General features: G+C 40.0%; 2 protein-coding genes and 2 non-coding genes across 8 annotated transcripts in view; 3 read left to right on the forward strand and 1 right to left on the reverse strand.

The window, feature by feature from the left end:
• EDIL3 (EGF like repeats and discoidin domains 3) overlaps positions 1–23,856 on the reverse strand; it is a 557,778-nt gene extending 533,922 nt beyond the window's left edge. For 3 of the 5 annotated variants that reach the window (XM_075180505.1, XM_075180499.1, XM_075180492.1), the window contains exon 1: positions 23,039–23,856. In XM_075180505.1, coding sequence (XP_075036606.1) covers positions 23,039–23,105 — 67 coding nt within the window. In that variant the 5' untranslated portion in view covers positions 23,106–23,856. The remainder of the gene's footprint in view (positions 1–23,038) is intronic. The other 2 variants (XM_075180510.1, XM_075180484.1) reach the window with 1 other exon arrangement.
• Positions 23,857–925,821: 901,965 nt separating this feature from the next.
• On the forward strand, positions 925,822–928,047 carry COX7C (cytochrome c oxidase subunit 7C). The gene is made up of 3 exons (XM_075180523.1): positions 925,822–925,973; positions 926,503–926,644; positions 927,970–928,047. The coding sequence occupies exons 1-2, from the start codon at positions 925,899–925,901 to the stop codon at positions 926,617–926,619; spliced, it is 192 nt and encodes a 63-aa protein (XP_075036624.1). The 5' UTR covers positions 925,822–925,898; the 3' UTR covers positions 926,620–926,644; positions 927,970–928,047.
• LOC142137233 (small nucleolar RNA Z39) lies at positions 926,285–926,348 on the forward strand. Its single transcript, XR_012687877.1, has one exon. It is a non-coding gene; the product is annotated as a small nucleolar RNA Z39 (small nucleolar RNA).
• Positions 927,799–927,860, forward strand: LOC142137234 (small nucleolar RNA Z39). Its single transcript, XR_012687878.1, has one exon. It is a non-coding gene; the product is annotated as a small nucleolar RNA Z39 (small nucleolar RNA).
• Positions 928,048–1,153,433: the final 225,386 nt, after the last annotated feature.

Here is a 1,153,433-nt window from a genome sequence, read left to right on the forward strand (position 1 = left end):
CTTTAAGCTATTTGTTGTTAACTATCTACTACAGCATGTGAAATATTCAATTATTCAGCAATTTTCTCTTTATTCAGAGAATGAAAAATTCCTTTAATTGTTACACTTTTTTGGGGGTAGGAGAAGATCAGTGGATAATAATATATTCATCTATCGATCTATTGAAAAATGTACCTCTTAATGTAAAATCTAAGGATTTTATAAGTCACGGAGGCTCCCTGTAACCGTATATAGTTTCATACAGATCACAGAATTGAGGGGATTGGTGATATCATGTGACTATTCCTTATAATGAAGAAGTTTCAAATTATAAAAACAAGGTGATAGTCGTAATTTACTTTTCTGTAAGTTATACATTTCCCCTTGGAACTCTTTCAAAAGGAGTCATGAGACACAAGTGACATCAAATATAAAAATAAAAAATATAAAGATATAGTTTACAGGAGAGACACTACTCTCCAAATATAAGTTATGACATGACTTTTCACCATGTATAGGATATATTTTATCGGAGTTCCTACATATTCAGAATAGTATTGAGAAAGTTTCAGCTTGCTATGTACTAGATGTCTACCATGAGACATTGAAGAATTTTTACATGTTATCTTTAAGTAGTTGACTTTTCACATTTCTGACCTAAATTTAGAAGTAGCTATATATGTTTTGGTAAATAGAAATGAAAGAAATTAAAGATTAGGGTATATTTTCTTTTCAAAAAATGATCTATAAAAATTATATAGATTTAGAATAACAACTCTCTAATGGTCACTTAGGTGTAACACCCCTCCAATCAGACTAGGGGTGGGGGGAATTGTTGCAGAATGTGCTCTGTATTTTTTTACTTCGGAGACCCTCTTGTATTAACACAGACCATTCAGTGACAGCGCAACAAAATATATAAGTAAAAACCTCCATGGTTTGTTTATTAAAGGGGGTAAAACCATTCCGACACCTGTCATGCCTCCCAAAAAAACAGAAAATCGACTTAAAAATAGTTAGACTTACCTTGAAGAGGACGCTGGAGATCCCTAAAGATAGCAGCATAATGACAGGAAGGCTTTCCGATTGAAGAACTGATCACCTCTGCTGCCTGACGTCATTCAGGCGTCTGTCAGGCAAAATTTAAAGCGGCAATGTTCGGTTAACTGTTTATCCACTTAACCTTAGGGGACCCCACATTGCCACTTTAAATTTTGCTTGACACACGTCGCAATGACGTCAGGCAAAAGAGGCGGTCAGTGCTTCAATCGGAAAGCATTCCTGTCATTATGCTGCTGTCTTCGTGGATCTCCAGCGTTGTCTTCAAGGTAAGTCTAATTATTTTCAAGTCGATTTTCTATTCTTTCAGGGTTTTTTTGGAGGCATGGCAGGTGTCGGAATTACCAGCATAGTTTTATCGTACCGCACACTTAAAAACAACAGTGTCAATAACTCTGAAGGTGAAAAACTGCCTATCACCTAAAGTCCTGCTATTCTGTTAGACACAGCTGGTCACACAAATCAAGCCTGGTTGTCTGTCAGTAATCAATTATTTAATAAAGTAGAAGTGTATTAACTGGAATATAATTGAATTTAAAGGGAATTGAGTTGACTAAAGTAGAATTAAGGAAATTGGAATATAGCTGTTGATACATGGCACCACAGAGCATGATAAAATAGAGTCAAGCTTCTTACAACCCTACCGCACTGACCTACTCCTAAGTAACAAGTAGAACATCTCACAAAGGTAGCGGATAGGGCTGAAGGACTCAACCATGAAATACTGAAATATAAGTCTCCTCTTAGCACACAATATTATGAAGGTATATGCGTGTAGTTCACACCACACCCTCTATCATACTAGAGCACTTTTAAACACTAGCTATATAGTGCAAACAATATAGTAGCAGATACATATCAGGTATTGTTAATGCACTAGATTGGTAACTTGGGTCACATGAACATGGTAAAGGCAGATTAATGTCACTGTGCTTTAGGCAATCCTCCTAAAACATTACTGTACTGAAATAATGTGGTCTTGTATAAAGATGAAATGTAGTGAAGCAAACTATGCAGTCTCCAACAATATGGATTAGTACATATATCAGTGTATATATATATATATATATATATATATATATATATATATATATATATATATGTATAATTTTTATTTTTCTCCAGGTGTCAAATGTGATTTATGCCAGCAGGCTTCTCTGATTCTTTTGCCCTCTGGAGTGACCTTTCCCCCTCGCCTACCAACAGTAGAGGATGCTGGGAGATGTATGTTGTATTGCAGATACGGCGGCTCCATTTTGTTGAAGCCCAGAGGTAGCGGGGGCAAAATATAAAGACAATATGAAAACAATACTTGCCTATTTTTGGGATCTTCTGGAGGTGAGATCCAAGGGACATGTGTGTGGTGTGTGACAAAGAAATTTGTGTCATCACAGCCACATCCCCCCAATGCGCAATGATGCACTTTGCATCAAATTTAATCTTCAAGTTCCCTCGCACTGTCAAGGACAGTGTTGCTGGCTTAAAGGGAGGTGTCGATATCAACTAACCAGATCATAACTTTAACATTTCTAGTACAGTTCAGAAAATGAAAGCAAACATCTGATTTATTATTATGGGCAACATCGCCTTTTCTAAACAGTTACCTGTCAAACAGTTTTCATAAATCATCCTTCTGTGTTTGGTCTGTTATTCTAATCTGAGAAAATATATTAACTATAAACAAATGTTAATTTTCAAGTCGCAATTAACATTTTGTAACATATACCAAGAATTGTTCAACATTTATAGTTTACACATTAAGATATTAATTAATAGTTGGCATCTGTAGAACATGATTAAACAACAAGATATATTTTCCTCCAGTGTTTTCTGTTCTTTTGTGAATGATAACTCTGAATCATAACCATACTTTAGCATTTTCCAGGGAGAGAGCAGAAAGTCCAGTAGATGTGTATCAAAACAATTTATTTATAACATATATTTTCTAACTAGAAACTAACAATACAAAACTAGAGATCAGATCTTGTCTTATACCCATTTGGAGGAGAAACACATTTGTAGATGCGCTCAGAGTAATATAATACACCAAATAACTCCCCCAAGTCCCCCCCAACCCCATAATAATAAATTTGACATGCACAGTGCACTGTGCAAACTAGCATGCCCAATTCTCCAAATCCTCAACTAGCCCTGGTTCTGGACAGGCTGTAATGGTTTCCAAAATATAAAAAGGAGCTTGTCAGTATGGGGTCCCTCTGCCATAGTGAAAATTGGTCTATTTTTATGACAAATTTCACTTTTCACAGTATAAAAAGCTCAAAAGAACTTTATGAGGTGAAGTTAGTTGTACACTGATTATTTCAAAGCCCCCATTTTTAAAAAAAAAAATCAGTTTCTACAACAATTCTGAATTTGTAAACATCAAACAACATTTGACTTTTGCCTGTAGTACTCCATTTCTCTGCATTGTTGTGGCCCCTGAGAAAATCAGGCAGAGAGCCTAGTTCCTGGGTAAGCCCAACAGAGTATCTGCTTTTACCACATCATTGTGCAATTTCTAGCCCCCGCCTTTTAATGCCCACTGCCAATAGTTACTGTGCTTGAACTTTGAAAGGACATTTTTGGATGCAGCCTGCCTGTAATTGGATCCTCTGCTCTACCCCAGAGGTGCTGAAACCCAGTCCTCAAGAGCTACCAACAGGTCATGTTTTCAGGATTTCTGTCAGTAGAAACAGGTGAGATAATTACTGACTCAGCCAAATAGATGAACTCACCTGTGCATGATTAAAGAAATCCTGAAAACATGAACTGTTGAAAGCGCTTGCGGACTGGGTTTGGGCATCTCTGCTCTATCCTTTTTCATCAGGGACCCTAACAATGCAGAGAAGAGGATCCCAAAGATATGACCACCAGTTAATGCAATGCAAATTATTTTACATAAGTCAAGGCAAAACGAATAATTATCAAGTCGAAGTAGGCAGCATTGTATACACCTTTGCACAGTTCAACTGATGATGTAAAACAAGGACCCAACATGTTTGTGGATGTAACAGATTTGCAAAAGAATCCAGACTTGGGTAGATTTCAGTTGATCTCTAGCAGTAACTGTCAAACTCTTGCATTGAGATATAAATAGATGATGATGATGATGATGATTATGATTGAGCTGGTTTACACTGAGCCTGAGCCAGGGTTTGATGTGTGATCACATTTTAAATATAATACTATGTGTATTGAGAAACAGATCATTCTCTTAAATTATCTTTAAAGAAATAAACTCAAATGAGATCATTTCACAGACTTTAAAATATTTTCCACCTTAGCTCGACCCTCTGCAGATATGTAAGATTTACAACCAAAACTCTGCTACAGCAATAGACATTTACTAAAGATCAATTAGAAAAATGTTGGGTCTGTGTGTGCTTTGATCACAGCAAGCAAAAAGGAAACCTGTCAGGTCCAGTGTTCTGTGCCCTAAGGCTTTTGCCAAATACCAGGGCTACACGTCCTGAAGACAAGAATCTCATATATATATATATATATATATATATATATATATATATATATATATATATATATATATATATATATATAGTATACAGACAGGAAAAACTAAAAACATGTATCCAGGAAGCTGAAAGGCATATTTCACACTAGATAATTTAAAAACTTTAAAAAGGTTAGATTTTCATCAGCAGCTATTTTATATGTCATTTGATTTCTTTTCAGGTAATTTAATTTTGATAAACATGTGGCAAATTCTGAACAAACATTTCCATTCCCAAGAAAAGCTGCAACCATGTCCAAGTCCATGTAAAAGTAGCACAAATAAAACTTATGCAGAGCATGCCTAAAATACCAAATATACAATATCAGAACCACATGTACAGAAAGATAACAACATAACCAAAGCAAAGGCTAATCCAACATTATTCTAGCAGTATCCTCCTATAAAACACTTATTGGGATGGTCATCATTATCCAAAATGTTTTCTGTACCCAGCTGTCGTACTAGTCTACTTTTAGTTGGGACCCACTGGTAGATGCCGGATATGGTGCGTGGTGGGAGGGTGGGAGGGGGCGGGGCATGGTCAATCGCGTAATTTTGGCAGCCATCCTGCCCACCTCAAGAGGAAGCGGCTAGGATGCGGGAGAATTGTCTGCTCTCCTGGGAGTCCAAAAGACCTACTCGAAATTCAGGTGTCAAGTATGAGCTATGTTATTTCACATCCCCTCGCTTAATATTATGTAATATATTTAACGTTTTGCCAGTATATATATATATATATATATATATATATATAATGTTTAAAATATACGCATGCTATTAGTTTATGATTTACATGATACAATAAGTATTCACCTTTTTACATGCACATTCTCAGTATTTATATTTTTACAGCTAGACATTTACTTTTCCACCAGACCACACGCCATGCTATGTATAGGGCAATAGGAATTTATACATGTGCAGCATTGCATGCAACACACTACATATTCCACAGTGATCTCATTATGAAGCATTATTTCAAATTATCATATTAAAGGGTGTTTATTCTGCAATTTCTTTTTACTAACTTCTATCAACAGGATAGGAGACGATAACTAGGACAAAGAAAGACAAGTGGCGAAGCAATGCATTACTTGGTTTACATTATCATTTCCAATAGAACATGCTATATAAGATAACATTTTAACCAATCAAGATATCTAAAATACATTTTACATATATTAAATGTTCTTATTTATTTTAGCCAAAAGGCTTACCCTATCTGCCTGTCACTGAATTTGTTACAAAATGCATAGTTCTTAGGACGAGCTCTTCATCTAAATTAATACTACTAGTTAGTTCGCAGGAGTTTGTTCAACAGAAAAAAATCACTTGAACGTATAGATTCCTTATTTACATGATAATTCATATTAACCATTTTTATTAGCAAACAGCTTAACACAAACACAATGGTTTACAATCTACATGCTGACAGTTCTACCTCTACACAATAAATCTGTTCATTACATTAACAAATAAATTAGATAATTAATTATTGGAAATCTTCACTGTTTCCCATTAAACTGACTGAAGTGGGTTAAACTATAAATTTTACTTTAATTTCCTCTCTGAATATATAGTTGCTCTTGTTGCAATGTTTTTATAATGTCATCAAGGCTCCAAATTCAAGTTTAGCTTTAAAATGCTTCTTACTAAGGCTATTTAATTTATGAACATTATATTTTCTTGTGCATGACATGGTAACATTTAGCATTTACTGTTCAATTACTTTATAAGTAAATTAAATCAGAAAACTAGAAAGCATGTATATTGCACCATAAACAAAACAACATTTAAATACTAAACACAGACCAATATTATTTAAAAAAATATTCTACATAAATAAATCAAGTAAATAAATACATGAATAATTGGCAAGTACTATATATATATATATATATATATATATATATATATATATATATATATATATATATATAGTTCAGCCACAACATTAAAACCACTTGATTAATATTGTGTAGGTCTGCCACATGCCGCCAAACTGCTGTGACACATTGAGGCATGGACTCCACAAGACCTGAGTTTGTCCTGTTGTATCTGAAATCAAGACGTTAGCATCAGATATTTTAAGTCCTGTAAGTTGCGAGGTGGAGCCTTCATGGCTCTGACTTGTTGTTCAGCACATCCCACAGATGCTCGATCTGATTGAGATCTAGGGGATTTGAAGTCCAAGTCAACACCTTGAACTCTTTGTCGTGTTCCTCAAACCATTCCTGAACAATTTTTGCAGTGTGCCAGGGCGCTTTATCCTGCTGGAAAAGGCCAGAGCATCAGACTCCCTCCACCGACTTGCCATCTTCTCATAGCACATCCTGGTGCCATCTATTCCCCAGGTAAAAGAGGCACACGTACCCAGTCATCCACAAGATGTAAAGAAAACGTGAGTTATCAGACCAGGCCACCTTCTGCCATTACTCCATGGTCCAATTCTGTGTCACAGGCTCACCGGTTGTCCTTCCTTGAGCCATTTTTGGTAGGTACATACCGGGAACACCACATAAAACCTTTCGTTTTGGAGATGCTCTGACCCAGTTGTCTAGCCATCACAATTTGTCCCTTATCAAAGTCACTCAGATCCTTATGCTTACACATTTCTCCTGCATTCAACACAGCAACTTCAAGATCTGACTGTTCACTTGCTGCCTAATATATCTCAATCCTTGACAGGTGCCAGTGTAATGTGATAATCAATTTTATTCACTTCACTTGTCAGTGGTTTTAATGTTGTGGTTGACTGGTATATATATATATATATATATATATATATATATATATATATATATATATATATATATATATATATATATATTTATATGTACACAGTGGTCGAAGTGACAGTAAGAAAAATGTAATGGGAATGTAAGTGAAAGGAATGTTATAATTTTACATTTAAGGTAACATGAGAAGTGGCTGTATGACCGTATTCACCCCCACTTCGGCCACTGTATATCTATCTATCTATCTATACACACATATGTGTGGATACTTTACATATGTGTATTCAGTTTAGAGATGGGCGGGTCCGGTTCTCCGAGAACCGAACCCACCCGAACTTTGGGTATCCGAGTACCGAGCTGAGCAGCTCGGTACTCTCCCGCCCATTCCGAATCCAAATCGAGGCCGAACGTCATTGTGACGTCGTCGGATCTCGGGGCTCGGTTCTCGCGATACTTCAACTTTATAAATACACGCCTCCACAGCAATCCATCGCCATTTGACAGAGGGAGAGAGCAGGGTGTAGTCATAGGCTAATTAGAGCAGGCACAGAGAATACAATATTGTTCTTGCAATTGCTCTAACCAAAATCGCTAGTGCAGAGAGGAGGATAGAGGTTTATTATTTTTTCTTCATATTTGGCACTCCCCAGCGCTTTTGGGGTGTCCCCCATAATTGTGCATAAATATTTCTGGCTGTCAAAAGTCATATCTGTCAGCAGTATCTACTAAATAATTTTTAGCACTCCCCAGTGGTTTGCGCTCAGAATGGATTCAAAGCAGTCCACATATGATCTGAATGAGCAACCAGGTTCTGTCACCAGTCCTGATGTTAGTGTTCCTAGTACGTCATCTGGCCAAGGCGATGTCAAACAACAGAGTGTTTTCAAATTAGTGCAAAAAACAAAAACCCAAAAAAAATTTACTGTATTGAAGCGAAAAAGAAGTGTAACTGAGCAAAAGTTAAGTGACGATAAAAAAAAAATTGCAAGCATGCCATTCTACACATGCAGTGGCAAAGAGAGAATGAGGCCTTCACCTTTGGCTATTAGTGGCAGATCCCAAAAAGTTACCCAGCCTACAATTGGTGCACAACTACTGTTACGCGTCAAAGCCGAGCTGCAAGATAACAGTGAGGCATTACAGGAGAATATTTGCTCTGATTCACAAATGACAACAATCCCTGTGGAGAGTCCATCCAACAGTGGGATGTCTAATCGTGAGCATTCTGCTGATGTGTGCCTTAATAGCCCGAGTGTAGCCGGTGATACCCAAATTGAGGATGCCACTTTGGAATTAGAAGAGGATGAGGGGGAGATTTGTGTAGGCGACGAGGGCGCTAATGATGATGTTGATGATTATGATGCAGACAAATACCAAATTGCCTTTCTCAATTTCTATTTATGTTCTAGATTATATAACGGCTGAATAGTTTTCTATTTTACTCCTAGTGGAGAGAGGATCTGATGCAGACAGATACCAAACTGCCTTTGTCCATTTCAATTTATATTGTACAGTATATAACGGCTGAATTTATTAGTATTTTATACAAGTGGAGGGGGGCCTAGAGAGACAGAAACCAAACTGGCTTTCTCCATGTCAATTAATATTGTACAGTCTATAACGGCTGGATTTTTTTGTATTTTATACAAGTGGAGGGGGGCCTTGAGAGACAGAAACCAAACTGGCTTTTTCCATTTCTTTACATATTTAACTATAAGTGTAGGGTGTAATATACATTCAAAGACGATGGCTGCATTGCCAATATGCATAGATGGAGAGGAAGACAATCTGTTTTGTGTGTAGAATAGGCCTACCAACGAAGAATTAAACTGGTTTTTTGGATGATTTATTACCTCAACAATTAGATTACTTGTCTCTAAAACAGTTGGAGCACTAAATTGGGTTAATTTAGGCCCAAAAACATGGATTTTCCCAAAAAATAGCAAAACAAAACCAAACAAAACCAAAACTAAAACCAAAACACGCAATGGCAGTTTTGCAAAACCAAAACACGACGGTAATCCAGATCCAAAACCGAATCCAAAACCAAAACACGGGGGTCAGTGACCATCTTTAATTCAGTTACAATATGCATTGCCTGCAAGTGTCCCATTTAACTTACCTGTACTGAATGAATGAATGAATGAATAAATTGCCATTACAGGTGCTTTTTAAAACCTCAATTAATTAATTCAGCACAGGTAGCTGCAATATTACATTAATGTGGTATTTTGAGAGCAAGCCCTTTGTACGATAGTGATATACACAGACCCTGCAAGGGACTATGTATATCACTGTGACATATTACTATGACCTACCTAGCAGAAGTGTTTATGTATGAGACTGTCAGTGTATTTTTTATAAACCACTAGACATGGCTATATAGCAAAGCTGTATTATTGAGGTTTATGAAGTTGCTTCTTATTTTTATATATAGTATGCTCATGCTCTGGCACCATTGCTCTTAAATTTGTCTTCAGGGACCACAGATAGTGAAAGATTTAGTGATTAGCGAATTTACTTCAAATATACCCATCTGGGACCAATTACAGGGCTGATATAGATAACTGGTTTGTGAGCCAATGTACTTCTAGAAGACCAATTCATTTGTGGATTTACAATGAGTCTGATTAGATTGTGCTCTCTTAGGGAGACTCAAACTAACTATGCACCAGGTTTTTATGTTAACGTGTATGTTCTCAATTAATCATTTATGTCCAGTCAGCAAAGACAATTTTAAAGAGGAAGAGGTAGGGATGACAACCAAGCAATTATTTGCAAACGTATTCACTATAACACTGACCTTAATGTTTAACAGTTAATAAGATGACAACTGATATGGGTCATGTTATTTTACAAATGTAGAAATGATTGTCAAATTATTCTTATAACAATCTCAATGCATTCTATTTCTTTCCTTTATAATTGTCAAATATAAATATTAAGTGGTAAATATTTTGAAGGATTTTCCTAGCATTTGTTAAAGTGTTACTAAGTCATCCGGTAAAATCAAGAATTGTTTAGATAAACATTCTCATTTTTCTCTCCCATAATCATTTTCTCCCCTCTCAAAGTTTTCCTGTGTATTTAAGGTCACATTTTACACATTCAGTACATGTTGCGCCTCTGCCTGAACTGTTTTCCATTTAACTGGTGACGAACACAACAAAATGTAGACCAAATAGGGAAAGAAACAAAAAATTATTGATTTTATGAGCTGCACATTAACACAAGTATTTATGCAATGAAGAATGATTAAAGGACCATAGAAGCCCACTACACTATTTTTTGCTGTCTATTTGTTTGTCTCTGATAGAGGTTAGATTTCTTCCATGTAATCATGTACCTCTCTGCTATGTTCAACACTGTTTATCGCCCTTTCTCCTGAATACCTTAAACTTCATTGGCCGTCCTGACACAGTTCTTTCTTGGTTTACTTTCTACATATCAAACTGCTCCTTTATTGTCTCTACCTCTGGCTCATTCTCCCTTCCATTCCATCTCTCCACAAGGCTATATTCTCAGCCTCTACATTTCTGACCGTACACATTTTCTCTTGAAAAAGTAATTCACCCATTTAGTCTCCAGTACCAAATGTACACAGACGAAACCCAAATCTACCTATACTTCCCTAACTTCTCCCCTTCTGTACTATATTGTGTAACCAACTGTCTGATACATCCACATGAATGCTTCAAAGCTACCCAAAGCTCAACATGTCTAATACAGAATTTACAGTATTCCATCCTCCCATGGTTACCACTTCCCCTCAAATCTTCCTGACAATAACGCCATCATTTTATCTGTCTGCTAAGCCTGCAGCCCTGGTGTCACCCTTCACTCTGTCCTCTGTTTTAGTCTTCCAGTCTCTTTCCCAGTCCTATCACCTCCTGAAATATTGCCAAAATATGCAATTTTTTTACCCAAGATGCTAACAAAACTCTTATCCCCTCTCTTACCATCTTCCATCGTGACTATTGTAACCTCCTCCTATCTAGCACTCCCCTCATCCATCGATCCCCGCTTCAATACATCTTCAAAGCCACAGCAAGGTCGATCTTTTTCTCACACCGCTCCACATCCACTGCACCACTTTGCAAATCCCTACACTCCCTCCCAGTGGCCTCCAGAATCCAAATTAAATCACTCACCCTTACCAGCAAATCCCTCAACAACACCACCCCTTCATACATCTCAAATCTCATATCAAAATACTCTCCCTCTCGCCTTCTAAGGTTTCTCTCTGACCTGCACCCAGTAACTGGTAAACACCTTTTACTACTGGCTACAAGACTTCTCCCATGCCGTAACCTACTTATGGAAGACAGGTTTGTCCAAGAGAAAAACTCACTCTGTAGAAATAGCAGATGGATCCCAGCAGCCAAATATAACAAGAAGCAACATAAAAATCATAATGGAGTTTATTCAGGTAATTGTATAAATCTATATGACATAACATAATTAATTGTATACCTTTGATGACAAAACCAGCATTCCCAGATCTGACAGGCCTATGTTTCTGCTGCAGCTTGAGATATAGGCTGACAGGATAGTAGAAAAAGAGCAGACGGACTAGCGCAGAAATTCAGAGATTCATAAACAGGAAGTGATGTCAAAACTCCTCGCCACCATGTTTCACACAGTAGGACTTCACGTCACTGTATATATGCCCATACTCAGATTAAAATATTATTTAGAAACATTAAATCTAAGTTTAACTAAAAGGACAGTTTAATAAAGGGATTTAATAGGTATGGATCAGATTTGAGATAAAATAGCAGTGGTGGCTATGTATCTTATGTCGCAACCGATATGATTATAAAGTTTTTTTCTCGCTAGGTGCAAGTGTAAAGGTGACAGGTTCACTTAAGGAAAACAATCATATGTGTATTCACTTTTTTTTATTCAATATTGTATTGTTTCAAAATTAAAACTGTATACACAGGGTAAATGATGCACATTATTCTTGTACCATTTTTCCTCATAAATATCAAATCACTTCTGTCTTCACTAACTCACCTCCATGAAGTGCAGTTTGTTCTAAATAGGGATATAATGTGTCACACTCTGAACACAAAAATCACTCTGATTTACTTACTTGAATATAAATTTTTTAAATACTCAGAAGCATTTTATGATCATGCGTTTATTTCTTACATGCTTCAACAAACAGGGACAAATAGCTTATACTACAGATGAAAAGACTGCATCAATTTTAAAAAGGAATTCCCCTGACCTTGGACAAGTCAGGAAGTAAATCATAGCCATATGTATAGTTTATGTGTGACAAAAAAGAAGGCTAATTTGCTTGGTGTGTACAACAGCCTTTCACTTCTCTTCCCCCAACAGGGTTTGGTTCAGTTGTTGAATATTCCCTTGATTTTGCTCAGGTGCCTGTCACAGTGGAATCTTTTAAACAGAAGCATCCATGACCTCTCACCTGTTCTCATTTGTAGAATACACTTTTTAAATAAATTAAATAGCTGAGAAATGCAGATAAATGTGAGAAAACAGTCTTCTATTATGACTGATATAAATTGCCTGTTACTGTAAACTAGAGTATATCAGTCATCTCCCAAAGTATCCTAGGCAAGATGGGGGGGGTGGGGGGTGGAGTAGGTAGAAGAGGGAGGTGCAGTGGGGCACAGACTGAGCAGCGAGCAAACACAGTGGAGATTAATAAATAAGAAAAAGACCACTTTGGTGATGAAGATGGTGGCATGTGTGGAGGGGAGGAAGTTTCTGCTGCCCAATGGGAGGAGATAGGCTGAGTAAGGACTATCCTTTCAAGTTTGGAGTAGGTGCACTCATGTATTTTTAAGCATACTTTGCCCAATGTAAACAAAACAAACACGCAAACCTTTAAACACGCCCAAGTGACACATAGTAAATGCAACCATGATGTATTCTCACTAGCATGAATAATTGAAGCCATAAATGATTCTAAACAGTCTATCAATTTAGCAGAATTGTTATTAAATGAAAGGGGTGGGTCTAAAGTTGTAGGAAGTTGGACTTTCGATATGACATTTATACTGCTCAGTGCACCTCATCAGATTTTTCTGCCTCTTTGAACACTTAGGCGTACTTTGTAGTCTCCCAACATTGAAGGGTAGGGGTACATCTTAATGTGTCCAGGACAAATCATCTAGACGCATGTGAGCTAAGTCAATACATTTTATGCTGTGTATAAAGTGTGCTTCATAAATGAACTCCCCATTGGGTGTCTAAAGCATTATCTTAAAATGATGGATGCACCATGGATTACCATTTTGCATCTGCAGTATCATATTGTAAGTAAAGGCGAGGAGTGCAGGTTGCTATATTTATTTTGAGTGCTTGTTATGGCCAACGGGCAATAATTAATAATAATAATACAGCAACTTTATGTCATTAGGTCTGATGATGAAGCACCTACTCATACATGTCTATCATTAACCTCCACATGTTTGTACAGGAGAAGATGAAGATGAACATTGAAGGTTTTTTCATTTCCAAAGAAATGTATCAGTAACAAAAAAAAACTAACTAATTGTTAGTTGAAGTAATTGTATTATGGACTGTGAAAACTTTCTCCTGACTCATTGACTTTCTATGGTGATGCATCACAGATATAGCAAGGGCTAACTCTGCAAGGAAAATATATTGGTTATATGCAGTAAAATATTATAACATAGGCATTTTAGGTTGCTTCCTAAGGCCTATGGCACTGAGGTGGAGAGGTGCCCATGGCCATCCCAACAAAGTTTTAATGAAAGTCGATCACTGTAATATTATGGCCAATCAGGAGACTCGACAGCTCCTTTCACACCATGCTCTCATGCAATAGAACCACAGGAAATTGTTTAGGGGTATGTGCGTTAGTGAAGGAGGAAGAAATGGTGTCACATGGGACACAGGTAGAAGGAAAAGGTGGCTGGGTAATGGCTGTCAGGACACTGCAGGTGGAGATGGCAGCCGGGACACAAGAGAAAGCAGCAACAGACGTTGCTATTCATAGCCTGCTTCCTTTATTTAAATTACAAATTTAAAACCAAGGGTATTGTGTATTGTTTAAAAATCATTTTTCATCTTCCTAAGCCTCCTGAGCAAGAGAATTACTAATTGATGTATGTGAAAAAATAAAAAAGTTTAAAACTGTAAAAATTATTTGCCAATAGTTTCTACTGGAATAACGTTGTTGTGTGTGTAATTGAAAACTGCAGTAAGAATGGTATGTCTAATTCACACTGTAGGGTACTATATATATTAGAGATCATAGTAATCGTTTTGCTCAGGACGATTAAAACTGATTTTTAAATAATATACCATGCCCTTGGTTTTAAATTTGTCATATAAATAAAGTTTTTAAGGAAGCAGGCTATAAATAGCAACATATCCTTGATAAAGTCCACATAGGAAGAAACGCATAAGAGGTATATCCTCATTCAGATTCAATGTGGCACTGTAGGATAATGTGACTCTCACGTTCCAAGTGCGGTCCATTTGCCTAAACTCTAAATATCACCCACAACGAATATTTTTTATTAAATGTATCAACTATATGCCCTGCAAGCCAGTGTGCTCCTTTATATTTTAATTGCTTCTATATATTGGGCTATTGCATTTATTATGTGCTAGGCACTATTAAGGTCACTACGTACAATTTGTACTGAACTCTGTAGAGGATATAGTCTATTCTGAACAGGGTTTATAAAATTGGTCAATGGGCTTGTGTTGGGACGCCAAGCGTCAGACAACACAAGAGGATTGCTACATCTTGTGGATTATGCCTCGAAAAACCATGCTGAGCTGTTAATGCTGTCTCTGGATGTTAAGAAAGCATTTGGTAGATTGCACTGGGACTATATGAATTAGGTTTTACTCAAATTTGGCTTTCAGGGGGCCATCCTACAGGCGATCATGGCCCTATACCCGGGTCCATCTGCCAAGGTCTTTAGTAACGGGTTTCTTTCTGATTCATTTCCAATTACCAATGGGACAAAACAGGGATGCCCTCTCTCACCCTTTATTTATGTTATGGCAATTGAGCCCCTGGCTGAACACTTGCATAGATCAAATTTGTGTAAGGGCTTTAGTCTCGGGGGGATTTGTCGCCTGTGCCCAAGTTAGATACTGTTTCTAATCATTGTTTACAAGCCATTTTCTTCCACTAATAGAAACGCTCATAAAGGACCTCTGAGTAAGGGATATTCAATGTATATTCTGGACATAGTTATTATAGAGTTGCCATGGTGAAGTTGAACGTACTGAATGAGCTGCTCAACCTATTCCAAACTTTGACGGCAAGAGTTACCTCCACTGCACTTAAAAAATATCAAAACGCCTTTCACGCTTTATTTGGTCAGTCAGAAGGCCCAGAATTTGACAGAGGATCCTCCAGGTACTCCAAACAGGAGGACTCAGGCTCCACTGCGTGCAAAAATATTACCAGGCAACCTATTGTGTGCAGTCATACAGGTGCACCTCCGACCCAGTTGTCCTATTATCTCCTAGTGCTTAATCCTAAATACCCTGAAACACACTTAGAAACTCAAAGGTCAGATCCTCATAGCGTCTAGGGGGTTTTCAATGTACTAAATAAATGATAACTAGAATCTTATTGGTTGCTATAGGTAACATCTCTACTTTTCCAAACCCGCAGTTTAGTAAATATACCCCTAGGTGTTTGATTGAAAACTGACTCCTCTGTAATTCCTGCTCTTTTCAATAAAGTAGGGCAAATATACAAATTTGAGGATCTCACATGTATAACTCATGATCATCCCAATCAATTCACCAGCATTTGGAGTCCTTGAACTTCACACTGTGAACATAGCTCTGGCTCCTGTTCATAAAATATTTTACTCCTCTAGCTGAATGACCTAAACGTAGAAATTATATACAGTCCATTCCCATCCCTCCAACTTTTCTTCCCCATCCTAATATCCCTATAAGCTCCCGGGATGGACATATAATTTTTTTAGGAATGAGCGTTTTCGCATAGCCACTCCCCTCCTTCACTCTGATTGGCTGGCCACGGTGGACCCAACCCCTTTCTTTCTGATGATCGGACCTCTCAGCATCAATTTTAAGGTATTAAGATTGCTGCTAGGGGGGGCAATTGCCCAAATCGCCCCCCTCTGGATCCACAGTGTATGCTCCCTAACCCGTTCCCTCTGAATTCACTAGCAAAAATGTGCTGTTATCCACTTATTTCACTCTATATGCAATGTCGTATTTGGCTTTGATGTAAGACATTGTTGTTATGTTGAGAACTGTAATCTCACCCCATTTCCCTCCCTTTTTCTTTTCCTGTAGCCTCACCCCAGGCAATTATTCAAAAATTCAATAAAAATATTTTATTAAAAAACAATCAAAATCCTGTTTTAAATGCCAGAGGTTATGAGGCCTAATTGATCACATCAGCAAAGATAACAATTATAGAGCATATCAGTTTCCATGTGACAGAAACTCAAAGCTTACACAGCCTAAGAGAAATAAATGGTGAGTTCCGAAGGCTAAAATACACTGACACACACAGGGGCATATTCAATTGTTGGCGGAAACGTCAAAAATCTCGCACGTAAATACCGTTATTACGGTAGTTTTCTCGCTGGATTTCAGCTCGCAGCTCCCTGAGCCGCAAGCTGAAATCCAGCTATTACCGTAATAACGGTAATAGTTTTAACGCCGCGGGGATTCGGAACAATTGAATATGCCCCACAGTGTCTACATGACATTAGTTTAATGTTGGAAGAAACTTGGATGGATGGACAGCTGGAATGTGTTCAAATACAATGTAATTTTCAAATGTAAACTCAAAATGTCAAATAATAAATAATATTTTTTATTCCTGTGCTGTTGGTTATTATTGCATGATATTGTCTAACAAAATACACCGCAAAGTTTTTTGATTTTTCATGTGGCTGACTAGTCTTTTACAGTAAATCTTGAGAGCCGACATTGGGAAAAAATAATGACATTACCAGCTACTTCCTCCAGCAACATTTTTATATCTTACATCATTTTGATTCAGCACAGGAATTGCATGTGAACTATTCAATGTACTATTCAAAACATATTTTTTCAACTGGTTTTTCATTACTCACAATACCACACAGATTAATACTATAATAAACAAGGCTTCTTACCTAGCAAGTAATAGACTTAAGAAGCAACAGATTCTCTAACAAATTAGGTTTTTATTAACTCAGGTGAAACTAAACCAAGGACAACTACAGAACTGTTTTTGGCAAGGAGTAAAACTTTTTTGGTCAATGAAAAATTTTACTCCAAGCAGCTTGATATATCTGTGATTCACGTGATTACTGTTGCAAATGTTATTAAAACGTTTAACGTCACTGGACGTGGCTGCAAGAGGAAAGCAAACTCCAGATTAGACAGAACGATGGTGACAATGGTAGAAAAAAGAGCTAAGGAAAACTTTTAAAGAGATACAAACAGAACTTCAAGGTCAAGGTATATCAGAGTCTGATCGCACCATCTGACACTTTTTGAGCGACAGTAGGCTCTATGGAAGAAGACCCAAGAGGACTCAATTATTTGACTAATAACATAACAAAAGCCAGAATGGAATTTGCTAAAATGCATGTTGACAATCCACAATGCTTCTGGGAGTCCTTTGGACAGAGGAGTCAAAACTGGAGCTTTTTGGCAATGAACCTCAGCTCTATGTCCACAGATTAAAAAATTAAGCTTTCAAAGAAAAGAACACCATACTTACTGCGAAACATGGAGAAGGCTCAGTTATGTTTTGCTGCATATAGCAGAGGATGCCTTGAATCTGTGCAGAGCACAGTTAAAGCTCAAAACTATCAAGGATTCTGGCACAAAACATACTCTCCAGTGTCAGAAAGCTCTGTCGTAGGTCATGGATCCTCTAACAGGACAGTGACCCAAAACATACAGCTAAAGGCACCCAAGAATGCATAATAACAAAATATTGGACTATTCTGAAGTGGTTTTCTATGAGCCCTGATCTGATTCCTATTGAACATCTATGGAAAAATCTGAAACATGCAATTTGGAGAAGACACCCATCAAACTTGAGACAGCTGGAGCAGTTTGCTCTGGAAGAGTGGTCCTGAAGTCTCCTTAAGAGCTACATAAATTGCTGGATTGCAGAGACTGCCACTAAAAGTTGTGGAACAAAGTTTAGGGTCCCATCATTTTTGTCAATGCCATTTTCATTTGTTTTATTACTTAAAATAATCTGATGAATCAAACTTCAAATGCAATGTCTGATTTCTGTTGAATATGGAATAAGCAATGATGGGAGCCAATTACTTTTGTCAGTTGCAAGTCATTTCAGAGAAAAATATTGGATCTTCTTTATTCGTGGATGGGTACCAACATTTGTCAATTTGTCAACATCTGTATATACACCTTTAAAGACATTAAAGGGCAAGATGCCACACTGTGAAATGTGTGTGCTAAAGACAGAGACAAAAAAGACAATAGGTTTTCCACTTAAGTAAACTTATTGACTTCTTTATGTCCCTGTCAACTTTTACTATAAACATTGCTGTCTTTTTTTTATAATTTCAGCCGTGTGTTTATACAGACAGTGTTGTTCATGTCCACTGACCTGCAATATGACAAAAAGCTGCAGCACACAGAGCATAAGAGAGCAGTGTCCTAGGGAAAAGGAAAATGAAAAATTCTGCCTTATGGTATAAGCACATGGCTGGAGAGAACCATAAAGGTAAAGCAATGTATGTAGTAAAAGGTAAACAAGGGAACATACTATATAATAAAGTAATGGATTGCTATATGTAAGCTTACTTACAAAGTATCCAGAGCTTGTGACAAATTTCCAGCAGATGTTAGATAGAAAGAGACATAAGGAAATAAAAGTACACATGGGATAAACACAGGTCTATATATAGGTCTTAATATATAACAAGAAATTAAAAAAAGTATTAGTGGGTGCCCTATATATTCTATAAGATAATTGTAGAATACCGATTTAGTAACTGTATGCATAAGTGGGAAATAATTTGAAAGAAGTAGTAAAGCAGAGAGATGTGTGTCAGCGCTTCTTATAGACATGTGTATCATCATCATCAGCTATTTATATAGCGCCACTAATTCCGCAGCGCTGTACAGAGAACTCACCCGCATCAGTCCCTGCCCCATTGGAGCTTACAGTCTGAATTCCTAAACATATGTATGATGGCTGCCAAGGTATGGGAAAGAAGTGGGGGGTGGGGGTCTCCAGCCCGTCCAAATGTGGCAATGTTAAAACAATTCCCAAGGCGCCTGTAGTTTAAGCTAACAGAAGTGGCTGCATAAACTGTAAATGTTAAATATCTGTTTTAAATTGAAAATTGCAGAACATCTGGCTACTTAAGGATATATAATATTTGGAAGTAATTAAATATAAGACTACAGTGGGCAGCATGCGCACTAAAAGAAAAAATCCATTCGTTTTCACTCATTGGGAAAACAGAAAATCATCTTGACTTGTCCCTTAATGTAAATGTTAGAGCGCACTAAACTTGGAAGCCTCTGTAATTTGGCAAATAACACATTTTAAGGAAGGATGACATTCAATTTTACAGCTCATTGGCCTGGCTATTGGCATACCGATGTAGTTAAAAATCAGATAATAATTTGGAAGTTTGTAGTCATCAACTTTCAGTTAAGAAAATTGGACAATTGTTAAAACGAGGTCATTCTCGTGACTGTAAAGTCATTTACTTTCCAAATCGGATTTTATTAAACAAGTTTTCATAACGAACTGCATTAGAGTGATTGATAATCTTCACAGAGAAAAAAGAATGTTAATGCTTTTGCAAATGTTACATTAGAGATCATCCCATTACTTTAAGATTATCAATCCACTACATAAAAAAGATGAAAAAGTAGTTTTTTTTTTAAATGAATATTTAATTGGCGAGTGGGTTTCACAGCAAGTGAGAAATATGAGATATCTTTGTATCAATAGTTCATTTTAGACAGAAAAGGGAATTGAAGCTATCCAGGGAAGTCAATCTGTAAAACAAATGAATTTGTCTAGACCGTAATGGGGTACATTTTGCTTAAAAGATTAAGACATGAGCGTTAGCCACTCTGACAGATTGTATAACATCACGTGCTTCCTTCAACTATATGAAATGTCATTGGATTTTTACATCAGTCCATACTGATGAATTATTTAACAGCTACTACAATATTCAGTTTGATTACTGATCTATTGGTTTCATTTTAAAAGTAAAAATGATTCATGGGAAAGGCCTATACTAGAGAGATTACTCCAATACCTCTAGAAGAAATACATAAAGAGGAAAGTCTGCCTTTTTCTTTTTCAGTACTGTCTCCTGTGATTCCTACAACTATGCCGCACCAAGCAGCAAAAGTTGACTAAGAAAGAAATAACATAAAAAGGTCAAAGAGTAATAAAAACAAACTGCAGATTCAATTTGCATGAAAAACAACATTTGTATGTTAATGAACCTTTTTTTGTCTGTTCCAATCTATGAAGTCGCCTTTATATTTTTACTGTGTAGCATCATTAAAATAACATCTGTCTGAATATGCTGTGATCGAACTAACATCTGCCAGAATGTAATATAAAAGGAACATATATTTACGAATAAAATAAATAAATAAGTAGTAACACCATAGTTTTCCTTCCCCCAAAGGACAGTTGATAGGATGGACTGCATCATTCTGTTCAAATTATAAAAATAATTTATTCTTTTTTCATCTTTTATATACAAATGTTATTAAATGGATCCCTTCTTATCACTATTCAATGGCTCAATGAGTTTTAATATAGCCAGTATTTCTCTTATTACTAAGAATTTAAGTCCACTGGGCTGTCTGATGTGTATACGTGTTCACTCCCATAACCAGTTAAGAGAGAGTACAGCAAAGCTGCAAATATTTTATTGAAAAAATATAGTTGAGCTGATTTAAACAGATCCAGGATAGCCTAATCAGATTTTTTTTTTTTTTACGACCTGACAATGAGTAGATATGCAGTTACTGCGAAAGACCTCTCTATCCCATAGGGTCTGCCCTCATCAACCAACTAAAGGACTCGAGGGAATTGTAGAGGGGGTAGAGAGTGAATAACAGGAAGTACAGTCGGTGGGGGTTGGTGGGGAAATTAACTTCCTTTCATTTCAGGACCTAAGTGCAGGACTAATCGATACTAACAAACACACCGGAAAATATGTATCTAAAGAGAGAAATCATTTGTTCAGCCCAAGTGGTTAATTAAGCTATTCCGGATACCTTTTGACTCTTTGTTCTAATCTATAATATAATGACAGCATTGTTGGCTTTACTGATTGCATACTTGTTTCCTAGATAAATCTATAAGCTGCACTGTAGCCAAATAAATAAAATGCATCTAACATCTCTATATAATCCCTCTCAGTTAATGGTGTTTTTCCTGCAGATTGATAAAGATGTTCTAGATCTGAACAGTTCATAGAAACAGAGGTTGACATGGTAAAAATTTGATGCAGTCTGTGTACTGAGGGAGCAGGGATTTATTTTATAGATGCGGTCACTCCCATTGTGATATTTATATTAATTTGGGAGATCAGATCAGTGCCTGTTCACACAATTTAAAGCCCCAAAGGCTTCATTATCTGTTAGGCAGAGAAACAAACTACACAGTCTGGTAGGCACTAATCTCATCCATTCCTTTCATCCTTAGACTAACTCCTACAAGCCATGACGAATTGTCTGTATTTAACAAGACCTTTCCCCTCTAATAAGCGAAGTTAGGGAGCTATATTCCATTCGCAGAACAGATGCCAAGCACAGGATAGATGGATTTTTAGCAGAGGTGCAGAGCTCAGGAGCAGGCTGGGGCACAAAACCCATCAGCATGCTGGAGTCCAGAGCATAGGAGCAGGTAGGGGTGCACAGCCCAGGAGAAGTCAGGGGGTAATAGCCTAGTAAGGGTTAAGGCTAGAACCCAGGGCCAATTAAAGATTAGTTACAGACTGAGCAGAGCTCAGGTGCATACAACAGTACAGAAATAAGGCTCAGGCTGGGGAATAAAAACACAGGAGCATGCAAGGGTGCAGTGAACAGACACAGGCAAGGACACAAAGTGTAGAGTGGACTCTTTTACTTTACTATTAAGCTTATTTAGGAAAGTACCTGTCATTTGCCATTAATTTACTTTTTTGCTACTTGAATGCACCAATTGAACAGCCTATACAAAATGAAACTTAACTTATGTCCTTAGTTAATAGGATGCTGTAAATTAAACTTTTAAAGACATGAGTATTTATTTTAAAACACTCTCCTATTTGTTATAAGAATATTGACACAAATTAAAAGTAACCGGATGATTTAAGACTATTCCATAGTCTATCCAGCCTAATTTCTAAGCATGGCTGCATCTTACATCACTGCAAGAAAAACTAGGAGAGAGATAAGGACTGCCCTGCGGTTATTTAAATCTTCCTAACCGCTGATAGGGATTACAATTAAGCTCTCTATCTGTCATCTCGTTAAGACCATTTGCTAAACAGAACAGGTCTGCAGATGGCACGACAAATAATCCACTTCGGGATCATGGTTTTTCCAAATTCAAACTAGATCACGTCATTTCTCTTATATCCTCAATTCCCTATATTAACCCTCCATTCCCGGAGGAACACTTTACTCCTGAGCATATTCTTAGCAGTCACATATGTTGCCACAGAGGATGCGTCTCTAAGTGATGAAGTTAGTTAATGTAATTGGGAAAAGTGCTCAGCACAACGGCATCACTTACCTTTAACTAGGAGAGGGACCCAAAAGCTGACACTTAGCAGAAGGAATGTGACCTCCTTCTGGATCATGTTTATGGGTCAGTAAAACAGGTACAAATTGATCCCTTTAACAAAGCCAAAGTCCTGTCCTATGAGGATGTGCTGCTGCTTCAGTATTATTCCTTATCTCCAAATTCAGTGTATGAGCAGAGAAGTGGTAACAGTCAATGGTCGTCAGTGCGCAAAGATGGCACAGAGTACCAGGTGTGCGATTTATATCCGGGCTGAGTCCACCTCACGATTCCCCCTAGTCAGTGACTGAGAACAATGAGACAGCAGCAGTCAGAACGATGCCAATCTGAGAGTGCTCTGTATACAAACACAAGCAGCGTGCGTCTCAGCTACACAGCCCTCTTCCTTCCCCCGGTCCTCTGACTGTTCAGACAAGTAGCTCCTTCTGCTGGAAGAAAGAATGAAAAGACAAGAAGAGATTGCAAAAAAGAGAGAATGGGAAGAAGGGAATGTGGTTGCACCGCCCAGACACCTGCTCCTCCTGCTGACTTAGTTCATCCTTTTCACTTGGGCTTTGCTACAGTGCTCTTGCCTTAAAGGCACTGTAACATCAATATTTTATACATATGTATATATATATATTTTAATTTTCCTTAGCAAATGAGAGTGCATGTGCTAAGTATATTTTTTGCTCAGCCTTGTAAGGGATCAGAAGAAATAAGCACAGTTAAGAGGGGAATTAACCAAGCTCTCAGCTCTGTGCTGCGGAGGAACAAAGCATGTGATGAATGTTCCCAGTGACAGTGAGCTCGGGCAGGGAGGATGCTGAATTGCCGAGAAGCAGGAAAGATCGCTACAATATAATGATTTAAATGCACAGTAGAGAACAACCCCAATGCAATACATATCATTAAGTAAGTGTAGTTGAACTGGGATTAGATAAAAGCCGGAACTGCTGGAATGCCGGAATGAGTCACCTTACTACAGCGCCCTCTGCTGCTTGGTGTCTTGACTGAAGCTTGCTGTGTTTTCTCACCCTGTATAGTGCATTCTGTTCTGCTACACAGTTAGTTTACCTGTAATATGTGGAACAACATATTATGTTGCATATATATTATACTGTGTGTATGTGTGTCTGTATATATATATATATATGTAAACACACATACACATTATATATTTCTGTATATTATAGTTATATATTCTAGTTATCCATTCTACCTGCCTGAATGTATGTTAGAATGGAGCACTGAGTGCATTATCCATCCATTCCAGCTGCCGGTGTGGAGCGCCGAGGACCTTAACCATCCATTCCGGCTGCCGGAATGGAGCTCCACAGACCTTAGCCATCCATTTCGGTTGCCGGAATAGAGCTCTGAGGACCTTAACCATCCATTCTGACTCGCGAAATGGGGCTCTGAACACCTTAGCCTTTCATTCCGGCTGCCAGAAATGGGCTCTCAGTATCTTAGACAATTATTCCAAGTGCCGGAATGGGGTTCTGAGTAGATTATTCATAAATTCTGAGAGTCAGAATGGGACTCAGAGTACCCTAATTATCTATTCCGGGTGCCAGAATGGGGCTCAGAGTACCTTAGCCATCCATTCCAGCTACCAGAATGGATGTCTTAATATCTTAGCCTTTCATTCCGGGTGCCAGAATAAATGTCTCAATTTCTTCGCCATCCATTCTGGGTGCCGGAATGGACGTCTGAGTGCCTTAACCATCCATTCCAGGTGCCGGAATGGATGCCTGACTACCCTAACCATCCATTCCAGGTGCCGGAATGGGACTCTGAGTAGCTTAACAATCCATTCTGGGTGCCGGAATGGGGCTCAGAGTACCTTAGCCATCCATTCCAGCTACCAGAATGGATGTCTTAATATCTTAGCCTTTCATTTCGGGTGCCAGAATAGATGTCTCAATTTCTTAGCCATCCATTCCAGGTGCCGGAATGGATGCCTGATTACCCTAACCATCCATTCCAGCTGGCGGAATGTGGCTCTGAGTAGCTTAACAATCCATTCTGGGTGCCGGAATGGAAGTCTCAGTACTTTAGCCGTCCATTCCGGGTGCCGGAATAAGGTTTTGTTTATATTAATCATCCATTTAGGGTGCTGGAATGGATGCTTAATGTACTCAGAGCCCCATTCTGGCCGCCGAAAAGAATGCTTAATGTACTCAAACCTCTATTTCGGCAGCCAGAATGAATGGTTAATGCCCTTGGAGCTACATTCCAGCAGCCGGAAGGGATGGGTAATGTACTTGCAGACCCATTCTGACACCCGGAAAGGATGCCTAAGGTTCTCAGAACTACATTCCAGCAGCCGGAATGGATGGGTACGGTCAGGCTCGGACTGGCCTGCAGGGCAGCAGGACTATCCACCGGTAGGCCCCTCCAAATTATAGCCACGCCCCCTCCGTTGTTAGGGAGGAGCTAAGAAAACAGCTGACTCCCGACTTGCGTACAATTCATCTTTTGGACATACGCGAGAACAGGAAGGGACAGATGCGTTCCACAGTGGAATGCAGGCACCTTCCTCTCCAACAGTAACAAGCACGGACCACGAGAAACATCCTCTGATTTCAGCACACTGGGTACCCGGCCACCATCTCTATATACATCGAAACTGCAAGTAAACAAAGTTAAATTTGAAAGCATCGCAGCAATAACCATGTGATATATGTGGACAGTGATTTGAATATTTATATTGCACTAGCAGAGACTTAAAGAAATACCAATTCCCATCTACTGGACTTGTATGCTATGAACATTATTTTATTGAGATATCAGTGACTGTGTTATATCTGGATCAATGTAGCATTTATACCCACTGCCATTTGCCTCCCAGCAGCTAGACTAGTCCAGGTCTATATACCTAGGTTTGTCTTATTTTTTATGTATGTTCAATTGATGCCATACCATATGTATGTATATAGAAATCAATGCCTCATAATATAAATACTGTGGTTTAATTGGAATATTTTATTTGTCTATATTAATGTATTTTTATGTATTTTAACCAGGATTCAATAAATTGTGATAAAACTAACATTAAATGTTATCCCACTAATTGAACCGAGCCTCTTGCTCACAGCCTAATACAAGATATAGAAAAATATGAATTGTATTCAAGATAAAAGAATACAAATTTTATTATTAGCATTACACTTGGAATAATACATAAGTCAATGAGCGCTTAACTTTCAGTATATTATAAGTTCGTAGAGAGGGATAACCTGTGTTAATGCTGCTCTTGCAACAGTAGGGGTAGAGCGCAACTCCTCCCCCCCCTCCCCGTTTTTGCCAAACACTCCCGTTAAACACACTACCACACAGGTGCAGAGAGTCGCGTCTGGGCTCTCTGAACCTGCGCGGTAGTGTGTTTTTCACTTTGAGCAGGGCAGATGAGAGTAGGAGTTCCGGATATCCAACCGCCCAGAGGAGCATGAGCAGGTTAGTAACTAAGTGCGCAGTCAGCCTGTCATTTTAAAAGAGAAAGATGAGCACACTACATTCTTTATATACTACACTATGGTGCTAGCTCTCCTTCGTGGGCTGACCACTCTCCCTTTAGTGTCTGGTCTCGCCTCTATGATGGCTGGCCACACCCCCTCTGGTGGGCCCCTAGCGTTGCAGTCCCCCGGTGGGCCTTTCATGCCCCAGTCCGACACTGGGTACGGTACTGGCATATCCATTCCAGCGCCCGGAATGATGGGTAAGATCCTCACAGACCAATTCCAGCACTTGGAATGGGTAGTTAAGGTCCTCAGAGCTCCATTCCAGCAGCCGGAATGGTTGGGTAATGTACTTGCAGACCGACTCCAGCACCCGGAATGATGAGTGAGGTACTCGCAGACCCATTCTGTCAGCCAGAATGGATGGCTAAGGTACTGACAGACCATTCCGGCACCCGGAATGAATGCCTAACTTCCTCAGAGCTCCATTTCAGCAGCTGGAATGGATGACTAATGTACTCAGAACCCCATTCCAGCAACTGGAATAAATGCTTAATGTACTCAGACCTTCATTCCGACACCTGAAATGGATGGCGAAGGTACTGGCAGATCCATTCTGGCAGCAGGAACTGATGGCTACTGTGTTCAGAACCCCATTACGGCAGCCGGAATGGATGGTTAAGGTCCTCAGAGCTCCATTCTAGCACCCGGAATGGGTGGGTAAGGTACTCGCAGACCCATTAGGGCACCCAGAATGATGAGTGAGGTACTCGCAGACCCATTCTGTCAGCCAGAATGGATGGCTAAGGTACTGACAGACCATTCCGGCACCCGGAATGAATGCCTAAGTTCCTCAGAGCTCCATTTCAGCAGCTGGAATGGATGACTAATGTACTCAGAACCCCATTCCAGCAACTGGAATAAATGCTTAATGTACTCAGACCTTCATTCCGACACCTGAAATGGATGGCGAAGGTACTGGCAGATCTATTCTTGCAGCTGGAACTGATGGCTAACGTGTTCAGAACCCCATTACGGCAGCCGGAATGGATGGTTAAGGCCCTCGGGCTCTATTCTAGGCAGCTGGAATGGATGGGTAATGCACTCATCGCTCCATTCTGACATACATTCAGGCAGGTAGAACGGATAACTAGAATATGTAGCTATGATATACAGAAATATATCTAAATATATTATGTGTTACAGAGAGCATATCTGTGTAGCAGAACAGAATGCACTATATAGGGAGAGAGAGCACAACAAGCTTCGCTCAAAACACCAAGCAGCAGAGGGCGCTGCAGGGAGCCAAATCACACCGGCGTTCCGTTTTTCAACCACACCCCTTGCATGCAAATCCAGTAAAATGGGTTAAAATGCAGTAGAGAAATATATATTTTGCTGCTAAACATAATAATAATAATAATAATAATAATAATAATAATAATAAATAATTAATTAATTATTATTATTTTGTTTTATTATTATTACAAGATGGAAGACACTATTCACATATATGCTAATGAAATCTAAGGTTAGTGTACAAAACCAGGTCATGGCAGAACTTCTAATACAATTGGAGAGCCACAGGTGGCCTGCCCCTTGGTTAGAGTGTCTTCATTTATCTCAAGGGCCCATTGAAAGCAATAGATGACTTTGGTTAGTGCACTGAAATAACGGACACCTGTGAATTGTCACAGTCCCTGTTGAATACTGCTGGACAATTCTAGCACAATTGTTCTTTTTACCCTATTTCTGCTAACATTGCATGAAAGTTTAAATGCTTTTTTATGCACTGAACCAAATCCCTCTTTTAATGCATATTGGATGTTTAATCCGTCCAGTGCCAGGAGCACCAGTAGCAGAATCCTCTACAACCCCTTGTGCCCATATGAAACTGAAGGGATTAGGTTGTCTAATTTTAATTTGATTTTTGTTAGTTTTGTCTTACTGCATTTCAGCTGTATCTCCTAGTATAAAGATTTAATTTATTTACATCATTGTTTAAATTGGAGGTGACAAAGTAATTGTAAGAACATTAAGGAAAAAAAAATCTGACCTCTACAATTTGAAATTTACACAACAATTAGCATATGGATATTTTTGCAAAATTGGATGAAATTTCAGGATATATTGCTAGGGTTTAATATATAGAAATGCTAGTAAATGTAATATGTGCACAATAACTTTTATAATCTTATTTCATGGAACATATATTGCAGATTGGAGAGAAGCTGGCATGATATTGAGTTCCATTAGTAATATTTTTTTAGTATGATTACAGTTCTAACTATAGCTTCCATGAAAATCCCCAGCAATACACAGTAATATGAGATTCCTGATAAAATATGCCTGGCTAATAATAAATATATAGATAATTTAATCTACGGATGAATTCATGTATTCCTGAACTGACCATGTTATTTGTTTATCTTTTCACTTGATAGGAAAAAAAGGAGCCTAGGCATGTACTTTAACACTAAATGTACCTAATGATAGTTTCCTGATCTGATTGATTGGGACCTTCTGTGCTAAAGTAGTTACATGTGGATAATGTCAGATCAGAACAGGGATTTGTTGACATTTTCATGTCAACTCAGCCATGCTACATTACAAACATTAGCATTGCTGATCACAGTCAACAAGTGGATTTAAGCAAATGGCTACTGCCGTGTACATCAATCATCAGTATGGAGTAGTGCTGTTCAGATCTGTCACCAAAATAGGATTCTTTTGTGTATACTAGCCACCAGTTTGTGGCTTTGTTTTGTATCCTATGCATTACATTGTGACTCTGTTGTGTTCACTTGTTACAGTCCTATGTCTTGAATCCTATTGTATAAACTAGCCACAAGAAAGGGCTCTGATTTGTATACTAGGAACCATTTTATGTGTACTGTGTACCAGAATTGAGCTCTGCTGTGTACAAGGAACCAGAATCTGGCTCTGATATTTATATTAATCGGTGTACTTATCTACCAGAATGAAGCTTTGCTTCCTATTCTAGTCAGTGGGTGGGGTACTTTTTAGCTGGTAATAGCGACAATGACTAGAGCGACAAAAGAATGTTGATTACAATAATGGTGATATGGAGCAAATGTAGACTTCCGATAAAAAAAGACAGACCACATGTCTGACACCCCTGCTATACAGTACATTCCGAATGCATAAAATGCCAGCAGTTGGAATTAGCGTCGCTTAAAAAGGCAACAGTGAGATTTCCTGTTTTAAAAAGGCAATGACAGGACCCACTGCCTCTATAATCTAGAACTCTTTATCCTAATTGTAATTGTAACTCTTACCCTAATCCTAAACCCCATAGATTTGATTTTAGAGGCTGCGGGTCCTGGCATTGCTGCTTTAAAACCGGAAATCTCACTGTCGCCTTTTGAAATGACGTCAATTCCAACTAGAGATGGGCGGGTCCGGTTCTCCGAGAACCGAACCCACCCGAACTTTGGGTATCCGAGTACCGAGCTGAGCAGCTCGGTTCTCGCGATACTTCAACTTTATAAATACACGCCTCCACAGCAATCCATCGCCATTTGACAGAGGGAGAGAGCAGGGTGTAGTCATAGGCTAATTAGAGCAGGGACAGAGAATACAATATTGTTCTTGCAATTGCTCTAACCAAAATCGCTAGTGCAGAGAGGAGGATAGAGGTTTATTATTTTTTCTTCATATTTGGCACTCCCCAGCGCTTTTGGGGTGTCCCCCATAATTGTGCATAAATATTTCTGGCTGTCAAAAGTCATATCTGTCAGCAGTATCTACTAAATAATTTTTAGCACTCCTCAGTGCTTTTGGGGTGTCCTCCCTAATTGTGCATTAATATTTCTGGCTGTCAAAAGTCATATCTGTCAGCAGTATCTACTAAATAATTTTTAGCACTCCTCAGTGCTTTTGGGGTGTCCTCCCTAATTGTGCATTAATATTTCTGGCTGTCAAAAGTCATATCTGTCAGCAGTATCTACCAAATAATTTTTAGCACTCCTCAGTGATTTTGGGGTGTCCTCCCTAATTGTGCATTAATATTTCTGGCTGTCAAAAGTCATTTCTGTCAGCAGTATCTACTAAATAATTTTTAGCACACCTCAGTGCTTTTGGGGTGTCCTCCCTAATTGTGCATTAATATTTCTGGCTGTCAAAAGTCATATCTGTCAGCAGTATCTACTAAATAATTTTTAGCACTCCTCAGTGCTTTTGGGGTGTCCTCCCTAATTGTGCATTAATATTTCTGGCTGTCAAAAGTCATATCTGTCAGCAGTATCTACTAAATAATTTTTAGCACTCCTCAGTGCTTTTGGGGTGTCCTCCCTAATTTTGCATTAATATTTCTGGCTGTCAAAAGTCATATCTGTCAGCAGTATCTACTAAATAATTTTTAGCACTCCTCAGTGCTTTTGGGGTGTCCTCCCTAATTGTGCATTAATATTTCTGGCTGTCAAAAGTCATATCTGTCAGCAGTATCTACTAAATAATTTTTAGCACTCCTCAGTGCTTTTGGGGTGTCCTCCCTAATTGTGCATTAATATTTCTGGCTGTCAAAAGTCATATCTGTCAGCAGTATCTACTAAATAATTTTTAGCACTCCTCAGTGCTTTTGGGGTGTCCTCCCTAATTTTGCATTAATATTTCTGGCTGTCAAAAGTCATATCTGTCAGCAGTATCTACTAAATAATTTTTAGCACTCCTCAGTGCTTTTGGGGTGTCCTCCCTAATTGTGCATTAATATTTCTGGCTGTCAAAAGTCATATCTGTCAGCAGTATCTACTAAATAATTTTTAGCACTCCTCAGTGCTTTTGGGGTGTCCTCCCTAATTGTGCATTAATATTTCTGGCTGTCAAAAGTCATATCTGTCAGCAGTATCTACTAAATAATTTTTAGCACTCCTCAGTGCTTTTGGGGTGTCCTCCCTAATTGTGCATTAATATTTCTGGCTGTCAAAAGTCATATCTGTCAGCAGTATCTACTAAATAATTTTTAGCACTCCTCAGTGCTTTTGGGGTGTCCTCCCTAATTGTGCATTAATATTTCTGGCTGTGAAAAGTCATAACTGTCAGCAGTATCTACTAAATAATTTGTAGCACTCCCCAGTGGTTTGCGCTCAGAATGGATTCAAAGCAGTCCACATATGATCTGAATGAGCAACCAGGTTCTGTCACCAGTCCTGATGTTAGTGTTCCCAGTACGTCATCTGGCCAAGGCGATGTCAAACAACAGAGTGTTTTCAAATTAGTGCAAAAAACAAAAAACAAAATTTTTTTACTGTATTGAAGCGAAAAAGACATGTAACTGAGCAAAAGTTAAGTGACGATAAAAAAAAAATTGCAAGCATGCCATTCTACACACGCAGTGGCAAAGAGAGAATGAGGCCTTCACCTTTGGCTATTAGTGGCAGATCCCAAAAAGTTACCCAGCCTACAATTGGTGCACAACTACTGTTACGCGTCAAAGCCGAGCTGCAAGATAACAGTGAGGCATTACAGGAGAATATTTGCTCTGATTCACAAATGACAACAATCCCTGTGGAGAGTCCATCCAACAGTGGGATGTCTAATCGTGAGCATTCTGCTGATGTGTGCCTTAATAGCCCGAGTGTAGCCGGTGATACCCAAATTGAGGATGCCACTTTGGAATTAGAAGAGGATGAGGGGGAGATTTGTGTAGGCGACGAGGGCGCTAATGAGGATGTTGATGAGGATGAGGTTGTTTGTGTAAGTCCTGCACCAGTGGCAGCAGTTCTGGCACGTGACAAGAAAAAGGCCATTGTCATGCCTGGGCATAAAACAAAAAAATCCACTTCTTATGTGTGGAATTATTTCTACCCAAATCCAGACAACAATTGTATAGCCATTTGTAGTGTATGTGAAGCCACAGTCAGTCGAGGGAGGGACCTTAACCATCTTGGAACCTCGTCTATGTTACGCCATTTAACGAGAGTTCATGGCAAAGTGTTGGGAAAAGCTGAAAGTTCTTCCCAAAAGAATACAAGCACTCCCTCATCAGCTAAGACCCTCCGCTCACCGACATACCGACGGCTACAAAATACACCCACCACACCATCCTCATCAATATCCTCAGTAGCGCTCGGAGTTAGCCCGGCATCCCACTTAAGGCTGGATGACTCCGGCACTATTATTGATTCCTCTGAAGAAAGCGTTAGTCCTGCTGCTGCTGTTGCTGCTGCTGGGGGTGAATCGTCATCCCAGAGGCAGGTTAATAAAATGAGCAGTCCTACATTTTAGCAATTAACTGTGAAACAATCATTTGCGAGGGGAAGCAAATATGACAGCAGTCACCCAGTCGCCAAGCGAATCACAGACGCCATGGCTGCAATGTTAGTGTTAGATCTGCGTCCAATCTCCACAATAAACGCAGCTGGTTTTTCACAGTTAATTGAGGTTTTGTGTCCGCGTTACAGAATTCCATCGCGACACCATTTCTCCCGTAAAGCTATTCCACAACTATACCAAAAAGTGTGTAAAAATGTAGAGATTGCGCTGAAAAATGCCATTCTGCCCACTGTTCACTTAACCACAGATATGTGGACAAGTGGAAGTGGCCAAACCAAAGACTATATGACTGTGACAGCCCACTGGGTTGGTCATTCACCTTCACCAGCAGGAACAGCAGCAGCATGTACACCACTACGTAACATTTGTCACAGGCAGGCCACTCTTTGTATCACCGGCTTCACTAACAGGCATACGGCTGACAATTTGTTACGCAAACTGAGAGATGTGATTGATGCATGGCTTATACCACTCGGACTCTCCCCAGGGTATGTCATTTCAGATAACGCCAACAATATAGTGCGAGCATTACAGCTGGGTGATTTCCAACATATTCCCTGTTTTGCTCACACCATCAACTTGGTGGTGCAGAGCTTCCTACGAAATAACCGTGAGGTGCAGGAGATGCTTTCGGTGGCCCGTAAAATTTCAGGCCATTTCAGGCATTCAGCCACAGCATGTAGGAGATTACAGCAGCTCCAAGAGCAGTTTAACTTGCCCTGCCACCAACTTAAGCAAGAGGTGGTAACTCGGTGGAATTCCACCCTGTACATGCTTCAGAGGATGGAGGAACAGCGCAAAGCCATCCAAACATATTGCACAAGTCATGACATTGGGAAAGGAGGGGGGATGTATTTCACTCTTGCACAGTGGGGAATCCTTTCAGTGCTGTGCAAGGTGCTGAAACCATTTGAAGTTGTGACATGTGAGGTCAGTGCAGACTCTGCTAGTTTGAGCCAAGTCATTCCTTTAATTAGACTATTGGAAAAGCAGCTTGAGAAAATGAAGGAGGAGCTGAAAGCAAGCAATTCAGCAAAGTATGTTGGCCTTGTCGATCAAGTACTTAATTCGCTTCACAATGATCCTCGAGTTATTAAGATCTTGAACTCGGATCAGTACGTTTTGGCCACTGTGCTTGATCCAAGGTTTAAAACCTACATTGAGTCCTTACTTGTAAATGAGCGAGATGTGAACTTTTGCAAGGAGCTATTGCTCAGCAAGTTGGCCGCTGAACTGGGCCTCGGCTTGACGACGTGTCCTCCTTCACTTTCTCAAGCTGTTGCTCGTAAAAAATTAAATTTCCAAAAAAGAAGCAGGGAAGACACAGGGGGCAGACCAGAACAATTTAACATCTGGGCTGGTTTGAAGGATTTTTCAAAAAATGTGTCACTTTGCCCATAACTCCATCCAATATGAGTATAAATATGCAAAGGATGGTGGAGGATTACTTTCAAGAGGTAGTTGATATGGAAATGTCAGACAGTCCCTTTCTTTACTGGGAAGAAAAACATCTTCCACGAGGAAGGCCTTCACCATCCAAGACATCCAAGCACTGACTGTTCTCTAATGGCGGATTCAAGCGGTGATGAATTGATAGTCTGTGATGATGACGTACACACTGATGAGGGTGAGGATTAAGCTGAAGATGATGCCGATAACATCTTTTTAAAACTTTCTATGTAAGTGTAGGGTGCAATCTACCCCCAAAGAGGAAAGGGACTTGTGGCATTTCCATATCACATACCATCTTGAAAGGCTGCTGTTAGGGCAATTTATCCTTAAGGGTAGGGTGTCATAGACAGAGTGACCCTAAACTGGCTTTGTCCATTTTTCATAATATTGTACAGTCTATAATGGCTGAATTTTTGGGTATTTTATACAAGTGGAGGGGGGCCTAGAGAGACAGAAACCAAACTGGCTTTTTCCATGTCAATTAATATTGTACAGTCTATAATGGCTGAATTTTTTGGTATTTTATACAAGTGGAGGGGGGCCTAGAGAGACAGAGTGACCCCAAACTGTCTTTCTCCATGTTAATTAATATTGTACAGTCTATAATGGCTGAATTTTTTAGTATTTTATACAAGTGGAGGGGGGCCTAGAGAGACAGAAACCAAACTGGCTTTCTCCATGTCAATTAATATTGTACAGTCTATAATGGCTGAATTTTTTGGTATTTTATACAAGTGGAGGGGGGCCTTGAGAGACAGAAACCAAACTGGCTTTTTCCATTTCTTTACATATTTAACTATAAGTGTAGGGTGTAATATACATTCAAAGACGATGGCTGCATTGCCAATATGCATAGATGGAGAGGAAGACAATCTGTTTTGTGTGTAGAATAGGCCTACCAACGAAGAATTAAACTGTTTTTTTGGATGTTTAATTACCTCAACAATTAGATTACTTGTCTCTAAAACAGTTGGAGCACTAAATTGGGTTAATTTAGGCCCAAAAACATGGATTTTCCAAAAAAATAGCAAAACAAAACCAAACAAAACCAAAACCAAAACCAAAACACGCAATGGCGGTTTTGCAAAACCAAAACCAAAACCAAAACACGACGGTAATCCAGATCCAAAACCGAATCCAAAACCAAAACACGGGGGTCAGTGACCATCTCTAATTCCAACTGCCACAATTTTATGCAGTCGGAATGAATAGCAGGGTGTCAGACATTGGTGTGTCTTTTTTATGGAAAGTTTACATTTCATCCATATCGCCATTATTGTAATCGGCATTCTTTTGTCACTGTAGTCATTGTCGGAATTGCAGTAATCGTAATTATGACTACCAACACTAGTGAATGGCTTTTGTTTTGTACACTAGTCACTCAATCGTGCTCATTTGCCCATACTAGCCAGGTTTTTTTAATGCTAAGCAAATCGCAATATTATCAGGATTATTTAAAAAAATTATTTTTTATGTAACCCTTACAGTCAATCCAGGGGGCTATACATTTAGACAGAGCTCCTACACATATCATCATTATCATCTATTTATTTATATAGCGCCACTAATTCCACAGCGCCGTACAGAGAACTCACTCACATCAGTCCCTGCCCTATTGGAGCTTGTAATCTAAATCCCCTAACATACACACACAGACCGAGAGACTAAGGGCAATTTAATAGCAGCTAATTAACTTACCAGTATGTTTTTGGAGTGTGGGAGGAAACCGGAGCCAATTTTTTCTGTTTTTTATTTATTTATTTATTTTCTGCCGGTGGAAGGGCAGGGGAGGCGGAGCTCCAGCTCGGTCATTGGTGGGGGGGAGATGGATAGTTTAAAAAAAAACCATAAAAAACAAACATACTCGCAGCGCACATGATCACAGCGCTGATGTTCCTCCTCTCTGCTCTGTTCACACTAAATATGGGGGCGTGACATCATCAATTCACGCCCAACATTCAGTGCGGAGAGGCGCAGAGAGGGCCGAACAAGAAGAAGGCAGACAGAAGAGAAGAGATGAAAGTAGCTAGTAGAAGGTAAGTAAAGGAGCGGAGAGACAAGGGGAGGGAAGCAGTAAGGGACAGGGTGATAAAGAAGGGGTGAGAGAAAGACACAGAGTGATAAGGGGTGGGAGAGAGGCACAGAGTGATAAAGAAGGGGTAGGAGAGAGGCACAGAGTGATAAAGAAGGGGTGAGAGTGATAAAGAGTAATAAAGAAAGGGGTGTGAGAGAGGCACAGAGTGATAAAGAAGGGGTGAGAGAGAGGTACAGTGTGATAAAGAAGAAAGGGGGGAGAGGCACAGTGTGATAAAGATGAAGGGGGGGAGAGGCACATTGTAATGAAGAAGGAGGGGAGAGAGAGGCACAGTGTAATGAAGAAGGAGGGGAGAGAGAGGCACAGTGTAATGAAGAAGGAGGGGAGAGAGTTGCACAGTGTAATGAAGAAGGGGGGAGAGAATGGTACAGTGTGATGAAGAAGGGTGGGGAGAGAGGCATAGTGTGATGAAGAAGGGGGGAACAGTGTGATGAAGAAGGGGGGAAAAGCAGCATGGAGGGCGCAGTGTGATCATAAGGGGGCACAGCGTGGTTGTGATGAAGGGGCACAGTAATATGTGTGATGGCACAGGGGGCTTGTTGCAATGTAGTGTGTGTGAGGTAGGTGGTGGCTAATTAATGGGTGCTATTTTGTTTGTGGGGTGATGGGGGGGCCATTTAATAGTGGGGACTACCATTTAATAGTGGGGACTACTAATTTAAGATGGGGTGGTTTGGGGACTATAGACTGTGGGGGTAAGTTTGGGGAGAATAAGGTCTCTTTCTTAAAGGTGAGTATGAATTATTTAATGGCAGTGATGGTTGTGGGAAATAGGTATTGCTGGGTTGTTTGCAGGGAGGAAAATAGGTTTATTTATTAAATGGGAATGCTATTATTTTAATGGGGCTGGAGGAAGACCTAATTAATACTCGGGGCTATTGATTTAACAATGGGGCTGGTTGTAATTTTCTAAATGTAAGCAAAAATTATCCTGTGCGCTCATTGACTAAATAATTAAAATACTAATATGTATTGTATGGTGTACCAGATGTATGGTAGTGGGTAACAGATATCTCTATACAATCATGCACTGCATGATTGTATAGAGATATCTGTATTCACTATATTGGTAATAGTGTATCTATCCCAGCCATGGGATTTCAGCCAAACACTACTATATATGTCTTAATTGCATTTGAACTGCATTTGTTTAGCATTGTATATTCAAGATACCCGTTTTTATTCTGTTTTAGTTGGAATGTATAGAAAATTAAAATGTGATATTTATCTTACCAGCTTGTCCAATAGTGGAACCAATTTGTGGTTCGTTATTCTAAGTATATGTTTTTATAAGTTTTAGAACTATTTTATTGACCTGCTTTATCCTGACTTTGGACTTTTCAGCGCAGTATAGGTACATGTATTCATATGTTCTAGAATTGTTTATTCAATTGTCTTTTATCTTATCTCAGCTAATAAATGTATAGGGATTAATAAATGAGACCTTTTATGCCATAGAGTATTGTCCAATCAGTAGAGGTTACCCACTACCATACATCTGGTACACCATACAATACATATTAGTATTTTAATTATTTAGTCAGTGAGTGCACAGGATCATTTTTGCTCGCTATTGTATTACTAGGGAGGGATCCCTGGTCCTGTTTGCAGCTCCTGCAACCATCAGGAGGTAATATTCACCCCTTTTTACCAATTTTCTAAATGTACCCATTTTTTTTTCCAAATAGGGCCCCCAACATTCCAGGATCCAGAAAAGCCACAACTAAAGAAAGCAGCAGTCACAGATGGTGAAAGTGAGAAGAACAGGTAGGGCAGTCTGCAAATGTTATGATTCTAGTGGGACAATCCCAATTTTTGGTGACAGTTCTGCCCAATCTAAGGGGCAGGTCAAGACTGTGATCTCTTTATGTACACACTGTATTCTTTCTATACTACACTATGTTGATAGATGTCCTGAAAGTCAGGAGTGCTGGAACATATGTCATGCTCCGGCAAGCGGGCACTGCACCCTTGTGTCAATAGTGTACACAAAAACGCAGGGATTTTTTTGTGTAGGAGGGTGGCCTAGCACTTTTCACCAGCTAGCCACACCCCAATAATGCATAGCCATGCCCCAAATAGTATGGCCACACCCACATTAACTTATGCACCGACTCAGGCCCCAAAAATACATGCTCATCTATAAGGGGGGCCCCATGTAGGGGCCCCCCTTATAGTTGAGCATGTATTTTTTTTACATGCTTAACTATAAGAGGGGCCCCATGAAGAGCACCTGGAGAAAACCCACGTAAACACAGAGAGAACATACAAAGTCCACACAGATAAGGCCATGGTCGGGAATCGAACTCAGGACCCCAGTGCTATAAGGAAGAAGTGCTAACCACTAAGCCACCGTTCTGCCCAATCAAAAGAGGCTGAGTTGTCACTGGTGATTAATGAAATCCCACACATTTCTAGAATTGTTTTTATAATATAGTAACATATGAGCCCAAAGATTGTACAGTTGCAAGCAGGTCATTCTTACCTCTCTGTCTATATTGTTTATATTACCCAGTACTGTTTACTTACCGCATTCGTTCCCAATTATATAGCAATACCGAATTCGCTATATATATATATATATATATATATATATATGTGTGTGTGCGTGTGTAGTGACAAATCGAGTGGTGTGCCACTGTCACTCACCGGAGTGTGAGTGCCTCCACTCTGTTATGTGGTTCTCCATCTTTCCCGCTCACACCTGTGTGGAACCGCGGCCGTCCGCCATCCTGTCGCACTGGGCATGCGCAGGTTCCTTTAACAACTACACCTGAACACTAATGTGATTGATGGATCAATCACCCCTCCCTACTTAAGGCACCTGCAGCCTTAGGTAGGGGCCTGATCTTGAAGTCTCACTCCCAGTGAACTTCTATAGGTGTGTACAGTTCTCAAACTACTTCCAGCTCTACTCCTGTGTGCAGTTTCTAAACTGCTTCCAGCTCTACTCCTGTGTGCAGTTTCCAAACTGCTTCCAGCTCTACTCCTGTGTGCAGTTTCCAAACTGCTTCCAGCTCTACTCCTGTGTGCAGTTTCCAAACTGCTTCCAGCTCTACTCCTGTGTGCAGTTTCCAAACTGCTTCCAGCTCTACTCCTGTGTGCATTCTCCAAACTGCTTCCAGCTCTACTCCTGTGTGCAGTTTCCAAACTGCTTCCAGCTCTACTCGTGTGTACAGTTTCCAAACTGCTTCCAGCTCTACTCGTGCTTCAGCTTCCACGCTGCTCCCTGCTCAACTCAGCGGCGGTTCCCATACCGTTACAACGCTTCACTTCTCAGCTGATTCCGGATCTATACAACTGGGTATGCTCTACTGACTATTGACTATTGCCTATTGCTCGCATACCAGTTGTATCCATTGTTGTTTGCTGCACAGGGTACAAGTACCCATATAGACTGTGTTACTGCATTGCTTCATTTAGTACAAGCTTTCACTCAAGCTACGATATCTCCTCTCGCTACTACTTAGCGTTATTGTGCATATCTGCTGTGATCAGCTTCTCCTCCCTGCAAGGCATCTACTCCATACAGACTATTCATTGTGCCTTCCATCTCTGCCTCACAAGACATTGCTCTACTCGCTTGTTCCATACAGCCACAGTTTGCCTTTCAACTTCACTCTCCTGCACCTGGACAAGTCCTCATTCCTTCTCACAGCAGTGGTACAACTTGCTGCACGCAGACCACTGACTTCCCTGCTACCTACCCGCACCTGGACAAGTCCTCCTATCACAGCGGTGGTACAACTTGCTATACGCAGACCACTGACTCTCCTATTACCTACCTACACCTGGACCAGACTCCTCACCATAGCGGTAGTACAACTTGCTGAACGCAGACAACCGACTACCGTGCTTCCTACCTGCACCAGTACTATTCTTTCCATCACTGCAGTGGTACAATTTGCTGTACGCAGACCACTGACTCCTCCTCTACCTACCATCACCTATCCACGTCCACTCCTCGTGTCTACATTATCTACAGCCTCCAGTTTACTGCTCCAAGTCGCTGACTTTCCTCTAACCATAGCTGCAAGTCGCTGACTTCCTCAGACTATCTCTACTCTCCTGCTGTTGTGTCACTCCCATTCACCTGCCTGCTTTGAGGTGCATGCCATAACCCCGCCTCTCTAGCAGAGTTCCATCTGGTGAAACTCGGGTAAGCAACTCCTAGTGCTCGTGACAGCCACAGTCCTCTTAAAAGAGAGGAGTTAGGTATTTAATTGATAGTCTGCAGGTAAAGGCTACAGACAGGATTACCAAGGTTACACACATGTATAGCTGCGCACCTAGGTTAAAAGTATACAGGTGTAAGACATGTTGTGTGACAAAGTAAAAGTATAAAGTGTATATAGACTTGCATAGTGGGGGTGCTTTGCGTATGTTTTTCTTTTACAGCTGACTGGGTGTGTCTGCAATGAGATGGATCAAACAGAGCACCTGAAGAGACCTACTTCTCTAGAGACCAGGTGGGAATGTCACCTGTCAATCAAGCAAGTAGCGCATGCACAATGAGCTACGCTACTTACGTAAGCTCTATTTACAGTATTAGGTGATTCCTCCACTAGTGTGCGACAATTACATAATACAGTAGTTAGAGCTTACGTTCATTGCGTACCAGACCTCCTACTAGGTAGGAGGTGTTAGCGTCGGCTCCAGAGTTTTTTTATTTTTCTTCAAGCAAGATTCAAGTGTCGTGGGAATTACAAATATGGGGCCCTCCTGGCCGAAGCAAAGAAGACTTCTAGCAACAAGGGGCCCCTCCTGGGCGAAGCCAAGAAGAGATTGGACAAGCATACACTTTTGAAAAATATAATTAATAAGGGACTGGGGCAAGCACGAACCTTTTGGACTAGAAAGAAGACATCTTTGGTGAGTATTTGGGGTTTTTTTCTGTTTATTAAATACAGGTGGTGTAAATGAGGGTGGTTAGTATGTTTATTGTGGGTTTTTTATTTTTAATAAATGTATGTGGTGGTTACTAGGGTGATGTGGTTTATTTAACATTTTTTTTTGTGGAACTACAGATCCCAGCAAGCCAGGGATGTCAGGGCATGTTGGCACTTGTGGTTCTCCAAGTGCCAACATGCCCTGACTGCCGTTGGTATGCTGGTGCTTGTAGTTATGCAAGCAGCAGCATGGCCACAAGGTTTTTGGCAACCTGGCTGGCTGGGACTTGTAGTTCCACAAAACAAAATGACGTCCGTTTACTATTTTTTACTCTTTTGCGCCATTATTACCCTACTACCCACAGCCCAGGGGTAGTAGGAAGAGCCATAGTGCTATCAGCACTGGGCTGGTTCTTTCTAGGGGGGGCCGCTCGTTTTTTTCGGCGGACCCCACTCCCTAGGGAATCCAGCCCAGCGCTGAATAGTCTAGGGTTGGTTAGTCATTATGGCAGGGGGACCTGCTGTGTGTCCCACTGCTATAGTGCCGCCAACCCTGGTTGGTTTGCCTAGTGCTGGTAAAGTGAAAATCGGGGGGACCCCACGCAAAATTTTTCCCTGATTTTCAAGGGGCCAGCAGTAGTCAGGCAGCACTAGGGTTAAGCATGAATAGCGGGGGGACCCCACGCTTTTTTTTTTTCACTTTTATTTATTCTTTAACATTTTGACAGCTGCCGGAGCTCCGACAGCTGTATGACAGGCAGTGGTAACAGCAGTGCTTTTTTTGTAAAAAAAAAAGGTGCCGGAACTCACGTCTTATTAATCTTTTATGAAAAAAAATAAAAAATGAGATATATATATATATATATATATATATATATATATATATTCTGTAGCCTTCTTTCTGCTCCCCTTCTATTCTGTAGCCTTCTTTCTGCTCCCCTTCTATTCTGTAGCCTTCTTTCTGCTCCCCCTCTATTCTGTAGCCTTCTTTCTGCTCCCCCTCTATTCTGTAGCCTTCTTTCTGCTCCCCCTCTATTCTTTAGCCCTCTTTCTGCTCCCCCTCTATTCTGTAGCCTTCTTTCTGCTCCCCCTCTATTCTGTAGCCTTCTTTCTGCTCGCCCTTTGTTTTTCTATAGCCCTCTTCTACTTTCGCCCCTTCCCGCTTTCTGTAGTCAGTATTACTTACCTTCTCTGCATACTTCTTTTCACTCTTCTTAGTTCGATCGCTGCTCCTCCCGCTGCCCTGCTTACGGCTGACGGAAGCAGGACACACACACACACACACACACACACACACACAGATGCGATGCTGCACTGTAGCAGCACCGCAGAGGAAAAAAAAAAGTTAAAAAAAAAGGTGCCGGAACTCCGTTCCCAGCGTTCAATGGGAAAAAAAGCACTGGGTAACAGTGATGTGTTTACAACTCACTGATACAACACAGGATAGTTTGCCAAACATAGGAGAGTTAGCTAATCTCGGGAGTGTTTACATCGCACCGAATCGCCAGAGATGACCAGCGATTTTGAACATCAGTGTCAAAATCGCAACTTGATACATTTCAGGTTTTTTTTACTAAACTCGCGGGTAAACACCCGCGATTTGCCGTGATTTAAACACGCTGGCACACTCGCACTTTGATACATTTACCCCCAGGTGTCATCCTGACAGAAAGTATGCTGTGATTGTGATATAGATAATAAAAACACCATTGATGTAGCAAGAATTTGTTTGTGTGTGCATCACCAGAAGGGTGCCCATGCCACTATATATATATATATATATATATATATATATATATATATATATATTCATCAAACCTGATATTTTTAAAGGGATACACAGGCTATTATTCTTCATTTCTTTTTCCATATCCTTGAATATTATTTACTACACTATATGTGTATTCTCTGCATATGTTTATATGCTTTGGAGGCTCCAGAGACATATCTAGTGGAGGTTTAAGTTGATTTCATTCATTTAGTTTTACACGCTGTAACAGATAAGCTCATCCAATTATACCTTTTGGAATGCAGCTATTTTAGCTTCTCAACTTGGTTACATTTTATTCTGATATACTACACTATGTGTGGCGCCTTTGTCTTTTGTGGTCTTTTCTAGATACTGCACTCACAAACAGGTGCTTAACAAAATGGATGCCTTACAGTTTGTACTTATATTTTGGTATTTTTTCTGCTCACTAATATCAAGCTCCACTGGCCTAAATTTCTTCCTTTGCAGTACAATCCTTATTAGTCATTTTCATTTTAAGTGCTCTTCTTTCTTCTTCAACTGTGAGCTCTATAAAACAATATGCTCATCACTTTTGCTTCAGCCTGGTAATGTATGCTTTCTGACTGTAGCAAGATTTCTGCTTAAACAACATGACATTCTAAATTTTGAAATGTCACCATATCAAGACATTATAGATGGGGCCAAGGAACAAGTGTACTAATATCAGGTTCATATGGGTTCATTTAGTTGAATTAAATAAACAATACAAAGATCTATTGGCCGAAAGAATTGCCAATGATTTAGCATGAAACAGTTTCTGGGAGGGGAGGGCTGGCAAATTTTTGCCCAGGAGTCAAGATTTGACTCAGGGGGAAAAAATGCAGGTGGCCCAGTGACCCAACCCAAGTTAGCCCACTGTGGGACCGGCCCGGGGGACAGATGCCCTGTTGCCCCCCAGCCCAGCCTGCCCCTGCAAGTAGTTCATATCTAACTATTAAAACGTTTAGGTTTTTTTCTCATGATGGGGTGAATGAACTGTCTCTGCTAAACTACCATAAGTATTTACATATGAGTTTTGCACAGTTTAATAGACAAATATTATTTTATTTTAATGTTTATTAGATGGACCAACAAGGTAAATACCATTAATTTAGATGTTTGAATTTAATAAAAATGAATTCCTTTAATTTTTTGCTGCCGCCAAAACATACTGAGAGAGACAGTTACCTTACTGTACACACACACCAGTGTTCCCATATCCATGCCTTGGTGCATGTAATTGTTATTGGATACTGAGTTGGGCACAGAAAATACTTGATGTCCATGAGAGCAATAGGCGAAAGATACACATACACCAAAACCAAATATGCTCCATTCTAGTATAGCCAAATTACAAGTTGGCAGCATATATCTAGACTGACTGCAATTAAATTGTCCACAAACCTAGGTATAGCCATTATTAATAGGCCAGTCTGAATAGCCTAGTTTTCCTGTGGGAAATTTGGAAGTAAATCACACATCATAAAAAAAGTAATGGAAGCTGCTAGTGGGAACAAGCCTCTAATTTCAGCAGACCCATAGTTGCCATTGTTCGGAAAAGTATCTTCCTAGAGAGTTATATAATACGTTGTCGCTCAGTTATGATTTACAGGTAGATATTGTTAGAACAAAGCGAACAATGCTGTTTTAAGAGCGCCTCCATTATAGGCAAGAAAAAGGGATGTGTGAGCAATATTTTTTATATTGTAAATTATAGCTGCCCACTAGGTGGCAGCTATCATGCTAGTGTCCCTCAAAATGTCCTTCATTTTTGAGACTCTGGCTTTTTTAGATTTATTTGATGTGCAGTAATTGTTTTAATTACTATTTGTGTTTTATTACTTTTCATTCCTTTACCCAATGTCTGTTATTCATATATATACACTCATACACTAAACTTAGTCTACAGAACATAATAAAGTGTCCAGATTTTGTTCCACATGTGTCTGTCCTGCTACTTTCTTTTTTATTACCTGTCTGTACGGTTTATCCTTTCATAACCTCAGAAAGCTCCCGTTGTGCTACAAATTGAGTTGTGTCTGGTCTCACTATATCAGGCATGTTATTATTAAGCAATTTTTGTCTTACTTGAGTAGAGAGCGAAGCAATGACAGGACCAGATTGCTATAAGAGGAATGCCTAAAAACTTTTATACCACCATTCCATTACATAGCAGGGGTTCTGGTATCAGCCTAGCCAAGCTGTGTCACCTGATGTGTGTTTCCTAAGGCATTGTGTTAATAGCAGAATGTCATTTACGCTGAACAATTACTGGATCATCCTTGTAGGAACTGTAGTCAAAACGCAGAAACAGAATCACAGCACTATTAAAAATAGATCACAGTTAACCTGTCTGTATTTCACAGATTATTAATCTTGGATTAATGAAACATTTCCCTTACAGTTAAAACATTCATCAATACAGAAAATATCCTAAGAAGTAAATGCATTTTCTATTGACAATAAATAGAAACAAAATATAATAAAATTTAAACTTTTATAGGAAAAATCCATGATTATTATTTTAATAGTTATAGATGGATGAAATATAGTCTATCTGAAGGATTACAATTGTATATTGTACTTGCCAAGAGGAAAGTCAGTTACATGATAGTGGAAAGCTAAATAGGGGGTCAATTATGGGCTGGTGCAGTGCACACATATACATTTCTACTTCTGCTTTTGATTATAATTGTGTCCTATATATTGAAAGAGTGAGTAAAGACACTGTTGCAAAATATGCAGTATATGAAATAACGCATACTTGCCCACTTTGGAGATCTCCCGTCCGGAAGGGGAGATCTCCATGCAGATTTCTGGCGGTGTAGTCATGTTAATGGCATCTTTAGACCCCGCCCCTCTGCTAAACCATACCTATTTTGTCCAATTACAGCAGGGCCAGGATGCTGCAATTAGTCACACCCCCACCTACTTCACCAACGAACAGAGCAGGATTCGGGAGGTGGCCTTGCTATTCCGGGAGTCTGGGAGCACTCGCAAAAATTTGGGAGTCCCCTAGCTATCCTCTATTGGACCTTCTCTTGACTCTCAGATCCGCCTGCCCGCCCCTTAGCTGTCTATAGACTACTGTCCATCTCAGACACTATGAAGAAGTGGGACATGGTTATTGGGTTACATACAGATTTTGCACTTCCATACCGCAATCTCTCCCTTCAAGTAGTATGCAAACTCATTCCAGAATTAAATCTCACCCCTGGAAAGAAACGGGGATTGCCTTTCTATCAGATTTGTTTGCCCAGAGCCTCTTTCTTCCCTTCTCTCTGCTCCAAGATTGTTATAGCTTACCCTCATCAGAGACATATAAGTACCTGCAAGTTAGGCACTCTGTGATGACTGTCTCTAAGACCCCTTACTCTCTCTCCTCGCGCCCCCATGCCTGTATTAGATAGACTGACAAAGGGTGCCAATATAGACGGAATAACTTTCTGGTATCAATACCTTCTCTCCTTGATCCCTTGCACTAAAGCCCCAGCCCAACTTCGGTGGGAAGCAGATGTGAGCATAAGCTTCACCCCGCTACAATGGGAGAAAATCCTTGTAACTTCCCATCGCATGTCATAATGCATCAATCACACAGAGATGCAGGTCAAACTCCTCAATAAGCTATACCTTACCCCAGACCGGCTACACAAGATCTGGCCAAACCAAGCAAAACTCTGCTGTCTCCACAGTGCTCAGGTAGCTGATGTCTTTCACGTCTTCTGGACATTTCCCGGGGCTTCAGCTACTCTGGGGTGAGGTATTTGCCCTGATCTACACTGTTTTAAAAACCACTGTTGCTCCAGACCCCGCCTTAGCTCTTCTTCATGTATAACCGACTTCCATTCCTAAACAAGACTGATATCTTTTGGGGCACATATTGATAGCTGCTAGAGCAACAATAGTCCAAAAATGGAAGTCCCTGCCTCCCCTACTATTACCTGAATCATTTCCAAGATTCAGTTCAGCTTTCAGATGAAAACAATAGACATGCCCTATTCCACATCTCATCAGCTCCCATTATGAGATGGTTTAAGTGGCATGAAATTGTCACAGATGGCCCTAAGGCACCCCGGACTCCCCACCATTCCCCTCTCCAGTGGCTCTCATAGAATTCCCCCAGTCCAACGAACAGACTACACCCTCCGGCACCCCTGCCATGCTGGGAGTATTTTCAGACTGTCAAAATTAAGATTAATGTGTTTTGATGTATACTTGAACACTTCTGTATGTATATTGCTCATTTTATGAGCCTTGCTTCAACTGAGTGACTCCCCCCCACTGCCTGGGTGTCCCCCATGTGTTCCTCCTTGTGTGATTTCCCCTCTTTTCTTTTTTCTATACCCCATATATTTTTGAAAAGTTTCAATAAAAATATTGATGATCAAAAAAAAATAATTCAGGAGTCTCCCAGACATTCCGGGAGAGTAGACAACTATGAAATAACAGAAGGGTCTAGATTTTAAGAAATATGTCCGCCATACACTCTTTCAACCCTCTGCAGCAGGTTGTTATGTTAAGTGGATGATCTTCTCTAAATGAGCAGACTTGCACTGAACAAATGCGATGTATGTATCGGGTGTAGAAATCAAGTTAATCTATACTGTAATCAAGTTCAGTGACGCCTCTTTCCAGTCAGCTCCATATTTGCTCATTTAAAGATCAGGGTCAGACATCTGCCATTTATTTATTCTGCTGCTCTTGATGCAATATATGCATTATGTTGCTCCAGGTCTCTAGTGGGCTTGGAGTTCAAATTCATTATATATTTATCGCTTTTTGGGTGGGTGGCTTATTGCTCAAAAATGGTAAAACATCACCTGTTAGATAGGGGTGAGCGGGTTTGTATTATGAAATCCGAACACCCCCGAACAGTGACAATCCGAGCCCGATCCGAGCACTGTTCGGGGATTCCCGCCTAATGCAAGACTCAGAACGAGGCAAATCATCATCATCCCGCCATCGGATCTCGCGAGATCCGGATTCATATTAGTCCCCGCTTGCCGCCGCCATCTTCATTAGGGCATTGGAGAGGGAAGAGGGAGGGTGTGTTTGTGGTGTCCTCTGTCCTGCTCATTCCAGTGGTGCTGTCCTGTGCTCTGTCCTGCTCAGTCCAGTGGTGGTGTCCTGTGCTCTGTCCTGCTCAGTCTAGTGGTGCTGTCCTGCTCAGTCCAGTGGTGCTGTCCTGTGCTCTGTCCAGCTCAGTCCAGTGGTGGTGTCCTGTGCTCTGTCCTGCTCAGTCCAGTGGTGCTGTCCTGCTCAGTCCAGTGGTGCTGTAATGTGCTCTGTCCTGCTCAGTCCAGTGGTGGTGTCCTGTGCTCTGTCCTGCTCAGTCCAGTGGTGCTGTCCTGTGCTCTGCCCTGCTCAGTCCAGTGGTGGTGCTGTATAAGTCCACTGATCCTGCCGTATGAGTCCAGTGGTACTGCCATATAACTCCACTGATCCTGCCGTATAAGTCCAGTGGTACTGTTGTATAACTCCACTGATTCTGCCGTATAAGTCCAGTGGTACTGCCGTATAACTCCACTGATCCTGCCGTATAAGTCCAGTGCTACTGCCGTATAACTCCACTGATCCTGCCGTATAAGTCCAGTGGTACTGCCGTATAACTCCACTGATCCTGCCGTATAAGTCCAATGGTACTACCGTATAACTCCACTGATCCTGCCGTATAAGTCCAGTGGTACTGTCGTATAACTCCACTGATCCTGCCGTATAAGTCCAGTGGTACTGCTGTATAACTCCACTGATCCTGCCGTATAAGTCCAGTGGTACTGCTGTATAACTCCAGTCCAGTGGTACTCTCCTGTGCCGCATATAATTTTTAAAGGCTTTGCCGAGTGTGTGTGGTTTAGGGGTACGCTCTCTTGTGCTGCATAAAATGGAGGACAAAAATTTGGAGGATAAAGTAGGGAAAGATCAAGAATCACTTCCTCCGAATGCTGAAGCTGCTGCCACTAGTCATGACATAGACGATGAAATGCCATCAACGTCATCTGCCAAGGACGATGCCCAATGTCATAGTAGAGGGCATGTAAAATCCAAAAAGCCAAAGTTCACTAAAATGATCCAAAAAAAGAAATTAAAATCATCTGAGGAGAAACGTAAACTTGCCAATATGCCATTTACGACACGGAGTGGCAAGGAACGGCTTAGGCCCTGGCCCGTGTTCATGACTAGTGGTTCAGCTTCACCCAAGGATCTAAGCCCTCCTCCCCACCCCCTCTAGAAAATTTAAGAGAGTTAAGCTGTCATCAAAAACACAGCAAACAACTCTGCCTTCTAAAGACATGGCATCACAAATCCCCAAGGAGAGTTCAAGTGTGTTGGTGGTTGCGATGCCTGACCGTCCCATCACTGTACGGGAAGAGGTGGCTCCTTCCACCATTTGCAGCACGCCCTCTGCATATGCTGGAAGGATCACCCACAGTGCAGTTCCAGATTTTGATAATGAAGGTGTCAATGTTGTACACCAGGAGGAGGATATTGATGTAGCTGGCGCTGAGGAGGAAGTTGACGAGGAGGATGCTGATGTGGTTTTCTTAAATGAGGCACCAGGAGGAGAAACAGTTGTTGTCCATGGGATGAAAAAGCCCATCGTCATGCCTGGGCAGAAGACCAATAAATCCACCTCTTGGGTCTGGAATTATTTCTATCCTAATCTGGACAACAAATGTATTGCCATATGTAGCTTATGTAAAGCTGCAATAAGCAGGGGTAAGGATCTTGGCCACCTAGGGACATCCTCCCTTATACGTCACCTGAAGACCCTTCATAATTCTGTGTTTAGTTCAGGAACTGTGGCTAGGACCGTCAGCAGTCCAGGGACACCTAAATCCCTTGCTGCCATTGTATCCACACCAGCAACACCCTCCTCGTCAATTTTCTCCTCGATCTGGATCGGAGATAGTCCTGCAGGCCATGTCACCGGCATGACTGAGTCCTCTTCAATCCGGGATTCTTCCGGAGGATCCTGCAGCGGTACTCCTACTACTGCCGCTGCTGCTGTTGCTGCTGGGAGTCGTTCATCTTCCCAGAGGGGAAGTCGTAAGACCGCTACGTCTTTCACTAAGCAATTGACCGTACAACAGTCGTTTGCCATGAGCACGAAGTACGACAGCAGTCATCCTATGGCAAAGCGGATAACTGCGGCCTTGACAGCTATGTTGGTGTTAGACGTGCGTCCGGTGTCCGCCATCAGTGGAGTGGGATTTAGATGGTTGATGGAGGTATTGTGTCCCCGGTACCAAATCCCATCTAGATTCCACTTCACTAGGCAGGCGATACCCGGGATGTACAGAGAAGTACGAAAAAGTGTCCTCAGTGCTCTGAAAAATTTGGTTGTACCCACTGTCCACTTAACCACAGACATGTGGACAAGTGGTTCATGGCAAACTAAGGATATGACTGTGACAGCCCACTGGGTAGATGCATCGCCTTCCTCAGCAACAGCAGCAGTATCAGTAGCAGCATCTCCGAAACGCCTGCTCGTTCCAAGGCAGGGAACGTTGTGTATCGCCGATTTCAGTAAGAGGCACAATGCCGACAACCTCTTAGAGAAACTGAGGGAAATCATCTCACAGTGGCTTACCCCACTTAGACTCTCCTGGGGATTTGTGGTGTCGGACAACGCCAGTAACATTGTGCGGGCATTACATATGGGCAATTTCCAGCACATGCCATGTTTTGCCCACACAATAAATTTGGTGGTGCAGCATTATCTTAAAAGTGACAGGGGTTTGCAGAATATGCTTGCGGTGGCCCGCAAAATTGCCGGACACTTTCGCCATTCTGCCACTGCCTACCGAAGACTGGAGCACCATCAAAAACGCCTGAACCTGCCCTGCCATCACCTCAAACAAGAGTTTGTGACACGCTGGAACTCCACCCTCTATATGCTGCAGAGGATGGAGGAGCAGCAAAAGGCCATTCAAGCATGAAGAGGATAGAAAGAAATTGTGTATTGGAAGGCACTCAGCGATCTTCTTGTTAAAGATAAAAGGCTTGTACTTTATTGATATACTTTAAAATATTAATATATACCTCCTAATTGAATAGCGAAATATTTAAGTGACTAAAGTGAATTAAAATAGCAAAATAAATTGCTTTAAATTTTAGCTGTCATCTCGCAGAACTCGCGTGGGATGCAAAAACCGGACTATGATACATTTACCCCTTAGAGTTTATTGTTTTGTTGACTAATCCTAAATGTTCCTATTGTGTCTCTTAGTGTGTTAAGTGGAACTTAGCGAATACTAATACATAAATTATGAGTAGAGAGTGAAGTTCCTGTGGTTCAGTCTAAAGGATGATTCAAATTCCTTGATAAGTTTGTTTTTCAGAGAATCTATTGGTGAGCTTTTTTTCCTGTTTCAAACAGAAAAGGTCAAATAAGGTGACATTTAGAGAGCAAATAAAATGTTGTCTATAATGTAAATGTGTGCAATTGTTAATTTTGACCTTTTTTTAGTTCAAAAACTCATTTAAACCCCTACATGAAAGGGATTCATTCTGCACATATATCTCAAAAGTGCTAAGGATGAGTTACACCTGTCCTCAGGGCCTGATTAAGGGTTCTGGTCGCCCTAGGCTAATACGGCCGCAGCGCCCCCCCCCCCCCCTCCACCGAATATATAGGTGTATAGGAACACTCCTGAATATGAATGTTCAGGTGTATTCTCCAGCATTCAAATTTAGACAGATTGTGCCATTGTCTCTTACCTGTTCTTGCTCTTCTCTCTTGCAACTTTGTTATCCTCTCGCTAGCTTCTGGAAAGTTGGCGTCCTGTTTTGAAAATGCAAAAATGTATTATAATGCAAACCCTGAATGATTAGGCCCTTTAGTTAAAACAAAACACTCCATTATGGCCAGCTAAAAGTACCCCATTGGACAGGCATATATAAGCAATATCTGAATATTTGCTGTCAATCAAATACAAACCTCTACCAGCCCCATCTCACTAATATTTAGTATTCTAGTGATTGCTGAGACCACCCATGTGACCACCACACAATCATGAGATTCTGCCTCCCAAAGCTGCTCTATTTTTTAAATACCCCCTGCAGCCATTTTCCTTAACCACAACCCCCCCAACAGCCATTTTCCTTAACCCCTGCTGCAGCCATTTTCTTTACCTCCCACCCTGCATCCATCCCCCTTGCAGCTATTTTCCTTACCTCCACTCTGTAGCTTTCCCCCCCGTCACATCAAAACTCCCCCAGTCACATATATCAGCCCCCCTCCTCTGCCCTCCTTCATACATATCAACCTCCCTCCCTTCCTATAAATTTTCATGGCAGCCCCCCCTCCCACCCTATAGATTTGTATGACAGTCCCCCTCTCCCTCCCTATACATATGCATGACAGTCCCCCCTCTCCCTCCCTATCAGGGCGGCACCTGCCTAGGGCCTAGCGGCTCTCGGAGGGCCCAGCTGGGGGGGGACAGGATCAATTTAAAAAAAAATGAAAAAAAAAATAAAATTCGGCCCCTCCCCCGACTCGTGGCACCCCCCCCCCCCCCGCGACTCGTGCGGGGGGGGGGGGGTGCCGCGAGTCGGGGGAGGGGGGGGGTCGGGTGCAGCGAGTCAGGGGAGGGGGGGTCGGGTGCCGCGAATCGGGAGAGGGGGGGTCGGGTGCCGCGAGTCGGGTCCTGGCAGCCTCTTCTCCTCTCAGTGTCTCAGTGATAGAGAGAGAGGAGGAGAGGTGCCGATCACGTGACTCTTTCTTTTTTTTTTTTTACATCTGGACTGACCGAGGAGGAGCAGCGCGCAATAGAAAGGTAAGTAAAACAAGGAACAGAAGTGGTGATGGTGAAGGGGCACAGAAGTGGTGATGGTGAAGGGGCACAGAAGTGGTGATGGTGATGGGCACAGAGGTGGTGAAGGACACAGAGATGGTGATTGGCACAGAAGTGGTGATGGTGATTGGCACAGAAGTGGTGATGGTGAAGGGCACAGAGGTGGTGATGGTTATGGGCACAGAGGTGGTGATGGTGAAGGGCACAGAGATGGTGATTGGCACAGAAGTGGTGATGGTGATTGGCACAGAAGTGGTGATGGGCACAGAGGTGGTGATGGTGAAGGGCACAGAGGTGGTGATGGTGATTGGCACAGAGGTGGTGATGGTGAAGGGGCACAGAATTGGTGATGGTGATTGGCACAGAGGTGGTGAAGGGCACAGAGGTGGTGATGGTGAAGGGCACAGAGGTGGTGATGGTGAAGGGCACAGAGGTGGTGATGGTGAAGGGGCACATAATTGGTGATGGTGATTGGCACAGAGGTGGTGATGGTGATTGGCACAGAGGTGGTGATGGTGAAGGGCACAGAGGTGGTGATGGAGAAGGGCACAGAGGTGGTGATGGTGAAGAGGCACAGAGGTGGTGATGGGCACAGAGGTGGTGATGGTGAAGAGGCACAGAGGTGGTGATGGTGATTGGCACAGAAGTGGTGATGGTGAAGGGCACAGAGGTGGTAATGGGCACAGAGGTGGTGATGGTGATTGGCACAGAGGTGGTGATGGTGAAGGGCACAGAGGTGGTGATGGTGAAGGGCACAGAGGTGGTGATGGTGATTGGCACAGAAGTGGTGATGGTGAAAGGCACAGAGGTGGTAATGGGCACAGAGGTGGTGATGGTGATTGGCACAGAGGTGGTGATGGTGAAGGGCACAGAGGTGGTGATGGTGAAGGGCACAGAGGTGGTGATGGTGAAGAGGCACAGAGGTGGTGATGGGCACAGAGGTGGTGATGGTGAAGAGGCACAGAGGTGCTGATGGGGATTGGCACAGAAGTGGTGATGGTGAAGGGCACAGAGGTGGTAATGGGCACAGAGGTGGTGATGGTGATTGGCACAGTGGTGGTGATGGTGATTGGCACAGAGGTGGTGATGGTGATGGGCACAGAGGTGATGGTGAAAGGGCACATGTGATATTGTGAAGGGGCAAAAGTGACAATGAAGGGGCACAGTGTGATGATAGAGGGACAAAAGTGACAAGAGCACATACTTGGATTTATGCGTATTATTTTTGCAAACACCTTAAGTAAGTATTTCTGCCCTGACTTCAATATTTATTATGTTGTTTTGACCCAACTACTTAAAAAAATGGGACTGCTTGGTAATTATTTAGGGGTGCCTTTTTCTGCAGCAGGGTGGCCTTGCTCTTTTCACATGTTAGGTACGCCCCCAAAGATGCAAGCCACGCCCTCACCTTCTTTGGCGGCGTGCTGCCGCTGCGCGGCGGCACATGCTTTCATATCTACTTAACTATAAGGGTATATGGTAGGCATGCGGCGGCACATGCTTTCACTTCTGCGTAACTATAGGGGTATATGGTAGGCTGCAAAAATATAGTGCTATGGATTGTTTCAGGGAGGGGGCCCAAAAACAGTATACTGCCTAGGGCCCTATGAGGTCTAAATCCGGCTCTGCTCCCTATAGATATGCATGGTAGTCCCCCCCTCCCTATAGATATGCAGGGTAGTTCCCCCCCTCTCTATAGATATGCAGTGTAGTTCCCCCCCTCCCTATAGATATGCAGGGTAGTCCCCCCCTCCCTATAGATATGCAGGGTAGTTCCCCCCCCCCTTGCTATAGATATGCAGGGCAGTTCCCCCTCCCTATAGATATGCAGGGCAGTTCTCCCCCTCCCTATAGATATGCAGGGCAGTTCCCCCCTCCTTATAGATATTCAGGGCTGTTCCCCCCCTCCCTATAGATATGCAGGGCAGTTCCCCCCACTCCCTATAGATATGCAGGGCAGTTCCCCCCTTCACTTACCTGTAGTTATGCCAGCGATATTGTAGTGGGTGTGTGATGATGTCACTGAAGGGTGGAGCTAAGCACAACTGAAAAAAAATTGTATTGCAAAGGATGTTGGAGGGTGCTAAAAGTGCCCTATCTCACCAAGCCTGACACCTACACATCCAGGGGCTTCTTGTTTGAAAGAGGGGAGTTTCCCTTGTCAAACAATGTGCACCATTAGAAATTTTCTGGGGATCAATGTGATTCCCTTGGCTTTAATAACCTTAGGGACACCCTCATTTGACAGAGTGAAGTCCTCTTGTTTAAATGATGTGGCTGTTAGTAGTTATTTTTTGGTGATACAATAAACCCCTAAACTACAGAAAACAATAAGGATCCTGAGATGGGGAGGGGTTTTGCAATGCCCATATCTGCCACTATTCTGGTTTCAAAAAACTATGGGGATTTGAAAGAGAATTTTAGCCTCTTTCAAATAATGCACCTATTTGTAGTTATTGTCAGACAATAGAACACTACACTACACTACACTTTAGAAAGTGTTAAGTACTGAGATGGGGGGTTCTAATGCCTAGATCTTCTACATCCTGGCTTCAGTATACACAGGTGTACACTCAATTGATGCAGTAGACTGTTTTTTTTTTTAAAATGCGCTACCCATATTATTCCTACACATTTTATGCATTTCATTCAAGACTGTGCAAACTAGCAAAAAATCAAACAACCCATGATCATTTTCAAGTGCAGATTTTTTATGAAAACCTATGTGTACAGTCTGATGGTGCTGGTTTGGAAAGGTAGATTGATGTCAAACTAAAAGCATTTCCTGGTTGTGTGAACTAAAACCCACATTTTTGGCCATTTGGGGCAGATTTTTTCTTGCCATGACAGGATGCATAAGCAGACTAATGGTATGGTGGCAAATGCAAATGCTGCCCAAAAGATCTCTTTCAGCAACTCTTTTATTGATTGTTTATTTCCAGCCTACAAATTAAAAAAATAAAAATGGGTGCATCAAACAATGCTCTTTGTCTTATGCAAGCAACATTCTAGTCAACAATGGAAACATTGACACTGTATATATTTTGCCTTGTGTTTAAATGAAGCCCTATCATGGTTGTTAGATGATAAAGTAGTGTTAAGGGATGTGGTAGTTGGCACCAGGGCCGCCGAGAGGGGGGGGGGGGGAGCGGGTACTAATTACCTGGGCCCCTCACTCTGCTTTTTTTTAAATGTGTTCTCTTTTTTTTCCGGGGAGGGGGGGGGGGAGCCGCGCACAGAAGAAGACAGAAGACAGAAGAAAAGAAAATTAAGATGAAAGAAAGCAGTACAGAGGTAAGTGAAAGAGGAGAAACGCACAGAGGCACAGGGGGTTAAAGAAAGGAAGGAGAAACGCAGAGATGCAAAGGGGGTTAAAGAAAGGAGGGACAAAAACAGCATGGCACAGGGGGTTAAAGAAAAGAGGGACAAAAGCAGCATGGCACTGGGGGTTAAAGAAAAGAGGGACAAATGCAGCATGGCACAGGGGAATAAAGAAAAGAGGGACAAAGGCAGCATGGCATAGGGGGATAAAGAAAAGAGGGACAAAAGCAGCATGGTACAGGGGGTTAAAGAAAAGAAGGACAAAAGCAGCATGGCACAGGGGGATAAAGAAAAGAGGGACAAAGGCAGCATGGCACAGGGGGTTGATGAAAGGAGGGGGCAAAGGCAGCATGGCACAGGGGGATGAAGAAAGGGGCAAAGGCAGCATGGAGGGCGCAGTGTGATCATAAGGGAGCATAGCGTGGTGATGATAAAGGGGCACAGTAATGTGTGTGTGATGGCACGGAGCTTGTGGTAATGTAGTGTGTGTGTGAGGTAGATGGTGGCTAATTAATGGTTGCTATTTTGTTTGCGGGGTAATGGGAATACTATTTTAATGTTGGGGCTGGAGGAAGGCCTAATTATTAATCATGTATGCTATTGATTTAACGGTGGGGCTGGCTGTAATTTTCTAAATGTAGCCATTTTTTTTTCCAAATAGGTCCTCCAACATTCCAGGATCCGGACAAGGCGCAACTAAAGAAACCAGCAGACACATGTGGTAAAAGTGAGAAGAACAGATAGGACAGAGCAGCATAGTGTGTGAAATGTTGTGATTCTAGTAGGGACAATGCCAATGTTTGGTGTGTGTTTGGTGAGCCCAGTGGGCGCAGGCCAAGACTGAACTCTTTCTGGACACACTACATTCTTCCTATACTACACAAGGGTGCTATATGTCCTGAAAGTCAGGAGTGCTTGGACAAATGTCACGCTCCAGTGAATTCAGGACCTAGTGATTTTGATGTGCTAGCCACGCCCACGCCACGCCACAATCGTGTGACCACACCCCTGAAAAATTTTGCGACGCCTAACTGCGGCGGAATTTTTTTTTGCTTACTCAACTATAAGGGGGGCCCCATGAATTTGTTGTACCGAGGCCCTGTACCGAGGCCCTGAAGCAGTCGGTATTTTCCTTATGTGCAAAATAATAAACTAATTTGCATCCCTTGCATTGTGAAATGGTTTGTCCAGGAGCAAACTTACTCCTTTGTTTTACTTTGCTCTCCATAATGACTCAGACCCTAAAGGTATATGATAAGTTGAACCAAATTGCATTCTTGGCCTATAATACACTTTTTTTTATACCTGAACATGAGCACAAACCACTCATTTTAGAATTAGTGCTCTGTGTGAATGCCCAGAAGTAAAAAAGTGTATTTAACTACAAGTATGTTATTTGTGTTCAACTCAACATAACCCCCTAAGTATGACTATTACTATTTTTTAATACATTATTTGGGAACAGATTCTTTAAGACATTGACTATATACAATACTGTGCAAAAGTTATAGGCAGATGTGGAAAAAATTCTGCAAATTAAGAATGCTTCAAAAATAGAAGTGTTAATAGTTTATTTTTATCAATTAACAAAATGCAAAGTGAATGAACAGAAGAAAAATCTAAATCAAATCAATATTTGTTGTTACCACCTTTCGCCTTCAAAACAGTATTAATTATTCTAGGTACACTTGCACAAAGTCAGGGATTTCAGGATTATAATCAGGTGTATGAGTAACCAATAATACCAAACGAGTGATAATGATCATCATTTTCATATGTAGGTTGAAACACCATCATTAGCTGAAACCGAAACAGCTTTGTAGGAAGCTTAAAACTGGGTGAGAAACAGACAAACTGTGCTGCAAAGTTGAGGTTGTAGAAGACAGAAACAAGACAGAAGGTATTTATACTGCATCAGCAAGGTCTCTCCCAGGCAAAGATTTCAAAGCAGACTGGGGTTACAAGATGTTCTGTTCAGGGCCGGATTAACCATAGGGCTAACTGGGCTACAGCCCAGGGGCCTCGGGCATCCAGGGGGCCCTTGAAAGTGCTCGGCAGCAGTATTGATCGGGCAGGGGCGCCCCCGGCGCGATCAATGTTGCTTAGCACTTTCATGGCAGTCCTTCCCTGGCGCGCTGTAGTCTCCTTACTGAGGAGATCTCGTGAGTCTCACTCTCACGAGATCTCCTCAGTAAAGAGCGTACATCGTGTCGGGGAAGGAATGCAATGCCAGGAGAAGAAGGTAAGTGCATTGGGGGCGGCTTGGATCACGGGGGGGCCTCACGGGGGAATGGAGGCCTCCTTAGCCCAGGGGCCTCCATTCCCTTAATCCGGCCCTGGTTCTGTTCAAGCTCTTTTGAAGAATCACAAAGAAACTGGCAATGTTGATGACTGTAGACAGAGTGGTCAGCCAAGGAAACTTAGTGCACCAGATGAAAGACACATCATGCTTACTTCCCTTCCAAATCGGAAGACATCCTACAGTTCCATCAGCTTAGAACTGGAAAGAAACAGCGGTACCCAGGTACACCTATCTACTGTTAGTTGGAGTCTGGCCAGAAGTGGTCTTTATGGAAGAATTGCATCCAAAAGCCATACCTTTGACGTGGAAACAAGGTCAAGCAATTGAATAATGCACGAAAACATAGGAACTGGGATGCAGAAAATGGCAGTAGGTGCTCTGGACTGATGAGTCAAAATTTGAAATAATTTGCTGTATCAGAATGCAGTTTGGTTGCTGAAGGGCTGGAGAGTAGTACAATAATTAATGTCTTTAGGCAGCAGTGAAGCATAGTGGAGGTTCCATGCAAGTTTGGGGCTGCATTTCAGAAAATGGAGTTGGGGGTTGGGTCAGGGGTTGGGTCAGAATTAATGGTGTCCTCAATGCTGATAAATACAGGCAGGTACTTATCCATTATGCAATACCATCAGGGAGGCATCTGATTTGGCTCCAAGTTTATTCTGCAGCAGGACAACGACCCCAAACATACAGCCAATGTCGTTAAGAACTATCTTTAGAGAAGAACAAGGAGTTCTGAAAGTGATGATATGGCCCCCCAGAGCGCTGATCTCAACATCATCGAATCTGTCTGGGATTACATGAAGAGAAGGATTTGAGCAAGCTTAAAGCCACAGAAGATCTGTGTTTAGTACTCCAAGGTGATTGGAACAACCTCCCCGTAAAATTCCTTCAAAACTGTGTGCAAGTGTACCTAGAAGAATTGATGCTGTTGTGAAGACAAAGTGATGGTCACACCAAATATTGTTTTGATATAGATCTCTCTTCTGTTCATTCACTTTGCATTTTGTTAATTGATAAAAAATAAACTATTAACAGGTCTATTTTTGAAAGCATTCTTACTGTGCAGCATTTTTTCCACACCTGTTTAAAACTTTTGCACAGTATTGTATGTATATGTATATATATATATATATATATATATTTATTATGTTTACAATACACCTCAATCCAACTACTGAATGATGCATATGATGCAAATGTACATAAATTTTGAAAATTATATATGGGCAAAGGCACAGCAGTGTGATGATTTATTAGACAACATGCTTTCTGCCCACAGAGTATGGCTAGTTTATTCTCCTTGAGAATAACACAATCTGACAAAAAGACTTGAGAGTTGTCAGAATAATTATTCTATGTTGATAACATGTAAGTACAGTCATTGCATGAGTGACCCAATGTGTGGTGTCTCCATCTCATTTTTAAGTACTTCAAGCTTGAACTGAACTCTGCTAATTACGTACTTTGTATTGGATGACAGCAAAATACAATAACTTTTGTTTTTTTATAGCTCTATGAAGTGGAGATCAATACCACAGGCTGATACTACTTTCAAATGATTTTACCTGCGTAGTACTAAATAACAAAAAGATAGAACAAGTAATCTAAAATGTATAGGAAAAAGAAATCTCTGTTTTATATTGCATTGTTTTTTAAAGTGCTTTGAAAGTCTGTTTACATAGACATCATCAACTCTTAACAATAAAAGCCAGAGAAAATGTCATGATTTGCACTCTTACTAGAAGCAACGTTGTAAACAACAACCCAGAATATACTTGAAGATCGGTAAAATTTGACCATCACATAAAATATAAAATAAAAGTTGGGATAGCTTTGGCTTTCTAACACATATACAGTGATGTTTCTATGATAAAAGGTGCCGGTACTCACCTAAAATCACTTGATGATGTGCAAAGAACGCTGTTGCCTTCTTTCCCACTGAGCCTGTGCTAGTGTGATGGGATCTATAGCTGTTTGATGCAGGCATAGATCATACACCAGAAGACCTTAGTGGCTGCTGAGAGAGGAGTGTTGGGGTATATGCCTTGTCGCACCCCCCCCCACCTTTTCTAGCTCTGCTCAAATTAAATAAAATTATACAATAAAAGATGCAATACCATCATAAAACACTGTACATATCAATTTAGTAATAGGTATAGCCATTCATCTTTATAAAATACATGTATGAGGTATAACCATTATGAATTACATTGCTAAATTGTAATTCATTAAAACATTCAATGAAATACATTGTATCACACACATGTAGCAATATCATTCATAATGGTTATACCCCACGTGGGCTGTAACCACTACTAACCAATACAGATTAGCTTTCTCATGCTCTGACCAATCAAGGTGAAGACACTCTTTATTAATTAGGCCACCTGGCCTCTCAGTAGCATTATTACAGAGCATGTTTTCATTGTGCATAGTATTTTTTATTTTTTCCTTCACAAATATTAAGCTAGAAGAAAGAATAGAAACCCCACTGAATTTACGTGGGCAATAGTGTTAAACTAGGGTGTATGTGGGAATTTTTTATTTTTCATTTATATTTTTTTTCATGATGGAAGTGTGTTTATTTTACAGTATTTATTTATAGCTGCACTACAGGTCACAGTGGGTCCTGGATGCCAGGGCATGCTGGGGCATGTAGTTCTAACATGGGTATTCTGGCACTTGTAATTCTATAAGTGCAAGCATGCCCAAACAGTTCAGGGTTTGCTGAGACCAGTAGTGTATGCATGCATTTTTTTTATGCATTTTTTTATGGGTCTGAATTCCTTAGTGAATTCAGGTCTGTGCTGAACATGCTAGGGTTAAGTGACAATATCACAGGGGAGTCCCAAACTGTAGGTTTCTGTGTTATAATGTCATGAGCCCAGCCCATCATAGCCTACTGCTAGTAACAGCTTTTAGCCGATATCAGTCCAGGCTATGAGCGGTTGTGCTGGGAACACTTTTTTTCAAATTAATGCTGATGACTGGCGTCTCAATGACATGATGATACTCTCAATAGCATATCATCATGTTTTAAGCATTCACACGTAATTGCATGTCAGTGTTGGGGGGAGGGGTGGGGGGACTGATCATCACAAACTATAGGTAGTACCTCGTAGAGGTGTGTAAGTCAGGATTCTGATGAGGAGTTCAACTCAGTGGATGGAGTACTGATGGCGTGATCGGGCGATAATAGAGAGATGCATCACTGCAGAGGGGGGGTGATGAAATTAGGAGTGCAGCTATAATGCAGATGGTAGTTAATCTTCTCCATGCGAGCAATACACCTGATATAGGACTTCGCTCTGTTTACAAGTTTGGCTATCAGACATCTGGCAGCAGCAAGAATATGAGAAGCACATTTTTCTTATTGTTTATCAGCAACTTGAAGTGGATAACAAAAGGGCACAGAAGGAGCTAGGAGAGGAGTGTTCTGACTCTGTCCCAGAAGGAGGATAATTTTAGGCCTGTATAAATTAAGGATGAGCGGGCTTGGATTCCGCTAATCCGAGCCCACCCGAACAGTGCGGATCCGACGGGATCCGAGCACTGTTCGGGAACTTCCGGGCGCCAAACAAAGCCAAACCGAGGCTATGACATCCAAGTCTCGCGTCGGATCTCGCAAGACTCGGATGTCATAAATACTCACCTTGCGGCCGCCATCTTCATTTCGCCTAACATCAGGGAAGAGGGAGGGTGTGTAGGGTAGTGGTGCTCCTGCGTGATCAGTGCTCTGTCCTTGCTGAGTCCAGTGGTGCTTTATGCCTGTGTCCAGTGCTCTGTCCTTGCTGAGTCCAGTGGTGCTTTGGCCAGTGTCTGTCCTGCTGAGTCCAGTGGTGCTTTGGCCAGTGTCTGTCCTGCTGAGTCCAGTGGTGCTTTAGTCCTGTGCTTAGTTGTGCTAAGTCCATAAAAAATTTATAATTATTAAAATCTCTTCAAAATTACAAAAAAACAATTTATTTTAAAAATTATACAAAATTAATAAAAAATAAAATATTTAAGCAGTTCTAAAAAATAGGTACTGCAATCTATATTACATTTAATACGTTAAATTTTTAAGCAGTGCAAGAGAATAGGTACTGCAATCTATATTACATTTACTACGTTCATTCTTAAAGCAGTTCCAGAGAATAGGTGCTGCAATCTATATTACATTTAATACATTCAATTTTTAAGCAGTGCAAGAGAATAGGTACTGCAATCTATATTACATTTACTACGTTCATTCTTTAAGCAGTTCCAGAGAATAGGTACTGCAATCTATATTACATTTAATACGTTGAATTTTTAAGCAGTGCAAGAGAATAGGTACTGCAATCTATATTACATTTACTACGTTCATTCTTTAAGCAGTTCCAGAGAATAGGTACTGCAATCTATATTACATTTACTAAGTTCAATTTTTAAGCAGTGCAAGAGAATAGGTACTGCAATCTATATTACAAGAGAAAGTGAGGAAGGAGCTGGTAAACCATTGCGATTCCACGAAGCATGTAGCTCTTGTGGATGAAGCCCTTTGTACGCTTTGCCAGGATCTGAGGGTGGTCACTCTTTTAAAGTCAGAGGAATACATTCTGGCCACCATGCTCGATCCTCGGTTTAAAGCGTATGTTGTGTCTCTGTTTCCGGCGGACACAAGTCTACAGAGGTGCAAAGACCTGCTGGTCAGGAAATTGTCCTCTGAAGAGGACTGTGACATGCCAACAGCTCCACCTTCATTTTCTTCCACACCTAAGGCTGCGAGGAAAAAGCTCAGTTTTCCTAAAAGACCCACTAGCAGGGATGCAGACAACATCTGGTCCGGACTGAAGGACCTGCCAACCATTGCAGACATGTCTACTGTCGCTGCATTGGATGCTGTCACAATAGAAAAAATGTTGGAGGATTATTTTTCTGACACCATCCAAATAGACATATCAGACAGTCCATATTGTTACTGGCAGGAAAAAAAAGGCAGTTTGGAAGTCCCTGTACAAACTGGCTCTATTTTCCTGAGTTGTCCCCCCTCCAGTGTGTACTCGGAAAGAGTTTTTAGTGCAGCGGGGAACCTGGTCAGTGAGCGGCGAAGGAGGTTGCTTCCGCAGAACATTGAAAAAATGATGTTCATAAAAATGAATTATCAATTTCTCAATCAAATACAGCACTGCCCTCCAGATCCTACAGAGGGACCTGTGGTTGTGGAGTCCAGCGGGGACGAATTGATAATGTGTGAGGATGAGGAAGTACGCACTGAAGGGGGAGAGGAATTAGAGGATGAGGACGACATCTTGCCTCTGTAGAGCCTGTTTAGTTTGTACAGGAAGAGATGAATAGCTTTTTTGGTGTGGGGGCCCAAACAAACCAATCATTTCAGCCACAGTAGTTTGGTAGGCCCTGTCGCTGAAATGATTGGTTTGTTAAAGTGCACATGTCCTATTTCAACAACATAAGGGTGGGTGGGAGGGCCCAAGGACAATTCCATCTTGCAAATCTTTTTTTGGCATTATGTGACCGTCCAACAGTTGTTTGCCATGAGCACAAAGTACGACAGTAGTCATCCTATGGCAAAGCGGATAACTGCGGCCTTAACAGCTATGTTGGTGTTAGACGTGCGTCCGGTGTCCGCCATCAGTGGAGTGGGATTTAGACGGTTGATGGCTTACCCCACTTAGACTCTCCTAGGGATTTGTGGTGTCAGACAACGCCAGTAACATTGTGCGAGCATTACATATGGGCAATTATCTTTGTGGCTCCATTATCCCAATTAAAAGGATTTTTACCTGTTGGTGTAATGATGTTATAAACACTACACTTGAAAGCTTGAGCCTTTAAATGAAAAAGTCACTCTTCATTGGAAGATTTGCAACAGGGACAGTTTTTTTGTTCCCAAAGTCAACAAATAACACTTCGACGCTGTCTGTCTTTGACATACTTGATGGGATCTCAATGATGAATGCTCTGTACCATGGTCGTCGAAAACAAGAGGTAGTGATGCGCTTGAACTACACCCTCAGTCTATATGCTGCAGAGGATGTAGGAGCAGCTATATGTGCAGTGGAATTTAGACCAGTTGGAGGAGGTATTGTGGCCCCGGTACCAAATTGGGTACCGGGGCCACTCCACTACGCAGTCCAAAAAGCTACCTCGGTGCAACGTTTTGGACTAAAAACAATATTGTGAGGTGTGAGGTGTTCAGAATAGACTGGAAATTAGTGGAAATGATTGTTATTGAATGTTATTGAGGTTAATAATAGCGTAGTAGTGGATAAAAAACAAAAAACTGGATTTTAGTGCTTTTTATGCTTTTTTAAATATAAATCAGAACCCAAAACCCGAAATCAGAACCAAAACCTTTCGTCAGGTGTTTTGGCAAAACAAATCAGAACCCAAAACCTCAAGCTAATCAGAACCCAAAACCCAAAACCCAAAACACTAAAAGTGCCCGGTGCACACCCTTAGTATAAATAAACCTGCTTGTCCACATCCAATTCAGCAGGCCCAGGTAGTAGAAGGATTCATTTTGGTGAGTTTGTCAGGAGTGAGATACCATCTATAGTAAACTTTATATGCATTCTCTTTAATTAATGTAGATATTGAACTGGCAGCTTCATTTTCTCTAATGACTTCCCAATATTCCTCCCCAGGTTCCTCTCCCACTCTCTCCCGTGTCTGCTTCCAGGAGTCAATATAGAATCAAGGGCAATATTATACATAGATGAGATCATTCCTTTTTGGAAAGGAGAGACATAACTTTTCAAACGAGGAAATAGGCAGGAGTGTTGCTGTTCATCTGGAGATACCCTACAAAGTATCTAAGCTGTAAATACTGAAAATTGGGTTGCAATCTGGGAATTTGGTTGTAGATCATCAAAGGAGAGTAAAGCCCTTTGGTGCAAAAGATGATCAAAGAAAGGTGTGCCCGAGTTAATCCAAGTTTCGAGAAAAGATTATGGGGAAGAGGGTGTGATGTTTGCAAGCCTCCCAGATCTTAGCTGAGAAATTTAAAGTTAAAGAAAACTGTTCAACAGCAAGCATTGATTGTTATAATAGACTCAATGTCTACTCACAATAAGGAGGATGGAGGGGCAAAGGATATTGCAATCTGGCTCAGATGGACAGCTCAGGAATAAATCTTTAGACCTGGAAAGCCTCTACCCTCACACTTAGTAGGTTTCTTTAGGAGGACTAATATAATCCTGGGAGTCTTACTATTGCACAGAAAATTTGCTAAGCATTTTTGAATGGATGCAAGCTAGGAAGGTGGAACCCTGAAGGGTAGGGTCTGAAAGTAGCAAAGTAGTTTGTGGGGGATAGTCATCTTTAGGGCGATGATCGTGCCTAGCCACAAAATGATTAGGGAATGCCAGGGAAATATTTCTGATTTGATTTTAGTGAAGAGAGATGGATAATTCTAATAGTATAAGGACTTGTTGTTACGACTCTGCCTATACTTTATATGTGGCTGCCGTACCTCAATTCAGGTGCTGCTGTTTTGCCCCTGAACTTTACACCTTGCCCGTAAGAGTTAATCTCCTTACCTAATTAGTATCAGCACCTGTTTCACGGCTTCATATACCCAGGGCCGCCAAGAGGAATTTGGGGCCCCGGTAAATTACGTTTTTGAGCTCCCCCTTCATAGATTAGAAGGAGGCATGGTCAACTTGGGGTGTGGCTACGTCACTTTAAACATATTGAGGGAGATTCAATTATAAAAAATATGTGCGGTGTCTCTGGAATGGTCACGGAGACACCTCATGTGTATTTTTGTTAGTGAAATAGCCGCTGATTTTTGCTTGCGCACCGTAGAGGTGCGAGCAAAAATGAGCGGATATTTTTACTGTACTACCAGTAAAAATGTGCAGCCGCAATGTTCTTGAATCTCCTCCATTATGTATTAAGACAGTGTTGCTCGCACCTACCTGTTATTGCAGCTTTCACAGCCTGATTGGAAAATGTACATGAAATATGGAAAATTATTAGTCAACACAGTACACAACACAGATCACGCAGCATAAAATTATCTAACAAGCAAAATATGTGTGATATATATCTGTATGTTTGTAAATGGCCAGATAATGAAACACAAGTGTTACTGTATAAGAGAAATGGCTGCCTCTAAGGTCTCTGCAACCCCATACAAAGATAAATACACAATAAAAAATAAGAGGCGCTCAAAAACACTTCAACATAAACTTAATAATGTTGAGATAAAATGACATAACATTTTTAACTGCAAACTAATTTATTCATAAAGTAACATCCGGGAGATTCAATTGCTGATGATGTGGCAAGTGGACATTGCACTGTGCTAAGTGGTTAGCACTTCTGCCTTACAGCACTGGGGTCATGAGTTCGATTCTGTGAGAAGATTGTATGTTCTCCCTGTGTTTGCGTGGGTTTCCTCCGGGTGCTCCGGTTTCCTCCCACACTCCAAAAACATACTGATAGGTTAATTGGCTGCTAACAAATTGGCACTAATCTGTCTGTCTGTCTGTGTTTTAGGGAATTTAGACTGTAAGGCCCAATGGGGCAGGGACTGATGTGAGACTGCGGAATCGGTGGCGCTAAATAAATAAATGGAGATGATGATGATGAATTACAGCAGGAATCTCCACCTTTAATAAAAAAAATTATATGTATATATATATATATATATATATATATATATGTTTTTTTAACAGTTTGTGAGAGCCTCTTAATTTTTAGCCCCTCCAGACACATCATAACCCCCCGACACAGCATAAGTCAAACCCCCCTGACGCAGCATAACTCCCTCCCCCAGACACTGCATAGTTCACCCCCAGACACAGCATGAGTCCCTCCCAGACAAAGCAAAATTCCCCTCTAGACAAAGCTTAAGTCCGCCACAGAAATAGCATGAGTGCCTCCAGACATAGCATAATTCCCCCGCAGACACAGCATGAGTCCCTCCCAGACAAAACATAAATCCCCCCAGACACAGCATAATCCCCCCAGACATAGCAAGTGTCCACCCCAGACATAGCAAGAGTCCCCTCCAGACACAGCATAATCCCACCCCAGACACAGCATAACTCACCCCAGACACGGCATAATCCCCCGCAGACAGAGCATAATCCCCCCCCAGAGATAGCATGAGTCTCCCCCAGACAAAGCATAATTCCGCTCCAAACATAGCAATAGTCTCTCCACAGACATAGCAAGAGTCCCCCAGACACAGCATAATTCCCCCACAGATATAGAATTAGTGCCCCCCCAGACACAGCATAATTCCCCCCCAGACATAGTATAAATCCTCCTCAGACAAAGCATAATTCCCCCAGACATAGCATGAGTGACCGCCCAGACAATGCGTACTCCCCCCCTCGACACAGCATAATCCTCCACCCCCAGACATAGTATACTCCCCCCCAAGACAAAGCATACTTCTCCCCCCCAGACATAGCATAAGTCCCCTCCAGACAAAGTATACTTACCTAAACTGTGTTGCTTCAGAGATGGAGCTTCTCCTACTCCCTGCTATGCCGGCTGCTGGGACAGTGTGTGATGATGTCAGATACTGGGTACTGGGAGCTGCTGACATCTATCAGCTCGCTTCCTCCCCCATACACCCCCCTGAAAAAAAATTGCGGGAGAGTGCGTGAGCGCAAGTGTCACCCACTGTGGACTTTTTTTTTTACAATCATTTTTCAAAATAATTATTACCTGACTGCGGGGCCTGGGCCCCTCAGGCATGCCAGGCCCGGTAAATTGTACCCGTCCCACCCCCCTCTTGGTGGCCCTGCATATACCCGCCTCCATCTGTGTTCTGTGCAGTTCATCGTTTGCACCTGGTTGTTGCTTGTCTCCTGCTTATAACCTGTTCCAGCTTTACTGCTGTTTGATCTCTCACTGTGACCCTCTGTCTGATTACCAGACTCTGCTTGTTTGCCTATTGCCCTGACTTCTGCCTGATCACCGGATTACACTTGTTCGCTTATGACCATGACCTCTGCTTGGCTGCTGGATTCTGCTTGTACTCTTGTTGCCCTGACCTCTGCCTGGTCACTGGACTCAGCTAGTCCGTTTGTTTCTCTGGGTTGCCTCATAGCTGGAAACCTGAACCTGGCCTACTAAATCTGGTGTCTTGTGCCTCCTGGCAATTGGGTAATTTAATCTACTTGTGCCTGCATTTGAACTGTATTTGTCATTTGAATCATTACTTGGAACCTGTTGCTTCCGTGGACTATTCTTGCCATTCATCAAGCCTTGTCATATTTGTGTATAGGAGTGTACCTGTTAATTCTGCTACTGAAATCAGCATTTTCCATAAACTGAATCTTGTTTTTTCTACATCTGTTGCCTCGTCCTGATTTCACTAGGAATCATAACACTTGTAGGGTTAGTAGTATAAATTCTAAGGTACTTTATATTCCTTTTTGACATCTGAAATTAAATTGAGAGGTAATTCTTTGACCCTCATGATTAGGTAGGTTGAGCAACATTGCTTCCAATTTTGTAACATTGATCTTGTTGCCTGAGAGACTACCATAGTGATACAAATTTCAAGTTGACGAGATAGGTTGTTGGCTGTTGGAGAGTTAAGAGTACATGTTCCGTGAATAGAGATAATTTGCTATTGTGAACCGCTGCCCTCATACCCCTTATGTCTGGAAAGTCTTTATAACGAGGTCAAAAATTAAGGAGGAAAGGGACTTAATCGAAAGTATTTCCTATATAAAATATTCTGTGAGTCTAAAGGCAGGATGATACTATAGTTTTCCTAGAATTGATTATTGCGAATCAAGTCAATGGCTTTCCTCATGTGTTCCCTTGCCTGTCAGCCTGGGACATATCCTACCTAGTCATAATGGACCAGGGACAGAAGCACAGTATTTAGTCTATTTGCGAAAAAAAAATTTAATTATTGAAAAGGGAGATTGGGTGATAACTAGTGCAGCTACAGATATCTTTGTCCTCTTTATGAATTACAGTAATCCTAGCCTTCATGGTTTCCCTATACCAAGATTTCCGATTGCAGATTAAGTTGAAGAGAGTGTGAAAATGGGGGATCAAAACATCATCAAATGTTTTATAGAACGAAGCCATAAAACCAACAGGCCTCAGGGCCTTTCCCAATTTCTGGATCATCACAACCTGCTCAATTTCCTCTAACGTTATCATAGCCCCGATCTGATCAGTTGCTGAATAGGATAATTTGGGGAGTGTAGTGCTAGCAAGAAATTTATCTATCAGCTGGATCTACCTTTGCTTGGCTGAATCACAAGAGATCGAATCCATTGGGGGTCGTTCTCCAGAGCACCACTCAATTCTCTGATAGCCAAAAGGATCCAACCTACCGCTTTGGCACTGAGTTTAGTAGCCTTTTTCCATAATAACGTTGAATTAACTACTTCAACCTATTGTTCTCTGGATGTGATAGGAAAAAGTTAAGTTCTCCTTTAATAGAGCTGATCTCTTATCTCACTCTCCGATCAGACACAATATCAAGCTGGGCAGTGGTATGTAGACAAGCGGCAAGAACAGCATTAAAGTCTCCTTCTATAGTTAGTTCCCCTTGTCTGACCTGAGCCAACAAGGACCCTATTCCTTGCTTGCGTCAAAATTTGGAGCATAATTGTTTACAAGGTACAGGGAAGATTATTTAAATTGCCTACCAGGATCAAAAGTGTACCCTACTTTTTCTTGTACTAAGAGGTCAAAGGTGAGGTGGCAGTCAAAATTAAATCGCTACCCCACATTTTTTGTTTGAGATCACATGCATGATAGGTCAAAAGGAATTTTTTAGATCTAAGTACAGGCTGAAGATGTTAATTAAAAAAATAGTTCTTGAAGGAAGACCAGGTCACCCTTCATAGATTGAAGAGAGGTGTATAATTTAATACATTTTTAGAGAAAGTAGAGTTTCATCACATTATGTAAAATGGTATGTGAAGTCATAAGGGGGATCCACAGTACAAGACTGGTTTAGAACTTGAAGATCATATAGACTGAGAAAATTGAAGTTATGTGACTCTAAAGAGTAAAGATGGAGAGGCGGATGGGCAAAGGAAGCAGGAAAAGTAAACATTGGTCACTTGCCTATAGTGCCGAATGGAGACGGGAGGTGATGTACAAAGAATCAGGGGGACCAGCAGAGAGCCCAGGGCTCTGTGGGGATGCATGACTGGCAGCATCTGAACAAATAAAAAATGTAAACTGTGAAGGGAAGACATGGGGAAAGGAAAACATCATAGAAGGCTTCACCATGACCTTAGAAGCACATTAGACATAAGGCAAGGGGGAAAAGCAGGTTAGAGAAAAGTAACTCACAAGGAGTTGGGGAGGGAGGATCAAGGAAAAAGGGAGAGATAGTCATTAAAATAACAATATGTAAGTGTAGAAACAGAGAATCTAGTACCATTTGTATAAAAATGATACATAATAAAATTGAAATGCATATCAAAACACATAATAATACCACTAGATGCAATTAAGCCCTGGTGCATTGGTAGACTCCATGTCAACTTTTTAGATCCTATCGTCTTATCCAGAGACATCAGGTCTCATAAATAGGTAAAAAGTGCTAGCTGCAAGCAGGGCCGGATTTACCACTAGGCAACCTAAGCAATTGCCTAGGGCCCAGCGGTCCCCAGAGGGCCTTCCCAGAGCCGAAGGTGAGACCACCCTTTAAAAATGGGCCTCTACTTATGGGCAGGGCCGGATTAACCCGAGGTCTAACTGGGCTATAGCCCAGGGGCCTCGGGCATCCAGGGGGCCCTTCAAACTCCTCAGCAGCATTATTGATCGGTCGGGGGCGGGGGCGCCCCCGGCCCGATCGATGCTGCTGAGTACTGTCAGTGCAGTCCTCCGTCCCGGCGCGCTGTAGTCTGCTTACTGAGGAGATCTCGCGAGAGTTCATGAACTCTCGCGAGATCTCCTCAGTAAGGAGCTTACAGCGCGCCGGGATGGAGGACTGCACTGACAGGTAAGTGCTTGGGGGGGTCCTCGCGGGGGGTGGGGGGCGGCGGACAGCTCACATTGGGGGCCTCGCGGGGAATGGAGGGCCCCTTAGCCCAGGGGCCTCCATTCCCTTAATCCGGCCCTGCTTATGGGCCAGTGCTATATGCTTGCCCCCCCCCCCCCGGGCTAAAGTCTGCCAACCAGCCCCTGAATAGGGGTATATGTTATGATAAATAACTGTAGTGCTATGCATTTTTTCAGGGAGGGGGCCCCAAACCAGTATCTTGCCTAGGGCCCCATGAGGTCTAAATCCGGCTCTGGCTGCAAGGGAAAAGAAGGCAGAAAAACAGGCCAATAAATAATCAACGCCCAAAACAGAGAACAGGTGTGTGTGTGAGACAGCCCCTTCGTATTTCCTAGCACCACAAAAAATCAATCCATGACTCTAAAGGTGTTTCAATTTTAAAGTATTTTTGTTCATTTTAGGTTTTTTAAAGATTTTAGATTTATCTGTTTAGGTTTTATTTAAAGTATACTTTTTATCACTTGATGACCCAGCCTGGTTTACCTTGTTCTACTTCCCAGCTAACAAAACATCCATCTGACTTTCTTCCATGTCCTTGTGGAGTTCACAGAACTTTGTTTAAAAAGACTTAATGACAACTGAATAACGGAACACTTCTGAAGGGAAAGAAGGAACATGAACAGTTTTTATTCTTATGATTTCAATTTTGGATGTGACCAGAGTTTAAAAAGAAACTGATTAAATAAAATAATAAAGTGGCCAGCTGTGAGGATTGGTTGCTATACTGTCATGGTTATGAATAAAAAGCTGTAAGCTTTTAGCCACAACTTACTTGACCCACAGTCAATGTTTTTCCTTAGTAGGTTACAGAACATTTTTATGGCTGGTGTTCATTCAAGCTGCGCAAAATTCTATTCACCCTTAGTATATTTTTACGTTGCAGTTTAAAATAAATGCATCTTATGGGACTCAGCAAAATATTTTTCTATTTTGATGTATAGCTGTCTGACAAGGAGCTAACTCTCAATGCCCCCTTAAAGGTGGTATTGGTGACTGAAAGTGTGTAATACCTGGGAAAATGCAGCACTAGATGAATAGATTAGCAGGTAGGGTTCAGTCCAACATAAGGATGGATGAGTTTTCTCACCATTATAACCAGCCCAGGAATTAACATAAACTTTTCTAGGGCATGTCTTTGAAATTGGAAGCTGCCATTAGTCGTTATCTTGCTGTCTTGCCTGAAACAGTCTGGCTCAAGTCTGTTTTCTTACAGCAGTTTGTCAGCAACTGTTCATTATCTCTAGCGATCTATAGAATGGTTTCTAAATCTCACATGTAAGTATAACACATATAATTGCAGACGTGGCAAGTAAAGTAAATTTAAATACTTTCCATCTTGTATTAGTAACATAAATAATATATCCATTTATATTGCTTAAGTGCTTGTGCCAAAGGATTGGACCTTTGTCATACATTTTCAATAATGTATGTAGAGATAATACTTGTTCATATAGTAGATTTTTTACAAGGCATGTTTTTGTTTATGAATATGATGTTTTTCTTATGAAACAATCATAGATTAAGTTTGTTTCCTTTCTTGCGTAGTGATTTTTCCAGGGTGCCTAGAAATACTGACAATGGATACAAACAAAAATTATTATAGAGATCACCTGTCATCTAGATACATTTAGGAAGTGCAAAATGTTTGAGGTGCAGTGCAAAATCAACTTTGCCTCACTGTTTGCCTTGATTAATTTCACTAGATTTCCACCAAAGTGTGTAAGCTTACAGACCAAGCATGCTGTATTTTCAAAGTAACAGACGTTTGCACAAGCTGATGGGAGGAGATGGGTTGAGTGAGAGCATTGTTTGCTGAGTACAGAGAAAGCACACGAGAAAGGAGCAATATATTACATTACAAGCTTTCATTTTGCAGCGCAAGATTATTAAAAGCAATTTTGATGTGATCAGGGCCGGTGCTAGGGTTCTCAGCGCCCTAGGCAAAATTTAAAAATACCGCCCCCCCCCCCCTCCCCAAGACACGCCAAATACCCACTTCCCAGACCCTCACACACTTCACTTTCGGTAAAAAAAAATTAAAAAATAAGCCTTACCTCCTACAGCGGTCTGGCTGCCGTGATGTTTCATAGAGAACGTTGTCCAGACTCCACTGCTGTCCAGGGGCAATCACAGGATTTCTAGAGTGGAAGTATCCAAGTATTAGATATGGGAACAAAAACTTGTGAGAATGACCCATCACACTCTGCTCCCCCTGCAGCATACTGCCCCCCCACTGCTTGACCATGTCCTCTGTCCCCCCCCCTGCAGCACCATGTCCTCTGTCTCCCCCCCTGCAACTTCATGTCCTCTTTCCCCCCCTGCAGCACCATGTCCTCTGCCCCCCCCCTGCAGCACCATGTCCTCTATCCCCCCCCTGCAGCACCATGTCCTCTGTCCCCCCCTGCAGCACCATGTCCTCTGTCCCCCCCCTGCAGCACCATGTCCTCTGTCTCCCCCCCTGCAACTTCATGTCCTCTTTCCCCCCCTGCAGCACCATGTCCTCTGTCCCCCCCCCCTGCAGCACCATGTCCTCTGCTCCCCCCCTGCAGCACCATGTCCTCTGTCCCCCCCTGCAGCAAAATGTCCTCTGTCCCCCCCTGCAGCACCATGTCCTCTGCCCCCCCCCTGCAGCACCATGTCCTCTGTCCCCCCCCCTGCAGCACCATGTCCTCTGTCCCCCCCTGCAGCACCATGTCCTCTGCCCCCCCCTGCAGCACCATGTCCTCTGTCCCCCCCCCTGCAGCACCATGTCCTCTGTCTGTCCCCCCCCTGCAGCACCATGTCCTCTGACCCCCCCCTGCAGCACCATGTTCTCTGTCCCCCCCCCTGCACCACCATGTCCTCTGTCCGTCCCCCCCCCGCAGCACCATGTCCTCTATACCCCCCTGCAGCACCATGTCCTCTGCCCCCCCCCCCTGCAGCACCATGATTTTATTGGCACGTCATGCTCTATATTTGACTTGCAGCAAGTCAATAATAGAGCATGAGGTGCCAATAAAATAATTATTTTATCCACCATAGTTTTTAAATTAAATATAGACCATAATGTGTGACATAATAATAAAAAAAATCCCACCCCCAACATTTTTTGGGCCTCCACACTTCCCCTTTGGGTACCCCATTTTTTATAAAATGAAATTAATAATACAAAAAAAAATAACAGATAAAGATACTTACTGTTTTGGATGCTGAAGGCTGTTCAGATGCAGGGAGGCTCTTCTGTAATGGCTGCCCACCGCTCCTCAGCTTCTTTACACCAGAGGAGAGGGTGGAGCAGCCGTGGCATGCTGGGAAGGGAGGGGGGCGCTGGGTAGCAAACTTTATTCACACTGTCTGTCACTGACAGACAGTGTGATATACATACTGCACAGGCGCCGCGGAAGAGTGACCCAGTGTCACCTGATCACTGATGTCAGTGATCAGGTGTGTGACAGACAGCGGGAGCGACGTGCCGGGCAGCCTGGGCGGACATTGAAGAAACAGCGGCGGCACCCAGCTGCCGCTGCACCACCTCTCCCACTTCTCACCGCTGACTAGATTTTCAAATCTAGTCAGCGGCAGCGGCGCCCTGCAGGTCCCGGCGCCCTAGGCAACTGCCTAAGGTTGCCTAATGGGAGCGCCGGGCCTGGATGTGATGGCTATACTTTTGCACAGGAGAGTTGTCCGCTACTCCAGACATATATCTAGTTTGTGTCTCCTAAGCGTAGAGAGTAGACAGGCACCTTGATGTGGGCTAGGTGGACTATCTAGGCTCATCTGTGCAAAACTAAGGCATTTTGTGGTATGCATCCTTGGTAAGTGACCTCCAGTCAAACATTTTATGCTGTAACTAATAGTATTAAGAATGCAGCTTAACAATTCAAAGGAACCTATGGCATCATTGAGGCACCAATTTCTAAACTGTTATTTAGACAATACACAGTTTCATATTTTCACAAAATAAAGTTTTGCTTCAACTACCCAAGTATTGATGTTTTTTTTTTGCAAAACATATTGCACTCAGAAACCAATAACAGCTACAAAACAATTTTAGTATCTTGCTTTCTGCTGTTACCCCTCAACTTACACTGCAATGTCTAATTCTTGATTGCACAAGACACAAAGTGCCTGATTCATCAAGACATGTATCTGCTGAATTTGTGCATATCGTGCGCAAAATCACGCTGTGCATGCCGAGAGTCAGCAGCTAAACACAGCAACATTCAATGAACATCTTCTTATGCGAAGCACACTTACTACAACGATTTCTAGGAGGGAACAGGAAAGGACCATTCGCCTGTACAGTAAGTGCATGCCAAACTCGAGCGCACACAATAATGTCAGATTCTGGCTTTGGCCATATTAAGGTTGCTTGTTTTTCTGCCGTATCTCTTGCTCCAGCTACAGGGTTAGCCTAACACGGTTGTGTTTACAATCTAGAGCAACTGTAAAAATTTATTTTATATTCAGTAGACATTAAGATCAGCCTAATAAATATATTTCATGTAAGCCCCTCCCTCCCTTTACCTGTTTTGACATTAATGTTTATATTATTAATAGGTAACATGAATTCAAAAGGTTCTTTTGCGCATGTATATTCCACATAGACCAGTGTTGGCTAACCTGTGACACTCCAGGTGTTGTGAAACTACAAGTCCCAGCATGCTTTGCCAATATATAGCAGCTTATTGCTGGAAGGGTATGCTGGGACTTGTAGTTTCACAACACCTGGGGGTAAATGTATCAAACTGAGAGTTTTCCGGCGGGTTTGAAAAGTGGAGATGTTGCCTATAGCAACCAATCAAGTTCTAGCTATCATTTTGTAGAATGTACTAAATAAATGATACCTAGAATCTGATTGGTTTTTCGAACCTGCCGGAAAACTCTCAGCTTGATACATTTACTCCCTGGAGTGTCACAGGTTAGCCAACACTGACATAGACATTGGATGTATCCTGTAGTGTCTTGTGTAGTAGAGCAGAGCAGTCCTACACTTGAATTCATCAGCAAAAATATCTTAAGATCCATTCCTTGTTGAATTTGGGAGTATGCAGTGCCAATTTACGTGCATTTTAAATGCACGTTGCACTCAGTATGCTGTGCCTTGATAAATCAGGACCAAAGACTGTCAATGACCCTCATGTATACAAGCAGCAGCAAATTAAAAGTTTTGTGGTTTCCTCAATAAAGCTGAGGCATGTCGAGATTTGGAAAGTCTCCTCTTGACATTTTGAGACCTTTGTAATCAGTCAGTGAATCTAGCCCCCGGTCCTGGAAGAGCACTAGAAGTCCACAGCTGTGTCAGGATGGCTACAGGAATAGATCTGTCATTCTCTTTCCACATTGTTGCTGACAGAAGGAAAAATGTCATCTCTAGTTAGCAAATACAGTACAATGTTATACACAAGAGCTGACCACAAAGATATTACTGGTGCAACTGTAATCAGTTCTCAGCTTTCAAAAGAAAACAAAATATAATGCAAGTGCTTGTAAACTCAAAATTACAATACTTATAGCCTAACACAAATTCAAGGTTATTGTTTTATATGTTATTTTAATTTTATCATTTAAACTTGAAACAAAATAGTCTGAACAGTTATAATAATCATTTTTGATGTTTAAAGAGATGTCTTAAATGTAATTTCAAAATGTATTTCAATGTTCTAGTGACCCATATAATGTCATATTGCCAGTTTGGTACAACAGTGAGCATTGTGCCTACATTTGCACTTATAGATAGTCTATGTGCACAAAGATGGCAACATTAAAGGTCCCATCACCTTATCTTAAAATAATAGGCCTCACTATTAAATTAAATAGCCTCAACACCACTGCATAAATAAATTAATAGCACCCAGCATTAAATAATGAGCTCCAACCCACAGTCCACCATTAAATTAATAGTCTATCTTTCACCCAAACTACAATAAAGACACCCCTTACCCTGGCATTAATTTCATTTACATTTAATAGATATACCTATTTTCCAAAACCACCACTGTCATTAAATAATTCATATTCACATTTAATAAATAGACCTCAATCTCCCAAACTCAGAACCACATTCAATTAAATTGCCCCACCATCACCCCACACCCACATTTTATCACCATAAAACTCCATGCCCTCAGCCACACATATGATCACGCTAAGCCCCCCTGCCCTCAGCCACGCATATAATAGCCATAAGCCCCCCCTGCCCTCAGCCACGCATATAATTTCAATATAGGCCCCTCTGCCCTCAGCCATGCATATAATTACAATATAAGCCCCCCTGACCTCAGTCACACACAAAATTACTATATAAGCCCCCCTCCTTCAGCCACACACATAATCACTATATAAGCCCCCCCCTGCCCTAATATTTAGCTTTTTCCAGCTGCGATTGAGGCACTGCACTGTACACAATGGGACGACAGCTGTCACGTGGTGCACGTCCTATGTAACATAGGGGAAGGGACGGATGATCCGCAGCCCCTACAAGTTAGGTGACTGGTCCCTGGGAAGGGGCCAGCCACAAACTACTACCCTGTCCCCCGAAAGAGGGAGGGCAAGGTACGTGCCCTCTGTGATCCCCCCAATCCTGCTCTGTGTTGGGCTGGCCGGATGAAGAGGATTGTCAGGTAGTTAAAAAAAATTAAATAAATAAACACAAAAAGAAATTTGTCATGGAAAAAAAAATCCATTAGGCTGCCTATGGCCAGCCTCTTTAGGCCACCGTCCTACCGGAAATATTCCCAGTAAGGCCTATGACCAAAGTATCACATGTATACAGTCTTGGGGGTAAATGTATCATGCTGCAAGTTTTCGGCAGGTTTGAAACGGGGAGAAGTTGCATTAGGAACCAATCAGATTCTAGCTGTCATTTTGTAGAATGTACTAAATAAATGAGAACTAGAATCTCCACTTTTTCAAACCTGCCAGAAGCTCGCAGTTTGATACATTTAGCCCTTAGTGTTAGTCATCTCTGCTCCAAATGAAAATATATATTAAAAAGAAGAAAAATATATATAGGGCAATGTTTTAAGCAATTCAATCCTTTAACAAAACAGGTGAATATGTGCTAAACGTGTCCTTTCATCCACACAAAACTACCTCCATTGTAACACAAATTTTGCTAATTGTTCCTTCTGAAACTGCTTCCTCTTATGAGTCAGTTTTTCTCATATGTAGCAAAAAGAAGCATAAGCAAAATCTATTGTAATAGCGCTTTTTGAAAAATTAATTTTCAAAACATCTATAATACGTGCTAAAAAACCACTCACAATTATTACATACAGGCAAATACAATAATAAGCCTCATAATATCAATTAAAAAAACCTCCTACTGTAACTCATATGAAGCATGTACTCTTCTCAATCATTGCAGTATCAAAGATGGAACCTGGAATTAAATAAGTAGTAGATAAATGGACAACAGGTCTGGACAGAGCTCCAGCCCCCCCCCCCCCCCCACTATGCCACCAATGTGTTTTAATTTTGAATAAATTTAGCTCAAGGCATGTGGGCATTATTGCTTTTTTCTTTTTTCCCTTTCTTGGTTTGTGGTGAGGAATTTCCATGATATCGAAATGCATTTTTTGTGCCTAATTTAGAGCATAGTGCAAAAACAAATTAATGGTTTTGGAAGCCTGATACTTAGAGGAGCAGAAGAAGTTATGACTTTTTATTATTACCATTTATTTATATTGCGCCACTAATGAAAATTACTTTACAATGTTTTTCATACAGAAATCATTTTTATTCATCTATAAATATGTGGGTACGGCACCATTCATCATATGATACCCTTATTGATGGGGATACTGTATTACTTGACATATCCTTATCAATAATGACACTACAAATATTATTTTATCCTCATATCAAAAATGTAATGGGACGCCATTACAGATACTACATTTTATTGATTTACTGTATTATTTTGAGTGTGGAAACATTCATTAGTATCAGCAGGGCAGCACCTTGTTTTTGTTGCTGTATAACTCTAGTAGAGTTTATCTAGTCTTCTGAGTCTTAACAGATCTTTGGTGTACCAGACACACCCCTGCAATGTCTTGCTGAAGTCAGAGATTTAAACAGTGCATTACTCAGTCAAAGCCTAATGACATGGGATTTGAGCTGGACCTAAAGGAACACGTGCGGCCAGCTCAGCAATACTCATTACAGAATAGCTGTATAACAACTGGAACTAGTTCTGAACAAATGATATAAGACAAACATTACAATTTAAATAAAGGTGAACGCTTAATAATTTATAGGCTTTATTAACTGTAATTGAATGGAACAGGTGTAATAAAAGTAACTGTAGATTATATTCATGGTATAAGAGAATATATATTTATTGTAACTTGAGAATAATTCACAAAAGTTTCACAGAGTAAAATATTTAATATTTCCAAAAATCCTAACGACTAATATAGTAAATTAAGTAAATCACCAGATATTAATTGTTAAAGACTTTATCTGCTCATTTATTGTATTTGCTCTTAAGTGAATTCTATATGACCTTCACAGACATTTACCCTTCCCAGTTTCTCTCCCTTGCACTATTTAATAAAAGTCATTCCCTCAAGTGTGTCCCATTTCTTTAGGCCGTTGTCTTGGTTGGGGTCTTACTGCATCAGGGTTGGTGAAACTTCCTCTTTGGAGATAGCATTAAAGTGATATCTGCTGACAACAACCCAACTAAAGCACCACATCATTTTCAATACCTTGCTTTGAAGTGGATGGGTATAGAACACCCTGTAGCCAATCACTTCATCTGAATACTGACAGGCACTTATATTATTTGGTGAAATGATCTTCTAGGGGTCTGGAACATGTCCATTTATGTGACTGTATAGGTGAGGACATGACTACATGTGACAAGGACAGTATCTAGATGTGAGGAGGGGAATGGAGGCCTACTGGAATCCACAGACTGAGTTTAATAGTGTAAGAAGCAGGGTACCCTGGCAGAATGGAGTAGTGATGTAAGGCTCCTATCAAATGGATGTGGGAAGATTGTGGTGTCAAACACACCTCTTTATGTAAACAAGTTCACAGATCCAACTTACTTCTAGGCTGTCTTATATTTTACCCTTAATTTGAAATTTGGATTTATGCTTTACTTTAGTATTTGAGAATTCACTAATGAGAGACTAGGAGATTACCTAACTCAACTGAATTGCCTATTGCAAAGATCATCTCTTAATGCAAGCTTTTGTCTGTTTCAATTCTAAGAATTGTAAGAATGCTAAGAGCAGCGTAGCTTTGTGCATTAACTTGAAAAGATAATACTGTACACAGGTTACCTATATATATATATAATATTTCTATGAATTTCTTTAGTGCAGAGTTACATATTTCTTATTGAGCTCATTACCAGGAAAGTATTATCTCTTTTAGCATGTGTCAAGCATGTTAATGTTAAAGAGGCTTTTTGTTAAATTTAATTTGGCTGTGCTACTTATACTTTATTCCTTCATAATTACATAGATAGCCATGTATTAAGAAAGACAGACCTCCAACAAGTTTGATCATTATTATATGAACTAGTTGTTTTAGCACAAGCATGTGAACAAAAGTACAACAAACTAACACAGCCCGATGAGAACAGTTCAGTAGGCAGAAAGAGACAATGGAAAACTGACAGCCACATTTGTGTCCTAGGTGCAGCACATACAGGAGAAAATGATGACAGTGTGACTGCTGACACTTATAATTGTGACAATCACATTCCCGTCATTAAGGGGGCAATGCGAGGACCCGCCGGCTGTCTAATGTACAATGTTAACTAAAAAAGATTTTTAAAAAAATGTGGTGGTCCCCCCTTTAAACACAAGTTTTTTTTAAACTTAGTAAGCCTTGTACATTAAACAGCCGGCGGGTCTTCGCATTGCCCCCTTACTGCCGGCAATATGACTGTCTCCATTTTAAGTGTCTGTAATCATACCGCCGGCATTTTCTCCTGTCAACGTTTCTCCCAGGGCTGTCGAAAATGTTGGCTATCAATTTTTAGGTAAGTCTATATTTCCTAAATGTCGATATTCTAGCAATCAGCATTTTTGTGTCGATTTAACTCTTGTCGCAATTCTCACCATTGCAATTTGGACTACCACTGTACCTAACAGAGGTGTAAAAAGTTCCTCCAAAAAACTATGACAATATAATCTATTTTATTAAAATTGTAGTGAATGTTGCCTTCTGAGTCTTTTAAGTTTATGGCTTGATTATGTGTATAAAGGCCTTTTAAAAAGTTGGCTAGTAATCTCCAAAATTCATTTGCTACATTAAAAAATAGCTTTTTGCATGGAATTATAAGATTTTTCTTTTACATTTATTAATGTATTTAATTTAAGATTTTGTCTCTAAGTATTTGTTTTTATTTCCTTGAGAGGAATCATTTAAACATTCAACATAAACTTGCGATGATGTTGCCTCTTATTAAAGCCTTAAAACAATCCCACAATCCTACCAGATTATTTCTGTTTTCCTTAAAATACTTCCATTTGCAATATATAAAGGCTGGAAAATCCTGGAAGATCAGATAATCTCTCTGGGAATCTCCATATCTGAGCACCAGGTTTCATATTCCAACCAGAAAATTCCAATATCACTGAAACGATTTGTCCTATATTTAGGATATAGCTTTACTTCAATTTTTTTCTGATGCGTAGATACAATCAGTTCTTGAGAAATATTGAAAGGAGTGAAGAAAAAACCAAAAGTACTCTACATGTATGGGGTGTAATAGTAAGGTGTATAATAAGCCAAATATCTAATACATTTAAAGACAGTACAGTGGTTTTCAAATGTAAATCAATAGAACAACCATGCATTATTTTAGTTTATTGCCTATCTAGCCTATTGCATCATTTCAATCTCCCCTTGTGTAGTATTTTCTTGCTGGATAGTAAAAAGATTGGTCATGTTGTAAAAAGTAATTCATTCTTATCAAAATATCTGTAAACACTGCAATTTTAGCATTAGCCTTCGTATTAATCTGTACAGCTGCGCCCCCTTTTGTCTTTATTGGCAAATAATAAAATGTTTAACCTAACCAGGATTTACTTTTATTTATTCTCATTCTCATTAAGATGTGTTTTCTCTAAGAGAACAACATCTGTTTCCAGATATAGATGTTTTTGATCCTTGTCCTCTTACCAGAGAAACTGAGTTCAATAATATTCTAAGAAACTAAAATTAATGACACGTTTGACCTGTTATATAGGTTTCTCACGGAAGCACATGCATAGTTCTCAATGGAAGAAATAAAAGAATACATTGGTTCTGCCATTTGAGATAAATGAAAGGGGGTATATTTACTAAACTGCGGGTTTGAAACAGTGGCACTGTTGCCTATAGCAACCAATCAGATTCTAGCTATCATTTATTTAGTACATTCAGCAAAATGAAAGCTTGAATCTGATTGGTTGCTATAGACAACATCTCCACTTTTTTAACATATTTCAACATCTCCATTTTTGCATCATCAGAGAGGTGAAGACAGCTAAAATAGCAGCTTGTATCCCCTACAATAATGTACAAATACCCTATGTCAGTGGTGGGCAAACTCAGTCCTCAAGGGCTACCACCAGTTCATGTTTTTAGGATTTCTTTAATCATGCACAGCTGAGTTAATCTATTTGGCTGGGTCAGTAATTATCCCAGCTGTTTCTACAGACAGAAATCCTAAAAACATGAACTGTTGGTAGCCCTTGAGGACTGAGTTTGCCCACCACTGCCCTATGTGGTCCACTGTTTTTGTAACTATAACCTAACTCGGGGATCGGTGAAGAGGGAACCCATATGAGACAGTTCTCTTGCATTCAGTTCTCCTCCCTCCTCCCACAGTCTTAATACCCACTCAATGATTCCCCAGTTTGTTGTTTTAATCTCCTGCCCATATTAATGAGCTTGTTAGGTTTTCACTCCGTCAAAACCTCTTCTATGTTTTCAAGTAATTCCCCACTATGTGCCGACACTCTTGTTCCCTGGGTGTCCCTTGTTAACGGCTGGTAAGCCAGGTTTCTCACATATATTGGGCTGCTTGTACCAGAGAACACCAAGGGAATCTGACCATCATATTCCTAACAGTGAGAGCGGGTAAGTAAGTTGTTTACACACATCACTAAACCATCCTGCATTATTTGTTCCTCTACTCTATACTGCTCGGCAGCAGTTGTGCAAGACTGGGTTCTTACTGGTCTCATCTGTCCCGACACATCCTCCTCAAACTAAACATTCAAATCACTATCATCTAGTTGGTTACAATGCTGCCCCACAATTAATGTTTTTTACTTGTACAGAAGTCAGTTTACTTTGTTTACCCCTCTGGTTCTGCTATTAATATGTTATACTACACTATACATATATATATATATATATATATATATATATATATATATATATATATATATACGCTTTGTTTCAGTAACCACAAGTGCATGTGATATCAAAATCTACAAACTTAGCTAAACTTACATTTTCTCGCTATTTATTATGAGGCTATTTACTATTATTGTTGTCCTATCACAATTCCAGTGCAATATAAACTTCACCATTGAGCACCCCTTATTATATACATTGTTTAATGTACGCCATACCACCTGATGATGGACTATAGGCATGGCATGTAATATTTATATGTTTTATTATCTGACATTGTAGCAGTGTAAGAAAATATTCATGTATTTTGCATTCTCAAAAGTGATCTAAGATTCTCTTGTCAAGATTGATGACACCTTGTTATCTGTGCATTCAATTGAATTAATACAGCAACACTATAAGGGCTTGAAGGGCATTAGTTTGTCCTTAACCTGATAGAATATTGTGTTATTAGACCAATTAGATTCCCAGAAAGAGACAGTTTATGTAGAGACAGTGCTCAACTTATTTTAAATAAAATGTTGCAGTTTATTGAGCAAATTTACAAAACTACTGGTTACATTTTTTGGGAAGTCATGTTTGATTCAAAGGCTGACTGGGCTGGTCCAATGATCTTCCCCTCTGCCAGTGTTATGAATCTGATGCAAAGTCCCCCTGCTCCTGCAGGCCCACCAAGCTATTAGACTCATGTGGTGATGTGCTGAGGAAACGTGATTGAACATTCTGCACTCTGTTCTTTTCTCTCCACTGTGAAACAACTACAGTAGGGCTAGATCCCTCCTTTAAAACACAGTTAGATTTTTCATGCTCCCGGGTGAAGCCCCTAGGGTGGGCTAGATATATCCTCTCTCAGGTATTTGGTAGCTGACATAAGGGGCTTTTACAGGGCTGTACCTTCTCATACCAGTACACCCCATGACCCCCTGCTGATTGGACTCCAAGGTGTCTAACAGGCCTGAGAGAATGGGGACATAAGGAGGTTAATTAAGAGACAAGGCTAGGATAATTAAGTGACACTCCCAGTATTAACCCTTTACAAGCTTTTTTATCCAGGACTAGCTTCCAGTTGATCATGTCTTCTTGTAGAGAAAGGAGGGGAAGGAATACATTTATAGCCCCCCTCACCTGAATCCTTGAACTGGACCCAAACTGATCCTTAACCATAACCCACCTTGCCACCTCTAAGAAAAACATTTTAACAATCCTATGACATTACCATATTTAATTACAAAGTACACCACATATAGGAACACATGAGAAACACGGGGGAAATTCACCACCAAGTAATAGAACAATGCACATGCACTCTGGGGAAATGGGTAACATTAAAAGGACTATAAATTATATGTTGTTATAGTCCACATTTTGTGAGAAACGAGATGCTGGTTTAAGTGGTACCCTAGTTTTGTCACATACCTCCCCAACATTTTATCCCTTGTTCATCAGTGGCTCAGCCCAAGCAAACCTTTCTCCCTTCCAAGTCCAAAAATATCTGGTTTAAGCCACTGAATTAGCCTACTGGGGTTTTACTTGGGTCTGGTGTTAGGGTGGGGTGTAGTAGGGCTTTATACTGGCATGTGGCAGAAAATGAGGCAACAAGGAAACTCGGCCACTCCTGTTCACATATCTGTGGTCTGTGGTAGCAGAGTTTTTGTCTGCCATCCTTTGGGTGACTTCTCTACCACCAAATGCCCAACTACAAATTGATCATTGGCAGGTATATTTAGCCTCCTGCAGTCTGGTGGGGCTTCTTCATATACCCTTTGATACACCCCTTGACTGAGTTGCTGGATGTAATTTGGGCTCATTGACCTGTCCTCTATTCCAGTGGACCATGTTCTCCTCCCCCACATACCCAAATAAAAACTGTCCAGAAGCAGGGAAACTTTGGGGCGTCTCATCTGGTTCTCTCTCCCCAAGATCCAATTCCACCCTCAAATGCTCAACCTACGTCTGTCAAGTGCAGGAAAATGTTGGGGTTCCTTGCCCAGCTCTACCCTGGGACCTCCATTCCCCCTTCCCTCACACGACCAAGTGAAAACTGGCCACCCTCCCAAACCACTTGAGAGTGACCTTGCATGTAAGTCAGAGAGCAGCTTCCCTCCCTGCTACAACATTCTTTGCTACCCTCTCCTTTGGTGCATTGAGGTAGAATGAATCCTCATAGGACCCAGATGGGTCCCCCTGGCAGCAAACCAGAGTAAATGGTCTAGTGTAGACCTCTGAGACAGAGTCCTGGGTCCCTAGATTTGGAGCTGGAATATGGTGCTCCAAAGGTTGTGGGACTGGTGATTCTTGATGTGTCAGTGCTATCTCAAGGTTACACTAGGCCACATCTCCTCATCTGCCAATTCTACATAGGGGAAGGAAATAGCTTCCCACAGCTCCATGATATTGGCCCCTGCCATCATCACTCTTTTTTCAGCCACCCTTCCCTGCTGACTTAGAAACTCTGTACTAAGTGCTTGAATCTCTTGGACACATTGTAAAATCTTAGAGGCTGTCCTATCCAGTGCCTTCTTCCACTCAGGTACTTCCACAAGGTGCAGGGTGCTGGCCCCTTCCTGATATTTCACAAACACATCAAACAGAAGTGCTGACTTTTCCCAAATGTATCTGCTTGTCAACTCATTTGAAACTGCTGACCTACTTCCAGAATATGTAGAGGTAGAGGTGCTCCCAGTAGAAATAGATAAATTCATATTTGGGCACCCCCATTTATGCTGGTCATACAACTATTAACATTAAACCATTTCTTCTTCTCAGGCCCAACTTTGCAGCAGCGCTAGGACCAGCTAATGTATTACACTGTGGCTCTGGGGACCACCACTTGCTGTAAGGTTCCTGGCCCACAGCTCTTGCTGTGGGCTGGGTGCATGGACCTAATGCCCACACTGACCTGTAAGCTGACGGTAGTCCTAGCCTGCTATTGGCATCACGCTCCCTCAGTGGTGCTATTACCCACTCTCATCACTGTGGGGCTGAGACCAACTACAATATTTTCACCTTTCAGGCTTCTGAGCCCTATACAAGGTCTGCTGTGGGGTTTGGACCAGCTACGCTTCCGGCGGCAACCTCACTTTGGGCCCACATTTCCTCAATACTCAGATATAGACATGCAGGATGTACCAACCCTCATCAACCCTACACTTAAGTAGACTTTATCCCTACCTAATGCTCACAGCAGTTTTTGTAACTCTTTCTCCTTTAGTGCCTTAAGGACAGGTTACAGTGAGTGTGTTAACTGGTCTCCTGGTACTAACTGCTTTGCAGATCCCTGGAATGTATCATAATGTAGTTCCCCAGAGAGGACCTGGGACTGAGTGATCCTAATGCTGCCACCAAATGGGAAGATACAGTGTTTATTTGGCCCAACTATAACCACTACCCAATAACTTCTATGGGTTCACCAGTCAGTCAGGTAAAGCAGTTATTAAGTATAACCATAACTTTAATATTTTACAACACACCAGAGTAAAATACACTTAAAACAAAGGCCAGGCAGGTTTAACACATAATTTGTCCCTTGCCCCTCTCTAGCTCAAAGAACTGCATTCACCTTTCCTCCTGATTCCTTGGGTCCCAGCTGCATGGCCCAATGATCTTCCCCTCTACCAGTGTGGTAGGCCCACCAAGCTATCAGACTAACTGGGTGATGCACTGAGAAAACATGAGCAAGCATTAGTCCAGCAGAAGTCAAAAACTCCAAAATGTGGACCCTTTAAGATAGCAACCTATGCACTCAGTTCTTTTCTCTCCGCTCTGAACCAACTTCAGTAGGGTTGGGTCTCTCCTTTTAAACCCAGTTAGGTTTCCCATGATCCTGGGATTAACCCGGCGGTTCCCAAACTGTACGCCGCGGCTCCCTGGGGTGCCGCGGCGCTGTCACAGGGGTGCCGCGATCGCCTAGAAAAAAAAAAAAAATAGAAAAAAAAAAAAACAACTTACCCATCATCCAGTGCTGGATCCTCCTCCTCACTGACTGCCGGGGGCGTGACCTCATCATGTCCGGCAGTCTCAGTGAGCAGCAGCAGAGAAGACGTCAGGGAAGAAGGTAAGTGAAGGGGGGCACTGAGAGACACGCTGAAGGGGACAGAGACACGCTGAAGGGGACAGATAGACGCTGAAGGGGGCAGATAGACGCTGAAGGGGGCAGATAGACGCTGAAGGGGACAGAGAGACGCTGAAGGGGACAGAGAGACACTGAAGGGGGACAGAGAGACACTGAAGGGGACAGAGAGACGCTGAAGGGGACAGAGAGACACTGAAGGGGACAGAGAGACGCTGAAGGGGACAGAGAGAGGCTGAAGGGGGACAGAGAGACGCTGAAGGGAGACACAGAGAGGCTGAAGGGGGACAGAGAGATGCTGAATTGGACAGAGAGACACTGAAGGGGGACAGAGAGAGGCTGAAGGGGGACAGAGAGAGACGCTGAAGGGGGACACAGAGAGGCTGAAGGGGACAGAGAGACACTGAAGGGGACAGAGAGACACTGAAGGGGGACACAGAGGCTGAAGGGGGCACAGAGTGACAGGCTGAAGAAGGGGGATAAAAAAACACTGAAGGAGGGGGACAGAGCGAGACTCTGAAGGAGGGGGACAGAGAGAGACACTGAAGGAGGAGGGCAGAGAGACACTGAAGGAGGCGGGCATAGAGACGCTGAAGGAGGGGGACAGAGAGACACTGAAGGAGGAGGGCAGAGAGAGACACTGAAGGAGGGGGACAGAGACGCTGAAGGAGGGGGATAGAGAGAGACACTAAAGGAGGGGGACAGAGAGAGACACTGAAGGAGGAGGGCAGAGAGACACTGAAGGAGGAGGGCAGAGAGACGCTGAAGGAGGGGGACAGAGAGACACTGAAGGAGGAGGGCAGAGAGAGACGCTGAAGGAGGGAGACAGAGACGCTGAAGGAGGGGGACAGAGAGACGCTGAAGGAGGAGGGCAGAGAGACACTAAAGGAGGGGGATAGAGAGAGACGCTGAAGGAGGGGGACCGAGAGAGACGCTGAAGGGGGGTCAGAGCGAGATGGCGAAGAGGGGGACACAGGGTGTGAGATGGCGAAGAGGGGGACACAGAGTGATAGGATAAAGGAGCACAATGTGATGGTGAAGGGGTCTAAATACATCTTACGTCATTTTGACCCAACTACTTAAAAACCGGGACTGCCCGGTAATTATTTTTGCTTAGGGGTGCCTTGGAAAAATTATGCTGACCCTAAGGGTGCCTCGAGCTGAGAAAGTTTGGGAACCACTGGATTAGCCAATGTTGGCTTAGATATATCACCCCTCAGGGAATTTGTGGCTGTCTAAAGGGCTCTTACAGAATTGTACCTTCTTATACCTATACACCTTGGCCCCTTGTTTATTTGACTCCAAAGTGTTTAACAATCAACAACCTGAGACAACGGGGACATATTCAGGGTAATTAAGGGGCAAGGCTAGGATAATTAAATAACACTCCCAATAATAACACCACTCTCAATGCTTATTTAATCAGATTTAAGACTCCTGATTTACCGAAATTATCAGAATAGGCGGCAATTGGTTCACATAACTATGTTACATTAATTGTGACCTAAAAGGAAGTATATAGTGGACTTTATGGAGTGAGCAAACTTCAGATCACATGGGTTTCCTGCATTTCATTTAAAATTATGAGGAAACTACATATGGGGCATGTAGCTTATATGAGTTTGGAGAAGAGCTTGACAAAGGGTTTGCTGCTTGACTCAAAGTGATGGGCTACTGTGACCGGATGGGTGTACTTCACCACCCAGCCTGTTAGGGGAAGAAGGATGAAGGGATGTTCTTCCAGTACAGTTTATCTAGGTCTCTTTCTCCCTATCAGTAACCGACTATTACAGACCACTCCTACTGGTGTCACCTTTCACCAGACACTCACAGTCTTGTGAATACCAACTGTGCAATAGCTGTAGAAGAATTTGGCTGCTACCACTAGGCACCTTCAATGGTGCTTAAAACTGCTTACTTCTGGGTAGCTGGTATAGCTCCTGCCGCACTCTTTGTTGTGGACTGACTGGTACCTCCTGACCGCGTACTACGGTTCAGGACTGCTGGGTAGCGGGCAGAACGTTGATATAGAGATGCCGGGTTCAACACAGAATAGCTGTGAAACAGATTAGAGTGTAAGCACCTATCTGTTGTCAAAGGATACAGCAGGTAATAGGTGTCAGGCAGAATATTCAAGCAGTGATGTTTATTTGCTCAAGGGGTCCTTACAAGGACCATTACACACTATTTGGAGGTACTAGTTATCATCCAGAAGTACAGAGGGTATAATACTGTTGAAATACAAAATAAAACTCATTATTTACTGTTGCTGATACACATGTTGGCAAGGGGTAACCCAGCTCCCTTTCTAGCTGGCACTACAAAGTCAGATATATTATATCAGATATTTAGTATAAGGATGGGATGTATTCTCTACACTTGGTTTCAACAAAATTCTCATCAATCTGTGATTTCCTAACTTACTTGCTGGTTGCATTATTCATGTAGTTTGTCTATCTTTTTAACAAGACATGATAAACAGGTAACAACCCCCTGTTGTATATTCAGGTTTAAAAAGTGGTGGTCACTCACAGATGAAAAATGCTTAATTAGCATGGGATTTCCTTTCTTCAGACAGTTACAGAAACAAATTTCCTCTAACATGTCATCAGTACATTTCCAATGCAAAACTCTGTACAATTGCAATGATAAACATTGGTGCACTGTGCCATAAGTGAAGTAAAGTTATATAATAATTTATTTCTAAGTGATCCAGACTCAGCCGTATTACTCCCATTCAATTTTAACCAAGTTTATTAGCTTTTGCAATAATTAAAGGTAAAACCCAGCATGCTGCATTGGAAAATATATATTTACCAACCCCACATGAATCCTTTTGCCTTTAGTTAAACTGCATTTTTCATTCGCACTGGCAATATCGAAGAAAATTTGTGATTTTACAACACCACAGGTTGATACATTTACCCTTATTTTACCAATTATACTAATATATGTGATAATGAACACAATATTTAGAAAAGTATTAACAGTACAAATACACTGTTGGCAACATTTTAAAAGAATTGCCATGGTTACAATGTGAATTTTTTACATTTAAAATACTCCACATGAATAAGTATTAACTTATAAAGCCAAGTGAATAAAATATGAATACAATCAAATCTAATATGCAGAATACCAGGAATATTACTTTGCAGTTATTCAATATTGAAAACAGGGATAACAACTAAGCAAAGAGCTCAAACATGGAGGAGTAGCCTTTAAGAAAATAATTATCCCACACATCAAGAAAAGTTAAGTGGAGCCTCATTAATGTATAATCTGTGTGCTCTGATATCAGAATATGTATATTATATATATACAGTATAATCCACTGACTGATAATAATAGTGATCATAATAATATGACTGCTACTATCTACTTCAGTTGTTATGGGTACCTCCAGCTGCCCAGATAACTTACACTCTATATGGGGTATTGATGAACAGACAGTACAGTGCATAAAGCCATTTATTTCTTATTTTGACTTTGAGAACTACATTTATGTCTGTTTTGTTGCTGTTTTACAGATATGTGTGGAAACAGGTCTTTTTGTGCAGGATACTAACCAGGTTAGAGTGTTCTCTAAATATATTGATATAGTCTCCTTTATGCACTCAGCTCTGCAATCAATAAAACAAGATTTCATTATCTGTGATAGATATTAAATTTTGCTACTAGGTGGGAGAAAAGGGTAATAGGAAGTGGTCACAAATTTATATGCATCAAACTGCATTTTCACCACCAAATAAGAATATCCCACTGAGAGATGACATTATCCATCATTTATCCCCTAATTTCAATTAGACACAACTTGCTCAGTCTAGCCACATAACATAAAGTAAGTGCACAGTTCAGTACACATAAAGCAATGTATTTCAAATCAGAAAATCAATACATATGACACTTGGAAAAAGAGGCAGAACGTGATGACCATTTACTTGTTTTTGTCAATGATGGTGAAATGAGCAGTACTTTGGTAAATACTGGAACATGTGAAATGTGATAGAGGGCAGTGCTTTGATATGATTGTTTCACTTTTTACAGACCATGGGTAATGATCATAAAAAGGATCTAGGCAGATGGAGCAAGAAGATGATCAAATTTAGATTTATTTACAATTCATACAGCTAGGCAAAATAACCATGACAAAAATTGTGCTTCACACTATTTCCTTGCCTTGTAAGAAACCCCTGTCTGATTTATTTCATCATATGTTCAATAAGGGTGCATGGGGACTGGTGTAAAAGACATTTACATATTTAATAGGTGCACGTGACTTCTGAACATTGATTTTTTTTTAAAATAATTGGATTCTAAAGCTTTTCCATGTGTTAGGCAAACAGCTATTAGATACTCTTTTAGAACCATGCTATTAGAGGTCTTCACTTTTAGTAGCCGCCATTCCCATAGAACTGAACTTGTTCGGAGTTACTCAGATGCCCCCAGGGCTTAACTGTAAGGTAGTAAAAGCTTATCAGGATAACCATTGCGTAGGATGGAGGATAAGCGGAATACAGAAAGAAGATAGCAGAGACAGGCCAAAGGTCGTCGGTCAAGCAGGGTCAAAGTCAAAGCCAAAAGTCACAACAGGAACAAGGTAAGAAGCAGAGTATTAACAGGATAACAGAGGACAGGGCTGGTCAGCAATTGCGCAGAACACAGGTGCTATAACCAGAAGGGGACCTATCAGGAGCCAGGCTCCAGCAACACCCTAATGAGCCTCAGATGATGCCTAATAAAAGAAAGCCCTAATGTGCACATGCCCAGCTGCCACATTTGCCAGGACTCAGGGCTAATTAACTAAGCATCCTGGCAGTTGCCATGGTGATGGCCGGGATGAGGTGGACGGAAGTGACGCAGCCCTGGGACAAAGGAAGCGAGCCATTGCTGCTCTTGAGAGAGCCGCTGCGGCTTGTGACACCATTAGAAGGGTAAATGTGTCTTGTCATACTCAAATGAACTGCTAAAGGAACTGCTTTATATAAAGGCATGTTTAACACACATAGCACTCTATGTTGATATTTTTATTGCATTTGGGTCCTTTTATTTCTGTGTTGTGAATGTTCTAAAGCATTGATTTACGAATCACACTTACTCCTCTTGCTTCAGCTGTGCCCTTTTCCACTTAGAATGCAAAGTGTCTAATGAGCAGGGTCCTCCTTTCCCTCTGTCTTCATGTCTGCATTTATTTTGTCTACCTTGTATAGCCCTGTTTTATGTGTGTCCTCTTTTTCTCACTGTTTGGCACTGCGGAACACTGTGATACCGTGCCAATCAACAACAATAATAATAGTAATAAAAAATTTTTGGCTATACATTGGCTCTAATCTATCTCATTTCAAGGATTCTTACAGGTGGACATTAATGTAAAAAAATGAATAAAATGTTATAATGTAAATCTTACCTACAATGCAAGGCTTTTTATAAACTTCACAGTTGGTAGAACTTGTTCATTTATTTTTTCCAAGCAGTGTACATACCTTGACAATGACTCTAGCATTGAGAAAGCCAAAAGAGGCGGTGCTCATATAGTTAAACAGAGATTGTTAGTAAGTTTGGCGAGCACTGTTATAGAGAGTTCAGAGACTAGAGAGGAGTCTTTTTAACTAAGGTGAGAGAGAGAAGTCTGGGAGATTATGTCCCATGAGACTAAGTGTTTGCAATCAACTGCATATGTATTGTTGACAGTCATAAGGTCAACAATACATAACTTGGGATAGTGCAGGACAGAAATTGATAACTGCCAGACATTGTGAGCTGAGAGGAACTCAATCAAGGTGAAAAGGAGAAAAGCTGTCATTATCTCTATTGGTTGAAATAGAAACAGATAAGTTACACTTAGTTAACATTAGAGATGGGTGGGCTCGGTTCCCAGAATCTGAACCCACCCGAACTTCGCCTATCCGAGTACCGAGCCGAGCACGCTCGGTACTCTCCCGCCCGTTCGGTATCGAAATCAAGGCAAAATGTCATCGTGACGTATTCGTATTTCAGAGCTCGGTTCTCGTGAGATTTGAAAAGCATAAATACACGCCTCCACAGCAATCCATCGCCATTCGACAGAGGGAGAGAGCAGGGTAAGGTCACAGGCTGTATTAGAGCAGGGACAGAGCAATAATTGTACACCTTATTCTTTGTATTATTATTTCATTTCTAATCTATTCAATTCTATTATTAATTCCAATTCTATTAGCAATTGTTAGAGCAGGAAGAGAGGAGGATAGAGGAGGCTTTTTTTTGCACTACAAGTGCTTTGGGGTGTCCCATATTCCCCAGTGTTTTATACAAATTTTTCTGGCTGTCAAAAGTCATATTTGCCAGCAGTATCTAATACAATATTTTGCACTACAAGTGCTTTTGGGGTGTCCCATATTCCCCAGTGTGAAACACTAATTTTTCTGGCTGTCAAAAGTCATATTTGTCAGCAGTATCTATCTAATACATTTTTTTGCACTACAAGTGCTTTGGGGTGTCCCATATTCCCCAGTGTGAAACACTAATTTTTCTGGCTGTGAAAAGTCATATTTATCAGCAGTATCTATACAATATTTTGCACTACAAGTGGTTTGGGCTCATTAAAATGGATTCAAAGCAGTCCACATATGAGCAGAATCAGCAACCAGGTGCTGGCACCAGTCCTGATGGTACTGTTCCCAGTACGACATCCGGTAAAGCCGATGTAAAAGTACATAGTCTTTTTAAATCAGGGAAAAAAACACACACCAAAAAAAATGTACCTTATTGAAGCGAAAAAGAAGTGTAACTGAGGAAAAGTTAACTGCCGATAAAAAAAAAATTGCCAACATGCCATTCTACACACACAGTGGCAAAGAAAGAATGAGGCCTTCACCTTTCTCTATTAGTGGCAGATCAAAAAATGTTACTGAGCCTTCTTCTTGTACGGTCACTCGTAATCAAGCAAGACCAAGTAATTGGGAGTCTAAAAGTGGTGCACAACTACTGTTACGCGGGAAAGCCGAGCTGCAAGATAACAGTAAGGCATTATAAGATAATGTATGCTCTGAATCAGAAATTACACCAATCCCAGTGGAGGGTCCATCCACCAGTGGTATATCTAATCGTGACCATTCTGATAGTGTACCCATAAAGAAGTGCCCTTTCAGCAGTTCAGCTGATGTGTGCCTAAACAGAGTATAGCAGGTGATACACCAATTGAGGATGCCACTTTGGAATTAGAAGAGGATGAGGGGGAGATTTGTGTAGGTGACGAGGGCGCTAATGATGATGTTGGTGATTATGATGCAGACAGATACAAAATTGCCTTTCTCAATTTCTATTTCTATTCTAGATTATATAACGGCTGAATAGTTTTCTATTTTGCTCCTAGTGTACAGGGGATCTGATGCAGACAGACACCAACCTGCCTTTGTCCATTTCAATTTATATTGTACAGTCTATAACGGCTGAATTTTTTACTATTTTCTATAAGTGGAGGGGGGCATATAGAGACAGAAACCAAACTGCCTTTGTCCGTTTATATTTATATTGTACAGTCTATAACGGCTGAATTTTTTACTATTTTCTATAAGTGGAGGGGGGCATATAGAGACAGAAACCAAACTGCCTTTGTCCATTTCTTTACATATTTAACTATAAGTGAAGGGTGTAATATACTCCCAAAGACGATGGCTGCATTGCCAATATGCATAGATGGAGAGGAAGACAATCTGGTTTGTGTGTCGAATTAATGAAGGCCTACCAGGAATTAAACTGTTTTTTTCATAACTATATAGCTTTACAATTAAATTACTTATCCAAGAAACAGTTGGAGCACACACTAAATTCGGTTATTTTATGCCCAAAAGCATTGATTTTTAAACAAAATTGCAAAACAAAACCAAACAAAACCAAAACCAAAGCCAAAACACGCAAGGGCGGTTTGGCAAAACCAAAACACAACGGTAATCCACATCCAAACCAAAACCAAAACACGGGGGTCAGTGAGCATCTTTAGTTAACATACACTCATCACTACCAATTCAGCTCACTTGGCACATGACAATACACTTGTACTCAGTACTATATTAGCCATAACTGCCTTCCCTGTTCTTAAAGACTTTGCTCAAATTACATTCAATTCTATCAAATTTTATCTATTCCACCCACCGCTAAAAGTCTCACAGAGAATATTTGGGGTTTACATAGCTCTTTCCTATCTACTGTGCCAACAGTTAATAATATTGCATACTGTTAGTGAGACTTGTGTATAGCTTAGCTAGATTTTTGTTATTGTTTATCGAGATCTGCAGTTAGTAAGCACTGATCTATGAGTATGTGTGAATGACTTACAGAGTCAGAATCACCTTCTTAAGAGAAATATACTGTAGAAATTATTTCTACCATCTACTGCTTGATTTAACCAATCATTTTACTAATTATTATTTACACACTATTTCAAGTAATATTTACACTATAATTATAGTTTTTGCATAGTTCTATTGTGTTTTGCCATTTGCCTTTCTACCACAATTCCACCATTTCCCCACTTCCCCTTTAGTAAATTTGCCATGGTGGATATTATAAATTAGTGCCTTTGAGTGTAGTTCTATAAGTGAGTGTCACGACGCTTACCTGTCTCAGCGCCGATCCCACGCTCAATACCGCCGCACTTCCGGGTAGGTCCCGGCGGAGGTCAGCTGATCTCTGGGCGGGGAATTCAAATCCTACTTTAGCTCTGCTCTGACACACTATCTGTGTCAGAGCAACGTGTTACCTGCATCTGGCTGCACTTCCTGTGCTCATATCTCCCTTGTGCTTTTCCCCTGTGCTGCTACAGACTTCTGTGTACCGAACCGGCTCTATTCCTGACTATTCTCCTGCCTCATCCCTGGTACTGCATATTGGACATACTTCTGTGTACCGAACGGCTGTAGTCCGGACTACACTTCTGCCTCACCCCTGGTGCTACATTGTGGACTGATTCCTGCGTACCAACCAGCTTTCGCTCCAGGCTGCTACCTTCCAGATATACGGTTAGTGAACCTGGTCATCAGTTCCCTGTAGATCTGTCCGTGCCTCCGCTTGTCCATCTCATAGAATTCTCTCCTTACATCAGTAGGCTAACCTGGGGGCCGCGACCTGCGGTTCTTCGGCAGCAAAACCCACCCTGCCTTGCAGCGGTTCTTGGAGAAGACCGGGAGGGCCGTTAGACTCCGCGCCCTAGGAAGGCCGGCATAAATACTGACTAAGCTAACCTTGAAACCTAACAGTTTGCTCTGACCCCAACATATCTATCTGATGGATGGATCCGGGAACCCCTCCGCTAGGGAGTTATTGGAACACTTAGCTGTTCGGGTAGAAGAGCAGGAAAAGAACCAGGCACAGTTACTTCAGATTCTTCAGAGCATGTCTGCTCGTCTGGATACACTATACAAAATACCGTTTCAGCTCAGGCAATCCAGGCAGCTGCACGTGTCCCTCCACCAACTCCTCCTCAACCTGCTTCTTCCCAGGGGAGTGCTGCCGCTCCTATCCCGGCAATATCTCAACTTCGTATCCCTAATCCCCCAAAATTTGATGGGGATCCAAAGGCATGACGTGGATTTTTAAATCAGTGTGCTATTCAGTTTGAACTTCAGCCAGGGAACTTCCTTACGGAAAAAACTAAAGTAGCATACATTATCTCTTTGCTATCTGGTCAGGCTCTTGCCTGGGCATCTCCTCTATAGGAGCGCATTGATCCTTCACTACAGAACTGTACCACCTTCCTGGAGAACTTTAGACATATTTTCGATGAGCCAGGACGTGTCTCCAGCACTGCTTCTGGCATCCTTCGTCTGCGCCAAGGCTCTCTTACCATAGGCCAGTATGCTCTTCAATTTCATACCATGGCGGCTGAGCTATGCTGGAATAATGAAGCTCTGGTAGCTACCTTCTGGCAAGGCTTGTCCGACTGCATCAAAGACGAACTGGCAGGTCGAGAGCTCCCAACTTCTCTGGATGCCTTGGTCTCCCTATGTAACCAGATTGACATTAGGTTCTGTGAACCCTCCCAGGAGAAGGAGAGTTCCCGTCCTCCATTTGTTGGTCCCACGTTTTCAGAGTCCGGTGGTGTCTGAGGAGGAGCCAATGCAGTTGGGAAGAGCTCGTCTCTCTCAGGAAGAGAGGGAGAGGCGATTCAAAAACCGCCTATGTCTTTATTGCGGAGAACCTGGTCATTTGCTAAACAATTGTGTTAAATGTCCGGGAAACGACCTAGCCTAGCTGACGGTGGAGAGGCCAAGTTAGGTGTACGTATTTCCTCTCCTGTTGATTCTAGCTTTTATATCCAGGTTCTTTTACAATCATCTGACAAGCAGCTTTCTCTTCCAGCACTCATTGATTCCGGAGCAGCAGGGAACTTCATAAGAGCCGATATAGTGGAGAAGTTGTCTTTACCTACCCTTCCCTTGGATCCCCCGATCGCCATCACAGCCATCGATGGAAATCGCATTACTGGAGGATAGCTCAAGAAACGCACCATTAAGCTCTTTCTCCGCATAGGAGCCCTGCATTCTGAATCGATTTCCTTGTTAGTTATTCCGAGGCTATTAATCTTCTTATTCTCGGTCTTCCTTGGCTCCAACTTCACTCTCCACATTAGACTGGCACAGGCCAGAAGTTCTTTCTTGGGGACCGGCTTGTCATTCTCGCTGTCTTCCCAGGATCAATAGGCTCACCACTACTGACCCTCCTTCCCTACTTACGTCCACTGGTATTCCTCCTCAATACCGTTCGTTTTCGGATGTGTTCTGCGAGAGGGAGGCCTCCAAGCTACCTCCTCCACAATCCTTGGGATTGTACTATTGAGCTGTTACCAGACAAAATACCACCCAGAGGACGTGTTTTTTCATTGTCATCACCGGAATCCAACTCCATGTCTCAGTACATAGAAGAAAATCTAAGAAGGGGCTTTATTCGGAAATCCTCCTCCCCTGCAGGGGCCGGCTTTTTCTTTGAAAAAAAAAAAGATGGGGGGTCTACGTCCTTGTATAGATTATCGTGGGCTGAACACCATTACTGTGAAAAACAAGTACCCCTTACCGTTGATCTCGGAACTGTTTGATAAAATTAAGGGGGCTGCTATATTTTCCAAGTTGGATCTTAAGGGTGCCTACAATTTGATCCGTATCAAGCAAGGGGATGAATGGAAAACTGCGTTCAACGCCCTCGATGGACACTTTGAATATTTAGTTATGCCCTTTGGGTTATGTAATGCCCCCGCAGTGTTTCAAAACTTCATCAACAAAATTTTTCAAAATTTTCTTTACCAGTTCGTGGTGATTTACCTGGATGATATCTTGATATTCTCTCCTGATATCGTTCTGCATCGCCATCATGTTTCCCTGGTGCTTGAACATCTTCGTTTACATCATCTGTTCTGTAATCTGGATAAATGTATCTTCGAGAAGGACCATCTTCCCTTTCTTAGACATGTAATCTCTGGTTCTGGACTACGCATGGATCCTGAGAAAGTAAAGGCAGTTTCTGAATGGCCTCAGCCGATAGGATTGAAAGCGATCCAGCGTTTCATAGGCCTCGCCAATTATTATCGGCATTTCATCAAGGGCTTTTCTTAGGTGATCGCACCCATTACTGCATTAACTAAGAAGGCTATCAATACGAAACTCTGGCCTCTTGAGGCAGAAAAGGCCTTTTCTTCCCTAAAGAAAGCCTTCACGTCAGCTCCTATTCTTCATCAACCGGATCCTACCTTTCCTTTTTTCCTTGAGGTCGATGCATCCTCTGTTGGAGTGGGGGCTATCCTATCACAGAAGGACTCCTCTGGAAGATTGTCTCCTTGTGGCTTCTTTTCCCGTAAACTTTCTGTTCTAGAGAAGAATTATGGCATTGGGGTTAGGGAACTCCTTGCCATCAAATTGGCCTTAGAAGCGTGGAGACATCATTTGGAAGGAGGCAGGTTTCCTATCACGATTTTTACAGATCACAAGAACCTTTTATATTTGCAAACTGCTTGCTTAAACCCTCGTCAGGCCAGATGGTCCATGTTCTTCTCCCGTTTTGATATGATCATCACCTTTAGACCAGGTTCTGAGAATAAGAAAGCGGACACCCTTTCTCGATCCTTTGATGCCATGGACGCTGTAGAGGATATTCCTAGACCCATCTTGGGTCCAAAATGTATACTGGCCACCACCCCCGCTCATCTCGTGATTCCTCGTGGGAAGACCTTTGTTTCTCCTCGTCTTCGGTCCAGATTCCTCAGGTGGGCTCACGCCTCTCGATTCTCTGGCCATGCTGGGATTAGGAAGACTTTGGATTTCGTCTCCCGTAATTACTGGTGGCCATCTATCCACTCTGACGTTCGGGAGTTTGTTATGGCATGTTCCACCTGTGCCCAGAACAAGGTTCCTCGACAAGCTCCCTATGGGTTGTTACAGTCTTTACCCATCCTGGATCGGCCATGGAGTCATCTCTCCATGGACTTTATCACTGATTTACCCCCTTCAAGAGATTTCTCCGTGGTTTGGGTAGTCACAGACCATTTTTCCCGGGCTGCTCACTTCGTACCTTTAAAAGGCCTTCCATCTGCCCCTGTCCTGGCACAACTTTTTATAAAGGAAATCTTCCGCCTCCATGGTTGCCCAGAGGTCATCGTTTCAGACCGCGGAACTCAGTTTGTCGCAAGATTTTGGAGAGCCTTTTCTTGTGTTTGTGGAATCAAGCTGAATTTTTCCTTTGCATACCACCCCCAAAGTAATGGTCTCACGGAGATGACTAATCAAGAGCTTGAAAAATTCCTCAGATGCTTCATTTCAGCTAAACATGACGACTGGGTCGATTTGTTACCTTGGGCAGAATTTGCTCACAATAATAATTCTCATAACTCTACCTCAGTTTCTCCCTTTTTTGCTCTCCAAGGATTTCATCCAAGAGTTCCCCCTTTTAATGATCTACCTACATCCGGAGTTCCTGCTGTAGATTCCCTGTGGTCAGACTTCTCGTCCAGGTGGGATATAATCAGATGTCACACCACTGCCATTAGTAAGAAAGCGTTTGATAAGAGAAGAAGACCTTCCCCATTACTCTCTCCTGGCGATAAGGTATGGCTGTCTACGCGGAACCTTCACCCTGTTGGTTCCTTCTAGGAAATTCGCTCCCCGCTTCATTGGTCCCTTCAAGATCTTGGAAGTTATCAATCCAGTAGCCGTCAGATTAAAATTGCCTCCTACCCTAAGAATTCCCAACGTGTTTCACATTTTGTCACGGTTATATACAGGAATACAGCTAGGAGCCACGAATATGGTGAAAACACTCTGTGTTTATTTGCAGAAATGTACAAATAGCAGGTAATCAAGCTTGTAGTAAATACCATGTGCAAAGCTGATGCAGGAAGCAGGAGGTAATATGAACAAATCACAAGCAGCAAGTAACCAGAAGCATATCAGAAGGCAGGAACAAGTAATAACAGGATGTGACATCAGGATATGACAACAGGATGGGACAACAATAACCAGCCCTGAATGCTGGGAGAGACAGGTATATATGGAACACACCCAGGTGCATGAGATAATGAGGGCAGGTTAACCCCTGATACAACCAAGTAAGGCACAATATCAGCACCTCTGGTGAATAGAGGTACTGCAGCAACACATAAAAGAAATACAAATAATAAAGTCCAAAAGTCCAGGAGGCAGGTTGTTACAGTACCCCCTCCCTTAGGGCGGATTCCAGACGCCCACATCACCAAAAGTGTTTGAAAGTGTCAGAGTCATAGTCCACTATCGGGCTTGTAGTGGAGAAATCCTCATTCATGGACAGAGAAGGTACGGGGACCATGTCCAAGGAATGCAGGAATCCCGAAGTCTCACCTCTCTTTTTTTTACCTTTCTTTTTCTTTGCTTTCTTTTTAGGGACACAGATTGCTCAAATTGAATTGAACATGCAGGTAGCCTCAACGGTTGGGCAACTTGAGACAACGAAGTTGGCATAGAAGACATGCAGGGAGTACAACTGACAAGTGCTGGAGCAAATTCTTTGAACACTGCCTCACAAAAAAGTTATAAATTAGAAAGGATGGGATCTCTGGTCTCAATAAAGGGGCCTGCCCATTCCAGAGCTTTTCCTGTCAAGTTGGATAACAGGTAATATTCTTGCTTCCGTTGGTTATCTAGGAGGTCAGGTACTGATGGAAAATAGGATATAAAAATTTAATCAGAGCATTAAATTGCTGTATGTCCCCATTGAAGGTAGGTGGTCGGAAATCTGGAACAGAGTATGAATTAGCACAAGACTTGGCCAGCTTGGGTTGAACATACGTCCCTGGGAATTTGGGCAGGACACATTTGGCAGAAGACAACCCGGACTGGGTGGATGACTTGGCAGAGAGCCCAGATTGGGCAGCAGGCTTGGCAGGAGGCCCGGATTGGGCATAAGGCTTGGCAGGAGGCCCGGATTTGGCAGAAGGCTTGGCAGCAGGCCCGGACTGGGCAGCAGGCTTGGCAATGACAGCACTAAGAGAAGCCTAGGGGCAGACAGCACTGTGAGAAGCCTCGGGGCAGACTGCACTGTGAGAAGCCTCGGGGTATGCAGCACTGTGAGAAGCCTCGGGGTAGGCAGCACTGTGAGAAGCCACGGGGCAGACAGCACTGTGAGAAGCCTCAAAGCAGACAGCACCAAGTGATAACTTGGGCTGAACCGCATAGATTGGCAACTCGGGCTGAACCGCATGGACAGGCAACTCGGGCAGGAACCGCATGGACAGGCAACTCGGGCTGAACCGCATGGACGGGCAACTCGGGCTGAACCGCATGGACAGGCAACTCGGGCTGAACCACATGGACAGGCAACTCGGGCTAAACTGCATGGACAGGCAACTCTTCTGGAGCAGACTGTAAGGGCAGCACCCCCTCTGGAGAAGACTGTAAGGGCAGCGCGCCCTCTGAAGAAGACTGTAAGGGCAGCGCCCAGCGCCCCCTCTGGAGAAGACTGTAAGGGCAGCACCCCCTCTAGAGAAGACTGTAAGGGCAGCGCCCCTTTTGGAGAAGACTTTAACGGCAGCATCCCCTCTGGAGAAGACTTTAACGGCAGCGCCCCCTCTGGAGCAGCCTGTAGCTCAGGAACAGAGACAGCGGCTGAAGACTCGGAACTGGAGACAGCGGCTGAAGACTCGGAACTGGGCACAGAGGCTGAAGACTCGGAACTGGAGACAGCAGCTGAAGACTCGGAACTGGACACAGCGGCTGAAGACTCGGAACTGGAGACAGCGGCTGAAGACTCGGAACTGGACACAGCGGCTGAAGACTCGGAACTGGACACAGCGGCTGAAGACTCGGAACCGGACACAGTGGCAGCAGACTGAGGACCAGACACAGTGGCAGCAAACTCAGTACTGGACACAGTGGCAGCAGACTTAGGACCGGACACAGTGGCAGCAGACTCAGGACCGGACACACTGTCAGCAGACTCCAAGCTGGAGGCAGAGGCTGGGACCTCAGGGCTGGAGACAGAGGCTGGCACCTCAGAACAGGAGACAGAGGCTGGCACCTCGGAACAGGAGACAGAGGCTGGCACCTCGGAACAGGAGACAGAGGCTGGCACTTCGGAACAGGAGACAGAGGCAGTTGGTGCCTCAGTACAGGCGGCTGGAGCTGGCGCCTCAGGACAGGCGGCTGGAGCTGGCGCCTCAGGACAGGCGGCTAGAGCTGGCGCCTCAGGACAGGCGGCTAGAGCTGGCGCCTCAGGACAGGCGGCTGGAGCTGGCGCCTCAGGACAGGCGGCTGGAACTGGCGCCTCAGGACAGGCGGCTGGAGCTGGCAGATTGGGTCTCTTCCCAGAGAACAGAAATGGTGGAGCATAAACAAATTTGGAATGCTGAGTGGAAACAACAGGGGATGGTTCAGTAAGCTGACGTGGTCTACGGATAGGACAGTCCTGCAAGAAATGTGCATTGCTGGCACAGTAGAGATACAACTTGTTTGTTATTCTGCATTGTCGCTCCTCTTCGGTCAGATGAGGGCGTGGACCATCTGTGAACCGGGAATTAGCCACCCCATAGTTCTTACTAAACAGCAAATTTGTAGAAGCACAATTAAGAGGTGCTGTTTGCACAGGTTCAGCAGCAGTAAAGGTGGAATGAGACAGACCAGCAGCTTCTGTATAAGAGACATAATCAGAATCTCCTGAGAGGGTCCACAAGTAAAGAGGAAAATCTAGCAAGCTGAGAACGTAGCAAGATAATGTCCATCTGTAAAGTTTGTAGCAGTGGCAATTCCAAGATTGGTGAAACAGACATGTTGCAAAAAACAAATGAAAAATTGATTGCAGAAAAAAGGTCCCAGAAATAAAACAAAACTTTCACCTGACTCCTAAGCTGTTTTGTGGGCTGGTTATATTGTCATGGTTATATACAGGAATACAGCTAGGAGCCACGAATATGGTGAAAACACTCTGTGTTTATTTGCAGAAATGTACAAATAGCAGGTAATCAAGCTTGTAGTAAATACCATGTGCAAAGCTGATGCAGGAAGCAGGAAGTAATATGAACAAATCACAAGCAGCAAGTAACCAGAAGCATATCAGAAGGCAGGAACAAGTAATAACAGGATGTGACATCAGGATATGACAACAGGATGGGACAACAATAACCAGCCCTGAATGCTGGGAGAGACAGGTATATATGGAACACACCCAGGTACATGAGATAATGAGGGCAGGTTAACCCCTGATACAACCAAGTAAGGCACAATATCAGCACCTCTGGTGAATAGAGGTACTGCAGCAACACATAAAAGAAATACAAATAATAAAGTCCAAAAGTCCAGGAGGCAGGTCGTTACACATTTCCCTCCTCAAGCCACTTGTCATTAATAGATTTTCCTCTTCTAAAAGACCTCCTGCTGCCATCTCTACGCAAGATCATGAATTCGAGGTTAAGGAGATTCTGAACTCCCGCGTCTCCAGAGGTTCCTTACAATTTCTGGTTGATTGGAAAGGTTATGGACTAGAGGAGCGTTCATGGATCCCGGCACGTGATCTGCATGCTCCAATATTATTAAAGAGGTTCCATGCCAAGTTCCCTCAGAAACCGTACAGGCTGTCCGGTGGCCATCCCTAATGGGGGGGTACTGTCACGACGCTTACCTGTCTAAGCGCCGATCCCCCGCTCCGTACCGCCGCACTTCTGGGTAGGTCCCGGCGGAGGTCAGCTGATCTCTGGGTGGGAAATTCAAATCCTACTTTAGCTCTGCTCTGACACACTATCTGTGTCAGAGCAACGTGTTACCTGCATCTGGCTGCACTTCCTGTGCTCCTCATCTCTCTTGTGCTTTTCACCTGTGCTGCTACAGACTTCTGTGTACCGAACCGGCTATATTCCTGACTATTCTCCTGCCTCATCCCTGGTACTGCATATTGGACAGACTTCTGTGTACCGAACCGGCTATATTCCTGACTATTCTCCTGCCTCATCCCTGGTACTGCATATTGGACTGACTCTTGCATACCGATCTGGCTGTGTCCCTGGCTACCCTTCTGCCTAAACCCTGGTACTGCGTATTGGACTGACTCCTGTGTACCGACCCGTCTGTATTCCGGACTACTCTTCTGCCTCACCCCTGGTGCTTCATTGTGGACTGATTCCTGCGTACCAACCAGCTTCCGCTCCAGGCTGCTACCTTCCAGGTATACGGTTAGTGAACCAGGTCATCAGTTCCCTGTAGATCTGTCCGTGCCTTTGCTTGTCCATCTCATAGAACTCTCTCCTTACGTCAGTATGCTAACCTAGGGGTCGCGACCTGCGGTTCTCCGGCAGCAAAACCCACCCTGCCTTGCGGCGGTTCTTGGAGAAGACCGGGAGGGCCGTTAGACTCCGCACCCTAGGAAGGCCGGCATAAATACTGACTAAGGTAAACTTGAAACCCAACAGTGAGGCTTGGTGATTCGTACAAGGGGTCTCACAAGTCGACTCATGGCTGGAGTATACCATCCGCATTAAGCAATAGTAAAGATTCAGATGGATATATTCACAATAGCAGCAAGGAACTCTGGTATAAATTATATTGACTTGAGACAGGTATGCAGTCAGGTTGATGGTAACTAGAGATGCTCACTGACCCTCAAGTTTTGGTTTTGGATCTGGATTACCGTGGTGTTTTGGTTTTGGTTTTGCCAAACCGGCATTGCGTGTTTTGGTTTTGGTTTTGTTTTGCTATTTTGTTCAAAAATCAATGTTTTTGGGCATAAAATCACCAAATTTAGTGTTCCACCTGTTTCTTGGATAAGTAATGTAATTGTAAAGCTAATAAATTATCCAAAAAACAGTTTAATTCCTGGTAGGACTTCATTAATTCTACACAAACTAGATTGTGTTCCTCTCCATCTATGCATATTGGCAATGCAGCCATCGTCTTTGGATGTATATATTACACCATACACTTATAGTTAAATATGTAAAGAAATGGACAAAGACAGTTCGGTTTCTGTCTCTCTAGGCCCCCCTTCAATTGTAGAAAATACTCAAAAATTCAGCCATAATAGACTGTACAATATTAATAGAAATGGACAAAGGCAGTTTGGTTTCTGTCTCTCTAGGCCCCCCTCCACTTGTAGAAAATACCACAAAATTCAGCCGTTATAGACTGTACAATATAAATTGAAATGGACAAAGGCAGTTTGGTTTCTGTCTCTATAGGCCCCCCTCAATTTGTCAAAAATACCAAAATATTCTGCCATTATAGACTGTACAATATTAACTGAAATAGACAAAGCCAGTTTGGGGTCAGTCTGTGTATGACACCCTACCCTTAATGAGAAATTGCCCAAACAGCAGCCTTTCAAGACGGTACGTTATATGGAAATGCCCCAAGTCCCTTTCCTCTTTGGGGGTAGATTGCACCCTACACTTAAATAGAAAGTTTTAAAAAGATGTTATCGTCATCATCTTCATCCTCACATTCATCAGTGTGTACGTCATCATCACAGACTATCAATTCATCACCGCTTGAATCCGCCATTAGAGAGCAGTCAGTGCTTATATGTCTTGGATGGAGAAGGCCTTCCTTGTGGAAGATGTAGTTCATTTTTATAAACATCATTTGCTCCACATTTTTGGGAAGTAACATTCTACGATCACTGACTAAGTTCCCGGCTGTGCTGAACACTCGTTGAGAACACACTGGAGATTGGGCAGCTTAGGTATTGCAAAGCAAGTTTGTACATGGGTTTCAAATGGCCTGCATTTCTTCCCAGCAAGGAAAGGGACTGTCTGACATTTCCATATCAATTACCTCTTGAAAATAATCCACAACCATCCTTTGCCTGTTAATACTTGGATTGGATGGAGTTATGGTCAAGGTCACACATTTTTTGTAAAAATCCTTCAAACCAGCCCAGATGTTAAACTGTTCTGGTCTGCCCTCTGCGTCTTCCCCGCTTCTTTTTTGAAAATTTATTTTTTTACGAGCAGCAGCTGCTTGAGAAACTGAAGGAGGACACGTCGTCAAGCCAAGGCCCAGTTCAGCGGACAACTTGTTGAGCAATAGCTCCTTGCAAAAGTTCACATCTCAATGTAGGTCTTAAACCTTGGATCAAGCACAGTTGCCAAAACGTACTGATCCGAGTTCAAGATCTTAATTACTCGAGGACCATTGTGAGGCAAATTAAGTACTTGATCGACAAGGCCAACATACTTTGCGGAATTGCTTGCTTTCATGTCCTCCTTCAGTTTCTCAAGCTGCTTTTTCAATAGTCTAATTAAAGGAATGACTTGGCTAAAACTAGCAGAATCTGCACTCACTTCACACGTCACAACTTCAAATGGTTTCAGCACCTTGCACAGCACTGAAAGGATTCCCCACTGTGCAAGAGGGAAATACATCCCCCTCCTTTCCCAATGTCATGGCTTGTGCAATATGCTTGGATGGCTTTGCGCTGTTCCTCCATCCTCTGAAGCATGTACAGGGTGGAATTCCACCTAGTTACCACCTCCTGCTTAAGTTGGTGGCAGGGCAAGTTAAACTGCTCTTGAAGCTGCTGTAATCTCCTACATGCTGTGGCAGAATGCCTGAAATGGCCTGAGATTTTATGGGCCACCAAAAGCATCTCCTGCACCTCACGGTTATTTTGTACGAAGCTCTGCACCACCAAGTCGATGGTGTGAGCAAAACAGGGAATGTGATGGAATTCACCCAGTTGTAATGCTCGCACTATATTGTTTGCATTATCAGAAATGACATTTCCTGGGGAGAGTCCAAGTGGTATAAGCCATGTATCAATCACATCTCTTAGTTTGCGTAACAAATTGTCAGCTGTATGCCTGTCAGTGAAGCCGGTGATACAAAGAGTGGCCTGCCTGTGACAAATGTTATGTAGTGGTGTACATGCTGCTGCTCCTGTTCCTGCTCGTGATGGTGAATGACCAACCCAGTGGGCTGTCACAGTCATATAGTCTTTGGTTTGCCCACTTCCACTTGTCCACATATCTGTGGTTAAGTGGACAGTGGGCAAAATGGCATTTTTCAGCGCAATCTCTTCATTTGTACACATTTTTTGGTATAGTTGTGGAATAGCTTTATGGGAAAAATGGTGTCGCGATGGAATTCTGTAATTCTGTATCGCGGACACAAAACCTCAATTAACTGTGAAAAACCAGCTGCGTTTATTGTGGATATTGGACGCAGATCTAACACTAACATGGCAGCAATGGTGTCTGTGATTCGCTTGGCGACTGGGTGACTGCTGTCATATTTGCTTCCCCTTGCAAATGATTGTTTCACAGTTAATTGTTGAAATGTAGGACTGCTTTTTTTCTTGGCCTTCCTCTGGGCTGACGATTCACCCCCAGCAGCAGCAACAGCAGCAGCAGTGGCCCTAACGCTTTCTTCCGAGGAATCAATTATAGTGCAGGAGTCATCCAGCCCTAATAAGTGGGATGCAGGGCTAACTCTGAGCGCTACTGAGAATATTGATGAGGATGGTGTGGTGGGTGTATTTTGTAGCTGACGGGATGTCGGTGACCGCAGGGTCCTAGCTGATGATGGAGTGCTTGTAATTTTTTTGGAAGGACTTACAACTTTTCCCAACACTTTGCCATGAACTTTCGTTAAATGGCGTAACATAGACGAGGTTCCAAGATGGTTAAGGTCCCTCCCTCGACTGACTGTGGCTTCACATACACTACAAATGGCTATACAATTGTTGTCTGGATTTGGGTAGAAATAATTCCACACATGACAACTTTTTTTTTTTTTTTATGGCCAGGCATGACAATGGCCTTTCTCTTGTCACGTGCCAGAACTGCTGCCACTGGTGCAGGACTTGCTCAAGCAACCTCATTCTCATCAACATCCTCATTAGCTCCCTCGTCGCCTTCACAAATCTCCCCCTCATCCTCTTCTAATTCCAAAGTGACATCCTCTATTTGTGAATCACCGGCTACACTCGGGCTGTTCAGGCAAACATCAGCAGAACTGCTGAAAAGGCCCTTCTTTATGGGTACACTAACAGAATGCTCACGATTAGACATACCACTGTTGGATGGACTCTCCACAGGGATTGTTGTCATTTCTGATTCAGAGCATACATAATCCTCTGATGCCTTGCTGTTTTCTTGCAGCTCGACTTTCCCGCGTAACAGTAGTTGTGCACCACTTTTAGACTCCAAATTACTTGGTTTTGCTTGGTCACGAGTGACCATACAAGAAGAAGGCTTGGTAACATTTTTGAATCGACCACTAATAGAGAAAGGCGAAGGCCTCATTTTTATTTCCACTGCGTGTGTAGAATGGCATATTGGCAATTTTTTTTTATCAGCACTTAACTTTTCCTTAGTTACACTTCTTTTTCGCTTCAACATGGTACATTTTTTTTGGGTGTGTGTTTTTTTCCCTGATTTAAAAAGATTATGCACTTTTACATCGCCTTTCCCAGATGACGTACTGGGAACACTACCATCAGGACTGGTGACAGAAACTGGTTGCTGATTCTGCTCATATGTGGACTGCTTTGAATCCATTTTAATGAGCCCAAACCACTTGTAGTGCACCCCAAAAGCACTTGTAGTGCAAAATATTGTTTTAGATACTGCTGATAAATATGACTTTTGACAGCCAGAAAAATTACTGAAAAACACTGTGGAATATGGGACACCGCAAAAGCTCTTGGAGTGCAAAATATTGTTTTAGATACTGCTGACAAATATGACTTTTGACAGCCAGAAAAATTACTGAAAAACACTGTGGAATATGGGACACCGCAAAAGCTCTTGGAGTGCAAAATATTGTTTTAGATACTGCTGACAAATATGACTTTTGACAGCCAGAAAAATTACTGAAAAACACTGTGGATTATGGGACACCGCAAAAGCTCTTGGAGTGCAAAATATTGTTTTTAGATACTGCTGACAAATATGACTTTTGACAGCCAGAAAAATTACTGAAAAACACTGGGGAATATGGGACACCCCAAAAGCACTTGGAGTGCCAAAAATTGAAAAAAAAGCCTCCTCTATCCTCCTCTCTTACTGCTCTAACAATTACTAATACAATTGGTATTAATATTAGAATTGTATAGAATAGAATTGAAACAATAATGTGTACAATTATTTCTCTGTCCCTGCGCTAATATAGCCTGTGACCTAACCCTGCTCTCTCCCTCTGTCAAATGGCGATGGATTGCTGTGGAGGCGGGTATTTATGCTTTGAAAATCTCGCGAGAACCGAGCTCAAAAATACGAATATGTCACGATGACGTTTTGCCTCGATTTCGATACTGAACGGGCGGGAGAGTACCGAGCGTGCTCGGCTCGGTACTCGGATACGCAACGTTCGTGTGGGTTCGGATCTCGGGGAACCGAGCCCGCCCATCTCTAATGGTAACACAGTCCAAAAAGCACAAACAGTTTAACACTCAAAAAGAACAGTGGCACTATGGAGTCAGATCCAGGGCCCCTCGACTTGGATGGAAGAAATTCTGAACCAAGAGTAAGAACACTAGTATATAAATGTAGTAGAGCTACCTGTGAGTTGTGTGCTGCAGAAGGAGGAGGTGTTCATAAACCAAGCTAAGTAGTCTGTGCCAGAAATCATTGTAATCAGATGCCAGAGCTAGCAAACAGCACCGTCAGAGCGGCAGAGCGAGGGATCAGGAGTCAGAGGTCACTGTAATGCAGACAGAGGGGTCTAGAGTCAGAAGTCACTGTAATGCAGAACCATGGGTCAGCAGAGCAAGGGATCAAAAGCCAGGAACCAACTGTAACGGAAAGAAGCTAGCGTGTAACGCTACCACGAGCAAAATATGCAAATCATTTTATATATATATATATATATATATATATATATATATATATATATATATATATATTACAGTACTACAAATGTAAGGGAGGGGTTTGAATTCATTGCTTTGTGTGACCTGGCTTGCATAATAATGATTTCTGTTCAGTGTGATACATCTAATCTACATCCTCACTTTTATAGACTGCTATCTAGCATCTTATTTTGTGAAACCTTTGGTAGTTTCTAGCCCCAGGAACACTGGTAATGTTTGACGAGTGTATAATTAAAAAAAATGTATAATTAAAGCATCTGTCATTATGAGCATAAAGGAACAATCTGTTGTAATACTTGAGGTAGAATGAATTTGCTGAACATTTTCATTTGACACTTCTCTCCTGCGGGAAAGTTCACTTAAACAAACATTTTTTTTTATTAGTATCAGCATTTGTATTGCTCTGTTAGCTTCAACTGCTCGTTCACACTATTTTCTCACCAATGGTCTGGCGCCGCAAAATTACAATAAAACTTTTACTGGAGAAGTGCCATCTGCGCTTTAGAAACTTATGTCCCAGCAACAAGATTCAGGTATTATTTACTCAGTCTAAGGGGTAGAGTTGCTAAAAATCGTGTTTGGCAGCGATTTGTAACCTCCGCTTATTGCCACAATTTTCCGGTGCTTTAGTGCTCCAAACTGTTGCATTTACAATTCTGCGGTTTGATGCTTCAACCACCATGTGTGGCGATTTGTAAAACTCGAAACTGCAGTGGTTCTGATTAAAAAGCTGTTGATTTGTGTTGAAAGTGCAAAAGTTTAATTGCAACCTTTCTTTTGGTGGTTTCCTACTGGATAGCTTGCCTGTCAGGAGATTTTGATCTCACTAGCACTATAAAAACCTGGGAACTTTCTTATTAACTTTGATATGATTGTGAGGAGCTAGGTGAGAGGAGCTAGGAGATATTAGAACTTTGTAGGAGTTAGTTTGGAGAAGTTATCTGGCGAATTATCTGCTTGGTATGAATAGTCTAGTGATTTTATTTTCTTCCTCATTGTTTATTGTCTGTTTGCATTTCAGTCTATTTGTGTTTATTGTATAGTCCATTGTATATATTTATTGTGTGTGAGTGTGGTGTGAGAGGCTGTAGTGTTAGTAATTTGTGTTTCTGTGGACTGAGGAGAAGGAGGAGAGAGATATTTAGCAGGGGGGGGGGGGCAGATGAAGCACAGTAAGGTATACTTACCAACTCTCCGGGAATGTCCTGGAGACTCCCGAAATCCGGGTTAGTCTCCCGGACTCCCGGGAGAGCAGGCAAGTCTCCTAACCCGCAATTCGTTGGACAAAATAACGTGATTCGCGGTGAACCGCATCATTTTGGCCCTGCCCCTCGCAACAACACGTCAGTTTAGTCGCAGGAGTGAGGCCAAAATGACCGAGCCCCCCCCCCCCCCACCGTCCTATAGTCATGCCCCCTTTGTGGGATCTCCTGGATTTCAGTGTCTGAAAGTAGGCAAGTATGCAGTAAGGTTTAGATGAGGCAGGTGAGGGGAGTCAGCTGAAGTAGACCAAGGCAGGGAGAAATATTTGTTTCTCCCATGATGAAAATTGTGTGTTGGTACATAATATAGTCCCCTGCTATGAGCTCATGTTAAGGAGTCAGGCGCCTTGGACTCCTTTAAGGCAGAGACCACAATTTTGGGGCCAAACATATGATTCTGGGAATAAAGTGGGGCCTTTAAAGAGGTCTGGTCCCCATTGTAGGAAGAACTTCTCAGACATAAAGAGAAGACTGAAAGAAAATATGTCTGAGGAGGAGAGCTGCAGCAGACACAGGTGGTAGTCCACCTGTTCATATATATTCCACATCCTATGAGAAGGAGCTATGTCAGATCCCTCCCCCAAAAATGATTGGGAGGGGGATGAATTTGCAGGACACTGATGCCCCTCCATTACAACAGCAATCTGGCGAGTCTATTAAAAATATATACATTTTCATCAAAAAGGAAGTGCCGTGTACTATGATTAAAATATATTTTTATTTTTCCAGCCAAATGGTTGATTTCTGCTATATAAACCTTGAGGCCTGAAGCAATGTTCATGAATGCTGACATAGAATTTGCATGTTGCAAATACTTTTTTCAAACATTTATCATTTGACAGTCACCACAAAGGACAAGTCCTACTTCAATCAGCCAGACCGCCCAGGAAGAACAAGCTGGTGAGTGTAACTTATACAAAATATCATGCTTAGGATGTGTTCAAGTAGGCCATCATTTTTGTCATCTACATTTGCACATAGCAAATAAATGGAATGTTTTTACTATTAAAATGTGCATTTTTGTTGTATACTTCTGGCCTCCAGAGAAACTCGCATATTAATGTCACATTTCACACCACTCCACCCACTTACCAATATGTTTTTATGTTTTGTAATACTAAAAAATAGCTCCTTTTTCTGGTTGTTGTTGGCAATGTGTGACATTCTTTTTTTTTTTTCTTTTAACTCCTCTTATTAGAGGCAAAATGTGGATATGTAGTGCATAGCCATTAATATGATTTACATTACTGTACTATATTGTTACTAGTAAGGATTTAAGATATTTGTAAATGTTTTATGACCTTATGAAAATAGTTCTGTATGTGCATTGTCAAATATGAAATGATTTTTATTTCTCTACAGAAACATCACAACACCAAAAAGATGTACAGCTTGAACCAGAACAGATGTCCTCTTCTGGAGAGCAAGAATAGAACATACTGGTAACCCTAAATCTACTTGACATACAATCTTCAAGCCTTCAGCAACACACCACTGAATTAATTTCATATTTGTATGTCACTTATCAAACCATCTACAAGGGTGCACATGAAAAGGATACACTAACCTTTGCTCAAACAATCCATACTCATAAGCTCATATTGAATGGCATCACTAATATTACATAGGCAGGGGAGGGCTGGCAAATTTTAGCCTCGGAAGCAAGACTCGACTCAGCAGCCTATTAAGAACATTTTAAAGAAACTAAAAATGCAGATGACCCACTGATACAGCCCAAGGTAGCCCACTATGGGACTGGCCTGGGGGGGGCAGATGTCCCCCTACCCCCCAACTCAGCCTGCCCTTGTACATAGGTGACAAATGATTTCTATTATTGTTATTAACAACTTTCATGTAAAGTAGTTTGCAATTAATCATTCTCTAATCTGCTTCCCCCTCTGTAGTCTGAACATTGCCCGTTGGTACACGAACACCTACTTGTTCACTGTCGACTGCAATAATCAGTGAACAATGTGGTTGTCAAGCGTAGAGAAGCACACCACCAGATTTATCAAGGCACCTGAACCTGGTCTTCAATAGTCCAAAGATACATTCTATTGGCTATACATACCTCATTATATTTGTGCTGGGCAAGAGTCTGTGGATGCAGCAGAGGTGTTGTTATCAAGGAGTGACACCCATATCCTGAATCACTGAATTGAAACACATATGTTAGCTTACATTTAATGCACATCTACAGCAGTTAGAATAAGTTTAACATATAAAACAAGGATAAGAATGCCTTTTACATACTGAAAAACCATCCATCTAGCATTTCTCCACTCTTAAACTTGGTGTAGAGGGTTGACTCCCTCAGAATATAGACATAATGGCATGACCCAGTATAGCCAGCAAAAACATTAATTATGCACATTCTATCATCACAGAGAATGTGCACGTGGCCCTTTTTATATACATCATAATTAACTGGAGGCCAACTGAATGTGATTTCTTCAATCTCGTCACTCACAACTGCTTCTTTTGTTTAGGCTGTTTTCTGGATGGAGGATTTGTGGTGGTTTGACAAGTAGTAGTAGATCATTAGTAACTTTGGCCAGGGTGGTTTCAGTGGAGTGGATGGGATGGAAACCGGATTGGAGAGGATTAAAGAGGGAATTGCCCAAGAGATGTCTATTGAGGCAGTTGCAAACAATACACTCAAGTAATTAATCAAGAAAAGGGGAGAAATTAAATGGGTCGATAGTTAGCAAGTGAGGTGGGATCGACATTTTTTGGGGAGTGATAAGGGTATATTTAAATGAGGAGGGGACAATGCCGGAGCAGAGTGACAGGTTGAAGAGGTGTGCTAGGTATGGGCAAGCAGTGGGGGAGTGAGAGCAAAGGAGGAGACAGGGGATGGGATCAAGGTGACAGGTAGATGGGGGAGAGGCAAAAAATAAGAGAGTGAACTTCTTCATCCAAAGTAGAACGGAAAGAGCACCAGAGTTGGTTGTTGGAGGAAGGTGCAGTAATGAGAGTGGCTGGAAAGGGATGGGAGGAAGAGTGGTTGAGTCTGATGGCCTCAATTTTATAGAAAAAAAGGTGGTGGGGGGACAGGAGAGAATTGAATGTGGCAAAATGTCAGCGGGGATTAGAGGACAGAGAAGAAATGAGGGGCTTAAAGAAAGATTGTTCAGCAAGGTTGGGGGCAGAACAGAATGATGACAGGCTAAATGAAGGAAGTCAGTCAGGGAGCGAGATTTCCTCCAGAAGCGTTCAGCAGCGCAAGTGCACTTAATTGTCATTGTGTACGTGTTGATTTGGGAGCAAAGAGTAGGGCATGAGGTAAGGTGAGGGTGAAGGAAAGGAGGTTGTGATTGAAGAGTGGGATTGGCTAAGTTGGTGAAAGTAGAGATGGAGCTGTAGTGGGAGAAAACAAGGTCAAGGGATTGTCCGTCACAGTGGGTGGGAGATGAGGTTCACTAGGAAATGTTGAAATCACCTAGTATAGGAAATAAGTGAGCCAGGCTCAAACTTGTAAAGAAATTGGGAAAGTGGACCTAGTGGGTGATTAATAACAGCAACACAAAGGTGGAGATGATAAAATAGATGAATAGTGTGGACTTCAAAGGAAGAGAATGAGAGGGAGGGTTCAGCAAGTATGACTTGGACAGTGCAACTTGGAGAAAGTACAATGCCTACTCTACCACCTTGTTTGTTTCTGGGTCTGGGAGCATGGCTGTGGGAGAGTCCCACAGAGAGTGCTGCAGGATTTGTAGTGTCAGAGGAGGAGATTTAAGTTTCTGTAATGGCAAGGGTGAGTGATTTAGAAATTAATTGATTATGAATGGATGCAAATTTATTGCAAACAGATCTCTCGTTCCATAGTGCACAGCAGAAGAGAAGAGAGGGTAGTGGAGATATGTTGATAATATTGGCGGGATTGCAAGTATGGGATGGATTGAAAGGTTTCGGGAGGAGTGTGAGCAGAGTGTGGTGATTGTATGGGGCCAAGAGTTAAGTGTGATGTCACCAGCAGCCATGAGATGAAAGCAGCATGAGAAAAAGGACATGCGACTAGGTTTTGTAGGTGTGAGGTTAATTTCTGCTTATTTAGGCTGGTGAGTGTGGTGGGTGCAGGAGACAGAACAGTTCATGGTACAGACTGGTGAGGAGGGAAGTAGTGAAGGGGAAATTCTAATAGAGGAGGGAGAAATAGGATGATGGAGAAACAAGAGTAGTTTGAAGAGAAGTGTGGTGACAGTGATTAGAAGCAAGTGTAAATTGGGCAGGTGCAAGATGGAGAGATGTGAGAGATATGAATGACTGTGTATTAGCTGGGGAAGGTAATAAGAAAGTGGAAAGTTAAAAGTTGAACAGATAATCCAAATTGTGCAAGGCAATGGAAGAGGTGAAGGATACCTTACCACCCATTGGCTGGGGTTAATAGAGTAGGGAGTTTCTGCAGGTCTGACATGACAAGGTCCAGGATACTGACAGTTGGGTGCAGAGGCCCTGGCAGTCAGATAGAGAATGCAACAGCAAACACAATTGAGTTCAGTGGGCATTTGAACAGATGTTGAAATAGCAATGACAGTTGAGCTCTGTGGATCCCACAGCTGAACAGAGATGGTATTTCAGTAGATCCCAAAACAACCTTGTTATGAATTTGATCTTCAGCGCTGTTGAGATGTTGGCCACCAGTAATCACAAATATCCAATGCTTTATAGTAAAAATAAGGAAAAGTGGAAGCTCGGTCAAAGAGATGAACCAGTGTATAGCTTACTCCAACCACCGTCCGCATGCTACATGGTTGTGATTGTGATGTCATAAAAATGTTGGCATTTAATGAATTTCACCGATAGACAATATTTATATCCAGATCAATATTTGTTTTCCTATTCTTAAAAAATGTTTTAACAACCTATGCTAGTTATAAGCATCTTACAATTATAACAGCTTATTGACTTTAAACAGTGGTAAAATGGTAAAATGTTTCTGATCATGTTTTACCCATACATAATTTTAAAGTATTAATTTAAACCAATGCATAATCCTTATTCCTTAAATATACATTACAGAAAAGGACATAAAAAGATTGCACATGTTAAAGTCACAAATCCTATTTTTTCATGTGTCCATTGCAGTTACCTAATGGAAATTTCAACAGATTAATGTAAAGTAATATTCATATTCCATGGTTTCTCCTGCCGTATATAAAGGTGTTACTTTCGATACAGTGTTTACTTTGCCCTAGTACAACATTGTTTTTGTTTTAGTCCCATAATCCCTTTATTTCCTCAAAAAGTTCTGCCAAAGATAATTATGTGTAATAGAACAGTTGGAGTCATGTGGGTACATAAATTGGATTTGATCCACTCGTGCTTTGCTCCATTTATTTCTCAAATTTAGATGTGGGAGATACAAGGGAGATGTGAACAACAGAAAGTAGATTTATATTTTTTCCGTTTATGTTCATGATCCATTTTTATAGATTTTTGTGGACCCACAAAATTAATTCCTTCACAGTGAGTTTCTTCTGTCTGTCGTTATTGTGTCTCAATACAGAAACAATAAAACATAATACAGGTGGATCAAACTTGCCCCTTCCCCACATACCCTGACTTAAAATCCTGAAATTAATGAAATAATAGATCATACCAATTAAAAACTATAGCAAGCAGAAAACACATTGATTAATCTCTTTTGCTCATAGAATCTGAAGATAATTGTCCTGTACTAAACACAATTAAGAAAAGTCAACTTTTTGAAGTGATTAAACTCTTTAAACTTATTTATTTATGTATTTATTTGCAGAGCTGCTCACCAATAATAAGAACCCATTGTCCATTGGAGCCTGCTCTTTTTTTATTTGAATATCCAAATATCTGGCACTCAGATGACAGGTGGAGCATCTATACACCTGTACCCATGAGGTGGACAATGCTTACTGTCAACACTCTGTAGAACAAGTATTGTTTCTTACCTACCAACTATATGCTAATCAATGTTACTTTGGAGTTCCAGACTACTACAGCAATATAAATACAAATCTTTTAACCAATATTGTATTACATATTTGACCCTCCTGCACATATAGGGTTGTATTCATTAAGGAATGTATCGGGCGATTTTATGCGTAAATTGCTCCCAATTACTCTGCGCATGCTGAGAACTGTCCCATGCGCCACTGAATGCAGCAATGTGCTATTCATCTTCGAGCATAAAGGGACACTTATGACAGCCTAAGACTTCAGGAAGGGGACGGGGTAAGGAAAGAAAAGATGCGCATAGACAATGTACAATAAAGGCGTTCCCATGCAGGTACATCTGATTCAAACTCTGGTGCATGCGGAAAAATGCGTTTTTTTCAACGTACGTCTTGCACCTGTTTGGGGTCTAGTATAACTCATCGAAGATAGTGTTAACCCAACTCACCATTCACAACCACATCATCTAATGGGAGTTTGAACTATTCTCCTGCATACACTTATCTCATTATAACAACACTATTTAAGACCCATGGAGGGATATTACTATGTTGACATTTCGTCAGAATCTCATGTACTGAGAGGAGAGAGAAAAATTTCAGAAATATTTTGGCAGAGGAATTGTGCTATTGGGGAAGGAGAGGAAACATGGCATTGTGACAGAAGGGTTGTTAATGAGGTATTGTGCAAAAAAGGCCTGTGAGATTGGTCAGGTTAGAGTCAATGTGGTGAAAATGTGAAGATATGGGTTAAGGTGGTGTCAAAGTTGGCGAATTTGTCATGGATATGCTTATCTCCTGGTTTGTGCTCTCTAGTGATTGGTTGGTTTGGTACATTTTATTATAGAAATCCTGGAGTAGAACATCCTGCACACTGCCCCCTGCTTCCTCATCTATCTGAGGCTCTTCCACATCATGGGCTACCTCCGCTATGTCCTCCTGTTCTTCCTCTGTATCTGCATCTTTGCCTAATATAGTATAAGAAGAAAAAAAAAAAAGTCATCAGTGTTTGACTCAATAACATCTGAGTTTTTCCATCATATTAATCAATTTCCTAACAATTAGTGTGCATTTCTGGGGTCATCTTTTCTCCAAAAGATATTTTAATGTATCAATCAGCATATATGTTTTTTGAGTGGACTGTTAACTACACAGCCTTTAGACATCAACAAGTGATCTTGTAAGAAAATTGTCATGTTCCTCAAACCATTCCTGAACCATTTTTGCAATGTGACAGTGTGCATTATCCTGTTGAAAGAGGCCACTGCCATCAGAGAATACCATTGCAATAAAGGTGAGTAGCTCTTCTTTGCGACTGGACCAGACAGGAATAGTGTTTGCTCCCCAAATCAATGAGTTTAGGGTACCCATGATCATGTTGCCAGTTCACCACTTGTCATTCCTTGGACCAGTTTTGGTAGGTACTAACTACTGCATACTGGGAACACCCCTAAAGTCCTGCCATTTTGGAGATGCTCTGACCCAGTCGTCTAGCCATTACAATTCGGCACTTGACAGTCGCTTACCCATTTTCAAACCAACATCAAGAACTGACTGTTCACTTGCTGCCTAATATATCCCATCCCTTGACAGGTGCCTTTGTAATTAGATAATTAATGTTATTCAATTGTCGGTGGTTGTAATCTGATCAATATAAAAATATATATATATATATATATATATCACAAAATAGATACAAATGGCGCTATGACACTGCATCAGTACAATAATAAAGTCCAATGTCTTGAACTGGTTCCTTCTTATGTAACACTTCCCCTGTGCGGGCGGCTGCCAATCCTCTGTAACAAGCGGTGTAGCAGGAATAAATCTAGAATAAATGAAAGAGGAGGCGCACAATAGTGTAGTATAGCAAGGTAATGGAGCCAAGTATGAATCCAGGAAAGGAACCAAATCACCAGAAAGGAGTGAGCCAGAGCTTCCCACCATGTGGATATCCACAATATCTGAGATAGATATGTTAGCTCATAGGGTGAGAAATCACACAAGGCCAAATAACATTCAAGATAGTATATAGACAAACAGGTCACACCAGTATAGATGTATGCGTACCAGAAGCCAAAAGCTTAATGGCTTATCTGTAGGATTATCCTGTAGACTGTGAGGATGTAGTCAATCTTCAGCCACCATGGATTATCCAATTGGTTACCTCAATCAATACACAGAAGGACACAGATATAGTATCCAAAAAAGTTCACATTTATTAAAAAAGTAGTAACTTACACATCCAGAAGCAGATGACAAGCCTATCTGATCAGCGATGGCAATAAACAGCAAATACTCAACGCGTTTCGTCTGTAAACAGACTTCATCAGGAGCAAACACAGATAAAACTGTCAAGAACAGCATCTCTATAAATAGTGCATCGCGCCATTTTGCGCGTGCGCACTGCGAACCGGAAGAGGGGCATCCGCGCATGCTCAGAACCCATCCACCAGCGGTCATGCTAGGCACATATACAAAATGAGAAAAATCCAAATATACATATATATTTCTCAGGCAGCATTTTGCCAATCAAGTAAATAACAGCCCTTAGAAACATAGAAAACATAATAAGCATGATGATGACAGAAATATACTGTCATGTGTATGCAAAATGTACGTCACGCTACTTCGCGCATGCGCACTAAAAACCGGAAGCGGGGCACCTGAGCATGCTCCGTAACCCATCCACCGGCAGCATAATCTGCGCAAATGCAGATATTATAGACCAAAAAGGTACTTAGGTAAAACGAAACGACTACTTAAGTTGCGTATCCAGGAACATCTAAGAAATATTAGGAACAAAGTATTAAGCCATTCTATGTCTAAACATTTTTTTGGTGGACATCAATCAGATCCTAAAACACTTAAAATTTCTTGCTATAGAACATGTGGTACAGGGTCCTAGAGGTGGTGATTTAGGTAAGAATCTAGCGCAGCGTGAGATGTATTGGATCTATACACTCAACACGCTGTCACTATCTGGATTAAATGAAAGTTTTGAAGTGGCTCCTTTTTTATAAATTAAACCCTTTTTTATAAATTAAATCCCTTTTTTAATTAGATCCATGATTATTCCCTTCATTGCTGCTATGTGGTAATTTTGTGTGACTGTTTTAGTTGGACTTCTATGTTATATGAGGTACATTACAGTATATATAATTAGGGTGCTCTCTATGAGTAGAATGCATATTTCTTATTGTCTCTGTTTAGCTTGTAATGCTGACTTTAGCATGTAATACAGTCGGTCTCGGCGCGCTGCCGATTGTGATTTATCTGGACCTATATGTGTCTTTTTGGTCTATAATATCTGTATTTGCACAGATGATGCTGCCGGTGGATGGGTTACGGAGCATGCTCAGGTGCCCCGCTTCCGGTTTTTAGTGCGCATGCGCGAGATAGCGCAACAAACTTTTTGCATACACATGACAGTATATTTCTATCATCATCATGCTTATTATGTTTTCTATGTTTCTAAGGGCTGTTATTTACTTGATTGGCAAAATGCTGCCTGAGAAATATATATGTATATTTGGATTTTTCTCATTTTGTATATGTGCCTAGCATGACCGCTGGTGGATGGGTTCTGAGCATGCGCGGATGCCCCTCTTCCGGTTCGCAGTGCGCACGCGCAAAATGGCGCGACGCACTATTTATAGAGATGCTGTTCTTGACAGTTTTATCTGTGTTTGCTCCTGATGAAGTCTGTTTACAGACGAAACGCGTTGAGTATTTGCTGTTTATTGCCATCGCTGATCAGATAGGCTTGTCATCTGCTTCTGGATGTGTAAGTTACTACTTTTTTAATAAATGTGAACTTTTTTGGATACTATATCTGTGTCCTTCTGTGTATTGATTGAGGTAACCAATTGGATAATTCATGGTGGCTGAAGATTGACTATATCCTCACAGTCTACAGGATAATCCTACAGATAAGCCATTAAGCTTTTGGCTTCTGGTACGCATACATCTATACTGGTGTGAACTGTTTTTTTTCTATATACTATCTTGAATGCTATTTGGCCTTGTGTGATTTCTCACCCTGTGAGCTAACTTATCTATCTCAGATATTGTGGATATCCACATGGTGGGAAGCTCTGGTTCACTCCTTTCTGGTGATTTGGTTCCTTTCCTGGATTCATACTTGGCTCCATTAACTTGCTATACTACACTATTGTGCCCCAGGTGCCATCATCCCAGACCCAGGTTCAAGACTCGCAGCCCATAATTCCACACCCCAAATCCAATCCACCCACCCCAGGTTTTACTTGAAAAAATTTACAGATAACCAAAAATAATAATTTTAATTTTTTAAATATTAAAAAAGCAACAAAAAATAAAAATGTTGCACAATTATAAATATTAAGTTTTAGTTAACATTAATTTATTTTATATTGTTTAATAAAAAAAGTTGTTTGCTTTAAAAAACAAATAAGTGTGGTGTTTGATTTATGTAAAGAAAATGTCTACTAAAGTACATTGGTTCCATAATGGGACATTTTGAACTGAATACCTGAAATAGATTTGTCCCTTTTGACTGCTACGATACATTTTTAATTAAAATTAATGGTGTGATGAGGGTAGCAGGGATTTAAAGTATATTAAGTCATCCCCTATTAGTGTGACAAATGAGGTGTTGTTTGTATGGGTGAAAATCTTTTACTTTCCTCACACAGTATATGGCAGCACAGACATTATTCCATTATCATCATATAGGATATATTTACAAAGTCAACATGAAGCATTACATTTAGACAGCCAAAACAGTAAACAAAAAGCAAAAAAAAACCACACAAAAGTAACTGTAATTAAAAAAAAATTGCCCCCAGCCCCCTCTCAGCTTAAAAAACCCTAGTGCTTCTAGCCTAGGATAGTACTAGAAAAATTAGAGTGATAAAAAGCATGGGGTCCACCCAATTTTACTATTATCAGCAGCTTGGGCTGGTGGCACTGCAGGGGCAGGATGGGGGCAGGGGGGCATCTGCCCCCTGGGCCAGTCCCATAGTGGGCTACCTTGGGCTGGGTCACTGGGCCACCTGCATTTTTTCCCTTTGAAATAAGCTGCTGAGTCAAGTCTTGCCCCCCGGGCTGAAATTTGCCAGCCCTCCCCTGGGCACTGTAGCAAGGAACCTCACAGCATGGGCCCCCCTGCCATAAGTTTAGACCAGTCACAGGCTAGTTAGCACAAGGCTGGATTCCATAGGGAGATCTACCCAGCTCCCTACTGATAGCACTAGGGCTCTTCCCATACCTCTGGATGCTGGGTGTGGGGTAATAGTAATTTAATTAATTTTAAAAATGCATTTTGTCCCTGGTGCACTACAGGTACCAGCATGGCCAGGCTGTCATTAAGTGTCTGGGCATACTGGCACTTGTAGTACTGCAACCAGCAGCATACCCATGACTACCAGAGCATACTTGCACTTGGGGAACCACAAGTGCCAGCATGCCCTAGCACCCTGGGCCCACTAGGATCTGTTGTGCACCAAAGAAAAATGTAAATAAAATACAGACACGAGTGTAAAAATACTTTTATTTTGAAATAAAACACTCCTATTCAACCCTCATTTATCCTCTTAGTTGCTCATTTACATCCATGTTCTTCATCTGCAATACATGTATGGATTATTTGCAAAATAAAAAACCCTTTTAGACAATAGTAAACTAGTTCTTTAGAACTCTGTTGCAAAATCAGCTCTTAGTAACTCTGGTCCTATTTCTAACATGCGAATTTCCCATGGCTTGAACTTAGTTGCTTGTTCCATTATCAATTGGTAATAGAAATGCATATCGTACTCAAATGTATATGTGCCAGTGAATTAACTAGCGAGCCAAGAAATATGCAATGCTACGCATTGCAGGGGCGGGCTGGCCCGGGGGGCAGGGGGGCATCGCCCCCCGGGCCGCTTGGTCAGGCCGCTATTAGGGCCGGGGGATATGCCGGCCGGCCGCCCCCTGGCTGCAAAATACTATGCTTTCCCCCGCGGCCGCATCTGATGACATCAGATGCGGCCGTGTCAGCGCACAGGCGGCCGCATCACATGACAGGGGATGTGGCCGCATCATCAATGACCCGGCCGCATCCCTTTTCATGGGATGCGGCCGCCTGTGTGCCCCCCGGCCACGCCTCTCCCAGCCCGCGCCTGTACGCATGCCAGTTTTTACATCACGTAAGTGACTTTGTTGCAGTATTTATCAAGCAATGTATCTTCAAATTCGCTCCTTGTTGATTTTGGGTGTATGTAGACCCAATTTACACACATTCTAAAGCAAACACACATTGCGCTCAGTATGCGTCTCTTACTGAATTAGGCCCATAGATTTAATTTTAAATAGTTCACTTGTCTGCTGAACCCAACACAAACACAGTATATATGGGAGGTCAGCATTTTAATGGGAAACAGTTTTTATCTATGTAATCACAATACTCTTCGGATCTATCGCAATCTCATTGTCTATAGCAACTTTCAACAAACACTGGAAAAATTGCACACACATTTATTCTTGGTCCCTACAGAAATGTTATCATGTGCAGGGATACAGACAATTCACATTAAACCTCCTTAGGACCTCCTTCTTTTTCTTCACCAATGGCACAATACTACAATTATGGCGAGTAGTTGTCAGCGATAATTTCACATAACAGAATCTCAGAAGAAATAATCAGAGCAAACAAGAGAAGCCTCTCCACACAAGACATTTGACAGTTTCATAAAATAACTGGGTCCTATGCTGAAACCAACACCCCACTGGTGTCTCCTGCCACTCCATTAAACCAGAAGTCCAACCATCCTTAGAGACCAATAAAATTCATAGAGTATCAAATAAAATAGGTGAATTAGGAAAAATTCTCCAGCATATCATAACATTCACCTTGGAGCGAGACGCTTTCTTTTGCCTTGAACCCCTTCAGTGAAACCACATGAGAAGTGGCAGACTGAAGTTTTCCAGAAGTCCTAAATCCCATTAAGGTATTATTTAAATGGAGAGCACCTGAAGACATTTCACCTCATAATGCTGCATCAAGCAATTAAAACTCTGACTGAAACTTCCCCATTCAAATTTTAATAGGTTAACCCCCAAGAATTGCTAAATGCAGGCCTAAGTTTACATGGACCACTACAGTATATGAATTTTGTGGTCTCTTAGTATAACTTGTCCTTCCACTGTTGAAGGCTTGGCTGCATGTTATACCTTGTCTAGATCGGCTGTTGCTAGTTCCTTACTTATGGGGGCTAACACCATCTCTCCTAACCTTTTCTGAAATTCTACAGCTTTGTAATCCCATGTTCTTAACTGTGCAGTTATAACCTATATAGAGAAGATACTCTACATACTGTTTTTTTTTTAATCTAAGTATAGTTTGTTATGTGTTAGAAGTTAATTAATATGTTGGCATTGTTGCTGTACAGGATATACCTGGTCATAGGATTAGATACCCTTCCCATGCTGATCAGGAGCAGCATTTACTACTTTACTATTTGTTATTATCCCTTTCCTTCTCCTCATTATCCCTCCTTTATCCTTCCCCAGGAAATACCACTGACTGGTGTTGGTGCTACTAAATTGGGAGGCGCCGAGTCTAACGCACCCCCGGTGTTCACCAGGGACCCCCGCAAGGAGGTATGGACTTTGCGGCATAAGGTGCGCAGGTCGGGGTTCTCCCAGATAGTCACTAGTGCAGTGAGAAAAACGTAGTCAGACAGGCCGGATGGGAACCAAGGAAGCGCAGTACCACGGAGATATGTGAGAGAATAGTCAGGAACGGTCCAGGGGTCAAAATACAGTACTGGCAGCAAGGTACAGAGGGTAATCAGGATGAAGAGTCAAGGCAAGCCAAAATCAGTAATCAGTAAGCAGAAACAAACACAGGGAAGCTGGAGTGGTGAGAATCAATACTCTGGCACCCTAATGGTTTAAATACCCTGGGAACTGATGTGGATAGGAGGGAGGATTTTTGGCGATCAGACACAGCTGATCGTCGGCTATGAAGGAACTGGCGTCCCGTTGCTAGGGCAACGGGTTGCGGCGTACTGCGCATGCCGCAAGGTCAGGTGGCCGGAAGGACGTCTCGTTGCTAGGCAATGGGATGGGAGAGACACACAGAAGGTGACTGTCTCCGGCACCTATGTGGGGTGCGGAGGCGGCGCCTGACACCCATTCTCTTTAAATAAGATGATTGTGAACCTCGGCCGATTTACTTGACATTTATTTTTTAATACAAAAGTTAACTTTTTAGATAAAAAACACTTTTTTAGGATTCACAAGGGTGTTTCATCTATTACACTCTCAATTTTTTCGTTTCAGTCGACATAAAAGTGTCACGGGCACTAGGAGTCTTTACCCAGGGATCACCAGGTGATAGGCTTACCAGAGCAGTATAGGTGGTAATATGGTACTCTGGTAGCAGGGTGATCACGGAACAGGAAATAGCAGATGATGAGATGCTCAGGAAAGTCTATGACTAGCAGCACTGGCAATATGGAGGTAGTAATACACGAGGAACTGTATGGACAAAGGACACGTGAAGGTAGTCAGTGGTCTGCGGTAGCAAGTTGTACCACTGCTATAGTGAGGAGGAATGTCCAACAGAAACGAGGAGGTGATGAGAGTCAGCGGTCTGCGGATAGCAAGTTGTACCGCTGTCAGAGTGAAGGAATGGAATCCAAGTGGAGGTATCCGGGGAGTCAGTGGTCTGCGTTAGCAAGATGTACCACTGCTATGTGAGAGGATACTGGAACAGGTGAAACTGTAAACAGGAGTCAGTGGTCTGCCACTAGCAAGTTGTACTACTGAATATATATGTGAGGAGGTGCACGGGGAGAGGCTGCAACACAATATATACACGGGCACCTTGACTTTGATCCACAGTAATATGCACAATATAAATGTATAAATGACTGAACAACACTGCCAATATAGAAAGTCTCTTGAAGTAATCCGGCATAAGATAACACAGTCAATGATGGCAGTAGAGTCAGCAGATAGTACACTCCAGAGGAGAACCAACACAGTCCAGCAAGGTATGCAATACACAGCACAGTCAATGGGAAGTATGCATACCGTGGTTCAGGAGAAGGCAGTCAGACAGGAGTGCAGAGATACCTGAAGGGCAGGAGGCCAGCAGGATACAAGTCCCTGGATGGGTGAAGCAGGGGTCTAGCAGGTGCAGCGCACAGGTAGGTAGACCAGCAGGGAACACAGGAAGGCGTGGAGAGCGGATCAGCAGTAGATGGATGAGTAGCGCTGAGAAGTAACAGCAGCGGGTCTCTGCGGGAACACGGAGGTAACCAATAGCAACCAGCAGGTGCAGTAACGATGGGACACCGGAGCAGAGTTGAACTGGAACAGATGATCACGGAGAGTAGCGGGTAGCAATAGTGGCAGCAGACTCAAGGAAACACGGTAGAGTAGACAAGGACTGAAGACTGAAGCGCACAGAGGCAGCGGATAGGAATCAGCTAAACAGTCACGATGAAACACAGACGGGTTGCAGGTTGAAGACTGTAGTGCACGGAGGCAGCGGATAGGAATCAGCTAGCAGTCACAATGATGAAACACAGACGAGTTGCAGGTTGAAGACTGTAGTGCACGGAGGCAGCGGATAGGAATCAGCCAAACAGTCACGATGATGAAACACAGACGAGTTGCAGGTTGAAGCCTGTAGTGCACGGAGGCAGCGGATAGGAATCAGCTGGCAGTCACAAACATGAACAGGTGAGTGGATGTGGTTGAAGCCTATAATGCACGGAGGCAGCGGATAGGCATCAGCTAACAGTCCCAATGATACATGGTAGAGTTGAAGTGATTAGAAGACTGTAGTGCACGGAGGCAGCGGATAGGAATCAGCTCACAGTCACGATGATACAGTAGATGGTAGAAGTGGTATGGGAACCACAGTAGCAGAAGTGGTTTGGAAACCACAGAGGTAGAAGTGGTTTGGAAACCACAGGAATCAGCAGGGCTGAATAAACAAGGAAACACAGGAACACCTTCAGAGACTCATGGGGAATGAGACTCCAAGATCAGGCAACGTGGTGTTGACCACAGGTGCTTAATATAGGGAGGTTGCCTGATCTGCCAATTAAGTTAAAGGAACATACACTGGAGGTATAGAAAGGGCTGCGCATGCGCAGTCCCTCAGGATGGAGGACGGCCACGGTTCCTAAATGTCCGGGAAGAAGCACTCACAGTCCGGTGAGTGACAAAAAGTCATTATTGGAACTTATGTGATAATGTATGTTTATGTAAAAACTTTTTAATACATGGGTTGCAATACTAGTATCTCACTAGGTGTAGGTTTATCACTAGCGCTAATACCTTTTTCGTTATATAGCTTGCATTTAAGGCTGATGATTTGAGCTGATGAGATCCCAGAAAAGGTGGACTTCAGTTGATTGGTAGTGCCGGCAATAAATATTATTTTTATTTGTTGTACTTATGCAGAATTGTGAGATACTAGAACAGTGTTGGCTAACCTGTGACACATTCCAGTGTTGTGAAACTACAAGCATGCTGGGACTTGTAGTTTCACAACACCTGGAGTGCCACAGGTTAGTCAACACTGTACTAGAATAACCTTAAATAAGTTACTTAGCGACAAGACAAAATTGACTTAACATAACTGGTTAAATCAATATTTTGAATGGGGAAAGAGAGCAGGCAAAATTCTAGCTAGAGCACTTTGGTCAGAAAAAGCCCTTACCTATATTAACACTGTCAAATACAAATAGATAGGTAAACATGCCTATCAGGCAACTAGCAAAAGCTCACACTATAATAAATTATAATATATAAATAAAACTATCTCTCTAGAGAACCCTATTGAAACTTATATAGTTATAGAGTTCTGCTTCTTCTCGTGGTGGAATTACGAATTATAATTAGAGGAGGCCATATCTCCATCTCTCTCAGGCAAAAGCCTAGGCTAAGCCAGGTTCACAACGAACAACTATAAAACATTTAAAAAGAAGCTAGCTTCCATTCTCCACCAGACCTTTAAGAAAATTTCTGATAAAACCCACCTTTCAAAATAATCCTGAGAGGCCCATCAACATTTTACCCAGCTACCGACTTATCTCGATTGTGATTACAATACCAAAATCATTGATCTGAGTCATCAAAATTCAGATCCACTCAAAGTTCTAGTGGACGGATGCCGAAAAAGGCCTTCATTAGTTTGGATTGCCAGTTTATGACAACAGTGTTGGGCTTCTGGGATTGACTGTGCTTACCTTCATAGAATCCTCTCCCATTACAGACCTTATTCAATGATAATTTGCTAGTTGTGATTACCAACCCAGTCTTCTCCATCACTGACCTGAGAGTAGAAATTCACAAATGTGGACAACTTTCCTACTTTAAAATAAACAATTCTAATTCTATCACATTAAACCTCACAACATCTGCCCTGGATGTGATTGGCCTCCAACAGGCATTTCCAGTCTCCTGACAACCAAATTCGTTATTTAGGGTTTATCATATTCAGAGGCGCTTCATAACTGTTTTCTGTTTTACTCCAACTTTATTCCATTCCTAACCAAAATTTGTTCCTAGCTCAAAGGCTGGCAATCTTAAAGTTTGTCTTGGATGCTTAGGATTAAAACTATTAAAATACTTTACCAATGGTCCAGAATTTAATACAACCATTTCAGTTTATGGGTCTCTGAAATTTCCCAATGATCAGTAGAAATCTGTTGCGAATTTTATCTAGGTGAAAAGTGGCCCTGGCTCAAACAATATATCTTTCACAGGCACAAACATTTGGGTGGTCCCTTGTATGATCATGCTCAAGTGCTGGAGTGGTCTTGATTGAATAGAGAGAAGCAATGGATAGCAATTGAGAAATGTTCCCTAGGTTTCCCATCCAATTTTGCTCTGTGGATACAAACTTTACATTGTATATCACATCCCACAAACAATCACAGCTTATTCTACAGGAAAAGACTCAGACCAATAAAATTGACTTCTCTATTATAAATTCATAGTTGGGAAGGTATCTGACTATCTTTGAGAGACTTTGTCTTGCAGCCCAAATGTTATATTTCCACAATCTATACATTAATAATTGAAAAGTTTTACAGTTTTATGCACAAACAGAGGGTGTGTAATATGTTTGAAATATTATTATATTGTCCACTGTCCATGGACCTTTTCCTATCAAAATAGAATCAGTTCTCAGTGTGAATGAGACTATGTTCACAAAGTTTTTGCTATCCCGGTATTGTGTATAAAATGTAGTGATAAGACATTGTTTCTGCTTTGAGGAGGATATTCTATTTGGAATAAAAAATTTCAATTCAGTTATCTTTCAATTATAAGGCCTACTGTAGCTTATATAAAACAAACAATCAAAAACTGTAAAAGATAGGAATATCTGTTTTGACATGATGCAGATGAGTATTGCACAATGTAATAAGAAAATTCCTACTGTTTATCGTATGAAGAACAATCTACATGGTTCTCTATGGATTGAAATTATCAGAAGAATTTAATTTTCAAAAACTAAAGAAGTGAAATAAATTTTATGGCACTTATTGTTTGAGTTTACATTTAGTCAGGACACACTATAAGACCATTTCCAAATGTACTATTTTTGGGGCCAGTAGAGCAAACAATGTTTTATGACATAATGCTCCTTTCTTGTGTCAATATATCCATGTTTTTCAGTAAGTATATAGATCTGTATTGTGTCTCAAGTGATCCAAAAGTTAGCATTTTCTATTTGGATGAACTAGATATATTTTTTAGTTGCTATTAATTTATTGCCAGGGCGGGGGGGTTCTACTGCAATTTGGGTGGGAGGTATGCAATTTATTTAATGGTGGACTGTGGGTTTGAGCTAATTATTTAGTTGGGGGTGCTATTGTGTGGTGATGGTGGGGTTATTTAATTTAATGGTGGGACCTATTAATTAAAGGTCATAAAGGTCAGGTGATGGGACCTTTAATTTAATACTGGGGAGATTTGGGACAATTAATTTAAATGTGAATATGATGGAAATGATTATATTTATTAAACATAAATGCTAATAGTTTATAGCTGGGGCTGTTTGTGGTGAGGGAAATATGTGTATTTATTAAATGGAAATACTATTAATTTAATGCATGCCTTTAATTTAATGTCAGTGCTGGTTGCAGGGAAATAGATCTATTTATCAAATGTGAATAGTATTATTGTAATGCTGGGGCTGGAGGGAGGTCTAATTATTAATTGTGGGCTCTACTGATTTAATGCTGGGACTGGTTCGAGTTTTCTAAATTTTATGTACCCGTAGGGCCTTCAACATTCCATGAGCCAGACAAGTAGCAACTGATCTAAAGACACCAACAGCCAAAAGTAGTGAAAGTGAAAAGAACAGAGAGAGTCGGACAGTCTGCCAACTGAATCTGGTGGGGCAGTCCTGAATTTAGATAACTTGCTTAGTCAGGATTTGAAAACAGACATAGATCCTCTGCACTCATCATGTACAGACTGGGGTGCAAGAGGGGGTTGCCCACATTGTATAGACAAGAAAACAGCGATACTCTGCACTCTCCAAACACATAATTAATGCTATACCAAGTACTGTTCTATATTAAAAACAGGGAATGTTAGTTTCACATATTGCAATATATGTTAAGCTGACCAACTCACGCCAAAGTCTTCCCATTCTGGTCAGTCCTAACATGATCAAATGCTATGCTATTTTATCTGGGCTTCAGGCTTACCTGCACACAGCTTTTAAAGGCAAGTCTTTCCCTAGCACTAGCAGCCATGGGAGACCTGGGACTCACCTGACACAAGTTGGAATTAATTAATGTAAATAATGGGGTGCAAGAGTCATGGGACTTACATTGTATAAACAAAAACAGGCATAGATCTTCTGCACTCACCATGTACAGACTGGGGTGCAAGAGGGGGTTGCCCACATTTTATAGACAAGAAAACAGGGATACTCTGCACTCTCCAAACACATAATTAATGCTATACCAAGTACTGTTCTATATTAAAAACAGGGAATGTTAGTTTCACATATTGCAATATATGTTAAGCTGACCAACTCACGCCAAAGTCTTCCCATTCTGGTCAGTCCTAACATGATCAAATGCTATGCTATTTTATCTGGGCTTCAGGCTTACCTGCACACAGCTTTTAAAGGCAAGTCTTTCCCTAGCACTAGCAGCCATGGGAGACCTGGGACTCACCTGACACAAGTTGGAATTAATTAATGTAAATAATGGGGTGCAAGAGTCATGGGATTTACATTGTATAAACAAAAACAGGCATAGATCTTCTGCACTCACCATGTACAGACTGGGGTGCAAGAGGGGGTTGCCCACATTTTATAGACAAGAAAACAGGGATACTCTGCACTCTCCAAACACATAATTAATGCTATACCAAGTACTGTTCTATATTAAAAACAGGGAATGTTAGTTCCACATATTGCAATATATGTTAAGCTGACCAACTCACACCAAAGTCTTCCCAGTCAGGTCTTCTTAGTCAGGATTTGGTCCCACTGCAAGGACATTTTGGAGGTATGTCCCATTTCACACTGTACTGCACGTGAAGGCAGAGCTGTGTGCACCTAACAGTAGTGCACATAGTATTGTCTGTGTATTTGCCTAAAAGTTGCCAAAAACGATAACCATGTTATATTATAGGAACACCCCGTTTTTAAGTGCCCAGGGCCCCTAGAGAAATAATTCTGCTCTGAACACAGGCTCACAGCTTTCAGCATGTCATTGAAGGCAGAGGGGGAGGAGTAGGGAAGACTTTCGAGCACTACTTCATGTTACGTGGTTGTCCATAAGATTTAGCAGAAAAAAATCATTAATAACATCCTAAAGAAACAAACCAAGGCAAAATGGTAAGTCCGAACATTATTATTATAGCCTGCCGTAATGATTTATGTTAAAAAAACAAACTAATTTGTTAGTGGAATTGCAGCTTTAAATTACTTTTTAGGATATTATTATTTGTCAGACTAAATCATAATCAAACTGTGTGTTCTGACAGCATCAATTCTCATGATCACTGTTCACATATCCAGCATTTGTTCGATTGTAACAAATGATCAGAAACATTATGATGTCCAGGTTGATTCTTATATTAGACTTTAACAAATGATGATGTTTTACTGTATTCTATTTGTGATATTTTCTGTTAGGAGATAACAGTTCTAAAATTAATGTATATAAGCAAAATCAAATAACTTTCACTTGAAACATCAAAACATATTCAACACAGACAAAATTGCCCTATTTATTGTGTGGGTAAAATGTTCTGTAAAACAAAACAGGTTTAATTAGTACATATACCGTTAAATAAATTAAATAAAATGTGGTAGGATAGCGACAGCTTTGTGCGTGGGGGAAGAATGAAGACTCTGATAGACTAAACAACATTTATCTTGTGGCATGGCAGCATTTTTGAGGGTCACTGTCAGGGACTCGCTGAATTGGAGCGCAGAGGGGCATCTTCCCCTTGGGCCAGTTCCATAGTGGGTTACCTTGGGCTCAGTCAATGGGCTACCTGCATGTCCGCTCCCCTCCAGACTAAAATTTTCCAGCCAGCCCCTTGTCACTGTGCAGTAACTTTCATCTTTTCAGTACATTTCCTATAACCTATTTTTAGCAGTAGAAAATGTTTATTTGCTCACTTATGCAAAATATACATTGTAACTGTACTATATACACCAAGTTGAACCTAAAACATAAACACTATTTCTTTATTTTTATTTTTTATTCTGTCTTCTGACAGGTGATTGATACAGTGTCAATCACCATCTATGTCTTTTAGACAAGAAAATCCATAGAATAACACAGGAATTTGAGGAGAAAGCACTCAAGTTTAGAGTTGTCATGATTTGTCTTGAAAAGAGAGCTGGGTGAATCTAAGGGTTCTACTCTAGTATAAATGAATTGCATCAACTGTCTTCATCCTTATATATATTCCATTAAATGAAAAGTTATAATGTTCTAGTACAGGTTGTCACTATTATGATAATTATTTCTATATCAATAATAGTGATTTGGTGGTTCATGGAGTTGGACACGTTTGCCTCCCAAATGTAAGCAGGAAGACATGCACATGAAAAAGCGCATTTACGTGCATAAGTTCAGTTGGATACATCCAGCTATGTATACCTAGCATATGAGCCAGGTTTACACTAGGATCAACAAGTGTGCATACTTACATACCATGATAATGTACAGAAAAGCATAGAGAAAGAATAATGAAAATATTGAGATGTGGCTTGACAGTCTTGGTAGTAAATACATTTCCATATTTGCACAAAATGTTATACCGTAATGAAGTGTCATATACACAAGATAGACTAGCATTTTGACAGTCTTGTTAATAAAATACAAAATAAATTCAAACATCAAAATCAAATAGGAATCACCTTCCCTACTTCAGTTTAGATGAAAATATTAATGAAATATAACAAGATTACCTTGTGCTGGGCTGACAGGAAAGAATGTTGCCATGGAAACAAGGGGTGAAGAAAAGTTTGGCCTGTACAGTGACTCAGGGTTAGGTGGAGAGATAGGAGCGGAATAGAAAAAACACTAAAACACTGACAGAGGTGCTGAAGAAAAGATGTGTGTGACAGCAACAATGAAAGGAGAGAAATCTGAGTGGAGAGTATGCTGGGAAGACAGAGTGTGCAAGCAGACACCGAGACACAAGAGCTATTACAAAAGCTGCTGGGTGTAGCTAAGAACAGCAAAGTTTTGTAGATGAATCTCTGCAGAGAATCAGAGAATTAGCTTCCTATCAGCCTGAAGGCGATTGCATGGAAAAGCAGGCCTATGTGTTGAGAGAAAGGAAAAGCTAGCAAGTTCAGGAGTGCAGGTAGTCCTGAGATCCTCATCCCCACCCAGAGAGATAGAAGTGGTAACACACCAAATGCTGTGACACCATTATTGCTGCATTAAGAAAGAACACAATACCTTTAATTTTACAAGTTAGATCTCCTAATTGTTATCTGTACATACCTCATCGACTGAGTTACCTGTCAGCAATATAGAGACATTTAAATAATCCGAGATCTAATACAAGTTATGCCTAAAGCTACACAAGGTTAATAGCCCGGGTTACCGATGTTACTACAAGTGCACCAAAGTTAACTAGTTAATTTTAAAACTTATTTACTAGTGTTATGACTGTGATCATTACTTAAATTATTATTATTATTATTATTATTATTACCATTTATTTATATAGCGCCACTCATTCCGCAGCGCTGTACAGAGAACTCACTCATATGAATGGGGCAGGGAAAATTCCCTAACACACAAACAGACAGAGACAGACAGAGACAGACTAGGGTCAATTTGTTAGCAGCCAATTAACCTACTAGTATGTTTTTGGAGTGTGGGAGGAAACCGGAGCACCCGGAGGAAACCCACGCAAACACGGGGAGACCATACAAACTCCTCACAGATAAGGCCATGGCCGGGAATTGAACTCATGACCCCAGCGCTGTGAGGCAGAAGTGCTAACCGCTTCGGTGGTAATCGTATTAACGATTACTACTGCTCCAACACCTACAAAAAAAAGACGAAAGTGTTAAAAAAACGATGTGACTATTGATAGACTTACCTTTACAGCGACTCCGCAGCTAAGCGATGCACCACAATGCTGACCGGAAGTCATTTCTAATGAAGAGGTGTCCGGCAGTACAGTTTCTTGTCATTGCGACTTTGATTCCTTTATATTTAAAGTGGCAATGTCGGGTTAAGTGTGTGCTGTAAGGCAGAAGTGCTAACCACTTAGCCACCATGCTGCCCCTACTTAAATTTTTGTTGATTTACATTTATTCATACTCCATGTGAGTGAGTGCAGTTTGGAGCATTTAGATGCCAGTGAATACATGTGTGGCAACCATCTTGTATTTGTCATTCCTGTTCACCGTGCTGTTGCCATTATTATCTTCCCCATTGTCCCACTTACCCAGTCCAGAATCTCCCCATCATTAAATTTGCCTTACCCATTTATTTTTCCCCACCTATAAACACCCATTTGATTGTTCATAATCGCAGTGTATGGTCCATTATTACTCAGAGGGTTATTGTGGTCGAGTACAAGGGGCTTTCTTGAGTCAACCCTTTATGAATCCAGTCCGCATCCCACCACACTTTGTTAAAGACTCAGGTGGAGGCACTGAAGCAAAAAAGAGACAACATTGCACCACCCTTTTCAGAGTGCTAGGAAAAGGGATGCTATATAAGCAATGCAAATTGATGGCCAGCACATCATATTATATAACAACCATACTAATGAATGGAGTACTATCAGTTAGAGGGGTCAATCTGCCAATGATTAGCACTACTGATCATCATTATTGTTATTTTAAACCATCGCACCAGCCCTCCAGCACCTACAAGAGCTATAACTTCTGACAGGTCTACTTCAGTTGCAATTATGTGAATGTCCTTACTGTACTTGGGCTATGCTTGACTGCCCCTTCTTTCCCTGTTCCACCTGTCCAGTGGTAAGGATACATAAGTGTAAGATGCAACAAAATCTGCATATGCTGTATATATATGAGTATTTTACTATAAAACAGACATATGTTTCAACTCTTCCAAAAGTTATTTATATAAGGTCATTCTCAAAAATAGGCATAATTTACACTACAGTACATTTTCAAAATGAGTGACATTGCTTTGATTTTTGAGGATGGCCTGATTTATATGTACACATGCATGGACAAACTGGTGCTACATTTTATTTGCCAAAAAATATGTAGGGCCTAATTCATGAAGGAACTTAAATTAAGAAGTTTCTTATTTAATTCTCCTGGACTAAATCAGTTAACTACTGACTGTTTTTTCACGTAGCACACAAATATCAACTTTAAATTTCAGTGTACAAATAAGCTATCAAGTATTTGTGTGCTACATGAAAAAACAGTCAGTATTTAACTTATGTGCAAAACAGAAAACTAATTTTCACCCCATTCATTGTAACATTGTTTTGTCCAGGAGACTTAAATAAGAAACTTCTTAATTTAAGTTCCTTAATGAATCAGGCCCGTAAAGATTATATTGTGAGTTGAAAGTGAAGAAACTGAAACATTTTGTGCAAAACACATTTAATATATTATAAGTGATATATGAAAGAAATAATATATAGAATATTTTTTTCTCTCTGAAATATTAATCTCAAATTTAAAAAATCCATTCCACTCATGAGTAATCAATCCTACAAAATAGGACAAGAAAAGCATAACAGTCATATAATCTTCCTTCAGGAAACCCATTTGTTAAAGAAAAAAATAGAAATTTTTGGATCAATAGAATATTTTAACTCAATATCTGGCTCCACAGAGAAACAAATGGCATTCCCAGCTTATTAATAATTCAATATACCATTGTCAGAAGAGTATTTCATAGATAACACAGACTTCATCATAATCTCAACCTTCTCATACATCAAGAGCCTTTCACTGTGGTGTAACTCCCGGATATGATACCTATTACTAAAATTCATTATCCATTTTCTTTGGTGCCAGAGCTGAACATGTTTCCATGGGATTTAAGTGACAGCTGGTTCTGACATAATAAATAACTACTGTGGGGTACTGCATTTATTTCCCTTTCAACCTGAATTCTTGTGAATGTAAGTTTGTGTTTTGTTAGTTACATTTCTTTATAACGGTTTCTTTATATGTGTTGTTGGAGTAGGAATGAAAAAGGACACATGTAATAGGGTAGAAAGGTGGAGCGATTACAGTAGATGCATATGAAAGGCAGTGGAGTAAGGATGAGTATTGTGATATGCAACAACATTTTGAAAGCATACCTGAAGTGTTAGGGCAGGGTTGTCCAACCCGCCGGCCCGCGGGCCGCATGTGGCGCAGCACGCCTGTAAATGTGGCCCAGAAGGAGTTTTGGTTGTGGCAAGGGGGCAGCGCTCTTAATGGAAAAAAAAAAAATCCTGCAAAAAAAAAAGAAAAGAAACTACTTACCTTGCGATCACGCGGTCACGTCAGCTGGTACTCCGGCTCCCTCACTTGTCTCCTCCTCCGTGCGGCGCTCGCAGTGAATGAGGGGGCATGATGTCATCACGCCCAACATCCATTGCGGAGCGCAGCACAGAGGAGTCACCGGCGCGAGAAGAACAATCAGCAGCATAGAATTGGAGAAAAGAAGAGAAGAGGACAGGAGAACAAGCCGATTAAAAGGTAAGTTAAGGGGAATTTTTTTTATTATTTCAAGGGACGCTGACAAGTGAATAAAAGTCACCTGGTCCTGGAGCATCATGGACCTTATCTCCCTGCTACATACTTCTACTTGTATTACTAATGGGGCATTATATATTATTCTCTTTGGCCCATTATAAGTTGTTATCCCTTAACTAACATAGTGGTGTAATTATCAAAACAGGTCACAATTTGGGGTCACAGTGGTGTATATGGCAGGTACTGCAGGCCTGGTCAGGGCACCCTGATATACAATGCCTGGCTTAAATGATATTGCTTTGAAACAATACAAAAAGTGATTATAGTATAATAACTGGAGAGGATTTTTTAAACAGGGCGATTAAAAGGTAAGTATAGGGGGATTTGAAAAAAAAGTGATATCTATCTATCTATATCTATATATATCTATATATATATATATATATATATATATATATCACTTTTTTTCTCATATATATTTATATGTTAACTATGTTTTCTATGGTTTTTTGGATGATCAGCTATCGTTATTGTTAGTGTATCTTATGTGCGGCCCAAACCAACTCGTCGTCTGCCAATGTGGCCCAGGGAAGCTAAAAGGTCGGACACCCCTGTGTTAGGCATACTTGTATACAAGTAAACACATATTTTTCCCTTTTTACTTCTCTTGTGTAAATATGTGAATATATGAATATATAATAATAATATATAAAATTCATTGTTCATGAATATTCACAGCATATTTAAAGTTGTTTAGAAAGCCACTTGCAGAGTATATGAAGATGCCTTCAAACCCTTTCATGAACATCACTAATCAAAAATTCTTGTACATTTAACCTGAGCTGGATTAAGGCTCTGGGGAGCCTGAGACATTTAAGACAGGGGTTCCCCTTGTTCCTAATATGACTATCATTTTAGGCAAATTCATAGGCATACTGTGTGCAATACTGTTAGGCGCAAACAGCTCTCTTTCCACGAGCAGAGCCATGTGAAGCAAGACATATGTCCCAGCTGTTCTTGCAATCAGACCAAATACTGATTAAGTGGGACAGTCACCCAAATTCATTAATGCCCCGCAAGATTCAGGACAGTTGACACACTGTCTTCCTCTCTCCTAGCTGTTCTAGCAGATTTCACTAGCTACGGACAGGGCCGTCATCAGGATGGTAGAGCTGTAAGGGGCCCAGACAGACTAGGGGGCCCAGACAGACCACTCCTTACATTTTTTCTACATGTTTCTTACAAAATGCCATCATGCACTTTGCAAACATTTACATTTCTCCTAGACTTATTTTTTGGAGCAAATACAGTTTGTTACATTTTTTTTTAGCAAAAAAAGTGAACAAATATCAAAAATAATACATTGAACATAATAAAATTCAATTTAATGCAAACACCTACACACTCTCTGAAGTTACACCTACGCAATCAGTTGACTTGGCCAATATTGAGTCATCTAAGACTTACAGTGTTACGCCTACGTAAACAAACATGGTTTTCAAATAGTATAATTTTTCAACTAGGTTCAGTCTCGGTTGATCAGCCAGCACAATGGCCATGTTGCATTGGGAGAGGTAAATTTTAAATTTGATGACAGATATATAGTTTGGGTATGGCATGTCCTAGATCAACTTTAAATTTCAGTGTACAAATAAGCCATCAAGTATTTGTGTGCTACATGAAAAAACAGTCAGTATTTTTTTTATGTGCAAAATAATAAACTTATTTGCACCCCTTGCATTACAACATGGTTTTGTCAAGAAAACTTGAGTAAGAAAACCAACTCAATTGTTTGCTTAACTCTCCTTAATATATCAGACCCTATATCACTGCTTTTTGAATTATAAAAGAAAATGTATTTATATATATATATATATATATATGTTTGGTTTTTTTTCTGATAGGCAGGGACTTCAAACTATCACACATTATTTTAACTGCAACTGTCAAGAGTGCTCCAGGTCCAGGGCCTATTTGGCGACAAGCTTGGTTCGCCTACACTGTAGATCACTCCACCACTATTGCAATTGGTGGTGGATATGCCTTTTGGTGACATTTTTATGGGCATTTCTAGTGACAGGTAGTTCTATACAAGGTACCTGTCCATATAAAGAGCAAAACAGCAAAAAGCAGGAGCTCCTCCTTGGTAAACCCTCGTAAACCATGATCATCATTATGCTAACTGTGTGCAATCAAGAGGGCTATCCTTGTCAATTTACTCATGCTGATATGCAACCACAGACCAAAAGGGTCCCTAAACTAAATTGGCCCCTAAAGAAAAATTCCATCAGCTGTGTCTCTAGAGGGGTTACAAACCAGCTTAAGTAGACCCTATCCAAACTCAGGGCGAGGAATCCAACGTGATGCTGGTGTTCAATAGGAGGTATGGGCTTAGCTGCATTCATAACGCAGGTTGTGGCTCATTGGGTGGGTCTTAAGTGCAGTTCATATGTGGGGTGAAAGTCTGTATGTAAACTTGCACAGAAAAATATGGAGCATTGTAAGACTGCAGGTGCAGGGCACAGCAAAATGATGCCAGACAGATAAAAGCAGGTGCTGAATAAACCAGAAGCAGAGGATGTACAGGAAGTAACCAGGAGCAAATGCTGTACAGGTCTTGAACCAGGAGCAGGATATGCACAGAAGATTAACCAATATTACATCTGATTATTGCACTGGTCTGCCAAACTAGACACCCCAGTGCACATGCACCATGATTTGCAAGTAATGCCATTACTCCACTCAACTCCACCCTTTGGTTGGTGTAAACTTCTCTCTTTGCAAATGCTGCTCCATAATCCTATGCACTTTTGTGGAAACCTAGAAGCACTTGTCAAATCTAATTGAGGTGCATGGGACCATAGAGAAAGGATTTGTAAATGTAGTTAACTGTGTGTTGCTGAAAGGTGCATTGTAAATTTGTGTCTCAAAAAGTTACTAAATGCTATACTATGTATTTGGTGAAACAAACATGTGCTCATGAAATATTTAGAAAAAAGTCAACTGTATTTCATGTATCACATTGCCATGTTGTCTGCATTTGGTGGTCATATTTGAATTAAAAGTTGAGGTAAATGGCTAGTCATATCCATCGCCTGACTGCATTCAACACATTGGTGCAATGACCAATTTCTGCACCCATCATCATCATCATCATTTATTTATATAGCGCCAACATATTCCGTAGCACTTTACAATTGGGGATAAACATAATAAACTAATAAACAAACTGGGTAAAACAGACAAAGAGGTGAGAAGGCCCTGCTCGCAAGCTTACAATCTATTGGACAATGGGAGATTGACACATGAGGTTAAGTCTACATTTTGCATTTTGGCCCAGCCAGGCTGCAAAGGTAAAAGTGACTCATAAGATAAATAATCCTGTCACACAAAAATGTTGGTCAGGGGGTAGTTGTCTTGTGTGAAATTGTGTAACAGGCGGTAATAGGCTAAGGTAGTGAGGTTAAGAGGGTGGTTGAGGAATATTATAAGCTTGTCTGAAGAGGTAGGTTTTCAGAGAACGCTTGAAAGTTTGTAGACCGAAAAAAGTCCTGTAACCGGGAATGAAAGGATGTAATGAGGGTGGATGAGAGACGCTGATCTTATGTAGAACGGAGTTGCCGAATTGGGAGATATTTTAATGCTACTTACTACTAATTAAATGGCTCTTTCTACAGTGAAATGTATAGACACAAAATCACAAGGTGTAATTTATAGATTATTATTTATTATTATTAGTGTTTATTTATAGTGTACCACAAAGTTATGCAGTGCTATAGAACAAACAAGGTAGACTATAGTAGGAATAGAAGAAGGGTACCATAAATCAAGTTTACAAAGGGCAATTTAAGGGCAATTACAAGGAAGGCAAGTAGAGAACAGGGGGGATGAAGGAAAACAAGAGGAAGGAGGGCCCTGGTAATGAGCGCTCACGCTCTAAACAATTGGATAAAATAGATACAACATAAATGTGTAAATATATTAAAATTGCATTACATTCCTAAATAACAAGCTGTGTTTTGCTGCAAATTGTAAACCTTGCAAACTGTTCCCTGATCTCAGAAATAAAGTAATAAACTTTGTTGTGCCCCAGTATACAAAACTGAGACTTGTGGCCTGGAGCTGGTCAAGTATTGCTATCTGTGAGTGAATGAGGCAGAAAGAATTTCACAGTGTGATATGAGCGATGTTATGTTCTTTAAATGGCAAGCAGAACTGGCAGTGATCAGTAGCACAGCTGTCCTGCTTACAAAGTCAGCAATTTGCTAAGATAACATCATTTCTAATTATGCAGAAAAAGAAACTCAATTGGCACACATAATTGTTATTTATATGTGTTTGCTGTTACATCAAATCTCCAGAAGTCATAGAGAAAGTTCACTTTAATCCAAACTGGGTCATCTATTCTATTTCTGGCCTGAAAAATGCTTAGGTTAATATAAATATGAAACAACTTCTGAAAGGTTGATTTCATACTTTCAATTCAGAACATTTTGATAGTCATATCTATATTAACCTTTAAAGTCAAAGTAAAGAAATCCCCTAAAAATGACTTAACGTGGATGTATAGATTGATAAATAGATAGATAGATAGATAGATACATAGATAGATACATAGATATATTTAGAATAGCATATTTAGGTACCAGGAGCTAGTTCCTTTGTAAAAAGTACAATTATATAGGTAAAGATGCTTATATGGATGTAAATAGAGTATGTGTTGAGAACTTCTGAATTATTGTTCACAATGCTAAGTGCCAGAATTGACACTATAGGGTTGCTCTGGATGGTGAGTCTGCCTCTAGTTAAAGATAGTTTGGAGAGGTGATCTGAAATTGCAAGTCTATACCCCATATCCTTAGTGTTCAGTTTTGACCTGCTGCAATAATGGCCAAAGTCTCATCAAGATCCTTTGGATTGTAAGCAGCCAACACTCTACCCTCCACCATCCGTTACTGAGTATACTCTGTAAGCAGATCATTGATCACTTTTGTAAGAGAAGTTTCAGTGGAATGTTGGGGGTGAAAGCTTGATTGCAGTGTGTCGAGAATGGAGTAAGAGGAGAGAAAGTGACACAGGCAGTTGTATACTAATTACTCAAGTAGTTTGGAGGCAAATGGGAGGAGAGAAATAGGGCAGTAAATGGAGAGATAGGTTGGATCGGGAGATGATTTTTTAAGAATTAATGAGATACGTGCATAGTTAAAGGATGGAAATGTGCCAATGGAGAGGGAGGGAGGGAGTGGAGAAGTTTGGAGGGACTAGGGTAAAGAGGACATTATGTAGGTTGAGATTATGAGATGAGTGCAGAGTGTCTTCAGTTACTGGAGAGAATGAATTGAGGGTGGATTGGGGAGTGTAGATGAAGGGTCGGTACAGTGGATGGAGAGTGTGGAATTTGGCATGACTAAATATCTTGTTCAATGGTGTCAATTTTGTCTTTGAAGTGATACAAAATCATGGGCAGTGAGGGAGGAAGGAAGAGGGGTGTAAATGGGCAGGTGAGTTGAAGGTGGCAAAGAGGTGAAGTGGGTTAGAAGATTGGGTTGATATTAGAGATTTGAAGTATGTTTGTTAGGCAATTGAAAGGGCATTGCTTTCAGGTGAAAGGATGGATTTTTAGTGGAGGAAATGAAGATAGGAAAGAGATTTTTTCCAGTGGCACTCTGTGGTGCATGAGCACTTTTGCAGTTAACAGATCTGTTTGATGCGCCATCGTTTGGGTTGGGTTCATTTGAGACTGTATATTTTGGCTGGAACTGTATTGTCTAAGGCTGAAGTGGATGTTTGGTTGTAAAAAAAGGCAACCTGATTAGAGCAGGACAATGCAGTCATAGGACAAAGTAGTTGTTATACTGACAATGAAAAGTGGATTTGGTCAAGAGCACCTAGGTCTCACTTTGTATGTGTTGATTTGGGTGCAGGACATGAAATAAGGTGAGGCTGAAGGAAAGAGGAAAGTAGGTTGTGGTCGGATAATGAGAAGGCTAAGTTCAATTCATTAATCTGATATAATTCCCATTTTGAAAAAGTATAATTCTTTGTTATGTTCTGACTCCTTATTGACTTGTTCAATACTTTTAACCTTGAAACTGTCTAAATTTGCAAGCACATTTAAACAATGAGAAATTATTTGAGGCAGATTGGAAGTGTGCACCTGCAACTGAAGTATAGTAAGGGCATGCACACATGTGGAAAGCAGGGGCGCCGAGTTAGGAATATTAAATGCCAACTCATGCATGTCAGGGAGCCCAGGCCTGTGCTGGAACTCACCCAATTTTTTTAAAACTGGCCAGGGAGGGGGATGGGGGGTTGAGGGGTCTCCGATTGCCGGCTGCTGCCCGCAATCAAGTCATTGCCGATGCCAATGCTCCCGATACAACTATTGTATCTATGTATGCAGCACACTGCAGACAGTGTGTTAGTTTATGTAGAGCGTTGCAGAGCTAATGGTCTTGTGAGATGAGGTCATCCTATCTTGAGAGACTTCACTGCACACATCTCATGATAGGCATCAATACAGTCTGGCTGCACTGTAGACACTGAGACACATCCCAATGGTTGATCATTCATCTGATGTTGTAAGTAAAATAACAGACACAGGTACAGTGTACACTTACAGTCAGCACACAGTGTTGCAGCCATGGTGAGGCTGGGAGTTCCACAATGATGTGGCCGGGGTGGCAAACTTGTAGCATGATGTGATTGTGGGGGCAACAAGATGTGACTGGAGGTGGCAAATGATGTGTCTAAGGATGGCAACATGATGTGACTGTGGAGGACATTATTTGGCAGGGAGTGGCAGAATGTGCCTGGGAGTGGCAAAATTATGTGGTTAGTAGTGGCCACATGATGTGGCTGTGTGGCTGGGAGTTGCAACATGATGTGGCTGTTGGTGGCAATGTGACGTGTTTCAGGCTGGTAAAGAGACGTGGCTAGGGGTGGCCATGGGATGTGGCTAGGGTTGGCAACCTGATGTGACTAGTGGTGGCAATTTGATGTCTAGGTCTCCCAATGTGATATGTCTAGTGGTAGCATTGTGATGTTACTAGGTGTTGCAATGTGATGAGACTGGGAGGGCATGATTTGGCCGGAGAGGGCATGATGTGGCTAGAGATAGGGTGCTTAGGGTGAGGGTGCTTAGGTCAGCAGGATGTGCCCGGGGAATGACATGATGTGGCTGAGGAAGCCACAATTTGGCTGGGGGTGGCTGATGTGGCTATGAAGCCCTTTATTTGTCTGGGGATGGAATGTTGTGACTGGAGGTTGCAGCATGATGTGGTTGGGAGTAGCATTGATTCACTGGGGATAGCATGATGGGGTGGGAAGGGCATTATCTTTGTATTGTGTGGGAGTCACATGTGTGCTCTATGCAGTGTGTGGCGGAAACAATGAAGCTCTGCATATTGTGCATCCCCACAGTTTGGTTTCTCCCGCTATAACAATGAGACGCAGCCCATGGCTGCCACAGCATATTAGTAGGGCCTGCTGGGACATCTAGTGCCACATGGCAAAGTACACATACAACATATTTAAATTCACCCAATCTCTCAATTTTTTTTTACATGTCTAAATCCCTAGGTATTTTTTTTTCATTCTTCTCTTCTTTCTTTTCTTGCTTCTCCAGTAAACTAATGGTTACATTAAAAAGCCCTGTTAGATGACACACAAATTGCTCCGGGAATCTTTCCACTAGTAACCAATGGAGGTAAGGTTAGCCTAGCTTAGACCATGTATCAGGATCTAGGACACTGGGTTTAACAGGCAAACCTCTTATTTCTGTAAGAAAATAATAGTATCTCTATGTAGGAGTTGGCAAAAAAACAGAACTCTTGTCAGTATGTCAGTAAGTATGTTTGTATATACATATAGATGTAGATATTAGTATAATATTACAATGAGCATTCTATTTATTTGCTGGTTATGGAGATAAACTATAGCAATTAAAATATGCGGTTCTTGAAACAAACAAACAAAAAACAGCTAAAGCTAAATAGGTTTGACAGCACTTTGGGGAGTTATTAAACTTTCCTTTTTCTTTTGTTTAATCATCCATTTTCTGGGAAAGCATGTATTGGCTTTTAACATTCCAGTAAATAGCAAATTTTCTATTTTGGTGTTTCCAAGCTATAGATCTTCCCTGCTAATGATTGTATTAAGTAATGCAGTCTTAGCAAACATGTTATTAAGCTTTACATTAAGTGTATGTGTTGTCAGCCCAAAGACAGATAGATGAAACACGTAAAGGAACAAATGAATTGTATATTGCATATTGCAGCTTCTCTATTTGGCTGCCACCTCCGCATTAGGGCATTTAAACCACAGAAACCATTCAATCTATTTATCTCCTATGGCTCATTCAATAAATAGACATTATACAAACTTGACCTTCAGCAGCAGCTCTTCAGTTTGGAGAAACATGTACTACTGATTGAAATCCTTAATGATCTAAGTGAGATAAGTGCAGTTAAATCTGTTCTTTATGCATGATTAACCCCCAAAGATTGCATTAAACCTTCTTTTTTCATGATTAACCAAACCTTTTATGTACAGAAGGCAAAGATGTGACTGTTTTGAAACCTATAAAAAAAAAGAGAGCAATTTACATTGAAGTTGCAAAAACAGTCTAATTATTTTCTCTGGAGACAGAATGTAACATTTAGCACAAGACATCATTTGAATTTACAAGAAAGAATGTCTGTCTGCTGTCACATACATGCAAATGCTTAAATGAGTCACTTTATATCTATATATTTACTTGATTATAGGGATTACTGAAATAAGAACATTTTATCATAATTATAGGTTTCACATAGTTCCTGGTTTTCCCAGCACAGTTCCCTTTTGTTCACTCACATTTTTAAACTCACAATACTTATGTTTCCTTGAAAACAAGAAGTTTTTAGAACAAGTGGATTTTATGGCTGCGCAACCTCAGGACACATGAGTTTCTAACAACTAGAAATGTTGACTCTTAATCTGCCGGCATCAACATGTCAGCAGGCTAAATGCCGACACTTCCATTGTGCAGACAGGTTGGCAATGTCGATACTGTGATGGGCGACATTTACAATGTCACCAATCACAATGCCGGCATTGAAAGAGCAATGCTGTCGGGTCCATGGTAGATATTAAGATATTAATATAACCTATATGTGATTATTTGGACTTAATCATTAGTGGTCCTGTTTCCCCTGTATCTGATTTAAATTGCTAACTCTGGACAGACAATACTCAGACCTTAGCTGGTCAAGTGAGGCTGCAGACAGCTTAAGGATGATGTTACAACTTGAGTATACGTCATTACACACAGTATAACTGCACAGTACAACCTCATTATGTACCTTTCAACCTTTACGGAAATTCCAATATGCACAGTACAACTTCATTATGACAACTCCGTTGAGCACAGAGCAACTCCATTACGACAACTCCACATTTCTGTATAAACACCACTTTCCCTGCATGACCACCACTGCTCCTGCAGGAACACCACTGTCCCTGCATAAACACCACAGTCCCTGCATTAACACCACTGTCCCTGCATACACACCACTGTCGCTGCATAAACACCACTGTCCCTGTATAAACACCACTGTCCCTGTATAAACACCACTATCCCTGCATAAACACCACTGTCTCTGCATAACCAACACTTTCAAGGCATAAACACCTCTGCTCCTGCATAAATATCACTGTTTCCAGTATAAACCCTATCAATCATCACTGTCCCCATAATATCCATACATCACATCAACCTCAATATCAATATCACAATCCCAATCATTACTGTCCCCATGACATCCATTAATCAAGTACCCTCAGAATGTAACTCAATCTCTTGCTTTTGTTAAGGTCCCTCTGTGGGCTGAGCACAGGGACCTACATTGATAAGTACATTAAGAGGGTGTGTAAAGGTATGTGTGCAGACAAAAGTCTGATTAGAAAACAGTGAACTTGGGGGATTCCTTAACACACAACAATTGATTTTAAATTACATAGCAATGGAAAAGAAATGTAAAATATATGGATCGCTCTCATCTACTTATGTTGTATATGTATTGTTTTCCCATGTGTTATACAGTATGTGGGAAGACTCAACTAGAAGGTTACAGTAAAGATTATATGAACACTGGAGGCCCATAATATCTACACTTAATGTAAATTAACTCAAAAAACAATCATACATTTTTAAAATTCACAGCAACTGAACAGATGTGGAGATAGACTTAACATTTTAAGAAAACGAGATACTTTTGGGTCTATAATCTCAATAACATGGTCCATAATGGGTTTAACAACAATTATTATTTTATTGTTTTACTGGCATTATTTGTATTCTATATTGTTGTATATTTAGAATGTACATTTAACTGCTAATTTATTATATTAATACAATTATCTGTTTATATGCGGCTGCTCCCACATCTACTACATGGGAACCTAAGCAAACTAATACCGAACAGGCTCATTTGTTTTCTGGTGAATTGAAATATGTCTCGTACGGTGATGAACAGCTCTGTTCTACATGTCAGTAATACTGCATAAATAGTATTTGCATATTTACTATCTGTTTTTAATAAAGTCACTTGATCTATTGAAAGTTACCGCTATTAGTTCCCAACCAATTCAGAGCTGAGTCTTAGCAGACCTTGCTGGGGAGTTTGTGGACTTCAAGATATTAATATAATATATAAGAACTTGGGGCCTGATTCATTAAGGATCTTAACTTAAGAAAATTCTTATTTCAGTCTCCTGGACAAAACCATGTTACAATGCAAAGGGTGCAAATTAGTATTCTGTTTTGCACATAAGTTAAATACTGACTGTTTTTTCATGTAGCACACAAATACTTGATAGCTTATTTGTACACTGAAATTTAAAGTTGATATTTGTGTGCTACGTGAAAAAACAGTCAGTAGTTAACTGATTTTGTCCAGGAGAATTAAATAAGAAACTTCTTAATTTAAGTTCCTTCATGAATTAGGCCCTACATATTTTTTGGCAAATAAAATGTAGCACCAGTTTGTCCATGCATGTGTACATATAAATCAGGCCATCCTCAAAAATCAAAGCAATGTCACTCATTTTGAAAATGTACTGTAGTGTAAATTATGCCTATTTTTGAGAATGACCTTATATAAATAACTTTTGTAAGAGTTGAAACATATGTCTGTTTTATAGTAAAATACTCATATATATACAGCATATGCAGATTTTGTTGCATCTTACACTTATGTATCCTTACCACTGGACAGGTGGAACAGGGAAAGAAGGGGCAGTCAAGCATAGCCCAAGTACAGTAAGGACATTCACATAATTGCAACTGAAGTAGACCTGTCAGAAGTTATAGCTCTTGTAGGTGCTGGAGGGCTGGTGCGATGGTTTAAAATAACAATAATGATGATCAGTAGCGCTAATCATTGGCAGATTGACCCCTCTAACTGATAGTACTCCATTCATTAGTATGGTTGTTTTATATAATTTTAAAGTTTATATTTGTGTGCTACATGAAAAAACAGTCAGTATTTAACTTATGTGCAAATCAGAATACTAGCTTGCACCCCTTGCATTTTAACATGGTTTTGTCCAGGAGACTGAAATAAGAAGTTTCTTAAGTTAAGATCCTTAATGAATCAGGCCCTTGATTATCTTCATTTAATCATTGTCTGTTTTTGAATAGTTTGCTTGGAAGCAGTAGTGCTCCTGTTTAACCTGTATCTGATTTAAATTGCTAACTCTGGACAGACAATACTCAGACCTTAGCTGGTGCAGTGAGGCTGCAAACAGCTTTAGGATGATGTTACACGGTGTACCCAGGACTGTTTAACCCAGGACTATCTAATGCAGTACATTATGGTAGTTCTAGATGTCAGACACATACAGAGCTGTGATATCACTACCAGCTGCTCTCTAACCACCATATTTATTTTGTTGGGAAGCATATCCTGAAAACTGTTATTGGAATGCACAGCCCGTAGAAAATGTAATTATTATTGGGCATTTATTAACTTTATTGCAGAAATTATTTCAAGACGAAATTACAGTTTAATTATTGTCTTCGGTCTACAGGCAGGTGACACTGTTATCTCTGGTCCTCTAAGGACAGACAATAATGTACTCCATTCTCTCTGTTGCTTTAAATCAAAATAACATTTACTGTGGTTCTGAATCTTGAAGGATAAGTTATAAAGTTCCTTTTGAATCTGAAAGGATAGGATATTATGTTCTGTGGTGATCTAATGATGGGTTAAAAATGTTAGTTTCTGAGGTAAAAAAAGGTTACAGTGGGTATAGGTTATGATGTTTTCTATAGTATTCAAAGAGTAGGACACTGGGGGTATATTTGCTAAACTATGGGTTGAAAAAAGTGGAGATGTTACCTATAGCAACCAGTCGGAATCTAGCTGTCATTTGGTTGAATGTGCTAAATAAATGATCAGGGGCACCGGCAGTCTAGGATTTTTAATAAAAAAAAAAAATTCTACCAGCAGGTGGCGCTGGTATGCACCTACGAATTGGAGGTGTTGGTAATGTTAAGGGGGAGAGATGGAGCAAGCTAATAGCTGTCAGCAGCTCCTAGTCCTCGGATAGTGTGTGACATCACATACTGTCCCAGCAGCAAGGAGGAGGAGTTCCTGCTCATCTTAGGTAAGTGAGCGAGGCTGGGGTCGTGGGGGGGTGTTATGATGTGTCTGCTGGGGGGGGCTTAGGATGTGCCTAGGGAAGTTGGGAGGTGTCTGGGGGGGCTTATGATGTGTCTGAGGGAGCTTAGGATGTGTCTGGGTGGTTTAGGATGTGTCTAGGGGGTTATGATGTGTCTGGGGGTTGTAATGTGGCGGTGGCATAATGTTTTTGAGGGGGTGGTGACATGTGGCTGGGGGTGTGGCATGTTAAATGTTATGTTTTATTATAATGTATGTCTTATATATTCCATGCTAAAAGTTAAGAGGCACTCAAAAACCCTTAAACATATATATGTGTGTGTGTGTGTTTAAGGGTTTTTGAGCTCCTCTTAATTTTTATATAAAACATACCTTATAATAAAACATAATTTTCTATACATAAGAAGGTCCATCTAGCAGCAGAGATTCCAACTGTAATTGCCAGCAATGTGCGCAGCGCAATGTCCGCGTGCCACATCGGCGGCAATTGAATCTACCCATATTGTTACTTTATAATTAGATTAGTTTGGAGTTATGTCCTTTTCTCTCATTATTGAATTTATGTTTAAGAGTGTTTGAGTACTTCTTAATTTTTATGGTGTGTATCTTTGTATGGGGTTGCAGAGCCTATAGAGGCAGCCATTTCTCTTATACACTTACAATTGTGTTTCATTATATGGCCATTTCCAAACATATAGGTATCTGTAAATATTTTTATCTCACATAATTTGCTTGTTATATAATTATATACTGCGTGATCTGTGCTGTGTAGTGTGTTCAGTATTCATTTTCAATATTGCATAATCTATACATTTTTCAAATAGGTCCCAACACTCCAGGATCCATACAAGAATCCAGTACCAGGTTGTGAAAGCTGCAATAACAGGTTGGTGACAGCAACACCGTTTTAATACACAATGGGGGGAATTTAATTGCTGGTGATGTGGCTCACAGACATTTCTGACAAAATCTCCCTCGCAAAGTGTGTCACAGACGTTCCAGAGACCCTTTGTGGCTAATATCTCCCATAATGTCGTGTGTAAAGAGGTGCAGCCACAGTCCATGTTGGCCACGCCCCCATCACTATGTGACCACACCCGCATCTCCTACTATGTTTGGAAGGGGGCTAAAAAAGTTGCTGTACCGGGGCCCCAAATTCCTCTTAGCAGCCCTGTAAATGATAACTAGAATCGCATATTTTTTGCCATAGGTATCATCTCCACTTTTTCAAACGCGCAGTTTAGTAAATATATCCCCTGGAGTGGATTACAGAAGTGTTATCCTTAAAACATTTTTTTAAAAAATGCATGAAGGTCATTGTTGGAGATTATCCCTCTCTTCTTAATATGTGCAGAGAAAAAAACACTCCGTCTTAAAAAGAACAATCTCAGTAATTACCTTTGTCAATAACTTTTCAAAAAGTTTGAGAGATTGCAATATGAACTCTTTTTAGTGTCACTATCATATAATTTACATTGTGGTGCTTGTCAGACCTGGCACCTAATCCCAAATTGTCCATATCTTAAATGTTCAGTGAGTTGGGAAGCACTTGACTCACATGTAAATATTATTATTATCATCATCATCATCATCATCAAGTTTATTTGTGAGGCACCACAAAACTGAAAACATAACAAGTACATAAAATCTTACCGTAGAAGCTTTAAAAGTAAGGGAAAAGAATCTTGAAATATTGCACTTTTACAAAAAAAAGTTTCCTAGATATTACTCATAAATTGTAAATGCATTTACTATGTCAACAAAAGAGAGACCTTTAGTTAATTTCAAAGTCTTATAATATTTGGGTGGGTACAGTAAAAATTCAAAAGTCATTCCCAATAACAGTGAAAAATAGTGTTGCCTCCTAAGGTGCGATTTTGGCAGCGAAAGGATCAAATGACTACTTTGCAGTTCCTTTAAAAGTATAGCTCAGGAACAAAGCTGATAGACAGTGATCTGGTTTTCAGTAAGGGTTGTGCCCCTGAATTTATACAATGTCTGTGTCAATAAAATGTAGGATAGAGACATGACAGCCAAATGTCAATAGGAATTGGTGTCATAAAAACAATACAAAAAAAAATCTATATAAACAAGCTTTTTAAGAGAAACATTGAAACAAACTGCTTATAAAGGCATTTTCATTTTATAAATTTAATGCTTTGTATATATGAAATAAGAGTCTATTGAGACTTACATGGTAAACTGTAATTGTTTTTATTTAATGTATTGCTTTAACATAAGTATAGCAGGATGTTTTGGAAAAGGGTGGGTACAAAATGGACACATTTCTCTTTTGCCTTTTGTTACACAAATACAGCCACAATACTATATATTATGTAGAGTATGTCTAGCATCCACATAAAATACATATAGTTATGAACAGTATAATGGTAAGTGTATAAAATATGTATTTATGCTAGAATATCCTATAGATGACAGAGGCTGATTGCGGAATTTTACAGTATTTGATAATATAAGATTTATTATATCTATGCTGTATTTCAGTTTCATATTATCATTAAATTATTTTGGGTTAACAATTTGGCAAATCCTAACATTTTGGGTGGATTGACTGAATAGTTTGCTGAATTCAGGGAATTATCTAATCTCTCATCAGCAATATTTGATAGTTTCAAAATGAAAAGAAAATTACCTTACTCTCTGTAGCTTTGGAGGAGGAAAAATAGGAAACTGTAAAAATTTACACTAAATTAACAAGACAAATCCTTCACAATGTATTAAAGACACCAGTGATTTTTTAAGTGTAGTGTACTTTTACCAAGGTTTTATTTGAGAAATACGGTATTCTTTTTCAAAGTAACTGAACAAAAGTTATAGTTCATCAAAATAATTCCAAATGGTTTAAATTGATTATATATCTGTAGATGCAACCAGTTTAATATGACAACTAATAGTAAGAGACAAAGCTATGAATTCCATCCCCCAGAGGCCTTCCAACATTAAATGGAAATTTGTTTTTACTTTAACCAATAAGAGATTTACGGATATGAAATAACATGCTAATTGTTTAAAATAACTGTAACATGCAACAATCATCTGCCTTTATGTGAAAAGTTTTCTATTGGTTAACCTTCCTGGGTTCTCTTTAAGCTGGATCCCATTATTAGCATTACATACTACTATGGGTATGGGTCTGCTAAAAACTGCCTATGAGTTATTTTTGACAATTTGTTTCTTTGTTTCTCCGGTATACGTGGAAATGAAACCGGAGTTGCATTATTTGGGGCATTGTTGTTCCTAGTGCAGCTGCAGTGTAAAGTACCTGAAGATTTAATTTTTTTGAGATGTTCCACTTCTGATGCACGGGGTCTAAGTTGAAGGTAATGTAAGAAGACATTGTTGTATTTGAAGAAGCCACATATATTAAGCAGTTTTGAAAGACCACTAAACCTCAAAATTGCATATTTCAGATGAACAATGAAGGTAAAATACATTTTTCAGTGTTAACCTGACTTTCCACTACAGCTCTGTTAAAATGTAATGTATTACTACCCCACTCCATTAAAGACTGCTGAAGCTCTTTCAAAATGCTTAAAACATGGTCCTAATGAATCTGATCCAACTAAAAAAAGCTGAGAATTCAGCCATTTCTAGCTACATGATTGGCCTTGCCCCTGTGTATGAAGCAGCCAATATACTGAGATGCTGAGATGTCAGTCACCCTCTTCCTACTTTGATAAATTCCCACTTTTTTAACGTGACAACCTGCTACAGAGGGGTAAAGGAGAGAATGATAGACATATTTGGTTAAGTATGAACACTTTGGTTATTTCAAGTATACTAGTCAGCTCGTATAGTCAGTAATTTAAAGCCTTTGATATATATTTTAAATAGGTGCTATACTTACTATTTAAGAGTTCCACAATACTGATTGTATTTGTTGTTTTTTTCGATTATGATCAAAAATTATGCTGCTCATTACCTGCATGTGTGCCCTCTGTATGCCCTTACTCTTCCTGCCAGCAGATGCCATTGTGCTGAGAGGAAGCATTTATTACATTGTTGTGCACTACAAATCTAATGGATATATTGATAATTTGTTAATGTATTATTGGTTCTCTGCTTATATTGATGAATCCCCTCCGGTTGTCTGCCAGAGGAGGTGTGCAGTTTGTTCCTCTGATTGCTTAGAAGTGAGATGGATAAGTGGGGAACCCCAGTCATTGCAGAGTGTAAGTTCATCATCATCATCACCATTTATTTATATAGCGCCACTGATTCCGCAGCGCTGTACAGAGAAATCCTTCACATCTGTCCCTGCCCCACTGGAGCTCATAGTCTAAATTCCCTAATATAGACACACACTCACACACACAGAGAGGGAGACAGACAGACAGGTAGAGACTAGGGTCAATTTTGATAGTAGCCAATTAACCTACTAGTATGTTTTTGGAGTGTTGGAGGAAACCGGAGCACCCGGAGGAAACCCACGCAAACACAGGGAGAACATACAAACTCCACACAGATAAGGCCATGGTCGGGAATTGAACTCATGACCCCAGTGCTGTGAGGCAGAAGTGCTACCACTACGCCACCGTAAGTTGGAGATTTGCTTTTTAATACAGTAGTGTTCTTTGAGCTGAGCAGTGATCCGTAATGTGTTCCCATCTGACCACAGTGAGCCCTAGCAACACCCACTCCAGCTATAAATGTAATAATAGGGGCATGTTCACATTGATTTTTTTCTCACGGGGGGAGGGGGGTTGAGCACCCAGGAAATTGGCTGGTTACAGAAGCACTAAGAAGGAGGCTGACAGAAGTTATGGTGGTTACATTGACAAAGGAACAACAGACATGGCATCTAACAAAAAGAAAAGAGGCTAGGTCAGTGGATCACAAACTTTTTCAGTTCAAGGCACCATTAGGGTCTCCATAATTTTTTCAAGGCACCCCTAAGTCAAAATAATTACCAAGTAGTCCCCCGCCTTGCTTACCACTGACCCTGGCCAAAGCACCCCTGTGAGATCACCAAAGCACCCCAGGGAGCCTTGGCACACAGTTTGGGAACCACTGGGCTAGTGACTGAAGTATCAAGAAGGTGGTGTGTCGAAGTCAGGATTGGTTGTAATGGGAAAGGGGTCTAACAGTAAAAAGAAGTTAGAGACAAATATGTAAAAAGGGATTTTGACAGAGCAAGGAGCGGGGAGATGAGCAGGGAGCATGACAGAGCAGAGGTGAGAGAATTGTAAAGCACTACGGAATCTGCTGGGACTATATAAATAAATGATGATGATGATGATGATGATGAGAGAGAGAAGTGATCATTACTGAGTAAATGTGAGGAAGAAATGTCAGTCTCAGAGATGTGAAAGACTAACAAACTGAGAGAGAGAACATGGAAGAGTTTAATATAGATAGAAAGAAATACAAAATAAAATGTAGATAAAATATCAGTGGCAGACAAAAATCACTATTATTATTATTTTTATTATTATTTGATTCAAGATAAACAGAGAAGATAAAGAGAGACAGAGAGCAAATAAAGCAAGATAGTGAAGGAAACAGACAAGGAGAGAGAAACAGCAGAATAAGAAGTAAAAGCAGGTAGACAAGAGCTTAGGAGAACATTAGGGAGAAGGTAAAGCAGTTTAATAAGAGAAAAATACAGCCAGAGCAAGGAACCAGGACAATTTAATATCGGGGGAAGATAAGTCATATCTGAGCCCAGAGTTTCCAAAACATACCCTGCAGTGAAGCTTACCCTAATTTAGTGATAGTGGCTGAAACATCTCTCAGCTAATTTATGACTCCACAAGATACAGATTAATGGTACAATTAATAATAATTATTAATAATATAGTAATTAATACACCCAAAATCCAAGTAAATCCAAGTCCTGGTCAGGTGAATCTCTTACCACATCTTTATCCATGATGTTACTGGATACAGTTTGTGAGGAACAAAAGGGGGATAACAAATCATTTTTACACAGGTCACTGGTGTTTAAATGTTCAAGTAATTTTTATAAGGGTAATCAGAAGTACTAAACTTTCCTTCAAATGGAAATAAAGGCCTATTACTTGAAACTCTACACATATTCAAGTCCTAGTGGTAGTTCCAGCACTACTATCATAGAGGGACTCAATTTCTAAGGACTGTCTGAACTGAAGAGAGATCTCTTACCTGTTACTATGAGGAAGACTCATCTTAATATTGTTTAATGTATTGACACAGTCTTGTATGTTAATTATAATTGACTTTTCATTAAAAATACCAAAACCATTGAAATGTTCACCTTGATTTTTACTTATAAAATTATTATATCTTCAATATGTCTAAATAAGTAGTAAAATATCAACAAACTCTCCTAATAACCCCCTCGCTAATAATGATTAAGTGTACTTGTCCCATTTTCCTGGAGGTCTCTTTCTGACAGAGTTCTCACCTCTGGGGAAGGTGGAATAGTCACAGACATAAGGACCTGATAGAGTACTACAACATAGACTCACAAATGTTTACATAATACCAATTTAATAGCATTTTAGTGACATAATATATATATTGCTGCTTCCCGCACAATGAAAAGTTGATTTGATTCACTTGTAAGTGTGGCTAATTATTTCTTGCTGCGTTAATGTTTGCTCATTAAAAGCATTTTCTTTGAAAAGTTGATAACATTTTATCTTTTAATTACCTGTTAGGTGTTTCATATTATTCTGCTTTTATTAGAGCATTTTTTCAGCTATATCTGAGTGGGTAATGATAACAAGTGTGAATGCGATCTCCCAGCTGGGTAATGTATCCAAAGAAAATATAAAATGAGTTGTTTCCTGTTTTAGTTGCGCTAGTTCCATGATAAATGTCTAGGCAGGGAAAATACTACTGAATTATCTGTATAATTATATTTTGTTGCACTCAGAAGGAAAGGTTGTGGAATTGAGAGAAACAGCAGCAACATCTCTTCAGAGGTCACATCACATCCCATGTCAATCATGTAGCGTTTCATGGTTAAAGTGCATTTCATCTGGAATTGCAACTATAGTGGACTATACAAAAACATACTAACATAGGTTTCAAAATAATATGCACATGAAGAATGCAGAATCAGTAAATACAATGTGTCCCCAATGTAACAATAATTAATGACCTACAAACGGTACGTACATATCACAAACAGTATATGGACATAATGGATGCAAAAAGAGTACTCTGGAATGGGCATAACATTATTATTGGTCTGTATAAATCAAAAGTAAATATCATTCAATATCATTCACAATTCAAACTATATATTGAAAAGAAACGGTGAATGCAAATGAGTGCAATGTATCAATAGTGCATTATATTGCAGTGTATAAAGTTATTGCAAAATAACAGCTCAAATTGTATTTTTCATGCAATGGCTTAGATTTCTGAGTTTCAAGCATCTTAATTTAAACCATCACTGTTTGGTGTATTTTTAAGTGTTACTGCCTTAAGGAATAAGGAGTTCAATATGATGTTCCTTCCATATTAGTACTCCAAACTTACCATACATCAATAGGTTGAAACTGAAGTCCTTCACTCCTCATCTCCTACTAACAAAATGTTTTGATAAGAGGGTCCTCATAGAGAATGACCTCAGATAATTATTAAATGGGCAATCCATTTAGAAAAGTCTCCTCTCCTAAGATGCATACTTAACCAATGAGTGTTATCATGTTTTACAAGGGCCATCTTTCCACATTGTTGCCTCGAATGTTAAGCTCTAAATAAGGTGGTAATTCAAACCTACAGCATCAGCAGATTTCTGGCACCTGATTGGTCAGACACAACCAAACCAATCAGATGCCATATGTATTTAGTTACTTATTTATTAATGTTTATTCATTTTGCACCAGGATATTCTGCAGGGATTTACAATTAAGAACAAACACAATAATACAAAGTATATTAAACAAAAAGAGAAAGAGGGCATCAGACTTATGTCAATATGTATATCCAAGATTAGACCCAGTGGCTGGTAACCCCTAATACTAAATAGTCAGTTTACATAGCAAATGCACTCAATAATACATATAGCAATATAAAGGACCTGTTCGGATGATTGGAGTTGATCATAAAAGGCAGCAGTAATATAAATAGCTGGAGAGTTCAGAGGGAGAAAAAAAGCAGAATGGCAAAGTTCAAGCACAGTTCCTGGAGCATTCTGGGAGAATCTTCAACTAATGCCCAGCATGCCGATTAAAGTAGCAATCCAGTTTTCCAACAAGATAGCAACACACCAAAGTTCTGAAGGGTAGAATATGCATATAACAATTTACTAAAACTGAAGCAGCAATGATCCTGGCATAGGATTACTGAATGGCAAATTTCCAGAAGTACTGTGAACAGCAGTGCAAGCAGTGAACAGCCGGTGGGATGCAAATGAAACTCGTTTCAGCATTAAACAGAATCAAAAATAATAGGCATATCATTAGACTCATGAAATCCAGGGCAGCATTGATAATTCCAGACCCATGGGTCTTAAGATGCCGAATCTGTAGCCAGGTACTGCTCCAGATTTACAGCAGTGCAGACAGTATTGAGTATATTATATTAAGCAACGCTAAGCTAATGAATGAAGTACTATCAATACATAAACAGCAAATCAGAAGCAGCTAGTTGGTAACTGCAAACAATACACATATACAAGTGTATTTGTGAATGCATACAAGTCTGAATAGGTTGCATCTCTAGGGGTCATGCCCTTATTGTACTTAACTTATGTTCGTCCATTCCCATTTATCCACTCCAGACGTAAGGAGCTGCAGGTATAAGACATGCACACTGTAAAGAAATTTGCATATTTTAGCCACAAAAATTGGTGTAAACCAAACTGTAAATGGTACCCTGGCATATTCTAAATAAAAAAACTGGCCTCCTTCTCACTGGTAACAGAGTAACCAAATAATCAATCCCATGAAATATATGAGAGCATTAAATAAAATAAGTTATAGAAAATTTGGTGTATGTCCAGAAGGGCCAGATTAAGGGCAACCTGGGCTAGAGCTTAAAATTCTGAAGGTAGTATTGTGAGCAAAGGCGTCCCACCGGAGTGGGCGTGGTCCGTTTTATCTGGGAGTGACAGTGACATGACTTCAACCACCTAAATCTCACTCCCTTCTTCCTTTATATGAAGTGTAAACCACTTAGGTAAAGAAAGTGAAGAGTGGGAATTTTTTTCCCCTTTCGATGCCCATGGATTGAAATGAAGGGAACCCTTGATCTGTATGAATGTGGGAACTTTGTCTTGGAAATGCAAACCTTTTAAAGATACCTTGGTCACACACATGACCCAATTTTCTTAATGTGAGTATAAGTTCATTGGGATTACACTGGAAATTCATCACAATTAATTGTAATTTCTCTGCCATTTTTTGAGAAGAATGATGTAGGTTTATGCTTTACAATTTGTTGCATGAATATATCACTCAAGGATGTGTAATAATGTTATCTGCTACTTTTGGTGCTTCATGTTAGTACATGATTGAAAATTATTAATGTGTTGTTCAACAGATACATTCAGGGCCGCCGAGAGGGGGGCAAGTACTAATTACCCGGGCCGGACCCTCACTGAGACGTTTTTTCATTTTGTTTTTTTTTATCCTAATCTTTTTCCTTTTCTTCTTTTTTTGTGTGTGAGGGGGAGCTGCCGGCGCCGCTATCATGTGACGTCATCACGCCCGACATTCAGGGTGGAGCCAGCAAGAAGACAGAAGACAGAAGAGAAGAAAAGAAAATAGATGAACGAATCCAATACAAAAGTAAGTAAAGGAATGAAGGCAAGGGGAAGAAAGCAGAAAGGCAAAGTGTGATGAAGAAGTGAAAGTGTGATGAAGAAGTGGGGGCGTGACAATGTGATGAAGAAGTGGGGGGCAGCAGCATGGCACAGTGTGATGAAGAAGGGGGCAGCATGACACAGTGTGATGAAGGAGAGGAGGGGGAGCAGCATGGCACAGTGTGATGGAGAAGGGGGGAGCAGCATGGCACAGTGTGATGAAGAAGGGTGGAGAGCAGCATGGCACAGTGTGATGGAGAAGGGGTGCAGCATGGCACAGTGTGATGAAGAAGGGTGAGGAGCAGCACGGCACAGTGTGATGAAGAAGAGGGGACAGCATGGCACAGTGTGATGAAGGGGGGAAAGCAGCATGGCACAGTGTGATGAAGAAGGGGGGGCATGGCACAGTGTGATGAAGGGAGGGAAGCAGCATGGCACAGTGATGAAGAAGAGGGGGAAGCAACATGGCACAGTGTGATGAATGGGGCCATGTGAAGGGGGAAAAGCAGGATGGAGGGCATGTGATGGCACAGGGGGCTTGTGACAATGAGGTCTCTTTATTAAATGTGACAATGAATTATTTAATGACAGTGATGGTTGCGGGAAATAGGTATATATTTATGAAATGTAAATACTAATAATTTATTTGCTGGGGCTGTTTTGAGGGAGGGAAATAGGTTTATTTATTAAATGGGAATACTATTATTTTAATGTTGGGGCTGGAGGAAGGCCTAATTATTAATTGTGTGTGCTATTGATTTAACGCCGTGGCTGGTTGGAATTTTCTAAATGTACCCATTTTTTTTTCCATATAGGGCCCTCAACATTCCAGGACCCAGACAAGCCTTAACTAAAGAAAGCAGCAGCCACCGGTGGTGAACGTGTCAAGAACAGGTAGGAGAGAGCAGGAGAGTTTGGCAAATGTTGTGAATCTAGTGGGACAATCCCAATTTTTGGTTACTGTTCTGCCCAATGTAAGGGGCAGGCCAAACTGTGTTCTCTTTATATACACACTGCATTCTTTATATACTACACTATGGTACTAGATGTCCTTCGCGCCAATGGTGTCAACGGCAATGTAGTTTGTTTTTTTTGGAGGGTGGCCTAGCACTTTTCACCTGCTAGCCACGCCAAATAATGCACAGGCATGCCCCCAATTGCACGACCACTCCCACTTTTGCAAAAATTTTACTGTGCTCAACTATAAGGGGGGCCCCATAAAGTTGCTGTATCGGGGCCCTGAATTTCTCTTTGCAACCCTGGATAAGTTGAAATATATTTTTTCTTCATTTCATACATTGCAATTCTTATGCAATACTGTGCAAAAGTTTTAGGCAGGCGTGGAAAAATGCTGCAAAGTAAGAATGCTTTCAAAAATAAAAGTGTTAATATTTTATCAATTAACAAAATGCAAAGTGAATGTACAGAAGAGAGATCTAAATCAAATCAATATTTGGTGTGACCACTCTTTGCCTTCAAAACAGCATCAATGCATCAATTCTTCTATGTACACTTGCTCACAGTTTCTGAAAGAACTCGGCAGGGAGGTTGATCCAAGCATCTTGGAGAACTAACCACAGATCTTTTGTGGCTGTAGGCATGCTCAAATCCTTTTGTCTCTTCATGTAATCCCAGACAGGCTCCATAATGTTGAGATCAGGGCTCTGTGGGAGCCATATTCTCACTTCCAGGACTCTTTGTTCCTCTTTACGATGAAGATAGTTCTTAATGACATTGGCTGAATATTTGGGGGCAGTTGTGCTGTTGCAGAATAATTTTGGAGCCAAATATTGATTTGATTTAGATTTTACTTCTGTTCATTTGCATTTTATTAATTGGTAAAAATAAACTATTAACACTTCTATGTTTGAAAGCATTCTTACTTTGCAGCATTTTCCATACCTGCCTTAAACTTTTGCACAGTACTGTATATTGGACTTATGAATATTGGATACACTGAGAAAAACATTGGAATCAAGCACAAATTCAAATCTAGGATAGTGAAAAGTCACTTCTTTTATGAAGACTCTTTTCTCTATCTTTGCAAAAACTCCATTGTCTGGTTTCCCATAAGGTATTTTTGAGGTGAAGTCCTGTCTGTACAGGACAGTCCCCCAAATTGGACCATTTGGTAGACCATTCTGCTCTTTCCTACCTGTCCTTGCATCTTTGACTACTTGCTAGTGCTGGTTTCTTAAGCTAAGTTGCTGCTAGGCTGGATTCTGGAATGCCTGGGCCCGGTTTGGAAAAGAGATTGTTACTATTCACCTCCAAGAAAGCCAGGTAAAGAAATATATGGTAGTTGGAGAATCTGGGAAATTCCTACAATGTAAATACTTGAATGCTAGTTTTGTTCATAATAGGTGGAAATGTAGAAAAATTATATAAAAAAAAGGTGAACGTTGGGACATGATCTGATCACTTTGCATCTAGTAGCTGAGTCCACAAAATCCTGGCGACTGCCTTAAAATAGCTTCAGGGTGTGGAAGACACACGTTTGGGGACCACATCTTGTTGACTTTTTCCTCTCCTGGGGCCGCAGTCTACCTCCCTCTCCAATGCACCTCAGTGGCATGATTCCCCCATCCGGGCACCATTTTACCACCTGCCGGGATGGGTTGCCCTTCTGACTGCACCCACTTATAGTTGCAGCCGGCCCTGACTGCAATGAAGGTTCTATCTGTATCTGGAGGACTGGTCGCAGCTCCTGCACCTGCATAGAGGAAAGAATCTGGGCGGCAGTGTGGCCATCTCATGCCAGCTCAATTCTCAACTACTAGTGGGTCTGTGTTTGCTGTTGTCACCTAAGTGGCTCATACTAAAAGGACATTGGTTATTGGTGGAGATCTGTACCCCCACGTTCTCCAGTGCCTGCCTGCTTGCAGCGCTGTGCTCTCTGCAGTTTCACCCTGAAGAACTGAGGGCAATAAGTAAGCCCAAACACCCCTCTCACCTATTCTACAGTTGGACAGGGGTCATATGTTGTGGATGCTGAATTTATCTCCACATCTGCTGCACCCATACCCCAGGCTAGACGGGGACAAACATCTGACCTCAGCCATTGTTGCTCTTTCCCATCCAGGGTATAAACCTTCCTGCCACACTGTATAGACTTCATAATCTGTTGTAATTGGCCCTACCACATCCTATATCATTACTCAGTAGTTGAGGTACCAACGTTTTGCCGCTATTGATCTGCTCCCTGCCTATGTCGTCTACTCAGGTGCCACCTGGTGTTTGTTCTATATATTGCAGCCTATTTTCTTCTGTGGAACTTCTGAACTATTAAAACTGATTTTTCTGTAATTTCTTGCGGCCAGCCCTGTTTGGGTGACAAGAAAGTTGTCTTCATGAAGTTCACCTTGGAGCACAGTGCCTCCCTGCAGGTGACCTTTTATCTTGTCTGTGCAAATAGTGTCTAGCTCCTTGGGGGATATTCCTGCTGCAGAGCCATGCTGCTTGATAAATCCTCTGCAATTGTTTGTCCTCAAGCCTTTTATTTTTATGCAGGTCCCTCTCCCACCTGCTCTCATTCAGGATGTTAACATGTCTTGGTCCTCCCCTGAACTTGGACTTGAGTCTCTGCTCATTATGTGCCCATGGCACTTTCTTTGATTCCCTCCTAGTCCATATTTCTTTGCTACTTATACTGGGTGACAGTTATCTCTTATATTCCTTCTCCGTCGTTCATCATGCCTAAGGGTGGCAGAAAAGCAGGCGGGACAGACTTGTCTCAAAGCCTGAAGAAGTTTACTTACTCCAAGACTAACTCCACCTGAGATTCCTCCCCACAGAGGAAAGAACACTCTGATTGAGAAGACTCTGATCAGTTTCCATTTACCTGATCTGTGATCCCTGTTCCATGAAATCAAGGAAACCAGACACTCTATGCAAGCTGTTTTGGCGGAAGTCTATCAAGTTGTAAGCTCTCTGAAAGCAGCGATAAATGGCCTTGGGGATAAGACAGACCACCAGGAATCCAACACAGTGATGTCTACCTAACATTCAGTGGATGTCGAGCTCCAAATCCTATGACAAGACAGGCAACAAGAGGACCAGGAAAATCGGGCTTAATGCAATAACCTTTGAATCTGGGGTGTCTCAGAGAACTATAGAGAAAAAGACGATCCTATACATCTATTACATAGTTCTTTTTGAAAAACCTTTGATTTGAATTGGAAACACTATTGTCCTTAAACAATACAATAGAGTGGGTAAAACATCTTTTAAAAAGTTACTTGTGTTTACATATAAATATAGGGCCTGATTCATTAAGGATCTTAACTTAAGAAACTTCTTATTTCAGTCTCCTGGACAAAACCATGTTACAATGCTAGGGGTGCAAGTTAGTATTCTGTTTTGCACATAAGTTAAATACTGACTGTTTTTTCATGTAGCACACAAATATCAACTTTAAATTTCAGTGTACAAATAAGCTATCAAGTATTTGTGTGCTACATGAAAAAACAGTCAGTATTTAACTTATGTGCAAAACAGAATACTACTTTTCACCCCTTGCATTGTAACATGGTTTTGTCCAGGAGACTGAAATAAGAAGTTTCTTAAGTTAAGATCCTTAATGAATCAGGCCCATAGTGATTGCTCAAATCAAATAAGGAATCTAACTAATTTAAATAATAAAATGTTATATTTAGATCTATTACTGAAATATTCTCTGGAGCCACAAACAAAAGTTGTTTTGAAAAAAGCCAAAAATGTGAGCATTTTTTGGCTTCAAGTCATTTCAAGGAAAAATGGATTAATTCTTCAAACATCAGCACTCTCATTTGGTTCACTAATAAATCTCATAGAATTATAGGATGCTTCAAATGTGGATCATCCAAATTTTTAACCTGTGGTTTTATTTACTATCAGAATCATTTTGAGTCATCAGTTACCAAGATGAAATTTTCAATGCAATAATTTATCAGTTGCAACATAAAGTATGTTATATATTTCTTCCAGTGCACCAATATATTGGACGTAGCATTCAAAAACTAAAACTTGGTTTCTTGAGCACCAATATAACATCATAGTGAAAAATAAGATAATAGTATGTCTTGCCATTTTTAAGAGAAACATGGGATTAATACCGTAGGAATTAAATTGATTGGTCTGGAATACATTCTGCCTATAGCTAGAGGAGGGACATGTTTAATTGGCAATATTTCAGAGAGTCATTTTGGATTCATAAATTGAGAACTCTGCAACCTGAGAGACTCAACAAGTATCTAGAACTCAACTTTGTATGCATATTTTTGTTATAACTTCTCCTGTGACTGAATCTAGATAAATTATATATACTATATTTTTATTTGTAATTATGGAACCATGTGTTTTTTCCTTGCAAACCTTTTGTTTCATGTTTATCATTAACATATCTTCTATTATCATTTTATGGTAGCTAATGTTTACAAGTTGCTTATAGACCTAAAAACACACACGTATTCTGTTTGTCATTATTGTTTAAATGTATTTGTAATAATTTATTCTAATTGTCTTGGGGAAACTATAATGAGACACTCAGCATTTTATGTATTCAGTGCTATATTGATCTGTTCTAACATGCAGCATAGACATGCTGGGACTACTACAAGTCTTACATATCTTAGGGTTAACAAGTTATCGTTTCTCACTTTGCTTACAATCAATGGGTGCTTCATTCATTTTTTAAAGTAACATACAGTAGCTGACTGATTAGATCATTATCTCCAACCATGTTTAAAGTATTCAATGATCATGCAAACAGTATTTGTTGGGCATTATTATCAGTTTCATAGCATTATTTTTTTTTTGGCATCTATTATTTCCATATAATGAAATGAAGGATCATTACATTTTTTTAAAATAACACTGATTTGATTATTTTCTAAGAATCTAATTGCTATTTATTATCCCACTATATATACAAGACGCTATTAGCTACAACATTGGATACAGTATTGTTTATACTGCTTGTGATTTCTTAACTTCTTATATGAATCTTGTGAAACATCTAGGAAAATAGCGACTTGTATTCAGCTGCATTATGTTCCTTCTTAATTGTTCATTTGTGTGTGATACATTGGTGTGTTTTTATATATGTCAGATCCTTCAATACAATCTTTTAAAGTTTCAGCATTAAAGGATAATTATACATATATACGTATGTATATATACGTATATATGTCCCATTGAAGCTTACAGTCTAAATTCCACACACACAGATCAATTTGATAGCAGCCAATTATCCTACCAGTTTGTTTTTAGAGTGTGGGAGGAAACCGGAGCACCCGGAGGAAACTGATGCAAGCACAAGGAGAACAAACATGTGCGCAAACATTCTTATTCCTTTCACTGTTTAAGGCAGGATGGCAGCAGTATGAAGAATATTGTATCCGGACATGAACTAGTCCATTCAAAATCACTTCTAACTATCACTCATAACTTTTAATCCTGCACAAGAAAGCCTCTCCCGGACAATTAAAATGTTAAACAGCACCTAATACATAAAATATATTAGGTGCTGATCTTGATGGTCCTATTGCAGTGTTTTGGCCTGAAGCTGCAATTCCATCAGGCCCATTATTACTCCTGCCCTAATGTCCAGTATGATCAGCAGAACCTTAGGAAAGAGGTAAGAATCATTCCATCAGAAATTAGAAGACGTCACTGATTTGATTCAAGCGTCATTATTTGTGTCTGTTGATTTACTTCCATTTTTTCCACATATAAACAGGTAAAAACATTAACTCCCTTTTCCACATTTGGTAATATCACCTGTCTGTAAAAATATAGGGACTCTAATAGCATGCTCTTGCTGTTATTAAAAAAGAGAGGGGTTGGTGTGTTCCAATTCTTCAGGATTAGTTTTTTAGTTATGAATAGATTGTTCAAACTACAAGGTTTTTAAGTAAATTCAGTTCAAACATAGTATTGATAAACACTGTAACCTTGTCCTATTATTTTAGAATGTTTCTACATTCCCACCTCTTATGAAAACTTGCATTCAAGTGTTTACATTTTCCCAGATTCTCAAACTATCTTATGTATCCTATTACATTTTGTATTAACTGCAAGGCTTGTGTGTTATGTGTCTTTTGAACATGGAATATGATATTTGTTTGGGGACAAGGTTTTTTAGGAAGATAGCTTAGTTTGATTTTGCTATCCTCAACTTCTATTTTTTCATATAAATTGTGGGAATAATTTTATGTAGCAATGTGCATCCGATTGTGCTAGACATGCAGTGTGCTGATGCAGAGTGAGACGTCAATTTGCGTAGCCACTGCTGCCAAGAGGAATTTGGGGCCTCGGTACAGCAACTTTCTGGGCCCTCCTACACACGTAGTAGGAGAAGGGATGTTTGTCGCCGTTGAAGAGGGTGTGGTCACATGGTGATGGGGGCGTGGCCAAGATGAACTGTGGCTGCGCCTCTTTACACATGACATTATGGGGGGAATTCAATTAGCCACAAAGTGTCTCTGGAACGTCTGTCAGACACATTGCGACATAGAAATGTCCGCGCTCCACATCATCGGCAAGAAGAACGCACTCACATCAGTCCCTGCCCCAATGGAGCTTACAGTCTAAATTCCCTAACATGCACAGACAGAAACACAGACTAGGATCAATTTGATAGCAGCCAATTAACCTACTAGTTAGTTTTTGGATTGTAGAAGAAAACGGGGCACCCGGAGGATACCCACATGGGGAGAACATACAAACTCCACACAGATAAGGCCATGGTCAGGAATCGAACTCATGACCCCAGTGCTCATGACCCCAGCCCTTTTCAAAACTCCTTTCATTCATCTGATTGATTGATTGCCTGTAAGGCCTATCTATTTAAAGCACCTGTCTCCTTACCTGACTGCCAGATCTTCAGGTCTCCTCTTCTGTCTGTATGTGTTCCAGTCTGGCTCCTGTTCTCCTGCTGCTGCAGAGTACTATCACCAATACCTGCTTTCAGCTATCTTGTGTTTCAGTGTTTTCTTGCTGCAGAGTATTACCACCTTTACCTGCTGTAGAGTATTACCACCTTTACCTGCTTCTAGCGCTCCAGTGTTACAGCATTTTACTGCTCAGAGTATTACCACCTTTACCTGCTACCAGCTCTCCAGAGTAACAACATTATCCTGCTGCAATGTATTACCACCTTTACATGCTTCTAGCTCTCCGGTCTTACAGCGTCATCCGGCTGCAGAGCGTTACCACCTACACCTGCTCCCAGATCTCCAGCGTGTCAGCATCATCCTGCTGCAGGGTGTTTCTGCCAGTCTCCATCTCCTGCACATTGTGCTTCTGTTCGCTATCTATCTGCAGACCATCACACTTCCTCATGATCCTGACCCTAGGGGCCTCCTCGTTCCACAGGACCTCTGTGTCTCATCTACTTGCAGAATATATTCCTCATTATTATTCCTATCAGCAACCACCTTACTGCTTTGACTTGGTTCTCCTCTCGGTCTCGCTTGTGACCCTCCTTGAGAATCGGGACCTGCGTTTAGGGAGCCGTAAACTCCAAACTCCCTTGCTGGGGTCCTGGGTGAATACCTCCCTCTGCGCTAGACCCCACGCCTCTTGGAGGGTAGCATCAACTCAAGCAGACCATACGGGTTCTTCTAGACCCTAGAGTGTGACAGGCATTGTAGTAATGTGTATTTGTATGCTATGATGAAGGATGTTAAGTAGCAAGGTGAGGTAAGGTATATCCCGTGTATATGTGATAAATATATATTTAATCGTCCCTATTTGCCATGAACATGTAATCTTTATAGCAGTTAGCAGTCTTAAATTCTAACAAGGAGACTTATCGTAAATCAGGTGCATATGCTGCAAATGTAGAGGAGGGCGCATCTCAAGATACATACAGCTTTGTATATTAATGGAAATATGCCTGTTTTCTGTGTTGTTTTTTTAAGAGTAAATTACTCCTGTTTTATGCCCTAGTTATGTCAACCCTATAGGAAGTATTTATATGGGGTATGTAATTTGGGGAAAATTACCCTATATTGTACTGCCAAAAAAACAATACATTAATGAAATATGAGGTTTTGTACTTGTATTATGTCTGACATTGTCTGTGCTGTCATAATGTTTGATTTCTGATGTAATTATTGATATCATGGGGCGTTATGCAGGGCCGGACTGGCCATTTGGCACTTCTGGCAAATGCCAGAAGGGCCGATGGCTGGATGGGCCGGCCCGACTCCTCCCATCTTCTTGGTGGCTAGAACCAGCCACCTCTGCTGCGCGCTCCTCAGCTCCCTCCCCCGTTATGCTGTGCAGTTACACTGGTGAGTTTCGCGGGGGGGTTGCGGGGTTGCCGCGATTTTTGGGGGGGGGGGTCAAGAGTGTGGAAGAGCCATGGGGTGCTGGGAAAGGGAAGGGGGGTGAGAGAGCCAAAGGGGAAGAGGTGCTGTGAGAGAGCCAGTGGGTGCTGGGAGAAGGGGAGAGAGAGCCAGGGGGTGCTGGGAGAAGGGGGTGAGAGAGCCAAAGGGGAAGGGGGTGCTGGGAGAGGGGTTGAGAGAGTCAGGGGGTGCTGGGAGAGGGGGTGAGGGAGCTGAAAGGGGTGCTGGGAAAGGGGGTGAGAGAGCCAAAGGGGAAGAGGGTGCTGGGAAAGGGGGTGAGAGAGCCAAAGGGGAAGGGGGTGCTGGAAAAGGGGGTGAGAGAGCCAAAGGGGAAGAGGTGCTGTGAGAGGGGTGAGTGAGCCAGAGGGTGCTGGGAGAAGGGGTGAGAGAGCCGAAGGGAGTGCTGGGAAAGGGGGTGAGAGAGCCAAAGGGGAAGGGGGTGCTGTGAGAGGGGTGAGAGAGCCAGGGGGTGCTGGGAAAAGGGGTGAGAGAACCGAAGGGGGTGCTGGGAAAGGGGGTGAGAGAACCAAATGGGAAGGGGGTGCTGGGAGAGGGGTTGAGAGAGCCAGGGGGAAGGGGGTGCTGTGAGAGGGGGTGAGAGCCAGGGGGTGCTGGGAGAGGGGGTGAGAGAGCCGAAGGGGGTGCTGGGAAAGGGGGTGAGAGAGCCAAAGGGGAAGGAGGTGCTGGGAAAGGGGGTGAGAGAGCCAAAGGGGAAGGGGGTGCTGGGAGAGGGGGTGAAAGAGCCAGGGGGAAGGGGGTGCTGTGAGAGGGGTGAGAGAGCCAGGGGGTGCTGGGAGAAGGGGTTAGAGAGCCAGGGGGTGCTAGGAGAGGGGGTTAGAGCCAGGGGGTGCTGGGAGAGGGGGTGAGAGAGCCGAAGGGGGTTCTGGGAAAGGGGGTGAGAGAGCCAAAGTGGAAGGGGGTTCTGGGCGGAGGGGGTGAGAGAGCCAAAGGGGGTGCTGGGAAAGGGGGTGAGAGTCAAATGGGAAGGGGGTGCTGGGAGAAGGAGTGAGAGAGCCATGGGGTGCTGGGAGAGGGGGTGAGAGAGCCAAAGGGGAAGGGGGTTCTGGGAGAGGGGGTGAGAGAGCCAAAGGGGAAGGGGGCACTGGGAGAGGGGGTGAGAGGGCCAAAGGGGGAAGGGGGCGCAGGAAGAGGAGTGAGAGAGCCGGGGGGTAGAGGGTGCAGGAAGACATCTGAGAGAGCCAGGGGAGTAGGTGGTACAGGAAGATGTGTGAGAGCCAGCGGAGAAGGTGGTACAGTAGGTTAAGTGAGAGGGACAAAGGAGAAGATGGTGCAGGGCCATAAGTAAAAGAAAGTGTAAAGGGAGAGACATCTTAAGAATTTGAATGTCAGGGATGCAGCTATCATAAAACACAAATAGTAATGAAGAATGGAAATGCACAGAGGGGACAAGTGTTAAAAAAAAATAAAAAATCAAGCCTTCATACTCCATTCACTTATATTTTCTATACCCCCACTCCTAAATTTCTGCTTTGACCACTGCCCTCTGTTCCTGCTCCCGACTGCCTGTGTGAGCTGACAGCTGCTGATCCCTCCTCGCCCAGCGTGCCCAGTAGGAGAACAGAACACAGGATGCCATAATCAGGCAAGTTCATATATTTTCTCGTGTGCAATGTGTTTCCTGAACTGGGGACACTACAGTGTATCCAATAATGTTTAACACTATGTATTGCTCATTATTGCGCTGTAATTTTTTTTGCATATTTATCTGTACAGAGATTTTTAAATAAGAGGAAAAAACATTGCTTGTCATAAATTTTATCTGTAATTTTGTCAATATATCTATTTTTGTTTGCATTGTAAATGATGTATTAAGCTGCTCTTCGGTCTCACACTCAGTATCTGATATGCTTTACCAATTTTTTATTTGTGAATGAGCTTTTGTCTGGGCTTTACTAATGTTTTGGGGGCACTACTATGGCATAATGTTATTTGGGGTCACTATTGTGGCATAATATGATTTGGAGGCACTGTTGTGACATAATATGATTTGTGGGCACTACTGTATGGTATATGTTTTGGGGGCACTACTATGCCATAATATGATTTGTGCGCACTTCTGCATGACAAAATATGATTTAAAGGGTAATACTATGTGGCATAATATGACCTTGGGGCACTACGATGTGGCATAATATGAACTGGGCACACTACGGTGTGGCATCATATGAACTTCTGCCAAAGGCAAGTCTTTCATTGTTGAATATGATGGGAGCCCAAAGAAGTTGCTGTATCGGGGCCCAAAATTCCTCTTGTCAGCCCTGCCTGTGAGTCAAGGGGGTAGACTTCTCCAGGTAAATAATCTAAATGTTTCCTATCTAATCAAACTGATGGATCACATCCAATTATTTCTCACCCACCTCCTCTATTCCCCTTAATTTATATATTGTGTTATTTAAAATGAATAGAAAAGACGCATATCCAATTACTGTACTAAAACAAAAATATTTTTCTCTGACATTTTGCTGTAGATGGAAATACTTTTAATGTGGCCGTGTGGGTTCAACTGATCATTCAATAGTTATGTTTTTTTTAGATATATGTTAGTTTTATTTCATGTGGAATGATTCATGAAAATTCTGCCATTACTATTTAATTGAAGGAAAAGGGTACCTGTTACCTATATGTGTGTGTAAGTACTCTGTTCGTTGTTGCTATTGTGTGGGAGATTTGAAAAAAGCAAAACATTGTTTCCTACAGTGGCGTCTGTATAATTGGTGGTATTGCTGTAGTATAGGGTGGCGTGCTGGTGGCAATGTTGTAGTGTGTTTGGGGCTTAGTATTGATAATAAGTATGATAGGGTATTGCTGTAATGTGGGGGGTGACACTGGATGCTGTAATGTGGGGGGTGATGCCGGTTGCTGTAATGTGGGGGGTGATACTGGACGCTGTAATGTGGGGGGTGATGCTGGTTGCTGGAATGGGGGTGATGCTGGTTGCTGTAATGTGGAGGGTGATGCCAATTGCTGTAATGTGGGGCTGATGCTGGTTGCTGTAATGTGGGGGTGATGCCGATTGCTGTAATGTGGGGGTCATGCTGGGTGCTGTAATGTGGGGGGTGATGCCGGTTGCTGTAATGTGGGGGTGATTGATGTAGTATGAGTGTGTGTGGGGGGTTATTTATTGCTGCAATTTGGGTACTAATAATGTATTGTCATGGTATTTATTGATGTAATCAGGGTGATAACAATGTAATGTTGAGGGTCATTAGGAGAAATAAATACCCCCCCCACACACACACACACTTATACTACATCATGTTGTACTGCACCAGCAACGTGCACTGCGCCAGCATCAGTGTGCAACAATATAGTGCAAAGAGCCCACAACAGGTGGGCCTGTGTGCTTTAAATGCCAGGGCTGATTTTTAGTCCCAGTCCGGCCCTGGCGTTATGTAATGTCAGGTATTAGTGATGAGATGTTGCAACATTAACAGCCTAATTTCTTGTGTTTTCTAGCTGTATTAAACCTTAACTATTGCTGTACATAAATGACTAGTTGTGGAAAATCTGCACAACATTATAAAGTGAATTGAATTTTTACTTCAAAGAATTAAGTTAATTTTTTTAGATATGTTGACCTGTTCCATGGACTAGGCTAGCTGCTGAAAGATACATTTATATTCACTAAGTGGCCCAGAATATATGGGCTTCATGTAGGGGTCATTTTACACCACAAATTTCATCTTTCAGTGTCACTGGAGCCTGTGCTGTTTGGGGGAATCTGCTCCTCCCAATATCTAAGTCAGTCTTTGGCTTCCTGCTTGTCTCCATTCCACTCTCAACATCATGACAATGTTCCTGTCACAAGAGTAGTGGATAGGTCACTATCTCTCACAAGATCAACATAAACATCTAATGAAATAATCTGTGAGCAATCTCATGGACAGCTTACAGGCTGTTCATTACCTACTTTCAAAGGTGGGGACATTTGGACTTGAGCTGAAGATTGATAGATAGGGACCCTTACCCTATTTAAACTGATCTTAAAAGCAATCTTATTTTACAACTATACCATTAATTAATAGGCTGCAATGAATGGAATTTAAAAGTTGTTTAAATAAACTATATCTATTTAAATCAAATATTCGTCTGTGATAAAATACAGATACTCTATTTCTTTGTTAGAAATCTTTATTGCGCCACTAATACATGATAGAAATTGTAAAGCCTACTTTACATTTTTTGCTGCAAAACAAAACACATTGTCAGATTTTATGAGTACTCTGGAGATATCAACACAACGGTTATTTACACACAACAGATGTCTAGAATTATTTATTTCACAAAGATGGATTTTTCCATACGCACTCATTCTGTGACTGTACAACAGTATAAAAATGTGTCAATGACTCCAATCCGTTATTGGCAATTTAAAAATGACTTCAGAATTGTAATGATATACTTAAGGAGTTATATATTACACTCTTTGTAAGATGTTATAAACCATGTTAATATAAAAAGATTCAAATGCTAAGATCAGATAGAGAACAAAAACATTAATCCAAAATGGCAAGAATACTAAATACAAATATATTCAATGTAAAAGTACATTTTTATCAGTGGGAGAAAAGCTTTAGAGATAAGGCTTCTCCAATTTATCAAAGGTTCACAGGGTCTCGCCAGCTCAGACTTGTGATAGCACAAAATAGTCAATGAAAAATCTAAATATATTAGTATCACTCAATGGCGAGACTGGGCTTCCTATCATATTACCCTTTTTCATTGAATTAGGGATGGATGGTGCGAGTTCTTTGTTTCTGAAGGTCAGCTTTAATCTGTCTGGTAGTGGATCGTGGTGCTTTCTCTACCATTTGTAGAGTTCTACACTGCAAGTTCGATCAAGGTTTCTCATTCCACAACGGTTGGTTAAGGGACCATTGGCCTTATACTATCCATTGTTTTCTATATCTCTTTGCTGGAGCACAGGTGTACTCATTACTGTCTGACACATTTTGAAAGATCCACAGGTGGTACTTATTATTTCACTTGTCAGCTGGAAATCCTGGTATTCCTGCACTGTTAGGGGTCCTGAGGACTGGATTTGGGAAACACTGTTCTAACATATGGTGAAAACTGGAACATAAAGGTTTCTGAAGATCATTCAAGCTTCTTTTGACTTCCTCAGACAATTTTCTGGCCTCCTTTTTTTTCTCCATGCTCCATGATACACCCAGTGACCCAAACAGGACAATGAGTCCTTTTCTCTGTTGAAGTTCATTATTTTACAGGCACCTGCTATTCACCACAGGTTAGTTCAGTTGCAAAGTGAAGGAGAATCAATAGTTTGAAATTTAATTCTATCTATCACTCTGAACTCTGAACAGGACAGATGTGTCCTGCGTGCTCTCCGCTGGTGCCCAGCTGAATCCTTCTCTGGGCCTGCATTTTCACCGGAGATTCCTTTACCGGAGATGCCTTCCTAGTGCCCGCTGCTATTTGCCCATGATGCTGGCTACCTTCCTTTCGGGTGCATGCTCCCTGGCCCCCACCTCCACTCTATCCCGTGGCTTGGGCCCCACTGTCCGCTGCTCACCGACTGAACCACCCGGACTACTACCTCCACCGGGACTTTTACTACCTCCGGGACTTCTACTTCTACTCCCTCTACATGGGGCCTAATCCAGTTGAATCTTATCTGGATCGCCTGCTGCTGTGCCACCTCCGTCCCGGCTCTTCAGATCCTGATGCTCCTTTCTCTGCTGATGACATCATACACGTTGTTGCTCCCACGTGCTGCTCAGGTCCTGACGCTGTTGTTGTCGCTGCCACATCTGGTCTCCTCTCCGGTCTGCCTGCGGTCCCGCTGTTCCTCCTCCGTCTACTGTCTCACAGTCCCACTGCTCGGGCCTGCTGTCTGCTGCTCCAGTCCGACTGCTTCGCCCTGCTGTCTCCTGCTTCTACACCCCAGACACTGCCATCGCTCACCGCACGTGTCCTCCTGCTCTTGATGATGTCTCCAGCCTCCATGCAGCCTTCCCTCACCGCCGGTGGCCTGCTCCTCCAGACGCCATCTCCTGCTGTCTCCTGCTGCCCCATGGAAGCCGCTCTCCTCGCTGCTCCGCTCCTGTCCTGAGGCCATCTCCAGCTGCAGATCGGATGCCACCACGCTGCCTTCTCTCCGCTCGTTAGTCGGTAGTTAGTTAACCTCCCTGGTCGCCTCTGAGCCTTTCTCTCTCTGGGTCTCCTCTGCTCATTGCCCCACCATTAGCCCTCTCACAGCCTCCCTGGTTTCCTCTGTGCACAACCCCCTCTCCCCCCGACCTTGGTCCACTCGCAGACACTACCGCTGCCACTACCCTTCCCAAACCTAAGGCCCCTACCTAGTCCAATCGGCCCACCTGCTCTCTGGACCCACCTAGTCCTTTGGCCCACCTGAACTCTGGACCCTCCTAGTCCTTGTTGGCCATCCTGTACTCTGGACCCACCTAGTCCTTTTGGCCCACTTGTACTCTGGGCCCACCTGTACTCGGGACTCACCTAGTCCTTTTGGCCCATCTGAACTCTGGACCCTCCTAGTCCTTTTGGCCCTCTTGATCTCTGGACCAACCTAATTCATCTGGCACTCCAGAACTCTTGACCCGCCTTTGTCCTTTTGGCCCTCCTGAACTCTGGACACGCCTGGTCCTTTTGGCCCTCCGGAACTCTGGACCACCTAGTCCTTTTGGCCCTCCTAAAACCTGGACCCACCTAGCCCTTAGGCCCTCCTGGACTTTGGCCCTCCTGAACCTTTGGTCACCTGGACTCGGGACCTACATATTCTCCGGATCTCACGTCTCGCCAGATCTCCTAATAGCTTATTCTATTGTATTTTATCTTATTATATTTCATTTTACTTCAATTTTATTTGAATGTCAACTGCACTCCATACTGTCTCTGCCACTGCCTTTCTGTTCTACTCAGTTCTATAGCCCCTACTGTCCTACTCACTGTTTACTCTGTTCGTTTGCTAGTGCTCTGTTCCACTTTGGACTCCCTATTGTTGAGCTCCCCTCTGTGCTTCTCCCTCACACCCCCCCCCCCCGCTTCCTCTGGCCGTTCTCTTGTTCCCCTGTCTCTCATCATGCTGCCTCGCTCCTTTCCTATACCCATCCTCTCCCCTAGCCCCCGTCAAGGGCCCAAATCTCTCTGTCCCATCTCTCATCCCCCCCTTGCTCTATCAACCCTGACAATCTCATCCATATCTCCCTTTCTCCATCCCTCCCTTTTTCGTGTGCTCTCTGGAACTCCAGGTCCGTCCGTAAACAAACTGCCATCCATCCACGACCTGTTCAACTCTAACTCTCTTAATCTTCTTGCCATAACTGAAGCCTGGCTCACTTCCTCTGACACTGCCTCCCCTGCTGCTCTCTCCTATGGGGGCCTCACTTTGACCCACTCCACCAGACCAGACCAGCGTCCAGGTGGGGGAGTGGGCCTCCTCCTATCCCCTAACTGCACTTTTTTGGGTCATACCCACTTTACCTTCCCTCTCCTTCTCCTCCTTTGAAATCCACTCCATTCGGCTCTTCTCCCCCATCCACCTTCGTGTCTCCGTCATCTACCGTCCCCCTGGCCCTACCTCTCTTTTTCTTGACAACTTTGCCGCCTGGCTCCCCCACTATCTTTCCTCTGACCTGCCTTCCATTATACTGGGTGACTTTAACATCCCCATTGACAACTGCTCTGACCCTGCCACCATCAAACTTCTCACCCTTTCCTCCTCCCTTGGCCTCACTCAGTGGACCTCCTCCCCTACCCACTGTCTTGGTCACTTCCTCGACCTTGTCTTCTCTTACCTCTGTGATCTCTCTGAGTTCTCCAACTCTCCCTTCCCTCTCTCTGACCACCATCTCCTCTCCTTCACTCTGTCCTCCTCCCCTTCTCCCACCTCGCCTGAAACCACCCTGACTAGGCGTAACCTTGATGCTATCGACCCCATCTCCTTCTCCTCCTCTCTTGATACTCTCCTATCCCCCCTTCCCTCTCTGGCCTGCCCAGATCAGGCGTCCTCTCTACAACCAATCCCTCACTACTGCCCTGGACACCGTTGCCCTGGCCTCTTCCATCCGCCGTCGTCGCCTTATTCCCCAACCCTGGCACTCCAAACTCACCCGCTCCCTCCAAAAGTGCTCTCGCACAGCCGAACGCCTCTGGAGGAAATCTCGTTCCCTGGCTGACTTCCTTCACTTCAAATTCATCCTCTCCTCTTTCTGCTCTGCCCTGTCCCTCGCTAAACAATCATTCTTTAAGTCACTCATTTCTTCTCAGTCCTCCAAACCCCGCCGCCTCTTTGTCACTTTCAACTCCCTCCTCTCCCCCCCTCCCACTGTCTCGCCTTCCCTCTCTGCTTCTGACTTCGCCTCCTTTTTCTCTTCCAAAATTGAAGCCATTAGACGGAACATCTTGACCCCACCTCTCTTGCTAACTACCCTATCTCTCTTCTCCCATATGCCTCCAAATTACTTGAGCAGATTGTCTGCAGCCGCCTCACCAGACACCTCTCTGACAACTCCCTCCTTGACCCCCTCCAATCTGGCTACCGCCCCCTTTACTCCGCCGAAGCAGCCCTGGCAAAAGTTACTAATGATCTCCTATCAGCCAAATCCAAGGGTCACTATTCCATACTCATTCTCCTCGACCTCTCCGCGGCCTTCGACACCGTTGACCACCCCCTCCTGCTGCAAACTCTTCTCTCTCTCGGCCTCTCTGGCTCTGTCCATGCCTGGTTCACCTCATACCTTGCCAAGCGCTCCTTCTCTGTATCCACGTCTGGTTCTTCCTCCACCCCCTCCCCTCTCCCTGTTGGAGTCCCTCAGGGCTCTGTTCTTGGCCCTCTACTCTTTTCGCTCTATACTTCCTCCCTTGGGGCTCTCATCTCCTCGTTCGGTCTTCAGTATCACCATTATGCTGATGATATTCAACTCTACATCTCTTCTCCTGATCTTTCCTCCTCCCTCCTCTCGTGTAACTGACTGCCTCTCAGCCATCTCCTCCTGGATGTCCTCACGCTTTCTTAAAATTAACATCGCCAAAACTGAACTCATTGTCTTTCCCCCACCCACACTCTCTTCCCACCATGACCTCTCTATCATTGTTAACAACTCCACTATCTCCTCTGTCACCCAACTCCACGGCCTGGGAGTCATTCTCGACTCCTCTCTCTCTTTTGCCCCCCACATTCAATCCCTTGCTCAAGCCTGTCGCTTCCAACTCCGTAACATTGCCCGCATCCGTCCCTTCCTCTCTCAAGATGCCACCAAAACTATCATCCATGCTCTCATCATCTCCCGCCTCGACTACTGCAACCTCCTCCTTTCTGGCCTCCCCTGCTCCCACCTCTCCCCCCTCCTCTCTATACTCAATGCGGCTGCGAGACTCATCTTCCTCTCACACCACTCCTCCTCTGCCTCCCCTCTCTGTCTTGCCTTACACTGGCTCCCCTTCCCCTACAGAATCCTTTTTTAAACTCCTTACCACCACCTACAAGGCTCTCTCCCAGTCTACGGCCCCTTACATCTCTAACCTCCTCTCCATTCACACTCCCGCCCGCTCCCTGCGCTCGGCCAATGATCGCCGCCTCTCCTCCACTCTGATCACCTCTTCCCACTCCAGAATCCAAGACTTCTCCCGCACTGCCCCTCTTCACTGGAATGACCTCCCTCACTCCATCCGTCTCTCACCCAATCTGTGCTCCTTCAAGCGGGCACTTAAAACTCACCTGTTCCTCAAGGCCTACCAACTATCCACTTAACCTCTCATCTCTTCTGTTTCTCCCCTGGCCCCTTTTTTTCTCTCCCCTTTGCTTCACTGGCTCCCTTCTGTGCCTGATTTGTTTACCCTCCCTTAGGATGTAAGCTCGTATGAGCAAGGCTCCCCTTCCTTCCTGTCTCCATACCTGTTCTTCCGCTCCGTCTCTACTGTATTTGCCTGCCTGGAGTTTCTGTAGTACTGGTACTTTATGTTTATTGTTCTGTACTGTTTTACCCTGTATAGTCTACTGTTCGTACCATGTATGGCGCTGCGGAAACCTTGTGGCGCCTTACAAATAAACGATAATATTAATAATAATAATCTAACTTCTTTTGCAAGGTGCCAATAATTTTGCTCAGCCCATTTAAGGATTTTTGTTTGGAATAAGCAATGACCTAGTACATTTTTCTGCTTTTTGTATTCAGTTCCACTGCAAACTAAGGAAATACATATGTGGATGCCAAAATACTTTTTAATATCAATCAATTTCTGAAAAAATTGTGTATTGTTCGATAGAACTGCAAAGGTGCCAATACTTTTGGCCACGACTGTGTAGATAATCAGTCTTATTTTTTACTACTAGTTGTCTAAAATAAAATAAATGTATTTATAGGTTTTATTTATAGAAAAGGCAATATGTAAACAGCAATGATAAACTGCAACAAATATTCAGAATGAAACACAATTTTACAGCTGTCACAAGGCTGACACCACCTTTCTTTTTGCTACTTTAAAATGACTTACATAGATGAGCTTCTAAAAATATTTTGAAAGCAGATGCTATCTGCCCATCTGCAATTAAAATGTGAAGAAAAAAATCTGCACATCACACTTTTTTAATTAAGCACTGTTGCAGAAATAGTCGAAAACATGAGACAGTTGACAGTGGCCTTAAGGCTAATGACTGGAATATTATTCAGTGGTGATAAGGAATTATGAAAACACATGTATCATACAAACGAACATCAAAAATATAAGTTATTATTTTAGTAGGTAAAATGCAGTACATCACTTCAAATCCAGCCTGATATCATTTTGAACCATAACCTTAGCTACTTCTTTTATTTTCTCCTATAATTCTGCTTGTTAGAGCTTCATGTTGTAAAGTAAGGTGTCATTGGGGCTGTCTTTATTTGTGCATCTTAAAATTTTAGTTGTTTTTATTCATCTATAAACATTTGCTACAGCATAAATTGTACTTGGGTGATAAAAAGGCATGCCATTGGCAGAATTGGTAGACCCATGATCTCTGGGCACTATGAGGATGTATATAAATTAGATAGTTTTCCAAGGGTAAAAAGGACCTGTGACCATCCACTAAATTGAATACCCCTTAAATGTATAGTTTATACCACTTACAGCATTTCAATATGACAACCGCAAAACAAAATTAAATTTTTCTTTTGAACGCAAACTGATGGTGAATACTTTGTTCGTCTCAACCTGCACTCGACTGGAAATGATCTAATGTGCCCAGGTATTCTCAGCAGAAGAAAAAACATATTTCTTGAAGGCAGTCTCCGCCTCTTGACGTACTAAGCCATGTGGTTTTATGTACAAACGATTAATTAATAAGTAACTACTCAGAACATCTGTCCACTCTCTGCCTTCCTTGTATGTTCCTTGTTATCATTTGTTGAATTTTGATGAAGATGATGAAGAGTTGGTTGCACATGCATTTAAAAAATGATCAAATCAAATGCACGCATATCAAAATAATGTATATTAATATGCTGAGTGGGAGGCTTCTCAGTACGCATCCAACTCTGCACCAGTAATATATGTGCCAGGTTTACGTCAGATTCACTTACGCCCAACCAGGTCAAAAAGCACAAGAAAAGACTTTGGGCCAGATTTACTAAGCTGCGGGTTTGAAAAAGTGGGGATGTTGCCTATAGCAACCAATCAGATTCTAGCTTTCATTTATTAAGTACCTTCTGCAAAATGATAGTTAGAATCTGATTGGTTGCTATTGGCAACATCCCCACTTTTGCAAACCCGCAGCTTAGTAAATCTAGCCCTTTGACTTTGGCTAAAACACCCTCTATAATACCTCTACAATCTTTCTTTTTGGGTAAGAATGAAAGTAGCGAAAAGTTAATTATGAAATATGCTCACAAAATCATATAATATAGGCACGATCACTGAAAAAAAATAAAAATTCAAAAGTTAATCTACAATCAGAAGTGGCTAGCTAGTGCTGGCGACCATCATCATCATCATCAACATCATCATCATCATCATCATCAGTGTGTACTTGCAGTAGCCCTCAAGTGATACGACTATTGACATGCGCATCTGCAACTCTGTGTGAAACTGACTCAGTTTGTGAGCATGCTCTTACTGTACTTGGTCTGTGTTTGCATGCCCCATCCCTCTCCCATACTGCCGCTCCATACGTAAACAGGCATGTCATAATCTCATGCCGACTCTTATCTTGTGGGCATGAGCAGCACCTATTGCTTAATTTATGCTAAGAAATTGAGTATATGCCCAACTCAGCATGAGCACATAAAGTCTCAAAAGAAGGAAAAAATGCCACATCATCCTTCTATCTTTTTGTTATGTAGTGGTTGAAGGAAAAAAAAACATTAAATGGTCCTCGGAGCAGGTAGCACATTAAATATATATTAATATAACTATTAATTACTATTATTAACTGGCGCGCAATATTTATTGCCAACTCAAATACTAAACATTAGCTTTAACACTAACTTATATACTATGTACTAAAATGGTTGTTTTTACAATACCACTAACATCATTAGATAATATCCAGTACAGCATTTAGAAACAATATCCACCAATGTACATATGTTTGATTCAGTACAGTAGCTCTCCAGGGGTAAACATTATTGCTTTGGTGTAGCTCTGTGCATGTAATCATATAAACAGAATGACTTTTGGAAAATAAATTAGAAGTAAGGGCATATGTGTTTCTGGGTGAACAGGGAATAGAAAATTAACTAGTCAATCACTAATACTGGATGGATGTATCGTTCTAGAAAATAACATAAATATCATATTAACTACAAAGAGACATCATTTAATACAAATAAAATGAAAGCTTCAGGTAACCACTTTGAATTAGGATGCTGCCTCTGGTTTGAAGTTATGTCCACATATAAAAGAATGACATCTATATCAGCAAGTGGATAGTACAGACCTATTTTGCTTGGTCAAGAGCCCACCTGAAATATGGTATACTGATGTGATGTGATTCTGGCCCAATTACCGATATTACGCTAATAATGTGCATTATTACCGTTAATATGGTAATATTTAATGCTTGTTTTTGCTCGCAGCTCAGGGAGCTGCAGGTAGAAATCAGGGTTAAAATTAGCGTATTAGCGGTAATAGATTTAGCGCCGCGTTACTCGCCGTAAAATTGAGTTCTCCCTTAGTGTGCAGTCCTCTGGAGTGTGCTCTGTACTTCACCCCACACTCTCAGATGCTTTTGATCTGGCAATCAGCAACCTCTTTAAACTTCTGCCTGTGAATGAGGCCTGTCCAGATCATTGAGCTTGTGTTGATGTTTCCAGCATCTTTACAATTTACATTTTGCTGTTTCATTGTGCATTGACTTGGCTTCCATTACAGAGCAGTTGTTTGCCTACTCCAGGATGTCAGTTAGTCTGATTCCATTGCTCCCAACCTCTCTGTCTGTATTCTGTGCGCACTCCACCTGAATCCAACTCTAGTGTTTCTGTCTGGGTGGCTTAGCAGCTAATATATTATACACACTGTACTTTCTACTACTCGGTGGGTTCCGAACACTTCAAAGTCACAACATGATACAGGGGGAGGGGGCAGACAACATGAGCTAATCACTTTAAATGGGCCCCTGGAAGCTTTGTTCAGACTGTTCAATTACAAGCTGAGAAAGAAAATTGTCATTTACTATACTGAATTTTAGAATGGCTTCTGGAGTCCAGCACAGTGGAGGAAATTGAACTCTATTAGTCTGTAATAGCATTGGTCTGGATGGAGCAATAGTATAAAATGTGATGTGGATGCAGAAGATGATCTGTAATGAATGGGTTTAGCAATACATATGAAGTGTCGTGGATTTTGTCAGAGTAATGAGTGGAGGATATGATTTATATTGAATACTGTCATAACATGAGCCCAAAAGCATTAACTAAGTGATAGGCGATCAACAATTTAAGTGTAACTGCTGCTTCTGAAGGGGATAATTTAATTATGCGGCCATGAACAATCTACTTTAAAAAGCGTTGTATATTGTTCATGGCCGCATACTTACATTACCTCCTTAACAACAGCGATAACAGCATCATGGATGTAAGTGACGTCATCAAGTCGCAGCGGATTCTTCATTCATCGGGATTGTTGTGGTCGCTTCCCACAGCAGTCGTCATTGACCCCCGTCGGAAAGGAGCCCTTCAGAATCATCATCTCGGGGTGACTATTGTTGGATTAATCAGTGTAATTATAACGCACCCCCACCCCTTTCCTACATGCTCCCCTTGTGAATGTACTCATGATAAATGAGAAGTTAAATTCCACAGCATGTACAATCAATCGTGTGTTATACACTCCTCAATCAGTCAGTCTCACACATGTCTGTTATTTAGTTATACACACACCATTTAGTCAGTTATACACATGTCAGTCAGTCAGTTACACACAAATCAGTCAGTCAGTCTCACGCACATCAGTTAGTCAATTATACACAAATCAGTCAGTCTAATGCACATTAGTCAGTCAGTTACATACAAGTCAGTTACATACACGTCAGTTACAATATTCTACAACCAACCCTTCGCTGCTCTAAACCTCAACCTTGGCACTCCAAATTTAACTGGTTACTTCAAAAATGCACACGTAGTGCTGAGCAACACTGGAGGAAATATCATTCCTTAGAAGACTTCCTTTATTTCAAGTTCATCCTCTCATCCAACAGTTCCGCCCTATCATTCACTAAACTATCCTTCTTCAAATTTCTCATCTCTTCACAGTCCTCCAATCCCCGCCACCTTTTTGTCACTTTCAACACATTCCTTTGCCCCTCCTCCTCTCCTCCCATCCTTCCTTACTGCAACTGACTTTGCCTCCTTTTTCACTTCCAAAGTTCAGACATGAAATCTTCTTCTACAAAAGGAAGGAAAGACTAGAAATTAATTAATAAGGTGCACTAAAGTTCCCAGATCAAGAATAACAAGATTTGTTAATGAGGCATCAGATAGAACTATAATATAACGTTTATTCAAAACATATTAAAAGAAATTAAAATTAGCAAAATATTTAGTGATATTGTGTGAAGAAATGTGAGTTAAAATTCTGGATGCACTGCTCCTATATTTATATTATATTAGAGAAGGACAATATCTATCTATAGTGTTAGCAATATAATTAGGCATAATACAATGCTAGGTTGTTCTGAAGATATCTGGATATATATTCTCATTTATCCGAGAAAATCTATCATATGTCTAGTACTTATATATAGCTATATAGAATTATCTGTTATTAGAATTTTAAAGAGTGTTTCCCTACAATCAGTGCAATAGAAATAATTTCCTTTTTCAGAAATCTTCTTCTACCATTATTCTTCTGCCACCCCTACCACTCTACCCTCCTCTACCTCCAGCCACCACTCCTGAGCACCTTCCACCCCACTATAAGTGACAAAGTCCATTTACTTATAGATTCCTCTCCACCCTCAACCTGCATCTTAATTCAACTTCACTCTTTAACTACCACTCCATTTCTCTTCTCCTCTTTGCCTCCAAAATACTTGAGTGGGTTGACTACAACCGTTTCAGCAATTACCTCTGTGACAACTCTCTAGAACCTCTTCAATCTGGTTTCCGTCTCTTCCACTCCATAGAAACTGCCTTGTCCAAATTCACCAATGATCTTCTCTCAGCCAAATGCAAGGGCCACTACTCCCTACTTATCCTTCTAGATCTCTCTGTGGCCTTTGACACAGTGGATCACCCTCTCCTACTCCACATGCCACACACCATTGGCCTTTCTGATACCGACTTGTCCTGGTTCACCTCCTACCTTGACAACCTTCTCTGTGTATACCTTTGGTTCCTTCTCCCTCCTTCCATCCATCCATCCATCCATCCCATAGGGTTTCCAAAGAGTTCTGTCCTAGGCCCTCTGTTTTTCTTTTCTACACCTCCTCGCTGGGTGAACTCCTCAGTTCCTTCGATCTCCAGTACCACTACTATGCCGGCAACACTCAACTCTACCTTACATCTCCTTATCTCTCCCCTTGACTCCTCTCTTAGATGTCCAGTTGACTCTCCGCCATATCCTCCTGGATGTCCTTACACTTTCTCAAAATTAACATGGCCAAAATTGAACTCATTGTCTTTCCTCTATCAAGAGTCTGCTCTCCTCCCGACCTCTTAATCCCTGTTGACAACATCACTAGTCCCTGTGTTCCCCAACTCCGCTGCCTGGGTGTTATTCTTGACTCCTCCCTTTCCTTCACCCCTCACATTCAATCTCTTGTCTAATCCAGCCACCTCCAGCTCTGTAACATAGCCCGCAACAGACCTTTCCTCTCCAAGGATGCCAGCAAAAATCATATCCAGATCATTCTTGTCTTGAGTACTTCAACCTTCTCCTTACTGGGCTCCCCAGCTTCCATCTTGCTCCTCTTTGATCTATACTTAATGATGCAGCTATTTTCTTCTCTCACCATTCCATATCTGACTCCCCTCTCTGCCAAACCTTACACCGTTTCCCCTTGCCTAAATAATCCTCTTCAAACTCCTCACCCACATGTACAAGGCCCTCTTCAATTCCACTGTTCCCTACATCTCCAACCACATCTCCACACATACTCCCTCACACCCTCTCTGATTGGCCAATGAGCATTGCCTTTCCTCCCGTCTGATAACCACATCTCATTGACTTATCCAAGTTTTCTTCCATAGTGGAATGATCCCCCTCATAAGACTATCAATTTGCTTGTATAGCTTAAAACAGTCATTGAAAACCAACAGAAAAGCCTACCAGTCCTCCACTTAACCATTTCACCATATACTATAACTTACCCTCTTTCATCCTCATTCTCTCCCATATTTGCTTCTTACACTCAGATCCCCTTATATTGGTTCACCCTCATGTGTCAAACGTTTGTCTGCCCCTTTCACTTTCAATGGTAACCTCTATTGAGCAGGGCCCTCTTCCCTCCTGTTCTCATTACCTATAACATTTGCTCACCAGCTACACTGCGCACCTCCTCCTTGGGCTATCTGCCCATTAACTCCCCTCCTTCATAGTCTTTGCACCTCTTTCAGTGGCTCTAAACCTGTTAGTTGCACCAAAGGTTTCAGCCTGCTCTGAAAATACCCCTTGCACCCCAGTTGCTGTGTTGAGAGTTGCAGTGTTATTTGCTTTTTGTACTGTTATGTAATGTACTGTTTTGTTGGTTGCCCTCTGCATTGTGCTGCGGACATCATGTGCTGCCTTAAAAATAAAGATTAATAATAACACAGAACCCATAGAACACTCATTCAGTTGTATTCCACTTAATTCTCCTATATATTCTAATTGATAATCTATGTGAATGTGATTGATAAGTTGCTGGTTTGAGACTGCTTTGTATTGCTGTGGTCAGGGCTGGTGCTGGAATATTTGGCCCCTCTTCTTTTATATATTTTCATTTGTTCACACCCGCAACCTGGGGGGAAAAGTGTATGCCCCATTCTCCTCATCTCCACCACAGTACAGATTCATCTTCTCTGGGATTGTATAAATCTGTATCCAGTTCCACATTAAATCGAAGTTGTAGTTATGTAGCCAGAATCACATATACAAGCACCCCCCTAAGCCACACATCCCTTACCCACACCCATAAATCCCATTTTTGAGTCATGATTCGAGACACAATGTGATTACTGGTGAAAAGGGAACATGTTCAAGCTATACTGGGGCATGGTCATGTCAAATTAGGGGCCATCATAACCCCCTTCTCTAAAACACTCCATCATTTAGTGTGACATTCTTCCCAACTGTCCACAATTAAGAGAAAAGTTAAAAGCCTTTTATGTAGTATATTATGGCATTCCCTTCATATCAGGACTGTCTCGCATTAATCAGAACAGTTGGAAGATATACCCATATGTGTCACGAAGCTAGCAGATACCATGGATTGACTTTCACCAACTTGAATTAGTACTGGCAATAACAGAGGCTCGGAGTCTAAACAGGAACACTGGAGTAAAGGTATGGAGCCTAATATTCAAGCACAGGCCTGTGCACTGAACAGGTTTAAATAGATGAGCTGATCTTCAGGGCGGGTCACAGGTCAGAACACAGGACCTCAGGTGCAGAACTGTTCTTAAAGGGCCATGCATCTTCTGTTGTACAGAGTAGGATTGTGACACAGGGTTCTGCATCTGGAGCAGAGGAAAGTGTAGAGGGAGCATGCCGGACACTGGGTTTGAAAAGTAACAGCCATACATTGATGTGTAACAATATATGAACGTAGTATCACTAACAGGGCAAAGTCCTAACCGAGTCAGACAGTTTCTCAAAATTTGAACTGACCAAAAAAAGTCTGAGCGACTCACATGCTGAGTGGGGCAGGGAAGAGGGAGGGGGGACAGAGGGAGAGATTCACATCGTGAGCGGGAGACAGAGAGGGAGGATTTCACATGCAGCAGGTGGGGAATGGGTATGGCAGGTGAAGTATTCTGCATGCTGCTGTCATTGTATGCAATCACACTGCTGCTCTCTCTTCATATATTGTCACCTTGCTATTTACATTCACTACTGTTCTTCATACACACAATTGTTAATATGGAGCGCTACACTCTATCTCCCATCTTGGTAGTAGTGTTACCTGAGATCTAGTGAAGATGGGAAGTGGGTCAGTCTACAGCCAAATAGCTTTACTGAGCATGCACAGACGGGAATTTTGGCTCTTAGCAGGTTCTACCAAGTGACAGCTGAACTATAAAGAGGTTATAACTAGAGCTGCATCCTTTTTGTGTAAACTTACTTATATATAGATATAGAAAGTGAGCAGAGGCACAAAATATATACTGTATGAGCAACCTGTTCTCTTATATTACCCACAATAAAAGCTTATTACTATCTGCATATCTTAATGTATTATAATAATGTTGAGTACATTAACTGCATAAGCTTGTCATACTGCTTGTCTGTTGCTACTAGTATCAACCGTGAGCAACTGTATATATGTATATAATCTGTTACAGCAAGTTCTGAAAATCAACAAATTGGTTAAGTCTAAAATCTTCTTGTGGATTAACATCTACCACCAATGGTACTGACATATATTACATATAACAGCACAAGTGCCCTGATAATAGGTTTCTGCCAATAGCAATCATACTGTTGTTCTTCTTATACACACTATCACCAAACTATAATTGCTCTCCATACACAAATTTTCACTTTGCTATATATACACTCCGGCTCTAAGTACACACACTTTCAGGGCTTTAAACACAATAACACTGCTCTTCATACATACACAATCACCTTTAAGGGTGCCTTCAGAAATTGTGGAGCACACAACAAATAAAACAGGCAGGGCTCCCTCCAGACTGAAAATGACCTCTGCATACCCATAGCACTCATCCCTAAATCCCACATGCCAAGCACTTGCTCCAAAACTCCACCATATGCCACTCATCAAACATCCCTAAATACCATCAGACCTCCCTACGTTCCGCCAAGGAAACTTAAATTCTATAACTTTACCACCTTGGAAAAGGCGCACCACATGCTATTGCACAGTTCCTGAGAATAGGTTTACACAGTAATACTGTACTCTGCCTTCTTGACTTAACAGTATGTGACCAGGGTAGGGTTAATTTCAAGAAATTGTAAACATGGGGGTGCAATGGGGAGATACAGGGTGACTATAGGGTGGCAATTAGGAGACAAATTCTGAATATTGTATGAATGTAGGGAAATACAGGGTGAATATGGAGTGACTGTGGGAGACACAAATAATGGGTGGCCTTGGTGAGACAAATGGTGAATATGGAGGTGGCTGAGGGGAGACACAGACTAGGCAGTCATATTAGGATATTATAGTCAGATGATTGAAGCAGGGGAAGTAAGTGATTATTGGATGTGGCAAGGGTCCTGTCTAATGGTAGAGATAAAGGTGGTATCAAATGTGCAGCATTTTAAATAGGTCTTTGTCATCTTTTTGTTTTCCTCTCATAGAACTTGAGCAAGCACATATTACACCAACAGGAAACTGAATCTGCCTGTGATGGTATCCTTCATAACAACCAGCCACCAATAACTGGTGAGAGGCAGGATTCCATAAAAGAGCAGCAAAGAGAATGGTACTGGGTATCCACCCACACCAGAAAGAAAAATTATTTTGTTGCAGGCTGGGAGGGGGTTGGAGGGGGGCTTTTGTTATGCATGACACCCTTACTGTGTCATGCTGTCCCTAGCTGTTTTGGATTTATTGACTATTGTAATTGAATGCTTTATTAGAGATTAAACTTTATATTGCATTCTATATATTTACAACCATTTATTTTCTGCTGCTGGTTAATTTTAAATCTGACTTCTCATTAACTTTTCCATTTAGAAAAATGTACCATGGTGGTTTTCACTTATATACTGTGTCATATTATTCCTGAGAGTTCTGTGTGGATTCCAGGGGTCTCACAAGTCATCCCCTAGTAGGACAAGTTACCCACAGCCCCAACAGAGTGCAGCAGAGAAAACTTGGGTGGAGGTACTGCACCATTAAGAGAGAGCAAGTAAAGAACACATAGCACTTGTGCTACACCCCTCTCAGGTACTGGAGTGAAGGGTGTTACATGTGTAAAAGTGTGGTATACTGTAATAGAACATTGCATTTACAAAGATGTGCATAGTTTTGATTCTACTATTCTATTATTACAATCTTCCCTGTTCAGTAAATTGTAACACTGGTTACTCTCACATTTTTTTTGCCACTGCTAGATAAGCTATGACAACCCAATTCTAAGGGTAATTTCTCCATACTCATTCTCCTGTACCTCTCTGCTGCTTTTGACACTATTGATCACCCTCTTCTCCTACACATTCTTCACTACATTGACGTTTGTGACACAGTTCTTTCATGGTTCACTTCTGTCGAAGTCAGCAAATTGGATAAAGTCATTTCAATTAATATCGAGCAAACTTGGTTGTCTTTGTTTGAAAAGATGCTTAGAGCACGCTACGGCGTGGAAGGGCATACCCAGCTACAACACGTGGCTATAACAGTTTTTACACTATTACACACATTTGCACAAACGCACACATTTGTAAATAGTACACATTAATTATAGTTGCAACACATAGTTATTTATGTCGAAATATAGTAGTATTCATGTTTAATATTATAAGTTATATGCATGTTAGTAAAACATATGGTTCAGGTTAAAGGAAATGAGTCATGTCTGGTATCATTTTAATCCCCTATTCATCAGCAGTTATCCGGTTCCTTCGCCGAAGAGATCGCACATTGCATGCTCTAGTTATTGATGTTAGGGAATAAATCTTTAAAGTGATACTGACTATAAAATGCTAATAGACTAGTTGAGACAGGATTCTTGGCGGGAAAGTCGGAGCACATCCCCTGGAGAAATGACCCCCACCTTTGGATATTGTGGTTTGAACAAGCCTATGATCTGCTACATCTTGGACCCTCCTGAAACCTGGACCAATAGAAGCAAGCCACATCATCTGCATTGTTTTATTGTATCTCTGTCTGCATATTAGCAGGAGCTATTCATCTAGTGAGCAATCATCTTTGACCACAGACTTCAGACCTGAATGACTGTTCACTGGATCCAGAGTGCCTGCGATATGTAACGACTGTACTTGTTATTATTTTGCTTGAATTATGCTGCTACTTTTTGAGAATAAATATTTGTGCGTTGGAAACACAAATTGAGATTCGACAATCGTTATTGGATAGCGACAAAACGTGCATAACACTTCCTACCTCTCAAACTGCTCCTTTAGTTTTTCTACCTTCGCCTCCACTCCCACTATCTGTTGGGGTCCCACAAGGCTCTGTTCTTGGCCCTTTACATTTTTCACTGTACACCTCTGCTCTTGTGGCACTAATTTACTCATTCGGCCTCCAATACCACCTCTACGCTGATGACACCCAAATCTATATCTCTACCCCTGAGCTCTCTCCATCTGTTCTAACTCGTATAACCAACTGTATTTCTGTTATCTCCACATGGATGTCCCATTGCTACCTAAAACTCAACATGTCCAAAATAGAGCTTATTATCTTCACTCCTGCCAGAGTCACCATCTGCCCTCAAATCTCCCTTACTGTCAAAAATACCACACTATTCTCAGTCTCCCAAGCCTGCTGCCTTCGTGTCACACTTGACTCTGCCATCTGCTTTATTCCTCACATCCAGATTCTCTCCAAGTCCTAACAACTCCAACATGCTAGAATGGGCCCTTTTCTTACTCAACATGCTATCAAAACTTTTATCCATTCTTTCATCATCTCCCGTGTTGACTATTGCAACCTCCTGCTATCTGGCATTCCTGACATCCATATATCGACACTTCAATCCATCCTAAATGCTGCTGCAAGAATGATCTTCTTCTCTCACTGCTCCACATCTGATGCACCACTTTGTAAATCAATACACTGGCTCCCTTTGTCCACCAGAATCAAATTCAAATTACTCACCCTTATCTACAAAGCCTCAACAACACTACCCCTGCATACATCTCAAATCTCATATCAAAATACGCTCCCTCCTGCCTTCTTAAACCTACTTCTGACCTGTGTCTTGTGGTCGTCTTTGATAACCACCTCTCACTCCCGCCTACAAGACTTCTCCTGTGCTGCTTTCCACTTATGGAATTCCCTACAATGCTCAATCAGACTTTCCCACAGCCTTTTCATGTTTAGAGGCATCCTTATTCCCAATAACACTATTCACACTAATGCATCCTCACAACTGTCCCAATCTCCAATTTGAGCCACATTTGTTCCTCTTGTTTCCACTGTGCCCTCTTCAACTTAGAATGTGAGCTCTCTAATAAGCAGGGTCCTTCATGCCCTTTGTTTTCATGTCTGCATTTATTTTGTCTTCCTTGTTTATCCTTGTTTTATGTATGTACTGTTTTCCCTATTGTACGGCGCTGCGGAGCACTCTGGCACCTTACAAAGCTACGATAATGATAATTATAATAAGGCAAGGAGATTTGCAGAATAGTATCACACTAAGATGACAAAACATTAACGAAAACAGTAATTTTAGCTCCCCATACAATCAGGTGCTGCAGGCTGATGTCCAGTCAGACTTTGGGAATGCCTCCAAAAACTAGAAGTGTGCCTAGTTTTAGGGAGGAGGAAAATATCTAGAAATAGACTGTGCAAAAGTGTAAATGACCCACCGGAGTCCAGGCATCTACCACTTTAAAACCACCCCTTCCATTAAATTAAATGTTTACTTTTTTGGCTAAAATACTGCTTAGGTTTAAGCTCGTTTGTGGTTTTGGCTTAAATTAATTACAAGAATGACATTTGGACTGCATAGTTGTACTGTATATTTGTTGTTTACATTGCTTCAGATACAGTTAGAAATATGTTTTCCTACATAAACATAACTAGAGAGTGCAAAATTGATCATATTAAAAATATAAGATAAGATCCTTTCCCCAGCAACTCAGAACTGGTGCAAAAATCAAGGGTTATTGTGGAATGGAAATGACTGTGCACCCTTATGCCTAGCAAGGAATGCCCCTAAAATTTATCCCGTTTTACCCTTTATCACTTTTTAATAATTGTACTTAAGTTTACAAACTTAAATCTCATGTTTGCACTGCTCTGCAAAACTAGGTGCACTGGTGTGCCTACTTATAGTTAGCAAAAAATACCCTTGTTCTGACCAAATCTTCCCATTGGTCAATACAATGCCAAGGTCAATTACGCAGCAAAAAAACATCAAACGGACAGTACAAAATTAGCTATGGTTTCGCCATATATTTTGATTTGTGTAAGTACATTTAGACTTCTGACAAAACCCATACGTTTGTAGAGCAATATGTCATTATTTGCACACAATAAATAGTTCAATTAAAATATTAATAATATTATACAACATTCTAAAAATATACTTACTGATTCATGTAGTAATGTTTTTATTACAGGAATCTCACATCAATGAATCAATTTTTAATTAATGTATGTGAAAAGACTAATTAACAGCTTACCAGGCAATATTTGCTAGGATAATTTAGCACAGGAAAACACACAAAGAAGGATGACCGTTAATACCAGTGCAAACTATTAAGGATATAATATAAATAGTTTGCATGATATAGAATATTAATGAAAAGTGAGTAGGTGGCTTTAGATTTAGGGATAAGGATTGGATAATGAGAAATAGTATAAAGCTGGAAATGTGACATTAAGCTGTATGTTTGCATAGCTGAACGAGTTTTAGTTTTTCACAATGGTTTAAAATAGTGTACACTAGTGTTTTGTGACATTTTCTTATTTGAGTGTAATTTTTTAAGACAAGCTTCAAGAGATTCATTTTCTTCATCACTTTTATGCATGCTGTACTGCAACCAGGTAAGACTTCAGAAATAAAATGTTTTGTTTCTAAAGCTATCTTTGTATTTTGGTTTTGGTTTTGGCCAAGAATCTTCATGAGTTTTGGTTTTGGATCTGGATTTTATAACAAATTGGGAAAAATAGATAAAATCATGGTATTTTGAACTGCTTTTGTTCTTACATTAGTAGTTGTAGCATTAACATCCATTTACAGCCATTAATAGTCAATTTTCTAATCATCTCTTCACAATGGTCAGCATGGTCACCAATTTTGGCCAAAGGCTGCAGCTAGCTGGCTGGCTAAAATTAGTGATAGTACAGTGGCACAAATACATGGCAGTTTAATAAAAGATAGAATCCCTATGAAACATATTGGCACAGCAGTGGCAGACAGGATGGCTGTTTAATAAAGAAAAGGACATCTTTAAAACATAAAAGTAAAGCACTGACTGATAAGATGGTAATTTTAGAAAAGAAAATATCCCAGGATAGGCCCATCCCACCGCTGAAATGGTTTGGAAAAAATCACTGAAGCATATAAACTATGGAATTTCACCCCGTTACCAGTTCTTGCTTCAGATAGTGGGATGGCAGGTGATTTTTTATTTTAAGCTGCTGCAATGATCTACATGCAATCTCTGAATGACGAAAATGCCCACAAATTTTGTTGGCCACAGACAGCATCTCCTGCATCAACCTTTCATTTTAAAAGACATTCTGAACAACCAAGTTTTGTGTGTAAAGCATGCTACAATCTATATGAAACATAGTTGAAGAGCACTGGCTGATAAGATGGTCATTTTAGAAAAGAAAATAGACAAGGGTGCGTTTGACCCAGAAGTGAAATGGTGGAAGAAAGATTACGAACACAATATATTCAAAGTATATTGAAGCATAAATGGATATTTATACAAGTAGATAGGCAAAGGTGGGCTGCACCTGGAAGAAAAATGTTGGGAGAAAGACCATGGACTCAATATTTTTAATGTTAGACAGCATCAGTCATGGAAAATAAAGAGGCAGTAATCATAGCTCACTAGATGGACAGTAGCATCATTTAGATATAGATAAATGTCATTAAGTAGACATTTAAACAAGATGATAGACGGAACCATAATGTAAAATAGTGCTAGGTGGAATTGTTCTTGGGCCTTCAAACAGCCCCAATGTTTGGCAGCCTGGGCTGATTTTCACGATAACTGGAAAAAAAATCTAGGGCTCTTTCTGAACCCCCTTGACTGTGTGGGATTATGTAATTAATGAACAAGAAAAGATATCCGCACTAGGTAAGTTTCATACCAAAGTCTAATAATAGGCTCTAAATATTATGGCCTATCAATCAGGATGATTGAATTGTAGTACAAAGCATCCTGAGCGGTGCACCCTATACACCAAAAATATAGTGAAGTATCAGAGAGAAGAAAAGTAGGTGACTGAGGGGCACTCAGAGACAATGGATGAGTGTATATGTAGAGTAAAATTAATTTTTATTGATATATCTTAAAATTGTAAATAAGCATTTCATCCTAAACCCTAAAGCTAGCGAAGTATTAAAAACAAAAAACAAAAACAATAATTGTTAAAATTGCAGGTCCACTGCAAACTTAGCTCAGTGGTCATATAATAGAGAATGAACTCAAGGTGGAAAATATCACTATTAATATAAATAAGTTGATATAGAAATAGAAAAATCCACTATTAGCAAAGGATTCCCTATTGACAATAATGACTCTTAGGCTTAAACAATATATAGGATCTAAGTCAGAAAAAACCCCTAGGTGGAGGTTATAATAGTGGCTTAATAATATATCATAGTAGCGATATTAAGATAATGAGTGACATATCAAAGTGAGCCCCTGATTGTATATCTGATTTCAATGATAAGAAATGTCTTGGAGAGATGCCTATAAGCCTATAGAAGCAGTCCCCCTAGTGGTAGCTAGAATAATATATTTTCAGATCTGTCCTGTGTCATATAATGCTGACTCAGATATAAGGTCTAATAGAGGTCTGATATGAAAACAAAGTGTGTCTGTATAAACAGACTCACGGAGCAGCGTGGGAATCCTGATGATTGTATTAACGCTGAATAACCTACACTATTAATCCCTAAATGCCCTATTTTATCTGGAGCAACTATTAGGTAAGTCAAGGTAAGGGAGAATAGTGAGAGCGTGGTTTATTATTTGAACATGTTAGGAACACTGAGCTAAGAAACACTAACGCGCGTTTCGCTGAACAGCTTTTTCAAGGCTAACCAGAGCCTCTTGTTCGTATGCCTTAAATAGTCAATCAGATCAGCCCCTGAAATGACGCTGTGACGTTCAGCCAATCGCGCCACAGCATAGGTGGCTTTGACGGACATGTCTATTGACCAATGGGGGGAAGTTAGAGCGGTTAGGCTCCGCCCACAAACCGCCGTGATACAGAGATAATGAAGAAGCTAAAAATAGAGGTAAACAGCAGTAATCCTAACTGTAACGATTGCTAACATTGTCTGAAACTTAATCAGATGGTGCCTAGAAGTAAGGACTTTCAGAAAGGAGATTCCATTCATATTATAAAATAGGAATAATACCAATTGCCTATTCTCATACAATCATGGATATATAGGTGTTGGCAAAAGTGAACCCCTGTAATTAATATATATTCCATTATGTACAATAATTATAAATATTAAGGAATCTAATCGTATGAATGATGAAGAAGATATATTAGAGATGTTGGTAAATCTACATTACGGTGAGTATAAATAATAACCATGTATCATACTAATAGATCATAATGATCTGATAGTGAAACCAATGAAAGAGATAAAATACTGAGAGACTAGTAATCAGAAAATATAACCACCCGTGAGAGGAAAGTGGTGATTAATCTAAAGTTAGCATCATATTGCTAGATGACCTGAAACAGGAAAGATAAAGAGTGGTGACAAAAATAAAGCAGTGATAGGATTTAGGGAGGGGGGTAGGGTGAGACTAGTGTAGGGAAACATGAAGTGATGTAAGGGGTATAAACCCAAAAGACTGGTGTGTGAATAAGAAGGACCTATTCCATGGTGTTACAATTCGCTGATACAATATATACGAGTATAAGTGATAAGTTGAATATTGTAGAAAGGTAGAATAGCTATTATGATAATTATGGTCATTATATATGGAGACATAGAGTGATGTAGGGGGTATAAAACCCTTAAGGTGGTGTGTGAATAAAAAAGACCTATACCATGGTCTTACAAGACGTTGAGACGATATATAGGAATATAGGTAATAAATTGGGTATTATAGAAAGGCAGAATAGCTATTATAATCATTGAGACCGTTAGGAAACATACTGCCCATCAGAAAGATAGTTCTGGTTTCTTTCCTCAATAATTGTGATTGTAAGTCACCTCCTCTTAAATTTAGGACAGTTTTCTCCATAGCGAAAGCTTTTATATGTTTGGGATCACAGTTGTGACATTTCATAAAGTGTTTGGCTACAGTAGTCAATTTTTTAAAATTCTTCTGATCTCTCAAGGCATTTTTGATATTGCCAATGTGTTCCAAGAGACGTTTTTTGAAAGGGCGGCTAGTCATCCCTATATATTTTAGTCCACATGGGCAAATTAGACAGTAAATGACTCCCTGAGAGTTACAATTTAGGAATTCAGTAATGTACCAGACCTTACCATATTTGTCTACATATTGTTTTGTTGGGATAGTGAATTGGCAAGCCTTGCATGTACCACAATTAAAGAAACCTTTTGGTCTATTGTCTTCTTTCCTTGGGGACTGTAAATGGCTATGCACCAATTTATCTCTTAGGTTTGTTGATCTTCTCCAACTAAAAGCAATATTATCATCCAATTCTTTCTTAAGGTCCTCGTCAGATAGCAGGATGTGCCAATGTTTTTGAAAGATGGTTGATAAATCACGCCATTCAGCATAAAAGGTCCCTACCATTCTGACTGAGGCCTTATCCTTATTTGAATTCGGAGATGGATAGATAAGCGTCTGTCTATCTCTCTGATCTGCAGAGATTTTAGCTTTCTGTATGGTCTTATTCCCATAACCTCTTTTCTTTAAACGATTGGTAAGTTCTGCTGATCTTGTTTGGTATATTTTGGTATCTGAACAATTACGCTTCATACGTAAAAATTCCCCTTTCGGAACACCTTTAAGAACTGGTGGGAAATGGGCACTTGAGTGATGGAGGATACTATTTGTAGATGTAGGTTTTCTAAAGATATCAGTCTCGAGAGAGCCATTTGAACTCTTATAAATGGTAAGATCTAAAAAATTGATGGTGGTATGATTAATTTCTGATGTTAATTTTAGGTTGAGATTATTGATGTTTAGAATTCTTGTGAATTCTTCAAAGAGGTCTTTTTCACCCTCCCACAGAATAAAAATGTCGTCGATATATCTCAACCATAATGTAATGTGTTTGGTGAACTTGTCATACTTTTCACTGAATACCACCTCTCTCTCCCACCAGCCTAAAAAAAGACCAGCATAAGTGGGGGCACAACATGTCCCCATCGCCGTACCCCTCACCTGTAGATAGAATCTATCCTCAAAAACAAAATAGTTTTTAGTAAGGATGAAGCGTAGCAGTGCCACAAGAAAGTTACTGAAATCCGTTTTTCTGTCCATTTCCAGAAAATATCTGACTGCAGCTATGCCCTGATTATGGTCAATGTTTGTGTATAAAGATTCCACATCATATGATGCTAGCCATGTTGCTTCATTAGTCACTATATCTTGGATCTTGGACAATACATCTAGGGTGTCCCTTGTATATGATGGTAGGCTGAGTAAAAACTTGCGTATATGAAAATCTACATAGACGCTCGCATTCTCAGTAAGTCCCCCAATCCCGGAGACTATAGGTCTACCTGGGGGGTTGTGTTCGCATTTATGAATCTTGGGCAGAATGTATAACGTAGGTGTTTTGGGGTTTTCAACACCAAGATACTCATAATCCTGTTTGGATATGATGCCCTCTTTAAATGCTGAATTAATCAGATTATTATATATGGACGTGAAGTTAGCCGTGGGGTTAAAGATGAGTCGTTGGTAACAAGTAGTGTCACCTAACTGACGATAGACTTCTTTGACATAATTTTTCCTTGATAGTAGAACAATATTACCCCCCTTGTCTGAGGGTTTGATGATGGTATCATCCCACCCCTCAATATCCTTGAGGGCCTGGATCTCATCTTTATCCAGGTTAGATGGTAATCTAGTATGTCTAGTCTTATTGGTATAAAGTCTATCTAAATCTTTGGAAACAAGATCCATATATACTTTAACTTGAGGACATATATTGATATTTGGCATGAATGATGATTTTTTCTTTAATCTTACACATGGTTTGGAAGAGGTCTCCGTGGATTGTTCAAAGGAGGCTGTTTGTAATTCCTCTAAAATAATAAGTGCTTGTTGGTCAATTTCACTATTAAGCGTCACATCCGTGGTCATAATGTTAGGTAATATTGATGGGGAAGAGTTTGCATTGCTCTGGTTATAAAAATCAGCATTAGTCTCAATTCCATCTGACTTGGGACAAAACAGTTTTTTTAAAAGTAATTTTCTTGCAAAAAGAGAAAGATCTTTCTCCCATTCAAATCTGTTCATAGTTTCTACAGGGGAGTAAGATAAACCTTTACTTAAGAGTCGTATATGATGAGGAGAAAGTTCTCTCTCGGCCAGATACATACTAGATTACCATCTAACCTGGATAAAGATGAGATCCAGGCCCTCAAGGATATTGAGGGGTGGGATGATACCATCATCAAACCCTCAGACAAGGGGGGTAATATTGTTCTACTATCAAGGAAAAATTATGTCAAAGAAGTCTATCGTCAGTTAGGTGACACTACTTGTTACCAACGACTCATCTTTAACCCCACGGCTAACTTCACGTCCATATATAATAATCTGATTAATTCAGCATTTAAAGAGGGCATCATATCCAAACAGGATTATGAGTATCTTGGTGTTGAAAACCCCAAAACACCTACGTTATACATTCTGCCCAAGATTCATAAATGCGAACACAACCCCCCCAGGTAGACCTATAGTCTCCGGGATTGGGGGACTTACTGAGAATGCGAGCGTCTATGTAGATTTTCATATACGCAAGTTTTTACTCAGCCTACCATCATATACAAGGGACACCCTAGATGTATTGTCCAAGATCCAAGATAAAGTGACTAATGAAGCAACATGGCTAGCATCATATGATGTGGAATCTTTATACACAAACATTGACCATAATCAGGGCATAGCTGCAGTCAGATATTTTCTGGAAATGGACAGAAAAACGGATTTCAGTAACTTTCTTGTGGCACTGCTACGCTTCATCCTTACTAAAAACTATTTTTTTTTGAGGATAGATTCTATCTACAGGTGAGGGGTACGGCGATGGGGACATGTTGTGCCCCCACTTATGCTGGTCTTTTTTTAGGCTGGTGGGAGAGAGAGGTGGTATTCAGTGAAAAGTATGACAAGTTCACCAAACACATTACATTATGGTTGAGATATATCGACGACATTTTTATTCTGTGGGAGGGTGAAAAAGACCTCTTTGAAGAATTCACAAGAATTCTAAACATCAATAATCTCAACCTAAAATTAACATCAGAAATTAATCATACCACCATCAATTTTTTAGATCTTACCATTTATAAGAGTTCAAATGGCTCTCTCGAGACTGATATCTTTAGAAAACCTACATCTACAAATAGTATCCTCCATCACTCAAGTGCCCATTTCCCACCAGTTCTTAAAGGTGTTCCGAAAGGGGAATTTTTACGTATGAAGCGTAATTGTTCAGATACCAAAATATACCAAACAAGATCAGCAGAACTTACCAATCGTTTAAAGAAAAGAGGTTATGGGAATAAGACCATACAGAAAGCTAAAATCTCTGCAGATCAGAGAGATAGACAGACGCTTATCTATCCATCTCCGAATTCAAATAAGGATAAGGCCTCAGTCAGAATGGTAGGGACCTTTTGTGCTGAATGGCGTGATTTATCAACCATCTTTCAAAAACATTGGCACATCCTGCTATCTGACGAGGACCTTAAGAAAGAATTGGATGATAATATTGCTTTTAGTTGGAGAAGATCAACAAACCTAAGAGATAAATTGGTGCATAGCCATTTACAGTCCCCAAGGAAAGAAGACAATAGACCAAAAGGTTTCTTTAATTGTGGTACATGCAAGGCTTGCCAATTCACTATCCCAACAAAACAATATGTAGACAAATATGGTAAGGTCTGGTACATTACTGAATTCCTAAATTGTAACTCTCAGGGAGTCATTTACTGTCTAATTTGCCCATGTGGACTAAAATATATAGGGATGACTAGCCGCCCTTTCAAAAAACGTCTCTTGGAACACATTGGCAATATCAAAAATGCCTTGAGAGATCAGAAGAATTTTAAAAAATTGACTACTGTAGCCAAACACTTTATGAAATGTCACAACTGTGATCCCAAACATATAAAAGCTTTCGCTATGGAGAAAACTGTCCTAAATTTAAGAGGAGGTGACTTACAATCACAATTATTGAGGAAAGAAACCAGAACTATCTTTCTGATGGGCAGTATGTTTCCTAACGGTCTCAATGATTATAATAGCTATTCTGCCTTTCTATAATACCCAATTTATTACCTATATTCCTATATATCGTCTCAACGTCTTGTAAGACCATGGTATAGGTCTTTTTTATTCACACACCACCTTAAGGGTTTTATACCCCCTACATCACTCTATGTCTCCATATATAATGACCATAATTATCATAATAGCTATTCTACCTTTCTACAATATTCAACTTATCACTTATACTCGTATATATTGTATCAGCGAATTGTAACACCATGGAATAGGTCCTTCTTATTCACACACCAGTCTTTTGGGTTTATACCCCTTACATCACTTCATGTTTCCCTACACTAGTCTCACCCTATCCCCCTCCCTAAATCCTATCACTGCTTTATTTTTGTCACCACTCTTTATCTTTCCTGTTTCAGGTCATCTAGCAATATGCTGCTAACTTTAGATTAATCACCACTTTCCTCTCACGGGTGGTTATATTTTCTGATTACTAGTCTCTCAGTATTTTATCTCTTTCATTGGTTTCACTATCAGATCATTATGATCTATTAGTATGATACATGGTTATTATTTATACTCACCGTAATGTAGATTTACCAACATCTCTAATATATCTTCTTCATCATTCATACGATTAGATTCCTTAATATTTATAATTATTGTATATAATGGAATATATATTAATTACAGGGGTTCACTTTTGCCAACACCTATATATCCATGATTGTATGAGAATAGGCAATTGGTATTATTCCTATTTTATAATATGAATGGAATCTCCTTTCTGAAAGTCCTTACTTCTAGGCACCATCTGATTAAGTTTCAGACAATGTTAGCAATCGTTACAGTTAGGATTACTGCTGTTTACCTCTATTTTTAGCTTCTTCATTATCTCTGTATCACGGCGATTTGTGGGCGGAGCCTAACCGCTCTAACTTCCCCCCATTGGTCAATAGACATGTCCATCAATGCCACCTATGCTGTGGCGCGATTGGCTGAACGTCACAGCGTCATTTCAGGGGCTGATCTGATTGACTATTTAAGGCATACGAACAAGAGGCTCTGGTTAGCCTTGAAAAAGCTGTTCAGCGAAACGCGCATTGGCGTTTCTTAGCTCAGTGTTCCTAACATGTTCAAATAATAAACCACGCTCTCACTATTCTCCCTTACCTTGACTTACCTAATAGTTGCTCCAGATAACATAGGGCATTTAGGGATTAATAGTGTAGGTTATTCAGCGTTAATACAATCATCAGGATTCCCACGCTGCTCCGTGAGTCTGTTTATACAGACACACTTTGTTTTCATATCAGACCTCTATTAGACCTTATATCTGAGTCAGCATTATATGACACAGGACAGATCTGAAAATATATTATTCTAGCTACCACTAGGGGGACTGCTGCTATAGGCTTATAGGCATCTCTCCAAGACATTTCTTATCATTGAAATCAGATATACAATCAGGGGCTCACTTTGATATGTCACTCATTATCTTAATATCGCTACTATGATATATTATTAAGCCACTATTATAACCTCCACCTAGGGGTTTTTTCTGACTTAGATCCTATATATTGTTTAAGCCTAAGAGTCATTATTGTCAATAGGGAATCCTTTGCTAATAGTGGATTTTTCTATTTCTATATCAACTTATTTATATTAATAGTGATATTTTCCACCTTGAGTTCATTCTCTATTATATGACCACTGAGCTAAGTTTGCAGTGGACCTGCAATTTTAACAATTATTGTTTTTGTTTTTTGTTTTTAATACTTCGCTAGCTTTAGGGTTTAGGATGAAATGCTTATTTACAATTTTAAGATATATCAATAAAAATTAATTTTACTCTACATATACACTCATCCATTGTCTCTGAGTGCCCCTCAGTCACCTACTTTTCTTCTCTCTGATACTTCACTATATTTTTGGTGTATAGGGTGCACCGCTCAGGATGCTTTGTACTACAATTCAATCATCCTGATTGATAGGCCATAATATTTAGAGCCTATTATTAGACTTTGGTATGAAACTTACCTAGTGCGGATATCTTTTCTTGTTCATAAACTATTGTTGTGAGGTTGTTACCTTTTCTGATTATCCAGCACAGGTGTTATAAGGCCAAATTCCATCTCATTTTCATCCAATTTGTACAATTATATTTAGTATGTCAAGCTTCAGCATCTGTCGCGATCTTATTGACAGGCAAAAAAAGTGGACAAACAATGAGGAGTCAGAATTCTTGCAAAACACTATTGTACAGGAGGGCAACTTAAAGGGATGGTCTGAGATTCTAACAGAACTTGAGTCAAATATGTACAAACAAACCAAAACATATTGGAACAGAACGATGTTTAATAATTATATTACTCAAAAAATGATACCGAGGGGTCTTCATCCCAAATTATATCCAGCATTTGAGCTGGCTGCAGAAGAGCTAAAGAAAGATTGGGAAAATACTCTAACTAAATGCTCCAATGATTTAATAATTATTTTAATTAAACATGATACGATTCTTCTTGAACAATATGATAAAGAAATTACCATTCTTGGAGAAAAATTAAAACAGTTTGAAAATTCTGAGAATTTTCAGAAAATGTACGAAAAAATGAAGACTGACTTAGATAGTTATGAGAAACAGATCATAGATAAAAAAAGAACCAAGTTTAATCGTGATAAACAGGATTATGCCCAGGATAAAGTTTTTAAATGGGATAATCAATCTAGGAAGCGTTCTGTTACTACATATAGTACCTCTGAAGTGGACTCTTCAGAAGGGGAGACCTCTCTAAATCAGTCCATCAATAGATATCCCCTGAGAAGGGATTTTTTAGGACGAGGCACTTCAAGAACAGACAGAAGTGGCCCAAATACAAGAAGACGAGAAGGGGCAAGAGGTGTAAATCGTTACAATCAAACACCAGACTCAGAAGAAATACCTTACCGTCGGAGTCAAAGGAGACAGAAATACTAGATATGAACCTCAGAGTCATTAACCTGACCGAGAGAGAACTTTCTCCTCATCATATACGACTCTTAAGTAAAGGTTTATCTTACTCCTCTGTACAAACTATGAACATATTTGAATGGGAGAAAGATCTTTCTCTTTTTGCAAGAAAATTACTTTTAAAAAAACTGTTTTGTCCCAAGTCAGATGGAATTGAGACTAATGCTGATTTTTATAACCAGAGCAATGCAAACTCATCCCCATCAATATTACCTAACATTATGACCACGGATGTGACGCTTAATAGTGAAATTGACCAACAAGCACTTATTATTTTGGAGGAATTACAAACAGCCTCCTTTGAACAATCCACGGAGACCTCTTCCAAACCATGTGTAAGATTAAAGAAAAAATCATCATTCATGCCAAATATCAATATATGTCCTCAAGTTAAAGTATATATGGATCTTGTTTCCAAAGATTTAGATAGACTTTATACCAATAAGACTAGACATACTAGATTACCATCTAACCTGGATAAAGATGAGATCCAGGCCCTCAAGGATATTGAGGGGTGGGATGATACCATCATCAAACCCTCAGACAAGGGGGGTAATATTGTTCTACTATCAAGGAAAAATTATGTCAAAGAAGTCTATCGTCAGTTAGGTGACACTACTTGTTACCAACGACTCATCTTTAACCCCACGGCTAACTTCACGTCCATATATAATAATCTGATTAATTCAGCATTTAAAGAGGGCATCATATCCAAACAGGATTATGAGTATCTTGGTGTTGAAAACCCCAAAACACCTACGTTATACATTCTGCCCAAGATTCATAAATGCGAACACAACCCCCCAGGTAGACCTATAGTCTCCGGGATTGGGGGACTTACTGAGAATGCGAGCGTCTATGTAGATTTTCATATACGCAAGTTTTTACTCAGCCTACCATCATATACAAGGGACACCCTAGATGTATTGTCCAAGATCCAAGATATAGTGACTAATGAAGCAACATGGCTAGCATCATATGATGTGGAATCTTTATACACAAACATTGACCATAATCAGGGCATAGCTGCAGTCAGATATTTTCTGGAAATGGACAGAAAAACGGATTTCAGTAACTTTCTTGTGGCACTGCTACGCTTCATCCTTACTAAAAACTATTTTGTTTTTGAGGATAGATTCTATCTACAGGTGAGGGGTACGGCGATGGGGACATGTTGTGCCCCCACCTATGCTGGTCTTTTTTTAGGCTGGTGGGAGAGAGAGGTGGTATTCAGTGAAAAGTATGACAAGTTCACCAAACACATTACATTATGGTTGAGATATATCGACGACATTTTTATTCTGTGGGAGGGTGAAAAAGACCTCTTTGAAGAATTCACAAGAATTCTAAACATCAATAATCTCAACCTAAAATTAACATCAGAAATTAATCATACCACCATCAATTTTTTAGATCTTACCATTTATAAGAGTTCAAATGGCTCTCTCGAGACTGATATCTTTAGAAAACCTACATCTACAAATAGTATCCTCCATCACTCAAGTGCCCATTTCCCACCAGTTCTTAAAGGTGTTCCGAAAGGGGAATTTTTACGTATGAAGTGTAATTGTTCAGATACCAAAATATACCAAACAAGATCAGCAGAACTTACCAATCGTTTAAAGAAAAGAGGTTATGGGAATAAGACCATACAGAAAGCTAAAATCTCTGCAGATCAGAGAGATAGACAGACGCTTATCTATCCATCTCCGAATTCAAATAAGGATAAGGCCTCAGTCAGAATGGTAGGGACCTTTTGTGCTGAATGGCGTGATTTATCAACCATCTTTCAAAAACATTGGCACATCCTACTATCTGACGAGGACCTTAAGAAAGAATTGGATGATAATATTGCTTTTAGTTGGAGAAGATCAACAAACCTAAGAGATAAATTGGTGCATAGCCATTTACAGTCCCCAAGGAAAGAAGACAATAGACCAAAAGGTTTCTTTAATTGTGGTACATGCAAGGCTTGCCAATTCACTATCCCAACAAAACAATATGTAGACAAATATGGTAAGGTCTGGTACATTACTGAATTCCTAAATTGTAACTCTCAGGGAGTCATTTACTGTCTAATTTGCCCATGTGGACTAAAATATATAGGGATGACTAGCCGCCCTTTCAAAAAACGTCTCTTGGAACACATTGGCAATATCAAAAATGCCTTGAGAGATCAGAAGAATTTTAAAAAATTGACTACTGTAGCCAAACACTTTATGAAATGTCACAACTGTGATCCCAAACATATAAAAGCTTTCCCTATGGAGAAAACTGTCCTAAATTTAAGAGGAGGTGACTTACAATCACAATTATTGAGGAAAGAAACCAGAACTATCTTTCTGATGGGCAGTATGTTTCCTAACGGTCTCAATGATTATAATAGCTATTCTGCCTTTCTATAATACCCAATTTATTACCTATATTCCTATATATCGTCTCAACGTCTTGTAAGACCATGGTATAGGTCTTTTTTATTCACACACCACCTTAAGGGTTTTATACCCCCTACATCACTCTATGTCTCCATATATAATGACCATAATTATCATAATAGCTATTCTACCTTTCTACAATATTCAACTTATCACTTATACTCGTATATATTGTATCAGCGAATTGTAACACCATGGAATAGGTCCTTCTTATTCACACACCAGTCTTTTGGGTTTATACCCCTTACATCACTTCATGTTTCCCTACACTAGTCTCACCCTACCCCCCGTCCTAAATCCTATCACTGCTTTATTTTTGTCACCACTCTTTATCTTTCCTGTTTCAGGTCATCTAGCAATATGATGCTAACTTTAGATTAATCACCACTTTCCTCTCACGGGTGGTTATATTTTCTGATTACTAGTCTCTCAGTATTTTATCTCTTTCATTGGTTTCACTATCAGATCATTATGATCTATTAGTATGATACATGGTTATTATTTATACTCACCGTAATGTAGATTTACCAACATCTCTAATATATCTTCTTCATCATTCATACGATTAGATTCCTTAATATTTATAATTATTGTATATAATGGAATATATATTAATTACAGGGGTTCACTTTTGCCAACACCTATATATCCATGATTGTATGAGAATAGGCAATTGGTATTATTCCTATTTTATAATATGAATGGAATCTCCTTTCTGAAAGTCCTTACTTCTAGGCACCATCTGATTAAGTTTCAGACAATGTTAGCAATCGTTACAGTTAGGATTACTGCTGTTTACCTCTATTTTTAGCTTCTTCATTATCTCTGTATCACGGCGATTTGTGGGCGGAACCTAACCGCTCTAACTTCCCCCCATTGGTCAATAGACATGTCCATCAATGCCACCTATGCTGTGGCGCGATTGGCTGAACGTCACAGCGTCATTTCAGGGGCTGATCTGATTGACTATTTAAGGCATACGAACAAGAGGCTCTGGTTAGCCTTGAAAAAGCTGTTCAGCGAAACGCGCGTTGGCGTTTCTTAGCTCAGTGTTCCTAACATGTTCAAATAATAAACCACGCTCTCACTATTCTCCCTTACCTTGACTTACCTAATAGTTGCTCCAGATAAAATAGGGCATTTAGGGATTAATAGTGTAGGTTATTCAGCGTTAATACAATCATCAGGATTCCCACGCTGCTCCGTGAGTCTGTTTATACAGACACACTTTGTTTTCATATCAGACCTCTATTAGACCTTATATCTGAGTCAGCATTATATGACACAGGACAGATCTGAAAATATATTATTCTAGCTACCACTAGGGGGACTGCTGCTATAGGCTTATAGGCATCTCTCCAAGACATTTCTTATCATTGAAATCAGATATACAATCAGGGGCTCACTTTAAAATGTCACTCATTATCTTAATATCGCTACTATGATATATTATTAAGCCACTATTATAACCTCCACCTAGGGTTTTTTTCTGACTTAGATCCTATATATTGTTTAAGCCTAAGAGTCATTATTGTCAATAGGGAATCCTTTGCTAATAGTGGATTTTTCTATTTCTATATCAACTTATTTATATTAATAGTGATATTTTCCACCTTGAGTTCATTCTCTATTATATGACCACTGAGCTAAGTTTGCAGTGGACCTGCAATTTTAACAATTATTGTTTTTGTTTTTTGTTTTTAATACTTCGCTAGCTTTAGGGTTTAGGATGAAATGCTTATTTACAATTTTAAGATATATCAATAAAAATTAATTTTACTCTACATATACACTCATCCATTGTCTCTGAGTGCCCCTCAGTCACCTACTTTTCTTCTCTCTGATACTTCACCGGATTATGTAATTAGTAAAATGGGACCTCTGGAATGGAAATGTTGTTTCTCCACTGATCCCAATAGAATAGACTGATGTCACTAAGATTCTTCCCATTATACCAAAAGAGTAAAAAAAAATCTTCATGATTTTAAGTGAATAAATGACTCCCCAAAACCTTGTTCACCACTTTATTAAAAAGGAAGAGAAATTATTTTCCTCTTTATTAATTCATCATTGTACAAATGATTAATAAATTCTTCTTTTCTTCTTTCTTCTTTCTTGATGGGCCGACTGCCAATGACTGCCAAAGACCTGACCATGGTACATATAAATAAGTGTTAATAAATAAATAATAAATTAGGTACAGTATAATGGGTGACAGCATGACATAAAAATGGATCAATCCCTGTCTTATGCATTACTTGTTGGAATTTGTAGATAGTTAAGAGAGCACATGTAAAACACATTAATATTATATCATATATACAAACAGTTCAAGATGTAGACCACAAATAGTAATAACAGACTATTTAGTAGTTCAAAACAGTATATTTTTATATGGAAGGACCAAATATACTTTGGTCCATATTTGTATAATTATAGACAACTATTTCAAAGATCAAGGGAAAATACTTTCACTGTTTTGTGGAATATAATTTTTAAATACTCAGTATTTCTTATTTATTTTCACAAAGTTTCACTACAATATGCTGCATGAGTTCATCTGGACATAGAACCGAATTTCTCCAATTCAGATTCTAGCTATCTTTTATCTAGCGCATGCTATTGGAAAAATCCCCACTTTTCTTTTTTAGCATGTTTGATAAATTTACCTGAGACAGGATGGGCCTCCTATGCCACCCTATCATGTTGATGTGGACTAGCTAGGCTTGCCTTGCCACCGCCCGCTTTCTTTATCCCAAATGCACCCCTATTAAACGCTGTACGAGTACTATACTGCCAATATGAGGCTCCTTTACCAGCACCTGGTAAACACTTGCTACTTTTATTTCAGATTAGGGTTGCTGTGGATGGTTCCCCCTGGCCTCTCACAATGGCCAGAGCTGCAGGGAAGTGGCAGATCTTTGTTACTATACACTGGGTGCCAAAGCTCCGAACAGCTGGATAACTGATTAGAGTGGTCTAAACTGTAGGTCACAGGAGTTACAGCAATTAGACAGGCATCTGAGCTGGATCTTGAAGCAGTGATATTTATTGCTTAGAAAGGGTCCTTAGAAGGACTGTTATACACTAGTTAAAGGTACTACTGATCATTCAGAAATACAGATGGAATAAAAATTGAAATGCAAAATATAGCTCTTTTTATACAGTTTCTGCACAAATGTTGGCAGAGGATAATCCAGGGGTTTAAACTTCATTAAATTTACATCAACCTGTTGATGTAAACCGCTTGTTGTGTAACACTACTGGCGGTATAACCTGAAGTTCAAAGGCTGAGCAGATACTCAGCGAGTAGTCAGATGTTTTCTGGGTTGGTACACAAGTGGGTAATCAAGGAGGCAAGGAAATGTGACAAGGAAATTTGGCAAGTAGCAGGAGCTGAGCAGTTAGAAGCAAATGTTTGATCCAGGAAGCGCTATTATTATGGGAAATTTAAAGGCACCTTACAAATACAGGGACTTCTAGTGGCTGGAGGTGCAAATATCAGAGACATTCCGTACATGCGGTTTCATTATTCGGAGAGTTTCTCATATCTCTTTAGCACACAGTACACACAGGATAAAAGGATAACAATCCCCTGCTGTGCATTAAGGCTAAAAAGATGTGTTGGTCATTCTCCGCTTAAAGGCTTAATGAGCATGGGATTCTTTTTTTTGCAGAGAAGTTGCAGAAACAAGTTGCCTCCAAAACGGCAAACTAGTTCCTAAATTAATATATGAACAATGTGAAAATAAATACATTTACACTCCCGCAGCACCCATACATTAAATATATACATTTAAATTAATTACTTTAAATACATTTTTACATTACCCGGCACCTAGTGCCATGGTTTAATACATTTTGTTCTGCCTCATCTGGTATTAACCTTTCCGATGCTGCAGCAGTCATCTTTACCATGTGGGAGGGGAGGGGGACCTGACCAAACTAACCTTCAATCTTTTTCAGCCAGGACACGGATTTTCTACGTGAATCAGCTTTGGGACTCATCATCATCATCATCACTTATTTATGTAGCACCACTAATTCCACAGCGCTGTACAGAGAACTCCCTCACATCAGTCCCTGCCCCATTGGGGCTTACAGTCTAAATTCCCTTACACACACACACATACACATACAGACACATAGACTCATGGCTCATATTGTAATTAATAATATATTGCATTTTAGTTACTTTATAATATGTATTTGCTTAAAAATATTACTATTAATAAAAACAGAATAGTAAATAGGAGACTGTGTACACAATAATATTAACATTTCAATTAATATTAGTATTAATTAGTAGTAAATATGTTTGCGAAAAAGTGAAAAAAATGTAATTCTCTGTGTCTAATTAGACAGATTTTCTTTTAATGAAATCTGGATAGTGGAGTACCCCGATATACAGGAAAAGTATACACCTCTTATTCCTCTTTCCAAGCGTGTTTAACATGAACTATAAAAATAAGAAAATTCAAATAAAAAGAATGTACCTAGAGAAAGATTTATCAAGCCTTTAAAAAACTAAAAGTGGAGGTTTTGCCCTTAGCAACCTTTTAAATTTTAGCTATCATTTTTTAGATTGTGCTAGATAAATGATAGCTATAATCTGATTAGATGCTATGAGTAACACCTTTATTCCTGAAACCAAAGAATTTTCCAAATTTGTAACTGCAAACCTAAAGGGGCATATTTATTAATAAACACATTTTGAACACGATCCATTTCAATCCTTATCGCAAAGATAAGGCTTTAAATATTGTATTTATTATAAATCTTCACTAACAACAGTAGTTATGAAAAACTGCTGTTCCTGCGAGAACCTGTCCCCTATGTTCTCTATGGTGACTATGGCAAAGTGGTCACCTTTGCGATAGTGACTAGAGGGGAGAGCAGTAATATGCAGTGAGAAATCCGAAGATCCCTCTACTGCAATGCTCTCCCCATAGGCTTCAATGGCTAACACCAGCTACAGCTGACATTAATCTTTGTGCACAAGTTCTGAAAATCTTGTTAAATTGTGCAAAATAGCAGTCCCCATAGATATTTTTGTGGACTGCATTGGAGTTCGAAGACATATGCAAAGCAGCAGATATCTATGATATCTGCTGTGATGCCTTCTTAATACATTTCATCTTTACTTTAAAATGCGGCTGTCCCCGCTATAAAAACAGATTAATAAATAGGCCTCTGAGCACTAAAATGTCCTTTTAAAGAGTCCTTTAAGAACTTAATGTTCATTTCTCCTCAAATTCTAAATGTTGAAGAGATTCTCAAACTGTGTAATTTTATTTGAAAGTGACAAAATGTTTGCCTTGCATTGTATATCATACACTTAAAAAAAAAATACTCCCATGTCCTTGCAATAAAAAATATGTTCAGCGTTATAAATTTATAGATAGCTTTTGATTGCTTTTTGGGAATAGATTGCTAGTTTATTCTCAAAATGTCTCTAAGAAAAAAAATATACAAATTAGTAGCTGTACAGAACACAGTACTTCCAGAAAAGCTTCTAAGAGAACGATTGGTAATGTGTTGAATTTTAGCATGGGAATGTAGTCATCTTTAATAATTCAAATCATATACAGAGTGCTAGGATGTTAAGTCCTATTACGAGCCATAAGCAAAATAATTATAAAATTCTGATTGCATTCTGAATGTATGCTATTAATATACATTAAAATGTATTCCAGGTGAAAACCATTCCTAAAAACTGTCAGTGCTGGCTTAGACAGAATGATTAATTATGATAATAATTAAGCATTATGCACTAAAGGATTTCACTAATATGTACTTACTATATTACTAATATACATTCTACACATACACTACTTTTTATGTTATGTTTTTTTTCAGTGTGCACTGAATCTGCTTGGTTTTATTTTAAGATTTCACCCTAACTAAAATGTTTAAAAAATGTATTTTATTCCTCTATGCAGCATTGCTCAGAATTTGTCTGAACTTTTTCAGGGGTCTGAACTTTTTCAGGGGTCTCAATTTATCTGGTAAAATGATACACATAAGGTTTCCTCAAAGAAGGTGCAGTAAGTGGAATTGATGCAAAAATGTATGGGTTATTGTTGAATATAGAGCTTGGGAAAAAAATCTCACAATGCTTTACCAGATATTTATCCATAACATTATTTTTAAATCACTGTATTTTTTATTGGAACAAGAAATAAAATAATTGTGCATTCGTTCAATAAAGGTAGAATTGTTGGCTCAATTCTAAGAAAGGTTCTGCAAACCGAACCCATTAGATATTCATTATCAATAATCCTTCGACATTTTATGGCATAAAGTACTTGCAAATTATAAGGATAATATGTCATAAAGGGGTTCTTTGGCTATATACAGGTCATATACTGTATCTCCAAGGTGATTTCTAATATCCTTAATATAGAAGCAGATGCATTTTCCTTATAATACTCAAGGCTTCCTAGTAAACTCAAGTAATGACATCTGATATGATTATAGATATATTATTTACAGGGCTTTATACCTATGGTAGCATCATTTGTGTATTCTACTGAAACGGATATTAGTACTTAGGTTTTGTCCTTGTGTTCTTTGTTTGGCAAGGCCTTATCTTTTTCTATCTATTTATTAGTCCTTTAGCTATAAATACATCTAGATAAAATAGTTTATGAAATCTTCTGCACAAAGAACAACACTATAAATCATACTGAATTTGTTAACAGATTCTTTTGATACTAAAGAGCTATCCCTTAGGTATATTTTTCTGGTCTGATTATAATCTTTATTATGAAAAGCTAACAACAGTAAATCATATCTGAAAATGCTGCAGGTGGCATCCCTTCTTGCTTATGAGCATGAGATTTATAAATTCAATTAGTGCAGATAACTTTATATTTTGGAAAAATAACTATTCTTATTCTATAAAATATATGTTTATACAACTATTTGTTATGGCTTTATAATTTATGATAAAAAAGTAGAGATAAGTAAAAATTTCAAAACTAAGCTACCTATTTGGCTGCAAATGTTGCAAGTTGCTGTGGTCAAATCAGGTCTTATGTGTTCAGTGCGGAATTCCCAATACCACTTTTGTTCTGCCCAGATTTCTCCCTTATTGGTTCGTTGTCATAATGTATCACATTTTGCTCAATCACACTGTTACTGTGAGAATGTAGTGCACAGAGAGAGACAGAGAGAAAGAGGAAAATTGAAAATGAGAGTGAAAATAAGAGTAAAAAGGATAGAGAAAAAGTGTGAAAAGAGCAAAAAAAAGTCGGAAAAGGGAAAAAATATTGTAAAAAGGAAAGAAATAGAAAAAAAGGAGCAATAAAAGGACAGAGAAATAGATTGAGACAAGGAGGGTGAAAATTAGATAGAAAAAGTGTAAAAAGGAGATAGAAAAGTGTGTGAAAATAAAAGAGAAAAGGGTAGAGAAAGTAGAAAATTGTAAAAAAAAATGGTGAGTAAACAGAGTGAAAAGCAGAGATAAAAACTGTGAATGGATATATAGAAAAGGAGAGTTAAGAGGAGTGTGAAAGGAGAGATAAAAAGATAAACAAATGGAGAGGGAAAAAGAATGAAATGGAAAAAGAGAAAGTTTGTAGATGAGGGTTAAAAAGTGTGAAAGCGAGAGAGGAAATATAGAGAGGGAGAAGAAAGAAAGAAAGAACTGCAAAGAGAAAGGGAGAGAGGGAAGAATCAAGTTAAAAAGAGAAAGACAAATACAGAAAAAAGGAGTGAGAAAGAGAAAAAGAGAGTGGGAAAGGGGAATAGAAAGAGAGAGAGTAAACTCCCAAAACAAACAAATCACCCTTAATGGTTCAAAAAAATACATTGCCGCAGGAAGAGAAACTGGCAAAGCAAATGTTTAGCGTGATTGTTAAATTTGTTGTGCTGCTCTCAATTGTGCCTAATGCAATCATGCTTTTTTCATATAAGATCCTGTTACTGAGAGAAGCATTGGAGTTTTGGGCATAGAACAGGAGGCCCCTCCTGATTGTGAGGCTTTGTCTCTGAGCATGATACTGTCTCCAGGCCTGTTGCTTCTGTGCCTAGTGACATATTGTTCAGAGAAGGAGAAATATGTGTCAGAAATGCTGACTCTGTCTGGTGTTGCAGAGGTTGATGCAGCACTGGTTCCCCTGTCACTTACTCCTCTACATGGAAGGTTGTATGTAGTTGTCAGGCTGGCCCTGCTAATCCTGTCCCCAAGCATACATCATGGCATAACTAGTGATCCCCGGGCACTGCCTACTTTATGTTGGAGTTCTTTAAACACCCACATAGTGGGATAGTGCATAACTCGGATATTGTCACCTGCCTCGTCTGCAGTGCCTTTACTAATGGACCAGTGGCAAATGTGTGCAGGACACTTCTGTATGTGCTATCAAATTATGACGGAGGAACCAACCAAATTTCCCTCCATGTATCAATAAAACCATTAGTTATCTAAATGCTAAAATACGCAGACAATAATTGGTATCTCAATTGGTGTAGTTTTTCACAATGCACTTAGCTGTAGTGGGAGGTGGCATTTGTTTGTACAGCAAACATGGTGGCCTCCACCTAGTAAATCCAAAAAATGATGCTAACATTTTTATCATTTGTGCTGTTTTGAGTGCAGTGATGTGCTTTATGTTTATGTCTAGAGTGGTGTTACACCGGAGCCAGGGATCCAACGTGTTTCATTCGCTTAGCGAATTTCCTCAGGGTAGCATGATCATGGTTGTGAGAACATACTTATATAGCTGAAGTCATTAATTAAACAGAATTGGTAATAATGATAACTATGGTCTTTATATTAGCAGCAAGTCATGAGTACGTCTAGCATTTGTTGACATAGATCTAAAACATGAACTGGTAATCAATTGATCCATAGTATATACATACACAGATAGATGGGAAAATACATATCAACAGGGTTACATTATACCCCATGAGGTTTGAACCAATAGGCAAACAGTGATTATAAATAGAAAGGAGACCAAGGACAGGTACACAGAAAAAGACTTATAAATGGCACTACATGTATCTTATTGCAAGTACATTTTTTGAGATGTTGAGCACAGATAAACACAATGCTGCCAGTTATATTTAGCTAACAATTAGCACAATGTATTGGAGCACACGTCCCAATAATATCAAAATAGGGGGGGAGGTCATATGGTAGGGCTGAAAATTTTGCATATATATCACAGACAAAACAAAGAGGGGGTGGGTTATACTAAATTCTAACATTGAGAGGAGACTAGTCAACTGGTCTATTCTACATCAGTACACCCCAAATAGGATAATGTTTCACATATAAAGACCATAGTTATCATTATTACCAATCCTGTTTAATTAATGACTTCAGCTATATAAGTATGTTCTCACAACCACGATCATGCTCCCCTGAGGAAATTCGCTAAGCGAACGAAATGCGTTGGGACATTCCCTTTCTCTGACATCATACCAGAAGTGACGTGCGTTCCACTGCTACTCACTACTGAACTACATCTGAGGATTACCGTTATTAGCCTGGTGTAGTGCTGCTGTTTTACACGGGGATCCCCCTTTCTGCTGACAAGGACACATCATAGGGAGAACCACTGGACTCCCCTACCTCTTTGTGGACAATCAGATTCTTAAGGTTGGTCAAAGACTGTTCTCCCTGGACCTACCACATAGACTTCATCTTGTTCTAATTCCCCATAGCTCTCCCGGGCTCAAATCATGCAAGTATCTATTGGATACACTATGTTGTGATATTGGACATTGGACTTTTTTATATATATTGATAATGTGCCTATGTTTTATGTGGTAGCTTTATCACCTTTTTATTGTATTTTATTTGTATCTCTTACCATTGTGATTAATCACATTTTATCATTTTGATTCATGTTCAATTAAATGTCTGGTTAATCTTTAAATCTACATCTGTTCTTTTCACCTCTCAACAATATATTAATTATCAGATCATACCTTATATATTCTATATGATCAATTTATGAATATTTTGGTTATGCAAAGTTGAAGGAAAGCCCCCTCTTTTTTAATTTTATAGTGATTCTAACCACTTACCCATTGCCAGAGGACAATTGAGCGCTATCATTATATAAATTCATTTGTAAGATTCCTAAACAAATATGAACTTTCAATTTTAGAAACAATAAATACATTTCTAAAATAAAAAATGTCAATAAATAATTTCTTAAACAAAACAATAACAATATAAAATAAAAAAATCACTTGAGGAGTCCCCTTATAGGCTCCGCAATTTGGGCCACAGCACACTGTAATCCTGAAAACTGGCCCAAAACACCTCCTCCTTCCATTCTGACAACTGTTGTTCATGTGCAGCACCAAGAAGCAAAGCATATTTAAGTAACAATATAGGTATTTGTTTTTACAATGTCAATTTCGTAATATAATATAACATGACATACCTTAACTGTACACTTCTTGCAGTACTGTTTGTAAAGTATTAGTGTTTTATTTAATATGATAATTTTATGCCTTTGACCAATATTCCTTTTTATTATATTATTATCATTGTATATATTAATGTTCTGTCTTTCAACACTGCAAATTCAGCTGAGTTTTATTTAATGCAGAAATGTTACATGTTCTTCTGCAAAATACAATTCATTTTATAGCACCCAAGTCCCAAGTTTGTAAAGGTAACAATTCTTTTCCACTTCTTTTTCCTTTTTTGAATTATTGTAAGCATGCAAGTTGCATAATTCCATAGTCTTTACATCAGAAGAGCAGATTAAATGAAAGAAAATTAAGATTGCATGTTGGTGCATTCCCAAATTTTCCTTGTGATCCTTCCTTTCCAAGACCAAAGATAACTGTACATATTTGAGAGGGAAAGTTGAGAATAGTAAAATGGGAAAAAATGTCTTTTTACACTGGTGCAGCCATGTTTGTTTTTAAATCATGACCTGTTTTAGCATAAACCTCTATTGGTGAGACAATACGGTTTATAGGTTTTCATGAAAATGTCTCACTATTAGTAAAGAATTGCCTGATAAGTGTCTATTTAGTCTCTGGGGGCACATTGATATTTGTGTTATTGGTACTGACATTTTACATGTAAATGACAGTGTGGTTGATTATATAATGTTTTTTACATTACAGAGATGATATTTTTGTAGATACTTTAATACAGATGTGACTATGATTAGTGAGCTAAGTGAGATATTTTGTAGCCTGGATTAGAAAATAAAAGATTAATGACAGTAGCTGTTTTAATATAGAACAAACTTTAGAATTTAAGGAAATCATGGGGAGAGAAAGATATACTCACATATCCAACCAATTAAAACATCAGGTTCTTGTGTGAATAATCAGATTTTTTTTGTTTCCTCTGTAATGGCATAGGGGCACATGTAAAAGCAGTGTATTAAAGTGTTGGAAAGATTCAAAAGTAAAGTAGTAACAGGACAATATCATAAGTGAGATTTAGGGGTATATTTACTAAACTGCGGGTTTGAAAAAGTGGAGATGTTGCCTATAGCAACCAATTTGATTCTAGTTATCATTTATTTAGTACATTCTACAAAATACCAGCTAGAATCTGATTGGTTGCTATAGGCAACATCTCCACTTTTTCAAACCCACAATTTAGTAAATATACCCATTAGCTTTACTTGTACCTACGAATGTCATCATTGAGTGCTGCAATGTTTTAAACCCTGCTACACTTCTCCCTTTAAATGATGAGCCTCAGAGGGAGGACAGTGATGTTGAAAGTACACATGACTGTCTTTCTATTTTGCAGTAAAATTTTCCCCACACCCCAATCTCACTGATGAGCCTATACAAAACCCCTATTTAATTCCATTTGTGGAAATGTGTGCATTGTGATTGATTGCAACTGAAAAACAAAAGAGAAAACACATGCTTATAATTTGTATTGTTTAAACTAGAGATGTACACTGCCCTTCTTGTTTTGGTTTTGGATCTGTATTAACTTTGTGTTTTGGTTTTGGTTTTGGCAAAACTGCCTTCTCATGTGTTGATTTTGGTTTTGCTAAATTGGTAAAATATGCTTTTTGCCATCCCACCCACCCAAACGTTAAAAGATTTTAACAAACACACACAGAAACAGGAGGGGCAGCAGGTACAGTTTAACAAAGTAAGTACTTCATCCACAAGGAGTGCCACATTTGTAACACTGCAGTTAGCTGGCTTCTATACTAATCACCAGAGTAACGCCACAAACACATGACATTTCATAGCACATGTAGGAAACATTGTCACACAGCAGTGGCAGAAAAGAGAAGTTGTGCAAGATGGAGTTGTCTTTGGGTCCTCCCAACCACCATCCCACCCACCCTTATGTTAGATATTAAAAAGGACATGTACAGTTTAACAAACCAAGCACTCCAGCGACAAGGAGTGCTTGGTTTGTTTGGGCCCCCACATTACAAGCTACCAATAGCTTAGCTGCCTTAAGACTTAAGACATTGCTGTCAATGAACTCTACAGATGTTGTTGTCATCATCCTCACCCTCATCATTGTGTACATCATCCTTACACAATATTAAATTATCCCGGTGGAATCCACCATTACAGAGGTCTCTGTACTTTGATGTAATTTTGCCTAAGAACACAGCCATGAATTAAGAATGGTACCAAAACATTCTCCAAGAGCAACTTCTCCTAACCATCTAAGAACAGTTTGGTGATGAACAATGCCTTTTCCAGCATGGTGAAGCACCTTGTCATAATCCAAAAGTGATAACTGAGTGGCTCGGGATCAAAACATTGAAATTTTGGGTCCATGGCCAGGAAACTCCCCGGACCTTGATCCCATTGAGAACTTGTGGTCAATCCTCAAGAGGCGGGTGGACAAACAAAAACCCACAAATTCTGACAAACTCCAAGCATTTATTAGGCAAGAATGGGTGGCCATCAGTCAGTATGTGGCCCAGAAGTTCATTGACAGCATGCCAGGGCGAATTGCAGAGGTCAACAGTGCAAATATTGGCTATTTGCATAAACTTAATGTAATTGTCAATAAAAGCCTTTGCCACTTATGAAATGCTTGTAATTTTACTTCAGTATAACTTAGCAACATCTGACAAAAAGTTCTAAAAGCACAGAAGCTGCAAACTTTGTGAAAGCCATTTGTGTCATTCTCAAAACTTTTGGCCATGACTGTACAGTTTATAGCACATCTAGGTAACAGTGGCACACAGCGGCAGCTGAAAAGAAAAGTGGTGCAAAATGAATTTGTCCTTGGGCCCTCCTTCCCACTCTTATGTTGGATCTTAAAAAGGAAATGTACACTTTAACAAACCAAGAACTTCAGCGACAAGTAGTGCAACTTTTGTGTCTAAAGTGCTTGGTTTGTTTGGGCCCCCACAAAACAAGCTAACAATGGGCTTAAGGCAGGTAAGCTAACAGTGGTGTCAATGAACTCTAAGACTGCAGGAAGCTGCCTGATTGCTCTGATGATTAGTAACGGCACAAACACACGGCAGTTCATAGCACATTTAGAAAACATTTCCACAAAGCAGTGGCAGAAAAGAAAAGTGGTGCAAGATGGAATTGTCCTTTGGAACTTCCACCCACCCTTATGTTGGATTGACATACTATAATTAATGGGCAGCAGAGTAGACGAGGTTATAAAGTTGACAATATTATGACATAGACAGTATTATTATGACACCAATTGCAATGTAGACAGTATTTATTAGGTTGACAATTTAAATGTCGACAGTATTATCCCTAACTCTATCCCTGTCCCTATCACTAGACCTGTCCCTATCCCTAGATCTGTCCCTAACCCTAGACCTGTGCTTATCCCAATCCCTGTCCCTATCCCTAGACTTGTCCGGAGACCTGTCCTTAACCATATCCATAGCCCTATAATTATAATGTCCACATTTGAATAGTCTACCTAATCATAATGTCCACCATGTGAATTGGCGACCTAATAATACTGTTGAAACCTAAATTGTCCACTGTTACACAAGCTGATAGACCAAGACCAAAATGTCAAACAGTGCAAGATGGAATTGTCCTTGTTAAAAAGATTTAACAAACTCACACAGAAGCAAGAGGGGTAGCGGGTATAGTTTAACAAACCAATGATCTCTAAGACTGATTGCTTTTCGCTGTTTCTCCATCCTCAGAAGAATATAAAGAGTTCAATTCCACCTGGTTGCCACCTGTTGCTTCAGCTGGTGGCAGGGCAAATTAAATTGTTCTTGTAGCTTCTGCAATCTAATCGACATCTAGAAAACAATGCCACACTGCAGTGGCAGAAAAGAAAAGTGGTGCAAGATGGAATTGTCCTTGGGCCCTCCCAGCCACCCTTATGTTGGATCTGAAAAAGGACATGCACGTTAACAAACCAAGCACAGGTCACAGGTGACAACTGAGAAAAATAGTTTAATTTCTGAAGGGTCAAAACAAATAATGTATATTTTTTTTTTGAGAGAGACAGAACAGCAAGGACACGAATCCTCTCTGACCTTTGTATTAACCCCTACAATACAGGAGGGGCTAAGATAAGACAGAGGTACTAAGTAGAGTAAGGAAAAGCTGACAATGACATATGAATTTATAAATGTGCAAACATGTTTGCAGTAATGCAATTGTAATAATCAGATATTTTGCAAGCATGACACTATACTAAGTTGTACAAGGCTGACAATTGTATATATATATATATATATATATATATATATATATGTATTGCAGATTTTCAAATATATAAAAGTATTTGAAAATCTGCACTCACATGTTCAAAAAGTCATTCTTTGGGGTGCTCCACAGCAGCTCCATTTTCATAATAGCTAATATATGTTCAAGACAGAGATAGACTTGCCAATTTGCTTTCTTTGTTTATTTCAATTGCATATCTTACATTTAAAGTTGACATTTTGGTACAATACTTCGACCTTTGTCAAGCAATCTGTTGCATAGAGCAATAGGAAGACATGTATTAAAAAAAACATGCAATTGCCTGACTTCTTATGTAGTGCCAAATGACTTACAGCTGCAGTTCATATCTCATTAGGGGGTAGTAGGCTGTATGGCAGCAACAAGTCCATGGGGCAGGCATGCACACATATGTCTGAATCCTCCTTATGACATTGCAAACAATATGCGTTCCACTCTAGAATGCAACAACATGAAGTAAGAAAATTAACTTCTAATATGCAAAAAAAATGATCCCTATGTTAGTTATTAGGTCAACTACCTAGTAAAAGTATATATCTTGTATGTGCAAAGGATATATTACATAAATAAGAAAGATATTAGAGGGACACTCGTGCATTATGTATTTCAGTCCAGAATGCATAAGGAGGAAGTGTGGTGACGCACCTCGCGTTTGTAAATCTGTGTTTACTAATTACATACAGAGGCCGTGTTCCAGCGTGAGACACTGGAAATAGCCCAAAAACATCTCCGGATATCATGTGTATAGCAAATCTTATACGCCTAGGAAACAAACACTCAACATTATTACCTATAGCAATTATTACATAAAATACTTTAGGGACCAATTCTACCTGTTTGTCCATATGTTGTACAGTGTCATTACATTTTAGTCATACTAAATAATAACCAGATATCAATTACTTGCTATCTATCCCCATGCTCAATATATTCACAGTTACAGGTTGGCCATCTAGACTAGAATACATTATAGTGTCAGGTGGTCACATGGTATAGTTAAAAACAGAACAATGTAAAAAATATGAGCATTTATATATACATTTTAACTCTGCTCATATAAATAATATTAGTAGACCTTTAGAAAATAGGGGTATATTTACTAAACTGCGGGTTTGAAAAAGTGGAGATGTTGCTTATAGCAACAAATCAGATTCTAGTTATCATTTATTTATAACATTCTACAAAATGACAGCTAGCATCTGATTGGTTGCTATAGGCAACATCTCTACTTTTTCAAACCCGCAGTTTAGTAAATATACCCCTTAGGGTTTTTGCTTCATTGAGTCACTTTGGAATTATAGTGTCCAATTGATGGATCCACCTACACTCCTTGTTCTTTAATATTAATTCTCTGTCACTTCCCATAGATGGTGGTTGACCAAATCTATAAGCATGCAACTTAATGTTGATGCTTGATATTCTTTTTGGAAGAAATGTTTTGTGACTGGTTATCGGTTTGGCCTGTAGATAATTCTTGTCTAATAAATGATCTATGGTTGGCCATTCACAAAATTACCTTGTGGTCATATCCACTAAGTTAGACCACAGGGGCATATCAAGATATAGATGACATGGTACATAGTGCAAGTGAGTCAGTATTTGATCTTAATTTTTTACCTACTTTGAGGGTGTGGGGATACTGTTCCTGTGATCATTCCTCTATAGGTTGTTCAATTTATATATTTATAACATCCTGGATTTCCCACTCCTAATCATTTTGCGTTTTCTTTTTTTTAATGGTCGATCTCATTTCTGGTATGATTAGGAGTTATTTAAGATTGTGATGTCTACTGTAAGATATTAAAGATGATTTATTTTATTTCTATTTTAATAATAGATCTGTAGTCACAACTGGCCAATTTTGTTTTATTTCTTTCTTCACTCTATGTGCCTCGGTATTAAAGGAAGTTGAAAAGACTATCCGGTGCATAGTCTACATTTTTATTTACTTTTTTCTTTCCAGATTAATTCTGTCTCCTTGCCTTGGTGAGGATCCTCTCTATCGTTTTTTTCTTATATCCCCTCTGGAAGAATCATATTTTCATTTCCTGAAGCTGTTCTTTAGCTATATCCATTTCTATATTGTTGCGTAGAACATGGTTAAATTGTGAAATGGTAGCCTTTCCTTCAGTGCTATTTAATGACTAATTGTATATAGAATCATATTATGATCAGGCAAAGTGTAGAATCCAGACCAGTGTTCTATCGGCAAACAGTAATATCCAAGAAATCTATTTTATTTTAATCTATATTGTATGTAAATTTTAATGGTGTATCCAGCATGTTCATTTCATTTAGACACCTGATGAATTCTTCCTTCGTATAGACCCAAAATTGAAAGACATTTTCTTTTGTAATATCCTGAAACCATATTTGGGGTAGATGTGATTTTTTTCAAATACTGACATATAAAGATTTGCATAGGCTGGTGCAGCATTTGACCCCATCATGGTGCTAGCCATTTGGATATAGTAAGTATCATCATGCTTACAATAATTGAATTCCAGGATAACCTTTCTTCCTCCCTGCTTCTATTAGCTGGTGATATATCATCCAATCTAGGTCCCCCTCACTTCTCCCACACACATATAGCTGACGTTACAGAAATCCAGCAAACCTCAAACGCATCACCTGTCTCCCCTTTCTTCCAAAGTCCTTTAAATATGCCCTTTGGAATGAATGCTCTATTTGTAACAAACTTACCTCCGTACACGATATCTTCCTCTCAAACAACCTAAACCTTCTAGCAATAACAGAAACATGGCTCACACAATCAGACACTGCCTTATTCTGTCAAACTTTCTGGTATCCCCATCTCCTTGTATGTGATATTTGTCTCTTGAGGTGCTTGGAAACACTTATGACCAGGTAGCCACCCCTAAAAAAGATCAACTTGGGGTCAGTACTGAATCAGTCTCAGATGTAGATTGTATGGATAGTGCACTGTGCATAGTGTTCTATGTCTTATGTTTTTTGTTGTTTTATAAGTATGTGACATAGCAGTACCCCTATTAACCATCCGTGTACTTTATGTGTTTTATAATCATTATTCACTGTTTTTTCCTTTTAAATATCCTAATTCACATTTATAATTTTCTATATGAGATTGGATTTTTTTCATCCATTCATCCGATTTGTCCTCTATCAAATGCTGTGACTCTAGAGTGTTACATTTTTCTAATTCCTCTCTATTTATTGGTAATTCATAACCAACTTACTTAACCACCAAGATTATTAGAACTAATGGACACTTATTGAGTATTCCACACTATTTAAAACCAAATGTAGGGTTATTTCTCCAAATGTTGGGTGTATTATATATTCTAAAACCCTATGGAATTTTTTAAATTTCTGTGGTACTCAGAGTGGAATTGGCCACGTAGTGCAAAATCAATTTGCCTCTAGCATTTAAAATTTGAGATATAAATCCAGTGGAGTCTCTGCATCATCTGTAAAGCGCACATGTGTGTTTTCTGCCTCCCTTAGTTACTCCTCTTTTTGTGCTGGATCCAGGTTCTCACGCTGGAATGCAAGCTCTGTATCTAATTGGTAAACACAGATTTATAAACTGGATGTGCAATACCATACTTCATGTAAATGCATTCCGTGCTGGAACAGCGAATGGCTGAGTGTCCCACTAATATCGGAGGTGCAAATCAAACCTCTTTTTATATATTTTATATATTTAATGCACATACAAAATATCTACTAACTGACCTAATGACTAACCTAAGGATAACTCTCTGCTGTATACTAGAGGTCCGTTTTCTTACTGCCTGTTTGTATGTTCCAGGGTGGAACACATATTGTTTGTAATGCTATATAGAGGTTTCAGACACATGTGTGCATTTCCACCCCATGCACTTTATTAAGCCATACAACCTATCACCCCTGATGAGATATGAGCTGCAGCTGAAGGTCATTTGGTATTACATAAGAAGTCATTTTGGGTGCATGTTTATTAGTACATGTCTTTCTATTGTGCTATGTACCAGATGTCTTGACAAAGGTCCATCCAGGATAGAGAAACAAGGTAGCTGTGTACCTGAAAAGCTGTGCCACTTATATCTCCCTCCATATATTTTTTAATGTTAATTTAAACTTATTTGTTGCAGAGTTTTCTTGATTGTGGGTTTCCAATTTATTGTTTTATTCACATTTAATTATACATAGTATAAACACACTGGGCTATTTTATTGGGCAGGTAGTAAGTTGTTGAATAGAAAAGGAGGATGTATGTAAGTTGTGGTTTGAGAATGGTGTCAATTTTTATTTAAGGTTTATTTCTAGAGAGTATTTGAGGTTTGAACTAAGTGCAAATTATAAGTGATGGATTCAGATGGAATATTTTGAGAGAAATGCAGAAATGTGCATTAAAATACAGTTTTGTTCATGGTTTTGTATGATTAGTAGAATACATGTATGTATGTATGTATGTATGTATGTATGTATATATGTATGTATGTGTTTTCATGCATCAGTCTTGCTATGTCATTACCTCCAATGTTAATGGTTTTGATTCACTTTAATCCTTTGTCTTATAATTCTGCACAGACATTTGTATTCATAGCAGTGATTAGGTAAGTCTTAATATTTATACCAACTTCAGAGATGTGTATGTGTCCTCCATGGTTTTGGGCAATATGGAGTAAATGGGGGTTTTCTCACAATTATAGACACTCACATTAAGGACCTCATTTAGAGCTGGACACAAAGTCTGCTTTTAGGCGCAAGTGTCCAAGTCGCATGCGGATTTGGTGCTTTCTACACATACCTGATATTTTTTTTCTGTTGGATGCGCCTAAAACGGACTTTGCGTCTGTATCTAAATGAGGTCCTAACTGTGAATATATTGTTGTTCAGCTCCCTGACATCATTTTTGTTGTTATTATACCACCAGGGACACATTTTAAGCCAAAGTTATGTTTCCAAGGCAATGCTCTGGTTGATGAAGTAGCAAAAGCTGTTGCTCTGCAGCCGTTTTCCCTGGGGACACTCTCTTAGATGCCGTCACTGCCAATACTACACAAGTTGTTATAAATTGAACACTATGGTCTCTAATTAAAACAAAAATAGCAGTGGAGTGATGAATGTAATACACTATTTGATGGTGGCATCTGGCAAGGTGTGGATGGCCAACCCATGGCTTTAGATGATAAATATTATTTGATTATAGTAGATTGTTTTATCAGGTGGTTTGATGTTTATCCTATTCAAGAAATTTATTCAAAAACTGTTGCCAAATATTTTGTTCAAAGACTTAATAAACAGAGTTAATGACGTTAGTGAGGAAGGACCTAAGTTGTGGGAAATATCCTGAAGAAGTTCAGAGGTGGAGTGTGTTGAATGATGAGAGAAACTTACATTCCCCAGTTCTAAGGTCTTGTGGAACGGATGAACCAAAAATTTAATACAAACTAACAAAACTTTGTAAGGATAAATTATATAGGCTTATTAATGACTTAGACTAGTCGTAAGAGTAAGGGGACACCAGAACTGTTTTTATATGTGTCAATTTTTTTTTATTAAGTTGGTTAAAGTGTGCCTAGAAATGCACTTTCTCATAAATATGGTAAATATAGAAGGCATCTCATTTAAAGTATAAGCTGACACCTGGATTCCAGTACCCAAAACGATATACAAAACTTTGGTCCTTCTGTAGAGATTAAAATGCTGTGCAGCATACCACTTGGGAATGACCATTCATGCATGGCCTTTTCAATCCTTAATTACCATCTAAATAATTGCATCCAACAAAATTAAACCTCATGTTTACATGCAGGTAAATTATTTATGTGCCTAATGCACGATCAGCATGGAATGTCCTGATCCACAAAAGTCCATAAAAAGATGCAAAATGTTTCACTCCCCAAAAAATGTTATTTTCACATGTATGTTGTATAAAATCGAGCACATTTGCACAAATTCATTGGCAAATGGTATTTGCACTGCAAAAGGAAAAAGAAAAATCTGTGACCTTTGGCAAGGGCACAGATTTTCTTGTACGTAACATAATTCATGTCTCCAGAAATTTATGAGAAGCAATGCTTTCATATGAAGGTACACTGTATGTAATATGCTTTTAATCTCACTATAGAATGCTGTCTATATATGTAGATTTTCAATTAAGCTCCTTTTCCAATAATTTCACCTCAGCACAATTTATATCAATGTTACACATTCAAAAATTAATTAAATCGTATTTCGTGTAAATATTCTCTCTGACAACTTAGCAGTTTAAATCTAACTATTGTTGTGACCTGACAGATGACTTCAATTCTAGTGGTTCATATGCCTGACCTGCTTGTTATTTTTCTCATGAGTGTTAATAATTAAGTCTAATTCAGTGCCATAGGACACATGATGACTTCCTAATATTTATTGCTGTCTGCCAAACAATTGTGACTGTTTTTTTAAGCATGTTTAACTGAGGAAAAATGTATATATACCGTAATATATAATATGAGATCCTCAAATCTTTATGTATTTTTCCCTCTCATACAGTACATTGCAGTACTTCATGGCAAAAAAATTCACACTGAGTATATTCCATTCATACATACTAGACAGACTTATCCATACATTATTAAACCCATGTTCAAGTTGACCTAACATAATTTTGTTGCATACTCAAATATATGTAATTATTACGTAAAACAACTCAGGGAAGACTATACTATGCTTTCTTTATGTGTACACTATGATCACTTACTTAATTTCTGATGTATATAGGACAAAATAGTTCTATATATATATGATTCTATATTTAAGGCAATTATCTTTCTAGTTTTGATAAGCTTATGAAACATGCATATGTTATTTAAAATGCTGCCAGTTTTTTATCTGACCATCAAGACCTAAAAATCTGGTCACTTGAGTCTCAGCTTTTTGACCTGCGTCAGATCCCATCAAGAAAGGTGGGAGGAGTTGCCACTGTCTGCAATGAAGTGATGAGTTAATACTTAATGTTTTAACCGAGCTATTGTTGAATGTCCTATTAACAATGAGCAATGTATTTTCTCTTAATTGTCCATATAGGTACATTTTAATTTTGAGGGTCAACAGTAATCTTCTGGTGACACATTACCCCATTTTGGCCAAATCACCAACTGCCCATATTTATGCAATTTGGCCCTTCAGGTGTGAAGCTAAATTATACACAGATCCAAGAACTGCTTGTGTGTGGACAATATAATAAACCAACTACTTTAATCAGGCTCAGGAATGTTTGATGTACTAAGAACACAAAACAAATATGATGGAAGAGAAAACGAAGGAGTAAAAAATCACATGGTCAGCTCAGAAAATCTAACAGACTTGATTTTCTATCTCTACAGGTAGATTAATATGATTGGTGGAAGACAATATTTTGATTATCATAACTGGCTTTAAAGACTACAAACAACATACATTGATATGATTTGACCAGATTAGAAACTTTCATGCAATCCAGTTAAAGTGTGGTTGTGTACAGTATTTTCACATTATGTACAGTAGCACTTACTGGAACTGCATTGTTGATCACAAAACAATTCATGGAGAGTCTATGTGCCCTGGCTTAAATAGTCCATAACTTCCATTAAACAAAAATGTATTTTATTCCCATCACTTCCCCTTCAACACAAAAGGGTGCATGAACTTGAAAACAAGTCTGAAACTGCTATACAAGGACCTTCCAGCCCTTTATTAAGGAAATCTTTAAAGACTTTACACATTAAATATCCCCCATAATCTATAAAGTTGTTAAATAATTACTTTCATGGAAATGCTTTACCCTTCAGTTTTAGGTTGTGTTAACTGTAGTAAAATAACTATTTCCTTAATATACTATGGGGTAAAATTATCATACCTTCTAAAGTGGAAAAGTGGAAGTGTCGCCCACAGCAACCAATCAGATTCTAGAATATACTATACATATATAATAGCTCAATCTGTTCAGTTGCTGTGGGCAACACTTTTATTTTTCCTTCTTAGGTTTGATAAATCTACCCCTATTTATAAAAATTATTTAAAGTATCTTTTATTCAGCATATTTCCACAATACATTGAATACATTTTTAATAACCACACACCACCCAAGTCTTGTTATGATCTCATGAATTTAACAATGCCTCAATAACTGTTTCTAATCTTCATGCTGTCTACCTACAGTGGATTACACTTTCCTACAATATTTTGGTATATTGAAGCCAAGTGATCTTTTCATCACATACAGTTTTAAGTAAATGCTTTATTAAGATGGTTGTTCCAAGACGCTTAGGATTGGCAAAAACTCAGGCAATCTTCATGCTATTAAATAGATGTTACTCTCAACAATCCTTTACCCAGTTAGGATACTCAAGATTTCTCTTCAAACAAAAGATGTTAAGAAATTAAAGTCAGCTTTCTCTACATTTATCTGGAAAGAGGAGAACCTGAGGATGTGTGGCATGATCTTGTTTTGACATAAAACCAATGGGGGCTTTCTTATACAACCCTTAATATGCTCAAAGATTAATATGACATGTGTAATCCAACTAAGTGCTACAGAATTTGCTGACACTATTTAAATAAATGTTGATGATGATGATGATGATAATGACATGCAAATACAGGGCCTTTCTCAATAAAAAAACAAGCTTTTTATCATTGCAAACTCTCTGTCACAACCACACAGGAAGGAAGGTAGGTTAGTGGTGTATTATCATAAAAGAGAGTGGCAATGCTATATTACGTTACTAACTTTCACCTCAAATATACATACATTGAAGATTCTCCCCTTTGTTGTCATCACTGTGGTCCCTACCTCCCACCTCTATAGATAGAAGTGTCCCATCGTCTATGTGCTTTAGTTAGATAATATAATCCACCCAGTGTTTGGATTGCCCTACTTCCCCCCTCCCATTTCCTTGATCTAGCAAAGTAATCCCACCAACTGGTATCTTTGAGTAGCACTATCACATGATGGTGTGTAGGTAGGAGATAGAAGTAAGACCCTCACACATTTCCAGAGGTTTAAGTTTATATCTAATCTGGCTACTATGGAATACTTTGACTGCCTTCCATGAAATATTGGATCCCTGGATTCTATGAGGCACTTTCTGTTCATTTGGTTGTAACATAGTGACTATAGCTCCATCAATTCTTCAATATGCACCAGACACATTTTTATATTTCACATTTATCTTGATGTACCTATTTGTCCAACTAATCCTCAAAATTGTAAAACTCAGACACATCAGAGGCCCCTTTCTCTTTTAAAAATAAATACATTTTTATGGTTTACTTCATGTATCATTATGTTTAATCTGTATTTTGAAAACTTTGAATTTACAATTGAAATAAAAGAAAACATTAATAATCGCTGAGCAAAACTAAACAAAGGCTTTAACTGTGGTAGTTATTAAGGCACAGACTGGAGATTTTATGTCTTGTGATAATCAGTATTAGGGTTGTGTTCACATCAAACAGCTCATTAGTAGTTATGTAGAATTCTGTAATGAAACTACAATCATATTTGACTTACTCATACAGAAATATAAACACCACTTGCAAATACAATATCAGAAACCTGGCAACAATCATAATGGTCCATATAACCAGCTTAACATTTCCGCTAAATACTTTTTTGCCGCTACAAAAAGAATTCTCAATATGCGACAACCAAATATAACCAAGCATGTCTACTCTCAGTTTGCCAGTGTTAATGAACGGATTGGCACTTAGCAACATTATTTTATTTATCTGCAGAATTCACAATGCAGTAACAGATGCTTAAACAGATTCCTACTTCTTTTGTAACATCAGTCCCAATGTGTTTGATTCCTTGGCTTGTTTGTGAAAAATAAAAAATACCAGCTGTTTCAAATTGAGAAAACACAGCAATCTTTGTTCCCTGGTCCCACTTCTATGCTCACCATAAAGCCTCAGAATAAATGCTGGACATGAAACCTCTCAACCCACGCAAAGTTAGGACTTTTGGGAAGTCGATATTCAATGTCATTCATAACATTCTGAATTGTTTTGCAGGCATCTGTTACTTTTGTGGCTGAATGAAGTACGGAAACAATGATAATAATTGGAATTATTTAACAGATCATATTGTGACTATTAGGTTAGATTAAGCATTACGGTAGCTTGGGATATGGGGAAAAAAATACATTTGTTTTGTTCTATTTCAGAAAACATTGTGGCTGAGATTCAACTCTGTTCCAAATCAATGCCTGAAGTGTAGGATGTATTTATATTCTTGTTTTGAATATTAACAAGTTCAAACAGTAGGCAGATTAAATACAACAGTGTTTATATCTCAATGCCCTGAGAGGAGATTAATTATATGCTCTAAGAATGGCTAATTTGTGTCTACCTTAAGATAATATATTTTTCTAACATTAGGTACTGTCACCTTGGTAAAGGATAAATAAATGTATAATGGAAAATATTGCATATTGATCACCAATACTTTGGAGTAAACATTTTTTGCATAAATGCATAAATAATGTTTTACTTGTACTTTACCTGTGACCACGTAAAACCAAAAGTTGGGACAACCGTGTCTAAAATAGACATGCACTAAAAGTAAAGTTAGGAAAAAAAAGGAGTACCTTTTCTCCTGGACAAAACCATGTTACAATGCAAGGGTTGCAAATTAGTTTATTATTTTGTACATAAGTTAAATACTGTCTGTTTGTCGTGTAGCACACAAATACTTGATAGCTCTATTTGTACACTGAAATGTAAAGTTGATCTAGGACATGCCCTACCCCAACTATAAATCTGAAAGACACATTTTAAATTTACATCTCCCTCCAATGCAACATGGTTTTGCCAAGATGCAAAGTTAGTCATTTTTTTGCCTTACTTTCTTTAATGAATCAGACCACATGTATTTGATTCATGATTTGATCTTATAAAAAGCTAGTTTAGTAGTTATTTTAGTTTCATGTGCCATTAAAATGTGTGTATTGAGGGAAAAATCTTAGGAAGCATGGAACTACTGTGCATCCAAGTGGAAATTCAGTTACTGACTAGAAGAGAAAGCATGTCTGGGTAAGATAAATGGAGTAGGACAGTCATGATTGCCAGCAGATGACTGTCTTAAAATTTCTACATTGACTACTTAATGTTTACTGCCTCCACCTTTTACTCTCTTTATTACAACCAAACCACACCATTGCTAGCTGCAATAAAATGCCTGTCACCAATAATTGTCGACTGATAAAGCAGCAATCATTTTTATTCTATTACCCACACCACTTAGATTGTAATTTCATTTGGAGAGGACCACCTTGTCCTTCTGATTTGTGCAATTAACTGTTACTTGTATCATGATCTCCTTCATAGAATATTGAAGACAGGAGAAACCATCTTCTGACAAGTTAATTCAGCAATCGATGAGTAATGGGAGCGATGAGCCACAGTATTAGGGACTAACATGCCCTTTATTTTATCACTTATAAGTGAAGGGATTGGATTATTTATACAAAGTTTGCTCCCATTAATTGATTAGTTAGAACAGTAAGACGAAGGATAGTCTGCACTTTCTTTGCACAACATGACCTTTAAAAGCTAGTCCCCAGTAGCGCTTCATAAAATTCCAAGCCCAAAAAACTTAAGGGCTCCTCCAGACTTTCCACTCAAAGTAAATATAAGTGTCAAAAAGCCCTGTAGGTACCTATACCAAAGTATTAGGACCCAAACGTGTACTATACATAAATCATCTCCACTTTGCTCAGTGGCCTACCAAGGCATCTTTTAATTAATAACTGACAGAAAAACTAAGGCCAGAGAACATAACTGGTCACCCCTTTATAAGTTATGCCTCCTTAATAATAACAACCTCAGTGAGGAGATGTAGGGGTCCTTCCCAACTTGGCCAACATAAAGGACCACTGTTTTCTTAACAAAGGTTACTGGGGGAACGCCAAGATATAGCTCTCTATCACAGGTAGCTCCTGTTTTTTTCTGGCTTGCTTCGACCAATGGTCTTGACCCACCCCAGATTGGTCTGCAGGTCTCAGACCTCCACCTAAGATAGGATATGCAAAATTATTGCATTGTCTCAACCTCTCTTGGTTAAAAGAGCAGCATCTCCTCAGAGAGCAAACATTCTATGGGAGCTAAGATTATTAATGAGTATCTAATTTGGCTGATATCACAACAATTTTCTGGTCAAAAAGGGCTTAAAAGGATGGGTCAGAGTTAAACTGGTATCGAAGGATAGCAGACGCTGTTGAGAAACTTTTGTCAACTTATAGTGATGGTGGAGGCAGTTGCATCTAATCCATTTGATGCCCGCTTGCTTTAGTATGGCTATTTTTGAGTTAGCAAATTGGTAGCATCATCTAAGTTATCTTCTAGTACTGGATTGCTGAGTAAAAATATGCTATTTTATGAATATATTTTGCTTTGCAAAACCCACAGATCTAAAACTGATCAGATCAGTAAAGGGAGTTGGATTACTTTGTCCAGGGGAAAGAATTAAGCAACATACCCCATACAGTAAGCTACTGCTTATTTGAAATGGTTGTCTTAACTGACTGATACATAAGAAAAGGGATTCCCTAACCAAATTTTATTTCTGAACAGTTTTTAAAAAGTGTGTACAAAAGATGTGTCTTAATCAGAAGGAATATGGTACTCATTGCTTCAGAATAGTCGCTGCCACGGCTGTTGGGGGATTCTTCAGTAAAAATGATTATGGAAGATGATGATTGCCACTTTCCCTTTGCAGGAGTGACCCATGATGCAAGTTGAACACCATTGTTCATGGGGGCATTTTCTTAATTTTTCCTCTGAGTAAAGGGCCTGATTGACTAGTGGTCCTTTGAGGTTTTTTGGGGGTTTTACCCTTCATATGGATCACTCACTTTATCCCTTTAACCTGCTAGGCCTGCTGTGTTCACTGGAGTCTTTGAATATGTTTTTCCATATTTTTTCATTGGTTAAAGGTTGTTCTATTGTATTGTGGTCATCATGATATTACATATTACAGGTGGTCATTAGGATCCCGTGAAGGTGTAGATTATGTGGCATTGATTTGTGTGTTGGGTTAGCAAGAGCTCTTCAGCTAAAAACATTTCCCAGAGGTTTTAGATGGTTTGGCTTTAGGGATATGCAATGGTCTTCCCTCTTTAAATCATTGCTCATTGCTGAAGCCAAGTTTGGAATTGTTGACATACTTATTATACATATATAGGGGGAAAGATAAGGGGAAATTGATGGGCATTCAGCTTATTGTGGAGACTAAGTCTGATTTTAATACAATAATGGATCATAGGCCTGATACTCATGCATTATGATCTGACATTATACCCAGGATGGTATGGTGAGGCACCAATAGTGGAGTTAGTACCAGCAAGGCTCATTCTAAGTTAAACTAAACTGTTGGTAAATCTTTATTGGAAAAGGAGGAGCAATGATGGTTAATCACAGAATTAAATTTGGATGTGATCAACTTTTCAGGATGGATGGAATTCAGGTCACTGAAGAAGGTTTTGTACTATTTATAGATCAACTGTTTAGGAGTTTTGTTTGGTTATGAAGGATAACAATGATTTGTGGGCTGCGGCTCCTGGAGTTGAGAACCTACCTATTGTCAGGAAAGCATGATAATCAGAAGCCATAAATGACACATTCCTGTGACTTTGGGGCACTCTCCCACACAAAGGAGGCTCATCTTTTGTAACAATTCCCCTCTGGGGTGGTTTTGGGCCACCATCTGTGTGGCGGGTCCCATCTACTGAGCCAAACAAAGGAAAGTGTGGCTTCAGACTTGCATTCAGAGCAGCATGTCACAGCTACACCCTTTGACTTCAATTGGATAGTAAAAGAGGACCAATGGGAGCTGAGTGCTGCAATAAAATGAGTCCATCTGTGTGATAGCAAAACACGCTATAGTTGATGAGCCATCATATTTCAAATGCTTACTAAAGTAAATGGCTGTCTCTTGTAGTCTAATTTTAGTACATTTATTTGTAAAGACCATATGATATTTTAAAACTACAACTTTGCTTACAAACAGCAAAGAGACTAGCATGCAAGTTATGCCACAACATTCAGTAATGCTTTGTTTTTTTGTAGGTGCTCACCCTTCTTTAGCGTTATGTTAGCATAGCTGGTCCATTGATTGAATTACCCTTGGCCTGTTGAATTCCCTTAATGACTGTAATATGCACAGATGTAACTGAAAGTGATAAAGAGTGATACAACTTAGAATTACGTTTTTTCATAGCTTCATTGCAAACATGGTGTAACTGAAACAGAAGAACTTTTTCAAAATAAAACTTGGCCCTGATATGCTTTCTTTGAAATGATCAGTTAAACATTTGAATGTTCGGTTGTGTTCATCAAAACCTGTACATGTATTTGTGGCTTTTTTTTTCCATTCATTAGACAATCTGATAAACACTTGCAATACAAATATATACACCGATAAGTCACAACATTAAATTCACCTGCCTAACATTGTGTAGGTCCCTCTCGTGCCACCAAAACAGTTATGATCCATCGAGACATGGAATCCACAAGACACCTGAAGGTGTGAGGTGGGGGTCTCCAAGGTTCAGACTTGTTATTCCAACATATATCACAGATACTCGATCGGATTGGGGTATTTGGAGTCAACACCTTGAACTTTTTGTTATGCTCCTCAAACCATTCCTGATCAATTTTTGCAGTGTGGCAGGGTGCATTATCCTTCTGAAAGAGGCCACTGCCATCAGGGAATACTGTTGCCATGAAGGGATGTACTTGGTCTGCAACAATTTTTAGGTAGATGATACGTGTCAAAGTAACATCCACATGACTGCCAGAACCCAAGGTTTTACAGCAGAACATTGCCTGAAGCATCAAAGTGCCTCCATTGCCTTGTCTTCTTCCCATTGTGCATCCTAATGCCATCTCTTCCCAGGTTAATGACGCACACGCACTTGGTTATCCACAGAAAAAAGAAAATGTGATTAATCAGAGAAGGCCAGGACTTCTACTGCTCCATGGCTCAGTTCTGGTGTTCACGTGTCCATTGTATGAGCTTTCAGCATTGGACAGGGGTCAGCAAGGCCACTCTGACTAGACTGCGTTTACGCAGCCCCATATGCAGCCAGGTGCGATACACTGAGTGTTCTGACACCTTTTTATCATAGCCAGCATTCATTTTTTCAGAAATTTGTGCTACAGTAGCACTTCTGTGGAATTGGACCAGAAGGGCTAGCCTAGGCTCTTCAAACGCATCAATAAGCCTTGGGAGCCCATGACCCTGTCATCAGTTCAATGGTTGTCCTGTCTTGGATGACTTTTGGTAGATAGTAAACATTGCAAACCTTGAGCACACCACAAGACTACTAGCATAAATACTATGGAGACTTATGGTAATGAAAACAGAATGTCTTTATTGATAACAGAGTTACACAGGGAGCAATTGGTGCAGTAAGTGGTTAACGGCAATTTCATTCTTAGAGGAAGCATATTCAAGACAGTAGGAAATAGCAATCATAGCACAGATTACACAGGAACCAACAGCTCAATGAATTGTCAATGGCAACACATAGTGGCAGCAAGTTAAAGACATCAGGGATGGCAGTTATAAGGATAAATGCAGGCTCCTAGACACAGAGGAGGGACTGCAGCACAGGGTAGCAGGTTACCAGGTCAGGTTCTGAGGCTGCAGATGCTGTGAAATTCACAATACCAGGGAATGAGCAAGAGCAAAGTCAAAATGAAACCAGGATCTGGGTAACAAGAGGAGGTGCAAATAAGATTGACTAGCAGGAGTCAATACCAGGAAGCAGGTCAGGATCAGATCACTAGAATACACAGAAAAACCAGCAGCAACAATGGCAATTAATGAACTGGTTCAGATTGTAGAGAAAGGCAGTCTCTTAAAGGCTCGCCACAAGAGTTTGGGATGCACATTCAATGATGAGGAGTGCACACCTTGCAGACGAGATCTGCAGAAGGCAAAGCAGCATCTATGGAGGAGACAAATCATGACAACCTGCCATGTTGGAGATGTTCTGATGACATTGTATAGCTATCATAATTTGGTGTTGTCAAAGTCACTTGGATCCTCATGCTTGTCCATTTTTCCTTCTTCCAACACCAACTTCAATAACTGACTGTTCACTTGCTACCTAACATATCCCAAACCTTGACAGGTGTCATTGTAGCAAGAAAACCAATGTTATTCACCCATCAGTGGTTTTAATGTTGTGGCAGACTGGTCTGTGTGTGTGTGTCTATATATGTATATCTATCTATCTATCTATCTACTATATAAATGCCTAGTGGCGTGTGTGGGGGAAAAAAACCAAGCTGCAGCGCCACCTGCTGGGCAGAGTTATACACTGACCTATATATTTCTTGAAGGAGAAGTGACAGTTGGGAGTGGTTGGTGGTTGCCGGGGGTGACAGTGGGGAGTTTTTAACACCTTAAGTAGCTTGATGAAGGATGTGGCGATGAAGATGAAGGATGAGGTGATAGAGAAAAATGATGAGGTGGTGACATGTGGACAAAACCACGTTAAAAAAGGGCGCTCTTCCCCTGAGGAGGCCTGGGCTAGGCCCAAATGCATGACAAGAACCTTTTTAACACCTTAAGTAGCTTGATTTGACTAGAATGCATGAGTATCATGCACGGGTTAACTTGTGTATATATATATATATATATATATATATATATATATATATATATATATATACGTTAAAAAAGGGCGCTCTTCCCCTGAGGAGGATGGGCTAGGCCCAAATGCATGACAAGAACCTTTTTAACACCTTAAGTAGCTTGATTTGACTAGAATGCATGAGTATCATGCACGGGTTAACTTGTGTATATATATATATATATATATATATATATATATATCAATCTATCTATATATAAATATATATAAATATATATATATATATAAATATATACACACACATATATATATATACTTATATATATATATATATATATATATATATATATATATAGTAAAGACTCCTTGTGAACATTCTTATTTATGTACAAATATGTGTAATAGAGCCAAAACTTTGTGACAGCTCGTTTGTCTGGCATTTGGCATAAATGAAAGTGTGAAGGTTTAATGGGCTGCTTTCATTATGATATATTTTTTTATAAGAAGCTGTGACTTCAAATAGAAAACAGCTTTAAAACAAAGCAGTAGTTCAGCAGGAGGTATCATAATTAATAAGGGGCAGCAACTGCAGTGATGTTTAATGTAACATGACAACTCTGAGCTTTGCCTAGTAAACAGCATGGAACTACATTTTCAATGACAGACTTTGTCATTAATTCTAACTTGAAAATGAGATACTATTAGGTTGTTCAGTACCTATTGCAGCATCTCCGTGAAACAGAAAACCTTCCATCAACCATGTGAAGCATTTAGTACAGATGGGGTAAGATTTGAAAATGATTTGTGGCTTTCTTGTACTGTTGTCCTTGTACTAATGTTTTTATAAACAAAAGAATGAACATGCTTAAGGTCTCTGTCATATTTTTTTTTTCCAAAATAAAAAGTGTATCAAGATAAATGGTCAAACCAATAAAACAGCCAATGCAATTATTTGCATAAAGGTTGGTATGCAATTTCATTTAACATATTACCATAATGAAATATTTAATGTAGATTTTGTTCTTCATCCCTAAGGACACCCAAGGTCCTGAATACACTGAATAAAGTCACATTGTTTTTTGCATTTATTATATTGGTGCAGAGGACTTTTGTGGTGCATAATAAAATATTAATAATATTGATTATAGAAGAAATATTTCCCTTGTCCATATCAGTCAGATTTCAGATTCATATATGTGAGTTTATTAAAAAGGTAATAAGTCTATTCCTAATCATTTATATACTAATCTTTATAGACCCTTTTCAATTATCCGTAACAAACTGGCCTCCATCCATGACCTCTTTATCTCCAACTCTCTAAATCTTCTTGCCATCACTGAAACCTGGCTTACTTCTTCTGACACTGCCTCACCTGCCGCCCTCTCCTATGGGGGCCTATCCTTCACCCACTCCACCAGACCGGATGAGCGTCCAGTAGGTGGAGTGGGTCTCCTCCTTTCCCCCAACTGCACTTTTCGGGTCATTCCCACTTTACCTTCCCTCTCCTTCTCTTCCTTTGAAGTACACTCCATCTGGCTCTTCTCCCCCATCCACCTCCGTGTCTCAGTCATCTACCGTCCCCCAGACCCCTCCTCCCTTTTCCTTGACAACTTCGCTTCATGGCTCCCCCACTACCTTTCCTCTGACCTTCCCTCCATCATACTTGGTGACTTTAATATTCCTATTGACAACTGTTATGACCCCGCCACCATCAAATTTCTCGCCCTCTCCTCCTCCCTAGGCCTCACTCAGTGGACCTCTTCCCCCACCCACGGTCTTGGTCACTCCCTTGACCTTGTCTTCTCTCACCTCTGTGATCTCTCTGACTTCTCCAACTCTCCCTTCCCACTCTCTGACCACCATCTCCTCTCCTTCACTCTGTCCTCCTCCCCTGCTCCTGCCTCGCCCAAAGCCACCCACACCAGGCGCAACCTTGATGCAATTGACCATACCTCCTTGTCCTCCTATCTTGAAACTCTCCTATCACCCCTTCCCTCCCTGGTCTGTCCTGACCAGGCGTCCTCCCTCTACAATCTCTCCTTCTCTACTGCCCTGGAGGCTGTCGCCCCGGCTTCTACTGTCAGCAGACGCTGCATTACTCCCCAGCCCTGGCACTCGAAACTCACCCGCTTCCTCCAAAAATGCTCTCGCACTGCTGAACGCCTCTGGAGGAAATCTCATTCCCTGGCCTACTTCCTTCACTTTAAATTCATCCTCTCTTCTTTCTGCTCCGCCCTCTCCCTCGCCAAACAATCCTTCTTTAAGTCCCTCATTTCTTCTCAGTCCTCCAATCCCCGCCGCCTCTTTGCCACCTTCAACTCCCTACTCTCCCCCCACCCCCTTCTGTCCCGTCTTCCCTGTCCGCTTCTGACTTTGCCACCTTTTTCTCTTCCAAAATTGAGGCCATCAGACTGAACATCTCCTCCTCCCCTTCTCCCGCCTCCCTCTTCGCTTCACCTCCCACCAACACCCAACTCTGGTGCTCCTTTGGCCCTACAACAGGTGAAGAAGTTCGCTCTCTCTTTCTTTCCTCTCCACCCTCTACCTGCCCTCTCGATCCCATCCCCTCTCACCTCCTTCGCTCTCTTTCTCCCACTGCCTGCTCTTACCTTGCACACCTTTTCAACCTATCACTCTCCTCTGGTGTAGTACCCCTCTCATTTAAACATGCTCTCATCTCTCCTATCCTCAAGAAACCCAATCTCGACCCCACATCTCTTGCCAACTATCGCCCTATCTCTCTTCTCCCCTATGCCTCTAAATTACTTGAGCGAATTGTCTGCAGCTGCCTAACCAGGCACCTCTCGGACAATTCCCTCCTTGACCCTCTCCAATCCAGCTACCGCCTCCTCCACTCTACCGAAACTGCCCTGGCCAAGGTTACTAATGATCTCCTATCGGCCAAATCTAAGGGTCATTTCTCCCTACTCATCCTCCTTGACCTTTCCGCAGCCTTTGACACCGTGGATCACCCCCTCCTGCTGCAAACTCTTCTCTCTCTCTGCCTCTCTGGTTCTGTCCACGCCTGGTTCACCTCATACCTCGCTAACCGCTCCTTCTCTGTATCCATGTCTGGTTCTTCCTCCTCCCCCTACCCTTTCGCTGTAGGAGTCTCCGTTCTCGGCCCTCTACTCTTTTCGCTCTATACTTCCTCCCTTGGTGCTCTTATCTCCTCCTTTGGTTTTCAGTATCACCTTTATGCTGATGACATTCAACTTTACATCTCTTCACCTGATCTTTCCTCCACCCTCCTCGCTCAGGTATCTGACTGCCTCTCCACCATCTCCTCCTGGATGTCGGAGCGCTTTCTCAAAATCAACATTTCCAAAACTGAACTCATTGTCTTTCCTCCTCCCAGCCTCCCATCCCACCATGACCTCTCCATTGTCGTTAACAACACCACCATCTCCTCTGTCACCCAACTCCGCTTCTTGGGTGTCACCCTTGACTCCTCTCTCTCTTTTGCCCCCCACATTGATTCTCTTGCCAAAGCCTGTCGCTTCCAACTACGCAACATCGCCCGCAACCGTCCCTTTCTCTCTCAGGAGGCCACCAAAACCATCATACACGCACTCATCATCTCCCGCCTGGATTACTGCAACCTCCTCCTCACCGGCCTCCCCCACTCCCGTCTCTCCCCCCTCCGCTTTATACTCAATGCGGTCGCAAGACTCATCTACCTCTCACGCCGCTCCTCCTCTGCCTTGCCCTACACTGGCTCCCCTTCCCCTACAGAATTCTTTTCAAACTCCTCACCACCACTTACAAGGCTCTCTCCCACTCTACTGCCCCATATATCTCTAACCTCCTCTCCATTCACACTCCCACCCGCTCCCTGCGCTCGGCCAATGACCGCCGCCTCTCCTCCCCTCTGATCACCTCTTCCCATTCCAGAATCCAGGACTTTTCCCGTGCAGCCCCCCTTCACTGGAATGACCTCCCTCGCTCCATCCGCCTCTCTCCTACTCTGTGCTCCTTCAAACGTGCACTCAAAACTCACCTCTTTCTCAAAGCCTACCAACCATCCACTTAACCCCCATCTCCTCCACTCATTCTCCCCTCTCTCCCATTCCCTCAACTGGCTCCTCTTGTGCCTGGTCTGTTTAACCCTCCCTTAGGATGTAAGCTCGCTTGAGCAGGGCCCTCTTCCCTCCTGTCTCCTTACCCGTTCTTCTGCTCCGTGTCTATTGCATCTGCCTGCCTGGAGTTTCTGAAGTATTGGTACTTTTGTTTATTGTTCTGTACTGTTATACCCTGTATAGTCTACTGTTTGTACTATGTGCGGCGCTGCGGAAACCTTGTGGCGCCTAACAAATAAATGATAATAATAATAATAATAATTAGACAGGGACCCTAAAGTGATTGCATAGATATGGGCTATTTAATTACCAATTTATTACCATACCTTGTTTTATTTAAAATACAAATATTAATGAAGTTGGTATTGTTAATTAAGAGGCACTGGTTCATCTCTAAGTTTGTCACAGGCAATGCCAGCATTCTTTTTTCATCTTTTCTTTTAGAAACATGTAAGATTAGCTATAGAGTTAGAAGGCATTAGTCTTTACAGTTGTTAGTCAGGTCACCATTTAGAGATGGCAATATTTATTTTTCTAAATAAGTTTTTTGTTACCCACACAGTATCTCAGATTTTTACCACATGGGTCAAATGGAACTTAATTTTGATTGATTGTGGTATACATATTAGACTTTCCCATCTTTATATTTAAGGAGTCAATTAGTAAACTGACACATACCACTGATTGGTGCCATGTTACCAAATTCAACAATAGAGCATTTTTACTTTCTCAGTTGGTTGTATGTCCACACCTGAAACCCTTCCTGTAAATATCCCTATAGCCTTTCTGAAATTATTATTCAACCAAATGAGTCACTTACTGGGTTATATAGTATTCTCGTTGTACTATCTTTCAGCTCCTTCAAGGAATCATCCCCTAGTATTTGTCCTATTAATACTGATCTCCTGGCAATCTCTCCCCTGTTGTTTCACTCTGTTGACTGCTGTCCTATGCTTTCTCAGTCTATTTTCAGTCTCCTCTATCGCTTAAGATGAAATCTCCTTCCATGATATGGTACCATGTGAATATATATATATATATATATATATATATATATATATATATACAAAACACACCTGGCTAATGAACATGGATTAAAATCAGTGTATTGTAAAGATCTATAAAATATAAAATGAATGGTCCTAAGATGTTGACTGCTGAACTAGATTCATATGGCACTAACTTAAATCATTCCAATCTAGCTTGAATGATTTAAGTTCAAGATTTATTAAGGCCCTTTTTTATATGTAGAAGTCTAAGGCTATACATCTAGAAGGCTTCCGTTGCACAAAACATCCTGTACCTCTCACCCCTCTTTCTTTAATGGAACTTGTTAGATCTCCGTGACCTTTATGTCTTAAAATCTGAAATGTCCAGGGACGCTGAGATTTTGGATCTTATTAAGAATGTTCCTTCTATGATTGAGGACATATACATATACACATACTGTATTTAAGAAAATAGATTACATAATATTATCTGACAAGTAATAAAATTCTCAGTCATAAAGATTTTATTATTAATGTTCTAATCGAAATTCTGTTGTTCCATAAGAAATAAAAATATATGTTAGAAATAATGTTTTATTACATCTAAAATGCCTTAATGGTTTAGGAAGTAACCTATAAAAGTTTAAATGTTAATTTTGCCCCTATAGAAACTGTAATTCAATAATGTTTTCGAGGTTATTAGTTCGGTTAAAAATTGTTGAATGTTTATCAGTAATCAAAGTTTTAAGGATCAGGTCTAACTGTAATATTGGAAAATGTTTGTGACAATTCAAAAATGTATGAAGAACTATTAAATAGTAACATAGTAATAATAGATAATAAGTTAGTCCTATCATGGTATTCAGTGTAAGCTGCTTGCAATAAATCATCAATATATTCTTTCTCTTTAAAGTTGTTTCTGTGTTTGAACAATTTCTTGTAAACTAATGCTTAGCCCATGCTTTATAGTATCAATTTTGCTGAGGGAGTGATATTTTGCTGAAAGGGTGATAATCTTGGCACATATGGTGCCCATAGTGTGCCAAGAATCTGAAGAAAATAAATGTGATTAAACAAAAAATAATTATGTGAAAGAATATATTGTTTAGAATTCCAAATAAACTCAGGCTGGCCATCTGAAATCCATTTATCTAAAAAATTAGTCTACTAGTAAAATGCTTTGTTTATGAGTATTGGTTGTGTATAATCCTTGTATATCAAAAGGAAAGAAATAGACAATGTCCTTCCATTTTGTATTCAAGAGAGTGGATGCAGCAACAGGTTAAGAGCTACTGAAAAGGTGCAGAGAAGAGCAGGAGTGGAGTTAGTGGGCAGAAGGCTCAAGAGGGAGGTGGGCAGAATAGCTGTAGGGCAGAGTTAAAAGTGTTGGAAACAGGAGGAGAGAGGATCCTGCTCAGAGGAGCTTAAAATCCAAAGGAAAGGTCGTAGAAACCGAAGACACAAGTAAAGTGAAAAGGGGACAGGGCCGAAAGGAGCGAGAAGGAGGAATGGGAGAGGGGGAGAGATCGCTGATAGGTGGGTAGATAGGCAGATGATTGAAAGGATTTTAAGAGGAGGTGGGTTTTTAATGCCCATTTGAAACTGCTTAGATTGGGGGAGGTTCTGGTACTATGAGGGAAATTGTTCCAATAGAGGGAGAAGTGCAGGAGAAGTCTTGCTTAAGTGAGTGAGAAGAGGTAATCAGAGGGGAGGAGAGGTGTCAATCGTTGGCCGATTGCAGTGGCCAGAAGGATGGTCAATAGAGAAGAGGTTGGAGATGTATGGAAGAGCAGAGTTGGCGAGGGCCTTGTATGTGAGGGTGAGGAGCTTGAAAAGGATTCTGTAGGGGAAGGGGAGCCAGTGTAGGGCATGGTAGAGGGGGATACAGATATAGAGCTGCGAGAAAGGAAGATGAGTCTAACCCGGCATTGAGTATAGAACCAAGCGGAGCGAGATGAGAGTGGGGGAGGCCAGTAAGGAGAAGGTTACAGTAGTTCAACCGAGGGATGATTAGGGAATGGATAAGAGATTTGGTGGCATCCTGGGAGAGAAAAGGCCGAATGCGAGCAATGTTGCGTAACTGGAAGTGGCAGGATTTGACAAGAGAATGGATTTGGGGGACAAAGGCGAGAGAGGAGTCGAGGATGACACCGAGATAGCGAATTTGGGAAACAGATGAGATAGTGGAGTTGTCAACAGCGATAGAGTGGTCAGAGGGGGAGGGGGTTATAGATGGAGGGAAGACAATAAGTTTGATTTTAGCAATGTTAAGTTTTAGAAATGTGGAGACATCCAGGAGGAGATGGCAGAGAGGTAGAAGGTCACCCTATAGAGGAAGGATGGAGAGAGGACAGGAGATGAGAGGCAGAGTTGGGTGTCATCAGCATAATGGTGGTACTGGAGGCCTAAGGAACTAATGAGTTCACCCAGGGAAGTTCATTTGTATTAATGGTTTTATCATGACGCAAAATATAATATCACAATTAAAACTTTTGTTATTTTCTTAATTCATATATATATATATATATATATATATATATATATATATCTCTATCTATCTATATATATATATATATATATATATCTATATATATATATATATATATATATCTATATATATATATATATATATCTATATATATATATATATATATATATATATATATATATACATATATAGTGACACAGGCACTTTTTTAGGTGATATACACATAAACACCTTCTTGTTTTTACTTTGCTTTTCATTGTCGGGATGGCAAAGCAATTCATGACATATAGTTTGCACACTTTCTGTCACGGGCACTAGGAGTCTTTACCCAGGGATCACCAGGTGATAAGCTTACCAGAGCAGTATAGGTAGTAATATGGTACTCTGGTAGCGGGGTGATCACGGAACAGGAGACAGCAGATGATAGAGATGCTCAGGAAAGTCTATGACTAGCAGCACTGGTAATATATATGTAGTAATACACGAGGAACTGAATGGACAAAGGACACGTGAGGGTAGTCAGTGGTCTGTGGTAGCAAGTTGTACCACTGCTATAGTGAGGAGGAATGTCCAACAGAAACGAGGAGGTGATGAGAGTCAGCGGTCTGCGTTTAGCAAGTTGTACCGCTGTCTGGGTGAAGGAATGGGATCCAGGTGAAGGTATCCGGGGAGTCAGTGGTCTGCGTTAGCAAGTTGTACCACTGCTATGTGAGAGGACACTGGAACGGGTGACACTGGAAACAGGAATCAGTGGTCTGCCTCTAGCAAGTTGTACCACTGAATATATATGTGAGGAGGAGCATGGGGAGAGACTGCAATACAGAGGATACACGGACACCTTGAACTTGATCCACAATGACATGCACAATATAGTAATGACTGAACAGCACTGCAATAATACAAAGTCATAGAAACTATCCGGGCAAAAGATAACACAGTCAATGATGGCAAAAGTCTCAGCGGATAGTAAGCTCCAGAGGAGAACAACTCAGTCCAGCAAGATATGCAATACACCAGCACAGTCAATGAGAAGTATGCATACCGTGGTTCAGGAGCAGGCTGTCAGACAGGAGTGCAGAGATACCTGAACGGCTGGAGGCCGGCAGGATGAGAAGTCCCTGGAGGGTGAAGCGGTAATCAAGTAGGTGCAGCGCCCAGGTAGGTAGACCAGCAGGGGAACAAATACTCAGGAAGCAGTAGTATGTAGAACTGGACTCCTGGAGGTCCCTGAAGAGTAGCGATGGTCTAGACGGGATGAAAGCAGTGAGGCGCAGATCCGATGCAGACTGGCGAGTAGACACCAGCAGGAACACTGAGAAGCACGGAGAGCGGATCAGCTGCTGCAGACACGAGTAGAACTGAGGAGTAGCAGCCAGCAGGACTCTGCAGGTACACGGAGGTAGCGGATAGCAACCAGCAGGTGCAGCCACGATGAAACACGGGAGAGTAGAGCTGACCTGGAACTGTTGAGCACGGAGAGCAGCGGATAGGAATCAGTTGTAGCAGTCTCGAGGAAACACGGGAGAGTTGAGATGAGCTGAAGACTGTAGCGCACGGAGGCAGCGGATAGGAATCAGCCAAACAGTCACGATGAAACACAGGAGAGTTGAAGTAGTCTGAGGACTGTAGTGCACGGAGGCAGCGGATAGGAATCAGCAACAGTCACGATGAAACACAGGAGAGTTGAAGTGGTCTGAAGACTGTAGTGCACGGAGGCAGCGGATAGGAATCAGCTAACAGTCACGATGAAACACAGGAGCGTTGAAGTGGTCTGGAAACCACAGGAGTAGAAGTGGTCTGGAAACCACAGGAATCAGCAGCGCTGAATACACGAGGAAACACAGGAACACCTTCAGAGGCTCATGGGGAATGAGACTCCAAGATCAGGCAACGAGGAATGGAGAGCAGGTGCTTTAAATAGGGAGTGTTGCCTGATCAGCCAATTAAGTTAAAGGAACAGATACTGAAGGTTTTGAAAGGGCTGCGCATGCGCAGACCCTCAGGATGGTGGACGGCCACGGTTCCTATACACACGGGAAGAAGCACTCACAGTCTGGTGAGTGACACTTTCCCTGTGACCCTAATGCTAAAATAACAGAAACTGGTTGCCTAGACACTGGCCACTGTCTGGCATTGGTCACTATGCATAGTGGCACAATGCAGGTTTTTATACATGTGATGCCTCCCACAGCCTTGGTTTGATGGATAGCTGACACTCCCATCTTGCCTTTAAAAGGGAGTTCTTTGCAGGTTTTTTTGTAATTGCTCTTCACTAGAGAAAATTCTTCTCAGCATAAAGTTAAATCACACTTTATACTTTTACTTGGTCACACATGTCTTACACCCTTTTTACCTTAACCTAGATGCACTGCTATATCTGTGTGTAACCCTGACTGCAGCCTTTACCTACAGACTGTCAGCTGAATAGCTGATTCCTCTCTTAGAGGTCTATGGTCAAATCACTCCCTTTTTCACTGTGTGTGTGTGTTTATGTGTGTCAGTGTTTTTACTAATGCTGCTTCCCATTTCTTTCATATAAAACAAGCCTGGAACGTGCAAACATCTTACCATTAGGCCAAAGATTGTTTTCCACCACAGATGAAAGCAAGTTCTTCTTTAGGCCCCTAAACAGTAAACATCCCTCTAAATGCACCATCTACAACCCTTAAATCTCATTTAAATAAACACATCCTGAAAAGCAAAATCGAATTTCTGCATGAGTAAATACCAAGCCCCCAATATATTTAGCTTCTCCAATCAGAAGCTCCAAAGTTTTGCACCATTTTCACATGTAAAATCTATGTGTATTGCTAATCTATTATTAGAGACTGAAATGCCAATGCAGCATGTAAGACAAGGCAAACAAATGCACACCAGTCAAATGTAATGACACCTTCGACATAATTCCTTTTTGATAGCTTTTGATTATGCTTTAAATTCATAAAGTGGTTTGTTAGTCACTGAAGGTTAATGCAGTTTTCCACTGTCACTTTTCTAAATATTACCGTAATTATCAAATTTAAAATGTTGTTTTAGGTAGCAATTATAGTTAAAAAGTTGAGAGGTGTGATGGATTGTACAGAGCATGGACACATCACTATGTTTCTATTCATTGAAGCATGACTTACTCAGAATCAAGCAAATTCACTGGAGTCTGTAATATGCCTCATCAATGTCAATAGTTTCTAGTGAGTGGATAAGCCGTATTATCTCAAATAATATTACAAACTCCAAAATTTCTGCCCTCACTGTTTGTAGGAGACACGTACACTTGGACCATGCTACCATAAACAAAAGCACATAAAGTTAAACAGTACTTTATTTGTAAGTGTGTGTGGAAAGGGGGAATTTTATGATTTTATAAATATTTAGCAAAGCAAGTCTAAGGGCTAGATTTACTCTAGATTTACTAAGCTGCGGGTTTGAAAAAGTGGGGTTTTTGCCTACAACAACCAATCAGATTCTAGCTTTCATTTTGTAGAATGCACTTAACAAATGACAGCTAGAATCTGATTGGTTGCTATAGGCAACATCTCCACTTTTTCAAACCCGCTGTTTAGTAAATATACCCCTAAGTCCCCTAAGTCTCAGTGATTACGCAAACAGAATTTTTTTATCCTTTATATTTACTCTATATAAGGACCATTAAACATAATATAGAAGTTACCTTATTCAGAAAAGCTATTAAATACATACATAAAGAATAAGTCCTAATAGATTGATAGAACTTGAAATGTTTAACATTATATTTAAATTTAGTATTTAGCTGTGTGCAGTAGAAATATTTTTAAGAATCTGGAAAATTAAAATGAAGTAAATGATTTGGTCTGCAGAAAATAGAGAACTATACACACGGTGACTTAGTGGTTAGCACTTCTGCCTCACAGCACTGAAGTCATGAGTTCACTTTCCAACCATGGCCTTATCTGTGTGAAGTCTGTGTGTTGCGTGGGTATCCTCCCACACTCAAAAAACATATTAGTAGGTTAATTGGCTGCTATTAAATTGATCTTAGTCCCTCTCGGTCTTTGTGTGTTTATGTTAGGGAATTTAGACTGTAAGCTCCAATGGGGCAGGGACTGATGAGTGATCTCTGTACAGTACTGCGGAATTAGCGGCACTATATAAATAGCTGATGATGATATAACTATAAAATGTCTATTTCCTTAAGAAAGCACAACAGTCTAAATAAAATTTTACTTTTTTAACAGAATATGATATAAATTTGTATAGTTGTGCTATAAAAGACACATTAAGAGCATTTTCAGCTTTCTCCACTTTTAGAATATAGAAGTGAAGTATGGAATATAGAATACCCCTATATATAGAATATTTAATGGATAACTCTCATTATACCATTATTATTATTATTATTATTATTATTAATTTTTATTTATAGTGCGCCACTAGGTATCCGTAGCGCCGTACAGGGACAGACAGAAACACGATACTAGGTGAGGCAGCACGGTACAGTTAACAAAAAGCACAGTAACTCAGAAGCTCGATGTACAGCTAGATGAGAGGTGAGAGCCCCCAGCGGGGTAGAGAAAGGGGTAGAAGGGCAGGAGGACCTCACGGAAGAGACAAGGAGCTGGAGAGCAGAGTTAAGGTGGTGGAGAACAGAAGGAGAGGAGGCCCTGCTCAAAGGAGCGTACAATCTAAGGGGAGGGTAGGACGGACAGAGACGCAATGGCAGGAGGAGGGAATGGGGAGAACGGAGGCTGAGACGGAGAGGAGGGGAGAGGAGAATGAAAAGGAGGGAGGTAAGAGGGGGACAGGAGGGAGGGCAGGAGTGGGAGAGGGGTAGGGGGACACAGGGAGGAGGTCAATTAGGTGGGGGACTGGAGGGCTTTAAGGAAAAGGTGGGTTTTTAAGGCCCGTTTGAAGCTGGACAAGTAGGGGGAAGTTCTGATGGAGCGGGGGAGCTGGTTCCAGTGGAGAGGGGCAGCGCGGGAGAAGTCTTGGATGCAAGCATGGGAGGAGGTAACCAGGGGGTAAGAGAGGCGGCGGTCGTTAGCCGAACGCAGAGGGCGGGATGGAGCGTGAATGGAGATTTGGTTGGAGAGGTAGGGAGCAGTGGAGTTGGAGAGGGCCTTGAAAGTAAGAGAGAGGAGCTTGAACACGATTCTGTAGGGGATGGGGAGCCAGTGGAGGGATTGGTAGAGGGGGGAGACAGAAGAGGAGCGGCGAGAAAGGAAAATGAGCCGAGCGGCAGCATTGAGTACGGAGCAAAGGGGAGCGAGATAAGAGCGGGGGAGGCCAGTAAGGAGGAGGTTACAGTAGTCCAAGCGGGAGATAATAAGAGAGTGGACAAGAGCTTTAGTGGCATCTTGGGAGAGGAAGGGCCGAATGCGTGCGATGTTGCAGAGCTGGAAGCGACAGGATTTAGTGAGAGAGAGGATATGAGGGGCAAAGGAGAGAGAGGAATCCAGAGTGATGCCGAGGCAGCAAAGTTGAGAAACAGTGGAAATAGAGGAGTTGAGAACGTTGATGGAAAGGTCAGAAGGGGAGGGGGAGTAAGCGGGAGGAAAGACAATAAGTTCGGTTTTAGTGAGATTAAGTTTGAGGAATCTAGAGGACATCCAGGAGGAGATGGCGGAGAGGCAGGCGGACACCCTGGAGAGGAGGGAGGGAGAGAGATCAGGAGAGGAAAGGTAGAGTTGGGTGTCATCCGCATAAAGGTGGTACTTGAGACCAAAGGAGCTGATGAGTTCACCCAGGGAAGAGTTGTAAAGAGAGAACAGTAGGGGTCTGAGAACAGAGCCTTGGGGGACCCCTACTGGAAGGGAGGAGGGGTGGGAGATAGATCCAGAGGTGGAGACGGAGAAGGTACGGCCAGCAAGGTAAGAGGTGAACCAGGACAGGTTGGATCCGGAGAGGCCAAAGGATTGAAGGGTGTGGAGCAAGAGCGAGTGGTCAACGGTTTTGAAGGCCGCTGAGAGATCCAGAGAATGGGAAGGGAGAAGTGGCCCCTAGCTTTGGCAGAGAGGAGATCGTTGGTGACTATAGCCAGGGCAGTTTCAGTGGAGTGGAGGGGGCGGAATCCAGATTGGAGAGGATCAAGGAGGGAGTGATCAGAGAGGTAGTTGGAGAGGCGGCTGCAGACGAGCCTCTCAAGTATTTTAAAGGCAAATGGGAGAAGAGAGATGGGGCGATAGTTGGAGAGAGAGGTGGGGTCGAGATGAGGTTTCTTAAGAATGGGGGATACAAGAGTGCTTTTGAATGAGGAGGGGAAGATGCCGGTGGAGAGGGAGAGGTTGAAGAGGTGGGGGAGGTGGGAGCAGGTGGCGGGGGAAAGGGAGCGAAGGAGGTTGGAGGGGATGGGGATTATATCATTCATATATTAATTTTTTTTTCTATTTTATTCTGTGCTATGAGAAAGGTGCTGCTTTAAAAGCCTCACTTTCCTACTAAAGCAGTGGTGGGGAACTTGATATACTTTAAGGGTGTGTGTGTGGCCATCTGACTTTCAAAATGGCGCTACATTACCCTTAATTTCAGTCCCAAAAAAACCTCAGCACCCCCACATCATTCATCCCAAACTGTCTACACACTACATTCACTTGCTCCAAAATTCCCTCACATGCCCTCAGACCCTGACTTGCCATAAAATGCCTCCATATGCCTCAGACCCCCACAATCCCTTAGATCTCCCATGTTCCCCAAAACTTTCTCATACACCACACAGACTATGTCAGACAGAGCTTCCCACATTTCCACAACAACTGGCTTATTGTGTATCCTAATTACAACCTAAAAATTACAAAGAAATTGAACCATTAGGTGGTATGATGTGGCGATATGGCATTGAATTGGAAGTGGGTCTTGAAATGGAATTGGTTCATTATTTTCAAGTTGAGTTTGATGCAAGTAGAATCACATTACCTATATATGGATAAAGGACATTATGTACCTTTAGTCCGGAGCACAAAGAATAGTACAATGTGTTTTAGGAGTTCATGGTTGCACGCCTCTGGTCTTGTTATATCTTTGAAGTCTGCAGGTTTTTTCTCTTTTTCCTCTTTTTTTACTACTATTCTCAGAGCCTTGCTAGTATTCACATTCCCTTTATGAACTATCCGACTACACAATGTCCTTTATCTTTATGTACTTAATGTAATTGTACTAGCATAAAACCCAACAAAAAAATTAATGCACTAATTTCTTTTCAAGACCCACTGCCAATTCAATGCCATATCGTCATATCATACCACCTAATTTCTTTGTCTCTTTCTTTGTAATTTTTAGGTTGCAATTAGGTTGTAAAATAAGCCAATGGTCTTTCTTTTTCCAAATATAATGTGCAGAGGGCTTTCTAGCACATCTATAAATACTATACAAAAGGAAGTGACACAACATTCTGATTCAAAGCACAAAGATTTATTTATTTTGAATGAATATTAACAATATGATTAAGTGATTCTATGGGGGGAATTCAATTGGCCGCGATACTGCCGGAAGTAACTCGGCCTATTATCGATATTACGGTAATAGTGCATATTATTACTCTCAATACAGTAATCTTTAATGCTGGTTTTGCTCGCAGCTCAGGGAGCCGCAAGCAGAAATCAGGGTTAAAATTACTGCATTAGCGGTAATAGATTTAGCACCGCATTACTCGCGGCAGAATTGAATTCCCCCCTATAAATGATTTTAAAGAAATTTCAGGGTGAATTATTTAGTTCAATGAGACATGTAAAACGTTTTCGGATTATTTCACACGAACCCAAGTAGAAAGCACTCATGACCATAATTTCATTTATTCATTTAATTTACAGGCAGGTCTGCAAAATGAATTCATGTGGATGTGTTCTAATGCATTTGGATTTAATGTGTCTTGTTTTTTTGTTCTTATTATCTACGCTCTTTTTAAAGATGTGCTGTTGTACTTTTTTCAGTGCCTCACTGATTATTTGTTGGAAACACAGTATCAGCTATATACAGATGGGGCATATTTTATTTTGAAGAATGTTGAGCTGCTCTGCTGAATAAAATTCACTCTGTGCTCTGAGGATGCACTGAATTCATTTTTAGAATTCATCTGAAATACCAAATTATATTACAAAAGATGACCAGTATATAAAGTATTCTGATCCTTATTTTGCAAACTTAAGTAGAAAGGCCCACAATGATAACATGTTATCTTTAATTTTAGCAACTGGTAGTGCTAAACATTGATAAAAGGATGTCATAGATAATAGAGTTCATAAGGATTTACCCAAACTCTGCTAAAACCCCTTAATAATATTCTACATTCCAAATTGAATTCTGAATATGGTGATTCCGTATAGACTTCAATGGTGCCCTTAAGGGACAAAAAATCATAAAAAATGTTAAATTATTTCCTTAACCTTATACACCAACGTTTTAATAATAGCATCTCTTTGACGCATTAATTACCTTGTTCTATTTGATGAGACATTATTGAAATGAAAGATGTTACCCACAAGTATAGTAAGACATCTAATAAAATGAAAAGCAAATATTCTATTTCACCAAATATTAAGCAAAAATGGCAAAGCTCCCCCAAAAAAGTGGGCTGTTAATTAAAATTGATATAAGAATGTAGTGAATAATTGTCACACACATCAATGCCAAGTCTCCCGACATACTGAACTTAATATATAGTATTTTGTTTAATTTATTTACATATTTTGTTGCACAGTAAATGCTGCTTTCTTTAAAACATTAATATTAAATATACAAACTTTGCAGCAGTAAAATGGAATTTCACTTTCTGGATGTTTGATTATCTGAAGTGTATGAATATACTCGATATACACAATAAATAAATAATAATTACTTTGTTGTTAATTATTTTATACCAATTTTCGAAGCAGTGAATGACATTTTTTTGCCCAATTATATTGGCTTGATTTTGAGATAATGAAAACCTGATGATCTGAATAGGAATAACAGTTTTTCAGGATGCTCTGGCATGCCCTTAACTGGGCTCATATTTGAACAGCTTAATTTGAAATAATATAGTTAATAGCAAACTTAAATTATTTTTTGAAAATATATTTTATTAAGTTTTTCAACAACAGTGAAACCATGGGGGCTACAGAAGTAAGAGAGAGGGCTAGGGAGAAGGATAGAGTCTCATATGTACAAAGTATACTTATGGTTTAAACTGTACAGTTTAAAATGATCAAACTATACACAAAACAAAGAGAGTCAATTTTGCACTAGGAAAGGGACTATACTTTATTTATATTGCAGGATATCGATATCATATGTCAGAAATTTACGAGGTGGGAGCCGGCGGCAGCTGTGTGGCCGTAACCATCAGCAGACGTTTGTTTCGTTAGTTAATATCAATATGAGGTTTTAAAAATGCATTGGGGAGATTTCTTGAGAGGTGTAAAAATTCAGCATATTTAAATGCATGATCTATAAAAGAGATCTAACATAAGACTCATAATGAAAGTGATTGTAAGAATAAAGTATTAGTGTCTCATTTATTAAGTCCTAAGTGATATATGGACATAACTGCTTAAAATAATGGCACAAAGGAATACTGATGTGATATAAGGATAAGGGCTATTATTAATATCCCATATAGAAAGTATCAGTACGAATATACTATAGGAGTCAATAGTAAGAATAGGGAGGTATCTATTGGATGGATGATATTTGATAATAAATGTCACTCTCCTATGATTAAGCTGTAGGTAGATGGTAATTCTGTACCTCTGTATGTTTAAGACCACATCACAAGACATGAAAAATAAATGAGAATTTTCCTCCATTAGTGGTAAGAGCTACATAAGTTATTGTTAAATGCGCCCCCTATATGAGAATGGTATTAACTGGGATAGTATATGGAGAAAATACAAGAAAGAATGAATGTCTACATTTTCAATGATAAAAAGAATAAGAAAGTAAGAACACTACATAGTGAAAATATAAGAGATGTATGAGACTGAATGTGTAAAACTTCTTGATTTATAAATAAGATAAGTGGTAATTTCCATTTCTCCAAGAGATAGTGTGTTTTGAAAATATAAGAGATATATTAGACTGAATATATATACTCTGAAAATTGACCATTTTTTTTTAAATGAGACATATCTTTATACAATAAGAACATTTAGAATGATGGAGTAGAAGTGCAATTCTTTTCCCTTTTCAATATCCCGGCTCTTACAAGCTATAGCTATAGGTTTATTTGTTTTAAGTGAGAACAAATAAATTTTATTTTTGTAACTTTTCATGTTATATAATTTTATTTTATTCTTTTTAAGATTTCACCAAGAAATTACCTGGAATAGACATTTTAAATTGACGACTTAAAAGTGAATTTTTAATTGTATATAACTATGAATTAGTGGACTGGAGTTCTTTTCTATATTATTTGTCTCTAACTCTGGTATTTGAGAAAGAAACATTTTCAAATGAATAAGCATTACTACAATTTGAAACTGAAATGAATCTGAAGGAAAAAGTCTAGAGGATGGTAGGTGAGGGGAAGATTGTTATTATGAGTAGAATGTGGGGAGATGGTTGAAGCAAAGACAAGAGGAGAGTATTTGATTTGTAGACTGATAAATTACTCAGAGGGAAATAGTGCAAATTTCAAATTTTATTATTATATATATTTGCATATCAGGGTGGCAGCATCTATGAGAATGCAAAGTAGTTTTGTATTTTCTATTAGGAGGTGCTGGTCAGATTTAAACATTCTTTAATCAGTGCTGGTTACGGAAAGGAAAACAGAAAAGTTGAATTTAGATAGTTGGTCCTAAGGCAGTAATAGTTTGGGTTTTGTAGAGACATTTTTTATTTCTTCTACCATAAGCATTTCCACTTGGACTCATATGTGAAGATAGCTCTTTTGCCCACCCACCCTAACTGGTCCACATGAGGCAACGTGATGAATCCCTTAAGCAAAATAACTGAAACTATATGAATGTACCTTTATATTATATATGAAATATATACTGTGCAAGCAGTTCTTGAGGCCATAAAGATTCCATACAGTTTCTTGTGACCCTAAACACTAAATAAACATAGACCTGCACTCTAGACAACAGCCAACTTATTTAGCATCGGTCACCCTGAACAATTAAACAAACAGGTTTTTATACCTAAATATAACAAAATAGTGCAAAATGCACTTGTGGAAATAAACAATACTTAAACATCTATTAACATAAATAAATCAACACATGATCTAATTACTGTGTCCAATATTGTAAAACAGGTAGTCCATTGATAAGTAATGTTCTTCTTTTAATTTGAATAATATTTTTCTTCTTTTATCCTCGATGTGACATGTGACAAAATTATACAAGAAAGAACATCATAGTGCACTCTGCATGTATCAATCCTACTTTTTTTCTGTATATTAAATCTATTTTGCTGTTGTCTCTCACTTTTCAAGTTCGTTGTAATATATGAATTTATAAGTTTCCTTGAAATTAGTTAAAATTACTTAAGACAAGTTATTAAGTATAACCATTTTGCAAACACTAGATCAGTGTTGGCTGACCTGTGACACTCCAGGTGTTGTGAAACTACAAGTCCCAGCATGCTTTGCCCATATATAGCAGCTTATTGCTGGAAGGGTATGCTGGGACTTGTAGTTTCACAACACCTGGAGTGTCACAGATTAGCCAACAATGCACTAGATCATAACCATAGCTCACATATGTATTTATCTAAAATCTTTTTGCTCATTTACCCAAGGGATAACGTGGATATTTAGATTTCTTAAATTATTTCAAAGACGCATAAATTTCTTAATTAAAATCTGTGGTGAATGGGTTTGAACAAGTTTCCAAACACAGTCAAAGCACAATATAAAGCAGAGGGAGGTAAATGGTGTGAATTTCAAATTTTATTTTAAAAATTAAGCTTATATATTTGCATATCAGGGTGGCAGCATCTATGAGAATGCAAAGTAGATTTGTATTTTCTATTAGGAGGTGCTGGTCAGATTTAAACATTCTTTAATTAATGCTGGTTATGGAAATTAAAACAGGAAAGTTGAATTTAGTGCACAAAGCACAATATAATTGTTACTACCTTTGAAGGTGGTAATTATATTGTGCTTTACCTGTATTAAGAAGCTTGTTCAAACCCCTTCGACACAGATTTTGAATAAGAAATTCATGTGTCTTTGAAGTAATTTGAGCCTCAATGGAGCAAGATCTGTTATTAATGTGAATTCTCTGCCTAGGAGATAATAGCATAGAGCTTCTGTAGGCTATTTAATGGTGAGACATTCCTTTTCCACAGTGGCATATTTTTGTTCTCTAGCTGGTAACTTCTTATACAGGACAGGGTTTTCTATTCATCCTTCTCCTGTTATAAGACTGCATCTGAGCCAACACTGGATGCATCAGTTTGGAGGAAGAACCTCTGGGTAAAGTCAGGTGCTTGTAGAACTGGAGGAGAACAGAGGGCAAGGCAAATATCTGTCCAAGCAACTTATGAAAAGTCAGACCAGGCTAATCTATCTGACTAACTTTTTTTTAACATGTCCGCAAGTGGAGCAGCTCTAGTGGCAAAATGGCTTAGGAATCATCTGTAGTAACCTACTAAGCCTAGGATGGTTCTTAACTGCAATTTCTTTTCCGGTCTTTTTGACTACATGCACCTTGTCTAGCTGGGTTTTAATTTGCCCTCTCCCTATAATATACCCCATATATTTGACTTTTCTCATGGATATAGCACATTTATCTGGATTAGCTGTTAATCCTGCAAACCTCAATGAAACGAAAAACGCCTTGACTTGGCCAGATGTGACTTCCAGTCTGGGGTATAAATTACTATATCGTCTAAATAAGCGGCTGCATAAGCTGTGTGGGGTAGTAGGAATTTAATGATGGTCTTTTAAAAGGTGGCAGGGGCCTCATGTAACCCAAAGGTTTAGACTTTATATTGGAAGAGACTATCAGGGTTGGGAAATTCTGTCTTTGGCTTGGCTATGGAAGTGAAGGGAACTTGCTAATACCCCTTTGTTAGAAAAATAGTAGTCAGATAGTTACTACCAGCTAGATTTTCTACCAGTTCATCCAATGTGGCATCAGATAAGCATCAAACTGGAACACATTGTTTAAGTGCCTAAAGGCACTGTAGAACCTAATAGTCCCATTAGGTTTTGGAACAAAGACATCCTCGATGTCATCAGCTAATGCTAGTTTGGACTATTCATGCTTCACCGCAGGTGGATACTTTTTTGAAACTCCTCCTATGACTCCCAGGATATCATCCTGGTTTGGTGGTTCTCAAAGATCGAGGTCCAGATGCTGTGGATTCTTAGGCGGATTCTTTAAGACTGGGCTTCCAATTGTTGCATCAGTTGCTGGCATGTTCAACTGGACCTGCTCACCGAGGACCTCTTTAAACAGTGGTAAGACTCGCTCCAGAATGAGTGGATATGCGAGTTTAGGCGCGATGGCAGCCACCTTCATAACTGTTTGGTTTTTAAGTGTGACTAGCAGAAGTGTTGTTTCATACTCCTCAGTCATTTCATATATGCGCAGCAACTGAGTAGTTATGGTTTTGGGCAAGGCAGAGCTGGAAACCAATGTATGTTCACTCCCAGAGTCAACCTATGCCAAGACAAGGTTTTGGCTGATAAGCACAGTCACCCGGAATAAACAAGGACTTCCTGATGTAAATCTTATGGTACAACAGCTTGGGAAAGCAGGACCAACATGCGCAACCGAACAGTCCTTGGGTTCCGGTAGTTTAGGACACTCGGCCTGGCTCACCACATTTGAGGCACTTCAGGCTAGACACATTTGTGAATGGCCCTCTGCTCGTAGCAGTTTTACCATTGGTCTATGTACCAAGGATTGTCAAACTTGGCTTTTCACGTGACATTGGCTCCATTCAGAGTCCTAGCATGATAAGCAGGTGACACTCCCACCTTCCCTTTAAAGGGATTTCTCATCAGCTGCTTCTCTTTGATTACTTTTACTGCAGACAGGTCCAGTAGCTATGGGAAAAGGCACTTTAAAACCATGTAAGTTAAATCAGAATCTATATCATTATTTTGTCACACATATGTCCTCCACCTGTTTATCTTTAAACTAGGTGCACTGCTGCACACATGTGTAACTCTGCTTGCATTTATTCTCTGCAGATTGCCAGCTAAAAGCCTCCCTTTGTTACAATACTTAGGAATAAAAATAAATTAAGATAACAAAAGCAAGGGTGTTTACCGCATATTGGACCAATTGAACAATAGGTTTATAATCACTGTTTCCCTTGGAGGGCTGTCTGATCTATATTGTTCAATCTTCTGTCAGCCTGCGACCATGTCCAATGTCTTCCTGCTTTTGAAAGGTTCACAAAGCAAGAAGGTCCATGGAGACTTTCACTAGCAGAACAGCAGGCACAATCCTGCATCAGTCCAATAGGAGCTGCGATCATAAGTCAGCACTGTCCTGAAGTAAGTAAAAAATAGAAAACACAACCACAAGAGCTCTTTATATAGCTCCACAGTCTGCCCCACCCTTACCATAAATTCAAATAAGTCCTCACAATTTGAAACAATCCACATGGGAACCCGCACAAGTCTTGCCAATTGGCAGGGGAGGGGGGTTGTTTACCTTAGCTAACTAATTGAGAAGGGATATGACTGGGCCAATGAACACATTGCTGGCAAGCATGTGTGGTGCATTCCATCCCTAGAGCTCAGGGAGAGAATATCCCTTTTGATAAAGAGACAAGAGCATGTATGTTAAAGAGTTTTCACCTAATTAATATATACAAGCTTGAGTTCCTTTTGACTTTAGGGAGCAATGTCATTTCTCATATTAAGATTCAATCAACATACAGCAAACAATATTTATTTTACAGTCCCCTTTTATAATGTGAAATTCCATAGGATGTTTGCATTGTACACAAAGAAGGGCTCAAAGTGGAACCATTACCCTTTAAATGTGATGTATCCAGATAATATCCTAACCTGGTGGCTGGCTCATTCAAAGGACTAATTGCTGAGTTAAACTGCTGTTCTGTATTAATGCTTTTTCTTAAAATGCCAATTTATGGTTTTACAGTTATGATGCTTATTCGTTCACACAATTCTAATAATAGGTGTAATTTTTATCTGGGACACTTACCTGGAGGCATTTAAATATATGTAAAACACCACACTTAAAAAATACATGTAATACAATACAAGCAAATGTTTTTATGAGAAGGGATGTCCAGCAGTCTAAGCCCTTAATTTCATTATCCTGACACCCCCATCTCTTCAAAATATAAACCCACAAAATTTTTCACAAAGGATTTTTAAAGGGGCAATTCCAAAATCCACAATCTAGATATGTTGTTGCACTTTTATTTTTTGTGCACGAGACAGTCAATTAAGTGCATTTGTCCAAAGCCACATGTGAAACTAAAAGAGACTTCAAAATTATTAATAATATTCAAGTTCCACACTTCAAAATGGGAAAATAGGTAATGAGCCCTGTTTTAATAACCCATAAACACTACTGTACACTCTAATGATAATACCTATCAAACATATCATTGGAGTGAAGATGGATCACTGGAGTTAATAGAACCCAAGGTCAATGAATCCTAAACTATAAAAATGTATCCTATACCCTGATGATAATACAGTTCACCTATTGGGTGTAGGTAGATCACATGAGATTAAACTAAAAGCAGTCACTAGAATTAGGATTAATACTCCAAATCCCTACTATATCAGAGGATCCCAAATCAACAATGCTAGCTCTAGGTGAGTGGCTATGCTATAGTATCCCCCTCTATACAAAATGGGGTGCCTGGAAATCTTCCTCAGCTCTACATAACACCAGGTGGGTTTAGATTAAACTACTTTTGACTAGATGTTATTATATTGAGAGGCCCTTCCACACTGCATTTGGGTAAAACAAACAAAAGGTGGTTGAATAAGAGGAGTAAAGTGGTATGTTATAGCTATAAACAATATGGAGTTTATTCAAAAGTTCAAAAGACAGGAAATAAACACAATCTCAGAAGTGATGATGGCATGATGATAAGGCACAAAGTAACACAGGAATTATGCAGTAATATGACAGTCTGAGGCAATGCAAAATAGAACAGTAGAACACTGAAGATATATCTTGTGAAAGGTAGTTACAAATATCTCTTGTAACAAGGTTCAAATGTGCACAGAGTCCAATAATAACAACAACTCTAAAGCAATACCGGAGAGCAAAGAACAATTACAGTCCATGTCTGGGGATTCTAAGTTAACACAGAGCTGAAGACATGAGATAACAGGAGCAAACTGAAGTAAGCAACCAGATTTCAGGTCTCAGAAGATTTTCCGGTGTCAGATGTCAGATTTCAGGTGTCAGAACAATGCCAGAACCAGCAAAACTGTAAGGGTCAGTCCATAAATCAGGATAAAAATAAATGTTAAAACATGAATCAGTACAAGGATACAAAAAAAAGGTCAGGACACAGGAGCCAAGTGAATTAGTGTCAAATGCTATCATGAATGCATGGCCAGTCAGGTTACAATATTGAAATGTTCCAATAAACTTACAGGGAAAGGCAGATCTGCACTGGAGGTTAGAACTAACTAAAAGCAGAAATGCAGGGAACAGTCCTTAGAGAGGGAGACACTTGTGTGGCTGAAGTGCATGGCTGATCCGAGTGCTCACAGGATGCAGGGCAGATTTACCACTCTAATAGTGGGACACAAAGTAGCAGACTCAATTGTGCTGTCACGTGTCACCTATGGTCTCAGAGTTGAATATATAAGAATATATATATATATATATATATATATATATATATATATATGGGTCAGGTTAGGATACATGTAACAAGACTGGAAGCTAATAAGTTATTAAAAAGGGGGAGAATGCTGGCCACTGGCTCTGGGAAGTAATTATTTGTGGGTGTTGAACTATATTATGGATCCCTGGTGATCCTATCAAAAACATTAAAGAGAAATGCTCCAATAATTTATAGAACTTTTTTTTCTGGGTAACATAAAATCCAGCGTTTGATCGTGCTTCTGCATTCTGTTGTTTATATAGTAATATAATGTGCCACCCTCACAACAACTCAAAGCACAACTGTGCTAATACTATGGCCCCATCACACACACAGGGATCTAGAACAGCATATAGCTAGGGGCTATTTAATTAATAGTAAATATTACAGCAAGAAATTGCACTGCTCAACGCCACATTACCACCAGTTTTCTCCTAAGTAATGTTGTTTATTGTAGTATACCATGAAGTTTAAGCTTGTCATGTAATGCCAGCAATCTCACTTTTCTATTTCAACATAGCTGTTTAGTAAGCTTCCCTGGGTGCAATGTGAGATGAGCGGTAATGAGATAGAATTTCTAAGTGTTCTTCATAAATCATCATTTTTTTTGTACATAACTTTTATGTTTTAAAAGCTCAGTAACCCTTTTTTATTATTTATATTTCTACTTATTGGTCTATTTCAATTCTGCTACTTAATATTTACCTAAATTTGTTATGCTGGAAAGGAAATGCACATCAAAGAAGACAAAATGGGGAACCTTGATGTGCTGCTTCTCTAATTATGTCTTGATTATATACCTAAGGTAATTAGAGCATCATTATGTACATCAGACTAACCATTAGCCTATATGTGCATAAAATAATTGCCTTAGAATGATGACAAAACTGACAATCTTAGTTCAGAAACATCATTTTGATTAAATATTAAATATACTTCCATTGTATCTGCAATCAAGCTTGCAACACTTCAACTGTTTGAGCAGAGCTTGCTTGACTCATCAAAAACATTTTGTTGCAGATAAACACCTGGTTTATTATTCTGTTTAGCAAATAAATAATTTTCTTAAATTTACATGCCACATTCCAGATCTCAACAAGAATAGAATTGTCTTCAGAATAAAAGACTGTCTTATTTGGTATTGCGTTGTTTATTTCCTCAAGCTGCAGATAATGAGCACTAGAGCTACTCAAGTACCAAATGTCTGCATAAAATTGTCTTGCTAGCAATAAATAGTCTGCTCACAAAAAAATGATAAATGTTAGAAAAGTGTTCTGGAAGGAAACATAGCAAAACAATTTTTTTATTTCTTCCCACATAATCATTGCATTATTTCAAAATATAATATTCAGCTCTCATAACATTGTACATTATAACTTCTTCAGGACTGTACTGCTGAACTGTTATCTCATTCTTGCAACTTAGTTGGAAAATGCAAAGTGCAATAAAAGACTGAACATCTTCAAGGTTATGACGTTTTTTATAACTGTTCCCCAAACATGCAACTATTTTGAGACACTAAGCTGCACCTACATTTAGATATACTAACAAATATCACCTATTCACTGATCAGGTTTAGGGTTGGACAAAAATACAACATAATTCCCTTTGCTAGGAACATTACACAGTCCATCCACATTATTTCCCATACACAAATAGTGCAGCCGAAATGCATCTAATAATTTATTTCTGTAACAGCGTTAGTGTAAATACACATCTGAAAGAGAACACCTGGACATGGAGAATATGCATCGACAGTTTGATCAAAATGTGTGCTAATATCCTCATATTTTTCAGAAATTATATTATACAAGTTAACCCGTGCATGATACTCATGCATTCTAGTCAAATCAAGCTACTTAAGGTGTTAAAAAGGTTCTTGTCATGCATTTGGGCCATAGCCCAGGCCTCAACCACCAACCACTCCCCACTGTCACCTCCGGCAACCACCAACCACTCCCAACTGTCACGTCTCCTTCAAGAAATATATATATATTTTTTTAAATCTTTATAAACACTTTTAACAATTACCAAATTAAATTAACAAATTAAAAACATCTTAGTAAACCAAATTTCAGCCCTTTCTGAATTTTTTTCCCCCACACACTAAGAATTTAGTAGGTCAGTGTATAACTCCGCCCAGCAGGTGGCGCTGCAGCTTGGTCTTATTTTTTCCGCACACACACACACACACACACACACAGACAGACAGACTAACACACGCCACTAGACATTTATATATTAGATAGCATATAGTCTGTTATTCTCTTTCGTCTCTAAAGAGTGTAGCTGCATTCTTGTCCCATATGCACAATGCAAATTAATTTTAGAAAAAACACCACATATGACATGAAAAATTAAAATGTTCATATAGTATGTTATACAGAACTGGAAGTAGGGGAACATGCTGTGGAGGAGGAAATGGACAGTGCTGCAGTGGAGAAGATGGAGCCTTGAAGGAGGAAGCGTCAGTGGAGGAGCTGATGGTATTAGAGGAGGAGCCAGCAGTAGAACTTGCTGATGTCTAGACAATGGTGGTTTAAGAGGAGAAGGAGGAGGCACTAGTGGACCCTGAACAATTTACATACTTTCCTATAATACTGTAAATTTCATATGTTAGATGCATCCCCACATGCATTTGGCTCTATATATGGGCATAAATACACTTGCTCTTTTTTTTATTATTCCTGCTTTGCGTCCAACTCAAACTGTTAGTGAACCACTTCCAAAACGATGCCATTCTGCAAGATACATGCTTATTACAAATAAACTCCAATAAACATTAATAGGACAGATGTACAAAATTAATGTTATCTTTAGAACCTTTACAAAAAGCATATAAATTAGCTATGTTGCACAGAACAAAAAAAAATTGTTCACATTACAAATGAAATATTCTCATACTTAGGCCCTTTTGAAATATTGCTTGAATAATTTAATATTTATGCCATGGAACTGTATATTAAGACAAGATTGATTCATATTTCATGACATATATTGTTACTCTTCTAATACATAGGTACTGGAAACAATGAGGGACTACTGTGCAACAACAGACAAAGAGCATGTCTCATGGGCATTCTGAGACAACTGGGTGCCATGAGATAGTCACTTGGGTGTATCTATGATTGCGGTTGAGGGCTTGTCGCAGATGATCATTAGCACTGGTTGCATTTTTCTTATTTAATATTTTGATAGTTATATGTTAGTTCATTTGTTGTTTAATAAATATTATATGTTATTCCAAATTCATTTTTTAGCATATAATAAATTAGTTTTTAATAATGATCTGACATAATAACAGTAGTACATAGTCCTCATAAAATATGTGTGTGTGATACATAAGAAAGAATAGTGGAGGTACAGTGACAACTATTTATCGACAAATGCAACATTCACAATTTTAGTATTAGTATATTCAAAACACTATACAGTGACACACAACAGTCTAAATTAGTCCTATGTCACCTTTGGATGCAAACTTTATGATAGTCATTAATCTCTACACTATTTTGAACTATATGCCATATGAATTTGTCTATGTTTGCATTTGTCTATGTCTGAAGAATCAATACATTGTTTTTGAGTTGAATATATGTTAATATACACACCAATTTTTGTGGTTGTAGTTTTATACAGGTTCTTTGGTAACTACTGTCTGGAAGGAGAGCTTATAAGAAATATATTGCAAAAACACTGGAAAATTTTGCTCAGTTATGATGATTTGAAACCTTAGACCTAAAGTTATGATACGTTGGCGACGTTCTTGAAATCTTAAAGATTTTCTAGTGCATAGTCACTTTGTTACCAATCCGTATGTCAAAACTAATATAACAGGAACATACCCGAACATACCCCTGTGGAAAATGCAAAGCTTGCTCGCATATTTCGAATCAGGCGTTTTTAATAGATCGGTATAAGTGAGACATAAGATCAAGGATTTTTCAACTGGGAATATAAAGGGGTTATATACTGTTTACAATTACCTGTAATGAAAGATACATAGGAATGACAACAAGACCTTTAAGGAAATTAATATTAGAACACCTTTGTGAGAAATACCAGTAAAGATCAAGAAAAGTTTAAAATCTTAACAATGGTTGTCAGACATTTTCTGGAAAAAACATGTAAGTAATACCAAAGACCTAACTGTATTTAGTTTGGAAAAGATCTCACTAGGTCCAGGAGGAGGAGATCCAGGTTTGGAGTTACTTAAAAAAAAGTAGATGGATCTTCTTTCTGAACAGTGTTGCACCAGGGGTTTGAATGAAAACATCAATTATGGAGCATTCTTATTATATAAATAGCTTCCAGATTCCTCAGAATATCTCTGAATATCTTTTTTTATAGATATTCATATTACAATTAACGTTAAAGTTTGGATATTCTACTGACAGTCATAGTCCAAGACTGAAATTGTATATCATCGAAAGAGGTGATAAACTGTAAATAAATAAAAAATAAAAAGAGTGAAAAGATTATAGAAAAAAAACCAAGATAAAAAAATTATACTTACTTTGGGATCGGAGGGTCCTCTTGATGTGAGAGTGTTATGGATTGGGTTTCAGAAGGTAACCTAATTAATCAAACATAAAAATATCAGATATATTTAGAGAAAAGTAAGAAATATATAGTTACAAATTGAGAACAAATAAAACAATAAGGTATTGGCAATAAATTAAATAATTACATATATAATAAAAGAGGCAAACAATTTATTTTTATTTTTAACAGTTATTAATGGATGAAGATATAATATTAATAATACCAAAAAAAATGTACTCTATTTTCACATTTTTCTCACACTATTTCGGAATTGTTTGTTCTTTTATCAAGTTTTTTCACCCACAATTTTAATTCATTTTATGTGTAAATTTTATATTTTTCTACTCATTTCGTATAATCACGTGAACACTTTATTAATAGAGATATCTATCTTATTTATAACTTATGATTTTACTTATTTTCACTTTATATATTTTATATACTGCTATAAGTAATCTGCTTAATGACCCATTCTGTTTAAAATGGGTTCACAAATCAGTATGTTACTTTATATAACGATTTAGTACATAGATAATATATAATTAAATAAATTGATAATAAATTATTCCATTTTAATAACATTTAGTTTAGATGATCAATTAATATAGAATTAATAACTTCAAATACCTGTATAAATATATTGCTTGGAATAATAAAATGAATCAATATTTAACGTATAACACTTTCCAAACAACTAAATATTAAGTTATTACTCTTTAATAAGATATCACTATTACTGTTATAACAATTTAAGAAGATTTATTGACTGTCAGTATAATACGGAAAGATATAGAGGAATGGGGAAGGAGAACTAAAAATGTCAATCCCTCATTTTGGAACCTGATTGATTTAAGTGCACTTAAATACCTGATAGGAAAAGGCTTAATCCCTTGACAAAGCAGAGGCGAAACGGGCGTTGGGGTGGGCGGCAGTGCTGCTAGGGACCTCCTTGAGTATATGCCTCCAAAAAAATGAAAAAAATCTAATATATAAAAGCCTACCGGCGTGTGTTTTAGTGTGTGTGTGTGTGTGTGTGTGTGTGGAAAAAACTACCAGGTGACAGAGTGCTCAAGCTGCAGCGCCACCTGCTGGGCGGAGTTATATACTACACTGACCTACTAAATTCTTAGCATTATCTTCTAATATATAAAAGCCTAGCGCGTGTGTTAGTGTGTGTGTGTGTGGAAAAAACTATTTTCTCAGAAAGGGCTCATCCAATTGACCTGCAATTTGGTATACTGACATTATTTGACAAAAAAATTATAATAGTGAAATCAGTTAACTTCCATCATCCCCCCTTCCCCCCGTGGGAGGGGTAGTAAAGGCTAAATTTACGAGTTGAGGGCTCAAACTCATTTTCGTGAGGTAATTTTACCTCATGAACACACATGCTGTTTTAGTGTGTGTGTGTGTGTGTGTGGAAAAAACTACCGGGTGACAGAGTGCTCAAGCTGCAGCGCCACCTGCTGGGCAGAGTTATATACTACACTGACCTACTAAATTCTTAGCATTATCTAATATATAAAAGCCTAGCGGCGTGTGTGTGTGGCGATGAAGATGACAAGAACCTTTTTAACAACTTAAGTAGCTTGATTTGACTAGAATGCATGAGTATCATGCACGGGTTAACTTGTATGTAATATATAGCTACATGTCATTAGCAGTCTCAGTCTCATATGAGATTATATTCAATATTATAGATACTACAGATAACAGAATGAGACGTGGCTGCCAAAAAGAACAGATCTATATAGAAATGCAGAGCTGATTAAGTATTAAATCGATAGTGAATTACACAAAGTTATGCGCTGCATGCAGATTATTAAAATCAATTGCGGGACGGCACCTAAAATGTCGCTGTCAAAGTTATGAGTGAACATCTACACATGTGTCTGAATATTTGTCTTTTTTTCAGAACAGCTTTAATTGATCTCATTAAAAGATCGAGCGATTGAACATGAGGCTGTTTAATCAAATCAAATACAGGATTTAGAGAAGGTTATTGAAGCTATTTAAGTTTGGAAAAATGGTATATCAAGATCCAGCATTTTTTTAACATGGAAAAGTGTTGTTCGTACCACACAGCACACAGATGATGGCTAAATGGTATCATACATGCCGCTGTCAGAAGCAATGAATGGGGGCCGACGGCATTATTGGCCAGTATCGCTAGTATTTTCAGGATGAATGACTATCACTCTTCCATAATAACATTATACAGTATAATACCATGTAATTAGTTGCCTTGACTCTGAGTTCACACCCGATATTAATTACAGATTGAGCAGATGAATGAAAAGGGGGATGTGATAGAGAATATGGTGCTTCCTTGACAATGTATTAAACTAATAGGAAGTCACACACATCTGTAGACCACATAGGAAACTATGGTACGGTATTTGAATTGTCGAGAATAAATTTTAAATGTACCTGAGAATTTGCAGTCTTATAGAATAGTTCCACCTATTTCAACAGCAGTTTGAAAAGCAGATAGTGGTCATTTAATTAATAAAAGCATGGTGCCTCTATAATGAGTGAAATCGGTCACTACATGGGAAGACATCTATTTATTTTAAATCATTTTCACACCTGATGTTAGAATACAGCTTCTGGACGGCACAGTTAAATGTGGGATGGTGCTGCAGGGGCTGCCTTCAGAATGAATAATGACACCTTAGTGAGAGAACAATTAACTAAGAGCATATTATCTGACAGATTTAACCCCATATACAACTTGCCTGAAACAGAAGCAGCAAAAAAAGGCAACACTTCACCTAGTTCATTCATTGAACAGGTCTACATATTTTAAGTATATTTCAACTCATATAGATTAAGAGATGGTTGGTTATGTCAGCATGTTTTTTAATATAAATTAATACAACCTGGCTTTATAGAAATAGTGAGTTTAAGTATGCTTCCGTTTTGAGAATCCTTTCTCCTTCTTTTTTGAATGTATTACTGTATTTCTCGAGGGGTTGCACCTCTGCTCTGATGATTAGATAGGAAGGATACCTACAGATATATAGATTATATCAGAGCAGCCTCACTCTATTCACAGTAACATTTGCTTGCTATTCTGTACGAAAGTTGAAAAATAGCTTTTGTATTATAAATGTAGAGGAGTATACTAAAGTGTTAAGAGGTGATATCAATATTTAATGTTGTATGGAATACATATTCTAATTCTTAGCAGAAACTGAATCCTGGTGCAATGATTGGGTTGCGATTGCAAGAGTAAACATTTTTCTTCATTGTCATTTCAACAACATTACTGATACATAAATGTAAATTTATTCCCATTTATGTATGGCTGCAATATATGGGGGATGGAATTTTGACCAGAATTTAAAACGTAATTGCAAGCACATTAAAATAATGTACACACAAAAGTTAAAAAACACTAAATAAAATCAGAGAGCCTCATGTAGAGTTGGACATATATGTGGCAAGAACAAATGCATTAAAAAAAAAAAAGACACAAATGAAAAAGCATGTTTACGTATATATGATTAGTCAAACACATCTCAAGATGTGCGCAAAGTTTAGATACTCATGAATCATGATAACATAGAGGAAGCATAGGGATAGGGTAGAGATGTGGCTGGACAGTGTTAGTAGACAAGTGTGAAATTTGCACACATTTATTTATACACTATTTATACACACATTTATTTATACACTATTTACACAATATAATACTGTAATAAAGAGTAATATACATAAGAGATAATAGTGTCTGGACGGTGTTATTAATAAATGTCAATGTTGCATTGTAAAATATAAATAAATACAGACACAAAGACAAAATATAAGTACAAATTAAATTCACTTTAGAAGAACACACTTCATTAATTTCAAAATGTCCTTTTATCTTGATACTTCTCTGTCTAACCCAGTGATAGGCAACATGATACATTTCATGGGCCACATGGGCAGCCCTCTAATCATCAAAAAGGACCACACATTACTTTTAGATTCAGTAGTAAGTTAAAGCAATACATTTAATCAAAGAAAGAAACACCTTTCTGTAATATCACCAGGCATTTTAAACAAGTGTTACAAACTATAACAAAAAAATCTGACACTAAAGCAGAAAGGACCAGGGGGGCACAGAAGGCTTGTATGGCTGTCTGTTGTCCATGACTGGCTGAGCCTCATCTATGCCTTAAATAAATTGTGCGTTTGAGGAAACATCGGGACTGTGTTTATTACACATTGCATTTCTACATTTAAATGTCTTCTTATTTTTAAAATCAGATACATTTTTTATTTGTTTTTTTTGCAGACAGGCAAAAAACAATAAAACAACACATCAAAGTAAACGGATAGCAAAAGAACCACACTGGCCTTCCTTCACCCACAACCAGAAGAATATACAGCATCAAAGTAAAAATGAATATAACTGGTTGTAAGTGGGTGACACGCTGCATGGGTCAAGCACTGGCATCAGAAAACATGAATCAGTTCACCACATTAAGTAATAGAATCAGTACAACACTTTAAACATGCTAAAGTTAACTTTAAAGTTAAGGTTAAAATTAAAGTGCATGGAGTGAGACCGCCAGGGGGGACATTTGAAAACTGGGAGTCCAGCGCATGTCTTAGTTGCAGGTAACAATAGAAGGCAGAGTTAATTATCTCCCACTCCCTGGTGATTTGAGCAAAGGACTCCAAGCACACACTGTCATACAGTTGGCCCAGGGCAGTAACCCCGTATCGCCTCCAAAGGTTATAATCTTGTAGTTTACCAAGCTCCACAAGGGCAGAATTATTCCACTGAGGAGTGGAGGGATTGTCACCCTGGCCCCCTAAAATGCAGTCAGTCCCGCCTGCTTAGCAAGGAACCCTAACAGTGCTTCGGAATGTGGAGTCCCCAATCAATCAAATGGATAAGTTGAACCACATAATAATATAGTCTCAAGTTCAGAAGGGCTAATCAAAATCCCTAATCTCAATCTAACCCTCCTAACCCCCACACAAATGAACAGATGAGCCAGTCAATGCCAAAAACACAGACTTGGGAGGATAAACGGGGGAGTGCTGAAGAATATACAAATATTTTGGCTGCACAATCATTTTAAATAAGTTTACACTGTCTATCACAGTGAAGGGACTTTTCTTCCAAGTGTGGGACTTCTGCTTAAAATATTCAGTAAAAGTATCTAGATTTAGGGAAAACAAATTCTGCACTAGAATTAGAAATACACAACCCTAGATACTTGCCACAGAGAGTCTATTGCAGAGAGTGCCACCTAAAGGCAGCCAGGGGTATTACACCATGTAGTGGAAAGACATAGGGCTTATCCCAATTAACTAGCAAACCTGAAAAGTGCCCTAAATCATCAACCATATTAAAAAAGTGATCCAGAAAAGCAGGAGGATCAGACAGGAAATGCAGCATGTCATCAGCATACAGAGTATAGGATCCCAAACCTTTCCAACCAGATGGCCCAGAATATTCGGATGTGAACGGATCAAAAAGGCCAAGGGCTCTATAGCAAGGGAAAACAATGTGGGGGATAAGGGACATTCCTGCCTACTTCCCTGACCCAGACCAAATGGGGCAGTAGCATGAACATTGACAGAAACTCTCATTGCTGGTGTGGAGTACAGACGTTGAACCCATTTAATAAATGTCACGTTTTAATGCAGAAATCCCAGCTATGGAGTCCGGGATATGATGAAAGCAAAAGATGTTTACTGAACAGGTTGATGAAATCAGAGCATACAGGAAATGGTACGAACCGAATATTTCACAGGGATTTCTGAGTGAAGCTGAAAGGAAATGAATACAGCAGATGCAGGTGGAATGCCTGAGTAGAGAGAAATTGATGCAGAAATGTCAGCAGCAGCATGTAAATGTTCCAGAGCACAGGAGAAGCAGGAGAACACAACAAAAAGGAACAGCAACATAACAACAGTGACCAGCACAGGTAACAAGGACAGACAGATATAAATAGGGAGCCACCAAGTGCAGGTTAACTCCTAGTAGAAAGAGGAAGCAAGGCACAATAGCAGCACCTCTGGTGAATTAGAGGCACTGCCAGATAATAAATTCACTGTAAAGACCAATGTAGTCCTGGAGTCATGGAGGCAGGAGCTGCCAATACAAAGCAGCATGCAGATGCAGTAAAGGTGAAGACAGATCCTGACAATAAACCTGTCCCCCAACCCAAATATGCAGAGAACCTCTCATAAGTAGTCCCACTCCACCGAGTCGAAGGCCTTAGTAGCATTTAGTTACATCACCACGGCCTCCCCTTGCCTTGATGGAGCAACTGGATGTGCATATACAGTCAGCAAAGGTTAGACATAGTAGATTTGCAAGGAATTAACCCTGTTTAGGCAGGATGAACAATTTGGGAAATAGCAGTTTAAATGAAGAGAGAGAATTTTGACAAGGATTTTCACGTAAATGCACAAAAGTGAACTCAGGCAGTAGGGGTCAGGATAGAGCGGGTCCTTCCCAGGCTTAGGCAGCACAATTATTAGTGCCTCTGACATGGAGAGGGGTAAAATGCCCAGCGCAAAAAGATGTTGGAAAGCATCCAGCAACTGCAGGACAAAAAAGAAAAACTTTCCAAGAGAGTTAGAGGCACATTCAAATGCTCAACCCCATCCTGGGAAAGTCTCAGGAGTTTAACAGAATTTAGGAAGAGCAAAGTTTGGTATGTGTGAATTGTACCTTAGGCACATAGAGGTCCGAGTAGTATTGGCAAAATATATGTGCAATCTCACTGTCTCTAAAGAGTTTTTCACATATGTCTGGGTAGGGGCATCTTTGGTGAAAGATGATGCACTTATTCCACCTCAGATTGAGGAGAGAAAGCCTTCCTGCCAAACACACCAGTCAGCCAGTTCTCCAGAAACTGTTCAGGATTTTGTTCTTCATCCCGCTCTAAAAGACCAACAAATCTTAATTTGTTGCATCTCAGGCGACCCTCCAAGTCCGACATTTTGAGTTTACATTGGATAACTTGTGCAGATAGGTTGGTCAGCTTGCCACTGAGTGGGGCAGTAGAATCCTCCAAAGTGGAAATTCATTTTTCCGCCTCCTCACTTGCTCTCAAATTTTCTGCATGTCATGCCTAATCAGCGAGCAGTCTGTCTGCACCTCACTAATTTTTTCCATGACCCTATTTTCTGAGGTTGTGATAGAAAGTAGTAGTTTTCGAAGGGTGGGTGGTTGCGGACCTGGAGGGTGGGGGAAGCAGGGGACCACAATGGTGGATGGATGTCGAGCATAACATCAACAGCAACATCATTTACCGCAGTCCTGCTGCTGCGTTTCAGGCCCTGCTTTCAGATCAGAAAATATTTACACAGTCCCACAAAAAAGAGCCCCTAAGAGATCCTAAATTCCTCAGTCTGATGGTGCAATGGGAAGTGTTCAATCCCTTAACACAGCACAAATGGCTATGGAGATGATGTGCACTTACACTAAGGCACCAGAGTAAGTGTAAACAGGATTCAGTGGCATGTGAGCAAAGTATAGGCCTGTGTGTCATACAAATATTAACAGGGCGCTCACAAGTAGCACAGTCCCCGGGCGGCCCTAGGGAGAGACAGAAAGGTCTAATCACAGGGAAAACCACTGTTCAATGTTGCAGGTATACATCCAGCAGAAACTTCACTACTCACTGTACCTAGGGACGCTGTATGATAACTCAACTGTGCCAATGCTTTCAGGCAGTAGAGGTAGCTGATGTTAGAGGTGTTCACTTGCAGAGTCTCTGCAATCCAGCCATGCATGGATCAAATAAAGTGACCCTGCCCAGTCAAGATGGTGGCTGCCAGAGGAGAAAAGCATGCCACTGGAATATACAGGCTGGTGCCTCCAAAGTTCACTCCTCGCACAGGGCTAAATCGTTGACACTTGGTCCCCCACAGACCAAAGGTAGAGGAGGAGACGGCTTGTAGGTGAGAGAATCCGCGGACCACTGGGCAGACTGGAGAAGGAGATGGCGGTCACTGATCTCTGTTGCAGGCAGAGCAACCACAGCTCCCCACCAGTACGGAGTGCTCACCAGTGGGCTCAGTCGACTCCCCGGAGAGCATACAGCTGCTCCATGCACTGCCTACTAATCCAAGCCATGCCCCTGACATGTCAATGTCTTTATTACATCAGTAGAATTGCACCTAGAAATACCCTCCCCCATATAAAGTTCATCCAGAATATGTAAAACATGTTCCATTGAAATTAATCAGTATACTTTTTTCCACTGTGGAAATTATATTGTCATTTGGAGTACTTGGGACGTTTACCATCTATTTGAATTGTGGTGGAAGAAAGTCTGTTCTACATCCTGGCTTTATTATTGTCAAAATCGATCTTCTTAGCTAATTTATCCATAACTTCTGATTCCACTCTATATATTTCTTTAGCTTCTATGATAGAAGGTCAATTTGTGACATTGTGTGATATTTTCATGTAGCATAGTTGGAAGACTTGATGTTGTAAACAGCCTGGCCACTACTTCTATTATGATTGATTTATGTGATTTTCAGGGTCAGATGATACTGGAGCCACTTGAGCCCCTACATCTCTGGGTTCCAGGCAGTAGCCTAATCTGACCTTATTAAAATGCACCACTGCAGTTCAGTTACCTTTTCAGCAAGGGCTTTAGCTAAATATAATAACAACACTTGTAAACAAATATTTTGTCACAGGGCACCTTTCGTATTTTCTGATTTCATGGTCTTAGAATGTATCACCTATAGTTTTAAATATTCGCCCTTTTAAGAATACAGCGTTTGTCTTCTGAACCACATTTACTTACTCAAGGAGATCTTGATGAGCTTGTCCGAGATTTGAACTTATCTAAAAAGGCAAACAAAACTATTAGGCTCCAGATAGGAAGGCTGGAATCTCCTCCACAGAGAATCAAAGTATGTGTTTTTATATATAGGCAAAATGACTTTTTAAACATTTCTTTTCCCTTGAAGATGGATTTGTTTTTGCATTTATGTGTAATTCTGTTATGGAAGTACTTGGTCATGAGTACAAAACAGAACATTGACGTATATTTATCGATTTTTTAAAGCTTGAAAGCTGTGCTTCTCCACAATTTAAATAAGTTTCCATCAGTACCACTAGCTCATGTTTTTGATATAAAAAAAACATGAGAGCATGAAACTCCTGCTGGATAAATTCAAGTATGAAGAATACAAATGGAATGTCTTTGCCATTGCTCTTTTGTTTGGACTACAACTTGGTTTCACAAAGTACTGTTGTTTTCTTTGTAAGTGGGACAGCAGAAACAAGATAAATCATTAGGCTCAGAAGCAGTGACCACAGCAAACATCAACATCAACCCAGGAAAGAAGAATGTTGTCAGTACACCACTTGTTCACTCGGAAAAAGTATATCTACCTCCACTCCATATAAAGCTTGGTCTTGTGAGGAACTTCATTAAAGCAATGGATAAAAGTGGACTTGGATTTGCATACTGTTCCTGAAGATCAGTAATGCAAAGATCAAAGAGGAGATCTTTGTAGGTTCTCAAATATTACTGATTCAAGAAGAATTCAGAAGAATACTTATCTTAAAAACATGTGAGCCCCAAGCTTCCTTAAAAGGAAGGACAATTATTTGGAAAAAACAGAAAATGTAGACAAATGGCTACCTACACTGTTATATGGTTCTTATAAATGCTCAAAAATAAATTGTATTACATGCAGAAATATCCAACATGGAAAGAAAGAGTTTTTTTCAACTGTCAGCAAAAAGAAATTCAGTACAAGTGAATATTTTAATTGTAATATTGAGTTCGTTATTTAGTTATAACAATGTATATGTTCTTTATAATACATCAGTAGAACTACTAGAACCCTCAAGAGAAGACTAACAGAACATAGACAAAATATCCTTGGAAAATATCTGTCACATACTGTCTCTCGACACTATGCTGAGTCTCACAATGGAAATCTGACTTGTTTGACAGTTGTGGGAGTGGAACATGTTAAAACCACTGCAAAAGGGGGTGATAGATTTGCAAAGTTATGCCAACAGGAAGTATAGTGGATGCAGCAGCTGAACAATATTTACCCAGACAGTCTTAATGAAGCCCTGAAACTGAACAACATATTATAAATTTAAGTTTACTATTTATAAGACCATCAAATCATTTTACTGGCATATTAGGCTTTGTCCATTCTAATAATTACTAATTTTCATTAATTTGCCTTTTTATGGTTATTTCCCCATGTAAACAATTATTTATAACATTATTATTAATTTTCCCACTCATCTTATTATACATTTTATTATTTTCTATTTATTATATATTATTTATTATTTTTAATTTCTCTCTAAATATTTTTCTATTATTATTAATTAATAGTTATGTATTTTGGCTATGTTATTCAGAGATAATAGTATATTTTGTATACGTCATTGATACTGCTTATTCAGACCAATGAGATACTATTATGTAAGTGAAATTTATTTAGCTAAGGTCTGATAATAGACTGAATGAAGTAGTCTTAATTAATTGTACAATCTATAAATGTAATATTACTTTATATATTTGTTATTTCTATATAATGCCCCTCTTTTTGGGTATTTGGAAGTATTCTGATTAGATCGTCTCTGAGATTTTCGGTATATAGATATTAAATTATTTGTCTCTTTCAGCTTTTCCTGGTTCGCCAATTAATTTGGTAGTAACTGATAGGATAATGTATTAATGAGTCCAATGTTAAGAATGAGCTACGAGCTGCATAGGGGCTATTCTGATTTCCCTCTGATAAAATTACATTGTAATTGTAATGAAACGCGTCAGTGTGTTATCCAGCTAATTGAATTGAATCTATTCAATTGAATGTCCTACATGCTGAATTCACACTGAGATTAACAGGATTTGTGAAACCAGCGAGTCACTCAGTTTGATATATAGGAAAATCCTCAGTGTGATTTGTTTTTTTTTACCCTAAGACTGAGTGATCTGCACATGCACCTTATCATTAAAAAAAAGTGTCCACTAATACACCTCTCTAGCTAATGTCCAGCAGACCAAGAGCATGTGCCTAGATTGACACAGACATCCACAAATATACGCTATAACAACTCACTCAGGAAGATCCCCCAGTTAAAAAGGAGGCAGATTGAGAATGGGTGTTGAAGTGTATAGACAGACACAGACATCTAACGTTTACTTACCTCGGGAAGATCTGCCGGCTACACAGAAGAGAATTGTGTAGAGACTGACTTGACGAGTGTGAAAGATTTTGATTTTAGTGTGAATGTACACCAAAGTAATACTTTAAGTTATGCGTGCATAGCACAATCCTTACTACACCCATACTACATAATCCTTTTAAACATTTCCATATGTTTGGGACACCTTTTCAATAAGAAGCCTAACCACCTACCTATCCATGAAAAGTTCCTACTCTCAAAACATATGAGACTGAGTTTTTTTTGCAACAGAATTGCTTATTTGGAAACATTATTATTAGAATACACTGAATTTTTTGAGATTTAGAAATTATCAGTATATTACATTATACGGTTGTGGGCCCACACATACACAATACATCACAGATGCAGGATCAAAAGACTGATAATTGAGTATTTCTACACAAACTGGATTTGCTGCTCAAAAAGAGCAATTTTTTTTAAATAAGATTGCGGAGTATAGCTGCCAAAAACGTTTGTTTATAATACTTCTATTGATTTTGTTATACATGTTAACATAATAGGATAGAGTTCATCTATTTTAACTGACTTTATGTTATTGTTTTATATTTGAATTTTAAATCAAATGGATTGTTTAACCAATCTGGTGACCAAGAGACTATAACTTATCCATTTGAATATATTGATAGTGCCTCATGGATCAGAGAGTTCATTAGAACTACAGGGGTTTTTTCTTGACATTTGTATGTATTTAGTGGAGGAGGATTGCAACCTCCCTCTTTGCAGCTGCTGAAATAGGGTCATTTGGTATATTTTGTTTCTAAAAACATATACTTCTGCATTGTTTGATCACCACTATCAGAGGTCTATATATTTTTTATTTTGAATCAAGATAAAAGCTTAGATGGTCAGCTGAATCAAAAGTATTTTCTGGAAATTCTTAGGGAAACACAAGGCAGACAAATACGAAGAAAGTCCAGCAGTGCCATCACCTCAAAACTGAAAAAACAGTGGGACCCAGATATACCCATCTATAGTTCGGAGAAGTCTGGCCCGAAGTGGTCATCATGGAAGAATTACGGTCAAAAAGTCATACCCTCAACTTAGAAACAAAGCCAGGCGTCTCAACTATGCATGAAAACATAGGAACTGGGATGCATTAAAATGGCAGCAGGTACTTTGGAAATTTAAAATATTTGGCTGTAACAGAAGGGCTGAAGACTGGTAAAATAATGAATGTCTGCAGATAACAGTGAAGCATGGTGGAGGTTGCTTGCAAGTTTGGGGCTGCATTGCAGCAAATGCAGTTGGGGATTTGTTCAGGATTAATGGTGTCCTCAATGGTGAGAAAAACAAGCAGGTACCAATCCATCATGCAATAACATTAGGGAGGTGTCTGATTGGCTCCAACTTTTTTTCTGTAGCAGGACAACAACCCCAAACATAGAGCCATTGTCATTAAGAACTAAATTCAGCATAAAGAAGAACAAGAAGTCCTGGATATAGTCCCCCAGCTTCCTGATGTCAACATCATCAAGTCTGAAGAGACAGAAGGTAGAAGGATTTGAGCAAACCTACATCCATGGAAGATATGTGGTTAGTGTTCCAAGATACTTGGGACAACTCTCATGCTGCAGTGTTTCTTCAAAAAACTGTGTACAAGTGTAACCTAGAAGATCTTATGCTGTTTTGAAGGCAAAGCGTGGTCACACCAAATATTGATTTGATTTAGATTTTTCTTCTGTTCAGCATTTTTTCCACACCTATCTAAAACTTTTGCACTATATATATATATATATATATATATATATATATATATATATATATATATATACACACACACGAGATATGTCTATTAAATAACGACACTGATTGAATAACTCACCTTTATTTATTGGTATTACAAATTTAATGTTTGTCCCCTTCAATATACTGCCCATTTGCACTTATACATCGCTGTAGTCTTGTTTTCCACTGGTCGTGGGCATGTAGCAAATCAATTTCTGTCACCTGTTTCAACATATATGCTATTTTATTCTTTACAGCATCAACTGACTCAAAATGTGTCCCTTTAAGCACTGATTTAACTTTTGGGAAAAGATAAAAATCGCAAGGTGCTAAATTGGGCGAATATGGAGGATGTTCAAGTGTAATAATGTGTTTGTTGGTCAAAAACTGCTTCACAGAAATTGTTGTGTGAGCAGGCGCATTGTCCTGGTGAAGAAAGAAACCATTTTTCCACAGTTGCATCCGTTTCTCTCTTACTCTTTCTCTCAGTTTTTGCAAAACTTCCTTATAATATTGTTGATTAACTGTTGTGCCTTCTGGAACCCATTCTTCCAAAATTACACCCTTGATATCGAAATATTGCTTTGAATTTTGACTTGCTTTGACAAACTTTTTTCATTCTTGGTGATGACGTTTTTTTCCAGTGTATTAACTGTCTTTTGGTTTCAGGATCATACTGCAAGATCCAGGTCTCATCACAAGTGATTACTTTATGAAACAGGTTTGGATCTGTGTCAAATTGGTGCAGAATGTCAACACATCATTCCTTGCAACATTTTTTTTGCTCTGGTGTGAGAACCCTTGGGACCGTGTTTGCACAAACTTTCGTCATGTTAAGATCCTCACGGAAAATTTTCCATACGGTGTCTTTGTCAATGTTCATGGATTAAGCTATCATTCGAACACTGAGTCAGCGGTCTTTTCGAACAATCTGAATGATTTTTTCTACATTTTCTTCGGTTCTCAAAGTGCAACGTCGTCCAGGGCGTTCATCATCTTCGACATTCTCACGTCCCTTGCTAAATCTTTTATGCCACTCAAACACACACGTACGAGACAGGCAGTCATTCCCATAGGCCGTAGTAAGCATTTGAAGACATTCTGTTGGTGTTTTGTGCAATTTTACTAAAAATTTCAAATTGACACGTTCAACTTTTAAACTTAGTATTTTTACGGCACTCTACAGAAAACTCAACCAAACTAAATGGTGACTCACAATCAACTGAATGTCATAGAGTGTTGCAGATTGTCATGCAGGTTCAGACCGGTTCAAGGTTACTACGTATGCAGTTATAACCGGTTCTGACTGCTTTGCTTTTTAGGTGGAATCACAGTCCCGTTATTTAATAAACATACCTTGTGTGTGTATGTATATATATATATATATATATATATATATATATATATATATAATATATATATATATATATATATATATAGTAGCACTTCTGACACCTTCTGACATCACCATTCATCACTTGTAGTACTTCTGGCACTGACACCCAGCAGACATCAGACACGGACAGCTTCAAATTAAATGGTGCTTTATTAGTGGCATCACACTGTAGAGCAATAATTTACTTAGTCAGGATGACACCAGTAAACAATGTCACGTTGCTTACAACTCCTGGTGGCCCTAGTGCTAATCTAAACACAGTCTGGCTCTCTACTGACTGGCCAGTTCTTCCAGCATCAGTCACCCACAATTGTCCAACTCACCTATATAAACAAGTCTCCTCCCCTTGATCTAATTACATAATTAGGCTACCTGTGTGTCCATACTTACGCCATAGTTGTGCATGCTTTCTTCTTATTCTATTTCTGGATATGCTGGTTACATTACCATATGCATTTACAATTTCCCTCTTATGACATGCTTACTTCAGTCCTTTATACCTATTTTACTGTATCGAACAGATATAGATTTATAATATCTCCTGTATCAATACACTATAAATTCATAACCACGACATAGATATATATATTTATGAATTAGAATCTTTACTTGTACAATAATGTAATAATATCATTTCAATAACATAGATACACATAATAGACACATGATACACATAATAGATGTATAGGCACAATATCTTGTTAATTTCTTACTAATTATGTATATGTGCCTGTGTGTGTGTGTGTGTGTGTGTGTGTGTGTGTGTGTGTGTGTGTGTGTGTATGTGTGTATGTGTGTGTGTGCGTGTATGTGTGTGTGTGTGTGTGTGTGTATCTCAGAATTAATTACAATTCACATGTTGACTGCATTATCTCCATCCTATTCCTAATTGCACTACAGATCTATATATCACTATTCTAGTACATATACTGATAATGAAATTTCTTCTTGCAATGCTAAGTCACCACCCACAATGGCAGACTTAACAATTCTTTGTTACAGGCACATGTTAGCTCAAAGGCCTAATTTACTAACAATGTAACCTTCAACGACAGACCCTTAGCTTATTACAACCAGTATTAGCCAGTCCACCACAAATATCTCGCTATTCAACAGTTCTCACACAATGTTCTCTAATACTTCTTTAGTCTCACAGGCTGTTAACATAAAACCACATGGCTGCCATTACACATGTAGAGGGGGAGGGGATGAGAGCTAGCGAGGTAGATTACACAATGCAGTGTGTATCTTTATCTAGCAGATATATACAAGCTATATTATACATTGTTACAGAATGCAGTCAAATACAATGCCACTTTATTTCCCAAGCAAGTATTCCCAAACTTATATGTTTCTAAATAACAATAGCTCTTACTATTCACTTACAAATGTACACTTCTTAAAAGTTATACCACATGTTCAATGACTCTATAACAAAGCTTATAACACAGATATTTCTCCCACAATAACCTCTTCGCTAACTTCCAATAATATCAAAAACAACGTAAAGACATTGAGCCTGATTCATTATGAAACTTAGGCAAAAATTTCTTACTTAATTATTCTGGACAAAACCATGTTAAAATGAAAGGGGTGAAAATTAGTTTCCTATTTTGCACATAAGTTAAACACTGGCTGTTTTTTATGTAGCACACAAATACTTGATAACTTATTTGTACACTGAAATTTAAAGTTGATATTTGTTGCTACATGAAAAAACAGTCAGTATTTAACTTATGGGCAAAATAGAAAACTAGATTTCACCCCTTTCATTTTACCATGGTTTTGTCCAAGATACTTAAGTAAGAACTTTCTTGCCTAAGTTCCTTATTGAATCAGGCCCATTTACAGTATTTCAAATCTTCCTATTGTAGCTCCCATTAGCTATCGTTGTATCATTTAAACACTAGCTTCTAGAAACTAAAGAATATAATTTCAAATATCACATTATTAGTAACCAAATGTGATGTGGTCACGGATCAGATATCAACACTCCATGCTGATCCATGTATTACAATATAATTTACCCTTGAACTATTAACATTATACAGTGTACATTTTACTCATATTTAAGTCTATTTAGTCATGTTCAGAATGTCACCAGAGCCCTGTTAAAGGGCTCATATACACTTTACTGTTTTTCGGAGTCCAAATGGGGAGAGAAATCCTATATGTGTGCCTGCTTCAAAGTCCAGTTAACAAGAGAGCGCTATCTCTACATGTGTGTATATTTTCCAGTTGATCCCCCAATGGTAGGTGGAGTCCCAAAACAGACTGGCTGGTCCTTAAGACATGTTAACTAAGCAGGTAGCAGCTTCAAAGTATTTCAGCATACTATATAAAGTGAGGAGGTGGAGGAAGCCAGCTCTCTTGTAAATTATTTTGTGTGAAATGGAAAATGTCAAATATTATATTCTTTCTCATTCCCCGTTTGTCAGTGTCTGATATAACAGTTAAACTGACGAAAATCCATCATTTTCCATCTTAATATAATGTGTCTCAGAATGTGCGAACACAGGTATGTGATGAAGCATTCAGTTTGGAATAAACATGACAATGCAAGTTTTAGTATAAAATATCAAGTAACAAAGAGGATCGGTGCTAAAGGACCTCAGGCGTTGGCATGTCCGATGAAAAAACCTGTGTCTTATTTACTGGCGGCAGGAAAAAAAATCAACACATGCCGAGGCGCACCTCTTTAAATAATGCCTCAACAATTAAATCTAATATGCTAAAACTGTTTCCTTCTTTCTGTATCTCATCATCTTTGCATAGTATGATGGGGGTGTTGTATATCATCTTTTGGGCATCTGTGCCAGGTCTCATCTGTGCCCTGGTCCTGCTATTCTGGGTTCTTAGTGATCATCTTTGAAACTCTTGTCATCTGTCAGAGATATCATCTGCTATAGCTGGGCACAGTCTTAATTCCCATTATCTAGTTGGAATTAAAAAATATCAGTCGTTTTGAAATTTTTACTTTCTCCTATCCATCTGACATTTTCTCCATCTGGCCCGCTTGTAGAATTCTTAAGAAATACTGCCATTCTTCATTTCTTAATTCCTAATATGGAATGAAAAAACAAGAAACTCTTCAGGGAATTTTCCCTTTCGAGCATGGTTAATTATCTGACCCTGCCTGCTGATGATTTAAAAATTTATTCCAGGTGTCACTTCCATTCTGAAATTAAAAAATATTTTTAAACACTTGGTGTTATTCTGGAACACAGGCTGCCTAATTTGAAATTTTAACTATATATTTTTTAATTCTAATAATCACCCCTTTCTCTTCTACAATGGTGTCATTATCAATTGGGGAGGATGAGCCTAGGAATTCTGATATTTTAAACCTGTGGAGACAAAAACAAACATGAGTATATATGCAAAACATGTTATAATTTATTCTGAGAACTCACTGTGTTAGAAAATTTACAACTTTACTTTTTACATCAAGGTCCCCCTGTGGTAACTTTTATGAAAATGTTATGTTCTACCACCTTTGCTATGTAGTGGATCTGTGTATCTAAGACTCTTTTAATTTGTAGACACCACCTGAGCAAAACATGTGAGTGCCCCTATTGGCAACTAAAGGTTAATACATCAAAACAACATCTATTTTATCTATATTCTTATGGGCCATTGAACCTCCCCCTGGGGGGAGGGGCAATAAATGGGGGATAAATCACATTATCTTATATCAGGGTTACCTTTAAACCTAGGATTTAGTAATAAAAAAATTATTCATTGTTTAGACATGATGTTCATTACGTAATGTATAGTACTTCTAACAGGGCTGTTATCTTACTTTGATGGAATTTAAAATCTCAACTGTAGCATTTAAATATATTTTACGGGCGAATATTGGGAATTTTCAAAATCTATTTACGACCTAAAATTCCCAGGAAAATAGAGATGGGGAGGAAGGTTGATACCAATAGCTTACACAGTTTGTGGAACTTTTTTATTTATTTAATGCACCTTAGACATTGTTAGGATTTAATATGATGAATAATTTATCAATTATTGCATAACTCATCACTATAATGTTAATATTACATACATTGTACATTATTCCCTGAAAAGAAAATCCTGTCTCATCCATAAAATCTGCAGCTTCAACCACAGTACTAAAATGAAACGGTTTCACAATTTTTTTCATTTTTATACATGCGTACCTAATATTGTTTTGGTCCACAGTCTAGTTTACCACCTTGCTACTTACAAAAACCTTTACAATGATTCCTCACCAGGGGCTTGCCAATACAATGATAATCACACATATCAGACCATAAATAACTTAGTGATATCCTAAAACAACCACATGTCCATTTGGAAAGAATCTACACCTACAAACTGCTTTTGCTCTTAAACACACAATTGCAATAATCTCAACTACCCTATGCTTATCGCTCACTAAACGATCTCCACTTTTAGCTGGCTGGACCTACACTATCCTATACACTATACTAAATCTTTAAATCAATTAATTGTTTATGGACCTCACGAAATCAATATGCAGCTTTAGTACATATAACACATTAGTACTCAGTCTCGCACAAAATTCGAATCAGCACTATTTAGCACCAACACTGCTAACTAAAGTGCCAACATTAAATACAGCCCCAATAACTGTGCTAATCCAGCACCATTCCCAGTGCCAATATTACTGACTACAGTATCACCTCCAGCGCCAACATTAAATATAGTGTCAAGAACTGCACTAATTCAGCTCCATTTCAAGTGCTAAAACTCTTCAGCACCATTTCCATGGTAACACTATCACTTCAAAGCTATGTTTCAAGCTTCTCCTACAACGCTGAAGTTAACAAAATCCGAAAAAAATTTTTTATTTCAAAGCTATGTTTCAAAGCTATGTTCCTCCCTTTGTCGACCTTTTTTCCCTGGCTCTTTGTTTAGCGGCCGCTGAGGATATTCTCTGTATTGTGTATTGTGTATTGTGTGGCAGTCCACTGGCATACCCTTAGTTACAGAGGGCATCCCGGTGGCCAACCACACAATACAGAGGCTCTGTATTGTGTGGAAGGCCACTGGGATGCCTTTTGTATGTCACAGGCTCCTCCTTGAATTGCTGTGATAATGCCGTGCTAAACTTGCCTACAGTTGATTTGGTCCCACCCATTTGAAGATACTTTCAGATTTTTTGTTCCAGGGTCACTTTCAATTCCCAATCCACACAGAAGCAAGAGGGAGTCTTACTTAGCAAGAGGAGGAAGAAAACACAGGGTCAAAAATAATACAATTTCCTAGCAGCTTTGTTACCTCCCTGCAGTAATTGACTTTATGTAACTATAAACCAGCCATTCCCAAAGTGTGTGCTGCGGCTCCCAGGGATGCCACGATGCTGTCAAAGGGGTGTCATGGCCAGGAAAAATCTTACCAATCCGGCGGCACCTGGGACCGGGCATCCTTCACCCTCCTCGCTTCTCACTGAATGTCGAGCGTAACATCTACATGCTCGACATATTCAGTTAGAAGCGGCAAGAGAGAGGAGGATACTGGGTCCTGGGCGCCGCCGGATTGGTAAGAAGACAGAAGAGAAGACAGAAGAAATAGAAGAAAGAAGGCCAAGTATGGTAAGTAAAGAAAGTGGAGGGGTTTTGGTGATAGGAAACAGCAATGGAGGGGCAAAAGAATGAAGGAGGGGGCAGAGTGAGGATGAAGAGGGGCAAAGTGAGGATGAAGTGAGGCAGAGTTAGGATGAAGAGGGGCAGAGTGAAAATGAAGAGGGGCAGAGTAAAGATGAAAAGGGGCAGAGTGAGGATGAAGAGGGACAGAGGGAGGATGAAGAGGGGCAGAGGGAGGATGAAGAGGGCCAGAGTGTGGAGGAAAGAGGGCACAGAGTGTGTGGATGAAGGGGCACATAGTGTGTGGATGAAGGGGCACATAGTGTGTGGATGAAGGGGGCACAGAGTGTGAGGATGAAGGGGGCACAGAATGTGTGGATGAAGGAGGGCACAATGTGTGATCGTGAAGAAGGGCACAGAGTGTGTGGATGAAGGGGGTACAGAGTGTGTGAATGAAGGGGTAACAGAGTGTGGATGAAGGAAGGCACAGAGTGTGTGGATGAAGGAGGGCACAGAGTGTGTGGATGAAGGAGGGTACAGAGTGTGATCGTGAAAGTGGGCACAGAGTGTGTGGATGAAGGGGGTACCGAGTGTGTGAATGAAGGGGGCACAGAGTGTGAGGATGAAGGGGGCACAGAGTGTGTGGATGAAGGAGGGCACAGAGTGTGATCGTGAAGGAGGGCAGCGAGTGTGTGGATGAAGGGGGTACAGAGTGTGTGAATGAAGGGGGAACAGAGTGTGTATGAAGGAAGGCACAGAGCGTGTGGATGAAGAAGGGCACAGAGTGTGTGGATGAAGGAGGGTGCAGAGTGTGATCATGAAGGAGGGCACAGAGTGTGTGGATGAAGGAGGGCACAGAGTGTGATCGTGAAGGAGGGCACAGAGTGTGTGGATGAAGGGGGTACTGAGTGTGTGAATGAAGGGAGCACAGAGTGTGTGTGGATGAAGGGGGCACAGAGTGTGGATGAAGGAGGGCACAGAGCGTGTGGTTTAAGGAGGGCACAGAGTGTGTGGATGAAGAAGGGCACAGTGTGTTTGGATGAAGTGGGCACACAGTGTAAGGATAAAGTGGCACAGTGTGATTGTGAAGGGGCACAGTGTGATGATTTTTGTACATGTTATTGTTTTCTTTTGTTTGATCTTATTCCTCTTAGTAATAGCTGTAAATTATTCTTTGACAGAAATACAATTGAAGAAAATATATAAAAATATTATTTTCCTTTGGATTTATGTGTATTATTTTTGCAAAGAACTTACTAAGCATTTCTGTCCTGACCTAAATACGTATTACGTTATTTTGACCCAACTACTTATAAAACGGTACAGCTCGGTAATTATTTTGGAGGGGTGCCTTGAAAAAATTATGGAGACTCTAAGGGTGCCGCGAACTGAAAAAGTTTGGGAACCACTGCTATAAACACTTCAGGTGCCGTGGCATAATCTGTCTGTTGTAACAAGTAGGAGACCTTGAAAGTTTACAGAAACAATTCATTCCAATACTCTTACTGTACCAGTGGGGATTAGTCAGGAGCAGGATCACAGCCTAAAACAAGATAATAGCCAAGTGTCTACTTTTTACTTACTGTCTACGATGGGATATGTTGGGGCTCAAGCTCAGCAAAACAAGCATATCCAACTGTCCAGGCTAAAATTCAGCTGGGTAGGTGAGAAACACCAATGACAGGTTTATACTTATTTTATTAATTTTATTTTCTAGCTACATCTAAGAGTTTGATTATAACTATTGATTTAAATATATGCAACACTAAGTTAAACTATACTGTATGTATGTGTGATATATGAATTAAAATACATATAAAACACTGTGCTTTGTTATGTATCGTGGAAGATATTTTGCAAGTAAGCACATGTTGTATAAGGCATAATAACTCATATTTTAAAAATAACCAAGCTTATATCTAAAACCATTACAATTTGTTTTATTTAACTTTAGTTTTATGTATAGTCTCCAGTGAGTGTTAAAAAAAACCCCGAACCAAACATCCTATTAATAGGAAAGCTTGAGCAGCTGCAAAAGGAAAAGAAATATTATTATGTTACTGGAACTCTTTCCTTGTAGTCCCAGGTGGTGCAAAATTATAGTGGTTTGTTTTGAGAACAATCAAAAACTGCAACAGATGCTGAACAAAATATTTATTACTAGAGAAAGAATGTTGCTACAGTGGTATAAAAAAAAAATCAAAACCATATTTTACAGTTACCGTAAACCATATTTTACAGTAGTACATCTAATGCTTACAGTTAGATAGTGGTAGAAAATTCAAGTGGTTCCCCATTGATGGCTTTGAGGATCCAGATAGAGTAGTTGCGCAAAGGAAGATTGCACTGTTTTGTTTTTTACTGGGCCAGGAGACTAGAAATGATTGGAAGATTGGGCAGGCTGGTCATTCCTCAAGTGGTCTGTGTAGTTACGTTGTATGGTGCTGTGTGAGAAGAGAAAGAGAACCATGCTTCTAAGTTCAGTTTTTCTATTGTTGCTTCTGCAATTTCCCTTAAGTCTTCCTCGCAGAATTGTTCTTACATTCCTGGGTTGTTTTGCATGCATTGCATATTCAAGATATCCACACTGATTTCCAATAATATTCAGGACTGGCAACTCTGAAGGCTTGTATTAGAAAATTCTCTTACTGAATGTAGTGAAAAGGGAGGAATTACAGTTATAAGGGTTAACCCATAATATAACTGTGGTGCATAAAGGACTGCATTATAAATGCCGTATATCAAATAAATCCATTAAGTAAGCTAGGGCCTAGTGCAAATGAGTTCAAAGCAAAGCCTACTTTCACAGGGTAAATGACCTAACTCAATGTGTAAAATGTGAGGCCAGAAATACTGACCTTTGTTTATTCGGTGGCTCTGCAAACCTAAGCACTATAAGATAACTTTGTCAACTTTAGGGGGAAACGAAGAGCTCCTGAGACCTCATGTGGTGGGCTATGTCCTGGTACTGGAGTCGTTGTTGGCACCTGAAGAGAAGTTTAGGAGCTGACCTAGCAGAGGTTCTTACATAAAGATAAATGGGCTGTGACCACATGTTGGCATGCTATATTTTATATAGACAAATATAATTCTATTTTCAAAATACACTTACAATCAATATAGTTAGCGATCTAACACATATTCATAAATAGTTGGATGAAGGTCAGCCCATACGTCAAATAAAGATGACTGTTACGCAGGGAATGAGTATCAGCTAACCTAATACACTTGACTTATCTCTGTTTGGAATCTGTAGAAACCACTTACAAGATATTGTAAGACTTTTGGGAAATCAATCAATATTGCTAAGTGTCCATCTTCCAAGCCAATTTCCCTTGGCACAGATTATACAACTCATATGTAAGTTTAAACCCTGAAACTTTGCCCTATTTATTTTTATTTGTTTTTCCATATATTTTGTCACCTTTTATTCATTGTTTTTAGAATCTGCAACCATTGTACGTTTTTCGTATATAAAATTTAAACTATAATAAGTGCTGTCTTTATCGGTCTAAATAAATTCACTGCCGGTTTTGAAAGGTGAACTGCTTGGCTGTGTTAACCCTTTAAATACCAGTGTGGAAGTGTAAACTTTTTCAACTTCAGAGCGCAGAGTGTGTGCAATTGGTTAATGAAGTCATAGTCTAAGGGAAAGGTGTGTGTATGTATAATGTGATGTACTCTCACCCACCCAAATCTTGACTCAAGGCAATCAGGTAATGTGTGAGATCATAAGCACCTGGGAGAGATTTAGTAGACCCCCAATAGTCTCTCTCTCTCGTTTCCCGATGGATTCTCTTGATGTGGCTGGATATTGAGGCAGCTACCAACAATTCCTTCAAAATGGGCTTTGTCTTACTATGTATCCTGGTTGTTCACATTCATAACACCTTTTGCAATATCTCTCCATGTTGCCACAGTGGTCTAGTCATGTCCGAGGTGATAAGGGTAATGGCCTTGCAACCTCTCAAGCTTTTTTCTAGGGCCAATAGTTGGTCTATCTGTTCTTTCTGCTTATGCAGAACATTTAACAGCTAGGCTCTGTGGTGTTCTGCTGATCTTCTGCTTTAGGCTGGCTGTATTTTTCTTTCTTCCCCACTTTGTCTCAGGCTTTCACTACATTCTCCTCCGCCTTCATTCATCACACTAATTGGGTGATCGTGGGTGGTATTTTCCCCATAACGGAACACTGCAGTTTTTGTGCTATGGGGTCCTGTGTCAAAGCCCACGTCAACAATTGATTCATCCACTTCAGCTAGGGTTATACCTCCACAACCGATGGATCTTCTTATCTAATTAGTGCACATAACAGGATAACTTCTCCCTGACTCTTTGCAAGTATTCTGGAAACATTCTCTTTTGTTCCATAGGCTTCTTCTAAGGGACTAGGCCATGTGGCTCTATCAATTGTTTTCTCGGTGTATGTGCAATCCATGCGCAGTGTTACACTACAGGTACTTTGGGTCACAAGTTTCTAGAATGTGTTGATATCTAGTTTAATCCAACCTTTTTATTACATTTGGACATAATTTTCTCTGATTGCCACACAACCCAAAGCATACTAGATTAATCCCCATGTTTAACAGTTGGCTATGTATATTTTTCTTGAAATGTAAGGCAGCACAGTGGCTTAATGGTTAGCACTTCTTCAATTCCCGACCATGGCCTTATCTGTTTGGAGATTGTATGTTCTCCCCATGTTTCCGTGGGTTTAATCCGGGTGGTCCGGTTTCCTCCCACACTCCAAAAACATGCTAATAGGTTAATTGACTGCTTTTAAATTCACCCTTGTCTGTGTGTCTGTCTGTATGAGTGTGTGATAGGGAATTTAGAGTGTAAGCTCCAGTGGGGCAGGAACTGATGTAAGTGAGAGCTCTGTACAGCGCTGCGGAATTAGTGGCGCTATATAAATAAATGATGATGATGATGATGATTATGAAATGTTTAACTTGTTTTCTCCATTTTATCTTTTGATGCTGTGACCAAAAACAAAAAATGTTTTTCATCAATCCACAGAACATTTTCCATAAAGTATTTGGCTTATTTAACTATTTACCTCTTCTACATCTTTCTCTCCATTCCCACTGTCTATTGGGAGTCCCACAAGTCTCAGTTCTGCCTCCTGCATTTTTCAATGGTGAACTAATTTGCTCATTCAGCATCTTAATACCACATCTACTCTGATGATATCCAAATCTACCTCTCTTCCACTGACCCTTCCCTACTATCTGGTATAACCAACTGTCAACATGGGGAAAACAGAGCTTGCCATCTTACTTTTTCCCAGGGTCACCATCTCCACTCCTATCTCTGTCGCTATCAACAACACCACAATTGCTTCAATTTCTTCTTCTTTCAGTCTCTCAAGCCTGCTGCCTTTGTGTCACCATTGCCTCCACCCTCTGTTTTACTCCACCACCCTTGAAATATTGCTAGAATAAACCCTTTTCTTACCAAAAATGCAACCAAAACTCTTATCCATTCTCTCCTGCAATGACTAATGCAAACTTCTCCTCTTCTTCCCATTTCAATCTGAAATGGTGCATCAAGACTGCTCCTCCTCTGTCACCACTTTTCATTTGCTTCACGACTCTGCACAGGGTCCCCATATCCTCCATAACTCAATTCAAATTGACCTCACCTACAATGTCCTCAACAACACCACTCACCCCTTTATATATCGAAAACCTTATTTGAAAATGCTCTACCTCAAGCCCTCTTACATCTGCATCTCACCTATTGTTCCTCTTTAATATTCATTTATCATTCCCACCTACAAGAATCCTCCTGTGCCACTACCAACCTATGGCTTTCCCTACATGCCTAATCTGACTTTTACCAGTTTTCAAATCTTGAAATGCTCTCTGAAAAACCACCCTACCCTACTCCCATCTATATTACTCATAGTGACACACCATAGCTGATGTCCAAATCTCCACTGAGTCATACTTGCTTCTCTTGTCTCAGCTCTGCCCTTTTCCATCTAGATTATAAGGCCTGTTTGCATTTCTGCCTTGTAAGTCCCTACTTTCTGTATAATCTGTTTTTCCCACTGTTCGGAGCTGTGGAGCACTGTGGCAACTTACAAATCAAGAAAGTAATAGTAAAATAATATTAGTAGTGCATTCTTTAGATGCAGTGAAATGTGCAACTTGACCTGGGGTGTCAACCTTTTGCATACAACTGTATTACTAAAACCTTTTATTCATTAATGATTCTTTATTATAAGTAGTACACTTTACTAAAAATATTGATTAGATTAGATCTATCTTGCCAACATTGTTCCAACACTATGAGGGGAATTGAATTTCCCCCGAAGTACCGCCGCGTTAAACGTATTACCGTTATTACGGTAATATTAACCCGGCTTTCGGCTCGCAGCTCAGGGAGCAGGGAGCTGCGAGCAAAAGCCGGCGGTAAAACTACCGTAGTAACGGTATTTACACACACTAGTACCGTAAAAACAGTAATAGTGCGCAAGCCGCGTTACTTTTTCAACTAATGTGGCCAATTGAATTCCCCCTTATGGGTCATTTAAGAAGTTTTCATGATGCATAAGACGCCCATAATTTTTAAATGAAAATCCAGGGCACACGTCACCTTGAGTTTTCACAGGTTATGATTTTTTAGGTCTCAAAAAGTTAAAACAAGATCTTATCTATATGGAGTTTGTATGTTCTCCCCGTGGTTGTGTGGGTTTGCTCTGGTTTCCTACTGTTTCCCCCTGAACTCCATAAACATACTGAAAGGTTAATTAGCTGCTGACAAAATTAACTGTAGTCCATGTCTTTCTGTGTGTGTTAGTAAATTTAGAATGCAAGCTCCAATGGGGCAGGGACTGATGTGAATGACAAATATTTTCTGTACAACACTACAGAACTAGTTAATATAAATAAAGAATAATAATTATATTTCCACTGAGCAAGGTCATGGTCTATCTACAATTATGATTTGTGAGATCATTGTATTTTGACTCCAAACTGCTTGTATTTTGACTCCACTCTGCATGGCTTTTTTTTTATTTAAAATAGGACAGGTTTACCTTGTCTCTCCATTGTATTTGTAAATTCTTTTCATTCGGGTCATTATTTTTTTCCCTATTTTTATTTTATCTATTTTGGCTGCATCTGAATATGTATTGTATCCAATAATTCAAAGGGGTTGCACACAGACATGGAGTAGGTGAAAGCATCTATGATACTTAGAACATTAGAGTGTTAACAAGAGCACAAGGTGTTTTAGCCAACACATGTGTAAGCATGTGGGAAAAGCTAGGTCAACCTACATCCCATGCAACATCTAAAAATTTGTGAAAATGAATGAAACGTGTACCAGTGAATTAAATGGTTTGAAAAGTGCAGCCTGGACAATTAAGACCACTGTGTTTGTGAAAGCAAAAGAACATATAGCCCAACTCTCTAAAACAAACAATATATAAATCACTATGTGTCAGCATATATATATAAAAAGGAGAATTATTGGCACAATATAGCTATATTGGGATAAGCTCACCTTTCAACATCTAAACCTTAACAGCACACATTAGTAATATGAGGCTCGGGTGAAGATTGTAGTGTCAAACCCACATCTATATTAAACACAACTCATATTTACAACTTGTTTAGTTATATGTCTGTACAATAGCTATATATTTGTTTTTCTAATTTCTCTGGAATGTATTACAATTTCTGTAAAAATATTCTTTGACATATTTTAAAGTACTACTTTTCTTAAATAATCCCTTTTATACAGTATATTTGAATACTTCTCTCTTATTTATTGTGTGTTTTTATATTTTCTAGTTGTAGATTGATATACTGTTGGTTCATTCTTTTTTATATGTGTTAGAACGCTAAATATATTTTCACATTGGAGAGTAATATATAGCAGTTTGTTATATCCACAAAACAACCACCTGTTTAAAATGAAGGTAAGTGAGGTTCACAGACATGTTCAATCATTTAGACCTAAATCAAATTAGCAAATTGTTGGCTCTAAATATCTATTGATCTGTCAAATCAATCCCATATATTGTCCTTAGCAAAATATGACAATCATTCTTCTTCTCTACCACAATGATTAACGATGCATTGTCTAAAGTTAAAAAGTCTACTATGCCATTCTTCTAATTAAGAAAAAGAAGCTGAAAAGGCAACTTTGCAAATTGCTTCTCTGCTTCAATAACCGGGAATAAATGTAGCTGATTTTAAAGCATTTCTGATGTCATAGATGTAATTCAAGGGTAAGGGACTCTTATGTTTTAGTGAGTGCAAATATCTTTACATATTATTAGTAGCACTAACTTTAATACTATAGAAAAAAGATGACGTTTACACTGAGCCAACTCACAAATAACACAAAGGTTACAATATAATAATAATAATAATAATAATAATAATAATATAATACAGTATATATTATAATATAATACAGTATATAATATAATAAGATGTTCTTGACGTAAACTTGAAAACAAAGGAATCCATATAAAGGAATGTATACATTCACAACCCTTTTTTTATTCTTACTTTTGATTTTGCCACATATGTAATGTAGACTGATGGTTTGTTAGGCTCATTCTAACACACTTCACTACACTAAAACAGTACATTAATGCAGGAGCAAACTTTAGATACTAAAGGCAGACATGTTTCCGAATCTGTTGTATCTGCCTACTGTCACAGTTTTTTGTTTTTCATGATCTTATTCGGGACCCTTGGATCTTGCTGAAGCAGGAGCGTAACAGAAACTGGAGGCCTTGATAAGCCCTCTGCTCGTCTGGAGTGAACCTAGTACCGGTCCTAGAAGTCTAGGACCGGAGTCTGCACCAGAGTACAGAACTGGAATCCGCCATAGCAACACTCTGGAAATGTTCGTTGGAACTCAACTCCAGCACCAGTAACCAGGAACTGAATCCAAGATGGCCATGCCCATACAACAGAACAAACAGTAGGTGTTTGTTTACAAATGAAGAAGTGGTGCTCAGGACTGCTGCAGACAAGAGACCTGAATAGCTGTGATATGACATCAGCAAATATGGTAAGTGTGACTAGGACCCCAATGTGTGACACTACTCAGTTCCCTACAAGAGACCACTGAACACAAAGTTTGGGGCTTAGTCGGAAATTTGAGGTGGAATTTTTTGGTTTGAAATGGAGCGTGCACCCCTGACCCGCCCCCTCCTGACCTGGAGGAGAGGCTTGATAATTACCAACAATCCTGCCACCTCCTTAATCTTTCTGAATCTGCTCTTAAATTTCTTAGCTCCGACATAACAGAAGAGGAGACCACTGCAGCCTTGCACTCCATGAAGGTTGCCTCTGCTTCGGGCTCAGACGGCCTCCAGGCTAAATATTACAAACAATTTGCTAGTTTCTTAAACCCTAAGATTACCATTGGTTTAATTCATTCCTCGATGGGGCCTTCTTTGTCCCAGCCACAACCCGAGCCCAGATCACGGTCATACCGAAAGAGGGCAAGGACCTCTCCCTCTTCATTAGTAAATGTCCCATATCAATATTAAATTTTGATTTGAAGATCTACACTAAGGTACTCGCGAACCGCGTTAGCGATGTCCTCCCAAAATTAGTACACCCTGATCAGGTCGGATTTGTCCCAGGCCGTCAAGCCAGAATCAGACAGACCATAGATCTTATCCACTATACTAATGAACATAAGCAACCCTCTCTCATACTATCACTAGATGCTGAGAAAGCATTTGACTGCATTGGTTGGCCTTCATGATGCAGACCCTTGCATCTTACGACTTTCAGGACCAGTTCCTGTCTGGTGTCTCGGCCTTATACAACCCTACTGCCTCTGTCCATGTGAACAGCTGCTCATCCCCCTCAATCCGCAATGGTACCCAATCCGCTGGTCATAGAACTGCTAGCCACAAAGATGCGACTACACCAAAAAATTTCTGGAATACAATTACCCACTAATACCCATAAGATCACATTATATGCGGATGATATCCTACTCACTAACCCCTTAATCTCACTCTCCAAGCTGTTTCAGGAATTCAATACCTTCTCAGTCCTCTCAAACTTTAAAATTAACACAGCTAAAACAGACATTCTAGATTTCCACTACCCCCTCAAACAAAAACAACTCTTGAAGCTAAATTTTCCATTTCAGTACAATACAACACATATCAGATATCTGGGTATAACACTCACTAGAAAGGTAAAACATCTCTACCAAGATACCTAACCCCCCATTATAACAAGCATTTAAAATGACTTAGAATCCTGGTATAAGCTCATGACCTCATGGATAAGCAGGATCACCTCAGTAAAAATGAACATGACACATAGTAACACCCTGTCACTCACCGGACTGTGAGTGCTTCTTCCCGGACATTTAGGAACCGTGGCCATCCTCCATCCTGAGGGACTGCGCATGCGCAGCCCTTTCTAATCCTTCAGTGTATGTTCCTTTAACTTAATTGGCAGATCAGGCAACACTCCCTATATTAAGCACCTGTGGTCAACACCACGTTGCCTGATCTTGGAGTCTCATTCCCCATGAGTCTCTGAAGGTGTTTCCTCGTTTATTCAGCGCTGCTGATTCCTGTGGTTTCCAAATCACTTCTACCTCTGTGGTTTCCAAACCACTTCTACTACTGTGGTTCCCATACCACATCTACCCTTCTGTGTATCATCGTGACTGTGAGCTGATTCCTATCCGCTGCCTCCGTGCACTACAGTCTTCTAACCACTTCAACTCTACCATGTATTATTGGGACTGTTAGCTGATTCCTATCCGCTGCCTCCGTGCACTACAGTCTTCAATCCACATCCACTCACCTGTTCATCATCGTGACTGTTAGCTGATTCCTATCCGCTGCCTCCGTGCACTACAGTCTTTAACCTGCAACTCGTCTGTGTTTCATCGTGACTGTTAGCTGATTCCTATCCGCTGCCTCCGTGCACTACAGTCTTCAATCCACATCCACTCACCTGTTCATCATCGTGACTGTTAGCTGATTCCTATCCGCTGCCTCCGTGCACTACAGTCTTCAACCTGCAACTCGTCTGTGTTTCATCGTGACTGTTAGCTGATTCCTATCCGCTGCCTCCGTGCACTACAGTCTTCAACCTGCAACTCGTCTGTGTTTCATCGTGACTGTTTGGCTGATTCCTATCCGCTGCCTCTGTGCGCTTCAGTCTTCAGTTCTACTCTGCTCTCCCGTGTGCCATCGTTACTGCACCTGCTGGTTGCTATTGGCTACCTCCGTGTGTCCGCAGAGACCTGCTGCTGCTACTCCTCAGCTCTACTCATCCATCTACTGCTGATCCGCTCTCCACGCTTTCCTGTGTTCCCGCTGGTCTCTACCCGCCTGTCAGCATTGGATTCGTGTCTCTCTACTTTCCCCTCTGCTAGACCATCGCCATTCTCCAGGGTCCTCCAGGAGTCCAGTTCCACGCTCTACTGATTCCTGTATATTTGTTTCCCTGCTGGTCTACCTACCTGTGCGCTGCACCTACTAGACCACCACTTCACCCATCCAGGGACTTTGTATCCTGCCGGCCTCCGGCCGTTCAGGTATCTCTGCACTCCTGTCTGACTGCCTGCTTCTGAACCACGGTATGCATACTTCTCATTGACTGTGCTGGTGTATTGCATATCTTGCTGGACTGTGTTGGTTCTCCTCTGGAGTTTGCTATCCGCTGAGTCTATTGCCATCATTGACTGTTTTATCTCGTGCCGGATTACTTCAAGAGACTTTCTATTATTGCAGTGCTGTTCAGTCATATATATATATATATTGTGCATATTACTGTGGATCAAGTTTAAGGTGCCCGTGTATATCTTGTGTTGCAGTCTCTCCCCGTGCACCTCCTCACATATATATTTCAGTGGTACAACTTGCTATTGGCAGACCACTGATCCCTGTTTCCAGTATCACCTGTTCCAGTATCCTCTCACATAGCAGTGGTACAACTTGCTAAACGCAGACCACTGACTCCCCGGATACCTCCACTTGGATTCCATTCCTTCACTCAGACAGCGGTACAACTTGCTATCCGCAGACCGCTGACTCTCATCTCCTCCTCGTTTCTGTTGGACATTCCTCCTCACTATAGCAGTTGTACAACTTGCTACCGCAGACCACTGACTACCTGCACGTGTCCTTTGTCCATACAGTTCCTCGTGTATTATTACCTCCATATTGCCAGTGCTGCTAGTCATAGACTTTCCTGAGCATCTCATCATCTGCTATTTCCTGTTCCGTGATCACCCTGCTACCAGAGTACCATATTACCATCTATACTGCTCTGGTAAGCCTATCACCTGGTGATCCCTGGGTAAAGACTCCTAGTGCCCGTGACACACCCCTTTACTAATGCCCTGTCAACAGGACAATCATATGGGTATATGTAGGAGCTGTTTCTTACCAGAGTTACCATTTGAGATTTTCAGTTTGTGTCACGGGCACTAGGAGTTGCTTACCCGAGTTTCACCAGATGGAACTCTGCTAGAGGCGGGGTTATGGCACGCACCTCAAAGCAGGCAGGTGAATGATTGGAGCGACACAACAGCAGGAGAGTAGAGATAGTCTGAGGAAGTCAGCGACTTGCAGCTATGGTTAGAGGAAAGTCAGCGACTTGGAGCAGTAAACTGGAGGCTGAAGATAATGTAGACACGAGGAGTGGACGTGGATAGGTGATGGTAGGTAGAGGAGGAGTCAGTGGTCTACGTACAGCAAGTTGTACCACTGCAGTGATGGGAAGAATAGTGCTGGTGCAGGTAGGAAGCAGGGTAGTCGGTGGTCTGCCTTCAGCAAGTTGTACCACCGCTATGGTGAGGAGTCTGGTCCAGGTGTAGGTAGGTAATAGGAGAGTCAGTGGTCTGCGTATAGCAAGTTGTACCACTGCTGTGATAGGAGGACTTGTCCAGGTGCGGGCAGGTAGCAGGGAAGTCAGTGGTCTTCGTGCAGCAAGTTGTACCACTGCTGTGAGAAGGAATGAGGACTTGTCCAGGTGCAGGAGAGTGAAGTTGAAAGGCAAACTGTGGCTGTATGGAAACAGCGCGAGTAGAGCAATGTCTTGTGAGGCAGAGATGGAAGGCACAATGAATAGTCTGTATGGAGTAGATGCCTTGCAGTGAGGAGAAGCTGGTCACAGCAGATATGCACAATAACGCTAAGTAGTAGCGTGAGGAGATATCGTAGCTTGAGTGAAAGCTTGTCCTAAATGAAGCAATGCAGAACACAGTCTATATGGGTACTTGTACCCTGTGCAGCAAACAACAATGGATACAACTGGTATGCGAGCAATAGGCAATAGTGAATAGTCAGTAGAGCATACCCAGTTGTGTAGATCCGGAATCAGCTGAGAAGTGAAGCGTTGTAGCGGTATGGGAACCGCCGCTGAGTTGAGCAGGGAGCAGCGTGGAAGCTGAAGCACGAGTAGAGCTGGAAGCAGTTTGGAAACTGTACACATGAGTAGAGCTGGAAGCAGTTTGGAAACTGCACACAGGAGTAGAGCTGGAAGCAGCTTGGAAACTGCACACAGGAGTAGAGCTGGAAGCAGCTTGGAAACTGCACACAGGAGTAGAGCTGGAAGCAGTTTGGAAACTGCACACAGGAGTAGAGCTGGAAGCAGTTTGGAAACTGCACACAGGAGTAGAGCTGGAAGCAGTTTGGAAACTGCACACAGGAGTAGAGCTGGAAGCAGCTTGGAAACTGCACACAGGAGTAGAGCTGGAAGCAGTTTGGAAACTGCACACAGGAGTAGAACTGGAAGCAGTTTGGAAACTGCACACACCTATAGAAGTTCACTGGGAGTGAGACTTCAAGATCAGGCCACTACCTAAGGCTGCAGGTGCCTTAAGTAGGGAGGGGTGATTGATCCATCAATCACATTAGTGGTCAGGTGTAGTTGTTAAAGGGACCTGCGCATGCCCAGTGCGACAGGATGGAGGACGGCCGCTGTTCCACACAGGTGTGAGCGGTAGAGATGGAGAACCATGTACCAGAGTGGAGGCACTCACACTCCGGTGAGTGACAGTTTGACTTTTATCAAAATATTGACACGGATTGCATGGTGGGGAAAGTGTCATGTATTTCGGCCATCTGAGGACCTCCATACACCCACATATACTGATTCCTAGCCATGCAGGTTACAGTCATGGTCAACCACTGCATATCTTTTTAACTAATTTGTATTTCTCTTTATAGCTGTTATACGGTTCATTATGTAGAATTTCATAGCCAGCCAGTTTTGATCTTTTATTGCTGATGTTTCAGCCATGATGCATGTAATCATGCTTTCTGGGCACCAGGCATGACTGGATAAACTTGATCATGTGCTTCTCCACAGCTTGGAACTCATCTCCACACTTCTTTATAACCTGAGAAGAAGCAGGTGGTCCATTTCGAAACTGCAAAAAACAGAGAAGGCAACATGCTTTTTCATAACAAAACTGTGTGCTACACCGACCTTTGGAAGCCTTGGCTGGACATTGGACCCGTATTGCCGGGTCCATACCACGTCTCTCTTCTGACAGGGAAGTGTCAACCAAATACATAAGAAACTTGTCTCAATGTTACAGGAGATTGCTCATACAAGTCATAACTCTGTAGTGAACCGGTTGTAAAAGGAATCAGATATGTAAATGAAGCCATACATAAGATTCAAGATTTCCAATTTACCGTCTGGATCAATATCCATCTCTTCCAGATTCTTGCATTTAAATTCAGCCAGTCTATCCCTCTCGCAAGCCATTAAAAGTTTGCTAATCTTGGCAATTTGGAGGGTACCTTCTGGGATGCGGTAATACTGCCAGTGCACCTTGATGCCATGACCAATAAAATCTGCCAATTAATCCAATTCTGTGCTGTTTAGGTTGAGGACCTATGAAAGAGTGGCAACTCCTTTTGAAACTTCGTAGAAGACAGTTGTTAAGGCTCTCACTATGAATCCAAATTAAAGTATTGGTAGTTACTGCAAACGGAGTGTCTTTATTTTGAACACAGGGCACACAAATGATATCAAAATGCAGTCAATGTTAATACAAATATCACAAGTCCATAAGCTCAACAGGTAATACTGGTAAGATGTATTGCAGAACTCAGACATGCAGGGGTTAATACAGAATAGACTGGCACTTTTTGGGTTAAGTTAACAGCTCACAGTAGCAAATAGTGAGCAACCAGAATGTATTTGATAGAATCAGTTCACGATACAAAGGCATACTGAATCAATAAGGAACTAAAGACTTGGTAATGCTGGTATCCAGGTATTACAAAGGGTTGTGCAGGTACACATAAACTGGATTACCTGGTTTAGCTGGGAAGCTGAAGACTCTGGTTGTCCTAGTTAGATAGTGGACTGCAGATTTGGATGTCGAGATTGCCAGATAAAGCTGAGAAGCTGGAGACTCTGGTCTTCCAAGTTAGACAGTGGACTGCAGATACTAAATCTCTGGAGGTACTGGATGATCCACTGGAGAATCAGGCAAAAGAAGAGTCAGGCAAGCCAGGGTCAGAAGCTGAATGATCCACAAACAATAGGAGGAGTAAAGTTAAACGAAGACAGGATCTGGGTCATATGCACAGGTGCAAATTGGTGAAATAGGCAGAAGTCAGATAATAAGGAGAACAACAGGCACAATTCACAGGAGTACTGTCAGGGACCAGAAGCAGCAAACAATTGATGATCTGTAAGGAGCAATGTTTGGGGTGGGTATATAAGGCAGTGGGACAGGTGCAGTTGATGATCAGGGAAGGAGGTTAACTCCTGCAGGTGAGGTGGATATGTCCAATGACAAAATAGCAACACCTCTGGTAGTATAGAGGTATTGCAGGCCAGATACAAATTAGGATCAGTCCTGACAGTGTCTATAGATTTTTAGCACCACACTCCACAGCAAACAGGTATTTGCAAATGGAGCCTCTGAAATTTGACAGGGTGCTAGACTGGCAAACATATAGACATTTTGAGTAGTCACTCCACATTCTTCATTCTTCTCTGCAAGAAATGTCACTGTGCTTTACATTGCTGGTGTCAAAAGGATTAGAACTTTTCTCCCTCTTTTTCCCCAGAATTCAATCCGTGTGAAGTACCAACAGGTAGTCAACAGCATCTTGGAAAACTTCACATTTCTTATTCGATTGGACAAGATCATCTGTGCCAGCGTGACTTTTGCAAGCAATGTCCAGTTGTTAAGCATAAGCTTTGTGGATATATTGGTTTGGTAACATCTAAAATAACTTTATCTTTTATGTATTCTGCTATCTGCTAACTCCATGATTATAACGTTATTTTTAACAGAAATATATAGTTACATAATTGTCTATTATTATAGGTAGTTTCATGTAAGCTTTAGATATCATTTTCTAAAATTAACACTTATGAAAGTTGAAATGAATGCTTTTCTAAAATGCTGACATACAGACACTTCCAATTTCTATTTTGAAGTCAGATTGAGTAAACTTTTTTTTAAAAAATTATATTTTGATTTCGGATTCTGGAATTCAGAATCATAGCATGCACATTTACATTTAGAACAAGTGCAAAATTGAACAAGTTTTGTTTTTGAGGAATAAATTGCTGTCTAATGATTGTTAAAGATAAATAATTGGATGAAGGAGGTAAATTAATATTTCCAGTACATTACAATCAGTTGCAATGCAAATCCTATGCAACATAATGTTTATCATAACATTTAAATGTGTTTAAAGTATTTTACAATCATTTTCATATAAAATATTATGTGGGGAAAAAGCTAAATAATGTTGGTATCAATCTGCCCGCAATTTAATGAGAATGTTTCCGGTGTTATTTGTGTAACGTTTGCACCTTTCGAACCCTAGTTATAAATAATATCACTATTTCATACACCAAATAACCAGTACACAGGGGTCATAAAAAACAGTTTATACAAATCTAGAGGCGGGAGCTTGAGGAAAGGACACCTGGCAGTTTGAAGAACAATGACCAGAAGAATTTACAAATGCCACATTGAGTATCTGAGAATGCAAGAACCTTTGACCTATAAATGAAGACCTTACAACTGTAACTGTATATCCCTGTGATGACACTACTTTTACGACTGTACAGTGTATAAATGTTGAGCTCTGGGTTTAGTCCACAGAGATTTCTTATTGAAGCTTGAGTTGGTGTCAACTGCAGTTTGCGTAATGTATTTGGTAATACTTTCTTGTATTTTGTTATAGCTTTTATATTTCATCATAGTTTTCTGTAATTATGCTATCTTTTGCAATTAAATCTCTTTGAGTGTTGGAACCACTTTAATCGCATTGGACAATATTTATTTGTAGCGACAATACGAACATAACATGATAAAGAGGGTCATGCTGGGTTTGGCATAGCCACACACAAAAAAAATAATTAGCATGCTTATGCCCAAATGCAGATATGACAATTGCGTCTCCTTACATTTGGAAAGGTGGAATGTGCAAGCACAGTTTGTGTACAAAGCAAAACTAAAAAAAACCATATTGTTAGGATCTGCCTCTGGCTGCTCTGTAGCCTCTTCCTTCTGGTTGCTGCTTGCCTCTTGCAGATCCTGTCTGACAAGAATTATGTTGGACTTTTCCATTTATATGTATCCAGCTTGCAGGACCACTGTTCCGCCAAAGGGGCCACTGTGGTACCTGGACTGCTCTCCAAACTGCCAGAGATAGCTTGTTACTCCAGGATGCTTACCACCTGTCCCTGGCCTATAAAAACCTGCCTTGCCCAGCAGCCTTTGCCAGTTCATCTGTTGCCTTGACCTCTGCTGGTTCTCCTGTGAGATATCCTTGTTTAACTTCCTGGTTTTGACCTCTGCTTGTCCCTCCGTTTTGGCATCTCTTCCTGTGGCCCCTGACTCGGCTTTGCTGTGACTCCACACCTGCTTCTCCCTGGTATCACGGTGGACCGTCTGACTTTGATCCTTGGCTTGTTTGACCATCCTGCTTTATAGTGTTTGTATTCCATTGCACCACTAACAATACAGCACATACAGTCTGCATCCTGTCTCTGGTATCTCCTGTGTATCGGTCCACAGACTATTGCATCCTGTGTGTTATCTCCACTATCTTCGAAGGCCAGTACACTTTCTTGGCTTGCTGATCATCCGGTGCCTCGTACCTCCCAAGTTACCTGGAGTCCTACTACCTGTGACGCATCCGGTGCCTCGAGCCTCCAGAGTCCAAGAACTCCATGCTATAACGCCCATACCATTTATTGCATCACTTATCTGTGTAACTCGTGTTAAATCATCATCATCATCATCACCATTTATTTATATAGCGCCACTAATTCCGCAGCGCTGTACAGAGAACTCACTCAGATCAGTCCCTGCCCCATTGGGGCTTAAAGTCTAAATAAAAACCACTTGCATTTTCTCAGTGTTTTTTACATTGGCTATCCTGACACATATATCCAGTGATATAGAAATTAGAATAAGTGAACAGTGTACTTATATTTGATAAAGACCACCTTGATAAAGACTGTTCAGGTTGAAACGCGTCGAAGGATATTAACTAAGCTATATTTACAGGTGCCTGCATTGTATTGCCCAATCTGGACTGGATTTTGCCTTAAGCCATGTCAGCTTTCCCAGGATTTTAGACACTGCGCTTAATACCTAGTCTTTCTGCTAGGAATACTTGCATCACTTGTTTCTTTATATTGAATGCCATTATATTGGTTTTTTTTTGTATGAAACTATTTTTAATACTTTTATTGTTCGTGTTAAAAAGTGTATACAATTTTAAACAATATTATGTCAGGTGTCCCCATTTTTTCATTCCCACATATGAGAATATAAAAGTTGTGGGAGGAGAAAATATCCTGAAAAAAATCCACTATGATTCTCATTTGGGAGGACAAAGAGAAAAGAAGATTCTATTCAGATAAAACATCATCAAATATAAGTATACTGTTGACCTATATTCTACTTTTCATATCACTGGATATATGTCTTTTCTTGGATTTGTTTTGTAAAGAACCCTCTAGTGCTGAAAGTATTCCCATCTTTGAGTTTTTAATTCGATATTTTCTTATAACTGGTGTATGGTCATTTGGGAGTCAGTTTAGCTGCTAATAAGAACAAGAGCGTTGTATTAGTTCTTTTGTTTACACAAACTTTTCACAGTCTGAGTACAGTGATGGTGTGCTTGCATATTTGTGAACTGAGACAGACCTGCACGGAGATGCAAATACACCTGTCAGCAGCCTTACCACGTGCCGGTGCCTAACAGCTGGTGCAAATACATACTAATGATGTGGATGATCGCCAGCACTAGCTAAGCGCTTCTGATTAGCTGATTGCCGATTCGCCTCAAAAGCTTTCTTCATTTACAGTGCCTATGTTAAATCATTTTGTGGGTGCGTTTTAGAATGAATTTTTTGCTAATTTCATTCATACATGAGAAGGAAGATTATACCGACTGTATTATAGAGGGTTTTTAATTTAAATGAAACCTAATAGCAAATACGATTTTCACTATGAAAATATATGTTAAAAAATATTGTTTTGCTTATGACCTGGTCGACTGTAAGTGTATCTGATGTATGTCGGATGAAAACTTATGCTACTGATGCAGAGCTGAACGCAACTTGAGATGACTTTGACTCAGCATATGTCCCTAAATGTACTATTTTTATAGGTGTTTTATTTGAGCACTTATTTTAAAAAGCATATCCTTCCAAACTCAGTCCTAAAGAGATCATGGGCTAGATTTACTAAGCTGCGGGTTTGAAAAAGTGGGGATGTTGCCTATAGCAACCAATCAGATTCTAGCTGTCATTTTGTAGAAAGTACTAAATAAATGAAAGCTAGAATCTGATTGGTTGCTATAGGCAACATCCCCACTTTTTCAAACCCGCAGCTTAGTAAATCTAGCCCCATGACATTATAAAATGTATCTGAAGCATATATGAATGTAATTGCGATATAAACATGGTTCCATCCAGGTGTGTAGCCAAGAGTTTAGTGTATATTATTGTGAGAGTCCTTGAGCCGAAGGTCTCAGTTCTGTGGAAAATGCCAATTTTATTATTTTTAATTCAATCTTCTTAGTCATGGGTGTCCTCTTCTTTGTGAAGAGATAACAAAATCTATATTGTTTTCATAACCAGTACTTCATTCCAGTGTAATTTCCCTTTACTTACTAAACTATTGAAAATAATTACAAAACTGAATAAATGTTATCCTAACAGCTGGAATTTCTAGTACTGTAATGGAATCCAGCTATAGCACAATTAGAATTGAAATTAAATCCTTCAACTGCTAGCACATTTGTAAACTGTCATTTTTTGTCACTTTGCAGATGTATGGCATCAGCTACAGTCTGCTTATAATGCACACTTTGCTACAGTACATTGCACTTACAACGTCATTGCATAATCATAAGAACAATGTCTTTCAAAGCTGCGCTATTTCTCATACATGTAATTTTACACTGCCATACTTTACGCCTGTCTATCCAACCAAAATGTATTGCTTTAGATATAATTTATATAATTTTATTGAAGAAAAACAATTTTGCTACAAATCGACACTTGTCAGGCCTTTTCCGGGAACACTAATGAGTTTCAGGTATTTGTAAATATTTTAAATTAAAAGAACAATACCATCTGAAAAATAATTATATATTATAGAAATATTATGAAAGGGCACTGATGGTGAGTGGGGAACCGCATCAGTAATCATTGGTCAAGGTGCTTTTCCTTACTCTTTAGAGAGTTCAGAGGTGAGGTTGACTCAAACCCTCCGACATGAAGGTCTGGCTCATCCACTTCCACTGTCTGGCCTGGGAGTGTCTAAAACTATTTTTAGACTATTTCAATACAAACATGAGTTTCTTAGTGCCCATTATGAACAAATTGTGACTGAGTTTCTACTTTGACAGAGTTTACACTATATTAAGAAAAGCAGTCACCAAATACCATTTAAATAGATATCTATCTTTATGTATCTATAACCAACAATATATTTATTTCAAGCAATTTCTGCTGTTGCAATGCATCCAGGCATTACTGAAGTTCCTGAAATTGTCAAAAGTATGCTGGAGATGCAACCAGAACAAAGGCACTATTCATTATATCTGGTGGATGTGTCTGAAAATTCTATCCTTTCAAACACATTTCTATGACGACAGGGTTCTGGATTACCAGCTCCCAGGCTTTATGCTTTTTACATCTTAATTCCCTTGCAATCCCACAAAATAAATATTTGCTATGGGCAGACTTTTTAAACCCCAGTCCACTGGAATTGATCAGCAGTGCCTAAGGTTAGGGACTTGTTTTGAAAAGTTAACAAAGTAAGGTCTTGAATAAAAGTTACTTTCGAGCAAGACATTTTCAAATATAAAAGTCTACATAGCTTTCTTGGCTATAATTTTAGGACAATGGAGAATATAAAAATCTTTATCTCCTCTTACTTGTAATAATTATGTTGTGTCTCTAGAAACATTGAGACTCCCCTTTACATGTGTAAGTAATTTGTAAATGCCACTGAGATGCCTCCAATCCATTCTCTCCTCTTCTGCTTTCTCTGCATTCTCCTATGTCACCCTTTCCCTTTTTATATTTTCTTTGATGCTGTGACTACTTGTATTTCCCACAGCTGGCATGAGCTGGAGTCAGACACCTTCTTGCCCCTTCCCTGGACTGGATGCAAAGTTATGAATCACTTCAATTTTACTTTATTTCATCTTCAGTTCTTTTCTCATTTCAAATGACACATTTTTATGTTTATATTTGTATCTTGTCAAATTATTAAAATTAATAAACAAAAAAAGAAAACTATTGACTCACGACTTCATTATAGACAACTTTAGCTCCTCCCACATCTTCCTGACAATGTCCCAATGGGATCTGATAAAGGTTGAAGAGCTGAAAATCCAGTCATTTGAGCTACTCTGACATTACCTTCATCATTGTTTATTTATATAGCACCAATAATTCCGCAGCGCTTTACAGATAACTCACATCAGTCCCTGCCCCATTGCAGCTTACAGTCTAAATTCCCTAACATACACACACAGACTAGGGTCAATTTGATAGCAGCAATTATCCTACCAGTATATTTTTGGACTGTGGGAGGAAACTGGAGCCCCAGGAGGAAACGCACACAAAGACGGGGACATACAAACTCCACACAGATAAGACCATGGTGGGGAATCGAACTCATGACCCCAGTTCTGTGAGGCAGAAGTGCTAACCAATAAGCCACCGTGCTGACATTACTGACTCTACTCCTCTGTGTGAATCAACCAAATAAACATTGTATTTGGGCAAAGCAGGTCTGCCAATCTGTCAGTCACACATTGAAAAATAGCATAGTAAACCTAATTAGTTAAGTATAGATACTCCATTTATTGTATGTATATTATTCGGGTTAATAATACACATGTCTTATAAAGTATAATGTATATGTAATATCCATATTGTGCAACCTGATTTTTTTTTATTTGTTCTGCCTGCTGATAAATAACACACAGTATATTTAAATAAGCACAATAACTTTCCAAATATGGGCAAATAAAACATGATTTAATGCAAGAATTGGTTTATGACAAGCACCCATATGAAATAGAAGAAAATAACTTGCAAAACAATACATAAATCGTGAGAGGTGAATTGGTTTAATTGTCTCCCACAAGAATATTTTAGTGGATATTCCATTGATGTGCATTGCAGTGACACATGCCACATTCTTTAGGGGACTTATGCTAGAGTAATTGCATGATGTCGCAAGTGATATAAGAAAAAGGAACAATACATTTTGTTGATTTATTTTCTCCTGCCAATAAATTTGTAGCTCCCAGTTAGTCAGGAGGTAGTGCATACCCAGAAAATATAAGCTGTTGTCCACATTAAATGTATTTTCAGACATAATATTTCAAAAATTAATCATATTATAATGTGAGCTGCTGAGCACGCCGAAACATGTAGCGCAAAAAAGCAAAACAATACTACACAATATGGCAGATTAATAACACCCTGCTACACATACTCATGCACAATACCCTGTTTTTTGCCCGCTTAATAAAGATGTCACTGACTGCCTCTGACAAAATATGCTTTGAGTACAAAAGCGAAAACACTTTAGATTTTAGAAGAAAGAAAATGTATTGTTTTTTCTGATGGTATCCTGTTACACTGCTGCTCAACTCAAACACCCTTTTTTTGCATGCTTATTAAAGAGTGGCCTGATTCATTAAGGATCTTAACTTGAGAAACTTCTTATTTCAGTCTCCTGGACAAAACCATGTTACAATGCAAGGGGTGCAAGTTAGTATTCTGTTTTGCACATAAGTTAAATACTGTCTGTTTTTTCATGTAGCACACAAATATCAACTTTAAATTTCAGTGTACAAATAAGCTGTCAAGTATTTGACTGCCCCTCACCAAATTGAAATAATGTTTTTTGGTGGATGTTGCTCAAAGTCTAACACTATTTTTTTGTCTGGTTCATAAAAATGTCACTAAAACTGACCCTCACAAGATTGCTTTTTTCACTAGAAAAAGTTCAGATTTGAAATAGGGCACCAGGAACAAAATGGATTGTTTTTTCTGCCGGGTCGATCTCCGTAGGGAATCCAGCCCAGTACTGACCTGGGGCTGGTTTGGCATTATGGCAGGGGGCTTCACGCTGCGGGTTTCCCTGCTATAGTGCCACCACCCCATGCTGGAAAAGCCTAGTGCTGATAATAGTAAATTCAGGGGGACCCCATGCTTTTTGTCCCCCCCCAATTTTTCCAGTAACAGCCTAGGCTGGTAGCACCAGGGTTGGTTAAGCTGTTTTTGGGGAGGGGAGGTGCACGCCATTTTTGCTTTTAACATTTATTGACTTTTTGTTTACTTTATTTTATCTATTTATTTATGTGGACATTTTGGATGTCGACATTACAACCCTGTAGACATTATGATTATGTGTCAAATGTATACATATTTTACATGTCAACATTTTAAATGAGTAGGCATTATGAATAAAACAAACAAATAATTGTGCTACTAAAACCACACAGAATATTAACAACAATCAATAGTGTATATATCACCCGGGTGCTGCCCAAAATAGATACCTAAAATCTAAGCGTATATAAACAAAATTAAAATGAGGGGGGGGGGGCGCACAATCACCTGAATATCCACATAAATTTTAATAAACACTCAGGGGTATATTTACTAAACTGCAGGTTTGAAAAAGTGGAGATGATGCCTATAGCAACCAATCAGATTCTAGCTGTCATTTTGTACAATGTACTAAATAAATTATAACTAGAATCTGATTGATTGCTATAGGCAACATCTCCACTTTTTCAAACCTGCAGTTTGGCAAAAAAATTGTTTAGACTTTCTTTTCTTCCCCACGGATGATATATACTGAATTAGTGGGTGAAGAAGATTAAGCAGTAAATTCCTATATACGCGACAGCGAAGTACAATGATATCCACCCCTTTGAGGGGTGATATCTGACTCTAAACAGTGCAATCATTAATAAAAAAAATATGGATTAAAAAATATTTTTTTTTACATTAAATACATAAATCATGATGTTTTTAATGCACACTCTACGTACAATGCATTTATATAGTCAATCTTCCTTGCATACACATGTTCTGTGCTATTTAGTAACACGCATAGGTGTAGTTTTTAAAACAACTATGCCATGTCAGTCATTACTAGCGGTCAGCACACACCTGCCCTGTAACTGGGGCAAGTGATACAGCTGAAAACAGGCATACTTATAAGAAACACAGAACTGCTATCGGCAACATCTGCATGGGCACTCCCTAGGCATCTTAAGTCATAGGCAGCTGTAAGTGTCATGAATTGCATACAGTTGTGTTCATTGGCGTAAGGTTCGTTTCTGAGAATATGCAGAGCTATTTCATGCAAGATACGACCCGCAAACGGACTTACGTCCAAACATGAATCAGGCCCATTATACATCAAATAAAATCTACTAGCAAATAAACATGAACTGTAGGAATTATGCAAATGTCTCCTACAATATTGTTGCACTGTTGGTGCTTTTATTGTCATATACATTTAAATGTTATCATGTTTAAAATGTATATTAAGAATAATGCATTTTTAGGTAGGAAACACATATCTTATTGTTGCAGCATTTTTTTCAAGATCATAAGGACAAACATCCCACTGTTTCCATTATTTACATTGTTGGAAATGACTGAAAAGAATCATCTTGTTTTTATCATTTTTTACTTTCTTCATTTTACCTCTCAGGGTGAGAGAAATAAGAAGTTTCTTATGGAACATTGCTCACTCACGTCTGTTTGAACAAAAAATTGTTCTTCCTGCACTATAACTAGCAATTGATAAATATATCTTCAGTTGATCTATTTTATCTCTTTCTTCTATACTTGCTATGCTATTTTTATTCCTTATAGTTTTTTATCTGGAAGAAAAAAGTTAAAAACACACACACAAATATATGTTTTTTAAATATTTACAGTATTGTTTAGTAAGTGGTTTGCTACTGTACTATTGTTAGTTCTGTATGTTTTTATTGACTAAACTATTTATTGGCAGCAACACTGACTCTGTAGGCTATACAAATGTACTACCGAATACAATAAAGAGAGGAAAAATAAATCTTACATTTCTTGTGTACAGAATATCTTTGAAGAGCTTGAATCTTTGAGGATAAAGTAGTAAACAATTATAGATCTTTTTCATGCCTCTAGGTGTTGTCATTGGGCATCAATGGTTCATGTGTAGCTATGGTTCACAAAACACAGGCACAGTTTCATGAACAAGCAAGTAGATAGGAAGCCAGGATATCAATCTACTAGGGTAGCTACTAGAGTATCTGGGAAGAGGACGTAATGAAATGGAACAATGATTGAAATTACAAGTGTTAAGTAAGCGTTTCCATATTGCACTATCAAAGTAATATATATATATATATATATATATATATATACACATACACACATCACTGTAATAGTGCAATAATGAAACACTTACTTATTAGTGCAATATAGAAACACTTACTTATATATAGAGATGTTCACTGACCCCCTTGTTTTGGATTAACTGGTTTTGGTTTTGGCAAAACCGCCTTCGTGTGTTTTGGTTTTGGATCCCAATTTTTTTTCTACAATCCCTATTTTCTTTTCACTAAAATCACAAAATTTGGCTCTTTTTTTCCATCTACATTATTATTAACTTCAATAACACCAATTTTCAGTAATTTCCAGTTAATTTTTGTCAAGCGACAAGAACACTGCTACCCCTCCTTTTTCTGTATGAGCAATGGCACTGGAGACTGGAGAGTGACAAGAACACTGCTATCCCTGTTTCTGTATGAGCAATAGCACTGAGCAATGTCACTGGAGAATGCAGAGTGAGAAGAACACTGCTACCCCTATTTCTGTGTGAGCAATGGTGCTGGATCTCCTGGGTGTCACAAAACTCAGGGTATTGCTTACTGGTTTTTGCACTACTCACCAAAGAGGCGCGGAGTCTAACGTGTCCCAGGTCTTCGCCAGGAACCCCCGCAAGGAAGTATGGTCTTAGCTGCGGGGAACACGCAGGTCGCGGTCCTCAGAGGGAGTAACCAGTGAAGCGATAGATGAAAATGGTATCAGGCAGGCCGGGTCCAACCGAGAGATCAGGAGATGTCACAGGGGAAATCCAAAGCCGTAGTCAGGGTAGCCAGGTCAGTGTCAAGAGCGCAGGAGAGAATAGTCAATCAAGCCGAGGTCAATTCACAGGGAGCACAGGAGTAGTCAGGAACAAGCCGAGTAATTTACAGGAAACACTGGAGAGAAATGTACAGGGAAGCTGGAGCTAGGGTAAGAACTAATAATCTGGCACTAACCAAGTGCCAGAGTGAACCTTATATAGGTGATGCAGTCCAATCATTGGCGGTGGTGACGCTAAACACCACCGCCGGAATTACTGAGAAGCATTCCGTTGCCTAGCAACGGAACACGTGACCGCCGACCCGGAAGTACGCCCTGTTGCCTAGCAACCGGGACGGCATCTGACACTGGGGAGGGAGGTACTTATGGAGTCCAAAACCCGCGAGATCCGACAATGCAATAATGACGTTTTGCCTTGATTCATATCTGAAGACGCACGGAGCTACCGAGCCGGCTTGCGAGCCAACTCGAATCTCCTAAGTTCAGGGGGCTTGGTTTTTTAGAAAACCTAGCCTGAGCATCTCTACTTATACATATTTAGAGAGAGAGAGAGCAACTCCCATTACTGTAACAGTGTAATATACTTTCTTAAATAAGCAGTAGATTGTGATAAGATGGTTATGATGTCATCAGACTGGATCTGGATCGGTGACTCACAATCTTGTTGTAACACCAGTTAACATGGATGAGGATGGTTATTAAGATGAGATGCATGCTTGTGTGTACATCTCTTACAGCTCTTCAGATGTGGTGCCTCCACCCAAGTTATCGTACTTAGTTTTGTGGGTGATGGCCACCAAGAGCAACATGGGGGACCCCTTACAGTAAAAACAATAAACATACAAGTGATTGCATACAATAATACATATATATGTATGTACTTATGTGTAGGTATTTGGTGAAAAATGTAATATTTGTTACAGTCCTATTAAAAGAAGATGTCCTATCTAATCAGTACTGCAACAGTTTTCTATAGTTAATTCATGGTGCAATTCTCGGTGGTAAACTGGGTTAATTTACCCAAAAAAATAGCAATATGCTTTATACTAAAAACAATGTAAACTTTCAAATGCTGTGATTGTTCTTCTAACCTTTTTCTTTTAAAACACATGAGTTTATTCCTTGTTAGCATATGTGCAGGACAGGAGCTACTTATCTCTCCTGAAACAGTGTAGGAAAGTGTATCCAGACTCTTGCCAACATTAAAGTTGTATCATGACGCACGCCGGAACAATGGGATTCTTACAGTCTGTCTGGGTTATTTCCACCCACCATAGATGCATGGAGTCAAATGTATTGAAGCTTTTAGCCAGGGACCCCCAAAAGGAGGTTTGGTCTTTGTTGCTTCACCACGCGGGTGCTGGTTCTCTGGATGGGTACCATATGAGACTGATATGAGAAGAAGATGGCAACTGAAAAGAAGAGACTAGAATATGAAGATCAGGATACCATGGTTACTTGAAGAGTAACAGATACAGGATACCAGAGTACCAAGATTAGCTGAGAAGCATATAGTGCTGGATACCAGGATCACCTGACTATGAACGGATACAGGATACAAGGAATAGCTGAGAAGCATATAGTGCTGGATATCAGGATCGGCTGAATAGGAACAAATACTGGATACCAGGATTAGCTGAGAAACAAATAGCGCTGGATACCAGGATCTGTTGAATAGGAATAGATACGGGATACCAGGATTAGCTAAGAAGTATATAGTGTTGCTTAACAGGATCTTCTGAATAGGAATGGATACATCATCATCATCATCATTTATTTATATAGCACCACTTATTCCGCAGCGCTGTACAGAGAACTCATTCACATCAGTTACTGTCCCATTGGATCTTACAGTCTAAATTCCCTAATATAGACACACACTCACAGACTGACAGACAGAGAGGGAGGCAAACAGACAGAGAGGGAGAGACTAGGGTCAATTTTTGATAGCAGCCAATTAACCTACCAGTATGTTTTTTTGGAGTGTGGGAGGAAACCGGAGCACCCGGAGGAAACCCACGCAAAGACAGGGAGAACATACAAACTCCACACAGATAAGGTCATGGTCGGGAATCGATCTCATGACCCCAGTGCTGTGGGGCAGAAGTGCTAACCACTGAGCCACTGTGCTGCCCAAAACATAGCAGAGGATGGTTTTGATCCATCGACCTCTGGGTTATGGGCCAGGTACACTTCCGCTGCGCCACTCTGCTTAATGGATACAGAATAACAGGATTAGCCGAGAACCATATAGCACTGGATACCATGATCTGCTGAATAGAAATGGATACAGAATACCAGGATACACAAGTAATACATAGGAGCCAAACAATCCAACAGTTTAGCAGGCCAATAGGACATGCAGGTCTGACACCATATTGCCAGAACAGGTACCTTAAATAGTCTGGAGGATGAAGGAAATTGAAAAGTAATGAGCCAATTTCTGAACAGGGAAAACTATAAAAGACGGGCCTGTGTATGTGCAGATATGAAATTCAAGTAAGTCAGCCAGATGTTCAACTTGATTGTCAACATACACAGGTAACCCAGTTCCGGTGCTTTCTTGGTGAACCTGTTGTGAATCTTTTCTCCTAAAAGCCAACAACAGAAGTCATTAGGAGCCTCTATATAGTCAGTAGGAGTTATGTACTTTTCCTCTCTCTCTAAATACTTAACACTCTATAGTTATGTTTACCTACATCAGCAGCATCTGGGGTGGCCTCCTTGGAGAACTGATAACAAGTTATTGATTAAATAATCTATCAAGCATGGGATTCCAGTTGTCCTTGGCTTGTGAATATAACGGCATTTGCATCAAAGTGTTTCTCTTGCTCACTGTGCTCTCTTGTATGTCTGTGACTAGAATGAGTCTCCTCCTGTTCCAAAATTGTGAGACCATGAAACAGAATGTGAATGAGAGATGCTGGCCAAAGCCATATTTATATAGAGGGTTGCATCAATTGGCAAGTTCCGTTTTGGAGCTTTGGGTAAAACTTATTTATATTATAATGCTCTAAAACATTATTAGAGCATTATTAAAATATATAAGAAGGTAACAGGTTTTAAAAACTAAATCCCATGCGTCCATGACTTCTAATATATCAAAGAGAACAAAAACTGGGACAAAATAGGCCCCATGCCTGATCAGACAATGCCATCAATCCACCAGGCAATGTGTCTATTTAGCCTTGGCCATGTATGTAATCTATTATCTATCATGTCGCTATGTCTATTGTAAATTGTGACTGCTTTAAGTAGACAAAAATTAACATAACATGCAGATTTATGTTCTACAGCTTTTTAACAACTTTATTCGGAATCTAAAAAACAGATATATGATGAATATTGTGGGCCTGATAATAATACTAATTTTTGCTACAAAAAGTCATACATAAAAATATTGTGTTTGCACCAATATGCCACACGCATTGCAAGATGTGTCCAACTCTGCAAATTTAACAGGTCTTTTGTCTGGCATACATACACCCACATAGAAACAACAAGGACACAAGAAGCGCAAGAAAGGTTTTATTAACATGTGTTTTGATATTGAGAACACATTTGCTATTAGACATGAATACTGCCAATATAGTATTCATTCTATATATATACCAGCCAATCAAAGTGGCTAGCTATTACTGGAGACTGTCATCATCATCATCAGTGTTTATTTGCACCAACCCTCTAGCAGGTACAAAAGATATGGCTACTTACAAACATATGTGTCGCCATGCTGGTCTACCTTTACTGTAGTTGATGCCATGCCCTATCATCCTCTGTTCTGCCTCTCCAGTGTTATGAGCGTTTTGTTGCTATCCAATAACGATTGCCGAATCTCGATTTGTGTTTCCAACGCACAAAGATTTATTCTCAAAAAGTAGCAGAATATATTCAAGCAAAATAATAATAAGTACAGCCGTTACTTATCCCAGGCGCTCTGGATCCAGTGCACAGTCATTCAGTCCTGAAGTCTGTGGTCAAGGTTACTGAACACTACATGAGAGCTACTGCTTATATGCAAACAGAGATACAGTGAAACAATGCAGATGGTATAGCTTGCTTCTATTGGTCCAGGCATCAGGAGGGTCCAGGGGGTTACACATCATAGGCTGATTCAATCTAAGGAATCCAAAGGTGGGGGTCTCTCCAGGGGATGAGCTCTGTTCTTCCCGCCAAACTGCTCTGTTCTTCCCGCCAAACTCCAATTACAATCAATTCATTAGCATTTTACAGTTAATATCATATTAAAGGTTTATTCCCTAACATCAATAACTAGAGTATGCAATGTGGGATCTCTTTGCCGAATGCACCGAACAGCTGCTGATGTAAAGGGGATTAATATGATATTAGACATGACACATTTCCTTTAACCTGAACCATATGTATCACTAATATGCATATAACTTATAATATTACACGTAAACACTACTATATTTCGACATAAATAACTATGTGTTGCAACTACGATTAATGTGTACTATTTACAAATGTGTGTGTTGGTGCGAATGTATACTAAAGTGTAAAAACTGTTATTGCAGCGTGTTGCGGCTTGATACGCCCTTCCACGCCGTAGCGCGCTCTACGCATAATTTCAGACAAAGACGATCAAGTTTGCTCGATATCAATTGAAATGACTTTATCCAATTTGCTGACTTCGACACCAGACATAAGGAGACACATGTGTCAGATGCGTGCAGCTGTGCATGCTTGCATATGCGTGTACTCTCTTTGTGTGCATGCACAGTGCACGTTTCACAGGGTTTTTTTTAATTCATAAAAAGTAACATGGGATAACATTTGCTTGCACTTTCATTGCAATTATACGTTAAAGGCCTGATTCATGTTCGGACATAAGTCCATTTGCATGTCGCGCCTTATGTAAAATTGATCTGTGCATTTTTAGAAACGGACATTATGCCAATGAACACAATTGCATGCAATTTATGTCCAAATGCAAATAACACTTACTGCCTAAGACTTGAAAGGCGGAACTGGGGTGGGAAGGGGGGACGGATGTAGGCAATGTACAGTAGGGGTGCGTCGATGGTGTGCCTACGCTGATAGGACAGATTAAAGTCCTGGCTTTCTCTGAAGTACACTTGGTTTCAGATGTATCATTTGCACCAGCTACAGTGACGTTGTAGGTGCCGACTATGCGTGCCACTAAATAGCACAGAACATGTGTTGCAAGTAAGATAGACTATTTAATGGTCTACAAGTAAAATGTATGTGGTAGTAAAATGGTTAGGCGCTAATAAATTCTCACGAGTTAAGATGTCTATTAGTAAACAAAATAATATAAATAATAATATATAATTTTTGAATGAGGTGTGTCATTAAGTCTTCTCAATCTTCACTTTATATTCCACATTAGTTATAAAAAAAATAGAAAAAACACAGTGCAGTCTGATTTTTCTACCATAAAAACAAGATAATATACTAAGTGAACAAGATTATAAATGGTCCACAGATAAGGCGATAGATTTCTTCTACCCCTTGTGAAGTGAACATTTACTGGAACCCCTATTTTAATAAGATATCAAAAATCTCATTGCTGAAGATGTATGAGTGAGATACAATTCCACACGTGCTCCCATGTGGTTGGAAACTTACTAGAAGTTTTCTTGCAGGACAACTCTCAGATAATTTTATCTACATGGCACCCAAAATATTGAGATCGTTTCACTCTTCTGTACAGATTTTGACTCATAGTATCAGAAGGAAGATAAGAAAAGGGCAGTACTAGCAGCAATACACAGGTGTTATTTCCTGGGCTTATGCCAGTTCTAGAGTTAATCTATCCATCCTCAAGATGTCCAATGGTAGATTAAAAACTTCAGCACTCCACTCTCCTTTACAACGCGTTTCAACTGGACTCTCCGGTCTTTTTCAAGGCAAAAATTTAATGGTCTAAAGAAATATAGAGATTTTTTTTAAACCAACCATATTTTCTTTAATAATTATACTGTTTAGACTTGCTCATTTATCTTTTAATATATATTTTTTTGCATGCATTTTGATATGACTTTATTTTGCACATATGCTTTCTTGTATACTGCTGTCACGGATCTGTTTGAATTGAAGGCTACTTGCTGGTATTGGTGCTGCTAAGCTAGGAGGCGCGGAGTCAAACATGCCTCTGATCTTCACCAGGGATACCCACAAGAGCGTTTGGGGTTCGCTACAAGAGAAGTGCAGATCGCGGCCCTCCAAGTTATCTACTAGCGAAGCAGTGGGTGAACAGGCGTAGTCATGCAAACCGAGGTCAAACCATGTGGGCAAATGAAGTACAAAGAAGGAGGCAAAAGTAGAGTCAAGAACTCGGGGGTTAAACCAAGAGATCTAAACAAGCCAAAGGGGTGTCCAAGAGCAGAGTCAGCAAAAACCGGGTCAGAAGCCAGGAGGTCAGACAGGATGCAGGAAAACAGGCAGGAGTGCTGGAGCATAAGTGGACATTGATACTCTGGCACCCTAATGGTGCCAGAGCCTTCTTTACATAGTGTCTGCTAGCTCCTGATTGGTGGCAGTATAATTGGCAGTCAGGAACAGCTGACCACAGACATATAGAGGAAAGGAGAGTCCCGTTTCAACGGAGACGCGAGAGAACTGAGCATGCACACTCAATGCCTGTGCCCAGAAGAGGAAAGAAACATCCCGTGGGTAGGCAATGGGACTCGATTGTGCAGAGAAGGAAGGAGGCTATCCCTGGCATCTAATACGCGTGCAGGGATGGCTCCTGACAATTGCACTCTGTTCTGTCTGTTAACATATGGCAAATACTGTTTAGGAAGAGAGTACTTGCATCCAGATTCAAATAAAAAAGCATCTTGAGATCAGCTTAGAGTTGAATATAGTTGGAACTACACTCATATTCTGTACACTGTTTTAAACCACGACTTCGCGCAAGTTGCGTTCAGATGTAAATCAAGCCCTAAATGTAGAAAAATTGCTATAAAATATGAATGAATGTAAATGTCTGTCTTTCTTGTTTTTTTGTATCTACTTACCTACTTGATTTCTGGTTCCCTTTTGCCATGTCAATGACATTTAAAATATAAGTCTGAATAAAACAAAGTCTCAGAAGAGATGAAAAACAATAATTAACTTTACACTGCAATTATCATTTCTCTCTTCAAAAGCTCATTAAACACAAAAAAATAATGCAAAATTCATTTGCATTTAAATTGTACTTCTGAAAAAAATAAACTAGACTTTTCTTTTTTTTCTCAGGCTTTTCTATGCAAATACATATGTGTAACACATGCAGGTAATTACTTTTAAACATTTTAAAGTGTGCAAATATTTCTTGTTGTCAAGGTACAGATTAGGGTAAACATGGTGAGTTACATAGAAAAAAAGTAATAACAAAGCAACATTTCCAGTGCGTACCCTGATTTTTGTGTCCTTTATTGTTATTTTTGCTTATTGAAATGGAATATTACAGTGTATTATATGGATCCTTATGTCTATGCTATTTCCCTTGAAACTAAGGGCCTAAACCATTAAGGAAAGTAAGGCAAAAAAGGTGTAAATGTTCTCCGGGACAAACCATGTTGCAACGCAAAGGCTACAAATTAGTTTATTATTTTGCACATAAGTTAAATACTGGCTGCTTTTCCATGTAGCACACAAATACTTGATAGATTTTACACTGAAAGTTACAGATGATCTAGGGCTTGCCTTATCCAAACTATAAATCTGTCCCCGCATTTTAAATTTACCCCCCCCCTCCAAGGCAACATGGTTTTGCCCAAGTGCAAAGTTACTCCTTTTTTATGCTTTACTCTCCTTAATGACTCAGGCCTAAATGTTTCTGGCTCTTAAAATTAATCTAATTGTCATGGTACAGGAATGATAGAGCCAAAACTCTCACTATACACCGAGTATCTAGGGTATGCAGATCGCAATGCTAAGGTCAATACGGAAGATACAACAGTAGCTATATTACACACTATAATAATACAATGTGATATGGAAATTCAACTATGTAAAAACAACACTTAGTAACAGCTAGGTGAGTCACCAATCCCTTTTTTGGACCCTTACCCACACAATGCCTGGTTTTGTTAAGTCCAGTGTGACTTATTTGGGATACAGAGACATGCTGCTTTTCCACTCCCTAGATGCTGTTTCCAGGACAGCCGCACTAGTGATGTTGAGTCCTTCTTGCTGAGACAGGGTGCTTGGCTACATTACCCTCTACCAGCATGGAACTATCCTGAAACTCACTCTCCCTGCTCCTGTAGGTTGCCTAGGCTATCAGATCCTTGCATTCAACCGGAGACGAGCATTCAGGATATCCACACAGCAAGGAAGTAAATTAACAGCACAAGAGGTTAATAGCACAATGTCATGATCAAACCAATGAAAAGTCTAGGGGTAGATTTACTGAAAATCATGCTTTAAACCGTGGCACGTCACCAGTGGTTTAGTGCTCCAAACTGCTGCATTTACTATAGGACATTTTGAAGCTGGGATGTTACATGGCTTGCAATGTGTGGCAGATTGAAAACAGCTTTAGTCAAAAACACTAGAGAAACAATAGAAATAAAGGCAGAGACTCGACTCAGCAGCCTATTAAGAATATTTTAAATGATAAAAAAAAGCAGGTAGCCCAGTGACCCATATCAAGGTAGCCCAGTATGGGAATGGCCCTGGGGACATATGCTTCTCTGCCCCCCAGCCCAGTCTGCCCCTGACCCGTACCCTTCAACACCAATCTCCAAAGTTCAACAAACAGTTACTTCTAATAAATGGATTCAATTTCCCATGATGTGGGGATCTCCCCGGGGTGGGTACAGATATCTTGTATTTTTCGAATTGGGCAAAAGTTATACAGGGGTTGAATGGCAATGCAGTTATCATATACATTGATAATCAATACAGTATAGTATAACATTTACATTAATTCATTCCACAAGCACAATATAAAAGAATGCCACTTGTGTACCCATGTTCTTGTAGTACAAGTTATATTGAGAATAAAGTTGAAGGCATTGCTAACTAATTAGGCTTATTGCGTGAGTCTGTTAGTTGTGTATGGAACCCTGAGTCCATATCAATTGAAAATTCAAATTACAGGCACCATTCCATACTTTCTTTTTTGAAGTGCAACAGGTCCTGTACAGCAGGTAACAATTGGTCACGATGATGTGGAAGAGTTCTGTTCGGCACCCAGAGCTCCCTAGAAGTGTATACGCAGCCAAAAGGGGAAAGAATATTGTAGAAGCGCACTTTTCCTGCACAACAAATAATTAAAATCCTGTGCACCAGTGTATGAAACTGTGTTGGGATGTCCAAAAGATGCTAAGTCTAGATTGTAGGGGGTGAATGTCCATGGAGATTAGTCTGTACTTGAGGGGACATCTGCATCTCATCACACTAATCCTATATTTTTTTTAGTATAATGTAAATATGAAGGGAATAATCAGTAAAATATTCTTGCTATAGTTCTTAGAACTTTGCAGTATGATGATAGTCTGCTTGTAGAGCTCACCCTTCTGTGCAGTTGACATTGTTTCCCTATTCATCCTTTGATCAGCTGTCAGAGCTCTCCTATCCATTTTATAGAGCCATGACAATGTTCTCTCCTTTCTTCATCATCTCACAGAGGCCATACTGCAATTCCCTTCATTCTAATTTCATCAACATGAAACAGCAGTATGTACACTCAGTTTGAATGGTCCTTAATTTGAGTTTTTTTAGCAACATATCCAAAATGAAATTCTGCTCAGGGTGGAATGCAATTCTGGTGTCCCCTTCCTTTCTGACTATGAGGTGAACTGATCAGCAGCTTCCAATAAAGGAAGATGCAGGGTCTCTGCAAAGTTAATGAGGGAAGTTGAGGTATTCCTACCTAGATACCATAGGGCAGGGGCTCTTTCAAAACTTTGCAATAAAATTCAAAAGGTCTAGCAATGCCCCTTATTAGTCAATGCTGCATAATTAGCTAAATTAAAATCACATACACACTTAATCAGTTCATTATTAAAAACATGTACAAATAGAACAAATAAATAAAGCAAGACAATTACAAAAAGTAAATTAAAGATTAAAAACAGTAATAAAATATGATTGTCATTCTCAAACAGCTCATGTTACCATTCCATTACAGCATGTACAATTGTGTGCACTCACATAACCAAAGATCGGAATAACTATTTCTGCTGTCTATTACAATCTTTATATTCTTTATTGACTTCCCTATGTGTGTAGAAAACTTGCTTTCCCCATAAAACATTATGATTTATTTAAAACTGGTGGATATGTAACTAAATGAAAAAGGCACTGTAACCTATAGCAACTAGAGATGGGCAAATTGATTGGACAGACTGTGAAATTCTTTTATTTCACTGAATAACTTACATCCCTCGGAGATATATGATAACCATAGTACATGCAACGTACAAAACCAATCAGTAAGGATTAACAAATGTCACAAGTTTACAGCCTTTTAAAAGCTGTGTATATCCATTCTAGCAGCTGTTCTTGGATTGGTCTAGGGGAAGGTGTCTGTGAACATTACTATTTGTGATTGGGACATGATGTGCAAATACCCACCAATTCCATTCTGCATCTTTTCCATCAAAATATAATTTTTTGGATTGTTAGTAGGTTTTCATTTTTGCCTGGTAGTGAGGTTGGCCGCTTTTGTGGAGGAGCAGAATTTTTCACATGCTGAGAGTAGAAGTTGTGGGCACACATAGTGAAGTACAGGGCAGGTGGACCAGTGTGCCTTGATTTGCAGAGAAGTGCAGAAATGAGACTACATTTTGCAGTGCTGAACAGCCTGGGTTGGTTTCCACTATAGCCAGTGGTCCATGAGTGCGGTGTTCCTGCTGTAGTGAGGCTTGTCAGTATTTGGAAAGTGCCTCAATGGGAATCAAGAAAAAATACCATGCCCTGCCCTCTTAGTAACTACCAGCTCCAAACTAAAAAGTATGAGGGCTCTTCCTAGTATCCTTGGCAAAGGCAGGATAAGTAACAAGATTTGGACCCTTGCAGTTACAATTTTGCCATTTCCAGTTGGTCTTCTACTATTCCAGAAGAATAAAGAAACATACACAATGTTCAAATAAAGTTGATTTGAATAGAAGTATCCCCAATCCCTCATTCTAACATGTATTAATCTTCTAGATGTATTTGTTGGTTCTTTATAGTCCAAACAGCCAACCCCTCTCCAAGGAAACGACTGAAGTAAAATGACTGTAGATGGAAGTAACCAGCACTCTCCTTCACAGGCAGCCAATCATAAGTTTTTTACTATGCAGGCCTCTTGTGATTGGCTGCTGGTAAAGAAGAATCCCAGATTTGATCAGTTATTCTTGGTTGCATGTGTGTGTACTTTTGTTTTATGGGGATTTTCTGTTTTTCTTTTTTTCTGATTTATTTTCTTTGTATTTGTACAATAATATATCATAAATGAAGAAAATAAGATTTTTTTTATTTCTTCTTTTTATTATTTTTTTTCCACTGGTATCAAAAAAATTATTATGTTCGTGTCAGTCTGTGATAAAAGTACACTGGTTGAAATTGCAAAAAATTCCTATGTATTTATACAGTTAGATAGCTAATGGTGCTAATAACAATTGCAGATGACAATTGTGCTCATAGAGGGTGTACAATGTGTAAGAAATCAAGGAAAAATATATATCGGATAGGCAGTGCTGCATTACTGTTTACACAGGTGCTAATAGTGAAAGTCACGAGAGCTTTCCTAGATATTTTATTCTGGAAAAATCCAGGGAGAATAACAATCTGTAAAGTCTTTTTATAAGGCTAGAGACATGTGATGTTTGTTGTTGATTGCTTGATGCTTCTTTACATTCCATGTACTGTCATTGGCATGATTCAGTGATAGTTGTTATTTGCTTGAAAATTTTAAACCAGTTAAAAATCTGATTTAATTCTACCGGTTCAATCGCCACAAACATGTTCATGGTACAATCCCCGAGTCACCCAGATTCAAATTTGTGGTTCAAAATTTGTAGCTCTCATTCAATATTTGCAGCTCTTATTTGCTAATGTAATTTGAGGTTCACTATTTGCAATCCAGGTGTACCGTTTGCATTCCAGGTCCTGCATTCATGATTAGTGTTTTTTATTTTTTTTATTTTTAAAAACGAACTAAAAAAGTATTTTAACATTATTTTAGCTACAATTATGATTATTACTGTGTTCTCCATTGGCATTCGAGGTTTGCTGTTCACGATTAAAATGTTAACGTGGATTAATTTAAGATAGAAACCTTCTAGCTACTTTGTAAGACAATTCGACCATGCAAGAACTGGCGCAAACAGGGTCAAACTGACGTGAACATTGTCAAACCTGAACCACAAATACAGTAAGAATTCCTAGAAATATTATTACCCATCAATTATTACTCTTTTTCTACTCTAAAGGAGGTCTTATTTACTAATCTACTATTATAAGTACCCTAAATACTGGACAGGGGATTATGCAGATTCGCCATTGGTTTAAGCTTTTCCCAGTAGGCCAACTGCCTCCATGATGTCATCGGGGCTCTTTTTATCAGGGATTATCAAGGCCAGTGCTGGCCTAAAGGGACTGGTCCGCTATCGCTGTGCTTTCTGGTGGTTGGTCAATCTCCCAGAACCAGACACCTTATTGTCTGTGCTGCTTTATGGATCAAATATCCATTTGCCTATCTTCTCCCATCCTATTTTCCTTAATTTCATTTGAATAACCAGCTCATCTCCTCTCCCTCCGCACTTGTGTCTGGTGCACTGGAATCAGAGAGAGGAAACTGTGTTGGGGATATTAATATAATGTGATGACTGATGGGGGATATTCAGAGCTTTAATCAGATGAATTTGCTTGTGCTCAACCTTGGCATGCCTGTACTGTACATTGACTACGAGCATACGCCCCTTCCATTCCCATTTCCATCCTTGACATTGTAGGCTGCGTGTCCTTTGTAAGCACACTTGCGGTAGAAGTACTTGCTCTCTAAAGAGTACAGGAGAACTGCTCCTAATTCTTCTATTCCAGAAGAATAGTTAACTATAGTGTATATCTCTAAAGATAGAAACTTTGTTGTGATGATGCAAATGTTCTATAAAAATGTCACGTAATGCTTATCATGTGCTATAAATAATCTGCCCAACGATGTATTTGTTGCATCAGCATTTCTGCAGTATATTTTTCATTGTTAGATGATTGCCCTATTTTTCCACACAATATGAACTACAGTATGTTATCAAGTAAACCTACTTCTAGCCATTTTATTCACTTGCACAGCACAATTTAATAAAAACAAACTATTTGTGCTTTTATATAGTTCTCTGACATAGCATATGTCAATGTTTAAAATCAAACTGAAATATATAACATACTAATGTAAATTGAACTAACCAGACCTAAAGTGATCTCGCCATTTCCACATACAAACATTGGTATTTCTAAAACCTGAAACGTACATTGGTCATGACCCTATAATACAGTGATGCTACAGTCACAGTCAAAATCTGAATAAATTCTTCTTTTATTCTTACCTCAATTGGAACTTATTTGTTTAATGTATAATGTATATAATGTTGTGCATAAATAAAATAATAAAAATTGTGTTTTTTGATAGGTAAATGTGGGTCAAGAAGGGGGCAACTGCAAGGGGCATGATGTGAGGAGCTAAGTCAGTGACCCACATTGTACCTGCATGCAAAAATAAGATTTCATTTAGCAGAACAAGATATTTAAAATTAGCCTCAAAGAATGGAGAAAGTTAATTCACAGAAAGGGCTTATGCACACCTGGGAACTCCGTACCTTGGCAGGCATGAGGTGGCGCGTCTTCTACAGCTCCTCAGACTGGGAGTGCGGCACAGAAAGGGCTTATGCACACCTGGGAACTCCGTACCTTGGCAGGCATGAGGTGGCGCGTCTTCTACAGCTCCTCAGACTGGGAGTGCGGCACAGAAAGGCGTTATGCACACCTGGTAACTCCGTACCTTGGCAGGCATGAGGTGGCGCGTCTTCTACAGCTCCTCAGACTGGGAGTGCGGCATATGGCTGTGACATCATAGCCAAGCACCACACTCCCTGTGTAACACTGACATAAAGGAGAAGCAACCAGGACCTTCACATGTAAAAAGCTGCTGGCTGTTTCTCTTTCAAGCCAGCAACTGGCTTTCCTTGTGGAGGCACCACAGGGGTATTAACATCACTGGATGACTGACATTATGTCACTTGTTTAGTGTTTTAGGTGTTACGCATTGTACCCTAGGCAACCACCTAGGTCACATAATGGTAGCACCAACCCTGTTTATAAAGCATACATGGGTTAGTTTTCTGCCCTCAAAAAAATTATGTTTTTACATATGCTTGGAGGTGCCAGAAATCAGTCCTCTGTCCATACTTATATAGTCTATTGTGTGACTTTTGAACCTTCCAGGTTCACTTTATACTGGAAACCACATTGATGGGTGCAACTCTGTCAATATAAAAAAGCAATTAAATGTATGACAGTTAATATAATAAATACAGTCCCAAAGTCCCCTCACGCTCATCATTTATTTATAACATAAATACAACTGGAATAAGTGGTGCTAATAAGAAAAATAAGAAAAATTTAAAATATGAACCTCATGAATGAAAGTTCCTATAGTGATAATAGGAAGGACATGTGCATTTCCACCTGGACTCTCAATCCCACAGGTTGCAACACAGCATTTTTACAAAGGGAGTTTCCAAACACTGACTGTAATTGTGCATCTAAGTATATGCTCCACATGGCATAACTCAGCACTATTAGTGTACTGTCCATTTACACATGGAGGTGCACCATCTGACGAGCCTGAGATCTGACCTGCAATGTTGCTGCCTGACAGTTGCCCTATATCCAGGCCCTTGTAGCTTATTTAGATAACGCTATTTCACTTTAACACAAGCACTGACTGCAATGACAACATTATGCCAGCCAGAAAATAATTGAGTATGTTGTATAAATTGACAATGATTATCATCTGTGAATATAGCCTATCACTGGTTGTGTGAAATAGTTCTCAGCATTTGTCGGCTGTGCTAGGTATGTGTTAATTGTTTCTTGACTTTCCTGTTAATTCCACACAAAACTTCCTAACAAAGTCAATTGTTACTTTTGTGACAACATGTAACTGGAGATGAGCAAACATATTTCAGGAGTTTCAAATCAATGAAAACATAATAAATGTAGTAACAGAAATTATCAGTATAAATAATGACATCCTGTTGAAATTGCTGATTTGAAGGATTTACAACAGCCCTGATCATTACTTGGTGAATGTGTGAAAAATGTCTGTCAAGGATTTCTGGATACTCCTTTCCTGTTCCTATAAGGAACATATATCCATTTACATTGTGCATTTTGCGCATATTCGTTCTGTGCATGTGTGAACCCGAGACTGATGCTAATAAATACAGTTCATGTTTGCACATAAATGACACTTTCAGCTGCCTAAGATTTGTTTTTTCTGTGCTTTCTGAATGGACTTTATCATGCACATATGTATTGTTCCTATCCTGCAGTGTGTTGTGTCTGGCTCAATATGGCAAGGGCTGTATATGCAGAGCGTACCTACACCCGTACTTATCATGAGACATTTCTTCTGATTCGCATGTAGTTGAATACGGACATCCATATTTACGAAATACGTGCGCTTTGTTTAAAAATGAACATTACATTTGTTTTGTGTGCCTTGATGAATCAGGCCCGGTATAACCAAAAGGTTTGTTGCTGAATTGCATCAATTGATTGAAGCAACATTTCAATTAAGCATATAATGAATCAAAAATTACAGTCAACATGACGAAATCGTAATTTTATTGCGCAAAAGCTGTTTTCTGTGGGTTTTTTTGCCTTAGTCAACTTTTTATCAAGACTTGTTTCAGGCATATATATTATGTTTTCTGATGCTTTAAAATCTTGGTTCACAACATAATTTTATATAATTCATTTATTTGCCAATTAGTGGAAAACAGTAAAATGTAATGTGGCTCCTTAGACCAGACACAAACTCCTTATTTCCTATGGGTCTGTTGATTATGGTAAACCTGTAACATTTTATCTTTTAAACTTTGTTTCAAACTTTTTTTTATAACTTTGTAAAAATGTTTATTTTTTTAACTTTTATTTAACTTTATTTTGCCGCCTCACAGTCCCCCCTACAAAATAATAGTAAGTAATATATTCTATTGATGGACATGGAACACTGAAGTAATATGCAGTATACAGAATCACCTCATAAAAGGACAAATAAATGAATGACACAAAAAGTAATAGGCACCACTGTATACAGCCAGGTTCGTATTCATTATTCTATATACTTATAATATAATAAGGTGAATTTTTTTAGTGACTAAAAGAGCAGAAATGTTATATTTCACTGAAGGAAGGGGATGCTGTCTGTTAATGCCTATTATGATCAATTATTTAACAAAGTTTACTTACAGATTAAAAAATCATGCCAGCTTTAATGTTAAAGCATATTCTTTAACTAAATTAAAACATATAGCTTAAAAAAGGTAAACTATTTTTCTTCTACTCTACTTTTCTTCTGCTATTCTTTAAACTTGTTTTGTTTTCTAAGATCCCATCTACATGCTCTCCCTGGTCTGTCTGGAGCTCTAAGTCTAAATTGAAGCCTCATTTGATTAATAATTAGACATGTCTCAGTTCTCTGAACTTCTTTGATACATCAGTTGTACTTAGGTGTACATACGGTGCCCATTTTAGGGCACCATCATTTGTCCACGGTAAACATCAGATTCAGACTCCAACTTCATCATTTGTCAGAAGAAAATGTGTAATGTGTAAAGGGTGAATAAGATAGTTGAAGTAAAACAAGTTGTGAGTGATAAGGAAGAGTGACGAATGACACCCGAGGGCTGGTGACGAATGAATCAAGTGTTGAGTGACAAGGGAAGAGTGATAATTGAGTATTAGAAATGATGAGTGAGAATAAGATGTGAATTGCAACTCACACAGCATGCGTCATGCAAGAGTTTCATTTTCAAACATACTGACCAATACCAAAATGCATTTCCATGATTTATAATTCAGCCAATTAGAGAAAAATTATAGATAGAACACAACTGTCTAACATTTAATTTTGAGAGGTTCACAAACATTGATTTGCACACAGCTCCTTCCCCTTACACAGGACCTAATTTACTTCCCTTGGTGGTGTCACATGCTGCAATTTGCTCTGGTGAACCTAGATTTCTGCTAAACTGCATGGATTTGCAGAGAAAGGTTAGGCATTTATAGATAATGTATTTCTTACTAATTATAGAGCAGGCATACCAGAGCACTTAGGTTTGTGGAGCAGTGCAAAAACAGGATTTCCTTGTGTGGTACAAGATTAATAAAATTATATGAAGTGGTAAAGATGGGATATATCAGAGCTGGTGGGAATTGGATCTGATCCCTACACTTATAATCGGGCACAATTTTCCCATCCTTTTGCTTTTTCGTCTTCTTTTTCCTCATCATATATGCTCATCACCTCATTACTAATTAATTTTCATATTCAACTACAAACTTGTTTTACTCTGACAAATGGTATGAAGGGTGTGCCATGCTCAAGCACAGGCAGCAGTGTCAGATTCAAGTTCATATCACTTGCACCAGCTACAAGTCTGGTGTAATCATCCATTTGCGCAGCGTAAATTATAAAAATTTGCTCTGCGCATGCCCACAAACAGTATGCAGGCATATGTGCGAATGCTGATTTGCCTGCACCTGACATTTTTGCCTGGAGAGACAGAATGGGGTAGGGAAGAGGTGGTCTAAAGTAGGCCTAGTAGAGTAATGGCTTGTTTCTGCAAAAATGGCTGAACCAGACTAGCATGGAGACACATATATACCTATCAGGAGTCATATCTTGTGCATCTGCTAGTAGGCAGGTGCTAATGATGGTCGCCAGCACTAATAGCTGCTTCTAATTGGCTGATTGCGAGTTCACCACTGAAGCTGATAGATGCTTTCTTCATTGTTCATGCATATGTCATAGGATTTAATGGATATATATATTAATAAAAACATGTTTTGCTACTTTCATTTATATGCGAAAAGAATTATTATATCTGTGGTATTATTTCAAGCCTAATAGTTAATGTGTTTTTTGGAATCAAAACAAATGTTAAACTTTTTCTGAGCTTATGACTTGGTGTGTATGTGCATGTGGTTGTCTGTATGCCAGCATATACCAGGAGAATATGCTACAGGTGCAGAACTGGACACATTTTGAGTTGCATCCATCTAAGCATATAGACGTAAGTTAATTTGCTGTTTCTACTGGCGGATTTTAGTAGCATAAATTACCTCCAACAGCAACTCACCATCAGGTCCTTAGTTATCTAGCGCAGAGAACTAGAGTGCTATACAGAGGTGGCATGAGTTATTGAGAATAGGGTTCCATATTTCTACTAACCTTAATTGATACTGAAGACCTGTGGTTATTGTGTACACCTTTAAATCCGTATTCCTGAAAAGGAATCCATCTCATGTTATTTTCTAGCTACATTGTTTCTCATCTGTAACTCTGTGTCACGTCTGCCTAGTTTTAACATACTGAATTAAACATAAAAAATAAAGTTTTAATAGACTAATAATTTGTAAAGGTCATTTACAAAGCTAAAATATTAGTACTTATTTAAAATATGTGTTTATAAGATCACTATTAATACACCTGCAGAGAAGAAGATGAAATTATTTGATTTATGATGATGATACAATAAAAAAATGCACATTTTGAAAGTGTATATAAATGAGCTATGATTTAGAATTGATACAGCTTATTCTCTCATAGCAATACAATTAACATTAAATTAATCTACAAATATGCTTCCTTGATAGCTTTTATCTAAAAATATTTTAAAAACTTAGAAAACATGTGAAATAACAACTTAACTTTATTTGACATATTTTTGCTAGAAGTTCACATAAGAATTAAAGCCTAATATACATCTTATAATTTGACCCCCGAGCAAAGAATTTGAGTCAAGGTTATATTGAAAATTTGAACGGCAGGAAGCCAATCACTTTTCTTATCTAATGAATAATTTTCTAAATATAAGTTACTTAACTGAGGTTAATTTGCTCTTGTTCACATAAACACATTATGAATCTCATTGAGGTGCATTAAGACCATTCCAATGAACACATTTGATTTCATATACAATCCATTAAACCATCAACATTGGTCAGCCATCAGCACTGCGCTCACATTATCATAAGTAATTAGTGTCTAACATTGTGTACAATTAGTCCTACAGAAATATAACAATATTAATACTCCAGTGCTTAAACCTAACATGTAAGAGCATGTCAGACAAATATTCATCTTGTTCTTTCTAGAGGAAAGTTTGTAATTTTACAGAGGGGAATCCGCAATTACAGAAATATTAATATCCTATGTTTGCGCGTACCCCTTAAGTGCATATAGCAAAAACTGACCACTATTCATATAGTGGCATATTCTGATTGGTTGAAGCTATCTTCTAATGAAAACTGAGAAGATCGGAAGGTAATCTATATAATATTATTACTATTATTATTACCATTTATTTGTATAGCGCCACTAATTCCACAGCGCTCTACAGAGAACTCACACACATCAATGGGGCTTACAGTCTAAATTCCCTAACACACACACAGACAGACACACACACACAGATGGACACACACACAGACTAGTGTCAATTTGTTAGCAGCCAATTAACCTACCAGTATGTTTTTTGGAGTGTGGGAGGACACCGGAGCACCAGGAGGAAACCCTTGCACACATGGGGAAAACATACAAACTCCTCACAGATAAGGCCATGGTCGGGAATTGAACTCATGAACCCAGTGCTGTAAGGCACAAGTGCTAACCACTTAGCCACCATGCTGCCCTGGATAATAGACTATATAATAGACCCATTGCTTAATTCTGTGATGGCCTGGTTTCCTGAATAAAGTATTTCTTCAGTCCCACTCAAACTATGCATACCCATATAGCTACCCAAACCCATATATCACTTCCCATCATGACCTGTGGGTTCTCTAATGCTGACATAATCTTTCCTCCATTAGAAATGTGCACAGTCCGCTAAAATCTATGGGAAATGTCAGAGATATGAAGAGGATATTTTAGAGCCTATATCTCCTATCCCTTGCTGCATGTACCCTTGTTTGAAGGAGGGAAGCACCCTCTTTCAAATGATGATACCCCAGTTTGTTCATTTATGTATTGCTTGCTGATAATTTTTGAACAGCAGGCATTAAATAAATATGTAACAAACCAAAAAGTGTTCAGCACAGGGGTGAGAAAAGCTTTACTAACAAATGGGTTAAAATGGAGTCTAGTAAACATTTTTTTAAGAAGAAGGGGTGTTTGTTATTTCTATTTAATTATTATTATATTTATTTTTTACTGTAAGTTAAGCTTAGTCAACCTGTGTCTCTTCAGCTGTTGTGGAAAGGTTGTTTTTATATAGTATTAAACAATATAGGACAATAAGGTTCTTATATATGCTCAGTCTCATGTGTCTTCTGTAAAAACAGGAAAACCCTGAATACAAATTGTTGTAGTCTGTAATTACTGATATCCTCCATTGGCATTTTACTCAACATGAGAAGACGGACAATTCTTATTTTTATGCAAAGTGATATACATGTTAACATCATTTTTAATTATGCAAATATGGCAATTCAGTTTAGTTTTATGAGTATCATTATTTAAATTAGTTTTAATGTTAAGTGCAGCTTCTGGGCAAGCTATGTATTCCTGAGAATCATGAAACTATTGTAATTGAACCAATTTAAAACTGTGTGCCCTTTAGTGTCCTTCTAGAAATATTACAAAATAACTGTTAAGCCTATTTTTTTTTATCCAAACCTTTAAATACTTCTTAGACTTTACCTCTGGGACAATGTCAACATGTGTCATTGCTTTAAACAGGTGTATCTCAATCAAATGATTTAAATATCATTCATTCATTTTCATCCTTACATAATGTGAGTTGGGTTTTTTACAGTGTAAGCAGATTTGGCAAGACCATTGTTTCTCCCTACTCCCTATTCATTTAAGCCAAGATATGCAGTAATTACATTAGATAATGTACAATCATTACAAAAAAAATAATTAAATAGTACTTTATATGTAAGTAGTTGCTTTCAAAATAGATGAATAAAATATAGTAAACCGTTAGTATAAAATAATAGTAAACTATTAGTATTACAGTAAATAGTTTACTTAATAAAGTGTAAAGTTTTAATGTTCACAAATCAGTTTGGATACATTTGTAGACATTAAATATTGTGAATTTGTTACGTGTTATGGCATTAGTTAGTAAATATGGCATATTGCAGTAAAACTAATTACATGATTACTAATTAACTTTGGTGCATACATAGAGGTATGGGACATCTCATCCAGAAATGTGTTATCCAAAAAAGTTCCACCATACAGAAAGATAAAATGTTAATTTTTTTCTGCAGTTCAGTAATTTTGTCATACACACTGATATGTCCTCCAAGTGTTACTTTTTAAAGTTACTATGAGGTGCTTTTTTAAGTAATTTAATAAAGATGGGAAAGCCAAGGGCAGTGTGGGGAAAGACAGTGGGGGCTTCTAAATGTGGTTATAACATTTTAAACATGGTACTCAAAACTACAATAAAAAAACCTTATCTGGAAAATCCTTAATGCTGAAGCTTTGTAAAACTGTTCCAGTTAGAAAAATATAGTTGTCAAGTTAAAATAAAAAAAATTCCATAAGTCCAACACATTCAATCTTTGAACAATTATCCAAACATTTCCCAATTTTTCCATTTGCCTATATTCTAAATGAAAAAATATGAAGACTTTTCTTGAAAGTATCTATCTACTGTGTCATCAAACTCAACCTTTGCTGATAGCTTTGCTAAACTTATCAAGCAACAGGTTTTCTGGTGCCTTCTGTTAAACAAATGCCATGTTATTTATATAGTTTAGAGAAAACAGCACTGCTCTGAAATGTATAAATGTGTATATAAGGCTGCCAATGGGGGACTGTAGGGGACAACTTCCAGAAATTTCACCAAAGAGACAATGATAAAGCAAAAGAGTCCTACAGCGCACATATGTAGCATATAATATGTAAATAAATGAATAACATAATAATTATAAATGCAAGGACAATAAACATATTTAACCAGGTCTGCTAAACTCTTCAATATAAAAATTGCAATAGAAACTCAAAATCTCCAAATGATCAACATATATCATTAAAATAAGCATTCAAATAAAATAAATGCATAAAATCCAGACAAAATGTAAATAGAGCAATCTTGGTAGAGATTTTCAAACCAACTTGGCTACAAAATCTCCCATATACTTCCTCACTTGAAAAAATAATGGGTGGGGAATGTCTGTATAGATATATAGAAAAAGAAAAAAGTCCAATTAAATGCATGCAAAAAAAGTAGGAGTACTCACGCTGTAGACAAGTTCTTAATATTCATTTCTGTAGTGCAGGGTCACTTATAAGTACCAGTATGTTTGTAGCCTGGTACTATCTCCAATACTAGTGATGCCCTGGCGTCTAATCACAAAACGGAGAATTTCCTGTCTTTTGGAACGCAAAGTGCGTTCCAAAAGCTGAGCCTCCGGTTTCAGCTTGGTAACTTGGAACGCATACAATCTCTAATGTTCTCCAATAGTCTGATGAGGACAAAATTATGGTGGTCCTCGTAGCTAGGTGTATAATGGTCCAGTAAATGTATAAATGTGGTATAGGCTCCTCTTCCAAGCGTTTCACCCCACATCAAGGGCTTCATTAGAATAGGAAGCTAGTATGGTGTGTATATTAAAGAGGTCAGCAGATCTAGTTAAACATGTTTATTGTCCTTGCATTTATATTTTTTTATATGATTCATTTATTTACATATTATATGCTACATATGTGCACCTTGGGACTTTTTTGCTTTATAAATGCCATGTTATCTATATAGAAATACCAAACATTGGCTTCTGATGTTTGTATTACCATTGTCATTCTATGAATTTGTGTTTTGAAAATTATCATTGTTCTGTGTGGCAATGGAAGCCAGCTCTGCTTTTATTCTCTGTATTGAAGTGGTCAATGTTGAGGGCTTTATACTGTATACATTTGGTTTGAAGCACTTTCTTGTCTGCAGTGAATGAAATTATCAGTATAGCTTCTTAAAATGTATTGAAAGCTAAAATGCAGACATCTATTATCATTGTCAATAATCATACAATGAAGTTTGCCTGTGGTTTAGAAGGTGATCTCAGCTTTATGAAATTAGTGATGAATTGATCAGTATGATGTTGCAATACAATACATATAGGTTTTTGTGTCAACAAGTCATCCAGCATATTTATTGGATCCCAGTATTGTAGCAGCTTTGTCACAATCTATTGATTTTTATTTTGACAAGCACTTAAGCCATTCAAGGAAAATTATTAACAAAATATCAAACCACTCTTTATTCATCATTAGTAAATAGTGAGTCTCATTATGGTTATATTTAATACTATATTGCAAATAATGTCAGCCCTGGTTGACATGAAAAGGTAAGATGGAAGGAAAGACTTTAAAGATGGTGCTATTTGGTTTGTATTTCCATTTAACTAAATTGCTCACCATTATTTTGTCAGCAATCTAAAAGGATTCAAGTAGGGAAAGATAGGAGTCGGTAAGGCCAGGAAGAAAGAGGTTGCCGTAATCAAGACTAGATATAATAAGCAAATGGACTAGGATTTTGGTTGCTTCCTGAGAGAGAAAGGGGAGTATTTTAGTTATATTATAAAAGAGGACATAGTGAGATACGGAATAAGAGGAGTAAAGCTAAGGACAGAGTCACTCTAAGTTGACTTGAAGGCAGCAGGTGTGGGGGATAGGGGAAAGTTATCAACCTTGCGGGAACTGCCAGAAGCAACTTTAAGGGAACTGCATATGAACATTGCATGGGGATAGAGGATGATCTCAGATTTTAAAATTCTAAGTTTGAGGAAGTGTTAAGAGATCCAGGTAGTGACAGCAGAGAGGCAACTATATGCACATAGTAGGAAAAAGGGAGAGAGGTCGGGGAAGAAGGATAGATTTGTGGGATCTTGGTAGGGGTGGTATTGGAGGGCAGAGTATTGAATAAGTTCATTGAGATAAGTGGTGTAGAGAGATAATAAGAGACAGTGATAGATATATACTAAAGGATTGGTCAGAAAGGTAGGTGACAAACTAGGTTAGGGCAGAAAGTAATCAATGGTGTCAATAGCAGCAGTGATGTTAAGGAATATGAGATGGGAGAAGTGACTTTTAGACTTAGCTATGAGTAAATAATTTGTAACTTTAGTGAGGGCAGTTTCAGTTGAGTGAAGGGGATGAAAGACAGACTGAAGAGAGTCAAGAAGAGAATGAGAAGTGCGTCAGTTGACTGACAAGTTGTTCAAGCATTTTAGAAGCAAAAGGGATTAGATAAATGGGGTAATATTGTGAGAATGGGTCAAGGGAAGATTTCTTGAGAACAGGGCTAATGAGAGGATACTTGAAGGTGGACATGAAGACAAGTGGTTAACAAAAGTTTAAAGAGGTGAGCAAATTGACAACAGGCGTTGTAGGAAAGGGATCAGAGAAGCTTTCGAGGAACAGGTTCAAAGGGGCAGGTTGAGGAAGAAGAGAAAGAGATAAAAGTGATAACTTCAGACACAATTACAGGAGGGTGGTGTAGAGAATGATGAAAAGGACGGGTAGGGTTATGTGAGCCTGGTTGGTACAGATTTAATTGTAGATAGTCAATTCTGTCTTTAAAGTAGGTGCCAGAGTCCAGATCGGTGATAGATGAGGGGGGGAGAAATGAGGTAGGACACAGAATAAAGATAACAGCAGCAAAAAGGCATTGGGGGATATTGGACAGAAAGAAAGACTGGAATAAGGTAGGAGGGATTAAATGTACATGGGGGAGGGAGCTGCATGATATGTAGCAAAAGAGGTTTCTGGGAAAAGTTAGAAGTGTTAAGCTTGGGCATGTGATATTGAGTAATGACATGGGGAGCTATAAAGGAAAATAGGCAGGAGAGGAGAGTGATACTAGGATGATGAAGCTATGGGAAAGGAGGGTGCTGGAGCTGTTAGGTGAGGAGAGCAGGATTGGGGGGAGAGAAGATTGAAAAATGGTTGTGAGAAGCTATGGGATAAAGAATGAAGCTGAGTGGCAGTGAAAAGGAAGATATGAGTAATGACAATGGCAATGAAGTATGACATTGGGAAGACAGAAGCAGACCAAGAAGAGGTGTGACTTGGGCTATAGTACCAGAAACAGTAGCAACAACTTACAATAACGATAATGGCTACAAAATGCTAAAAATATAGAATTCTGGTTCAGAATGATACTAATGAGAGATGCAGGAGAGACAACTTGTATTTGGTGATATATCACCAGCTAATAGAAGAAGGGAAGAGATAAAGATGATAGAAATAGGGCAGCACGGTGGCTAAGTGGTTAGCACTTCTGCCTCACAGCACTGGGGTCATGAGTTCAATTCCCAACCATGGCCTTATCTGTGTGGAGATTGTATGTTCTGGTTTCCTCCCACACTCCAAAAAACATACTGGTAGGTTAATTGGTTGCTATCAAAATTGACCCTAGTCTGTCTGTCTCTGTATCTGTGTGTGTGGTATGGAATTTAGACTGTAAGCTCCAATGGGGCAGGGACTGATGTAAATGAGTTCTCTGTACAGCGCTGCGGAATCAGTGGCACTATAAAAATAAACGGTGATGATGATGGACATGATGATGATGATTGAAATATGTATGAGATTTTCTTTTCTGGTGGCAGTTTGAGGATATTACATTTAAGCATTTATGATGAAAAAAGAGTCAATGAGTGTTAATTGGTGTGAAGTGGAGTACTGAGGGGCATAAAGTGATGCAAAATATATTGTAATTTCAGAAATAATGCCATGAAAGAAAAGTAAGAAAAACAGTAAACATTGCAAGCTTTGAAACAGGTTAGTGGATATGTGACAAGAAAATAATACAAGCAAATTCGGTACAGAGATCCATACTTAACAGGTTACATTGTCCAGGAAGAGACATGAGCAGAGGCTTTAGCTATCAGCTGAAGGGTAATGGTTTCTAGTTCGACCATGTTTTTTAAGTGTAAAAATTGTACACTTTGTGAAAAAACTAATCCTAGCAATTGATTTTCCCTAGAGAGTCTAAAAGATAAAGTTAGACTAGTTATTGAAAGCAGACACATAGGTTACCTGTACTAAACAATTAAAATGTTGAGATTTTATCTTGCTGTTGGAGTGTTATAAAATGTGGGTCACTGAATCATAGATCAAAATTGTTAAGCAGTTCTTATTCCATTGGAATAAGAACTACTTAACAATTGTGAGTGTTTATTTAATGCTGATCAGAATATATACATAGAAATTACAGATTTTAATCAGATGTGCTTCAAGCAGATATGTTGCAAATCAGAATATACACCTGGGGATGACAGAGAAGATAATTGGAAGATAATTGTGAAAAAGCAGTTCGCACAGAAAATCACAATTGTATCTACCCTAGTAATTGTTTTCTCGACCATGAGGCTACAGCCAAAATATATTTTATTACGAAAGGATAACTTTAAAAACAAATGTTAATCCTAAATGCTCTGAGTAGAGAAAATAGGATTGTGGTGCAAAGTAAAAAAAAACCAGCAAGGTGATCACTGTAAGCCAGTAGACATAGAAGTCATGTGGCAACAACTCAATGCACAAGAGCTTGCATTCATCATCAACACTTTCAGTTGTTGTTCAGGCCAAATACCAGAATGTGGTAGAAAAGTCACTTTGACCGTAGAATGATTTTTAGTGCAAGAAAGGGTGGTTTGAGTATCTCAGAATCTGCTGATCCCCTGGAATTTTCATGCACAACAGTCTCTAGAGTTTACAGATAATGGTGCAAAAAATAAAAACTTTTTGTGGGTGAAAATGTCTTGTTACTGAAAGAGGTCAGTAGAGAATTGCCAGACTGGTTTAATTTGAGAGGAAGTTGAGAGTAACACAAATGGCCATGCATTACAACATTGGTATGCAGAAGATCACATCGAAATTTGAAGACTATAACAGGTTCCACTCCTGTCAACTAAGAACAGGAAACTGAGACTAGAGTAGGCACAGGATCACCAAAATGTACAGTTGAAGATTGGAACAAAGTCACCTGGTCTGACAAATTTGCTGCGACATGTTGATGGTAGGGTCAGAATTTTGTATAAACATGAATCCATGAATAAAAGGGGGAAAAAATTCCTAGCGCTGATCGACTATATATCCCAATGGGTGCTGAAAGACATGCATTTCCAATTCCCGTAGCTGTAAAGGACCTGAGTGTCCTCTCAAAGTAAGAGGAAACAAACAAAGAAAAACAGCTCTGAGAGCCGGGTCACCTGATTCTAATCAATGGATCCGCGAAATCACATATACAACACAAATGTATTAAAAATAGATAAAAAACAAACAACAACTATATACCAATGATCAGTGCACTGTTCTATGAATAGCAATGTTAAACACAGTAGAATTACATAATAAGCCAATGATCCAAATAGATGCTCCTCGATTTAAAATATCACCATCATCATATACCAATACATGTTTTCTACTGTGAACATAAATTTCATTATAAAAGATATAATAATAAAAAGTCCCACGGCAATCCACAAGTACTTTAATAATGCTGAAGTCCATGCCTAATTGACCTTGAACCACAAACCAGACTGGGTGTATCACTCAACTGAGATATATGGATCAGATAATACACACACATGTTGAAGTTCCTAAATGTAAAATCAGCAAAAAGCAGGCAAACAATGGATTGAATAGATGCATGCGATGACCTGTTGAACCAGTAGACAGTCAGTAAAGTGTAAGTGCTCAGTATGAAATAGTGATCTGGAATTCAATAGACCTCTGCACAGTATATAAGGGCACTCAGTTCAGATTGACAGATGGAAAGTGCAAATTATTGCCGTTCTGACGAAGTATCGATCTTTTAAAGAGTCATGCACTATGTCCAGGTTAGCATTTGAAGAAATGTAAATGAATACTGTTTGGACGAGACTTCGGTCTTTCCCTGATCTAATGCAGCCTTCATAATTCTTTTCATCTCAGTCAGATCAAGTAGATTTATGCTGAAATGTCTCACCTGCTGAATGATGCTGTACTACTGGATGAACATTTGCTCAGTGGTGTAAACGCCAACTTTGATTAATTAGGCAGCCTTCACCGAATGAATCCATACTGTCTTATGTAAGTGATACAGACTGTGGTGTAATGGTGTGCGAATGTTTTCATGGCACACATTTCGCTCCCTTGAAACCAAATGAGCATTGTTTAATTGCCAGAGCCTACCTGAGTATTGTTACTAGCTATGTGCATCTATTTATGGCCATTTTGTACCCATTTTCTAATAAATATTTCATGAAAGATTACATGTCACAAAACACACATGATTTCAAGCTGGTTTTCTACTCCACAGTCACCAGATCTCAATCCAGATCAGATCTTTTGGTTGTGGTTGAATGGGAGATCCTCAGTATGAATATACAACCCACAAATCTGCAGCAACTACGTGATGCTATCATGAATAGCCATATAGGGGGGAATTCAATAGATTCAATTGACCACGTTGTTCATGAGAAAAACGCAGCCGGTGCACTATTACCATTAGTATGCTAAGTTTATCCTGGATTTTTGCTTGCTGCTCACAGAGCTGCAAGCAAAAATCTGCATTGAACTTACCATACTAACAGTAATAGTGCACAGGCCGTGTTGCTCTCATGAACAACGTGGTCAATTGAATTCCCCCCATAGTGTAGTAATTAAAACTTAGATTATTTTTTAATAAAGATAATGAAATGTGCATATAATGAATCAAATTAAAAATATCTTATTTCTTGTAAAAGGCATTTACACAAGATACAGCTCATAGCAAGATCTGTTTAAATAAGTGCTCTAATTGCCCTAACATGCTTCTTCTTTAAATATACATCATCAGGGTGATAAATGGTAGGTAGTAGTCATTGGGTATCAAAATTGTCACAAGATGAACATTATCTTTATGCTCTAGTGTGAGATTACCATGACTGACAGACAACAATAATTGTAAAAATGCTAATACAAATGTTTATTATAAAAGATAAATATAAAACCAATAAGTACTTAACTGTGCAATACAATTTAATTGTTGAGAAATGTCTTGACCTGAGGAGCCCCGTTGCTAGATAGCACTCAGTAAAATAAATCAGAATATTTGCAGGACACAACCTTCTCAATGTTACAGTCAAAGCTAAAAACTTTTTTGTTGTTAGCTACCGCACAAACTCTGAATCCAACCACCCACCACCACCTTCTCCACCTTAGATCAGTTAAAACAATTCTTTGCTGGACATATACACATCTCTTTGTACTGCATCACAGTGATCATTGTGTTTATGTTATCTACAAAACAGGATGGGGGGGGCTTGCATTAGTCACACTCCTGTGAACCCTTTCTACCATCCAAATTCAGTATCTTCCCACTTCCAGTAATTTTAAAGTGGTCTATCTTTCTTGGGTTGGTATCATCATCATCATCATCATCATCATTTATTTATATAGCGCCACTAATTCCGCAGCGCTGTACAGAGAACCCATTCACATCAGTCCCTGCCCTACTGGAGCTTACAGTCTAAATTCCCTAATATAGACACACACTCACACACAGACAGACATGGGGGCCACCGTCACAAAAAATGTACTGAGCACTTTTTGTTATCACTGAAAGGTATTACGCTAGAGGTGCTCACCTCTTTTTTTACTATTTAGATTATATTCTACATCTGTGATATAAGTGGTGATTCCAAAGAAGGCTGCAACCTTTTAATGAAAAGAGGAATAGTGCAGTGAGGAACTTGTTTACATGAACATTGTTTAACCGATTCCTCATGATTGAATACCATGGTTTGATTATTATGGGTTGATTTGGGTTTGACAGCACTCATTTTTATTGCCTGTATTTGAATAGATATATATAGCTTTGTAATAAGATGTGAATCTTGTATTACAGATTTTATATATATATATATATATATATATATATATATATATATATATATATATATATATATATATAAAATCTTGCATTTGATAAATAAATTGCCTATCTTTATAAAGTACTCACTATATTGCAAAAGATTATAAAGGTGGTGATAATGTTTCAATTCTAGATCAAAATATAAATAAGAGACTGTTTTGTAGAAACAAAGTGCTAATGACATAACGTACAGACTAAAATCTAAAAATCAAGGCAGAGCAATCTTATATGGTTGACACCACAGTAAAAAAAAGTTGTCATGTTTATTAATTTTTAGTTAACTCTGCAACTCATAAGAACATTATAGCATTCTAATATAAAAAAAAAATGATACTTCCAGTCTCCGTATTAAGTGTGTCCAATTTTGGATCATCCTGTTTGCAATTGCAAATGATTGTATTCTTCAAATTACTGATTAATGTTCCACCATATGCTTATAGCAGATATTCCTTCATTACAGTGGACTTCTTCAGCTGTAAAATCGCATTGCTCCTGGTGCTTTTTAAAAGCCAAAATATAAGATTAGCATTTATAGTAGTAGTACAGGAGTATGAAGGCAAATTATGGTTCGGCTCAACAATTTAATACTGAAAGATAAAAAAAAAAAGACACAAGCATGAAAAAAGCAATTTAAACCTACTTCAGGTAGTGTGCCATATTTACATAAGCTTTCCACATTATATATGTTTTATATTTAATTCACAACTTAAATGTTTCCATACTGTTGCGTTTTACAACATTCAACATATCTGCTTACAAAGCAAAATAATCAGTTTTTACCTATAAAGAAATCAGGCAGTTTAAATTACATTCTAATTCTATAACTTCCTGAGGGCAACATAGTTAAAATTGTGCAGAAACTAGTAGAAAAATAAGGATGATTTTATTCTTGTAACTGCCACCAGTGCTTAACATTTCCCAATAGTTTAGAACACACGCCTCAATGAACTTGGTACAAACAAAAAACATCATACAAAAGTATAGTCTATTTAAATGTACTTTCTGAAATCAATATGTACACAGAGCAGATAGAACATGTCAAAAAATACAAAATTCCAATTGTTGAACACTTCTATTTTTAGTGGCTTTTCATTTCATTTTGAGATTCATGATATAAATAAACTCTGCACATGGCTTCATGACTTGGTTGAAAAAGATATGAGTTGCTATCACAAAATAATCAATCTATAATAAGGTAAGACAAAAATACTATGTATTATATTTATTAAGTGTAGCACAATGAGTGACTTACCATGTGTATACAGCAGATAATCTTCTCTCACCACTAGCAGACCCCAGGGTGTGGCTGTAATGAGGCCTTCCAAAAGGACATATGTTCTAATCAGCTTTTTCTAGAGGGGGTGGGTGGTGTCTGACTTAGGGAAAGGAAGACATGGATTTGACACCTGTCAATAAGAATAGAGCAGGGGGAGGAGCTTAGCTTTATAATGTGGGCAGGGAGATTGATGCTGGATAATAATCTAATAGACATGTGGTCTATGTTATGTCAGTGCTAGGGCTCACCAATGAGAAATATTTATGTGTCAACTGTTTGCCATCCTGACAAATAAAGCAGATGGCTATTATATCAGAATTACAAGTGAGTGTCATCATGAAAGTGCCAGTGTCACAGCAGTTTAACATATAAACTATGTACATGAGTTTATGTGTCTCTGGGTTCAAACTTGCTATGTAAACAGTAAAAGGACAACTTCATATACAGTATATACAGCATATATGACAAAATGAATATGCATGTGCAACTTCTGATGTATGTGCATATTTCCACATTTTAAAAATAACCTAACATGCTAATGTGCTTACAGGACTGCTTAATGATAAGGTGATAAAAAGATCTTGATAGAGTCAATAAAGTCAAGACTATAAATCACTACAACAGATTGATAGATTAGATTAGGATAAAATCACTAACAAGAGACAAAATTGATTTGATACATAAAACCATAAAATGAATTATAAAGTTAATCTCAAATATAAAGTAGAGGTTATTAAAGATATGTATGTTATATATAAACATATATGGACCAGCTAGTGCAGTGTTTCCCAAACCCAGTCATCAGGGACCCCTAACATTACATGTTTTCCAGGTTACAAGTAAAATAATTACACCAGCTGTGGATCTTTCAAAATGTACCAGTCAGTAATGACTACACCTGTGCTACAGCAAAGACATATGGAAAACATGCACTGTTAGGGGCCCCTGAAGACTGGGTTTGGGAAACACTGAGCTAGTGCATGTGATATTAGGAACAGAAGTTGCAATGTTTGTAAAGTACCAGTCAGTGGCAGATGGTGGAGCGAAAGTCTCAAGTCACTAAGTAAAGGAATAAGAAACATCTCAATTGATCAAGGGTTATGTTTCTGAAACATTCCAATGCTGAAAGTTATGAAAATTCACCCCAATTAAGAGATGTAGATAATATCAAAACGGTGATTGAAAAGAAAATCATCACTGCAGTAGTCTAGGGGGTAAACTGTCTCAGATCCTCCAAACGTACTGATATTTGCTTGACGTGTTTATTCTCTCACAGCTCTTTCATCAGAGGCATTTGGATATCATTATATAAATGAGCTCACCAAGGTTGCAATATAGAAGGTACACATGCTTTGTACAGATTTACATAAGTGCCTCCTGCTGTATCAAATCATGTTGCATATCCCCCAATATATACAAGTTTGTGATACCTTAATTGGGTTTAGCTGTTGTAAGAGTTTTTTTTAAAGAAAGCAAACAGGTGAACAACACAGTGAAATATAAGCAGAGAGGGTGTTTAAACTCAAGGTGCACACAACAACAGAAGTATGAGTGATAAAGTGACGTACAAGTAAAGGATCTTCATAGAGAGTCAGAATAAAGAAAGGGCCCAAAATAATTCAACAAACAATATTAAAGGCAATATTGAATCAATAAGTAAATTAAATAAACATGTAAACAACAAAATATTTTATCACAGCAACATGCAGATAAATACACATACCATCGAACAAAATATATTTATATGAAGATATAATATATAATATATATATTGTGGCAATAGGGGCAGTTTGCCATATACTAATAGAGGAAGGACTAGTGGTTTCCCTTGGAGTATGCGGGCTGAGGATGCAGACAGGATTAACTCGGTTTACTTTCACACACACACGCACACGCAAAGGAATACAAGTAGAGCACCTGACCTAATCACTTAAGTAATCAGCTATAGCAATGCTTTGACAGGAAGGTTAAATAACTGGGTTTGTGCTGTGGGTGGAAGACTGGTGCCAACAAATATCCAGTGTCCAGTTAGGGATCTAACTGTAATTACTTGTGTTCGGGCTATGGGACTTTGTAAATGTTTGAATATGTTTAGTGTGATTGCAGAAGACACTGCAGAGGCTATATTATCCATCCTGACAAGAAAATAAACAGCAAAGTGGTTCAGCAAAACCTGTGTGAGGAGCACTTTGTTTGGAGTGCTTTTCACAATATATATATATATATATATATATATATATATATATATATATATATATATATATATATATATATATATATTAGTTTAATTTAAATGTATGTGAATGGTAAAAATGAATCACCCCTCACAAGATAACAACAGGTGGGACAAGATCTAAAACAACCAGATTTCATTTGAATCCTGGAAATTTGATTAGTCATATCATTGGACAAGTAATTATTTTCATTTACAATGCTTACAATTTTCAATTGCTTTGCACAACTATTTTAATGGTTGTAGAAACTGGTGGTAGTCATATCAGCGCTGATCAAAACACCCAACATCTTAAGCTCGACCTGTCATTCCCGACACACTGCTAAGTCCGACTGTTTGGTAGGCCCTGGGGATTTAGAATGCTGTGTTGCAGTTTTGTTTATGGTGAGCCCAAACCTTTTGAGAAAACCACAGGGCAATAGACAAACAATCATATTTGGAAATCAAAATAGACATGCAGGCATGTTGTTGCAGGTTGCCGTACGACAACGTGTCTAAACTGAAAGGCCTGATGAAAGCATTTGAGGGAGGTAGCAATGTTTCAGGTTGTCATCTGGACCCCATGAAGGTGTGTATTGTGGCATTCCTTTATGTACTGGGTCAGTAAGAGTTCTTCAGCTGTGAGATACTGGTTATATATTTGAGTGGCAATGATTTGGGGAAAATGAGGGTCTTAGAGCTTATAGCAAGAATAAAGTCTGCTCTTAACATGATCAAGGCTTGCTGGGCCTGTATTCATTTAGTCTGGTTAGATATTATTCTAAGGAAGATATGGGGGGCACTAATAATGCAGTTCGCATCGATAAGGCTGTTCTAAAGTGAACCTGGCCATTGGTAGATATTTGTTGGCGGCAGCAGGACCAATAGGAATTTTTGGACAGCTTAAGGCTGCCTTTTCAAATGGACATTTGGGAATCTAGAGTTGGTATGGGAGCGCCGGAGGTTATTTTTAATGCCAAAGTCTTGCGCAGAATGTTTAGTCCTTTTACGTTCCCCATATTCCAGGTTTAATTTTGTTCCCGGTGGGGGTAGTGCCCAAAAATGAGCCTGGTAAGTTCTGTCTGATTAAACACCTGTCTCAACCTCCAAGATGAGTCTGTGATTGACTCATTCACCACAGGATTAAAGTTGGGTGTGATCACTTGTATAGACCAGTTGATGTCTACCTTGCAGAGGAAAGTTTGGTGGTTTGTTTTGTGGAGGAGTTGTTTTGAGGTCTTGTTGGAATTTGAGTGGTCACAGTGGTGGCGGGCTGTGGTTTCTGGTTTTGGAACCTAGATATGATGAAAATCCATGCAAACCAACTGCTATAAATGACCCATATGGGTGGCAGTGGAGCACTCTGCCTCATAAGGGAGTTTCTTTGTTAGTAACTCTGTCCCTTGGGGAGTTATGGGACACCAATTTTTTGCAGGCAGGACCCAGCTACTGAGTTAAAAGAGGGAGAGTGGGGTTCCTCTGCCTAGAAGTTTGAAAGTTCTTTTTGTTTGTTTGCCATAATTTGATAGAAGTATGGCTAGTAGCTGATTGGTTGTGCTTTTTTTTGCCACTACTTTAATTAATCTATTTTCAATAAATTTTGTGACCTTTTTCTTTGATAAACAAGTCTAATATGTCTTTATTTATTTGATAAGTTAACTCTTGCTAAGAGCATTAAATTAATTGTTTGCTATAAATAAAATGAATAAAGTTTATTGCAAGCAAAAAACTGGGGTGGAGTTTGTAACATAACAAAATAATGTGTAACAACTTTAAAATATATTTCATTTCAATTACTTATTATTAAAAAAATATTATAGTATATAAACACTACATGTATTTTTTCTATATATTTATTTTATAATTATCAGCTCTGCACTTATGAGCAAGTAAATTAGGATGTAGGGTATTCAAGACGGAAGTTTATTCAGGACATGTCATTGCTGAAGCTTCTATGCAAAATGCATTTGGCCAGCCTTGGAACACAGTGGAGAGTATTTCCTGTTTCCGGTGCTAACTTCAAAGATTATTGCTGCTATTTTGTTGGTGAGTCAGATATTCCTTGTGCTTATTTAAATATTACATTGGTTTACATCTGGCTTTCCCCGTCTTTGTTTTGTCTTATTTATCTACATTGCTTTGCTGATGTTTACATATATTTTTCTTCTCTATTTTGCTTAAACTTTATGACACTCCACCAGATATTTCTTTTAGTAGAAAGAAGAGTTCAATATTCATGAGTTTTCTGCTTCTGTAACACATAAATGTATAGTACAGGTGTGATATCTCTTATCTGGAAATGTGTTATTCAAACAAGTTTGAAAATAAATAAAAGAAAATGTGTTTATTATTGCTGCAATTCTGTGATTTTGACATATAAACAGGCTTGATCACAAGATGGTCTTGCCATATATACTATGAAGACATCTGCTAAACAATTTAATCCAGAGGGGGAAGTCGGGGGATGTGTGAGGAAAGACGGGAACTTTTGAAATGTGTTTTACTAGATTTAAGACTTGATGCCCAAATTAGTGGGGAAAAAATGTATCCGAAAAATTTTAAGGGCCTCATTTAGAGTCGAACGCAAAGTCCGTTCCAGGTGCATCCTGCACATTTCCACTGACGGACATTATTTTTTTTTTATTATTAATTTTTATTTATAGGGCGCCACTAGGTGTCCATAGCGCCGTACAGCGACAAACAAGTACAATACAAGGAGGGATGGCACGGTACAGTAAACAATAAGCACAGTAACTCAGTAAGCTCAAAGCACAGCTAGAGAGAGGGGGGAGGGAAGACCAGCAAGCGCTGGAGCCCAAGAGGAAGGGCGCGGATGACGGGGAGACCCCCAGAGGGGTGGGGGGAAAGGTAGCTGGAGAGCAGAGTTAGAAGTGTAGGAAACAAGAGGAGAGATGGCCCTGCTCAAGGGAGCGTACAATCTAAGGGGAGGGGTAGACAGACAGAGAGACACAGGGGTGAGACATGCGCAGTAAGTAACAGTTCATTGCATTTCCGTCTGCTTTTTAGACGCAGTGTACACTTGCGACAGCTTGCGTCTCTGTATGAGGGAAAGGGCGGAACAGGGAATTATGTAGGCGTGACCATGAAAAATTTAGATACTATGGGCGTCTACCCGCAAAAACTACCCTGGTCGGATAAAGGCAATACAATAAATATGTATATATGACAATATACAGCAGTACTTTACTCTACATTATGTATTGTATTCTATTGTATTGTAGTATTGTATTGCATTGTAATATATATATATATATATATATATATATATATATATATATATATATATTGGCTATGATTGATGTGCAGGTCTGTTTCTCTTCAAGCACTGAAATTGCAACTTCTGATTGGTCCTCGCACACATACAAACCCACACAAACATAACCCGCAGCCATTTTAAGCAGGTGAATTTAAATGTTAGCCACCTAGGTGTTAGTGCAGCAACATATTTTCCTCTATGAAATAAGATTACTATCTTCAAACAAGAAACACATTTATTTATTTCAATATATTTGATCAGAGAACGCAGCCCGTCTTCACATTTCTAAAAGATCCATGTACGGTATTTAGTACAGATCCTAGTTGTTTTAAATGTTATATGATTAATATGACTGAGCTCAGCTAAAAGAGAGAATGCCATTAATTACATACATTTAGATGCCTTTATCCTTGTAACTTCAATATTGACTTTGAACTCAATGTCTTTTTATTATATTAACATTTCAAATTATATTGGTTCCTTTAAGTGTATGACATAAGTTGTAATATTTTTCTGTATTGTTATGCATAGTATTATCTCATTCTTTTTAATACTTTAGAAACATGATAATTTTTCTGGATTATTTACGTTATGCATGTAATAGTTAAATGAATTTAATTGTTCCTTTTCTCTTTCATTGTTTGACTTAAAATGTAACATTTTCTTTTAAAGTAAATCTAACATCAAAATAATGTAAGACATGCACATATTGCGCCATTGTTGCGCTCTGTAGGATTTTTGACTGTAAGATTGTACATTCCAGTAAAAGTGCTAATGTTCCTTAAGAGAGTTTTGAACCACCTCCTTAGTTAATAAAGAAAATTATTTTAACATACTGCGTTTTCAGGCATAATTTAATTCATTAGACTAAGGGGAGGATTGTTCTATAAAGGGATAGGACAGACCCTGGTGGGCGTGTACCTGTGGGCTGGTGCTGAGTCCTGGGAACTGCACAAATAAATGTGTTTTCTCCTAGGGTTGCAATGTACAGGTCTACAGCATTAACAGTGTTAATAAATTTAATATGTCTATCACTGGGCTGTGTATTTGTCCCACCTCCCACAGCTGCCATATAAACCCTTATCCCATATTTCCTTGTAGCAAAGATTTAATAATCTGCCACTGTGCTGTCTTTTTCATATTTATACATATTTTGATAGTTATTATTCCCATAAGTATTTGCACACATATTATTGTAATTTCCTGTTGTATGCTTAAATGTTGCATATCGAAAGTAATGGTCAATGCTTGGTTTCTGACTCCCCTAAGGATGCCTGAAAATTAAGTAGTTTTAAAGTTTAAGTTTAACACCCATCCGTTAAATTGACAACACCACTCTACGGACATCATAGGAGTAAATCTAGCTAAAAAGAGCATTTTTTGTAACATAGTAACATAGTTTTTGAGGTTGAAAAAAGACATCAGTCCATCAAGTTTAACCTATTTTGGATCTCCTGTGATCCCTCTCTTATATTTGAAATTGACCCAGATAAAGCAACCGGCAACCGGTTTCAATCAGGAAAAATCCCTTCTGACCCAATATTTCAAGAAGATGGTCATCAAAAGCAAAATAATATACACATTCAACATTGCAGTATGTTGTTATATTTACTTTAGCATTATAAAATATTTAAACAAACAATATGTTAATAGTTTTTATGCAACCACCTGTAAAAATCGAAAAGATCTGGTAGAGATTAAAATTACAAAAAAAACATGTAAATTGAGTTTTGTAATAGAACTGCCTGTTTCTCAGAGTTATTGAAAATACAATCTTAAGTTTTGCATTTGATTTACCTTGCACAGCATCATCTATAGCTGTATTTGTAAATTTAAACTTTTTCTTTGTGTGTGAGTGTATATGTGTATGCAAATACAAATATATATTTATAAATGTCTATATATCTATCTATATATATAGATAGATATATACATATATTTAATAATAAGCACTTCCAGCAGATTTTGGAAGTCTGGGTGACCTACCTCCACTTTGGGTGTCTTCCACATAGTTCGGGATCATAGGCACTTGCACTATCATCTGGACTATATAGATGACAATAAAATAATGAAATGTGGTGTTACTTTGTTACTTGTGCTTCCTGGTGTGTGTACACACAGTGTTAAAAGTGTATATGTTTGATGCTATTTGGGCAAGATGTCCACCTGCTTTTTAAACATAATGGATCTCATTTAGAGTCGGACGCAAAGTCTGTTTAAGAAGTGTAGGAGTGGGAGTGTGCCGCAGCTTGGTAGATATTATGAGTGGCAAGCAACCATCATCATCATCATCACCATTTATTTATATAGCGCCACTAATTCGCGCTGTACAGAGAACTCATTCACATCAGTCCCTGCCCCATTGGGGCTTACAGTCTATATTGTCTAACACACACACAGACAGACACACACACAGACAGACTGTTTTTGGAGTGTGGGAGGAAACCGGAGCACCCGGAGGAAACCCACGCAAACACGGGGAGAACATACAAACTATTCCCAGATAAGGCCATGGTCGGGAATTGAACTCATGACCTCAGTGCTGTAAGGCAGAAATGCTAACCACTTAGCCACCGTGCTGCCCTAAGTTGCGTCCCACTCTTAATACCCTGTCGAGCTGTGAGCAGTTCCTGCAGCTAGCTAAAGCTTGCGCCACCTAATTCCTGCCGCAGAGCTTTAGCCCTGTTTTGACGTGTGTTACGTCTGCACCTCACTGCGACTAGGATGTATTTACATGGTCACGCCTTCACAATTCCGCGTTCCTCCCATTCTCTCGTAGTGAGTCGCAATCTGTCTAAAGTGTTAATTGCGTTAAAGATGCAGGCGGATTTAGTGCTTTCTGCACATGAGTGGTAGTGTTTTTTGGTTAGATGCGCCTAAAACGGACTTTGGGTCCGACTCTAAATGAGGTCCAATAACTACAAAATATAGTGTTTCTTGTGTTTGCCTTTCACCTTAAATTGCTAGCTCATGTGGAGAAGGACTAACATGTCTTAAGTTTTAGTGTATGTTTGTTGTTTGTGATTTGTTTGTTAATATTTTCCTTATTGTATAGCTCTGGGAAATGAATAGTCTCTATATAGGGTATAACCACAACAACAGCTAGTACTAAATAATAATAATAATAATAATAATATAGAAATACAGCAAAACATATTTAAATATCACCAATGTATGTAAAGTGTTTTACCATCTAATTCTCATTTGTATTTTCCATTTTTTTAATGTCTTATTTTTCAGGCTGTAAAGGTGTGATGTAACATTACTTAATGAATTCCACTAAGGAGTCTTATGACATTATTTGTAAATGAAGGGGCAACACTAAAAATAACTTTGTGCTTTTGTGGGGTCTATTCATCAAATGTTGCTATTTATTCTCTTGGGAGCTACAAAAGTTTTCATGTCCATATATTCATTAATGGGTATTATTTATCAAAGTGTCTAAAATATTCTACTCAGCGGTGAATAAGGATGAGAGATCCTCAAAGGAATGATCTCGCATTCCAAACACATCAATAAAATATGTAATTTGGGGGTGGGGGAGCTGAGTTTAGCATGTGTATCTTGTAAGGATTTTTTAAATGTATACAAGCATGTCTATCAGGCTGAACTTAGCCTTGATGGCACCCTGCATTACAAATATTATATGTTGCCCCTGTGAAAAGATTAAGGACCTGATGCAGTTGATGGGTGAAGTGATGAGTTGACCACAATTACGACCCCAAATTGCTAGTGCAAATTGCGTTCACTAAAATAGCTGCAATTGCTGGCATATGCAAAGCTGCAATACATGAGCAGGTCTATATCAGTAGCATATGCGCTTGTTTTACATCAGGCATATGTCACATATACTTATGCATTTTTAAGTACGCAAACAAAAACATAATATATGCATGTGGATGAAGAAAGCACCTTTCAGCATCAGGAAAGCAAACAGCCAGCTGTCGACTGTCATCATTGTCATCATCATCATCTACTATTTGGACCTGTCCTTGGCCACCTGAAATCAAATCATGTAAATCAGCATAGGCGCATAAGCATGTAGCCACTTTCTGGGCATATGGATAGCCATTTCACAAGATACAACCTGGCATAGTACTCATTCTGTATCAACCCCGAAATATTTTAAAAAATTGTAATTGTCTTTTTCCTCAAAGTCAATTTTAAGAACATTATCCAATTTGTATAGAGTATTCCCCATTGCAATATCACAGTCCTCAGGTGTGTGTAATTATGTGAGCCTTGCATAGCAGAAATACTTTTGTTGCATTGACTCCATTTAAGTTTTTGGGATGCCACTTTGTGTAGTTGCATTGGTATCATTGCCTGTCTTATAACTCTTTCTGTGAGTTGGGTGGAGTCTCCAGTTTTGCTAAACACAATTGCCTAGATAAGAAGGCTAATTAGAACAGGAGAGAGTTCTCTTATTTCTTAGTGGCAGTCTCCAAACATTGGAGAACTGCAGAAGCACAATACACACTTGTGTAAAACATTCCTTTTTGTTGCTGAAGATAAAGTTGTATTTCTTTATCCTTTAACTAAGGAATGTATGCTGCTGATTTAAAGCTTTTTTTTTCATTTCGTGTTCTGGTTGCTGACAAAAAGATAATGAACTTGTGTTTATTTCAACAAACCTTCAGACTGTCAGTGCCTTCCTATTACAGCCACACGTTCAAGTAGCTAAACTGGACAAGATCCAAACATTTACCTTGTATTAAAAACATTCCTAAAGTCAGATGAACATGATTAGATGCGACTGTACATCTAAGGAAGATTTCTGTTTGCAAACTGATATCATGTAACAGATATTCCTAGAAAGAGGGTACCTGGTTTCATTGGTAGAAGAAGTTAAAACAATTTGCACTTAAACAAGAAAGAAATTTATTGGTCCCTAGGAAGAAAAATAGAGATAAATTTAACAATAAGTCTTATATAATTAAAAAAAATATTTCTGACAACTGCAAAATTTTCAAGATCCTATTTTGAGCGCTATTTTAGATGAAAAACCACAAGTAGTTTTCAAGAGAAAATCTTTAAAAAAATTCTTCCTCCTAGTTCACTGAAAACACTAGTGAAATGTGAATCGGAAACAATATGCATATTGTTTGGAGTGCCTCATAGAGAATACAAGGGAGCAGGCCCGGCGCTCCCATTAGGCAAGGTTAGGCAGTTGCCTAGGGTGCCGGGCTCTGGAGGGCACCTCAGAAATAAAATTACTTTAAAACTGTGCGGCGACCGCTGACCATACCTTTCACGGCCGCCGCACAGCGTTCAAATAAATCCACGGGGAGGGGGGAAGAGGCTATTGATCAACACCGTCGCCTCTCTGCTCCATCTCTTTCCCTCCACTCACTGACTGTCGGGCGTGACATCATCATCACGGCCCGACAGTGTCAATGAGTGGAGGGGAGGAGACGGAGCAGAGAGGAGCAGCTTTATGAAGGCAAGGTAAGGAAAGACGCGGGGAGGAGGGTGCCGATTTTTAAAGTGTTCCTGCGGCGGGGGGGGGGGGGGGCGCCGATTTTTAAAGTGTTCCTGCGGTGGCGGGGGGGGGGGGCACCGATTTTGACAAAGTGCCTAGGGTGCCAAGGACCCTAGCACCGGCCCTGCAAGGGAGCCATTGCCTCATTTATTTTGCAATGATATGCAGACTCTTATTTTGATAAATCATGAGCTATAACTGAAGACAATCTGGGATTCCATAAGAAGTCAGGTAACTACATGTTTTATTTAATATTTGTCTTTTCTGTTGTTTTATGTGGTTGTCTCGACAAAGGTCCAAATGTAGGACCGAAATGTCGACTTATAATGTGACATATGGAATTGAATAAAAAGGAAAATGAAAGCAGAAATTGATTGTATTTTTTAGTAAACCGCTATGCATTTTTGCCGTTGCTCTGTAACTAGTTTTAGCTAGCCAGCTTGCTACAGACTTTGGTCAAAATTTGTGAACATTTCAACAGTTATGAAGAGATTGTTAGAAAATAAACTGTAAATGAATGTTAATAGTATAAATATAAGAGCAAAAAAAGCTTAAAATCACAGCATGTTGCCTATATTTTACAATTTCTAATTAAATCCAGATCCAAAACAAAATCCAAAACCAACACCTTTCAGGATTTTTAGGCACAACCACATTCAAAACCAAAATGCAGGGATTAGCACATATCTCTAATATATATTTAGTTTATATATAATTTTCTACAAATATATATTTATTTCTAGACCATCTGTTATGTATGTCTGCAATGGATAAGTTATTCTAATGTAATAAATTTTCTTTGCACAATTGAATATAATATTTGTTATGCCTGTCACAACTAAGTTTATCGGCAAAAACAGGTTTCTAATTATAATCTGATACAAAATTACTTTTATCTTCTAAATGCAAAAAAAAGACAGTAAAGTGTGTGTTTCTTTAGTTAAAAGATTCTTTATTTGATGTCTTAAAACCCACAGGGCTCATTTGCATATTAGAAAAATAAACTGTTTTAACTAATATATTAGCATTAATATTGCCTATCCACTTTCATCTATAGTACTTAAAATATACAGATGATAGCAAAGCATGGCAACCCTTTTGCTCAATAACTAGCACTGAAAAGGGAATTTTAAAGCTTACACTCAGTCAGGGACAGTCTCGGCTGGGGGGGCAGGGGGGCATCTGCCCTCGGGCTGGTCCCATAGTGGGTTACCTTGGGCTGGGTCACTGGGACACCTGCATTTTTTTCCTTTAAAAAGTTCCTAATAGCCTGCTGAGTCGAGATTTGCCCCATGGACTAAAACAAGCCAGCCCCCCCTGCACTCAGCCATGCAACATTTCCAGAGGTGTTTGATATCACAACATGCACATACACAAGCACATGAGATATCACTACAGTTGTGGAGATGGAGTTGCATGTATTGTACCCTATGCTGTAAGGACAAATGAAGAATGAGTGACATTTTCAAGAATGTTCCATGCAACAATCACCCCATTCTCCGTTTGGATGCAGCATTTCATAATTGAAATGAGAAACTGATGGCACAGTGCAAATGATCTGCACAATCCTCTTGTGATGACCCAAATCTCCTTTTGCATCCGGCCTGTTTTTACTCACATGAATTTGTACAACAAGATGACAATATTTGTAGCAGGGTTTTTTATGTTGTGGTCAATGGACATGCTCAGCATGCATGTGCAGCAGCTGTGTGTCGCACACTTGTCACTATTAAACAGTTGACTGCTGCATTTTCAATATTATATATTTTAGCCATTTCTTTTAAAAGCAAATGTATCCTGTTACAATATAGCATAATAATATAATATATAATATATATATATATATATATATATATATATATATATATATATATATATATATATTATATATATAAAAATATTTTTTATCACCTCTACAACTTCTTATACATAAAATAGTTTACTCATCCCATTATGTAATTTAAATGAGAACATTTGTTGGGCACCACAATTTCAGTCATTTTATTTATCTGGGCATGTTATATTAAGTATGCATATAATGCTGTATATCTAAGCTTAAAGTCTTAAAATGAAAACCGATTGCCTTAGTAATAAAGCTATTGATGTCTCATTACTTTTCTGAGCTATTTATTACATATGGGAGTCAAATTAGCATTCCTGGTCTTTTCCGTTGGGAAAAAAATGAAAATAATAAATTAGTGAGGGAATGAACAAAATGTGACAGTAGTCAACACTTTGTGGTAAAGATGTGCACATTATGAGAGTAAATACAGAGGGAAGAGTAGAAATGCACCACTCTTTACTGCATATTCCCCGCCCTCCCCCGCGTGCTGCTCATCTTGCTAACCTCATCCCCATTTCCCCCCTCTCCTCTCCCCCTTTCTTCTGGAATGCCAGATCCATCCGCAACAAGCTGACTGCTATCCACGACCTCTTTTTATCCAACTCCTTTAACCTTCTTACCGTTACTGAAACCTGGCTCTCCGATTCTGATACTACTTCCCCCGCTGCCCTCTCCTATGGTGGCCTCTCCTTCACCCACTCCGCCAGGCCTGGTGCCCGCCCAGGCGGTGGAGTGGGCCTCCTCCTCTCCTCCACCTGTACTTTTCGTGTCATTTCCCCTGAACCCTCCCTCTCCTTCTCCTCCTTTGAAGCTCACTCCGCCTCTTCTACCCCATCCACCTCCGCATCACTGTCATCTACCGCCCCCATGGCCCCACCTCCCTTGACAACTTTGCTAGCTGGCTTCCTCACCACCTCTCCTCCAATCTCCCCTCGATCATTCTCGGTGACTTTAACATCCCCATCGACAACCCCACCTACCCTGCTTCCAGCAAACTGCTCACCCTCTCTTCCTCCCTTGGTCTCACCTAATGGACCTCCTCCTCTACCCACTGCCTTGGTCACTCCCTTGATCTTGTCTTCTCCTACCTATGTAGTCTCTCCGACTTCTCCATCTCCCCCTTTCCTCTATCCGACCACCATCTCCTCTCCTTCTCTCTCTCCTCTTCTCCTGCTACCCTCCCCCTGCCCAAACCTACTCTGTCCATATGCAACCTTGACGCTCTTGACCCTGCCTCTCTGTCCTCCTCTCTCGATACCCTCCTTTCTTCCCTTTCCTCCCAGGCCTGCCCCAACCAAGCAGTCTCCATCTACAATCACACCCTCACCTCCACTCTGGACGCGGTCGCCCCTGCCCACTCCGTCCACCCCCGCTGCTCCAAACCCCAACCCTGGCACTCCAAATTTACCCGCTTCTTCCAAAAATGCTCCCGTACCGCCGAACGTCACTGGAGAAAATCCCGCTCCCTGGCTGACTTCCTCCACTTTAAATTCATCCTTTCATCCTACAGCTCTGCCCTCTCACTCGCTAAACAATATTTCTTTAAATCCCTCATCTCTTCCCAGTCCTCTAACCCCCGCCGCCTCTTCGCCACCTTCAGCACTATCCTGGCCCCCTCTCCTCCCCCACGCCCTCCTCCCTGACTACCTCCGATTTTGCCTCCATCTTCTCCTCTAAAATCGAGGCCATCTGACTTGAAATCACCTCCTCCACTCTCTCTTCCACCCCTCCCACTCTAATGTCCTCCCCCCCAACCACTTTCCCCTCCACTCCTTCTGCCCCACCACTGGCGAGGAAGTCCACTCTCTCATTTCATCCTCCCCCCACTACCTGTCCCCTGGATCCCATCCCCTCCCACCTTCTTCACTCCCTTTCCCCCACCACCTGCTCCCACCTCGCTCACCTCTTTAATCTCTCCCTCTCCACTGGCAACTTCCCCTCCTCCTTCAAACATGCTCTAGTATCCCCCATTCTTAAGAAACCTAATCTCGACCCCACTTCTCTCGAGAAACTATTTCCCCATATCTTTTCTCCCCTTTGCCTCCAAAATTCTCGAGAGGCTCGTCTGCAGCCGTCTCACCTCCTACCTTTCTGAACACTCCCTCCTTGATCCTCTACAGTCTGGTTTCCGCCCACTCCACTGAAACTGCCCTGGCTAAAGTCACCAATGACCTCCTCCCTGCTAAAGCCAGGGACCACTTCTCTCTTCTCATCCTCCTTGACCTTTCTGCAGCCTTCGACACCATTGACCACCCTCTCCTCCTTCACACCCTCCAGTCTTTCGGCCTCTCCGGCCCAGTCCTGTCCTGGTTCACCTCTTACCTTACTAACCGATCCTTCTCTGTCACCACCTCTGGGTCTCTCTCCCCCCCGTCCACCCTTCCAGTCGGGGTCCCTCAGGGCTCTAATCTGGGACCCTTACTCTTCTCTCTATACACCTCCTCCGTGGGTGAACTCATCAGCTCTTTCGGCTTCAGCTACCACCTTTACGCTGATGACACTCAACTATACCTCTCCTCTCCTGATCTCTCACCCTCCTTCCTCTCTAGGGTGTCCGCCTGCCTCTCTGCCATCTCCTCCTGGATGTCCTCTCGATTGCTCAAACTTAACCTTGCCAAAAATGAGCTCCTAGTTTTTCCTCCCTCTCATACCTCATCCCATTCTGACCTCTCCATCACTGTCGACAACACCTCTATCTCCCCTGTCCCCCAATTTCGCTGCCTTGGTGTCATCCTCGACTCCTCTCTCTCCTTTGGCCCCGACACCCCCTCTCTTGCTAAATCCTGCCGCTTCAAGCTGCGTAACATCGCTCACATCCGGCCCTTCCTCTCCCAAGATGCCACTAAATGCCTTATCCACTCTCAGATCATCTCCTGCCTGGACTACTGCAACCTCCTCCTCACTGGCCTCCCCCACTCTCATCTCGCTACCCTTCGTTCTGGTCTTAACGCTGCCGCTAGGCTTATTTTCCTTTCTCGCCGCTCCTCTTCTTTCTCCCCCCTCTACCTAGCCCTTCACTGGCTCCCATTCCCCTTCAGAATCCTCTTTAAGTTCCTCACACTCGCATACAAGGCCCTCGCCAACTCTACTGTGCCGTACATCTCCACCCTCCTCTCTATTCATGCTCCATCCCGGTCTCTCTGTTCTGCCTCTGACCGTCGCCTCTCTTCCCCCCTTATAACCTCCTCCCATGCGCGTATCCAAGACTTCGCCCGCGCTGCCCCCTTCACTGGAACAAGCTCCCTCCCTCCATCAGAACTTCCCCTAATCTGTCCAGTTTCAAACGGGCCTTAAAAACTCACCTTTTTCTTAAAGCCTTTCTGTCTCCCACTTAACTTCCTACCTTATCTTCTGCCTCCGTCCCCCTACTCTCCCTCTCTCCCCGGCGTGTCTCTGTCTGTCCACCCCTCCCCTTAGATTGTATGCTCCTCTGAGCAGGGCCATCTCTCCTCCTGTTTCCACCACTTCTAACTCTGCTCTCCAGCTACTTAGCCCTCCTCCTCGAGGGTCCTCCACCCCACATCCACTCTCGCTCCCTCCTCCCCCCTGGGGGTCTCCCTGTCTTCCGCGCTCTCCTTCTTGGGCCCCGTCATTTGCAGATCCTCCCTCCCCCTTCCCCGCCCTCTCTAGCTGTGCATTGAGCTTATTGAGTTACTGTGCTTACTGTTTACTGTACTGTTCTGTCTCCCATTGTATTGTAATTTGTTTGTCTCTGTACGGCGCTACGGACACCTTGTGGCGCCTTATAAATAAAAAATAATAATAATAATAATAATATTTGCCTTAATACATAGAACTTTATTTTGGTCCCTGGCCCTTTACGTCTTGTAGATGTTACTACTATCTTACATTGCTGATACATTTTGGAATTACCTAAATAAGGTGTCATTAAAAAATATAGACCATTAAACAGTAGAAAATATTTTCAAGGCTTTCAACTCTTCCTTAACTACTATTGTAGAATAACCACGTAAATTACTATGGTCTCGCAGCAATATAATTACATTGTCAATGGGTGGCAAAGATATTATGAAAATGAGCTATTCATCTTTAAAAGGGATTTCAATATATGCTGAGGGCGGCAATTATGTGTTCTGATTTGGAGAAGGCATAATGACTGTCTCACTCTTTGGCTTACTTTGTGTAAGCAGTACACTAAATCTTAATAAAGGATACATCCAGCTAGGCTTAATCAAGTCAAATACGAGACTTTTTATATTGTAGGTTCTTACTTATCTTCCTGTGAAAGACTCAGAAGCTGGTATTACAGTACTCAATGTTCTGCTTCAGTTATTCTGTCCTTATTCATGCCGCAAATATAATGTAACAATGTAAAATGTAAAATGCCTCATATTAATTAAGTCTATATGGATCTATCCTTTGTTATAAATTAGTGCACTGTTACAAACATGGTCCCAATGACTGAGATGGTCCTTAGAACTGTAACAAATCAGAACTGTACTGTCTTAGATAAACCACTAACTTGAAGCAAAAATGTTTTGAGACTAAGAACTGCATCATTGTTTCAGTGCAACATTGATGTGCCAATAGAGAACGTAATGACAAGCAGTTCTCATATATTCCTAGACTCATCTTTTTAAAACCTTTCTCTTAGCTGTAATGTTTAGCAGAGGTGGCACTCTTGCACTTACATTACATAATACATATATTCACCAAGGTTTCATCACACATAGTCAATTGTTATTAGGTAGGGTGAGGATGACCTTCAGTCCATAGAAGCATTACAATACCTTAAGTACAGAGGAGAAAAAGTGAAGATTTTTACCATAAGTACTTAAAAAATATTGTATTGTGTCCCCAGCCAAGCAACACTCCATTGTCAGGCAAGGCTGACTGTCAGTTTTGCCGCTTCACCAGGCCAGTCAAGGTAGATCTGGAACTGAAAGCCCTGACATGCTTTAATTTTCACTGTTAAAAAGTGTTTCACTGTCTGCGCTACTAGGTTGCTGTTTCAAGAGTGTTTGATGTGGAGCTGTGCTGCTATAAGGAGTAAGAGGTAATCCCTCCCTCTGATACACTGATATCATAAAATGACATTCCTGGTGCACCAACTGGTAAGGCGGGTATGTATACACTTACTTCAATGATACTCAGTATTAATAGTAGATATTTTCATTTTATTACATATATTCATATTTTTATGTTATCCTCAGACAATATACATTTAGAGTGAGTCTGTGCTTACATTCATTCTGTTTACATGTTTCTACCATAGTAGATCCTGATAAGGGTTCCAGCAGCAAAAAGTAAGAAAATAGAAATTCATTGCTATAGCCTTTGCTTGCCACTGGAACAGATTAAAAGTCTGTGTGTGTGCTAGAGCTGCTATCAGAAATATTGGGAGCACCAACTCCACCTATCATTCTGGTGACTTAAATACAAAGTAGATCAAATGCAGGTTTTAGCTATAAAAAAACAAGTTTATTCTGATGACTGATAAACGAAGCAGTGTTCATTCAGGTTCATAATACACAAAGTAGGGCCATTGGCAGCTGTATAATCCAGTGGATAGTGTACAAAGCAGATGCCAATCTGTTGATCAGTATATATACGATAGAGTCCATTCTGTTGGTATTTGTACAATGTAGACTCCAGCTTGGCCATTGTTGCTTAAAACAAACCAAAAAATATTCCTATTTAACAGCAGTGACCAAAACATTATAACATCTAATGACCAGTGCTTGTTGTGTCTAACACAGCATCCAGTATGCCTGATGGAGCAACACTGGCACTACTGCATCAACCGTATTATACCCAAAAGTGTATACAATAGGATAAACTATCTGAACACTTAATTATCATTGAAATATCAAGTTCTTACTATTTAAGTACACAAATGCACTTGTGACATTGTAACACAAAACCTGTATATTATTTACATACATTTTTTACTTGACCTGTGACCACATGTCTCAGCAGCTTGTAACAATAGGACTTGTAACATACTGACGATCAATTCTCCCATGGTGTTCTGGTGCTTTCTCAAAGTGAGAAGTGTCATTTTAGCAACAAACACTTATCAGTATATTACACAAACCTGTGGGGACAAGCATGAAACATTTGGTCTCAAGTCGTATAAAAATGTTATATAAGTTGTATGGCTTAGTGGTTAGCACTTCTGCCTTACAGCACTGGGGTCATGAGTTCAATTCCCGTCCATGGCCTTATCTGTGAGGAGTTTGTATGTTCTCCCGTGTTTGCGTGGGTTTCCTCCGGGTGCTCCGGTTTCCTCCCACACTCCAAAAACACACTGGTAGGTTAATTTGCTGCTAACAAATTGAGACCTAGTCTGTCTGTCTGTCTATGTGTGTGTGTGTGTTAGGGAATTTAGACTGTAATCCCTCAATGGGGCAGGGACTGGTGTGAGTGAGTTCTCTGTACAGCGCTGCGGAATTAGTGACGCTATATAAATAAATGGTGATGATGATGATGATGTGTTGCATTGTCAATAGTGGGTTTTGTGTACTGAAACAGAAACAAGTTACCCCTGTCTTTCCCTTCTCATTAAATTGTATAGCAGCACTCCTAGCTGTAACTGTAGGAGAAGGCATTTGGTGATCATTTTTGGCTATATGACATAAGTGTCATAAGCAGCAATTATTCACATTTTCTCTTTAGTTTTTAGATTCTTCATAACAGCTTCCAGGACAATAAATCCTGTGTATATATACTGTATATATCAAGATTAAATATAAAACATGTGTGTGCTTTTTTCTAGGCATATTTATTGTATATCACTTTGGCAATACATTACTTTACTGTACACTACACTTAATTAAGGTAAATGCCAAATGAGTGTTTTTAGAAATTAGAACCTTCCTAATGATCTTTACTAACTTTCATTTCACCGCATGTTTAATTAAAGTCGTTTTTCAGTAACAACATTATGTAAATGATGTCTGGTATTGAATATTTTAGCAGATACATAAATCTGTGGTTTTCTGGAGTCACAATGTTTTTCTTGATCCAATAAAAGAATAAAAATGCATCATTAGAAACATTAGTTGCTTTGTAGAAGAGTATTACGGTAAATTATTTTACACTGTTTAGACAATGCCATGATCTGTTACATCACTTGAATTGTCAGTTTTAGCTCACTCACAAATTTTATTCTATTTTATTTTTCAAATGCAATTGATTAAATTAACATTTTTTGCAATTAGTTTAAAATAAGAAAATCAAATTTTTGCTTCAAAATAGCCGTGGGTGTCATAAATGTCTACTCCTCAGAGCTATTATTTATCTATGCTAAGTGGGAAGTATGATGATGGATACCAACATCATTGTAATCTACACTGTGCAGTCTCCAGGATTTCCTTCCCTTAGAGCTTATCGTTTTGTTTAAAAAAAATTGACTTTCTGATTATGCACCACAATAACTGAAAAATACTAACTTAAAGCAGAAATAAATGTATGTTAACTACATAGTTGCTAGGTAATGCAAGTTTGCAGATATCACAAAATGAATTACTTAAAGCTGCATTACCACATAACCAGCAGAGCAATTACGTTTGTCAATTTTAAATGGCTGTGGGGTTGGAGGGGTATCGGTGTTAGATGAGTAGGAGGGGCAATAAGAAACCACAGTCTCCATGATTGTGGCCTCTGATTGTATCTCTTTCTCACAAACCCCCCTGAAACTTTACACAGCCTAACATTGTGTGAGATGCACAAAGGCATCAGGGGTAAATGTATGCTTTGTGTAAACCATCCTGCTTGTCAACTTTGTACTACTAACCTATTTCTGCACTTGTCCAACTGGCAGGAATGTTTTTGCCATGAGACAAGATTAACACTTCACCTCAGAATGTAAGAAAATACATTATTTATTATATTTCATATTTAATGAAATCCTTTAATGAAGTCCTTTATCCTGTCCATATTCCATTGTTGCCTACCACCGCTACTCATCATAGTGATTCAGGTAGAGATCATTAGAGACCAACTTGCTCCCCACTAGTTACATGTTTTTCCTAATGCTTGGTCATTATACTGAGGATTAGCAATTGGAAGCTACAGTAAATGAAAGAAAATGATAATTAATATACACATTTCTTGGTGCGTTCATGTTATCTGGAGCCATTTTTTAATTTATGGCATTTTTTAACTTATTTTTCGGAGACCAGAAAATTTTAATTGCGTCCAAAAGCAACTCGAACACATTGTCTTCTACGACTTCCAGTCTTCAAATGAATTCGGCTAAATACGACTTCAAATGCTGCCGCGTTATTCCTCTATGTCATTTATTCCGCCATTTAGCGGATCCCCACATTTGTTCGATGTTCTGAGTATGGACATCAGTGTCAGGATCTTCAAAATTGTAGCGATGATTTACTTTGAAATGTTGAAATCCGGCCTTTTCCAGTTCTTCCGTCTTGTAGGCACGCCAACTATCCGAGTAAATTATAGAGCCTCTTTCGATATTGTCCAAAATCACTGTCATTAACGTTTCTGCACTGTGATCATCCACTTTTACCAAAAAAGCACTTGTGCGTCTCCCGACAGAGTCCTCCGAAGATCCACTGCTGAGGAAGCACTTGGCCAGCATTGTTCTTACGCTTAGTGACAAGCTCTCGTTGATTTCGACGATTAATCCATGTAGTTGTTCCAGTCGACGGTTGTATTTTTGTTCATGCCCAATTCCTCTTTGCACAACTTGATCAATGTCAATTCCTTGTAATCGCAATAGAAGAGGCGAACTGCTGTCATGAATGGTAAACGACTGTCGTTGAACCAATTTCCCTGGCGGATGTTGACCTTCTTTCGACAAGTAGATTTTCTACAATTCCAGAAAATACACTAATCAAAGTAGAGCTTCATTTCATGATTCTTTAACACAGCATCCTAGCTGGCAGTATTCCTTTCTTTTGCATAGAGAATAAATTCATTTTTAAATGCCGGTTGTATTTTTTTTCTTCAAATGGCTCCAAATAACAGTAAAGTTTTAAATGTTGGTTAAATTATTTTTTTTTCAACTAATTTGAAAAAATAACCATTTTTTCAAATGGCTCCAGATAAAAGGAACGTACCCATTTCTTAAATAGTGCGTAAAATGAAAAATTGATGAATTTTGATATTTATTTCACTAGAAAAAAATATTTTTGCTAGATTCATTGTTTCAATCATGCTACATTGCTTTAAATGTTAGGCTGCACAATATTATCTTAGTGAACAATTTCCATAGATTAATCTCATAGCAGAAATTGCATGTTTTGTATCTCATTGTATTTGCTATACAAGTGACTTTCAATGGCTGTGTAATGTGATCACATCCGGAGCTAGTCAGGAGCCAGTATTGTGAAATGTCGATTCATGCTACTTTATTCTTATTGCCTGTGAAGAAAGACAAAGGAAGTAAAGCTTTTAGCAATAAAACAAAATGATCATTAGAGGTGGTAAAGTTAATTGGTAAAATATGAAGGTCTCTTAAATTGTGCTCTCATACTATACACAAGCAAACAGCAGGCAGTCCTGTCTGAAAAAAAGATTAGTGTGGTTTTGTTGCAACTCTGCTTCCTTTATACCTTAGCTAAATAAGAATCTCAAGTTCACTAGCACGCAGCAATATCGGCTACTCAGAATGTGGCAGTTTGTGAGCTTAAAGACCAATTTATATTTAAACAGATTGTCAGTATCTCATGAATACTTGGCACTCACTCAACAATGAATCCGTCCACATTATATCTATATTGAAATGGTTAATTGCCTTTTAATAAACAATATAATTATGCCAATTGCGAGTATTGGAACAGAATATTGCCAATATATATTATAATATGGGAACATTTTGAAAGCCATTACCTTTATTTTTTGTATTTTTATAAAGATAAAATAAATAAAAGGTTACAACTTGGTTACTACTAGCATAACATTGGCTTGAGAACTTTTTATGCTGACAACATTTTACTGATGGTAGCGAATTCTATTCATTCTCTCCCTCCCCTACTAGCAGAAATTGACTCATTTAGTCAGTTTTCAGGATATAAATTAACTCAGAGATAAGTGTGTAAATCTGTCATCCGACAGATGTTGTTGAGGATGTTCCTTTGAAGGAACATTACTACACATATGGTGGTGTTGCCCAAAACTTGCATGTTTTGGGCAACACCAGCATTGAGCATCGCATTTCTCCAAATCATCATTCCTCTAGAACCTAAATGTTTCCTCTTCATACTTGCTCTCTGCAACTCATCATCAAAATAAACATATTCTGCATATAATCTCGGCATCCACCTGTCAATTACTCCTTGACTGAAAACAACCTTCCCCTTCCACCACTCAAACCCATTAGTAGAATCTGACATACACAACATTGGGCAGCACGGTGGCTAAGTGGTTAGCACTTCTGCCTCACATCGCTGGGGTCTTGAGTTCAATTCTCGACCATGGCCTTATCTGTGTGGAGTTTGTATCTTCTCCCCGTGTTTCCGTGGGTTTCCTCCGGGTGCTCCAGTTTCCTCCCACACTCCAAAAACGTACTAGTAGGTTAATTGACTGCTATCAAAATTGACCCTAATCTCTCTTTCTCTCTGTCTGTGTGTATGTATGTTAGGGAATTTAGACTGTAATCTCCAATGGGGCAGGGACTGATGTGAATGAGTTCTCTGTACAGCACTGCGGAATCAGTGGTGCTATATAAATAAATGTTGATGATGATGATGAACATATGGAACACATGACTAGTATTATCAACCTTGGCTAACCTTTTTTCAATCTCGTTTTCATTTCATTTTACCTGAGCTCAAGCTTCTCCTCAATCTTTGGTCCTTCTGGTTTTTTTGTATTTTGTTTTATGTCCCCTTACTTTATCTTTGACAGTTTAGCCACTCTGTTCCCCTCCACCTCCTCTCTTTCCTAACTACCCACTTTGTTTATAATCAAAAATCAGTAATTTCTTGCATATCTCTTTACAGATTATACTCAATATGGTTATTTTCTTCTGATGACTTGTTTTCCTTACTTTATACTACTGTTATTATGCTTGTAATGTCTTGACTTTTAATAAATAAACATATTAAAAAGATGTTGGGTGGAGAATACAAAGCTTGAGCTACCACGGAATGCATGTATTTACAAAATTGCACACATTTTGTTCAGCAAAATGCAGTCACTAGTATTGCTTTAATAACTGCAAGTCTATTTAAAATGCTCCATATTTATAAGTAAGGATGTCACTCACCGGACCGTGAGTGCCTCTTCCCGGACATTTAGGAACCGTGGCCGTCCACCATCCTGAGGGTCTGCGCATGCGCAGCCCTTTTCTATACTTCAGTGTATACCCCTTTAACTTAATTGGCAGATCAGGCAACCTCCCTATATTAAGCACCTGTGGTCACTACCACGTTGCCTGATCTTGGAGTCTCATTCCTCATGAGTCTCTGAAGGTGTTCCTGTATTACTCGTGTATTCAGCCCTGCTGATCCCTGTGGTTTCCTAACCACTTCTATCTCTGTGGTTCCATACCACTTCTACCATCAACTGTATCATCATTACTGTTTGCTCATTACTATCCGTTGCCGCTGTGCACTACAGTCTCCTGCTTGCAACTTGCCTGTGTTTAACATCGTGACTGCCAGCTGACTACTATCCGCTGCCTCTGTGCACTACAGTCTCCTGCTTGCAACTTGCCTGTGTTTAACATCGTGACTGCCAGCTGACTACTATCCGCTGCCTCTGTGCACTACAGTCTCCTGCTTGCAACTCGCCTGTGTTCAACATCGTGACTGCCAGCTGATTACTATCCGCTGCCTCTGTGCACTATAGTCTCCTGCTTGCAACTCGCCTGTGTTCAACATCGTGACTGCCAGCTGACTACTATCCGCTGCCGCTGTGCACTACAGTCTCCTGCTTGCATCTCGCCTGTGTTCAACATCGTGACTGCCAGCTGATTACTACCCGCTGCCTCCGTGCACTACACTCTCATCTTTGCTGTGGCTTCCTCGAGACTGCCGCTTATCATTATCATCTGCTACTCTTCGTGATCATCTGCTCCGGCCCTGCGCTGCACTCCTGTTTCCCATCGCTGTTGGTTCCTGTGGTTGCTACTGGTTACCTCCGTGTGCCGCTGAGTCCTGCCGCTGTGGTCAGCGCTATCGTCCATCTCCTGCTGATCCACTCTCCACGCCTTCACGTGTTCCACTGGTCTCTACCCTCCTGTCAGCATTGGATTTGTATCTCTTCTACTACCCTCTGCTGGATCATCTCCATTCTCCTGGGTTTCCTATAAGTCCAGTTCCACCTGTTGCTGACTCCTGTGGATTCGTGTCCCTGTCGGTCTACTCACCTGTGCGCTGCACCTGCTGACCGCTGCTTCACCTATCCAGGGACTTCCTATCCAGTCGGCCTCCAGCCGCTCAGGTACCGCTGCAATCCCATCTGACTGCTACTGCTGAACCACGGTATGCATACTTCTCATTGACTGTGCTGTGTATTGCATACCTTGCTGGACTGTGTTTGGTTCTCTCTGGAGTCTGCTATCCGCTGAGTCTATTGCCATCATTGACTGTGTTATCATTGTGCTGGACTACTTCAAGAGACTTTCTAGATTGCAGACCTGCTCAGTCATTTATATATATATATATCTATATTGTGCATATTACTGTGGATCGTGTATAAGGTGCCTGTGTATATCCTGTGTTGCAGTCTTCCCCTGTGCACCTCCTCACATATATATTCAGTGGTACAACTTGCTGATGTCAGACCACTGATCCCTGTTTCCGGTATCACCTGTTCCATCATTCTCTCACATAGCAGTGGTACAACTTGCTACCGCAGACCACTGACTACCTGGATACCTCCACTTGGATTCCATTCCTTCACTCAGACAGCGGTGCAACTTGCTACCCGCAGACCGCTGACTCTCATCACCTCCTTGTTTCTGTTGGACATTCCTCCTCACTATAGCAGTGGTACAACTTGCTATCGCAGACCACTGACTACCTTCACGTGTCCTTGTCCATACAGTTCCTTGTTTATCATTACCTCATTTCCAGTGTTGCTAGTCATAGACTTTCCTGAGCATCTCATCGGTCATCATTTCATGTTCCGTGATCACCCAGCTACCAGAGTACCCTATTACCATCTACATTGCTCTGGTAAGCCTACCATCTGGTGATCCCTGGGTAAAGACTCCTAGTGCCCGTGACAAAGGATTTGTATTTAATAATCTTTATCTATTAATAAACTTGTGGGCATTGCTCTTTATAATTTTGTATTAGTACAAGTAAAGAGTACCACAGTATTTGCCTTAACAAAGTAAAATGAGTGTCCTCCCATAGGAAACTTATATCCAACAAGTTAACCCGTGCATGATACTCATGCATTCTAGTCAAATCAAGCTACTTAAGGTGTTAAAAAGGTTCTCACGTCACCCCCGGCAACCACCAACCACTCCCAACTGTCACTTCTCCTTTAAGAAATATATATATATTTTTTTAAAATCTTTATAAACACTTTTAACAATTAACAAATTAATAACATCTTAGTATACCAAATTTCAGCCCTTTTCCATACACACTAAGAATTTAGTAGGTCAGTGTATAACTCCGCCCAGCAGGTGGTGCTGCAGCTTGGTTTTATTTTTTCCATACACAGACAGACTAACACACGCCACTAAGCATTTATATTATAGATTAAAGCCAAACTTAACAGCAATATGGTGAAATATTATCATGACATTAGTAAGCACTAAGCTTATGTAGCTCAATATTAAACTACATCAGTCACATAAACTAAACTATTTTCAAAATAATTTGTTTACTGATTCTACTTCAATCTCTGCATTTATGGTAAGTGCCTATAAACTGCTTTTACCATGTAAAAGGCTATTTATGTGAATACATGTGAAGAGGACCATGGACATTATTCTGAATGTCCCAGAATGTCTACTTATGTGAATACACTTGTAGGAAACCATGAAAATGATACAAAATTTCCCTTTTTGGACATTTGATGTTTCAAGTATGCATATTGCACAATACGGAATGATGACGGACTTACACTATCTTTCAGGTATGTAATCAAATCACAGAGAAATATTCTTACTAAATCACTCCCACTTCTCATCTATGGTATACAATGAAAATAATGTTGGTAGTATAATGATTGATATATACATATCAAATATATCAACATTCCTAAGAAAATGTGCTGTGATGCCCTTGATAAATGATCCAAAACATATATATAGTGTGGGCAATTCACTGTAGAAATGTGCATTTTTATTTACATTTTCAAATTTACAAAAAGTGCTCACAGAGCATTTCTGATTTTTATATCTATTTTATCTAACAGCATGTAAATCTATACATTGTAAGTGTGCCTGGATTTCTCAGAGCTTGCAAGTTATATTTAAATATTTATCTATATGTGTAAAATTTTTATAAGCTGGTAAAAAACCTGATTGCTATTAGTATTTATTTATAAAGTGCCAACATTTTTTGCAGCACTAAAATAATCTTCTGGCGCTTAACATGGCTGCGGTTAAAAACAACTAATTGCAAGGGGTCTGCAATCCTCAAAAGAACAAAATAACTAATAAAAAAAAATTTGCAATATTATTTATAACCACAAATACAGATAAGAGGATAATTGATAACATTTTAATATATAAATGAATTTATAAAATATACAAAACATCACAAAGCTTTACAGGATGTACCACATAAACATTTTGCTGTATATGCCACATAAACCTGGAGAATGTATTGCACCTAAAGCAATGATCTATTCAAAGTTATACTCTTTGTCATGAAGCTAACACCCTTAGTACATGTACTAAACACCGCACTTTTGCATACAATATGTCTGCGGTATCCAGTTATCTGGCAAGCTATTGGCTACCTCTACACTTCCACAGTTTGATTTAACTGACTAGATATCTGCTCATACACTACTTACTTCAGCTATAAACCATACTTGCCAACTCTCCCGGAATGTCCAGGAGACTCCCGCATTTTGGGTGAGTCTCCCGGACTCCCGAAAGAGTATGGCAAAATCCTGTATCTGTAGAATTATGGCCAAAATACCACGATTCTCCGGGAATCGTGGCATATGGCCCTGCTGTAAAATGACGCGATTGCGTCATTACGTCACGGAGGGCAGGTCCAAAATGACGCGATTTTGGAGCCCCACCCCCCGCACGTCCACCTCCCCCACGGCAGCTCCCGGAAGGCAATGGAAAAAAGTTGGTAAGTATGCTATAAACTCTGTACATGCAGCTTAAAATAATGTAAGTGCAACAGAACTATCATTCTTTGTCTGGCTGAATTGTAAGCCTGCACTTTACTTTGGATTCAGTATGCTATAATCTCGGTGTCTGAATACAGTTATTTAGCTATTGCATCATTTGGACTACAAAGGAATTCCAAATGGACATGTATTGCTAATTCATTCAGTATTGAATAAATGGAGTAAGGACATATTGGATGAACAATGTGCAGTGTTTAGTACATGTACTAAGGGAATTAGATAAAGACTATACCTCTGAATAGATCAACATAGTTATTGCTTTAGGTGCAATATATTCTCCAGTTTTATGTGGTATATACAGCAAAGTGCTTATGTAGTACATCCAGTAAAGTATTGTATTATGATGCTTTGAATATTTCATAAATTAATTTATATGTTAAAATGATATAAATTATCAGCAGCTCACTTATCTATTTTTGTGCTTATAAATACACTATTGCAAATTTGGGTTTTTTTTAGTTACGACTATACAACTTGTGATAATCGCAATTCGATATAAACATTAACACAAAGATTCAAACTTAGATAAGGGGAGTTTAACTTGTCCTTTTGAACTGCAAAATATGGAGTGTACAAGGAAATCTAGAAAAGGAATGAATAAAATGTATTGCTGTCATAGACATTTAAGTAAACTATATATTATAAGCTTACATGAGCATAAACGTCCATACATAAGCAAAATAGCAATGTTCTAGTTTTATATACCACTGGGCTTGAAGTACAAATTAGTCGTAAAGCCACTTGTAGCAAAACAAAACAAAAGCAAAAAAAAACATTTGATACATTAACACTTTTGTACCAGAAATATTGACAGCCATTGATGTGTACAGGGTGGACAGGTCTAATTATCTATATTACATTATAGAGTGCACTCTATAAGGACATACATGTTCTGTTTCTAAGCTGCAAAACATTGAAATGCTACTGTATTACAGTCAAATCCATTTACCAAGAAACTATCCTGGGCACCAAATATGACCCTGGGCATCAGATATGGTGCTGATTAAGAAAATTGTTATCAGATATTGCTCTGCATTTCAGACTTGAATTCTAAATTTTCAGGCATGGCTCTGCATATTTAACTGGACACCAGATATCTCTATGCATAATATAGATTTGCTCACACGATATAGTCTCTAACCGCACTAGAACATGAATCTAGTTGAATACAAAGCCCTATTTTATTATTCTAGATTGTCAACTACATCTTTCACCAATAGGTGGTGCTCCTTAGTATACAAAGCTAATATCAAGACAGCAAAGAAACCAGTTATTCCAATAGAGGGCACTCAAGGGCTAAGAACATAAAATATAATGTTAATTGCTCTGGGTTCAATGATAGTGAAGCTCACTGCTCACATATTTGCAAATGCATGAGACTTTTCAACATTCTACTGATTGGCACTCAGGCCATGGGTGGACATAGACACGTCAGTCGCAGATCCTTTCTATACCATATCTAAAATGGCTGATTTCCTCTCACTTGTCCTTAATGGATCATCTGTCTTTCAATTACATCTGTGGACTGTAACCAGGCAATTAGGGGCTTTACAATGCCTAGGCCTAGGGATTTACACATGAATAATAGCAGGAGAACGCCACTGCATACTCTATATAAAACTGGAGAGCCAATCATTGTGCCCTGTCATTTTGGGTCCAGCTACTCTTGGTATGTTGAATCATACAACATATTGAGACCAATACTGATCATTAGAAGAGTTTTTTGGATATTGATCTTGATTTGTTTCAACTGGTGAGTACAAGGACATATGGCGAATGATTCATTGAGGAGAGTAAGGGAAAAAAAATTGTAACTTTGCACCTTGGCAAACCATGTTCCATTGGAGGGGGAGCTAAATTTAAAATGTGATGGCAGATTTATAGTTAGGATAAGGTATGTTCTAGATCAACTTTAATTTTCAATGTACAATAAAGCTATCAAGTATGTGTGTGCTACATGAAGAAACAGCCAGTATTTATCTTATGTGCAAAATAATAAACTATCTTGCACCCCTTGCATTGTAACATGGTTTTGTCCAGAACAAAACTTACAAATTTTTTTTGCCTTACTTTCCTTAATGTATTAGACCCATGGTGTACCACATTAATATACAGTGAATAGTCTTTTAATAATAACTGTGTTATTTCCCAGTTTAGGATATTTGTTGGATTGTGCAAGAATGCCTGAAGAAGAGAAACTTAGCACAAGCCAATCCTCATCCATAAATGCATCTAAGTGTAGGCAACCAAACTTAACCCACTGTGAGGTTGAAGTGCTGGATGAGCTGGTGAAGGATAGGCTGCACAGGCAGCTATCCGCTTTAGTAAAGCAAATAATTTGGATCGAGATCACGGTGCAGGTCAATGTATCTCAAATTAGAAGATCTGTGACTGAGGTCAAGAAACGGTAAGCAAGCGTAGCTAATATTTTTTTCTTTTAAATTATTATAACATATTATAATATAATAATTTATACCTAGTACTCTTTTTCTAATATTTGCCAAAAAACAAGGCATGGAAAACCAACACTGTTCATAAATATAAACATTTTAAAATTGTCAATCTTACAATGCAACCTTTAATTAATCTTAAAAAAAGGATTATGGCTGTGTGACATTCTGTAATTATTGTGTGAACTTTATGCCCATTACATTTATATCTATATGTTCAGTAGGTATGCACAAGTATTTGAAACTTGATATTGCCAGTATACATTGCAACATTCTTCGCTTTGAACATTTCACACAGGTGGCAAGACATTAAGCTTCCATCGGTGGTGAAATTATTTGAAACAGAAAACGGTATAATATACAAATACAATTTATTGAAAAAGGGTGCACAATCAACTCACGTGGGGTAATAGGAACACAGCTAATATTCAGCGGGGCTCAACGCGTTTCGTCTTAGCAATAAAGACTTCCTCAGGAGCAAGAGAATAAAACAATTTCAATTAAATTACACCACCGACGGAAGAGTCTCCAATATAGTGATTGTGAAGTGCCATCTGTTACAGGACGTCTGGTACGCATATTATATTAACATAGATGTGAACCTATTGGTTTCCTTTGAATGACATAGGTTTGGGATAACACTTTAATCACTCTAAACAACTTGTTGGAAGTGGTGTGGTCACTTTCACGTGGTGTATTATACACATTACAGTATTATGCTATATTTGTTCTCTCCACATTATCTCTCCTATTGAGATCCAGAGGTACTATTCCCATAGAGGATCCATCTTACTTCAGAATTGCCAATCTTGACCCCACGGTTCGCATGTTAATACACATAAGGTTTATTATAACCCTGGTATTACACTATGAGACGCCTTGCCTGTGTTTTGTTTCAGTGACTATGTCAGGCTTCTTTTGGCTGCCGCTCACACTTGAGTGAAGTGTTTTTGGACTTCCATTTTACTGGGAATTGTTTGTGTGTATATTACACATTTGAATATTTATTCCTTGTTTAACCGTTGTGTTAAATAGCTAATGTATCATCCTTCGGTGTTCAATATATATATATATATATATACATATATATATATATATATATATATATATATATATATGAATACGTATATATATATATATATTTATATATATATATATATATATATATATATATATATATATATATATGACTACGTATATATATATACATATATATTTATATATGTATATATATATATATATATATATATATATATATATATATACGGGGCTTACAAATGCTGCCACCACTGGACTCCTTACCGGCATACAGTACTGGGTTTCTTCTGGGTAACTGACGCTCCTAGTGTACCCTGCTACTGGTGTACCTGGGCTGGTACCGCTGACCTCTTTCAATGGATCAGGGTTGCTGTGGATGGATCCCCCCTGGTCTATCACACTGGCCAGAACTGCTGGGCAGAGCGGTGGTACCGGAAAGCTGGGTCAAATCCTCAGAACAACCGAGAACAGATTGGGTCTAATCTGAAGGTCACAGAGATAGAGAAGTTTCCATGCAGGTCTTTGAAGCAAGTGATATTTATTTGCTCACACTGGTTGAAGGCACCAGTGAGCAGGTCAGATGAAACAAAAAGAACAATTTTCAATACAAAACAGTTTTGGACACAGCCTCACAGGGTTAAACCAGCCCCCTGAGGCCTGAGTTATTTTTAGTATCAGGATGCAATATGTTTACCCAAACATGGATTTACATGCAATACAAAGCTAACAATATTTACAGTTATCTGTGATATCCTAAAACTTGATCTGATTTCCTGCATCTTGTTTAAGACACAGAGGAAATCTAACAGCAAGTCTAATTAAACCTTCCTCTGCCTCCAGGTGTGTTTGGACATCACACATCAGAAGGTCTAATTAATATGAGATTAACATGGCTCCTTTCTTCAGACGGATGCAGAATACACATTTTCTCCACTTGAGAATTCCCAAAGAAAAGTTACAAAACCCCCAAACAAGTCATTTCCCTACACCAAAATACACAAAAGACTTCCTCAACAAATGCTGATTGTATCAGATATATAGCTCAGAAATAATGCATTCCTAACAAAGTCAAAACAAAAAAAATTCCTCCCCTGGTCTCAGAAATAAACATATTTCCTTTACCAAAATACACACAATATCAGGAATAAGTGCATTTGCAATTATATAAATAAGCGCCCTGCGCTATTTCCATTGAATCAATTCATACCATAAGCTATTTATAAGTGATCCAGTCACACTGTATTATTAGGAACAATTGTACTGCACAAAGAGAAAATATTAATTCTTACAAACTAATAAATTGGATGTTGTTTTGAACAACATTTACAATTAGGGTCACCACGTATATACATCCACTAAACAGCATTTTAAGCAGTTACTTGCTGTTTTTCAATGTTTGTCAATAACTGTAAAGCCAAAAGTGCCTATCACTGATTTTGAAACAATATATCCCCAGCCAGCACTGAAAGAAATGACCTTACGTATTGCATTTGGTCAATTGTGCTTAGTACAAGAGAAAACATGTTAGACATACAGTAGTTAACAGTTATAATATTAACATAGAACATGTTTAGCACAAAGAACTTGTGACCTCTCACTGTCAGGATCATTGATATTTCAGAGTCATTATAATGTCACAGGTCCTGAACTAGCATTAGTAGCATAAGTAGTCACATAATCTAATAAATAAGAAATGGGGAAATTCAAATTCTACTAATCCTGCACAATATGCCATAGCATTCAGTTTGTCAACAATGATTCATTTCACATGTGAATTTAATTAAGTCAAAATGCTATTCTAGTTGAGTGAAGCAGAGTTTAGATTTGTAAAATGGTAGCAGTGCAATAAAAAAATCTAGCTATTCAATATTGCCCTTCAACTGTTCTCTGACAGTTGCTAGAGAGAATAATTGGTAATTGTGGCTTGAACATTGTTACATTAGGCTGTAGATTACAGCATAATCAAACATGATAACATTGATGCTGGAAACAGGCTAGTGCTTATAAATAAAAGTGGTTCATTGTGTTTCTTGTCTCAGGTTACGTCTGATTCTATCATATTATGATTTACTAGGCCGTCTAACATTTATAAATCAGTTCAGCAAACCATGTAGATCATTTCCTTCCACATATATTGCTGTTTTGCTTGTAAATGCTGATTACATTGTGTACATGATTTCTTTGTCTATTTACTAACATGTAAAGGGGACAAAATATAGGACTTTAATTTAAATGTAACTCGCTGAGAAAAAAAAGCAGGTTAAGTGCCGAGTTATCTCTAAAGCTCTTTATCATATTAGAGCAAAATTATAAATAAAGCTGGAGAGGAAGGGGGGAGGGCAGACAGAGGGCAAATGAATCTAAAGAATGTTATTGAAAGATTAAAGGAAGGGCAAAAAATATATTACTGTGTTCTATGAAAAATATGCCACTTCTTTGTATTATTTACATACCCATTAAACAAAAGGGAATTTATCTCAAATTTTGCAATAGCTTAAATGACTACAAAAAAGTGCATTGTTTCTCAATATTGTGACACATTGTCCATTTACGTGTTTATACATCTCAGTGCTCGTATGAATAATGTCAATTCTAAAATGTTTTTCCTAGGTAGACAACTGTCATTATACTTGCACAAATAACCTATTCTGTTTGCAAGCTTTCAATAAAAAGCAAAATAGAGTAAACTTTGGTGCCATAATTAAATTGAGGGAAGTACTGCAAGTGTGCAGAACAACTAATTAAAATAAAATTAATATTTTTCTACCACTGATCACTTAATTTGCCCAAAGACATTAAAACATTCTTCTGTGCACATTTCATAAGGAACTATCAGTGGTATGAAACACTGTGTGATCCTAGTGAGTTGATATAATGAATATAGTATAATATATATAATATATAATATATATAATGAATATAATGTTCAGCAAACAAAATGGCTGGCCCTGCTGCATTTATCAAACTAATAGCAAAGTTCTATTTTAACTATTTAACCTCACTTATTATGTTGCTTTTAATAAACATAGTTTCTTAGACTCACAATTAATACATGACCTATTTTTGTTATGTTACTGCAATCATTTTTCTCTGCAAATCATCACCATATGTAGTTTAGATTTCAGTCATATTGACTACATGATAAATGCATTATCCGTTGATTATAGGATTTTACAATGTACAGGAACCCACTATAATACCTTTAATTTTATTTTATTATTTATTTTTTTTGTATTTTTAATTCATCTGAATAGTAAAAGTATTATACAAGATGTCAGCATATGCAATGCAAAAAGTTATTTTTTTTTTTATTTTTTTTAGATGTTTTACATTGTTACTTGAATAAATAATATTACAAATCTGTCTTTTTAAATGTCCTGTATATGATTGGAAACATTTCCCAAGAGGAGTCTAAACAGAAAATCAGATTTCCTGTCACGTGCAAGGCACAAAATCAAATGTAGCAGAAAGTCATAGTTGCATTTTTCACAATAGATCTGCCTTTGGCAAGAAAAGGAGCACAAACTATTTCTAAAGCAGCGTAATTAAAATCACAATAAAATAACATCTTCCATGGTAGTCTGGTTTCAGATACTTGCTTTTAGATAGAATAATTGTCATGGAATGAGAGCTAAACTATAATGTCTGTGTAGACAAACAGTAATTGGTTTTGAAACAATTTTTTTCCTAGTGGCATCAATTATTTAAATACACATTTGTAGATATTTCAGGCATTGTAAAAAAAAAAGTTGTTACTCTAAATGAATATGTTATATTTGTGGAAAAACTTATAGGATTGAAAATTATAAAAAGTGTATTACCTTTAGAATAAGATATATAATTTAATAAACACCAGAGTAGTACAACGTGTAACTATGTAATGTATGAATAGAATAGACAATATAACCAAGTGGTGATAACAATATACCCGAATATAGGAAATATTAATTTTGTTGCAGCTACAGAGAATTCATCTTTTTAAAGGTTAAATAAAATTAATGTTGGCTTTACCACCTTTACTGTGATCATGTTATTATGATTAGCTTTTAAAATTCAGTTGACATAGTGTCTCTATTTGAATTATTATTCAGTTGATATGTAATTAAAAACTCAAATAACTTTTTATATCAATTGTAAAAGTAAAACAATTGCAGTAGAAGATATAGTTTATTAGGAATTTCAAAACAAACTCCATATTTGGACATTAATATATTCAGAATATCATATAAATATGCTTTTGTGAAAAAAATATCCTACTTCACCAGTGGTGCTCTAGAAAAATGCTTATACTGTACAAATCTAGACATAGCAATATACACTTAATGGAAAACACGCTATGAAATGTTTCGTCACCCGATCCGCAATCCACCAATTATTTTCTGGTTTCATCATAGCATTAAAGTACTATTTTAAGATATATATATTAGGGATGTGCACCGTCCACTTTTGGTGTCTCGTGTTTTGTGTTTTGGATTCGGATTTCCTTGAGGTTTTGGGTTTGGATTTGTTTCGCAAAACACCTGACGAAAGGTTTTGGTTCGGATTTAAAGGTTTTGGATTCGGATTTATTTTGAAAAAAACATAAAAAGTGTTAAAATCAAGTTTTTGGGTTTATTTTCACTCCTACGCTATTATTAACCTCAATAACATTCAATAACAATCATTTCCACTAATTCCCAGTCTATTCTGAACACCTCACACCTCACAATATTGTTTTTAGTCCAAAACAGGCTCTACTGAGGCAAGATGTCGTCCTCATCCTCAACCTCTTATTTCTCTCCCTCTACAGTGTGTACTTCCTCCTCCTCACACATTATCAATTCGTCCCCGCTGGACTCTACAACCACAGGTCCCTCTGTACTATCTGGAGGGCAGTGCTGTACTTGATTGAGGAATTGATAATTCATTTTTATGAACATCATTTTTTCAACGTTCTGAGGAAGCAACCTCCTTTGCCGCTCACTGACCAGGTTCCCCGCTGCACTAAAAACTCTTTCCGAGTACACACTGGAGGGGGGACAACTCAGGTAAAATAGAGCCAGTTTGTACAGGGGCTTCCAAACTGCCTTTTTTCCTGCCAGTAACAATATGGACTGTCTGACATGTCTATTTGGATGGTTTCAGCAAAATAATCCTCCACCATTTTTTCTATTGTGACAGCATCCAATGCAGCAACAGTAGACATGTCTGCAATGATTGGCAGGTCCTTCAGTCCGGACCAGATGTTATCAGCATCCCCGCCAGCGGGTCTTTTAGGAAAACTGAGCTTTTTCCTCGCAGCTTTATCCTCCAAATTTTTGTTTTCCATTATATGTAGCACAAGAGAGCGTACCCCTAAGCCACACACACTCGGCAAAGCCTTTAAAAATTATATGCGGCACAGGAGAGTACCACTGGACTTATACTGCTGAATCAGTGAACTTTGTAATATTGCAGTACCACTGGACTTATACTGCAGAATCAGTGAACTTTGTAATATTGCAGTACCACTGGACTTATACTGCAGAATCAGTGAACTTTGTAATATTGCAGTACCACTGGACTTTTACTGCTGAATCAGTGAACTTTGTAATATTGCAGTACCACTGGTGGACTTATACTGCTGAATCAGTGAACTTTGTAATATTGCAGTACCAATGGACTTATACTGCAGGATTGTTTTTGGATATTTTTTTTTTATTTCTTTTTTTTATAATTATTATTTTTTTATTTTTTTTTATAACTTTTTAATTTTTTTTATAACTTGGGAATAATGGGGAAATAACAATGCCCTTAGAAGGACAGAGCATAGGACACAGCACCACTGGACTGAACAGGACACAGCACAGGACCCAGCAGCACCACTGAACTCAGAAGGACAGAACACAGGACACAGCACCACTGGACTGAACAGGACACAGCACAGGACCCAGCAGCACCACTGAACTCAGAAGGACAGAGCACAGGACACAGCACCACTGGACTGAGCACAGCACAGCACAGCACAGGATATAGCAGGGCAGAGGACCACCTAACACAACCTCCCTCTACCCTGATCAATGCCTGAGTGAAGATGGCGGCGGTCAGCGGGGAATTTATAGAATCCGAGTATCGCGATAACCGACAATGGGATTATGACTCGGAGCCTCGCTTTCAGTTTTGCAATTGGCGGGAATACCTGGATCTGTCTTGGACCTGGCTCGGATCGGCAAGGTTCGGGTGGGCTCGGATTTCAGATATCCTAACCCGCTCATCCCTAATATATATATATATATATATATATATATATATATATATACATATATATAGTTGCAGGCCAGGTGGCAATAGTTTGCATGCTGTTGATGCCCTGAAATTTGGAATCCACTCCAACAAGGTTGGAAAGGTGTGTGGGGAGAGAGCTCAGACAGCACAGTGAAAAGCTGAGCAAAAAGCTCAGTGAGGAGCTGAGGAAACAGATCACTGAGGAGCTATTTTAGTGAGAAGCTCAGTACAAATCCCAGTGTGATGCTTTTGTGTATCCTGCAAGAGGCCTGAGTCAGAAGACCCATTGGAAACAGGAAGCATTTTGTAACTGAACAGTGGAACCACAGTCAATGGCTGAGGTGGGATCTTTATAAATGGAAGGACTATGTATTGCTGAGCCAGTAAAGAGAAAATTAGTGATCGGCCTAGCTGCACAGTGGATAGAAAAGTACCAAGAATGAGGCACTGCCATGACTGGGACTAGGTGTTTTTGTGTACGAAGAAAACTGCGAAAAATTGGTATTTTGCTAATCCAAGTTGTTTTACACAGTCAGAAAACCTAGAAGGAGCTGAATTTTATAAACTAGGTGCCCTAGATACTTTTGATTGGCATAATTCACTGCATTAGACGCAAAATTATTCAAGATTTTTCTGTTTAAATGTCAACTTGTTTATCTGTTGCATTGAAGTTAATAATTCAAAGCTAAAGCCTGAATCTTTTCAAATTTAGCAGGTAATTAAGGAAAAGTTTTAAATACTAGTATTTTACATTTGTAATACGTTAATTTGTGTATGTCCAACCCATAACTTTGGACTATAAAGTAAGTTTCCTATTCAATGTATTTTTGTATATATATATATATATATATATATATATATATATATATATATATATATACATATATTATGATAAAAACACAGCTGGAGAGTGCTAGTAGTGTAATTCACTTTTTTCATGTCAAAGGTATAATTATTTAAAATAATATTTACATACATAGCCCTAGTCCTGTAGGGTGGCAATGCTTGTATTTGTTCAAATAGAAAGCATTTCCACTGGATCAATGTTCAGGCTATATGTGGTGCATTTCTACAGATTTGAGACCTGGTGTCAAGGTTGCGATGATCGGATCCTAAGCTTTGCCCAGATTATCACTACTCGGGTAGTGCGCGGAGTCTAATGAGGAGACGGTATTCACCAGGGACCGCCGCAAGGTGGTTTGGCCTTAGCTGCATCTGTCTCGCAGGTCACGGCCCCTAGTAGGAGTTCAGGGTGAAACCCTTTAGGAGTAGTCAGCAGGGATGGTCAGTAAAGATGCGTAGCGTGAAGTGTTAGCTCTGCAGACACACGGTTACCACTAGGATAGCGGCAGGTACACTGAGAAGTGTAGATACTGAAGTCAGCAGGTTACCACACTGGAATAGAGATGAGAGTAGTATAGAGTGTCAGCTCTGCGGACAAACAGGTTACCACTAGGGTAGCGGCAATTACACTGAACAGGAGCCACGTCTAGTACCAGGAAGGTAACTAAAAGAACAGGCAATAAGTAGTCAGAGGAGGTGCCTTTTAAACCTTGGAGCCAAAATCCCTAGCCAATAGGAGAGGAACAGAGTAAATGAATGGAGCGGGTCTGCGCATGCGCAGACCTGGCGTGAAGATGGCAGAACCCAGGATGGAGAAAGTGGTCGGCTGAGGCAGGTAAGAGTGCCCAGCATTGGGTGTGCAGCACGATCGCCCGGCGTGTGACACCTGGTTGCTAGATGGTCGGAGAGCACCTATTTGTCTTTAGGCAATCAGGCTTGTGGTGCAGATTACAGGAAATGAGGAGCAAGTCCACATGGTGAAGTGTGGCTATTAGGTACTAATTTCTGTCACATCATTATTTGCCAATAACATTGTGTTGTCCTAAAGATATTGATATACACTCCTCGGCTCTAAGTTCTACACTATTGTCATAAATGGAACGTCTAGCACTATTGCAAAATATTGACACTCTTTGCAGTATGGTGAACTAATAGAATCAATTGGCACATATTGTACTATTAAAATAGAACCATGTCATGTTTAAAGGTCTCCCTAATTGCTTGTTTGTTTCGTTACTTAATTTATTTTCTTTCTTGCTACTCTTTTTAGGAGACAATACACTACCTTTACGCCCTTGGCTCCCTACTCCCATTTTAAATCCACACATGGAGCAAGAAGTCGCTTACAATTTGGTGCATACATTCACCAGATCAGTTATATAGCGGCCTTTTGGCCCTTTAAAGGCCAGATTCCGCTGCCTTGACTGGTCTTGCGGCATTCTTATATATGCGCCCAATATTGTATGCAGCATAATTGCTCTGTTGTATTCCATAACATCTCTATAAGAGTGGGGTTCCATGGATGGAAGAAGCAGAGGTTGCTGGCCAGGAGGTGGATGATGTCGATCCTAGTCCTCCAGATTCACATGACTATTCTGCCTATGATACTTTACATGTAGGTACATTTTTGGCTTTGATCAAATGTAATGCTTTAAGTAAATGGACAAAACACAAGGAAACCTTTCTTTCTTATTTTCAAAAGTATGTATTACTGTAAGCAACAAAATTTATCTCTGAATTTCACTTATCTGTTTCCCATATGATTTTCAGCACTTTATACACTTTTTGACATGGATGTGGTCATAGTTTTCAGTTCCTTCTGCCATTATGTTGTTATAAACAGGATTGTGGTTTACAGATATGCCGGTTGACAGATACTACACTCTCTGCTCCGTGTATACTCTCCTCTGGATATTGTTCACATCAATCAGCTTCCACATGTTTCTATCAGCTTTTCTCTTTACTTCCAATCATATATCAGTCACTCCTATCTTAAGTCTCTTTCCTTTTCTTCTGATCTCTGGGCACTGGACATTATCTCCCAACCTTGTCAGAAGGATTAACCAATACTTTCATCAACTCCCACTCTCAATTGTCTTCTACTTGAGTATAACTGTCAGCTCATGCCATCTGAGTCATTTCAGTGTCATTATAATTAAAGGCAGCTAACACAGTTGATTAATTTCTCCACAAATAATGTCCAGTGTAGTCCCTATTATTATACGGCTGTACCAGAGGTTACATTTAATTTTACATATTCAGTTTTCTTATAGCTGCTTTTTTAAGTGAATGGAGCCAAGATCAGTTAAATTAGTAAGATATTCCAGTTAGCTTAAGGAATATTTTCAACTTTTTTTGTAATTACCTTTTGTATCAAGTGATAAAGGTTTTTTTTTTCAATCAGTGTCTGATGGGTTCATACTATTATTTTAGCATTTTGAATTGTATTAGAAATTTTCTTTCTGTCTCCAATGCTTTGTTAAATGCCACTTGTAGCTTGGTGACTTAATGATTAGCATCTCTGCCTCACAGCACTGGCCTTATGAGTTCGATTCCCGACCATGGCCTTATCTGTGTGGAGTTTGTATGATCTCTCTGTGTTTGCGTTGGATTCTTCCCACAATCCAAAAACATACTAGTAGGTTAATTGGCTGCTATTAAATTGACCCTAGTGTGTGTGTGTATGTTAGGGAATTTAGACTGCAAGCTCTATTGGGGCAGGGACTGATGTGAGTGTGTTCTCTGTACAGCGCTGCAGAATTACTGGCACTATATAAATAAATAAATGATGATGATGAATTGTGATTCACTATAACCTCTATTTAGAAATCTGTTGTTCATAAATTCTGATTGTTCTATTAATCTTATTAATACAATTTTTTCTTATTGTAAGGAACTGTAAGTATGGTTCCTTTCCAGTTATGTAAATTGATTATAGGGATTTATATATTTCTGCACACAAGGCGCAAGACCTTCCTCTTTATAGTGTTCATACAGACAGTGCCTGGGAGAAACACTTGCGAGGGGGCGCTCTTCTAGCAAATAACATAGATACAACTTAAAGACCACAGTTGGATAAAAACAAAAAAGCATTCCAGTCCACTAATTTACAATTTTTTCATATAGACATAAAAGTTTTATCTTTATTTGGTATATTTTATATTTCAGATATATGTTGGCGAAATATTAAAAACATATAGAAAAGTGCAGCAGAAAGAAATAAAGTGCTCAGTTAAAATAATCAAACCCTTCAGTGGGTAAGGAAGATTTGTTTCAATAGAGATCAGTCTAGTAATTCAACTGTTATCAATCTTTATTAGTTTTTCTGAACACTGCTTTTTCATCAGTATTTCATATCAACACTAATCTGCAATAGCAATCCACTACCTAAAATAATAAGCTTTCAAATATTTTCACCTTATATTTGGGAGAAAGTATATCTTTATTCTCCTAACAGTTATCTAAATAGGACCTTGATTCATATATTGCCCACAGGAAAAGATAACAATGCCAATTTCATATGGGTCCAAATCTTTACAAGACTCCCATATAAATAGTTGAGGTACTCTTTCAATGTTGCAAGTACCTTAAACTCATATCTGAACATAATGATGTCACTAAGGATACATATCCTCCCAGTTATCTGTATTGTCCCTCATGAAAAATACCATAGCTTAATATCTGGGTATAGTGACATCGCTGCATAAAAAATCTTCCTAGCGATATACAGTATCTCCTATGAGTTAGTAATAAGCTCCTATTATTTACCTCATAAAGAATAACTTATCCCAGGCAGTTCCAAGCAGAAATAGTGAATGGCAGATACGGCATACAGCCGCTATTGGATCCCACTTCCGGGGTTGGTGATGTCACCGTAAGTGACGTCTCCAGATGTATGTTTCACGGATTGGCTTTCTCAAAGGAGTGACCTGATTGTAAACATTAGGTCTTTTTTATATTGAGTCCATCCAATCAATTTATCCCATTCACTGACTGTCAAATGAGAAAGGCTATTATGGGGCAGTACGGAGGCTTAGTGGTTAGCACTTCTGCATCACAGCACTGAGGTCATGAGTTCAATTCCTGACCATGGCTTTATCTGTGTGAAGTTTGTATGTTCTCCCTGTGTTTGCTTGGGTATTCTCCCACACGCCAAAAACATACTGATAGGTTAATTGGCTGCTATTAAATTGACCCTAGTCTCTCTCTCTCTCTCTCTCTCTCTCTCTCTTTCTCTGTCTGTGTATATGTTAAGGAATTTAAACTGTAAGCTCCAAAGGGGCAGGTACTGATGTGAGTTCTCTGTACACACTGCGGAATTTAGTGCCACTATTTAAATAGCTGGTGATGATGTGTTTCTAAACGGAAAGTCCTTACACCTAGTCCATTCAATTTACAGGAATGCCTATTAATCAATGACAGTGAGGTAAGTATATTTATGGTTATATAATCTATTAAATGGCTGATGTTATTCTATCATAACCAATCTCTGTATAAGTATTATTTTGTTAAAAAATATGTCAATAAAGGATTTTTCTATGAAAAAATTGTATTTTCTTCAATTTATATTAAATCAATTATTATGTATATACTTATATTATACTTATATTATACTTATACTTATATTATTTTTTTCATCATTTTTTACACCATCAACATTATATAGTAAGAATTTCTAATTACTTTTTATCATGATTAAATTAATTCAAATGTTGTATATAATATATAATACATAACAGAAATCACTTCCAATGTATTATCCTTTTTGTATTAGCTTAAAATATAAAAACTGTCTATTTATCAATAGAATTTAATCTATATCTCCATTGATCTATTTCTGCCATAATTTCATTACTTATCTTTTTCATATATTTTACTTATAATATTATTCAATAAAGAAAACCCTTGTGCCATAACTTTGATTAGTGTGTGAACTGTTTTATACTTAGAATACATTTATTATTATCATAGTCCATAGTGTCATTATGATCACTTTTGGATATAATGTGAAATATTATAAAGGTAGTGACTTGTTACTATTAATGAGATAAGATTTGACCTAAAAGTGATGATTTAGGACAATACTGAAAATGTACTGAAAAAGAGAAAGAGTGACTATTAATAAATTGGTGATAAGAAGTCCATAAAGAATGGGGAGAAGAAAAAAGATCATAATTTACTAACATAATGAACGAAAAATGTATTTTAGATAAATTGGAGATAGCTTACTAATATGATTTTCATGATTCCTTAAATATATGAGATATCCTTCCATGAATCTACTATATACCAGTGTTAATATGCTGTATTTAATTATCTAGAAGAAACAAGGAAAATACAATCAAATTGTCAAAAGGAAAAAGAGAATTAAATTTGACAATTTGATTGTATTTTCCTTGTTTCTTCTAGACAATTAAATTGTCTGTGTGAAGCAACCGTTTACAAGAGGAACCAAGTATGACAGCCAGCATCCTGTTGCACAGCAGATCACTAGTGCCACCAGTGCATCACGTTTAGCAGATTAGTTGAGGTCATGTGTCCACACAACAAAAATCAGTCTCGATTCCATTTCTCCAGAACAGCAATTCCTCAGCTGTACCGGGAGGTTAAACAAAAAGTCATTCAGTCCTTAGAAAATGCCATTGTATCAACTGTCCACTTAACTATGGCTGTGTGGACAAAAAAGTATTTTTTAATGTTTTTCCTTCTAACTGACACAAATCTTCACAGATGCAAGCAGCATCTTGTGAGCAAGCACGTCACACATGACCATTCTGCTGCTCAGCTTCTAATTAAAATAGTAGCACTAGAAAAAACTTCCCTTTCCTAGAAACTATTTAGGGCAGGGGTGTCCAACCTTTTAGCTTTCCTGGACCACATTGGAAGACGACGAGTTGGTTTGGGCCGCACATAAGATACACTAACAGTAATGATAGCTGATCATCCAAAAAAACATAGAAAACATAGTTAACATATATATATGAGAAAAGAAAAGGATATATATATATATATATATATATATATATATATATATATATATATATATACATATATATACATATACAAGTTAACCTGTGCATGATACTCATGCATTCTAGTCAAATCAAGCTACTTAAGGTCTTAAAAAGGTTCTTGTCATGCATTTGGGCCTAGCCCAGGCCTCCTCAGGGTAAGAGCGTTACTTCCCGACGCAAGCGGCCTTTTTAATGTGTGTTCATGAGGTAAAATTACCTCACGAAAATGAGTTTGACCCCTCAACTCGTAAATTTAGCCTTTACTACCCCTCCCACGGGGGGAAGGGGGGATGATGGAAGTTAACTGACTTGACTATTCTAATTTTTTTGTCAAATAATGTCAGTATACCAAATTTCAGGTCAATTGGATGAGCCCTTTCTGAGAAAATAGTTTTTTCCACACCTACACACTAACGCACGCCTCTACACATGTGTGTTCATGAGGTAAAATTACCTCACGAAAATGAGTTCGAGCCCTACCAAATTTCAGCCCTTTTTGAAATTTTTTCCCCACACACACTAAGAATTTAGTAGGTCAGTGTATAACTCTGCCCAGCAGGTGGCGTTGCAACTTGGTTTTTTTTTCACACACACACACACAGACGCCACTAAGCATTTATATATTAGATATATATATATCACTTTTTTTCAAATCCCCCTATACTTACCTTTCAATCGCCCTGTTCAAAAAATTCTCTCTAGTTATTATACTATAATCACTTTTTGTATTGTTTCGATGCAATATCAATAAACTGCATTTAAGCCAGGCATTGTATATCAGGGTGCCCTGACCAGGCCTGCGGTAGCTGACATATACACCACTGTGACCCCAAATTGTCACCTGTTTTGCTAATTACACCACTATGTTAGTTAAGGGATAACAACTTATAATGAGCCAAAGAGAATAATATATAATGCCCCATTAGTATTACAAGTAGAAGTATGTAGCAGGGAGATAAGGTCCATGGTGCTCCAGGAGGAGGTGACTTTTATTCACTGGTCAGCATCCCTTGAAATAATAAAAAAAATGCCCCTTAACTTACCTTTTAATCGGCTTGTTCTCCTGTCCTCTTCTCTTCTTTTCTCCAATTCTGTGCTGCTGATTGTTCTTCTCGCATGGGTGACTCCTCTGTGCTGCGCTCCGCAATGGATGTTGGGCGTGATGACATCACGCCCGACATTCACTGTGAGCACCGCACGGAGGAGGAGACAAGGGAGGGAGCCGGAGTATCGCCGTGACCGCAAGGTAAGTATTTTCTTTTCTTTTTTTTTCAGGATTTTTTTTTCCATTAACAGTGCTGCCCCCTTGCCACAACCAAAACTCCTTCTGGGCCACATTTACAGACGTGCTGGGCCGCATGGACAACCCTGATTTAGGGCTATATATTCAATGAATGTTTTGCAATTTTTATTTAGGTCTACTTTGACTCCCATAGATGGTTGCATTTCTCCAACTAAATTACCGACACAACTGCATGTCTACACACGCATAATAAGAGTTTTTAACAGTAATTTCCTTATCAGGAAAGATTCTCATGCTACTAGGCTCTCTCTTTCATCTTAATGAAGGATTTTGGAACTCTGACATTGTTGCATTTGCTTTCTTCAATTCAATTCCAAAAATAATTAACTAGTCTATTGTAACTCCATCACATAATGCCACTGACACGATACCAACGAGGGACAGCTAGATCCTGGTCATTCTACTGGGATTGGCGTGACTTCAGCTAGAGGCGCGGAGTCTAACAAGTGAAAGGTGTTCGCCAGTGATTCCCGCAAGGGAATATGGACTTCGCGGCTTCCACTTGCGGGTCATGACCCCCTAGCGAAGTTCCCAATGAACCATAAGAGAATGAGAGAAGGATCTGACAGGTAGTAAACCACAGAAGGTATAGAAGATGTAGAGCCACTGGAGATCTGTAGCCGTTACTACTGACAACTGGAGTTTAGTGATGATCTGTGAAATTACCACTAGGGAGTGATAATAAGGATGATCTGCAGCATTGTCACTTAGGAAGTGGTTAGAAGGAATGTTCTGCAGCGTCGCCACTTGGAAGTGATTAGCAGGGATGATCTGCAGCGTTGTCACTTGGAAGTGGTTAGTAGGGATGGTCTGCAGCGTTGCCAGTTGGAAGTGGTTAGTAGAGATGGTCTGCAGCGTTGAAGCCCGAAAGAGCAGGAACACTAGGATGCAGACTATGGAACACACAGGAACCAGGAATGAAATAGCACAGGAGCTGCTTCCAGGACAGTAGGAAAGAACTGACTGAAAGAACCAGCCCAGGGTATACGCTAGAAAGACAAGATATAGGGCTGGTTCATTTAGGGCAGCCAATAGGGGGCAGCAGAAGGAGAGAAAGGGGATTGGTGGTTCTGCGCATGGGGATTAGTGGTTCTACGTGCACGCCGGCTCCCGGGGAGGCACCGCGGGAGACCGGCGTGTGACAGCCACTCATTAGCCATCATACATCTTTATCATACATCTATTCTATGCCAGTGCAAAATTCAGGCCTCATATTTTCTCAGAATGTGGAGTTTTAATTGCATTGCCAAGACATATGCTTTTGGCAACCAAATCTGTGTCAATTCCATCTGATGCCATGCTGTGTATCTAACAAACTCTGCTTTTTATTGTAGCATAACTGTCAATGATGCATATCCTTTGAAGTTCAAAATTTATTGCGTACATAGTCTAAACTTTCTTATTATGGGTAAAACCCACCTTTGTCTTTCTACTTCTCAAAATGTCTAATGATGCTGCTGTCAGTTTGATGACCTCGTCTTCAGGTCTTGTAGTGTGATTGTCAATGATGGATGCCCTCTGAAGTTAAAAATTTATTGTGTGCGTAGTCTTTCAACGGGCGATGTTACAGAGCTGGAAGCATTAGGATTATAGGATTGGGCAAGAGATTGAATGTGAGGGGCAAAAGAGAGGGACAAGTCAAGAATGACACCCAGGCAGTGAGGCTGGGGAACAGAGGAGAAAGTGGTGTTGTCAACAGTGATAGAGAGGTCGGGAGGGGAAAAGACTCCTGATGGAGGGAAGACAATGCGTTCAGTTTTGGCGATGGGATGTTTGAGAAAGCGTAAGGACATCCAAGAGGAGAAGTTGGAGAGCAACTGGACACCTGCGAGAGTAGGGAAGGGGAACAGGAGTTGAGTGTCATCCATCTATATATATATATATATATATATATATATATATATATATATATATATATATATATATGTATATATATATATATATATATATATAAGTCTCTCTCTCTCTCTCACTCTCTCTCTCTCTCTCCCTTTCTCTCTTTCTCTCTCTCTTTATATATATATATTTATATAAAATTCATTCACAGGAGGGGTTCCAGAGAATCAATTTAAGCACCCCTTCTGTTACAAAATAACAGGATCCTCCTTTGCGGTGAGGGGCAGATCATAATAAAATCTTTGCTTCAGGTGGAGGCTCGAAGGGTGCATTGTTTAAACTCAATGACCCATTCTATATTAAATGAGGAAATGAGGACTGAGAATTTGACATTTTTTATGAAAATATTGCCTCATTTATCCCTGCCTGGAATAATGTTTATTATCTTTTTAAAAAAAAAAAAGATTCAGGTATCAGCAATCTACGTCATTTCCATGTTGTCCACACTTAGGTTCCCATGTGTTCAGGTATAATTGTATTCCCTTTTTTGCATAAGGGGTGGGTTTATGATGCTTGTTGGTGCTCTTTTACGTATTCAATTTTATTGTATGTGTATATGGCTGAAGAGGCAACCCTTGAATATGATGCTATTATATATCATACAAGTGGAGAAGGAAAATGTGTGATAGGGGTACTCACTGGGTGATTTTAAAATAATATATAACCTTTATTGATATGCATTAAAACATTGTGATAAACAAGGGATATTTTATCCTAATATTAAAAACAAGTATTTAGCCAAATACTAAAAATGAACTGAATTGAAAACCTTTATGAAAACAAACTGATAAAATAGCAGTAACATCTGCTAAGCCCTGCCGCTGCAGATATGTAATGTTTGATATATGAGTTGTTGTGCTAGATATCTCTGTATAGCTATCGTGGGAATTGTAATAATGACATCCTAATGATATGCGAACTGGGCAAAAACAATACTAAATTCCACTTACTAGCCTTTGATAATTATATAGATTAAATAATGTGGGCAGTTGAGCTGGTTTAGCCGTTTTTGCCTCTGAAATAGCATTAGCGAAACGTGCGTTAGGCGATCAGCCATGCACGCCACAGTCTCTTTAACATGTACTGATCTAATAATTGCTTATGTGTGTGTGCAGCTTTCCCTCAATATTAGGATAATTTAATTCACTGCAAAAATACAGTTGGATAAGGAAGATTTTTGGGGATAATCGATTTGCCCAGTGAAGTATATTGTTAAATTGGTACAAAAAGATGCTATTGTCAGCAAAAAAAGGCCATCAGGCTTCAATTGACAACATGGTCCCTGAATGAGTACTTTAAATTTTGCTGCTTTTTCATGAAATAAATTATAATAAACTGTATACTGTGGAGTGCTGGTTACCTAGTAATTTTAGACCAGACATCCTTTATCATCATGATAAGTTTGTATGTGATGTGCAGTTCTTCCACTGGTGTGTGTGTGTGTTTGTGTGTGTGTGTGTGTACTTGCATTCATATGCTTGTGGGGACATTGTCTTGTTTACACACCAACACTGTGGGGACCTGAGTCATAGTGGGGACAAAAAGGTTGCGGTCCTCTAAGGGGGATTAGAGCAGGGTGAGATGAAACCGTGGAGTGGAACGGGACTGCTGGACAATAATGCAGAGGCTCAGGTGAATGGCAGTAAACCGAAGCGCTGAGGTCTTTAGAAAGCGAATCGCTGAGAACAGGAATGATTATGATGCACTAGGTTCCTGCAAAAATACCCCAGTTCTTGATCGTGAAACAGGTAACACAGGATGGCAGCTGAGAAGTGGTGAACTGCAGAGAGCTGATGCACTGAGATCCCTGAAAAGTGAAGCTTGAGAACGGGAGCTTGAGAATCCTGCTATCTTTTTCTATTACATCGCATTGGACATTGTTTATTGGTAGCGACAAAACAAACACACACGTGTATGTGTGTGTGTGTATGTGTGTGTGAGTGTGTAAGAATCACACAAACACTTGTGTGTAAATATTTTATAATTATTGTCAAAATTTATAAAAATATTTTCTGAATTTTTACAATTAGTTCTTTATACTGATATTTAAGCCATTGACTTTAAATAATTAGATATTTTAATTGTTAATTTTAGCAATCTTGTGAAAATTCACTTTTTCTATTCATGCAAGGATGGAAACCATAGTGACTCTTTCACATTGTTGATACATATTTTTCATTAACCTGATAAAACATCCAGTTTGTAAGTGTTTCTTGAGCAATGGTGTCTGAGATAACATAGAAAAAAAGACTAATAGAGCTTGTTCATACTTTTTTTTAAGATTTCCATCCATTAAATTCCAAATGCAACACGCAACAGCAAAAACATGTGTAATCAGTCAGGCACAGCTCTTGACATCACAATCAGCCCTTGGTGTCCTGAGGAGTTTTCCAATGATTGGTATCTGGGAAACTATGTCTGCAGCCTGGGGTTGCAGTGTATTATGGAAGTGAGGGATATAAACAGTGTTGGACTGGGGCATAAAGGGCCCACTGGGGGACTGCAACGCTAGGGGCCCACAAGGGGGTGTGTGGCCAGCCATCATAGAGGCGATACCAGACAGTAGAGGGGGAGTGGTCATCGCACAAATGACAGCTTGCACCATAGCGTAGTATATATGGCCTTATCTGTGTGGAGTTTGTATGTTCTCTTCGTGTTTGTGTGGGTTTCCTCCGGGTGCTCCAGTTTCCTCCCACACTCTATAAACATACTAGAAGGTTAATTGGCTGCTATCAAAATTGACCCTAGTCTCTCCCCCTTTCTCTGTCTGTCTGTCTGCCTGTGTATGTTAGGGAATTTAGACTGTAAGCTCCAGTGGGGCAGGGACTGATGTGAATGAGTTCTCTGTACAGCGCTGCGGAATCAGTGGCGCTATAGAAATAAATGATGATGATGATGATGATGATGAATGCAGTATGTATATAAAGGGTTCACAATCTTGAACCTTAGATTGGGCAGAACAGGCACCAAAAATCGGCATTGTCTCACTAGAATCAGAACATTTGACAGACTGTCCTACCTGTTCTTGTCATTTTCACCACCTGTGGCTGCTGGTTTCTTGAGTTGCGACTTGTCTGGATCCTGGAATATTGGGGTCCCTATTTGAAAAAAAAAATGGGCACATTTAGAAAATTCAAAAAAGCCCTGCCATTAAATCAATATGACCCACAATTAATACTTAGGCCTTCCTCCAGCCCCAACATTAAAGTAATAGTATTCCTAATTAATAAATAAACCTATTTCCCTCCATCAAAACAGTCCCAGCAATAAAGTAATAGCATTTACGTATAATAAATAAACATATGTCCCGCAGCCGTCACTGCCATTAAATAATTCATATTCACATTTAATAAATAGACCTCATGCCCTCAAACTCAGCCCCACATTTAATTAATAGCCTCCAAACCACCCCATCTTAAATTACTAGTCCCCACTATAAAGTTAAATTTCCCTACATCAACCCACAAGCAAAATAGCACCCATTAGTTAGCCACCACCTACCACATACACACACACACACACATTACATTGCCACAAGCCCACTGTGCCATCACACACACATTACTGTGCCCCTTCATCACCATTCTGTGCCTCCTTATGATCACACTCCGCCCTCCATGCTGCTTGTACCCTCCCTCTTCATCTGCCCCCCTTTATCACACTGTGCCATGCTGCTTTTGCTCCCCCCTTCTCCTGGCCCCCCTTATCACCCTGTGCCAGGCTGCTTTGGCCCCCCTTCACATTCTGCCTGTCACGGGCACTAGGAGTCTTTGCCCAGGATATCACCAGATGATGGACTTACCAGAGTAATATAGCTGGTATTATGGTTCTCTGGTAACAGGGTGACAACGGAACAGGAGAAACAGCAGATGGTGAGAGGATGCTCAAGGAAAGTCTATGACTAGCAGCAACTGGTAATGAGTAGATGAATGTACACGAGGATCCAGATGGACAGGGAAACGTGAGGAGAGTCAGTGGTCTGCGTATAGCAAGTTGTACCACTGCTATAGTGAAGAGGAATGTCCAGGGGTAGCGAGGAGGTAGTGAGAGTCAGCGGTCTGCTTATAGCAAGTTGTACCACTGTCTATAGTGAAGGAATGGAATCCAGGTGAAGGTAGGTAACGGGGAAGTCAGTGGTCTGCGTGTAGCAAGTTGTACCACTGCTATGTGAGAGGATACTTGAAACAGGTGTCACAGGGAACAGGAGTCAGTGGTCTGCGTCAGCAAGTTGTACCACTGCTATATATATGTGAGGAGGGGCACGAGGAGATGAATGTAAAGCAGAGTATACACGGGGCACACAGAACTTGATCCCACGATGATATCCACAATACAACAATAACTGACCAGCGCTGCTTGAAGTATACAAAGTCTCAATAGCAATAGAAAACAAAGTCAATGTTAAGAATAGCTTCAGAGAATAGGAGGCTCCGGAGAAGAACACAACTCAGTCCAGATGGATATGTAATACAAAAGCAAAGTCAATGGAAAGTATGCATACCGCGGTTCAGGAGAGCAGGCTGTCAGAGCGACGTGCAGGGATACCTGAAGGCTGAAGGCCGGCAGGAGGAGAGACCACTGGAGGGTGGAAGCGGTAATCAGGTTGGTGCAGCGCACGGCAGGTAATCCAGAATCAAAGAAGCAATACTCAGGAAGCAGTAGTAAGTGAAACTGGAAATATGATGAACACGGGAGAGTTGAGGCGGTCTGATATCCAGTAGTAGTGGTAACGGAGGCAGCGGAGAGCTGACACAATAAACTCAGGAGAGTTGAGACAATCAGGAATTTTGAAGTAGTAACGGAGGCAGCGGATAGGAATCAGCTGAGTGCAGGCACAATGAACACAGGAGAGTTGAAGTGGTCTGGCAACCACAATAGCAGTAAACGGGAATCAGCAGAAGCTGAACACATGAGGAACACAGGAACACCTTCAGAGGCTCATGGGGAATGAGACTCCAAGATCAGGCAACCAGGTAATGATCACAGGTGGTTTAAATAGGGAGGGTTGCCTGATCATCCAATCAATTAAAAGCAACAGGTATTGAAGGCTTAATAAGGGCTGCACATGCGCAGACCCTCAGGATGGCGGACGGCCACGGTTCCTGAACACACGGGAAATGGCACTCACAGTCCGGTGAGTGACACTGCCATGCTTCTTTGGCCCCCCTTCACACTCTGCCATGCTGCTTTGGCTCCCCTTCACACTCTACCATGCTGCTTTGGCCCCCCTTCACACTCTGCCATGCTGCTTTAGCCCCATTTACACTCTGCCATGCTGCTGTGGCCCCCCTTCATACTCTGCCATGCTGCCTTTGCTTTCCCTTCACACTCTGCCATGTTATCTTTGCTCCCCTCTTCACACTCTGCTATTTCTATTGGCTTCTTTCTTCTCCTTTCTTCTCTTCTTCTGTCTTCTTTCTAATTGCAACTCCTCTCTGCGCCGCTCTTCACTAAACATTGGGCATGATGACGTCATGCTCGACATTCAGTGTGGACAGAGCAGAGAGGAGGGAGGTGGGGCGCCGGCGCCACGATCACGTGAGTAAGGTTTTTTGGTTTTTTTTAAAACTCTCTGCTCCTCCCACCAATGAAAAGGGGAACGATCAGGGCCGGGGCCTACAGAGAGATAGCCCGGCTCTCCGGCAGTCAGTCCAACCCTGGGCATAACCAGAAATGTGAGAAGTCAAATAAGAGTGCCTCCTGTGCTGGATTCGAGGTCAGGTAAGTAATGAACAGATATATAACATTGCAAACAAACTAGTGCTAAATTAGCTTACATTCCAGGAGGGAGACTCAGTACCTCAGTGAATGTAAAGGGAGACTGGGAAACAAACATCAAGAGGGTCTGTATTCCGAGAAGTCACCAAAACTCAATTATTGCCCAAAAGAGCTGTGATCAATCACATGAAGAACTAGAGACCCAGACTCAGCAGCACCCTGTTAGATCTTGATCAGTTAGTTAAAAGTAACACTGGTCCCAGTAAAAATGGCCAAACACCAAGGGGTGAGTTTAGTAAACAGTAGTTTCTTAACATTTTTACTAAGGTCTGAACTGCAACATCTGGTGTGTAATATTGCTGAAGGTTTTGCCCATTATTGAGTTAAACCATCATCATCTTTTTGGGTTTGGATTTTTTTAATTATTTTTTATGAGATCATCAGAGGTTTAATATATACCACTTGGAAGACAGATATCTTATTCATTTGTATCATTATTTAGTTTTTACTTTTTTTAAAACTTTTTATTTGGTTTTAAAGTATTAATAATTGTAACAGGTATATTTGTAAAACAATTATAACATGTATATCTGAAAATAAGGGGATGAGGAATGACAGGGGTACAATTGAGGGATGTATAGAGGTGGGGAAGGGGTGAAGGAAGAAATAAGAGTTGTCCATAGAAAACAAAACAATTTGGGGCAAGTTATACAAATTCAGATGTAATTAATAACATGTTGAAGCCAAGTACAATGTAACACTATGCTACCATTTGTTAGATTTGGATACACAAGGAGGAGGACTAAGCCAGGTCAGGATGAGAAAGTTAAAGAGGGACACTTTTCCATTTTAGGGACTTAAAGTGGAATCCATTGCAAGGAACAGGGAAGGTGGCGGGAGAGGGAGGGAGTTGCATGATTAATTAGTTTTGAAAGTGATGAATCAGATAGTGTTCAGTGCTGTCATGCTTATAGCGGGGAGTCTTGCTGATGTTGAATGTAATATCTAGTTATTATTTCATATATCTTTGACTATTCTACACTCTATATAATTTATGGAACTGAAAATATCACATTCTTTTATTTTCCATATTATACTTGATCTATGTAATTTGACATCAATTTTAATGGGTTAATGCAGCTGTGTTGAATTATGTATATATGTATAGTTTAACTTTGATTATCAGTTGCCTGGCAACAGCATAAACACAGACTTTATGTAATTGCAGTTAGTACTGGCATTTAGTATTAAATGTTCACTAAACTTTGTTTAGTACTAGTCTATTATAAAGATGTTTGTTCTGAGCTCCTTGAGAGGTCCTTTTGTATCAGTGCACGTCACTAATATCCTCCTGGAAGCAAAAAATGCATTAAGATATAAATATATATTTAGAAAATAATGGAAGCATTTAGTTATTGTACGTTTTCTCCTTATGAAATTTGTACATAATGTAATATATATATATATATATATATATATATATATATATATATATACATATATATTTATATTTAGCTTTATATATTTAATCAATTTTGAAACAGATGAATAGATGAAGCTTGTATCAGCTAGTTACACTGTTCTATCTGTATATTCACAATGTTAGCAATTATGCTGTTTTCACTGTTTTATTTAAATTTCTCTAGTGGCATTTCTCAGCCATTAAGGTTTAAAATAATATATTTTTATTTTATGTTTTGGCTTAAGGATTTAAATATTTAATTGATACATATTAGGGTTAGGGTTATACAGAGATCTTGGTAATGCAGATTAAGCTAATTATTATTATTATTATTGTAGATTTGCAAGGCGCTACAGTGCTCTGCAGTGCCATACAGTACGTAAAACAGTACATACATAAAACAGGGACATACAAGGCTAACAAAATAAATGCAGACATGAAAACAAAGGGTATGAAGGATCTTGCTCATTAGAGAGCTTACATTCTAAGTGGTAGAGGGCACAGCTGAAACAAGAGGAGCAAATGTGGTTCAGAGTGGAGATTGGGACAGTTGTGAGAGTGCATTAGTGTGAATAGTGTAATCGTGGATAATGTCACCTCTAAAAAAGAGATGGGTTTTCTAAGTGCATCTAAAGGTTTAAAGGCTGTGGGAAAGTCTGATTGAGTGTGGTAGCAACATCCATAAGTGGAGAGCAGCATGGGAGAAGTCTTGTAGGTGGGAGTGAAAGGTGGTTACCAGAGACAAGACAAGTTACATGACATGAGCAAATGATATGGTAATGTCAAACATGAAGTAGGCCTGGGCTCAAAAAAACAGGCCTAGGGGGACAGAGAGTGATTCAATAGTAGAAGAAGAACGTGAGAAAAGAGAGCCCTGCTTGCAAAATCTTATATCCGAAATGGAAGTAGCATCTTACATCTGTGATTGGCCCATTGATTGATTGAAGATGAGTGATAAAACTTACGAGATCAGAATTTTATATGCACTCTACCTCTTGTACAATCTTCCGTATAGTAGAAAATCCTGCTAGGATAGGGAAGGTGGGTTACAACAATAACTACTTTGCTGCTGTTATTGGTTACTTTTAAGAACAGTTGCTATTGGCTTATGCCTGTGTTAACTGAGATATAACTATGACTAGCTGATGTGTTGAAGAGTATTACACTTGTTTTTCACCATTGTTTGTAGTAAGGTGCTCACTGCACTTAATACTTGCTATCACAGGTTTGGATTTACCTTTAGTGGCATTAAAAGCTTTTACTAACCGACCGTCATTAACAAAGCACAAATTTGCATCGAGAGTATTTATTCTCACCACCTATCACACACCATTCTAAACAGTCAAACAACAAAATAGACAATTTGCGCTCCAACCTTGTAGGACTTCCACATTATATACAAAAGATAAGTTCTATATATATCACTCCTGTCGCAACACCTCTTCGAGAACGCCAATCTCGTATGTATATAGAAACAACAAAATGGTAGGGTGCGCCAAGAGGGAGAGGAAAAAATAAAAAGTTGATAGGATGGAAGATCTTGTTAGTATCATATATTTATTTTAATCATAAACATTAAAATCAAATTGTATATGTTACAAAACAACTTCATCAAAACATGACATATCATACATTTCTAAATGTTCAATATGATATGTCTTTTTATAGATTGTATAAAGTGCCTGGCCAGTACACTTAAAAAATAACAATTAAAAACCTAATAAAACACATGTATTGTAAATAAATAGCTATTATCCGCTGTTGAACAAACTGGAGTATTGTATAAAGGAGCAATCTCACCCACTAGATGTAGTCTTCTGAACAGTGAAGATGTATTCTCTCATGAGAGACTTTTTCCAGTGCCCTATTGTTAGGATGAAGACGCTATATATATCACTTTCTTCGCAATATTCACAATATGGGATATTTCAAAAACAATCTCTTCTAGGATTTCTCTATGTGTACATAGGGCACTATATGTTCCGTACTCCAGGATAGCTAAAAGAGGAGATGTTTACCCAAATGTGTGTATGGAATAAATTCCTATTGGCAAAAGTGATCCAAGGTGTTAAATATCATCCATCAATTGATCCACTGAGCTTGCAGAGGTAACACTCTTAATTAACATCAGAGATATATTGTGATGAAAACGTCCACTTGCCAGATATAAAAGTGGAACATTAGAAGTCCAGGGGGTAAATGTATGAACATGCGGGTTCTTCAGCACCCGCGTGTGCGACGATTAAATTTCAAGCGGCACTGCATTGTAAAGGGAAACTTTGAAGAACCCGCATGTTCATACATTTACCCCAGGTTGTTTTTCACCATTGTTTGGATTAAGGTGCTCACTGCACTTAATACTAGCTATCACAGGTCTGGATTTACCTTTAGTGGCATTAAAAACTTTTACTAACCGACCGTCATTAACAAAGCACAAATTTGAATCGAGAGCATTTATTCTCACCACCTATCACACACCATTCTAAACAGAGACATTGGGCCAATGGGAAAAATTAAAAAAACTTTTTTTTACTGTTTTATCATTAATGTCTATAATATTAATAGAGGACATCAATTCAATTATTTTTTTATTTTCTGTGCATTCTTTTGCAAATTTAGAATTCCATTAGATATTGGATGTATCCTGCAGTGTCTTGTGTAATAGAGCACAGCAGACCTACACCCAAATTCATCAGTGCACTTATCTTCAGATCCATTCCTTGTTGAATTCAGGAGAGCGCAGAGCCGCTTTACATGTAAGTTAAAACAAACGCACATTGAGCCCAAGAAGGGGAGATTTAAAATGACCATTATCTTGCTGGATACTTGGATATTGCTTTTGTCTTAGGAAACACTAAAATAAGTGAAATTTTGGTTCCTGATTAGACTTCCACATATGTTAATATTGTGGCATTTATATGCCAAGTTTTTGAGCTTTGATTATTTGGTTCATTTTCACAGGAATATTTTTTATGCTAAGTTTTGTTTCACAAAGGGTCATTAAAAGTTTTATATATTTTATTATAGGCTAGTAATCATAGTCTTAGTCATATGACAACACATCAATATAAAATAGAGCATTGACCAAAACAGAAGGAATTTGAATATAAAATGTACATAAAGATACCACTATAAGTTTTAAGGTGTTTTGTTTATCAAATAAAGGAAACTATCAAAATACCTATTTATTTAATTTTATTAGGAACAAGCAAATCTTTGTATTAGATTATTGTTTTATTATTTCAATGCTTTTATATTTTTTGCTTTAAAAATCTGTAGGTGTGACTGTTATGCCTAATGCTAGTGTGTTCCTTGAATTTTTCAGATTTGTAAAATACATGCTAATGGGTCCTACTTCTGAAATTGTTTCTAGTGTTTCTAGTGTTTCTTTGTTTAAAAAAATCATCCCGAGACAGCCATCCGATAGGAGGCTGATGAGTTTCCTTTCCTAACAACTCCGTGTTCTTACTGGGTTCTGGGGTAGTTACTGGAGGTGAGAGTAGTAAGGCTGCAGAGAGGGATCTGAAGATTTGAAGATCCCTCTCCTGCGATGCTCTCCCCATAGTGTAGAACGGCTATCTGCAGATGGCGTCCGTCATCGAGGTTAATCTCCAAAAAGCTAGTTTTTTTTTAGATAGAAGCGATATTTAAGAATGACCAAACCATGGGGAAAAAGCTGTTTCCGCCTGGTTTATGGCTTAATAAATGGCCCCTTAGTATCTTAAGAGGTTTGTCCAGTTGTGACTAAAGGCTGTAAATGCTAGCAACATTCCTTAAGAAGCTGTCAATAAAAGAATACATTTAGTAACATATTTTCAAACTGAAGTAAGAGGATTTGTTCTCTAAATCATTATTTCTGTTGCTAGGAAACAGTCGTCCACTGGCATATTGTAACATTACAACACTAATATTAATATTGAACAGTACTAAAGTTCACAGAACAAGTTTTTCAAAATGAAAACATCTTTAAAATATGCTACTCTAAATTTTAATACGTTTCAGATTGAACTTAATTGTCTACATGCATAATTATTGATGTGCAATTGTACTAGTGCAGAGATGAATCTTTGATAAGAGTCTTACATTATTTACACTAGGTTATAAAGTTATTCAGATATTTCAGTTCCTTTGAAGTCTTGTGGTGCTGTAGTTTAAAATATATAAAAACAAATAATAGAGCCAAAAAATAAGTAATTGGCAAGGAAACAGCACATGTAAAACAAAATTGAATTATATTTTTTGAAAGAAGTCAACATATGAAATGTAGGTAGTTACAGCTGTTGTTTCAAAGATTCATTTTATAAATATTCTGGGCACATATACTTTAAGAACAGTATTACTGGAAAATAAACGTAAGTGGGAAACATACACTAAGAGATAATAAAGAATAAAATTCAGGAGGGTTTCCACCTAGCCTGCAAATTGACCAGAGGGTCAATCAACTACAGTGTTGGGTCGTATCTCTTCTGGCTTCATTGCAAACTATTGGTGCATTGGGACAATTACCATGTACACAGGATGATAGCAATCATTTTTTGACCACCTTTTTCCACATTCCCACTAATAAGCTTAGCTGCTTTAGTAAGATAATTGTAGAGTTATTATCTGCAGATGTTTTGTGTTCATATGGTGAGATATCAGTTCCCAGTTATTAGCTTCTATATAGCCACCTGAGTGACCAGTCTTTATTACAGGGTATTCAAAGCCTGTAGAAACCTCCCACTCTGTGTTCATCCAGAAAAGGCTCTACAGCTTAGGCAATTATATGTTCATCGGGCAATTAAGCATTTTAAACAGCAAATCCTGCATAGTAATCACAGCTACCCACATGCCACTCTATGTCAGTGCATGTAATTACCATACTGAGAGCGCTTTCTAGCACTCCATCATTTGTGCAAACAGGAGGAAACTGTGTTTTGCTGCTTATGGAAGAATGAGAGTTAAAATATATAGATGTATGCGCCATTTAAAAGATAACTTCAGCTAAAAGTGATGTCTACAGCTGATTGTGACATAGCTTGCTCTCCATGCCTTACTACTTCCTACCTTATTTAAATATTGGCAGATTCCTGATAGACTATTGGAAACAGGTGCATGTACATTAAGGGCAAAAAAAGATATTTCCAATGAAAAACAAAATAAAAACACACATATAAATATACAGTACATTTTAGTTCATTATTCAATATTTACATTTTTTTTTACTAGGCATTAGTATAAAAAATGTATAGGTATATAGCTTTCAAATCCCAACTGTACCAGGGAGCCTAGTATTAAGCCCCCAGCAAGTAAAAATTAAAGAAAAACAGAAAAGACAGCAACAGAGTGTTTCAATGCAATCCATTAATTTATTGTATGATTAGATTAGGAAAGGAACATGTAGAATGAAGCCATCCCTCCCCAACATACAGTACATGATTGGTTTTAGACTAAGCGTGATCATTGGCAGAAATCACGGTGATGTCTGATATGCCCAAAAATTGTTGTAGATGTCCTTATATATCTGTATTTAAGGCAATTCCATGGCATGTCCAAATCAAGGGAGTACACGTCAAAGAAATGCGTCACTCTCTTACAATGTACCTGTCGGTTGGGGCATACATTCTCTAATCATATTTAATATTGATGTCAGGAAGACACTTTGTATAGAATCTTTTATCAACAATGCAATCACACAGCACTTTTAGATGATGCTTAGTTCTAGATTATTGCAACTTATCGCTACACTCTGAATATAGGTAATGGGATGAGAAATGAATAGGTTTCAAATGATTTGCAGAGATAATTAAGTGAACACTTTGAGCCACTGAAGAGCCAAACGGATCAATTTAAGAGGCATAAGCGACAGCTTTATAAATTTGAGTCACAATTATAATGCATGATGCTATTTAAAATGCATGGCAATAATTATGGCGTGTAGTGAACTCTGATCACCATAATAGAAAAGGGTGATCAAACAGTTAAAATATAAAATATTTAAATTCTGGTTAATTTATGATACTTAAATAAGATTTCTATAATAGTGGCACCTAAAAGCCTCTATTTTGAAAATTTGTACTTCTCAACCACTTTAACTTATTTGTGGGATCTAATACAAACCCCAATAAGCGATCAATATATTACTATATATAAGCAGTGGCAGTATATGAGCTACATACGATTTGTATCTTTTATTAGGGATTATCTACCATGTATATCGATCTCTGTTAAATAAGATTAGACAGAATAAGTATATACTAATATTTATATCAAATACCTTTACTGTTGGTACGCATCTGTGATATTTTAGATTGATGCCAGTTACAATGGAAAATAAATAAATACATTTTTCCTATTAAATTCTATGAATAAGGATTGGTCAACGGTTATTTTCCTCCTACTTTTTAAAAGTTTACTCACTAACACTAGAACATTTTCATTTGGTTTGTTTTTATATTTTGCCTAAGATATTAATGGGATGCATATTATAATGTATATCCCTTATAAGGGTAATGGACCACTACCTTGGTCCCTCTACATAGAGGGTATACAGAGTTGCTAGAGTGGACATGAGGAGACTGGGGAGGAGACGCTCTATTGTCCAGCTGCAGTGGAGATGGAGTGACCTGCAAAGGCGGCAGCCCCAGCAGGTTGCTCTATCTGTAAAATAATATATAACAGTTTGATCTATACCAGTGTAGAAGAGACAGTAGTATAGAAAGTAATGTGGCTTGCGATCACCTTCAATGGGTAAAGTAAAGGGCCTGCTATATAATAGTATTATTTCAGTATCAGGATGTGTTGACATTCTCTAAACCTTCAAGGTCAAAATTGTTATATATAATTATTAACATTTAAACCTAACACTATATCATGGTATATATGTATGTATATGGAAGAGAGACAGAGATAAGAGTTATTAAAAAACAAATGTGACATTTCTTTCAACAGAATTCTGCCAATGCAAACTCCAACAACAACACAAGGCCCAAGACAAGAGGTGGGCCAGGTAGATGCCCAGTAAGAGAGAGCCCAGGAGGAGGCACAGTAGGAGGTGGCCCTTTCCCCACTCAATACCCAATCCTGTTTCCGAGCCCACCATCAATCCCTTTTCTCAGTCCAGGAGGAGTACCTTTCCCCAGCCAAAGAGGCGGTCCTTTTTCAAATCCACAACCAATTACTTTCCCCAGCCCAGGAGTAGGTCCTTTCTCCCTGCCAAAATGAGCCATGGGAGGGACCAGTAATTGTTATGGAGGACCCCATGGAAGACGCTAAGGAGATGCAGCAGGAGAAGACTAGGAGCACGTAAGTATTTTGATTGTAAAATCTAGTATTCTATTAATTATTTTGTTTTGCTGCATAAAAGCCATAGTTGCCTACTCTCCCTGAATGTCCAGGAGACTCACGAATTTCTGGGAGTCCTCCCGCACTCCCAGGAGAGCAGGCAAACCTCCTGATTCCCAAAGAACGCAATAGTAAGGTGGCAGGGGGCGGGACTTATGATGTGAATCGCCCGCCATCGTGGCCCCACTCCTTGCAATAATTAGTAAAAAAAAATTGACTGTCATTAAGGGAGCGGAGCCAAATGACGCGACCCGCTGGGCCTCACCCCCAACACGCCCATCTCCCCCCGATCTCCCGGAGCACTAATTGCCAATGTTGGCAAGTGTGATAAAAGTGTAGGCTTCAGAAAACCTTTCTTTACCAAAAGTGTATTTGCCAAGCAATTTCCCCCTTCATGTGTCTCCAATATGCAGTCCTGTGATTAGTACTGTGTTCAGAATAAAATGAATCTTGCAGAGAATTTCTCTTAATGTAGAATCACTTATCTCTGCTGAGCTAGAACAAAGTGTAAACACACTACAGTGAGAAAACTAATGTAGGTTAAGAAAATGTCACAGTATTATGATTTTAGAACTTTTTTATTTTCTGTTTTGTGCTTTCTAAACAGAAATATAGAAAAAAACCCAAAGACAAATGTGTCACTATATTGAATATTTGAAGAAATGTATATAATTTTTGTTGTTTATGAAAACTACCTTTATTTTTGTTCTATATAAAAAAAGTAATTTTGTTAAAAAAAACCTTTGTGTGTGTGTTTTATTTCTTATAAGCAGATGTCTAGTAATGTGAGGGAGAGATATGTTCTATATTGGTTTTGTAATATCATGCAGCTACACCTTGATGTATACAGGTTAAAGATGCATGATAGGGTTAAAATGCAGAATTAGTATGATATTAGTATGATCTCCTCTTTTGAATCCCACTCTATCCGTCTCGGCGACTTTAACTTCCCTATTGACAACCCCTCTGACCCTGCGTCCATTAAGCTGCTCACCCTCTCCTCCTCTCTTGGCCTCACACAATGGACCTCTTCCTCTACCCACTGCCTTGGTCACTCCCTTGACCTAGTCTTCTCCTACCTCTGTAATCTCTCTGACTTCTCCATCTCTCCCTTTCCTCTATCCGACCACCACCTTCTCTCTTTCTTTCTCTCCTCCCCTCCCGCTCCCCACCCCACGCCCATTCCTGCTCAGTCCAGGCGCAACCTTGACGCCCTCGATCCTGCTACCCTGTCTGCTACTCTCGATACTCTCCTTTCCCCCCTTTCCTCCCAGGCCTGCCCCAACCTGGCGGTCTCCCTCTACAACCACGCCCTCACCTCCGCTCTTGACGCCATCGCCCCGGCCCACTCTGTCAACCCCCGTCGCTCCAAACCCCAACCCTGGCACTCCAAATTCACCCGCTTCCTCCAAAAATGCTCCCGCACGGCTGAACGACACTGGAGAAAATCCCGCTCCCTGGCTGATTTTCTCCATTTTAAGTTCATCCTCTCTTCCTATAGCTCCGTCCTCTCTCTAGCCAAACAATCTTTCTTTAAATCCCTCATCTCCTCCCAGTCCTCCAACCCCCGCCGCCTCTTCGCCACCTTCAACACTCTCCTGTCCCCCCCGCCCCTCCTCTCCCCTCCTCCCTCACCACCACCGACTTTGCCTCCTTCTTCTCCTCGAAAATTGAGGCCATCCGACTCGAAATCACCTCCTCCCATCTTCCGCCCCCCACGCTTCCTCCCTTCCCCTCCTGCCATCGCCCCCTCTTCTCCTTCCGCCCCACTACGGGCGAAGAAGTACACGCTCTTATTTCATCCTCCCCTCCGTCCTCCTGTCCCCTGGACTCCATCCCTCCCACCTCCTTCGCTCCCTCTCCCCCGCCACCTGCTCCCACCTCGCCCACCTCTTTAATTTCTCCCTCTCCACCGGCATCTTTCCCTCCTCCTTCAAACACGCCCTTGTATCCCCCATTCTTAAGAAACCTAACCTTGACCCCACCTCTTTCTCTAACTATCGCCCCATCTCTCTTCTCCCCTTTCCCTCCAAACTAATTGAGAGGCTCGTCTGCAGCCGCCTCTCCACCTACCTCTCTGACCACTCCCTTCTTGACCCTCTTCAATCTGGCTTCCGCCCCCTCCACTCCACTGAAACTGCCCTGGCCACAGTCACTAATAATCTCCTCTCTGCGAAAGCCAGGGGCCACTTCTCCCTTCTCATTCTCTTGGATCTCTCAGCGGCCTTCGACACCGTTGACCACCCGCTCTTGCTCCTCACCCTTCAATCCTTTGGCCTCTCCGGCCCGGTCCTGTCATGGTTCACCTCCTACCTTGCTGACCGTTCTTTCTCTGTCTCCACCTCTGGATCTCTCTCCCACCCCCTCTTCCCTTCCAGTAGGGGTCCCCCCAAGGCTCTGTTCTCGGACCCCTACTCTTCTCTCTTTACACCTCTTCCCTGGGAAAACTCATCAGCACTTTTGGTCTCCAGTACCACCTTTATGCCGATGACACCCAACTCTACCTTTCCTCTTCTGATCTCTCTTCCTCCCTCCTCTCCAAGGTGTCTGCCTGCCTCTCTGCCATCTCCTCCTGGATGTCCTCTAGATTCCTCAAACTTAATCTCGCTAAAACCGAACTTATTGTTTTTCCTCCCGCTCATTCCCCCTCCCCTTCCGACCTTTCTATCTCTGTTCTCAACTCCTCTATTTCCCCTGTTCCTCAACTTCCCTGTCTTGGTGTCATCCTTGACTCCTCTCTCTCCTTTGCTCCTCACATTCTCTCTCTCGCCAAATCCTGCCGCTTCCAGCTGCGGAATATCGCATGCATTCGGCCCTTCCTCTCCCAAGATGCCACTAAGGCTCTTGTCCACGCTCTTATCATCTCCCGCTTGGACTACTGCAACCTCCTCCTTACCGGCCTCCCCCGCACTCATCTCGCTCCCCTTCGCTCTGTACTCAATGCAGCCGCTCGGCTCATTTTCCTTTCTCGCCGCTCCTCTTCTGTCTCCCCCCTATACCAATCCCTTCACTGGCTCCCCTTCCCCTACAGAATAGTGTTCAAGCTCCTCACACTTACTTTCAAGGCCCTCTCCAACTCCACTGCTCCCTACATCTCCAACCTCATTTCCATCCACGCTCCATCCCGCCCTCTGCGTTCGGCTAATGACCGTCGCCTCACCTCCCCCCTGGTTACCTATTCCCATGCTCGCATCCAAGACTTCTCCCGCGCTGCCCCCCTCCACTGGAACCAGCTCCCCCTCTCCATCAGAACATCCCCCAACTTGTCCAGCTTTAAACGGGCCTTAAAAACCCACCTCTTCCTCAAAGCCTTCCAGTCCCCCACCTAACCGATCTCCTTCCAGCCTCCCACCTACCGCCCTCCCTATCCTGCCTACCTCTTGCCTCCCTCCTCGTCATACTCCTCTCCCCCCTCTCCCTCTCTGCGTTCTCCCCCTTTCCTCCTCCTACCCTTGTGTCTCTGTCCGTCCTACCCTCCCCTTAGATTGTACGCTCCTTTGAGCAGGGCCTCCTCTCCTCCTGTTCTCCACCATCTTAACTCTGCTCTCCAGCTCCTTGTCTCCTCCGTGAGGTCCTCCTGCCCTTCTGCCCCTCTAGCTTCACCGCTTGGGGCTCCCACCTTTCATCTAGCTGTACTTTGAGCTTCTGAGTTACTGTGCTTTTTGTTAACTGTACCGTGCTGTCTCACCCTGTATCGTGTTTCTGTATGTCCCTGTACGGCGCTACGGATACCTAGTGGCGCCTTATAAATAAAAATTAATAATAATAATAATATTGAAAAATTACCTAGGTATTACCTGAAAAATTACCTATCAGTATAACATTGAAAAATATATCTCATAAAATGTGTGTGTAATAAGGTGATTGAGGGTAAGGAAGAAAAAGCATGCTTGTGCAGTTCTCTGTCAATAGATAATACAATCAATAGGTAATACAAATACATGTCATACAGAAAGGTACATCCGTCGGTGAATCAGATAGAGGAGCAAATAAAAATGCACTGCTAAAAGTCCGGTTTTACGTCACGGAAGTGAGTTACTCCCATATTCAGCGAGGAACAAACTTAAATATAGACTTGGATCTGAAACCGTGATGTTGATTAATTGATTGTAACATCTGTGGGGATAAGTTAAGCTGGAAAAATTTTGATATGTCTTTATCTATTTTAATGTAAGGCATTTCCCTGTAAGTTTGTGAATGTTAATAGGATATTATCTGCATACATGGAGAGTTTATATTCTCCTGGGCCAACGTGTATGCATGTTTTGGTTATTGCGGATCCTAGACGCCAGTGGTTCCATCAAGAGAGCAAATAGGAGAAGGGTCTGCGGACAGCCTCATATAGAGCCATTTGCAATTAGGAAGGGAATTTAGGGCTCCATTAGCAAGGATTGAAGCTGAAGGATTGTGGTACAATGTAGAAATGCCACATAAGAAACAACCTTGGAAGCCCAACTCTCTGCAAGGGCCTCATATATAGGGCTAGGAGATCCTGTCAAATGCCTTTCCAACATCCAGAGACAGCACCAGAGTGGGGGTTGAATATTTATTGGTTGAAGAGATCAAGTCTATTGCTCTCCTCGTATTATCCTTGTTGATCTGGATGAACCAACACTGGGATAATAGAGGCCACTCTTTTCAGCAAAAATTTAGCAAAGAGTTTTAAATCCACATTTAAGAGTGATATAGGCTGGTAGCTAGCACAGAGGCTGGGATCACATCCATCTTTGGGAATTACAATGACATACGCTCTGGTGGTGTCTCTTTCAAACTTCTTGCCATTTAAAATAGCATTAAACAGTGATAGAAGCATAGGCTTAAGGGCTTTTGCAAATATTTTGTTTTGCAAAGTATTAAAATCGTCAAGCCCGGGGCAGCATTCCTAAGGGACTTGATTGTCAGAGTAATTTCATCCTCTGTGATTTCCCTGTTTAAAGTAGAGCACAAGTACATAGGAAATTTTATGTATTTTGTTTTTGTGTTGCTCTAAGTACAACAAAGGGGTTTGTAGGTTATAAAGCGAGGTGTAATAAGTTTGAGACATATCCACGATTTTTTGCAGATCATATAGATGTCAATGCGATGTATACTTAATTGAAATGACTCTGTTGAATGTGCATTTATTCTGTAATTTATGTACTAAAAATGTGTCCGCCTTGTCCACTCATAAAAATGTTGCTGCAGCCACTCAGTCTTGGCAGCTTTGGTAGCAAGCATTTTATCAAACTGGTTCCTCAGTGTAAAACGTTTAGGATACTTTTGGTGCAGTGCAGTTAGGGCCTGGATTAGGGTCTTTAGAAAAGGTTTTCTTTTCATGGGAAGATAAACTGATAGGCAGTCCCCTAATAGTAGCCTCATGAGCTTCTCATCCTTGTTATTATCAGTTTAGAATTCTGTGAGTGATTGTCTTATTTTTTTGTATATTGTCTTTTTTCAAGAACAGATTGTCATCCAGCCTCCATTTATGACATGGAGGTCAAAGCTGCAAAATTTCCAACATTAAAGGCATGGCTGAATTGCCGACCTGGACACAGGGGAGATCTCAGCTGATCCCAGTGATCAGGTTGTATTAGGGTCCATTAAGAACATATTTATTCTAGAGTAGGTCCTAAGAGAGATTGAATAATGTGTGTAAGTTCTATCACTGGCGTGCAGAAGGCGCCAAGAATCATAAGTTGTTGAGAGATCTGAAGTTTTAGAGTTTTGCAGCAACTTTACTTGTTATTGGAGGAGGTTGCGAGTGGTCTAGTTTAAGGTCCAGAATGGCATTGAAATCCCTACCCACCAAAACTCGGACCACTGTGTACTGTGAGAGTCTATCAAAGAAGGGTGTTAAGAATATACTTTGATCTCTATTGGAAGCATAAACTGTAGCCAGAGTTATTAGTTGTTGAGCAAGGGAACCTGTTATTATTATAAACTGACCTTGGGGATCTCTACATTATAAATCAACCATAAGCAGACCTTTAGTTATTTGGTTTTAGCTGGTGTAAAAATGTGTGGAGAAAAGCCTTATATTTTAGGTCAGGTTTAATGTGCTGAAAATTAGCTTCTAGAAGCAGTACTATATGGGCTTTTTTGTGGTTTAAATATTATACAAGGATTGTGCATTTTGAGGACTGTTGAGGTAGTTAAAATTTAGTGAGTAGAGTTTCAAACTCATGGCAGTTTCCTGTGGAGCAAGTGATGCTTCAATCCAAACAGATATAAAGGGAGAATGAATAGACCAATTCAAGTGGAGATGGAAGGAACTGGAGATGTGGGAATTAGGGTAAAGGTAAGGGTAAAGTGGAGAAGGGAAAGAAGTCCTGACTGTCACGAGCCGCGGCGGTACTCACAGCCGCCGCGGCTCGCTTCCTACCTGCTCCAGTGTCCCGGCCGTCACCATGACGACCGGGACGTCACTTCCCCCTCCTACCCGGCCGTTGCCAAGGCAACGGCCGGACGCCTGTTACATAGCGCTGCGTCCCGGCACTGTTGGAAGCCGGGCGCATGCGCAAAAGTGGACACAGCCTGTGGGCTAATTAGGGGAATAGTTACAGGCATTAGCCTGCATCTGGGTGCACCTATCAGGGATTAGCCCTGATTGGTCTGGTGCGATGTTCTCGTTAGTCTGCAGGGGTGCATGTAAGTTTTGATTGGGCCAACTATGTATTTAAGGCAATGAGGTCTGCTGCCTCATTGCCGGTTATAGCGTTCTGTCCTCAGTCCTGCTGCCTGCTTGTGCTATCCATTTAGGTTCCTGTTACCTTAGATTTGACCACCCATGTTTGACCCCTGCTTGTTATTGGACCTTTGACCCTTCTCTTCTGACCCTGACCTTTTGCCTGGAATTCGGATTTCGCTTCTCTGCCTGTGAGTTTGACCCTTTTGCTTGCCCTTGGATATTGCTTCTGTGCCTGTGACCTTTGGACCTTGGATTTCTCTTATACTACAGTCCACCAATCACTCCACTTCTGGGAAACTCCTTTAAGTCAGTATACGCTACTCGACCCTCAGTCGGCCTGCAGCCCAGTCTGTCCCCACCACTAGGGGCTCCAGCGAACACCTGGCCTTCTGAGTAGTTCCCGAGTTTCACTGTACTGACTTGGGAGTTCCTAACACTGACTGGCAGAGAATGTCACATCCTTTGTATTTGGGGGAAATTGGAGGGTAGTTGTGAACCAGAGAGAAGATCGGTGGAATTTCCAGTAAAAAATAGTAGTAATATATGCAGGCACTTAGTATCAATTGCATTAAGCAAACATATAAACATATTAAAACATCAACATCAACAATGTTTGTGGAATAACTTATAAACAACAATTACGAGTACAACAACAACTTGCACAAAAATACATTGAATCTCGTCAAAGAAAAGCAGATCTAGGTCACAACATCTCGGCTCATGGGGGAGCACACTCCAATAAGCAGGAAAAGAAAAACTCATAGTACAAACCCTACAGCCTCCAGGTAACCTAATTTTGTTCCCTGAGCATGTCTGTCAGCTCTTTATTCAGTAAAAACTGGGGATGTTCACTGAACCCCGTATTTTGGTTTTGGTTTTAGATCTGGATTATCTTTGTGATTTGGTTTTGGCAAAACCACCTCACGTGTTTTGGTTTTGGTTTTGGGTCTGTTTTTTATTTTTTTTAAAAAATTGCTACAAAATGCTAAAATCACATGGTTTTGCTCTTTTTTTGTTCCTACATTATTATTAACTTCAATAACATTAATTTCCAGTCATTTTTTGTCAAGTGACAAGAACACTGCTACATTTCCTGTTTCTGTATGAGCAATGGCACTGAGCAATGGTACTGGAGACTGAAGAGTGACAAGAACACTGTTACCCCTGTTTCTGTGTGAGACTTGATCTTCTGGGGAAGGAGGTACTTATGGAATCCAAATCCCGGCGAGATCCAACGACACAACAATGACGTTTTGCCTCGATTCAGATCCGAGGAAGCAGGAAAGTTCTGAGCCAGCTCAGCTCGGTACTCAAAACGGCAATGTTTGGGGGAATTCGATTTTCGTAAAACCAAGCCTGAGCATCTCTAGTAAAATCCGAGGGCCTTATCTAGCTTATAGTTTCTCTAGACTGATTTCTAATTCACAGAAATATTAGGCCATGATTTTAACCTGTGCCATTATAACGTGAGCATGCCTAGTCCAGTTCTTCACCCACTATACTTGACGCGGGTAGACATTTGGTGGAATCTCTAGCTTCATGGGGTCACTGCTCCTCTTTGAGGTGACAGAACAGAACAAATAATTTAACTCCTATAGAATACTTACTGTCTGACTACTATTAGTTAACATATAGTCATGTGGAGAAACTAGTAACTGTCAGCTAAAAATAAAATCTGAAACATAAAAGAAGCATAGTAGATTCTCAGTATGTGGGTGGGAGTTGTCCTAATGTAGTCAAAGAAAGCTATCAGTAATATATATAGACCACACCGCACGGCAAGATATAATTAAGAAAAAAAACATGCTATTTATAGTCAGAATAAAGTCGTAACGAAAAGAGTCTCTGTTGGTCATATTGATGGTCCACAAAGGTGTGGTCCACCTGTAAGTGAGAGAAAAAGAAGAAAAAAGAGGGGCAACTCGCAACCTAAGTAAGTCAAGCAAGGTGACCAGCAATGAGAACTAGAGCTAGAAAGCACACATAATCAGATAGAGGTCCAGCTTGTTTTCGGACTGGAAGGTCTGGAGGTGTTGGTAGGGTTAAGAAAGATAAAGGTGATTAAACTAGTCCTAGGATTGAGAATAGGGAGAGACCTTGTTCCGATGTCTTGATCTTGGGATCTTGGTCCCTTCTTAACCTCACTACATTACCCTATTACCACCCTCTATACAACTACCCCTTGACCAACATTTTTGTGTGACTGGATCATTTAGTTTATGAGTCACTTTAACCTTTGCAGTCTGGCTGGGCCGACTGCAAATGTAGACTTAACCTCATGGGTCAAACTCCCATTGTCCAATAGATTTTAAGCTTGCGAGCGGGGCCCTCTCACCTCTTTGTCTATTTTACCCAGTTTGTTTATTAGTTTACTATGTTTGTCCCCAATTGTAAAGCGCTATGGAATATGTTGGCGCTATATAAATAAATGATGATGATGATGATGATGATGATGAAAGAGATGGAAAAGAAAACACCATTGTCAGGAGGAGAGCATAAATCTGATATGCTGAAATAGAATATTGAATGTCAGGGCCCAAATAAATCTTTGCATGAATACCTAAATTAACCTGATCTTCAACTCAGATAAATGTGTGACCAAATGAGCACAGGAGGAGGTAATTGAGTTAGGCAAACCCTCTGTGCAGAGACCAGCTTAAGATATGCAGATCACAGACATCCATTGTATTTGATCATGTATTTCCCTAGCTAATTGACTTCCTTTCAATAGGTAGTGTAAACACAAACTAACCCCTGGGTGTAAATTGGAGAACCATATGCCTAGATGCAAATTTTGGAGATAAAATCAGCATGGTCTTTATGCAGGTATATAGAAATATAACCTTGAGAGGAAATGTCTTCCTTTTTCATATTTTGGAAAATCCCTCTGCCACTCCGTACTGAGGGACAAAAACCACACCAGGGTTTTAAAACATAGATACCAACTACACAGGGAACAGCCATAGTCACATTTATTTCAGTATTTCAGGATGAGATTGGATATTGTTGTAATCCCATCATATTTGGTATTTAAATGTGCGTGAAATTATGCTTGGTTTATTGAAGGGAAAGTTATGTTTTTGGGAGGTATCTGAGGAAAGCTAAGACCGGTCAAAACTAAGTAATAAGGAATAGTTTGAACAAACCTGAGGTGACACCCAGGGGACATTTCCGCCCCCACATTAGCATTCACACTGCCCCTGTGAATGCCGTCCCATTTGAGTTTGCTTAAAAATCTGTGTTCTGGAAGGACAAGGGGTCAGACTTTTTGGGAAATCAATTCACATTGATAAGCTGTCCATCTTCCTAGCCAAATTTCCCTTGGCCAGAATGCAATTCATGTAAGTGCAAATCTGAATGTAACCCTTTTTATTTTAAACTGTTTTTGCTTGTTATGTCAATATATTAATTGTTTATTCATTATTTTTCTTTATATCTGAATGCCCTGTACTTTTTGTATATTAAATCTATAATTTAATAAGTTGCATCCTTGATACTCTAAAGAATCCATTGCCTGTTTAGAAGAGAGATTGCTCGACCAGGTTAACCCTTGAAATGCCAGTGTGTGATTTGTTGATACATTTGATTAACAAGCTGTGTGTGCTTGTATTTACATTTGTGTAACAGTCTGGAGGTGTGAAGAGTTAACCCTGTGTGTGCTGGTGTGGGTCTTGTTAGTTTGTGGATAACTAGAAGCCTGTGTGCCAGTGTGGGACAGTATATTAGGGTCCTATTGCCCGTACCCAATAGGTGGTGGCTGAACCTTGAAGTGTCTGTGGGTGTGAGAGCGCTGTGTTTGGGGGCGATTCCGTAGGTCTAGAACCTGTGTGATAGATGAGAGAGACTGCGGGCTGAAATCGTGTGTGACCTCATACAGCAAACACCCCAAAGTCACGGCAGCTGGGAGCGTGTTTTCGTGACAACCATCTAAAGCGGATTTTATTAGCATGTAAAATTTTCATTGTGCGGGAGAGGTATCTGAATTTTTACAATGTAGAGAGAGCTAGATATTAGAATATAGTAGTTTCAGACAGTCAAGAGGAGTTGTTCTTTTTATTTGTAATAGTGAAAACGAACAATGACATGTTTAGGGTGAAAGTTTGAGGGAGGTATAAGCCAAATAGCTCTATGAGCTTGGTTCAGCTGTAAATCTACTGAAGCATCTGACGGTCAGTAAGGAAATAATTCTTCCAATTATTTAGGTAGAAACTCATTGTCCACTAATTTAGGGATGTTTCAAATATGTTTTTCGTTATCTTCTATTTTCCATATCTTCTAAGTGTTCTTTAAAAGATTACACCTGTCAGTAAGGATTCTACAAATTCCTGAAAATGACAGATATTGTTGACTTTTTCTCTGGTTCAGCAGTTCTGGAGCCCAGAGCCACGAGTTAATGTTTAAAATCAGCTGTATGTATTTTAATTTCTCCTTATATAACAGTCCTTACTTTGGATTGAAAATTTGATTTAATAATATTTCGTAATGTTGATGATATGGTTGTGGGTTAAGAAGTGCCATGTTCCTTTTGATCAGAATCAGATGGCTGGGGAGGTGGTGTGGTGGAAGCCCAATAGCTGACCTTTCCTTTAGTTTTAGCGAAAATAGGGGCCGTTTCAGGATGGGTAGGTTTTTTTTGAGACATGATGTATTGAATGACGTACAAGACAGTATATGCGTCATGGACCATGTAACTGAATGGAGATGTGTTGAGGATCAAAGAATGCAGGAATGCACCCACATATATTAACATTCTGGTAGCGATCAGAAAGCGAGGGATCTCCCAATGTTAACACTGGTTAGAGTCACATTACATAGTCAGATTGTGAGCCTAAATTATACCAGTAGATGGCAATGTGGGGTCAGCTGCAGAGTCATAAACATATGCAAACAGTTTTAATGTCTCTTGATTTGAGGAGGACTCAATATTACTGCTTAGTAATTAGTGATGAACACGAAAGGCTGGGTGAGACTCAATCAAGCCTGTGTACAGAGGTCATACACTATAACATTGAGGCATACGTTGGTAAAATACAAGATCAGTTTCAAAAAGGGCCACACTTGTCTAGATATTACAACCCCCAGGAAGATAGGTGGAGATGTTAACAAGTAAGCACTGCTCTATCATCAGGTGGGAAGAAAGATGTGCAGGTGCCTGTTTCTGTTGAGAAACTCACTGAGGAATTTCTGTTCTGTGGGTATGATTCACACACTGAGAAGGGTAAGTTACTGACCTGATGGAGGCGGACACTGGAGCCAGGCGATTCTTGCAGACATGTACACTTCCATCAGTCGGATGGCTCGTGGAGTGGTTTCAAGGTAGGTGATATCCCTGAAGTTTCTCCAATCAGGAATAGCTAAAGATAAGTGTGCAAATCACACATGGTGTATTTGCCGGAGTGAGTCACCACACAGTTAGGGACACTGCAGTGGTCAGCTGCAGTGTAGGTCAGGACACACGGGGGCCATTTCACAATTCATGGCTGGAGACAAAACCACGGGTCCACGATCAGGGAAACAATTCCAGTGCGGTTCTGTGAAGAGTGATCAGAGGGTTATGAAGACCAAAAACGGTCATATGTATTGCCTCCTCTGCCTGGTGAGTATGGCACTGGATAAGCCAGGTGGCACAATGGCGGAGACTTCTATGCCTCAGCTTAGATGACTCGTTGATAGTTCTAAGCAAGTAGCTGATGGATTGGGCTGTAATGGGACTACAGGACAACCCAATAGGAAGGGATTTATTGAGCTTTCTTGAGCTCACTGACGCTAATGCAGCACATGGCTAAATCAAATGGCTCTATTTGCTATTTGCGCCGTATATTATTATGAGGGTGCAAACATTATTATAATGTTGTGTTTTTGGTTTATCGCACATATTTAAACTATATATATATATATATATATATATATATATATATATATATATATATATATATATATATTTAAGATCTGTAGTTTTAATATCTATAGCTTTAAGTTTTAATCATGTAGAGAATTCACCTAAAATAGTGGAGGTAGGAAAATTCAAATTTATGTTCAAAACTCAATCCCCACACAGCTACATATATCATGTAATAGGCGCATTCACATTTACATTTTGCTTATAAGGATGTTTTTATTTTTCTTCTCAACTCTATATTGTATAAAAGAGTTTTATTAAAATAGTAATAGATAGATACATATCTAAAAAATGTTGCTGTGTAATTTTAGATAACCAACATGTCCAAGGAACACATGAGGAAAGGGAAGCAACTACAATGCATGTAGCAACACCAGAAGGTGATATATATATTATCTTTGTTAGTCAAATTTTCAAATGATAATTTACCATAAACATTTTTTTTATATTGTTACAGAATCCATTTATACAGTTGATTAGGAAAAATCACTACTAACACATTATCTTTTGGAGGAGACAAATGAAAGCTGTACATCTACTGTAGAAGAATATGATTAATAAAGGCACTCTCCTGAATATTAATTTTGTTCAAATGTACAACAGATTCTGTTGACATTGAGAGAGTCATTGTCATTTTCACCAGCACAGACTTCTGTGAACGAAGGTAAATTTATTCACAACTCTGAAAGTTCCTGCCACCTCTGCAGACAGTGCTTCCCAAGCCAATGTGCCCACCACAGGCACGAGTCATCCAACATAAATGGTGCCTGTTCAAGGTCTACCAGAATAAATGACTCAGTATGATTCTCTTACACAGTTTGCGAGGTACATGGACAAGAAGCCGGAGTCATGGAGGAAGCATATGGAAGATAATTTGCAGGGAATAAGAGAATCTTTAGACAGAATGACATCACAGGTGGCTGAGGAATAAAACAGACAAACTGCCATTGAGAACATATTAGAGAGAATATCTGCTATACAGCCTATCAAGGTAGAATTTCACAATCAATGGAGCAAATATCATCAAGTCTCCAGCAACAATGTGATAACTGTCCCCTAAAAACAATAATCCTATAATATATGGCTTATTAAATGAGGTCCTCAAGAACCATGGGGAATGTGTTTATGAATTTACCAGATTTCAACATTACTGGCAATGTTCCCCCCAACACCCCACGAAGGAACCTGATCGATGCTACATACCCCAGCTGCTGTTCAAGGACCATCTACAAGACCAAGACATGAAGAATCAGTTAAAAAAAAACTTCTGCAAGAGGAGATAGAGTTAACACCTTTATCTAAATGGTGAGTTTATTCCTGTATATACCTTGTAATGGCATTCTGTATTATTATATTAATCTATTTCCTTTCTGTTTTAAAATGTAGGTCAAAATATGGAATGAAACTATGTAACATCTATGTCAAAATGATCTTATATGATTTACATTTTGACAAAGGATGCAGACCCTTCCATATACATATTTTGTATAATATGCAAATCATTAGATATTTTTACATATGCATTATTTCTATTGACAATGAGATCCACTATCAACATAGCCAGGAGGGAATAAAATCTAGATTTTGAAAAGAAAGATCACAAGTTACAGAATGATTATAAGGCAAAAAAGATCCCATAATGTTAGATGTGCCATTACATCGTCTAAAGAAAATACAATAAAAAATATTTCATTTCAGATAGAAGACCAAAAGAATATCAAAAAGTCCCAGATTTGAGTTTTCAGAAACAAGAGAACCATCAACATGGCCAAAACTCGAACATATAATGCATGAAAGGAGAACATTGCAAAAGAATATACATCAACATTTTCTATTATTATACATTAATATGCTCAAATGTTTATATGTAAGCAATCTTGACAGATGAAAAAAAAAATTGTAACCAGTATGAGAAGGTAGTAGTTATGTTTTTTTTAGACCGGTGGCACAGTGTGTGTTTTGGCCGCCTGTGACAGTAGCAAAACCTACCATAGTTAAAACCATAAGTGGCCAAACATAAATAGATAAATGCACTGTAAAATGTTAACATTTTATTAGAGTACATTATTCTTTAGCTGCACTAAGATTTAAATATTTTATCATTTTAATACAATTCACACAAATATGCCTATTGTATTTTTAATCATTCTGATGTTATTTGCACTTCCTGGTGTGGTATAAGCCAAAGTATCTCGTAACCATGAAAAATAAATAAAGAAATATATGACATTAATACAGCTCTTACTGGGATTCTCTGACATTGAAGAGAATTATAGACATATGCTGACCATTATGTGACCCCTCACCTTTTCTTCATGGTAGGTGCTGGGCTCTCAACCTTGTTGTTGTACCCTGCACTGTCAATCCAGAATTAGGTATCCATACTGTTGCATAAGTCTAGGAGAAAGGTTCACATCCAAAGAAACCAACTAGTCAATCTCTACCTCCAATGTGTTTGCAAGGCAAAAATTGTGCAGAATGATGCATGCAAAAATTATATAGCTGAAGTGATGGTACTGCTAACATTGCCTCGCTATTGCCGACATGTTGAATTGAATAGCTCTCTCTGTGCCTGCCTATACTTTTAATGTAAGGTAAAAATCGGACACAAGGTGATTTGTGGTTTAATTACATCGCCATGTTAAACACTCAATTAAATTGCAGGAGGACTGTTTTACGTTGGCAACATGAAAAAACTTGAAAATACGCTATTCACTGTCAAAATACAAAACATTGCTCTGTACTGAATCCTCCCATGTTAGGAAGGGAGGATTCACAAATTGACTATTGGAAAGGACACTTACAATGACATTGGCCAAAAATGGAATTTACAAACAATAAGTAAGGGTCTAATAGAAAATGATCTAAACATAATCTGCTTAACCATAAAACTATCTTCTTATGCTATTCCAGAAACTTACAGTCATTTGCTGTATGTGTTTGCACTGGCCTGCTATGTAAGCAAGGGCAGAATATGAGTGAGATCATGCTTGCTCCATCGAAGGTGATATTAAACTACCAAATAATGCTAACCAATGTTGTAACTGTTTGTATTTCTAAGTTTATAACATGCTCTTACCCCATTTACTCATCACCACCAATAAAAACATTTTTTCTGTGTCTATTTTCTTTAGTTTGTTTGTGACAATTTTTACTGAAATAGGTTCACTATTTAGGCTAACATAATGTTTAATTATCGATGTAGACAGTGGTCTAGTTTTTGGATCCAGGCAGTTGATAATTGTAGGTACAGCACTAGTTCCTGGCTCTAAGCAGTTGATAATTGTAGGTACAGCACTAATTCCTGGCTCTGAGCAGTTGATAATTGTAGGTGCAGCACTAGTTCCTGGCTCTGAGAAGTTTATAATTGTAGGTACAGCACTAGTTCCTGGCTCTAAGCAGTTGATAATTGTAGGTACAGCACTAGTTCCTGGCTCTGAGCAGTTGATAATTGTAGGTACAGCACTAGTTCCTGGCACTGAGAAGTTTATAATTGTAGGTACAGCACTAGTTCCTGGCTCTGAGCAGTTGATATTTGTAGGTACAGCACTAGTTCCTGTCTCTGAGCAGTTGATAATAATAGGTTAAGCACTAGTTCCTAGCTCTAAGCAGTTGATAATTATAGTTGCAGCACTAGTTATTGGCTCTGGGCAGTTGGTGATTACTGGAACTGTGCTAAAGCAACCCCTAAAAACACTTCTGCATTTTCAGAATCTAGCAATTTCAACGTTCAGCATCAGTGCTCTAAAAAACATGGAACTGCTAAAAGCAACACAGGAAAAAACAAGTAAAATATTTGATAGAACTGATTGAAAACTGTTCACATTCAAAAGATTCACACTGCAAAGGCCTGCAGTTCAGAGTCGCTTACATATACTGCTTTGTGAAAGATGTTCTGAAAGACACCTTTTCTGCAATCCCATTACAAGCATTAACCGCCAACTGATACAACAAAAAACATTAATAAGTTTAACATGTTTTGGAATAAAATGTTTGGAGAGAGGAAGCACAAATGTAACTGCTTGCAAGCATGCAAGACACATTTAGAATAAAAGGGGGGTATTTGAATAATGAATACCTTGCCAATTAGGCATGTTATTATTATTTTAATTATTATTATTATTATTATTATTATTATTATTATTATCGTAAATTTGTAAGGTACAATAGGGAAAACAGTACATACATACAGGGCCCCGGTACAACAAACTTATGGGGTCCCCCCTTATAGTTGAGTAAGCAAATACATTTTGCGCCGCCTAATGGAGGCGCAAAATTTTTCAAGGGTGTGGTCACACATTTGGGGGCATGGCAATGCGCCATTGGGGCGTGGCTAGCACAACAAAATCACTAGGTCCTGAATTCCCCAGAGCGTGACATTCCTCCAAGCACTCCTGACTTTCAGGACATCTAGCACCCTTGTGTAGTATAGGAAGAATGCAGTGTATACACAAAGAGTTTAGTCTTGGCCTGCGCCCACTGGGCTCACCAAAGACTCACCAAACATTGGCATTGTCCCTACTAGAATCACAACATTTTACACACTATGCTGCTCTGTCCTACCTGTTCTTCTCACCTTTACCACATGTGGCTGCTGGTTTCTTTAGTTGCGGCTTGTCTGGATCCTGGAATGTTGGAGAACCTATTTGGGAAAAAAAATGGCTACAGTTAGAAAATTACAGCCAGCCCCACCGTTAAATCAATAGCATACATGATTAATAATTAGGCCCTCCTCCAGCTCCAACATTAAAATAGTATTCCCATTATCCCGCAAACAAAATAGCAGTCATTAATTAGCCACCATCTACCTCACACACACTACATTGCCAAAACCTCCGTGCCATCACACACACATTACTGTGCCCCTTTATCATCACCACGCTATGCCCCCTTATGATCACACTGCGCCCTCCATGCTGCCTTTGCCCCTTTCTTCATCCCCCTGTGCAATGCTGCCTTTGCCCCCTCCTTTCATCATCCCCTGTGCCATGCTGCTTGTCCCTCTTTTTCTTTAAACCCCTGTGCCATGCTGCCTTTGCCCTCTCCTTTCATTATCCCGCTGTGCCATGCTGCTTGTCTCTCTTTTCTTTAACCCCCTGTGCCATGCTGCTTGTCCCTCCTTTCTTTAACCCCCTGTGCCATGCTGCTTGTCCCTCCTTTCTTTAACCCCCTGTGCCATGCTGCTTGTCCCTCCTTTCTTTAACCCCCTGTGCCATGCTGCTTGTCCCTCCTTTCTTTAACCCTCTGTGCCATGCTGCTTGTCCCTCCTTTCTTTAACCCCCTGTGCCATGCTGCTTGTCCCTCCTTTCTTTAACCCCCTGTGCCATGCTGCTTGTCCCTCCTTTCTTTAACCCCCTGTGCCATGCTGCTTGTCCCTCTTTTCTTTAACCCCTGTGCCATGCTGCTTGTCCCTCTTTTCTTTAACCCCCTGTGCCATGCTGCTTGTCCCTCTTTTCTTTAACCCCTGTGCCATGCTGCTTGTCCCTCCTTTCTTTAACCCTCTGTGCCATGCTGCTTGTCCCTCCTTTCTTTAACCCCCTGTGCCATGCTGCTTGTCCCTCCTTTCTTTAACCCCCTGTGCCATGCTGCTTGTCCCTCCTTTCTTTTACCCCCTGTGCCATACTGCATTTCCTTCTTTTCTTTAACCCCCTGTGCCATGCTGCTTGTCCCTCCTTTCTTTAACCCCCTGTGCCATGCTGCTTGTCCCTCCTTTCTTTAACCCTCTGTGCCATGATGCTTGTCCCTCCTTTTTTTAACCCCCTGTGCCATGCTGCTTGTCCCTGTTTTCTTTAACCCCCTGTGCCATGCTGCTTGTCCCTCCTTTCTTTAACCCCCTGTGCCATGCTGATTGTCCCTCCTTTCTTTAACCCCCTGTGCCATGCTGCTTGTCCCTCTTTTCTTTAACCCCTGTGCCATGCTGCTTGTCCCTCCTTTCTTTAACCCCCTGTGCCATGCTGCTTGTCCCTCCTTTCTTTAACCCCCTGTGCCATGCTGCTTGTCCCTCCTTTCTTTTACCCCCTGTGCCATGCTGCATTTCCTTCTTTTCTTTAACCCCCTGTGCCATGCTGCTTGTCCCTCCTTTCTTTAACCCCCTGTGCCATGCTGCTTGTCCCTGTTTTCTTTAACCCCCTGTGCCATGCTGCTTGTCCCTCCTTTCTTTAACCCTCTGTGCCATTCTGCTTGTCCCTCCTTTTTTTAACCCCCTGTGCCATGCTGCTTGTCCCTGTTTTCTTTAACCCCCTGTGCCATGCTGCTTGTCCCTCCTTTCTTTAACCCCCTGTGCCATGCTGATTGTCCCTCCTTTCTTTAACCCCCTGTGCCATGCTGCTTGTCCCTCTTTTCTTTAACCCCTGTGCCATGCTGCTTGTCCCTCCTTTCTTTAACCCCCTGTGCCATGCTGCTTGTCCCTCCTTTCTTTAACCCCCTGTGCCATGCTGCTTGTCCCTCCTTTCTTTTACCCCCTGTGCCATGCTGCATTTCCTTCTTTTCTTTAACCCCCTGTGCCATGCTGCTTGTCCCTCCTTTCTTTAACCCCCTGTGCCATGCTGCTTGTCCCTGTTTTCTTTAACCCCCTGTGCCATGCTGCTTGTCCCTCCTTTCTTTAACCCTCTGTGCCATTCTGCTTGTCCCTCCTTTTTTTAACCCCCTGTGCCATGCTGCTTGTCCCTGTTTTCTTTAACCCCCTGTGCCATGCTGCTTGTCCCTCCTTTCTTTAACCCCCTGTGCCATGCTGATTGTCCCTCCTTTCTTTAACCCCCTGTGCCATGCTGCTTGTCCCTCTTTTCTTTAACCCCTGTGCCATGCTGCTTGTCCCTCCTTTCTTTAACCCCCTGTGCCATGCTGCTTGTCCCTCCTTTCTTCAACCCCCTGTGCCATGCTGCTTGTCCCTCCTTTCTTTAACCCCCTGTGCCATGCTGCTTGTCCCCCCTGTCTTTAACCCCCTGTGCCATGCTGCCTTTGCACTCTCCTTTCATCATCCCCCTGGGCCATATTGCTTTTCCCTCTTTTCTTTAACCCCCTGTGCCATGCTGCTTGTCCCTCCTTTCTTTAACCCCCTGTGCCATGCTGCTTGTCCCTCCTTTCTTTAACCCCCTGTGCCATGCTGCTTGTCCCGCTTTTCTTTAACCCCTGTGCCATGCTGCTTGTCCCTCCTTTCTTTAACCCTCTGTGCCATGCTGCTTGTCCCTCCTTTCTTTAAACCCCTGTGCCATGCTGCTTGTCCCTCTTTTCTTTAACCCCCTGTGCCATGCTGCTTGTCCCCCCTTACTTTAAACCCCTGTGCCATGCTGCTTTTCCTTTCTTTCTTTTACCCCCTGTGCCATGCTGCTTTTCCTTCTTTTCTTTAATCCCATGTGCCATGCTGCTTGTCCCTCCTTTCTTAACCCCCTGTACCATGCTGCTTGTCCCTCCTTTCTTTAACCCCCTGTGCCATGCTGCTTGTCCCTCTTTTCTTTAACCCCCTGTGCCATGCTGCTTGTCCCTCCTTTCTTTAACCCTCTGTGCCATGCTGCTTGTCCCTCCTTTCTTTAACCCCCTGTGCCATGCTGCTTGTCCCTCCTTTCTTTAACCCCCTGTGCCATGCTGCTTGTCCCTCGTTTTTTAAAACCTCTGTGCCCCCTTCATTTTTTCACCCATCTGAGCCCCCCTCGTTTTTTAACCCCTCTGTGCCCCCCTTGTTTTTTTAACCCATCTGAACCCCCCTCGTTTTTTAACCCCTCTGAGCCCCCCTCGTTTTTTAACCCATCTGAGCCCCCCTCATATTTTAACCAATCTGAGCCCCCCCTCATTTTTTAACCCCTCTGCCATCATCATCACCATCATCATCATTTATTTATATAGCGCCACTGATTCGGCAGCGCTGTCCCCCCCCCCCCCCCCCCCCGTTTTTCTCCCTTCACTTACCTTTTGTTCTCTCTTCTTTCCTGGTCTTCTCTGCTGCTCTGTGCTCCATTGCTCCAGACTGACTGAATGCTGGGCGTGACATGATGATATAACACCCGGCATTCAGTCAGTCTGGAGCAATGGAGCACAGAGGAGCAGAGAGGAGGGAGGCCGGCGCAGCGATCACGCGAGTATGTTTTTCTTTTTATTTTACCTACCCTGCTCCCCCCACCAACGCAGCAAAAAAAAAATAGAAAAGAGAAAAGTGTCATTTTTAAAATAATAAAATTTTTTAAAAAAATCGTCAGCGCTAGGGCCCAGGCTGGGCCCCCTGACTTGCCCGGGCCTGGGTAATTAGTGCCCGCCCCCCCTCTCGGCGGCCCTGCATACATAAAACAGTGACATACAATGTAGACAAAATAAACACAGGCATGAAAACAAAAGATATGAAGGATTCTGCTTATTAGAGAGCTTGCTTTCTTTCCTTTTTTTAACTTTTTTTATTGTGTTTATAAAATAAAACAAAACAAAACAGACATAACAATGTATAGTGGTTACAGGCAATTATATCAGAAATTTGAACATTTACATTGTTAACATATAACAAGACACTATACAAAAGTAAAAACATAATCCAGAAATAGAAGGGAAAGAGAGGGTAGGGGAGGAGGGAAAGGGAGAGATGAAGGAGACATATTTTGAGATAGTGAACATTTCAAAAAGACATATTTGGGGACATCAGAGCACTAAGATTTCAGGGGGCTGAGTTCATTACTAAGGGTCATGTAAAAGCAGATGTTCTGTATAATATTCATGCCATGGGAACCATTAGAGGAGTATATGAAACCAATGGTTTCCATATCATAGCTGCGTTGTAGTTTGGAAATAATTTTTGAAAGGAATGGAGGTAGCGGTGTTTTCCAATATTGGGCTACAGCTGCCCTGGTGGCAATGAGAATGTGCTCAGTAGCATAGTGGTTATGGCATTGGAATCGAGGCAGGTATAGGTGGAGTAATGCTACAGCAGGTTAGGAGCGTATATTGGCTTTGGTAACTTGGAATATCAGATGGAAAACCTTGGTCCACAATGGACTGATTTTGGGACATGTCCAAAAAATATGTACGAGGTTACCAACTTCCCCAATGTTTGGATAACGAAGGTCAGATTTTGTGAAGTTTACTTGGGTAAAATATATACTATGCACCAACTTAATCATTATTTCCGAGTGATTAATGCACTTGGACATTTTACAGATATTCTGGAAGATTTTTTTTCCCATTCTTCTGCTGAAATAGTAATCCCCAAGTCAGATTCCTAGATAGCTTGGATTGGGAGATTGCTGGTGTCAACAGGGAACAGAAGGGTCTGGTACAATTTGAAATACCACCTGCATGAGTGGTGGAAGAGAGCAACATTCTTATATGGGGAAGGGGTTTCAGTGTTGAGGAGTGTGACAAATAAGACTGTATCCAGTGTCTGATCTGGAGATATTTATAAGAATCTCGAGTTGGTATGTCATACTTAGCTAGTAGGTGGGAAAAGGGAGGAAGTGATTCACCCTCTATTAGATCCTGTCTTCATCCAGCTTCTTGACTATGCCAAAATTCAAGGCGAAGATCTGGGATTAGTTGAGACAGAGCAATGGTAGAGAGGTTGAAGGAGTGAAGAGTGGTATCATTATCTTATCCCAAACAATGAGAGAGACCTTAATACTCCGGAGGGTAATGTAGAAGTTGGTCTGCTAGGTTTATCTAACCAACGAAGGTCTGCTAACAGGAATAGGATAAAGTTGTGGAGTTCAATGGTAACCTAAGGTTTAAGAGGGGAGGGGGCCTGCCAATCTCTAAGTTGGTCTAGTACAGCTGCTTGTTGGTAAGCTTCCAGTTTAGGAGTTGCTAGGCTATCTCTCAGCTTAGAATGAAACATTCGGTCTCTGGAAAGTCTGGGACATTTATTGCGCCAAATAAAGTGGAATGCTGTAGAGTATTTAGGAGAGATCTGGGGACCAGGAAGGGGATAGAGCAAAACAAATACAGGATCTTTGGAAGCAACATCATTTTCAGGGTGGTCACTCTCCCCAGCCAAGAGATTTTATAGTTTACCTAAGATTTAGTGAGTGTGTCAAAATGTCTTATAAGCGGTTGGTAATTACACTCAATGACCGAACCAGGACTCGGGGGGGATACGCATTCCTAGCTATGTCATAAATGTAAGGCACCATTGAAACCTATACAATAATTTTAGGGACCTTAGTGTTTCCTGTGAGAGGGCAACCCCACCTTTTTCTGGTTTAGGAATGGTTATTATTTGAGCTTCAAGCATTTCTACAGGTAGGAATGTATCGAATTAAATAATGTAGTGAGAAAAGGACACTAAGGGCTAGAAGGAGGAGAAAAAGTTGTTTGTAAGCCGTTGGGGCCTGGTGCCTTTCCACACTTCATAGATTTTATGACCAGAGAAAAATAAGCCCGCGCTCGGTATATCCCACATTATATATGGTACCAGCTTCTTGGCAACAAGCCCGCGCTCGGTATATCCCATATTGTATGTGGTACCAGCTGCGTGGCAATATAAATGCCCATATATGTATACAAAACAGAAAGAAAGTTGTCAGCGCTTATCCTTTAAACTGCATATCTGTGCGTGTCTAGCAAAATGAAAACATGAGGTATTAGTTCATATTTTGATCAAAAGACTTAAGCCTGCATCCCACGTCAAGGGTACCTCATTATATGCAGGTCCTACACTGACCTATATGCTTTAAACACTATTAAAATGCAGTTAAAATCAGATGCACTCACCTCCCAGGTATAGGGGTTTACATCTAGCAAAGGCTGGCTTGTGAGCCACACCCAAATGTGCCTTAAATAGGCTTGATGGACAGCTGCTATGACAAAAAGGCAATATTTTGAAACAAAACCAGAGAAAAATAAGCCCGCGCTCGGTATATCCCACATTATATATGGTACCAGCTGCTTGGCAACAAGCCCGCGCTCGGTATATCCCATATTGTATGTGGTACCAGCTGCGTGGCAATATAAATGCCCATATATGTATACAAAACAGAAAGAAAGTTGTCAGCGCTTATCCTTTAAACTGCATATCTGTGCGTGTCTAGCAAAATGAAAACATGAGGTATTAGTTCATATTTTGATCAAAAGACTTAAGCCTGCATCCCACGTCAAGGGTACCTCATTATATGCAGGTCCTACACTGACCTATATGCTTTAAACACTATTAAAATGCAGTTAAAATCTCATTATATATACAATATGGGATATACCGAGCGCGGGCTTGTTGCCAAGTAGCTGGTACCATATATAATGTGGGATATACCGAGCGCGGGCTTATTTTTCTCTGGTTTTGTTTTAAAATATTGCCTTTTTGTCATAGCAGCTGTCCATCAAGCCTATTTAAGGCACATTTGGGTGTGGCTCACAAGCCAGCCTTTGCTAGATGTAAACCCCTATACCTGGGAGGTGAGTGCATCTGATTTTAACTGCATTTTAATAGTGTTTAAAGCATATAGGTCAGTGTAGGACCTGCATATAATGAGGTACCCTTGACGTGGGATGCAGGCTTAAGTCTTTTGATCAAAATATGAACTAATACCTCATGTTTTCATTTTGCTAGACACGCACAGATATGCAGTTTAAAGGATAAGCGCTGACAACTTTCTTTCTATAGATTTTATGACACCTTTCACATCATCCTCTATCCAGTCTGAACACAAGGCGGAAGTCTCATCTGGGAAGAGGGATGGGACCAAAATAGATGCTAGGTATTCGTTAATTGATTGAGTAGAGGGCTGGATAGGGGAAGTGTCATCTTTTAAACTATGTAATGTCTTTGTAATAAGATGCAAACTTGTTTGCTATGCTAAGGGGGTTGGAGATATGGGTAGCTTGTGTGTTGCATAGAGTCTTAACCCAGTTGATAGCATTCTTTCCACGAAGTTTACAGGCCAGCAGTTTTCTCGCTCTGTCACCTAAGGTTTAATTTTCCTGCGTAATGCATTTAGCTATGCTTTGATCTTGTGATCTGAGGTAGTATGTTTATGCAGGGCCTCCAATGACACAAGTTGTGCCTCAACCTGTACTTCAGACTGCGTTATTTTATTTGCAGCCGCTGCTTGGATTGCTGCCCCTCTCATAACGGCCTTAAGGACATCCTACCTGATCCGTGTTCCACTAACATCAGCTAAAATATAGTCTGCCAGCCTCCAAGGTCTAAGAGGATGGTCTCTAGCAATGAGTTCCAACTGCCACAAAATAGGTGAATGATCAGACCAGATAATGGGTAAAATCTTAATCTTAATTTGTGATTCGTTGTAGGGACCATTTATCAGATAACACAAGGTCAATATGTGAATATGAAGTGTGTGCATGGGAGAAATTCATGTAATCCTTCACTCCTGGATGTTAAGCTCGCCATACATCATACAAATCCTACTCCAATAGGAGTTGAGAGAAGGCAGAGGAGATAGAAGCAAATGAAGCCATGGACTGTTTGGAGGGGTTAGAGGAGTGATCTAGCTTATAGTCTAGAGCTACATTAAAGTAAGCCATACATAATAGGGTACCTCGTTTTACATTGTGAATAACATGACATGGTTTTTTAAGAAAAGATAGTTTATGTCACAGTTGGCAATAATGGAAATAGATCCCTTGGCTCTGCTGAACATGGCTAGGCCCACTCACGGGTGCGGGGTCTAACATTTAGGTGGTTTTCACCAGGAACCCCCGCAAGGAAGTATGGCTTAGCGGCACCGAACCTGCAGGTCGCGGTCCTGTGAGTGAGTGAACAGCTGTGGAGGAGCCAGGTGATGCAGGAAGTAAAACTGGTACCAGCAGGTAAGTGCTAGAGACACAGGAACAATGGTAATATATACTGATGTATTAGAGGCTCTGAGAGGTAGCGATGAGAGGACCAAGGCTGTCACGATGAAGTACTCTGGAGATGGTAATAGAGATACTGGAGCAGCAATAGTTCAACACATGCCACGCTCTGAGAGCAGACTGAAGTGTACGCAATCCACAAGGAGAACAGGGACCAGAACCACAGGCTGCAGGAAGTGAGCTTGAAGAACAGGCATCAGACAGGTGAATCCAGGAGGTTTAAATAGTGCTCCAATAACACTTAGCCAATAAGAAAGAAGGAGGAGGTCCTGAAGTGAAACAGACATGTACCTGCGCAGATCTGACAGTAGGTAAATGAATGGCGTGAGTCTGATGCCAGAACATGCCAGTTTCACGATTAGTGAGATGCAGGTAACGAGACAGGAGTTCAGGGCGTAAAGAGAAACTAGTATAAAAAATTGACGTCCTGTCTTTCCCACCAGTACAAGGTATCTGCCATTTTTATCAGTAACTTGCTTCTTTAGTTTAAAAGGGCAATTTGCACCTACCAAATGGCTACTCCATTCATCTTAAAAAGCCAGACGTTGATTGACAGGTTAGATAAGTGGGTCTCCTGGATAGCTACAATGTCTGCATTTTGGGCTGCAAAGCTCTTGAAGGCAATTCTACATTTGTTAGGGGAGTTCAAACTAGAGATGTTCACTGACCCCTGTGTTCTGGTTTTCATTTTGGTTTTGGATCTGGATTAACTTCGCGATTCAGTTTTGGTTTTGGCAAAAACGCCCTCATGAGTTTTGGATTTGGTTTTGGATCTGTATTTTTTTACAAAAATTGCAAAAATATGCTAAAAATTTAGCTTTTTTTGCTCCTACATTATTATTAGCCTCAATAACACTAATTTAAAGTCATTTGCAGTCAATTTTGACCACCTCACAGGTTACAATATTATTTTTATACACTTTCAAACAAAGACTGCAACAGTTCTTGCCAGTGATAAGAAGGCCATTGTCATGCCTAGGCATAAGATCAAAAAATCCACTTCTTAAGAGTGGAATTATTTTTACCCAAATTCTGACAACAGTTGTCTAGCCATTTGTAGCAATGTAAAGCCACAGTCAGTAGAGATAACCTGAACCATCTAGGATCTTCATCCATGTTACAACATTTGAAGCGAGTTCATGGAAAGCTCTTGGGAAAATCAGAAACTTATGCTATAAAAATAACAACAAGCAGTCCAGCATCAGCTACCTCCCTTCTCTCTTCTAGATACCAGCACCTGCAATCTACACCCCCAACATCTTCATCGTCAATATCCTCACAAGTGATCTGAGTTAGTCCTACATCCAAGTTGCTAATGCGAGATGACTCCTCCCCTATACAGGACTTCTCAGAAAAATCCTTGAGAGTTAGGCCCACTGCTGCTGCTCCTCCTGCTGTTGGGGGTGGATCTTCAAGCCAGAAGCAGACCAATTGCCTGTTAAACAATCATTTGCCAGAGGAAACAAGCATGAAATCTGTCACTCAGTCACAAAGCGGATCACAGACACCATGGCGGCTATGTTAGTATTAGATCTGTATCCAATATCTACTATTAATGCAGCTGGTTTAAGACAATTACTTGAGGTCTTGTGTCCCCGTTACCAAATTCCATCACGGCACCATTTTACTAGAAAATCTATTCCTCAAGTCTACCAGAAGGTTTGTAAAAATTAGAGATGCTCACTGACCCCCGTGTTTTGGTTTTGTTTTTGTTTTTGGATCTGGATTACCTTCGTGTTTTGGTTTTGGTTTTGCAAAACCGCCCTTGCGTGTTTTGGTTTTGGTTTTGTTTGGTTTTGTTTTGCAATTTGTTAAAAAAATTATATTTATTTGTGCTAAAATAACATAATTTAGGTATTATTTTGTAGCTACATTATTATTAACCTCACTAACACTAATTTCCAGTAATTTTTTATTCCATTTTGACCACCTCCTATGTCACAATATGATTTTCATACACTTGAAAAGTAAAACGGCTGTAGTTCTTGCCAGTGATAACAAAAAGGCCATTGTCATGCCTGGGCATAAGACCAAAAAACCACCTCTTAAGTGTAGAATTATTTTTACACAAATCCTGGCAAGAGTTGTCTATTCATTTGTAGTGTTTTTAAAGCCACACTCTGTAGAGGTAGGGACCTTAACCATCTGGGATCCTCATCCATGTTTCGTCATTTTTCAGCGAGTTCTTGGAAAACAGTTGGGAAAATCAGAAACTTAGGTTAAAAAAAATAACAACAAGCAGTCCAGCATAATATACCTCCCTTCTCTCACCAACATCCCAGCACCTGCAATCTACCCCCCAACACCTTCATAATCAATATCCCCTCAACCAACAATTGCCAGTTAAACAATCCTTTGCAAGAGGAAGCAAGAATGAAAGCTGTCACCCAGTCGCAAAGCGGATCACAGACGCCCTGGGTACTATGCTAGTGTTAGATCTGCGTCCAATGTCCACTATTAATACAGTTGGTTTAAGACATTTAATTGAGGTGTTCTGTCCGTTTTAGCAAATGTCATCACTATACCATTTTACTAGAAAAGCTAATTCTCTCCTGTACCGGAAAGTTCCTAAAAATTTAATTATTGGGCGACAAAATGGCATTCTACCCACTGTACACTTAACCACAGATATGTGGACAAGCGGAACTGGGCAAACTAAAGATTATATGACTGTGAAAGCCCACTGGGTTGGTCATTCGCCTTCCCCAGCATGGACAGCAGCAGCATGTACCCAAGCACTCCACATTTTTAAGAAGTAGGCTACTCTGTGTATCAGCGGTTTCAGTAAGAGGCATACAGCTGACAATCTGTTCCAAAAACTAAGGGATGTCATTGAAAGATGGCTAATCCTGCTTGAACTCTCTTGAGGATATGTCATTTCTGATTACGACCCCAATATTGGTCAAGCATTACAGCAAGGTTGAATTCCATCACATTTCTCTTTTTGCACACACTATCAACTTGGTGTTACAGAACGTTTTAAAAATGACATGCAGGAGATGCTGTTTGTGTCCAGAAACATTTAGGGTCAATTTCTGGTTTCTGCAGCAGCATGTAGGAGAATGCAGCAGCTGCAAGAAGACTAGCTTTTGTGGGGAATATACTTTAGTCCAGCGAAGTAGTTACCTGTGAAGAAAGTGCAGACATGGTTATCTTGAGTCAAGTCATTGCCTTAATAATACATTTTGAAAAGGTGCTACAGAAAATTATAGTGTGAAATAAAACAAAGTAAATGTGCCAACTATATTTTAATTGTAGATTAAATACTTAATTTTCTTTGCAAGGATCCCAGACTTATCAACATCTGGTTTGGACGTCTTCTGCTTCAATTTCTCTGGCAACTGCTTGTTGTAAAAAAAAATGCTTTCCCAAGACACCCAGTGGTGATGCAGATGAGTCCGCACAACATTTAGACATTTGCTCTGCTGTAAAAGAATTGCCCAAAAATCGTGACAGCTCTGCCCTAATATCAACTAGTAATTCCATTTGGAAGGCCATTATCGGCAATTACATCATACTACACAGACTTCTATGATGGTGGGATGAATTAGTATTGTTTGAGGAAGATTATCACTATACCCTGCCACCTCTCCTGTTTCGGAGTGAGCGATGGTACAATAAAATGTAACTGCAGATTTAGACCAAGGCTGTCAACCCTATTATTTCTATTTCAGCAATTACAATTAGCAATGGAGCAATGGAGCTGTTCTTTTTGGGTGTTACTTATATAACGCAGCACAATTTGCCTGCAAATACTACAGACAAGCCTGCTTGTCTTCCTCTTCATCAATGACTCTTAGCAATTGAGCACTCGTCTTTGGGTATATATTACGCCTAAACATTATTAGTGCAAATTATGAAAAATAAAGTTTAATCCCTGAGAGGCCCTCCACCATCCTTTGCATGTTAATAGTAGGATTGGTTGGAGTTATGGTCAAGGTCACACATTTTTTTTTACAAATCCTTTAAACCAGCCCAGATGTCAAACTGTTGTGGTCTGCCACCTGCGTCATTCCTGCTTGTGTTTGGAAAGTGCAAATTGGTGCCAGAACCTCAGGTGCCAGAACTGCTGCCACTGGTGCCACACTGCTGCCTCTGGTGCAGGACTTACACAATCAACCGCATCATCATCAGCGCCCTTGCCGGATACCCAAATCTCCCCCATATCCTCTTCTAAAGACAAAGTGTCATCATCACTTGGTGTATCACAGGCTACACTCGGGCTGTTCAGGCACACATCAGTAGAACTGCTGAAAGGGCCCCTCTTTATGGGTACAATAACAGAATGCTCACGATTAGACATTCCACTGTTGGATGGACTCTCCACAGGGATTGGTGTCATTTGTGATTCAGAGCAAACAATATCCTCTAATGCCTTACTGTTATCTTGCAGCTCGGGTTTGACGCATAACAGTAGCTGTGCACTACTTGTAGGCTCGGTAACATTTTTTGATCTGACACTAATAGACAAAGGTGAAGGCCTCATTCTCTCTTTGCCACTGTGTGTGTAGAATGGCATGTTGGCAATTTTTTTTTATCAGCACTTAACTTTTCCTCAGGTACACTTCTTTTGTGCTTCAACACGGTAAATTTTTTTTTGGTGTGTGTTTTTTTGACTGCTTTCAAAAGACTGTGTAGTTTGACATCATCTTTCCCAGATGATGTACTGGGAACACTACCATCAGGACTGGTGACAGAACCTGGTTGCTGATTCTGCTATATGTGGACTGCTTGGAATCCATTATGAGCCCAACGCACTTGTAGTGCTACAAATTGTTTTAGATACTGCTGACAAATATGACTTTTGACAGCCACAAAAATTAATGCAAAAGAATGGGGGACACCCCAAAATCACTTGAGAGTGCAAAAAAATATTTTTTAAGATTGCTGACAAACAGGACTTTTGACAGCCAGAAATATTAATGCAAAAGAATGGGGGACACCCCAAAAGCATTTGGAGTGCTAAATATTATATTTTAAATCTGCTGACAGACAGTACTTTTGACAGCAAGAAATATTAATGCAAAAGAATGGGGGACACCCCAAAAGCACTTGGGAGTGCTAAATATTATATTTTAAATCTGCTGACAGATAGGACTTTTGACAGCCAGAAATATTAATGCAAAAGAATGGGGGACACCCCAAAAGCACTTGGGGGTGCTAAATATTATATTTTAAATCTGCTGACAGATAGTACTATTGACAGTCAGAAATATTAATGCAAAAGAATGGGGGACACCCAAAAAGCACTTGGGAGTGCTAAAAATTATTTTTCAGATTGCTGACAAAAAGGACTGTTGACAGCCAGAAATATTAATGCAAAAGAATGGGGGACACCCCAAAGCACTTGTAGTGCCAAATATTGAAAAAAAAGACTCCTCTATCCTCCTCTCTTCTCTATCGATTGTTATCAGAATTGGATTCAGAATTGTATTGTCTGTCCCTGCTCTAATCAGCCTGTGACTACACCCTGCTCTCTCCCTCTGTCAAATGGCGATGGATTGCTGTGGAGGCAGGTATTTATAGTTTTCAAGTATCGCGAAAACCGAGCCCCGAGATCCGACGACGTCATGATGACGTTCGGCCTCGATTTGGATTCCGAGCGGGCGGGAGAGTACAGAGCCTGCTCGGCTCGGTACTCGGATAGGCAAAGTTCGGGTGGGTTCGGTTCTCGGGGAACCGAGCCCGCCCATCTCTAGTAAAAATATAATTATTGGGCTACAAAATGCCATTCTACCCACTGTACATTTAACCACAGATATGTGGACAAGCGGAACTGGCCAAACTAAAGATTATATGACTGTGACAGCCCACAGGATTGGTGATTCGCCTTCACCAGCAGGAACAGCAGCAGCAGCATGTACCCAAGTACGTCACATTTTTCAGAGGCAGGTTACTCTGTGTATCATCTGCTTCACTAAAAGACATATTATTATTATTATTATTATTGTTTTTATTATTATTATTATTAGTAGTAGTAGTAGTAGTAGTAGTAGTAGTAGTAGTAGTATTATCGTAGACTTGCAAAGCAACACAGTGCTCCACAGCGCCGTACAGTAGGGAAGACAAGTACATACGTAAAATGAGACATATGTAAAACAAGGCAGACAAAATGAATGGAGACATGAAAACAAAGGGTATGGAGGACCCTGCTCATTAGAGAGCTTGCATTCTAAAGGGAAGAGGGTACAGCTGAAACAAGAGGAGTGAGTGTGGCTCAGAGTGGAGATTGGGATAGTTGTGAGGGTGCATTAGTGTGAATTGTGTTAACGAGTATAAGGTCACGTCTAAAAAAATCGATGGGTTTTCAAAGAGCATCGAAATATTTGAAGGCTGTGTAAAAGTCTGTTTGAGCGTGGTAGAGAATTCAATAAGTGGGGAGCAGCTGGGGAGAAGTCTTGAAGGCAGAAGTGAGAGGTGATTATCAGAGACGAGATAAGGCTCAGGTCAGAGTTAATACCACTGACAACCTGTTTGAAAAACTAAGGGATGTTATTGTAACATAGCTTATGCTGCGTGGACTCTCCTGAGGATATGTGATTTCTGATAACGCCACCAATATTGTTAGAGCATTACAGCAGGGAGAATTCCACCACATTCCCTGCTTTGCTCACACAATCAACTTGGTGGTACAGAACTTTTTAAAAATGATAATGACATGCAGGTGATGCTGTCTGTGTCCCGAAATATTTAGGGTCATTTACTGAATTCTGCAACAGCATGTAGGAGAATGCAGCAGCTGCAAGAATAATAGAATTTAGGGGGAATGTACTTTAGTCCAGTGCAGTGGAGATTTTTTTCTGTGTTGTGCAAGGTGCTGAAACCACTCGAAGTAGTTATCTGTAAAAAAAATACATACACTGTTAGCGTGAGTCAAGTGATTCCCCTCATTAAACTTTTTTAAAAGCAGCAAGAGAAATTGAAGGAGGAAATGAAACTAAGCAATTCCGCTAATTATTTTGGACTTGTAGATTAAGTACTTTATTCGCTTCACCAGGATCCAAGAGTTATCAACATCATAACATCATTACATTTTGGCAACTTGCTTGATAATAGGTTTAAGAGCTATTTCTTTTCTTTCTTTCCAATTGACGCAGATCTCAAGAGATGCAATGAGCTCCTGGTCAGCAAGCTCAAGCTCAAGCGGTACATGACACAATGACGTCTCCTCCGTCAGTTTCTCTGAAAATTGCTGCTAGGAAAAAACATAGCTTTTCCAAGACACCCAGTCGTGATACAGATGAGTCTGCACAACATTTTGACATTTGGTCTGGCCTAAAAGAATTGTCCAAAAATCGTGACATCTCTTCCGTAAAATGAACTACAAATTCCAATGGGAAGGCTATTACCGGCAATTACATCAAAGTACACAGACTTCTGTAATGGTGGATTCCATCGGGGATTAATTAGTATTGTTTGAGGATGATGTACACACTGATGATGGTGAATATGATGACAGTGTAGATTGCAGGTGCTGAGATCTACCTGAGAAAAGGAAGCTAGCTGATGCTGGTATGATTGGTAATATTTTGGGTAGAAAGGCATGTTGGCAATTTAATGTTCTTCTACAGTAAACTTACACCTTTCTTAGAGAGGTGTTTTTTTCTTTACAAATGTACAAGCTTTTTATTTACATTTTTGTTTCCCTGACTTAAAACCACTATGCACTTGAACATAGACTTTAGCACATGAGGTAGAGGGATTAGTATAATCATGACTGAGATTGGAGAGTGACAAGAACAATGCTACCCTTCTGTTTCTGTCTGAGCAATGGCACAGTAAAATGTCACTGGAGACTTTTAAGAACACTGACAGCCCTATTATTACAATTTCTCTTTCAGAACTGAACCCTGCCACCTCTCTTGTTTCTGAGTTAACTATGGTAAAGTAAAATGTAACTGCAGATTTAGACCAAGACTGCCAGCCCTATTATTTCTATTTCAGCAATGACAATTAGCAAGGGAAAACTCCTCTTTGTGTTTTACCTCTATAACACAGTACAATGTGACTGCAGATTTGTAAGACCAAGCCTGCCAGCCCTAGTATTTGTATTTTAGCAATGACAATTAGCAATGGAGCAATGAGACTCTCCTCTTTGCATGTAACCTATATAACATCGTACAATTTGACTGCAAATTCAGAAAATCAAGCCTGCCAGTCCTAGTATATGTATTTCAGCAATGAAAATTAACAATGGAGCAGTGGAGCTATCCTCTTTGTGTGTTACCTATATAACACTGTACATTATGGGACTGCAGATTTAGAAGGCCAAGCCTGCCAGACCCATTAATAATTCTATTTCGGCAATTACAATTAGCAATGGAGCTCTACTGAATATCACTGTAGACCTTGAAGAACACTGCTACCCCCTCCTCTTTCTATTCTACCTATGAAGCTGCCCAACTGCTCTACAGACTGTGCTACCCCTTTTGTGTCCCTCTGTGAAATGGCGCTAGATCGCCGTAGAGGGCAGTACTTAAAGAACCCAAAACTTGCGAGATTCGACGACGTAACAATGACGTTTTGCCTCGTTTTCTATTCTGAAAGCGCGCGAAAGCACCCAGCCAGCTCGGTACTCGGATCTACTAAGTTCGAGTGTGTTCGGTTCTCGAGGAACCGAACCTGGGAATCTCTAGTTCAAACCTTTTGCATTTATGGATAGAAATTTAACCATTGTAATGTTCATCTTCTCGCTACCAATAAACATTGTTTAATCTGATTATTGTGGTTCCAATGCACAAAGAGATTTATTAGTCAAAAATAGCAGAATTTACAGCAAACCATAATATCGCATAAAAGGTATAACAATAAAAAGGAAAATATAAAACCGAATACATTATTGTTATTAATATTATTGTTTATTTGTTAGGCGCCACAAGAGTTCCGCAGCGCCGTAGACAGCACAAACAGTAGACTAAACTGGGAGAAACATTGCAAACAGTAAACAAAAAATACCAGAACTTCAGAGACTCCAGGCAGGCTAATGCATTAACGACGGAGCAAAAGAACAGGTTTGGAGACAAGAGGGAAGAGAGCCCTGCTCAAATGAGCTTACATCCTAAGGGAGGGTAGACAGAACTCAGGCACAAAGGGAGCCAGTTGAGGTAAATGGGGGAGAACAGCGGGGGCAGGGAGGAGAGAGGGGAGAACAGGCGGAGGAGAAGAGGTGGTTAGGTGGAAGGTTGGTACGCTTTGAGAAACAGGTGAGTTTTTTTAGTGCCCATTTGAAGGAGCACAGATTGGGAGAGAGACGGATGGAGCGAGGGAGGTCGTTCCAGTGAAGGGGGGCTGCACGGGAGAAGTCTTGGATTCTGGAGTGGGAAGAGGTGGTCAGAGTGGAGGGGAGGCTCATTGGCCGAGCGCAGGGAGCGGGCAGGAGTGTGAATGAACAGGACGTTAGAGATATAGGGGGCAGTAGACTGGGAGAGAGCCCTGTAAGTGATGGTCAGGAGCTTGAAAAGGATTCTGTAAGGGATTGGGAGCCAGTGTAGGGAAAGGCAGTGAGGAGAGGCAGACGAGGAGCGGTGAGAGAGGAAGATGAGTCTTGCAGCCGCATTGAGTATAGAGTGGGGGGGCGAGATGGGAGTGGGGGAGGCCGGTAAGGAGGAGGTTACAATAATCAAGGCAGGAGATGATGAGTGCGTGGATGATATTTTTGGTGGTATCCTGAGAGAGGAAGGGCCGGATGCGGGCAATGTTGCGCAGCTGGAAGCAACAGGCTCGGGCGAGGGATTGAATGTGGGGGCAAAGGAGAGAGAGGAGTTGAGGGTGATGCCCAGGGAGCGGAGTTGGGAGACAGAGGAGATAGTGGTGTTGTTAACAGTGATGTAGAGGTCATGGTGTGAGGGAAGTCTAGGGGGAGGGAAGACAATGAGTTCAGTTTGAGAGATGTTAATTTTGAGAAAGCGCGAGGACATCCAGGAGGAGATGGCAGAGAGGCAGTCAGAAAGAGGAGGAGGGTGGTGAAAAGATCGTGTGAGGAGATGTAGAGTTGAATGTCGTCAGCATAGAGGTGGTACTGAAGACCGAAGGAGGAGATGAGAGCACCAATGGAGGAAGTATTAAGCGAAAAGAGTAGAGGGCCAAGAACAGAGCCATGAGGGACTCCAACAGGGAAAGGGGAGGGGGTGGAGGAGGAACCAGATGTGGATACAGAGAAGGAGCGGTTAGCGAGGTATGAGGTGAACCAGGCGAGGACAGATCCAGAGAGGCCAAGAGAAAGAAGTGTTTGTAGCAGGAGAGGGTGGTCCACGGTGTCGAAGGCCGCAGAGAGGCCGAGGAGGATGAGCAGGGAGAAGTGACCTCTGGATTTATAGAACCCAAAACTCGCGAATACATTACAATAGACAAGCGCGTTCCTGGGCCCAGGTCTATGTAGTCTGCAGTCAGGAAGAGAGAGATCTAGCACTGGTACAGGGCTTGCTTATATGCAGTTTTAGTTAGAAAAAACAGTGATGATGTCACAATGTACACAAAGATAAACTAAGGTCCTTCTTCATTGGTCCAGGGGTTAGGTCAGTCCAGTACATTGCAAATCATAGGGCAGTTCAAAGGATTCCTCTGATTAGGTAGGGGCCAGCTCACTCCAACAGCTGAGCACATGTGTCTAAGGGAACCGACCTAATCCAGTTTAAACCAACCTATTTGCATTCTTCCATCTTCCTATTCCATTCTTCTATCTTCCATAACAAGCGATAAAAGGAAGTGATTGCATCACCGATAGTAGCGGATTACTGATGGTAATCAGCAGATTAATATGACACTAAGGTATACATTCCCTATATCCTGAGCCATAGATACCTTTAATATAGTTTTATCTATGTATAAATAATCTCTAATACATTTTACTGATAAATAAATGTCGATTGGAACCTTAATAAATGTGTATTATTTACAAGTGTAAGTGTGAACGCAAATGTGTGTGTTATTAATCTGTGCGAATGAGTCATTACATATGGCTTACAAATTGCAATCGCACAGTAAAACAATATTAATTAATTTAACTGACTTCATCCAATTATTTGACTACACCATTATCCTTAATCATAACCGTGTTTAAGACCACAAACCCAAGAGACCAGCCTGGGGAGTCAACGTCTCCAAAGTCTCCAGCAAATTATGAATAAACGGGAAGGGCAGGAGAGAAAAGATGGGATGTGGTATGACAGAAAAAACTGAAATAGTACCCATAAGGGAAATAATACTTAGCCCATTGAATGGAGGAAAGAAGTGGCAGAAAAGAAGTATGTATGTGGGGGCATGTACATGCACCATGGGCACTCTAACCTAATGTAGACTAAGCAAAATATATAAACAAAGCCATTAAATATACAATGAAACAATTAAATTTACATGCTTCTCATGTATTAGTTCTATGCCATAAGTGCAGTGCAACATGAGATTTAATAACGAAACACATGAGTGCAATATATATGTAAAACATTTTAACCTCTGCAACAATTAACAAGAAACAACAAAGTTGATCCATTCTGGTTCCCAGTTGGGTTAGATCAGCTTTGATTTCTTTGATCGATGCCCTAATTTCAGAGGTGATGTTTGTTTTAAGTGCTAGCAGCAGAGACTGAATGAAGAGGGCCATCTATTTCCAAGGCCTGTGTGTCATCTAGAACCCCAGATGACTCTGTTTGTGTTCTAGGTGGAGAAGCCTTGAGCGTTTGAAGGACCTGTCCTCATCTTGCTGCATCTTACAGCTTAAAATAATTTGTGTTCATATGCATTTGTTACATTATTATATTTCATGCGTGTTTTAGGCTATTAGTTATATGTTAGACAGATTTATTTTAAATGTCGCCAGATGGAGTGGTCACTCAGGGATAAGACAGAACAAGAGGTCTGTACTAAACAATGAGAGTAAACAAATTCCATATTATCTATTTGTCACCTGGCCAACAAGGACACGGCATAAGAGTATCCTGGCCCAGACTCCTAGGGGACTCCCAAGAGAAATAACGGTCCTCATCCAGCAGGGAGAGGACAATCTGGGGTTATCCCTAGCATCTTACCACCTATCACAAGCTAGCTATCGCCCTAATACGCCCTCCCTTTAGCTCCATCACTGTGGTAATAATGAGGGTTATAAAACCTTTGTCTTTGGTCTGTAAGAGTGATGTTTGTGGTGACTAGGAACTGTGCTTCCGTCACGTGGATACGCTGTGCTTGTAAGGAATTCTTCTGCCTAGTATTTTTACATAGACTCACCTGTGTTGACATCTGCTTAATAAACTACGCCTTTGGTTGCAACAATTCGCCTAGGTGATATTCAAGGAATCTACCAGGACGCATTGTCCAGACAACCTGCCGCTCCTGTCACTAGTCAATTACATAGTAATAACAGGTGAACCTTATATTTCATACATGTATTGTATAATTTGTAGGATCATCTGATAAATATTATAATATGCAGAAAGTATGTCATGTTTTGTTGTTTCTTTATAGTTAGCTATTAAAATTTATCTTTTGTATGTATGTTTGTGATAACATTCAATATGTTTGTTTAATATCCAGTGTACCGTGAGTTTCCTGCTTAGTCTGTTTCCATACATTGAATTTGTATTACTTAGATGCTTACTTTTATTCTAATAAAAAGAAAGGCATCAGTTTATATAAGTGGTTTTTGTTTTGTATTCCTTTTATTCCTGAGAGAGCAGAATCCATAAAACTTATTATAACTGTTATGTTATATTGTGTAATTCACTCCCAGAGGAGTCACTGTCACAAAGTAACAGATGTACTTGTCTTACCTTGTAGCAATATATTTGCCCAGTGCCTGTGCCATTTGCTATCTTTTCTGCTTACATATTCTTTTGCTAAAAAAAGAAAAACAATGAATATGTAGCAATAAATTATACAATATCTTGTTGTGCACTGACTACAATTTGTCGCTATAAATAATTGTTACACATTAGGCACATTCTACACCATGTCTGTTATGTAAAAAAATAAAGTTTTATGGATTTTATAGAGAAAGTAATTTATGACACCATTTTAACAGTCACCTGTGGTCTATTCATGTCACTTGCTTTCATTGATCCAATTCCCTCCTGTCAGATTGGTCATCGGTTTTGTGCATCAGACAACCATCTTGTAATCATTAACTAATTAGAGCAGTTGTTGTTAAAGTATCTATTCCCTACTAAAGCATTTAAAGATACATTTGCATCCCAATATATAAAGTACTGTGCCTTTTCTTGTTTTATATATATATATATATATATATATATATATATATATACACACACAGAGAGAGAGAGAGAGAGAGAGAGTTCAATTGTATATTTTCCTAGATGAAGCACTATACCTTTATTTATACGTAAGGTATACCTCATCTTTACTTGATTTTGGTGGTGTAATAGCAAAATGTATGTATTAAAAGTATTAAATTGAGTATCCCAATGTTATGGTCATCAGTGTGGCATAAACTTGTAGAACAAGGGGTAGAGGTCTTCACCTTTAGCAGATGCCTTTCCCGTAGAGACTGGTTATGCTCACAGGTACTCGGATGCCCCCAGGATTTATGCTCAGAGTAATACAAGTTTATGCTTACACAGTGGCGCACAGGTACAGTCGAGTGTCGAGGGAGAATTCTGAACCCACATATGAACAACGAACTTCTTAGTCACAGCAGATATTGCCATAAGTAACCTTCACCTGCCTGCAGAGGTCCACGTATCAGGAGGCAGAATGCCCAAAATTCCCATTCAGGAGTGAATGGTAAGTAATTTACTAAATCTGCAGTCACAAACCTCCATAGACGGGTCCAGAAGGCCTTAATTATGGGACAAGCCCATAGACAAAGATAAAATCCATCTGGGGGTCACCCCACTTGGGGCATGTAGAGTCAACTGAGAGACAAATGATATTTCGACAATGGGGTGAGAGGTAGCCTTTATGAAAGATGTTAAGGAACATTTCGGCATACATGGAAGCTGGATAAGTTTTATTGAGGTAGCCAATTCCTTCAACAACATCTGTTCTGGAAATCGAGGGAAATGTCGTAACCACCCATTCAGACCCAAATTAATTTTAGTGTGATCCATAATAGTTCTCAGAAAGGCATAGTTAGAGGATATGGCTCCTCGCTTAGAAGGGGTGGCTAGTAATAAAACGTTGAGGGGGTTATCCCAGTTGACTGCTGTGAAAAGGGATAATGTTGAGCTTGGATAAAAGAAAGGCCACAAAGCCCTAAAAAGAGGAATAACTCCAGCGCCTCCATGTGGTGGTGTGTTTTTTTTCCTGGTCTTATCCAATAGTTGTCCAACTGTGTGCAGTCCCTTCCTCTCCCAAACAGTGAAAGGGCGAGCCACCATGTCGTTTTGGAATTCAGGATTTTTAACAAATGGTAAATGTATAGATTTTTAAGGGTTAGGGTGAAGTTTTTGTTGTAATATATGCCAAATTTTCCTTACAGAAAGGACAAGGGGATTTTCAGGAATATGGGAAGGTATATTCTGGTCATGCAGATGAAGAAAGGCCTTTATATGGATATCAGGAATGAATTGTTTCTCCACTGCTAGGCTAGTATATATACTCTAATCCATCAGCCAGTCCTTCAGGTAGCGCAGGTGAGCTGCATGGCTATATAGCACTATACCAGGGAAATTTATACCACCATTTGTTTTGGGTTGTTGGAGTTTAATGAGGCTAATCCTAGGTCGCTTCTTTTTCCATATTAATTTGCAGAATAGATAGTTAATTAGTTGTGCATCTTTTTTTGTTAAAAGGAGCGGCTATGTTTGCAGAGGATACAATAAACAAGTAAACGATATCATCTTCAAGAGGTTTGCCTTGCCCAGATAAGATAGATTAAGTCGCTTCCAACCCTCCAGTTCTTTTTGCATATCAGTTATAGCTTTATCAATCTTAAGAATGTAGAGAGTGACCATGTTCCTCGGGAGTTGGACCCCCAAATATGGTATTGACTTATCACTCCACTGCAGTAAAAGGGGTTAAGCCCATGGAGGTTTCACTGGACCCCGTAAAAGAGAAAAAGCCATTGATTTTTCAAGATTCACTTCAAATCCTGACACTGATCCAAATTCCCCAATTTTCTCCATTAATGAGCTCAAGCAGAACTCCGGGTTTGAAATATGAAGCAGAATATCGTCTGCAAATGCTGTGATTTTGGTACATTCTGTACTAACAAAGATGCCCTTCATCTGGGGCCATTTCTGGATTACTCTCAGCATTGGGTCTAATGACAAGTTAAACAACAGTGGGGACATTGGGCATCCCTGTCGAGTACTTCTTGTCATCATTAAGGGATCTCCTAGTAATGTATTGAAAATTAAAGATGTTGATTGGGTGTCTTAGAAATAGTTAATCATTGCTAAAAATCTGTTCCAAATTCCCTTTTATTCAATACAGCTGACAAAAAGGACCAAGACACTGTATCAAATGCCTTTTGGGCATCCAGACTGCTAGGCATATTGGAAGAATTGGGTTTCTGTGTAAGGGCTATTATCGAGGATATTGCAGTGTGAATACCATGTACTGAATGACGTCCTTGGACAAATCCTAATTGATGTGAGGTCAACAGAGAGGTCAAAATAGTTTGGATGCGTTTGGCCACTATGCGAGAGAGGATTTTAAACTCCAAGTTTAATAATGTGATAGGGCGATATGAGGACATCAGCATTGGATCCTTATTTGATTTTGGAATTAGAGCAGTGTATGCCTGACTGAAAGATGGATAGTGAGGGCGATAGCGATGGATAGTCTGATAAAGTTCCAGCAAGGTTGGAACTATTTCTGCTTTTAGGAATTCATAATATTCACCTGAATATCAGGGCCAGGTGATTTATGAATCTTCCGGTCTGAGATTGTATCTGAGATCGCTTGGGAAGAGATAAAGATATATCAGTATTTAATAAAGCCTGCTGCTCAGGGGACAGTTTGGGCAAATTAGCTTCTTGTAGTAGCTCATTTAGAAGATAAATATTAGGTGACATGGATGTATACAGTGTTTGGTAGTACATATTTATGTAGATTTAGGGGGGTACGGAGAGTCCGCTGTTTTAATTGCTACTGTGTAACTTCTGCGCCTAAAAGGCTTTGACAGGTTTGCCAAAAGTCTGCCAGCTCTATTGCCCCATCTATAGTATTTATTTTTTGTGTAATCCATTCTAGACTGGGCCTGAACCAGTAGAAAAAATTCTAATGTTTGCTTTGCCTGTTTATAACTAACTAATGTGGTGTCACTGGGATTAGTGAGATATGCATTATTTTGGGTTTGCATTGTTTGTATGTCCGGACTCCGCAAGCTAAGTATTAATCCAGTTATCCTGCGGGGTCCGGATATTGCCGGTTTAAATTACCATTGAAGTCGCGCCCACGTCACACTGCAGTGCTGGACAGGTCTCCAGTCGGAAACGCAGCCTGTCACCCTGCGCTGGCCGCGGACATCTCCCTCATTGTTTTTAAGGTAAGTCTGCTTGTATTTCATTCATCTTCTTCTCCCCTCTGCTTTTTTATGTAGGAATCACAGTTGTCGGCATGGTGGTAATCGGTAATCCGATTATCACTGGCATGATCAGATATGAGTACTGAACCAATGTCAGACTTAATAATCTCAGTTATTAGGGAATGTGCCTTAATATGATGTTTATAGATGGCAAAGATTGTGGTCAGGGGCTCCAGTGGCCCATGACTATTGGACTTCTGCTTTTAGTGAAAGCCTAGGAGAACAGTGTTAGGCCAGGAATCATTCAAATTGGTTCCTGCCTCTGCAAAGTGAATAATGTGTGTTGAATCCTGATGCATTGGTAGCTATTGCATTTGCTATTTAAAATCCTGTGGATTGCCATGCCATAAAGCAAACTAAGGCATTAGGATGGTATAAGGCAGTAATAATTGGTTCATAATGAACTGGATATCATAGCAGCTGTTATATTAGTTATCACAAGATTGTGATTTTGATTTTTAATTAAGGGAATCTCATGTAACACATTAAGGTTTCTCTATGAGTTAAAAAAAACAACAATAACATTAAAATAAAATTAGTAACAATAAAAAGTGTACAAGAACCCCTAAATTTGCAAATCAATTGGTGGATCCAATTTCTATAGTTGCCTTCCAGCAAGATTCTTCCAGAGCCACCTTTAATTCTATTCTACAGTCATATCAATGTGCAAATATTAATAACAATTATATATAATACAAACTTAACTTTCAGACCACAGAAAACTGCAGTATTAGGCTGTGACCAACAATTTGATAGGATTTCTCTTTCCTTGGATAAATGGTCATAGCACACAATGGAAACACAGAAACGTGATTCCAAAAGACACATATTTCTTCTTCACTGTTCCTATAATTGGATTTTCCACATACTGGGTTTAGGGTAAAACTGACTGCATCCAGCATTATTTTAAACACGGAGGGCCTAATTCAAGTCACAAGTTGCTTTTTAAAAAAGAGCACGGAACTTGAGAATAGTTCCGAACGCATTTGAATCCAAGCATGTCTCAAAATACCGTCCTATTTGAATCTGGGTGTAAGTACCCTCTGCTTATACAATACTTGCCGTACAAAGACAGAACAGACTGCAGTATATACGCACATGCATATTTAGAATAAGAGGTCACATCAGAATGCATTAAAAAAGTTGTAATATAAAATTAAAGAACAACTTTTAACAGTATAATAATGTATGAAAGTCTTTTTCTTTTTTGTACATTAAATACATTAATAAAGATTCTTGCATTAATAAAGATGTGTTTGTAGATTCTATCTTACTACAAACACATATTTCCTGCTAGCTAGTGGCATGCATACGTGTAGATTTTACATCAAAGGCTATGCCATGTCAGTCATCACCATCAGTTGGCATTTACACCTGCCCTGTAGTGAGTGCAGATGATACGGCTGAAACCATGTGTACTTACGAAAAACCCAGGACCTGAATCAGCCGCATCTACGTCTGAACATGAATCATGCCTTGGATGTTTAATTAAAGGCTGTTAATTATATATTATATCTGTCCACCAACATTGCTGAAACGCATTGTTTTGTCAGAATTACAGTTCAATACATTTACCCCAAAATGTGATTTTAAATGTTTGTGTATATAAAACTTAATGTACAGTAATCACTGATGAAATACTAAACAAATCAAATGTTAAAATACATCATTATCATTAAATTATTGAAAAAGATTCAATATACACTAAAAGCTTGTAGGATGGTAATAAAATAATACAATATCTTTCTTTCCTCTGAAAATTCAAAGATCAGCTCATGGCATTATTTGTAAAGTAAATTTTCCCATTTCCATGCAAATACAAAATAAATTGAAGATTTACTGTTTTCCATAGTGAATATAAAAACCTCATATCTAGAATCAGTTCTATGGGCCTGGTGCTTGGGATGTCTTTGGTGGACACGCTGCAGCTGATGTCCCTTTGTTTGGAGAACATGGAATGTCGCTCATCCTTTCACCAGTTCCAGGATCTTGCTAGTAATTGTTATTATTATTATTATTATTATTATTAATATTATTATGAAGTGACATTGGAAGCAAATGAAACATAAAGATTAGTCCCAGAAAAGTAGTAAGATGACAAGTTAAAAAAAAAGTACTGGCTGGTAGGATGACAGCTTTATAAAATATGTAGGTGGGCAATGCTCAACATTTCCTAATAATATAAGTACTTGGGACCTTTCACCCTTACATCATAGGAATTCAGGCATGCGAGCGACAGGTAATGCCGCTTTTAGGCTTAAGTGCTTGGTTCATTTGGACTCCCCCAACCCCCTCACTACACAAGATATTATGGATTTTGGACTATGAATTAGGGTTGAAGCTTAAAGTGGGCATCTTTCACAAACTTTATCCTTATCAGTTTTAGCAATGAGGTCAACAGTAAACCCCCAATAAAACAGTGTAAAACTCTGAAACGGCAGTATCAGTACTATTAAAAAGTGGTCAGTGTTGCTCCACATGACATCAAATGACAATTAACTTTGTTTTAGCTGTCAATTCACGAGGGTGAATGCACAATAAATGGAAGGAACTACAGAGGGGGTTGGAACCCCCACACCCCATCACTTGCAGAGCATTTTAGATCGCACTGTACTGAGATTAATAAATAGTTCATAATCTTTCATTTACAGTACAGTAATTTATCAAACAGAAGCACTACCCTATAGGGTTAATCAAGATCATTAAGCATCCCTCATGTGTGGTACATTTTACATAGTTTATGTAGTAAGTAAACTAAACCAAAAGAAAACTTTCCTTTGACATTACAGTAAGCTTTCAAAGAAAAAGGTGCTGCCACCGTTCATGAAGAAATATTTCCCACTTTCCATGCAATTTGATTGAGAGTATTCTGTAGTAAGAAAACAAGCTTCCTCATCCCTGCAGTAGGATTGAATACACAAATTGTATTGTCAGGGATATGCATTAACACATCAGGCTTTGTCAATGACAGATCCTTCAGTTATTAACAGTAATACCGGAATAACAATAACAATAAGAAGAATTATAAGTCAGGCATATCTTCCTTGTCCATACTTACAACCATATTACTAAGCATCATCCAAAGTAGTGAGATACATTTTTTGTTCATCATATCTCATCATTTTCTTTAGGAGGGTTTTCATTTGCATCCACGTTGTAAAAGAAAGACAGTGAAAAATGATAAAAATGATAAATTAATATTGTCTGCTCAAGTAATCTTTAGACCTTAACCTGCCGACATGTTCATGTCAGCAGGTTAAGTGTGGACATTTCCAGTGCCAGAATTACATACCCCACCTATACTCATTTCAAGCTTATAAGCTCTTATAATGTGTAAAATTAGCTTCTTCTTTGAAACAAAACATGTTTACTCAGCATGACAAACTAGAGTACAGAATAGGGAGCAGAAACTTTTCAGCATGCATAGCCATTGACCTTCTTTCCTGCCACACACTGACTGTCATCATATACATCCTTCCCTTCGAGATATAGATAATAGGATAGATCTAAAGAAGCAGTGGGGTAGGATAAAGCGGCAAGATAATGGGAGAAAGAATCATGGAGGAATTACCACTAATTTACAAAGTCTTGGAATTTTGGGTTATGCTTTGATACCTGACCGGACCTCGTGATGATAGAAAGCAATCACTGTTGATAATTGCCCAAAAGCCCATCTAGCATTCCGGCATGTCAAGTGATAGTTTGGATTCTGATGGTATGGCCCATCAGATCTTGACTCCTGTGAAATGTGAATGAGTTTCGGGTCAACCATAGTTTGATTGGTTGTTGGAGGAACTTCCTCAGGCACATTCAGCAGAAGGTTATGTTCATACCGCATAACTGTTGGGGCAAGCAGATTCTCAGAGGAAAGTGGAAGGTTTATCATATTCACAAGGAGTTTGCATTTGGGCAGCTTGACCTGGAAAAAGATGTGGGAGACAATGTGCCAGCTGCTTGAAGATAAGTACTGTTTGTACTTGCTGTTGCAATTGTTGCTTTGTAAAAGGGGTGAAAGTTCTGGTGCAGCACAAAAATAACCGCTGGCCAGGTGATGGTAAGCCATCCCATTGTGTGTTTCTTAAGTTAAGCAATGCTGCAAAGACATCGCTATTATCACATGTGCATTTTTTCAATAACAGGTGTTTGACTGAGTGGACAGCTCTTTCTGCAGGCCCATTGAATTAAGGATAGTGGGGGCTTTGGTAGTGTGTTTTAAATCCAAGGTATTATTAGCAAACTCTTTGAACTCTCTACTCATCATTAGCATGGCATTGTCTGTGATGGGTTGTTGTGGGATGCCATGTGATATCAAAGTGTCTCTTGAGTTTGGCAAGCACTGGTGAGATTATGTAGGTAGTTAATCTCCAACTAGCTGGAATAATATTCCACAAAAACTAGTTGTTCCTTTCCTCTCCATTAACAGACGTCTGGAGCAGTTAGACACCAGGGCAAGTTAGGAATTTTATGTGAGTGTAGAGGTTCCTTTGGTTGATGTGCATTGAGAGCATTGCGGGTACCACATACAGAAACTTCTCTTTCGAAGTTCACTGCACTATGTGGCTTCAAGGCTTGGGTGCCCCTGGAAAGCTGATTTGTATAGTACTTCTGCAATATTACAAATCTTTGACCTCTCCGGATAATTCCATCATACAGAGTAAGCTCATCTCTCATGCCAAAGAATGGGTGAAAATCTTGAGAGATATCCCTGGAGGACTGGGGCCACGCTTGCAGTATGATTTGTAACAGTCATTGCAACAGATCATCCACCAAGATTTCACGCTGTAGGTCATGCATTTGGTTGTAGGATAGCTTTTGCACATATATTACATCATATTCATTTTCAGGCAGAAGCATTATGCAGAGTATTTCTCAGTATAGTGATGAGTGGTTGATGGTGCATCTCAACAGTGAGAGGACGCCCATACATAAACTCATTGAACTTGTGACAGGCAAATACTATCCCCAAAGCTTATCTTTCAATCTGTGAATTTTGTAATTCAGTCTGTCAGTGCTCTGGAGGACAAGGTTATGGGCATGTTATTTTGCAGTCATACAGTCCTTGTTGTGAGGCATCTGGAGAAATCACCACTGGGAAATCCACATTAAAGAAATGAAGTACTGTAGAGCTTTTTAACATGTGTTTTAATTTTGTAACTGTAGCCTTTTTTTGCTCCTGCCAGCACCTATTCTATATCTTGGTGTAGGAGCTGTCTTAGCAGGGCAGCTGTCTCAATGCATTTAGTTTATCATTCCTAGGAACTGCACATGACTGGGTTTGTCCTCAGGGGATGGCATTTGTTGAATGGCTGCCATTTTGTCAGTGAGATGATCCACATACGGAACTTCTGACAACCTGCATTTGTCTGGTTTGACCTTTCCAACACCTGACAGAGGTGCTCAACATGCTCTTGTATGTTGCAAACCCAGATGAGTATGTAATTGACAATTATTTCACACAGGTATCCTGCTTTTGAGATGCACAGGGTCAATGCATAGTCTGACTGAACCATCTTTTTTCACTGCAGCTACCGGAGCTGAGACCCACTGTGTCGCTTCCTCTATCAGGGTTATTATACAGAGCCTTGTCATGCAGTCTAATTCAGCCAGCACTTTGTCCTTCATGGCAACAGGGATGCATCAGGGTGCACAGACTGTGGGGACAGTTGACTCATGCAGATGACAGGGTTTTTACCAAAGATATCACAGTTGAACAGATCTTTTTTTTTCCTTGAGCTCTGGAGTTTCATCCTGTATCATATGGACTTTGGCTCCCAGGTGTATCAAGACCAGTTTAACGCTACCAGTCATTCCTAGTATTGGTCTGATGTCGTGAGCATGGTGGAACATGGTTTTAATGATTTGATCTCCATATGCCACAAGGTTTGCTGAATCTGTCTGGTCAATTAGTACTTGTAGGTTTGTTCTGTGCAAGAGAGTCTTTGACATGACATTGCACTTGGCACCAGTGTCAATTTTTATTTTCCCTATGTTTCCATTGTGTTTGACACAGAATCTAGTAAAGATTTCTCCCTTTTTCGCGACCAAATCTACACTCTCATAATATATCGCATTGGCAGGTTCTGATACTGACTCTGTCTCCATGTTATTGACTCTATGGACCTTGTTCATTAAGGAAAGCAAAGCAAAAAAAAATAGAAACATTGATCCTTGGCAAAACCATGTTGTATTGAAGGGGGAGGTAATTTTAAAATGTGAGGACAGATTTATAATTGTTGTAGACCATGTCCTAGATCAACTTTTAATGTCAGTGTAAAAGTTACTCATTTTTTTGCTTTCTTTCCTTAATGAATCAGGCCCTATATGGCTGCCTTTTCCTCAGTGTTTAACGTGGAGTGCTCTTTGCCATCATGTATTTGGATATGTACAATTTTGCAGAATGGTTCCATTTATTGCAGGTGTTACATCATTTATTAAAGACAAGACATTATTGCCGCTCAGATAGATGGTGCCTGCAACAGTTTTGGCATTGAATAAAATGGAGTGCTGTGCGCTGATAATACATACCTCTGCCTCTTTCCTCAATTCCCTTCTACTCCTCTTAGAACATTCATTAAGCATGCAGATGTGAATAGCAGTTTCTAAATTAAAATTATTTTATCTTAACCACTGTGTGTGTGTGTACAGTGTCATTATGAATATCACAAAGAATTTTGTCAAGATAAGTTTTTTAGCGATTTAGTAATAAAGTCACATTTTATTGCTAGTAGCTTTAAGGTTGACACATATGATTTCACATGCATTTGGTTCACGGTTTTAAATATATGTATGTCCATTATTAAATTATTTTTTTAGGAGCACTTTGGGGTCCTCATTATCCTCCCTGTTCTCATAGACAAATGTGTCCGCTTTATCTACTGCCTCTGCACCAGCCACATTTAGCAAAGTATATGTTTCTGAAGATCAGCAGATAATACAGGGAGACAACAATGAGAATTACACTATGCGGTATACAGCTGAGATGTCCGTCCGGGTTGGCACACAATGTAGCAGAATGGAGAAAGCGAGATTCCAAGGGGTTAAGCAGTGGCGGGTCCAATAGTCAAGAGCCAAGTTGTACATGGTATAGCGAAATATTAGCAAGCGGATTTCCAAAGAGTCAAATAGTAGCAAATCCAATAGTCCAGAGCAAGGTCGGTACAAAGTGTGGCAAAAAGTCACTAAGCAGGGTTCCAGGGGATAAAACAGTAACAAGTCCAAAAAGTACAAAGGAAAGTAAATGCGTAGATGAATATAACAAATACAGAGGCTGAATAGTAACACAATTACCTAACAATGTTTGTGTGATAATCGCTCCCTTTTATAGTACCAGTAGGGGCATTTTGCTGACATCAGCAGGAAACTTTCAGAATAAATAGTAAGTTCTGCACATGAGCAGAATCACTGTCAAGGATTTCAAGGCAATACAGGAAGGCGGACGCAACTTCCGATGGAGAGCCTGAGCAAAAGAAGAGCGGTAGTGGCAGGCAAGTCATGAGAAGAGCATTGCCCTGACAGGTAAGGCGTATCCGGAGATCAGATATGACATCTGGTTTCCATGATAATTATTGCATTTGATGTCCTAAAACAGTGGTTACATGGTGGCATAAGTTTAAAATAATCTTGCTCCATATGGACTTAACACCATTGGAATTGTTTCCTCTCAAATAACATGCAATTTTATCTTTGATATCTGTTCTTTCATGATTTGACCTGAGCAACTTAGTTCCTTAGTATGCCTGGTAACAAAGCAGGTTTTACTGATTAATGTTGATTACAGGGTGCTAAGGACAGATCCTAAGTTTTGTGCAACCATCTGAAGTGGCTGCCCTTGTGAAGGGAATGCTTAATACAAACAGCATACATTACCATCCTGTTTCAGCAAGACAATGGTACCGTGCACAAAGCAAGATCAATCAAAAGATAGTTTCCCAAGTTTGGTGTGGTAGAATAGGACTGGCCTACATATAGCCCTGGCCTCAACCCAATCGAACAGCATTGAGATGAATTGGAACGCCAACTGCGAGCCAGGCCTTATCGCCCAACATCAATGCATGACCTTACTCCTGTGGCTGAATGGATGCAAATGCCCACAGCCATGTTTCAAGATTGAATTGACAGCCTTCCCAGAAGAGTGGAGACTGTTTTATATATATATAGAAAGTGTTCAAGATACATGTACTTATTGCAAAGAGTGGTTATCAATGCCTGAAAATAAATAATGGCATAAATCCACATAAGCATCATCATCATCAGCTATTTATATGGCACTACTAATTCAGCAGCGCTGTACAGAGAACTCACTCACATCAGTCCCTGCTTACAGTCTAAATTCCCTAACATACACACAGAGACTAGGGTCAATTTGATAGCAGCCAATGAATCTACATATATGTTTTTGGAATGTGGGAGGAAACCGGAGCACCTGGAGGAAACCTACGCAAACATGGGGAGAACATACAAACTCCATACAGATATGGTCATGGTCGGGAATCAAACTCATGACCCCACTGCTGTGAGGCAGAAATGCTAACCACAAAGCCACTGTGCTGCCCATATCTTTATTTATGGACTTATGTGTTACAGGTTGCACAATACTGTCACGATAGGACTTGGAGATGCTGCTGACTGGTATTGACTCTGCTAGGCAGGAAGGCGCGAAGTCTAACGTACCCCCGGTATTCACCAGGGACCCCCGCAAGGAGGTATGGGCTTGGCTGCGTGGGGAACGCAGGTCGCGGTCCTTCAAGCTAGTTAACAGTGCAGCGGGAGTTTGCAAGAGTAGTCGTACGGTCCGGGTCGTAGCCAAACGGGAGCGTGGTACACAAGGGTGATCCAGGAGAATGGTCGAGAGGATAGTCAAGGGTCAGAGTCCTATAAACGTAGAAGCCAAATCGTGGAACAGAGAATGGTCAGAAACAAGCCGGAGGTCAAACACCAAAGGAAGCTGGGATATGGGAACAGGATACAACGCTGGAGAAAGGTGAAACCAATACTCTGGCACTGATGAGAAAAAGGAGGGGCTCTTTATAGTAGGGCACTAGCCCTGATTGGTGCTGTGGCGGTCCACCGATAAAACGGAGAAAAAGCATCCCGTTGCGAACCCGGAAGTAAGTCCTGTTGCTAGGCAACAGGACGTGTATCTGGTGGCCGAGTCAGGCGTCCGCTCCCAACACCTAGAATGTTGTGAGAGTGGCGCCTGACAGTACCCCCCTCCTTACTCTTCGGAGTCGAAAACTTTTTTTTCTTCAGAAACTGAACCAAGAGACGAGGAGCATGGAGATCTTTCTTGTTGACCCAGGATCTCTCCTCAGGTCCGTAGCCCTTCCAATGGACCAAGAACTGTGGTTTACATTGGAGGGTTCGTTCTTTAGGGATACGCTCGACTTCAAATTCATCCCCGAACATGGTCCTGACAGGAGGAGGAGCAGGAGCTTTCTTTGAAAATTCATTGATAACCAGAGGTTTGAGGAGGGAGATATGAAAGGAGTTATGCACTCACAGGGAGGGAGGTAATCGGAGTTTGTAAGTAACAGGATTCAGCACTTGCATGACAGGATAGGGTCCAATGTAGCGAGGTGCGAACTTCATGGATGGAACTCTGAGTTTAAGATTTCGAGTGGAAAGCCATACTTTTTCTCCATTGTGGAGTACAGGGATATTCTTCCGATGGCGATCCGCAAAATGCTTGTGACGACCCACGGAAAGCTGTAATTTGGCCTGTACTTGAGACCAGATTGAAGAGAAGTTGCGAACCAAGTCTTGGGCTGCCGGAAGCGTAGAAACAGGCAGGTCAGAGAAAGTAGGGATAATGGGATATCTACCAAACAGAATAAAGAAGGGAGACATAGTAGTGGATTCATGTAAATTATTATTGTGAGAAAATTCTGCCCAAGGAAGGAACTTACTCCACTTAGATTGTTGACCGGAACAAAAACATTGAATAAATGACTCCAAATCCTGGTTGACCAGCTCAGTTTGCCCATTAGTCTAATTTAATTTATTCCTAGGAGAAAGCCCTCCCGAAGCTGGAAATAAACTGTATCCCACGGTCGGAGATGATTTCTTGAGGGCAACCGTGCAGACGGTAAATGTGGAGAATAAATAGTGATGCTAGTTTAGAAGTGGAGGGAAGACCTTTGAGAGGGACAAAATGCAAAAATTTGGAAAAACGATCCACAACAACCCATATACAGGTATAGTCATCGCTATTAGGTTTATCTGTGATAAAGTTCATATTCATGCTGGACTAGGGATGTTCCGGAATGGGAATAGGGCGCAGGAGCCCAGCTGGAGGTTGTCTTGGAGGTTTATGTCTAGCGCATACCTCACAGGCTTTGATAAACTTTTGGACATCAAGAATTAAGGAGGGCCACCAATAAGACCGGGAGAGGAGTCCCACCGTTTTCTTCACGCCGGCATGGCCTGCAAATCTGGAGCAATGAGCCCAATTTAACAACTTGCGGCGTAAATGGGAGTCAACAAAAGAATGACCACTAGGAGGGGTTCTGACTGAAGATTGAGTAAAGGCCAGGATTTTTGGGGGTTAATAATAGGTTTAACGGGTGCAGACGTCTGTGAGTTGGAAGGGTCAGAAGAGCGTTAGAGAGCATCTGCCCTGAGGTTTTTTGAGCCAGGCCGGAAGGTCAGGATGAGTTGGAAACGAAGAATAATGACCATCGTGCCTGTCGAGCATTCAAATATTGAGCAGTTTGGAGGTAAATGAGATTCTTGTGGTCAGTAAAAATGGTGACTGGAAAGTGGGCTCCTTCCAATAGATAGCGTCACTTCTCCAGAGCGAGTTTAATAGCCAGAAGTTCTTTGTCCCGGATACCATAGTTAGATTCTGGGGGAGAATTTTTTTTAGAGAAGAAGCCACAAGGTCTGAAGATGCCAGAGGGAGTCTTCTGAGATAGAATAGCCCCTACGCCTACGGCAGATGCATCGACCTCCAGAAAGAAGGGTTTGAATAAATTGAGCTGAATCAAAATGGAAGCAAGAGAGAAGGCTTCTTTGATAGCTCTGAATGCCAAAACTGCTTTGTTGGGCCATGACTTTGCTTGGCCTCCTTACGTGTCAGAGAAGTAATGGGGGTAATAAGAGTAGAGAATCCCCAAACAAAAATTGCCGGTAGTAATTGGTTAACCCGATAAAACGTGAGTAGCTTTTAATCCTGCAGGTTGAGGCCAGTCACGGATAGCTTTAAGTTTATCTGGGTCCATTTGGAGGCCAGAACCGGAGACAATGTATCCCAAAAAGGGTACTTAAGATTGATGAAACAAGCATTTCTCCATTTTGCAATACAGATTGCTCTTTCGAAGGCGAAGAAGGACCTCCTTTACATGATGTTGGTGGGAAAAAAGATCCTGGGAAAATATCAAAATATCGTCTAGATAGACTACCACGGACTGGTACAATAAATCTTGGAAGACCTCATTGACAAATTCTTGGAAAACGGCTGTAGCATTACATAGCCCGAAAGGCATTACCAAGCATTCGTAGTGACCGTCTCTGGTGTTAAATGCCGTCTTCCACTCATCCCCCTCTTTAATCCTGATCAGGTTGTAAGATCTAATTTTGTAAAGATCTGGGCTCCCCGAATATGGTCAAATAATTCTGGAATAAGGGGTAGAGGATACCGATTCTTAATCGTGATGGCGTTAAGTTTGCGGTAATCTATACATGGTCTAAGAGATCCATCCTTCTTTTTCACGAAGAAGAACCCTGCACCAGCCAGGGAGGATGATTTCCGAAATAAATCCTCTTTTGAGGTTCTCGGAGACATACTCGGACATAGCTTGGGTTTCCGGTATGGACAGAGGAAATACCCTGCCCCGTGGATTGTTCTTGCCCGGCACTAACTCAATGGGACAATCCCAATGGCGGTGAGAAGGTAGAGATTCCGCAGCCACTTTGCTGCAGAATCTCATAGGGTAATAACTGCAAATAAAGTGTTAAACAAACAAATGGACACCGTTTTTGTTTGTGGAACTACAACTCCCTGCCAGGCCAGGCTGCCATTAACACATTAATACATTAACCCCAATTTTGTACATAGAAACCGGAAAATGCTTGAAAAATAAATAAACCCAGTAAACGCACACGCTAACTGTGCTTGTATACTGTACAAGCAACGCTATGCTAATGAATATAACAGAGCCGCAAGCTCTATTTATAGTTTAAGGGGTTTCCCATAAAAACCTGCGGCTGTATAGCCCTACAGTGTAACAGTGATGTGTTTGATCATCCCGCATCTACAAAGCTGTGATTTGCATATGGCAATTTTAAGCTAAACACGGGACAGTTTGAAATTGTCGCAATCGTAAGAGATGAACAGCAATTTTTAAGTTCAGACTAAAAATTGCTACTTAATACATATAGTAACTTTTGGATTGAAATCACAATTTATCTCCCATGATTTGCTGTGATTTTAAATTGATGAAAAATTAGGACCTTGATATATTTATCCCCCTGAAGTACACTTCTATATCTGTAAAATTATTTGTAATGCCATTGTTGATTAGCTAAAGGTACTTAAGTGTTTACTTTCCCTCAGCATATAAGACTTGTATTGTGTGTATTAGGTATTGTACAATGCCCAAACTTCCTTTCCTTTTCTCATTGGTGTGTATCCAGTTTTCCCACTTTACATTAAATAAAATCATCGCCCCTTCTGTTATGTGCAGATCAAAATGCAGATGTTTTTAAATGTAACAATTAATTGACACAGAAGTTGTAAAACTATGCTGAGGAACTAGGAATTGTAAATTTAAACCATAATACACAAAATGAGACTTTTGATCCTGTAGTCTCACAGTAATGCCACTATTATTCACTTGCAAGTGGCAAACTCTAAATGGGTGGTTTATCAAATTATTAGTTATGTTTCTGAGTTTAATCACTGCTAGCAGTTATACTTTCTTTGGGCTTTGCCGCCGTACACATATATATTTTCATTACCTCCCAGACTAATTCAATTGGGTTACAATCAGACAAGCTATTATAAACGCTATAAATTGTCAAAGTAACATAAGCATATGAAGTGTGTTATAGAACGTTACAGCGTACTACTGTAATAATGTGCTGAATACCAACTTACTCAGGATATGTGGACCGAATTGATGTCATTCTCCAACAAGATAGCTGCAGAGGTGCTGTGCTTTGGGTCATTATCTTGGAAAAGATGCAACCTGAAGTCAATGATTTCTGGATGTAAGGGGCAAAGGCCTTACACAAGTTATGTTCTTTGAAAGCTGTTTATCCATAATGCCCTCAGTAAACAAAAACCACAGAATAAAAAAAAAAAAAAATATTTTACAAACAATATGATATTCACATCCTGCAGTGAAGACTGTACAGTATTCTCACAGAAATTACTGTAGGGTAGATTCCTTTTGTCTCATCTGATACTTATGGTACTATGCAGTGTTATGTGCGGAGATAACCTGCTGCTTCAAAAATTTAAATCTTTTTACACTTGAGATTTACATGAACAATTTTTAGACATACTGTCCTGTAGTGGCACCTACAAATTTATGCAATTAATTAGATCCAAATCGATAGAATAACCCCAGTGCCTGATTATTTTCGCAAGCACAACTCTTAATAATATCACTGAAACTCCTTATATTTTATGACTATTACTTCCTTATAACGTAAGGCTGTGTGTAGGATGTCAAGTCAACTTTCATACAGCGAATAACCTCTGTAACAATATAAAATATAGTACCTTCAAAAATCATGATTGGTCCTAGACCAGCTAGTGTTACACTTCTGTTACACTATTGTTTGGGTAACTGGAAACAATTGAAGAAACTCGGGTTGGAGATACTATTCTTAAGCTTTAATGTATTTCAGGTGACAGGAGTAAACAGAGACTTATGCATGCTAAATCATAATATCTGCATGAAACGAAAGAGGTAATGGAAAAGTAAGTGGATACCTTCAGGTTGAGTAATTAAAGTCAATGGGCCAGATTCATCAAGGCACGCATTCTGAGCGGAACGTGCTTTTGTTTAAAAAACCCACATAAATTGGCTCTGTGTGCTCCTGGATTCAACATGTAATGGATCTGAAGATACGTGCTGTTGCTGGATCACATAGGAATAACTTATTTTAGATATTTATTTTAATTAAAGGTGTAAGGTGGCGGTTCCCAAACTGTGCGCCACGGCTCCCTGGGGAGCCGCGGCGTGGTCACAGGGGTGCCGTGAGCCTGCAGTGATTGGGATGTGCGAGTTGGGGGTGCGCTATGCGCTCCCCTCTGCCTGCCACCCTCCCCCCGCTTGGTCGCCGGCCGGAGGAAAGAAAAAAGAAACAAACTCCTCCCTGCTCTGTTGCACTGCATGTCACGCCCGATATTTTAAGTGAACAGTGCAGCGAGGAGCAACAACGGAAGGAGACAGAACCGAAGAAGACAGAACAGAAGAAAGAAGGGCAAGTAAAAGAAAATAAACGGAGGTGGAAAGAGGCGGAGCAAAACAATGAGAACTGATTCTCCTTGGGGCAGAGAGGTTCACAGATAAAGGGGCAAAGGGCACAGAGGTCCACAGATAAAAGGGGCACAGAGGTCCACAGATAAAAGGGGCACATGGTGAAAGTTTAAATGGGTGAAGGGGGGCACACAATGTGAGGGTGAAGGGGTGCACACAGTGTGAGGGTGAAGGGGGGCACATAGTGTGAGGAAGAAGGGACTGAATGATTTTTGTACATGCTGTTGTTTTATTTTGTTTGATCTTATTCCTTTTAATATTAGCTGTAAATTATTCTTTGACAGAAATATAATTGAAAAAAGTACATAAAAATATTCTTTTCCCTTGGATTTATGTGTACTATTTTTGCAAACAACTTACAAAGTATTTATGTTCTGACCTAAATACTTATTACGTTATTTTGACCCAACTACTTATAAAACGAGACAGCTCTGTAATTATTTTGGAGGGGTGCCTTGAAAAAATTAGGGAGACTCTAAGGGTGCCGCCAACTGAAAAAGTTTGGGAACCACTGGCGTAAGGCATAACTGTATATCTTTAATAAGAGATGTAAATAAATTAAAAACAAAGCATTTCTGGAAAGGCAAATAGCTAGTATAATGAAAAAATAGAATGTGTATTTTTTAAAAGCACTGTGACGTCAACCAACATTTTGTTTAAACAGGAACTCCAGTCTTTGATAAAATATTTTACATAACTCCCTCCCACCATCTTTTTAAATGGTGGGTGCCTCTTCTTTAGTACCATGACATTGTGTGCCAATTCCCAGCTAATTGCACAATAACCTCAGCCTTTAACAAAATGATGGATATCATTTCTACAACATTACATTAAGACTCACAACTGCTCATATTATAGTAATACCTAATTTGAAACCCCAAATCCAATAGTACTAATTATAGCCCTATATCATATATACAAAAAATCTGGCAAACAGCATTTTCTGGTCATGAAAGACATGAGAGCACAATGCAATTAGTTCATACATACATACATACATACATACATTTAGACCTTAGATTATATTACTACAGTAGACTATATACATTGGGAATTCATGGGACCTGATTAATTAAGACATGGAAAACGATCGTAAATTGTGTTTTTTTTTTTATCTAAAACACATGCAATTTGGGCATACGCACATCCATATTCAACTACAAGCAGATCTGAAGAAATACTTCTTCTTGAATACGGGTCCAGGTACGCACTGCTTTGAGAAACACTGCTGGATACGTCCGATACATATGTGGAATATAATATCCCAGCACAATGAGCAGAAATAAGAAAAATAAAAAGGAAATTCAATAACCATCACATGTTAATAATATAGTCAGTAATGATAGAATGTAAAGAAAAAAATATTTTTTTTAATAAATGGCATTTATCATGATGTTATTAATGTCTACTGTAGATAAAATGCACTTTTACAGTTGCTCATTATTGCACCAACATATTCTAGCTTGTATACACATCTGTCATCACTGTCATTGGGCACTTACACCTGACTTATAGCTGTTGCTAGTGATAGGATAGAAAAACACATACCTTAGAGGTGCCCAAAGCTTGAATCAGGCACTGCTGCATGTACTAGAGCTTGACACGCCCTTACTGTACATTGACTATGTCAATGTCAATGTACATGAGTGTCCTTTGCGCTCAAAGATGATCTTGCATGCACAGGTGTATATTCCATTTCTAGGCATGTGCAGTGTGATTTTACGAAAAATGCGGCAGTTTTCAGCATTTACTTTTCTTAACGAATCAGGCCATGAATAAAGTGTGTTGTTGTTGAGTAATCTTTTGATTACTAGATCTCAGTCGTGTCGTTGCTTTACATTAATAAAAAAACTTATACAAACATTTGTTTTATATATATTGTGGCAAAGAGGCATATTTGTCACAGTTTCCCTATAAGAAAATAGGTAAAAACACAGCTAGTCTGCAGCAGCAGGTTGCAGACAGGGTTAAATTTTCCCTGGGATCCTCTTTCAGCACATACACAGGTGTTCTAAATGAGTGTAATTGGTTTGTTTTGCTGTGATTTGTGTGCAGTGCCTGGGTGGAGGATAAAGACACTGCTTGTAATTGTGGGCGGGACCACCGATGCCAGTAAGTGGCCGGCTAGTAGTCAGGGAACTATTGTTTAGCCAGATGTAGGTGGTGGGAGATTCTGTGATACTTTTGCTGGATATGACTGCTGTACCATCGCTGAATCTGCTTAGCTATCCTGACAACTGCTAATAAACAGTGAAATGGTTCAGCAAACCTGTATGAGGCCCAAGTGAATGGAGTACTTTTTTACAATATATATATATATATATATATATATATATATATATATATATATATATATATATATAATTTAACTTTACCTATAATTTATAGTTCACCTGCAAGTACAATACAGCAAACACAAGGTAAGTAGGTTTTTCACATGTTCTTAGTTTGGGTTACACATATTTGTTTTTTATCATGTGTAAATTCTGCGCCTACACATAGTGGGTGCAGTTTTTGATGTTATTATGAATTGACTCATATTTGCTCTGGATGCACCTCTATAGATAACAAGATTCTGTTTACATGTTATTACAAAGTTCATAACTTGGTGGATGAGTGCAGGTTCCCAGCAGACAGTTTTGATGTGGAGATGAGAAATGGTCCGTATTTCACATTTGTGACAGATGAACCATTTTGGTCTAAGGTACAAAGATATGTAACTGAGTTCTAACAGGAGTTCAAAAACAAAAGGACCCACTTACCTATCTGCTATGGTTTGGCTAAATGCAAGTCTCTACTTACAGAAATCCACTATTTAGGCATTTGCATTTATTTAGGCATTTGGTTAATGATTTCCCTAAATGACATTACCAAATGACTCATACAGTGGTAGAATGTATAGGCAAAATATTGTATAGACAATGCATAGGCAAAACTAGAAGATTGAAAGAGAATTGCTATCTGAGGAAAGATACAGGTGACACAATTTGGTTGATATGAGATAAACGGATACTTCAAAAGACACAGAGGCATTAATGCAGATACGTGCCATATGTTGCTTGAAATTGCTCTGCGCATGTAAGGAAACGAACTATACGCCAGAGAGCACAAGTGTATGCAATTCATCTTTGAGCGCAAGGACACTTACGATAGCCTACGATCTCATGGGTAAAGCAGGGAGGGGAATGGGCATATGCACAAAGTCAATGTACTATAAGGACATACCAATTCGAGCACACGCAATAGCATCTGATTCTAGCTTTGGGCATCTCTAAGGTATGTGTATTTCTGTAGTATCACTTGCACCAGCAATAGGTCAGGTGTAAGAGCTGAATGTTAGTGATGACGGTCACATATACATGCAAGAACATGTGTTTGCTATCAAGAGCAACTGTAAAAATGTACTGTAAACATAACATCCTGATAAATGTATTTCATAGAGGAGAAAAAGTAAGAAAACATTTTTAAAATTGTTTTTAATTAATGACTATGGGCCTGATTCATTAAGGAACTTAGGCAAGAAAATTATTACTTAAGTCTCCTGCACAAAACCATGTTAAAATGCAAGGGGTGAAAATTAGTTTTCTATTTTTGCACATAAATTAAATACTGTCTGTTTTTTTTCATGTAGCACACAAATATCAACTTTAATTATTTAGTGTACAAATAAGCTATTAAGTATTTGCGTTCAATAAGAGACGTTTCTTCTAAAACACAATATTCATCATGTGAGAAATGAATATATCTTCCTGCCTTGGTCTTCCTAACCTAACTTTCCTCTCCTGCCTCCTCTAAACATTCCTGTGCTTCCTCTTCTTCCTCCTGTTCAATCTCCCTCTCCTCCTCCACAGGGTCTGCCCACCTCCTATCTCTCTCCATGGCCAAAACCACCAGGCATACACCAATTACTAACTATACTAAGATTACAGCCACTCACACCACACTCAAAATGAATAAATATACACAAAGGACTATACAGTTGACAAAAATAGGCTGAAATGCAAACTGACAGTTAACTAACAGAGCAGAAAATAAAATCACAAGGGAGGACAATAAGTTCAGTTTTGGCCATGTTAAGGTTAAGGAAATATTGGGACATCCAAGAGGAGATAGCAGCGAGACAGCAGGAGGGAAGGGGAGAGGTCATGAGAGGAGAGGTAGATTTGGGTGTCATTGGCATAGAGGTAATACTGGAGGCCGAAGCAACAGATAAGTTCACCCAGTGAGGAGGTGTACAAAGAAGAGCAGCGGGCCAAGGAAGGAGCCCTGAGGGACTCCTACCGAAAGTGTGCAAAAGAGGAAGAGCCTGAGGTAAAAAAAGAGAGAGAGCAGTGAACTAAGATAGGACATTTTCAGAAAAGACAATGCTGGGCAAAAGGCAGTGGGTTGTCTACTGGCCACAGATAGGTCCAGGGGGGTAAGCAGGAAGAACTGGCCTTTGGATTCGGCAGATAGAAAGTCATTCATGCCTGTGGTTAGGACAGTTTCTGTGGATTGGAGGGGGCGGAAGCCAGATTGGAGAGGATTGAGGAGAGAGTTGTATACCTCTGTATGTAAGCTATTTCTAGCATAACAATGTAGCTTATATACAGCAAGGCTATCCTTGCTCTAGAAAAATCTATAAACCACTCTAACTGGCAAACACAAAACAAGTCATGGTAATTACTTAAGCATGTTATAAGTATTTATACATAGTAACATAGTTGATGAGGTTGAAAAAAGACACCAGTCCATCAAGTTCAACCTATTTTGGATCTCATGCGATCCTGCACTTATATTTGAAATTAATCCAGAGTAGGCAACCGCCCATCTGTTTCAATTTTGAAAATCCCCCCAGACTCAATATTGCAATCCAATTTTTACCCTATATCCACTACTATCCTTTATTTTAAATTAACAGTCGTATCCCTGGATACACCTTTCCGCTAAAAATTTGTCTAACCCTTTCTTAAACATATCTATTGAATCTGCCATCACAACCTTCCCTGGCAATGAATTACATATCTTGACTACCATTACTGTAAAGAACCCCTTCCTTTGCTGGTTGTGAAATTTCCTCTCCTCTAACCTTAGGGGATGACCACGTGTCCTGTGTATGGTCCTTGGGGTAAAAAGTTCCCATGAAAGCTCTCTGTATTGACCCCTAATGTATTTGAACATAGTAATTATATCTCCCCTTAGACGCCTCTTTTCTAAAGTAAACATGCCTAAACTGGCTAACCTTTCCTCATAACTTAATGACTCCATACCCTTTATCAATTTTGTCGCCCTTCTCTGAACCCTTTCTAGTTCCAAATTATCTTTTTTATAGAGTGGTGCCCAGAACTGTACTGCATATTCAAGATGAGGTCTTACCAACGATTTATACAGTGGCAAAATTACACTGTCTTCCCTTGCATCTATGCCCCTTTTTATGCATGCCAATACTTTGTTTGCCCTTGCAGCTGCTGCTTGACATTGAGCAATATTGCTAAGTCTACTGTCTACGAGCACTCCCAAATCCTTTTCCATTATAGATTCTCCCAAATTAATTCCATTTAATTTATAGATTGCGTTCTTGTTTTTGATCCCTGAATGCATAACCTTACATTTATCTGTGTTAAACCTCATATTCCATTTAGCCGCCCAATCCTCCAGTTTATTTAAGTCCCTCTGTAGAGAAGCTACATCTTGCTCTGATTTTATTACCTTACAGAGTTTAGTGTCATCTGCAAAAATAGAAACTTTACTCTCTAAACCATCACCAAGGTCATTAATAAATATATTAAAAAGTAGTGGTCCCAGCACGGAACCTTGAGGTACTCCACTTAAGACCTTTGACCAATTAGAAAATGTTCCATTTATCACAACTCTCTGTTCCCTATTCTCTAACCAGTTTTCGATCCAAGTACAAATTTTGATTTCTAGACCCAGTTCCCTTATTTTGTAAACCAACCTCTTGTGTGGCACTGTATCAAAGGCCTTTGCAAAATCTAAGTAGACCACATCTACTGTCCTGCCCTGGTCTAAGTTCCCACTAACTTCCTCATAGAAACTAATTAGATTAGTTTGACATGACCTATCCCTCACAAATCCATGTTGATTCCCACTAATAATTTTATTGCGTACCAAGTAATCCTGAACACTGTCCCTTAAAATACCTTCCAGTAGTTTCTCCACTATTGATGTCAGGCTTACAGGTCTATAATTCTCTGGTTGTGATCTCTTCCCCTTTTTAAACAACGGCACCACATCTGCTATTCGCCAATCCCTTGGTACTGAGCCTGATGAGATTGAATCTCTGAAAATTAAGAATAGCGGTCTAGCTATTTCCGAGTTTAACTCCATAAGGACCCTTGGGTGTATGCCATCTGGACCTGGAGCTTTATTTATCTTAATATTCTTCAGTCGCCTTTGGACTTCTTCCTCTGACAACCAAGTATTAATTAATGGCATGGTTTCATTTCCATTTTTATGTATTACTCCTGCCATTTGTTCCTCTCTGGTAAATACTGAAGAAAAGAACGTGTTTAATATCTCTGCTTTTTCCTTAGTATCATTTATCAATTCACCCATCTCACTTCATTTATGAAAAGTTTAATTTCCTATTTTCTTCTTTCTTCATATTATACACTCAACTTTTCCATATATGGGGCCTATTTGCCGAGTTGAATGCAAAATGGGCATAATTTCATTCAAGAAAGCTGGACATAAAAAGAAGACATTTACACCCATATGCTCAGTCATACACATCTTAATATGTTGGTCAGAACGAGTAGCATATGCACTCGGTTTATGCCAGGCACACATCACGGATACTTATATCCCAATTGCACCCATGTTTTTATCCCTTTGCTTCATGTGCAACGCATTCATTATTAATCATGAATAAAACTTAAACAACCTCTTTAATACAACTACCTGCCTCATGTACAAAAAAAAATATTTTCTTAAACATGCACATAAAAGCAAATATATGCCCGTGCGACAAAGGAAGCACCAATCAACTTTAGTGATGCAATTGCATGCAGCTGATCACAAGTGGTTCACTAGTGCCAGATATTATCATCATCATCATTCTCTATTTACATGTGTTCTTGACCACCAGCAATAATATGACATATCTCAGGCATATATATGTCGGTCTGCAATCGCAAAAGCATGTACATGCCCTTACTGTACTATGCCTATATTAGAACGTACTTGTCCCGCCACGCTTCAACAGGTAGAGGTTGGCCTAAGTGACAGAATCCAAAAAATTTTTGTGCGCCAAATTTCTACACATGCACAGAGAAATTTCTCACAAGATACGCACGCAAACTGATGTAGTGCTCACTGTGCATCAGCCCCATTATCTTATATGGTTTATCATTAACTATGTCTTTATACCATTAGGTAGAGATTATTAGTTTCGTTGGCCTGGGATTGTCATAAAGCTACCAAATGCAAACTGCATAGCGCAGTGCTTTTTGGCAACAAAAATAAACATTTTTGCTGGATGATATAAATACATGGTTTGAAAAGTAAAAACGAGTGCCAGAGAAATAGACATATGTATTTAGGAGGGCAGGTAAAAACTAGTAAAACAAAGTCCTGTGATAATTTAGAAATCCTTTTAATGTGGTGATTTTCATATATAAGTGTTTTTCTTTTACTATACAGGGCATCTATCATGAAAATCAGGCTACGATATAGACATATATCCAAACGGTATACCTGTGTTTTCCAATGTTGACTAGGCAGTTTGCTGGTGCCTGATTATGTAAATAAATAAAAATTCGAACCACAGTTATGCTGTGGATATTGCACTTTATAACAAAATCGGATTAATCTTTTTTCTTTCTCAGATATTAAACAATCACCACATTGAAAAGTAAGCAATTTTGCTGTAATGTGCTTTTCAATTTCAAGATAGTTGTTCTTTAAATGATTGCATTTTATTTTAGAACATTTTAAATGGAGTGCCATAAGCAGGGGGAGGTGGAGGGAGGCTTTTTATTAAATGCTTATACATTGAGAAACAGACTTGAAAAGCACAATGGGTGACATCCACCAAAAATAACTTATTGTAGAAATTCAGTAATTGTGATTGTTCGGATGAAAGCTTTATGGAAGCAAATTTACAAAACTAAGACGTGACCTTTGATATATTGGAAGAATTAAAATTATGCTTTAAAAGTGAACTAAGTTTTTGGAAGCAACATGTCACATATAATAGTTTGAAAGCATTTTTAAGCATTTGCCCTTTGCACCCTGTAAATAATTTGGTGTAAATCAAGATGGTAACGTTGGCAACGAAATGTGATTCAAAGCAGTTTATATTATTGCAGAGGGTGAGGCAGCCTTTTTGCTATTCTATTTAATCATTCACAACAGTTCCTGTTTCATTGGAGCTTACAGTCTAAATTCCCAGCCACACACACACAGGTCCATTTATTAATTCCAACTTGTGTCAGGTGAGTCCCCAGGTGTCTCATGGCTGCTAATGTTTCGGAAAGGCTTGTCTTTAAAAGCTGTGTGCTGGTAAGCTTTAACCCAGATAAAAAAAATATATATAATGTTATGACTGGCCAGAATGGGAAGACTTTGGCTTTAGTTGGTCAGCTTAACATATATTATGTGGAACAAATAATCCCTGTTTTTAATATAGAAACGTAGTTAGAACAGCATTGATTGTGTATTTGGGGAATGCAGAGTATCCATTTTTTTTTTTTTTGCTGATACAATGGGGGCACCCCCTATTGCAGCCCAGTTTATACATGGAGGGCCTAAATCATTGAGAAGAGCAAAGAAAGAAAAGGAGTAACTTTGCACCTTGGCAAAACCATGTTGCATTTGAGGGGGTGGTAAATTTAAAATGTGTGGACAGATTTATAATTGGAATAGGGAGTGTCGTTGATCAACTTTAAATTGTTCTTTTGCCCATTTCAACGTAAGATCAAGATCCCAGAGTTGGCGTTTTACTATTGCTGATGACACTGGTATTTGAAATGTACTATTTAAGGAAGGCCGCCACTGAAGACCTGTAAGACATCTGTTTCTCAATCAATTGACTATATTTTCAGGTCAATTTATTTGTAAAAAATATCAATTCTTTCAAAAACTAAAACATTTCTTAGTGATTCCAAATGTTTGCAAACTAGTGTAATACTCGGAAGGTCAGCATGTAAAATAATAGTCAACAGTCTGTCAGTTCTTAATAAAAAGACAGAAGCCTTATTTATCTCTATTGTCTCAGCCATATTGATGGCATTATGACTGGCATTTGACTTGCATGGCCATGTATTTTGACACAAATGAATATGCCAAGCAGAATTGAACAACTTTGTTTTCAGACAATGTGACAACCTATACATGTCGGACGTGATTCATCAAGGGACGTAAACTGCGATTTAATCCGTATCATCCACAAAATCATTCTGCCTATGCCCTGAACTGGCTCATACGCCACAGAACGCAGCCATGTTCAATTCATCTTCGAATGCAAAGGGCTTTTACTACAGCTTAAGATTTCAGGGAGGAAACGGGGCAGGTAAGGGGTGGATGGCCATAGTCAATGTACAGTAAGGACATGCCAACCTCAAGTGTATGCAGCAGCGTCCGATCCAAGCTCATCTGAAAAGTACTTGTTTTTCAGCCGTATCTCTTGCTCCAGCTACGGACTAGTTTAAGTGCCGCTTACTATTGATGACGGTTGTGTATGCATGCTGAAACAAGTGTATCCAATCAGTAGCAACTGTAAAAATGTATTTTATGTACAATAGACATTAATAACATCCTAATAAATGTATTTGATGGAAAAAATAAATAATGTACCTATGTATCACATGCAATTTCTTATGTTTTAGTATTGAGTACTAATGCCTTCAACAATGTCATATGTTTGTTATTTTATAGCTGTCTCTGCCTGTGTTGTGTACTATACTTGTTCTTGTTCCTATTCATCTACGTTTCTCAATTAAACTTCAATAGAAGTTACAAAACAAGTACATTTGATTATTAATGCACCAAGACCAACTTTAACTATATATATTTATGACACTCTGAAAGGAAAAAAGTAATTTGAAGGCTGGTTAGTAGACAAATGAGTAACTTTTGTATGAAGGTGTGACACAGTTAAACAGTCACACATTGTGCACGGTATTAGTAGCCATTATTTCTTATTGAATATTAATTTACTATTATATCTTTTTACATTTCAGAAAATGTGTCAAGCTGTGATGTTGAAGTGAAAATATGCTGTTAAATGCAGCACACATTCAGCAGGCACATATGTTGTCTTTTCCATCAACTATATCTGAGAACTACACAACCTCCTGGTCCCAAAATGCATTATAGTTTGAACAAAACTATAATTTCTCAACCAAGAAGTGAACCTGACACTGATCAATTCCATGGCTTTCAGATCTTCATCACCTTCAACCGTACCAATAAGAAAGCTTCCAATCCAAGAAATTTAAGCCATTTCTATAAAAGTCCAACTATCAATGAAAGCCAAACAAAAACATTTTTTAAGAGTAACATGGAGGACATGGTACAGGCAAAGTGTATACAAATACATACTTGCCAACTCTCCCCAGAATCCCGAATAGGTCTCCTGGACCACGGGAAGAGCTGGCAGTTCTCCTACATCAGATTTTGAGCCTCCATGATGTGGTTCTCCGGTAATCGCATCATTTAACCTGCCCTCCATGGTAAAATGACGTGTTTGCGGCATTACATCACATGTAGAGTTGAAGTCGTCAGAGAACAAATCTTGAAATGTCAACCATGATTAAACATATGGAAAGACATCATAGTATGCTCTAGGAGAGAAAAAAACAGGCTTAACAAGCCAGATGGCAGTTCAAATAATAAATGTGCATGTGTCCATTGTACATCAGGTACTGTTGTCCTTGTTAGCAGTCATGATGTAGATGTTGATTGTTATGTGAATGAATTTGCACCTGATGACAATTCTGAAGTGAAAACTCTAAGTTACCGGTCATCCTCCGTTAATGTTCCTAATAATTTCACAGCAAAATCTCAAACCTGTCACCACTATCACTGCCAACCTCTACTTATGGAAGTAGTAGACATAAAGGAAACTGCTCACATTAATAAAAAAAAATAATAATAATAACAGTGGATAACCCCTAAATCAACATCAACCTCAGTTTTCACAAGGACAGTAAGTGCGCTATTTAAATATTCACTTGCTCTGTCATGATACTGTAACATTATACAATCTAAGTAAAAAAAAAGATTTAATAAGACCATACATTGAAAACAGAATTTTTTATTGGTAAGCACAACTTTATTGATATGATGACCCAGACACTTTTATTTATTTAGTTTTTATACTTGCAGGATGTCTGTGCAGTTTACACTTGGACATAATGTAAGTTGTTAAATTAATAATATCTAGTCATTGTGTTTTTAAGTGTGCTCTGCAGCGCCGGGATTGTTAATATCCACTAGGCGCAGGCAAGAGTAAAATATGTTATACAATTAATAAATTACTTATTTTTATGCCCTGCAGCGTCAAAGGGTTAACCCCCGGTGTTGGGTCCTGGGAGTGCAACTATATATAGTTATAATGTTTACTTTAAATGTGAATATATTAAAATGTATATTAAATAAAAATGGCCCTACCATTTCCTGGTTGTCCATTGTAAAGTGTGCAATAACATTTTGATTTAATGATTGTGCTGCAATAATTTTGATAGTTGAGCTCCTTGACTGGGACTGTTAAATAATTAAATGCCTTTTTAAGTTGTTGATTTATGTAGCTCAACTGCTCAGTTTGGATTTGCATAAGCTGTGCTTGGGTGCTTCTAAGTTCTGCCAAGGCAGCTGCCATGTGAATAAGAGTGTTGTGTTGTGTGGGAGGTGTGTCCTCATGAGCAGACTGCTTACATGGCTGACATTATGGTGCAGATGATGCAGACTCAACATACACTAGCTACAGAATCATCAATGTGTTTTCATCTTTCAAAGCAGGTCCATCATCTAATTCCTCAGATGGTTCTTGCTGAACAGCAAGCCTTTCAAATTATTGGGATGATCATGTAAATTAATAAATTAATTATATCATAGGTATAAGTATTTAACTTCACTTAAATAAGCATTTCTGATTGTTACAAAACTGTTCCACAAACCATGTCTTGCAATTATAGCCACAGAGCCAGGCATATTATGAAAAACATTGAACTGTTTATTGCAGAGAAAACAACTATCCACTTGGTTAAATTGGTCAACAAAGTATTCCAGACATTCTTGAAACTGTTTGGTACAAAGTTGAAGTATGGAAGTAAACTGCTTGAGGTCACCATCAAAGAAGACTGAAGAAGGATCTGATGATTCAGAAAAGGCTTCTTGACGTTCTGGCTCAATAGTAGACTCTGGTCGCTCTGGGTCAATAAAGGATTCTGGGTGCTCTGGCTTAATAGCAGACTCTGGAGAGTCCCCAACTTGGGCAGCAGTCTCTGGAGAGTGCCCAACTTGGTCAGCAGTCTATGCAGAGTCCCCGACTGGGACTCCAGAGCAGGAGTCCCCGACTGGAACTGCAAGCTAGGCACACCTGACGGAAAGCACGGACTGGGCACACTACTCAGACTGGACAGCATGGTAAGAGGCCTCAGACTAGACAACACTGTGAGAGCCCTGGGCCAGACAGCCCTGTGAGAAGCCTCGGGCCGGACAGCACTGTGAGAAGCCTTGGACTGTATAAGGCCAGATGCCAACTCGGGCTAAACTGAACTGTGTGGCAACTCAGGCAGGACCGAACTGTGTGGTAACTTGGGCCAACCGCCAATCTCTCTGTTACTATGTTAAGTGACCGGAATCTTCAGTGCCAGCATTTTCACCTGTCGCACATTTTAGCATAGCAGTCGGATATGTCAGCTGTCTTTTTTCTGGTAAGTCTGTGTTTAGAACATATGTACACTTTAAGCATCAGCCTTTTGGAGTTGTTTAAACTTATGTAGAAATTGTAGATGACATGAATACATACCCCACCCATTCATCCAGTCCATCTAACCTCATGTACTCAATAAGCAGGCTCTTCCTATTTGTTTGACTATGACTTTGAAAATATTAGGGTAAAACACAGAAGGGTGCAGATTAGCTCATATAACTGCTTAAATACCTTCCTATCATAGAATCATGTTCTGTACAATGTTCAGTTGTTTTTGTTTGTCTCAAACCATTGTTGTGCTTGATGCTGAAATGTTTAGTTTAAAGTGAAAACTAAATAAATTGCTTATTTGAGGAAAGTCAGTTATTAAACTCCTGTGAATGGTTATTATCCTGGTTCAGAGAGGCATAGTATACACATGGCATTAAGATGTAAATTGAATGTGAAATAGGGATAACAAAAGAGCAACATTAATAAGCTGATAAAGTAATTGTTTGTATTGTAAAACTGAAAACCCACAGAGATATGATTTTACAATAAATAGAGATGAATTAATGGAGATTAGCCTAATAAGTGAATTATATGAGTTGGAAACCAATCAGTTTTCATTAATAAAAGTTGTTAAATTTATAATACACTAATATCGGCAAATAAACTATTGATACAACTTTCAATGCTATTAACTCAAATGAAAGATCCATAGCTGCAATGGTTATGACTTTATTTATAAAGTAGTGTGCAGCATGTGATGTTCACTGAACAAGAAAAATGAATCCTGAAATGCCAAGATACTCTGTAAATATTGACATGTCTAGAAAAGTTTATGCATTATGTAGGAAAATTTTCTGGGGCACAATGATCTCAGTGATACTGGAAGGCAATTACAAAGGTTGGACCACCTCCCAGAGACTCCAGCTCAATAATAAAAGATTCTTACATTTAGCTTCTTATTGAAAAGACTATATAACAAGGAATATATGAGCAAAACAAACATACTAAAATGTTGTGAAGTCAAAATCATTCAGGAATTTAACTGCATACTTTTATCTTTTGGAATCAGTGTTGGGATTTTAGTATGTTGCTTCTTTAGTGTGACATCTGAAGAACTTTGCTATAACATTTAATGACCTCTGTGTAATGGATCCCACTAGAAATAGATAACCGCTTAGAACAAGGTGAGTGAAAGGTCTATAATTATATCAAGTCGCCTTAGTCTCACAGGAACTCAGATGAACCCAGGACTTAGTACTCAGTAGTAAAAGGAACGAGCCCCCCACAGAGTAACAGGCAATCACATGATCACAAAATCCAGTAAGAGGAACAAGCTTAACATTTGAACATGCTCTCAACTAGAGTTGTTACTGAATTAATATCACCAATATTTTTTATATAGCACCACCAAATTCCATAGCACTTTACAATTGGGAACAAAGACAGTAATAAACCAATACTGGGTAATACAGACCGAGAGTTATGAGAGGCCTGCTCACAAGCTTACAATCTATGGGACAATGGGAATTTAATACATGAGGTAAAGTGCTACATATTGTATATTGGTCCAGCCAGATTAGGTAAAAAGGTAAAAAGTGCTCATTGGGCTATATGATCCAGTCACACAGCAATTTTGGTCAAAGGGTTGTTGTCTTGTGTGAACTGTGTAAAGGTGGTTATAGGGTAACCTAGGGAGGGTAAGAGGGTGTTACAGGAATATTATAAGTTTGCCTGAAGAGGTGGAATTTTCAGATAACGCTAGAAGGTTTGAAGACTAGAGGGAAGTCTTATTGTGTGAGGAAGGGAATTCCACAAAGTGGGTACAGCCTGAAAAAAAATTATGTAACCAGGAATGGGAGCAGTTAATGAGCGTAGATGAGAGATGCAGATCTTGAGCAGAATAGAGATGCTGAATTTGGAGATATTTTGAGACAAGTCAGGAGGTGTATGTTGGTGCAGGTTTGTTGATGGTCTTTTATGCTAGTAGAAGTATTTTATATTGGATTCAGTGAAAAATAGGCAGCCAATGTAGAGACAGACAGGGTGGATCAGCAGTAGACAAATGATTTGCAAGGGAAATAAATCTAGCTGCTGCGTGCAAAACAGATTGTATGGGTGACATTATAATGCAGGGAATACCAGTAAGGGTGGAATTACAATAGTCAATGCTGGACTTGATGAGTACATGCATAAATTTAGGTTTTTGCACTGTGCAATGTGAGATATGTGCGTATTCTGGAATGTTTTTTTTAGATGTATGTAACATGATTTAGAAAGAGAGTCAATGTAGGGAACAAAGGATAGTTGGATGGGATTTATTGTCATGTCAACAGAAATGTAGATATCAAGTAGGTAACTTCTGTTAGTGGGTAGGAATATTATTAACTCTGGATTTGAAAGATTAAGTTTGAGTTGGCGAGAGGATATCCGAAATGAAATGGCAGAAAAACAGTCAATAACTCGGCCCAACACAGATGGTGGGAGATAGTGAGAGTTTCCCAGTAGAAGTGATATAGATAGAGAAGACCGGAGGACCAAGTACTGAGCCTTGTTGCTCTCAAACTGATAAAGGAAATGGAGCAAAGGTAGATCCAGAGAAACTGGCACTGAAAGAGTGACTAGATAGGTAGTATGAAAACCAGAAAAGGACAGTGTAGCATTTGTATAAGAAGAGAGTGGTCAACAATGTCAATTGCAGCAGAGAGTTACAGGAGAATTAGAAGAGAAAGATCAATATCAAGTGATCAAAATGAAATGGTAAGATACTCTGTATAGTTCTTTTGATATGCATTTATCTTGTTTTAATGTTTTATACCCACTTCATAAATCCTCATCTCTCTTCTAATTTATATTTACTTTTGTTTTATTGGGTAACAATTTAATTGATTATATATATATATATATATATATATATATATATATATATATATATATATATATATTCATATAAATATATACATATATATATATATATATATATATATATATATATATATATGTGTGTGTGTGTATATATATATATATATATATATATATATATGTATATATTTGTGTGTGTGTGTGTGTGTGTGTGTATATATATATATATATATATATATATATACACATACACACATATATATATATGTGTGTATATATATATATGTATATATATATGTGTGTATATATGTATATGTATGTACATATATATATATATATATATATATATATATATAGCAACTTACGACTCAGGACAGGATTTTCTACTCCATTCTTCTCCTGTGACAAGCCAACACCAGAAGCATCAGTTTGGAGGAAGAACCTCCGGGTAAAATCTGGTGCTTGTAGAACTGGAGAGGAACAAAGAGCTAACCGAAGATCAGACCAGGCAGTTTCTGCAGAGTCAGACTAGGTTAATCTATCTGGACAACTGTTTTCTAATATGTCCGTAAGTGGAGCAGCTCTAGTGGCAAAGTGGCTTACAAACCGCCTGTAGTAACCTACTAAGCCTAAAAAGGTTCTTAACTGCAACTTTTTTCTGGTCTTGCTCAATTTTTGACTGCGTCCACTTTGTCTAGTTGGGGTTTTACATGCCCTTGACCAACAATGTACCCAAAATATTTGGCTTCTCTCATGGCTATGGCACATTTCTCTGGGTTAGCTGTTAACCCTGCTGACCTTAATGAAGCTAAGACCGCCTCAGCTTTGGCTAAATGTGATCCCTAGTCTGGGGTATAAATCCCTATATCGTCCAAATAAGCAGCTGCATAAGCTGTGTGAGGTTGTAGCAATTTATTCATGGCCCTTTGAAAGGTGGCAGGTGCCCCATGCAACCCAAAGGGTAGGACTTTATTTTGATAGAGACCATCAGGGGTGGAAAATGCAGTCTTTGGCTTGGCCGTGGAAGTCAGGGGAACTTGCCAATAACCCTTTGTTAGATCAAGGGTTGTCAAATAGTTGCTACCAGCAAGATTTTCCACTAGTATATCCACACGTGGCATTGGATAGGCATCAAACTGTGACATACTGTTTAGGCGCCTAAAGTCATTGCAGAACATAATTGTCCCATTGGGTTTTGGAACAAGCACAATGGGACTATTTCACTCACTAGTGGACTCTTCAATAACGACTAACTGGAGCATCTTCTCGATCTCCTTTCTCACATCCACCCGTCTGGCTTCTGGAATACGATACTGCTTCTGCTTTACAATGACTCCTGGCGGAGTGACAATGTCATGTTCGATTAAGGTAGTGCGCCCAGGGAGGGAAGAGAAGACATCCCTGTTCCGGCGAATCATTTCTTCAGTCTGTTGTCTCTGCTGAACAGACAATGCTGGCTCTATGGGCACTTCAGACTTTTCAATGTACTCACTACCTGAGTAGAGGTTTCCTCATCATGCCAAGGTTTAAGGAGGTTAACATGATATATTTGCTCCTCCCATCTCCTACCTAACTGGCGGATTCTGTAATTGACAGGACTGACAGCCTCTCAAACTTCATATGGCCCCTGCCAATGGGGGCGAAAAGTTTGCTTTCCTGGGTAGGAACCAGGACTAGGACCTTGTCCCCAGACTTAAAAGATCGAACAACTGCACTTTTGTCATAACTTTTCTTCTGTCATTCCTGAGCCTCTTTTACATGTTGCTGCACAATGGGCCCTGTCTTTTCTAGACTCTCATACATTTGGGACACAAATTGTACCAGATTTGGCTCCTTGGGTCCTTGCTGCTCCAACCCTTCTTTTAACATATCCAAGATACCCCTGGGCTGTCTCCCAAACAATAACTAAAAGGGACTAAACCCTGTTGAAGCTTGAGGTACCTCACGGATGGCAAACATCAAATAGGGAATAAGAGTGTCCCAATCTTTTTTCTCTTGAGCCACTGCTTTCCTGAGCATGTACTTTAATGTGCGGTTAAAGTGTTCCACCAAGCCATCTGTTTGTGGATGGTACACGGAGGTATGAAGCGCCGTAACCCCTAGAAACTGGCACATGTCCTTCATCAGTTTAGACATGAATGGAGTACCCTGATCTGTGAGAATTTCTTTGGGTATTCCCAAGCGTGTAAACATTAATACAAGTTCTCTAGCTATGGTGCTGGGCTTTATGTTTCGTAGGGGAATTGCCTCTGGATACCTTGTTGCATAGTCAAGCACCACTAGTATTTTTTGGTGCCCATGTGCAGATTTTTCCAGTGGCCCCACAAGGTCCATGGCTATCCGTTCAAAAGGAACTTGTACTATTGGTATTGGAATGAGAGGTGCCCTGTACATGGGTTTGGGACAGGTTCTCTGAAAAATGGGACAGGACCGGCAATACTTTTTCACTGCCATATGTACCCCGTGCAAGTAAAACCTAAGCAGAACTTGTTCTCGTGTTTTATCCTCCACTAGGTGTCCCTCACAAACATGTGTGTGCTTTGCTTTTAACACTAGGGGTACATGGACCTGAGGAACCATTAATTGTTCTACTTTTTCCCCCTGTACAATAGCAACTCTATACAGGAAATTATTTTTGACAATAAAATATGATATACCTTCTGCAGGCTGGGCGGCTTTCGCTACCCCATTTACCTCAGTCACATTTTTAAAGGCATGTTCCAAAGTGGCATCATTAAGTTGGTCCCGTACAAAGTCCTGCAGAGGAAATAAAATTGGTATTGCGGTCCAGTCCGTATTCTCACTGACAGGCGGGGTGGGCTCATCTGCGACATCACCGATGTCACGGGCACTAGGAGTCTTTACCCAGGGATCACCAGGTGATAGGCTTACCAGAGCAGTATAGGTGGTAATATGGTACTCTGGTAGCAGGGTGATCACGGAACAGGAAATAGCAGATGATGAGATGCTCAGGAAAGTCTATGACTAGCAGCACTGGCAATATGGAGGTAGTAATACACGAGGAACTGTATGGACAAAGGACACGTGAAGGTAGTCAGTGGTCTGCGGTAGCAAGTTGTACCACTGCTATAGTGAGGAGGAATGTCCAACAGAAACGAGGAGGTGATGAGAGTCAGCGGTCTGCGGATAGCAAGTTGTACCGCTGTCTGAGTGAAGGAATGGAATCCAAGTGGAGGTATCCGGGGAGTCAGTGGTCTGCGTTAGCAAGTTGTACCACTGCTATGTGAGGGGATACTGGAACAGGTGAAACTGTAAACAGGAGTCAGTGGTCTGCCACTAGCAAGTGGTACTACTGAATATATATGTGAGGAGGTGCACGGGGAGAGACTGCAACACAATATATACACGGGCACCTTGACTTTGATCCACAGTAATATGCACAATATAAATGTATAAATGACTGAACAACACTGCCAATATAGAAAGTCTCTTGAAGTAATCCGGCATGAGATAACACAGTCAATGATGGCAATAGACTCAGCGGATAGTACACTCCAGAGGAGAACCAACACAGTCCAGCAAGGTATGCAATACACAGCACAGTCAATGGGAAGTATGCATACCGTGGTTCAGGAGAAGGCAGTCAGACAGGAGTGCAGAGATACCTGAAGGGCAGGAGGCCAGCAGGATACCAGTCCCTGGATGGGTGAAGCAGGGGTCTAGCAGGTGCAGCGCACAGGTAGGTAGACCAGCAGGGAACACAGGAAGGCGTGGAGAGCGGATCAGCAGTAGATGGATGAGTAGCGCTGAGAAGTAACAGCAGCGGGTCTCTGCGGGAACACGGAGGTAACCAATAGCAACCAGCAGGTGCAGTAACGATGGGACACCGGAGCAGAGTTGAACTGGAACAGATGATCACGGAGAGTAGCGGGTAGCAATAGTGGCAGCAGACTCAAGGAAACACGGGAGAGTAGACAAGAACTGAAGACTGAAGCGCACAGAGGCAGCGGATAGGAATCAGCCAAACAGTCACGATGAAACACAGACGGGTTGCAGGTTGAAGACTGTAGTGCACGGAGGCAGCGGATAGGAATCAGCTAACAGTCACGATGATGAAACACAGACGAGTTGCAGGTTGAAGACTGTAGTGCACGGAGGCAGCGGATAGGAATCAGCTAGCAGTCACGATGATGAAACACAGACGAGTTGCAGGTTGAAGACTGTAGTGCACAGAGGCAGCGGATAGGAATCAGCTAACAGTCACAATCATGAACAGGTGAGTGGATGTGGATGAAAGACTGTAGTGCACGGAGGCAGCGGATAGGCATCAGCTAACAGTCCCAATAATACATGGTAGAGTTGAAGTGGTTAGAAGACTGTAGTGCACGGAGGCAGCGGATAGGAATCAGCTCACAGTCACGATGATACAGTAGATGGTAGAAGTGGTATGGGAACCACAGTAGTAGAAGTGGTTTGGAAACCACAGAGGTAGAAGTGGTTTGGAAACCACAGGAATCAGCAGGGCTGAATAAACAAGGAAACACAGGAACACCTTCAGAGACTCATGGGGAATGAGACTCCAAGATCAGGCAACGTGGTGTTGACCACAGGTGCTTAATATAGGGAGGTTGCCTGATCTGCCAATTAAGTTAAAGGAACATACACTGGAGGTATAGAAAGGGCTGCGCATGCGCAGTCCCTCAGGATGGAGGACGGCCACGGTTCCTAAATGTCCGGGAAGAAGCACTCACAGTCCGGTGAGTGACAGTACCCCCCCTTTTAAAGGTGGGCACAGAACGCCTGGAACCGGGCTTGTCCGGATTTTTGGAATAAAACTTCTTCAGAAGGGCAGGAGCATTAAGATCTTCAGCTTTGATCCATGAACGCTCTTCAGGACCAAAGCCCTTCCAATGAACGAGGAAACGGAGGACTCCTCGCGAAATTTTTGCATCCAATACCTCAGTAATCTCGAAATCCTCCTCCTGATGAACTTGAACTGGCTGCGGTGCTGAGGAAGGAGTCGAGAAACGGTTGGTGATGAGAGGTTTGAGCAAGGACACATGGAAGGCATTGGAAATCCGAAGATTCTTAGGAAGAAGAAGTTTAACACATACTGGATTGATAACTTGAATGATCCTATATGGACCAATAAAACGAGGGGCGAATTTCATAGATGGAACCTTCAAACGAATATTTTTGGTAGATAACCAGACACGATCTCCAATTTTTAGTGGTGGAATAGCCCGCCTCTTCTTATCTGCGAAAGACTTATATTTGTTAGATGTCTTCTTTAAACAGGTTTTGACCTGAGACCAGATATTTTTGAAGGTCTGACAAGCAGTCTCCACAGCAGGAACTTGGGTGGGCGGGAGGGCAGGAAATTCCGGAAAAGACGGATGGTGACCGTAGACCACAAAGAATGGAGTTTTGGATGATGACTCATGGTACATGTTGTTATGGGCGAATTCAGCCCAAGGGAGCAATTCTACCCAGTTGTCTTGGTTGGCTGAAGAGAACATCCTAATAAAAGTCTCAAGATCTTGATTGACTCGTTCCGTTTGTCCGTTAGATTGCGGATGGTAAGACGATGAGAGTGCTAATCGTATGCCCAAGGTTTTACAAAGGGCCCGCCAGAATCTGGAAACGAATTGTACTCCTCTATCTGACACAATCTCAGACGGACATCCATGGATGCGGAAGATTTCTTTAATGAAATGTTCAGCCAGAGTAGACGAGGAAGGTAAACCGGACAGAGGGACGAAATGAGCCATCTTCGAAAATCTGTCTACCACTACCCAAATAGTATTGTGATTCTTACTTGGTGGCAAATCAGTAACGAAATCCATACTAATATGGGTCCAAGGCTTGGACGGAATGGGTAGTGGTCGCAGCAACCCTGCTGGAGTTCTGCGGGAGGATTTGAACTGAGAACATAAATCACAGGAAGCAATAAACTCTTTGACGTCTCTCCTCATTGAAGGCCACCAGTAACTACGAGAGAGAATCTCAAAGGTCTTATGTTCACCGGCGTGTCCAGAAAAACGAGAGGCATGGAACCACGAAAGGATTTTCCTCCTCAGAGTAGGAGGCACGAGGGTCTTCCCAAATGGTAGCATTTTGGTGGATGAAGCAGCCAGAGAAATACATTTGGGGTCTAGAATAGCATGGTTGGGAACCTCTTCTACATCAGAGGACGTCACAAAAGCTCGAGATAGAGCGTCAGCTTTCTTGTTCTTAGCAGCTGGTTTGAAGGTTATAATTAATTCAAAACGGGAAAAGAAAAGAGACCATCTTGCTTGACGAGGGTTCAAGCATTGAGCAGATTGCAAATATGACAAGTTCTTATGATCCGTGAAGATCGTCACCGGATGGCGAGCTCCTTCCAACAAGTATCTCCATTCCTCTAATGCAGCTTTGATGGCCAGCAACTCCTTGTCCCCGATAGTATAGTTTTTCTCTGCGGGCAGAAGACCCCGAGAGTAGAAGGCACAAGGATGTAATTTTTGTTGCTCCGAGCGTTGGGAGAGAATAGCTCCTAAGCCCACATTAGAGGCATCTACTTCTAGGAAGAAGGGGAGTGTCACATCAGGTTGTCGCAGAATGGGAGCAGACGAGAAGGACTCTTTGAGGATTTGAAAGGCTTGGAGAGCCTCAGATGCCCATTGCTTAGTATTAGCCCCTTTCCGAGTTAAGGCCACAATGGGAGATGCAATGGATGAGAAGTCTTGAATGAAGCGTCTATAGTAATTGGCAAAACCTAAAAAACGCTGGATGGCACGAAGAGTAGTTGGCTGAGGCCAATGTAGTACAGCATTTACTTTGTCTGGATCCATCTTCAGGCCAACTCCGGAAACTATATACCCCAAGAATGGAATCTGGGGTAACTCGAATGAACATTTTTCCAATTTACAGAACAACGAGTTTTTCCGTAGTCTGGAGAGGACCTCTGCCACATGTTGGTGATGAGAAGGCAGGTCCTGTGAGAAGATCAATATGTCGTCCAGGTAGACAACGACACATACATATAATAAGTCCCGAAAGATCTCATTGATGAAACCCTGGAAAACCGCGGGGGCATTACACAGCCCGAAGGGCATTACTAAATATTCGTAATGCCCATCTCTGGTGTTAAACGCGGTCTTCCATTCGTCACCGGAACGGATTCTAATTAAATTGTAGGCACCACGAAGATCCAACTTAGTAAATATCCGAGCTCCCTTGATGCGATCAAATAGCTCAGTGATCAGCGGAATGGGATACCGATTCTTGATAGTAATGGCGTTGAGTCCACGAAAATCTATACAAGGGCGTAATGATCCATCCTTCTTTTTGACGAAGAAGAACCCAGCTCCAGCGGGAGAGGTGGAAGGTCGAATGAACCCACGCTGGAGATTCTCCTGTATGTACTCAGATGTGGCTTGAGTTTCAGGTAACGAGAGAGGATAGACCCGACCCCTGGGAGGAGTCTTGCCAGGTAGAAGGTCGATCGGACAATCCCAAGAACGATGAGGAGGAAGACGTTCAGACTGAGCTTTATCAAACACATCGGCAAATGAAGCATACTGAGGAGGGAGTCCCGGGGAGGAAGATGAGATGGAAGATTGCTGTACTTTAAGAGGAATAACTTGAGAGAGACAACGATGGTGACATTCAGGCCCCCAAGACGTAACTTGAGGGGTGCGCCAGTCAATCTGGGGAGAGTGACATTGAAGCCATGGAAGGCCTAAGACAATCGGACTTGTCGTAACAGGAAGAATTAAAAACGAAATTTCTTCATGGTGTAGTACACCAATCTGAAGGGTTACTGGAGACGTACTCTGGGTGATGAGACCATTGATGAGACGTGATCCATCTATAGCCGTCACAGTAATGGGTGTTTTTAAAGTGATCACTGGTAGGGACCATTGATTCACTAGTGATTTAGAAATGAAATTTCCTGCTGCTCCGGAATCAATCAATGCCTGTGACTCAAAGGATTTGGTAGCAAAGGAAATCGTAACATCGAAAGCGCAGACTTTAGATTTCATAGACAATGGAGAGGACTCCAGGGACCCTAACTTCACCTCTCCAGAACTAGTTAGGGCCTGGCATTTCCCGATTTCTTAGGGCAAGAACTGAGCATATGTGTGGAATCAGCACAATAGATACAGAGTCTATTCTTTACTCTTCGTTTCCTCTCTTCTAAAGATAATTTGGAACGTCCTATCTCCATGGGAATCACAGAAGGTGAAACTGGACGAAATTGAGGGTTTAAACGAAGAGGTGCTTTAGCAGAAGTTGTTTTCTCAGATTCTCTTTCACGAAATCTCATGTCTACACGATGGCAAAGAGAGATCAAATCTTCTAGTGACGAAGGAAGCTCTTGGGTAGTCAGTGCATCTTTAATTTTATCGGAGAGCCCCTGCCAGAAGGCGGCAACTAATGCTTCAGTGTTCCACTGAAGTTCAGAGGCTAAGATCCTAAATTGAATGACATACTGTCCTACTGTATGGGAGCCTTGTCGCAAACGAAGAATGCTGGAAGCAGCGGAGGTCACACGACCTGGTTCATCGAACACACTTCGGAACGTGGAAATGAATTTGGCACTATCTTGTAGAATTGGATCGTTTCTTTCCCACAGAGGGGAGGCCCAAGCCAGGGCTTGTCCAGAAAACAATGAGATAAGATAGGCCACTCTGGAACGATGGGTAGAAAAATTTTGAGGTTGGAGTTCAAAATGGACTGAACATTGGTTAAGGAAACCTCTACAAGTTTTGGGGTCCCCGTCATATTTTGACGGAGTAGGCAGGTGAAGCGTAGGAGCTGTAGACACCTGGGATGGCACTGGGGAAACGGAGGAAAGCACAGGAGCTTCAATACTAGCTGTAACAGTCTGTCCAGATGTTCCTTGGGAGGTTAACGATTGGTAACATTGAAGTAACAGCTGTTGGCGAGCATCCTGTTGCTCCACACGGCTGACCAGATGCTGCAGCATCTCTTTAGCAGTAGGTTCCGTATCTGGGTCTGTCATGGCCTGATCTTACTGTCACGGGCACTAGGAGTCTTTACCCAGGGATCACCAGGTGATAGGCTTACCAGAGCAGTATAGGTGGTAATATGGTACTCTGGTAGCAGGGTGATCACGGAACAGGAAATAGCAGATGATGAGATGCTCAGGAAAGTCTATGACTAGCAGCACTGGCAATATGGAGGTAGTAATACACGAGGAACTGTATGGACAAAGGACACGTGAAGGTAGTCAGTGGTCTGCGGTAGCAAGTTGTACCACTGCTATAGTGAGGAGGAATGTCCAACAGAAACGAGGAGGTGATGAGAGTCAGCGGTCTGCGGATAGCAAGTTGTACCGCTGTCTGAGTGAAGGAATGGAATCCAAGTGGAGGTATCCGGGGAGTCAGTGGTCTGCGTTAGCAAGTTGTACCACTGCTATGTGAGGGGATACTGGAACAGGTGAAACTGTAAACAGGAGTCAGTGGTCTGCCACTAGCAAGTGGTACTACTGAATATATATGTGAGGAGGTGCACGGGGAGAGACTGCAACACAATATATACACGGGCACCTTGACTTTGATCCACAGTAATATGCACAATATAAATGTATAAATGACTGAACAACACTGCCAATATAGAAAGTCTCTTGAAGTAATCCGGCATGAGATAACACAGTCAATGATGGCAATAGACTCAGCGGATAGTACACTCCAGAGGAGAACCAACACAGTCCAGCAAGGTATGCAATACACAGCACAGTCAATGGGAAGTATGCATACCGTGGTTCAGGAGAAGGCAGTCAGACAGGAGTGCAGAGATACCTGAAGGGCAGGAGGCCAGCAGGATACCAGTCCCTGGATGGGTGAAGCAGGGGTCTAGCAGGTGCAGCGCACAGGTAGGTAGACCAGCAGGGAACACAGGAAGGCGTGGAGAGCGGATCAGCAGTAGATGGATGAGTAGCGCTGAGAAGTAACAGCAGCGGGTCTCTGCGGGAACACGGAGGTAACCAATAGCAACCAGCAGGTGCAGTAACGATGGGACACCGGAGCAGAGTTGAACTGGAACAGATGATCACGGAGAGTAGCGGGTAGCAATAGTGGCAGCAGACTCAAGGAAACACGGGAGAGTAGACAAGAACTGAAGACTGAAGCGCACAGAGGCAGCGGATAGGAATCAGCCAAACAGTCACGATGAAACACAGACGGGTTGCAGGTTGAAGACTGTAGTGCACGGAGGCAGCGGATAGGAATCAGCTAACAGTCACGATGATGAAACACAGACGAGTTGCAGGTTGAAGACTGTAGTGCACGGAGGCAGCGGATAGGAATCAGCTAGCAGTCACGATGATGAAACACAGACGAGTTGCAGGTTGAAGACTGTAGTGCACAGAGGCAGCGGATAGGAATCAGCTAACAGTCACAATCATGAACAGGTGAGTGGATGTGGATGAAAGACTGTAGTGCACGGAGGCAGCGGATAGGCATCAGCTAACAGTCCCAATAATACATGGTAGAGTTGAAGTGGTTAGAAGACTGTAGTGCACGGAGGCAGCGGATAGGAATCAGCTCACAGTCACGATGATACAGTAGATGGTAGAAGTGGTATGGGAACCACAGTAGTAGAAGTGGTTTGGAAACCACAGAGGTAGAAGTGGTTTGGAAACCACAGGAATCAGCAGGGCTGAATAAACAAGGAAACACAGGAACACCTTCAGAGACTCATGGGGAATGAGACTCCAAGATCAGGCAACGTGGTGTTGACCACAGGTGCTTAATATAGGGAGGTTGCCTGATCTGCCAATTAAGTTAAAGGAACATACACTGGAGGTATAGAAAGGGCTGCGCATGCGCAGTCCCTCAGGATGGAGGACGGCCACGGTTCCTAAATGTCCGGGAAGAAGCACTCACAGTCCGGTGAGTGACAACCGACCAGTGCTAGTTTGGACTGTGCATGTTTCCCCGGAGGTGGATGCTTTTGTGAAACTCCTACGGTGACTCCCAGAATGGCATTCCGGTTTGGCGGTTCCCAAAGATCGATGTCCAGATTTTGTGGATTCTTAGGCGGTTGCTTTAAGACCAGGCTTCCGACCGCTGCCTCAGTAGCCGGCAGGTCCGGCCAGGTCCGCTCACCGAGGACCTCATTAAACAGTGGGAAATCTCACCCCAAAATGAGTGGATATGGGAGTTTAGGTGCTATGGCAGCTATCACCATAACGGTTTTGTCTTTGAGTGTGACTGGTAGTATTGTTCTTTCATACTCCTCTGTCGTGCCATGTACGCAAAGAACCTTCACCTTGGGCAACCGAGAAGTTATGGTTTCGGGTAAGGCAGAGCTGGAAACCAATGAGAGCTCACTCCCAGAGTCAACCAAGGCCAGAACAAGGTTTTGGTTGATTAGCACAGTCACCCGGAACAAACAAGGACTTCCTGATGTGGGACTCATGGTAAAACAGCTTGGAAAAGCAGGCCCAATATGTGTCACGGAACAGTCCATGGGTTCCTGTAGTTTAGGACACTCTGCCTTAAAGTGGCCTGGCTCACCACATTCAAAACACTTCAGATTAGACAGCCTTGCACCTGACCCTCTGTCCGTAGCAGTTTTGCCATTGGGCCCTGTAGCAAGGATTGACAAACCTTGCTTTTGGCGTGGCAGCGGCTTTGGCACGAATGCAGGTTCATTTGCTGTAGCGCACAAAACCTTTCTACCACTGTGGCAACCTCTTCATAAGTTTGTGGGTCTGATTGCAGCACCCACCTTTGCAAATCGTGGTTCAGCCCTCGGATGCAGTGGTCTATCACCAGAACTTCAATAATCCGAGAAGGCGAATTCTCCTCAGGCTGCAGCCATTTCTTTAAAATTTTAGGAAGCTCAGCCGCTTGCGCTCTGACCGGTTTTTCTTTATCATAACGCCATTGGTGATAGCGCTGGGCTCGACCTGGCCCGGAAACCCCAATACTAGCCAATATCTCAGACTTTAGACACAAATAATCAGATGCTCGGTCCTCATCTAGATCCATATAAGCTCGCTGAGCTTCCCCAGTCAGATATGGCGCCAGTCTCTCAGCCCAATCTTTAGGAGGCCATTTTGCCCTTTTAGCAAGTCTCTCAAAAGAAACCAGATATGCTTCTACGTCATCAGCTGGTGACATTTACTGCAGATCCGGACCAGGTGGTTCATTTCTGTCATGCCTCACCTGGCTTAACTCTTCTCTTAAGAGCCTTGTGTTTTCCACCTGTGCCTCTGTGATTCGTGGCATCTGAGCTTGCTGCTCTTGCTGCGCAGTGGCCACATTCACAAGGATTCTCAGTACTTCCTCCATGTTGATGTCTGCGTGGGTTGGGTAGCGGAAACTTGCTTCCCAGACTGTCCTACTCCTGACACCACTTGTGGCAAGAGCCCGCTACTGCTGAAGCACATGCAAACAACTTCTTCTTTTTATGCAGCTTTATTGTCAGGATGGTTTAAAATGTATTTGACACCATATGAATTTCACAGCAGATATGGAGACCCTAAACGCTAGCTAGACATAGACAATCTCTCTCAAGACCAGCCAGCTTTCCCAGCGTTGGTCTCACTGAACAAATGATACAAACAAGCTTTTATACCTGATACTCCTCCCCCAGCCTTAGCTTGATGGACAGTTGACACACCCACCATCTCTTTAAGAGGATACACCTATTACTGGCTCTGTTTGCTTAAACAGACACGCCTTGTCTGTTTGCTGAGAGGAAGGAGCTTTCCAATCATGTAAGTTAACCAAACTTTAAACTATACATAAGTCTTTACCTGGTTTAAACTCAATCTAAGTGCATAACTGTGCTAATGTTTTATTTTGATTGTATGGTTTCTCTGCATCTTGTCAGATAAATGCCTCCCTTTGTTACAATATATATATATATATATATATATATATATATATATATATATATATATATAAAATTAAGCTGTTAGGTGTTATATGCCTCTTCACATCTTATTTCTCTGTCCTTGTCCGTTGTATGTTTGTTTGGTAAACATTTGATGGAAATTCCAATGTTGTATATTAACAAACAAACAATTTAATCTTGAAACCAGTGTTTAAACCAATAAAATGTAGGTTTTAAATTTCATAAATAAGTCTTATTTCTGATCTTGCCAATAGTTCTGTCACATTCTTTCCACAATCCCAATCAACCTTATGCCACACAAATGAATGACAGAGTTTACATCACAATTTTGTATATATTTGCAATGTGCAGATAGAGAATATATACATCATATCCTTTTTTAACATTTCTTTCTTTCTATGAGTTTTTGAGCTGTCTGAAACATACTGGTAGGTTTCTTGGCTGCTAACAAATTGACCCTAGTATGTGTGTCTTTTTGTCTGTCTATTTGTCTGTCTCTCTCTGTTTGTCTGTGTCTGTCTCTTTGTCTGTGTGTGTGTTAGGGAATTTAGACTGTAAGCCCAAAAGGGGCAGGGACTGATGTGAGTGAGTTCTCTTAACAGCGCTGCGGAATTAGTGGTGTTATATAAATAAATATCAATAATAATAATAATAATAATAATAATAATAATATACAAGCACATTCTATTCTTTTTTTTTTGTTTTACAGGTAATAAATTCCTTATTTTTATAAATCTTCCCAGTAATTTATGAAGTGTAAAAGGTGATCTTATATTCTACATTTCTACATGTCTTACACATAATGCATTTATCATTTTCAGACTTACCAAAAACCTCTATTTCCAAACAATTATGTCTAACTCTAAGGAATTGGCAGTACAGTACAGTACAAGTTATGGTGATGATTAGTAGTAAGGGGGATGTAGGAGTTGGAATCTGTAGGTTTAACATAATTTGGTAGCTGCCCACCACCTTGAAAAAGAAGACTGGTTAGAAACGCATTGTTGGGAGAGATTGTGCCACAATGTCATGCTGAGAATCACAGTGGCCAGTCATCTGAACATTTTTTCTTCCTTGGGTTCTACATCTACATTATTTATTTTTTTATATTAATTTAAATAACATTTTTCTGCCAGGGTGTTGCATGAGTCACAGCAGCATGCACATTTAATTTGCATGTACATATTTCACTTCATATTGGGTCATTATAGTTTGTTCACATTATTATTATAAAACTTTTCTCATTTTTAATTGTGTTGCTTTTGGATTTTTATTTTATACATTAAATTGGATACACATTTGGAGCTGGATTTATGAAGGTTTTGCAAAGGAAGATTCTTCCCTTTTGGAGATTATTCTCATTGGATTTAGAACGTTATTGAATTTATGGAAAATATGAGCCTGATTCATGAAGGAAAGTAAAGCAAAAAAATGAGTAACTTTGAACCTTGGCAAAACCATGATGCAATGAAACAGGTGCAAATTAGTTTAATATTTTGCACATAAGGAAATACTGAGTGTTTTTTCGTGTAGCACACAAATACTTGATAACTTTAATTTTACACTGCCATTTAAAGTTGATCTGGGGCATTCCCTACCCCAACTATAAATATGTCCACACATTTTAAATTTACTTCCCCCTCCAATGTAGCATGGTTTTGCCAAGGTGCAAAGTTACTCATTGTTTTGCTTTACTTTCCTTAATGAATCAGGCCCTAAGTGTGCTTAAGGTGTATGGGACACTGATGTATCTATTTACTTGCATTATAAGATTATCTATATATACTGTATATTCCTAGTCTTATAGAACACTATGGGCTAGATTTACTAAGCTGCGGGTTTGAAAAAGTGGGGATGTTGCCTATAGCAACCAATCAGATTCCAGCTATCATTTTGTAAAATGTACTAAATAAATGAAAGCTAGAATCTGATTGGTTGCTATAGGCAACATCCCCACTTTTTCAAACCCGCAGCTTAGTAAATCTAGCCCTATATCTCTTTTTCACACTATTGTTTTATGCCTCAAATATCGTAAGAGTTGCTCCAACAGTCTCCTACATACATGGATAATATGGGCCTCATTTAGAGTTGGAAGTAATTTGCGCTCAACGCATAGGCATAAAGATTCTATCACAAACAAAGCACACTTACATGTTTATGTTGAGTCACATATATCTCAAGATATAACCAACTCAAAATTAGTAGTATTTCTTCAACAGGTATATGTTAGGCATATAGGCATTGATAATAGTAGTAGGAAAAGCGTATGTCACATTACCTTATTTGTAGACAATATAATGTAATGAAGTGTCATATACATGAGAGATAGGTGTTCATGATAGTGTTATTAATAAATGGGAAAATCACATTTTTCAAATAAAGACCGCTCACATCTACTGTTTACCCCATTAAAAAGTCAATGAGAATCTTTTATTCCTGCAGAAGTCCAAAAGGAAATAATAAATAAGTAAATCTGAATAGACAGGCATGACTAGATGTAATGTAGCCATGATGCTAATAAGAAAGAACTATTAGCTTGAGGGGTCAATACGCCAACAGTCAACCAGAAGCGGATAGATAGTAATGCAGGTGTCATTATCATCAATTCGTGAGCACGCTATTACTGTACTCAGATAGCGCTTGACCACACCTGTTACACCTCTGCAGGTATAAATGTCCACAAGTATAAGATACACACAATCCAAGAAATTGGTGCACATGCACAGTATGAAATATGTTTGTTTATGCCACACACATTACAAATTAAGGCCTTATAAGTTCAATTGCAATGATAGCTGCATTGGCTATTCTAGAAAATTAAATGGAAAACATATTAAGCTACAAATCTGTAAATGTAACAGATTTTAACAACTTGGTTAATCACAGTACATAACATAACCATTAAATGAAAAGCTATTGTCAAAACATAGCATAACAAACAAGACGGACATCCAGTTGCTATTAGTGACTGTTGATTTGGCCATTGGGTAGCTTAAAGGAGAATATGTATGGTCATCAGCAACTTTTTGATAGCACACCCATTTTAAACAAATGTGCATTAAAATCAATGATCTGGCATATCAGCAGCATATACTTGTCCACAAGGATCAACAATAATGGTCACATATACCATATCTACAGCTTGTTTTATTAAATAAATTAAGACACCTTAGTGTATTCATTTTGTAAAATGCATTAAATATATTGTAAGTTTACTATAAAGTAATCATTTTTAATACTTTTTAAGGTACATAATATTAATTTTCTGTAGTTGAATTTCGTTTTAATGCATATTACTCTTGTCTGTATTCTAGACACCATTTTGTCAGAAAGCAATGCGGGGAGAAACAGGACTAAAAGTTTAATCTTTTGGGATTTATTTCTCATTGAGTGTGCCTTAACTTCAATTTATACAAATAGAACTGTTAAGCCATTGCATTATTGAAAAATCTAGCCAGCTTGTTTTTGATAACCAATGTACATATCAATCGTGACTGTGATCTATATTGTAAATATAGTGTAAATGTAAACCTTGCTAACTATTGTCCTTTTATAAAAGATAGTATACATCTATATATTGATGTAAGCATTCATTTTAAGTTACAGTATACATAGTTCCTTTATAACAAAGAAACAATTAGGTTTGTAGCACAAACATTTATCAAAAAATCTTAATTCATCTGGCAAATGTGCTTCACATTGTATTGACTTTTTTACTTTAATTATGGATACATGCATACAATTCTTGTAATATCTGCACGAGATTAAAATGACAAATACCTGGTGAAATAATTGCATGAAAAAATGGAGTTCTGTACTTACAAAAATACTGTCAAATAATTTCTGCGATCTTGATATAACTGTAAGCTTACCTTAGCAAAAAGTTTTGAAGAATACATAGTGTAAATAAGACGGGATAAAAAAAATGTATGGATATGTTGTGTCACTTTGACAAGTGAAGCCATAAGCTAAACAACCTTAAACTTAGGTGACAGGGTTAATGTCTGGTGTCTACGTCCACTGCAAATCCCAGCCAATAGGATGTCAATGGGAGTGTTCCTAAGGATATTATATAGCTCTTCCTAGGGCATGCTGAATCCATCTCTGCTGGAAATCCCTCCCACCCATCAATCTTAAAATGTATGCATGTTATGTTTAACCATTTTTTTCCTATCTATACAGAGCAGACACAGATGTCAGATTGGATTGGTGACCAGTTCATGTGGTACTATCGCTGATTGGCTCGAATTTAATAGCAACTTCAACTGAGTTTACATAACCAAAATGAATACAACAACTATAACTACATGCATCTACTTGAAGCCCTCTTCCCACCTAGATGGCTTCAAGATCAGGGTACCTTGATATCAGTGTAGAAAGGAGATGAGATGTAGAATGTGAATATTATAAGTGGTCCAGTAGCTGTATATTATTTTGAATGCTTTATTTCAACAGACTGTTGCCTATGTCCAGGGAAAAGTTTACCATATAACTGAGTTATTTAGTTCAGGTTGTCAGGAGAACAGGCATGTTACCTAAACTTTAGGTGGTTTATTTAGATGACAGTAGAATAAATTGGTGGAAACCACTTTATTTCTAGCAGTCAATGGTCTTAGAGTGGACAACAGTTCCTGCCACCAAATGAGCTCCTTGAAAGAATTAATACATAACATCTTAGTATAAACCTGAAAGTTAACTGTCGATTTTATGATTTTCCCCGAGGATCAGCTTGTTTAACATTATAGCTAAACAAACTGTCAATAATAGAAAGGTCCAGGTATGTCCATTTTCTCTCATCTATATAGAAACCACGCAGATAAAATAAGGAAACGTTGGACTACTTATGGAATGTGTGTGTCACACGCCGGTCCCATAGATAAGTGCCGGCTTTGTTACCTCCTTCTTGGAAGCGGTGATCCAGGCTACTACTTAGTGTCAAGGCTCCTATGTAGTTGGTTCTGCGCATGTGCTGCCTGTTGCCCTTATTTGTTACCTCCTACCAGTTCCCATTGGTGCATAGGATTATGGAGCGCTTGTCACGGGCACTAGGAGTCTTTACCCAGGGATCACCAGGTGATAGGCTTACCAGAGCAGTATAGGTGGTAATATGGTACTCTGGTAGCAGGGTGATCACGGAACAGGAAATAGCAGATGATGAGATGCTCAGGAAAGTCTATGACTAGCAGCACTGGCAATATGGAGGTAGTAATACACGAGGAACTGTATGGACAAAGGACATGTGAAGGTAGTCAGTGGTCTGCGGTAGCAAGTTGTACCACTGCTATAGTGAGGAGGAATGTCCAACAGAAACGAGGAGGTGATGAGAGTCAGCGGTCTGCGGATAGCAAGTTGTACCGCTGTCAGAGTGAAGGAATGGAATCCAAGTGGAGGTATCCGGGGAGTCAGTGGTCTGCGTTAGCAAGTTGTACCACTGCTATGTGAGAGGATACTGGAACAGGTGAAACTGTAAACAGGAGTCAGTGGTCTGCCACTAGCAAGTTGTACTACTGAATATATATGTGAGGAGGTGCACGGGGAGAGACTGCAACACAATATATACACGGGCACCTTGACTTTGATCCACAGTAATATGCACAATATAAATGTATAAATGACTGAACAACACTGCCAATATAGAAAGTCTCTTGAAGTAATCCGGCATAAGATAACACAGTCAATGATGGCAATAGACTCAGCGGATAGTACACTCCAGAGGAGAACCAACACAGTCCAGCAAGGTATGCAATACACAGCACAGTCAATGGGAAGTATGCATACCGTGGTTCAGGAGAAGGCAGTCAGACAGGAGTGCAGAGATACCTGAAGGGCAGGAGGCCAGCAGGATACAAGTCCCTGGATGGGTGAAGCAGGAGTCTAGCAGGTGCAGCGCACAGGTAGGTAGACCAGCAGGGAACACAGGAAGGCGTGGAGAGCGGATCAGCAGTAGATGGATGAGTAGCGCTGAGAAGTAACAGCAGCGGGTCTCTGCGGGAACACGGAGGTAACCAATAGCAACCAGCAGGTGCAGTAACGATGGGACACCGGAGCAGAGTTGAACTGGAACAGATGATCACGGAGAGTAGCGGGTAGCAATAGTGGCAGCAGACTCAAGGAAACACGGTAGAGTAGACAAGGACTGAAGACTGAAGCGCACAGAGGCAGCGGATAGGAATCAGCTAAACAGTCACGATGAAACACAGACGAGTTGCAGGTTGAAGACTGTAGTGCACGGAGGCAGCGGATAGGAATCAGCCAAACAGTCACGATGATGAAACACAGACGAGTAGCAGGTTGAAGCCTGTAGTGCACGGAGGCAGCGGATAGGAATCAGCTGGCAGTCACAATCATGAACAGGTGAGTGGATGTGGTTGAAGCCTGTAATGCACGGAGGCAGCGGATAGGCATCAGCTAACAGTCCCAATGATACCTGGTAGAGTTGAAGTGATTAGAAGACTGTAGTGCACGGAGGCAGCGGATAGGAATCAGCTCACAGTCACGATGATACAGTAGATGGTAGAAGTGGTATGGGAACCACAGTAGCAGAAGTGGTTTGGAAACCACAGAGGTAGAAGTGGTTTGGAAACCACAGAATCAGCAGGGCTGAATAAACAGGAAACACAGGAACACCTTCAGAGACTCATGGGGAATGAGACTCCAAGATCAGGCAACGTGGTGTTGACCACAGGTGCTTAATATAGGGAGGTTGCCTGATCTGCCAATTAAGTTAAAGGAACATACACTGAAGGTTTGGAAAGGGCTGCGCATGCGCAGTCCCTCAGGATAGAGGACGTCCACGGTTCCTAATAGTCCGGGAAGAAGAACTCACAGTCCGGTGAGTGACAGTACCCCCCCTTTTAAAGGTGGGCACAGAACGCCTGGAACCGGGCTTGTCCGGATTTTTGGAATAAAACTTCTTCAGAAGGGCAGGAGCATTAAGATCTTCAGCTTTGATCCATGAACGCTCTTCAGGACCAAAGCCCTTCCAATGAACGAGGAAACGGAGGACTCCTCGCGAAATTTTTGCATCCAATACCTCAGTAATCTCGAAATCCTCCTCCTGATGAACTTGAACTGGCTGCGGTGCTGAGGGAGGAGTCGAGAAACGATTGATAATAAGAGGTTTGAGTAAGGACACATGGAAGGCATTGGAAATCCGAAGATTCTTAGGAAGAAGAAGTTTAACACATACTGGATTGATAACTTGAATGATCCTATATGGACCAATAAAACGAGGGGCGAATTTCATAGATGGAACCTTCAAACGAATATTTTTGGTAGATAACCAGACACGATCTCCAATTTTTAGTGGTGGAATAGCCCGCCTCTTCTTATCTGCGAAAGACTTATATTTGTTAGATGTCTTCTTTAAACAGGTTTTGACCTGAGACCAGATATTTTTGAAGGTCTGACAAGCAGTCTCCACAGCAGGAACTTGGGTGGGCGGGAGGGCAGGAAATTCCGGAAAAGACGGATGGTGACCGTAGACCACAAAGAATGGAGTTTTGGATGATGACTCATGGTACATGTTGTTATGGGCGAATTCAGCCCAAGGGAGCAATTCTACCCAGTTGTCTTGGTTGGCTGAAGAGAACATCCTAATAAAAGTCTCAAGATCTTGATTGACTCGTTCCGTTTGTCCGTTAGATTGCGGATGGTAAGACGATGAGAGTGCTAATCGTATGCCCAAGGTTTTACAAAGGGCCCGCCAGAATCTGGAAACGAATTGTACTCCTCTATCTGACACAATCTCAGACGGACATCCATGGATGCGGAAGATTTCTTTAATGAAATGTTCAGCCAGAGTAGACGAGGAAGGTAAACCGGACAGAGGGACGAAATGAGCCATCTTCGAAAATCTGTCTACCACTACCCAAATAGTATTGTGATTCTTACTTGGTGGCAAATCAGTAACGAAATCCATACTAATATGGGTCCAAGGCTTGGACGGAATGGGTAGTGGTCGCAGCAACCCTGCTGGAGTTCTGCGGGAGGATTTGAACTGAGAACATAAATCACAGGAAGCAATAAACTCTTTGACGTCTCTCCTCATTGAAGGCCACCAGTAACTACGAGAGAGAATCTCAAAGGTCTTATGTTCACCGGCGTGTCCAGAAAAACGAGAGGCATGAAACCACGAAAGGATTTTCCTCCTCAGAGTAGGAGGCACGAGGGTCTTCCCAAATGGTAGCATTTTGGTGGATGAAGCAGCCAGAGAAATACATTTGGGGTCTAGAATAGCATGGTTGGGAACCTCTTCTACATCAGAGGACGTCACAAAAGCTCGAGATAGAGCGTCAGCTTTCTTGTTCTTAGCAGCTGGTTTGAAGGTTATAATTAATTCAAAACGGGAAAAGAAAAGAGACCATCTTGCTTGACGAGGGTTCAAGCATTGAGCAGATTGCAAATATGACAAGTTCTTATGATCCGTGAAGATCGTCACCGGATGGCGAGCTCCTTCCAACAAGTATCTCCATTCCTCTAATGCAGCTTTGATGGCCAGCAACTCCTTGTCCCCGATAGTATAGTTTTTCTCTGCGGGCAGAAGACCCCGAGAGTAGAAGGCACAAGGATGTAATTTTTGTTGCTCCGAGCGTTGGGAGAGAATAGCTCCTAAGCCCACATTAGAGGCATCTACTTCTAGGAAGAAGGGGAGTGTCACATCAGGTTGTCGCAGAATGGGAGCAGACGAGAAGGACTCTTTGAGGATTTGAAAGGCTTGGAGAGCCTCAGATGACCATTGCTTAGTATTAGCCCCTTTCCGAGTTAAGGCCACAATGGGAGATGCAATGGATGAGAAGTCTTGAATGAAGCGTCTATAGTAATTGGCAAAACCTAAAAAACGCTGGATGGCACGAAGAGTAGTTGGCTGAGGCCAATGTAGTACAGCATTTACTTTGTCTGGATCCATCTTCAGGCCAACTCCGGAAACTATATACCCCAAGAATGGAATCTGGGGTAACTCGAATGAACATTTTTCCAATTTACAGAACAACGAGTTTTTCCGTAGTCTGGAGAGGACCTCTGCCACATGTTGGTGATGAGAAGGCAGGTCCTGTGAGAAGATCAATATGTCGTCCAGGTAGACAACGACACATACATATAATAAGTCCCGAAAGATCTCATTGATGAAACCCTGGAAAACCGCGGGGGCATTACACAGCCCGAAGGGCATTACTAAATATTCGTAATGCCCATCTCTGGTGTTAAACGCGGTCTTCCATTCGTCACCGGAACGGATTCTAATTAAATTGTAGGCACCACGAAGATCCAACTTAGTAAATATCCGAGCTCCCTTGATGCGATCAAATAGCTCAGTGATCAGCGGAATGGGATACCGATTCTTGATAGTAATGGCGTTGAGTCCACGAAAATCTATACAAGGGCGTAATGATCCATCCTTCTTTTTGACGAAGAAGAACCCAGCTCCAGCGGGAGAGGTGGAAGGTCGAATGAACCCACGCTGGAGATTCTCCTGTATGTACTCAGATGTGGCTTGAGTTTCAGGTAACGAGAGAGGATAGACCCGACCCCTGGGAGGAGTCTTGCCAGGTAGAAGGTCGATCGGACAATCCCAAGAACGATGAGGAGGAAGACGTTCAGACTGAGCTTTATCAAACACATCGGCAAATGAAGCATACTGAGGAGGGAGTCCCGGGGAGGAAGATGAGATGGAAGATTGCTGTACTTTAAGAGGAATAACTTGAGAGAGACAACGATGGTGACATTCAGGCCCCCAAGACGTAACTTGAGGGGTGCGCCAGTCAATCTGGGGAGAGTGACATTGAAGCCATGGAAGGCCTAAGACAATCGGACTTGTCGTAACAGGAAGAATTAAAAACGAAATTTCTTCATGGTGTAGTACACCAATCTGAAGGGTTACTGGAGACGTACTCTGGGTGATGAGACCATTGATGAGACGTGATCCATCTATAGCCGTCACAGTAATGGGTGTTTTTAAAGTGATCACTGGTAGGGACCATTGATTCACTAGTGATTTAGAAATGAAATTTCCTGCTGCTCCGGAATCAATCAATGCCTGTGACTCAAAGGATTTGGTAGCAAAGGAAATCGTAACATCGAAAGCGCAGACTTTAGATTTCATAGACAATGGAGAGGACTCCAGGGACCCTAACTTCACCTCTCCAGAACTAGTTAGGGCCTGGCATTTCCCGATTTCTTAGGGCAAGAACTGAGCATATGTGTGGAATCAGCACAATAGATACAGAGTCTATTCTTTACTCTTCGTTTCCTCTCTTCTAAAGATAATTTGGAACGTCCTATCTCCATGGGAATCACAGAAGGTGAAACTGGACGAAATTGAGGGTTTAAACGAAGAGGTGCTTTAGCAGAAGTTGTTTTCTCAGATTCTCTTTCACGAAATCTCATGTCTACACGATGGCAAAGAGAGATCAAATCTTCTAGTGACGAAGGAAGCTCTTGGGTAGTCAGTGCATCTTTAATTTTATCGGAGAGCCCCTGCCAGAAGGCGGCAACTAATGCTTCAGTGTTCCACTGAAGTTCAGAGGCTAAGATCCTAAATTGAATGACATACTGTCCTACTGTATGGGAGCCTTGTCGCAAACGAAGAATGCTGGAAGCAGCGGAGGTCACACGACCTGGTTCATCGAACACACTTCGGAACGTGGAAATGAATTTGGCACTATCTTGTAGAATTGGATCGTTTCTTTCCCACAGAGGGGAGGCCCAAGCCAGGGCTTGTCCAGAAAACAATGAGATAAGATAGGCCACTCTGGAACGATGGGTAGAAAAATTTTGAGGTTGGAGTTCAAAATGGACTGAACATTGGTTAAGGAAACCTCTACAAGTTTTGGGGTCCCCGTCATATTTTGACGGAGTAGGCAGGTGAAGCGTAGGAGCTGTAGACACCTGGGATGGCACTGGGGAAACGGAGGAAAGCACAGGAGCTTCAATACTAGCTGTAACAGTCTGTCCAGATGTTCCTTGGGAGGTTAACGATTGGTAACATTGAAGTAACAGCTGTTGGCGAGCATCCTGTTGCTCCACACGGCTGACCAGATGCTGCAGCATCTCTTTAGCAGTAGGTTCCGTATCTGGGTCTGTCATGGCCTGATCTTACTGTCACGGGCACTAGGAGTCTTTACCCAGGGATCACCAGGTGATAGGCTTACCAGAGCAGTATAGGTGGTAATATGGTACTCTGGTAGCAGGGTGATCACGGAACAGGAAATAGCAGATGATGAGATGCTCAGGAAAGTCTATGACTAGCAGCACTGGCAATATGGAGGTAGTAATACACGAGGAACTGTATGGACAAAGGACATGTGAAGGTAGTCAGTGGTCTGCGGTAGCAAGTTGTACCACTGCTATAGTGAGGAGGAATGTCCAACAGAAACGAGGAGGTGATGAGAGTCAGCGGTCTGCGGATAGCAAGTTGTACCGCTGTCAGAGTGAAGGAATGGAATCCAAGTGGAGGTATCCGGGGAGTCAGTGGTCTGCGTTAGCAAGTTGTACCACTGCTATGTGAGAGGATACTGGAACAGGTGAAACTGTAAACAGGAGTCAGTGGTCTGCCACTAGCAAGTTGTACTACTGAATATATATGTGAGGAGGTGCACGGGGAGAGACTGCAACACAATATATACACGGGCACCTTGACTTTGATCCACAGTAATATGCACAATATAAATGTATAAATGACTGAACAACACTGCCAATATAGAAAGTCTCTTGAAGTAATCCGGCATAAGATAACACAGTCAATGATGGCAATAGACTCAGCGGATAGTACACTCCAGAGGAGAACCAACACAGTCCAGCAAGGTATGCAATACACAGCACAGTCAATGGGAAGTATGCATACCGTGGTTCAGGAGAAGGCAGTCAGACAGGAGTGCAGAGATACCTGAAGGGCAGGAGGCCAGCAGGATACAAGTCCCTGGATGGGTGAAGCAGGAGTCTAGCAGGTGCAGCGCACAGGTAGGTAGACCAGCAGGGAACACAGGAAGGCGTGGAGAGCGGATCAGCAGTAGATGGATGAGTAGCGCTGAGAAGTAACAGCAGCGGGTCTCTGCGGGAACACGGAGGTAACCAATAGCAACCAGCAGGTGCAGTAACGATGGGACACCGGAGCAGAGTTGAACTGGAACAGATGATCACGGAGAGTAGCGGGTAGCAATAGTGGCAGCAGACTCAAGGAAACACGGTAGAGTAGACAAGGACTGAAGACTGAAGCGCACAGAGGCAGCGGATAGGAATCAGCTAAACAGTCACGATGAAACACAGACGAGTTGCAGGTTGAAGACTGTAGTGCACGGAGGCAGCGGATAGGAATCAGCCAAACAGTCACGATGATGAAACACAGACGAGTAGCAGGTTGAAGCCTGTAGTGCACGGAGGCAGCGGATAGGAATCAGCTGGCAGTCACAATCATGAACAGGTGAGTGGATGTGGTTGAAGCCTGTAATGCACGGAGGCAGCGGATAGGCATCAGCTAACAGTCCCAATGATACCTGGTAGAGTTGAAGTGATTAGAAGACTGTAGTGCACGGAGGCAGCGGATAGGAATCAGCTCACAGTCACGATGATACAGTAGATGGTAGAAGTGGTATGGGAACCACAGTAGCAGAAGTGGTTTGGAAACCACAGAGGTAGAAGTGGTTTGGAAACCACAGAATCAGCAGGGCTGAATAAACAGGAAACACAGGAACACCTTCAGAGACTCATGGGGAATGAGACTCCAAGATCAGGCAACGTGGTGTTGACCACAGGTGCTTAATATAGGGAGGTTGCCTGATCTGCCAATTAAGTTAAAGGAACATACACTGAAGGTTTGGAAAGGGCTGCGCATGCGCAGTCCCTCAGGATAGAGGACGTCCACGGTTCCTAATAGTCCGGGAAGAAGCACTCACAGTCCGGTGAGTGACAGCGCTATTTAAACCTCCCATGGTCCCTCTGTTGATTGACTGTTCTTTGAATTACATACTCTTCCTATGGGATTAGGCTCCTGTTGATTTATCTCCTCCGTTGTGCCTTGCTTTGTTTGTTTGGATCAGTCAGCTCTGCTCCGCTACTACTTCCACGCTTGAGCTGCAGCTGTAACAAGCAAACTTACCTGTTACCAGAATCGCTATTCACAGATCATCCAGTTCAACTCCACTACTACTTCCACGCTGGGACTGCCGCTGTAACAAGCAAACTCACCTGCGGCCAGAATCACTATCCACGGATCAGCCAGCTCAACTCCATCGCTGCTTCTATGTTGGGACTGCCGTTGTACAAGAAACTCACTTCTTATTGAAATCACCATGTACGGATCAGCTAAGTTCTCCTTCCTTATTATGTGCATATTGAACTGTCGCTGTAACCAGTAACTCACCTGTAGTTACAATTATCATGTATGGATCAGCTAAAGTTCTATTCCACGTCTGCCCTGTCTGAATTTCAGCTGTATCAGTGATTTCTCTGCTATTATACGGAGTTACCAATTGCAAGCCAGCTAGTTTCATCCATCAACTTCATTGACTATTTGAGCTGCTGCTGTATCATGATTCTCCTGCCGTTACTCTGAGTTACTAATTGCAAGCCAGCTAGTTCTATCATCTTCATTGACTATTTGAGCTGCTGCTGTATTATGATTCTCCTGCCGTTACTCTGAGTTACTAACTGCAAGCCAGCTAGTCTTATCATCTCCATTGACTATTTGAACTGTTGCTGTATCAATGATGCTCATGTTGTTACCCTGACTTACTAAATTGCAAGCCAGCTAGTTCTATCATCTTTGTTGACTATTTGAACTGTTGCTGCAACAATGATGCCCTTGTTGTTACCCTGGGTTACCAAATATAAACCAGTTATTTTTAAACCATTCTCATTGATTGTTTGAACTGTTGCTGTTCCAGTGATTCTCTTGCCATTACCTTGAGTTATCAAAACCTGGAGTTTAGCTCCATAACTTCTCTGTCTCTCATTTGGGAGACCGTGACCTGCGGGATAGGGGTAGCAAAGCCCATACCTACTTGCGGGGGTCACTGGTGAAAATCCCCTACCCGTTAGACTCCGCGCTCCTCAATGAGTACCACTCATTGACAGAGAACAGGGATCCACTAAATATTCTACAAATTTGTGACAGTGTGGACTGCATATACATACAGCATGCAATGGGTGGAGTAAATATATATGGTCTGGCCAAGAAAGACAAACATTCAATTGGAAATCCTATTGTACAAAGATGTACATCATTCCCAAAGTATTGAGAAATCACCAATTGGTACACAGAACTGGTTGCTGTACACAGAGAGATCCGAAACTGTAGTAGAAAAGGAAGCCGGGTCTGGTATACAGGAGAAGCGCACCACAGAATGGAAATCCAGAAAACTTAGAAGGATATGCTGGGTCTAGTACATTGAAGACTAACAGCCCAAAGAATACCCAGAAGCAGAGTCAGCCTAAGCCAATGTCATACACAGGGAGGCAGAATGCAGGCAATAACAGGAGACACGGGGAGCAAGACGCTGAGGATGTAAACCTGTTGCTCTGATGCAATCAGTGTGCCAAAGCGTTACTGGTATAGGAGAGGGGACTTCTCTCCTCTTAGAATGTAATGACACAGCTCCTTATTTTAGTACTTTTTTACAACCTTTCCTTTCAGAAGATTTTTTTGACGTACGGACATACATTTGCAGCTAGCAGCATCCTACATTTCCATCAAGGTTTCCAGATTGTAGGAAAATATCTGGTGCAGTTTCGTACTCTCTCACGTCAAAATTACAGTGCCCTAGTAGCAGTATTTTGGCAGGGGTTTTCAGACTGAATCAAAGATGAACTTGCATGGGGCAAATAACCTCCATTGCATGATGATTATTTTATATCTTTATCACATTTACGTTCATTTTTGAGAACTTTCTCAGGAGAAGGAACAAGGCAGGTGGTCTGCACCTTGTTTTCAATCTCCCCTGTCATCTTTGGAAGTACTTATGCAGCTAGGTCATTCTCAACTGTTTCCTGAAGAGAGAGAACAGAGGTTCTGAAATCACTTATGCCTCTACTGTCTGGAAGCAGATCATTGCTTGTATCCTGTTCTAAGCATTCAGGAAATGCCAAACCCTAGTTGGTGTAGAAGAGGCCAAACTAGGTTGTGTTCATCACTCTCCTTCTGTAACGTGTCTTGGTAATTGTTCAATACCTGTTAGCTACTTTTGTCCTTCTGGTACTGTTTTTCTTCTCTCTAAGACCCTGGGGCGTCCGGAAACTTTATTTCACCCACAATGACGACTAAGTTGCCTTTTTCCAATTTCCCTTGAAAAACTCAGTATATTCAACTGTCAGATAAATTCCTAGTGGTATGATCCAATACCATACAACTTCCATAATCCTCTTAGTAAGAGCTCTGGACAAGGAGAAAAATCATGTTTACAGTAATTCCTAGAACTTTTAGCTCCATCAGCTTCTTGCCTGGTTGCAATTTCACCCCCCCATGTTGATTGGATCCTCACTCGAATTATTGCATGGGGTCCTTGATGTCATTCTCGTTGTATCAGTGACACCTACCAAAGAAGAATTCTCATTTTCTACTACAAAAATTTTTATTCTACCACTTAAATATTTGGACTTTTGGGATGTTTTTAATAAGAAGCAGTCCGAAATTCTCTCACCTTACTCTGCATGGAAGAGTCCGTTTGATCTTATTCCTGGCAAGAGCCCCCCATAATGATCGTTTCTACCCACATTTTCTTCCATAACTTTGGACCAAGTCTGAAAATATAAAAAAAAACTTGCAACGGGATTTTATTAGGCCCTCTACTTCTCTGGCATGGGTTGGATTATTTTTTGTAAAAAAGAAAGATGGCAGTCTTCGACCATGCAGTGATTACCGGGGTCTCAATTCAGTTATTATTAAAAATCTATATCCTCTATTAAAAATCCTTGAATTGCTAAACGATATGACCACATCAAGGGAGCCATAATTTGTACCAAATTAGACCTGAGAGGAGTATATAGTCTCATCTGCATACATACAGGAGTTAAATGGAAAACAACCTTCAACAACTGGGAATGCCACTGTGAATATCTGTTAATGCAGTGTTGACTATGCAATGCACTAATTGATTTTCAAAGCTTCATCAATGAAATTTTTAGAGATATGTTCTATTATTGTGTCGTGGTATATCTGGATGACATTTTTATATATTCTAAGGATCTTTATTACTCAACATACTCTTGTGGCTGATGTACTCTCCAGTCATTGTAAGCACTAACTTATTTGCAAACTTTAAAAGCCTATTATTGAATGTGATCAAATACCCTTCTTCGGATACACAGTATTTGGTTCGGGTCTCCAAATGGATCTGAAAAAGGAAACAGCAGTGCTGCAGTGGTCTCTACATCTTGCTAATTAGTACCGGCAATTTATTCAATGATATTACACTTTAGCAGCTCTAATCATTGCTCTAACTCATAAAGGTGCTACTGCCAACAACTGGCCATCTACCGTATGAAGACATTCATCACCCTCAAACAAGCAATTTCTTTTGCATAAAGTCTCAAGCAACTTGACACTTCAAAAGCATTTTTCCTGGAAATGGATGTATCAGGTATTGTGATAGGAGAAATTATCTCCCAAAAATGTTCTACCCATATGTTACATCCTTGCATCTTCTATTTTCGTAAATTCCTTCCTGCTGGGAAAAATTACACAATTAGGAATAAGCAGTTGTTAGCTATGAATCTCGTTTTAGAGAAATGGATATACCTTCTAGAAGGAGCACTCTTACCAGTAACAGTCTTTACAGACCATAAAAATCTATTATGTCTTCAATCCAACCAGTGCATGAATCCTCATCAGACATGCTAGTCTCTATTTTTTACTCGCTTCAAACGTCATATAACGCTCAGATCTGGGAATGAAATAAAAAGCAGATGCTTGGCCTTGTGTTTTTGAACAAGATTCTGAAATATCAGGGAATCATCCTATAGTGAATTCTCAATGTATTTTAGCTACTTCTATTATTACACATCCTCAGGGTAAAACTCTGTCCTCCCCTAAACTTCAAGGAAAGATACTTCACTGGGCTCATCCTTGTATGAAACTTGCAACTAGGTACATTGGCCCATTTAAGTTTCTTCAAGTCATCTATACAGTAGCTCTTAGATTAATTGTACCTTTCACTCCACATTCCCAATACTTTTCATATTATTAATCATTTTTCTTCAGCATCCACTCTACCATCTGCCATCAAGACAAATTATGGCGATGGGTTTAATGTAAAATAAATCCTTGTTTCCAGGATTTCTCATTCCGTTTCTATTTGATTGAAGGGCTTTAGTTCAGAAGAATAGGTTTAGATTGATGCTGTAGATGTTCATGCTCCAATTCTTCTGAAAAGATGTCATTGGATATTCTCCAGGAAACACTTTAAAGGTACTCCTCATTCCACCCTTAAGTGCGAGAACCTCTGATATACCTACCAGACTCTGGCATGCTCTCTTGCATCCTTTGGATAACTTCAAGGGTTCATCAGCTCTCCAGTACTTCTGATGATATATGATGACACACAAAAATGGTGGGTGACATTTTGGATTCCCGGGCATGTGCACTAGCGTGCATGTTAGTTCCACTTGATCTCTCTCCTTGCTTCTCATTGGTTTACAACCATCATGGCCTCCATTGGCCAGGCAGCTTAGGATACAAGATAGGGCCAGTGTATGAAATCTCTTGTCCTGTTAAGTTGGCTTCTGACTCCTCTAAAATTGTTCTGTTTAATTCCATCTGTTCCAGTGTATTCCTGGTAATTTCATATGTTCCAGTGTGTTCCTGGTTAATATCATTTGTTTCAGTATGTTTCTGGTGATTTCATTCACACAAGTGAATTCTGGGCTTTTATCTTGCGTGTACCTCTAGACTCACATCTGGTTTTATCTACCTGTGGTCATGTCCAATGTCTTTATGGAGGGCCGCGACCTGTGAAAGTATAGCAACTCATACCTTCTTTCAGCAGTACCTGGAGAAAGCCTTCCCTCCTTGTCTCCATTTCAGGTACAGTCAAATCAGTCTGACTGTTTGAATCCTAAAGATCCTGTGTGACTCCTGACAATACAGTAGCAATTGAAAGGGCTTTCACAACTCTCTCGAGCTTAAAATCTGTTTCTTTTATACATACATCTGCTCTCTTATTATTATTATTATTATTATTATTATTATCGTGAACATAGAAAACTTATAAGTATTTATAAGGCTTAACCTATCACATAATTGTGGGGAATAAGGGATAAACCATAACTACAGTGTAAATATGTTATTTCAAATGAATCCATTGATAAATTGAGCTATTAAAGTGTAAAATGTGAAGACAGAAAGTGTGATTTGATGGCTTTGCACACTCCAGTGTGAGAAGATAGAAGTGTGGGGCTTTTGAGGAAGACCTCATTTGGGGTGGCCCCTTCGAGGCGAACCTGGTACTCTATGGCCGTTATATTGACGATTTGTTTATTATTTGGGATGGAGGTGTAGAATTAGCAGCAGAATTTGTTTCATTTCTTAATCTAAATGAGTATAATTTATTCTTCACACACCATTTCAGTTTTTCCTCTGTTAATTTCCTGGATGTCACACTCTCAGTAGATGAGATTAATAATCAAATTATTTGTACAAATTACAATAAACCAGTTGATGCAAACACTTATTTACACTATAAAAGTGCACACCATAAACCCTGGATTCACAATATCCCCAGGGGACAGTTATGTAGAATAAGACGAAACTGTACTAGAGACGAAGATATTACTGTTCAAGCCAAAGAGATGACTGATAATTTTCTTGAGAGAGGGTATCCTCAAGATCTGGTTAATGAAGCATGTGACTTTGCATTTAAGAAAAATAGACAAGATCTGTTGAACCCCTGTAGTGGTGCTGAATCTGATGAAGTGAATGGGGATAAAAAGGGAGAGAGTGTTAAGGTCAAAAATAAAAATAAGAACAAAAATAGAATTTTTAATAATCAAAATTCTTTGGTTTATGTTTCTAAATTTAACAACAAGTCTCATGTGATCAAAAAGATCATTAAAAATAATTATAAAATTCTACAACAAGATCTTATATTGAGTGATGTCCTTGAACAGACCCCTAGGATTGTATACAAGAAAAATAGTAATCTGCAGAATTTATTAGCCACCAGTGTCCTTAGAAATATTAAGAAGAACACTGAGGTTCCATCTTGGTTACCTCCCAAGCCTCTGGGTTGTTTTAAATGCTGGAAAAGCGTTTGCCTTACCTGCAGCTTTATCAGTACAGGTCTCTCAAGTATCAGGTCTAATAGTAATGGGTCTGTACATTGCATTTCTCAGTTCATTAACTGTGATACCACCTATGTTATCTACGTACTGGAGTGCCCCTGTGGACTGCAGTACGTAGGTAGAACTACCCATTCTCTCAAATGTCGGTTTAGAGAACATAGACTAAATATTCTCAAGGGCATATATAATCATAGTGTGTCCAGGCATTTTTGTGAGAGACATAATAGGAATCCCCAAGGTTTATCCATCACTGGAGTAGAAAAATTTGAATGTACACAGAGAGGAGGAGATAGATATAAAAGATTCTGTAGAGGCGAAGTCGCGTGGATGTTTAAATTGCAAACCATGTCTCCAGATGGCTTAAACGAATCAATGGAATTTAACGTTTGGTATTCTTGATGTTCTTCCTTCTTCTATCCACTCCTCCTCTTCTGTTTATGTGGGTATATGTGTGTGTTAGTGCACGCTTTTGCGTGTGCGCACACATATGTACATACACACATGCGCGGTATGGGTCTTATATATCCATCTATTTATTCACTCATTTTTATTTTTATTTTTATTTTTATTTTATTATATTTATTATATTCTATATATTTTCATTTTTTATTTTATTATATTATTATATTACTACTTTACCTTGTATGTTTTTTATCCGTCGCCTTGGCCTGTTTTATATATGTGCGTGTGAGTGTATGCGCATATATGTGTGTATATATTTATATATGTATATATATGTGTGTATGTGTACACTTATGTATGTATATTAGCATGCATTTTTGTGTATATGTATTTATTATTATTATATATTTTTAGTTATTTGATGTTTTTATTTATGGGTGCCAAATGCACTTAATCTATTTATGCATATGTATGTAGATTTTAGTACAGAATACATTATTATATTGTAATGATTTGTTCCTCTGTCTTAGACATTGCTTTGTCTTTTTTTAAAACAACTATGTATTTATGTTTTCTTATTTTTGAGATTTGGCTCATAGTGATCATATATGTTACTTACTTTGCTAATTTGAACCATGTATTCTAAAACATGGCCGCTAATCACCTAATGAGGTTCCTCGTATTTTCCTCTATAAATGACCAAGTGGAATGTCAGTTAGCTTATAGCTTGAAAAAGTCTGCCTGACAGAAGAAACGCATCGCTGATCCTCATTTGTTTATCCTATGGAGTATCTACTATTGGGTATTGGCTCCATTAAGCCTCATTGATCGTGAAGACTGTGATACATTGTCTCCAGAGGCATTATATTTATCGTGTCCTCAAGAGGACTCTTCTCTGCACTATTTGTGTTTCAGTCCGGATGAAATTTGGTGGTGCGCACCACACGAGATCTACTCTGGAAACTTCAAGCCGCCTGAGCCGCTTGTGCGGCGGCACGGTGATTCAGATCTACATTTCCCGTTACGGGTAAGCTTTGCTGGTTTTTTTATCTACCAACTGGATTAACTATATCGGCTGAACTGACATTGTATACAGCGGACCAATTCCTTTATATTTATGCTCCATCACTAATGTATCAATATACAGTTGACTTTACGGAGTTATACATTTAACATCATTCACACCGCTCTGATTGCGGGAATTTGTCAATTAATCAAGACACCGGAATCAGGTGGAATAAAGTTTGCTTTACCAACATTTCAATACAGAGTTACCACTCTTCTGGATATAGAGACAATTGTTGAAAGCATATATTTTATTTTTTTGTTACTCTACAGGGATATTTGTCTCACTGTGTACACATATATATATATGGGTCCCTATGAGCTTGTTGATTATCTTATGTGATTATTGATTTTATTTAGTCATTTCATTCAGTAAACAGAGGTATTATTATATTATGAGCTGTTTGTATATTTATTTTCATATATTTTTATATTTTTTATGTTATTCACTTGATTTGAACATCTCATGCGCAATCTGCTTTTTGGTTTGTTTTGTATGTTTATTAGAGGATTTGCACTTCCTCTTTTTGATTTGCTGCATTTGATGTTTTTCTGATATTTGCATGTTTTTCATGCTACCTATTAGCGCCGGAGTTATCTATTGTATTAGAAGTGTCACCTGTGGCAGCTTCAAAGAACCCCTGCTCTGAGAAATAGCCTGGCCTGGGATGGAGTTTTGACACCTGAATAAACTTTTAGGAACCGCTCACCATGGTGTCTGGATCACAGAGCCCATCTGCTAACTTGGTTAAACTAGAATTCAGTTTTAAAATATGCCAGTTAAAATCAATAAAAGTAGTGATCAACCACATATTCCTCCATAGCAAGATGAAGGGCAACTCATATGTCAAATTCAGAATTCTGTCCCACAGAGAAGTTAAGGAAATGAGTATAAGCTCTACGATTGCACTGTATCTGGATGTGTTTGATATCAAGAGATGGACCAATTTATAGGGCATTTATTAATAATAAAATTGGATCTGTGTGACGCTCCACAGAAAAGTTAGGTCATGAAGTAGAATTGGTTAGTAAATCAGGCAACATGCAAATGGTGATTGAAAAAAGTGTCACAGGCCACAACCCCCTGGGGGTAGGTAGAGGTGTGGAAGTGTCAATTCACATTGATAAGATGTCCATCTTCCAAGCCAATTTCCCTTGGCTATAATTAGTATAATAAGTTATGCTCTGAATTCAATTCCTTTTATTTTAAACTGTTGCTGCTTGTGTAGGGTATGTCAATTTATTAATTGTTTATTAATTATTTTTTATATCTGAATGCCCTGTACTTTATATATTAAATCTATAATTTAATATGTTGCATCCTTGATACTCTAGACAAATCCATTAGCCTGTTATGAAGAAATAGCTCGACCAAGTTAACCATTTGAATGCCAGTGTCTGATTTGTTGAAATATTTGATTAACAAGCTTAGTGTGTTCTTGCATTTACATTTGTGCAACAGTCTAGAGGTGTGAAGAGTTAACCCTTTGTTCGCTGGTGTGGGTATTGCTAGCCTGTGGTAGCTAGAAGTCTTGTGTGCTAGTGTGGGACAATATATTGGGGTCATATTGCCCGTTTTCAATAGGTCAGAGGCAAATGCAGAATTTGTAGAGGGGGGTTTCCACACCATGCCGCCAGTGGGCATGACCAGCATGCATGGGGGCGTGGCTATAATTTTAGACAGTGCTTGGCTGCTCTCCAACTCTTCCTATACACATAATATACATGGGCAATGCTGCGGGCACTATGGAGGGGGGTTTCCACGTACTAGGAAACAATCCCATCGGTTTGCCTATGTAGGTGGTGGCAAACCTGAAGTGTGTGGGGGTGTGAAAGCTGTTTGGGGACGATTCAGTGGGTCTATAACCTGTGTGATAGGTAGAGAGAGACTGCAGCCTGGAATCGTGTGTGACCTCATATAGCAAACACCCCAAAGTCATGGCAGCTGGGAGCATGTTTGTGACAATTATTATTATTATTATTATTAATAAATATTACTTGATATACTATAATATTTTCTCCTACTTATCAATTCAATTTATCAACATATATACTTTTTGCCTTTCATTTTCGATTCTTTTTCAAGTTGGAAATAGAACCTTTGCATTGCAAAGGAATACAAACTACATACAACATTTACATGTTAAGTACCCATAAAGATTTTTCAGTCTTTCTTTAATGTCCTCTATTAGTTTTAGAAAAACTTTATTTCATTACAAGTAATGTATAATCTTGTCATGCAAAGCAGTAACGGCACAATGGCTAAAATAACAAATGCATTAGTTTTATGTGTACTTAGAAGCTCAGCATTAAATTCACACAGTGAAAATGTAACTGCTTTTCTACCTGTACTAATTCAGTGCTAATGTAGCCTAAGGAAATGCAATTGTGTCATTATGTTACTGCTTTCTGTAAAAAGTTCCCGCACATTATTTCAATGTCACCACTGAAAAGTGAAACTTAACCATACTGGATGACAGCAGTGTCTTTCAGTAAACATATTTTTGCATGCTGTAAATTGCTACAATAAAGGTTTCAGGCAGGTTATGAACATCTGGGCTATTAGTCAATGTTTCACACCACCTCCTGCTTTATATCATTACAGTCAATCTGTTAAATCTCATCTGGATACTGAATGCCACAAAACATTTAAAAAAACTGTTGTAATCAAAACACATTTTTAAAAAACTATTTTTCAAATTAATTATTGCTAATTTGTAACATATAGTATCGATAATGTATACATTAGGCCAGGGTTTCCCAATTCCAGTCCTTGGGGAACTGTAACAGTGCATGTTTTCCATATATCCTTGCTAGAGCACAGGTTGTTCATTACTATTTCACTTGTTATCTGGAAAACATGTACTGCTAGGGATCCATGAGGACTGGATTTGGAAAACCCTGCATTAGGCACGTTTTAAAATGGAACAATACATCATTTTAATGAAAATTAAATGATAATCAGATGATGTAAATGACTGTTAATCACTTTACTGCTGCCTTCTGATAGAACAATAAGCATATATTAAAGTTTTTCCTAAGCACTTTGCTTTTATCACTTCAGTTTGAAAAGACAGAAGTCAGAGTTCTCACATCACAATTCCATCAATATTCATGATCATAAACTTTGCAGGCAGACGATTGGTATTTTATTACATCGTTGCAACAACATTGTGGCTCACTGAAAGCAGTTACACACTTATTACATAGAAGCTGATCATTTTAAACAATAAAGGAACATACAACTTAATAAAATGCTACTGTATAAAATATATAGTGTATAGTCAACTAAAATAAATTTAAACAAAGATATTTAAGGGGACATCTTTTTTTTAAAAAAAATACAAGCTGACATATTCAGTAGAGTCCGATAGTTAGAAAGAGCAATTGAGAGAGAATGAAAAGATAATTTACAAAAGTACAAAACAATCAAGCATAGAAAGTTGCTTTATTTGCACAAATGTGATTAATGTTCTGCCTACCACATTCATAAGTGCATGTTCACAACCCAACTGCTCTCGGAAAGTCAAAAGCTGAATTATTTTGTGGGATTTTAGATATGGAAACTAGTATGATGGGAAGAGTAAAACTATCACTTCAAATATGGCCTAATACCCCTCCTTCATTAATGTCAGCATTTAAGATTTTCCCCTAAATTGCTGCTCATTTAAGCCCTGGTTATAAGCTAAATTAATAATAAGAATGAGGGGACACCGGGTCTGTCTTCCTTATCTCTGTTACATTTGTAAACATATTTTTAAGAGATTGATTGAAATATGCTTTTTTGTAAAAGTACTTCTGGAAGATGCACAAGCATTGGAAGTATAGAATGATTTCCAATCACCAGCACCTCTTGAAGACACATAAAATTCAAGCGATCCTTGAATGCCCCCTAAATATGTCTTATCCACCACTAGGAACTTATTTAAAGCTCATCCTGCAAAATGATTTATCACAGAGAGACACAGAAACAGAAGAAAGGGAGAAGGTCAAAGGAGGAGTAAATGCATCTAAAATCTAACATAACAGAATGCCAGTGAAATGATGTGTTATCTATAAGAGAGTATAGGGATCAAGATCATCTCTGAATCAAAGAACTAAAAAGCTTCCACTGCTAAATTTGTCCTATTAATGAGACCTTAAGAGCATTTCTAGTGCAAATCCTTCTACTGCTAGAAGTCTACAGAACTACTTTCATATCAAATAAAAATGGTATAAGCTAGAGATAAAGGATGGCCTGTTAGGAATAATAGTATTATCCTGAAGCATAAGATCGAGATCATGTCCACATTGATATTGTGCATTTTCTTTAGTCTTGCTTCCTAAAGAGGAATTGGAAGGGACATCATAAGAAAAACAAGGGGAGAGACAATATGATTGACTATACTTCTACTATTCATTTAGGTTTGGACACAAAACCATTCACATTTTTATTTTAATTTACAACAATTTTTTTTTTAAAAGTTTGTTTTTAAACCAAAATAAACAAACAGACAACTGTGTATTCATGGAAAACCAGACAAACAACAATTTATAAATGTGTGTACTATAGATGAAGCACCAAATGTCCTGATAAAAGAGGTCCTCAGAAAAACAGAGGTGGTTATTGGAGAGATATGAAAAAAAATACACCATGCGATGGAAACAAAATAAAAAGTAGGAAAGCAAAGGAGAGTAAAGAAGATGTGAAAAAGAGTGAGAAATAGCTTGTAGAGCATGTCTAAGGAGTGGTTAGGTCCTACTCTTGTTGTATGTGCATGTAAGCAACTATAGAAGAATTCTTCAACCTTCAGAATATGCAAGCAAGAGTCAAATACCCAATAAAATCAGAAAGGAAACACTAGGACATTTGTTCCTTGTATTAATGACAGTTTTGCTGTGGTAATAGAGTGTATTGTAAATTAGCAGTGGTAAATTACAAAAAGGAGCAACACAGATAGAGTAGTCATCAAGGTGTCAAAGCTGTGAAGGGGAAGCTTCCTAATCCCCATAAAATATAACATTTCAAACTGTACATCTTTTATAAAATTATAGTAATACAGGGTCATTTAAAAAAATGGGCAAGAGGTCTCACCATAACCTTACTAGTACCGGAGTCTGGATAGCAGATGACATAAAATAATTTTGATCACAGCCCCCAGGTGTCCTCAGAAAACTGGAGATCTTTTGCTTTCAACACTGGGGCAGTAATTTTAATGGAAATTGCTCAAATCTTAATCATAACCCTTAAATAGCCCTATATAACATATCCAAAATTCTCAATCTGAACTTATAACTGTTACAATTCTGTTCCAAAACTAGACCCTTGCAATGACAGCCAAGAAGCCAGAAGTATGATGAAGACATAAAAAACGATTGCAGTGAGAACACAAATCAAGCAATGCAAGGTAAACACAGACCAGGCCAGGCTAGGTAAATAAACAAACAGCCGAGTGTGGCGTGATAATAAGTAAATTGTACTGAAAACAACACAGCAAATAGTGTAACTTAGCTGAACAAAGATTAACAGTGAGGGCCAGGAATTCACAGAAACTGTAAACTTGCAGCATGACCAAGCATAAGGCAAATTTCAGGATAACCTCCTGGTCGCTGGGTACAAGTGAGAGCAAGAGCAAGGATGTCAAAGGAACAGAATGAAGCAATACAGCTAGTCCAAGGAAAAAAACAAACAATAACCAGCAAAGTACATGAGGTGAACAGGCACATATAATTAAAGACACAGGTTTGGTAATTAATAAAGAGCAGAAGACTAACTCCTGCCAGTGAGGGGAAAATGTCCATGGCAGAACAGCAGCACCTCAAAACAATAGCACAGATTAGTAACAACTACAGACACACACTTTAAGGAGCATATTGCAGACAAAAGTTCCATTAAGGCTTTTCTCTTCTTTTGTCTTTTTCTTTTTATGGGATCTCTTTGGAGAAACAATTGAGTCCTTCTCCAATGGAGTGTAGGCAAGACCTTGTTCTTCAACACAATAACACAATAAAGATTGTCGATTGCCGACATGTGTTTCCAAAGCACAATGTGAATTAATAGCCAAAAGTAGCAGAATAACAATCAGAATAAAATAAGTACAGCCGTTACTTATCGCAGGCGCCCTTGATCCAGTGTACAGTCATTCAGGTCTAAAGGTTGTGGTCAAGTAGACTGTCCACTAAGTCCAGAGCCCCTGTTTAAATACAGTCAGTGAAAACAGTAAAGCAATGCGGATAATGTGGCTTGCTTCTATAGGTCCAGTGTAATGAAGGTCATAGGCCAGTTCAAACAAAAATATCCAAAGGTGGTTGTCAGCTCTCCAGGGGATGCACTCCAATTTTTCCACATAGAATCCAGTTTAAACTAGTCTATTTACATTACACACAGTATCATTTTAAACATTTATTCCCTATCATCGCCAACTAGAGTATGCAATGTGCGTTCTCTTCGGCGAATGAACCGGACAACTGAGGATAAATAGGGGAGTCAAATGATCCTAAACATGCCATATTTCCTGTAACCTGAAACTTTGGTTTCACTAACATGTATATAACTTGTAATTTTAACCGTAAATATTGCTACATTTTGACATAAATAACTATTTGTTGCAACTACAATTAATGTGTACTAATTCCAAATGTGTATGTTCGTGTGAATGCGTGTAAATATGTAAAACCTGTGATTGCCACCTGTTGCAGCTGGATAAGCTTGTCCATGCCATAGCGTGCTCTACGCATGATTTTCAGACAAAGATGATCAAGTTTGCTAGATATTAATTGAAATGACTTTATCCAATTTGCTGACTTTGACAAAGGATAACGGGAAAGTTCATCAACTAAGTCTCTAAAATTATCAAGGAATTCAGTCTTGGAGTCTGAGTCCCAGCCTTGAGTCAGGATTGGACTTTTAATTTGATCACAAGATGATAAAAAGGCTTCATGGGCATGAAATGCCCATGAAGCCTGCAATCAAGGTTTGTGACTGATGTGGCCTGGGAAAGGTTTTTCCTTCTTGCCAATTTTATGTTTTGTAGACATACATAGACCGATTGAAGCCACATTCATATATGATTTATGGATAAACTCAGGAACTGATGAAGGGGGGTCGAAGTGTGAATGGGAACAGAGGAATTGTGAACGGTTGATTTGATGGTAGATGGAGTGTATTACCGACAAACTGCATTATTAAAATCTGTGATATTCCAGATAATGGGGTCAACAGAATTAAGAAGGGAGAAGGCCCAAGTCTGTGGCTCCTATCTATTACTCACAATTATAAAACCCACTTGGTTAATTTGTCAAAAAATATTCCAGAGATTCTTTAAACTGTTTGAAACAGAGTAGAAGGACTGTAAAAAAATGTTTAAAGTCTCCAGCAAAGAAGATTGGAGGAGGACCTGAAGATTCAGAAGAGGCTTCTGGGTGCTCTGGCTGAATAATAGACCCTGGGGCAGCAGCCTCTGGAGAGTCCCTGACTGAGGAAGCTGTTTCTGGAGTGTCCCTGACTTGGACGGCAGAGCAGGAGTCCCTGACTGGGGGCTCAGACTGAGTATACTTGACAGAAGGCATGGACTGAGCACACCACTTGGACGAAATAGCACTGTGAGAAGCATCAGACTGGATAGCACTGTGAGAGGTCTTGGATTGGACAAGGCCAGAAGACATCTTGGGATGAACCGTACTGTGCGGAAACTTGGACTGAATCATCAACAATGTTTCTTGAGCAGACTTGAGGGACAGGGCCCTCTATGAAGCAGACTGGAGGGACAGGACCACCTCTGGATTGGACTGTAACGGCAGCATCCCCTCTGGAACTCTAAGGGCACTGCCCCTCTGGAGCAGAGGCAGAGGCTGGCAGCTTGGAGTTGGAGGCAGAGGTTGATCATAGTTAGGGCCCATGAAGCGATTCCTACTATTTCGATTAATATTCCTATCTCTAATTTATGAACAAGCAACTACAACCAAATTCGGTATAAAGTGGCACATACGGCCAATATAATAGGACTATATGGTGAATCAGGTGGAGAGATCCTCATTGAACGGTTCTGATGTCCTTAGATATTATAATCGCTAGCTCCCACTAACGGGTACTTTTAATTCACAAAACCAATAAAATCCCAAAAGATATTCTATGCGTATTTGTTCACTATAGATGTTGCACTAAGCACTAATTATAATTATATATATATATATACATATACATACACACACACACACACCGTATATACTCGAGTATAAGCAGAGTTTTTCAGCACATTTTTTGTGCTGAAAAGTCCCCCCTCGGCTTATACTGGAGTGATGCTCCAGGACCACATTGTTTTACTCTATACCCCCGAGTTTCACATACCGCGCATGCGCGGCCAACAGCGCTCATCGGAAACAGGCAGCAGAGAGGTCACACAACGCAGCCACGTAGCTGTCATTATAACAGAATCGAATAAAGTTATCTTGAGTTTGAATCCCGCCTCCTTACTCCGTCGAACAGAAAGAGGGGTAATCTCTAGGCGATCAACCTAACTCTGTAGACACATCGTTTGGAACAGTGGACGTTATCGTCTAAGGGATTGTGGGCACTGCAGACAATATCCTGTGGAGACTGGGACTTTACAGTGACGGGGTCTTGGCACCGGACGGAATTGAACCTTCATAAACATACATGTGAGTAACAGATGTTACAGTTTTTGGTTTACTTGGCTTGAAGACTCACAGTTGTTAATTTGATTTATATGGAACGGGAGTGTTATCGGAGAGGTGTGAATACATTACAGGCTGCAAAAGTCGATATGGAGTAGAGCAGAACACAATTGAGGACTATTCTATATGTGGACACTGTTGATGTACATGTATCATTTTTTATAGTATAAGTGAGTTTACCCTTTTGTTGGGAGGTGTTGGAGATTGGCTGAGCGCTGCAGTGTTTATCCATTTGTATTTATTTAGGAGGGTGGGATCTCCTATGCAGCTGCACGATAATTCTCTTGTAAGTAGATAGAGTCAGTGCGCAGAGGTCAAATTTGGTATTAGTCGTCCATGGGCAGACCGGTTCACACCCCACACAGCCTCTACAGGACCCTACACAGCATCCAAGGCATCCCGCATGATGGTAGCTTAAGCGCATTTACTACCATCTAAAAGGTAATTGCACAATATCGTCACACCTGCAAGACTGGAAGTCACTACCTTTTGAACATTATTCCACTTTGAACACTATTCTACTGTGCACCTATAACGCCTACCTTGCAGACACAAGTACTGCAGATCCATCTGTTTATCGGCACATCCAATTACTATTTCAGTAGCAGTATTACTTGCTTGTTTTCACATACTGTTTTACTGTATACCACTGCATTTATCCAGTGTATTATCCATTTCCTTGCTCATCACCTTAACCCACAATCCCGCTGCTTCTAATGAATGTGCGTCCACTGTAGTGGAAGCATGGGGTCTCAGCTGAATGTATAAAAGTAAAGTAAAAAAAAATTACCAGTAACTGCTGCATTTCCTTCCCTAGGCTTATACTCGAGTCAATAAGTTTTCCCAGTTTTTTGTGGTAAAATTAGGTGCCTCGGCTTATATTCGGGTCGACTTATAGTATATACGAATATATATATATATATATATATATATATATATATATATATATATATATATATAATATGTGTGTGTTATTATTTTGATGGTGTGGATTAATTATTGAAGATGTAATGCTATAAATAAATATCTTAAAGTTGGATGCAAGTTTTTAAACTTTAAGGGCAAGATTGTTATAAATCATCATTTGCACATACTAACTTGCACTTTTTAATCTTTTTCAAAGAATGTGTTAATCTTTCATGAAGAAGCAAATACAAAATTACAGTCCCAAAATGTAATGCACATTACCCCTTATTTTAACAATTATTGTCTCAAAAGAAGATTTATATGTGCCATTTTCTATCCTCATTACAGTCTCTGTCATAGGAATGAAGCATCAGAATTTGAATGTCTTTTTTATGCATCTGTCATTGTCGGAATATACTCTATTGCTTTGACCTTTACTGGGTTCTGTGAATTTGTAGCTTGCTATTGTCATTACTCCCTTGTTTACCTCATTTATTTCTTGCAGGAGAACTAAGGATTGTTAGCCAGTTAAGAAACACAATGTTGAAAAGGTCACAACCATTGTAACAAGTAATACATTCAAATACATTGCTTAATGATTTTTTTCAGATTTAATAAGTTAAAACATATAATAGAATAGGACCAAAATATTTCAACTCACCTTGGACTTGTCACAACAGTTTTCCAATCGGAATAAAACTTTGCATATTAATATTGTTTTACATTACAGTAATATATGTCATGTAGTATATAGTGTTGATTAATAACATTAAAGGTACACAGTGTTTATTTTGATGTTGTAATGTAGTTGTATGTATGCCAGGTTGGCAACATAGAAAAAATATTACCTATATTGTATTACCTTCATCAGCTGGTTTTCAAATCACATAAGATGCAGGATCGATGAAGCACAACATGGACAGTATTTTCATTTTTATAATCTGACAAAATTCTGCACTAAATGGAGTCAGTGAGGCGTATTCAGTTGTCGGCGGAAATACCCAAAATCCTAACACCTCGGATCTTATTGCACATGGGTCTTTTCTAAGAGACCCATGTGGGTTTTTTCTAAAAAGAAACTCACTGCCCAGTCTAATTAGTGTATTATATTTAAAAATAATATATTTTTCAAAATGTATTTTAGTTTATTTATTTATCTGCTATTGTGTTCATGGATACTTGGAGGCACATATGATTTCCCAAATGTATTCTACTACTGATAATTGATTCTTATCAAGGAACACCAGGATTTGTGATGCCTCCATGTTAGTGTATTATACTACTATCTTGTACATACTGGAGATATATTTGCTAAATTGGAGACATTAATTTGGCTAATACTAACATTACTAAAATTGACATTTTAGTTATAAGAGAGGTTGCATTGAGATTTTCTTGCATATACTAACCAATATCCTAAATTCAAATCAGCCAAGACAACCTCCACTGCTGTATCCACTGAGGCACCCATTTAATCCATTGTTTTGCTTTCTGCAACAACCACACTGACAAGTCTAAATAAGCAGAAGCAAACCTTATACTTACAAATCATCCTCACATGACCACTTTCTCACACTGTTCCTTCTCATTGCTGATAGCGACATCTCACCCAAATTTGGGCCCATGCAACCCCCCCTATCTGCTCCCATTACTCATGTCATCCACCCACCAACAAGAGCATACTTGACATTTCTATCTCTGTTGATAACATGACCATAAATCCCACCCCACAAGCTCACTGCCTAGGTGTAGTCCTTGACTCACACCTATCCTTTGTTCCCCACATTGACTCTATATCTAAATCATGTTACGTACATCTAAAGAACATTTCCAGAATTCGCACATATCTCACTCAAGACACTGCTAATACCTTAATTCATGCACTTATCTCCCGCATTGATTATTGCAATTTCCTCCTTACTAGTCTTTCCCAAAAACAGACTCAAACCCCTACAATCTATTTTGCACGCTGCTGCAAGATTGATTTTCCTTGCAAATCATTATTCCTCTGTTGAATCACTCTGTATGTCTCTACACTGGCTGCCTGTTTTCTACCGAACCCAATATAAAATACTTTTACTAACCTACAAGGCCATCAACAAAGCTGCACCAACATACATCTCCTCTCTTGTCTCAAAATATCTCCCAACTCGGCAACTCCGCTCTGCAAAAGATATGCGTCTCTCATCCACCCTCATTACATCCTCCCTTTCCCGGTTACAGGACTTTTTTCGGGCTGCACCCACTCTATGGAACTCTCTCCCTCGCACAATAAGACTCTCCTCTAGTCTACAAACTTTCAAGCATTCTCTGAAAACCAACCTCTTCAGACAAGCTTATAATATTCCTCAACCACCCTGTCACTCACCAGACTGTGAGTGCTTCTTCCCGTGTGTTTAGGAACCGTGGCCGTCCACCATCCTGAGGGTCTGCGCATGCGCAGCCCTTTCAAAACCTTCAGTACCTGTTCCTTTAACTTAATTGGCTGATCAGGCAACACTCCCTATTTAAAGCACCTGCTGTCCATACCTCGTTGCCTGATCTTGGAGTCTCATTCCCCATGAGCCTCTGAAGGTGTTCCTGTGTTTCCTCGTGTATTCAGCGCTGCTGATTCCTGTGGTTTCCAGACCACTTCTAATCCTGTGGTTTCCAGACCACTTCAACTCTCCTGTGTTTCATCGTGACTGTTAGCTGATTCCTATCCGCTGCCTCCGTGCACTACAGTCCTCAGACCACTTCAACTCACCTGTGTTTCATCGTGACTGTTAGCTGATTCCTATCCGCTGCCTCCGTGCACTACAGTCCTCAGACCACTTCAACTCTCTTGTGTTTCATCGTGACTGTAAGCTGATTCCTATCCGCTGCCTCCGTGCGCTACAGTCTTCAGCTCATCTCAACTCTCCCGTGTTTCCTCGAGACTGCTACAACTGATTCCTATCCGCTGCTCTCCGTGCTCAACTGTTCCAGCTCAGCTCTACTCTCCCGTGTTTAATCGTGGCTGCACCTGCTGGTTGCTATCCGCTACCTCCGTGTACCTGCAGAGTGCTGCTGGCTGCTACTCCTCAGTTCTACTCGTGTCTGCAGCTGCTAATCCGCTCTCTGTGCTTCTCAGTGTTCCTGCTGGTCTCTACTCGCCAGTCTGCATCGGATCTGCGCTTCACTGCTTTCATCTCGTCTAGACCATCGCTACTCTTCAGGGTCCTCCAGGAGTCCAGTTCTACATACTACTGCTTCCTGAGTATTTGTTCCCCTGCTGGTCTACCTACCTGTGCGCTGCACCTACTTGATTACCGCTTCACCCTCCAGGGACTTCGCATCCTGCCGGCCTTCAGCCATCTCTGCACTCCTGTCTGACAGCCTGCTCCTGAACCACGGTATGCATACTTCTCATTGACTGTGCTGGTGTATTGCATATCTTGCTGGACTGAGTTGTTCTCCTCTGGAGCTTACTATCCGCTGAGACTTTTGCCATCATTGACTGTGTTATCTTTTGCCCGGATAGTTTCTATGACTTTGTATTGTTGCAGTGCTGTTCAGTCATTACTATATTGTGCAGGTCATTGTGGATCAAGTTCAAGGTGCCCGTGTATCCTCTGTATTGCAGTCTCTCCCCGTGCTCCTCCTCACATATATATTCAGTGGTACAACTTGCTAGAGGCAGACCACTGATTCCTGTTTCCTGTGTCACCTGTGCCAGTATCCTCTCACATAGCAGTGGTACAACTTGCTAACGCAGACCACTGACTCCCCGGATACCTTCACCTGGATTCTATTCCTTCACGCAGACAGTGGTACAACCTGCTAAACGCAGACCGCTGACTCTCATCACCTCCTCGTTTCTGTTGGACATTCCTCCTCACTATAGCAGTGGTACAACTTGCTACCGCAGACCACTGACTACCCTCACGTGTCCTTTGTCCATTCAGTTCCTCGTGTATTACTACATATATATTATCATCATCATCATCATCATTTATTTATATAGCGCCACTAATTCCGCAGCGCTGTACAGAGAACTCATTCACATCAGTCCCTGCCCCATTGGAGCTTACAGTCTAAATTCCCTAATATAGACACACACAGACAGAGAGGGGGACAGACAGACAGAGAGGGAGACAAGGGTCAATTTTGATGGCAGCCAATTAGCCTACCAATATGTTTTTGGAGTGTGGGAGGAAACCGGAGCACCCGGAGGAAACCCACGCAAACACAGGGAGAACATACAAACTCCACACAGATAAGGCCATGGCCGGGAATTGAACTCATGACCCCAGCGCTGTGAGGCAGAAGTGCTAACCACTAGGCCACTGTGCTGCTAGTCATAGACTTTCCCGAGCATCTCTATCAGCTGCTGTCTCCTGTTCCGTGATCACCCCGGTACCAGAGTACCATATTACCACCTATACTGCTCTGGTAAGCTTATCACCTGGTGATCCCTGGGTAAAGACTCCTAGTGCCTGTGACACACCCTCTTAACCTCATCACATTACCCTATTACCACCCGTTGCACAATTTCACACAAGACAACTATCCCTTGACCAACATTGTTGTGTGACAGGATCATTTAGCTTATGAGTCACTTTTACCTTTATAGCATGGCTGGGCCAAAATGCAAAATGTAGACTTGGCCTTAGCCTCATGTGTCAGACTCCCATTGTCTCAGATTGTAAGCTTGCGAGCAGTGCCTTCTCACCTCTGTCTGTTTTACCCAGTTTGTTTAGTAGTTTACTATGTTTGTCCCCAATTGTAAAGCGCTACGGAATATGTTGGCGCTATATAAATAAATGATGATGATGATATCCAAAAACATTCCAATTGCCCTATATAATATATAATACTACCTTAATATCATAATTATTGGTATTCATCCTAATGTTTTCCATACTATTACCAGTACAAACAAGTAATTACAATATGAGACATTTTCAACTCTATTGAATTTGGATTAGGAGTGCTCTAACAATCCATTTCTGTCCTCTCCCTTTTTTCTTATGTGTTATTAAATGGGAAGAGCACCCCCTTGTCATGATAATGATTTATATAGATGAGGCATATCCATAACTCTGTGCGGATTACTTCCCCCTTTTCTCCCAGATACTTTGTTACATTCCTTACCTGGCTTTAAGTTACCTGAAATGGTGACTCCTAGATCCCTTTCCTCTTCAGTAGTTTCCATTATAGTGTGTCACGGCTCAGGGTATTTTATGGATCCCTTTTGCCACTACTTAGATGTTATAGCAGTGGATGGTGGGGGTTGAACAAAACACAGAAGATGTTAGTAGCGTTGCAATGTAATATATTGATAGATGGTATAACAGCAACAGTATAAGATATGGAGAACTCAGCAAGCTGAGTACACGGCAGTTCACAACATACAATGAAATCACGAAAGAAGTTCAGTTGGTAACCAATAGCATGAAGATTGAACGCACATAACATGTATAACTGAACTGGCTACTAGCTTGGCAATATATTCTTGATAACAGTCCAGCAACTAATAATTAGCAGAGTAATAATAATAGCCATGCCAAACATAGAACCACAGATGAAAAGGTAACTTGATTGAAGTTCAGTAAAGAATACAGGCAGCCGAGCAGAAAGGTAGTTGAGCCAATCGATATGAGTGCAGATGTAATAGGCAACTCACGAACCAGTTCAGTGTGCAGATGTAGAAGTCCAGTACACAGGTAACAGCCGTAGGAGATTCAGTAAGCAGCGTGGAACTACAAGTACCAGGTATGGTGGTTGTAGATGTAGAAGTCCAGCACACAGGTAACAGCAGATATAACCTAGACCAAGGTAGACTGAGTAACACAAAAATCAGGCAATGAGCCCATAACCTTGGGAGGCTCATATAGTGCTCCAGGACCAATGAGGTTTAGGGAGTGGTCCAGATCACAATAGCTAGGAGCACCTGTGAAAGTAGTGTCTCTGAAAGAGAAGCAAGCAGAATCATGGTTCTTAAAGGGAAAGTCACAGAGCCGGGACCTAACTATAGGACCGGCGTGTGACATAGTGCCATTAATACTATATTTACCCTTTGGGTTTTTGAGACCCTATTGCTTGATGTTGCATTTTTTGGCTTTAAACTGTAGCTGCCACTCTCATGACCATTCCTCTAGTCTACCTAGATGATCAACCATTTGTTTTACCTCTCCTGGTGTGTCTACCATGTTGCATATCTTTGCATCATCTGCAAAAAGACATACTTTACCTTCAATACCATTTGCAATGCCTCCAATAAAGATATTAAAAGCACTGGTCCAAGTACAGATCCTTGGTGTACTCTACTGGTAACCTTTTCCTCCTGTGAATGCACTCCATTTACTATAACTCTCTGGTTTCTATCCTGCAACCAAGGTCTTATCCATTTAATCATCTTTAAATCTAATCCCAAGCTTTAAGTTTATTTAACAGCCTGCGATCTGGGACAGTGTCAAAAGCCTTACTAAAATACAGATAAGCTACATCTACACCCACCCCCCTTGATTTATTATTTTAGTCACCCTGTCAAAAAAGTCAATGCAATTTGTTTGACATGATCTCCCCCAGTAAAGCCATCCTGTTTGTGATACTGTAAGTTACTGGATTTGAGATATTCTGCAACTCTTTCTTTTAATAGTGTTTCCATCAAATTCCCTTTTACTGATGTAAAGCTCAGTGGTCGGGAGTTGTTCACCTCTTCCTTGCTTCCACTTTTGTGCAGTGGGACTAGAATTCACTTTTTTCTAGTCCTCTGGAATTACTCCTGTAACTAGTACTTGATTGAATAATTCTGTTTATGATGTTACCAGCACCCCCCTTAAGTTCTTTTAGTACCCTTTGGATGTATCCCACCTGGCCCCATTGATTTATCCACTTTCAGTTTTGAGAGGTCTTTTAGGACCTTTTCCTCTGTAAATGTACTTGTATCTACCTCATTTTTATGAGTATATTTGCAACTTAATTATGGCTCGTTACCTACTCTTTCTGTAGTGAACACTGAGCAAAAATAATGATTAAGCTGATCTGCTATTACCTAGTCTCCCTCAACAAGACTCTCACTCTGGCTTTAGTCTTATTATTCCTCCTTTTGTTTTTCTCCTTTCACTTATATACCTAAAAAAACTTTTGCCCCCTTTACCTATCTGCCTTTGCACATCTGATTACCTTCTTAGCCTCCTTCTGTCTAACAACATACACCTCTTTGTCTTCATTATTCTGAGCCTGCTCATAATTCCTAAAGACCATCTTTTTTTCTTTCACAATACTTGCTACTTCATTTGCAAACCACACTGGCTTCCTTTTACTTGCACTTTTCTTAACCCTTTTGCTACAAACGTCTGTTGCTTTAAGTATTGCACTTTTTAATTTTTTTCCACCTCTAATAGCCACCCAGTCTTCTAACACCCAACACCGCATTGCCATCTTCAACCTACTCTGCTGACACATGCTTGGTGGATTTAGACTGATTGAAAACAATTATACTAATCATGTGTATATAAAGAGGGAGGTTGGGGAGCTTACACTTTATTTACAAATGTTATTGGGCAGGATTTTCTGAAGTATGTACATTAGAAAGGACAGGGGGCACTACTCTGTTGCCTCTTTCAGTCTATACTTTCTCAGGTAGAATTAATTGTAATACATGTAGCCTGACAACAAGAAATAGTCAGGTGTATACAATCTGATGGCTATGGGCAGGATGCAGAGTAAAACTGGGATCTGGTTAACTCTTTGTGTTGCAGTTTCAGGAGAGAAACTACTTTGAAGGAGACAAAGTTGTATGTGAACAAGGCTACAAATGCAGATTATACTGTGTGCAACATACAGTCTGTATTGCTTACTGTATTTTTCTTTGCCTGTCCTAAAGGGGTCCAATGGACAATTAGATCAAACTAAATGCCAGTTATTTATCAAGCTATTTTAACTTTATTTTATTTAAAGGGTGTTACTTGACTTTAACTTATAAATGAATGCAGGCAAACCCTTAAATATAAATATATTGATGACTACTTTGGATGACAGAGTATACAGATATTGTCTCACTCACTACATAGCTCAGTGTTATCTATTACAAGACCTTTTATTCATGTGAAAATGCTTCAAAACCCATGGGGGCCTCCATAGAAGCCAACAAGACCTAGTTACAAATGCTATATTGCAATAATGATTTGTTGCTGATCATACAGTAGGATTACAACCTGTGATCTGAATGTAAAGTAGGCTAATGATTATGTCCATGCACTCTACCAGGAGCAGACAAGAAACATACAAAGGAGAATTTTACTCACTTCCACCAATTTGCTGAATAAAAGTCATTATAATAAATGAAAACATTAGCAAAGTTAAAATTCTACAGGGATATCATAGCATAACTATGTAGGAAATGAGAGCAAAACATAAAGAGAGATAAAAAAAATACACAATAAAGTCAAACAACGGGCTCTCTAATTATGCAGATTTTGTTTCTACTAGGTGACAATATTTAATTGTAAAATAAAAAAAAAGAGACTGGAAAACATAAAATGCATGCAACCAGCATACATCCCTATGCTTCCTTATATCTCATGAGATGAATGTCCAACTACTGGTGATCCATCATATCTACTGAAGCAGGTGCTCAAAATATTGCTAATCATAGTAGAGGGCTGCTGCATAGCAAGCAGTACTGATAAATTACTGGATGCTAGTAACTGTGACAGTTTGAAGCAACAATAATAAATAACAGTATGCAAAAATAGTGGATAAAGCAACTGACAAAAAATCTTGAGGAGCAGCTGAATATTCCTTTTCATCTGTGGCTGACTCACAAGAAAATTACAAGACTACAATGCATTTTCCTTTCTGCGGTTGTTCTGAAAGCGAGTTGTATGTGACAGGTCTGGTACCTTTGTGAAAATGATTAAATCCATTGCTAAAATAAACTGTATGTTCCCTGTGCAATTTGTGGGCAATTTTAGAAGTACTGATTTCATATTCTTTCCCATTTATTAGATTTGATAAAATGTAAATACTTCAAGAAGTGCTTGTATGCTGTACAATTTTTTTATGGCAGAGATTGCAAAACCATTGTCTTACTTTAATAATTAAAAAAAAAATACAAAGAAGCTTATCATTAACATAATTAACCATGTCTGGTAGATATATAAATAAAAAGCAATTAAAGCAAGTGAATGGCAGAAGGTTGCTGTCATTTTTGTTGTAAGGAATAAGGAAGAAACAACATAAAAAAATCAGATTTCTAATAAAGATTTATTTTGCTTATGTAATAATGATAATAATAGTATTCAATATAGCATGGGGCAAACATATTGATATTCTTAAAATTTAGATAAAAAATGTTAAGAACCAAACTACAAAAAAAAACACCTGTAAAAAAATCCCAAACATACAAATAGGTGTTTTTTTCCGCAATAAAATTTTAAGTTTATGGACAGCAGTCATTGTCTGGTTATCTGGTCATTCTCTTTCTTCATTTCTAATTTGAGTTGGCTCAATGTTCAGCTGGGGTAACTGGTGGTAAGCCATATGTTAACCCCCACACTCAGTGTTGGTGGCATGAAGAAAACAAAGTACCCAGTAATTTGGGAATTAAGGTATTGTCACTCCCTATGTTACCAAAAGTAACCAGAGGACCTGAAGGTGTATGTAGAGCTGGGTACTGTACCAGAAGTGCAAGGTGGCTGTGGCAGTGTCACATGTAGGGATGAGACAGAGCTACTGTCAGATAAGCCAGGATCAGACCAGGTAACACAGGACCACAACCAAAAAACAGCCCAGGTTCTGTACAGGCAGCAGGCAAAACAGGGTCAAACAATCCAGGTCAATTATCCATATTCATATCAGGATCAGAAGCTGCAGATAAACTAAGTCAGGAACCAGGAAGTCAATAGATTGGTTGATAATCAAGTCCAGGCAGACCCATTAGGTATGCTGAATCTTAAAGACCTACTAGTCCTATGTGGTCGATTAAATAGAGATTAAAGTGTTTGCAAAAAACATGGAGTGATACATATGCCTCCAATCAAAGTGAATGATATCCTTATCTGTTCCTTGAGAAACCTGCTGTTGCAGCCTACAGGTGAGTTAAATCAATCTTTTTAGCACCATTTGGTGAAATGTAGAGTCAGGGAATAATAAATCAGACCCACTTGATTGGGAGAGACTATTCCTGACCTCACATAAATGAAGGACCGATTAACTATAACCACTATAAACATGGGTTTCATCTTTAGCCCCTTGTGTCATAGTGACCTATACAAATATATGAGTCTCCTATTAGGGAATTGGGTAAGTATTATACTGGTCAAAATGTCACCAAAACCTTTGAATTGTATATGGGTAAATAATGATAAAATAATAATTAATAATATTAATAATAATGTAACAATTTTTAACACACACCCAACTCTAGGTTGATTCAAAGTTCAACAAAAAAAATGAATAATAATATCAGTGTTTCAGTATGTTTGCTAATGTTAAGTAACTTTGGTTGGTTAAAGTCTCTACTAAATTACAATTTCAGAACTATTGTATTTATTCAAGTCCGTTCCATTGATATGCAATTTGTGTATCTAATTTTCCAAACCCAATAGTGATGGAATATCTTCAAAATTGATACAGCATATTTACATAGTATATAGGTTTCTTATTGACACGATAATTACAACATATTATTTATAAACTTTTAATCAGGCATTTATCTTGCTAATATAACAATGGTGCAATGTCTATAGTCCCAAATTTTCAAGAACAGTGCTTTTTTTTCATATGCCAACAAGCTGGCAGACTGTGAATCTAGGTGATATCTATAGTAATAAAGTAAGTCTAAAGTAAGACGTCTAATAGTTCAATATTTTCCAAATGAAAACAACCAAATATCTCAAATGTGTTCAAAGACCAAGGAGTATGTTTACTAAACTGCAGGCTTGAAAAAGTGGAGATGTTGTCTATAGCAACCAATCAGATTCTAGCTGTCATGTATTTAGTACAGTCTACAAAATGACAGCTAGAATCTGATTGGTTGCTATAGGCAACATCTCCACTTTTTCAAACACCGCAGTTTAGTAAATATACCCCCAAATGTGAATTAGCATTGTACCAATATGCACAACATGAATCAGGCATGAGGTCTATAAGTGCACAGAGGGGTGGACAGTTTAGTGAACTTTTGTTTCAGTAATCTGTTTCGTAAAGTGTTCAAGCATTGTCAGATAAATATATTTTATATGTTGGGGGAAAAAATAATACAAAAAAATGTAAACTACTACATTGTTCTTTTGATGAAGGAAAGGAAAAGTGTATTTTTGTGTAGTCTAGTTCCTGAGCTTGTACTGCATATCTAAAAATGTGATTTCTCATTGAATATGGGAAAAACACATATATACATTTCCTCCTGTATGAATTGTAAGCATTATCTTAATTATTTTCTCTATTAAAAGCTGACCTTGTGTTTGAAGGCTATATTTTATAATGTATAGTGTCTGTCATGTTAATTAAATTTCTATCTGAGAGATGTGTGCGTTTTTGTTATATATTGCAATCATTGTGTCTACATTATTACACAATTGTAACATTTAGAAGTTGCTCTTACTCCTCATTAAAATGAAACATTTGTTATGGGGCTTTATAATGCTTGTACAGCTTTGATTAAATGCGTGTCTGTGAATAATAATTTGTAAAGCTACGAGACCGCAGTGCACAGCTTTAGACCTTCCTATACCCCAAAATGAAAAATTAATTTATCTATTTAAAAATATACAATTTTGGAGAATGAAATATAATAACAATTAAAAAAAACAAGACTTGGCAACCAGGAACACAAATTAAGCCAAACCAAATGATTTTGATATCTGCGAACAAGTAAATTGGGTAAAGAAAACACAGGAATAGTAGAACATATGTAAGCAGGTCTGACACTAAATACCACTATGTCTAGTGCCACAATACCCACTACCACTGTTACCAACATTGTGGTAACATACTGTTTTGCGGAATCCTCCAAGTATATACACCATGAGCTGTGTGTATACACAGAAATTAAACACTAGGCATATACATCAAAACAAGGAAGGAGCACAGCAAAGTATCTTTACATGTTATATTTAATTACCCCATGACTACAGCTGCATCAACTCTCATTTGAATACACTTCTTTAACATTGTGTCACCAGTTCTTATACATGGCATGCAGGTGCGTTCTTCTTTGATTGATGCAGGTGCGTTCTCCTGTGAATGCCTGTGCATGAATAGCCAGGGATTGTCATACTACTAATTGCCAGGATATGGTTGATGTCAGAATAATTGACAGGTGAGGTAGATATCTTACATACGGTATTGAAGGGATCCGCGAATGGCGTGCCCACGCCCATGTGTGCACTGAGAACCAGACAGTGAGCAGAATATTGACAAGTCATTCACTTGCAAACCTGAGAGCTGCCAAGTTTGTCAGTACAGGGGTATGGACAACCTGTACCGGCCTGCAGGCCTGTAAATGAGTAATAAGGACAAGCTGCAGGCATATAGCGCCATCCGCAGGCACCTCCAGTTTCAACTGAACTGAAAGCGTACTGTGGTACAGTTGCAGCACCGGTGGAGCTACTTCAGGAGAAGGCAGCCACGGCTCCTGGGGGATTTAAGGGCAGAAATTCAGAGACATGAGTTCTCTATTAATCACATTTGTTTATATTTAACAAATTAGCTGTTAGATCTGGCCCATTACAATGCATTATGCCTTGTAATAGCCTTTATTTGACAAAGTACAAGGCCTGCTATTTAGTAGTGAAGATTTAGATATACTATGTGCTATAAACAGCTCAGGTCAAGTCCATCTGTAAGTGGTGTAGAGGTGTGTTTTTTTTAGCCACCCAACTGTCTATGTGTGGAATTGGATATTTCACAATGCATCCTAGCATTATCTGCCTGTCTCTATGTATGTGTGAAACAGAGATAACCTTTATAAATCAGTTGATATATCATATTTATTCCAACAGTCCGCCTGACCATACCCTACCCCTTAAACCTCTGGTGGCAAAGTAGTGGAGTGATGGTGGAGCCCATGGAGGAGCAGCAGGAGGAGGATTAGGAGAACAAATATATGCAGGATGCTGAGGACGAGCAGGGGGCCGAGGAGGCCATTTATTTGGATGAGAGCCAGGAGGAAGAGGCTGTAAGAGAATGTAAGAATCTTGATATTTTGTGGGGTTGAGGGGACAGCATTAAAGTGTAGTCATCAGAAATCCTTGACTTCACACTTGTAGTTTACCCTAGACCTAGGCAACGTTTGCCATTCCACAGGTGTCTGATATGATGGGACTAATAAGTGTTTGTTGTCAATCAACTACCTCAGCCCCCGGGCCACCCCACAAATGTATATCTGCATGTGCCTTCAAAAGGTATTAGTCTCCTGGCTACTACTGAGTTTAGCATAACATGAACCTTTACAGAGAGTTGCAAGTTATGTAACTCTTCAGACCTTTGCTGCCTATTGGCAGCTCCCATTACCCAGATTCTAACCCCCATCACCCACTTCCCATCTCCCTGCCCATATTTTGGGAGGGAATATTTAAAAAAAATAAACTAAATAATTTGAAAATGCTTGAAAATATTATTATAGTTGAGTTTTTTTCAGCACATATTTTTCTCTTTATATCTTTTGAAAAAAGGATTAGTTCCATATACTGGTGTTTGTGTTTTCTTTTAAATAAATTAAAATATGTATTCATGTACATTTTTACCATAATGAAGGGGTATTTTGTACATAAACTAATATTTAATATACATTTGTCCCTTGTACTGGACATTAACTCCCAGACATTTTAAAATAAATAAAGTTTGTGATGAGGGTTGCAGGGCTGGAAAAAAAATATGATATCATCCCCTATTACTGTAATGAACAAAGTATTTGTTTTCTTTTCACACACACTATTATGGGCTCAAAGCCATTATGCCATTATCATCGTTTGGGATACAGTCACAATATTGCCATAAATCATTACATTTTAACTGACAAATTTTAAAAAAATACATAAAAAAGGTGCCCCCCAAAAGAGCTTAACCAACTCTAGTGCTGCTAACCTAGAAATGAACTAACATAGAAGGGCGGCAAGCAGAATGGGTTCCCCATTGATTACACTATTACCAGCACTAGGCTTTCCCTGGCTGGGATTGTGGCACTAAGCAGGGAACCTCACAGCATTGGGTCCCCCTGCCATAATGGCAACCAACCCCAGAGTAGTCAGCACTGGGCTGCAGTCGCTTTGGAGATGTGGCCCTGCACCAAATTCACCCCCCTAGGGGTACCCACCCCTGTGCTGAAAGCACTATGGCCCATACTATAGGGCCATAGTGTGTGTGTGGTAATATTAATAGTATAATGCATCAAAGTATTTTGTCCCTGGTGCACTACAGGTCTCAAGATGCCCAGGCTAGCATTAAGTAGCACTAGTAGTACAAGCACAAGCATGCTCCATAGCTGCAAGCCCATGCTGGGACCTGTAGTGTCCCAAAGAAACCTGTAAATAAAACAGACACAAGTGTAAACATCATATTTAATGCCATAAATTATACACCCCTACACACCCATTCACCATGTTTATTGATCACCTATATGAAGGGTCTTTCAATTTGTAATACATTGTGGGATTCAAATAAAACCAAAACCCTGGTAGAAGATGCAAAATCAGCCCCTAAGAGCTTTCCTGCAAAGTAAGCTCAAGAATCCTATTTATAACATGCAGGCAATCAAAATTCCGAGTGTACTCAAACATACTTGTGTCATGGATTGGGTAGAGTAACACCTCCACAGTCAGACGCAGTTATACATCACGGCAATTTTTACATTATGTAAATGGCTATGCAAACTAATTCATCTAGCGCCCTGCCTCAATGTTCATTCCCTGTACCTTTAACAGATTTATCCATCACTGTATATTCAATTTCTCCTTACATCACTCCAAAAATACAAATTATCCCCACTATACTCTTGAAAAACCCATAGGAATCATCCAACAAAAATGCATATTCTATCTACACTACGATTTCAATACTCAATCTGTGCCTCCTTAATATACAACCCCTTCCATTGTATAGACATGCCCCTGTAGTTTGCATATTGACTACCCTTGATGTACTGTTTTAAAATAATACCCCTAATTACACACCCAATTTCCACAATACACAGCCTGCTCATCAATTTAGGAATAAAAATCTCCAGTATTTACAAAGCATCAACATTTTTGGAGTGTTGTGCAATTAGTAAGATGCACATATATTTCATACAACTAAAAATGGACACTAATTTCCAAAGAGGTCCATGAGTGTACGGCGGAGCTCCCCAGCCTAAATATCCGGAATTAATATCCTGGCGTGCAACAACCCACTATACTTATCTGGTTCGGTGTCGGAACCTCACCCGCTTCATCCAGTCCAGGTCTGAGCTGTGTTGGCGGATCACGGAGGCTGAATTTGGCGCTGGTGTCCGGGGCTGTGCTGGAGCAGAGATCGTGCGGGAAGAAGGAGGGGGATCTTCATCTCTGGAGGTGCCTGGGTTGTCTGGCTGCGGGTGAACGGGCGTCCGCCCGGCTGGTGAGGAGGCTGTCTGGTGTGGAGAGGGGATGCCTGGTGGTTGCCGGTGAAGGAGCGGTGTTCCCGCCGGGAAGCGAGCCGCGGCGCCATCTTGGGGAGCGAGTATAAGAGGAGAACATACAGAGAGTGGCTGCTGTAGCATGCAAGTTTCTATGTAAGCGTTGGAAACTCTGCCTGAAAAAGTAAAAAAGGGCACAGTCTGTGCCATTGCTGCCTGGAGGCTCTTTCTCCCTGACAACTCTCTGTGTGTAAGCTTGGGCAAGACTGTGTTCATTGATTGGCTCCCTGCTGGTCAAGTTCTGGTTACAGTCCCGACTGCTGCTGAATGCCTGCTGTGGACTCCTTTATTTGCCTGATATACGTGCAACATCTGGTGGCATACCCATTGATACCAGCATGGGTAAGCACTCTGCGAGCACTACTGCTGCGGGCAGATTGGAGAAGTATGCCCGTTCAAATCCTGCTACAGCACCGGGGGGGAACTCCTGCATCTGAGCCGCAGGTGCCTCAGTCTTCTAAGGATGCAGAGACGCCTGTTGATGCTACTCTTCAAGAAGTCCTGAAAGCTATAGCTGCCTCTGAAAAGAAGGTAATGGACAAAATTGGAGAGGTACAGGTTGACTTGTCATTGATGCGGCAGGATTTTCAGAAGATTCGTGAACGTGTGTCGGAGACAGAGGCCCGTATCTCCATATTAGAAGATACTACAGTTCCTTTGCCGCAGAAAGTTGCTGTATTGGAAGCTCAGATGGCGTTGGTTAAACAAAAAATGTCAGGCATGGAGGGTCGCCTCAGACGCAGCAATGTTCGGATGGTGGGTCTCTCTGAAAAGGCAGAGGGTGATGCTCCGGAGACATTCTTGGAAAATTGGATGATTCAGCTGTTTGGCAGAGGGGAGTTCACGGCCCAGTTTGCGGTGGAGAGGGCGCATCGAATCCCGACTCAGATGCCACCTCCTGGTGCGCAGCCACGCACATTTATTGCTAAACTGCTACATTATAAAGATCGGGATGCTATTCTCCGCCTGGCTCGGACCAAGGGCCCCCTACTGTACCAAAACCAAAGAGTGGCTGTGTTTCCTGACTTTTCGGGGATGTACAAAAGAGCAGAGCCCAGTTTATACAGGTGAAGCGTCGCCTTCGTGAGATGCAGCTGCCGTATGCTATGCTTTTCCCGGCTAGATTGCGTGTGGTTGCAGATGGAATAACTCATTTCTTTGGATCTCCGTCGGAGGCGACTAACTGGTTGGACAGGAGAGCTCCTAGCGGTATTCGTCCGGATTGAAGATATCTTTGGTGACGTATGGATCTCCTGGACTGAAATGATGCTGTTAGAAATTGTATGCTTCAGATAGTTAAAATGTCTGAGTTATGCTTCACGAACCGAGATGGTGCTATTGAGGAATGTGTGCTTTTGATAGTTGTAATGTTTGAAACTTGCTCCGGTAATGTTTATCACTTGATTCATGTTCATATATAACTAAAATGCTGTGATTAATATTGTAGGTATTTGGTTGCTTATGATAATGTTAGTTATAAGGTGATTTTACTTAAAACTGCTGGATTTTATGGTTGGTGTTAATGGATGGTCTTGGTATGGAGGGTTAGAGGAGTACTAGGGGTGATTTTGTGGGCTGGGGAGCTTCCCTTGCTTAAAGGGTCGCGAATTTCCCTCTCCTTTTTTTTCGGTGCATACGAGTATTTCCATAAGTCTGTGGAGATATGTGTGTGCGCTGTTTAAGGGGATGCGGGATAGTTATAAGGGGATCCAGGTATGTTTAAGTTGGGGGTGGATATACGGGGAGGGGGGTTGTTTGAATAGGGTAGGGAGAGGTAGGTTTTTTCAACGCAGTGACGGGTGTGGTACTTTATCTTTATGCAAATACTTCTGGATGATGAAATTGACTATTTTGTTATATGCTAATGTGGTTGGCTGGTGGCTGGGTGTCTGTCTGGGCTGGAGGGGGTTGACGTTTATGTGGAAATGTCACATATGTATTTCCTTGTGTTATGGCGACTGGGAAGATGGATAGGGGGTCTATTAAAATCCTGACTTTGAATGTTCGAGGTCTAAATGATAAAATTAAACGGTCTTTGGTCATATCCCAATTGAAAAAGTATGAGGCAGATGTTATATGTTTAACTGAAACTCATTTAGTGGGAGGTAAAGGGATGGCCCTTAAGAAACCGTGGGTTGGGTGGGCATATCATGCTACTCATACGGGTCATTCTAGGGGGGTATCTCTCCTTATACGTAAGAAAGTAAATTTTATTTTGGAAATGGTGGAGTCAGACCCATTAGGTAGATATGTTTGTGTGAGAGGCATTTTTGATTCTAAGCGTATAAACTTACTGTCGGTATATGTTCCCCCCCCCTTATAGTGGGGAGGTCCTAAAAAAGTGCAGTGATTTTATTTCTCTTTCTCCTGATACTCCAGTGATTTGCTGTGGGGATTTCAATAATGTGATGGATTCTAATGTTGATAGGTGAAGGGAGGTGGGGGATACTGCATATGCCAAAAAATCTAAATTTGCTGATGTGGTGGAAGAGATGGGTTTGGTGGATGTGTGGCGTCTGAGGCATCCGGCAGAGGTCTGTTTCTCCTGTTATTCCACTTCGTATAATGCTTTCTCCCGAATAGATCTAGGACTTGTATCAAAGGAGTTACTGCCGGCTGTCTCCGATGTTGCATATTTACCAAGGGGGATTTCAGATCATTCTCCATTGTGTTACGATCTTGATGCCTTAGTCAGTATTAGCACAGGCTTACCTAGGGCGCGGAGTCTAACGGCCTTCCGGTCTTCACCAAGAACCACCGCAAGGTAGTGTGGGCTTAGCTGCCGAAGAACCGCAGGTCGCGGCCCCCAGATTAGCCTACTGACGTAAGGGAGAAAGTTCTAAGTGATGGCAGGCAGACAAGAACATAGACAATGCGGTGCAAGTACAGGCACTAACCGTGAATTCCAGGCGTAGTAGGTCTGGAACAGTAACCGGTAGATGCACGGAGGCAATGGGTGGGTGGCAGGATCCAGAGAATAGTCGGTAACACAGCCGGGTCGGTACACAGAAGGTAACAGGTATACGGTGCCAGAGGGAGATCCAGAGAATAGTCGGTCACACAGCCGGGTCGGTACACAGGAGGTATCAGGTATACGGTGCCAGAGGGAGATCCAGAGAATAGTCGGTCACACAGCCGGGTCGGTACACAGGAGGTATCAGGTATACGGTGCCAGAGGGAGATCCAGAGAATAGTCGGTCACACAGCCAGGTAGGTACACAGGAGTAGGAGGAATAGAGGGGTTAACAGGGAGCAGGATCACAGGAGTCAGGACACAGGAACTGTAGCCAGGAACAGGAAACACATTGCTCTGACACAGGCAGCGTGTCAGAGCAGGGAAGATATAGGAGTTTGAATTCCCCGCCCAGGAGTCACATGATCAGCAGCAGAGAGAAGCAGGAAGTGCGGCAGCGCTAACAGAAGCAGCGCTGAAGACATGGACACCGCTGTCAGCTCCCGCTGACAGCGCAGCGGAACGGGGACAAGGTAAGTTCCTAACAGTACCCCCCCCTTCAGGGGTGGCCTCCGGACAACCTATAAGGCTTTAGAGGGAACTTGGTATGGAATTTCTTCAACAAACTCGGAGCATGAAGGTCTCGTGCAGGAATCCAAGAACGCTCTTCAGGACCGTAACCTTTCCAGTCAACCAGGAACTGCAAGGAACCTCTGGAAATCCGAGAATCTAGAATCTCCTTCACCTCAAATTCCTGATCTGGTGCAGAAATAGCAGCAGGAGGTCTTCTTGAAGAGAAGAATTTGTTAACAACAAGTGGTTTGAGAAGGGAAATGTGGAAGACATTGGGAATCCTCAAGGTAGGGGGTAATTTTAATCTAAAGGCCACCGGATTAATGACCTCAATGATCTTGAAGGGACCGATAAATCGGGGAGCGAATTTCCTAGAAGGAACCAACAGGCGAAGATTCCTTGTAGACAACCACACTTTGTCACCAGGAGTGAGTAGTGGAGACGGTCTTCTTCTTTTGTCAAATGCTTTTTTACTGATGGTAGAGGTGTGAAGTAATTTGCGTTTGATAAGATCCCACCTAGACGAGAAGTCCGATAGAAGGGAATCCACTGCAGGAACCCCAGAAGCGGTTAATTCTTTGAAGGGTGGAACTTTAGGATGAAATCCCTGAAGAGCAAAAAAGGGAGAAATGGAGGTAGAGTCGTGTGAATTATTATTGTGGGCGAATTCTGCCCAAGGTAATAAATCAACCCAATCATCATGTTTAGCTGAAATGAAACATCTGAGGAATTTCTCCAATTCTTGATTCGTCCTTTTCGTGAGACCATTACTTTGCGGATGATATGCAGAAGAGAAATTTAACTTAATTCCACAAAGACGAGAAAAGGCCCTCCAAAATCTTGCCACAAACTGAGTTCCTCGATCAGAAACGATAATATCTGGACAGCCGTGTAGGCGGAAAATTTCTTTAATGAAGAGTTGAGCCAGAACAGGAGCAGAAGGGAGACCTTTTAATGCCACAAAATGAGCGGCTCGGGAAAGGCGATCGGTGACCACCCACACTACTGAGAACCCTCTGGAGGAGGGTAAATCTGTGATAAAATCCATGGAGAGATGACTCCAAGGTCGATCCGGAATAGGCAGAGGCTGCAGCAGACCGTATGGAGCCTGACGAGGAACTTTATTCTGAGCGCAAGTGGAACACGCCGTCACAAACTGTCGAACGTCCGAACGGATAGCCGGCCACCAATAACTACGGGAGATAAATTCCAAGGTCTTCTTTATACCGGCATGACCAGAAAAACGGGAGGCATGAGCCCATTTAAGGAGTTTAGTTTGGAGATGTGGAGGAACCAAAGTCTTCCCGTGAGGAATGATCACCCGAGTAGGAGTAGTAGCCAAAATACATTCTGGATCTAGAATAGACCTAACACTCTCTTCTTCGGTATCCATAGAATCAAAGGAACGAGAGAGGGCATCAGCCTTCTTGTTCTTGGACCCTGGTCTGAAGGTAATGATCATATTGAATCGTGAAAAAAATAACGACCATCTGGCCTGACGGGGATTGAGGCAGGATGCAGTTTGTAGATAAAGCAGGTTCTTGTGATCCGTAAAAATAGTAACAGGAAATCTGGCTCCCTCCAAATGATGTCTCCAGGCCTCCAAGGCCAATTTGATAGCAAGTAGTTCTCTGTCTCCAATGCCGTAGTTTTTTTCGGTGGATGAGAATTTACGAGAAAAGAAGCCACAGGGAGAAAACTTTCCAGTAGAATTCTTCTGAGACAAAATAGCTCCTACTCCAGTGGAGGATGCGTCAACTTCGAGAAAAAAGGGGAAGGAAGAATCTGGCTGTTGAAGAATAGGTGCCGATATGAAGGCTTCTTTAAGATACTTGAAGGCCTCTACCGCCACTGGTGGCCAGGTCTTAGCGTTGGCAGATTTCTTGGTCAGGGAAGTGATGGGAGCAATAACAGACGAAAACCCTTTAATAAAGTGACGGTAATAATTAGAGAATCCAATAAACCGCTGGATGGCCTTAAGTCCAACCGGTTGGGGCCAATCAGAAATCGCCTTTAATTTCTCAGGGTCCATACGTAATCCGGAGCCAGAAACCACGTGACCAAGAAAAGGAAGATGCGTTTTTTCAAAGACACACTTGTCCACATTACAGTACAGATGATGCGACCGAAGGCGTTGAAGAATCAAGGAGACATGATGGCGATGAGTAATAATATCAGGTGAAAAAATAAGAATATCGTCAAGGTAGATGACAACAAATTGATACAGGAAATCCTGAAAGACTTCGTTAATAAAATTTTGAAAAACCGCAGGAGCGTTACAAAGTCCAAATGGCATGACAAGATACTCAAAATGCCCATCGTGCGTATTGAACGCCGTCTTCCATTCATCCCCTTGTTTAATACGGATAAGGTTGTAGGCCCCTTTCAAATCCAGCTTAGAAAAAATTGAAGCTCCCTTGATCCTATCAAAGAGTTCAGAGATTAATGGTAAGGGGTACCTATTCTTTTTCGTTATGGCGTTGAGGCCACGGTAGTCTATGCAAGGACGCAATCCGCCGTCCTTCTTTTTTACGAAAAAGAACCCTGCTCCTGCTGGTGACGAGGATTTCCGGATAAAACCCCTGTTTAGATTCTCCTTAATATATAGGGACATGGCCTCTGATTCGGGTAGAGATAATGGAAATACCCGTCCTCTAGGTGGTATCTTATCCGGCAACAATTCAATGGAGCAATCCCAAGGTCTATGAGGGGGTAACTTGGAAGCCTCCTTTTTACAAAAGACATCAGAAAATGAATGATATTGAGGAGGAATACCGGAGGGTGTTGGGAGACAACCCATAGCGGGTCTATGAATCCTGGGAAGACATCGGGAATGACACTCTGAACCCCATGCAAGAACTTCCGGTTTCTGCCAATCTAAAGTGGGGGAGTGAAGTCTGAGCCAAGGTAGGCCTAAGATCAACGGGTTGATAGCCTTTGGAATGACTAAGAAGGAGATTTCCTCAGTGTGCAAGGCTCCAATGCGTAGAGACATGTTAACAGTTCTGTTCTTAATGGATCCTCCAATGATACGACTGCCATCTATAGCTGTAATGGCAATAGGTGGATCTAAGGGTTGCCTAGGCAATGATAACCGCTCTACAATGTCAGCTCGTAAAAAGTTCCCCGCTGCACCGGAGTCAATAAGCGCTGGAAGAGACAATTGTTTATCAGTATATTGCAGAATAACTTGGATAGAAAAACTAGAATCCATAGGAGAGAGAATGTTCATACCTAACTTAGTCTCTCCGTCATCAGTTAGGTCCGATCGTTTCCCGGGCGCTTCCCACATTGACTCAGGACATGACCGGGTTCCCCGCAATAAAGGCATAAACGATTCTTGAACCGCCTCTCTCTTTCCTCCTGGGATAAACGTGCTCTTCCCAACTGCATAGGCTCTTCCTCCGGTGTAATAGGACTTTGGAAGCGAGGAGCCAAACGGAAGGTAGATCGACGGGAACTCTCTCTTTCCTGAGTGCGTTCACGGAAACGTATATCAATCTGGTTACAGAGAGAGATCAAAGCATCCAGGTTAGTGGGTAACTCTCGGGCTGCTAGCTCGTCCTTAATACGATCGGACAAGCCTTGCCAAAAGGTGGCCACTAAAGCTTCATTGTTCCAACGAAGTTCGGCCGCCATAGTGCGAAATTGAAGGGCATACTGGCCCAGAGTAAGGGTACCCTGGCGCAGACGGAGGAGTCCAGAAGCTGCACTGGAGACTCGTCCGGGTTCATCAAAGATGCGTCTGAAGGTTTCCAAGAAAGTGGCACAATTATGGAGAATGGGGTCATCATGTTCCCAGAGAGGAGAAGCCCAGGCAAGCGCTTGACCAGACAATAAGGAAATAATATAGGCGACTTTAGTTTTCTGTGTGGGAAAGTTCCCGGGCAAAAGTTCGAATTGAATAGCACACTGGTTCAAGAAGCCTCGGCATTCCTTAGGATCCCCATTGAACTTGGGTGGGTTAGGTATGCGGAGTTGAGAGGTGGTGGGGGCAGATACAGCTGAACCGCTTGGAGCGGGGGCAGGCTGTGGGGCTGGAGCAGGTGGAGGATTAGGAGCTGCCACCTGAGCTGCTTGGAGCGTATCCAACCTGTTAGACAGAGTCTGCAGAATCTGTAATAACTGTTCTTGATTTTTCCCCTGTTCCTCAACCTGAGCCGCTAAGTTATCCAGTAGTACTCTCGCAGTGGGATTCCCTGTCGCTTCCATCAGTTAGATAGGGGTCAGAGCAAACTGTTACGATCTTGATGCCTTAGTCAGTATTAGCACAGGCTTACCTAGGGCGCGGAGTCTAACGGCCTTCCGGTCTTCACCAAGAACCACCGCAAGGTAGTGTGGGCTTAGCTGCCGAAGAACCGCAGGTCGCGGCCCCCAGATTAGCCTACTGACGTAAGGGAGAAAGTTCTAAGTGATGGCAGGCAGACAAGAACATAGACAATGCGGTGCAAGTACAGGCACTAACCGTGAATTCCAGGCGTAGTAGGTCTGGAACAGTAACCGGTAGATGCACGGAGGCAATGGGTGGGTGGCAGGATCCAGAGAATAGTCGGTAACACAGCCGGGTCGGTACACAGAAGGTAACAGGTATACGGTGCCAGAGGGAGATCCAGAGAATAGTCGGTCACACAGCCGGGTCGGTACACAGGAGGTATCAGGTATACGGTGCCAGAGGGAGATCCAGAGAATAGTCGGTCACACAGCCGGGTCGGTACACAGGAGGTATCAGGTATACGGTGCCAGAGGGAGATCCAGAGAATAGTCGGTCACACAGCCAGGTAGGTACACAGGAGTAGGAGGAATAGAGGGGTTAACAGGGAGCAGGATCACAGGAGTCAGGACACAGGAACTGTAGCCAGGAACAGGAAACACATTGCTCTGACACAGGCAGCGTGTCAGAGCAGGGAAGATATAGGAGTTTGAATTCCCCGCCCAGGAGTCACATGATCAGCAGCAGAGAGAAGCAGGAAGTGCGGCAGCGCTAACAGAAGCAGCGCTGAAGACATGGACACCGCTGTCAGCTCCCGCTGACAGCGCAGCGGAACGGGGACAAGGTAAGTTCCTAACACATTGGTATTAACAGTTAGGCTTACGGTGTCTCGAGGTCAAGCTTTTTGGAGGCTTAACCCCTTTTGGTTGACATTATTGCAAGACGGAAATACTTTAGAATCCCAATGGGAGGAGTACTTTGTTACTAATGCGGACACGGCGGCCCCGCCTCTTGTCTGGGACTCATTTAAGGCTTTTTTAAGAGGTTCCTTAATCAGAAGTATTAATTGTTTCAAAAGAGAGTCTAGGTTGAGAGGTGATAGATTGGAAAAAGAGGTTGTGCGGTTGGAGGAGGTTTATCTCTCTTCTCATGTGGGTTCTGATAGGATGGCTTGGCTGGCGGTACAGAGAGAATGGTCGGATTACTTGTTAGATAAATCAAGGCGTAAGTTGTTATTTGTTAAGCATACTCAATATTTTGAAGCGGATAAATGTGGTAGGTTTTTGGCTTATTTAGCTAGGTCAGAAGGGGCGGCGGCTGTAGTGGAGGGGATTACAGATACTTTGGGTGTTGTGCATACCTTGACTGAAGAGATCAGTGATGTTTTTTATGTGTATTTTAAGGATGCTTATGCGTCAAGAGCTGAGTACTCAGACTTTGATTTGGACGTGTATTTAGCGGATGTTTCCTTACCTGAACTGAGTGCAGATGGTAGAGAAAGTTTGGACGTGTCAATTACTGATGAGGAGATTGTAGCTGCGATAGCCTCGTTTCCAAATGGCAGGGCTCCGGGCATAGATGGGATACCCATAGAGTTGTATAAGAAGCATCTGGGGTTCTTTGTGCCTCGTTTGAAAGACATATTTGCAAGCTTTAGAGATCAGGGGTGTGTGTCTCCATCTATGTCTGAAGCCCTTATAGTCCTTATCCCTAAAGCGGGAAAAGATCCCTTGTTTCCAGAGTCATACAGACCGATATCGTTACTGACAACGGATATTAAGATTTTGGCAAAAATTTTGGCGACACGTTTGTAGTGAGGTAGTGCATCCTGACCAAACTGGGTTTATGCCGGGAAAATCTACCACTATAAATTTGCGTAGGCTTTTTTGTCATCTGCAGCTGCCCCACCCTGCGGAGGAGGAGGCGGTGGTGGTGTCCTTAGATGCTGCTAGGGCCTTTGACTCTGTGGAGTGGAGGTACTTGTGGGCGGTGCTGTTGAAATTCGGGTTTGGACCGGTTTTTATTCAGTGGGTTCGACTGCTGTACTCCTGCCCTACAGCTAGAGTCTGTGTAAATGGCTTTGTGTCTCGTCAGTTTGTTATGGGCAGAGGTACCAGACAGGGGTGCCCTCTGTCCCCCACTCTGTTTGCTCTGGCCATAGAGCCATTGGCATGTGTGATTAGAATGCAGTCAGATATTACTGGATTACGAATGGGCTGTAGGACGGACAAGATTGCCCTTTATGCAGATGATATGCTGCTTTTTGTGTCATATCCTGATAAATCGTTGCCAATTTTACTCCGTGTGGTCTCGGTGTTCGGTAGGTACTCAGGGCTTTTGATTAATTGGAATAAATCCAGTGTAACTCCGATTAAGGCTACCTGCCCTACGGGGCAAGTTTTGCAGACTCCTCTTAAATGGACCCCGATATTTAAATATCTTGGTATCTGGATTTCTAGTGATATGGGTCAATATATCCAGTGTAATGTTCAGCCTCAGATTGACTATCTTAAGAGCCGGATTGGGGTATGGAAGCAGCTGCCATTGTCGGTCACAGGCAGAATTAATCTGATCAAAATGATAATTCAACCAAAGTTTTTGTATGTTTTACAGCAGTCGCCGGTATATATCCCCCATAGCATATTTCGCTACATTGAACGTCTCATGGCTTCTTTGGTGTGGGCAGGCAAGAGAGCAAGAGTTAAGCTTACCACCTTATATCGTTCCCTAGGATCGGGGGGCCTGGCTTTGCCAAATCTGCGGCTTTATTATTTTGCCTCCCAGTTGACACATATTGAGGTATGGTTCCGGTCGCGGCTGGGTGTAGATTTGCATGACTTTCTAGTTTCTGAGACAGGCTCTAATCATATGCGTGTGCAGTTTCTTCTGGCTGGAAGAAAGGCTGTGAGGGACCCCCTTTTGTTAATACAGGCCATGAAGATTTGGCGACTGTCATCCCAGCTTGGGAGTGGATTGGACTTGGACCCGTGCACTCCACTTTGGGATAATTTGGATTTTGGAGAATAGATTAGGATGGAGGGAGCTGGAGCTTGGCGAATTTATAACATAATACATATTGGACAACTGTATGAGAATGGAATATTATATTCATTTGAGCAACTTCAGAGTTTATATGAGATACCTAGGGGTTACTTTTATAGATATTTGCAGTTAAGACATGCTCTGGCCTCGCAGTTTCGGGAAGCTGCCCCGAGCTTTAGTGTGGATTCATAAAGGGTGCAACTCTCAAGGTTGGGCCAAAGGTGGCAAATTTCATTTTTGTATTCAATATTGATGGAAGGATCGGGTGAAGGGGGCTTGCCGGAGCTGCGATGCAGGTGGGAGGGTGATCTGGGGCATCTTAGTGACAAAGCATGGAATGTGGTGTTATGTAGCCCGAAAGAGGTCACTGCATCAATCAAATTTCGCCAGGTCCAGTTCTTTCTGTTACACAGAGCATATCTCACCCCTCTTCGGCTTTCTAAGTTTGATGGGGGTCAGAGGGTTCTGTGTCCCAGGTGTAGGAGCGAGAAAGGGGACTTTTGGCATATGATCTGGGAATGTCCGCTGATCTCATCCTTTTGGGGAAAGGTGGAGGATTGTATTAAAAGACTGGAGGTGGGAGTAGTGGCCTTGACTCCAAAACTCTGTATGTTTGGCTTAGGCTTGAGCAAGAAAATCCGTAGACTTATTAGACTGCTTATCAACACACTACTCATGTTATATTATAATGTGGAACCGCGCTCTCCTACCAAGGTCTGTGAGAGCTGCACCTGCTAAGGGTATCCCTCCCTTTAGAATAAATCCAAAATTTTATAATGCTGGGCGCTCATCAATTGATTATCAAAAGTGCAGATCTAATATTCTATTGATGTCATAAAGCCAATGATTATTTGCTAACATTTATTAAAATACAATAAAATTACAATAGAAGTATGATCATGTGTTGCCATACATAAATGAATAAAATAACGATATGAGTATTATCAATACTAACAATTTTATTAATGACAATAATGATGCGGTCTACACATTAATATACATATAGGTTAACTACCTACTGTATATTAACAGGTATAACTTGATATAATTAAACAGTAGATGACAATGAATGACAGTAATAATCTCTTTCAAAACCGTCCATAAAACACAGTCCTAATTTCTTTGGTTAATGACACATGCTGCTGGAGATAAAACCTTGTATGATATCAAGATATAATTTTTAACAGTCCCCATGAAGGTTGGAAACTTCCGAAATAAAAGGAGTATCCGTCACGCTTGGCATCAATACATCAGCTATGCGGAATGGATTAGGCTCTTAAAATGTGTTAGTCCATGCGATATGAAATGATACTTGCGGTTTGTAGTTGGAATAAGTGTAGGTCCAGAATGCGCGGTGAATCCAATAGTATGTCCCGATGTCCCGCAGTCAATATACTGATAACAACTTGTCCCAACCGAAAAAAGAATAATGAAAAAGGAGAAAAAAGGAGAAAAATAGAGGGGGGAAGATAGATCAGCAGCGGGTGATCACGCCGCTGCTGTTCGCGGCTGTCGATGCGTTCCACTGTGGAGCGCAAACACACTTCCGGTATTGACGTCACTTCCGGATATTGCTTTGGGCCAATAGAGTGATAGTGGGTGGGTCCCAACGCGTTTCGTCCTGCTCCGGACTTTCTCAAGGGCTATATAGGGCTATATATCCGGAAGTGACGTCAATACCGGAAGTGTGTTTGCGCTCCACAGTGGAACGCATCGACAGCCGCGAACAGCAGCGGCGTGATCACCCGCTGCTGATCTATCTTCCCCCCTCTATTTTTCTCCTTTTTTCTCCTTTTTCATTATTCTTTTTTCGGTTGGGACAAGTTGTTATCAGTATATTGACTGCGGGACATCGGGACATACTATTGGATTCACCGCGCATTCTGGACCTACACTTATTCCAACTACAAACCGCAAGTATCATTTCATATCGCATGGACTAACACATTTTAAGAGCCTAATCCATTCCGCATAGCTGATGTATTGATGCCAAGCGTGACGGATACTCCTTTTATTTCGGAAGTTTCCAACCTTCATGGGGACTGTTAAAAATTATATCTTGATTTCATACAAGGTTTTATCTCCAGCAGCATGTGTCATTAACCAAAGAAATTAGGACTGTGTTTTATGGACGGTTTTGAAAGAGATTATTACTGTCATTCATTGTCATCTACTGTTTAATTATATCAAGTTATACCTGTTAATATACAGTAGGTAGTTAACCTATATGTATATTAATGTGTAGACCGCATCATTATTGTCATTAATCAAATTGTTAGTATTGATAATACTCATATCGTTATTTTATTCATTTATGTATGGCAACACATGATCATACTTCTATTGTAATTTTATTGTATTTTAATAAATGTTAGCAAATAATCATTGGCTTTATGACATCAATAGAATATTAGATCTGCACTTTTGATAATCAATTGATGAGCGCCCAGCATTATAAAATTTTGGATTTACACTACTCATGTTAGCAAAGGTGGTGATAGCTAGGAAATGGATGGCACCTGAAGGTCCGACTTTGAACAACTGGATCGACCTTGTTAATGATACAGTCGGCCATGAAAGATTCATGTACACCAGCAGGAACCTAGTGGATAAGTACGAGAGAATATGGTACAGATGGAGGATATCCCCATATGTCACGGAAGGATTGAGGGAGGTGGAGCTCTCCTAATGTAATGCTTGGGGCAGACATCCAGCCACTTAGTAATATGTCATTAAAGTCAACGATTATATTCTGTATTATCAAAAATGTATTATTATTTTACTGTATCTTGAAAATGTGGAAGGTGCGCATACCTTGGCTTGAAAATCTGAATGTCAATGCTTTTTCTTTTTTTTTTTTTTATTCTATTATGTATATTTTACGATACCTGTATCACTGTGTGGGATATAGTTGGGGCTTTAGCCTACTGTTATGGGCTTTCTTTTTTATTGTAGTGTTTAGAATGTAAAGAAAAGATAAAAAATGCAATAAAGTCTTACCTGATTTAAAAAAAAAAGAGGTCCATGAGTGCTTATAATCTAAAGCTAACTACACATAATGCCAGAGGGGGCATTATATGTACAAAGAAACCCAGCAACTAATGGGTGTTGATTAAAAAACAGCCTTTTGTTACAGGCTCTCACCCTAAGGGATGAGTGTACATGACTGTATCTGCATTTCATCAAAAATGAGGAATCTTAATGTTAACTTGCAAGCTTAAATGTTTTATTCAAAATATGAACCAGTACCTCATACATTCATTTTCCTGGATACATACAGATTTGCAATTAAATTGAATAGGTCAAATATAGGTCAACTCTGAAGTCATTTTAATTTTCAATTAAAATAATACACATAAAACATAGATGTTCTTGTTTTGTAGATTTAGTTATTTTCTATATTTGTTTTCAAATATTGTCTAATGCTATCTTACCTGCTCTCCAGTCAGTCTAATAAATGTTATTTGGGTGTTGATTAAAAAACAGCTCTCCGTCCCCCTCGTCTTCATGCAACTAACCGACAGAAAAACATTACCTGAAGAACTGGATGTGGACTATGAGTAATATGTTGAATGACCCTAATTTAAATAATTGACTAAAAATAACTACACTATTCCATAATAATTTTAAAAAAATATCAATTCAAAATGAAGTGCACTGTAATGCTAAGTGATTTCCAATATTTTTTGTTCAAGCATTTCAAAATCGTGACAGGTTTATCAATCAAATGGTGAACTAGCAGAGAAAACATATTTCTGCTGACAAATAGTATAGAAAAGTAGAATAAAAGAACAAAACTATCAGACATATTTCTGAAACAATGTTTTGAATGAATTTGAAGCAAAAAAGAGCACAAGCGATTAGAAAAATGAATTTTGCTTGTTAGCATCAATTGAATATGAATTATTATACATTTCAACTAACTTGGTTCTATGTTTAACTGGGACATAATCTACCTTATAGTGCAACTTATTGACAACCAGTGAATAGGTCAAATATAGGTCAACTCTGAAGTCATTTTAATTTTCAATTAAAATAATACACATAAAACATAGATGTTCTTGTTTTGTAGATTTAGTTATTTTCTATTTTTGTTTCCAAATATTGTCTAATGCTATCTTACCTGCTCTCCAGTCAGTCTATTAAATGTTATTTGGGTGTTGATTAAAAAACAGCCTTTTGTTACATTTCAGGCTCTCACCCTAACTCAGGGTTTCCCAAACCCAGTCCTCAGGGCTCCCCAACAGTGCAGGTTTTCTGGATCACATGTGACATAATTAGTACCACCTGTGGATCTGTTACAATGAGTCAGTCAGTAATGATTACACCTGTGCTCCAGTAAGGAGATATGGAACACATGCACTGTTAGGGAGCCCTGAGGACTGGGTTTGGGAAACCCTGCCCTAAGGGATGAGTGTACATGACTGTATCTGCATTTCATCAAAAATGAGGAATCTTAATGTTAACTTGCAAGCTTAAATGTTTTATTCAAAATATGAACCAGTACCTCATACATTCATTTTCCTGTATACATACAGATTTGCAATATTGATTGTTTAAGGTTCATCATGATTTTGCTTTGTTTTCATATAGGATATTTCTATTGTAGTGTACCCTGGAGAAAATTGGCTTATTTGTTTTGTAGATTGGTGCATTGGTGTCCGGGTTTCATCCTATGAAATACAACACCTGATAAAGTGTTCTAAATGTGCCCCCTCTCACACTTCTACTTAAAATCCCAGCCTATCATTTCAGTGACTTGCAGCTCTGGTTGTATACTGTACAATGTCGGTCGCCACTGTTTCTATGCTAGATTTAATTTGAAATGTTTGTAACCTGGGAGTAGTTGTAGCCTGGGGGCAAGTACAGAGCACTGGCCTATTGGCAAAGGCTCATCTTTAAAATACAATATATTTAGGTATACAACATGAGCTGGTTTATCAAAGAATAAACAGCCCTGGAGAAAGCTTGTGTTTTCCCTGATGAAAGGACTTGTTTTTGAAGCACCCTATATAATAATGGGGTTACCACTGTGATAACCCCTGCTGGGGGAGTAAATTTATTAAGCATCAAGCCTGTACATCCCTTGATTTATAAACAGAAGCATTAACATCTTTATTCTTGAAATAAAGCTTTCTTTTAATTATTTTATACATTTATTAAAAAAAAGGAATGTATTTGTATTCACTTATTTGGCTCAAAGTGAATAAGGCATTACGTCAGGCAGGCAGCAGAAGATTTAAAAAGTGGAAGAAACAGCATGGCTCTGGTGAGCTACAGTAGTGCTCATATAATTAACAGGTACCAAAAGCAAATAAAAAACCTTTATTAATTAAAATAAGTTTAATTTAAATAATTAAAAAATATATTTGAGGTATATATTATTAAAGATGTGTGCAGACCCCTGTGGTTTGTTTTTGGTTGTAAAACAATTTTTGTGTTTTGGTTTTGGACACTAATGTTCATGTATTTTGGTTTTGGATCTAGATTTCATTAAAATTGTGAAAAACAGGTAAATGTATTTGATTTGGAGCTGTTTTGTTCTTACATTACTATTTATAGCATTAACATTCATTTACAGTAATTTGCTATCTATTTTCTAATGATCTCTTCACAACTGTCACAATTTTAACCAATTTTGACCAAAGGCTGCAGCAAGCTGGCAGGCTAAAATTAATGACATTGCAGTTTAATAAAAGGTACACTATGAAGCATTCTAATACAGCAGTGGCAGACAGGATGGCAGTTTAATAACGTAAAAGACCCCTTTTGAAACATAAAGGCAAAGCACTGGCTGATAGGATGGAAGATCTCCACCACACAACTGAAATGGTTTGAGAAAATTGCTGAAGCATATAAAATATTGAATCCCACCTTGTTGCTACCTCTTGCTGGGTATGATACATATGTTCAACAGTTACATGACAACATTTATGTGGTCGAAACCACAATATAGAAAGGGTTGCAAAGTCGACAATTGAAATGTAGACAATATTATTAGCTTTACAATTTGAATGTAGACAGTATTATTAGATTACCAAGTTCTTTTATGGGAAAGTTCAATGATGGAAGAGATGCGTGAAGAAAAAATCCAGTGGATCGAGAGACCTTGTGTAACATCAGTAAGTCAGTGCTTATTCACAGTTCTGTTGTACTTCCACATATATGATCATACAGTATTCATATGAAAAAGAGAGAAAGAGAAACAAATATATGTGTAGTATATCAAATAAAAAACACTTCACTTTCAGTGTATAATACCCATAAAGATCAATGGACTCAATAGAATAAAATATACAGTTGGGGGTATGAATGTGGATGTTTATTCAACCAATAAAAACTATAAACCACGTGAGGGAGAGGAATCAGATAGATGGTAATATAAAAGACAAAAAAACATGCCAACATCTGGCATAAAACCTTCAAGGCAAATTAATAAAAAGATAAAAACACAAAATTATAGCAGTAACAACAACAGCATACTGTAAACAGAAATCGTCTATAGAAAGAGCAAGTTCACAATTAACCAGAATGATATGGAGAAGTCAGCATATAAGATGTTAAAAGTCCCGGGTCACGAAAAGCCGACTTTCCCTTCATCCAATGCTATGGAACGACTTGTGCATGATCCACTCTTAACCAACGAGTTTTGACCCAAACTCCTGGGTCTTTATCAAGGTAATAACTGATACATGCCTCCTGCAAAGATCTTTATACTCTGGATGGCCAATCAGGGAGCAGACACAAAGAACACATAAAACATTTTTTCTAATAAACATATTGAAACAATGATCTAACAATACCAATATTCATAAACATAGCTTAATAAAAACCTCTCTAAATTCTTATTTATAAAATATTAATACAAATTCCATACTGAAATGCCGGATTAGTGGTCACATGACAGGGACTCGAGTCAAGATTGGATATCACAATCTGAAGAATCCGTTGCTAATATTCATAATGTATCCTTTCATTATAACTCCATCCGTGTATTCCAATTAATGAAGGAAGGTAAGTACTCATGTAAAAGCAAAGTTAGTTACTTATCATCTTAATTCACCGGATGGGTAGCGTAAATATAAATTTTGTAATAAGAACTAACTGAAGCAAATATAATGAGCTATTAAAACCTATGTAAACATAGGGAACGCACGTTACCAAAATAATTTTATTTTATCATACAGAGACAACATCTCTAATTCTAAGTACATCGGGTTCTATACTACCACATTACGTGGCATCTACTATCACCTAGTAAAGTTAAACCCATGCTGTAGGTGACTCCCATAGTTTCTCTATTAACTTGTTATTAACTCGTTATAAACCTATCAATATTCCTATTAATTCAAGGTAAATAGCCACCACTTAACCTGAACTATCAGGGCAACAAGGGTAAAGGAGTCTTTTTTTAAACTTTTTTAAGTGCCTAACATAGTGGGGACAATCAAAATGGACTCTTATTATAAAGAAATAATTCCCATAATGTGCAGAGGCAAATGAAGTAGGTCATTTTTATCCATGTGGAAACACATAATAGGTCTATATATCTCCTACCTCTAGATGTAGTGTGCAATTATTTATTAAAGAGATACTATAAAAAAAGAAGCTAAATCATTATTCTAAAAGCATTACAACAATGTAGTAAATTATTCTAAAAAATATTTCAGCTCAAAATCAATGTTGATGCCATCTGGTGACAGCGTTTATAGGTTATAAATGGTTTCCATCTCTGCCTTAGCCAGCCTCTTCTATATGTCATTACATCTCCAATTATTCCTAATAATCCTAATACCACAAAATTTTAATAGAATCCATGCAACATTGGTGGTTTTCTTTACAGTGTGCAGACACAGCATGATTCAGGTTACCCTTCTTGATATTTCGAAGATGTTCGCTTAATCGTTTGGCTTGTTTTTCCAATATTCTGTTTATTACAAGCACATTTCAATAAATAAATAACATTTTTAGAATGACAAGTAATAAAATCTTTAATTTCGTATTCTTGGCCATTTATTGTAGATTCATATTCAGTAATTGTGGAATGGCTACTCTTTATCGTTCTACATGGTAGACAAGTGCCACACCTATGGAAACCTTGTGTCCTAATAGGATTAGTATCCTTACAGTTTGTCTTTTAAACTATGTGCCCTTCTATAAATGAATACCGGTATCACTGGTCTATTACATCTAATCTCTCCATGTATATTGACTTTCTGCTACAACCTTCTGTTACTAGTCTAAGATCCTACTTGAGAGATACACTGGATGTCTTAGAAAGATTCAGTAATCTCGAGTGGCAGGAAGGTCGGTTTCTTCATTATATATAATAATAGAACATAAATTAGGTCTGGAGGCAATTAAAACAGTTTCGGACAAAAATAATATTCAGCCAGATCTGTGTGATTTCATAGTTGAAGGAATTAGTTTTATTTTGAAAAATAATCTTTTTTATTTAGAGAATGTTTTTTTCCTGCAGCATGTAGGCACAGGCATGGGCACCAGATTTGCTCCCTGTTATAGGAACATCTTTATGAGTGATTGGGAGGAAGAATTCATATAGAAGGACCCTAAGTGGGGGCGGATCTGGTGTCATGGTATAGATATATTGACAATATTATATTTGTGTGGAAAGGGGACAAAAACTCATTAGACTTTTTTTGTGAACATCTCAATCACAAATCATATATTCTCAAACTCATGTTCAATATTAGACAGGATTGTGTTAATCTTTTGGACCTCATATTTTACATTAAAAATGGCAGGCTATGCACTAAAACCTATACAAAACCGACAGACATCAATTCATATATTAAAAAGGATAGCCATCACCATAATAATTGGCTAGATAATATTCCAGCTGGACAATTTATCTAGATAAAAAGGAACTGCACTAAAGAAACTGATTGTGAAGAACAAACATCTACATTGAAAACAAAATTCTTAGAAATAGGATATTCTAAGGAATGTATTGAGGGGGCCTACAGGAAGGTCAGTAAGATTAATAGATGCGATCTCTTGGAGCCTAAGAAGTCTGTAGAGGATAAACCAAATAAATGTAACCTGGCTTTTATTACGCAGTACAATAAGGACTTTAGGAAATATGAAAATGTCCCTAAGAAACATTGGAAAGTTCTTAGGAGCGATACGATTTTGAAGACTACCTTACCAGTTAAACTGGAATTCATTTATAGAATATATTAAATTGACTTGAAGGTATTATGCCAGATATTGGCATGTTTTTTTGTCTTTTATACTACCAACTGTGGTACGTGAGGTCATAAGAAGATTCTAAAAGAACGAGGATTGAATTGATTATTTACAAGTGTACAGACTTAGGTTTTTAAGTATGTTTATCTGAAGGGACGAGAGTCCTGTCATCACACTGATAGCTCTTGCTCACGTGGTTTATAACTTTTATTGGTTGAATAAACATCAACATTTATATACCCAACTGTATACTTTATGATATTGGGTCCATTGATTTTTATTGGTATTATACAGTGAAAGTGAAGTGTGTTTTATTTGATATACTACACATATATTCGTTTCTCTTTCTCTCTTTTTCATATGAATACCGTATGGCCTTATATGTGAAAGTACAACAGAACTTTGAATAAACACTGATGTACTGATGTTACACAAGGTCTCTCGATCCATTGGATTTTTTATTCACACATCTCTTTCACTATTGAACTTTCCCATAAAGGGACTTGGTAATCTGTAATACATTTTTTAAGGACTTTTGTGTTTTGTATTTGTTTTAATATTTGTTCGTATGCGCCTGTTTGTCTACACAATTTTTTGTTTTTGATATCTATCTAGGACTTTGTGGTACCTATTTGTACACTACAGCAGCAGTCCATAGGAAGCGCTTGGAAGAAGTATTTTTCTGTTATTTTTAGTATTATTAGATTGACAATTCAAATGTAGACAGTATTATTAGGTCAACAATTCAATTATAATCAATATTTTAGGTTAACAATAGCAACCCTATTATACCTAACCCTATCCCTAAACCTAACACATTCCTAACCATATAATACTGTGTACATTTGAATTATCCATCTAATGATACTATCAACATTTAAATTGTCAACCCAATAATACTGTTCATCATGTGAATTGTCGGCCTAATAAAACTGTCGACATTTGAGTTGTGAACCTATTGTTGTCTACTTTCTGATTGTGGAACAAATTAATGTCTAGCCAGTGACTGCATACCCTCTAGCTTCAGTTGGTGACAGTGACGGGTAATTTTTTTAGTAGCTGCTGCAATGATCTGCCTGCGTTGATTGAATGCCAAAAATGCCCAGAAGTTTTACAGGCCGCAGAAAGCATCTTATGCACCACTGAACATCCAAGTTTTATGTACAGAGCACTGTGCATGTTGCAATTCACACCAATCGCAATACCTACACTATGTTTGCTCCATTATAGGCAATAAGAACCCCCATCTCCTCCCTTTAGCTCGTCCTCCCTTCTCTCCTCTTGCCTCAACTGGCTCTTCTTGTGCCTGGTCTGTTTACCCTCCCTTAGGATGTAAGCTCGTATGAGCAGGGCCCCCTCCCCTCCTGTCTCCATACCTGTTCTTCTGCTCCGTCTTTACTGCATATGACTGGCCGGAGTTTCTGAAGTTTTGGTACTTTTTGTTCATTGTTCTGTATGGTTTCACCCTGTATAGTCTACTGTTAGTACTGTGTGCGGCGCTGCGGATACCTTGTGGCGCCTAACAAATAAATGATAACATTAATAATAATAATAAAGGGAGAGTCATAGCAAGTAAACCATTTTACTATGATAGCGAGTAGCTTTCCTGTGTTTGACCTTGAGCAGCACACTCTCCCCCCAAAAAATTATTGAATTTAAATTCCAAGTGTTTGACTGTGAATGTAATTGTGTGAGGGGCTGTATCACAACTGTACTAGCTAACGACTAAAAGACAGGGTGATATGTTTGACAGCACAACCCAAATAAAACAAAATATTTTCTTTAACAAACCAATTGTATATATTTGAATGATACTGTGGAGCAGTGTCTGCATTGCAAGGTAAAAATCTCTCCTTTCCATATCTGACTGGGGATTCTCGTGGTGTGGCAGCTACAAGTAGCTCCAACTTCAAGTAACTTTAATTTACTCCTGCTGTCAGTCATGGATCAGTCTATGTATCAGGAGCATCCCAGTATTAGTACTATCACTAGTAATACTTTTTCAACCTCTATGAGTTAAAATATGTAAGAAAGGGTACCCCAAATCCAAACAACTTTTGTCAATCTCAAATAAAATATCAGAACTTGATGTAAGTATTAAGGGAAATGTTAATGTGGTGATTAATATCCATAATATCCCTAACCATATCCCTAACCCTAACTCTATCCCAAAACCTTTCCCTAATTCTTTAATACTGTCTACATTTGAACTGTGAAACCAATAATACAGCCTATTTTCGAATTATCAACCTAATGATACTGTCAACATTTGAATCGTTGGCTGTTGACCTTGTGACTTTCTGAATGTTGCCCAAATTAATGTCTCTCCATCGACCTCATACCATGGGAAATGAGAAGTTGAGTAGTAATGATGATAATTTAGATATAGAAATTGAGGATGCTACTTTGGAACTTGCTAACAGGATGAGGGGGAAAATTGTGAATCTGAAAATGTTGCGATGTGTTGTATTTGAACAAGATAATGAGGAGAATGATGACTGTGTCCAAGTAAGTCAGTCACCAGTGGTACCACTTCATGCCCATGATAAGTGGATTACCATGCCTTGGGAAAAGACCAAAAAAGTCACCTTTTGCGTGTGGAAATATTTTTATCCAAACAGACAACATTTCTCAAGACATCTATAGCCTTTTTGATGCCACAATAAGTCACCTCCTCTCTTCATCATCATCATCATTTATTTATATGGCAAATTCCGTAGTGCTTTACAATTGGGAACAAACACAGTAATAAAACAACACTGGATAATACAGACAAACAGAGAGGTAAGTAGGCGCTGCACGGAAGATTACAATGTCTGCGTTATGTTATTTGCAGTGAGTTCATTCAAGTAGTTTATTAAAAGGTGGAAAATAATGTATGATGGCAGAATGGATAGACATCTAATGCAATCTTCACCGTCAACATCTTCACCATTAAAATCCTCATTATCAGTACATAGTCTAGCATCCCATTTTCAAATGCAAATTGACTTCCCTAATGCAATCCATGATTCCCAAGATGCATCCTTGTGCACTATGGCTGCTGCTGGGAAGAAACTTCTATACAGAAGGGGGTCAAGAAGAGTAAGCATGTGCCCTTTTCCTTTGCTATTGCTAGGGGTTAACCTGTGTCACTAATTATCTCCTGCAACTGGTTGTTCCCTAATTATACCTGCCTCACTGCCTCTCCTGTGCTGGTCATTGTTGTTTTGTTGCCTTCCCCTTTGGTTAGTCTCCTGTTTCTTCTGTGCTCTTGGCCCTAACATCACTACTCCAGATCCCTCTTTATCTAACCATTCCTCCTGCATTTGCAGTATTCCTTGCAACCAGTATCCAGTCATCTCAGATATTCCTGTGCAGTTTCAGCATTATTTGGTTTGTACTATTTATCTGCATTTTGATCAATAAACACCTATATTCTTTAACACATCCTGGTCTCCATAGCTGTTACTTGAAGCGTAACAGTACTGATGCCTTAAGTCAGCTTAAGATGTGTTACTTTTATGTATTGTGATAGGTACAGGTGAGGTGGCGCTAGTTTGCCACCTGTCCAGGCCTGGGTATGTAGGACCCTCCCCCACAGGATTGAAATGTTTTAGTTATGCATCTGTCTGGAGCAACAGGATAAATCCCATGTGGGGCTATGGTAGATCTGCAAAGGTGTGTGAGCTTGTAAAGCTCAGGATAGAGGCAAAATTATGTCTGGATAGAGACATCAGAGTTTACTAGAGACTTGGAGCTGAGAGACAAGCACACTGAGAGGGACAGAGAGATGAGTTCTGAGCAGATTAGTTTCACACGAGTGTGAGGAAACTACACTTAGCTGGGATGGTGATTACCCTAAGTGGGGTTAAACTCACTCAGGCAGACCAGAATATATCCAAAAATCCAATATAAGATTTTATTATGACAGCACAACACCAAAAGAAGTTCACAAGGTACAGGGTAAATGGTGATGTGTACCCTCCAGCAGGCACTTGCGGTCAACACTTCAAAGTAACAATCTCAGTATACTTCAGAGTCTCATTCTCTCACAGTATTACCGCTACTGTTCCTATGTCAAAAAGCCTGGAATTTTGGTTCACACAGACACTGTCCTGGTAGGGTTTCCTCTAGTGGTGCTACGATTCCTGGCCCAGGATCCTCCAAGATAGAAAGAATCTATTAACATTCTGCTCTCCTTATATTCCTGGCTGTCTACATTTCCCAATCCTCCCCTTTCAAGAGGGGTCTATCAGTGGACACTTACATTATTTAACTGCTAGACATACTGTCTCTGTTACCTTAATTATATAATGGAATGGCTTGACTGAATTAACTATTGGATACATTTAAGAGTTGCAATCTTACATCAGGGAATGACACTTTATGCTTGCGTGAAACATTAAAACATTTGTCACAATCTATCTGCAGCATTACACAATTTAAATCTGTGATACATTTTGATACAATAGCATTTATATTGATAAATATTAATATATTTTCCAATGCTAATTCAGGCAGTATAGCACTGTGGAAACACATTGCACATAATCTGGAAGTTCTAACCTAGTTACCTCCTAGATTACCTGTTGATCTAGATAACTAATTTAGGCTGCAAGCTAGATATTTTAACAGTCACTCAGTCATTGTTCTAATTACTATGACATGCACAATGGACATTTGAGACAAATGGTAATTACCTTAGCTAAGTTAACTAATTTAGCTAACAAAACTTTTCATCCTGTCATGCAATATAGCTTCTGTTGGCCTGCTGTTTTCACACAATATGGCATATTGACATGTACATACTGAGACTGAGCCAAAGATTAAAAAGTACATTAAACTGTGAGAAACGGGTGATGAATTAAAAAGCTCTCAGTCCAGTGGGACCCCATTTCATCACAACGTATTAGAAAGGGTTGAAGAATTTAGGCAGTGCACCTCAAAGTGTTGGGAATTTCAAGTGATTTTGCTGTGAGGCAAAGTCTGTGTACTACCCTCAATGCAGTGAACTCCCCCCCTAAATGTGCCTTCGCCACTCCTTTATGTCATTAAAGTAATCAATTTTTTAAAGAAATGTATGTTTTCTGCGAGTGCAGGTGTAGGTGTACTTAATCAGCACAAAAGCGCCCCTGATCCACCCAGTTCCTCAATTTAAGATGGTGCAAACTTTTGAAACCCTGCAACATTGTACAAAATTTACAAAAGCAGGCGCATTTGTGCATGAGCAGGCATATAAAAGCACAAAAGAGCATTTGCACATTTGTAAATGAGCAATGACACTGTGAAATTGTGTCATATGCAATTGTATATTACCACAATATTAGAAATGTTAGGTAACCTGTGTTCCTCTAGTCTTCTATAGCACTTTTGTAGCAAATGCTATAGGGGACCAGATACACACAGCCATATGGAATGTTGCCTATATAACCTCTGTCTTACAAGGATTTTTTTCACAACATAACATATCTATTTTACTGTTCCCTGTTTTACATTGTACATCAGAGAAAGAGGACCCTCAGCCTGTAAGGATGGTGCTACCACCCTGGAAAAAGTGAGTTTGGGTGTCACTATTAACTTTACTAATAACCTACTTCATTTGTTTTGTGAAATTCTCTGCCTCAATGATCAATTTAAAACAATGGATGAGGCATGTTAAAAGACAATGAAACGTCTGATGCTATAGTTGACTGCACTCAGATGTTAGTACAAATTAGAGCTTATTATTATACGCAGGCTAATGTGATGGATAACTGGTGACAATGGAGTTTCAAAGACTTATTAAAGTCATACATCATATTTAAAAGAGGTTACATTTTGAAAATATTGTTTTAAATAAAAAATCTAATTAATAAAATATGTTGAGTAGGTTGTAGATCAATTTCTTTGCTTAATTTGCTTTTACCTTCCGTTGAATTTATTTTTCAACATTTCTCTATGGATTTGTTTGCATATGAAGTATTAATATTGATCACTATGTTCTTATTGATACATTTAGGTAACTACAAATACCCAATGTTAATGAACAACATGTTCTATGATACATTTAATAATTAAGAGATTTAATAGAAATAGATACATGCATTTCATTTAAAATACCACTCATATTTTTCTTGCTCACTAAAATACAAACATAATAAAAAAAAAAATTTTTTGGACTTTTGTCTCCTATAATTAAAGGTGTAAATGAATTTTCTATATTTTGCTAATGTATATATTTTTAATCACAGAATACTGCCTAGAAATGTACCAATCACAACATTCTATATATACACACCACATATATATTTAATCTGTTGAGTCACATATTTTAGCATATTTGCCATTTACTTACCATTATCTACTCAGTTATAGCCTTTCTACATTCCTATTAGTCCCCACCCATGCAGCTTTATCTTTATTTTTTAAGGACTTAAGTGCCAGATACATAAATATTCATCATGTACCCACTGCTTGTCTTATGCTTACTAATATTTTATACCAGTCTCATATCAGTAAGCAGCTTGACTCCCTCTTCAACTCCGTGACAGAGCCTTGAAGCAAAACCTCACCTCTGAGAGAAAGATTCATTTACACGGTAGGAGCAAAACTTCAACAGACTACAGTTATAAAATAAGAGGACAAGTCAGCAATATTTATCAAAACATGCATTATTACTGTATATAATTGTCAGTGTGATAATTCATCTGTGCACATGGTTGTTCAGTTCACTATGCCCCTCTTATTTGAGCTGAATTATGTTTAACTTGTGTAAAACTTGTGTTGAATGATAGAGAATGCATCTAAAAGAGAAACAAAATTGATCATTGATCCTTATCGAGATTACAAATGCCCACTTACAAGGACACACTGGGCAAAAGCAAGACAGAGGATAGATGCAGATCACAGTACTTTTTTAAATCTATTTAAATCTTTTAAATATTCCCTTTTAAATGTATACTCTGTCTGTAACAAACTTCACCCATTAAATTTTCCTCGAAAACAACCTCAGCCTCCTGGTAATAAAAGAAATAAGGCTCACAGAATTATACACTGCCACTCCTCCAGGCCTGAAAGTAGACAGAAAGGTGGGATTGGACTCTTCATCAATTTTTACATTCACCATTTTACCAGCTGTTCCATCTTTTAAAGAACATATATAAATGTTCAACCACTTCTCTCTGCATGACACTGTGATCTGTCCTCCTCCAGGACCACACAATATATTTTGCCTAGTTAAATAATTTGTTATCCTCTGACATCCTCACCATCATTTTGAGTGACTTTAATATCACAGTTGATTATCCACATTGTTCTTCTGCTTCTAAAATACTTTTCTAACCTTTTTTCTTGGACTCTCCCAGTTGATTGATGCATCTACTCATCTTGATAGTCACTGCCTTGATCTACTTTCTTAAAATTTTGTTCAGTTTCTACATTTTTTAACAGTCCTTTCCCACTCTCTGACCATCACCTAATCACCTACAATCTCTATTCTACTATATTAAGTAGTTTGCACTCTAACCATATATCGTCAGACCAACAACATTTTCTGTTCTTTTCATTTTCAACAAATTTCAAATTCTTTACAACAACCTCCCCTTAATTTATACATTCTCCTGTCCTGATTTGCAGTACCACCGTTTAACCACACCCTAGCAACGGCCCTTGATCAAGTGACTTCAGCTACTCTTTCTTATCTGCATCGAACAAAATCTCAGGCGTGGCGGATGGCTTAAACATACATTTGCAAATGTGTGCAACAAAGACTTTTGCATTTTTATCTACAGTAGAAATGGCAGATCTGTTGCTGGCTATAGCAGTGTGCTGGGGGAAAAAATGTTGTGTGTATGTTCCTTGCAGGATAACCCCACCCTTTCAGCACCTGTTATGGCCTATAAATTGATTTGAGCAGCTTCCACTTTTGTATTTGTCTGAGAGGCATGTTGGTGTCAGTAGCTGAGGGGGAGTGCTGACATTGGATTGCTATTTGGAGGCTTCTGGGGTACCTCTTTGGTAAGTTAGCTCTCAATTTAAAAACACATATGTATGGCCCAAATATAGGGACTCTCATTGTTTAGAGTAGGACCATCCTATTAGCAAAAGCGCCTTGGCGTGGCGGATGGCTTAAACATACATTTGCAAATGTGTGCAACAAAGACTTTTGCATTTTTATCTACAGTAGAAATGGCAGATCTGTTGCTGGCTATAGCAGTGTGCTGGGGGAAAAAATGTTGTGTGTATGTTCCTTGCAGGATAACCCCACCCTTTCAGCACCTGTTATGGCCTATAAATTGATTTGAGCAGCTTCCACTTTTGTATTTGTCTGAGAGGCATGTTGGTGTCAGTAGCTGAGGGGGAGTGCTGACATTGGATTGCTATTTGGAGGCTTCTGGGGTACCTCTTTGGTAAGTTAGCTCTCAATTTAAAAACAAATATGTATGGCCCAAATATAGGGACTCTCATTGTTTAGAGTAGGACCATCCTATTAGCAAAAGCGCCTTGGCTTGGCGGATGGCTTAAACATACATTTGCAAATGTGTGCAACAAAGACTTTTGCATTTTTATCTACAGTAGAAATGGCAGATCTGTTGCTGGCTATAGCAGTGTGCTGGGGGAAAAAATGTTGTGTGTATGTTCCTTGCAGGATAACCCCACCCTTTCAGCACCTGTTATGGCCTATAAATTGATTTGAGCAGCTTCCACTTTTGTATTTGTCTGAGAGGCATGTTGGTGTCAGTAGCTGAGGGGGAGTGCTGACATTGGATTGCTATTTGGAGGCTTCTGGGGTACCTCTTTGGTAAGTTAGCTCTCAATTTAAAAACACATATGTATGGCCCAAATATAGGGACTCCCATTGTTTAGAGTAGGACCATCCTATTAGCAAAAGCGCCTTGGCGTGGCGGATGGCTTAAACATACATTTGCAAATGTGTGCAACAAAGACTTTTGCATTTTTATCTACAGTAGAAATGGCAGATCTGTTGCTGGCTATAGCAGTGTGCTGGGGGAAAAAATGTTGTGTGTATGTTCCTTGCAGGATAACCCCACCCTTTCAGCACCTGTTATGGCCTATAAATTGATTTGAGCAGCCTCCACTTTTGTATTTGTCTGAGAGGCATGTTGGTGTCAGTAGCTGAGGGGGAGTGCTGACATTGGATTGCTATTTGGAGGCTTCTGGGGTACCTCTTTGGTAAGTTAGCTCTCAATTTAAAAACACATATGTATGGCCCAAATATAGGGACTCTCATTGTTTAGAGTAGGACCATCCTATTAGCAAAAGCGCCTTGGCATGGCGGATGGCTTAAACATACATTTGCAAATGTGTGCAACAAAGACTTTTGCAATTTTATCTACAGTAGAAATGGCAGATCTGTTGCTAGCTATAGCAGTGTGCTGGGGAAAAAATGTTGTGTGTATGTTCCTTGCAGGATAACCCCACCCTTTCAGCACCTGTTATGGCCTATAAATTGATTTGAGCAGCTTCCACTTTTGTAAAAATCTCAGGTGTGTCAGACTTACTGGAGATTGTATATTTACAATCTCCAGTAAGGCTTCTAACCCAAACACCTCTATATTTAACTCTCTGCTCAGACCATCTTGCACCAACCCACTGACCATCCTACTTTGAGGACAAGATTAATAAGATCTGGTATGTGATAGCATCCTCTTACCTGTGCAACAACCTGATTAATTCCTTTACTGCACCCTCTGTAATATTTACTTTGATTTGATCCACACAAATGAAAATGAAACATTTACATCTCTTCTTTTTTCCCTCAACCACCTGTCTACTTGACTCTACCTCCCATCAAATCTGTCAAACACTGTCTCCTGTGTCCATTCCGGTTTTAACTAATATATTTAATCTGTCTGACTCTCTTTCTTTTATCTTGCCTCTAGTATCTTTCCATCATTTTTCATGTTATTATTCATATTTTGAGAAAATAACATTTTGACTCAAACTCTATCTCAGATTATCATCTCAATTATCAACTCCCATGTCCCTCCAAGCTTCTCCAGGGGCTTGCCTACGCATGCCTCACACAAGCTATTGGACCCTCTTCAGTCAGGCTGCTATTACCAACACTCCACTGAGACTACCCAGGCTAAGGAGGTCAATTATTTGTTCACTACCAAATTTAAAGTCTACTGCTCAATTCTAATTCTCCTGGATCTCTCAACAAAAGTAGACACTGTACAAATGATGCATTCTCTAAATCCTGTTTCTCATCTTAATTATTAAACCGCTATTTAATGTTTATTTCACTGTATTCACTTTCTTTCCCCTTCCTCTCTATAGGAATACCACAAGACTTGGCTTTAGGCCCTATATTCTTCTCTATGTATACCACTATTGGAAAACCAATAAACTCTCTTTACAATCTGTTCCAGGTGCTCTTTCACAGAAATGTGAGCATCCAATACTGCTTTATAGCCAATGTTACAAACATTTTCTTTAAACTGAAGAATTGATTTCATGTAACAAACTAGATGAAATCAGAATAAAACTGGATCAGTACATCTCAAAGACATAACTTACTTTCAACAAGCAAAATGTATGAACATTTTTAAATATAATCATGTATCTCCTCAGTCATGCCACAAGTCATAATGTGAAGCCCTAACATTATGACTCTGTGAAGTTTTGGGACTCTCCACCTTCGGGTAACTCACTTGTTAGCTTCCTGGTTTCCTCCATTCTCCTTATAAAATCACACAGCTTTAGTTACAGCCTGGTTGTCACCTACAAAATCACAAAGATGGACTACCCTTTGTTTCCCATAAGATCAGCAACTCTGAAATGTTCTTTGCTGGTGAGGGTAATCTATTTTCACCAACTAAAGAACAAGGCACTGTCATAATCACAGGTACTGAAGCTACATTGTATGTGTTATTATTGAATAAACAATGAGATATAGGTTTAAACAGTGATGATCTATATTGTAGCACAACACGCAAGTGAATGTCAGAGTAGTTGAGACTCAGTGGCTGGAGAGTACTGTCAAGTGAACCCAGTGATAATGGTGCACTGTGTATTAATCAGGTAAGGTAACTAATATGCTGACAGTAGTAACTGAATACTAGATAAATGTCCATATAGCAAGATTGCAGGAATTCAGATTGTGGTAGCTGAATTCTAGGCAAGTATACATATAACAGGATAACAGGAATTCAGATTGTGGTAGTCGCAGGTTATAATTCACAGTGCAGAAATACACAATAATCAAAAGCACAAGAAAGCAGAGTCACTGGTGCATAGGTGTGAACAGGATTGTTATATCCTGCTGAGAGGAGGTTAACTCCTTGCAAGCTAAAATGCAGACCTCCACAAAAGCAGCACCTCTGGTGGAAAGGAGATACTGTAACAGAGAGTTCTTACCAGTATTGTGACAGAGACACAGAGAGTAACTTGAGGTGAAGAATGAAAACAAAATGCTCCTCAGACACTAATCAAATGCATCAAAATAAATATTCTTATATGTACAATATAATTATCTATTGAAGAAATAATGATGAACATATGCTGAATGATGAACATATTAGTGATCAATAATTATAGCTAATTAGAATATACTCATACATAATAAGTGAGACTCAAAGATATACACATTATGTAATATCCATCAATGAATTCATCAGTTTTTCACTTCCTAAGCAACCTCATTCTCTTTTATAGCTGTCTTCTTTAAGGTCAGTTGAAGACACTGCCAATTGCATCTTGTAAACGTTTACAGTATAAAGTTTTTAATAAAACTACAAATCAAATGACAAAACAAAATTAGCAATCTGTTCCATTTTTAAATTGATTCACTTTCTCCAGTATGTATACATGTGATGCACACTCTGAGACCAATATTCCCCTTCTAATATTTTAATATTTTCCATGCAATAGGTAAGTAAAGTGTGGACTTTTGCACCCTCTATGTGGTCTACTCCTAACTCTAAATCAGGCCCATTATGTTTAGATATACTATAGTATAAACAATATTATTAGTTGGTTACCAACTTTAATTGAATTATGTGCAATTATTCACTGTACATATGTATATCATTATCTGTTTTGTCACCATGGTTAACTCCGATGTCACTATTTAACCGTTTCTCCACTGTAAAGAAGCCAGAACGTATATAGCAATCACCCCATAAGTAAATTATATAACTATTGTTTCGAATAGTTACATAATTTACATATTGTTTTCAACTGACTATTGGTTTGTATTATTCATGTAAACTAATGATCTGTAATGATAAATGTGTCTAATAATGGTTAACTGTTTCCAGATTGTATAAAGATAATACTTGCTTATCAACAAAGCAAAGTTGAAGAATGATGTAATTTTATTGAGAAAGTCTTAATATTTATACAAAAATGATAGATGCAGTTTATTGTGCTTGATTACACTACACTAAAAGCAAATTGGATGCATTAACTTTGATACCACAATCTTCCTGTACATGTTTGATAGGAAACTTCCATTATTACTCTGTGCTGTTAGAGAGTCCAACTTCTTCCACCATCTAATTCTCAGAGGTATATTTACCAAACTGCGGGTTTGAAAAAGTGGAGATGTTGCCTATAGCAACCAATCAGGTTAATTTATTTAGTGCATTCTACAAAATTACAGCTAGGATCTGATTGGTTGCTATAGGAAACATCTCCACTTTTTTCAAACCTGCAGTTTAGTAAATATACCCCTCAATCTGTATTTTCCTGCTTGCCTCCATTCCCCACCACACACCAAGACAGTGTCCATGTACACATGCAGCCCTGTCACCACTTACACACAAGGATGTGGAGTCACAGGCTCCCACAAGATTAGTACAAACATATCCTGACATATTCTGTGTTCATGTGAACATTTAGATAGTATGATTGGCTACAGGTTGCTCTATCTCCTCACCAACTTCACAACTGTGGACAAACATGAGGTGAAGTCCTTTGACCCTAGTCAAATGCACCTGAAAAACATTTTAAATATGTATGTGTTTGAAAATGTCTGTCAAAATGGTTGACTGTGGGATTTTTTTCACTCCCAGTCTTGTCTGATGCTCTTCATAAAGTTTATTTTATGACATTTTTACACATAATATTTGGCCCATAACCAAGAAGTTGTAAGTTAAATGGTGTCCTTTTCATGCATATAAATGGACTGCACTGCATTAAGCTAAGCTGTCCTTTGTATTATGTGAAATCAGGTGGTCTAGGTAAGGGAGAATGTTCTTGTCATTGTCATATTGCTAACTGTGTTCCGCATTTTTCCAGCCTTCAATTATAACATAAAAAACAAGTTGATATTATTAACTGACAGTGGTTGAATTAAATAGACCTGAGAAGCATTCGATTGACATTTTATGACTTAGATATTGAAAATTAATTAAAAGTCCATAGACAATTTCAAATGGTTTGGCACAATCTAATTAACTTGAAATAATAAGTTATGAAATGCCATTTGATGTTTATTAAGAGACTTCCTTTTAAGTGCTCATTAAAGCTTCAGTGTGGCACTTGTCATTGGGATCACTTATTAATATTTTCTTCAATCAATTTATGCAAATTAAAAGATAATATGTGGAGTTTTTTCAAATAAATAATTTAATACTAATACAATGTAGAGATGTCACAGATAAGGCATGCCCTTTCTGGGTGAATACTATCTTGTGGAGAGTTGATAAAGTAAATGTTACTGGTTTTAATGCAATAATGCTTCCCTATTAGAGCTCATAGTTTGTGTTGCACTATGTCCTTGTCAAAAGTTTAACAGTAGACTCCGTTTATTTTATGTCACTCTAGAGTAAAGCATACTGGGAATAATTAAATTCAAGGCTTCTCATCTATCCTTACAGCAGGATAAATCCATGGACAATTTGGTGTTTTTTTTATAAACAGTTGACAAAACCTTTATACAACAAAGATGCTAGCTGTTATTTGTGTTTGCTTATTTTTTATAAATAATGTAAAATTAAACATGAATTGCTGTTTCAGTCAAAAAGCTAAATGATACATTTCATACAGAATAAACAAGACACTATGGAAAAAAATAATGGTTGTATGAAAAATGATACCAAGAATATAATTTTCAAGTCTACAACCCATTGATCTATAGGAGGATGCATTTGTCTTGAAAGTTGTCTTTAAATCATTAGTGTAAGTTCAATACTGTGATACTCTTATGTGTTTTCTATATTACTCAATTATTATATTTTATTTAAAAATAATAATAAATTAAAGTCAAATGATAACTATCATTATAACACACTATTGAATGGAGCTGATCATAGAGGTAGTTTACTAAACAATGGTAGCCAGGTTAGTCTACTAAACAGTAGTTGGTTAAACCCTATCAGTACAGTGATAAAAGGCACTGGGTGGTAGTAAGCTGCAATGGTTAAAGAAAACCATAGCTATGCCCTTCTTACTAATAAGCAATGCATTGTGCCCAGCTATAGCACGTGATCAGTGCAGGTCAACACAGAGATAAAACAATACACTAAAAAGAACTTGGTGCACTATGGGACTGGGATCTAATGAACCCAATCTACCCCAGTGGATTGTGGAGGATAGTGCAACAATATACCCTAAGCCTAATACTTAGTAAAATAACTCCTGGCATACACAGTGGATTTCTAGCTGTTGGTGATAGGTAATAATAATATAAACTCCACTCCTTACTTAACCATATTTATAGAGGTGCAGCTAATCATAGTCTGTGATTGGGAATATTGTCTAACTGCTTGATGCTAAGTTTGATGCAGGACTGAAATGTTTCCTAGTTTAGGGTTGGATCCCCAATGGAGCTGTGGGAAGTTGGGATACCAGTAATAGCATCCAGCAGTTTTATGCATAGACACCTTGGTCCTCAGATGTCATAAAATGAATATTGATAATGGATAGGCAAGATGCCTCACAATTAGGTTGTACACTGTACAACAGCAGAAAATGATTTTTCTTTCTGACTAAAATGCATTCATTTTAACTGCTAAACAGGTACTTCATTTTTCTGCAAATACCACCTTCAGAGTAAGCTGTCATGACCAGCACCATCGCCGGGGCAACATAGCTCAATATAGTTGAATGAAATGTGGAAAATTTCTATTATTTTCTATGACAGTGCTAGACCTATTATGGAGAGGTTTTCTGCACCAGATAGGGCCAGGTAAAAACTAATGGACTCAGTCTACAGCTAGAGGTCCTACCTGTTCCCTGGAGCTTGTGAGGGCTGTCCCCTCACAAGCTGAGGTGACAAAAATGGAGGCAGTGGGATACAGAACAAACTAATGAACTCCAGGAACAAGATTTAAAGGGTTGTTCCCAGCCTAACTTCCAGATTGTGAATACTGGTTAAATGCTACCTTCATGGTTCTCCCCATCCCCATGTTATTGGGAGACACATGCACATAACCAAAGCAAACTGTGGATCTCCATATTCTTGGCTGCCAGATATTTCCAGAAATCCCTTGGTGCAAGTAAGGATATTGGAAAAAAATCTTAATAGTGTTTACCATTTTCTTACAGATCAGTACCAAACTATATAAGCTTACATTCACATGTCAAGCAGGCCATCCGTGGATGTTCAGTGATGTTTGTCCAGCACTATCAACTGTTTCAAATAGCAAAATAGATAAGTTCTTCAATAATCCTAAACTAGCTTGATTGTACTAAAAATATAATAAACTCACATAGTGTAAATCAATAAATAAATGTAATGCATTTAATGGGTAGACAGTTGTTTGAGACTTTATTTAACTCTGGAGCTTATCTCTTCTGCAAACTGAAGTCAGAGTCCTGTACTCAGTTCCTAGTGCTTAGTATGTTCACAAATCACAATATAATCACCACCTTTATGCATTTTATGTTGCTCAGCCTTCTTCCTCAGATCATGTGAGTGGAAGTCAAAATATATTCCTAAAGCAAAACACACTTTTTTAAGTCTTCAAATTAAAATCTTTTTTTCTATTAGTACTCTTGTTTCCTGTTAGTACTCTTGTAAAGCTCCAAATGAAACACATAATGACCATTGTTGGGGTTCAAAATTCTGTCCCCACCTGGAACCAGAAATTAATGGGCAGGGTCCTCAACAGCAATCAGGGACTTACTTATATCCCATCCTTCACTAGTTGTGGGTGCTATTTTTGTCAGTCTTACACAAAGTGGGACTGTGTAGTGCTTCTTGTACTATTGTGTGGCCCATTTAATTAAGCTGCCCCCTCCCAAAAACACTGGGAACGTGACTAGAGGGGTGCAGAAAAAGATGTGTGCAATAAAAAGTGCTTTTATGTGCATATATTCAGCCAGCCTAAGTCCTTTTACCCTATTTGCACATAATGTTTTAATGTAATTAATTATGTTTATCTTTTCAATGTTGCATTCTACTAATTTTTCATATGTGTTGACAAATGTCATGCTACCAGTTAGTGCAACTGAAAAATGAGGGACTGAGTCTAACGTGTTTTTCAGTATCCCTCGCAAGGATGTTTAGTCTTCATTGCAGAAAGTCAGGAACAGACTGAGTGAGAACTAGGAGATCAAATGATATCAATACAAAAAGCAAGAGGTAGTCAGAAAACAGGGAATCCAACTGAACTAGGAGCTCCAAGGAACACGAAACACTAGGAACCACACCGAGGGGTAAATGTATCAAGCTGAGTGTTTTCTGGCAGATTTAAGAAAGTGGAGATGTTGCCTATAGCAACCAATCAGATTCTAGCTATCATTTTGCAGAATGTACTAACTAAATGAAAGCTAGAATCTGATTGGCTTTTCAAACCCGCCGGAAAAAACTCAGCTTGATACATTTACCCCCAGATGGCGCTGATACCACTTATACAAAAACAGAGAAAGTATTGCGATGCCTAGCAAAGGGAAGTGCATGTGTGAGATAGTGACCTGAATAATTAGAGAAGATGCCTGTCTCCGCGGCAATGGGAGAGAACAGGGACGGAGACTGAAAATTAAGTTGCCTTTTGTAAAATTAGGTAAAAATTTGGTAATTATGATTGCAAGATGATTTGATTAAATACTTCAAGTTTAAGCTGTATATAATTTTGTGGAGGTTTACATACGCGTTGAATTTATTACGCTGTTTACTCATTGTAAATGTTAGATCTTTGTTCAAGAGGAATATAGGCGTGTGTGCTAAGTTGAGGTAGCTGAGGCTGAATATAACCTTCTTTTCATTTGGATTGGTGGGTATTGGCTCTAGATTTAGAGATTCACCTTCTGTCCCATCTAGATGGTCTTCTGTCTGTTTTTTGTGGGTAGTGTCCATCCACAAATAAATGTAAAAATGTCTAATATCTCTGTGTAGTCTGGCATAAAGTTGAGACAGATCTGTTTATATCATATGATGGCAGGTGGTGAGTGTGTCTTACCTTTTCTCAACATTGGTAATGGATGTTTCCTTATCTAGCGTCCCTCTTTAGAAGGATTCTGTGACTCTATTTAGTAGGTGAAATTTTTTGCAGTGTGTGGATTCCACGAAGCATATGGCTGAGCGCTTGGTGAGGGGCTCTCTTAATGATAAATTCCTGATATACTTTTCGGTGGGCTGTAGTGTGAATTCCTGCTAGGTCATGCTTAATGTTTTATCAGTTCTATTCAGTTACGTCTAATGGGTTGGTGTTTGGAATTGGTTTGTCTTCTTAACTCTTTATAGTTTATCTGCATACCTAGTCTGGCTGAGTTATAAATCGGATACTCTACCCCCTCGAAATCTTAACACAGGACTAATCTTAGTACCACATTGGAGGCATTCATCTGTAGAAGAAATTGTTTAGAGAAGTCCAGAAATTGTAAATCTGGACACTTCAAAAGTTCAGCTGGGTAATAACAAGAGATGCTCAGGCTCGGTTCCCCGAAAAGAGGAGAGCTCCATTACTCTATTGCTAATTGTCATTGCTGAAATACAAATGAAATAGGTCTGACAGGCTTGGTCTTCTAAATCTGCAGTCTTTGTTTTAAAGTGTATGAAAATAATATTGTGACCTGTGAGGTGGTCAAAATTGACTGCAATTAGTGTTATTGAGGTTAATAATAATAATGTGGAGGGAAAAAAAGCAAAAATATGTGATTTTAGGGAAAAAAATAGGGATTTTAGAAAAAAATCGGGATCCAAAACCCAACCCAAAACACGCAAGGGCGGTTTTGCCAAAACCAAAACCAGAACACGAGGGTCAGTGAACATCTCTAGTAGTAACAAAAGAAGCCTCTCAGAAGACCATGTTACCTTATTTGGAGCCCAATTTTTATACAGGTCCTCTAAAAAGTCTGCTAACATGTCTACCAATGTAGAATAATAATAATGAGCCTGAAAATCCTAAAAAGGAGCAGAACTGCTCTTTTGAACAAGTGATTGAGGCATTGTCTAAGACCTGGACCTTATTAACCAGATGCTATAAGCAAATGCTACCCACAGTATATGCCAAATATTTAGTCTCTCTTTTCCCTAAGGCACATTTTAACCATTAATCCTGCCTGTCACAGGGACTAAAGTACAGCTTGAAGATGATTAAGATGTGCATTATAGATGATGATATTCTCAATATAAGCAAGAGCATAATTCTTATGAGGTCGCAGGAATTTGTCCATAGGGTCATGAAAAGATGCTGGTGGGCCATTAAGTCTGAAGGGCATAGTCACAAATTAATGCACTCCTTGGGGGGTGGGTAGAAAACATTGTTTTGCACTTGGACTGCTCAGTTAGCTTGATCTGCCAATAATCTTTTGTATATACTATACTTTGCTGACTCCAGTTGATGGAGGAGTTCTTACGCCAGTGGCATTGGGGTACAAGCCAAAGTGCAAGAAATTCTGGCCGGTACCAACCTAGCAGAACAGGATCCGGTAAACAAGGACAAACCCCGTCCCTAAATTTAGCAGTCTTCTCATTGGCCTCCACACAATTAACAAACTTGAACAAGAGGCTCTGGATCATATAAAGGAAAGGAAGCGCTGGGTTCTGGATACTGGGCTGCAAGACTCTTCCTCACTGATTCGGACCTGTGCCAAAAGAAACCATGCAGGTAATCAGGTTAGTGTCTGGGCAGAGTTTACCCAGGGCCATTCCCTGTAGAGTAGAGGGAATTTTGGTGCCTTTTGCCCTGTTGCCAGCTTCCACTAGTAGGGTAAGTGAAAACTTTACGAGCCAATCAGTGTTGACAAGGCTTCCACACCTCTGTCTACCACCAAGGCATTTTGTCACTGAGCCTGAGTTAGAAGTAAGCCTCGAATCCCCGCTTTAGATAGACTTACCCCCAGAGAGGTGTGGAGTCTAACGGTAGAGAAGTATTAACCAGGAATCCCGGCAAGGGAATATGGACTTAGCTGCTCTCTAGCCACAGGTCGTGGTCCTCTAAGGGGGATTACAGCAGGATGAAATGGCTGGTGGATGATAAATTCAGAGGTTCAAGTGAACGGCAGTGAACCAAAGCACTGAGATCTTTACAAAGCGAATAACTGAGAACAGGACTGATTATGAGGCACAAGGTTCCTGCAACAATACCGTGGAACAAGTAACACAGGTTACCAACTGAGAGATGGTGAACTGCAGAGAACTGATGCATTGAGATCTCTGGAAAGCAAATAGCTTGAGGATGGGACCGATGATGAGGCATGAGGTTCTTGCAATAATACCACAGGTCTTGATCGTGGAACAGATAACACAGAAGACCGATGTGCATACAGGAGCCAGAGAGAACAGCGTCCTAACAGATAAGGAGACCTGAAGATCTGGCAACTAAGTAGAGAAGCAGGTGCTTTAAATAGAAAGAGCAGACAGACAATTAGCCAATCAAGAGAATGCAGGAAGTTTTGAAAAGAAAAGGTGCGCACATGCTCAGTTCAGACCAGCAAGTAAATGCAGGGAGTGAGAACCAAGAGAAATAGGTAAGAACAGTGACCAGAATGAATTTAGCTGGTGCAATGTGTGACACATTTTCAACTAACTGAACATTCAAAGTTCTCCATCCTATGAAATTACTCCCACTGAGCCAAGCTTTGGGGAAGGAGACTGGCAAGCTCCTCCAAGACCATGGTCTTCACCAGCTGACTGAACATATAAAGTTCCAGGCCAAGCCACTTGACTGTAAAGCCAGCCAATTTTAGCCCTTGGCCTAACGGCCAAATCATAGCACTGTGCACAGAACCGTTGTTGGTAGGCCTTAGGATTAATGGCAAACTGGTCACATATGTCTGTTTTTACATTTTTCTTAGTCACACGCATTATCAGCAGAGAATGCTGCATAAGCTGCCTGTGCCTCCCCCATTAGCAGAAGGGCAACTCGAACAGCCCAATAGTCTCGGGGCCAAGCTCACTCAAAGGTGCTCAGGAAAGCATCGCCTTTGATGCAAGCCCTCATTTTAGGCATTATAGGAGACTTTGAAGGATGAGCAGAGGCAGCTCCACAGCCACTGCTCTGCAGGTCGCGGCCCTCAGAGAGAGTGTTTAGACGAGACCTGTATGGAGAACACAGGAATGGGAGAAACTCTACAGAGAGAATCTTGTGGAGTGATGAACGGACTTGAGGAGAAGACAGTCATGGATGAGTGGCACTGAATAGCAACCAAGGAGTAACTGTAACAGCAGCTGAACACCAGGAAGTGATAGTAGCAGATGGCACTAAACAGCAGCCAGGGAATCACTGGAACAGCAGCTGAAAACGTGGAAGTGATAGTGACAGATGATTAGCACTGAACAGCAACCAAGGAATCACTGGAACAGCCCACTAAACCAGCAGGAACAAAGGGAGCCACAGCTGTGCATTGTTTGGGTATGACACACAAAGAACAGGCACCTGACTGCAGGGTCAGGTGCCTTAATTACCCTACTAATCAAAAAGGCACCAGTAATAGAGAAGGCAAGATATTAAAAGAAGATCGGGTCTGCGTATGAGCAAACCTGAATCCAAGATGGCCACCGCCATCGCCGAGAGGGACCCCTGCATGGAGCACGTAAGTGTGTCGGGACCTGTGTGCAGGCTCGGCATGTGATATTGTGTATTTTTTCCTCATTCGTTTTATGTGCTAATTACAAATGTCGTTCCGACTGTTGCCATAATGGCCAGGCAAACAGAAGATGCAAACCGCTTGGTCACCGTGGCTCGTAACACACCCACAGTATAATAAAGTTTTTTGGCCCACTTATAGAAATCACAGGCCACAGAATGGTCAGTTTAACAAAATCGCCACAGAATGGTCAGTTTAACAAAATCACCAATCAGAAGCTGCATTTTTATTCTGGTATTTTTTTTCAAGCAAATTTTCTTAAATTTGCCAAAATGCTGCTTTCTACAACTGATGAAATCTATTTTTATAATGGCTAAACGTCTGGATGGCAATTTGTAATGTGACACTTTTGAAAATGGTGGTTTTCTGGCGGTTTTCTGTCAGTTCACACTATCGTACATATGCAGTTTGCTAAGCGCCAGAAGAAATTGGGCAAAAAATGCAGCTTGATACATTTGCCCTCAGATCTGCTGTGGGTCCCAATGGATTCTAGCTATTCTTATTGCGTTAATGTTCCTGCCACATGAACTTTTCATTCACAAACAGGAAATGAAACATTATTTTGCCATATTTTATCTAAACCTGATATTATCAGTACAGAAGAAAGGTAACTATCACAGGATTAGCTTATAATTTTTATTCATTTACAATTCAATATTTACAATTTTCAAAAACGACATCATATATTTGATATATACAGGGAACACATATAATAGACATACCAATGCAGTAAGCACAGTATATACGAAACCTGCCCTAGTGCAGTCTTCAAAATGCATTGTGCTGTAAAAATACGTTTTAATTGGAAGGGCAGTCCTACCTTGTGGTTATAAGTGCTATTACAATTCCACCAATCCCCCAACCCCCAAAACACTAATGAAAACATGGTAGCTACTTCATATTTTATTATATTAGTTTCATAAGTAAGTGGTTACATAGTTATGGATGATCAGTGAAAAACGAAAATTAATAATGAAATTAATGCAGTATCCAGTTCCTAGTCAGGATATAAGGTTCATACAAGTAATTTTAAATAATAGCCCACATTAATTTAAACATGTCTATTATATATGGGTTTTCAAATTTCTTTAAGTTGGAGACATTTTATCAAAACATTTTTTTGTGTTAAATAATTCCATGTAACATTATATACTGCTTGTCCTTTTCATTGTCTGTGATCTTTTCATACTTTTCTGTCAATTCTCTGTTGCAGTTTGGCACATCTTAAAAAATAAAACAAAGTTAGATAAAAGGTACGCTAATCTAAAGTATAATGCTCTGTACATTTCTTGGAATGTCTGATACACTTAATAACCTCTTGGATTTTTGCATTGTTGTAGCTGAGAACATTTCTTAACACTATATAAACTTTCTGAAAGTTGAGTCTATTCTAAACGTAAACTTGTTGAACTTAATAAATTTTTCACCAAAATAATTTGGAATGTGAAAAGGCAATTATAAATGGATTTTGATAAAAGGCCAAAGGGAACAGAGATCACAAAAGTGCATATGTAGTATGCTAAGAGAAAAAAAAATTTTAAATGTAATTTTATTTATTTATTTTTTCTCTTTGGGGGTGATGTAGAGTTGCATGTATGTTTTCAAACTTGCACCTGTAACTCTAAATATGAATATGGATGTAACTGTCATATTATAGGGTAATGGGGCTGTAGCCCATACATAGATCACACGGGTAAGGATAAAACAGTATCTTTTTGTTTGTAAAATATAATGATATAATGCAAAACAGTAACAACACTATATACAAACAGACTTAACAATATCCAGGGGAGTCACCAATCCCTTAGGTAGTACATTTATTCACACAGTCTTTGAATGATGCAGCTTCACAAACAATCTTCCCATCCATTGTCCACTTGTGGATCCTGGATGCTGGGAGCCTGTTGTGGTGGGTCATCCTCTGGATGGATTTGGTTTGTTTGTCTGTCCAGTTATGCATTGGACACTCCTGCACCAATTGCCTCCCGTTGGTGTATGCTGGCCAGTACTTTGACCCGGATGTCAAACTGGATGGATTTGGATGACATTTAACATAAATACGAAAAGACACTGGACAGCTACATCATGGGTGTGTTGGGAGAGCTGCTAAACTGCCAATTATTGGTAATTTAATAACTTGAATCCTTAAACTCGCGTACTTCAGATAGTATACTGTGTGTGTGTGTGTGTGTGTGTGTGTGTGTGTGTGTATGTATATATATATATATATATTGCATGAAGTGGAAGTTTAAAAATGACAGTATGGAAATGTAGAAGTGGTGGTATGGGAAATGAAAGTGAATGGAATTTGATAGTTTTACAATGAAAGTATATATCTTAAAATCAAAGCAATTATCCACCATGGAAGCAAAATAACACAGTATTACATGAATTGCACACATAGCAACACTATAATATACACACACATGATAATACTCCCAAGAGATGAGACATTGTCCACTTCCCAGCACCATGGGAATCTGGGGAACATCCAGGGGGGCTGGATCTTTTGTGAGAAACAAGGTGAAGGCTGGTTAAGGTGAAATCAACCCCTCATTTCATCAGAGCTTGGATACTATCAGAGACATACCATGAGAAGCCAAGCAGCTTAAGTCCTGAGAGGATAAGTGAGGGTCAGAGCCAAGTCAATTGGATGAAGAAGGTAGACTCTTTGAAACACCAGCAGTGAACGAAATTCCAACTTTGCTCGTAAGTGCTTTGTAAAGATTACATACATATGAGGTCCCTTTGTCCTAATTGATTTGACTTTTAACAATGTGCTGATTGCAGTAGGTGAAAAAGTGTGTGCCATTCTCAATGTTGATGGTGCAATGCCACCTGTCGGTGTACTGACAAGTGTCATCTGTAACTGGTATTGTGGCTCATCATCACATTGATGATTTTCCTTTTTCATAATGAGCATGGAAGTGCATGCAAGTCTGCCACCAGCACTTTAATTAAGGTACAAGAGGTACACACCTACTATACACAGTCTCGCTTCCAGCATGGCGTGTCTCATTGCATGAATTACATTTTCTCTAGAAAGTTATTCTGGAGAAAGTTTTTCCTAAAAAATATATCTACTATTAGTGATACAACTCTTTTGCATCTTTGTGGAGATTAATAATTATTCATATTTGTGTTTTAGCACATGGAGGTTTTTTTAAGAGCATTTCTAAGAGGTTTTTTAAATCCAACTTTTCATATTTGAGTAACTTAACCTAAATAATGTTTACTCTTTTATTCTCTTTACTAAAAAAAGATTGGCAATCATACCCCCTCTCACACCCCTGTGTAATGATAAAGGTAGTCTACTTAATCAGTGTACTATGTACAAATGGAGAAGTTCAACCCCTGTTTTGAACATAAGGCGTCCAATCTGGGCCGAGAAGCCTGATTTTGAGACCTATTACATGGAATCACCATTAATCATAATAACCTTTGTTCTTAGTAGACAGGGTGTGCAGGGTGGTGCTTTTAGTAGAGACATTGCATGGCTCTCTTCTACTGACAAACAAAGCACTGACAATTGAATTGACTCTAGCATTTATTGTTGATAAATTATTTAATAAAGCCACCAAAAAGTGGTAAGTAGACAACCCCTAGAATCTCCTGTATAACATTGTGCCACACTTCATTATAGCAATCAGACCAAAAGCTACTCTGTGAGGGTGCAAGCTACTTTTACAAAGGGGGTATCCAAACAATTCACTACCCCCTAACACTTCATCTAAATGTAACAGACTCCAGCAATAAACTGTAGGGGACAGCGAAAAATATGGATTAGACACCCTCTATAAATTGCAACCAAAATCAGGGCTAAAATCAGAAGTGCTTTCCTGGTCATTCTGGTACCAGTGGTAGCTTCAGTAACAAAACAAAATTGCCACCTTTACGAGGGGCGTGGCCTGGCAGCCAAAATGGACGGTCACACTTCCTAACGTCTCCTGCCACAACAAGAAGGAAAGCGCTTAAATTTTGTCTCTGACAAAGCTAATCTGACCAAAAGCCGCTCATCCGGTCTTGAGACACTAAGGGCTTCTGCCCGACACCTTTATCGGGACACCACACTAGTCCCGCTGCCCGCACTTAGCTTTTGGCGCGAACCGCGCAACTCTCATTGACCCTGCAGCTCGCAATGGCGGTGCGGCTGTAACCGCCGACGGAACACACACACAGTGCCAGCATCGTTTCCCCTTGGATACACCAGCTGGGGCTGGAGCACAGTAGTGCCCGCTAAGTGCTCTTATCCCCACTCACTGACCCTCCGTGAACGGCATCACCACCCCCCCCCTCTCCCGCTCTTACCCCCGCAGCTGAGATGCAACTGAGACCCTCACCAGCAGCCCTGTGCTAGCGCTGACACCAGGGGGACATTCAGGCAGCTCACTGACAGCAGCGCTTAAGACACGGACACCACCAGCAACAACTCACCTGATTTGTCAGTCGGTGTCCGGCAGAACAGCCCGGCGTTTCACTGCTGGCTCCCTTCAGTAGATCCCCGTCTTGACTGGGCTGGGACTCCCTCCTGCGTGAAATTCTGGCTGTTCCGTGCAGTGAACTGTGAGTCAACAACCTGATTGCACAGACTAGATCGAATACAAACTTCCAGTGTGGGAAACTACTGCCACCCTGTGGCCGTTCAAGCAAACTACACCGTCCTTATATCCTAATATATTTTCAACTGTATTATTAATAACAGTTACATGCTGGTGTGCTAAGTATTGCTGCTACATCTCAGCAGTCAGAAATCCGATGTAAACCCTCACCTGGTCTCGGAGCCTGAGGGGTCAACTGCTGCCCCATTGTGTCGTTTCTGTGCCACTACACCTGTAACATAAAATCAACCTCCCCCATTGGAGACCACAGTTTCTACGTGCACCCAAATATATTGACTGTCCTTGTGAGATCTAACCCTGACGGATGTGGTGACCAGTCGTATCCTCAGAGTGCCCTCTTGGAGTCAATCCCCATACGAGCAAAACGCTCTCTACCATTATTATTGCCCGTGACCGGTTGATTATTATTCGAAACCAGCCTTTCAAGTGCCTTGATTCGTCTGTTCATCATTACACCCACGGCTAGTATGTGAACTTTACTATGCTGCCCGATCCCGGGTAGGACCCCTCTCAACTGAACCGAGTTCGGTGTGCACCCTCCTCTCCCTCTCCCTCTCTTTACCTGACCTTGGCCTTGTTATCCCATCCAACGGCCAGATCGGCTCGCCTGAGGGCACCATGGCTTCCAAACCAAAGAAAGTGACAGCAGTACCCTCTGCAAATTTCTTTGGATCAAAAGCGAAGCCCCCCTCTCCACAAGCTGATCGCCAGGGGGCGTCGGGATCTTCATCGTCTGAAGTTGAACTTGACCCTCAGATTCAAGCGGTAATGACCAGTCTCTTGGAGGGGGTGAAAACTACTTTCTATCAGGAAATGACAAAAGTGGTCAGCGAGCTCAGAACAGAGTTGAACGCGCTGGGAAACAGGACAGACGCCCTAGAATCAAAAACTGACGACATTTGCCGATCCAACACTGCAACTGATAAGGAACTCTCCCGCCTCCGTGACGAAGTTGAAATCTTGAAAGAGAAGCAAGAGGATTCTGAGAACCGATCTCGCCGTAATAATGTCCGCATCAGAAATGTGCCTGAGGAAATCGGTAACGCAGACCTTCAAGCTTTCCTCATGGCCCTCTTTCTTCACCTCCTCCCGGACATCTCTGAGACTGACTGTCTTTTGGATCGGGCTCACCGTGCCCTGAGAGCCAAACCCCCAAACAGCCAACCTCCTCGGGATATCATTGTCCGTCTACATTATTTCCGGACCAGAGATCGTATTCTTTCCGCTACCAGGGACCGACCAGTAATTACATTTCGGGACATGGACATCCAGCTATTCCAGGACTTGGCTCCTTCCACGATACAAAAGCGGAGGGATCTTCAGCCAGTCACTAGGATTCTTCGACAACACAACCTCCGCTACCGCTGGTGCTTCCCTTTCCAGCTTCAAGTATTTGCTGACAACTCCTCCCACTTTGTCAAATCGCTGGAACAGGGTCAGAGCCTCTTGGATAAGCTGGGCATTCTTCCCGAGCCGTCAGCCCCTCAGGCTACTCCTTCCCAGACCCAGCGCCCGGCGCTTCCTCAGCCTGATTGGTCCCGGTCTTCGAGACGACGTCCGCGGGATGCAGATCCTCCCTGATTTGTCTATTGTTGTACTAATGGTCCTATCTGTGTCTGTTTTTGTTTTCTTCCTGTTTTAACTCTCCCTTGTTTTTAGGGGGACTTTCATCGTCAGTTGGTAGCGGTTACTACCCTACACTCTCAAGTAGTTTACATAATATGTTTTATTGCTTTTTGTTTTGGTGGTTGCTCTTTTTCTTGTTTCTACCAATAGTTCTATTGCTGGCCTCCAGACCCCTCATGCTTCTTCTCTTTGTGTAATATTATGGCTGTTTGTAATATGGCCTTTTCCCTGCTGTTGGAGGGGGGAGCAGCTTGCCTTTCCCGTGTCCCTTCCTCCTCCCTCTCCCCTCTTTCCTACCCTCCCTTCCCTGCCCCCTCCACTTCCCTAACCCCCTCCCCCTTTTTTTTTTTTTTCTTCCTTAAACTGTTATAAATATTTACTGTACAAGTTTTATTTACCTTGCACACCGTTCCATGGTTTGATTTTGAATTTTTCAATTAATGTACTCTATTTGTGGGTCTCCCGAGGCTCTGGCGGCTGTCGATGCCGTGCGAGCCTAAGGACCACCCCCCGTGCACCCTTTGACATTGTTAATTTTACTGCGCTCTAGCTTATAATAATGTCTTTGAATCCGCTTAGGATTCCTTTTACTCAGGGTTTTCGCCCAATTGGGCTTCTTCTTTATCTATCTCTTTTCTCTTCTTCTTGTGACTTTGATCCACTCTCTAATTGGCTCTTCAAACTTCTGTTCCACCCACAAATTAACAGGTTTTGTTCCCTATCTAACTGTTTAGACCTATTTCCAGACTTTGGCTCCTCGCGACTGCCATGGCTTTGAAGATTTTTTCCGTCAACGTGAATGGCCTCAACTCTCCTCATAAACGTACGATTCTCTTGGGTGCCTGTAGGAGAGAAAACGCAGACATTGTTCTTCTTCAGGAGACTCATCTCACAGGTGCCCATACTCGGCTCCAGGGTAAGCAATTTTCCCAGACCTTTTTTGCCTCAGCAGACTGCAAGAAACGGGGCGTTGCTGTTTTAATCCATAGTAAAGTCCCCTTTCTTCACTCCAAGACCCATGCTGACCCAGAAGGCCGCTTTCTTTTGGTGAGCGGCACTCTCCGGTCTACTCCCGTCACTCTGGTCTCAGTTTATGCCCCGAATCAGAGGCAAAAGCCTTTCTTTACAAAGCTCTTTAAGCAAGTTGAGCGGTTGGCGCAGGGCCATGTTATCATGGGAGGTGACTTTAACGTTACTCTCGACCCGGCTCTCGATAGGTCTCCCCCCTCCTCTCCTCGGCGGGGTATTTCCTCCTCCTCTGAATCCGCCACCTTGTCCACACTCCTTATACACCATCATTTATATGACTCCTGGAGACTATGTAACTCAGACGCCAAGGATTATACTCACTTCTCAGCCCCACATCAACTATACACGCGCATAGATATGTTACACATCTCACACTCACTCACTCATCATGTGACGCGGGCAGACATTACCCCCCTCTCTTGGACAGACCATTCGGGTGTTTCCCTTGTACTAGATCTCCTCAAACCGCCCCCCCAGCGCCGTAGATGGCGCCTAGACTACGCACTTTTACTTAATAGATCTATCTGCCTAGACATTAAGACCTCCATTACCAATTACTTTCAGGAAAATTCAACCCCTGATGTTGCCCCCGGAATTGTTTGGGAGGCTCACAAGGCTACCATCCGAGGCCAATTAATTAGTCAGTCAGCTGCAGCTAGAAAGAAAGCAGCTGAGGAAATCTTATCCCTGGAAAGTGGGTTAGCTTCACTCCTTACTCAGCATCAATCTCACCACGACCCGACCCTACTTCCCAAGATTGCGTCAATGAAGGGCCAACTAAATACCATACTCTCCCGTAGAGCAGCTGTCACGATGCAGAAGCTCCAACAACGGTATTATGATAAGGCGGATAAAGCTGATTCCGTATTAGCTAGAAAGCTCCGGAAAAAAATAGCCTTGCAACATATTGATAAAATTCGACAGTCTCCTTCTCGAGATGTAACTTATGACCCAACAGGGATAGTTAGAGAATTCAGGGACTTCTATTCTTCCCTCTATAACCTCGATGCTCCCTCCCCTCGTCGGGACCCCCAGCCTCCCACCCTGTCCGATTACCTTTTATCTACACCCATCCCTAAAATTACTACCACACAACAATCTGTCCTGAATGAAGACATTACTCTATCGGAGGTATTGACAGCAGTTAAGTCCCTGAAATCCTCCTCAGCTCCCGGCCCGGACGGCCTCACCCCCCAGTACTATAAAAAGTTTGCCTCGGTCCTCGGTCCTCACCTGACAAAATTTTTCAATGAAGTGCTAGGGGGGGCTCCCTTCGACTCCGCCACCACCAGGGCTAATATAATTGTAATTCCCAAACCGGGAAAAGACCCCTCTCTTTGCGCTAGTTACAGGCCCATCTCGTTACTAAATGTTGACCTAAAATTATTTGCAAAAATCTTGGCCTCTAGGTTGAATCCACTCCTTCCAGCCCTCATCCATCCTGACCAGGTGGGCTTTATTCCAGGGCGCCAAGCCCCTGATAATACCAGAAGGATTATTGATCTAATCCACATGATAAACAATGATAATCTATCCTCTCTCGTCATGGCGCTCGACGCCGAAAAGGCGTTCGATCGCATCTCCTGGTCATTTATGGAGGGTGTGCTTCGAGCAGTGGGATTCACAGACAAATTCCTGACAGGTATTTTGGCCCTCTACCGATCTCCGTCAGCTACTGTTTCCGCTAATGGTCTGACCTCGATGCCCTTTTTGATCACGAACGGCACTCGTCAAGGATGCCCGCTCTCCCCACTGATATTTGCTCTAGTCATCGAGCCATTAGCCGCCAGAATTCGTAACAATCATGAGATATCTGGCATACAGGTGGGCCCCTCTACCCATAAGATTGCCCTATATGCAGACGACGTTCTGCTCACTATCACTAATCCCAAAACGTTGGTACCCCCCCTCCTAGAGGAACTTGATCTCTATGGCTATTTCTCGGGCTACAAGATCAATCCAGATAAGACGGAGGTTCTAGACTTTAATATATCAGCTACAGACAAGTTATTATTAGAACGCTCCTTCCCTTTTCACTGGGGTCGCCGCAAAATTAAATACTTGGGTGTTTCCATCACAAAGCACTATCGACATCTATTTCAAGCCAATTTTCCTCACCTACTCGATCAAATCAAAATAGACCTTACATCGTGGTCACAGCTCTATATCTCCTGGCTTGGACGCATTAATGCCGTCAAAATGAATATCCTCCCTAGGCTGCTCTACTTCTTTCAGACTCTCCCCATCCGCATACCGCCATATGTTTTTAAATTCCTACAATTCCATGTCTCCAGATTTGTCTGGTCGGGCAGACGACCCCGGGTCCGACTTAAGGTTCTTCAGAGGTCCCCGCGGGGGGGAGGTCTGGGGATTCCTGATTTTCAAAGATACTACCTCTCCGCTCAACTTGCTCAGTGTGTCCTATGGTCTGGTCGGACGGAAGCCAGAGTTTGGTCTAAAATTGAGGCAGAGGGTCTGGGACTGCTTTCCTTATCCTCTCTCCTATGGGTCCCGAGGCCTCGTCGCCCCAAACGTCTGTTATCTCACCCAATAGTCTCACACACATTATCCATCTGGGACTCATCATCCCAAAAATTCGCCTTATCTCCCCATCCCTCTCCGGTTGTTCCGCTATTCAATTCTCCGGAATTTCCTCCCGGACTACATCATAACTCATTCCAGCCATGGTATTCGCGGGGAGTCATCTACCTCAATCATTTATCCACCTCAGTAACTTTTCCTCAGTTTTCTGAAATTCAATCACAGATCCACATTCCCTCAAAGCACTTTTATCAGTTCTTGCAACTTCGCCATTTCCATAGTGTTGCTAAAGATCGCCTGCTAACCCGACCTCTCTCCACCTTCGAAGCCCTCTGTCTACGCCAATCCTCAACCAAAGGTCTGATATCAACGCTTTACCACGAACTTGCTTCCCCTTCTTCTTCTCTTAGACCCCCCCATGAACTAACCTGGGAACGGGACCTTGGAGAGGAGCTACTGGAAGAGGAATGGTCTGAAATTTACGAGAACGCCGCCTCTAGTTCCATCTGCGTAAGAATTAAAGAGAATGTTTATAAGATGCTTTATCGGTGGTACTATGTGCCTTCGCGTCTTTGCAAAATCCATCCTGATTCATCTGATCGGTGCTGGCGAGGGTGCTCCCATGAAGGCACTTTTCTCCACATATGGTGGTCGTGCCCAAAATTGACAGGCTTCTGGAACCAGATAAGAGGCCTGATTAATTCAATTCTCCTGGTGGATATTCCCCTGGAGCCAAAAATTTTTCTTCTCCCTATGGGGGCTCCCTCGGCATCCCGACATGAGAACAAATTGATTAGACATATTGTTTCGGCAGCTACCTGCCAAATAGCGGCAGACTGGCGTTCGCAATCTCCTCCTTCCATGCAGTCCATAATCAACAGAATTTGGCAGATTGAACGGATGGAATACATGACCAGTATTATCCGAAACTCCTCCGGAGCCTTCTCCAGGGTTTGGGACCCATGGTTATCCTTCTTCCAGGCATGCCCACCCTTTATTTAACTCCGCTTTAAAACCTCATTCTTCTTCTTGGATCTTTTTCCAACTAACAATGGATCTAGTCACTCACTCCTTCCCTTCTCTCCTCTTCTCTTTCATCTCTCTCTCCTTTCCTCCTCTATGTATTCTCTCTCTTTCTTCCTCTTTCTATAAAACCTTAGGTCATGTGTCATTACTAAAATTGTTAGACTGGTTGACTTAGTATCCTCTTATGTTTCATGCTGATGGCTGATATGGTTTCCTCCTGTATACTTATGCTATCAGTATGCATTTTGTCATTTGTCCTATGCTGTTCTCCTGACCTTGCAAAAATAAAACGTTTATAAAAAAAAAAAATTGCCACCTTTACTTATTGCAATCTTCATTTTCTGCCCTTTTGCTTTTCAATTATCTTTTTTTATTTCTCCCTATAGTGTTGTCCTGGTGCACATTAAGCAAATCTCCGTCCTATCAATTCTGATTGGCTGAAAGTTTTATATCTATACAGAAAATGGTGTTGCTGAATTGAATATTTTTTTGTAATATTAAGTTTTAAGCTAAACATACAGAAATGCAAAATATCACAACACTCAATCACTCAATACACTGGCACCACATTTTGCAGCACATTTAATGGTATAGAATTAAGCAACACTCTTTTTCTATGTGTATGAAAACTCAAAAATGTAATTTGAGTTGATTTACCCTAATTCTGACTGAAAATTTGCAACTCAAGTTGAAATTTGTCCATTGCTATTGATACCAGCGAATCAGAGAATCGCTCTGCTTCGTCAGTTGAAATTCAGACCACCTAGGGTTAAGTAGCCGTCAGCAGCAAGTCACTGAGAGCTTCAGTAACTAGCAATCAAAATAAGTAAATCAGATCATGTGGCTTTGCAATGAACAATGGCTTATAAGAGATAAAAAAGGGAAGAAAGACTGATTGATGATTATTACAGCAAAAATGTGTTTTTTGCAGTCAATGGAGACATTAATGCACTTCAAAAAAGTCTCTCTATATTACCTAAGCACCATTTGGACAGTAAAAGCAGAGGAGGTACTAGAGAAAGCATACAATTCTTCTCCCGCCACTGTATCTCCTTTGGTTATGCTATCAGTCACTGTGTTCCTCCAAAAGGGACTGTAGGAGAAAGCGTACAGTGATATTTATTTTCTATTGTCTTTTACTTGTCCTGAAGACTGAAGATGAAGGATTCTATTAATTATACATTAACCAAGAGTATGTACTTTGGTATATAGTATAGATTAATTATTGATTATCATTGATATTATTTATTTTATGTTAATTACTGGTTGCGACTTAATCACCATTTGGCTCTTCCTGTGTTTTGGAATTACAAGCAGGCATGTATTTGCCAGGACATGTACTTACTCGTCATTTGGAAAACTACAGGTTACTTAAGCCTACGTATTACTCAACTGCATACAGGATATGTAGAATACAAGAGGTAGAAATCAGTAGATCCATCTCCTACCTGGTACTCAGAAGAAGACAGGCAAAGCCTACAATATCAACCAATATTCTACTCCACCTGGTAGATGAGTGGGGTCCCCAGCCTAATGCCATCTACCTGACTAAAGGAGGGGAAGGTAGGGTCTCCAGCAAGAGGCTTGTGGCAATTTTATTAAGCTACCCCCACATCAGAAGGGCTGTATAATTATTTAATTTTTCAATTTAAATCCTGAGGACTCTATATTTTGATGCACTGGTTCCAGAGAGAGCTGGAGGGCAGATGTAGATGTACTGGCAGATTTCTTAATCCACACTATTAAATATGTGGATTGGTAGATATGTAAATAAATAGATAAATATTAGTGGTACATTAGAAAAGTGTGTATTACCTTCTGCAGTATGTCATATTCAAAGCATCTGAACATTAAAAAATATCCAATTTCAATTCCCCCCCCACTAAACTTGAATAGTGTCAATTTATTAAAAAGTGAATTTACATTAAGGACGCTGCAATTATCCTTTGGAAATACATTCAAAGTGCCCTTCATTTTTATTCTATATTTTGAATGGCGATCTCATAACAAGCATCAATCTTTGATGAAAGCCATTATCTCAAAAATCATATCCTTTTATTTTCAGGCATTTTAAAATAGCTTTCTAAGCAGTAAGAACTGTGCAAAATACCTTAACGTTGACTGAAGATTTAAATTTTCTTGAACACTGATAATTGGTACTGTCAGACAGATATATCTAGAATCAAAAGGTCATCATAGCATACACAACTAGTTTAATTTGCAGCAAGTAGAAATCATTTAAACAAAAAAGACCATGTTGAGTTACCAAACTCCTAATGAAACAGTGACAAATGAGCAATATATTTATTATTTAAAAGCAATTAGGAGTGATGCACTCACAAGCTCCAGGTAAAGTGGTTGTTGTTAGAGACTAGAATATTGATCACCATTTAACTTTGCCAGTCAGACTTATATCAAACGATCTAAAAATGCAATTTCCAAAGTTGCCTGTAAGAGTTGCCTCTTACAGATTCTCTTGCATCTCAACAACATTTACAAATATTTCAAATAGTCATACATGAGAACATAAAAATAACTATACTCATACTGTTGATATATATGAGACACATACATATTGCAGCAGACTCCTGGCCCTCTCAAGTTAACAATGATAGGGTCAGGAGTAGGCAAAGCTTAATTAGATTGATAAAGCCTTTCTTTTGTAGGCTTGGGGCCAAGTGCTTTATGTGTGGCACTTATACAAAATATGTTATTGTGACAGATAAAATGGTAACATCATTTATCATTTTGGTTTCTTGGGAAGAGATCTAGGGTCGAGGAGAGACTCAATTTTCCAGTAACCAATCATGATTTTCCTGTAGCAATTCTGTTATGGAACATCTGCTTCCATATTGGGTTGTATGACTTTTGAAATATTTGCTACATATTTATTGTACTTGGGAACTGAATTAAATGGTTTATGGGAACTGAGACCAAATAAATGCTACTTGTAGGTTTGTGTAAAGCTCAGAAATTCTGTTTGGTATGATTCAGACAAATTTCAGGTCAACTTTTTTCTAAAAAAAAATAAAAAAAATCTGCTGGCAAACCTTTATTTGCTTTGATTTATCCATAAATGGCTTTTTTCATTTGATCAAACAAAGAGCATGCACATTTAAAAACAACAATAATAGAGAATGGGGAGATATGGAGAGTTATGAAATAAGACAAAGGGAAGCTGATTTTGTTTAAACATCAATAGTATATAATAAGTTATATCCTTAATAAATACATATGCAAATAGCTTGCATTAGGACCCAAAAAAGTAGTACCTGTATCCATATAGGTAAAACTAAACAAACGTACTATGGACCAATATTACTGAAGTCAAATTCACTTTCAAGGATATCCAAAATATCTAAAAAATGAGTTGTGCAAACAAATATCTGTATAATAGTTTTTATCAGGATAAATAGTAAGTTCCCTGCTTACTTATTCCAGTGATTTCTCAAAGTTGTTAGTGTGTTGTAATGTCCTCTCTATTTATATCTCGATTCTTAATTGTTTCATTAATCAGTTATCAGTTGGCGTTGCTTAGTTGATGAAAGATCACTAAAATAATGCATTCATAATTTGAAAATGTATAAGCCAATTCATTTACAATATAATTTATATTCGATCCCTGCAGCTACAGAGCTCAAACAAAATCGTGGTGCCTTTGAATTTCAAAAAAATGGCCCAATTCTAGTACTGTAATCGGCTCGTCCAGCAGTCCAGGAGTTTGCGGGGAGGAGAAAATAGAGGAGGTGGCAACTTGAGGATCCTGCCATCACCAATCAGGAGAGAAGAGAACATAAATTGGAGCTGATTGGAAGAGGAGGAAGAGCACCCATCTTGGGAGAGTGTGGAGGAGCTACAGGAGGAAAAGTTTGTGACGGACCGCTGGAGCAGAGCAGACAGGATAGCCAGAGTCCAGTGAGGAGGGTTACACAAATTTTGAGAGGCTAACCCCTTCTTGAATTGGTGAGAGGGTCCAGAGGAGATTTGGGCCCAGTGGATTGCTGCTGCAGCCTGCCCAAAGCCTCGTCTCCGAGGTGACAGATAAACAAAAACATTCATGCTAACACATATGTTCACATGCTGCAAGTGCAAGGTAACTGCGTTTAAGAGAGACAGAGAGAGAGAGAGAAAAGACATGCTTGTAAAAAGCACGGTTAGGGGAAACTATGAGGATGGAAAAGAGATAATGGGACAAGAAAGTATTGGTTATTTTAGATGTGGGAGCAGTAACTCTTGCAAATATGTAAACAGAAGTTATAAAAGTTTCTTAAACAACGATGGGTCCAAAATATATGATATTAAGACTTATATGAACTGTTTCACTGCGTGATATACATGTTAGAGTGCACATGTGGTCTTAATTATATAGGAAAGTCCAAGAGATCTCTGAAAATTATATAAAAAAAATGGTTTAGAGAACCATTCAGTCTGGAGACATTTGAAAGTTAAACATGGTTCTGACCCACAATTTTTATCCTGTAAGGACATTGAGCATGGTGTGTTGGACAAGAGGAGTGGAAATATAGACAAGCTCCTCTCATAATGAGAAATGTATTGTATCTATCAGTTGAATACAGTGTTACCATTAGAACTCAATCCAGCATATGAGATTGCTCCTTTTATTTAACCAAACACAATGGAATTGAGTTTTTGGTATATATTAAATTTCTTTATACTTACCTCTTTTCTAACATAAATTTGAATTTGTGTGACATTTATGTAATTTGATGTATAATTATGCATTTTTAATCCCTTTTTTTATGGTTCTTGAATAGTCGTCCCATATAAAATGGATGAAATATATTAGAGACATTTTTAAAATAATGCGTACAGATTATTTATAATATGTCCACTAGATGCTTTTCTGCAAAATTATTTGATAATATGATTTTGTTAAAATATATTCTATATGTATAGAGCACTTTCAGATTACAGGAAGTGAATGAGCTATATATATGAGAAGATGTAATTAATAGACCTGATCAAAAATTTCATTACATCTTAAAGTTATATTATGCTCATTCCCTGCAGATACTCTGTAGAAATGGTTTATGGTAAGGTGAAGCATGTATTTCATATATCTGAGACAGACAAAAATTGTAAACTAAAAAAAATGCTTGACTGGCATATAGTTGTTGATCTTAAAGTTTCCCTTGCTTTTCATAGTGTGCTTCAATAGGTGTACTTGTATAGGTTATAATAAGCTCTTTAAAAAAAACAACTTGAAATATCTGCTTTTTTGTACTTTTCACACATTAATGAATATATGAGAATTACTTTAAAAATAGCATAAATTAAAGGTAATGGTGACATCCCCACCATTGTGTTGGGACATTTTAAAGCAGACACTGTATTTTTCATACATCAACATGGGCTATAAGTGCAGTAGAATGTATTGGTGAAGGACAATGTATGAAAAGGTTGTTGAAAATGTGTTGAAATGCAATATTAAAGTGTACATTAGTTTTCCTGTGTTGTTATCCATTTGCCCAGCAGATACAATGGATATAAAAGTCTGGACACCTTTATTGAAATTACAGATGTTTGAGATTTAAAGCCTGAAATCTAAAGACCATGTCAGATCTTTTTCCCCATTTCATGTGACAGGCAAGCAACAAAGTGAAAAACAAATAGACAATTTATAACAAAAAGAAGTGAAAATAAAGTGTGCACACCCCTAATTTAATACTTTGTGGAAACAACTTTTGCTTTTTTTTTTTTTTTTTTTGCGTTTATTATATATTATCTATAAGGGCATCTCCTGTGCACCTCAGAGTTTCAGAGTTTCATTGCTTCACCTCTGTCCCACTGGGTGTTCAGTGGGCCCCGGGTGGACCTCAGGGGACTGCTAGACCCCTGGGGTGCCCACATCAAAGAGTTCCATGGCCAGTGCTTGGGCATTCTGCACAGCTGCCTTCATGCCCCTTGTGTATCCTTTTTCTCAGTCTTTCCTGTGGTCGCCCACCTTTTACTCTTGTGCCCATTCCGCAGTTATTTGCTTGTGCCCCACTGGTGTTTCCTTTCCTGCTGTGGAGTCTATTCCTATTCTCAGTTTCCATTGGGGTTTTAACAGCCCACTTCCTACCCTCATCTGTTGGCTCTGGCCACAGTTCCTCCCCTTTCTGCTATGGTACAGTTGAGCTAAACTTTGTCTTTCAGCTGGTTCCTTAGTGGTCTGGGTGCCTGAAGCTTCGTGTCTATATAAGCAGAAGGATCATGTTGGGCTGGCAGCTGTGGACCTGGTACCGGTTTGCGTCCCTGGATCGAATGATGGCCTTGGTGCTCTGGGTGAGGATAATATTACTTCTGTTGATGTTGTGTTGCCTGAATCATCTGACTGTATGAGTTTTAATGGAGATTTCTTGAGGTCCCAGGTCTGATCAAATAAGCTGCTTAAAGTTCTGTGCAAGCATGTTTTACGATAAGCGTACCATGGAGAGTGGCAAGAGTGGTAGGGCTCCCTCACATGGCAATTTTCAGTGGGGAGCGACTGTCTGTGGAGGACAAGCTTAACAAGGCTTGTTATGTGGACATTTTTCAAAAAAATGATCAGCGCACGGTGAACTGAAGCATACAATATGACATTAGATAAGTAAATACACGTGGAGATGTTTATAGCTCTTTCCGGATAATATGGCAAAAAGGAGGATCAGTAATCTTATAAACTGGATCTTACCCTGCTCTTTCCCTGTATTTGCTTGAAGTATCCTCTCCACGGTGACAACAAAAGTGCTGATTTCCCAATCTGAGGCGCGATGTGAAGAGAAAAGCACAAGCTGTTCCAGATGGTGTTTAGCTGTAAGTATAATTCATGCCGTCCGCAGTGGAACGCTGGTGAACCGCACAGTTCCTTCTGTCACTTCCTGTTTGGACGGATGCCCGGATAGTGCAAAAGAAGATACTGAGGTGCAGCGATGCAGAATGATGTAAAAATGTAAGTTATCCGACGCGTTTGTTATGTGGACATGTTCGTTATCACAAACAGGGGGAAGGAGATGGTGACTGAGACCAGTGTGAAGGGTGCGGTTCGGCACCAATAGTTATAAGACATATCATAATTGTTCGAGTGGTGTTTCTGATTTTGCTGCCTGCTACCTGGATACTTGGCCCCACAAATTCCTTTATGTGTTTAAATACATGCATATGATACATGAAATGTACCTGTCCTCTAAACCGGCAGTTGCCTAGCATATAATGAGGAATTCAGGGCTAAGTATGATGGCCATCCGAGTCTCCAGTTTGTCGAGGTTTGGCTCAAGGTTTCCCAAGAAGGGAGGTGACCACTGACGGCTTTTCACAGCACAAGTCAGACACGCTGGGGAAGCCTGGCATGCTCCTCCTGCATATCGCAAAGTGCATTGCTTTCAACAACTCCTGCTGTATCAGGGGGACATGTGCCACTCCTGTATGTGCTGCAGTGGTGCCCATGCTCCAAAGTCCTTCTACAAGCCCACGGCAAAAGCTGGAGCTAAACACCCCTCTGCTGGCGCTTCAAAGTAACGCCCAATCTCCAATTGATTTAGAGTGCCTGTGTCGGTGGCTTGACTGATATCCCAATAGGGACAAGGCTGAATTTTACGAGAGGATTTTCTTTAAGGCTTCCACCTGCCTATCACTGGGACCGTGCGGTCCTTCTCTGTGTGGAATTTGAAGTAAGTGACATGCTTTCAGGATCTACTGGGGATAAGGTCCGTATGGAGGTTCTTTTGGGCTGGATGGCTTGCCCATCCATGGAGTATCCATTACTGGATTTAGTGATGTCCCCTGTCGGGGTGGTGCTAGGAAATTCTATTTGATCCAGCACTTTTCTTTTCCATCAGGGGATAAAGGCACTATTGATGATAGTTTGAATTGGGTGGTATCTCAGTCATTTAATTCAGCATTGTAGATGGTTTGGAGTTTTGGTCGGGGAGCCCTTTTGCCTAAGATGAATCTTGAATCTGTTTTCCACCTCCTTCCCTTACAGCCCACTTTGTTTCCTTTCATGGGTATCTGTTTGGCCGATGGGTATTATGTAGATAAAAGCTTCCCTATGACTTGCGCTATTTCCTGCACGTTTTTTGACTGTTTTCGTTCTTTTTCACAATGGTATTTTGAAGCGGGTACTAGTCATCAGGGTATCACCCATTACCTGGACGAATTCCTCGTGGATGAGGAATGCTAGTCTGCCTCAAGCTGGAATGCCCTTTTTTCCATGATTTTGCTTTTTCATTCACTGGGCTTTCCCGCAGCCTGCGATAAGATGGAATGTTGCAATACCTGTTTGTCATATTTGGACATTGAAATTTACACTGCTCTGGGTAATATTGGCTTCTCGCTGATAAGGTTGCTAAGCTTCAGGCGGTGATTACGGAGGTGCTGGGATTTGGAAAGCCCAATTGATTTTGGGTCTCTTTAATTTTGCCTTCGAAATTATCCGTATAGTATGGGTCTTCTGCTGCAAATTTGAAAGGGTTACTGTGGGTTGTACCAAGCCTCTTTGCCACAATTCCTTGTCTGAGAAAATAGATGAGTTCTTGGGGGGTGTCTGACAGATTTTAATGGGATGCACTTGTGGCGCAAGCCCCCTCTGTCCAGCAGTGAATTACAGTTTTCCAACTATGCCACAGGCATAGTTGGAAAACTGCATGTTTCCTATTATTGTGGCATTGGAACTTTTGGCTCCCCATATCCTAGGGAAACAAATTGTGTTTTTGGTGTGATAACTTTTGTGTGGTGCAGGCCATTAACAGAGTACATTTTCTCTGACCGTTATTATTCTCTTGAAGCAGTTAGTTTTACATTGTCTTCAATTTAATATTTGTTTTCGAGCTCAGCATGTCCTGGCAGTTGACATTGTGTTGGATGACACTCTGTCCCGTGATGTTTAAGGCCTTAGTGCCCCATACGCCTCTCATTGGCATGCCTTGTCCTGTTTATGTATTGCAGATTGTCAAGCCACGGCATAGAAGATCTTACAGAACTGTCTCTCACTCCCCACATGTTGAAGCGGTGTAGAGCTTCCTGGAGGGAGTAGTCCTCATTCTGGGATGAACATGCCGGGAAAGGTAAAGGGTTGCACCAGTGTAAGCTCTTATTTTTTGGGCTAAATATTGTGGTGGTAGATCCAAGGATGCAATGGCTGATTCCTTGTTGGGCATAGCAGCATTGGCCTGGTAGATGTGTCTAAGAGTTTCATCATCAATGAGGCTTTGAATGGGTGGTCATGTATGCATCCTGTCCAACCAGATCAGAGAAGACCTATTAAGCCTTGTCAGGATATGCCTTCACCTTTTCTGCAGCATGGCATCTTCATGCTGCTTTATATTGGCAGCTCCTGCCTCCAGGACTATATTAGACTGTATATTGCATGTATTACCTGGCAGTACCTCTAATTCACCAGAGGTGCTGCTATTGTACCTTTCTCCTTCTGACTACTAGGGGTTAACATGTTGCACTAATTATTTCCTGCACCTGGTGGTTCCCGATTTATACCTGCATCTCTCTATTACCTGGGCTGGTCATTGTTGTTTGTTTGATGTTTCTTACTGTTGTGTTCTTCTGCTTCTCTTGTGCTCTGGGACTTTTACATGCTGCTGCTGACATTTCTGCAATAGATTTCTCTCTACACAGCCATTCTACCTGCATCTGCTGTATTTCTTTGCTACCAGTTTTCAGCATTACTCAGAAATCCCTGTTCAGTATCTACTATGCTCTACTATGCTCGGTTCATACAAGTTATTATTATTATTATTATTATTATTATTATTATTATTATCCTTTATTTGTTAGGCGCCACAAGATTTCTGCAGCGCCATACACCATACAGACAGTACACTATAAAGGGTGAAACAGTACAAAACCATAAACAGAGATACCAGTACTTCAGGAACTCCAGGCAGGATAAAGCAATAAACACGGAGCAGAAGAACAGGTGAGGAGACAGGAGGAAAGAGGGCCCTGCTCAAGTGAGCTTACATCCTAAGGGAGGGAAAACAGAACAGGCACAATGGGAGCTAAATGAGGCAAGGGAGAGAGCGAGTGGAGGAGATGAAGGGGTTATGCGGAAGGTTGGTAGGCTGTAAGGAAGAGGTGGGTTTTCAGTGCACGTTTGAAGGAGCACAGAGTTGGAGAGAGGCGGATGGAATGAGGGAGGTCATTCCAGTGAAGGGGGCAGCACGGGAAAAATCTTGGATTCTGGAGTGGGAAGAGGTGATAAGAGTGGAGGAGAGGCGTCGATCATTGGCTGAGCGAAGGGAGCAGGCAGGAGTGTGAATGGAGAGGAGGTTAGAGATGTAGGGGGCTGTAGAGTGGGAGAGAGCCTTGTAAGTGGTGGTGAGGAGTTTGAAAAGGATTCTGTAGGGGAAGGGAAGCCAGTGTAAGGCAAGGCAGAGAGGGGAGGCAGAAGAGGAGCGGCGTGAGAGGAAGATGAGTCTTGCGGCCGCATTGAGAGTTCACGTATTCTCTGATTTCAGCCTATTTAATAACCATCTTATGCTATCATCATATCCCGAGCTTCATAGCTGTGATTTCCATTAAAACGTGACAATCCGGCTATGCTGGAGTCCATGCTGGGGGGCTGGTGAATTCGCTAAAAGTAATAGTTTTGAGAGTTTGATGTTTAGATCTGTGCTTGTTATGATGTTTTTTGGCGCTTTCAGGGTCAGTGAGCTTATTGCCTCCTCCAAGTTCGCCCCATCCTCCAGAATTCTTGCCAAACACGTGATTATTTGTCATCTGTAAGGTCTAATGGTCTAAGATGAACCTGTTGGGAAAGTGGTGGCTTACCCTGTCAACTCACGAGAATGTTTTGATTTGCCCCCTTACTATTGTACTGGACTATGTCCGGTTCTAAGTACTCTATTATTCTCAAACATACATTGGAGCTGCTGGGGTTGTATATTTGGTGTTTTTGCACGCATTTTTTAGGATTGCGGTGGCTACATAGGTGGCCTATGCTGGAGGTTCAATTCAGAGTATTCAACAGTTGGGGAGATGGAAATCTGATGCATATTAAAGGTGTGTGTGGTCTTCTTTGCTGTCCTGATTTCATGGTCTTCTACTTTTCTCTCCTCTTTTTGGCTTCTGGTGACACCGGGCTTTGATTGCTTGTTCCGTTTGGACACAAGGATGTGAAAGGGTTTTAACTAATTTTTCCTTGGATATGAGAGCCTGATTAGCTATTGGTTCCTGAGGTAATTTTATGGTAACTCACCTATGGCTGAGTTACCCGTTCTTCTCTCTCTGGCTGTTTTTCTCTTTTCCTGATTATCTGCTTGCCTTTGTTCTCTCCGGCTGCTTGGGTTGATTGTTCCCGTTTGTGTTGCATGCCCCTTTTTGCTGTTGATTTGTTGTCTACTCTATTTATCAGCTTGTGATATGTGTTTCTCCTGCATTACAGATCAATGGCGGTCACTTTAAAACTGTGTGATTGGCCATTCCATTGTACATTGGTTTGTATTTCATCGGCTGATGGAGGACAATTCTTCCTTTCCAGGGCTGGTGATTGTTGTGTGGTTGGGACAGAGTGGTCTGCTTTGGTCTGGTTTTCAGGCTCTCTTTCATTAGGAAGTGGCTAGGAAATTTGTCCCTCATTATCTTTCATTTGGGAGGTAATGATTTTGGCTATGGCACTTCAATTGGTCTGATTTTGAGCAGCAATGCGGATCTGACTGCTCTGGTTTTCAGGTGGCCTCATCTCTGCTGGTCTGATATTATTCCTAGGCAGGGTTGGAGGAATATTTATGATGGTAGAGTGATGAAAAATAAGCGGAGACAGGTGAAGTCAGTTGTTTCCTGGTTTGTACGGTTCATTGGTGGTATACGGCTTGAGCAGCTGCGGGTTAAGTTTTCACATCTTTATATGCTCAATGGTGTGCACTTGACAGAGAAAGGTCTAGGCATCTTTAGTGAGCGCATTTATGAGATAATTTGCTAGGTCTGTATGGTAGTGAGCCTTGGTCCTTTACGGCACCTGGCGTGGTCAGCAGGCATTAGCAGCCAGAGGCCAATGCATGAGGAGTGCATGGTAGTTATGTTATTAGTTATGTTATTTAGCTGAAGAATCCTCTTCCCTTTGAAATGTCAGGCTTTGGATTCAGTTACAGGCATTGCCCTGGAGGAAAGAAGGGGGGTTATTGGTTGCGATCCTTTAGCCCAGTGGGAATGGGTCTTCTCAGGCTTGGGGTTTATGGATACTTATTTATTATAGGATGCAACTTTGAGAGGAAAATGGCACCCAGTTGATTTATAACGAGAGGGTAAGTGACCCTCATTGAGATATGATGGAATTTGAGCTACTGCGTGAGCAACTTATGCTTTCTCCTCCACCATATATTTTCTCATGTTAATAAACTTGACCTCAAATTTTGCCAAACTCTGGAGTCTGTGTCCTTTATTCAATTGTAAGGTTTCAGTTACGGTTTTGGAAAGTAATATCATGGTTGGACATCAACCGTTAAGCATTTTAATTAGCTTAATCTGATTACACTAGATTGTGGTTACCATGAGTAATAGCACATTATTACTCTTTGCTATACATTATTAAAATAGCCTGTGGATGCTGTAGACTGATCTGGTTGTTAATAAATACACATTATAAACTAAATTCAAATGTCACACAGCAATAAGAATTATTTTTTCACAGATAGCATAATAATTACTTAAATAATTTATTGAAATATCAGAGCTATTTTGACACATAATTATAGGTATTCACAGTACATTTCACCTTGTAGCATAATATATATATATATATATATATATATATATATATATATATATATATATATATATTATTGTAATTATATAAATTGTAATTATTTATTACATGGACACTACTAGCTATAAAAAAGTAAAGCATAGTGAAGTGTATTACTTTGCATTTGGTTTGTAAAAAAAAAATCATGTACAAATTTGACTTTAATCAATGTATAAATATGCTCACATATTGTGTAATATGATGCTCTTCTATATAACTTGCTTCTAGTTTTTCGTCTTCCCGAATAGCCCACGATTGTATATAGGCAATCAGAATGGTTATATATTGGAGTTTTAAAAGACATTAGGTTTTAATCCTTGAATCTGTTCCACTTTAAAAGGATAGCATTCAAAACTATCCATTTGTACAGCTGCATCTTCTTGATATTGTATGGATGACAATCTTATCCCATATGATGTTAGTAGTACAATTGAAATGGATTTTACAGAAAAAATAGATATTTTTAGATTCTACAATAATAGCAATTTACCTCTCAACATTTCCAATGTACAGTATATAGATCATTGACAACTTTATTGTTTTCTTCTAATTTAAATAAAACAATATTTTTTTAAAAAAATATGGTAAGTTGCAGTGGCCTACTTTTTTTTTTCATGGAAATCATTTTTGCTATAAAGAATTTTCCCCCGTTAGCATTGTTACATTTTATTTCTTACATCATGGGTTCAAAATGGATTAATTCTGCAAATATTAACCACTGATCAACATAGATAACACTAGCTTGTTTTACATTCATTACATATAAAAACATTAAAGCAGAATTTAATACATGAGTATTCACCCTGTGTATAATGCTTGGTAAAAGCATGTTTAACTGCAATTACCAATTTGAGTCTATTTGGGTAAATCTCTACCAGCTTGGCATATCTCAAACCTATAATCTTCACTGAACTATTGCTAAAGCATCATTGGTTGGCTGAGGGCTACTAGTGCATAGACATTTTCAAATCCTTCCAAATTCTTGATGAGATTGAGGTCTGGGTTTTGACTGAGCATCTCTAGGACACTGATTGTACAATTGTTTGCAGTTAAGGCATTCCAATGTGTCTTTTGTTGCATTCTTTGGGTCATTGTCCTATTGGAATATAAGTTTTGTCCCACAGCATACTGTAGGTCTCTTGTAGACTGCAGCAGGGTTTCCTCCTATCTCTGCCTTGTGCCATCAAATTTGCACTCTATGTTGACACGTTTTAGAGTCTCTGAAGCAGAAGAGCATTCCTATAATTGTATACTCCCATGCACATGCTTCACAGAAGGCATAGTGTTGTTTGGATTATGTGCAGTATTAACATTACTACAAACATAGTACTTAGTGTTGAGTTAAAAAAAACTTAAATCCTGCTCTCTCGAAACATACAATCTTCATCCACTTCATGTGTGGGTCTCCAAGTGTGTTTTCTGGCAAACTATATATGAAATTTTATGTGGGATTTTCAACAATGGTTTTACCTCCCCTGTCATAAAGTGTATAACTGTGAAGTGCCCAAGCTATTGAAGTTCCATTGACATAGACCTCTCGGTGACCTCCATAACTAGTACCCTGCTCATACAGATGCTTTGGGGATGGCTTATTCTAAACAAATCCACAGTTATGTCATATTCTTTCAATTTATTTATGATCATCTTGTTAGTGCTCAGGGGATTATTATGGGATCTCATTTAGTGTGAGTCACATTTGCTCATCAAACATATGTAGGACAAGTGACAGGCAAGAAAAAGAGTACTTACCTGTATATGTTGAGTTGGACACATCTCAAGATGTGTCAAGCGCAAAACAGTAGCATTTGCGCTAGACATATGTCAGTAGCACAAGTGTGTTTTTCCTTCACCACACAACAGCTCAGAGATGTGCCTTGACAGTGTTAGCTGCTAAAATCACACTACCCTATTTGTACACACTATAATAATGTAATGAAGTGTCATATACACAAGAGAGATTGTTGTCTTGACAGTTATTAAGTCTAATTTTCCGTATAAAATGTAAGTAAATGTAAACACCTCTACAACTGTTTTTTTCCCTTTAAAATGTGATGGTCCCATAGTAGGTTACTTTGGGCTGGGTCACCTGCATATTATTACTTTAAAATGTTCAGAATAGGCTGCCGAATCGAGTCTTGCCTCCTGGGCTAAAGTTTGCCAGATCTACCCCATTTACTTCTGTAGTCTAAAAGAAAATATCAGGAGTGCCAAACGTTTGTAGAGAAACTGGGCCTGAGTCATTACGGTATGCACAATGAGCGCAGCGTACGCACGTGCACTAATGTACGTACTTTGTGGCTGCGAACGGCCGAAGTCATGAAGCTGCGTATGGGAGAATACGCAGCTTCATGACTTGCGGTGCAAGTCTTCCTATTCTACCCGTTCACGTCCGTACAAGCCGGCACATACTTGCATTACGTGCAGAAGCGAACGCTACGCTGTTTAGTGCATAGTAACATCATTGGTGTATCTCTCAATTGTTGAATCATGGTGCTGGTTTCAAATAACCGTAAAAATATATATTCTCCTTGTTATGCTACTTTGTTTACCCTGTCAAGATGTTTTACTTTTGATGATTAAAATTTCGTAATATTGAAATATTTTCAGTGTTTTATCGTATATATCATATATCAGTATATCATGTATATTTGATGTGTTTTTATAATGTCATATGTATTATATTATTATTATATTATATAAGCCTTTGGTGTCAGCTGGAAGGAAAAGAATATTAACAGAAATGAAGTAGTTATTCAAAGAACCTATGTTTTCAATCCAGAGATTTTCAACAAAGACTTGCACAGACTTCTTCGACTTGTCCATTGCATCCATTTGACTCAAAAGGATCAGGATACGCCTAAATACTTTCTCATCCAATTGTTATATGATAGGTGTAAATTATAGTATAACCTTCTTTTGTTGAAATACAAAGTACATCTCTGGTCTGTTTAAGATCAGAGTTTTCAGCATAGAAAAATAGTGGAAGCTTATTATTTTGTAAAGAAACAATGATCCAATTTTATTCGTTAAGTGTCTTCTGCTGCAGGAATTTTTTTATGACTTTATTAACCTATATAACACCAATGAGGTTATGCCGCTAGCCCTGTTTTCCCTGTGTATCAGGTTGTGTCTTGGTTCTGTTTTCAGTATATGTTTTAGAAAGAGGTTATGTCGTACCAAACTGTTATTTCTTTGGGCCTTATCACATTATATCCCGGATGTGAGGTGTGACCCTATTGGTTGGCCTCTTCTCTATTGGCTTTTAAACAACAGCTTTACTTAAGTGTATAATGCTAATACGTAAATTAGTTCAATGAAATCACACATATAGCAGTTTTTCTTGTAACAAAAATATTTTAATTTATATACTAAAACTATTAACAAATGTTAAGTAAGTAACAGGAAAAAAAATAATCAATAAAAGGTATTTAACATTTTTTTGAGATATTTGATTTTTTTTTTTACATTTTTTGCTTTTTATTTATGCTTTTTATATTTTTTTTCTTGTTTTTTTAATTCACCCAGAAGCCTCTGGCTGTGCCTTGGAGGACCCATCGACTCCTCATCAGCTGCAAAAAATGAAAGACAACAATTTAGTAAATGCACTCTTTATACATTTCAATGTGGTGAAATGCTAGCTGTCGGTTCTTGTACCTTTGCATTTTGTAAGCTCGGTATAGTGCATAAATGAATGTTACCCAAACACTGGCCCCATTCATTAAATTATGATAAATGTAGAAGTACATAACATATACTGAAAACAGAACCAAGACACAACATGATACAAAGACAGGTGACAGGGTAAACCAATACAAAGTATTATATTACTATTATATTGTTTTGTTGTATACATTAACTTTCTGCAAAATTTAGCCAAGGAGAATCTCACCCTCTAGGGTGCATTTTTAAAGCCTGCCAGCTGAGTTGGCCTGCGCACAAGACAAGAATTGGTGGGAGGACATTTTTCCCATTTGTGGGAACTTAGGATGCCTTGTACTGTGAATGGCCAGTGAAAACTGTTTGTCATGTTCTACCCAAAAAATCCAAACATCATATATTGAAAAAAAAAAAACACAACTAAAGTATACGAAAATTACCATGTAATGTACTTACTTTCCTCAACCAGCACTTGTGGTTGCTGAGAGGTGGATTCTGGTTGGCTCTGGAATAGCAGAGGTGATGCTGCCAGGTCAGCGGACTGCGGCGAATCCTCCACCACCGCTGACTGCACCTGTTGCTGTTGGCTACCACCTGGTGCCTCCGGTGTGACCACCTGTTGATGTTGGCGGTGGTGTTCGGAGCTGCGTTGGCGTCCTGTTGGAGACCATTATGTGTTATCTTATGTGTATTTTTGTAATGTATTCACCATACACAGCGAATACATACATACATGCAGCGAATGGTAGCTTTGAATGCTAAAATGGTACTCATGTCAATAACATTAAATTTGTATAAAAATGTACACTTAAATTTTTAACATATATATAATAGGACATAATCAGAATAATCGCAAATAAGACTAACATTATTCATACGTTTATTATGAGATTGGTCAGAAAATAGGCCTTTTCTGTCCATATTTCCTGTGAGAAGAAAAAATTTCATTGCCATATTATTTAGTGTTTGAGCACGACTTACTAGCAATAATTTCAGCTCTCAAATCTGTAAGAAGGTCGGGCTGCCGTCTCCGCAGATCACTCCATCGGCGTTGCAACTGCTTGATGGAGCGGCGGGTACCAACCTGCATACGCAGACGCCTGTGCACGGCTCTGTATGCCTGCAGTTTCTCATCATTTCCCACATACCTCCCTGAGGGCTCAAAACAACGGTCCATCGTTGCTGTCAGCACCCGCAGTTCGGTACGTGAGAATACTGCAGACCTCATTTTGTCTCAGAAATGACAGTTTAATATCCTGCTTACCGATTGGTTCTCAGTGCACGTCGGTGCGTCTACACGTCCATCGCGGAACCTGTACTAAGATGGCTGACTGACCTGTCAATCACTGCTCAAGCGTGCCTAGCGTTTGGCGCGTTCGCTACTGAACGCACCACTATAAAATCGCATACAGCATGCGATAGTTCGCCCTGACAATTTCTGCATGGCTTTTCTAAGTTGTTGTTGTCAGGAAACGGTTAATATTGCCACATATTGAGGTAAGTAACATGGGCCTAGGTCTGCTACCTGACATAGATAGCGTCGTAGGAAATGAAATAATTGCACTTTCTTTTCTACAGGAGAACCTGAACATGTCTGAACAAGACTCCAATGAGCCATCCGGCTCATCATCTGCTGCTGCTGCTAAAAAAACACGACAGCCTAATTTCACAAAAAATGAAATCGACATTTTGGTCGAATTGGCTGTTGATAGGCTCCACTCCACTCCGCGTCCACTCTCTGCACCATCAAAAGCAAGAATATGGGAAGAAATTACAAATGAGGTCAATGCTGTGGCTCCAATCAGACGCAAGGTTAATGAGGTCCAGAAAAGGTAAATATTTAAGCGTACAAAAATTGGTTAAATGTGTCCAGATTTTGTGGATAATATTATCCTGCTAATGTGTCTATTTTGCACACAGGTGGCAAGACTTTACACGCCGCCTAAAAGATAAAATTTCTGAACACAGAAGACATGCAAGAATGACAGGTGGTGGACCTCCAGCAACGCTGGAATTGACTCCATTGAAGACCAGGGCATTGGCCTCTTTGGATGCGGAGATGGTTCAAGGTGTGGGCCGCATTGACACCGGACGTAGCCCAGCCGCCATCGAGCCTATCACAGCTACAGGTATATACACACACACATATATAGAAATATATAAATTCACACTAATTACCTAAGGACGGCATTATTTATTTAATTTTTTCCCCTTGTAGGGCCCAATACAGCGGAAGACATTTCAGAGGATGAGCTGGTGGAGGAGCCACGTGATGTGGAAGAGCATCAGATGAGTGAGGAGCCAGAAGTCAGTGAACGGGAATCACTGCACGCATGCTATCACAGTATTAGAGACACAAATGCCACTATTGAGTCCAATACCACAGATATTGCCACAACCCTCACCCGTATGGAGCACACTTTACACAGTAGCCTCACCCGTATAGAGAGCACTATGGACTTAAACCTTTCATCTATCAACACTACCCTTACCCGTCTCACTGACCTTATTGCAGTGTATATCACCAATCTACAATCACGCATATCACATGAATCTTCTACTACTTCTTTCTCTCCATCTCTTAGTCCCATGTATCAATCATACTACACTTCACCCGATTATCATTCCACAAGTAGGCCTTATCGCGCGCACCCGTCTTCACATATTGAACAACTCCACTCTCAAGGTTCTATTGGTTCTAGTCTAAGACCCCAAATGCATCGCCATCATTTTCAAACCAACCCATATGTTGACATTGAACCATATTCCCATTCTAATCAGCAATACAACTATTACTTACCACCATCTGCCATCTCTGCCCCATCTGCCATCTCTGCCCCATCTGCCCCATCTGCCATCTCTGCCCCATCTGCCATCTCTGTCCCATCTGCCCCATCTGCCATCTCTGCCCCATCTGCCATCTCTGCCCCCTCTGCCCCATCTGCCATCTCTGCCCCATCTGCCATCTCTGCCCCCTCTGCCCCATCTGCCATCTCTGCCCCATCTGCCATCTCTGCCCCATCTGCCCCATCTGCCATCTCTGCCCCATCTGCCATCTCTGCCCCATCTGCCATCTCTGCCCCCTCTGCCCCATCTGCCATCTCTGCCCCATCTGCCATCTCTGCCCCATCTGCCCCATCTGCCATCTCTGCCCCATCTGCCATCTCTGCCCCCTCTGCCCCATCTGCCATCTCTCCCCATCTGCCATCTCTGCTCCCTCTGCCCCATCTGCCATCTCTGCCCCATCTGCCACCCGTGCACCCCGTGCCACACAATCGTCGGCTGCTGCACAGTCACTCACTGCTGCTCCACTGGCCTCTGCGTCCTCATCACTGTTGCCTTCTATGTCATGGGTTACCAGAAGCCAGACTCATCCTCGATGTGATGCAACCATTATACCAGCAAAGAGGGCCCGTAAAAAAAAAAAAATTGTTTGTTTGATGTGTTTTTGCTATTGTGTAAATAAATTGTATAATTATAAACTTATTAGCTATGTATGTTCTATTTTTAAAAAACATTACAAAAACACTTACAAGAGAAGTAGGTGACCAGGACATATTGCTTGAAAGACACAGCATCAACTGATTCTGGAGGGCTGGGGTCAGCATCTAACACCTCATGGACAGCAACCTTGGCCTCCTCCACCCAAGGAACCCCACTCCTAATGGCGATGTTATGGAACACCACGCACAGAGCTATGATATCACACACAGTGGATAGAGCATACATTCGAGCACCACCAGACCGATCTAGGCACCGGAATCTGGCCTTTAAAAGACCAAATGCCCGCTCCACAACCGATCTAGTGGCTGTATGTGCGGAGTTGTATGCCATCTCCTGCTCCGTATGTGGGTTTAATAGAGGAGTGAGGAGCCAAGGGCAAAAAGGGTATGCGTTATCTCCCACAAGGGGTGACAAGAATGAAAAAGTTTAAAAATATGAGCGAGTGTCATAATTGTAGACACAAATAACTATATGTATGCCAACAAGACAGGCAACATGGATGAGAAATAATGGCAAAAGAAGCAATCAGACACATAACATATTCAATGTATTTGTAACCAAGGTTTAAGTTTTTGAACAACTTTTTATATGGGCAGCTATCCATGTTGGATTTTAAGGTAAACATCACAATTAAATGTACTTTTGAATGATATTGCAATGTGCCTTTGTAACATATCTACTTAGCTACCAAACTTAAGACATTACTATTTCCACTTTAAACTACTACATACATGACATGTTTGTTAAATAATAAAAATACCTAATAGCCACGCATCACCATTCGGCCTTGCACCACCTTGCCTCAGTTGCAATCTTTCCCACATCCCTGATTGCCGGAAGGCAAAGGAGTCATGTGTACTCCCTGGCCACATAGCTACCAGGTTACGAATCTGGAGAGAGGCGTCACATATAGCTTGGACATTTATAGAATGTAAATGCTTGCAATTTAAAAAATTAGCAGCATTCCCACCGGAGGGGACCAAGGCTACATGAGTCCCATCGACTGCCCCTATGACATGCGGGAAATCGGCTATGTGGGAAAACTGCCATTTTATCGGCACCAGGGACTCCTCATCGAGTGGCAGATGTATGAATTGCCTTAGACGCGACACAAACGCCCCCAGAACAACCTTTAGCACATGACTGAAGGACTTCTGGGACATCCCTGAAGCGACTCCCACAGTCGTCTGAAATTACCCTGTCGCGCAAAAGTGCAATACCGCCAACAGTTTAGTCAATGGCGGTATTGTTGTTGGGCTGTTGCGCTTGGGCTCCAGGTCAATCTGCACTATGCGCAGGGTGTCCAGGATGACACGAGGCGGGAGCCGATAACACCGCACCACCTCAGCATCAGACATGCCAAAGAGGCTGACACGTGGCCTGAACACACGCTCCCTTGGTCGGCGACGATGGGTTACTTGCTGATTTTGGGGGTGGCGATGCTGGTTGCCCTCCTGTGCTGCCACATGTGCCTCGGCCATTTCTAAGAAACGCTGTATTTGAAAAGAGAAGGATGTGAAAAAAATACAATTAACTCATAGTTTGGAAAAAGTCACTCCTATTTGCACAGGAAACATTGACAATATACTTACACCAAGTAAGCCATCGCCACTTTAAGTGTTGACTGCAAAGTCGCAGATTTCCGGTGACTTGCAGAAATCGAAGGTTCATACATTTACCCCCTGGACTGTTTCAAACAGAAGTTATTCCATTCATTTGAGTTATTCTCATCTCCTTCACATCACATTCCTGGGTGTGGGAGGGTAATAACTAGTTGTGCCTGGCTCTGAGATCAATGACCAGACCTCTCCAGTGTATAACTTAATACTCTCAGCATACACTGTTTCCAGATAAATTGGCAAACTGATGTAAAACTTTATAGTGCTCTAAATAATATCCGTGATCACTTGCAAAATACTATATACTAGCTTGACATGTTTTCTCACCAACAATGGTGATTTCCTCAGAAGCATATATCACTATTTATTGTAGTTTGCAGCACATACTTCAACCCCATTGTATCAGAATAGTTTATGGAACATTTTTAGAAATGTATAATCTCACATCCCTATAATGCACACCCAAGCTGAACCTGTCGCTTGGCATGATTTGCCACTTCTGTATTTTTTTATTTTTTTTTTATAACTTTTTATTAGAAACATCTTTTCCCATAGAAAATGCATCACAGAATCTCGAGAGATTAAACAGAAATAGATAACACATGTTTACATACAACAGGTTCTCTCGCACTTGGGAGATAAATGTATATTTATCTATCTAATACTGCAAAGATGTTATTTTAACTTTTCAAATTTGAAGGGTATAAAAGGGGGGGTATACAGGGACCAAAGGGAGGGATGAGGGGGGTAAAAGATTCACGCATCCAGTAAAAGAACAAGTATGCTTGCTTAGGAATATCTTTCCATGTCTAGATTCCACTAGAACTGGAGTGGAGATTGATTGTGATGTATGGCCCAAGGGGTCCAAATTTTGTAGAAGGAGACGGAGGAGCCCCTCAGCACACTAGTAATGTGTTCCATCTGGTAAGTGTGCCAGATCCGAATGCAGACCATCTGGAGTGTTGGTGGTGTGGAGCACTTCTGTATTTTTATATACCTTCCACTTATCACTTGAAATAGGCATATACATATTAATTTTACATGATTTTTTTAATGTTAAGCAACATCAAAAAACCTATTCATTTAATTAATTTTTTTTCTTTTTTTAGGAAATTCGTCATTTAATGTTCTAATCAAGAGTAAAGATGAATTATACATTTTAGTCATTTAAGAATTTTAAATAACTTCCTATATGTACTTTTAACGATATTAGCCATTTATTTTGCATTTCTTAATTAAATCCTGTGTTTGTGTTAGAAGCCACATTAATGAAAATGTATTTCAAGTTGCATTTCATGAATTTTATTTGGAAAGAAAATTTATGGATCTGGCAGTATAAATATGCAATATTTCCATAATTGCTTTACATTTTCACATGTATTCATGCATGAAATCACAGTTCAAAATACAAATACAAATTTTGCAACCATGTGTTCTGAGTTTTAATAGAGTGAAATACATTTTGGATTGGGTTGTGGATAGGAGAAACAACTACTAAATACTTGATGTTCAGACAGTTAAATAGATTAAGAAAGTCTGCTGTATGTCAGGTATTGTATAGTTTAGTTTTAGTACAGACCCTGGATTACAGATTAGAGATGATTTTTTTTTATATGCAAATGATTTAACAAGATTTATAACAATATAACTATTTGTGTTCCTTATTTGATTTGGTGCATTATTGCAATTATTTTCCAAACTTTAGACTATGTATCTCCTACAAACCGTTAGTCTCATACAAAAATAATAATACCTTTGATTACCACAATGAATAGGTTGTTGCCTATGTCAAACAGTCATTTCAATTCCTACTGTAGTTGGTAACTTGTCTGTTCCATAACTGATCTTCACTTATTGACATCTAAGTGCAAGAACATTTCTCCAGGTTGTCCTGATTGTATGTATAGATTTTATTTTCAGATTATATTTAATTGTGGAGGGCAGGTAAGGGGGTAGGTATTTGAGCCAAATTACATTTTCTACCTGGTAACAAAAGTCCTTATTGGTTGACACATATAATATAAACATTTTTCACAAGATTTTTTGTCATATATTTTCCAGAAGATGTTTAAGTTACTTTTACAATGGCATGGAGCAAGTCTATTGACTGTCCGTTTGTGACATCATTGCAGCTGCTTTTGTGTCAAGATTGTATGTTAACATGATGTTTATGCTACTTAAAACATGCCATTACAGTCACACAAGAGGATTTGTGCTAGAGAAAAAGAGCATGGTATTATTTGGTTGGAGCTCTAAGTGTAAGGGCAAAGGTTAGAATACTAGTTACAGTCAATAAAACCTATTTACCCTTTGTAACAATCCTTGTTCAAGTAATGCCGTTCTTAAAAAGTGTTATTTTAGGTTACCCAAATACTAAGACTTCACAATGTCTCAATTTTATTAATGTAGTCTTATTATCTGGAAAGGAGCCCCTTGAGAATCAAGGTTCTAACATTTTCAATTCTGGACCCTGGACACTTTACTTTTGAACCAGTGCAGCACAGAGATAACATGTTATACTTTGGGGTACTACAATCATGACATACAATGACATATTAACTGAATGTGATAGTAATATATGTTGTGGCATTTTAAATATTTCTTTTAAATAAATGTTAGTTTCTAAAGTATAGAGAGTAAACATAGATGGTAAGAATTACATCTATACAACAGGTATAAAATCTTAATTTTATTGGGGAAAATATTTTAAATCTGTCACTTATTTGGAAATAAGTATGAGATTTGGCACATGAAGCCCATAGACTTCTCTAGAGACACTCAGGAAATTCCCATACTTGCTCTCTCAAACTGACAATGACTGTTTTGTTCATTTAGTCACATTCTGACTAAATAAACTCTAAATTAGTAATTTTGAGCTTATAATGCACTTGCCATACTGTTCATCACCCACTGCACCAAGGTACTGACTACACAAATTGAACTCAAAACAACCAGCAACAAAATAAATATTCCCCTTGATTTCCTAAAGTCAGAATGCTGGGTAAGTGACTTAAAGACACAACCCTGTTGGCTAAACAACAAATAAAAATATTACAATTTAAGAATAGAGTCAAATTCTATATTCACCAATAAAGTAATAAAATTGCTGATGGTCAAAGTACTAATAATTATAGAGATGAAAGTTATGGTTGAGGTTTTGGATAAACCTTGTGGGATGATAATTTGCTCCTGCTGAACTACAATCATTATTATGCATACAGCATAAATCTGTTCCAAGATACCACGTATAAGAACATTGTTATATAAATAGTATAGTAAATTACCATTTATATTACAAGTGCTTTCTCTTGCATATTATTATTATTATTATTATGGTCACTTATTTTCCTTAGCAATTTAAATATGCATTTAAAGGAGAAAACACTGATAAGATCTACTGGAATCCTATATCTGTACTTATGGAATAGGAACTAAATTATGTTTATGTTTAGGCAGTTATAGACATTTCAGATTTTGCTCCCTGCAATGATTATATTTAAGTTGCTTGATGCACACCGCACGCACGTTCTAATGAAGCTGAATTTTAATGATTTATATTGTCTTTGTATCTGTATCATGCAGGGTGCTGCAGCATCTTGAATTGTCAACTAAGCAATGAAAGTAACTGTATTTTCCATTCAGTTAAGGGAAACAATAGCCCAGCAGATGGAATTAGAGTGGCCTATTGATAAACCATGGCAGGTACTTTGAAGACACCAATACAAGTTTGAAAATAAAACTGTAAATAGGAAATATATAGAGAAATTTTCATTTTTTGCAGATAACATGTTAAATAGGAAAGTGTGTCCGTTTCTCCAAAACATTTAATCCAAATGCCCTTCAGAAACATGCAACTGCAAAGTCAGATTGATATGAATATAAAATAGGTATCATACACCGCCCACCTTTTCATTACAAGTAATGCACATTTTTAAGTGGGTGTAAGGTAAGGTAAACTGTCAATCATGTTTACTACTTAGTACTAACAAAAACATCTTTATGCTGGTCTCTCCATATTTACTATGAATTACTATAGTTACTATCATGTATAGGACGAATGAAAGGCAATAAGGACACAGGCAATAAACCTTACTATACCTTTAACATTTCCACTTGCAATAAAAAATACTGTCTAAAATTAAATATATATTTATTTCCGTGACCAATGCAAATTATTAAACAGACAAAGACATAAAAATAGAAATAGGTTAATTAAAAAAGTGAAATGTAAAGAGTAGCAAAAATTAAAATATAGAACCTGGCTGGAATAAGGTAATCTACAATATAGACTAGAGTTGTGCACATACCTCCATGTTTTGGTTTTGGACAAAAATCCTTATGTTTTTGTTTGGTTTTGGATCTAAATTTCATTAAACATTGTGAAAAACAGGTAAAATCATGTTATCTTGTGCTGTTTTTGTTCTTTCAGTAGTATTTATATAATGAACATTAGTTTACAGTCATTTACAGTCTATTTTCTAATGATCACTTCACAGCTGTCAACATTTTCACCAATATTGGCTAAAGACTGCAGAGAGCGGGCTGGCTAAAAATAGTGACAGAGCAATGGCACAAATACATGGCAGTTTCATAAAATATATGATCCCTATGAAACATAGTGGCAGGGCACTGGCTGATGGGATGGTTATTTTAGAAAATAAGATAGACAAAGGTGGGCCTCACCCAGAAGTGAAATGGTGGGATAAAGACCACTGACATATAAATACAATTAAAAGCTCATTAGATGGATAGCAGCATCATTAGACATTTTAGTCAAGTAGATAGACAAAGGTGGGCTGCAACCAGAAGTTAAACCGTATGAGAAAAACCATGGACACAATATTTTAAATGTTAGACAGCATGTGTGACACATTGTAGAAAGGCAATAATAAAATCTCATTTGATGGGATAGCAGTGAAATCATTAGACATTTTATAAAAGAACATAGACCTAAGTAGCCTGCACCCAGAAGTGAAGTGGTGGGAAAAACAACCACCGACACAATACTTTCAACATTTGTGTTACAATTCTGTTCCAAAATTAGATCCTTGCAATGACAACCATGAAGCCAGAAATATGATGAAAGCATAAAAACTATTTATTGCAGTGAGAACACAATCCAGGTAATGCAAGGTAAACACTGAACATGTCAGGCTTGGTAAATAAACAAAGAACCGGTGTGACAGGATAACAAGTAAATGATAATGAAAACAACACACCAGGTACAGGTAGCTTATATGAACAAAGATTAACAGCAAGAATTCACAGGAACTGTAGATTTACAGTATGTCTAGACAAAAGACAGAAATCAGGTTAACATCCTGGTGACTACAGGTGAGTAGTAAGTGGTTTCTGTATAGCAGGTACAGACAAGAGCAAGGATTTCACAGGTGCGAATGTAGCAATGCAGGTAGACCAGGGGAAAAACAAACAATGCCCAGCTGGGCGCATGGGGAGGAACAGACATAAATAATCAGGGAAATAGGTGTGAAAATTAACAAGGAGCAGAAGATTAACTCCTGCCAGTGAGTGAAAAATGTCCATGGTGGAACAGCAGCACATCTGGTGACATAGAGGTACTGCAGCCAGGTACAAAACAATGACAAAGACTTAACACAGATTCACAACAGTTTGCGACACACTGTAGAGGGGCAATAATAAAATAGACAAACAGTGGCTGCATTGATAGACAACAACCCATATCATAAAAAGGACATGCATAGTTTAACAAACCAAGCACTTCAGCAACAGGGGTGGCCACTTTCATGCTTAATTTATTTGGGCAACCAGTAAATAGAACATTTTGGTTGTTGCTTGTTGAACTTGAGAATAGATAGAGATTTAACAATTTACTAATGGACATTATTCTAATAGTGGTCATCTTTCTCAGTGTTAACAATATCATCACCCTCATAATCATCCTCATTAGTGATGTTAATATCATCATCACAGAATATAAGTTTTTTCCTCCCAGAATTCAAATGGACTGTCTGATATGCTAATTTGTATATTAGCATTAAAGTAATCCTGTACCATTCTGCTAATATCACATTGAGACATGGTAGTGGTGTCAACATATTTGTGCATTTCTTTTTAAGACTTACCTTATTACAATCTTTCACATTACTGTGCTGTGTCGATTCATCATCAGTGTGAATCTTGAAGCAGGTGACGTGTCATGTGCAACTTAAGCTGGCAGCTTGGTCACGAGGAGCTGTTTGCATCTGTGAAGATCTGTGTCAGTTGGAAAGAAAGATATTACATATGACTTAAACTTAGGACCAAGCATGGTTACCGAAATGTAGTGATCTAATTTCAAGATGATGTACACCTTTGTGCCCTGGCAAATAACAAACTCGATTTACAAGGCCAACATACTCAGCAGAATCACTTGCTTTCATCTCCTCCTTAAGCTTCTCCATCTACTTTTCCAGTAGTTTGATTAGGGGTATGACTTGATTGGCTGGTAGTGCCTGAACTCACTTAATTTGTTACAATTTCACAAGGTTTGAATAGCTTACATAAAACTGACCGGATACTCCCATGAGGTAATATGTCCCCCTTTTCATGGCTTGATGTGTGGGTCTTGATGGCTTATTGCTGTTCCTTTAGTCGCTGAAGAATATAAAGTGTGGCATTTTACCTCATTACTACCTCTTACTTATTTTTTTGCAGCTGCTGCAATGTTCCAGATGTAGTTGATAAGTCAACTGTCAAAATGTCTACATTCATAATGTCAACACAGTTATAAGGTAGACAGTCATAATGTCTACATGCTCATAAGGTCGACACAGTTAAAATGTTCACATGTAAAATGTCTACAGGTTAGTATAGTCAACAGTATTAAAGTAATTCTATCGTTTTCAAATAAGCATTGCCAAGTGATTGTATTGTATTTCCGATGCACAAGCAATTTATTTAGCAAAAGCAATTTGTTTAGCAGTTCAATAAATAAGTACAATACAGTACAATATAGCCGATACATGATACCTATTAAAGATGTTACAGGAAAGTATAAAAACACCGAATACATTACATTTTCCTTAAGGGCTCCCCCGAGGCCAATAGAACACAGGCATGCTCACATGTAGCCACGTTCAGAGAGAGAGAGAGAGCGAAAGAGAGAGCTTTGGCTGATAAAAAAAAGCTTGATAGTATCCAGTTTCAGTTTAGAACATGTTTCCATTGGTTCAGGGTTCAGGACAGTCGAATGTAAATCAGGTCTTAGGTCAGTTCAAAGGACTTCTCTGGGAAGAGGGGATCACCTTCCCCCAACAGCTGAAAACATGTGCTTCTCAAGGAAACTGACCCAAGCCAGTTCTAAACAACTTAAAACACAATGCCATTTTGATCATTCAATCTTTTATCTTCCATAACTATTGATTGCAGGAAGCGATCGCAAAGCCGAAATTATAGGATGAGAGATAGTAATGTGCAGATCAAAATGACATTAAACATGATACATCCCTGGGTTGGTGTGTGTGGGATAATAATAATTATTTGATAGCAAAAATCCATTTTGTCCCTGGTGAACTACAGTTCCCAACATGCCCTGGCTGCTATTAAGTGTTTTGGCTAGCTGGCTCTTGTAATACTACAGACGCCAGCATACCCATGCCTGCCAATGCATGCTGGCACTTGGGGAATCACAAGTGCCAGCATGTCCTGGCAACCAGGGCTCACTAGGACCTGTAATACACCAAGGAAATATGTAAATAAGACAGACACTAGTGTCAGAAGACTTTTAATTGAAATAAAAACTCCCTTACACTAACTTCATTCATCCTAATAATTTTACACCTAGGTCCAGGGTCCTTTTCTGTAACAAATTCAAGGATTCTTGTGTTGGAAAAATAAAATCCCTCATACATGATGCAATACTAGCTCATAGGACCTCATGAAAGTTCAGCAATTTTATATAACATGGGAATTTCCTACGGCTTCAACTCAAGCCCTGAATTGAAGCTGTGTGAAATCCCCATGTTATAAATATGACAAAACTGCCGTAAGAGATCATTAGCAGCCGGAGCTCTTAGGAGCCTTGCGTATGATGCTTTTCTATTCTCCCAAGATAGGATTCTTGGATTTATTACAGCTGAAGATATTTTGATCCCCAACCCCATGGGGTTGCTGAATGTTGAAAATGCCCAGATAATTTACAGGCCACACACCATATAACTGTAATATGTTTAGACATTCTGAAACACCAAGTTTATTGTGTGTGCAAAGCATGGTACATGTTGAAATTCACCCAGTTGTAATGCACACACAATGTTTTCTCCATTATCTGCAATGAGTAATCCTGAGGAGAGTCTTAGTGGGATGAGCCAGTTTGCTATGGCATTCCTGATTCTCCCAATTGACTGCACCTACTTTGTGGAATTACCATTCTCGCACAATAACATTTTCCTCTTTGCCTTCAAACCTTAAAGTGTTCTCTAAAAACCCACCTCTTCAGGAAAACTTCTAAATTTCCTCACCCACCCCCTTAGCCTCCCTAGGTCAACATAATATCACCCTTTGCACAGAGACAACAACCCTTTGACCAACATTGCTATGTAAATGGATCATAACACCCACTAAACACTTTTTACCTTTGAAATCTGTCTGGAACAATATGCAATATGTAGCACTTAACTACATCTATCAAACTCCCATTGTCCCAAAGATTGTAAGCTTGTGTGCAGGGCCTTCAGACCTCTTTTAGTCCGTCTGTATTTCCCAGTATTGTTTTATTCCTGTGCTTGTTCCCAATTGTAAAGCACTACTGTGTTTGCTGGTTCTATATAAATAAATGTTGTTGATGATGAATGGTAACATAGTTGTCATGGCTTTAGTGATTCACTGTGCAACAGAATGTTAGCTGTCATACTTAGTTCCTCTTGCAAACGCTTGCTTTACAGAGAATTGTTGCTTAAAACTATGGTTTCTCTTCTTGGTCCCCTTCTGTATAGTAGTTTCAGCCCCAGTGACAGCAGCCATAGTGCTCAAGGATGCCTCTTGGGAATCATGAATTGCATTAGAGAGTCAGTTTGAAATTGAAAGCTGGATGCCAGGTGGTAGAGTGGGCATTCTCCTATCCTCCACTTGTACTTTCAGAGTCATTTCTCCTGAACCCTCCCTCTCCTTTGCCTCTTTTGAAGTCCACTCTATCCGTCTCTTCTACTCCATCCATCTCCGCAGCTCTGTCATATACCGCCCCCTGGTCCCTCCTCCCTTTTCCTTGACAATTTAGCTGCCTTGCTACCCCACCACCTCTCCTCCAACCTCCCCTCCATTATCCTCGACGACTTCAACTTCCGTATAGACAACCCCACCAACCCTGCTTCCATTAAGCTGCTTGCCTTTTCTGTCTCCCTTGGCCTCTCTCAAGGGACCTCCTCCTCTATCTACTGCCTTGGTCACTCCCTTGACCTTGTCTTCTCCCATCGATGCAGTCTGTCTGACTTCTCTATCTCCAGCTTTCCACTATCTGATCACCATCTCCTCTCATTCTCTCTCTCCTCTACTCCTGCACCCCTCCCCTCGCCCAAATCTACCCAGTCCAGACGCGACCTCGATTCCCTTGATCCTGCTATTCTGTCCTCTTCTCTCAAAACTCTCCTCTCTCTCCTTTCCACCCTGACCTTCCCCAATCAGACGGCCTCCCTCTATAACCAAACCCTCTCCTCCGCTCTTGATGCGGTCTCTCCTGCCCAGCCCGTCCACCTTCGCTGTCCAATCCCCAACCCTGGCACTCCAAATGTACCCACTTCCTCCAAAAATACACCCTTACCGCTGAACGCCACTGGAGAAAATCTCGCTCCCTGGCTGATTTCCTACAGTTCACGTTTATCCTCTCTTCTTACAGTTCTGCCCTCTCACTGGCTAAACAATCCTTCTTTAAATCCCTCATCTCCTCCCAGTCCTGCAACCCCTGCCGCCTCTTCGCCACCTACAACACTCTCCTGTCTCCCCCAATTCCCCCCTCCCATCCTCCCTCTCTGCCACTGACTTTGCCTCCTTGTTCTCCTCTAAAATTGAGGCCATCAGACTTGAAATCTCCTCCTCCGCTCAATCTTCCACCAACCCCCACTCACTCTTCCGGTCCCCACCACTCAGCTCCCCCTCTCCCACCAGCCTCCAACTCCTTTACTCCTTCCACTCTACCACAGGCGAGGAAGTCCACTCTCTCATTTCATCCTCCTCCCCTTCTACCTGTCCCCAGTACCCTATTCCTTCTCACCTCCTTCGCTCCCTTTCCCCCTCCTCCTGCTCCCACCTCGCTCACTTCTTTAATCTGTCCCTCTCCATCGGCATCTTCCCCTCTTCTTTTAAATATGCTCTCGTTTCACTCATTCTTAAGAAACCCAATCTCGAAGTCATCTCACTCTAACTACCGACCCATTTCTCTTCTCCCCTTTGCCTCTAAAATACTCAAAAGGCTCGTCTGCAACCGTCTCACCACTTACCTTTTTGAACACTCCCTCCTTGATTCACACCCTCCAGTCCATTGGCCTCTCCGACACCGTTCTTTCCTGGATCACCTCTTACCTTTTCGACCGTTCCTTCTCTGTTTCCACCTCTGGGTCTCTCTCCCCCTCTTCCACCCTTCCAGTTGGGGTCCCACAGGTCTCTGTTCTTGGACCCTTACTCTTTTTCACTGTACAGCTCCTCACTGGGTGAACTCATCAGCTCCTTCGGCCTCAAGTACCACCTTTATGCTGATGACACTCAACTCTACCATTCATCTCCTGATCTCTCTCCCTCCCTCCTCTCTAGGGTGTCCGCCTACCTCTCTGCCATCTCCTCCTGGATGTTCTCTAGATTTCTTAAACTCAGTCTTGCTAAAACCGAACTCATTGTCTTTCCTCCCTCTCGTTCCTCTTTCACCTCCAACCTCTCTATCACTGTCGACAATTCCTCTATCTCTCCTGTTCCCCAACTTCGCTGCCTGGGTGTCATCCTCAACTCCTCTCTCTCCTTTGCCCCTCACATTTACTCTCTTGCCAAATCCTGCCGCTTCCAGTTAAGCAACATTGCACGCATTTGGCCCTTCCCTTCCCAGGATGCCACCAAATCTCTCATCCACTCTCTGATTATCTCCCTCTTGGACTACAGCAACTTCTCATTAGTGGCCTCCCCCTCTCTCATCTCGCTCCTCTTCGATCTGTACTCAACGTTGCTGCTAGGCTCATCTTCCTTTCTCGCCGTTCCACTTCTGTCTCCCCCCTCTACCAAGCTCTCCACTGGCTCCCCTTCCCCTACAGAATCCTTTTCAAGCTCCTCACTCTGACTTACAAGGCCCTCGTCAACTCCACTGCTCCCTACATCTCCAACCTCATCTCTATTCACACTCCATCCCGCCCACTGCGATCGTCCAATGATCGTCGCCTCTCTTCCCCTCTGATTACCTCTTCTCACGCACGTATCCAAGACTTCTCCTGCGCCACCCCCTTCATTGGAACAAGCTCCCTCGCTCCATCAGAACATCCCCAAATCTGTCCTGTTTCAAACAAACATTAAAAACCCACCTTTTCTTAAAAGCCTTCCAGTCACCTGCCTAACCACCCACCTGTCGGCTACCTCTCCCTCTCTTCCTTTCTTCCCTCTCTTCCCTCCCCCCCTCCTCGACTCTATCTCCGTTTCACCTGTTTCTCCTTCTCACCCTTCCTTGTGTCTCTGTCTGTCTTCCCCTCCCTTTAGATTGTACGCTCCTTTGAGCAGGGCTTTCCTGACTCCTGTTTCCACCACTTGTAACTTCGCTCTCCAGCTACTCAGCCCACCACCTCTCGGACCTTCTGCCCTACGACTCCTCTCGCATCTCTGTTCCTCTCAGTGGCTCTTTACCTGTCATCCGTGCCCACCCTTTTGGGCTCAAGTTACCAGCCTGTACTAATTATCCCTCAACCTTTCTCTCTAGCAGTGCTTTGAGCTCCCAGAGTTATAGTGTAGCCTTACTGTTATTTGTTCTGTGCTGCTTCACTTTGTACTGTGCCATTGTTTGTCCTTGTACGGCGCTACGGATACTTTGTGGTGTCCTATAGACAAAAAATAATAATAATAATGCTGGACTACATACTAATAATGAGGAGGTTGATGATGAAGATGTTGACGGTAAAGATTGCATGACGTGTATATCCATTCTGTTGCTTGCTGATGCTGGAATGTTTCTTACTATACATGATTTTTCACCTTTTGAACTTGCTGCAAATAATGTAACAGGGAGGAGGTGCCTAGATGGTCAATGGTTCTAACTCTACTTATTCTGTCATCAAAAAGGCTACAGGTGTCTTGACAAATGTTGCCTAGGTTGGGATAAATAAAATAACAGATGCAAGATGTATTTTTCTTTGGTTTTATGCCATGGCATTCAAATGTGCTTATCATGGGCATCAGGTGGTACCACTGGTGGCTGCCTTACTTGGACAAAATCATCATCATCTTCCTCATTATCTTGTTCAAGTACAATACATTCATCAATGTCACGGACTCTGAGTTTGGAATAAGCCTCGAAGCCCCACTTTAGATAGACTTAACTCCAAAGAGGTGCGGAATCTAACTGTAGAGAGGTATTCACCAGGCATCCACACAAGGGAATATGGACTTAGCTGCTCTCTAGTCGCAGGTCGCAGTCCTCCAAGGGGGATTAGAGCAGGGTGAGATGGAGTGGAGCAAGACTGCTGGTTGATAAATGCAGAGGTTCAGGTGAATGGCAGTGAATCGCATCATTGAGGTTTTTAGAAAGCGAATAGCTGAGAACAGGACTGATTATGAGGCGCGAGGTTCCTGCAACAATACCGCAGGTCTTGATCGTGGAACAGGTAACAAAGGATACCAACTGAGAGATGGTAAATTGCAGAGAACTGATGCACTGAGATTCCTGGAAAGCGAATAGCTTGAGGATGGGACTGATGAAGAGGCACGAAGTTCTTGCAATAATACCACAGCTCTTCATCATGGAACAGGTAACACAATATACCGATGTGCAGATGGGAGCCAGAGAGAACAGCGTCCGAACAGGTAAGTAGACCTGAAGATCTGGCAACTTAGTAGAGAAGCAGGTGCTTTAAATAGACAGAGCTGACAGGCAATTAGCCAATCAAGAGAATGCAGGAAGTTTTGAAAAGACCAGGTGTGCACATGCTCAGTTTAGACCAGCAAGTGAATGCAGGAAGTGAGAACCAAGGGAAACAGGTAAGAACAGTGACCGAAATGCAGGTTAGCTGGTGCAATGTGTGACAATCATTTTCAGATCCACAATTATCCCGCATGTTAGCAAGTTCCAAAGTATCATCCTCAATTACTATGTCTAAATCCTCATCATTACTACTCATCATTACATTTCTAAATGTTGGAGAAATTTTGGAAGGAGGCTGAAGTGTCAGACTCACATAAAGCACTTAAGGAAACCATTAGACTCTCCTAAAGATTCTGTGAACATCCAATTTGTTCTTCAGCCTCAGTGTTCTTTTTATGCACTTATGTGGCTATTTTAAGGTGACAGACCTACACTAAGGTCTAGATTTACTAAGCTGTGGGTTTGAAAAAGGGTGGGATGTTGCCTATAGCAACCAATCAGATTCTAGCTTTCATTTATTCAGTACCTTCTACAAAATGACAGCTAGAATCTGATTGGTTGCTATAGGCAACATCCCCACTCTTTTAAACCCGCAGCTTAGTAAATCTAGCCCTAAGAGTGAGGGGGTGGTGCATGGGAAGTTACAGAAGATGTATGACCGTGTTGGGCACTTTCTTTTGCAATGGGCATTGTCGTATGTGTAAGAGCAGTAGCAGAACCACTTATAGTAAATGTGGTCAAGGTCTGAGCTTTTTCTTGCCACTGGGGGTGGTGAAAGGAATGTTACCAATATTCATATAATCACCATATTTATCAAAAACTTTTCCCTTAAACTTTACATCAGCTTATCTAAAAGTTTACTTGTCACCAACTCACATTTGATTCATAAGATGAAAAGATGGATAAGCTGTTATGAGTAGCCGTGCTAATCACAACTGTTCACATTAAACACTCTGTCCCAGCTGGTGCCTAGCAGTTAGTATGGTAGATATGCTAACCACTTTCTGGTCTTGAGTTTTGACAAGGGGGGTTCCAACTTTATCTTTACCAACTATTCATATGATATGTAAATGTATACTCCATGGAAATATACAATTAGGCTACAACCGTGGTAATTTCACCATTCAACTTTTGAACTTAACACTATGCATTTCTTGAGCCATCTAATCGTTAAGTTCCCTCCTCTGAAAAATTGTGAGGTCTACAAAAATACCACCCATAAATACTTGCTCCTGTCTATAGTACGCTGCCATAATAATAATATAGCCTGTCACAGATCTGCATTGTTCCCTGTGGCAATTCTTGGATAAATACTTTTCCACCCCAGAGAATTCCAAGAACCCAGCAGTTCTTGTCAAAACATAGCATAACATGTAATTTCATGCAGCAGTATATGTTTACTTATCCAAAGGCTATTTTAAGCAGCCCCTGATAAAGGTGCTTAGAGGGCACCAAAATGGCCATTGGGCATCTAAATACACTGCTGTTTAAATGAGTATATTACATGAAATTATGCTGCCTCAATAATATTACAATACATGCTATGTTTTGAAAAGGAATGCTGGTTTCCCATAATTCTCTGGGATAATAATGCATAGGTTGACTATATGACATGAAGTGCTCTCTACTTTTACTTGAATAAAGCACAAACATGCACACACACACACACACACACACACACGTCTGTGCCCAAACAAGCGAGCCATCGCTTAAAGGTGCGTATGTGAAAAAATCTACTGAAAACACATGTGACAATGGTGGCGTCCGTTTCAAACCAGTCCGAGAACTTTGACAATCTTTGTCTGGACATACTAATAAAATCATATATATATATATATATATATATATATATATATATATATATATATATATATCTAATATATAAAAGAGAAAATTTGTCCTTCTGTCCTTCTGTCCTTCTGTCTGTCTTTCTGTACAAATCCACATTTTTCAAGCGAAGATCATGAAATTTTGCATACGAGTGTGTTAAAACATGACGGAGGCAACTAAAGAAATGTAAAATTGAAATTCATTACGGGGTGGGGGTGGCGAGGGGGGTAACACCTAAAAATCATCGAAAACGACCATAACTCTGGAATGTCTGGAACAATTTACACCAAACCTGGTACACATATGACTTACAGTCTGACAACAAATATTGTGGGGGCAAGACACCCCTAGCACTCCTAAGGGTGGGGGTGGCGAGGGGGGTAACACCTAAAAATCATCGAAAACGATCATAACTCTGGAATGTCTGGAACAATTTACACCAAACCTGGTACACATATGACTTACAGTCTGATAACAAATATTGTGGGGGCAAGACATCCCTAACACTCCTAAGGGTGGGGGTGGCGAGGGGGGTAACACCTAAAAATCATCGAAAACGATCATAACTCTGGAAAGTCTCGAACAATTTACACCAAACCTGGTACACATATGACTTACAGTCTGATAACAAATATTGTGGGGGCAAGACATCCCTAGCACTCCTAAGGGTGGGGGTGGCGAGGGGGGTAACACCTAAAAATCATCGAAAACGATCATAACTCTGGAAAGTCTGGAACAATTTACACCAAACCTGGTACACATATAACTTACAGTCTGACAACAAATATTGTGGGGGCAAGATACCCCTAGCACTCCTAAGGGTGGGGGTGGCGAGGGGGGTAACACCTAAAAATCATCGAAAACGACCATAACTCTGGAATGTCTGGAACAATTTACACCAAACCTGGTACACATATGACTTACAGTCTGACAACAAATATTGTGGGGGCAAGACACCCCTAGCACTCCTAAGGGTGGGGGTGGCGAGGGGGGTAACACCTAAAAATCATCGAAAACGACCATAACTCTGGAATGTCTGGAACAATTTACACCTAACCTGGTACACATATGACTTACAGTCTGACAACAAATATTGTGGGGGCAAGACACCCCTAGCACTCCTAAGGGTGGGGGTGGCGAGGGGGGTAACACCTAAAAATCATCGAAAACGACCATAACTCTGGAATGTCTGGAACAATTTACACCAAACTTGGTACACATATGACTTTTAATCTGACAACAAATATTGTGGGGGCATATTACTTAAATCTCTACAGGTTCATTCTTAAAATCCCAGGCAAGGTTGGCCCCAAAAACAAGGTAAGGGCTATATACTGCTGTCCTTCTATCTTTCTATACAAATCCACAGTTTTCAACACTGCGGAGGATCTCGGGTAATTCGGGCCACGGCGGAAAAATAAGAGAAAGCGGCTGTGACAGCGTCACCATGAACACAGCAGCCCCAACAAAAGCTGAGGCCCCTGCTGCTCATCACTGCACATTACACATATAACTATCTAACCTCATGGCATACAGGAAGTTGATGCCACGTCACCATGGCAACAGTGGCTCTAGCTGAGGCCTGGAAACTGCTGTCCTTCTGTCTTCCTATGTATTTTTCTTTTCTTTTACAAATTTGTTAGCAGTTGTGCACATATTATCTTCCTTAATATTTTATTGTTCTTTCCTGGTACGCATGAACTTGAAATAATAAAATGCCACGAAAGAAAAGAAAATGAAGAAACGAGAAACGAGAAACGAGAAATATAGTTTATCAAGCTGTCTTGAAGTAATTGTTTATCGGTTCGTTCCATCATATACAGTTCAAATGCAGTTTTACATTTTCACTTTTCACCTTCTACTGGTCCAATTTTAACATGATATTTACATGTATGTTTAATATTTAGATTGATTTTTGTAAATAAACATTCTTTAAATCCCGGGCAATGCCGGGTATTCTGCTAGTATATATATATATATATATATATATATATATATATATATATTACTGTGCAAAACTTTTAAGTAGGTGCGGACAAAAATGCTGTGAAGTAAGAATGCTTTCCAAAATAGAAGTCCTAATAGTTTATTTTTCTCAATTAACAAAATGCAAAGTGAATGAAAAGAACAGAAATATAATTCAAATCAATATTTGGTGTGACCACCCTCTGCCTTTAAAACAGCATCAATTCTTCTGGGTATACTGGCACAAAGTCAGGAATTAGAAGGCACTCTATTTTTTTTTTTTATATATATACATTTCCTTACTTGTCCATTTTAAAAGGATCACTTAGTGAAATCTATGTTTAAAGAAGGCTGTTACTAGTAAAAAAGGTAATTCAGGAAGAAAGTTGACAAAAGCGTCCTCAAAATCCAAACACTATTTGTCAAATTCAATCTCAAAGAAAACATCAGCACTTGATTTAAGGAGGAGGATTAAGAGGGAATTTTATGATGAATGTGGTTATTTTTCTAAAAAAGGAAAATAGCTAACATTCCATCCACGACCCGCAGTGGCAAGACAAGGCTCAGACTATATTAATTTTTTCATAGTAGGGGTCTTGCTATCCCAAAACAGAGTGCCCAACACGGTAGTGCATCTTCCTAAACTTCACATGCACCACCTTGTTTCTCAGAGTGTACCACTGTTACTGACACCGTCAAAACAGACAAACTAGTGCCTGAAAAAAACACTGAGGTTAAATAATAACTTGGGCACTCACAGAATCCTGAGGAGAGTTTAAGGAGAGTGTCCATGAGTGCTAAATGTGAGTTTAAGGTTTCAGATTCAGACACTACAATAATAGAGCAGCCTCCTCTTTTACCCCCTGGGGTAATAGTGGTGCAGATCACCCCGCCCTAGATGGACATCTTGTCTTCCCTTACCACCCCCTTTCCCTTCCCTGGTCCCTTCCTTTTTCCTACATTTCTTTATTTTACAGAATAATCCAACAACATTGTACTTTCCCAGTCTGGATTCCAGGATTAGATTCAGATCCAGGCATTACCTGTCAGAAGCCAGTTTACAGTTTTCACTATTGCAATAATTTATTTTGGAACATGCTACCTACTCTACAAATATATTTAGTCGTACATGTATAGACTCTATCTTCTAGCTATATAAATTAAACGCAATAATGTCATTTTTATATAGAAGTCCAATATCTAATGCCAATTGTTTTTCATTTTATGTTCCTCTTGTTGTCAAAAATAAACAGATTTAAAAAAAAGAAAAAAAAGAAGAAAGAAAGTCCTCGACCATTTGGAAATATGAGGATGGGTAGTAGTATTATTAGTGTTGATTATGATTTACCTATAGAAACTGAGAAGGCTACTATGGAAGTGGCAAATGTGCAAGAGGATAACAGGGGGTCATTGTGGATCTGAAAATGAATGTTTTGTACATGGACCAGATAAGGAGGAGGATGAATATGATTGTGTTGAAGTAAGGCAGCCACCACTGTTACCACCAACAGATGCCCATGAAAGCCCATTATCATGCAAGGGTATAAGATAAAAAAAAAACACATCCTATGTTTGGGAATATTTTCATCCAAACCAGGATAACATTTGTCAAGGCACCTGTAGGCTTTGTCAGGTAAAAATGAGCAGAGGTAGGGACATCTAGGCACTTCCTCCCTGTTACATCATTTGCAGTGAGTTCATTCAAGGTCTGTTTCCAAATGTGGCAAATTGTTTATAGCAGTAAGTAGCCCAGCATCAGCTACTAGCCAAATGGATAGACACTTGTGTAAAAGTCAAATAATTGGATGAAGTAAACTAAATTGATTAATATTGTTGTACTGTGCGATTGCAATTAGTACGTCACGTGTAATGATGCAATCGCACAGATTAATAACACACACATTTACATTCACACTTACACTTAAAAATAGTACACATTTATTAAGGATCTAATCCACATTTATTTATTAGTAAAATGTATTAGATATTATTTATACATAGAGTAAACTATAGTAAAGGTATCTATGGTTCAGGTCCTCTAAAAGGTAAAGAGTTGGGTCTCATATTAAAGCTTATTTCACCAGCATTAATCTGGTTTTGACAGAGTAGAGATCGCATCTAGCTTTCGCAAGTTATGAGCAATATAAGATTAATACTCAAAAATACTTTGTTTATGGGTCAGTTTGAACTAGTTATTCGGCGGGAAGACATGTAAGCTAAAGTTGGGAGAAGTTGCTCCCCACCTTTGGAAAAAGATCAAATGAATTGACCTATGACTAGCAGACAACTGGAACATCCTTAACCCTGGACCAATGAAGACCTCTCTGAGTGTTATCTGTGTACATAGTGACACCATCTGTGTTTTTTGTTAACTTTAACTGCATATAACAAGAACTCCCGCAGCACACTGCTACAGCCACCAAAAGACCTGCAATTTCTACTGTAAATAAAAATGCAAAAGTCTTAGTTGCACACATTTGCAAATGTATGTTAAAGCCACCTACCACTCCACAGCATTTTGCTAATAGGGTGGTCCTAACTCTAAACAGCGAGAGTCCCATATATTTGGTCCATACATATATGTGTTTTTAAATTGAGAACTAACTTACCAAGAGGTTCCCCAGAAGCCTCCAAACAGCAATTCAGCGCCAGCACTTGCCCTCAGCTACTGACACCAACATGCCTCTCAGACAAATACAGAAGTAAAAGTTGCTCAATCAATTTATAGGCTCAAAGCAGGTGCTTGAAAGGGTGGGTTTATCCTAAAAGGAACAAGAATACATTTGCAAATGTGTGCAACTAAAACTTTTGCATTTTCATTTACAGTAGAAATGCTGGGTATAGCAGTGTCTCTGGGGGTTCCTTTTAGGATAACCCCACCGTTTAAAGCACCTGCTATGAGCCTATAAATTGATTGAGCAACCTCCACTTCTGTATGAAACTGCATATAAGCAAGCTCCTGGGCCATTGGAAGCAAACTACATGGACCTGGGCCCAGGTGACGCACTAGCGAAAATGGAATGTATTTGGTTTTTATGCTTTCCTGTTTATTATTATATCTTTTATGCTCCAGCATGGTTTGCATTGGAACCATGATAATCGCATTGGACAATGTTTATTGGTAGCAATATAACGAACATAATAATTTGGGGGCTCTGAGCAGAAATCACGCTACCGGAAGATTTGCGAAACCTATGGCTTTCAGTTTCTCAACAAAGGGTGGAAGATGCATCATAATTGGGTAAGAACGCAAACAGTTTTGTGCCTTTTTTGTCATTCTGTGTTGCCAAACCGAATATCCGCTTTGTGTAATCCAAGGAATGCTCGCTAAATCCTGAAGACAAGAATGAAAAAAATCTTTCTTTTTCATGTCATTTTGCGATTTAAACGTAGTTTGTTTGCTTAGCATACACATATTCGTTCCAATGTTGCCATATGTTTAAACAGTTGTATTGACATATAGTCCTGTTGTATTTTATAGTGAAATTAATTTTTATAACCTCTGAGAAGTTATTACTATTTGGGAAAGTATATTTCTGCACAGAAAACAAAGGTGTATGTGAAATGTGTTATTGTGAAGATAAAGTAAAGTTGAGGTTTCAGGTTACTGTTGAAGAAACATGATATAAAGACAACCTGTGGGAATTCCGTTTACTGTTGAACGAAACAGAATATAAAGATAACCAAGGTAAGTATACGAGGTATACAGTGTGATGAAAACAGGGTTTTTTTCGTGGCAATTCCAATAATAATCGTAAAGTTTATAGATAGCAAGTATCTGTAAGTGGTGCGATCGGACCGCATGGTTGCATACGGAACTGTGATTGTGACTCGTGGAGTTGTAGGATAAAAAACGCTGGAAAGACTGGTATTATTATTAAATATTTAGTGCTAACAGTGGTAAAATACTCATCCGGGAACCTCTCTGGAAAGGCGGGAGATTGTTTTATGCTGTGAAGTGTTGATATTTACGTTCATCTAGTAGAAAGTGACTGTGTTAGGGACCTTCCTGGGTACGCTGGCAGTCATGTGTATTGCTTAGTGTTACACAGTGGACAAAAAGTGAGTGGACGCAGCTTACAGAATTCGTCCATGGCCACCACAAATTTCTTGCGGGAGTTTTACACTGCGAAGCGTTGAGGATTTCATTTCTACATGGGTGCTAAACAAACGTATGAGATGGCCAATGTGACCAGTGTACAGGTCAAAGAAGGCCCGATAGGGTAGGTGATTTAGAGTATAGAAGTGAATAGTAAGTAATACAATGGCATACATTAAAGGTAAGTATGCAATGGCATACTGTGATCAGTGGGTCAAGGTTATCGATGAATGTGGGGAAACCCTTTCCCATGGTTGGTAATGTTGATCAAGAGGTAGTGAGTACGGTTAGAGATAAAAATGTTTGTGAAAACTGAGAATTCATCTGACTGTTTAAAACTGTGGCAACAGTAAGGGAGAATGTGGCAGGAAAGCTTGTGCGCAGTGTAAAGTAGCATTGCAAAGCGTAGAGAAGCGAGCACAAAAGAGTGCCCATGCTGCCATGCGGACAGGGGAGGGCAAGTATAAACCAGATAAAAATAAAATAAAAAAGAACTTATAAAAAATAGCAAAAGAATATTCTGTATTAAGTGTGTAGCTGTTCGGAGAAAGATGAGTACCTTAAATGCATTTTTCTTTTGTGTTCTGTTTCTGTTTGTGTCAAAGCCCTGCAATAGAAAGGGCAGTGATTGAATCTAGACAAAAGCCCTGCAATAGAAGTACAGTTAGTGTAACAAAGGAAAGACACAACAACAGTAATTGAATCTAGTGAGACTAGTTTTTTTTTACAAACAGCCTGGAGAGAGGCTTTTATTCCATTCATTGGCAAGCTCAATATGTAAAGTGACATTCCCACCTTATGTGGATAATAACTAAAATGCAGCCAGGGAAAAGAAGTTTGCAATGTATTAATATCAGTAAAACAAGTTTGTTGTGTCCCTGTAATGGTTTCGTTTCAGAAATCCTAAAAGCAAAAAAATCATGTTTCACATGTATGTGCTTAAATAGGTGAGAGATATGATTTCTAGAATTTGACTCTTTTTTATGGTAACCTGACTGATATCCACAGACAGTTTGGTCACACTAAGCGGGACATACATTACAGAGGATGAAACGTACTACTGAGATCCTGCAATAAAATTTTAGGGTGACAATGTTGGGTATACTCTCAAAGGGTGGCCTGTGAAAGTCAAATAATTGGATGAAGTAAACTAAATTGATTAATATTGTTGTACCTGCTGCTTGAACTCAGTGAAGCATTTATATGGCCTCTAATCTGAGGTGCTGTTAATAGGTGATTTCTGATGATGATAACTATAATAAAGTTATCCTGTGCAGCACATGTAACTCTTGGTCTGCCTTTCTTGTGATCATCATGTAAGCCTGTTTCATCATAATGCTTTATGGTTTTTTCCACTGCACTTGAAGAAATGTTCAAAGTTGTTGCAAATGACTGACCATTATGGACTGCCATTTACCTTTGCTAAGTTTAGCTGTTCTTGCCATATTATGGACTAGATCATATGGCCTTCTACTAAATAGGGCTATTTAAGACACACCCAACATTGTCATGACACAATTGATTGTATTAGGCATTAACGAGCAAAGCAATTCCAAAAATTACCTTTCAAAGGCACAATACCTCAATACCTCGTTGCCTGATCTTGGAGTCTCATTCCCCATGAGCCTCTGAAGGTGTTCCTGTGTTTCCTCGTGTGTTCAGCTCCTGCTGATTCCTGTTGTTCGTTTGTGGTTTCCAGACCACTTCAACTGTCCTGTGTTTCATCGTTACTGCACCAGCTGATTCCTATCCGCTGCCTCCGTGCTTTTACAGTTTCCAGCTCACTTCAACTCTCCCGTGTTTCATCGTGACTGCACCAGCTGATTCCTATCCGCTGCCTCCGTGTATCTACAGTATCCTGCTCACCTCAACCCTCCCGTGTTTCATCGTGACTGCACCAGCTGATTCCTATCCGCTGCCTCCGTGTATCTAGAGTATCCTGCTCCCTTCAACTCTCCCGTGTTTCATCGTGACTGCACCAGCTGATTCCTATCCGCTGCCTCCGTGTATCTACAGTATCCTGCTCACCTCAACTCTCCTGTGTTTCATCGTGACTGCACCAGCTGATTCCTATCCGCTGCCTCCGTGTATCTGCAGTGCCCTGCTCATCGCAACCCTCCAGTACTCCTCGTGTCTGCAGCCAGCTGATCCGCTCTCCGTGCTTCTACAGTGTCTCCGCTTGTGTCAACTCGCCTGTCTGCATTGGATCAACGCTCCGCTGCTTTCATCTCGGCTAGACCATCTCTACTCTTCAGAGTTCTCCAGGTGTCCAGTTCTATATACTACTGCTTCCTGAGTATTGTTTCCATCCCTGCTGGTCTACCTACCTGTGCGCTGCACCTACTTGATTACCGCTTCCACCCTCCTGGGACTTCGTCTCCTGCCGGCCTCCAGCCGTTCAGGTATCCCTGCACTTCTGTCTGACAGCCTGCTCTCCTGAACCACGGTATGCATACTTCTCATTGACTGTGCTGGTGTATTGCATACCTTGGTGGACTGAGTTGTTCTCCTCCGGAGTTTCCTATCCGCTGAGACTATTGCCATCACTTGACTGTGTTACCTTTTAGCCTGGATAGTTCTTGTGACTTTGTATAATTGTGCAGTGCTGTTCAGTTATTACTATTTTGTGCATATCATCGTGGGATCAAGTTCAGTGTGCCCGTGTATACTCTGCATTGCATTTACCTCCCCGTGCTCCTCCCCACATATATATTTCAGTGGTACAACTTGCTAGAGGCAGACCACTGTTCCCTGTTTCCTGAGTCACCAGTTTCATGTATCCTTTCACATAGCAGTGGTACAACTTGCTTACGCAGACCACTGACTTCCCGGATACCTTCACCTGGATTCCATTCCCTCACCTAGACAGCGGTACCACTTGCTATACGCAGACCGCTGACTCTCATTACCTCCTCGTTACTTTTAGACATTCCTCCTCACTATAGCAGTGGTACAACTTGCTATCCGCAGACCACTGACTATCCTCACGTTTCCTTGTCCATCCAGTTCCTCGTGTACAATTATCTATATATTACCAGTGCTGCTAGTCATAGACTTTCCACGAGCATTCTCTTACCATCTGCTGTCTCCTGTTCCGTTATCACCCCGCTACCAGAGTACCATGTTACCACCTATACTGCTCTGGTGAGTCCATCATCTGGTGATACCTGGGTAAAGACTCCTAGTGCCCGTGACACTCCTGCAGAGCAACCCTCCCACTCAACACAGTGCAAGTCCTACTAGAACACTGCAGAGCATCCCTCACCCAGCAAAGTGTGGGCTCTTAACAGATCTACACAACATTGCTCTTTCCAACATACTCTCTACTCCTGACCGACTGCAGAGTATACCTCGACGTAACGACTCCTGACAAATCCCTGCAGAGCCATCCTCCAAAAAAATACAGTGCTTGCTCCTAACAAATCACTGCAAAGCACTCCTCTCTCCAATACACCAATGACTCCAGAAATGTCCCTGCAGAACATCCCTGCCACCAACAAAAGAAGAAATCCAATTAGATAACTCCCTCCGAAACATGAGTGAAAGAGGGGCACAGGAGGAGACAGGCTGTCAAGCTGAAAGGGCATGACAGTGCTGGGGTCATGGGTTCAATTGTAGCCAGGTCTCCCGGTGTTTGTGTGAGTTTCATGCAAGTGCTCTGATTTCCTCCCACAACCCATCTATATATATATATATATATATATATATATATATATATATATATATATATATGATATAGGCAACTTAACTACACATATTTAACATTATCAATGCCCAAACCATTCTGTTCCATAAACTCACCACAATGCATCTGTCTATGCCATATCTACATCTCACCATGCTAGGCAGTGCCACTCATGCATTCTGCCAGCCAAAGTTGCTTATAAATCTCACTCCATTAGCCTGTGTTACATATAAATTTCACTATGCCAGTTGGTGCCACTTATCCATTACAATTTGCTAGCCTGTGCCACTTAGTCAACTCATCATTGTTATATTATTAGGAAAATGGAAATAGGGTAATCAATTTTCTTTATGTGCTTTATGTTATCTAAGACACATTTTTATAATTTACTATATTTATAGATGTGCGTATTTGATGTTCTGTAATGTATTTTCAACTTTCCTGGTAAAAACTGGTGTGCAATAAATTGTGATAATTTCAGGTGCATACACTTTTCTATTGACAAGATAATATGGTAGCGAGGTTAATGCTTTCGCTCACGAACGGGAGCAAAACCATAAAAAAGCATTGAAAATAAATAGAGCGTTGTCAAAAATTTGCATCTAATTGAATTGCCGCCACAAAAAATACATTTATAGTTAAATTTAATATATACATAATGCTCTTGGAAAGACTACAAATCACATTATTCTGCATATTGGAGTCAGCATTTAATGGTTGTGCACCAATTTTTCTCCATCGCACTTAATATGTATATGGGGAATTGGGAATAGCAAATTATTTATGCAAATCAGGGCTTCGTGGATAATATTATTTGAACGCTATATAGATGATATATTAAATACATGGAAGGGGGCACAGATTGAATGAGTTCTTTTTACAAATTAATGAAAATGAATATGAACTTTGAACTCTCTACCTGTTCTTTTCACTTTCACCACCTGTGGCTGCTGATTTCTTTAGTTGTTGCTTGGCTTGATCCTGGATAGTTGGGGGCCCTATTTGGAAAATAAAATTAGCACATTTAGAAAATGCGAACCAACCCTGGCATTAAATCAATAGCACCTACGATTAATAATTAGTAATCCTCCACCCCCAACATTAAAATAATACTATTCGCATTTAATAAATAGATCTATATCTCTCCAACCAAACCCAACATTAAAGTAATAGTATTCCCATTTAATAAATCTATTTCCACCCCTCCAAACAGCCCCAGCAATAAATTAATAGTATTTACATTTAATAAATATACATATTTCCCGCAACCATCGCTGCCATTAAATAATTCATATTCATATTTAATATATAGTCCTCATTCTCCCCAAATTCACCCCCACATTCAATTAATAGCCCCCAAACCACCCCATCTTAAATTAATAGTCCCCACTATTAAATTAAATTGCCCCACCATCACCACACAAACAAAAGAGCACCCATTAATTAGCCACCACCTACCACACACACATTACATTGCCACAAGCCCCCTGCCCTCTCACACACGCACCAAACATTACATTGCCACAAGTCCCTTGTGTCATCACACACACACACATTACATTACCACAAGCCCCCTGTGTCATCACACACACACACACTACATTGCCACAAGCCCCTGTGCCATCACACGCACACACTACATTGCCACAAGCCCCCTGCGTCATCACACACACACTACATTGCCACAAGACCGCTGTGCCATCACACACGCACACTACATTTCCACAAGCCCCCTGTGCCATCACTCACACACACCACATATTACATTGCCACAGGCCCCCTGTGCCATCACAAACACATTACATTGCCTCAAGCCCCATGTACCAACACACACATTACATTGCCTCAAGCCCCATTTACCAACCCACACATTACATTGTCACAAAACCCCTGTTCCATCACACACACATTACTGTGCCCCTCCAACATCACCACGATGTGCCTCCTTATGATCCCACTGTGCCCCCTTATGATCACCACACTGTGCCTCCTTCATCTCACTGTGCCATGCTGCTTTTACTCCCACCTTCTCCTGGCCCCCCTTCATCACACTGTGCCATGCTGCTTTTGCTCCCCCTTCTCCTGGCCCTTCTTCACCACACTGTACCATGCTGCTTCCCCATTCATCAAACTGTGCCATGCTGGTCCCTCTCCACCTTCTTCACACTGTGCCATGCTGCTTTCCAGCTTTCATCACACTGTGCCATGCTGCTTTTGCTCCCCCCTTCTCCTGGCCCCCATTCATCACACTGTACCATGCTTCTTTCCCGCTTCATCACACTGTGCCATGCTGCTACCCTACCCTCCATCACTCTGTGCAATGCTGCTCCCCCCTTCACCACTCTGAGCCATGTTGCTTCCCCTCTACATCACTCTGTGCCATACAGCTCCCCCCTTCATCACTCTGTGTCATTCTGCTCCCCCCTTCATCACACTGTGCCATGCTGCTCCCCCTTCATCACTCTGTGCCCTGCTGCTCCTCCCCCTCATCACTCTGTGCCATGTTGCTCCCCCCTTCATCACTCTGTGCATTTCTGCTCCCCCTTCTTCCCTCTGTGCCCTTCTGCTCCCCCCTTCATCAGTCTTTGCCATGCTGCCCCCCTTTCATCACTCTGTGTCATGCTGCCCCTCTTCATCCCTCTGTGCCATGCTGCTCCCTCTTCATTACACTAGCCATGCGGCTTCCCCTTCATTCGTCTGTGTCATGCTGCCCCCCCTTCATCACTCTGTGCCATGCTGCCCCCCCCTTCATCACTCTGTGCCATGCTGCTCCCCCTTCATCACTCTGTGCCATGCTGCAACTCCTTTCATCACTCTGTGCCTTTCTGCATCTCTCCCTTAATCACACTGTGTCATCCTGCTCCCCCTTCATCATAATGTGCTATCCTGCTCCCCCTTCATCAGTCTGTGCCTTTCTACCCCCTACCCTTCATCACTCTGTTCCATCCTGCTCCCCCCTTCATCACTCTGTGCCTTTCTACTCTCCCTTCACCATTTTGTGTCACTCTTCTCCCCCCCTTCATCACTCTGTGCCATTCTGCTTCCCCACCTTCATCACTCTGTGTCATGCTGCTTCACCCCCTTCATCACCCTGTGACATGCTGCCCCCCCTCTTCATCACTCTGTGCCACACTGCTTCCCCTGTTTATCACCCTGTGACATGCTGCCCCTCCACTTCATCACTCTGTGCCATGCCGCAGCCCCCTACATCACTCTGTGCCATCCTGCTCCACTCCCTTTAGAAGAATTGAGGCTGTTTTGAAGGCAAAGGGCTTTCACCCAAAATATTGATTTGATTCAGATTTCTCTTCTGTTCATTCACTATTATCACTTCCATTTTTGAAAGCATTCTGACTTTGCAGCATTTTTTCCACACCTGCCTATATATATTGTGAGCTATGTAGAGACTTAGCCCACCAGTGCAAAGAACCGCAGCATGAGCATGAAGGAGTAAACAGAGAGCATAAACTAATGCCATTTTATGTTTATAAGCTGTACATTAACTTAAGAAGAAACATTTTATCTTGTTCAACTATGTGGTGTCTTGGGTGCTGGCTTTCTTGTTCCCATATTGAGTTGGTGTACTGAGTTGCACAATTGCTCACCTAAATAGAAGTCAAGAAAATGCCAGTGACACCACACGGTGCAATCTCGTATTTTGTGGGGTGTGTAATCAGCACCTGTATCTGCTCTCATGTGCGTGAAAAGAGACCACTCCACTTTCCACCGTGTGATTACCGGCTGGAATGTGAGTGAATAGAGTAGGCAGTGTCTGCTGCCACTGCCGATCCCGACCACAACTCTAAACAGGAGTGGGTAAATGTCTCATCACCATAGCCATTTACATATTTTCACTAGCGTTAAAAATCCTAGTAAATGCATTTTGTTTTAAGACTTGTGGATAATTATTTTTGTTTTCTGCCTTTATGTGGACTTATAAAATTGATTGTGCTAGCACTTTCTATAGTATTTCTTCTTCAAGTGTAATCTAAAAGTTGTATAATGTTAAAATAGACAAAATTATTTGACAACTACAGTTTTCTGCAATTACAAAATGTTTAGCTCTATGTCAAGTGGTAAATGTTAGCTGAATAATTTTTATCAATTTTTGTTTTTCTTGAAATAGCAACTGTCAGTAGGAAAACAACATCTGTCAGACTTTAAGCTTGTAAGAAAAAGCCCTGAAAACAAGGAATACTACATAAGCTAACATGCTGTATAAAATGAAAACTTCCAGAATCAGTGGGAAGGAAATATTTGGAACATTCAATTTCTGAGAATATAAAATAATGCTTTTTACATATGGGATAACATTATCCATGTTATTAATGAATAAAAGTGTATGTTGTACATAAGCCATATTTAAATGTTTATTTTAAAAGTATGAATGTATTGTAATGCACAGAAATAGGTAATGTTGCTTAATCAAATGCTGTATGTGCCAAAATCCCTAAATCGTTAACATTTTCTATTGTGTACACTGTTTTCTATATAGATATTTATGTACAGTACATCATGCAAAGGTATCTCTGAACAGACTGGATGTCAATACAGTAACTGCCCTGTAAAGATCCCAGTCTGGGTGCTGAGAAAAGCTGACAGGAGACATTTTTATTTAGTGAATGTAATTTATTGGTGCCTTGATTGTTGCAGTTTTTAAACCGCAAAGTGATCCTAGACAGTGCTTTTATTGTAAGAAAAAAGGTGCCAGAACTTACATCAAGTAGTCAATCCCTGTACACACACCCACACACGTTGAATCAGAGCTTGGACCTGGTGAATCTGAGCAAATCAAAGCAAATCATTATTAGCAGACTGCATTTTTTTAAAAAATGTCAAAATTCACTAATGTTTGAGAAAATTAGACCTATTCACATAATTTCTTGGGTTTAATTTGACCCTAATCTCTCCAAGAGCAAATTGTAACTGTAGAAGCATAGATCAGGCCTCTCTCACTTCAGCGAAGGTCAATGTTTCATGACTTCTCTATCAAAAAGGCACTGGATTAAATGGACTTTGTGGCAGAGCAGCATTGCTGGAGCCACTAATAAAAAAATTATAAATTTTGCCTGGACGAGCATCAAGATTTGAGCTATGGACATATGAGCCAGAAACTTCTGCATGACCTATTATGTCTATATAAAAAGATATTCCTGTATTTCACAGTAAGAATGTCATAATAATTGACAAGTATTGGCAATTAGGGAGTGTCATGGTTTGGACATGAATTGCTGATTTCTCATCATGGAAGAGACCATAGATTTTGCTTCTTATCAGATAAGTTTACAGGAGAATGTCAGTCATCTATCCATGAGCAAGACCTATACATCAGCAAGACAATAATATTAAAATTTGCAAACAAGTCTACATCAGAATAAGTGAAGTTAAGAAATTTAGAGTTTTGGAATGGCCAAGATATAATCTAGACTTAAATCAATAGAGATGTTAAGGCAAGACCGAAAATAGCTAGTTCATGCTGAAAAGTCAACAAATGTTACTGACTTGAAGCAGTTCTGCAAAGAGAAGTCAATTCAATTTCCTCCACAGTGCTCCGAGAGAATAATAATCATTACAAGAAACCTCCTCCTAGACTTATTATAGCTGAAAAGTGGTAGAGTTATTGAGTTGAAGGGGCAATAATTCACATGGAATAATTTTTGCTTCATTAATAAATTAATTAATTGAGCATCAAACGTATGTAGTATTTGTTCTCTCTTGGTCCATTTAAGATAATATTATGTTTTGTTTGAAGATCTGATTATTATTTTTTTTGGGGGGGGAGATTAATGTGACAGACAATGATGATGATCATAATGCAAAGTGATGATAGGCAGCCGACTAGTGTTATCTACCAATGTTACATTGTAAGACTTTACTAGGAATGTGTAAATTAAAAGCAGCCCCCAGATCATTGGTCCATGGTCAACTTATTATTAGTGGTATTTAAGCCTGAGAAAATCATGCTAAATGGTTTTCAGCCAGTTTTTTCATAATAAACATCAAAACTGAATTGAGGTACACAATGCGTCTGTGAATGGAACACTATAAAATTAATGTTTAAATGAATAACGGTATCGTGCAGGTTTATTTTATTTATGAAAAAGACAACAGTGTGTGCCCCAGTTTTGTATATTGATGCCACCCACAAAATGATTGAACCACTGTGTGAAAGCAACAGATGCACCTTAACAAACATGCTTGAGCTCAAAGCAAAAATTCAGTTCAATTCACTATAAAATGACTATGTGATGTGAAATTGCATGTGCTAAGTAATCAAAATTGCAAAAGGAATTTCCATACTTTTTCATTACATATAGAACTTGTCTCAAAGTCACACTCATAATAGATTTGTAAGAATCCATTGCTTTTTCAATATCATAGTTAAGGATAATTGAAGATGTATTATAATATATGACTTCATTTCATCATTGTAATACTCTAAGACTGCTTAAAAGGATAATTCCAAAGAGGCAAAAGCAAGCACTAAAAACTGGAACTCTATACCAACTGTGTTCATTTTAATTAACTATAAATCACTTTCAAGTCCAGTGATCTTATACGCAATACATGCATTTTTGGATCATTTTATTATTGGACTAATCCTAGGAGTGTGTCTTAAAACACAGTAGAAAGAAGATGTTTATAAGAATAGGTTAATAAAACAATAATACATTATGTTGCACTATGTGGAAATATAGAAGCTAGCAATGCTATAATCCATATTTAGAATGGGGAAAAATATTTATTATCCAAGATGCTTCAGGAATTTCTCCCTCCAAGTTGAAGTTAAGTAAGGACAAGATATGTTGTTTTCTTTACTAAAAGGTTGACATGTCAAATCATTTAGAATACAGATTTGGGTTTTTAACCCATCATTAAATTGTGTCCATAAATGCAAATGTGTCATTCCCATAAGCAGAGTTTATTTTTTTGTCCTAATATTTTTCTGAAATGAAATGAGCATCTCCACAAGGTTGGGCTGCAAAGCTTTTGTTTTTAAATGTTAAGCAAAGCTATTATTATTGTTATTAACATTTTTTTATATAGTACCAGCATATTCTGTAGCGCCTTACAGTTGGTAACAAAATGAGTATTACAGAGAGAGAGAGAGGTAAGAGGATTCACAAGCTTAACATCTATAGGCATTAATGGTTTGATACATGAGGTTAATTGCTACAGATTGCATATTGGTCCAGTCAGATTGCAAAGGTAGAAAGTGCTTATTGGGCTATATGATCCAGTCACACAGCAATGCCGGTTAGGGGAACAAGGGTCAGAGGGTTGATTGAGTATAGAAAGAACACATGCTAGTCTTATGCTAACAGTGTAGAGGGTGGTATTAGGGTACTCTAGTGAGGATAAAGGGATGGTTGAGGAATTTGATAAGCTAGATTAAAGAGGTGGGTTTTCATATAAAGGCTTGAAGCTTTAAAGACTAGTGAAAGTCTTGTTGTGCGAGGGAGGGAATTCCTGACTATAAACAATATAGTGGTTTGGACCTGTACGGGGTTCTTAACTCCTTATTTTCAATTTCTGAATTTCTTGTCCTCTAGATTGTGCAAAATGTCTTATTTTCAAACATATATTTTCTAAATAATGTGTAAATAAAAATAGATTTTTTTTTTAGAAAAGTTATCTTCAAAGGTTCGTAAACCTGAGGTGAGGGTCTGAACTGAGAAAATGCCCTGTAGCCGCAGACCAGATTTCCGTGTAAACTTTCAGGAAATTAAAGTAGGGCTCTATAAGCCCTGCCCACAATATGCTACTAATGTAAACACATGTGGGGGTTACACAAATTCTATGTAGGTGTCCCACTGTGCTATAACTTGAATATAAAATATCACAAGCATGTCTAATATTACTTCTTTTACTGTACAACTGAAAATTGGACTTCTGTTTATTACTTGCACAGACAGATATAGTTCTACCAATTAATCAAGTGGAGATAATTGGATGCTATGAGTCATATTTAAAGATGACATACAGTATTAAAATAATCCCATTATGTTCTTAATAGAAGCAGAAATGTAATACAAATTAGGACAATATTATCACATCAGTTATCATAATTACAAATCAAACCTCCACAGTACTGAAAAACATTAATTGTAAAAAGGATAAAAAGATTATGAGGAATGATATATAAAAATGTAATAAATATGTTATAAGGAGCACTGCATCATAATAATAGCTTGATTCATATAAGAGTAAAGTCTTCAATTATATATGTGCAAATAAATAATGGCTAGACATTTACAATATTTTTCTGCTAAATGATCTCACTATCCTGATTACAGCAACGAGGAGGAGTATACTGCAGATCCCAGTACTTCAAATGGCCAAAGAGGGACACATAAATCAGCGTGAACAGATGCCCTAAGGGTATGTACACATCCAAATTTTGCATGTAGTGACATTCAGCAATTAAAACACAGCTTGACTGGATCTTTGATACTAATATTGCTCTCTATGGAGAATGCTAGATATAGTTAGCTATCAGCTGATCAAAGAATTTTGGTATAAATAAGTTAAGAGTGGGACTGCAGAGCCCTGGTCCTTGTAGGATATCACTATTGCTTCTTCAGGGTTTAACTTCCAGCTCAGCCTGGTTTCACAATCTACCTCCCATCTGGAAGTATTGTTTTTAGTATTGTATGATGTCCCATATTTATTTATTTTTTATATTTTTGCATAGTGTATAGTACATTATTATTATTATTATTATTATTTGTACTGTATAATAAAATATGTTGGCTGCCATTATCCCACTTTAGCTAACATTTCCCTCTAGGCTCGGGAACTTCTTGGTACAGTATATAGGCAAGAGCAAGGGAAAGGGATATTTTTTAATACTGCACAAGTACTAGTATGTGTTATTTGTGGAGGTGATGCTCAATCTAATCAGTCTGTTTTACAATAATGTCTGATATAATCTTTATAATACATAAATTAATAAAGATATAAATAATTCCATTGATCTGCTGCCATAGACTTACTTATATTGACTGTGAATAGTTGCTAACTTTACCTTACTAGTATTTCTTTGCCAGGAGAAAAAAAGCTCAGTATCTGTTATTACTCTGTGCACTATGGAAGTTAAGTTTTATTTATGGTATTCACAAAATGTCCACTCAATCAAAAGCACAATGTTCAATATGCATGTAATTGTACAATGCACTTTAAATGTAACATGTAACAACAAAGGGGCTCATTTAGAGGCTGACACATTTGTGCTCCACATGTACGAAAGAAACATAGCATAAAAAAAAGGTGTAGCAAATGCATCCAGCTAAAAAAAACAGTAGCTTTTGTGTCAGATGTACATCAGGCAAAACAGAATACAACAAACCAAAAAATGACTAAGTCCACGGCGCAAAGCAATGTATCAAATCCAAAAGGCAGCCTGTAGCAAACTATATAGGAAACACCAATCCCTATCAAATATATATATACACACAGCAAATTTGCAAACAGGCGCCAATCATCTGTCAGTTCACCAAAATATAAAATCAAAAAAAGTCCAGAAAAAATATATATAAATGTAGAGGAAGTTCTATGTTCCAAAAGGCAGTTATGGAATCTTCTGATCAAGTCGAGTGTTCCAATATTCCTCATAAATCATACATGCAAAAGAGAAGGAGAAAAAACATAGTGCAATCCACATATATATAAAGAATGTAGATGGAGGAGAAAAATCCCTATGTACTCCGTGCAATAATAGATAAACGGGAACACCTCACGTGATGATGGGTTAAACTTAACCCCTCAGGGTTGCGCACTCACCAAATAGTATGATAAGAACAAGCCTGTACGCAAGATGCAACTCCCCAGACTCGTCGGTCCTCCAATCCACAATATCACTCGAAAATACCGGACAGATAGCGCGGTCAAATTATGCCCAAGATGTAGCTCCCCACAAACATCGATCCAACAATGCAGAGCTTCCTTCAATTAAATCGAACTCCAAAAAAGGGAAAATGCTCCATAGTGTGACAACGTATGGGTAATTTATTGCAAACAATTAAACATGAACAAACAAATAAAACGTCAGGCGGGACCTGATCAGTAGGGATAGATGGACCCTTACCGTGCTCAGAAGGGCAAAAAGCGTGTCTAAATGTAGTGAGTCAAATCCCGGGAAACTCACTACAAAGCTCCGTTCTGCCAGTAATCACCACTCGATCAACGGAAGCAGGAACACTTCCCACTGCAGGTCTCACGTCTGACGTCACAAATCTCCCATCAGCCAACGCGTTTCGGCTCCTCTAGAGCCTTTCTCAAGGCATGTACTCGGGATGGTAGTCTATACCACTTAAATAGTGGCCGGATTTGTGATACATCCAATCAAAGTCTTCATTAAAGAATTGGATGATTAACCATAAAGGATCCCACATATAAAAACATCATGTAAAATGAACATCGATATATAAAAAACAGACATCAATATATAAAAGACAATCTATACAAAAATACATATGTAAAAATAAATATAAAAAATAGAATAAAAATTTAAACTTAGGCGTCTCCCATCCACAACGCGACCTAAGATACTCCTGCTTAGCTTCCTTCATAATGCACACAAATCTTTACTTTCACCAATCAGCATTTTAAGATTATTCATCCGTCAAAAACCACTTAAGCTCAAAATCTTGATTTAAGCCTTCTGGCACAAGAGTCCCCAAGTCATAAATCCATCTCATTTCACGTTTAGCGAGGGCAATAGTCGTATCTTTCTGTCTCCAATTTCCCTCTACCTTATCTATGGCTAAAAAGTTCTTCAGACCATTCACCATACACTTATGGTGACTCTTAAAATGAGAGGATACTGAGTGGTTATCAAAGCCCTTTTTTATGTTGCGTAGATGCTCAGACAGTCTAACCTTCAAAGGTCGTGAGGTTCGCCCAATATAAAAAAGGCCGCATTTACATTCCAAAAGATAGATCACATTCGGGGTGTTACAACTTAAAAAAGATTTTATCGAGTATTTACGACCTTTTACTTCAAAATGAGAAATTTTATTCTTCTGATCTGAAAACGTGGCTTTGCACATTGCGCAAAGTCCACATCTAAAGAATCCCTTCGAGACTATGCCCGATCTTTTTACATCTGTAAGTGCACTCCTCACCAGATTATCTTTCAGGTTAGGGGCACGTCTATATACAAATTTTGGGCAATCTGGAATTATATCCGTTAATACCGGATCCTTTTTTAATATATTCCAATGCTTCCTTACCACTTTTTCTATTTGCCTATATTGAGTGTTGTATTGTGTGACAAATGAAATATGGTTATGCTTTACTCCGCTAGCTTCAGGACGTGTCTCTAAAAGTGTATCCCTGTCTTTCCCATTCACAGATTCTATAGCTTTATCCAAAAGTTCTTCTTTATAGCCTTTACTCAAAAACTGCTTTTTCATCCCATTAATCTGTTCTTCCAAAACATTCTTATTAGAACAGTTTCTTTTAAGTCGTAAAAATTGTCCCCTAGGAACATTATCTAGCCATCTATAGTGGTGGCCACTAGTAGACAAAATGTATGAATTACAGTCAGTTGGTTTTCTATATGTTTTCGTACATAACTTGTTATTTTCAACATAGATATTAAGGTCTAAAAAATTGACCTCTACTAAACTAATATTGAATGTAAATTCCACATTAATCTTATTGCCATTAAGACCATCACAAAAGAGGTTAAGACTAGCAAGATCACCACTCCAAACAAAAAAGACGTCATCTATGTATCTCATCCAGGTCACCAGGTTCGCTCCAAGCACGCCATCCTGCCATATGGCCAAATCCTCCCAATATGCCAAAAATAAATTGGCGTAACTCGGAGCGAACCTGGTGCCCATAGCAGTCCCATTGCGCTGGATATAGAAATGTCCTTCAAAATAAAAATAGTTATTAGTTAGAATAAATAGGATACTCTCCAAGATAAACTCCTTAGTAGAGGAGTATGTGTCATCTCTATCTAAAAAATGTTTAATAGCATTCAGGCCATCCTCATGTGCAATCACTGTATATAGTGACTTAATATCTGCAGTAACAAGATACCAACCCTTTTGCCATTCAAAATTCTTCAACTTTCTAAGGACATCTCCTGTGTCTCTAAGATAAGAAGGGTTCTTTAACACTAACGGTTGTAATTGATGATCCACCCAAAGGGATAAGTTTGATGTCAAAGACTTGATTCCGGCCACAATAGGACGCCCTGGGGGATTCTGGACATCCTTGTGGACTTTAGGTAGTACATATAACACCGGAGTAATGGGATTGGTGATTGTAAGAAATCCTATTGTCTCAACATCTAAAATCCCCTTCTCTCTATATCTCTCAAATATAGTATTGAGTTCTAATTTAATTCGGTCTGTGGGGTCTTTTTTTAAAATATTGTAAGTTTTCTCATCTCCCAGTTGTCTAAATATTTCTGCTATATATTTCTCCCTATCCATGAGGACAATCCCTCCACCCTTGTCAGCAGGCTTAATAACCAAAGAAAAGGGAAAGAGATGCACTGCAAACCCTTAAGGATGACCCTTAGAACTCAATACTATATTTGAGAGATATAGAGAGAAGGGGATTTTAGATGTTGAGACAATAGGATTTCTTACAATCACCAATCCCATTACTCCGGTGTTATATGTACTACCTAAAGTCCACAAGGATGTCCAGAATCCCCCAGGGCGTCCTATTGTGGCCGGAATCAAGTCTTTGACATCAAACTTATCCCTTTGGGTGGATCATCAATTACAACCGTTAGTGTTAAAGAACCCTTCTTATCTTAGAGACACAGGAGATGTCCTTAGAAAGTTGAAGAATTTTGAATGGCAAAAGGGTTGGTATCTTGTTACTGCAGATATTAAGTCACTATATACAGTGATTGCACATGAGGATGGCCTGAATGCTATTAAACATTTTTTAGATAGAGATGACACATACTCCTCTACTAAGGAGTTTATCTTGGAGAGTATCCTATTTATTCTAACTAATAACTATTTTTATTTTGAAGGACATTTCTATATCCAGCGCAATGGGACTGCTATGGGCACCAGGTTCGCTCCGAGTTACGCCAATTTATTTTTGGCATATTGGGAGGATTTGGCCATATGGCAGGATGGCGTGCTTGGAGCGAACCTGGTGACCTGGATGAGATACATAGATGACGTCTTTTTTGTTTGGAGTGGTGATCTTGCTAGTCTTAACCTCTTTTGTGATGGTCTTAATGGCAATAAGATTAATGTGGAATTTACATTCAATATTAGTTTAGTAGAGGTCAATTTTTTAGACCTTAATATCTATGTTGAAAATAACAAGTTATGTACGAAAACATATAGAAAACCAACTGACTGTAATTCATACATTTTGTCTACTAGTGGCCACCACTATAGATGGCTAGATAATGTTCCTAGGGGACAATTTTTACGACTTAAAAGAAACTGTTCTAATAAGAATGTTTTGGAAGAACAGATTAATGGGATGAAAAAGCAGTTTTTGAGTAAAGGCTATAAAGAAGAACTTTTGGATAAAGCTATAGAATCTGTGAATGGGAAAGACAGGGATACACTTTTAGAGACACGTCCTGAAGCTAGCGGAGTAAAGCATAACCATATTTCATTTGTCACACAATACAACACTCAATATAGGCAAATAGAAAAAGTGGTAAGGAAGCATTGGAATATATTAAAAAAGGATCCGGTATTAACGGATATAATTCCAGATTGCCCAAAATTTGTATATAGACGTGCCCCTAACCTGAAAGATAATCTGGTGAGGAGTGCACTTACAGATGTAAAAAGATCGGGCATAGTCTCGAAGGGATTCTTTAGATGTGGACTTTGCGCAATGTGCAAAGCCACGTTTTCAGATCAGAAGAATAAAATTTCTCATTTTGAAGTAAAAGGTCGTAAATACTCGATAAAATCTTTTTTAAGTTGTAACACCCCGAATGTGATCTATCTTTTGGAATGTAAATGCGGCCTTTTTTATATTGGGCGAACCTCACGACCTTTGAAGGTTAGACTGTCTGAGCATCTACGCAACATAAAAAAGGGCTTTGATAACCACTCAGTATCCTCTCATTTTAAGAGTCACCATAAGTGTATGGTGAATGGTCTGAAGAACTTTTTAGCCATAGATAAGGTAGAGGGAAATTGGAGACAGAAAGATACGACTATTGCCCTCGCTAAACGTGAAATGAGATGGATTTATGACTTGGGGACTCTTGTGCCAGAAGGCTTAAATCAAGATTTTGAGCTTAAGTGGTTTTTGACGGATGAATAATCTTAAAATGCTGATTGGTGAAAGTAAAGATTTGTGTGCATTATGAAGGAAGCTAAGCAGGAGTATCTTAGGTCGCGTTGTGGATGGGAGACGCCTAAGTTTAAATTTTTATTCTATTTTTTATATTTATTTTTACATATGTTTTTTTGTATAGATTGTCTTTTATATATTGATGTCTGTTTTTTATATATCGATGTTCATTTTACATGATGTTTTTATATGTGGGATCCTTTATGGTTAATCATCCAATTCTTTAATGAAGACTTTGATTGGATGTATCACAAATCCGGCCACTATTTAAGTGGTATAGACTACCATCCCGAGTACATGCCTTGAGAAAGGCTCTAGAGGAGCCGAAACGCGTTGGCTGACGGGAGATTTGTGACGTCAGACGTGAGACCTGCAGTGGGAAGTGTTCCTGCTTCCGTTGATCGAGTGGTGATTACTGGCAGAACGGAGCTTTGTAGTGAGTTTCCCGGGATTTGACTCACTACATTTAGACACGCTTTTTGCCCTTCTGAGCACGGTAAGGGTCCATCTATCCCTACTGATCAGGTCCCGCCTGACGTTTTATTTGTTTGTTCATGTTTAATTGTTTGCAATAAATTACCCATACGTTGTCACACTATGGAGCATTTTCCCTTTTTTGGAGTTCGATTTAATTGAAGGAAGCTCTGCATTGTTGGATCGATGTTTGTGGGGAGCTACATCTTGGGCATAATTTGACCGCGCTATCTGTCCGGTATTTTCGAGTGATATTGTGGATTGGAGGACCGACGAGTCTGGGGAGTTGCATCTTGCGTACAGGCTTGTTCTTATTATACTATTTGGTGAGTGCGCAACCCTGAGGGGTTAAGTTTAACCCATCATCACGTGAGGTGTTCCCGTTTATCTATTATTGCACGGAGTACATAGGGATTTTTCTCCTCCATCTACATTCTTTATATATATGTGGATTGCACTATGTTTTTTCTCCTTCTCTTTTGCATGTATGATTTATGAGGAATATTGGAACACTCGACTTGATCAGAAGATTCCATAACTGCCTTTTGGAACATAGAACTTCCTCTACATTTATATATATTTTTTCTGGACTTTTTTTGATTTTATATTTTGGTGAACTGACAGATGATTGGCGCCTGTTTGCAAATTTGCTGTGTGTATATATAAAACAGAATACAGTCATCCCCAAAAGTTTGAGAATGACACAAATATTATTTTTCAGAAAGTCTGTGGCCTCAGATTTTATGATGGCAATTTGCATATACTCCAGAATGACATGAAGAGTGATAAGATGAATTGCAATTAATTTCAAACCCTCTTTGCCGTGACAATGAACTTTATCCCAAAAACAACATTTCCACTGCATTTCAGCCCTGCCACAAAAGGACCAGCTGACATCAGGTCAGTGATTCTCTCATTAACACAGTTGAGAGTGTTGACGAGGACAAGGCTGGAGATCACTCTGTCATGCTGATTGAATTAGAATAACAGATTGGAAGCTTTAAAATGAGAGTGGTGCTTAAAATCGTTGTTCTTCTTCTATTGATCATGGTTACCTGCAAGGACACATGTGCAGTCATCATTGGTTTGCACAAAAAGGGCTTCACAGGCAAGGATATTGCTGCTAGTAAAGTTGCACCTAAATCAACCATTTATTAGATCATCAAGAACTTCAAGGAGATGTTCAATAGTTTTGAAGAAGCTTCAGGGCGCCCAAGAGCGCCAAGCAAGCACCAGGATGTCTCCTAAAGTTGATACAGCTGCGGGTTTGGGGCCTCATCAGTGCAGAGCTTGCTCAGGAATGGCAGCAGGCAAATGTGAATGCATCTGCATGCACAGTGAGGCAAAAACTTTTGGAGGATGGCCTGGTTTCAAGAAGGCCAGTAAAGAAGCCACTTCTCTCCAGGAAAAACATCAGGGATAGACTGATATTCTTCAAAACTGAGGACTGATGTAAAGTCATTTTCTCTGATGAATCCCCTTTCAGATTGTTTGGAGCATCTGGAAAAACGCTTGTCCAGAGAAGGAAAGGTGAGTTCTACCATCAGTCCTGTGTCATGCCAACAGTAAAGCTTCCTCAGACCATAAATGTGTGGTGTTGCGTCTTAGCCAATGGGGTGGCTCACTCACAATTTTGCCTAAGAACACAGCCATGAATAAATAATGGTACCAAAACATCCTCCAAGTGCAACTTCTTCCAACCATCCAAAAACAGTTTGGTGATGAACAATGCCTTTTCCAGCATGATGGAGCACCTTGCCATAAGGCAAAAGTGAGAGCTAAGTGGCTCGGGGATCAAAACATTAACATTTTGGGTCCATATTCAGGAAACTCCACAGAACTTAATCCCATTGAAAACTTGTGGACAAACAAAAATCCACAAATTCTGACAAACTCCAAGCATTGATAAGGCAAGAATGGGTGGCCATTAGTCAGCATGTGGCCCAGAAGTTGATTGACAGCATGCCAGGAGGAATTGCAGAGGTCTTCAAAAAGAAGGGTCTACACTGCAAATATTGACTCTCCGCCTAAACTTGTAATGTAATTGTCAATAAAAGCCCTTGTACACTTATAAAATGCTTGTAATTTTACTTCAGTATACCATAGCAACATCTGACAAAAAGGTCTAAAAACAATGAAGCAGCAAACTTAGTGAAAAAATATATTTGTGTTATTCTCTAAACTTTTGGCCATGACTGTACTCATGCCTCATGATAGCATACAGAAATTGTAGACATGTGGTTTGTCAGTGTTAGTAGTAAAGTCACATTATCCAAGTTGTACATAATGTAATGTAATGAACTATCATATACACAGGATAAAATAGTGCATTGACAGTTATTAATAAATGTGAATCTAACATTTTAAATATAAACTGTATATAAATGGACACAGAAAAATACAAACACAAATAAAATTAAACTAAATACAAATATCTACAAACATTTTTTGCCCTTTACAAACCAAATATGAAAATTCTTTTCTACAGCAATCCATATAAACCAAAAAACACTGATTATTTTTGTTGCTGAGAACTAGATAGACACATACAACATAGTAGATACTGTAAGTTTGGTTGTAATTTGCACACTGGTTTTGTTTTACAAGCTCTCCTGTAGTCTGGGTAACTCCAGACTTTAGAAGACATTATGGTACCATTAGCTCAGGTTAGAAAGTAGTGGTGACTTCCATCCTTCCAATTGATTGGATTGTATCAACTAGGAGAGTTGCACAGTGAATCTGAATCCATTGCTAAAGACATATAAATGGAGACAGCATCAGGCCCTTTGAATACTAAACAAGTTAGGAGGGACAGATCCATTAATCTATTCTTGTATCTTGAAGAATGTGAGACAATGGGTAGGAATGAATGTAACTTTTGTCAAGTGTTTCTCAAATTAGAAACATTATTAAGAAAACAATCAAGGATATGGTGGAATGCTCACATACTAGAATGGTATGTTCAACAAAAAGTTATGCCAAAGGGCCTAAGAATACAGAGAAAATCTCACACATAACAATGAAGAGTTTATGAACAAATGGCAACTGTTATGTCATGGGAGTAACCCAATCAGTAAGGATTAGCGCAGGCTTTCTCTAGGGTGCAGAGTCTAATGAATGCCCTGATATTCACCAAGAACCGCCACAAGGTGATATGGGCTTTGCTGATGGAGTTTCGCAGGTCTTGGTCCCTAGGGAAGCCCCCTGGTGTGAAAGATAGTAAGATGGATGGACTGTGGCAGGTTGGATCTATATGCCAGAGAGCGGAGCACAACAGATGTTGCGGCTCAGAGGGAGAGTCCAAATGAAGTTAGAATAGCCGGAACTGGTACACAATCAGGTGACGCAATACAAAAGAGAATAGAGAAGCCAGAGTCAGAGCGGAAAACTAAGTCAAATGCCGAAATGCTCTAAGTACACGGTACCGAAAGGAGATCCAATAGCGTAGTCAGGAAGCCTGGTCATACACTGGAGAACTGAAGCACAAGCACAGGATCTCAGGAGCAGACTGAACACTGGGAACATAGAGCAGAGTCAGACGCTGACAGGAACTGTTGCTCCTACACATATCCTGTGTCAGAGCTGGACTAAATAGCAAAGCAGATTTGAATTCCCCACCAAGGACCCAGCAACTGGACAATTTAATCTAAAGATTAGGGTAAGGGTTAGGCGCCGGGTCCTGCCATTGCCGCTTTAAATTTCATAAATCTCAATTTCGCTCTCTTTTCTCATGTAAAACTGAAGTGCCGGCATAATGTAGGTTCGCAATTTGTACCAGTCTGCATGTGAGAGTGTTCCGATATCTCATCTGTATGTTTTAATGTAAGTCTAGATTTAAACTATGTTGCTGTTCTAGTAATCGCAATTTGGTTGTGTATGTACGTGTTGTCGGTTACATAGTAGTAGGAATAGTACTCAACCCTCCTATGTAATAGGTAGCTCTTTTAGTACACCTTAATCTTACCTAGCCCTGCCTTAAATAAAAGTGAGGGGCACTCTCTCATCAACACTTGTCAGGAGGTCTGTGTTATGGACAAGTTCTTCAACAAACTACAGACTCTTCATCATCATCATCATCATTTATTTATATAGCGTCATTGATTCCGCAGCGCTGTACAGAGAACTCACTCACATCAGTCCCTGCCCCATTGTGGGTTACAGTCTAAATTCCCTAACACACACACACACACACACAGACACAGACTAGGGTAAATTTTGTTAGCAGCCAATTAACCTACCAGTATGTTTTTGGAGTGTGGGAGGAAACCGGAGCACCCAGAGGAAACCTATGCAAACACGGGGAGAACATGCAAACTCCACACAGATAAGGCCATGGTCGGGCATTGAACTCATGATCCCAGTGTTGTAAGGCAGAAGTGCTAACCACTTAGCCATCGTGCTGCCCCTGACTCTTAGAACTTTTCACGCCAACACAACAGAATGGGTAAAAATAGACCTGGAAACATTAAAACTGCCTCCCCTCACCCCATTTGCCAATCAAGATTTGGCTTAAACACAGGACCCTAGTTATGTTAAAGCCTCAATCTCCCATACACATATCTTTTGCAATTGATACTGCAAAATAAATATTCAAAATACTTTTGTCTTTAATGACAAAATATGTGAGGATTTACAAACTAGGTTGAAGGCAGCCTTGACTAAAATAGAATCTAATGTCACAGGATAACTACGTTGAAGAAGGGTCAAGTTATACAGAGGATGGTGTACATGCATTACAAACTAAAACCACAGGTCAGGTCTATACCATTCAAGTACCGGTACTTATAAATAAAGTGGACTGGCAATACCCAAAACAATCTGGTCTGTTTAAAAATTATTCAAACTCTGCATGTCTTCTCACACACTAACTTTGCCTTACTAATTATTTCACCCCCAAGGTTTTTTGTGAAGAGCTGACTACTCAGGAAGCCTTTGATTCTCCCTTTAACTAATCTATCACAATTTACTTTTATCAGAGTTATTAAAAACCAAATGATCTCCTCTGTTTCAACTATGTAGCCTTCTAAAGCCAAGCTAATTCTGACACATGAATTCAATTCATAAGAACACAGAAACCTGAATTTATTAAATATCATTTATTATGGAAATTAAATCCACAATGCTTAATGTGAAAAACGAATAACATAATGACATGCAAAGATATACTACCATAGAAAAAGGTATAAATAACAGAAAATTGTAAACTCACAGATGATCAGATTTCTGCTTACTAGGAAGGCAGGAATACAGGAACACCACTAAATATGAAACTGACTCCCAAAAGTGAACAAATCTATTAGATTTACAGTACATTTTAAACATGCTGAAGGTACCCATAGCTCTCCTTCCTTTCCACTGTGATGTCAGGACCAGAATGTCTCTGTAAATGCAAATTAGTTGTTTATGACCTCTGTTCAAACACCTTTCAAGTCAGATTTTCTTTACACTGGCCTAACTTCAGAATGTCTTACAAAGATGATATTACCTCCACACAACAGGTCATACGTTTCCCTTCATTTACATACCAGACATGACTCCTGTAAGTATCACATTTGAGAAAAAATTACATTTTACTGTGTTTTTATTTCCCTTCATTTAAACTTATCCCAGCTGCTCTATCATCTAGTTGAGATGTCCTAAGATATCACAAAATCACCAAGAATGTGACAGGTCTGTTTTTGGATATTATTCTTATTGACTTTAGGTTAAAGAGAGATTTCCAGGGCTTTAGCTTTTATGACCCATGCCATAAATTGGTATTGGCCACTCATCTTTAACTATTTGTCTGGAATTCTCTATGCATAAGTAACTCATGAGTAGAGCAGAAGAATTTAGAAACAATCAAAAAGATAATGAAATGTAGTCTCCCACTTTCAGTTTCTAACCCATAGCTGGACACAGAGTTCCTCTAAGCCACACCAAGGTAATATTATGAATTAAATCACAAACACATATTTGAAGTTTTTTTAAGATTAGTAATAATTTTGCATATGACATGGACATATGGGCTTTGGAGGAATGACTCCTGTCTTGATTTTGGAATTTACACTCATCATATTAATATAGAAAGAATACATTCAAAATACACACTACTTTATACATATGTTTCTAACCACTTGCCCTCAGAATGTTTCCAAGCAAGGTGAATATCTTTGAGCAAAAAATTGTTCAGAGTATTTGATTATGAGGAAGGATTTTAGTACTGTTGATGATGTATACATTCCCCTCACTTAGAAATAAATACAAATATAAATACATACTGTCAAATAACACTCTTCATTTAACTGACCCGTGTAGTCTCCTGAATCCCATGGATAGGTCTTAGACCATTCACGCAGGAGTGCATCCTTCCTTGTCATGTATAAAATACATACTGATAGCTATTATGCTAATGTTACATATTCACTCGAATAGCATAGGTGACATTGCTTCAATCAATAAAAAAAAATCTTCCTAATGATGGAGGACTACATTATTTTATAAGGAGAGTAGAAACTAGATGCAAAAATATAAAAAGTTTATTTAAATAATTGGTGCGAACAAGGAACGGCCTAGTTTATGTGGTCAGGGTTGTTATGGCAATCTCATTAATTAATAATTAATCTCTCAAGAACATAGACTTTTGTTACAATAGTCCACCTCCTTTATATATCATGAATATATATAAAAATACTTGTCAAAAACAGATTTCAGCCATAGATTGCAGTAAACATGTACAAGAATATTGTAATACAGTAAATATGTAGAGGTGAAAGTTCATGTCTTCATAATAATGAGACGTTACAATGTATGGACCAGTTTGTATAAGCTAATAAAAAAATAAATGAGATACCTGTACGCTAATTGATATCACATAACATTGAATATGAGAAAATCTGTTATTCAGAAGTATATACAGCATTTAATTTCTTAAAGCAGAAATAATTTATTCAAATTATACAAATGCATTTAGTGGCCACTGTATTAGATACACATATACACCTAATATCTGGTTTGAGTATCTCAGAATCTCCTAGGATTTTTAAGCACTGCAGTGTCTAGCACTTACAGAGAAAGGTACATAAAACAAAAAAAAAAATCCAGTGAGCTATAGCACTGTAAGCAAAATGCCATGTTAATGAGAAAGGCCAGGGGAGAAATGCCAAACTAGTTCAAGCTGACAGGTATGTGACATTAACTCAAATAAACATGCATTACAACAATGGTATGTAGATGAGCATCTCTGAATGCACAGCGCATCAAACCTTGAAGAGGATAGGCTACAGCAGGAGAAGTCCACACCGGGCTCCACTCCTGTCAGCTAAGAAAAGGAAACTGAGGGCACAGTCCCACCAAAACTGGACAGTTGAAGATTGGAAAAATGTTGCCTGATCTTATGAATCTTGATTTCTGCAGTGACATGCAGATGGTAGGTTCAGAATTTGTATTAAACAAGAAGAATCCATGGATCTATCCTGCCTTGTGTCAACAGTGCAGGTTGGTGGTATAATGGTGTGGGGAATGTTTCCTTGGCACACATGAGGCCTCTTAATACCAACTGAGCATTGTTTAAATGCAGCCTGAGTATTGTTGCTGATCGTGTGCATCCATTTATGGTCATCTTCCAATGACTACTTCCAGCAGGATAATGCACTATGTCACAAAAGCACACGTCATCTCAGGCTGGTTCCGCGAACATTACAATGAGCTCAGTGAAACCCCATGGCCACAATCACCAGAACTCAATCCAATAGAATGTGGTAGAAAGTGAGATATGTTTGATGTTATAAAGTCAACATGGACCGGAATCTCTAAGGAATGTTTTGCAGCACCTTGTTGAATCTATGCCATGAAATTCAGGCTGTTCTGGGGAAAAATAGGGGGTCCTACCAAGTACTAGAAAGCTGTACCTAGTAAGGTGGCCACTGAATATAAAAATATGTAAAAAGAAAGTATCTAACCCTGCCACCAGCCTTTCTAGAGTACACATTTAAATAGTGAGTCTGGTCTAAATTTAAAAGGACTTTATTCTGTATTTTATTTCTTGACTGAAAGGATATTAAAATATTTAATTCCCGATCCCAAATTGTGTTATTGTTGTCTGACCAAAAGGAAAAGCAATAGAAAATATTCAAATTAATTGATATACTTTGTTTGACAACTTCCTCATAATTGAAATGGCTATTCGAGTAGAAGAAGAAAACAAAATACCTGCATGAGGTTGTTATCCCACTAGAGTAGGTGTGTTTTACTTTTGTGTTCCATCATGGAACACTTTAGACACATGACACAAGTGGGTGGGGTGGGGCTTTTATATGTACAAAATGATGGAATCATGCAAACATAAAAGAGGTGTTCTAAAACAAAGAATGACTTTGCACCATATTCTATTAAAAATAAGTTTAATTTAATATATTTTGTCCTAAAACAATAATTTTTTCTGTGCTTTCTCAGGAAAATAATCATTTTATGTTCATTCTCTATTGTTTCAGACAAGATAATTTTAATCTCTCTAATGTATTCTATAGCAGATAAAGTTTATTGTGGCATTAATTACATCATGCCCACTCATTTACATTAGAAGAGTTGAAGTGAAGGAAAACTGACAATATAATATAACAATATAATATTAAAGAATACGGGGTACAAGGACGGACTATCCTACAGACAAGACAAACATTTCAATCACTACTCTTTTATAGAAACCCACCCTAAATGCATATTTTGCCTTTTGGCAAAACACATTTGAAATAAAGATGAACTCGTGCTTATAAATCACACATAAGGATACAATACAGAGAATTGGAAATGTAATTTGTTACATTACAATCTCAAACACAAAGTCAAGGAATTAACAAAGATCTATCTTTTATTCCTTGAGTTTATCATTTCTAACATTGCACCTAAAACAGATTAGAAAGGAAGTAATTCTGCACAGATACTTTACATGCATAAATGTGATTTAAATTCACATTTTGATACTTTGATATTTTGAACAGATTGAATAAAGAAAACCATGCTAGATCATTCTTCAAGTGCCAAAAGGTGATTTTAGAAGATTTCAAAACCATTGTTAGATAGCAGTTGCTAGGTTGTGAATTGTATTGAAGAGCAAGTAGAGCCAGTACTTAAAATATATATAGTGGAAGCTGTTATTGCTGCAAAATATTAAAGTATATGTATTTGAATACAATGTCATCACAGTCCCTATTGGTGTAATGGTCAAGCATCCAAATTATTTTGTCCATATAGTGTATATATATATATATATATATATATATATATATATATATATATATATATATATAGTATTGTTTTACTGAGTTTAATAATATACATGACAAAAATTGAGTGTTTTTACTAAACTAAAATATATCTACCATGGCTTCTTTCCACTCTCTGCCAAGTTGGGAGGTACATGCTCCTTTAAGTGGGCAGACAGACAGAAAGGTTGTCAGTTTTGCCAAAATGCATTGTGTGGATTGGTTGATTCATACTCAGGAGGAGGGTCAGTGATGTCAAATGCATCAAATACCATCAGGATGTCTTTAACATGTGGCAGTAGATTCCATTCTCTATAATGTAGCCTGGAGGTAATTATCTAGTTTTTAAAATACTTGCAATACAATTTCAGGTTAATAATTGCAATTTATTTTATCTGAATGGTTCAAATTTGAACATTTCAGTTTTAAGTCGCAGTGGCCTTTTAGGTATAAAAGATATATAAATTATTAGGAAATATAGATTAGTAGCTACAGAAAGATCCATTAAAATTGCATGTGAGAAAAAATGGAAATATAATTCCAAGAAAAGAATATAATACACTTCTAGACAAGCTAAATTTGTCATTTGTCAATAAATGCCCTGTGTGCAGAGAAAAGTGGTGTTAAAGTACCTAAGATACAAAAGAGAGATGTTATAACATTGTTATTGTTATTATTGTAATTAACTGAATGTGCTTTAACATATTTATGTGTGAAATAATTATTGACAAAGCGTGTGGAAATACAAACCGGTTTGATAAGACCTATCTTACTAACTAATTAAATCCATTTTTGTGTAATCCGGTTTAACATCTTTCTCTCAAAATGCTATGATAACACAATAATAAACAAAACTGATATTCATGTGAGGCTGGCTCTGGCTCCATAGGCACATGCATCAATCAGCCTGCAAAACTACATCTCCAGCAGGTTTCACCATCAGAAGGGTTGAACTAGCTCGCAGCTGTCTGGAGACAGTGAGGGTAGGAGTCAGACACAGTGAGGAGAGACCTGAGTGTGCAGCTAGTGAAGTAAAGTGACAGAGAAGCATTGAAAGAGAGAGACAGTGAAGAGTCTCAATACACAGAAGTATATGTGCATTGAGACAGTGTGGCAAGCAGCAGATAAGCAAAGCTGGCTATACTAAAAACTTATGCTGGTGCACTGTGATATTGCCAATAAAGTGATGGTGTTAAGAATTATGTGCATTATGGGAAATTCCTTTGGACAATGACTCATCTAAACTCACCAGATTCATGACCCTTGCAGACAGATATGCTTTCCTATGCATGCCCTATGACCTCTCCACTAACAGTGAGTCTTCCAGAGATACATGGATCAACTCTTCACAGTAATCTCATGTGACATCCTGACTTGGGGCAGTAACATGCAAGGGCATGACCAACAATTATGCCTAGTACTTGGAGGGAGTACAAGCAATTAACCTTAAGTTCAGTCCTGAGAAGTGCCAATTCAGAATTTCAGAAGTATCATATCTGGACCTCCTCCTCATTGACCAAGGTGTCAAACAGCTGCCACCTAGCTAATGCCCCATGCTGAGGACAAACTCTGGCTTCAATGCTACCTTGGGATGACAAATTTCCTATTCCTTAGTACAGTGAAATGGCCACTACACCAGGATGTGGTGGAATACTGCTGGCAGGATCAACAGAGCGTAGCACTCACCAAGCTTAAGGACACACTTACAAGCCCTGCTGTTCTGCAATATTTCAATATGAAGCAACTAGTGGTGGTATAGGCAGATGCATCGCAATGCAGCCAGGGTGTCTACCTCCAGCGCAATAAACCTGTGGCTTTTGCCTCCAAGGCCCTTTCTGAAACAGAAACCCGTTATGCACAAATAGAGAAGGAACTACTAGCTGTGGTGATTGCCTACAACAAGTTATATGATTTAATCTATGGCCACAGTGTCACAGTTGAAAAACAGACTATCAGCCCTTAATCGCTATACTGAGAGCTCCCATCCATACTGCTTCTTCATACATATAAAGAATGATGCTCAAACTACAAAGATACCATTTGGAGGTGGGGCAAAACTGTTCATTGCCGACAACCTCTCCCGCACTTACTTGCCATCTACCACTGTTATGAACTTTCCCATAGAATATCCCTCATCCAAGAGGGCCAGCAGTGTTTCATAAAGATTCCATCTTGATCTCTGTTATGAACTTGCCCTTAGAAATACCCTTATCCAAGATGGCGAGAGCTATATCATGAAGATTTCATCTTGGATATCATTTCCTGTTTGAAGTATTTGCTTGTGTATTGTGTTGGAATCTGAAATAAATGCTTTCATAGAACCTTGCTCCTTTTTATGATTTGAATTGCAATCATTTGATACTTCCACCAGAAGTATCAAATGTATCTGCCTTGGGTTTATTGACTTTATTGTTAGATTTTTATATTAAATAAATCCTGTTTACCTTAGAGCTACCTGGCTAATGGAATTCCATTTGTAATACCAGGAGTGTGACACCCACACAGGAAGATTACAAGGATGAATATGACTGTTATGTCTGTACAAGGGCTACCATCACAAAGGATGAAGGAACCCAAGCACGCATCTCTAGCAGATGATTTGTTTTAAAGGGGTATGTTTACTAAACTGTAGTTTTGAAAAAGTGAATATGTTGCCTATAGCAACCAATCAGATTGTAGCTGTCATTTTGTAGAATGCACTAAATAAATGAATGCTAAAATCTGATTGGTTGCCATAGGCAACATCTCCACTTTTTCAAACCCACAGTTTAGTAAATCTAGCCCAAAGACTCTCAAAGGTAATTCTCAAATTGTAGCCACCTTCATCCAATGAGCTCCCACAGGTTTACTCCCCTTCTTTGCCATGACAGGTAATCTCACGTTGTCTGATGGAATCCTACTACGGGGTCAGTGATTCATCATTCCGTATGCCCTGCAGAAATACTACAGACAACTAATCCATCAGGGTCATCCTGGGATGAGGGGCACAAAGCATAGAGCCAGAGAGGTCCTCTTCTGGTCAAGCATATACAGTAATATTGAATGCAAAGCCTCTTGCAATGTCTTTGGGGCTCACCAAGCTAAGGAACCAATGTATGTGCAGACATTCCATACCTGCCCTGGTCCACTTTTGCTGCTGATATCTTTAATTGGTGAGGGAAGGAACACCTGGTTTTGGTGGACTTGTACTCTGGCTGGTTTGAAATTTACCACCTTCCTATCCTCACCAGCACAATGGACATATTGAAACTGAAGAGACACTTTGCTGTTTATGACATTCCATAGCAATTTATCATTGACAATTATATGCAGTTCATGAACACAGAATTTAAGATTTTGACAACACATGGGACTTTAAACATATGCAGCTCCCACTACTCCCCAATCCAAGTGCCTAGTGGAGAGGGTGGTACGCTCAGCCAAACACCTGTTAGAGAAATGCATTTGTGATGGCTCAAACACATTTGCAGTACTGCTCAAACTGCCAAACTCTTCGGATGCAGACTTCTTGCAGGCTGGACAAATTAGCTACTGTTCATATCCAACAGACCAAACAGCTATGTTGTTCAAGCTGGAAACATTCTCTAAAAATGTAACTGATGTTATCTGTTAAGTGTACCTGAACAGCAGACCCCTCAGCATAGGACATCCACTACCAGTGCTTCTCCCAATTCCAAGCTGCAGAGATCATCAACTACAAAAAATACAGCAGTATCTTTAGGCTCATGAAGGTCACTAGGTCTACCTTGATGCTCGATTAACCCATGAATCCCTCATAACCATTGACACCTGCGATCATCACAAGGTCTGGCAGAGTTTCCAGACCATCACAAGTTCCAGGAATTTGTGACATAATACTACAAACCTGTTCTGGCACATCACCCCTTATCACCATCTTATGAAAGTGTGGATGTAAATGTATGAACTGCTGGAAATGTAAGTGACCTCTGACATACATGTATTGTGTGAGGTTCTTTTTCCAGTTATTTCCTGTTCTGTGATGTAAACTGTCACTGCGTAGTTGGCTCTGTGTTTCACTCCTTGAAGTGTTGTCTCCTGCTGTCAATAAACACTGCTACAACAAGTATCTACTAATTACTTTGTTTAGGGAGATTGAAATGTGAGTGTGAAATGTGTAGTTGATCTTTTGTGTTAATACAAACAAAAAAGTTATACAGGTTCATAATTTAATGAATAGTATTGCTGTAGGAAGGAAATACCATATTTGAAATCTATGTTAGTCAAGAATAAGGTAAAATCAACTTGTGTTATTTAGGATTAAGCGCATGAGGTGCCACACTATTTAGTCATCAGAGGCATCAGTTAAGTATAAAAACAGTAGAGAGAAGTAATTTTTTGTTATTTATTTACATGTACTGTTGTACTGCCGGTCATCCAAATACTGATCTTCTATTACATTGAATGAAAATTCTTTAAGTTAGATTGTTGTGATAATTTATGCAAAGTTTATTCTTATTAATATAAATATATATATATATATATATATATATATATATATATCTACTATATAAATGCCTAGTGGCGTGTGTGAAAAAAAAACAAAACAAGCTGCAGCGCCACCTGCTGGGCAGAGTTATACACTGACCTATATATTTCTTGAAGGAGAAGTGACAGTTGGGAGTGGTTGGTGGTTGCCGGGGGTGACAGTGGGGAGTTTTTAACACCTTAAGTAGCTTGATGAAGGATGTGGCGATGAAGATGAAGGATGAGGTGATGGAGAAAAATGATCAGGTGGTGACATGTGGACAAAACCACGTTAAAAAAGGGCGCTTGCGTCGGGAAGTAACGCTCTTCCCCTGAGGAGGCCTGGGCTGGGCCCAAATGCATGACAAGAACCTTTTTAACACCTTAAGAAGCTTGATTTGACTAGAATGCATGAGTATCATGCACGGGTTAACTTGTATATATATAACTGTATACATAGTATTGGCTGCTCTATTGTTTATCAATAAATATGCCAGGGTTATTTTTGTATCACGGCTGTGTGCTAAATCTGTTGGAGTCACATTAGATGGTGTGCAGGGAGTTCCCCTAGTCTACCCATGGTGGATGTGGTCCTGTAAATTACCCAGATGAAGATTTGGGTGGAGGCACTGTTTGATATAAAGAGGTAGGAGAAACCATACTTCAATAATTTACAAGCACCATTTCACAAAGGAGTCTGGTAAAGTGGTGTTACATAGATGTGATGTAATATTAATGCTCTAGTTTTATTTTTGGTGATTATGCTAATTGTGCTTTTTAAAATTACATTGTTTCATAAAAGTTTTCTTTGAATAATCAAAAAAACATATATGTAAGAAAAACCACATATTGCATGCACCCTAATTATTACACTGTAATGACTAAGAGACATCTTACTAAAAATTGGTTAGCACTGCTCTAACATATCATTCCGAACATCACTGTACTTTATACCTGGGACGGTTTAGGAAACATGTTCCAAACTGTCACAAATCAGAATACTTTTTCTTCTCATTTGGTTCATGTTTACTTTTTCTGGGTTGTACCACTCAAATTTAATATATAAGAGATATCAAATAGAATATATATTAAGTGGGAATGGGTTTTAATAAAATAATTTTCCAATAGAAATTTATAACTTTAACTTGACATAATTTATAGTGTGGACATATCTTTTTAACAGCCAGTTTAGCAAACAGTCAGTCCTGTCTAAAACAAAAGCAATGGTAAGTGATGCCCGACGAGTAAATATGTGGACTTTGTGGTCATACAAAATGAAGCATGATACAATTAGATAATTGGCCTGATGCAAGGACTATAACATATTACCCTATGATGACTTTACACACTTCATAATTTCACTATGGAAGTGTGACATGGTGGTTGCAGAGGTGGGTGGTGCAGTCTTGGCACCAAGAGTCATACTCTAAATTACATAATTTATTTCAAAGTTTCATCGCAATGATGATTGTTAACTGCAATACGCTGATCCTGCCATGAACACCAGACTTAATTACAAGAGTCCTACAATTGTTGTAATTTTTGCTATTGCAATCATAGAAAGCATTTTAAAATTGGTAGGTAGGAAATAAGGCTATGTGGGTGTTTGTTTAATGCACATAAGCTTATTTTGCTGTACGCTATGTTCAATCAAAGATTCCGCAGTCTATCTTTTTAAACCATTATAAATTATGTAATGCCAAAAAGTTCTACAAATTTCTCAATCTTTTCAGAATCTTTCTGGCCTTGAAAAATTGCTTTAATCTGACTCTGTCCAACCACTTTCTCACTTCATCTTCTAAATTGCATTCCAGTGAATCCAAATGCGATTGTAAATCTTTTGAGCTCTAAGCACAAAGAATATGTACTGCTAGTTCAAAAAGTCCAGAAATAACTGCATGCATTTTGTAATACTTGTGGTTTAAGCCAAGATCCAATGGGAAAAAAGTTATTGTACCTGCCAGAGGTACCTTGCTAAAATTGTTATTCTTGTTGCCATCTCCATAAATCATTCAATGGCATATTAGTCCTAGATTTTAGGGAAAATGTGCACTTTTTTCCTATATATTTGAAAGCAAGCCAGGATGGCTTTTGGAACAGTTTGGCATGCCCATATGGCTCCCTGTAGGTCTAGTACACATCTTATGATTCTTCCATATTTTTTGTTAGGTTTTCTTACAAAGTATAAACAGATGCACAGACTGCATTATTCCAATCACATCTTTAGATTAGTTCTGTTTTTTTCCAGGATGCAGCACAAGTTAAAACAGTATAAGGCCTAATAAAATATTACATAAAGCAAATGATTAAGTAAAATAATTCCTCTTTATTTAATATCAAATATGTTTTCTTCCTACATACTGATACAAAGTTTAATCAAAAATCCATTCAGAGATAAATAGCACCAATATTACAAGGTGCATGGAAAATGCATGGCACCAGACGATGTAGTCACAAAGCAACCCCAAGGTCAGAAACCAACAGCTGTTACTTTGAAGCCATCAATGCACAGTTCCATGCACATCAAATAAAAACAGGCGTATGATGTTACAACACAGTAAATGCACTGTGTGGCTCATTTTACATATATACAGATGGACATAATTACTTTAAACAAAATGCACAGTATGGTAACCCATGAAGGGTTATAAGCAGACTGGATTGTGCCCCAATAATCACATCCCTTCAGTCTATGTTATTTGTAGTGGAGCAGGATTAAGTACAAGTGTCATGATCAATGCTCTGCTTAACTGATGTTAATTTTCTCTTTTCCCTTTCTGTGTATATAAAGTGTATATAAAGTGTACTGGCTTTATGTACTAGCATAAAGCTGCCGCATGCTCCGTTTTTGGAGCAGCGAGGCACTACCTGAAATAATTGACTCTTACCTACAATGAAGCTCTGCTTCCAAACTAGACCAGTTTTGGCACAGGATTTTGATGCAAGGAAAAGGAGAAGGCATGGCGCACATGCTTCCAAACCGTGTCAGCTATGACTTTGTCTAGTGTTCTGAGACCAAGAGTCACATATGTAATAAAGATGGCACTATACAAGAAGTTTGCAACATGTTATCATTCACAGATTTTTGATAACAGCTATTTTGCGGAAAGAGAAGCACTGAATGATATGCACTGCATAGTATACCATCATTAACCCTGTCTGTACTTCTCCTTGCTGGACAGGTCCTATTCTGGTTACCTTTTCCTTATATATATATATATATATATATATATATATATATATATATATAAATATCCATTCATTATTTTTGGGTTGCATTGGGTTGTTTTAATGGACCAATTGTTATTTTATAGCTCTTCTATATTCAGGGAGATAGTTCCATTGTAAAATATTTTTTCTTAACAAACATCCTGTCAACTTGCAAAACTGTAGTGGTACGATGCCCAGGAGCCATGTAGTTGTGGGGAACTGATTTTCACCAAATTTCCAACAGCTGCTTGTTCCTCATTAACAACTGTCAGAGAGTCATATGCAATTTATTATTATTATTATTATTATTATTATTATTATTATCATTATTATTATTATTATTATTATTATTGCTCCGCAGCACCGTACAGCAGGGAAAATAGTACATTCATAAAACATGGACATACAAGTTAGGCAAAATAAACGCAGACGTGAAAACAAAGAGTATGAAGGACCCTGCTCATTAGAGAAACAAGAGTATCAAATGTGGTTCAGAGTGGAGATTGGGATAGTTGTGAGTGTGCTTTAGTGTGAATAGTGTTATCGGGGATAAAGTCACCTCTCTAAATTGAGATGGGTTTTCAAAAAGCATCTAAAGATTTGAAGGATGAGGGAAAGAGGGAAAGCCTGATTGAGCGTGGTAAGCAGCATGGGAGAAGTCTTATAGGTGGGAGTGAGAGGTATTTACTAGTGACGAGACAAGGCGCAGGTCAGAGATAGATGTAAGAGGGCGGGAGGGAGAGTATTTTGATATGAAATTTGAGATGCATGCAGGGGTAGTGTTGCTACGGTCTTTGTAGGTAAGGGTGACTAATTTGAATATGATTCTGGAGGACACAGGGAGCCAGTGTAGAGATTTCCAAAGTGGTGCAGCAGATATGGAGTGACAAGAGAGGAACATCAGTCTTGCAGCAGCATTTAAGATTTGTGGAAGTCAAATAATTGGATGAAGTTAGCTAAATTAATTAATTTTGGTTTACCGTTCGAGTGCGATTAGTATATTATAGTAAAGGTATTTATGGTTCAGATCCTTGGTGAGATGAGCGCATGTTTAAAAGAGGATGGAAATGTACCATTGAAGAGAGACAGGTTGAAGAGGTGAGAAAGAGGTGGGCATGCAGTGGAGAAGAGGCAACGGAGAAGTTGGGAGGAAAAAGGGTTGAGGGGACAGGTTGTAGGGTGAGATGATGAGATGAGTGTAGAAGAGACTTTGTCAAGCAGTGCTTTAGTATATTACTATCACAGCTGCTTACTGCCCTGAGCCAATGTTCTGTTTCATCAGCATCCAAATTAAACACTAGCACAGTGGTTTTTGCATTTGAGTCATCCCAATGCAAGGATAAGGTGCACAGGAGTACCAGCTGGGGTGATTTCTCTCAAGATGCAATAGTCCCTGACAAGGGATCCCCACAGTAATTATGTAAAATAATTTTAGAGTAGGATTATCGCTTAAGAAAAGAAAGATGACTCCACCACTAGACTATTAGCTCATTCTCATATATGTGTGCAGTCTACAGCTACCAAGACATTAGTTAGCCCTGAGAGCCTATAGAAAGCAGATATATGTTTGCAACACTCTTTTTAGGTCACTTGAGAAAAGTGTCTTGAAAATGTTGTCTGTGTTATACCTATCATGCTTCCGTTACAGAATGAAAGGAGCCTGTGGCCATAAAGTAATTCTGGACATTGGTGTCATGCTTGGCTAATGACACCTATGCTGCATCTGTTGACTAATACCCAGCAAACTATACTTAGACACACATAGCCAAAAGAGCTGTGATAGAGCACAACTTTGTATTATTGAAGAGCAGGTACAGGTGCCTTTATAAATGTGGTTTGGTGCAACTCTATGCAACTATAAAAACATTATTATTATTATTATTATTATTATTATTATCTTTGACTTAGAAGGTGCCACAAAGGGTCCGTAGCGCCATACATTACATATAAAGAAAACAGAGAACCAAGACACAATATGATACAAAAATATATACAAACACAGGTGACAGGGTAAAACAAATCAGATTAATTCTGGGACAGATAGTGAAAGGGATGGTAGAAATCAGCAAGAAGAAGGCAGAAGCTTAAGAAAACAGGGAAAACAGGGCTAACAAAGCAGGCCAAGAGGTACAGAGGGTGATGGAATAGTAGAAGGAGCACACAAGTAAAGAGGGCCCTGCTCATGAGAGTTTACATCCTAAAGGGAAGGGGGAGACACATATAGGGTGGTACTGAGGGAGAGAGCCAGGACAAGGAAGTTAAGAGGAGGACTGATAGACTTGAATAAAGAAATGAGTCTTAAGGGCACGCTTGAAGCCTTTGAGAGAAGATACTAACCTGATTGAATGTGGAAGATCGTTCCACAGCAGGGGAGCAGCCCGGGCAAAGTCCTAAAGACGAGAGTGAGAGGAGGTGATCAGCGAAGTAGTGAGGCGGCGGTAACAGGCAGAGCGGAGGGGGCGGGTTGGAGTGTAGGTAGAGATGAGATTGGAGATGTAGGGAGCGGAAGATTGACTAAGAGCTTTAAAGGTGAGGGTGAGGAGTTTAAATTTAATTCTGTAGGGTATGGGGAGCCAATGTAGTGACTGTTGGGGGGAGACTGCAGAGACAGAGCGGCGGGAGAGAAAAATGAGGCGGCAGCAGCATTGAGGATAAACTTAAGAGGGTCAAGGTGAGAGTCAGGTAGGCCAGAAAGAAGGAGGTTACTGTATTCAAGGAGAGAGATAGCAAGCGAGTGAACAAGGGTTTTCGTAGCTTCCGTGGTGAGAAAGGGACGTATCTTAGATATATTCTGAAGGTGGAAGTAGCAGGATTTAGAGAGGGACAGAATGTGAGGCTTGAATGAGAAGGAGGAATCAAGGATGACCCCAAGGCATCGAACTTGGGGGACAGAAACGAGGGTAGTGTTATTAACAGAAATAGAGAGGGGGGGAGGTGGGAGAGTCCTGGAAGGGAGGAAGACTATAAGCTCGGTCTTGGAAATATCGAGTTTAAGGAAGCGTTGGGACTGTTTTTTCATGTAGCACACAAATACTTGATAGCTTATTTGTACACTGAAATTTAAAGTTGACATTTGTGTGCTACAGCATAACATGATGCATAATCTGGCTTTACAACTTCATAATCCGTTGACTTTTGCAGTAGACAGTGAACAAGCACATGTTCGTGTATCCTCTGACCATGTGTCAGATATTGGAAAAATAATATTTCACAAGTGCAAAATTTTAAAAATATATTGTTTACAGCATAAATTGTTCTATAACATATATAAATAGGTAAAATTTTATCAAAAGCACAATAATTGCCCTACAATATTTAAATGGTGTTGCTGGAACACAAATAAAAAACAATATTTCCAATCTGGTCACATAATCCTTATGTTTCTGTTCTTTTTATGCAACTAACTCCTGATATATTTCTAAACAATTTCTTCTGCCTCACCCACCCTTTGTGCGAGCACCCAACCTTGGCAGAGTTGTTGGTGTCGAACTAGCAGGTTTACTTGCCCTGCCATTGACTCCTAATGTGCATGGAGCAGGTAACTTTATAATTATGTCTTCATGTGTTTGAGCAATCATCCTGAGCATGTTTCAGTTGAGCTCCATTACCGAGGTGTATGATGCTTGCAATGGCCCAGTCATTTGTATATTAAGCTAATTGTTTTGCTCAATAGCTGTGGCTGTATTTGTTTGGCTATGCCACACTTCAAATGGTAAACTATTTGGGACATGTGAATATTTTGTTGGTCCATACCATCTGATTGTTTTTCTTGATATTGCACCATGGAGGGTGCCATTTCTATTCATGGATCATTGAGGGGAAGTTGTGGTGGATGGTGCTGTGACTTCTCAGCAGGGATTTGTTGCTGGATTGGAGGAGCTTCCACCTCATACAGGTCTAGAGTGACAAAGGTGTCCTCCTCTCTCTCTCCAGAAGGTAACATAGGGGCAGTTTACCGTTGAGTAGCATATTGGTGTTATGATGTTTCTGATGAGAAATCAAATATTAAGTATTTTTTATAAACAAACAATATAGGGTATCCTTAGTAAAGCTGCAAATAATTAACAATGTTAGTTATGGTGTTAGCATACCTCCCAACGGTCCTACTTTAGACAGTTCCTGATTTGATAAAAAGTTTAATACTTCATAAACAACTGAAATTACATCAATGATAAGTTATGTATGAAGTATTAAACTTTTTATTAATATATTGGAAGGTGGACTTGATGTGTTTTGTAGGCACTGTAAAATCTGTGCTATTGGGTGTTATTACACAAAGACAGATGCTGGTAGTTTTGTATTTCGTTTTCACTAGAGGTTATCAAAACTCTTATACATTTTGCTTTGGGCTGCCAGTTTGAGCATTTTCAGTTTGTTATAATGATAGATTAAAGACAAGACAAACTTGTCAACATTCTGAGATAGATGACATACCAAATGAGGCAAAAGAGCATGAATTTGAGTTACAGATAGAGTTAAATCAATTAGAATATTTATTAAAAAATGAACCGAGGCATGGGTGGGATGGCATCAGTCTACAGATAGATAGATATATATATATATATATATATATATATATATATATATATATATAAAACAAGTTAACCCGTGCATGATACTCATGCATTCTAGTCAAATCAAGCTACTTAAGGTGTTAAAAAGGTTCCTGTCATGCATTTGGGGCTAGGCAAGGCCTCCTCAGGGGAAGAGCGTTACTTCCCGATGCAAGCGCCCTTTTTTAACGTGGTTTTGTCCACATGTCACCACCTCATCATTTTTCTCCATCACCTCATTCTTCATCTTTATCGCCACATCTATCCAGATGTCTATCCAGACACAGGGATCTCTCTCAGCGGTCCTGAGTATCACACTCCTCTCGCTCTGTCACCCCCGGCAACCACCAACCACTCCCCACTGTCACCCCCGGCAACCACCAACCACTCCCAACTGTCACTTCTCCTTCAAGAAATATATATATATATTTTTTAAATCTTTATAAACACTTTTAACAATTAACAAATTAAATTAACAAATTAAAAACATCTTAGTATACCAAATTTCAGCCCTTTCTGAGTTTTTTTTCCACACACACACTAAGAATTTAGTAGGTCAGTGTATAACTTCACCCAGCAGGTAGCGTTGCAGTTTGGTCTTTTTTTTTTCCACACACACAGACTAACACACGCCACTAGGCTTATATATATTAGATATAGATAAAAGATAATATTCCAATAGGATTAAGGATACACAAATCTCTTGCATTTCAAAATTATCTGGATCTTTTGCAGGAGTGGAACCAATTTCTCGATTACTGCTCTTTCTCTCTTATGAAATTGTTAATTAAACATTAAGAGCAGAAGGTGAGGGAGACTGAGCAGGAGAGTGAGACAATAAAATCCACATTAATAAGTTCTAAGGATTCTCAGAAATGGAGACTTGAAAATAATTAGGAGATTGTAGAATATTGAAAGGAATCTGGTATATGTTAAACAAAAGAATATAGAAAGTGATAATGAGAATTATGAACATGATCAAGTTCGATCATACAAAACATCTAATAGGAGAATAATTTTCTCCAATAGACAAAATGATATAAGTAAAAGATAACACATGCCTAGTTAGAGGATGTACTAATAGGAAGAGACAGATCACTTTACTCTAGAAAACAAAGTTTCAGCAACAGAGACTCCACTAAACAACCTTGTATAAAGTTAGAAGAAGAACAGTCTCCAGTGGTAAGATCCAGACAGTATAGGAAAAACTATGACCGATAAATTCAGAGTGTAACTTTGAGAAAGAGAAAAGGAGTTACACAAGTGACATTAATCAGTCTTTATTAGAGAACCGTTGGTATCAGAGAAAGAAAGTTATAGACCTCAACTCGTTTCAGCCCTCATGAAGGACACTTTAAATACAGAGGGACATAGTAGAGGAACCAAGGGGGGGAAATTCCTTTAAGAAAGATACGAGTAAGTCAGCAATAAGAAAAAAAATTAATTTGTCACAGAAGGCATTAACCTCTCCACAAATACCATTATTAAGTAAAGGTTTAAAATGTGTGTCTACATGTGGACCAAACATTGATCTATTTTTTGCATTAAATAGAAATAGATCAGCAGCAGTAGCTATTTATATAACACCACTAATCCCTTAGTGCTTTACAGAGAACTCACTCACATCAGTCTCTGCCCCACTGGAGCTTACAGTCTAAATTCTCTAACATATACACACAGTGAGAGAGACTAAGGTCAATTTTTAATAGCAGCCAATTAATCTACTAGTATAGATATGTGCTATCTTTGTGTAGAACCAAATATTTTACCCAGAAATTATAAAATACACAACATGACATGAAATCCACCCCAATTGACCTTGATAAGACCAATGTTCAGAGTTTAAATATTTTGAAGGATCTTTTGGTCCAATTTAGCTCTTATTTAGATATTGCAACAGTTGAACTTGCCCCTATCTATGATATGAACCTGGAACTAGGTTTTAAATTTAAATTTAAATGTAAGTCAGATTTTTATCATTGACAGGCAAAGAGTGCCGATATTGAATGCTTCTATAAAGCCACAATGGATGATTTTAGGAATTTGTGTTCTAAAGTTTAAGGGCCTCATCAAAATCTTTCAAGGCAAGACAGATGTGTGATAAAAAGAACTCAAAACAGGTCCCACTATCATTAAAAAAATCTGTAGATGTCACTCACCGGACTGTGAGTGCCATTTCTCCTGTGTTCAGGAACCGTGGCCGTCCGCCATCCTGAGGGTCTGCGCATGTGCAGCCCTTATTAAACCTTCAGTACCTGTTGCTTTTAATTGATTGGATGATCAAGCAACCCTCCCTATTTAAACCACCTGTGATCATTACCTGGTTGCCTGATCTTTCATTCCCCATGAGCCTCTGAAGGTGTTCCTGTGTTTCCTCGTGTAGTCAGCTCCAGCTGATTCCTGTTTACTGCTATTGTGGTTTCCAGACCACTTCAACTCTCCTGTGTTCATCGTGCCTGCACTCAGCTGATTCCTATCTGCTACTACTACCGGACTCCAGTTCGTCTCAACTCTCCTGTGTTCAGCGTGTCTGCTCTCCGCTGCCTCCGTTACTACTGCAGGGTTCCAGACCATCTTAACTCTCCTGTGGTTATCGTGTCAGCTCTCCACTGATTCCTATCTGCTACTGCTGCCGGATTCCAGACCGTCTCTACTCTTCTATGTTCAGCGTGTCTCCTCTCCGCTGCCTTCGCTACTACTACCGGATTCCAGACCGCCTCTACTCTTCCGTGTTCAGCGTGTTTTCTCTCTGCTGCCTCCGCTACTACTGCCGGATACCAGACAGCCTCAACTCTCCCGTGTTCATCATGTTTCCAGTTTTACTTACTACTGCTTCCTGAGTATTGCTTCGTTGATACTGGATTACCTGCCATGCGCTGCACCAACCTGATTACCGCTTCCATCCTCCAGTGGTCTCTCCTCCTGCCGGCCTTCAGCCGTTCAGGTATTCCTGCACGTCTCTCTGACAGCCTGCTCTCCTGAACAGCGGTATGCATACTTTCCATTGACTTTGCTTTTGTATTGCATATCCGTCTGGACTGTGTTGTGTTCTTCTCCGGAGTCTCCTATCCACTGAAGCTATTGTTACCATTGACTTTGTTTCCTATTACCTGGATCGCTATAGTGACTTTGTATACTTCAAGCAGCGCTTGTCAGTTATTATTGTATTGTGGATATCCTCGTGGGATCAAGTTCTGTGTGCCCCGTGTATCCTCTGCTTTACATTCATCTCCTCGTGCCCCTCCTCACATATATATAGCAGTGGTACAGCTTGCTGACGCAGACCACTGACTCCTGTTTCCCTGTGACACCAGTTTCAAGTATCCTCTCACATAAGCAGTGGTACAACTTGCTATACGCAGACCACTGACTTCCCCGTTACCTACTTGCACCTGGACTCCATTCCTTCACTATAGACAGCGGTACAACTTGCTATACGCAGACCGCTGACTCTCACTACCTCCTCACTACTCCTGGACATTCCTCCTCACTATAGCAGTGGTACAACTTGCTATACGCAGACCACTGACTCTCCTCACGTTTACTTGTCCATCTGGTTCCTCGTGTACATACATCTACTCATTACCAGTTGCTGCTAGTCATAGACTTTCCTTGAGCATTCTCTCACCATCTGCTGATTCTCCTGTTCTGTTGTCACCCTGCTACCAGAGAACCATAGTACCAGCTATATTACTCTGGTAAGTCCATCATCTGGTGATATCCTGGGCAAAGACTCCTAGTGCCCGTGACAGTAGATAAAAAGGGGGGCTTGTATTGTGGTTAAAAATATAGTAAGTACCAGAGAGAAGCATATAGACAATTGAACAATATTGATCTTTATGTTAAACTTCCTTATAATCCCACAAAAAAATTGTCAAGGTCAACTAAAGTTTCTTTTGAATGAAGTCCTGGCTAATGGAGTCATAGTCAGGGATGAATGGAGGTTCTTATATTTTGATTTTCCTGTTATACCGATATATTACCATCTTCCAATAATTCACAAATCCCTCGCCTCACCTCTCTGGAGTACTATCATTTCTGGTTTAAATTGTTTCTACGCAACTCTACCCATTTATGGAACACTTTGAAAGACTACATGTGATGGGATTTTTATGCCTTTCTGAAATTAGATGCTGAATCCCTATATAGAAATATACCACACCATTTGGGAGTTCAATCCATTGATGATTGGTTAAGTTGTGCAGATATAGTCTCAGATAGACAAAATAAATTTATTTTGGATTCTAAAAAATATATCCTCACGCACAATTATTTTTTTATTTGATGGTCATATTTATTTACAAATCATGGGGACAGCTATGGGAACCAGGTTCATGTCCAGTTATGCCAATCTGTATATGGGAAAGTTTGAATCCCAATATATAAGGGCCAGTGACTCCTTGGCATACTATGGCTGTTTCATAGATTATCTATTTATTATATGATATGTGGATGAATTATCAGCCAAACGTTTGTTAGACACCTTAACACTAATTCATATAATTTAAAATATTGCTCACTGTTATTACAAGTCTGCCATGAACTTCCTGGATGTGGCTATTTCTGTCCAGCACACACACAAATAGTGACAGTTACATTCCATAAGGAATTAGACTCACAAATATTGGATTAAAAATATACCTAAGGGTCAGTTTTTGCATGTGAAACAGAATTGTTCCATGGAAGTTACTTTGAAAACACACGCAAAAAATATGATAAAAAATTTCTCCAGTTCTCCAACCCCTCTTCTTGCTAAACCAACAGATAATTGCAATAGATAGAGAAATGTTACTTATTTCTAATGATAAAAAGAAAAAGAAAGTAAATTCTAAGTCTTTGTGTTATATCATGTGTCCAGTCTGCCAAATGAAATAACTATCTTGTTGTGATTTTTACTTTATAATTACAGGGGCTAAACCTAGTTACTATAAAAGGTACTTGTTATCAATAATTGTAATGTGTATTCTTATATGCTTTATTAAAAAGAATATATAAAAAAGAAAGTATTCAATCTGCCTTTGACATTTTTTCAAATATTTGCTACCATCATGGAATCAAAAAATATTTATTCAGAAATTCTTAACATGAATAAAAACAAAGAGTCGCTACCAACTTTACAAGTGTGGCCAATGTTCTTTTCAATACGTTTTAAGGTATATTTACCACCCTCACATACAGTGTGTTAGGAATCTGATCCTAATTTGTATCTGGCCTGCAGTATCTCTATGCTACCAGGGGTGCTGCTGATTTGCCAATGGACATTTCCACCTTGCCTGCCGGAGTTAACCTCCTTCACTGATCATCACCTGCACCCGTTCCACTACCTTATATGCACACCCCAAACATTGTTCCTTGCCGTTCATCAATTATTTGTTGCTTCTGGTCCCTGTCAGTACACTTGTGAATTATGCCTTTTGTACTCCGGCTTCTTTTGACTTTGCTCCTGTCTACTCCCTGGTATTGTTTGTGGATCTAATGGCTTCTGACCTTGGCTTGTCTGACTCTCTTTTTGCCTGATTTCCTGTGAATCATCCGATGCCTCCAGACATTCAATATCTGGAGTCCACTGCCTCACTTGAAAAAAACAGAGTCTCCAGCTTCTCAGCTTTTTCTGGCATTCCAAACATCCAATATCTGCAGTCCACTGTCTAACTTGGAAAACCAGAGCCTTCAGCTTCTAAGTTTTATCTGGCAATCTAGACATCATTGTACTTGCCCTCCATCTTCTATACCTGGATACCAGTAACTCCTGCTTCAATGGCTAATCACATAATCCAGTCTATTTGTACATGCACTCCCTCTGCCATACCCTGATACCAGCATAACCAAGTCTTTAGTTCCTGTTTGATCCAGTCTGCCTTTATATTGAGACCTGATTCTGCCAAATACATTATGGCTACTCAATACCTGTTACTATGAGCTGTTCACTCAATCAGACAATTGCCAGATTGTTCTGTATTAACCCCTGTTGGTCTGACTCTGAGTTCTGCAATATAGCTTACCAGCATTACCTGTTTAATGAAAGACCTTGACTCTGTTATAGATGACATAGGCTTATGTGAGGCCTCCCTAACATAAAAAAATTGCCCTATCTATTTCATTGAAGACCCTGAATCTGTTATAGATGACTTAGGCCTCATGTTGACGTCTCTAACAAGTATCCTTCTCATCCGGAGGCTTTGGAGACAGCCTGTTCTACACCAACTCACATGTTATCTAAATTTCTTTATGTTGGAGTTGACAATGCTCAGAGATATTAAAAGTCTTTACCATGTTCTTATATTGTCCCCCTGATTGGTTCCTTTCAATAACATTTCCTTAGACTTTCTTGTGTTTGTGTATTGATCTGCACAATGGAGTGCATTTTAAAATGCATTACCTAACTGTCTGAGAACTCTCACAGACAGACATAATCCTCTGAAGGCAACTGTGTTATCTAGGTTTTACTTAGCCCAAGGAGTGAATACATATGTGAATAATTATTGACTGTCTTTTATTTGTAATTAGTAAAAAAAATCTTTACAGTGGTTTATTTCATTTGACAATACAGATTATTTTGGGTTGATCAGTGGTTTCTGAATAAATCTTTTTTTATTCTATGATGTAAGAAACTAAAATGTGAGAAATAGCTAGGAGGTGACAACTTTTTATAGCCACTGCAGGTGAGACTTTCAAAGAAACTGGATGGCTAGCATCAAATACACCTAACAGCTTAACATAATCAGATGAATAAATTAAACAGAAAATATGATGTAGCATAAACTGAATGACTGCAACCTATATGTGGGTGGCGTATGACTTAATTTAACAAATACAATACATGATATGTTGAAATAATGCCTTGAAAGAGAGGGTTAGGGACATTAGAAACAATATGGCCTTTTGCCTTACAAACAATAATCTGATAATTGTATTACTATGTCTGGGACAGTCTTCCATTTACGACCATGGGCAGTTCAGCTAGCACTTCTACATATGGAAGACATATGTAGAAATTTACCACATGACTACTTCTTGTAACGGGCTAAGTTCTTTGTTGAGCCTACAGGACAATCTGTTTAAAAATCAAAACATTTATCAGCATGACATTTCCAAACTGTCTCTTGTAGATACTTGACATGTGAAGCTAATGTCTATACCCCTTGCATCCAAGTAGCTGTGTTGAGAGTTATCATCATCATTATCATCATTTATTTATATAGCGCCAACATATTCCGTAGCGCTTTACAATTGGGGACAAACGTAATAAACTAATAAACAAACTGGGTAAAACAGACAAAGAGGTGAGAAGGCCCTGCTCGCAAGCTTACAATCTATGGGACAATGGGAGATTGACACATGAGGTTAAGTATACATTTTGCATCTTGGTCCAGCCAGACTGCAAAGGTAAGGTGACTCATAAGCTAAATGATCCTGTCACACAACAATGTTGGTCCGGGGGTAGTTGTCTTGTGTGAAATTGTGTAACAGGCTAAAGGTAGCGAGGTTAAGATGGTGGTTGAGGAATATTATAAGCTTGTCTGAATAGGTAGGTTTTCAGAGAACGCTTGAAAGTTTGTAGAACAGAGGAGAGTCTTATTGTGTGAGGGAGAGAGTTCCATAGAGTGGGTGCATCCCGAAAAAAGTCCTGTAACCGGGAATGGGAGGATGTAATGAGGGTGGATGAGAGACGCAGATCTTTAGCAGAACGGAGTTGCCGAGTTGGGAGATATTTTGAGACAAGAGAGGAGATGTATGTTGGTGCAGCTTTGTTGATGGCCTTGTAGGTTAGTAAAAGTATTTTATATTGGATTCGGTAGAAGACAGGCAGCCAGTGTAGAGACATACAGAGTGATTCAACAGAGGAATAGCTATTTGCAAGGAAAATCAGTCTTGCCGAAGCATGCAAAATAGATTTTAGGGGTTTGAGTCTGTTTTTGGGAAGACCAGTAAGGAGGGAATTGCAATAGTCAATGCGGGAGATGATTAGTGCATGAATTAAAGTTTTAGCAGTGTCTTGTGTGAGATATGTGCGGATTCTGGAAATGTTCTTTAGATGTATGTAACATGATTTAGATATAGAGTCAATGTGGGGAACAAAGGATAGGCGTGAATCAAGGATTACACCTAGGCAGCGAGCTTGTGGGGTGGGATTTATGGTCATGTTATCAACAGAGATAGAAATGTCAGGTATGCTCTTGTTGGCGGGTGGGAATATTATTAACTCTGTTTTAGAAAGATTAAGTTTGAGTTGACGAGAGGACATCCAAGATGAAATGGCAGAAAGACAGTCAGTTACACGGGACAACACAGATGTCGAGATATCAGGAGAGGATAGATAGATTTGGGTATCATCCGCATAGAGATGATACTGAAAGCCAAAGGAACTTATTAGATTTCCAAGAGAAGCGGTATAGATAGAGAACAGCAGAGGACCTAGCACCGAGCCTTGTGGTACTCCAACTGATAGGGGAAGCGGAGCAGAGGTGGCTCCAGAGAAATTAACAGTGAAAGAGCGATTAGAGAGGTAAGATGAGAACCAGGATAGAACTGTGTCTTGAAGACCTAGGGATTGCAGCGTTTGTATGAGAAGAGAGTGGTCAACGGTGTCAAATGCAGCCGAGAGATCAAGGAGAATTAGGAGAGAGTAATGGCATTCAGTCTTAGCAGTGATCAGATCATTAACAACCTTGGTCAGCGCAGTCTCTGCGGAGTGTTGAGAACGAAAGCCAGACTGAAGAGGATCCAACAGGTTGTTTGCGGAAAGAAAGCGTGTGAGGCGAGTGTAGGCAAGTCTCTCTAGAAGCTTGGAGGGGCAAGGGAGCTGAGAGATGGGACGGTAATTTGAGAGAGAGTTTGGGTCGGAGTTTTGTTTTTTTAGAATAGGAGTAATCACTGCATGCTTGTATAGTGATGGAAAGATGCCAGTAGAGAGTGAGAGATTACAGATTTGAGTTAGAGGTGAAATGAGCACAGAAGACAGGGATCTACCAATTTGCGAGGGAATAGGATCAAGAGGACAGGAGGTAGAGTAGGAAGATAAGAAGAGCGTAGAAATGTCCTCTTCATTTGTGGGGTCAAATGAAGAAAGGGTGTCAGAGGGTAGTGGGAAGGAAATGAGCTGATGGCTTGTTGAGGAAGAGGATACCATTTCTAGTCTGATCTTGTCAATCTTGTCCTTGAAGTAGGAAGCAAGATCCTGAGCACTGATAGTAGATGGAGGGTTCGGGGTGGGAGGATTGAGAAGATGATTAAATGTATTGAAAAGGCATTTGGGGTTAGAAGCCTGAGCATAGATAAAAGATTGAAAGTATTTTTGTTTTGCAGTGTCCAGAGCATTTCGATAGGAGTGGTAGACAGAAGTATATGTGAAGAAGTCATTAGAGCTTCGAGATTTACGCCAGTGACGTTCTGCTTTACGGGACAGTTTTTGAAGATTTCGTGTTGCTTTGGTGTGCCACGGTTGACATCGAAGTCGACGTGTAGTATGAAGTGTCGCTGGAGCCACTTGATCAAGGGCCGTTGCTAAGGTTAGGTGAAAATGAGGTACTGCCATCTCAGGGGATGAGAATGTAGAGATAGGGGAGAGAAGGTGTTGGAGAGAGGTGGAAAATTGTTGAAGATTAATAGAATTAAGATTTCTACGAGTATGAGGAGGCTTGGTTGAGTTAGACAGTAGAGAGGTTAGAGCAGTGGGGGTGAGAGTGTAGCTGATAAGGTGATGAGAGAGGGGAAGGGTGTATTAATAAAATTAGAAACTGAGCATAGTCTAGAGAAAACAAGATCAAGGCAGTGGCCATCCTTATGAGTAGATGATTCAATCCACTGGGAGAGATCAAGTGAGGATGTTAGAGAGAGTAGTTTGGAAGCAGCTTTGGAAGGTGGGTTATTAATGGGGATGTTGAAGTCACCCATGATGATGGTGGGGATATCTGAAGATAAGAAGTGAGGGAGCCATGCAGAGAAATCCTCAATAAATTGTTGGTGTGCTCCAGGGGGATGATAGATCACCGCAACACGTAGGGAGAATGGATTAAAAATGCGAATAGCATGTACTTCAAAAGATGTGAATGTGAGTGATGGGACATTTGGTAGAACTGTGTATGTGCACTGTGGGGAGAGAAGTAGTCCAACCCCACCTCCTTGTCTGCCTTCAGGTCTGGAGGTGTGGGTGAGATGGAGGCCACCATGTGAAAGTGCTGCAGGTGAGGCAGTGTCTGATTGCATGAGCCATGTTTCTGTTATTGCCAGAGGGTTGAGGTTTTTTGAGAGGAAGAGATCATGAACGGAGGTAAGTTTGTTACAAACAGAGCGTGCATTCCAAAGGGCACATTTAAAGGACTTGGGAAGAGAGGGGAGACAGGTGATGTGTTTGAGGTTTGCTATAGAACGGTAGTGTTCTGATGTATGTGTGTGTGAGGAGTGTGGGGGACCTGGATTAGGTGATATATCACCAGCTAATAGAAGCAGAGTGAGCGAAAGATAGGCAAGGGGATTGTAAGATGTGTGGCCTTTTATTTTCTGGCGACAGGTGGAGGCTGTACTTGTTAGAGATAATAAATAGGATAACAGTTCATGGGTGTTAAATAGAGGTGAGTAGAGTAATGCAGGTGCAATATGAACAAATTTGTGTGTTGGTGGAGGGGTGAAAGATGACACAGTCCTAAAGATCATGGCATGAAATGAGACTAAGAAAAGCAATTTGTGAAACATTGTGATAAAAGGGGTAAAAGCAAAAAGCAAGGGTATTTTAAGAATTACCTCTTAGCAGTCTTCCATATAAATAGACAAGTAGTGCAGAAATAGGCTGTGGCAGATGCAGCTTATTGCTGGGAGTAAAATCCAGTCAAATGTAGTCCAATGTTTGTCCAAATGTGTTGTCTAACTGTGCATTTTCGTCCACTTTGTGAGAAAATCCCACTTAGTGTAGAAATCACACACGTCTAACCCCACATACGTCTCCCCATAGAATGAAGCTAAGATGTAGTCAGTCTAATTTAGGAATACACTACAGATGTGCTAATTGGTCAGCTAATCAAAGGAAAAGAAAACATTTGTGGGAAAGGATAGAGGAGGCCAGATACCTATCATAAATTAGGCAGCAATAAAAGACTGTGCCAACCTAAGTTTAAACAGATAACAGTTTCCTATAACATACTTTAAACACAGATTGCAGGGATGAATTTCACAGAATAATGATCAGAGTAGTAGTAGCAGCATGGATGAACATACTTTAAACACAGATTGCAGGGATGAATTTCTCAGAATAATGATCAGAGTAGTAGTAGCAGCATGGATGAACATACTTTATATTGTTATATTGTTTACTGTATTGTACTGTTATACTATGTACTATTTTCCCTCTGTAAGGCGCCGCACACCTCATGTGGTGCCCTATAAATAAATATTATTACTAATAATAATAATATTAATCAATGCTTTTTTTGTAAGAAGAAAGGTGCCGGAACTCACATCACGTAGTCAATTATTGTACACACACCCAAACACATCAGTTGTGTAGCGAAACATAACAGTCGCCACCTGTAGTAAGCTCTCAGCGCGTGACCACATGACCAATCACAAGCTGAGCAGCGCCACAAGCCGAGCAGTGCCATTACAACCAGCGCGGATGAAGTAGGCATGCATCTGACTCAACACATAAGCAGCCCACATGCCCCATTTTAATGATTTTGCTGCTGACCTGCCTCACTCGACAGGGGCGATTCAAGTCTACATGGACCAAACATCAAATGTTCAAAGTTACTTTTAAAACTTGGAAAATCCGTCGAAAAAAGGTGCCCAAACTTAGTTCCAGTGAGGTCTATGACAAAAAAAGCACTGATAATAATAACAATAATAATAATAATAATAATGATAATGTCTAACACTGCCTCCACTCGGTATGACATCCAACTTTAGTACCAATGTAGCTGAAGTAAAAAAAAAAAAGTTAACATGACATTAAAACAGAATTCACAGTGTTACAGTAAACAAAATACTGGCACCCAGCAGAGATCCTGGAATACACCATCTCATATGACACCATTCTGGGACATGCAGTCTGCGGGAGTAAAGAACAACACCCATGTTTAAATGTACCACTAGAGGAAATGGGGCAAATTCCTACTATTTCACTATGTAATCATTCATAGGCAGTACAGGCTGTTTTGGGTGAATAACCGCTTTAAATTATTGAGGTGAGTGAATGTTTATTTATGAAATAATATTAAAAAAAAATTGAATTCCAAAAAAAGAAAAAACAACAATAAAAGATGTACAATGTTCAGTATGTACAGTGTGCTACCCAAGTATATCGAAAAAGGCAACGTACATTATTAGATATGTTACACTACTATTAACCATCCAATAAAAGAGGAATGGCTGCATTGAAGTAGAGAGGAACTTGTATTCTCCCTTCTGGCTAAAAAATATATTCTGTTTCCTCCTTAATTATATTATTCTAACATTATTGATGTACTAAAATGTATAGTTGAACAAGCGTCATATCTTGCATGTAAAATAACATACATCAGTCTTAATTTGTTAAGATGTAAATAATAAAATACATCCTAGTTCTAGAAATTGTTGTTGAATAAAATTCAAGAGATTGTATTGTGTACATTTCTGTATATAGGAGAAAATGTTTTAAAACACCTGGCTATTCAATGGCAGAAGTATATATATTTTATCTTTAAAGATTTTTTTTTTTTCATAAAAGTTTGCAGACCAGAATGGTATAAAACTTTGCAATCCAGAAAAAGCTTACCTGGAGTTTTATGTCTTATTTTAGGATTATTAAATTCATCATTTTGATGGTGATGTTGTAAAATTGGTTATTAAAAAAAACTGAATAAGTCAGAACATGGTGTTGCATAAAACCTGGAGTTTTAAGTCACGGCATTTGGTTTATGGTATTCCGCTGTAAAATACAGCCTATTTTAACAAGGTATTTTATGCTCTGGAAAAATATAGAGAGAGAGATTAAAAAGTGTAATTGACTGATGATGTACAGTTAGCTGTGATTGCAAATACAATTTGCATAGGAAAGAAACTTTTTACTTAAAATATAACTATTGAAGTCATTCTGAGAAAACGAAAGATATGCCAATTTCAGGGCTGGAAGGTTATTATTGTTCTCAGATGATAATTATGGCACATTATTGGTACAAATGATCTTGAAAATGTCCTTTAAAACATAATTTATTGAATATTAATTACTGAAAACAAATTAAAACCCTGCAATGATAGTGATATCATTCAGATGGCTAATCCAGTGGACATTTTAATCAATCTCCAATAAAGTTATATTTTAACTACTGCTCTGTATCCTATCAGTGGTAGAAAACTACGGCCACTGCAGGGGGCACAGCCTCTACAGTGGTTGGAGGTGAGGGGAGCTCAACCACTGGCCCAGTGCATGCTAAGAAGAGCAGATTAAGGGTCTTGGGAGGGTGAGCCAACACCTCAAAAATCTAGGCAAATGAAATCCAAATTTAAACAAAGTTTATTTTAATTTGATGATTCAGCAAGAAGCCTTCCTCAGGGATTACCTTGTACTCTGAACTCTGGGAATTATACCCATGATTATATAAAAATATATTTTTTTAATGCTAGGGACCTCATCCATGTTGTCCATATCTGCTCAGCTAATACTGCTGAATTACAATGTATCATCAATTGCATTCTTCCTGTATCTATCTGCCTCCCATCATAGATGGCACTTCTCCATGATGTCTCAATCACACTGACATATTCAGTAACTGAGGAAACACCAATGCCAGTGCCACAGTCTCTGTATGGGAATAGAGATGAGTGAATTGATTAAAAAATGGTTTATGATAGATGCACTGATAGATCTGATTTTTTTTTTTTCATGGATCTCCTGGGTAAAATAAATTTTCCAACCCCTGAACCATCTTTGTTTCTCTTTGATGTGAATAATGTAATGTCTAGAAAGAATTGATTTAAAAATTAGGTTTCTAACTAACTAAGCAAGTTAAAAACATCAAAAGCTGAAAAGCAATGCATTCAAGCACCCTCTCAGTTTGCACTTACATTAATTACACAAGCTACACCCTGAGAGATTCCAAGACAACTCTGGGGAAGACGTAAACTATTCGTGCCAATGGTAAAAACAATATTTTCCACAGAAAATGTTTTTCCACTACCACTAGAGTTAGTTCATTTGCAATGCAACCAATTCTACTGATATCAATTAGTGTTTGAAATTTTCAATACTTAATATGGTAATTTTTATTGAGTTTTCATTTATTCATAAGCAGTTTAATGTTAATCATGTAAAGGTACACTTTTGTTTGGAATTCCAAGAAAGATTTTAATGAGCAATATAAAGGAAACAGCTTCATAAATGTAATATCTAAGAGTATTATGCTGAAGGAAACATACATATTATTATCAGGACCACATATGTATAATGTACATACAATGTATAATGTAATTCCTTGTTACCAAGGAATTATGTGACCATATCAAATACATTTTTAAAACAAGTCATGTGACACAATGCACATTACTGTTTACCAAATATGACGATGTGTTTTACCAGAGTGACTTTCTCACTACTTACCAAATTTTACACACAGGAACCTTAATGCCAATGCTGGAAGGAAAGAGGCAACAGGCTGCCTGTCAATTTTTTGAGCTATAGTATAGCCACCATGTTGTTGTTTTTCTGCAGCTGTTCACATGGCAACCAGACCACTGCAAAAAATTTAAATATCATACTTGCCAACTCTCCTGGAATGTCCGGGAGACTCCCGCATTTTGCGTGAGTCTCATGGACTCCCGGGAGAGTGTGGCAATCTCCGGCATGTGCCCACTTCCTAGTTGGCAGAATTAGGTCCAAAACGCAGAGATTCACCGGGAATCGCGGCCTTTGGCCCCTGCTATAAAATGACGTGTTTGCGTCATTACGTCACAGGGGTGGGTCCAACATGACGCAAATTTTGGAGCCCCGCCCTCCATCACGCCCACCTCCCCCGGCAGGCTCCCGGAAGCCAACTTTAGCAAGTTTGCAAGTATGGTTAATATCCCCCCAAAAAATGTAAGGATGTCACAAAGCTACATACTGTGCAAACAAAAAATATACTATATGCAGTCACAATCACAATTGTAGAAATATGGCTTTATTTATGGGAACAAATTACAAAGTGATATTCTATTGTCATGTTAGTTGCTTCTAAAGTCCTTTCTTTTTAGTCACTACTCTGGCGATGAGAGAAAACTGCTAAGAATTCCATATAGTAAAAAAAGTGGAAAAAACAAAGTCATGAAAATTAAATAAATTTTATTAGGTTTTATTGTTATCAGTTTTAAATTGTCATTTACCAGATACATAAAGTAGAGAGAAGAGTATACGAAAGATGTTCAAAGTAAATTATAAAAAAAAAAAATAGAAAAGCAAAGGCAGACAGATATTACCAGACATAAAAGCTTTTATATATTGCTATAAAAAGCCCTCCCTGAGTGTTTTGAAGACATATTGTACTGTTGAAAGGAAAGTGGAAATGTTAGAAACAATTCAAAGGTGCTTTTTGTTGGCTAATGCCAAGTGGTCTGTATTACCTGTACATTTTGGTAATTTTTAGTTATGTTTTTTGTTGTCAGTTATATCTAAATATGTGCTTGAATAAAGTGTGAATTTTCTAAATGGAATTACATTCATGGTAATGCATTTTGCCTCAGGTTTTAGAAAATATTGACCATATAGAGCTACTTATCTGCAGGCTAAAATAAACGTATACAATGACATTTATTTTGTTACTTTTTATACTTTATGGTTTTTAACAGGTTTAGAAGTGCTATACAAAAATGAAAGTTGCAAAACATTTGCAGGGGTACAAATATCAATATCAAGTAAATCGTTGTAAGTAAGCAAAGTGTACCTTAGAAACAGAAATGGGTAATTCTCCCAATTAAGGAATACAACCATTTTATTCTGCACAGCCTGATTCTTGCCACCCCTAGAGGTAAAAATAGCACATTAATTCTCCATTTGGGAACAATGAGGTAGGCTGCAGTATATCTAACCAGTGTTTTATACAGATCAGTCAATGTCAATAAGCAGTGACATTTCAAATTGTAAAGATTAATTCCAGATATTAGTTTGTATTATTGTAATGATCTTTACCCAAAGCCAATGGATTTCCACTTTTTCTGAAAAATTGTCTATTTGTTTTTCTTTTGAATTGTGTTGGTTGCAAGGTCACATTAAAGGTGGAAATAGGTCTAACATGATTTATCTTGATACCTGGCTTTACATCACAAGCAAACAACCATTTCAGTAAGGTTGCGTCAAACTTTTTATAGCCACTGTACATCTGTTTAGTGATACCCAAAGTATAAAAGTAATGCCTACAATAAATCCTTTCCGTGCTCCCGAATTATTACTATTATTATTTTTTGCTTCGTTATATCAGTAATTATGCTAAATTGTTTGAGCTCTTACTAAAGTGGGTGTTTTACCCACTCTCACATATATCAACTGATCACTGTCCTTTGATGGTTATTGCAGGGGTAGTTTACTGATATAGAAACCTAGTGCCTTTTAGTAACCTGGAATATATACACAGTCCATTTGCTGACATTGAATAGCTCTGTTACAAAAGACATAATAAATAAGTTACAAAAAATTAATATTAACTGACAGCCTAGTCCTGCTGTTGTCCTGTCACAGTGGGGAACTTGAGTTAGCAGTTACACTTACCTTGTACACTGGTAAAGTGGTGCTAAGTAAGTATAATGGAGCTGGGACTCTAACCAACCCTATATATGGCTTTATAAAACACCTAGACACCCAGTATCCCTACTCCTGTAGAATCACCAGGCTATCAGATCCACAGGTTCTCCCAATGGAGAGGATAGTTCAGTATATCCACACAAAAGGTAGTACAATGACAACACAACAGTCCAATAGCACAATGTTACAATCAGACCTGATAGAAGCCTTGACTTCAACAAGAGTCTCCAAAGTTCCACCCCACAAAACCCCCAGTTTCTTCTGTTAAAGGAATTATATAAGGTACGAGATATCTTTGCTTGGATTGGGTAAAAGTAACATAGGGGCTGAATAAGGTGTCACTCTTCTTTCCCTAACCCCTGCTGGATAGGCACCTGGATGTCTGCTAGGATATGTTATAGAACAATAAGCACTTCATCATGGTTACAAAAGGGAATAGTCTCCTTGAGGAAGAAAACCTCCCAGTATTGACCCCTTATATGAGTTTCCTACAGTAATTAATTGCCACCTGTTCCCAGCATCTTGAGGGAGAAGGGGGGTATGTAGGGGAGACAAGGTGCTGTCATACTTTAACCATTCTGGTTGCATACCCATCCAGATGTAGTTTTGATTCACATGGATCAAAAAAATGGATTACTTAGTATGCTTGGTGTACTTAATATGCTTTGTGTATTAGTCTGTTTGTAGTGTATGAAAACCCATATCAAGACCATATCAATTGGTAATTTGAATTACAGGCTCTACTCTGTATGCTCCTAATCAAAGTGCAACATGTACAGGTAGAGGGTAGGAATCAGTTATATTGATGGAGAAAAGTACCATTCACAACCCTATGCTCCTACACAACCAACAGGGAAAGAATATTGTGGGAATTCACTTGTCCTGCATGAGGCAGCAAATAATAAAAATTCAATGCACAAGTGTGTGAAAGTGCGTGGAGATGTCCAAAAGATGCTGAATCCAGATTATAGGTAGATGAATGTCCATAGAGATAAGTCTTTACTTGAGTGGATATCTACATCTCATCACAATGATCACTCATATTGGTTGGTGAACTTGCTCAATGGGGGCTGTGCACTTGTTCCTGTGGCAGGGGCGGATCTAGAAAAGTATCCTACCCCGGGCGATTTAGGGGGGGGGGGGCGATTTAGGCCCCGCCCCCTTTTTGACTTCAAGGCTGCCGGTGGCTGCACAATATGTGCAGGTCCGCTCGGCAGTGACAATGTGCTGCCTGGCTACTGTGATTGTGTTTTAAACACAATCAGAGCAGCCGGGCAGCACACTGTCACTGCCGAGCGGACCTGCACATATTGTGCAGCCGCCGGCAGAAAGCCCCTGCTAGGGGGGGCGATCGCCCCGATCGCCCCCCCCCCCCCCCCCCCCCCTGGATCCGCCACTGTCCTGTGGTGACCTGTGTGATAGATGATGATTAAATGAATATAGCAGCATATTTAGAAATGTAGGGCCTGATTAATCATCAGACTTTTGCATGCAGTATCTTGCTCTGCACATGCCTTGATAAAGACTCACGGCTTAGAGTCGAAACGCGTTTGAAGCTGGGACTCGACCTGTATATCGGAGATTTCAGTCAGGATATGTAAAATGCTTTTGTTTCAACTGAATCTGCTACAAGTCCATTTATAACTTTGTATCGCTGGCTGTCTGAGTTCATTTTTAGTCTGTTTTTATTTTAGTTCTTTTATGATCATTGTGTATAATAAATGATAATGCACTAGATCTCCTTTTCCTATTTTCATTCTGTGGAGGAAGTTTTCGAGTTTGGAATAGAAGGAGGAAAAAAAAAGGGAGAAAAGTTTGCTTGAAGGCAATTTAACATCAGAAACACTGTAAGCATAGGTCCTGTGGAGACAAGAACTGTGTGTGAAGAACACAAGAGTGACAATAGAAGCCTTCTTGATATGTTACATACTACACCAGTATGTGTATTTCATGTTTTGTGTTTTAGTGTTATACTGAAAGTCATTAAAGGATAAAAAAGATCTGTCTGAAACTCTCAGAATTGTTTGGAATGTCATCAATCTATTGATGTGCTACATAGTGAGCGCTTGATGCACGTATTATCCAATTATTTTACTGCACATGCTTAGCAACTGACGTTACAATACAAGCAATTGCATACAATTCATGTGTGACCGCAAATGACACTTTCTATTACCTACAACTTTAAGGGCTGAAAGGGCGAATGAATGTAGGCAATGATTAGTAAAGGTGTTCCAAAGTGTGTAAACGTGGATGTGGACTTTATGATGCATATATGAACGTACTGCATTTGGTCTGTCTGTCCTCATACGGCAAGTAACGTATAGCCAAAGTGTACTTAATTAAGATTAAAATGGAAATGTATAAAATAATAAACTTTCAGTGCTGGGTATGTTAGTAAAACTAATATATATATGTATACACAACTGGGCGCTAGTACAACCTAAAAAATGGACACCAGCAGCTTAATAATGGGCTCCAAACCCATATGTAGAAATACAAACAAAGATATAGAAAAAAGCGCTAGGTGAACCACACAAAATATTTAATAAAATTAATATAAATGCACAATAAATACACAATGGTTTATGGCCATAAACAACCCCAAGAAACACATAAAAATATATAGCATCAATGTGGAGTTATATGCAAATGCAGCTGTATACAATATCAGTATAGATGGAAGCGCTGATAGAAAAAATTCTTAGTAGATGAAAATGCACTCTCTATTCTTGTATTGTTATATAGAGAAAGTGCTGTATTAATTGTAGCATAAATGTTCATAAGAACAAGCGCCTCGTAGTATGGATGAGGTCCTTTAGTGTTCACTCAGCTCCAATCTGGCCAATTAAAGGATAACATAAACTCCAAATAGGGTTGTATAGCTACAAGATGGTAACACTTCACTATGAACAAGGAGTTCCTTTGTTATATTGTTTCATTCTGCATGCTCCACTGTTCATATGGAAAAAACTCACCCCGATATATATGCCTTTTGAGCTATAACGGGGGAACCTGTGTGTATATACAACACACCTGCTGTGGAGCGCTAATCCCTTCTGTCTTCTGCTTAGGAAATGACAGTATAGTGTCTCATAGAGACAAGATATAGTGATCACTATCACTTAAGGCATATTCTCTATTTAGCGGGAATGCCTTATACTGAAAGTTCAGCGTGGTTTGTTGAGAGCCTTCGTAATAGATATACAGCTGCCTTTCTTAAATAATGGAACACAATGTCTCTACTCACAAGCAAATCTGGTGCGTCTTCCTCAAAGCGCTTGTAGCGTTACTTCTCTGTAGGAGGGAATACCTTGTGTTAGATGTTCGACGTGGTCATTTCCCAATCTTCACAATTAGCCTGTAGCTGATGTTGTCAGGCAAAGTGATCACGAGTAACTCCGCTCGTGAGCCAATCTTATTTTATCATCCTCCAAGCGCTACTAAGCATGAAAAAACCCCGGGGTTGATATGTGCCAAAAATTTAAAAAGCATATGTTGTCCAAAGTATAAAATCAATAGTAAACTGCTTAACGCGTTTCTCGGCAGATGCCGTTTCATCAGAAGCATCTGTATATCTATGCAGAATGAAACAATATAACAAAGGAACTCCTTGTTCATAGTGAAGTGTTACCATCTTGTAGCTATACAACCCTGTTTGGAGTTTATGTTATCCTTTAATTGGCCAGATTGGAGCTGAGTGAACACTAAAGGACCTCATCCATACTACGAGGCGCTTGTTCTTATGAACATTTATGCTACAATTAATACAGCACTTTCTCTATATAACAATACAAGAATAGAGAGTGCATTTTCATCTACTAAGAATTTTTTCTATCAGCGCTTCCATCTATACTGATATTGTATACAGCTGCATTTGCATATAACTCCACATTGATGCTATATATTTTTATGGGTATGTTAGTAGTTAAAGGCTGCCAATTGCAGAGGACATGCATCCCCAAGTGAAACAAAAATTGAATAAGTCGTTTTAGTGGAATACTGTATATTGGACATAGTTACTCTCTGCAGAGTAAGCTTGACCAAGCTGACCGGACAGAAATTTCCCTGAATAGCTAATCACATGTATACGCTTGGGTGGGGTACGGAATAACGGTGCTGATTGCACCAACAAGACTTACCACTACATCTTGAGTCCGGAGTTAAGGGGGTAATGTAACTATGCGACCATGTACAATGTACAACTCTTTGTAAAGTACATTGTACATGGCCGCATAGTTACATTACCTCCTTAAGAGCAGCGTTAACAGCGTTGCCTATGTCAGTGACGTCATCAAGTCCCGTCTGCGTCTTCTTTGTTTGGGATTGCTTCAAGACGCTTCACAGAAGAGTCGTAATGGATCCTCGTCGGGAAGCAGCCGTCCGGACTCAAGATGTTGTGTTAGGTCTTGTCGGTGTAGTCTGCATCGATATGCTGACTACCACCGATACGCTTATTGTGATGTACAGCTAGAAGTCTCCTTATCAGATTTGTAGACACACATCTTTGTAATATCTATTGAAAACTTAAATTATTGAGTTTAATATTGTTTTAAGAAATATGCTGATTCTCACTGCAGCCTGAGTTGCTTTTTATTGATAAGTAATGTGTTATGTATTTTGCATGTGAGACCATTAAGGTATAAACCTTGCCCCAATAATGGCCCCCATAGTTGCAGTTAAACTCTAGTTTGGTGCAAAACAATTATGAAGGGTCACTAATATTAATACACTATAGATTATCAAAATATCTTATATCTCTGTGAATAAAAGAGGTACTGTAGACTGGAATACAACTTTAGTTATATAATCTTAATCAATGGATACAGTATACATAGGTCATAGACTATTGTTCTGGTCAATAGTGCCCATTTTATAATCTGCAGCCAGAACCATTTCTGAAGTGGGATTTTCATGGCTGTATAATTAGTGCTGTGTTCAAACATTTCACATGCAATCTACTAGAACTCCTGAAGGTAATATATATTAACAGCTGACACAGAATGAATTCATAATTAACTGCATTTTTGTCTGCATTTGTATAGGGGGCTATCCAACTGCTCCAGTGGTTTCAAATGGCCCTTTAAATTCATATGCATTTGAACACCTCCACCCACAAAAAAACTTCAGAATATCCAATTAATAACGTGTTTGTAGTATAAATGTACTGCTTATATACAAGCTATGGTGCTCCCTCTGGAGAATGTTTACTATTGATTCAGCGTCGGTATATAAATATTGACTACCTTGTCATAAATTGTTTGGTCTTCTATTACAGAAATAACTATTTCATAAATGAAAGGAACAATAAAATGATGATATAAAAATCATATTTTCACGTCTATAAACGGCATACTTTGCTCCTGTTGCAATAATCCATAATTTCATTCTTTTATACCTTTGGGAGATGGACAACACTCTTTACAGTCACATAAAGCTTGGCTATTGAAAACAAGTACAGAAAATTTTTAAAAAAATCACTTTTGTCTTTTTAAGTATAAATACTGTATAAACCAATTCAAACATGAGGTGTTTTTCTGAGATCTTCTATTCATACTTAATAGACAGCCAGATATGTTAACATTGCTAAATACAGTACTTTTTATGTCTTACCCAAGAGTCTACTTATAAAGCATTTGCACAGGTCTGCCCTGAATTGTGTTGCTATATTTAGAATAACTGTTCTAAAATATCCACTTCCTTACAGCTTTTCTTCCAGAAAGACTGTTTATTTTAATTCACATTTTGAAATAGTATTCAAAATAATAAAATTGTAAAATGAATGCCTCCTTATTACTCTAACCAATCACAACTAAAGAAAAAAATATTTCTAAACAGACTCTGCAGATATTGATGAGAATTCATTGGTAAATACTTATGTACAGAGGCCATTTGCAATTTAGTAGAGACTGAGAACATCAAGATTGAACTGTTACTTTTGCAATATACAATACACCTGTTCTCTGTGGGATAGGAGGGTGAAAGTGGGCCATTTCACAAGTAAATTTTAAAAGAAATGTACTTGCTAATGACACAGGCATAATGTATCAGACTATGGGCTAGATATACTAAGCTGCGGGTTTGAAAAAGTGGTGATGTTGCCTATAGCAACCAATCAGATTCTAGATGTCATTTATTTAGTGCATTCTACACAATGACAGCTAGAATCTGATTGGTTGCTATAGACAACATCCCCACTTTTTCAAACCAGCAGCTTAGTAAATCTAGGCCTATGTCTTGAAAAAGCTATTTCCTTTACTGAGCTCCTAAAAGAGACACTTACCAGTTAAAAATGAATATAGGGCAGGGTCTCACAAGGTTTACACAAGAGCTGCAACTCCCGTGTCTCTCTTACAAGGTATCTTACAAGTGACAGATAGCCAATGTTACTCAATAAACAGGTTGACTTGACAATCTCGAGCCTGGTGCCCTATTGGACCCACCATGCCTGAAAATGCACTTAATGTCTCTGCAGCTCCACACCAGCTGGCTCCCACTTGGAAGTCTCTTGACTGCAGCTCTCTCACCATCTCTATTGGTAGTGCTCAGCTCTGCATACCTCCAGTTGACTACCAGGCAAGACTATGTCGATGGTTTTAAACTTGAACTCGACTAGGATAATACATAGACACATAGATTTAGACTACCATAGAGATTGGTAATTGAAGGACCTGAGACTACTAAATACTTGGTCTTTCACATTTGATTGTCCCTGAGACCATTTTCTGGGCTCCAAAAGGGCACTATTTAAATGATCTGATCCTGCAACTAACAATAAATCCCACCCCCAGGGGTGGTGCTCTCCTTTATCCCCACCCACAGACTTCAACCTATAAAATAGTGCTTAGCCTTAGGTGTGTTACATGTATATGTATCTTCTGCTATTTTTGTACTCTAAAAAATTACATTTTGTCCCGCCATGCTTTTCACCACAACAATCCCTCACATTTAAAAGACTATGGGCCTGATTCATTAAGGAACTTAAACTAAGAAGTTTCTTATTTAAGTCTCCTGGACAAAACCATGTTAAAATGCAAGGGGTGAAAATTAGTTTTCTGTTTTGCACACAAGTTAAATACTGACTGTTTTTTCATGTAGCACACAAATACTTGATAGCTTATTTGTACACTGAAATTTACAGTTGATATTTGTGTGCTACATGAAAAATACAGACAGTATTTAACTTATGTGTAAAATAAAAAACAAATTTTCACCTCTTGCATTTTAACATGGTTTTGTCCAGGAGACTTAAATAAGAAACTTCTTAATTTAAGTTCCTTAATGAATTAGGTCCTATGATACACGCATTATGGTTGTACTTGGTGATCCTCAGTGACTGATTTTGGCTATCTAACAAAAGCTTGCCTTGAAAATGATCTGTTAATGCAAACAGAAAAGTAAATAAAAAGTTGCACTAGCTAGTACTAGACTCATCAGTGCATTCTACAAACATGAAAATAGTAATATACACATTAGCCTGATTTACGTTCGGACATACATCCGTTTGCTTAGTGTATCTTGTGTGAAATAGCTCTCTGCATGCCCAGAAATGGATATTATGCCACTGAACACAATTGCATGCAAATTATGTCCACATACTACTGACACTTATGTCTCTCTATGACTTGAGAAGCGGAACGGTGGAGGGAGGGGTTTCTAACACAGATGTGGCTGATTCAACTCCCGTGTTTACTGTAAGCTTGTTATCACCCATATATTTTGCACCTACTACAGGGGAGCTGTAAATGCTGACTGATAGTGATGACTGACACAACATAGTCTTTGATTTAAAAATGACACATTTGCAAGGTAGTAGCTATCACAGAAGAACTGCTTGCAACTAAGATAGACAATTAAACTGTTTGTATGGACTCATTGAAATGCTCTTTATGTAATTAATGTAAAAAAAATATTCAATTTGACAATATTTATATAATTGATTAAATTTTTAAGAGTGCTTATTTTATTTTATGATCAAATAAAAGTTTTATGCTTTCTGATGTGATTTTGCTTTCATTATGCATATGCATATGTGTATACTGCAGTCCGTCTAGGGACGGCAAGTACTGATTAGGCAGAGCATATTTCCATCCAGATTCAAATTGAAACGTAATTGCAAGTTGCGTTAGGACATGAATTCGGCCCTATGTGTTTTTTTAATATGTTTTTGAAGTTTTTTATCTCAATGTGTCCAAAAAATTCTTTAACCCTCTAAAATCTATAGGGGTTTTCACCCCATATGGCCAGATTCATTTTTAAATGTTCACATGTATTGAAGAGGAATTATCTATTGCCTGTGAACAGTTTTGTAAGGGTTCTAGGCTGCTGAACAAGAACCTGTAAACAGGGCACTTGAAATTACATACAGCTCAGATTTAAGTAAGGAGAAAAAAATACTTCCTCGTGTGTTAGGGTAAAGTGGGAGCAAATTAAAGATACAATAAGCTTGCAAGCGTTTTGGGCAAATTACCACAACATCTTCCCTACCTTAATCCCCAAAATACCTACCTCTAACAGTCACTACATACAGAAAACACATAGCACATGTACTTTATACCCAGCCATTCTCCTAAAATGTCATGTGTGCCACTCTTTTCTCTACATACATTTTTTGACCATTTGCACATAAAGAAAAAAACTGGGTTTTTTCCTAGATCAATTTTAAATTTCAGTGTACAAATAAGCTAATAAGTATTTGTGTGCTACATGAAAAAACAGCCAGTAATTTCCTAATGTGTAAAATAATAAATTGATATGCAACCCTTGCACTGTAATATGGTTTTGTCCAGAAAGCTTAAGTAAGAAAATGTACTCAAATTCTTGCCTAAATTCCTTAGGCCCCATATGATTAATGGATTTAGCCATACTTACCTACTAATCGCATCATTTTTTTCCCGCCCCCTGCAACGGAAATGAGGTTTACCGTGAATCGCATCATTTTGGGAAGACAGTAGCGGGATCCGGGAGTCCGTGAGATGGACCCAAATTTCGGGAGTCTCACGGACATTCCGGGAGAGTTGGCAAGTATGGATTTAGCATAAATACACCCATAAACTCCACAAAAATCCACAATGGTGTTTTAAAAATGTAAATATGCCTGTTTTTTGTTAACCTTTATTTGAAGGGTTAAAACAGGGAAAATTGCTTATAATTTTTTCAAGTAAATATTTTCAGCCTGTGGATAATTCTCTCCTTTTTGCAAAACAGGAACAGAAGAATTCTTGAATATAACAATTTGAAGATTGTTTTTCTTCTATGTTTTAAAGTCTTCTCTTTAACAATGTATTCTATTAAAAAAAATTGCAATGATTTGGTGGAGCTTCGATTTATCTCTTTCCTTTCAAGGCTCTAAACGATACCCCCTTTGAAATTGCAGCTTTCTGTGCCTTAGCTGGTGTAGTACAGAAATAATGCAGTAGACTGAGGCGTTTGACAGTTTTATGAATACATATCAAATGTAAATTATTTAGATGGAGACGATTTTCCAGATTGTCTACCTTTTCCAAAGAATTAAATCTAGAGGTGGTAGCATTTATTTTAGGCAATACCATGGAGAAATAGCCCTGAAGCTCAATGGCACAATGGCTGGCAGTGCTGCTTCACAGAGCTGTGATCAAGGGTTCAATTCCTATCACAGCCCTATCTATGTGGAGTTTGTATGTTCTCCCAGTGTTTGCATGGATTTGCTCTAGTTAACTCCCTCAGTCAAAAACTCCTGAGTGTTCCCTGTGGAGGTGGAATTTAAGCCATAAAGTACATTTCCAAGGAGATCTAAGCCACACCTCATAACAATGGAAATTGGAGACAATTGGTAATTACCTTAGCTAACACAAGCAAAAGGACTTCTGCTGTTCAGTTATTTTTACACAATATGGCAATATTTTGGATATTTCTAATACATACAATATTGCAGGTAATAGCCAGGCCAAAATGTATCTAATAACATCAAATAATAATACACATAATATACCAATGCTCAGGTGTATATACTTAGCCTGGGCCAATGATTAAAAAGTACATTAAACTGTAAGAAACGGGTGATGAATAAAAAGTCTTCAGTCCAGTAGCAACCCATTTCTTGACATTCCTCCCCAAGCTTTTAAACTTGAGCACCAGTCTCTTCTGCAACCACTACTGCAGGTTTTATGCAGTCCCCCACGAAGTGAACCAGTTTCCTGCTGGGCTGTGCGGAGCCTCCAGCGTTTACTTGTTGCACCTTGTTATATTCTTGTAGCTGCCAGCACAGGTCAATTCCCAGAGTTTCTGAGGGAAGTGTGGGTCTCCTGCTGCAGTAGCTACTCTGAGCCCTACTGCCAGAAAGTCCTACCGACTGCCTTTTCCTGGTTGTCTGGGGTCTTGCCTGGCAATGCCTCCACCTCCCCCAGTTCCTTCCTGCCCTGTGGTTACTCATTTCCCCAGTCTGCAGCAGCTTATGGACTGGCTTCTTACTACTGCACCCTATGTCCTACAGGGGCTACTGAGAGTAAAATCATGCAGTCATCAATGTCCTGCTTTCTACAATGCCTACTCTCCACCTGTGTCTGAGTGTCACTGATGCAGCCCTGCCCTAACATATTCTTGTAGTCTGCACAGTTGGCTATATAGATGTCTACATCCTCACTAACCACATGACCTGCTGCCTGAGCCTGGCTCGTGTTCTCCTTTTTCCTCGGTGCCCCCTTCTCCATGGGCCTGACCTATGAACTGATCCCAATTTTCGATGGGACTACCAGCCTGTACTTATGATTTGGGCTGGACACCTTATACAGTAACCCGTCCAACCAAGCACATTCCTCTACCAACCCTGTCTTATATGTCATATCTGCTAGCGCCCGCATTCCTTCTATATCTGGATCTAGTAACTGAGCTTCTTGCAGGCTAGACTTATCCTCCTCCCCCAGCACTAACCCCCACTTAGGACGGTCCTGGCTACTCACCCTCAGAGGACCAGAGATGGAAAATATAGTTTGAGGTGTTTTGGTAGCTGATCCAAGAGAAACTTCTGGTTCTGGTATGGGTGGGTCCTCGGGAGCCGTCTTCAAAGTCTGTGTTCGTCTCCGGGTGATAGCTCTCACAATGTAACTGACCAATCCACCACCCAAATCATTCCCCAGAATAACGTGGGTAGGTAATCCATTCAAAAGTCCCACATAAATCTCCCCCAAACCCTAGCCTCAATGCAAATGAACCCTGGCCATGGGGATAACTGTAATCTGGCCTCCCGCCATCGAAATTTGGATTTTCTGGTTTTCCGTCTTTAGCCATTGGTTAGGTGGGACTAAACTGGGTCGTATCAGAGTAATAAAAGCCCCTGAATCCTGGATCCCCTGCAGTTCCTGGCCAGTAACTTTTACAGGCAGCAGGTGTCCCTTCATATTTGCAGGGGTAGCCTCCCCGATTGTCGCTACCACCTCCATCTGATAGAGTACTTCTTCCACCCCTGGCGCATCAGGATAGTAGCACCCCTCCCCACCCCCAATTGGTGTTTCTTGACACACTGAAACTCGGGGCACAGCTGGTCTCAATCCAGGGAATGATCTTCCTTCCCGTGGGCATTTTCTTTGTATGTGTCCCGGTTATTGGCAAGTGTAGCACCTCCTAGGGTCGGATATTGCTGGACCACGAGGTCTGGGCACACTAGAGTGTGCAGCTGAGGTACATGGCGACATGGGGCGTGATGTAGCCGGTGGTGTATCTCGATTGGGTGGGGCCCTTTTTATTAGTCTCCCATTCACCTCCGCTAGGCCCCCTCCATTGGGGTCGGTGCTAATGCTGCTGCTTTCTCTGGGGTAGTGGGATTTCAGTCCACCACCAACTCTATAATTTCTGGAGTAATTTTATTCATTAGCTGCTCCAATATAAAGATGTTTTAATGTCCATTACGGTTATGACTTGCTTCTCTTCTAGCCACCGATTACAGTTTCTTTGCAATAAACTTCTAAATTCCGTATAAGAAGAGTCACTGCTTCTTGCCATGTTTATGAAATAAGTGCGGTAGGATTCACGGGTGACCGCATATCGAGCCAACAATACTTTACGAATCTCCTTGTAGTCTCTTTTTTGCTCTGGGCTTAGGGCATGGTATCCCTCCTGTGCTCAGCCCATCAAACTAGCTATCAAATATTTCGACCACTCCGCCACAGGTATATCATGCATTGCCATCATGGACTCAAATAACTGAAGGTGAGTGTCAATGTTCGTGGTTGATTCCACAAAGCGTGGTACTTCGTGATATCCCAATCGCAGCATCTGTCTTCCTTCCAATACCGACACTGATGCCATTGCAGGTACCACAACCGGACTACCCAGAGCTGCTCCCAATACTGGTGCCCTCTCATGTGCTGCAGCTCCTGGTCCAAGTACATCCAACCAAATCTGCAGCGGTTGTCATCCCTCTGCTTCCATTACTGGGTTCCCCTGATAGGTTCCTCCATCTCACCAGGGTTTTTATGTCCCACTGAGCCAATTTTTCAATTAGGGACCCCCTGGTATCCGTTGAGTTGATCTCAATTTTTCATGCCTGACAAAGTTCCTGCAGGATTCCTTTCTTGGTGTTTCCATATGTTTGTGCTGCTGCCTCCATTCTGCCATGCCTTTCCAATTCCGTGCTTGTCACTGAGTGATCCCACCGCTTGCCACCAAATGTGAAGATACATGGTTCCCAAATTACTCAGACACGGTATTAGAGGAAATATAGAAGGATGATTTATTCTGCAGAACGGGATTAAATACATTACGGCCCCTTAACAATAGCATGTCCAACAAGTGAGGAAATTAGTTCAAATAAATCCAGCGGGATAGGTACAGCATGGTCCCCTTAACAAAAGCTGGTCCAACAAGTGAGGAAATCAGTTCAAATAAATCCAGTGAGATAGATTCCAAAGCACATCTCTGGCAGAGCATAATCTCTTGGCCAAAGTCAGTCACATACGTCTCTAGCTCCCAGGGTAGCCTCTTTTATCACCTCTTTATCCCACCTTGGGAACTGCCTGCCTAGGAGAGTTGCAAATGGTCTCAATTGGTTGGCTTATCACACTCCAGCCCCCTCCCCTACCTCCACAGGTGTCCTCTCTCAGGTGACCCCTGCAGGGGTTGGCTCCTGGCTGTCTGTAGAGCTCTCTAGTGGACAATAGGGAGCAAACAGAAATAACAATGGTAGCTTAATTCACTCAACTCCTGAGTGTTCCCTGTGGAGTTGAAATTTAAGATATAAAATACATTTCCAAGGAGATCTAAGCCACACCTCATAACAATGGACATTTGAGACCAATGGGGATTAAATTAGCTAACAGAAGCAAAATGACTTCTGCTGTTCAGTTATTTTCACACAATATGGCAATATTCTTTATATTTCTAAATCATACAATATCACAGGTAATAGCCAGGCTAAAATATACCTAATAACATCAAATATTAATACACACCAATACACCAATGCTCAGGTGTATATACTTAGACTGGGACAAGGATTAAAAAGTACATTAAACTGTAAGAAACGGGTGATGAGTAAAAAGTCCTCAGTCCAGTAGCACCCTGTTTCGTGACAAGTATCCAATGATGCACTGTAATTCATTTTATGTTGTACTTTATTGTCATCTCACTACTCTATTTTGATGCTCTTCATATATCTCCCTGAAAACTGTTTGCTAAATATCCTGTTAATTGTTGTTGTTAATATTTACATTGCCTCCCTTGGTGCCTCTCGTCACTTCCCCCTGCCCCCTCCATCTTCCTTACTGTGCCCCCAAATTCTGTGGTCCCCCTCCTAGTGCCTCTGTAGCCTCCTTCCACCTTTTTTTGATTAAGCCTCCTCTTTTATTCTTTATATCTTTCCTCACCTTCCTTTCATCACACCATGCCTCCTTGCTCACCTACTATACCTATTCTCTCCCCCTGCCATTTTCTGCATTCTTGACCCACCAAATCTTTGCACACCTGTAGCCATTCCAATCTCATCCACATTTTCCCACTTCCCACTCTCCCTTTCTCCTGTGCCCTCTGGACAACCTTTTGGGGCAGGGACTGATGTGAGTGCGTTCTCTGTACAACACTGCGGAATTAGTGGTGCTATTTAAATAAATAAATGATAATGATGAATCTGGTTTCCAGCCCCTCCAGTCCACAGAAACTGTGCTGATTAAAGTTACTAATGTACTCCTTTCTGCAAAATCTAAAAGCCACTACTCCCTTCTCATTCTCTTGGACCTATCGGCAGCCTTCTACACAGTTGGCCTGTCTGACACTGTCCTCTCTTGATTCACCTCCTATCACTCTAATCGCTCTTTCTCTGTTTCCATCTCAAGCTCTACCTCACCATCTTGCCCACTTCTGATAGGATTCCCTCAGGGCTCTATCCTTGGCCTCTGCTCTTTTCCTTGTACACCTCCTCACTGGAAACTTATCATACACGTTTTCTTGCAGGCTGCCCCCCTTTTCTGGCATGATCCCCCACGTTCTATCAGGCTATCCCCTAGCCCTAGCTTTAACCTGCTAATCTTCAAAAATTCCCTGAAAACCCACTTGTTCAGGAAAGCGTACCTTTCATCTGTCTAACCTCTTCTGTCCCCTCCTCACCAGCCTTTTCTTGATCCTCTTTCACTCATCTTCTTCTTTCCTCCTCTGCTGCTCTTTCAACCCTCTTGCTCATCTCTCCATCCTGAGTACAATCCCCTCACCCTGACACTCCTCCTCATTTCGGCCTCTTCCCTTTAGATCGTAAGCTCCCAAAAGCAGTGCCCTCTTTTCCTTGTGTTCTCCTCCTCCTGTTAACTCTGCTTTCGGATCCCCAGCTTCATTTTTGCACCTCCACAATAGGCCCCTGCCCTTGATTCGCCTCTTCTCACTTTCCTTCCCATCCCCATCATTGCTCTGTCCCTACTAGTCATGCTCCACCACTGGGCTCAGGTCAGTCTGTTTCATTCCCCTCCTCTCCTTCTCCCCATGTCTTAGCTGAGTTGCTTTTTTAAATGCTTTGTAATGCCCTATATGCTGTGTTTTGTCGATGTACGACGCCATGGACCCTTTGTGGTACAATATAAATAAAGGATAATAATAATAATAATAATAATAATGTCTTTCACTTTTGCATATGTTGCAAAATCCCCCATAAAGGAACACATTCTTGATAATATCATAATCATCATTAATTTATATAGTGCCAGCAAATTCCGTAGCACTTTACAATTGGGAGCAAACACAGTAACATAGGAATACTGTGTAATACAGACAGACAGAGAGGTAAGATGGCACTGCCTGCAAGCTTACTCTCTATGGGATATAATACAGTCTCTTATACTTGGAGAGATGTGTCTGGTCTAACAGTTTACAATCAATTCTACTTCTCATGGTTTGAACCTGCATTACTCATGGTCTATTAATGGCGTTGTTCAGTAGAATGCTTCTTCATTGCCGGAACCCTCAGTTACTTGACTTGAAGACACAGAGTCCCTAGGTCTGTAGGGGACACAGTGACTCTTTGAAAGAGTAATCTATGGAATAGCACCTACAGTTATTTCATGACATGTAAACTTTCAGATCACATTAAAATAATAAGAAATACATATATTTTTAACAAAGTAAAATGTTTGAAGAAGTAACTGTGTCTGATATCCCTTAAACATTACAATGGGATGAAAAGATAGGAGTATATTTCTGTGGTTGCCCTGTGTGAAAATCTGTAGAAAGATGTATGCTGTATATTTCTGAACCTTGTTTTTTAAAGAAAGAAGAGCTAAAATCAAACAGTAGTATTCTCTGGCATGAGTCAAAGGCTCTCTACCAAATGAAGTCAAAGGTTAGGGTCAAAAATAAGTAACATAGTTAAAAAGCATATTAAAAAGAAAACTTGGGTAAGGAGAATTAAACAAAATACTGTAAACTTTTTTGAATATTAGAAGGCACCTCAGAGATAAGTGACCTGTGTAAAAGCACTCCACCCGCAGCCTCGTGTATTTATATGGTCAAAAAAAACTCCTCTGTGACTTATAATATCCTTATGATTACAGTATTGGCTACATTTTCCTATATATACTTTATATGTGTTAGATTTATTGTTGTTCAGAAATTCATTTTTAGAAGACGATGTTCCTAATTCCACATTTTTTATATAGACAAGCTATCTCTTTATTTTCATGCCCATTATTATGTAGAGTTTGGTTTTCTGCCAATGTCCTTTCAGACAGCAGTATGCAGGGTCCTCCAGTAGGTCAATTAAGGGTCTATAGCACTGACTTGTTAAATATTACATAATTACACAATAATCTACAATGTAGTCATATTTGGTAAATTATTCTGTGGTATCAAAATACAATAAGTAATTTTTTGTCATGTTTTCAATTTACTAAATGTGCAATAAACTTAAGGGACAATGGAGAACATTATTGTATAACAATTTTAAAGGACCACTTAACCTTAATGAAATGTTGAGACCTGAAGCATGAAGGCACATTCCCTGTTCAGTGCTCACTCTGCTAAAAAGTGAAGTTTAATAGAATATTACTTAAAACCACTAATTTACAAACATCTTAAGCCACCTCCCACATATTTAGGGAAGTGTCTTAATGGGATCTGATGCAGGTCAAAAAGCTGAGACTGCAGATTATTATATGTGTATTAACCCAAATGTCTACATATTGACTCTCTGTTTGTGCTCAGTTAGAGCAGCACCCTCTTCCAAATATTACAACCTGGAGCCTGATTCATTAGGACATCTAAGCGCAGCCCGTGTTGTGTATTTCCCACACAGATTTCAGCTTTGAGTGCACCCAAATACTTCAAGCCACGGATCTCAAGATCCATGGCCTGTTGAATCCAGGTGCAGGGCTGTTCGATCTCTCTTCTACTACACAGCCGCTGCAAGTATGCAAGTACCTGTCAGCACCTGTAGCAGCCTGTGGGTCTGGCAGCATTACACTAGGCCAATCATCCAGGGTTGTTGGCACTATAGCAGGGGAACACGCAGCAGGGTTCCCCCTGTCATAATGACAAACCAACTCCAGGTTGTTTATCACGGGGCTGGATTCCCTAGGGAGTGGGGTCCGAAAATAATGTGCTAGCCCCCCTCTAGGAATACCCAGCTCTATTCTGAATGCATTAGGGATCTTCCTACACATGTGGTAGTAAGGTACTAAAGTGTAAAGAAATGAAAGAAAGAGTGAAAAATACAATTTTACTTTGTGGAACTAGAAGTCCCAGCCAGACTGGACTGCCATTAATAGTCTGGGCATGCTGGTGCTTGTAGAACTGCAAGCACCAAAATACCCATGGTAGCCACGGCATGCTGGCACTTGGAGAACCACAAGTGCCAGAATGCTCTGACACCCAGGGTCCGCTGAGCCATGTAGTTTCACAAAGTAAAATTTAAATAAACCACACAACCCTCTTTTTAACCACATTACTTTAATAAAAATAATAAAACCCCTAAAATAAATCAGACACCTCATTAAAACCACATATATATATATTCAAATAATAAATCACCATATACATACCATCTGATATCTCCATCTGTAAACAATCCAATCTTTTAAACTTTTACTCCAATAATGCTTGAAACCAACCATACCAAAACCCATAATTTTCCTGTTGCTGTCCGAAAAAATCACATTCCAGGTCCTGGAGTAGTCCAAAAAAATATAAACCCCCAAAAATATTCCACATGTGCTTGAAAAAAATCTTCTTGTATGCAGTCATAATGACCCCAAAATATTCCACAGGATCTTGAAAGGAATCTTCTTATCTTCAATCATAATGAACCCAAAATATTATTCAGGATGCAGCTTGGCAAAACAAGAAACCATTAAGAATGACTGCACTCTGATCTTCTATGGAAGTTCACCCGCCACAGAATGAAATATCAACAGACAAAAACTCTATTTATACTGTAGGGGGTTTTTCCACGCTATCATGGGAAACTCCACGACATTATAAATTTTTCGGCAACCAGCACTAGCCTGGCAGTACTAGTACTAGGATTAATACTGTTTAGAGGGGGGGAACCCCACTTTTTTTTTATTTGATTTTTTCAAACAGTTATAGAGCGGTAGATCGGGCGGCTGTAATGCCGACTGACCTGCTAAAATTAGACTAGCCCCATAGCTGGAACAACAGATACAGCTGAAAAGGAGCTTACTCCCATAGCCGTAGAGCTTGCTACGGCCAAGGCTGCATGTGCTCGAGTTTGGCGCACCCACACTATACATTCACTACGGCCACATGTCCTTTCTCCCAGATCACTCCCACATAACGTAGGCTGTAGTAAGTATCATCAATGCATGGAACAGGCCTTCATTCCCGGCCGTATCTGCCGATTTTGGGCTCGTGCAGAGTGATTTTGCATTTGATACGCTCAAAATTGGCAGGTATGTACCCAAACAAATCAGGCCCCTGGTGTATATGTAAACAGAACCTGCTGGATATAAAAGTATAAATAGGTATAAATACTTCTGTGATTTTAGGTTTATCATTAGCTCACTATTTATTAGTTCTTTAATTGCCAGTGCAAGCTTGTTGTCATTCATATGTTGTCATATGTTTGCTCATATACTGTAAAAACACGCCATAAGCAATTTCTACATGAACCCGGAATCTATTGTAAGATGTCAATAGCGGTAGAAGGACAGCGACAGAACCTGTGCTGCAGCTGTCCTTAGCAGGAGGCCCTCTACAATACTCAGTATAAGTGCATTGTACCCATAACAGTATCTGTCACGGCAGTCCAATAATCATTTCTTTTGCAACACTAAAACGTTGTTCACAGTATCACATCCATATGGTAAAAATGTTAAAATTAAGTCATAATAAACAGTAGGATCACAAATTGCCTGCCAAGCAGCTGATGACTTGCAGAGTACAGGTGAAGTGCCTTGCTCTTGGTGTATCAATAAGATGTAACACATGGCTTATAAAATGGAAGGCACACTATCACATTTCTATAAAGTTCTGATAATCTGTGAAAATTGTTACATATATATGTAATAATTTCTTGTTTATATAAAACAGACTATATTTTAGTTATTGAGCATGCAGCCCGACACTATCCAAAATAGCTACAACTATTGGGTACGTGCTAGAGAAAAGTAGAGAAAGGAAGAGAACTTTTCCAAAGAGAAATACTAAAATAATATGCATAGCATGACATGGTGTCAAAAACACTACAATAGAGAACTTTATCTGAAATCAGAAGCCACGGTGAAATGGTTAGTTTTTTTCAGACTAGCATACTTCTATAGATTTACAGCTGATCAACTAAAATGCAGCTGTCTGGAAAATGACACTTATTATGTAATGCTGAATCTCAAGCTTAGTTTGAAATTATTCAACTGAAAATGTGCATGATGCTGGCATCCCACAGTGTGCTATATCAGCTGCAAATGTGATTGACTTTCTAGCTGCCACAGTCATTTCAATGTGATGATCATGTAATAGGTACATTTGTATTTTTGTTGTAAATTTAATAGCCATCAATATTAAAAATGTTTTGTACTGACAGCGAAGCTTTAAGGACAATTTATATTTTCTAGCCGACATGTACAATATAATATTATATTCTAAAAGACTATAGTCATCATTTATTTCTTCTGCATACCACAAAGATAAGTGCATTGTTTGTCAGTGAACTGTATAGAAGAAATTATTTGACACTCAGAGCAAAGTGTTTGATTAAAAAGTGAAAAATTGAATGACTACAAATGATATTTGTAATATTGGTATATGTCTGCATAAAATAGTTTGTTGTGAATCATAATATTTTAAATATGTTAGTATGATAGGTATGGAAGAGACATTAAGGATCATTGTCAAAATTTCAAAGCATGTGCCTCCTGCTGTGTATATGTCATTTGCTGAAAAGAATATATATCTTAGAGAATTCCCTTCTATGGTACTTATTCTAAAGATAATATGTTGGTTGGCTAGCAGCTGTGGTGGAAGGGGAGCTGCTCTACTTCCCACTAGAAACTTAATGAAATATATATACTCACAGTCACCTCTGGGCTTTGTTAGTCAGCATAAAAAGAGTTGCGTATCCTAAACAACCACTGAAATACACTTGTGCTTCGTGCCGAGATTACATATAAGAATTTTAATCATACAACATAAAACATGAAAATATAACTTCTACGTATCTGCTGATACTATAAAAATGTATACACAAACGTAACGTACTAAAACAAATTCAGTTCCTTAGAAACATCAGTTGTTATAATAGTTGCAATGATTTGTGGTCCTGTGTGTTTTTTCACCCTCCACCTCCCTTTGCCATATTTAATTTTTCCTGCCCTCTTGTCAACTTTTTGTCCCCACTCATTGATTTTCCAGTTCTATTTATTCCCACTCTTGCCTGTGGTTGTAATCGAGAGCCCTAGTGGCACCTCCATTGAGTCTGGGGCCGATTCGGAGGCCATCATGTTGATGTGACCCAAAGCGATGGGTAGGTCATGAGGCGGTGGTGGTTGCTCCCACACCCCCGTTATTTGCTCTCCCCAGGGTGTGCTCTGCCTCCCCAGATTTGTCTTAGTATTTCTTAATCTTCCCGGGCCTCCTCGCCAGCTTCAGGGTATATATACGTGGTAGGTCCAGTGCAGTGGACCAAATTCCTCCCGCTGGGCCCCAGGGGTTATAAGGTGGCATAGTCCAGGTATTGTGCAGTTCCCACCCGTGAACAGAATCGCTGTCTCAGGCATATCCTTGGCGTCTTTAGTTTTCTTCCCATTTTGTTCTGGTGTCTGGCCCTCACGTTCTGGTAGGTCAGTTCAGGGTTCCCCTGATTTGGCCTGAGATGGCATGTCTGTGACTCGGCATGGGGGGTCGTTTGTCATGTGACTCTTGGCAGGAATGTTTACAGTTGCTGGTTTGTCAACTGATTGGTCAGTGAACCGCAGTAGCCGGGCTGTGGTGACTTCTGCTATGGATGTTCTGGTGTTTGGTTTCTTTGGTGGTTTTGTACAGATGGATGAGCATGATATGGTTTCTTCTGCCTGTTTTGATGTTTTGCCTGTTTTCTCCAATTGCCTTAGCACTGGCGCTGATTCTTCCGGTTCTGAGGCCTGCCCCAGTAAGTTGATGAAGAGTTTGTGCAAGCACTTTGTGGCTAGAGATGGAGTACTGCGATTGGTAGTGATGTCCAGGTTTCTGTGCACAATAAGATCTATAAGGGGCAATATGTTGACATGTTTATCATTACTGAGCATGCCAAGAAGGTGGTGGCCTAAGCGCTAGCTAAAGAGGGTTGGTGGCGAGGCCAGTTATAAGACTTACCATAACTGGTTGAGGGGTTCGTATCTTTATGCAGCTCACCTGACATGCTCAAGCACATGCACATGGTACATGACATGTACATGTCGTCCAGGCTGGTACGTGGCTGGACTATGATGAGGCATTCTGTGCCAACTATGATGGTCACATGAGCCTTATGTTTGGTTTTAAAGATGTAGAGATTTTGGTTGAAGGTCTCACAGGACGGGTTTTGGGACGGGGCTTCGGTGGTGGATATTGAATCTGCTTACCGCCTACTTCCCCTTCACCCTGACTTGCTACGATTCATGGGATTTATGTAGATAAGTGTCTTCCGTTGGGGTGCAAAGTTTGCTGTCTGCTTTTTGAAAGTTTTAGTTTCTTTTTACATTGGTGTGTTTCTGAATGTTTTTACTTACTTTGTTGATGGGCAAGCCATTAATCGGCAGTGCGCGACCTAACCTCTGGTGATCAGTCTGCTTTTTTTGCTGAAATGGTGCTGCTTGACTTTCAACATTAGCTTTCAGGCTCTCTATGTTGCTGGCATGGAAAACGGGCTGGCTAATGCTTTGTCACATGGTCATTGGGATAGGTTTAGAGATTTGGCACCTGGGGCATCCCTCATGGGTTCTCCTTGTCCTGTTTATGTCTGGCAGATTGTCAAACCAGCATAGAAGTCAACGTATTTCCCCGCAACTCTGCGGAAGCAGAGGTTTGTCTGGCAAGAGTGGGTCGTGTGCCGAAGCTCTGGAACTGGTGATCAGCAAAGTTGGCATAAGCGCATGCTTGCATTTGTTTGGGCTGGCAACGGGGCTGGTAAATCCAAGGGTAATGTCAGCCTCTCTGGCTAGTATTTCCTTTTTTACCAAGCTGCATGGATAGGTGGACTAGACCAAATGTTTCATAATTTCCAGGGCATTGCGGGATCCAGGTTAAGAGGAGGCCTGTAAGAGATGCAGTGCTGTTAGGTTTGCTGGGGAAAATTGCAGTGTTGGCGTGCAATGCTTTTGAGTGTTCCCTATTTTGCGCCACTTTTGTAATATTATATTTTTGGGCTTTTAGGGTGATCAAATTTATTGCCTCTTCCAAGTCTGCTGCAGCTCCCGGTATGCACGTGTAGCATACAGTGCTCGCTTTCGCCTCAATGAATTGTAAGTTGCGCAGTTCCAATCGGATCAACTTGGTACGGGATATTGGGTCACGTTGACTCCCAGGTATGGTTGCTTGGTTTGACTTTGTCACAACTATATTTGCGTACCTGCTATTGTTGGCACAACTCAGAGGAAAGTGCGGAATCTAACGTGCCCCTGGTATTCATCAGGGACCTCCGCAAGGAGGTATGGACTCCGCTGCAGGAACACGCAGGTCGCGGTCCTTCCACGAGTCAAATAGCGAAATACAAGAACCGGTTGTCAGACAGGCCGGGTCTGTAACGTGCAGGTAATAGAAGTACACAAGGGATATCCAGGGGGATGGTAAGACAAGCCGGGTCGGTAACTCTGGAATATAGGGAGATCCAAAAGGGGTGGTCAAATGGTCCGGGTCAGAAGGGTCACAGGCAAACGAGAGAAGTCATGAACAATGCTAGGAACTGGAAACACAGGAAAACGCTGCAGGCAGGTAACACCTGATACTCTGGCATAGGTGTGCACACAGGAAGCTCCTTATAAAGGCTGAGAAGCCAATGGGGTGGTAGGGGCGGCGGCACTGTTCTCAGCTGACGGCTATAATCCTGAGAAGTGTCCCATTGCCTGGCAACCAGACGCGCTATGGAGAGAGGCGGGCGGCCATTCCAAGGAGACAGTGGGACGACGTCTGACAGACTTGTTGACATAGTCATGGAATGGGCGCATCTACAGTCTAAAGATGCAGTGCCGTGACTGATGAATGGTGATGGGTCTTTAAGCGCACACTTGGTGTGAGGGGTTTGGATAGTTCTCAGTTTCCTTTTGGTTTAGAGCAGCCAAATTCGCAGTGGTAGATGACACATCTGTCCAGTACATTAATAAGTTAAACAGGTGGAAGTCGACTGTTTACAGGCGTTATGTGTGGTCTTCTCTGCTTCTCCGATGCTCTTCCCTTGTTCTTTGCAATGTTTATTTTGCAGTGACACTAGGCTTCGGTTGCACGTTGCCTTTGGTGGCAAGGGGGCGCAAAGATTTTTGCCTAATTTTTCCTCTATATGTGGGACAGATTGCCTATTAGCACCACAATATTTATATGTTTTTTACTTTGCTTTTATCTCCCTGTAAAAAGGTATCTACTTTGGTGTAATGGGTCCTAATAGTCTGGCAAATGTATTGATGACCACTTAATAACGTTATTTATGACTATTACCATCAACCAAATCCTCGCTAAGGTAGTTCTGATTTAACCTGAGAAATATAGTTGCACACGAGATGTAGCTGCATTTAACATGTTTTGTGTTCTCAATTAACATTCTAATTGTAAAACATGTATATATATATATATATATATATATATATATATAAATATATATATATATATATATAAACATAAGAGGAGAAGCGCCAAACATAGTGTGATACCATAATATTATTGACATATATTCATGTGCAAAAGTGGCCGCGTACAAAAAGGCAAATAAAGCATGCTTATCTGTTGTAATTAGACTCCAGGTCCTTCTCAATATATATAGCAGATCCACACTAAAACTCGAGGAAATACAGCAACATAGTGTAATATGCCCAAACAGCAATATTATAAAAGTTTTATTACATATCCAAAGATAAAAGCAACCAATTGCCTGTACATCAAATAAAATGATAAATGGCTTATCTGAACATTTTTTCCAGTGCTGGTACCCCCAAACAGAATTCTTAAAACAGGGAACAGATTCCAAGCAGCGATCCAGAGAAATAGCAGACACCTCCTTCACCTTAACGCGTTTCGTCAGAAAGACTTTATCAAAAGGTAGTAATCAGCCATAATACATTGCCTCCTTTTATAGTCCAGAAAACATAGTAAAGTTATACTTGTAGGCGCCACCCTCTGGTTTCCGTCCACAGCTCCACAAACGTCATATCCGCCCTTACGAGGCCAGAGTGAGTGTATTTCTCAAAGGATATCCGCCCTTAACGTGCGGGAATACAAATATATCTCTCTCTAGCCACCAACCTCCCAAACACATATATATATAATGCAACATTCCCACACACGGGATTACAATTATATACAAAAAATACAAAAATATGCATATGAAAATTAAAATTAATAAATTAAAAAACAAATTGGGAAAATGGGAAAAAAGACACAGAAAAAAATCATTAGAACATATCGTATGAAAGGTGCTATCTCAAATGCCTCATTAAGACCTAAAGGTACTAAACTTCTTAATTTATATATCCAGAACATTTCCCTACACGCCAATTTCTTGGCAAGATTTCCCCCTCTTGGGCCAAGGTCCACATATTCTATAGCATTAAACTTCAAGGTACTTGGGTCTCCATTATGGATTTTAGAGAAATGTCTAGAGACTGAATGGGTATCAGATTTATTTTTAATTGCTCTTATGTGTTCCTGGATACGCAACTTCAACATCCTTTTCGTCTTCCCTACATATTTCAAATGACAAGAGCATTCAAGTATATATGTATCTGATGTAGTTTGACAATTAATCATACCTTTAGTTTTAAATTCATTTAAATTATAAGAATCAGAGAAAGTTTTATTACTAGAATCCACCCATTTACAAACATTACACTTTAGACACTTTGAAAAACTATTCCTTGATTTCGACAGAAAGGTTTCATTATTCTTTTTAGTTTTATTTTGTAACATACTAGGTGCCAATAGCATTTTCAAATCCTTAGTTTTCCTAAAAACAATATCCGGTTTTTCAGGCAATATTGCATTCAAGACAGGATCCATCTTAATAAAGCCCCAGTACTTATTAATAGTATGTCTAATTCTTTTATTTTCAGTATTATATTCAGTTATAAAAGAGATAATTTCTTTTTTAGTGTTCTCTTTTGTTTTATATGAGACTGTGCCTCATATATAAATTTCTTCCATTTATTCACATATAAACTTCTACCATTTATTCACATATAAACTTCTATTATCACACATGGAAACTTCTAGCATCACATCAAAGACAGTATTTACCTAACACAGGAGCCATTTTGTCTAATCATGAGGATCGCATTAGTTTACAATGGTAGTCATCTTGAGATATGGAGGGATAAGATCAACCTACAATTGCTCTATTGTCTTTTATATCACCTTGCTGCCATAGTAGCTATCATATTATAAACTCAAATCCTCAAACAATGAACCACATTTTTTTAAAGTTTCATATTACAAACTACTTTCAGACATTCCACAATCCAGTCTAAATATCAAAGGAACTCCAGGACTTTAAATTTAAAACAAAGACAAAGAATATAAACTCTCTATTGCATTCAAACGCCATGATCCTATTTCACTAGGTCTCATATATATATATGTGTATATATATATATATATATATATATATATATATATATATTGTGGCAAGAGCCCGCTACTGCAGAAGCACACGCGAACACAACTTCCTTTTTATGGTGCTTTATTGTCAGGATGGTAAATGTTTGACACCGTATACTTGTACAGCAATCATGGAGACCCTAAACACTAGCTATACATAGTCCAGCTCTCTCTCAGGATCAGCCGCCTCACCCAGCATTGGTCTCTCTGAACAAATGAAACAAACAAGCTTTTATACATGATGCTCCTCCCCCAGCCTTAGCTTGATGGACAGGTGACACACCCACCTTCTCTTTAAAAGAAAACACCCATCACTGCCTCTGTTTGCACAACCAGACACGCCCTGTCTGTTTGCTGAGAGGAAGGATTTCAGATCATGTAAGTTTAACCAAATTTAAACTATTGCTTTTCATACATAAGTCTTCACTCTAGGTGCATTACTGCACAAATGTTTTACTCTACTTCCCTGCTTTCTCTGTACCAGGTAAAATCACAGATCAGGGTCAACAAATTCTAAGGTGCATGATATATAAAAGTCACCAGCACTCTTAATGGAGTTTAATGGAATGGGTTTCCATGGCCAAGCAGCTGCATGCAAGCCTCACATCACCAAGACCAATGCCAAGCATTGGATTCAGTGGTGTAACACACACAGACACTGGACTGTGGAGCAGTGTAAATGTGTTCTAAGGAGTGACGAATCACGCTTCTCTGTTTGCCAGTCAGATGGGTGATTCTGGATTTGGTGGATGCCGGGAGAACGTTACCTGCCTGACTCCATTATGCCGACTGTGAAGTTTAGTGGAGTAGGGATAATGGTATGGGGCTGTTTCTTAGGGTTTAGGCTAGGCCCCATATCTCCAGTGAAGGGCAATATTAATGCTTCAGCATACTAAGTCATTTTAGACAATGCTGTGCTTCCAACATCGTGGCAACAGTTTGGGGAAGGCCTTTTTCTGTTCCAACATGACTGTGCCCCAGTGCACAAAGTAAGGACTACAAAGACATGGTTTGATGAGTTTGGTGTGGAAGAACTTGACTGACCCGCACAGAGCCCTGACTGCAACCCCATCAAACACATTTATGATGAACTGGAAAGGAGATTGCGAGCCAGGCCTTCTTGTCCAACATCAGTGACTGACGTCATAAATGCTGTACAGAATGAATGGGCACAAATTCCCACAGAAAAACTCCAACATCTTGTGGAAACACTGCATTCACTTTCTCCGGATCCATCTCCAGACCTACTGCAGACACAATATATCCCAGGAAGGGAATCTGAAATAATTCAAAGGAACATTTCTCCAGTTTACAGAATAACGAATTTTCCCGGAGTCTAGAAAGGACCTCTGTCACATGTAATCGATGGGATGAAAGATCTTGAGAAAATATCAATATGTCGTCTAGATAGACAACGACACAAACATACAACAAGTCCCGGAAAATCTCATTCACAAACCCCTGGAAGACAGCTGGGGCGTTACACAACTCAAAGGGCATGACAAGATATTCATAGTGTCCATCCCTGGTGTTAAAAGCTGTCTTCCATTCGTCTCTGGCCTTGATCCGAATTAAATTATAAGCACCACGAAGATCCAGTTTAGTGAATATCCGAGCTCCCTTAATGCGATCAAAAAGTTCAGTAATTAACGGAATGGGGTAACGATTTTTGATGGTTATGGCATTAAGACCTCGATAATCTATAAACGGTCTCAAAGACCCGTCCTTCTTCTTAACAAAAAAGAAACCCGCTCCAGCGGGAGAAATGGACGGTCCAATAAACCCACGATGGAGATTTTCCTTGACATAGTCAGACATCGCCTGGGTCTCTGGTAACGCAAGGGGGTAAACACGACCCCAAGGAGGATTTGTGCCAGGTTGTAAATCTATTGGACAATCCCAAGCCCGATGAGGCGGAAGACGTTCTGACTGGGCTTTATCAAATACATCAGCAAAGGAGTTGTACTGTGGAGGAAAACCAGGTGGACAAGGTGTTATAGATGATTTATTTATTTTCACTGGAACCACTTGAGTCAAACATGTGTGATGACAATCCGAACCCCAGGAAATAGCTTGCGGAACATTCCAGTCAATCTGTGGAGAATGGAGTTGAAGCCCCGGAAAGCCAAGTACAATAGGACTAGTAGTAACCGGAAGAACTAAAAACTAAATTTGCTCTTGATGTAAAGCCCCGATTTGAAGGTTTACAGGAATGGTACATTGAGTAATAAATCCATTGATAATTCGTGAACCATCTATGGCCGTAACAGCAATAGCTGTTTTTAAAGGAGTCACAGGTAAAGACCACTGACACACTAAGGAACTTGAAATAAAACTCCCAGCAGCTCCAGAGACCAGAAGTGCTTGCGATGTAAAAGACTTAGTAGAAGTGGAAACAGTAACAGCAAACGAGCAAACTTTAGAATTCAAAAGGTGTGGAGAGGATTCCAGGGACCCCAACCTTACCTCTCCAGAAGAGGTTAGGGCCTCGCGTTTCCCGACTTTCTATGGCATGAGTTTAGCAAGTGATTAGGATCAGCACAATAAATACAGAGCTTATTCTTCAACCATCGTTCCCTCTCTTCTGAAGTCAATCTAGAACGTCCTACCTCCATGGGTTCCACTGAAGGTGAGGGATGACAAAATCGAGAAGGCAGGCGACCCGATACTTTAGGTGAATACTCCTTTTAGGAATTTCTTTCTCGGAATCTCATGTCCACTCTGTTGCACAAAGATATCAAAGCATCCAAAGAAGATGTTAACTCTTGGGAAGCCAGCACGTCTTTAATCTTGTCAGCAAGACCTTACCAGAAGGCAGCTATCAATGCCTCACTATTCCATTGGAGTTTAGAGGCAAGTGTGCGAAATTGAATTACGTACTGTGCTACTGAACGAGATCCTTGGCGTAATCGAAGAATACTAGAGGCAGCAGAAATAACACGACCAGGTTCATCAACAATTCTTTGGAAAGTTGAAATGAACATGGCACTATCCTCCAGCAGGGGGTCATTTCTTTCCCACAAAGGAGAGGCCCATGCCAGAGCCTGTCCATAAAACAGAGAGATTAAATTGACCACTTTAAATAGGCAAGTTTTACCACTGATGTGTAGAGAAGACTTGTCCAGGTGCAGGCGTGGAATGGAGTAGCGTGTGTGGTCTGCAATAGGCAAGTTGTACCATTGATGTGAAGGGGAGACTTGTCCAGGTGCAGGCATGTAACGGAGCAACGTGAGTGGTCTGCAATAGGCAAGTTGTACCACTGATGTATAGAGGAGACTTGTCCAGGAGCAGGCAGGTAACGGGGGTAGCGAGAGTAGTCTGCAGCGGGTAAGTTCTACTACCGATGTGGAGAGGAGACTTGTCCAGAGCAAATGGATAACACGAGCAGAAACAGGAAACACCTCAGAGTCTCAAGGAATGAGAACCAAGAACAGGCAAAGGTAATAGGGCAACAGGTGCCTTAAGTACTGAGAGGTGATTAATTAACCAATGAGACTAGAGGCGAGGTATTAACAGTTCAGGGTTTCTGCACATGCGCTATCTTAGTCAAGATGGCGGATGGCCGTGGCTCAGGAGAGGCGCCGGCAGGAGCAAGAGAGACCCATGTCCCAACCTAGAGGCACTAACAGTCCGATGAGTGACAGTAAGTTTGAACCTAAATCCACCATTTATCGGATCATCATAAAATTCAAGAAGACCGGTTCAGTAGTTGTGAAGAGGGCTTCAGGGCGCCCCAAGTATGTCCAACAAGCACCAGAACCGTCTCCTAAAGTAGATTCAGCTGCGGAATAGGGGCACCAGTGCAGAGCTTGCTCAGGAATGGCAGTAGGCAGGTGTGAGTGCATCTGCATGCACAGTGAGGATAGCCTGATGTCAAGAAGGTCAGCAAAGAAGCCACTTCTGTTCAGGAAAATCATCAGGGACAGACTCATATTCTGCAAAAGAAACAGGAATTGGACTGCTGAGGACTGGGGTAAAGTCATTTTATCTGATCAATCCCCTTTCAGATCGTTTGGGGCATCTGGGGTTGCTTTTCAACCAAGGGAGTGGGCTCACTCACAATTTTGTCTAAGAACACAGCCATGAATAAAGAATGGTACCAAAATATCCTCCAAGAGCAACTTCTCCCAACCATCAAACAGTTTGGTGACGAACAATGTCTTTTCCAGAATGATAGAGCACCTTGCCATAAGGCAAAAGTGATAGCTAAGTGACTCAGGGATCGAAATTTTGGGTCCATGGCCAGGAAGCACCCCAGACCTTAATCCCATTGAGAACTTGTGTTCAGTCCTCAAGAGGCGGGTCGACAAACAAAATCCCAGAAATTCTGACAAACTCCAAGCATTGATTAAATCAGTCAGTATGTGGCCCAGAAGTTCATTGACCGCATGTCAGGGGGAGTTGCAGAGGTTTTCAAAAAGAAGGGTCAACACTACAAATATTGACTCTCTGTATAAACTTAATGTAATTGTCAATAAAAGCCTTTGACACTTAGCAAATGCTTGTAATTTTACTTCAGCATACCAGCAACTTACAAAAAGGTCTAAAAACACTGAAGCAGCAAACTTTGTGAAAATCAGTACTTGTGTCATTCTCAAAACTTTTTCCATGACAGTATATATATCATCATCACCATTTATTTATATAGCGCCACTGATTCCGCAGCGCATATTTGCAAATGCATGATAAGCCATCCTAACTCTAATCAGTGAGAGTCTTTACTTTTGGGTCATACATATATGTGTTTTTAACCAAGAGGTACTCCAAGAACCTCCAAATGACAGTACAGCACCAGCACTCCCCATCAGTTACTGATGGCAGAGCATGCCTCTCAAACAAACAAAACAGAAAAGAAAGTTGCTCATAAATTTATAGGTTAAGAGTAGGCGCTTCTACATATGTACTTATGTAACAAAGGAATATCAACTGTTAAGCATTTTATGAATATGAAAAATGTTAGTATCTTATTTAGAATCCACAGTCAAAAAAATAGATTGATTTGAGAACACACCCCTGGCAAGTTCTTGTGTGGTAAGAGTTGATCCAAGTCACAATAACTTGGGAGATCTTTTGTAGATTGCTGGTAATCTCTTTGTTTACATTGGGAATTCCCTTGAACATTTGTATATGATGTTTCTAAAGAACTTATTTTCTAATACCAGCATTATTACAGTATGCAAACAAATGCTACAAACAGAAGAAAGTGTCCTGTTAAAAAAATAAACTGTAAGAGTTAAGTGTATCATCTGTCGGTTTTGTAAAATCATCTTCCTTTGGTGATTTTGCAGGCAGATTTTAAGACAACACTTTTATTAGATCTGTGAGAGGAACATCAGTCTGGATTGACTGATATAGATGGGCAAGTGGGATGACAGATAGAGAGAGGATGCAGAAGTCAAGTCAGGAGAGATTAAGGGAAGAAGTAGATAAGTATAAGAGTTTTGGTTTGTTTGTTTGCCCCTACAGTTTGATTTGTAGGTGTAACCATTCACAACAGAGAAGCTTCTTTACTTACATATAACAATTTAGGGTGTGCGGAACAAAATCTCCCTGCTTTGGCACATTGCATTTGTACACTATTCAGATAAGCACATTTCTCGAATAGTGTAAAAACAAATTGTTGAAACACAGAAAAATGAAACATGTACCTCTAATGATTTATCTAAGATATTTAATATTAAATAGGAAATATGTTAGAGCAAAAATGGAAAAATCTTTAATTAATCATGGTACCAGGATGGACTTTCAAGTGATATTTTCATTCTCTTCACCATGTGCTTTACAGTCGTATTCTCAATACCACAAGAGTATGTGCAGGTTAATATTCTGAGGATCATATTCCAGTACTAGATCATGGAGATGCAGTTATGTATGTGTTAGGCAGACAAATAGTTGCATTTGAAATAGAAAAGCTATCTACACCTGCATGTATTGGACTGTCGTAAATTTTCTTTATTGGAGCGTGTCAGGTGTTGGTTCTGAAGCTTTGAGGATACATACATGCTGCATAAGATCTCTTCCAATTTCCCCCTGTGGTGAAAAGAGCAACAATCTGAGCTAAAAATAGGGATCACTACATGAAGCACATTATCTGTACACATTGCACTTTTTGTAATTATGTGATAAACATTAAATGCATCCTGTTCTGGCATCTGTAAGAAGTAAAATGTTTCATGTACAGTCAATAAACTTCCTAGTAGAATATATGGCCCCTATTTTTAGCTTACTATATGCACCATTAATGCCTGCTTTACCTTTTAATTTATTCTGAGTGACCTTAGATGTGGTATTCATTGTAAATTGCTGGCATGAAAACTTGATTAAAATGATTAACAATAAAACAAATGACAGTTGGTGAAGCACAGCATTTTTTGCTGTATTTAACTATTGTCGGTGCACGTACTGTGTATATTCTGCTTACAAAGGTTAAGCTAGTTACATACCATATAAGCAAGATTTGTGAGTAAATATTAAGAACACTTTTTTCTTGTCTCTAGAGAAGTAGAAATCAAAACCAAATTATTTTGTTCTTTCTTATGACTTTGGAAAATATAAGACCCTGCAGAAATCTAATGTAGGTGTTGTTGTCCCTCATTGGTAAATGCAAAGACAGTCTGACTATTAGGATGTATGGGCATGGTAAACATTTAGAACAAAGACCTATAACTGTAAAGTACTTTGCTTTTTGTGGAATACTAGAAAATATTGTAACAGGATTGGGTACTACAGGGAACAGTTGTAATATTCTCAAAAAATCTGTAATTATTTCATCTGACTTCTTTAGTAGTAGGATAGTTGTATTATTGATATTTTAATTGGAATAATGCCCTCTTCAGCTTCTGGTCCTATTGTGTTCTGCTACTCTCTAGTAAGTTTCTTGGTAGGATGAGTTTCGGCAGCGCTGTCCTATACAGCAGCCGCGGCGCTGCCAAAGAAGCGTCTGCGGCGGTGCTGTATGCAATACAGCACCGTCACGGACGCTTCTTTGACAGCACCGCAGCTGCTGTATAGGACAATGCCGATATGGTGGGCACTGAGTTAGCGCAGGGGGGGGTTTCTGGAGACTCAGAAACCCCCCTGCGTGTACCACTGAATATCAGACTAGTCTACAGAGGCAGTTATTACAATCAGGAGGTATTCAATATTGTATCTGTGACCATGGAGACAAAAAAGAATTAGACAGAACCAATATGATCTGCTACTGGGTCTAACAACAGGAACATTGCAAAGTTCTGCAGTTTTTAAAACAAACTTTGTTTCCATTATAACTATTATTTACGCCCAAAGTGTAGAAGGTGACTATTTTTGTGCAAGTCCCTTTTCTGAGGTAGGTAGGGCTACTTGAACCCCTGTAGTGTCTTGAGCTGTAGTTCACCCCTCACCCTTAGTGGCCCAAAGTTTTCAATGTATCCAGTGAGTAAACGACAGGATCAACCAGTTTTACAGCACAGCACAACCTTCTGAGTTCCTGCAGCTTAGGTTGTGGGGCCCAATTTGGGGATGCATGGATTTCAGTACCAGCAGCTCCAGCTGGTGGTTCCACTTCTGAGCTGTGTATTCCATAGTGGGGGGTTTGCCTTGTGCTGAGTTCCGGCAGTGGCCACTGATGGTTCAAGGCAGGTTTTTCCTGCCTTGTGGATGCGATGTCCTGTGCTACCTTGAGCTGACAAATTTTAGCCCGGGGGGGCAAGACTGGGCTCAACAGCCTATTAGCAATATTTTAAAGGGGTAAAAAAGCAGGTGGCCCAGTGACCCAGCCCAAGGTAGTCCACTGTGGGACCGGCCGGGGGGGGGGCACATGTCCCCCTGCCCCCCAGTCCACCCTGAGTATACACTTCCTAGGCGGTTTAGAAATACGCTCTCCAGTAAGACCCGGGGAATAATTGGGGTGAGCCACTGTTAGGACCAGATAAATATCTCAGTAAAATATCCAGGAAATTCCCTGACAGGGACCAGGAGTCAGGCCCCCATCAAATGTAGGACCCTGGTACACTCTTTCTCGTCTACATATTCAGTATCTACAGCATTGTAACTGTGGGTGTTAAGCAGAGAAGTACACAACACTTAGTACTAGCGAGTTGTAAGTGTTGTGGAACCAGGCCACGTAGACTGTTGATAGGACCAGGAACTACCTGCTGCATTAGAGCTATTGTAGGTATGGGTGGTACATGATAGTCTGCAGGTCGAACAGTGGGAGGACTGTGTTTGAGTGCTATGAGAGGACAGTGAGTCCCAGTGAGTATCACCATCCTTTGTGGGTCTTCTTCTTGGCAAAGACACTCACCTTTATAGAGGTGGGTGGTGTACGTTATTCCGAGTCTGTTAAGACCAACAACGAGGATATAGACAAAACAATTTTGATAACAATAACATAGATATGGTTTAAAATCAGACCTACATTAACATAGACACTACCTCCTTTCCTCTTGATCCCATACCCTCACAAATTGGTAGGTCCCTGTCTCATGTGCTCATTCCACTTTTAACTAAAATCTGTAATCTATCTCTCTCTACTGGTATCTTTCCATCACTTTTCAAGCACGCCGTGATTACTCCTATTCTAAAAAAAAACTAAATTATGACCCAAACTCTCTCTCAAATTACCTCACCATCTCTCAGCTCCCATGCCCCTCCAAACTTCTCGAGCGAATTGCCTACACTCGCCTCACATGTTTCCTTTCTACAAACAACCTATTGGATCCTCTTCAATCAGGTTTTCGCTCTTAACACTCTACAGAGACTGCGCTGACCAAGGTTGTCAACGATCTGATCACAGCTAAAAATAAAGGTGATTACTCTCTTCTAATTCTCCTGGATCTCTCTGCTACATTCGACACTGTTGACCACTTTCTCCTCCTACAGATGTTACAATCCCCAGATCTTCAAGACACTGTCCTATCCTGGTTCTCATCCTGCCTATCTAATCGCTCTTTCAGTGTTAATTTCTCTGAAATAAACTACACTCCGCTTCCTTTATCAGTTGGAGTACCACAAGCCTCATTCCTAGGTCATCTGCTATTCTCTATTTACACCACTTCTCTAGGAAACCTAATAAGCTCCTTTGGATGTCAGTATCATCTATATGCGGATGATACACAAATTTATCTATCCTCTCCTGATCTCTCACCATCTGTGTTGTCTCCCGTTACTGACTGTCTTTTTGCCATTTCATCTTGGATGTTCTCTCGCCAAGTCAAACTCAATCTTTCAAAAACAGCGTTAATAATATTCCCACCCAACAATAGACGCTTACTGCCTGACATTTCTATTTCTGTTGACAACATGATCATAAATCCCACCCTGCAAGCTCGCTGCCTAGATGTAATCCTTGACTCGCAACTATCCTTTTTTCCCCACATCAACTCTATATTTACATCATGCTGCATACACCTAAAAAACATTTCCAGAATACATACAATTCTCACACGAGACACTGCTAAAACCTTAATTCATGCACTAATCATCTCCCGCATTGACTATTGTAATTCCCTCCTTACTGGTCTTCCCAGAATCAGACTCGAGCCCCTGCAATCTATTTTGCACGTAGTGGCTAGATTAATTTTCCTTGCAAATTGTTTTACAACTCCTGAGCCACTGTCAGTCTCTACATTGGTTGCCTGTTTTTCAAGGAATCCAATATAAAATTATTCTAATAACATACAAGGCCATCAACAAAATTGCACCAACATACATCTCCTCACTTGTCTCAAAATATCTCCCAACTCAACACCTCCGTTCTGTAAAAGATCTGCGTCTCTCTTCTACTCTCATCACTTCCTCCCATTCTCGGTTACAGGACTTTTTTCAGACGGCACCCACTTTATGGAATTCCCTCCCTCGCACAATAAGACTTTTCTCTAGTCTTCAAAACTTCAAACGCTCTCTGAAAACCCACCTCTTCAGACAAACTTACAGTATTCTTCTACCACCCTCTTAATGTCCCTAGGTTACCCTATTACCACCCTCCACACAGCTAACACAAGACAACAACCCTCTGACCAATATAGTTGTGTGACTGAGCATACAGCTCATTAAATACTTTGTAACCTTTGCATTCTAGCTCGACAAATATTCAATATGATGTAGCACTTACCCTTGTGTATCAAACCATTGTCCCATAGCTTGTAAGCTTGCGAGCAGGGCCTTCTTACCTCTACATATGTATGTATTACCCAGTATTGTTTTATTACTGTTTTTCCCAATTGTAAAGCGCTACGGAATCTTCTGGCGCTATATAAAAAAAATTATGATGATGATGATGGAATGTAGCTCCTCTTGCCAGTGATTGTGTCTCTCCTTAGGCTGAATCGCCAGGTGGTGTGTATGCCGAAAGATAACAGCAGGGGAGTTGGTGAAAAGGAGTGTCCGCTGTATTTCGCAATTGTCCCTCAGAAAGGGAACTGCAAGGAAGGGATTCTTTGTATATATGGCCTCCTCCCTTAGGAGGAGCTGCTAACTCCTGGAGGACTTAATCCATCTACCATTCCATAGAGTTCTATTGAAAGGACTGGCACCAATGACCAGCTCTAAAGGTCAAATACTTTTACAGTCCTTAAAACAGGAAATGCCTGGCTTATAGTGACTTCACCACCACCAGTTGCATTTTAATAATCTTTTCCCACATAATATAAAACCTAGTTTTACGACTAATGTGCAAAGGAATACACTCAATTTGCACAATACACTCCTGACCCTTCCAACCTCTGTCATCATGACTTGCAAATTCATCCACTTTTCCATAAAAACACCTACTAGACTAAAAATTACTTATTTTTCACTCTCTATATAATCCATCCAGGAATAGTGACTCCACTTTATGAACCCAGAAAATTCATGCTACAATAGTACTTTAAATATATCCTCCTAATTGAAATAACCATTGTTTAACACACCAAAAATTTAACTTTTACTTTTATGTTATAAAAAACATTTCATTTAACCTATAGCTTTAAAAAGGTCAGGGATTGTAGATATTCACAATCATATACAGCTTAATATTATTTACAAATATTTTAACCTCACATTTAGATGATTTATACACTTTGGTAAGTCCACAATCTTTTTGATGTCTCTCATAAAACTTTGTATTCACAGTGTAGATAGGAAAAAATACTGTCAAAAGAGTTAAAATATCACAAACAACTTCACATCAGTGAAATACTATATTTTGAAGTAAACTCTTTTATTATCTTTATCTTATAAAGCACCAACATACTCTGCAGCTTTGAACAATAGGGACTATAGCAAACATATATTGACAATGAGACAGTAACATCAGTTTACAATGTCAAAGAAAAAAGGAAATTAGACAAGTGGTGTAAGTGCATGTCTTGGGGAATGGACCTGCTTTATAAGGGTATAGGTTGTTAATTATGGCAATTAAGTGTTTAGGTGTCACATATGGAACCACAATCTATTTGTGAACACCAAGGACCAGGCAGGTGTTTGCCTATAAAGCCCTCTTAAAGCTTAATATACTTGATTGTATTTCATTTTTCCCCAGGACTTGTGCATCAGTCTAAGGTGTTCACTAAAATTGATTAGAAAAACCAATTAACAGACTGAAAATAAGACAGTCAGGCCAATGTATAGTATCACAAGAGCTGAGGAGAAAAGTCTTTCTGTTGTCTGATTGCTGTAGGACGGGAAACACTTAAAGCAAGATAGATTCCACTGGTGAAATGTAGAAAATGTAATGGCCAAATGCAGAATGAGGTGAATATGTCATGCATAAGCTTTGAAAAAAATTCTCATCTCTAGTAATCAATATCTGAAATCAATACTAATATTTTACAGGTGCATTTATTCTGAGTTGGGTACTATTTTTCAATGGTAAAAATACAGATGGAAATAATACCAACACAAAAATCCTGTAAATACTGACATTGAGAAAATACCTAACTGTATAAATACCAACATGGTTAAAATTCTGACAGTCTAAATACCTACATGTATAAAAGACCTACATGGATAAAATACCAACAGTGTGATTGCCAATAGTGAAAATACCAGCAGTCACATTACCGGCATTAAAACGGCAATGTGAGCGTACCCACAGCAGTAAACACCGAAATAAATAAATGTTTAAATTAAAAAAAGTATCCCCCTCCAAGGTCATATTAACCATAGTGCTGCCAGGCTAGGGCTGACTTGATGAAAATCAAGGAAGGGGTTGGGGGGACAAGCAGCGTGGGATCTCCCAGATTTTCTTCAAACCAACCTTATGCTTAGTCTGCCAGGGCTGGTGGCACCATAGCAGGGGAACCTGCAGCAGGGGGTCCTCCTGCAATAATGACAACACGGGCTGGATTCCCTAGGGAATTGGGGTTCGCAAAAAAATTCAACCTAAACGAAAATTTTTTATAAATCTCAACAATGGTTTAGCATTAACATTTGGCAAAAGGTAAGTGACTTCAGTTGGTTATGACTATTAGCATCATGCTTTTAGATTATTGGGTTCAGTGCCCACTTCTTGTCACTTTTAAACAAACAGGAAAGCAATAGGAGTTTGAATGATGTCATAAAAATTAAGAGGTGTGAGGCATACCCTTATGCTTTCAGTGCTCAAATGCTTTCCTATGCAACAGTATCACACACTATCCTTTAATGTATCTAGCCAAATATTTTCACAGATAAGTTTATCTGCTATAAGAATAACCCTAACTATTTTACAAATTATCTATTTAAAAACAAAGGACACTAAGGTGTAAATTTACTAAAAAAAAAATGTGTTTGGTGGCGGTTTTCAAAGCGTTGCAAATTAACCAAACTTGCACATTTACTATAGAGCAGCCTGAGCCTGGAATGTTAAACCCCTGATGATGTGTGACAGTTAACAAAGTCCAAATACACCAGCGTTTTATCCCCAAACCTCCGTTGGTTGCTGTTAAAATCAATATTTTTGAAATCTGTCTTTTCATGGTGCTTTCTTATTGAATAGCTCAAATCTAAGACATTTTCTCATTAACTATGATAGGATTGTGAGGAGGCAGAAGAGAATATGCTTTATATTGTGCAAGTTTTCAAGCGGGTTTTTTGAGCAGTTTTGATTTATGATTTTGTGTCCTGTTGTTTTTTGTCTGTTTGCATCACAGTCTTGTGTATTTTTTATTTAAAACAATGTGTGTGTTTTTTGTATGTGAGTGTGGTGCGAGTGCATTTAGTGATAGGCCAGTTTATTTTTTTGCATTTAGTATCTATTTTTTAGGTGTTATGGAGAGATAGGAGAGGGGATGAGGCTGCAGAGGAGCACCAATTGATAGAGCCGGAATGGACAGTGGAGGCACCGGAGGGGTTAGCGTCAATAGATCAAAATCATGCAGGAACATAAGAATTCTTCTGAAAAACATTGTCAATCATCTGCTACTATGATCTGATTTTGTGGCACTAGGGGTCAGAGCCGTAACCTGGAATTCTAGTCCCTGGGTCGAGAAAGACAAATGCTGCCCCCTAGCACTCAATTTTAACCAAGTTAACCTAAAATATTCCTAAACTGTGCCCCCCTTCAGTGTTGCGCCCTGGGTGGTCGCCCCTATCGCACAGCCCTAGTTACAGCCTTGCTATGGGCTGAAACGCCAGCTATAGACCAAAAAATGTCAGAGAAAGGATGCAGCAGCACAGGTAGTGGTCTCTCTCTTCAAATTGACTTCACTACATACGAAGAAGATCTATGCCAGATACTGCCCGATGAACTTATTGAGGGCATTAATGTGTAGGACATGGATGTCCCTCCATCACAGAAGCAGGTGGCGAGTGAGTTATTTTTATTTTATAATTGTTTTGAAATGATTATGCCATATAACATACAAAATGTGTACTTTTTTTCTTAATGCAGGCTGACATCATTAATTATGTCATTATGTCATGTGTAATACAAATTTAAATGCAGCTTACACAGAGATATATTTTAACAAAGAGTGTATTATGTTTGTTCACATTTTTCATTTAACAGGTCCAATCCAAAGCCAAACAACATCGCTTTCCACAAGTCAGGAACCCAAGAGGACCAAGCTAGTGAGTGCAACATTTTGGGAATTTTTAATTCTTTATTTATCTGTTTGGATTTCTGTACACATGTCATTAATAGCTTAATTTGCATATAGCACATAAACTCAAAACAACTATACTTTTACACTGCTGAGTTGTATGATATTCCCTCTGTCTACTGTAAATATATTCTTAAATGTTAAACATGACTCCCACCCCCCTTCATTGTAAAATGTTTATGATAAAGGTAAAAATGTATCCTGTGTCTTGATTTTGTACTAACGTTGTCTCAGACCCATGATTGTTGGAGCAAAATGACTTCCACTTCTAAAAGGCAAAAATAGAGGAGAGTTCCAAAACCATCAATCAGATTTTAGTTAAATATGCCCATAATTATTCTGAGCCATGATATCTATAATTGCCTTATTTACTGTGGGAGTTGCATGCAATTATTTATTTAAAATTTTTAATAGATCCGTAATTGTTTTAAAACAAATACTATTCTACTTTTTAAGTAGAAACATCACGCAAGTAGAATCTGGAGAAAGGAAACAAAGGTTCTGGTATTACCTGAAGTGAGAGAGGAGGACACGCGGTCACATTACAGTTATATGATGTTGCCTCTCCAACAATACAGCAAGATGACCCACATGTGGAGTATCAGCAGCAGCAACCACAACCCCTCGCCCCATGGATCTGAGACTGATGTGAGGGTACTACAGTCATGAGCCAACAAATAGTGGCTTAAATCAAATTGCGACTGGTTTGGCAGAACAATCTAGCAGTCATTTCTAATGTAGAAATGACTGCTGTCTTGCAAACTTTAACATGCTCAGTGGTGAGTTGAACTCTAATGTAATCAATATGAGTGCCCAATTCCTGCATCAAATAATTAATAGGTTACCTGCTCCTTCATATGGAGAGTCCAATATGATGAGTATACCTGATAGTTCTGAAACAACAACTCCTCCAAGGTGTGGTGCCTGCACCAGTGGTAGTAAAGGCAGAGGACAGCCTGCTGAAATGTCTCAGAAGAGTCTTTCTAAAAAACAAAAGGATCCAATAAATGATTATAATTAGACCACAGCTAATTAATTTACTGTTTATATACTTTGACATATTTCTACATTATACATTGCAATGTATTAAATAATCGTTCTATTTTATATACTAAAAGGACTACGATATACAATATTTTCTTTTTCCATATTTCATTTAAGAACATCAACAACTTTTTTTCATTCTCAGAATCAGTTTGGCTTTTGAAAATTTTGAAAAATGTTGTACTTTCTAGTAATATGTGTTTAATCAATACTGGATTATATATTTCAATTTATTCTCATATACCAAAACAAATCCAAGGCTATCACATGAATAGGACAATATGCTCTCTGCACTAACAACCTATACTCTGCTAATAAACTAATATTAGATAACCTTGGTAACACTTTAGGTAGGCGTGGAAGCTTATAGAAATCTACCTTTTACTCATGCCACTTTGAATCCTAAATGAAAAGCAGATATATATATATATATATATATATATATGCAACACTATTTTTAGTGAGAAAAATGAATTGAAAATGTCTCCTGTGTTATGCCTACCACTCATGAGATCACAGACTGAAAGGAGCCTGTAACAATAAAATGGACAACACACATTACTTTGTGCAGCCCAGACACTGCATGGGTGCGTGATGTTACTGGCTCCAAATCAAGTCTCACTTAGTCATTAAGATACAGGAGTTTTGTGTAGTTGAGGCAAAACATTTGCAGTACCTCCTTATTGAAGAGGGAGTCAAGGTTGAATCAACCACAAAAAACACAGGGGGGTAAATGTATTATGGTCCGATTTTTTTCAACTCGCCGAAAATCGGCAAGTTTACAGCTAAAATTTAAAGCGGCGCTGACTTGTAAAGGCAAGTTCGGACCATAATACATTTACCCCAAGGTCTATGGGTCCACCGCTGAACCTGTGGCTGGTGCTCCTCCCCCCCTTCCTTCTCTGATGCACATGCAAAGTAGCATATGTACTGTAAAAGGTCCTCATAAACCACCATTTTCAAATACGCACACTAGCAAACACGCTTTTGTCAATTATATATTAACTCTATGCCAATTGATGTGATTTGAGCAATGTCGCCTCTAGCAACAACTTCTTTTCAATTGTACGTTTTCCAGTTGCTTATCAGCAGCAGCAGCAGCAGCAGCTTACTTAAATAGCACCACTAATTCTGCAGTGTTGTACATTGAACTCACTCACATCAGTCCCTGCCCCATTGGAGCTTACAGTCTAAATTCCCTAACACACACACAGACAGAGAGAAAGACTAGGGTCAATTTTGATAGTAGCCTATTAACCTACTCGTATGTGTTTGGAGTGTGGGAGGAAATTGGAGCATTCGGAGAAAACCAACACAAACATGGAGAAATCATACAAACTCCCCATAGAGAAGGCCATGGTCGGGAATCGAACTCATGACCCCAGTGCTGTGTTGCAGAACCACTAAGCGACCATGCTGCCCAATGAAACCACTGCATTCTAGATCTTCAGGTTTGTACTTTTATCATGTTAAAATTTGGGACGGCAGTTTGTCATATAGCGCTTTTCTAATGGTTTCTGCTTCAGAAAAACTGGCGGTTTTCAAATCGACGAAAATCTGCCTGAAACAGGCATTTTTAAGAAACCGCACTTTAACAAGACTAGACCTAAGCCTTTATCCTTCTCCTCTTTCCTTCTTAGTTTCTCCAGCTTCAGGTTTTCTGGATATTTTACTATTCAACATTAAATCTTCAAATGTTAGATTCATATGTACCAGTTAAGTACTAACATACTCAGTATTATTTTATCTAAGTGTACTACTTCTTAACCCACCTTGATTGTTATCCTTAACATTTAGTGATACAAATATGTTTTATTTACATACTATTTATATTATTTAGCAAAATGTGTGCTTTGCTATGTACTATATTTATAATATATTACATTTCTTCAGTATAAAATACAAAAGAAAATTATTTTGTTGTTAAACTGACAAAAATTTAGCTGGAATGTACTGTATACTCTCTCTCACTTTACAGATACATTAAATTACTCTAATACACAGACCACCTTCAGTTAAAAAACTGGAAAAATGTAATTACATTTTGTCTTCTAGTTAAACTCCACTGCCCTCTACAGTCAAGCTTCCATTATCCACAAGGGGGAATTTTAAACATGTTTTTCCTACACAATTTGGTTTGGGAGATACAGGCTATGATTAATTAAAGCACTAGACACACAGACAAGCTGATTAATTAAACTCATCTAAAACGCTAGCTGTACCTTCGACACATTACATAGCACGAAATAAAGATATTAATCACTGACCAGAAAAGTATATTAATACAAAAGCAAATTGCCTTAAAACACATTCAACACAGGTCTTTTGTTAAGTTATCATAAGTTCAGCACACATTTTAACCAGGTCAGTTGATAAACATGCAGTTTTTATGTACTATAAGCTTCATTTATTTTATTTCATTGTAGGGTGACATTCATTTATGAAATATATAAATTAGTGAGGGGAACATCATAATGGTAGTGGTATAAGGGAGCATTGTATTAGAATTTATAAAAGTAAAGATATTCATGGTTCTGTATTAATGAAGAACTATTTAAAGCTAAAAAAAATTTATTATATTTAAATGATAAATAGTTGACCATAAGCTACACATCAACTTGTCTAACAAAAACATTACCTATGAATCTTAAATACAAAGTCAACTAAGTATCAAGCTATGCACTAATGTCTCCTGAAAAGGTTATTTAAATAAGTCTAGTGACAGACTTGTGTTTGGAGTGCTGTTTGCTATCCTTGGGCACCAGTACACAAAGTTGGAATTGTAAGTGCAAAGTTCCTGCTACGTGAGCGCTGAAACCTCTAGACTGAGTTTTCATAGTTTGGTGTCACAGTTGTGCCTAGATTTGTCTTAGTAAAATGTTATGATGGGCTGCATTTCAAAGGTCCAGAAATCATAACTAAACCATTGACATAAGGAATAGACTTATAGTAGCAAAACCAGAGAAAAAAAATACACAGCTATCAACCAGCTAACTTGTCATAAAAACCATAGCAAGTATAAACATATCTCCCCATAATCTGCTGTCAGTACAAAGAAAAATGAATGCTTCAGAATTCAAAAGATTCTTTTTACCAGAGTGCTTTACTGAAGCTGATATACAGTAAATGGTGATTTAAATAACCATAAAAGCAAAACAGGATGTGCACAAAGTGAGCTAACACAAACACACCAAGCAAATGCAATATGGGGAGAAAAAAAAGAAAAATCAATAGTGTATACATAGTAATTCCTTGAAGAATGCAAAGTCCTCTCATTTACAGTGTATGTAATAGTTTCTTAATAGTATCATTGATCTGCATCATAGTACAATGATTTTGCTAGTGACTTTAAAAATCAATGTTTCCATGGTAACCGGAATGCTGTATTGTATGTATTATAAAGCTTGCAATAAAAAGAAGACATCTTTAAGAACATTACTTAAGTTTGTTAAAATGATAGACAAAAAAACCATTCAATGACAAAGTATCTAAGCTAAGAGTAATGTCTACAGTCATGACCAAAAGTTTTGAGAATGACACAAGTATTGGTTTTCACAAAGTTTGCTGTTTCATTGTTTTTAGACTTTTTTTGTCAGATGTTGCTATGGTATACTGAAGTAAAATTACAAGCATTTCATAAGTGTCAAAAGCTTTTATTGACAATTACATTAAGTATATGCAAAGAGTTAATATTTGCAGTGCTGACCCTTCGTTTTGAAGACCTCTGCAATTCACCCTGGCATGCTGTCAATCAACTTATGGGTCACATAGTGGCTGGTGGCCACCCAGTCTTGCCTAATCAATGCTTGGAGTTTGGCAGAATTTGTGGATTTTTGTTTGTCCACACGCCTCTTGAGGATTGACAACAAGTTCTCAATGGGATTAAGGACTGGGGAGTTTAACGACAATGAACCCAAAATTTCAATGTTTTGATCTCTAAGCCACTTAGTTATCACTTTTGCCTTGTGGCAAGTTGCTCCATCATGCTGGAGAAGGCATTGTTCATCACCAAACTGTGCTTGGATGGTTGGGAGAAGTTGCTCTTTGAGGATGATTTGGTACCATTCTTTATTCATGGCTGTGTTCTTAGGCAAAATTGTGAGTGAGCCCACTCCCTTGGTTAAGAAGCAACCCCACACATGAATGGTCTCAGAATGCTTCACTGTTGGCATGACACAGGAGTGGAGGTATTGCTCACCTTTCTTCTCCAGACAAGCGTTTTTCCAGATGCCCCAAACAATCAGAAAGGGGATTCATCAGAGAAAATAACTTTACACTAGTTCTCAGCAGTTCAATCAATGTACCTTTTGCAGAATATGAGTCTGTCCCTGATGGTTTTCCTGGAGAGAAGTATCTTCTTTGCTGGCCTTCTTGACACCAGGCCATCCTCCAAAAGTCTTAGTCTCACTGTGCGTGCAATGCACTCACACCTGCCTGCTGCCATTCCTGAGCAAGCTCTGCACTGGTGGTGCCCCTATCCCGCAGCTGAATCAACTTTAGGAGACAGTCCTGGTGCTTGCTGGACGTTCTTGGGCACCCTGAAGTCTTCTTCGCAACTATTAAACCTCTCTCCTTGAAGTTCTTGATGATCCGAAAAATGGTTGATTTAGGTGGAATCTTGCAATCTTACTAGCAGCAATACCCTTGCCTGTGAAGCTCTTTTTCTGCAAAGCATTGGTGATTGCACGTGTTTCCTTGCAGAAAACCATGGTTAACAGAGAAAGAAAAATGATTTCAAGCACCACCCTCCTTTTAAAGCTTCCAGTCTGTTATTCTAACTCAATCAGCATGACAGAGTGATCCCCAGCCTTGTTCTCATCAACATTCTCACCTGTGTTAACGATTGAGTCACTGACCTGATGTCAGCTGGTCCTTTTGTGGCAGGGCTAAAATGCAGTTGGAATGTTGTTCTTGGGATAAAGTTCATTGTCTTGGCAAAGAGAGACTTTGAAATTAATTGCAATTAATCTGATCACTCTTAATGACATTATGAAGTATATGCAAATTGTCATTATGAAAACTGAGGCAGCAGACTTTTTTGAAACATAATATTTGTGTCATTCTCAAATCTTTAGGCCATGACTGTAGTTATTGGAGATTCGGCATCATCAGTGAACATATCACAGTGATGATCATCGATTCATACTCTGGCTCCTTTTATTATTTCATAAATATATATTATTATTATTTCACCATTATCCCGTGGTTTAATCCTTAATGATGTATTTTTACCTAGCAGTTGTGTTGTTGGAATATAATCATATCAAAGCCCCAAGATACGATTCTCCACTGGTTACTTAGCTCTGGTATACAAGGTCACATAGTAGACTAACTGGCTATATGGGAGTCCTTTCTTCAGTAGTTCAGGATGAAAACTACATGCTCTAAACACTGATAATATAGTCTTCTCTGTAGGTTATAAAATGTTCCAAATTTTTGCTTTCAGTTGCTGGACATATAGGGGTATATTTACTAAACTGCGGGTTTGAAAAAGTGGAGATGTTGCCTATAGATTATAGTTGTCATTTTGCAGAATGTACTAAATAAATGATAACTAGAATCTGATTGGTTGCTATAGGCAAATATCCACATTTTGAAACCCACAGTTTAGTAAATATACCCCATATGGTCATCTTTTTGTAACAAATGTATATAGATCTTTATTTTTCACGCTATGTTTGTTTCTCGTGGTTCCACTTACAGGTGTCTATGCTCAAGGCCACTTTAACAGGAGGTTAGACTTTCATTCATAGAATACCCTTTGATTGTATGACTGTAGTAATAATCATTATCCCAAGTTACAGTGATTGCAGCCTAAAGCCTTCTGTTACTACTAACATATTGTGTCATGTCTAAATTTACCAACTCTGTAGTCATGGTGGCTCTATATCTATCATGAATAGTTTTATTAGCTTCAAAATGGTATTAGCTTACTGATGTGATAAGGAGTCAGTAAGCATGGCTCTTTTGATATTCTAATATATTTAAACATAGTTATTTGGCTTTGTAGTACATTCAAAGTACATTTGTTTAATATTATGAATTGCTTGCAAGTGCCACGAATATCAAGTGTCATTACAAAATACAGAACATATATTTAATCGCAAACCCTATAACACAGAAACACTATTTTATGAGTGGCAAAGTACCTTGTGCATTCACCTCCTGTTAAAAATGTTTATCAGTGCTTCTCACAGTGAGGAGGAGGAACTTGTCATGCCTGGGTGTCTGACATTATTATTATTATTATTATTATTATTATTATTATTATTATTATTAATAAACAACAGCAATTGTTTATTTTTTAATCTATCTAGAATTCACTAATTTCTGGATAACAGCCAAAGATAAATATTGTCATATCTGTATTATATATGGTAATTACATGGGGTTAAGATTTCGATCTACTAGATCTATTTTCAGACTACATATATTGCATAAAGTAACACATAAGTCCCTCAATTAAGTCACAAAAGCATTTTGTATGAAGGAGAAGTTGTAAACAAATAATACATAACACTCACTCTGCCTATTGATTTTGGAATAAATCATTGAAATGGAACCAATAGAGCTCCTGTCACTTGAACCAAATGCTATTGACAGCAATACAAGATTCCCGATTACAGCTGAGAGAAATAACTCACAGATAAAGTATACATAAAAAAAAATACAATTATTATGTAACTATTTAGCTAATTCTATCAAATGTGCACATCAAATGAGCTTATGTCTTGGCTATAAATTTTAAACATTGTCTACAATTTTTTGCAATACTTTTACATGTTTTGCATGAGTAATTCTACTGAAAATGTGCAATCTGTTTTCTGCTCATGTATGCGGGTTTCATTTATTGGTCCTACACAGAACAAATACTGTGCCACTAGAACTTTACAGAGAAAGATTTTGATTATTTCCTCAAACAAGCTGTTACAAAAACAAATAAAAGATCAAAACAATATGATCTCCCCTTTGAAGATTGAATATGAACCATAAACAAGTATCAGGTAACATTAGGGCAGTGAAGAGCAGGTTAACACCAGGATTGTGACCTCAAAACCTAGATAAATTATCATAACTCAATCTTAAAAGATATTCTTTAGTTCTGATGTCCTCAATCAAAGAAATGGATTATTCAGTTTAAATAAAAAACATCACTAGCACAACACTATGGTCCACTTAAAAACAAATATGTGAAGAGCTTTAATAGGTACATTGAGACCAATCCTGGGAATCAAATATAGATGTCCATGCATTTAATCTTTTACAAACACTTCCATCACTTTCAAACATTTCCAATTATGCTTCATCTATTTGGCCACAGTTGTGAAAGTAAAGAAATGAGGAGAAGATGATACATTTATTGGTGGCTGAGAATTGCAGAATTTAGTCAGTGTCCATGTTAGCAGAGGTCGTGGGATATATCCAAATGGACAGACTTCCTGAAACCTTATTCTAAGCTGGCAACGGTAAGATTTGTTATTATTTAATATGAATGTCCTCATTCAGGACATAAAATGGACTGTGATAGTTCCTCTGTACTGAAATAAAACTAGCTTTCGAGTGTCACTAGGTCAATAATGAAGGTGAACAAGGCAGTGAATAGGTTTGTTGTTTGGAAGAGTGACATGGTTGTATATTATAGAAAAAAATGCACAATACGCACATTCATTTTGCATGCCTCAATGAACCAGGCCCTAAATATTCGTAAATGAGCTGTATGATTTACTTAGTTCAATCACACAACAATTCGATATTAGAGACTGTGTGAGCTTTGCTCTACCCCTAAAACACAGTAGCAATCTCCATCAATTATTTTTTATCATAGGCTGATAGTCACATGTGAGAAAGTAGGGAAAAGATAAAAACAAAACAAAATATCTGCATTGTGAAGAACCTGTCAATGTTTAATAGTGACAATCTCATCTTACTCATGTATCCAAGACTGCTCCTGAGCTGCCCCCACGATTGGAACAATCTCCATTGTTCTATCAGAACATCCCCCCAATCTGTGCAGCTTCAAACAGACATTAAAAACCCACCTATTCTTAAAAGCCTATCAGTCATCTGCTTAACTACTTCACCTTATTGTCTACCTCTCCCTTTCCTTCCCCGTCCTCCTTCTCTCCCTCTCATTCCTCGTGACACTGTTCCCATCAGACCCCTTGAGTCTTGGTATGTCTACCCTCCCCTTTAGATTGTAGTTTTGGAGAAGCTTCAGGGGGCCCAAGAAAGACGAGCAAGCACCAGGATGTCTCCTAGAGTTGATGCAGCTGCAGGTTTGGGGCACCATCAGTGCAAAGCTTGCTCAGGAATGGCAGTAGGCAGGTGTGAGGGCACAGTGAGGCAAAGACTTTTGGAGGATAGCTTGGTGTCAAGAAGGCCAGCAAAGAAGCCACTTCTCTCCAGGAAAAATTATCAGGGACAGAGTGATATTCTGCAAAAGGTACAGGCATTGGACTGCTGAGGACTGGGGAAAAGTCTTTTTCTCTGATGAATCCCCTTTCAGATTGTTTTGGGCATCTGGAAAAACGCTTGTCCAGAGAAGGAAAGGTGAGTGCTACCATCAGTCCTGTGTCATGTTAACAGTAAGGCATTCTGAGACCATTCATGTGGTTGCTTCTCAGTCAAGGGAGTGGGCTCACTCATAATGTTTCCTAAGAACACAGCCATGAATAAAGAATGGTACCAAATCATCCTCAAAGAGCAACTTCTCCCAACCATCCAAGAACACTTTGGTGACGAACAATGACTTTTCCAGCATGATAGAGCACCTTTCCATAAGACAAAAGTGATAACTGAGTAGCTCGGGGATCAAATCATTGAAATTTTAGTTCCATGGCCAGGAAGCTCCCCATACCTTAATCCCATTGAGAACTTGTTGTCACACACCAGGCTCTCAGATTCTGTCACTTACCTCTTTGCTGCCTTTCCAAGTTGTCCCTGTAGTCCTCAGGCTCTGCTGATTTCAGACTACTCTGTAAGATGCTGTCCAGTCTGTCTCCAGTCCTGAGATCCCTCCAGAATCAGAGTATAGGCACAGCCATCTTGGATTCGGTCACATCATTCCTCTCAGTCAATCAGATGATAACAACCTCCATTCAAGATTCCCTCTAAACCCAATTCATGGGAGCTGCCATTTTGTCACCTCATCCATCTCTGCAACTCAGAGTGCTGCTTCTGCCCAGCTGACTGCAGTCTCAAATCAGGAATCAAAAACAACTATAAAAGAACTTCCTGGAGCCCTTACCTGTTGCCAGTGCAACTTTGTATTTCAGACGCCAACCTGGTTCCCAGCAGTTTGCAGTCTTATTATCTATTTTGCTACAGTCTTACTATTAATCCAGCCCTGACAGTGCAGTCTGCATTCTGGCTCCAGTCCAATTTCAGTACTCTGGTTCCATTCCAGTTACTGCATTCTGGTTACAGCGTTTCACTTCCAGCAATCTGTTTACTGCATTCCGGTTACAGCATTCCGGTTCCAGTCCAGTTACACCGATCCACTTCCAGCATTCTGGTTACAGCATTCCGCTTTCAGTCCTGTTATAGCAATCCTCTTGCAGCATTCCAGTTACTGAATTCCGGTTCCAGCATTCCGGTTCCAGTCCGGTCCAGCAATCCAGTTCCTGTTTACTCTCCTCTGCTAGTGCAATCACCATCGGTACCATTGCTTTCACTACATACAGAGGAACATTTTCAGGCCACCCAGCTTTGTTCACATAGTCACCAGTCCAGCTCCAGAGACACAACCCAATCCGGGTACAGACAGATCCTCAGGCGTGACACTTGTGGTCAATCCTCAAGAGGCGGGTGGACAAACAAAAACCCACAAATTTTGACAAACTCCAAGCACTGATTAGGCAAGAATGGGCGGCCATAAGTCAGTATGTGGCCCAGAAGTTGATTGACAGCATGCCATGGCAAATTGCAGAGCTCTTCAAAAAGAATGGTCAACACTGCAAATACTGACTCTTTGCATAAACTTAATGTAATTGTCAATAAAAGCCTTTGACACTTATGAAATGCTTGTAATTTTACTTCAGTATACCATAGCAACATCTGACAAGAAGGTCTAAAAATACTGAAGCAGCAAACTTTGGGAAAACCAATACTTGTGTTATTCTCAAAACTTTTGGCCATGACTGTACATATCTTCTTTTGGGGAGCTAGTTCGCTCATTTGGCCTTCAATTCTACCTCTACACTATCGACATCCAAATTTTTATCTCTTTCGATAACCTGTCCCCTTCTGTATTATCTCGTGTAACCAACTATCTTTTTGCTATCTCCATATGGATGTACCAATGCCACCTGAAGCTTAGCATGTCCAAAACAGAACCTATCATCTTCCCTCTTCCACTCACGTGAGTCACCACTCACGTCAAAGTCTACCCATTATGGTCAGTCCTAACATGATCAAATGCTATGTTATTTTATCTGTGCTTAAGGCTTACCTGCATACAGCTTTTAAAGGCAAGTCTTTTCCAAGCACTAGCAGCCATGGGAGACCTGGGACTCACCTGACACAAGTTGGAATTAATTAATGTAAGGAATGGGGTGCAAGAGTGATGGGACTTACATTGTATAAGCAAAAACAGACATAGATCCTCTGCACTCACCATGTACAGACTGGGGTGCAAGAGGGGGTTGCCCACATTATATAGACAGAAAAACAGGGATACTCTGCACTCTCCAAACACATAATTAATGCTGTACTAAATACTGTTCTATATTAAAAACAGGGAATGTTAGTTCCACATATTGCAATATATGTTAAGCTGACCAACTCCCGCCAAAGTCTTCCCAATCTGGTCAGTCCTAACATGATCAAATGCTATGCTATTTTGTCTGGGCTTAAGGCTTACCTGCACACAGCTTTTAAAGGCAAGTCTTTCCCAAACACTAGCAGACATGGGAGACCTGGTACTCAACCTGACACAAGTTGTCTTTGTCTATACAATGTGGGCAACCCCCTCTTGCACCCCAGTTTGTACATGGAGAGTACAGAGGATCTACAGTAAGGTCCATAAATATTGGGACATCGACACAATTCTCATATTTTGGGCTCTATACACCACAATGGATTTGAAATGAAACAAATAACATGTGCTTTAACTGCAGACTTTCAGCTTTAATTTGAGGGAATTTACATCCAAATCAGGTGAACGGTGTAGGAATTACAACGGTTTCTATATGTACCTCCCACTTTTTAAGGGACCAAAAGTAATGGGACAAACTAAACAATCCTACATCAAACTTTCACTTTTTAATACTTTGTTGCAAATCCTTTGCAGTCAATTACAGCCTGAAGTCTGGAATGCATAGACATCACCAGACACTGGGTTTCATCCCTGGTGATGCTCTGCCAGGCCTCTACTGCAAATGTCTTCAGTTCCTGCTTGTTCTTAGGGCATTTTCCCTTCAGTTTTGTCTTCATCAAGTGAAATGCATGCTCAATCGGATTCAGGTCAGGTGATTGACTTGGCCATTGCATAACATTCCACTTGTTAGCCTTAAATTTTTTGGTTGCTCTTGCAGTATGCATCAGGTCATTGTCCATCTGCACTGTGAAGTGCCGTCCAGTGAGTTCTGAAGCATTTGACTGAATATGAGCAAATAGTATTAGCCGAAACAAATCAGAATTCATCATACTGCTTTTATCAGCAGTCCCATCATCAATAATTACAAGGGAACCAGTTCCATTGGCAGCCATACATGCCCACGCCATGACACTACCACTATCGTGCTTCACTGATGAGGTGGTATGTTTTGGATCATGAGCAGTTCCTTTCCTTCTCCATACTCTTCTCTTCCCATCACTCTGGTACAAGTTGATCTTTGTCTCATCTGTCCATAGGATGTTGTTCCAGAACTGTAATAGCTTTTTTAGATGTTGTTTGCCAAACTCTAATCTGGTCTTCCTGTTTTTGTGGCTCACAAATGGTTTACATCTTGTGGTGAACCCTCTATATTCACTCTTGTGAAGTCTTCTCTTGATTGTTGACTTTGACACATATACACCTACCTCCTGGAGAGTGTTCTTGATTTGGCCAACTGTTGTGAAGGGGTTTTTCTTCACCAGGGAAAAGAATTCTTCTGTCATCCACCACAGTTGTTTTCCGTGGTCTTCCTGGTCTTTTGGTGTTGCTGAGCTCTCTGGTGCGCTCTTTCTTTTTAAGAATGTTCCAAACAGTTGATTTGGCCACACCTAATGTTTTTGATATCTCTCTGATTGGTTTGTTTTGATTTTTCAGCCTAATGATGGCTTGCTTCACTGATAGTGACAGCTCTTTGGATCTCATATTGAGAGTCGACAGCAACAGATTCCAAATGCAAATGTCACACCTAGAATCAACTCCAGACCTTTTACCTGCTTAATTGATGATGAAATAACGAGGGAATAGCCCACACATGTCCATGAAATAGCTTTGGAGTCGATTGTCCCATTACTTTTGGTCCCTTAAAAAGTGGGAGGCACATATAGAAATCTTTGTAATTCCTACATCGTTTACCTGATTTGGATGTAAATACCCTCAAATTAAAGCTGAAAGTCTGCAGTTAAAGTATATATATATATATATATATATATATATATATATATATATATATATATGTAATAACTATATCTCAGCCTTTCTATGTTTCATTTATAACTACCCTTTGTGTTCTATCTCTCAACAAGTTCTCTACTTATTAGCATGTTTCATTCATGACTTAGTACTCTTAGTACTCTAATCATATAATTCATATTGCTAAACAGTATTGAATGCTTTCACAAAATCACAATAAACTACAGTTTCCCAATATATTACAAATGAACTACCAAGATTCAGTTTGAACTTTACATCCTCATAACAACTAATACAATTTTTTAGGCATGGCTGGTCATATATGAAACCATGTTGGCACAGGTGATCTTTTACACAGTGCACCCGATATGTACAGCAAAACACTTATTAACATCAGTGTTCCAATTCTTCCAATATTCATCAAGGTAGATGTCTCCTCAATCGGGATCAGTCTCCATATGCTAAAAGAATGGCTCAAAGTGCTGTAGAAAAGTGTAAACATAGTATCAAAGTCAAACCTTCTACTCATGTATTAACACCAATTTCCATTAAATACACTTTCCACATTGCTCCTTAAATACTGCTTAGTTTATCCATATTTAAGGCTTAACTAAATAATGGGAATTAAGGGAAACAGGGACTTACATGTAATTAATTACATTAATTAATTACACTAATTACATATAACACTTTTGTGTATAAAGATTGTTATTACATTGCTCAGAGCATGCTTATAAATGCATTTCTCCACTGAAGGCCTATAGTTTTAATAGGTCCCATTCAGCGGATCATAGCATTGAGGATTCCCAAGCATTCAGGATTATATATCCCAAACACATACTATTTTTGGAATTTATGCCAGTGGAGATACAAGAGTATATATAAAATAGAGAATGACTCTTTGACGTGTGCTTTTTGTCTATATTTAGTGGATATTGAAATCCAAACAAAAGCATAAATGTTTATTATATTATTTTTAGGTATCTTCAACTATAAAATTATCAGTCTTTACCATTGTTAAAACTTCTGTACAAATGTTAAGCATTTTCCATTGGCACAACAATAGCCTTGGAGATCAAAACACAAGAGTTTGCTGATGTCAATTAATAGCGACTATAGCAGAGCTGTATTGGAACACTGTCCATTTGCCCAACTCTTTATGTGCTCTCCAGGGCAGCCGTTGAAAGCAACTCTTGTAAATGCAATTATTTTGTTAGTCTACAAAAGGATGGTGTTTTATAATAGGCACACAGTATCAATACTTAATAGAAATTGGATCATTTACATGCATTTTATCAAAAAACAAGGGATGCTTATGTTATAGCTCTCATGAATATGTTATACAGCCAATTACTTTCAATAAAAACATCTAATTAAGTTCCAACTAATTTTCAAATTGAAAGAGAACATTTTCTGCTCCTGTAATTAGTAAGTAATGCTCATTCATTGCTAAAAAGATCCATTGAGACTTGATTTCGTAGCTGCTAATGATAATTCAATTGGATTGTCTTTAATTGCATAGAATATGAGGAATAATCCAATGTGTTTATTTAAATGTAAATAAAGGTGTAGAACTGCTTACTCAGTATAGTGGTGAGATGAAAAAAACACGATACAATGAATAAATATACCAGTGGAACATGAATTTAAATAACTGGTTATTTACGCTTTCAAATAGTACAGATATTACATAACCATACAGTGCTAAAGTCAAATGACCTAGGGCCCTGTTGCAAAATTTAGCCAAGGCCACTATAGCCTAACACTAGAAATACCATTTCCTTGACTTATAGCAACCACCATTTAGCATTCAGATAAATTGCTATTTAAATATTATTATTTTTACCCATTATTTATAAAGCACTGATATCTTACAAAATATCTACAGTGGTACCCTCACATCGTAAACTAAGTAGTGACCCTGCACATTATACAAGGAGTGACTACTGTACATTAATCCAGTACAGTGTATTCCACCACACAATATACTAGCATAGTAAACCTGTGCTGAGTCCATTCCTTTAATCAGTGTTCAATGTATGGCTCATTCTGTGGTGACCAGGGCCGGATTAAGGGAATGGAGTCCCCTTGGCTAAGGGGGCCACCATTCCCCGTGAGGCCCCCCAACTGAGAGCCACCCCCTATGTCCTCCACCTGTGAGCCACCTGCCACCCTTCCCCAAGCACTTACCTCTTTCTGTTCTCCTCCTGTCACTATAGAGATTACTGAGCGCCGTGGAAGGACTACAGTGACAGGCTCAGCAGCATTGTTCGGGCCCGCCCCCGCACCGATCAATAATGCCGCTGAGCACTGTCAAGGGCTGTAGCCCAGTTAGACCTCGGGTTAATCCGGCCCTGGTGGTGACTAGTGTGCAATCAACAAACCATGCTCGTGGCTTGTATACAAAAAAAAACAATTGAATGGTGGCCAGTGTACTATATGCAACGCATTTGCTGATCTCTATAGGGCCATTCCTCTCATGAGGCGGGTGAGAACCACCATCCAGGTGACACTACTGAAAGGGTGGCAGAAAGAAGGTTCTCACATCATATCCTGGATCCATAGCTTCCCCAAAGCTCTAGTCACCAGACATTCTTTGCAAGAACAACAGCAGTGACAGCCAAAGTGAGACACGTACAGAGAGGCTACTCCTGCCTTTATTCCTCTCAGCAACTAGGGAAGGGAGTCAACAATGTGGTAGAAGGGGACAAAACAGAGCTAGATGTCAATTGTATAATACAAACAATATATTGTGGTGGCCAGTGTACATCTTAAAGACTATTGACTGGTAGATAAAATAAAATAGAAAGCCCCATCCCTAGATAGCAGTGTACATTACAGAAGATATTCCCTGTTGCCTTGTGTATAACTCAGAGCCCATTCCATGATATCCAGTGCACAATGTTGAGCCCATACCCAGATGATTAGTGTGCAATGCAGAGCTCATTCCCTAGTTGACAATTATGCCATTAAAGCAACGTTTCTGGTGGCAAAGTTTATAACACAGAGACAGGTTCTTTTTAGCCAAGTGTGCACTATATTATTATTATTATTATTAATAATAATAATAATAATAATAACAATAATAATAATAAGATATATTTAGCACCAAAATACTCTTCAGCGCTATATCATTTGAAACAAAAAGTAAAAAAACAAGACTGGATATTCCAAACATACAACATGGTAACAAATGTCAATATCATTTTTGTCCTTGTGATTATATTTTTTGTTTTCATTCGCCGGGCAGGGGGGGAGAGAGAGGGGTACTGCTTCTTACTGTCGGGTTGCATGTATTTCCTTCCTCCACGGAGCTCTTGGTCTTGAAAAATTACATCATCATTATCTCACAAGACCAAGATCTCCATGGAATAAGGAAATACATGCAGTCCAACAGTAAGCCGCATCACCGACCTCTCCCCTTACCCAGCAAATAAATACAAAAAAACAACACAAGGACAGTAAAACTTAAAAAGGAAGCCTGCTCTGTGCCACTGTCACTCTTTGGAGCAACACTGACAGGATGTACATTTTGTATGAAGGATGAACATTTACAGGTGCTGCCAGAAAAATTATCTTCCTGTGAAGCTACAAGAATGTGAGTACAAAGAAACATAGAATTTGACGGTAGATAAGAACCACTTGGCCCATTTAGTATGCCCCATTTTTTAACCTATGGAGCCTGAAACCCTATTTGATCCTTAGTTCTTTGTTAGGATATGTTTGTGTCTTTTCCAAGCATGTTTAAATTGCTTCACTGTATTAGCATCTACCACCACTGATGGGAGGCGATTCCACTTATCCACGACCCTTTCTGTAAAGTAATATTTTCTCAAATTTCCTCTGAACCTACTATTTTCAAGTGTCAGTGCATGTACTTGTGTTCTAATACTTCTCTTACTTTGAAGAATGTGGAGAACCATTTTAGTCTACACCATTTTAGTTGCCCTTCTTTGTACAATCTCTAGTATATTTATATGTTTCTGGAGATATGGCCTCCAGAACTGAACACAGTATTCAAGATGAGGCTGTATCAATGAACCAATGACCTATGCAGTGGCATTATCACTTATTTCTTTCTGCTGCTAATTCAATTCCTCTCCCTATGCAACCAAGCATCTGACTTGCCTTTCTCATTGCTTTGTTGCATTGCTTACCTGCCTTTAAGTCACCTGAAATAGTGACTCCTTTCCTCCACAGTACTTTCCATAAATTGTAATAATCTGTTTTCATTCTGGTTATCTTCCTGTTATGTGCTTTTCTTTTTGCTCCTCTTTCACAAGTTTGTTTGAGGAGCTCATACACACTTGCCAACTCTCCTGGAATTTCCGGGAGGCTCCCGGAATTTCGGGGAGTCCTCCTGGACTCCCGGAAGAGTAGGCAATCCTCCCATATAAAAAAAAAAATTGCCGAAATTCACGTCATTGAATATAGGGGGCAGGGCTTTATCGTGTCATTGAGCCCCCCCCCCCCATTAATTTAGGCATTTCTATAGTGGAAGCGGAGCCACACCCTGTCACATGAATTGACTCCGTCCTCCTCCCGAACGGCAGAGTCAAAAAGTCGGCATGTATGAGCTTATACATTACATATGCAATAGAATATCATATGCTTTTTACTTCACGGGAAGCTAAAAAGAAAAAGGAATGCTCCCTCTGGAAATCAATGACATATAAGCTCAAGCAAACCATATTTAAATATAATAGCATTTAAAAACACTTGCCATTTAGAACATTATTGCACAATTATGTTTTGCAGAACAACCCACCCCGTCACTCATTTGCATGCCTCATTTAAATTGCATTTGAGATATCCTATTTTGAGTTGCTCTGTGGCATTAGTTTGCACATGTCAATGCAGGTTTTTGTGTGTGGGTGAAGGCCTAGCATACACTAGGCACGAGTGGGGTATGGGTCAACGGCTATGGGAAAGCTAACATAATTTTAAATGAAGCCACAATAACGATTGCTATAAGAGCAATAATAATAAAGGCCTACTTACTATATAACAGATAATAAGCTTTTACGAAGGTTTCAATGGCCGGCCAGTGTAAGATCTGAATGGGGTAAATAGCTACAGTAGGAAATAACGTCATTTAGCATAGACGGAGTGAAAATGCCGGTTTAAAGCGACTCCTTCTGCTACTTCTCCTGGCGCTTCCTCTCTGGTTCCACTTGGATCTCCTTAAAGAGCATTTCCATGATTATTAGTGGCCCCTCAATGTATGGTGCCACATAATTCTCATCCTGGGGTGGAGAAAGGGATTGGTTGCGTGTGTGGAGATAAATTGGTCGGGGAGTGGGGAAAAGGGCCATCTCCTATAGGTCCTCTTCCTGGTGCTTCTCCACGGCACCCTCCTCCTGGGGCTTCTCCATAGCCCCCTCATTCTGTCAGCCGAGGCAGTGTTCTGTTTGAAGAAATTTGACACATGTTTTTTTTTATAAATGTTATCTATGTCTAACACATACATAGAGACATACATATATTCATCATCAACATCAACATTTATTTATATAGTCCAGCAAATTCCGTAGTGATTGACAATTGGGAACAAACACAGTAATAAAACAATACTGGGTAATACAGAAAGACAGAGATGTAAGAGGGCCCTGCTTGTAAGCCTATGATCTATAGCAAGTGGAGGCAACCGAACTTTACACATCATCATAATGTATTTATTTATATTGCGCCACTAGTTCCGCAGCACTGTACAGAGAATACTTCACAAGGTTCACATTTTGCAGCTGGTGATGGATAGGAATTGAAGGAGATAGAGTCAATCCATCGGAAAGATCTTTTGGTCCATAGAAATAAATGAGAGAAGACAGATCCATGGTATTTGTTACCAAGTATAATGCATATGCAGCGAATATTAGTAGAATTCTTAATAAAAATTTGACCATATTGTAACATGATGATATGTTTGGTCCCTCTATAAATAGAGGTAAGAAATTTGTTTTTAGAAGGGCCAGAAATTTTAAATAAAGATTGGCCCCTAGTTTATTCAAGAACAAGATGATAATGAAAGATATCATGGTGGGTGAGATGAGTATTCCGAATAATCGTATTGGCTGGTTGGGTTTGAGACCCAATGTGTTCTATAAATGTGAACAAAACCGATGTTTAACATATAAATTTGCAGACCATAAGAGTCTTGAGTTTTTCTGTTTTATTTCTAAAGAGTAATCTCCAATAAAAAAATATTCTGGACTGTAGTTCCAGTTATATAATACAAGTTAACCCGTGCATGATACTCATGCATTTTAGTCAAATCAAGCTACTTAAGGTGTTAAAAAGGTTCTTGTCATGCATTTGGGCCTAACCCAGGCCTCCTCAGGGGAAGATCGTTACTTCCCGACGCAAGCGCCCTTTTTTAATGTGGTTTTATCCACATGTCACCACCTCATCATTTTTCTCCATCACCTCATCCTTCATCTTTATCGCCACATCTATCCAGATGTCTGTCCAGACACAGGGATCTCTCTCAGCGGTCCTGAGTATCACACTCCTCTCGCTCTATCACCCCCGGCAACCACCAACCACTCCCCACTGTCACCCCTGGCAACCACCAACCACTCCCCACTGTCACCCCCGGCAACCACCAACCACTTCCAACTGTCACTTCTCCTTCAAAAAATATATATATTTTTTTAAATCTTTATAAACACTTTTAACAATTAACAAATTAAATTAACAAATTAAAAACATCTTAGTATACCAAATTTCAGCCCTTTCTGAGTTTTTTTTTCCACACACACTAAGAATTTAGTAGGTCAGTGTATTACTCCGCCCAACAGGTGGTGCTGCAGCTTGGTTTTTTTTTACACACATACACAGACTAACAAACGCCACTAGGCATTTATATTATAGATACCTTATACACTGTGGTTGTGGAATTCAGTATGTAGAGCGAACAATAAGACCATTATACCTATGTATTTTCATCAAAACATTTTAAAACATGTTATGAATCGATCTGCTTCAAATATTATATAAGAAGTTTCTATTTTACTTTTTTATGTAAAAGGTCACTTTTTGAACTTTGATGTGAGACATAAGATAATCTGGACTGTAAATATGAGGGCTATATTATTAAAGAAATACAATGAGTATGTATTTTAAGATAAAATGACTATATGATGTACAATGAACATGAGAGTTATATCCTTATAAGGTAATAGTGAAAAAAAAAATATATATATATATATATATATATATATATATATATATATATATACATATATATTCATTGTAGGTTTAGGTGTATTAAAAATTACTAGGTCATCATTATTATTGCATTGATTCAATCTCTACCACACACTAATGTTGTCTTTATTTGTTTATATTGTTGACATGGGTAGTTATCAATCATGTATAGGCTTATATATTCAACTATTTTCAATAGATAATTGGTCCCCGCTGTGGTTTAAAATGTGTCCCAGAGAGATAGTATGTTCTCCCGGAGACTTTGCACCATTGCACTTGAAAGTCTTTTTGTACCACCAATGGGATTACGGTTTAAACTAACATCTGTCTTGTGAGTTTCTTTATTCACTTGATTACAACTATTGGTACAGTTCTGAAATTACAATATCAAACTATTGTCTTTAATAAAGACTTGTTTTGCATTGCACAAATATTGTTTTTTGGCCAGGATCCATTTTCTAACTTTAACGTGATCACCTTGTGATTTTATATATTTGTGTTGTTTCTGTGGTTTTATTGCTTATTGATTCATAAAGTTTCATAATATTTCATTATTTACACATACACTTTGTTGGCATTAGAAATTATTTTTCCCTTATGGCAGCAGTACATCTCATATCGCTTTTGAGCTGCGCTGATCATTCTATATTTTGCTTTTGTAAACTGACAATAATGCCAAAAATGTTTATGTATATATATATATATATATATATATGCGATGCTTAATTATTAGTATCATCCGTTACTGACCTGGGAGCAAACCCATACTTGCCAACTCCCGGAAACTTGCTTCCGGGAGTTGGGGGCGTGACTGGAGGGCGGGAGGGGGCTGGGCGAGGCCAATCGCGTCATTCTGCCCCCCCCCCCCCGAAAACGTACAGTACGACGCAGGGGGCGGGGCCAAAATGACGCGATTGGTCTCGCCCCGCCCCCTCCTGCCCTCCAAAATGGCGTGATTCACCGAGAATCGCGTCAAATGACGCGATTCTCGGTGAAATCTTGGATCCAGGAGAAATGCCAGCTCCCCTGAGAGCCCGGGAGACTGACCCGAATTTCGGGAGTCTCCCGGACTTTCCGGGAGAGTTGGCAAGTATGAGCAAACCTTACGTTTGGAAAGAAGAATACTTCTGCGTGCGCCTAAACTTGAATCACCAGTGTCTGCTGAGGAGCGCCTCTACTAAACTTCAGCTACTTTCAAGCGCCACTTCCTTTACCCTTTCCACCCTTTAAGTTGCACACTATTGTAAGCATCTTTTGCAATTTTTGTAATGACAACCTGACACATGTAATACAGACCCTGAAGTCCCCACTCTCTCATGACTAATTTAAGACATAAATGAAACAAAACTGTGGAGAAAACTGGAAAGTTTAAGTGAATAAAGTGTTCTTAAAGTGGTAGTATGCTGAACTTTTTAAGGTGACTGAATTTTTTTTTACTATTTCCCCCTTGCACATTTTACTAAGCATCCACTGAAATGTAGATTTTACAGAGGTGCTTCTAAACTCATGCACCTCGACATACACTATTTGAACAAATATACAAGATGCCACCAAATGCCTTATCCACTCTCTGATCATCTCCCGCCTGGACTACTGCAACCTCCTCCTCACTGGCCTCCCCCACTCTCATCTCGATCCCCTTCGATCCGTCCTTAACGCTGCAGCTAGGCTTATTTTCCTCTCTCGCCGCTCCTCTGCCGCTTATCTTCTACCTCTGTCCCCCTACTCTCCCTCTCTCCCCTGCGTCTCTCTGTCTGTCCACCCCTCCCCTTAGATTGTACGCTCCTCTGAGCAGGGCCATCTCTCCTCCTGTTTCCACCACTTCTAACTCTGCTCTCCAGCTACTTAGCCCTCCTCCTCGAGGGTCCTCCACCCCACGTCCACTCTCGCTCCCTCCTCCCCCCTGGGGGTCTCCCTGTCTTCCGCGCCCTCCTTCTTGGGCCCCGTCATTTGCGGATCCTCCCTCCCCCTTCCCCGCCCTCTCTAGCTGTGCATTGAGCTTACTGAGTTGCTGTGTTTACTGTACTGTGCTTTCTCCCATTGTATTGTAATTTTGTTTGTCTCTGTACGGTGCTGCGGATGCCTTGTGGCGCCTTATAAATAAATATTAATAATAATAATAATAATAATAATAATATACACACATAAGCAAATGCAGACATAGTACAATTTTGCAGTCTGCAAATGATCTCACCTTGTCAGGTCGAAGCTACCACACAGTATCATATTGCAAAAGGAAAGTAAACCTTCTCTTGGTATCACAATGGATTAGATAATATCTAAAGCCTCTGCAGTAAAAGTTATTTCCTACCTCAGCCAAAAGAAAAGCAACATATATAATGGATATATGCAGACAGACCCAATGGAATGGGGAATGAATAATATTCTTTCAGAATAGAATACAACATGTGTAATCAAAAATCCTTTTGACTTGTCTAAATGTGTCTAAAGTACCTAACTACTGATAGAAGGGATCAGGATACATAACTTCCTTTGCTAAATGGACATAAAACATCACCTAAAATACAGAAAAATAGCAAAAGGAAACCTATTATCTCAATTTTTCAATGCATGGCTGTTGGTACTAAAGAAGAAAAACCCTGAAGCTTTGGTAATGAGTGCTGCACTCTGACACACTAAATTACAGTTACTGATGTGAATAATGTGAGATTCCAGTGCAGTAAACAGCATTAGAAGTTAGTAAATCTTCCATGTAAGAGGATTTCCCAAGGTGTCCATTTGGGGAATTTCTGTAATGACTAATAAGTAAAAAGAGTCAGTAGGTGCAGTAATTTAGTTTGACAAAATATACCCAGTGACAAAGCTTTAACTGGAGTTAATAGCAAACATCCAGATACATGTGTTCTGCAGCTTAAGGAAATTGAACTTTAAAATCACAAGAAACATTGTTCTTTTATGGGTTCTAACATGATGGTTCTTATTTGTAGAAAACAGTCTTGAAGTAAATATATAAGAATAACAAGAAGATGGGAGTTCATGGGCTTTGCTTGTGGTTTAACCAGTGGGATCTTGGGTAGAGGAGAAGAACAGTGATAAACCAACTAACAATGAGGGTAGTGAAAGAATGGCAAGACCATCTAGACCAAGGGTAGGCAACCTGCTGCTCTCCAGGTGCCTACCCCTGATCTAGAGGAAAGTAATGGGAGAGCGAGACCGTCCAGTACAGGAAGGTAGGTCCTTTCAAAAGTGAGGGAGGTACAGGTAAGGAAGCAGCATTAAGAGAAAAACAGTGCAGGGCCATCCACCAGTAAGGTCTATTCTGCAGCACGTGTATTACAGTGATAGCAGGATTACCTAACAGACAGAAATGCAAAAGGAGGAAGGACACATGAGGGGTATTCAAGATAGCCAGAGACACAAGTAAAAACATTTTTAATCTGATAAAACATATGCTGTAGGCTGGGATGTGGTCCATCTATGTCCAACTTTGTCTTGCATAGAAAGCCAGTGACACAAACCTTTGGCAAACGATGATTGATATTAACAGTGTAATTAGTTTTAAAACTTATAACTAATATGTCACAAAAATATAGCATGGGGGCCTACACACTCATCATTTACCCTTAATGAGCTTTTTATCGCTCAATATTATCCAGCATTTCTATATTCATTAACCAATTTACATGATTTCCACTTTCCTGAGCCTTTCCAAAATATTAAACTACATAGTCATCATCTGTTTCTGTTGATCAAAATTAAGTGTAATGGCCTCTTACAAGTGTGAGCGATACAACACTTAACAAAGTCAATGAGCAAATCAAGTACAAGAACATGTTTGCAGCATGATGCAACACTTAATGGGAATTATCTGTAAACTAAGTACAACAATGCCATGTTTTAACTAGGGATGTGCACCGGCGACTTTTGAGGTCTCGTGTTTTGTGTTTTGGATCCAGATATTCTCGATGTTTTGGGTTTGGATTTGTTTCGCAAAACACCTGCCGAAAGGTTTTGGTTCGGATTTAAGGTTTTGGATTCGGATTTTTTTTGAAAAAAAAACTAAAAAGTGTAAAAATCAAGTTTTTGGGCTTATTTTCACTCCTACGCTATTATTAACCTCAATAACATTCAATAACAATAATTTCCACTAATTTAAAGGCTATTCTGAACACCTAACAGCTCACAATATTTTATTTTTTTTAGTACAAAACGTTGCAACGAGGTATCTTTCTGGACTGCGTAGAGGAGTGTTCCCCACAATATACTTAAAAACCCATATTAACAATAAACAATATAACATATAGAAAACCTTCAACATGTCTGCATTACACCCAAAAATAGTATCTGGACTGCGTAGAGGACTGGCCACTGGCCACCACAATATAATATATAGAAAACCTTCAACAGGTCTGCATTACACCCAAAAATAGTATCTGGACTGCGTAGAGGACTGGCCACAGGCCACCACAATATAATATATAGAAAACCTTCAACAGGTCTGAATTACACCCAAAAATAGTATCTGGACTGCGTAGAGTAGTGGGCACTGGGCACCACAATAAAAAATATATAGAAAACCTTCAACAGGTCTGCATTACACCCAAAAATAGTATCTGGACTGCGTAGAGGACTGGCCACTGGCCACCACAATATAATATATAGAAAATCTTCAACAGGTCTGCATTACACCCAAAAATAGTATCTGGACTGCGTAGAGTAGTGGGCACTGGGCACCACAATAAAAAATATATAGAAAACCTTCAACAGGTCTGCATTACACCCAAAAATAGTATCTGGACTGCGTAGAGGACTGGCCACTGGCCACCACAATATAATATATAAAAAACCTTCAACAGGTCTGAATTACACCAAACAATAGTATCTGGACTGCGTAGAGTAGTGGGCACTGGGCACCACAATAAAAAATATATAGAAAACCTTCAACAGGTCTGCATTACACCCAAAAATAGTATCTGGACTGCGTAGAGGACTGGCCACTGGCCACCACAATATAATATATAGAAAACCTTCAACAGGTCTGAATTACACCCAAAAATAGTATCTGGACTGCGTAGAGTAGTGGGCACTGGGCACCACAATAAAAAATATATAGAAAACCTTCAACAGGTCTGCATTACACCCAAAAATAGTATCTGGACTGCGTAGAGGACTGGCCACTGGCCACCACAATATAATATATAGAAAACCTTCAACAGGTCTGAATTACACCCAAAAATAGTATCTGGACTGCGTAGAGTAGTGGGCACTGGCCACCACAATAAAAAATATATAGAAAACCTTCAACAGGTCTGCATTACACCCAAAAATAGTATCTGGACTGCGTAGAGGACTGGCCACTGGCCACCACAATATAATATATAGAAAACCTTTAACAGGTCTGAATTACACCCAAAAATAGTATCTGGACATGCGTAGAGGACTGGCCACTGGCCACCACAATATAATATATAGAAAACCTTCAACAGGTCTGCATTACACCCAAAAATAGTATCTGGACTGCGTAGAGGACTGGCCACTGGCCACCACAATATAATATATAGAAAACCTTCAACAGGTCTGAATTACACCCAAAAATAGTATCTGGACTGCGTAGAGTAGTGGGCACTGGGCACCACAATAAAAAATATATAGAAAACCTTCAACGGGTCTGCATTACACCCAAAAATAGTATCTGGACTGCGTAGAGTAGTGGGCACTGGGCACCACAATAAAAAATATATAGAAAACCTTCAACAGGTCTGCATTACACCCAAAAATAGTATCTGGACTGCGTAGAGGACTGGCCACTGGCCACCACAATATAATATATAGAAAACCTTCAACAGGTCTGAATTACACCCAAAAATAGTATCTGGACTGCGTAGAGTAGTGGGCACTGGGCACCACAATAAAATATATAAAAAACCTTCAACAGGTCTGCATTACACTGCACATACGGCTGCTCCTTCATCCTCTCCATCATATACATGTTGGAGTTTCAGCGTGTGAAAACCTCTTGTTTTTGAAAATGTCAGTGCATTTTGAATATTTTTCAATTTGCCCCACAACACTGAATGTACTTTATCTATGATACGCATCTATCTTTCTTGACTGCGTAGTGTGGTGGCCCCGGTACACAATTTGGTACCGAGGCCATAATATAATTAAAAAACCCTCCACGGGTCAGAATTCCACCAAAAAAGGGTGTGGACTGCGTAGTGTGGTGTGCCCGGAACACAATTTTTTACAGCGCCAACAATATAATTAAAAAATTGGGCATCAACTGTCACCGTTGTTTAATATCTGATACACCTAAATATGGACTGCACAGTGGAGTGGCCCCGGTAGTAAATTTGGTGCCGGGGCCACAATACCTCCTCCAACTTCCAAGTGTAGTGTTTATAAAGACAGACAGCGTCGAAGTGTTATTAGTTGACTTTCTTAACCCTAAAATTGTTCCTGTTGCAAATATTCGTGCAATGGAGAGTTACTTTTTCATTGAAAGACTCAAGCTTTCAAGTGTAGTGTTTATAAAATATAAACAACAATACAGTAGTTTTAGAGCACGTCAATACCTCTTGTTTTAAATTATGACACGGCATTTAACTTTTGGTTTAATTTCTTGAATTTGTTTAAATTTGGTTTTACTTTTTGAACATGGCAAACGACTGTTGATTGGTCATATAATGCAAAAAAAAAGTTCCAAGATGGAATTGTCCTTGGGCCCTTACACCCACCCTTATGTTGTTGAAATAGGACATGCACACTTTAACAAACCAATCATTTCAGCGACAGGGCCTACCAAACAACTTTGGCTGAAATGATTGTTTTGTTTGGGCCCCCACACCAAAAAAGCTATTCATCTCTCCCTGTACAGACTAAACAGGCTCTACTGAGGCAAGATGTCGTCCTCATCCTCAACCTCTGATTCCTCTCCCCCTACAGTGTGTACTTCCTCCTCATCTCACATTATCATATCATTCGTCCCCGCTGGACTCCACAACCACAGGTCCCTCTGTACTATCTGGAGGGCAGTGCTGTACTTCATTGAGGAATTGATTATTCATTTTTATAAACATCATTTTTTAACGTTATGAGGAAGCAACCTCCTTCGCCGCTCACTGACCAGGTTCCCCGCTGCACTAAAAACTCTTTCCGAGTACACACTGGAGGGGGGACAACTCAGGTAAAATAGAGCCAGTTTGTACAGGGGCTTCCAAACTGCCTTTTGGAGTTCTACCACGTCACTACCTCTAGTTAATTTAGATTGCAAGGCTTGTAAATACTTTGAAGATAAAAAAAGCAGGCTGCACAGACTGTGGAGCTAGAAAGTGAAATTAAATGGACCACATTACTTTGGTGGCTATCTATGCCCCCCCCCCGCCCTACACTTGTAGTTGAATATAAAAAAAGCAGCCTGCATAGACTGTAGAACTAGAAATTCAAATATACAAAAAAATGGACAAAGGCAGTTTGGTATCTGTCTGCATCAGATCCCCTCTCCACTAGGAGTAAAATAGAAAACTATTCAGCCGTTATATAATCTAGAATATAAATAGAAATTGAGAAAGGCAATTTGATATCTGTCTGCATCATAATCATCAACATCCTCCTCAGCGCCAGCTACATCAATATCCTCCTCCCGGTGTACAACATTCACACCTTCATTAGCCAAATCTGTAACTGGACTGTGGGTGATCCTTCCAGCATATGCAGAGGGCGTGCTGCAAATGCTGGATGGAGTCACCTCTTCCCGTACAGTGATGGGAAGGTCAGGGTTCACAACCAACAACACCCTTGGACTCGCCTTGGGGATTTGTGATGTCATCTGTTTAGAAGGCATAGTTCTTTGCTGTTTTGTTGTTGTTGCTGACAGCATAACTCTCTTAATTTTTTTGTAGGGGGGGGGGAGGAGGGCTAAGATCCGTGGGTGAAGCTGAACCACTAGTCATGAACACGGGCCAGGGCCTAAGCAGTTCCTTGCCACTCCGTGTCGTAAATGGCAAATTGGCAACTTTATGTTTCTCCGCAGATGATTTTAAGTTTCTCTTTTTGCTACTTTTTCTTAACTTGGGCTTTTGGGATTTTACATGCCCTGTACTACGAGATTGGGCATCGGGCTTGGAAGACAACGTTGATGGCATTTCATCGTCTATGTCATGACTAGTGGCAGCAGCTTCAGCATTAGGAGGAAGTGGGTCTTGATCTTTCGCTACTTTATCCTCCAAATTTTTGGTCTCCATTATATGTAGCACAAGATGCTGCAGAATGTGTGAACTTTTTATTTTTATTTTTTTTATAACTTTTTTTTTATTTTTTAAAAACTTGGGAATAATGGGGAAATAACTATGCCCTTAGAAGCACAGAGCACAGGACGCATCACCACTGGACTGAACAGGACACAGCACAGGACCCAGCAGCACTACTGAACTCAGCAGGACAGAGCACAGGACACAGCACCACTGGACTGATACTGCAGAATGTGTGAACTTTGTAATATTGTAGTACCACTGGACTTTTACTGCTGAATGTGTGAACTTGGTAATATTGCAGTACCAATGGGCTTATACTGCTGGATTGGTTTTGCAAATTTGATTATAATTATTATTATTTTTTTATTTTTTTTTATAACTTTTTTTTTTTTTTTTTAAACTTGGGAATAATGGGGAAATAACTATGCCCTTAGAAGCACAGAGCACAGGACACAGCACCACTGGACTGAACAGGACACAGCACAGGACCCAGCAGCACTACTGAACTCAGCAGGACCGAGCACAGGACACAGCACCACTGGACTGATACTGCAGAATGTGTGAACTTTGTAATATTGCAGTATCACTGGACTTTTACTGCTGAATGTGTGAACTTGGTAATATTGCAGTACCAATGGGCTTATACTGCAGGATTGGTTGTGCAAATTTTGTTGTAATTAAAAAGAAATGTAATTAGTTTTTTGTGTTTTTTTAAATAACTTTTTTTTATTTTTTAAAACACTTGGGAATATTGGGGAAATAACTATGCCCTTAGAAGCACAGAGCACAGGACACAGCACCACTGGACTGAACAGGACACAGCACAGGACCCAGCAGCACCACTGACCTCAGAAGGACAGAGCAGAGGACACAGCACCACTGGACTGAGCACAGCACAGCACAGCACAGCACAGAACAGCACAGGACAGGACAGCACAGCACAGCACAGAACTGAACTGAACAGAACTGAACAGCACAAGATATAGCAGGACAGAGGACCACCTAACACACCCTCCCTCTATCCTGATCAATGCCCGAGTGAAGATGGCGGCGACTAGCGGGGAATTTATAGGATCCGAGTATCGCGAGATCCGACAACGGGATTATGAGTCAGAGCCTCAGTTTCAGATTTGAATTTGGCGCCAATACCGGAATCTGTCTCGGATCCGACTCGGATCGGCAACGTTCGGGTGGGCTCGGATTTCATAAATCCGAGTGCGCTCATCTCTAGTTTTAACTGCAGACATTTCCAGTGTTCTTTTCTAATGTATCAGCAGTTTCATTGCTAACACGCTAGACACTGGTCTAATTTCCTTATTAACAACGACAATGCCTTAAGTTGGGAATAGTATGCCAAATGATCTTACTATTATCTTAGTTAACTTACTGTTTCTTATATTTATCTAAAATACATATTCTACCCTGGGGTACAGTTTGATTATTGCCTATGGCTGTAAGGACATAGCCTAAGCAACGGCATACTTACCATTTAGGTGGATAAACTTTATTTCCGCATATAAAATAATAGAGAAGTACCAGCATCCTCCTAGGTGGTAAATATTTAGAAAGAAAAATCAATTGCAGTGGGTTCACATAGTGCCAATAGACACAGAATAAAAACAACTTTCATTTTAGTTGCAAATCATCTTCACACATCACACTAAATCATCTTCCAATAAAGTTTAATTCCTAACACACGCAGCTTAGGTGGAGATAGTGAAGATAAGCAGTATCGCGTCTTACTATAGGCACAAGTTCCTAGAAAATAACTTAATAATAGGGTGTTATCTTCAGGTTCCTGCTTGCTGGAATAGTCCAATCCTTCTATTGAGGGTAGACTACTATTCATTAGAGCAGCAGGAATTGTGTCTCGCCATAGTAAACCCAAATTTTAGCAATCTTATTTTGCATATTAACATTTTATCTCTTACCCTGACCTGATGCATATAGAAAGTAATAGAAAATGTAACTTCTGAATTTGTAAACCTTTGCCAATTTATTTTGTAATTTAGCCTGTACAGTATGTGCCACAGTCACTATTTATAGTGAGTGGAATACCAAATCTGTAAATAAACTCATTCATGCTTACTGTTGTCACATCAATTTTTGCACAGGATAAGCTTCTACCCATCCTGAATACATACAAATACTAATACATATTAAGAAGAACAACCTTTCTTCACCTAATTAAAATAAAATTGTATATTTTCCACAATTCTCCAAGGGGGTAAATGTTCAGCGCTTTTCATCTTCTTTGGTTTTTGTCAACAGAGCTTTTCTGACATTGTGTGTCTGAATGTAAATTTTGGAGCAAATGTTGGTTACTAGGAACTCATAAAGAGAGCACAATGTATCATCAGTTTTCACTATTAGGGCCTAATTCATTAAAGCACAAAAAATGAACGTATTGTGTGTTTTTCTTTAAACAGCACATAAATTGTGCATTCGCACGTCCATATTCAACAAGATACATCTGTTGATGAATTGAGTCTGTTATAAACCTATAAATTGATTAAGCAGCTTTCACTTCTGTATTGTTTGTTTGAGAGGCATGTTTGGTATCAGTAGCTGATGGGGAGTGCTGGTGCTGTATTGTCATTTGGAGGCTTTTTGCGGTACCTCTTGGTAAGTTAGCTCTCAATTTAAAAACACATGTATGTATGGGCCAAAAATAGGAACTCTCATTGTTTAGAGTTAGGACCACCCTATTAGCAGAAGCGCCTCGGTGGGGCGGGTGGCTTTCCATACATTTGCAAATGTGTGTAACTGAGACTTCGGGATTTTTATGTAGAAGTAGAAATTGCAGCTCCTTTACTGCTTATAGCAGTATTTTTCTCTGACTACGGATCTAGGTCAGCTCTGCTCTAATAGATAATACACTGCAGGATACGCCCAGTACATATGTGGAATATATATGGTCACAAAATAACGCACAGATGAAGAAAAAGATATTCAATTACTGACACCTGTTAATAATAAACATTTTAAAAAAAATTGTTTTTTTCATTTTTTCCACTCCATAAAATACATTTATTAGGATGTTATTAATGTCTATTGTAGATAAAATGTTGCAAACACATGTTCTAGCTTGCATGTGCGACCACCATCCCTAGTAATCAGCACTTACACCAGCCCTGTTGCTGGTGCAAGTGATACGACAGTAAAACACATACCTTTGAGATGCCCAAAGCTTGAATTGGACAGTTGTGTGCGCTCAAGCTTGGCATGTGCTTTCTGTACTGTGAATACGTGCATATGCCCAGTTCCCTCACCACTCTGCTCCTGAAATAGTAAGTTGTAGTAAGGGTCCTTTGCGCTCAAAGATGAATTAGACATTGCTGCATTCTCTGACCTATGGTTTGTTTCTTTGCATGCGCAGAGCGATTTTATGTAAAATACAGCACTTATTATGGTCCGTAAAAACCAGGCCCTTAGTCTCCGAGAACTTTTTCTTGCTCAGAAGTTAGATTTGGCAAAATAGCTGTATCTTCAATTGCAGCCATGGAAGACTGTTTGTTATCAATGAGATAAACAAAGAGTAGTCTAAGATGACCACTGTTTTAGCTACAGAATAAACTAATGCATTCTTTTATTTACAAAATCATGTTTTAGATATGCTAAACATTTCATTATAACAACATAGAAAGGTAACAATAGAAAGTAAATTGTGTAAGAAAAAGTAATTGTGGAACAATTGTGGAACTGCAGGTGAAAGTGGAAATTCTAAAACAAGTGAGAATAAAGATTAAACAGCTATAACAACTGCAGCTATGGCTCTGGAGGTAAACCAACTGCTACAGAATCTAGTGATGTGCTAAACAGTTTTTTATGTCCATATTGTTGTGTATGCAGACCTGATGCACAGACAAAACTGTACCTTGTTTCCCACACTAATGGGGGATGAGTTACAATATTTTCTATCTCTGGTCCTCTCATCACAAACTATTATAGTAGAACTATATGTTGCAGTTAGTGCCCCAGTTAAAAAGAACAAATGTATTTTATGTAATCAGTTATATTCCAAATTTGCCTGCAGTGTGTATCATGATGTCTTTATGCAATTATGGTGAAAAGCATGTTTATTTATGATGTCTATTACAATGTTTGGGAATATACTGTTGGTTCCCTGAATATTATATTAATGCTATAATTATTAGTGTAAATACTGCTGCATTCAAATATAGTTAAATAACACATTCAGGTTTGGTGTTATAATGCTACATTGGGCGCATTAGCAGATAAATAGATTATCCACACAGTCACTGTTGACAGACTGTTGACAGACCCACATTTATTAAGAGAACATTGTGTTTAAGATACTTTCTGTGTGTACATGTAGACATGCCAATATAATGTGTCTGCTACAGTAATTAACAAACATGTTATCTCCAGAGCTGTGCTTAACTCCGGCCCTCTGCAGGCTCTATGACATCCTCCATTTGGTCAATAGTGTGACTCAAGTATAAAGTTGATAATGGCTGATATCTGGATAGCAAACACTAAGCAGGATCTACGGATCAGTGTTTGTCAGTAAGGAATCTCCTTGGTACAGAACACTATGAGCCGGTATCCTAGGCCGGGACAGGCGTAACTTCATAACTCAAATATCAGCAAGAACACCAGGAGCAGACAGTCTTAGGCAAGAGATTAAGACTCACACAGGGTAAATACCAACCAGGGTATAGCTAGCAGTTAATCACATGGCTGTAATTTGCTAATGTTATTGTATTTCTATTAACCTTATATTGCTCCGTGGGTATTTACACTAGAGATGGGCGGGCTCGGTTCCCCGAGAACCGAACCCACCCGAACTTTGCCTATCCGAGTACCAAGCCGAGTAGGCTCGGTACTCTCCCGCCCACTCGGAATCCACATCGAGGCCAAACGTCATTGTGACGTCGTCGGATCTTGGGGCTCGGTTCTCGCGATACTTGAAGATTATAAATACACGCCTCCACAGCAATCCATCACCATTTGACAGAGGGAGAGAGCACGGTGTAGTCACAGGCTGATTAGAGCAGGGACAGACAATACAATATTCTGATTCCAATTGTGCTAACAACAATCGATAGAGAAAAGAGGAGGATAGAGGAGTCTTTTTTTTTCCAATATTTGGCACTCAAAGTGCTTTTTGGGTATCCCCCATTATTTTGCCTAAATATTTCTGGCTGTCAAAATTACTATCTGTCAGCAGATTTACAAAATAATTTTTAGCACTCCCAAGTACCTTTGGGGTGTCCCCCATAATTGTGCATAAATATTTCTGGCTGTCAAAAGTCATATTTGTCAGCAGTATCTACCAAATAATTTTTAGCACTCCCAAGTGCTTTTGGGGTGTCCCCCATAATTGTGCATACATATTTCTGGCTGTAATAAGTCATATTTGTCAGCAGTATTTACCAAATAATTTTTAGCACTCCCAATTGCCTTTGGGGTGTCCCTGATTCTTTTGCATAAATATTTCTGGCTGTCAAAAGTACTATCTGTCAGCAGATTTAAAAAATAATTTTTAGCACTCCCAAGTGCTTTTGGGTGTCCCCCATTCTTTTGCATTAATATTTTTGGCTGTCAAAAGTCATATTTGTCAGCAGTATCTAAAACAATTTGTAGCACTACAAGTGCGTTGGGCTCATAATGGATTCTAAGCAGTCCACATATGAGCAAAATCAGCAACCAGGTTCTGTCACCAGTCCTGATGGTAGTGTTCCCAGTACGTCATCTGGGAAAGGCGATGTCAAACTACACAGTCTTTTGAAATCAGTCAAAAAAACACACACCAAAAAAAAATTTACTGTGTTGAAGCGAAAAAGAAGTGTAACTGAGGAAAAGTTAAGTGGGCGATAAAAAAAAAATTGCCAACGTGCCATTCTACACACGCAGTGGCAAAGAGAAGATGAGGCCTTCACCTTTGCCTATTAGTGGCAGATCAAAAAATGTTACCGAGCCTACAAGTGGTGCACAAGTACTGTTACGCGTGAAAGCCGAGCTGCAAGAAAACAGTAAGTCATTAGAGAATAATGTATGCTCTGAATCAGAAATGACACCAATCCCTGGGGAGAGTCATCCACCAGTGGTATGTCTAATCGTGAGCATTCTGTTAGTGACAGTGTACCAATAAAGAAGGTTCCTTTCAGCAGTTCTGCTGATGTGTGCCTTAACAGCCCAAGTGTAGTCGGTGATACACCAATTGAGGATGCCACTTTTGAATTAGAAGAGGATGAGGGGGAGATTTGTGTAGCGACAAGGGCACTAATGATGATGTTGATGATTATGATGCAGACAGATACCAAATTGCCTTTCTCAATTTCTATTTATATTCTAGACTATATTACGGCTGAATAGTTTACTATTTTACTCCAAGTGGAGAGGGGGTCTGATGCAGACAGATACCAAACTACCTTTGTCCATTTATTTTTATATTCTAATTCTATAGTCTATGCAGGCTGCTTTTTTCTATTCAACTACAAGTGGAGGGCGGGGGGGGGGGGGGGCACAGACAGCCACCAAACTACCTTGGTCCATTTATTTTTATATTCTAATTCTACAGTCTGTACAGGCTGCTTTTTTTCTATTCAACTACAAGTGGAGGGCGGGGGGGGTCATAGACAGCCACCGAACTACCTTGGTCCAATTATTTTTTATATTGTTCAGTCTATACAGGCTGCTTTTTTTCTATTTAACTACAAGTGGAGGGCGGGGGGGCTATAGAGACAAAAAACAAACTGGCTTTGTCCATTTCAATTTATATTGTACAGTCTATAACGGCTGAATTTTTTTGTATTTACTACAAGTTGAGGGGAGCCTAGAGAGACAGAAACCAAACTGCCTTTGTCCATTTCTTTATATATTTAACTATAAATGTAGGGTGTAATATACACCCAAAGACTATACTAATAACCACACGCAAATCAGTTTGTATAGAAAGATAAAAGTAAAATAACAAGAAACATTCAAGCGCTACCCTATTCACACAGACTGATATAAAAATACATATTGAAATATTGCTTCATTTTGTTGGACATATACAGGATGCTATTTGCAAATATCGTAAAAAAAGTCGAAAACATGTTCAAATATAAAATACACACATACTCCTACCAGATAGCAAAAGATAACAGGCATATCATAGTAGATGGTAATGCAGTCCCAGAACAAGAATGATAGCCCAAGAAATCCTCCCAGATGTAAATCTCCTTGGAATGTGTAGCGGCCCAATATGTGGGTCTTTGTCAAGGTAAGTTATTTATTCCTATGTGGCAGGAGTACCTGCATTTCTTATTAATTCTTGAAGTTTTTATGCCTTGTGTATTAATAAAGAAAACCTGTTTTTATTCATCTTGCATATTGCACTAGATTGTTTTCTCTTTTGTATGTTTTCCTGTTAATTATGAACTTATGAGACAACCCCTTTGCATGACATTAAGTCAGTGAAGAATACAAAGAATTTGTTATTATATGCATCTTTCAAGACTTCATATAGTAAGCATAATATCGAAACGGGAGTGACCACATTGGAAGGTGTTATATGTATCTGATTTTTTATGAAGGCACATTCATAGGTTGGTGTTCTGTAAGTTTCCTTACAAAAGTGTGGACACTGATTTGGATTACTTTTCTTTGTATTATATTTGATATTCATATGTTTTCTATACAGTATTGCAATATTATGTGTGTATTACATGTTTCGGACCTTTTTGATGGAATTTGGAAACAGCGTCCTGTATATCTCCAAAAAATGTAAGTATTATTTTGTTATGCATTTTATATCAGTCTGTGTGAATAGGGTAGCGCTTGAATGTTTCTTGTACTTTATGTTGGTCAGTTTGCAAACCAGAAGTTTTCTATAAACCACATGAGGTTTCCTTCCTTTAAAACCCCCACATATCAGATTTTATACAAACCCGCAAAATAATAAATAATTTGGGTTTTGTTTGAAAGCCACATCCGATTCATGGCGGTTTAAAAATTGGATAGTAAAACAGACTTTGATACATCCCACCTATAATTAAAGGGCTAACTTTACAAAAAGGCAGTTTTGAAACTGCCGGATTTACTAAAGCCCAAAACGCTGTTAAAACAGTCAGAATTTACATTTTTCAAAACCACCACTTTATAAAACACTATCCCGATTTTAACAACGATGAACATATGAACAGCCGGATTTACTAATCTGGGGTTTTCAAAACCACCGCAAAACAGCCATCGAATCGGCCAAAATAAAAGAGGTTATGAGTGTGCATGCTCTTTGAACTATTTGGCCATTCAGAACATAATAGAAAACACCATTGACATTTCAATTATTTGGGCAATCATTATTTATTGATTAAGGGGCAAAATTAATTTAATATTAACTTATGAGGGAATTGTTTTTTTTTATATTTTTTAAAGAGACACTATTATAGCATTATATTATGTGGGACATGTGAATATATAATAATATTAATTATTGCACAATTTGGCATTACATAGTGCCCGATTAATAATAATTAAATCATTTTGTCCCCTTAATATTTTTTTTTTTCCCCAATAAGTTAATATTACATTTATTTTGCCCATTAACAAGTAAACAATGATTGTCCAAATAATTTAAATGTCAGTTGTGCTTTCTCTTATGTTCTGAATGGCAAAATAGTTCAAACAGCCTGTTTGAGCTATCAAGTCATTCTGAAGCAGGTATTACAACTGTCCTGTCCTGTCCTGTCTGTTTGGATGGCGGTGTTAAACAAACCACCGGCGGTTTAGCTTTTTCTATCCGCCATACATTGACATTCATTTTAAATTGAAGCCTCAAAGCGCCCTATAGTAAATGCGGCGGTTTTGACCACTAAACCTCCAGCAATGGGTGCCGGTTTCAAACCTCCACCAAACTTGATTCTTAGTAAATCTAGCCCTAAGTCTCAATCAATTATTAATGCTCAATTCATATGTCACATGCAAGCATTTGCTAATTCCCTGACACTACATCTTATGCAATTTTATATTGAGAGCCGTTTCTCATAAATGTACATAAACTGAAACTTACTAATACTACATATATAGCTATATGAAATATAAGGACTAACATAGTATATATATATATATATATATATATATATATATATATATATATATATATATATATATATGTGTGTGTGTGATAAAAAAAAACATTGTTCTTATTTCAGTTCTAATTATTATGAATAGTTACAGTTTATTACAGAATAATGGAACAAGTTCAGAGACATCACAGGCTTTTTTATTATTATTATTATTATTATTAATTTTTATTTATAGGGCGCCACTAGGTGTCCGTAGCGCCGTACAGGGACAAACGAAATTACAATACGAGGTGAGACAGCACAGTACAGTAAACAATAAGCACAGTAACTCAGTGAGCTCAAAGCACAGCTAGAGAGGGCGGGGGAGGGGAGAGGGGAAGGTCCGCCAACGATGGAGTCCAAGAGGGAAGGCATGGATGACAGGGAGACCCCCAAGGGGAGAGGAGGGAGCGAGAGGGGATGGGGGGAAGAGGGTCCTCAAGGAGGAGGGCTAAGTAGCTGGAGAGCAGAATTAACAGTGGTGAAGACATGAGGAGAGAATACCCTGCTCAAAGGAGCGTACAATCTAAGGGGTGGGGTAGACAGACAGAGAGACACGGGGGAGATGGATGAATAGAGGATAAGGATAAGGGAAGGGGAAAGAGGGGAAGAGGCAGAAGAAAAGGTAGGAAATTAAGTGGGAGACTGGAAGGCTTTAAGAAAAAGGTGGGTTTTTAAAGCCCGTTTGAAACTGGACAGATTAGGGGAAGTTCTGATGGAGGGAGGGAGCTTGTTCCAGTGGAGGGGGGCAGCGCGGGCAAAGTCTTGGATACGCGCATGGGAGGAAGTGATCAGGGGGGAAGAGAGGCGACGGTCATTGGCAGAACGGAGAGGGCGGGATGGAGCATGAATAGAGAGGAGGGTGGAGATGTAGGGTGCAGTGGGGTTGGTGAGGGCCTTGTATGTAAGAGGGAGGAGCTTGAAGAGGATTCTGTAGGGGAAGGGGAGCCAGTTAAGGGATTGGTAGAGGGGGGAGACAGAAGAGGAGTGGCAAGAAAGGAAGATGAGCCTAGCGGCTGCATTAAGTACAGATCGAAGGGGAGCGAGATGGGAGTGGGGGAGGCCAGTAAGGAGGAGGTTGCAGTAGTCCAAGCGGGAGATGATCAGAGAGTGGATATGACATTTGGTGGCATCTTGGGAGAGGAAAGGCCGGATGCGAGCGATGTTACGCAGCTGGAAGCGGCAGGATTTAGCAAGAGAGAGAATGTGGGGGCCAAAGGAGAGAGAGGAGTCGAAGATGACACCGAGGCAGCGAAGTTGGGGGGCAGGGGAGATAGAGGTGTTGTCGACAGATCATAACTTAGATCATAACTTAAAAATTACAAGCAATGATAAGAATTAATTTTAGAATTCTTAACCCTATAGCTACCAAAAATCGTTTCCTGGAAGGATGTTCTAATCCTCATCAGCAGCATGATGTTTCTGTCTGCTGAGCACATATGATCCAACGACTAACTAAGTAAAAGGTTTTTGCTTTGCTCTTTATTGGTTTTGCATTTTGGTTCATGACCCAAGAGTGTTATTTTTAATATGTAATAACTGTAAACATTAAATGGTTCCCTTTAAACGCTTTAAAAGTGTGAAATAGTTATCTGTATTGCCAAACACCTGCAGGAGATTTTTGTTATAGTGATGTAAAAATGTAAAATTGAAAATCCCAAATGCTGAGCTTTATTTTATACCATGTCACATAAATCCTCTTAACTCAGATATAAGTTCAAAAAGCCTGTTAGCCTTTTAATGGAATTTTAATGATATCCGTTTTCTTCCCCTTGGATTTCACTGTGTTAAACATGAATAAGAAGAAGGTCCTTTGATGTTTTTACCCCAGAAATTATTGTGTGCTATTTTTGTGAAGCTTTATTCTTTTAGAGAAATGTAAAGATTTAACAACCATTAGCTAAGTGCAGAATCTAAGGCATGCTCCACTTTGTCCTCTATGATATCCCACAATCTCAATATGGGTCTTGCAAGAGAAAAGCTAAATGCACAAGCATGTTTCAGGAGTAACATTAGTAAACACTTGTTAGTCAGTAAATTAAGTTTTCCCCCTTCCCCAGCCAGAACCCAAATATGAAGCACAGGGCTGACATACAGTTAAAAATCTTTGTAGGAACATGTTACCTAGACAGAGACTGGGATATGGAGTGGCTGCCAGCTTAACAGTTTCAAAGGCCCACTCAGTTGAAAATAAGTCACATCACAAATATTTTATACTGTATTATAAATACACAACAATGTATAATATTGATGTACTGTTTATGGTTAATTATATTGTCATATCAGAGGAAATAAATCACATTTCTCATGGTTTTCTTGTATATGCAGGCCCAGCATTACCTTTAGGCAGCTTTGGCAGCTGCCTAGGGTGATGGGCTTTTGGGGGCACCACCTGCCCCCTAAGCATTGTTAAATATAAAATAAAATTACAAATATTTTAAGTTACTTAGGCACTGGTGCAGCTTTGTCAAGTTCCATGCCAGTGTCATTTTAGAATAGCATCTTACAGTCGGCTGAGCAGAGGAGACCCTGAGTGGCAAGCTTGTCAGGCAATTCTCGCTGTGATTAGTTGGAGCTCACACTGTCAGGATATTGCTGGCCTGTGATTGGTCCGCTTGCCGGTCAGGGTCCCCTCTGCTCTTGGTGTGGCCGCTCAGTCAGCTGACTGCAGGGGGTGACGTGCTGGATTCAGGAGGTGCCGTGGAGCAGGGCATCTTCATCAGATGTTCCAGGGTTGTATCCAGACCACCACCTGTACTTCTCCTCTGTTGGACTGTGGTACGCCTTGCCCCTGCACATGGTGCTGACAGCCTGGGACTGACGGTACAGTTATAGTTATAGTTTTGTGGGGGGGGTTTTAGATTGTATGTTTAGATTTTTTGTTTTATTTATATAGATATTATTATACTGATATGGATTAAAACATTTTTTTATAAGTATTTATTGAGTTTCTGTGACGTCTATCTCTGCCCTCCTTATCTGCACCAGCCTCTTTGCCCTTCCCTCAAGTGCACCAACCTCTCTGCCCTTCCCCTTTCTTCACCAGCTTCTCTGCTCTCCTTGTCTGTGTCAACCTCTCTGCCCTTCCCTTATCTATTCCAGTCTCTCTGACTTTCCTTCATGTGCACCAGACTCTCTGCCCTACCTCTATCTGCACCAGCCTCTCTGCCCTTCTCATCTGTGCCAGCCTCTCTGCACTTCCCCATCTGTGCCAGCCTCTCTGCCCTTCACTTGTTTGCACCAACTTCTCTGCCCTACCTCTGTCTGCACCATCTCATCTGCCCTCCCCATTTCTGCAACAGCCCCTCAGCCCTCCCCCTTTCTGCATCAGCCTCTCTGCCCTCCTTCTCTGTGCCAGCCTCTGTGCCTTTCCCCATCTGCGCCAGTCTCTGTGCCTTTCCACAATCTGTGCCAATCACTCTCTGCCCTACTTCTGTTTGTGCCAGCTTGTCTTCCCTTCCTCTGTCTGCACCAGCCTCTCCTTCCACTTTCTGTGCCAGTCTCTCTCCTTCTACTGCCTGTATCCCATCTGTCTCCCCTTTTTCTGTCTGTGCCAGTTTCTCCACTTTCCCTTCCTATGCAGGTCTCTATCCCTCTGTCTTCTCATCTGTGCCTCTGGTGGTGGTATTGGTGTAATGTGTGGGGAGAGTGGTGGGGGTGGTATTGGTTTAATTTATGGGGAGAGGAGTGGGGCTGTTGCTTGCTTATTGTCACAAGTGTTTGTTTGTTTTTAAATCTAACATTTGGAAATCCTGTGTTTGTCCCTGGGACAGCGTGCCTCATCAGTCATCAGGGCATCTGGAAAGCAGCCTTAACTGCCAACCAGGAGGAGGTAAGAGTTATTAGTTTTATTTTACAAAAATCAATGTAAGGGTGTGCAAAGTGGGTGTTTTTGCGGGGCGATGGAACGGTAGGTTAAAGCTTTGCCTAGGCTGCTGAGAACCCTTGCACCGGCCCTGTATATATGACATGTTTTTAGGGTTCACTTTGGCGTGTAGCTCACCAGATGTTTGTCATTTAACTGTATTGGCTAGTTCAAACTCTGTACTGCAGAGTGCATACACACTGCAGAATTGGAATGACATTGTTCCATCCTTAAACAAGGTTTTTAGTTTGGCTTAAAAGTCTCGTTCAACGATACAATGGGCTTTGGAACAGTACAGTTTCTTGTTACAGGGTAAACACAACTGTGATATTAGGCCAATCAGTCGTTTATTGTCTGATTGACCCGATAAGTGGCTGAAAACACTGTAGTGTGTATTCAACCTTAGAAAGGTGTCAGAGGGAAATGGCTGGAGAAATTGTCAAACTCCAGAAGATTTAATATACCTCCCCTATGTGTCTTTACATACAAAATATGTTATTTACAATATTTGATTTAACATTATAAATGTTTTATTCATGTTTTTATGATTGTTATAAAAGTACAGATATTAACAATAATAACATATGTTGAGAGGTCATCACAATTCTGAAGCTGATTAGTATGCCAGTGAAAAAGGCCATAGTCTTTTTATAAGAGTTTACACTCAGCTTGAGAGGAACTTTACCAGTAGCTTGGTATTTGGGCTTGCTGCTGACCATGGAAGTCCCATTTGTTCAGACTTATAGCAGCGGTTTAGCCCTCACCTCCCCCAATTTTCAGCAGGCATAGAACAGTGCAAATGCACCCATCACAAGTTTTGATTATTATACTTACTAGTTACCATGCTAGTGTCCTCTAAGTATAGATGTACAGCAGCTCAAGGAAGGGGTATCGCTGGTTTAGCATCTCTGGAGGTTAGGGGAAGGCAGATATCATAAATACCCGTAGGTACCTCACTAGGTCTGGATTCCATAAGTCCAGCAGAGTGACTTTCTAAAAACTGAAGACAAACATGGACAACAATGGCCTTTGATTTGCTGCTGGTGTGAGGGCTTGGGTTCCTCCACAGTTTAACCTGTTAACCTTCAAAGCCCTGGAATGCCCACCCACTCCATTTATTCAGTATTGGCTTGTCCCAAACTGGTATAACCCCTCAACATTGGGTAAAAATTTACATTTACAAACATATTTGATTTACTTATACACATAGGTATTTAAGAAATCTGTCTGACCCCTGGCTTTCATGGAATAAATATGGTCCTTGTTGGGTTTAACTTATAATAATGTAGCCTGGTGCCTACCTCTTCATATACTTGATTTGCAAATGTTTTTAATTGCCTTTATGTTTTTCCCAATGTTTGTCCTAGTTGTTATTTTTTGCAAAATATTGTTTTTAAATAAATGTATTCCTTTTTGAGAAAATGTCTTTCATTTTGATTACATTGAAATTGGCTGTGCTCATGTTTATGAGTAGATGTATTTCTTTATTTCACTTTGTTAACTTATATTACTATACTTAGTATTTGTGGTACTCAACATTCAAACACCTCAAGAGTATACAGGCAATCAAATGGGGATAGGATCTGACAAGAAAAACGTGTTTTGGGTTCCCCAGTAAGCATTAAATATGATTAAGTAATTTTATAGATGGAACATAAGGTTATATCTATAAATCACCATTTATAAATGCCCTTGTTTAAGTATGGATGACAAACACAGAGAGTTATATATTTTGTTTACTTTTAACTGAATTAGCAATATTTTAATTTCATTGCCTAATTTATTAAATATGATTATCTAGATTTACTTCATCTGTTGGCTATATCTCAAGGACCAGACTTTAAAAACTCCAATCATATATACAAATAATATAGATAAATCACTGCAGTTGAGATTTGAAGGAGACAGTACCCCTGGAGCAGAATCATGTCACTGACAGTAATGAAATATATAAACATTTTAAATAAATAAATAAATAAATCTGTATTTACAATGTATATATAGTATGTACTTGAGTATATATTGCATGTTTTGATAGTTTCACTGTAAGATCCATTTGATACAATGATGACATGCAGAAGGTAAATCTCTTGACAAGGTTATATAAAATTATGTGAAAATCTTTCTGCTTCAAAACTTCTATATTGATTGCAAGAAGAAGTGGAATTTTGGGGATTTCAGGAAGAACGAACATGTTTATTTACACAGCAGGAAACAATATAATCTTTATATCACTGATATTTTTAGGTCAGACATCTCTGTATACAAGAACAAAGAAAAATGACCAACCTAAAAATGAGACAAATTCTTACTGAGAGGAAACCATAATTGCACCTCCAGAGAATATAAAATCAAGGTCAATAAGGTCATTACAAAAGAGAAAATGTATTACTGTCTATTAGTTGCAAATGTTTAATGAAAACCAGCTGTTCATGGTTATATGATCATAAACAACTGTGACATAACCTGAGTAATAGAACATTCTATATATTTTTATATATTACAGTAGGTCCAATATCTATGTAATACCAACAAGCAATAGAATATAGTTCACATAGTTTATTACACTGCCAACTTACTCTCTGCTACAGTAACAAAATGATTAATACAATGGTTGTGATGATACCATGATGTTAGAGTAGGAGCCCAGAGGAAAGTCCTGGGGATAAATATATTTGGCATTTTCAGTGATTTTCTCGGGCAAATTGATTAAAGTGCGAGCTGATAAAAAAAACTGCAGACCTGAAATTTTGCTACTCTAGCGATTAAAGTCGCCATATGTATGAAGCTGCAATTATGCAAACTTGACCAATTGATTTGAAAATCGCCAGAATCAACACTCTGCGTTGGTTAGGCGAGGTTAGCAAACACATCACTTTTAGACTGTTGGTCAATGTTAAAATAACAGGAGGCACAATACAAGTTTAACTTAATCATGGTTTCTAGCTTAGAGGGGCAAAAAATATTATTAATTTTTTTTATGGGTGCCTAATTATTTTATGAATAAATTAGTGACCCAAATTTCTTTAATGATTATATGTATGGGATTTTTTATTTTATTTTATTATATTATAGTATTATAGTGGCTTACTATTTCATTACCAGTGGGGCAATAATTATGTTTTTCTGGTATGGCAACACTTAGGGGCATATTCAATTGTTGGCAGAAACGGGAAAAATCTCGCGCTCCACGCACTGTTACCGTTATTAATTACCGTTATTGCGGTAATAGTGCGCTTAAAAAACCTTATTACGGTAGTTTTCCGCGAGCTGAAATCCAGCTTACTATTACCGTAATAACGGTAATAGTTTTAACGCGGTGGGATATTCAAACAATTGAATATGCCTCTTACTATTTCCAGATGGGGACACCATTTAAAGTACATACTTGTGGCAATACAAGTGTCCCCATCTGAAGATATTGCCGGAAAATATTGCCGCTGGAAAGCCCACCATGCAGGGTTATTCTAAGTTCATCCAGAAAGCTATTGGCTTCCAAACTCTAAAGGAATGGACATGGGAAGGGAGAGCTATCATCACCTCATGGTTTTCCCTCCTACTGTTTTGGAGCCTAGAGGGTATATTTACTAAACTGTGGGTTTGAAAAAGTGGAGATTTGCCTACAGCATCAAATCATATTCTAGTTATCATTTATTTAGTACATTCTACAAAATAACAGCAAGAATATAATTGATTGCTATAGGCAACATTTCCACTCTTTCAATCCCGCAGTTTAGTAAATATACCACCAGGAGTCAGTTTCAGGGAGAATAATAGCTACTCAAACCAGTTGCTGATTGACTTAATTCTGGTTAAGTAAGAGATCCTCCCTGTTTTAACCACTTCTAGGCATTTGTGTTGTCAGGGGGGCTCTAGCGGCTCCTGTCTTCCTGTTTGTGAGAGGGAAGTGGTGCCTTGGTCAGGAAACAGTACTTCCATAATTTTGTAATCTGATATGATGTTCCGATGAATACACCTGCCTAAAGCCACCTAAAGCCACCTGGCTTTATTTAAGAATAGTATGGGTAAACTTAAGTCCATCTTCATAGATTTTTATCCATAGTTAGATTGGGTAACAAATGAGGTTAATAAAATACAACAACCCAATGTTCAACTAAACACATGCACCTTTTCATTCTAAGGGCTAGATTTACTATCAGGCGTGATGCATGGCGGCTTGAAGCCGCCATGCATCGCGGCGGTTTTCCGGCGGGTTTGCATTGCAAACAGCCAGATTTACTAATGGGTGCATTTCATCTTCAATTTGAAGCCGCCAGCGATGTCACGGCGGAATGTAATGGTCAAAGCCGCCGGTGGCTTTGAATAGAACATGGCGCTTTTGCTTTAAATGACGGCGCTTTCGTGTGAAGGCGGTTTTTTTGAAAATTACACCTGTCTCCTGGCCTGTTACTATTGGCTATTTTCAAAGTCAGGAGATTTGACATCACAAGCCCTATATAAACCACTGGCCTGACACTTTTTTTATAGGGTTTTGAGGAGTTTTGTGAGAGGAGTTTGGAGGATTGTGCTTTGTGATAGTTGGCGAGAGTTGGAGTTTGGTGGAGCGATATCTGATTGAAGTGTGAGTAGTCCTGTGGTATTTTTCTGTTTTGTACATTTATTTTCTCATTTATTTTCTGTCTTGTATTTTTTGTATTTGACTTGTCCTTTGTCTGTGTTACTTGTGTGTGCCTGTGTTGAGAGTGTGTCTATAGTTAGTCTAGTTTGTCCTTTGTGTTTGCCAGTCCTTCAGTGTTTTGTGTTTCTCTGTGTGAAAATGTCCAGAGATAGGAGGGGAGAACAGGCTGAGGAGAGGGAGATGGAGGTTGAGGGGTCAGAGCAGGGAGAGGGAGAGTTTGAGGAGACAGGACAGGGCAGGAAGACAAAGACAGGGAGGAATGTGTGCGTTTCTCACATGATGAGAATTGTGTGCTGGTGCACAATATTATTCCCTGTTATGAGGTCATCATAGGCAACCTGGCAGCCCGGACTCCTCTAAGGCGGTGTCACCAATTGTGGGGGCGTGTCTGTGATGCCGTGAACGCGGTGGGCCCACTGAAGCGGACAGTGGCGCACTGCCGCAAGCGCTTCTTGGACATTAAGAGGAGGCTGAAGGAAAAAATGGCCCAGGAAAGGAGGTCTACAAGGTGCACAGGTGGTGGCCCCCACTTCGTGTAGAGTACACCAGTTACGAGGAGGAGCTGCGCCAGATAATGCCGGCTGAGATTGTAGAGGGCATAAATGTGCAGGATACCGATTCGCCCTCTTTTGGCCAAGTAGTTGGTGAGTTATTTGATTTTTTTACCCTAACAGTATTTAAAATGTTTTTTTCTTTGTAAAAATGCTTTTTTCTTTTTTTAAATGCTTTTTGCTTTTTAAAAGTGACTTTTTCTTTTTCAAGTGTATTTTTTACTCTATTAGTTTGTAAAGGTTTTTTTTTAAAAAAAAACCTGTTTTTTTTATTTGCAAACACATTTTTGAAATAAACTGTATATTTTGAAATTGTTTTTTGATGCAAATACATTGTATGCTTTTTCAAATACATCCAGATTCGCCAGGACCGCAGTACAGTCCCAGTCCGAGACCTACACCTCCACCTTCAGTGAGAGATTCGGGCACAGACTAGCAAGCAGGTGTGTGATTTCTGTTTAGGAGAGAAATAATGGGGTTAATTGATTTTCTGTGCAAATGTTGCAGTAATTTTTTTTTTTTTTATGGTTTGCAATGAGAACTTAGGGCTACATTTACTAAACTGAGATGTTTCCTATAGCAACCAATCAGACTATACCTTCACTTTATGTATTGCATTCAACAAAATGACAGCTACAATCTGATTGGTTGTTATAGGCAACATCTCCACTTTTGCAACCACGCAGTTTACTCAAAATACCACAGCATGTACTACACAGAGGGAGTACTAAAATAGTATTAGTTTACCCCAAAGCACGGTCTAGCAGAATTTGGCTGACTAAATCTTCATATTTGTAGGTTAAAAATACTTTGCTGTTTTACCCCCCTCAGCCATACATAGTCCAAATGATAATGTGTATTCAAAAGATAAAAAGTGCATCCTGAAGCAGGTAGCATAGGACAAGAAATCAGGAATGCAAACATTGTGAAACAATCTCTAGTTGCTAAAGATTATTCTTTCCTAGCCAGTGTTCAGAATGCAATATACAAACATATTATATCCTATATACTTACCGTCATTTTTCATACACAGGGCCCTCTTCATACCAGGCATCTCAGGCGGAGTCCCTGCAAATGTCCCCTGAGCCAGATGAGCAAACGACAATCACCCTGGAAACAGTGGATGCCCCTGTGTCTGGCCTCCAGGATGTTGCATCTGGCCCTGCTGAAGCCCCAGCACACCAGCAACCTGCACCGCAAAGTATGGACCCAGCCAGGGAAATGGCGCTGTCTATTGGCGCATTCCAGCAGCAACAAACAATGTTCATGGAGAGCCAAACTCGCCACATGTCCCAAATTGCGGGCCATTTGAGGCGGTTACACCGCACAAATAGCCAGATACCTGCTGCAATCAACAGTCTGGCTAATGCATGGGAACAAACCAATGTGCAGATGGCCCAAATGACTGGGGCTGTGGAGGCATTACATTCATCCGTTCGCAAGGGGAATGCGAACGTGACCCGGCTGGCAGGCCAACTACAGCAGGAACTAATTGCCCGCTTGCCGGCACCTTTTTCATCCGCCACCACCAGTACAGCTAGTACGCCAAGCAGATCGGCACAGAGTACTCCTCCAAGGAGAGGTGCTCGCACCAGGGTTGGGCGAGGGAGAGGAGATAGTGGCTTCCGAGGTGGTGAGGTGCCTGCAAAAAGGCGGCTCTAGTGTCTAAAATATATTTTGTTTTTATGTTTTGTTATGCATGTGTATGCATTGTACATTTATTTCTAATGTGCTCTAATGCAATAAATGCAGTTATATTTCAATGCATCTGTCTTTAATTTTTGCAAAGTAATCAAGAGTATACTGATTGTAAAAAGCAATGCACTAATTTCACTTACACATTGACATTTGACTGTAACTTTTCAGGGAGGTTCACATGCACCACATGAGGAGTACACACTATCCTCTGTTTTAAGGTTCCAATCTACTTATAAATTTAAGGTAAAAAATAAATTGCAATTACATCAAACACATTTTATAGCAATAAAACTTTTTCAAAATATGACCTTACAGGTAAAGTAGTTTGTAATGAGACGGACTCTAATCTGCCTCCCCCTCTGTGCACTGCACATCACCAGATGGGACACGGACCCCTACTTGTTCACTGTCTACTGCAATAATCGGTGGGGTAAGTTGTTGTAAAGCTATGTATCAAACAGCCAGCCAGGATAATATCAGACACCTTTTCAGGTGCATACATAGCCACCCCACCAGATTATTCTCGAAACCTGAACCCGGTTTACAAGAGTACAAAGGTAACACACCTCTGCTAGCGGCTACGTGTGCCTCATTGAATTTGTGCTGTGCAGATGTCTGAGGATGCAGCAGAGGAGTCATCAGCCAGAAACACATTTTTTCATTGGTAAATTTTGGATTGCTTTTACACTCTAATAAGGGTTACCTATGTAATTACATATTGTGCATCCTGATTTTGCCCAAACACCAGTATTCATGAGGATTTGTTGCAATTGAAAAAAATAAACAAATGTGAAATCAGTAAATAGATTGCATGGTGGGGAAAAATAAAAAAAATAAAAACACCCGTTCACTTAAATTACAAGACACTGTGGCCATTTCACATATACAATTCCAAAGGAGCAAACTTTGTACATGAAAATGGCCCTTTCCCTTCTGTTCTGAAAGTCAAAATACCTGAAACAGCACACTGTGTGAGCAATCTCGCCGCTCACAAGCAGCGCTTTCATTTTGGTCTTTTGAATGGTAGTTTTCCGGCGGCTTTATAAACACCCTAATAGTAAATCCGGCTGTTTGTATGTTGAACATTGTTGAAACCGTCATGGCGCTTTATACAGAGGCGGGTTTGACAACATCATTTTTGGCCGTTTGGATGGCGGGTTTAGCCTTAGTAAATCCGGTGGTGGCTAAACCGCCGCCAAACCCGCCGAAAGTCGGCGGGTTTACAAACACGCCTGTTAGTAAATCTAGCCCTAAATGTTTAAAATGAGAGATAGGGAAGATGATGGCTGTCAGACGCATCTTGTCACAATGGTCACACACTATCAATCCACTTCTGGATTTATAAATGAATCCAGAATAGGGCTTTAGCCTTGGCGGAGATGACATGAAAGGGGAAAGTCAAGGATCAGTATATATTATGAATATATTTGTTGATAATTACCTCGGTGCTGGGTGGATATACTTCAAAAGAGTTAGCAATTTATAGAGAGTTAGAAATGAGAGTCCTCTCCAGCTGTAAAGTGTGTATGTTCTAATAAAATTGATAATACATCTAGTAAGCTACTTCACTATTTATTAATCATAAATACAACTGTGTATCCAACCAATAAGATATAACTCTATAAAAAAAAATGATGCTACATAATTACATTAAACACAATTCTTATATAAATCACTACCCCTATCAGTGCACTGATATTTTATATATATATATATATATATATATATATTAGCGATGCTCAGGCTTGAGAGCCGAGCACACCCGAACTTAGGGGATCCGAGCACCGAGCCGCGCCGGCTTGGTACTTTAGCGCTTTTTCGGAATCAAAAACGAGGCTAAACATCATCATTACATCATCGGATTTCGGATCTTGCGAGTTTTAAAACCTATAAATGCCGCCCTCCATGTCGATCTAGTGCCATTTGAAAGACGGACACAGAAGTGGTAGGACAGTGTGTAGAGCAGTTGGGCAGTCATTCAGGAGAGCTCCATTGCTAATTCTCATTGCAGAAAAATACAAATACTAGTGCTGGCAGGCTTGGTATAATTCAGTAGTCATATAGGTTAGGTATAGGGACAGGGTTATGGATATAGACAGGGTTAGGGACAGTGATAGAGCCAGGGACATAGTTAGGCATAATACTGTCTACAGTTGAATTGTTCACCTACTAAATACTGTCTACATAGTTGATGAGGTTGAAAAAAGACACCAGTCCATCAAGTTCAACCTATTTTGGATCTCCTGCGATCCTGCACTTATATTTGAAATTAATCCAGAGTAGGCAACCGCCCATCTGTTTCAATTTTGAAAATCCCCCCAGACTCAATATTGCAATCCAATTTTTACCCTATATCCACTACTATCCTTTATTTTAAATTAACAGTCGTATCCCTGGATACACCTTTCCGCTAAAAATTTGTCTAACCCTTTCTTAAACATATCTATTGAATCTGCCATCACAACCTTCCCTGGCAATGAATTCCATATCTTGACTGCCCTTACTGTAAGGAACCCCTTCCTTTGCTGGTTGTGAAATTTCCTCTCCTCTAACCTTAGGGGATGACCACGTGTCCTGTGTATGGTCCTTGGGGTAAAAAGTTCCCATGAAAGCTCTCTGTATTGACCCCTAATGTATTTGTACATAGTAATCATATCTCCCCTTAGACGCCTCTTTTCTAAAGTAAACATGCCTAAACTGGCTAACCTTTCCTCATAACTTAATGACTCCATACCCTTTATCAATTTTGTCGCCCTTCTCTGAACCCTTTCTAGTTCCAAATTATCTTTTTTATAGAGTGGTGCCCAGAACTGTACTGCATATTCAAGATGAGGTCTTACCAACGATTTATACAGTGGCAAAATTACACTGTCTTCCCTTGCATCTATGCCCCTTTTTATGCATGCCAATACTTTGTTTGCCCTTGCAGCTGCTGCTTGACATTGAGCACTATTGCTAAGTCTACTGTCTACGAGCACTCCCAAATACTTTTCCTTTATAGATTCTCCCAAATTAATTCCATTTAATTTATAGATTGCATTCTTGTTTTTGATCCCTGAATGCATAACCTTACATTTATCTGTGTTAAACCTCATATTCCATTTAGCCGCCCAATCCTCCAGTTTATTTAAGTCCCTCTGTAGAGAAGCTACATCTTGCTCTGATTTTATTACCTTACAGAGTTTAGTGTCATCTGCAAAAATAGAAACTTTACTCTCTAAACCATCACCAAGGTCATTAATAAATATATTAAAAAGGAGTGGTCCCAGCACGGAACCTTGAGGTACTCCACTTAAGACCTTTGACCAATTAGAAAATGTTCCATTTATCACAACTCTCTGTTCCCTATTCTCTAACCAGTTTTCGATCCAAGTACAAATTTTGATTTCTAGACCCAGTTCCCTTATTTTGTAAACCAACCTCTTGTGTGGCACTGTATCAAAGGCCTTTGCAAAATCTAAGTAGACCACATCTACTGTCCTGCCCTGGTCTAAGTTCCCACTAACGTATTCGTATAAACTAACTAGATTAGTTTGACATGACCTATCCCTCACAAATCCATGTTGATTCCCACTAATAATTTTATTGCGTACCAAGTAATCCTGAATACTGTCCCTTAAAATACCTTCCAGTAGTTTCCCCACTATTGATGTCAGGCTTACAGGTCTATAATTCTCTGGTTGTGATCTCGTCCCCTTTTTAAACAACGGCACCACATCTGCTATTCCCCAATCCCTTGGTACTGAGACTGATGAGATTGAATCTCTGAAAATTAAGAATAGCGGTCTAGCTATTTCCGAGTTTAACTCCATAAGGACCCTTGGGTGTATGCCATCTGGACCTGGAGCTTTATTTATCTTAATATTCTTCAGTCGTCTTTGGACTTCTTCCTCTGACAACCAAGTATTAATTAATGGCATGGTTTAATTTCCATTTTTATGTATTACTCCTGCCATTTGTTCCTCTCTGGTAAATACTGAAGAAAAGAACGTGTTTAATATCTCTGCTTTTTCCTTAGTATCATTTATCAATTCACCCATCTCACTTCTTAGGGGTCCTATATTATCTTTTTTAATCCTTTTGCCATTTATATACTTAAAAAACTTTTTGGGGTTTGTCTTACTTTCTTTTGCAACGTGCCTTTCATTTTCTAATTTAGCCAATCTAATTTCCTTTTTGCATGTTTTATTACATTCCTTGTACCTATGGAAGGACTCCTCTGACCCTTCAGACTTAAACAATTTAAATGCACGCTTCTTCCTTTGCATTTCTTCCCTTACCTTTTTATTTAGCCACATTGGTTTAGATTTAATTCTTTTACATTTATTTCCCATAGGAATGAACTTATACGTGTATGTTTCCAACAACATTTTAAAGACAGCCCACATTTCTTCCGTATTTTTTCCTTCAAAGGCTTTGTCCCAGTCTATGCTCTTTATAGACTCCTTTAGCAGATTAAAATTTAACTTTTTAAAGTTTAAAGTCCTAGTTGATCCCTTATACTGTTGTTTCTGGAAACTAATTTCAAATGAGACCATATTATGATCACTGTTTCCCAAGTGCTCCTTTACTTGAATATTTGATATTACGTCTACATTGTTTGTTATTACTAGGTCCAGTATAGTCCGGTTCCTAGTTGGTTCCTCAACTAATTGGGACATGTAATGGTCTTTTAGTGTGCTCAGAAACCTATTTCCCCTAGCTGTACCGCAGGTCTCAGTACTCCAATCAATGTCCGGATAATTAATATCCCCCATAATTAAAATTTGACCTAGTTGTGTAGCCTTTTCAATTTGCTGTAGAAGTTGGGCTTCCTCAATCGTACTAATATCTGGCGGTTTATAGCATATCCCTATCAGAAACTTCTCTGAACTTTGTCCTCCGCTGGATATTTCCACCCACAATGCCTCTATATTATCACCAATATTCTCGTATATAACTTCCTGAATACTTGGTTTTAATTCTGGCTTAATATAAAGACATACTCCTCCTCCCCTTTTATTTACCCTATCCCTCCTGAAGAGAGAATAGCCTTCCAAGTTGACTGCCCAGTCATGTGTATCATCCCACCAGGTCTCAGTAATACCTATAATATCATACTGCTCATTCATTGCTACTAGTTCTATCTCCCCCATTTTACCTGTCTGGCTTCTTGCATTTGCAAGCATACACTTAAGTCTATTGCCTACCTTAGGTATTTCTTTTTGCTTTAAAAAGGGCCGCTCCTTATCGGCTATGCTTCCCTTTCCCCCCTCTCCACCCCCTTTACGCTTGTTAAATTCCTCCTTACTACTCTTAATGTCTATCCCATAAATACTTGCTTGCCCCTCCCCCCCGGAGCCTAGTTTAAAATCTCCTCCAACCTTCTAACCATCCTCTCCCCTAGCACTGCAGCCCCCTCCTCATTCAGGTGCAATCCATCACGACAATAAAGATGGCAACTGACCGAGAAATCAGCCCAGTGCTCTAAGAATCCGAAACCCTCCTTCCTACACCAATCTTTTAGCCACGCATTAACCTCCCTAATCTCCCGCTGCCTCCCTGGACTAGCGCGTGGCACAGGTAGTATTTCCGAAAATACTACCTTGGATGTCCTTGCCTTAAGTTTGCGACCTATGTCCCTGAAATCATTCTTTAGGACACCCCTTCTTCCTCTAACTCGGTCATTGGTGCCAACATGCACCAAAACCGCTGGGTCATTCCCAGCCCCTCCCAACAATCTGTCCACCCGATCCGCAATATGCCGAGCCCGAGCACCCGGGAGACAACACACTGTTTGGCATGCACGGTCCCGGTAACAGATTGCCCTATCTACCTTCCTAATAATTGAATCCCCTACCACCACAATCTGCCTGGGTCCCTGAGTAACTTTGGTCCCCTCTGTGCTGGAGAGACCATTCCCCTGGTTTCTAGAGGAAGCAGTGTCATCCAACTCTACCAATTCTGAACTGCCTTCCACAGTATCTTCATCCAATCTGGCAAATCTGCTGGGATTGCCTAGCTCAGAACTGGCCTGCCTCTTCCTCCCTCTGCTACCCCTAGTAACTGTTACCCAGCTGCCTACCTGTGCATCCTCCTCTGTCTCTGCTCCACCCTGCTCAGATAATGCATCAACGATGAGCTGTAAACTCTGCTCCAGGTTGGCAATGTCTCTCAATGTTGCAATGGTCTGCTTTAGATCAGTTACCTGGGCTTCCAAAGAGACCAATTGCTCACATTTCTCACAGAGGTATAAACCTTGGAACACTTGCTCCAAGTGTGCATACATATGACAAGATATGCATTGAGTGAGATCATCAAGCCTGCTACTACTCATCTTATTATGGCTAACCTAACTTCTTAAAGCCTACAGTGAACTTTAGTACTAGCCTTTCCTAGCCACTTACCAGATTAAACCCCTTCCTGGATTCAACTCCTTACTGGAACCAACTCCACACTTTAAACAAAAACAGCACTTGAAATCAAAAAAGCAGTGAAATCACAAGCTCCTACATTTCAATCTTTGTCCTAATAAGACTGTTGATGTCATTATATTGTAGACTTTATAACTCTGTTTATTCTGCTGCAGACCAATCATATTATGTCAATCCTATAGCTGTCAAACACATGTATGTATCACACCTGGGTGTTGTCTCATCATCTGTTAAATAATGTCTACTGATGCCGACGCTATCAATCTAATGAGCTCTGATACTGCCACTGCTGTCCCCTCTCCAATGTATTGCTGCTGACCCTCTCCAATGTATTTGCTGCAGTGCTAACCCTCTACAAGGTATTTGCTGCAGTGCAAAATCTCTCCACTGTATTTGCTGCTGACCCTCTACAATGTATTTGCTGCTGACCTTCTATTATGTGTCACACATGTTGCATAATGGGAACCTACTTGGTGTAACTTCCATATTCATAGGAAAAAGTAATTGATGTAAACATCTTTAATGAGGATGATGATAAGGGGGATTATTGGTTACCATTGAGAAAGATGACCACTGTTATCCAAATGCCCATGATTCACTTGTTAACATCCCTATTTAATCTCCAGTTGAACAACCAACAACCAAAATGTTGGCTATTGTGGGGTTCCAAACAAATTAAGCACTTATGTCACACCTATGTGCATGTCCTGTTCACCAAATGGGTGAAAAGGACATGCACATGTATTATCTATATGTCGTCTTGCAATTTTGGCTATTCCACTTTTTCCCAAGAATCTTCTGAAGCCTTCGTTGTAGTACATTCTTGCACCTAAATGCCCCTTTTTTGGGGGCTTCTTGTAACTCATTGCAATGCCTAACAATATTCAGCATGTTACTAGTGCTGCCAACTGCCAACTGTCCACTGACTACTGGCTGGGTGACCAATATATCAAATTCTCTGTCTTAATTTCTCAGAATGTGGACTTTCAAATTCAATTGCATTGTCTTCTCAGATGTTTGGCAACCAATGTGAGATATACATACTCTGGGAAGGCCAACTATTGCCGAATCTGAACTGTTTGGTTTACATATATTTTATAGTTCAATAATATAGCATATATGTATTATGTGTATAATATGTACTATTTATACATTCCATATTTATATACATTTCATATAGATATACATGACATATTCCACACATTTAATATTTATTTAATTATAAACGGACAAATATATATGAGTGACGAGTTCCCTTGTTTGATTCACAAGCGCAGCATTACAGCACATACTAATTTCTATGCAGCCAGATCTACCTTACTCATTCCATAAAAATCACTTATAGTAAAACAAGATGTGTGAAAGCTCTACTCTTGGCTCCCGATATATACTCTACCCAATGATAAGTGCATAGTAAAAAAACAAATGAAGGTGCAGGCCACCTTTGTCTATTCAGTTTTATCAATGTCTATAGTAATAATTGTACCACTATGCATCCTATGAACACTGCCTGTTTCTGTAGCATAAGTGTCTATGATGGATGCATTGCTACACTCCAAATTTATAGTATGCCTAATCTTTGAAGTTTTTTATTATGAGAGTAGACCACCTTCATTGATTATCATCTAAATTTATTTATATAGCACCATCAAATTATGTCACACATTACAATTGGGAATCTATCTACTTCTTAAATCTCTACTTAATCTCTACTAGTGTGCATAGTCTTTTATTTTTTTGTTATGGATGCAATCTAATTTCATCTATTTCGTTTCATCAATGTCTAACTGTATTAATTACGCCACTGTCCATCCAATGAACGCTGCCTGTATCTGGAGCATAAGTGTCTATGATGAATGCTGTGTTACGTTCTTTCTTGATAATGAAGCAGATTAGAGAGTAGAGAGGTATCAAATAAGTAATCCCTTGTTCCTTCTTGACTCCTCTGTGAAGCAAGTATACTATTGATAAAATGCAGTGTTTCATATATACTACTAAATTTTATGTATGCTTCCACAGCTTCAGTCTTTAAAAGTGTAGTGAATGGATTCCATCTTTGAGTGACTTGTAAAACATTATTCTCTCTTCTTATGACTTCATCCACATCACACTCCTGTAATATTTGGAACTCTGGGACTCCAATTGCTGTTGAAGTCCTGGATCATCTGTTTCTACAGGTCAGGTTTTGCAGACCGTGCGTGGTCTATGATGTTGTCAATGAAGAATACATCCTGTGAGTGAATTTAAGCTCCCATTCCACAAGCCACCTTGTTATTCAATAAAAACAGTTTCTCCACTGGGGAAGCAATACACTTCATACAACTTTGATAAAGCAAAGCTTTTTTTTTTCTTTTCATGTAAAACATAATTTTAGCTGCATCATAGAGTAAGTTCTCAATGCCAAAGAGTGACAGTTGCATAGCCTCAGAGGTAGGTCTTAATGAAATCAATATTTCCTAGTTAATCTCTAAAAGACACAATGCATGTTCCTTCTTTCCTGAATCGCACCTTTGAAGACTTACGATCTCCAAAGAGTTTGTTTGCATTGCTGCCAGATCATCTATTGTATCCCCTAGTCTAGGGAGTGTATCTTTTATTAAACTGCCATGTATTTGTGCCATATATTTGTGCCCTGACTCTGTCACTAATTTTAGACAGCCAGCTCACTGCAGACTTTGGTCAAAATTTATGAAAACTGTGATAGTTGTGAAGGGATCACTAGAAAATAGATTGAAAATGACTGTAAATGAATGTTAATGCTTTATATAATAAAATTGGAGCAAAAACAGCTCAAGTTGACATTATTTTACCTCACAATTTTTAATTAAATCATGACCTAAAACCAAAACCAAAAGCTTTCTTAGTTTTTTGCAAAACCGGTAGCAAAGCCGAAACGCGAACGCAAACGCGATTTAGAACCAACAGTGGTTTTGAAACCGAAACACGAGGGTCAGTGCACATCTCTAATTATAAGTAATACTTTGGTCTATTAATTTAAAACATAGAAGAAAGCAGAAACTGTTGTTTCCATTATGAAAAATAAGATGGTCCTTCCAAAACTGCTGATTTCCTGTTCTAAACAAATACAAATCATCACAAAGCTTATTCTTACGGAGGATCAATCACAAGAAATACAGTAAGATTGTTAGAAACCCCTCCAGCCGGCACAACACAACCCGGAATCTACTCTGCCAGTCAGGTGTTCACTGGAGCCACTGATGGTGGGGACAGACTGGTCCGCAGACTGACAGAGGGTCGTGAAGTGCGTACCAGCTGGGGAGAACCCAGGCAAGAGGAGTCAGGTCCACGCAGAGGTCAAGGACCGGCAGCAGACAACGGTATCGATGAACTAGATGTGGTCAGGGGTCACAGGCAAATAGCAGAACGGGTAAACAGGCCAAAGATCAGGGTCACAGGAAACACGAGCAAGGTCCAAATCAAAGCCAAGGGTCATACACGGGGAGTCAAATAGAGATATCAGGATACAGGACAGGAACTAGCAGGTTAGCAGACTGGAACACAGAAGCTATAACCGGCAATGAGGCAGCAGACCTCATTGCCTTAAATACCAGTGGCCACCAATCAGAGCCTAGCTCTGAATTAGACACAGCCCCCAGCTTAATTAATAGGCTGCATTAATTAGCCCACAGGCTAGAACATATGGTGAGCGCTGCGCCCGGCTTCCTCTCATTGCCGGGACGCAGCGCCGAAGCATCTTCTCGTTGCCCCGGCAACGGCCGGGTCAGGGCCGGAAGTGACGTCCCGGTCGCCATAGCGACGGCCGGGACGCAGGTGAGTGAGTCGCGGCGGCTGGGCACCGCCGCGGCTCGTAACAAAGATGAATACATTCCTACCCTTTTCACATATTTTTTGACAGCAGGCCAAGAACATGGATACTGTATACAGAGGTAGCATGTATATTGTAGACGCCAAAGCAAAAAATCCCATGAAGGCATTGCCTGGGCCATCGGCTTTCCATCTTGCATCCTGCTTTTCATGCTGGCAAAGCACAAGGTGACTTTTTACAGCATTTTTAGTGGGGATCACTGGTGTTTGCACTAATTTTAGGATGGAAATTGGTAGTGTGTGTTCACCTGTTTCAAGGGTGAACACAGGATTTTAATAGGGGTTTTCCAAACTGTTGAATTTGGAGAGAAGCAAAAAAAAAGTGCCACAATAAGCCTTCAACATACACTTTCTTGTAGAGTCAAACTGTTTTACTGTAGACAAGTAGAACATTCGAGGCACTGAATAATTCTTATTCATAGTGTAATGCTATCTAACAAATTTGAAAATAGCAGTGTATTATAATCAACTTTAAAACATTTTGTCACTCACCGGACTGTGAGTGCCATTTCCCGTGTGTTCAGGAACTGTGGCCGTCCGCCATCCTGAGGGTCTGCGCATGTGCAGCCCTTATCAAACCTTCAGTAGCTGTTGCTTTTAATTAATTGGATGATCAGGCAACCCTCCCGATTTAAACCACCTGTGATCATTTCCTGGTTGCCTGATCTTTGAGTCTCATTCCCCATGAGCCTCTGAAGGTGTTCCTGTGTTCCTCGTGTATACAGCTCCTGCTGATTCCTGTTTACTGCTATTGTGGTTTCCAGACCACTTCTACTCTCCTGTGTTCATCGTGCCTGCACTCAGCTGATTCCTATCTGCTGCCTCCGTTACTACTACAGAGTTCCTGATCGCCTCAACTCTCCTGTGGTTATCGTGTCAGCTCTCCGCTGCCTCCGTTACTACTACAGAGTTCCTGATCGTCTCAACTCTCCTGTGTTTATCGTGTCAGCTCTCCGCTGCCTCCGTTACTACTACAGGGTTCCAGACCGCCTCTACTCTCCCGTGTTCAGCGTGCCTTCTCTCTGCTGCCTCCACCACTACTACTGGATACCAGACAGCCTCAACTCTCCCGTGTTCATCATGTTTCCAGTTTCACTTACTACTGCTTCCTGAGTATTGCTTCGTTGATTATGGATTACCTGCCGTGCGCTGCACCAACCTTATTACCACTTCCACCCTCCAGTGGTCTCTCCTCCTGCCGGCCTTCAGCCGTTCAGGTATCCCTGCACGTCTCTCTGACAGCCTGCTCTCCTGAACCGCGGTATGCATACTTTCCATTGACTTTGCTTTTGTATTGCATATCCATCTGGACTGAGTTGTGTTCTCCTCCAGAGCCTCCTATCCACTGAAGCTATTGTTACCATTGACTTTGTTTCCTATTGCCTGGATAGCTATTGTGACTTTGTATACTTCAAGCAGTGCTTGTCAGTTATCGTTGTATTGTGGATATCATCGTGGGATCAAGTTCTGTGTGCCCGTGTATACTCTGCTTTACATTCATCTCCTCGTGCCCCTCCTCACATATATATATCAGTGGTACAACTTGCTGTACGCAGACCACTGACTTCCCCGTTACCTACTTTCACCTGGATTCCATTCCTTCACTATAGACAGCGGTACAACTTGCTATACGCAGACCGCTGACTCTCACTACCTCCTCGCTACTCCTGGACATTCCTCCTCACTATAGCAGTGGTACAACTTGCTATACGCAGACCACTGACTCTCCTCACGTTTCCTTGTCCATCTGGTTCCTCGTGTACATTCATCTACTCATTACCAGTTGCTGCTAGTCATAGACTTTCCTTGAGCATTCTCTCACCATCTGCTGTTTCTCCTGTTCCGTTGTCACCCTGCTACCAGTGAACCATAGTATCAGCTATATTACTCTGGTAAGTCCATCATCTGGTGATATCATGGGTAAAGACTCCTAGTGCCCGTGACAGTAAGATCAGGCCATGACAGACCCAGGTGCGGAACCTACAGCTAAAGAGATGCTGCAGTATCTGGTTACCCGTATTGAACAACAGGATGTTCGCCAACAACATTTGCTGCAATGTTGCCAGGCGTTAGCCTCCCAAAGAACATCTGTGCAAAATATCACAGCTACTTTTGATGCTCCTGTGCCTTCTTCCGTTTCTCCAGTGCCATCCCAGGTGTCTACTGCTTCCACGCTACACCTGCCTACTCCTTCAAAATATGATAGAGACCCCAAAACATGCAGGGGTTTTCTAAATCAATGCTCAGTTCATTTTGAGCTTCAACCTCACAATTTCTCTACTCATCGTTCCAGAGTGGCCTATCTCATCTCCTTGTTTTCCGGACAAGCTCTCGCATGGGTTTCCCCTCTGTGGGAAAGAAATGATCCATTATTACAGGATAGTGCCAAATTTAATTCCACGTTTCGAAGTGTATTTGATGAACCTGGTCGTGTTATTTCCGCTGCATCCAGCATCCTCCGTCTACGTCAGGGTTCTCGTACTGTAGGCCAGTACGTCATTCAATTTCGGATATTAGCCTCTGAACTTCAGTGGAACACTGAAGCGTTAATTGCCGCCTTCTGGCAGGGGCTTTCTGATAAAATTAAAGATGCACTGACTACTCAAGAATTACCTACTTCTCTAGAAGATTTGATTTCTCTTTGCCATCGTGTAGACATGAGATTTCGTGAAAGAGAGTCTGAAAAAACAACTTCATTTAAAGCACCTCTTCGCTCAAGCCCTCAAGTTCGCCCAGTTTCATCTCCGGTGATACCCATGGAGATAGGTCGCCCCAAATTAACTTCAGAGGAGAGGGACCGAAGAGTAAAAAATAGACTTTGTATCTATTGTGCTGATTCTACTCATATGCTCAATTCATGCCTTAAAAAAATCGGGAAATGCCAGGCCCTAACCAGTTCTGGAGAGGTGAAGTTAGGGTCCCTGGAGTCCTCTCCATGTTCTACGAAATTAAAAGTTTGTGCTTTTGATGTTACAGTTTCCTTTGCTACCAAATCCTTTAAGTCCCAAGCACTTATTGACTCTGGAGCTGCAGGAAACTTTATTTCTAAATCCCTCGTGAATCAATGGTCCCTACCAGTGATTACTTTGAAAATACCTATTACTGTGACTGCTATCGATGGATCACGCATTATTAATGGTCTCATCACCCAGAGTACGTCTCCAGTAACCCTTCAAATTGGTGTATTACACCAGGAAGAAATTTCATTTTTAATTCTTCCTGTTACTACCAGTCCTATTGTATTAGGCCTTCCATGGCTTCAACGTCACTCTCCTCAGATTGACTGGCACACTCCTCAAGTTACGTCTTGGGGGCCTGAATGTCATCATCGTTGCCTCTCTCAAGTCGTTCCTCTCAAAATACAGCAATCCTCCATTTCACCTTGTTCACCGGGACGTCCTCCTCAGTATGCTTCTTTTGCCAATGTATTTGATAAAACTCAGTCTGAACGTCTTCCTCCTCATCGTTCGTGGGACTGTCCGATTGATCTTCAACCTGGCAAGACTCCTCCCAGGGGACGTGTGTATCCACTTTTGTTACCTGAAACTCAAGCTACATCTGAATACATCCAAGACAATCTCCAGCGAGGATTTATTCGACCTTCTACCTCTCCCGCTGGAGCAGGGTTTTTCTTCGTAGAAAAGAAGGATGGGTCATTACGCCCCTGCATAGATTTCCGTGGACTTAACGCCATAACTATCAAAAATCGGTATCCCATTCCATTAATTACTGAGTTATTTGATCGTATCAAGGGAGCCCGGATCTTTACCAAGTTAGAAAAATGTTCATTCGAGTTGCCCCAGATTCCATTTCTGGGATATATTGTCTCCGGAGTTGGTCTTCAGATGGATCCAGAAAAGGTGAATGCTGTGTTACATTGGCCTCAGCCAACTACTCTTCGTGCAATTCAGCGTTTTTTAGGTTTTGCCAATTACTATAGACGCTTCATTCAAGATTTTTCCTCGATTGCATCTCCTATTGTGGCCCTAACTCGTAAAGGGGCCAATACTAAACAATGGTCCTCTGAGGCTCTTCAAGCCTTCCAGTTTCTCAAAGAGTCCTTCTCCTCTGCTACTGTTCTTCGACAGCCTGATGTGACACTTCCCTTCTTCCTAGAGATAGATGCCTCTAATGTTGGTTTAGGAGCCATTCTCTCCCAAAGATCGGAGCAACAAAAATTCCATCCTTGTGCCTTTTACTCTCGGGGTCTTCTGCCTGCGGAGAAGAATTATACCATTGGGGACAAGGAGTTGCTGGCTATAAAAGTAGCATTTGAGGAATGGAGATATTTGTTGGAGGGAGCTCGTCATCCTGTGACAATTTTTACTGATCATAAAAATTCGTCATATTTACAGTCTGCTCAATGTTTGAATCCTCGTCAAGCAAGATGGTCTCTTTTCTTTTCTCGTTTTAAACTAATCATAACCTTCAAACCAGCTGCGAAACATAAAAAAGCAGACGCCCTATCTCGAGCTTTTGTGACGTCCTCAGACGTTGAAGATGGTCCCAACCACTCTATATTAGACCCCAAATGTGTTTCTCTGGCTGCTTCTTCCACTAAGGTGCTACCATTTGGGAGAACCCTCGTGCCTCCTGCTCTTAGGAAGAAAATCCTTTCGTGGTTTCACTCTTCTCGTTTTTCTGGACACTCTGGTGAACGCAAGACCTTTGAAATTCTTTCTCGAAGTTACTGGTGGCCTTCTATGAGGAAAGATGTCAAAGATTGTGTGGCTGCGTGTGATTTGTGTTCCCAGTTTAAGACTCCCCGCAGAACTCCAGCGGGTTTGCTTCAACCACTACCCATTCCTTCCAAGCCGTGGACCCATATTAGTATGGACTTTGTTACTGATCTTCCTCCTAGTAAAAACTGTAATACTATTTGGGTAGTGGTGGACAGATTTTCGAAGATGGCACATTTCGTCCCTTTGACCGGTTTACCTTCTTCATCTACTCTGGCTGATTATTTCATCAAAGAAATCTTCCGTATTCATGGATGTCCTTCCGAGATTGTTTCAGATAGAGGAGTACAATTTGTTTCCAGATTCTGGCGGGCCCTCTGTAAGACCTTGGGTATCCGATTATCACTCTCATCCTCCTACCATCCTCAATCAAACGGACAAACCGAAAGGGTCAATCAAGATCTTGAGACTTTTATAAGGATGTTCTCTTCAGCCAACCAAGACAACTGGGTAGATTTGCTTCCATGGGCTGAATTCGCTCATAACAACATGTATCATGAGTCATCTTCTAAAACGCCATTCTTTGTGGTTTACGGTCACCATCCGTCTTTTCTGGAATTCCCACCCAAGTTCCTGCTGTAGAGACTGTTTGTCAGACCTTCAAAAATATTTGGTCTCAGGTCAAAACCTGTTTAAAGAAAACATCTACCAGATATAAGTCTTTTGCAGATAAAAAGAGACGGGCTATTCCACCACTGAAAATCGGAGATCGTGTTTGGTTATCAACCAAAAATATTCGTTTGAAGGTTCCATCTATGAAGTTCGCTCCTCGTTTTATTGGTCCGTATAGGATCATTCAAGTGATAAATCCAGTTTGTTTCAAACTTCTACTACCTAAGAACCTGCGTATTTCCAATGCCTTCCCTGTGTCTTTGCTCAAACCTCTTATCATCAACCATTTCTCGGTCCCTCCTTCAGCACCTCGGCCAGTTCAAATTCATCAAGAGGAGGACTTTGAGATTACTCACATATTGGATGCAAAAATTTTGCGAGGAGTTCTTCGTTTCCTCGTTCATTGGAAGGGCTTTGGTCCTGAGGAGCGGTCATGGATCAAAGCAGAAAATCTCAACGCTCCAGCTCTTCTTAAGAAGTTTTATTCCAAGTTTCCGGACAAACCCGGTTCCAGGTGTTCTGTGCCCACCTTTAAAAGGGGGGGTACTGCCACTCACCGGACTGTGAGTGCCATTTCCCGTGTGTTCAGGAACCGTGGCCGTCCGCCATCCAGAGGGTCTGCGCATGTGCAGCCCTTATCAAACCTTCAGTACCTGTTGCTTTTAATTGATTGAATGATCAGGCAACCCTCCCTATTTAAACCACCTGTGATCATTTCCTGGTTGCCTGATCTTGGAGTCTCATTCCCCATGAGCCTCTGAAGGTGTTCCTGTGTTCCTCGTGTATTCAGCTCCTGCTGATTCCTGTTTACTGCTATTGTGGTTTCCAGACCACTTCTTTTCTCCTGTGTTCATCGTGCCTGCACTCAGCTGATTCCTATCTGCTATTACTACCGGACTCCTGTTCGTTTCAACTCTCCTGTGTTCATCGTGCCTGCACTCAGCTGATTCCTATCTGCTGCCTCCGTTACTACTACAGAGTCCCTGATCGTCTCAACTCTCCTGTGTTTATCGTGTCAGCTCTCCGCTGCCTCCGTTACTACTACAGGGTTCCAGACCGCCTCTACTCTCCCGTGTTCAGCGTGCCTTCTCTCCGCTGCCTCCACCACTACTACTGGATACCAGACAGCCTCAACTCTCCCGTGTTCATCATGTTTCCAGTTTCACTTACTACTGCTTCCTGAGTATTGCTTCATTGATTCTGGATTACCTGCCGTGCGCTGCACCAACCTGATTACCACTTCCACCCTCCAGTGGTCTCTCCTCCTGCCGGCCTTCAGCCGTTCAGGTATCCCTGCACGTCTCTCTGACAGCCTGCTCTCCTGAACCGCGGTATGCATACTTTCCATTGACTTTGCTTTTGTATTGCATATCCATCTGGACTGAGTTGTGTTCTCTTCCGGAGCCTCCTATCCACTGAAGCTATTGTTACCATTGACTTTGTTTCCTATTGCCTGGATAGCTATTGTGACTTTGTATACTTCAAGCAGTGCTTGTCAGTTATCGTTGTATTGTGGATATCATCGTGGGATCAAGTTCTGTGTGCCCGTGTATACTCTGCTTTACATTCATCTCCTCGTGCCCCTCCTCACATATATATATCAGTGGTACAACTTGCTGATGCAGACCACTGACTCCTGTTCCCTGTGACACCAGTTTCAAGTATCCTCTCACATAAGCAGTGGTACAACTTGCTATACGCAGACCACTGACTTCCCTGTTACCTACTTTCACCTGGATTCCATTCCTTCACTATAGACAGCGGTACAACTTGCTATACGCAGACCGCTGACTCTCACTACCTCCTCGCTACTCCTGGACATTCCTCCTCACTATAGCAGTGGTACAACTTGCTATACGCAGACCACTGACTCTCCTCACGTTTCCTTGTCCATCTGGTTCCTCGTGTACATTTATCTACTCATTACCAGTTGCTGCTAGTCATAGACTTTCCTTGAGCATTCTCTCACCATCTGCTGTTTCTCCTGTTCCGTTGTCACCCTGCTACCAGTGAACCATAGTACCAGCTATATTACTCTGGTAAGTCCATCATCTGGTGATATCCTGGGCAAAGACTCCTAGTGCCCGTGACACATTTTATGTGAAGTAAACATCTAGGGCTTGAGTCATTAAGGAAAGCAAAGCATAAAAAAGGAGTAACTTTGCACCTGGGCAAAACCATGTTGCATTTAAAATGTGGGAACAGATTTATAGTTGGAATAGGGCATGTCCTAGATCAAGTTTAAATTTCAGTGTAAAAATAAAGTTATCAAATATTTGTGTGCTAGATGAAAAAGCAGCCAGTATTTAACTTATGTGCAAAATAATATATTAATTTGCCCCCCAAGCATTGTAACATGGTTTGCCCAGGATTAAATCTACTCTTTTCTTTGCTTTGCTCTTCCTAATGACTAATGCCCCTAGTGGTTAACAACATATTTAATACTTTGAATATCAATAAAATCCATTTCCATTATACGTCTGTAGAGTCCAATAAACTCTGCTAATAAGACATCCAAAGCAGGAGGCGTTTTATTATGTATGTGACGTAAGGCCAAATCATTCAGAAAGTGCAGTGCAGATGAGTTTTTAGAAGCTTTAGAGAAATAAAGTTGTACTCAGCCTCATAGATACAGACCAGAAGGTCACATAATATCATCAACAGGGTACATATTAGCATATGTCCGCTTACTAGCCTAGTATATAGCTTGAGAAGGAGTAGAGGGGAGAAGTTATTGGTGAAGGAAGATAATCCTCAAACTTTTCTGTCATCATCATCATCATCATAATTTATTTATTTATTTAGCACCACTAAATCCGAAGCGCTGTACAGAGAACTCACTTACATGAGTCCCTGTCCATTGGAGCTTACTGTCTAAATTCCTAACACACACAGACAGAAACACATACTGGGGTCAATTTGATAGCAATCAATTCACCTATCAGTATATTTTTGGAGTGAAGGAGAAAACCGGAGCACCCGGAGAAAACCCACGCATACATGGGGAGAACATATAAACTCCACACAGATAAGGCCAAGGTCGGGAATCAAACTCATGATCCTAGTGCTCTGAGGCAGAGGTGCTAACCACTAAGACACCGTACTGCCCATGTTATAACATGACAGTATGGGTTACTTCCCATGGTGCTAAATTGCAAAGACACAATGCAAATGCTGCCTGTAAAAATTAATAATTTGTCTCTGATTCTCATTGTCTGTAAAAAGTATCGATGGAATTATTGTCAGTGTCATCATAACATTTATGTGATGATCTGAGTCAAGCAGGTCAAGCTCTACAATTAAGTGATCAAGATAGGGTACTATAATGATGGCCAATAAGAACTTTCAGGAGTTTCAACTGGTACGTTAATTCTAGTAATCTTTAAATCCCAGCTATATGGAGACAAGGTGTAACTTCAAACGTTTTGAATTTTTTTCATCTCTCCAATTCCTGTCATTGTGATTTTCACATTATCAATTGGAGAGCAGGCCTTCACAATGTTATTAGCTTGAGACTGTAATAATACAGTAAGTCCTTTCGCAAAGGACAGTGTTATTCTACTAAAATAATGATGTTATTAAAAGTAGTCAAGTAGTCTAGCGCTTATTTTCTTTTTTGTTTATTTACTGTGTGTATATGTGTATGTATATATATATATATATATATATATATATATATACATACATATTTCAATATATACATTAAAAACGAGTCACTGCATTAATTGCCATATTATTGGATATACATAGAAAATAACATCTATGAGGAGAAGGCGTCACAGAAATAATGCCAACATTACCGGATTCCTTACTGGCAAAATATTTATTAATTATGTGGGAGAAATATTAGATAAAAAAAGATATAAATGTATATTCTAAAAGAAATGGAGGTCTCTTAAAGTCTTAAAATGGGCTCTGCACCCACCTAGATCAATTAACAGTAATAGAAAATATACAGAAAATCACTCAATTTACCAAAGCAATACGATAGATGAGAGAAAATGGTTAGGAAATATAATGTCCAAATGGACCAATTCATAACTATAACACATAAAAAATAAGAAAAGTCACCTGAATCACTTTCTGTACTGGAATAACTGATTAGCTGTTTTAATTCTGCTAATGGATACAGAGTTGCAGGCTTAAGGGTTTGCTATGAGGGAGGAGATGTTCCTGTTTGTGTCTTTTTAGACATAACTGTTTCAGAATCACCTATATCAGATTTAGATGATTGTAAAACACTTTCTAAAGTTCCTAACGACTTCTAGTGTTCAGCCTCAGTAATCCACAATGCAAGCAATATTTCATAAGTAACTTTGTTTTCTGATTGTTCAATTATTCAATTTCTGTTTAAATAAATAGAATATGAATATTACACTTAATTTCTAATATAGGGGAGCTCCAATATCCAGGAGTTTCTTCTATGAAACTTAGCACTGTAGCCAGGAGGAATGATAGCTACTGCATAGATATATTGGGCCTGATTCATATTAGGATGTAAGTCCATTCGCATGCTATATCTTGCGTGAAATAGCTCTGTGCATGCTCAGAAATGGACCTTACATTAATCAACGCAATTGCATGCAAATTCATGCCAGAACACAAATGACACTTAGGATTTGAAAGGTGGAATGGGGATGGGAAGCAGTGGATGAACGTAGGCAATGTACAGTAAGCGCATGACTAGGAAATTCCAAAGCAGATGCTGCCAATTCATGTCCTCCTGAGTTTCTCAAAACAAAAATATGTTTTTTTGTCACATCATTTGGACCAGCTACACAGCTACAGGGCAAGTGTAAGTGCCGACTAATAGTGATGACTCTCACAGCATCGTCTTTGTATTAAAAACTACATGTATGTGTGCCACTAGCTAGTAAAGAACATTTGTTTGCAATTAAGAGGGAATTAAGAGGGAATTAAAGAATGCACTGAATGTATAGTACACATTAAGAACATCCTGAATTAAAAAGTATAAACTTAAAAAAAACATTACAAACCCCACATATTTTTATTAATGATTATAGTATTATGAGTTGTTCATTTATTTTATAACTTTTTTTTGCATGCGTTCTAATGGGACTTTATACATTAATTAACGTTTAGTAACTTTAGTAACACCCAGGTTCAAATTGAAACTTGATATCTGCTTGGATTTGAATACAGTCGGAACTACGCTTAAGTTCTGTGCTCTTTTGCACACAAGTTAGGTCTAAACAAGGTGCTTAAAATACGTCAACTTGTGATGCTTGTGAATCAAATTATAGTTTTATAGTGCATAGTTTATAAAAGTATAATAATAAAATGTGTATAATATATGTAATGGATAAAGTCAGCTTCAGTTGTTCTTGCTATGTTGGTTTACTTGCTTAATTAATGACAAGCCTTAATAGCAGGAAGTGAATATAAAATGACTCCAATACTATAAGATATTAGTTTCTGAAGAAATCATTTGGACAGAATAAAACACTTGGATACAGTCTCCATTAACAAGTTCCAAAGAAAGGTGAAACATTTTCGATTTGATTAGTGAGCTTTTGTTTATAAATATGGTGAACCTATAAAGATCTGGGATAGACTATTCATTAAAGGAGGACTATTAACATTTACTGCATCAATCAACATTTTCCAGTAAGATATACTAGTCAGAACTTGTATAACATTTCCTGTCCACTCTAACCATGTGGGCTGATGTCTTTTTCTAAATATAGTTTTATTAAAGTATTGTGTATTGACACAAAAAATCATTTAAAATATATTCTTACAGTTGTTTTATCATCATACTTAGAACATACACATAATACACCAGAATAACTTTTACAATTAGGAATGGTGGGATGTGTTAAGTAAAATGAATTAACAAATACTAATACAATGTTAATGTAAATACATATATATGAAGGAAACCCAAAAAAAGGGGAGGGAAAGAAGGGGGAGAGGGGGCAGTGCATTTTTTTACAAAAAGAGAAATAGAAATGACCATTATTTAGCAGAAAACTTGATAAAATTATTTAAAACATTGTTATCAGTGTTAAAATATACCAGGGAATCCATGTTATTAAATATTTTAGAGGAGTAATTACGAAATCAGATGATACATTTAACTATATAGACTAGAGATGCTTACTGACCCCCGTGTTTTGGTTTTGGATCTGGATTACCTTCTGGTTTTGGTTTTGGCAAAACCGCCCTTGCGTGTTTTGGTTTGGTTTTGTTTTGCTTTTTTTTTTACAAAATGCCACTTGTTGGGCGAAAAACCCATAATTTAGCTATTATTTTGTACCTACATTATTATTAACCTCAATAACACTAATTTCCAGTCATTTCCAGTCAATTTTTAGCACCCCACAGGTCTAAATATGATTTTCATATACTTTTGCCCAAAAGACTTTGCCATAGCTGACCCCCAAATAGTTGCCAGTGTTCAGTGCTTCAACAGAAGTAATCGGTCTTGAATTTATTTTTCAAAGTCTCTACTCACATTGTATTGTGCCATAGCATTATTAATAGACCTGGCAGTGTTCTTTAAAGTTGTACTGTTCCATCGATATGGATTCACATCAGTCGAGAACAGACCAGGAGCACCAAACAGCTGCTGGCACCAGTCCTGATGATAGGAATGCCTGTTACGTCATCTGCTAAAGCCTATGTTAAAGACTGAGGTGCATAGTGTTTTTAAAGTGAAGGAAACCAAAATGTAATAAAACACAATTTTCCTTGGTAAATTAAAAAAAACCTGTAATCAAGGCAAAGTTAAATAGGGTAGGGACTGATGTGAGCTAACATAGCTTCTAACTATATCTTATAACTATCTACATAACTAACACAACTTATAACTATATCTTATAACTATCTACATAATTTATAACTATATCTTATAACTATCTACATAACTAACATAGCTTATAATGGTTTCTGCTTAGTTCTCATCTGCTCTGTACAGCGCAGCACAATTACTGGTGCTATATAATTAGCTGCTGATGATAAGGATGTTGACAGTTACATTCAGGTGGTGCTGTCTGTGGCTGGAAAAATTTCAGGACTTTACCGCCATTCTGCAACAGCATGTAGGAGATTGCAGCAGCATGTACCCAAGTACGTCACATTTTTCCAAAGTAGGCTACTCTGTCTATCAGCGGCTTCACTAAGAGGTATACAGCTGACAATCTTTTACAAACAGTAAGGGATGTCATTGCAACATAGCTAATCCTGCTTGGACTCTCCTGAGGATATGCGATTTCTGATAACGACACCAATATGGTTAAAGCTTTGCACCGGGGTGGAATTCCATACCATTTCTTGTTTTGCTCACACAATCAACTTGGTGTTACAGAACTTTTAAAAAATGACAATGGCATGCAGGAGATGCTGTTTGTGTCCCGAAAAAATTTAAAATAATTTTTGGGATTCTGCAACAGCATGTAGGAGAATGCAGCAGCTGCAAGAAAACTAGCATTTGAGGGGAATGTACTTTAGTCCAGCGAAGTAGTCACCTGTGAAGAGAGTGCAGACACGGTTAGCTTGAGTTAAGAGATTGCTTTAATTATACTTTTTGAGAAGCAGCTAGAGAAATTTTACAGATGAAATAAAGTAAATCTGCTAACTATATTGTAATTGTGGATCTAGGACTTAATTCGCTTCGCCAGGATCCAAGAGCTATCAACATCTTGTAATGACGTCTACAACTTCAGTTTCTCTGGCAACTGCTTCTGGGGAAAAAATTAGCTTTCCCAAGACACCCAGTGGTGATGCAGATGAGTCAGCACAACATTTTGATATTTGCTCTGCTCTAAAAGAATTGCCCAGAAATCGTGACAGCTCTGCCATAAAATGAACTACAAAATCCATGAGGAAGGCCATTATCGGCAAGTACATCAAAGTACACAGACTTCTATGATGGTGGATTCCAGTGGGGATGAATAACTATTGTTTGAGAAAGATGTACACAATGAGGAGGGTGATTATGATGACAGTGTAGATTGCAGCAGGAGCTGAAATCTAGCGAAGAGAAGGGAACTATGTGATGCTAGTATGCCTGGTAATATTTTGGGTAGAATGGCATATTAGCAATTTTATGTTTTCTACAGTAAATTTTCCCCTTTTTTAGAGAGTTTTTTTTCTCTAAAAAGGTACAAGATTTTTATTTACATTTTTGTTTCTCTGACTTAAAAACAGTATGCACTTGAACATAGACTTTAGTACATGTGGTAGAAGGATTAATATCATCATGACTGAGACTGGAGAGTGGCAAGAACAATGCCGCCCCTCCTGTTTCTGTATGAGCTATGGTACAGTAAAATGTTACTGCAGATTTAGACCAAGCCAGGCAGGCCTATCATTTCTATTTCAGCAATTACATTTAGCAATGGAGCTCTTCTCTTTGGGTGTTATCTATATAACACAGTAGAATTTGCCTGCGAATTCTACAGACAAGCCTGCTTGTCTTCCTCTTCATCAATGACTCTTAGCAATTGAGCACTTGTCTTTGGGTGTATATTAGACCCTACACTTTGTTGTGAAAATTCATAAATATACAGTGCAATGACTGCTATATTAGGATTTCAGCACTCAGAAATGCAGCTGTTTTATAAACGTGTATATCAGACCCTACATTTTGTAGTGCAAATTCAGAAAAAAAGCCTGCAAGGACTTGTAGATTAATAAAATGACCAAAGCACCTCTTCTCTTTGGGTGTATATTAGACCCTACACTTATTAGTGCAAATTCAGAAAAATACAGTGCAATGACTGCTATATTAGGATTTCAGCACTCAAAAATGCAGCTGTTTTATAAAGGTGTATATCAGACCCTACACTTTGTAGTGAAAATTCAGATAAAATAGCCTGCAAGGACTTGTAGATTAATAAAAATAACCGAAGCACCTATTCTCTTTGGTGTTTATGGAGGCAATGCAATATGATTCTATATATTCTTCCTGCCCAAATAAGACTAGAGATACATTTCTGTAAGAATTTAGAAGTAACCCTAAATGGCAATGTTTAAAATTTTATTAAATGTTAATTTATATTAGCTTTTTATATTTAGTGGGGAGAATTAGATGCAATATTTTTGGATAAGTGCAGAATTTTTCAACTTATATTTTTCTCAAGACCTGAATAGTGACTGAAGTCTTTTGTTGTACTATGCTTAATTGTCCAAGAGTAGTATAGCCCAGGAAACTTTAGTAGGAATGTCTGTTTTCTGGCTTCTCTGGAACGAGCTGGAGAACTTGGGAAGAAAGGAGGTATGTCTAATTTTGCATCTAAATTGTCATTACAGTCCTCTGCTTGGAGTACACTACAATGAACCACTTTTGAGAGCTGATCAACAGATTTGTTAAAGAATGAAGATCAGAGGGAATTGGGTGTATAGAGAGAGGCCATGACCAGAGACAGAAGATGGTATCTATCTACTACTGTAATGCATCTTCACTCAGGGTTTGTAATAGTTCTGGAGGGTGTAAATGGGAATTTATTGTGTATGAGGATTATCACACCCCTGTGCTTGCTGGTGGATAATGTAAAGACATGATTGGAAAAAGTGTTTGCCTAAAACTGAACTGTTTTTAGAAAGTGTTAATAACTTAACCATGTGTTGCAGTGCTTATTCACAAGGTGATAAAAAAAATTTTCTTTACTAAAAACATTGCTCTCAGCCTGTGCAAGGCCACTATTCATTAACTAACCTATTTGAGTAACACTTAACAATATACCACTATTATTACTACTTTGCAAAGAAAATATTTAAGACCTTGTAATTGACTAGACAGTTACCCATAGAGTTGCAGTAATGTTTCCCTCTACACAGCCAGAAAAAGTATTTTATTTTTACAATATTATCATGAATTGTATGTTATATTGAAGGGATATAATAGACATAAAGATCCTTCCTGGAACACTTATGTTAACAAGATGCAGTGACCATTTCAAATTATTACCCAGACATAGGCCCTTCAGCTCCAGCAAAGGCCCTGATTGTTTCAATGAAAATCGGTACTCCTTCAATCAGATGCCAGATTTTAATTGCACAAAAACATTATTTTTCTACGTCTACTGTCTTATACCATTCACACTTGTTGATGATTTTATAACCAGACTAAATTAATCAAAGCACAGAAGTTATGTTTGACATTTTTTCACATCTTGAGGCATGCTTTCTTTTTCACTCTTGACTAAACATTAATCATTTAATATTCATCCATCTTTAACATATTGTCAATAAACATCAACATCATAGAGTAGAAAAATAGGGCTATCCTTTATACAACATACAAAACAAGTCTGGAAAATATTGTATGAAATACAGCTCAAAATGTTATTCATATCTTCTTTAAGAAACATTTGCAAGTCAATGAAAAACTTGCTTATTACAAATAAGCATTTACATCCTGCAGAACAATTTCCATGGTGATCAGGTATTGAATATATAAACAAAGAATACATATGCCAAATAAGCCCATATTACATTATAATTTAATAATAAATTATGAACCTTAATATGACAAAGGCCATAGAATAATGATGATAAATGCAATATGTATACAATAGCTAATTAATTGCTACAGTCCCTGAAGACTTGCAGTTATATATTTCCAATTTTTATTGATTTCTAAACTTGAAAACATGGGCATTCCACTTAGTATTTCTAGAGTTCAATACATGTGTTACAATAATCAATAACAGTTATGTTTTACATGAGTAATTTTTCTTGTCATGTTTGTTGCCCTTTTTATCTTATTATACAGTTGCTGTTAAAAATATTTATTTTGTTTGTTTTAGGAATCAGAAAGTCATTAGATGGAAGGAAAATAAGTATAATGAAAACGAGATTGATATTATTTTTATTTCCATAAAAAGTGTGTGGAATATATCACGCAAAGATTTATATAAACTATAAAGATTTTTTTTTCTATTAGACCCTGCACATTTGAGATGTCCCTAAATTATCTTTTGAAAAGATGGTCTGGAGTCTACCCTGTCTTCAGAGAAAGGATGTCGCTGAACCCAACTCAGAGAAACATGATGCCCCAACCAACACGAGACTGTGATGTCAATGGTATTATCATATCGCCCTGTCTGCGATGATGGCAAACAATGTCACTGGAGAGACATTAGAACAGACAAGGCACAGACTTTGCCATAGATAGGTCCAGTGACACGGTCATAGCGATAGAGGTAGGGCTTAACAGCTTGGTGTGAAAGCACCTAACTCTGAGATAGGAGGCTCACTTTGGGACTCTGGTTTCTCCTCATTTTGAAAGCTGGGACTCAGGAAGTAGGAGGGTGATACCAGGTCCTCAGAGAGGGTGGAGGGTGTCCAGCTATTGCTGCAAGGCACCTGTAACGATACTGGTGGTATTATCTGAAGCCCATTATCCGCGTAGATATCCAGCAAGTAGTCAGACATTTGCCGGGTCAGTACACAAAAGGGTAGTCAGACATTTGCCATGTCAGTATACAAGCAAGTAGTCAGATGTTTGCCGGGTTGGTACACAAGCGGGTAGTCAGACGTTTGCTGGGTCGGTACACCAGCAGGTAGTCACAAACGCAAGGAAGAGTAGCAAGTAGCAGGAGCTTAGCAAGCAGAACACTCAAGCACATGTCTGATTAAGGAAATGTCTGTTATAGACCCAAACAGGAAACAGGATCCAAGATGGTTTCTCCTTAATGCCATTCTGGCCATCTTGGATAAGGGCAAGTCTAAGGGCAAGTTACAAATACAGAGACCTCTAGTAGTTGGAGGTGCAATTCTCAGAGTAATTCCTTACACTCATAGTAATTCCCTACAGTATTCCCCCCTTTAAATAACATTCTCTGGACAGTGCTTTGCTGGGTTTCCCTGGGTATCTTTGATGAAATCGAGGTGCATGGACATTCTGCTCTGGTTCCCATGCATTGTCTTCTGGACCATATCTCTGCCATTGAAATTTATTTCTAAATATGCGTGAATCTAATATTTTCTCTACTAGAAATTCTTCATGTTCATCAATTTGAACAGGATTCAGAGGAGGCAAGGTGCGACCAGGAAAAAGATTTGAAATTACTGGCTTCAGTAAAGAAACATGAAAGACAGGATGAACCTTCATAGATCCTGGGAGTTCAAGTCGAAATGCAGATGAACTGACTTGTGCCAAAATCTTTAAGGGACCTATATATTTTGGTTCTAGTTTAGAAGTAGGCACCCTTACTTTTAGATCTCATGTGGAAAGCCAAACATCATCTCCAATGTTTAAAACTGGTGCAGCTCTATGATGCCTGTCTGCAGATCTCTTATAACTGTCTTGAGCATGTTGTAATGTCTCTTAATGCTTCAAGATTATTTTGTAGTGACTCTAATCTTGATGTAATAGCAGGAATGGAAGAATCCTCTGGAAAACTGGGTAGTAGGTTTGGATGATACCCCAAATTGGCTTAAAAAGGACTTTGTCTTGTGGATGAGTGTTGCGAGTTGTTGTATGAAAACTGTGCCATAGGCAGAACATTAATCCAGTCATCTCGCAGACGGCAAAAATAGCACTGTAGGTATTGTTCCAGTGTCTGGTTGGATGTGTCCTGACTGTCCTTTGAATTGGGGATGGAAGGCAGTTAATAATTTATTATTAGTATTAAGAGCACTACAAAACTGCTTCCAAAGACGTGAAGTAAATTGCACTCCTCGGTCAGAAACTACATCATCAGTGTCACTAGCCGCGGCGGTACTCAAGGCAACGGTCGGAAGCCCTGCATTGTAGCGCCGTGTCCCGGCAACAGGGGACAACCGGGCGCGTGCGCTAAGTCTGTTAATAGCCTGGAGGCTATTAAGCTTTAATTGGGTTTCAGCTGGGACCTGTAAGTAATATCAAAGCTAGGCTCTTATTGGCTGGCTGAAGTATTTAGGGCAGTGAGGTCTGCAGCCTCATTGCCAGTTATAGTTTCTGTTGCCAGTGTGCTGACCTGCTCCCTGCCTTGTTCTGTCCTTTGGATATCGTTTTGGATTTCTCGTGTATGACCCCTTGCCTGGATTTGGACCTTGCTCGTATTTCTCGTGACCCTGACCTTCTTGCCTGTATCTGGACCTAGCTACCGTGCCTGTGACCCTAGACCCCGGCTTGTGTATTGGATTCCCTGTCTGCTGCCGGCCCTCGACCCTTGCCTGGACTTTACTCCGCTTTCCTGGGTTCTCCCTAGTCAGTACGCACTTCACAACCCTCTGCTAGCCTGCGGCCAAGTCTGTCCCCACCACTAGGGGCTCCAGTGAACACCTGACTGGCAGAGCAGACTCCGGGTTGTGCTGTACTGGCTAGAGGGGTTCCTAACAATCAGGAACCCCATGTAGACGAAAAACTTCCCTGCTTAGTAATTCTGTTGTTTCTTTTGCAGAAGGAAGTCCACGACAGGGCACAGAATGAGCCATCTTTCTGAGTCGATCTACAACCACCAAAATTGTAGTCATACCATTGGACAATGGTAAATCCACAATAAAATCCATGGATATTGAACCCCATGGACGAGAAGGGACCGGCAAAGGCTGTAAAAGTCCAAGTGGAGCAGTGCGTGGAGTCTTAAATCGGGCACAAGTAGTGCAGGAGGATACCAATTTTTTAATAGAGATTTTCTGGATAGAGCATCAGCTTTCCCATTCTGGGATCCAGAAATATAATAGATAATAAAGTCAAAATGATTTAGAAATAAATTCCATCTGGCTTGTCGATCGAACAAATTCTGGATTCCGGTGGTCAGTAAGAACGGTAATTTGAAGTGCAGCACCTTCCAGCAAATGTCTCCGTTCATTAAATGAAGCAACAATGGCTAATAGTTCCTTATTCCCTATGTCATAATTCTTTTCTGAAGCAGTCATTTGACGAGAGAAAAAAGCACATGGATGTAGTAGCATCTTCTCTCCTATACTCTGTGCCAAATTTCCCCTACTGCTGAATCTGAAGCATCGGCATTGATGATAAAAGTAAGTTCTGGGTTGAGATATATTAATATGGGATCTGTAGTAAACTTTGTTTTAAGCAAAGAGAAAGCCCATTCAGCTTCTGGAGACCAAAGGAAAGATGATCCTTTCTTAGTTAGTTGAGTGATTGGTGTCACAATCTTGGAGAAGTCTTTAATGAAACGTCTATAGAAATTGGCAAATCCTAAGAATCTTTGTACCTCTTTGACATTTCTTGGGGCTGGCCAATCTACTATAGCCTTGACTTTGCTAGGGTTCATTCCCAAACCTTGAGGTTAGATGACATAGTCCCGAAAACTGAACCTGTGTTTGGTGGTGTAAAGATACGTGATTCCCAAATCACTCAGACATGGCATTAGAGGACAAATAGAAGGATGATTTATTCTGCAGAACAGGATTAAATACAGCAGGGCTCCTTAACGATAGCAGGTCCAGCAAGTGAGGAAATCAGTTCAAATAAATCCAGTGAGATAGGTTCCACTGCACATCTCTGGCAGAGCATCACCTCTTGGCCCAAGTCAGTCACATACATCTCCAGCTCCCAGGGAAGCCTCTTTTATCACCTCATAATCCCACCTTGGGAACTGCCTGCCCAGGGGAGTTGCAAAAGGTCTCTATTGGTAGGCTTCTCATACTATCCAGCCCCCTATCCTACCTCCCCAGGTGTCTTCCCTCAGGCGACCCCTGGGTCTTACTCCTGGCTGCTTAATTCACTCAACTAAACTACTGAGTGTTCCCTGTGGAGGTGGAATTTATCCCCTGAAGTACTTTTCCAAGGAGATGTTATAGTTCCATCACTGATACTTCCTGATCACAACATGGCTAAAAAGTGCAATTCAGGTATGGATTAGATTAAGGGGTTGTAACACCATACACCATGCCCGTTGCTTTAAAGGTGGAATTCAAACTTTTCCAACTTGATGTACAAATGGTGTCTGCAAAGCCATTCCAGTACAGTTTGAACCTGTTGTTGATGCTCCCCTTGGGAATTGGGAAAATTAATATGTTGTCCAGATAGATAATAACAAATTGGTCGATTAAATCTTTAAAAACATCATATATGTTGAAATGTTGGAATGTAGCAGGGGCATTGCACAGTCCAAAGGGCATCCCCAAATGTTCAAAATGGCTATATTTACTTCAAAAAGCAGTCTTCCATTCATCACCAGATTGTATACAAATTAAATATATGCTCCTCGCAGATCTAATTTGGTGAAAATCTTTGCTGAGCGAAGCCTCTCCAGTAATTCTGAAATAAGTGGGAGTGGGTAACGGTTCTTTATTGTCACTTTATTCAACGCTCTATAATCAATACATGGTTGTAATGAACAATTATTTTCTCCCCAAAAAATATAGGTGCACCTGCTGGATAAGTGGAGGGATGAATAAACCCTTTTCTAAGCTTTCATCTATATAATCCTTAAGGACCTTTAACTCAGATTTAGCTGATGGATAAATGCGCCCAAAGGGTATGGCAACCCCAGCTAACAAGTCGACCGGGCAGTCATAGGGCCTGTGAGGTGGTAATTTGTCAGCATTCTTCTTATTACAGACATCAGAAAGTGTTTATATTGTGGCGGTAGCTGGTCCAATACATGAGGGGAATTATATAACTCACTCACCACTTCAAGAGAGGGCTCGGGCTTAGTCACGGGAGCATAAGTTTGTTGTGAAAATGAGAGTCTTTAATTCCAAGTTGGAATCCAATGGATGGATTATTTGCAGCCAACCAAGGAATTCCCAATATAATTGGGAACTGGGAAGAATAGATCAATAACAAAGTCAGAGTCTCATGGTGATTTGGCTCAATTATGAGGTCCAAGGGTTCAGTCTCATGACTAACTGGACCGGAGGTCAAAGGTGAACCGTCCATGGTCTCCATTAACACAAGTATCTGTTTTTCTCTGAACTCAATCAAAGTTTCTCTTAGCAAACATAATGTCCATAAAATTTCCAGTCGCACCAAAGTCCACCATTGCTGTACTGAAAATTCAGTGTGCAACAATCTGAAATTGAATAGGAATTGAGAAATGCAAGTTATTATTCCTCTTATTCTTCTCAGTTGATGCTAAGGAGGAGAAACAAGGAATAATTGCATTTAAATGCTCAGGCATATTAAAAAACACAAATTCCTCATCAGAAGAGTCTGCCTCTGCTATGGTGGCCACAGTCTTCTGAGGTCTTCTAGGACAATTTGAGACATAATGTCCTAGTTTGCCACAATAATGATACAAGTTTTCTTGAAGTCGTTGTTCCCTTCTCTCATTGAAACTACATTTGTGAAGTGTGTCTACTTGCATGGGTTCAGACTCACATTCCTTAGTGGATTTGATCTCAGAATTTCCATAATAGTTTGACGTTGTGGGTTCACGATAACTGGAGTATGTCCAAGCTAAGGCCCTCCTTCCTTGACGTCTCTCAATCAATGGTGCATCAATGCGTATATAGGTATATCTTCAGCAAGATCCATTTTAAGGCTTGAGTATACTGTAACAATACTGGTGGTATTTATCTGAAGCCCAATAGTCGAGTAGATATCCAGCGAGTCAGACATTTGCCGGGTCGGTACACAAGAGGGTAGTCAGACGTTGGCCGGGTCGGTACACAAGCAAGTAGTCACAGATGCAAAGGATGAGTAGCTAGTAGCAGGACCTGAGCAAGCAGAATACTCAAGCACATGTCTGATTCAGGAAGTGTCTATTTTAAGTCCAAACAGAATCCAAGATGGTTTCTCCTTGATGTCATTCTGGCCATCTTGGATAAGGGCAAATGTAAGGACAAGTTACAAATACAGAGACCTCTAGTGGTCGGAGGTGCAAATCTCAGAGTAATTTCTTACACTCAGAGTAATTCCTTACAGCACCAGACATGATTTGTTAGGAGTAAACAAAAGGAGGTGTGGTGGCTTCCGCAAGGCTGCAATTTCTTAATAAGAGCGCCTCATCCCATCAGAGTGTGTATCCCCAAGTTAGGGGCCCTTGAACGAGACCTGCAGGAGATTCCCCATCTTCAGGGTCACATCAGAAGAAAGGCATCAGCTAAGGGGAGGCATCTTCTATTATGAAGTAGCAGCACCTGTGAGAAGATGAGTGTGTGGCGTGTACAATGAGGACTCATGTATTTTGGAAGAAGGAGAGAGTCCCATAAGCCCTCAGATATAATACAATATTACTATGGCTGTGGGAAATGTTTTACAGCTTACAGTATTAGGAGCAGAAAGAGGGGAGATACTGTTATAAACTGTCTGATTGCAGGAGGATAATCCCTGGATATTGGGATGGATAAAGCAGAAGCAGTCTGATAACTTTGTGGGGATTAAGTGAACAGATCCAGCATGGCCACAAAGGAAGGTTTCTGGAGTATGGAAGTGGCAGAGTCCCTGGGTAATAGGATATTATTTATATATCTGTATAGAGACCCTACAGAGAGGGTAATGCTGATGGCAGCAGTGTCGCGGATGGAGAAGAGGGTCCCTGGTCTAAGGAATTGTGTGCGGTGATGAGAGTCCCTAGTTTAGGAGACAAGGTGCAATAACTTCTGATTATCAGTCCATTGTCTGTGCACAAAAGGAGATGTGACCTGTCCTGCTGTGGAACTACTATACCCAGAAACACTGGATATGTAGCCATCATCCATTTACGTCTGCAGAATTGGTGACTAAGTATGTGCAGGAGAAGTGAGGAATCCAAGTAGCATAAAACAACTGTTAAAGAACTGTGCTGTAACCATTAAGCTTCTGTGCTGGAGAAAACATGTGAATAAACTTTTGTTTATTTATTAGGAGATGGCTTGGAACCCAACATTTCTTTTGTGCCATTGTACTGCATCATCACTAGTGTCCATTCCACACAACCTGTGCTAAGCACCTGTGTATTAGGAGACCCACGTTATAGTTGAAGCTAAAGAGGTGAGATACAGTGAAGGGGTACCACACTACACCCTGGCATTATAGTAAGTTTACATGCAGCACAAGTAGTGCTTCACAAGATCACAAATAACTTGTCACTTTAAAAGTAATGGTGCATTTATTGTAGTAGATAGCATAAGGAATTGGTAAATTACACAGGGGAACACACATTAACTACTGTCTATTGTTTAAAATAACAAACCACAATATACTATTTGCTGATTAATTGAAAAGTAACTAATAATTAAATAAGTTCACAATTATCCTATCCTTATCTATATATCTAAAACAATTTAGGCAAGTGAACCGTTTTATTCCTAGAAAAGAGTTTATTTGAGTTGTGTTCTTTTACTATCTGTCTTTAATCAGTTTTTGCCATGTTTGACATGGCCAGAGCTTAGACATATACTCAAAGATAGTACGGAAGATAGTGGAATGTTGGACTGACTGGCCTGAGTCCTCTGGCCTCTTGTGAAGACAGCACTGGAAATATGGTGCAGTGCCTGCATAGACAGCAGAGTCTCTGGGTTTTTGCTAAATTCTGTCACAATGATATTCAGTAATTATAGGAAGTTGACAGAGAATACTGGACTTAGGTGTGAGAAATGCCAGAATCATAATTTCACAGACTATTGATACTTTACTTTCACTGCACCAAACCCCACTCACACTTTAAGGGTTTACCCCAATTTTACTGTTACCTGCACTAGTCTTTGTCTGCCTGGGCTGGTGCCACTATAACAGGGAAACCCGCTGCATGGGTTCCCCCTGCTATATTGGCAGCCAACTCCAGCATAGTCAGCACCAAGCTGCATTCCCTAGGGAGATGTGGCCCTTCAAGCCCTCTCTCCCATGGGGCATACATACCTGTGCTGAAAGCGCTATGGCCCATCCCACAGCACAGTAATATTAATAGTATAATGCATTAAAGTATTTTGGCCATGGTGTACTACAGGTCCCAGGATGGCCAGGCTGCCATGAAGTATCTGGGCATGCTGGTGTAGCATAAGCATACTCCATGGCTGCAAGCCCATGCTGGGACCTGTAGTGTGCCAAAGAAGCATGTAAATAAAACACAGACAGAAGTGTAATAATCATATAACATAACATAAACACACCCCTACACAACCATAGACCATGTTTATTGGTCACCTACATGAAGGATCTTTCATCTGTAATATATTGCGGGTTTGAAATAACACCCAAACCCTGTTAGATGATGCTAAATCAGCTCCTATGAGATCCCCTGCAAAGTTAGCTCATGCATCCTATTTATAATAAGCAGACAATCCAAATGCCTAACATACTGTAACATATCCGCAGTCGGACGCAATAGTATGCCATGTCAATTTTTATGTTACTTAAACGGCTTGCGACTGAATTCATCTACATACATATCTTGAGATCCATTCATTGATGAATTCGGGCAAACCCTAGATGTGTGCATAAAATACTGAGTGTGGGATGTGCTTAGAATGCATGCTTTGATGAATCAGGCCCTATGTCTCTCCTTATCCAAGGATTTCTTGCAGTAAAAAAGACACAGCAAACCTTGGGAGGAGCCTTTATAGTGCAGCTGAGAACTCTCCCATTGGATCCTATAGGACCTGTAGTAGACTTAACCCTGAATGGGTAAGTGCCTCACACAAACACCTGTGTTTAAGGATGTTGGGCATATGACCTCACTTGTCATAATCTCCACCAGTGATTTGTCCTTAAGGTGCCACTCTACAAGCAAGGAAACTTTCTATATTCTCTTAAATGGAAATAACCTGCTCATAGGAGATCTTTATAGATACGTATGTGGGGTTAGACGTGTGTGATTTCTACACTAAGTGGGATTTTCTCACAAAGTGGACGAAAATGCACAGTTAGACAACACAGTTGACCAAACATTGGACTACATTTGACTTGCTTTTACTCCCAGCAATAAGCAACATCTGCCACAGCCTATTTCTGCACTACTTGTCTATTTATATGGAATACTGCTAAGAGGTAATTCTTAAAATACCCTTGCTTTTTGCTTTTACCCCTTTTATCACAATGTTTCACAAATTGCTTATCTTAGTCTCATTTCATGGCATGATCTTTAGGACTGTGTCATCTTTCACCCCTCCACCAACACACAAATTTGTTCATATTGCACCTGCATTACTCCACTCACCTCTATTTAACACCCATGAACTGTTGTCCTATTTATTATCTCTAACAAGTACAGCCTCCACCTGTCGCCAGAAAATAAAAGGCCACACATCTTACAATCTCCTTGCCTATCTTTCGCTCACTCTGCTTCTATTAGCTGGTGATATATCACCTAATCCAGGTCCCCCACACTCCTCACACACACATACATCAGAACACTACCGTTCTATAGCAAACCTCAAACACATCACCTGTCTCCCCTCTCTTCCCAAGTCCTTTAAATGTGCCCTTTGGAATGCACGCTCTGTTTGTAACAAACTTACCTCCGTTCATGATCTCTTCCTCTCAAAAAACCTCAACCTTCTGGCAATAACAGAAACATGGCTCATGCAATCAGACACTGCCTCACCTGCAGCACTTTCACATGGTGGCCTCCATCTCACCCACACCTCCAGACCTGAAGGTAGACAAGGAGGTGGGGTTGGACTACTTCTCTCCCCACAGTGCACATACACAGTTCTACCAAATGTCCCATCACTCACGTTCACATCTTTTGAAGTACATGCTATTCGCATTTTTAATCCATTCTCCCTACGTGTTGCGGTGATCTATCGTCCCCCTGGAGCACACCAACAATTTATTGAGGATTTCTCTGCATGGCTCCCTCACTTCTTATCTTCAGACATCCCCACCATCATCATGGGTGACTTCAACATCCCCATTGATAACCCACCTTCCAAAGCTGCTTCCAAACTACTCTCTCTAACATCCTCACTTGACCTCTCCCAGTGGATTGAATCATCTACTCATAAGGATGGCCACTGCCTTGATCTTGTTTTCTCTAGACTATGCTCAGTTTCTAATTTTATTAATACACCCTTCCCCCTCTCGGATCATCATCTTATCAGCTACACTCTCACCCCCACTGCTCTAACCTCTCTACTGTTTAACTCAACCAAGCCTCCTCATACTCGTAGAAATCTTAATTCTATTAATCTTCAACAATTTTCCACCTCTCTCCAACACCTTCTCTCCCCTATCTCTACATTCTCATCCCCTGAGATGGCAGTACCTCATTTTCACCTAACCTTAGCAACGGCCCTTGATCAAGTGGCTCCAGCGACACTTCATACTACACGTCGACTTCGATGTCAACCGTGGCACACCAAAGCAACACGAAATCTTCAAAAACTGTCCCGTAAAGCAGAACGTCACTGGCGTAAATCTCGAAGCTCTAATGACTTCTTCACATATACTTCTGTCTACCATTCCTATCGAAATGCTCTGGACACTGCAAAACAAACATACTTTCAATCTCTTATCTATGCTCAGGCTTCTAACCCCAAACGACTTTTCAATACATTTAATCATCTTCTCAATCCTCCCACCCCGAACCCTCCATCTACTATCAGTGCTCAGGATCTTGCTTCCTACTTCAAGGACAAGATTGACAAGATCAGACTAGAAATGGTATCCTCTTCCTCAACAAGCCATCAGCTCATTTCCTTCCCACTACCCTCTGACACCCTTTCTTCATTTGACCCCACAAATGAAGAGGAAATTTCTACGCTCTTCTTATCTTCCTACTCTACCTCCTGTCCTCTTGATCCTATTCCCACGCAAATTGGTAGATCCCTGTCTTCTGTGCTCATTTCACCTCTAACTCAAATCTGTAATCTCTCACTCTCTACTGGCATCTTTCCATTACTATACAAGCATGCAGTGATTACTCCTATTCTAAAAAAACAAAACTCCGACCCAAACTCTCTCTCAAATTACCGTCCCATCTCTCAGCTCCCTTGCCCCTCCAAGCTTCTAGAGAGACTTGCCTTCACTCGCCTCACACGCTTTCTTTCCGCAAACAACTTGTTGGATCCTCTTCAGTCTGGCTTTCGTTCTCAACACTCCACAGAGACTGCGCTGACCAAGGTTGTTAATCATCTGATCACTGCTAAGACTGAACGCCATTACTCTCTCCTAATTCTCCTTGATCTCTCGGCTGCATTTGACACCGTTGACCACTCTCTTCTCATACAAACGCTGCAATCCCTAGGTCTTCAAGACACAGTTCTATCCTGGTTCTCATCTTACCTCTCTAATCGCTCTTTCACTGTTAATTTCTCTGGAGCCACCTCTGCTCCGCTTCCCCTATCAGTTGGAGTACCACAAGGCTCGGTGCTAGGTCCTCTGCTGTTCTCTATCTATACCGCTTCTCTTGGAAATCTAATAAGTTCCTTTGGCTTTCAGTATCATCTCTATGCGGATGATACCCAAATCTATCTATCCTCTCCTGATATCTCGACATCTGTGTTGTCCCGTGTAACTGACTGTCTTTCTGCCATTTCATCTTGGATGTCCTCTCGTCAACTCAAACTTAATCTTTCTAAAACAGAGTTAATAATATTCCCACCCGCCAACAAGAGCATACCTGACATTTCTATCTCTGTTGATAACATGACCATAAATCCCACCCCACAAACTCGCTGCCTAGGTGTAATCCTTGATTCACGCCTATCCTTTGTTCCCCACATTGACTCTATATCTAAATCATGTTACATACATCTAAAGAACATTTCCATATCTCACACAAGACACTGCTAAAACCTTAATTCATGCACTAATCATCTCCCGCATTGACTATTGCAATTCCCTCCTTACTGGTCTTCCCAAAAACAGACTCAAACCCCTAAAATCTATTTTGCATGCTTCGGCAAGACTAATTTTTCTTGCAAATAGCTATTCCTCTGTTGAATCACTCTGTATGTCTCTACACTGGCTGCCTGTCTTCTACCGAATCCAATATAAAATACTTTTACTAACCTACAAGGCCATCAACAAAGCTGCACCAACATACTCTCCTCTCTTGTCTCAAAATATCTCCCAACTCGGCAACTCCGTTCTGCAAAAGATCTGCGTCTCTCATCCACCCTCATTACATCCTCCCATTCCCGGTTACAGGACTTTTTTCGGGCTGCACCCACTCTATGGAACTCTCTCCCTCGCACAATAAGACTCTCCTCTGTTCTACAAACTTTCAAGCGTTCTCTGAAAACCTACCTATTCAGACAAGCTTATAATATTCCTCAACCACCATCTTAACATCACTACCTTTAGCCTGTTACACAATTTCACACAAGACAACTACCCCCGGACCAACATTGTTGTGTGACAGGATCATTTAGCTTATGAGTCACCTTACCTTTGCAGTCTGGCTGGGCCAACATGCAAAATGTATACTTAACCTCATGTGTCAATCTCCCATTGTCCCATAGATTGTAAGCTTGCGAGCAGGGCCTTCTCACCTCTTTGTCTGTTTTACCCAGTTTGTTTATTAGTTTATTACGTTTGTCCCCAATTGTAAAGCGCTACGGAATATGTTGGCGCTATATAAATAAATGATGATGATGATGATGATATGTCCTAAGTTCAAATAAAAGTGTTTCCTCAGCAGAAATAGAGTGCCAGTGAAAACTTTAACCTGGGTTGACTTGGAAGATTTCAAATATGATTTTTTTTCTTTTTCAAACATGCCAGGCACACACATAGGGTGGTTGAAGACCCAGGCCAGGGTACAATATGCTTCTTGGTGATTGGCCCCTCCCTCAAAACCTTCCTGATGAATGGCCTATCCCTTGGGACCAGCAAACTTACTGCATGTAGCCCCCCTCCCTCTCTATGTGTGTCCTCCCCTTTCTCCCCATCTGACAAAATGTCATATGTAGGGAACACAACCCCTGACTTGCGTGCAATTCCATGTGTGCACGCAGCAAGAGCAGAGATACATAGAGGAGTGGGCGTAATAATTAATGTAATGCTAGTGAGGGCATGAACTTTTATTTGATGGTGGAGACAATTTAATTTAATAGTGCGGTCATGGTGGGGCCTGTTCATTTACAGTGGGGTTATGGGACTAATAATTTAATTATTGGGTGGTTTGGGGTCTATTAATTAAATTTAGATGTGAGTTTGGTGATGCAGAGCGCTATTTATTAAATGTGAACACTAATTATTTATTGCCTGGGCTTTTTCAGAGGAAATTTGCATCTTTATTAAATGCAAATACTATTAATTTAATGTCGAGACTAGTTAAGGGATGGAAGGCCTAGAGTATTCACTCACTACTCGGCTTTCCTTATTTCATGCTACTGTCCTTTTTCAAACACGGCCGCAACATGGATCCAGACAAGCAGCAACTGATCTTAAGACATGAGCAGCAACAGTTAGTGAAAGCTGGAGGAACAGGTAGTAGGGACAGTCTGGCTGGAGGAACAGGTAGTAGAGGACAGGACAGTCTGGTATTTGTATTTGTCCTGTTGCTGTTTGAACAGTTCTGATTTTGGGTGACCTAAATGCAGGGACAGTCAAAAGGTATTTACTGCCTTACACTGCCCCACACCGGAAGGGGAAGCTGTGTGCTGCTGCATTGCCTGTGCATTTTAGTGGAATGGTTATGCCCACTCCGGCATTGTGGCATAGATTCCCCTCTCTAGAAAGCCTGAGATTTCCCCTGCATGCATCCCCAGTGAATTTGAATTGTGCAGAACATCAAGCTTATATATCACAGCAATGATCCATTGCCCCACGGTGGATCAGAGATTGGGACCCATTAATAGTTGTCTCTGATAAACAATTCTGATGTAGGTATTTACTTTGAGAGGTGGATTTAACATACTGTGTTGACTGGAATGAGTTATGTTAGACAATCTATTTATTTTTTTATGTAATCTGTTTTCAGTGAAAAAATAGGATTCATACAGCATAGATGAAACAACATGCAAAAACAAAGTCATGTGAAAGCATCGCAGTCCATCAACTATTAATAAAAACGCAAGCTGTACACGACCACCAAATGTGGAGGGTGAGCCCAACCCAGATCCACATCTCCAGCACAACCCCGAGACACCCTACTCTACAGCATTACTTATTGCATCATTTAGGGGGGTCAAAGAAACAGTAGAGTATGAGCCCTAAAGAGTCAGGGGGGGGACAGGGGAGGAGGGGGTGTAAACAGAAGGAAAGTGCCCAGAGGATAGTAGAAACAGGCATCAGAGAGACATAACAAACACAAATACAAGAACAATGTAGTATACCTGGGGACCATGTAGGGATCAACCGAATATATGATGGCATGTATGAAAAATCAAGTTGTGGTAATAACGAGGGCAAGGCGGCGGCTACCTACCCCCACATGTAAAGATAATGAATGCAACCAATATACTTGTGAGGATACTGGGTTTAACGTAACCTTCTGCACCGCACAAGTAGCCTACCCGCTAAGCTATCCAAGGTTCAAAATCACCCAGGCAAATATCCGAAATAAAACAAATACAGTCAAGTCCATAAATATTGGGACATTGACACAATTCTCATATTTTGGGCTCTATACACCACCACAATGGATTTGAAATGAAACTAACAAGATGTGCTTTAACTGCAGACTTTCATGCTTTAATTTGAGGGTATTTACATCCAAATCATGTGAACGGTGTAGAAATTACAACGGTTTCTACATGTGCCTCCCACTTTTTAAGGGACCAAAAGTAATGGGAGAAACTAAACAATCTTACATCAAACTTTCACTTTTTAATACTTTGTTCCAAATCCTTTGCAGTCAATTACAGCCTGAAGTCTGGAACACATAGACATCACCAGTCGCTGGGTTTCATCCCTGGTGATGCTCTGCCAGGCCTCTACTGCAAATGTCTTCAGTTCCTGCTTGTCCTTGGGGAATTTTCCCTTCAGTTTTGTCTTCATCAAGTGAAATGCATGCTCAAACGGATTCAGGTCAGGTGACTTGGCCATTGCATAACAGTCCACTTGTTAGCCTTAAAAAACTCTTTGGTTGCTTTTGCAGTATGCTTCGGGTCATTGACCATCTGCATTGTGAAGCGCCGTCCAATGAGTTCTGAAGCATTAGACTGAATATGAGCAGATAATATTGCCCAAAACACTTCAGAATTCATCCTGCTGCTTTTGTCAGCAGTCACATCATCAATAAATACAAGGGAACAAGTTCCATTGGCAGCCATGCATGCCCACGCCATGACACTACCACCACCATGCTTCACTGATGAGGTGGTATGTTTTGTATCATGAGCAGTTCCTTTCATTCCCCATACTTTTCTCTTCCCATCACTCTGGTACAAGTTGATCTTTGTCTCATCTGTCCATAGGATGTTGTTCCAGAAGTGTAATGACTTTTTTAGATGTTGTTTGCCAAACTCTACTCTGGTCTTCCTGTTTTTGTGTCTCACAAATGGTTTACATCTTGTGGTGAACCCTCTATATTCACTCTTGTGAAGTGTTCTCTTGATTGTTGACTTTGACACATATACACCTACCTCCTGGAGAGTGTTCTTGATTTGGCCAACTGTTGTGAAGGGGTTTTTCTTCACCAGGGAAAAAATTCTTCTGTCATCCACCACAGTAGTTTTCCGTGGTCTTCGGGGTCTTTTGATGTTGCTGAGCTCTCCGGTGCGTTCTTTCTTTTTAAGAATGTTCCAAACAGTTGATTTGGCCACACCTAATGTTTTTGCTATCTCTCTGATGGGTTTGTTTAGATTTTTCAGCCTAATGATGGCTTTCTTCACTGATAGTGACAGCTCTTTGGATCTCATATTGAGAGTCGACAGCAACAGATTCCAAATGCAAATGTCACACCTAGAATCAACTCCAGACCTTTTACCTGCTTAATTGATGATGAAATAATGAGGGAATAGCCCACACATGTCCATGAAATAGCTTTTGAGTCAATTGTCTCATTACTTTTGGTCCCTTAAAAAGTGGGAGGCACATATAGAAATCTTTGTAATTCCTACACCGTTCACCTGATTTGGATGTAAATACCCTCAAATTAAAGCTAAAAGTCTGCAGTGAAAGCACATCTTGTTAGTTTCATTTCAAATCCATTGTGGTGGTGTATAGAGCCCAAAATATGAGAATTGTGTTGATGTCCCAATATTTATGGACTTGGCTTTGGGGCGTAATGTTCTATGAGCTTGGGTCAAATATTATTTGTGTAGATGGATCTAGCCCCAGCACCTCAATGAAAATCTTTGTGAGGACATCCACAATGCCATGGGGGGGGAGATATCCTCTGGGATGCCTCGTACCTGAAGGTTGTTGAGGTGTCCCCGGTTGTCAAGGTCGTCCACTCATGGCTGAAGGTCCCTGAGTTTGGATGCTTGGTGGGACACTGACTCCTGTAGTTTAGCAACATAATCATTACAGCCTTCTTAGTCATCTTCCAAGGAGGTGAGTCTAGCGACCAAGTGTGATATGTCAGCAAGTTAGAAAATGTCTCTTGCATTTTATGTTCAAAATCCCAGATATCCTGCTTGGTCAACAAGAACTTAATATGTTGGAGGATCTCATGCAGATCTGCAGCATTGAAGGCATGCCATCGATGCCGGAGTAGTGTCTGCGCCTGTTGTGCGTTTCAGCATTATGTTACCAGGTAAGGGATCAGAGGCAGAAGTAGTGATAGATACCCTAAGGTACTATCGCATATCAGGGCATGGGGATGTATCCCTACCACAATTGGTCTCCTTCTTAGCCGCGGCTCTCTTGTCTTTGCCCACAAAGGTGAGCAAAGGTGTGTCTGTTAGGTTAGGTTACAAACACACAAATATGCACTACCTGGAGACAGTCCCTTCAGAAAGCAGTACCGTACATCTAACAATGTAAAGCACCAAAGCAGAGCGGAGGAGAAGGAGGGTGAAATATCATTTATATCCACTTAATGGCACCAGGTATTTAACAGGCACCCATTAGCTGCAGGTGCGTAAGAACAATGTGCTGGATGTATTATTACTTATGTCTACTAGGTGGTGTCAGATATTCAAAGGCTAATTCACTGACTGCAACCGTTCCATAGCAATGTGTTGTGATAAATGTCCAAATCTTGTAGATGTTATACAATCACAAAGATATATCCCATCAAAGTAGTGTCCCTTGGGAAGCAGCAGGATGGAGTCCAGGCCACTGACGCCTGTACCTGGTGACTTCATGAGGGATGTGAAGGGAGCAGAGGTACAGTGTTAGGCTGCAACACCCACTATGAAGCACAGGGGAGCCTGATAGAATCAGAAGGAGGCCCACACTCACCTTACTCAGGATGGCGGCACTTTCTCTTTCTAATCCTCTCATCAGAGGTAACGGCTGGGAATTTGCTGTGGCCCATGTCCCTTGTCACAGAGACGCATCACAGCAACCTGGAGCGCTCATGCACTGGTCCCAGCAGTGGTCTCATTGTGAAGGCCAGCGGGATACCCTTTGGCAGAATCGGTCTCTGAGGGGCCCGCAGCCAGAACTCCAGGAAAATCAGCCGGGATGCAGGTAGGCAACAGGGGACAGCCACGCAGCTTGTCAGATGAGGCTGCGGTGGGGCCGGTGTGTTTGCAGTCAGTGGAGAGCGGTTTCCCAGGCCTCACCAGCTACAAAGTGGGGAAAGTGATCACTGTGGGTGAATCAGCTCCCATCTGACAAAAAAGAAGAAAATTTGGCAAGAGAGGAACTCTGATTATCCACAGTGAGATGCAGAGCCATATTAGAGCATGATCGCTCACTGTGGTGTCCAAGCCACGCCGCTGACAATTTATTTTTTGTGGAGTACTATTCCAAGATCAAGATGTAGATGGTGGGTTGTTTGAAAGATCAGCGAAATTCAACAAACTTTCTGTATTTTTCAAATTACGTTAATTGCAGATTATTACCAAAAGCTTTTTTAGAACAATCATTTTTATATTTCTTTTTACTCTATTTTTTTAATGTACATTACATGGTCAAACAGTGCTTTTTAATACAGTTCTGGATACAACCTGGCAGGGGGCATTACCGCCCCCTGATCCTAGATGGTTCCGCAACGTCTGAAATATCACATCAGATCTCAGGATGTAAAATCTTCCGACTAGGAGTTAACATGATTTAAGCTTTAACAAAATTGACATCAATCTCTTGATTTCCTGCATCCTGTCTTAGAGACATATGAAACCTAACAAGTTTAAGTAATCCCCCCCCACTCCCCCGTGCCTTCAGGCTCAGGGATGTGTTGGATACTGAGATTAAAAGGTCTAATTAACATGAGATTTCCTACCTTCAGACAGTCACAGAAAATACATTTCTTTCCCTGGCATATACCTATGGCCTCAAAAATCAGTACATTTCTAACACAGAAATAAACCAGTATCAAAATCAGTACATTTGCAATTATATAAATTGGTGCCTGCTCCATTAATTCAAATACATTTCCACAGTGGAGATATTGCCTATAGCAACCACTCAGATTCTAGTTATCATTTATTCAGTGCATTCAACAAAATGACAGCTAGAATTGGTTGTTATAGGCAATACCTCTACTTTTTCAATTTACCCCCTGGTAATATTTCTAGTTTTTTTTTAACTTTTTCTTAATACCATTGATGTTAACCATCAATTCTTTCAAATATCCGTTCAGCTTTTACATCTTCTCGGCCACACCTTTTCAATCACTGGGAATTATATAAATATTGGTGCGTGTCTTTCATCTGACATGACGATGGTATCTATATGAGGAAAATTATTTTAATTATGTTTAATGATTAAATGGAACACAACATTTTTTGTACCAGTGAGACTACTACCATTTGCTAACCTTGGACACTGCTTGAACTCACTTTATGCTGATGTCCCTCCTGGGTCTCACCAGGAATGCTCTCGTGCTTGTCCAGCATTCTCACCATCATCTTCATCTCTCTTGGGCTTATTGGCTTCGACTTAGACAGACTTTTAATGTCCTCCAATTGCATCCCATCTACTCCATCTCCATCCCCCTTCACTCCTCTATCACTTCTGTCACCTCTTTCACCTGTTCATTCACCATTTTCTCACGTACTGCTGGCGACAGTCTGGCTCCTCTATAATTTTGAAGACACAGACATGGGATTCTTAGTTGGTATGGACCAATCACGGCAGCTATAGTAGCAGAGTTGAGCATTGTTGATAAAAGTTTATTTATTTATAATAAAATCCTGTTTTCAGCTGTGTCATAAGAATATTTGGCCTGAAAGTTCCATAGCATACGAATAGATACAATGATTTGCTTACCTGGTTTAATCGCTATTATAGAAAGATATGTACTTTACAGCATGAGACTTTCTGCATTTTTTGTTTTGTGGTGTATTTGTAAATATGACAAAATAAGTGTTATGATTTTTTAGGCAAACTTTTCATATGGCATCTAACAAAATTGTAGCACTCATGAAGGACTTCATTAAGGCCTTCAGATCCCATCCCTGCATGTGGAAAACTAAATAAAAAGACTACTCCAACAGAAGAGGAGCTTGGTTTGGATGAATGGTAAAAGTGTGCCCTCCTCATTATCCCGGGGCAACTGTAGAGTGGGTCAAGGACAAGATATTGAACATGAGGACTGTCCACAAAAAGAACTTAATAAGAAGGAGGCCTCCAAAAAATCAGAGGCATTAGCTGAGGATGTTTATGTGCCCAAGTTGTGGTGTTATGAGCTCCTGCACTTCACAAGTGATGAAGAAACAGCAAGACAGTCTACCTGCAACATGGAGTTGGACAGTAGTACCTCACCTGAAGCTATAGACGCAGACGACATACCGATATGTGACACAGTAAGTAAAACATACAATATTGTTAATCCGTAAAATATTTATTTATTTAGATTTACCTGACAATTAGGTTTACAATCAAACACACAATACGAATGCACATACATTACAAAATGTCAATATTCCAAATAAGCCCCCCTGTATAACTTTGCCATGTTACTGATATTTCTCACCTGGGAAGAGTCCAGTGGTGTCAACTCTCCCACTTCCACAACTTCTACAGTGCTCTTCATATTTTTAGTACCACTGTGCTTTTACGCCTAACAAAGTTGTGCAGGACACAACAAGCCATCACCATCTTGTCTACTTTTGAGTGCAGATTAATAGTGGAACGGAAAATTCTCAATCTGTTGCTCTATATGCCAAAAGCATTTTCCACAACTTGCCTCACTCTTGACAATCTATAATTAAATATTATCTCCTCTGGTGTGAGGTATCTTTGGGGATAAAGTTTAAATAATTAATTTTTAATATAAGTCATTAGGGTGCAGTGCAAATGCTTCATCAGTTACAACAACATAATTTAGTCCAAGTTGTGTTTCGGTTCTTGGTGGCAAATTAAGTGCATTGTTTTAAGTTTTTCATGGAAAGAAGTCTGCTTCAATGTCCTGCCATCAGACATTTTGGCATTTTCCATATGTTCATGAAAAGGAATTCATAGTTGGCATCCACTAACGCCATCAGAATAATGCTGAAGAATCCTTAATAGTTGTAAAAATAGAATCCACTTTTTGAGGGTTGCATAATTCTGTCATGTTTGCTATCTATGGCACCACCACAATTGGGGAAATTCCAAAGGGTTTCAAAATATTGCTCAATAACTGTCACGAAAGCCAGATAATAGGAATGGTCTTGAGCTCTGTTCGAGTGACAGCTTACCCTCAGAGAGGTGCGGAGTCTAAAAGAGGAGCGGTATTTACTAGGAATTCCCGCAAGGGAATATGGTCTTAGCTGCTCTCAAACACAGGCGCAGAGCAGATAACGTGCAAAACCACAAAGCAATTGTAAAGCAAAAGGGTAGTAGTGAAGAGATGAACTGCAGAGAGCTGTAGCACTGAGATCCACACAGGTGTTATAACTCTGGTACAGGACAAACGATGAGTGATGCTCTGCAGTGAAGCCACAGATCTTGATTTGTGAGATAAGCTGAACTAATAGGGCGGTGAAGCGATGAGCTGCAGAGAGCAATAGCACTGAGATCCACACAGGTGTTTAAACTCTGGAACAGGACCGATGATGAGCAATACTCTGCAGTGGTAACGCTGAGAAGCAATGAGCTCCACAGGTAATGCTGGGAAGTGATGAGCTGCAAAGGTAATGCTGAGAAGCGATGACCTGCACGGGTAATGCTGAGAAGCGGTGAGCTGCACAGGTGTTTGCTGAGAAGCGGTGAGCTGCACCATCCACGATGTCAGGAATCACGGGAGTAGCTGAACAGGAGTCAGAGGAGATGCTTCCTGCCAGGAAGAGAGACCTGATGATCTGACCCCCATTAAACAGAGGAGGGCCCTTATAAAGGGAACTGACTGCAGGTGATCCAATCACCACTGAGCAGAGGTTTGAAGGTTACCGGGGTAGCGCATGTGCAGACCACTAGGCAAGATGGCGTCCGATGAAAGAGGAATGCCAGGCTGAACAGCAGATAGCAGTAACCAAGGGAAAACAATGAACACAATGAACCACACGGAACTAAACTGGTGCGATGGGTGATAATAACTTTCCTTGCCTCTAGCAGGAAACCGTAAGAGAAGATTGTTGTAATGCTAAATCAATACATGCATGTACTGTCATACGAACTAGTCTATCTTCTCTTTTAATTACAACGCCAGCTGTTTTATCCAAAGAAGAATTTGTTGCTGTGGCAGAGCAATGTGGGACAATGACACATGCCACCTAGCTGACAGAAGACAGCCAGGAAAGCCCATTTCTACCCACACAGCTTACCACAAACGAACCCACAAAGGACAATGGTAAAGCCACCCCTACACAAGTGGATCAATTAGACAGGAGGGGAAAGAAAAGGGCATGTGAGCATGAGCAAAGTGACACTCTTATGCTGAAAATGATAAGAGTTTGCGAACAATTTGATGTCAAAGGAATCAGACGAATTTTACCTAATTGGAGCAACCCTTGCCAAAACAATAAGGAATGCAAACAAAGAGATGGAAATAGAGATGGGATGCTTGGTTTATGACATAATTTATAGGTCACAGAGGGGGGGATCTCACACAAGACACAATATTGACCCAATCCCCCACACACAGGATCAAGCACATTTCAGGCCAGCCCAATCTAATAACTTTCGCCCAATACCACTCCACAGGCAACATCCTGTCATAGAAGGCCAAGCAATTAACCCTACTGCCTGCACAGGTATGCTTCAGTACACAGGGAGTTCATCATCATTGAACATTTTCCATACAAACAACTGTGACACCCGTTTTTTGTTTATTTATAAAAATGCTTTTTTACACAATTTATATGCTTTTTGTGTACCCTATTTTAAGTTACAATATTTGTTCTGCTTTGCCTTCTGCCCCCCTTTGGGCTGCACACCAGATATGGGTCTCATGTCTCTGTAGACCCAAATACATATTTGCCCTCAATTCTCAAAAATATTCAATATGCTTTCCCATCTTTAACCCATTTCTGATGGGTTCCATATCCCGACACCATATAGGAAAAAAAGCAGTGCTTATACATCTCTACAGTATTTTGTACTGTATATTTTGTTTGTGTGATTTATAATATGTTAATTAATATGTTTAATTTCTATTTTAATAAAAAAAAACAGAGTAATTCTTTGACCAACCTTCATATACTGTCCAAGCAGAACTTGTAAGAAAGCATCACAGGTCTCAGGTATAATCAAACATAGCTTGAGGCTAAATTTCTGTGCTGTATTTGAAATTAGCCACTGTCCTTCCAGTGACCAAAAATCTCAGTGTAGTAACAAGTCTCTGTTCTGCAGATAGGGGTCTCCTTAAATGGATGACCTCCTTTTGGCTGAGTGGGGTGACAAGCTGGAGCAGCTCCTGGAATGTTGGGTCATTCATCCTCAAGAAATTCCTGAAGTCCTCAGGATTTCTGTCCCATATCTCCTGTAGCAAGAGCATATATGAAAAGGAGACTCTCTTCTGCAACCACTCCTTGGTCCAACAAGTATGATTCTTTCTCCTTCTTTCCCTCCGGGTCTGTGTTTGCAGTGTGTTTACCATAGTGACAAGCAAAAGACCACAAGCTTTCTGTTGATCAATTGTGGCCATCATATTAAAATAAACCATAATAAATGTGCAGTTGCGAACGAACGTATACTATACACAAACATGCTATAGAATGAATGGTGATTACATATTTCCTTTGCTGGAATCTTTGTTTGTGGGAGTTTTTTCACACTGAGGTTCATCCATTTATTTAATTTTATTGAGCATATTGCTGTTGAGAGGCCATACGATGTTATGACAGACAAAAATGGCTGCCCGGACTAAGTCAGACAAAAGTCGTTTAAAACATGTATAATGTGTACACATGTTTCGGCTGACTGATCAGAAGTTCAGTCAATCGTTGAAGATAACACATTGGTCGGAAAGTTCTGTATTGTGTATCTAGTCTTAGCGGTTCACTTCACAGTCCATATTGCAGTGACTCAAACCCTCTGCAGCTTGAGACAGATGCTGTGATTAACTGGCTTTGTAGGAGGGGTGGAGGTGAGCAGGAGGTTAGGTGCTCAACACGTCTACTTCTGTCCTCATGCACCTACTTGCCTATGATAGACATATGGGGCAGTAACCCCTAGTCCTGCAACTAACATTATACATACTTTAATATGTTATACATTTTTTAGTATACAATTTTTACTGGCTCAGCATCATTTCCTCAATAAACCCACTTCAGGAATTAAAGGGACTACAGTTGGTTCGGTAAATCTACAGTCCATCACACATTGTTATATTTAACCTTCACATCAAACAACTGGAAAAAAAATAATTAAGACCTCATTAAAAAGAAAACATCCATCAAACTGTTTACACAACCATTGACAGGTTGTGTGTGTTGTCTATATCAAAATGCAGTGCTCTGATATAAAGGTAGAGAATTTACAACAATTCTATGCATAGTTTTGACATGAAAGTATTGCAACTGTTGTTGTTTTAGGAATTATATTGTCTATAGGATTAAATTTTAATAATGAATTAATCTTAGTGAAATAAATTATTATTTTTTCCTTAAAATCAAGACAACACTTTGGAGGAAGCTTACAATCCAAGAGCACTGTGGAATGGCCAATATCTCATTAATAAACCTTGATGGTAAAATAAATTGTCTGATCTCATAAAAAATTCTAAAAATAATTTACTTTCATGATGGATTCTATATTAAAAAGGAATTGGTCACACACTGGACATATAAAACCACATGTATTTATTACAAACTCCTCAATTAAAATTAATCAATCAATAAATTCATAGAGACATTCAACTAGCTGATCGTACCAGTAACTTAATTCCAGCAGCATTAATCACATGAAGGTACAGGATCACCTCACAGTCTTAATAATGCACAATGAAGGCAGTATTATGCAGTGTCTTCATATCTGTGACAGCAGAAAATCAATTTAGTATGAACTCTCTCTGGTCAATCCTGTTAGGGGAATATCTATCCCCACCGGCTGTTAACCGAGTTAACAATCCAAAAGATGCAAATATCATGCTGTTCCGATGATTAAGTGATAAAAGCTTTCCGCTGATAAAATGTACACAATTCATTAATTCAAGATAGATTACACTTAATATGTAGAAAGATGTACTCCGGATTGCATTTCAGTAATTGTGTGCAGAGCAAAACTATCCACCGGCTACCAATGTAGCTATTATCCAATTTCGCTACACCGAGGTTTGTGAAACTGGTGTGCTCCTTGATAGCTGCACCTCTATTGCAGCATACAGAGATTCACTGCTTGCTGGCTGCTGCTATGATCCACGGCCCTGAAGTCGCTGTTTAAATATATTACTGACGCATTTCGTCCAATTGCTATGAACTTTTTCAAAGCAGTTCTTTCCTAGTCAAATGATCAGAATAAAGAGAGATATGGAGGAGTCCAATAAATGAGCTACTCATTAATCAACAGATGATCCAGACTTTAATGATCAATTCAAACAAAGCATAATATGAACCAATTACTTTTGAGACAATAATAAAAAATTCTATATATAAAAAAAATATAATATAATTAAGTAATATAATTGATTCTTCTTATAACATGAAACAATATAATGTAATAAACTAACAATAGAAACTAAAACATGATTTATACAGTATAAATGCAAAAAAAAAATGTTCACATATTTTTTTTAATAGTATGATCAGTAAAAGTAAATAGGTTTGTATAGATGTGTAGAAACGTGGTATAATATATGCAAGTGTTTATTAAAAACTACCAAACATGGCTAGTAGACACAAAAAGATAAATATGACAAGGTCTGGACCTAAATAGACAAAAACACAGTTACAGCCACTGAAGTATATTCAAGATTCATGGCTGTAAATTCACATAAATAAAATACAATACATAATCTTGCATATCTCTTGAACAAATTAACTCATGTCAAGCCCATAATATTGTCCACCGACAGAAATAAAACTGGATATAATAAATGGTCCTGAATGACCCAGAGTCTTTGGTACTGAAGTAATATAATTAAGTTCACAATCTGGCCGGAGAGAGGAACTTCCCGTAAAGTCTTTGATTAGTGGTTATCACATAAAGCCTAACTCACACTTAGTGGATGGACTTGGCAGTATTAAGGAATCCTCCAAATGTTATGTTGAGTATGACCAAGTAATCCTTAGTCCCATATAGCTACAAGCTGCTTGAATGAGGGAATAGATAATAACTGCAAGAAACAGTTCCTCCATGTCCCGTCTGAATAGCGCACATACGCAGTAGGTTGTGGACACTCTGACGGCTGGAGAGCTGTTTGTGTTAACCCAGTAGATGTGCAGGTACATGTATCGTGTCAGTAAATGTATTAAATCAATGATGCTTGAAACCTACGCGTTTCACCCGACAGGGATAATAAATATATGCAGTAAAAGTAAATCCAAAGGTCATTATACAGTTCTTTATAGTGGGTATGCCGTCCCTTAATTGGTTCCGTTAAACGACTGCCCTCACTTCAATTAGTACAATGACTAGAGGGAAAAGGTACATGAGAAATGAATGTCCTTCATTCTTGGGAGTTATAGAACAGTAGCCTACACCCTATTTGGATAATAAAGTGGACATATATATTTATATTTAAACAGACCTTTTGAACAATGACATTAAAAAAATATATTTTTTTTATTTATTTTTTTGTACAAACCTGCAAGGAAAATAAAAATAAAATATACTATAGCAACGTAAATTAAAAAATAATAATAATAATAATATAAGGATAAAAAATAAAAATAAGAAAAAAAATAAAATGAAAATAAAAATAAACATAAGAGGAAAAATATATGGGATGAATAATAACATGAAGTGTAAAATCACAAAAAGGGTATAATAAACATAAATCAGAGAAAGGTGTGGAGATCAAAATCAATATTAAGGCCATTGGGCGAAGGGGTCTTTAGATGAAAAATCCATTTTATCTCTTCTTGTGATATTTTCTTTATAAAATCACCGCCCCGCCAAGGAAGAAACACCTTACTTCCAGGGCCAGAAAAGGTAGAGAAGTTCAATAGTTATAGGGGAACCAGAGGAGGACATAAACCTAGGGGCCAGACCAAAACAAAGAAGATAGAAGAAAAGAGTGTTGTCATCTTCAATCTTAGTAACAAGAAGTTAACAGCTCCACAAAACAATATTCTAAAGGTCTTAAGTTTGCCCCTGTGAAACGGATTAACAAATTTGATACATACTTTGATCTTCATAAATTTATTAGAAAGATGACTCTCAAAAAGTTCTTTGCATATCCCCCAAACACTAGACCTATAAGAACAGTTAATGTGGAACAGGAAGATAATAATTATGTGCATTCTGATTTGAAAACCAAATCTACATTCTATCCCAGCCACAGTAAGGGTCCCTTCATTAACACTTTCCAGAAATTAGTTGAAAAAGATTTGGAGAGTATTCCCATGAAAAAGATGGTTAGGTATTCAAATATAACAGCATCCGAAATGAGGGCTATTAAAGAATTGGAAGGGAACCAAGAATTAATTATAAAACCTGTGGTTAAAGGTGGTGGTATTGCTATTCTAGATAAAACAGACTGAGCTGAAAACTGAGCTGGCAAGACAACTGAAAGACAATTTTCTAAGTGAATAATGGGAGAGGGGCTACAGATTTGTCCAAGACCTAAGGGGAATTAATAAAGTATTTGAGAGCCAATTCTCTGTAGTGCCCAATCCAGCTGTCATCCTTATGCAGATTCCACCATATGCCAGTCATTTTACTGTTACTAATCTTTGCTCTGCCTTCTTCTCTGTCCTCCTTCATCCTGATTGCCAATATCTCTTTGCATTCTCCTATATGGGTGTGCAAATATACATTGGTAAGATTTCCCCAGGGGTTCATTGACAGCCCCAGTATCTTCTCTCAGGCCTCACATGACTGTTTGCAATCCTTCCAACCAAGTAATGGGTCTGTTCTAATCCAATATGTAGACGATTTGTTGCTGTGCTCTTACTCATTCATGTCATCTGTGCATGATACTAAACTGTTGTTGCTTCATCTCTCAGACAGGACACAAGGTTGCAAAGGATAAATTACAGCCATGTCAGACCAAGGTTAAATACTTGGGACACTGTCTCACCCAGAGGCTGAGACACCTGACAACGGACAGCAATACAAAAAAATCGCAGAATCAACAGCAGATCTGTACCTTCTTAGGAATGTGTGGGTATTGTAGGTCATGAATTCCAGGTTTTTCTATTCTGGCATTACCATTGCAGGAATTAGTCTCAAAGACTGAGCGTGTTACATACACACAGGAGTCAGAGCAGGCATTCTTTAACCTTAGAGTCTGACTAAAGCACCTGCTTTGGGAATAGCTGATTATGAAAAGCCTTTTGAGTTATATTGTACGGAAGCTGGTGGTTGTGCTGCAGCAGGTGTCTTGACACAGAAACATGGTGATGATAGCAGAAAGGTAGCATACTACAGTGCACAATTGGACAATGTGGCAAGATCACTCCCAACGTGTTTAAGAAGTGTAGCAGCAGCTGTTTTTCTGGTAAATGCAAAGACATAGTATTAAGACATGATTCAACTGTCTATACACCACATGCAGTATCTGCTCTGTTAAATCCAGCTTAAACATGTCTCCTTAGCAAGGGTCAAAAAGTAGGAATTAGTTCTGATTGCACCTGCAAACATCACCATCAAACAGTGCAATACATTAAATATAGCTACATACCTATATATGTGCCTCAATATGCACAAAGGGTGGAAGGAGAGGAGACTCCAGCTGAAGGTGAATTGTGCAGGTATACTGATACACATGACTGTATATAATATCTGAACCACACTTTTTCTGCGAGACCTGACATATGTGACACCCCCTTAGAAAATGTAGATTTTAAGTTTTACATGGATGGGAGTTGTCATAGACAGACAGACACAGGAGAACTATTTACAGGTTATGCTGTTGTAGATGATGAGGATGTTATAGAAGCTGAACCCTTGGTCCACCTCACTCAGCCCAAGTGGCCGAACTCATGGAAAGTGTGTGAGTTAGCAGAGGGTAAATCAGCTAATATATACACTGACTGTAGGTACGCTTTCGGGAAAGTGCATGATTTTGGGACCCTTTGGCGCCTTCAAAACTTTATGACAGTGGCAGGCACACCAGTAGCACACTCACAGCACATAAAAGAACTCTTGGCAGTGATACAGTTACCTAAGACAGTCGCCGTCATCAAATGCAAAGTCCACACATACGAAGAAGACACGGTAGCAATAGCAGGGCAGATGAAGCTGCCAAGTGAGCAGCAGGGTTATCTGTAAACATATCAACTAACAAAATGATGGTTTTCCAGATGAAAAACACACAACAATTAATTTAAATGCAAGATTTGTGTTCCCTACAGGAAAAGTTGGTCTGGATGGTCAAAGGGATGTGCTCAAGAGTCCTCTGGAGAGATGGCCTAGCTGAGGCAACACATGGTCTGACTCATCTGGGAAAAGGTTTGTGTAAGCTGATTAGAGCATACTGGTGTGCACCAAGCTTTTCTTCTCAAGCCAGTAAGAAGACAATGTCTTGTCTAACCTGTTTGAGGAAAAATGTTAGGAAGACAATACCAACTGAGCCATCCCATATCCCTCCCTCCCTTTCAGGTAATACAAATTGACTTCATACAATTACCACCTTACAGGAATCTTAAATATGTATTAGTGTGTACTGATGTATTTTCTAACTGGGTAGAGACGTTTTCAGCTGCCACTAATACTGCTGTTTTTACTGCTAAAAAAGTGTTCAGGAATTTGTATGCAGACATGGTATCCCTAGAATTATAGAAAGCAATAGGGGTACTCATCTTACTGGTGATATCTTTCAGAACATGTGTAAACTTATGGGAATTGATAGCAAACTTCATACTCCTTACCGACCACAAGCCAGTGGTAAGTTGGAAAGGGTAAATGGTACCATTAAGAACAAACTGGGTAAGATAAAGGCTGAAACTGGATTGGTGTGGCCAGAAGTTTTGCCACTAGTCCTCCATAGCATCAGAACCACTCCCAGACCTCCTCTTAATCTTTCCCACTTTGAAATACTTTTTGGCAGACATTCACATTTGGTCATAGGTCCACAGGATGATTTAAAATAATGAAGTGACTGTTCAATATTCCATAAAATGAGCAAATAGTTAAAACAACAGCAACAGAAACTCACAATGCAGTCACCTAGTATGCCAGACACAAACTGTCACGATGTTGAACCTGGGGAATATGTCATGATCCGCAATTTCTTACACTCAGGTTGTTTAACAGACCGGTGGAAAGGTCCGTACCAAGTGTTGATGATCAGCACCACTTCTCTGAAAGTAGCAGAAAGAGACACTTGGGTTCATTTTACCTACTGCAGAAAAGTCAATAATCCGGAGAAGGTACAAGACAAAGCCGAGACTGACACCCCAGATCTGTCACTCGTGAACCTGTTCCGGGAGACCTAAAGACTGCAGCTACGGACACCTGAGCCAGGGACGTTGTACAGACTATCATCCCAGTATAGAGTGGCGGTTCTTCTACTCTTCTTTTTCCAGGAATTTTCTCATTTTTATTCTTTTTAGGACATTCTACTCTTTTGATGGTGGACATATGATGGAGAGATGGTCCAGTAGTGATACTGATGAAGTGGAGTTGGAGGAGAAGTTGTTAGAACAATCAGTACAGCCTGTTGCCAAAATCACGTTCAGGGGTAATGAAAAGGTCTGCTAGCTCTGCAACTCGGAGACAGTGTGAGGGGCTATTGTCTAAGGAATATTGTATCTGTAAGTACTGTGACTCCCTAGTTGAAGAGAAGTGCATCCAGCGACGCCAATCCAATAGTAATTTAGATTTGGGCGGGCATCCACTAGATAATTATCACTCCCTCGTAAGGTCTTAAACCAAACTGAGTGCTGGGTGGGCTCTCATGTACCTCAGAGATAACATAATGTAGGATTAGTACCTTTCCCACTAAACATCTCTAAGGTCCTCGAATTAAGGAGTGACACTGGAGAATCGGAAAGCTGATCTATCAGATCAGACAATAGCTCACCCACACCGGTATTGACGGGAGACTCTCAAGAATACCAATAACTAGAAAGGTTGACAGACATCATAGATGGTGGCATATCAACAGACATAAGAAAGTATTGATTGGGAAAGTGCCTTTAGGTTATTGTCAGAATGTTACACATGCCAAAACTTGTCTTGAAGAGATGGAGACCCTAGGTATGGGGACTTTTGTCAAAACTTTAAGCAATATTATCAATGATCGTACTATACCTTATGTCCTCCCAGATGATGTGTATTATGTTTGTGGAAGAAAGGCTTTCTCTTGGTTAACTCCGAGTTCCAGGGGTTTATGTTTTCTAGGTAAACTGGTGTCCGAAGTTATGACCATTACACATGATGAAATGATTGATATCCATAGAATAAGATCACAGTATGAACATTGTGTCAAAAGAAATATGATTCCAGGTGAAGAACCTGTAGCTACAAAGTTAATTAGTGAAATTACAGGATTTAAAATTATGGTTGCATTAGACTCCACCAGGATTGCTCAAGGAACCCTACATTTTAAGTCTATACAAGTAGTGGCTAAATTAATAAGCTAAAATATCACTGAGATGTATGAGGAGACTTTCAGGTATACGGGTAAGGAGCTATAGGCTTATTAAAAAGAGTTAGTTCAACATAGTTTGGTGTTAAATTATCACACATCTATTACTGGTGGATGCTGTGTGACGTTAGCCACCCAATTTGGTGTCAAATGTTGCACACCAATAATGCTGACAACCTCAAAGAAGTTACTGACTGAAAAATGGATGAAATCTTACAATTAAAATGGGAATTTCAGAAGAACCATAATTCTTTGCTGTATGAAATAGGAGAAAAGGTAGCAGGATGATTTTAATTGTTGAACCCTGCAAAATGGTCCCAGATATATTGATTTTCAAAATCATCCATATATAGATTCGCCAGACTCAGTGCAAATCTAGTCCCCATCACCTGTACAAAAAAATAATTATCAAACAAAAATTAATTATATGTTAAAATAAACATAATTGCTTTCAAAATAAAGTAATGTCTAAGATCTCCTTATACTCTTTGATAAACAAATTTGTAGTTTGTACACTTCCTTGTGGCATAGACAAACCGAGGGTTTCCTAGTGCTTGGAAACCCCCCTATAAGCCTGGGTGATAAAGAGTATATAAATAATCTATTATTTTCTATATGAATATAACAAATTCAGCAACAATTGAATTAGATAGGTGACTAGGAACAAACCCTCCCTCCCCCATTGCAAACATATGGCTTGTGAATACCAAATAAACAGGTTTTGGAGCAGTTGTTCAGTAATTAGCATATGAAAGACTGAAGCCTGGTTCCTGTGGAAGGTAGTCTCCACCTACAAGTAGGGTTTACACATGATTCAAGGAAAAAGCTCTGTCTCTTCATGCTGTGTCCCCAGACTGATCAGACATGCTGCCGTTGCATTGCTCCTAGGTGGACATGCAGGGAAGTGAGTTACCTCATGGCCTACAAAGGCCCTGACTAGTAGGAATGATAGAGTTTTTGAATGGAATGAATGAAAGATAAGTGAGACTGGAAACAGAAATGTTATAAATGTTGTAATGTGTTGTCGAATGGAAGATGGTTGATGCTGGACACATTTATCATCTGTATAGAGATGATAAATGTGAACGGAATTGCCTGAGTTTAGTGCAAGAGTTATTTGGAGCTTGTGTTGGTTTTAATAGTGAATAATTTGGTTTGGTATGGATAGTGTTACATAAATGCATGCCTTGTAATAATGTTGCAATGCTGTGTAGATATAACATAGGTATGATGTTAGTCTGATTTGTATTTGATTGTGTAGTCTAATAAGACTGCATTGGCAGTAAATTAGGCCATTGCGAGCACATGTATTAAGGTGGCTGCCACTGTGTTTGACTCCTGTAGTGCTGTGCAATTCTTGGAATTCCTGTTTTGTTTGGGATAGATTGTTGATTTAAATGGAGGCATTTAGGTTATACATGGTTCTGTGTTGGTCAAGTTTTGGTCATGGATGCATGGAGGGTGATTGGATGCTTTAGGAAGTGGTCAGATTGTTAAATATAACGTTTTGTTGGACAGTTGGTTTAAAGGGCAGTTTGGTGCTCTGAATCTCTGAGATAATGTGGTTGAAATGGCTGTTGGACTTTGAATGAGATATGTGAGATGAATGGAGTGTGTCTGTGTGGTCTTCCCCCTCTCCCCCTGCACATACACAATGCATTCACACGACTGGCACAATAGGTATAGCTTAAAACACACACACACACACCTTTAGACAATAGTTAGTCGAAACACACAAACAATGACGTATATATTTATAGAACAGGCAATTTATGATATATGGCACCAAAATCTATACCTTGTGTAACATATTGTTACGCTGTTTACTGTTTCATAATACATACAATTCGTAATTAGAATGTTAACAATACAACATGTTTTAAATGAAAATATATTTTGTGCGTAGTCTTTCTTGAAGATAGGAGCATAAGCTATTATATGAATATTGATCCTGTGGATATAAGGGAAAATAAGAACTATATTTATTGGGTTAAATCACAAGTACCTTTGCGAGGAGTTGGTTGACGGTAATAGTCATATATAACGGTACTAAATGGTCATCCATACATTTTCCAGATTATTAAAGAGATTAAAACCCTATAATTAACGGAGAAAATCCTTTTACACTGGAGCACTGTATAATTGAGGTGGATGGACCCTACCCCTAGGACCAGCCACTTTACAGCTTGTGTGCAAATTATTTCTGTCTGCACTGTTCACAGCCGTCTCCCTGCTGCTGTGTGTTTCCGTCCCTCTCTCCCACTACCTGTATGTCTCGTGTGTGCAGCAGGAGGACACAAGATACCGCACTAGATGAAGAGGGTAATTTTGTGAATGTGTAGGTGTGTGGGGGGTTCTCATGTGCTTTTAATGTAAGTGGGGTGATTTAATGTATAAGTAAAATAGTTCCCTTGTAAAGATAGGTTTGGAGGGACTTTTAATATAAGTGTGGGGGAAGGTGGAAAAATGATTTTAATGCAAGTGTAGGGGGGGTATTTTATGTGATGTGGATGGGGTGTGAAATATTAATTTCATAGTAGGTTGAGAGTGGGAGCTTTTAATTTATTGGCAGGATGAAGGCTGGGGATATTTAATTTATTAGTGGGATTATGGCTGACCTATAAAGAGTGGGATGATGGGACTATTCATTTAACGCTGACGTGGTTTGGGTGCTATTAATTGAATGTGTGGCTGAGTTTGGGGAGGATTGTTATTTCTTAAAAGTGAATGCTAATTATTTAATGTATGGGAGGAGAAAGGTTTATTTATTAAATGTAAATACTATTAATTTAATGTTGGGGTTGTTTGGGGGTAAATGGATCTTTTTATTAAAGGTGAACGACATTTATTTACTGACCCGGTTGGTTGCTGGGAGGCCTAATTATTAAACGTGGGTGATTTTGATTTAATATCGGGCTGCTTTGGGGGAGGGAGGCCTACTATGCTCACTCATTGCTGGGATTTCTATATCATGCACCTGTTATTTTTCCAAACAGAGACCCAACATTCCAGCATCCAGACAAGCAGCAACTGAGCTTAGGACATGAATAGCAGCAACAAGCAGCAAGAACAGGTAGGAGAGAGCAGGACAGTCTGCCAACTGTGCTGACACACTCAGTTAGGACATTGTCTTGATTGTAAGGACAGTTGGGAGGTATGTCCCGCTTCACACAGCTCTGTTCGAAAAAGGGAGAGCTGTGTGCACCGAACAGTAGTGCATGCAGCATTGCCCGTGTATATTATGGGGATAGGAAATGTTGGAGAGCTGCCAAACACTATCTAAAATTATAGCTACGCCTCTATGCATGCTGGCGGCGTGGTGTGGAAAGCCCTCTCTACAAATCCTGTGTTTGTCCCTGTGTGGGGTTTATTTCTATATAAGGCCTGGCCATCCAAACTCAGGAAACCATATCCATTTGTCAATTCTACATCCTCCAAAAGTTATAACATATGTAATATATCTTTGATGTGTGATCTCAGACAGGCGACGTGATGCTGTAAATAATAATCTACAAAAAAAGATAAATTGGATGTCAAAGGCCCCATTCCCAATATATCCCTCGAGCCAAGCTTTTGCCCTTCTGCTTCACGGGAGGTTTCTGTCCTCCCTGAGCTCGCCGCGATGGATTGCGCAGGGAGTAAAAGTAAACACTTATGCACCTTAGGGAGGTAATAAAACACAGGAATCAAAGAGTGCCCTATAAACAAACCTGGGTGGAAGTACTTAATTTGATAAGATAGACAGAAAACAAAGGTCTCTGCTTAGTGTTAAGTAGTTTCGGTACAATAAATAATTCAATTGTGAATTTGATTCAGCATGTCCTTAGTGATTCACCCAATACTGAAGGGCCTTTTCGGGACTGCAGAATTCCCAAAACCAGTTCCAATATCCACCCTAGCCTGATATATTTTGCTACCATATAGTTATGTTTAATTCTATAGGATTTTTAAAACATATTTGATAAGAATGCAGCCACATTTGACAAAACCGCTGTTTTTTCTGGCGGTTCATAAACTGCCGTTTACTAAAGGTCAAACTGCTAGAATTCCGCCAGAAAACCACACTTTAACAAAGAAGGACCACTTTACATATCAAAATCCCAATTTCTACCATGATGGTGAAGATTGGGTGGCACATGATATGGGCAGAGAATGGGAAGACATTCTGATAATAGGGGGATTGATGACATGAAAATAGAGCTAGAAAAGCCCCTAGGTTATGCTAGAGACCCTTCTTTCCCCAGGGAGTGCTATAACCCCCCCTACGGTGATGTGCTATGGTGCAGAGTAACCATATCTAGACTTCCCTGGGTGCACACCCTAATAAAATGTACTTTGTGGACTGTTTGAAGATTTGTTTGACATTGGCCAAAATGCACCAAAGTGCAACTGGAAGGTGCAAAATGTGTAAACCTAACCTCAGGTTATCTTGCAGAGTGGAAATGTTTGTGCTCCCCTCTGCACAGCAAGGGATGCCACAAAAATGGACCCTCTCCACTGCAAAACTCGGCAAACTGAAGAACTTCATTCTTTTTACATGGAACATCCTTAATCAGCCTAAATCCCATCACCTATGAAGTGCAAACATTTGCAACTCTGTAAATACTGCCATATTGCTCCGCAAAACTATGAGTTTCAATGGAAATCTAGGTGCACTTGTGCAAATCGAGGCTCACAGTACCAGGAAAAAGTTTTTTTCAATCCGTCATAGCCACCTTGCACATTGTGGACCAGTGTGTCCATTCTTTATTTTAATGTGCTTGTTGAATGTTGTCAAATCTTTACTTCATTTACAGGGCCGTCTTTTCCATTGGGCATGCTGGGCAGGTGCCCGGGGGCCCTGCAGCCCAGGGGGGCCCTCCGGAGGCAGGAAAAAAAAGAAAAACCCTGCAAAAAAAGAAGAAAATACTTACCGTGCAGTCAGCTGGTGATCCGGCTCCCTCCCTGGTCTCCTCCTCCATCGCGCTGGCAGTGCATGTCGGGCGTGACGTCATCTCGCCCGCCCGACATCCATTGCGGAGCGCGACGGAAGAGGAGACCAGGGAGGGAGCCGGATAGTCAGCTGACAGCACGGTATTTTCTTCTTTTTTTGCAGGGTTTTTTTTTTTACCTGCCTTTACCTATTTTTTTTGTATATATATCCAATATAAAATACTTTTACTAACCTACAAGGCCATCAACAAAGCTGCACCAACATACATCTCCTCTCTTGTCTCAAAATATCTCCCAACTCGGCAACTCCGTTCTGCAAAAGATCTGCGTCTCTCATCCACCCTCATTACATCCTCCCATTCCCGGTTACAGGACTTTTTTCGGGCTGCACCCACTCTATGGAACTCTCTCCCTCGCACAATAAGACTCTCCTCTGTTCTACAAACTTTCAAGCGTTCTCTGAAAACCTACCTATTCAGACAAGCTTATAATATTCCTCAACCACCATCTTAACCTCACTACCTTTAGCCTGTTACACAATTTCACACAAGACAACTACCCCCGGAATAACATTGTTGTGTGACAGGATCATTTAGCTTATGAGTCACCCTACCTTTGCAGTCTGGCTGGGCCAAGATGCAAAATGTATACTTAACCTCATGTGTCAATCTCCCATTGTCCCATAGATTGTAAGCTTGCGAGCAGGGCCTTCTCACCTCTTTGTCTGTTTTACCCAGTTTGTTTATTAGTTTATTACGTTTGTCCCCAATTGTAAAGCGCTACGGAATATGTTGGCGCTATATAAATAAATGATGATGATGATGATGATATATATAGGGGCCCCGGTGCACTGCTGTGCCCGGGGGCCCAAGAGGTTCTTAAGAGGGCCCTGTTCATATACCAGATAAATATTTATACACTGAACATTTAAATATAGATACCTTTTAAATATAAAACTGTATTTGCCCATTTTGGTACAGCAATCACAGAATAAACCATGTGTAATAGTTTGGCAAGGAATTCAAGTGTTATATCCTGTTGGGGTCAGTTTAAACCGATGACTTTGCCTGCAGCATTTATATCTTTGCTTTTATTAGTTAATTTATCATTTTTAGGCTTTAGTATTTCTTTTTATATCAGCATTATGACACTGTAGTAAACTGCATACAGTATTTCAGCATTTGCAGATCCTATGATGTGCTGTTCATTACTGAAATGTACCAACACTTATTACACTGTAAATTGCCAATTTTTTCAACAACAACACTTTTGAGATTTGCAAATTACAAATGAGCTGGTGCAAATGAAAAGAGCTGCTCATTTTGTCATCAAATTCATTAAATACATGAATGTAAACTCTTCTAAAATATGTTTGCAATTGATTTTAACAGGGTGTTATTTTAAAAATGTATAATGTTCAAAGTGCAAACAAAAACTTTACTTAGGGCAGCAAATATGTAATTTTAATCCTAAGAGTTAGTTGAATTAGTTTAAATATTTCACTACTTGTTAAATATTCTAACTGTAAAGCACATGAATTTTAATAGACTGACTTGCTGGCAATGCCCAGGCTAATTTACAAGATTTACACCAATTACTAATCTCAAGAGCTAAAAAACACTCACTTACGCATTTTTGGAGTGTTGGGGGAAGCTAGCAAAAGATTTAGCAGGACTGTAAAATGAAGTATCTGGCACATTTAATTTTAGACTGAATGCAAAATTAAAGTGCTCTATCGACCTTGGCACTTCTAAACATAAATTATTATTCTGTATTTACTCCACAGTCAAACATATGCATGCAGAGCAGGTTCAGTATTTATTGCAGCAGTTGTACAGCATGTCCCAAATGACTTAACTCTTTAATGTACTAAATAAAATAATTGCAAGAGTAATAGGTGTTTGCAGGAATTGGTGTAACCTTTGTTTTATACTATTTCCAGAGGTAGTGGGCTTTCAATAGAAAAACAAACATTATTAGTAAAAAAATAAATTTGGCAGCTAATACATTGAAAAAGAAGGAAGTTTACCACTAAGTTAACATAAAATTATTTTCCATCCTACTCAACCCTAATTTTTGTTCCAAAAAGCTGTTGTTAAACATGTTTTACAAATTTATTTAAAAAAAAGGCTCAATAAGAAATAATGAATTCATTGTTCTGTTTGTTATTATTTCTTATTGCAACATAACCAGATTAGCCTGCAGATTAGAGCTCACTCACTTCAGATACAGCAGGGAATACCAATTATTTCACATGTTGAAAATTATTTCAAGTGATTTCTTTATTAACAAACTAATTTTGATTACAACAGGTAAGATGATAGAAACAGGGTGTAGAAATGTTTCCTGTCATCAGGAAGAAGTCATTATAGTGTAAGTGTGCTGAGTTTTCCCAAAACTATATGAGCCCTTGACATTTAACCCACATAGTTCTGCTAGTTGAGGGGGAGGGAGAGGATGTTCGAAAAAAATATATATTTTAGGTGGAGTTAGCCTCCTGTAAGTAAATGTGGGGGGATAAAAAATAATAAATAATTATTTAATAAAAAATAAAATAATGAACAGCTGTTTGACTGTTTTGGACATAGGAACCCAGAGAACATTGTTTTTTTTTTTAAAAAAATGTTTTTATTTAGATTTTTATACAACACAAAGAAAACAAATAAAGAACATCTGAACGAACTAACTTGCCTAAATAACCTTATCACTTGTACCAGTATACGTTTATACCATGTCAACCACTGAAGTTAGTTTCAATTTTTAGGTTCAATTTTGATCAATGTCTCATTCTAGAGCATCACCTTTATCTACATGACATATTACTAACAGGGTATTAGTGAACACAGATGTTTGAATGACCACATCTCAATGTCTCCACTGATAGAGCTGCGCAGGGCTGAGAGCTAACTACCTCCCTGGTGACTCCCCAACCCATCCACATCATCTTGATGAGGGTGAATAACAAATTGTGACTCATGCCAATGGTGCTTTACCTTGTGGTAGTTATGCATGGCCCTCCTGCTTTCATACATAAACTGTTCATGCTTCCACACTTCAGTAACCAGAGCGGTCCAGTGGAGAACACTGGGTGGCTTCGACGCTATACAGTCCCTAGCAAGAATAACCTTAGCCAGGGAGGCCAGAAAAAAAGTTGTATTTGAAGAGTGGCTTATCTAGACTTTCTTTCAGCGTAAGGTTAAACAGACTAACCCTGGGGTACAAAGGGGGGCATGACAGGTAAAGTGGAGGAGATGCAACCCCATATCCCGCTCCAAAAGGACTGAACGTCCTCAAAAGCTGCCAAAAAGTGCCTGCGGAAACCCCGCACTTGAAGCACTCAGAGGTGATGCATCGTCCCATCTTGTGCAATCTGGTTGGGGTTAAATATACTCTATGTACCATATATAAGTGCACCTGCTGGAACAGCAGACATGGCATCTCTGGTACCCCCTATCACTAAACTCCATTTCTCATCTGAGACAAAACCCAGGTCAGTCACACAGCTATTTCTAAGCAGATCTAGTCCCCCCTGGAGACACCTGAGGCAGAAAAAGGCCATATAACATAAATATTATCTTACAGGAACCCACAGATCATAGTACATTTTTAAAAAAAAGAGTCTAGAATCTGAGGCAAGCCCCTGGGAAACTGAGCACTCAGGGCATGTCGTAGCTGCAAGTAACGTAAGAACTGATAGTTAGGCATCAGGAAGGCGGTTCTTAGTTCTTCAAATGACCGAATATGACTGTCTATATATATTTGATTAATGGTATGTATGTACTCCAGTCCTTCTCCACAACACAGTACCCTCCAACTCCACCAGCTCCCTGAAACTAGGATTAAACCACAGGGGAGTGTATGGGTCCTGCCCTTCACCCCCCAAGAGGGCATGTGTCCCTGACCAGATCATGAAAGCCTGCCTAGGAGCCACCCCACTGGGTCTGTGGCTGGTCAGCAAAACCTACAATAATCCAAGGGAGGGGTTTCTCTGCTCATCCAAAAAGTGTATGAGAGCTGTGTCCTGGGGAGCACCCAGCCACGGGACCAAGTGTGTAAGACCAAGTGGGAGGACAGGTAATACATTCTAAGATTAGTCAGCCCTCCTGAGTTTTTGGGTCCCGCACAGAGTGTTAAAACGCACCCTAGCATTTTTGCCACCCCAGTGAGATTAATTATTTATTAATATTTTGGAACACATGCAACAGTAAATACACAGTGGAGTGCTGAAGGAGGTATAAATATTTCAACTGAACCATCATTTTTATAAGGTTAATCCTACCAGTGACTGTAAGAGGGAGTTTCGGACACGTATGGCACTTAATTTTTAAATAGTCAATTATCGGGTCAATATTACGTTTAACATAGTCAGACGAATGGGCCATCACCCAAATGCCCAAATATTTTAACTTATTAGTCCACAATAGTGACTGACAGGATATAGGTGGAGGATACCAACCCAGTGGAAAAAACACTGATTTGTTCCAATTGATCTTAAGGCCTGAATATTTTCTGAAGTCCTCGACCGCCTGAAGGAAGGTGAGTCAAAGACCCCTCAAGGTTCTCCAGTAAGATCAACATGTCATCCGCGTATAGTGCTATGCTGTCAGCGACCCTTCCTATCCTGATGCCTCTAATGTTAACGTGGGAGCAGACCAAACAGTCCAGGGGTTCAATCGCTAGGGCAAACAGGGCAGGGGATAATGGACATCCCTGATGACTTCTCCGATCCAGACCAAACAGGGTTGTTGTGAAACCATTGATAATGATTCTGGCTGCTGGCGCAGAATAAAGTAATTAAACACGACTGATAAACCGGGAACCAAAACCAAAGCTCACCAGTGCACACCACAGATAACCCTACTTGACAGAGTCAAATGGCTTGACCGCATCAAGGGACTCGACCACTTCCCTCTCCTCCACCAACCGGGTCCTTTGAATCTGTGTAGATTATTTAATAAGTGTGGACTTGCCAGGCATAAACCCTATCTGGTCTGGGTGGACAATCTCGTGAATGACCGCATTAGCCCTTGTGGATATAATTTGTGCCAGCATTTTAACATCAATAGTGATCAGGGAACGAGGCTGAGTGCAAAGCATCCTTCTCAGGTTTGAGTATAAAGATGACTATGGCCTCAGACATGGAGTGGAGAAGCAAGCAATACTCCAGCAAATGGGAATAAGTCTCTAACAGTAAGGGAACAAGGAACTGCCTATACTGTTTGTACACCTCTACTGGGATACCATCAATTCCCGGGTCCTTACGACTGAAGAATGAAAAGATGGCTGCTGCAATCTCTTATTCAGTAATAGGGGAATCCAAGAGGTCAGCCGTCTCTTGCGACAGTCGTGGAAGTTTAATGTCACTCAGATAGGCAGTAAGCTGGGTGGCTCTATACTGAACTTGTGATGAATACAGGTTACTGTAGTAATCAAAAAACATTCCCAGAATTTTGGTACCTGTAATCTGCTTGACATTACATTTATCTATAAAAGCTGGTATTGTCCTGGAGGACTGTTCATCTCTCGTCAAGCACGCCAGATAGCTATCCCCCATGTCAGCCTGAAAATACTGATTTTGTTTGGAGAAGAGTAGCCTCTGAATGTTCTTGTCATACAAAAATTTGGACTGTGCATGTAGCCAGTTCTATTCTTTATTGACAATACGCAAACCTATGTACAATGCCTCTAGGTCCTGACATCTCTACTATAGCTCACCCTTCCTCTACCTAATAAGTTTTTTGATTTATGCTACCTCATCTATAAAGGTGCCCCTCATAAAAGCTGACTTCTACTGAGTTGTCATTGAAGTACCCTTTCCAGAGGCATGGCAGGCCAGTAACTCCACCAAGTCTGGACAACCAATGGGAATCAGTTTCCAGAACTGTAGACTTCACTCAGCCCTAAGGTCAAAGTCGGCCAGAATTGGGGAATGGTCGGAGATGCCCCTAGGGAGGTAATCCACAATTCTCAACAGGGAGTGGTAAGTATGGGAGTGACAAGAAAAGTGACATTTGGGTTCCTAAATTTCCAGACATCCACCAGCCCCATAAGCTCAAAAAGTTTGCCAAAGGTTGTCGGTCTTCTGGGGACTGCAAGAGGATCCTTCCACCACCTATCCATGGTTACATCAACTACATTATTGAAATCCCCTAAACACAGCACCGGTGTGTGTGGCACTGTGTCCACAAATGAAGCACCATTGCACATGATATAAACTGGGATATAGATAGCCAGAATAGTCAGTGGGGTTTAATTAAACAAGGCCCTAAGAAAAATGTATCAATCTGTACCTGATCTACAACAAAGTTAAACGGCTTTCTAACTAGCAAAAAAACATCTTTAGAGTATGTAGAATGAGTGGCATGGTAGGCCTAGCGGACCAAGGACTTCTTGAGGGAGAGAACAAGTGGGACCTGTCGTTAGCAGTCACCCTCAGCCACGCCGCTAATAACATGGTGTATGGTAAATGGTGGTCCTTCAGCTTCTTCTTTATCTGAGTAAACTAAGACCTGGCCTTCTGGACCTCCATGGCAAAGTCCGGAAACTGTGATTCTCAAATTGTATGGGGCCTTGTTGCTGGGTCATTCTGAGCACAGTGCCTCGAAGACGGTTCCTCACAGAAGGTAAACTTACAGAGGCCTCTCACCTCAGTCCAGAGCTTCTGAGCCTGTTGGCAGGCTGGCAATAGCAGGAGATTCAATTGCAGCATTGTCCATGCTGTCTCCTCTCTCCCTTGGATCTGCAGCTTCTTAGCCCTGCTGCATGGTCAGGCAAGATGGCGGCATCACTTGAGGGGGAGGGGGAGGTGACAAGCAGCCTTCCTATTCTGGCGAGGGATAATAAGCACCTCTGCAGTCCTCTAAGTCTGTCCCATAGTCAACAAGGGGAGGCGTGCTTCCTCCCACAGCCTGCTAAGTTCGCGATCTCCGCAGCAACCTGTGCAGCAGCTGCAGCTGGTGTTACAGGCACTCCTCTCCCCAGTAATCGCAGGCCAAAAAGGAAGTCCGTTCAAGTTTCATGACTGGACAAGCACTGTTCATCTGGTTGTGCACTAGCCGCCAGGGCACATCAAGAAGCAATAAGGAGCAATTTGGGAGCCACAAACCGGGTATTTTCAAGGGTTTTAAAACAGGATTTATGGGAGAGCACGAAGTATGCTACCTACTCCATGCTTAGCCAAGCCACGCCCCCGAGAACATTGCATTTTTAAATTGTTATATTTACAAATACAAACACATAACAATGCTATTCATATTTATAATTATGATAAACCCTTGTCTGCAATTATGAGTAAATTATATTTTTTAAAAAGAGAATACCAGTATAAATTGCTTATACTAACTTTGCTTTATTTCAACAGCTCAAGTTAAAAGTGTTAAAATTGCTATGGCCATCTATGTAAAGCAAATTGTTATTTCCATTTGTGGATTTTTTAAGGAAATACCATACATTTATTTAAAAATTGCATTATGGCATTAAATGTTGCATGCAGTATGCTTGGTCACACGTTTTCATGATCATTTACTTGCATAATACATTCCACAGGCTTGGTGATTACAATATATCTGAGCACTGTGAACAGCTTACATTTGTGCGCTTACTTGTGATACCGTACTCAAGATATTGAGGCAACTGTCCATCCCTATCTTCCGAGAGAGAGAGAGTACCACCAACCCCTACATAGAGAGACGAGACTCCAAACCAGAATATCACCACAATAAACAGGAGAGTCTTAACAATGGTCTTTATTGGATGAAATAAGAAAAAGAAAAAGATGGACGTTGTGGCTTCCTTTATCGTCCTGAATTTTATAATTGTTAACCATCCATGTTAGGAATTTCCTGCAATGGTCTCATGTAAGGATTGTTCTGAACATTTTGTGGCATGCAGTTTCCACCAGAGGTGCTGCTACTTTGGACTTTGAGCATTTTATCTGTAAAAGGTAAAATCTACTCCTCTCTCTATCTGATTACCTGCAACTAATTCCTTGGTTTTATTTTCCTGCCCCTTGCTGGTTGTTTGTTCTTGTGTACAGACTGCTGCTATGAACTTCAACCTTGTCCAACTTTTGTTCCGATGTCCCACCATCCTGCAGCCCTTTGTGTTCCTGATCCTGGCTGTTTCCTGTTTGACTTTACTTAGTATCTACAATTTCCCAGGACTTTTATACCATAGCATCTTCCAGCTTTTCATCTATGCAGTTACCCCTACAGCACCAGCTGTATTCAAGTACTGGTAAACAAACCTAATTCTCAGACAGTTTCATCATCAACAAGCCTGCCAAGTTGTTATTCTGTAAGCCTGTGTAATTTATATTATTGCTTCAAGTTTTTAATTTATCTGCACTTCTATGGCTTTGGTTCATATGATATTGTGGCTATGCTATAATTTTGTCCCATTTCCTGGACTGTTTTGACAATTGTTTGCTGTGCTTTACTCTCCAGACTTTAAGGGCTCCGCTAACCTACCATCATGTGTTTGAACATAATAGATATCTTAATTATCTCGCCTATTTTTGACTCCTATTCCAATAGTTTAGTCACACACACAGATATTTAGAACATCTCAGTAAATTGTATCCACAATATTTTCCTTTGTGCTGATGCTTGAACATAGGAAGTAGGATCTGCAACAGAATATGGGCCCAGACACCCCCCTAAAAATGCATGCATTCTTCCAGTTTAATCTGCAAAGCAAGTGAGTAACTTAGTCCTAGATGCTAGAGACAGTAGTGCAACTTTGGTCAATAGGTGAGAACATAAAATAGAGCCATGCGGTAGCCATACTCCTGGGCAGTCTATCGAACACATACAGTGCACAGATTAATGCACTGGAAGCCAGGCCTGAAGCATAATTAACACTATAATTTGGGAAAACCAGGCTTATAGATGAAAACTGGTGTAGAAAGGAACTCATCCATGACAACATGGAAAATGACACTGGGGTGGCCCTTAAAGCCACAAATAAAAAGTGTGTCAATAAGGAAAAAAGACATATTTTAAATGCCAGAAACACTGACAACTTAAGAAAGATTGCTTAATATAAAAAGAGCAACAACAAAAAGGGTCCAAGGAGACAGTTAAAACCACACTCACTGACATAATGCACAAATCAGTGGAGTGAAAATTTTAAAGCAACAGAAGGTCATCGGTCCCGTTGCTGATGCATAGATAAAGGAGTAACATGATGAGTGATAGAAAATGTTTCACAGAACTTGACCTACATAACAAAGACATAATCTAACTTGCAAATGGAAATAGTTTCACTACTGAAGGAATCAGGCATGGTCTACTAATGTACTTCAATATGAATTGGAACAATCTGGCTGTGTGTTTCTAGTTTTACTCTTGGTGAGTCCTTTAGACACCATACAGACATCAAAGTCCAAGATGACAAGTATATTATCCTGGATGGAAGAAGGGTGATATTCAGAGCCAAAGAAAATGAACACCTGGGGGTAAATGTGTGAAAGTCCCATTTCTGCAAGTTGCCGGAAATCAACGACTTTGCAGCTAAAATTTAAAGCGGTGATGGCTTGTAAAGGCAAACTTGCCTTTACAAGCCATCGCCCCTTTAAGCATCTTCCATTTGTACCAGACAATGTTCAAACTGACTCGAGTTGAAAAAACCGGACTTTCATACATTTACCCCAGGGGGTAAATGTGCCAAATAGCGATTTATGCACATCGCCGATATCTGGTAACTTTGCATGGTAAATTTGAAAGCCGCAATGGTTTGAAAGGCACAAATCACTTGCAAAAATCGCCATTTGATACATTTACCCCCAGGGCAGGTTTTAGCTTCCGAGAGCCACATTTAATTATTCCCCGATTTTATATATATATATATATATATATATATATATATATATATATATATATATATAAATCGGGGAAGAATTAATTACGCTAGTGGGAGAGGTTTAAAAATATAAAACCTCTCCCACTAGCGTAGTCCTGAAACAATGCAGTGTATTTATGACACCTTTTCCTGACTCCCCTATTATCTGCATTAGAGACTCCACAACAATGTTATGGACAAAAACTCTGACAGGTGGAGGGAATGCCAAGCTTCAGACACTACTAGTAATTATGCTTTTACAAAACTTGTCACTTAGTTGGGACTGGTGGATGTGTGGCGGCTGAAACACCCCAGCTCTACACAAATCACTTGCTTTTCGATCTCTCTTCGATTCTGTGTTCCTAGAATAATTTAGTACTTAGAGTTGGTTGCACAATGGGATGAGTTCTTTGCCACAAATACCCACACTGCGAAACCCCTGTTGTCTGGGGATCTTACAAAAGACCACTGGGGAACCTTGATTAATGGGGTGGCAGAATTCAAGAAATTCTCTAGAACTAAAGAACATGAGTTAGAGCAAAACTGCAGGGCTCTGGAATCTTATGACTGATTGCACTACTTCACGACTCAATTGGCTTATTGCTCAAAAAGAATTGGCTGATTACCTGCTAGACAAATCCAAGTGTAAATTACTCTTTAGTAAGCACGTTCACTATTCGGTGTATGGTAGCTTACTGGCATACTGTTACGAGCTACGTCTCCCCACCGCTCGCTCCTACCTGCGTTTCGACTGTCATGACAACAGCCGGGACATCACTTCAAGTTGCTGTGTACCAGCCGTTGTCAAGTTAACGGCCCTACCTCTGCTTGTTATTTGAATATCCTTGCTTGCTGCCAGACCTGACCTATTGGCCTGTCTTTTGACTACTCTGCTTCAGACCCCTTACCTCGGAATACCTCTGACCACCCGTTATTATCTGGATTCCCTCCTCTGGCCTTGCTGCTTCAGTTTTGTTAATAAACTTGCACTACAATAGAGCTAAGACCTGTGGGCATCCGAGTACCTGTGAGCACATCAAGCTCTATGGGAAAGGCGGCTACTATAGGTGAAGACCTCTACCGCTAAGTTCTGTAAGTTTATTATGAAACCGGTCAGCCTAACACATACATGGCAGATATGGAGAGCACTACTGTCCCTCTGATTGTTGATGACATAGGTGTTCGACACTTCTTGATGCTTGAAATAGCAGAGGTCTTTCACAACTACATAGCAAGGTGTACACATCTTTGATGCATTAAAGTGAGGGGTACCTCTCAGAGTTTTTAAATATAATCTGTTTTCCAAAGCTGTCAGCTGACAGTAGACTGTATTTAAGAGTCTGTTTACCCTAGATGAGGTAGATTATGCAATAATGCCCTTCCCAAATGGCAAAGCCAGAAAAGTCCACCTGTTTGAATCTGAAGCAGCTGAATAGTCCAAGTGCCAATGAAGCAGTGATAGTTTCCCTCGATGCTGCTTAAGCATTGTATTTGGTTGAGTGGTGCTACTTATGGGTGGTAATGAAAAGATTTGACATGAGTCACATGTATATTATAGTGGGCTAGGCTCCTCTACTCTAACCCTGTGGCAAGGATGAGTGTCAACAGGTATGTGTCCCGTTCTTTCAAACTAGGTAGAGGCACTAGGCAGGGATGCCCACTCTCCCCCACATTATTTGCACTGGCCATTGTGCCCCTTGCCTGTGTTATAGCCATAATCCGACTAAAAGTGGGTTTAGAACTACACATAAAGGGAACAAGGTAGCCCTCTATGATATATTGCTTTTTCTGTTGGACACAAGAGGCTCTATAGAAAATCATCTTGTAGGGAATGAATTTGGTCATTAGTCAGCTTAAAAATTATCTGGAACAAATTGAGTATTTTTCCCCTAGGACCTGCCCAGAACTTTCCCATAGTCAGCTCCACTAAAATGGACCCCTTGTTTTAAATATTTAGGTATTTGTATCTCTAATTATATATTTGAGCATGTTCAAGTGAATATTCAACCCCAATTTGATTTTCTAAAATATAAACTTTCTGTTAGGAACCCCTCCAGCCGGCACAACACAACCCGGAGTCTACTCTGCCAGTCAGGTGTTCACTGGAGCCCCTGATGGTGGGGACAGACTGGGCTGCAGACTGACAGAGGGTCGTGAAGTGTGTACCGGCTGGGGAGAACCCAGGCAAGAAGAGTCAGGTCCACGCAGAGGTCAAAAGGTCGGCAGCAGGTAACAGAAACGATGAGCAAGCTGAGGTCAGAGGTCACAGGCAAAGTAGCAGAACGGGTAAACGAGCCAAGGATCAGGGTCACAGGAAACACAAGCGAAGTCAAATACGAAGCCAAGGGTCATACACGGGAAGTCCAAACATAGATACAGGAACAGGAACTGGAGCAAGCAGGTCAGCAGACTGGAGCACAGAAGCTATAACCGGCAATGAGGCAGCAGACCTCATTGCCTTAAATACAACCCATAACCAATCAGAACCTGCCCCTAGACAAGGCCACACTTGTAGGCTAATTGCCAGCACCTAGCAAGACCAATCAGGCTTAGCACTGAAATCCACACCTGCAGGCTAATGCCTGCTAATTCAGCCACAGGCTAAATCTGCCTGATTGTCCCTAGAGCGCATGCACGCCTGGCTGCCAGGACACGGCGCTGAGGAAGCGTCCGACCGTTGCCTTGGCAATGGTCGGGAGTTGGAAGGAAATGACGTCCCGGTCGTCATGGTGACGGCCAGGACGTTGGGACCTACAGGAAGCGAGCCGCGGCGGCCGTGAGCACCGCCGCGGCTCGTGACAGTACCCCCCCCCTTGAGGAGGGGTTAAGGAACCCCGACATCCCGGTTTCCTTGGAAATTTTTTAAAGAACTCCTTCAACTGTTTAGGAGCATCGAGTTGTCTCCGTGGGATCCAAGACCGTTCTTCTAACCCACGATTCCTCCACTGCACTAGGAAGTGCACCTGACCTTGCACTTTTTTGGAATCCAAGATCTTCTGAACAACGTATCTTGGTGATCTGTTTGATTTTCTCTCAGGCAAATTTGAAGACTGGATTTGAGTAGGATATAATACCGGCTTCAACAGAGAACAGTGAAATGTGTTGGGATTCTCAATGAGCCCGGAATTCTTAACCTAAATGCAACAGAATTAACCTGCTTGATGATAAGGAACGGGCCGATGAACTTGGGACCTAACTTTTTGCAAGGCTGTCTGAGTTTAATGTTTTTTGTAGACAGCCACACTCTCTGGCCCACCTTGAAGGAGCAGATGGTACGGTGGCGATCCGAATTTTTTTTTGCGACAACTGAAGCCTGTTTCAGAGATGCCTGTACTTTCCTCCAGATAACTCTGAGATCTCTTGCAGTGGAACGGATCTCCTGGACACCAACTGGGTTAAGTGAATACAGGGTGTTAGATCTGGGGTGAAAACCATAATTGCAGAAAAACGGAGAAGTTTTAGTAGATGAATGACAGGAATTGTTACAGGCGAGTTCTGCCCAGGGTAACAAGGAAGACCAATTATCATGGAACTCTGACGTGTAGCATCGCAATTTTTTTTCCAAGGACTGGTTAACTCTTTCGGTCTGCCCATTGGACTGAGGGTGATATGCTGATGATAAACTAACCTTGATTCCGAGGAGGGTACAGAAAGATCTCCAGAATTGCGCTATGAACTGGGAACCCCGATCGGAAACTATGTCAGTAGGGAGTCCATGGAGCCGGAAAATATGTTGAATGAATAAGACGGCCAAATCCCGAGCTGTAGGCAGTCTGGGTAAGGGAACGAAATGGGACATCTTACTGAACCGGTCTACCACGACCCAAATGGTATTGTGTCCTGCAGAAGGTGGTAGATCCACTATAAAGTCCATGGACAAGTGGGTCCATGGTTTTGCAGGTGGTGCCAAAGGAACTAACTGGCCTATTGGGCGGATCCTAGGAACTTTGTTTCTGGCACAAACCTCACATGAGAGGATATGACTCCTGACGTCAGCAGACATAGATGGCCACCAGACTGTACGGGAAAGGATTTCTAACGTCTTGAAAATTCCAGGATGCCCTGCAACCCTACTGTTATGCGCCTCTGCAATAACCGCCTTCCTTAGATGGACTGGAACAAAGAGACGTCGCTCCGGAGTAGTATCAGGGGCTAATTTCTGGAATCTCTGAAGTGTGATACTCAGATCTTGGGTCAACCCGGCATGGATTACAGAAGGGGGAATAATCGGCTCTGGGATAGTGACTGGAATGTGGTGTGCCGAGAAACTTCTGGAAAGGGCATCTGCCCGGACATTTTTGGAGCCTGGTCGGTAGGTGATCAGGGAGTTAAACCGGGTAAAGAATAACGCCCACCGGGCCTGTCTGGGATTTAAACGTTTGGCTGACTGTATATATTGTAAATTCTTGTGATCGGTAATGACAGAGATCTGATGTGAAGCACCCTCCAACCAATGCCGCCACTCCTCGAAGGCCCATTTGATTGCCAATAGTTCTCTATTACCGACATCATAGTTGGCCTCCGCTGAAGAGAACTGACGGGAGAAATAAGCACATGGGTGCAGACGATTAGTATGAGGATCCTTCTGCGATAGGATGGCACCAGCACCGATGTCAGAGGCGTCGACCTCAAGAATAAATGCCCTAGCTGGATCTGGATGTCTGAGGACCTGAGCGGAGACAAAGGCCTTTTTCAGGCTTTCGAATGAGGCTACTGCTTGGGACGACCAATTAGTTGGATCCATTCCTTTACGGGTCAGAGCGACAATGGGAGCCACAATGTCGGCAAAGTTGTGAATGAATCTCCTATAATAATTGGAGAAGCCCAGGAACCTCTGCACCGCCTTAAGATTGTTGGGTTGCACCCAATCCAGAATAGCCTGGACCTTAGCTGGATCCATGGAGAATCCCTCAGAAGAGATTACATAGCCTAAAAAGGATACTCTCTGTACCTCGAACTCACACTTTTCCAGCTTAGCGTACAGGTGGTTCTCTCGTAATTTCTGTAGAACTTGTTTGACGTGAGTCTGATGGGCGGGCAAAGATCTGGAATAGATGAGGATATCATCTAAATAGACGACCACGAAACAACCAAGGAATTCCCGAAGAACTTCATTGATCAAGTCCTGGAACACTGCAGGTGCATTACTAAGGCCAAACGGCATGACCAGATACTCGTAGTGGCCAGAGTGCGAATTGAATGCCGTCTTCCACTCATCTCCTTCTTTGATACGGATGAGATTATATGCTCCGCGAAGGTCGATTTTAGTGAAGACAGTGGCCCCTCTTAGCTGATCAAACAAAACCGAGATGAGCGGAAGGTGATAGGTGTTCTTGACTGTGATATGATTCAATCCCCGGTAGTCAATACAAGGTCTTAACCCTCCGTCTTTTTTTGATACAAAGAAGCATCCCGCTCCTACGGGAGACTTAGATGGCCTGATGAAGCCTCTCTCCAGGTTTTCATCGATATACTCCTGCATGGATTTTGTTTCTGGAGCAGAAAGGGAATACAAACGCCCCTTAGGTAACTTGGAACCAGGAATAAGTTCGATGGCACAGTCAAAGTCACGATGTGGCGGTAAGGTATCAGCAGCCTTCTTGGAGAACACGTCCCAGAATTCATGATACTGTGAGGGAAGCCGCTCCGGAATAGGCTGAATCATACGCAGAGACAGTGACAAACAAGACTGTGTACAATAAGTACTCCACTTGACAATCTCTCCTTTTACCCAGTCTATGACAGGGTTATGACAGGAAAGCCATGGGTGGCCCAAGATCATAGGAACCGACGAACAATCGATCAGGAAGAAGGTGATTGACTCAGAATGGAGAGCTCCGATCTTCAACTGTAGTGGCGGGGTCTCCCAGGAAATCTTGCCACCAGGCAACGGACCTCCGTCTAAGCCACAGACAGTAATGGCAGAGTTGAGTTTTACCATCGGAATTCCGGCAGAGCGGGCAAACCCAATATCAAGGAAGTTGCCTGCAGCTCCGCTATCAATGAAGGCCGACAGGTCCACAGAGCGAGCCCGGAAGGTGAGCTGTGCAGGGATTAATACAACATTTTTCGGGGAGATAATTTGCAGACCTAGGTGAACTTTCCCCTCATTCCCTAGGCATGGTCTTTTCCCGACTTATTTGGGCAAGAACGGGAGAAGTGGCCTTTTACGCCACAGTATAGACATAGACCTTGCGAACGTCTCCTGTCTCTCTCTTCCAAAGAGAGACGATATGTTCCTAATTGCATAGGCTCCTCACCATCCTGGGAAACAGGAACGAAGGCGAATGGAGGTGACGATGCTTCCTTTTCAGTTTTCCGCTCCTTATATCTCCTGTCAATTTTAATGGAGAGGTGCATCAGATCCTCCAGAGAACTAGGAGACGGGTATTGCACCAAAGAATCTTTAATCTGTTCAGATAGGCCGAGACGGAACTGACTCCGTAAGGCAGGGTCGTTCCATCCACTATCAGGTGACCATCTACGGAATTCAGCGCAGTATTCTTCTGCCGACCGTCGGCCTTGTTTCAAGGACCGTAGATGAGCTTCCGCGGAGGCCACTCGATCCGGGTCATCATACAGTAGACCCAGTGCCTCGAAGAAGGAGTCTACGGACTGCATGGCCGGACTGGTCTGCGGCAAAGAAAACGCCCAGGACTGGGGGTCACCCTGTAGAAGGGAAATAATAATCCCAACTCTTTGCTGCTCTGAACCGGAGGAGCGAGGTCTCATCCGAAAATAGAGCTTGCAGCTCTCCCTGAAGTTCCGAAACAGGGTTCTATTTCCGGAGAACCGATCTGGTAAGTTCATTTTGGGTTCACAGATGGGACCTGGAGTCGGTTGTGAAGCTTTTGTGGCTTCTTCTTGAACAGACATACGCTCAGCCAATCCCTGCATCATCTGATACAAGGACTCAACGTGGCCTGCTAGAGTTTGTGCTGGAGACGGTGTGGATCCACTTGCATCCATCCTAATCTTGTCTCCGTGAGTGGGCCGGTTATAATGTTAGGAACCCCTCCAGCCGGCACAACACAACCCGGAGTCTACTCTGCCAGTCAGGTGTTCACTGGAGCCCCTGATGGTGGGGACAGACTGGGCTGCAGACTGACAGAGGGTCGTGAAGTGTGTACCGGCTGGGGAGAACCCAGGCAAGAAGAGTCAGGTCCACGCAGAGGTCAAAAGGTCGGCAGCAGGTAACAGAAACGATGAGCAAGCTGAGGTCAGAGGTCACAGGCAAAGTAGCAGAACGGGTAAACGAGCCAAGGATCAGGGTCACAGGAAACACAAGCGAAGTCAAATACGAAGCCAAGGGTCATACACGGGAAGTCCAAACGTAGATACAGGAACAGGAACTGGAGCAAGCAGGTCAGCAGACTGGAGCACAGAAGCTATAACCGGCAATGAGGCAGCAGACCTCATTGCCTTAAATACAACCCATAACCAATCAGAACCTGCCCCTAGACAAGGCCACACTTGTAGGCTAATTGCCAGCACCTAGCAAGACCAATCAGGCTTAGCACTGAAATCCACACCTGCAGGCTAATGCCTGCTAATTCAGCCACAGGCTAAATCTGCCTGATTGTCCCTAGAGCGCATGCGCGCCTGGCTGCCAGGACACGGCGCTGAGGAAGCGTCCGACCGTTGCCTTGGCAATGGTCGGGAGTTGGAAGGAAATGACGTCCCGGTCGTCATGGTGACGGCCGGGACGTTGGGACCTACAGGAAGCGAGCCGCGGCGGCCGTGAGCACCGCCGCGGCTCGTGACACTTTCTACATGGCAGAAATTGCCCTTATCGGTATGCGGAAGGATTAACCTTATTAAAATGATAATACAGCCCAGGTTTCTTTGGGTTATACAACAGGAGCTGTTTTTCCTCCCAGTTTCTTTCTTCATTAGTGTGGGGTGGAAAGACAGCAAAAATTAATTTGAGTGCCTTGTGTAAATCTAGGGAAGAGGAAAAATGAATTTGAGGGCCATGTGTAAATCTACGAACCCAGGAGGCTTTACTCCACCAGAACCTTCTGCTATACTGTTACGTCTCACCGATGCCTTGACAAAGCCTTGAAATCTATAAGTCGAAACTTGTTGGTGATTTCCCAGCTGAAAAGGATGTTTGGCTGTTTGAAGGAAAATATATACTTAGGACTAATTCCATCTTACTTTCTTCCCTGTTTATACATGCTGACTTTCTGGTAGGGGAATCCACCTTGTGTTTATACAGATGACCCTGTGTCACGCCGGAGTCTTGTCTGTATCCAGGCTGGATTGTGTTTCTAGAGCTAAACTCGTGGCTACGTGCACAAAGCTGGGTGGCCTGATTATGTTTCTTTGCATGCAAGTGAAATGGCTGTTACAGATGGTGATCAGACTAGCAAAGGAGACCAGGCAGGGACCAGAATTCTGGAAGGACTGGAACCGGATTGCTGGACCGGTCTGGACTGTCTTAGCAGGAATTACAAAGAAGACTAGAGACTGCTGGGAACCAGTATGGCATCTGAAGAACAACATTGCACTGGCAACAGGTTAAGGCTCCAGGAAGCCTTAACCTTTTATACTAACTGCTGTTACCCGATTGGAGATTGCGGTCAGCTGGGCTGAAGCAGCACTCTGACTGTTTGAGGTGGATTAGGTCACTAGATCCAAGATAGCAGCACCGAGAAACTGGTTTTGGAGGGAACCCTGGAGTGGAGTCTGCTATTCCCTGATTGAAAGCTGCAGTCAGCTGAGCTGAAGCAGTACCCTGAATGGCTAAGTGAGAGCAGGTGACTGAATCCAAAATGGCAGCGTCCATGTACTGGTTTTGGAGGGATCTCTAGAGTGGAGACAGACTGGGCAACATCCTGTAGAGAGATCTGAGACCAGAAAAGCCAACTTCCTGGCCTTCTTATTTTATGCTAGCCTTTCGAGACATCAAAGCAAGATTTCATGTCTACCTCTGTGTTATGTCATCCAAATAATCAATATTCATTTATTGTATAGGTGAAAGCAGTAGGAGTTGGAGTTGTTCTCTCTCAAATTGATCCTGTAACTAAGCAATTACTCCCATGTGCATACTTCATCCCAAGGCTCATACATTTTTGGGTTCTTTAGAAATCTTTCATACCCCCAAGACACTCAGAACAGATTGGAGAGAGGTTTACAAGGCTTTATCTCATACATCAGTTCAAGAAACAAAAACTTTTTGATTTACATCATAGACATTCTAAATACATTCTAAATATAATGTTGGAGATGACATCTAGTTGTCTACAAGTATCAGGTCTGGGGTTGTGGATGAAACACCAGCTAAAATTCACACAACCAAAGAGCAATGGTCTAGAGTCTAAGTTACTGCCAGTATACACCAGAGTCCGCTCCAAAGCAGGATGAATTTGGCTGCATGTAATAACCAGGATGTGGTCCACCAAACTGGCCCTTAGCTTGGTGGGTAAAGCACTACAAGTATGTAGCTCTGGAGGCAGAATAATCGGACAAGTGAAGGACAGCAGGATGGAGGTAAACTGGACAGAATCAGCTAGCATAGGAATAGTCAGAAAAAGACAAAGATCAAAACCAGTGCAGCACAAAGTCAGGATCCAAGTATCAAACGCAATGAACAAGTCAGGTCAGTAATCCAAGAATCAAGCAGTAAGCAGGATAACATACACAAGAGCTCAGAACAACAAAGCTGATACTTTGGCAGGGAATGGCAGGTAGAGCAGGTATAAATACTGTTTGTAGGTTCAACTCCACGTCTCTGTGATTTCAGCGACTCTGTAAACTGGCATCAGATGTGCTTGCCATGCTGAGCAGTGACAATAGAGAGAGTAGAGTCCTGCATCTAAATACAGGATTGTGACAGTACCCTCCAGCTCTTAAGGGCTCCAAACACCTAATAAAAGGATTTCCCAGAAAAGCTTTTAAGGCTCTAGGTGCATGTATGTCCGAGACCTTAACCCCAGGAAAGATCCTTAATCAAATACTTTTCAATCTACCAAAAACTGCAAGACTCTCCTAGATATGCAAGAATCAAGTATTTGCTTAACCTCATTTTCCTTTCTTTGCTGAACAATTGCCAGAGGGGAGGATAACAAGAATATGAATGTCTTTTGATGGTTTCAACAACAAACCATGAAAAGGTGTTATCATGAGAGCCACATGAAAATCCCTTTTATATTCTACTGGATTTATCTTTAAGCATTTCAAATTTCTAAGATTAAAGGTGGATAACCATACCTTATTTCAAAGAGAAAACCATAGTTCCGCACACCTTTCTTATTAGCAGCTACTTTATACGGTCTTGAAGTCTTGTCTAATTCCTTCCTAGCTATCTGAATTTTTTTTGCGTAAAGCCAAGTTCGCTGCCAGAATCCTGGTTGCTGGGAAAGGAGATAGTATGGGTGGGCACAGATGATACCAATAAAGAGTAAAGAATGTGGATCTGGCAGTACTACCATGGATGTGAAAATTATAAGCAAATTTTGCTCATGGCAACAACTCTACCCATTTAAGCTCATTGATGGAGACATACATCCTAAGGTATTCCTCAAGATATTGGTTTACTCTCTCAGTTTGTCCATTGGCCTGAAGGTGATAAGCCAAAGAAAATGTAATCTCCAATGGGCATCAATGAAGACGAAAGATCTCTCTAACAAATAGATCAGCTAGAGAGACCACTGAATGTAAACCCAGAATCTCATTTTTGGGAAAGGATGGCTTCAACCCACATGGAGGATTCAACAACTTCCAGACAAAAGGGTTGAGACAAGTCTGGCTTTTGCAGCATGGTAGCAGATATAAAGGCTTGCTTCAACTGCTCAAAAGCAAGAACGGCTTCCAGAGGCCAATATTTAGCATTAGCATTCTTACTAGTGAGAGCTGTAAAGGGAGCTATAAGGGTGGAATAGTTCCTGATGAATTGCCGGTAATTATTGTCAAAATTCAAAGACCTATGGGTTACCTTATGGCACATTGATTGAGGCCATTTCAGAATGGCATGTCATTTTACTGGATCAAGAGTCTGGAACCCAAAATTATGTAACCCCGGAACAGTATGTTGTCACATTCAAATTGACATCTCCCTAGCCTGCAAAATAATTATCTCTCAGCTGACTCAAGACCTCCTTTCCAAGACATCTATGGGCGAAAATGTCTCTTGAGAATATGAGTAAACCACTACAGATGCAAAGAAGATTCAATTTATGAATAAATACTGCTGAAGCATTACATAATCCAAAATGCATCACAAGCTACTCAAAGTTCTCGAATATTAAATGCATGTTTCCACTTATCCCTCTGCTTGATGTGCATTAAGTTATATGCCCCTCGTAAATTCAGCTTTGTGAATATTGTGGCGCCTTTAATTCTATCAAATAACACAGAGATCAGATGAATGGAGTATTTGTTCTTGATAGTAATGGCGTCTAAACCCATATAATCAATACAAAACCAAGACCATTGTGTTTTTTCTCGACAAAGAAAAACTTAATTCAAGCTGGTGATGTGGACTTCCTCATGAAGCCTGTCTGGGGGATTTCTTAATATACTCTGACGCGGCTTGCATCTCCAGTAATGGCAGTGGGTACACATGTCCCCTAGGAGGAATTTTGCTAGGCACGCGGGCGATTGCATAATTCCACTCTCAGGGCCTGAGTCATGGGTGCGAACGCAATTGCCATTTGCGACAACCTACGACTTTGGGGCGTGAACAGGGTGGTAATGGGGTGTGGTGTCGTAGTCAATTCGCAATGAGGGCGTTCCCGTGTGCCAACATCAAAGTCAGACTAGTGTGAACGCATGGCGTGTTTGGCGGCGTATTCTATGCACCTGCTTGGAGTCTAGTTTATTTATCATTGCTGAACCACTAACACACAGAAATTGGCCTCAGGATTGCCATGTGATCATGACGTATGCTGACTCTCACCTGCATACTCTGCAAATTAAACAATGCTATAAAGCTCTGAGTACATCATGTGCCCTGTTCACTGCTGACTGATTTACTGGTATGTTTGCTTTATATATTTTAAGCTATTACTAGGGTTTATTTGGTTATTTTTGAAAATTTCTGTTTACTGCTAGCCTATTGTTTATCATTTTTTGGGGGCGCTTTCCCTCTGAGTTATGTATTTTTTTGGGTGTAATACTTTGTTTCATGTAATAGTTTCCTTGTTGGGGCTGTTTACTAATCTTTTTCTTTAGTTTTCCATTGACATTTGTGGGTCACAGCACAGGATAACCCTCCATTTTGTGGTAAGTAACATGGGTCTAGGTCTGCAACCTGACATAGCATATAAGGAGAAGGAATAATTGCACTTTCTTTTTTCTTCTTTAGTTTTCCATTGACATTTGTGTGTCACAGCATGGGGTAACCTTCCCTCCATTTTGAGGTACGTAACATTGGCCTAGGTCTGCAACCTGACATAGCATATAAGGAGAAGGAATAATTGCACTTTCTTTTTTCTTCTTTAGTTTTCCATTGACATTTGTGGGTCACAGCACAGGATAACCCTCCCTCCATTTTGAGGTAAGTAACATGGACCTAGTTCTGCAACCTGACATAGCATATAAGGAGAAGGAATAATTTCTTATTCCGCCCCTGAGACATATGTATGTGTTTTTGCTTTTTTCAGCCCCTTTATGAGTTTGGCCAACCCACTTGTTGGTGTAAGTATATTGTAAATGTTTCCTGTGCAAACAGGAGTGACATTTCCAAAACTATGAGGTAATTTTTTTTTTTAAACATCCTTCTCTTTCAAATATAGCGTTTCTTAGAAATGGCCGAGGCACATGTGGCAGCACAGGAGCGCAACCAGCATCGGCGCCTCCAAAATCAGCAACTAGTCCATCGACGTGTCTTCAGGCCACTTGTCAGCCTCTTTGGGATGTCTGATGCTAAGGTGGTGCGACGTTATCGGCTCCCGCCTCGGGTCATCCTGGACACCCTGCGCATTGTGCAGAGTGACCTGGAGCCAAAGCACAACATCCCAACAGCAGTACCACCATTGACCAAACTGTTGGCGGTATTGCACTTTTGCGCCACAGGGTCTTTTCAGACCACTCTGGGAGTCGCTTCAGGGATGTCCCAGAAGTCCTTCAGCCGTGTGCTGAAGGTTGTTCTGGGGGTGTTCGTGTCGCGGCTCAGGCAATTCATACATCTGCATATCAACATAGCCGGTTTCCCGCACGTCATAGGGGCAGTAGATGGAACTCATTTAGCCTTGGTCCCCTCCGGTGGGAATGCTGCAATTTTTTTGAATCGCAAGCATTTCCACTCAATAAATGTTCAAGCTATATGTGACGCGTCTCTCCAGATTCGTGATCTGGTAGCTATGTGGCCAAGGAGTACACATGACTCCTTTGCCTTCCAGCAATCAGGGATGTGGCAAAGATTGCAACAGAGGCAAGGGGGTGCAAGGCCAAATGGTGACGCATGGCTATTAGGTAATTTTTTTCTTTGAAATATATGTCATGTATGTAGTACTTTAAAATGGAAATATTAATGTGTTAGGTTTGATAGCTAAGTAGGTTTGATAGCTAAGTAGACATATTACAAAGGCACATTGCAATATCATTCCCAGGTACATTCAATTGTGATGTTTATCTTAAAATCCTACCTGGACAGCTCCCCATATGAAAAGCTTTTCAAAATACATTGAGTATGTTATGTAAGCTTCTCTGAAGTAATATCTGTGTCTAATTGCTTCATTTGCCACTATTTGTCATCCAACATGTTCCCTGTGTTGTTGATGGACCTACAATTATGTCACTCATATTTTTGCACTTTCTCCTTCTTGTCACCCCTTCTAGGAGATAATGCATGCCCTTTTCGCCCTTGGCTCCTCACTCCTCTATTGAACCCACGTATGGAGCAGGAGATGGCATACAACTCCGCACATACAGCCACTAGATCGGTTGTGGAGCGGGCATTTGGTCTTTTAAAGGCCAGATTCCGTTGGCTAGATAGGTCTGGTGGTGGGTGGTGTATACTCCAACCACTGTCTGTGATATCATTGTTCTGTGTGTGGTATTCCATAACATCGCCATTAGGAGTGGGGTTGCTTGGGTGGAAGAGGCCGAGGTTGCTGGCCAAGAGGTGTTAGATGCTGACCCCAGCCCTCCTCAATCAGTTGATGCTGTGTCTTTTAAACAATATGTCCTGGACACCTACTTCTCTTGTAAGTTTTTTTTTTTACAAAAGAAAACATACATAACTAAGAAGTATGTCATTATAGATTTTATTTACACTGTAAGGAAAAAACAAAAACAAACAATTACTTGGATTTTCGGGGCCTCTTTGGTGGAACAATGGTTGCAGCTGTTCTTGGATGAGTCTGGCTTCTGGTAACCCGTGATATAACAGGCAACAGTGGGGAGGATATACAAATTTATGGAGAACAAAAAAATGTGTTTCTAGGGCACTCGAAGGATAATGAGATAATATAAAATCTATTTAAACTTTATTGATATGCATTAAAAATAATGTCAAAACATATAATCACATATAGAGTAGTGAAATATTAAAAGATGTAAATGAACAGAATGACCTGAAAAAATAAAACTGATAAAACTAGCAAAAAATTGCTAGAATGCTCCGCCCCCCCTATATTATAGTATATATGAATATTGATAGGCGCTTAATATATATATAGTATAATGTCCTAAAAGAATTATATATAGAAAGAGTTAATGCACTATACTCAATATTTTATTTATAATCTGTAGGATTGATAATGGCGCAGTTTAGCTTGGTAGGGTAATCCAAACTGATATACAAAATTCATACAGTAACTCTTAATACCAAGTCTATCAGAAGAGGAACCCCTTAAATGGCCTTATATCCTGTTGCGCTGGCTGTATAGAAACTTATATATATATTTTTATTATATCCAGTAAGTATAGATATTTCAACCAAAATAGATTTTCCACATTCATTCATTATTTATGCACAATACTTTCTAGTTCCCACAGGTCTAATATGTATGAATGGCAACATTCTATGTATAGTTTTTAATTTACTTAGATCGGTAAAGCTCAATATCGTGCATATAGACCGTAATTGTGCACAGCTGTACCACTTAGTCTCCTTAGCTAAGAGAATGCTATGCTTAGCATGTAGCTATGAGAAATCCTACATACGCTAGGTGCTATGGGACAGGCTTGACCTGAACTGCGATGTATAGGAAATTAAAGCACAATCCTGTCACTGCAGCTATATACTAAACAAGTTAACCCGTGCATGATACTCATGGATTCTAGTCAAATCAAGTGTCACTCACCAGACTGTGAGTGCTTCTTCCCGGACATTTAGGAACCGTGGCCGTCCTCCATCCTGAGGGACTGCGCATGCGCAGCCCTTTCTATACCTTCAGTGTATGTTCCTTTAACTTAATTGGCAGATCAGGCAACACTCCCTATATTAAGCACCTGTGGTCAACACCACGTTGCCTGATCTTGGAGTCTCATTCCCCATGAGTCTCTGAAGGTGTTCCTGTGTTTCCTCGTTTATTCAGCCCTGCTGATTCCTGTGGTTTCCAAACCACTTCTACCTCTGTGGTTTCCAAACCACTTCTACTACTGTGGTTCCCATACCACATCTACCCTTCTGTGTATCATCGTGACTGTGAGCTGATTCCTATCCGCTGCCTCCGTGCACTACAGTCTTCTAACCACTTCAACTCTACCATGTATTATTGGGACTGTTAGCTGATTCCTATCCGCTGCCTCCGTGCACTACAGTCTTCCATCCACATCCACTCACCTGTTCATCATCGTGACTGTTAGCTGATTCGTATCCGCTGCCTCCGTGCACTACAGTCTTCAACCTGCAACTCATCTGTGTTTCATCATCGTGACTGTTAGCATTCCTATCCGCTGCCTCCGTGCACTACAGTCTTCAACCTGCAACTCGTCTGTGTTTCATCGGGACTGTTTGGCTGATTCCTATCCGCTGCCTCTGTGCGCTTCAGTCTTCAGTTCATGTCAACTCTCCCGTGTTTCCTCGAGACTGCTGCCACTATTGCTATCCGCTACTCTCCGTGATCAACAGTTCCAGTTCAACTCTGCTCTTCCGTGTCCCATCGTTACTGCACCTGCTGGTTGCTATTGGCTACCTCCGTGTGTCCGCAGAGACCTGATGCTGCTACTCCTCAGCGCTACTCATCCATCTACTGCTGATCCGCTCTCCACGCTTTCCTGTGTTCCCGCTGGTCTCTACCCGCCTGTCAGCATTGGATTCGTGTCTCTCTACTTACCTCTTTGCTAGACCATCACCATTCTCCAGGACCCTGCAGGAGTCCAGTTCCACGCTCTACTGATTCCTGTATATTTGTTTCCCCTGCTGGTCTACCTACCTGTGCGCTGCACCTACTAGACCACCGCTTCACCCATCCAGGGACTTTGCATCCTGCCGGCCTCCTGCCGTTCAGGTATTTCTGCACTCCTGTCTGACTGCCTGCTTCTGAACCACGGTATGCATACTTCTCATTGACTGTGCTGGTGTATTGCATACCTTGCTGGACTGTGTTGGTTCTCCTCTGGAGTTTGCTATCCGCTGAGTCTATTCCCATCATTGACTGTGTTATCTCGTGCTGGATTACTTCAAGAGACTTTCTATTATTGCAGTGCTGTTCAGTCATATATATATATATATATATTGTGCATATTGCTGTGGATCGAGTTTAAGGTGCCCGTGTATATCTTGTGTTGCAGTCTTTCCCCGTGCACCTCCTCACATATATATTCAGTGGTACAACTTGCTAGAGGCAGACCACTGATCCCTGTTTCCAGTATCACCTGTTCCGGTATCCTCTCACATAGCAGTGGTACAACTTGCTAACGCAGACCACTGACTTCCCGGATACCTCCACTTGGATTTCGTTCCTTCACTCTGACAGCGGTACAACTTGCTATCTGCAGACCGCTGATCCTCATCACCTCCTCGTTTCTGTTGGACATTCCTCCTCACTATAGCAGTGGTACAACTTGCTATCGCAGACCACTGACTACCTTCACGTGTCCCTTGTCCATACAGTTCCTCGTGTATTATTACCTCCATATTGCCAGTGCTGCTAGTCATAGACTTTCCGAGCATCTCATCATCTGCTATTTCCTGTTCCATGATCACCCTGCTACCAGAGTACCATATTACCACCTATACTGCTCTGGTAAGCCTATCACCTGGTGATCTCTGGGTAAAGACTCCTAGTGCCCGTGACAGTAAGATCAGGCCATGACAGACCCAGATACGGAACCTACCGCTAAAGAGATGCTGCAGCATCTGGTCAGCCGTGTGGAGCAACAGGATGCTCGCCAACAGCTGTTACTTCAATGTTACCAATCGTTAACCTCCCAAGGAACATCTGGACAGACTGTTACAGTTAATATTGAAGCTCCTGTGCTTTCCTCCGTTTCCCCAGTGCCATCCCAGGTGTCTACAGCTCCCACGCTTCACCTGCCTACTCCGTCAAAATATGACGGGGACCCCAAAACTTGTAGGGGTTTCCTTAACCAATGTTCAGTCCATTTTGAGCTCCAACCTCAAAATTTTTCTACCCATCGTTCCAGAGTGGCCTATCTTATCTCATTGTTTTCCGGACAAGCCCTGGCTTGGGCCTCCCCTCTGTGGGAAAGAAACGATCCTATTCTACAAGATAGTGCCAAATTCATTTCCACGTTCCGAAGTGTGTTCGATGAACCAGGTCGTGTGACCTCCGCTGCTTCCAGCATTCTTCGTTTGCGACAAGGCTCCCATACAGTAAGCCAGTATGTCATTCAATTTAGGATCTTAGCCTCTGAACTTCAGTGGAACACTGAAGCATTAGTTGCCGCCTTCTGGCAGGGGCTCTCAGATAAAATTAAAGATGCACTGACTACCCAAGAGCTTCCTTCGTCACTAGAAGATTTGATCTCTCTTTGCCATCGTGTAGATATGAGATTTCGTGAAAGAGAGTCTGAGAAAACAACGGCTGTTAAAGCACCTCTTCGTTCAACCCCTCAATTTCGTCCAGCTTCACCCTCTGTGATTCCCATGGAGATAGGACGTTCCAAATTATCTTCAGAGGAGAGGAAACGAAGAGTAAAGAATAGACTCTGTATCTATTGTGCTGATTCCACGCATATGCTCAGCTCTTGCCCTAGGAGATCGGGAAATGCCAGGCCCTAACTAGTTCTGGAGAGGTGAAGTTAGGGTCCCTGGAGTCCTCTCCATCGTCTATGAAATCTAAAGTCTGCGCTTTTGATGTTACGATTTCCTTTGCTACCAAATCCTTTGAGTCACAGGCATTGATTGATTCCGGAGCAGCAGGAAATTTCATTTCTAAATCACTAGTGAATCAATGGTCCCTACCAGTGATTACTTTAAAAACACCCATTACTGTGACGGCTATAGATGGATCACGTCTCATCAATGGTCTCATCACCCAGAGTACGTTTCCAGTAACTCTTCAGATTGGTGTACTTCACCATGAAGAGATTTCGTTTTTAATTCTTCCAGTTACGACAAGTCCGATTGTCTTAGGCCTTCCATGGCTTCAGTGTCACTCTCCCCAGATTGACTGGCGCACCCCTCAAGTTACGTCTTGGGGGTCTGAATGTCACCATCGTTGCCTTTCCCAAGTTATTCCTCTTAAAGTACAGCAATCTTCCATCTCATCTTCCTCCCCGGGACTCCCTCCTCAGTATGCTTCATTTGCCGATGTGTTTGATAAAGCTCAGTCTGAACGTCTTCCTCCTCATCGTTCTTGGGATTGTCCGATCAACCTTCTACCTGGCAAGACTCCTCCCAGGGGTCGGGTCTATCCTCTCTCGTTACCTGAGACTCAAGCCACATCTGAGTACATACAGGAGAATCTCCAGCGTGGGTTTATTCGACCTTCCACCTCTCCCGCTGGAGCTGGGTTCTTCTTCGTCAAAAAGAAGGATAGATCATTACGCCCTTGCATAGATTTTCGTGGACTCAACGCCATTACTATCAAGAATCGGTATCCCATTCCGCTGATCACTGAGCTATTCGATCGCATCAAGGGAGCTCGGATATTTACTAAGTTGGATCTTCGTGGTGCCTACAATTTAATTAGAATCCGTTCCGGTGACGAATGGAAGACCGCGTTTAACACCAGAGATGGGCATTACGAATATTTAGTAATGCCCTTCGGGCTGTGTAATGCCCCCGCTGTTTTCCAAGGCTTCATCAATGAGATCTTTCGGGACTTATTATATGTATGTGTCGTTGTCTACCTGGACGACATATTGATCTTTTCACAGGACCTGCCTTCTCATCACCAACATGTGGCAGAGGTCCTCTCCAGACTACGGAAAAATTCATTGTTCTGTAAATTGGAAAAATGTTCATTCGAGTTACCCCAGATTCCATTCTTGGGGTATATAGTTTCCGGAGTTGGCCTGAAGATGGATCCAGACAAAGTAAATGCTGTATTACATTGGCCCCAGCCAACTACTCTTCGTGCCATCCAGCGTTTTTTAGGTTTTGCCAATTACTATAGACGCTTCATTCAAGACTTTTCATCCATTGCATCTCCTATTGTGGCCCTGACTCGGAAAGGGGCTAATACTAAGCAATGGTCATCTGAGGCTCTCCAAGCCTTTCAAATTCTCAAAGAGTCCTTCTCGTCTGCTCCCATTCTTCGACAGCCTGATGTGACACTCCCCTTCTTCCTAGAAGTAGATGCCTCTAATGTGGGCTTAGGAGCCATTCTCTCCCAACGCTCGGAGCAACAAAAATTACATCCTTGTGCCTTCTACTCTCGGGGTCTTCTGCCCGCAGAGAAAAATTATACTATCGGGGACAAGGAGTTGCTGGCCATCAAAGCTGCATTAGAGGAATGGAGATACTTGTTGGAAGGAGCTCGCCATTCGGTGACGATCTTCACGGATCATAAGAACTTGTCATATCTGCAATCTGCCCAATGCTTGAACCCTCGTCAAGCAAGATGGTCTCTTTTCTTTTCCCGTTTTGAATTAATTATAACCTTCAAACCAGCCGCTAAGAACAAGAAAGCTGACGCTCTATCTCGAGCTTTTGTGACGTCCTCTGATGTAGAAGAGGTTCCCAACCATGCTATTCTAGACCCCAAATGTATTTCTCTGGCTGCTTCATCCACCAAAATGCTACCATTTGGGAAGACCCTCGTGCCTCCTACTCTGAGGAGGAAAATCCTTTCGTGGTTCCATGCCTCTCGTTTTTCTGGACACGCCGGTGAACACAAGACCTTTGAGATTCTCTCTCGAAGTTACTGGTGGCCTTCAATGAGGAGAGACGTCAAAGAGTTTATTGCTTCCTGTGATTTATGTTCTCAGTTCAAATCCTCCCGCAGAACTCCAGCAGGGTTGCTGCGACCACTACCCATTCCGTCCAAGCCTTGGACCCATATTAGTATGGATTTCGTTACTGATTTGCCACCAAGTAAGAATCACAATACTATTTGGGTAGTGGTAGACAGATTTTCGAAGATGGCTCATTTCGTCCCTCTGTCCGGTTTACCTTCCTCGTCTACTCTGGCTGAACATTTCATTAAAGAAATCTTCCGCATCCATGGATGTCCGTCTGAGATTGTGTCAGATAGAGGAGTACAATTCGTTTCCAGATTCTGGCGGGCCCTTTGTAAAACCTTGGGCATACGATTAGCACTCTCATCTTCTTACCATCCGCAATCTAACGGACAAACGGAACGAGTCAATCAAGATCTTGAGACTTTTATAAGGATGTTCTCTTCAGCCAACCAAGACAACTGGGTAGAATTGCTTCCTTGGGCTGAATTCGCCCATAACAACATGTACCATGAGTCATCATCCAAAACTCCATTCTTTGTGGTCTACGGTCACCATCCGTCTTTTCCGGAATTTCCTGCCCTCCCGCCCACCCAAGTTCCTGCTGTGGAGACTGCTTGTCAGAACTTCAAAAATATCTGGTCTCAGGTCAAAACCTGTTTAAAGAAGGCATCTAACAAATATAAGTCTTTTGCAGATAAGAAGAGGCGGGCTATTCCACCACTAAAAATTGGAGATCGTGTCTGGTTATCTACCAAAAATATTCGTTTGAAGGTTCCATCTATGAAATTCGCCCCTCGTTTTATTGGTCCATATAGGATCATTCAAGTTATCAATCCAGTATGTGTTAAACTTCTTCTTCCTAAGAATCTTCGGATTTCCAATGCCTTCCATGTGTCCTTGCTCAAACCTCTCATCATCAACCGTTTCTCGACTCCTCCCTCAGCACCGCAGCCAGTTCAAGTTCATCAGGAGGAGGATTTCGAGATTACTGAGGTATTGGATGCAAAAATTTCGCGAGGAGTTCTCCGTTTCCTCGTTCATTGGAAGGGCTTTGGTCCTGAAGAGCGCTCATGGATCAAAGCTGAAGATCTTAGTGCTCCTGCCCTTCTGAAGAAGTTTTATTCCAAAAATCCGGACAAGCCCGGTTCCAGGCGTTCTGTGCCCACCTTTAAAAGGGGGGGTACTGTCACTCACCAGACTGTGAGTGCTTCTTCCCGGACATTTAGGAACCGTGGCCGTCCTCCATCCTGAGGGACTGCGCATGCGCAGCCCTTTCTATACCTTCAGTGTATGTTCCTTTAACTTAATTGGCAGATCAGGCAACACTCCCTATATTAAGCACCTGTGGTCAACACCACGTTGCCTGATCTTGGAGTCTCATTCCCCATGAGTCTCTGAAGGTGTTCCTGTGTTTCCTCGTTTATTCAGCCCTGCTGATTCCTGTGGTTTCCAAACCACTTCTACCTCTGTGGTTTCCAAACCACTTCTACTACTGTGGTTCCCATACCACATCTACCCTTCTGTGTATCATCGTGACTGTGAGCTGATTCCTATCCGCTGCCTCCGTGCACTACAGTCTTCTAACCACTTCAACTCTACCATGTATTATTGGGACTGTTAGCTGATTCCTATCCGCTGCCTCCGTGCACTACAGTCTTCCATCCACATCCACTCACCTGTTCATCATCGTGACTGTTAGCTGATTCGTATCCGCTGCCTCCGTGCACTACAGTCTTCAACCTGCAACTCGTCTGTGTTTCATCATCGTGACTGTTAGCATTCCTATCCGCTGCCTCCGTGCACTACAGTCTTCAACCTGCAACTCGTCTGTGTTTCATCGGGACTGTTTGGCTGATTCCTATCCGCTGCCTCTGTGCGCTTCAGTCTTCAGTTCATGTCAACTCTCCCGTGTTTCCTCGAGACTGCTGCCACTATTGCTATCCGCTACTCTCCGTGATCAACAGTTCCAGTTCAACTCTGCTCTTCCGTGTCCCATCGTTACTGCACCTGCTGGTTGCTATTGGCTACCTCCGTGTGTCCGCAGAGACCTGCTGCTGCTACTCCTCAGCGCTACTCATCCATCTACTGCTGATCCGCTCTCCACGCTTTCCTGTGTTCCCGCTGGTCTCTACCCGCCTGTCAGCATTGGATTCGTGTCTCTCTACTTACCTCTCTGCTAGACCATCACCATTCTCCAGGACCCTGCAGGAGTCCAGTTCCACGCTCTACTGATTCCTGTATATTTGTTTCCCCTGCTGGTCTACCTAGCTGTGCGCTGCACCTACTAGACCACCGCTTCACCCATCCAGGGACTTTGCATTCTGCCGGCCTCCTGCCGTTCAGGTATTTCTGCACTCCTGTCTGACTGCCTGCTTCTGAACCACGGTATGCATACTTCTCATTGACTGTGCTGGTGTATTGCATACCTTGCTGGACTGTGTTGGTTCTCCTCTGGAGTTTGCTATCCGCTGAGTCTATTCCCATCATTGACTGTGTTATCTCGTGCTGGATTACTTCAAGAGACTTTCTATTATTGCAGTGCTGTTCAGTCATATATATATATATTGTGCATATTGCTGTGGATCGAGTTTAAGGTGCCCGTGTATATCTTGTGTTGCAGTCTCTCCCCGTGCACCTCCTCACATATATATTCAGTGGTACAACTTGCTAGAGGCAGACCACTGATCCCTGTTTCCAGTATCACCTGTTCCAGTATCCTCTCACATAGCAGTGGTACAACTTGCTAACGCAGACCACTGACTTCCCGGATACCTCCACTTGGATTTCGTTCCTTCACTCTGACAGCGGTACAACTTGCTATCCGCAGACCGCTGATCCTCATCACCTCCTCGTTTCTGTTGGACATTCCTCCTCACTAAAGCAGTGGTACAACTTGCTATCGCAGACCACTGACTACCTTCACGTGTCCCTTGTCCATACAGTTCCTCGTGTATTATTACCTCCATATTGCCAGTGCTGCTAGTCATAGACTTTCCGAGCATCTCATCATCTGCTATTTCCTGTTCCATGATCACCCTGCTACCAGAGTACCATATTACCACCTATACTGCTCTGGTAAGCCTATCACCTGGTGATCTCTGGGTAAAGACTCCTAGTGCCCGTGACATCAAGCTACTTAAGGTCTTAAAAAGGTTCTTGTCATGCATTTGGGCCTAGCCCAGGCCTCCTCAGGGGAAGAGCGTTACTTCCCGTAGCAAGCGCCCTTTTTAATGTGTGTTCATGAGGTAAAATTACCTCACGAAAATGAGTTTGACCCCTCAACTCGTAAATTTAGCCTTTACTACCCCTCCCACGGGGGGAAGGGGGGATGATGGAAGTTAACTGACTTCACTATTCTAATTTTTTTGTCAAATAATGTCAGTATACAAAATTTCAGGTCAATTGGATGATCCCTTTCTGAGAAAATAGTTTTTTCCACACACACTAACACACGCCGCTAGTCTTTAACTTTTATATATTAGATAATGCTAAGAATTTAGTAGGTCAGTGTATAACTCCGCCCAGCAGGTGGCGCTGCAGCTTGTTTGTTTTTTTTCCACACACAGACTAACACACGCCGCTAGGCTTTTATATTATAGATAAGCGCCTACTGTATAAATTAAATGAAACAGAGAGGGAGAGACGACACATAGAACGCCAACGTGCGTTTCACTAAACTACGTTAGCTTTCTCAAGGCAGGTGCACCAATTCTGGTTCGTTGGCTCCATATAAATGGATTAACTAATATATTAGGGTGAGGCCATCCTCCAGAATATGTTGGATGTTCCTGGTGCGATATAGTTTGTCTCTTAACAGTGGGGAGGAAGCAGAGGCCAATGGAGCAGCAGCGAGTGAGTGTGCAGCAGCCGTCAATTGTGTGGCATGGGGTGCACGGGTGTCAGATATGGCAGAAGGGGCAGAGATGGCAGAAGGGGCAGGGATGTCAGAAGGGGCAGAGATGGCAGAAGAGGCAGTAGGGGCAGAGATGGCAGAAGGGGCAGAGATGGCAGAAGGGGCAGAGATGGCAGAATGGGCAGAGATGACAGAAGGGGCAGAGATGGCAGAAGGGGCACGGATGGCAGAAGGGACAGAAGGGGCAGAGATGGCAGAAGGGGCACAGTTGGCAGAAGGGGCACAGATGGCAGAAGGGGCAGGTGGAGGTAAATGATAGTTGTTTGACGGAGTGTAATGTGCATATGAGTCATTGTCAAAATATTGGTTGCTTTGGTAACGATGGTGATGCATTTGGGGTCTTACACTAGAAACAATAGGACCTTGAGAGGGGAGTTGTTCAATATGTGAAGACGGGTGCGCGCGATAGGGTCTACTTGTGGAACGATAATCGGGTGAAGTGTAGTATGATTGATAGATGGGACTGAGAGATGGAGAGAAGTAGAAGATCCCTGTGATATGTGTGCTTCAGGATTGGTGATATACATTGCAATAAGTTCAGTGAGACGTGTAAGGGTATTGTTGATAGAGGTAAGGTTTAAGTCCAAAGTATTCTCTATACGGGTGAGGCTACTGTGTAAAGTATGCTCCATAGGGGTGAGGGTTGTGGCAATATCTGTGGTGTTGGACTGAATAGTGTTATTTGTCTCTCGAATACTGTGATAGCAGTGATGCAGTGATTCCCGTTCACTGACTTCTGCTTCCTCAGTCATCTGATACTCTTGCACATCACGTGCCTCCTCCCACAGCTCATCCTCTGAATTTTCTCCCACTGTATTGGTCCCTACAATGACAAATTAAACAAAAAAAGTTAATACTGTGCTAAGGAAATTAGTGTGAATTATTATTGTGCGCATTTTGTGAAATGATACATAGTCAATACAATAGTTTACTTTGGTGTGTGTGGCGGTTAAAATATAACTTCTTTACTTCTCACTATATGTAACTGCAAATATGTTTCAGTATAGGATTTGCTACTTAAAGGCCAATTATTTTTTAACAGTAATATATATATATATATATATATATATATATATATATACATACAAGTTAACCCGTGCATGATACGCATGCATTCTAGTCAAATCAAGCTACTTAAGGTCTTAAAAAGGTTCTTGTTCATGAGGTAAAATTACCTCACAAAAATGAGTTTGACCCCTCAACTCGTAAATTTAGCCTTTACTACCCCCCCCCCCCCCACGGGGGGAAGGGGGGATGATGGAAGTTAACTGACTTGACTAATCTAATTTTTGTGTCAAATAAAGTCAGTATACCAAATTTCAGGTCAATTGGATGAGCCCTTTCTGAGAAAATAGTTTTTTCCACACACACACACACACACACACTAACGCACGCCTCTACACATGTGTGTTCATGAGGTAAAATTACCTCACGAAAATGAGTTTGAGCCCTACCAAATTTCACCCCTTTTTGAAAAATTTTTCCCACACACACTAAAGAATTTAGTAGGTCAGTGTATAACTCTGCCCAGCAGGTAGCGCTGCAACTTGGTTTTTTTTTTTCACACACACACAGACAGACAGACGCCACTAAGCATATATATATATATATATATATATATATATATATATATATAATTAAACAGCTTAAACATATATTACAATATGTGGAACTAACATTCCCTGTTTTTAATATGGAACAGTATTTAGTACAGCATTAATTATGTGTTTGGAGAGTGCAGAGTATCCTTGTATTTTGTCTATACAATGTGGGCAACCCCCTCTTGCACCCCAGTCTGTACATGGTGAATGCAGAGGATCTATGTCTGTTTCTGTTTATACAATGTAAGTCCCATCACTCTTGCACCCCATTTTTTACATTCATTAATTCCAACTTGTGTCAGGTGAGTCCCAGGTCTCCCATGGCTGCTAGTGCTTGGGAAAGACTTGCCTTTAAAAGCTGTGTGCAGGTAAGCCTGAAGCCCAGATAAATAGCATAGCATTTGATCATGTTAGGACTGACCAGATTGGGAAGACTTTGGCGTGAGTTGGTCAGCTTAACATATATTGCAATATGTGGAACTAACATTCCCTGTTTTTAATATAGAACAGTATTTAGTACAGCATTAATTATGTGTTTGGAGAGTGCAGAGTATCCCTGTTTTTTTGTCTACACAATGTGGGCAACCCCCTCTTGCACCCGTCTGTACATGGTGAGTGCAGAGGATCTATGTCTGTTTGTTTATACAATGTAAGTCCCATCACTCTTGCACCCCATTCTTTACATTAATTAATTCCAACTTGTGTCAGGTGAGTCCCAGGTCTCCCATGGCTGCTAGTGCTTGGGAAAGACTTGCCTTTAAAAGCTGTGTGCAGGTAAGCCTTAAGCCCAGATAAATAGCATAGCATTTGATCATGTTAGGACTGACCAGATTGGGAAGACTTTGGTGTGAGTTGGTCAGCTTAACATATATTGCAATATGTGGAACTAACATTCCCTGTTTTTAACATAGAACAGTATTTAGTACAGCATTAATTATGTGTTTAGAGAGTGCAGAGTATCCCTGTTTTTTTGTCTATACAATGTGGGCAACACCCTCTTGCACCCCAGTCTGTACATGGTGAGTGCAGAGGATCTATGTCTGTTTCTGTTTATACAATGTAAGTCCCATCACTCTTGTACCCCATTCTTTACATTAATAAATTCCAACTTGTGTCAGGTGAGTCCCAGGTCTCCCATGGCTGCTAGTGCTTGGGAAAGACTTGCCTTTAAAAGCTGTGTGCAGGTAAGCCTTAAGCCCAGATAAATAGCATAGCATTTGATCTTGTTAGGACTGACCAGATTGGGAAGACTTTGGCGTGCGTTGGTCAGCTTAAACATATATTGCAATATGTGGAACTAACATTCCCTGTTTTTAACATAGAACAGTATTTAGTACAGCATTAATTATGTGTTTAGAGAGTGCAGAGTATCCCTGTTTTTTTGTCTATACAATGTGGGCAACCCACTCTTGCACCCCAGTCTGTACATGGTGAGTGCAGAGGATCTATGTCTGTTTCTGTTTATATATAATTAATGATATAATTTATATATATAATATATGTGTGTATATACCTGGAGCTGTGATAGGCTCGTTGGCGGGTGGGCTACGTCCAGTGTCAATGCGGCCCACGCCTCGCACCATCTCCGCATCCAAACAGGCCAATGCCCTGGTCTCCAATGAAGTTAGTTCAAGTTGTGCCGGAGGTCCACCGCCTGTCCTTTGTGCATGCCTTCGGTGCTCTGTAATTTTGTCTTTAAGGCGACACTTAAAGTCTTGCTACCTGTGTGCAAGATAGACACATTAGAAGGATGAAATTATCCCCAAAACCTTGACACATTTTATATAAGAACAAAGAGCTAATTGTTTGACGATTCCATATTTACCTTTTCTGGACCTCATTCACCTTGCGTCTTATTGGAGCCACAGCATTCACCTCATTTGTGATTTCTTCCCATATTCTGGCTTTGGATCCTGCGGAGAGCTGACGCGGAGTGGAGTGGAGCCTATCAACAGCCAATTCCACCAAAATGTCAATTTCAGATTTAGTAAAATTGGGCTGGCGTGTTTTTTTTCCGCACCAACAGCTGATGATCCGGAAAGCTGATTTGCTTCTTGTTCAGACATGTCTACAAATTGAAATAAAATAAGTTTAGTCCATCACTATTCTAAAAAAGAGCAGACCTAGGCCCATGTTACTTACCTCAAAATGGAGGGAGGGTTATCCTGTGCTGTGACACACAAATGTCAATGGAAAACTAAAGAAGATAAAAAATTATTTTTTACTATTATGGACCTTTTTATCACTTGTGCATGCACATTTTGGATTACCTATTTGGCATATATTTTATCCCGACGGGAGCTTTTCTTTTTTTGGACATTTGATTGGTATCTCTTTGGACTTTGCCTATGTAGTATTCCATCTATTACATTCCTTTTCTCTTTGTCTGCAGAAGATTTGGTATAGATTTTGTTATATTACTGTTTTTATTGTCACATGTTACTTTTGGCCAATTAGGCAAATATATTAAATTAATTATTTATTAGTACCTTAATCAGAGGATTATTATATATTTCCACACTACATTATTTCTACTGCATTGTGCCCCCCTTTTTTCTTTTGTGTCATACTTTTGCCCTGTGGGTCCTCTCTAACTTGCTTGCTTTGTTTTACCTTGCTGGAGAAATTTTGGAATGCGTCCCCTACAGATCCACACTGGCAGCTCTATCGGCTCTATATATTACACTACTCAGAGCAGCATTGTTGTCCCCTATCCCTCTTTTTACAGAGGTGTTTAGGACAGAGTACAGCGGCGGAGTGTCGCCTGCTGTTTCAGATTTTTTTTTCTTATATGCTATGTCAGGTTGCAGTCCTAGGCCCATGTTACTTACCTCAAAATCAACCAATGAAATCCGATTCCCGACAGCAAAAACTTTGTCCATGCATAAACTGTCAGGGCCGACTATCGCATGCAGTGTAAGTTTTTATAGAGCTGCCGGTGCGTTCTCTTGCGTAGGCGCCAGAACGCTAGGCCCTCCCATTGGTTGGTGAGTCAGCCATCTTAGTAATGGTTCAGCGCTGGACGTGCACTGAGAACCAATAGGTAAGCAGGATATTAAAGTGTCCATTGCAGGTTCTTACAGCAACGCTGGACCGTTGTTTTGAACCCGCAGGGCGGTATGTGAGCAATGAGGCAAAAATGAATGGGTATCGAGCCGTACGCAGGCGTCTGCGCTTGCAATTGGGAAGGCGTCGCTCCATCGTCCAATTGCAGCGCAGATAGAGCGATTTGCGGAGACGGCAGCCAGACCTCCTCGCAGAATTGAGGGCAGAAATAAATACTCATAAGTCTGGCCAAAACACTATATAATATGCCAATATAGTATTTTCAGCACACAGAAAATATGGAGACATATTTGCCAAGGCCTATTTTGTGTTTATTACCACAATAATGAATAATATCATTATTATTAAGATTATTATTATTATTATTTATTATTATATATCGTTTCTACTTCTTATTATGGTCATTTTGTTTCAAACGTTAACCATTTCATTTACTTGACATGACTGGCATTTACCATTGAAAGCTACCATTAGCTGCATGTTTGTGTATGTTGAAGAAAATAAAAAATTACAAGTAAGATAACACATCATGATCTCCAACAGGACGCCAACGCAGCTCCCAACACCAGCGCCGCAATCAAGAATTGGTGGTCCCCCAGGAGGCGGCAGGGGTGGAGGCGGCAGGTGAAAGAGGAGTTGGCGGGTGGTGATGACCACTTCCCCACTGTTCTTCCAAAGCCAGTCTGAACCCCCCTCTCAGCAGCCAGAGGTGCTGGTGGAAGAAAGTAAGTACATGGTAATTTTCATATAGTTGAGTTTGGACTTTTTTTGGGTGTTTTACAAGATAGACATAGGACATGAGAAACAGTTTTCCCTGCCCATTCACAGTAGAGGCCATCCTAAATTCCCCCAATGGGGAAACTGCCCTCCCCCCAACTTCTTGTCTTGTGTGCAGCTGGCTGTTTTAAAAAATGCACCCTAGAGGGTGAGACTCTGCTTTGCAACATTTTCAAGGAAGAAAATGTATAAAAAAAACCACACAATTATACTATATACTTTGTATTACTCCTACAAACAGCAGATTTAAAAAAATGGGGCCAGTTTTTGGGTAACATCCCATTTCTGCACTATACCGAGCTTGCAAAATGCATACACATATGTACAGGAACCTAGACCTAGCATTTCACCACATGAATGTATTAAGAGTGCATTTACTAAATTGTTGTCTTTCGTTTTTTGCAGCAGATGAGAAGTTGATGGGTCCCACCAAAACACACAGCCAGAGGCTACTAATGGACCTCAAGAAAGAGGAGAAAGAATATAAAAAATATAAAGAAAAAGCAAAAAAAGTAAAAAAAAAATGAAATATCTAAAAAAATTGTTATATAGATTTTTTTGATTTGTACAGTTACATGTCTTATTTTGATTTCATTTGTATTTAAAAATTATTTAGTTAAAAGAAAAACTGGTTTGTGTGTGTGATTTGATTTACCAAGTTTTATTATTATCATTATGAATTTAAGTAATGCTGTTGGTTAATAGGCAATGGAGAAGAGGCCAAGCACGGTACAATAGGGTCACACCTCACATCCGGTTTATAATGTAATAAGGAAAAAACACATATCAGTAATATAATTTTAATCAAACGTGTACCATTATAGGTTCTGTTTTTTAACCATGCCATCAGAGGACTTCTGCAGTGTAGTGGTTGTGATATTCCCCCATAGCCTGAGCTACCATAGAAGCAGGAGGTGTAGCTGTTAAAGGGCTCACAGCTGGTGGGGGCCTGCCTACCCTGTATGCATGTGAATTTATCATCATTAGGGGATGATGATCATGCCCCCTCAATGGTCCATCATGTACATTAATGCCAGGCTTAGTGGCAAAGATTGCCAATTGTAGAAATAACAACCAGGGCAATAGGCATGCTGACACTTTGGGATTCACAGAGAGCATTTGTGTTATAGGTAAACAAAGTAGCATAACAAGGGGAATAGATATTTTACTGTTAATTACAACAAGCACTATTTAACAAACAAGGGTAGTTGTTAAACCATGAATCAACACTTGAGAGATACACCAATGATGTAACTATGTGACTATAAAGCGTAGTGTTCGCTTCTGCAAGTAATGCAGAACAAACTACTATTTGCCAGCGTGTACGGCCGTAAACAGGTACGATAGGAACATTTACACCACAAGTCATTAATCTGCGTATGTGCGAATACGCGTCTTGATGACTTCGCCGTTCGCAGCCACTAGATACGTGCATTAGTGCACGTACGTGCGCTGCGCTCAGTATGTGTCCCTTAATGACTCAGGCCCTCAGTGAGGAGGAAGTTGTTCTGCTTACTCTTTATCAAAAACATCAGCAAATTCTTCATATTGTGGGACAATTTTAAGTTCTGACCACATGGCATAGACTGAGAGAGACGGAGGAGATAGTGTAGTGGCTAGACAGTGGGAATGACACCAAGTCCCCCAAGACATTACTTGACCAAGACTCCAGTCAAAAACAGGAGCATGGTATTGTAGCCATGGTAATCCTAGAATTACTGGATTGTTTGGTTAAGTAAACAAAATGAGATTTCTTTTTTATGGAGTGCTGCATCTTGCATGGTTTGGTAGGTAACGATACCTTCAGGAATTTTATACCTATCAACCGCTACCAATCATCATCATCATTTATTTATATAGCACCAGCAAATTCCGTTGTAATTTACAATTGCAAACATACAGTAATAAAACAATACTGGGTAAAAAATACAGACAGAGATGTAAGAAGGCTCTGCTCGCAAGCTTACAATCTATGGGAAAATGCGAGTTTGATACATGAGGGTAAGTGCTACATATTGCATATTTGTTCAGATAGAATTCAAAGGTAAAAAGTACTTAGTGGGCTATTTGATCCAGTCACAGCAATGTTGGTAACAGGGTTCTTGTATTATGTTAACTGTAGAGGGTTGTAACAGGGTAACCTAGGTATTTTAAGAGGGTGGTTGAGGAATATTATAAGCTTGCCTGAAGAGGTGAATTTTCAGAGATCGATTGAAGACAAGAGAGAAGCCTTATGGTGTGAGGAAATTTCACAGACTGGGTGCAGCCAGAAAAAAGTCCTTAACTGGGAATGGCAGCATGTCATTATTATTATTATTTATTTATAAAGCTCCACAGATTCTGTAGTGCCGGATATAGAAGCAAGTAACAAATAAATGAGGAAATACAAGTCAGTAGCACAGATGAGTATGAGTAATGCTATGGGGACTCACACAGAGTGCCTCAAAAGATGTGACGGTACGTACGAGGGATAGGAGACAGACTTGGGACAATAGGAAGAGAGGACCCTGCCTGCGAGGGCTTACATTCTAAAGGGAGGGGTGGTGTGAGACAGTAGGACCAACTAGGAGAAAAAATGTAGATGGCAGACGAGAAAGAAGAGGTGAGGCGAGCTTGAAAAGGTACCTCGAGACAAGGTCAGAGATGTAAGGGGGAGAAGTCATGGATGTCATGAGAGTGGAAGAGAGATGCAAATCTTGTGCAGGGTGTCAAGTTGGAAAATAGTTTGAGACAAGTGAAAAGATGTATATTGGTGCAGTTTTGCTGATGGCTTTGTATGTTACTAGAAGAATTTTATATTGGATTTGCTGAAAAACAGGTAAACAATGTATAGACTAACAGAGTGGTTCAGCAGAGAAAGAACGATTTGCCAGGAAAATCAATCTAGCCACTGTGTGCAAAATAGATAGGAGGAGTGAGTATGATTTAGGGAAGACCAGTAAGGAGGGAATTGCATTAATTTAAATTTTTACAGTGTCTTATATGATATATGTTCTGGAAATGTTTCTTAGTTGTATGCAGCATAATATAAATATCGAGTCTATGTGGGGAACAAAGGTTAATTGTAAGTCAAGGAGTACACCTAGGCAGCGAGCCTGTAGTGTGGGATTTATGGTCATGTTGACAATAGATATATAAATATCAGGCAGGAAGCTTCTGTTGGTGGGTGGGAATAGTATTAACTCTGTTATTAAAACATTGAGTTCGATTTGGCGAGAGGACATTCAAGATAAAATGGCAGAAAGACCGTCAGCAATGAGGGTAGGAGAGGGTACATAAATTTGTGCATCATCTGATACTAAAATCCAAAGGAGCATATTAGTTTTCCAAGAGAAATAGTATAGATAGAGAATAGCAGAGGACCTAGGACTGAGCCTTGTGGTACTCCAACTGATAAAGGAAGAGGAGCGGAGGTGGATCCAGAGAAATGAACACTGAAAATGTGATAAGATAGGATGAGAACCAGGAAAGGACAGTGTCTTGAAGGCGTAGGGATTGTAACGTTTGACTGAGAAGAGAGTGGCCAACAGTGTGAAATGCAGCATAGAGATCCAGAAAAATTAGAAGAGAGTAATGACCTTTAGCTGTGATCAAATCATTGACATTCTTGGTCAGCGCAGTCTCTGTGAAGTGTTAAGTGTGAAAGCCTGACTGAAGAGGATCCAATAGGTTGTTTGTGGTAAGAAAGTGTGTGGGTGAGTGCAGGCAATTCTCTCAAGAAGCTTGAGGGACATGGAATCTGAAAGATGGGGTGGTAGTTTGATAGTTTGGGTCATATTTTTGTTTTTTCAGACTAGAAGTAATAACTGTGTGCTTGAATAGTGAAGGAAAGATACTAGTAGAGAGAAAGAATATATTTTAGCTAAAGGTTGAATTAGCACAAGAGACAGGGGTCTACCAATCTGTGAGGGTATAGGATCAAGAGGACAGGACTTAGAGTAGGAAGATAAGAAGAGAATAGATTCTTCCTCTTCCTTTGTGGGATCAAATGAAGAGAGGGTTTATAACGGTGCTGCGAAGGAATTGAGCTGATTGCTTTTCGAGGGAGATGATATAATTTCACGTTGGCTTTTATCAATCTTGTTCTTGAAGTAGGAAGCAAGATCCTGGGCACTAATGGTAGTCAAAGGGTTTTGGGTGGGAGGGATAAGAAGAGATTGAAATGTGTTAAAAAGGCATTTGGGTTAGAAGTCTGAGCATAGATGAGAGACTGAAGGTATGTTTGTTTAGCAGTGTACAAAACATTTCAATTGGAGTGGAAGATAACAGTATATGTGACGTAATTACGTAATTTAATTCAGTGTAAAATTTGATAACTTATTGGCTAACAGTCTGTGACCCATGGTGAAATCTCAGGATAGAATTTGATACCAGATGATATCCTGTCTGGCTCATATTTCTCTTTTGAAGGTCTCAACGAAAAGTGTGGCATTGTGCAACATATAATCATTATGTTCCCAAAGAGGTGAAGCTCAAACTCTCTTACCAGAGAGTGGTGAAATGATACCTCAACCTTTTTGAAAGCAAACTTTGTAAGCCATAATAAAAAATGAAACCAGAGAAAAAACAAGCCCGTACTCGGTATATCCCATATTGTATATGGTACCATCTGCGTGGCAATATAAGTGCCCATATATGTATACAAAACAAAAAAGACAGTTATAAGCGCTTACCCTTTACACTGCATATCTGTGTGTATCTAGCAAAATAAGAAAACATGAGGTGTTAGTTCATATTTTGATCAAAATATTTAAGTCTGCATCCCAGCATTAACGGCACCTCATTATATGCAGATCCCACACTGACCTATATGTTTTAAACACCATTAAAATGCAGTAAAAATCAGATGCACTCACCTCCCATGTATAGGGGTTTACTTCTAGTAAAGGATAAGCGCTGACAACTGTCTTTTTTGTTTCATAATTAAAAATGGATGGCTCACTGGTTCAAGAATCCTCCTTAGGCTTTGGGATCACCATTGTTCATTGGAGAGTTTGTAATCCTGAGACAAGATATATGGATGGTTGCTATTATAACAGGATGTGTAGGTGAAGCTGGGGACACCCCTGTGGTCATGTAAAGGGAATCAAGATGAGTGGAGAACCCATCAAGGCATTGCAGGCTTTGGATTTGGTTTGCCTCCTGTTTCTTAGTTCTTGAAATGAGCTGTTAGAGGAACTCAAAAGGCATAGGTGCTCCTGCTTGGTCCATGGCCAGAGTGTACTATCAGGTTCAGGGTTGTAGACACAATACCAGCTAAGATTGACACAGCCAGTGAGCAGTGGTGTAGAGTCTACGTTATTACTGGTATTCACCAGAGCCCGCTGCAAAACGGGGTGGATTTGGCTGCTTGCAGTAACCAGGAATGGTCCACTGTACTGGCCCTTAGCATGGTGGGTGGAGCACCATGAAAGATATGAAATAGAAATAATGTGTAGTAGCTCCAAAAGCAGAATAGTCAGACTAGCCAAGGTCAGCAGGATGTATGTTAAACGAATAGTATCAGCAAGGAGATAAATTGTTAGGAAAAGTCAAATGTCATAACCAATCTTTTAGCGCAGTACAATATCAAATCCAAGCATCAAAAAGTCAGGAACAAGTCAGGTCAATAATCAAGAATCAAGCAGTAAACTGGACAACACACTCAGGAGCTTAAAACAGCAAGGTTGGGGGGGCGTGGCTAGGCAGCCATTTCAGGTGGTCGCTTTCCACACCAGCTCCTGCACTCAAATCAGGTACTTGGGGAATTACCTGCAAACTCGTGGCCCATTCTCCCTGAATCTGGCACCAGAGGATTGGGGCACTGCCCTGGATACCCCAGCTGCAGCTGGTCACTCACCTCCCCCTCCCGACGGCACCGCAACTGGTCCCCGCCACGCTGGGCCTCTCAGCTCTCAGCTCCTGACCGCCCATACAACTCCCTGGGGCTTCTTCAAGCGGAGCTCCGCTTCCTATAGAGCCCCCACGGCGCTCGGAGCCACAGACGCCGCCATCTGACAGGAATAGGTGAGCGGGACCCGGAGGCCTACTTCCGGAGAAGGCCTGGGGCTCAATTTCAGACCTACCCGGCGGACATCTCCACTTCCGGTTTTACCGCGGGGACTTCCGGTCGGGCGATTCGTCCCAGGGCTTCCTGCGCTGGGCCTTCAGCTCAGCTTAGAGCTTATGACTGGGCTCGGAGGTTCCCACCATTAGGGGTCCGCCAGCAGCTAACCACCAGGCGCACTCTCGGCCTGACAATTAGTGGCGCAGATATATCCCCCAGCAGCGCTGGACCAGAGGACACGGGCCAAGCCTGCAGCTGAAAAAGCACCCGGACTGGCGAGGAGACTGGAGAAACCACCCACTGCCAGCGCCCAACCACAGGAGCCAGGTCAGTGTGAAAAAAACAAAAAAAAACAAAACAAAACAAAAAAAAACAAAAAGAAAAACAAAAACCTGCTACACACGGGGCAATTACACTACCGCAGCCCATTCTGCCTGCCTCCTTCAAGTATTCTGAGATTCTTCTAAGACTTCAGGCTTCACACCTCCTGAATCACTATAGTCCTAACCCATATTGTATTTCACCTATTATTGGAGCCGATCCCAGAGCTCCAGGGGTGCGCAATGACCCTGTAACCCCCTAAAGTGCTGACAGGGGCGGGAAGTCTTTTCCATGCTATTTACACTCAGACCCATGTGAATTCTCTTCCCTATGTGGGCCCTCCCATTGTAATTTACTCTACTATCCGGTTTGCTCACACAGCCCCTCTTACTGCCTGACAGCCCTCCCTTTGAGGATCCTTCACAATGCCTAAAGGCAGTAAGAAATCCCACCCCAAAAGCCTCCCTCAATATTTCTCGAAGCAATCAACCTCAACCCCGCATCGGTCGAGGACGGGCTCCCCCCATACTTCTGCTGAATCTGACTCAGAGGAAGATGATACGTCCCCGATAACCAGACGGGACTTCCTAACGTTAATTAAAGAAATGAAAGAACTGAAATCTTCCGTGCACTCAGAAGTACAAGCTGCCCTCCACTCACTGCGGACAGAGGTGACTTCAATAGGAACCCGCACTGACCAAGTTGAACAAAGATTAGAGACGGTGGTGTCCTCTCAGACAGGCATGGAGGAAGACATTGTACGCCTACGAAGTGACTTGACATCTGTCCAGGAACATCAAGAGGATATGGACAATCGGGCGAGGCGGAACAATCTGCGCCTAAAAGGCATTCCAGAAACGGTCGAACCTGCGCATCTGGACCAATACTTGAAGAAGCTTTTCTCCCAATTGGCCCCTGAGGTCCCGGAGGACCACTTATTGCTGGACAGAGCCCATAGGGCCCTAAAGCCCAGATCTACCGACCAGAACCAACCTAGAGATGTCATCTTACGACTTCACTTTTATACTACCAAAGAGATGGTCTTGCGCGGAGCCAGAAAATTACATACCTTAACATTCGAGGGTCACAACATACAGATCTTCCAGGACTTGTCACCAACCACCCTGGCCAGACGTCGGGAGCTTGCCCCGGTAACGCAAGTTCTACGAGATCATAATGTCCGTTATCGCTGGGGCTTCCCCTTCCGCCTGTTCCTCTGGCACCAGGAGAGACAGATTTCCGCCCGCACACTACCGGAGGCCCAGGCCCTCCTACACCGCTTAGGTCTTGCTCCTGAGCCCCCCACGGGCGCCTCTCATTCATCTACCTCGAGCAACCAGGATCTAAACCCGCGGCCCCAAAGAGCTCCGCGAGGCGAATGGTCTACAGTACAAAAGTCCTCCACTCCTCGCAAGACCTAGTAATTTATATCCCTGACTGTCTTTTAGTGATCAGAAACTCCCCACCCAGGGAAGGTCAATCCGATCCGATCCAGGGCTATTGTAAGCCGCTCCTGACCGCCTAATGGCCAATTCTACCGAAGGACATTTGAGGAACTATACTTACCCGGAGACGTGCCCTCCGAAATGTCCATATGTTACCTAACTTCTCAATATATTGTTCACACGCCTGAGGTCTGGGGTTCCTGTTTGCCCTGCCTTGTTTTTTGCTTGTTGTTTGTTTTGCTTCGTATACAGGTGGATTTCCATACCCATGGCCTTCTAGGAGTTACAGCGGAATGCCGCTATGGACCTCCCTCGGAAAAGCGGCATCTCCCCCATGACCATCGGCAGGCATGTTTATCTGTTTTTTTGGGGTCCATTTGGTCCCGTTATGTAATTGCTTTTTGTTTAACTGTTGAAATTCTCTATACGCTCACAGTGGTTCAAATTGGCATTTGTAAACATTTGTTTGTTATCTCTGTACCCTCTGGTTCGACAATGTTACATAGTTAATCCATATGTTTATATGTTTACATGATGTGGCCCCACCTTACTGATACAGCCCTCTCTGTCATCCCCTCTTCCCCCACACCCACACACATGGGCCCACTGGGTAGCAGATACCCGCCTCCCCCCCCCCCCACCCCTGTCAGCCATCTACCTTTTGCCTTCCCGATTGGTAAGCCCTAGCCACCTCCCCCATAGAGCTTGACTGCTCTCAGCTGGTCCCCGGGTACCTAAAGTACCGTTCCTTCTGCCCCACCAGCATCCTGGACGGGTTCCCTGCACCACTCCCGTCCTCCTTTCCCCACTCTCCCACCACACCTACAATGTCTCCCCAACCATGGTCGTCTCTGGCATCTATCCCTTCAGCAAGACAAAACTACAATTCACTACATATATTTTCACCTCCTGACTCTCCCACTTTGACTTTCTCATGACACTCCGTCTGATTTCTTTCAATGTTAAAGGTCTTAACTCTCCCCAAAAAAGAGGCAAACTCTACGCTTCTTTACAGGCCCTTAAAGGCGACCTAGTATTCCTACAGGAGACCCACTTTATCAAACACTTGCACCCGGAACTTAAATCCAAGAGATTCCCCCTTTCTTATCATGCTTGTGACTCTGCCAAGAAGAGATGCGGGGTGGCAATCCTCTTCTCACGTAATCTTGTCTTTGATCTCGCAGACTCACACAGGGATAAAGAAGGTAGATACATTATCCTAGTAGGTAAATTGAACAACCTCCCGTGCACACTAGTGAACATCTATGCCCCAAACCAAGACCAGCACAAATTCTTTAGGCGCCTGGGAGCTACACTCTCTCAGGTTCGCAAGGGAGAATTGATAGTGGGAGGAGACTTTAACGCGGTCCTCACCCCCCATTTGGATAGGTCTGCCCCTTCAACTGCTCCTTCCGACGGGAGGGACGGGAGGAACTCTAGAGCCCTGCAGGATTTCATGAAACTGCACAATCTGTATGATACTTGGAGAATCTCTGACCCCTTGGCCCGGGATTATTCTTTCTACTCCTCAGTCCATAACACTTATTCCCGAATCGACATGATCCTGCTCAGCCACGACCTGACCCTCAAACTCACTAATTCCACTATCCATTCAATTACATGGTCTGACCATGCCCCAATTTCGGCGGACCTCTCCTCCCTAGTATCTCGCTCCTCCACATTCTCCTGGAGACTCAACGAGTCCCTTCTCCACGACAAAAACACAGTAGCTCATATTAAATCCCTAATATCCGAATATTTTGAAACAAATGAATCTCCTGATATTTCCCCCTCTACTCTCTGGAATGCTCATAAGGCGGTCATTAGAGGCCATCTAATGGCTTCGGCAGCAAATGCTAAGAGGATTAGGGTGGCCGAGACCATGCGTCTCTCCACGACCCTCCACCAGTTGTAAGAACATAAATCTAACCCTGACCCTGCTTTATTTGAACAAATGGCCTCCGTGAGAGGTGAACTTAACCTACTTCTCTCCCACCGAGTGGCCAACAAGCTGAAATGGCTGAACCAGCGCTTTTACGAAAAAGGTGATAAGGCGGACAAGCTCTTGGCCACTCGGCTGCGGACCAAAGTCTCGGCCCGTAATCTTATGGCTATTAGGGATCCCTCCGGGACTCTGGTCTATGACCCAAAATTAATCCGCTCAGAATTCCAAAATTACTATTTAAAATTGTACAACCTCCCTCAACCCCCCAACACTTCGGCCCACAGGGAACAGTCAGAGCGTATAGATAAGTTCCTGGAGGACGCTCGCCTTCCGAAGCTTACTCCCCAGGCTGCAGACCGCCTTAGTGAACCCATCTCCTTGGAGGAGGTAGTGCAGGTTATTAAGGCTCAGAAAACAGGAAAGGCACCTGGTCCTGATGGGTTTTCAGCAGCCTACTATAAGAAATTCGCTGCTCTTCTGGCCCCCCAACTCTCCACTCTTTTTAACTCTATCCTAAAGGGCAAACCCTGGCCTAAAGAATCTCTGGAGGCTCGGATAACCCTGATCCACAAGGAAGGCAAAGAAGTCCATAATTGTGCTAGTTATCGCCCAATATCCCTCCTTAATAATGACTTGAAACTTTACGCTAAGATCCTGGCCAATCGCCTAAACACTGTACTCCCCGGGCTAGTTCACTATGATCAGGTGGGGTTTGTCCCTGGTAGGCAGGCCAGGGATAACACAAGGAGAACTATCGATCTCATTCATATAATTAACACTAGGAAAACTCCATCCATCATTTTATCCTTGGATGCCGAAAAGGCCTTCGACAGGATCTCCTGGCAGTTCATGACTCATACCCTCAAGCATTTTGGCCTGTCTGGGGATTTCTTGTCGGGGGTCCAGGCCCTGTATTCTCACCCCTCTGCTAAGGTTATGGTCAATGGTTCTCCTTCTGATCCCGTCCCAATAAGTAATGGCACCCGCCAAGGATGCCCACTTTCCCCTTTAATTTTTGCCTTGGTCATTGAGCCTCTGGCAGCCACTATCCGAGCCTCCCCAGATATCAGAGGAGTGGAGACAGGGTCCCTGGAGAGTAAGCTCTCACTCTTTGCTGACGATATACTCCTCACGCTCCAGCAACCAAGAATATCTCTGCCCAACCTGTTCTGCCTCCTCTCGAGATATGGTGACCTATCCGGGTATAAAATCAACATAACAAAATCCGAAGCCCTATTTCTTAATGTGCCCTCACAGGACTGCTATGATCTCACCTCCCATTTTCACTTTAGATGGCAGAAGAAAAAATTAAAATACCTGGGAGTATATATAACCACCTCATATGAAACCCTATACCAGGAGAACTATCCAGCCCTCTTCCACAAACTCAAGTCAGACATCTTCTCCTGGCGAACCCTAATCATCTCGTGGCTGGGCAGGATCATTGCGGTAAAAATGACTGTTCTCCCTCAACTTCTTTACCTTTTCCAGACACTGCCTGTGAGAATACCCCTAACTGAAATTTACTCTATGCAACAACACCTTTCTAAATTTGTTTGGCGAGGCAGGTCTCCCAGGCTCCGATTGGCACTACTTAAAAAACCTAAGGGCTGCGGAGGCAGGGGCTTCCCCGACCTCAAGGCCTACTACTGGGCAGCTCAGCTTAGCTCAATAGCCTCCTCATTTGCTCCACCGGCATCTCATGCATGGGCAGACCTGGAGGCTGCCTACCTCTCCGTACCCGACTTGTCAGGCCTCTGGGGAGTCCCTTCTGATATTCGGAAGGTCCTAACCAAACGTTTTCCAACTCTGGAATTTGCAGCTCGGATCTGGGAGACCTGCAAGGGTCATCTCTCTATCTTTCCTAACCCTCTGCACATCATACCTCTGTGGCATAACCCCACCTTCCCTCCGGGAAAGTCCCGATCTTTCTCTCGGCTATGGACTAGGGCAGGATTCCGTTTTGCCGGGAGCCTTCTTGAGCGAGGAAGGCCCATATCCTATGACGCCCTCTGCTCCAGGGTCCCTAACTTTCACCCGCCGTTCTACCAATACCTGCAGGTTCGGCACTTCCTCCTGTCACTCCTGTCGGACAACTCACCTCACTCCCCCTCCCAATTTGAATCTCTCTGCCTCTCTTCCCCTCTGCGAAGGGGTATGATCTCGTCCTTGTATAGTCTACTACTAGGAAAACTGATTCCCTCCGGGAACGCACATGAGAGGGAGTGGGAGAGGGATCTGGGCCCTCCCCCGGAGGAGGACTGCTGGGAGACCATCAGGCTAAACGTGGCTTCTAGTTCCATCTCCACATTAATTAAGGAAAATGCGTACAAAGTCTACTACAGGTGGTATCTCACACCTGACAAGCTCGCAAAAATGTACCAGTCAGCCTCTCCCGATTGCTGGAGGAATTGTGGCCATCGAGGCACCTTCGTGCATATTTAGTGGTCATGCCCGGTTATCTCCTCCTTCTGGGACAGGGTTTCGAGACTTCTTTCCTCCCTCCTCCAATGCCCTATCAGAAAGGATCCATGGTCCTTCCTCCTCTGTTACCCTATACAAGACCTAGACACCCATTCCGCAAAACTTGCCTCGCATGTTCTGGCAGCCGCCAGATGTTTGATTGCTAAGCTCTGGAAGCAGGCGAACCCCCCCCGCATCTCTTCTCTTAAATCTTATATATGGTTTATTGCCAACATGGAAAAAATCACGTCGCTGCTGCGAGACAAAGAAGACAAATTTCATCAAATCTGGGCCCCCTGGCTTTATGCCTAAGATCCCCGTAGCTTTATCTTCCTCCAAATAGTCTCTCCCTCCACAACTCCAGATAACATTGACCCCTTTACTCCTTTAAAAAACACTCTCATGCAGATATGACAGCACCCCCTTCTGAAGGTGAACATGCTCCTCTCAAGTATATCCCATGATTCGACCATCTCCCCCCCCCCTTACCCACCCTACACCTCCTCCTCCTCCTCCAATACCCATTCCCTCTCCCTCCCGCCCCTCACCCATTACCATTCTGTTATAGTGCAATATACTTTACTGTTTTATGAGTGACATTGCTGGATATCCACTATGCTTTATGACTATTCCAATCAATATGCTTGTTATCTAAAGTCTATGTCATTCATACTTTATTATACAATAAAATTTTGAGTTAAAAAAAAAAAAAAAAACAGCAAGGTTGATACTCTGGCAGGGAACGACAGGCAGAGCAGGTTTAAATACTGTTTGGAAGTTCAACTGCCGACCTGTGATATCAGCGATCTTCTGATTGTATGTTCATAAACTTGCATCAGCTGTGATTGCCATGCTGTGAAGAGAAAGTTAGTTACTGAGTCCTCCCATCAATGCAAGTTTCCTAACAATAATATAGTGTTTTATTTCTCTTCTATTAGGAAGTACAGTCATGGCCAAAAGTTTTGAGAATGACACAATATTATTGTTCACAAAGTCAGGTTTTCAAACTCAGGTTTTATGTCCCTCTTTTCCATGACAATGAACTTTATCCCCAAAACAACAATCTACTGCATTTCAGCTCTGCCACAAAAGGACCAGCTGACATCAGGTCAGTGATTGTCTCGTTAACACAGGTGAGAGTGTTGACGAGGACAAGGCTGGAGATCACTCTGTCATGCTGATTGAGTTAGAATAACAGACTGGAAGCCTTAAAAGAAGGGTGGTGGTTGAAATCATTGTTCTTCCTCTGTTCACCATGGTTATCTGTAAGGAAACACGTGCAGACATCATTGCTTTGCACAAAAACTGCTTCAAAGGCAAGGATATTGCTGCTAGTAAGATTGTACCTAAATCAACCATTTATCGGATCATCAAGAACTTCAAGGAGACAGGTTCAATATTTGTGAAGAAGACTTCAGGGCGGACAAGAGCGTCCAGCAAGTGCCAGGACCTTCTCCTAAAATTGATTCAGCTGCAGGATAGGGGCACCACCAGTGTAGAGCTTGCTCAGGAATGACAGCAGGCAGGTGTGAGTGCATGTGCACGCACAGTGAGGTGAAGACTTTTGGAGGATGGCCTAGTGTCAAGAAGGCCAGCAAAGAAGCCACTTCTCTCCAGGAAAAACATCAGAGACAGACTCTTATTCTGCAAAAGATACAGGGATTGGACTGCTAAGGACTGGGGAAAAATCATTTTCTCTAATGAATCCCTTCAGATCGTTTGGAGCATCTGAAAAAATGCTTGTCTGGAGAAGGAAAGGTGAGCGCTATACTACAACCAGTCCTACAACCAGTCCTGAGGGGTTGCTTCTCAGTCAAGGGAGTGGGGTCACTCACAATTTTGCAAAAGAACACAGCCATGAATGAAGAATGGTACCAAAACATCCTCCAAGAGCAACTTCTCCCAGCCATCCATGAACAGTTTGGTGATGAACAATGCTTTTGTCACGGGCACTAGGAGTCTTTGCCCAGGATATCACCAGATGCTGTTCTTACCAGAGTAATATAGCTGGTACTATGGTTCTCTGGTAGCAGGGTGACAACGGAACAGGAGAATCAGCAGATGGTGAGGGAATGCTCAAGGAAAGTCTATGACTAGCAGCAACTGGTAATGACTTAGATGTATGTACACGAGGAACCAGATGGACAAGTAAACGTGAGGAGAGTCAGTGGTCTGCGTACAGCAAGTTGTACCACTGCTATAGTGAGGAGGAATGTCCAGGAGTAGAGAGAAGGTAGTGAAAGTCAGTGGTCTGCGTATAGCAAGTTGTACCACTGTCTATAGTGAAGGAATGGATTCCAGGTGCAAGTAGGTAACGGGGAAGTCAGTGGTCTGCGTACAGCAAGTTGTACCACTGCTTATGTGAGAGGATACTTGAAACTGGTGTGAAACTGGTGCCAATGGAAAATAGGAGTCAGTGGTCTGCGTTCAGCAAGTTGTACCACTGCTATATATATATGAGGAGGGGCACGAGGAGATGAATGGAATACTGAGGATACACGGGGCACACGGAACTTGATCCCACGATGATAACCACAATACAATAATAACTGACAAGCGCTGCTTGAAGTATACAAAGTCACTATAGAGATCCGGGTAATAGGAAACAAAGTCAATAGTAATAATAGCTTCAGTTAAAAGCAACAGGTATTGAAGGTTTCATAAGGGCTGCACATGCGCAGACCCTCAGGATGGCGGACGGCCACGGTTCCTGAACACAGGAGAAATGGCACTTACAGTCCGGTGAGTGACAGCTTTTTCCAGCATGATGGAACACCTTGACATAAGGCAAAAATGATAACTAAGTGGGTCGGGTAAAAAAACATCAATCTTTTGGGTCCATGGCCAGGAAACTCCCCAGATCTTAATCCCATTGAAAACTGGTGGCCAATCCTGAAGAGGCGGTGGACAAACAAAAACCCACAAATTCTGACTAACTCCAAGCATTGATTAGGCAAGAATGAAGCTGCCATCAGTCAGTATGTGGCCCAGAAGTTGATTGACAGCATGGCGGAGTGAATTGCAGAGGTCTTCAAAAAGAAGGGTCAACATTGCAAATATTGACTTTTTGCATAAACTTAATGTAATTGTTAATAAAAGCCTTTGACACTTCTGAAGTGCTTGTAATTTTACTTCAGTATACCATAGTATCTGACAAAAGAGCTAAAAATACTGAAGCAGCAAACTTTATGAAAATCAATACTGGTGTCATTCGCAAGACTTTTGGCCATGACTGTACTGTATATCCTTTTTAAGGTTATATTCTGATAAATGAGGCTTTGACCTAAAAAATTATGCTGTTTTAATGTTTGAATTTACCTGGCTTCGACTTTTGAATTTATACATATGTACCATTAATTATATTTTCACCCTGTCTCTCTGTAACTGCTGTATTCTGATTTTAACAAGCATTCGCAGAAAAGCTTTGAAAGGTGGATGACTGGATGTGAGCTGTCTTCTCCGTTTCAAAGTTTTATTGCCGATCCCTATCAAAACTAGTGATCAGGATTTGTAGTAAGGTACAATTTACAACCCTTTTAAGTAGTATTTTAATATTGTGTTTTCTCTATTTTTTTATTTTTTTTTGAAGATGATCAATTATTTACAAAGTATAAATATTATACATAGTTTTCATATACAGATACCTAAGTGAGTTCGAGACAACAGACAAATCAAGGCAAAAATATCAAAAGAACCTTGAAAACAGGGATGATGAGACATGAAATGATACATATATCTGAATTGACCTTGTATTATCATTATGTGATATAAAACAATGATCAGGATTGTTTATTGAAAGTAAGCTAAAATAAAATCCATTTCTAATACCTTAATGGTTTCATGTATTTTTCTTTGAGCAGTTTAAAGCAGTAATCACGTATCTTACAATAAGAACCATTAGACACATTGGGATGTTATACCGAGAGGCAAAAGGAGAGGAAAACGGGAGATGATTACATATAAAATAGAGGATCCTGTAGATATATGCAGGTTTTATACCAAGTTGTTTGATGGAACCATCTACATATTTGTTCTTTTAAGGGTGCAGATAGGGTTGTAATGAAGCTTTCCCAAGAATCAAATAATGTCTTTGTATTTCTTTCTTTCTGAAAAGAAGCTTCCAACAAATCCATTCTCATTATAAATACGTTTTTCCTTAAATAAAGTCAACTTGGGGATGAATTCTGGATCCACATGTGGGGAATGCATTTCTAGATGTTGCTGGACTTAACATTAATATTATTTCCCTCCTTTAAAAATTCTCATGTTATACAGCAAAACTCCAAATATTGCCCTTTCAGGTGTAAAAGGGATATAGTTCACTAAATCTGTTTCCGCAAATCTCCACACCTGGATCTAGAAGTACCTTATAATCGGACAGTTCCAAAAACAGCTTCTCTACGTTTTTATGTGAAACATATATACAATTGTGAAATAAAATATATAGTAAATTAAAGCTCTAATTTACACATTTCAGCTAGTTTTCCTAAATTGAATTATGTTTTTAAAAAAATATATATATGTGATTGCCTAAAAGGTTAATTGAGAAAAAGAATGATCTAAAAGCAAATAGCAGTTAAAATTACATGTTGGTCTTTTTGTCATTGCCCAAGGTGTTTTCAAAATGTGACTGATGACAGATGATTAGTCACAGCTCAGAAAAATCTATAACGGAGTAATGGGGTTTTTAGAAGATTGGAGGAGAGAACAGTTTATACTTCTTTCCATTGTAGCATAGTAAAATTGCTGATAATTACACTGCCCATAGCACTGTTTAAAAAACTGCATCAGTATTACTTTTTTTGAATGGCCATCATAAAAGAATCACATATCCATGAAGGAGGAAACAAGATAGCATGAATTGACTTCATTTTAATGCAAATTATGTTCGACTGCTTTGTATCCATTAATGTCCTTTCAAGTAAGGTGTTTTTGTTTAGTTTTCTGTTATTCCTCGTTATTTATTCAAGGGCATAAATCATTCAATTCTGTTAAAAAAAAATAACTCATTGATATAACAAAACATGTAGGCAAAGATAATGGAAGTACCCAGCTTTGTTTTAGTCAAATGAAGCCATGAATTATACAAATAACAGTCCATTATTTCCCTTATGCATGCATTGCGCCCAGACAATATCTATTTCTGTACAAATACAAAGGAGAAATTAGAAAATAATTCCTTGTCTCACAAATATGTGGGCCCTCTTCCATCCATTTAAAAAAGTGCTAATCAACCCCCCCCCCCCCCCCTTCCCCCCTACTCATAAGTTCAGCATTGTATCTAGGCACTTCTTTATTTTACAAAAACTCCATTTACTGGAGTATCTTTGCCAAAGTTATCTTTTCCAAGATAACAGTTTCAAGGGCATACAGTACCACTACAGCCATAGAAGTCTGCTATTGGGTTGCATTTCGGCCCGGGAGCACTGGAAATACATTTTATAATATATATATATATATATATATATATATATATATATATATATATATATATGGTTGAAAAAGAGGGATAGGCTGCGCTTCCTCCAAATATATGAAGCAGCCAAATGCGAACCTGAGAGTGTATGGGGGACCCCTAAATTCCCAACAATGTTAGATACGTATAAAAATAGTCAGGTTCTGGGCACTTGTAAAGGAAAGATATATCAATTTAATATGGATAGGTCCACAATACGCTCCGGCTGGAACGAGACAGCTTAGATGTGTTAAACAATTAACATGCATCAATTGACACTGCCGAAAACAATGATAATGGTAAAAAACACTACAAACTCAGTGTGATTGCAAATATGGTTAGAGTGCACTTGCAGGCTACTAAAATATAAAATGACAATTGATATGAACCGCAAAAAGAAAATGTAAGGAAATATATTGTCCAGAGTTGTAAAATAAAAATGTTGGTGATGATGAAAAATGCAAGCAAAAATGAAATTGGTAGCCGTTACTCACATGAAGCAGGGATGTCTGGCTGTCTATAATGCAGACAGGCACTTAGTAGCGGTCCCAAAGTCTGTGCTGATGAGATTAGATATAACGTTGATTTCAATGATAAAAACCACCCAGCAGAATGCCAATTATTAAAACAAGAACGAAGAAGAAAGTTCTTCTAGTTCCTAAAAGGAAATCCTCTCCTTCTTGTTGAAAGAAAAAATGATCCCGCTCAAATAGCGTGTGCACGCTGCGGGATATCTCCGTGTTGAGATTAAATGTATAGATATCAAAATGCCTCCAATAATGGACAGGTACCCAGCAGAATATAGGTGGTGATGATCCAAATGTAGTCCTCCTAATCCCCAACGTAGTCTCTCTCTTTCTCATAAAGTTGAGGCTAAACAGGAGAAGCGGTAGTGCCGCTGCGGATGAGCGCATACACGCTATAGGCTGGTCTCGATGTGGATGTAGTCCTCCTAATCCCCAAACGTAGTCTCTCTCTTTCTCATAAAGTTGAGGCTAAACAGGGGAAGCGGTAGTGCCGCTGCGGATGAGCGCATACACGCTACAGACTGGTCTCCGATGTGGATGTCTGTATATGGTAATGTAAGATGCTAGCATGCTAGTAAGTTGAATAAAACTGAGTTGAGGGACAGTCACCAACGCGTTTCGCCCGGTGGCAATGGCCAGTGGGCTTCCTCAGGGATAGTAATGTCCAACTGGTCTTCCTAGCCAGTTTTTAAAGAGATCCGGATGTGCCAATCAGCCAAGAGGCAATAGAGTAATTAAGTAATTAGCGAATAAATATGAGTACTGGTGATTGCACAACAATCCAACAGGCATGATGGAAAAAAACAAAAGAAAACAATAGTGCACTAGTTGCAAAACAAAAAAGAGCTTGTTTGAACATATATAGAAAAATATATATAAATAGATCTGGTTGCATAAATATTAATGGGTGATGTACATGGTATATATATGAAATGAACAAAAATAAATAAATAAATAAAAATAAAAATAAATATAAAAATAAAATAAAAAATAAAAATAAATAAAAAATATAAAAATAAAAATAGAAATAAAAAAATAAATAAAATAAAAATAAATAAATAAAAATAATTAAAAAAATGAAAATAAAAATAAAAATAAGTATAAGTATAAAAATAAAGTGGGAATATGGTATAGCTGGCATATTATTCCCATTGTATCAATGTGTATAAGGACAAATATAGTGGATACATTATGAGTGGAGAAAATAACCCAGGTCAAAATCCACATTCAATCCTTTTGGGATCAGGGTTTTAAGATTAAAAATCCATCTCGCCTCTTCTTTTGAAATGAGGGAAATGAAATCTCCACCTCTCCAAGGTTTATGAACTTTACATATTCCTAAAAACTGAAGTTTAGTGTGGTCGTGGTTATGATGTTTAAGAAAATGAGATGATACGGTATGATTATCTAACTGATTGGTGATGTTGCGAAGGTGCTCTGAAATTCTAACATGAAGTTTCCGGATAGTACGCCCTACATATTGTAGTCCACACGGGCACTCCAACAGATAAACCACACCCATAGTATCACAGGTGATTTTGGTTTTGATCTGTAAGGAGTCACCTGTGGTATGAGAGTGGAAGTTGGTGATGGGCTTTGTTCCCTGATGATTAATAGTTTTGCAAGCATGGCACCTATTGCAATAATAAAAGCCCCCACTTTTCTCTTCCAGCCAACTCTGTTGGCATTTTTCTGCAGTTGTTTTTGGAATGCAGCACTTGACGAGCTTAGTGTTAAGCGAATCTGATTTTCTATAAATGATCCTTGGATGTCCGGGAAGGATGTCCTTCAGATGCTCATCCATGCGTAATATGTGCCAATGCTTCCTTACAATTCTTTCAAGTTCTTTATGATTGGAATTGTATTTTGTGATGAGGGCCGGTGGTAAAGGATTTGAAATGTCCTTATTTACTTTTGATGGAAGTAAGGTAGCTCTGTCCGTGTCTCTAACTTGTTCGAATGCTTTATGTATTTCAACATCATTATACTCTCTTTCAAGGAATCTAGTCTTCAAAACCTCAGATTGTTCCTCATATAGTGCCAGATTAGAGCAATTCCGTCTGATTCGAGAGAACTGTCCTTTTGGTATATTAGTAAGCCATCTCTTCAAATGTCCACTAGATGCTGGGATGTACGAATTACAATCCACAGGTTTCAGATAAGTTTTAGTTTGTATACAATTGTCGACGATGGAAATGTCCAAATCTAAAAACTCAACTCTGGTATCACTAAACTGAGCGGTAAATTTGAGGTTGAGATCGTTCGTATTTAGATATTTAAGAAATTCTTGGAGTGTGTCCACATTACCGGTCCATATACATAGCATATCGTCTATGTATCTGTACCATCCAAGAATGTGTGAACTATATGGGTTGTTATGCTAAATGGTAAGAGAGTATAATGATGTTGAAATACATAAAGCATTCGAACAAGTTAGAGACACGGACAGAGCTACCTTACTTCCATCAAAAGTAAATAAGGACATTTCAAATCCTTTACCACCGGCCCTCATCACAAAATACAATTCCAATCATAAAGAACTTGAAAGAATTGTAAGGAAGCATTGGCACATATTACGCATGGATGAGCATCTGAAGGACATCCTTCCCGGACATCCAAGGATCATTTATAGAAAATCAGATTCGCTTAACACTAAGCTTGTCAAGTGCTGCATTCCAAAAACAACTGCAGAAAAATGCCAACAGAGTTGGCTGGAAGAGAAAAGTGGGGGCTTTTATTATTGCAATAGGTGCCATGCTTGCAAAACTATTAAACATAAGGGAACAAAGCCCATCACCAACTTCCACTCTCATACCACAGGTGACTCCTTTCAGATCAAAACCAAAATCACCTGTGATACTATGGGTGTGGTTTATCTGTTGGAGTGCCCGTGTGGACTACAATATGTAGGGCGTACTATCCGGAAACTTCATGTTAGAATTTCAGAGCACCTTCGCAACATCACCAATCAGTTAGATAATCATACCGTATCATCTCATTTTCTTAAACATCATAACCACGACCACACTAAACTTCAGTTTTTAGGAATATGTAAAGTTCATAAACCTTGGAGAGCTGGAGATTTCATTTCCCTCATTTCAAAAGAAGAGGCGAGATGGATTTTTAATCTTAAAACCCTGATCCCAAAAGGATTAAATGTGGATTTTGACCTGGGTTATTTTCTCTACTCATAATGTATCCACTATATTTGTCCTTATACACATTGATACAATGGGAATAATATGCCAGCTATACCATATTCCCACTTTATTTTTATTTTTATACTTGTTTTTACTTTCATTTTTTTAATTATTATTATTTATTCATTTATTTTTATTTTATTTATTTTTTTATTTATTTATTTTATTTTTATATTATTTTTTATTTATTTTTTATATATTTTTTATTTATTTTTATTTTATTTTTATATTTATTTATTTTTATTTTTATTTATTTATTTTTGTTCATTTCATATATATATCATGTACATCATCCATTAATATTTATGCAACCAGATCTATTTATATATATTTTTCTATATATGTTCAAACAAGCTCTTTTTTGTTTTGCAACTAGTGCACTATTGTTTTCTTTTGTTTTTTCCATCATGCCTGTTGGATTGTTGTGCAATCACCAGTACTCATATTTATTCGCTAATTACTTAATTACTCTATTGCCTCTTGGCTGATTGGCACATCCGGATCTCTTTAAAAACTGGCTAGGAAGACCAGTTGGACATTACTAGCCCTGAGGAAGCCCACTGGCCATTGCCACCGGGTGAAACGCGTTGGGGACTGTCCCTCAACTCAGTTTTATTCAACTTACTAACATGCTAGCATCTTACTGTCACTCACCGGACTGTGAGTGCTTCTTCCCGGACTATTAGGAACCGTGGACGTCCTCTATCCTGAGGGACTGCGCATGCGCAGCCCTTTCCAAACCTTCAGTGTATGTTCCTTTAACTTAATTGGCAGATCAGGCAACCTCCCTATATTAAGCACCTGTGGTCAACACCACGTTGCCTGATCTTGGAGTCTCATTCCCCATGAGTCTCTGAAGGTGTTCCTGTGTTTCCTTGTTCATTCAGCCCTGCTGATTCCTGTGGTTTCCAAACCACTTCTACCTCTGTGGTTTCCAAACCACTTCTGCTACTGTGGTTCCCATACCACTTCTACCGTCTACTATATCATCGTGACTGTGAGCTGATTCCTATCCGCTGCCTCCGTGCACTACAGTCTTCTAATCACTTCAACTCTACCATGTATCATTGGGACTGTTAGCTGATGCCTATCCGCTGCCTCCGTGCATTACAGGCTTCAACCACATCCACTCACCTGTTCATGATTGTGACTGCCAGCTGATTCCTATCCGCTGCCTCCGTGCACTACAGGCTTCAACCTGCAACTCGTCTGTGTTTCATCATCGTGACTGCTAGCTGATTCCTATCCGCTGCCTCCGTGCACTACAGTCTTCAACCTGCAACCCGTCTGTGTTTCATCGTGACTGTTTAGCTGATTCCTATCCGCTGCCTCTGTGCGCTTCAGTCTTCAGTCCTTGTCTACTCTACCGTGTTTCCTTGAGTCTGCTGCCACTATTGCTACCCGCTACTCTCCGTGATCATCTGTTCCAGTTCAACTCTGCTCCGGTGTCCCATCGTTACTGCACCTGCTGGTTGCTATTGGTTACCTCCGTGTTCCCGCAGAGACCCGCTGCTGTTACTTCTCAGCGCTACTCATCCATCTACTGCTGATCCGCTCTCCACGCCTTCCTGTGTTCCCTGCTGGTCTACCTACCTGTGCGCTGCACCTGCTAGACCCCTGCTTCACCCATCCAGGGACTTGTATCCTGCTGGCCTCCTGCCCTTCAGGTATCTCTGCACTCCTGTCTGACTGCCTTCTCCTGAACCACGGTATGCATACTTCCCATTGACTGTGCTGTGTATTGCATACCTTGCTGGACTGTGTTGGTTCTCCTCTGGAGTGTACTATCCGCTGAGTCTATTGCCATCATTGACTGTGTTGGTTCTCCTCTGGAGTGTACTATCTGCTGACTCTACTGCCATCATTGACTGTGTTATCTCATGCCGGATTACTTCAAGAGACTTTCTATATTGGCAGTGTTGTTCAGTCATTTATACATTTATATTGTGCATATTACTGTGGATCAAAGTCAAGGTGCCCGTGTATATATTGTGTTGCAGTCTCTCCCCGTGCACCTCCTCACATATATATTCAGTAGTACAACTTGCTAGTGGCAGACCACTGACTCCTGTTTACAGTTTCACCTGTTCCAGTATCCTCTCACATAGCAGTGGTACAACTTGCTAACGCAGACCACTGACTCCCCGGATACCTCCACTTGGATTCCATTCCTTCACTCAGACAGCGGTACAACTTGCTATCCGCAGACCGCTGACTCTCATCACCTCCTCGTTTCTGTTGGACATTCCTCCTCACTATAGCAGTGGTACAACTTGCTACCGCAGACCACTGACTACCTTCACGTGTCCTTTGTCCATACAGTTCCTCGTGTATTACTACCTCCATATTGCCAGTGCTGCTAGTCATAGACTTTCCTGAGCATCTCATCATCTGCTATTTCCTGTTCCGTGATCACCCTGCTACCAGAGTACCATATTACCACCTATACTGCTCTGGTAAGCCTATCACCTGGTGATCCCTGGGTAAAGACTCCTAGTGCCCGTGACAGTAAGATCAGGCCATGACAGACCCAGATACGGAACCTACTGCTAAAGAGATGCTGCAGCATCTGGTCAGCCGTGTGGAGCAACAGGATGCTCGCCAACAGCTGTTACTTCAATGTTACCAATCGTTAACCTCCCAAGGAACATCTGGACAGACTGTTACAGCTAGTATTGAAGCTCCTGTGCTTTCCTCCGTTTCCCCAGTGCCATCCCAGGTGTCTACAGCTCCTACGCTTCACCTGCCTACTCCGTCAAAATATGACGGGGACCCCAAAACTTGTAGAGGTTTCCTTAACCAATGTTCAGTCCATTTTGAACTCCAACCTCAAAATTTTTCTACCCATCGTTCCAGAGTGGCCTATCTTATCTCATTGTTTTCTGGACAAGCCCTGGCTTGGGCCTCCCCTCTGTGGGAAAGAAACGATCCAATTCTACAAGATAGTGCCAAATTCATTTCCACGTTCCGAAGTGTGTTCGATGAACCAGGTCGTGTGACCTCCGCTGCTTCCAGCATTCTTCGTTTGCGACAAGGCTCCCATACAGTAGGACAGTATGTCATTCAATTTAGGATCTTAGCCTCTGAACTTCAGTGGAACACTGAAGCATTAGTTGCCGCCTTCTGGCAGGGGCTCTCCGATAAAATTAAAGATGCACTGACTACCCAAGAGCTTCCTTCGTCACTAGAAGATTTGATCTCTCTTTGCCATCGTGTAGACATGAGATTTCGTGAAAGAGAATCTGAGAAAACAACTTCTGCTAAAGCACCTCTTCGTTTAAACCCTCAATTTCGTCCAGTTTCACCTTCTGTGATTCCCATGGAGATAGGACGTTCCAAATTATCTTTAGAAGAGAGGAAACGAAGAGTAAAGAATAGACTCTGTATCTATTGTGCTGATTCCACACATATGCTCAGTTCTTGCCCTAAGAAATCGGGAAATGCCAGGCCCTAACTAGTTCTGGAGAGGTGAAGTTAGGGTCCCTGGAGTCCTCTCCATTGTCTATGAAATCTAAAGTCTGCGCTTTCGATGTTACGATTTCCTTTGCTACCAAATCCTTTGAGTCACAGGCATTGATTGATTCCGGAGCAGCAGGAAATTTCATTTCTAAATCACTAGTGAATCAATGGTCCCTACCAGTGATCACTTTAAAAACACCCATTACTGTGACGGCTATAGATGGATCACGTCTCATCAATGGTCTCATCACCCAGAGTACGTCTCCAGTAACCCTTCAGATTGGTGTACTACACCATGAAGAAATTTCGTTTTTAATTCTTCCTGTTACGACAAGTCCGATTGTCTTAGGCCTTCCATGGCTTCAATGTCACTCTCCCCAGATTGACTGGCGCACCCCTCAAGTTACGTCTTGGGGGCCTGAATGTCACCATCGTTGTCTCTCTCAAGTTATTCCTCTTAAAGTACAGCAATCTTCCATCTCATCGTCCTCCCCGGGACTCCCTCCTCAGTATGCTTCATTTGCCGATGTGTTTGATAAAGCTCAGTCTGAACGTCTTCCTCCTCATCGTTCTTGGGATTGTCCGATCGACCTTCTACCTGGCAAGACTCCTCCCAGGGGTCGGGTCTATCCTCTCTCGTTACCTGAAACTCAAGCCACATCTGAGTACATACAGGAGAATCTCCAGCGTGGGTTCATTCGACCTTCCACCTCTCCCGCTGGAGCTGGGTTCTTCTTCGTCAAAAAGAAGGATGGATCATTACGCCCTTGTATAGATTTTCGTGGACTCAACGCCATTACTATCAAGAATCGGTATCCCATTCCGCTGATCACTGAGCTATTTGATCGCATCAAGGGAGCTCGGATATTTACTAAGTTGGATCTTCGTGGTGCCTACAATTTAATTAGAATCCGTTCCGGTGACGAATGGAAGACCGCGTTTAACACCAGAGATGGGCATTACGAATATTTAGTAATGCCCTTCGGGCTGTGTAATGCCCCCGCGGTTTTCCAGGGTTTCATCAATGAGATCTTTCGGGACTTATTATATGTATGTGTCGTTGTCTACCTGGACGACATATTGATCTTCTCACAGGACCTGCCTTCTCATCACCAACAGGTGGCAGAGGTCCTCTCCAGACTACGGAAAAACTCATTGTTCTGTAAATTGGAAAAATGTTCATTCGAGTTACCCCAGATTCCATTCTTGGGGTATATAGTTTCCGGAGTTGGCCTGAAGATGGATCCAGACAAAGTAAATGCTGTACTACATTGGCCTCAGCCAACTACTCTTCGTGCCATCCAGCGTTTTTTAGGTTTTGCCAATTACTATAGACGCTTCATTCAAGACTTCTCATCCATTGCATCTCCCATTGTGGCCTTAACTCGGAAAGGGGCTAATACTAAGCAATGGTCATCTGAGGCTCTCCAAGCCTTTCAAATCCTCAAAGAGTCCTTCTCGTCTGCTCCCATTCTGCGACAACCTGATGTGACACTCCCCTTCTTCCTAGAAGTAGATGCCTCTAATGTGGGCTTAGGAGCTATTCTCTCCCAACGCTCGGAGCAACAAAAATTACATCCTTGTGCCTTCTACTCTCGGGGTCTTCTGCCCGCAGAGAAAAACTATACTATCGGGGACAAGGAGTTGCTGGCCATCAAAGCTGCATTAGAGGAATGGAGATACTTGTTGGAAGGAGCTCGCCATCCTGTGACGATCTTCACGGATCATAAGAACTTGTCATATTTGCAATCTGCTCAATGCTTGAACCCTCGTCAAGCAAGATGGTCTCTTTTCTTTTCCCGTTTTGAATTAATTATAACCTTCAAACCAGCTGCTAAGAACAAGAAAGCTGACGCTCTATCTCGAGCTTTTGTGACGTCCTCTGATGTAGAAGAGGTTCCCAACCATGCTATTCTAGACCCCAAATGTATTTCTCTGGCTGCGTCATCCACCAAAATGCTACCATTTGGGAAGACCCTCGTGCCTCCTACTCTGAGGAGGAAAATCCTTTCGTGGTTCCATGCCTCTCGTTTTTCTGGACACGCCGGTGAACATAAGACCTTTGAGATTCTCTCTCGTAGTTACTGGTGGCCTTCAATGAGGAGAGACGTCAAAGAGTTTATTGCTTCCTGTGATTTATGTTCTCAGTTCAAATCCTCCCGCAGAACTCCAGCAGGGTTGCTGCGACCACTACCCATTCCGTCCAAGCCTTGGACCCATATTAGTATGGATTTCGTTACTGATTTGCCACCAAGTAAGAATCACAATACTATTTGGGTAGTGGTAGACAGATTTTCGAAGATGGCTCATTTCGTCCCTCTGTCCGGTTTACCTTCCTCGTCTACTCTGGCTGAACATTTCATTAAAGAAATCTTCCGCATCCATGGATGTCCGTCTGAGATTGTGTCAGATAGAGGAGTACAATTCGTTTCCAGATTCTGGCGGGCCCTTTGTAAAACCTTGGGCATACGATTAGCACTCTCATCGTCTTACCATCCGCAATCTAACGGACAAACGGAACGAGTCAATCAAGATCTTGAGACTTTTATTAGGATGTTCTCTTCAGCCAACCAAGACAACTGGGTAGAATTGCTCCCTTGGGCTGAATTCGCCCATAACAACATGTACCATGAGTCATCATCCAAAACTCCATTCTTTGTGGTCTACGGTCACCATCCGTCTTTTCCGGAATTTCCTGCCCTCCCGCCCACCCAAGTTCCTGCTGTGGAGACTGCTTGTCAGACCTTCAAAAATATCTGGTCTCAGGTCAAAACCTGTTTAAAGAAGACATCTAACAAATATAAGTCTTTCGCAGATAAGAAGAGGCGGGCTATTCCACCACTAAAAATTGGAGATCGTGTCTGGTTATCTACCAAAAATATTCGTTTGAAGGTTCCATCTATGAAATTCGCCCCTCGTTTTATTGGTCCATATAGGATCATTCAAGTTATCAATCCAGTATGTGTTAAACTTCTTCTTCCTAAGAATCTTCGGATTTCCAATGCCTTCCATGTGTCCTTACTCAAACCTCTTATTATCAATCGTTTCTCGACTCCTCCCTCAGCACCGCAGCCAGTTCAAGTTCATCAGGAGGAGGATTTCGAGATTACTGAGGTATTGGATGCAAAAATTTCGCGAGGAGTCCTCCGTTTCCTCGTTCATTGGAAGGGCTTTGGTCCTGAAGAGCGTTCATGGATCAAAGCTGAAGATCTTAATGCTCCTGCCCTTCTGAAGAAGTTTTATTCCAAAAATCCGGACAAGCCCGGTTCCAGGCGTTCTGTGCCCACCTTTAAAAGGGGGGGTACTGTCACTCACCGGACTGTGAGTGCTTCTTCCCGGACTATTAGGAACCGTGGACGTCCTCTATCCTGAGGGACTGCGCATGCGCAGCCCTTTCCAAACCTTCAGTGTATGTTCCTTTAACTTAATTGGCAGATCAGGCAACCTCCCTATATTAAGCACCTGTGGTCAACACCACGTTGCCTGATCTTGGAGTCTCATTCCCCATGAGTCTCTGAAGGTGTTCCTGTGTTTCCTTGTTCATTCAGCCCTGCTGATTCCTGTGGTTTCCAAACCACTTCTACCTCTGTGGTTTCCAAACCACTTCTGCTACTGTGGTTCCCATACCACTTCTACCGTCTACTATATCATCGTGACTGTGAGCTGATTCCTATCCGCTGCCTCCGTGCACTACAGTCTTCTAATCACTTCAACTCTACCATGTATTATTGGGACTGTTAGCTGATGCCTATCCGCTGCCTCCGTGCATTACAGGCTTCAACCACATCCACTCACCTGTTCATGATTGTGACTGCCAGCTGATTCCTATCCGCTGCCTCCGTGCACTACAGGCTTCAACCTGCAACTCGTCTGTTTCATCATCGTGACTGCTAGCTGATTCCTATCCGCTGCCTCCGTGCACTACAGTCTTCAACCTGCAACCCGTCTGTGTTTCATCGTGACTGTTTAGCTGATTCCTATCCGCTGCCTCTGTGCGCTTCAGTCTTCAGTCCTTGTCTACTCTACCGTGTTTCCTTGAGTCTGCTGCCACTATTGCTACCCGCTACTCTCCGTGATCATCTGTTCCAGTTCAACTCTGCTCCGGTGTCCCATCGTTACTGCACCTGCTGGTTGCTATTGGTTACCTCCGTGTTCCCGCAGAGACCCGCTGCTGTTACTTCTCAGCGCTACTCATCCATCTACTGCTGATCCGCTCTCCACGCCTTCCTGTGTTCCCTGCTGGTCTACCTACCTGTGCGCTGCACCTGCTAGACCCCTGCTTCACCCATCCAGGGACTTGTATCCTGCTGGCCTCCTGCCCTTCAGGTATCTCTGCACTCCTGTCTGACTGCCTTCTCCTGAACCACGGTATGCATACTTCCCATTGACTGTGCTGTGTATTGCATACCTTGCTGGACTGTGTTGGTTCTCCTCTGGAGTGTACTATCCGCTGAGTCTATTGCCATCATTGACTGTGTTGGTTCTCCTCTGGAGTGTACTATCTGCTGACTCTACTGCCATCATTGACTGTGTTATCTCATGCCGGATTACTTCAAGAGACTTTCTATATTGGCAGTGTTGTTCAGTCATTTATACATTTATATTGTGCATATTACTGTGGATCAAAGTCAAGGTGCCCGTGTATATATTGTGTTGCAGTCTCTCCCCGTGCACCTCCTCACATATATATTCAGTAGTACAACTTGCTAGTGGCAGACCACTGACTCCTGTTTACAGTTTCACCTGTTCCAGTATCCTCTCACATAGCAGTGGTACAACTTGCTAACGCAGACCACTGACTCCCCGGATACCTCCACTTGGATTCCATTCCTTCACTCAGACAGCGGTACAACTTGCTATCCGCAGACCGCTGACTCTCATCACCTCCTCGTTTCTGTTGGACATTCCTCCTCACTATAGCAGTGGTACAACTTGCTACCGCAGACCACTGACTACCTTCACGTGTCCTTTGTCCATACAGTTCCTCGTGTATTACTACCTCCATATTGCCAGTGCTGCTAGTCATAGACTTTCCTGAGCATCTCATCATCTGCTATTTCCTGTTCCGTGATCACCCTGCTACCAGAGTACCATATTACCACCTATACTGCTCTGGTAAGCCTATCACCTGGTGATCCCTGGGTAAAGACTCCTAGTGCCCGTGACACTTACATTACCATATACAGACATCCAGATCGGAAACCAGCCTGTAGCGTGTATGCGCTCATCCGCAGCGGCACTACCGCTTCCCCTGTTTAGCCTCAACTTTATGAGAAAGAGAGAGACTACGTTTGGGGATTAGGAGGACTACATCCACATCGGAGACCAGCCTGTAGCGTGTATGCGCTCATCCGCAGCGGCACTACCGCTTCCCCTGTTTAGCCTCAACTTTATGAGAAAGAGAGAGACTACGTTGGGGATTAGGAGGACTACATTTGGATCATCACCACCTATATTCTGCTGGGTACCTGTCCATTATTGGAGGCATTTTGATATCTATACATTTAATCTCAACACGGAGATATCCCACAGCATGCACACGCTATTTGAGCGGGATCATTTTTTCTTTCAACAAGGAGAGGATTTCCTTTTAGGAACTAGAAGAACTTTCTTCTTCGTTCTTGTTTTAATAATTGGCATTCTGCTGGGTGCTTTTTATCATTGAAATCAACGTTATATCTAACCTCATCAGCACAGACTCTGGGACCGCTACTAAGTGCCTGTCTGCATTATAGACAGCCAGACATCCCTGCTTCATGTGAGTAACGGCTACCAATTTCATTTTTGCTTGCATTTTTCATCATCACCAACATTTTTATTTTACAACTCTGGACAATATATTTCCTTACATTTTCTTTTTGCGGTTCATATCAATTGTCATTTCATATTTTAGTAGCCTGCAAGTGCACTCTAACCATATTTGCAATCACACTGAGTTTGTAGTGTTTTTTACCATTATCATTGTTTTCGGCAGTGTCAATTGATGCATGTTAATTGTTTAACACATCTAAGCTGTCTCGTTCCAGCCGGAGCGTATTGTGGACCTATCCATATTAAATTGATATATCTTTCCTTTACAAGCGCCCAGAACCTGACTATTTTTATATATATATATATATATATATATATATATATATATATATATACACACACACACACATTTTTATATATATATATATATATATATATATATATATATATATATATATATATATATACGAACATATATATATACATACATATACATATATACAGTGAAGTCCATAAATATTGGGACATCGACACAATTCTCATATTTTAACCAAAACTCTCTTACAGGGAAAAAGAAAATCTATTGACAATAAAGAAAATCTATTTTGATGAAAATAGTGCAAAATTTAAAAAAAAGCCTCTGAATTCTGCAACTTATGGATAGAAAATGAAGGAAGCATACTTGTGTTGAAATATTAACAGAAGTTTTGACTTGTGACAAGGATTATCTATATTTTCCATCAAAATCATTTCTGTTCAGTGCTTAAGCCCCAAAACTGTTGAAATGAATTAACAATGGATAACCATTAACACACACACATTCCCAGGAATAATAAGGGGTGATTTATTAGGTGTGAATTTACGGTTTTTGTGATCAGTTATTTTTACACAAAAACTTGTACATTTTTCCCATCACAGAATTCCTTTAATGTTCACAATTGGCAAGTGTTCACAAGAGAAAAGCATTAACCATGCAATCATACATTTTTTTCCAATAGGAAAGTTTAGGTGAACATGGAAAATGCTATTCAGTTGCAAAACTTTGTGAAATGTACCTTATTGCACATGAAAATATGCTAAACTCTCTAAATATACTTTGCCCCTCAGAAAGTTGTGAAAAGATTTAGACATCTTATTTTTTTTATCAGGAAAGACACAAATATTATTTTTCACAAAGTGTGCTGTCTCAGTTTTTATGATGGCAATTTGCATATACTGCAGAATGTCATGAAGAGTGATCACATTAATTGCAATTAATTTCAAAGTCTCTCTTTGCCATGACAATGAACTTTATCCGAAAAACAACATTCCAACTGCATTTCAGCCATGCAACAAAAGGACCAATTGACATCATGTCAGTGATTCTCTTGTTAACACGGGTGAGAATGTTGACGAGGACAAGGCTGGGGATCACTCTGTCATGCTGATTGAGCTAGAATAATAGACTGGAAGCTTTGAAAGGAGGGTGTTGCTGAAATGATTGTTCTTCCTCTGTTAACTATGGTTATCTGCAAGGAAACACGTCATCATTGCTTTGCACAAAAAGAGCTTCACAGGCAAGGATATTACTGCTAGTAATATTGCACCGAAATCAAACATTTATCGAATCATTAAGAACTTCAAGGAAAGAGGTTCAACAGTTGTGAAGAAGGCTTCAGGGCATCAAATAATGTCCAGCAAGCTGGACATGATTTTATGCGTTACGTTCTGTGCAGGTTTGGATTGGGTGATATGTTTTGTTCTTATGTTAGCCTGATGTACCTTGATATTTACAGCTCGGTGTTGGTTAACGGCTGGAAGACTGACCCCTTTTCAGTCATGTCTGGGGTCAGACAAGGCTGTCCTCTTTCACCTCTTCTTTTTGTCTGTTGTATAGAGCTCTTCGCGATGTGCATCAGGCGGAATCCAGAGATAAGAGGAATCACCGCACCGGGTCCAGACCGTCTAGAGGCCAAGTGTTCGCTTTACATGGAAAACGTCACTGTCTTCTTCGGTGTCAGCACTCGTCCAGACCTGTGAGAACTTCGGCCGAGCTTCAGGGGCAAAGGTCAACTGCGGGAAGTCAGAGGCAATACTGTTCGGACAGTGGCACCTGTCATCCCCGCTGCATTCACCTTCACAATCAAGTCGGACTTTATCAAGATCTTTGGAGTTTGGTTTGGTGGAGAGGAGGCGGCCCTGAAGTGTTGGGAAGAGACTGGCGACAGTCAGACAGAAGATTGGCCTGTGGAGCCTCAGAGACCTTACCATCGAAGGGAAAGCACTGGTGCTGAGCAATGAGATTATTCCCGTTCTGCAGTACATGGCCCAAGCTTGGCCACCTCTTGCTGCCGTCTGTAAGACCATCACGAGGACAGTCTTCCACTTCATCTGGGGATCCAAAATGGACAGAGTGAAGCGGTCAGTTATGTACAAGGAGCCCCTCAAAGGAGGGAAAGGGATCCCCGATATCCCCACCATGCTGCAGGCCTTCTTTGTTTGTAACTGCATCCGCAGGACACTCCTTGAAAAGAACATTTGCTCTGCTGGAAAGTCCATGTCTCGCTTCTTCCTCTTGCCTCTTTGGAGGACCATTGGTTGGGACAAGTGTGACAGCTCCTTCCCTTACAAATGTACTACACCTTGGTTTTACCTGAATGTTGGACAATTTGTGAGGGAGCACCATCTGGAGGGACTTAAGCCAGACTTGTGGAAGCCAAAAACTATCCACAAGCTCATCAGAGCGAAAGACATTTTGGAGTCTGTTCCAGGGCTCCCTGTTGCTACAGCCAAACACGTCTGGGAGAATGTGGCCTCTAAGAGGCTGACTAATAGAAATAAGGACATTGCATGGATGGCTATCCAGGGGGGTCTGCCTCTCAGGACATTCATGCACTCCCGGAACCTGTGCAGATATGTTCACTGCCCCTTTTGTATCACCAGAAGGGAAACAGCTCAGCATATTATTTGGGACGGCCCCACTGCAAAGGCACTGTTGGATGCCCTGGAACATGAACTTAAGGACAGTGTACCAAGGACTTGCCTTTCATACCATTCAGTATTTTATGGATTATTTCCTGGGACCCACACCATTGAGGCCTGTTGCCTTATGAACTGTTTTAAGAATGCTATGTGGCTTGCCAGCAATCCCCTCATCTTGAAGCGTGAGACGATGACCATCCAGGACGGTCGCAGGCTGATCCACAGCCTGCTAAGAGACTATAACACCCTTGACAGTCCTGAGGAAGAAGACGATGATTGATTGTTATTGATTGTTGTCTCCCTCTTCTTCTTTACCCCATTGTGTGTTTTTTATCAATAAAATCTTTGGTTTGTGCCTCCCCTCCCTTACCCCCTCCAACCCACAATCCTATCACAGTTTGAAGTATTATTGTATGTCATGCCTTATTTATGCACCCTTCCTTTTTGTGTCTGTCCTCAATAAAGCTTCGGGCTCGTGACTCCCCCACCCTACCCCTCTCACCTACCGTCCCCTCACATCTACTGTTTTTTATTGCAATGTGATATTGTTTAAGTTTGAATGGTTAGTGCAGTACTTGATGTATACTGTAGGATATTATATCTTGTACTTTATGCCTTGTATTGCATTAAAATGTATGCATGATTATGTTTTGTGGTGTACTGTGTACACTTGAATGTAATGTATTGTATGTGTTTTTTGTACTTTATGCAAAATAAAGCTACTTTTTCAATCAAAAAAAGAATGTCCAGCAAGCGCCAGGACCGTCTCCTAAAGTTGATTCAGCTGCAGGATCAGGGCACCACCAGTGCAGAGCTTACTCAGGTGTGAGTGCATGTGCACGCACAGTCAGGCAAAGACTTTTGGAGGATGGCCTGGTGTCAAGAAGACCAGCAAAGAAGCCACTTCTCTCCAGGAAAAACATCAGAGACAGACTCATATTCTGCAAAAGATACAGGGATTGGACTGCTGAGGACTGGGTAAAGTCATTTTCTCTGATGAATCCCCTGTCAGACTGTTTGAGGTATCTGGAAAAACTTTTGTCCAGAGAAGGAAAGGTTAGAGCTACCATCAGTCCTGTGTCATGCCAACAGTAAAGCATCCTGAGACCATTCATTTGTGGGGTTGCTTCTCAGCCAACAGAGTGGGCTCACTCACAATTTTGCCTAAGAACACAGTCATGAATAAAGAATGGTACCAAGAGCAACTTCTCCCAAACACCCAAGAACAGTTTGGTGACAAACAATGTCTTTTCCAGTATGATGGAGCACCTTGCCATAAGGCAAAAGGGATAACTAAGTGGCTTGGGGATCAAAACATCGCAATTTTGGTCCATGGGTAGGAAACTCCTCAAGAGGCGGGTGGACAAACAAAAACCCACAAATTCTGAAAACTCCATGCATTGGTTAGGCAAAAATGGGCGGTCATCAGTCAGTATGTGGCCCAGAACTTGATTGCCAGGACGGATTGCAGAGGTCTTCAAAAGGAAGGGTCAACACTATAAATAATGACTCTTTGCATAAACTTAATGTAATTGTCAATAAAAGCCTTTGACACTTATGAAATGCTTGTAATGTTACTTCAGTATACCATTGCAACATCTGACAAAAAGAACTAAAAACACTGAAGCAGCAAACTTTGTGAAAATTAATATTTGTGTCATTCTCAAAACTTTTGGCCATGACTGTATAAATAAATATAGCTGCTAAAATATATGTATAATTTTGTCTCCCTGTCAAATTTTCAGGGTTAAAGTTGCCTATCAATTTTTCTCTTGGCAAATGCAAGGGCTTTCAGTCTTGAGGCACTGAATACATAAAGGGATTTGTGGATCAGTTTGAAGTATGATAAATTATGCAATTATGAATAGTTTTACCAGAATGGTTTTACGTTCATTACTGTTAAAGCTAGTAGACTATAAATAAGACTTATCAGAAGACATGACAATCTGGAAAGAAAGCATCTGACAAGCACTGTTCATTGTTGATGTATTTCATATACAGCTCTGAAAAAAACTTTGTACTTAACTGTACTTGACTTATTGAAGATTATTTGGTTTATTGTAGTACAGAGTTCTTGTGATTTTTACATTTCAGTTATTCATCTTCTTGCAAACACTATCTGCCAAGGGAATTAATTGGCAGCACATCAGAAAACAGAGATTTGCCTCATTCTAAATGTTATATTCCTAATGGACAAAATACTTTAAAGATGGCACATGGGATTCACATATACTTCTGACTGAAATCTTTCTAGGGAAATAAGACACAATCGATCTATATTAATATGGAAACAAAATAAAATAAATGCTATTATCCTGTGGCGATTGCAGACACATAAAAGAGCCTGGAGCTCCAACAGTGGTCCCAGCACTGTCAATCCCTGGTAAGTTGGGGGCTGGGAGATGAAAAGAAAACAGAAAGTTTTTGGTTTTTCTTTTATTGAAGCCTGAAGTGCATAACTCTAAATCACCCACTGCAGTCTGTGACTGTGGTGGGGGCTAGGAACATTGACTCTTCTCAAAAGGGAAAAGGCCCCATTCTTCCCATCCTCCAGGAGCCAGAAGTTCCCAGAGAGGGAAACAGGGATTTCAGGCAAAGCTAGGGAGGGCCCCTTGACATCCTGAACCTCTGGAGCCAAAAGGTCACTTAGGAGGCAATGGTCTTTGGGTCCTCCTTCACCACAAGGCTCGATCAGACCCCTTTGTCCCCTAGGTAGACCAAAGCTTTCTCTAGGAGAACTGGTTCTTCAGCTCCCCTAACAAGGAGAGAGCCTCCGATGACTTGGGGAAAGGGTCTTATCCAAACCCCATAGAACAAAACATGGCAGACACAAAGAAAAATTTGAAACAAAGTGCTGGTGTTTAAAAGTGCCAATTAAAGGCCCAGCCTCTCAGCTGGGTATATAAAAACTTGTCCTTGCCCTGGCCAAAAGGTGCATAGTGCTCTGTGAACTAGTGTCCTCCCATCAACATGTGCATTTTTAGCAATCCCCGGCTCAGACATCACTGGTGGCACATAGCACCTCGGACCAAATGACGGCTCATCGCCTACAGGAGGTGTCTTAAACACCATTGCGTACATGGGCATCTACACTGGATCTTAGCCAAAACAACACCCTATGTCGGCGGTTCCCAAACTGTGCGCCGCGGCTCCCTGGGGTGCCGCGGTGCTGTCACAGGGGTGCCGTGATCGCCCTAGAAAAAAAACAAAAAAAGAAAAGAAAAACAAAAAAAAACAAAACTTACCTATCATCCAGCGCCGGATCCTCCTTCTCACTGACTGCCGGGCGTGACGTCATCACGTCCGTCAGCCTCAGTGAGAAGGAGCAGCAGAGAAGACGTCCAGGAAAGCAGGTAAGTAAAGGAAGTGAAGGGGGCACTGAGAGACGCTGAAGGGGACAGAGAGGGGCTGAAGGGAGACACAGACAGGCTGAAGGGGGACACAGACAGGCTGAAGGGAGACAAAGCCAGGCTGAAGGGAGACAAAGACAGGCTGAAGGGAGACAAAGACAGGCTGAAGGGAGACAAAGACAGGCTGAAGGGAGACACAGACAGGCTGAAGGGGGACACAGACAGGCTGAAGGGAGGCACTGAAGGGGGACACAGACAGGCTGAAGGGAGGCACTGAAGGGGGACACAGAGGCGCTGAAGGGGGACAGAGAGACGCTGAAGGGAGACACAGACAGGCTGAAGGGGACAGAGAGACGCTGAAGGGAGACACAGAGAGGCTAAAGGGGGACAGAGAGACTGAAGGGGACAGAGAGGCTGAAGGGGACAGAGAGGCTGAAGGGGACAGAGAGACGCTGAAGGGAGACACAAAGGCGCTGAAGGGGACAGAGAGAGGCTGAAGGGGACAGAGAGAGGCTGAAGGTGACAGAGAGAGGCTGAAGGGAAACACAGACAGGCTGAAGGGGACAGAGAGGCACTGAAGGGAGACACAGAGAGACACTGATGGGGGACAGAGAGAGGCTGAAGGGGACAGAGAGAGGCTGAAGGGGACAGAGAGAGGCTGAAGGGGACAGAGAGACACTGATGGGGGACACAGAGAGACACTGATGGGGGACACAGAGACGCTGAAGGGGATAGAGAGACACTGAAGGGGGCAGAGAGACACTGAAGGGGACAGAGAGACGCTGAAGGGGGACACTGAGAGACGCTGAAGGGAGACACAGAGAGGCTGAAGGGAGACACAGAGAGAGGCTGAAGAGGACAGAGAGAGGCTGAAGGGGACAGAGAGACACTGAAGGGGACAGAGAGACACTGAAGGGGGACACAGAGAGGCTGAAGGGGACAGAGAGAGGCTGAAGGGAGACACAGACAGGCTGAAGGGGACAGAGAGGCTGAAGGGGGACAGAGAGACACTGAAGGGGACAGAGAGGCTGAAGGGGACAGAGAGATGCTGAAGGGGGACACAGAGAGGCTGAAGGGGGCAGAGAGACACTGAAGGGGACAGAGACACTGAAGGGGACACAGAGACGCTGAAGGAGGGGGATAGAGAGACACTGAAGGAGGGGGATAGAGAGAGATGCTGAAGGGGGGTCAGAGTGTGAGCTGATGAAGAGGGACACAGAGTGTGAGATGGCGAAGAGGGGGACACAGGGTGTGAGATGGCGAAGAGGGGGACACAGGGTGTGAGATGGCGAAGAGGGGGACACAGGGTGTGAGATGGCGAAGAGGGGGACACAGGGTGTGAGATGGCGAAGAGGGGGACACAGGGTGTGAGATGACGAAGCGGAGGACACAGGGTGAGATGGTGAAGAGGGGGACACAGGGTGTGAGATGGCGAAGGGGATACAGAGTGATATGATAAAGGGGCACAATGTGATGGTGAAGGGGTCTAAATACATCTTACGTCATTTTGACCCAACTACTTAAAAATTATTTTTGCTTAGGGGTGCCTTGGAAAAATTATGGTGACCCTAAGGGTGCCTCGAGCTGAGAAAGTTTGGGAACCACTGCCCTATGTCCTTGTGGAGTTCCAGCTGGCCGTGTAGCAGTGCAGAGCTGCAGAATAACTAAACACTCCCTGATAGTGGGATGGGGTCTTCCGTCCCCACCTGGTGCAGTGTGGGGCTGGGGTTAATAAAATAATCCCCATGCCCTTGGAGAATTTTTCTCAAACCGACTTGGTACACTGTTGTACCAGGGTTATATTACATGCACTAAGGAAAGTTTTCCCATCCCCCTGGAGGCGGTGGCAGACTAGGAACAGTAATGGTACTGGGTGGAGTTGGAATTATGAACCCTGTAGATGGCAATAAATGATACCTCCCAGGTTCTAACTGTCCCCCATGCATTTGGGCACAGACTTAGATAACATGTGGCTCTTCAGCTTTTGTGGATCCATAAGTAAAAGTAAATGCGAGCTGGGACTTGTAGACCTACAACAGCTAAAGAATAAAAAAAGCCAAATGAAATGCATAATACAATGATAATAGACACACACAAAAGAAGAAAGTACTCTTCTGTGAGCAGAGTGATGAGCAATATTATGTAATCAGGTGTTTGTTATACAGAGCAGCAGCATATACTTCTTACTTAGCTTTCACAGCTCCAGTCATTTTCTCTTGATCGATCAAAGAAAAGAAGGAGCAAGAAGCTATGATGTGTTACAGCTGATGAAAACAATAATTGTGTTTGTTTTAAATTCTGCAATAGTTGTCCTTTAAAAAGTTATAAATCAATTCACAAAAAGGCTAGAAAACTAAAATAATATGGGAAGAAATAACCCTTTTGCAGTCTTAGGTCCCTGACAAATGTGTTTCCTTTGGTGGTCTCAACATGTTTCTCATTTTCTTGTTGGAAATAACTTTTTAAAAAACATTATTTACTTTATCAATGCAAATTTTCTATTTTTCCGTAACCCACTTTATTTGGTATCATGTGTGTGCAAATATTTTTGGAATTTAAGGAAAACATATAGGAAAAAACGTTCATGAAATTATCTCAAGTGTATTGTCTATAAAAATCTTTTTTTTATGTCAGATGTTACAAAAAAAAAAAAAACTTCTCCTTATTAGCTATCTTGTTGCAAGAGGTAGCTTTACCAAATATTAAGGGAGAGGCACCTGCAGTGCTGAGTGCTTTCTCTCCAACGAGCCTAGCCTCATGCACTCCTCCACTTCAAGTGCAAAAAAGCAGCAAGTTGGTAGTGTAGGTTTTCCGTCTTTATTGCCTACACAATGCAATAACACTTCTTGCTTCTAGACCCTCTCATCGGCTACACATTTCAAATTTCTTCTCATAGCAGAGGTGCTGCCAGGATGACATTGAATGGCCAAAAGAAAAAAAACCACACACATTTCTATATGCATTAAATCATTTTTTACTTGTAACTTTCCCTTGAACCACTGTAGCCCGTCATTTCAAAATCCAATGTCTGGTTAAAGTCAATTAATAGAGATCGGCCAGGGAGTGTGAGATTTGAAAACTAGTTTGCTGTTTTTGCAGATCACATTATTCATCACACACCACAGAAGTGAGTGAATGCATTGAAAGGGCCATAATATAACAGATTGATTTTATGTGAGCCACTTCCACTTTGTGGGAAACTGAAAAAAATTCACTTCATGTACTAAAGTATAAAATTAAGCTATTTCTTCAAGTATGGTGTCAAAGGGATCACACACTTCTACTCTGTTTCTCCACATGGACTCGGCCAAATAAAAATCCAGTAAGTTTTTCTCAGTTCATTTTTTCTTTTTTTTATTCCCCTATTTAGCAGAACCCCATATCCATTCAACTTGCTGGGCATTAATAATAGTCTCATCAACAAATTCAATATTATGTTGGAGCCAGGTCTCACTCTCCCACTTATTATAGACATCTGTGTTTTAGCTAGAGCATTTGGAAATTTCACTATAAAACTTCTTTGTTTCCACATATAGTCCAGCAAAGATCCACTGTTGGGGCAAAATACTTTCTGCATTATTATTACTATGAACAAAGAGACTCATAAATATCTACAATCACTGTCTTCCAATTGATGAATCCATTTTCTCTCTTTATCATACACAGATGAGAAATAAAGATGCATTAGGTCAATAGGATTAAATACTCAATAAAAATTGTGACACCACTATGTCATATGTCAAATTAATTAATCAAGACATTACAACATTTCAATTGGAAGCTGTATCCATATAAGTAAATACATTTAATAATTTCCTACAATATCTTTTAGAAATGTCTGACTATGCAAAAGTTCATACAAGGACCGCTGTTCAAAATCAGATAAATCCCTCCCCCACAAACCGGTGAACAACAACATACACCAATCAATTAGATTAAAACCACTGACAAGTGAATTATGTGATTATCTTGTTACAATAGAACCCGTCAATGGGTGGGACAAAACAAGTTTGATAACACCATAAGCAGCCTGTTTATCATTTCTCACAAAATGTGGATTATAGCATGTACTTTTTATAGCCTTTTCTTTTGTTCCACAGCTCAACAGAATACCACTGCAGTGTCTAACTACATGTGGATAAGGGGACATTGTAGCTCATTGTAAATATGTATATTGTGTATTGTATATTGTGTATTGTATATTGTGTATTGTATATTGTGGCAGTGAGGTTATTTATTGTCCTTAAAGTGAAGCCGGGTGGGTTAAGGGGTAAAGATCAGGTGGTGTCCAGGATACAGGTGAGGTGGCTAGAGCTGAATTCATTCTCCACCTTCCTCCCTCTACAGGAAGCATGGAACAACTGAGGACCCTGTGACATCACAAAGTAATGTAAGGGGTTAATTTTTAGCTGACTGCTACCCTATCTTTGGAGGTGGGGGAAGCCAATTAGTATCCATTGTTCTCCTTAGGACTAGTCCAAGCGTTTTGTCTGCTTCCCAGCAGGGGGCATTTATAGAAGCACAGCTCATCTTCACTCCCCCCCTGCCCAACCCCCTGACCCAGGCGCTACCAATGTTTAAAGAGAGACCCAGAGGTTTGCAGAGGAAGGGGAAAGCACTGTCGAAATTTGACCCTAGATATAAGGAGCCACTCCAGGGGTGGAGGTAATGTTCATTCTGGGATTTCATTCATGGAAGGTGCAAGATCTGGTTTTGAGTTGTCGTTCTCTACCAGAGTCTACATAAACAGCTCATAGAGTTCCATGAGTCGTCAAGTCTGGACAGCCAGGTGACTGTAACTCCTTAAGCTAGTGGGGTAAGGGACAGATGATGTGGTAAACCTGCCTGGCATTTATTTACTGTGTGTACATAATAATCTCTAGTGATTGTTTTTATTACAATAAATGTTTTGCTTTACTATCTAATTGTATTTGCCTGAGTGACTATACGAATCCTAGAAGGTACTTGTTAGACTTCCCTGGCATAGGAAGGCACCCGTGAGTGGCCAGCCAGAGTAAAGTGGGTAGAATTGGGCCAGAAAACCCGGTATCTTCACAATGGGTGAGATATGTGACAAGTAAACAGTCAGATCTTGAAGTTGATGTGTTGGAAGCAGGAAAAATGGGAAAGCTACTGTAGCACAAACTGCTGAAAAAGGTAATGCTGGCTATGATAAGAAGATCTCAGAACACAGACTGCATCGCAGCTTGCTGCGTATAGGGGCTACGTAGCCAAAGATTGGTCAGAGTGCCCATGCTGACCCCTGTCCACTGCCAAAAGCACCTACAATGAGTATGTGAGCGACCAGAACTGAACCATGGAACAATGGAAGAAGGTGACCTTCTCTTACATCATGTGGACAGACGGGTGCATGAGCTTCATTTACCAGGGAAAGAGATGGCACCAAGATGCGCTAGGGGAAGATGGCAAGCCAGCAGAAGCTAAATTCTGCTAGGAAACCTGCTGGGTTCTGACATTCATGTGGATATTACTTTGACACATACCACCTACCTATACATTATTGCAGACCAAGTACACCCTTTCATGGCAGAATTTTGGCTTTATTATGTCAGATATAGTATATAGACAATCTGAGCAAGTGGAACTTAGATATTCCTGCAGTGACAGGAGACAGTGGAGCATATTACAGATTTAGCTGTTCTTTAAAAGAGTTTTTCATCTATGTAGTTAACAGTACATAGTGAAATAGTAGGTCTACCCCCAAGGAATCTGATGAAAAGAAGTCACCTCCCTTAACTCCTACTAGCTGTCTTAACAGTGTACCTTACCAATTGGTAGCAACTTGCGGTATAAACTACAATTTGACACCCCATCCCACTGTACAGGACTAGAGTAGGAATGCCACCAAAGTATCAGAGATTATTCAAAATTAGATAACTTTTTTAAACTAAAAGTATTTCTTATATAGCATTTATTAGATTAAACTCAAGTCTGCATATATGTGTACCCAGTGTCGGATTGGTCCGCCGGGGGTGCCGGGGTATTCCCCAGTGGGCCCTGAGGCTTGCTAGCCCCACCCCCTTCAGTGGTGGGGCAGAGATGCGAGCAGCTGTTATTTTATCATTATGGGGGTGAGGGGAATGATCGTGGGGGCATGGCCGGTAGGGGGGGATGCTCAAAAACATTGGTGGCCAGTGGACAGCAACAGGCAGCCAATCGCTAGGCTGCCTGTTGCTGTATGGGGTCCCAAACTGCTGTGCGTTAGACAGGAAGTCTCACTTCACTTCCTGTCTGCCTGATCTGAGGAGCGACGCTGGCCAGAGCAGCTAATGGCAAGTGAGAGGGAGGGGGAAGGGGGCTGCCTATCCTATCCATACTAAACTATAGGGAAAGGGGGGCTACCTACCTATACTAAACTATAGGGAGGGGGACCTATACTAATTATTGGGGGGCTGCCTATCTATACTAAACTATAGGTAGGGGGGCTATATTAAACTATAGGGGGGGTTGACTATACTAAACTACAGAGGGGGGCTGCCTATCTATATTAAACTATAAGGAGGGGGGCTATACTAAACTATAGGGGGGGCTGCCAATCGATACTAAACTATAGGGAGGGGGGCTTATTATTTTATATGGAGAGCTGACTATACTAAACTATAGGGGGCTACCTATGCTAAACTATTGGGAGAGGGGACTGCCTATGCTAAACTATAGTGAGGGGGGCCGCCTATGCTAAACTATAGCGAGGGAGGCTGCCTATGCTAAACTATAGTGAGGGGGGACTGACTATGCTAAACTGCAGGGAAGGGGTGACTGCCTATGCTAAACTATAGTGAGGGGGGGCTGCCTATGCTAAACTATAGCGAGGGGAGCTGCCTATGCTTAACTATAGTGGAGGGGGGCTGCCTATGCTAAACTACAGGGAAGGGGAGACTGCCTATGCTAAACTATAGGGAGGGGGTCTCCCTATGCTAAACTATAGGTGCTGCACAGAGAACACTATAGGGAGCTGCTATAATGTGTGAGGGAATGGGGGGGGCTGTCTTAATAGTACATGGGTGGAAGGTAGGCTAATAATTTAACGGTGGAGTTTATTTGGGGGCTAATTATTTAATGGATGCTATTTTATTTGTGGGGTGATAATAGGGTAATTTAATTTACTGGTGGGGCTTATTAAATTAAGATGGGGTGACGGGACCTTTAATTTAATGCTGGCATGGTTTGGGTCTATAATTGAATGTGGGGCTGAATGTGGGGAGGAGTGCTATTTATTAAATGTGAATATTAATTATTTAATTCCGGGAATGGTCATGGGAAATTAAAAGTAAATGTTATTAATTTATTGCTGGGGCTGTTTGGAGGGAGGGTAATAAGTTTATTTATTATATGGAAATACTATTAATTTAATGTTGACATTGGTTGGAGGGAAATAGATCTATTTATCAAATGTGAGTACTATTACTTTAATGTTGGGGCTGGAGAGGCCTAATTATTAAATGTGAGGTGTTGATTTGATGGTAGGGATGGTTAGAATTTTCTACATTTCATGTATCCATTTTTTCTCTTCAATGGGGGCCTCCAAGGATCCAGACAAACAGCAAGTGATCTAAAGAAACCAGCAGCAACAGGTGGTGAAAGTGACAAGACAGGTAAGAGAGAGCAGGATAGTCTGAAACTGTCCTGAATCTGGTGGAGCGGTGGAGCAGTCCCAAATTTGGGTGACTGTCACGCTTAGTGAGGATTTGGTCCGACTACAAGGGCAGTTGGGAGGTATGTCCCGATTCACATAGTACTGCTCATGAAGGCAGAACTGCATGCATCTAGCAGTAGTAACCAGATTTGTCTGTGTGTTAGTCTAAAATGATGTCTTAAGTGCACCAGGCTCCCCAACACCCCCTTTGTAGCAACACATGGTATTAGGGGGGCTCCCGTCATTGGTTTCCCCGGTGGGCCATTCATGCCTCAGACCAATACTGTGTGTACCCCTATATTGTTACAGAGGATGTGATTTTGCACTGTATTACATAGTGCCTCTTTTCCAGGCTGGAAGAATGTTCTCTAGCTCTTCTCTCCTGGGACAACTTCTTTCTAACCTCTGCGCTACTTTATTTTGTAAATCCATGCTCATGATAAAAAAAATTACATAAAAAGTTCACTGGAAAATATGCTTTCCCGTGCAAAATTGAAAATCTCTCCACCCCCATTTTTTTGCTATTTACATAGTTCACAATGTAATCAAGCAATTGACCTCATATTTCCTACATACGATATTTGTATACACAGATCCCTTCACATTGTCTCTACAATAGCAAACTCTTTAACTGCATTTCATTTATTGAGTATGACGGTATACCCAATAAGCTTTAAGCACTAAAACCCTATAATCATCACAACACCCTGACCTTGACTAAGGAGGAGGCGTGTGTGCTCCTGGCCTGCAGTTCCTGCTGCACGTACTGAAAGAGCAGGCAGCTCGCAAGTCGCTGGGAATTGTAGTTTAATAATGTCACTTTACTGTTGTGCCTACAAAGGGCAGATCCATCATATAAACTACAAGTACCGACATGCATCTGTTATGTATCCGCCAGATATTTCCGCCTACTTCCTTCTGTTCTAGCGGAAGTCCGTACAGTTTGGAGGTTACAGTGTAGTAGTGCTAGTTTCTCCTTGTCTGACACCATGTTCGGTCAGAGTGTCCGCAGGATCGCCACCTCTGTCGTCCGTCGTGGACACTACGAGGAAGGTCCGGGCAAGGTGAGAGGGGGATATAGGGGCTCCCGTCTTTCTCGGTCCTCTGCTGCTGACATTTAGGACTATAATATAGTGCGGCCCTGTCTCAGTTTAGAGCCCTCGATGTGGAGACCAAGATAATTTGATTTAATTTGTATTAGAAATTTCCCGAACATATCATAGCTCGTCAATAAGTGTACTTCGTTCCAGGCCAGCTTATTTGGCGCTATGAAATGCCATTAGTATACAGAGACATGTTCCACCGACCTGCTTCAGTGCTAGTCTATGGGATGTTCTTAGTCCATTGAACTAAGTCTCTGTAGAAACTATAATTGGTATAAATGATGAGAGCTTATAAGTATGAGTTGATCTATGATACTGTAAACGCTTTCTGATGTACCAATTATGTAGACTTGTTCAATCCATTATTTGAATTGCGGGGCATTTTGACTCCTTTATGGCAACAGTTCGGTGCTACTCATTTCTGATTGTTTAGTACTGTTTTACAATCTTTCTCCACTAACCTTTCATTTCTCTTGTGTGTCTTTTGCAGAACCTGCCCTTTTCAATTGAGAACAAGTGGAAGCTTTTAGCTTTAATGACTGCTTTCTTCGGCTCTGGGTTTACTTTTCCCTTTATTATTGTCAGACATCAGCTGCTAAAAAAATAAGGAAAAAGGTGAAGAAAATGTGAAGGTATTAATTGTTTTGCATTACATTTGAGGAGACAAAATGTAGGTTTAACAGCCAGCAAGACCAATCTAAAATCCAGTATTCACAAAATGTTTTGACTTCTTTTAAATACCGGTATATGTTGGACACTTTAAGCTTCAGTCATATTTCTAGTTTAGAAAAATCATTTAAAACAATTATATATCTAATGGCAATAAAATGAAAGCAATTAATCCAATATGCTACCAACAAAAATCGCTGGGTCTAATGAAGAAAATAAATTACATGTTATGTGATTTAGAAGTCTAAAAGATATTACCTTTCAGCATTTATTTATATAGTGCCACTAATTCCGCAGCGCTGTACAGAGAACTCATTCACATCAGTCCCTGCCCCGTTTTAGTTTACAGTCTAAATTATAATATAGACACACATTTACACAGTCAGACAGAGAGGGAGAGACTAGGGTCAATTTTGATAGTAGCCAATTAACCTTCCAGTATATAGTCAACTTGGAATATAAATGCAAGCATTTGTTCATATCATTATGCTTGAACCTACCTCTAGTCATGAAGGAGTTAAAATATTTGTATTTATTATATTATGCTGCTAGTTATGCACTCTTTGGCCATAAGAGAAATTGTGGGCAATTTTGCACAGACACATACAAAACAGGCCTGGGAGTATATTTACTAAACTGCGGGTTTGAAAAAAAGATTGGTTGCTATAGGCAACACCTCCACTTTTTGAAACCTGCAGTTTAGTATATATAAACCCTGGAGTTCACATTGTATGTCTGCTTTATTCCACATACCATTTTAGTTCCTGGTCTGTTTTGCAGCTACAGCTGTGCACAGAACATATGTATTGGGGATCTTGAATTTTATGTGTTTGGGTCTATTGAAGGTAGGAATTTTTCAGCAAACTGATGATTAATCTCCCTTTATTAAATTCTTGTGTAGTTGCACATCAGGTCAGCTGAAAGACTGGTGTTTTCTGTCATTAAAGTATTTAACATCCTATCACAGGTTTTGCTACCATGTGGGGAGGGGGGGGCATACTGAAACACTAAATGAAAGGTATCTGCAAGGGTACGCCCCTCTAAATGGTACACCACTAGATGAGGTTTTGGAATTTTTTTTTTGCTTGTTTTTTTTTTTTTTTATGGCATCCACATTGTGCATGTGATGATAAAATAACAGTATGATGATCCATGATACTGTAAACGCTTTCTGATGCACACAATTTACTTTAAATATATTGTAAGTCTTGCATAATCTACTTTTTTTTTTTTAAAGGTCAATTTTGTACCTGTATTTCCTTAATACATTTTTTATTTTCTTCTTTAGGTGCAGTGGACTGTCTGAAACAATTCTGTATTTTCCTACAATGCAAAACATAGGTTGTAAATAAATAATTACATGTGACCTCTGGCTCTTGTTTAATTCAGCACTGTAATCATAAAATTAATGTACCTCTAATAGTCCACAGGAAGTTTTGTGTTGAGATGCTTCATATATCCTATTTATACTATGCTTATTTGCCAAATTATTGTGGTATTTTTAAGAGACAGCGTCACTCGAAAAAAGCTGGGTTATGATGTCTCTGGTTCATAATCAATCATGGGCTACATACTGGCTTAGCCCAAAAATATTGCCGCCTCTGTAGATGACAGGTCCACCAGCTTTAACATTTGTATAGTTTATATTCCTTTATAAGAGGATGCTTTGACCCAGTATTCCTCCCGTCCGTTAAGTTGCAAATACTCTCTTCCTGTTACATGAAGGAACAAATACATGCAGGAAGTTCACTATGTAGGAGCCCTGAATCCACCCAGGCATCTCCATTAGTACTTGGAGCGGTGGGATGGTCACAGTGACCTTTAAGGTCTGTTGAATAATGGCAGTCTGGGCTGGAGCCTCTGCATTACATCTGCCTTGTGGCTGTGCAATGCTTACAGTCTGAAAGTTGTTATGGCCTGATCAGAGTACCTATCTTTTACTGGGATACAAGATGACTGTCATTTAACTAAACTATGGTGTTGACAATTGAAGGGTATATAAGTAAATGCTACATGGTGAAGAACCTGAGTGGATGTCCCATTTAGTTTAAATTTGCCAGCAGTCTATAGTTCCATGTAAATGAAAGAACGGGCTATTTTGGATGTATCTGGTTGTGTACAAGACAGGACTGTTTGATGCACAGATGCATGTGACTACTAATCTCTTTTTACAATAGGAAGCAAATTATTTATCTTGGAATTGAGCACCAATTTTTATTTAAATGTATAGCATGCAAAATGTCTGTACACAATGTTTTTTTTTTTTTCTCGTGATAATTTTCAGTGCAATCTTAAAATTCTTGTATATGGCACATAAGATCTTAATTAATATAATCTTCAAAAAAAATTTTTTAGGTTGTGCCAGTTTAATATATTAAGTTAGATTCCTTTCTAGATGTTCAAATCGTTCAATAAAAATATACTTTGTGGAGAGATTTTACAATTTAAAATAAAAATAAATAAAAATAAAATCATTTTGTGGGTACCTTTGTTCCACAAAGTGTTTTTTTTTTTTTTTACTATAATTTTTTAAAATAACATTTTTAGAAGCTTGTGTGTGGAAGTGATGCAGATTGGATCCCACCGAATTATATTAAGTTAACCTGGAATATGTCTCTTGCTGCATTTACATTGTAGCATGTGCTGTTGATGCACAATTCTAAGCTGTTATTTTACATGTGATCCAGTCTCCGCTTCACTCTCCCCTTTTCAACAAAAGCAGTTTATTCATTACAGCTAAAGTGGAAGCCATATGGTTTCAGTTAGAAACTGTTTTAAGTTTACGTGAAATGGGTGTGGTTTCATTGACTCTTGTCCCTAGTGCACTACAGGTCCCAGCATGCCCAGATTAAGTGTTGGCATGCTGGTGTTTATAGTAGTACAAGCACCAACTTACCAATGGCTACCAAGTCATCCTGGCACTTTGAACCACAAGTGCCACTAGGCCCTGACACATACGGCCTGCTGGGACATGTAGTGCACCAAGGAAAAATGTAACTAAAACAAGTGTAAAAAGGATTTTAATTGAAATAAAGCTAATACTTTGCATTCCCAGACACTGAGCCCTGATATTTGACTATTATAAATAAATATTACTGTGGGCTTACACTGAGTTGTTAGTCCACAACCATCTTGATTACTGCTTCCTTGTACCCTCCTTCCCAAAGTTTACACTTCTTATTCCTTCAGGAATCCAACTGCTTAATTACATTTAAATATATATTCTTTTTTTCAATTATTTTAATGTAAAATGCCACATTCATTTGCTCAACACATAATTCCTGGTAAAATATTATTAGCACTATTGAGAGCCTTACTGGCATAGATGTCATTCAAGTTAGTTTCCATATATGCTAAGGGACTAAACACTCCCCAGAAACATACATAAAACAATAAAAAAAAACTCAGCAGAGACTTTATTACTTACTGGAAACTCATTTCAAGAAGAGTGAAAATCCTTTAGTGGCTTGTCGAAGATTTACTTTAGTGTATTATGTTTGACACACCACCGAAAATAATGGGGTACTTAAATGCACGATTCTGTCATTTTCTACTGTCTGATACTAAAACTGATCATGAATGCCATTCTGTTATTTTTGTTGGGTAAAGTAGGATTTCAAGGTACTACATTAGCTAAAATGTATGCCCCAAACATGGAACCATCAAGATTCTTTAACATCTTCTCCCCAGAATTACATAACATTCAAAAGGGTCTTCTCCTGGTAGGTGGTAAATTTAATACTATTTTTTCTCCAACTTTAGGGGCATTAGGTCTTAGAAATGCCGCACCATCAACGGCAAACTCTTGAGACCATAAACAAATGCATGGTTAATGCTATTCTGATTGTCTCATGGTGCATACTTCATCCCTCTTCAAGAGATTACACTTTTTTCATTACCTCATCAATCCTATTCGAAAATAGGCATGATATTGGGATGCAGTCACTCAATTCAACTACGCACCAAGACTTATATTCTCTCCAACCTTTGGTTCAGAAACTCTCAAATTTGGGCTGCCATTGAACTTTTGAAAAACTTGGAAGAGCTCATCCGTTCTGGAAACAGAACAAATCTTCCACAATTTAAACAAACAATTTCGAGCCAACTACAGGAATATTTTGTTATTAATTTAAGCACACAAAATAGTCATTAGAAGCTCAATAATTAAATTTGCTGCCTTCTGCAAAAAAACAAAACAAAAAACACTGCTATAAATACCCTGTCTACACAACTACAGAAACTTGAACGATTTTAAACTAGGGAAATTTGTCAATACTTGCTGAAAATCTTTACTAAGGCTTTGCAGAAGAAGTAAAATTAACGTTAGAATCTCAAAAACTATTACATTTTTCTATGTCCTTCTATAAAGCCAAATATTAGTTTTCGACTTTGTACAGTTTTTAATTATCTTATGAAAGGAGGAAAATTTCATTCTAGCACCACATGCTCCAATGTTTTTGTGGTCGCTACCCAGCCTCCATTCCTTAATTGTGTCCCCTCTTCATGTCACCTCTTGGTGCAACGTCCCCCCATTAGATTGTAAGCTCTTACAAGCAGCTGTCCACACACCCCTATACATGTGCTCTAATGTCCCACTCTTCAGATCTTATTACATTCCATGCACAATATTTTGCCTCATCTTTCTAGCGTGATCTCTGGCTATCCTGTTTGGCAACTTTTTCTTTTTCTTGCTCTACCTCACTGCCATGTCACTCCATGGAGCACCTCCATTTCTGCATTCTACCTTGTACACTGTTATGTTACCATTGTATTGTCTGTGTTACTTGTCATGTTATATTATAACCTTCCCAATTGTGTCATGTTATATTAGGTAATGTTATATTGTGTATTATTATGTCATGTTATATTATCTTGCTCACCCATTTCTTCCTACCTATTGTACGGCACTGCAGAACTATTTTGATGCCATGTAAACAAGCGTGGATAATAATAATGATCACTAAACTAATTTTTTCCTACTGAATATGTATATTAAGCTTTTTTGCGAAGATCTTACCTAATAGTCTGAATAACCACTTGGCTAAACTAATAAATACTGAACAAGTAGGCTTTGTTCCTACAAGGCAAGCTTTATACAAATACAGAACGACTATAAATCTTATATAAAGGAAAAATGGACCAGATTGTCCTGGCCATTTACATTCCAAACCCTTAAAATTATGCGTTTTATGATAATTTTCTACATGCGATCCAAGCATTATATCATAGTCCTTCATCCTAATTGCAGTTCTGAGCAAAGGGCTGAGGTAATTCATATTCAATATGGTCAATGGCACCAGACAAGGCTGCTCTCTATCCCTTTTAATATACACAATCTGCTAAATAGAACCTCTTGTTAAATCAGATCAAACCCAGATAGAATGGTGTCTAGATCAATTCCAAACAATGCAAGATATCAGTATTTACAGATGATGTGCTACTGACATTACCAATTATCAAACATGTCATCCGATTTATTCTGGGAATTGGAGAAATATAGGTACTTATCATGATATAAAATAAGTATTATCAATTCAGAGGCCTTACCTCTTCATCTCCCTTGTCATACTATGAAATCCCTAGAACTTAATTTTCTATTTTTAGGCGGCCCCTCATGATTTACTCTTTAGGCATTTTAATCACGAGGCATACAAACACTTTTTTTCAGGTAAACTACAGCCCATTAATTAACTATTAAACATTATTTATCTGGAGCCCTATTTATATCTTGTGGTTTTGTAGAATTTATTCCATTAAAATGAATGTTTGGCTCAAGCTTTTGTACCTTTTTCAAAATGTACCAGTTCAGGTACAGGGACCTTTTCCAAACTCATTACAAGCAAGTTCATTTGGAAAGGGAAAAATCTTTTTTAACAGAATCTAGGATAGCAGGAGGTTTAGGCCGTCTTATCTTTGAAAATCCGATCACACTACACAGCTAGGCCACATTTGGGCAGATGCAGAGTGAGTGCTACACCAGTTTGTCTCCTGTAAATTACGTGTAATCGTGTGCATGACCACAAAGAGGCCACACACATATTCAGCAAATCAGAGTGGCTCGCATCTGAAACATCACCTTACTGCTGGAGAGATGGAATGGGGGGCTTGCAGATGCAGTACAATAAGGGTGTGTTCACAAAAATGCAACTCATGCAGATATGCTTGTCAGGTATATAATTTGCGGTTTCCTGAAGGCTGGCAGAAAGATGATGATGATCATCAGCACATAATTTTGCTTTGTTTTAAAAATATAAAAATAAATACATTTAAAATGCTCATAGTCTAGGATGGTAGTGGCACTTCCTTGTGGAGGGGAAGTGAACAGCATGGGGTCCCCCCTGAAAAAGCCACTACCAGCACTAGGGAATGACAGGATGGGCTGGTGACAGTACAACATGGAAAGCCACAGTATAGCGTCTCCTGTCATAAATTTAACCAGCCCTGTCTCGTTCAGACACAGTGGATAAAAGTCTTTATTACACATAAAACACCCACACACACACCTGTTCACCACAAGTGCCAGTACTCTCTGCCAGCCATAGGTATGCTAGCACTTGTTGTTCTACAGATATCTGCATACTAAAACACTTTGCAGCTGCCAGGGCGTGTTGGGATCAGTAGGGCACCAGCAAAAAATATTATATGTTTAAATCAATTAACTCTTTATTATCCTATATCCATAAATATATAGGGGTATGGGAAGAGCCCAAGTGCTTTCAACACAAGGCTGTTTTTCCTAGGAGGGCCTGTATTACGTACCTCTTACAGATCATGAAACCGGCATGTCCTGGCTTCAGGCTCACACCATATGTTGCTCTACAGTCAGATCTGCGCAAGTTTAGAGTCTGTTCCCCTTCAGGACCTCCTCCCTTTCTTTATTGGCTATGGGATATTTGAGCACTATTTAAACCACCTGGACTCACCTGTCATTGAGAGTTCCGACGGACTCAATTACTATACAGGCAGCTCTGTCTCGTATTGTCTTTCCTAGCTCTGGATATCTCTATCAGACACTATATTCATTAGATTTTTACGGCGCTCCGTGTTCTATTGAGGTAATACTAGCTCATTTACTAAGTCTGTTTAGATTTATGGGCTTCAGTAGTCACCCAAGGAGATGATATTGGCCACTATTATTTAATCTACTCCTGGGAGATGACTACATAGCATTTATTGTGTCTTTAGATAGGTATTCATGTTATACATTTTGATCAGCTGGTCAATTACAGATTTGTTTTATATGTTTTATTGCTTAATAAATTGTTTTTATTTGTATGAATTATCATTAGGGGGAATTCTGATTCCCACCCAGCGCTGTTTATTGTTTATGTAGTGTGCTTCTGACAGTCTGCTATAAGCTCGTGGCCTGAGTTGAACTATCGCTGCTCCAGTATCTATATTACCATCTCCAGAGTACTTCATCGTGATAGCTTCGGTTCTCTCATCGCTACCACTCAGAGCCGCTACTACCTCTGTGACTCATCAGCTTTTGTCCGGAATTACCACCGCTACTTCGCAGCAGAGCCTAGGGATCTAATTTCCAGCATAGCCAAATGTGACATCTTCCTTGGCTTCCTAGGTGATACAGAGCAGCATTTGCTTACTCAATCTCAACAATTTAATTTTCCTAGGAAATTTAGGATAGATTGAACAAGTATCCATCTTTTCTTAGCCTGCTATAATCTACTAACAAAAGGCATTTACAAGTATTTGCAAATCAATAATTCAAATGTCTTGAAGATATAAAAGGAGTGCGTTTATGCATTTAGCATCACTCTATGACATGCAACAGCAACATCCATGATGCTTATGACATGGGGATAAAAACTTTAATTTATCCATTGACCTAGGCAGGGAAGACATTAGACTCAGAATGGCCAAAAATTCAATCAATTTAGCTACAAGAGAAATTTTCTATAAAATATCTGGTCCCCAAGAAACTCCTCAATATCTTTCCTTCAACTTCTGAAAACTGGTGGAGGCAATGTGGGCATATTGGATCCTTTATTCATAACTGGTAGTCCTGCCCAAAAAATATTTTGTTCTGGTCCACAATAAATATGCTGAGTACATCTCCTAAATGAATCTACCTCCTGACCCAACTATTCTTCTAAATTATTACCTCCAATTTCAATACACTTAGACAACCTCATTATGCACATAATCAATCCTACTAGATTTAAACTTGCCAAATTCTTGAAAATGATTGACATCCATCCTTTGATCTCATTAAGAGTATATGGTATATAATCTGTTAGGGACTCCCAAGTCAGTACAGTGTAACTCGGGAACTACTCAGAAGGCCAGGGGGTAAATGTATCAATCTGCGGGTTCTTCAACACCCGCGTGTTCAGCCTCTTCCGCGATTAAATTTCAAGCGCCGCTGCATTGTAAAGGGAAGTTAACCCTTTACAATGCAGCGCCGCTTGAAATTTAATCGCGGAAGAGGCTGAACACGCGGGTGTTAAAGAACCCGCAGATTGATACATTTACCCCCAGGTGTTCGCTGGAGCCCCTAGTGGTGGGGACACACTAGGCTGCGGGCCGACCGAGGGTTGAGTAACGTATACTGACTTAAAGGAGTTCCCAGGAGGGGAGCTGCCTAAACAGCCTCATAGGTACACTTTAACTTTACACACACACACGCACACACAAATAGACAGTATCAAGTATTGTATATACATATATATATATATATATATATATATATACACACGCACACACAAATAGACAGTATCATCTATTTCAGTTCTCTAGCAGAAGTCAGTCATTTGTGGCTGTCTTATAATAATCTATAATCCTGTACTAAGCCACTTTAATGCTGTTTGATCACAAGCTTTACCTTACAACGTTCTCTATCATCTCTGTGAGGGCTGGAGGGAACCTTATGGCTACCCTTTGAAGCAATAACAAGGTTAATCATGCAGTTAGGATAATTTAAATGCACGTTTAAAAAAGATAAAACCGTATAAGGATTATGTTGGGAAATACTTAGTCAAAAGTATAATATTTTCTGGATAAATGTACATTTAATTCTCTTTTGTATCCAGTACTTTTTGATATAAATATTGACTTTTGTATGCTAAAAATAAGATAAGATATAGGCTATGTTAGCTGAAAGGCAGTTGCATAATGTCACGGAAGAAGTAATGTAAAATCAATAATATTATTGCTCAGAAAGTAGATCAGAAATTCATAAATGTACAAAGGACAGGAATTACTGCAATAGCATTAGATGTATGCTGCCTAATTGAATAATTTTAGTTAAGTTATATAATAAATTTCCATACTTTTGAAATTTGTGTTATGTTAAAGAACATTCACTAAACTTACAATGAAGATTATCCTAAACTGAAAACAGTAATTGTATTGCTTTCCCATATAAATTAAGCATGTGTAGCTCAAAAGGCATCTGATTGTAATTGTAGGTTGTCACCAATTACCAGCACCACCAGAGGCATGTAACATCACTTTGTTTTGTGCTAGCCAAAAGACTTTTGGCTAGATTTACTAAGCTGCGGGTTTGAAAAAGTGGGGATGTTGCCTATAGCAACCAATCAGATTCTAGCTTTCATCTATTTAGTACCTTCTACAAAATGACAACTAGAATCTGATTGGTTGCTATAGGCAACATCCCCACTTTTTCAAACCCGCAGCTTAGTAAATTAGCCCATTGGGTCTGATGCATGTTCGCACGCAACCTGCATGCAATTGCATTTAAAAAACGATTGCGAAACTAGTATTCAATACCAAGCAGATCTCAAGATACTTTCAATTTGAACCTGGGTGTAAGTAATGCTGCATAAATGTTGCTTGCTGTATGTTAACAGACAGAACACAGTGCAGGATACATACATGCATATTTGCAATATAAAGTCTTGTCAGAATGAATGAAAAAAAGTTTTCTTTTATTAACATTAAATACATAAATAAGGATATTCTTAATGTGTACTGTACATACAATGCATTTTTATATTCTGTCTTTCTTATGTACAAATGTTCTTTGCTATCTAGTAGCATACATAGGCAGCAGAGTGGCCTAGTGGTTAGCACTTCTGCCTTACAGCACTGGGGTCATGAGTTCAATTCCCAACCATGGTCTTATCTGTGTGGAGTTTGTATGTTCTCCCTATGTTTGTGTGGGTTTCCTCCGGGTGCTCTGGTTTCCTCTCACACTCTGAAAACATACTAGTAGGTTAATTGGCTGCTATCAAATTGACCCTAGTGTGTATGTTAGGGCCTGATTTATTAAGGATCTTAACGTAAGAAACTTCTTATTTCAGTCTCCTGGACAAAACCATGTTACAATGCAAGGGGTGCAAATTAGTATTCTGTTTTGCACATAAGTTAAATACTGACTGGTTTTTCATGTTTTTTTCTGGCTCTCCTCATGGTCCTTCTGCACATGCACAATCCCGTTACTAGGCAACGTGATGCTATTGGATGCCCCGGAAGCGTTCGAAGATGCTGCGCCGCCGGCACTGATTATTGGTGCACTTTAGTATTTAACATTGCTTCTGGTACCCTTCTGGTGCCAGAGAATTGGGTCCCCAGCTCTAGCGTTCCAGTTGCTTCCAGTGTGAAATTTCCTGTGTATGACATTGGCTGTTTCCTGATCACTCTCCTGCTATCTCCTCTGTTTGGATACCCAGTATCATTGCCTGTGATTTGACCACTCTCCGGATCCTCCCTGTGTACTCCTGTTGTATGGATGTTACTGACCCGGCTTGTACTGACTACCCTCTATTTCCTGTATCTTGCTGGCGGCCCTGTTTACAACGTGTTTTTTTCAGGAAATCTACCTCCCCGGCCTGTGCTCTCTCAATTGTGTAACCATAATAAACTGCTACCCCTTGCCTCTCATCTCCGATCTGGAAGGATTAGCACATATTTTTACCAAGCTAGATCTTTGCGGAGCTTATAGCCTGATTTGAATTTGTGAAGGAGATGAGTGGAAGACTGCCTTCAACACTCAGGATGGGCACTTTGAAAACCTTGTGATACCTTTTGACCTCTGTGAACGAGATTTTTCAAGATTTGTTATACTCTTCTGTAGTCGTTTGCCTTGACAATATTTTGGTATTTTCTCAGAATCTCTCCACTCATCACTATCATGTCATGGAGCTGTTGCAATACTTATGTAAACACTGTCTTCATTGCAAGTTGGAGAAATGTATCTTTGAAGTGCCTCAGGTTCCGTTCCCTGGCTACCTTTTTCTGGCAATGAATTACAAATGGATCCAGCTAAAGCTTCTGCAATTTCGAATTGGCCCCAACCTTAAGGCCTCAAGGCTTTCCAAAAATTTGTTGGTTGAGTCAACTATTACTGGTAGTTTATTAAAGGGTTTTTGACCAGCATTACCCCCAACACAGCTCTAACTCTGAGATCTGCTGATCCAAAATCTTGGCCCCTTGATGCCGTGCCAGCTTTCCATACGTTAAAGAGGGCCTTTCTTTTCTGCTCCTGTATTGGCCCAACCGGACCAACATTGATCCCTTTTCTTCAAAGTGGATGCCTTTTCCGTGGGTATTGGGGCATTACTTTTTTGGAAGATGTCTTCCAGTGTTCATACCCCATGTGGATTCTTTTCAAGAAGATTTTCTCCTAGTGAGAGAAATTATGGGATTGCGAATAAGGAACTTTTAGCCATTAAATCTGCTCTTGATGAATGGCGTAATCTGTTGGAAGGTGCTTTACAACTGGTGACTGTCTTCACCGCTCACAGGAAACGTATTTTTATTAATGAAGCCCGTTGCTTTAACTCCTGACAGGCCCGTTGGGTGTTCTTCTTTTCCCAATTTGACCAGATTCTTACTTTTTGTCCTGGGGCCAAGAATAGCTGAGCTGACGCCTTGTCGCTCTCCTTTGACCACTCAGACATTCTAACGTCCTCAAAGCCCCAACCAATCATCAACCCTTCTAATATTGTGGCACATACCAGGGCCAGGGTCAGAGCCCCTCCTCTTGAATGTTTTTCTCATTTAAGGCTTTACATTGGGCTCACTCTTCCACTTTGATGGTCATAAAATCTTCAGGTTTGTCTAAATCTAAATCCATAAATCTTTAGAGATGTCCTAAGTAGATTGTGGGGTCCAATATATCTCCCAGTTCTGAAGGGTCTTTTGTAAAAATTTGGGCATGGATTTGAAATTCTCTTCTGGTTACCACCCCCAAACAAACAGACAGACGGAACACCTGATTTAGGATCTTGATACCTTTTCTCAGTGTTTTTCCTCCGAGAACCAATCTGACTGGTATCATCTCCTCCAATGGACTGAATTCTCACACAACTACTATGTGCACAAATCCACTGGATTCTCTCCTTTTTTACTGTTTTTGGAACTCATCCCATTATTCCGGTCCATTTTCTCTTTTCTACCTCCTCGGTTCCTGCTGCAGACTCCCCTTTTCGAGACTTCTCCCACATTTGGTCTGCTACTAAAGCCAAATGACAAGAATCCTCCCTGTGTTACAAGTATTTTGTGGATCGTCAATGGAGACTTATACCTGCTGTGGGTGTTGGAGATAAGGTTTGGTTGTTGAACCTAAGGCTCTACCCAGCCAAAAGGAAGACGGGTATACTGTCAGGCGCCATCCCTCTTCTGAATTGGGACAGCCGCCTGTCTGTGTCCCCGCCGCGTCTGCCGAGCAACCAGACGCAAGGATTCCGGCTCAGAATTTGATGCAGCTGATCATAGGTAGCAGAAGTTGCAAGCTCCCCAAACAAATTCATGGTTACACTACAGAAAAAATAGGACTGCACAGTGCAAGAAAAGATTAAAAGATATACAGAAAATACCCTAATTTAAATATGGCAGAAAAAATTAGATAGGAACCAATTGTATGATATAAATGATTTTAATGATAAAACCAATATAAAAGATGTTGCAAATGCAGCAATATAAACATGCAGTATATGTGCACCCTAAAATAATAAATAAAATAACACAAATTAGTGGAAACCACACTCTCTCAGTTATCTTATGGAACTTGTATCTTCAGTATTACACATAAGCAATTAACATCCAAAGAATGATCCTTTGACAATATAGAATGTCTTTAAGGAGCTTTTGCATTTAGGAGACAATATCCCCAAATAGATTGTTCTCATTAAGTCCCAAGTTATTGGCTGTAACTAATAGAGACATCGTAGGATTACTTAACTTGTTTGCACAGAGACTTGCTATATAATGAACTCCTGGGGGTATATTTACTAAACTGCTGGTTTGAAAAAGTGTTGCCTGTAGCAACCAATCAGATTCTAGTTATTATTTATTTAGTACATTCTACACAGGGCCATCTTAACAACATTATGGGCCCCCTGGCAAAGCAGTGCCCTACCTACACAACCACTCACAGGAATAAAAATGTAAATTATCAATAAAATTAAATTTAGATTTATTGTTGCCTGTAAAAAAAGTTAAGGTTTAAACATTAAATAAAAGCATGTTGTGTTACAGAGATTAATCCACATAAAAACATTTTTATTATAACCAAAATAATTATAAACTTTGAATTATTTATTATTAATCAAGTGTTCAATACAAACAAAATTATTATAAACTAAAAATAATTTATTATTAAAGTGTACAAGAAAAACAAAATTATTATTAACTTTGAATAATTTATTATCAAAGTGTTCAACACACTGTGCACTTCATTATTCTTTTATTTGTCCCCCTTCACTTATCTTTCTATCGCCTATTTCTCTTCATTTTTTCTGTTTTCTTTCTTCCTTGCTTGTCCGTCGTGTCGTGGCTACACTGTACTGCGCTCCTCACTGAAAATGTCAGGTGTGATGACATCAGGCCGACATTCAGTGCGAGCGCAGCACAGAGGAGTGGAACAGGGAGGGAGCTGTAATGCGCCAGCTGCTTTTCAAGACCTTATTAATGAAGTTCTTCGGGAGTTCCTCGACCAATTCGTTGCTGTATACTTGGATGACATATTAATATACTCCCAGGCATACGCTCTAGTATTAAGATTTTCTGACAGAAAGATCAGTCGGCCTTGAGGCAAGCTTACTTTCTGTCCAAAATGTTTGTGGATCAGCACCGTAGAGTCTGCTCTTTCAAAGTAGGTCAGAAGGTCTGGCTCTCCACTCATAATATTAGGCTTAGACAACCCTGTATAAAAGTCGGACCTAGATGCATTGGCCCTTTTTCCATCATTAAGCAAGTTAATCCTGTGACCTTTAGGCTTCCTCGCTCTCTTAAGATTCCAAACACATTCCATTGCTCTCTGCTCAAGCCTGTCATCTATTCTAGCAAGTTTAAATGTCTTTAACCTTGGAGACCTCACTCCATTATTGTGGGAGGAGAGCTGGAATTTTTGATAAAAAAGATACTTGATTCCAAGAGGGTCCAGTGACAGATTCACTTCTTGGTCCTGTGGAGGGACCGCAGCCTGAAGGAACGTTTCTGGTTTCTGCGGAAGCGTCTACATGCTGATAGACTTATCAAGGAGTTCTTTAAACAATTCCCTAGGAAACCAGGGTGTCGGGGTTCCTTAACCCCTCCTCAAGGGGGGGGTAATGCTGCGAGCCACTGCGATTCGCGGCTCGCCTCCTCCAGCTGTGTCCCGGCTGGGACGCAGCTGGGAAATCACTTCCTGTTTCCGCTATCCTGACCATCACCATGGTAACGGTCAGGACGCTGTTTCGCTTGTGACCCTGACCTCTGCTTGAATACTGATTTGCCTGTCTGCTACGGACTGCTTAGCGCCTCTGGTTCCATCTGCACTACAGCCATCATAGATGAGCTTTTAATGCACTGAGCTTAAGACCTGGGGGCATCCAAGTACCTGTGAGCACATAAAGCTCTATGGGAAAGACAGCTGCTAAAGGTGAAGACCTCAACATTATCCGTTATAAAAGCTCATCTTGGTGGTCATCAGCCTAACGCAGATTTGCATTTTTTATTTTTTTTGGAAATAACTCTTATTGCCTAAAGAACAGAGGCAGTTGGTTTCTTCTGATCAAATACTGACTAACATATTTTTTTTATATAGAAAACAAATCTTTTACATCACTTACTTGAGCCCATATTTAATCAGGAAAGCAGTGCTAAGTTTGTGAGCAGACAAATATTTATCAGCTGAAATAAGTCACATTGACTTTTTTGCCATACACAGAGGCTGATAGTGGCTATCTTCTGGCCACATTTTCCGATATCCATCTTTATGGGATTGTGGCTGTTTTGGGACCACGCACAATGCGATATTGCAGGATACATAGCCAGCTTCACTTAGAAAAAGGCAGACAGAAAGCTGTCATTAAAGGGGAAGTACACCTTCAGATAAAATTGTCTTCCAGACATGGTGCTCTGAGATCTGTTGTACAGTACAATTTTTTCCAACACACATACATGAGCTTATCTTTTATCATGTGCAAGCACAATGAATAAATCTGCCTGCAAGACAAACATGACTAAATGTGAAATTCCTCTTTGAGTTGTTGAACTGAAACTACCAGCATGCCCTGCCAACTAATTGATCAAAGTAAAAAAAATGAGAATCATATCACTTTTGGATTCTAGCCCCATCTCCCCACAGCATAAGTCAATTCAACAGTGCATGATTAAGCTCACACAGACTTACTGATTAATTCCACATTGAAGATTAAGATATATGAGAGTACAATGTATGCTCAGTTTTACCAGCTAATAAATGCAGATGGTTCAGTTTAAATTGCATCTAGTATGTTTTCTCATCTACCCTCATCTTGTATGCAGTAGCATTACAACTACATACTGCATAAAGATTACCATTTCTGTGACTATTGATAAGAGCCATTAACGATTATATGGTGAAAGCATGAAGCAGATACTAAACATCAAAAATTGTTCACCTAAACACATGTAACATAAGTAAGGGAAAATGGTTTTAAATTGTTGTTTCTGGACATATTTCAGTTTTATTATCACAGCACATCTTAGTAAAGGTAGATGAATTGCTATATTTACAAATGAGCTATTTATAACCCTATATTAAGTAAATTCTAGTTTTAACATAATTCAGTGAAGCAATATAAATATCCCAAAATGTTTTTTAAATAGATTGTACAATATTTCATTGAAAAAGGTATGATAATTCAATAGATGGATGTACGGAGTAGAACTGCCAACACATGTGTTACATTTTCCATGAAAGTCTTTGTTTTGCCTACCGGAATGTGGAGGTGAATGCTTGGTTGACTATTCTAGGACCATAATTGAAGATAAAGGTGTTGTCTGTCTTCAAATCAGTTTTATCACCCCAGCCAAACAGATTTTAAATAGACTCATTTTCTGCCATATTTAATCTTGCAACTCAGGTGTACCTGGCAAATACCTCAATTGTACACATTTTAACCTACCCCAATTTTTTTGCATTGTCATAAGCGTTTCCAACTACTCTCAATCCACTATGGAAAAATTTGGTTAACATGGCTGAAAGCATTCCTCCAGAGACTGACACAACTTATCCAGAATGCACAGTGTTCCTTTCAATACACACAGTAAACAAAATATGTAATAACTCTGCCTTCTAGTTGTCACTTGTGATTAAATCCCCATTGTCACGAGCCACGGCTCCACTGCTGACTGCCGCGGCTCGCTTCTCTTTGCTTGGGCGTCCTGGCCGTCACCATGATGACCGGAACATCACTTGCGCCCTCTTTGTCCCGGTTGCCTGGGCAACAACTGGGCCGCGTCCGGCCAATGTCAAACAGCCGATCTGCACAAAACAGCCTCCTTGGCTGATTGGTGGGTGTTCCATTTACCACGTGGGCTGATTAGTCTGCTGGGCACTCTGCGTTTTCATTGGGCCACATCACTATTTAAGACAGTGAGGGCTTAGCCTCACTGCCGGTTATAGTTTCCAGTCTCTGCTGCTGACTTGCTCCGTTCTCCTGCTCCTGTACTATTTTTGGATTGATTCTCTGTGTATGACCCCAGGCTTGCTTACTGGACTTTGTTGGAATCCCGGTGACCCTGACCTCTGCCTTTTTTCCAGACACATTGCTTTCTGGCGGCCCTGACCCTTTCCTGGACTTCACTCAGCTGCCAGCTATTGCCCCTCTGACCTTGGCCTGTTTCTGAACTCTGCTACCATCTACCATCAGACCCTCGACTGTGCTGCAGTAATAGTATAAACTTGTACTACTCTGAGATAAAGACCTGGGGGCATCTGAGTACCTGTGAGCATATACAGCTCTACGGGAAAGGCGGCTGCTATAAGTGAAGACCTCTACTGCCTGTTCTACAAGTTTATGGTATTTTCTGCCAGCCATAACACCCATTTTATTTTTTTTAGTGGATATGGGGATGTTGCCTTGCCTTTTTACTATTGATAGATCTAAAGAATCTTTTTGATTGGCCTTGTTCTCTTTAGTTACTGGGTTTTAATTTTTATTTAGCTTATCTGGTTGCCACATTGCAACCCATGTTGGATTCCTTGTAGTTCACAAATTTGGATTTTATCCTATTTAAATTTTTATTTTTAAATGCCATCTTTGTATCTATTATTTACCTTTTAAGTAAGTCACATTGATTTTCATTTTATTCTTTTGCACTTGTTCCCCACAGGAACAAGTTAGAGAGTGTATTTAGTTAAACTGATTTTAAGACTTCCATTTCTGTACTATGTTGGTTTTTAAGGAAACTTCATTCCAGTTTATGTGCTGAATTGACGACCTCAGCATGATGAAATCAGCTTTCTGTAAGTTCAAACCAGTATTTTTTTATAACCTGAATCAAAGGAGAATATGTTAGAGTCAGTGTTCCCCCAGTTCTTATTTATAAACTCTGTATTGTTTCTTATTGCAAGATCCAACAGACCACCTTTTCTAGTCATGGTTTCTACAAGATGGGGAGCTACAATGTACTGAAAATTGACTTTACTTTAAATATAAGTGACTTTTGATTAGATATTAACAGAAATCATATTCTTCTGTTTCCAATAGCAAGCAAACATTGTTTGCCTTAAATTAATTTACAAATCATTATTGACATGTATTATATATCCTGTCATATATGGGCCAGTGTGCAAATATACAGTGGTATTCTAAGCTGCTACTTGTCAAGTTTTAATTAAAAATGTCAAATGTAATTTGCCAGATAATTCTATCTAAAGATTTTTTATTGACATTTTCCATTGAATTTTAAGTACTTTTTAGGGTACACAACAGACAGTGATATAAAGTCTATGGAAGTATAAAATAATCCTCTAATATCATGTTATAAAATCTACATCCACTGTGTTCAAAACTAATATAGAATGGCAGATTTTATTTAAACAGACGAGAATTGGCTTTTGATAAATAATTCAATGAAAATAATTTAATAACAACACATAACATAATGAGACAATAAATATCTAGGTGAATCTTAAATAGAATATAACATGCTGTAGCAGGAGATAAAGATATTAATGTATATAACAATATTCGTATCAAATGCAGCTCAGCAAAAATATCTTATTAAACTGTCTGTTTACAGGTCAAATACAGGAACTGTTGGGTTCCACAGGCTTGAGGCTCCAGATATAACATCAAGTACAACACTGGACAATAATTACCCACACCGAGCTCTTCAGTATCCAGTTCCTGTGCAGCGATCGGTAGGAGTCCTGCTGTTGCTTAATCTGTAGTAGCAGAGTCAGGCCTCATAATTAAAATGGTGGCCACCAAAGTATTTTGTATCCTAATATCAGAAGTTGGTTCAGGCACTGTGCAGCAGTTCATATAAGTTTCAACTCCTGCTTAAACTTTTTATTCACTTAAAACCACCGCTGATTAAATACCTATATACATTGGGCCTGATTCACTAAGGAAAGTAAAGCAAAAAAAATGATTAACTTTGCATCTTGGCAAAACCATGTTGCATTGGAGGGGAAGGTACATTTAAAATGTGATGGCAGATTTATAATTGGGGTAGGGCATGCCCTAGATGAACTTTAATTTTCAGTGTATAATTAAAGCTATCAAGTATTTGTGTGCTACATGAAAAAACAGCCAGTATTTATCTTATGTGCAAAATAATTAACTAATTTCACCCCTTGCATTGTAACATGGTTTTGTCCAGGAGAAAACTTTTTTGCTTAACTTTTCTAAATGAATCAGGCCCATTGTGTCAATATATAGTCGCAACTGGAGAAACAGAACTCCTCATTTATACTTGAATTAATTACTTCTAAGCTATGTCTTCATAACTTCTCTTGCTCTGAACACAAATTAAAATTAGTAGACAACAGTCATTGCAATGTACATCATATCTATGGATTGATAATATTTAAAATAGCACATAAAATATAATATATAAAATCATTAAGCCAATTCTTGTTAGAACTCAGCTGTGCAGTGTCCTAAGTATTTAGACTGTTGAAGACAACTAGACCAGATTAGCAAATCTGCACAGCATTCCAAAATTTAATCAATACCACTCTAAATCTCATTAAAGTATTTAAATTAAGAGATAGATAGATATATAGCTGGAAAAGATTAGTTGGCAAGCCCATTCTGTGTAAATCCTTATTATGTTTCATTATGGACCTATTCATAGAGATATACACATCTGCTCTCAACCTGCAAACAATTTTAGCAAATCACACGTATATGATATTAAAGTGTTTAAATCTAATTTAGAAGCTAAATTGAGTAGAAGTGTGTGCCAAGCTAAATATTTTGGACTGAAAAACCAAAGATTAACTCCTGTGGTATCCTAAAAAGTTACTACTACCCATGTTGAAGGAAGGAAAAATATGAGAGGGAAAGGAAAAGGGAAAATAAGATCTTCAGCTAATCTTGGGGTCTTCTGTAGCGGATGATGGATGTTGTCATTGATTAGCGACAATAAAAAGACAGGGAATACAATGAAAAACTTTTCAGCATTCTCAACATAGAGGAAATAAAAAATAAAAATGTAGTAAAACTAGAAAAAATATTTAGATAGATATGAAATCAAATAGAATGAAAGTACAATAAACAATATATTATTATTATTATTATTAATTTTTATTTATAGGGCGCCACTAGGTGTCCGCGGCGCCGTACAGGGACAAACGAAATTACAATACGAGGTGAGACAGCACAGTACAGTAAACAAAAATCACAATAACTCAGTGAGCTCAGGGCACAGCTAGAGGGGGAAAGAGGAGAGGGGATGGTCTGTCAACAACGGCACCTAGGAGGGAGGGCACGGATGAGAGGGAGACCCCCAGGGGAAAGAGGAGGGAGCGAGAGGGGGCGGGGGAAGAGGGTCCTCGAGGAGAAAGCAGGGAAGCTGGCGAGCAGAGTTGAAAGTGGAGAAGACAGGAGGAGAGAAGACCCTGCTCAAGGGAACGTACAATCTAAGGGGTGGGGTAGACTGACAGAGAGACACAGGGGAGAGAGGGAGTGAAGGAGGAATAGAGAGGGGGAGGGGAATGAAGGAAAGGGGAATGAAGGGAAAGAGTCAGAAGAGCAGGTAGGGAGTTAAGTAGGAGACTGAAAGGCTTTAAGAAAAAGGTGGGTTTTTAAACACCGTTTGAAACTGGACAGATTGGGGGAAGTTCTGATGGAGGGAGGGAGCTTGTTCCAGTGGATGGGGGCAGCGCGGGCGAAGTCTTGGATACGCGCGTGGGAGGAGGTGATCAGGGGGGAAGAGAGGCGACGGTCATTGGCCGGATGCGATCGATGTTCCGCAGCTGGAAGCGGCAGGATTTAGCAAGAGAGAGAATGTGGGGGCCAAAGGAGAGAGAGGAGTCGAGGATGACCCAGAGGCAGCGAAGTTGGGGGACAGGGGAGATAGAGGTGTTGTCGACAGTGATAGAGAGGTCCGAATGGGGCGGGGAGCGAGGGGGAGGGAAGACTATGACTTCGGTTTTGGTGAGGTTAAGTTTGAGGAATCGAGAGGATATCCAGGAGGAGATGGCAGAGAGGCAGGCGGACACCCTAGAGAGGAGGGAGGGAGAGAGATCAGGAGAGGAGAGGTAGATTTGAGTGTCGTCAGCGTAGAGATGATAGTTGAGGCCGTAGGAGCTGATAAGTTCACCTAGGAAAGAGGTGTATAGAGAGAAGAGTAAGGGTCCCAAAACAGAGCCCTGAGGGACCCCGACTGGAAGGGTGGACGGGGGGGAGAGAGACCCAGAGGTGGTGACGGAGACGGAACGGTCAGCAAGGTAAGATGTGAACCAGGACAGGACAGGGCCGGAGAGGCCAAAGGACTTAAGGGTGTGGAGGAGGAGGGGGTGGTTGAAGGTGTCGAAGGCTGCAGAGAGATCAAGGAGGATGAGAAGGGAGAAGTGGCCCCTGGCTTTAGCCACGAGGAGATCATTGGTGAATTTAGCCAGGGCAGTTTCAGTGGAGTGAAGGGGGCGGAAACCAGACTGGAGAGGATCAAGAAGGGAGTGTTCAGAAAGGTAGGAGGAGACACGGCTACAGACGAGCCTCTCGAGAATTTTGGAGGCAAAGGGGAGAAGAGATATGGGCCGATAGTTAGAGGGAGAAGTGGGGTCAAGATTAGGTTTTTTTTAGAATGGGGGAAACGAGAGCGTGTTTGAAGGAGGAGGGGAAGATTCCGGAGGAGAGGGAGAGATTAAAGAGGTGAGCGAGGTGGGAGCAGGTAGTGGGGGAAAGGGAGCGAAGTAGGTGGGAGGGGATGGGATCCAGGGGACAGGTAGAGGGGGGGAGGATGAAATGAGAGAGTGGACTTCCTCGCCCGTGGTCGGGCGGAAGGAGTGGAGGGGCAGGTGGCTAGGGGGGGAGGACGGAAGAGTGGGGGGGTGAACGAGAGAGTGGAGGAGGAGATTTCAAGTCGGCTGGCCTCAATTTTAGAGGAGAAAAAGGAGGCGGAGGCAGTCAGGGAGGAGGGGGCGGGGCCAGGAGAGTGCTGAAGGTGGCAAACAGGCGGCGGGGGTTGGAGGATTGGGAAAGGATGAGGGACTTGAAGAAAGATTGTTTAGCGAGTGAGAGGGCAGAGCTGTAGGATGAGAGGATGAATTTGAAGTGGAGGAAGTCAGCCAGGGATTTTCTCCAGTGGCTGTCAGCAACACGGGAGCATTTTTGGAGGAGGCGGGTAAGTTTGGAGTGCCAGGGTTGGGGTCTGGAGCAGCGAGGGTGGACGTATTGGGTAGAGGCGACCGCGTCCAGAGCAGAGGTGAGGGTGAGATTGTAGAGGGAGACCGCCTGGTTGGGGCAGGACAGGGAGGAAAGGGGAGAAAGGAGAGTATCAAGAGAGGAGGGCAGAGTGGCCGGATCAAGGGCATCGATGTTGCGAATGGATAGAGTAGGTTTGGGCAGGGGGAGGAGAGCAGGAGAAGAGGAGAGAGAGAAGGAGAGGAGATGGTGGTCGGATAGAGGAAAGGGAGAGATGGAGAAGTCAGAGAGATTACATAGGTGGGAGAAGACAAGATCAAGGGAGTGGCCAAGGCAGTGGGTAGAGGAGGAGGTCCATTGGGTAAGGCCAAGGGAGGAAGAAAGGGTGAGCAGTTTGCAGGAATCAGGGTCAGAGGGATTGTCCATGGGGAAGTTAAAGTCGCCGAGGATGATGGAGGGGAGGTCGGAGGAGAGGTGGTGAGGAAGCCAGGCGGCGAAGTTATCAAGGAAGAGGGAGGTGGGGCCAGGGGGGCTGTAGACGACAGTGACGCGAAGATCGATGGGGAAGAAGAGGCGGATGGAGTGGGCTTCAAAGGAGGAGAAGGAGAGGGAGGGTTCAGGGGGAATGACACGAAAAGTGCAGGAGGAGGATAGGAGGAGGCCCACTCCCCCACCTGGGCGGGCACCAGGTCTGGCGGAGTGGGTGAAGGAGAGGCCACCATAGGAGAGGGCAGCGGGAGAGGTGATGTCAGAGTCGGAGAGCCAGGTTTCTGTAAGGGCGAGAAGGTTGAGGGAGGTGGATAAGTAGAGGTCGTGGATAGCAGTCAGCTTGTTGCAAACTGATCTAGCGTTCCAGAGGGCACAAGAGAAAGGGGGAGAGGAGAGGGGGGAGATGGGGATAAGGTTAGCAAGATTGGCAGAGCGCGGGGGAGGGCGGGGAGGGGCAGGAGAGGGAGGGCGGGGGGAGAATATGGGTATGGAGCGAGAGCGGGGGGGCATAGTAGGGAGAGAGATAAGGAAGACAAAGGCAAAATGAAAGACAATGGCAATGCGAGAGACAATGGCAAAGCAAGAGACAATGGCAATGTGAAAGACAGTGGCAATGTGAGAGACAGCGAGAGACAGTGGCATATGAAAGACAATGGCAATATGAAAGACAATGGCAATATGAAAGACAATGACAAAGGCAGTATGAAAGACAATGGCAATATGAGAGACAATGGCAATATGAAAGACAATGGCAATATGAAAGACAATGGCAATATGAAAGACAATGGCAAAATGAAAGACCATGGCAATATGGAAGAAGTTAGGGCGAGGAAGGTAAGGACAAAGAATGAAGTAGGACTGTAGAGGGCTAAAGACCAGAGCGGAATAGAAAGGCAGTGTCAGAGACAAAATAGAGTACAGTAAGCAAAAAATAAAAATAGGAATCACAAACAAAATCAGAAAAATCAGATGCAGTAAATAAAAACAATGAAATGAACTAAAAAGAGAGAAGGTAAAGGTGGCCTAATGGTAAGATTGAAATGGGAGAAAGAGTACAATGAGAAAAAATACAATGTAGATGAGATGAAAAATGTAGATGAGGTGAGAAATGCAAAGAGAACTAATATATATTAAGAACCCAATTGAGTGAGTAATGTATGGAAAATAGAGATATAATCAGATTATAAATTACTATATTAGGTGGAAATATTAATAAATCACAAAGAAAGACCATAATAAGAGACAAATTTCATAAAAAAGATGTGTTCACCGAAGCCAAAGGAACAACACCAAAAGATACATACTACATAAAGATGAATCTATTTATTGATTATGTCATTCACCCTATATAATATTACATAAAACATTGACAAAATAGGAGTAAGGAGTGTATAAAATATCAATTTGTTTACTTCAATCATTTTACCAATCATTTATTACATCCATACACTGTATATCACCTTGATAACTTGACATAGTGCTGTGATTCTGTCTGTTGTACATCTGTTTTTGGCTTTGGGGCATTTTACAATTACCCATTTGACAGCAGCTGGGATTGGTATATTATATTTCTTCATTGTATTTTATTTAGTTCCTAAATTATTGTTATTTTTTTTATTTATTTTTTAATGTATACATTGCCCCAACCATATTATTTTGTTAGTGTTCCTGATCATACTTTTTATTTATAGTTTTAGATTCAGTGTCCAGATATGCAGTTGATTTAGTTTATATTTGTTTTCAGTTTCTGGGCACCACTTACAACTGTTTCACTTGGAATGTATATCATTTTTGTAATTTAAATCTTTATTTAATTTGAATTTATTTTGCTACAAGCGATAATGACAAATAAAACGATTACTATATAATGTAAAACATTACCATATTTGAAAAAAAAATCAGGATTTTCAGAAATGGAAAATGAGAAATTATGAGAATCAGATTCAGTACTCGGAATGAAAACATGGCAGTTATGCTGTCCATGCATAAAAAAGAACAGATACTGAGAATTACACCTGTTATATAGCATAGGAGACATGACATACAGTTGTACATATTTTATACGTATATACGGAATAAGAATATAAAATGAGACTAAACAAATGAGCCAGAAAGCAAAGCCAGAAATGTGGCTCTATGCAGTTTATATAGACAGAATAAGAACACATAGTCAGAACGGCAGTATATCAACCATACAGAGCAATAATGTTTGTACTGCACAGTTGTCCATACAGACTAACATGTTTCTATTCTGATCTGGAGGAAAAAGATCAGCAGGCGATAGTGGAGATACCAGTTTAGGGCAAGCAGCAGCGTAGGGGAAGGTAAGCCCAATTGGTGATTGTAGGTATAAAATGTCCACAAATATATCCAGCATTTTCAGAAAAAAACTATGATACTTGAGAACAGACGAAGATCCTGGACCTGAACCTTAGCCTGTGATTGTACCAGAAGTTAGTAAACTCTATTGAAAAGGCTGATACAGTCAACACTTCAAAAAAAGGTAAGCTTGATATTTTTTTCTATTCTATGTTTTATTTTTTGCATTTTGTTTCCACATATTCTGCTTATTACTGTGAATACACAAAAGTGGCATATAAATTCAAGTTCATGTACTACAAGCAATGTAAACCATGATCCAAAATGAGCAGCTATTGTAAAACGAAGGTGCAGGGCTCTAGTGTGTCCAATTTTTCCAATATAGTTAATTTTTTTCACCCAAAATCCTTGTTTCACAGTGTTTAGCAGGAATTTTCCCATAATCCAAAGTTGTGATGTAGCCAAATTAACAGGACAAGTTGGAATAGGTTCATATAATTATTTTTACTTTTATAAAATGCATATGGCTAATGTCCTTTTCCTTCACGCACCTTACCAACCTTCGTACCTTAAAAGTGTAACTTAAACGAATGAAATAAAGACACAGACACGTATAGCTACTTTGGCAAAAGGTCACAGTTTTTATTAATCATAAACCAATTAAATGAAAGTCACCTGGTGGTGACGAGAGCAAACTGCAGTCAACTAAACAACTAATCATCTAACCAAATTAACCAAGGAATACTCCCTTAACATTCGCCGGTGTTAAACAGGCGTCAGCATGACTGCTCCCTTCTGGACTCAACATTGACGGCCATGCAAAGCACGCCAAGGGATCCTCCACTCAGAAGGATCAAGAGTAATGTTACTTGAAAGGGGCAGTGACGTGCGGCCAAATATCCTAACCACCGTTGTGACTAGTTGTTGACTGCATTGCTCTCCCACCAACTGCGCCTCCTCTGTGAAAAAGATTGTTAGAATCAAACAAATAACTAGCTGGGCGGGCGGGGAGGCATCCGCAAAATTGCGGGAAGGAAAGATCTAGAAATCCATGGGAGTTCCTAATGAGGTGACTAAAACCACTCCCCATGGATTCTATTGGCTGGGAATGAATCAACTTTAACCCCGAATGGGTAAGGGCCTGAAAAACATAATCCATGCATTTTAAGTGCCCTCAGCTAAAATGGCCTCACTTAACATAAAATGCATATGGCTAATGTCCTTTTCCTTCACGCACCTTACCAACCTTCGTACCTTAAAAGTGTAACTTAAACTAATGAAATAAAGACACAGACACGTATAGCTACTTTGACAAAAGGTCGCAGTTTTTATTAATCATAAGCCAATTAAATGAAAGTCAACTGGTGGTGGCGAGAGCAACCTGCAGTCAACTAAACAACTAATCATCTAACCAAATACTGCAATGCCCAAATGGCATTCAAACTAACCAAGGAATACTCCCTTAACATTGGCCGGTGTTAAACAGGCGTCAGCATGACTGCTCCCTCCTGGGCTTAACATTGACGGCCACGCAAAGCACGCCAAGGGATCCTCCACTCAGAAGGATCAAGAGTAATGTTACTTGAAAGGGGCAGTGACGTGCGGCCAAATATCCTAACCACCGTTGTGACTAGTTGTTGACTGCATTGCTCTCCTTCCATAGCTGGTACCCTTTAACGGGTTCCCAGCCCGCTACCACAAGAACCAAACCACGAAGCTAATTCCTCATAAATCTCCCTGATGAAAAACCCCATCCCCTCTTTCTTCAAATGAACACCGTCCAGCCGGAACAGGTGTGTATTATCCGCCTTAATGGATGGGTGGAAAATCTCTACCCCCCCCAATTCTCTGACCAATTTCCCCGTGACGCTATTAATTTTTCTTAATAATCTTGTAAGTGTAGAAGGGCGAATGGGAAACCTCCAGGATAGGCGAGGGATAATATTGGACCAACAAATACTAATTGAAGGCCATCGTTCCCGAATAGCATGTAAATCTTCTCTAATGCTTATTATTAGTGCCAATGATTTTGTCTTCCCCACATCGTTTCCTCCAAGGTGTACAACAAGAATATCAGGAGGTTGTGATTTTGCCAATTCCTCTTCTAACCAAGGCACCAGGGATGACCAACAAAGGCCTCTCTTCCCCATCCATTTTATATCCACCGGGCATGGGAAATTAGACCACTCATGTGCCAAATGATGTTTTGAAGCCCAATACACAAATGAGTGTCCCATTATCCAAATGTTTATCTTCAGGCCTGTAAACCGAAGATAGAAAGAATTGGTGATCTAGAGTAGCACAAATATTCCAAAATATTCCCTGAGTATAAACCAGGGTCAAAACAGGCCACGTAAGCTTTACCTTTAACTTCCCTATATGCATACACAATACAAGGCACACCTGCTTTACCGAGCAATGACCCCGATCCCGGGATACTTTAAACAATTGTCCCTCTTTTTGAAACCAACCAAAAAGGTTTAATACCAACATCGTATGAAAATGTGGGACAGGGGGAGAGGAACGGACCAACCAACCGGTTTATACGACTATGTATATGCTAGAACTGCTTATATTATAACTAAGAAACCTAATATGGCCAATTGATAAATAAAATTGCTTTAGCTAAAGAGAGGGAAACTATATGTGTGATACTATAAATACCAACCTATCCGACTATATTTAACGGGGACACCAATATAAGGATTACTTGGACCACCCTGATGAGGGGGAATGATATTAAGGAATATATATGCTCAATAGGAATGCGATTTGACGCCTTATCCGTGCCTTGTAAACATACCAACCTTTAGAGGTTTAACAGGAAGTTGTAAATTAAGTCATGGTTTACTGTATGTTACACCAACCTGACTGCATATTAAACTCCACGGCTCTATGCCTTGCCTGCCAACCACTGCGTGGTTTATATCACCAACATGCAAAAATACCAACCAATCGTGATTTAACACCCCATGATAGAACAATAACAGTACCAACCTAAACAGGTTTAATTCTGAAAAAGAAGGTAAAGGAACGGTAACCCAGATGAAGGTGAACCAACCCAAAAAACCCCGGAGGCTCACCACTAATCAGGCCTTGATCCATAGGAGAAATTGGGAAAAATTCCCTCCATGCCTCTGCTGAACACGGCAAGCAGCTTTCGCCCTGGATTACAGAGAAAAGAGGGAGGGAGGAGGAGTAAGGAGGAGAAGGGAACAAGAACTAAAAAGATAACAGTAAAGACAAGGGAAAAGAGTGTTGGCAATAGAGAAATAAACATATGCAAAAAACATGAGCATATAACTACATTAAGGTCTAATGTACCTTTTATAATTGTCGGACTTCCATCGCCCCAACAATTTAATATCTCCAATGTGGAACGAATGAGTTCCATAAAATTTTGGGTCTAAACCCACCTTTAGCACTGCACTTTTAAAAATGGCATTAAACTGAAACTTAGACAAATGTGACCCATCAATGTGTACTAACCAAGCCTTGCTATCCCTAGGCCTTATCCCTGCCAACTTAGTACACCAAGCCACCGGGCATATAATCGTATCATTGCAAGGAGACAAGGTGACCCAATGACCTCTACTAAACTGATCCGTTTTGGATCGTGCAATTTTTACGGAGACCTGTGTACTAGAAACCAAAGTGTATTTCCCAAAAGGGCTGTACCTAGAGAAACTCTCGAGTTAGCCACAAGTTCGCTAATTCTAAATGCTCCGTGAAATGCCATTGAAAAGGCTGCGCTGAATAAAGTGGACTCATAGGAGCTAGAAGTGACCTCCGCAAGCGACATTATCAATTGCTTAAGCAGGGGGACCATAATAGGACACCTAGAGTCAGGAACCGAAGGGCGGGTTCTGGCCCACCCTTTCATAGCCTTGGAAATAATAAAACCTCTTGTGGGATCAACTTTTGAATGTAATTGAGCCATGAATGAAATGCCTGCTAATGCTGAGGCCATGGCCGCCTTTTTAACACCCATATTATATTTTTCCCACATAAACTCTAAAATTTCCTCCGCCTGACCTGATGTACTTGGGGTCCTGGATTGCAAGAAAGCTTCCCACTGACTCCAAGCTGCCTGATACGCTCGTCTTGTGGACTGCGCCAGAGATGACTCCGCCAACTCGATCATTCCGACTCGACCCACTGCCATGCATAGAAAGGACCTCTTCCCCTGATCCAACCCTGGGGCATAAGGGGGGGGTTCTGTCTGCTAGCCTTAAATTGTCTCCTCTGATAATGTGAGGCCAGGGTCTGTGAGGAGAAGCCACACCAGAGTCCTGCTGAGCACTTGCATTGTATGCTATATCTGAGATAGTATGTGACCCAACGGGTGAGCTGTATGAGGCTGCCAAGGCCTCCAAACCCCCACCAACTACTGAAGCCTGTTCTCCCCTGTTGTGTGGAGGAGCTTGTGGAGACATAACAACCTGGCTGGCTCTAACAGAGGAAGGAGAAAGAGACCTCCTCCTCTGTTCATTTTGAAGAGCTGCAGCAGAGCTACTATCCCCAGAGACGCTCAGCGCCGCTGAACGCTCTGGGGCTCGAGATCTGCGGGAAACTCCCCTCCCCCTTCTATTTACTGCCTGACTGGACCCGGGAGCTGGGGGATCCCCCGCTGGCTGTTCTACAGTGCTCGGCCGCCCGCTCACAGTCGGAGCGCCGAGACACTGCCCAGATGCTGCCACCTGCACTATGGGAGAAGGCGGGCGCAGACTCCCGGCCGGGAGCTGCGACCTGTCCGACAGGCGCGCTGGGGGACCTGCTGAGCGCCTAGGTCTCTGCATGGCCGGAAAGTGTCAGGTATGAGGAGATGACGGGGGGAATGAATCGGCAGAGCGAGGGAGGAGGAGAAGACAGGAGACACGAGGAGGGGAAGAAGCAGAGGAGAAAAAGGAGTAAGGTTTAAAAGGGAAATGGAAAACTATAAGAATAAACTGACAAGGGGGTAAACGGAAAGCAGAATACAGTAAGTAAGGATTAAATAGTACTAAGACCACGCAATTAAAACAGTCTTATCTCTGTCCAGGGAGCTCCTTCATCCGTGAAATTGCGGGAAGGAAAGATCTAGAAATCCATGGGAGTTCCTAATGAGGTGACTAAAACCACTCCCCATGGATTCTATTGGCTGGGAATGAATCAACTTTAACCCCGAATGGGTAAGGGCCTGAAAAACATAATCCATGCATTTTAAGTGCCCTCAGCTAAAATGGCCTCGCTTAACATTAATATTTGTTTACCATAAGTGAAATCTTGATGATAACAAATTTACTGGACATGGGCATTAAGCTCCTATAAGTCTATTACCTTATTTGGAAATTAAAATGAAGTATATGGTGGAAGTTATGGCACTAAAATTGCTGATGTAATTTGAGAGGAAGGTTAAATGATTTGCGATACCAAGCACCTCATGATCAATATGAAATTCACAATTTTCAGCATGAATGACATTTTTCTCAAAGCATGATCGTGATTGTGTTACTTCACAGGGCTTTAAATACACTGGGGAAAAGCTACAGACCTTCTATTTTATTTCAACACATATGGGGAACTGTGTGCTATTTAAATATAGCAAGTTGAACATGTGAACTTCTGTTTAACAGCAGTCTCACAATACTAATCTGTGCTGTTGTTAATATTTAGATGCTCAGATTGGCTACATGTTAGCCTAACACCTCCGACTTCACTTGGGCACACAGGAGTTGATTGAGCAGAAATACGTCGTCCCGCTGTTAAGATTCTAGTGCCTTCATTAGCCTCAAGTTTTTTGTAGCCCACCATATTTATAATAAAGTAATTTTCAAAAATTAATTTTACAGAATCAAAAACAATCAATTAAGTTTTGTTTGTTTTTTTAACAAAACCTGCTTATAATTCAGATAGTCTGTTTTGCTTTTATGTAATTGGTAAAGCGCACAGATTGTATAATTACGGCTAAGCATTTAAATTACAAAAATTAGGCCCATTATGCTCTTGTCTACTATGCATAGTTGCCAAACTAAATTACCAGTCGGTTGAAGAAAAGAATTGTAACAGTACAAAATTTAACCAGTTCATGACTAGATGTTTGGCTTTTTTATTTTATTTTATTCTGGGAGAACTTTGTAGAGTAAAAGGTTCATCTGGTAGATCTCCCTTGCACAGTAACATTAGTGCTACGTAGCTCTAATGTTGCTTACATGCACATTGTAATTAGAGCTACAATACATGAAAGTGTTGGTGTCAAGGAACATCCAATCTGAACCTTTCTTATACTTCTAAAGGATTCCCCAACATTACAAAGAGTCCCAGAGACATTGCCAGGTTTGCTAGCAACCTTGTGACACTAAATGCAGAAGTTGCAGTGTACAAATGATCCAGGGGGCAGGAACTAGGGATGTTCACTGATCCTTGTGTTTTAGTTTTGATTTTGGTTTTAGATCTGTATTTTTTTGAAAAAATTGCAAAAAAATGCTAAAATCACATAATTTGGTACTTTTTCCTAGATTATTGAAAACCTCAATAACATGAATTTACAGTCAATTTTGACCACCTCAAAGATCACAATATTATTTTCATCCAGTTTAGGCCTAAGACTGCAGCAAGCTGTCTGGTTACTAAGCGACAGAGCAAGAGTACAAATACACGGCAATTTATAGCACATATATTAAACACACAGCAGTGGCAGAAAAGAAAAGTGGTGCAAGATGGAATTGTCCTTGGGCCCTCCCACCCACTCTTATGTTGGATATTAAAAAGCACATGTACAGTTTAACAAACCAAGCACTTCAGCGACAAGGACTGTCAATTTTGTAGCTGAAGTGCTTGGTTTGTTTAATGACATTGGCAGTATTAATAGGACAACAATTGTAATGTAAACAATATTTTTATTAGGTTTTCAATTCAAATGTAGACAGTATTATCCCTAACTCTAACCCTGTCCCTAGATCCCAACACCTGCAATCTATACCGCCAACAACCTCATCATCAATATCCTAAGTAGTGATCAGAGTTATTCCTGCTTCCAAGTTGCTAAGGCTAGATAACTCCACCCCTATCCAGGATTCCTCAGAAAAATCCTTGAGCATTAGGCTCGCTGCTACTGCTCCTGCTCCTGCTGCTAGGGGTGGATCTTCATCCCAGAAGCAGACCAAGAAGAAGACTACTAGTAGTATGACATCTGTTACCCAATCACACAGCGGATCACAGGCGCCATGGCGACTAGGCCATTATTAGATCTGCGTCCAATATCCACCATTAATGGAGCAGATTTTAGACAGTTAATTGAGGTCCTGTGTCACCGTTACCAAATTCCATCTCAACACCATTTTACTAGTCAAGCAATTCCTCACCTGTACCAGGAGGTTAGAAAAAAAACTAATTATTGGGCTACAAAATGCCATTCTACCCACTGTACATTTAACCACAAATATGTGGACAAGCGGAATTGGGCAAATTAAAGATTATATGACTGTGACAGCCCACTGGGTTGGTGAATCGCCTTCAGGAGCAGGAACAACAGCAGCATCTAACAAACAAGACCAGGGGGTATATTTACTAAACTGTAGGTTTGAAAAAGTGGAGATCAGATTCTAGATAATTTATTTAGTACATTCTACGAAATATCAGCTAGAATCTGATTGGTTGCTATAGGCAACATCTCCACTTTCTCAAATCCGCAGTTAACTAATTATAGCCCTAGATCTTTTACAGGCATACAGCTGACAACCTGTTAGAAAAATTAAGGAATGTCATTGGAAAATGACTTATCCTGCTTGGCCTCTCCTCACGATATGTGATTTCTGATAATGCCACCAATATTGTGAGAGCATTACAGATGAGTGAATTCCATCACATTCCCTGTTTTGCTCATACAATCCACTTGGTGGTACAGAGCTTTTTAAAAAATGACAGGGACGTGCAGGAGATCTGTCTGTGGCCCAAATAATTTCAGGACATTTTCGGCATTCAGCAACAGCAGGTAGGAGATTGCAGCAGCTGCAAGAAAAATTGAATTTTCTCTGCCACCAACGGAAGCAAGAGGTGTTAACAAAGTGGAATTTCCACCCTTTATATGCTTCAGAGGATGGAGGAACAGCGAAAAGCCATCCACGCTTACTTAGCAAGCCATGACATTGGGAAAGGAGGGGAAATTTACTTTAGTCCAGCGCTGTGAAGAATACTTTCCGTGTTGTGCAAGGTGCTGAAACCATTCAAAGTAGTCACCTATGAAATGAGTTCAGACACTGCTAGCTTGAGTCAAGTCTAATTACACTTTTGGAAAAGCAGCTTGAGAAATTGAAAGAGGAGATGAAACAAAGCAATTCCGCTATTTATATTGTACTTGGAGATCAAGTAATTCATTCGCTTTGCCCGGTTCCAAGAGTTATCGATATCTCGAAATCGGATTACTACATTTTGGCCACTGTGTTTGATCATAGGTTTAAGAGCTATGTCCTCTCATTCATTACAACTGACTCAAATCCCAAGAGATGCAATGAGCTCCTGGTGAGCAAGTGGACAGCTCAAGGGTTACATGACACAACGACGTCTCCCCTTTCAGTTTCTCAGTCAACTGTTGCTAGGAAAAAACTTAGCTTTCCCAAGAGGTCCAGTGGTGATGCAGATGAGTCAGCACAACATTCTGACATCTGGTCTGAAAGAATTGCCCAAAATTCGTGACACATCTGCCATAATGCCACCTGATTTGAAGTGTGGAAAAGATGATGTTCATCAAAATGAATTACAAATTCCATGAGAAATTCCTTTAACGGCAATTAGATCAAAGTACAGAGACTTCTTAATGGATTACAGTGGAGATGAATTCATTTTGTCTGAGAATGATGTACACACTGATGAGGGTGAGGATGATGAAAGTGTATATTGCAAGTGCTGGGATCTAGCTAAGAGAAGAGAGCTAGCTGATGCTGAACTGCTTGTTATTTTGTGCAGAATCAGAATGGCATGTTGGCAATTTTATGTTTTTCTACAGTAAACTTTCCCTTTATTAGAGGTATTTTTTCTTTACCAATGTAAAAGCTTGTTTTTTGGATTTCAGATTCCCTGACTTAAACCCACTATGCTCTTGAGCATAGGCTTTAGTAAATGATGTAGAAGGATTAGTACCATAATGACTGGTCTCAGCAGCTGGTTGGTGCTCCTGCTCTGATGTCGAACACTGCTACCCCAGTTTCTGTGTGAGCAATGGCACTGAGCAATTGAACTGGAGTGTGACAAGAACAATGCTACCAATTTTTCTGTGTGAGCAATGGCACTGGAGAATGACAAGTACACTGCTACTCCTGTTTCTGTGTGAGCAATGGCACTGAGCAATGGCACTGGAGACTGGAGAGTGACAAGAACACTGCTACCATTCCTGTTTCTGTGTGAGCAATTGGACTGGAGAGCAACAAGAACACTACTATCCCTCCTGTCTCTGTCTGAGCAATGGCACTGAGCAATGGCACTGGAGACTGGAGAGTGACAAGAACACTGCTACCCCTTCTGTGTCTGTGTGAGCAATGGCGCCGGATCTCCAGTGGAGGGAGGTACTTTTTGAATCCAAAACCTGATGAGATCAGATCATGATGTTTTGCCTCTATGTTAGATTGGAGGAAGTGGGAAAGTACCGAGCTAGCTTGGCTCGGTAATCTGAATTGTGCTATTCAGGGGCCTCGTTGTTTAAAAAAAATGAGCCTGTGCATCTCTAGCAGAAACCTAATCATTCTGTCCCTGCCCACTTACTGGAACCTTGAGTTGCCACATCAAGGCCATAATGAGGATGGTATGGGTGGTGCAACCTCCCACGGGGCAAGCCTGAGGGTCGCATTAGCTGCCCGCTATTTGCTCAATCACCTTCAGCTCCTCAGGAACATAGGGAAGTGGTGCATGCTAAAGGGCAGCACTGCACCATAGGAAACATAGAAATGGCATCCAGCTCCTGGCTCTCTGACATCTGCTCCCTGCAGCGTCCCTTAAGTCACAAAGCTGTCAGTGGACTGAGTGGAGCCGGAAGAAGCCAGAATGAAGACAAAATCAACAAGAGAAAACAAAATAGGAGAAAGAATAAACAAAGAAGCAGACATAATTACAGTAAGATTCATCTTTACATCTGGGGGAGAGAGGGACCTGGGCTATAAGAGAGGGTTGCTTGTGGGTTGGGAGTTGCACAATTTAAAAAACAAAAGACCAGTGACCCTTCCCCTTTACCTATTTGTATACAATATAAAAAGGCACCAGCTATACCCAAACAAAAAACACACATATTAATGAGAGAAAATTATTTAAATAACAAAATCCAAAAATAGTCTAATTTATTAAAAATCATATAAAAAATAAATAGTAGCAACATGTGTGCACACATATTCATACAATTTTCTTATACAATATGCATCTTCAGTGTTATATTAGAGAAAATAGAGACACATTTGCCTATTTGGCCATAAGGAGCTGATATAACATGCATATGGAATATAAAATATACTAAAAACGGCGACATCTACAAATCAGAATGGTATTCAGACAGAATATTCAATAGTGCATATGTGCTTATATAAAGTCCCAGTCTAGAAGAGCAAAGTACTGCACATTGGGCAATACTGCAGGGTTATAGATTATTACCACCCAACAGCAACATACTCCAAGGGGCAATAGTGTAGTATATAGGAGCAGTCTCCACGCTGCTCACCACTGCCCAAGTCCGAGACAGGAAATAAGTCAGATTGTGATGATCACAATCCATGATGTATCAGGAGTGATAATTCTGTGCAGTTATGGATAGCTTCTAGACTTATTGTGCAGGTTTCCAATCTTATATTGCAGGCTTCCTTTCTTGTACCCCTTTCCCACCTCTGCCCATTACAATATTCTACCCATCCCAAGGTTCACCTTTATCCCTATTGCAGCCTCAACTCTGTCACCCCAAGATCTGAAACAAAATCCATTATGGTGATTATGTACAGACAATATAGATAGTAAAGTAATGTGGGATAATCCAGTTACACATACATATATATATATATATATATATATATATATATATATATATATATATATATAGGAACCACCCATGTGTCTCAGGCCAGGATCCAAGAAAAGCGACTTGAAAAGGAGAAACAAACAATAACAGGCTGCCTAAACTCTCTCAGGGCACAGTGGAAGGAATATATGTGTGTATACAACACGAGGTGGTCCAGCTGGATACTGGTCAGGTTTCGGGAGGGGGTTAGGGTCCTAGTTGGACCTCCCATTGATGTACACTTGCCAGAAATGTGACCTGGGGAGTCTGTTATAGGCCTTCCACTGGATGGATTTGGATGACATCTTATGTATAAAATTCATTAGTCTGTTTGCTTGTTTGTTTGTCCAGTTATGTATTCGGACACCCCTGCACCGATTGGGATCAAACCAATATGAGCTGGTCCAGTTGGATCCTGGCCAGGTTATAGGGGGTTAGGGTCCTGGTTGGATAGGCAGAACTATGACCCAGGGAGCCTGTTCTGAGCCTTTCACTGGATTTATCTGAATAAAAACTTCATAGACTGGTAAACTTGGATCCTAGAAGAAATACTAGGGGGTTGAGGTCCCGGTTGGACCTCCCGTGGGTGTACACTGGCCCGAACTTTGGCCTAGGGAGCCTGTTGTGGGCCATCCACTGGATAGATTTCGATAATATTTAAAATATAAATGACAGTGGGCAGCCACTTCATGGATGTGTTGGAAGAGCTGCCAAGCTGCTAATTATTTATAAAATGTTGACAGTTACATCCAACACATTGATAATTTAACAACCTGAAGATTTAAGCCCGGGCAATGCTGGGTAATTCAGCCAGTATATATATATATATATATATATATATATATATATATATATATATATATATATAAATTGATCACCCACAAAATTAAAATCACTAACAAGTGAAGTGCATACAATTGATTATCTCATTACAATTGCACCTGTCGAGGAGTGGGATAAATTAGGCAGCATGTGAACAGTCAGTTCTTGAAAATGATGTATTAGAAGCAGGACAAACGGATAAGCGTAAGGATCTGAGCGACTTTGACAAGGGACAAATTGTGATGGCTAGTCAACTGAGTAGAGCATTTCCAAAATGGCAGATCTTGTGGGGTGTTCACGGAATGTAGTGGTTATACCTACCAAAATTGGTCCAAGGAAGGACAACCGGTTAACCGGTGACAGGGTCATGGGCGCCCAAGGCTCATTAATGTATATGGTGAGCGAAGGCTGGTCCTTCTAATCCAATCCCACAGAAGACCTACTGTAGCACAAATTGCTGAAAAACGTAATGCTGGCTATGATAGAAAGGTGTCAGAAAACATAGTGTATTGCAGCTTGCTCCATTTGGGGCTGCGTAGCCGCAGACTAGTCAAAGTGTCCATGCTGACCACTGTCCATCGCCTAAAGCACTTACATTAGGCACGTGAGTGTCAGACCTGGACCGTGGAACAATGGAAGAAGCTGACCTGGTCTGATGAATCACTCTTTCTTTTACATCATGTCAATGGCTGGGTGCATGTGGGTCGCTTACCTAAGGAAAAGATGGCACCCCTTCATGGCAACGGTACTCCCTGATGGTGGTGGTTCTTTCAGTAGGATAATGTGCCCTGCCATACTGCAAAAATTGCTCAGGAATGGTTTGAGGAACATGACAAATAGTTCAAGGTGTTGACTTGGCCTCCAAGTTCCCCAGATCTCAATCTGATCAAGCATCTGTGAGATGTGCTGGAAAAAAAGGCAAAGCCATGGAGGCCTCATGTTGCAACTTACAGGATTTAAAGGATCTGCTGCTAACGTTTTGGTTTCAGATACCACATAATACTATCAGAATTCTTGTGTAGTCCATTCCTCATTGGGTCAGAGCTGTTTTGGCAACACAAGGGGGAACTACACATTATTAGCTAAGTGGTTTTAATGTTGTGGCTGTATTGTTGCTTGTGTATAGTGTGTACAATGGCTTTCTTATAGATACAAGTTTTTCACCAAATCCTAAGTGGTACAGACTTTTCATGGAGTGGTGCTGTTTGTTGCTGCATTGAAAGTATTGTGATTCCACAGAGACTAATTACATAAAGATCATTAAGAAGCCACAGCATGAAGAATGAGGTGGTAGAGGGGTTTGAATGTATTCTAGCATTAATAAAGCGTTAGCCACCCTCCCACAGTAGGTTGGCCACACCACCTTGGGCGCAGCAAATATAACTACAACAAAGATGGAGGGCGCCAGTGTCCGGTCTCGCCAAGGGCACTAAAATGTCTAGTTGCAGCTCTGTGACACACTCCTTTGTAGCCATTGCTACCTGCTATTTATCAACCAACATAGATCCACTGCGGGCGGACAATGTTTGATTTCTTTTTTCTCCCAGTCAATTCAGAAAATGTGCCTGTATCATAGCATGTAAGGTTTTTTCCCAAATACAAACATTCTATTTCTGAGATTTAGGAATCTGGCAAGGTGTGCTTCTTAACACTTGTAGGTCAACAGTGTTGCTGCTGTATCTGCCTATTTTTGATAACCCTAACAAGTTTCTAATGGACATTGTGGAGATTGGGTTGAACAAGGCTTTAGGTGTAGGTATTTGTTGTATGGACAGCATATTATGGCAATTCACATTTATCATACTGTATTGAAGCACATCCCAAATGTTCTCCAATTTTTACATTTTCTGTGATTAAACAGACTAATATATTAGAACGACACAAATTATGACAAATCAAAATATTGATTGGTAGTTTCTTTAGCCCTCTGTGTTAAATTAGCCTTCATCATAAGTGTAATTGGCATAGTACTACGGTACAAGCAACTATTATGATGCCTACAAGTTTATCAATGACACACAACAACTTTGTGGTTTATATACGATCGTATAATTAAATGAAAATATTGCTTTCTCCTCATTACTAGTGAGTAAGCAAGTTATGTATAATAATATTGGCTATAGAATCTATCAAAATTGATTTATTATGGAACTAGCTTAAGTACCTGGCATTGCCCCGGTTTAAATCTTCAAGTTATTAAGTTATCAATGAGTTGGATGTTAATGTCAGCATTTTATAAATAATTAGCAGTGTAGCTGCTCTTCCAACATACCCATGAGGTGGCTGCCCAGTGTCATTTTTGTTTTTATATTAAATATCATCCAAATCCATCCAGTGGAAGCCTTAGAACAGGCTTCCTGGGTCAAAGTTCTGGCCAGCATACACAAACAGGAGGTACCACCGGGACCTCAAACCCCTAGTATGTCTTCTGAAATCCAATGTTACCAATCTGTGAAGTTTCCGTCCAAATCCATCCAATGGAAGGCTCAGAAAAGGCTCCTCAGGTCAAAGTTCTGGCCAGCGTACACCAACAGGAGGTCTGACCGGGACCCTAACTCCCCTAAAACCTGGCCAGTATCCAACTGGACCACCTTGCATTGGTTTCATCCCAATCGGTGAAAGTCGTTGAAGATATTCACCAACAAACAAACTTGTTCTTCTTTTATACTATATATATATATACTGATGGAAATCTCCTGTAGTTGTCCTGATGGAAATGGCAAATAAGAATTCAAAGTAGACGACTGCAATTTAACATAATGTAGTTGCAATGCTGAGGAATGAACTGGAGGTCGATATGCAAGAAACCAATGAGAAGCGGTTGCATAGTGCTACTCACATAACAATTATCATCAGGTATCTTTACACCATTGAAAGTACTGTGATTCCACAGGGACTCATTACATAAAGAGTAACCAGGCCTCCTAAGAAACATATCTGTATATCCTTCCAAGTGTAATTGGGTTGCATCTCAACGGAGCATGCTACATTTACATATACACACCCTTATGTTTGTTTCTCCATGCATAAGGAGCTGAAAGTCTAAGATACACTAAAATCTAAATATAGACTCATTTTGGTCTGCATGCGTAGTACAGGGATGCGTACATTTATGCCACAAAATTGTACTTATGTCAATCTCTAAATGAGGCCTTTAATGTTTACACCTAAAGACATATTAATATATATTCACTTGTTATCAGATTCCAAAATAACATAAAATATTCACGTATGCCTTTTTCTCTGATGTATACAGGGAAACTTTTTATTCTCAGAAATAGATTTCCTTTTTCAATAAAAATGAGTTCAATAAAATTGAAAGTTGCCATCTGTGTGAACAGATGGGGATTAGCACAGGGATAGTCTGTCAGGATTGCTGACATATTAACAACCTAATCATGGCATACAAGGTCAGCGATAAGAGAGTTCAAATCTGGGGACATCAGAAATCATTCTAAAGGTACTCAGCCCAGCACCAACAGCTGACATGCTTCATTAAAATATGCATGAGCTGAGCCACTGCATCTGAAATGTTTCAACTAGGTTTTGTTTTTCAGGTACTAGCATATCACACTAGCATTCTGAGTTACTGCAAATGGACCAGGGTTTGGGGATATCCCTATACAAGCACAAATGAATTAATGACTAGCTCAGTCATCCTGACCGAGCCACCTGTGCTGACACACAGATGCTTACAATTTGGCTATTTATGGTCTTTGGGGACAGAAGCTGAAAACCATTAGATTTATCATGTACTATGCATGACCTTTTCAATTAATCATTATTAAAATCATAGCTGATTGCTTTAAGATCATTGCATACTTTGAGATTAATATATATATATATATATATATATATATATATATATATATATATTTATATATATATATATATTTATTTGTTTAAATGGCATAAGAAATGTGTTTTAAACATTCGCACTGTACATTTATTTTTATTTTGCCATTTTCAGCACAATAAGGGGGAAATTTACTATCCAACAGTTTGCTCAAACTTACTGTGACAACTGTTGCACGACACCACCACACAACATCTCCTGTTTCCACACTTAGCAGACATTGCTGTAAAATCTGCGTGTGTGGTAACCTCTGGTCCCTTATGCCCACACACAGGAACTATTTAACCATGGACAGTGGTATTGTGAGGTACTGTGATCAGCCTGTTGATTGAAATGTGACAAAAAAATACATTTATATGTGTATAATCATATCTCTATGTAAGGTGTGTAATGAAAACTTGTATTATACATAGCGCAAATAAATAATTAATTCTGTCTTGGAAACATAGAATTTGACAGCAAATAAGAGCCACTTGGCCCATCTAGTCTGTCCATTTTCTATCCTATGGTAACCTCCAACCCTTATTTCTTTGTAAGGATATTCTTATGTCTATCCCAAGCATGTTTAAATTGCTCTTCTGTCCCTTTACCACCTCTGATTGGAGGCTATTCCACTTATCCACTTTTTTTTTTAAGATATTTTTTTACGTCCTGTACCTTGTTAAAATCCTTGATATTTTGCTTGCAGAGTGTCTCCATGGACCTCTCCCTTTAAAGTGATCTCAATATCTCAATAGCATAGCATACATGATGTATGAAAAAATATTAACTGTTTTGGTAATAGGCCTCCTACTCCTCATTCTTGTTACTAAACTGAAAATGTATAGTCCCCCATAAATACACTGACCTTGGCTTTTAGGACATCACATTATAGGAATTATATATTTTCTCCTCTCTGCCCTGATCTTCATGCTGCTCTACTAGGTTACATTCTTAATCAGAGACAAATTAACATATCTTCAATTACGGTTGACATAATCCTGCAGTGTGACATGTTTATGGCGCTGCACTGTTATTCTTCTTTTGTGATTCACTGTTCTCCCTGCAACACAGAGTGAGCCAGCCTGTTCGATTTGGCATTAGAGGAGCAAATGAAAGCATAGCAGGAACTGAAAGGAGAAACGGTATTCCAATAGTTTATCTGTTCTGACAGTGCACAAGTTTTCTTCCCACAGGAATGCACAGTTCCCCAAGGTGTTTATTTTGGTGGCAAAGGCACTGTTTTGAAGGGCCATCTGAGGAATTAGCAAAGGTGTTGAAACCACATTTACAGCTTGCGGCTATGGCAGTGGACTCCAGGTGCAATTCCTGCTCCCTGCACTTGGCCAATGACCACCGCCTCTCTTCCCCTCTGGTTAACACTTCTTCCTCCCACCTCCAAGATTGTACCCGCCCTATTCCCCATCTCTGCAAACATGTCCTCATCATGTCATACTTTCTGCTTCCACTTCCAAAGCTTAAAACGTTCCCTCTGAACTCACGTGTTCACCAATGCCTACCAGACCTCTACCTAATCCCTCCCTACCATCCCTCTCCTTCATCCCCGCAACCTGTCACCTCTTTAACCTTCCACTCTGACCCCTACCCATTATATTGTAAGCCGTCACAAGTAGTATATTCACTCCTCTTGTTTCCTCCCTCCACCCACTTCTCCATTTGCTTCCCACCTCTCCCTTGTCACCTTCAGCGTCCCCCACCATTCTTGTAATTGCCTGAAAATTGTCCTCTGTAAAATGTCTTGATTTATGTTACCCTTTTTGTATTATTATTTGTATTTTTATTTGTTACCTGCTCTTTTCACTTCAATTCTGACTGCAGTACTTTCTGTCAACTATCCCAATTCTGGTGGGACAGTCCTGATTCTGGGGTCAAGCTCTCAGGGTATGCTGCACTGCTCATGAATGGGTATCCATGTGCATTTAAAATTGGCTATTCAACAAATAAAGCTGCCTGTCCAATTTGAACAGCCATTTTTTAATTATTTCTATCAGCTGATACGTTAGTTATGTTGCTCTCATGGCTCTCCTTCGTTTACCTTGTTCACATTATTTCTTATAGGTCAGTTTCCTTACGTTTAAAACAATTCACTTAACTGTATCATCCTACATATCATCCTTTATATCTTATTTGGCAAAACATATTTCTCCGGGAATAACATGACACATGATTTATGGAAGATAATATAAAAATCTATAAGAAACTCTTTATAGAGGTATCCTGGCTGCAAGACATCGGAATCATTCCCTTCGAAATTAATGGACATGTTTTGGTATGATAAATCTGTTTTTCACGTTCTTTGCCCTCATTTTGCCCTAAAGGAGACTTTTATAAATTTATGTTCAGATGAAAGACTTGGTTTTAATGTAGCATATTATGAAAAAGGATTGTCTTATCTAGACCGCCATATAACTGTACATAGTATGCTGAGATGAGGTTAACCATTTTTTACAAATAAATGTACCTGTTATTGTTTCTTTTCCTAAAGAGGATTTTAAAGAAGTTCTCTTTTTAATGTAAATAATTGGGAGAGACACAGTTATATACCTCTATAGAGTGGCCATCTTGCTTTCTCATACCTTCCAAAATGTGGAAATCTAGCATCAGGAAAGTGGGCATTGCTACATATATCACTGTATAATTTTTTTTGGGAAGGGTGGGACTCTATCCAGCCGCCGGGTCCTCACATTGCCCCCTTAATACAGGGTGTTCGGAAAGTCACTGTGCACTTTCCATAAAACAGTGAAAAGAGAGGAGAATTGAAGCAGTGGAGAAGTTGCCCATGGCAACCAATTCAAATCTCCACTGTTTTCACTGCTTTTTGAAAAGTGCACAGTGATTTTCCGAACACCCTGTAGCAGCAATGTAACTGTCGCCCTTTGAATTGACGTCAGTGTCAGTGTTGGGATGTTGTCTTGCCTGGATTGTTGCCTGTTACTCTTTCATCAAGTCAGTATTTGCTGCATGTCGTAATTACAGCATTTGCTATGTTAATGTCGCTCATACTCCTGTGGCAATTCTGTCATTCACCCCAACCTCTTGCTATCTGGCATTCCTGATACCCATATATCAACACTTCAATCCATCCTAAATGCTGCTGCAAGACTGATCTTCCTCTCTCACCTCTCCACATCTGCTGCAACACTTTGCAAATCCCTACATTGGCTCCCTGTGTCCTCTAGTTTCAAATTCAAATTACTCACCCTTACCTACAAAGCCCTCAACAACACTACCCCTGCATACATCTCAAATCTCATATCAAAATACTCTCCCTCCGCTCTCTTAGATCTACTTCTGACCTGTACCATGTCTTGTCTCTGGTAACCACCTCTCACTCCCACCTACAAGACTTCTCTCGTGCTGCTCCCCAGTTATGGAATTCCCCACCACACCCAATCAGGCTTTCCCTCAGCATTCATATCTTTAGAGGTTCTCTAAAAACCCATCTCTTTTTTAAAGCTTACCTTATCCCGGATGATACTATTCACACTAATACACCCTCATAGCTGTCCCAATCTCCACTCTAAGCCACACTCACTCCTCTTGTTTCTGATGTGCCCTTTTCCACTTAGAATGTAAGCTAGCTCTCTAATGAGCAGGGTCTTTCATACCCTTTGTTTTCATGTCTGCATTTATTTTGTCTACCTTGTATGTCCCTTTTTTATGTATGTACTATTTTCCCTATTGTATGGTGTTGTGGAGATCTGTTACAAATATTTAAGGGTTTTTGAACGCCTCTTAATTTTTATTGTGTGTTTATCTTTGTATGGGGTTGCAGAGCCTATAGAGGCAGCCGTTTCTCTTATACCCTTACAATTGTGTTTCATTATCTGACCATTTCCAAACATATAGATATCTGTGATTTTGCTTGTTATTTAATTATATATTGTGTGATCTGTGTTGTGTACTGTATTCAGTAATTATTTTCCATATTTTATGTACCTATAGATTTTCCAAGCAGGCCCCAACATTCCAGGATCCATACAAGAATCCAGTACCAGGTTGTGAAAGCTGCAATAACAGGTAGATGAGAGCAACACCATTTTAACACATAATGGGGGGGGGAATTCAATTGCCAGCGATGATTGCCGGCATTTACGGTAGAAATTTTTGATAAAATCTCACCGCAAAGTGCCTCGTGGACATTCCTGGAGACACGTCGTGGCTAATTGAATTCCTCCCATAATATCATGTGTAAAGAGGTGCAGTCACAGCCATGTAGGCCATTCCCCCATAACTATGTGTCCACGCCCCCCTTTGACGGCAACACCGTGGCAGCTTACATCCCATTTCCTACTATGTGTATAGGTGGGCCCAGAAAGCTGCTCCACCGGGGCCCAAATTCCTCTTGGCGACCTTGCTGCTCTGTCTCTTGTGACATTCTCTCCCTACTGCCATTACATGATATGCTGAGAGCTGTGACTCTGTGTCAGCCTTTCGCATTTATTCTCCAGAGAGGTATTGAAAAGGAGATAATGATTTGTAAGAGGAGAGCTAAGAAAAATGTTTATCAGATGTATGCTTAAAGAGTACTTAACTTACTATGTTTTAAAGAATACCTTCCATGTGAAATTGCTGCTTTAACACTTGTATTATTGGTGATTAATGTCAGAAATACACAGATCTGTCCTGTACTTGCTCTAAGCAAGGAATTTAGCAAATTGTAGCTGTAGACAAAGGGATATTGCTGAACTCCGCCAGAACAAAACACACTGAGAAAGATACAGCAAGTGTAATTCTAACTTTGAAAAATATGCAAAATAAGACTAAATAGACTGGTCAAGCTATGGCAGAATCCAATAAACCACAATAATGCTAATCGTGAATAGTTTGTTGCAAAAATATTAATCTCATTTAATAGTTAAAAACCTATCTAGAAATACATGACTAATAATACAATAACACTAATTAAAAACAATCACAGTGGCTTAGTGATTAGCACTTCTGCCTAACAGCACTGGGGTCATGAGGTCGATTCCCAACCATGTCCTTAGCTATGTGGAGTTTGTATGTTTTCCCCGTGTTGGCGTGGGTTTCCTCCGGGTGCTTCGGTTTCTTCCCACACTCCAAAAACATACCGGTAAGTTAATTGGCTGCTATAAAATTGACCCTAGTCTCTCTCTGTCTGTGTGTGTATGTTAGGGAATTTAGACTATAGGCTCCAATAGAGCAGGGACTGATGTGAGTGAGTACAGCGCTGCAAAATTTGTGGCGCTATATAAATAGCTGCTGATGTTGATGATTAGTGTTGTTGTATTACTTTTATTTTTGCAAAAAACTAGCATTATTGTGTGGATTTTGCCTTAGTTGGACCACTCTATTTGGTCTTATTTAGTATATTTTTTCCAAGTTGCACTTTCAGTGCTGTACCTTTCTCAGAGTGATTGGTGTCAAGCAAAATAAGCAGGGGTTCACCCAGGTCGACCCCGGATAGGTGAAAAACACGCATAGGTCATAGAAACATAGAATTTGATGGCAAATAAGAAACGCTTGGCACATCTAGTCTGACCATTTTTTTTATTAACCTATGGTAACCTCAAACCCTATTTGGTCCTTTAATCTTTGTAAGGATATCCTTATGTCTATCCCAAGCATGTTTAAGTTGCTTTATTGTAATAGCCTCTACCACCTGTGATTGGAGGCTATTCCACTTATCCACTACCCTTTCTGTGAAGTAGTTTTTCCACAAATTTCCTCTGAACCTACTTCCCTCCAGTTTCAATGCATGTCCTTGTGTTCTAATATTCCTCTTTCTTTGAAGAATGTTCCCCTCATGTACCTTGTTCAAACTCTTGATATATTTAAAAGTTTCTATCATGTCCCCCTTTCCCTTCTCTGCTCCAAACTATATATATATAGAGTCTTTCAGGGTAAGTGTTGTACTGTAGGCCATGCATCATTTAGTTGCCCTTCTTTGTACAGTCTCTAATGTATTTATATCCTCCTGGAGATATGGCCTCCAGAACTGAACACAGTATTCTAGATGAGGCCGCACCAATGACCTATACAGTGACATTATTATTTATTTATTTCTGCTACTGATTCCTCTCCCTATGCAATCAGGCATCTGATTTGCCTTCCTCATTGCTTGGTTACATTGCTTTCCTGCCTTTATATCACCTGAAATAGTGAGTTCTAGATCCCTTTCCTCTTCAATAGTTTCCATTATAGTGCCATTAATTTTATATTTAGCCTTTGGGTTTTTGTGCCCCAAGTGCATGATTTTGCATTTTTTTGGCATTAATCTGTAGTCCAGAGGCTACAGAAAAATAAATGCATCTGAGTTAAAAATAATATTTAATGATTGGTGGTGGAATAGCAATGAACATTAGTAAACATTAACAGTAAGGTTGTGGTTCTGCTTTATAGAACTCTTGTGCAGCCCCCTCAGGAGAACTGTTTAAATCTACTGATATAATCCCCAAAAGGATAATAAGAAAGTAGAGGCATTTTTAAAAAAGACTACTGATGCGTTTGATTTGGAGAATAAACTTGATGTTCAATTAAAAACCTGAGTATGTAAATCTAAGCATTCAAAAGACACAGGAGGAATAGTTATATTCATCAAAGTTCCACAACTGGCAACATTTCAAAAGGCCAGGATGGACACTTATTAAGTACCACAAAACCCAGGGCCTGATTATCCAATAGACTGACTAGGCTTCAGCCTGGGTTGCCAGGCTTTAGGGTGGGAGCAAAATTTGGGGAAGAGGGATGCAAAATTGTGAGAGAGATATCATCTGAATTTGACTTTGAAATATAAGAGAAATATCGTTATCCAAAGTAAAAAGAAAACATGAAAGAAACATGTAGTAAGGTTTTAGTCTGGACGTATTCTCATGATAAAGTATGAAGACAATGAGTCATCCTTGGGTGAGCTCTTGAGAATAAGTGAGTAAGAGATACAAGGATGGTAGCAGGCATAGGCATGACAGCCTTCCACCTTAACATCTTCACCCGCAATAGCGCTCGTTCATGCCTCTCTGCTATACAGTCCTGATTTTAATGAAAATATAAGTGACTAACATTGCTGTTACCATTTTAAATAAGTCAAATGGAGCTGAGTTTGAAAAATATGGGAACATAAACAGTGGGGGGAGGGTATGAAGGATGCCAGGTTTTAAATTAAGGACTAGTTAATTTTTATCTACCGTGTATTAGACTGGCGTGGAAGGTGAGGGGTGCAATGAGTGTATTAGTCTAGGGCAGCCTGAACCCTTAATCAGGATCTGACAAAACCACAATATTTTGCACATAATGTTGTTGTTCTTATAGCACATTGGATTTAAGAATTAAGCAGACAACTTTTTGGTGCCAATGGAGGACATAGGTATATGCACTAGCCTCCAAAGAGATCTAGAAGAAAATAAGGTCTGTGGGATTTGTGTTCAAAAGTGGAACTGTCAAATGTTATGAAGTTCAAAACAACAAAGGTCAGTTACAAAAGTGTAAATCATAAATGCACCCATTTTTGCACAGAAACACATGGATTTTTAGGCCAATATAGCATTGTCTGAATGGCGCAAAATGTTTTGATGGGAGAAGCAGGGTGTATCAGGGTTATACCTTTTGAGCGGTGGCTAGCTACATAAGTGGTTAGCATAGCACCCATGTGCAGAAACAATCATTTTTTTGTGGGGCCTGATTATTGAAATTAGGTTCAACTGGTGAAGAAGGCACATTCAGGAGTCGTTTCCTGTTAAGCAGAGCAGTTTGCTACTGCAATAAGACTTCACACATCTTCAAAGATGGTAACATTTTATCAAAATAAAATAAGAACATTCAAACATATAAAAATGGCACATGTAATAAACACAGTCTCAATACCCCCTCACTCTCATGATTATTTTAAGCATGGTTACATCTAAATATAATTATAAGAGTCACCTTGTCAGGATATGTTATACATGTATGTGAGCACATAGTACATGCTGAGTGGAAAGTTCAATAGTACAGTATTCATTAATAATTAACAAGCTATAACTTGGGATGATTTGGAGAATCTAATCACTGATATTAGAAATATTATTCTGTGTAATTATTCAATGTAATGATGTTGGGCCCCCATATGTTGATAATGTATTATATCTGCACATTTATAATGAACACACTGTACACATTGGGAAATTTTAAACAGATAATGAACATTCCATATAACATAATGATGATATGTGTGAACAGGGATCACTCTAATGTTTGTAATTAGCTCTCATGTGTCGCAATTTAACACGTTAGTCCTGCTTTTTGCCATTGGAAATATTAATTTTCAGGCTTCTGGTGTCAATTGGCGTTTCTGACTGAACTTGGGTCTGGAGGTTTTCTGCTCAAAAATGATAGCACATACTATACATATTATGTAGAGTACTATGGAATATATTGGTGCTATATAAATGCTGATAATAAGAAATTAGAAAACCTGCCATGGTTCAATGTGCGGATTTATTCTCGCTTTAACAGCGGAATTCACGCACTATTACCGGTAGTACGGTATTTTAATACAGATTTCTGCTTGCAACACAAAAATCAGCGTTGAAATTACCGTACTAACGGTAATAATGCGCACTATTACCATAGTAACGGTAATAGTACATGGCCCGCATTACTCATGAGAGTAACGTGGGGAATTGAATTCCCCCCTTAAACATTTTATGATGTTGCAGCATAGTCTAGACACCATTCATCATCAGCTTCATAATGAGCAGCTTATCAGTGTGGAACAGTTCAGGGAAACACACACAGCATAGGGTCCCCTTGCCATAATGTGAGGTGGCCCCCAGCCTGTTTGGTTCGGTGTGCATTCATTAGAAGAAATAGGCCACAAAAAACACCAACCCTAGAAAAAAACAGCCCGATGTGGAAAACACTGGGCTCCCTCCCAACACCCCTACACTGCCAGCCGGTGAGTGTCGAAGCAATAATATTGTGGTTAGACCCCATTAGGGTTTAGCCACAAATAACCAATCAAAGTGGCTTTCTCAGACCCTGAGGAAATCTGCTTTGCATTGGTCGTTCATTGAGATTTGCTCCAGTGGACACCACAGAGGTACACATACCTCTGTGGTGTCCACTGTCGCCTGATGCGGAAACCAGGAGGCATCAGGCTCCTGTCGCCTGATGCCTCCTGGTTTCCCGCTCCTCCAGCCCTGCCTGACTCCATTGGAATTCCACGTGCCGCTCCCTGATCTGGACCTTTTTCCGCCTGCTCTGGACTCTGTGGATCTCTTTGGACCCCCTCCCTGCTCTGGATCTTCTCCTGCCTGGTGCTCCACTGTGATCCACCCACCACTGACCCCTGTTCCTGTGGACTCTCATCCCGGTCCTCCTGCTCCCGTGGGCACCCATCCTGGACATTCTGCTCCCGTGGACACTCATGATTCGGATGTACTGGTAATCACTCTGCTCTCCTGATTGTCTGCTTCTCTGACTGTTATTGCACTATTTTTCAGCTGCACATGACTGTTTTGCTCTGATTATCCGTTTGCTCTGCCTTCTCATTCCCCACTATTGCTGTACCTTATTGCTTTAATCGGTCACTTATTATTATTGTTATTGTTCCCCATCCACTGCTCTATTGTCATTGTTCCCCATCCACTGCGCTTCATAGTACCTGTACATTAGCCTCCTCTCCTGAGTGCACCTCACCTCTCCCCCCTCACTCTGTCCCCTCCTCTCTCCTGTGTCGCTCCCTACTCCCCTGTGTTGCTCCCTGCCCCCCTGTCTCCCGCCATGCCGCACCGCTCAGCTCCTATACCCATCCACTCTCCTCGCCACTTTCATGGTCCCACCTCTCATTGTCCCATCTCTCACCCCCCCTCGCTCCATCAACCCTGATAATCTTATCCACATCTCCCCTCTTCCCTCCCTCCCCTTCTCATGTGCCCTTTGGAACGCCAGGTCCATCTGAAACAAACTCCCCTCCATCCATGACCTCTTCATCTCCAACTCTCTTAACCTCCTCGCCATCACTGAAACCTGGCTCTCCTCTTCTGACACCATCTCACCTGCTGCTCTCTCCTACGGGGGTCTCTCCTTCACCCACTCCACCAGACCTGACGAACGTCCAGGAGGCGGAGTGGGCCTCCTCCTATCCCCTACCTGCACCTTTCGGGTCATTCCCACTATACCTTCACTCTCTTTCTCCTCATTTGAAGTACACTCCATCCGTCTCTTCTCCCCCGTCCACCTCCGCGTCTCTGTCATCTACCGTCCCCCTGGCCCCACCTCCCATTTCCTTGACAACTTCGCTGCCTAGCTCCCTCACCACCTTTCATCTGACCTTCCCTCCATCATTCTTGGTGACTTTAACATCCCCATTGACAACTGCTCTGACCCCGCCACCATCAAACTTCTCTCCCTTTCCACCTCTCTAGGCCTCACTCAGTGGACCTCTTCCCCCACCCACTGTCTTGGTCCCTCCCTGGACCTCATCTTCTCTCATCTCTGCGATCTTTCTGACTTCTCCAACTCTCCCTTCCCACTCTCCGACCACCATCTCCTCTCCTTTACTCTGTCCTCCTCCCAGGCTCCCACCTCGCCAAAATCTACCTTCACTAGGCGCAACCTTGACGCCATTGACCACGCCTTATTCTCCTCCTCACTCGATACTCTCCTTTCACCTCTTCCCTCCCTGGCCTGCCCTGACCAGGCGTCCTCTCTCTACAACCTCTCCCTCATTACTGCCCTGGATGCTGTCGCCCCGGCCTCCTCTGTCCGCCAGCGACGCCTCATTCCCCAACCCTGGCACTCCAAACTCACCCGCTTCCTCCAGAAGTGCTCTCGCACTGCTGAACGCCTCTGGAGGAAATCTCGCTCCCTGGCCAACTTCCTTCACTTTAAATTTATCCTCACCTCATTCTGCTCCGCTCTCTCCCTTGCTAAACAATCCTTCTTTAGGTCCCTCATCTCTTCTCAGTCCTCCAACCCCCGCCGCCTCTTTGCCACCTTCAACTCCCTCCTCTCTCCACCCCCCTCCTATCCCGACTTCCCTCTCAGCTTCTGACTTCGCCACATTTTTCTCTTCCAAAATCAAGGCCATCAGACTGAACATCTCCTCCTCCCATCCCCCTCCATCTTCCCTTTTCCCCTCACCTCCCCCCAACAACCAACTCTGGTGCTCCTTCTGTCCCCCTTCAGGTGAAGAAGTTCGCTCACTTATTCTATTCTCTCCACCCTCTACCTGTCCTCTCGATCCTATCCCCTCTCGCCTCCTCCGCTCGCTCTCTCCCACTGCCTGCTCTTACCTAGCCCACCTCTTCAACCTATCACTCTCCTCTGGCGTAGTCCCCTCCTCATTTAAACACGCTCTCATCTCTCCCATCCTCAAAAAACCCAATCTTGACCCGAACTCTCCTGCTAACTATCGCCCTATCTCACTTCTCCCCTTTGCCTCTAAACTACTTGAGAGGATTGTCTGCAGCCGCCTCACCAGACACCTCTCGGACTATTCCCTCCTCGACCCTCTCCAATCTGGTTTCCGCCCCCTGCACTCCACCGAAACTGCCCTGGCCAAAGTTACCAATGATCTACTTTTAGCCAAATCCAAGGGTCACTTCTCCCTACTCATCCTCCTCGACCTTTCTGCGGCCTTTGACACCATAGACCACCCCCTCCTGCTTCAAACCCTCCTCTCTCTTGGCTTATCTGGGTCTGTCCTCGCCTGGTTCACCTCATACCTCGCTAACCGCTCCTTCTCTGTATCCACGTCTGGCTCCTCCTCCACCCCCTCCCCTCTTCCTGTCGGAGTCCCTCAGGGCTCTGTTCTCGGCCCTCTACTCTTTTCACTCTATACCTCCTCCCTTCGTGCTCTCATCTCCTCCTTCGGTCTTCAGTATCACCTTTATGCCGATGACATCCAACTCTACACCTCCTCGCCTGATCTCTCCTCCACCCTCCTCTCTCGTGTATCCGACTGCCTCTCTGCCATATCCTCCTGGATGTCCTCCCGCTTTCTCAAAATTAACATCTCTAAAACTGAACTCATTGTCTTTCCTCCCCCCAGGCTCCCCTCCCACCACGACCTCTCTATCACCGTCAACAGCACCACCATCTCTTCTGTCACCCAACTTCGCTGCCTGGGCGTTACCTTCGACTCCTCTCTCTCTTTTGCACCCCACATTCAATCCCTCGCCCAAGCCTGTCGCTTCCAGCTTCGCAATGTTGCCCGCATCCGGCCTTCCCTCTCTCAGAATGCCACCAAAATCATCATCCACACACTCATTATCTCCCGCCTCGATTATTGCAACCTCCTCCTCTCTGGCCTCCCCCTCTGCCACCTTGCCCCCCTCCGCTCTATTCTCAATGCGGCTGGCTCCCCATCCCCTACAGAATCCTTTTCAAACTCCTGACCACCACATTCAAGGCTCTTTCCCAGTCCACTCCCCCCTATATCTCTAACCTCCTCTCCATTCACACTCCTGCCGCCTCCCTGCGCTCGGCCAATGACCGTCGCCTCTCCTCCACCCTGGTCACCTCTTCCCACTCCAGAATCCAGGACTTCTCCCGTGCAGCCCCCCTTCACTGGAACAACCTCCCTCGCTCCATCCATCTCTCTCCCAAAGCTCCTTCAAACGAGCACTTAAAACTCACCTCTTCCTTAAAGCCTATCCTTCCACCTAACCCATATTCCCCTCTCTCCTCCCGGCCCCTTCTCCCTCCCATATGCATCAACTGACTCCCTTTGTGCCTGAGTCTTGTTTACCCTCCCTTAGGATGTAAGCTCACTTGAGCAGGGCCCTCTTCCCTCCTGTATCCATACCTGTTCTTCTGCTCCGTCCTTACTGCATTAGCCTGCCTGGAGCCTCTGAAGTTTGGTATTTATTGTTTATTGTTCAGTAATGTCTTACCCTGTATAGTCTACTGTTTTGTACAGTGTACGGCGCTGCGGAACCCTTGTGGCGCCAAACAAATAAAGGATAAAAATAATAATAATACACATAGACAGAGTGGGACCAATAACACCCCAGCAAAATGACTGTCAATGCCTCTGAGGATGAGGAGGGATTATCAAGACCAAGTTGGAAAATGTCCAAGCCGCAATCATTAAGAAGCGGAGCTTCAAATGAACCTGTGGTTACCCCACAGGAACTGCTGGCAGAGCTTAGCTTGAATGGTGCAAAAAGTGAAAAAGGGAATGTGTCAGGGAGTCAATACTAAAGATCACTGTCAGGCTCTCACTGACAGCTTTTGTCACCAGGAGTATTTATGGTAAGAGAAGAATGCACAACTTTAACAAGGCTACCACAGATATTGACATTTATTTGTAGGTGTTAGAGTCCATGATGGCAGTGCATGGTGTTGAGACAGAATGCCCCTGATATCTGGTACCCAGCCTCACAGGAAAAGCTTGGAAGCATATCGTGCTCTGATCCCTGCAGATTGCGGGATCTAAGAAGAGATTAAGAGCTCACCTCAGAAACCAGCAGGGTGAAATTCCGGACTCATAAAGTGTAAAGTATGGAGAATACCAGCCTGCTGAGACTGGTATGCTTCTGATGACTGGAAAGAGAATAGGCAACTACCATGGAAAGGATGAGGAAACTAATAGTACTGGAGCAATTATTGCTAAAATTGGCTCCAGAGATCCTAGAATGGAAATCAGATGAAAACCCTGACACCCCAGAGCAAGCAGCCCAGATCACTGATGAGTTTTTTTTTAGTCTACCAAACAAGGTGGCGCGGATATGGCGGAAATGAGAAAAAAGCACCCCAGCATTTCACCCGAGGCCTAGAGATGCCATGGTCACAGCTATCCATGTTCACCCACGATATCCCTGTAAAGAAATAAGCCAGAGCTCATTTAACCCCACACTATACATGGTGCCGCTGCATGGAGATATGAATATATATATTTATATTCATATTTATATTCAAAACAAAAAACTGTTGTTGTCAATGCCGTTCTTAACACAGCATATCTTGCAAAATGAAAACATTAGTTGATATTTTGATTAAAACATATAGTTTTGCTAGATACACACAGATATGCAGTTTCCCTTCTACCGATGAACCGCTCTGTCAGTCTCTAAATTGGTTGCCTGTTTTTTACCAAATGCGATAAAAAATATTTTTACTAACATACAAGGCCATCAACAAAACTGCACCAACATACATATCTTCACTTGTCTCAAAATATCTCCCAACAAAACACCCCCGTTCTTCACAAGATCAGCATCCCTTGTCCTCACTCATTACCTGCTCCTACTACTGGTTACAGGGAGCATGATTTCGCCAAAAAAGACTAGAAAAGGTTAAAACCAGGAAATGTCTTTAGATGCTCAGATCACTGATTAAACATGATCCATTGTATGGATAAGTGGGATCCAAACACTACTGGGGGCCTGTTAGCTACATGATGGTTTAGGAGTATCTAGTGACAGCCAATCTACTAAACAGGTCCCAATCTGGAGAGACTTTATAATCTAAGCTCCTCTATTGTGGTTAGCTCTATACCATGGGAACCTAGAAGATGTCATAGTAGGGCTGCTCCCTGGTAGTAGAGTGCTAGTTCGGGACATTGGTAACTAAGGGTTATGGCATCTGATAGACTGGTCTAAGACCGCTAGATGGAACTGTAGATCGCAGCTGCAAGCAGATTTTGCCACTTTGTGAACCTGAAAATATTGGCCATAGCCCTCCTTTGCTGATAAAGAGGTGAAAATGACTGCATCCATCAGCAGGATCAGTATTCCAGAGAAGGTGATTATAACTTTGTTAGGATAAATTTGTATGTGAGGATAGCAGTAGTTGACTATTGTACTTCTTTGTGTATAGTACTGTAATTGCTATTGTGTGTTATGAAACAAAGTATGTATACTTTAACCAGTTACTTGCCTGGGTGATTTTTGCACTCACAGAGTTATTGCCAAGCTGTAAATAAGGCTGCCTCCAGGCAAACTAGCAAGCTGTTGTAGCAAAAGAGTTAAACATTAACCTAGGATCCTCAGGGTACTACAGGCCCCAGATCATGTAGTTTTAACACCTGCAGGGAATGGACACAAAGTTCCTACCTTGTCCTCTATTGGTCTTCCTACTGTTCATATGCAGGCCCGGCGCTCCCATTAGTGAAGGTTAGGCACTTGCCTAGGGCGCCGAGCTCTAGAGGGCGCCACAGAATACTAAATGACTTTAAAACTGTGCGGCGAACGCTGACCATACCTGTCACGGCCGCCACACAGCATTCAGATGCACGGGGAGGGGGAAAGAGGCTATTTTGTCACCACCGCCGCCTCTCTGCTCCGTCTCCTCCCCTCCACTTACTAGTGTCAGTGAGTGGAGGGGAGGAGACGGAGCAGAGAGGCGGCGGTGGTGAGACAAGGTAAGGAGAGACGGGGTAAGGAGGGCGGCGATTTTGCGGGGGGGGCGGCGATTTTGCGGGGGGGGGGGGCGCCGATTTTTTAAAAATGCCTAGGGCGCCATGGATCCTAGCACCGGCCCTGTTCATATGGACCCCTCAGTAAAACAAAAAAAAAGAGACAAAATGGAAAGGTGATACTCACAGGGTAATCGCTGCTTCTTCTTGATGATCATCCATATTCCCAGAGTCGATGTCTAGAAACAAGAGCGACACAAAACAGCCCACCCACAGTGCTGTCTAGTAGGCTAATATGTACTTCCCACACTTGTGTTAGTTACAATAATGCAATTGCAAAATAGTGCCCTGCTCCTAACAACCAAACTATGTGACCAGATGGTGCGCAACTGTAAACTCCTAGCACTAGGTGTCATGTACTAGCCTAGCTCAAACCGCACAGTTCGCAATCACCAATCACAAAATGCAGACAAGGAATACAGATACCAAAAGCTTACCTTTAATGGGGGCCTGACTTTTGAGTCCTGGAAGAAAAAATACTTAAACAAATACATGCAATACAGTGCAGTATATTTCAATAAAGTACAGTGAAAAGGGACCATCACACAATGGCCACCTAACTACAATACAGTGGGAACAGACCAGGGGGTAAATGTATCATAGTGTTGCGAGTACTTGACCCCTGGAGCAAAGATCTGTGCTGATGATGATGTCACAACCACCACTTGGCTAAGGCAGGCTATAAAGGGAAGTTTCCCTTTACAAGGCAGCGCCGCTTTAAATTTAAACTGTCATCTCGCTGATTTACGGCGACTTGTACAACCCACACTATGATACATTTACCCCCAGGTGCGGTCTCAATTGACAGGGTATCTCCTAACTAGTTATCCAGGGTCTTATGCCCACTGCTGTCATAAGGGCTTAGTGCCAGAAAAATGCCCAGGGCCCTGTGCCCAAGTGTAAGAAAGATAGAGTGTAGGTCTGGGCCTGGAACGGCCTTACCTGACTTTAGCAGCTTCCATCAGCAGCAGGGGGGAACCTAAAAGTCTTCTTTCTTGATCCCACAGCTCCCCGGCTTCTGTGTTGACTGCCGCCATAGTCTTTCTTCTTTTCTTGTCTCCGCCGGCTTTTTTCTTCTGTTTGCCGCCACGTCTTCTTCCTAAAGATCTTCTCCACTTAACTCTGGGTGTGAAACTGAAACTGAGCCCTGATTAGCTTATTGCAGCAGACAAAATTGAAATGGCCGGCGGTGAGCTCTGACTGGCTCACTGTTCCAGCCACTGACTGGCTGACAGCAAATCATTTCCGATTTGCTGCCACCAACACGGTGACCTAAAAGGAAAAAGAACTTACCATTGCTGGATCCCAGGACAGGTGAGTCTTTTTTCCTTTGCCCTCTTCTCTGGCTCCATGGAGTACTCTCTCACATAGTTTTGCAAGAAATAGCATGCCATAGAGCCATGGGTATGCTGGCACCTGCAGTTCAGCATACAGTTAAAGATTGCCAGGGGTTGCTGGGACAAGTAGATCCACATACAAAAGTGTTTGTAAGGGGTGTTTTTCCTTGAGGGAGGGGCTCTACATTTTTTTGGCAGGCCAGATATCCCTAGGGGATTCTGTTCGGTACTGAAGAGGCTGGGGCTTTGTCACGTGACAGGGGGACCCAATTCTGTGGATTTTCCTATTATTGTTTGTCAAGCCCAGACTATCATAACCTGATGTTAGAAATGGCTTTTTAGGGGGGTCCCCATGTCCCAGATATTGCTTCAATCAACTCAGGCTATGAGGGTTGGTGCATGAATCACATGAGAGTCTGTGCTGATAATAATAATCATCAGCAGCAGCATGGATCTTTGCTCCAGGAGCTGAACAGAAATGCCTGCTGACAGTTGCTGTGGCTGCTTCAACCTCCAATTACCTTGTTGTTACATGAACATGCCTTTACTGTATTATGCCTACATTTGCAGTAAAGTGTGTGTGAGATGTCAGTATAGTGTGTGTCAGTAAAGTGTGTGTGAGATGTCAGTATAGTGTGTGTCAGTAAAGTGTGTGTGAGATGTCAGTATAGTGTGTGTCAGTAAAGTGTGTGTGATATGTCAGTACAGTGACAGCAGGAAACTGCAGGAATCATAGTGTGGCTCTTCAATGTGACGTCAGTGCAGCCTACCGGGATGTTCATTCGTCGTAAGTGTTTCAGGTGTGTCTTTCTCGCTGTCACTATTAGCAGTATGTCGGAGATTCATTTCAGGGTATCCTTTGTCAGGATTTCTATCATCGTTATAAGGTACCCTACCCACTATGAGCACTCCCCATTGAATGTCTGTGAACTGGATTGACCGAGAGTCCCATTGGCTGCTCAACCCAGGGCCATCTTAACAACATTATGGGCCCCCGGGCAAAGCAGTGCACCGGGGCCCCTAGATATAGATATATAGATGTATACCAGGGGTGGGCAAACCTGTCCTCAAGGGCCATATCCAGTTCATGTTTTTAGGATTTCTTTAATCATTTACAGCTGAGTTAATCTATTTGGCTGGGTCAGTAATTATCCCACCTGTTTCTACAGACAGAAATCCTAAAAACATGAACTGGATATGGCCCTTGAGGACAGGTTTGCCCACCCCTGGTATACATCTATATATCTATATCTAGGGGCCCCGGTGCACTGCTTTGCCCGGGGGCCCATATTGTATACAGATACAGATATAGATATATAGAGATAGAGATAGATAGATGTACTTGCTCAGTGACCCTTGTAGGTTTTTTTTGCAGGTTTTTTTGTTTTGCAGGATTATTTATTCTCATTAAGAGCTGTGGCTATGGGGCCCCTTTGCCCGTGGGGCCCCCGGGCAGCTGCCCATCGTGCCCAATGGAAAAGATGGCCCTGGCTCAACCATAGGCATTTTCCCATGCTGTCCACTTAATTCTGATCAATACAGTCATTCAGCGACGTGCACACACAGAGATTAGATTTATTCAATTAATCTTTCTATTAAAATATTTTTCCATTATGGAAGTTCATGTTTCCATTGACTGGAATGAGACGCTAGTGCTTCTGGTTCAATAGTAGTTCCACAATAGGTTAGGCAAAAGTAAATGATGTTAGTCACTGAGGAGTTATGTAATCGTATAAAAGCATAAAATGTTAATGACTGTACTAAGCACTCCATCATGAGGCATTTTCAAAAATAGTCATGTGACACAACTGCCATGACTGCTTGTAAGGTATATATGGGAAAAAGCACTACCTACTGTAAATTATATGGATGTTAGATGGCACTGTGGGAACCTGTAAGCATATGATTGCATGAGGCTATAGGCAAAGAGTTTATACATATTCTAGTATCAAGTGTCTTATAAGGGTTAAGACACAGAAGAGAGCATCAGTGCATAAAGGTGGTGGAAGCAGAAAAAGAGCTGATAAAGAGAACTGCAGCTGCTTGGCTTGTCACTAAGTAATGGGAAATCTCCTATTTAATGTCTGAACAATGTAATTGTTCTATATTCTTCAGCATCATTTTAATTATCACTTAAACCTAATGACTTTCAGTATATGTAATTGTAACTAACTGCATACTTAGATACTAATGCTACAGCATACCTGATGGAATGTTGCAAACAATTTGATGTAGCTGGTTTTAATTAAAAACACTCACACGTGCTCTCTAAGGACACAGCTGGATTTTTACTTTCATAATTATGAATATGAAGTTTGCTTAGAAGAAAAATTGAATTTGTAAGCATTTTATAAGGCACCCTCATTTTTTTTGTTCGAGAAATTCAGATTTATAATTTAGTTCCTAATTGTCACTTTCCATGTATTATCAGAACTCATAAAATATTTATACTATGGAATTTCAATAAACTTTTCTTAACCTACATAGCTTGGGCAGACAATGCATTTGCTAAATTATTCATAAAAAGTTCACTGTACACATTTAAATGACCCTTTAGCATATTGAACAATTTGCAAACATTTTCACAAACTTCTACATTAAATAGAGCTTGGCAACTTTGTCACTTTCCTAGCAAATCAATGCCAACTTATATTTAACTCTTGGCAGTTCTAAAGCATAAATACATAGCAGATTAGTAAAACTAAGTATAAAACTAGAGCTGGTGCCTTATCCATTTTGCTCAGACAGTTGTATTTCAGAATATAACCCTCATTTAAAAATGAATGGTTTGTAACAAATTAAATGTGTTCATGGTCCATTTTATTGAGAATATAGAAGTTAGAGATTTTCTCTAATTTTTCCAAAACTTTGACAGCAACGGTCATTTACCAACTGCAAAATGTGCTGTAACGTTTCTTTATGTGCACAAGTGCACTAACTGGGCTGTGTTAAGTGACAGGTACCCCACATGTTGGGTATCCATGTTATAGCCCGCCATAGCCAAGTGCTGGTTGTGACATCATCATCAGCACGGATCTTTGCTCCAGGGGTCAAGCACATATATGACTCCCGACAGGAGTATCTGTAACTGTTTCAACCTGTACTCTATCTGCACTTACACGCCCCTTCCCTCCCCTTTCCCTCTCTCTAGGCATAAGAAGGCGCATGTTAGAGATCACAGAAACCTTACTACAGACGCACGGGCATATACATTTTTCAGTATGAAAATGCATATTTTAAACAAAAACTTGGATGCAAGTCAAAACTTTTTGACTTGCATCCAACTCTAAATGAGCCTCTATATTTCTGTGTCTGTTATTATTACTTCTCTCTATGAAAATGAAATGTGTTCATGGGTCCAGTTTATAGGAAATACAGTAGTTCTAGATATTTTTACATTTTTCCAAAACTTTGACAGCAAGGATCATATACCCGCCACAATTTGTAATGCTTCTTTATGTGCTCAAGTGCGTCATCTAGTCCACCTACTCTATTTCAAGGTGCACGCTCTAATCATGATGTATATTTGTATGGAGCCTCATGAAATGCTTGTGAAAATGTGCAGAGTGGAAACAGTAAATCTGTCACAAAAAATCCAACCTACTTCCACTTTAGGGCCACTCCCTTCATGAATTTAAAATGTCACTTTTTTCTCATAAAATACTATCTTCATCTTCATTTATATTAGAGCTCGAGAACCGAACACACCTGAACTTAGCAGATCCGAGTACCGTTACGTCGTCGGATCTCGCTATTTTTGGATTCTATAAGTACCACCCTAGTCTGGTTAGGCAGCGTCATAGGTTGAAAAGAAAGAGGAGGGGTAGCAGTGTTATTCAAAGTCTCCAGAAACATTCAGGAGAGCTCCATTGCTCCATTGCTAATTGACATTGCTGAAATAGAAATAATAGGGCTGGCAGTCTTGGTCTAAATCTGCAGTCAAATTGTACGGTGTTATATAGGTAAAACACAAAGAGGAGAGATCTATTGCTCCATTGCTAATTGTCATTGCTGAAATACAAATAATAGGGCTGGCCGTCTTGGTCTAAATCTGCAGTCAAATTGTACGGTGTTATATAGGTAAAACACATCTGTTTGTAAGGTCAGTCATGACCAAGCAAGACCTTGTCATTCGGACTCCAAAAGTGCTGTCCAAATACTTTTACATGTAAAAGCCGAGCTGGAAGAAAAGAGTAAGGCATTAGAGGATAATGTATGTTCACATTCAGAAATGACACAAATCCCTGAGGAGAGTCGATCAACGAGTGCTATGTGTAAGCCTGACCTTTCTATTAGTGTACCCATAAAAAAGGCCCCTTTCAGCATTTCGGCAGATGTGTGCATGAAGAACCAAAGTGTAGTCGGTGACACACGAATTGAGGATGCCATTTTGGAATTGGAAGAGGATGAGAGGGATATTTGTGTAGCTGACGAGGACGCTAATGAGAATGTTGATGAGGATGATGTTGTTTGTGTAAGCCCTGCACCAGTGGAAGCAGTTCTTACACATGATTAGAAGAAAGTCATTGTCATGCCTGGGGATAAGACCAAAAAATCCACCTCTTATGTGTGGCATTATTGATACCCAAATCCTGACAACAGTTGTCTAGCCATTTGCAGAGTTTGTAAGGCCACAGTCAGTAGAGGTAGGGACCTTAACCATCTAGGAACCTCATCCATGTTACGCCATTTGAAGCAAGTTCATGGCAAGCTGTTGGGAAAATTGGAAACTTATGCTAAAAAAAATAACAACAAGCAGTCCATCATCAGCTACGACCCTTCTGTCAGCTAGATCCCGACGCCTGCAATCTACACCCACAACACCGTCCTCATCAATATCCTCAGTAGCGATCAGAGTAAGTCCTGCATCCAAACTGCTAAGGCTAGATGACTCCTCCACTATCCTGGATTCCTCAGAAGAATTCTTGAGCATTAGTCCCACTGCTGCTGGGGGTGATTCTTCATCCCAGAAGCAGACCAAGAAGAAGACTACTAGTAGTTTACAACAATTGACTGTCAAACAATCTTTTGCAAGAGGAAGCTAGTATGAAAGCTGTCACCCAGTCGCAAAGCGAATCACAGACGCCATGGCGATTATGCTTGTATTAGATTTGTGCTCAATATCCACTATTAATGCAGCTGGTTTTAGACAGTTACTTAAGGTCTTGTGTCAATGTTACCAAATTCCATCACGACACCATTTTACTAGAAAAGCTATTCCTCACCTCTACCAGAAGGTTCATAAAAATGTAAGTATTGGGCTTCAAAATGCCATTCTACCCACCATCCACAATAAACGCAGCTGGTTTTTCACAGTTAATTGATGTGTTGTGTCCCCGTTACAAAATTCCATCGCGACACCATTTTTTCCGTAAAGCTATTCCGCAACTATATCAAAAAGTTTGTAAAAATGTAGTAATTGCGCTCAAAAATGCCATTCTGCCCACTGTACACTTAACCACAGATATGTGGATAAGCGGAACTGGGCAATCTAAAGATTATATGACTGTGACAGCCCACTAGGTTGGTGATTCGCCTTCACCAGCATGAACAGCAGCAGCATGTACCCAAGTACATCACATTTTTCAGAGGCAGGCTACTCTGTGTATCACCGGCTTCACTAAGAGGCATACAGCTGACAATCTGTTACAAAAACTAAATGGATGCCATTGCAACATGGCTTATCCCACTTGGACTCTCCTCAGGATATATCATTTCTGATAACGCCACCAATATTGTGAGAACATTACAGCTGGGTCAATTCCATCACATTTCCTGTTTTCCTCACACAATAAACTTGGTGGTGCAGAGCTTTTATAAAAATGACACAGACGTGCAGGAGATGCTGTCTGTGGCCCGTGAAATATCTGTACATTTCCGGCATTCGGCAACAGCATGTAGGAGATTGCAGCAGCAACAAAAGCAATTTAATTTGCCCTGCCACCACCTAAAGCAAGATGGGGTGACAAGGTGGAATTCCACCCTGTATATGCTTCTGCGGATGGAGGAACAGCGAAAAGCCATCTATGTTTATTCCACAAGCCATGACACTGGGAAAAGAAGGGGAATGTATTTTACTCAAGCGCAGTGGAGAATACTTTCCGTGTTGTGCAAGGTGCTGAAACCATTCAAAATAGTCACCTGTGAAGTGAGTTCAGACACTACTAGTTTGAGTCAAGTGATTCCCTTAATTAGACTTTTGGAAAAGCAGCTTAAGAAACTGAAGGAGGAGAGGAAACAAAGCAATTATGCTAAGTATGTCGAACTTGTAGATCAAGTACTTTATTCGCTTCGCCATGATCCATGGCTTATCAAAATCTTGAAATCGGATCACTATAGTTTGGCGACTGTGCTTGATCCTAGGTTTGAGAGCTATGTCTTCTCTTTGTTTCCAACTTACCCAGACCTGAAGAGATGCAAGGAGCTCCTGGTGAGCAAGGTGACTGCTCAAGTGTTACTTGACAGGACGGCGTATCCTCCTTCAATGTCTCAGTCAACTGCTGCTAGGAAAAACTTAGCTTTCCCAAGAAACCCAGTGATGATGCAAATGACTCAGCACAACATTTTGACATCTGGTCTGGTCTATAAGAAATTACCAAAAAGTGACACCTTTGCCGTAACTCTACCTGATCCTACTATTAACATCCAAAGGATGGTGGATTATTTTAATGACAGCATAGAAATAGACACATCAGACAGTCCCTTTACATATTGGGAGGAAAAAAAGGGAATTTGGAGACCCATGTACCAACTCGCTTTGCACTGCCTAAGTTGCCCACTCTCCAGTGTGTACTCGGAAAGAGTGTTCAGTACAGCTGGGAACCTTGTCAGCGATCTGCGTAGGAGGCTACTTCCTCAAAATGTTCAATAGATGATGTTCATAAAAATAAACTTCAATTTCAACAAGAAATGCCTTTCCCGCCAGTTACATCAAAATACTAAGACTTTTGTAATGGTGGATTCCAGCGGTGATGAATTAATAATGTGTGAGGATGATGTACAAACTGATGAGGGTGAGGATGATGACAACAACATCTCGCCACAGTTGAGTTCATTAACATCACTGTTATTGTTAGCTTGTTTTGTGGGGGCTCAAACAAATCAAACACATCAGCCTCAAAAGTTGCACTCCTTGTTGCTGAAGTGCTTGGTTTTTTAAAGTGTGCATTTCCTTTTTAAGATCCAACATAAGGGTGGGTTGGAGGGTGCAAGGACAATTCCATCTTGCACCACTTATCCTTTCAGCTACCGCTGTGTGCCAATGTTACCTGTATGTGCTATATACTGTTGTGTGCTTTGGAAAAATCATAGTCACCCATTGATGATGCAGTTGACTCAGCACAACATTTTGACATCTGGTCTTGTCTACTGTAAAAGAATTGACTAAAATTAGTGACACCTCTGCTTTACCTCGACCTGATCCTACTATCAACTGTCAACATCCAAAGAATGGTGGAGGATTATTTTACATTTTTTTGAACGGTATAAAGACAGCAGTTTTATTAATAAAGAACAACGTTGCTTGCATAAGTAATGTAAGCATGGATGTCTAAATAGACGTGTATATGTATTACCTTGCACTTTGGGGGGGGGGGGGGGTCAGTGCTTGTCGCCATGTATTAGCTGTAAAATTACCACAGTTATCCAAGGAACGGGTGGAGCGATCAAATGAACCATAACTGATTTCATGATCCAAGGACAATTCCATCTTCTACCACATTTCTTTTCTGCCACTACTGTGTGGCAAAGTTTCCTAGATGTGCTATGAACTGCTGTGTGTATGTGTCATTGCTCTGTCGCATAGCATCCAGCCAGGTCACTAGTCTTTTTTTGAAAGTGTGTGAAAATAATATTGTGACTTGTGAGGTGTTCAAAATTGACTGCAAATGAATTGCAATTAGTGTTATTGAGGTTAATAATAATATAGGGGGGAAAAAGTAAAATTATGAGATTTTAGCAAAAAAAATAGGGATTTTAGAAAAAAATAGGGACCCAAAACCAAAACACGCAAGGGCGGTTTTGCCAAAACCAAAACACAAAGTTAATCCAGATGGAAAACTAAAACCAGAACACGGGGGTCAGTGAACATCTCTAATTTATATCTTAAATGAGTCATGAGAGTGAGGGAACATTGGGTCTGTCTTCATCAAAATTTTTACTTATGTGTCTTTGATGGACTTTTGTTGCATTAGTAGAAATGCCTCTAGAAAGCCTCTTTTAGCGATATTGACAGCCATATTAAACATGACAATTATATTAAAGGCAAAACCTGGTGAGTTTTGCTTTTGACAAAATTGCCGATTTTAATATGCAAATGTAAAGTGCAAAATTCATCAAAAGTGAAGGAATAAAGTGGAAAATGCATCAAAAGTATCATGTTGTTTTGCAGCTAAAAAATGACGTGCATTCTCCTGCAAAGTAAGGAACTCCCCACTAACTCCACAGACATGAGATCATTTAAATTAGCTAAAGGGGTAGAAATGATGAAATGCTTAAGATAGGGTTCCTTACTTTGCAGAAGGATGCAGAGCAATTTCACTTTGTAAAAGCACATAACCGGAGATAATTATCATAAATAATATAACTGAAATTATTAAAAATTATATAATCGAAGTTATTTTTTATAAAGAAATAACCTGGAACTTTTTTATATGTAGAAAGATCTTGAACTAATTCACATCAAAACACCATTCAATTAGCTCTATCTAAGATAACTATCCCACAGTCATTATATATGGCTTCACTGAGAAAACAGCTTCAATATTGCATGGCATGGATTCCACAAGTTGTTGGGCACATTTCTTAGAGATTCTGGTCTATGTTGACATGATAGCATCACATAGTTGCTGTAGATTTGTCAGCTGCGCCTGGATGCTGCAATCTTTCTACCACATTCCGAAGGTGCTCTATTGAATTGAGATCTGGTCATTGGACTACCATGAACTCATTGTCATGTTCATGGAACCAGCTTGCGATGGCGTGCGCTTTCTGATATGGAGTGTTATCCTACTGAAAGTAGCTATTAGAAAATGGGTAGACTATGGCCATAAATGGATGCACATGGCAAGCAACAATACTTAGCTAGACTGTGGTGTTTAAATAATCCTTAATTTTTATTAAGAGGCCAACTGTGTGCCAAACAAACATTCCTCACATCTTTACACCATCACCACCAGCCGAAACATTGACACCATGTAGGATGGATCCATGGATTCCTATTGTTTACGCTAAATTCTGACTATACAATTGCAACAGAAATCAAGATTGCTCAGCCCAAGCAATGTTTTTCCAGTCTTCAACAGTCCAGTTTTAGTGAGCCTCTGCCCACTCTATCCTCAGCTAGTCTTCTGTTGCTGTAGTTCATCCATTTCAAGGTTTGGCATGCTGTGCATTTTTACCATTTCCTTCATGGCTATTCTGTTAGACGCAGAATATTTTTATGGGTGTATTTCCAAGCATCGAGAACTGGGCATGTACTTTGAAGTGCACTTGGCGGACTGGCTGGTGTACTTGCAAACTGAAAACTGTTCTTCACCTGTAGCCTATGCAACCAAACCACTTAGTATGATAGTGGAGAGGAAATTATGTATCTCACGATGAAAAGGAGTGTTTTACATTATGGGCTAGATGTCATTATTCCCCTTGGTCCAGAATATCCCTAAAGAGCAGGTGAAAAGTATTAGGAGGAACCAAGAAATGCAACTATTATCATGATATCACAATTTCATGATATAAATAATAATTTAATGCATATTGAAAGAAAAAAGGAGAGCATATAATGTCCCTGAAAGGTGGCTTCAATCCACCATTCAAATTGCAATGGTCATTTAGTTTTATTGATTTGAATTATGATTAATATCAATAACATCAATAGACATAAATAAACATAAAAGTAGTTGAGGAAACAATGTCACCCAAAGATATAAGGATATATAAAGTATGCAAGCTCAAGATTTGATGATGCACACATCTAATATCATTATAGCTTGTTATAAATATGGCACTATAGTCTCATGTGCACTTTATCTCAAAATATTTGTCACCTTCCTTGAGTCATAGGAAATTAACAATGTTATAGGGATTGATAGTGTAAATTTCAATAGATGAATCCAATGTACGGTGATAGTTATAATATCCAATCCAGCTCAATACGTGGCAAATATTAAATCAAGTAAGTCAATGTGTCTCAGCGTTTCGACAGAATATTTTAGCGCAGTTTATATTGTTACCTTCTGTCGGGTTGTATCCATCCAAATTAGCGTAGGTCTTCAGTTTCGTCTGTGTCTTTTTGCGTGTAGGTGTCAGCTGTATGATCCATATAAGTGATCAGACCATGGTTTCTACCATAAATATTTTTAGGATCAAACTATTTTTTTTCGTTTTTGAATCTGTTGACTAATTCCTCATTTATAAAATACTCCTCTTACATGTTTCTTCGCTCAAATAGTATGCGGTTTCCTCAGAGATATGGGGGTAAATGTATCAAGGTCCGATTTTACCAGCGTGTTAAAATCGCGGCAAATCATGGGTGTTAATAAATTTGTATCCAAAGTCCATGCTTGACAAAGTCCAAAATAAATTTGTAATTCCAACAGTCCAGGTTGCCCCTGTCCCAAACATATTTGTACTTCCAAAAGTCTTGCTTGAAATCTGTTCACATCTTCTGCCCAGGGAAGGCCCATTGTTGCTTGAAGTCTTCTGTTCTTCACCTACAGGAGGCCCATATTTGTAACATCCACGATTCTTTAGCTTGCTTGTAGAAAAATAAAAAAAATCCAGGACCCGCCGCAAACACCTCCTACCTAGTAGGAGGTCCGATATGCAATGAACTTATTTCATTGCGCTATGTCTATTTACAGTATTAGGTGATTTTCTCACGCTGGTGGGAAAATCACCTAATACTATAAATACAACAACCGCAATGAACTAAGTTCATTGCGTATCTGACCTCCTACTAGGTAGGAGGTGTTTGCGGCGGGTCCTGGATTGTGGATGTTACTAATATGGGCCCTCCCTGGGTGAAGAACAGAAGACTTCAAGAAACAATGGGCATTTTGGACATTTTCAAGCATGGACATTTGGAAGTACAAATTAGTTTGGGACAGGAGAAAGTCGGACTTTGGATACAAATTTATTTTGGACATTAGTGACAGCCATTTTTGGATTTAAAGCTTCTGACAAAAGGAGAAAACTTCATTGGTGAGTATCAGGGAATTTATTATTTTTATTAAAAAAATATGGTGTAAATAAGGGTGTTTACTGTCTTTATTGTGGGTTTATTATTTTTATTAAAAGTTAGTGGTTTTAACAAGGGAGTGGTGGTTTATTTAACATTTTCTTTTGTGGAACTACAGGTCCCAGCCAGCCGTGGATGTCAGGGCATGTTGGCACTTGTGATTCTCAAATTGTCAACATGCCCTGGCTGCTGTGGGTATGCTGGTGCTTGTAGTTATACAAGTAGCAGCATGCCCACACTATTTAGGGCAACCTGGTTGGGACTTGTAGTTCCACAAAACAAAATGGCGTCTGTTTGTTTTTTTCACAATTTTTTCGCCATTATTACCCTACACCCACAGCTAAGGGGTGTAGGAAGAGCCCTAGTGCTATCAGCACAGGGCTCGATGTCTCTAGGGGGGGGCGCTCATTTTTTTTGGCGGACCCCACTCCCTAGGGAATCCAGTTCAGCGCTGAACAGTCTGGGGTTGGTTAGTCATTATGGCAGGGGTACCCCTGCCACGTGTCCCTCTGCTATAGTAACTCCAACCACGGCTGGTTTGCCTAGTGCTGGTTCCATGAAAATCAGGGGGACCCCATACAAAATTCTTCCCTGATTTTCACGGAACCAGCAGTAGTCTGGCAGCTCTAGGGTTAAGCATGAATAGATGGGGGACCCCACGCTTTTTTTTTTAACTTTGATCTATTCTTTACACTTTTTACAGCTGCTGCTCCGGCAGCTGTATGACAGGGCAGTGTAACAGTAATGGGTTTATACAACACGCTGCTAGCAAGCAGCCTGTTGTATCCAGCGTGTTTGAAAGCAAACTCTCCTGAGTTTGCTTAATCGCAGCTTCATACCTTTGAGACTTGTATAGCTGCAGTGGCAAACAGTCGGGAGTTTGATCTCTAGCGATTTTGCAAATAGCGATTTTGACAGAAGCACTACTCTGGCGATTTTACATGAAATCTCAGCTTCATACATCTGCGAGTTTCAAAGAAAATTGCTGGATTTGCTAAATCGGACCTTGATACATTGACCTCATGGAGTAAGACCCAAAAACCTCATATTTAAATAGCTGGGATCCAATAGGATTTTCCTCATTAGTGGGGCTACAGGTGATTGTCACAATAAATTATAAAATCATCCAAACGTTTATACAAATATATATATATAATATAATAACTCAGAACAATTAAGGCGATATGGATGATGGTAATAAAACATTATTAAAAAATATATATAATAATAAATATAAATACAGATATAAAAATGAAATTATAATCTCAGTGCAAATACAAAAAGAAAACATGGATATTAGATTTATATTTTTGGAATATAAAAGACAAATTACTTCATGTTTCCACATAGGAGATTGCACTCCTAGCCTCTACTTTTAAGCATATTTGTATTATTGGCTGAACCACAGCTACCCTAGATAATAAGGATCTCAATGAGAATATCCAGAAGGCTTCTCTTCTATGCAGCCTCCCAAAGCGGTCACCTCCTCTCATTGTTGTTTTTGTTCAATAACAAATACTTTAATACCTTCAATATTGCCTACATGCTTTGGGTCAATGTGTCTTGATAAGCTATGTGCTCCTTTGCCTTTAAGAATTTTTTTCTATGCTCGAGAAATCATACATTAAGTGTTCTGGTCGTACAGCCTGCATATTGTAAGCTGCAAACACAATTTATAACATAAATAATAAAAATTGATTAACAATTCAAAAAATCTTTTATTTCATATTTATCTTTTGACACAAATGAGCTGCAACTGGTTTTTTTTTGTTTGACAAGCAAGCAAGGAATACAACCATTTCAATTACGTTTAAGAAAGCCTTCTGGGAGTTTGGTTACCATGTTTGTCTAGGGAGACATATACTCTATAATTATAAATTAAAATTCTAGATTTTCTTGTGCCTGATAGATATCCTTAGTGATTAAGGTCATTTTGTAAAAAAAAAAAAAAAAGCATATTGAAAGAGAGGGAAGTCAATGGAAAATCAGGAGAGATCCTGATACAAAAGGAAAACAAGATTTAGTGCTCTTTAAAGAATAAGGATCACTGTTTTCTCAGAAATATTCTTAGGATAAACTAACACATATGTGATCCTGTGTTAAAGGTATTAATCTATAGCAATGTGCCCACAAACAGGTCATATTTGATCATTTCTTTAGTGATGCACAAGGGTTGTGTATCTCTAATGCGGTCAGTCATTATCCCACCTGTTTCCACAGACATAAATCCTTAAAACTCAATCTTGGAAATACTGATCTAAAGGAAAGCAACTGAGAAGATAAAATTCCTAAAGAAACTGTAAGTTAGAGAAAGCAGCAAAATCTCTCTTTATTCTTTATCTTTTAAAGGATGTAAAGCTTGTCAACAGATATCAAATGCTTCAAATAGGAAAATCCATGATTATATAAAAATACATGTAAAATAATAGATATTTTATTAATGCTTTACTTATCAAATATCCTTGGAGTCTACAGAATATGAGCTGTAACCATGTAGGAAATTAAAAATGTGCATGAATATATTGTTGAGCAATTAATTAACTTGATGATTAATGAACATGCTATGACATAACTAGAGGTCTAACATATGCCCACTATGTGCCTACTTTGCAGAATTGTAAGCCTGACTGTAAATGTGCTGTGGTGGAAAGTGAGAAAAGCTGAGTCTGTCTTTTTTACATGTGTTCTTTTTATGTGTTTAAATCATTTCTGATCTTGCCTGTTACAGTGTGATCAGTACACGTTTGTGAAGCCTGGTGCCAGTTGTTCATTGTTACCCTGCAGTAGTGGAAACCTGCTTGTAGTGCTAGTACAGACACAAGTGATCATTACCAACTTGTTCCCCCAGCCTTTCAAAACAGCTTGGTCCCTGGAAGAAAATGATGATGATGATGATGACTGTCACATCTTTGCACCAGACAGATCTTCAGTGTATGCTAGACAAGGTGATGATCTTGACACCAGTGTGCAGACAAACTTTTGTGTGTTTCTTTTCAGCCAAATTATAAGCGATCAGTATTGGTTCCACAAGCAAAAAATAATTATTATTTTAGGAGTTATGTTAACGAGACTCAAAATGATAGATCATCAATGCTGCAATGCAATCAAATTGTGACACCCCTGTGTTCCTTTAATGCTTTTTACATCTGTAGCTATTTGTGTGCATATAAATGCACACACTACCATCAAATGCATATTGACGGTAAAAAAAAGGCCATTCCATTATAATAAAGGACAAATCCCAATTACTGGCATTTTCCAAGCACATGTAAAAAAACAATAATTATTTATGGTAAATAAGGCACTGCAGTATCACCAACCAGAGAACAGCCCTATAAATCTGCCATCTTAGCATTTAGCATTAAAGTATTCTGTTTAGCTGAAACTGGCCCAAACTCCAGTAGTTTTTGGAGGGCAGGCCATTCTCCTGCATCATGCCCAGGATGGTGGGGAGCAGCAGCAGCAGGATCGGTCCGCTCCCGGAGTAGAAGTAGTGACCTTTGGTGAGGTGGTCACTGGCCGGTTACATGCCAAGCTGTTTTTTGTATGCCACCTGTCTCCTTTTTATGTCCTTCCCTGTAGGAACCAAAGACCAGGCTCCAGCAACGACGGACGCGCTATGGTGATCAAACATGAGGTGTGGTTCCCGAACTAACGCACAGAAGAATACGGTGTGTCTTACAGTGGTCCCTTGAGATCAGGTAATTACCTGGAATGTCAGGAAGGGGATTGCGGTTTGTGTGACTTGGTCTCCCCTAGCACCCGTTACAAAGGCACTGCTCAAAAAACCTGGAGGATTTGCACAACTATGGGTGCATGACATTACAAACGGCATGTGAACCGTAGTGTGCATTTTTAAACATTCATATAACAGCATATAAATGTTATATGATAGCTAATGTGTTCAGCATAGAACAGAATAAACACTCATGTCCTGATTCATCAAGGCACGCATTCTGATTGCAACCCGCGTTTAGTATTTCGGCTTTGCACGCTCCAAAATTCAACAAGGCACAGATCTGAAGATATGTGCGCTAATGAATACAGCTCCAGTTCTGCTGTGTTTTACTACACAAGACACTGCAGAATACGTTCAATTCCTTTGCGAATTATAAATTTGCATAAAAATACAGAAAAGGAAATTAAATGAATGTCACCTGTTAATAATATAAGCAATAGTGTTAAAACAGTTAACAAAAAGTGTATTTTTCCCATTATAAACATTTATTAAAATGATATTAATGTCTGCTGACCATAAAATCCACTTTTACAGTTGCTTGTGATTGTAGACACATGTTAGAGCTTGCATATGATACTGACTTAAGAAGAGTAGGCACTTACCTCCGGATCCGTCGGATAGTTAAGAAGAAATGCTGAGAGTTTTATCATAACTTCATGCTTAAACTTAAGGAAACTTAAGGTCATGTTTAAGTCCAAAGCAGCTATCTCAATAACAACACTAAACTGTTCAAAAAGCATCATTCATTTAAAACACTCACAACTAAATATGCACAACATACATCTTAATACACTTCATTTTTTTATTTTATATTAATATCAAACATTAAAAAAGTGCTCTTTTTTAAAAACAACCATGGTGGATGCACAGTTGTAATAAATTGCAATGTAAAGTGGTTAATGTGTAATATCTAATAGTTAGTCTATACCTTTTCTGATATTGCAAAAAAACAGATAATAATACGATAATAATAATATGAAAGACATAACAGGTCAATTTGTTAAAATTAAACGGATAAATTGTGCGAACTTAAACCAAGCGTACTCTTGTATAAGGCATTGTCACGGCTCTCAGGTGGATTGCACAATATTAATGTACAGAAACAATGATGCTGGTAAACTTAAATATTTATTGTGAATACAGGCAGGGGTGGATCTCAGTGGCTGAAGGGCCAGGCAAGGCAAGAAACAAAATGTCCAGAAATAATAATATGAAAACAAAGTCTTTTAAACTTGCCAGGGTCCAGAGATGCAGAGTGAAGTCAGAGTGAAGTCCAGGTAATTATAAATAGCAAAATCCAGGGCTGTAACATACACAGAGTTCCAGAGCTGTAACACATACAGATATCCAGAGCTGTAACACATACAGATATCCAGAGCTGTAACACATACAGATATCCAGAGCTGTAACACATACAATGAACCAGCAGGGAATGATTGCCACAGGTCAGTCTTTATGGTCTGACAAAACACTTAACAGCTGAGTGAGGACACACAATCCACATAGCGGCGAAAATGCAGAACTGCACCTGTAGGGACTTAGTGCAGAAAAGTATCAGGCCATAACAGGCATACATAGGAAATCAACACAAACATGGGAAGGATATATAAACTTCACAGTGATAAGGTCGTGAGTGAGGATTTGAACTCAGGTCCCCACTGTTGAAAGGTGGATTGTCTAGCCACTAAGCCAACATGCAAGTGGAAACAATATGTGAATGATATAGACTAGATCGAAAAGCTGAGCATGAACTTCTCTCATAGCAAGCTTTTTTTCTTTTATAATTTTTATTAATGTCAATAATTATACAATGAAATATTATAGCCCTAAATCCTTGGTACATGCACAGTTTAAATATTTGGCTATGGGAATTTATTTATGTATAATATAATAATAATAATATATAATAATAATAATAATAATAATAATAATAATTGGACTTAAAATTGTTTGTCATTTTTTTCCTTCTTCTTTTTTTGGCACTTAGGTTTTTTTTGCTTTTATCTGTGGATATTTTCTATTTGTTTGGATTGTTTCTCTTGTTGTCCGACATGAAAAATGTGTCATGTGTAATTTTGAATTGTAAATAACTGTGGATACGAATTTAATGGCTAATAATGGCTAATAATTTGCAAACCTAAATATTCATTCACGATACAATGCAAAGGAAAAAACATAGACTAGCATACTCTTCTATAAGTGACACATTGTAGTAAACCCACAGAAACATGAGGATATACAAAGTCCACACAGATACAGGCATGACTCTGGATTCAAATGCATGACCCTACTGTTGGCAGCTCATTTGTCTAACCAGTAATACCCCATTCATACTGCACCAAAAACCCGGGTTTTTGCAGAGGCACGCTGAAAAACCCGGGTCTTGGTGCAGTATGAATAGTCCAACCACAAAATCCCGGGTCTAAAATCCCGGGACTTAGACCCGGGATTTTGCGAGGGGTAATTCCCGGGTTGGACCCCGCTCGCCTTATTTTGTATTTTTTAGTAATTAAAATCTTTTTTTTTACTTTTTTTTTTCTAAAACCCGGGTCGGGCAGGTGCAGTATGAACCCGCCCGACCCGGGAATCTTTTTATCTATACTGCCCTGTGCCCCGGCAATATCCCGGGGCGGCAGTATGAAAGTGGTATAAGTCATACTTCAGATTGAAACAAACATACAACACAGTCACTAGTGGCAAACTAAAGTGTTAATGAGCATAATTAAATGAACAATTGCACACACTTTCTTCGTAACAGACATAAAGGATCAAGTTTTGTTTAATAAAAATCTTAATATGAAAGTCTATGCTAATGCATTTCAAAATAATTCGGAATCAGAAATAAACGCAAACATTTTTTAATCAGTATAAAAGTAAATAAAAGATTTTCATAACAAGCATTGCATAGACCCAGCATCTGATCTCGTCATCTGATACCACAGTGGCCCATACACCTACATATACTTGTCTCATTACAATAAAAGACTGCTTCATGCACACTTAAAGTTGGTTAAGAGTCTATAGTGGAATTTACTGGTGTGGATTTGTATAGTGGACTTTTATTTGTATTGTGAATAATGTTTTAGTTTACTCTTATTCAGACACTTTAAAAGTTTGTGTTTGTAAGATATTTTATGCTCTACAATAACAGTGCATCTTGATTTTCATATGGAATGTACATTTTAATGTGTGTGTTATTTTAACCCAATTTTGTTTATTTGTTGTGGGGTTTTTTTGGGGGGGGGGGTTGTTGTGAAGGTTTTCAAGCTAATATCTATTCAGATTATTCTTACAGTGCTGTAACTAGACATTTTAGTGCCCTGGGCGAGACAGGGCACTGGCGCCCCCCATCTAAGTGGGAGTGACGTTTGCATGAGATATATATATATATATATATATATATATATATGAGAGATAGCTATACATATTCCTATCTAGTAGTAATGTCTATGCAGTTGGTTGTAGATATGCTTATATAGTTGGACTATGTTTATAATAAATTTTAATAGAAGTGGTGTATGGTGATTTAGTAACCATATACATTTAGCAGTAATGTCCATGCAGCTGGTTGTTTTATATAGTTGGACTCTGTCTAGAATAGAATTGGTACATGGTGATTTAGTAACCTTACATATGGGCAATTTACGCTGTCTGATTGTATTAATTAGATAGCGATTGCATATGCCTTTTTATTATGTAGTATTTTAGTTTGTAGTGTGATTCTGTTAATGACATGGTATCTATGGAAACTTATTTCTCCCGGAGAAACGGAAGTGATGTAATACATTTGGGCGGAAGTGATACAGTGTTTGTGGGCGGAAGTGAGAGCCCGGCCCGGACTTCCGGCATATCGTACTGCCGATGGAGAAGGGGGATTATAAAAGGGAGGACCCTCTAAACGTTTGACACTTACCCTTTTGAGAAAGTCGTTGAGGACGAAACGCGTCAAGTGAGTACTGACTGTTTGGCTGGTGATCGCGAAGGAGGTTCTATTTCCAGAGGAGCTAAGGAACTAATTACTTGTGGTAATCTCCTATCCTGGTGGAAGGAACTGACATCACCTGTGGGCCTTTAGGATCTCTGGATGAGTCCTGGTTACAGATAAGCTTGACTTATTTTTATATAATGTACGGGCATTTTATTGTCATGAATGGATATGGCATGTCTTTTGATTAAAAATCTTTTATAGAAGGATACCTTTTGTATGTTATGAACACACTACACTATTATTTGCTATTTCCTATTGAGTTCTAGTATTGGATAAGACGCAGAAGACTGAGGTCACTTGAGAAGAATCTTGTGGAAAATCTAAGGGATATTATTATCCAGATAAGCGATTTTATCTTCTGTTTTTGGTACGAGACCAATTTGGAATATATGGTCACTGTGTTGTTAATTGACGTTATCACACTATGTTTGGCGCTCCTTTTTTTGTATATATATATATATATATATATAGTTATCTCTCTTATATATATATATATATATATATATATATATATATATATGTATATATATACAGTGGTGGGATTCAAATAAATTAACAACCGGTTCTCTGCCCTAATGACCATTTAAAGTATGCAAAAATATAAAAATATATAGCGGAAGGTATTCTAATATTTCATGCACTTAATACTCAAATAAGAATGGTAAAAGAGATACACAAAACTGGATTGTTATAGGGAAGTTTTAAAATGTTAAAGAAAAAATATTAAAGAATACCTTACCTGACAAAAATATGTTATTCAATATTATATTCATATTATGGCACAGTAATGCCCCCAGTTCATATTATGCCACAGTAATGGCTCTCTTCATCACACTCTGCCATGCAGCCTTCCTTTGCCCCTCAAAACACTGCGATGCAGCTTCCTTTGCCCCTCAAAACACCGTGATGCAGCTTCCTTTGCCCCTCAAAACACTGCGATGCAGCTTCCTTTGCCCCTCAAAGCACTGTGATGCAGCTTCCATTGTCCCTCAAAACACTGCGATGCAGCTTCCTTTGCCCCTCAAAACAGTGCGATGCAGCTTCCTTTGCCCCCTAAAAACACTCTGCCATGCTGTCTTCCTTTGCTGCCCCTTGCTTGGTTCCTTCAATTACCTTTTCTATCAGCTTATTTATTCTCTTTTCATCCCTTCTTGTCATCGACTGCTGTCTGCGCTGCTCCTCACTGATGTCACACCTGACATTCAGTGCAGGCGCCGGGCAGAGCAGGTGTTGCGCGCTGCAGAGAGGTGATTGTTTTTTGTTGTTTTTTTCAAGGAGCCCTGAAGGAACCAATGAGGGGGTAGAATTGTGGTAGAATTGGTCAGGACTGCAAAGAGGGGCTATGTGGGCACTTTACCCTGAATGCCTGAATTGAGACCCTCTGGGGTTGGACGAAAGAGAGAGAGAAAGATGCTGACAGATAACAGAGGAAGAAAATAAAATATTAGTGTATATGACATGGGAATTAGTGTGAGTGGTAGTGAGAGGGGGAGGGCTGATTGTGATAATCATGTATTGACTGGTACTATGTCATTGTAGGTACTGCACTGTACTTAAAAGTGGAGCACATTGCAGTATTTCACAGTCATTTAAATTGCATAGGACCTTTTGTTTTTAGGATTATATAGTTGGCGTTTGTCTTTGTATCAATTTTTTTAAATATTTTTGCGGATCTGGCTACATCTTTAGGTGTGTTTGATTAGTCAGAGCACCTATTGTAGACAATTTTTGAAACAAAGGACGCCTGGGTGATCAAGAGATATAAGTTTTGGGATTAGTCCGATAACAGCAGCGCAGAATATTTCAGCTCAGCCAAGGTCTGTGTGTCTATATCTTGGCAAGATTGAAGTGGGGGTGTAGTGAGGGGCATCTATACATTAGCAAGTGCAGATTATTGATGTCAGATTGGAGCAGATGAATGGTGTCTAATGTACATCTATATGAAACAAAGCTCAAGAAGAAAACCTAAATAGTTCTTTAAGATGACCTACTTCTTAAATGCTCTTACAGAAACTAGCACAACCCTTTCTACCGTAATAACATGTCCATAAGATATTCAGCGCAATGAACACATTTTATATAACATTTTCATTTCAATGTATACTGTAAATTATGCACTTTTACATTCCTTGTGTGGTGGTGCCGGAAATGACTAAATTACATTGTTCTAACCATCCTCACGTGTTTTTTGATATTACTCATTTTGTTTTGCAAGAAAGTTTTTAGCAAGGAAAACTGTTAGTAAACAACAAATCACAGAGGATCTAGTAATGTTATTTTTTTTTTAATTTACTACTTCTACTAATAATAATATTGATACTGAAATCATCATTCTCTAAACTGAGAAATATGAATTAAAAATGAGAGAGAGAGATTCTACAGCCTCTTACTTTCACAGTGGAACGCATGGGCGTTGCACTAACAGGAAGTTCGGCATTTGTAACGCAAGTTTACGTTCCAAATGCATTCCACTGCGAGAGTAAAGATGTATGTACAGAGCCAGGTAGCTGGTGGCTGCTGCGCCCCCTTGGGTTTGCGCCCTGGGCAACGGCACCGCTCACACCTGCCTAGTTACGGCTCTGGATTTTTATGTGTTTGGCACTTCCCCATATTGCATTTTTATCCAACAGATCCCCAACCCTCCTGAAACTGTGGAGGCAGGCCACTTAATGTTCAAGTCTGATTTGCAAGGTAAAATATTTTTCTAATATGGTTTATATCACATCTGTAACATCCTAAAAATACAATTGTTGTTTGGTGATGAAAGTGAAGGCCTGTTTCATTTTTCAAAAAATATACAAATGCATGCACCAGATAGTTTGGACTTAAACAAATGTTTACCTTTGAAATCTGCAATTTTGAAATTGTACTGTAAGGGCTACCTCTGCCCCTACTGATATTATTAGATGTGACTTTTATAGCCATAGCACTTAAAAAAATAATGATGAAGCTGGATTGTTAGAGTTTAGGTTAAAATATACCAAACTAAAGGCTTGCATTGATGTACTACTAGGCCTTATCTGGGACATGTCTGCCTCACCTGAAAAATATTCAGTAATTAACCATAGTCTGTATTAATCATATATCTGACTCACTATGTAAATGTTATTTTCTGCCCAGGTAAAGTACATAAACTAAGTGTTGTGTGTTTATTGATTTTAAGGCACTGATTTGTCAATGTTTTCTAATGGAGATAATTTGCATTCTCTTTAATTTTGAGGATAAGTGAGAAACAGACACCATTTTAGTAAATGGCTAAATGTTTGTAATTTATTCCAACAGACCTTATGAACCAGCTGTCAGATGGAGCACAAAGGAGGTGTGACAAGAATCATTTCATGGAGGAAGATCAAGAGATAAATGTGTTGCCTTTTGCAGCATGTAAGTATCTATAGTTAACAATGTTATTCCTTTTAGGTTATTGGTGGACCTGCTTTACAGTTAAGGCATCAGAAATTGTAGATTTTAACACCTCTAACCAATGGGATAAAACCAACATGCATGTGTCTGCATATGATATTTGTATTTTATTTTTTTTACAAAGGAGTTTGTATTTTCAGTTTGTTTTAATTTTGTGTTTCATTTGATTACCGAAATTGTGTTTATAAATAAATATTAATATTTTTTGTTGCAATGCTCATTCTCCTGTAACTCTGTACTGCTTTGGACACTGTTAAACACCCTCTTCTCCTCCACATCCTTCACTCCATTGTCCATCTAGACACAGTTCTCTCCTGGGTCACTTCCTACCTCTCTAACAGCTCCTGTAGTGTACCCACCTCTGGCACATTCTCCCTTCCGCTCTCACTCTCTATTGAGGTCTCACCAGGCTCATTTTTTGGGGGAAACTAAAAAAATTACCTCCAATACCATCTCTACGCCAAGGACACCCAAATGTACATTGCTTTCCCTGACCTATTTCTTTCTGCACTATCTGTGGAAAACCCCTGTCTTTCTGCATTCGCCCCATGGATGTCACAATGATAGCTAAAGCAAATCATGCTCTATACAGAGCTCATTCTTGTCCCTCATGCCAAAGTCACCAACTGGCCTCCAATCTCACTCACTGTCAATTACAGCACTATACCCTCTGTATTTCCTAAAATTTTATAGCTCAGTAAGTTTGTGAGGAGGATAGGGGGACGAGATTAATGAGATAAATTAGGGTCCAAAAATGTATTACTTTGAATCTTGTCAAAACCATATCACAAAGTTATGTTTTAAATTACAGACACATATTTTAAACCATAAGTAAATTACTGTCTGCTTTTTGTGGTAGTTACCTCAAAAAGTTACACTTTATTTCTATACTTAACTTTTTCAACTGAGCTAGGACAAAAACTATCACACTTATAAATCTAGTGTCTGTTATCAGTTGCCTGCAATTAAAGGTTCCTGTTATAAAGTGCCAGTAATTGCGAATAGCAGAGTAAATTTCCCATTGATCCGCCGCTTCTTTGCTAGGTTTACGATGAATGAATGACAGGCAGACATTTTGCACACAGATGTAGAAAAGATATGCGAGTGACGTGAGCTCACCCACACGTGTTCTGAGAACCAATCACAGAGCAGAGTACTGGATTGTGAGTTTGTGCATTAAAGATGAGGGCGTCTACATTCACAAGACATGAACTGAGGGTGCTGACCGAGGGCATGGAAAGCATGCCCTCGGGTGCTACATTTCCAAAGAGCTCCAGCTGCGAGCTTACCAAAGGGTCCGCAGGTATCTCTGGCGGCGGTTCAACCGTCGCCGCACAATAGTGCAACTCCAGTGCTGCTGGAGTGATCTACGGCGGCGCCAGCCCCAGCTCTTGGCTGAGCTCTGGAAGGAGATTAGGAGACGGGAGTTCTCTATTATTCGCATACAATACTATAATACACATACTTGGTTTATGTTTACAATCCATTTCAAAGTTTTCAAAATACATGGCTGGCCCCAAATTTAAATCTGCCTCCAGATTAGAAATTAAACTCCCCCTCCAATACAACATACTTAGGGCCCTGTATCACATTTTATGGAGGAGCATTTACTTTCCTTAGTGATTGAGGCCCATCTGCAGACCAATAAGGCATGTTAGGGATTCAAACTGCTGGCCCCAGTGTTGGGAGGCTGAAGTGCTAACCATTAAGCCAACATGCTGACATGAACTACTATGAACTTAGAATATAACAGTGGCAGATGTGGCATATTGCAAATATAGTTGTGCAGCATTTTTGGGGACAGCGCTCACAGTTGGCCTAAGCTGGTTCTCACATATTACAAGGCTTGATCCACATAACTCCTGTAATATGTCTCCCTAATCTGTCACTATTTACATTATTTTTCCGGATAAATAAATATATACAATATTAATGTATAACTGATATTTTGTTTCTAAAATGTCAGTTCAACATCTTTATGTAACCTAAGGCAAGTACAAGTACCCGGCCTTGCCCAGGTTTAAATCTTCAAGTTATTAAGTTATCAATGAGTTGGATGTAACTGTCAACATTTTAAAAATAATTAGCAGCTAAAATGTCATCCATATCCATCCAGTGGAAGGACCAGAACAGGCTCCCTGTGTCAAAGTTCTGTCCAGCATACACCAACCACTCCATTAGGCATCCCAGACCAATTGCCACCCCTCTGTGAAGTTTTCATCCAAATTCATTTGGTTGAAAGCCTAGAACAGGCTCCCTGGGTAAAAGTTCTGGCCAACGTACACCAATTGGAAGTCCGACCCGGACCCCAACCACTCTATTAGACATCCCAGACCAATTGCCACCAATCTGTGAAGTTTTTGTCCAAATCCATCCAGTAGAAGGGCCAGAACAGGCTCCCCATGGTCAAAGGTCTACAATGGGAGGTCCGACCAGGACCCTAACCCACCTAAAACCTGGCCATGATCCAACTGAAACATCTTTTGTTGGTTTCATCCCAATAGGTGCAGGGGTGTCCGCATGCATAACCGGACAGACAAACAAACAGACCAATGATTTTTGTATATAAGATGTTTATTCAATTTAAACTGGATATTACATAATCAGGCTTTTACAAACTCTTTCATCTGTTTATGTTAAAATGGATTTGTAAGTTGCAGTCATAGGGCTAAATGTTTAAATAGTGTGTTTATACACCAGATAAAAGTAACTGGCAAGGCACTTGAGATATATATATATATATTTGACAAAGCATTCAATTGTCTCAATTGCTGACATTCTTGAGTATCTTTAATCTGTTAGAACTCTTTTGATTGCTCAATACTTTCCTCCAGATCTGTGTCCTTTCCATTGAGGTCTGATGAGTGGGCAATCTTGCCCTACTGGATTTTTCAATTTACTATCCTATTTGCTCTTTATAAGTCTGACTGGGACACAATATTTGTTATTGTGTTCATATATAGCTGCAGTAATGCAGTGAAGACCACGTAGGCGTCAAAGTGTATTATTTACTCATTTACTGTCTAGCAAATATTAGTTTATTCCAGCATCAAAGGCTATTATAGATCATACATCTTTGGTCTAAATGTAATATGGTATTAATGTACCTTGAATGAATTAACATCTTTCATTGATGCTTGCAGAACATTATTATACTAGTGATATTAAATGCAGTACATATACAATCCCCTACCATGTTATTATGGAACAATTAGCTATCACTCTAAAATTCTCAGTGAAATCAATAAAGAGTTTTCTTTTCCTTTGTATTTAAACTTTTGGAGCTTAGACATGTCACTTTGATAACCAGAATGCCCTCATTGTCCTTATATTTGAATTTCAAACCTCCCAGAGGAAAAATGATTTTTGCTGAAAGGATAATATGATTTCAAAAGTCAACCTTAGTGAAACAAACAACAGATTGTTGTACTGTCTGCTCACAGAAATATGGAATACAAACAACTTCTGACATTTTTCTTTTTTTAATAATATTAGACACATCCCGATTAGTAAAATGCATGCTATATTAAGCACATTACTTTTTGGTTTTAATAATTATATATTTACGGGAGAAACTTTTACATTTGTTTATAAACATCTTACATAAATGTAATTTGTCTATTAAATACAATTTTAACCTACCACTCTGTATTACAATGATATTTTTGTTAGCTTAAATATACAACGTTTCATGTTAAAAATTGGGTCTTAGGCAATACTTTCCAATAGTTAGTCAAAACTCTGTTTCATATTCAGGAAATTATAAGCATCTATTATGAAGATTTTCTATTGTATGCTTATAGCAGCAATAGGAGATCTTATATTGTGCAGTTTGACAAAAAAATGTCACCGGTGCAGCTGAGCGATGCTTAGTTCACCATGGACACTGGTCCGCAGAAGTAAGAGGAGCCTTACCGTTCACCTGCCCAGTGCAGAGTCTCTGTGTTCACATAAACATTAGTATCAAAGTATACTGCAACTAATTTAAATTGGATTAACTGCTGAAAGAGTTAATAGGGCAGCTATGTAGACAACTGATCTGGTAGATGACACGATTGATTATTGTTTGAGAACAGTTTAAATGCCCCACTCTACTGACAATCGGTTTGCCTTGAGGAAGCAATGGACCCAAAATGAGTTTGTCAAACCTATTTAAGGGTCATTTGGGTGCAGCTCACAAGCCAGCCCCTGCTAGATGTAAGCCCCAATACCTGGGAGGTGAGTGCTTCTGATTTTAACTGCATTTTGATGGTGTCTAAAGCATATAGGTCCATGTAGTACCTGCATAAAATAAGGTGCCCTTGAAGCTGGAATGCAGTCTTAAATGTTCTGATCTAAATATGAACTAATACCTTATGTTTTCATTTTGCTAAATACACACAGATATGCAGTGTAAAGAATAAGCGCTGACAACAACTGTCTTTTTGTTTTGTGTACATATATGGTCCTACAAGGTCTGCTAGGATCCACAGGACTATCTCCGATCACTGTTACCTGCTGGTGTCACTGTACCACTATACCAGCTGAACGACTACCTCCGCTACAACTACTACTAGCGACTATTGTCAGGGGAGATCCTGAGAATTAGAGGAGCACTAGAGGAAAATGGGCAGAAAATGAATGCTGATGTATGGGAGGTGAGGATTAGGACTGGTGGATACTCTTTGCTACAGTGGTCCTGGCGTTGTCCTGTTCATTGGATCAACTGATGAGGAGCCTTTCTGACTTGCTTACATGATTGTATGTAGTCTCTAACCACAGAACTCTGCTGTAATTGACGTGGGATATATACAGTCTACCTTACCTAATGCTAGATTAAAGAATAACTGTAGCTTGGAGCTGCATGCACTCGGCTGGTTTGGGAGAGTAAAATACATTGGAAGAAGAGTGACAGTTGTATGGCTGAGTTATGTGAAGCAGGTGACTATTTTGGTTTGGTGAGTTGCCCATCTCCTTGTTGTAACTGTTAATGTAAATCAATATATGGAGAGAGACCAAACATTCAAGAAACATAAAAGATTATGTACACTGTGTGCACTTTGAACATCATCAGCAGAAGCTATTTATATGATGTGAAATACAAATTGTCAGGCCAAAAAATTCATCTTCTACAGTTTAACATTATTGTATACATTTATATGAAACATGGACTAAATATTGGTCTCAATGAGAGATATCCTTTTCGGTGAAATTAAAATTTTATTGAATCTAATCAATGACTATCTGATAGTACAGCGCATAAAAACATGTTACTTTTCATTCTAAATGTTTCTTTGCTAGAGTTTCAATACATTGCCTAAATATCAACATCATTAGGAGGCAGCTCAGGAAATGATTATAGCATAGTAAAATTTTCCCTGTCTGTCCACACTTATTATTATTACACTGTTTGGATAAGTACCACGATCCACCTTTTACCACAATCTACCACATTCTCTTTTTGGGGGGACTCGTATTTGTATCTTAATGGTTTCTGGGAGTTCTGGGAACTATTCCTCCTGATGAGAAGTATTAGATTTAGGTTTAACCTTGTCTATAGGATTATTTTCTGTTAAGTACGCTTCAGATTACTGATTTTATAATTGTTACTGTTATTCTATCTTGGACTTTAAACTTATTGTATATGAACTTATATTACTTGATTTTGTCAGAGAGAATGTAAATGATGAGGAGACTTAGTGTCAATGATTACCATATATATGATTAATCTATATCATATAGCTATATTAGCGACCATAGCTAAATATATATTTCTCACAACAGAGCATGGATAAATTTTGTAGCAAACCACAAATAAAATGATCTGTTAATAGATCAGAACAAACCAAGATCTGGTACTAGTAAACTGCACCCCCCCTCCCTCCTTCTCTACCATAACAAGATAACTAGAGGACAGTGCCAGTATTTCTTTACTAAAACTGCTGCAGATGCAACAACAGCACTGACAATATTGGATATTCTTTTCCAATCATTGATAAGAAATTGGAAGCCTTGCAAACATCACTTAATTGTGCCATAGCAAAAATATCTGAGAATACTTTTAGAATTAGTAACTAGTGAGACTAAGGATAATATTACAGTTTTGCAGAATGGATCTGAAACCTATACAAAACAAATGAAAAGCCGGTTGAAGGAACAGTCTTCGGTTTATAGGAATCACAGAACGGTTTAAAGGCCAAACACTGTTTTCTTATCTTAACCAGACCCTAGTCAAAGCTTTACAAATACAAGAAGAAATATATACTCCTCAAATAGAGGGAGCTCCTCATTTAGAACAGGAAAGGGAAGGGAATGCATGAAAATCATACCTAGTAATAGCCCGATTCCTAGACTTTAAAGTCAAAGAAAGGATCTTAATTGCATATAGCCACTCAAAATAGCTGATTATTGAAGGTAATAGAATCTTAATCTTTCAGGATTATGCTGCTATGCTTATACAAAAATGTAAGGAATTTATGCCAATCTGCATCTGTATTGTTTTTCGGATTATGCCTTTATCAAACTTTCAATACAGATGTCTCAGTTGATTAATAGATCCCAACTTTGGAGATTCCAAATGCATCTATGTCATTCAGACAATTTTGACATTATCTTGAGCAAAAGTGGTCCGAATAGCTGGATGATAATATTGATCACTGGAAAAATTCTATATTGTTTTGGGAAGCTTCAAAGGTGGTTATGAGGGGTCACATAATTTCTTTTGTGGACAACTATAATAAATCTTCTAAAGAAAAATATTGGCCCCTTCAAGACGCCATGGCTAATAACTATAGTGCTTATGTTTCTAACCCAAGGAATGATTTACTGAATAAATACTGATATCTATTGGAAAGTGTTTTTGTCATCTCAAGCCATATCGCATATAGATTATGGCAAAAATAAATTTTTTTGCTGGAGTAATTGTGCTGTTAAAACGTTGGCTAATATAACCAAGTAGCATAAATGTAAAGGTCATGTTGCAGCTCTAAAATCTAATGATTCTTCTATTTTAATAATTTAAATGGAGGATATATGAGCAGCCTGTCAAAAATAATACTCCCTATTATATCAATGTAACCCCCTGACACCCAAATAATAGATAACTTATTGAGGAAAGCAGAATTGCCTGTTTTGTCGGTCAATCAAAGGAAAGCACCAGATGCAGATATAACTACTAAGGAAATAGAACTGGCTATTACAAATCTGGGTTAACTCAACGCAACAGGCCCTGTAGGTCTCTCCTCTGAATATTGTAAATGTTTACAGGTAGCACTAGTGCCCACACTTTTAGAGTTATTTCATACAATATATAGGATGCAACCAGCATACCCATCTTTTAATACTGCTCACACCATTCTCATACCCAAACCGAGTAAGGATCCCCAACTACATAACCTATATAAACCCATTACTCTTAATAACTTAGATTTTAAGTTGATGGCAAAATTCATGGCAGACTGCAGACATTATTCACTTCAATATTTACTGAACATCAACTTGGATTTTTGGAGGGCAGCAATGCTGGTGTGGTCCTCATGTCACACTTCTAACATGCTCTTTAGCTTAGATCAGTGATGGGCAAACTTTTTCAGGAGCGGGCCAAATAAATAAGAAAAACTTTAGGCGGGCCAATATAATTTATTAAAAAACTCAAATATCGAAATATATAATACAAATTTTTTGAATGGGACGGGAGGGTGTTATATAGCAGTGTTACCTCTATAAGTGCAGCGATCGTACAGACACAGCACTTATTTCAGCAGGTTGTTGCAGATCCGTCCTTCTGGTGAGCCACTAACTGACAACACAGCAGCCAATCGAAATCCGCCTTAGTTAATGGCCCAGCCCATCTCTTCTCACATGACTTTCAGTCATTAGGGGGCAGGCAGGTGTTTGAGTGATTGACATACGAAGTTTCCTTTTAGGAAGGAGGATGAAGTGTAATGGAGGAAATAGCTGGGAAGGCATAAAAATGAAGGTTCTGACACACAGGGTCGGCCCTAATAATTTTATGCATATTTTAATGAAATTTTTTAAAATATTGGCGAGCCGGGTAGAACCTTTAAGTGGGACGGATCTGGTCCGCGGGCCGTAGTTTGCCCATCACTGGCTTAGATGATCAAAAGCATTTGTCTAATCATGTGATCATGTGACCGCCCAAACCAGGAAGTGCTGTCCTCTACACAGAGAAATCAGAGGATATCAGCAGCACAGGAGTGTGGAGCAGGTACGTTTTGTGATAGGACTGTACAATTTCCTACCCTAACAATTGAGGATCTATTATTTTCTTTGGCTAGTGCTAATAAAATTCTCCCAGCCTTGACATAAACTGACATGTTTCTCAATATATACCATAGGGCTTATTTGTTGCCTTTTCGTTAATGAATTTGACAACAGACCATTCATGCTCAAAATGTGGTTCTTCAAGAGCTGATCTAGTATATTGTTTTTTTTGGGGGGGTTATTTTTTAAGATTTTGGTCCCAGTTTGGTCCTGAATGAGCAATTCTGGGGATTTTACCCAAATAATTTAAGATACAAAAAGATTGTAGAAAGCTACTTCTTCCAATGTAGGCAGCAGCAAGGAAGAGTATACTACAGGTTTGGATTCAAAAGTCACCTCCATATTTTTAATTGTTTAGAGGGAAACTCTTTCATTTGTTTCGTATGGACTGGCTCGAGACTTCATTGCATAATGAGACACAGGATAAACTTATTGACACTTTATCAGAGCCAATTAAAATACAATTATGGAAATACTTTTTTTTCGACCATATGGTATGAAACAAGTGAATTTAACAATGATCCTCCAATATTTTTGGACAGAGCTGAGTGTATTCACCTCCACACACCCTCATCTGTATAGCAAAATTTATGTTTTGTAAATAAATTATATTTTCATTCAACTAGAGTAATGTAACTTTGTTTAATATATTTAATGAATGTAAATGTTGATTGTTGGAACTGATTTACTACAAACTTATTATTACTTGTAACATGTATACCTATATGCTTAAAAAAAATGAAAAGATATATGTAAGGAAATTGAGAAATATCCATTTGACAAATCATTCAATTGTCTTTGTTTTTTTCATTTTATTGCTTGTGTGTATATACAATAAAAGTATTGTGGTGTTTATCATTGTAGTACTGGAAGATATCTGGATTCTTTGTTTTGCAGCCTGGTTTCTTGTTTAATATAGTGATTTTCACAGTTTGACAAAGAAAAATATGTGCACTGATGAGAAAACAGACAAGGCCGATATAATTGAGCTCCTTTGCTAGAACTTTTTGATTGCTACAATACTTTCCTCCAAATGTGTGCCCTTTCCGTTGAGGTCTGATGAGTGGGCAAATTTCTCTCCTGGATTTTCCAATTTCTCTCCTTATAAGTCTGACTGGGATACTGTATTTATTTTTGTTACCAACTGCAGTTAGAAGATTTTCCTGGACCATGGTTTTGGGTACTGGGATAATGTAAAATCTGCATTATTTACTCATTTGATGTCTAGCAAATTTTAGTTGATTCCAGCATCATAGGCTATTATAGATCATACATCATTGGTCTAAATGTAATATGGTGTAAATGTGCCTTGAATGAATTAACACACTTTATTGATGCTTAAAGAACATTGTTATACTAGTGATGTTAGATCCATTACATATACAATTCCCTACCATGTTATAATGGAAAAATCAGCTATCACTCTAAAATTCTCAGTGTCGTAAATCAATAGAGAGTTTTCTTTTCCTTTGTTATTTATACTTTTGGAGCTGAGTCATGTCACTTTGATAACCAGAATGCCCTCATTGTCCTTATATTTGAGTTTCAGATCTCCCAAAGGAAAAATGAATTTTGCTGAAAGAATAGTATAAACTCAAAAGTCAACCTTGATAAAACCAACACTGTCTACTCACAGAAATGTGTAAATACAAACAACTTCCGAAAAATCATTTTTTTTTTTAATAGCATTAGAAACTTTCTGCTTAATAAAAATGCATTTTATGTAAAGGATATTATTATTATTATTTATAAATCTTATATATTTACATTATAACTGTGTTTACAAACCTCTTACATGCACAAAATTGTCTATCACATACAATTTTAGTCTACAACTCTATATTACAATGACAGTTTTGTTAAATTTAATTAACAACCTTTCATATTAAAAATTTGAACAGACGTTCTTAGGCAAAGCTTTCCATAGTTAGTCAAAACTATGATTCATATTCAGGAAATTGTCAGCACTTTTTCTTTTATATAGAGTTTATTCTATTTTGGGAGATAGCTGTGCATAAAAGATGCTGATGATGCCAGTTTATCCATATATGCTTGTTTTAGAGTCTCTCTCTTCCTGTTGAACAGGTATAACAATGATTTTATTCACTAGTAGCATCATTTAGGTTTTCTTAAATTTATCGTAACAGTTTGGTCACTAGGTGTCATAGTTCTATTAATGTCTATAGATATTTCTCAGCAGATCAAGCAGTTTGGTAAATAAAAGAACAGGCCTAGGCTCTATCAATGTGTCTGTCTAACTATATCAATTATAAAAAAAGGCACAATGTGGACTTAATAAATGGAAAAAAATCTATGTTTAACAGTCAATAAAATATTTCTCTTTGTGTCAATCACTACCCTTAGTTGAGACAGATGGTGCTGTGAAGGATTCGCTGTGTCTTGATCTTGAGGACCCAGAGCACTATGCTCGATAGTCGGTTGCCATGAGTTTGGGGGTAGTCTGAGGCCTGCTGTCTTGCCTGTGGAGATGCTATTGTCTGTGGCCAAGGGCTGTTAAGTTCGGATGGTCAGACATGCAGAGGTAATCTGTTCAGCAGTGGTGATGAGGCTGCAGATGGGGGCAGGACATTTTGGCAAACCAGGTCTTTGTTTACCTTTTGAATAACTAGAGTGTGCCCTCTGTCAGAGAGTGTAGACCCCCAGGTCTTTAGTCGGCCTCAGCAACTAGTTAGGCTATGTTTGCCAGGCATTGGTTGCTGTAAGCTGGGCAAGCGGTCAGAAGCAGAGGCTGGACCAGCTGGAGTTCTACTTTGATTGGCCTGCTGTGCACTGCAAGGGGGAATGCTGAGGTATAATTGTCTGGTGATGTCAGGATAGAAAATTACTACTAATGCCCTCCCTCCAATAACTTTTTCCCTTATATACCTTCTCCTGCCCCTGAAAATTCAGTATATTTAACATTTCAATAAAATGTTTTTATTTATTTTTTTTAAAAAATAAAATTTCTATAACATTTTAATGGAAATAAAGGGAAAAGATTTACATGTATTAGGTGGTTTCGAAGAAGAAAGAAGCTTGTGTCCAGGCGGGGATGAACCACTATTGCAGTTACTCCATGATGTGACACTCCCTCATAAGACATATGCTTACAGACATATGTTGAATGTAGTGTTCATCAAATGGTACCCACGCAATCATCAACTTCAAATATCCTTATTCCTCACATCATCGGAGAGGATCTTGTGATAACGCATATAGAGAGAGCTTAGATAAAATCCCCACAGTAAAATTTCCTTCCAACGATATCACTAAAATATCCCTCCAGAGTAGGTTCAGCATCCTGAGTCAGTCCACCTCTCTCTCTGATGTGAGGAATAAGGATATTTGGAGTTGGTCATCACGTACGCACCATTTGATGGGCGCTATATTCAACATGTGTCTGTAAGCATATGTCTTATGGGGGATTGTCACATCATGGAGTGGCTGCAATAGTGGTTCATCCCCACCTGGAAAAGGGCTTCTTTCTTCTTCGAAACCACCTAATATGTGTAACATCACTGGGTGTTTTATGAACTTTAAAGTGATTTGCTACACTACATTTATTTTTAATGACTTTTTATTGCAGTACTTTTGGATTAAGAAAAGTGTATGCCATCTGCTTCCAAATATTTGAATGTGAAGAATCCTCCTTTTCCGGTTCTATGAATTTCATGTGAACATTTGAGGTCTATACATTCTATTTTCTGATTTTTTGATGTGTAGGAACATAGTGGAATTCCAAGTATAGACTACAGACATCACACCTATACAGTAGCGCTAGCCTGTATCCCTAATATTTTGATTGTAATCTTGTTTGTAACAAGCCGAGAGGGTTCTAATGCCTCATTCCTCAATCATCATCATCATCATCATTTATTTATATAGCACCACTGATTCCGCAGCGCTGTACAGAGAACTCATTCACATCAGTCCCTGCCCCATTGGAGCTTACAGTCTAAATTCCCTAACACACAGACAGACAGACAGAGAGAGACAGACTAGGGTCAATTTAGATAGCAGCCAATTAACCTACCAGTATGTTTTTGGAGTGTGGGAGGAAACTGGAGCACCCGGAGGAAACCCACACAAACACAATCTTCCCATTCAGGCACTAATATCCTCTTCTTTATGTTGTTGTATTTATGCTATAAATAGTTTTGCTAATAGATCAATATAATTACAGTGTCACGGGCACTAGGAGTCTTTACCCAGGGATCACCAGGTGATAGGCTTACCAGAGCAGTATAGGTGGTAATATGGTACTCTGGTAGCAGGGTGATCACGGAACAGGAAATAGCAGATGATGAGATGCTCAGGAAAGTCTATGACTAGCAGCACTGGCAATATGAAGGTAGTAATACACGAGGAACTGTATGGACAAAGGACACGTGAAGGTAGTCAGTGGTCTGCGGTAGCAAGTTGTACCACTGCTATAGTGAGGAGGAATGTCCAACAGAAACGAGGAGGTGATGAGAGTCAGCGGTCTGCGGATAGCAAGTTGTACCGCTGTCTGAGTGAAGGAATGGAATCCAAGTGGAGGTATCCGGGGAGTCAGTGGTCTGCGTTAGCAAGTTGTACCACTGCTATGTGAGAGGATACTGGAACAGGTGAAACTGTAAACAGGAGTCAGTGGTCTGCCACTAGCAAGTTGTACTACTGAATATAAATGTGAGGAGGTGCACGGGGAGAGACTGCAACACAATATATACACGGGCACCTTGACTTTGATCCACAGTAATATGCACAATATAAATGTATAAATGACTGAACAACACTGCCAATATAGAAAGTCTCTAGAAGTAATCCGGCATGAGATAACACAGTCAATGATGGCAGTAGAGTCAGCAGATAGTACACTCCAGAGGAGAACCAACACAGTCAATGATGGCAATAGACTCAGCGGATAGTACACTCCAGAGGAGAACCAACACAGTCCAGCAAGGTATGCAATACACAGCACAGTCAATGGGAAGTATGCATACCGTGGTTCAGGAGAAGGCAGTCAGACAGGAGTACAGAGATACCCGAAGGGCAGGAGGCCAGCAGGATACAAGTCCCTGGATGGGTGAAGCAGGGGTCTAGCAGGTGCAGCGCACAGGTAGGTAGACCAGCAGGGAACACAGGAAGGCGTGAAGAGCGGATCAGCAGTAGATGGATGAGTAGCGCTGAGAAGTAACAGCAGCGGGTCTCTGCGGGAACACGGAGGTAACCAATAGCAACCAGCAGGTGCAGTAACGATGGGACACCGGAGCAGAGTTGAACTGGAACAGATGATCACGGAGAGTAGCGGGTAGCAATAGTGGCAGCAGACTCAAGGAAACACGGTAGAGTAGACAAGGACTGAAGACTGAAGCGCACAGAGGCAGCGGATAGGAATCAGCTAAACAGTCACGATGAAACACAGACGGGTTGCAGGTTGAAGACTGTAGTGCACGGAGGCAGCGGGTAGGAATCAGCTAGCAGTCACGATGATGAAACACAGATGAGTTGCAGGTTGAAGACTGTAGTGCACGGAGGCAGCGGATAGGAATCAGCCAAACAGTCACGATGATGAAACACAGACGAGTTGCAGGTTGAAGCCTGTAGTGCACGGAGGCAGCGGATAGGAATCAGCTGGCAGTCACAATCATGAACAGGTGAGTGGATGTGGTTGAAGCCTGTAATGCACGGAGGCAGCGGATAGGCATCAGCTAACAGTCCCAATGATACATGGTAGAGTTGAAGTGATTAGAAGACTGTAGTGCACGGAGGCAGCGGATAGGAATCAGCTCACAGTCACGATGATACAGTAGATGGTAGAAGTGGTATGGAAACCACAGTAGCAGAAGTGGTTTGGAAACCACAGAGGTAGAAGTGGTTTGGAAACCACAGGAATCAGCAGGGCTGAATAAACAAGGAAACACAGGAACACCTTCAGAGACTCATGGGGAATGAGACTCCAAGATCAGGCAATGTGGTGATGACCACAGGTGCTTAATATAGGGAGGTTGCCTGATCTGCCAATTAAGTTAAAGGAACATACACTGGAGGTATAGAAAGGGCTGCGCATGCGCAGTCCCTCAGGATGGAGGACGGCCACGGTTCCTAAATGTCCGGGAAGAAGCACTCACAGTCCGGTGAGTGACAGTACCCCCCCTTTTAAAGGTGGGCACAGAACGCCTGGAACCGGGCTTGTCCGGATTTTTGGAATAAAACTTCTTCAGAAGGGCAGGAGCATTAAGATCTTCAGCTTTGATCCATGAACGCTCTTCAGGACCAAAGCCCTTCCAATGAACGAGGAAACGGAGGACTCCTCGCGAAATTTTTGCATCCAATACCTCAGTAATCTCGAAATCCTCCTCCTGATGAACTTGAACTGGCTGCGGTGCTGAGGAAGGAGTCGAGAAACGGTTGATGATGAGAGGTTTGAGCAAGGACACATGGAAGGCATTGGAGATCCGAAGATTCTTAGGAAGAAGAAGTTTAACACATACTGGATTGATAACTTGAATGATCCTATATGGACCAATAAAACGAGGGGCGAATTTCATAGATGGAACCTTCAAACGAATATTTTTGGTAGATAACCAGACACGATCTCCAATTTTTAGTGGTGGAATAGCCCGCCTCTTCTTATCTGCGAAAGACTTATATTTGTTAGATGTCTTCTTTAAACAGGTTTTGACCTGAGACCAGATATTTTTGAAGGTCTGACAAGCAGTCTCCACAGCAGGAACTTGGGTGGGCGGGAGGGCAGGAAATTCCGGAAAAGACGGATGGTGACCGTAGACCACAAAGAATGGAGTTTTGGATGATGACTCATGGTACATGTTGTTATGGGCGAATTCAGCCCAAGGGAGCAATTCTACCCAGTTGTCTTGGTTGGCTGAAGAGAACATCCTAATAAAAGTCTCAAGATCTTGATTGACTCGTTCCGTTTGTCCGTTAGATTGCGGATGGTAAGACGATGAGAGTGCTAATCGTATGCCCAAGGTTTTACAAAGGGCCCGCCAGAATCTGGAAACGAATTGTACTCCTCTATCTGACACAATCTCAGACGGACATCCATGGATGCGGAAGATTTCTTTAATGAAATGTTCAGCCAGAGTAGACGAGGAAGGTAAACCGGACAGAGGGACGAAATGAGCCATCTTCGAAAATCTGTCTACCACTACCCAAATAGTATTGTGATTCTTACTTGGTGGCAAATCAGTAACGAAATCCATACTAATATGGGTCCAAGGCTTGGACGGAATGGGTAGTGGTCGCAGCAACCCTGCTGGAGTTCTGCGGGAGGATTTGAACTGAGAACATAAATCACAGGAAGCAATAAACTCTTTGACGTCTCTCCTCATTGAAGGCCACCAGTAACTACGAGAGAGAATCTCAAAGGTCTTATGTTCACCGGCGTGTCCAGAAAAACGAGAGGCATGGAACCACGAAAGGATTTTCCTCCTCAGAGTAGGAGGCACGAGGGTCTTCCCAAATGGTAGCATTTTGGTGGATGAAGCAGCCAGAGAAATACATTTGGGGTCTAGAATAGCATGGTTGGGAACCTCTTCTACATCAGAGGACGTCACAAAAGCTCGAGATAGAGCGTCAGCTTTCTTGTTCTTAGCAGCTGGTTTGAAGGTTATAATTAATTCAAAACGGGAAAAGAAAAGAGACCATCTTGCTTGACGAGGGTTCAAGCATTGAGCAGATTGCAAATATGACAAGTTCTTATGATCCGTGAAGATCGTCACCGGATGGCGAGCTCCTTCCAACAAGTATCTCCATTCCTCTAATGCAGCTTTGATGGCCAGCAACTCCTTGTCCCCGATAGTATAGTTTTTCTCTGCGGGCAGAAGACCCCGAGAGTAGAAGGCACAAGGATGTAATTTTTGTTGCTCCGAGCGTTGGGAGAGAATAGCTCCTAAGCCCACATTAGAGGCATCTACTTCTAGGAAGAAGGGGAGTGTCACATCAGGTTGTCGCAGAATGGGAGCAGACGAGAAGGACTCTTTGAGGATTTGAAAGGCTTGGAGAGCCTCAGATGACCATTGCTTAGTATTAGCCCCTTTCCGAGTTAAGGCCACAATGGGAGATGCAATGGATGAGAAGTCTTGAATGAAGCGTCTATAGTAATTGGCAAAACCTAAAAAACGCTGGATGGCACGAAGAGTAGTTGGCTGAGGCCAATGTAGTACAGCATTTACTTTGTCTGGATCCATCTTCAGGCCAACTCCGGAAACTATATACCCCAAGAATGGAATCTGGGGTAACTCGAATGAACATTTTTCCAATTTACAGAACAACGAGTTTTTCCGTAGTCTGGAGAGGACCTCTGCCACATGTTGGTGATGAGAAGGCAGGTCCTGTGAGAAGATCAATATGTCGTCCAGGTAGACAACGACACATACATATAATAAGTCCCGAAAGATCTCATTGATGAAACCCTGGAAAACCGCGGGGGCATTACACAGCCCGAAGGGCATTACTAAATATTCGTAATGCCCATCTCTGGTGTTAAACGCGGTCTTCCATTCGTCACCGGAACGGATTCTAATTAAATTGTAGGCACCACGAAGATCCAACTTAGTAAATATCCGAGCTCCCTTGATGCGATCAAATAGCTCAGTGATCAGCGGAATGGGATACCGATTCTTGATAGTAATGGCGTTGAGTCCACGAAAATCTATACAAGGGCGTAATGATCCATCCTTCTTTTTGACGAAGAAGAACCCAGCTCCAGCGGGAGAGGTGGAAGGTCGAATGAACCCACGCTGGAGATTCTCCTGTATGTACTCAGATGTGGCTTGAGTTTCAGGTAACGAGAGAGGATAGACCCGACCCCTGGGAGGAGTCTTGCCAGGTAGAAGGTCGATCGGACAATCCCAAGAACGATGAGGAGGAAGACGTTCAGACTGAGCTTTATCAAACACATCGGCAAATGAAGCATACTGAGGAGGGAGTCCCGGGGAGGAAGATGAGATGGAAGATTGCTGTACTTTAAGAGGAATAACTTGAGAGAGACAACGATGGTGACATTCAGGCCCCCAAGACGTAACTTGAGGGGTGCGCCAGTCAATCTGGGGAGAGTGACATTGAAGCCATGGAAGGCCTAAGACAATCGGACTTGTCGTAACAGGAAGAATTAAAAACGAAATTTCTTCATGGTGTAGTACACCAATCTGAAGGGTTACTGGAGACGTACTCTGGGTGATGAGACCATTGATGAGACGTGATCCATCTATAGCCGTCACAGTAATGGGTGTTTTTAAAGTGATCACTGGTAGGGACCATTGATTCACTAGTGATTTAGAAATGAAATTTCCTGCTGCTCCGGAATCAATCAATGCCTGTGACTCAAAGGATTTGGTAGCAAAGGAAATCGTAACATCGAAAGCGCAGACTTTAGATTTCATAGACAATGGAGAGGACTCCAGGGACCCTAACTTCACCTCTCCAGAACTAGTTAGGGCCTGGCATTTCCCGATTTCTTAGGGCAAGAACTGAGCATATGTGTGGAATCAGCACAATAGATACAGAGTCTATTCTTTACTCTTCGTTTCCTCTCTTCTAAAGATAATTTGGAACGTCCTATCTCCATGGGAATCACAGAAGGTGAAACTGGACGAAATTGAGGGTTTAAACGAAGAGGTGCTTTAGCAGAAGTTGTTTTCTCAGATTCTCTTTCACGAAATCTCATGTCTACACGATGGCAAAGAGAGATCAAATCTTCTAGTGACGAAGGAAGCTCTTGGGTAGTCAGTGCATCTTTAATTTTATCGGAGAGCCCCTGCCAGAAGGCGGCAACTAATGCTTCAGTGTTCCACTGAAGTTCAGAGGCTAAGATCCTAAATTGAATGACATACTGTCCTACTGTATGGGAGCCTTGTCGCAAACGAAGAATGCTGGAAGCAGCGGAGGTCACACGACCTGGTTCATCGAACACACTTCGGAACGTGGAAATGAATTTGGCACTATCTTGTAGAATTGGATCGTTTCTTTCCCACAGAGGGGAGGCCCAAGCCAGGGCTTGTCCAGAAAACAATGAGATAAGATAGGCCACTCTGGAACGATGGGTAGAAAAATTTTGAGGTTGGAGTTCAAAATGGACTGAACATTGGTTAAGGAAACCTCTACAAGTTTTGGGGTCCCCGTCATATTTTGACGGAGTAGGCAGGTGAAGCGTAGGAGCTGTAGACACCTGGGATGGCACTGGGGAAACGGAGGAAAGCACAGGAGCTTCAATACTAGCTGTAACAGTCTGTCCAGATGTTCCTTGGGAGGTTAACGATTGGTAACATTGAAGTAACAGCTGTTGGCGAGCATCCTGTTGCTCCACACGGCTGACCAGATGCTGCAGCATCTCTTTAGCAGTAGGTTCCGTATCTGGGTCTGTCATGGCCTGATCTTACTGTCACGGGCACTAGGAGTCTTTACCCAGGGATCACCAGGTGATAGGCTTACCAGAGCAGTATAGGTGGTAATATGGTACTCTGGTAGCAGGGTGATCACGGAACAGGAAATAGCAGATGATGAGATGCTCAGGAAAGTCTATGACTAGCAGCACTGGCAATATGAAGGTAGTAATACACGAGGAACTGTATGGACAAAGGACACGTGAAGGTAGTCAGTGGTCTGCGGTAGCAAGTTGTACCACTGCTATAGTGAGGAGGAATGTCCAACAGAAACGAGGAGGTGATGAGAGTCAGCGGTCTGCGGATAGCAAGTTGTACCGCTGTCTGAGTGAAGGAATGGAATCCAAGTGGAGGTATCCGGGGAGTCAGTGGTCTGCGTTAGCAAGTTGTACCACTGCTATGTGAGAGGATACTGGAACAGGTGAAACTGTAAACAGGAGTCAGTGGTCTGCCACTAGCAAGTTGTACTACTGAATATAAATGTGAGGAGGTGCACGGGGAGAGACTGCAACACAATATATACACGGGCACCTTGACTTTGATCCACAGTAATATGCACAATATAAATGTATAAATGACTGAACAACACTGCCAATATAGAAAGTCTCTAGAAGTAATCCGGCATGAGATAACACAGTCAATGATGGCAGTAGAGTCAGCAGATAGTACACTCCAGAGGAGAACCAACACAGTCAATGATGGCAATAGACTCAGCGGATAGTACACTCCAGAGGAGAACCAACACAGTCCAGCAAGGTATGCAATACACAGCACAGTCAATGGGAAGTATGCATACCGTGGTTCAGGAGAAGGCAGTCAGACAGGAGTACAGAGATACCCGAAGGGCAGGAGGCCAGCAGGATACAAGTCCCTGGATGGGTGAAGCAGGGGTCTAGCAGGTGCAGCGCACAGGTAGGTAGACCAGCAGGGAACACAGGAAGGCGTGAAGAGCGGATCAGCAGTAGATGGATGAGTAGCGCTGAGAAGTAACAGCAGCGGGTCTCTGCGGGAACACGGAGGTAACCAATAGCAACCAGCAGGTGCAGTAACGATGGGACACCGGAGCAGAGTTGAACTGGAACAGATGATCACGGAGAGTAGCGGGTAGCAATAGTGGCAGCAGACTCAAGGAAACACGGTAGAGTAGACAAGGACTGAAGACTGAAGCGCACAGAGGCAGCGGATAGGAATCAGCTAAACAGTCACGATGAAACACAGACGGGTTGCAGGTTGAAGACTGTAGTGCACGGAGGCAGCGGGTAGGAATCAGCTAGCAGTCACGATGATGAAACACAGATGAGTTGCAGGTTGAAGACTGTAGTGCACGGAGGCAGCGGATAGGAATCAGCCAAACAGTCACGATGATGAAACACAGACGAGTTGCAGGTTGAAGCCTGTAGTGCACGGAGGCAGCGGATAGGAATCAGCTGGCAGTCACAATCATGAACAGGTGAGTGGATGTGGTTGAAGCCTGTAATGCACGGAGGCAGCGGATAGGCATCAGCTAACAGTCCCAATGATACATGGTAGAGTTGAAGTGATTAGAAGACTGTAGTGCACGGAGGCAGCGGATAGGAATCAGCTCACAGTCACGATGATACAGTAGATGGTAGAAGTGGTATGGAAACCACAGTAGCAGAAGTGGTTTGGAAACCACAGAGGTAGAAGTGGTTTGGAAACCACAGGAATCAGCAGGGCTGAATAAACAAGGAAACACAGGAACACCTTCAGAGACTCATGGGGAATGAGACTCCAAGATCAGGCAATGTGGTGATGACCACAGGTGCTTAATATAGGGAGGTTGCCTGATCTGCCAATTAAGTTAAAGGAACATACACTGGAGGTATAGAAAGGGCTGCGCATGCGCAGTCCCTCAGGATGGAGGACGGCCACGGTTCCTAAATGTCCGGGAAGAAGCACTCACAGTCCGGTGAGTGACATACAGTAGTTAACATTGATTAGACAGACAACTGATACAGAAACAGTTATTTTATCTTTTGTTTGGAGTTTTGAAATATAGAAAGAAAAAAGTAACACCTCACTGCTGTTTACTGATTATATCATGCTCTGATGATGATAATTGAATACCTTCTTTAGCAGCCACTGTGAGGAGAACGTTAATTAAAAGTTGAGTGGGAAGTGGGTTAATCACTTTTGTTTACAGTTATTAACATTTTTTTTCAAAATTAGAAAGAATGCAAAGATTGATTACATCACACTCAAATGTCAGGAAATTATTCTTGCTGTTAAGAACATATTAGCACTGGTCAGGGTTGTCGACCCATATTAATATTTGTTTTACTGACAAATTTATTAAAAAATCAAAACAAACTGACAGAAATCACATTAACTGGTATTTATTGTTAGAGTAAACCAAACTGTCCACAAAAGTGACTACAGTAACACAATCTAGAGGAGTGGTGCATATCAAAGGTTACCAAACTTACAGTGTCTGGAAGTCTTGAGATATATCTATATTATAGTAGGTTCTTGAAGATTGTTATTGATCTCTGTCTTTGTTTACTGATGAGTGCCACTATTGTTTTTTTGGTCATTATATTTTTATTGTCAAATTGTTGATAGTAAATAGGGTGAAGGGGAAAAATGAGGGTAAAGCAACACATGCGGGAAAATGATGGGTGCACTCCACAGAAATGTAATTCAATGGTTAAATTTGGAGGTAGCGGAAGCCACTCTCCCATCATCACAACCATCACCACCTTCATTCGTTATTTGGTTTTAGTCCTATACAAACTGTGCTGGAAAGTCAGGCCAGGTTATTATTTAAAAACCAGATTGGAAATAGAATCAAACTGTTTTGTGTGCAGAGTAGAGCAAGGGTGTTAATCAGGGTTTCCCAAACCCAGTCCTCAGGGCTCCATAACAGTGCAGGTTTTCCGTATCTCCTTGCTGGAGCACAGGTGTATTCACTACTGACTGACACATTGTAACAGATCCACAGGTGGTCCTAATTATGTCACATGTGATCCAGAAAACCTGCACTGTTAGGGAGCCCTGAGGACTGGGTTTGGGAAACCCTGGTGTATTGTTATGATTCCTAGTAAACTCAGCAAGCAGCCACGGAATTATAATACAAATGTCTTTATTCCAGCAAAATATATAAGCAAGGATTCAGTTCCAGGAACATGCAGGTTTTCATAAACAGGTATAATGAACAGGTATGGCAGGAAGGTACACAGAAATAACTGGTTCCACAGAATACTAATATAGTTTGAATGCAGGGATAATAAGGGTGAGTTACCCAATTCCAGGATGCAAAAGTTAAGTCCAGGAAGCAGAGTCCAGGCAAAGTAAATGTCACAAGCAAACTTGCATAGTCCGGTAATCAGGCCAAGGTCTAAGGTAACGAGAGGTCCAGCAGTATCCAGGCAAGGTTCGGGGTCACGAGCAGACAAGCATAAACGGTAAACAGGCCAAGGTCACAACGGGAGATCAAATATCAGCAGAATCAAACAGGAACAGGGGGGCACACAAGCAGCAGCCAGGTATACAAGGATGAACTGCTCAGAGCACAGCTTGAGGCAGGTACTTAAAGCAGTGCAACAGGTGCAGTTCCAATCAGGCATAATGCAAGGTGATTAACTCCTTCAGGCATGTAGAAAAGTTCAGGAACAGAACAGCAGCACCTCTGGTGGTATAAGGTACTGCTGCTAGATACAAATAACAGGCAGAGTTGTAACATGTATATTACTTCCATGTTCTTCTATTGCAATCTGTCTGCATGTTAATGTAGATACCACTGTATATATAGAGACTTATAATTATCCTGTGACTTTTTTAAGTCTTTAATGCATATTGCAGTCCAAACTATAGAAAGAAATGTGCAAGAAAAAAATAAACTGTCTAGAAAAGTAATATTTTAAAGAGATGACAAATAGTGTAATATGGTCAGATAACTATATTTAGTGAGGAACTTGTCACCTTATAGGGTGCACACCAAAATAACAGAGTTATTCCCAGCAAATGAATGCAGGGTGTGAGAACCAAGGGGAACAGATTGATGATATGAATCGGATGTGACCACCTACATCTATAAAGAGGATATACAGATAAGCATAACTCTGTTATTTTGGTGTGCACCCTATAAGGTGACGGGTTCCTCACTAAATATACCAGTTATCTTACCATATTACACTATTTGTAATCTCTGTTTTCATATGAGTCTACAAGATCGGAGTGAACAGTACATGGTCTTCTTGAAATCACCCATGTTCTTGGATCAATGACACCTTTAAAGTCTATATCTGGTACGCATATATATATAACCACCTTTTCAGATTATTGTATCTGGATATTATCACACTACTGCGCACCTTCTCCTTTCGTTGCACCTAGTAGATATATATATATAGATATATATAATTTTTTTGGACTAGGCATATAAATCCATTGTTTTGGAATTATTTTAGTAGGTAAAGCCATCTCCTATCACCTGCTATCCACGCCCACCTGTTACCTCCACCAACTATTTTTCTGTGCTTGTGTACAAACTAGTTAGGTTGCCAGTTTATATATAATGATGTAACACAAAGTTAATCCATATTTGTTCATGGCTGGTCAGCTGTGCAATTCAAGCAGTTGAAATGGTCAAGTGAGCAGGGCCCTCTCGCCGGCTGTGTTAGTGGCTGTCGTTGTATTTTTAAATTTTATGATGATGATTCCTTTCCAGCTGTAACCCGCTGTAGTGTGATATGCACAGGTTACACAGAGCACCTCCTTCTATAGCCCTGGCTTGCTCATGGGTATATGTGTAAATTACCAGGGGGTCCCTGCACATGCAGGAATTATTATTACAAAGTCTCTTTGTAGTTAGTGGCACACAGGTGATGTAATTTGGTAGTGCAGTGCAATTAGATGTTTCAGTAATTTGAGTGCCAGACCAAATCTGTATTGCAAAATATAACATCTTTAGTTACACTCCTCTTCACTCCAACACATTCTTAAACTGTTGCAGTGATAAATAAATATATACAGTTCCTATATATACCTCCTGTCTTCTCCTGCACAGTGCTTAATGGTCATATGGACAGAGTATTAATGGGGCAGTCACATGTAGTCTGGTATCTTTGTAGCTCACATATCTCTCTCTCCTGTTAGAGGCACATAAATCAGTCTCACTTGGCATCTGGCCATGAACCCACTCCCAGGGTGCTGACACTCTTAGTAACTATATCCAGGGCTTGCTTCCCCATTTGCTCACACACATGCTCCTTTGTGTCAGCTGCCACACACTCATCCCCTATGCAGGGTCTCTGTATGCCACTCATGCCTGCATCTCTACTCCTGGAAAGCTCTCATGGGCAATTCACTGCAAAGACTCCTCTACTACGTTCTCCTTTGTTGTGAGGACTTACCCCCTCTTGTGCTGGCACTCCAAACAAGGAACTGGTACTTAAACTGGGGATACTCCTCTATCACAACTATTAAAGTAATTTTATTGTTTCAAATAAGCATTGCCCAAGCGATTGTATTGTGTTTCCGAAGCACAAGCAATTTATTTGTTTAGCAGTTCAATAAATAAGTACAATACAGTACAATATAGCCGATACATGATACCCATTAAAGATGTTACATTAAAACAGGAAAGTATAAAAACACCGAATACATTACATTTTTCTTATAGAGCTTCACCGACATCCATGGAACACAGCCATGCTCACATGTAGACACGTTCAGAGAGAGAGAGAGAAAGAGCTGATAAAAAAGCTTGATAGTATCCGGTTTCAGTATAGAACATGTTTCCATTGGTTCAGGACAGTCTAATGTAAATTAGGTCTTAGGTCAGTTCAAAGGATTTCTCTGGGAAGAAGGGATCACCTTCCCCCAACAGCTGAAAACATGTGCTTCTCAAGGAAACTGACCCAAACCAGTTATAAACAACTTAAAACACAATGCCATTTTGATCAATCAATCTTTTATCTTCCCTAACTATTGATTGCAGGAAGCGATCGCAAAGCCGAAATTATAGGATGAGAGATAGTAATGTGCAGATCAAAATGACACTAAACATGATACATTTGCTAAATCCTGAGCCTTAGATACTTTTAAAGTGCTTTTAACATTATTATATTTCACTGTAAACTCTATTACATTTGATTATAAACAACTGTGTTGGAACTATTTTAAGGTGAACTATTTACAAGTGAATGTGTAAGTGTATGTGTGCGCTATTTATCGTGTGATTGCATAATAACAATATCAATCAATATAGTTTATTTCATCCAATTATTCAACTTTGACACAACCCTTCTCTATTCGCTTGTATTACTGCACTTAGTAGGCTCTTAATAACACCTCCTGGTACTTCATGGTGCTTCGCGGTATCCTCCACACCTCCCCCTTCACTGGCTGTGGACCCGGGACCACCCTCCTACCTCCTGGGTCCTGGCTTACAAGATATCTCCCACCAACTGTCAACTGTCACACTCCCAACTGCCATTCGGGTTCTGATCCTCCCATAGCAGCCTTGTTGTAAGCAACCCTCCTGGTGTGTCTCCTCTGGGTCCCAGTACCGAGCCACACACTCAGCCACAGCAAAGCATCAATAACAACACCAGGTTTACCTACTAAGTCTCTCTAATCTTCCTTAAGTACCTCTTCCTCTAGTGCCTGCTTCCTTTCTGTCCGTTTACCAGTTGGGGTTGCCCAAGGCTCTGTTCTTGGCCCATTACCTCCTCTCTTGGTTAACTCATCCACTCCATTGACCTTCAATATCACCTAACACATGCTAATCTACCTTTCCTCCCCTGACCTCTCTCCCTCCTCTCCTGTGTGTCTGACTGCCTCTCTGTCATCTCTACTTGGATGGCTGGATGCTACTTAAAGCTTAGCATATCCAAAACTTAGTTTATCATCTTTACACCACCTAACATCACATTATCTCATTTGACTTCCCTTAAATATGATAATGTCGCTCTCTCCCCTCTTCCACAAACACTGCCTAGAGGTCTTCATTGACTCCACCCTCAATTTCACTGCCCACATGCAGTCCCTTGCCCCTTACTGTCACCTCCACCTACACAATATTGCTAAGATTCATTCTGTCTTCATCCTGGATGACACCAGGATTATCATCCATGGTCTTGTCATCTCCCATCTTGATTATTGCAATCTTCACCTCTCTGGCTTACCTGACAAATATCTGTCCCCCTGAAATCTGTGCAGAATATGGGTCATGACTAATCTTCCTATCCCAACTTTCCTCTTTTGTAGTGTCTCTCTGCAAAAGTCTTCATTGGTTCCCCATTTCCTCCAGAATACAATTCAGGTTGCTTACCCTGACTTATAAAGCCCTAATTAATTCCTCCCACTCCTATGTCTTCAACCTAGTCAATAAATATTCCCTTACTCGCCCCCAATACATTCTTTCAATGAACTTTACTTCTCCTCATCACTTAACACTAACTTACACTACACCTTTTGGACTTTGCCTGCGCTGCTCTCCACATTTGGAACTCCCTGCCCTGCTCAATGAGTCCACAACCTCAAATATTTCAAATGCTCCCTCAAAACTAACCTTTTCACATTTGACTACCTGGCCCCATCCTAAGACAATTCCCTCCTCACGCTTCACCCCTATCATCTCCATTTACTACCCTAATCCCCTTGAATGTTAACTCTCACAAGTTTTTCCCTCTCTACCTCCTATACTCATTGTAAAGTTTCCTTTGTTCTAGTTGCATCTTCTTATGTAGTTGCTTTCTCTAGTCACTTGTATTGATTTTTACTGATTCTATTGTTTCTCTCGGTGGTAGTCACTTTAATGGCACTGGTATGCCCGACACACTTTAGACTGGCTAAGTAATAATGATGAGGATAAAAGCAACAAGGTGGAAATATCCACTTACCATATAATAGACTTTTAGTGTATCCAGCAGTTTTAATAGCCTCCACATGTTAAAAGCGACGTTCCCGAATATATCTACAGTCATAAGTGACGTCACTTGTAATAGTCTGACTGAAATGGACGGACCCACCGCCTGCTTTACATCATACAAGCGGTCAGTCCGGCAATTGCCACTTTAAAAGCGTCGTTTTCAGTCAGACCATCAGTCAGACCATTACAAGTCACTTCTGACTGTACATATTCGGAAATGTCGCTTTTAACATGTGGAGGTTATTAAAACTGCCAGATATGCAGTCTTTTATATGGTAAGTGGATATTTCCATCTTGTCGCTTTTATCCTCATCGTTATTATTAAGCCGGTCTAAAGTGTGTTGGTCATATAAGTGCCGTATATTAGTACCATACCCAATTCTCTTTTTATATGTATTTTGTTCAGAGTATTTTTTGTAGATTGTGCAGCGATGCAGATTCTGTGGTGCAACATAAATAGAATATGATGATGATGATGATGATTATGATTTAATATTTTTTATTTATATAGCACCTGCATAAAAAAAGTTAAGCAGATTGCAAGCTTATAATCTATAGGAAAATAGAAATTAGATACAACAGGTTAAGCACCACATATTGCATATATGTCCAGCCAGATTGCAATTGGAAAATGTGCTTAGTTTGGCTATATGATCAATTCACACAACACTGGTACTTTAGTTAGAAGGTTATTTGAGTGTAGAAAGAGAATAAATGTCAATTTTAAGTGAATTGTGCAGAGGGGTGATAGTCAGGTACAATATTCTAAGGGGATTAAAAGGCTTGTCCAGAAACTTGACAAACTTGCTTTGAAAAGTGAGTTTTCAGGGAAATCTTGAAGGTTTGCAGGGTAGGAGAACGTCTTTGTGTACTAGGATGGGAATTCCACAGAATATGTGCTGTCCAAGAAAAACCAAAATGGGAACAAGCAATAAGTGTGGATGGCAGGTGGAGATCTAGGTCAAATAAATTGGGAAATATTTTGAGACAAGTGAAGAGTGGTATGTTGGTGCAATTATGTTAATTATTTGTATGCTAGTAGAAGTATTTTATATTGTTATCTGTGCATGCAATATAGATTGTAGGGTGAATATCTGGTGAAGAGGAGGGAGGGGGCAGCAAAGGGGAATTGCATAGTCAATGTGGGAGACTATGAGTGCATAAAATAAAGATCTTTCAGTGTCTTTCGTGAGATATGCACCTATTCTGGAGATTTTTCTTTTATGAATGTAAAATCATTTGGATACGTATTGGATGTAGGGGCAACTAAAGATAACTCTGAGTCAAGCATGACACCTAGTCTGCAAGTTAGATGGGTAGTGTCATTTAATGTGCTTTTAAAACAAAATATATATAACAAGTAGGTATCTTCTGTTATCTTCTGGAAGAATTATTAGAGCTCAGTTTGAGGTTAAGATAGCGAGAGGACAACAGGTAACAACACAAATAGTGAAAGATTCAGAATGAAAAATTTGCATTGAGATGATATTAACACTCAAGGGAACTTATTTTCAAAGAGAAGAGATACAGATAGAGACGTATGGAGGGTCTAGGACAGAGCTCTGTAATACTCCAACTGATAGAGAAAGCAGCAAGAGAAACAAACATTGAACAAATTTTTGATATGCAGGATGAGAACCAAAATAGGAGAGTGTGTTGAAGAGCTAGGGAATGCATTTGCATGAGCGGTGAGTGGTCAATAGAGTGAAAACGCAGCAGAGAGGTCAAGGAGAATTATAAGGCCTTTTGATGTAATATTTAGCAAATCATTGACCACTTTAGTCACTCATCATTCTGCTCAAAATTTGCAATGAAAATGCTGTGCAGTACACAAAGTTTTGAAAAGAGCCTTTTGTATGATTGAACTGTTTTATTTTGTCTGACACAGTTGACTGTGCAGCTAGATAATCAATTTTGTTACAAAATCATGTTCTATCATCTTGTGTTATGATGTTTGAAAAAAAAAACCCTAATGTTGTTACAAAATTGATGCCGTGTTCCAAATCTAAATTGTGTGCCCCTGCTTAACAAAATTATTTATCCATGTGTAAACAATCAGCTTTGTTACTGTCGAAAATATGTTTTATTCTTAACAGATTTTCTAGCTACAATATGCTGTTGATAAATGGCAACCCACAGGCTGTAAAGTCGCCAATATGCATATAACATTTATGCTTTATGCACCCTCTCTGGTTGACAAAAGCAAATAAATAATAATATTTTACTGACATTATTATTTTTTGGAAGAGTTTGCAAACTTACAATACAGTAATTTCACTCTACATATAGCTATTTTTGTATTTTGCTATTTTTATGTAGAAAACAGCTGAACAAATAGCCTTAGGCTAAAATGTAAAAGTCTCAGATATGACAGATGACAATGTTGGCTTCTAATCACACACATTTCTATTCATTTGATTAAGCAACTAGGGAACTAGGGGACAAACTTAAAAATAATCACAATTTCAATTATTTGTGTTATATATTCAAACATTTAATATTGCACCCTCACAAGGAAGCTGTTTCAGAACCACAATCTGCTCTAATAAGATTGTATATATATATATATAGATATACATATGTATGTGTATATAGGTAGATAGATAGATATACATACACATGTATACATATATGTGTATGTATATATACATATGCATACATATATATATATATATACACACACACATGTATGCATATGTATATACACATAAACATATATATGCATACATGTGTAGTATATCTATATATATACATACACACACGTGTATGTATATTTTTCATTTGCAGTTTTGGGAGGGTTTTGTCTCTTTAGAATCAGTGAAGTCCTTAAATCAGCCAGTTGCTGTATATAATTATATATTTTTTTATCTTCTTCATCTTGCAAATGTAAATCTCAAGCAATAAGACTTCATTGCATTTATATTGCAATTCACAATGACTTCATTAATCTAAAGCAAAATAATCTTGTGAGAAAAGGCTTACAGCACACTGTTTATAGTACAATAAATTTGTATCCAAAAACAAGTCTTGAAATTATATTGCTTTCCCTGATGAAAAGTCCTGGAATTTATATATGAATGGCAGAAAGCTCAGAAAACAAAAAGTTACCACCAGTAGTTTCTGCTAATATTTAAACTATTAACACACTTGAAAAATATTGTGCTTTTATTCCTTTTAACTTGCAACCTACATATACATGTAAATGTCTAAATCTTCCCTAAAGCATTTTTTTGTTCCTGAGAATCATCAATCAGGGAAAAATGACCTTTTTGAAGAACAAAATCTCCTAGCTCATGTCTTTAAAAATATGAGTGATGTTATGCTGGGATAGCCAGAGAAAAATGACAAGATTTATCATGCTGAGAAGAGGCTGGTTGATCTATAAGGCAACCTCACATTCTGTGTGGAATAACCAATTGCAGATGTAATTGTTTGTGTATTCTTGTAAAGGCCAACAAAATCAAGCATCTGTCATGACAATATAAAAAGCACAACTCATTTAGTGTACTTAGTATTCCTTTCATCCACAGAAAGGTCACTTATATTTTATACATCCATTTAACTAGCTGAGAGCACTGGACATGCGTACTGTTCCACGCCATTGATTTTACTGCCTTATGAAGTTTATTTTTTTTAATCAACAGGGATGTATTGATTAAGCAGGAAAGGCATAGCATAGTAACTAGTGCTATTTGCATCAAACATGTACTGTACGGTACTAAATAAAATAAACAGTACCAGTCATGGTTTACTTATATTTCAAGAACCCTAAATATTCCCTAATTGTACTTTTGTGGAATTGAATTTTTATTATTACCTTTGGATGGTGGAAAAAAATGGGGACAAAAAAAAAATTATTTACAACATCCATAATCTCAACAAAGCAGTTATACTTTAAAGTTAATACGCTTTCCTTTTAGTCCACGTGAAGATTCCTAACCCCACTGTGGTATAGCACCCCAGGATTTCCTACCCTTTTCCTTCTTTTTTTCTTTCTTTTTCATTAGACCCCAAATCTCCCTCAGTTCCCTTCTGATAATTCAATAGATCAATATAGGTTTAAAGATATTTAATGGTTAAGGTGTTTTTATTGTATTTGTTATTTGTGAAGTTACATGCTGCACATGTTTACACTGTTTTGAAATGAAGATAATGTGTAAATAATAAATAAAATAAGGGGTAACTAAATAAAAAGAGCCTTTCAAAATATGGTTATGCAACACAGATGAGTCATCAAGCTCCTATTATTGCTCAATTTAACCCAGCTCCCTGTGTTTTACTGTGCCTTCCAGTAGGACCTACAGTCTGCCATCTCTGACAGGTTGTGGCTGTCTGCTACTTTAATACTACTAAATTATGTAGTTTTCCTACTCTGTTCTTGCTGATTGTTCTGTGCTCATGTTCCTTGTCTGCTGCCTATATGCTGTGATTTTTTAACATACCACAGCCTAGCATTTGTCTGAATCAATTCCTACTTGCTATTCACCCAGGCTCAGTTGTCCTAGTCTTTTCTCTAGAGCTCCTCAATCTGCCTAGTTGGAATTATGTTCTTATCCACTGGGACTCTCTCTCTCTCTGCTTTTCCTGCCATTAACCCAATTTCCCTGCCAGCCTCATCTATAATCTTCCCAGTCTTGTTCTTTCGGCCTGTGTCCTGGTACTTAAGTTTTCTCTCTGATTACCTTGTTATTACTTTATATTCTCTTTAATGTTAGCTGGTTGTTTGTCTGATAATTCATTCTCTTTACATTGGTTTCTGTAGTTAAATCTGTGTTCTGCCATGTTTCATGATGTTGTCTGGTCAGTCTACATTTGTGGTGGTTTATAAGCATCCTACATTATTTGTAAATAATAAGATATGTACAAGCATGTTGGTATTCACTAGAAGTGCAGTTCATGCTCGCCTGAGCAGAATGAGGTGGCCTCCTTTCCTCTGGCTTCCACAGGTAGCCTGACCATAGTCACATGCTCCCAAATCCCAAACTCAGGAATTTTGCACAGAGAGGTGAATTAGGTTAAAAATATTGGCCCAGTATTGCAAATGTCTGCCTGTGTGTGATACAAGAACAAGAAAAAGTACTATCACTAAATCTTCTATAGTTTTAATTATTTTTCTTATGCTTTTGGTTCCCTGCACAAGATAGTTGCACTGAAGTAGATCAGAAGCTAAGGAAAAATCATTATTTCATTATGCAAATTATATCAGTGACATAATTAAGAGCTCAGGTGTGATTGGGTGTAGTTTTTTTTGTTTGTTTTGCTTGTTTATTTGTTTTTGTTTTTTTGCAGTGGGATATGGCTATGATCAATTTTAGATGGAGTGGAGGCAAATGTCTCCTAATGTTTGTATCAGGAATATTGGGAGTTATGCTTAATCAATAAAAATAAATAATACATAATAAATATACATATATATCATTATAAATATATACTCAATTACCTACACAGGTACCCTACTCAAGCACTTGTTATGGACTATAGCCAGGGCACCAAGAGTGCAGTGGCTACAGAGTGCTTGGTGCCGGCTAGCCTGGGGACCCCGATGGTGGTATATTATAATGAGGGTATATGGGACAACCCCATGGAACCAAGGAATGCTGAAAGGTTCAGGCCCCATTCACACATCCAAGGCCACATCTGAGCATGCTTATAGGCGGGAATAAATGACTGTGTGGATCAATAATTTCCATGGCATACTGTTTATTTAATAAAACTCAGTGCAGGGCAGAGATTTTAGATCAGCTTATGCAGTGCTCTAAAAACAGCCTTACTCACACATACAGAAGAGTTAGGGAGATCATTAATCTGTTAGGGGCAATATGTAAATAATCTACATATATTCACAAGAAAGTACAATTTACATGTTCCTTCCAATATACAGTATATCCTGCACTATAACCAGAATTATAAACACAAACTAGAGGTGGATATTTTGAATTAAAATTAGTTTTTCTGCATATTGTTAATCTTTCCTATAATTATGCATCTATTCTTTCTTCCGTCCCTCTGTCCGTCCTTCCATCCAGTGAAATGTTTGCTCATTTGTTAGCAAGCGGACTAAGGGCTAGATTTACTAAGCTGCGGGTTTGAAAAAGTGGGGAAGTTGCCTATAGCAACCAATCAGATTCTAGCTTTCATTTATTTAGTACCTTCTACAAAATGATAGCTAGAATCTGATTTGTTGCTATAGGCAACATCCCCACTTTTTCAAACCCGCAGCTTAGTAAATCTAGCCCTAATGCTTATAGCTTTCCCATGCAATATCCTAACTGGATGTTTACAAACATCACCCAGCTCAGTGGGTGATGCGCTAATCAGTTTAAAATTTCAGAGGCTCCAGTTGAAATTTATAATTTTATAGGCCTCTTTTCAAAAATGGTATTTAAACTAAATGTATTATTCAAACAAATGTATAGTGCCCTGACCTATCTGCAGTAAATTTTGCTAGTAGGTGGGAAACATGGCTGCTACAATAGCCAACAAGAGGACATTTGTTACTACTAAGTTACTAAAGGCTCTTAGAACTTTTGTTTTGCACTAAAATCTATCTAAGGTTAATTATCATTGACGCAATTGGAAATAATTAATTTCTTTATTGGTATAACTAAACTTTGCATATAACCTTCTAAGATCCCAACAAACCTTTACACATCAGTGCCAAGTACATCACTGACACCAACTCGAGGGACGATAATTTTCAAGCCAGAGTTGTTGATATTTCATGCTGAATCACACAGCAAATATCAGTGACATTAGCTTACAGACAGGTAATTTCAGCCTGACAAAAAAACAGATCTTCTAAAATATAAATTAAATCTGTTTATTTTAAATATTCAATCCATCATCAAGTTTGCATACACCTGTTTTCAATAAAGATAAGACACTTCTGGCCTAAACCTACATATATTTATTCCATTAATCTTGTTATTCAGTCCTGTCTGTATGTTAAGAGTACACATAATTCCCTGTAAGTAGAGAGCAACATTTTAAAAACTGTTCCACAAAATATTTGTCTCATTTGACATTCGGGCGCAAATGTTTGTGCATTTCATCACCAAAATGTAGATGTTCCCAGTCCTATCCCACAACCACATCACACAACAGAATAAATTGACAGTCATCATCTCAGCTAAGGTTACACTAGAAACTTGGGGTCCAATAGGAGAATTTTGAAGGGAACACCAAGGCTATTAAAGTGGGACAATGTCCCCTTACTTACCTTACCAAGATGTTCACATGCCTGCCTCCTCTTGTTGTTTCTTCAATTTCTGCTCCCCTTTGTGCAGAATATGATTTGAAGCCCTAGAATGCCACTCATAGCATGGCATTTTGAGTGTTTAATGGTGTCGAAGGTCACACAGAATGGAGCTCATTAAACTCTCTGAGGACCACAGACAATGCGCTATTATCCTGTTAGTGTATTTTCCATAGGACATGGCAGAGGGTATCAGGGCGCTGGAGCAGTAGGGATGACAGCTACAAGGTGCCTGGAAAGTGCTCAAAAGCATTAGTGGTCAGTGGACAGCAACAGGCTGCCATTTGCTAGGCTGTTTGTTGCTGTATGGGGTCCCACAGTGCTGTGTGGCAGACAGGAAGTCTCACTTCACTTCCTGTCTGCCTGATCTGAGGAGTGACGTCGAACAGAGCAGCCTAAGGTAAGTAAGCAGGAGAAGGGTGGCTGTCTATACTAAACTATAGGGATGGAGGGGGGGACTGCCTATACTAAACTATAGAGAGGCTACCTATACTAAACTATAGAGGGGGTTGCCTATGCTAAACTATAAGGAGAAAAGCACAGAGAAAACTATAGGAAGGGGGGCTATAATGTGTGAGGGAATAGGGGGGCTGTATTAATAGTACATGGGTGGAAGGTAGACTGTTAATTTTAATGGTGGAGTTTAGTTGGGGCTAATTATTTAATGGATGCTATTTTATTTGTGGGGTGATAATGGAGCAATTAATCTAATGCTGGGGTAGTTTGGGTCTATAATTGAATGTGGGGCTGAGTTTGAGGAGGATGGCCGTGGGAAATGTTTATATTAAAAGTAAATGCTATTAATTTACTTCTGAGGCTGTTTAGAGAAAGGGTAGTAGGTTTATTTCTTAAATGGGAATACTATTAATGTTGGGGTTGGTTGGAGGGAAATAGATCTATTTATCAAATATGAGTACTGTTACTTTTATGTTGTGGCTGGAGAATGGCCTAATTATTAAATGTGGGTGCTATTGATTTAATGCCGGGGATGTTTGGAGTTTTCTAAATTTCATGTACCCATTTTTTTTTTCCTAGTTGGGCCTCCAAGGATCTAGACAAACAGCAGATGACCTAAAGAAACCAGCAGCCACAGGTGGTGAAAGTGACTAGACAGGTAGGAGAGAGCAGGACAGTCTGCCAACTATCCTGGATCTGGTTGGGCATTCCCGAATTTGGGTGACTGTCTTGCTTAGTCAGGAATTGGTCCAACTACAAGGACAGTTGGGAGGTATGTCCCGCTTCACACTGTACTGCTCGTGAAGGCGGAGCTGCTTGCACCTAACAGTAGTGCGCACAGTTTTGCCTGTCTATTTGTCTAAAATGATAACCCCCTGTCTTAAGTGCACCAGGCCCCCCAACACCCCCTTTGCAGTGGTACATAGTTTTAGATGGTCCCCAGTCATTATTTTCTCCAGTGGGCCCTTCATGTACCAGTCCTACACTGTGTGGATTAATCTCTGTCTGTTATAACTCTAACAAAAACATATTTATTGTACACACTATCATGTATATGACTTTATTACATACAATTGTGTGTAAACAGAATAATGCAACTTTCACATTTACTACTAACACATCTTTACACTGAATTGGACCTATCTCGAGGCACATGTGACTCAATATACGTGGAAGTACTCTGTTTTTAGGTGAGGTGTTGATAAAGTCACATGGCGAAAGGAAAACCTAAGTTAATAAAATATTGTATGTTTATGACATACTTTACTATATGGGTCATCTTCTTTTTATCACCTCAGAGTTTGAAAGTCTGAGGACTAGGAGCAATAGAAGAAGAGAATGTTTTACTATTTGGACATTGTACGACAGATCATAGACTGTTCTTGAAGATTTATTTATGACAGATTATAGTGCCTAGGTAGCCGCCATCTTTTTCATATTTCTGCATATATAAAACCTGTTAGGAGCTGTGGGCATGATTCATTAAGAAACGTAAGGCAAATAATTAAGTAAGTTTCCTCCTGGACGAAACCATGTTACAATGCAAGGGGTGCAGATTAGTTTATTATTTTGCACATAAGGAAAATACTGGCTGTTTTTCATCTATCAAACAAATACTTGATAGCTTTATTTGTACACTGACAATAAAAGTTGATCTGGGACATGCTCTACCCCAATTATAAATCTGTCCTCACATTTTAAATTTACCTTCCACTCCAATACAACATGATTTTGCCAAGGTGAAAAGTTACTCAAGTAACACTTGTTAGAGGGCAGGTGCAAATACACTTCTAAATTCACTCTTAAAGCAAATAATGCTTTCTGCATTGATTGGTTATACAGAATATATTATAGGATTTTGTAAGCGTATTTTAAAAATATTTTTTATGACACTTTCAATTGTACACGAGAAGGAATATTATATGTGCTATATTATATCAAGCGTGGCACCAAATGCATTTTCACTATCAAAACAAATGTTAACAAACTTTGTTTGTGCTTATGACCTGGTTGTGTCTACGTGTATGTGACATGATCAGTCTGACAGACCTCATCTTGCCAACAGTCACCCTGAACATTCAAACTGGAGTTAATATTTATGGACTCTTATGCTTGCTATTTCTTACCCTTTCTTTGTGATCTGACACAAACTTAAACCTACACTAGATTCTTAAATATTGCCAGGTGGGATACATTAATACTGCTTGACTTTTTGTTCCACCTTTAGAGTAGAAAAAATGGTGTATGGGGCACTTCCTGTCATCCATCCCCCCTCTTCAAAGACACAGGAAGTGAACAGCTTCTTTAGCTCCTTCAACGTCACAAATGCTTGGAAGAGATCAGTGGCCGCGCGGCCGGGAACATCAAAATCTCGAAAAGAGATTTACTACAGCTTGGACGAGAGTTTTGATTTTACTGCCGCAAGATTGCAATGATCATTTGGACGGGAGTTTTGCCTTTACCGCCATGAGATCGTAAAGACAACTTGGCTAGGAATTTATTATTCCGAGGGATCTAGAAGGTCTGAAGGCTCTGTTACTTAGGTAACTGCCTCAGGACCACTCCATTTGGTTACTGCATGGCTGGAGTGTAAAACTGTACACAGAGATATTCCACTTACCGTGTGTTTGGAATTTTGGAACATTATGTAAGGATATTCAAAATGCTGCTAGACTACAGAACTGTATTAATCCTTTCTGGCCTGCCTAAAACCAAAAGTCTATTCCGTTTTTTGTATCGTTCTTCTGTTAACTTCACTAGGAAGTTTTTGGGGGGGGTGATTTGGAGTGTGGTGTGCACTTGGGATTTGTTTTAAATATATATATATATTTTTGTTGCTATGTTATGCACTTTATTTCTTTGACTGTATGATCCTGAGTCATAGACATCCTTCCTGGTCTCTGCCCTACTGTCCTGGTATCATCACAGTGTATTTGGGTTTATGTATGCCTGATGTAAACCTGGTGCAAATGCAGAGCTTTGAGCATCTTGACATAATTATTATTTATTTATTTATTTATAAGGCACCACAGATTCCATAGTGCCAGATACAGAACTGAGTAACAAATATATACAAACGCAGCACAGATAAGTGTGAATAATGCTATGGGGACTCACACAGAATGCTGCAAAATACATAACAGGACCAGGGCCGCCAAAATGAATTTAGGGTTCCGGTACAGCAACTTTCTGGGTCCCCCCTCCACACAAAGCAGGAGAAGGGATCCCATAGTGATGGGGGCATGGCTAACATGGGCTGTGCCTGCTCCTCTTTACACATGACATTATGAGGGGAATTCAGTTAGCCGCAAAGTGTCTCTGGAACATTAGTGAGATTTTGACGGAAATCTCTGCTCATTTTTCTTCTAACACCATAGAGGTGTGTGGAAAAATGAGCGGAGATTTCTACCATAATTGTCGGCAATTTGTGCAGCGCGATGTCCGCGTGCTACATTGTCGCCAATTGAATTCCCCCATGTGGCTTAAAATGGTCTTGCTCTCACCTACCTGTTATAGCAGCTTTCACAACTGGTAGTAGTCATTTAATGGGCACTGAGAAAGCAGATAAAATTTAGAACCACTACAAAATAGCGATGAGTATAACAGCGACACCCTGGAGATATTGACTTACTATGTAATAGATAGGCACTCTTTCCAGCACATTTAATGACCCCCACATGTAAAATTCCACTTTCAAAAATATGTACAGGAAGAAATGACGCAGACTGAAAATGGCTACATAAAATATGGAAAATAATTAGTGAACACATTACACAACACAGATCACGCAGTATATAATTATAAAACAAGCAAAATATGTGTGATAAAAATTATCACAGATACTGTGTTCATATGTTTGGAAATAGTCAGGTAATGAAACACAATTGTAAGTGTATAAGATAAATGGCTGCCTCTACAGTGTCTGCAACCCCATACAAAGACAAACACACAATAAAAATTAAGAGGCACTCAAAAACCCTTAAAGATCCAATAATGATGAGAGAAAATTACATAAAATTTTTAATTCCAAATGATCATCATCATCATCATCATTTATTTATATAGCGCCAGCATATTCCGTAGCACTTTACAATTGGGAACAAACAAGGTGGGAAAGAGGTCAGGGGCGGAAAGATAGATTTGCATGTCATCACCATAGAGGTGGTATCAAAGGCAAAAAGATTGAACAAATTCACAAAGAGGTGGTGTAGAGAGAGAAGAGCAGAGGGCCAAGGACAGAACAATGGGGGAATCCAATAAAGAAGCTGCCAGAGAGAAGGAGGCAAACCAGGAGATGACTGTTTTGGCAAGATCTAAGGAATGAAGGGAGGTGAGGAGAAGGGAATGATTGATGGTGTCAAAAGTAGGAGGTCAAGGAGAACAATAGGGTAGAAGTGACCTTTGGACTTTGCTGAGAGTAAGTAATTTGTTTCTTTAACAAGGGCAGTATCAGTTGAGTGAAGGACACGGAAGCCATACTAGAGAGGGTCAAGAAGAGTGTATGAAGAGAGAAAGTGGGTCAGATAATTGAAAACAAGTCATTCGAAAATTTTAAAGGGAAGCAGAGATATGGGATGATAGTTAGAGAGAAAGGATGGGTCAAGCCAGGGTTTCTTAATAGGGAAGATGAGAGCCTGCTTGAAGGCTGAGGGAAAGATACCAGTGGAAAGAGAGAGGTTAAAAAAGTGAGCAAGATGACAGAAGGCCTTGGGACAGAGTGAGCGCAGGATTTTGGAGGGAAGAGGGAACAGGGTCAGGAGGACAGGTTGTAGAAGAGGAGGGAGAATATTGAGGATCTCGGGCACAGATAAAGGAGGGTAGGAGCCAAGGATGGCAGAGTGAGTGATAGAAAGGACGGGGCGGGGGAGGCGAATCCGGGTAGAACAGATATCATCGTGGATAGAGTCAATTTTGTCTTTGAAGCAAGTGGAAAAGTTGTGATCAGTGATGACCAAGGGGGGATGAGGAAAGGTAGGACACAGTAGAGAATTAATGGTAGCAAAGAGGTGTTTTGGTTAATTGGACCGGGAGGAGATAAGGGATGGGAAATAGGTTTATTTAGCAAGAGAGAACACAGAATAATAGGAGGAAATGATGAATTTAAAGTGTATGAACTCAGTGATGGAGCAATATTTACTCCATTGTCACTCGGGAGCACTTTTGGAGAAGACAAGCCAGAGGGGAGTGCCAGCGTTGGAGTTTATATTGGCAAAGACAAAGTGGGGTGGCTGTGGCTGCAGTATCAAGGGCAACAGAGGGTGTAAAGTTGTAAAGAGAGACTTTGGCATTGGGGCATGAGAGGGAAGACATGGGACAGAGGAGGGAGGAGGGAGGACGGAAAGAGGATGGGGTCAATGCTATTGATGGGATGCTGAGTGCGAGTGACTTTGGGTGAGAGAGGGGGGCAAGGGAAAAAGAAAGGATAAAGGAAAGGAGATTGTGGTCAGAGAGGGGGAAGACAGAATTAGAGAATTTGGAGATTTTCACAGAGATGGGAGAAGTAGGTCCAGGGATTGACTATCATGGTGGGTAGCGGAAGTTGTCCATTGGGAGAGGCTATAGAATGAAGTAAGAATTAGGCGTTTATAAATGCAAAAATTGCTTGTTCCATATAAAATCTCATTAAGTACAAACACAAATACAAGATAAATACAAAAATATAAACATCAAATGGGATTTTCTTTCCTGCTGCAGTCCAAATGGAAATGTCTATTAAGTAATGTGAATAGATGGGTGTCATTTATTTGGCGCAAATTACTCTAATATGTGTCTAACACAGTATCAGACCCTCAATTTGCAATAAGCTTATTAGTACAATGAATGAGAGAATAAGGTAATCAGAAAACCAGAAGCAATTTATCTTACCTATCCTGATGAGAAAGAGATGAAGAGCACATGACAAAAATAAACATGCATTTTAGTTTCATACTGGTGTTAAGTCTAAAAACACAACAAAGTACCTTTCTGCTGGTCTCGATATTGGTAAAGCATTAATCTCATTGTCCCTTCCAGGACCCTTGTGCCAGCATGAGCTATTAGAATCATGGTCCGGTATTAGTTCTAGTATATAGGCCTTTGAATACTCCTTTTTCTTTTACTATTCTGGTTGAATTGACAAGAAGAAGTGAAAGGGCAGAGATGACACTGTAGCAAGACCACTTCATAAGTAGATTTTCTCCTCATTCTTCTCCATTCTGGTGAATCATGCGTCAGCTAATTTAGTTCAGCACAATATGCAGTGAGACATGTGACTGGTGAAGAGACAAAGCAGAGATGGAATTGTGGGATAAATTAGTGTTTAGTATTCAGTACTCAGCTACCTGAACCTGAGTACTTATTTCCCTGTAATTTTTTTCATGCAGAGCAGAGTTACTGTTTCCAGGAGATAAAACTACAGAAACCATTTGTCATTTAGACCACCCCTGCTTAATTTTAATATGTAAATTTGGGCTTAGATTTGGATTGGTATTTGGCTGAATTTGTAAGTACGGAACTGGATCATCTGTATTTCTTCCTGTATTATATAAAATACTGCAATAGTTGTGAATAATTAAAGAGGTTTGTGAATTTGCAAATCATGAGCCCTGAGGATTCTAAAATATGCATAGGTTTTACACAAATAGAAAAGTTTGCAATATATTAAATTAAATCTTGATAAAGGTTTTCATCATTGACAGCTGTCAAATATTTTAGTTACATTATTTATTTCTGAGTACAGGTGTGTAGAATAGAATAATATAAAAATGCATATGTTCCAAGCTGATTTTGCAGAATATAACTAATATACTGCTCCTGCTTTTATTAACTTCAATAACACTAATTGTTAAATCTTGCCCACATATCAATAGCAATCTGTAACAGGAGTATTCAAAAAAAATGTCTATCTGTCACAATAAACCTTTAAAAAAATGCTGTAAAGACTAACAATATAAAGATGTGGCCATTTGAGTCCTGCTGGGCACATCATTCGTTCAGGAAAACATCTATGGTGTCTGTAAAAGAAGTAATATATCTCTGTTCCATTTTGCTCATCATTGAGTCATTTACACTTACTACCCTGCGGCATTTTTTTCATGGGGATTGGTTATTTAAATAGACCTCAGCATTTGCAATATACACTTACTGCTATACTGCTAGGGGATATGACTATCATTGAGGGACAGAAGGTCAATTTCAGTGAATTTATCCTATATGTAGTTTAAATTTATTTATTACAACCACTGTATTATTGTTGCATCTGCGTTTGTCGTGTATGTTATTGTAATTTCTCTAATAATACAGACATGCAAACATAACCAGTTTGACCAGTGAGACTGCTGTCTGGTCCGGTGTTGCTCATGTTATGAATTGAAGCAAATTGTTTGTCATATCTAATTTGTTAAACCAAGATAATTTAGTCAAAATAAAACCTGAACCTCAATCTACATATAAATATATAGTCAGCCCATGCTGACTTCATCAGAATTAAATAAACCAAAATAAATTTTTAGTAATACCCTTAATCCTCAATTCTTTAACTGTGAAAACAGACTAAACAAACCTCAGGAAGGAGTACTTTGAGTCTCTTATATAACCTCTTTTCTAAACACTGATTGGTTGAAAGTTTTAACCAAGCAGAAAATGGTGAGGAAAAAATTATAAAATATTCCCCTACCATTTACTATTTTATGTGTAGGCTTGTGCTTCAGTGATGTCACTGGTTAATTAAAAGGCTGCATTCTCATACTTATTGGTTGAGACTACTCATATGTTACCTCCAATGCATTTAATGCTCAAATGCTAAAGGTAATAAACATATGTATTTGCCTATCATCCTGTTCTCTATGGTATTTCTAGGTCATTATTTTAATATGATTCTGTTTGACACCCCAATCTTTCTACACCAGCAACAGTAGCTTCACATCACAAGTCTACTGAAGTTGGGGGACAATGTTCTTCACATCACATCACTGTCCCGTAATGCCCTGCCATAACATAATCGCACAAATGGATAGGTTACTGCCAACCACAAGGCCAGTACACTCATCTCCAAAAATATTCAGTGCATCTTTGAGCACTTCGATCTGCTTGACAACTTATTGTTCTTTCCCCTCCTCCAGAATAAGCAGAAGCGGAAGACTGATAATAAAAGTTGCTCAAACCCCAGTTAAGTACCATAATAATAGATCTGTATATTTGTTCTTGCTTCGTGAAACAAGGGCAGTTTAGACATGTTTGGTTTTGAAGTTTATTGCTTGATAACATAATGTAACCTGAATATATGGCTTCTTTAATTTGTGCCTAGAGACAGATCTATTTTTAAGTCACTGTTTCTTAGCAATCTATTACATAGGAAAGGTAACACAAGGTCATGTGTATTAGTCACATTTTTCTAAATAAGACAAAAACATGTACCATCACTGAATATGAATAATACACACACACACACACACACACACATATAAATAGTAGAACCCTCACGGACTGTGGGTCTGGTACTGACCTAGATGCATATGTGTAAAAATGTACACTAAAAAAGACACAGCTAGAATTTTATAGTGTATTTCTGCCCATATGGTAAGTAGAGATGCTCAGGCTCAGTTCCCCGAGAACCGAACATTCCCGAACTTAGCATATCCGTGTACAGAGCCGACACTTTTTCATAATTGAAAAGAAGGAAAAACGTCATTGTTACGTCGTCGGATCTCGCAAGTTGTGGATTTTATAAGTACCGCCCTCCACAGCGATCCAGCACCATTTCACAGAGGGACACAGAAGGGGTAGCACAGTCTGTAGAACAGTTGGGCAGCAACATAGGTAGAATAGAAAGAGGAGGGGGTAGCAGTGTTTTTCAAAGTCTACAGTGACATTCAGGAGAGTTCAATTGCTCCATTGCTAATTGTCATTGCTAAAATAGAATTAATAGGGCAGGCTTAGTCTTCTAAATCTGCAGTCCCATAATGTACAGTGTTATATAGGTAGCACGTAAAAAGGAGAGCTCCATTGCTCCATTGCTAATTGTCATTGCTGAAATACAAATACTAGGTCTGGCAGGCTTTTCTACTGAATTTGCAGTCAAAGTGTACGGTGTTATCAAAATGGATTCACAGCAGAGCACAGAAGAGCAGGAGAACCAAGCAGCTATTATTAATAGTTAGCTCCCTGAGCCGCGAGCTGAAATCCAGCGAGAAAATTACCGTAATAACGTTTTTTCCATGCACTATTACCGTAATAATGGTAATAGTCCGTGGAGCACGAGATTTTCGGCGTTTCCGCCGACAATTGAATATGCTCCCAAAAGTGGTGTCCAAATAATTTTATGTGTAAAAGCCGAGCTGGAAGAAAACAGTAAGGCATTAGAGGAAAAATTTATGTTCAGATTCAGAAATGACACAAATCCCTGAGAAGAGTCTATCCACGAGTGCTATGTGTAATCATGACCATTCTGATAGTGTACCCATAAAGAAGGCCCTTTTCAGCATTTCTGCAGATGTGTGCCTGAACAGCCCAAGTGTAGCCAGTGATACACCAATTGAGGATGCCGCTCTGGAATTGCAACAGGATGAGGGGGATATTTGTGTAGCCTTTGAGGGCGCTAATGAGGATGTCGATGGGGATGATGTTGTTTGTGTAAGTCCTGCATTGGTGGATGCAGTTCTGGCACGTGATAAGAAGAAGGCCATTGTCATGCCTGGATACAAGACAAAAAATCCACTTCTTATGTGTGGAATCCTGACAACAGCTGTCTAGCCAATTGTAGCGTATGTAAAGCCACAGTCAGTCGAGGTAAGGACATTAACCATTTAGTGCCAGTTGAAACGAGTTCATGGAAAGCTGTTGGGAAAATCAGAAACTTATGCTAAAAAATAATATCAAGCAGTTCATCATCAGCTAGAACCCTTCTCTCACCTACATCCCGACACCTGCAATCTAAACCCACAACACCGTCCTCATCAATATCCTCAGTAGCAGTTATTCATGCATCCAAGTTGCTAAGGCTAGATGACTCCTCCACTATCCTGGATTCCTCAGAAGAATTCTTGAGTGTTATTCCCACTGTTGCTGCTGGGTTTGAATCTTCATTTCAGAAGCAGATCAAGAAGAAGACTACTAGTAGTTTACAACAATTGACTGTTAAACAATCATTTGCAAGAGGAAGCAAGTATGAACGCTGTCACCCAGTCGCAAAGCGGATCACAGACTGCATGGCAACTATGCTAGTATTAGATCTGCGTCCAATATCCACTATTAATGCAGCTGGCATTAGACAGTTGCTTGAGGTCTTGTGTCCCCGTTACCAAATTCCATTACGACACTATTTCAGTAGAAAAGCTATTCCTCACCTCTACCAGAAGGTTCGTAAAAATGTAATTATTGGGCTACAAAATGCCATTCTACCCACTGTACACTTAACCATATATATGTGGACAAGTGGAACTGGGCAAACTAAAGATTATATGACTGTGACAGCCCACTGGGTTGGTGATTCACCTTAACCAGCAGGAACAGCAGCAGCATGTACCCAAATACATCACATTTGTAAGAGTCAGGCTACTCTGTGTATTACCGGCTTCACTAATAGGCATACAGCTGACAATCTGTTACAAAAACTAAGGGATGTCATTGCAACATGGCTTATTCCAATTGGACTCTAATCAGGATATGTCATTTGTAATAATGCCACCAAAATTGTGAGAGCATTACCGCTGGGTGAATTCCATGTTTTTCTCACACAATAAACTTGGTGATGCAGAGCTTTTTAAAAAATGACAGGACATGCAGGAGATGCTGTCTGTGGCCCGTAAAATATTTACATCATTCGATAACAGCGTGTAGGAGATTGCAGCAGCTGCAACAGCAATTTAATTTGCACTGCCGCCAACTGAAGCAAGAGGTGATGACAAGGTGGAATTCCACCCTGCATATGCTTCTGCGGATGGAGGAATGGTGAAAAGCCATCCACGCTTACTCGACAAGTCATGACATTGGGAAAGGAGGGGGATGTATTTTAGTCAAGCGCAGTGGAGAATACTTTCCGTGTTGTGCAGGGTGCTGAAACCATTTGAAGTAGTCACCTGTGAAGTGAGTTCAGACACTGCTAGCTTGAGTCAAGTGATTCCCTTAATTAGACTTTTGGAAAAGCAGCTTGAGAAACTGAAGGAGGAGATTAAACAGAGCAAATACGGACTTGTACATCAAGTACTTTATTCGCTTCACCAGGATCCAAGAGTTATCAAAATCTTGAAATCGGATCACTACATTTTGGCGACTGTGCTTGATCCTCGGTTTAAGAGCCATGTCTTCTCTTTGCTGCCAACTGACCATGATCTGAAGAGATGCAAGGAGCTCCTGGTGAGCAAGATGACAGCTCAAGTGGTTCTTGACAGGACAGCGTCTCCTCCTTCAGTTTCTCACTCAACTGCTGCTTGGAAATGTCTTAGCTTTCCCAAAAGACCCAGTGATGATGTAGATGACTCAGCACCAAACTTTGACATCTGGTCTGGTCTAAAAGAAGTAACCAAAATAGATGACACCTCTGCTGTAACTCCACCTGATCCTACTATCAGCATCCAAAGGATGGTGGAGGATTATTTTCATGACAGCATAGAAATAGACACATCAGACAGTCCCTTTACATACTGGGAGGGAAAAAATGGAATTTGGAGACCATGTACCAACTCTCTTTGCACTGCCTGAGCTACCCACCCTCCAGTGTGTACTCGGAAAGAGTTTTCAGCAGGGAACCTTGCCAGCGATTGGCGTAGGAGACTACTTCCTCAAAATGTGGAAAAGATGATGAAGTTCAAGTTCCATGAGGAAGGCCTTTCCTGCAAATTACATCAAAATTCTGAAACTTCTGTAATGGGGGATTCCAGCAGTGATGAATTAATAATGTGTGAGGATGATGTATACACTGATGAGGGTGAGGATGAGGCTGAGGATGATGATAACAGCATCTTGCCACAGTTTCTCAACAGCACTGTTACCTTAGGTGACTTAAGCCCATTGTTAGGTTTTTTTGTGGGGACCCAAACAAACCAAGCCACAAGGAGTGGCACTTTTGTGGCTGAAGTGCTAGGTTTGTTAAAGTGTGCATGTCCTTTTTAAGATCCAACATAAGGGTGGGTGGGAGGGCCCAAGGACAATTTCATCTTGCACCTCTTTTCTTTTATGCCACTGCTGTGTGCCAATGTGTCCTAGATGTGGTAGGAACTGAAGTGTGTTTTAGTCATTGCTCTGTCGCTTAGCATCCAGCCAGGTTGCTGCAGTATTTGTCCAAAAATGTATGAAAATAATAATGTGACCTGTGAGGTGGTCAAAATTGACTGCAAATGACTTGAAATTAGTGTTATTGAGGTTAAGAATAATGTAGGAACAAAAAAAGAGCAAAATGATGTGATTTTAGCATATTTTAGGAATTTTTCTACAAAAAATACAGATCCAAAATCAAAACCAAAACACATGAGGGCTGTTTTGCCAAAACCAAAACCAAAACACGAAGCTAATCCTGCTCCAAAACCAGTTCACGGGGGTCAGTGAGCATCTCTAATGGTAAGGCATATGAATCCCAAGTTGGATCAAGCTCAGCACTAGCGGCATAAGCGCTAGGTTTACACCAGATGTGTAAGAGATACACTTACATCAAAATTGACCCTAAACTTATAGGTGCATAAAGTGTAAGCTACTCTAATTTATAAATGAGTGCAGCAAATGCTGTATTTTCAATATAGATAATAAAGTTCAATTAATACTAAAACCTACACATTCTCTGTTTACACCTTCCGAAAAATTTGGCTTGACCATCATTCACTTATCTTAGGCCTACAGTGTTATGCCTACATAAACAAACATGGTTTTCAAATAGGATAAAATACTACATTTGTTTATCTTCCTTTTTGTTCACCACACACCTCCACGGCCATTGCCTCCTGCTCTGTCCACTTTACCTCCAGGCCCGCTTCTTCTTGCATCTACCCTTCGAGCTTTCCTACTCCGACACCTCCTCCTCCAGGGCCCAGGCGGTCATAGCGCCCTGCTCTCTGTACTGATGCTTAGTAAAACAGAGAAGCTAAAGAGTTTGTGGAGTTTTGTTTTTTTGTTTTTATCAATAACTACACAACGGTAAAACACACTAATGTCCAAGGTAGAAGATTTTCAGTGTTTTCTTAAATAAAATAAATACAAAATAATGTACTGTTTTACTATACCCTTCATATTGTGCTTTTCTTTTTTGGTTACATATCTTGCATAAAATAGTGAACAAACTTTATAAAGGAGAGGCCATAATAAATTACAATCACAATAGCTAATCCTAATATTGTAATTGGGTTTTTTTTTCATTCTTTTATTTGCTTACAATTTTTAATGTTAAAATGACCAATAACAATTACAATTGCAATAAAATTTGATTTTTTTCCCTTTTTATTCATGGTGGGGATGAAGACGTTTGCGGCTTTATGAGCCCTGTCTTTCAGGGCGTTTTTAGTGACAGGTACCTCAATTTTGAGGTAGCTGTCCAAACTTTCAGTCAGGAGCAACAGCTTCTGTTTGGTAAACCTTGCTGCTCTCATGCTTACAACTGACTTAAGCTTTTCAAGAATAGCTTAGCTGTGTGGTGTCTTGATGATTGTTTCCTTGTTAACACAGTCATGCTGATGTGTTGCAGTGGATAGCAAAAATCCATCAACTAAAATGGAAACAGAATGGCTCGAAAATATGCGAAAAACAAGTCCAAAAATATGTCTAATCATACTATATATAAGGACCCATAGCCTAGTCACAAATTGAAATGCTTGCCATTTTGACTTAAAAAACAAACACATTAGACATATTACTAAGTCTGCCATCATGTCACAAAATGGCAATGAGCGCCCTGGCCCCAGCTGCTCCCTAAGAGGAGACACCAGCCCAACTTAATTGAATTGACCAATTCTGGTACTTCCCCTTCTGGTTTATGTTAATTACCCACTTATAGAGGAGTTATTATTCAATAAAAGACCAAACACTGTATTGTATATAAAGGCAATCTAAGGTGTGGGAGACAACAATCCTGAAGAAGTCTATGATGAAGCGCTTAGGATCATCATCATCACCATTTATTTATATAGCGCCACTGATGGCCTCCCACATGTTGTTTATGTTACATGTGCCTCTGGTAAAGGCAAGAGAAGGCCTGTGGAGACTTGAGACACCACTATGCTGTCACTTCTGGTTACAAATCTGGAGGCAGGCCACTTAGGTCTGCAAATTATTTCCCAAAAGAATGCTGTCCTGATTCCCGCACAAGTCACTTTCGGTGCCAGTTCTGTGGCTCTGTCTGCCTTCATTGATAGTGGAGCTGCAGGCAACTTCCTCAACATTGGGTTTGCCCGTTCTGCTGGGATTCCTATGGTGAAGCTCCATTCTGCAGTTACAGTTTGTGGCCTAGATGGGAGTCCTTTGCCTGGAGGCAAAATTGTTTGGGAGACACCATCACTACAATTGAACATAGGAGCTCTCCATTCAGAGCCCATAACCTTCCTCCTTATCGACTGTCCGTCGGTTCCGCTAATTCTGAGTCATCCGTGGCTTTGCCGTCATAACCCTGTTGTGGATTGGGTGAAAGGAGAGATTATTCAGTGGAGCTCTTTTTGTGCACAGTCCTGTTTAACTATGCCTCTGCGAATCATTCAGTCTATTCCGGAGCAACTTCCCTCACAATATCATGAGTTCTGGGATGTGTTCTTCAAAAAGGCTGCTGACACCTTACCACCTCACCGTGACTTCGACTTTGCCATCGAGCTTATTCCTGCTTCCAAGTTACCCAAGGGAGGTTTGTACTCTCTCTCTGGTCCTGAGACCAAATCCATGCAGGAGTATGTAGATGAAAACTTAGAGAAAGGTTTCATCAGGCCATCTAAATCTCCAGTGGGAGCTGGATGCTTCTTCGTATCCAAAAAAGATGGAGGTCTACGACCTTGTATCAATTATTGGGGACTGAATCTCCTTACAGTTAAGAACACTTCCCCCCTTCCCCTCATCTCCGTGTTATTCGATCAGTTAAGAGGTGCTACAGTCTGCACACGCAGCAGGGTAAAACCTATGGCTTGATTAAACAAGCCTTGCACTAGCCTGTGGGCTAATTTGTGTGGTGTTTCAATTAATTATGCAGGGGCCTGTGAGTGATTCAGAGCTAGGCTCTGATTGGTGGTCACTAGTATTTAAGGCAGTGAGGTCTGCAGCCTCACTGCCGGTTATAGCTTACTGTTACTAGTTCTGCTGACCTGCTCTGCTCCTTGTTCCTGTCCTGTGGATATTCTGTTGGATTGCCTGTGTATGACCCCTTGCCTGGATTTGGACCCTGCGTATTGTTTCTTGTGACCCCCGACCCCTGGCATGTTTACCGAATTTCCTGTTTGCTTGTGACTCTTGACCTCGGCTTGTTTATTGGATTCGCTGTCTGCTGCCGGCCCTCGACCCTTGCCTGGACTTCACTCCGCTTTCCTGGTTTCTCCCCAGCCGGTACGCATTTCACGACCCTCTCTTAGTCTGTGGCCAAGTCTGTCCCCACCACTAGGGGCTCCAGAGCAGACACCGGGTTTTGCTGTACCGGTTAGAGGGGTTCCTAACACTCTCCAGAGGGATTTCCCTTTCTTCAGTTAAGCCAAAATAGTTTTTTTTTAACTAAATATTATATTGGAGTTTTCCTTCAGTGGAATAACCCCCAGTGAATACATTCAGTTTTGTATTGCTCTACAGCGCCATCTCCACACTGGCCACAACTGGCATTACACCCAACCTTCAATCTGTGTTGCTATAAACTGTTCCATTAATCACTCCCTGCATCCATGGCTCAAATCTGGTTGACCTACTACTTTGTACTGCGGTTAACCCTTCATATCCTGGAACTGTTGCTGGCATAGACTAACTTGCAATTTCTGATGTCAGAACCATATCATTGCTTGAAATGAGTTGTTGGTTACAAAGCCCCTTCATCTACTGGCTTCCTTGTCTATTTGTATTAATAATATCAATAAACATACTTTGTTTTGTTCAAAAACTTCTGCCTCACCCTTAGTTCACACTAGGAATCATAAGAAATATATATATATATATATATATATATATATATATATATAGTAGCTTGTTTGTTTGTTTGTTTTTTTGTTTGTAGGCAAATATCTTCTACATACTTGCACCAATTTGGATGAAAACAATGCAAGGTGGTATACATTGGGCAGAAATTTGCCCCGCAGAGCCTGTTCTGGGCCTTCCACTGTATGGATTTGAACAAAATTTTAAAAACTCTTATAACATTGGATCCGAGAAGATATACTAGGGGGCCGTAGCTCTCAGTCGGACCTCCCATTGGTGTACGCTGGCCAGAACTTTTTCCTGGGGAACCTGCTCTGGGCCATCCACTGGATGGATTTGGTTTGTTTGCATTTGGAACCTTTGCACTGATTGAACCAACGCTGAGTGGTCCAGTTGGATCCTGGGCAGGTTTTAAGGGAGTTAGGGTCCCGGTCGGATATCTCATTGGTGCACGCTGGGCAGGACTTGGACCCGCAAATTCTGTTCTGAGCCTTCCACTGAATGGATTTGGTTTGTTTGTCTGTCCGGTTATGCATTCGGACATCCCTGCACTGATTGGGATGAAACCAATGCAAGGTGGTCCAGTTGGATCCTGGCCAGGTTTTAGGAGGTTTCTGGGTTGGACCTTCCGTTGGTGTACGCTAAACAAAACTTTAACTTGAGGACCCTATTCTGACGTGTGGTAGTCACTCACATCACCGATATAGTAAATTCCTACAAAATAATGGCAATTGTAATAAACCTGATAAAAATAAAATGCAGACTTAACTTAAAAAAGACAGAGTACATCCCCAACATGTCCAGTACACGACTGGTATATTTTGCAAATTAAGGAAATGACGGGACATGATATTTACGTCACTAATGGGTACGACAGTCACATTTCCCGATTTAAAGTTAAGTCTGCATTTTATTTTTATCGGGTTTATGACAATAGCCATTATTTTTTACTATGTCGGCGATGTCAGCATTGCTGAAATGTTCCCAACCCATTCTGAGGTTTCCACTTCATGGATTTGGATGAAAATTTCACAGACTTGTAACGCTGGATCCCAGAAGACCTACTAGGGGGTTGAGGTTCTGGTCAGACCTCCACTGGATGGATTTAGATAACATGTAATATAAAAACAAAATGACACTGGGCAGCCACCTAATGGGTGTATTGAAAGAGCTTCTAATCTGCTAATTAGTTTTAAAATGTTGACAGTTACATCCAACTCACTTTTAATTTAATAACTTGGTTAATAACACGGGCAACACCAGGTACTTCAGCTAGTTAATCTATATTTAACATGGTTTAGGTAATCAGTTATTAGATGGTTTACTTACAAATATAAAATGGGAAATATGCCATATTTGTATTTTACTATATATATTTGTATTTAGCACTTACACTGAAATATTGTTGAATAACATAATTTTCCATGGGGGAATGTTGAACATCGTGATATTCAGGATCCTCTCTCAAACAATCTCCACCTTCTCCTCAAATGGCACCCCATTCTTAATTGTGATGTTATGAAAAATGGTACAAAAACTAATATTGTCACACACATCATCTGGGGGTAAATGTATCAAGCTGAAAATAAGCTTTCAGAAGGCCAAAAGTTAGTTCAATGACCGACCTACTGGAGATATGTGTGAAATTGAAAGCGGGCTGTTGGTCTGTGTCTGGTATTTTTGTGAGGAATGGTGTGTTGAGGGCATTCACATGTAAGTTCAGTACAGTAAGTATGGAAAAACTGGACCCTTCAGTTTGCCTACTGAGGACCAGTGCACTAACCACGCCTGCTCCGTCAGGTCTTCAGACAATGATGTGATGCATTTATTCCAATGGCAGCCCCCATCTTCTATTTGGGTCTGCATCTTTTTAACCTTCTGTATTCAGCCATAGGCTGATTGAGTTTTACTCCCTCTCATTCCCCAAACTATTTAAGTCATGCGGGCAGGTCAGATGGTGCCAGATCTTCATGTCCTGTAGCCTGTTCAGCTGCTAGAATATGTGTCTCCCTGTAATTCTGTTTTTCTGGAATCCTATATCCATATCTCTTCTATTGATTCTAGTATCCTGCATCATGTGCTTCAGAGCTAATCCTGGTATCCTGTATCTATATCTCTTCTATAGATCCTGGTATCCTGCATCATATGCTTCTGTGATGAATCTGGTATCCTGTCATCCTGTATCCATATCTGTTCTGTTGATCCTGATATCCAGTTTCATCTGTTTCTCAACTAATCCCGGTATCTTGGTATAAGCAGACTCTTCATTTATAGCAGTCCCTTGTACCCAGGATTCCTTTATATTCTAAACGCTCCTTGTTGGTAATTCATCCTCTCCTGTTGGTATCGACTGGTAGCCACCCAGATAACAACAACCTGCGGAGTGAATCAGCAAACTCCAAACCTCCTTGCGGATGTCTGTGGCGAACACATTCACTTTGTTAGATTCTGCGCCTCCGAAGTGAATGGAGTCAAACCACGTAGACTGCAAAGAATCCCCTTAGTGATTTCTAGTTTTGTGACAGTAATGTTGTGGAAATGCAAATCAATTCTGTCTGATGTGCCCAATTTTAACTTACATGCATGGGTAGGTTGGGCTGGAGACAGAGGGGCATCTGGCCCCTGGGCTGGTCCCATAGTGGGCTACTTTGGACTGGGTCACTGGACCACCTGCATTTTTTTCCTTTAAAATGTTCCTCATAGGCTGCTGAGTTGAGTCTTAATCCCCTTCCCCCACACCCTCAGCAAAAATTTGCCAGCACTCCCTTGCTTACACGTATCCTTAAGATACACCTTGTAGGATGCCTATACTTGCACTCCCCATAGGCCTTATTTTTCATGATGATGATACTGATGGCCTCATCTTTGCGATGGACATATCTATATGCTAAATTTGAAGTTGATGCGTGCAACTCAAAATATAGCATAGAAGCGTAAGTGACGTGGGTAGGTGAATTTTTTGCAAGTGTGCAATGCTACATCCAACTCTAAACCAGACCTTTAGATGGTTAAATTAACCCTCTATGAAAATGGGGAAAGAGTAAACAAAGTATTGGGCAGAAGACTTTGAAATTTGAGATTTAAACACTTGATGGCAAAATAATGGACATACATAAAGGACAATGACCCAAATAATTGCTCTAGATATCGAAGTGCCATTGAAATGAATGAGCTACTGAAATGAATGGGACAAGCTCTATGAGCATTAGTGTAAAAGAATTTGCAGACACATGCAAGCTCATCCAGTGCATATCAACTGCAGTTATAGCACATGTAAATCCCATGTCAACTGGTTTGTGTGTTTTTATATGTATTTGCACTGTCTTTTAATGCAAATTCGATTGCAATTTTGGGTTATCGATTCCAATTATCAAATTAGAAGTATTACTGTGTGTCAACAGTTAAGAGATATATGAAAAAATTGACAATTCAGGGCATATAAGTATAGCAAAGTGAAGTTTTCACCATCAATAACAGCATGTATTTGTAGATAACTGCCAACTGGATCTTGAACCAAGCTCTCAATCATATAATTCAACTGTTTGTGAAAAGCTATTGCTACTCCTCGCTTTTTTGAAATATAGGAAGCTGAGTGGCATTTCCATATCCACATGGCCCCCATTAACATACCGTGAGTACGGTTCCAGTGGGTTTCCTGGAGAAAAGCAATATCCGCAGACAAGGATTTTAGATGAGTTACTACATTTTTACTTTTCATTGGCGTGTTCAAGCCTTTCAGGAAACAACCCGGAAACCCCTTGAGTACTGTATATCTGGAATATGTGTGGGTTGGACATTATCCATATTCAAATTGGAAAATAAGATATAGTGTAAAAGACTTAAGTACATTAAGAAAAATTTTTCCTCCTTAAAGAGCTTCTAAACCAAGCAGCTCTCAAGTTTCCATCCATCCAATAGCAATCATTGAACAAAAAAGTATAATGACCTCAAATAGGTAAACAAGACAATAATAATCGTTCGATAGAAACAAGCAAAATAATTCTTTACACCAAAAACACACTGTAGACAACAAAGATATTGTAAATAAAAATGCCAACATGTAATAAAACATATAAATAAATAGACAAGATGTAAATCAAAGCAGATTTGCCTCTCTTCATCTCATCTTCAATTTTCCATTTTCCACTTGATTGCAACTCATGCCCCTGTTTTACTAAAATGGAGAGATGAGGGCACTTGGAATCAGAACATAAATATCAAACATACACTCAAGCCTATACATTTTAAGCTATATATGACCTCTTTCACAGATCATTAAACTATTTCAAACCGTGCAGAAAATCGTTGGCACTGCCAGGGTCAATGAAAATATAGGTCTGACTGAGATTTGTCCGAGATACGCAACTTATCAGGATACATATGGGAGAATCTAACATTATTGTCAAAAAGAGAGTTGCATAAAGGTGCAAACTCCCTCCTCTACTGAGAGACTGTAGGAGAGAAATCCTGAAATATCAATATTTTAGAACCTCGAACAAACACCGAATCCTTTAAACTAGAGGACAATATTGCCTCTTTAGCTCTGAAATTCAAGAATTTATCAATTACCTCTCATAGGCAATTATCTTTGTTATTGATAATGTGCTCTGGTCCCAATCTATGAGTCCTTTAAATAATTGCTGAAACACCACCTTCAGACAGCCTGAAAGCGTGAACGAATAAAAAAAGATTTGAACCCCTAACTGATTCCTGGATACCCACAAAATGTAAATTGTTCCACCTATTGTGGTTTTCAAGGTCATCTATTTTATCTGTTAGCTATAAAATGGTTGTAGATTGGTCTTCCACAGTAGTTTGCAGTGTGACTAGATTATCCTCTGCTTCCCCCACCCGGGATTCCAAGGAAATATTACGCTTAACATTGTATTCGAGTTGGGTTACTGCAGCTGCTATAGCAATTTGAACACTATCTAATTTTTGCTCAATAACAGGCATAATAACTGTAAGCATTTCACGTGTAGTATCAGAAATTGCCGAAGCGATTTTCGATCCTGCATTATATGCGGCTTCAGAGCTAGCCATCAGAAACAAAGGCCCAGGAGATGGTGTGATGCTCGCAGCACCTTGGCACAGTGGCGGATCCAGGGGGAGGCGATCGCCCCCCCCCCCCCCCCCTAGCAGGGGCTTGCTGCCGGTGGCTGCACAGTATGTGCAGGTCCATTTGCAGTGACAGGCAGGGACAGTGTGCTTCCCGGCTGCTCTGATTGTGTTTTAAACACTTTAGTTTTGACAGCCAGAAAAATTAATGCAAAAGAATGGGGGACACCCCAAAAGCACTTGGGAGTGCTAAATATATTTTTTTGACACTGCTGCCAAATAGGACTTGAGTTTTGACAGCCAGAAAAATTAATGCAAAAGAATGGGGGACACCCCAAAAGCACTTGGGAGTGCTAAATATATTTTTTTGACACTGCTGTAACAACTGGTATTAAGATTACAATGGTATTGAACAGAAACAATAATGTGTCCAATTACTGCTCTGTCCCTGCACTGATATAGCCATTGTGACCTAGCCCTGCTTTCTCCCTCTGTCAAATGGCGATGGATTGCTGTGGAGGGGGGTATTTATGCTTTTCAAATCTTTCGAGAACCGAGCTCAGAAATACGAATACGTCACGATGACTTTTTGCCTCGATTTCGAATTCGAACAGGCGGGAGAGCACAGAGCATGACCGGCTCGGGACTTGGATAGGCTGAATTTGGATGAATTCGGATATCGGGGAACAGAGCCCGCCCATCTCTAGTTCAGACCACTGCTAAAAAAGCTATTATATTGCGGCCTGACTCTGGCTTTATGAAGTGGATTGCTTCTCTGTGTGGTTCTCTGTTTGCACCAGCCAGTACTAGGATGTTTATTCTAGGGATGAGCGAACTCGGATTCTCGCAATCCAAGCCCACCCGAACAGTGCGGATCCGAGGCCGATCCGAGCACTGTTCGGGAACTTCCGGGCGGCAAACGAAGCCAAACCGAGGCTATGAAATCCAAGTCTCGCGTCGGATCTCGCGAGACTCGGGTGTCATAAATACTCACCTTGTGGGCGCCATCTTCATTCTGGTTGTGATCACTCCTGAGGGAGGTTGTAGTTAGGGAGCTCCTGATCAGTTTAGTTGTTCTTTGTGCTTTGTCCAGTGCTCTGTCCTGCTGAATCCAGTGGTGCTGTGTCCTGTGCTCTGTCCTGCTGAGTCCAGTGGTGCTGCCTGTGTCCTGTGCTCTGTTCTGCTAAGGGCATAGTTATTTCAAATTTATTCAAAAGTTATAAAAAATTAAAAAAATTATTATAAAAAACTTATACAAATTTTTTTTTAAAAAAAGATACATTTTTTTTAAAAAATTATACAAAAATAATTGAAAAAAAAACATAAAGAAATTAGTTTAAAAATACTAGGTACTGATATTTCAAAGTCAAACTACGTTCACTGTTGCTGCTGTACCAAAAAATAATAGGTACTGCTATTTAAAAGTCAAACTACGTTCTCTGTTGCTGCTGTACCCAAAAATAATAGGTACTGCTATTTAAAAGTCAAACTACGTTCACTGTTGCTGCTGTACCAAAAATACTAGGTACTGCTATTTAAAAGTCAAACTACGTTCTCTGTTGCTACTGTACCAAAAAATAATAGGTACTGCTATTTAGAAAGACAAACTACGTTCACTGTTGCTGCTGTACCAAAAAATACTAGGTACTGCTATTTAAAAGTCAAACTACATTCACTGTTGCTGCTGTACCAAAAAATAATAGGTACTGCTATTTAGAAGTCAAACTATGTTCACTGTTGCTGCTGTACCAAAAAATACTAGGTACTGCTATTTAAAAGTCAAACTACGTTCTCTGTTGCTGCTGTAACCAAAAATACTAGGTACTGCTATTTAAAAGTCAAACTACGTTCTCTGTTGCTGCTGTACCAAAAAATAATAGGTACTGCTATTTAAAAGACAAACTACGTTCACTGTTGCTGCTGTACCAAAAAATACTAGGTACTGCAATTTAAAAGTCAAATTTTGTTCTCTGTTGCTGCTGTACCAAAAAAAACTAGGTACTGCTATTTAAAAGTCAAACTACGTTCACTGTTGCTGCTATACCAAAAAATAATAGGTACTGCTATTTAAAAGTCAAACTACGTTCACTGTTGCTGCTGTACCCAAAAATAACTGCGGCCTTAACAGCTATGTTGGTGTTAGACGTGCATCCGGTGTCCACCATCTGTGCAGTGGAATTCAGACCAGTTGGAGGATGTAGGAGCAGCCATCTGTGCAGTGGAATTCAGACCAGTTGGAGGAGGTAGGAGCAGACATCTGTGCAGTGGAATTCAGACCAGTTGGAGGTGGTATTGTGGCCCTGGTACCAAATTGGGTACCGGGGCCACTCCACTATGCAGTCCAGATAGATGCGTATCAGATATTAAACTACATTCAGTGTTGGGGCCAAATCCAAAAATAATTAAAATGCACTGTCATGATCGAAAACAAGAGATATTGACGTGCTAGAACTCCACCCTCTATATGCTGCAGAGGATGGAGGAGCAGTCATCTGTGCAGTGGAATTCAGACCAGTTGGAGGAGGTATTGTGGCCCCGGTACCAAATTGGGTACCGGGGCCACTCCACTACGCAGTCCAGATAGATGTGTATCATATATTAAAATACGTTGACTGTTGCTGCCAAATCAAAATTTTATGAAAATGACCTGTCATCGTCGAAAACAAGAGGTAGTGACGTGCTCGAACTACACCCTGTATATGCTGCAGAGGATGTAGGAGCAGCCATATGTGCAGTGGAATTGAGACCAGTTGGAGGAGGTATTGTGGCCCCGGTACCAAATTGGGTACTGGGGCCACTCCACTACGCAGTCCAGAAAGCTACCTCGGTGCAACGTTTTGGACTAAAAACAATATTGTGAGGTGTGAGGTGTTCAGAATAGACTGGAAATTAGTGGAAATGATTGTTATTGAATGTTATTGTGGTTAATAATAGCGTAGGAGTGTAAAAAAAAACCAAAAAACTGGATTTTAGCGCTTTTTATGCTTTTTTAAAAATAAATCAGAACCCAAAACCCTAAATCAGAACCAAAACCTTTCGTCAGGTGTTTTGGCAAAACAAATCAGAACCCAAAACCTCAAGCTAATCAGAACCCAAAACACAAAACACTAAAAGTGCCCGGTGCACACTCCTAGTTTATTCATCCATCAGCTGTCAGCACTCACTCCACAAAAAACAGAGACAGCTCAGTACGGGCAAGTCAGTCACTGCACCAGGGCAGAAAAATGGAGATGTCACAGAGCCTGAGTTTGGAGTAGACCTCGAAACCCTGCTCTAGATAGACTCCCCCCCAGAGAGGTGCAGAGTCTAATGGTAGGGAGGTATTCACCAGGGATCCCCGGGAATATGGACTTAGCTGCTCTCTAGCCGCAGGTCGCGATCCTCTAACAGGGATTAGAGTAAGGTGAGATGGAACTGTGGAGTGGAGCAGGCCTGCTGGACGATAAATGCAGAGGTTCAGTTGAACGGCATCCTGACATTAAAACAAAGTAAAAAGTGCACAGTTGAAAACTATCTCTTTTGTCCTCTTTAGTATAAACAAGACCTCATGTTTCTTTTCAAATCTTAAAAAAAACACTAAGTTTGCTATGAACTGTAATAATTTACCATTACTTGACTTTCAATAACTTTTTCAATTTATACCTTCATAGGTATCTCTCTTCCACCCTGGTCCATCTGTCATTTCTGAATTTCCTTGCAGGGTTATCACGTTTTAATAAAAACTTAATTACTCCGGCATTCACTGCAAATTCAGCTGGAGATATATTATAACAAACTTCTGCAATGTTCTCTTTGAGTTATGAGTTTTCAAAAAATAAGATGTCATTTGTTACTTTAGACATTCAATTACATTACTATGAGTTTATACAAAAATTACATTTTATAAAACAAATGTGGAGCTTTGACAATACATTACTGTGTAAGCTGAATTTAGTATTAAGAATAATAGTAATTAATTACTAATAATATTAAAACATTAAAAATAAATGGTAGATTGACTCAATCTTATTTATGTGAATAAGATAGATATTTTTTTGTGTTATTACTCCATATATATTTACAGTAAGTACAATGCTAGGCTAACTAAATCTGGACCCATTGAATATTAAATTCGGCTTGTTTCCTATAGTCGAAGTGGAATAAAAATTCCATTATGCTATAATCTTTGCTATTGTCAGAATTACTACTGGAGAAGCTTCTATGAGGCCTCCAAGGTCCCCACTCTGATCTTACATAGTAACATAGTTGTTGAGGTTGAAAAAAGACATCAGTCCATCAAGTTCAACCTATTTTTGATCTCCTTGATCCCTCTCATATTTGAAATTGATTCAGATAAAGCAACCACCAATCTGTCTCAATAAGGAAAAATCTCTCCTGACCCAATATTTCAGTCCTATTTCTCCCTGGATCCACTACTGTCCTTCATTTCAATTAATGGTTGTAACCCTGGATTCCCTTTTCCGTAAAAAATTGTCTAACTCTTTATTAAACATATCAATTGAATCTGTCATCACAGCCTTCCCTGGCAGTGAATTCCTTATCTTGACTGCCCTTACTGTAAAGAACCCCTTCCTTTGCTGGTTGTGAAACTTCTGCTTCTCTAACCTTAGAGATGACCGCGTGTCCTGTGTACAGTCCTCTTCCGGGCATGCACAGGGATGGTGCGTGCACAGTGAAGCTACATTTAGGCTTTCTGGGGCCTCACTGCACATATACCAGTTTCTTCATACACTCAAAAGAGCGGGGCCTCTGGTGTGGATAAATCAACATTGGCTCTTCAAAAAACTTTTTTGCCATTGTCCCAGTGATTGAGCATTATTCCGCTGATCAATGCATTATTAGTTTCTCCAGTGCCATACACCTAATAGGTACTCCTGCAGCAAGGAACTGAAAATACAGTTAGTGCCTTGCTTTGAGTCGTTGTGTAGAATAAATCTGGTAAAAATCTTCATTGGCTTCTAGATATGACTTGTTGTATTGCACATTGATTTATTCACCACTGTAGTACATACTTACCTACTAGCATAAAAAAATCATACATTTTCTAACATTTTTTTTAATGCTAGTAAAATCATATCAACAGTTATGTGGATGGAACCTATTGAATCCATTTACACCAAACACACATGCAGTTGGGAGTGTCTGTGGTGTATTGTCATATTTTAGACACTGCATGTTTTACTTACTTGAGTTAACTGAAAGCATTGGAGTAAGTGAAGTCTTCTTTATTGATTACCCCCAACCTCAAGTGCAGTTGCTGGTTACTGCCATATGAGGTGTCACTGGGGTTTTCCAGTGGATAGCCAGCCCAATCCTGAACCCAGGATGAATAAGATAACAAATTTAAGAACTAGTCAAATTAAGAAGTGAGATGGAACATACAAGGAACCAATAAATATGTGCACATTGAGATTCCCATGCTATTACTCTGATGGAGTACCCTCACTGCTTCCTCTACTGAGAATCATCTGGGTTCTCCTCTGGTCAGTTAAAGTAACAATTTCTGTTTGTCAGTAGAAGAAGGCATCTGAGGCAGATGGTGCAAATGCCAAACCTTGTGTAAAAGTCAAATAGACCAAGGCCTTAGGGGAGATGAGTTACAAAGGGAGCACTCTGCTCACTTTGTACATTGTTTTTTTTTTTTGTACAGTAACCCACTCTTTTATTGGTCATGACCAAGTAGTTAATTTTGTGTATTGCTACTCCTCTTCCAGAAACCTCCTCACACCACTACCATGCTGCAAAATGTTTTTTCTTCACGTGATCCCCTTCCCCTTATTTGCTTCCATTCCCCCTCCCCACTTCCTTCAACCTTACATATTTGAGAAAAGATTGATTTCAATGTGTATAATCCTGTACTTATGTACCAGATTTTGATGTAACGGTATGCATATTTTACAGTATCCTTGTATGGTACAGCTTTGCAATTATATAGATAATTTAATTTTAAAAAAGGAGAGCAGAAGGTATATATTCATGACCAGACCACATTTAAGAGTGTGTCTATGAGGTAAATATATCAAGCTGCAAATCTCCAGTGGGTTTGAAAGGTGGAGATGTTGCCCATAGCAGCCAATCAGATTCTAGCTATCAATTATTTAGTACTTTCTACAAAATGAAAGATAGAATCTGATTGGTTGCTATAGGCAACATATCCACTTTTAAAACCCGTTAGAAAATCACAGCTTGATAAATTTACCCCTATGTGTTTGATTAAAGGAGAAGTAATTTTTACTTTTGTGTAACCTATTAAATTTTATATAGTTTTTTTTCCAGAACAAATAAGGTTTTCTTTAGGTAGTATTGTGAACAAAATATATTTTTGTTTTATGGCATTATAGACAGTGGCCGAAGTGGAAATTTAGAGTGGTGGTATGGAAAATATAAGTAATTGAATTTTATAGTGTTACAATTAGGGCACTAAGAGAAGTGGCGATATGACATATCATAATATACCAGCCCACTTAGACCACTCATTATGCAGGTTAAAATAAGTACAATTAGCAAAAACGATGCTTTTCCATAATTCTTTCCATATTTACTTTAACTCAATTAGTGAAATCCTTAGTGATATTCTGTGATCAATTGGGAAGTCTACACTCATCCACTGAGCTACACATAGTGCTCACTTTGAGTACCATGTAGAGAGATACACTGTCTAGCAACATATCTCCCAAATGTCTTGCTTTTGTCAGGACAGCCCCGAATTGCAGACCTCAGCAAGCACAGGGCACATGGAAATAGGTGGAGTTTCATCCCCATGTGGGGATTTGGGGGGGGAGGTGTGAACCAGGGGTGAAATTATTTTGTCCAAATTTTGCATGTTTAAATGTTGAGAGGTTTGTAGGAATCATAAGCAACAGTTCCTGACTTCTGGAAGCTGGGCTCAATGAATGGGCCGCATATTGAATGGACTTAAATGTGACATAAATGTTCCCCTGATGACCATAAATGGTTTAATAATGTACAATTTGCATATCAGAAAATGTAACTATTGATTCATGTCTGTAAGTTATACAAATGGGGGGCCTGATTCATTAAGGATCTTAAATTAAGAATTTTCTTATTTAAGTCTCCTGGACAAAACCATGTTACAATGCAAGGGGTGCAAATTAGTATTCTGTTTTGCACATAAGTTAAATACTGACTGTTTTCTCATGTAGCACACAAATACTTGATAGCTTATTTGTACACTGAAATTTAAAGTTGATATTTGTGTGCTGCATGAAAAAACAGTCAGTATTTCTCTTATGTGCAAAACAGAAAACTAATTTGCACCCCTTGCATTGTAACATGATTTTGTCCAGAAGACTTAAATAAGAAAATTCTTATTTTAAGATCCTTAATGAATCAGGCCCGGGATGTATTAGGGGTTGGAATCCTATAGTATTGCTGTCATGCAATGGGGGTGGATCAACAAAGAAAAAGTTGTCTGGTGGGCCCAAAATGCAAATATGGACCTGCTAAAATGACAGCATTGCTACAGCATTGATCAGTCCAAGAGAAGGACACTACCAATGCATTAGTATGGGCAAGGGGGTGGATTTAAAGGAAACGTTATTTGAGGTACAAGTCTCTACTAAAAAAAAAGACATAATTAGCCAGCTCCTGCAAAACAAGTAGAAGTAGCGTATGCTATTATGCAGATTCCTGTATTTGGTTTTTAAAGGTCACAATAAGAATACATTCACAGACTATGACCACAAAATGTCAAGCAAATTTTAATTGGGAAGTTCCTATTTTAGCCACATAAGAATTGGGCTTCTTATTTGCTGCTCTGGGAAATGTTATCTTTGCATTCACCGCTGCCTTATTGTATTTCATACTGAAAAATGTCAGTTTATTGTCTGATAAATAGTGAAGGACATTGAATGAGAGTAGCAAGATACAAAGAAAAACACCTTTAACTTTAATCACCTCCTCGAGAACCAGACCTTAGATATTTTATGTTTTTACAAAATCCAAACTGGCTGCTGGCTCTATTCTATTGTACAAACTAATCAATTGTTCATAATACACTGCAACTTCTTTCTTGCTTGTTTCAGTATGCCGCTGAGTTGAGTTTCCAGAGGCATGAAAGTGTTCTAAAAACTTATATAAGCTCCATCAGGAATTCAAGGTTCATGAACTGAAGTTCAATAAGGTGAATAATAATTGAGAAATGATTTACTGTAGGTAAAATGCTGAAAACATGATGATTACAAAATGAGTATAACAAAATGTGGTCACATACTAATCTTCCACTGGGTCAGTGCAAACCCTGGTGGCATCCTCATCTCCTCAGGCTGGGAATCAGGGGCCTGATTCATTAAGGATCTTAACTTAAGAAACTTCTTATTTCAGTCTCCTGGACAAAACCATGTTACAGTGCAAGGGGTGCAAATAAGTATTCTGTTTTGCACATAAGTGAAATACTGACTGTAGCACACGATACTGACATGTAGCACACAAATAGCAACTTTAAATTTCAGTGTACAAATAAGCTATCAAGTATTTGTGTGCTGCATGAAAAAACAGTCAGTATTTAACTTATGTGCAAAACAGGATACTAATTTGCACCCCTTGCATTGTAACATGGTTTTGTCCAGGAGACTGAAATAAGAAGTTTCTGAAGTTAAGATCCTTAATGAATCAGGCCCCAGGTTCTTGGCTGTGACATCATAGCCAAGTTCCACACTCTCAGGGTACCACTGACATGGAGAAGCAGCAGCCAACAGCTTTACATGTAAGAAACTGCTGCTTCTCCTTCATGTCAGAGACTGGCCCTCTATGTGGGGGTGCTGCGGGCATTAAAATACTGGATAAGTCAAATTATGTCACTTTTTTAGTGTTTTAGGTACCCTTAAAACAATGGTGCCCTGGACAATCGCCTAGGTTCACCTAATGGTAGCACTGGTCTGGTCCTGAACATACACACAGATGCTAATTAAACAGAATCAAGCTATGCAAGTTGTGATGTTGAACTAAGGCTCTTCATTTGGTGCTTTCCATATGCACAAAGCTTGTTAGTTCATCATGCTGGACTGTCAGTCTGGGTTCCTGCCTATAAGCTATTTGGAATATAATACATACCTGGTCTAAAATAAATGGAAACAAAATAATTTGTTATGTCAGTATGTTTAATTTACGGAAGGCAAATCGAAATGCCCACTTACTGGTCTTTGGAAACAAGCCTGTAATAATCAAGCTTCATCTACATTTGTAGGTTTGCAGATATTTCAGAAAACACATTTGCCTGACACCAATTTAGATTATTAACATTAAGGGGCTCATGTAGAGTTGGATCTATATCCAAACCAGAAGGGCAAAAGGCACTTTTCTGTAAAATAGGATGACTTCTCTGTCTGTATTACGACTAAGACCTATCTCCGTGTTCTGCCTCTCTCTGTGTAGAAAGGCAGAATGGGGTTGGGAAGGGGCAAGCTAGCGTAGTCCAAGTATAGTAAAGACATGGTAATGCTTCTTACTTACTATGTAAATTAGGAAGAAATGCATATACCCCTCTTAGGAGGTGTATCTCTTGCTGCTTTCCCCCTGGTGCAAGATTTGTGCAGATAATGGTCATCATCAGCACCAAACTTGCTCTGTCTGCTTAAAAAAAATAATAAAGAGCGGAACCCCCTCTAAAGATCACAAACAGCTCTTGTGCTGCCAGACTAGGTTGGTATTGGCAAAATTGGAGGGATGAAATGTGTTGGATGCCCCCAAAAATTGCAAAAAACAGCACTATGCTATGCTGATGGCAATATAGCAGTGAAACTTGCAGCGTTGAGTCCCCTTGCCATGTACTAAACAGATCTAGGCCAGTCAGCATAGGGCTGAATTCCCAAGGGGGGATCAGGCCCACAAGCAAAATTCACCCCCGAGGAATAATCAGCCCCATGTTGGCAGCACTAGTGCTAATCCCACAATCCATGTTGGTGGGTGTGGGTTAATAAAGTAAGAGAAAGAGTTAAATATTTATCATGTCTGTGGTTCACTACCATTCCCAGTATGTCCAGGCCGCCCTTAAGTGGTTGGTGATATTGGTGTTTATAGTAGTACAAGTGCCAGGGCATGAGGAACGGTAATGCATCAGAGAAAAATGTAAATAACTACACATATTAAATTTAACATAAAAACACCCGCACACACGACCCTCTGTAGCTATCTTTAGATCCTTAAGTCAGAAAGTTGACTCCATTGGCATCTTCTTCTTGAAACAATCCGGTCTTGGCAAACTAAAAAATCCTCGTAAGATGCCACAGTACTAGTTCGTTAAGATTTCCTCCAAAACTGAGCTTTCAGTGGCCGTGCAGTAATATTTATAACTTGTGAATTTTGCTCAGATGCCTTTAGAGATAGTTTAGCTTTTTTAGGGGCACTCATTTTTTAAAAATGATTATCTGCTTATTTAATGGGCTGACACTTTTAACCCTTTTAAAGTAATCTATGCTTTAAGCATATGTTACTGAAATTAACGCATTTTGACTTCTATGCAGAGTCGAATGTATTTTAAGACACCTGCAGCTCTGCATATGTCTGCATAAGGGCCTAAATGTTCTTGGTGTTACTATTTATGATAAACCACAAGTATTTTAGTTTACTCACTATTTTGATATATGTAGTTGTTCATGAATTTGTCAGCAATGGGAAATAGAAAATGTTTTTCATTATGCAACATACAGATATAGGGTCTGATACTGAGTTGGAGGCATATTGGATGTAATTTACGCTCAAAAAACAGCATATAAAAATAGCGCATTTATGTCCATATGCTGAGGCGCATGCTCTGCACATGTTTACATTGTGCATACATACACACAATCAGGTCATGAGCACAAGAAAAGTTTGTTAACATTTGCATTCATTAAAACACATTCACTATTAGGCTTGATTTAATTAGGAAACACACAGTAATACCACAGATATAATGATCCCCCTAGCATACGAATGAAGGTAACAATTTCTTTTTTTAGATAAGCTCCTATTAGCTTAGGAGGATAATTTGTAATCAGCCAATCAGAAGCAGATACCTAGTGCTGGCAACCATTGTCATCAGCTCCATGTATTTGAACCAGTCCTCTGGCATTTACAATTGATACTGCTGTGACATACATATTTGCATTTCTATACATCTCCATCTGTTTGCAATTACACGAACATGATCTTAGTGTAATCGATCTAAGTTAAATCACCCCTTCTTGCCTATCCAGTAGCAAGTCTAGATGCATGCAAATATGCATGCATACATACATACGTGTGGCTTGTTTTTATGGGCATGCACAAGCAAATTCAGCATCACGCCGGTAGTGTTTAGTGACATGGATTTGTATTTTGCTTCTTTTCCTATAGTGCTTTTAAGTAGATTACTTTAATTGTTCAGGTTAGTGACTTTTGCACAAGTTCTGTATTATAGAACATAATCCTGCAGAAGTTTTACTGGATGATAGATAAATTACAGAAGTTAAGTGTGGTAAAAGTAGTGAAGTAGAATGCAGAATATCTAATCATTGAGGCTGCAAAATGTCAAATTAATACTGAAACAAGCTCCAACACTCAAAGGGGACATCTTTTCAGAGCAAAGTAGTGGAGCTACATAAAGCCTAATGGACAGAGAAAAATAGATGGTTTTATAGGGACCTTGTTCAATGTGAGCTGTAAGTGTAAGAAAGGTGAAGAGTTTGGTTACTGCAGAATTTATGAAATGATACAACCATGATCTGTTAAATGTGACTGTGTTTTATGGAATATCAATGTATTATATATGTGTTGTTGTCATGCAGATATGTTTAATGTCATAAATACACTACATAACAAAAAGAGACTCTGTCATTTTGTTCTATGATATTCACTCTATGATGTAACTAAGGGTAGTTTTGCTATTTTGCGCAAACAACAAAAACAAAATAGAACTGGGAATGTCACAAACTTTAAATAGTCTTCAGCTGATATGGTCTTCTGCAACACCTGGGGGTAAATGTATCAAGCTGAGAGTTTGAGAGCCGGCGGGTTTGAAAAGTGGAGATGTTGCCTATAGCAACCAATCAGATTCTAGCTGTCATTTTGTAGAATGCACTAAATAAATGATAGCTAGAATCTGATTGGTTTTTCAAACGCGCCGGAAATCTCTCAGATTTATACATTTACCCCCTGGTCTGTTATCTAAATTACAACAAATAATATTTCTCTTAGTATCTTAACTTTTTATTATTTTGTACAGTAAAGCAACTTCCTGGGAGAGAAAACGTGCTAATAAATTAACAACATATGTGTGCATGTGGACAGCAGATGGAGATGACTGAACTTTACATCATCTCTGTCCCCTATATTCCACATATTTTTTTCTACCAATTTTAAAAAAAATAGTAAATTGTGCAAAATAGTGAGAAATTTCAAGATGGTGTAGAGGAATGCCATCACACCAAGGACAGGATTGTTTCAAAGATTCACTTATTGGTGAACATGGCAAACAAACTTCCTGGCTCTCTCTGTGTCCAGTAGTAAGCATGATGCCAAAGAAAAGCACAGATCAGACAGCAACTGCAAGATGGTGGATAATCACAAGGTGAAGGAGGAAGAAGGTGTCAACAAGCCCAAGACAATTAGGGGCGTATTCAATTGTTAGCGTTAACGCTGAAAAACGAGCGCTCGAAAAATATTACCATTTATACGGTAATATTGCGCGCGAAAAGCATTAATACGGTAGTTTACTCGCGGAATTTCAGCTCGCAGCTCAGGGAGCAGCGAGCTGAAATTCCTCGAGTAATTACCGTATTAACGCTAAGATTTTTCGAGCGCTCGTTTGTTAGCGTTAACGCTAACAATTGAATACGCCCCTTAAAGACACATCAATAGCCACATGCAACACAATCACTTGCCATTTGACACCAAGAGCCATCTCCAGAAATATAACAGGAAAAATGTTTGGCAAACATAAATGGCTAAGGAGAGTTATGATTGTCAGCAGCTGATTGACTTAAAGGGGCATATTCAATTGTTGGCGTTTCCCGCGGCGTTAAAAATTTTACCGTTATTACAGTAATTCTAAGCTGGATTTTAGCTCGCAGCTCCCTGAAATCCACCGTTAAAGGTACCATAATAACTGTAATTACGCACACTATTACAGCAATGACGGTAATAGTGCGCACGCCGCGTTACTTTTCCTAATAACGCCAACAATTGAATATGTCCCAAAATGTTTACAATGACAAGTTCACCTTTCATGTCTCCACCTCAGAGCCGGATCATCCACTAGGCAACCTAGGCTCCTGTCAAGGTGCCCGGATCACCCTGGCTGCATGGAGCAATGGAGAGCATTGGAGGGCTCACCCAATACCTATAGAGTCTATAGAGGCTTACCTCTATAGATATTGGGTGAGCAGCCTAACATGTAAATGGTTTTGCTTGTTCATAGAGCATTTAAGTTAAAAGGATGACAGATAATAGATCCACTTTAATGTTATATAGCATACAGCACATCATATGAAGAAGGAAAACTGTGAAAGATACATTGAGATGTGGGACTGCTAAACTGTCAAATGGTATGGTATTATGGACCTGGGAGCTAAGTGGCATTTAAGCATGATGACATTACATTAGCAATATAATCAGCTTTTAGCTAAATATAGCTATTTTTTTTTTTGCAATATTTTTTTTATTGAAGAACTTCAGACATGTACATATCAAAAAGCAATTGTAATCAAAAATACATGTATATATTCAGATTTCAAAATCAACATTAAAGGCAGTATTAAACATTCAAGGCTCAGAGACACGGAGACACGGAGAGACCGGGATTCTGAGAGCAATCAGTTATTGAGAGAGATAGGTGGATCTTGTAAAAATATTCTCGTCTCATACCATATCTCCTCGCAAATATATACTATAATTATAGCGGTCAGTCCTAATGCTACCATTAGCCTAATCTAGCTGGCCGTGTATAGCATCAAGGTTTTGGGGGTGCCTAAAACACTGAAATGGCATTCACTGACATGGAGGCTGGGAGTTTGGCTTTGAGCTATGATATCACTGCCCAGTGCCACATTTCCAGTCTGATGGGAGCAGAAGATGCCTCCTCAGGCATTAATGGACTTACCACCAGTCCTAATGGGGGTCAGTGCGGAAGGGAAATAATAATAAAGGTTGAGGAAAAGATAAAATAAAAGTGCAATCCTGGGACATCTTCAATGTACAATTCTTACAATTAACAATTAAGAATATTAACAAAAACATAATTACATTAGAGAATGCCCATCAAACATTAGGGTTAAGTATCAATTACACAGTATGAACCTGATAGATATATTTTAGTGTGAGATCAGTCTTGTTATTTACTACACATTGAAATTTCAGATTATTGTGGTTTTACTATATAATGATGTACGTTCTGTTCTTTCATGTCACAGGCAAATCTTGGCATCCATACTGCTGATTTCAATGACATATATCATAGGATAGGACAGGAATTCCCCATGTATCACTGAATTCCTGATCCCTGGCAGTGAATAAATATATTTTTTATTGTTAATGGTTTATGGATCAAAATCCATTCTTATTCCTAAAGCATCATGCAGGCGGAGAGAGTTATGTTTACCTGAGAGCAGTAAGGGGGAAATACATAATGGTAGATATATATCAAATGCAGCATTTTAACAGGATCCCCTGTAACTTCAGTGATGTTGATACATGATACATAAATACTTCTGAGTTACTGTTCTCTCTTTCACAGGTATAAACAAGAGTTATGCTTTCAACCCTGTATGTCATAATGACTGTTTATCCCTCCGAAATTACCAGGGAGGAATTTGCCTTCAAATTATAAAAATATAAATTCTCCTTTAAAACACCACTCTATTGTCAGTTACAGAAATGTGTGTGCTGGGATGAATGCATTTGTGCAAATAGTGAGTATGAACATAAGAATGAGAAAAATAAACATTTAGACATTTATGTAGCAATACAGGTACTTTTGGGTTGCAAGCCATGTCTTGCATTTTAAGCACAGTATGCAAAGGGGGGTACTTACATTTGATGGGAGTGATTGTGAATATGTTATGCTTGGTTGTGTGTTGAAGTGCCAAGTCTTTTGAAAACCTGGAAAACACCCCTATGGGTACCCTTTACTCACACATTTTAAACCCTGCCACCCACTCATAAGAAGAAGATGTTATTAAATAAGTTTACCTACCCAATAAATCCAACAATATAAGCGCTCTAAGCATTACCCAGAGAGGAGCTCTTGACTTACAGATGAAATCCATTTGGTTGGCAGACCCATATATCCATGAGGAATCATTATTATTTTGTATATGTTATAGCACTAAAAGATGTAAACTTTTGTATAACCATTGATAGTTAGGCACACTTCTTATTGTTCAGTGTGGATCCCCCTCTGGTAATTGTTCTAAGTTTGTAGCCACTTATTACTAGTAGTGTAGAGAGTTTTTGAGGAATAATCAAAACTCCTGTTGATAATGTACATAGTGGCCTCACTTCCTTAATGTATAGGGGCCATGATGAATCTGTTTGAATAGCTACAGTGGAATAGATTCACTGGAACTAGCAACTCCCTGCTCTCCCGCACTTCAGCATGGCGGTACCTGTGTCTACATAGGTGACAGTCTGGAATTGGGATATATAGGTTGCCTAACTAGCATGGCTTATTTGAAGGGTTACAAACCCTTTATCATGCTGGACGAGGAGTGTAAATAAACAGTTCAGTTTGTCATAGAGATGGTCTGGCGCCCTAATTATTCTGAAGTTTATTGCACTGCACCACAAAGTGACATCACCTGTGTCCCACTACTTACAAAGAAACACCGCATGTGCAGGGACCCCCTCGTTATTTACACCCATGCCCATCAACTAGCCAGGACTTGAGAAGGAGGTGCACTGTGTAATCTTTGCACACCACCCTACACACAGTGACAGTGGGTTACACTTGCATACTGACTTTTGTCTTTGATCTTTGATCTGCTGCCATTTAGAAACCTTCTAAAAAAGCACTGGACAAAGGACTTTTTTCACCACGGTGTACCAAACAATTACATTTGAAAACATGTGTATGATTGTGTAGTATAATAGGATAATCCTAACATTTCTGTTATACAATCTTGGTTTTCACTTACATGCTCTAGGTTTGTACTACTGCAAGATACAGAAGCCTCACCCCTTCCTAAGCAATGGTTGCCTTCCATAAAGGGCTAAATGGACAACATGACAAGTCCTTCTCTTTTAATAGTGCTACCTCCCCCATCCTTTAAGAAAATCATTGTGGCAGCTAAATCTGAGTGAGTAATTCAAATCTGTCAAGGCTGGAGGTGTATATGGTTACATACCTCCCTTTCATTGCGTAGAAAGCAATGAGCAGCCATAATTCTTCAGCATCAGTAGAACTTTTTTTTTTCTTCCTTGATTACTGAGATAAGGTAATGGCAAAGTCTCTGGTGGTGGGTATCCCCACTGAAACAATTATATGGGTGGGCACTATATGAAAAAAGGGAGTTATGCAAGTGTGGACTATAATGTTAAGTATATATTTTCATATACAAAAGCAGGAGTTGACTTTCATTTTTGAATACAAAAATGTTTCCCTCATTGACATGTGTGTTCACATTTGACAGAGTTTTAAAATCCAGCAAAGAGCATTCAACATGTATTCAAACAAGAACAAGAAGTGTTTGGTATATGGATCAATGGTCCATTTCGGTGCTCATTTTCAAATCTAGTTTACATGCAGTGTGACTGCATTAAACACACTCAGGCCAACGCTAGGTGTGAAATAGAGAGGAGCAAAATCATGGCAAACTTTTGCACAAATCAAGTTTGGTGATGTTAGGACTCTGCCATTAGTTGTATTGGCCTCCGTACATTTTCCACCTGAGGTGCTGTTGTTTTGCCTTTGAACACTCCACCTCGCCTGCAAGAGTTAACCTCCTTATCTGATTGGTGCCTGTACCTGTTCCACTACTTTATATACTTGCCTCAGTCATTGTTCCTTGCAGTTCATCATTTGTTCCTGGCTGCTGCTGTTTGTCTGCTATGCTTATGTATAACCTACTCAGTTTGTTACTTCAGTTTGACCTCTGCTTATGACCTGACCATCTCTGATTGCTGCCTGGATTGACCCTTTGCCTGTGACACTGACAACAAATATCGCTGCTTAGATTGACCCTTTGCCTGTGACCTTGACTTTGCATATTGCTGCCTGGACCAACCCTTTGCTTGGTATTTGACTCTGCCTTTTGTCTGTGATTTCTCTTTCCATCTGTACACTGTTTGCTCCATTGGACTTATCAGTGCTCACTTTGTTCCACCATCCACCATTGCAGCTTGATCTGGCCTCTGCTTGTACTGCGTCGCTCTCCAGCACCCTCTCTATACAGGCCACAGGCCATATATATATATATGGAAAATACAAGGGGAAGAATAAAGGGCATCATAGTGTAGTATTTACGGGAAATTATCCCTTACCGGCTTCACACCTCATATACTTTCTCAAGTCATATGTGAACATGGAAACAAAACAAGAAAGGATAACCAAAATAGTGTAGTACCATCAAATCACCAGAGAATTATATTAGCACCAAAACCACCTTACATCCGCGTAGCAGGAAGAAATATATAATGGTTTATCTGTAACCGGTTCTTGTTCACCCAGCATAGTTTATCCTTACGAAGGCACAGCTGCATCTAGATGCTGGGTTGGAGCCAGAGGCAGATCATGACAAAAATATTACACCATATTGGATTGTTTTTTTCTCCATATTGGATGATGGAAAGATCTGGATAAACTATGAACAAGATGGATGAACAAGAACCGGTTACAGATAACCCATTATATATTTCTTTCTGGTGTTCAGATATAAGGTGGTTTGGTGCTAATATAATTCACTGGTGAATTGATGGTACTACACTATTTTGGTTATCCTTTCTTGTTTCCATGTTCACATATAACTGGAGAAAGCACATGAGGAGTGAAGCCGACTCGTTCAGTATTTTGTGTTTAATGAGCTTTGATTACTCCTATATCTGGTATGCACATATATCACACCTACTTGGTTTTGGTGATAATTTCCCTTAAATACTACACTATTAGGCACCCTTTGTCCTTCTTATTGTATTTTCCAGAGTTTCTTACATTTGGGCATACCACCCGTTACATTGAAGGAAGGCTGACACCTTGTATAAAGGGAGTCCTCAGGGCTCCCTAACAGTGGAGGTTTTCCATATCTCCTTGCTGAAGCACAGGTGTATTCATTACTGACTGACACATTGTAACAGATCAACGGGTGGTCCTAATTATGTCACATGTGATCCAGAAAACCTGCACTGTTGGGGAGCCCTGGGGACTGGGTTTGGAAAACCCTGGTCTATGGTGTTATTGGACTATTATTAAGTGACTGGCAATTCTGCTTTGAGAGCCAACTGTTATTGTTTAATATATATATATATATATATATATATATATATATATATATATATATATATATTTATTTATTTGGGAACACATTAACGCATTTTCGATCTGCTCTCTTTTTTTTCTGTTTTTGTACACAAATGTTCAAACTCAGCATACATATCTGTACATTAATATTTTGGGAAATAAATAGAGCTGGCATGGCTATGGTCAATTCATTCTGCTGTGTGGTGGGGTTTGGTTAGGATTGGGATCACTTAAGGTTAATTCCACATGTGAAACATGGAAAATGTCATCATGGCCAAATGCAGATCAAGGCAAATATGTACAGAACAGTTATGTCAGTTGTGAATCCGCAGTAAGAAAGACACCGTAGAAGCGTTTAATACGTTGAATTACATTTAAAATAGGATAGATATCTCTGCTGCTCTTGCGAGGGGGTTTTGGAACCTATTCACTAAGTAATGAGCTGATACACTTCATAGTGAATAGACTCGTTTTAGAGTCTGAGTAATTTCACTCTAGAGAATATGTCACTCTTATAAATTTTCAAACTTGATGCAAGTACCAGAATAATCAAATATTCTTTTAATGAAATAAAGATTAGATTGTTTTTACCATCTGTATTGGATGGCACGCTTCCATTATTATGCTGCAGTAAAGCTCTTTTGATTTAATCCAAACGTAATTTTCTGTCTCTTATTATCTCACTACAGATCCTTTATGGTTTCTCCCAGCACACTGTAGAGTGGGGAATACAAAGATGGAATGTTTACTGCACAGCCCTGGAAAGCTAACTATATTTCACAGAAAATAATTTTGTTAGGCAAGTTTGCAGTCTCGAAGATATGTAACATACAGAACAATAAAAGTGTAAGCCGAGTTAATGTCACATTTCTTGTTCTTTATTGAAATATTCACCATCTGTTTCCCAGTTTGGTGAGAAAAATCTGTAATGGAAGCATCCAGGAACAACAGTAATTTATTTTCTAGTAAGAGTCGCATTTTGGAATTATAATCAATGTATCAATTTCAATTGTGACTTAATAATAGTGATACTGCATCTGCCATGCCATTTGTTATAACACATTAATTTACATTTGCAAGCTACTATCTAAAGATTTAATTGATAGCCATAATGGAAAGTGCCCTGTGGTATATAATTCTGCTTAATTGCATCTGCTAAAAGCCACACAAATTCAACAACTCATAATTCAGTGCCTTTTATACATCAATAATATATATTAAATTGTCAAGGGCATGTTATCTGTGTGAGACATAATAAACAGAAAATATTGTGTTTTGGCAGGGATTGATATGAACATACCTTTTGGATACATCAAAATTTGTCTCTCCTCATCTTATCGTGGTCTGTCCTACAAATAGTGTACATTTGTGCTAAAGCTGCATTGTAAATCTTTATGAAATCATAAGAAGGTAGGGATTACTTATTATGGAGCCAAAGAATTGCAATGAATACAAATATGATTACTCTTTTAAAGATAATATAGTCCTTGGGAATTCCAAGCTTGGTTCATGCTGCCACCCAGAGGTGTTGTGCTTTTGATTTTACAAAAAAAATCTAGTTCAAACCAATAAAACTGTTTAAAAAAACTGTTAACACTTTGGGCCTCATTTGCAGTTAAGAGCAAATTCAGGTAAAGGGAGCAATATTTGCATTTGGACAAACCTAGTTGCTATGCAAGGGATGCAAATGAATGCAAATTATTTTTGCAGGCAGGGGAAGCACTGCCTAAATTAGCAGGTTGCATATAAAAGCTGTCCAGCTTCATCCATTCACTGTGTATTACAGAGGAGCTTAGATGTGTCCACCTCACAACTCTAAACTATTTTAACGTGCCTGTCCTCAGAATTGCAACATAGTTTTGTCAAAGTGCAAGATTACATCTTTTAAATGGATTTACCCCTAACTGTAAATAAGGATTTTATTCTCATTAGCTTACTTGCACAAGAGGTTCCTACTAAGTTTGCCTTTTGGCTGACTGTTTTTCTTTGCAAAAAATTAAGCATTATTACGTACTGATCATGTGCGTATGATCATGTACACAAGTGTGCTTATTTGTACACCTGGGGCTAGATTTACTAAACTGCAGGTTTGAAAAAGTGGAGATGTTTTCTATAGCAACCAATCAGATTCTAGCTGTCATTTTGAAGAATGTCCTTATTAAATGATAACTAGAATCTGATTGGTGATTATAAGCAACATCTCTACTTTTCAAACCCGCAGTTTAGTAAATTTAGCCCCAAGCATATTTTAAGTTACCAATTCATGGCCCTATAAAATCAATGTGTGCCCAGGTTTTTGGTCACACCTGAAAATACGCATAGTGAAAATGGTGAAAACACCAAAGTCCAACCTATTTCCTCTTATGTACTATCCCTTTTATACCAGCTGTTCTGAACTTTCTCTCCTAAAATTATATATATATATATATATATATATATATATATATATATATATATATATATATATATATAATCGTTATGTTTTAAATTAAAAGAGATGTCTGAGCTTCTGTGTTTGAAGCTTTTGCATGTTTCTAATTGCACGTGGCGTCAAAAGATTTGAGCTGTGGTTTTCAAAATACCTTTAAAACTAAAACAAATGCATAATGCAAGTGTAAAATATATTCATTCCTTCAATTAAATGTCATGCTAATATAATAGTGCAACTGTGAGATTAAGAGAAATCGGCAAAGGCAATTTTAAGACATTATACTTGTCTTGTACCCTATTTCGTCTAGGAGTTATTACATGGGATGTTCAACTATTTTTGTAGTTCCGATTGTCGTCGGCATGTGTTATTCAGACTGTTGCCCATGCCAAATCAGAATTTGCCTCTGTTCAGGTACAATAGTATAAGTGGGTTAATAATTGTAAATTTATGGACTAGCTCTGTTATTTTGAGTGCACATTAAGCCACACTTGCCTACTCTCTGGAATGCCCTTGATACTCTTGAATCACTGGTACACCCTCTCGGATCTTGCCAAATCCTGGTATTGCAGGAAGGGGAGAGAGCCATGATGAGGTGATGGCATCATCACCCACCCCCCACTCTCGCATCTGACCCTCATACCTCATCTCCGAGCTGTTAAAAGTGAGTAAGTATGCATTAAGCTATATAAAACTATAGCATTACATTTTGCATTTTGAAACTTACATTTTTGAGGATACAAATGGCAGCTGAGCTTAGATAAGACCACTCATCTGTAGCCACAATTTTAGGGTATATGTATATTGTACTTGGTTGTCTTTATAGCATTAGATATTGCTATAAATATCTTCTACACCAATATAATATTCCCTAGTGTTGAATATTTTCTGGTAAACTGCACTTGTATATAGCAGGTGTAGGCCAAATTCAGTATTTGGATTAATATAAATTAGCACAGACTGGCAATCAGGGCCGGTGCTAGGGTCCATGGCGCCCTAGGCAAAAATCGGCGCCCTCTCCCCCGCCCCGCAAAAATCGGCGCCCTCCTCCCCCCTCACCCCGTCTTTTCTTACCTTGTCTCACCACCGCCGCCTCTCTGCTCCGTCTCCTCCCCTCCACTCACTGACACTAGTGAGTGGAGGGGAGGAGACGGAGCAGAGAGGCGGCGGTGATGAGCAATAACCTCTTCCCCCCCTCCCCATGCATCTGAATGCTGTGCGGCGGCCGTGACAGGTATGGTCAGCGGTCGCCGCACAGTTTTAAAATTAATTTCCAGTTCTGTGGCGCCCTCCAGAGCCCGGCACCCTAGGCAAGTGCCTAACCTTGCCTAATGGGAGCGCCGGGCCTGCTGGCAATAGGAAATACTTAATACCACACACATGTTGCATGTTTTTTTTAGCAGTGTATTTCCATTGTAGCTTATATATTTCTTCAAACTTTTTCTGAAGGAACCGGGAACAATGGTGTATGTACAGTCATGGCTAAAAGTTTTGAGAATGACACAAGTATTGATTTCCACAAAGTTTGCTGCTTCAGTGTTTTTAGTTCTTTTTGTCAGATGTTGCTATGGTATACTGAAGTAAAATTACAAGCATTTCAGAAGTGTCAAAGGCTTTTATTGACAATTACGTTAAGTTTATGCAAAGAGTCAATATTTGTAGCGTTGACCCTTCTTTTTGAAGACCTCTGCAATTTGCCCTGGCAGGCTGTCAATCAACGTCTGGACCACATACTGACTGATGGCGGCCCAATCTTGCCTATTCAATGCTTGGAGTTTGTCAGAATTTGTGGGTTTTTGTTTGACACCCGCCTCTTGAGGATTGACCACAAGTTCTCAATGGGATTAAGGTCTGGGGAGTGTCGTGGCCATAGACCCAAAATTTCGATGTTTTGATCCCTGAGCCACTTAGTTATCACTTTTCCCTTATGGCAAGGTGCTCCATTATGCTGGAAAAGGCATTGTTCATCACCAAACTGTACTTGGATGGTTGGGAGAAGTTGATCTTGGAGAGGGTTTTGGTACCATTCTTTATAGATGGCTGTGTTTTTATGCAAATTTATGAGTGAGCCCACTCCCTTGGCGGAGAAGCAACCCCACACATGAATGGTCTCAGGATGCTTTACTATTGGCTTGACACAAGACTGATGGTAGCGCTCACCTTTCCTTCTCCGGAAAAGCGTTTTTCAAGATGCCCCAAACAATATGAAAGGGATTTATCAGATAAAATGACTTTACCCCAGTCCTCAGGAGTCCAATCCTTGTACCTTTTGCAGAATGTCAGTCTGTTCCTGATGCTTTTCCTGGAGAGAAGTGGCTTCTTTGATGGCTTTCTTAACACAAGGCCATCCTCCAAAAGTCTTCTCCTCACTGTGTGTGCAGATGCACTCACACCTGCTGCTGCCATTCCTGAGCAAGCTCTGGACTGGTGGTGTCCCGTACCCAGCAGCTGAATCAACTTTAGGAGACAGTCCTGAAGAATGCTGAATGTTCTTGGGCACCCTGTAGCCGTCTTCACAACTATTGAACCTCTCTCCTTGAAGTTCTTGATGATCCGATAAATGGTTGATTTAGGTGCAATCCTATTAACAGCAATATCCTTGCCTGTGAAGCCCTTTTTGTGCAAAGCAATGATGAATGCACGTGTTTCCTTGCAGGAAAACATGGTTAAAAGAGGAAGAACAATGATTTCAAGCACCACCCTCCTTTAAAAGCTTCCAGTCTGCTATTCTAACTCAATCAACATGACAGAGTGATCTCCAGCCTTGTCCTCGTCAACAATCTTACCTGTGTTAACGAGATAATCACTGACCTGATGTCAGCTGGTCCTTTTGTGGCAGGGCTGAAATGCAGTGGAAATGTTGTTTTGGGGATAGAGTTCATTGTCATGGCAAAGGGGGATGAAATTAATTGCAATTTATGTGATCACTCTTCATGACATTCTGGAGTAAATGCAAATTGCCATCATAAAAACTGAGGCAGCAGACTTTGTGAAAAATAATATTTGTGTCATTCTAAAAACTTTTGGCCATGACTGTATAAATTAGTTTGCTCCAAAGTATATGTGATATATGTGTATGTAACGGTACATGGGGAAAGTTCTTTGCATTCATAATGTATATGTATCTGCAGTGATTTGAAGTGGAAATTTAGAAGTGGCAGTATGAAAAATGTAATTTGGAATGTAAGTGAATGGAATGTAATAGTTGTACAATGAAGGGCGTAAAAGAAGTGACTGCATGTCATACCACCGTATACACCCCCACCTGGACCACTGTGCACCTATATAATAATAGTTGGACTTGAGGAAGGTGAGGTTTAATGTGTATATATATATATATATATATATATATATATATATATATATATATAAAAGAAAACAGGGATACTCTGCACTCTCCAAACACATAATTAATGCTATTCTATATTAAAAACAGGGAATGTTAGTTCCACATATTGCAATATATGTTAAGCTGACCAACTCACGCCAAAGTCTTCCCATTCTGGTCAGTCCTAACATGATCAAATGCTATGCTATTTTATCTGGGCTTAAGGCTTACCTGCACACAGCTTTTAAAGGCAAGACTTTCCCAAGCACTAGCAGCCATGGGAGACCTGGGACTCACCTGACACAAGTTGGAATTAATTAATGTAAAGAATGGGGTGCAAGAGTCATGGGACTTACATTGTATAAACAACAACAGACATAGGTCCTCTGCACTCACCATGTACAAACTGGGGTGCAAGAGGGGGTTGCCCACATTGTATAGACAAGAAAACAGGGATACTCTGCACTCTCCAAACACATAATTAATGCTATATCAAGTACTGTTCTATATTAAAAACAGGGAATGTTAGTTCCACATATTGCAATATATGTTAAGCTGAGTTGGTCTTGTGACTGACAGATCTTCTAGTTACACCCTAAATCATCTGCATTGCTTTATTTACACAATAAATATTCCTCCCATTTTTTCCACAATTCTAAACACAAAAGCCAGTTTGGTGGCAACAAATTATTATTATTATTATTATTACTATTATTATTATTATTATTATTATTATTATTATTATTATTCACTAACATTTATTTATATAGCGCCAGCATACGTTGCAGTGCTTTACAGTTAGGAATAAACAAAATAATAAAGCAAGACTGGGAAGTAGATTTACTAAGGCTTCTAAAAATTAAATATTGAATTTTTGCCCATAGCATCCAATCAGATTCTTACTATCATTTATCTAGTACATCCAACATAAATTGATACCTGGAATCTGATTGGTTGCTGTAGACAAAAATTGCAGTTTTCCTCTTTAGTAAATCAACCCCTGGGTATAGACAAACATATAAAGAAGGTTCTGCTCGCAAGTTAGCAATCTATGGAACAATAGGATACTAATACATGATGTTAAGTCAGGGCCAGCGGAACGCGGTAAGCGATGAAAGAGGGGGGGGCCATTACTGAGTGCCTCTCCGCTCTGCCTGCCGTCCCTGCTTGTCTATCTAAAAAATTACTTACTGATGCACCTACGCCCTTGTCCCTGCTTCCTGACTGTCACGCGTGACGTCATCACGTCCCGTCCTTGTCAGTGAGGAGCAGCACAGAGAGGAGCCAGAACACTAAAGAAAAGAGAAAAGGAAGAGAAGAAGATAGAAGAAAATAAACTCATAGAATGGTAAGTAAAGAACAGAAGGAAAGCAGTTTGATGTAAGGGTTTGTGTGAATGTGATAAATGTAGCACAGTGTAATAATGGGGAAACAGTCTGATAGAGGAGCAATAGGGCACAGAGTAGTGATGATGATGAAGGGAAACAAAGTATGATGAAGGGGCACAGTGTGACGATGACGGGGCACAGTGTGATCGGGGGCACAAGGTGATGAAGCTGGGTACAATGTGATGAAGGGGCAAAAGTGACATACAGGAGGAGGACACAGTGTGATGAAGGAAGACACCGTGTAATGAAGATACTTCTTCTATACTTCTCACCAAACTAATTTGGCAACAATTTGACATTTTATTACAAAGGATACATATTCTTCATTTATATTATTAATATAGCAATAAATGCTTGCTGTTTAATGTATTTATTTGTATTACTTATGAAAGTTTATTATATGATTTGTATTAAAAGAAGAAAAGCATTATTGTATGAACAAATAATGTATTAAAGAGGAGGGCACAAATGTATTTTTGCAGAAATGCTTGCACCAGCCCTGGGTTAAGTGTTTAGCCTAGATTATCCAGTCACACAGCAACGGTAGTGTAGGGATCAGTAGGTTGTTTGAGAATGGATATAAGTTATGCATGAACTGTGTAGAGGGGGGTAACCAGAATATTTTAGAGAGGTTAAGAAGAAAGCTTGCCTGAAGAGGGGAGATTTTAGGGAACGACTGCAGGTTTTTTCGCCTTGGGGAAATTCTGAAATGAAGAGATGTAAGTTGGTGCAGTTTTGTATAGTAATAAAAGCATTTTATATTGGATTCCATATAGCATAACTAATCAATGTAAGGAGTAAATATTTAATTTTCAGGGGAGTTGTTTATTTTAATACTAACCCTTTTTCTCTTCCAACTATATATACATTGGAATTAACTAACACACTTCCAGCACACTCTTTGGACATTGCTGCAGTGTTGGTCAGTGGAATAACCATCAAGCAGATTAAGTTGTTTATGAAACATCAGAAAACAATTTATTGTATTACATGAGAGAAAACACTACTAAACCTAAATAAAACAAGGTAGGTAGCTTTTTTAACTAAATGAAATGGAAAAAATAAATATATAAGCTATTTATTAGCTTATAAAACCCCATGGTTTATCAAGACTTAGGGCTAGATTTACTATCAGGCGTGTTTGTAAACCCGCCGAATTTCGGCGGGTTTGGCGGCGGTTTAGCCATCGCCGGATTTACTAAGGCTAAACCCGCCGTCCAAACGACCAGAAAAGATGTTTTCAAACCCGCCTCTGTATACATCGCCATGACGGTTTCAACAATGTTCAACATACAAACAGCCGGATTTACTATTAGGGGGTTTATAAAGCCGCCGGAAAACCGCCATTCAATAGACCAAAATGAAAGCGCTGCTTGTGAGCGGCGAGATTGCTCAAACAGTGTGCTGTTTCTGATATTTGGGCAATCAGAACAGAAGGAAAAGGGTCATTTCATGTACAAATTTTTTTACTTTGGGATTGTATATGTTAAAAGGCCAGTGTCTTGTAATTGCAGTGTTGTTTTGGTTTCTTTTTCTCTTGTGTCTTCCCACCATGCAATTTATTTACTGATTTAGTAGAGGTGTGTTATAGCGTACCTTTGTACTTTGGTAAACTAGATTCAGGTTACTAGAATAATCGGGTTGTGTGGCTATGTATGCACCTGAAAAGGGGTCTGAAATTATCCTGGCTGGCTGTTTGATACATAATCTAGCAATACATCAACTTACCCCACCGATTATTGCAGTAGACAGTGAAGAAGAAGGGGTCCGTGTTACATCTGGTGATGTGCAGAGCACAGAGGGCGGAAGGGAGATTAGAGACCGTCTAATTGCAAACTACTTTACTTGTAAGTACATAGTATGAAAAACATTTTTTGCTCAAAAATGTGTTTTATGTGAGTGCAATTTTAGTATTTTATTGTAAATTTTTTGTACATTGGAACCTTTAAAAACAGGATAGTGTGTACTCCTCATGTGGTAAATATGAACATCCCTGGAATGTGACAGTCAGAGGTCAATGTTTACATGAAATTAGTGCATAGTTGTTAAAAAATCAGAATACTCTTGTTTAATGTGCAGAAAAGAAAGACTGACACAATAGAAATTTAACTGCATTTATTGCAGAACACAATAAATAAAAACGTATAATCGTTATAGAAACTTGACAAAACATTAATAAATAACAAACATTGTGCTAGCGATGTCTTTTTGCAGGCATATCGCTATGCTTGGTGCCACTCTCTCCCCTCCCTCGCCCACCCCTGGTGCGAGCACCTCTCCTTGGAGGAGTACTCTGTAGAGATGTGGTAGGCGTGCTAGCGGCACTGGTGGAGGCCGATGAAAAAGGGGCCGGCAAGCGGGCAATCAGTTCCTGCTGGAGTTGGCCTGCCAGCCGGATAACGTTGGCATTCCCCTCGCGAATGGAGGAATGCATGGCGTCCACAGACCCAGACATTTGGGCCAGCTGCACATTTGTCTGCTCCAAAGCGCTCGCCAGCCGGTTTATTGCAGCAGGGATTTGGCTCGTGGAGCGGTGTATTCGCCTCAACTGGGCCGCAATTTGTGACATGTGCCCAGTTTGCCTGTCCATGAATAATGTCTGTTGCTGCTGGAATGCGCCAATAGACAGTGCCATTTCTCTGGCTGGGTCCATAGGTGCAGGTGCAGGTTGCTGGTGTGATGGTTCAGCAGGGCCAGGTGAAACTTCCTGGAGGCCAGACACAGGGGCATCCACTGTTACCAGGGTGATGGTTGTTAGATCCTCTGGCTCAGGGGACATTTCCAGGGACTCCGCCTGAGGTGGCTGGTATGAAGAGGGCCCTGTGTATGAAAAATGACGGTAAGTATATAGTATATAATATGTTTGTATATTGCATTCTGAACACTGGATAGGAAAGAATAATCTTTAGCAACTACAGATTCTTTCACAATGTTTGCATTCCTGATTTCTAGTCCTATGCTACCTGCTTACGGATGCACTTATTATCCTTTTAATACCCATTATCATTAGGACTGTGTAGTACATGCTGGGTTATTTTGACTAAAGTGCATGCTATCAAAAGTGGAGATGTTGCCTATAGCAACCAATCAGATTTTAGCTGTCATTTTGTTGAATGCAATAAATAAAGTAAAGGTATATTCTGATGGGTTTCTATAGGCAACATATCAGTTGAGTAAAATGTAGCCCTAACTTCTCATTGCAAACAATAAAAAGAAAAAAAAAAAACAACATTGACAGCAACATTTGCACAGAAAATCAAGTAACTCCATTATTTCTCTCCTAAACAGAAATCACGCACCTGCTTGCTCGTCTGTGCCCGAATCTCTCGCTGAAGGTGGAGGTGTAGGTCTGGCACTGGGACTGAACTGCGGTCCTGGCGATTCTGGATATATTAGAAAAAGCATACAATGTATTTCCAGAAAAAAAAAAAAATCCAAATATACTGTTTATTGCACAAATGTGTTTACAATTTTTTTTTTTTTTCTATGAGAAAAAAAAACCTTTACAAACTATTAGAGGCAAATATACACTTTGAAAAAGAAAACAAAAAATAAAAAAAAAAACGTTTGCAAAGAGAAAAGCAGTTTTAAAAAGAGAAAAGCAGTTTTAAAAAGAGAAAAGCAGTTTTAAAAAGAGAAAAGCAGTTTTAAAAAGAGAAAAGCAGTTTTAAAAAGAGAAAAGCAGTTAAAATACTGTTAGGGTAAAAAAAACAAATAACTCACCAACTACTTGGCCAAAAGAGGGCGAGTCGGTGTCCTGGACATTTATGCCCTCTACAATTTCTGCCGGCATTATCTGGCGCAGCTCCTCCTCGTACGTGGTGTACTCCATACGAAGTGGGGGGCCACCACCCGTGCGCCTTGTCGACCTCCTTTCCTGGGCCATCTTCTCTTTAAGCCTCCTCTTAATATCAGAGAAGCGCTTGCGGCAGTGTGCCACTGTCCGCTTCAGTGGGCCCACCGCGTTCACGGCATCACAGACTCTCCCCCACAGTTGGTGACGCCGCCTTAGAGGAGTCCGGGCTGCCAGGTTCCCTAGGATGACCTCGTAGCAGGGAATGATGTTGTGCACCAACACACAATTCTCATCATGTGAGAAGCGCACATTCCTCCCTGTCTTGGTCTTCCTGCCCTGTCCTGTCTCCTCAACCTCTCCCTCTCCCTCCTCTGACCCCTCAACCTCCATCTCCCTCTCCTCAGCCTGTTCTCCCCTCCTATCTCTGGACATTTTTACCCAGAAGACAGAAAAACACAAAACACTGAAGGACTTACAAACACAAAGAACAAACTACACTACCTACAGACACACTCTCCACACAGTCACACACAAGTAACACAGACAAAGGACAAATACAAAAAATACAAGACAGAAAATAAATGAGAAAATAAATGTACAAAACAGGAAAAAACCACAGGACTACTCACACTTCAAACAGATATCGCTCCACCAATCCACCAAACTCCAACTCTCACCAACTCTCAGCAAACCACTATCCTCCAAACTCCTCTCAAAAAACTCCTCAAACCCCTATCAAAGAAAAAGTGTCAGGCCAGTGGTTTATATAGGGCTTGTGATGTCAAATCTCCTGATTTTTAAAATAGCCAATAGTAACAGGCCAGGAGACAGGTGTAATTTTCAAAAAAACCGCCTTTACACAAAAGCGCCGTCATTTAAAGCAAAAGCGCCATGTTCTATTTCTATTTCGAATTGAAGCTGACAAGCGCCCATTAGTAAATCCGGCTGTTTGCAATGCAAACACGCCGGAAAACCGCCGCGATGCATGGCGGTTTGAAGCCGCCATGCATCACGCCTGATAGTAAATCTAGCCCTTAATGTTTACATAACACTGACATTATATCAATAATTATTTAAAAATATCAACCAGTACTTGTAACGTGGCCATCAAGCCACTTGTGTACACATTCTTTCTATTACAGTCAAAAGCTAAGTTAAATAAGAATACATTCAGTATTATAAGAATACAGGAGAAACATTGCTTTGCAAATATGATTTTTAATGTACTGTATTTGTTCTATGTTAGGAGTCTCACATAAATGGTTTGTAATGCAACGATTTATCAAAAAGCAATTTCCAGCTCATACGGGTTCCCTAGAGTAGTACATAACAGAAATATGATAGGATGAGGTATTAATGTAACTTTGTTTAAAATAAGAATGGTAAAAGACACATGAACCATGGGAGCCTTGTCATGTATTCCATTTTCTAGTGACATTCCAACAAACCACCAGTATCTCCTCGCATAGGGATCACTAATAGCATAACCCAGACTTATATATTAATCCACAATGCAATAATCTCTGTCTCACACGTCTTCTTTTGCAGTAATATGAAGTATTTTAATACAAAATTTAATTTATTTTGTTATAATAAAAATAAAAACATATTGTATTATTTAATTTAATTTAAAACACTACAGATTAGATGAGTTTGAGTGATGTGTTTATAACAGGGCTAAAAGATACCTTCTTCCTGCCTCATCTAGTAACATAACCTTGTGAATTCTGCGATCAGTGTAGTGGATGAAATAAGAAAAAGCCTTGCACAAGACAGATCTGAAAAGATTTAGCATTATTAAAGTTTGCTGCTATATACCTTTGCTTTCCCCCAAGACATTTTGTTAGGCTGCCTCAGTACAGTGCAGTTATTTACATTTTATTTGATATTGGAGAATGTCCTAGAATGAAATCATTACGCTATAACTGAAAAATTGGTACAAAGATTACAGTCTCTCTTAAATGGCTGTATAAAAAAATAGATAAATGTATTATATGGTACATTTTATTAGGCATGGCTGAAATCTTTTTTTTTCTGCTTAACAATTTTTTTTCACATGTCATTACACCTTTTTCATTCTGTTATGAGATTTTTCTTACTTGTGTTGCAATTGCTTTGCATAAAGTGCAATCATAATGTGCCTGGCCAACTGGTAAAAGATGGCCCATAAAGAGATCATTATCTGTCTGTCAGATAATACAAAATAAAGCTTACGAATTAAAAGCATAATGTATGCCATTTGTGACTGCTTGACCAGCTTAACTTAACTGTCATTCCATTCACAAATATATGTATAAAGACTTCACGCCTACCAGAAGTGAAGCTGTTCAGCTTACTGTACTCTTTGAACTATGGATGAACCATTTTTTCATGTAAACTTCCTTTATTGAAAAAATTACACACTTGCTTAAAGATTACAGCAATTGATGTGGTGGTCAATTTTCGATATATATCCCACTTGGAAATAGTAAATAATAACACTACATTGCATAGTAAGAACATAATCCATTTTTCCTTACCACCTAGAGCTCTCAATACACATCTGACACAGACAGTATTGCTCCACAGTGTCCAAACCTTATGATGGATTACTGGGGGATAGTGTATCTCTCGGTCGTTTCGAGGGTCTTCTATCTACTTCCAACACCAAGGGCTCTTTGTTACATATTTGGGCAGCACAGTGGCTAAGTGGTTAGCATTTCTGCCTTACAGCACTGGGGTCATGAGTTTGATTCCCGACCATGACCTTATCTGTGAGGTATTTGTATGTTCTCTCCGTGTTTGCGTGGGGTTGCTACGGTTTCCTCCCACACTCCAAAAACATACTGGTAGGTTAATTGGCTGCCAACAATAGGGCAGGGACTGACGTAAGTGAGTTCTCTGTACAGCACTGCGGAATTAGTGGTGCTATATAAATAAATTATGATCATGATATTTATCTAAATCTTTAAATTCCCACAATGTGCTCCATGTAGCATAAAGACTCCCTTATCTATCTGCAGTTGCTAGCATAGCTGAATTAATAATATTCCCACAAAAGTTACCTACCTGATATTTCATTTTTTTGTTGACAATGTGACAAGAAATCCTACCCCACAAGCTTATTGCCTAGGTGTGATCCTTGACTCATCTATATTTAAATCCTGTTACATACATCTAAGAAACATTTCCAGTATATGCACATATCTCACACAAGATACTGCAAAAACTTTAATTCATGCACTCATCATCTCCTACAATGACTATTGCAATACCATCCTTACTGGTCTTCCCCAAACCACATTCTCACTCCTACAATCTATTTTACATGCAGAGGCTAGATTGATTTCCTTGTAAATCATTCTTCCGCTGCATCTCCACTCTGTCAGTCTCTACATTGGTTCCCTGTCTTTTACATAATCCAATATAAAATACTTCTACATACAAGGCCATCAACAAAATAGTACCAACATACCTCTCTTCACTTGTCTCAAAATATGTCCCAAATCAACACCAATGTTCTGCACAAGATCTGTGTCTCTCATCCAAACCCATTACCTGGTTCTATTGCCGATTACAGTACTTTTTTTCGGTTGTGCACACTTTGTGGAATTCACCCCTTCAGACAATAAGACTTTCCACATGTCTTAAAAACTTCAAGCATTTTCTGAAAATCACCTCTTCAAGCAAGTTTTTTAAGTTCCCCAACCACCCTCTTAACGTCCCTAGGGTACCCTATTACCACTCCTTTACAAGGTTTGCCCAAAACAACCCTCTGACTCCCTGACTAGCATTGCTGTGTGACTGGTTTATATTGCATACTAAACACTTTTTACCTTTGTAATCTGGCTTGACCAAAATGCAATTTGTAGCACTTAACCTCATGTATCAAACTCCCATTGAGCCATACTGTAGACTGTAAACTTGTGAGCAAATTAGCTATATGTATGTTACGGCTAATGGCTACTATTATGAACTTGTAGAACAAGATGGAAAGGTCTTCACCTATAGCAGCAGCCTTTCTCGTAGAGCTCGTCTCTTTCACAGGTACTCGGATGCCCCCAGGTCTTACACTCAGAGTAGTACAAGTTTATGAATGCAGCGCAGCGTAGAGCAGCAGGAGCCAGTGATTCAAGCATGTTCAGGAAACAAGCTGTGGTCCAGGGTCCGAAGCACTTACTGTGGTCAGGCACAGGTAAAAGGTCAGGCAAACGGGGAAGGTCCAGGAACGAAGCAGTGGTCTGGGCAACAAGCAAAGAATCAAAGTCCATTAAACAAAGCCAAGGGTCATACACAAGCAATCCAAAACAGCAAACAGGTTCAAAGCAAAGGAGCAGGTTAGCAAACCTATAACCGGCAATGAGGCTAAGACCTCACTGCCTTAAATAAAGATGTGGCCCAATGTGAATGCAGGGTGCCCTTCTGCAAATAATCAGCCTAGGTGGCTTATAATACAATTTCCCCCCAATCAGCCATAGGAGGCTGAACTCATTACAGACAGCTGGCAGGGCATGGCGGCAGCAAGAACCAAGCGTCCCGGTTGTTGCCCAGGCAACCGGGATGAAGAAGGGTGTAAGTGACGTTCCGGTCGTCATGGTGACGGTCAACACACAAAAAGCAGACAGAAGGGAGCTGGCCGCCGTAGCTTGTGATAATGTACCTATGGTCTTCTGTGCTAGGTGAGTCCCACTAAGCCTGAATTTCCCAAATATGCCAAGTTTGACAGTGTTGTGATATGTAGCTAAGTGGTGACGTTTAAGTCCCTCCATATGTTTTCATCTGTATAAGATGTCATGTTTAAACCATCATCATCATCATTTATTTATATAGCGCCAGCAGATTCCGCAGCGCTTTACAATTGGGAATAAATTGTAATAAAACAATACTGGGTAATACATACATACGGAGAGGTAAGAGGGCCCTGCTCGCAAGCTTACAATCTATGGGACAATGGTTTGGTACACAAGGCTACATCATATTGAATATTTGTCAAGCTAAAATGTAAAGGCTAAAAAGTATTTAGTGGGCTGTATGCTCAGTCACACAGCAATGTTGGTCAGAGGGTTGTTGTCTTGTGTTAGCTGTGTAGAATGTGAAAATAGGGTAACTTAGGGAGATTAAGAGAATGGTGGAAGAATATTATAACCTTGTCTGAAGATGTGGGTTATCAGAGAACGCATGAAGGTTTGAAGACTAGAGGAAAATCTTGTGGTGTGAGGTAGTGAATTCCACAGAGTGGGTGCAGCCCGAAAAAAGTCCTGCAACCGAGAATGAGAGAAGGTGATAAAAGTGGAAGAGAGATGCATATCTTGTGCAGAACGGAGGTGTCAAGTTGGGAGATATTTTGAGATAAGTGAATAGATGTATGTCGATGCAATATTGTTGATGGCCTTGTATATTAGTAGAATAATTTTACATTGGATTCGTTGAAAAACAGGCAAACAATGTAGAGACTGACAGAGGAAAATCAATCTAGCCGCTGTGTGCAAAATAAATTGTAGGGGCTTGAGTATGATTTTGGGAAGACCAGTAAGGAGGGAATTACAATAGTCGATGTGGGAGATGATGAGCGCATAAATTAAACCATGGCTTCCTACCACCCCACAAAAAATATCTCACTAGTCATGACAAATCAAAGGGAAGAACCATTTTTTATATACATTGAACTTTGTGTATGTAAGGATATTTTTAAATCATGTACTATGTTTATCTTGTACTATGTTTATCTTTTTCTGTACATATGTGTATAGATGGCATGTTTAATGGGAAAAGGTAGAATACTAGGTATTAGGTCATGTGCTGTCAAATAGATTAATATATAAATATTTGATTATGTTTTGCACTATTTTATAAATAGGTTATATTTCCATTGTTGACAGTATACTGAGGAGGGTAACTATGCTTTTAAAATGGTGATATATTTCAATAGATTGTTAAGTGGGCCCCTTTGTTTCTTTATGTGTAACTGTCTAGGAACATCACTATTATCTACATAGGTAAAGTTTTCTAGGTCCCATTGAAACATTTGTAGTGGGCCTCACTGTGACCCCTGTATGGTTTAAGATAGCATTATATGTTAAAACAGGATATTACAAGATTTAAACATTGCATTTGAGAACAGTGCAAAACATAATAGGTTTTCTGATTCATGTTCGGATGGTCTTCCATTTGTGTAGCGTATCTTGCATGAAATATCTCTGCGCATGCCCAGAAATGGATATTACACCACTGAACACAATTGCATGCAATTCATGTCCGAACACAAATGACACTTACAACTGCCTACGACTTGGAGGTGAAATTGGGGAGGAAAGAGGAGGACTAACTTAAACAATTTACAGTAAGGGCATTCTGAGGCAGATGCGACCAATTCAATTTCTGTGTTTCTCATAAGATTGGTCTCACCCGTATCATTTGCACCCGCTACAGGGCAGATGTAAATGCCAATTGATAGTGATGACTGAGACGACATTTTCTTTGAATTACTACGTACATATATGTGTGTCTATATCTATCTAGAACAACTATATGTAACTGAGATAGACTATAAAAATGCATTGTGAGCCTTATTAATTAAAGAACATAAATGCCAATACGTGCCATATTTTGTGTAAAAACGCTTTGCACAAGCCAAGAACCGGAATATACATCAGTGAATGCAGCAGCATCCAAATCATCTTTGAGCGCAAAGGACCCTTAAGACAGCCTACGATTTCAAGTGTGGGACAGGGAGGGAAATGGGCGTATGCACACAGTTAATGTACAGTAATTGTGTGCCAAGCTCCAGCGCATGCAGCAACACAGATATGTATACATGCTAGAACATGTGTTTGCAGTCAGGAGCAACTGCTAAATACATTTTATGTACAGTAAACATTAATAACATCCATATAAATGTATTTTATGGGGGGGGGATTAAAAATGTACCTTTTTGTTTTAATGAATCAAGTCCTGTATGTACAGTGCGCATTTAAATCATCAGGCCCAATGTGTGCAATATAATCATAGCAACATAGTAACATAGTAACATAGTTGATGAGATTGAAAAAAGACACCAGTCCATCAAGGTCAACCTATTTTGGATCTCCTGCGATCCTGCACTTATATTTGAAATTGATCCAGAGTAAGTAACCGCCAATCTGTTTCAATTGTGAAAATTCCCCAGACCCAATATTGCAGTCCTATTTTTACCCTATATCCACTACTATCCTTCATTTTTATTAACGGTCGTTTCCCTGGATACCCTTTTTCGCTAAAATTTTGTCTAACCCTTTCTTAAACATATCTATTGAATCTGCCATTATAACCTTCCCTGGCAATGAATTCTATATCTTGAGTGCCCTTACTGTAAAGAACCCCTTCCTTTGCTGGTTGTGAAATTTACCCTCCTTTCTCCTTAGGGGGTGACCGCGTATCCTGTGTATAGTCCTTGGGGTATAAAGTTCTCATGAAAGTTCTCTGTATTGACCCTTAATGTATTTGTACAGAGTAATCATAGCTCCTCTTAGACGCCTCTCTTCTAAAGTAAACACACCTAAACTGACTAACCTTTCCTCATAACTTAATGACTCCATACCCTTTATCAATTTTGTAGCCTTTCTCTGAACCCTTTCTAATTCCAAATTATCTTTTTTATAGAGTGGTGCCCAGAACTGTACTGCATATTCAAGATGAGGTCTTACCAATGATTTATACAGTGGTAAAATTACACTGTCTTCCCTTGCATCTCTGCCCCTTTTTATGAATGCCAATATTTTAAATTGCCCTTGCAGCTGCTGCTTGACATTGAGCACTATTGCTAAGTCTACTGTTTACGAGCATTACAAATCCTTTTCCATTATAGATTCTTCTAAATTAATTCCATTTAATTTATAAATTGCGCTCTTGTTTTTGATCCCTAAATGCATAACCTTACATTTATCTATGTCAAACCTCATATTCCATTTGGCTGCCCAATCCACCAGTTTATTTAAGTCCCTCTGTAGAGAAGCTACATCTTGCTCTGATTTTATTACCTTACAGAGTTTAGTGTCACCTGCAAAAATAGAAACTTTACTCTCTAAACCATCACCAAGGTCATTAATAAATATATTAAAAAGGAGTGGCCCCAGCACGGAACCTTGAGGTACTCCACTTAAAACTTTTGACCAATTAGAAAATGTTCCATTTATCACAACTCTCTGTTCCCTATTCTCTAACCAGTTTTCGATCCAAGTACAAATGTTGTTTCTTAGACCAAGTTCCCTTATTTTGTAAACCAACCTCTTGTGTGGCACTGTATCAAAGGCCTTTGCAAATCTAAGTAGACCACATCTACTGTGCTGCCTGGTCTAAGTTCTCACTAACTTCCTCGTAGAAACTAATTAGATTAGTTTGACATGACCTATCCCTCACAAATCCATGTTGATTGCCACTAATAATCTTAATGCGCACCAAGTAATCGTGAATACTATCCCTTAATATACCTTCCAGTAGTTTCCCCACTATTGATGTCAGGCTTACAGGTCTATAATTCCCTGGTTGTGATCTCGTTCCCTTTTTAAACAAAGTTGGTATCCTGCGTTATCTATTCCACGATCAAGATCTGTGGTATTATTGCAAGAACCTTGTGCCTCATCATCGGTCCTGTTCTCAGCTATTCGCTTTCTAAAGACTTCGGTTCACTGACGTTCACCTGAACCTCTGTATTTATCTTGCAGCAATCCTGCTCCACTCCACGGTTCCACAAATCTTAGGTGGAGAGACCAGTCCACCTTGCAGTGCATAAAGAGGAGATGGGAAGTATCATTACAGCATAGCTCTCTGGCCATATCTTTCCTTAGTTTTAATCTATCAAACTAACAAAGTAGGTCACACTGTTCTTTTCCATGACTACTGATATAAACAAGGCAATAACCCTACCTATCAGGAGAAGAAACTAAGGCACTCTTTTCACCCCAGTTGAATATTTTGGTATAGTCCAGAAAGATGTGAGTATCTTTGCCTGAAGCACAAAGCAAAATTAACTTTGCACGGTGTCTGTATTTATACCAAAGCGCATTGGTTTGCAGAGCCAGATGCCGGTGTTTGTGAAGAAGCAGAAGTTTGCACAGGCAACGAGGAAAAGTTGAGCGTTCTTCACACCTAGTTTTCGAGATTTTCTTTTATAGACTGAGATTATTGAAATTCAATGAGTGCAGAGGGCACATGTTTAGGTACAACCATTTCCACAGCACAAAGACTTTATTTTGCACCAGCTCAAAACTGGAAGACTTCAAGTTTCATTCTATACTTTTAATAAGACACAGTATAAAAAAATTAAGTTATAAAAGAGGCTAAAACAGCATTTAGTAAGAAAAGCAAATACATTTATTTTAATGAAAGGGGTGATATTAAAGTGGAAGAATGACTTGTGTGAAGGTTATACTCTTGCACAGTGCTCCTCTGGAAATCTTTCAAGAGGGAGGAAAGTAGGCATATACCTTGATGTGACTGGGCAGTCCAAGGTGTTTTGTGGTGCTCTTCAAGCTAATTTCGTAAATAAGAACCCATCAATATTGATAGATCCAGTGTAACCAAGCTCTTATAGTGGGTGAAATATCAGATGATTTTAGATCCATTATATGATGAATCTACCCCTTCTGGCTGAAACTTGCTATCTGGTAAAATAAATAAATAGCAAAACAAAAAAAAATTCAACTTGCTACCTGGGGAAAAATACATAGCAATAAAAAAGTATGTTAAACAAAACTGACCTTTGTTTCAAAGCTCTATAATTGTGTCATATCATACACAAAGTACATGTATTTGGTTTGTATTTGGTTTTCCAATACTCATCACAACTAGTCAATTCATTTGTGTGGTAACTATCTAAGGATGCACTATTGTATTCAAGTAATTATTGGAAGAATCATGGAAATTATATATTTTTGGTGAAAGAAATTAAGCAATATAGGTGCTAGGTGACAGTGAATTAGTGATTAGTGTTATTAGCAAACCATAAAATACTTAAAAGCACATAAAGTAGGCTGTTTACAACTTATCTGCAAGTTCCAATCCTAGAATCAAAAACAAGAGAAGGACAGAAACTCCACACAGTGTGAAAACTGTTTTCATAAAGTGACAATAATTGAAGTGTCAAAATGGCCGTGTACTAAAATATACAATATAGAGAGCTTATCTGATAAATTGATAACTTTGAACTTCCTTATCAACTTTTTCAAATCACAATAAGAAATCTAAATAGAGATTAGGGGGTATACTTACTAAACTGTGGGTTTGAAAAAGTGGAGATGTTGCCTATAGCAACCAATCAGATTCTAGCTGTCATTTTGTAGAATGTACAAATAAATGAAAGCTAGAATCTGATTGCTTGCTATGGGCAACATCTCCACTTTTTCAAACCCGCAGTTTAGTAAATATACTCCTAAAACTCAAAGAGAGAACAGAATAGTGTAGTACAGTGGTTCCCAAACTTTCTAAGTTCGAGACACCCTTAGGGTCTCCATAATTTTTCAAGGCACCCATGATCCAAACTAATTACTGAGCAGTCCCATTTTATAAGTAGTTAAATTAAAATAATGTAAGAAGTATTTAGGTCAGGACAGAAATACTTATTAAGTTGTTTGCAAAAGTAATACACATAAATCCAAGGAAAAATAATATTTTTATATATTTTTTCAATTATAATTCTGTCAAAGAACAATTTACATCACTCATTAACAGGACTAAGTTAAAAAAAAATAAAACAACAATATATACAAAAATCATCCTTCATCATCACACTGCATCGGTTCACTATAAAATTCTGCCCCTTCCTATCACATGTGTCCCTTTATAATCACACTGTGCCCCTTCATCATATCACTGTGCCCCTTTATAATCACACTGTGCCCCTTCATCATATCACTGTGCCCCTTTATAATCACACTGTGCCCCTTCATCATATCACTGTGCCCCTTCACAGTCACACTGTGCCCCTTCACAATCACATGTGCCCCTGTAAAATAAGACAGTGCCCCTGCAAAATAGCACTCTGCCCCTGCAAAATAACACTGTGACTCTGCATAACAATACTGTGCCTCTTCACAATCACATGTGCCCCTGCATTATAGCACTGTATCCCTTTCATCCTCCATTTCTTTTCTTACCTTTTACTTTCACTTCATTCCACAGTTTTTTTTCTTATTCTCTTCTGTCTTCTTTTCTTCTAGCTCCTCTCTGTGCTGCTCCTCACTGATAATGTCACGGTCTGATAATGTCATGCCCAACAGTCAGTGCAAAGGGAGGAGGGAGAAGGGTTCTGGGCGCTGCACTGGTAAGTTTTTAATTTTGTTTATTTTTGGTTGGGCAGTGGACAAGTATGGGATAGCAGGCGGAAGGGGGTGCTTAGTGCCCCCGCCTTGCTTACCCCACTTACCACAGGCTCTGGCTGTGGCACCCCTGTGAGATCACTGCGGCACCCCAGGAAGCTGCAGCACACAGTTTGGGATCCGCTGGTGTAGTATGTTTTACCCCTAAAACTCAAAGAGAGAACAGAATAGTGTAGTATGTTCCTAGATGAAGACTGAATCACTTAGATCTTAAAGTACACCTCAGACTTTAATCCAAACATGAATCAGGCTAATGATTAAAAATCTTGTCATAATAAAAATAAATAAAAAGCATTCAAATGCCCGCCCATTAAAAGAAAAATTACAAAGCGCTTATATGAATTCTTCAAACCACTGAGATTTTTTCAAAGGGTCATCATGACCTCTTGAAAAAGTCAACTGGACAAAACGCATTGTGACAGCTGTGCTGTTTGTGATTATTTTAATGTACGGGCATTTGGATCCTTTATGTATTTTTATTATTAAAAGATGTTTGATCATTGGCCTGATGTTTGGATTAAAGATTAAAGTCTCAGATGGTACATGTATACTTTTAAGACCTAAGGGATTAGTTCTGCATCTAGGAACATACTACACTATTCTGTTCTCTCTTTGGGGCCTATTTATCAATAACTTTTTGCTGTAGCCGCAAATCTAAGTACTCTTCAGATTTGTTATCAGTGCATCGCAGCAGATATCAAAGATATCTTTTTTTTCAAAATACATAGCAGTACCCATAGATGTCTATGGGGACTGTTATGTACCGCAATTTATCAACTTTGGTAAAAACTTTTACTTATGTGGTAATGTATGCCAGCACAGGCTGCCGTAGATTACCATTTCTGATTGTTTTCAGCACTGTAAAGCTCTGCTCCAAAGAGCAGAGATTTACAGCACATGTGCAGCCCTGTCACATGACCCAGGTCCTTCAGTTCAGTGCTTTTTTAATGCCTGTGCGCATGTCCGAGTTATCAATCAGCTCATGCGCACAGGATTTGAAAGGAGGAACAAAGAAGCCACCCAGGATCGCATATAGAAGATGGAGTGGTAAGTTTTTTTTTCACAGTGTTGGTTGACAAGTTGTAGGATTCAGATGTATTTTGATGTAGGTTCACAAACCTATGTTGTTTTTTTAATAAATTTAAGAAATAGTTAAATCGTTATCAATGCTGTAAGGATTGAAAACTATTTTTCAATTTTTGCGTATATTGATAAATGTGCCCCTTAAAGTTCTAGGTGTAAATTTATCAAAAATAAGAATACATCTTATTTTGGTCATTATATATTTCTCCAAATTATACCCCAAACTAAATCTTATGTACTTAACCAAGTGGGTCTAAAATAATACAAAAATAACATTGTCATTGTTGTCTTATAACTATGGAAACCATCATAGATGTATGAAATTCCATAAATTCTATTTGCACAGAGGAACCCTAATTCAGAAACAAATTTGCAAATCACGCAAAATATCACAAACTTGAATCTGTGAATCCCAATTTACCCTAAAAATCCTCAAAAACCCTTTATCTCATTTTATTAATTTCGCACCTCACAATTAAATCTCAACTTTGCACAGGTCTGATTTTGAAACTGCGCCGTTGCAGTTTTGCACATTATAAATTACTTCTGGTAGGGGAGATACATTTAGAGGTTAACTATTGTTGATTGATTTCCAGATTTTTTTTGTGGAAAACTGCACTTTTCTTTAACAAATCCACCATCACCATTGGTGACAATTTGCTGAATTAATTCAGCATTTTTTGGCAATGCTAAAGCATTGACTTCCTCTCAGAATTGGCAACAATGTTCCCAATGGTAGAACTTTAACAAATACATCAATTGTAATCATAATGAAGATGTTGCTACACTGGGACCCGTATTCTCTCTTGGCAGGCATGGGCATAGCCATAAGGGTACGGTGGTTAGGGCAACTAATAGTCACGCTAACAGAGAGCATCCACAGATGTTCCCCATAGTACATAGTAGTAAGTGGCTGAGGGTCTATGCGCTTGTTTTATGAAGCTATAGACATAAGTCAAATGTAAGTGCTTGCTTATTGACTTCTTTTCGTTCCATGCACTGAATTGATTCGCCTGCAACATGGTGATTCTGTCAGTAGCCACTGAATGTATCACATAAATTATTTCATGGTTAAATACAAAGCCAAAGAAAAATATAAAGTTACTGAGTTATTAGAATGGATTTCTCTGTGATCACTACTCTCAAAATAATTGAATATATACTATACATATTTTAGACTTGAATAAAAAATGGTCTCATATGTTAAATACATTTAATTCTGAGAGGACTGAGAAACTATAGACAGAGCTCACTGTTTAAGCAAGAGAATAAAAAATATTGAAATATGTATTCAAGGGCAAGTACCATGTGTACATCGATATAAAAACAAATGGCTAAAGAAAGTTATGCTTGGAAAAATCACATATGTATGCTAAAAAAGGCACAATAACCAAGGGGTAAATGTATCAAACTGCAATTCTGGCAAATCACCGATTTTTGGCAACATCGACAGATGTATAAAACATTAATTTAATTAAAGACTAACTTGTTATAATCTGTCTAAGAACATACATTTTCTTTCATTTACCTGCATTATATTGAAATATAAGTTATGTTGCAAAACAGTGAAGACAATATAATTGATGAAATTATAACTGACCAAGTGGCTTGTGAAACATGACCATATGGAAATATGGCATCAAGAATGTGGCATGAAAGAATTCTAAAGAACACAGGTTGTCTGTATGTGCTTCTCTATAATACATTTTATCTGTGTAGATGCCACGGTCTTTAATGCTAAATGATCCCCAACTGCACCATCTCTAGTCTATAATGAAACTGTGGATTAAAAGAAAAACTTCCCTGAGACTAGCTGTGTAACATTATTAAATAACTATTGAATCAAGCGTGGCCTTTCCACCTTAGAAGATGGAATGACCTTGCAGAGATTTCTGTTGCACATCAGTAATTTGCTCAAATATATATTGTGGACTAGCAGGCTAGATATCTAAGCAAAGCCTTTCTTTCCTTCTAACACCCAATTTTGGTTTTCAATAGGAAACACTGGGATGTTTATTGGCATGGAAAATGACCTTGTCACTCATTATTCACCTCCATCACCTACACATAGAAACAATGTGTGTTCCAGAATGGCCTGATAATGAAACTGCAGGAATATATGTTGTGTTGCTGCCTTGAGAAAAGTACTCCCCCCAAAGCATTATTACTTCACTTTGCACTGTCACACTCACTAAATATTTTTTTATTCTGAAAAGAAAAAATGGGGAAAGATCTTTAACTGAATTCTGATTTAAGTTGATACTTTGCATTTAGAGAGCTCTTTCAGCCCCAGTAATGGAAATGAATTTCCAAAGATGATGCTTTAATGAAAGATTCAATCTTTTATGGTACATTGAATTTCCACAGTTTACAAGAGGAGGGACAGTAATTTTATGAAGCTTAAATCCTTTGTAGGCCATTTGACTCAGCAGACTTGTTTTAAATTGCTGAGCTAAGGAAATCAGCACTGTGTCTTCTGTAGCTGGTACAGGGTAATGGATTTTGTTACAGGATAAAATTAATTTAAAAGTTCCCAAACAAGATGTGTATCATTATTTGCTATTTCCTAACACATGAACTTGTATGCACTTACTATAGTTGATAGAAGAATGGATTTAATGCATCACTGAATTATGATGGTAAATAAACCAATACATTAATGTGTTTGTTTCATAAAAGATTGCAACTATAGCCATGTAATTACATGGATGCTTTTAGAAAAGCATCTGAATTAACACTGCATAGTGCATCATTTTGCATATTGCAAAATAAGTGCTTGCAAATTACCTGTATATAATATACTGCATGTGATACCATAATACCTAACAGCAATATTTTACTATCCCATAAAAAGAGTGTTGTCTAGCATTTTAGGAGATAGCCTAATATTAATTTGGGGCAAGGCTATAAGGATATTGGCGTGACCAGGGCATCTTAGTGCCGCAATCCCATTTTCCAAATCCAAAAATGTTGGGGGGTTATGCAAAAATGTGTCCTCTGCTTTCTGAGACACAGTAATGTTAGTAACGCAATAGACTGTGTGAGCATAAAAAAAGAATAATTGTACGTTTTGTGAGTGGTAATCGGGTAGAATAGCCTAGGAAGGGTAAGAGGGTGGAATTTGATAAGCTTGCCTACAAAGGTGAGTTTTCAGGGAACACTTGAAAGTCTTGTACGAGGGAGAGAATTCCACAGAGTGGATGCAGCTAGAAAAAATTCCTGTAACCAGGAATGGGAGCAAGTAATGAGTGTGGACAAGAGGCACAGAGGAGAGGAATCAAGTTGGAAGATATTTTGAAACAAAGGAAGAGAGTCATGCAGTTTTGGCAATGCTTTGTAAATACTTTATATTATAGTGGATTCTGTACAGTACAGGCAACAAATGGGGGGACGACAGAATGGAACAGCAAGAAAAGAAGATTTTGTGAGGAAAATTATTCTAGAGGCTGCATTCAATATTGTTGTTTTTTAAAAATACAAAAAGTTTTTCTGCTTCATTCCTCCATTTAAGTACCTTAGTTGCCTAAGCCTGAGATTAAACTTTTGAAAATACACCAAGCAACACCTCTACATCACAGCCATGACGGTTCTTCCCCTCGTACAAGCAGCCTATCACAGATGAACAGAACTGGTCATTTATGAAAATGTAAAATGTGCACTTCCTGCAGAGCTTATGTCATTGCACCTATATTTTTGCGAATGCAACTGCTTTCACAGGGAAGCTTGTGGATTTGCTGCTCAAGATGACAGCATCTGTGTGATGATGGGAGGAACTGTGTGGATCAGAGCGTTATTGCTGAGTGTGAAATTATTTATAAACCCACGTGCAGAAATGAGATTTAATTTTATGGAAAGAGATCATTTAAATGAGATCAGGGGCAGATTGGCCATAGTTCTTTCCCGGGACTTTTTTCTGTAGATCATGAAGGATCTGAAAATCTCCTCCTAGCTCACCACTACAAGAAATATGGAATGATAGGATAATTTTTTAATATAACATCTATTATCATATTATCCTGATAAGAAGACTTGTTACTGAAGATCAATAGTATTACCCCCATCCCCCCTTTTTTTTTTGGTATCTTTTTACTCTTCAATCTTACCATTTTTTTTTCCATTGGGTAAAAAGTTTGGCTTGGTTTAATTCTTTCTTATATATTAAAATAAAAGACCCTTTCATCATATATTTTGTTTGCATATAATGTTGTTATACTTACTCAATAATCATTCTTTAGTATCCTACGTATGTTCTGGTCTCTACATATTATACAACATATTTGTATATATCTCAGTCCCAAATATTTTTACTTTAAATTTATATTCTATTTGTACCACTGTTACCATCAAATAACATATTTCATACTTTGTGCACTGTAGTTTATGGTTTTTAACTAACTAATTATAGTTTATTGTAAATTAGAAATCAGAAAAGAATGCAAGGAACTAGTGCTGAAGTGCAGTTTAAAGGCCAATTCCACTTAGTATAATAATGTAAATGAACATAATAGCAGCTGAAAGTAGATTTCTCCATCTTACTGTTTTAAAATTTTTCATGCTTTATATTCAGGCAGAATGTCCCATCTCCAGACCACCACATCTGAGCTTCATCATCATCATCATCAACATTTATTTATATAGTGCCACTAATTCGCACACACACCACTATTTTCTAAACTAGTTCTTTGTGCGATTGCCCATAAGTACAAAAAAGTGTACTATATGTCAAAAACGCAATTTGCGTTCAACCTAACATAAGCCCCACATTGTACATAAGTTGTATTAAATATGCATTAAATGTGTGGGCTAATAATTTAATGCTGGGACTTATTATGGGATATCGACCTAATTATTATTATTATTATTATTATTTATGCTATTCATTTAATATTTAAGTTTGCTGGGGAGAGAAGGCCTAGAGTGTTCACTTATTGGTCGGATTTTTTAGACAGGCCCCAAGATCCAGGCAAGAAACTAGCAGTAGAGATGTTCATTGACCCCCATTTACTGGTTTTGGTTTTGGATCTGGATTAACTGTGTGTTTTGGTTTTGGTTTTGGCAAAACTACCCTTGCGTATTTTGGTTTTGGTTTTGGATCCCTATTTTTTCTAAAATCCCTATTTATTTTTTTTGCTAAAATCACATAGATTTGCTTTTTTCCCCCTACATTATTATTAACCTCAATAACACTAATTTCAAGTCATTTGCAGTCAATTTTGTCCACCTCTCAGATCACAATATTATTTTCATACACTTTCAAACAAAGACTGCAGCAGTTCTTGCCAGTGATAAGAAGAAGGCTATTGTCATGCCTGGGCATAAGACCAAAAAATCCTTATGTGTGGAATTATTTTTACACAAATCCTGAGAAGAGTTATCTAGCCATTTGTAGCATTGTAAATCCACAGTCAGTAGTAGATGTAGGAACCTTAACCATCTAGGAACCTCATCCATGTTGCGCCATTTGAAGCGAGTTCATGGCAAGCTATTGTGAAAATCAGAAACTTATGCTAAAAAATAACAACACGCAGTCCAGCATCAGCTACCTCCCTTCTCTCAGCTAGATGCCAGCACCTGCAATCTACACCCCCAACACCTTCATCATCGATATCCTCACAAGTGATCGGAGTTAGTCCAAGTTTCTAAGGCGAGATGACTTCTCCTCTATCCAGGACTCCTCAGAAGAATCCTTCAGTGTTATAGCTCACTGCTGCTACTCCTGTTCCTAGGGGTGGATCTTCAACCCAGAAGCAGACCAAGAAAAAGACTACTAGTAGTTTACAACAATTGACTGTTAAACTATCCTTTGGAAGAGGAAGCAAGTATGAAAGCTGTCACTCAGTCGCAAAGTTGATCACAGACGCCATGGCGACTATGCTAGTATTAGATCTGCGTCCAATATCCACTATTAATGCAGGCGGTTTTAGACAGTTACTTGAGGTCTTCTGTCCTCACCTCTACCAGAAGGTTCGCAAAAATGTAATTATTGGGCTACAAAATGCCATTCTACCCACTGTACACTTAACCACAGATATGTGGACAAGCAGAACTGGGCAAACTAAAGATTATATGATTGTGACAGCCCACTGGGTTGGTGATTTGCCTTCACCAGCAGTGACAGCACTAGCATGTACCCAAGAACGTCACATTTTTCAGAGGCAGGCTACTCTGTGTATCATCTGCTTCACTAAGAAGCATATTATTGTTATTATTATTATTATTATTATTATTATCGTAGATTTGTAAGGCACCACAGTGCTCCACAGCGTCGTACAGTAGGGAAGACAAGGACATACACAAAACAAGACATATGTAAAACAAGAACAGTCAAGGCAGACAAAATGAATGGAGACATGAAAACAAAGGGTATGAAGGACCCTGCTCATTAAAGAGCTTGCATTAAAAAGGGAAGAAGGCACAGCTGAAACAAGAGGGCGAGTGTGGCTCAGAGTGGAGATTGGGATAGTTGTGAGGGTGCATTAGTGTCAATAGTGTTATCGAGGATAAGGTCACCTATAAAAAAGAGATGGGTTTTCAAAGACATGTAAAGATTTGAAGGCTGTGGGAAAGTCTGATTGAGCGTGGTAGGGAATTCAATAAGTGGGGAGCAGCATGGGAGTAGTCTTGTAGGCGGGAGTGAGAGGTGGTTATCAGAGACGAAACATGGTGCAGATCAGAGGTAATACCGCTGACTACCTGTTTGAAAAACTAAGGGATGTCATTGCAACATGGCTTATCCTGCTTGGACTCTCCTGAGGATATGTGATTTCTGATAACGCCACCAATATTGTTAGAGCACTACAGCGGGGGGAATTCCATCACATTTCCTGTTTTACTCACACAATCAACTTGGTGGTACAGAACTTTTTAAAAAATGACAATGACATGCAGGAGATTCTGTCTGTGTCCCAAAATATTTAGGGTCATTTTCGGGATTCTGCAACAGCATGTAGGAGAATGCAGCAGCTGCAAGAAGAATAGAATTTAGGGGGAATGTACTTTAGTCCAGGGCAGTGGAGAATACTTTCCGTGTTGTGCAAGTTGCTGAAACCACTCAAAGTAGTCACCTGTAAAGAGAGTGCAGACACTGTTAGCTTGAGTCAAGTGATTCCCCTAAGTAGACTTTTTGAAAAGCAGCAAGAGAAATTGAAGGAGGAAATGAAACAAAGCAATTCCGCTAATTATATTGGACTTGTAGATTAACAGGATCCAAGAGTTATCAACATCTTGAAATCGGATCATTACATTTTGACAACTGTGCTTGATCCTAGGTTTAAGAGCTATGTCTTCTCTTTCTTTCCAACTGACCCAGATCTCAAGAGATGCAATGAGCTCCTGGTTAGCAAACTGACAGCTCAAATGGTACAAAACACAATAATGTCTTCTCCTTCAGTTTCTCTGGAAATTGCTACTAGGAAAAAACTTAGCTTTCCCAAGACACCCAGTGAGATGAGCCTGCATAACATTTTGACATTTGGTCTGGTCTAAAATAATTGCCCAAAAAAATCGTGAAAGTTCTTCTGTAAAATTAACTACAAATTCCATGAGGAAGGCCATTACCTGCAATTACATCAATGTACACAGACTTCTGTGATGGTGGATTCCAGCGGGGATGAATTAGTATTGTTTGAGGTTGATGTACACACTGATGAGGGTGAATATGATGACAGTGTAGATTGCAGGTGCTGAGATCTAGCTGAGAGAAGGGAGGTAGCTGATACTGGTATGCTTGGTAATATTTTGGGTAGAATGGCATGTTGGGAATTTTTAGTTTTTTCTACAGTAAACTTTCACCTTTATTAGAGAGGTGTTTTTTTCTAAAACTGTGCAAGCTTTCTATTTTCATTTTTGTTTCCCTGACTTAAAATCACTATGAACTTGAACATAGGCTTTAGCACTTGAGGTAGAGGGGTTAGCATCATCATGACTGGAGGGTGACAAGAAGAATGCCACCCCTCCTGTTTCTGTATGAGCTATGGTACAGTAGAATGTCACTGGAGACTTTAAAAAACACTGACAGCCATATTATTACAATTTCTGTTTCAGCACTGAACCCTGCCACCTCTCCTGTTTCTGAGTGAGCTATGGTATAGTGCAATGTGACTGCAGATTTAGAAGACCAAGCCTGTCAGCCCTATTATTTCTATTTCAGCAATGACAATTAGCAATGGAGCTCTCCTGAATGTCACTGGAGACTTTGAAGAACACTGCTACCCCACCTATTTCTTTTCTACCTATGACACTGCCCAACTGCACTAGAGACTGCCAAGAACCGTGCTACCCCTTCTGTGTCCCTCTGTGAAATGGCGCTGGATCTCCGTGGAGGGCGGTACTTATAGAATCCAAAAGTTGCCAGATCCAACGACGTAACAATGGCGTTTTGCCTCGATTTCAATTCCAAGGGTGTGTGCGAAAGTACAGAGACTCGGATCTGCTAAGTTCGGGTGTGTTCGATTCTCAGGGAACTGAGCCTGAGCCTCTCTAACCAGCAGCAGGTTGTGAAATCTGCAATGAAGGGTAGAAGAGAATAACACAATCAACCAGCAGCCTCGTCCTCTAATTTTGTTTCATCAGCTCTCTTGCTCTTTCTCTCACTTTTCCTCTTGCTCTCCATTTTCCCTTGCTGTCCTTGTCTCTCACTTTCCCTTAATGTCCTATATATGTGTTTCTATGTCTCTAATACTGCTTCTGCTGTGCTACCACTACTTATGTATTATACGTGGTAACATACCCCCCAGTTTAAAATCTAAAGATATTAAGAAAATAATGTAATATCATTATAGTTAATGTAGATAGGTCCCTTTTTCAGACATGGATTAGTTACAACCAGAGAAGAAATTAGCCTGCGCTCGGCTAATCCCGTATTGTATATAATAGCAGCTGCATAACAATATAAATGCCCTACGTGTATAGAAAACAAAAAGATAATTGTTATCAGCACTTATCCTCAACACTGCATATATGTGTGTATCTAGCAAAATGAAAAACATGAGGTATTGGTTCATATTTTGATCAAAACATTTAAGCCTGCATCCCAGCATCAAGTTTATCCCTGCATACAATGAGGTACCCTTGACACTGGGATGTAGGTTTAAATGTTTTAATCAAATTATGAACAAATACCTCATGTTTTCGTTTAGCTAGATACATACAGATATGCAGTGTTATGGATTAAACATTTTAACTTAGCTAATCATGTAAGATAAATACATATTTCAGAGTAGTGTACAAGTATTCATATTACTTATGTAATGTATGTATATGTATACATATAAGCAAATATAAATATATTCGCCACTAAGAAAAGAAAGTAACAAGCGCTGAAATTCTATGAATTTGTATGATAAATAATAGTCTTAATAAGATTGTTCTATTAAGGGATCAAAATGTTATTATTTCCCCTGAAGTTGTAACTCACTCTGTAAAAAAAATACCCTCCCTCATATTAAGGGGGCTGCCTTCTTTAAATCTCTGCTGTTTATTCAACCAGGTATATAAAATCAGTAAAAATAAAAGAAAACAAGGAACCTCCTAGTGCCATGCCTCTACTCTTGCAATTTATTCATACTTGCCAACTCTCCCTGAATGTTAGAGAGACTCCCTGAATTAGGGGTGATCTCCCTCACTCCCTGATGAGTCTGGCATTCTCCCTGATGCTGAGCCACTACAAGACTTTGTTAGCTTCGCCATCTGTGGCATGATAACACTGTTCAGAAATTGTGTCCTATGTCCATGTATTGATGCCTATGGAGGTGGCCATTTTCATGGAGACCAAGATTTAATCAAAGACTAACAGGTAAGACAATATGACTTCAGAAATGTAAAAGACACTTCAGTCTCTAGAGATTCATTAGCTGCTTTTCTTTAACGCATAGTTGCCTACACTCCTGGAATGTCCTGGGAGACTCCCGCATTTCTGGGAGACCTCTCGGGAGAGCAGGGCAACCTCCCAGTTCTAGCCCCCACAATAGATAAGTGGCAGAGGCGGGGCTTAATGACGCAAATATTGTGTTATGTTAGCCCTGCTCCCTATTGTAATTGGCCAAAATTATGACAATCGTTTAGGGGCAGGGGCAAAATGATGTGATTCGTCAAGCTCCACCCCCACACACCCACCTCCCCCCCGGATTTCCCTGAAGCCAACGAGGAAAAGTTGGCAAGTATGAATTTATTCAAACCAATAAAACTAGTGTACCACACGAATGATCAAGCTCTGCTCATCTGTATATTATGGTGATCCAATATATCTCAGGAGGCTCGCTGCTCTATATATTCAAGAATATTGGAATAAAACCAGCCAAAAAGAGGAAAAAAATTAGTGCAATATTATCTTTTCTAAGCAACCACCCATGCAAAAAACAGGTGTATTTCTACCAGATAAAATATATGCATTGCAAATAGTTTACCACAAAAGCAATACAAAGTTTTGATCTTCCTGAGACTTTTCAATTTTAGCTGCTAGCAGGTAACTTTTCAAGGATATGTTAGCTACAGCAGCTGTTCTTGCACCTGCAGCAATGGAACTACAATTTAAATTTGTATAGATCTCTATCCACCTGCGTCTGTTTTTCCTCCTCCCTGATTTCTGCAAAGCCATGTTGTGCTCTATGCATTATGTCTATGGGAAGAACAGTCATGCAGACTGTAATATCCTTTATATACCTTTGGCATTGTGCATTACACATACATCACTTGTGCAAAATGCTGCCAAATGCTCTGCCTTTGGTCCTCCTTTTTGTCATTTTTTTTAATTTCAAAAGCTTACCCACCAGGTAAAGTATATTTATCCACAGAGAAATATGTCCTACTTTGTAAATGACTGGTTTGGAATGTACATTCTTTATTTTCTAAAACCTAAACTCAGCATAAACCGTTTTCATTATAGATTAGCTTCAAGGTGACCTTTTAACCCCTTTACTGATGCCAGAAAGGACTAGCAGCTTGACTAATGAAGTGGCATATGCCAGATGTGCAGTTAACAGTATGGAAATATTACCTCCTAAAGGGTTAAACTCCATAAAAGTCTTGGTTGTTACTATAGATCACTCTACATTTTAAAGGTGAGTGTGATTCATGTAGCCAGCTTAATTGCTTTACTTAAAGGGAATTGTTCTCCGCTAAGTTGATTGTGTGTTTAAGAAAAACAAAACTTTTTCTTTAAAGCTACAGTCCCCAGTAAAACATTGTGTGTTTTATTAACATAGATCACTCTGTTTAGCTGTAAGAAGACACATGGGGATATACTTCTAAACTGCAGGTTTAAAAAAGTGGAGATGTTGCCTGTAGCAACCAATCAGATTCTAGCTGTCATTTTGTGGAATGTACTAAATACATGATAACTAGAATCTGATTGGTTGCTATGGGCAACATCTCCACTTTTTCAAACCCGCAGTTTAACAAATATAACCACATGGTGTTGTTATAATTTTCTTATCATTTTGATCAAAACTGCAATTAATGATCTACAGTTTGTTAAGTGTAATGGGATTACCATGGTGACCACAGTCACATAATATATGGAGTATCACATAAAAACTAAGGAGCTTTCTAGACTGACTCATAGAAAGGTGTGAATCGGCCATAGAACCTACTGGGACTTTTCCTGATAGGCTGGTAGCTTCAGGGGGCTGTCTAATGTCCTTTGTTTTTTTTTTGGAAGGGGAGATTTAAGGAAGATAAAAATTATTTATTTACATATGGATTCTCTTGAACGGTCACCCGCCTTCTGGATTATTCTAGGGCCAAGTTGAAGGGGGGGTGGCACGCACCCCACCCACCTCCCTCTGTCAAGGGGCCTTCCGGACAGAGAGCCAGCAAATCGTGGGATAGTTAGTGGCTGGCCCCTCCTCTGAGACCAGCCACCTTCCTTCTAATGGCCGCAGATCCTTATGTGTGGCTGTCTCCTTCTATTAATGTTAAAGACAGGAGTCACATGGGATGGCACCCATCATGTGGTGCGCGTCCCATGTGACTGTCTATAGTACCAACAGGAGGCGGCAGCCACACGTATAGACGCTGTCGGCATCTCTCACACAGCAGATGTAGTAAGGTAAGTGTGAGTGTAAGGGAGGGAGTGAGAAAGGTATGTTACCATAGTGTGTCATTGGGGGGGGCTCTTAATGTAATGTGTGAGGGATGGAAGGGAGGGGGGTTCTTAATATAAAATTTGATGAATGGAAGAGAGGGAGGGGTTGTTAATATAGTGTGTGAGTGTGTGGGGGTTCTTAATATAGTGTGTGAGGGAAGGAAGGGAGGGGGGTGTTCTTAATAAAGAGTGTGAGGAGGGGTTCTTAATATAATGTGTGAGGGATTCAAGGGGGTGTCTTAATATAATGTGTGATGGAAGTGAGTGGGGGTTCTTAATAATTTGGGTAGGAGGTAGGCTATTAAATTAATGGTGGTCTTTAGGTGGGGGTTAATTATTTAGTGGGTGCTATTTTATTTTTGAGTGATTATGGGGCAGTTTAAATTTTGGGTGGGGCCTATTAATTTAAAATTGGGTGATAGGACCTTTAATGCTGGGGTATATTGGGACTATTAATTGAATGTGTGCCAGGGTTTGGGGAGGAGATTAAATGTGAATATGAATTAGTTAACATTGAAATGGTTGTGGGAAATGATTATATTTAATAATAAATGCTATTAATTTATTACTGGGGCTGTTCAGAGGGAGGGAAATAGGTTTATTAATTAAATAGAAATACTATATTGATTAATCCTCTGAGAAAGTCACTTGTAGTGATGAAACGCGTTAGTGGAGGACTAAGATTGAGGACGTTCAGCAAGGGAGCACTTACCACGATTATCCACCACCAAATTATAGTTGGAGATTTATTCCGTTACTAGAACTGTAAGGTGTGGTCATATCGGAGCTGTCTCTCCTAGCGGGACATTCACTTCACCCGTACTGCATGTGCACTCATGTCTGTTTACCACTTAGAATATCTGCCACTTATACGGATGATTTATTGAGGATTCACGTCTACCCCTCCACATACTAATGCTAGCAGTGTACATCACTGAGTGGAGCTTACATGATCACTTCTCAAAGCAGCGGCATGCCAGTGGATTGACACATCCAAAAGGACGGACCATAGCGGTTACTTGTAAGGTACTATCTACTGAGGCTGGTGAATTCAGCAATAGCATTTATCTACTTTTTCATCTACATTTTTGGAGGTTTGATGACCCTCCTTTAGACTCTTGTTAACTTGAACGTATGCATGCAATCAATTATTGGGTAAACATAGACTGTGTTTGTCGAGACAAGTTATATATATATTTTTATCTTTTTTTCTATTAATTTTCTATGTTTTTATATTTTTCAATTTATATAATTTTTATTTTTGAGAACAAAAAGACTGATCCAGACATACTTTATAATACAGTCTGTTTATTGCATTTGGAGTTCAGATCTGTATGATTGTATATCACCGGTGATCCGTTTTTTAAAAGCAGCCTATCAGTGCACTGATTATGAGATTAAATAAACATTCAGAGTTTATTATTGTTCTATAATACTCATTGCATATTGTTTTGTGCAATAATTGTTTTATCATACTATTTTCATTTCACAGATTTAATTTTTCGAGTTAATGCCACTCTCAGCGCTGTGTGTTTATTTCTACTTTGCTGTTGATTTAAATTTGATGTGCCCATTTTTTCCCCCAAATAGGACTCCCAACATTTCACGATCCAGACAATCAACAACTGAACTAAAAACACCAGCAGCCACAGGTAGGTAAAGCGACACAAACAAGATACACATATACAGGTACACACACTGGGCACACATACTTCGGTACAGACACTAGGCATACATACACTGGACACACATACTCAAGTGCAGGTGTGGTGGTTGAGACGGATGGGATTTCCTTCCCTTACCTTGTCCTCCAGACACGAGTCAGGTTCTTTTCTGTTCGGATATCCGGTGGTCAGGAGATAAATACTTCAATGAAAGGGACAAGGATTGGTGAAACAACTTGGGTTTATTAAGAATGTGGTAAGGATAATTTTGGTAAGCCACCGCGCCACTGACCCCTTCAGCTCAATGGTAATGACAAAATAATCGTTTGATCATCATAGAGCACAATAGCATTTAACATATAATATACACTTGGGGAGTATAAGGCACAATAGCGATAACATCTTCAATATCAATAAATCAATTTTTAGGTAAATCACTTAACATTAACATTCATCTAAAACATTTGGTGCACCAATATTATCCCTGGTAACGTTACCATATTTTACACTCAGTCCTGGGTTGAACTGTGCACAGGAATTTTGTAGTGTTTAAATATCCTGCAGAAGTTTCCAGAAGGGCTAACAATCCCGATTAAGTCTCTGTACTTTCTCTCTAAAAGGTAGATGTTAAACTGTAGGCAGTGTTAAAGATTATAACAAAACACAGGAGTGTTGCTCAATTCAGTCACAAGATGGCGCTGTTCTCTCATCACTCTTCCCTCTGACGCTGGTGTGTGTGCAGTACACTGCAGGCTAGGATTTTACCTTGAAAAGGTTCTGCAGTTCGTGGAAACTGTGTTGGATGCCCCACTGTGTGTCTCCAGCCTTTCTCCAACCGTGTGTGCTGGCAATATCACCAATTCCAGCAGCAGATCAGTCTTTCATGTCAGCTTCCCCTTTCTTGTTGCTATATCACACACTCCTCCTTCCTGCACATCCTCCTGGGTACGTCCTTTCAGTTCAACTGTCAACTGTCATTCCCACTGTGTCTTCCTCAGCCTCTAGTAACCCCTTGTAGCCCTGCATTTTAAAAGCAATTATGCACTTCCTCTGTGCTGTTCAACAGGGTTTTGGGGCACCACACAGGCACTGGGCCCACAGGTACTAGGCACACATATACTGGTACAGACACTGGGCACGCATATACCATACTTGCCAACTCTCCTGGAAAGTCCGGAGACTCCCGAGATTCGGGTCAATCTCCCGCGAGAGCTGGCACTTCTCCCGCATCCCGAAATTCCGTTGTTAAAATGACACGATTTACAGAGAATGGCATCATTTTGGCCCGACCCCCGCGACAGAACGTTATTTTACTTGTCCCACCCATCAGTCACGCCCCTCTCCCGGATGACGCCTACTGAAAGTAGGCAAGTATGGCATATACTGGGCACAGATATACAGGTACAGACACAGTGAGCACACACACACATACAGGTACAGACACAGTGGGCACACCCACACATACAGGTACAGACACAGTAGACACACACGCATAGAGGGACAGACACAGTGTGCACACACACATACAGGGACAGACACAGTGGGCACATATACATACAGGGACAGACACAGTGGGGACACACACATACAGGTACAGACACAGTGGACACACACACATACAGGGGCAGACACAGTGGGCACACACACTTACTGTGTTTCGCCTACCATTTATTCGACCCCACCTACATGAGGTGACTTGCACACTTTTTTCCAGGGCCAATTTAAGTTGCAAATCTGTCCCTGCTGATAGACCAGGTTACACTTTTTTCAAGAACAAGCATAAACCAAATGATTGCATCTGATAGATACTTTTTACAGTAGCAATCATATTACAGTTCTGGACAATTCGATTTTTTCAAAGGGAACAGTGAAATACAGCTTCAATTTAAAGAGGTACAAAATTTGCTGTCTAAAAGAAAGATCTATTTCGGGTTTCAGATTTGATTCTTCTCTCTAAGCTATAGTGACAAACACTATTTTGTAAATTACTAGAATGCATGATCAATCTGTCGTGATACTATCATTAGTATAGGATGCCCTGCACGTTCTTAAAGGTTAACCTTATTTAAAAAACATTTTGTCTACTTAATAACATTATGTTGGATACTTTAATTAAACCTGAAATTTCAAAAAACACTTCTGCCTGAAATCCTGAAAGGCATGCTTTCATTTTGTAAACAACATCACTCATTTTCCTATGCACTACTTTCAGAAATGCCCCCCATTGTGTCTGCTATGTAGCAGACAGGTTATTAAGATCTGACTCTCCATAGCAACCACTGCAACAATGGAATATTCAGTTCTAAGTGTTGCTAAGAAAAGTTAGTTGTCAAAATGCAGCTATATTGTGTTTCTTTTCTCTTCAACAGATAATTTCAGGCAGAAGTCTGAGTTCAAGAATCATTCCAGTAAGTAATTGGTATATACACCAATCAGCCACAACATTAAAACCACCTGCTAATATTGTGTAGGTGCCCCTTGTGCTGCCTAAATAGCTCTGGCAAGTTGAGACATGGACTCTGCAAGACTTCTGAAGTTGGTATGTGGCACTCAATCAAATTGAGATCTGGGGAATTTGGAGGCCAAGTCAACACCTTAAACTCATTGTCATGTTCCTCAAACCATTCCTGAACTTGTCAAAGTAACAACCACAAGGATGCAAGTACTCAAGATTTCCCAGCAGAACATTGCCCAGAGTACCACACTGCCTCTATTGGTTTGCCTCCCTCCCATAATGCATCCTGGTGCCATCTCTTCCCCAGGTAAACAATGCACATGCACCTGGCTATCCACACAAAAGAAAACTTTTTTGGACCAGGCCACCTTCTTCCATTGTCTATGGTCCAGTTTTGACACTCACATACCCATTGTAGCTATGCAGTCCCATAAGCTGGGATGCACAGTGTCTGACACCTTTCTATCACAGCCAGCATTAACTTTTTCAGCAATTTGTGCTACAGTAGTTCTTCTGTGGAATTGGACCAGATGGTCTGGTCTTCACTTCCTACGTGCATCAATGAGCCTTGGGCACCCATGACCTTGTCACCACTTCAACAGTTGTCCTTCCTTGGACCATTTTTGGTAGGTACTCACCACTGCATTCTGGAAACACCCTACAAGATTTGCTTTTTTGGAGATGCTCTGACCCAGAGATATCACAATTTTCCCTTGTTAAAGTCACTCAGATGCTTATGCTTGCCCATATTTCTGCTTCTAACACTTCAACAGGAGGTTCAGTGGTTGAGACAAAACACCTCAATGGGAAGAAATGTGATATAAATAACTTTGACCATGGAATGATTGTTTGTGCCAGTGTACGAGTATCTCAGTAAATGCTAATTTTCACACATAACAGTCTCTAGAGTTTACACAGAATGGTGTGCAAGGCAAAAACCATCAAGTGAGTGGCAGTTCTGTAGGTGATAAAGCCTTGTAAATGAGAGGTCAGAAGAGAATGGCCAGACTGGTCCAAGGTGACAGGAATGCAACAGTAACACAAATAAACATGCATTATAACAATGTTATGCAGAAGAGCATATCTGAATGTACAACATGTCAAACCTTTAACTGGATGAGCTACAGCAGCAGAAGACCACTCCGCTAAGAATAAGAAACTGAGGCTCCAATGTAAATATGCACATTGTAAGTCAAGCGCTGGGGCACCCACAATACAGATATTGCTCTATTCCTATCATAGGATACAATTTTCGATGAAGCCAAATTAAAATATTAAATTTGAAATTTTATTCATACACCATCTAATATAACAAATATATGAAAAATCTGAAATATCCTCAATTTGGAATACAAAGCATCACATAAGTTGGTAAGTTCCACTCAATATATGAAACAGAATATATTCCTTATCTCATGAGATCGTTGCAGAGAGGAACAATTACCTACACCTTCTATATATTTATAACAGGTGAGGCCAATCTTTATATAGATGAAGATATTCTTGCATATGGATCCAATATGATACAGATACCCAAATAATAATTAAAAATTAAAAAGTATACATTTCCAATATCCAGAAACCGAATACATGCATGATTCAAAAATTAAGGGAAGGGGAGGGATTAAAAATAGATGTTGGATAATAGTAATACACCTGAACAAATAGAATGGAAAAAGTGCATAGAAAAACTTGCTGGTATTGTTGTCCACCGTATGGTTAACAATACATCCAAACACATATATGTAGAGTATAGTTCCACCTATGCATAGGTAACTGTTGTCATCTATAACTCCTTTGTATCATGTATCCGCTTGTTGAACTTAGAGTCCATGTGTATAGCAGTAAAACATAACCACGTGTGGCTGTCTTGTAGTGACTTATGCACTCCGGAAAATATAAAATAATAGGGCTTACCCGACTTGATCCGTGACTTAAAGTATAACCGAAATTCAAATACAATATACCGTCCCCTCCTGGATGATTTCCATAAATGGAGCGAGACGGAGTTTGCCCAGGTTGGATCTGTGATCCGAAGAGTGCGTATGACGCAAGCACGTTTTTCCGTCACCTCGTATCTGGGGATACACCCCTTGGTTGCCCAGGAACCAAAGTTTTGTTGGAAATAAACCAATTAGTTGCAGCGGAAGCTGTAGTAGGTATTAAAACACTCTCCTTTACCTCTCACTTCTTCACACAGCGCTGTGTTTGACAAGAATATGGAGAGGAACCCTGCTGACGCGTTTCGTCCTATATCCTAGGACTTTTTCAAAGCTGTTACTTCTGCACCTTTGGTTCCTATTTAAGGGATAAGTGGGCGTAATCATCCTCACACATATTAGTGTCTTAAAGTGAACTGTTCCATTATTTCTGGAAGGAAGCCAGATGACATCTGATAATCACTCCAAATTACAATGATGTATAATTCCACATAAACGTTACCCAATCGGATAAATTTAGTTATTTTTATATATTAATCCATTCCTTTTTCTAATGCACATTTCATACAACAATACATTTTAAAGAAAAGAGAGATGGACCCAGATTGAATCTACTTCACACGGGCTTAGCCCATAAATCCACCATTCTTGTGGTTCATATAACGTTTACAGTACTATACATCACCCTTATTCGAATGTTACAATAATATGTATAATATAATATATTTTCCTCTGGTAAGTATTTATTAATTTATGCAGCTTTACTGCTTTTGTAACTCAATCTGATCCTTCTTATCTTATATCTATAAACTTAATTGAACACCACATACTATTCCGTGAGCTCCTAAGTCTGGTGTTCTTACAATTCTTATAACACACCGGTTACAAGGTTGAGCCTCATTGCATTTTAAAAAGAGATATAATATCAAATAGTCTCCTCGTATAGAGGGTGACCATTTTAATCGCAAAATTCCAATGCTTCATTCAAACCTCTCGGAGAAAGGGTCCCTAATTTAAAGATCCAAGAGGATTCACATTGACATAATCTCCGGAATCTATCCCCTTTTCTCACAGTAGGCAATACCTGTTCCAAACCCGTGATCCTAAGACACCCTGGATTTTTTCTGTGTACCTCCAAATAATGTCTCGACACACTATGTGTCAAGAGACCATTAAGGATATTACATCTGTGTTCGCGGAATCTTACTTTAAGCGGTCTCATAGTTCGACCAACATATTGAAGATGACACTCACATTCCAACATGTAAACAATATATGGAGTGTCGCACTTAATAAAATGTTCAATGGGAAATTCTTCCCCACAAGTGTTTGACCGTACTTTCATAGTTCTATTCATAATGTGGTCACAAGTTAAACATCTTGATTTGCCACACTTATAGCATCCCTTAGGTTTATCTGGGAGCCATGTGACATTATTTGTGCACTTCTCTTGTTTTAACATGCTGGGAGCTAGTATTCTTTTCAGATCCATATTTTTTCTGAAAATCACTTTCGGTGTACTATCCAAAACATTCTTTAATATATTGTCTTCCTTAAGAATATTAAAATTTCTCCTCACAGCATTGCCAATTTGTCTGGACTTGGCATTATATATTGAAATAAAGGCTGGATTGCTATTATTAAATCTATTCTTTTTTGTTATTGTTTTGTCTCCATCTGAAGATTCTAATAGAAGACTCCTATCTAAGGTAGAAACATGGGAAACAGCTTCCTTAAGTATACTCTCAGGATATCCCCTCTTATTAAAATTATCCATCATTTTATCAGATTGGATCTTAAAATCATAATCTTCTGAACAGTTCCTCCTTAGCCTACCTAATTGGCCTCTGGGTATGTTGTTCACCCATGGGCGATGATGTCCACTCTCATAATGGAGGTAATTACAAACATCTGTTGGCTTGTTGTAATTTGAAGTTATGACTCTGTTTCCATCAGCTGCTACTGTGATGTCTAGAAAGTTGATAGTATCCTTATTAAACTCATAAGTAAACTTCAGGTTATATGTATTGTTGTTTAAAAATTCAACAAATTCTAAGACAGAGTCTATATCCCCCTTCCACACAAAAAACAGGTCATCTATGTACCGACCATATAAGACCAGGTTCGCGCCAAACCGGCCCCCCCATATAAGTTCCTCCTCCACTTGTCCCATATACAGATTGGCAAAGCTCGGCGCGAACCTGGTCCCCATGGCCGTACCGAGGACCTGCAAATAAAAATGGTTCTCAAATAAAAAATAATTGTGGGTTAGGATGTATCTGATGGATTCCAGAATAAAATCACATTTAGCCTTACCAATGCTATCATCTGTGTCCAAAGTCCTTCTAACTACTTCCACTCCCTTCTCATGGGGTATGTTCGTATATAATGCTTGGACATCAAGCGTCAAAAAACCGTAATCCGGCTTCCATTCTAGATTGCTTACTATATTTAAAAAATGAATGGTATCCTTTATATAAGAGGACAAACGCGGGACAAAACCCTGTAAATAATGATCCACATAATGCGAAAGATTAGATGTAAGCGAACTAATGCCCGATATTATGGGGCGTCCTGGTGGAGAGACTAAGGACTTGTGGATTTTGGGGAGGTGGTAAAATATTGGGATCACTGGATGTTCTAAAAATAAGAAGAGATATTCATCTTTAGATATTGTCTCTTCATTCAGGGCTTTAAGTAACATAGTTTTAAGTTCCAACTGGAAATCCTTAGTGGGGTCTCTCTGAAGTTGTTTATAGCACGAAGGATCCCCTAGTTGTCTGTTTGCTTCACCTACATACTTTTCTCGATCCATAATAACCACCCCCCCTCCTTTATCAGCTAATCTGATAACTATCGAAGTATCATTACGTAATTCTTTAATAGCTTGTCTCTCTTTCGGATGAAGATTGGAATAGCATCGAGGGACACCTATTCGAGGGACATCTCCTACATCATGATGTTTCTTATCTTTTCGATTTGTCCCACTGCATATTAACATAAAATCCTGTAACGTCCTATTGTAAAAGAAAGTAATGGCTGAGCTCTTGTGACTGAGAGGAAAAAAGTTTGAACTACGTTTGAATGTCGAATTGAGCTCCCAATTCCTAGAATTCTCTGAGCCACTATTTATGTCAAAAATGGGGGTTTCTTTAGTTTCCTCTACTCTATTCTCCTCCCATAAAGTTTCAAGAATATCCAGACTACTTGAATCATTTGTATCAAGAGTGATAGGAGCTCCCTCAATCGATTGTTTCCTTAATTTCTTAGTGGCAAAATATCTTTTCCTACAAAGGGTTCTAACATATCTATTCAATTCTACAAATAAATCAAAAATGTTCGGCTCTTTTGTGGGAGCAAAATTTAAACCCCTGGACAGTAATTTTGATTGATAGGGAGTAAGCTCTTTTTTAGAAAGATTGAATAGTCCTCTATACTCTATCTCACCCTCATCCTCCTTCCTTTGCTCTCTCCGTCCTCTCCTTCCTCTGACTCTCTTCTTCTTTTGGGTGTTCTCTGATATAGTACATGGTACGGGTTGTGATGTAAGCCCATTTTCCATTCTGGGCTTTTCTCTAAAAAACGAGTATCTTTAGAAAAGTTTGGGTCCCTTTCCTTGGGTCTAGCTCCTAAACCGCGGGCAGAGTGTTGCCCCTTTTCCACATCCATTGATGTCTCACTATGCTCGCGAGTTTGTCGGTATGATCTTCTAGGGCTGTGATCCCTATATCTATTTCTATTCTCTTCTCTATGATAATTGCTATTTCTCCCATAGAATTGTTGTACGTTATCCCCATTGTTACTTTTCCATGCCCTTCTATAAGGGGTTCTATTTGTCCTATTAGTGTCTTTCCTTGTTTTTCGATATGGTATTTTGTCAACACGATTTGAATTGGGCATCCTATAATTTTTAAAGGTCCTCACTTGATTCAATTCGTAATCTGTCCTATCTCTCTCAAATTTCCTTGTCTTCCTATCTACCAGTTCTTGCTCAAATTTCTCAATTCTTTTATTAACAGCAATGTCCCTTTCCTTAAATTCTTTATCTTCCTTATAGGGATCCAAAGTTTTCTTAAGACTTTCTATTTTTTCCGTAGTTTCTTTTACTTTAATGTCTCTGAATTCTACTAAGAGTTTCATCAGTGATATGGAGCAGGTATCCAGAATCTCATTCCATTTATTCTGAAGTCCTGGATTATTATTAATAGAAAGATTTTTGGTAATCCTTAAACCCCTAGGAATACGTTTAAGATCTGCCTCTGAAATCTACATAGCAGGATGGTAGAAGGTAGGTGTGGGTGTAGGGCTATTACTGTAATAGGGGTAGGGGCTGACTATTAATTCAGTGGTGAGGGTGGGTGATAATCATTTAATATTTGGTGGGAAATATTAATTTATTTGTGGTTGGCAATTTATTTCATGATGGGGACTATTTCATTTTATAGGGAGTCATTGTAATGAGTTTTAATTTAAGGTGATATGATGGCATTAGTTAATTAATTCTAGGGTGGTTTGGCGGCTATTGGTTTAATGTGATGCTGAGGTTAAGGGAAAGTAGGGCTATTTATACACTGTAAATACTAATCATTTAATATTGGGGCAATTTGTGAGAAACAGGTTTAATTATTAAATGAGAACACTATTCAATATTGGGGCTGTTTGGGGGGAAATAGGTTTATTTATTAAATGTGAGTACAGTACCATTCATTTAACGTTAAGGAATGTTGGGGTGAGAATAGGTCTATCTTTTACTTCTGAATGCTATTAATTGAATGTTGGGGCTAATTGGGGGGAAATAGGTCTATTTATTAAATGTGAATTATATTAATTTAATGTCAGCTGGTAGGGGGGAATAGGTCTGTTTATTAAATGTGAATGATATTCATTTCATTTCAGCACTGGTTTCAGCTAGTCTAATTATTAAACATTGGTGATATTGATTTAATGTTGGTGCTGGTTGGGGGAAGGGAGCACTAAATAGTTCATTCAATGTTAGGCTTTCCATATTTTATGTACCTGTCCCCAGCAATCCAGCCAAGCAGCAACTCAGCTTAAGACACAGGCAACAACAGGTAGTGGATGCCTCAAGAACAGATAGGAGAGATCAGCACAGTCTTCCAAATGATGGGGTAGTCCCAATTTTTTTTTTTTTTTTTATCTTTTTTTTTTTAAAAAAAAAAGAAAATTCATGCTGTATACTGAAGGAGCCAATTAGATTATTGCTTCCATCTTCTAAATCGTACTAGAAAATTGCAGTAAGATTTTGACTTCTATAGCAAACAGCACGTTTTTAATACAATTATCTGTGCAAAAAATTATATAAATTTCTCGTTATCTCTCTTTAGGGTGCCTATCTATTAAGAAGAAAAATGGAGATAGGGCTTCTCCCTAACTATCAAACTGCCAGCGAACAAATTTGCCACCTTCCTCAGGCCAAAGCTTCCCCATGCAAAGCTATTTTTTTTCCTCTAAGTAGAACTGAAAAGACCAAACTTCAGCTTTCAGTTGCACTGCACATGCATGAGCTGGCTAGCTGGGTAAGCCTTGATACTGGCCTTGGGAAATGGTAACCGCTTCAGGACTTACCGCTCCCAGACACTATTGCAGGGAGCTCAGTAGCATTCAGCTGCACTGGTGATATTTCCAGATATTTAGTACATTCAGATGATAAATGTTTTTTCGCAGCAGTAGAAAATTTGTGTTCTTGTTAAATATTAATAAATAGGGGCATAGGTGAGCAGTATATGCAAACCCCATAAACTACTGATTGTTCTTTATCAGGAAATAGCTTATTTGCTCAGTTTCATCTCTGTTATTTTAGGCTCAATTAGAAAATCACTTAACTTGAATAATTTTGACAATATATAATAGAGAACTGGAATTTTACATGTAAAGATATGATGACAAATGTTAGTTTTAAAGTAATTAAACTGTATTTGTGTGGTTATAGCCTCTTTTAAAATACAGTATTTTAGCTTTATTTTTATGTAGCCCTATTAAATAGATGTTAAAATGAATTAAAATAATATAAAGCCTCATTTTTCCTTGTTTAAAAATAGAAATTAGCTATGATTACCGCAACATTTTATTAAATACCTCAAACTATCCCCCACATGTGTTAGGCATCCAGATTTTCACTTGTTTCATCTAAAGTACACCAAGTAAATACGAAACAATAGTAAACCAACTTTAGAGTTGTTTGGTAATAAAAAAGTTTGTGTTTGTTATCATCATTACCAAAATCATCCTGTTTGTGCCAATCTCTACACGCGCTAGTTGCCTGCCATCATTTACTGTAGTTAGTGCAATTCTGTGGCACTTTCACTGCATTCTCAAGGGGATGCAAAGCAAAATGATTATCTACAAAATGCCATGGGCCAAGCAGTACATGAGGTGAAAACACTAAACGCTTAATTTCCTGTTGGTTATCATCATTATCTACTTTTCTCAGTTGTAAGGACCACTGTTGCTGCTGCTCACTCATCAGGGTAGTCATTTCATGTGAAGCTTTAGTAGTATTCAAATGCATTATCTGCTGGTAGTAATGTATAAGTCCAAAATAATAAACTACCGTCTTAAATTTCCATTTTTGTTTGTCTACAGGGCTGTGCTTTTGTGCAAATCTAGCTGTACAAGAAACCTTATGTTTGTGTGCACGGTTATTTGCTGCTTTTGCTTAGATATGATTTTAAAGCAAATTATGTACTATTTCCAAATTACCATATCAGTTATTTATCCAAAGTTGCTTTACATGTTTTTCCCACAAAATCTAAAAGTTAATGTGCAAATATGCATTATTGAAATATTTTGAAATATATGCCATACATTTAACTGCTTATCATATATTTTATTCTGTTTTAATCATTAGTTCTCCTTTTACTCTATGTAAGCAATGTTATGTAAATACATGTGACTTTTTACAGAATGCAGCCATAACTATATCCTGCTACCAGCTCATTTTTTAGACATTTATTCTGGAAATAATAGTAATACAGTAGTTGGTATTAAAATGTCAATTTCCAAAATTTACCTCACACCATAGAGTGACCTGTCCCAATCTCAATACTTATCTTTAGATTATAGATGTGCAATCTTTCTCTTCAATTTCTTAGGGCGGACTTAAGAGGGCTTTTCTATCTTCTCTACAGTGCTAGCATAATTTAATAAGGATATTTTCTTGAAACTGTACAACTTCTCTGGAAATCTAGGTTAGAAGCTCAGTCAGTTCTAAATTATATTAATAATACTTTTGATAATTACCAGCTAGTTAGTATTCATTATTATTGTAGGACCCATGGTGAGATTTTGCACATCCCCCATAATTCAATGTTCAAAAAGAACTTCTGTCAGGATGGAAGTACTTTAATTGGCCCATAAACCCATTTAATCATCATCTAGTGCTTGCAGTAATGTAAACCACTTAACATCAAGCTCCCATTTTTTTATTTGTTACTAATCCTGTGAAAAATATTTTTTTCTCTAATTGTGATCTATTTCTCTTTTGTCAAGTGAATAATGTAGTTTGTCTCTAGCTTAAGATGCTGTGGAAGATATTTTATATTTTATATCTTAATATCTGCTACTTAGTTTTCTTCCTGGATTTTCATATGTAGTGTTGTCAATTGCAACTTGACTTGCTCTGTAAGCACCACAATTGATTTAAGACACTACAAATGTAAACACCCCCCTTCCAATTGATTTTAATTCCTCAAAATGAATACAATTCATACTCTTCAAGTAGAAGACCTCTCAGAAAAATACCGCATTCTGCATGAAACCTGATCAGGTTAACTAAAGCTTATTTTCTATGGGAACATACTGGGCCTGGTTTATTAAGGAACGTAAATGTCAATACCTGCCATATTTTGTGTATAATTGCACTGTGAATGTTCAGAAAAGGACTATACGCAAATAAACGCAGGTACATCCAATTCATCTTCAAGGAGGGAAGGGGTGTGTGGATGTAGGTAATGTACAGTAAGGTCATGCCAAGGTGAAAAGCACGCACATCATCCGATTTAAGCACTGGGCATCTCTCAGGTACTTGCTCTTCAGCCGTATCACTTGCACCAACTACAAAGTAGGTGTAAGTGCCGAGTGATGATGATGTTGTGTATGCATTCCACAAAATGTGCTTTCATCAAGGTGAATGAAGAGAAACGGTAAAAATGCATTTTATGTACAGTAGACATTAATAACATCAGAAATGAAAAAAAAAACTTTTTAAAAAAATGTTTTTTCATTAATTACTATATTATTAACATGTATTAGTGTGCTTATTAATATTGTTTTAATCTGTGTGTTCTGATGGGACTTTATATATCCATATGTATTGTGAAGTGTGCTGAGTCTGTCTGCATACGACAAGTGCCTTATAGGCAGAGTGTACTTATACCCGTCTTCACCTAGAAATGTTTCTGTAGAGCCTCTTCTTGTTGAATAGGGTTGTACCTGCTTGCTTTTTCCACTTGTTTTTTAGAAAAACACAAATGGCATTTACTTTGCATTCCTTAATGAATCAGATCCACCATGTCTCTAACCAGTTATGAATGGGCAAGTCTTTAACTTAAAATAGCCTACTTGCTGCAGATGTATGTTTAATTCTCTATTCTTGCTTGCTGAAGGTTACATGTAAGACTTCAGTAATTAGACATGTTGATAACTCAAACTACACTCAGTCATGATAGGAAACTAACACGCTCTGATATACGCTGTTCTTGAGTATGTGAACTGAGATTAATTTTATAATATATGGTAAAGTAAGTCTGGTAGCTCCACAGACTTTTAAGTGTAATACGAGGTGTCCAATTGCCTATACAAATGAACTACCCTTTAATGAACAATATAACATTTTAAACCACTAAAGTATCCAATAGAAAAAATGTCAAAAAAACAAATACCACACAAAATAGTACAAACATATTAGGCAATCAGTTTAACCTGGATATATCTAAACACCATAACCAGATTAAACCATATTAAACATAAATACATGATTTTACAATTTTACAAATGTATTATATGTTACTAAAAATAATTATACATTTATTCCAAAAAATATAGATTATATTATACTAAAAAAAGCCAAAACAATTAAATTGTATATAAATGTGCTATTGCCTGAAGTATTTCTTATTAGATCTATCCAGATGACACCAAAATCTGCCTCTCCGCCCCTGATCATCTCTTTGCTTCTTTTTTCCTGTGTGTACAACTGCCTCTTTGCATTCTCCACGGGGATGTCCTATCCCTATTCAAAGCTCAATAAGTAAAAACTGAGGTCATCATTTTCCCTCCTGCCAGCGGCACTAGACCCCTTCCTCTTGCAGTGTCTTGTCGCCTCCTCCTTCGAAACTTTGCTAGAGTACACCCTTTGCTCACTCAGGACAATATCAAAACCTTATTCATCCTCTCATAATTTCTCACCTTGACTACTGCAATCTCTCCTTTGTTATATAGACTGTCCGGCACTGTAAAGTTTTGTGACATTTTAGAAATAAATGGCATTGATGAGGTGATCTTTCGGTTCAATGTTTAACACTTAACTCAACCAGGTTTCACCAAAGCTAAGCAGCTTTTTCAGGGTGAGGAGGTAGGAAGACATTTAACCCATTGTATGGATGGCTTGGGTGGTTTAATGTATTATACCTTTTTCAAAGGGTGGTGCAACTAAGACCAAGTATATTAGCATATCTATTTATATTGTGTATATTTTTTTTGCCTACTAAGTTGAATAGTTGCAATTTACTACAGCATTAAAAGTAAAATATTCTTGAAACATTTTTCCACTAACAAATCTTTTCGAAAGGCTGAACATTTTTGTTCAATAGGTTTCTTATTTTCTCTCTGTTAAAGTAGAACCACTGAGCCTTAAAAACTCTGTTATTAAAGGTTGGATTATGTCAGCTATTTCATAATTTCCAAGGGCAGGGGTTAAGTGATGATTTCTGCTTTAACTTTGTAAATGTTCTGTCAGGGAAAATCTTAAGTCGTAGTAAAAATAATATGAATTTCATAAGATGTTTAATTATATGTACTTCTAATAGGCGGTAAGGTCAATGCTTTTCAAATCTGCTGAGAAAAGTTTTGTATTCCTCGGTATATAGGGTGCTCAGTCCAATTAATTTGCCCTTTCAGTTTTAGGACTCTGCTTAACTCTTAATGACCCAATCATAGAAAATTAAGCAGCTATTTCAGGGTGCAGGTTTTGTGGGGCAAAGTAGTGCTGGGAATTAATTAGAACAACAGTAATGTTCTTGATGCAAAAATTGAAATGAACAATTTCAGATTATTATGTTTGTTTAGCAGCTAATAGGTGGTGCCAAAATCATCTGTAGGCTTGTTTGTTTTAAACATGAGGGCATATTTATCAATATGTGTCAGGTATGGTTTCAAATCGCCACATATTGTCAGTAAAATATTCCACTAATAAAAGTAAATAAATAGATTAAAATTTTTAAGCAAAATTAAAAACCTTTCAACTCTAAAAAAAAAATCTTTATTCAAATAGTAAAGCATCTTTTAAATGATTTTCTTATATTATCGCCATTCTGATGCTTGTAAAACAGGCTTCCCCATGCAAAGTATATTTCCGCCAAAAGCCAGCAAATCGCTTCTCTGGTGGGGGTTAGCGCCAGTGATAGCAGTGCTATCGCTGTCGGTAACCAAGTAATGTATAGGACGAAACAACCATTTTTGACAGCCATAGTGCTTTTCGCTCTCTCATAAAATGTCCCATTGGGATGAGTAGTTGTCAGTTCAAGACAATTAAATAGCATGTAGAGAAGTCAATATGAGTGTCAAAATCACAGACAGAATAATCATCAATTTTAAAGTATCCATAAACTCTATACTTCCCAGAGCAGATTTATATGTGTATGAATTTCAAATTTCACCAGGATGCCTGACTCCACGGCTGTCACAATTGCGATCTGTGGAGTGTGATCCCCTAAACTTTCCTTACAGCTCACCTACTCGGGAGGCTCCCTGACCCTTTTTAGAGTTGGTGATATATTTGTTGGCAGCCCTGAAAATGATAATCTCTCTCTATCTCAATACCTACACTGCCTCCAGCCAACCTAAGCAGTGGGTCTTGTGACCTGGGCTGACATACTAGTAACTGGAGAGGGTGTTGACATTTTCTGACAAGGAAGAATTCTGTTCTTTAGGATGTGACCTGTGTTAATCTAGAGGTGATCCTCTGACATAGCTCTCTAACAAAAATATCCAGTAGTTGCATCAGGAAAGTCTGCTACACACAAATAGCAACTGCAAGCTTTAATATGCATACATTATAAGCAGTGGCGCAGTTTCTGAGTCTCTATAAACCCCCCCCCCCCCCCCGTGCTAACTAAGTGGCCACTGTCCTATACAGCAGCCGCGGCGCTGTCAAAGAAGCGTCCGCGGCGGTGCTGTAGTGTATATATGAATCACTACACAAAAGTGTAAATGCCACATCAAAGTACAACCTTCTAACACCTCAGAACCACCACTTTAATTAAGTTACATTTTTCTGTTTTTCTCCTGTGTCATTTTAGCCTTATTTATCACTGACATTAATCATGAGAGTGAGGGTTAATCATTATACCTTTTGTTATATATGGCACTTTCTGCATCAGAAACATTATTGTACAGTGCTCTAAGAGCACTTAAATATGTGCCTCTCCACTGAAGTGTAACTGGAATGTACAAAACGTGTTCTATTAAATATATAGGGCAAGACCTGACTTCCGCCAGATCTGAGGTGGTGCAAAAGTGTGTTTGTAGAGTGAAAATGGCTACATACCCATCAGCAAAGCCGCTCCACCCTTTTATCTAATTTAATAATGACATTCTGCACAATGCAATCTAATGTTTGCACTTCGTGGCAAAACTAGGTGAATCTGTGATCCTACTGGGTCCTCAACAAGGAATGCCCTCCGCTCGGCCCAACTCTTCCATCAAAGGTGAAAACTTCTGCTCCTTTCCAAATGCTGCCATCTTGCTCTACAAACAATGCACCTTGGTGGAAACCTAAGTATTCCAGAGCAAATCGCAATGCAAGAATTGTAAGAGTCTACTATGTAAATGAATGTTCACGTAAAGAAAAAAAGTAAACAAATGGATGATATTTTGCATAACTATGCTCATGTTTAAATCTGGCATTTATGTACCCTCTCATAAACCTTTCAAAGAATTATCTGCATAAAGAACATTTTCACAAGTTCCAGAAATGTACGAAACATTTCACATTACACAGACCTAATTGCCAGCAACATTGCAGAACCCAATTTGATTTTTGTTTGAATCACAGTAAAGTTGATCATCAGCTTCTGCTCTCTTCAGGGACCCCCTAAATATAAGATCCCCCCATCTTCTCTCCCAGCATTTGCCTGCAGAACTCAGAAGCTACTTGCGCATGAAGGAAGTTAGTAGGGAGTGGAGAGAAATTGCCTATTCCAAGTAAAATTCCTTTTATGCAGCAGTGGCTAACAATTATTTTTCTTTTTAATATGTGCCCTGTCTCCAACGTATATATGTGGCATAATGGTTCCAAACTGTGTCCAGGGTTCATAGCCTTTAGTTTATTAAAAGCACTCACTAACCTCAAAAATATGTATTTAATTGCCTTAATACAGTGTGGAGGTGATGCAGAGTAGGATGTAGCCAGTTTGCATAGCATTTCTTGTGTGGTTTCTCTTTGTGCATGCCCAGTATGTGGGCGCACATATACTGTATGTTCCTAGGCAGACTTGCACTTCTGCTTGCCTCTACCTGGAGAGGCGGGGCGGGGAAGGGAACATTGGCTCTGTACAGAAAAGGTGATTTATGCAAATACCTGCTATAGGGCCGATGCAAATACTCGCTGGTGATAATGGCTTGTTGTAAAGCAGGCACATATGCTGCCGATGCGGAGGTGGAGACATCTAGAGGTGTGTACAGCTCTTCAAATACACTATTTTTTGTGCTCTCAATTTTTAAAATAATTTACTCCCATTTTGAGAACTCTACAAACAGTCCTTATGTATGAACAAAATGATTTTTCTACATTAAGATAAAAAAATCTTTTCAGCACCCTATATTCGTACACCTTGTATCATGCATCCTAAAACCCTATTCCAAAGTTCCACTTGCTCAAATTCTTTATACCAGGGCTGGCCAACCAGTCGGAACAGGCAAAAAATATCCATAGATACGGAAAAGAGCCAACTTTACCTTTTATATATGTGTGCATTACATGTACACAGTATAAACATGCGCGTACATAACACACTCATACCTTGAAAATATAACATCATTTACAATATCTTGCTAAGTGAAAAAGAAGATATCCAACATGTTTAGAATAATAATCAACTCAACTTTTACCTTGCTGCTGTGTCCAGCAGAGGAGGGTTCAAAGGGTACTTACAGTCTCTCCAAAGTAGATCACAGTGATTCTGTATCCACAATAGCTGTGGAGGGAACTGGGGAAGTGGGGATAAAAAAGTTATAAATAGCCAACATGCCCTCAGGGATTGGATACAAATGTATGAGTGTTATGCCATCGACGACGATAACACCGTCAAAACAATTCCGATGTTAAAAATGACTATGGCAACCAAATGCAGACTTAGGCTAAAAATGACAATCTACAACATCGACCTGCTTGTGTTACATGACGACCCCTGGCAAAGACGGCAGTTTATATTGACGTCAGATTGGAAAGCGACTTCCACTTTTCTGTATTTAAAGCGGCAATGCCAGCAGGCAGACTTTGCCTGATAATTTACCAGGCTATACAGTTTTCCATTAGACGCGGCTGCTGGTATTGCCACTTTAAATACAGAAAAGTTGAAGTCGCTGTGCAATCTGACGTCAATATAAACTGCCGTCTTTGCCAGGGTTCGTCATGTAACACAAGCAGGTCGGTGTTGTAGATTGTCATTTTTAGCCTAAGTCTGCATTTGGTTGTTATAGTCATTTCTGACATCGGAATTATTATTATTACTGTCGGTGTTCTCGTTATCCGTGGCATCAGTGTCATTCCGATGACTACCACCAACCCTCAGACCTAACCACATGCCCCTTACATAAACACATCAGCCACTCCACATGCCATAAGATCTACCCACATTCCCCATACATGCCAATCAGCCTCCCCACTTGCCCCATACATGCCAATCAGCCTCACCACATCTCCATACACACTAATCAAACCTCCATACATTCCAACAGATATCCACATGCCACTTACCTGTCACACAGATGTTCGAAGCCCATGGGTGGGTGGGTGATTCTCTGTGGCTGCCAGCAGTGCTCCGGGTGCAGATTGGCCACCCTTGCTCTATACAGTATATTGCCTTCTGTAGATAACTGTTCAAGAAGCTATATTGCTAGCACACTGGCGCATCTTTGGTGAGCGCTGTGTATGTATGCACTGTCAGCAGTCACAACTTTTAGAGTCCCAGCTAGACTGTATCATCCCAGTGCTCTGCCGAGTGCATCAGCAACACAAAAGTAGGTGGAGGCAAGGGGTGAAGGTCATTTAGGTATAATGTTTCTGTCAATGTGGTACACACATAGAAAGTATTACAATATTAAGAGCTTCTACTAGGGGAGGGGGTTTTATTGAGGAAAAAAAATATTCTGAGTTTTCTTTGTTTGCTAGAGGTTCAGTCCAGTAGAATCTAATATTGTTTCAGTCACTATAATAGAAATCCTTTGAACAAGTTAATTTAATTTGTATCTGATGTAATAATACATGGATTAGGTCTTCTGCTTTCTGTTACTGTCTGTGCTATTTGTAACATTTTCTTTTGTGTTTGCAATATCTCTAAGTACATTTATACAAATGAATGAAGCCGTTTTGCTACCTTGCTAGATTTTTGGAATATATGATAGAGAAGTTCATGAACAATGTTGGATCAATAGACTATCTCATCTTACAAGGAACAGAAAATCGAGTCGTTCAGAATTGAAGAGAAAAAACAAAGAGAACTCTCAATACATAAAATGCTGACTTTGACCGCTGCTGTATTTTTTAAGGAAGTAATTGAAAATGGAAAAAAAGGTGTCAGATTAAATACACGGCAGTTGTTCAATTCAACAGTTTTGATGTACTTGAGGCTCCTGTTGAAATAAAACATTCTGGTGCCTGAGTAGATGAAGGTTCACAGGTGTTTTGTTTGGCCGGGGACTTTTTCTGCCACCTATGTTGCATAGTTTTATACAGCACATAAAGTAAAGTTTTCTTTAAACAGTTTTCCCACTTGCAACTCTTTTGGAAGGTTAAAATGTGTTTTGTACAATAGTTGTATTATTCTCCGTCTGAGCAACCAACCAGGTTATGGTGTAAATGAAACAATGAAATCTTTGTTAAAGAACAGGCTCATAGCCAGCTTAAAACCCAGGGAGTAAAGAATTTAATCCAAACCCTAAAAAATGTGGATTGAGACATGTAAATTTCTCCCTATTTGACCCTGTAGAGCAACTATGCAAACAAAAATTCTGTTTTAACAGCATAGATACAGACACAGAGCCACTAATCCAACTTTCAGACAGCTAATTCAATGTTATAAGACGCCCTCAGTGTATGAGGCATTGGTTTATATATCTTCACCCACAATTCCTAAGGTGAGGATTACATTCTTCCTTCTTTGGTTCTGTTGGATAATGCTATTTCTTTTATAAATGAACTAGGAGCATGTGCATATCTAGTTGTTATTTCTAAGTAAGTGCAACATGTACAGTATAAGATTGTACGGTAAGCAAATTCCTTAGTTTACCTCAAAATCAAGCAACTTTCTCATTACTCCGCTGAACACAGAAGCAACATGGAATCAAAACACAGTTCAATCTATGGGGGGGCATATATATCACAGTTTTCAATATTTCACCATATGCAGTTTATCTTCTGGGGGAAAAAAATAATGACACAGACAACTGTTGCTGTGTGGTGTGCCCTGTCAGTGTAACAAAGCAAGAGGAAAGCACACAGCAAGCAAGGAGGAGTTGTTATATTCACACTGTCTCAAGGATCACATGGAGGTCAAATACAGTCCAGCCTCACATGGAGAACCATCCAGCAGAGGTCACACAGAGTCAATCATCACATGGAGAACCATCCAACAGAGGTCACACGGAGTCAATCATCTCATGGAGAACCATCCAACAGAGGTCACACGGAGTCAATCATCTCATGGAGAACCATGCAACAGAGGTCACAGGAAGTCAAGCATCATACAGAGAACCATAAAACACAGGTCACAAAGAGTCAAGTCATTTAATTCCACTAAAATGTGTTGACAATGAAAATTCCCAGGTTGTGTTTGAAATACTGAACCAACATAAACTCTGTCAGTCTTGCCAGTTTACTGTGGCTACAGAACCACAAGGCACAATAGTACTTTATTTTGTAAGTGTATGTATGTTGGTTATTTTTCATTAAGGCATGGTGAAATGGTGGATTTATTATGAAACTAGTATTAGTGAAATAGGTAGTAAGATGGGAAAAAATAGGCTGTGGTAGACCTAATATGCAGGGTAATTTAAGTTACCTGAATTCATAAATAATCTGCAGTACTTTAAGAACACATTAAGAAACATCAACATTGCTCCTTATTTTCCCCAGTTGTGACTCAACTTCCACTTTATGGATTCTGATGTACCATAAAAAGTTAACAGGACTTAACATGAAAACCATTTTTGCAACAGCACAACACATACACATACATTGCAGAGAGAACTTATTGTTTGCACTTTTTATAGCTTATTGTGCAACAGTATTCCTATGTTATTTAAAGATCACTAAATATAACATACAAATTGGTTTACACAAAATTAAAATGCAAGAAATTACCCTCCACTTCTCTGGCAGATACTGTGCTAATTTATGTGTCCCATTATAACTGTTGACAAGGAGAGCAGAACTGTGGATTGCTGACCTACACAAAAAGCTGGCAGGTGCAGCTGCACCTGAGGATGTTATCAGGCTGGCCCTTTACATAGAATGCTGGTAGTTCCTTTCCAAAGCTAATAAAAAGGTCAAGCCAGAGGGCGTGGCCTGACAGCCATCATGGTTGGACTCGATTACCTAGAGCTCCATAACTGGAATCCAGAAATGACCTAATATCAAGGTTGCCCACGTTCCAGTATAACCCTCTCACCACACCAGAGTTCTAATGTACCCCTGTTAGACTCTGCTTCACAACTTGGGTACCCTCCATCTAGTACTATCAGTGCCTAGAACATCGACAGCTGGTGTCATAGTAGTCCCATCAGCTTTTACACCCCCCCCCCCAGTGACTGCATAGGCTCAGCGGGTCATCAACAGATGTGCTGTCCCCTCATCATCCAGGTTGTGTGACATTGTTCATGTTCACAGATGCTAAGATACAATTTTTCAATCATAGGCTGGGGATGCTCAATAATTCCTTTCATTTTTCGGAATTTGATTTATGCTTATACCCACAAGATTCTTAAATTTAGCCAGGTGGTCTACAACACATACATGTGGATTACAAAATAGTGACTCATCCATTTCCTGGCATACTCTCCCTGTCCTCCCGGCAAACAGGAAGTTAGCAGTCCCTGATGTGCATTCCATGTCATAAAAGCTTGGAAGGGGTTAAAATAAGAAGTTGCTCTTTATTATTCAAGTTTAGGACTCTCATGAACCATTTTTAGCAACCATTGTTCCCTGAATTTTAACAGACTTTGAGGTACCAACTGAGCAGGGAAGATTCACACATGGGAATGCTCTTAGCTCCTGCCCCTGTCTATTTCACAGCCAACTCCTGGCCAATCCTAACTTAGGTGACCTGGGAATAACCCTGCAGGGTGTGAACTTTATTGTAAGAATTTGGGACAGTTTAGGAAGGTCTGCAGGGAGAGCTTTGCTGTGTTCAAGCTTCTACTTAGCTGGTGTTAGAATGTTGTAGATTATAAGCTATACCATGGTTCCAGCTCCAAATCCTGCTAGAAGGGTGACAGTGGTTCAAGTCCCTACCACTTCTGTAGAGAGATTTGGCTGATCAGCCAGGATCAGCCTTGAAGATTGCAGCAGCAGTTTGTGCAGGAGTTGTTGTTACAGTCTACAGGATATTACAGTTATTACAGTCTACAGGACTAGCCACTTGGTTGGGAGTGTATACTGGTTGTCTATGGGGCTGAACAGCTTGACTGCGAGATTGTGAGATAACAGCTTGGCCGGGAGTCAACTCAAGTGGATAGTTAAAAAGTATTAGGACCATGACTTTGGTAACAGCTTGACCAAAGATTTTCACTTTACCATATACTCTGTTGTAACATTGCAAGAATAGGAAAAGACAGCTTTGGCAGACCTCAAGTACTCCCTGCTGGTGTACTCCTGTTGGGTCACCATAGGATCTGCATCAGGACCACTGTTGAATTGCAACTTGGTCTGGAGTACCACTGTAACAACTTGGTCAGACTAATTTTCCATATACTTACATAGCTCAGGTACAGTGTGTTTTTATAGCCACTGGAGTAGAAAAAGCAGGTTGGCCAGGCGTTGTGGTACTCTCAGTATACTGGTGTACCTTCCTTGTGGTTGTCCCAGCTATAGCTTTTTCATATAAAGCAGTTAATCGTTGTTGAACACTGGGATGCTGTTGAGTGATGTGTGAAGTATCTTGACCACTTGGTGTGTTGTTATAATTGTTCTTTATTAGTATTAGCTATAGTATACAGCCTTCTATAATAAAAATGATGTTGTATTATATCTCTCCCTTTGCTTGTTTGATCCTGAACCCCTACCAGGGTTACGTAGTGAGCTCTCGCCCTAATATTAATTGGAGCGCTTCTACTACCTAGCGTCTCCACTGCTCTGTCTCTCCACCGAGTCTCTGTTATTGGTGCAAATCCAATTCAGCTCATTTTGGAATTAGCACTGTCCCTTTTTAACAGTCCCTGTAGAGATTCTTTTGACGAGCCTTTGTAATGTTCTGGAGACACTGTAGAGATGCCGAGTGCCCAACTGTCATCCCACTCCATCCAGTAACAGGCATCGTGGGACCTTTGCTCTTCCATCTTAATGTGTGCATCCCACACGCAGAATATTGACACTACCAGCTCTCGATCAAGCCAACCTTCAGAACTCAACTCTTTTAACTCTTGCTGACAGAGTTAGCCCAATGATAAAAAATGCAAAAAAGCAGCCTATCCCACCACCCTCTTCATCTTCATGAGGAAGGAGAAGACAGATTATCATCATCATCATTTATTTATATAGCGCCACTAATTCCGCAGCGCTGTACAGAGAACTCACTCACATCAGTCCCTGCCCCATTGGGGCTTACAGTCTAAATTCCCTAACACACACATACAGACAGACAATCACAGACACACACAGATTAGGGTCAATTTGTTAGCAGCCAATTAACCTACCAGTATGTTTTTGGAGTGTGGGAGGAAACCTGAGCACCCGGAGGAAACCCACAAAAAAAAGGGGAGAACATACAAACTCCTCACAGATAAGGACATGGTCGGGAATTGAACTCATGACCCCAGTACTGTAAGGCAGATGTGCTAACCACTACGCCACCTTGCTGCCCAGATTACGCTCCTGCATTAACACATTCTCCCCCCATACCCGACTCTGATATTGATGAGCCAGCAACTCCAGGAGTAATTTGCTCTACTCCTGAACTGATGTAAATTATACAGATAACAATACAGTCTGAGATGTGGGCTGTTATACAAGGTCTCGGAATTGAACTTTCATCACTGGACCACTAGCTAACAGAAATGCGTCAAGATCTTGAAAGATGAACATGAAAGAACATTTGGAGGATGTTACAAATTACATGCAAATAATATCCACTAAATAAACATCCCAGGCTCTTTAAATGGCGATGCCCTTCCAAAGTATCTAAAAGGCTTATTTCGACAATGTCTCCCAAACTCCCTGGTTATAGACTTCCAGCTAGATAGGGCTTACTGTGTCAAACCCTTTCTGAACAGCCAACAAGAGAACAACTTCTTTATTCAGTTGGAAATTCCCCATTGGTCCCATACTCAAGGCACAATCTGCAAATATACCAATATATTGAGCCTTCTACCCTGCAGAAATGAAGGAACTCATAAACATTACAATAGTACTGCAGAATCACAAAATTCATTACCACTGGGTATTCCCCTTATCTCTTATCTGTTGTCCACAACAACTACTACAGAATTTAGGCACCTGAGGAATGTCTCTTAATGCTCAAAGATATCAAGATTCTTCTGGCCCAAGCTCGCTCATCTGCTCCAACAGCAGCTTCCCCTACCCCCATTACCAGACTGGTCTAAAGCTTAACTCCAAAGAGCGAGAGACCTGCAGTTTGCCAAATAATTTTCTTTTTGATATATAGTGGAGATTTTTTCTTTTTTCTGATTCCTAGATTTGGTAAGAATTAGCCAAAGTTACTGCAACATATAAGACTGGATCACCAAGCTATCCTCCTCAGACTCACCTTTATGTATGATATATGATATGTCCCCCTATTTATGTCCCCCCCTCTAGGAATTTTAATAAGACACTTCCCTTTTTAACCCCCACAAAGAGTGGGCTGGCGGTGCAACATACTGGTTGTCCCATCTAACACTCTTTTATCTTGTTCCCTCATGGATGACTCTAATTGATTCTTTCTCTCTAAATCCCATTCAGCAATTGCTTATGGCAGGCTTTCCTCCAGTTTAGCATGACTAACGTTATTGGTTTGTTTACAAATACTCATATTATTATTATGCTTTATATATAGGGCACCACAAATGTATACTTAAAATTACTAGCATTTCAAGGTCAGCTACATTAATTTATCCGATGTAAAGCGGCTAACACTCTGCAGTGTCTCTGCCAGAGGTATTACGAAAGAAGGGACAAATCCTAACTTGCGAACTCGGAGCCATGAAAACAAAGTAATCTCATAGAAGCATATAATTTTACCGCAGATAAGAACCACTTTGCCAATCTATAATCCCCGTTGTTTACTTAACCTCTGGTAACCTTAAACCTTATTTGATCCCTTATTCTTTATAAGGATATTCTTATGTCTATCCCAAGCATGTTTAAACTGTTCTACTATATTAGCCTCTACCACATCTGATGGGAGGCTATTCCACTTATCCACTACCCTTTCTGTGAAGTAGTTTTCCCTCAAATTTCTGCTGAACCTATTTCCCTCCAGTTTCAGTGCATGTCCTCGTGTTCTAGTACTTCTCTTCCTTTGAAGAATGTTTTTCTCATGTACCTTGTTCAAACCCTTGATATATTTGAAAGTTTCTATCATGTCCCCCCTTTCCCTTCTCTGTTCTAAACTATACATATTAAGTTCTTTTAGTCTTTCAGGGTAAGTTTTGTGCTGTAGGCTATGCACCATTTTATTTGCCCTTCTTTGTACAGTTTCTAATGTATTAATATCCTTCTGGAATTGAACAAAGTATTCTAGATGAGGCTGTACCAATGACCTATACAATGGCATTATTACTTATTTATTTCTGCTACTGATTCCTCTCATTATGAAACCAAGCATCTGACTTGCCTTCCTCATTGCTTTGTTACATTGCTTTCCTGCCTTTAAATCACCTGAAATAGTGACTTCTAGATCCCTTCCCTCCTCAGTAGTTACCATTATAATGCCATTCATACTATATTTAGCCTCTGGGTTTTTGAGCCCCAAGTGCATGATTTTGCTTTTTTTTTTTTTTTTTGCATTACTCTGTAGTTGCCACTCTCATGACTATTCTCTAGTCTACCTAGATAATCAATCATTTGTTTTACCCCTCCTGGGGTGTCTACCCTGTTGCATATATTTGTGTCATCTGCAAAAAGGCATACTTTCCCTTCAATACCATTTGCAATGATTCCAATAAAGATATTAAAAAGCACTGGTCCAAGTACAGATCCTTGGGGTACTCTACTGGTAACCTTTCCCTCCTGTGAATGTACTCCATTTACCATAACTTTCTGTTTTCTATCCTGCAACCAAGATATTATCCATTCCACAATCTTTGAATCCAATCCCAAGGTTTCAAGTTTATTAAACAGTCTGCAATGTGGGACAGTGTCAAAAGCCTTATTAAAATCTATATAAGGTATATCTACAGCCCCCCTTGATCTATTACTTTAGTCACCCAGTCAAAAAAGTCAATAAGATTTGTTTGACATGATCTCCCCCCAGTAAATCCATGCTGTTTGGGATCCTGTAAATTACTAGATTTTAGATATTCCACAACTCTTTCTTTTAAGAGTGTTTCCATCAATTTATCTACTACTGATATAAGGCTCACTGGTCTGTAGTTGCTCGACTCTTCCTTACTTCCACTTTTGTGTAGTGGCACTATATTCGCTCTTTTCCAGTCCTCTGGAATTACTTCTGTAGCTATTGACTGATTGAATAATTCTGTTAATGGTGTTAAGCTCTTTTAGTATCCCTGGATGTATCCCATCTGGCCCCATTGATTTATCCACTTTCAGTTTTGAGAGCTCTGTTAGGACCTTCTCCTCTGTACTTGTATCTACCTCATTTTTATGAGTATACTTGCAACTTAACTGTGGTCCCTTCCCTGCTCTTTCTGTAGGGAACACTGAGCAAAAATAATTATTAAGATGATCTGCTATTACCTTGTCTCCCTCAACAAGTCTCTCACGCTCTGTCTTTAGTCTTATTATTCCTCCTTTTGTTTTTCTTCTTTCACTTATATACCCCAAAAAAGGTTTGCCCCCTTTACCTACTGATTACCTTCTTTGCCTCATTCTGTCTAGCAAGATACACCTCTGTTTCTTCATTATTCTGAGTCTGCTTAAATTTCCTAAAGGCCATCTTTTTTTCTTTCACAATACTTGCTACTTCTTTTGCAAACGACACTGGCTTCCTTTTCCTTGTACTTTTCTTAACCCTTTTGATACAAAGGTCTGTTGCTTTAAGTATTGCACTTTTTAATTTTTCCCACTTCTCCTGCACTCCTTTCAAATTCTTCCACTCTGCCAAAGAGTCACTTACACATTTTCCCATCTCTACAAGGTTAGCCTTCCTAAAATCTAATACCTTTGTTTTTGTGTGGTATGAGTCGGTCTCTGTCTTCATACTAACCATACTACTTGATGGTCACTGAGTCCTAGGTTCTCACCCACATTTACATCAAATATCCTGTCACCAACTGTAAGAATTAAGTCTAATATTGCATCTTTGCGAGTGGCCTCCCTCACCATATGCTTGAGGAATGCACCTTGCAAGAAATTCAGAATGTCCCTACTTCTAGTGGAACTTGCAGAAGACTCCTCCCAGTTCACATCAGGTAGATTAAAATCTACCATGATTATTACCTCTCCCTTTAATGCCATTTTATTGATGTCCTGCAGTAAGTTCCGGTACAGTTCTTCTTCTTGATCTGGTGGTCTATAGATCACCCCAGTACAAAGAATAGCATTGTCCCCCGTTTCTATGGTCACCCAAAAAAGTTTTTTTCTTCAATACTTTGTGTTAAAGTAGTCTTTATGCTTTTTTTCACATACATTACTACCCCTCCTCCTATTCTTCCCACTCTGTCCTTCCTAAATAAATTATATCCCGGAATAGCTATGTCCCAGTTATGATTTTCATTGCACCATGACTCTGTAATAGCCACAATATCCAGATCATCCCTTGTCATTAAAGCAAATAGTTCTGGAATTTTATTTTTTAAGCTTCTAGCATTAGTGTAACGCCCCCTGCGGGGAAAGACAGGGACAGACGCAACACAAAAGAACTCACCTTGTAAACGATGGTCACCTCCAGTCCGCTTCCGATTTCCCAGCTGCGATCCAATCCCAGCAGATCCGCAGCCGCAGTCACCTCCAATCACGTCCCTCTAAGATAGAGACAGAGATTACGGCCGTGCCTACCAGGTAAGGGCTGTCCGAGACTACGGCAAAGAACAAGGGCACAGTCAGTCCAAGCTCCTTGCCGCCTCCTCACTTTGTTCTTGCCAAGACGCGGGGGACTACAGGCACTGAAGGCCAAGACTAGTCCGAGGACTAATCCCGCCTCAAGTACCTCACACACCTGCCGGTGAGGGCCTAACCGAAAGGAGGAATCGAGCGTGATACTCACCGGGACACTCCCACTTCCGATCCGGTTCTCCTGCACCTTCCCGACTCCTGCGGATGACAAGAACACACAGCCTCCCTCTACGCTCTCCGTGAGACTAAGATGGCACCCACCAAACTGGACTGACTGCAACAGCGACCCGACCCTAACAACGTTCTAATGGTCGGCAACGCAACTAAGTCAAAACCCTAGGACTAACTAGGTGTGGTGCACTAACAGAACTGCTCACTTACACACTACGGGGAACACCAGCCGGTGTTCACAGCCTAAACCGGAGGGCGGTTCCTAACCCCCTCCCCCAGGTCGTACCAAGAAGCTGCCTTCTTGCTATGGGGTCACCCACGGACCCTAAGGACCGGTTCTTTAAGCCCGGCTGAGGCTCAGTAGAACAGCACACTAACCTGCGGGCCGACTGCCGCACGGAACAGCCGATCGAACTGAACCGCCCGACTGCCTGTACTCGGGTATCTCACACGTGCCCCTACGTCCGGAACCACAGGTCCACCTGCACGGAACCGGCCTTGAGGACCCTTGATCAGAACCACGGCCGCCCCTGGAACTGCCTCAAGGTGTGCTGCACTGCCACCGACTCACTCAGCCACCCCCTCTGGGTACCAGTGTGACCCCGGGGACCTAAGGGACAGGGAAACTACGTGTGTTCTCCCCTGACTATGTGTATGCTGGTAACTACACTTGTCCCCACAACACGGGTTAGCACAGGAAAACCACAGGAACAAGAGCCTACCTTTAATGGGGGCCTGACGTCTTGCCCCTGGACTCAGTTATGTAGCACACCCCAAAATACCGTAATGTAAACTATACTCGCCGCACAGACAGAATAAATACAGTATACAGTACTTTGCACGCTACTTACCCGAGCACACCGCTGTTAGCCAACCAGCAGGTTGCTACAGCACCACAGGAGCCTACGCTCTACTGTACCTCCTAACCACGTGTGCTCACCTCACACAGGACCGCGCCTACACTCACGAGGCTCCCACGCCTCTACCACACACCACCAGGGCCTTATGCCCTACACACCATGGGTCTCTGCCCAGCTACACACAGAGCCTTGTGCTCTGATTAATGGGCCTCAGCCCCCTCTCTAACTCAGGGCTCTGAGCCCTCTCACTAGGGCCTTATGCCCTACTACCTAGGGGTCCTAGCCCCTGCCTGAGGCCTGTGGCCTCCCTAACTGACTGAGGGCCTTGTGCCCTTAATAGCCTACGGGCTACTAGCCCCTAACCAGGCCCTCTGGCCTTCCTATGGCCTCTAGGCCACTAACTACCTAAGGGCCTTGTGCCCTTGTACCTGGGCTCTCACGCCCCTGTCTAACTAATAGGGGCTTGTCCCCTTTATCATATATACTAATGGCCTACTGGCCCACTAACTTCGTTGGGGCCTAGTGCCCAGGTCCCTGGGCCTTGTGCCCCTAATTTAGCGGGCCCACGGGCCTTGTGCCCGACCGTGGCCCCGGGCCTAGTACCCGAATTTAACGTTGAGTATACTTACCTGCTCAGCGCAGGATACTCAACTTGCCACGCCGTCTTCTGCTTCTTTCTCCGGGTCTTCCAGACCCTCCAGCCGGCGGCGCCTCTTCTCCGGTTCGGCGCTGGATCTCCTGTTGCTGCTGGGGCGGGGGCGCTCTCAGCCCTGACAAGGGCTCCCCGCCGGCGATCACTACTTGCTTGTAGTCTTCGGGCGGCAGGGTAGCTCACGGCCCTTACAAGGGCCCCCTGCCGCCGCTGCCGCTGGTCCTGTTGCTGGACGTCTTGAAGAGACGTCCTTCCTCTTCTCCGCCGACGGACTTCTGGCAAAATGGCGCCACCCGGCGACTTATATAGTCGCCGGCGTGACGTCATTAGCCGGCGCGAGCGCTGATTGGCTCGCGACGGCGCCAATCTTTTGAATGGCCGGGCGCGAGCCGCGATTGGCTCGCGCATCCGGCCGCTGATTGGCCAGCGGGGAAAGATGAGCCCTGATTGGCTCATCCTTCCCCCGCGCACAGGACCTGCAAGAAAGAAGCCACGATACTCACCGCTGGATCGCTGGACGGGTGAGTACTTCTTCTCTTCTTTCTTCCTGCTGGGCACCATCGGGGACCTCTTCAGCCCCTCCAGGGGCACAGCGCAGCCGGACATCTTCGCCCTCTTCACGGGCACCGGCTCCAGCATCTTCTGTCCCTCCAGGGACACATCGCTGGCGGGGGTCTTCACCAGAGACACCCCCACATTAGCACACATAGTTTTAAGAATTTTGTGTGTGCATCTTCTGTTGCTATCTTCTATGTTTATCTCTCTCTCTATGTTTATTTTGTTTTGATCTGCATTGTCTTCTGTTGCTGTGAATATGTTTCTGTACAAATAGCCTGCAGAAACGATACATCTTGGTTAGGGGGAGCAGATTATTGTATTCCTGTTTTGTTCACTGCCCCCTCTGCTAGTTTAAATAGATTCTGATGAAGCTTTCAAACTGTTCACTTAGTATTCTGGTTCCCCTTTAAGGGTGCAGGCTGTCACTTTTGTATAGTCCTTTATTTTGCCAGATGGCATGACTGTTGTCTATTAATCCAAATCTCTCCTCATAGCACCACTTCTTTAGCCACACATTGAAGTTTCTGATGCAGTGAGTTCTGTCTTCATCTCTATGCACTGGCAATACTGCTGAAAAAGTTATAGTGGTTGCCACCTGTTTTAGAGCAGCCCCAAACTTTCTAAATTCACCTTTTACTGCCATGATTTCAGCATTAGCCAGATCGTTTGTCCCTAGGTGGACAATGACATCCACCTCCCCATCTTTTCTTTTATTTTCCTGTTACTATAGCTAGTAGAAGTCCCCTTATCCTCATGTTGTGTATTTCCTATATTATTTGTACATTCCAGCACTGCAAAAGCAGCATATGAGTTTTTAATGTCACAGTTTGTTGAATGTTTCTGTGTCCCTCTTGATATTTCCCTCTTTCAGAGCTTACAGTAGTCCAGGCAGAATGTCTTCTGGGGACTCTCTGAGGCAGTGGTGGACTCAAGGATACAGACATCCTACACACCTCAGCTTGCAGTTTGGCTATTTCCTCCCGCAACAAAGAAAATTGCCTACAGATAGAAAAGTAGTTGAGTTTCCAGAATGCTTTCCGCAAAACAAATGCATTACACCCACTGCGCTGCACTGGTCCAAACATTGTATCAGATATTAAGTGTAGCGTCAATATTTGTGCACCTGCTTCTGTATTCTAACTCACATGATTCTGTTTCAAACTCACAGTTCACTTAAGTTTGCAAGCTGTTTCACTTTAGGATCCAAGCTACTACAATGAGCAAGCTCCAATGAGTCTTTTGCCTATTTATATAGAATCTTAGACAGCTGATTCCAATAGACTCTGCCCCTCCTCCTAGTTTCTCTTCACACCTAGTTTTTAACGCTTAGCAAGAATGCACAGCACAGATACAAAGCAAACAGATTCACACTCAGATAGATATACTCTAGGAAGATAGAGAATACCCAACTGATTCTGTTTCAAACTCACAGTTCACTTAATCTTCCATTAAAGATACCAATGTGGATTGTTTCTAGGACTCTTTGAAAAGTGTGGATTGGGTTCCCAATGTCTACATTGAGCTCTTTGATGTGCAGTCAAGTGTGTCCTCCCGGAAATACCTCAAAAGTAAAATTAAAGATTACCTATAAAGTTGTCATCTCATGCACCTCTCTCACTCACAAATATCCTCTCAATACAGAAATATCTATGGAGGAACTTAAACAAACCATTAAAACACTAAGAAATGTTTCTGCACCAGGCCCAGACTGCTTCACAACCTTGTACTACAAACAACTCTCTGAGCCCTTAGCAATTGGCTATTCCTCACCACCATTCCAGATCAATGCTGCCCATTGTCTCCCCTTCTGTTTGCCCTGACTAAGATGCCACTTGTCTCTGCAATATCACTAGCATTGTTGGATATAAAGCTGCCCCCTAGAGCCACAATTTATCTCTTTATACAATCAGCATACTATTCACGGTAACAAACCCATACGTAAATTTTCACCTTGTGTTAAGAGAAATACAGACTTATGGCCAGATCTCAAACTTCAAAATAAATGCTGACAAGACACAGGCTCTAGCCCTCAAACCCCTCACAACACATGTTACAATAATTTTAAATTCAAATGTCAACCCCACAAGTTGAAGAGTTTAGCTGTACATTTAACTAGGCATTATGACCAATTATTCTCAGCTAATTTCCCACTGCTAGTGGAATAACTCAAAAAGTACTTCTCAAACTTTCACTCAAAAAAGTTCTCCTGGGGCTCACTATGAATCTCATGGATAGGTAAAGAGGCAGCAGTTAAGAAGAATATCCTCCCTGTTCCAAATCTGGAGCACTCTCCAACATCTTCAAGGAACTTCAGAGAAGCATCATGCGATTTTTTTGGTCAGGCAGAAAGCCCCAAATTCTTGTAAAAGCCCTCTATAGACACCCTAGGGATGGAAGCCTTGGCCTCCCCTGTCATCACAAATATTATCTTTCTGTCCAACTCATGCAGATATTTCTAGTGCATGCTAATTCTCAAAACAGAACTTTGGTGGAAAATTACGGGAACCTATTTATTATGCTTTCCCCCTACACCATTTTCTGGATGGATCCCAAGGAATTACCACATCTTCGTGCATCCTCTCCCACGTTTCATTTTTCAATTTCAATCTGGAATTACTGTACTCACAGCACTGTAAAATATTAATATTATAATATATAATATATTATTATATATAATATTAATATTTTTTCATTATGTAATTATATAATTAATTGCCAAATATTGTAGCATTAGAATAGCATCATAACATTTAAAAATATCTCCCTAATTGTTTGTATGTTTAGCTTCTCATTACTCATATGTTTTTTTCTTTGTTTTTTCTTTCTTTTCACTCTTTATAGGAGACAACGAGTACCCTTTCTGTTTTTGGCGCCTCACTCCCATTTTAAATACACATACGGAGCAAGCAGTCCCATACATCCACCAGATTGATTCTAGAGCAGAGTTTTGGTCTTTTAAAGGACAGATTCCCCTGCCTTGACCAGCCTGGTGGAGCTCTTATATATGCATCTAATATTAACTTAATTGTTCTGTGTGAGGTATTCCATCTGATGTGGGGTTCCATGAGTGGAAGAGGCCGAGGTTGCTGACCACGAGGTAGATGACTTTTATCCAAGTTTCTCCAGGGTATAAAGAATATGTGATTTCATTATACTTTATATGTAAGTACCTATTGGGCTTGGCTTAAAATGTAATGCTTGCAGCAAATGGACAAATAGCCAAGGAAACTTTTTGTTTAAATTGTGTATTATGTGAAACAAGCTTCAACAAAAAGTGACACACAAAGCCACATATGAAAAGAAACAAAACTATTTTGATTTACCCGCTGGTCCAACATTTGTGCTGTTTTACTCCGGATCATCCATGCTCTTGATTCCACAGGTTGTGGAAGAGCAGATGCTGCCTCAGGTGATGGAGGAGTAGAGGCTGCCTCAAGCGTAGGAGGGGCAGCCAATGGCAGTAGTGCAGGAGAAGGCAGTGGGCAAGCAGATGGCAATGGGGAATAAGATGCAGTGGGGCACGAGGGAAACCTTGGGGCTGAAAATGAGGGAAACCTGGTGGCAGAAAGGCTGGAGGATAGAAATGTGGTATAGGGGCAGGAGTGGACAAATGTAGCATATTGGAAAAAGGGAAAAGAAAGAAGGGGGATGGGGCCGTACGTAGACCCAGAATAGGTGTCCAACCTCCTCTGTGCCACTTCTGGTGGCCTCCTCTTCCTGTTCAAATATCTGCATCTCCAGCTGACATAGTGGATGAAATAAAACAGCATCATAAACATGTATGACCATAACATCATATCAGTATATTTCATTACACACATTAGTCTGTTCTGATCTGGAATGTATATTTGTTTGGCGTCATTTCTGTATATGTGGGGTCATGTAGAATAACAATTACACCCAATTATTGGACAATCTGCATGAAATGCAAATGGCGGATTTTTGCCTTGATGTCAATTTTAGCATCCATATAAACTTTCCAATGGACCTTCACAGAAAATACACAGTTATCTTAAAGACAACACCAGATTAACCAATAGGCTGTCTAGGTTGGAGTCTCGGGAACTAGGTTTTAGAAGTTTGTTTGATTTCAAATTTGTTTCTGATGCAGTGAGTTCTGTCTTCATCTCTATGCACTGGCAATACTGCTGAAAAAGTTATAGTGGTTGCCACCTGTTTTAGAGCAGCCCCAAACTTTCTAAATTCACCTTTTACTGCCATGATTTCAGCATTAGCCAGATCGTTTGTCCCTAGGTGGACAATGACATCCACCTCCCCATCTTTTCTTTTATTTTCCTGTTACTATAGCTAGTAGAAGTCCCCTTATCCTCATGTTGTGTATTTCCTATATTATTTGTACATTCCAGCACTGCAAAAGCAGCATATGAGTTTTTAATGTCACAGTTTGTTGAATGTTTCTGTGTCCCTCTTGATATTTCCCTCTTTCAGAGCTTACAGTAGTCCAGGCAGAATGTCTTCTGGGGACTCTCTGAGGCAGTGGTGGACTCAAGGATACAGACATCCTACACACCTCAGCTTGCAGTTTGGCTATTTCCTCCCGCAACAAAGAAAATTGCCTACAGATAGAAAAGTAGTTGAGTTTCCAGAATGCTTTCCGCAAAACAAATGCATTACACCCACTGCGCTGCACTGGTCCAAACATTGTATCAGATATTAAGTGTAGCGTCAATATTTGTGCACCTGCTTCTGTATTCTAACTCACATGATTCTGTTTCAAACTCACAGTTCACTTAAGTTTGCAAGCTGTTTCACTTTAGGATCCAAGCTACTACAATGAGCAAGCTCCAATGAGTCTTTTGCCTATTTATATAGAATCTTAGACAGCTGATTCCAATAGACTCTGCCCCTCCTCCTAGTTTCTCTTCACACCTAGTTTTTAACGCTTAGCAAGAATGCACAGCACAGATACAAAGCAAACAGATTCACACTCAGATAGATATACTCTAGGAAGATAGAGAATACCCAACTGATTCTGTTTCAAACTCACAGTTCACTTAATCTTCCATTAAAGATACCAATGTGGATTGTTTCTAGGACTCTTTGAAAAGTGTGGATTGGGTTCCCAATGTCTACATTGAGCTCTTTGATGTGCAGTCAAGTGTGTCCTCCCGGAAATACCTCAAAAGTAAAATTAAAGATTACCTATAAAGTTGTCATCTCATGCACCTCTCTCACTCACAAATATCCTCTCAATACAGAAATATCTATGGAGGAACTTAAACAAACCATTAAAACACTAAGAAATGTTTCTGCACCAGGCCCAGACTGCTTCACAACCTTGTACTACAAACAACTCTCTGAGCCCTTAGCAATTGGCTATTCCTCACCACCATTCCAGATCAATGCTGCCCATTGTCTCCCCTTCTGTTTGCCCTGACTAAGATGCCACTTGTCTCTGCAATATCACTAGCATTGTTGGATATAAAGCTGCCCCCTAGAGCCACAATTTATCTCTTTATACAATCAGCATACTATTCACGGTAACAAACCCATACGTAAATTTTCACCTTGTGTTAAGAGAAATACAGACTTATGGCCAGATCTCAAACTTCAAAATAAATGCTGACAAGACACAGGCTCTAGCCCTCAAACCCCTCACAACACATGTTACAATAATTTTAAATTCAAATGTCAACCCCACAAGTTGAAGAGTTTAGCTGTACATTTA

Source organism: Mixophyes fleayi, chromosome 1, assembly GCF_038048845.1.
Source record: "Mixophyes fleayi isolate aMixFle1 chromosome 1, aMixFle1.hap1, whole genome shotgun sequence".
Classification (NCBI taxonomy): Eukaryota; Metazoa; Chordata; class Amphibia; order Anura; family Limnodynastidae; genus Mixophyes; species Mixophyes fleayi.

What these genes read in the sequence shown, in the direction of transcription:
- COX7C (XM_075180523.1), top strand. Translation starts at nt 925,899, where the DNA reads ATGTTCGGTCAGAGTGTCCGCAGGATCGCCACCTCTGTCGTCCGTCGT. An exon ending in ACGAGGAAGGTCCGGGCAAG is followed by an intron (nt 925,974 to 926,502) that starts GTGAGAGGGGGA and finishes TGTCTTTTGCAG; the next exon opens with AACCTGCCCTTTTCAATTGA.